Source organism: Neovison vison, chromosome 2 (genome assembly GCF_020171115.1).
Source record: "Neovison vison isolate M4711 chromosome 2, ASM_NN_V1, whole genome shotgun sequence".
NCBI lineage: Eukaryota > Metazoa > Chordata > Mammalia > Carnivora > Mustelidae > Neogale > Neogale vison.
In genome coordinates, this window is record NC_058092.1 from 63,486,433 (window position 1) to 64,629,132 (window position 1,142,700).

General features: G+C 39.3%; 5 protein-coding genes, 4 non-coding genes and 3 pseudogenes across 12 annotated transcripts; 8 read left to right on the plus strand and 4 right to left on the minus strand.

The window, feature by feature from the left end:
- Positions 1-297: 297 nt before the first annotated feature.
- ACADM (acyl-CoA dehydrogenase medium chain) lies at positions 298-24,798 on the plus strand. Its single transcript, XM_044238483.1, has 12 exons — positions 298-430; positions 3,293-3,380; positions 6,238-6,335; positions 6,465-6,534; positions 7,121-7,221; positions 8,231-8,311; positions 10,169-10,299; positions 13,657-13,765; positions 18,288-18,428; positions 19,013-19,108; positions 22,163-22,411; positions 23,774-24,798. The coding sequence occupies exons 1-12, from the start codon at positions 401-403 to the stop codon at positions 23,843-23,845; spliced, it is 1,266 nt and encodes a 421-aa protein (XP_044094418.1). The 5' UTR covers positions 298-400; the 3' UTR covers positions 23,846-24,798.
- A 19,158-nt stretch (positions 24,799-43,956) lies between these two features.
- On the plus strand, positions 43,957-52,756 carry RABGGTB (Rab geranylgeranyltransferase subunit beta). Of its 2 annotated transcripts, XM_044238484.1 has the most exons (9): positions 43,957-44,035; positions 45,101-45,208; positions 46,286-46,483; positions 47,270-47,375; positions 48,214-48,266; positions 48,349-48,459; positions 49,563-49,688; positions 51,645-51,794; positions 52,163-52,756. In XM_044238484.1, the coding sequence occupies exons 1-9, from the start codon at positions 43,967-43,969 to the stop codon at positions 52,301-52,303; spliced, it is 1,062 nt and encodes a 353-aa protein (XP_044094419.1). In that variant the 5' UTR covers positions 43,957-43,966; the 3' UTR covers positions 52,304-52,756. The 2 variants fall into 2 exon arrangements, with proteins under 2 accessions (XP_044094419.1, XP_044094420.1); XM_044238485.1 differs by lacking the exon at positions 48,349-48,459.
- Positions 44,834-44,912, plus strand: LOC122901626. Its single transcript, XR_006383617.1, has one exon. It is a non-coding gene; the product is annotated as a small nucleolar RNA SNORD45 (small nucleolar RNA).
- LOC122901624 lies at positions 45,500-45,583 on the plus strand. Its single transcript, XR_006383615.1, has one exon. It is a non-coding gene; the product is annotated as a small nucleolar RNA SNORD45 (small nucleolar RNA).
- LOC122901625 lies at positions 46,623-46,694 on the plus strand. Its single transcript, XR_006383616.1, has one exon. It is a non-coding gene; the product is annotated as a small nucleolar RNA SNORD45 (small nucleolar RNA).
- A 1,655-nt stretch (positions 52,757-54,411) lies between the features above and the next one.
- MSH4 (mutS homolog 4) lies at positions 54,412-170,889 on the plus strand. Its single transcript, XM_044236441.1, has 20 exons — positions 54,412-54,646; positions 59,415-59,597; positions 65,123-65,283; positions 67,048-67,158; positions 69,910-70,025; positions 71,034-71,207; positions 77,069-77,241; positions 88,132-88,199; positions 125,016-125,090; positions 132,233-132,297; positions 133,847-134,016; positions 136,572-136,708; positions 137,701-137,804; positions 139,082-139,206; positions 141,355-141,555; positions 145,289-145,407; positions 146,693-146,821; positions 162,582-162,756; positions 164,129-164,217; positions 170,658-170,889. Exons 1-20 carry the CDS (start codon positions 54,412-54,414, stop codon positions 170,847-170,849), a joined length of 2,802 nt encoding a protein of 933 aa, XP_044092376.1. The 3' UTR covers positions 170,850-170,889.
- On the minus strand, positions 94,248-105,595 carry LOC122898513 (annotated as a pseudogene).
- On the minus strand, positions 155,864-158,220 carry LOC122898514 (annotated as a pseudogene).
- A 5,473-nt stretch (positions 170,890-176,362) lies between the features above and the next one.
- ASB17 (ankyrin repeat and SOCS box containing 17) lies at positions 176,363-195,023 on the minus strand. Its single transcript, XM_044236442.1, has 3 exons — positions 194,623-195,023; positions 178,066-178,345; positions 176,363-176,569 (listed from the first exon to the last, which is right to left on the minus strand). Exons 1-3 carry the CDS (start codon positions 195,021-195,023, stop codon positions 176,363-176,365), a joined length of 888 nt encoding a protein of 295 aa, XP_044092377.1.
- Positions 195,024-311,153: 116,130 nt separating this feature from the next.
- Positions 311,154-311,297, minus strand: LOC122901473. The gene has a single exon (XR_006383495.1). It is a non-coding gene; the product is annotated as a U4 spliceosomal RNA (small nuclear RNA).
- A 103,542-nt stretch (positions 311,298-414,839) lies between these two features.
- Positions 414,840-945,426, plus strand: ST6GALNAC3 (ST6 N-acetylgalactosaminide alpha-2,6-sialyltransferase 3). 3 transcript variants are annotated; one of them, XM_044238486.1, is made up of 5 exons: positions 414,840-414,954; positions 651,938-652,132; positions 754,792-755,201; positions 941,985-942,092; positions 943,143-945,426. In XM_044238486.1, the coding sequence occupies exons 1-5, from the start codon at positions 414,937-414,939 to the stop codon at positions 943,327-943,329; spliced, it is 918 nt and encodes a 305-aa protein (XP_044094421.1). In that variant the 5' UTR covers positions 414,840-414,936; the 3' UTR covers positions 943,330-945,426. The 3 variants fall into 3 exon arrangements, with proteins under 3 accessions (XP_044094421.1, XP_044094423.1, XP_044094422.1); XM_044238488.1 differs by lacking the exons at positions 941,985-942,092; positions 943,143-945,426 and adding exons at positions 780,022-780,139; positions 784,830-785,181; XM_044238487.1 differs by lacking the exon at positions 414,840-414,954 and adding an exon at positions 487,903-487,926.
- A 62,558-nt stretch (positions 945,427-1,007,984) lies between these two features.
- LOC122901557 lies at positions 1,007,985-1,008,102 on the plus strand (annotated as a pseudogene).
- Positions 1,008,103-1,142,700: the final 134,598 nt, after the last annotated feature.

A 1,142,700-nucleotide genomic window follows, 5' to 3' on the forward strand; every position in this document is an offset into this window, starting at 1 on the left:
CTCAGCGTGACCCTTCGCTACCGCCCCCCGCCCCGCCCCGAGAGGTCTCGTTGTCTGAACTCAGGGCTCGAGGGAAACGAAGCCTTTTCGTGGACCACCCCTCGCGACCCATTAGGCCCCAGGAGATCATCAAACACCCTTCTGCCTCTTGCCCAAGGTCGTACGGACGCAGCGCCTCAGGCGTCCAGCACGGCGCGCCCGCAACTCCTCCCCCCTCTCCTCTTCCCCTTCCGCCCCCTTTTCTGTGCAATCCGCTCCCCTCCCTCCGCACCCACAGCAACGCCGGTGGGCGGGGTGAAGGCGGGGCCAGACGGGTCAAGCGCCCCGGGCGGGGGACGACCCTAGCAGTGTCATCGCCGCGGACTGAGTTAGCGTTTGAGTAGCCGGACGGAGAGTCAACATGGCTGCGGTGTTTAGGCGTAGCTGCAGGGTGAGAGAGAGCAAGGGTCGGTGGGGTTGGGAAATGGAGGTTGTGGTGTTTGGAAGGGGTGGGAGGGAGGGAAGCCTGGGAGGAAAATAGGTGCCTTCCCGGGGTGGGGGGAGGAGGGACTCCCTCGGACTAATATAGGCGCTGTTCACTTTCAGAATGTCCTTTTTTTTTTTTCTCCCTCTCTCTGGCCGGGGGAACTTTCCAAATATTTACCCCAGGAATCTCACCCTGTCCCGTACGTGAACCTGTCTCTGAACTGGGCGGGGATCTCAGAAAGAGCAAAGGCCTTGTTTTTGCAGTATATTTTTGAGAAAACTCTATGGCTTGCTATCTCTAGTCCAAGAAGAAATCATAAAAGTAAATTTCATCGTGCATTTGATAATGCTAGAAAGTGTAGATTTCAGACGTTCTTGTCTTGGGCGGCTGCAAAGTCACCGGGAAAAGGAAAACGAAGCAGCCTCTTCTTGGGATACTTAATATGTTTAATACTCTTTGGTTTTGGACTGTGGAAGAGAACGCTTCTGTTCCGTACATTACAAAGTAAAAATAAGAACCTACCGCAGAATTTTGCTCGAAGCTTGTCTATTCTAGTGTTGTGGCTCACAGATTCTAATTTGTCTCAGTAGATGCTCTATACCTTAAATATTATTGATACATAAACACAAAACTGCAATTTAAATGTCATTTATAATCGTGTTAAGATTGTAATTGCCGCAGGCTCTGGGAAATACTTGTGCAATGTAGTTAAACCATCCTAAATCCAAACAGTCTAGAGCTTCTATATTCTGTGTCCACTGACGCCCCTCTCTAAATGGCTAACATTATATGTAATTAGCAGATAGATGGGGATTGTTCCCTGGCTGTAGCTACTTTTGTATTTTGTTTTATATAACATATTCCTGAAAAATAATACGTAAACTTTTTATAAATGATTTTAAATCCACTAATAATTCCCTATTTAAAGCAGACTATTTTACCTGTTTTGTAAGTTTTGATTTTTGTGCACTGATATCTAAACACACATTTAGAAGAGCCGAGTTGATTTGGTCTGATTTTTGTGGGATGGCGTTTTTCTTTATTCAGTGTAATAACCAATTAGGAGACTTAAATTGAAAGAGCAGTATAGCAGGGTGGTTGATGGTATGGATTCTCTATAGTAAATGTTGGAATCCTGGTTCCATTTGAACTTTCTGAGTCTCAGTTTCTTCGTATGCAAAATAGGAATAAAAGTAGTGCCTTAATCCTAGGCTTGACTTGGAGATTCAGTGAATTAATACGTGGAATGTGACTGTAAACAAGTATAGGTTTGGTCTGTGATGACTGAACAGTAAGGATTAGAGAAACCATACTTTACTTCCAAAGTAAATTTAATGAAAATTGCAAAGAAAATGTGAATTTTCATGCTCTGTAGTTTTTTTGCCCCCAAATTATAAAGTGTTATTTTGAAAGAGCTATTTAAAATATTTGACAATCTTGGGTCACCTAGATGGCTCAGTGGGTTAAACCTCTGCCTTTGGCTCAGGTCATGATCTCAGGGTCCTGGGATTGAGGCCTGCATTGGACTCTCTGCTCAGCAGGGACCCTGATTCCCTCTCTCTCTCCCTACCTCTTTGCCTACTTGTGATCTCTCTCTGTCAAATAAATAAATAAAATCTTTTTGAAAAATAAATACTAAAAAAAAACTTGACAATCTTTATTGTCACTTCAAATGTAGGTGATTCTCTGTATAAGCTGAAGTTGTCACCTACAAAATGGACAGTTTCTTTTTACAGTTTTCAAGAAACATAAGCAACATGTGTATACTTATGTTTCAAACATAAGTATATTGTTCGGTTTCTCTTTTCTTTGGAATATTAGAATTGCATAGGGATATTTCCATCAAATCCTTTGAAGTGTAAACTATGTTTTGCTGTCCTCAAACATTTTCAGGAAGGAATTACGGTATGGTTTCCATTAACTTTAATAAATGCAAATGGTTATTTTTGTGTACATTAAATTGTCATGAGTATAAAAATGGACTGCAAAGGAACAATATATATATCTGATACTTTTTTATACATATTTTAAAAGAAATAGTATATTGCAGACATTAAGAAATGTAGCATAGCAATAGTTTAGAACAGGGTTGGCAAACGTTTTTGTAAAGGGACAGTAAATATTTTCAGGTTTGTGGACCGCATGGTTTCTGATAACTGTACAACTCTGCTGGAAAAGCAGCAATAGACAATATGTTGTTCTAATAAAATTTTATTTACAAATCCGGTGGCTGCCATAGTGTGCTGACCGCTGCCTTAGAATATTCTAAGAATGCCTATAGACAACAGCAGAAAATATAGAATATAGTTTTAGTCTAATTTGTTTTGTTGAATAAAGTGAGCTATCTTAGAAAATGGAATCCTCCAAGGGGAAGATTCCCAGAGGCATACCTGTGAGGCTCACCGGACCGAGTATCAAAGTTGATAGACTGGGGAACTCTTGAACACAGTACTATTCCGTCCTATTTTTGTCCCACCCCAGCTTCTCAATCACAAATGACCTAAAGCTTGTGAGATTTCCAGGATAGCAGTCCTGTGTCTGCTAATACCCCTGAATATTGTTTGCCTCTGAGATACTCCACTTGAGTAGTACAAATACTGCTGATCAGTGTTATTTTCATTGTTCTTAAAAAAATTTCTTTTGTAGTAAGTGTTCACACATCTAATACTTGGCTTATTTATTTAATGAAGGCCTTTAAGTAATGACTTAAAAAACTATGCTCTTGAGTATAGTTAAACAAGTAGCTGTACTCACTTGTAATTGCCAGTATTCTCTTATTTGATGTTTAATTTATCAAATTTATTTTAATAAAATTATCCTTTACAGGTCCTAAAAAGTGTTTCTCGTTTTGACTGGCGATCACAACATATAAAAGCTGCCCTACAGCATGAACCAAAATTGGGATTTAATTTTGGTATGTTTTGTTCTGTCTTTTGACTTTAAACATACTTGTTATATATGTGCATTTTTATTGCATTGTATATGTATCTGTCTGGAATATATTTGTATATCATCTTAGTATTGTCTGTCAATAAATAGAACCAATCACCATCCACAGATTTCCAGTCACACCCATTCTTCCTGACCTCTTTTTTTTTTTCAGCATAATATTCTGTGTAGAGACCTGTGTTAGAAGCAGACATAAATATCTGTGCCCTTTTTCCTAAATATGTAACCCTAAGATAACTGATTTACTGATTTACTGATAGGTAAATTTACAAATTGACAAATTTACAAATTTACTGATAGGTACAGTCTTCAAGTTAGAAATTCGAATGCAAAAGATATGTTTTGAACACTTAGATACATAGTGCTAGGAACCTGCTAAGAAGCCAAAGCCTGTTTTGACCCTAATATATCTGAACTGCAGTTTTGTTGCTAATGGATGGATTTAAAGTCCTGGGATGAGAGAGTCATGTGGTTTGGGAAGGAAAAGGCATAAGATCTCCCTTTCCCTTTGCTCTCTATTTTAGTATATGTGCTGCTGAAGCAAGCACACCTGTTGCTCTCTAAAATGCAGATCCTGGAAAAAAAAATTGAAATAATAATCCCTATTTTTAGCATCCATCACCTCCTAAAGTGCTGCTTGCTTTAAAATTACCTTTTTTTAGTTAAAAATCCATTTTCTCTGGTTTCTTGGTCTCAGAAAATAATTACAAGGCAGCTCAGATAATTAACTCATACCTCGATACAAATGATAAGCTCAGAGCTCACCAGGGTTTCATATTTGGTTTTCATTTTATGTTTTAAGATTGTTAGCTTCTTTATAGTTTTTGAAAGAGAATTAAATGGGAAATTTCAGGCCATGTGAGGATAGCAACTTGGGGCATTGGATTTTCTCTTACTGTGTTATTAACATAGGTATCATTGCTATTTTGTTTCAGTTTGTTTGGATTTTCTCTTACTGTGTTATTAACATAGGTATCATTGCTATTTTGTTTCAGTTTGTCACTTACAAATTCATATTTAGTAGTAAGAAACCAGCTGGAGAGGGCGCCTGGATGGCTCAGTGGGTTAAGCCATTGCCTTCGGCTCAGGTCATGATCTCAGGGTCCTGGGATTGAGTCTTGAGTTGGGCTCTCTGCTCAGTGGGGAGCCTGCTTCCCCCTCTCTCTCTGCCTGCCTCTTTGTCTACTTGTGATCTCTCTCTGTCAAATAAATAAATAAAATCTTAAAAAAAAAAAAAAACAGCTGGAGAAATCTGGTGGTTTGTTGAGTAACAAGATGGGATAGATACAGGTGTTGAGGAGTGAGATCATTAAACTTAAGGACCAGGGATAACATCTGTGGTCAGTTGTATCTGACTCTTTCTAAAATGGAGATGATATCTACAACATGGGATTTATCTGAAGGTTAATGTACTACATATGTAAATCCGTAGTACACAGTGACCAGATTTAAGTAGGTTCTCAATAAATACTAGAAACTAGGTCCCTGCCTTCCCTGTCCTTTACTCAACCACAACCTTGGTATCTGATGATTCCAATATTAGAAGTAATTGTGATATAGAGAACAGTGACTGAAACTCTGAAGTATACTTTTACTGCTAATTCATGGTAAGACAGTGAGGCTATCATGTCCTCATTCTGAGCTTTTGTGTCCTTATCTATAAAATGAAAGATTTGATTTTAGGCTATTTGATCCAACACCAAAGTTCTCATGTCTTTTACATTTTATTTCTCATATCCCTATACAAAATGATTATTGTAGTCTTGAATATGCTGGCTCATTCTTATCTCTTTGTTTTTGTTCTTATTGTTCTTACCTGAAATACCCTATATCTCTTTTAAATTTTATCTATCCTTTGATATTTGACACAACCACATTAAAACCCTATGATAGTGTGGATTTGAAAAAATCCAAATGGTCAGCTCCTGTCCTTAGTCCAATCACCACATTCATTTCATTAGTTTTATAACAACAGAATCTCATCTTTTTTGCAGTTGAATTAGAGTTCTGTCTTACTGTTAACTTTTGAGAAACCCTCCCACCACTTTTACCAGTTGCTTTGTGCTAATTTATAACATTAAATTATCTGAGTTTAAAGGAAGAGTGAAATTGTAGTATTGGTAGTCTTTTTAAAAATTTTCTTTTTTTTTTTTTTTTTTTTTTTATATTTTATTTATTTGAGAGAGAAGAAGCTCCCTCCACCTAGCAGGGAGCTCCATGCAGGGCTTCATGCAGGGCTCGATTCCAGCACTCCCAGATTATGACCTGAGCCGAAGGCGGATGTTTAACTTAGTGAGCCACCCAGGCATCCCACATATTGGTATTCTTATATGATACAAGTTATATGGAATTTATATATAACTGATATAGCTTATATGGAACAAGTTTTATTGGTTTGTGGTCACCGAGCATGTCTCATCTCCCTGGTTGGACTGATTCTTGAGATCAGGGAGTATCTTATGTTTAGTTTCATCTCAGGATTACTAAACATTTGATAAATCTGCTTAGGAACTAAAAACAAATAAAAACAATTTTTTTTTTAATGCTCACCAATTAGAAGAGAAAAAAAATTTATGTCTGTTACTCATTTGTAAAAGATAGAAATCTTACCTACGTCCTTTTGTACTTGTATTGACATAGGTTTATTTATATTATATAGTGAAATCTTTCTAGTCCAAAAAGTGTGCTGTGGTCTTTGTGGGCTTTTCTGGTTAATCAAGAGTTAAAGACTCCATTATAAATTATCACACACTGAGTTCATAGGACTTTTTTCCTCAGCTCATTATCTTGTTTTAATATTTTTTAAAATGATTTACTCTTAGAGCTCACTGAACAGCAAAAAGAGTTTCAAGCTACTGCTCGTAAATTTGCCAGGGAAGAAATAATCCCAGTTGCTGCAGAATACGATAAAAGTGGAGAGGTAGGTATATGCATTTTAAGGAGAAAAAAGTTGTTTACATTTTTCTTAAGATTATATAATTGAACTATGTAGATTTTTAATATAATTGTTTTTTTAAAAGGTCTTTTTTACCTTTATCTTTCCTTTTAGTACCCTGTCCCCTTAATTAAAAGAGCATGGGAACTTGGCTTAATGAATACACACATTCCAGAGAGTTATGGTAAGTTTTCTTCACATTTTTAATCCTTATAATGCATATGAACAGGGAAAGTGGTAAAACTCTACTCATTCTTTCAAATATTAACTGCCATTTATCTTAAGTCATTTATGATAAATGACTTTCTACCTTTATCTTTGTTCAGACTTCAGTATTTGCCTGTTTTGAGAAACGTTGTATTAATACTTCAAGGCATTTTTCCTTTATAACTCACTTCAACCTTAACTTCATCCTAGACTCTGGAAATTTCTCTTTAGAGTTAGTCAGTTTGTTGCATTTTGGTTCTACCTTTGATTTTACATTTTGTTCAGACTTTTTTCTATGAGATAGTCACTCCTTCGGGTGAAAGAGTCAAAGTTTTAGCACAGTTGAATCAAATTTTTACAAAATCAAGTTGAAACAGGAATGCAGGTCCAGATTACAAATAGAAAATTTTTTGAAATATTTAAAACTATTTTGGAGAAGTCTAATTTGTTACTGTGCTAACTAGAAAATTTTTTTAGTTTATTGGTAATTAAAATAGTTCACCTTTATTTCTAATAAGATCTACTACATATTATAATGGGTCTTAAATATTTTGATTCTATAGGAGGTCTTGGACTTGGAATTTTTGATGCTTGTTTAATTACTGAAGAATTGGCTTATGGATGCACAGGGGTTCAGACTGCTATTGAAGCAAATTCTTTGGGGGTAAGTTTCTTAGAAAATTAATTGCCTAAGTGAAATCATTCTGCTAGGTTAGGTTAGTTGGCCGACACAATTTTCTTTAAAAGGAATACAGGAGGGGCATCTGGGTGGCTCAGTGGGTTAAAGCCTCTGCCTTCAGATCAGGTCATGATCCCAGAGTCCTGGGATCGAGCCCCGCATCAGGCTCTCTGCTCAGCGGGGAACCTGCTTCCCCCTCTCTCTTCTGCCTGCTTTTCTGCCTACTTGTGATCAAATAAATAAAATCTTAAAAAAAAAAAAAAAAAAAAGAATACAGGAGGGGCACCTGGATGGATCAGTTGGGCTCTGGTCATGATCCCAGAGTCCTGGGATCCAGCCAGGCATCACATCAGGCTCCCTGCTCAGCGGGGAACCTGCTTCTCCCTCTGCGTGCTGCTCTCCTCTGCTTATGCACTCTATCTGTCAAATAAATAAAATCTTCTAAAAATAAGTGAATAAAAGGAACACAAGATTGTGCAGTGAAACCTAGAGTTATTACTGCATAAGTTGATCATTCTGTTCCTGTTGTCCCCAGTAATTGGAGTCCTAGCTGTCCTTGTAGGGAAACTGTCTGCTTTGGCTGCTCTGTCAGTGGCAATTCTTAGGTAAGGACAGGGCCAAAGACTAGCATTCTGGAGAGAAGGATCAGGAAGGCTTGCTGCCACTGCTGGCAGTGCTGAATTTAGTGAGCAGTTCTTAAGATGTCTGATCATATGTAACACATTATTTATCCCAAATTCAATTCTTTGTGTATGTTACTACAGTGGATTTTTACATATTACCAACAAGCCCAATATAACTTAATTTTTGAAAATACTAGATTCACAGATTTATTTCCTCTTGGTTTTAGCTCTCTTGAAGAATAAAAGCTAGCCAGTTCTTTGGACTTATCCCTTGGGAGAAATTAGTACTCTCGTTTTGAATTATAGTATCTCTGAGTTTACATACCTAATAAAATATCTTGCTTTTTTTCAATGTCACGTTTCTTTGGTAGCAAATGCCTCTTCTTATTGCTGGAAATGACCAACAACAAAAGAAGTATTTGGGGAGGCTCACTGAGGCGCCACTGATGTGTGTGAGTATGTGCAGCTGCTGCTTGGGAACAAGGGTGCTATTTCTACTTTCCAGTACATATGTGTACACTGGATTGTAACACATGAAGACAAAAGTTAGCAACACATTTAGGTATAATGGTGTTTCTAGGGTACAAGACAAGTGTCATAATCTCCTAGCTTATTGCCAAGAAAGAAATACTTGCTGTTTAATGGAGCACTCTGCAGTTCAGGACCTGAGTGAGTGTGTCAGGAAGTTCAGACTGAATGTATGACAGTAGGTGTTTGAACTAATAGTCTTTTGAACTACGAAGAAATTAACGTGACTGAAAAGTTACTCTATTTGTTGAGCAAGTGGTTTGGAAAGAATGTAGATTTTATTAATTCCCTGAGCACTACTCAACAAATATTTAAATTGGATTTTTAAAAGATAGTTATAGGGGCCCCCACCTGGCTCATTCAGTGGAACAGGTGACTCTTGATCACAGGATCATGAGTTCAAGCCCCACACTGTGCGTGGAGCCTACTTAAAAAAAAAAAAAGATATTTCTTCATATATACACACACACACACACTGAGGACCTATTCTGAAAGTGTTTTTACATAAGGATTTTGAATTTTGTTTATAGGCTGAACAAATTTCAATTTAGGGTGTGATTGTGATACCAAAATATAGTAAATTGTTAACAGTTGTGAAATAATTGTGAAAATAGGTCTGAAAGACTAGAAAGTTAAGAATCAAGGTTTCTCTTTTCAGGTACCTTAGTTTTAGGCAAACTGCTTAATAAAAACATGTATATAGATTTTTTAATTAATTGGTAACTCTTAAATCAGAGTTTAGTAGGCTAGTTCTCAATATTGTCTAAAATTGACACATTTAGATTGTTTTTCTGTATCCTATATAATACTAGAAATAAGCTAAAAAAATTTTAGCATAGAGTTGCTTAGGAGAACCTTCATTAATGCACTGATAAGAATATTTATAATTATTGTTTATAAATATGTATTTCTAAGATAAACATGTTAAAAATAGTTCAAGTATTTTAAATATTTTTTGGCTGTTTTGTGTGTTATCAATACTTCAGTATATATAAAAGTAAGTTTAGTGTAGTCCCTATGTTATTCTAACTTCTGAATTAATAAAGGTTTACTATACACTTTTCCCCTGCTAGTACATAATGGCAGTAAATGTACCCAGAATATGAAATCAAGGGTGAAAATGAAAATAGTCAATTCCCTTACATGCATAGAATTTACATGTTATGGGACTCTGCTACTTTGCAATTACAAACTCTGGGTAACCCTGCATTTATCTCAATATCATTTGCATTTGTTATTCTGCGTGGAATACACATTCCTTCTTCATCCCCAAAGAATACCTTTTCCTTTTTGAGACTTGATGTGAGCATCACCTTTGGAAAGCTTTTCCTGACACCTTAAAGCTAAACTAGTTTCACAAGATTATTGTGTATGACTGTAGTACTTAGATATGTAATTACAATATAGTTAGTATTCATCTCATTGTGGAAATCTTGAAGACTGGTCTTTTATCTCTAGTTTTTCCATCTCCTGATTCATAACCTGGTACATAGTAGATACTAAAGAAACATTTGAATGAATGATTACATGTGAATGAATTAACTTGACGTTATCTAACATTTTGATTTATATGGTTTATTGATATCCTATATCTAGTTTTAAGTTATATATTAATGTTGCTACATTTGAGCAGTTTATTTGATTCTCTGAGAATATTTTATTTTTAGGTCTTTAAAAATATTTAAAATTCTGGCTTCAAAAATAAAATACACTACTGGTTCTAAACATTCATAATTTAATAATTAAATTTAAATTATTTTTATTGCTTCTATATATTTAAGGCTTACTGCGTAACAGAACCTGTAGCTGGCTCTGATGTAGCTGGTATAAAAACCAAAGCAGAAAGGAAAGGAGATGAATATATTATTAATGGTCAGAAGATGTGGATAACCAATGGAGGAAAAGCTAATTGGTATGTTGTTTAAAACACCTCTATATATTGCTTGTTAATTACTTCATATAAGAACCTTCTCTCTCTCCTTTATTTTAAAGCACCACAATTAAGGTAAGTTTTAGGGGTGCCTGGGGTGGGTCAGTGGGTTAAGCACCTGCCTCTGGCTCAGGTTGTGATCCCAGGGTCCTGGTATCCAGCTGTGGCGCCCTGCTTAGTGGGGAGCCTGCTGCTCCCTCTCCTGCTCTCCCTGCTTATGCACTCACTCACGGTCTCTCTCTCTCTGTCAAATAAATAAATAAAATATTTAGAAAAAGTAAGTTTTATTCATGGAACTGGAATGTCCATAAAAGATCATAAATAGTTCAATTATTTTTAAAAACTATTTTTAAGCCCTGAATTATTTCTTCAACCTCACTCTTCAGAAGTTTAATTTGTAAAAGAAAATAAAACAAAAACACCTGCTCTGGTTGAATGTGAATCCATCTACGTGGCTTAATATCTTCACTGGCTATACTAGCATCTCCTTGGAACTATTCTCTGAAGACTGTGGAAAAAGGAAAGCCATTGCTGTAGTACACTTCTCTGATTCTGAACAACAGGCGAAGACAGTCTTAAAACTCAGATTATCTTTTAGAAAAGACGGAATGTTACTTTAGTAAAATCTAAAGGTCAAAGTGTATAGGTCTAAAAACAATGACGTGGAGTTCAACAAAGGATTATAAAATCACCTGCATAAGTCAAAACATTGACGAACCTATTTATACCATTATTTGTGGAAAAAAGATGACAGTAAAATGGATACCTGTAGATTTAGTAGGAATCAACACTGATGTCTAAGAAGGTAATGTAATTTCTGGCTGAAATGATAGAAATACAACACAAATGAGGGAAAAAGTGGTAATAGTTCTGTATGATACATTTTAAGACTTGCATTGACAAAATGGAATAAGTTAAGAAGCAAGTATCCCTCATTAGGAAGAGTCTAGGAAACATGTCCCGTAAGAGTAAAGGAATTAAGTTAGTTTAGAAGAATTTTGAAAGTTTTGGAATAACATCACACAGAATAAAGAGCAGTGTTGTACATTTGCTTCAGGAAGCCAGTGGAATTAATGGGTCAAAGTTAGAAAAATGGGGCGTCTGGGTGGCTCCGTTGTTAAGCATCTCTCTTCCGCGCAGGTCATGATCCTAGGCTTCTGGGATTGAGCCCTGCATCAGGCCCCCTGCTCAGCAGGAAGCCTGCTTCTCCCCCTCTAACTCCCCCTGTTTGGGTTCCCTCTCTCGCTATGTCTCTCTCTGTCAAATAAATAAATAAAAATCTTAAGAAATAAAGTTAGAAAACTGTAGACATAAAAACAAGCTTTCCAACAACAGTGCTAACCAATGTTGTTGAGTTGTCATGGGAAATAATGTTTTTACCCATCACTGCAAGTATATAGATAGAGACTTCTTAGGATAAGGGGTCGCTGGTGATTGGAATAATGAACTAAATGGGCTGTTCTTTCTTGTCTGCAAAAATTCTGATTCAGTATATGTGTGTGCTCTGTAGCGCAGTTCTCTAGCAGGTAAAGCATTATTCCTGGGAATGAGCCTACCAGGAATTTATTTATTTATTTATTTATTTAAAGATTTTATTTATTTATTTGACAGGCAGAGATTACAAGTAGGCAGAGAGAGAGAGGAGGAAGCAGGCTCCCCGCTGAGCAGAAAGCCGGATGCAGGACTCGATCCCAGGACTCTGGGACCATGACCTGATCCGGAGGCAGAGGCTTTAACCTACTGAGCCACCCAGGCGCCCCAAGGAAATCATTTATTTTAAATAGTACCTATCAACCCCTTTATCACTGTCCAGTATTAAGGAGGGCTGGATGATTATCTTTAAGTAAGTTATCATGATAACAGAAAGTAATAGAAAAATGAAGGAACTATTAAAATTTAACAAGTTGAGAGAAATCTAACACTGCAATTAGAAGTTTTCATAATTTGGGATGCCTGGGTGGCTCAGTCAACCAAGCCACTGCTTTTGGCTCAGGTCATGATCCCAGGGTCCTGGGATTGAGTCCCGCATCAGGCTCCTTGCTCGGCAGTGAACCTCCTTCTCTCTCCACCTCTGTCTGCCACTCTGCCCGCTTGTGCACATGTGCTCTCGCTCTCTCTCACAAATAAAATCTAAAAAAGTTTTCATAATTTTAAGAATTCATTAGGTATAATTCTCATGTAGTAAGATAAATTAGGTAATATAAGAAACTAGAAGATAATTTCTACTATTTTTTACTGCTATCAAGTAAAAATTGTAAAAACCCACTGAGTCACCCAGGTGTCCCTGTTTAAGGAATTTTTAAAAAATTCTCCTATGTCAGGCTATTTAGAACATAGGTTACATTTAGATGTTTTTACATACCTGATGTTTCACTTTAAAATCAATTCTGGGAGGAGCACCTGTGTGGCTCCGTGGGTTAAGCATCTGCCTTTGGCTCAGGTCATGATCACAGGGTCCTAGGATCAAGCCCCGCATTAGGCTCTCTGCTCAGCGGGGAGCCTGCTTACCCCTTTCTCTGCCTGCCTCTCTGCCTACTTGTGATCTCTGTCAAATAAAAAAATAAAATCTTTAAAAAAATTTTTTTAAAAAATCAATTCTGGGGCGCCTGGGTGGCTCAGTGGGTTAAGCTGCTGCCTTCGGCTCAGGTCATGATCTCAGAGTCCTGGGATCGAGTCCCGCATCAGGCTCTCTGCTCAGCAGGGAGCCTGCTTCCCTCTCTCTCTCTCTGCCTGCCTCTCCATCTACTTGTGATTTCTCTCTGTCAAATAAATAAATAAAATCTTTAAAAAAAAAAAAATCAATTCTGGGATAAATTCTGGAGGGAAAACCTGGAAAATATTCATAATAATTCAGCTATAACACAAACTGATTTTGCTGCAAAAAGAAGACAGTAGGCAGAATACAGGTATCTTTATTTCATATATTACTCCTTTCTCAGGCAGCCCTATTTGTTGTCCTTTTCCAGGTAGCTTGTCCCTTAAAGAGTCAGACTAGTTTTGGGAAGAGAAAAATGCCATTTCCAATATGATAACATACTTTTCTTTTTATATTGTATAATTTTGATATGAGGAATTTTTACTAAGAACTCAGACTACTAAAAAAAAAGTTAAGTACCATATTAAGTAAGAAGTAGATCTGGGTTAAAACCCTAGCTTTGCCATATTGTAAGTATGTGACTTGGGCAAGTTTTTGAGCCTCTCTGATTCTTCATTTCTTAATCTGTAAAATGGGAGAATAATAATTGGGATTGTTGGGAGGACTAAATGAGATAGCTATCACCATGTGTTGTCTATTGATGTCACTATATTGTCATCATATCCACTTTATATATGTAATAGGTATTTCTTACTGGCTCGTTCTGATCCGGATCCAAAGACTCCTGCTAATAGAGCCTTTACTGGATTCATTGTGGAAGCAGATACCCCAGGAGTGCAGATTGGAAGAAAGGTAAAGTGTGTATATATCGGTGATTAAGGCCTCAAATACTATTTTAACTCTAAATTTCAGAATTACTCTTTTAGCTTTCTTTATTGAAAACATTTTCTTTGTACTAAGTTGCAATAAAAATAAAGCTTCCTTCCCTTTTTTTCTTTTAAGTTTTTAATTCCAGTTAACATATAGTGTTTCAGGTGTACAGGATTCATAGTGATTCAACACTTCCATACATCACCCCTGTGCTCATCAAGATAGGTTTGCTCTGTAACCCCCATCACGTATTTAACCCATTCCTTAAAAGTTATGTTTTGATATTACCAGGTAAAATAGTCTATATATTATAGCTGAAGTTTTTTTTTTTTTTTAAAGATTTTTATTTATTTATTTATTTATTTATTTGACAGAGAGAAATCACGAGTAGATGGAGAGGCAGGCAGAGAGAGAGAGAGGGAAGCAGGCTCCCCGCTGAGCAGAGAGCTCGATGCGGGACTCGATCCCAGGACCCTGAGATCATGACCTGAGCCGAAGGCAGCGGCTTAACCCACTGAGCCACCCTTTTAAGTTGAGAATAATCCTTATGATTCATGATTTGGAAAACTGGTTGTTCCTGGTGCCAGTCTGTAATAGCTGTGAGGTATAATGAAGCAGAAATGCAGCTGCCACTTACGTGGCCTGCCCAATAACAGAGTTTTAGATTTCAGAAGATTTTCCCACTCTTTGCCCTTGCTCACAGCAGCCTTTTTGGTAGGATAATTAGCATTATGCCCACTGTAGTGATTAAAACAATACCCCAGATCGTATAACACCAGTAAGAGAAAATTCTGTGCCTGAGGAAAATAAGGGAATGGTAAAGAGCCTTGGATGTGGGAAGGGCAGAAATTTTGTTTAAATAAGAAAAGATAATGTAACTTATTTGAGAACTGTTGAAATTTGGATGTGTGGAGATAATTTAGCACTAATATTTAAAGTAGACTAAAGAGAAAATTTTTAAATTTAACAAATCAAAGAAGGAAGAAATGAAGTCTTTAAAATCATTTTAGTGAGAGCTAAGATTATAACTTTGAAACTAGGAAGAGGAGACTTAATTTTACAACTGTAAAACTCTTTTCTGCAAAATGAATTTGTAAAAAAGAAAACCTAATGATGACCAAATGATGTCTATATTGAAGGGAAAGGAGAAATTTTGGAAGTTTATTAATAGTTACCAAGGGTTACGTAATCCTGGTTTTTTTTTTTTTTTTTAAAGATTTTATTTATTTATTTGACAGAGATTACAAGTAGGCAGAGAGGCAGTCAGAAGAGGAAGCAGGCTCCCTGCTGAGCAGAGAGCCCGATGCGGGGCTCGATCCCAGGACCCTGGGATCATGACCTAAGCCGAAGGCAGAGGCTTTAACCCACTGAGCCACCCAGGCACCCCTACGTAATCCTGTTTTATTAAAAGCCATCAGAATCTTTCTGTTGTACTCAAGCCTCTTGAAAATGGAAGCATTTACTAGAATATGGAAGAGGGGCAACTTCTCTTTGAGGCCACAGAATATTAAAGGTGGAAAAATATACACTGAAATATACACTGAAATATACATTTCAGTCTGTTCACTGAATTTTGAAAATGAGATTCAAGTAAATGATTTCCACACTTAAAGGCAGAGTTGAGATCACTATGACAGTATCCTAGGAACTTGCCCAATGTGGCTTCTTTTTTTTCCCCCCCTTTCAAACATTTTATTTATTTATTTATTTGACAGAGATCGAGATCATAAGTAGTCAGAGAGGCAGGCAGAGAGAGAAGGGGAAACAGGCTTCCTGCCAGAGCAGAGAACCCAATGCGAGGCTCGATCCCAGGACCCTGAGATCATGATCTGAGCTGAAGGCAGAGGCTTAACCCACTGAGCCATTCAGGCACCCCCGCAATGTGGCTTCTAACCCTGTTTTTCTATATTCTCTTTTAAGAGTAGATACTAAAGGTAGACTGTACTTCACCAGTGTAATTATAGTGAGGTTGTTGTGTATAACAAAGTATAAGTTATAAGAATGGATGTGTTTCTTCCAAGTAAATGGTTTGTTTTTATTTATATTCTATTTGTGTTTTCTTTTTAAGGATGGTTGAGAGAAAACTTAAGGCCAAATTTATGGCCATTTCTAGAAAGTGCAAAGGACCTAACAACTTACACTGTTTTTAGTAGTAAATCCAGTCTCTTTTTTCCCAATTTTCTCACTTAAAAAATATCTCTAATTCAATAAATATTTATTATTGAGTTCATCCTATATACTAGGCACCATTCTGTTATTGGGGATACCATATGGATCAGTACGGACAAAAATCCCTGCCTTTGGGGAGCTCACTTTCTAGTGAGAAAAACATAATTATATTATATATATTTAAACCTCCTTAAATCTTTTTTTGAAATATATGGTCATTTTATAGATTTGTGATATTTAATGTTTTTAAAAATGTTTTGTGTTTTATATGTCATCTGGCTTGAGAGGAGTACAGGAAGCATTTTGGTTTTAAATGTTTTAGTGTTTGGAGGTGCCTGGGTAGCTCAGTTGAGCATCAGAGTCTTGGTTTCAGCTCAGGTCATGATGTCAGAGTCCTAGGATTGAGCCCCACCACCTCCGTACTCTGCTTGGGATTCTTTCTCTCCCTCTTTGTCTACCCCTTCCCCCCACCCTTGCTCACAGGAGGACAGGCTCTCTCTCTTTTTTTAAAAATAAACCTTTTTTAAAAAATGTTCTAGGGGCACCTGGGTAGTTCAGTGGGTTAAAGCCTCTGCCTTCTGCTCAGGCCATCATCCCAGGGTCCTGGGATCGAGCCCCACATCAGGCTCATTGCTCAGCAGGGATCCTGCTTCCTCCTCTCTCTCTGTCTGCCTCTCCGCTACTTGTGATCTCTGTCAAATAAATAAATAAAAATATTTTTTAAAAATGTTCTAGTGTTTGGAGTGAGTCTGGGAAACAGGCTAGAGTGAACCATTTTTGTAAACAGTGTTTTCTCATTATGTTGAGTGAGGGTCTGAGTTACTGATTTATAAAAGACCAAGACAAAAAGACCAAAAAAAGAAATGTTGGTTTCTTTCTTGGTAAAACTATATATCTGGTTGTTACCATTTCTTCAAGCCTAGAAGCAGACTAATACTATTAAGGCAAGCAGGTTAAAGAGTTTACTTATAGCTCTGTGCTCCCATTTTCTTTGCTGCTTTCGATGTTGATTAAAAATGAGATTAAAATTTTTTTCCTTAAGGATAAGAGTCACCATATCTGCAACTTCCTCTCAGATAATCCAGCAAATAATGCTACTAGTTAAACACACAAAACATAGAAATAAAGCAAATGTGACAAAATGATAATTGGTGAATTGAAATAAAGGGTACATAGGTATTTGTTACATTACACTTATGGCTTTTCTGTTCGAAATTTTTCAAAATAAAAAGTTGAGGGACTATAGTTACTTTGGCAGTTTATAATAAAATTAAATATGCACTTACCACATACCCAGCACTCCTAGGTATTTATCCAAGAGAAATGAAAACAAAGGCCTATACACAAATGTTTATAGCAACTTGATATAATTGCTAAAAACTGGAGTGAGAGGGTAATGTCTATCACTGTTGAATAGATAATGGATATATGGTACATCCCCGTAGTGGAATACTACTCAGTAAAAGAAAGAAATTACTGAGCAGCAGCAATATAGGTAGATCTCAAAAGCACTTTGTTAAGTGAAAAGTTAGACACAGAAGGCACTTATTACTTGTATTATCATTCTACTTAACATGACATTCTGGAAAAAGAAAAATTATATGAACAGAAGTCAGATCAGTCCTTGCTTCAGGTTGGGAGTAAAGTAAGGGAGTTGACTTAAAAGAAGTACAAGGGAGTTTTGGAGGGTGCTGAAGTATTCTGTATCTTGATTGTGGTAGTGGTTCCACACATACATTTGTCAAAACTGTTAGAGATTTATATGTAAAGAGGGTGAATTTTTCTGTGTGCAAATTCCACTTCAGTAAACCTAATTTTAAGAAAGAGTTGACACATTTTTTGCTAGCTTCATTAAGCTAAATTAAGCATCCTGAATCAGAGTATGTTTGCTAAATGCTTTTCGAGACATCAGTGGTAAAAAAGATAGCCTTCAAACATGAAATTTGCCTTTGTAGTGTAATATGTACATGTAGATCTTTAGACTATTGTTGGTTTTAAAGTTTGTGAAACATTGTTTTAAGTTAGGGGTTGACAAACTTGTTTTGTAAACTTCCAGTTTATAACTATTTTAGGTTTTGAGATCCACAAGATTTCTGTCCCAGACTACTCAGTTCTGTTATTGTAGCAAGAAAGTAGCCATAGATAATATGTAAACAAATAGGTAGTGATTGTGGTCCAATAAAGCGTTTTTTTTTTTTACAAAATAGGTATTACAACCCATCGTTTGTTAACTCCTGTTTTTAGATAATTGTAGAAAGTCCTAAAACAGTGCTTAAAGCAAAAATTCATGCTAGCTCAAAAAGTGTTCCTTAATATATACTATTTTCCTTATTAGGAATTGAATATGGGTCAGCGATGTTCAGATACAAGAGGAATTGTGTTTGAGGATGTGAGAGTGCCTAAAGAAAATGTTTTAATTGGTGAAGGAGCTGGTTTCAAAATTGCAATGGGAGCTTTTGATAAAACTAGACCTCCAGTAAGTAATATCAGTGACTTGACAATCTTTAGAGGATCTTTTATTTATTACATTGAGTAGTTTTATTTTAATGTGGTCTATTTTGTATGTATTTCTCTTTTATTTATTTTTTTGGTGTGTATTTCCTTTTTAATATCTAAGGTTGGAGAGATACTATAATTTTTCTTTTTTAGAATTCATCAACTGTCTTATTACCTGTTACAGAAATTACTTTAGCAAATACAGAATTACTCTAGTCACTGCGAAGTTGTTACAGAAAGGCAGTCCATACTCAATCATTCCTGCTGATTGTGCTCATTTCCTGTTCCCTTACTCATTAGGAATAAGTTCCCTAAGAAGCTTTCCCTTGTTGAACAGAAGGAATGACTTTCTAGGCTGTGATCCTCTGCCTCACAAATGCTTTATTTAATTCATAAAAAATATAAATTGAAATGCTTGTTCTCCCCCACCCCTTCTTTTGTTGCCTAAAGGTATAGATCATCTTCTCTTTATATAGTCCTTAACTTAGAATTATAGGCAAATAGTCATTGAACTGTGTTTTAAAAACAACAGGAACTTATGCTTTGTAAATGTTAAAATATTAGGTAGCAGCTGGTGCTGTGGGACTAGCACAGAGAGCTTTGGATGAAGCTACCAAATATGCCCTGGAGAGGAAAACTTTTGGAAAGCTGCTTGTAGAGGTAATTTTGATACTGAACTTGCTGTGTTCAAAGCACTCAGATTAAAATTCAGAGTTTTTACAGTGGACTTCTGTCAGCCACACTGGCCCTTTGCTGTTGTCTTTACCTTTCCTCTTTCCCCCCAAATACCACTACCTCATTCGTTTTACTAACGAATCTATCTTCGTCACCCATTGTAGAACAAAACCTCCCAACACTCTATATACTAATCCCACTTGGGTTTGTTTTCCCCATAGTTCTTAACACCACTGAACATTATATCTTGTATGTGTTTGTTTATTATAAGTCTCTCCTTACTCTCTCATTTGAATGTAAGTACCATATGGGCTATGAATTTGTGTTTTGGTAACCTTAAACTCCTAGCATTTAGAATACATTTCCACTATGAACTTCTATTTCATCCATTCAACAAATAGTAACTGAACACCTACTATATAAAATACTAGTAATCGGATACTTTCTCTGTTCCAAGCACTGTTCTAGGGGTTTTGAATGTATTAACTCATTTAATCTTCACATTACTGTGGAGTGGGTACTCTTGGTCTCATTTATTTTATGTAAAATTTTAGGTTCACCTAATACGTAATGAAACCAAGATTTGAACACAGTTAGTCACTTAAAGAGTCTGTCCTTTTGCACATTACATGAGCTATTTCTGGGAATAGAAAAGAAGTTTGACATAGACTCTGTACTCAGGAACCTTTAACTTTTCTATGGAGATCCGATACATATCCTAAAACAAATATTAAGAAATAATATAGAGCTGTATAAGATTAAATCCTGAGTGAAGGCTTATAGACTGGGTTAGAGAAACCAAAAGGCGAAACTCTCATAGATGGGCCAGAGACATTACAGAGATTCTGAGACATTACAGGGATGATGTTTAGAACAGGATTTCTCAAAGCATGGGCTGAAAAGAAACTGAGTGAGACTCAACTGGGAATTTTTCATTAACATCTCACAGGAGAAGCATGGGTATCTTATACCAGGTTGCCAAAGTTGTGGTGATATAAAGGCTTCTATTTATTGCCAGTGGGAATATAATTCACTATACCTTTTACGAACAACGTTTTGGTATTATATATCAAAAGTGGTTATTCTGCACCTGTATTTCACATGTATCTTTCAGGTTTACTCCTGTATGTGCAGTATGACATGTCTATAGCTTATTCATTTCAGCATTATGTAGAAACTGCCAAATATAGAAACAACCAAAATAGTGATCCACCATACAGTGAATAGTTTACAGCTATAAAAAAAAAAAAGGTGTAAAGAAGTTCTTTATATATTACTATAGAAAGCACTCAGCTTTATTGATAAGCAAAGCAAAATGAAGAACCATCAACATGGTAGGCCAACATATGTGTAAAAAAGGGAGAGGTTGTAGCTGTATTTGCTTATATGTGTTTATAAGATCCCTGAGAAGATGAAAAAATAGCCTGGTTACCTCCAGGAAGGGGAATTAAATGGGGTTGGAGATGGCAGGGATGATAGAAGAAGGAAAGTTTGAACTTCAAACTGGTAGATGTATTACCTATTTAAAAAAAAAAAGGGGGGGGGAAACTAAAACAGAACAACTTGAAAGAATCATTGGCTTAGAAGAATGGGCACAATCAGGCAGAAGGAAATAAGGGAGGATATTACTCTTCTTGTTCTATGTAGGAATTATTTAAATTGGTTAATAATTGCCTCCTCTTAAGACATATATACCATGCTACTCTCAAGCAACTTGTCACATTCTGGAATAGTGAGATTTTAAAAAACAGTAAATACATGAACTTGAACAGCTCAGGTTTTTGTTTTATGTGACATTTGGTGCATATTAGTCTGTACACTGTCATAACTTGTGTGGTTTTTATAACCTCTTAGTCTTCAAAACCCATTTTGGTGTTGCCTATGATACAAAGCATCTTTTTATAATTTTAGTATTCTCATTTCTGAATGCCTACAGGCTTTCTTTAATGTGTATTATTTTAAAGCATATGTTCCATTCCATGTTCATTGGAGAATAACTTATGTGATACAGTATAAGCAAATTAAGTAATAAAACTGCTCCATAATCCCATTGTCCAGACATTATTACAGTGACCATTTTGCTCTGTATTCTTTCTTTCTATGAGTATATTTTCTGCAACCATACTGTATATTTGAAATTTTCACTTACTTATACATGGTGAACATATTTCTATCCTATAATAGTTTGGCTGTACACCTAATAGGATACTTACTGTCTTTTATTGAAGGTGTTTGTCTTATGTCTCCTCTTTGATTATGAACTTCTAGAGGGGGGATAAGAAGCATTTTTTATTTGTCCTTTATTTTTATTTGTCCTTTATTTTTCCTTTCCTCTGTCAGCATCTGATAAAGTATCACATCATTTTTCACTGTGTCTATAATAATTTTCTTAAAAAAAAAAAAAATCCCAGCAGGGGCTTCTGGCTAGCTTAGTCAGTAGAGCATGTAACTCCTGAGCATGCGGTTGTGAGTTCAAGCCCCACGCTAGGTGTAGCGTTTACTTAAAAATACATATATACATTAAAAAGAAAAAAAAAGGTCCCAGCAGATACCCAGGAGGAGAATACGTATAATTTTTATGGTATTTTTGCCAAAAATACATAACTTCATTCCAGCTCAGAGAAAACATCACAAAAACCTAAATTGGGGGACATTCTACAAAAAAAAAAAAAAAACCCACCTCTCAGTATTATTCAGAAGTGCCAGGGTCATAAAAGACAAGGAGAAACTGAAGAATCTAACAGTCTGGGGAAAATTAAGAAGAAATAACAGTTGAATTTCTGGATGGGATCTTTGAACAGAAAAGGATGTTAGTGGAAAACTTGCCCAAATTTAAATAAAGTATATAGTTTAGTAGATAATACTATAGTAATGTTAATATTCTGTTCTTGATCTTTATACTGTGGTTATGGAATATGTGAACATTAGAGGAAACCGAGTGTGATTTTTTTAAGTCTAAAATTAGTTTTAAAGTTAAAGTTTTAGGAGAAAAACTTTTAAATAGTTACTATCCTTAAACTTTTTTCTTTCTAATTCTAGCACCAAGGAATATCATTTTTGCTGGCTGAAATGGCAATGAAAGTTGAACTAGCTAGATTGAGTTACCAGAGAGCAGCTTGGGAGATTGATTCAGGTCGCCGAAATACCTACTATGCCTCTATAGCAAAGGCATTTGCTGCAGATATTGCAAATCAGTTAGCTGCTGATGCTGTGCAGATTTTTGGAGGCAACGGATTTAATACAGAATATCCTGTAGAAAAACTAATGAGGGATGCTAAGATCTATCAGGTAAGGTTAAAAATGATTTTTGTTGTTTCTTAGGTAAAAGAATATTCACAGATGACAAATTATTTAGGGATTTTATGCCATTAGAAATAATAAATTATCATAGGGGAGCCTGGGTACCTCAGTCAGTTAAGTTTCCAACTCTTTATTTCAGCCCAGGTCATGATCTTGGGCTCCTGGGATCAAGCCCCACATTGGGCTCTGCACAGCGTGTGGAGTCTACTTGAGATTCTCTCTCTTCCTCTCTCTCTCTGCACCCCCCCCATGTGCTCTCTCTAAATAAATAAATAAAATCTTAAAAAAATAATAAGCTACCGGGCACCTGGGTGGCTCAGTGGGTTAAGCCGCTGCCTTCGGCTCAGGTCAGATCTCAGGGTCCTGGGATCGAGTCCCACATCGGGCTCTCTGCTCAGCAGGGAGCCTGCTTCCTCCTCTCTCTCTCTCTCTGCCTGCCTCTCTGCCTACTTGTGATCTCTCTCTGTCAAATAAATAAAATAAAATCTTTAAAAAATAATAATAATAATAATAATAAGCTATCATAGATGGCTATAAACCAAAGCTTTAAAAACTAACACAGAAGAATGTTACCTTTAAGTATATGGCTGAGAGAATAGGTTAACAAAGTAAATGGTATAGACATGTAAGTATATGTCTGGATCAACCATCTTGAATCTTAACATCCTACCTAATTATAATCCACCCCTTGCTCTCCTAAAAGTATGCATATCATTTAAAATAAACTATTTTATTTTGAATCTTTCTCGACAACTATTGTATCAATTGAAGCCTTATTTGGGAGTAAAACAACTTGGAAGAGATAGTGATAGAGTGTTATTAACCATTTGATAGAGGTTCATCTGAGAAGATGAACCATAACAAATTGCTGGCAGTAGATGTTTAAACTGGAAGTAAGGACTGGCTACTTAGGAATATCTAAGTTAAAACCAAGTCCTTCCCGCATTTTTTTCTTTAGAAACTCTGTTCCTTAGTCAGCAAGAGAGAAAATCTGGTGTAAGAGTAAAAATGGAAAATAACTGAAGATGACAACTAGCTAAAAACAGTTCAGAAAAGTTGGATAAATATTTTAGCAACATTAAACTTCAGATTTCCAAACTTTTTGAAATATTGATATCCTTTTATTTTTAAGGTACTCCCAAAATTTTGGTAAATGACTTTATAAGAGAATTATAGTTTCATGGTTTCACAAAATCAGGTTTCAGAATCTCTATGGATTACAGACCCTATATATGGTTTGATTCAATTTGGTATTACAATGGAGCTTATGTTACTGTCCAAAATATTGAGTAAGTTGAAGTATTTATGTACTGAAGATATTTCACCTATATGTATTCTTTTTTCTTGCAGATTTATGAAGGTACAGCACAAATTCAAAGACTTATTATAGCCCGTGAACACATTGGCAGGTATAAAAATTAAAGAGATAGCTATAGAAACATGATTAACTGTTGAGTGATTAGAACACAACCTACTGTTTAAGCTCCAAAGAAGAGAACAAGCTTTAAGATTTTTTCTGCTAAAACTTTAAAATAAGTGCTCTTACACTAAACTCATGCAGCCGATTCTAATACTAGTTTTCCGCTTTTGTTTAGCTTTATGACTTGCTTTTTCACAAAAAGATTAGGTTTCATTAAAGTTATGTGTTCTCTTTAGTACTACTGTACTTGAATTAAATTAACCTAGAAAAGCACATTTGTTTTGTTACGTTAAGCACTTAAAGTAACAGAAGTTCTTTTGGAACTTCTGGAATATTTGGAATATTTGGAATATTTTTCCAATGACATCTTTGAAAAATGGGCTTACAAAAGTATTCAGAATGTTTCAAAGTTTACATTGAGAAAGCATTATAGGATTTGGATACCATCAGATAACTTGATAGTGTCTTTGTAGACTTAGTGGTATTGGGGGGAGTTTGTTTTGCTACAATTTGGAAAGCATTTGTTTTCAGTTTTGTACAGTAATACTCAAAAATTTGATGTTTATAATTCTCTCACCATATAATAACCAGAAGTTACTGAAAACCTGTTTAATTCTAAATCTGCATTTTACTTGCCTTATTTAGAAATAAATAAAATCTGCCTTAAAATATTTTTATATGAGTCCTGGTATCTGGGTAGGCTTTGGTCTGTTGTATACAATCTCATTTCATGTGCATACATTATAAAAAGAAATAAAATTTTTGAGTGCCTACTAGTATATTTGTATTCTTTCCAGGAAGTTTTATTACTTCATGTAATAATGTATGCTTGATTTATTTACTGTAATGGAAAAAAGTCATGTTCTGATTTTGAACTCCGTAAAGTTACCTCCTCATTTTTCACTAGATGATATTATTAAACATTTCAAAAAAATAAAATCACGTAAGAAACAAAGTTTGTGAATTTAATATTTCTTTGTTATCTTAAGCATCAAATACTGACAAAATGTTATACCAACTGCTGATTCTGACACCCAACTGGACATCCTATGGTTCAATCCTATTCTGACATTAGCATCAGATTCCATGGGTTTAAGGGCTCAGTCCCACCAGCAACACTCACTTCAGGTACCAGTCACACATCCTGGCCCCCCAGGCTGTCCCAAAACAACAATCATAAGGACACTAGTTGGGCTTGAAAAAAACAAGACACTAGAGAATCCCTTAATGTAGAGATAAAAGAACTAAAAACTAGTCAGACTAAAATAAAAAATTCCATAACTGAGATGTAAAACTGACTAGATACAATGATGAGGATGAATGAATCAGTGATGTAGAAGATAAAATTATGGAAAATAATGAGGCTGAAAAGAAGAGGGAAAGAAAGATTGGATCACAAATGTTGACTTGGGAAACTCAGTGACCCCTTAAAGCATAACAACATTCATATCATAGGAATCCCAGAAAGGAAGAGGAAAAAAGGGCAGATTTCTTTGAACTAATGATAGCTGAAAACCTCCCCAATCTGGGGAAGGAAACAGACATTGAAATCCAAGAAGCACAGAGAATGCCCATGAAGTTCAACAAAAACAGCCATCCCCAAGACATAGTCAACTTCATAAAATACACAGTCAAGTTAAGAATCCTGAAAGCAAGGGAAAAGAAATCCCTAACCTGCAAGTGAAGATAGATCAGATTGGCAGCAGATTGGTCCACAGAAACTTGGCAGACCAGAAGAGAATGGCAGGATATATTCAAAGTACTGACTGGGAAAAATATGCAATCAATAATACTTTACCCAGCAAGGCTGTCATTCAGAATAGAGGGGGAGAGACAAAAAGTTTCCCAGACAAAAACTAGAGTTCATGACCACTAAATCAACCCTGCAAGAAATATTAAAGGCGACTCCTTGAGTGTGGGGAAAAAATACACCAAAAGCAAAAAAGACTAGAAAGCAACAGAACACCAACAGAAATATCACCTTTACAGGTAACACATGGCACTAAATTCATATCTATCAGTCATCACTCTGAATGTAAATGGACTAAATGCTCAGTCAAAAGAAATAGGGTATCACAAAATTAAAAAAAAAAATCTACATGTGGCCTAAAAGGACTCATTTTAGACATAAAGACACCTGTATGTTAAAAAAAGGGAGCAGATAGAAAAAACTCTATCATGTAAATGGACATCAAAAGAGAGAGTAGCCATACTTATTTCAGACAAACTAGATTTTTAACCCAAAGAACTTAGCAAGAGATGAAGGACATTATGTCATGATTAAGGAGTCAATACGTCAAGAATATCTAACAATAGTAAATATCCCCCAACTTGGGAGTGCTCAAATATACAAATCAATAAAAAATATAAAGAAACTCATAACAATACAATAGTACCCCTACATGTCTTCTAAGCAAAAAAAAAAAAAAAAAAAAAAAAATCAAAAAGTAAACAATGGCTTTGAATGACCGGCAAAACCAAATGAACTTAACAAATATATTCAGAACATTTCATCCTAAAGCAGCAGAATATACATTACTTTCAAGTCCAGTTGGCACATTCTCCAGAATAGATCACAAACTAGTCACAAATCAGCACTCAACCATTACAAAAGGATTGAGATCATTACCATGTGTATTTTCAGACTACAAACACTATGAAACTTGAAGTCAGTGACAAAAATTTGGAAAGACCACAAACACATGGCGATTTAAGACCATCCTACTAAAGAATGGATGGGTTAACCAGGAAATTAAAGACAAAATGAAAAAATACATGGAAACAAATGAAAATGAAAACATACCTGTCCAAAAACCTTTGGGATGGAGCAAAGGCAATCCTAAAAGGGAAGAATATTGTGATACAAGCCTATCTCAAGATGCAAGAAAAGTACCAAATATACAATCTTACACGTAAAAGGAGCTAGAAAAGGAATAACAAATAGAGCCTAAAACCAGCAAAAGAAGGGAAATAATAAAAATTGGAGTATGAACAATATAGAAGCAAAAAAAAAAAGGCAAAAACAGTAGAGCAATGAATGAAACTAAGAGCTGGTTCTTTGAAAAAAATAATAAAACTGATAAAATATTGGGCTTATCAAAAAGAAAAGATCATAAATGAATAGGAGAGTTAAATCAGAAAGAGGAGAGATCTCAACCAACACCACAGAAATACAATTACAGGAAAGTATGAAAAACTGTATGCCAACAAACTGAGCAATCTTGTGGAAATGGACTAATTTCTAGAAACATACGAACTACCAAAACTGAAACAGGAAGAAATAGAACCCATAACCAGCAACAATACCAAAACTGTAATCAAAAATCTCCCAACAATACACTATGTTTATTAAAAAATAATTTTTAAAAATCTCCCAACAAGCAGAAGTCTGGGGCCAGAGGGCTTCCAAGGGGAGTTTTATCAGACCCTTTTCTTTTGTAGTTTTCACATCTAGTGTGCATCCCAATGCATGGCTCAAACTCACAACCCTGAGATGAAGACCTGAGCCAAAATCAAGAGTCAAGACACCCAACTTAGTGAACGACCTGGGTCTCCCTCCACCATACATTTAAAGAAGTTAATACTTATTCTCAAAGTGTCCCCAAAATAGAAATGGAAGGAAAACTTCCAAACTCATTCTAGAATGCCAGCATTACCTTGATTCCAAAACCAGACAGACCCCACTATAAAAGAGAATTACCAATATCCCTGATGAACATGGATGCAAAAATTCTCGACAAGATACTAGCAAATCAAATTCAACAGTACATCAAAAGAGTTATTCACTATGATCAAGTGGGATTTATTCCTGGCTACAGGGGTGGTTCCATATTCACAAATCAATCAACATGATATACCACATTAATAAAGGAAAGAATAAGAACCATATGATCCTCTCAATAGATACAGAAAAAGCACTTGACAAAATAACCATCCTTTCTTAATAAAAACCCTCAACCCAGTAGATATAGTTGGAACACACCTCAACATCATAAAGGCCATATATGAAAAACCCACAACTAATATCATTCTCAATGGACAAAAACAGAGCTTTTCCTCAATGGTCAGGAACAAGACAGCGATGTCCACTATATTACTATTTAGCATAGTACTGGAAGTTTTACCCTCAACAATTAGACAACAAAAAGAAATAAAAGGCATCCAAATCAGCAAGGAAGAAGTCAAACTTTCACCATTTGCAGACATGCTACTCTGTAGAAAACCTGAAAGACCACACACACACACACACACACACACACACAAGCTAGAAGTAATACATAAATTTGGCAAAGTCACAGGATATAAAATCAGCATCAGAAGAAATAGGTTGCTCGTCTATACACCAATAATGAAGCAGCAGAAAAAGAAACCAAGGAATCAATCTCATTTACAATTGCAACAAACCCCCTAAGTTACCTAGGAATAAACCTAACCAAAGTAATCTGTACTCTGAAAACTATAGAAAACATAAAAAATTGAAGAGGGCACACACAAAAATGGAATAACAAACATTCCATGCTCACAGAGTGGAAGAATGATTATTGTTAAAATGTTTATACCACCCAAAGCAAACTATGCATTTAATGCAATCCCTATCAAAATACCACCAGCAATTTTCACACAGCTAGAACAAACAATCCTAAAATTTGCATGGAATCACAAACAAACCCAAATAGCCAAAGTAATCCTAAAAAAGAAAAGCAAAGCTAGAAGCATCACAATTCCAGACTTGAAGGTACATTACAAAGCTATAATTATTGAGTACCATCCTGATGGTACTGGTGGTACTGGCACAAAAACAGACACATAGATCAATGGAACAGAAAAGAAAACCCAGAAGTGGACCTACAGCTATATGGTCAACTAATCATTAACAAAGCAGGTACAAAATCCAATGGAAAAGGACAGTCTCTCCAACAAATGGTAAATGGTGTTGGGAAAACAAACAGAAGAATGAAAGAATGCAGAAGAATGAAATGGGAAAACAAACAGAAGAATGAAAGAATGCAGAAGAATGAAATTCAACCACTTTCTTAGACCATACACAAAAATAAATTTAAATTGGATTAAAAACCTAAATGTGAGACACAAAAACATAAAAATCCTAGAGGAGAACATAGGCAGCAACGTCTTTGACCTCAGCTGTAGCAACTTCTTCCTAGATACATCTCCGAAGGCCAGGGAAACGAAAGGAAGAATGAACTATTGGGACTTAATCAAAATTACAAACATCTGCACCGCAAAGGAAATAATCAACAAAACTAAAAGGAAGTCTATGATTGGGATTTGCCAATGACATGTCTGAAAAAGTGTTAGTATCCAGAATCTATAAAGAATTTATCAAACTCAACACCCAAAAAACAATCCAATTAAGAAATGGGCAGAAGACATGATAGATATTTATCCAAAGAAGACATCCAGATGGCTAACAGACACATGAAGAAATTCTTAACACCACTCATCATCAAGGAAATGCAAATCAAAACCACAATGAGATATATATATATATATATATATATATATATATTTATAATTTGCAAATATCTTCTCCCATTCTGTCAAGTGTCTTTTGGTTTTGTAGACTGTTTCCTTTGCTGTGCAAAAACTTTTTCTCTTGATGAAGTCCCAATAGTTCATTTTTTTAAATATTTTTTTAAAGAAAGTATTTTTTTTAATTTTATTTATTTATTTGACAGAGAGAGAGATCACAAGCAGGCAGAGGCGGTGGGGGGGGGGGCAGCAGTCTCCCTGCTGAGCAGAGAGCCCGATGCGGGACTCTATCCCAGGATCCTGGGATCATGACCTGAGCCAAAGGCAGCGGCTTAACCCACTGAGCCACCCAGGTGCCCCCAATAGTTCATTTTTGCCTTTATTTCCCTTGCCCTTGGCAATGTGTCTAGGAAGAAGTTGCTAGGGACGCCTGGGTGGCTCAGTTGGTTGGACGACTGCCTTCGGCTCAGGGCGTGATCCTGGAGTCCCGGGATCGAGTCCCGCATCGGGCTCCCAGCTCCATGGGGAGTCTGCTTCGCTCTCTGACCTTCTCCTCGCTCGTGCTCTCTCTCACTGTCTCTCTCTCTCAAATAAATAAATAAAATCTTTAAAAAAAAAAAAAAAAAAGAAGTTGCTATGGCTGCGGTTGAAGAGGTTGCTGCTTGTGTTCTCCTCAAGGATTTTGATGGATTCCTGTCTCACATTTAGGTCTTTCATCCATTTTTAGTCTACTTTTGTGTGTGGTTTAAGGAAATAGTCCAGTTTCATTCTTCTGCACGTGGCTGTCCAATTTTCCCAACATCATTTGTTGAAGAGACTGTCCTTTTTCCACTGGATGTTCTTTCTGCTTTGTCAAAGATTAGTTGACCATAGAGTTGAGGGTCCATTTATGGGTTCCTATTCTGTTCCATTGATCTATGTGTCTGGTTTTGTGCCAGTACCATACTGTCTTGATGATTACAGGATTTTCATAGAGTTTGAAGTCCGGAATTGTGATGTCACCAGCTTTGGTTTTCTTTTTCAACCTTCTCCTGGATATTCAGGATCTTCTGTGGTTCCATAAAAATTTTAAGATTATTTGTACCAATTATGTGTATGAAGTTGATGATATTTTGATAGGGGTTGCATTAATTGTGTAGATTGCTTTAGGTAGCATAGACATTTTCATAATATTTGTTCTTCCTATCCATGAGCATGGAAAATTTTTCCATTTCTTTGTGTCTTCCTCAATTTCTTTCATGAGAATTCTATAATTTTCTGAGTATAGATTCTTTGCCTCTTTGGTTAGGTTTATTCCTAGGTATCTCATGGCTTTGGGTACAATCGTAAATGGGATTGACTCCTTAATTTCTTTCTTCTGTCTTGCTGTTGGTGTATAGAAATGCAACTGATTTCCATGCATTGATTTTATATCCTGACACTTTATTGAATTCCTATATGAATTCTAGCACTCTTGCAGTGGAGTCTTTGGGTTTTCCACAAAAAGTATCATACCATCTGCAAATTGAGAGTTTGATTTCTCCTTTGCTGATTCGGATGCCTTTTATTACTTTTCGTTGTCTGATTGCTGAAGCTAGGACTTCTAGTACTATGTTGAATAGCAGTTATGATACTGGACTTCACTGCTATGCTCCTGACCTTAGGGGAAAAGCTCTCAATTTTTCCCATTGAGAATTATATTCACTGTGGGTTTTTCAAAGATGGCTTTACGATACTGAGGTATATATACCCTCTATCCCTGCACTGTAAAGAGTTTTTTTTTAAATATTTTATTTATTTATTTGACAGACAGAAATTAAAAATAGGCAGAGAGGCAGGCAGAGAGAGAGGGGGAGGCAGGCTCCCTGCTGAGCAGAGAGCCCAGTGTTGGGCTCGATCCCAGGTTCCTGGGATCATGACCTGAGCTGAAGGCAGAGGCTTTAACCCACTGAGCCACCCAGGAGCCCTTATTGTGAAGAGTTTTAATCAAGAAAGGATGACATACTTTGTCAAATGGTGTTTGTGCATCTATTGAGAGGATCATATGGTTCTTGTCCTTTCTTTTATTAATGTAATGTATCACACTGATTGATTTGTAGATGTTGAACCACCCCTGCATCCCAGGAATAAATCCCACTTGGTCATGGTGAATAGTCCTTTTAATGTACTGATGGATACTACTGGTGAGTATCTTGGTGAGAATTTTTGCATCCATGTTCATCAGGGATATTGGTCTGTAAATTTCCTTTTGGGTGGGGTCTTTGTCTGGTTTGGAGATCAAGATCATATGGCCTCATGAAATGAGTTTGGAACTTTACCTTCCATTTCTCTTTTTTGGAACAATTTCAGAAGAATAGGTATTAATTTTCTTTAAATGTTTAGTAGAATAGGGAAGTTCTCTGCTATAATTTGCTCCATATACCTTTTGTTCCTCTATTTCTTATTCTGGGATCCCAATTACTCTAATATTGTTTCACTTTATGGTATCACTTATCTCTCAGATTCTCCCCTCATGATCCAATAGTTTGTCTTTTTCTCAGCTTCTTTATTCTCCATCATTTGGTCTTCTATATCATTAATTCTCTCTTCTGCCTCATTTACTCTAGCATTTAGAACCTCCATTTTTTATTGCACCTCATTAATAGCCTTTTTGATTTTGACTTGGTTAGATTTTATTTCTCCAGAAAGAGATTCTCTAGTATCTTCCATGCTTTTCTCAAGCCCAGCTAGTATCTTTATTATCGTTATTCTGAACTCTTGTTCTGACATCTTACTAGTGTCCACATTGATTAGATCCCTGGCAGTTGGTACTGCCTCTTGTTATTTTGAAGTGAATTTTCCATTTTGTCATTTTGTCCAGAGAAGAATAGATGAATGAGAGAACAAAATGCTAGAAGGGTAACAAGGACCCCAGAAACATGTACACTAAAAAAATTAGAAGAGACCCAATACCGGGTGGAACAGAAAAAAAAAAAAAAGAAAGAAAGAAAGAAAGAAAAAGAAGAAGAAGAAGAATATTATCAGGCTGGTGAATAGAAAAGATCCACATGCTAGATTTTTGGTGTATTTTGGTCTGTTAGAAGAAACTGCCTCTCAAAATTTTAAAAGAAAGTAAAACATATATATACAAAATAAGGCTAAAGACAATGGAGGAATGGACTATGAAGGTAAAAATGAAGATTTAAGAAGATTTTAGGAAAATATAAGTTGGTTGAAAAAAGAAAGAAGGAAAAATAAATTTAAAAAAGAGAAATATTATGATCAAGCAGGTGGATAGAACAAAATCATACACTAGATTTAGGGCATATTTTAGTTAGAGGAATCTGTATCCCAACATTTTGAAGAAAGAATGTACATATGCACAAAAAGTAAGGTTAAATATAAGGAAGGGTTAGAATATGACTGTAAGAGTGAAAAAAAGAAGATGTTCACTTGATCTCAGCTAAAGGCTGAGAAGCGATGAAAAAAAAAAGATTTTAAAAAAAGGAATTGATAAGTCAGTTGAAAAAGGAAAGATATATATTTTTTTAAAGATTTTATGTATTTATTTGACAGAGAGAAATCACAAGTAGATGGAGAGGCAGGCAGAGAGAGAGAGAGGGAAGCAGGCTCCCCGCTGAGCAGAGAGCCCAACTCGGGACTTGATCCCAGGACCCTGAGATCACGACCCGAGCTGAAGGCAGTGGCCCAACCCACTGAGCCACCCAGTTTTTAAAAAAGAAATAGAACAAGAAAGAAAGGAAAGGAAAGTAAGGGAAAAAAAAAAACAACTTTAAAAGACTAAAGGATCATGGGGGGTAAAAGTCATGAATTCTGTGCACTGTATTCCCCTAGCACTGGAGTTTTACAGTTCTCATTGATTAGTAAACTTGGTCTTGGCTGGATGTTCTTGATGATCTGCTGAGGGAGGGGCCCACTCCAGTGATTCTCAACCCCAAGGTGGAATTGTGCTGCCCCTGCCAGAGGCTGGGCTAAGGAATCTGCTCAGTAACTTTTGTTCCCTGGGGTCTTTCTGTATAGCTTTAGAGGTCAAGAATGAAAATGGTGGCTTCCCAATGTCTGGCCCTGGAGGAGAGAGAGTTCAGGGCCCCAGTCATCAGTGAGCCCTCAGAGAAAAGCAATCACTCCTCTTTTCCTGGTCTCTGGCCACACTCCATGCTCACCAAGCCTGTGACTGAGCGTTTGTATCTCCAGCATATGCTCCTGTTTGGAGTCTCCAAACCATGTAGATTCCTGCAGTGCACTCTCCTGCCACTCCTCCTGGGAGAGGAAGGGTAGTCTCCCCAGATCTGTCACTTATTGGGTCCCTGCTCAGTAAGTAGTGGCCTGACTGTGCTGCAGATCATGGTTTATGGCAACCCTGAGCTGACAGTCCACCCCTTGGCTCACTCTTTGCAGCCAGCTTGGCTCTAATACTTGGGAACTCTGCTGCACTCAGGCTTATGGATCTCTCTGTGACCCTGAGGATTCTGAGGCCACACTGCCCCAGGAAGGGTTCCATCCCATCCCCATTCCCTCCCCACCTTCACCCCTGCTTAGCTGCTGGAGCAACATACCTCACCAGAGTAGACTTCTAAAAGTTCTGAATTTGTGGTCCACTGCTCTATCACTTGCTTGGAGCTGGCTGATGGAGGCTCCCTCCCCTTCATGGTCTATCTTCCCATATATCCTCAGAATCATTTCTTGGCACATCCTACCTTCCAGAAAGTGGTCATTTTCTGTTCATATTGTTGGTTTTATTCTTTTCTTCAATCTCTTGTTGAATTTGCATGTGTTCAGAATGGTTTGATAACTGTCTAGCTGAATTCTGGGCACCAGAAAAAATTTAGGTCTCCTACTCCTCTGCCATCTTAGAGCCAGGTTTTTCCATTTCCATGTTTTTGGCAATGTTTATTTCTTCTTCTTCTTCTACTTTTTTTTTTTTTTTTAAGATTTTATTTATTTATTTGACAGACAGGGATCACAAGTAGGCAGAGAGGCAGGCAGAGAGAGGAAAGGAAGCAGGCTCCCTGCTGAGCAGAGAGCCCAATATGGGGCTCGATCTCAGGACTCTGGGATCATGACCTGAGCCAAAGGCAGAGGTTTTAACCCACTGTGCCACCCAGGTGCTCTTTGGCAATGTTTCTTGACCACCTCTTCCTTACATAAATAACCTGTCAAGATTTTCCTTGATACAAAAATAGAGATTTCATTATGTTTGGCCAGATTATTGCTACAATGTTAATGAACTATGTTAGCCTCCTGGAATTTACTTTCCAAATCCAGACATACTGTGCTGAATAATTACCAAAGGTGCAGGACTAACTTCTGTCTGCAAGTTTTCATGAGGACACGCAAATTACACTTTTAAAACCTCTACAGGGGCACGTGAGTGGCTCAGTCAGTTAACTGTCCAACTCTTGGTTTCAGCTCAGGTCATGATCTCATGGGTCGTAAGATCAAGCTCTGCATCAGGCTCTATATGCAGCGGGAATCTGCTTGTATATTCTCTCCCTTTGCCCCTTTCCCTGTTCTCTCTCTCCTCCTCCTCTCTCTCTATATCTAACTCTCATTCTCTCTCAAATAAATAATTTTTAAAAAAAATGAATGAAATAAAAGCCTGTATAATTTGCTATAGCAAGGCTATGGAACCAAACCCAAGAAACTGCACCAGGGTTCTCTAGTAGTACCTAAGATTTTGGGTGAATTTCTCTCCTCAGCATCTCTAAAATTTACTAACATTCCTAGTTTGCCAAAAAGGGCCCTTCCTTACCACCTATAAGACTGGAACCCTGTGCCATTCCAGTTTTACTGGAACAGTGTTGTAAGCATTGACTCACCATACACAGTCAACTTGTTTGTTTGTTTTTCTTTAATAATGTGCTTGTCAGACATGTTTACATGAAAATTATTCTCAAATATGACATTCCAGGTATAGCCTTGGTTACATAACCAATTTGTTTAATTATATCCTAGTAAACAGGAGTACAGTTTCATTTTGAATATTGCCATAAAGTGTAAAGAGGTTCGGAAAATGTTTCTTAATTCTAGGGACCCAATGAGAATCAGACACCATTTTAAACTTTCAGTTTACAAAAGCACAATCCACTAAATTGAGGAAAGCCTAAGAATGAAAAAGGGTTTCCTCATATATTCATAGAAGCAGAACATCACAAATGCATGAACAACATTCCAAATTATGTAACCCTGATTAAGCTCCCCTGATTGGCTCATTCGGTTCTCTGTAATTGCTGGCTCTTGAGTCAGTAAACTGCTTTCAAGAAGCTTCTCCTTTCAGACTAAAGAGTCTTAAGAAATCCTGACTTAGTCTAATGGTATGTTTTAAAATTTGTCTAAGCTATGTCCACTTCAAAGTCTATACCCAAAAGACGAATCTTGGAAGTAGTTATCAATAGTTCCAAGTAATGGATCCTTTCCATGAGGCTTTAAGACTGTCCCTGAATGCACAAAGTTTGGCCTGTAGCTTATAGCAGAACCTTCAAGCTAGCATCAGAGTAAAATAGAAACTATCTGCAGATGACTGTCTTAGCTCAGGCTGCTATAATAAAACAACTGTTAGGCTTCAACCTCCAATGTTTGATGTCTCAAAATTCTGGAGTCTGAAAAGTCCAATATGAGAGCACCTGCCCACATCTGTGTTGTAGACCGTTAACTTCTTATATCCTCACATGGCAGAAATAGGGTCAGAGAGCTCTCTGGGGTCCCTTTGTACAGGCACTAATCCCACCCATAAGTACTCCTCTTTTCTGTGACTTCTCAAACCCTCACTTCCTAATACCATCATATTGGGGACTAGAATTTCAATATAAAAAGTTGGGAGAGGGGACAGATACATCTACTCCATTGCAATGACTAAGACTGAAGGTTATTACCAACTTTTTATGTTGAAATTCTAGTCCCCAATATGATGGTATTAGGAAGTGAGGGTTTGAGAAGTCACAGAAAAGAGGAGTACTTATGGGTGGGATTAGTGCCTGTACAAAGGGACCCCAGAGAGCTCTCTGACCCTATTTCTGCCATGTGGGGATATAAGAAGTTAACGGTCTACAACACAGATGGGTGGCTCAGTGGGTTGAGCCTCTGCCTTCGGCTCGGGTCATGATCCCAGGCTCCTGGGATCGAGTCCCGCATCGGGCTCTTTGCTCAGTGGGGAGCCTGCTTCCCTCTCTCTCTCTCTGCCTGCCTCTCTGTCTGCTTGTGATCTCTGTCTGTCAAATAAACAAATAAAATCTTTAAAAAAAAAATAGAATGGAAGTAAAAAAAAAAAAATCTCAAAAGCACAGTGCATAACTGTTTCACAAGAATTTAACCACTATTTCCCCTGAGGGAAATGACATTGGCATATCTCCAGGTCCTTTTCATAAAGCCACAATTTTGGCTATGTTTATATTAATGACATTTTAACTATACAAATATTTAAGCTAAAGAAGAGTGAGTTGATCTGATTTATTTATCAACATTTCCTATGTTGCTCACACAATAGTGCTGATAATTAAAAAAATAATGGAGCACATAAAGTAAACTTAATTATTTCTAACATCTTTTCATTTTTTTAAAAAGATTTTATTTATTTATTTGACAGACAAGAGATCACAAGTAGGCAGAGAGGCAGGCAGAGAGAAAGACCATTTTTTAAATTTTTAAAATATTTTATTTATTTATTTGACACAGAGAGAGATTGAACAAGCACGAACAGCAGGTAGCTGCAGAGGGAGAGGGAGAAGCTGTCATGCATATAAGCAGGGGGAGTGACAGAGGGAGAGAAGCATGCTCCCACTGAGCAAGGAGCTCAATGTGGGGCTGAATCCCAGTATCCCAAGATCATGACCTGAGCCAAAGGCAGATGCTTAACCAACTGAGTCACTCAGGCAGCCCAAAGACCATAAATATTAACCCAGTTTTATATAGCTATACATATCCTTTTATATCTTAAAGTGGAAAAAAAGAACCATTTATTAACTTGACTTAAAGATATCATTTATTCCATAGTACATTGAAATAAGAACCAAAAGTATATAAACTTAAAATTATGCTCAGTAATCAAGGTTTTAATATTCTATCCAAGAAACAATCTAGGCTTGTCATGATAATAATTAATTAACCCAAACTAGTTAAATTTCCTAAAGTTCTTTGCAATTACCTTTAATCTGACATAATTGAAAACAGACTTACTGTTGGAAAAAAATGTTTGTTAGAATTATGATTCAATTTAGTGGAAGCCAAATTTATAATTTTAAAAATCTTAAAATATATGTAGGAGTTAGGTTAGCCAATTTGACCAATAAACCAATATAAAGAGTCAGGAAACTCAGACTAATTTAGATCTTCATTAAAAAATAAACTAGTGAGGTGCCTGCTGGCTCAGTTGGTAGAGCATGTGACTCTTGATCTTGAGGTCATGAGTTTGAGCCCCACATTGGGGGTAGAGATTTCTTAATAAATAAAAATTTGAAAAAAAAATGTTTACATGTTAAAAACTTTCTAAACTGTACATATACTACAATATATATACTTAATACTGAAAAGCAAAGAAAATAACAGATAACTGTTTTTTTTCATTAACCCAAATAACTAGGCCTCTCTGATCTGCCCAAAGATTCATCTTACTTATGTAAACTTGAATTTTTAAAAATTTTCTGGATAGCAGTTTGTATATGAATGATTTTTTTTTTTTTCTCATTTAAAGTCTAACCCATTTGGCTCAGTCAATTAAGCATCTGCCTTTGGCTCACATCATGATCCCAGGGTCCTGCGACCGAGCCCCACATTGGGCTCCATGCTCACCATGGAAGTGTGCTTGTCCCTCTCCCTCTGCTCCTCCTGCTCACTCTCTCTCTCTCTCAAATAAATAAATAAATATTTACAACAAATAAATAAATAAAATTAAATCTTAAAAAAAAGTTAATTTTTTAAATTTTCTGGTAATTTGGGGATTATTTCATTTATATGAGTGCTTATTTATAAACCAATCAGAAGAGAGATCTTTAATATGAGGCACAATCTAATCTGTTAATGTATACTGTATACTGCTCAGAAGTAGGAAAGTATTTCATAGGCATACAATGAGAAGCAAAGGCCTTCCTTAATTAAAGACATGTAGACACACTGAGAACTTAAAACTTTCAGATCTAAAACAGATTTAGCCAAAGGCTGAAAGTAAATTTGCAAGTGTAGATCGCAAAGAGTTCCTCTCCTTCCCAACAGGTATTAAATTCTTAACTAATTAGAGCTCTCTCATATACAGAAAAGGATGAACAAACCAGATTCTCTGTCATCTCTCACATAAGAGAAAATAAATTTCTGTCACGGACAGAGATCACCAAATGGACCATAAAAACACAGTCCAAATCACAGTCACCAATGAAGATTAACTTACAAGCCGGGCCTGAAGTTAAAACAAAAACAAACAAAAACAAAAAATAAAATCAGTAAGGAGGGCAAAAACTCTACAAATAGAGTCAAAAGGTCCTTACTGACACATGAGAATCACTCTGTGAGCCAAGAAAAGCTGTATCTCAGCTTAAGTAGATCTTGATGTACTGTGCTCAAGCAGTGCAGTTTACTTGGCTGTATCTGTTGACCTACTTGGACATCTACGTAGATGACTTCTAAAACTTCTAATTTTCAGAATGGTAAAATCATAGTGCATATAGATATAAAATAAACACATATGAAACATTTTATGTCATTAATCTGGGAGGGAACCAATATGACATTAAAACCAATTTAAGGGGTGTCTGTGTGGCTCAGTTGGTTAAGTGTCTGCCTTCGTCTCAGGTCACGCATGATCCTAGGGTCCTGGGATTAAGCCCCATATCATGCTCTCTGCTCAGTGGTGAACCAGCTTCAGCTTCTTACTCTGCCTGCTGGTGCTTTCTCCCTTTCTCTCTCTCTGCCAAATAAATAAAAATAAACAAACAAATAAATCCAATTTAAACCTTAGAACTAGATGTCTCAAATATTGTTTTAAACAGCTAAACTTCAAGGTCTTTTTTACAGTTCATAATTAAGGAACAGGATTTTCTTTTCTTTTTTAAGTTTCAAGTTTTTATTTAAATTGTAGTTAGTGAACATACAGTGTAGTATTAGTTTCAGGTGTAGAATTTAGTGATTCATCACTTACATATAACACCCAATGCTTATTACAATACGTGCCCTCCTTAAAACCCATCATCCATTTAGCCCATTTCTCCACATCAGGATTTTATATTATTAAATGTTTTTCTTCTCCAACTTTATCTAAAAAGTTTCTTCTAAATGGCTTCAGGGGCACCTGGGTGACTCAGTGGGTTACACATCTGACTTTTTTTTTTTTTAAAGAGCAGACATATTTTAATGTACAGAGCTTTAAGAAAAAGAATTAATTTGCCATATTTTTATTAGATTGTAATAGCTAAGTAATAGTGCATAAAATCATGTATCACAAAAATATAAACCATATATGTAACTGAGCTGTCTCAGTAGACTTTGATAGTAGCATATATATACTGCATCATAAACTCAATTACCAAGAAAAAAACACAACTGATCAAGAAAATGGAAATTCACTACAAAACAGTATAAATTAAGGTATTGTTTTGTGTAAATAAAGTGTAAATAAAGGTACTATTTTGCACCTAAAATCACCTCTTGATTTCAGTTCAGGTCATGATCTTAGGGGCGTGAGGTTGAGCCTGGAGTTGGCTCCAGGCTCAGAGTGGAGTCTGCTTGTCCCTCTCCCTGGGCTCCTCACTGCACTGCACTCTTTCTCAAATAAATAAATAAATAAATAAATAAATAAATAAATAAATGGCTTCAGAATTCTACTCCTTCTATACCTCCACCTTACCTATCCAGTTCCTTTTGATATTACTTAGTTAGAAAGGCATGTAATTCTAAGACCGTAAACAAGATTTCTTTTCTTTTCTTTTTTTTTTTTTAAAAGATTTTATTTATTTATTTGGCAGACAGAGATCACAAGCAGGCAGAGAGGCAGGCAGAGAGAGAGGAAGGGAAGCAAGCTCCCTGCCAAGCAGATCGAGACATGGGGCTCCATCCCAGGACCCTGAGATCATGACCTGAGCTGAAGGCAGAGGCTTTAAACCCACTGAGCCACCCAGGTGCCCCTGTAAACAAGATTTCATTTACTTGATTGGAATAGAAAAATGGAAGAGAAGAAATATCAGAAATGTCATACAATATATAGAAGGTAATATATCTTTACAAGAGGGATATGGGTCATGGAGCATATAATATTCTGCTTCTACATTTGATATTTCAAAATAACTCAGTTACGTATTTCACTGATTCCAAAATGCACATTTTTTTCATATTTAACATCTCAAAAATCTGATTACGTTTATGTTCATAGCCATTGGCTGTTTTTTTCCACATTTGTTATCTTTTCAATTGGGATGCATCTTATAATCAATGGCATCTTAGGTGAAATACGGTATTGTTTTGTCCTGGAAATGCTATTCCATGACATAAAGATGTTAGAACAGACTACAAACAGTTTAGATGCTGGAAGCTAATGAAACTAAGTTCATAATCACAATCTAGGCTTTGAACAAAATTGTAGGTAAAGAAAAACTTGTTTCATTTGCATAATATGTAATGGTGAACAAACCAGACACAGCTACAGTTCCCATAAAACTCAGTGACTACAGCAACATCGTCCAACAGAAATATAATATGATCTTATGTAATTATACATTTTTTAATAGTCACATTTAAAAAAGTAAAAAGAGGGGCATGTGGCTGACTCAGTTGGCAAAGCATGACACTCAGACTCTCAGGGTTGAGAGTTTGAGCCCCATGTTAAGTGTAGAGATTACTTAAAAAAAGACAAGCAAAGGGGATAAAAGGTAAAAAGCAGTAGGTGAAATTAATGTTAAGAATATAGTTTTATTTATCCCAATATGCCCAAATATTACTTCAACAATTAGTACTTTTAAAATTGTTAATGAGATATTTTAGTTTATTTTTCTGACTAAGTCTTTGAAATAGGGTGTGTGTTTTATACTTTACAACATATCTCAATTCAGATTGGCCGTTATCTCAACTATCCCATTTAGCTATATTACACAGCACATGTCTATAAGTAGAGATGAACATGTTTTTTGTTTTTAAATATTTATTTTAGAGAAAGAGAAAGCAAGCAGGACAGAGGGAAAAGCAGAGTGAGAGAGAGGGTAAGCACAAATTGGGGGAGAGACAGAGAGAGAGGGAGAGAATCCTTGAGCAGACTCCCCACTAAGCACGGGGTCCAATACCAGGCTTGATCCAGGACCTTGAGATGATGACCCAAGCTGAAACCAACCCAAGCCAGATGCCCAATGGACTGAGCCATCTTGGTGCACCAAGATGAAATTATTTTTTAATCAATATATATTTTTTGTAGCTACTTTTCTTTGGAGGGGAGATATTTTTATTTTTTGAAGAGGTAAAATATACCAAATTTCAAAAACACTAGGGTATTCAGTGAAGAATAAGCCTTCTTTAATCCTGTTCCCAGCAACCCTCCTTCTGTAGGCAACTGCTTTTAGTAATGCTGTTCATTTGCAAATATATCCACATATTTTTCTCCTTTGTTTTCCACACAAGTAGTAGTAGCAGCAGCAGCAGCAGCAGCAGCAGCAGCAGCGTACTATATACCCCTGGGCACTTTCTGTTTTTGTTTTTACTTAATGTATTTTGGAGATCTTTCCATAGCAATGTATACAGAGCTTCCTCATTCTCTTTAACAGCTGCATCATCAATACAGTATAGTTTATTTAACCTTTCAATGGTAAATAAGAAATTTGTAATCTTTTGTTATTGTAAAGACTGCTCCTGGAGAGTCTGGGTGCTACAGTGGGTTGGAAGTCTACCTTTGGCTTTGGTCCTGGTCTCTGGGTCCTTGGGATCCAGCCCTGCATGGGAAAGACTGCTTTTCCCTCTCCCTCTGCCTGCCACTCCCCCTGCTTGTTCTCTCCCCGCTCCTGTCAAGTAAACAGATAAAATCTTAAATAAAAAGAAAAAGACTGCTGCTTTGAATATTCGTGCACATAGTCACTTCATACTCAAAGGACTGTATGTATTTGTAGGATAAATACCTAGAAATAGAACTGCTGAATGTAATTACAAGAATTGCTAGAACACACACTTCCTATACAGATAACATTTTATTCACCATTGTACCACTAGAACCTAGAATAATATTTGGCACATTCTAGACATCCAATACTTATTTGTTGAATGAATTTATAAAGTAGGAATTGAGGCTTGTTTTTTCATTCTTTCAGCAGTTACTGATTTAATCTGAATGGCACTTTTTGGATCTGATGCTTGTATTATTATTTTGAGCATTTCTTTTTTAGGAAGTCTGACCACTCCTCCCAATTGTTTTTCCTTCCTCTATCACATCCCTCCCCCATCTGACTTAGAGGCAAAACAAAGCTGGGGAAATTACACTAATATTTAGGGCATTTTTTTTTTTAAGACTTTTGAGAGATATTTGAGAGAGCGGGAGAGAGAGATATATAGAGCATATAAAAGGGGGGAGGACAGAGGGAGAAAGCCCAGCAGACTACCAGCTTACCTATGCTCAGCAGAGAGCCTTACAAGGTACGCAAGGCAGGGCTTCATTCCAGGACCCTGAGATCCTGACCTGAGTCAGTGTCAGAGACTTAACCCACTGAGCCACACAGGCATTTAGGGCAGACTTTTTTTTTTTTTTTTTTTAAAGATTTTATTTATTTATTTGACAGGGAGAGACCACAAGTAGGCCGAGAGGCAGGCAAAGAGAGAGAGGGGGAAGCAGGCTCCCTGCTGAGCAGAGAGTAGGGCAGACTTCTTAAGACAAAAAGTATTAGGGCTATAGACAGTCATCAATTAATGGTACAAGGATCAACTCACCAGAAATAGATGCTAAACTTACATGCATTTAATAAAGTAGCTTCAAACTATAAATGAGAAGACTGATTACAGGGAGAAAGAAATGAAATCTATCATCATAGCAGATTCTACACTCTTAATTATTGATAGCCCATATATGTCATTGTGTCAGAACACTTCTCCAAATCGTTACTGAATGTTAATACACTGTAAGGGTATAGGGTGCCAATATTTTCTAATGGGTGCTCAAAATACTTAAGTATGAAAGATCCAAGGAAGCACAAATGAAAATATCTGTAATAACACCCCTAGCAAATCTGAATATAGTCGGAAGTTTGTGAAAAGAACATGGATGGTCTTTTTTTTTTTTTTTTCCAAAAGCAATTTACAAAACTTCCAGCTAGTAGCACTTGCTGAAGAAGTGAAGGGAGTAAGAGAGCCACATCCGAAACAGAAAAGGCGAACAGGAGGGACATGTAAACATTTTAACATTCACTCAGAACACTGAATACTTCCTACATGCAAGAATTCCACTAATTACCATCCACTCCAGATCTTCAGAGTTCAAAGAGCCTCAGGAACAAATTATTTTTTAAAAGTAATTCAGATACATATTACTTAAAACTCAAACACATCAAGGTCACCACAGGACGAGAAAATGACCGCCAGAAAACTTGGGTTCAGGCAGCGAGGACAGCTATGAGCATTTGGCGGGGTCCTAGGGCAGCCAAGCAACTGCTCCTTCCTACAGGCGGGAGTGTGGTCAGCTATGCCGGGAAGGGGCCTGGGGGGAGCTTATGCGCAGGCGCGTGCCGCCTAAATCTACCCAGGAACAGTGGAAAGTTCTCTTTTCCGTCTCAGACATGGTGAGTGAGGCTGTCCTTTCCTGTGACTGAGCGGGTGGCGATTAGGTGGAGTAATATTGAGCAGCTCAGTCGTTCTAATTGTTTACCAAATATTGGAGAACAGTTGGGTTAAGACACCGGCCGTGAAAGGGATTTCTTTAGGGTTCAGAGAGAGTGAAGTATTACTCAGCGTTTTTTGCAGACCTCGCGGGCGCACGTACGGCTTCTAATTTGATCTAGGCTTCCTCCTACGAGGCAGGCCTCAAGGTTCAACGGCCCGATCTTAACTCCTCAAAAAAGCCAGGCCAGTCGGTGGTTCTTTTTTTCCTTTTTTTCTATATTTTATGGCTCAAAACCGATAAAGTCATTACTGATACGTTCTTTGAAGATGCAGTAAATTTCAAGTGGGATCTGATGGAAATTCACTAATTTTTTTTCGGTAATGGTCATGACCTACTTAGAATGAGTTTTAGCTGTCTCGATTACAGTAAGAAATGCGGGGAACTAGAGCAGAGTCCTCATTACCTGAGGGCTTGTTGCAAATGAAGAAACTAAGACTAAAGCTGGAGAAGATGAAACTAAACGAACTTATTGATAAGTTGATAATCTAGGATTAGTAAAATTTAATTAAAGAACTTACCCGCGAATTATGGGCTAGCTTTATTTTATATATAAATATTTTACATTTTAATTTTAATGCTTCAGTTTTCTGCTGCATGTAAACGACGTTCTGAATTGGCAAGATGGGCTGTTTTGTAGTGTTTATTTTACTTTTTAAGTGAAAGATAAGCAACAACAGATGAGGGTAATGATTTTTTGGGTCAGTGATGAGCTGGCATGTATTCTGAATCCGAAGCTGATTATTACTATTTTAGCTCTAGAATTACTCTGAGACCTGAAAAATTACCCGAATCTTCCGAAGAGCTTTAGTGCCTAATTTCTTTCTGGTCAGATACCTAGTTTTTATATAGAAAGTTCTGTGCGGCAAGGTGAAGTTAAGGTGAAAAGTTCAGATGTATATTAAATATATACACTGGGGTCAAGCATAAAAAAATGAACAAAGTCACTGCTTTTTTGTTTTGAAAGGGCACACCGCAGAAGGATGTTGTTATCAAGTCAGATGCACCTGACACGCTATTGTTAGAGAAGCATGCAGATTATATCGCGTCCTATGGCTCCAAGAAAGATGATTATGTATGTATGATTTTGTGTTGAAAGTTCGTTTTATTTTGAAGAAATGACAGTCTTACGCATGAACAGTAAATGGGTCAGTATTTGTGGCCCGTGTTTCTTAAAAATGGTAACTCTTGCATGCGGAGGACTGAAGTTCTCTCCATGGGTGCAGTGAGTGTACCTTCGTATCAGAATTAACCAGGGTTCTCAGAGGCTTTGATAGATAAAATAGATTCCCCATCTGCCTAGATGCTTAAGAGGTTTGAGGTAGAGAAGAGATTTGTATTTTTGTCCTTGAGGTATTACTTCCAAGGTCAGTGATGTGTTGGCATGTATTACCTGAATATATGGCTGATGTGTAATAACACTTTAGCTCTAGAATTACGCTGAGACCTTGAAAAAGTTTTACCTTAAGTTTCAAACCTTGAAGAATAGTTACCCTCTTTGGGGGCTAAGTAATGAAACTGAAAGTAAATTTTTCCCTGTAGTATCCAAACAACAATTAATTTACCATTTTGGGAAACATTGATGAATTGGTGACCTGTTAAATTCCCTAAGACTACTCACCAGACTGAAACTTTAACATGTGTTGCATTGGTGACCAGCAAAAATTTATTTCTGATCTGATACCAGTTTTTATGTCTCTGAGTAGCTTCTGTTAGCTATTTAAACTTTTGCATGCCTTGGCTATTTTGGTTTAAAACTTGTACCATTTACTAATAGGTAGTAGATAGGCTTTGTACATAGTCCATACATTAATAGAATTGATACTTGATAAGTATGATGTAGGTACCCTGAAAGAAATACTCTGTCCCCAAACTTGAAAAAAGTTGGTATATTTTTTTACTTATACGTCTGGTTAGATCTTAAGAGAGATTAAAGTCCTATTTGTATTGTTAGTTGCAGGTGAATTTATCGTATGCATTGCAGATACTACCCTCTCCTAACCCCCAGTATTGATAGCGACAATTTAAAATTAAGACTGATGTTAGGATGAATTGAATTAAACAATAAGTATGACTAGTTTTTACATGTTCTATCACTTTAATAACCCTGCATCAATTCAAACTGGCACATTAAAATAATTGTGTATTTTAGGAATACTGTATGTCTGAGTATTTGAGAATGAGTGGTATCTATTGGGGTCTGACTGTAATGGATCTCATGGGACAACTACATCGGATGAATAGAGAAGAAATTCTGACATTCATTAAGTCATGTCAACATGAGTGTGGTGGAATAAGTGCCAGTATCGGACATGACCCTCATCTTTTGTATACTCTGAGTGCTGTCCAGGTAAATACTAAAATTAATAGTCTTGGTAGTGTATTCTCTTACCTGAGAATGGAGAAAGTGAACTGGGTATTAGGAACATGACAGTTGGTATCTGTCAAAAGTTTCCCTAATCTTTTCAAATGAAGCCTGTATTTTACAAGGTCAATGATGTGATGGCATGTATTAGCTGAATCCAAAGTTGATGTAAATTGTAAAATTACACTGAGACCTTGAATGATAAAATGTTTATTTTCAGTATATGTAAATAATTTGAAAAATCACCAGGTAGAGTTAAGTGGTTTAATTTTGATAATAGTGAAGATCCACGATTATGATTTGAAAGTCTACTTCTGGGGGTGTCTGGGTGGCTCAGTAATTAAGTGTCTTCCTTTAGCTCAGGACTGAGCCCTGCTTTGGACTCACTGCTCAGTGGAAAGCCCGCTTCTCCCTCTCCCACTCCCCCTGCTTGTGTTCCTCTCGCTGTCTCTAACTCTTGTCAAATAAATAAATGCAATCTTCTAGAAAAATACTATAAAGTCTACTTCTGTATATGTAAGTTAGTACAAAGTTTGGAATACGAAGTTGCAATTTATATGGAGGAAATAAATTCTTTGTTACTGGTTTGGGTTTGTTGATAAAGCCTGTGGCATAGTAGAAGATAGTCTGCACCTTTGCAAAAAGGTCACAGTGTGCATAGACAGAAGGACATGCTTGACAGTTTAAAGGGTAGTTGAGGAAGAACGTCGTTAGAACAAACGTAGCAGTGTTGAAGAAGTATTTACTTAATTTGTTTTGTTTTTGTTACAGATTCTTACTCTGTATGATAGTATTAATGTTATTGATGTAAATAAAGTTGTGGAATATGTTCAGAGTCTACAGAAAGAAGATGGTTCTTTTGCTGGAGATATTTGGGGTAATGTCAGTCTCATTCATGCTACCCAAAGTACCAATATTAAAATCTGCTCGGGTGTTTATTGTAGTGATAAGATTTGTTGAAAGTTTTTAAGTACAATGAGTTGGAGGCTTTGCTAATAATTATAAGGAGATTTTTAAGTTTTTGATCTTTTCAGGTCCCACTAAGCAGCTGGTCTTACTGAAGTTAAATGGTCTGCTGGAAGTTCCAGCATGCACTGTGTTAGTTTATCAGCATACCAGAGAACTGGAACAGAGGGGGCCAGTCTAAAATTTGAGGTAGGTGAAATTTTTTCCCCCAGTATTTGGTGGCTTTGTAAAGTTTTTTTTTTTTTTTTTAATTATTTAATGAAGAGGGAGAGATATTCAAAAAACTTTACAAACTTACTGGATATTTTAGTGGAGGGAGGGAATAGTACTATACTTGATAAATGTAGATAATCTCTGCTTTAGGGCTGAATACAGTGCAGGCCGGAGAGACCAGCTGCTTCATGGGATGTGAAAATCTACTTTTATATAATAGGGTAAGTTTATTGTCATTGTTAGAAATTGAGGTGTCGTTTTGGTTCTGTGTTACCTTCCCTTTTTGGGTGCTCTAAGCAACTTAAGATAGTTTTGCTGTATTTTTGGCAAATTTTCTAGTTCTTGGATTTCTTAGAAGTGATTTTACTTCAGATTCAGCTTTCGTCCTGCTAATTGAAAAGTAAATATTAAGCTTGAACTCATGGAAATTTAAACATGGTAGTTATACAGTTTGTTTTCAGTTAATTGGCATTATATATTAAGATCAGATGCCTCTGGTAACACTTAGTTTTTATTTAATTTCCTTTTTCTTTTAGGAGAAATTGATACAAGATTCTCTTTCTGTGCAGTGGCAACCTTGGCCCTATTGGTAAGTTTTGAATATTGTATTGGAATAATTAAGTTCCCATGATTATTCTGGAATTCAGTAGGCTTATTTTTTCTATTTGTAGGGGAAGCTAGATGCTATTAATGTGGAAAAGGCAATCGAATTTGTTTTATCGTGTATGAACTTTGATGGTGGATTTGGTTGCAGGCCAGGTTCTGAATCCCATGCTGGGCAGGTAATTTATTAATGTAGATTAAAATACGTAAGTTTTGAGGGGGTAAGTGAAAAATTGGGAAAATATATTAATAGCAGTTTCAGTGTCTGTTACTTATGACTGAAGTTAATTTAAATGTAATATGGGATGTTACATAAGAATTGCTTAAATGCAGATAAACAAAGGCATTTTTATAGTAGTTGTGTATATATTCCCTGTTGGTGGAAGCCGCTGGCCCAGGCAACATAAGTAGGTTTATTATCATGAAAGATACATTTTTATTTTCCACTACTTAACCGCCCTCCCCAACAAAGTTTGTTTATTTAATCTCTGTACCCAGTGTGGGGCTCAAACTCATAACCTTGGGATCAGGAGTTGCATGTTCTTCCAACTGAGACCGCTTTTATTTTCCATTAGTTTTTTTTTTTTTTTTAAGATTTTATTTATTTATTTGTCAGAGAGAGTGAGGGCAGGCAGACAGTGGCAGGCAGAGGCAGAGGGAGAAGCAGGCTCCCTGCTGAGCAGGGAGCCCGATGTGGGACTCGATCCCAGGACGCCGGGATCATGACCCGAGCCGAAGGCAGCCGTTTAACTAACTGAGCCACCCAGGCGTCCCTTTCCATTAGTTTTTAACTAAGTAGATGGAAACATTCTTTTCCCTGCCTATCCTGAATACCTGTTTGCTTGTGCCAGAGAGGCAGTTGTATTTGTAAGTAGTAGTTGTACTATTGTGCATTGTATCTGTAAGTAGGTGTCCAATAAAATTTGCTTTTAGAACCACCTGACTGGCTCTGTAGGTGGAGCATAAGATCTTCATCTTGGGGTTGTGAGTTTGAGTCCCATGTTGGGTATAGAGAGTACTTAAAAATAAAATCCTTTTTAAAAAATTTTTGTTTTTAGCTATGAAGAAATGTTGACAATAATATATCATTGTAGAATTGGATCCTGGAAATAGTATGTTTGAATTTGTTCAATTAGGTATAGGATATTCATGTGTTTGTAGTTCTGACTTGTTAATAGAAAGCAAGTTTTTAGACATAAATGGCATTTTAATTAAGTAGTTTTTATTACTACACTACTGTTGAAAATTGTTATACACATGTACTTTATGTCTGTAATTTTAGATCTATTGTTGCACAGGATTTCTGGCTATTACTAGCCAGTTGCATCAAGTAAATTCTGATTTACTCGGTTGGTGGCTTTGTGAACGACAGTTGCCATCAGGTGGACTCAATGGAAGGCCAGAGAAGGTATTGATTCATAAGATACTGTGTTCTAATAGCTTTATAACTACTATAGCTTCTTGTAAATTGATAATGTGCTTTTACCCCTTCCCCCATTGCAATTTTTCTTCGTAAAAAAATGCTCTTGGCAAAAGTAAAACCGCTGGAGTGGAGATACTTATTAATTATGGTATCCAATTAAAAGACTTGAGGAAAAGATGTGTATGCTGCCTTCTGATGTTCTATGACAAAGCTGTCTTCTGGTCTTTCCAATCATGAAGTGGATTCTGGAGTTACCTGAAGGAAAACAAAAAAATAGCAAATATCCTAGCTTAGAAATACATTTATATTCAGACATAGTATGTATTCTTAAAGTGGCTTTTTCCCTATCTTGAGGGTCATATGTTTTCCAGCCATTGAAATTAAGCTGTTTCTTTAAACTTTTAGTTACAGACCTATACCAGGGAAAATTAGTCCTGCATTAAAAGCTTTCTGTAGGGGCGCCTGGGTGGCTCAGTGGGATAAGCCTCTGCCTTCACCTCAGGTCATGATCTCAGGGTCCTGGGTTCAAGCCGCACGTCAGGCTCTCTGCTTGGCAGGGAGCCTGCTTCCCCCTCTCCTTCTGCCTGCCTCTCTGCCTACTTGTGGATCTCTCTTTCTGTCAAATAAATAAATAAAATCTTGGGGGAAAAAAGCATTCTTCATATTTGGGACCCAATGAGTAGTGTTAAATGAATACATGTATTTTGTACAGAAGTCTCTGTGTCTACTTCGTGGGTGTGAAAGGACAATTTACCAAATCAATGACTTTAAGAATTACATTGCAAAATTTTTATTTAAAATCCTTATTAAAATTTTTAAGAAAAACCCAAATTTTAACATTTTGATTTGGAGAAAAGGGAATCAGATTTTCCTTTGCACATCCATAGTTCTCTTTTGCTCTCACATACTGTGTTCTAAATTGGGTCTGGAAGGGCCATGTAGTAAATGTTTTCACTTCTGTAAGATATATAGTCTTGTTGGCAAGTACATAACTACCCTAAAGAGTAGATGGTGCCATAAGAAACCAGGGGGATAGCTGTGTTTAAGTAAAATAACAGTGGTTTCATTTGAATTTGATGTGATTTTCCTATCACAAGACTGTGTTTTTTGTTTTTCTGTTATTTTGTTTTTGTTTTTTAGACTGTATTTAAAAAACGATTTACGCATACATAAAAAACTTCGGTTGTAGTCTAAGTTAGACTTCAAGGGCTATAGATTGCTGGATCCTTGACAGAAAATAAGATAGGGCATGGTGGTGCTTTTGTCTGGGTCATTGTATTTTTATTTTAGATTTGTTTGTTCAATATTTATGAATAAGTTGGGTAGGGAAAACCCACAGGTGGTTTCTAGCTACTACAGTCCAGTGAAAAACCTGCAACTTTGAACAGTTAGAAAATGGGTCAGGGTTGGGATTGCCAGGAATCTGCACTTAGAGTGTAGGACAGTTTTTTATGTGCTTATGAATCACCCAGCGATTTTGTTGAAATGATTCTTCAGTTGAAGGTGAGATATTCTGCATTCTTTAAACCCAAATGACCTGTGTTTGAGGAGCCAGGCTTTAGGTTATTTTTAAGCAAATTACATACCTACCTGGACAGTACTTGTTGAAAATGCTCTGTCTAGGGAAGTAGAACATATATCACCATGGATTTCATGAGTGTTAACCACCAGCTTCTTGGATAAGGGGCATTCATTGCAGATAAAATAAAGGTACAGGGATAGTTGTTACTGAGTGCCTAAGCTCTGAAACATTTAGTGTGGGTGTCTGTGGATTGAAATGTTTGGTCTTATCCCAGTGATTATCTTTAAATCCAAGTAATTATATTTATGAATTTTAGCATCTTTAACTGTGTATCAGTATATCCCTTAGTCTCCTCCAGCACCCATGTTTGGACTAGAGAATAAAATTGTGGCAATTGCTTGTGGTTTTTTCCCTCCTAGTTACCAGATGTATGCTATTCATGGTGGGTGTTGGCCTCCCTAAAGATAATTGGAAGGCTTCATTGGATTGATAGAGAGAAACTCAGAAGTTTCATTTTAGCATGTCAAGATGAAGAAACAGGAGGATTTGCAGACCGACCAGGAGATATGGCAAGTATATTTCTGACATGTTCATGTAATAGTTACATTGCTTTGAGTTACCTTTATGTCATTTCCAGACTTAAAAATGGATGATATTCAGCGTTTTACTTTTTAAGCAGGATACTTTCTAGGTAACTTTTGAGAATATCTGAAGGGAAAACAAGTTTGCAGAAATTTCTCATCACTTAATTGTCAAAAAAAATTGTGTATGGTAAAAGGTCCTATGTTAAAAAAAAGTTTGAAGTCATCATTTTTAGAAAACTAAGCATTTACTCAAGTAAAGAAAATACAATGGAATCCAATATAACTTGTTCAGAAGTAGGGTTTTAGAAGTTTTCATTTTTGTAATACTCTATAAATTCTTATTTTTTAAATAGGTAGATCCTTTTCATACTTTATTTGGAATTGCTGGATTGTCACTTTTGGGAGAAGAACAGATAAAACCTGTTAGTCCTGTTTTTTGCATGCCTGAAGAAGTACTTCGGAGAGTGGATGTTCAGCCTGAATTAGTGAGCTAGACATTGATGGAGACATGAGACACTGCTTAGTATAGTTTTGCCATCTTAACATTCCTGTAAAGTGCTCAACAAACTTAAAAATGACTACTGTGTTACTATTTTGTATATGAATTGTATTAATTTTAATAAATTATGTAATTATGCATAATGTAAAATAAAGATCTTTATCTTCAGCTTTAGATTTCCTTCCGCAATGCTATTTTTCCTAGTACAGTATTTTGTTTCTGCTTCATTGTATTTATTTGTATGTTTCCTTAACAGCAAACTCAATTTTAAAGAACTATCAAGAAGTCTTTTGTTCTACTTGTTTTTCCCATGTGCTTTTTTCATGTTATATGCTAATGTAAATTGATCTATATCAGTGAGAATGTTAATTGATTAAAAATTGATAAACCCATCCATATATGAATTAAAAGATGCACCAGAATAAATGGCTATTGAAATTTGGGACTATTTCATAAGTTTATGGTTACTTTGAATTGATCACAGTAATTTAGGTAAATGGCACATTGCACCATTTTAGAATAGGACAACATTCTGGACTACATCTTATATTTTAAACATTTCTATGTCAGAATGCCAGCAACCTATCCAAGGAATTGTTGGCCCTAAAGGAAATAGAAGTTCATAGTTTCCACAGTATTTTTTGAAACTTCCAAAAGACTGGAATGAGCACAAGTATTCTAAGACTTACATTATTGATGAAAATAAAGTATTTCAATGAACATTTTTCTTGAAATGGAAGTTGAAATTTTCTCAAGCATGTTGGCAAATTCTAGTAGTTTCAAGAATGATCAGTGGGCTCTTGGCTTGCTCAGTTGGTAGAGCATGCCACTCGATCTTGGGGTGGTCAGTTCAAGCCCCACAGTGGGGGTGGAGTTTACTAAAAATTGAGTAGTGGTGGTTCACTTAGACATCATTCACCAATGTCAATTGTAACATCTTGAGAAAATGCTTACATGAGATTCTTGAAATGTCTACCATTATTTTGACAGTTTACTGAAGAGTTTAGGCTGTTGCCACTATTTTTCTGAAAGTTTGGAATTGGATGGAACATAATCTTAAATGGTATCACTGTAAGTATTTGAAGGAATTTTGAGGATTCCAGTCATTGCATGTGGGTGAACTGTGCTGTGAGACACCTGACTTACTGAGGTAATTGAGCAACTGCATGAATTCAGTTTTTCTTACTGTCGAAGTATAGTTGACAGTGTTCCATTAGTTTCAGGTGTACAACATCGTGATTCCACAAGTCTGTTAAGTTATGGTCAGTAGTAATGTTTGAATATATTCCAATAGCAGTATCCAGAGTATTTTCTCAATCCTAGTTTCTTTGGGAAGTTGGTACTATTTCTATATTCAAGAAAATAGGCACAAAACTTAATTTCATGGAGGTAATTTGTTGAAAAGCTAGAGTTTGGGTTTATATAGTCTATTACTAATTTGTACCTGCAGTATGAGAAACTGGGAGCTGTCCAAGAGAGATCTCATCCATTGACCTGCTTCTTAGGTTATTGCAGATAGAATAATATGCTTAATGGGTGAATATTCTCTTATGATAATGACAACATCCTTGTGGATATTTAAACTGCAGGAGGTTAATGGCTCCTTTTTGCGTTTCTCCACAAGAGCAGTGTTAGGTGGGCTGAACACTGACTTTTGTCCACACCATCATAGGCATTTGGTGTCTAGTGATGGACAGTCTGTAAACTTTAAAAAACTAAGTGTATTTGGGGGTGTGGGAGATGTTCAATAGCAAACACCTTTAGTAAAATACAGTGCCGTGAGACTAACGGGGTACCAAATTTGATGGTCGTTGATAGGCTTTGAAAAGTTCTGTTCAGCTGATCCCAGCAGATTGAGGAGAGCGGTACTTCAGACTAAGCTCAAAGCCAAATCCTATGGTGGGTGAAAGGACTGGGCACCGGTAGGAGTAGGGCCCCAAGGCATGGAGTGGGGGGTGGGAAGCTGGGGCTCGCTGCGCCTGCGCACGGGGACTCTGCGTCTGCGTGCCGTGCTCAGGCCTTTTCCTGCGACGCTTCTCTAACTTCGGGTCAGTGAAGGGACGCTCAGCCATCTCAGACTTCTGCTTGGGAAGATTTGTGAGAATGCGGAAGTCTGAGGTCTCAACAGTCTCACCGTCGGTCCCTGCGGCTTCCCTCGCTTTGGGAGAACCTCGGTCTCAGGGTCCTTGCTATAATTTCGGACTCCAGGAGACTCCTCAGAGCGGGCCTTCAGTGCAGGCCTCTGCGTCCACCCCTTCTGGCACGTCAGCAGCCGCCGGCGACCGGAGCAGCAGCACAAGCCTCCCTCGCCACCCGCCTGGCGCCGGGCCAGCACTAGGCAAGGAGTAGTTGGATGGATTCACGGGTAGCTGGAGCGCGGCAGCTCCGCGAGGTTTCCCAGCGCGGTGGCGGGTGTTACTTCAGAAAAGTTTCAGTTGTGATGTGGTTGAGAGGATGGGAATGGGGTGCTCTAGGAGTTTGATGGGTCTGAGTGAGCGAAAGCCTGGGCTCCGCAAGTTGGTGAATTTTTTTTTTCTTTCCATTTATAAAGTATTTTAAAAAATTATTATTATTTTTTAAAGATTTCATTTATTTAACAGATCACAAGTAGGCAGAGAGGGAGAGAGAGAGAGGAGGAAACAGGCTCCCCGCTGAGCAGAGAGCCCAACACTGGGCTCAATCACAGGACCCTGAAATCATGACCTGGGATGAAGGCAGAGGCTTAACCCACTGAGCCACCCAAGCGCCCCTAAAATTATTTTTATTAACATATAATGTATTATTTGCCCCAGGGGTACAGGTCAGTGAATCGTCAGGTTTACACACTTCACAGCACTCACCATAGCGCATACTCTCCCTAAGGTCCATAACCCAGCCACCCTCTCCCTAACCCTCCCCCCCCCAGCAACCCTCAGTCTGTTCTTTTTGTTTTTTGTTTTTAAAGATTTTATTTATTTATCTGACAGAGAGAAATCACAAGTAGATGGAGAGGCAGGCAGAGAGAGAGAGAGAGGGAAGCAAGCTCCCTGCCGAGCAGAGAGCCCGATGCGGGACTCGATCCCAGGACCCCGAGATCATGACCTGAGCCGAAGGCAGCGGCTTAACCCACTGAGCCACCCAGGCGCCCAGCCCTCAGTCTGTTTTGTGAGATTGTCTCTTATGGTTTGTCTCCCTCCTGATCCCATCTACAAATTGGTTTTATTACAAGGTGGGGATAGGTAAATGGCTCAGTTCTGAGGAAGGCTGCAGTAAAACCTTACTTAATACCCATCTGTCTCCCTCCCAAAAGTATATGACAAATGACAGAATTTGTGGAGTTTGGTGATAGGAGTGGTTCCTCTTGGCTTCTGAACTAGGATGAAATGAAAATAGATTCAATCCAGCATTTCATCTAATTCAGTTGAATAATATGTTTAAGTATTTAACAGTGTATGTCTTTCAATTCAAGTTCAACCCTTTTATTTTGTATTTGGACAACTCCCCCTTTGCGGAAAAACTATCACTGTTTTCACACACCTTTTAGCCATAATAATAATAAGGTAAATGCCAAATCCAGTGCTCACTTTTCAGTTCACCTGTGTTTAATGTTCTTGACCAGTCTTCTCTTGAACTCTTAATTTGGTTTCCCTAATTCTACTCATCCCTGTTTTTCTCCTTTCAGAGAACTGCTTTGCCTACTGTTATCAGTTCCCAAATTATGGTCTGTCCTTAGAGTTTTGGGGTTTTTTTCTAGGTCACTTCTTGGATGTGATTATCACTACTGGGTTCTCCCCTATGCTCCAGATTCCTATTTCAAACTGTCTTCTGAAGTTTCGAGGAGGAGAGACCAATGCACACCTCAGACTTACTATATGATTAGTTGAATTCATCTCTCTACAGTTCCGTGAGCTGTTTCTTAACTCTATCTCTGGATTGTATGAATCTTAAACCTGTAAGACTTCAACAAATTTCTCGCATCATCCAGTTAATAAGTCCTATCTTTTATCTTTTAAATAATTTTTTCTGTTTCTGTGCCCTTATATAGGCTCTCATTATTTTATGTGTGAATTATTGCATCAAACTCTAGCATTGGTGACTGGACTACTTCCTGATAAAGTGGGTTTTGTAGGAGAATCAATTTTTAGAAGGAAAATGAGTTTTGTATGGACATTATAAATGTGAATAGCCTTTAGGATATCCATATGATCACTCCGAGGCAATTGAATATATGGATCTTGGATTAAGAAGAGAAACTTAGGAGAGATTCAGATTTGAAAGTCACCAGTATATTTGAGGCCAGAGGAGAGAAGATAAAGAAGACACAGCAAAATAGAGGTCAAGGAAATTGGAGGGCAACTAAGACAAGTGACTAAGTTTCCAGAGGGAGCTTAAAATCTAAAAGTAACCTGAGGACAAGAAACATCCCTTTCTGTCTCTAGTTCCTGGTAACCACTCCCTTCCTTAGTTCCTTTAAGTCTGTGGTGGAGCACACAGTTTTATGTGCTTCTTTATGATGATATCCTCACACTGCGTCCACACTTTTGTAAATACTTTCTTTATCAAATTTCTCAAAGTATCCTAGTTTGAATGTGTCATCCAGTTTCTGCTGGTACCTGTGTAAAGGAGTCTGATTTTTTTTTTTTTAAGGGAATGCCTGGTTTTATTTATTTTTTTTTCCAATTTATTTATTTTCAGAAAAACAGTATTCATTATTTTTTCACCACACCCAGTGCTCCATGCAAGCCGTGCCCTCTATAATACCCACCACCTGGTACCCCAACCTCCCACCCCCCCGCCACTTCAAACCCCTCAGACTGTTTTTCAGAGTCCATAGTCTCTCATGGTTCACCTCCCCTTCCAATTTACCCAAATTCCCTACTCCTCTCTAACGCCCATTGTCCTCCATGCTATTTGTTATGCTCCACAAATAAGTGAAACCATATGATAATTGACTCTCTCTGCTTGACTTATTTCACTCAGCATAATCTCTTCCAGTCCCATCCATGTTGCTACAAAAGTTGGGTATTCATCCTTTCTGATGGAGGCATCATACTCCATAGTGTATATGGACCACATCTTCCTTATCCATTCATCCGTTGAAGGGCATCTTGGTTCTTTCCATAGTTTGGCGACTGTGGCCATTGCTGCTATAAACATTGGGGTACAGATGGCCTTTCTTTTCACGACATCTGTATCTTTGGGGTAAATACCCAGGAGTGCAATGGCAGGGTCATAGGGAAGCTCTATTTTAGGAGTCTGATTTAATCCCATGGTGGTTATGGAGAGACAGTGAGGAATTGTGAGAAAGGAAATTTCTTTTTTGGAAAGATCATTGGTGATATGTGAAGAATGGATTAAAGAGGCATAATACTAGAAGCAAGGCCTGAAGAAGATACAGGCTTAAAATGGGCCAATAAGAGTAGAGATGGGGAGAAATTTTAGTGGTATTAAAAATTTTTTTTACTAGACTTACTTATTGGATGTTAAGATTGATAAAAGTGGGGGCGCCTGGGTGGCTCAGTGGGTTAAAGCCTCTGCCTTCAGCTCAGGTCATGATCCCAGGGTCCTGGGATCGAGCCCCGCATCGGGCTCTCTGCTCAGCAGGGAGCCTGCTTCCTCCTCCCTTTCTCTCTGCCTGCCTCTCTGCCTACTTGTGATCTCTATCTGTCAAATAAAATAAATAAAATCTTTAAAAAAATTGATGAAAGTGGAATTAAGAATGATTCCTTAGTTTATGACTTGAGTGACAAGGTGCAAGATGTTATAGTTGGCCACAACTGGTAATAAATAAGCTTTGAGGAGAAGATAGAGTATATTTTTTGAACATTTAAAAGTCTGGAAAGATCTCTAAAAGTTTATATCCAAAAGGTAGTTAAATTTAGGGACCTAGAGCCGCACTGATAGAACTTTCTGTGATGAAGAAATATTTTATATCTGTGTTAATATGGTAGCCAACAGCCAAATGTGGCTTTTGAGCATTTAAAATGTGGCTAGTGAGGCAGAGTTTTTAATTTTAGTTATTTTTTATTTAAATAGTCACATGCAGTCAGTAGCTACTGTATTGAACAATGCATTTATAGACCTGAGAATGGGTCTTGCATTTTTAAAGGGCTGAAGAGTAAAAGAAAAATATTTTGTGATGTGAAAATTATGAGAAATTCAGATGTTAGTGTCTGGAAGTAAAGTTTTTTTGAAACATAGCCATGCTCATTCATTTACTGTTGTCTATGGCTGCTTTCCCAATATAGTGTCTGAGTTGAGTAATACCAGGAGAATGTATGGTCCACAAAGCCTAAAATATTTACCATCTGGCCCTTTATTTAAAAAGTTTGCCAAAATGTGCTTTACAGTTTAAGAGAAGTTAGGGCTTTATATGAAGGTTGAAGGGTATAAATAACCAGAAATAGATATTACCAGAGACCAATATAATAGATGAGATGCCCAGAGAAGATGTGTGATGCTAATTTGTGAGAGAAGGTAAAAAGGTGTGGAACATTGGGAAGCCAAGAGTTAAGAGGCAGACAGAGGAAAAAGAATCTGGCAAAGTAACCTAAAAGCAAGTGGTAAAGAAGAAGCAGAGTTGTCATGGAAGTGAAGGGGAATAGGAGAAAAGACCCCCAATATGTAATTTTAAGAACTTTTATGTGCCAGGACATTAAGGTAGGCTGCTTCATGTATATTCCTTCTGATTTTAAGGCAATTCTGTTAAGTGATATATCAGTAGGAAAGTGCCTGGACAGGGAAATGAATCCAAGTTAGTCTAAAACTCTTTTTATACTATTTGTATGGAAGGAAGGAGTTTCAATGAAGTCAAATCAAATGAGGAAAAGAAGTCTTGTAATTGCTATATACAGTAAACATAAATGATGTATTTGAAGATTTAGAAGGTAGTTTATGATTCTATCAAGAGTAGTCTCCATTTGAAGAAGCATATTAGTAAGTCCTTTTCCTTATATTTTAGTACAAGATTATTTATCAATAGTACCATTAAATTTGTCATAATTTACTGTATTTTTAGAAGTCATCAGATAAAGTTTTATAGGCAGTAAACATGATATAAATTATATTGATTAAAATATTGCATAATTCTGAAAATTTAAGAACTGATATTAAATTTTTGAATTTAGGTTCACACTTCAGGAATAAAAGATCTAATGCAGAAAACACATTTGCATCAAATTTTAATTTTGGTACAAGCTCATCTTCTACACGAGATAGTAATTATCCTCAAATACTGAAAACTCCATTGTCTGCTGGAAATCCCCAGAGATCAGGTTACAAAAATTGGACACCACAAATGGGATATTCAGGTAAAATAAAAATGAGCGGAATGTTGATCGAGATGACTTTAAAACTTTTAAGACTTGTAAATTGTAAATTAGGGTAGTTAAGTTCATTTGAAGTTATTTGTAACTGATATAGATGGCTGAAAGAAAAATATTTAGTCCATAATTGAAGGATAATGCTACCCATATCCATAATTGAAGGATAATTAAGTTAATGCTACATGTTTCTGACATCATTTGTTAACAAGTGCAGGTCTGCATTATTTTAACTATTCTGACAAAAAAAAAACCAAAAAGAGAAAACTCTCCTTTTTATACATGATATTTACTGAAATCTAGAAGTTGATCCTATTACTACTATTGTACAGGATTTTTTTTAATACTTAAATTTTAGTTTTTATCTAAATCTAGTTTCTCTTGAAGGGAAAATGGATGAAATAGTTCTTTGTGTGTAGGTATTCTCTAAGGTACATGCAGTGGAATTTCTTGGATACAGGATATATGAATGTATACATTTACAAGATAATAACAAATTGTTTTTCTAAGTGCTTCTACCCGTGTACACTATTACTAGCAACATATGAGAGTTCTTGTTGGTCTGCATCCTCTCCAACAGTTGGTATTGTCAGACTTCTTAATATTTACCAGTCTAGCAGTTGTAAGATACTAACTGTAGTCTGAATTTGTATTTTCCTGGTTATTAATGAGGTTGATTACCTTTTGTGTACTTTTATAGCTTTCATTTTTGTGTGTGTGAAATGACTGTTCATGTGTATTGTCTATTTTTCTTTAGGTTTATTTTTCTGGGTTTGTAGAAATTCTTTATACATTCTGAATCTATATTCAGAGTATATATTCCTTTGATAAGTAAATATATTGTGTATATCTTCTCTAGGTTTGTGACTTGTCTTCCTGCTTTTCTTATGATGTTCTTGGATGAACAGAAGTTCTTAATTTTATACATTTTTAGTCAATGTTCTGTCTCCACTTTTTAAAAATCTTTTACAGTTGTGTGTGTGTTTTTTTATGTCTATTAGGTTTCTTTCTTTCTCTCTTCCCTCCTCCCCTTCCTTTCCTTCCCTTCCCTCCTTCCTTCCTATTTCTTTCTCTCTTTCTTTCTTTCATAAATTACACCCATTGTGGGGCTTAAACTCATGACCCTGAGATTAAGAGTCACATGCTCTACCCACTGAGCCAACCAGGTACCCTATTAGGCTGTTTCTTTAATTGTGTTGTTTATATCTGTATCACTGAAGACTTTTTTGTACTTATATTAAAAACTCCCAGTATGATTGTAGACTTGTCTGTTTCTCTAGTAGTTCTTTTATTCTTTTTTTTTTTTTGCATATTTTGAAGCTATTTTAGTAGGAGCCCAAAAATGTAGCATTGGTATGTTGTAGTATGAAATGACTCTCTTCATCTCTAAATATACTTTTTGCTTTAAAGTTTATTTTGTTGGCTATTAACATAGAATTTCTTTAGGTTAGTGTTTATATGATACATATCTCTGAAATTTTTGACTTCCAGACTTTCAGCCTTTGTACCTGGTATTTCCTATGCTTAGGAACACTCTCTTCTCCTTTTCATACAGTCAATTCTTATTTATTTCTCAAGTCTAAGCTTAAATGTCATACCTTTCAGAAAGCTTTCTGTAATCCTATAAGTCTAGGTTGAATCTCTCTGCTACCTGCTCCCATTTCACTTCACATTTTACTAATGATATTGGTATTTTAATTGTCTTTTTTCTCCACTGAGCTGTAAAATCCATGAAAGCAGAGACTAGCACTCTGGATCTAATTTGAAGATAGAACCATATAATGATTTAAACAAGGGTGATTTAATATAAAGAATTATTAAACTATGATGGAAGACTCACTGTAGGATAGAAGAAAACTCTGTAAAGTACTCTAGAACTGAGGGGAGGCCCAAGAAATTATATTTGGAAGCAGGCTCTTTTCAGGACTCATCTCCAAGTCTGGGGTATAGATCTCCTTGGAGAAAGTGAAGTTGAACCTACTAAATGGCAGAGGCTGCAGGTTTGCCATTTGCTCATTTTACAAGATAATAACAAATTGTTTCTAAGTGCTTCTACCAGTGTACACTATTACTAGCAACATATGAGAGTTCTTGTTGGTCTGCATCCTCCCCAGTGGTTGGTATTGTCAGGCTTCTTAATATTTACTATATACTGACCCCCTGGGAACTGTTGCTAGATGGGGAATCTAATGTTGATCTCTGCTGTTGGTAGGTTAGGTACTCACAGTGTGGTTGACCAGGTCAACCTTGGTAAGAGGAGGTTCATGATGTTGAGCCCATGCATATCCTTGCCACCATGGCTGCTTTGTTCATAGATTTACTAAAGAAGCACTGGGTTGGCTGGGAAAAGAGGCTGGTTGACATCCATTGAGTGTATCATTTTGTCTACCTGATTATTAAGAGTTCCCTCTATAATAGTTGCCCCTTAGTGGGCATTCACATGAGACACAAATTTTTTCAAAGTTTATGCCCATTCAAAGAGGTCCATCTGCGTACTTCCCCCCAGCTTTTCTTCTTATTACCTTCTAATCCCATTTCTTCCAAGTCCCTGACTATTCAGGTAGACGATTACCAACTGCTTATGAATGAGTCTAAATCTGTACTTCTGGTATAGTACTACCTTATCCCAGACATGGTAGATAACCAAAGGTTCTGGTCAAAGTTCTGCTCAACAAAAGATCAAAGTGAACGAAACAGCTAAAAAAATTAGAATAAAATACTAATGCATATCAAATATCTCAGTGAAAGAGTTTTATAACAGAAAAGCAAAGGAAGAAATTATAAAGTAAAAAGATTATCTATACAAAAGCAGAAATCTTCAAGCTATCAGATCAAGATTGATTGGTAGCAACTATAAATCACTTTCATTGATTTACAAAATTTTCATAAACATATGGAAAACATGTAGATTTAATAAAAACTGTAGAAAAAGACATGAACATCTCAAAAGAAAATATAGAAAATGAGTGGATATGTTAAATCTGTTCAATTTTGACAGCAATTTTCAAAAATACAAATTTAAGTGTCAGTAAATTAAATTAGGACTATAGGGGAGGGGAGGGAAAACTGGGAATAAATCAGAGAGGGAAACAAACCATGAGGGACTCTGGATTCTGGGAACCAAACAAGGTTACAGAAGGGAGAGGAGTTGGGGGATGGGGTAACTGGGTGATGGGTATTAAGGAGGGCATTTGTGATGAGCACTGGGTTTTATATGCAACTAATGAATCATTGAACACAATAATAATAATAAATACAAGGAAAAATGAATTAGTAATAATAATATAATACATTTCAGAAGTTAGTAATGGTAAAGACACAGTAAAATTGATTTTTCTCATATACTACTGATGGAACCAAAAATTGGGGGAAAAAAAAAGAATTGATAAAGGGACACTTGTCTGGCTTAGTTGGTAGAGCATGTCTCTTAATATTCAGTGTTGTGGGTTTGAGCCCCACATTGGATGTAGAGATTATTTAAATAAAATTTTTTAAAAATTTGGTATAATTCTGAAACAAGTTTGGTAATACATATGCGATCCTTAACAAATGGTTTTCCTTTGTTCTAATAATTGACTTCTAAAAATCTACAGTAACGAAATAATAGACCCACAAAAAGCATTAGGCACTAGAGTGCTCATTATATTATTGCATCAGAGATAACAGTATAAGCATTCTTTTAGAGGTTTAAGGGAGATAACTTCTGAGTCTACCAAATTTCTATTGGAACTTGATATTTATTTTCCAATTAAAAATAGGAAGGTCGTATTTTACTGCAGAATTTAAACTGCCTTAGATCTAATATAAACTCATATATCTAATATAAACTCAATCATAATGTATAAATCAGATGGCTTTCCTAGCAAAGAGGGTTTGGAAATCTAGACATAATATATTTTTAAATGAACTCTTAAATTGACTATTCACTAAGATTACATGATTGTTTAATTTTGTAGGCATTATAATAGAAGAGTAGGAAAAAAAAACGAATCTAGGTCGGGGGGTAGAAGAGAGAAGAAATGGGTTCTATTGAAAGATTGACAAGGGAATCAAAAATAAATTTGCTTTTTGACAATAAAATTTTAGGTATTTTTGTCTGACTTTTTTTCATCTAAGAATAATGCCTCATATTTAAATAATTTCATATACTTTACCAAAAACCCCTTTTACATTACTGCATTTAATTCTTACAATAACTTTGTGAAATAGGTTTGGTATTTCTACTTTCAAGATGAATAAATGGTAGCTTTATAAAGGTTTAACAATTTACCTGAATATTCATTGTTTGTAAGGCATAGATCTCAAAATCAGTAATAATATGTAAAGGTTAGGAGCACCAGATCTGGTGTCAGGCTGCCTGTGACTTTACTAGCTCCATCTGTGCTTTAGTGTCCTTGTAGGTAAATGGAGTAAATAATGATATCTATTTGATAGAATTGTGACAATTAAATGAGTTAATTCAAATAAAGAATTAGAACATTCTTAGCACTTTAATAAAGTATTATAATAAATATATAATACACATAATTATATAGAATATAGAATAAAGTATCAGCATTACACACATAGTTACATATAATTGGAATTTATAGTTACATAATATATTTTTTTTTCAAGATTTTATTTATTTAATATGAGAGACAGAGGCAAAGGCAGAAACAGGTTCCCTGAAGAACAGGGAGCCAGAATTCTATCCCAGAATCCTGGAAACATGACCTGAGCTAAAGGCAGACGCTTAACCCACTGAGCCACCCGAGTATCCCTATAATATTTTATTCTTTATAAAATGCATTCATATATATAATCTCATTTTGATCCTTTCATTACTAGTTCTTGAGTTAGGGCAGTTATTACATTTTGTGATTTTTGATTATTTATTATGAAGTAATTTGCTCAAATTCATACAGCTTTTAGATCCTAGAGTAGGATAAATAATCTAGGTTTTCTCATTCCAAATTCAGTTTTCCTTCTTAACTCCATTCCAATGAAATGCAAAATAGGACAATGTATAAGTTACTTCTAATTTTGAAGTTAAGTTTTGTCAGAATACTTTGAGAATTAACATTGTTATTTGGTCTGGATATGAGAAGTTGTTTCCTGATGAGGAAAAAAAGGTTATTTCCTTGGATATTAAGAGCCATGTCCTGAACTTGATGCTTGAGATCTTATTAAAAAGAATGAGATCAATAGCGGAGGACCACAGGAATGGAAGGAAACTGAATGGGAAGAAATCAGAGAGGGAGACAAACCATGAGAGACCCTGGACTCTGGGAAACAAACTGAGGGTTACAGAAGGGATGGGGGTTAGGGGGATGGGGTACAGGGTGATGGGTATAAAGGAGGGCACCTTCTTATGAGCACTGGGTGTTATATGTGACTAAAGAATTGTTGAAAACTATGTTAGAAACAAATGATGTACTATATGTTGGCTAAGTGAACGTAATAAGAAAAAGTAAGAATGAGAACACACTGTTATTAATATTTATACATTATATATTATATATATTATACAGCTCCATCGTCATCTGCAGTTTCAACAAACTCCCCATCAGTTGTTGCAGCTGTTGTAGAAGGTAGAGGACTTGCCAGAGGTGAAATAGGAATGGCAAGTATTGATTTAAAAAGCCCACAAATTATATTATCTCAGTTTGCAGACAATACAACATATGCAAAGGTAAGTATTTATACTCTTAAAAAATGGTTGACGTAGTGAGCACTATGTAGATTTTCAAGTCCCTGCTTTCCTAATTAGTTTACTTTTTCATGGAATAACAGTTATTCACAATTGCACTAATGTAGGCTACTCTGAATTAAAATTGTTTTACATCTGATTTTAATTTTTGAATGTATTTTGCCAAAGGGTTGTTTCCACTGAACAGTATTTGAATTTTATTTTCCAGAGTTCAGGGAAACTGGTCTTATAGGCCAGTCATAATTTGGCCTCTTCTTCCCTTCACTTCCTATCACTTATCATTAATTTGGGCCAATGTCCTGTTATGAAAATTTCTGTCACTTACCAGGTAGAAGTAATCTGCTTCTAATCTCTATATTCTAAAAAGTTATTTGACTCAACTTCTATTATTAACAAACTATAGAAATGATCCCTGAAAGTATAGTCTTTCAACTTCTATTATTAAATATGTATATGCTATGTTATTTTTAGCATTTTATTGTTTTTTTTTTCCTTTTCCTAATTCTTCTTTATGGTTTCTCAGTACATTGGTTTCCTTTTCCTACCTAATAATTAATTTTTTAACATAGCTATCAAACTACATGATACTAGTACTGCATGTAACTTTATCTCTGGGTGTTTCACATTTTTATGCAATTTAAAAAAAACATAGGAGGGACGCCTGGTTGGCGCAGTTGGTTGGACGACTACCTTAGGCTCAGGGCGTGATCCTGGAGTCCCGGGATCGAGTCCCACATCAGGCTCCCAGCTCCATGGGGAGTCTGCTTCGCTCTCTGACCTTCTCCTCGCTCATGCTCTCTCTCACTGTCTCTCTCAAATAAATAAATAAAATCTTTAAAAAAAAAATAAATAAAAATAAAAAAACATAGGAAAAGCTTTTTAAAAAACAAATGTTTGGCAGATTGACTAAGAATTTCTGTGTTTGGGGTGCTGGGTGGCTCAGTTTAAGCGTCTGCCTTTGGCCTCAGGTCATGATTGCGGGACCCTGGGATTGAGACCCACATGGGCTCCTTGCTCCATGGGGAGTCTGCTTCTCTTTCTCCTTCTGCTCATGACCCTGGGATCGAGACCCACATGGGCTCCTTGCTCCGTGGGGAGTCTGCTTCTCTTTCTCCTTCTGCTCTTTTCCCTCACTCGTGTTCTCTCTCTCTCTCTCTCTCGGATAAATAAATAAAATCTTTAAAAAAAAAAAAAAAAGAATTTCTGTGTCTGGGATAGTTCCAAGAAATGCACCTGTATTGTGAAAATAAAATTGTAAAATACGAGTTTCTCATCTGTGTTTCTATACTGTTCAACTTCTAAGCTTTATCAGTGTGTTCATATTGACTGAATCACCATAGTTACACTTTTGAATGTGTTTATTTTTTTTATGGAGATGGATAAAATAGCAAATAGAAGAATTTATTTTAAGACATCTTATTTTAAGAATATATATCTGATAAGTTCAAATTAATTTTTGAGCTTAGAGCTGTTACAAATTATTGTGAGGTAAAATATAGCCTATGTTTATGACATTTTATTTATATGAGATATATATGTGAGATATATTTATATATACATATAGAATATATGTTTAATATATCACTATTAGAAATATATTTTAACTTACATATATTAGAACAGTGGTAATTTTGTATATCTGTGAGTTAATTTTAAGTACTTATCTCTCAGAAAAATATGCTACTTGTTTGGTTTTGGAGAATCCTAAGCTTACATTGAAGAAATTATTTATTCAAATGATTTTAGGTAATCACTAAACTCAAAATTTTATCACCTTTGGAAATAATAATGTCAAATACTGCTTGTGTTGTGGGGAATTCAACTAAATTGTTTACTCTGATCACAGAAAATTTCAAGGTAAGTGATTTTCATTCTCAGTAGTAACATTCAAATCTTACCTTATTTAAAATCCATTCTATATTAGCTTTCTGGAGAACAATAATTTGAACAACTATATATTTACACTAAAGTACTCACTAAACACAAATCTAAAGCTAAAGAACAATTAGTACATAAAATAAAAATGACAGGGCTTCCACTTATTTGATTTGGCACCCTTGATCTACCTTAAACAAAAGGGAAACTGTTAGCACTAATAAGGAAGCTTCTCAGAGTATACAGGAGGCAGACCCTTAGCAAAAACAGATTTCCTTAGGTATAGCTGTGTGGAAGCTAGGTATTGTGCTACCAGACTAGTTGAAATTGAAATTTTTGTTCTAGGAGATAGCACTATCAGCAAGTACTTTTTTTTTTTTTTTTTAAGAGAATTTGATTTGTATTACAGAATTGTCTTAGCTTCCCCTGGTAGCATGTATTCTTTACAGTTAACCTACTATTCTAAGCCTCCATATGTGGGACTGTGGCAGGTTAAGTGTTCTGGAACTTGATCTAATGAATGCTCTCTCTGCAAGCGAGAGCTTTTCCAACATGCAGTTTGCTTCTTTCCTCTAGCGAATATTTTGGGCAAGGGGGTCTATAGTTCCAGACTAAGTAGGCAGCATGGCAGTCGGAATAACCACCTGAGGAGTGCAACTTATTTTCAGAATATACTATACTTTTTTATGTTGGTAGCCTTAACTTTAACACATTTGGTATCAATCTGAGATTTAGAATCCAATGAGTTCTTTATTGTTCTTAATATATTCAGCATTTGCAATTATATAAGATTTCTTGTTGTGCTCTTAGAGATCCTGTGTAGTTCAGCTGTCTTTGATGTATTGCTAAAAATGACCCCTATTGTCAATCTGTTGTTTCTATGATACAGGTCTCTTTATCTGTTACCTCTTTTATTCATTACTTCAAACTTCTTTTCATTACCTTTATTTATGTATACTGTTTCAACTTTTGTTATTTTGCTCTGCTTAAGCATTTTAAATCTTGGGTTGTGACAGTAATTCAACTTAAAGTAGCTTAAGTTAAAAAAAAAAAAAAAGCAAGCAAGCAAGCAAGCAAGCAAACAAATGAAAAACCCAGAAATGTATTAGCTTACGTAACTGAGAAGCCAAATTGTTGGATAAATCTTACCTTACTCATTCCCACCACCATCTACCTACTTCTTCTTTTTTTTTTTTTAATTGTAGGTTATTTCTGTGAGGCTTAAGATAGTTATGATGGCTACAGATTGATATGATATCTTACCCAATTCAGAGAAAAAATGTATCCTTCCTTCCAGTTTCCATATATAAATTCCAGGGAAGGACCCCAATTGGCCCTGCTTTGTACATATTCCTACATGTTAGACAATCACTATTTCTCAGGGTAGAAGCACCATGATTGATTAATCCCTGGTCATTTGTTTTCTGTGGGACACAGCTCTGTAATCGACAGTTACGAAAACCACATGGAGTGTAAAATAGATGAGCCCTTCAAAGGCAAAAATAGCATATATTCACTACACTTGAGATGTAGGGCAGTATGGCATAGTGCTTAAGAATAGAGGAGTCAGACTGAGACTGCTTATTTCAGATCTTGACTCTAAGTGATCTTGTGCAAGTTAAGTTATTTAAGTATTTTTCATTAGTAAAATAGGGACAATAATCTACCTCCTAGAGAATTGGTATTTTATATAATGTAATTAGTGAGATGACCTCATTGATTAAGGTTACATTTGGACAAAGTCCTAAAGGAAGTAAGAGACAGAGCCATAGAAGTATTTGGGTTAAAAGTATTATAAGCAGAAGGAAAAAACTAATATTATTAACATTATTACCACACTTACAATAAAAAAAAACCTTTATTAAAAGAGAAGCACTATGAAATGGAAGGACTTTGTAGCCAGAGAAGTCTAAATTCAAGTCTCAACTCTGGCATGTATCAAATGTATGATGTTAGAAAAACTACTTGACTTTTTAGAATTTTACTTGTAAGAAAATTGTAGTTAAAACAAGACATATCTTGGAATTATTGTGAAGATTAACTGAGATAACTTATACACTCTTGGTGCATAACAAATTCTCTACCTCCTCATGAGTTGTTTTCTGTTGTCTTATAGCTCTTTCATAATTCATTGTTACTGTATTATTTTTCTTGTGTATTATTTTTATTCAGAGTAGGTAAACCTTTTATTCTACAACTTCATGCTTATTCCCCCTACTTTTTAAAAAAAGTTCCATTATCTCCTTTTCTTCTAAATAAATTTACCTCATGTATATAGCATCTTATAGATTTGGTAGCTAGAATTGATGTTTTCTTCCTCTGCAGCTAATACATTATAAAGATCTGCTCTATCTCAATTATGATGGAATATGTAACACTAAATATAAAAGCTGGGTGGTGGTGGAGCTGTAGAATAAAATTAGTAGAAGGCAGAGACTCTTGTGTTTATTTTTTATTATTGTACCTACCACATCCAATTAAATATCATGTGACTATGGTCTAATAAGAGCTATAGACTGCCATAATTCACTTAGCAAAACAGATAATCATTCTCTTTTTCTTAAATCATTAAGCAAATATTCTATTTAACTGGAAAATAATAAATAATAAAAAAGAAACTTTATACAATATAAAGCTACCTACATATGTACTTGCCTGCATGTGTTTAAGAAAGCAGTTTTGGGCAACTGCATGAAACTTAAAATTTATTTTGGAATTAAAACTTTTTTTCAGAATGTTAATTTTACTACTATCCAAAGGAAATATTTCAATGAAACAAAAGGACTAGAGTACATTGAACAGTTATGCGTAACAGAATTCAGCACTGTCCTAATGGAGGTTCAATCCAAGTAAGTTATCATTTAGGGAAAGTAATAAATCTATAGATTGAGTTCCATGAGGGCAAGGTCTTTTGTCTGTTTTGTTCTCTGCTGTATCCCTAGAAAAGTGCCTGGTTTATACACAGTCAGTAATTAGTGAAATAGTAAAACAGCTAACTAAAATTTATATACAAGGCATATTTTGCTAACTTAATTTATATAGAAATTTTCCAAATTGGTCATAATCTATTGCTGTTTTGGTTGCTGCTCACTTTACTCAAGTAGCCAGGGTAACCTAGAAATGTGAGGCCCAGAGCTGTATCCTGTTATTTCATACATGTGCTCCTAAGGGATTCAGCTAGGACAGGGAATGATATTTTCAAAAAGGATATATTTTTTAAGATTTTATTTATTTATTTGACAGAGAGAGAGAGTGAGCATAAGCAGGGGCAGCAGTGGGCAGATGGGGAAAGAGAAGCAGGCTCCTGACTGAGCAGGGAGCCCTGCACTGGGCTCCATGCCAGGACCCTGAGATCATGACCTGAGCCAAAGGCTGATGCTTAACAGGCTGAGCCACCCAGGCACCCTAGAAAGGATATTTTTTAGAACATACTAAATAGATACTTTCTTTGAGTTAGGTTGTACTAGTGACTAAGCTCACCAAGATCCTAACATACTTTTCTATACATAGGAACCTCCTAACTCTGTCAGACTTTTTCAACATTATTTGAATTCTTAGAATGGTACATTGACACATACTACCACTGAATATTGTTTTCCATCCTGTGATTTATTGGAGTCCTTAAGTGTCAGACTTCAGAAAATTGTCTGTTCTATGAACTTTTATGGTTTAGAGGTTATTTAGAAAGGTTTCAAAAGTAAAGAGCACCGAGTGTGCTTTTTCCCTTTGAATTTAAGCAATGCTATGCAAATATTTATAATTTTCCTAATAATGAGGTGAAATAAATGTTTTCTTTTATAGAATACTTTTTATTTATTCTAAAGATTTATAGTGATGTTTCATTGGTCACCTTTCAGGTATTACTGCCTTGCAGCTGTTGCAGCTTTATTAAAATATGTTGAATTTATTCAAAATTCAGTTTATGCACCAAAATCACTGAAGATTTGTTTCCAGGGTAGTGAACAGACAGCCATGATAGATTCATCATCAGCCCAAAACCTTGAATTACTAATTAATAGTCAAGACAGTAGGTAAGATCATCCAATTTTTATCTTAAAAAATGTATCAGTATATTTTATTATGTCCTATTTTTCTATGAATAGTTACTTTACATTTCTTTAAATTGTTTGATGTATAAATAATGAATAAACATACCTTTAATTATTGTGTCATTGTTGCTGAACTGCTTAGATGTTTCACAAAAGTCAAATTTTAAAAAGATATTTGTATGAAACAAGAAAAACAAACAGTGCATTTCAAAATAGACAAAGAATTGAATGGACTTTTCTGCAAAGAAGATATACAAATGGCCAATAAGCACAGTCATTATGGAAATGCAAATCAAAACTACAATTAACTACTTCACACTCATTAAGATGGTTATTATCAAGTAAGTAGAAAATAACTATTGGCAAAGATATGGAGAAATTTGAACCCTGGTACATTTATCATGAGAATGTAAAATGGTACAGTCATTTTTGGAAACAGAATGGTGACTCATCAAAGAAGTTAAACATAGAATTACCATATGATACATCATTCCACTTCTAGGTGTATATACTAAGAAGAAAGCAGAGACTCAAAGAGTTACTTGCATACAAGTGTTCATAGAAGCATTATTGATAGTAGCCAAAAGGTGGAAATAAACCAAATGTCCATCAATGAATGAATGACTAGATAAACAAAATCAGGTATATACATGATGTACAATGAATATCATTTAGCCTTAAAAATGAATGGAATTCCAGGGGCACCTGGGTGGCTCAGTCTGTTAAGTGACTGCCTTCAGCTCAGGTCATGATTTCAGGGTCCTGGTATTGAGCCCCATGTTGGGCTCCCTGCTCAGCAGGGAGTCTGCTTCTTCTTCTCCCTCTGTTGCTCCCCCTGTTTGGGCTTTCTCTCTCAAATGAATAAATAAAATCTTAAAAAAAAAAGAGTGAAATTCTGATAGCTGCCACAAGATGTATGAACCTTGAAAACATTGTACTAAGTGAAATAAACCAAACACAAAAGGAAAAATATTTTTTAATTCCACTTAGCTATCTAGACTAGGCAAATTCATAGAGACAGTAGACAAAAATGATCAGGAACTTGGAATAGTAAGGAGTGAGTTGTTACCATTTGATGGATTCAGAATTTCTGCTTGGGATGACAAAAAAGTTCTGGAAATGGGCAGTGGCAGTGGTTGTACAATATTGTGGGTATATCTAACAACACTGAATTATGTGCTTCAAATGATTAAAAAGGTAAAATTTATGTTATGTGTGTTTTACCACAATAAAAAGAAGATATTGTATCTAGATTACCACAAAATTAGAATAAGTATCTTTAAAAGCATCAATTCCAGGAAATTTAAGGGGCTATGTAATTATTTGAGAAGGTAAAAATAGTTGAATCACTTGGTCTATGGTATGACTAGATTGCTGGTTTTATTGGTTTCATATTAACTTTAATTAGAGCACCAGGAATATTGATGGTGGGCATGAGAGATAAAGAGATAGGGAAAGGTGTGCGTGCACGCGCGCGCGCACACACACACACGCACATGCATGCACACACACGCACATGCATGCACATACACAATGTTTGTAGATTTCATAGTGGGTTACTTAAAGTAGAATTAACATGTTAATAGAAAATAATCAACATGGTGATGGTCAGGCAGAAATGCATTAATAAGGGGTCAGTTTGGGACAAAGAATTAATGAGCTATGATTTTTCTCCTTGAGGAATTAGTCTAGAGGAGGAAACACAAAGATAGTATTATTAACGTGTACTAAGTATGGTGATAAAATTTGCATAACAATGATGGGATCATAGCAGAGAGAGGGTTAAGGGTAAAAAGGAAGTAATTAGGAAAGACTTTCTAGAGGAGATAATACCTGAGGTAAGTTTTGAAATATAAAAAGTTATCCAGATGAAGTAGAAAAGGTGAAAAGTCTTAAAAGCATTATTTTCTTTCCTTTAAAAAAAAAAAAAAGATTTTATTTATTCACTAGAGAGGGAGAGTGAGTGAGAAAGAGAGAGAGAGCACAAGCAGGAGCCTGGGGGTTGGGGGGTGAGGGGAGAGGCAGAGGGAGCAGCACACTCCTCACTGAGTGGGGAGCCCAACATGGGGCTCCATCCAGGGATTCTGAGCTCATGACCTGAACAGAAGGCAGACACTTAACCAACTGATGCGCCCAGGCATCCTGAAGGTATGACTTTCTTTTCTTTTCTTTCTTTCTTTCTTTTTTTTTTTTTTCCCAAGATTTTGTTTATTTATTTGACAGAGAGAGAGATCACAAGTAGGCAGAGGCAGGCAGAGAGGGGGAAGCAGGCTCCCTGCTGAGCAGAGACCGCCCCCCCCCCATATGGGGCTCGATCCCAGGACCCTGAGACCATGAGCTGAGCCAAAAGCAGAGGCTTAACCCACTGAGCTACTCATGCACCCCATGATTTTCATTATAACAGTATGATATGTGCAAGGAAACTAAAGCTATTTAGTATTATTGATAAAGTACAAGTTCAGAGTAAGTAAGCTTGGAGTAAATAATCAGCTTCTGGTAATTAAATATAACATTAGACATCAATGAAAGGGATAAAGTGATTATGATTTTTAGTATTAAGAATATTGAAGGAAATAACAAACATTTTAGAGAATTGAAACCTTAAGGTGCTCTGTGCAGATTTAGAGCCATAGTTGTTTCAATATCTCTGTTACTTTGTTTATTCTTATCTTGGCTTTACTTTCCATTATGTGGAATTGCCAGACATTATTTGCTGTTGCAAACTTAGAAACAAAAGCTGTCTAATTTTGTTAATCACTTATACTCTAATCATCAAGAGCAGTTTAAATCTGTCTAGGTGCTGTTGATACTATTTTAGTAAGATTATTACTGTATATAATGCTTTTAGTTATGCATCAGTATAGTGGCCTCAGTTTGTTTGCAGTTCCATTGAATAAGGATGGTCTAAAATTACAGCCTTAATTTATAGTTAATTGTGGCTTTATTCCTTTTCAGCTTAGTGAATAATATTCTTTTCTTCCTACTTAAAAAGAATTAAAATAATATTATTGGGAAAAATTACTCTTGTCATTTACTTTCTTTCTTTTTTTTTTTTTCTTGTCATTTACTTTCTATGTTATAGTAACACAGAGTAAGATAGAGAGTCAGCAACTAAGGCTGGTAATTACCACAAAGTGTTTTATAACTGCCTCATTTCATAGTTCATCATTATTTATTATTATCATTATTAAACATTGCTTGAGTTCCTGCTATATATTACATGATAGGATATTTGACCTCTAAGAGTTCATATTATTGTTGTAAGTGAAAATTGAGAAGTCTTTTCACAGATTTGAACCAAAGAATATCAGGTTAAAAGATGGATATTCGACCTGCTGAACTATCTGAATAGTTTAACATTCCGTAGACTTGTCACCTACCTGTTCAGAGCAGTTTCATCCTTTGATTTCTATAGCAAGTGGCAGATTTGAGTATGCTGCTCACTTCCTTGGTTCCTGTAGATGTCCAGTTCTCAAAAAGTAAATGCCTGTGATGACCCCACCCCCACCCCTGACCGGGCTTGATTGGAGTAGTTCTCTAAAAATTTGTTTAAATTGATATACCAGGGGCTCCTGGATGACTCAGTTGGTTAAGCAACTGCCTTCAGCTCAGGTCATGATCCTGGAGTCCTGGGATCGAGCCCCACATCGGGCTTCCTACTCAGCTGGGAGTCCACTTCTCCCTCTGACCCTCTTCCATCTCATGCTCTCTCTCTATCTCATTCTCTCTCTTTCTCAAATAAATAAATAAAATCTTAAAAAAAATTGATATACCAGGGTACCTGGCTGGCTCAGTTGGTAGAGCATATGACTCTTGGTTTCAAGGCTGTGAGTTCGAGCCCTAAAAGTTTACTTAAAAAAAATTGAAATACCAAAAATCTGCTAGTCTGATGACTAAGTTAAGAGTCATTCTTGTTTTCTACCCTCTCGCAACCCATTTCAGTCCACTAGTAAATCCCCTTGACTCAACCTTTTGGAATACATACCAGTTCTGGATCACATCTTACCATTTCCAAGGCTACAACCCTAACCATTACCTCCATCATTTTAGCCTGGACTACTATAATAGCCCCTAACTTGTTTCTCTGCCTTCTTTTTACCCTCCTACACTTAGTCTTTTCTTGATCCAGTGGGCAGACTGTGATCCTTTTAAACTAGAAATCAGATGTTGGAACTCTGCAGCTGAAAATCTTCCAGTGGCTCCATTACATGTAGAAACGAGTCCAGACTCTACCATGCCCTACAAGAACTTCTGTGTCCAGGCCTCTATCAGCTTCTTCATCTTCCTCCATTTCCTTTCACTTGCAAAGTCCTACCAACCTTGATCTTCTTTTTGGTTCTAGATCCAAAAAGCCTTCCTGGGCTTAAATTACTGTTCTACTTGCCCCCCTCTTTTTAAAAAAAAATATTTATTTATTTGATAGAGAAATCACAAGTAGGCAGAGAGGCAGGCAGAGAGAGAGGGAAGCAGGCTCCCTGCTGAGCAGAGAGCCTGATGCAGGGCTCGATCCTGGACCCTGAGATCATGACCTGAGCTGAAGGCAGAGGCTTAACCCACTGAGCCGCCCAGGTGCCCCTATTTGGCCCCCTTTAACTACTCTTTTCTTGTTATTTAATTATTAGGAAATCTTGGATGAGTTAATTTCTTTGCACTTCAGTTCCTTATAAAATGTGGTTAAATATAACATCAACTTCACACTGTGGTTATTAGAATTAAATAAATTAATAAATGTAAAGTGCCTGGAATATTGCCTGGCACATACTTTTTTTTTTTTTTTAAAGATTTTATTTATTTATTTGACAGACAGAAATCACAAGTAGGCAGAGAGGCAGGCAGAGAGAGAGGAGGAAGCAGGCTCCCTGCTGAGCAGAGCCCGATGCGGGGCTTGATCCCAGGGGCTTGATCCCAGGACCCTGAGATCATGACCTGAGCTGAAGGCAGAGGCTTTAACCCACTGAGCCACCCAGGCACCCCTGCCTGGCACATACTTAATGTTCAATATGTTACCTACTCTCAACATAGTTGTTAACATCATTTGCATCCCATCATCATCTTTGCATGGATATCTTTTGAACTCAACTACCAAATGTACATACAGATCTCTCTCAACTGGCTTAACTAAAGAACCCTCCTGGTCATTCTCTGTGCAGTCCTGTTCTATTTGTTTGTTTAACACTTTCTGTACCTGAAATTATTTTCTTTCTCTTTGTTTGTAATTCTCTAACTTCTTCAATTAGAACAAAGTGACTATATTAAATATTTATTTTTTTCAGTGTGAAAGCTCTTTGCCCCTATAAAAGATACATTACTGATATCTTGCTAATGTTGATGGAATGCCATGGACTACAACATTTTATATTAGTCTGAATATTCTAGCTGATCTATAAAAAATCATTTAATACAAAAAGATATTGTCTACCCTTTGTTAATTAAAGCATTGTCCATTGATAGCATGCTTGGGAGCTTATTTGAAATATATATTCTTTGGCCTCATCTCAGACTTAGAATTCCCTGTGTGATTTGTATGCACATTATAATGTTTGAGAATCACGAATGTAGATTAAAGGATTATTTAGAAAGTTAAATGAGCCTGGGTGGCTCAGTGGGTTAAGCCTCTGCCTTCCGCTCAAGTTACGATGTCAAGGTCCTAGGTTCGAGGCCCACATGGGGCTCTCTGCTCAGCAGGGAGCCTGCTTCCCTCTCTCTCTCTCTGCCTCCTCTCTGCCTACTTGTGTGATCTCTGTCAAATAAATAAATAAAATCTTTAAAAAAAGTTAAATAGTAACTTCTTTGGATTTTATTTTTTATACTTGATGAAATTTTCCTTATTTGTGTTTTCAAAGGAATAATCACACACTCTTTGGTGTTCTAAATTATACTAAGACTCCTGGAGGAAGTAGAAGGCTTCGTTCTAATATATTAGAACCTCTAGTTGATATTGAAACCATTAACATGAGATTAGATTGTGTTCAAGAACTACTTCAGGATGAGGAACTCTTTTTTGGACTTCAGTCAGGTAAATGAATATCACCTAATTTTATGAATACAAATTATTAAAAAATGCATTGTCTCTTTATAAGAATACTAGTCATATTAGATTAAGTTCAGCCTAATAACATTATTTTAACTTGATTACATCTGCGAAGATCTAATTTCCAAAAAAGATCACTTTTAGATACCAGAACTTAGGACTTCAGAATATCTTTTTGGGGGACACAGTTCAACCCCCATAACATCAGGTAAGAGAATCGCCTTTGGCACCAGGCTATTTGTTCACTTGCATGGCAATACAACTCTCTTCTTAAATCTGTAGGTAGAAGGACAGTAGATATGCATTGCTACTAGTTCAATTCCTGGTTCCTAGCAGTTTGATCTATCTTTCATACCTCTACTCTCCCAACCATTCCACCTGGTGTTCTGGTACATGAAAATCTAGGAGGCATTGAGCAAGCTACAAAGAGGCCATTTTTAAAAAAAGTTTATTTTCTAGTAATCTCTACACCGAGCATGAGGCTCAAACTCACAACCCTGAAATCAAGAGTTGCATGCACCTCTGGAGGACTAAGCCAGCCAGGCGCCCCACAAAGAAGACATTTTTAATAGTACTTCTTTTCTTGTTCATAGCAACATCTTTTTGGCCGACCTATACCTGGCATTCCATGTAATACATAAGTGCCTAAAATATGAAGTTATTTAATTATGTAATGTCAGTCAAACTCCAACAATAATCAGCTTTTTAAACTTTCTGCGACCAAATATGCAATTACCCTTCTCCTGCCTATAGTTAGTTGCTCTACCTATGTTCTGGATACTGTCTTTGTACTCATTTATCTCCCGTATCTTTAATATTTTTCCTTTCTTCCTCCTGTCATTCCTATCTTTGTAAAAACAAACAAACAAACAAACTCACTGGACTTTACCTTCTCCAGCTACCACCTTATTTCTCTGTTCTCCCAATTCATAGGTAAACTTGTTGAAAGATTTTCTGCAGTCACTATCTTCTTTTCACAATATTTCAATGTACTGTTTCTGTGCTCACTGTGTGAGATTCCTCTAGTCAAGGTTACTGTAGCAAATGTTATTGGTTCTTTGTCAAGATCCTCTTGTCTTTTTACCTTTCTGTGTACCCCTTTTCTTGCTCTGTGTGGCTTTTGCTTCTCCTGACCCACATTTGGAGTCTCTTTGGAATCCTGCCCCCAGACTATTAGCATTTTGCTTTCAAGAAGCATGCCAAAAGAGCCTTGCAGCCCTTAAATCCAGAATTCTTCTATAGGATCAGTTGATCCTATAGACTTTCCATAGGACTTTGCCTGAAATTATACTTCTGCTTGACTTTTTTTTCCCTTGCCCATCCTTCGCTTTTCTCCTGTTTTCTCTTGGAAGCATTTTTTAAAAAACATATTTAAATTTTAGTTAACACACAGTGCAATATTGATTTCAGAAGTGAAATTCAGTGATTCATCACTTACATACAATACCCAGTACTCATCACAAGTGTCCTCTTTAATACCCATCACCCATCTAGACCATTCCCCGCCCCCCACCTCCCTCTATCAACCTTCAGTTTTTCTCTGTCATTAAGAATCTCTTGGGTGCCTGGGTGGGTCAGTCAATTAAATATCTTTCTTGACTCAAGTTATGATCTCAGGGTTCTGGGATAGAGCCCTGGGTCATGCTCCATGCTCATCACTCCTTGCTTCTTCCTCTCCCTCTGCTGCTCCCCACCCCATGCCTGTAAGCATGCCCTCTCTCTCTCTCTCTCAGATAAATAAATAAATAAAATCTTAAAAAGAATCTCTTAGTATTGGTTTCCCTCTCTCTTTTCTCCCCCCTCCCATATGTTCATCTATTTTATTTCTTAAATTTGGAAACACATTCTTTTTTTCCCCTTTTCTCACTTGAACTTATGACCCTGAGATCAAGACCTGAGCTGAGATTAGGAGTTGGACATTCAACCGACTGACCCCTGGAAGCACATTCTTGATAAATCACTTGCACATCAGTCCTCATGTCAGGATCTCCTTCTGAAGAACTCAGCCTAAGACAGTCACCTAAAGGTTCATTGTTAAATTTAATGGACACATATTAGTTCTCTTATTTGAGCTCCACCTTACATGATACTGCTAAATATCTCTTTTTATTGAATTACTGCCTTTCTTTGTTTTTGCAATTATACAGTCTCCTGATTTTCTTCCTACTTCTTTGGAGTTTCCTTCTTTTTTAACTCTGAAACTCATTTTTTAAAAAAGTTTACATGACAGGAAACAACAAATATTAGCGAGGGTGTGGAAAAAGGGGAACCATCTTACACTCATAGTGAGAATGCAAGCTGGTACAGCCACTCTGGGAAAACAGGTGGAGGTTCCTCAAGATATTAACAATAGAGCTACCATATGACCCAACAATTGCATTACTAGGCATTTACCCCAAAGATACAGATGTAGTGAAAAGAAGGGACACATGCACCTCAGTGTTCACAGCAGCAGTGTCCACAATAGCCTAACTGTGGAAGGAGCCGAGATGACCTTCTACAGATGAATGAATAAAGATGTGGTTCATATATACAATAGAACATTATTAAGCCATCAGAAAGGATGAATACTTACCATTTACGTTGAAATGGATGGAACCGGAGGATATTATCTCTAAGCAGAGAAAGACATTTATCATATGGTTTTACTCATATGTGGAGCATAAAGAATAGCACAGAGGACCATAGGGGAAGGGAGGGAAAACTGAATGGGAAGAAATCAGAGAGGTAGACAAACCATGAAAAACTCTGGACTCTGGGAAACAAACTGAGGATTACAGAAGGGAGGGGGGTTGGAGGAATAGGGTAACAGGATGATGGCTATTAAAGAGGGCACGTGTTGTGATGAGCAGTGGGTATTATACACAGCTAATGAACTGTTGAACACTACATCAAAAACTAATGAGGTACTATATATTGGCTAATTGAAAATAATAAAAAAAAGTTTATGTTAATATCTAGTCAGAACCAACTGGTTATTTCCCTCAAACTGTTACCTATAGGAATTTCCAAATAGACCTCAGGACTGAATACTTACTGTCTTGGAACATCCTAGAAAGCTCTGTCATTGATCAGATAACAGAGTAAAAACATTGGAGTCCTTTCTTTCAAATGGAAAAGGGAAAGACTTATGAGCCTTTTCTTTTCCCTCTGCATGTTCTTTATAGATTTCTGTTCCTTTGCTAAATGCTAGGGAATGTTCCATTCCCTAAATGCTAAGCCTGTTCGAAGATTCGTCTTAGGTTGTTTTTTTACCCTGTGTATTCAAATATGACTTACCTTCCTGGCTTTATAATTATCACTCACATATTCATGACTTCCTAATCTGTATCTCATACCCACATATCTCTACAGACCTTTAGCCCCATCTGTCTTATTGCCTACTGAGCACTTGTTAGATGTTCCTCTAATATTTTAAATTCAGTGTACCCAAACAGTACTATCTTCCCTTCTGAGTCAGTCTTTCTGATTTCAGTGAAGGGCTCTACATCCAGCCTCTTTATCAAGCCACATACCTGGAAGTCATTCTTTTTTTTTTTTTTTAATTTTTTTAAAAAAAGTTTTATTTATTTGACAGAGATAGCACAAGCAGGGGAAGTGGCAGGTGGAAGGAAAGGGAGAAGCAGGCTCCCAGATGAGCAGGGAGCCCAACTCAGAGTTCAATCCTAGGACCCTGAGATCATGACCTGAGCTAAAGGCAGGCACTAAACCAACTGAGCTACCCACAACCCCCCCTGGAAGTCATTCTTAACACTTGTCTTCCCTGAAATCAGTCATCAAATTCTGCAAAGTTCTTTCTGTATATCTCTTTTTTCCTCCATTTTATTTTATTTCTTTTCAGTGTTCCAGCATCTGTTATTTATGTGCCACACCCAGTGCTCCATGCAATACATGCCCTCTTTAATATCCACCACCAGGCTCACCCAACCCACCACCCTCCTCCCCTCCAAAATCCTCAGTTTGTTTCTCAGAGTCCACAGTCTCTCATGGTTTGTCTCTCCCTCCAATTTCCCCCAACTCACTTCTCTGTTCCATCTCCCAATGTCCTCCATGTTATTCCTTATGTTCCACAAGTAAGTGAGATTATATGTATATCTCTTTGAATGCATTGCTTTTATCCCCCAGTGTTGCTGGGCTGGGAAAAATTTATCTATATATTGAATTATTGCAACAACTTCCTATTTGATCTCCCTCCTCCAATCTTTCTTTTTATGGTGTCTTCTCTATACTGCAGCCTGAATGATCTTTTGAAAATATAATTCTGAGAATATCACTCTGTATTTATTTCTTATTGTTAATATAACAAATTACCATAAATTTAGTGGTTTAAAACACCATGAATTTATTACCTTAGGTTCTGGATGTCAGAAATCAGTTTTATTGGGAAAAATCAGTATGTTAGCAGTTTACATTCCTTCTGGAGGCTCTATGGACAAATCTATTTCTTGCCTTTTCCAGTTTCTAGAGTCTGTGCAGATCAGTAGATGGCTCATGGGCCTTTCGCCATCTTCAAAGCCAGCAGCATAGTATCTTCTCTACTTTCTGACCTCTGCTTTTATTCTTGTATCCTCTCTTTGTCACTGATCCTCCTACAACTCTCTTCGAAGGACTCTTGTGATTACTTAGGGAACCAACAAATAATCCAGAATAATCTCTCCATTTCAAGATGCTTAACTTAACTCCATCTTCAAAGTTTCTTTTATCAGGTAACGTATTTGCACATTCCAGGAATTAGGACGTAGATAACTTTGGGGGCTACCACATACACACTTGCATAGAATTCTTCAATCTCTTCTCACTTCTTTTAGGATAAAATCCAGACTCTTCTATATGACTCTTTCCTTGTCATCTCCCACAGCATGTCTTGCTACTCCTCACTTTCCATTCTGCCTTTTAATAGAATTAAACTTCTTTCAGTTACTTGAGCAGATTCTCTCATGTTTTTTAGTCTTTGTAGTCTGTACATTTGCCTAGACTCTTTCTTCTTCCTTCCCTGTGACTCCTTCTCCCAAGCACTCCTTAACTAACGACAGTTCATCCTTTACCATTCCAGCTTAGATGTCACTCCTGTCAGAAGCCTCTCTGACTCCCCAGGTTTGTGTTAGGTACCTTTTCTACACGTTTCCTATGGTGCCTTGTTATGCCACTTATCTTACTGGATTGTAAGTGCTTTGTTGGAGGATTCCTGTATAAGGCTAGGATATAACCGGTATTCCTATTTGTTAAACTATTGATTTGTTGTTGAACCTCTTGAAAATTGTATTTTATTGTTTGCAGGGTTATGTTTTAAAGGGTGTGATATTAATGAAAAACTTGAATTTTCTTTGAAACTTTAATTTTGATATATTTTATAATTTCTTTTAACTGACAGTTTTAAATTTGCATCTACAAATATTAAAACACTTCTATGTTTTCTATATCTTGACAGTTTTTAATTTATCTCAACATGTAATGAAGTAGGGGAACAGGAACAGAGCAAGGTGGGAACGTAATTTTTATAGCTTATTAAAATAGGAGAATCCGAATCTCATTAAAACAACCTATGAGTTCTAGTAGTTTGGGGGTGGAGTCTTTTGGGTTTTCCATATAAAGAATCATGTCATCTGCGAAGAGAGAGAGTTTGACTTCTTCATTACCAATTTGGATACCTTTTATTTCTCTTTGTTGTCTGATTGCTGTTGCTAGGACTTCTAATACTATGTTGAACAAGAGTGGTAAGACTGGGCATCCTTGTTGTGTTCCTGATCTCAACGAGAAAGAGGCAAGCTTTTTCCCATTGAGGATGATATTTGCTGTGGGTCTTTCATAGATAGATTTTATGAAGTTCAGGAATGTTCCCTCTATCCCTATACTTTGAAGCGTTTTAATCAGGAACGGATGCTGGATTTTGTCAAATGCTTTTTCTGCATCAATTGAGAGGACCATGTGGTTCTTCTCTCTTTTCTTATTAATTTGTTCTATCACATTGATTGATTTGCAAATGTTGAACCATCCTTGTAGCCCAGGGAGGAATCCCACCTGGTCATGGTGGATAATCTTTTTAATGTGCTGTTGGATCCTGTTTGCTAGGATCTTGTTGAGAATCTTAGCATCCATATTCATCAGTGATATTGGTCTGAAATTCTCCTTTTTGGTAGGGTCTTTGCCTGGTTTGGGGATCAGGGTAATGCTGGCTTCATAGAAAGAGTCAGGAAGTTTTCTTTCTGCTTCAATTTTTTGAAACAGTTTCAGGAGAATAGGTATTATTTCTTCTTTGAAGGTTTGGTAGAATTCCCCAGGGAATCCATCAGGTCCTGGGCTCTTGTTTTTTGGGAGGTTTTTGATCACAGCTTCAATCTCGTTACTAGATATTGGTCTATTCAGGTTGTCAATTTCTTCCTGGTTCAATTTTGGGAGTATATAGTTTTCTAGGAATGCATCCATTTCATCTAGTTTGTTTAGCTTATTGGCATATAATTGTTGATAATAACTTCTGATGTTTCTACTTCCTTGGTGTTCGTTGTGATCTCTCCCTTTTCATTCATAATTTTATGTATTTGAGCTTTCTCTCTTTTCTTTTGGATTAGTGTCGCCAATGGTTTATCGATCTTATTGATTCTTTCAAAAAACCAGCTTCTAGTTTCATTGATACTTTCTACTGTATCTCTGGTTTCCATCTCATTGATCTCAGCTCTAATCTTGATTATTTCCCTTCTTATGTGTGGAGTTGGTTTGATACAACAATTCAGCAACGTGGCAGTATACAAAGTCAATGTACAGAAATCAGTGGTTTTCTTATACACTAATAATGAAAATACAGAAAGGGAAATTAGAGAATCGATTCCATTTACTATAGCACCAAGAACCATAAGATACCTGGGAATAAACCTAACCAAAGAGGTAAAGGATCTGTACTCAAGGAACTACAGAACACTCATGAAAGAAATTGAAGAAGACACAAAAAGATGGAAGACCATTCCATGCTCTTGGATTGGAAGAATAAACATTGTTAAAATGTCTATACTGCCTAGAGCAATCTATACTCTCAATGCTATTCCGATCAAAATTCCACCGGTATTCTTCAAAGAGCTGGAGCAAATAATCCTAAAATTTGTATGGAATCAGAAGAGACCCTGAATCGCTAAGGAAATGTTGAAAAACAAAAATAAAACGGGGGGCATCACGTTACCTGATTTCAAGCTTTACTACAAAGCTGTGATCACCAAGACAGCATGGTACTGGCATAAAAACAGACACATAGACCAGTGGAACAGAGTAGAGAGCCCAGATATGGATCCTCAACTCTATGGTCAAATAATCTTTGACAAAGCAGGAAAAAATATACAGTGGAAAAAAGACAGTCTCTTCAATAAATGGTGCTGGGAAAACTGGGTAGCTATATGTAGAAGAATGAAACTCGACCATTCTCTTACACCATACACAATGATAAACTCAAAATGGGTAAAAGACCTCAACGTGAGACAGGAATCCATCAGAATCCTAGAGGAGAACATAGGCAGTAATCTCTTCGATATCAGCCACAGCAACTTCTTTCAAGATATGTCTCCGAAGGCAAAGGAAACAAAAGCGAAGATGAACTTTTGGGACTTCATCAAAATCAAAAGCTTCTGCACAGCAAAGGAAACAGTCAAAAAAACAAAGAGGCAACCCACGGAATGGGAGAAGATATTTGCAAATGACAGTACAGACAAAAGGTTGATATCCAGGATCTATAATGAACTCCTCAAACTCAACACACACAAAACAGACAATCATATCAAAAAATGGGCAGAAGATATGGACAGACACTTCTCCAATCAAGACATACAAATGGCTATCAGACACAGGAAAAAATGTTCATCATCACTAGCCCTCAGGGAGATTCAAATTAAAACCACATTGAGATATCACCTTACACCAGTTAGAATGGCCAAAATTAGCAAGACAGGAAACAACATGTGTTGGAGGGGATGTGGAGAGAGGGAAACCCTCTTCCACTCTTGGTGGGAACGCAAATTGGTGCAGCCTCTTTGGAGAACAGTGTGGAGATTCCTCAAGAACTTAAAAACAGAACTTCCCTATGACCCTGCCATTGCACTCCTGGGTATTTACCCCAAAGATACAGATGTCGTGAAAAGAAGGGCCATCTGTACCCCAATGTTTATAGCAGCAATGGCCACGGTCGCCAAACTGTGGAAAGAACCCAGATGCCCTTCAATGGACGAATGGATAAGGAAGATGTGGTCCATATACACTATGGAGGATTATGCCTCCATCAGAAAGGACGAATACCCAACTTTTGTAGCAACATGGACGGGACTGGAAGAGATTATACTGAGTGAAATAAGTCAAGCAGAGAGAGTCAATTATCATATGGTTTCACTTATTTGTGGAGCATAACAAATAGCATGGAGGACATGGGGAGTTAGAGAGGAGAAGGGAGTTGGGGGAAATTGGAAGGGGAGGTGAACCATGAGAGACTATGGACTCTGAAAAACAATCTGAGGGTTTTGAAGGGGCAGGGGGTGGAAGGTTGGGGTACCAGGTGGTGGGTATTAGAGAGGGCACAGATTGCATGGAGCACTGGGTGTGGTGAAAAAATAATGAATACTGTTATGCTGAAAATAAAAAATAAATTAAAAAAACAAACAAGAAAAACAACCTAGGGGCACCTGGGTGGGTCAGTCAGTTTAAGGGTCTGACTCTTAGTTTTGGCTCAGGTTATGATCTCATGGGTTGTGAGATGGAGCCCTATGTTGGGCTTGGTGCTCAGCAGGGAGTCTGCTTCTCTCTCTCACCCTCTCTCTTTGCCTTTCCCCGTGCTTCTATGCATTCTGTCTCTCTGGAATAAATAAATCTTTAACAACAACAACAAAAAAACCCTCAACAACCTAGTACTGACTTTATGGTAGGCATTCTATAGGTATTAGTGACAGAAAGATGAGGAAGATAAAGCTATAAGCTTCGGTCCTCAAGGATCTTACACTCGTGTTAGAGAACAGAATTCTAAATAAATAATTATGATACAGTGCTTTCAATGCAGTAATAATTGAATATTTTATGGGAACACAAGTGAACTGGGAAAAAGGCAGAATACAGGATCCATAAATAATATTTCAGTTCTTTTTTTTTTAGCATTTATTTATTATTTATGTAATCTCTACACTCAATGTGGGGCTTGAACTTGTGACCCCAAGATCAAAGAGTCACATGCTCTCCAGACTGAGCCAGCTGTGTGCCCTGATAATATTTCAGTTCTATATTAGGGAATGGGTAGGATTTTGACAATAGGAGAATCCTAGAAATGGTATTCAAAACAAAGGGAACCTGCCTGTGCAAGGTATGCTGATGCATATAGGACAATAACAATGTTTTTTTAGAATGTAGTGGCTGGGATAAATATCTGATATGGTGCCATTGGCTGTGATATTGAGCAGTCATTACTTTCTAGGGAACATTTTTTTTCTGGGAAGGTGGGGGAAGATAGACTTAAAATAAGATTCTGCCATTGTACTTAATATTGATATGAAAGAGCTTGTTGTATTCAAGTCATGGCCAGTAGTTACTTATGACTTGAAGCCTGGCAGAAAATGAGGATTGGGGCTAGCTTGTGAAAGGCTTTTATATAATGGTAAGAAATTTGGGATTTTATCCTGTATGCAATAGGGAGCTGATGATATTAAATCAGGAGAATAATATGATCAAATCCTTATTTTAGAAACATTATTCTGGTTGTTATGATAGACTTAGGGAAGTGAAGAAGAACAGACCAAAAAAGAGAGAGGCCAATCTATATGAGGGCTTAAGAGAGTCTGTTTAGTGGAATCACATGTAAAATGTCATAATAGTATTATGTCCTACTGAACAGTATAATATTAGTATACTCAGTCTATTTACTGTGATTTTTTAAACATTCTTTTAACATAGCTAATTACTGTAGAAGCAGCAACTTAGAAAAGGACAGAGTTGTAGAGGGAGGCAAACTGAAAAATACCACAAGATACTTGGCATTTGAATAAGGAAGAAAGTGACATAAAATTTTTGTCTTTTTGGATTTTTTAAGAGTAGCAGGTTGAAAAACAACAAACAAACAAACAAAAAAAGTAGGAGATTGGATCCATTTTGTGAAGTATCAGTTAAGTCTATACAAAGCTTTGAGGTCATACATTTCAGTGATGATAATAGTAATGAGTTATTAAGAGAAAATTAGTATAGCTTACTGTATTTTAAGTATGAGGAAATGAGTTCATCCTTAAAAGTTCTGTTAAATGGCAAGATTAGAAAAAACTGGAGATATTTAAAAGGGGTAGAATACAGTTATCTATGAATTTGTTTTTATAGAATACTTTAAGCTAGAAAATGAGTTGAGAAGAACAATAGAACAGTTTTGAGCTCTAGTGTGTGCCAGGTACTTTACACATATTATCCAACTTATTCCTCACAACAACCCTGGGAGGTAGATGTTACTATCCACATTTCAAAAATGAACACAGCCAAAGTTCAGAGAAGATAGGTAAATTCTGGTAGGTTACATGGTTAGTGGTTGAACTGGGTTTTTAAACTAATCTTAAGTATCATGGAGAAAAGTTACAAATCAAAAAGGTGGGAAGAAAATTATAATAACATCTAAAGGCCAGAGAAGTATAGTTTTTAGAAGGAAAGGATGATCAATAGTGTCAGATATTTGAAGACAGCTTATAACTAATAAAATTAAGAAAAGACCATTATAATTTATTGTTTTATTCCTGACATATGTAAAATAGATAAAGACTATTAAAATGGATAAAAGTTTGTAGGTAGAACTGTTCTGTTTTTATTTGAGGATAATATTTTACATAGTTTATATTTTGAACTGTAACACAATGTTTAAATGCACATGTTTTTTATTTGTTTCAGTTATATCAAGATTTCTTGATACAGAGCAACTTCTTTCTGTTTTAGTCCAAATTCCAAAGCAGGACACAGTATGTATATATGTATTATATTATTATAATTTATATGATATAATTTGTCTTAATTTGATATAACATTTGGAATATATAAAAATATTTTGGAAGAGTATTTCATTATTAATATCTGGAGCATTTTATGCCTTTTAAAGGAAATGTTTTTTTTTCCCAAATTTTCTATTCTTCCTAGGGGAAAAAAAAAGTTTCCTAGTTGAGGAATTGGCATATTTTCATTAATCAAATATTTACTTAAAAAGTTTGTAATCTTTTTAAAACTTAGACTATAGTATTTGCTTCATAAATAACTAGATAAAAATTATGTTAGATTCAAAGATTATGGGTGCTTCTTAAAAGTGAATATTATGTGAAGTTAGATTAGTCTTCAAATATGGTTAAACTTTAAGATGAAACAATGTCTTTGGATATTTTTCAAAATTAAATAGTGCTTATGGGCACATCCTATGAAGAAAGTGATAGGTGGTTTTCATTCTTCTCTTTAAGGTGAATTGAAAAATACTTAATTTAATGAAATACATGCATATTTTTGCTCATATGCTAAAAAGGAAAAGAGTTTTATACATAAGTACAGTTTGATTTGAAATTTGTTTACTCTGGAAATCCATTGAAATCTAACTAATCTGTTTCAGAAGTGTTTCCTTATTGTAGACATAACACTCTTGAGGTTCATTTATAATAAAAACACCATCCAATGGATGGAAAAGCTTTGGCTATTGGATAGGCACAGAACTAGAAGTTTTCTTAAATAATTGAAATACCTTATATACCTGTAAGAAGTAGCAAAAATGTACATGTAAGAAGTGTGGACACACATACACACACACACACGCGCGCGCACAATTCAATATATATATATAAGAAGAAGCCAAAAACAACTGATGTCTGGAACAAAATTAGTTATGTTTGTATCATGAGTTTCAAAGTATTGCCTCCTCTTTAACTTCCTACTACAGTTTGTGTGGAACTGGTATTATTTTTACCTTAAATGTTTGGTAAAATTCACAAATGAAGCCATTACAACCTGAGATTTTCTTTCTAGGAAGGTTTTTGACTATAAATTCAACTTATTAACAGATATGACACTATTCAGATTACCTGTTTCTTGCTGAATGAGCTTTGGTTTGGTAGGTGTCTTTCAAAGAATTTGTCACTTCACCCAACTTGTTGAATTTATTGACATTACATTTTTCTTAATGACCTCTTTACTATCCTTTTATATTTGTGCAGTCTGCAGTGATATACTTCTCTTATTCTTGATGTTGGTAATTGAATGTTCTCTCTTTTTTTCTTAGTCATTCTGGCTAGAGGTTATCAGTTTTTTTGGTGTTTTCAAGAGACCAATTTTTGAGGGGTGCCTGGGTGGTTCAGTGGGTTGGTTAAGCCTCTGCCTTCAGCTCGGGTCATGAGCTCAGGATCCTGGGATCGAGCCCATCAGGCTCTCTGCTCAGCGGAGAGCCTGCTTCCTCCTCCTCTCTCTCTTCCTGCCTCTCTGCCTACTTGTGATCTCCCTCTCTCTCTGTCAAATAGATAAATAAGATCTTTAAAAAACAAAAAAAAAAGAGGGGTGCCTGGGTGGCTAAGTGGGTTAAAGCCTCTGCTTTCAGCTCAGGTCATGATCCCAGGATCCTGGGATCAAACCCTGGGATCGAGCCCTGAGATCAAGCCCCATATCGGGCTTTCTGCTCCGCTGGGAGCCTGCTTCCTCCTCTCTCTCTGTTTGCCTCTCTGCCTACTTGTGATCTCTGTCTGTCCAATAAATTAAAAAGAAAAAAAAGAAAAAAATATCTAAAAAAAAGAAAAAAAGAAACCAATTTTTGATTTAAATGATTTTTGTCTTTTTTCCTTTTTCTCCATTTCATGGATTTCTGCTTTTATCAGTCTGGTTTTTTTTTGAGCTAGTATTTATTTGTTTGCTTGTTTTCTTCCAAGTTTTTATTTCAATTCCACTTGTTAATGTACAGTGTAATATTAGTTTCAGATGTGCAATATAATGATTCAGCACTTCTATTCAACACCTGGTGCTCATCATAAGTGCATTCCTTAATCTCCATCACCATTTAACCCATCCCCCATCAACCTCCCCTACAGTAATCCTCAGTAATCCTTAGTTCTCTATAGTTAAGAGTCTGTTTTATGGTTTATTTTTCTTTCTCTTTTTCTTTCTTCTGCTTACTCTGTGCTCAATTTTCTCTTCTTTCTTGGGGTTCTGAAGGTAGAAGCTGAGATGGTCAATTCGAGACCTTTTTTCTTTCCTAATATGGTTATTTAGTGTGATAAATTTCCCTCTGAGTAATGCTTTAGCTATATTTCACAATTTTTTTTTTTTTTTTTTTTTTTATAAAGAGAGCCAGGCAGAGACAGAGGGGGAAGCAGGCTTCTTGCTGAGCAGAGCACCTGATTCGGGGCTCGATCTCAGGATCTGAAGATGATGACCTGAGCTGAAGGCAGAGGCTTAACCCACTGAGCCACCCAGGTGCCCCTATATTTCACAATTTTTAAAAAAGATTTTATTTATTTGAGAGGGACTGAGAAAGTAAAAGAGAGCACAAGCAGGGGGAGAGGAAGAAGCAGACTCCCTACTGAGCAGGGAGTCTGATGTGGGACTATCCCAGAACCCTGGGATCGTGACCTGAGGTGAAGGCAGACGCTTAACTGACTGAGCCACCCAGGTGCCCCTATATTTCACAGTTTTTAATATGTTGTGTTTTTTATTAAAAAAAGTTAAAATACCTTCTAATTTCCTTTTTAATTTCTTCTTTGACATGGGTTATTTAGAAGTGTGTAATTTAGTCTCCAATATTTGGGTATTTTCCAGATGTAATTCTGTTACAGATATCTAATTTAATTCCATTGTGGTCAAGGATGTATGTTGTCTGATATGCATCCTTTGCAGTCTATTGACTCTTGTTTTTATGGCCCAGAATATGATCCTTCTTGGAAATATTCCATGTATGCTTGACAACAATGTATATTTTACTGTTTTTGGATGGAGTTTTCCGTGAATGTCAGTCAGTTCAAGTTGATTGATAATATTCTTGAGTCCTTTTAGTTCCTTTAAGATTTATTTATTTGTTTAATTTTTTAAAAAAGATTTGTTTATTTAGTTTAGAGAGGGAAGTAGAGAAGAGAGTGCCTGAGTTGGAAAGGGAGAGAAGCAGACCTCCCTACTGAGCACAGAGCCCTATGAGGGACTCAATCCCACGACCCCAAGACCATGACCTGAGCTGAAATCAAGAGTTGGTCACTTAACCAACTGAGCCATCCAGGAGCTCATCTATTTATTTTAGAGAGAGACAGCAAGAGAGTATGAGTGAGGGGAGGGGCAGAAGGACAGGGAGAGAGAATCTCAAGCAGACTTCCTGCTGAGCTCAGAACCCACTGTGGGGCTCAATTTAATGACCCTGAAATCATGACTTAGAGCCAAAATCAAGTCAGACATTTAACTGACTGAGCCATCCAGTCTCCCCTCTTTAAGTCTTCTATATTTTTATTGTATTTTTTGTCTATTTGTTCTATTAGTTATTAAAGGAGGGTGCTGACAACTCCAACTATAATTGTGGATGTGTCTGTTTCTCTTAGAAGTTCTTTTTTGTTTTTTGTTTCTTTTTTTTAGTGGACACTCTGTATGTACTATTAATTTGCTTACATAAAGTTCAAAACCATTTCCTCCTCCGTCATTCATTTTTTTTCTTTTTCAAGTTTTATTTAAATTCCAGTTAGTTAGCTTAGTCATTAAGCATCTGCCTTCAGCTCTGGTCATGATCCCAGGGTTTGGGGATGGAGCCACACATCGGGCTCCCTGCTCAGCCGGGAGCCTACTTCTCCCTCTTCCACTCCCCCTGCTTGTGTTCCCTCTCTCGCTGTCTCTCTCTCTGTCAAATTAAAAAAAAATACCAAATAAAAAATAAATAAATTCCACTTAGCATACAGTGCAATTTTGTTTCAGGTGTAGTATTTAATGATTCATCATTTACATACAATACCTAGTGCTTATCACAAGTGCCTTCCCTAATAACCACCACCCATTTAACTCATCCCCCTGCCCACCTCCCCTCCAATAACTCTAAACTTGTTCTCTATAGTTAAGAGTCTGTTTTATGGTTTGCCTCTTTTTTTCCCCCTCTAGGTTCATCTGTTTTGTTACATTTCACATTAAGACTGAAATCATATGGAATTTGTCTTTCTCTGACTGTTTCACATAGCATAATACTCTCTAGCTCCAACTACGTTATTGAAAATGGCAAGATTTCATTCTTTTTTTATGACCGAGTAATATTATATTTTGTGTGTATATATACACATATATACACCAACTCTTCTTTTTCCATTCTTCAGGTGATGGACATTTGGGCTCTTTCCATAATTTGGCTATTGTTGATAATGCTGCCATAAACATTGGGGTGCATGTACCCCTTTGAATCAGTATCTTCATATACTTTGGGTAAATACCTAGTAGTTTAATTGCTGGGACATAGGATAACTCTATTTTTAACTTTTTGAGGAACCTCCATACTGTTCTCCAGAGTGGCTGCACCAATTTGCATTCCTACCAATAGTGAAAGAGATTTTCACTTTTTCCATATCCTCAGTAACACTTACTGCTTCTTGTGTGTTAACTTTAGCCATTCTAACTGGTATGAGGTGATACCTCATTTCATTTTAATTTGTCTTTTTATGATGAAAACTTATCTTGAGAATCTTTCCATGTGTTTTTTAGCCATTTGTATGTCTTCTTTGGAAGAATGTCTATTCATGTCTTCTGCCCATTTCTTTTCTGGATTATTTGGTTTTTGGTTGCTGAGTTTGGTAAGTTCTTTATAGGTTTTGGATACTAAGCCTTTATCAGATATGTCATTTGCAAATCTCTTCTTCCATTCTGAAAGTTACCTTTTAGTTTTGTTGATTGTTTCTTTTGCTGTGCAGAGGTTCCAGTAGTTTATTTCTGCTTTTGTTTCCCTTGCTTCAGGAGATAAGTCTAGCAAGAAGTTGCTACTGCGGAGGTGAAAGAGACTGCTGTCTGTGTTTTCCTCTAGGATTTTGATGGATTCCTGTCTCACATTTAGGTCTTTCATCCATTTTGAGTCTATTTTTATGTGTGGTGTAAGGAAGTGATTCAGTTTCATTCTTCTGCATGTGGCTGTCCAATTTTTCCAACACTATTTGTTGAAGAGACTTTCTTTTTTCCACTGGACATTCTTTCCTGCTTTGTCAAAGATTAGTTGACCATAGAGTTGATGGTAATCATTTCTGGGCTCTTCATTCTGTACCATTAATCTATGTGTCTGTTTTTGTGCCAGTACCATACTATCTTGATGATGACAGCTTTGTAATAGAGCTTGAAGTCTGGAATTGTGATGCCACCAGTTTTGGTCTTCTTTTTCAACATTCCTTTGGTTATCTGGGGTCTTTTGTGGTTCCATACATCTTTTAGGATTATTTGTTTCAGCTCTCTGATAAAAGTTGATGGTATTCTAATAGGGATTACACTGAATATGTATATTGCTTTAGGTAGCATAGACATTTTAATAATATTTGTTCTTCCAATTCATGTCATGAAATGTTTTTCCATTTCTTTGTGTCTTCCTCAATTTCTTTCATGAGAATTCTTTAGTTTTCTGAGTAGACATCCTTTGCCTCTATGGTTAGGTTTGTTCCTAAGAATCTTGTGTCTTTTGGTGCAGTTGCAAATGCACTCCTTAATTTTTCTTTTTTCTGTCTCATTATAACCACATCTTTTTTTTTTTTTAAAGTAAACTCTACCCCCAACGTGGGGCTCACACTTACAACCTGAGATCAAGAATTGCATGTAGTGCTGGCTGAGCCAGCCGAGTACCCTATATCCACATTTTTTAGAAGTTGCTGAAACTAGAATAAAATCATTCTGGTTGTTTAAAGGAAAAACTAAAACAAAACAAAAACAAAAAGTCAACAACAAAATCACAACAGAATTGTTGAGACGAGATTCACTGGCTTAGTTTTGTCCACTACCTGAAACAAAGAAACAAACAACAGCAGCAGCAAAAACAAGAGTTTTACAATAATTCATCATTTGGAATATGTTACTGTATATATTTTAAGAGGTTTTGAGTCCGTTTCGGTATAGAAATAAGGCCAAAGTGTTTCCATAAAATAATAGTTAAAAATACAGAGAAGGGATCAACCACTCAAATTATAAAAGGAAACCTCATACAATTCATAGTCTAAAAAAAATGCCAATCTTTCTAGGTGTTATTTTTGGTAGAAGATTAATTTCTTTAGAGCCCAATGCAATCTAATTATTCTGACTACATTGTCCAACACCCCATAATCCATCCTGTGCTAAAATTGATTGCATCTTATTCTTTCTCCGTCCGCGAAGAGTGTCTTCAAGATCACTCATGATCCATTCAGGCTTGTCTTTCAGTTTCACCTCCCAATACTGCCTGTCAGAATTATAACTCCTAGAACTCAGAACATCTGAACAGAGATAGAATCTCCTTGGGTTATGAGGTAATTTATGCCTTTTATTTCCATATTGCAAATTATTTCTATCTTCTGAGACAATAAGCTTACAATGTGCTGTTTCAGGGTCTAGAATTAGATCCACTCAAAATCCGTTGATTATTTTATTTAGGCCAGAATATTGTGAAGAAAGATGGTAACCATATTCCTTTAATTGAAATGAAAAGGGTTTAGGGGGTTTTAAGATTTTATACCTATGGTAGATACTTTCTAACATCTGTAATTTTAACGTCAGTAATTCTAACTCTGACTTCATAGATTTGCCCTCTATCTCCTTTGATATTTTAATGTGGAAAGATGACTTGAAAATGTTGTTAGGTTTTCATTTAGTTTTGTTAAAATATCCATTTTTTCATCTTGTAATTGCTGAAGAATAATTTCTTGCTCGTTTTTGAGAAACAACAAAATTTGCTCAAATTCAGACTTGATTTCTTCCCTCCACATTGTATTTTCTTCTTCAGTTCCAATGATTTTCTGCTTTGCATAATTACCACCTTTTCAACTTGTTCTACTCTCTCCCTCCATGGTTCATGCAATTCTGCAGTCTTTTTTTAAAATAAGGAGCAGCCTTCTTTAGGGCCAAATATAGTGATTCCAGTGATCAGTGGAGAAACCACACCGTGGAGATAAAAGTTCTAGGTCCTTCTGGCAGAAAAAGGTCAAAACCTAATTGTGTTTTTACGTATAAGCTTCTCTTTCTTCCTCTTCCTCCTGCTTCTTCTTACCCAAAATCTTCTCTTCCTTCCTCTTCATTTCTTCTTATCCATAGTAGCTTAGCAATTTCAATTAAATTGCAAAGGTACAGATGTAGTGAAAAGAAGGGACACCTGTACCCCATTGTTCACAGCAGCAATGGCCACAGTTGGCAAACTGTGGAAAGAACTAAGATGCCCCTTGAACAGATGAATGGATAAAGAAGATATGGTCCACATACACAATGGAGTATTATGCCTCCATCAGAAAGTGTGAATACCTAACTTTTATATCAACATGGGTGGGACTGGAAGAGAGTATGCTGAGTGGTAAGTCAAGCAGAGAGAGCCAAGTATCATATGGTTTCACTTACTTGTGGAGCATAAGGAATAACACAGAGGACATTGGGGGATGGAGAGAAGTGAGATGGGGGAAATCAGAATGGGAGACAAACCATGAGAGACTGTGCACTCCGAGAAACAAACTGAGGGTTTTGGAGGGGAGAGGGTTGGTGAGCCTGGTGGTAGATATTATGGAGGGCACGTATTGCATGGAGCACTGGGTGTGGTGCATAAACAATGAATTCTGGAACACTGAAAAGAAATAAAATAAAATGGGAAAAAAATTGCCCAGTTGGGGATTGTTCACGAATTTCCTTTCTGGAGAGTGGTGCAGCAAAAGGGGCAGGGGAAAGTATCATTTAGATCTTTCCAGAACATACTGATGCAGGAGAGACAGAAGTTATACCCACAGTTGATGGTCATTGGCTCTTTCAAGTCCAGACAGATGGAACAGCTAGGTCCTGTTTGGAGACCTATCAGTACTGTCACAAACTCCACTGAGCCATGAATAAAGGTGGTAGGTAAAGTAAAGCCTGGCTCTCTACCACACAAAACCAGCGAACAGTGAATGATGTCCTTCCACAAACCTTGAAACTGACCAGCTTTCAGTGTCACTGGATTGGTGTATCGATAGCTTATACAAAACTGTTTATCCCCCTACACCTTAGCTCTAGAGTCTGTTGCCAGAAATACTCCACAGGCTGAGATCTGTTGCATCCTAGAACATATTAACTGGGCTGCTGTTCTTCCCACTCAATGTTGTAAAGTCAGGCTTAATGACTTTTCTGTTCAAGAAAGCAGCTGTAGCACCCCTGGAACCGATGACTCATTCAGCACCTCTCCAGCCAGAAACTCTGTGGCCCCTCTTATGACTACTTTTAATGCATCCCAAAAGTTTTGTATTTTCATTTTCATTTGTTTCCATGTATTTTTTATTTATTCTTTAATTTCCTGGTTGACCCATTCATTCTTTAGTAGGATGTTCTTTAACCTCCATGTATTTGTGGTCTCCCAATATTTTCTTGTGGTTGACTTGAAGTTTCATAGCATTGTGGTCAGAAAACATGCATTGGGAGGGAGGAGTCAAGATGGCAGAGAAGTAGCAGGCTGAGACTACCTCAGCTAGCAGGAGATCAGCTAGAGAGCTTATCTAAAGATTGCAAACACCTGCAAATCCATCGGCAGATCGAAGAGAAGAAGAACAGCAATTCTAGAAACAGAAAAACAACCACTTTCTGAAAGGTAGGACTGGCGGAGAAGTGAATCCAAAGCGACGGGAAGATAGACCCCGGGGGGAGGGGCCGGCTCCCGGCAAGCGGCGGAGCAGCAGCAGCGGAGCACAAAATCAGGACTTTTAAAAGTCTGTTCCGCTGAGGGATATCGCTCCGGAGGCTAAACCGGGGCGAAGCCCACACGGGGTCGGCGTGACCTCAGGTCCTGCGGGGTCACAGAAGGATCGGGGGTGTCTGAGTGTCGCAGAGCTTGCGGATATTGGAACGGGAAAGCCGGCTGCAGAGACAGAGCCAACAGTAAGCTCGCAGCTCGGAGTTGCCTTGAACCGGTCGCAAGCTCGGTGAGCTCGGAGCGCGGCCGGAGGTTAGGCAGACGCGAGTTACTAGGAGCTGTTCGCCGAGGGCGCACTGGGGAGCGGGGCCCCAGGCTCTCAGCTCCTCCGGGCCGGAGACCAGGAGGCCGCCATTTGTATTCCCGTCCTCCGGAACTCTACGGAAAGCGCTCAGGGAACAAAAGCTCCTGAAAGCAAAGCCGAGCAGATCACTCAGCCCGGCCCCTGGTAAGGGTGGTGTAATTCCGCCTGGGGCAAAGACACTTGAGAATCACTACACCAGGCCCCTCCCCCAGAAGATCAACAAGAAATCCAGGCAAGACCAAGTTCACCTACCAAGGAGTGCAGTTTCAATACCAAGGAGAGAGCAGCAGAATTCCAGAGGAGGAGAAAACAAACCACGAACTCATGGCTTTCTGCCTGTGATTTTTTAGTCTTGCAGTTTATTTTTTTTTCTTTTTCATTTATTTTCTCTTCTTCTGCTAAAATTTTTTATAATTTTACCCTTTTCTTTTTTAACGTTTTTTAACTAGTTTATCTAATATATATATTTTGCTTTTTTATACTTTTCTTTATTCATTTTCTTTTTTTTAATTCTTTTTTTTTCTTTTTTTTTCTTTCTTTCTATTTGAACCTCTTTTTATCCCCAAATCAGAAGAGATCCTAATCTCTTCAATCCTTTTTTTTTCTTAATTCTTTTTTAAATTCTTGATTGAATTTTTAATTCAATCTCTTTTTTTTTAATTCTTTTTTTCTTTTTTTTCTTTCTTTCTTTTTGAACCTCTTTTTATCCCCAAATCAGAAGAGATCCCAATCAGAAGAGATTGGGAGATCCCAATCAAAGGAGATCCCAATCAGAGGAGATCCCTCACCCAATCGTGAGGGGGGAGAAATCCCCCTGCATGATATGGGATCTCTTCTGATTTGGTTAAAGCATATTTTCCTGGGATTGTTGCCACCCTTTTAGTATTTTACTTGCTCCTTCATATACTCTTAGCTGGACAAAATGACAAGGCAGAAAAATTCACAACAAAAAAAAGAACAAGAGGCAGTACCGAAGGCTAGGGACCTAATCAATACAGACATTGGTAATATGTCAGATCTAGAGTTCAAAATGACAATTCTCAAGGTTATAGCTGGGCTTGAAAAAGGCATGGAAGATATTAGAGAAACCCTCTCCAGAGATATAAAAGCCCTTTCTGGAGAAATAAAAGAACTAAAATCTAACCAAGTTGAAATCAAAAAAGCTATTAATGAGGTTCAATCAAAAATGGAGGCTCTCACTGCTAGGATAATAGAGGCAGAAGAAAGAATTAGCGATATAGAAGACCAAATGACAGAGAATAAAGAAGCTGAGCAAAAGAGGGACAAACAGCTACTGGACCATGAGGGGAGAATTCGAGAGATAAGTGACACCATAAGACGAAACAACATTAGAATAATTAGGATTCCAGAAGAAGAAGAAAGAGAGAGGGGAGCAGAAGGTATACTGGAGAGAATTATTGGGGAGAATTTCCCCAATATGACAAAGGGAACGAGCATCAAAATTCAGGAGGTTCAGAGAACGCCCCTCAAAATCAATAAGAATAGGCCCACACCCCGTCACCTAATAGTAAAATTTACAAGCCTTAGTGACAAAGAGAAAATCCTGAAAGCAGCCCGGGAAAAGAAGTCTGTAACATACAATGGTAAAAGTATTAGATTGGCAGCTGACTTATCCACAGAGACCTGGCAGGCCAGAAAGAGCTGGCATGATATTTTCAGAGCACTAAACGAGAAAAACATGCAGCCAAGAATACTATATCCAGCTAGGCTATCATTGAAAATAGAAGGAGAGATTAAAAGCTTCCAGGACAAACAAAAACTGAAAGAATTTGCAAACACCAAACCAGCTCTACAGGAAATACTGAAAGGGGTCCTCTAAGCAAAGAGAGAGCCTACAAGTGGTAGATCAGAAAGGAACAGAGACAATATACAGTAACAGTCACCTTACAGGCAATACAATAGCACTAAAATCATATCTCTCAATAGTTACCCTGAATGTTAATGGGCTAAATGCCCCAATCAAAAGACACAGGGTATCAGAATGGATAAAAAAACAAAACCCATCTATATGTTGCCTCCAAGAAACTCATTTTAAACCCGAAGACACCTCCAGACTTAAAGTGAGGGGGTGGAAAAGAATTTACCATGCTAATGGACATCAGAAAAAAGCAGGAGTGGCAATCCTTATATCAGATCAATTAGATTTTAAGCCAAAGACTATAATAAGAGATGAGGAAGGACACTATATCATACTCAAAGGGTCTGTCCAACAAGAAGATCTAACAATTTTAAATATCTATGCCCCCAACGTGGGCGCAGCCAACTATATAAACCAATTAATAACAAAATCAAAGAAACACATCAACAATAATACAATAATAGTAGGGGACTTTAACACTCCCCTCACTGAAATGGACAGATCATCCAAGCAAAAGATCAACAGGGAAATAAAGGCCTTAAATGATACACTGGATGAGATGGACATCACAGATATATTCAGAACATTTCATCCCAAAGCAACAGAATACACATTCTTCTCTAGTGCACATGGAACATTCTCCAGAATAGATCACATCCTCGGTCCTAAATCAGGACTCAACCAGTATCAAAAGATTGGGATCATTCCCTGCATATTTTCAGACCACAATGCTCTGAAGCTAGAACTCAACCACAAGAGGAAGTTTGGAAAGAACACAAATACATGGAGACTAAACAGCATCCTTCTAAAGAATGAATGGGTCAACCGGGAAATTAAAGAAGAATTTAAAAAATCATGGAAACAAATGATAATGAAAATACAATGGTTCAAAATCTGTGGGATACAACAAAGGCAGTCCTGAGAGGAAAATATATAGCGGTACAAGCTTTTCTCAAGAAACAAGAAAGGTCTCAGGTACACAACCTAAACTTACACCTAAAGGAGCTGGAGAAAGAACAAGAAAGAAACCCTAAGCCCAGCAGGAGAAGAGAAATCATAAAGATCAGAGCAGAAATCAATGAAATAGAAACCAAAAAAACAATAGAACAAATCAACCAAACTAGGAGCTGGTTCTTTGAAAGAATTAATAAAATTGATAAACCCTTGGCCAGACTTATCAAAAAGAAAAGAGAAAGGACCCAAATAAATAAAATCATGAATGAAAGAGGAGAGATCACAACTAACACCAAAGAAATACAAACTATTATAAGAACATACTATGAGCAACTCTACGCCAACAAATTTGACAATCTGGAAGAAATGGATGCATTCCTAGAAACATATAAACTACCAAAATTGAACCAGGAAGAAATAGAAAGCCTGAACAGACCCATAACCAGTAAGGAGATTGAAACAGTCATTAAAAATCTCCAAACAAACAAAAGCCCAGGGCCAGATGGCTTCCCGGGGGAATTCTACCAAACATTTAAAGAAGAACTAATTCCTATTCTCCTGAAACTGTTCCAAAAAATAGAAATGGAAGGAAAACTCCCAAACTCATTTTATGAGGCCAGCATCACCTTGATCCCAAAACCAGACAAGGATCCTATCAAAAAAGAGAGCTATAGACCAATATCCTTGATGAACACAGATGCAAAAATTCTCACCAAAATACTAGCCAATAGGATTCAACAGTACATTAAAAGGATTATTCACCACGACCAAGTGGGATTTATCCCAGGGCTGCAAGGTTGGTTCAACATCCGCAAATCAGTCAATGTGATACAACACATCAATAAAAGAAAGAACAAGAACCATATGATACTCTCAATAGATGCTGAAAAAGCATTTGACAAAGTACAGCATCCCTTCCTGATCAAAACCCTTCAAAGTGTAGGGATAGAGGGCACATACCTCAATATCATCAAAGCCATCTATGAAAAACCCACTGCAAATATCATTCTCAATGGAGAAAAACTGAAAGCTTTTCCACTAAGGTCAGGAACACGGCAGGGATGTCCATTATCACATAGTACTAGAAGTCCTAGCCTCAGCAATCAGACAACAAAAGGAAATTAAAGGCATCCAAATCGGCAAAGAAGAAGTCAAACTATCACTCTTCGCAGATGATATGATACTCTATGTGGAAAACCCAAAAGACTCCACTCCAAAACTGCTAGAACTTATACAGGAATTCAGTAAAGTGTCAGGATATAAGATCAATGCACAGAAATCAGTTGCATTTCTCTACACCAACAAGACAGAAGAAAGAGAAATTAAGGAGTCAATCCCATTTACAATTGCACCCCAGACCATAAGATACCTAGGAATAAACCTAACCAAAGAGGCTAAGAATCTATACTCAGAAAACTATAAAGTACTCATGAAAGAAATTGAGGAAGACACAAAGAAATGGAAAAATGTTCAATGCTCCTGGATTGGAAGAATAAATATCGTGAAAATGTCTATGCTACCTAAAGCAATCTACACATTTAATGCAATTCCTATCAAAGTACCATCCATCTTTTTCAAAGAAATGGAACAAATAATTTTAAAATTTATATGGAACCAGAAAAGACCTCGAATAGCCAAAGGGATATTGAAAAACAAAGCCAAAGTTGGTGGCATCACAATTCTGGACTTCAAGCTTTATTACAAAGCTGTCATCATCAAGACAGCATGGTACTGGCACAAAAACAGACACATAGACCAATGGAACAGAATAGAGAGCCCAGAAATAGACCCTCAACTCTGTGGTCAACTAATCTTCGACAAAGCAGGAAAGAATGTCCAATGGAAAAAAGACAGCCTCTTCAATAAATGGTGTTGTGAAAATTGGACAGCCACGTGCAGAAAAATGAAATTGGACCATTTCCTTACACCACACACAAAAATAGATTAAAAATGGATTAAGGACCTCAATGTGAGAAAGGAATCCATCAAAATCCTTGAGGAGAACACAGGCAGCAACCTCTTCGACCTCAGCCGCAGCAACATCTTCCTAGGAACATCGCCAAAGGCAAGGGAAGCAAGGGCAAAAATGAACTTTTGGGATTTCATCAAAATCAAAAGCTTTTGCACAGCAAAGGAAACAGTTAACAAAATCAAAAGACAACTGACAGAATGGGAGAAGATATTTGCAAACGACATATCAGATAAAGGACTAGTGTCCAAAATCTATAAAGAACTTAACAAACTCAACACCCAAAGAACAAATAATCCAATCAAGAAATGGGCAGAGGACATGAACAGACACTTCTGCAAAGAAGACATCCAGATGGCCAACAGACACATGAAAAAGTGCTCCATATCACTCAGCATCAGGGAAATACAAATCAAAACCACAATGAGATATCACCTCACACCAGTCAGAGTGGCTAAAATCAACAAGTCAGGAAATGACAGATGCTGGCGAGGATGCGGAGAAAGGGGAACACTCCTACACTGTTGGTGGGAATGCAAGCTGGTGCAACCACTCTGGAAAACAGCATGGAGGTTCCTCAAAATGTTGAAAATAGAACTGCCCTATGACCCAGCAATTGCACTACTGGGAATTTACCCTAAAGATACAAACGTAGTGATCCAAAGGGGCACGTGCACCCGAATGTTTATAGCAGCAATGTCCACAATAGCCAAACTATGGAAAGAACCTAGATGTCCATCAACAGATGAATGGATCAAGAAGATGTGGTATATATACACAATGGAATACTATGCAGCCATCAAAAGAAACGAAATCTTGCCATTTGCGACAACATGGATGGAACTAGAGCGTATCATGCTTAGCGAAATAAGTCAAGCGGAGAAAGACAACTATCATATGATCTCCCTGATATGAGGGAGTGGTGATGCAACATGGGGGCTTAAGTGGGTAGGAGAAGAATCCATTAAACAAGATGGGATAGGGAGGGAGACAAACCATAAGTGACTCTTAATCTCACGAAACAAACTGTGGGTTGCTGGGGGGAGGGGGGTTGGGAGAAGGGGGGTAGGGTTATGGACATTGGGGAGGGTATGTGCTTTTGGGTAAATTGGAAGGGGAGATGAACCATGAGAGACTATGGACTCTGAAAAACAATCTGAGGGGTTTGAAGTGGCGGGGGGGTGGGAGGTTGGGGCACCAGGTGGTGGGTATTGTGGAGGGCACGGCTTGTATGGAGCACTGGGTGTGGTGAAAAAATAATGAATACTATTTTTCTGAAAATAAATAAATTGGAAAAAAAAAAAAAGAAAACATGCATTGTATAGTCTCTGTCTTTTTGTATTGTTGAGGCCTCATTTGTGACCTAGTTTGTGCTCTTATCTGGAGAATGTCCCATGTGTGCTTGAAAAGAATGTGTATTCTGCTGCTTTAGGATGAAATATTCCTAATGTATTTGTTAAGTTCGTCTGGTTCAGTGTCTCATTCAAAGCGTTGTTTCCTTGTTGATTTTTTTTGCTTAAATGATCTGTCCACTGATATAAATGGTATATGAAAGTCCCCTACTATTATTGTATTATTATTAATGAGTTCTTTTGTGTTTATTATTAATTGTTTTATATATTTGGGTGCTCCCAATTTGAGGGCATAAATATTTACAATTATCAGATATTCTTGTTGGATAGACTCCTTTACTATGATATAGTGTCCTTCTTCATCTCTTGTTACAGTTTTTGGTTTGAAATATAGTTTGCCTGAGGGGCGCCTGGGTGGCTCAGTGGGTTAAAGCCTCTGCCTTCGGCTCAGGGTCTCAGGGTCCTGAGGTCTCAGAGATCTCATGATCTCAGGGTCCTGGGATTGAGCCACGAGTCTGACTCTCTGCTCAGCAGAGAGTCTGCTTCTCTTCCTTTCTCTGCCTGCCTCTCTGCCTACTTGTGATCTCTGTCTGTCAAATGAATAAATAAAATCTTTTAAAAAAAATCTAGTTTGTCTGATAGAAGTATGGCTACTCTGGCTTTCTTTTGATGTCTATTTGCATGGTAAATATTTCTCTATCCCCTCACGTTCAATATGCAGTTGTTTTTAGGCCTAAAATGAGTCTCTTACAGGCAACATGTAGGAGGATTTTTTTTAATCCATTCTGACATGCTGTGTCTTCTTATTGGAGCATTTAGTCCATTTGCATTCAGAGTAATTATTGACAGATATGTATTTAGTACCATTTTATTGTTTGTTTTATTGTTGTTCCTGAAGATCTTCTCTGTTCCTTTCTAGTCTTTGTTGCTTTTGGCCTTTCCTTCCCACTCAGAGACCCATTTAATATATTTTATGAGACTAGTTTAGTGGTAATGAACTCCTTCAGTTTTTGTTTGTCTGGGAAACCATCTATCCTTCTATTCTGAATGATAGACTTGTGAGATAGAGTATTCTTGGCTACATATTTTTCCCATTGAGCACATTGAATATATCATGCTATTTTATGTGAAAGATCTGCTGCTAACCTTATTGGTCTTCCCTTGTAAGTTAGGGACTTCATTTCTTATGTCTTGCTGCTTTTAGGATTTTTTTTTCTTAATTAGTATGTTTTGCAAATTTAACTACAATGTGTCTTGGTATTGACCTGCTTTTGTTGATTTTGATAGAAATCTCTGTGCCTCATGGATTTGGATGTTTGTTTCTTTCCCCAGATTAAGGAAAATTACAGCTATAATTTCCTCAAATAAACCTTCTGCTCCCTTCCCTCTCTCTTCTTCTTCTGGGACTCCTATGATATGAATGTTATTATGTTTGATGGAGTCACTGAGTTTCCTATATCTGCTTCCAAGATCCAAAATTTTTCTTTCTCTTTTGTTCAGCTTCATTATTTTACATAATGTCATATTCTATTTCCTCTAGAACTAAAGCTTTGTAGAACCTTGTAGTCAATAGACACAGTGTGTGTAGAGGTTTGTGTTGGTCTTCTGGAGGAGGGTTGTTGGGCACACTTGCCAGAGAAAGGCAGTCCCAGCAGAGTGAAGGATGGTAGGACTTGGGATAAGCAGGTTAGGCAGCCATTGTTGGTGCTATGCTGTTTACTGAAGTTGGTTTATGGTGAGGGGCGAGGGGTGGAAAATGGTGTCAGTCTGCCTCTTTGTCCTTGGAGAGGGGAGTCTGTGCTTACTACTTTCAGAGGAGTGAGTAATTTCCTCTTGTGTGTCAGATATTTTTCAGAGCACTGATTTCACACTCTCTGTCTTTGGGTCTCTTGCCTGCCTAGAGCAGCACAACACACCTCGGGCTCCACCCTAGCCAGGTCAGCTGAGTTTTAAAATTCCAGACTTTAGGGATCTGGTGTGGCAGACACTGCTCTTTAACTGTGGGAAAAGGTCTCACCATGCTAGGACTGATGCAGGTTTGATCCTGAAGAGCCATTGTCCGGAGTGCAGGACTGTGGATTTTGGAGTAAAGCACAGTGAAGTCCCAATATCCAGGTTAGCCACCCTCAGCAGGTGTCTCTGCACCTATGCTGAAGGGTGAGAGAGGAAGATGGTCCCTGCTTGTTCTTTTGTCCCTGGGGAGGCAATGCTGCCTCTCACAGATGCTCTCCAAAAAGTACAGTCTTTCCCTGTGGCCCTTAGGCATTCCTCAGATCATGCAGTTTGCCCTAGGGTTGTTTGCCTGCCTCCTCTCCAGGAGTAGTACAGCTTCCTCTGGTCTCTATCCCACTCAAAGCTGGGGACCTCTAAAACTGAAGTCTTTGAACCCTTCTAGGTGTAAAAATTTAGGAAATTCAGCCCCTTTGATTTTTCCAGCCAATGGCTTTGGGGAGGTGTTCTCTTTGTGTTTATCCCTGTGCATTCCACTCTCTCTTGACTTTCTCTGTGACAAGGGCTCCCTCCCCTTCACAACACCTGCAATCCTTTTCTCTCCCAAACCATGGCTCCATACTTGCTATCTTCCTCAAAGGGGCTTCTTCTCTCCCTCCATTGTGCAGTATATTCTATCAGTCCTCAGATCAATTTCTTGAGTATTCAGAATGATTTGTTAGTTATGTATCTATCTTCAAAGGACAGGGCAATCCTAGGGTCCTCCTACTATACTGCCATCTTAACTCATTATCCCTTCTCTTTGAAATTATACCAGTTTTTATCTAAAGTGTTTTAGACTCACCCAGATACTAGCTAATAGGATCCAGCAGCACATTAAAAGGATTCTTCAGCACAACCAAGTGGGATTTATTCCTGGGATGCAAGGGTGGCTCCATATCCCCAAATCAATCAACGTGATACACCACATCAACAAAAGAAAGGACAGTAGCCATATGATCCTCTCAATTGATACAGAAAAAGCATTTAAAAAGTACAGCATCTTGGGCGCCTGGGTGGCTCAGTGGGTTAAGCTGCTGCCTTCGGCTTAGGTCATGATCTCAGGGTCCTGGGATCGAGTCCCGCATCGGGCTCTCTGTTCAGCGTGGAGCCTGCTTCCCTCTCTCTCTCTCTCTGCTTGCCTCTCAGTCTACTTGTGATTTCTCTCTGTCAAATAAATAAATAAAATAAAAAAAAAAGTACAGCATCTTTTCTTGTTTAAAACTCTCCACAGTGTAGGGATGAAGAGAAAACATACCTCAATATCATAAAAGCCATATGTGAAAAGCCCACAGCAAATATCATTCTCAGTGGGGAAAAACTGAGAGCTTTCCATCTAAGATCAGGAACATGACACAGATGTCCACTCTCACCACTGTTCAACATAGTACTAGAAGTCTTAGCCTCAGCAATCAGACAAGAAGAAATAAAAGACATTAAGACTGCCAGAGAAGAAATCAAACTCACTCTTTGCAGATGACAAGATTCTATATGCAGAAAAACCAAAAGACTCCACCCAGAAATTGCTAGAACTCATATAGGAATTCAGCAATGTAGTAGGATATAAAATCAATACACAGAAGTCAAAGCATCTCTATGCACTAATAGTGAGACAGAAGAAAGAATAATTAAGGAATTGATCCCCTTTATAACTGCACCAAAAACCATAGGATAGCTAGGAATAAACCTAACCAAAATGGTAAAGATCTGTACTCTAAAAACTATAGAACACTTGTGAAAGAAATTGAGGAAGACACAAAGAAATGGAAAACATTCCATGCTCATGGATTGAAAGAATAAATATTGTTAAAATGGCTATGCTACCTAGAGCAATCTACACATTCAAGGGAATCCCTATCAAAATGCCATTGACATTTTTCACAGAGGTGGAACAGATAATCCTAATATTTGTATGGAATCACAAAAGACCCTAAATAGCCAAAGCAATCTTGAAAAAGAGAACCAAAGCTGGTGGCATCACAGTGCTGGACTTCAAGCTATATTACAAAGCTGTAATCATCAAGACAGCATGGTACTGGCAGGAAAACAGATATATAGATCAGTGAAACAGAATAGAGAAGCCAGAAGTGGGCCGTGAACTCTATGGTCAACTAATCTTTGACAAAGCAGGAAAAGATATTCAGTGGAAAAAAGGTCTCTTCAAATGGTGTTGGGAAAATTGGACAGCCACATGCGAAAGAATGAAACTGGGCCACTTTCTTACATCATACACAAGATTAAACTCAAAATGGATGAAAGACCTAAATGTGAGACAGAAATCCATCAAAATCCTAGAGGAGAACACAGGCAGCAACCTCTTTGACCTCGGCCACAGCAACTTATTGCTAAATATATCTCTTGAGGCAAGGGAAACAAAGCAAAAATCAAGTTTTGGGATTTAGTCAAAATAAGAAGCAAAGGAAACATTCAATAAAACTAATAGGCAACCTATGGAGTAGGAGAGGATATTTGCAAATGACATATCAGATAAAGGGCTAGTATCCAAGATCTACAAAGAACTTAATCAAACTCAACACCCAAAACCCAAAAAATCCAGTCAAGAAATGGGCAGAAGGCATGATCAGACATTTCTCCAAAGAAGACATCCAAATAGACAACAGACATTTGAAAAGATGCTGAGTTTCACTCATCATCAGGGGAATACAAATCAAAATAGCGATGAGATAACACCTCACACCAGTCAGAATGGGTAAAATTAACAAGTCAGGAAGCAACAGATGTTGGCAAGAATGCAGAGAAAGGGAAACCCTCTTACTGTTGGTGGGAATGCAAGCTGGTGCAGCCACTCTGGGAAACAGTATGAAGGCTCCTCAGAAAGTTAAAAATAGAGCTACCCTATGACCCAGCAATTGCACTACTAGGTGTTTACCCCAAAGATACAGATGTAGTAATCTGAAGGGGCACATGTACCCCATGTTCATAGTAGCGGTTTTCACAATAGTCAAACTATGGAAAGATCCCAGATGTCCATCAACAGATGAATGGATAAAGAATATATATATATATATATATGTAGTATATATATACATGTAGTATATATATACAATGGAATATTACTTAGCGATCAGAAAGGATGAATACTTACCATTTACAGCAATATGGATGGAACTGGAGGGTATTATACTGAGTAAAATAAGTCAGAGAAAGACAATTTATGGTTTCACTCATATGTGGAATATAACAAACAGTGCAGAAGATCATACGGGGATGGAAGGAAGACTGAATGGGAAGTCATCAGAGAGGGAGAAAAATCATGAGATTCTTAACTATAGGAAACACTGAGGTTTGCTAGAGGGATGCTAGTGGGGGTAGGATAATTAAACATTAAGGAGGCAGATGATGTGATGACCACTGGGTATTATATGCAACTGATGAATTATTGAACTCTACATCTGAAACATGATGTACTATTATTGACTAATTGAATTTAAATTAAAAAAATAGTGTTTTGGAGCTCTGTTATTAAGGTTACTGTGTTTTCTGCTTTATCATTATAAAATGACCCTTTTTCCCTAGTAATATTTTTTTTGCTCTGAAATCTACTGTGTTTAATATTAATATATCCACTCCAGCTTTCTTTTGATTTGCTGGCATGATACAACTTTTACCTTTTTTTTTTTTTAACTTATTTGTGTCTTTATATTTAAAGTGGGTTTCTTATATTTGGAATATTTCTTATATTTGGATATATATTTTCTTATATTTGGAATATTCCAAATAGTTCAAATATTTGGATCTTGCTTTTTGTATACAACCAGAACATATCTCATTTGTAATTGGGGTGTTCATTTCAATTACACTTAATGAGATTTTTGGTATGTTTTGATAAAATCTGCTATCATATTACTCCTTTTTTCTATTTATTTCATCTATTCCCCTTTTTCTTTTCTCTTGCCTTCTTTGGGATTGAGTATTTTTTATGGCCCTATTTTGTATCTTTTTTTGATTTATTAGAACTCCTTATTTTGATATTTTAGTGGTTGCTTTAGGAAGTATACATCTTTAGCTGAATTCAGTCCCCCTTCAAGTAATATAACATCACTTCACATATGGTATAAGAACCATACTCTATTGGTAGCAAAAGCAAAAATAAACTAAAAATCTTTTTCACAGCAAAAGAAATGATCAACAAAATGAAAAGGCAACTACAGAATTGGAGAAAATAATTGCAACTTATATATCTGCTAAGGAGATAATATTAAAAATATGTAAAGTACTCCTACAACTCAGTTGCAAAAAAACAAACAAACAAACAAACAACCAAACAATTTTGATTTTAAAATGGGCAGAAACACTGACAAAGCAGACATTCAAATGGCCAATAGGTATATGAAAATGTGCCCAACATCAGTAATCATCAGGAAAATGCAGAAGTATTCTGGTGGAATTATCACCTCATACTTGTTGGAATGGCTCTCATCAAAAAGACAAAAGAGGGCGCCTGGGTGGCTCAGTGGGTTGAGCCGCTGCCTTCGGCTCGGGTCATGATCTCGGGGTCTTGGGATCGAGTCCCGCATCCGGCCCTCTGCTCAGCAGGGAGCCTGCTTCCTCCTCTCTCCTTCTCTGCCTGCCTCTCTGCCTACTTGTGATTTCTCTCTGTCAAATAAATAAATAAATAAAATCTTAAAAAAAAAAAGACAAAAGATAACAAGTGTTGATGAGAATGCAAGGAAAAGGGAAAACTTGTTTACTCTTGGTAGGAATGTAGATTGGTATAGTCAATGGAAAACAATATGGAGGTTCTTCAAAAAATTAAAAATAGCACTATCATATGATCCAGCTGTACCACTTCTAGGTATATACCTAGAGGAAAGTGAAAATAGGACCTCAAGGAGATAATTCCAGTGTTCATTGCAGTGTTATTCACAGTAACCAAGATACAGAAATTATCCAAGTGTTCACTGATGTATGAATGGATAGAGAAAATGTAATACACACACACATACACGCAAATACCCGCATACACATACAGATAATGGAATATTATGCAACTATGAAAAGGAAATCCATCAGCAGCATGTATGGACTTTGAGGGCATTATGCCAATTGAAATAAGCCAGATAGAAAAAGATAAATATTGTATATTACCAATTATATGTGAAATTTAAATGCATGATGTCAGTTACATATGAAATCTGAATAAGTCTATACATATGTGCATACATAGGTACATACATACATACATGTGGACTGCACAAACACACACAAAGACCAAACTCATAGAGACTAGAAAGGTGATTTCCAGGGAGGCAATGAGGTGTGGGGGAAATAGAAGTTGGTAAAAGGTTTAACTTTCAACTGTAAACTGAATAAGTTCTGAGAATCTAATGTAATACATGGTGACTATAGTTGGTAATACTATCTTGTATAATTGATATTTTCTAAGAGAGTAGAACCTAAAAGTTCTTACTCCCCTCCAAATTGAGGAGTTGGATGTGTTAAGTAACTAATTGTGGGAATCCTTGCAATGTATGTATCAAATCACCACAATGTATCCTTTAAATATGTTATAATTTTATATGTAAATTGTTCCTCAATAAAGCTGAAATAAAAATAAAAGAACTTTACAATAGTATGCAGCCATTCCCCATTCCTTCTCATTGGGCTATTGTCATATATTTTACTTCTGCAAATATTGCATAATCCATTATTTTTAAAAAATATAACAGCTTTATTAAGATAGAATTCACAAATATTTCACCCATTTAAAGCTTAACATTTGGTAATTTTTAGTGTGTTCACAGAGTTGTATCACAATTAGTACAGTTAATTTTAGAACATCTTCATCACCCTAAAACAGCAACACTGCACCCATTAACAGTTACTTCCCGTCCTCTCAGACTTCTTCCCTGCCTTGTTTTGGCTTTTACTAATCTATCTGTCCCTATAGATTTGTTCATTCTGGATGTTTCATATAAATGGAATCCTACAATATGTAGTATTTTGTAACTGTCTATTTAATTTAGCATAATGTTTTTAGGGTAATTCATATTGTAACATATATTAATACTTGATTATTTTTATTGACAGATAATATTCCATTGTATAGGTACAGCACATTTCTTTTATCCATCAGCTGGACATTTGAGTTTCTACTTTTGATTATCATGAATACATTTTTATGAATATTTATGTACAAGCTTCTGTTTGGATGTAAGTTTTCATTTATTGTGGGTATATACATAGGAGTGGAATTGCTGGTATGATCATTCTATGTTTAATTGTTTGACCAACTACCAGACTGTTTTCTAAAATGACTGATTTTGCAGTCCCACCAGCAGTCTGTGAGGTTTCTGATGTCTCCACATCCTTGTCCATACTTGTTATTATCTCTCTTTTTGATTCCTAGGCATCCTAGTGTGTGTGAAGTAATATCTCTCATTTAAAAGTTTCATTTCTATGATGATTAATGATGTTGAGCCTCTTCCTGTGTGCTTGTTGGCTATTTGTGTATATTCTTTGGAGAACTGTTTATTCATATTCTTTTTTAGTTTTAAAAAAGATTTTATTAAAAAAATAAAAAGGATTTTATTTATTTATCTATTTTATTTATTTATTTACTTATTTTAGAAAGAGAGTACAGGGAGGGGCAGGGGGAGAAAGAGAATTTCAAGCAGGCTCTGTGCCAAGCCTGGAGCCAGATTTGGGGCTCCATTTCATGACTCTGAGATCATGACCTGAGCAAAGATCATGACCTAAGCTGAAATCAAGAATTGGATGCTCAGCTGGCTGAGCTATGCCAACACTCCACATTTTCCAAATTTTAATTGGATTGTCTTTTTAGTATTGATTTTTAAGAGTTCTTTATATATTATAGATATAAGTTCCTTATTTTGGATATATGATTTGCAAATATTTTCTGTTGTTCCTTAGGGTTTTTTTTTTTTTTTACTTTCTTGATGATATCTTTTGACATTCTGTGTTAATTTCTTGGCAGGAGGATGAATATTTAGCTCTCTTTCTTCTCTTCTCCCCTAAACATGGACATTTCCTTACCTCTCCTTACCCTATAGGGTTACAACATAATTTTAGTTCAATCAAAATTATTATGATTATCCATTCCACGCAGAGTTGAGCTTCCATAACTTTTTGTGTTTTTTTCTCCAGAATAAATAACTGTTCTTATATTTGTATGGTTTACTGTGTGCTTTCACTAATTCAGGCATAGATATTTCTACCAGTTATCTAAATACCCTCTCAGTATTATGTTCTCGGTATATTTATTCACTGTAGAAAATCAAATTCAACCTCTTGAAGATGCCTCCTTCATAAGCTTATGAACTGTTCCAATCTGTACTGGTTGCCCCTCTTTGTTTGGTATACATCTGTGACCCCAAATTTCTTTTCAGCATTTTTCCTGACTTTCTTATGTTGGATCTCTTATTTTTTGTGTCCCTTCTAATCTTCTGTTTTGGCTTACTCTCTCCTTCTTGTGGAACACATTCTCTACTAACTTTCTGAGCAATAGTAAGATTGCATTGGGGTGCCTGGGTGGCTCAGTGGGTTAAAGCCTCTGCCTTCGGCTCAGGTGGTGATCCCAGGGTCCTGGGATTGAGCCCTGCATGGGGCTCTCTGCTCAGCAGGGAGCCTGCTTCCTTTCCTATCTCTCTGCCTGCCTCTCTGCCTACCTGTGATCTCTCTCTGTCAAATAAATAAATAAAATGTTAAAAAAAAAGTAAGACTGCATTTCTGAAATGTTTTATTATTCTCTCATAAGTTATTGATAGCTTACCTGAAAACAGAATTCTAGTCAGGAAAGAATTTTCCTTCAGAATTTGGGAGACACTTCTCCACTGTCCTGTAACTTATAATGTTCCTATTGAGAAGTTGAAACCATTGAGGTTTTCTGAATTTCAGATTAGACTGACATTCCCCACCTCCCGCCCCTCCCCCCATTCTCTGGAAACATGTAAGATTTTTTGGTTTCAACCTTTTTAAAAAGTGAAAATAAAATTTAAATAAAATCTCAAACTTCAGAAAATTTGCAAGTGTATTACAAATAACTTATTTTTTTTTAATTTTAAGAGTAAGTTGCCAACATGATGCCCTATCACTCCCAAATAAATGAGGATTTCTTAGTAACAGGATATTCTTCTATTCAACCATAATAAACCTTGGAAGTAAGGAAATTAACAATGATAATACCATTTAATCCTCGGATCCCATTCAAGTTTTGCCAGTTGTGCCAATAGTCCTTTATAGAAAAGTATTCAGTTTAGAATCAATTATTACCTTTAGTTTTTTGTCTATTTAATCTTCAGTCATGATCTTGACATTTGAAAAGTATGGCTCTGTGTTGTTTTCTGTCAGTATGGGTTTATCTGATGTTTTTCCTCATTGTTATATTCTGGTAATGTATCTTTGGTAGGAATACCACAGAAATGGGCAGTGTTTTTATTGTATCTTATCAGATGGCTCATGATTTTGATTTGTCCCACTATGATGTTAACTTTGTGCACTTGATTAAAGTGGGGTTCTCTAGCCTTCTGCACTATAAAATTACCATTTTCCTTATATAATTTTAAGTATTCTCTGAGGAGGTTATTTGAGACTCTGTAAATACACTGGTTCTTATCAAATTTTCATTTTATTTAATCTCTATGGACTCCTGGTTTCATATTTTATTCAATTGGTTATAGTCCTTTACTACCAACATTTATTTTGATTCTCAAATTGTTTAGATTTGACCAACACAAGCCCTTTTTAATTGGTCTTTCAGTACTTTGGAAATACGCCCATCATTTCTTGAGAGCTTTATCACTTTTGGCTCATAAAAATGAACCAGGCTTTCCTTTTACTTTCTCTGCCCAGCCTTTTAGTCAGCCATTTCTCCCAGGAGCCTTGGTTTGTTTCAAAGGCATATGGTATTTAGAAATCAAGATCTGGGCACTGGGCACATTCTTTGCTGTTGTCAGTGCTCCCAAACCTTCTCATGGCTAAGGAATAAGTGTATGTCTATGAGTAAATGGATAGATATATAAATATTTATCTCCATCTTAAATTTAATTATATATATATATATATATATATATAATATTTATATCCATCTGTGCAGTTGAAAACTGAGTCCACACCAGTACCTTCTATTTCAATTCAACATCCCAAGGTTCATTTTAGTCTTCTAACCTTCAATATTAGTATCTCCGTTCTCTGACAATGAGAAACCTGGCTCTTAGTATCCTTAATATATTATCATATTTGACCCCCCCCATGTGACCAGTCTTTGACTACTACCACTCTCTATCTTATGCATATGTCATCCTCACTCTTGCCTGTGCTCCAGCATTCCCTGCTAAATCATCTTCCTATCCTCACCTGTGTCAGGCTATGATACTCTGCACTAACGTGCCCTCCCACACACAGACTTTAGGGTTCTAAAACCTACACCAGACTGCTGTCTCCTCTTGCCTGGATACCCTCTTGACCTTGTTCAGGTTCATATAATCTGTGCTGAGAAGCCCTCCATTATGGTACTTTGTTATCCTTCTGTACCACCTCTCCATTCTCACCATGTTCTGATTTTGCTTCTCCCATTCCAGTGACGCTCTCTTCTTCCAGTTTGGATCCTGACAACTGATATTAAATCACAGTGTTCATATTAAATTAAAATTATTTCTGAATATATGGGAAGAGTTCTTCATTTTACTTTTGGATATACTTTTGCTAGTGTGTGTTATTAACCTTTCTTTTTTACATTGTTCTTGTTTAGCAGTCTTTTTGGAGCCATCCAATGTTTTAGGACTTTCAGAGGCTTAAAATGAATAATCATTTATGAATATAAACATAAGAGCCACACAGTTAGCCTTTATGATTTTTTGCCAAATTCCACTGACTTGAATGATGTTTTCAAGTGAAAAATATCTTAAATAACTTGAAGTACAGTTTTACTTATGAATGACATATTCTACACAGAAAAATGCAATGTAGTATAGGAATGGGATGTGGCCACTTTATAGTAATAATTAGTATATATTATAGTTCCCTATTGTTTGTGAAATAAAATACTATATACACTGTGTAACTTAAAACAAGATAAATATATTGTCTCACAGTTCTGCATGCTTGAAGTCTGAAATCAAGGTATTCATAGGGCCATGTTTCCTCTGAAACCCATCAGGGATATTTTTTTTTTTTCCTCTTCCTAGCTTCTGGTGGTTTATTTGCAGTCTTTAGTGTTCCCTGGCTTGCTGTTGCGTAACATGCAGTCTCCCTGTGTGTCTTTGTCTTCACATGGCTATCTTTTACATGACACTAGTCATATTGAATTAGGAGTCTGCCCTACTACAGTATGATATCATCTTAACCAATTACCTCTGCAATGATGCTATTGGTAAATAAGATCACATTTTGAAGTACTGAGTGTTTAGACTTCAACAAATATTTTTTGGGGGGATACAGTTCAACCCTTAGCAGTATGTCAAAACTTTGTTTCACTTTTTTTATAGGAAAGAATCATGAGATTATACCTGAGAGTAGTCTCTTTTTTGTCAACTCATTAATGTTTAGTATTATTAGTATTAGTCATACAACTTCATAATTTAGTGTCATTAGCTGTAAGAATTAGAAACATAATTTTTTTTGCATTAGATTTTTTCTGGTTATATTGAGAAGGAAACATCAGTTTGGCCAACTCGTGCTCTCAGAAATATCTGTGATAAGCCAGCTTCTATAATCAGTTTGACTCTCAGACTTTAGAAAAGTCGTCTGGGGCAGGTTTAAGATAATTCTGTAAGCTGAGAATCTAGAATCCTTTTTTCCTCTCCAGTAAAGGCAATCTATAGCTACTTCCATAAGATTCTTAAGGATCAGTCATAACTGATCCATAGCTGGTAGTCTGTTAACTTCCCATCCTTTTTAGTTTTGGAGGGACTAGTCTTAGCTGTAAATTCTTCCCTACTTAGTACATCTATCCTTTGTGGAGGCTTTTAAAATACTTTTCAGATTAACTAACTTTTGAAGAACCCTAAGCAATATATTGGCTTCATACATGGTTCATGAATTTCAGAATTCCCTATACTGTTTCTTAGTTGCTGTTTTCTTAACCATGTGGAGATCTACTTTAAATTAGGCTTTTTCTCCATTTGATATAAGCATATATCTCTTAATTAAACACAGTATTTACTAAATTAGTTTAGATTTCTGCTGGTTAAATTGCATAATTTGCTAAAACTTGTGAATGAACTAAATGTTTTGTTCACTGAATTATATGATTATCTTAAACTTCTAAATGAACTAAATTTTCTCTGAAAATTTCTAGTATGGAATTGTTTGCTTAAGATGAATTCTTATACTTTCTTCTTTAGAATATTGATTTAAGAAAATGCTGCTTTCTAAGTCATAAATATTTTCTGAGAATAAAACTTAAATTTCTTATTTTTACTAACCTGAATGTCTTTTCTTTCTGTATAATATTTATAACCTTACTTTTTATATACTACATTAAGAATGCTTATATTTTCTATTACAAACATTCAAAATACTTCCTTCAACATTATGAAATTTTTCATATTAAACAGGTTTTTCTGGGGCGTCTAGCTGGTTCAGTCAGAGCATACCACTCTTGATCTCGAGGTTATAAGTTCAAGCCCCACACTGGGTATAGAGTTCACTTAATTAAAGAAAAGACTATTTGAATCTTTTTATTTTTTTAAAAAAGATTTTATTTATTTATTTGAGAGAATAGAGAGAGAGCACAAGTAGGCAGAGCAGGAGGGAGAGGGAGAACCAGGCTCTCTGCCAAGCAAGGATCCTGATGTGGGGCTCAATCCCAGGACCCTGGGATCACAACCTGAGCCGAAGGCAACTGCTTAACCAACTGAGCTAGTGAGGCATTTGTCTTGGGTATTTTTAATACGTGGCTTCATCTCACCAACATTATTTGTGAGACTTAATTATATTATTGCTTTTAGCTGTAGCTCATTTATTTCTATTGGCATATAATGTTTCACCATATGAATATACCATTATTCATTTAACTGTTAGACTTTTGAGTTGTTGACAGTTTCTAGAAATTAGAAATAATATTGCTGAACACTATTATAATTGTTTCTTAGTATAATTGTGCATACGTTTTTATTGGGCACATAGTTAGGAGTGGAATTTCTGGGTCATGGGGAATGAGTATCTTCAACTTGAGTAGATAATGACAAAATATTTGTGAAAATGTTTTTCAGAATTATCATTTCGACTTATACTCCCATCAGCAGTGTATGAGAATTCCCATTACTCTTCCTCCAAACCTAATATTATCAGTTATAATATTATTATTATAAAATATTATTATTATAAAATATTATCTTGGCAGAGAGCCATAATGTTTGGTAGCTAATGGTATTTCATTGTGGTCTTAATTATTTTGTTAATAATTAATGAGTTTGCAGTCCTTTTGTATATATATATTGACTATTTGGATACCTTCTTTTGTGAAAGTGTTCAACTCTCTTGCCCATTTTTCTATTGGGTTATAGTCTTTTTTGATTTGTAAAGCTTTTTTGGCTCCTTTTTTGATTTGTAGAGCTTTTTATGACTCCTTTATGGTTCTCTGTGTTGCACATATCTTTTCCCATGTTGTAGTTGGATTTTTTACTCAGTATTGTGGACTAGATGCTTTTGCTGTGCCACCCACATCCCTTGGCATTCACTTTTGTACAGAGAAGTTTTACTGTAAGCAGCTGAAACTCTCTACCTGAGGACTTTATCTAGCCACATGAGAAACTGGAGGGAATTCAGGAAGTGACTGCCGAGTATTGCTGTGCATTACTGAACTGGAGTTGGTTAATAAATACACCATTTCCTTACCTCTGGAGATAGCTTCTGAAGCTTACTCTACACCATCTCTGAGAGGTCTCCAGCAGGAATGAGCCACGGTACCAAGTAGCGATATCTGGATCATCAGTGTATCTTTTTTTTTTTTCATCTTTATTTTTTTATTTTTTATTTTTTTTTATAAACATATAATGTATTTTTATCCTCAGGGTACAGGTCTGTGAATCGCCAGGTTTACACACTTCACAGCACTCACCATAGCACATACCCTCCCCAATGTCCATAACGACCCCCCTGCCCCCGGCAACCCTCAGTTTGTTTTGTGAGATTAAGAGGCACTTATGTTTTCTCTCCCTCCCAATCCCATCTTGTTTCATTTATTCTTCTCCTACCCCCCAACCCCCCAAGTTGCATCTCCACTTCCTCATATCAGGGAGATCATACGATAGTTGTCTTTCTCCGATTGACTTATTTCACTAAGCATGATACCCTCTAGTTCCATCCACGTTGTTGCAAATGGCAAGATTTCATTTCATTTCTTTTCTTTTCTTTTCATTTCATTTCTTTTGATGGCTGCATAGTATTCCATATATATATATATATATATGTATATATACATAGTATGTATGTATATATATACTATATGTACAATAGTATTCCATTATATTCCATTACATATATTTAATGGAATACTATGCAAGAATATATATATATATATATATATATAGCACATCTTCTTTATCCATTCATCTGTTGATGGACATCTAGATTCTTTCCATAGTTTGGCTATTGTGGACATTGCTGCTATAAACATTCGGGTGCACGTGCCCCTTCGGATCACTATGTTTGTATCTTTAGGGTAAATACCCAGTAGTGCAATTGCTGGGTTATATGGTAGTTCTATTTTCAACATTTTGAGTAACCTCCATGCTGTTTTCCAGAGTGTTTGCACCAGCTTGCATTCCCACCGACAGTGCAGGAGGGTTCCCCTTTCTCTGCATCCTCGCCAGCATCTGTCATTTCCTGACTTGTCAATTTTAGCCATTCTGACTGGTGTGAGGTGGTATCTCATTGTGATTTTTATTTGTATTTCCCTGATGCCGAGTGATGTGGAGCACTTTTACATGTGTCTGTTGGCCATCTGGATGTCTTCTTTGCAAAAATGCCTGTTCATGTCTTCTGCCGATTTCTTGATTGGATTATTTGTTCTTTGGGTATTGAGATTGTTAAGTTCGTTATAGATTTTGGACACTAGACCTTTATCTGATATGTCGTTTGCAAATATCTTCTCCCATTCTGTCAGTTTGTCTGTTGGTTTTGTTAATTGTTTCCTTTGCTGTGCAAAAGTTTTGATCTTGATGAAATCCCAATAGTTCATTTTTGCCCTTGCTTCCCTTGCCTTTGGCGATGTTCCTAGGAAGAAGTTGCTGCAGCTGAGATTGAAGAGGTTGCTGCCTGTGTTTTCCTCGAGGATTTTGATGGGTTCCTTTCTCACATTGAGGTCCTTCATCCATTTTGAGTCTATTTTCGTGTGTGGTGTAAGAAAACAGTCCAATTTCATTTTTCTGCATGTGGCCATCGAATTTTCCCAACACCATTTATTGAGAGGCTGTCTTTTTTCCATTGGACATTCTTTCCTGCTTTGTTGAAGATGAGTTGACCATAGAGTTGAGGGTCTATTTCTGGGCTCTCTATTCTGTTCCATTGATCTATGTCTGTTTTTGTGCCAGTACCTTGCTGTCTTGATGATGACAGCTTTGTAATAGAGCTTGAAGTCTTGAATTGTGATGTCCCCTGAATGCTTCCGTAGAGTTCCAGAGGACGGAGGACGGGAATGAAATTGATGGCTTCCCAGTCTCCCACCCGGAGGAGCTGAGAGCTCAGTGCCCCACCCCTCAGTGTGCCCTCAGAGAAAAGAGCCCAATCACTCCTGTCTCCCTGGCCTCTGGCCACGCGCCGAGCTCACCCAGCCTGCGACTGGTTCAAGGTAACCGTGAGCTGAGAGCTCACTCCTTGCTCTGTCTCTGTCGCTGGCTTCCCCGGTCTAATACCTGTGAGCTCTGCAACACTAAGACACCCCCAATCCTTCTGTGACCCTGTGGGACCTAGGGCCATGCTGGCCCTGCGTGGGCTTCACCCCGGTGTAGCCTCTGGAGCAATGTCTTTCAGTGGAGCAGACTTTATTTATTTATTTATTTATTATTTATTTATTTTCAGCATAACAGTATTCATTATTTTTTCACTACACCCAGTGCTCCATGAAAGCCGTGCCCTCTATATTACCCACCACCTGGTACCCCAACCTCCCACCCCCCGCCCCTTCAAAACCCTCAGATTGTTTTTCAGAGTCCATAGTCTCTCATGGTTCACCTCCCCTTCCAATTTCCCCCAACTCCCTTCTCCTCTCTAACTCCCCATGTCCTCCATGCTATTTGTTATGCTCCACAAATAAGTGAAACCATATGATAATTGACTCTCTCTGCTTGACTTATTTCACTCAGCATAATCTCTTCCAGTCCCGTCCATGTTGCTACAAAAGTTGGGTATTCGTCCTTTCTGATGGAGGCATAATCCTCCATAGTGATATGGACCACATCTTCCTTATCCATTCGTCCGTTGAAGGGCATCTGGGCTCTTTCCACAGTTTGGCAACCGTGGCCATTGCTGCTATAAACATTGGGGTACAGATGGCCCTTCTTTTCACGACATCTGTATCTTTGGGGTAAATACCCAGTAGTGCAATGGCAGGGTCATAGGGAAGTTCTGTTTTTAATTTCTTGAGGAATCTCCACACTGTTCTCCAAAGAGGCTGCACCGACTTGCATTCCCACCAAGAGTGGAAGAGGGCTCCCCTTTCTCCACATCCCCTCCAACACATGTTGTTTCCTGTCTTGCTAATTTTGGCCATTCTAACTGGTGTAAGGTGATATCTCAATGTAGTTTTAATTTGAATCTCCCTGAGGGCTAGTGATGATGAACATTTTTTCCTGTGTCTGATAGCCATTTGTATGTCTTCATTGGAGAAGTGTCTGCTCATATCTTCGGCCCATTTTTTGAAATGATTGTCTGTTTTGTGCGTGTTGAGTTTGAGGAGCTCTTTATAGATCCTGGATATCAACCTTTTGTCTGTACTGTCATTTGCAAATATCTTCTCCCATTCCGTGGGTTGCCTCTTTGTTTTGTTGACTGTTTCCTTTGCTGTGCAGAAGCTTTTGATTTTGATGAAGTCCCAAAAGTTTATTTTTGCTTTTGTTTCCTTTGCCTTTGGAGACATATCTTGAAAGAAGTTGCTGTGGCTGATATCGAAGAGATTACTGCCTATGTTCTTCTCTAGGATTCTGATGGATTCCTGTCTCACGTTGAGGTCTTTTACCCATTTTGAGTCTATCTTTGTGTATGGTGTAAGAGAATGATCGAGTTTCATTCTTCTACACATAGCTGTCCAGTTTTCCCACCACCATTTATTTATTTTATTTTTTAAAAGATTTTATTTATTCATTAGACACAGAAAGAGAGATCACAAGTAGACAGAGAGGGGGGAAGCAGGCCCCCTGCTGAGCAGAGAGCCCGACGCGGGACCTGATCCCAGGACCTGAGATCATGACCTGAGCCGAAGGCAGAGGCTTAACCCACTGAGCCACCCAGGCGCCCCTTCCCAGCACCATTTACTGAAGAGACTGTCTTTTTTAGTGGAGCAGACTTTTAAAAGTCCTGATTTTGTGCTCCCATGCTTTGCCGTTTGCCAGAGCTGGCCCCTCCCCCCATGGTCTATCTTCCCATCGCTTTGGATTCAGTTCTCCGGTCCTACCTTTCAGAAAGTGGTCAATTTTCTGTTTCTAGAATTGCTGTTCTTCTTCTCTTCAATCTCCCTTTGGATTTGTAGGTGTTTGCAATGGTTTGATAAGCTATCTAGCTGATCTCCTGCTACCTGATGTAGGCTCAGCCTGCTACTTCTCCACCATCTTGACTCCTCCTCATCAATGTATCTTGTATTGCTGCCCTTTCCTATTCTCTTGCCTGTACTTACTGGAATTACTTTTCAAATAAATAATTTGTCCTCAAATTCTAATTTCTCTGAGTTGGCTTTTGGAGAACCTATCCTAGATTAATGGTGCCTTTTGATAAATAGAAGTTCCTTTTTTTTTTTTTTTTGAAAGATTTTATTTATTTATTTGACAGACAGAGATCACAAGTAGGCAGAGAAGCAGGCAGAGAGAGAGAGAGGGAAGCAGGCCCCTGCTGAGCAGAGAGCCCAATGTGGGCTTGATCCCAGGACTCTGGGATCATGACCTGAGCCGAAGGCAGAGGCTTTAACCCACTGAGCCACCCAGGCACCCCAGAAGTTCTTTTTTTTTTTTTTAATGATTTGTTATTTGTATGTATTGTAAAATGATTGCCACATTAAATTTACTTAACACCCATCCCCATATATGCTTAATTTTTTTTTTATTTTTTTTTTTTGGTGAGGACTTTTAAGATCTATTCTCTCAGCAACTTTCAAATATGCAATATAGTATTATTAACTCTAGTCACCATGCTGTCCATTAAATCCTCATTACTTATTTATTTTATAACTGGAGGTTTGACCTCCTTCCATTTTACCCACCCCCTACTGCCTACTTCTGGCAGCCCCCATTGTGTTCTCTGCATTATGACTTGTTTTCTTGTTTTTAGATTCTACATATAAGTAAGATCCTCATTGTCTTTCTCTGCCTTATTAGAAGTTCTTAATCTAAATGTAGGCTAGTGTATGTTTTTTCTTTTATTGTGGTGGTTTTTATCCTGCATAAGAAGTTTTTACCTACCCCAGTGGCTTGATTGTACCCAGGGGATTTTGTTATGGAAATGACTAAGTGATGACATAGAGAGGCTGAGGCCATTAAAAGATTTTTATTACTCATAATTTTGAGAGGAGAAATCATGCCACATAGGGTCACATGGTCAGAAGTCAGAAGGAGTGAGGGGAAAACATTACTACAGTAGTCAGTAGTTATTAGGCGGGAATGTCCCCTAGTGAGTAGGAAGCAAAACACAGACATTGGAGTTTGTGATTGCAGGGTTTGTAATATGATAATCTGTGCATTGACAAAAGCCAGACAATAGGAGAGATATAAATAACTTTGGCTATTAGTTTGGCCCTGTAATTCATTAGTTATCAAATTTATTAAAGTTGATAAGAACACCCAGGATAGTGAAGATACTCTTCTTTGTTATATTCTAGATGTTTTATTGTTTTACCTCTTGTATTTAGACCTATAATCCATATGGAATTGGTATTTTGATTGGTATGAGGAAGGGACCACATTTCCTTTTTTTCCATACAGATACATAATGTAACTGGCACCATTTGTCGAAAAAACTGTCCTTTCTCCATTACTCCATTACTCTCTAGTCAACCATTGTTATAAATGAAATGTTTGGCTGAAATCATATGTTTGAGTCTGTTTCTAGATTCCTTATTCTGTTGCATTGATTGTTCTGTCTGTCCTTATGCTGATACTACCATTTCTTAATTGGTCTAACTTTATTATAGGCTGATATTTATTAGAGTTAGTCCTTCTATCTTGTTCTTCTTCAAAGGTAAAATGGTATTTTTGTAAGATATTCTCCTTTGGTAACAGGAGTGATAGTTGTCTTCTGTTTGGTGAATATTATTTATTTTTAATCTTCCAGTTTCAGAGATCCATTGTAAGAAGGTCTGCAGTAACTTGTTTTGGGGCTAGCAACATTCATTTTGGCATTTCTTCTAAATTGGTTGATGTAGTCACCAAACAGTCTAGGTATTGTGCAATAGGGATATAGGTCAGGAGACTGCAAAAAGAAAGAACACTGTATCAAATACATTATTATATCATAATGTAATATCCTAAAACTCCTTGTCAGGGGGCGCCTGGGTGGCTCAGTGGGTTAAAGCCTCTGCCTTCAGCTCAGGTCATGATCCTGAAGTCCTGGGATCGAGCCCCGCATCGGGCTCTCTGCTCAGCAGGGAGCCTGCTTCCTCCTCTCTCTCTGCCTGCCTCTCTGCCTACTTGTGATCTCTGTCAAATAAATAAATAAAATCTTAAAAAAAAAAAAAAACTCCTTGTCAGTATTGGTAAATTTGTCCATTCACAAAGTAGTCTTCATTTCCCAAGGTTTAATACCACTCTTTTGTTCTAGAGATACTACAATCTAATTTTTAAAAATTTATTTATTAAATTTTAAATGTTGATGTTGCTTTATTTTGAAAACCTAATTAATTTGGACAACTGGAACTCTGAAAATTGTTTTACTCATGCAAATAGGAACCAATGAGGGAGCTTTGTGTTGTTCTGTAACTGCCTGGGAGTTTCAGATTAAGCTTTTCAAATACCATCTTTCACAAATACCCTTTGTGCCTTCTTCAATGAACATTAGTCTCTTAGTACTGCTCAGGATTGAACTCTATCTCCTATCACCACTGTAGGTTAAGCTGGACCCGAGGGGCTGAAGTAGAAATGGAAGTTGAATACAATGAGGTGAACTCTTCTCATTGTCAGACTTCCAGGAAAATAGTGCACTAGGCTTATTGTGATGTGTCAGTAACTGTAACTACTGTTTATGCTGGGGTACTGGGTATGTTGATAAATAAAAATGTATGAGTATGGTAAGTGTAGAATGTTCAAGAGAAAATCCATTCTTGTATATTTATGGTGTCCACATTTGGATCTTTATTTTAATAGGTTAATGCAGCGGAATCAAAGATAACAAATCTAATATACCTAAAACATACCTTGGAACTTGTGGATCCTTTAAAGGTAATTTATATAGTGTATATTGTACAAAACATTGGTAGCCTTAATTTTTTAAAAAAACTTTTTATTTCAAAAAACTTCAAATTTAGATAAAGTTACAATAGAATAATGAATTCCCCAATTCTTTCCATATACACACAGCACTTATTACATATTCTATTCTTATTATTACTCCCATTCAACCATTTGAAAATTGCAGTACCTAAATACTAACATGTGTATATCCTAAGATCAAAGGTGTTCTCTTACATAACCACAATATAATTTAAAAATTTAGGATATTTAAAATTGATCCAATATTATTATATATAGTCCATACTCAAAATTTCTAATTGTTTTACTAATTTTTTAATAGATTTTTATTCTTGATACAGGGTCCAGTCCAGGACCATACATTGTATTTAATGTCATTTTTTTAAACATCTTAATTTAATTTTATTTTTTTCAGTGTTCCAAGATTCATTGTTTATACACCACACCTAGTGCTCCAGGTAGTACGTGCCCTCCTTAATACCCACCACCAGGCTCAACCATTCCCCCCTTCCAAAACCCTCAGTTTGTTTCTCAGAGTCCACAGTCTCTCATGCTTTGTCTCCCTCTCCAGTTTCTCCCAATTTACTTTGCCTTTCTTTCTCCTAATGTCCTCCATGTTAGTCCTTATGCACCACAAGTAAGTGAAACCATATGATAATTGACTCTCTCTGTTTGACTTATTTCACTCAGCATAATCTCCTCCAGTCCCGTCCATGTTGATAGAAAAGTTGGGTATTCATCCTTTTTGATGGCTGCATCATATCCCATTGTATATATGGACCACATCTTTATCCACTTGTCTGTTGAAGGGCATCTTGGTTCTTTCCACAGTTTGGCAATTGTGGACATTGCTGTTCGGAATACATATGGCTCTTCTTTTCACTACATCTGTATCTTTGGGGGTAAATACCCAGTAGTGCAATTGCAGAGTCATAGGGTAACTCTATTTTTAATTTCTTGAGGAATGTCCACACTATTTTCCAAATTGGCTGCACCAAATTGCATTCCTACCAACAGTGTAAGAGGGTTTCCCTTTCTCCACATCTTCTCCAACACTTGTTGTTTCCAGTCCTATTGATTTTGGCCATTCTAAATGGTGTAAGGTTATATCGCAATGTGGTTTTGATTTGAATTTTCCTGATGGCTAATAAACTTTTGGGACTTCATCAAGATAAAAAGCTTCTGTACACCAAAGGAAACAGTCAACAAAACAAAGAGGCAACACATGAAATGGGAGAAGATATTCGCAAATAACACTACAGACAAAGGGCTGATATCCAAGATCTATAAAGAACTCCTCAAACTCAATACCCAAAAAACACATAATCATGTCAAAAAATGGGCAGAAGACATGAACAGACACTTCTCCAAAGAAGACATACAAATGGCCAACAGGCAAATGAAAAAATGTTCATCATCACTAGTTATCAGGGAAATTTAATGTCATTTTAAAAAAAGATTTTATTTATTTCTTGAGGGAGAGTGAGTGAGCAGGAGAGAGCATGAGCAAGGGGAGGGGCAGAGAGAAAAGGAGAAGCAGACTCCCTGTTGAGCAGGAAGCCTGACATGGGTCTAATCCCAGGATTCTGGGATCGTGACTTAATTGGAAGGCAGATGCTTAACTGACTGAGCAAGCCTGGAGCCCCTAATGTCATGTTTCTTTATACTTCTTTTCAGCTTAAAGTTTCTCTTCTTTTCTTTGTATTTCATTATATTAACATCTTGAAAAGTACCTGTTATTTTATAGAATATTCCTCAATTTGTGTGGTTATTTTCTCACGATTAAATTCAGCTTATTATATTTAGCAGTAATACTCTATGAGCAATGTTGTATTTTTCTCAGTACCTCACATCAGGATGCACATGATGTCATTCCCCATTCTGGTGATAATAAGTTTTAACCATTTCTTCACTATAAAGTTATTAAGTAATCTGGGGAGAGATACTTTGAGATTATGTAAATATCCTGTTCCTCATTAAACTTTCACTCAGTTATTTCATTCATTGATTACTCTTACCTGAAATATTTCTGATGTGATTTTCTAATATGTTTTTAAATATTCTACTGTGCAAAACTTTTTTTAAACATTTATTTATTTAAATAATCTCTTTACCCAACATGGGTCTATAACTCACAGCCCTGAGATCAAGAGTCCCCATGCTTTGCTGACTGAGCCAGCCAGGAACCCCTGTGCAAAACATTTTTTAAAACTTGAGCTGACAAGGAAGAACTGCTTTTTTAAAAGAAGAAATAATGAAAAATCTGGAAGAATTTGTTGTAGATTTCATTCTAAAAAATATATAATGAAAGCAATTTGACAAAAGATGTAAAAAATGTCATCTTTCTTAGAATGAGAGAGGTATAATAAATCATCCCCCCAAATTGATAGATTCAATAAAACACAAATTTGAAGTTTTTAAAAAAAAGATTTTATTTATTTATTTGACAGATCACAAGTAGGCAGAGATGCAGGCAAAGAGAGGAGGAAGCAGGCTCCCTGCTGAGCAGGGAGACTAATGTGCGGCTTGATCCCAGGCAGAGGATTAACCCACTGAGCCACCCAGGTGCCCCAAATTTGAAGCTTTGATATGTCAAAGGAAAGTAAAGGCCAAAGAAAGTTAGGAAAAATTTGTAGCATTTGACAGATAAAATATTAATTTCTGTCATAAAACTCATGTAATTTCATAAGAGAATACTGGAATACCAATAGAAATACAGAAAATGCCCCCAAAATGAAAATCAAAGAGGTTAATAAATAGTACCAAACATGTTCAACCTTACTATTAGTCAAAGAAATACAAATTAAAGTCATTAATATACAAAAGAAGCAAAGTTTTAGGTTTTTTTGTTTGTTTGTTTTTCTCCTTAATGGATACAATTTACTGCTACTCAGAGAACAGTGAGACAGACTTCATAGACAGCTGGTAGGAGTACAAATTGTACATACTTCACAGGGAAGTTTTACAACATCTGTCTTTTGACAGTGTTACAATACTAGAAATCTGTCCAAAAGAACTCAAAAAATACTGACCACAATTTGTGCCCAGTTATGGTTTTTGCAACATGATTTATATTAGAAATTCTAAGTAGTATAGACCTCTAATAATGAGGGGAAGAGACTGTTTTCTAAAGGGTAAAATATTATGATTTATTAAAATTTATGCTATTAAAAGTTTCTAATACTTGTGATGTAGTATTAACTAGGGGAGAAAAGCAATGTGCAATGATAAACTTTTTTTTATTTGAGGTAATGACAGGAAATATACCATAATATTTAAGTAATTTATTTGGAAGGGTGGTAGAATTATAAGCAATTTAAATATTTTTCTTTATGCTTTTATGAATTTTATAGCTTTCATTAGTATTTAAATATTTCCTGTTCATAAGCAAAAGAAAATTATTATTGCCATTGCCTCAAAGCAAACTAAAATAACAGGTAAAAGTCAGGTTAATTGACTCTGGAAAACAGTATGGAGGGTCCTCAAAAGTTGAAAATAGAGCTACTCTATGCCCTAGCCATTGCACTATTTTAATGTAGTTTTGTTTTGTTTTTACTACTGTAAAAAAAAATTGCACTATTTTACTTTGAAAGATACAAATGTAATGAGCCAAAGTGGCACTTGCACCCCAGTGCTTATAGCAGTGTCCACAATAGCCAAACTATGAAAAGAGCATAAATATCCATCAACAGATGAATGGATAAAGAAAATGTAGTGTGTGTGTGTGTGTGTGTGTGTGTGTGTGTATATATACACACACATACAATGGAATATTACACAGCCATCAAAAATGAAATCTTGCCATTTGCAAGACGTGGATGGAACTAGAGCTAAGTGAAATAAGCCAATCAGAGAAAGACAGTTATTATATGATCTCACTGACATGATGAATTTGGGATATAAGACAGGATCATAGGGGAAGTGAGGGAAAAATGAAACAAGATAAAGCCAGAGAGGGAGACAAACCATAAGATATTTTTAATCTCAGGGAAAAATCTGAGGGTTGCTGGAGTGGAGGGGGTTGGTGGAGGGGTGGGGTGACTGGGCGATGGATATTGGGAAGAGTATGTGCTATGGTAAGTGCTGTGAACTGTGTAAGACTGATGAATCACAGATCTGTGCCCCTGAAACAAATAATATGTTAATTACATGTTAATTAAAAATGCCAGGTTAACTATATATGAAAAACCCACAGTGAATATCATTCTCGGCAGGAAAAACCTGAGAGCTTTTCCCCTAAGGTCAGCAACATGACAGGGATGTCCTGTCCAGTAACTCTCTTATTCAGCATTGTACTAGAAGTCCTAACCTGAGCTAGGACAACAAAAGGAAGTAAAAAGTATCCAAATCAGCAAAGAAGAAGTCAAACTTTCACTCTTTGTAGATGACATGATACTCTGTTGAAAACCCAAAAATTACTAGAACTCATACAGGAATTCAGCAACATGGTAGGATATAAAATCAATGCACAGAAGTCAGCTGCATTTCTATACACTAACAATGAGACAGAAGAAAGAGAAATCAAGGAGCTGATCCCATTTACAATTGCACCAAAGACCGTAAGATAACTTAGGAATAAACCTAACCAAAGAGGTAAAGAATCTGTACTCTGAGAACTATAGAATGCTTATGAAAGAAATTGAAGAAGATACAAAGAAATGGAAAACCTCCCATGCTCATGGATTGGAAGAATAAATATTGTTAAAATGTCTATGCTACCCAAAGTAATCTACACATTCAATGCAATCCCTACCAAAATATTATCAACATTTTTCACAGAGCTGGAACAATTAATCTTAAAATTTGTATGGAACCAAAAAGGCCCCAAATAGCCAAAGCATTCTTGAAAGAGAAAACCACAGCTGGTGTCATCACAGTGCTGGACTTCAAGCTGTATTACAAAGCTGTAGTGATCAAGATGGTATGCTACTGGCAGAAGAACATACACATAGATCAATGAAACAGAAAAGAAAACCCAGGAGTGGACTGTGAACTTTATGGTCAACTAATCTTCAACAAAGCAGGAAAGAATGTCCAATGGAAAAAGACAGTCTCTTTAACAAATGGTGTTGGGAAAATTGGACAACCACATGCAAAAGAATGAAACTCAGCAACTTTTTTATGCCTTACACAAAAATAAGGCCAAAATGGATGAAAGACCTAGGAATCCATCAAAATCCTAGATGAGAACACAGGCAGCAGTCTCTTTGACCTTGGTTGCAGGAACTTCTTGCTAGACATGTCTTAAAGACAAGGGAAACAAAGGCAAAAATGAATTATTGGGACTTCAAGACAAAAAGCTATTGCACACCAAAGGAAGCAGTCAACAAAACTAAAAGACAGCATATGGAATGGAAGAAAATACTTGCAAATGACGAATCAGATAAAGGGCTAGTAACCAAGGCCTATATATCCAAGAACTTATCAAACGCAACACCCATAAACCAAAAAATCCAGTCAAGAAGTGGGCAGAAGACATGAATAGGCATTTCTCCAAGAAGACTTCCACATGGCCATCGGACATAGGAAAAGATGTTCAGCATCACTCATCATCAGGGAAATACAAATCAAAACCACAATGAGACAGCACCTCATACCAGTCAGGATGACTAAAATTAACAAGTGAGGAAACAACAAATGGTGGTGAGAATGCAGAGAAAGGGGAATCTTCTTAAACTGGTGGTAGGAATGCAAGCTGGTGCAGCCACTCTGGAAAACAGTATGGAGGTTCCTCAAAAAGTTAAAAATAGAGCTACCCTATTACCCAGCAATTGTACTACTAGGTATTTTTCCAGAGGATACAAACAGTGATTCAAAAGGACACATGAACCCTGATGTTTATAGCAGTAATGTACCATAGCCAAACTATGAAAGGAGCCCAGATACCCACCGACAAATGAATGGATAAAGAAGATGCAGCATATATATACAATGAAATTTACTCAGCCATCAGAAACAATTAAATCTTGTCATTTGCAACCATGTAGATGGAATTAGAGGTTATTACCCTGAATGAAATAAGTCAGTCAGAGAAGGACAAATATCATATAATTTCATTCGTGTGGAATTTATAAAACAAAACAGATGAACCTAGGGAAGGGAAGGAAAAGTAAAATAAGATGAAAAAGGAGAGTGAAGCAAACCATAAGAGACTCTTAACTACAGGGAACAAACTGGGGGTTACTGGAGTGGAGTGTATGGGGGGAAGGGATAATTGGGTGGTCATTAAGGAGGACACTTGATGTAATGAGCACTGGGTGTTACATGCAACTGATGAATCATGAAACTCTACCTCTGAAGCTAATAATACACTGTATATTAATTAATTGACTTTAAATACATGAAAAAAATTTTAAGTTAAAAAAAGTTAACTGTTTCCCTCTTGTTTCTAGTTATTTAAATAGTGACCACTTATAGTTTCCATTAAGCAAAATTAAACTTCTACTTTTGCCATATAAGAATGGAGAGGGTTATGGACATTGGGGAGGGTATGTGCTTTTGGGTAAATTGGAAGGGGAGATGAACCATGAGAGACTATGGACTCTGAAAAACAATCTGAGGGGTTTGAAGTGGCAGGGGGGTGGGAGGTTGGGGTACCAGGTGGCGGGTATTATAGAGGGCACAGCTTGCATGGAGCACTGGATGTGGTGAAAAAATAATGAATACTGTTTTTCTGAAAATAAATAAATTGGGAAAAAAAAAGAATGGAGAAATTGCTCTATTTATAAATATGCAAAGCACTTTTTCAGTTTAATGCATATTTAAAACCCGCATTTTGGAATGATATGCAGAGTACTCTAAATGTACAATAATAGCTGTTTAAATTCCTAACTTCAATAAGTAGTTGAATGCTAAAAATTAGTTGAAAGACAAGAAAAACTAAAGTCATAAGAGTAGAGCACTGGATGCCCTTTAGTCAGGTGCTCTTTATCTGGAAAATGGGAAAGATACCATCTGTCCTCACCTACATACCTAAAATATCTTTTATGAGTATACAAATGAGATGAAGCAAGAAAACTCTTGGTAAACTGCAAGTATTAAATGTAAAATGTTATGTTTGAATAGTGTTATAATTTATTATTTTTAACCAATTTTATTTTATTTTTTAACAGATTGCTTTGGGGAACTGTAGCACACCTTTATTAAGAGCTTACTGTGGTTCCTTGGAAGATAAGAGGTCTTTGTCACTCAACTGTTAATTAAATATCCATGCTAATTATTCCTTTCTTCCTGATCATGAATGATTTTAAGGACTCTAACTGTAATCAATAGAACAATTACTTGAACTCTGGTTAACAATCTTTAAACTATTCATCAAAGTCCTAATTATACATTACATCTTATAAGTACCCATAAATAGGGTAACAGCACATTGAGTTTTTGTGTTAATAGGCAATTAGAATAATATTAAAAATTGAAATCATACACAGTTTTGATATTTCTTCTTTTAGCCATTCCCCATGGAAAGACTTGCAAATATGAAAGTACATATTTCTCTTGTAAATCATAAAGGGCTTGATGTAACCAAAAAATAGTAGATATAAATATTGAATAAGAGATCTAAATACAGGGTGCCTGGGTGGCTCAGTGGGTTAAGCCACTGCCTTCGGCTTAGGTCATGATCTCAGGGTCCTGGGATCGAGTCCCGCATCGGGCTCTCTGCTCAGCAGGGAGCCTGCTTCCCTCTCTCACTCTCTCTCTGCCTGCCTCTCCGCCTACTTGTGATCTCTGTCAAATAAATAAATAAAATCTTAAAAAAAAAAAGAGATCTAAATACAGTTTAATATTGTTTTTAGCAATGACATCTAGCTTCTTGACCAAAAAGACATGTGTTGCTTAAGAACTGTTATTTTACCGATTCAGTATTCACATCTTTTATAAGCCACAAACTGAGGCTAATAATAAAACAGGATTACAAATAGCATACAGAACAGGATAAAACGAAGGTTAGGAAAATAGGTGTTACCAGAGTTTTGGTTTGCATGATCCCTGTACTTAATTACTGATTATTGTGAGGTTTCTCTTACACTGTCTTACAATATGTGTTTAGTTTGTCTGGCCCCACCTGAAGGCAAGAACCAAACACTTAATTCTTCTTTGGATCTGTGCACCAAACACAGTGATCATACATGCTATAAGTAAATGTTGACTGAGTTAATGAACACAAAGCCAGAATTTTTATAACAGTTCTTCAGGGATATATTTTATACTCATAGGGACAGTCAGGGGTTTAATTTGGGAGATTTTTAAAAAAAAGATTTTATTTATTTGTCAGAGAAAGAGAAAGGGAGAGAGCACCAGCAAGGGGAGCAGCAGGCAGAGGGAGAAGCAGGCTTCCTGCTGAGCAAGGAGCCTAATGCTAGACTTAATTCCAGGACTCTGGGATCATGACCTGAGCCAAAGGCAGACGCTTAACTAACTGGGCCACCCAGGCATCCTTGGGAGAGCTTTTTATTAGCAGTTATAGAATTGTTCCTGGTGACTTCATGTTACTTTAAGAGACTAGTCCTGATTGACAGGATATTTTAAAATTTTTATAGTCACGGTCTAGTTTATGTAATGTAATATACATATATTATTAAATTATTTAAATAATTTTCAATAGATTTCAAGAAAGAGTTGTTATATTTAAAATTGTCTATTCCAAGAAAATATGTCATTAACTGTGACTCAAATTACGAATTAAAATAATCATTTGCCTTATTGCCTATAATGTTCTTTTTTAGGTTTGGAATCATACTTGAAAAAATTAAAACCATAATTAATGATGATGCAAGATACATGAAAGGATGCCTGAACATGAGGACTCAGAAGTGCTACGCAGTGAGATCCAACATAAATGAATTTCTTGACATAGCTAGAAGAACATATACAGAGATTGTAGATGACATAGCAGGTAATTTAATTACTTCACTGTATTTTTCTGTTTTTTCTTAAATTAAACCTTTTTAGAACATGTGCTTTTCTGCTGGTGATAACAGGCCATGCATATTTTTTAAATTTTTTTTACCAAAAGAGATAAGGTTAACACTGTCATTTAAAATATATTAAAATACGATTTTGAAAATAAGTATCTCTAAGTGTTAGAATGTGTCTATTTTTTTCTCCAAACTTAAATATTTCAGAGGAAGAGATGTATTTGTCTAGAAGAGGTAGCATTTGAGTAACTACCACTGTATTTAATTTCTAGTTAAGTACTACTTCATTTAACAAATTTATGGAATTTCTTATAAATATAGACACTGTTTTGGGTACTAGGACTATATTGTGAACATGATAAAGTCCCTGTCCTCATGGAGTTTATGTTATAGTAGGGAAGACAGAAAAGAAAATAAATGCTTGTGTGTGGAATGTATATGTGTGAGTGTGTGTGCATGTGTATGTGGTATGTGTGTGTTCATATGTATAGATAGGTAGATAGATCCGTATATCAGTCACATAGATCATATGCTATAAATGGGTATAAATATATGATGAAAAATATAGCAGGTTATAGGGTCTGAGATTGATTGGGTGTGGAAGCATAGAGGATGGGAATGTTTTTAGTAGACAGAATAGCCTAGAAAGGAATCCCATATACTGGCAATGGTACAAACCAAAGTACAAAGGTTAATGAAACCTCAATGGATGAGAAAAGAAATTGGTTAGGATGGAATGGGGTATTCCCTGATAGAACTTGTAAGAGGTAAGATTGAAAATGTAGGCTGGGGACCAGAATTTGTCTTTGAAGGCTGGGCGTTTGGGGTTTTTTCTTCCCCTTAAAGAATGTAGCGGCACTGAGACATTTTTTCTCTGTAGAGTGAAATTGATCAAGAAGATTGGTTGAATGGGGCACCTGGGTGGCTCAGTGGGTTAAAGCCTCTGCCTTTGGCTCAGTTCGTGATCTCAGGGTCCTGGGATGGAGTCCCCCATCGGGCTCTCTGCTCAGCAGGGAGCCTGCCTCCTCCTCCTCCTCTCTCTCTCTGCCTGTCTCTCTGCCTACTTGTGATCTGTCAAATAAATAAATAAATAAAAATCTTAAAAAAAAAAAAAAGAAGATTGGTTGAATGAATTTGAGTAGAGCAATGGAGACAGGGAAACCATTTTAAACTATTACAAGCTAAAACATTTGAGTGATAGCAGTGTATATGAGAGAAATGCAAATGTTGAAATGAGTTAATAATTGAGTAGTTATGGGCATAGTAAAGGGAAATGTAGCTATTGGTGCTAATTGAAATTTCTAACCTGAAAGTAGTGGTATCACTGAGAGAAGCAGGAAAATTGTTGGAAAAACTATTTTAAGGAATAAAAATGTTAATTTTCTCAAGTAATGTTCCAAGCATTAATGATGATCAAGTTAAAAATAAAAATTTACCAGGCACCTGGGTGGCTCAGTGGGTTAAAGCCTCTGCCTTTGGTTCAGGTTGTGCTCCAAGGGTCCTGGGATCGAGCCCTACATCGGGCTCTCTGCTCTGCAGGGAGCCTGCTTCCTCCTCTCTCTCTGCCTGCTTCTCTGCCTACTTGTGATCTCCATCTCTCAAATAAATAAATAAAATCTTTAAAATAAATAAATAAAAATTTAGAACTCTGTGGCAAGTTTGAAGATGATAGGAAAATTTGGATATTTTAAGTATTTGTTGTATCACCATTTCCTTTTTGGAATATTTTGTTTTGCAAAATATGTTTTGTAGAGAGAATTTCTTATTCTGAACTAATGATTATAATAATTTACATGACTATTCACTTTTTAAAAAGTTAAATGAAAACATATTCTAATAGAGTATGAAATAGTCTTAGTTTAATTTTTAACAGTTTTTTTTTTTACTTTCAAACTACCTACCTATAAAATGACTATCTTTGTACTACCAATTTTTTTCTATGTGTTAGACATTAAAAATCTTTATAGTGGATAAAGAAGATATGGTCCATATATACAACGGAGTATTATGCCTCCATCAGGAAGGATATATCCCCAACTTTTGTATCAACATGGATGGGACTGGAAGAGATTATGCTGAGTGAAATAAGTCAAGCAGAGAGAGTCAATTATCATAATGGCTTCACTTACTTGTGGAGCATAAGGAGTAACGCAGAGGACATTGAGAGAAGGAGAGGAGAAGAGAGTGGGGGGAAATTGGAGGGGGAGATGAACCACGAGAGACTGTGGACTCTGAGAAACAAATTGAGAGTTTTGGAAGGGAGGGGGGTGGGCGGTTAGGTGAGCCTGGTGGTGGGTATTAAGGAGGGCACATATTGCATGGAGCAGTGGGTCTGATACATAAACAATGAATACTGGAATGCTGAAAAAAAGAAAATAAAGTTAAAAATGTGTAAATAAAGAAAAAAATCTTTACAGTTTAAAAGAGTAGCAAGACCTTCCTATTTACATATAAAAACCAACAAAAGTGATTTTTTAAAAACAGTAATATTCTCATTAAAATTCTTTCTGTTTTTCTTGTTTCTGGTCACTAGGAATGATATCGCAGCTTGCAGAAAAATATAGTCTTCCTTTAAGGACAAGTTTTAGCTCTGCTCGAGGATTTTTCATTCAGATGACTACCGACTATACAGCTCTACCCAATAATCGACTTCCTTCAGAATTTATTAAGGTTCATTTTAGAGTTTTGGTTTGGAAATTATTTTTTCTGAAATACATTTTACATTTTTTCAGACATTCCTTGAATTTTACATGCCATATTTTTCAAATGTTCTATATATTGCTTTCCTATTCCTGTAAATCTAACAGTTACACTAATGTAAGAGTTGAGTTAGAAACTTCTAATTTTCTTATTTTGGGGGAGAAACACCAAACAGTGCATCCCACAGTTCTGGAAGCTTGGTATGTATAAAAAAAAAAAAAAAAGGAAATTTAAAAAGTCCAAAAGATAATTTGATCAAAGGAATTTGGAAAATATTGTACCATCTCCTTGTCTTAGGTAGTTCTCAATGCACATTTGCCTATTAAAGGTTTAAAAATCCTGAAATAAAGAAATCTGCTAACTTTTTAAAATCCAATATTGCCATACCTTTGAACCAGGGAAATATTTATTCTTAAATACACACCCACATCTTCATGATATACCAGTTTGGGAAAAGTCTAACCCACTCTAATTTTGTTTTCTGTGCTCTCAGGGGGTACCTTTTTTTTTGACAAAAACAAACCATTTAACACATTGTATTAACAGGTAATAGGGGATAGAAAAAGCAAAGAATTGGTTGAGATATGGTAATGGGATTAGAAATTGAGTGAGGTTCAGATATGGGGCAAGGCCCAAGATGGGTCAGAGTTGGAGTGAAAATTACTGATATCTGTCATGCATATTACTGGGTAATAAGATGTACTGTCTGACATTTCTGCAGAGCTATTTTAAGATCTGTTCAAATAGTTGTGCCAAAATAATGTAGGTTAACTTTAGTGCTTTAACTTTGAAAGTGTTCTTTTCTTTTTTGCAGACATTATTTGAGACATTATTTGTGATGCTTTATCTCCAAAATTAATTAACCTAAATATCTATACTGTTTAAAATGTGTATGTTTTATTTTATAGGAGTATACACACATCTTGATAGTTTTTTAATTTTGTTTTTTAATTTCCTAGCAGATATCTAAAGTGAAAAGTTCTTATACCTTTACATCAGCAGACTTAATTAAAATGAATGAAAGATGTCAAGAATCTTTGAGAGAAATCTATCATATGACTTATATGTAAGTCCACTTGAAATTTTTGAATATTAAATTGGTTCGACTTGAAGCATTATAATAAATTTTCATTAATTGACTTTTGTTTGATAGGAGAAAATTATAAAATTATGATTGTTAACAAAGAAAGAACATTTCCTGGAAGAACAGTTAAAACTTTTAAAGTCTGTCATTGTAATTGGGATTGCTCAGCCTTACAGAAGATTTAGGGCAAATCTATTGCAAAAACAAAAACAAAAAAAATCATTATACTTAATACTTCCATAGTATGCATTCTACCATGATGCAGAATTTGACACATGATGGGCTTATCTTGGGCTTCATTCAGTTATTCATTTCTTATGTTATGCAAGCCCTGAACTTCATTTATATATAAAATTACAATAGTGCCAGTCTTTTGCTGATCATGAAACAGCAGCAGTACAGCTAGAAATAAGAATAGATCATTCGTGGGTGGGGTTAGGGAGGGCCTAGCAAAATAAAAAATGATCATTCATAATGAGCTAAGTTGATAAAGACAAATGTTGGACTTTCAAAACAATTTCAAGGCATAGACCACAGAGATTATGAGATCTAATAGGTTTGGGGAACATATTTCTCCTCATAAGGGAAAAACCAAGACCTTGAGCTAGTATCAAGAGTCAGATGCTTAACCAGCTGAGCCACCCAGGCACCCCTTAAGATTTGTTTGTTTGTTTGTTTTAAGTAATCTCTACACTCTTTCTCTTGAACTCATAACCGGACCAAGAGTCACATATTCTACCAACAGAGCCAGCCAGGTGCTCCAAGGAAAACCTTTTATATTATGTCACAGTGTAACACCTCTGCTATATAAAAGCTTAAATAATTATGTTGTTAGGGTGTGTGTGTATGTGTGTTATGAAAGAGAGAGAATATAGTAACTTTTATGTTGAATTTAACATTTAAAAAAACACAAAATAATTAGCAGGTGGGGTCTGTTGAAGTATATTAAGGTCTTATTTGACCTATAAAATAATTTTATTAATGAAAATTAATTTTACTAGTATTTAATAACAGCAGTCATTTCTAAAACATGATGTTAACATACCAGAAGATGTATTCTTGCTACAAATCCCTTGAACTCAAGGAACTTCAATTTCCTAATCTCTAAAATGAGGCAAAAGAACAATAGATTTACCTGTGGAATACAACTGAACTCTGAATGGTATTTTACCTTAGGCAATACATTTGATATTGTTTTATAATTATATTGTATGTCTCTCTTTAAAATCAATACCTGACTTCCAAATGTATACTTTCAGGATAGTGTGCAAACTGCTTAGTGAGATTTATGAACATATTCATTGCTTATATAAACTATCTGATACTGTGTCAATGCTGGATATGCTACTGTCATTTGCTCATGCCTGCACTCTTTCTGACTATGGTAAGTTACTTTCTTTGGAATAAATATGTTGTGTACTGGGGTGCCTGGGTGGCTCAGTGGGTTAAGCCTCTGCCTTCAGCTCAGGTCATGGTCCCAGGGTCCCATGGTCCTGAGATCAAGCCCTGCATGGGGCTCTCTGATCAGCAGGGAGCATGCTTTCCCATCTCTCTCTGCCTGCCTCTTGGCCTACTTGTGATCTCTCTCTCTCTCAAATAAATAAACAAAATCTTTTAAATAAATAAATAAACAAATAATTATGTTGTGTACTGAAATTTGTATTCCATCCAAGTAATTTTATATAACAATTATGAATGCTTTATTTTTTTACCTGAAGTATAGTCTCTTGCCTCTGGTCTTAGACTAAGACTTAAAGTAGAGGAAGTAAAATTACTCTTAAAATTTATTTTTAAAAGTAAGAAAATTATTTACTGAGAAATTGATAAGTGAGAAAGAAAATACTGCAAGAAACTTTAAAAGGTTTCCCCAAATAGGAAAGACTGAAAAGCTTCCTCCTTGGTGAAAATAACAGTGATCCAAAATGATAAAGTTCAAGTCTGAGTGAGACTCCTGAGAAGCAGTGTGACAGAAGCAGATGAGAGAAATGAATCTCCAAGTGAACATTTTCTAAACTAGCTCTTTAGATGTGAGCATCTTAAGATCAGGGATTATATCATATATTTTTAATCTGTTTTTAAAACTATTTTTAATAGTTTTCTTAGCTATTAAGATATTTGATGTTGCTCCATTTTAATTTGAGAGGGATCATCCTGAAACTCCAAACTTATAAATAATAACTTCTGGTCTTAAAAATACTTTTAAAGTAGTTTAAAAATTATTTTCTAACCAACCTCTCTCTCTTATAACGAATGCTTTTGAGTTTATCCATGTGTTTCCTGTAGAAGCATATAGGATTTTAGTGTTTCCTTGTCCCCATGTCATGTCTTCCTCCCTTTACCTTAAAAGGTATTCATAGAAACCTGATCTTTATATATTTCTATAAATTAATATATTTTGTGTCTGTTTTGCCTATCATCTGGGTATTCTTTTTAGACAAAATTTGTGTAAGTTTCTGGACATAAAATTATATTTACATTTGGTTTTACTTTATATCCATACATCACTTGAAAAGCTAAGTATGCCAAATTTGAAAAAAAGCCTAAGATGGGATTAAGTAAATGTGCAATTTTTTTTAAAGATTTTATTTATTTATTTGACAGAGAGAGAGAAAGAGACCACAAGCAGGCAGAGGGAGAGAGAGAAGCAGGCTCCTTGCTGAGCAAGAAGCCTGATGTGGGACTTGATCCCAGGACCCTGGGATCATGACCTGAGCAGAAGGCAGCCACTTAACCGACTGAGCCACCCGGGTGTCCCGTAAATGTGCAATTTTGTAGTACTGGTAATTAATTGTTATTTTAAAAGTATTATCAGGATGCTTGGGTGGCTCAGTTGTTAAGCGTCTGACTCTTGATTTCAGCTCAGACCATGATCCTATGGTCATAAGATTGAGTCCCATGTTGGGTTCCACAATCAGTGGGAAGTCTGCTTGAGATTCTCCTTCTGCCCACCCCCCAGCTCACACTCTCTCTCTTTCTCTCAAAAAAAAAAAAAAAAAAAAAAAAGTATTATCAGGGTGCCTGGGTGGCTCAGTCAGTTAAATGGCTGCCTTCAGCTCAGGTCTTTCATCCCAGAGTCCTGGGATCAAGCCCCACATTGGGCTCCCTGTTTGGAAGGAAGCCTGCTTCTCCCTCTTCTGCTCCCCCTGCTTATGCCCACTCTTTCTTTCTTTCTCTCTCTCTCTCTATGTCAAATAAATAAATAAAACCTTTTAAAAAAGGTATTATCAATGGCTAGTTGACTCTTTTTAATCTATATAGATCTGGAAACGTTACACAGACTATTTTGGAGCTCAGGACAATGACAAAGAACTAAATCCTAGGGTTCCCTGGAAGTGAATAAAAGTTGTGATGGTGATTAGAATGTGTCAGTTACAATCTAAAGGAATTTTGGTAGAGATTTAAGATAAAAAAGTACCTTAATGCTTTGTCCCAAATTGACCCTAGTAAAATCACACTTACACACCACAAAGAACATTAAACGTAAATATTTTAATCTTATGAAACCGTTCTTTTTCTTTTTTTTTTTTTTCAGTTCGGCCAGAATTTACTGATACTTTAGCAATCAAACAGGGATGGCATCCCATTCTTGAAAAAATATCTGTGGAAAAACCGATTGCCAACAATACTTATATAACAGAAGGAAGTAATTTTTTGATCATAACTGGACCTAATATGAGTGGGAAATCCACATATTTAAAACAGATTGCCCTTTGTCAGATTATGGCCCAGATTGGTAAATTATGGTTTTACTTCATACTTAGCAATTCTGTTTCCCATTTGAAATGCTTTGTGCCTAATATTTTAGATCCAGGTGCCTTAATTAGTTTGGAGTAGGTTTTCTTACCTAAAAATGTAATAGTGCCTATTATGTAGATCATAACTTTTACTATTTGGTAGATTAAGCTCCATCCAATTTGGATTGCATTGTACTAAAAATTTTATAGGATGTAACAGAAGTAAAAACTACCTTACTATAACTGTTAATGTTGTATCAGTTATTACTAAACTGAATCGTATCTTTATTTCCGATTCAAAACCAAACTTTGTTGTGAGAAAAAGTAAAATAAGTAGAATAATCTGTTGCCTTTAATAACTCATTTAAGATTTTTCCAAATAATAACATTGGGGAAAGAAACTTACTTAATTTAAGGGATACCAGTAACTTGGGCACAGCACTTGATACACATTACGTGTGCATACGTACACAATGAATTAGCTGTCATTGGTGCCACAATGTCATGTATTATCTTGGTGTAGGGGTATAACTTAGCTCTGAAAACAAGGTTTCCTTGAGAACTCTCTGAATCAGAAATGAGATGATTTGTTCTAATGCAGTGGTTCTCAACCAGGGATGATTTTGGTTCCTCCCCCACTGCACTCCTGGCCTCCAAACTTGGCAGTGTCTGGAGACATTTTTCATTCTTAACGCTGAGGGAAGTATAGAGTCCAGAGATGTTGCTGAACATCCTACAATGCACAAGACATTACTCCTCCCTCTGACATATGTAAGAAAGATTATCTAGCCCAAGTTGTTAGTAGTGTGGTGGTTGAGAAACCCTGGCCTAATGTAATAAATTGTAAGTGGAATACAACAGTAATAATATTGGTGATACAGTGCAGATTTACCCTTACTACTGGGAAAGAAAATCAGAGGTGAATGGGTGAAGAGTAACTATTTTATTGGGTTTATAGTTGTATTGGAATGAAAAGGACATCTAATTTCCCTCCTCTTATAAAGAAACTGATTCATTTGTGATAATAATCTTATTTCTATTTTAATAGTTATAAGGAGCTCTGTCCTTTAAAAAAAAAAAACAAGCTATGCAATTGTTGACATCTGTAATTGTTAGAGCATTCATTATACTGATTTGAAATCTGACCTTCTATAACTTCTGCTCAATAGTCCTAATTTTTATCTTCTATGCATCACAGAATAACCCAATCTCTTTTGATAATAGCCCCTCAAATATTCAAAGAAAATTATTCTACTTCTCTTGTCACTCATTTTAAACTTTTAAAATACCTAAAAGTATATACAGTATCTCATATAATGTGATCATAAAAGAAACAGTAAAATTTGAGAGGCATGGAAATTAAGACCATAGGCTTTGGAGCTAGACCTTGTTTGTCTAGTTACTAGCTCTGTGATCTAAGGCAAATAACTTAACTTCCTTGGTGTTCTTATCTGTAAATGAAAATTATAATAGTACCCAATTCTAAGAATTGTTGTAAAGACAATGAGATAAGGTGCCCTTTGCCTCAGGTCATGATCCTAGGATCCTGGGATCAAGCCCCCCATCGAGCCGCATCTGGCTCCCTGCTCAGCAGGAAGCCTGCTTCTCCCTCTCCCACTTCCCCCTGCCTGTGTTCCTCTCTTGCTGTCTCTCTCTCTCTGTCAGATAAATAAACAAATAAAATCTTTTTAAAAAAATGATTGAGATAATTATATAAAATACTATGAATGTAGGGAAGGGTATAGGAAAGAAGGAGATTTTCCAGGCAGAGGTAAGAACATATTCTTTTTTTAAAAAATAATTTTAAAAAAAATTTTATAAACATATAATGTATTATTAGCCCCAGGGGTACAGGTCTGTGAATCACCATGTTTACACACTTCACAGCATTCACCGTAGCACATACTATCCCCAATGTCCATAACCTCATCACCCTCTCCCTCCCCACCCCACCCTCAATTTGTTTTGCGACATTAAGAGTCTGTAAGAACAGGGGCACCTGGGTGGCTCAGTGGGTTAAACCTCTGCCTTCAGCTCAGGTCATGATCTCAGGGTCCTGGGATTGAGCCCCACATCGGGCTCTCTGCTCAGCAGGGAGCCCGCTTCCCCTTCTCTCTCTGCCTGCCTCTCTGTCTACTTGTGATCTCTCTCTCTGTCAAATAAATAAATAAAATCTTTAATAAAAAAAAAAAAAGAGAGTCTGTAAGAACATATTCTAAAGCAAAAACAAAGACAAACCAAAAAAACCCCAGTGTGATGTGCCCACAGAAGTACAAGAAGTCCAGATTCCTTTGTAGAGCAAACAGTGTCTGAAGCCAGAGATGTGGGCAAAAGCCAGATCATGAAGGGCCTTAGGTACTTCACTGAAGAGATATAAACTTTATCCAAAAATCTGTAGGGAGCTGTTGAAATTTAAGTAAGAGAATCACATGATTGTATTTGCCTTTCACATAGATCATTCTGGCTGATATATTGTTAGAGGAGAGCCAGACCAGAAGCAAAATATCAGTGTGTGTGTGTGTGTGTGGCGGGGGGGGGGGTGCTTCTGCAATAATTTTTAGATTTAAAAATGTCAGAGGGCCTTTTTGGTGGCAGTAAATACAAAAGAACTAAAGAAAAAGTACGAACATCTGCCATATATGCTATATCCTCTCCTTGGTACTTTCACATTTATTTTCCCATTTAATCCTTCCAGAAATCCTGTGAGAAAGTTGTATTTAAGATATCTGCTTGTGAGGTTATTATTGCTATTATTGTTACTTTTATTTTTGTTAACATTATCTTGACTTTTGCTTTCTTTTCCTGCTATTTCCTTAGATGTTGATGCTACTCTTCATCCTTATCTTGGTTTTAAATCCTGGAATAATCAGGGGTTTGTTTTCTTTATTCCCATTATTTCACCATTTTGTTCTATACGATTGATAATTTTCCCATTCAACTCTTTGTATATTTTTATCCTTATGATTTTAGAATGCCTTTTATGTCCCATTCCATATAGAGATAGTTGTATTAATCAGATTGATTTGCTTTCAAAAGGTGAATATTTTAGATTATTTAGTATGATAACTTCTCAAGCAGAAAAATCCTGAGAGAGGAAAACTCACCTTTTAAAGAAATTCAGTATTTCGCTTTCATTCTAATTCTGAGTATTTCTACACATTTCTTTTTTTAAAATAACTTAAAAAAATTTTATAAACATATAATGTATTATTAGCCCCAGGGGTACAGGTCTGTGAATCACCATGTTTACACACTTCACAGTACTCCCCATAGCACATTTTCTACACATTTCTAATAAATATTTCCTAATACATCATTCTGTAACTGTTTCATCAACTTGAGCTTCATAAGCATTTCCTTCAAATTTTCCCATTTTGAGTTTTTTATCTAACCATATTATTTAACATTTTTGTGATGTTTATAGTAAATCTTTCTAACATACTTGGATTTATACTGTCTTTCTTGAACTTCCAGATAACTTTGTACAATAGTAAAGTCAAGTATTTCCATTTATATGTGAGAAAGACGAGACTGGGAGAATCTAATTACTGCCCAAGGATATATGATAAGTAACAGAGCTGGTGCCATGTTGTCTGACTGTATATTCAGTGATCTTTCCACTATGTAATCCTTAGCAAGGCTAATAAAAAATCTAAGTTGGTGAAAAGTACAAATATTAGTACTTATATTTTATAAAAGCATTTCAGTTTACATTGACCTTATATATTACAGGATCATATGTTCCAGCAGAATATTCTTCCTTTAGAATTGCTGAACAGATTTTTACAAGAATCAGTACTGATGATGAAATTGAAACAAATTCATCAACATTCATGAAGGAAATGAAAGAGGTACCCAAACTAAACTTTTCCTTATGTAAAATACACATTAAATTCCTCCACTAATGGTCAATTATTATGTAAGAAAGTATCCTTATATTAAAACATGCAGATGTGCTTATGTTCCTCTACAAGAGCCAGAGGGCAGTCAAAGACAGCTTCTAATTTCTTTCTTATGTGGAAATGGAAGAGATGGTTTTATTGAAAAATACAGTTTTAAGGAAAAAGCTAGTATTATTGAACAAAAAACCATGATTTCATGTTTTTGTATGGGAAAAAGACTTTCAGAAAACAATGACCTGTTCAGGACCATTGCATTGTATCTATTGTTCCTGTTAGGTTTGATTTTAAAATAATAGATCACTGTCTTAGAATGCTTTTAAAAATCACCCTCTTGTGTGCCCCTTTAGAATCTTCACTTTGTATAACAAGGCATGTGTCATCACCTTTTTCTGATCTGAGCAAATATCAAATAGACTTGAAAGACTAAATGTATTGAATATAGCTCTTGGGCTGTCTTCAGTAGGTAGGAATTAATGGATCACTGTGAAGTTCGATAACTTTTTGTAGAAGGGCAAGAATAGTTATTATTTGTGCTACCATATATGACTTTTACATTATTATTTAGTATGTATTGCAGATTTTGGCTCTCTGAGGTGTACTGGGGTAGCTGTGGGAGAATATAGCAATGTACTAGGTGCTCAAGGTATGTTTTTAAATGGTCCTAGATCTCAGGAAGCTTAGTCATATAGAAAGGTAAAAAGCCATGAAATTTACTATTGTGTCAGTACATAATGGGTGTAATTATAATTTTTGAGAAAGAAGTTAATACTCTTCAGTGGAGAAGGAACATTTCTGTCAATTAAAGTCTTTGTCTTTGTTGAGTATGGATTTATATTTACTTGTTTAAATAGGAACCAATGGACTTGGATACTTTTTCCTCAATTTTTCTTTCTTTATTAGCTATCGAGATATTAAAATAAACTTGAGAAATAGTTTTGAGTATAATATGACAATTGATTAGTCATTTGTGAAGAAGAAAAAGACAATCTTTGTGCACTATTTAAACATTTAATTCATTGCTTGGTTCTATTTCACTATATCAGCTGTTCTATTGAAATTATTAGTCATGAGATTTTTTAAAGAAAAGCAATGTGCTAGTTTCTACCTAGCTGGATAGCTTTATAAAAATAAGTTTCAGGTGAAGTAATTAAAAGACTGGATTTTTCCTCATTTTTTAAGTTGGTAGTGACAGCTGTTTGGTTACAATGAATAATATTAAAATTATATTTTTCAGATAGCTTACATTCTACATAATGCTAATAACAAATCACTCATATTAATTGATGAACTTGGCAGAGGTACTAATACAGAAGAAGGTATTGGCATTTGTTATGCTGTCTGTGAATATCTGCTGAGCTTAAAGGTATTCTTCTTTGTTTCTTTAAAGTGTATTAATTTTGAGCGCTTTTTATTTTTTTTTTAATTTTTAATTTTTTATTTTTTATAAACATATATATATTTATATATATAATATTTATAAATATATATTTATATATTTATATATATATTTATTTATATATATTATATATTATATATTATATATTATTATATATATATTTATATATATATATATATATATATTTATAAACATATATTTTTATATTTTTATATTGGTACAGGTCTGTGAATCGCCAGGTTTACACACTTCACAGCACTCACCAAAGAACATACCCTCCCCAATGTCCATAACCCCACCCCCCTTCTCCCAACTCCCCTCCCCCCAGCAACCCTCAGTTTGTTTTGTGAGATTAAGAGTCACTTATGGTTTGTCTCCCTTCCAATCCCATCTTGTTTCATTTATTCTTCTCCTACCCACTTAAGCCCCCATATTGCATCACCACATCCTCATATCAGGGAGATATTATGATAGTTGTCTTTCTCTGCTTGACTTATTTCACTAAGCATGATACACTCTAGTTCCATCCATGTTGTCACAAATGGCAAGATTTCATTTCTTTTGATGGCTGCATAGTATTCCATTGTGTATATATACCACATCTTCTTTATCCATCTGTTGATGGACATCTAGGTTCTTTCCATAGTTTGGCTATTGTGGACATTGCTGCTATAAACATTCGGGTGCACGTGCCCCTTTGGATCACTACGTTTGTATCTTTAGGGTAAATACCCAGTAGTGCAAGTGCTGGATCATAGGGTAGTTCTATTTTCAACATTTTGAGTAACCTCCATGCTGTTTTCCAGAGTGGTTGTTCCAGCTTACATTCCCACCAACATTGTAGGAGGGTTCCCCTTTCTCCGCATCCTCACCAGCATCTGTCATTTCCTGACTTGTTGATTTTAGCCATTCTGACTGGTGTGAAGTGATATCTCATTGTGGTTTTGATTTGTATTTCCCTGATGCTGAGTGATATGGAACACTTTTTCATGTGTCTGTTGGCCATCTGGATGTCTTCTTTGCAGAAATGTCTGTTCATGTCCTCTGCCCATTTCTTGATTGGATTATTTGTTCTTTGGGTGTTGAGTTTGCTAAGTTCTTTATAGATTTTGGACACTAGCCCTTTATCTGATATGTCGTTTGCAAATACCTTCTCCCATTCTGTCAGTTGTCTTTTGATTTTGTTAACTGTTTCCTTTGCTGTTCAAAAGCTTTTGATCTTGATGAAATCCCAATAGTTCATCTTTGCCCTTGCTTCCCTTGCCTTTGGCGATGTTCCTAGGAAGATGTTGCTGTGGCTGAGGTCGAAGAGGCTGCTGCCTGTGTTCTCCTCAAGGATTTTGATGGATTCCTTTCTCACATTGAGGTCTTTCATCCATTTTGAGTCTATTTTTGTGTGTGGTGTAAGGAAATGGTCCAATTTCATTTTTCTGCATGTGGCTGTCCAATTTTCCCAACACCATTTATTGAAGAGGCTGTCTTTTTTCCATTGGACATTCTTTCCTGCTTTGTCGAAGATTAGTTGGCCATAGAGTTGAGGGTCTATTTCTGGGCTCTCTATTCTGTTCCATTGATCTATGTGTCTGTTTTTGTGCCAGTACCATGCTGTCTTGATGATGACAGCTTTGTAATAGAGCTTGAAGTCCGGAATTGTGATGCCACCAACTTTGGCTTTCTTTTTCAATATTCCTTTGGCTATTCGAGGTCTTTTCTGGTTCCATATAAATTTTAGGATTATTTGTTCCATTTCTTTGAAAAAGATGGATGGTACTTTGATAGGAATTACATTAAATGTGTAGATTGCTTTAGGTAGCATAGACATTTTCACAATATTTGTTCTTCCAATCCAGGATCATGGAACATTTTTACATTTCTTTGTGTCTTCCTCAATTTCTTTCATGAGTACTTTATAGTTTTCTGAGTATAGATTCTTAGCCTCTTTGGTTAGGTTTATTCCTAGGTATCTTATGGTTTGGGATGCAATTGTAAATGGGATTGACTCCTTAATTTCTCTTTCTTCTGTCTTATTGTTGGTGTAGAGAAATGCAACTGATTTCTGTGCATTGATTTTATATCCTGACACTTTACTGAATTCCTGTACAAGTTCTAGCAGTTTTGGAGTGTAGTCTTTTGGGTTTTCCACATACATTATCATATCATCTGAAAAGAGTGATAGTTTGACTTCTTCTTTGCCAATTTGGATGCCTTTGATTTCCTTTTGTTGTCTGATTGCTGAGGCTAGGACTTCTAGTACTATGTTGAATAGCAGTGGTGATAATGGACATCCCTGCCGTGTTCCTGACCTTAGTGGAAAAGCTTTCAGTTTTTCTCCATTGAGAATGATATTTGCAGTGGGTTTTTCATAGATGGCTTTGATGATATTGAGGTATGTGCCCTCTATCCCTACACTTTGAAGAGTTTTGATCAGGAAGGGATGCTGTATTTTGCCAAATGCTTTTTCAGCATCTATTGAGAGTATCATATGGTTCTTGTTCTTTCTTTTATTGATGTGTTGTATCACATTGACTGATTTGCGGATGTTGAACCAACCTTGCAGCCCTGGAATAAATCCCACTTGGTCGTGGTGAATAATCCTTTTAATGTACTGTTGAATCCTATTGGCTAGTATTTTGGTGAGAATTTTCGCATCTGTGTTCATCAGGGATATTGGTCTATAGCTCTCTTTTTTGATGGGATCCTTGTCTGGTTTTGGGATCAAGGTGATGCTGGCCTCATAAAATGAGTTTGGAAGTTTTCCTTCCATTTCTATTTTTTGGAACAATTTCAGGAGAATAGGTGTTAATTCTTCTTTAAATGTTTGGTAGAATTCCTCTGGGAAGCCGTCTGGCCCTGGGCTTTTGTTTGTTTGGAGATTTTTAATGACTGTTTCAATCTCCTTACTGGTTATGGGTCTGTTCAGGCTTTCTATTTCTTCCTGGTTCAGTTGTGGTAGTTTATATGTTTCTAGGAATGCATCCATTTCTTCCAGATTGTCAAATGTGTTGGCCTAGAGTTGCTCATAGTATGTTCTTATAATTGTTGGTATTTCTTTGGTGTTAGTTGTGATCTCTCCTCTTTCATTCATGATTTTATTTATTTGGGTCCTTTCTCTTTTCTTTTTGATAAGTCTGGCCAGGGGTTTATCAATTTTATTAATTCTTTCAAAGAACCAGCTCCTAGTTTCATTGATTTGCTCTATTGTTTTTTGGCTTCTATTCCATTGATTTCTGCTCTGATATTTATGATTTCTCTTCTCCTGCTGGACTTAAGGTTTCTTTCTTGTTCTTTCTCCAGCTCCTTTAGGTGTAGGGTTAGGTTGTGTACCTGAGACCTTTCTTGTTTCTTGAGAAAGGCTTGTACCGCTATATATTTTCCTCTCAGGACTGCCTTTGTTGTGTCCCACAGATTTTGAACCGCTGTATTTTCATTATCATTTGTTTCCATGATTTTTTCCAGTTCTTCTCTAATTTCCCAGTTGACCCATTCATTCTTTAGAAGGATACTGTTTAGTCTCCATGTATTTGGGTTCTTTCCAAACTTCCTCTTGTGGTTGAGTTCTAGCTTCAGAGCATTGTGGTCTGAAAATATGCAGGGAATGATCCCAATCTTTTGATACTGGTTGAGTCCTGATTTAGGACCGAGGATGTGATCTTTTCTGGAGAATGTTCCATGTGCACTAGAGAAGAACGTGTATTCTGTTGCTTGGGGATGAAATGTTCTGAATATATCTGTGATGTCCATCTGGTCCAGTGTGTTGTTTAAGGTCTTTATTTCCTTGTTGATCTTTTGCTTGGATGATCTGTCCATTTCAGTGAGGGGAGTGTTAGAGTCCCCTACTATTATTGTATTATTGTTGATGTGTTTCTTTGATTTTGTTATTAATTGGTTTATATAGTTGGCTGCTCCCACGTTGGGGGCATAGGTATTTAAAATTGTTAGATCTTCTTGTTGGACAGACCCTTTGAGTATGATATAGTGTCCTTCTCATCTCTTATTATAGTCTTTGGTTTAAAATCTAATTGATCTGATATAAGGATTGCCACTCCTGCTTTCTTCTGATGTCCATTAGCATGGTAAATTCTTTTCCACCCCCTCACTTTAAATCTGGAGGTGTCTTTGGGCTTAAAATGAGTTTCTTGGAGGCAACATATAGATGGGTTTTGTTTTTTTATCCATTCTGATACCCTGTGTCTTTTGATTGGGGCATTTAGCCCATTAATATTCAGGGTAACTATTGAGAGATATGAATTTAGTGCCATTGTATTGCCTGTAAGGTGACTGTTACTGTATATTGTCTCTGATCTACCATTTGTAGGCTCTCTCTTTGCTTAGAGGACCCCTTTCAATATTTCCTGTAGAACTGGTTTGGTGTTTGCAAATTCTTTCAGTGTTTGTTTGTCCTGGAAGCTTTTAATCTCTCTTTCTATTTTCAATGATAGCCTAGCCGGATATAGTATTCTTGGCTGCATGTTTTTCTCATTTAGTGCTCTGAATATATCATGCCAGCTCTTTCTGGCCTGCCAGGTCTCCGTGGATAAGTCAGCTGCCAATCTAATATTTTTACCATTGTATGTTACAGACTTCTTTTCCCGGGCTGCTTTCAGGATTTTCTCTTTGTCACTAAGGCTTGTAAATTTTACTATTAGGTGACAGGGTGTGGGCCTATTCTTATTGATTTTGAGGGGCGTTCTCTGAACCTCCTGAATTTTGATGCTCGTTCCCTTTGCCATATTGGGGAAATTCTCCCCAATAATTCTCTCCAGTATACCTTCTGCTCCCCTCTCTCTTTCTTCTTCTTCTGGAATCCCAATTATTCTAATGTTGTTTCGTCTTATGGTGTCACTTATCTCTCGAATTCTCCCCTCGTGGTCCAGTAGTTGTTTGTCCCTCTTTTGCTCAGCTTCTTTATTCTGTGTCATTTGGTCTTCTATATCGCTAATTCTTTCTTCTGCCTCATTTATCCTAGCAGTGAGAGCCTCCATTTTTGATTGCACCTCATTAATAGCTTTTTTTATTTCAACTTGGTTAGATTTTAGTTCTTTTATTTCTCCAGAAAGGGTTTTTATATCTCCCGAGAGAGTTTCTCTAATATCTTCCATGCCTTTTTTGAGCCCAGCTAGAACCTTGAGAATTGTCATTCTGAACTCTAGATCTGACATATTACCAATGTCTGTATTGATTAGGTCCCTAGCCTTTGGTACTGCCTCTTGTTCTTTTTTTTGTGGTGAATTTTTCCGCCTTGTCATTTTGTCCAGATAAGAGTATATGAAGGTGCAAGTAAAATACTAGAAGGGTGGCAACAACCCCAGGAAAATATGCTTTATCCAAATCAGAAGAGATCCCAAATCATAAGGGGGGAGAAAGGGGATAAAAAGAGGTTCAAAAAGAAAGAAAGAAAAAAAGAAAAAAAAGGTAAAGAATTTAAAAAAGAAAATGAATAAAGAAGAGTATAAAAAAGAAAAAATATATATATTAAACTAGTTAAAAAACGTTAAAAAAGAAAAGGGTAAAAGTTAAAGAAAATTTTAGCAGAAGAAGAGAGAATAAAATGAAAAAGAAAAAAATTAAATTAACTGCAAGACTAAAAAATCACAGGGAGAAAGTCATGAGTTCCGTGCTTTGCTTTCTCCTCTTCTGGAATTCTGCTGCTCTCCTTGGTATTGAAACCGCACTCCTTGGTAGGTGAACTTGGTCTTGGCTGGATTTCTTGTTGATCTTTTGTGGGGGGGCTGGTGTAGTGATTCTCAAGTGTCTTTGCCCCAGGCGGAATTGCACCGCCCTTACCAGGGGCTGGGCTGAGTAATCCGCTTGGCTTTGCTTTCAGGAGCTTTTGTTCCTTGAGCGCTTTCCGTAGAGTTCCAGAGGACGGGAGTACAAATGGCGGCCTCCTGGTTTCCAGCCCGGAGGAGCCGAGAGCCCGGGCCCCCACTCCTCAGTGTGCCCTCAGAGAACAGCGCCCAGTCCGGCTGCGCTCTGAGCTCATCGAGCCTGCGGCTGGTTCAAGGTAATCCCGAGCTATGAGCTTACTGTCGGCTCTGTCTCTGTAGCCGGCTTTCCCGTTCCAATACCCGCAAGCTCTGCAACACTTGGACACCCCCCTTCTGTGACCCTGTGGGACCTGAGGCCACACTGACCCCATGTGGGCTTTGCCCCGGTTTAGCCTCTGGAGCGATGTCCCTCAGCCGAACAGACTTTTAAAAGTCCTGATTTTGTGCTCCGTTGTTGAGCGCTTTTTAAAAAAAGATTTATTTATTTGAGAGAGAGAGAGCAAGAGAGAGCTCACACATCCCTGAGCAGGAGGAAGGGCAGAGGGAAAGGGAAAGGGAGAGAGAAATTTCCTGCAGACTCCCCACTGAGCACAGAACTTATATATGGGGCTTGATTTCACAACTGTGAGATCATGACCTAAGTGGAAACCAAGAGTCTAGTGCTCAACTAACTGAGCTACGCAGGCGCCCCCTTCACGTATCCTTTATGTATTTATCATGATTGGATTTTATTGGCACCTACAAATAGTTCTTTAAACAATTTTAGGTAATAAAAGTATACCATAGTATTTATATTTTTATTAGCTGCAAGAACAGCTAGTATGATAGCTATGTAGACAGCTGAAGGAGGAAATCAAGAAATACAAATAATATCAAGACTAGTCACTTGGCTTTAATTTAATCAAATTAAAAGGCAAAACATGAAAGCATTTCAATAATTGTCTCCGTGGATAATAACATTGACTATGATTTTACAACATGAAGTGAAAAACTAGGCATCTGAGGTCACTTTGTGGAAAATTATTTTACTTACCCACCTAAGATTCATTTCTTTAAAGAAAACAGGTTTTCACAAGTCAAGTAAAAGAGACTATGATTTTTGCTGTTTTATTAAGCTGATTTGTAAAATAACTTTTTAGATAATCTCTCAGAATATATGCAGGTATGAAAAATCTTAAAATTTTTTTCCATATTTAAAGAACTTTGAGATAGGGTCCTGGGATTGAGCCCCACATTGGGCTGTCTGCTCAGCAGGGAGCCTGCTTCCCCACTCTCTCTCTGCCTGCCTCTCTCCCTACTTGTGATCTCTGTCAAATAAATAAGTAAAATCTTAAAAACAAAAAGTACCTTGAAATATCCCTAAGATGATCTTCTTTACCTTAAGTGACAGTCTATAATGATTTATTATAAAGAATGAGAAAAATTTTATTTTTGTGATAGATATGTGATAAATCAAAAGTAATATTAAGAGATAACATTAGTCTTTGTAATAGTGAATCTATGTCAGTTGATCTGTGTCAGTTGATCAAAATTTCTCATAAAAATAAGATATATGTATTAAGTGTTAGGATTAAAATCGAATTAGTGTCTGTGATGGTTAATTTTGGATGTCAGCCTGACTGTACTACAGAATACTGGATATTTTGTCAAGTAAGATTTTGGGTGTATCTATCAGGGTTTCTGAATGAGATCTGTATTTGAACTGGTAGACCCTCCCTAGAGTGAGTGGGTCCCATCCAGTCAGGTTTTTTGTATGCTTTTTTTCATGGGATTGGTAAATATCAGTTCTTTTTATTTCCTCTGTTCCATTCCACCTCTAACATAAGGAGGGTTAAGGTTAATCCTATAAATCATCATTTAAATTAGAGTGCAAAGGAGACACTGCAAAAGAAAATGTCCCAGGAGCAGAAACACAACATAAGAGAACTGGGGTCTACACTTGGACGAGAGAAGTCTATATCACAGGGGCAAAAGTTTAGTGCTCTGTTTTTTTTGCATTAAAACTTTAGTTTAAGTGGCTCAGTGGGTTAAGTCTCTGCCTTCGGCTCAGGTCATGATCCTGGGGTCCTGGGATCCAGCCCCGCATCGGGCTCTCTGCTCAGCAGGGAGCCTGTTTCCCTTCCTCTCTCTCTGCCTGCCTCTCTGCCTACTTGTGGTCTCTCTCTGTCAAATAAATAAATAAAAATCTTTATTAAAAAAAAAAGAGTTTAGTTTAAAAGGGGCGGTGGGTGTTGAGTTGGCAAAGGGTTGGATAGGGTGAGCTAGAATGTCCGTCATTGCACAGAACCACTCCTTCCCTTTGAGGTCTCCTTGGCACTATTCTCTGACAGCAGAGAAGCCAGAAACACATATGGTGAATGGCCTTCCTTGGAGAGCTGTGGGCTAGAACCTGCCAGGGAGGTTTGGAAGGTGGAGAAGGGGCTGTAATTCACTGTGTGCAGCCTAGCGCATACACAGACCTGGGGTGCAAGACAGCGTCAGAGGGGTTCCTGAGAGCTTCTGGCTATGCTGCTGCCCCTGAGAGAGATGTCAGGGGCTTTCCAGCTGTTCCAGACAATTTCAGTAGTCCAGTGAGCTCTTGAGAATTGCAGATTTTGGGGTGTACTGGGGTAGTTGCAACCCTGACCCTTGTTCCGCCAGCTTTCCCTGCTCCTTTAACAAAACCCTCCATACCCAGACACATGCCAGGGCTCCTGTTTTCCTGGCTACAAATGGACCAGCAAACCTGCTGCCTGGTACCACATCTGACCACCATACCTTCCAGGAGCTGTTCCTCTTCTGCTCTGTCTTATGGGATCTGGATCATCTAACCTTATTCTCAGCTCCAGGGATGAGGCCAGACTGACTCGGGCTTTTTCTCCGTGCATCAGTGATGGCTCAGGAGTGGATGCCTACCCAGCCTGGCCAGTGAGTATAGGAGGAGGGTCCTGGCCACAGTGACAGTTTCCAAGAGATTTCTGGGTGACATCTCGGTAAAAAGTTCCCCCTCCTCTGGACACTGTGTCATGGTGGAGGGACCAAGCAGCTGTGGCCACTTGGTTCCAGGAGGGCACGTAACTGGAGGTTCACACAAGCTCAGGAACAGCAAATGAGAAGGCAATAGAGAAAGAGAACTTGATCCTTAGTCAAACAGACCTTGCAATCCACCCTACCATTGGATTTTCAATTTCCATGTTGGTAAAGCCTGTTCAGCCTGGGTTTTTTGATGTAGCCAAAAATGTTTTTGACTTATTAAGTATTTTCATAAGACACCTTTACTTGTGGATTTCTTGGCTAAATGTATTTGTTTCTTCTCTCTAAAGGTCAAATTTTCAACAGGGCCATCCATTTAAGATTGATAGTTTTGTTCCATTTGTTCTTCTGTTGGCTGGTGTAAGCCACCAGGTTCTCCATGTGCTGCAAGAACAGCTTTAAGAACTTTAGATACTCTTAAGAATTTTTTCCACAAACCACATGAAGTTGCAGTCAGCGATAAAATTGGGCAAAGCACAGGATACAGAAGCTTAATATTACTTCTTTTGCCTGGAACACAACCTTCTTTCTACCCACTGCTGATGTCTCAATTCCGTGGAGGCAGTAACTTGACATGGTGTGCAGTGTGTGCTGATGTTTCAAAGCATGATGAGCACTTCCAGAATGGATCTAGAACTGAAAAGAGTTAGGATGGGAATGCCACAGAGTTCACAGATTACTTGGGCCACTTCTCAGCAGGAAGACTATCCAAGTCACCAACAGCACAGTGATTCTCAGACATGTGGTAATGCAACTCGTATATGATTTTTGTATTTAAAGAGCTGTAGGCATTTGTTTCAGAATTCCTTCTAATCTGGCTTCTTCCCAAGTTCTTCAGGCAAAGGCAGGAAAGGCCAAATACTTATGATGCTCTTCTCACAGCTTAGCACATTTTTTAAAAAAGACTTTATTTATTTATTTGACAGACAGAGATCACAAGTAGGCAGAGAAGCTGGCAGAGAGAAAGAGGAGGAAGCATGTTCCCCGCTGAGCAGAGAGCCGGATGCGGGGCTCAATCCCAGGACCCCGGGATCATGACCCAAGCTGAAGGCAGAGGCTTTAACCCACTGAGCCACACAGGCGCCCCAGCACATTTTTTTTTTTAAGCTGAGAAACTGGACGGAAGGAAACACTCTAGCCTGCAAGACCAACTAATGATTTTATTACTGCTTTTTCCTTAAACCTTGGTAGTGGATCTTCATCAATGAAGATGAATGAATGAGTAAAAGTACAATGGAAGGTGCAAGCAATTGATTTGTTGCTTCTTTTGGAAATTTGGATAAGTTGATGTCCCCATGGCTTAAATGGCCTCTTCTATGGAGACTCTCCTGATGGATCAGGAAATCCCAAAGAAATTCTGTTGCAGGAATTTGACTTTTACCATCATTCAAGTGTTTTGCCAGTGTTTCCTCACAGGTGGTATAAAGAGCTGTTGACTCAGCAGTCAGAAGTCTTTGCAGACATTTGTTAATGGCAAAACTCTCCTAAGACTTGTCTCTAGCTGTGTCAATAACAACATGGGCACAGTTAGCAAAGCTGTGTAGCTTGATCTTGATTCATGTGACTAATCAGTATAGGAAGAGAACTTTTAATATAACAGTGTATTTCTTCATCACTTCTGCTATTACTGAAAGTACCTCAGAAGTAGCAGCAGAAAAAACAGCCAAATCCTCCAGGTTTATAAGAGCTAGAAAAGGTCAGTGTGCCAGTGCAAGTTTAATTTGTTGCAGGTAACTGTTCAGCAGCTGACCCAGTTCTGCTGTCAACAGTGTCATTACTGAACAGTAGTTTGGAGGGATTTCTTGAGGGGACACAAACCCATGCCACAAGATGTTATGTAGGAGATCCAATGAAGACTCTTAGTATATCTACTATGTATTAGCACGTGGAGATCCAGTGAAGACTCTTAGTATATCTGCTATGTATTAGCAAGCTCCTCAGATGCAAGCAGATCTCTTAAAAGGGGTTTCTTGGGGTACCTGTTTCGTTGAGCATCTGACCTGATTTTGGCTCAGGTCATGATCTTAAGGTCTGGGATAGAGCCCTGCGTGTGGCTCTGCACCCAGTGCAGAGTCTGCTTGGAATTCTCTCCCTCTCCCTCTGCCCCTCCCCCCCCCACCCCACTGCATGCCCTTTCTCTCTTAAAGGGGGGACATTCCTTCCTGTTCAGTAAAAATATATCACCTGAAGCCTGTTGTAGACATGCTCTCAGTTTAATTAAGCTAAAAGAATTAGCAGGAGATTCAAAGCTTTCCAAAGCATCATATATTTCAGGAAATAACTCTACAAAGGCTGTACATCTCAACCATGGTGTATATTGAATTTCAAACTGCCCCTTGGTCAGAGATAACAAATATGAGTGGACAGCCTCACACACGGCCCAGCAGCCTCACACTTCCCCAGTAATCCAGACTCTGGGCTGATTCTGTGTAAACCACATAGTCTGTGATTGTCTTCTAACATACTTCACCTCTCTTATAGTGCCATTGATAACCACAGTTTTCTCTGACTTCAAACCTGAGTTTACAGATCATATCATAGGACTGAGGGAGAAAGATAAGTGGTAATAGGATCCTCTGTTAACATACTATATGTTTGGGAATTACAGCCTGGGACCTGGGAGGTAAGGGAACTGGCCCCTGAACAATCTGGGGGTAGGTACAGCACCAAGGAGAGGGAGGGCAAGGGGTATGTCTTTGGGGTCAGGGTCAGGTGCCTTCTTTAGTTGCCCACTAGGGGGCTGGTAGGCCTACCTGCTTCTGCACTGATGCAGTCATAGTGGAGGTCCGGGAGTGGTGGCCTAGAGCCCGAATCAGGGCCTGCCTTCCAGCTCAGTGCCAGGGCCATCCTGCCAGAAGGGTGTGGCCAGTGCTGCACCTCCTCCCGCCCTTACCGTACTGGGCTTGAACATACCAGGTGAGTGCTCACGTGTGCATAGGCACCCTGGCTCCCATCTGCTCTACCTCTGTAACTTCTAGCTCCTCCTATCCAATCAGTTTTGCGTGGATCCCAGTTGAATACCTGAATAAAACAAAAAGGCTGACCTTTCTGGGAGTGAGAGGGTTACTTCCTATCTGACTGCCTTTAATCTAGAGTCATTTTTCCTGCCTTTGGAGTAGAATTGAAACATCAACTTTTTCTGGATCTTGAGCCTGCCAGCATTTGGACTGGAAATATACCATTTGCTCTCCAGTTCTCAGGTCTTAAAGACTCAGACTGGAATTATAGCATCAGCTATCCTGGGTCTCCAGCTTGCTGATTGCAGATCTGGAGATTTGTAAGTCTCCATAATCATATGAACCAATTCCTAATAGTTAAGCTCTCTCTCTTTCTCTCTCTCTACACACACACACGCACACACACACACACACATACACACACACACAGAGTATTCTATTTCTCAGGAGAAGACTGACTATTACAGATTTTGGTATTGAAAGTAGTTCTAGAGCAACAGAATTTTTTTAATAATTAAAAAAAAATTAATAAACATATAATGTATTATTAGCCCCAGGGGTACAGGTCTGTAAATCGCCAGATTTACACACTTCACAGCACTCACCATAGCACATACCCTCCCCAGTGTCCATAACCCCACCACCCTCTCCCTACCCGCCCCCCCGACCCGGCAACCCTCAATTTGTTTTGTGAGATTAAGAGTCTCTTATGGTTTGTTTCCCTCCCGATCCCATCTTGTTTCATTTATTCTTTTCCTACCCCCCAAACCCCCCATGTTGCATCTCCACTTCCTCATATCAGGGAGATCATATGATCTGTCTTTCTCCGGTTGACTTATTTTGCTAAGCATAATACCCTCTAGTTCCATCCATGTCATCGCAAATGGCAAGATTTCATTTATTTATTTATCTATCTATCTATCTATTTATTTATTTATTTTCAGCATAACAGTATTCATTGTTTTTGCACCACACCCAGTGCTCTATGCAATCCGTGCCCTCTCTAATACCCACCACCTGGTTCCCCCAACCTTGCACCCTCCGCCCCTTCAAACCCCTCAGATTGTTTTTCAGAGTCCATAGTCTCTCATGGTTCACCTCCCCTTCCAATTTCTCCCAAGAATTCGTTTCTTTTGATGGCTGCATAGTATTCCATTATATATATATATGCCACATCTTCTTTAACCATTCATCTGTTGATGGACATCTAGGTTCTTTCCATAGTTTGGCTATTGTGGACATTGCTGCTATAAACATTCGGGTGCACGTGCCCCTTTGGATCACTCCATTTGCATCTTTAGGGTAAATACCCAGTAGTGCAATTGTTGGGTCATAGGATAGCTCTATTTTCAACATTTTGAGGAACCTCCATGCTGTTTTCTGGAGTGGTTGCACTAGCTTGCATTCCCACCAACAGTGCAGGAGAGTTTCCCTTTCTCCACATCCTCGCCAGCATCTGTCACTTCCTAACTTATTAATTTTAGCCATTCTGACTGGTGTGAGGTAGTATCTCATTGTGGTTTTTGTTTGTATTTCCCTGATGCCAAGTGATGTGGAGCACTTTTTCATGTGTCTGTTGGCCATCTGGATGTCTTCTTTGCAGAATGTCTGTTCATGTCCTCTGCCCCTTTCTTGATTGGATTATTTGTTCTTTGGTTGTAGAGTTTGATAAGTTTTTAATAGATTTTCGATACTAGCCCTTTACCTGATATATAGTTTGCAAATATCTTCTCCCATTCTGTCAGCTATCTTTTGGTTTTGTTAACTCTTTCCTTTGCTGTGCAAAAGCTTTTGATCTTGATGAAGTTCCAATAGTTCATTTTTAAAAAAATATTTTATTTATTTATTTGACAGAGAGAGATCACAAGTAGGCAGAGAGGCAGGCAGAGAGAGAGAGGAGGAAGCAGGCTCCCTGCTGAGCAGAGAGCCCAACACGGGACTCGATCCCAGGACCCTGAGATCATGACCCAAGCTGAAGGCAGCGGCCTAGCCCACTGAGCCACCCAGGCGCCCCCCAGTAGTTCATTTTTGCCCTGCTTCCCTTGCCTTTGATGGCATTCCTAGGAAGAAGTTGCTGCGACGGAGGTTGAAGAGGTTGCTGCCTGTGTTTTCCTCAAGGATTTTGATGGATTCCTTTCTCACATTGAGGTCCTTCATCCATTTTGAGTCTATTTTCATGGGTGGTGTAAAGAAATGGTCCAATTTCATTTTCCTGCATGTGGCTGTCCATAGAGCAACAGAATTTTAACGATTAGTTTTCTGAATTAGTTCTGGAGTTTCTGGAATTGACTCTTTAATCTGATTAGATTTACATTATTTTATTTTTATTATTTAACTCAAAGACTTGTTTTATTATAGTACATGGGTTGGGACAAATGGAAAGGGGTAGATACAGTGGGCAACTATGGCCCTAATTAGTATTGGCCATCCTGATGGCCGTGAATGTGCTAAAGATGCCACCACTCTGCATTATGGTTTTCCTGATGCCACCCATCAGCTCCCAACTCCACATTCCAACCTGAGCGAAAAAAAAAAGTACCCAAGAGCACCCCAGCTGCCATGCCCACTGCATAGCCCATCATAAAACCCATCTATATGTGGTTGAAGCAGCTTGGCTTGGTGTGTCTGTAGGGCTCTATAGCCACTGGCATCCTCTTAGTGTTCAGGTCCCTGTACCATGGTGCCCCCATCTCACCTCTAATCTGATTAAAGATACTAATGACTCTATTTCTAGTAGTAGAGTGTAGTAGTTTTGTTTGATACATAAATTTTGAGGACATTAATGTTATTATGAACATAGTCCTTACTAGTTTACTGAATTTCTGAATTTTTTCTGTTGCTTTATAAATTTGGTTTTATACCCCTTTTGATTTATTAAGTAGTTGAATCTTTTCATTTTTCTGTCCTGTACCTCTTGCCACACCCCCTTAATGATTGATGCCATTTGCCAGCCCAAATATTTTCCTTTTAATGTCTTAAGACTTTCTTTTTCCACCAATCGCATTTTTATAGTTTTTTTTTTTTTTCTGGTAATATCTTAAAACATAACCAATTATGCAAATCTCTAGTTTAGTAACTCAAGACTGGAAACCATGTGCTGGTCATCTCATTTGAACCATCTGCATCGATACCTAAAATACTTCTGGAAAATGGAGTTTTCTGGGATTCCACATTACAATAAGTACCAAGAATTTGCATCTTTAACAAGCTCCCCAGGGGATTACTGAAGTTTGAGAATCATTGTCCTAAGCATTATTCTCTATCTTTTCTTTCTTCCTTTTAAGTACCTAACCTAAACACAATGCAAATCTAAAACCTAAAAATCTTTGTGATTTTGAATACCTAAGACAAACCATTGATTCCACTTTCCAAAAAGTAGTTATATGGAGGGAAGCTACTTTTAAAGTAAAGTTTTTTTTAAAAGTTGAGAGAGGGACGCCTGGGTGGCTCAGTTGGTTAAGCAGCTGCCTTCGGCTCAGGTCATGATCCCAGCGTCCTGGGATCGAGTCCCACATCGGGCTCCTTGCTCGGCAGGGAGCCTGCTTCTCCCTCTGCCTCTGCCTGCCTCTCTGTCTGCCTGTGCTCGCTCTCTCTCCCTCTCTCTGACAAATAAATAAATAAAATCTTAAAAAAAAAATATTAAAAAAAAAAAAGTTGAGAGAAATTTTATGATTTTATTTGTAGAATACTTTTCTAATAAATGCTTACCTCACTTAGCAGCTTTATTTCTGGTAAATCTCATCTTTTGAATATATTCAGATTTTTTTAGGATTCTATTTTTAAATTTGTTCTCTTTTTTGTAATGTAACCTATGTGTGATGTGTAAATATAATAAAATGTCTCTTTCATTGAATATAAATTTGCAAAATATTTTGAAATGAGTTGACCAGTATTAGTTTCATTCCTACACTTTTGCCTAGCTACCTGGAAAATCAAACTAATTCTTTTTCTAGTTCATTTAAAAAATACATTTATTGTTATATATTCTAGGCATTTACACTGTTTGCTACGCATTTCCTGGAACTATGTCATATAGAGGTCCTGTACCCTAATGTAGAAAACATGCATTTTGAAGTTCAGCATGTGAAGAACACGTCAAGGGATAAAGAAGCAATCTTGTATACCTACAAACTTTGTAAGGGACTCACAGAAGAAAAAAATTATGGTATTGCATATGGAAATTATATCTATATAATATCTATTGAAACACTACATATTCTCATAATTCTTTTCCCCTTTACTTGGCTCTTAATCTAAACAAATTTTCCTGTCATTCTTTTGAGTGTTTATGCTCTAAGACTGTATTTTCTATGTCAAGCTTACATTTTATGTATATTAAGTTTATATTTAAATTTATATTAATCAGTACTTATGTAGAATTACAACACATTAAAGTTCCAGAAGTATTAGTTTCTATTCTGAGGAAAGTGTAATTTAGCTTATATTTGCAAGTTATAAATGAATTGAAAATTGTATATTTCTTACACACTTTTTGAGTAACATCTGTTTTCTTCAGATGTAGGGAACTTGATCATCTAAAGTCTTAAAAGGGAATGTATTACCAAACCATATGATGCTTATAAACTTGATTAGATATTTTCTACCTAAATCATTATATGATGTGTAAAATCTCATGGATTCAGAAATTTTTAAATTGATCCATAAATATAAATTTCCTAAAATAATTTTAGCTATGAATGTGACCCTCTTGTGGGGCGGGAAGCATCTTTGTTTTGCTATTTGAAATGAGAAATCAACTGCATAACTTAATTTGTGTCAGATACTCTATTTTTATAAGCTTTAATTTCATCTATTACATGGGGATAATTTTCCATGTATGTAGGGCTTATGAAGATTAAATGCATTATCAAACATCTGTTTAATATAGTACCTAGCAATTAGTAACTTCTCAGTAAATGTGCTAGCGTTGTTTCTGTTGCCTCTAAAGAAGTACATACAATTAACTGCTAACACACAGTAGAAAGCCTTTGTGGCATTTATACAACAAAATTAGGCTCAGGGAACATGAGAATACTAGGTAGTACTTTGAATTGCATAAAAAATAGTCATCTATAGTTATATCTTGTGAGAAATCCCCCTCTCAGTGATCTGCTGGACAGATGAATATTCAGCTTTAGGGTTATCTCTGTGACTAGGGTTATCTCTCCTTCCTTGCAAAGCTCATATTCTTTGCCCTTCTATTAACCAACTGCATTTGTAGTTGGAATTTCATTGTTATTATTCAGTTTTCTAGTTACCCCTTTTCTTTTCCCTATCATGTTTTCCTGTCTCAGATATATGTTGAGAAGTAATTGATATTCTAACTTGTCATACATCTTGGACAACTAATTAAATCTTATGATTGGTAAATTGTCATTTAGAACTTTGGAAAACTTAATTTTGAGAATGGCTAAGTTCTTCATAAATCCCTGTAGGATGGAAGTTTAAATCTGTGAAGAAAAGATTATTACTGCTTAAAATAAACGTAATACCTGCCATAACAACAACAACATATAGCCCGTTGTCTATAATTTTAGGATTAAAAGCTGCAGAGGTGTCATCACTCCCATCATCAATTGTCTTGGATGCCAAAGAAATCACAACTCAAATTACGAGACAAACTTTGGTAAGAAACTTTTTAGCAGTAAGAATTGGTTTTCCAATTCAGGAAAATACTTCTAGTGTACATTATTATAATGGTGTTGTACCTAAGTATATGATAATATTAATGATTAAAGCATTTAAAATAAAACCTAATTTTTTTTTAAAATTATTTATTTATTTATTTGACAGAGATAGCATAAGTAGGCAGAGAGCAGCGGGCAGGGAGAGAAAGAGAAGCAGGGTCTTCACTGAGCAGGGATCCCGATGTGGGGCTCAATCATGGGACTTTGGGATCATGACCTGTGTCAAAGGCAGCCACTTAACTGACTGAGCCACCCAAGCCCCTAAAAACCTAATTCTAAATAAGGCAAATCTTTTTTTACTTCTCACAATTTTTTTGGTTTGGTCTATTTCAACCTTTCCCAACAAATCAACCAGTAAGTTAGTAGTCAAAAGTTAAAACAGTTTGGTTCCTGTAATACTTAATGCTACAGGGACGCCTGGGTGGCTCAGTTGGTTAAGCAGCTGCCTTCGGCTCAGGTCATGATCCCAGCGTCCTGGGATCGAGTCCCACATCGGGCTCCTTGCTCAGCAGGGAGCCTGCTTCTCCCTCTGCCTCTGCCTGCCTCTCTGTCTGCCTGTGCTCGCTCTCTCTCCCTCTCTCTCTGACAAATAAATAAATAAAATCTTAAAAAAAAAATACTTCCTGCTACACTAACTTTATGATGAAAAAATAAGTCTATATAAAGTAAGCATTAAAAATAAAAATCACTCTGGGGCACCTGGGTGGCTCAGTGGGTTAAGCCGCTGCCTTCGGCTCAGGTCATGATCTCAGGGTCCTGGGATCGAGTCCCGCATCGGGCTCTCTGCTCAGCAGGGGGCCTGCTTCCCTCTCTCTCTCTCTCTGCCTGCCTCTTCACCTACTTGTGATTTCTGTCAAATAAATAAATAAAATCTTAAAAAAAAAATCACTCTGATGAATCACAGACCTGTACCCCTGAAACAAATAATACATTATATGTTAATAAAAAATAAAAGAAAAAAAGAAAAATCACAGGTTGCCTGGGTGGCTCAGTCAGTTAAGTATCTGACTCTTGATCGGCTCATGTCATGATCTCAGGGTTGTGAGATTAAGCCCCAAGTTGGCCTCTGCACTGGGTGTAGAGCCTGCTTAAGATTCTCTCTCTCCCTCTCTCCCAACCCCCACTCATATTTGTTCTCTCTAAAAAATAAATTAAAATTAAAAATTAAAATTACTATGCACCATACTTTAGCATCTTTTTTTTTTAAGATTTTATTTATTTATTTGACAGACAGAGATCACAAGCAGATCACAAGAGATTCTCTGCCTGCCTCTCTTGTGAGGCAGGCAGAGGGAGAGGGAGAAACAGGCTCCCTGCTGAGCAGAGTCTGACGTGGGGCTTGATTCCAGGACTCTGGGTTCATGACCTGAGCCGAAGGCAGTGGCTTTAACCCACTGAGCCACCCAGGCGCCCCACTTTAACATCTTTAAAATAGTATTTAAGATTCTCATCCATTATCATATATAAGCCTCCTGACCCTTCATGAAGCGGTTAGGTTTTTCTAGTATAAGATTAATAAGCTGTTACTTTTACTCATTTTTTTGCAACTGAGGTTCACAGAGGTTAAGTGTTTTGCTATTGAACTCACATCTATTGACTCAAAATTTGGAAATCTTTTTTTTTAATATCAGCTTGCTTTATGTTTTAAGAATACAGTGTGTTCAGTAAACTATGTGCGTTATGAAATTTTCTTCAGTAGTAACGGTTTCCTTTGTCTTTCTCTCTTAACCTGCTTTTAATTTTTATTGTATCCCTTTTGTATCTTGAGTTTCTAGACTATCTTCATGACTTTACTTACCTAATCCTCCATTTGAATCTCTTCAACAATTTTGGCAGTGTTGGCTTCTGAAGAATCTCTCATTATCTAGTTCCTTAGTCTTCATCTTGCAAGATTCCAATTATGTCAAGCCTTCTTGAGTTGCCTTCTAGGCTTTGGCTTTCCTGATAATGATTGTCAAAATATATTCTAGATAAACTAATCTTATGCACATTGATATATTCTACAGCAAATTGATATATTCTACCTTTAGTCAAATATTTTATTGGATAGTTTTTTCCCCTTTTATTGTTCTGTATAGTTTCTTTAACTCTCAAAACATTTCTCCTCTTCCCAAACTTTACCCTCAGTGTCCTCACTCTACAGAAAATTCATTTCCTATATTTTTTGAGAGACTTGCAGTTATCTTGATGAATCCTTGAACTTCTTGAAAACTCTATTTTGGAATATCTGTTTTTCACCCAGTTCTCTTCTTTTCTATCTCAGAGAAAAAGATTATCTTTCAATTTATTCAAGGCTAACTTTTCCACATTCTTTCCATATCCAATAAGATATAACTTCATCAAATTCCTTTCTTCTCTCTCTCTTTTTAAGATTTTATTTTTAAATAATTTCTGTACCCAACATGGGGCTCGAACTCACAATCCTGAGAGCAATAGTCACGTGTTCTACTGACTGAGCCAGTGAGGTGCCACATTTTTTTTTTTTTAAGATCATTTATTTATTTATTTGACAGAGAGAGATCACAAGTAGGCAGAGAGGCAGGCAGAGAGAGAGAGAGGAGGAAGCAGGCTCCCTGCCGAGCAGAGAGCCCGATGCGGGACTTGATCCCAGGACCCTGAGATCATGACCTGAGCCGAAGGCAGTGGCTTAACCCACTGAACCACCCAGGCGCCCGAGGTGCCACATTTTTTTAAAAAGATTTTTTAAAAGTAATTTCTGTACCAAATATGGGGCTTGAGCTTACAATCCTGAGATCAAGAGCCATATGTTCTCCCAACTGAGCCAGCCAGGTATCCTTTGTTCCCCTTCTCTTTGTATCCTTAGTGTTTGTTCACTGGCTTTTCCTTTTCCTATGAATATGCTTAGGTAGGTTTTTCCTAAGAAATCCTTCTTTATTACCTTACTTCTCAAAAGATATTTCTCTTTTTTTTTTAACTGCCAACTTCTTAAGAGATTATAATAACCATTTACTTCCGTTTTCCACTTGCAAACTAGATCTTGTCATCATGCCACTGAAACTTTCTTTGTGAAATACCAACTAATGATTAATGATTAACTCTTATGGCATTTTTTTTTTCACTTCTCATCTTCCCTGGTCTCTCTGTGGTGTTTGATACTACCCTTCTTTCCCTTTTCATAATTCTTTTCTGTCTTGGCTACTGTGAAATGGTCTTCTCCTGGATGTCTTCATTTTCCTACCTCTGATTACCCCTTTTTTTCTTTTTTCACCAGTGCTTTTTTTTTTGTTCAATTTTTATTTAAATTCTAGTTAATTATACAGTGCAATATTGGTTTCAGGAGTAGAATTCAGTGATTCACCACTTACTTACAATATCCAGTGCTCATCACAACAAACACCCTCCTAATACCCATCACCTATCTAGCCCACCCTCCTTACCTCCTTCTATCAACTGTCAGTTTTTACTCTATTGTGAAGAGTCCCTTATGGTTTGTTTCCTTCTCTCTTTTTTTCCCTCCCTCCTATATATTCACTGCTTTCTTTCTTAAATTCCACAAATGAGTGAAATCATATTGTATTTGTCTTCTCTGACAGATTTATTTTGCTTTAGCATAATATACTCTAGCTCCATCCATCCATCTGTCTTGCAAATGGCAAGATTTCATTTTTGGCTGAGTAATATCCCTATCTATCTATATATATATACCACCTCATCTTTATCTGTTCATCTGTTGATAGACATCTGGGCTCTTTCCATAGTTGGCTATTGTTGATAATGCACATAGCCCTTCAAGTCTGTATTTTTGTATCCTTTGGGTAAATACCTACTAGTGTAATTCCTGGGTCATCAGGTAGTTCTATTTTTAACTTTTTGAGGAATCTCCATGCTGTTTTTAGAGTGACTGCACCAGTTTGCATTCCCACCAACAGTGCAAGAGGGTTCCCCTTTCTCTTCATCCTCACTAATATCTGTTGTTTCCTGTGTTGTTAATTTAGCCATTCTGACAAGTGTGAGGTGGTATCTCGTGGTTTTGATTTGTATTTCCCTAATAATGAGTCTTTTTACGTGTCTGTTAGCCATCTGGATGTCGTCATTGGAGAAATGTCTATCTCATGTCTTCTGCCCATTTCTTAACTGTATTACTTGTTTTTTATGTGTTGAGTTTAATAAGTTCTTTATAGATTTTGGATACTAACCCATTATCAGATATGTTATTAGCAGATATCTTCTCCCATTCTGTAGGCTGCCTTTTAGTTTTGTTGATTGTTTCCTTTGCTGTGCAGAAGCTTTTTATCTTAATAAAGTCCCAATAGCTCATTTTTGCCTTTGTTTTCCTTGCCTTTGAAAACATATCAAGCAAGAAGTTGCTGCAGCCGAGGTCAAAGAGACTGCTGCCTGTGTTCTTCTCTGGGATTTTGATAGTTTCCTGTCTCACATTTAGGTCTTTCATCCATTTTGATTTTATTTTTGTGTATTTTACCAGTGCTTTTTATCATTCTACTTATTAAATGGAAGTTTCCCTAAGATTTTGCCCTTCCTTCTGTGTTTGAAACTATATTCTTGGTGAGCTCATCCATTTCTCAGCTTTCATTTTCACTTCTTTTTTTACTTTGAATCCATATATTTTTCTTTGTATTTCTTCTTGAAATATCAGTTTATGTTTTCATTCTTTAATAGGACCAAAATTAAATTTTTAATATGAAAAAAATCTCATTTTTTTGCTCCTAAATTTCTGTGACCCATTATAATCATCTTTGAATCCTTCTTAATCACCTTTCATTAACACTATGCAGTAGATTCTCTTTTTCAATCCAGCATGTATACATATACCAGATTACCTCCTAAGCATGACTTTTATCATGTTTTCCTGTTCAGAAACTTTTGGTTGTTTCTTATGAAATTAAAGTGAAACTCCTTAGCCAGGGACTATCCTAAATTTCTGAGGATTTCCTGTGGCTTAGGAATTCACATTTTTAACCAGTCTTCAGATGATTCTTAAACACACTAAAGTTTGTTAACTACAAACTTTTTTAAGCTTTATGATCTCCCTTTGTTTACTACCCCAACCTTAGATAACATTTCTTAATTTAACTAAAACCTACATTTCTGCCACATTGAATTACTGGTCATTTCATCATTTTGACCTGTGTACCAGGATTTCTAATGTGTTTGCTCTTGCTGTTTCCTCCATCCAGAATGCCCTTACTTCTCTGTTCTTCTGTCTATCAAGAGTCATTCCAAATATTCCACCCTACTTAAGCTTTTCTTGAACTGAGCTGGGAATGAATTCTCCTTCCTCTAAACTTTGAATCTCTCTCCTGAGACTTACCATAATTACCTAAATCAGCTGCTTATGAATATGTCTCTTTCACTATAATAATATGTCTCTTTCTTTGAGCCTCTTAAGTTCCAGTGGCATGTCAGACAGACATTTTTGTATCCCCAGTAGACATAAACACAAGGTTGGGGGCCTGGAATATAGATGATAATAGATATTCAGTAAATGTATTATTTACTGAAGTAAATAAGTATTATTTAGATAATAAACTGATAGTTGATCATTCAATGTATCAGATAGATGGGTGAATATATGATAATCTTATTTTACTTCATGGAGTTGGATTCATTTTACTTACAGTGAGAGAAGAAAATTATCTTGAATTGCTTTCTATTGAGAAAGAGTTGGAGGGATTTTATTTTCCAGAGTAAAAGGAAACTAACTAACTTTACATTAACAGTTAAGACTGAAAATGTTAATTCTTCTATCTAGCTCAGGAAACAAGGTGGATGAAGAATTTTCCAGCTGTACTCCTATCCCTTTGAATAGTAATTCAAAGAATTACTATTCCCCTTATAAACAGTATTTCTTGGGCAACCTAACTATAGATTGTTAAGAATTGGCATAATTTCAAGTAGCTATTTATAGCACTTATTTTCAAATGTGCAATATATTTTCTTAGACTCTAGCAGTTTCTATACATTAAATCTCTCAGAGGGACAAGCAACTTACTGTTGACCCATTCTATCTACCAGTTTTATCTATTGGGGAATTAAAGTAGGAGATAGCAGAGTAGTACTTTGGGTGACATTTAAAATGAATACTGAATAGCAATGAGCAATTATGTTGAGTGAGAAATTTGACCTATTTAGCAGATCTTTTTTCATTGAAAAGTGATTTTCAAGAATATAGGAATCTATGATAAAGTAAATACTCATGAAAAATTTTATTCTTTCAAAACAACATTTCTTCATTTTTTCTGGTATGTTCTTTGCTAGTTGAATGGAATTGATGTATCCAAAGAAATTAGTTACCTTTGAGTTCTGCATTTCTATGAAAGGAAAGAGAAATTTGCCAAAATTTTAAAGCAAAGTCATACTAATCATATTTTAATTTTTATCTATATTTTTTCAATAACAGCAAAACCAAAGGAGTACCCCTGAGATGGAAAGACAGAGAGCTGTGTACCATCTAGCTACTAGGCTTGTTCAAACTGCTCGAAACTCTCAGTTGGATCCAGACAGTTTACGAATGTATTTAAGTAATCTCAAAAAGAAGTATGAAACAGATTTTTCCAGGGCTGAACAAGTTTCAGGAAAGACTGAAGAATAGTAACAATTTATATGTACAAATCAAATAGTATATGTTAATATAGGGAAACTAGGATTCATTTTTCCTAAGAGCAAAAGAAAATATTTGCTTAATTTTATATCTTAATGGAAAACTACATTACATTATACTAACCTCAGAATTATTATCTATCTATTGTATATAAAAAAATTTGTTATAACTTAAAATATGAAAACCATTGAAAGGACTTTTTTATGTTGGAAAAATGTCAGTATAACATTATAGTTTTTCTCATTTATGAAAATTCATGTTATTAATTCTTAAGTGTATTTATACCAAGTTATGGTTTAAAATGTTACTGTAAATGCCTTAGTTTTTGAAAAAGAAAAAACCACCTTTTTCTTTTTTTCTAGTATGGAAACTTAGATGAGTTATTTTACACTCTCTTTTGAAGTAATAAGACCCTATGGCTCAATAATTGTTTAATTAGTACCCCCAAATTCCAACACTGGATACTTACAGAGTTTGTTAAAATGATATTGGAAGTTTTAAAGTGTTTTTTTTTTTGACATTGAGTATAGTTCTAAAGGGTGAAAATAAACAAATAGATATTTTGTAATGCAGAGAATGTTTTTGGAAGGGGGAGTTGCCATCACTCACCCTTTCAGTTTTCCAAATATAAGGCATTCCATTTTCTACTCATCAACCTCTTTTCCAAGTTTCAGTTTTGTCCATCTTTATTAGGTGAGTAACCAAAGCAGCAAAAAGGTAATATTGATTCATTTGCCTCCAGGAGCATTTTATAGAACTGTTTTTCCATAGGCATGTGGCTTACACCATCATTTCAGAGTTTACCTGAAGGTCATTCTTGTTTCATAAAATAACTGTAAAGAGCAGGGCTATTGTCTTCTCAAATACCTTATTTCTACAATTCCATCGCATTAGATGACTTATTTATATGATCTTAGCACAAAGGCCCCAAATGGGGAAGTTATTCTTTTATTGGACAATTAAGTATCTGGAACTCAGGGCATACATTCAATAAGCTGCAGAATTCATACTAATTTGGCCAAAAAAATATATTCACAGACTGGTTAGGGCCCTATTTTTTTGTTAATGTATTTGTATTTTATAAAATCTAATGTTTTTTACTTTATTAAATTCTAATAGTGAGATATATTTTTTATTTTATTTAAATGACATACGTTTTTATTTAAATGACATACGTTTTGAAATGTGAATGTAAATTGGTGTTCATATATTAATTTGATACTTGTTAAACATCCCATTAGACTACTTATATTCCCTATTGTCATGTTTTAGAGAGTACCACAATATCTGAATTTGACCATTAACCATGTTTTAATTCACAGTCTTTAAAATGAATTATATTGTATGTAGTCATTCCTAAAAGCAGTTTGATAACTTAGGTTTGCCCCAAATTTTTAAAAGGGACTGAGGATGAAAAGGGCATGGCAGATTAGGAAGAAAAGGGAAGAAGCAATAAAAGGCAGAAGGGGAGTATGCAGTGGGAGAAAAACAGGCAAGCAGAGATAAGAGCAAAGTATTAAATATGCAGAATATCATTTCCTTAAATATATTAATTTCCCTTTAGGTTTAGCCCTAATATTAGATTCTACCAGACTTTTAAGAAATTTTTCATGATTTAGAACTTTTGATGCAGAAACTGTAGCCAACTGATTAATCCCTTTTGTTTTAGTTTAGAATACTGAAATAAAAATAGGTTTATATCTTCTTAAAATTAAATTTTTTTCTTCAGTTGTTTTGTGTGTAGCCAAAACACAAAAAAGCAAATTAAATGAAGATACAATTATTATGCTATGGCACTATAGAATAGAAATGAATACTAGGGCGACAATCCATTCTTTAATTTTAAGGTCTACTTGGTCTCCTCTTCAGTACCTTTTTGCTTTGCTTTTCTCTAAAATTATAGATCATTATCTCATAATCCAACCTTTTAAGATAAATGTTCATTATGCTATAAAAAACTCCTTTAATTTCCACCTCAAAGCCATTTTTTTAATCTGTTCCATCTTTCTCTTCACATAAAGTAGTATTTTTCAAGTCTAGGGTGAAGGTATGTGGGAGTAGAAGAAAAAGGCAGCTTATACTCATGCTTAGAAAGTAGTGCATTTGTTTGTTTTAAAATTTGCATATAATACAATTAACTTTTTTGATGTAAAATTTTATGAATTTAGCACATTTTTGGATTCAGGGAACCATTAGGACAATCAGTTTGTTCACCTAACAGTTCCTTCCCCTTCACATCATTCCCTTAGTACTGTCCCTTTGTTGTGAAATCCACCCCTGACCCCTAACTTTAACCCAGCAATCACTGGAAATTAACCATTCCATCCCTATAGTTTTGTTTTTTTCCATAATGTTCAACAAAAGGTATCATATAGCATGGGATCTTTTGAAACTGGCTTCTTTTACTCAGCATAATAAATTCTACAAATTGTAGAATTTGTCCATGTTGTTGTGTCCTTTTATTGCTGACTGTTTCATTGTTTATATGTGCCTTAGTTTACCCATACACTCTTTGAAAGACAATTGGGGTTCCATTTTTGGTGATTAAGAATGGAGCTGCTATAAACATTCTTGTATAGATTTTTGCATATTAAGTTTTAATTTACCTAGGTTAAATAGGAGTAGAATGGCTTTGTCATCTTGTAAGTATGTGTTTAACTTCGTAAGAATTTGCCAAACTGTTTTCTAAAGTGTTCTTAAATTTTGCATTCCCATCAGCCATGGCTGAGAATGTTCCACATGTTCTCTAACACTTGGTATTATCAGTTTTTTTTTTAATTTTAGCCATTCCAATATGTATATAGTGAGTAATGCATTTTTTAATTTTAAAGCTGTTCTGCTAATTCTTTAGCAAACAAAAACTATTCTGACTTTTTAAAAAAGATTTTATTTAATTATTTGACAGAGACATAGCAAGAGAGGGAACACACGTAGGGGGAGTGGGAGAGGGAGAACAGGCTTCCCACGGAGCAGGGAGCTCAATTCCAGGACCCTGGGATTGTGACCTGAGCCAAAGGCAGACGCTTAATGACTGAGCCACCCAGGCACCCCTCCATTCTGACCTTTTTAAGCAAATTATATCACTATCTTATACACTAGTGTTAAAAAATATTCAAATGTCAATAAATTGTGTGTAGTATGGACTTCCTACATGCTTATTTATGAGCTTAAAATATGCTCAATTGTAATTAAATATACTTTAGTTAAATGTATGAATTCAATTCTATAATGCATTTCTACCTCACAGTCAAGAAAATGGAAGGAAAGGAAAAGTAAATGATCTAGTTATATTGCTGCTTTGCTATTTCCATTCTATTATTTAGAAATTTAAATTACACAGTTGTTTATCTTACTATAGGACCAGAATGAAAACCCATTTTGTATAAATTGTCAAAATTTTGAATAGTCCCCAGAATGCAAGTAGAGAGTGAAAATGGCTACTAAGTGCCATAATCTACCAAAATTGATCCTAGAATAAACAGCAATGGGTGAGAAACAGATTTTATTGTCAAGAACTGTGAAGGTGGAACTATGTATGGTGATGAATGTTAACTAGACTTATTGTAGTGATCATTTTGCAATACATGCAAATGTTGAATAACTATGTTGTATACCTGAAACTAAAATAATGTATGTCAGTTATACCGCAATTAAAAGAAAAAAAAAAAAAAACCTTTGAAGGGTCTGGGATTTTTACCTTACTTGCAAACTAGCGGTTTAGCATACCACAGTTTAATGTGTGCTGTCAGAAGACAAAAGATTCTTGGGTCAGAAACAAAAGACTTTCTTGCTAATGGCACATCATGCAGTGTGAGTTTCATGTTTGTGTTGATTTCAGATATCCCCATCCTCTAAGATATGGAGTGGTCCAGTTAGATATGTACACAGTGGATTTACACTATAGCTGAGGAACCCAAAGCTAGGGGAACCCTTTTATTATAATGAGCTTCTAGCAAACCTGCTTGACTTTTCTTTCAGAGGAAGACATAAACTTTATTATATTGGACCCTGAAGAAACTTGCCACTGCTTAGAGGGAGACACTATCTCTGTCTTGCAAGGCTGTTCATTATACAAACATCCTCAAAAAGGTAGTCAAATATAAGACAGTGCCTCTACTCAAAAGACAGATGGAAAAGTGAGACACCTGTGGAAAATTGTCTCCCAGTTCTCTTCTGGGTATTGCAGCAGCTTGACCACCTTGTTATGTAGAGAAGTCTAGTACCCTACAACTCGAAAAGAGCTAAAAGATTACAGTAGAATAAATTTTATTTTTTAAGATAATAAATTTCTTTGCAACTAAACATATAGATTTAATTAATATTTTCATTTTGATGTTATGTTGGATCAAAACTATTCTTTGCTTTCTTTGTATCAAAATCCATATAGTTTAGGCATAGGTGAAATGGGTAAAGGCAGTAAACAGGTACAAATTTCCAGTTATAAAATAAATAAGTTCTGGGGATGTAATGCACAGCATGGTGACTGTAGTTAATAATACTGTGTTGCATATTTGAAAGTGGCTGAAATTAGATTTTAAGCGTTCTCATCACAAGAAAAATATTTTAACTATGTATGTTGATGGATGTTAACTAGACTTATTGTGCTGGTCATCTTGTAATATATACTTATATTGAATCATGTTATGCACCAGAAAGTAATATATATGTCAATTATATCTCAACTTAAAAAGCACTACTGATCTAGTATTTAGAAGTATCACACACCAAAACACTAAAGCTCCATATTGTTTTAGGGGCTAATTAGTTCCAAATATTATCCATTTCTGTCCTTTTACTACTGACCCCCACCCTTTAGCTGACTAATTCTTCACCTTGTATTTGTGACTTTGGCTTCTTGGGGAAGGGATTGCATCTTAATTTCCTCCGCTATTCCTTACCACCAAGCACAATATTTTATTTGCAAAAGAACTCAATAATACTTGTTAATAGGAATACACAATGTAAAATAATATTTACCTAGCTTAGAACATATAAATAAAAGGAACTTCAGAACATCAATATGACCAAAATTTCCACAGGTAACAATTATGCTCTAACACAAAACAACATTTAAAGAGCAGAGTAAAATGGTAAATCTCAAATATAACAAAAATCTCATAATTTGTCCCAGAAAGGTAATGGGAAGAGTCCTATATTGATTTAAAATGGATTCATTTAGGGCGTCATGTGAAATTATATGTATATTTTTAAGATTTACTTATTAATTTTAGAGAGCTTGAGGGGGAGGACCAGAGAGAGAGAGAGGGAGAGAGAATCTCAAGCAGACTCCTGCTGAGTGTGGAATCCAATGCAGGGCTCAATCTCATGACCCTGAGATCAAGACCTGAGCTAAAACCAAGATTCAGACACTTAAATGACTGTGCTACACAGGCACCCCTGAAATTATATTTTCTAATGAAATGAAAATTTGCATGAAGTTAATAGTTTATTAACTTCTAAACCATACAATGGTGAGTATCCTTAACTCAGGACAAAGATGTATATTAACTTTCTAAATTCAGGTAGTTCTGTAGGCGAACCGGTATTAAAAGTGAAAATATTCCATTTGGGAGCATATTGTTGGTCAGTAGTTGAGCCCTGATGGTTATTCTGCAAAGATGTAATAGTTCACATGGATCTTTGTATCTTGTTGAAGGAATGTAGTCCAGCCAATTAGAAATAATTGGACGTCTTCCTAAACTTAGCTGCGTCTGAAGAAAGGGGAAATATTTTAATTTTGTAATACTAATCACTGGTTAGTCCAAATTATTAGCATTTTTATTTTGTATTTAAATTCAGAAAATAGATCTTAAATTTATATAACCCTTATAATATTTTTTACAAAGCTTTTTAACGAGCCAAGTGTTTTTATTCCCCTTTTATTCTCACAGTGATACATAAATTTTAAATATGTCTAAGGAAAAACATTATTTCTTACAACTACGAATCTGTATATGTTTTTCATTTTAGACAGATCATGCACTTATGTTTTATCAGCTTCTCCTTCCAGAGTAGTGTTGTCAACTTGGCTATACACCAGAATTATCCAGGGGACTTTAAAATATACAAATGCTGAGGTTTTACTCCAGAAATTTTGATTCGTCTGAGGTTGGGTACAACAACATAAATCTTAAAAGTCCTCCCAGGTGATTCCAAACATTGTAGAACAAAATTTCATACTGCTAAACTGTGAGAAGTCTTGATAGGAACCTATCTATATGAAAAGATAAATTTTCAAGTTTTAGTTATGATACCCTTTTAAAGATTTAATTCTAGAAGCTGAATGTTAATTAAGTTGACTTAAAAAGAATACAGACATTTCTATATTATAGAGATACTTCTCCAGTAGAACCTGTAATCTATAGACTATATGGTACTTTTGCTTAAATGATATATAAGTTTATTATTTATTTCATATTTAGCTATTCAAAGAATATCTGGTATTTGCCTTAGCACCTTAGCATCAAGCATTTAGCTCATTGCTAGGGTATAAGAAATAGACTCTGCTCACAGAACTGAGGGATGGATATATATATATATATATATATATATTTTTTTTTTTTTTTAAGATTTCATTATTTATTTGACAGAGAGAGACCCAGCAAGAGAGGGAACACAAGCAGGGGGAGTGGGAGAGGCAGAAGCAGGCCTTCACTGAGCAGGGAGCCGGATGCGCGGCTCAGTTCCAGGACTCTGGGATCATGACCTAAGCCGAAGGCAGACGCTTAACTGACTGAGCCATGCATGTGCCCTGAGGGGTAGATATTTTTAATCGCACAAATATTTTAAGCCTATATATTTTTATTTCCTGGCATGTGATTATATTTGTGAGGAGAAATGTAACTCATTTTCAAATATTCTGTAAAGAATCCTGTTAAATTTTTAGTTTATGATGTTCTTAAGACTTAGAAATCCTAATAAACACTATTGTGTAATTAGAATATAATAATGACATACATCTACTTAGTTACTACTTAAAAAAACTGTAACTTTTTAAATATTTAGAAAACAAAGTCATAAAATAAAGGACTAATGTTCAACATAATTTAGATTTTACCTGTTATAATTTGTAAGCCTACACTTGATTTTTAATTTTTCACTGGATATAATTCATAGATAAAAAACCAAATTCAATCTTGTTTCACAATTTTATCTTAAAATTATTGATCAATATTTGAGCTCAAACCCAAAGAACTATTTTGCTTACCTCTATTTCCCTGATTGAAATGGCAGAAAGCACTCTGGAACATAGCACTAAACATGTTTTGGCATCTTCCTGGATGTCTACCAATTCATGATCAACCATTATTCTCACTCTTGAAGGGTAGAGCAATATTGTTATCACAATGTTGATGGGGTTTTTTTCTCTTTCTAAGATTCCATATTGCAGGAGTATTTTCAAGATATTAGATTGTCTTGTCTGAGCTACATAGAGTAGAGGTGTGATGCCACTTAGTGGACTTGGACAATATACTGGTGTGAAAGTTCTGTAAATCAAACAAATGAAAGCTTCACTGAATACAGAATTAAGAATTGTGATAAGCACTTTGTCTTAATAGTAATGGGGACATAATCGTATTATCTTAAATATTAAATGTTTTAAATGACTTTTAATGTAACTTTACCTTTATGTATATCTTAAAAAGATTTTTCTATTCTATGAATCTAGACCAAACTGAAAGTTAAAAAAAATAAGAAAATTCCTATTACACATTTAAACTTTGCACTTGTAAAAACAAACAAAGATTTAGATGTATGGAAAGTTTACTTTTACTTTTTTTTCCAGAATTTTTTTGTTGTATTATGTTAGTCACCATACAGTACATCATTATTTTTTGATGTAGTGCTACACGATTCATTATTTGCATACAACACTCAGTGCTCCATGCAATCCGTGCCCTCCTGAATACCCATCAGGCTCACTCATCCCCCCACCCCATCTCCCTTCTAAAACCCTTCGTTTGTTTCCCAGAGTCCATAGTCTCTCATGATTCGTCTTCCACTCTGATTTCTCCCGCTTCATTTGTCCTTTCTCCTAATGTCCTCCATGCTATTCCTTTTGTTCCACAAATAAGTAAAACCATATGGTAATTGACTTTCTCAGTTTACTTTTACTAATAGCAAGTATGCTTCTCACTGCAGAAATCCTATTGTTATCAGAACCAGTATTATAAAACTGAGGTAGCTCTGGAAAATTTAAAACAGAAATGGTAAAAAGGCTCTTTTAAATTTCACTTTATTAGTAGAATAGTTATGTGACCATTTTGATACCTTTTTATTTGTTTTCTTCTTGGTCAGTCATGAATTGAGTTTGGAAATTAGATGAGGAAGGAATAAGTGCAACTAATGTAATTTTATTTTTTTCACTTAAATAAAGTTAGAATTGGTATTTTTAGGTTTAAGCAATGAAAGTTTTATTTTTTTCTAATTTTATGTAGTCCTTTCAATTGAAATAGATATGTTTGCTAATGAATTGGTCTCTATATGTAGATAGGACATGGTATAACCAACCACAGGGGTTTTATATTATCAAGTCTTGATTTGGCCAAATAAAAATGTCTTTCAGTACTAAAGAAAGGGAAGTTTTATTCATAATCCTTTGTTTCTGGAATTCTCTTGATTGGTCTAATAAAATACTAACATGTTTTGTAGAACATGATACAAACTATAAATACTGGTTTTGGACAACTAGGAGAGCAAGGAGAGCATTATTCAAAAAGAGGAATTTTAAGATTGCATATATTTAATTAATGAGGGAGGCAACACAGTATAATGCTACAAACAATGGAGACTTAGGGGTTCTAGATTCGAGGTTTGGTTTTTCCTAACTTGCTCTGTGATGTTGGGTTAGTCAGCCTCTTTGAGTCTTAGTTTCTTTATGCGTTTGTCTTTTCATTTGCTGATTAATTAATTAATTGAACACTTGCTTGCACAGAGTGTACTGAGTACTAGATACAGAGAGATGAAGGATACAGTCCTTTATATCAAGGTGCTTATTATAGTCTAGTAAATGTAATGGACAAATAATTCAATAATACAGTACAAAATTATAATTGCTATGATAGAAACATGCTTGGTGTACTGTAGAAGCACTAAAGAGAACACTTAGCTCTACCTGGAATAACCATTGTTCAGAGGTTATCTTGGAGCTAAAATTTGAAGGGTTAGTAGGTTTTTATCAATAAAAAAGTTAGAAATAATGTCTCATTTACAAGCATATAGCAGCATTGGAGGATTGTTGAACTACCTATATAAAAAGAATGTTTTGTATTATATATGTTCTCTGTTGAAGTGTATTTAGAAGTCCTAGAAGCCTCCCCTGTAGTGATTCCCTTGTCAGAAGCTCCAAAGAGAACAGTTTGAAAATCCTTAGACCAACTAGTTTATCTCCAAAGCTTCATTGAGGGTTGAAATGCCAAGATTTAGTGATTAAAAAAAAAAATAGTGTGGTGTAGTAAAGAGTAGCATCTTAGAAATTAAGAAGTTTAGTTTTTGTTGTAACTCTGCCGGCATTACTATATATATCTTTCTAAATTCTGTGTATAAATATATACATTCTCTGTTGGAATAATCTCCAGATCAGTATTTCCTCAGACATCTCATCTTTTTCATACATACTTCCAATATATATCCCAAATTGAACTCCTAAACTACTTCTCCTTCTGCATTCCCTGTCCTGCTTATTGGTATTCACTTTCCCAAACCACATTGCTTCCAACTTTTTCACAGTTTTTGATTTGTATATGTCCTTTCCCTGTCTTTTCAGTTCTGGCAAGTCTTGCTCATCACATAAGACTTCAATAAAAGACTGCTTTTGACCTGATCTTTCTTTTCTCATGATACTTTGTACAAGGTTCTAGTAAGCCCATACCATTTTGGACAACTTAAAGTCTCTAATCTTTCATTTTCTTATCTTCAAAATAAATGGGTGAGCAATATGTGCAATTAAAATTAAAGCTCCAAACATGCTTTTAAAAAAAATTTAAGCTCCACAAGGACAACAATTTTCGTCTGTTTAATCTACTATTATATCCCTAAATGCCTGAAATAATGCTTAGCCCAGAGCAGACACCCAAGTATTTGTTGATTTTTTTACTATTTCCAGAAAAAATATATATATACATAATTAAATTAATTCTGTGGCTTTTGGACCGAACAAGTGCAATCATTTAAATTTTTCAAAGGCAATCTAATTTATTCATCTTGCTCATTCTGTTTTTCAAATCAGATATGTCTTTTTATTGAAGTATAACTGATATAACATATTAGTTTCAGGTCTCAGGTCTGCAACATAATGATTCAATATTTATATACATTGTGAAGTGATTAATGTTAAGTCTCATTACCATCTGTCCTCATAAAAAGTTAGAAAAAATTTTTTTGTGTGTTGAGAACTTTCAAGATCTACTCTCAGCACCTTTCAAACATGCAATAAAGTATTATTGACTATAGTAATCGTGCTGTAAATTACATTACTATGAGTTATTTGTTTTACAGCTGTAAGTTTGTACTTCTTGACCCCTCTTATCCATTTGACTTAGCCTCAACCCACCTTCACTCTGGCAACCATCTTTTCTCTGTGTCTATGGTTTTTTGCTTGTTTGATTTGTTTTTAGATTCCATATGTAAGTGAAACCATGTTATTTGTCCTTCTGTGACTTAGTCCACTTAGAATAATACTCTCAAGATCATTCCATGTTGTCACAAATGGCAGAGCTTCATTCTTTTTTCATGTCTGAAATATGTATATACACTCTGTGTATGTGTATAAAATCACATCATCTTTATCCATTCTTCCATTGCTGGACATCAGATTGTTTCCATATGTTGACGATTGTAGATAATGCTGTAGTGAACAGTGGGGTGCATGTATTTTTATATTAACATTATTGTTTTTTTCAGGTAAGTACTCAGAAGTAGAATTTCTGGATCATATGGCAGTTCTGTTTTTAACCTTTCAAAGAAATTCCTTATTGTTTTCCATCGTGGTTGCACCAATTTACATTCTCACCAATATTGCATAAGGGGTTTCCTTTTCTTTATACCATTGACACAACTTGTTATTTTTTGTCTTTTTTTTTTAAGATTTTATTTATTTGACAGAGAGAGAGAGAGATCACAAGTAGGCAGAGAGAGAGGGGGAAGCAGGCTCCCAGCTGAGCAGAGAGCCCGATGTAGGGCTAAATGCCAGGACCCTAAAATCACAACCTGAGCTGAAGGCAGAGGCTTAACCCACTGAGCCAGGCTGGCATCCCTATTTTTTGTCTTTTTTTATAACAGCGTGAAGTGGTATCTCATGGTTTTGATTTGCATTTCCCTGATTACTGACGTTGAGCATCTTTTCTTTTTTTTTAACTTTTTAAATTTTGTTAATTTTTTTTTAGAGAGAGAGTATAGAGGGGGAAGGGGCAAAGGAAGAGGATGAGAGTATCTTAAGCAGGCTCCAGCCTGTAGGGCTCCATCTCACAACCCTGAGATCATGACCTGAACCAAAATCAAAAGTTGAATGCTTAACCAACAGAGCCACCTGAGTGTCCCCTTTTCTAAATTTTTAATTTTTAATTAATTTTTTAAGTAGGCTCCATGCTGGGTAAGGAGCCCAATGTGGGGCTTGAACTCACAAACAAGCCATCCAGGGCACCCCTTGAAACATCTTTTACATGCCTATTAGCCATCTAGAGATCTTTTGAAAAATATACATTCAGATCCTCGGCCAATTTTTTAATAGGATGTTTTTATTGAGCTGATGAGTTCTTTATATGTATTTTGGGTATTAGCCCCTTATTAGATATATCATTTGCAAATATTTTTTTCCCATTCCGTACCTTGCCTTTTCATTCTGTTGATGGTTTCCTTTACTGTGCAGAAACTTTTTAGTTTATTTTTGCTTTTGTTGCCATTTCTTTGGAGTCAGATCCAAAAAATACTGCCAAGAACAATGTCAGGGAGCTTACTGCCTATGTTTTCTTCTAGGAGTTTCATGGTTTCTGTCTTGCATTCACGTCTTTAATCAATTTTGAGTTAATTTTTGTGTGTGGTACAAGATAGTGGCCTAGTTTCATTCTTTTGCATCTGACCAGTTTTCCCAACATCACTTACTGAAGAGACTATCCTTTCCCCATTGTATATTCTTGTCTTTTTAAAAAATAATACTAGTTAACCATATATGCATGAGTTTATTTCTGGGCTCTCAATTTTGTTCCATTGATCTGTGTGTCTATTTTTATGTCATACTGTTGTGATTACTATCTTTTTAATATAGTTTGAAATCTGGGAGCATGATGCCTCCAGCTTTGTTCTTCTTTGTTAAGACTGCTTTTGTTATTCAAGATCTTTTCTGTTTCAGCACAAATTTTAGGATTGTTCTAATTCTGTGGAAATTTTGATAGAGATTGCATTGAGTCTGTAGATTGCTTGGGTGATATGGACATTTTAATAGTGATTCTTTCATGCTGGTGAGGATGTGGAGAAAGGGGAACCCTCCTACACTGTTGGTGGGAATGCAAACTGGTGCAACCACTCTGAAAAATAGCATGGAGGTTCCTCAAAATGTTGAAAATAGAGCTACCCTATGACCCAGCAATTGCACTACTGGGTATTTACCCTAAAGATACAAACGAAGTGATCCGAAGAGGCACGTGCACCTGAATGTTTATAGCAGCAATGTCCACAATAGTCAAACTATGGAAAGAACCTAGATGTCCATCAACAGATGAATGGATAAAGAAGAAGAGGCATATACATACAATGGAATACTATGCAGCCATCAAAAGAAATGAAATCTTGCCATTTGTGACAGTGTGGATGGAACTAGAGGTTATTATGCTCAGCGAAATAAGTTAATCAGAGAAAGACAACTCTCATATGATCTCCCTGATATGAGGAAGTGGAGATGTAACATGGGGGGGTTTGGGGGTAAGAAAAGAATAAATGAAACAAGATAGGATCAGGAGGGAGACAAACCATAAGAGACTCTTAATGTCACAAAACAAACTGAGGGTTACTGGGGGGAGGGGGGAAGGAGAGGGTGGTGGGGTTATGGACATTGGGGAGGGTATGTGCTATGGTGAGTGCTGTGAAGTATGTAAACCTGGCGATTCACAGACCTGTACTCCTGGGTCTAAAAATAAATTATATGTTTATTAAAAAAATTAAAAAATTATTTTAAAATGATTCTTTTAATCCATGAGGACAAACTATCTTTCCATTTGTGTCTTCTTCAATTTCTTCCATCAGTGTCTTATAGTTTTCAGAGTACAGATCTATCACCCCCTTGGTTAAATTTATTTCTAGGTATTTTATTCTTTTTGATGCAGTTATAAATGAGATTGTTTTCTTCATTTATTTTGCCAATATTTCATTGTTAGTATATAAAAACACAACATATTTTTGTATATTGATTTTTTTACCCTGCAACTTTCCTGAATTTATTTAACTATTTTGGTGGAGTCTTTAGAACTTTCTATATATAAAATAATGTCATCTGTATATAGTGACAGTTTTCCAATTTGGATGAATTTTATTTTATTTTATTTTTTAATTTATTTCAATTTATATTTTATTTGACTAATTGCTATGTCTAAGACTTCTAATACTATGTTGAATAAAAGTGGTGAGAGTGGGCATCCTTGTGTTGTTCCTGTTCTTAGAGTAGTGGCTATATTGTTAGTTGTGGGTTTGTCATATATAGTATTTTTGATGTTGGGGTACCTTTCATCTATACTCTTCAATGGTTTTTATCATAAATGGATGTTGAATTTTTGTCAAATACATTATCTTCATCTATTAAAATGATCATATAATTTTTATCCTTCATTTTTTAAATGTGGTATATTATGTTGATTGATTTGCAGGTATTAAACTATCCTTACATCCCTGTAATAAATCCTATCATGGTGTATGATCCTTTTGATGTATTGCTGAATTTGGCTTCCTAATACTTTGTTGAGGATTTTTGCATACATGTTCACCTAGGATATTAGCCTGTAATTTTATTTTAGTTTTTTGCAGTGTCCACATCTGGATTTGCCATTAGGGTAATTATGGCCTTATAAAATGAGTTTGGAAGTGTTCCCTCCTTTTCAGTTTTTGGAAGGGTTTGATAAGGATGGGTATTAAATCTTCTTGAATATTTGGTAAAACTCAAGAGTGAAGCTGTCTCGGCCTGGACTTCTGTTTGTTGGAGAGTTTTTGATTATTACTGATTCAATCTCTTTACTAGTAATTGGTTTATTCAGTCTTTGTATTTCTTCACAGATCAGTCTTGGAGGATTGTATTTTTCTGGGAACCTACTTCTTTTAGGTTGTTGAATTTTTGGTGTATAATTGTTTATAATTGTCTCTAATGATCCTTTTGTATTTTTTTGGTATCAGTTATAATTTTTCTTTCATTTCTGATTTTATTTGGACTCTTTCTTGATGAGTCTGGTTAAAGGCTTGTTAGTTTTATCTTTTCAGAGAATCAGTTCTTAATCTCATTGATCTCTTCTATTTGATCTTTTGTTTGTATTTCATTTATTTCTGCTCTGATCTTATTTCATTCTTTCTACTAACTGAGCTTCATTTGTTGTTCTAGCTCCTTTCAGTGTAGTTTCTTTTGTTTGTTTGTTTTAAAGATTTTATTTATTTATTTATTTATTTATTTATTTATTTATTTGAGAGGGTGAGGGAGCACAAGCAGGGGGAAGGGTGGAGGGAGAAGAAGACTTGTGGCTGAGCAGGGGGCCTGATGGGAGGCTCTATCCCCGACCCCTGGGATCATGACCTGAGCCAAAGGCAGACACTTAATCAACTGAGACACACAGGCATTTGTAATTTTCCAGTATTATTCTTATTCATTTCTAGTGTCATACTATTGTGTTTGGAAAAGATAGTTGATATGATTTCAGTCTTGGATTTATTGTGAGTTGTTTTGTGGTCTAACATATAATCTGTCCTGGAGAATATTCAGTGTGCATTTGAGAAGAATGTATACTTTGCTGTTTTTATATGTAGTATTATATATATACATATTATATATAATAAGTCCATCTGGTCTAATGTATCCACTAAGGTTAATATTTTCTTACTGATTTTCTGCCTGAAGTATTAATCCATTGATGTAAGTAACATTTTAAAGCCCCTTTCTATTGTTTTATTGTTGTCAATTTCTCCCTTTAGGTCTGTTAATACTTGCTTTATATATTTAGATGGTTCTATGTTGGGTGCATAAATATTTACAAGTGTTATATCTTATTATTGTATTGACTTTTATTTTTATATAATACCCATTTTTTGTCTTTTATTACAGTCTATTTTTTTTAAAGATTTTATTTATTTATTTGACAGAGAGAGATTATAAGTAAGCTTAGAGGCAGACAGAGGGAGAGGGAGGGAGAGAGAAAAGCAGGCTCTCTGCTGAGCAAGGAGCCCAATGTGGGGCTCGATCCCAGGATCTGAGGCCATGACCTGAGCCAAAGACATAAACCCACTGAGCCACCCAGGCACCCCACAGTCTTTATTTTAAAGTCTGTTTTATCTGGTGTAAGTGTAACTACTGTAGCTTTTCGGGGGTAGGGGTTTCCCATTTGCATGAAGCATCTTCTTCTATCACTTTACTTTCAGTCTGTGTGTGTCCTTACATATGAAGTAAGTTTCTTGTAGGCATTAAGGTGGAGGGATAGTGCAAAAATGGCACGTATCATGCCAGCATTAGCAAAGTAGAGGGAGAATGCTGAAAAGATGTCCACTGGTGCCTTGTTACTGGAAAGTCTCAAAAGGATCTGTCCCTCCAGCAGATACCTCAAGGTTAGCAATGATTCTCTTTCACATATGGTCTAAACACTTTTCAATCTGCTGCTTTTGTACTTGGTCCCAAAGTGAATGTGTTTGCTTGCAAATCCTCTAAGAGTGGGGTCTCCATTTCCTATAGCACTATTTTTTCTGAATGTAAGTCCTATTGGTTTTAAAGCCAGGTGTTTTGGGGGCTTATCTCTCCAGTGCAGATCCCAAGGGCTGGAATGGCTGATGTGGGGTACAAAACCTTTGCTTCTCAGCAAGAAGCTCTGTATTTGTAAGATCACTCTCAACTCCTTCTGTTTGTGGGCTGGCATGCCAGGGGTGTGGTTTTTGGCAAGACCACATCTTTGCTTTCCCTACGCATTTAATATGGTTTGTTTAATTTTTTTTTAATTTGATTTTTTGAGTGAGGCTGGAGAGGGGCAGAGGATGAGGGAGGGAGAGAATCATAAGCAAGATTCACCCTAGCATGGAGCCCAGTGCAGGGCTCTGATCTCACAACTTGGAGATCATAACCTGAACCAAAATCAAGAGATGGGTGCTTAACCAACTGAACCACCCAGGGACACCAGTCTTTTAATATTTTGCTCTGGATGATCTGTTCAGCTAATTTTGGGGGGGGTTTATACAGATTTGTTGTGTGCATTGGAGGAGGTGAGTTCAGGATTCTTCTATACTACTGTCTTGAACCAACTCTGATCTTGTTCACTCTTAAGATATTTGACTAAGCACATTGTTAAGTATAGGCATTCAGGAGACTTGGGGGATAAAGATACCACAAATGGTCCTTCATAAGATTTGGGGGTATTAGTTGCTTTTAAAATATTAAGATTGATACTACCTTTAGAAGTAATTTTGGACCAAAAATGTTGAAAAACATAACTAAAAGTCAAATAGGCTTAAAATGAGATTTAAAAGTCTAATCTGTACCCAAATGACATGATTAATCCTCATGTTTAAAGAGCATGTTACTGTAAACCAAAATTTGCTTAATCTGTACTGACAGTTAATTATAATGGTACTTATATGGATGGAGTAAGGCAAGCACAGCAAGAATTAGTTTTTAAATGTGAAGTTAATGAACTGAACCCTCTGTATCTGAAAACCTGTCATATATGCTTATGAATTGGGGCATAATATTTCCATATAGACAGGCAGAGAATGATTCAGTTTTATAGCTGTACTAATTATTTCTATTTTTTTCTACTCCCCTTTTAATTTTTAGCCACCAAATTTAAGGGATGTTTCTCTATAATTTTATTTCTCATATTTAAGACAGTTGACTTTCTTGGAACCATGTTTTATGCTAACTTAGTAAGGCTATTTTCCCTGTTATCCACCTACCTCTTTGGCTGTTCCTTTTCAACCATCTTTTACTGGTTTCTCTTTCTCTGCCCTTAACATCTAAGTAGAGAAGATTTGGCCTTTTGACTAATTTTCTTTTGACTTATTGTTCTCAGGCAATTTCATCCATGACCATAACTTCCATTACTGTCTATTAATTTATTCAACAAATATTTATTGAATGCATACTGTATACCAGGCTCTGTTTTAAGGTACTTGGGATATGTGAATGAACATAACAAAGATGGCTGTTCAAATTTTAGCAAGGGAAAACAGCACAGAATGAAAATAGAAAAAAAAAAAGCAAATTTTATAATATGTTAGAAGATTTGCTAAAAAAAAAAAAAAAGAAAAAGTAGAGCAGTATAAGAAGTATGGAAATGCTAGGGGTATATATATGAGGGCATTTTCCAATTTTAAATAGGATTATAGGAGAGGACATTACTGAAATAAATAAAAAAAAAATGTCCCTAACCTTTAATGCCTGGTCTTTGGCTCTGAGGAAGTGTGAATCAGACTACAGCTTATTCCTTGCTTATTCTTCTGGCAAGTGCTTGTTGGGGAGGGGTTCTGGGGTAGAGATTCAGATGCTGTCCATGGCCCCCCTGGGAACTCAAGATGGCAAAGTCATAAGGGCGAGAATAACTCTGAAACATCAAGTGTGAAAGGGCCAGAGAAGGCACCAAAATGTTACATAATGAGTAAGGAGAGGTTTGGCACAGCTGGTGGACTGGGCGGGCTTCCTGGAGGAAGGGGCATTTGACGGAGACTTGAAAGAATGGCTTTTTTAAAATCTTGAGTTTTGGAAGGGGAGCGAGGCTGTGGGAAGCCCCTGACAACACAGGAGAGGTGAAGCAGGAGGAGGCAGGGACTGCGTCAAGAAGGACTAAGTAAAGAAGAAGGAGATGAAGAAGTTAGCTATTTAGATATTTAAGGATCCTAAGGCAGGAGTGTTCCTGGAGTGGTGAAAGAGAAGAGTGAGGGAGCCATTGTGGCTGAAAGAGTGAAAAGGGTGAGGAGCAGCAAGAAACAAGGACAAAGATAATGGGATGCCACATCATGTAGATCCTTGTAGATCACTGAAAAGACTTCCATCTTTTACTCTAAATGGAATGGGGAAGCCATTGGAGATTTTGAATAGAAAAGCAGTGTGATCTTACCTCTGCTGAGAATTTGTTATGGGATAGGAGGAAGAAAATTACTTAGTACAAGGCAATAACAGTAGAGATGATTGGATTCTGTATATTGTTTGAAGGTAGAAACAACAGATATCCTGACAGATAAGATGGGAATGTAAGAGAAAGACACATCAAGGATGATGGTATCTAGGTATCTACTGTACATGGCTATTCTGTAGGCAATGTAAACTCTTATGTCCCAAACTGAATTTTTAGGTCCTTCGTAACAATCTTGATAGATTTGTGGCATGACCATTGTGGTAGGCTGGATAATGGCCTCTCAAATTGGCAAAAGGGATTTTGCAGATGTAATTAATAAAGGTAATGATCTTGAAATGGGAGATTATGCAGGTGGACGCAGTATAATCACAAGGACCCTTATATGATGTGTCAGAGAAAAATAGAATTAGGGTCAGTGAAGGAGCTATGACTCTACAATGCTGGCTTTGAAGATGAGGAAGAAGTCATGAAACAAGGAATGCAGGAAGCCTCTAGAAGCTGGTAAGGAAACCCATTCTCCCATACAGGCTCTAGAAAGAACCAGGCCTGCTGACCTCTTGATTTTAGCCCAGTAGCTTCATTTTGGACTTCTGACTTCCAGAACTAAAAAATAATACATCTCTATCATTTCAAGCCACTAAGTTTCTGGCAATTCGTTACAACAAGAGGAAACTAATATAACTATCAATCAGTCTTAAAATTTAGAAATTCGAAATTAACTTTCTCTGATGCTCTGCTTCTAATCACTCACTGTTTTGTTATTCTATTTAATAATATCTCTTCCTTCTCCTATTGTTATTTAGGTTTTTTTTTTAAAAGATTTTTATTTATTTATTTGACAGAGATCACAAGTAGGCAGAGACAGGCAGAGAGAGAGGAGGAAGCAGGCTCCCTGCTGAGCAGAGAACCCAATGCGGGGCTCAATCCGAGGACCCTGAGACCATGACCTGAGCTGAAGGCAGAGGTTTAACCCAGTGAGCCACCCAGGTGCCCTGCTATTTAATTTAAGTTCTCATTATGTCTTACCTGAACAGTTGTGCTATCAAAGAATAGTCAGAATTAGGAGAAGATGGTGGCAGAGAAGAATTAGTTCTTTCTCTTAAAACTATTATAGATATACATGGAAGCTAAGTTACCAAGGAGTGCCTACTATGCAAATTCAATTTCAAGCAACTTCTCCAGTCACCTACCTCTTTTCAATAAAATTTTTTCCATAACCCTTTTTCTGTGGAAGTTCTGGTCTTGCTAATGTACCTGGAGTGTTTGAGCTGTCTACTGACTGGTCTCCTTGCTTCTAGTCCAAGCCTCCCTCTCCAGTGTAATCTTCAAATGGGAGCTGATGAATCTTTTCATACTACAAATCTGACTTTCACTGGTTAGGCATCACTTACGATGTAAATTTTAAATTGCTTAGCATGGCCTACTAAGTATTTCAAGATTTCACTTCTAGGCTTCATCTTTAACTACTCCCCAATTTCCTATCTTACTTTTTAGCAATTGCAGAATTATCTAGACAATTATTGTTATAGACAATTCTGATAATCACTGGATGCAACATGTTTGAATCTCCTTTGGTTTTAGTCATCTGCCTCTGCCTAGATTACTTCAGGAGCTCAAGGAAGAGAAAATTTCATTTCATCTTTTTAAAATCAATTTAAGACATCTTCTGTTCTGAGAGGTTTCTTAGGTGTCTGCTCCTTTATAATAGTGTTAACTTCTTTCTCTGTTCTACCTGCACATGCTTCTAATTTTGCATTTATATCGTATAAATAATTTTTATGGTTCACTTACGAGTCTGTGAACTTTCCAAAATCAGGAAATATGGCTATTTGGCTTTGTATTCCCCCAAAATAACACAATGTTCGGCACTTAAGAAAGTGCTTTGTAAATGATTATTGTTATTTTAGCTGAATGGTATCATCTCTCTTTAACCACTTATGGTCTGTCATACAGTGGCATTTAGATTATTATTGCAGTTTTGTTGTAAAAATGAACAAACTTAAGTTCCTTTCCCTCATTAGTTCTATCTCCTCTCCTCCAGGGATCTATTTACACACTTCATTATTATAATGGCTAAATCATCATGTTGGAGTGTATCCCAGAGATGGTGACCAAAAGATGCTGCTGCTGTAAGAATAAAGAACAGCAGATAATAGGAAACTTAAGGTATTCATTATGGGGACATAATAGCTGTGTTCAAATATTTGAGAGGTTTTCATGTAGGAGAGCAAATAAATGACTTTGTTCTCCGTAGCTCTGGGGGCAGAATTGGAGAAATGGAGACAGATTTCTGTGCATGATGAGTAAGAAGAATCTAATAAAGCTACATAAAAATCCACTTTCTATTTCAACAAGATCTTGATTGAACTCTTGCAATGTATCTATATAGTTCTAGACACTGAGGATCCAATGTTGAGGAAGTAATCAGGGTTTTTCCCTTCATGGACCTTACTTTTAATGACAATGGATGGTGAGCAAACCAATGGAAAAAAAACCCCCAGCAGCAATGAACATATAGTGATCGATGCTGTGCAGAGAATTAAAATAGTGTTGTGATAATGAATGAGTGGCTTCTTTAGATGAGACCAGAGAAGGCCTCTTTGAAAAGATGACATTTATACTGTATTCCACCTGATAAAAAGGAACTAGTTACAGGAAGATCTGAGTGAAGAGATTTCTAGGTAAAGAGACCAGTTATTATTATTTTATTATTTCTTAATTTTAATTTTAAAAATTTGAAGAAAGTTGGCACACAATGTTTCATTAGTTTCAGGTGTACCACCCAATGACTTGACAAGTTTATACACTATGCTGTGCTAACAAGTATAGCTACCATCTGTCACCATACAATGCTGTTACAGTATCATTAACTATATTCCCTATCCTGTGCCTTTTATTCGTGTGCTTATTCATTCCATAACTGGAGGCTTCTATCTCCCATTCCCCTTCCCCTCATTTTACCCATCCCCTTAACCCCCTTCCCTCTGCATCCATCAGTTTTTTCTCTGTATTTATGGGTCTGTTTCTGCTTTTTTTCTATTTATTCATTTATTTTGCTCTTGAGATTCCACATGTGAATGAAATCATATGTTATTTATCTTTCTCAGTCTGACTTATTTTGCTTGTAGGTAATTGTCATTACAGGACCTTCAGGCAGGAATAAAACTGAAAATATTCGAGAAACAGAAAGGTCTGGGTGGCTGGAATATAGTGTTCAAGGGGAAGAAAGACATGAGATTGGATTTGGTTGATACAGTGAGAGACCAGATTATGTAGGACTTTTAAAAAAAATGGGTATTGAGTTTTATTTCACTTATAGTGGGAAAGATTTGGAGGATTTTAAGCCTGGGTGATATAATGTATTTCACATTTTTATAAGGCTTTTCAGGCTTCTGAGTCAAGAATAGATTATAGGGGTTGAGAGTGAAGAGTGGAAGATGGAAGACTCTTATAGTCTATAGCAGTTGGGCAGGTAAGAGATGAATGTGGCTTCATCTAGGTTAAAAATGGAGGAAAGAAAAGTGTAATTGGGGTGTGTTTTAGAGACAAAGTCAAAAGGACTTGCTAATATGTTGATGAAAGAAAGAGAAGAATCAAGAATTAATCCTGGATTTCTGTCTTGAGCGAAGGATAGAAAAAAAAAGACTATTAGGTAGGGAATCCAGGAGAAGGAGCAGTTTGACAGGGAGAAAGTGAGTTAGATTAATATTCTGTTTTATTTCTGTTAAGTTTGAGATGCTTTGTGGAGATGTTGAGTAGACAACTTTATATAGAAGGAATCTGGGGCTCAGAGGAAAGGTCAGGGCTGGAGAGAGAGACTGGGGAGTCATTGGCATACACATAGTATTTAAAGTCACGGGACTGGGTAAAATCTTTGAAGGAAATGGAACAGGCATAGCTGGGAAACAGAAGGATCCCTGAGCAAAGGAATGGTTTACCTCACAAAATAGGTAATTAACCACTAGAATTATTCAAGTAGAGACCATACTAGCATCAGACAGAGATGTTCAACATCGAGATGCTGCCTGGGGTGGAAGTTTGCTAATGAATTCATAGATCCCATTTGAATCTAAGTAAGATTCTATGATTCTGAAAGATTCAGATGCTGTTGTCGTCCATAGAACTGGATAGTAATGTATTTTACTGTGTGGATGTATCTAAGTCAACATTTCTTGATTTTTTAAAAACTGTCACTGAAGACAGTTGTTAATGGCACTGTATCATATCCCACTGTGTGTTTCTCTTCATTTCGTTTTCCTTCCACTCCTTTCAGTTTTCCCCTTTTGCTTCCCATTTATAAGTTTTAAAAATGTATCTTCTCTTCCTCTGTTTTACCCCATTTTTCTTTTCCTTGGGCCTGCCAGGGACACACGTAGGCATTACTTAGTCCAGCTAGTGACACTAGAACCTGCTGCTCTTTGCAAAAGTTACAGATATAATGGTCCTTAAAACAACCAAAAGGTGCTATTTGGGGGTTTTATTTACTGATATTCCAGACTGCAGCTATTAGTTCGTGTACTTGGGTGATCATTAAGCAAAGCAATCTAGTGGTTCTCCAATATCACAGTGGTACACAAGAGAACAGCTACTTCAGGCAGAATCTAAATTGGTTTAGACTTTAGCTGATCTTATCTGTCTTGTTTTTTAGCATTCTTGCTCCTGTCATTGTGCTTAGCTAGTATAGTACCTTATACATAGTAAGGTGGTATATAAATAATTTGTTGAATGAGTGAACAAATGCACATTGGTTCTAATCAAACTATTATCCAATACCATAGAGTTAGAGATACTGCAAACTAAGTAACTTTAGAATCTATATTATGGACTTTCCAAAGAGTACATTGAATATTTAATCCAAAAGATCCTCAGTAGTATTCATTAGCTAGCTTGACATTTCAGAGTATGTGAAAATTTTGTTCTAGAACAGATTTAATCAGATATTTGACTTCATTGTGCTCACTCTTGAAGAATTTGGAGCTAAATTTATCAATGTTTAACATACAAAAAGGGAATTATTATGTTTAATAATTATTTCTAAGTGAATATATGTGTATATTCTGAATTATACTTTGAAAGTCATTTTATACACACACACACACACACGCACACATATATATGTCATTGGTATGCTCAAGAAGAAGAGATTGCAGTAGTACCCAAAATAGTATCTTTGTCTAATGAGAGAAATCTAAGTTGTTGAACATTCCATTACCTTGAGCACTAACGTGTAAACTTTATATAGCACAGAAACTCTAGAAATTTATTGGTACATAATAATGTGTGTAGAGGGGGAATTATTGAATCAATAATGAAGGAATGAAGGAGTAAACACATGAATGGGCAATCAAGTCAGGATTCCTTATCCATATATAGCCACTATGCATATTCATTTTAGAAAAAAAGAAGTAAAATAATCTCCTAAAGAGAAAATTTCTCCTTTTATGGTGAAAACATGAGATTATTACCTCCATATCAGTGCCAGGTTACAACTTCTGTCTTGAACATAGTCCTTTGTCTTCTTGAGAAGCAGTTCCACAAAGTCAGGGTTACCTTTTCTGGCAAAAACCCAGTACAGAATTGTATTCACACATATTTCAGTAAATTCAAGATTAAAATTTAGTTCAAAACGGTATCCTGATTTTTCCACAAATGCAATATAATCTGAGAGTAGTATGTCAAACCCATCCAAGTCGACATACCTCAGAATTTTTGCCAGGGTTCTGTAAATCCTAGGTTCATAACAGTGATATCCCCACTGACCCAGAAACTGCAAGGATGGTCGTTTAACAATTTTGTCAATGAGATTGCAGAATATATTGCTTCTTAGACAAGAAGTCTTACGGCATAATTTAGAAGATTTACTCATTGCTATTTACGGCAACAATATAGAAATAAAATCACAGGCAGTCATACTGTAATCCTTCAGTTACATATTTTGATAATGTGATAGGCTTTACTCCATAGACAGGAAGTGCCCTTTAAACTGTAACCAGAAAAAATATCATAAGAAATATTACCATAAAGTACTGGGTGACATCACAATAGATGGTGATCTGTCATCAGCATAGGTCAGAAATTTGGGATCTTGTATGTCACTGGTGACATTTGAGAGAGACATATTGGACATAAATGGCATGTGTGATAGCTAAGAGCTAATATTTTTAAATCTAAAGCTTCAGCTCAAGCCAGAATGTATTTTTGTGAAGTACTGAAAGCACGGTCTATACGTTTGACAAAATAATATTAATAACCAGGTTAATTATTCCTTTTAGGCTGTCATTTTCAGCATGAGTACTGCATGTTCTCACTTAAACCTCATAGGATATTTTCTCTACTTTATCGCTGAGGAAATAGAGACATAGAAAGTTTATGACATCTGCCAAAAGGCACTATATTTCTTCTCAGAAAAGCTGCCATGCAATATTAAATAACATTTGGAAACTTTGCTTTAGAATTTAGAAATTTATAGAACTTATTCCTTTAAAAATTAGGCAGAACATACACAGCTTGGACATCAAAGGTGTTTCAAGCTTGATGTGGCATCCTTGTCCCAGTAAAATAAAGGGAAAATATGGTTGTTTTGGTTTGTGCTTCAGCCACCTTTCTGTTAAATTTAATAACTTTAGGTGTATTTATTAGCAATTTTAAAGGTACTTAAGTATTTTATTTTTCCTTTTGAATATTTTTCATGAAATCAGAGAAAATAATGTCTCTTTAGTAAACAGAAATTATAGCTTTGGGTTTACTATAATTTACTTGTGCTAATAGCGAATTTAGTTCTTTAAAAGCTCTAAACTCTTTTCCCAGGATTAACAGGAAAAACTAATAACTATTATCATCTTTCTGAAAACCAGGGGTATTGTTATTTTCCTCTATTTTCGTTGTCTTTTTATTTTTTCCACTTCAAAAAGTATTTTTTTAAGTGAAATATTTTTATTGATTTCTTACATAAGGGGCTTTAATAGGACCAGTGAAAATTATTCCTGGGGTAATCATGTTGACAGTTTTATGCATAATCTTAAATATTTTTATCTTATATATATAAATAGATATATTATTATATACTTCGCTCTTTTTATACAAATGGAATAATATTATAACTGGTCCTATGAACTGCTTTATATTTATATAATAATGTATCATTGGTACCTTTGTATGACCATTTATAATAGTAGTCAACTGTTATGTATTACTTACCATATACAGGAACTGTTTTAAGTACTTTATTAACTCCTTTTATCCTTATATCAACTCCACAGATAAGGACGTTAAGATGCAGAGCTTAAATAACTTTCCCAAGATGATATGTCTAGTAAGTGGTTAAGTTAGCACTTGAGCACAGGCTGGATGGTGCCAGACCTTTTACCTCTACTTCCTCTGCTTCTTAAAAAAAAGAGACCTATTTTTCCATTTGTATGGCTAGTTTATGAATAGTGGTCATGAAATAAGAGCTGTGCACTTATATTTCAAAAACACAAAGACACAGATAGTAGATTCATCCTGCTTTGGGGAAAAAAAAGTGTCATTAACATAGTAACAGTGTATATCTCTGCATGTATAAATTTCACTGATTTTTCTTAATTTTTCATTATAATTTTCCTTAAGATTTGAATGTCAATGAATATGTTTTTTTTTTTTACTTTTTTAAAAAATTAAGATATAATGTATTATTAGCACCAGGGGTATAGGTCTGTGAATCATCAGGCTTACACATTTCACAGCACTCACTATAGCACATACCCTCCCCAGTGTCCATAACCCAACCGCACTCTCCCTAACTCCCTACCCCTGGCAACATTCAGTTTGTTTTGTAAGATTAAGAGTCTCTTATAATTTGCCTCCCTCCCAATCCCATCTTGTTTCATTTTTTCCTTCCCTACCCCCAAACCCCCCACTTTGCCTCTCAAATTCCTCATATCATAGAGATCATATGATAATTGTTTTTCTCTGATTGACTTATTTTGCTCAGCATAATACCCTCTAGTTCATTCACTTTGTTGCAAATGGCAAGATTTCATTTCTTCTTTATCCATTTATCTGTTGATGGGCATCTAGGTTCTTTCCATAGTTTGGCTATTGTGGACATTGCTGCTATAAATATCCAGGCCCTTTTGGATCACTGCATTTGTAACTTTAGGGTAAATACCCAGTAGTGCGGTTGCTGGATCATAGGGTAGCTCTATTTTCAACTTTTTGAGGAAATCCCATGCTATTTTCCAGAGTGGCTGCACCAGCTTGCATTCCCACCAACAATGTAGGAGGGTTCCCCTTTCTCCGCATCCTCATCAGTACTTGTAATTTCCTGACTTTTTAATTTTAGCCATTCTGACTGATGTGAGGTGGTATCTCATTGTGGTTTTGATTTGTATTTCCCTGATGCCGAGTGATGTGGAGCACTTTTTCATCTGTCTGTTGGCCATTTGGATGTCTTCTTTGCAGAACTATCTGTTCATGTCCCCTGCCCATTTCTTGATGGGATTATTTGTTCTTTGGTTGTTGAGTTTGATAAGTTTTTAATAGATTTTGGATACTAGCCCTTTATCTGATATGTCATTTGCGAATATCTTCTTCCATTCTGTCAGTTGTCTTTTGGTTTTGTTGACTGTTTCCTTTGCTGAGCAAAAGCTTTTGATCTTGATGAAGTCCCAATAGTTCGTTTTTGTCCTTGGTTCCCTTGCCTTTGGTGATGTTTCTAGGAAGAGTTGTTGTGGCTGAGGTTGAAGTGGTTGCTGCCTGTGTTCTTCTCAAGGATATTGATGGATTCCTTTCTCACATTGAGGTCTTCCATCCATTTGGAGTCAATTTTTGTGTGTGGTGTAAGGAAATGGTCCAGATTCATTTTTATGCATGTGGCTGTCCAATTTTCCCAACACCATTTGTTGAAGAGACTGTCTTTTTTCCATTGGACATTCTTTCCTGCTTTGTCAAAGATTAGTTGACCATAGAGTTGAAGGTCTATTTCTGGGCTTCCTATTCTGTTCCATTGATCTACATTGTCTGTTTTTGTGCCAGTACCATATTCTCGTAATGATAACAGATTTGTAATAAAACTTAAAGTCTGGAATTGTGATGCCACCAACTTTGGCTTTCTTTTTCAACATTCCTCTGGCTATTTGAGGTCTTTTTTGGGTCCATATAAATTTTAGGATTATTTGTTCCATTTCGTTGAAAAAAAATAGATGGTATTTTGATAGGAATTGCATTAAATGTGTAGATTAATTTGGACACAGCATATAGCATAGACATTTTCACGGTATTTGTTCTTTTAATCCATGAGCATGGAACATTTTCCACCTCTTTCTGTCTTCCTCAATTTCTTTCATGAGTACTTTATTGTTTTCTGAGTACAGATTCTTTGCCTCTTTGGTTAGGTTTATTCCTAGGTATCTTATGGTTTTGGGTGTAATTGTAAATGGGATGGACTCCTTAAATTCTCTTTCTTCTCTCCTGTTGATGGTGTATAGAAATGCAACTGATTTCTGTGCATTGATTTTATATCCTGATGCTTTACTGAATTCCTGTATGGGTTCCAGCAGCTTTGGGGTGGAGTCTTTTGGATTTTCCACATAAAGTATCATATCATCTGCAAAGAATGGTGTTTAACTTCTTCTTTGCTGACTTGGATACCTTTCATTTCTTTTTGTTGTCTGATTGCTGAGACTAGGGCTTCTAGTACTATGTTGAATAGCAGTGGTGATAGTGGACATCCCTGCTGTGTTCCTGACCTTAGCGGAAAAGCTCAGTTTTTCCTCCATTGAGAATGATATTCACTGTGGGTTTTTCATAGATGGCTTTTATGATATTGAGGTATGTACACTCTATCCCCACACTGTGAAAAGTTTTGATCAAGAAAGGATGCTATCCTTTGTCAAATGCATTTTCAGCATCTATTGAGAGTATCTTATGGTTCTTGTCCTTTCTTTTATTAATGTATTGTATCACATTTATTGATTTGTGGATGTTACACCAAGCTTGCAGCCCTGGAATAAATCCCACTAGGTCGTGGTGGATAATCCTTTTAATGTTCTGTTGGATCCTATTGGCTAATATTTTGGTGAGAATTTTCGCATCTGTGTTCATTAAGGATATTGGTCTGGAATTCTCCTTTTTGATGGGGTCTTTGTCTGGTTTTGGGATCAAGGTAATGCTGGCCTCATCAAATGAGTTTGGAAGTTTTCCTCCTATTTCTATTTTTTGGAACAGTTTCAGGAGAATAGGTGTTAATTCTTCTTTAAATGTTTGGTAGAATTCCCCTGGGAAGCCATCTGGCCATGGGCTCTTGTTTGTTGGCAGATTTTTGATGACTGCTTCAATCTCCTTCTGGTTAAAGGTCTCTTCAGGTTTTCTATTTCCTCCTGGTTCTGTTTTGGTAGTTTATAGATCTCTAGCAATGTATCCATTTTTTCCAGACTGTCAAATTTGCTGACGTATAGTTGCTCATAATATGTTCTTGTAATTGTTTGTATTTCTTTGGTGTTGGCTATACTCTATTCTCTTTCATTCATGATTTTATTAAATTGGGTCCTTTCTCTTTTCTTTTTGATAAGTCTGGCCAGGGATTTATCAATCTTATTAACTCTTTCAAAGAACCAACTCGTAGTTTTGTTGATTTGTTCTACTGTTTTATTGGTTTCTGTCTCATTGATTTCTGCTCTGATCTTTATGATTTCTCTTCTCCTGCTGAATTTAGGCTTTCTTTGCTGTTCTTTCTCCAGCTCCTTTAGGTGTAGGGTTAGGTTGTGTAATTGAGACCTTTCTTGTTTCTTAAGAAAGGCTTATATCACTATATATTTTCCTCTCAGGACTGCCTTTGCTATGTCCCATAGATGTTGAACCATTGTGTATTCATTATCATTTGTCTCCATGCAATTTTTTAATTTTTCTTTAATTTCCTGGTTGATCCATTCATTCTTTAGTAGGATGCTCCAGGTATTTGGGTTCTCTCCAACTTTCCTCTTGTGATCGAGTTCTGGCTTCAGAGCATTGTGGTCTGAAAATATGCAGGGAATGATCCCAATCTTTTGGTACTGGTTGAGACCTGATTATGACACAAGATGTGATCTATTCTGGAGAATGATCCATGTGCACTAGAGAAGAATGTGTATTCTGTTGCTTCGGGATGGAATGTTCTGAATATATCTGTGATGTCCATCTGGTCCAGTGTGTCATTTAAAGCCTTTATTTCCTTGTTGATCTTTTGCTTGGATAATCTGTCCATTTCAGTGAGTGAGGTATTAAAGCCCCCTACTATTATTGTATTATTGTAGATGTATTTCTTTGATTTTGTTATTAATTGGTTTTATAGTTGCCTGCTCCCGTGTTAGGGGCATATTTTAAATTGTTAGATCTTGTTGGACAGACCCTTTGAGCATGATATAGTGTCCTTCCTCATCTCTTATTATAGTCTTTGGCTTAAAGTTTAATTTATCTGATATAAGGATTGCCACCCAAGCTTTCTTTTGAGATCCATTAGCATGGTAAATTGTTTTCCACCCCCTTACTTTAAATCTGGAGGTGTCTTGGGGCTAAAATTAGTTTCCTGTAGACAGCATATTGATTTATTTTTTTTTAAGATTTTACTTATTTATTTGACAGACAGAGATCACAAGTAGGCGGAGAGACAGAGGGAGGGAGAGGGGGAAACAGGCTCCCTGCTGAGCAGAGAGTCTGATGCGGGGTTGAACCCAGGAGCCTGAGATCATGACCTGAGCCAAAGGCAGAGGCTTAACCTTTTGAGCCACTTAGGTGGCCTGGGTTTGGATTTTTGTTTGTTTGTTTGTTTGTTTAATCCATTCTGATACCCTGTGTCTTTTGATTGGGGCATTTAGCCCATTTACATTCAGGGTAACTATTGAAAGATGTGAATTTAGTGCCATTGTATTGCTTGTAAGGCAACTGTTCTGTATACTGTCTCTCTCCTTTTTTTTCTTTAAGATTTTATTTATTTACTTGACAGAGATCACAAGTAGGCAGAGAGGCAGGCAGAAAGAGAGGGGGAAGCAGGCTCCCTGCTGAGCAGAGAGCTTGATGTGGGGCTCAATCCCAGGACCCTGAGGTCATGACCTGGGCTGAAGAGAGAGGCTTTAACCCACTGAGCCATTCAGGCACCCCTGTCTCTATTCTTTTCTGGTCTACTACTTTAAGGCTCTCTCTTTGCTTAGAGAACCTCTTTCAATATTTCCTGTAGAGCTGGTTTGGTGTTTACAAATTCTTTTAGTTTTTGTTTGTCCTGGAAGGTTCTTATCTCTCCTTTTATTTTCAATGATAGCCTGGCTAGATATAGTATTCTTGGCTGCATGTTTTTCTCATTTAGTGCTCTGAATATATCATGCCAGTTTTCTTCTGGCCTCCCAGGTCTCTCTGGTAAGTCTGCTGCCAATCTAATATTTTTATCATTGTATGTTACAGACTTCTTGTCCTGGGCTGCTTTCAGGATTTTCTCTTTGTCACTAAGACTTGTAAGTTTTACTATTAGATGATGGGGTGTGGACCTATTCTTATTGATTTTGAGGGGGGTTCTCTGCACCTCCTGGATTTTAATGCTTGTTCCCTTTGCCATATTAGGGAAATTCTCTACAATAATTCACTCCAATAGAACTTCTGCTCCCCTCTCTCTTTCTTCTTCTTCTGAAATCCCAATTATTCTAATATTGTTTCATCTTATGGTATCACTTATCTCTCAAATTCTCCCCTCATGGTGCAATAGTTGTTTGTCTCTCTTTTGCTCAGCTTCTTTATTCTCTGTCCTTTGGTCTTCTATATCACTAATTTTCTCTTCTGCCTCATATATCCCAGCAGTAAGAGCCTCCATTTCGGATTGCACCTCATTAATAGCTTTTTTGATTGCAACTTGGTTAGATTTTAGTTCTTTTATTTTTCCAGAAAGGGCTTTTATTTCTCCCAACAGGGTTTCTCTAATATCTTCCATGCCTTTTTCAATCCTGGCTAGAATCTTGAGAATCGTCATCCTGAACTCTAGATCTGACATATTACCAATGTCTGTATTGATTAGGTCCCTAGCCTTTGGTACTGCCTCTTGTTCTTTTTTTTTTTTTTTTTTTGGTGAGTTTTTCTGCCTTGTCATTTTATCCAGATAAGAATCTATGAATGAGAGAATAAAATACTAAAAGGGTGACAAAGACCCCAGATAAATGTATGCTAACCAAATCAGAAGAGACCCCAAATTGGGAGGAAAAGAAAGGGGGTACAAGTAAGTTTAAAAAATTTTTTTAATTAAAAAAAATATATATACATATATATATACACACACACACATACATTAGACTGGTGAATAGAGCAGAGCACCCACTTGATTTTGGGTGTATTTTGGTCTCTTAGAAGAAGCTACCTCCCAAAATTTTAAAGAAAGAAAAACTTATATACATATAAAAATAAGGGTAAACACAATGAAGGGATAGAATATGACTGTAAAGATGAAAATTAAAGTAAAATTCTAAAAAAGGAATTGATTAGTTGGTTGGAAAAAGACAGTGGAGAGAATTTTCTCAGGCTGGAGACTAGAACAGAGCCCTGTGCTAGATTTAAGGTATATTTTGATCTATTAGAATAAATTGTATCCCAAAATTTTTTAGAGGAAAAATCTCCACATGTATACAAAAAACAAAGTTAGATATAATGAAGGATAAAATATGACTATAATAATGAAGGTTTAAAAATATTTTTTTAGAAAGGTATTTTAAGATAAACTAGTTAAGAAGAGTTAAAAGAGGAAAGAGGAAATGTTAAAAAAATGAGAATAAGAAAAAAAAACTTTTTAAATGTAATTAGCTTTGGAGGACTAAAGAGTCATGGGGAGAAAGTCATGTATTTCATGCTTTGCTTTCCCCTCCTCTGGAATTCCGCTGTTCTCCTTGATCAGTGAGCTAGGTCTTGGCTGGATGTTCTTGCTGATCTTCTGGGGGAGGGGACTGTTGTAGTGGTTCTCAAATGTCTTTGCCTGAGGCATAACCGTGCTGCCCTTGCCAGGGTCAGCCTAAGTAATCTGCTCAGGTTTGCTCTAAGGAGCTTTTGTTCCCTGAATGCTTTCTCTAGAGCTGTGGAGGATGGGAATGAAAATGGCAGACTCCCAGTCTCTGGCCCAGAAGAGCTGAGAGCTCAGGGCCCCACTCCTCAGCATGTCCTTGGAGAAAAACGCTCAATCACTCCCATCTCCCTGGTCTCCAGCTGCGCTCTGAGCTCACCTGGCCTGTTGAGTGTTTCTGTCTCTGGCACACAACCCTGTTTGGAATCTCCAAACCCTGCAGATCCTGCCGCTCTGCTCTTACGGCAGATGGAGGTGGGTCTCCCCAGATCTGCCTCCTGTGGGGTCCCGGCTCTAGAAGCAGTGGTCTGACTGTGCTGTAGATCACAGTTTAAGTTAATCCTGAGCTGAGAGTTCACTTCTTGGCTCCATCTCTGTAGGTGGCTTCCCCTCTCTGATACCTGTGAGCTCTGCTATAGTCAGACACCCCTGAATTTTCAGTGACCCTGCAGCACCTGAGACCACACTGTCCCTGCAAGGGCTCCACCCCCAGTTAGCTTCTGGAGCGATACCCCTCAGCGAGTAGACTTTTAAAAGTTCGAATTTTGTGCTCTGTTGCTCCACTGCTTCCTGGGAGCTGGCCCCTCCCCCTGTAGTCTATCTTCTCGTAGCTTTGGATTCACTTTTGCACACGTCCTACCTTTCAGAAAGTGGTTGATTTTCTGTTTCTAGAATTTCTGCTCTTCTCTTCAATCTCCTGTTGGGTTTGTAGGTGCTCAGAATGGTCTGATAACTATCTAGCTGAACTTCTGCGACCTGATGTCATCTCAGTCTGCTCCTCCTCTGCCATCTTGACCTGAATATGTATTTTTTAATCAGAAAAATACAAGTCATTTTCACTGAATGAAATAACTGGAACATATTAGGCCAAATAAGTATTGCTTTTTTGTTGTTTAAATTTTAAAAAATTATAGCCACTATTAATAGTAAACATCAAAGACATATTCAGGAGACAATTTACTGATTAATAATTATAGCTAACATATACAGAGTTCTTATGTACTTAGACTATACTAGACAGGTGCTTTACATATAAATACATGTAAATATAAATATTAAATAGAAATACATATAAAATACATTGTATTTTACATATAAATACATTTTCTCATCTAATCCTCACAATTCTTTACTATTATCCATTTCATATCATACTATAATCCATTTCATGGTTGAGGAATCTGAGGTTTAAATTGGTTAAGAGAGAACTAGTAAGTAGCAGTGATTTGAACCAAAGCTAAGCTCACATGTCCTTTGTCTCTGTGCTTGGCTGCTTTCAGGCTTTGGTATAACTGTAACATCTGTTCCTGAGTATAATTTATACATCTCATGTTCACGGAAAGCCCTCAGTAAAATCATCTGAAGTCTAGTGACACTGAGATCATGTTCAACAGCTTTAATAAATGTTTTGACTTAAAAAGGTTCCATATATTACACACAGATAATTGAGAAATTGTGTTTCAAATAAATATCTTACTGTTCTCTTCAGTACTTAAGATTGAATAACCTAGGCATAGATTGTGTGTTTGCCACTATGTATTGTGAGTAAGCCAAAAGCTTCTGGATCCCAAATGCTGCCTAAAATTCATGCTCAGTTGTCCTTCAGATAGATCATTTCAGTCCTAAGCATTGTCTAGAAGGCTTATACTTGAAACTCTTATTCCTCATTAACCTTTAAGTAAATACATTTTTATTAGATGCCTAAACCCATAATCTGACTGCACCCAGCATAACTACATTTTGTTAAATGGAAAGCATATCAGGATAATCCTAGAGCAATGGCTTAAGGATTAGGAAAGTACAAAGGATATAGAAAGACAGTAACAAGAGAGTGACAGGGGAAGTTCTAGGGACAAATTTGGCTTTTTAAGGAGTTTCAGCAAAGATGAGTTCTATATGTAAGTCATAGATGAGGGATGTTTTTGCATAATATTGGCAAAAGTAAAGCAAACTTTGGTAGGTAAGAATGGCCTTTTGGTGGATTCAGTAATAAATGCAATTTCTACACAATAATATAAAATTATTGCTTGTGAAGATTCTAGCTACTCTATAAAGTTTATGTTAGCGCTTTAGCTAGGCTTTACTATTCATGTCTAATATGGATTTACCTATTTAAAAGAAGATATAATTGAGATCAGAGGAATTTTCTGACTTTTAAGTATGGTTAGGAATAGTGTATTTTCAAAAAGCAGAATTAGAAGTACACGTCTATATTATATAATACTTTAAATGTATATTTAATAGCTCTGTGCCAGTTTTAAAGGGTATCTTAAAATACATGGCAAATTGAATTTTTACTCTTTTATTCATGAATTGAGACAACCTTCAAGAAACATTTAGACTTATAATTCTGGTTCCCTCAAACTTTGGGTTGCACAGAGCTACAGTTTGTCAGACTTATCTCTACCCCATGGTGTCCACTCAAATTTTTCTCAACATTTAACTTAAATTTTTGAGGTAGTCTATTTTAAGTCATAGATCCCCGGCCAACTTTATATACTATCACTTGGACTGTGCTACCATTTAGGCTAGTCACCTGTGGCTGGGGTGGCAGACACCACAAAATATCTAGTATTACAATTAAAACTGAAATGTACAGATGGTTTATATCAAGCATATTAGAAATATGATTACTTACAGAAGAATACTAAGAACATATATGAAATTATAGCCCTTTAAAAATTAAAGTCGAATGTTAAATCCCCTATTTATTTGCTAATTAATCTATTTAAATTTCATCATGGTACATGTTCTAGGATTTTGAGGATATGAGGGCTGTAAACAGATTCTTATCTGTCATTCTTTTGTTGAGTTATATAAAAACCTTTCTGATTGAACATATCTAATAGAAGGTATCAAAATAAATTTTGTTTTATTTTATTTTTGTAGGGGTACCTTATATATTTTGGGTATTAACTCCTTATCAAAGATGTGGTTTGCAGATATTTTCTCCATTCTGTAGGGTGCCTTTTTACTTTGTTGATTTTTTCCTTTGCCGCACAGAAGTTGTCAAATGTGATGTAGTCCTCCTCATCTATTTTTTTCTTTTGTTGGCTCTGCTTTTAGTGTCAAATACAAGAAATCATTGTTAAGACCAATGTCTTTCTTTTTTAATTTTTTATTTCTTTTCAGCGTAACAGTATTCATTGTTTTTGCACCACACCCAGTGCTTCATGCAATCCATGCCCTCCCCAATATTCACCTCCTGGTTCCCCCAACCTCCCACTCCCAACCCCTTCAAAGCCCTTAGATCGTTTTTCAGAGTCCATAGTCTCTCATGGTTCACCTCCTCTTCCAATTTCCCTCAACTCCCTTCTCCTCTCCATCTCCCCTTGTCCTCCATGTTATTTGATATGCTCCATAAATAAGTGAAACCATATGATAATTGACTCTGCTTGACTTATTTCATTCAGCATAATCTCTTCTAGTTCTGTCCATGTTGCTACAAAAGTTGGGTATTCATCCTTTCTGATGGAGGCATCATACTCCATAGTGTATATGGACCACATCTTCCTTTCCATTTGTCTGTTGAAGGGCATCTTGGTTTTTTCCACAGTTTGATGACCGTGGCCATTGCTGCTATAAACATTGGGGTACAGATGGCCCTTTTTTTCACTACATCTGTATCTTTGGGGTAAATACCCACTAGTGAAATTGCAGGGGTTAAGACCAATGTCTTAAAGATTTTCCCCTATATTTTTTATAGGAGTTTTAAGTTTTAGGACTTACATTTAAGTATTTGTCTATTTTGAGTTGATTTTTGTGTATGGTGTAAAATAAGGATCCCATTTCTTTTTTGCATGTGGATTTCCTGTTTTCCCAACACCATTTGTTGAAGACACTGTTCTTTCCCCAATGTGTATTCAATGCACCCTTATTGAAGATTTTTTTTTACTTAATTTAATTTTTTTTCAGTGTTCCAAAATTCATTGTTTATGCACAACACCCAGTGCTCCGTGCAATATGTGCCCTCCATAATACCCACCACCAGGCTCACCCAATCCTCCTCCCCTCCTCCCCTCCAAAACCATCAGTTTGTTTCTCAGAGTCCACCTTCTCTCATAGTTCGTCTCCCCCTCCAATTTCCCCCAACACTCTTCTCCTCTCCTTCTCTCAGTGTCCTCCATGTTATTTCTTATGCACCACGAGTAAGTCAAACCATATGATACTTGACTCTCTCTGCTTGACTGACTTCACTCAACATAATCTCTTCCAGTCCTGTCCATGTTGATACAGAAGTTGGGTATTCATCTTTTTTGATGGCTGCATCATATCCCATTGTATATATGGACCATATCTTCTTTATTCATTCATTTGTTGAAGGGCATCTTGGTTCTTTCCACAGTTTGGCAACTGTGGCCATTGCTGCTATGAACATTGGGGTACAGGTGGCCCTTCTTTTCACTACATCTGTATTGTTGGGTGAATATTCAGTAGTGTAATTGCAGGGTCATAGGGTAGCCTTATTTTTAATTTCTTAAGGAATCTCCACTCTGTTTTCCAAAGAGGCTGCATGAACTTGCATTCTTACCAACAGTGTAAGAGGGTTTCCCTTTCTCCACATACCTTCCAACACTTGCTGTTTACTGTCTTGTTCATTTTGGCCATTCTAACTGGTGTAAGTTGGTATCTGAAAGTGGTTTTGATTTGAATCTCCCTGATAGCTAATGATGAACATTTTTTTTTCATGAGCCTATTAGCCATTTGTATGTCTTCTTTGGAGAAGTATCTGTTCATGTCTTCTGCCCATTTTTTGGCATGATTATCTGTTTTGTGTGTGTTGAGCTTGAGGAGTTCTTTATAGATCATGGATATCAGCTCTTTGTTTGTAGCGTTATTTGTGAATATCTTCTCCCATTCCGTGGGTTGCTTCTTTGGTTTGTTGACTGTTTCCTTTGCTGTGCAGAAGGTTTTGATCTTGATGAAGTCCCAAAAGTTCATTTTCGCTTTTGTTTCCTTTGCCTTTGGAGACATCTAGAAAGAATTAGCTGTGGCCAATGTTGAAGAGGTTGTTCCCCTCTAGAATTTTAATAGATTCCTGCCTCGTGTTGAGGTCTTTTATCCATTTAGAATTTATCTTTGTGTACAGTGTAAGAGAATGTAAGAGAGAATGTAAGAGTTTCATTCTTCTACACATAGCTGTCCATTTTCCCAGCACAGCTTATTGAAGAGTCTGTCTTTTTTCCACTGTATATTTGTTCCTGCTTTGTCGAAGATTATTTGACCATAGAGTTGGGGATTCATAGCTGGGCTCTCTATTCTCTTCCACTGGTCTATGTATCTGTTTTTGTGCCAGTACCAATGCTGTCTTGGTGATCACAGCTTTGTAATAAAGCTTGAAATCAGGCAACATGATGCCCCAGTTTTGTTTTTCTTTTTCAACATTTCCTTAGCAATGCAGGATCTCTTCTGGTTCCATACAATTTTAGGATTGTTTGTTCCAACTCTTTGGAAAATGCCAGTGGAATTTTGATCGAAATGGCATTGAAAGTATAAATAGCTCTAGGCAGTATAGACATTTTAACAATGTTTTGTCTTCTGATCCATGAGCATGAAATGCTCTTCCATCTTCTTATGTCTTCTTCAATTTCTTTCATGAGTGTTCTGTAGTTCCTTGAGTACAGATCCTTTACCTCTTTAGTTTACTCCCAGGTATCTTGTGGTTCTTGGTGCTATAGTAAATGGAATTAATTCCCTAATTTCCCTTTCTATATTTTCATTGTTATTGTCTAAGAAAGCAACTGACTTCTATATATTGATTCTGTATTCTGCCACATTATTGAATTGCTGTATGAGTTCTAATAGTTTGGGAGTGAAGTGTTTTGGGTTTTCCATATAAAGTATCATGTCATCTGTGAGAAGAGAAAGTTTGACTTCTTCTTTGCCAATTTAAATACCTTTTATTTCTTTTTGTTGTCTACTTGCTGTTACTAGGACTTTTAGTATTATGTTGAACAACAGGGGCGAGAGTGGACATCCTTGTCATGTTCCTGATCTCAAAGGGAAGGCTGTCAGCTTTTCCCCATTGAGGATGATATTCACTGTTTTTCGTAGAAAGATTTTTATGAAGATGAGGAATGTTCCCTTTATTCCTATACTTTGAATCATTTTAATCAGGAACGGATGCTGTATCTTGTCAGATGCTTTTTCTGCATCAATTGAGAGGACCATGTGGTTCTTTTCTCTTCTTGATTTGTTCTGTCACATTGATTGATTTGCAAATGTTGAACCACACTTGCATCCCATGGATAAATCCCACCTGGTCATAGTGGATAATCTTTTTAATGTACTGTTGGATCCTATTAGCTAGAATCTTGTTGAGAATCTTGGCATCCATATTCATCAGGGAAATTGGTCTGAAATTCTCCTTTTTGATGGGGTCTTTGCCTGGTTTGGGGATCAGGGTAATGCTGGCTTCATAAAAAGAGTCTGGAAGTTTTCCTTCTGTTTCTATTTTTTGAAACAGCTTTAGGAGACTAGGTACCATTTCTCCTTTGAATGTTTGGCAGAATTCTCCAGGGAATTCATCAGGTCCTGGGGTCTTGGTTTTGGGGAGGTTTTTGATTACTGCCTCAATCTCATTACTAGATATTGGTCTATTCAGGTTGTCATTTTCTTCCCGATTCAGTTTTGGAAGTTTATGGGTTTCTAGGAATGCATCCATTTCATCTAGGTTGCTTAACTTACTGGCATATAACTGTTGATGATAATTTCTGAATATTGTTCCTATTTCCTTGGTGTTAGCTGTGATCTCTCCCTTTGCATTCATAATTTTATTAATTTGGGTCCTCTCTCTTTTCTTTTGATTAGTTTGGCCAGTGGCTTATCAATATTATTGATTCTTTCAAAAAACCACCTTCTAGTTTCATTGTTGTGTTCTTCTGTATCTCTAGTTTCTATCTCATTGATCTCTGCTCTAATCTTTATTATTTCCCTTTTTATGTGTGGGGTTGTCTTAATTTGTTGCTGATTTTCCAGTTCTTTAAGGTGTAAAGAGAGTTGGTGTATTCTGGATTTTTCAATGTTTTTGAGAGAGGCTTGGATAGCTATGTATTTTCCCCTTAGGACTGCCTTTGCTGTATCCCAAAGGTTTTGGACAACAGTGTCTTTATTCTCATTGGTTTCCATAAATTGTTTAAGTCCTTCTTTGATTTCCTGGTTGATCCAAGCATTCTGAAGCAGGGTGGTCTTTGGCTTCCAAGTGTTTGAATTCCTTCCAAACTTTTTCTCAAGGTCGAGTTCCAGTTTCAAAGCATTGTGGTCTGAGAATATGCAGAGAATAATCTCCATTGTTTGGTATTAGTTGATCCCTGATTTGTGACCCAGTATGTGGTCTGTTCTGGCGAAAGTTTCATGTGCACTCGAGAAGAATGAGTATTCTGTTGTTAAAGGTGGAATGTTCTGTATATATCTATGAGGTCCATCTGGTCCAATGTGTCATTCATTGCTCTTGTTTCTTTACTGATTTTCTTCTTGGATGATCTATTACTGAGAGTGGTGTGTTAAGATCCCCTACTATTAATGTATTCATATCAATATGACTCTTTATCTTGATTAACAGTTGTCCTATGCAGTTGGCTGCTCCCATATTGGGGGCATAAATATTTACAATTGTTAGATCTTCTTGGTGGGTAGACCCTTTAAGAATGATGTAGTGTCCTTCTATATCTCTGACTATAGTCCTTAGCTTAAAATCTAATTTATATGATATGAGAATCACTACCCCAGCTTTCTCTTGAGGCCCATTAGCATGAAAGATGCTTCTCTATCCCTTCACTTTCAGTCTGGATGTATCCTTAGGTTCCAAATGGGTCTCTTGTAGACAACATATGGACGGATCCTGTTGTTTTATCCAATCTGCAACCCTGTGCCATTTTATGGGAGTGTTTAGGCTGCTCATGTTGAGAGTAATTATTGAAAGATACATTGTTTTTTTTTAAGATTTTATTTATTTGACAGACAGAGATCACAAGCAGGCAGAGAGGCAGGCAGAGAGAGAGGAGGAAGCAGGCTCCCACTGAGCAGAAAGCCCGATGTGGAGCTCGATCCCAGGACTCTAGGATCATGACCTGAGCCAAAGGCAGAGGCTCTAACACACTAAGCCACGCAGGTGCCCTGAAAGATAAGTTTTTATTGACATCATGTTGCTTGTGAAATCTGTTTCTGTAGATTGTCTCTGTAAATTTTGTTCTATGACACTCTTGGGTTATAGAACCCCCTTTAATATTTTTTGTAGTGCCAACTTGGTGGTCACATACTCTTTTTAACTTTGCCGGTCTTGGAAGCTCTTTATCTCTCCATCCATTTTGAATGTCAACCTTGCTGGATAAAGTATTCGTGGCTGCATGTTCTTCTCATTTAGTGCCCTGATTATGTCTTATCAGCCCTTTCTGGCTTTCCAGGTTTCTTTGGACGGTTTCCTCTGTATGTAAGGAAATCTCTTCCCCCCTAGCTGCTCTCAAAAGCTCTTGTCTAAAATTATGATTCATCAGTGTCACAATCATGAGCCTCAAGGTCTTTCTACATTCGTTGATCTTGGGGGGTGTTTTTTCTACCTCTAGGACACAAACGCTTGTTCCATTCCCCAGACTGGGAAAATTTTCACTGAGAATTTGTTCAACTATATCTTCTAGTCTTCTTTCTTTCTCCTCCCTCTCAGGGATCCCAATAATTCTTATGTTGGAACATTTCATGGCGTCAATTATTTCCCCAATTCTATTTTCATGTTTTCTAAGCTGTTTGTTCTAGGCCTCCTCCTGATTCTTTTTCTCTATCAGTTTGTTGTCTAGATCACTAATTCTATCTTCTGCCTCAGTTACCCTAGCTGTTAGGGTATTTAGATTACATCAGATCTAACTGTTAGCACTTTTTAACTTCTTCCCATGTGGTTTTCACTTTTGCCTTAGAGATGCCATGTTGTCACTAATGGTTTTCTCCAACCTAGCCATTGCCTGGATAATTGCTACCCTGAATCCTCTTTCTGTTCATGTCCATATCCGATAGTTCTGATGGGGAGGGTACAGTCTCCGAATTTTTCCTCTGTTAGGTGTTCTTCCTCCTATTTATTTTGGTGAGAGGTGGTTGAGGGGATGTGTAGCTGAGTATATCAACCGTGATCCAGGAAAGGTGCATCCTGGAACGCTTCTGAGCAATTGGAAGTCACCATCAAACAGAAAGAAAAAAGAAAAAAGAGAGAAAGAGAGAGACAGAAAAAGAATAGAAGGAGAAAAGAAAAGACCCAGCCAGAATGGGCCCCAAAGGTAATATTTATAAGGTATACAAACAAAAACAGACAAACAAAAAGACCAATAGAAGTATATGACAAGAACTCTGGAACACTGAAAAGAAATTTTAAAAAGAAGTAAAAATTTAAAAAAATTATAGAGAACAAACTGATGGTTACCAGAGGAGAGGTGGGGGGTTGGGTGAAATAGGTGATGGAGATTAAGGAGTACGCTTGCTGTGATGAACACTGGGTATTGTATGGAATCGTTGAATCAATATATTGTACACCTGAAACTAATATAACATGGTATGTTAACTAACTGGGATTAAAATAAAAACTTCAAAAGGAAAAAAAAAAAAGTAAATGACAAGAAAAAAAAAACAGCCAAAATGAACCACAAGGATAAGATTTATTTAATACCAGATCAAAAACAAATACACAGAAATACTGACAGAAGAAAAAGATGAGAGGGTGGTTATAAATCCTCAATGCAGCTGAGGAAGTTTGTTTTGATTCTTCCTGGGTGTATCTTGGTATCTTTGTTAAAGGACTCAACTTTCTAGAGATAAAGGGAGATTAAAACTGGCTTATATATAGGGGTAGTGTTGATTAGGGAAAGAGGATTACCTTAAAGACTTTATTTATATGTATATTTAAAAAAATAGAAAAGAAAAACAGGTAGATGTATGAAAAAAGTTCAAGATAAAAGGTTATTATGGAATATGTTGTATTAAACCTCTAGTTATTTTGGTAAGTAGGTTAAAAAAATTAAAAAGAACAAGAATAGTGAGAGCAAATTAAAAGTAAAAGTTGTATGTATGAAATATACAGGTTTTAGGGCTATATCAGGAGCTTAATATATTGTTTTTCCCTGATATTGGGGTTTTACACTTTTATGGGGACTATGTGATGGTTGTCTTCTCATTTTTTTTTTTTTTGGCTTGCTTTGTCGGGGAGGGGACTGCTGCATTCTTTTTCAGGCGGTCTTGTTTGGGTTGAGTCCTCCTGCCCCCTATCAAGGGGCTGGGCTCTGTGGAAACTGTTTTTTCAGGCTTTTGTTCTCTGGAGGTTTTTTCCCTTTGGCAGCTTTTTGCAGCTTTTTGGAGGTTTAGTGGAAAGCAAACTGCTCCCAGACCTCCGTCTTAGAGAGAAGCCTCAGTCTGCTCTCCTTTGGGTGGTCCAGAACACACAAACTCCCCCTCTGCAAGCTCTGCTGAGCTGTGCAACCTCCCATAGGCAGAGCATGTCCCAGCCACAGCCTCAGGGGTTGCTCGAAGCTCCCACTTGTCTCTGTACCCTCGTGCCACTAAAATCATGAGTGATATTGGTCTAGGGAGCCTGCTTCCATTCGCTGCCTTTGCAGGGACTGCTGTCTGCGGTCCAGACCTCAGGTTGTCACCATGGGATCTCGACTTGGCAGGTCCTAGAGACTGCAGGCTAGGGCCTGTGCAGAGTTTTCTCAGGCACTGGCGGGGAGTGGATCATACCCCAATCACGCAATGTACAAAAGTTCTAGGGAGCACAGGCTAGAGCCATCACCAGACTCCCTCATCCGGGGGCCAGGAGTGTGTGAGCACTAGTGCAAGTCACAACCCTGGGGCTCCACCACACTCTCTCTGGCATGGATCCTTGGGCTTACGCCTTCCCCATGACCACCTGATTCTACTAGTTGCCCCTAAAGATCTTTTGCTCTTTTTGCGTGCTTTTAACCAGTCTCTGAGTTAATGCTGGTCCCCAACCACAGGGCACTTTCGTATTGGGGTATTACTTTCCAAAGGGTAGCCTCTGGTAACTCCCTCCCCCTTCTGTTTATTCTCCCATTATCAGTCCAATCATTCCCACTTTGCTTTACCTCTCCACTGTTGTCTTCTGCCTCTGTAGAAATCCAGAAGTGTATAATGCTACATCTCAGGCTGATTTCATGGCTGTTCAGAGTGTTCTGGTACATAATTAGCTCACTTTAGTGGACCAGTTGAAACAGGGTCTCCTACTTCTCCGCCATCTTGCCCCACCTCCTCCTCCCCTCACTCAAGATTATTAGATCATTATTAGATGACTTCCTTTGGTCTTTAAGTCTGTCTTTATGCTAGTACAAAACTGTTTTGATTACTGTACTGTTATAATATATTTTGAAGTCAGGAACTGTGAGGGCCTCCTGCTTTGTTCTTTTTCAAGATTGTTTTGGCTATGTAGGATCCTTTCTGGTTTCATATGAATTTTAGGATTTTTAAAAAAAATTCTGTAAAAACCAGTATTAACATTTTGATAGGATTGCATTGAGTATATAGATTGTTTCTGGAAATATGGACATTTTAACAATATTAGATTTTTTAATCCATGAATATAGGATGTGTTTCATTTATTTGTGTCTTCTTTAATTTCTGTCCGCAATGCCTTACAGTTTTCAATGTAAAAGTCTTTCACCTCTTTGGTTGAGTTTACTCCTAAGTATTTTAATGGTATTGTAAATGGGATTGTTTTTTTAATTATCTTTTCAGATCGTTCATTGTTAATATATAGAAACACAGCTGATTTTTGTGTTCAATATATCCTATAACTTTACTGAATTTGTTTATAATTGCTAACATTTTTTTGTAGAATCTTTAGGGGTTTGTAAACATATAAAATTATGTCATCTGCAAGCAGAGATAATCTTACTTCATATTTCACTTTGACACATTTTATTTCTTTTTCTTTACTAATTATCCTAGCTAGCACTATAGTACTATGTTGAATGGTAGTGGTGAGGGGAGGTATTCTTGCCCTGTTACTGCTCTTAGAGGAAAAGCTTTCAGTTTTTTTACCACTAAATATGATGCTAACCATATGGGCTTGTCATATGTGGCTTTTATATGTTGAGGTAGTTTTTCTCTATTCCTAATTTGTTGATTTTTTTTTTTATATCATGAAAGGGTGTTGTATTTTATCAAATACTTTTTTTCATCTTTTCAGATAACAGTGTGGTCCCCCTCACTTTGTTATGTTAATATGGTGAATCATATTGATTGATTCTTATATGTTGAACCATTCTTTTTTTTTTTCTAAATATTTTATTTATTTATTTGACAGAGAGAGATCACAAGCAGGCAGAGAGGCAGGCAAAGAGAGAAGAGGAAGCAGGCTCCCTGCTGAGCAGAGAGCCTGATGTGGGGCTCGATCCCAGGACCCTGAGATCATGACCTGAGCCGAAGGCAGCGGCTTAACCACTGAGCCACCCAGGCGCCCTATGTTGAACCATTCTTGCATCCCAGGGATAAATCCCACTGGGTCATGGTACTATAATTCTTCTAATGTGGTATTGGTTTTAGTTTGCTGGTATTTTGTTGAGGACTTTACATTTATATTTGTAAGAGATATTTGCCTGTAATTTTATTTTCTTTGTTTGGTTTTGGTACCAGGGTAATACTGGATTCATAAAATGATATTAAAAGTGTGCTTTCTGAGACAGACCATACAGAAATCAGTCCCTGGGACAGCCCCCCAAAAAGTCAGAATGTTGGATATATTCTCCAACTTTTTCCTTCAGGGGGCAGAACTCTGGAAAGTGGGTGCCATGTTTTTTTCCATCGGTTTCAATGCAGCTGGTTTCATGCTTGCATGGGGTATAGGAGTTTCTTGTTTCTGGATTTCTCACAAAGGAAATTGGTTTGTGTATTGTTAAGTCAGTTTCTCAGTGGGGAAAGAAGAATCTAGTGCTTCCTCTTCAACATCTTGCTGATAGCACCTCTTACTTCTTTGTCTTATATCAAGCACTTACCATAAAAAGTCAGCAGTTTAAAGAATTTAAGCATGAAATTATTGGGACCTAGCCCATAACCAATGGTCAATTGAGAGCCAATATTTAAAAGAGAGAAAAATCTAAGGGACAAATTCATGATATATTTTTTCAGGTTATTCTAACATTATGTCTGCATTTTATTTTTTATTTTTTATTATTTTTTTTTAAAGATTTCATTTATTTAGTTGCCAGACAGAGATCACAATTAGGCAGAGAGGCAGGCAGAGAGAGGGAGGAGGAAGCAGGCTCCCCGCTCAGCAGAAAACCCGATGTGGGGGCTGGGATCATGACCTGAGCCAAAGGCAGAGGCTTTAACCCACTGAGCCACCCAGGTGCCCCATGTCTGCATTTTAATTGAGCAGGAATTAAAGGTTCCAGACATTTTGTTAATGTACTATGTATGGCTCCTGTTGATAATGGACACTAAATAGTGTTAAGAAGCAACTTTTTAAAAATTGAAATATAATTCATATGTTATAATATTCACTCTTTTAAAGTATAATAGACAGTGTTTTTTGGCTAGAATTTTATGAAAATCCCCAAACTTTATATATATATATATAAAAATTTATGTGTTTATATATGTATACATAAATAAAATTTATATATATTTAAAATTAAATATATATAATATTATTAAAATATATATGTATTTCTCATTTAACTGAGATAGGCTAACCTATCCAAAACATAAACATGAAGTGAAAAAAAGTTTTTCAGTTTAAAAAAAAAAAAAAAAAAAGAGCCCCTTATAAAGCCAGTGCACTTTAAAATAGTCAAAGGCCAGATAACTTACTATACAAAACATTAAAGCTAATGACTAAAAAATTTTGTTATTTGTTGTTCTCAGGTAACTTTCATGATTGACATATTTCCCAAAATTGGAAATTATATTATGGTGGCAGTAAGTAGAGCCAGACAAGTATCACTGGAAGGTTCTGCTTATATAGGTAGAGCTAATATAAATGAGACTCCAATTATTAGTGAGGTTGGGGTGGTTTATTGTGGAGGAAAACACAATTATACCCTGAAGCTATTTTGTACTGTATGATACCTGATACTGATATATATGATAATTATTTCTTCATAGGTTCATTTTAGGTAGTGTGTGTGTGTGTATATATATATATATATATATACACATATATATATATAATTTATTTATAACTCTTGTGATTATAAAATTAGTCTGTCATAGTATGAAGGAAAATCACCTACAGTTCAACACCAGAGATAACAAAATGGCTTGAATATAATCAGGTATATATCTTTTTTAAAAATTTGTATTATACTATATGTATGAAGTGTAAGTGCCTGACAAGCTCTTTTGATTGTAATATAAGTGCCTGACGTTAAGCTTTTGATTGCTGAGGCATCCTTTTCAAAGACCTCCATCTTGGGTACACCTGGATGGCTCAATTGTTTGAGTGTCTGACTCTTCATTTTAGCTCAGGTTATGATCTCATAGGTTCTGGAAAGGAGCCCCTCCTCAGGTTCCATGCTCAATGGACAGTCTGCTTGAAGATTCTCTCCCCCTACACTCCCCCACACACTTTCTCTCAAATAAATTAATAAATCTTAAATCTTAATAAATCTTCCATCTTGAATAAACATATTGCTAGCAATATGACACAGCTACTAGCTGAATAACTAGATAAAAACAAGGCTGCCCTCACCCATGAAGTTCCCTTTTAGGAAGCCCTGGTTGACCTAGGTAATTGACAGCTTAAGTGAACCCTTTTCCCTTCCCAAACCCTAATTCCTGCACTTATGTTTAAAATTTACCATTAAAGAGTAAAACTGTAAAACCCTAGGCACCTCATTCTTGACTCTAATAAAGGTAGAACCCCAGGTCCTTGCTTTTTCCTGCTCCCCGTGTGACCCTCAAGTATGCCAAGACTTCTGATATAATAAGTCTTGACTTTTTAAAGTTCCTTAGTAGTTGTTGCTGAGGTGCATCTTAGATCCATAAATAGAGCCACAAATGCAGGTTCAGCCACAATGTTGGCCCTGGTCAAGAAATATATCTAGGGGCTTACCACAACGTACAGGCACAGGTGAGTGCCCCAGGCATTCCTAGCCAATAGAACTACTATTGACAGATTGAGACAGACATGAAACTGTGCATTTTGTAAACTATTTTTTAATGCTATTAACATATAATGTATTATTTGCTTCAGGGGTATAGGTCTGTGAATCATCAGTCTTATAACGAGTGCTTATAGCACTCGCTATAGCACATACCTCCCCAATGTCCATAACCCAACCACCCTCTCCCTACATCCATCCCCCAACAACCCTCAGTTTTGTTTCCTGAGATGAAGAGTCTCTTATGGTTTGTCTCCCTCCCAATCCTCTTGTTTCATTTTTTTCCTTCCTTACCTCCCATTACCCCCCGCCTCTCAAATTCCTCATATCAGAGAGATCATATGATAATTGTCTTTCTCTGATTGACTTATTTTGCTCAGCATGATACCCTCTAGTTCCATCCACATTGTTGCAAATGGCAAGATTTCAGCTTTTTGATGCCTGCACAGTATTCCATTGTATATATAATATATGTACCTCATCTTCCTTAACCATTCATCTGTTGATGGACATCTAGGCTCTTTCCACAGTTCGACTATTGTGGACATTCTGCTATAAACATTTGGGTGCATGTGTCCGTTCGGATCACTACATTTTTATCTTTAGGGTAAATACCCAGAAGTGCGATTCCTGGGTCGTAGGGTAGCTCTATTTTCAACTTTTTGAGGAACCTCCATGCTGTTTTCCAGAGTGGTTGCACCAGCTTGCATTCCCACCAACAATGTAGGAGAGTTCCCCTTTCTCCGCATCCTTGCCAGCATCTGTCGTTTCCTGACTTGTTAATGTTAACCATTCTGACTGATGTGAGGTGGTATCTTATTGTGGTTTTGATTTGTATTTTCCTGATGCTGAGTGATGTGGAGCACTTTTTCATGTGTCTGTTGGCCATCTAGATGTCTTCTTTGCTGAAATGTCTATTCATGTCTTCTGCTTTTTTCTTGATTGGATTATTTGTTCTTTAGGTGTTGAGTTTGATAAGTTTTTAATAGATTTTGGATACTAGCCCTTTATCTGACATGTCATTTGTGAATATCTTCTCCCTTCTGTCAGTTGTCTTTTGGTATTTGTTCTGTTTCCTTTGCTGTGCAAAAGCTTTTGATCTTGATGAAATCCCAATAGTTCATTTTTGTCCTTGGTTCCCTTGCCTTTGGTGATGTTTCTAGGAAGAGTTGCTGTGGCTGAGGCCAAAGTGGTTGCTGCCTGTGTTCTCCTCAAGGATTTTGATGGATTCCTTTCTCACATTGAGGTCTTCCATCCATTTGGAGTCAATTTTTGTGTGTGGTGTAAGGAAATGATCCAGTTTCATTCTTCTGCATGTCCCAACACCATTTGTTGAAGAGACTCTCTTCTTTCCATTGGACATTATTTCCTGTGTTTTGAAGATTAGTTGACCATAGAGTTGAGGGTCCATTTCTGGGCTCTTTATTCTGTTCCATTGATCTATATGTCTGTTTTTGTGCCAGTACCATACTGTCTTGATGATGATAGCTTTGTAATAGAACTTGACATCTAGAATTGTGATGCCACCAACTTTGGTTTTCTTGTTCAACATTCCTCTGGTATTCAGGGTCTTTTCTGATTCCATATAACTTTTAGGATTATTTGTTCCATTTCTTTGAAAAACGTTGATGGTATTTTCATAGGGATTGCATTAAACGTGTAGATTGCTTTAGGTAGCATAGACATTTTCACTGTATTTGTTCTTTCAATCTATAAGCATGGAACGTTTTTCCATTTCTTTGTGTCTTCCTCAATTTCTTTCATGAGTACTTTATTGTTTTCTGAGTACAGATTCTTTGCCTCTTTAGTTAGATTTATTCCTAGGTATCTTTTGGTTTGGGGTGCAGTTGTAAACGGGATGGACTCCTTAACTTCTCTTTCTTCTGTCTTGCTGTTGGTGTATAGAACCACAACTGATTTCTGTGCATTGGTTTTATATCCTGACACTTTACTGAATTCCTGTATGAGTTCTAGCAGTTTTGGGGTGGAGTCTTTTGGGTTTTCCACATAAAGTATCATATCATCTGAGAAGAGTGATAGTTTGACTTTTTCTTTGCTGATTTGGATGTCTTTCATTTCTTTTTGTTTTCTGTTTGCTGTGGCTAGGACTTCTAGTACTATGTTGAATAGCAGTGGTTGATAGTTTACAGCCCTGCCATGTTCCTGACCTTAGGGGAAAATGTCTCAGTTTTTCCCCATTGAGAATGATGTTTACTGTGGGTTTTTCATAGATGGCTTTTATGATATTGAGGTATGTACCCCCTTCCCCCACACTGTGAAGAATTTTGATCAAAAAAGGATGCTGTACTTTGTCAAATGCATTTTCAGCATACATTAAGAGTATCATATGGTTCTTGTTCTTTTATTAATGTATTATGTCACATTGATTGATTTGTGGATGATGAACCAAACTTGCAACCCAGGAATAAATCCCATTTGGTCATGATGAATAATCCTTTTAATGTACTGTTGGATTTCATTGGCTAATATTTTGGTGAGAACTTTCACATCTGTGTTCATCAAGGATGTTGTTCTGTAATTCTCCCTTTTGATGGGATCTTTGTCTGGTTTTGGCATCAAGGTAATGCTGGCCTTATGAGTTTGCAAGTTTTCCTTCCATTTCTATTTTTTGAAACAGTTTCAGGAGAATAGAACTTAATTCTTTAAATGTTTGATAGAATTCCTCTGGGAAGCCTTCTGGCCCTGGGCTCTTGTTTTTTGGGAGAGTTTTGAGGACTGCTTCAATCTCCTTACTGGTTACAGGTGTGTTCAGGTTTTCTATTTTCTCCTGGTTCAGTTTTGTTAATTTATATGTCCCTAGGAATGCATCCATTTCTTCCAGATTGTCAAATTTGCTGGTGTATAGTTGCTCATAAGATGTTCTTGTAATTGTTTGTATTTCTTTGGTGTTGGTTATACTCTCTCCTCTTTCATTCATGATTTTATTTATTTGGGTCCTTTTTCTTTTCTTTTTGATAAGTCTGGCCAGGGGTTTATCCATTTTATTAATTCTTTCAAAGAACAGCTCTGAGTTTCGTTGTTCTGTTCTACTGCTCTTTTGGTTTCTATTTCATTGATTTCTGCTCTGATCTTTATTTTCTCTTCTCCTGCTGGGTTTATGCTTTCTTTGCCATTCTTTTTCCAGCTCATTTAGATGTAGGGTTAGGATGTGTACTTTAGACCTTTCTTTTGTCTTGAGAAAGTCTTGTATTGCTATATACTTTCCTCTCAGGACTGCCTTTGCTATGTCCCAAAGATTTTGAGCAGTTGTCTTTTCATTTTCATTTGTTTTCATTAATTTTTAAATTCTTCTTTAAGTTCCTGGTGACCCATTCATTCTTTAATAAGATGCTCTTTAGCCTCCATATATTTGGGTTCTTTCCAACTTTCCTTTTCTGGTTGAGTTATAGTTTCAAAACATTTTGGTCTGAAAATATGCGGGGAAGGATCCCAATCTTTTGGTATCAGTTGAGACCTTTTGGTATCAGATTGTGACCCAGAATGTGATCTATTCTGGAGAATGTTCCATGTGCACTAGAGAAGAATGTGTACTCTGTTGCTTTGGAATGGAATGTTCTGAATATATCTGTGATGTCCATTTGGTCCAGTGTGTCATTTAAAGCCTTTATTTTTTTGTTGATCTTTTGCTTAGATAATATGTCCACATCAGTGAGGGGAGTGTTAAAGTCCCCCACTGTTACTGTATTACTGCTGTTGTGTTTCTTTGATTTTGTTATTAATTGGTTTATATAATTGGTTGCTACCATGTTAGGGGCATAGATATTTAAAATTGCTAGAACTTTTTTTTTTTTTAAAGATTTTATTTTATTTATTTGAGAGAGAGAGACAGTGAGAGAGAGAATGAGCGCGGAGAAGGTCAGAGAGCGAAGCAGACTCCCCATGGAGCTGGGAGCCTGATGTGGGACTCGATCCTGGGACTCCAGGATCACGCCCTGCGCCGGAGGCAGTCATCCAACCAACTGCGCCACCCAGGCGTCCCTAAATTGCTAGAACTTCTTGTTGGACAAATACTTTAAATATGATACAGTGTCCTTCCTCTTCTCTTTTTATAGTCTTTAGCTTAAAATCTAATTAATCTGCTATAAGGATTGCCACCCCAGCTTTCTTGTGATGTCCATTAGCATGGTAAAATTTTTCACCCCCTTACTGTAAATCTGGAGGTGTCTTTGGGTCTCAAATGAGGTTCTTGTAGACAGCTATTGATAGGTCTTGTTTTTTTTTAATCCATTCTGATACACTGTGTCTTTTGATTGGGACATTTAGCCCATTTACATTGAGGGTTACTATTGAAAGATTTTAATTTAGTACCATTTATTTATTTGACAGAGAGAGATCACAAGTAGGCAGAGAGGCAGGCAGAGAGAGAGAGAGGAGGAAGCAGGCTCCCTGCTGAGCAGAGAGCCCGATGCGGGACTCGATCCTGGGACGCGAGATCATGACCTGAGCCGAAGGCAGCGTCTTAACCCACTGAGCCACCCAGGCGCCCCTAATTTAGTACCATTGTATTGCCCATAAAATGTCTGTTACTGTATATTGTCTCTGTTCCTTTCTGGTCTGTTACTTTTAGGCTCTCTCTTTGCTCAGAAGACCCCTTTCAATGTTTCCTGTAGAGCTATATTTCATATTTGCAAATTCGTTTAATTTTTCTTTGTCCTGGAAGCTTTTTATCTCTCCTTCTATTTTCTTTTCTTTTTTTTTTTTTTTTTAGATTTTATTTATTTGACAGAGAGAGGTCACAAGTATATTTTCAATGATAACCTAGCTGGATATAGTATTCTTGGCTGCATATTTTTCTCATTTAGTGGTCTGAATATATCATGCCAGTCTTTTCTGACCTGCCAAGTCCCTGTGGATAAATCTACTGCCAATCTAATATTTGTACCATTGTGTGTTACAGATTTCTTATCCTGAGCTGCTTTTAGGATTTTCTCTTTTTCACTAAGGCTTGTAAGTTTGACTTAGATGATGGGGTGTTGACCTATTTTTATTGATTTTGAGGGGAGTTCTTTGTGCCTCCTGGATTTTGATGCTTGTTCCCTTCGCCAAATTCTCAGGGAAATTCTCTGCTATAATTTCCTCTAATATACCTTCTACCCCACTCTCTTTTTCTTTTCTGGGATTCCAATTATTCTAATATTGTTTCATCTCATGGTATCATTTATCACTTGAATTCTCCCTTTGTGGTCCAATAGTTGTTTATCTCTTTTCCTCAGCTTCTTTATTCTCCATCACTTGGTCTTCTATATCACTAGTTCTCTCTTCTGCCTCTTTTATCCTAGCATTAAGAGCCTCCATTTTTTATTGCACCTCAATAATAGATTTTTAAATTTCAACTTGGTTAGAATTTAGTTCTTTTATTTCTCCAGAAAGGGATTCTCTAGTGTCTTCCATGCTTTTTTTGAGCCCAGGTAGCATCTTGATAATCATCATTCTGATCTCTAGTTCTGACATCTTACTAATGTCCATATTGATTAGGCTCCTAGCTATCAGTACTGCCTCTTGTTCTTTTTTTTTTTTTTTGAGGTGAGTTTTTCTGCCTTGTCATTTTATCCAGATAAGAATAGATGAATGAGAGAACAAAATACTAAAACTGTAGCAACAACTCCAGAAAAATACATACTAACCAAATAGGAACAGACCTGGAATCAAGGGGAGAAGAAAGGATATAAAAGAATTTTTAAAAATTATACATATATTAGACTGGTGAATAGAACAGCCATTCACTTGATTTTGGGTTTATTTTCGTCTGTTAGAAGAAACTGCCTTCCAAAAATTTAAAGTAAGAAAAATTACACACACACACACACACAATATATGTGTATATATATATATATATATATATATATATATATACACACACACACAAATAAGGGTAAACATGATAAAAGGATGGAATATGACTGTAAAGATGAAGATTTAAAAAGATTTTAAAAAAGGAATTGATAAGAAGTTGGTTGAAACAAGCAAAAAAAAAAAAAAGAAGAAAAAGAAGAAGAAGAAGAAGAAGAAGAAAAAGAGAAAGAATGTGAGCAGCCTGCCTGGAGACTAGAACAAAGCCATGCACTAGATTTAGAGTATATTTTGATCTGTTAGAAGAAACTTTATCCCAGAATTTTAAAGAAGGGAAAGCCTATATGTATATAAAAAATAAGGTTAAATGCAATGAAGAAAAAGAATATGACTATAACTATAAAATTAAAAAATATTTTTTTAAAAAGGCATTGATAAGACAAAATATTTTTTAAAGTTTAAAATAGGAAAGCAGAAAATTTTTTAAAAAATAGAATAAGAAAAAAATAAAATAAAATAAATTTAACTTTGAAAGACTAAAGAATCATGGGAAACAAGCCATGAATTCTGTGGGTTGCTTTCCCCTAGCTCTGAAGTTCCGCAGTTCTCATTGATTGGTGAACTTGGCCTTGGCTGGATGTTCTTGCTGATTTTCTGGGGGAGGGGCCTGTTGCAGTGAGTCTCAAATGTCTTTGCTCAAGGTGGAATTGCACTGCCTTTGCCAGGGGCCAGGCTAAGTAATCTGCTCAGGTTCGTTCTCAGAGCTTCTGTTCCCTGAATGCTTTCTGCACTGCTGTGGAGGACGGGAATGAAGATGGCAGCTTCCCAATCTCCCTTCCGGAGAAGCTGAGAGCTTGGATCCCCGCTCCTCAATGTGTCCTCAGAGAAAAGAAGTCAATCCCTCTCATCTCCCTGGTCTCTGGCCATGTTCAGTGCTCACTTGGCCTGTGACCAAGCATTTCTACCTCTGGCGCACAGCCCTTGTAGAGTCTCCAATCCCAGCTGATTCCTGCAGCATGCTCCCATGCCATTCCTCCCAGAGAAGGAAAGTGAGTCTCCCAGATCTGCCACTTGTGGGGTCCCTGCTCAAAGAGCAGTGGTCTGACTGTGACTGTGATCACAGTTTAAGATAACCCTGAGCTGAGAGCACACTCCTCGCCTCTGTCTCTGCAACTTGCTTCCTGGCTCCGATATGTGGGAGCTCTGCCCACAGAGAGACACCCCTGGTCTTTTTGTGACCCCACGGATTGAGAGACCACAGTGTCCCTGTGAGGGCTCCACTCCCCACTTAGCTCCTGGAGCAACGCCTCTCAGTGAAGTAGACTTCTAAAAGTTCCAAGGAGCTACCCCCTCCCAGGTCTATCTTCCTGTATATCATCTCAGATTCACTTCTCTCCACATTCTACCTTCCAGAAAGTGGTTGCTTTTCTGTTCCTAGAGTTGCTGTTCTTCTCTTTGATCTATTAGATAGCTGAACTATCTTCTTTTAAAAAAATTTTTATGACAATTTTCCAAGTTCTCCATATTTTTTCCAGCAGGTAATTTGTAACTACAAATTTTTTTTCCAGCAGGTAATTTGTAACTACTATGTTGCATGTTTTTATTGAGAATATATAATGTTTTATTTATTAATTCCCCTACTGTTTGATGTTTATGTAGTTTCCAGTTGTTAATAACTATAAATAGTGTTGTAGTGCATGCACTTTTATTTAGCTATTTGTATTCTCTTTGATAACTTCTTTAGGTTCAGTTCCTAGAAGTTGCTCTCCTAGAATAGCTATAATTTTAAAGTTTTCCATTGCTTTTGTATGAGTTTCCTGTTGCTGCTATAACAGATTATTGCCCCAAACTTGGTTTAAATTTTTAAAAATGTATTGTCTTCTAATTCTGGAGGTCAGAAGTTCTGATTTCAAGGTGTAAGCAGGGATGTATTCCTATGGGAGGGTTAGGGAAGACTGTTTCTTTGTCTTTTCTAGCTTCTAGAAGACACTTGGGATTCTTTGACTTGTGACACCTTCCTCTATCTTCAAAGCCAGTAGTGTAGCATCTTCAAAGTCTTTGATGTCTGCTTTCCCCCCTCATCCTGTCTCCTTCTCTGATTTTGACTTTATTACCTCCATCTTTCCTTAGGATCCTTGTGATTACATTGAACCTACATGGTTAATCCAGGATAATCTCCCCATCTCAAGGTCATGAATTTAATTATACCTGTCAAATCCCCCTTTAACATATAGAGTAATATATTCACATGTTCTGGGGATTAAGGTGTGAATATTTTAGAGGACCATTATTCTTTCTATGAAAGTCTTCCAAAATGTTTTACCAATTTCTTAAAAAACTTCAGTATAGTTCACATACAGTACTATATTAGTTTCTTTGCCTAGATAAGACTTCTCTTTCCTATTTTTTCATTATTTTTTAAAATCAAATTTTTTTAAAAAAATTTAATCCCAGTGTAGTTAACAGACAGCGTTACATTAGTTTCAGGTGTACAATATAGTGATTCAACAATTCCATATATTACTCAGTGATCATCAAGAAAAGTGTACTCTTAACCCCCTTCATCTATTTCACTCATCCTTCCAACCACTTCCCCTAGGTAACTATGTTTGTTCTCTTTAGTTAGGAATCTGCTTTTGGTTTCTCTCTTTTTTTTTCCCTTTTGTTCAATTGTTTTATTTCTTAAATTCCATGTATGAGTGAAATCATATGGTATTTGTCTTTCTCCAACTGGTTTATTTCACTTAGCATTATACTCTCTAGCTCCATCCATGTTGTTCCAAATGGCAAGATTTCATTCTTTTTCTTGGCTGAATTATATTCCATTGTGTATATATACTACATCTTTATCCATTCATCTATTGATATACACTTGGTTAAGTGTCTGCTCCCCCACCCTTTTTATTGATAGATACTTGGGCTGCTTCCATTATTTGGCTATTGGAAATAATGCTGCAGTTAACATAAAGGTGCTTATATCTTTTCAAGTTAGTGTTTTTGTATTCTTTGGGTGAATATCCAGTAGTGCAATTACTGGGTCATAGAGTAGTTGTATTTTTAACTTTCTGAGGACACTCCATAGTGTTTACCAGAATGACTGTACCAATTTGCATTTCCAGGAACAGTACACAAGTGTTCCTTTTTCTGCACATCCTCCCTATCACGTGTGTGTGTGTGTGTGTGTGTTATTTTAAGCATTCTGATAGGCATGAGGTGGTATCTCATTGTGGTTTGCATTTCCCTAAGGATGAGTGATGTTGAGTATCTTTCTATGTGTCTGTTGGCCATCAACAAGTCTTCCTTGTATAAATGTCTATTCATGTCTTCTGCCAACTTTTTAATTAGATGATTTGTGTTTTGGGTTGAATTGTATAAGTTTTTTATAGATTTTGGATACTTATTCTTTATCAGATGCCATTTGCAGATCTCTTCTCCCATTCAGTAGATTGCCTTTTAATCTTATTAATTTTCTCCTTTGCTGTGCTGAAGCCTTTTATTTTGATATGGTCCCAATAGTTTATTTTTTGCTTTTGTACCTTTGCCTCAGGAGACTTGTCTAGAAAAACATTGCTACTGCTGATGTCACAGGAATTATTGCCTATGCTGTCTTCTAGGAGTTCTGTGGTTTCAGGATTTTGATGAATTCCTGTCTCTACTTAGGTATTTGTGTATGGTGTGAGAAAACAATCCAGTTTCATTGTTTTTCATATAGCTGTCCAGTTTTCCTAATACCATTTTTTTGAAGAGACTGTCTTTTCCCCATTGCATATTCTTGCCTCCTTAGTCAGGGATTAAGTGGCCATATAATTGTGGATTTATTTCTGGGCTCTCCATTCTGTTCTATTGAGCTTTGTGTCTATTTTTGTGCTAGTCCCATACTGTTTTGATCACTACAGCTTTGTAATGTATCTTTAAATATGGAATTGTGATACCTCCAGTTTTTTTCTCTTTCAGGATTGTTTTGGCTTTTCAGGGTCTTTTATGGTTCCAAACAAATTTTAGGATTGAGTGTTCTAGTTCTGTGAAAAGTGCTCTTGATTTTGCATACTTATTTCATTATCAGATAACTTTTTTAAAAAGATTTATTTATTTATTTATTTGACAGCAAGAGAGACAGTGAGAGAGGGAACACAAGCAGGGGGAGTGGGAGAGGGAGAAGCAGGCTTTCTGCTGAGCAGGGAGCCTGATGTGGGGTTCGATTCCAGGACCCTGGGATCATGACCGGAGCTAAAGGCAGACGCTTAACTATGAGGCACCCAGGTGCCCCTTGTTATCAGATATCTTACTAGACTCTCTTACTAGTTTTAATCTTGTCTTCCATTTTTGGTTGGATAATGGTATCATGTGAAAATAAAAATAATTCTGACTGTGTACAATAGCTATATGCCCTATTTTGGTTTTTTGGCTTATTTATTGTACTGGCTTGAAATTTCAAGTCAGTGTTTAGTGACTTTCACTATTGGACTTTCTTGCTTTGCTACTGACTTTAAGGAAACTGTCTTCAGTGTATCAACCAGGACATTTTATTTTATTTTTCTTAAGATTTTATTTATTTATTTGACAGACAGAGATCACAAGTAGGCAGAGAGTCAGGCAGAGAGAGAAAGGGAAGCATGCTCCCTACCGAGCAGAGACCTGATGTGGGGCTTGATCCCAGAACCCTGGGTTCATGACCTGAACTGAACGTAGATGTTTTAACCCACTGAGCCACCCAGGCGTCCCAACCAGGACATTTTAATGCTCCAGTCACACTCTTCTCTTTTAGTTTCCTCTTTCTGCCGCAGGGCATTTTCATAAGCTGTTACCTCAACCTGGAATGATATCTGCCTCTTCATTTCACCTGAATTATACTAATTATTTAGAACTCTTAGTTTAGCCATTATTCAGAGAGATTTCATTGACACCCATATGGGGAGATCATGACACTATTTCCTTCTGAATCTGGAAGAAGCTTAAGATTCTCCTTTCTACTACTACTTCTGTTAGCCACTACCAGGTGGTTGAGGCATGGCTGATAAAATCTTTCTTTATTTATCCTCTCCTCTTGCTCTGTTTCACTATAAAGTATAACTAACTATAACTATAACTATAGTCAATGAAATTTTTTTTGAGATTTTTGTTTTTCGTTTTTGTTTTCTATGAGGAACATGTACTGGATTTGCATCAAATGTCCTTTCCTGTGCATCTATTGATCTCACTAAATGGTTTTTCTCTTTTTGCCTGTTGAAACTATATTACTGTATTTCTTAAATTTTCTATTCTCTTTGAATTCCTTTTTTTAAAAAAAGATTTTATTTATTTATTTTACATAGAAAGAGAGAGAGACAGCAAGACCAGGATCCTGGGATCATGACCTGAGCCAAAGGCAAATGCTTATTGACTGAATCACACAGGCACCCCTATCTTTGAATTCCTGAGATAAATCCTACTTGATCAGGGTTGGTTATTTATTTGTTTATTTATTTAAAGGGGGAGGGCGGTGGCAGAGGGAGAGGGAGAGAGAGAGAATCCTAAGCAGGGAGAGAATCCTAAGTAGGTCTCCTACATGGAGACCCAACTGTGAGATCATGACTTGAGCTGAAATGAAGAGTTGGAAGGTTAACTGACTGAACTACCCATGTGCCCAAGATACATTATTCTTTTAATATTCTCCTATGATTGAGTTGACAGAATTCCATTTAGTATTTTTACTGCTACGTTGATAATTGAGACTGAATTGTTAAGATCTTTTTTTGGTATTATATTTGTTGTTTCTAGTTTTTAAAGCTAGATTATGCCAGCTTTACAAAATTGTATTTGTCTTTGAATGTTAAAAGGATATTTTGTAGGGATCATATTTGAAAATCTTAAAAAAATTTTCCCTGGCTATTAGATTATTTTTCTTTGTATAACTTTGTTTATCATTTATATATTTCCAGGAAATTATTGATTTACATGAGATTTTAAAATATAGTTACATAGGCTTACATTTAGTGATCTCTGACAATTTATAGAATCCTTTTAACATATGTTCTTTCCTTTTTTCATTCTTAATTTTGTGTATTTGTAGTTCTTTTTTTTGTGGATTTAAATTTCTGGGAAGTTGTATATTTTATTGTATTTTTTTTTCTAAGACTTCTTACATTCATTTATTTACTTATGTACACATTCAGTGTAAATGTCTTCAGCTGATACTATATGAAAACACTATATAGTGCAGTAGAAATTCTGTGGTAAAATAATCAGATATGGTTCTTGCCCTGATGAGTTTATAATCTAGCAGTGAACAAGTAATCAAAGGTGTGATAAGCACTAGACTCTGTAGATACATACTTGAGAAAGAATTATCCCATATGGTTGTCAAGGAAAAATCTCTGAAGAAGTGTTGTTTAAATTGAGATCTCTAAAGACTTAGTATTATTTAGGTGAAGAAGGGGCAGTTACCATTCCAGGTTGAAGAAACAGCTTATGAAAATGCCCTGTTGATGAAGTTCTAGAACCTAGGTGAGGTTTGGTGGGCTGAGGTCCGGAGCCGATGACCAAGAAAGAATTCTTGAGACATCTTTGGTGCAAAATGGTGATTTATTAAAGCACGGGGACAGGACCCATGGGCAGGAAGAGCTGCTGCCCCAGGTTGTGAGGGTAGGCATGTTATGTACTTTGCGGTTGGGGGGAGATGGTGAAGGGATGGGAGTTTCAACAGAGTTTTCGCATGTGAAGGAGGGCCTACAAGGTGCCAGGGGAGGCCTTGCCCTTATGGCTTGATCAATGTCGTCTTTAGGTCAGGCATTAACGTCAAGATAGTTGGGAGATTCTTGGTGGGGTGTTATGATCCTGCTATCATTTACATTCCCTTCTACCTCAGCCTCCTCCAGTTTATGGTGGGGAGGGAGACATTAGGGCTTCAAGAACTGAGAGTTATTTGCCTCTGGAAATTTGTGCTATTGATAAGGTAACCTCCCTGTTTAGGTCTCTAGGACATCTGTAGAGCAAGGAAGATTCCTGTTCTGCAGGATTGCGATCCCTGCAAGTTAACTATTTATCATTTTATGGCAGTCAGGGGTGCCTGAGGAATGCTACACATATGGAGGGGGGCAAGTGGAGAGGGGGTGAAGGCGCCAGCTCTTGCTCTGTCCTCAGCCAGCCTCCTGCTCCCTCATCACTGTGGCAGAAAAAAGAAACTAAAAAGACCAGTATGGCTGGACTATAAAAAGTCCTACTGTTTGGGAGGAGTCAAGATGGCGGAGAAGTAGCAGGCTGAGACTACCTCAGCTAGCAGGAGATCAGCTAGAGAGCTTATCTAAAGATTGCAAACACCTGCAAATCCATCGGCAGATCGAAGAGAAGAAGAACAGCAATTCTAGAAACAGAAAAACAACCACTTTCTGAAAGGTAGGACTGGCGGAGAAGTGAATCCAAAGCGACAGGAAGATAGACCCCGGGGGGAGGGGCCGGCTCCCGGCAAGCGGCGGAGCAACGGAGCACAAAATCAGGACTTTTAAAAGTCTGTTCCGCTGAGGGACATCGCTCCGGAGGCTAAACCGGGGCGAAGCCCACACAGGGTCGGCGTGACCTCAGGTCCCGCAGGGTCACAGAAGGATCGGGGGTGTCTGAGTGTCGCAGAGCTTGCGGTTATTGGAACGGGAAAGCCGGCTACAGAGACAGAGCCGACAGTAAGCTCGCAGCTCGGAGTTGCCTTGAACCGGTCGCAAGCTGGGTGAGCTCGGAACGCGGCCGGAGGTTAGGCAGACGCGAGTTACTAGGAGCTGTTCGCTGAGGGCGCACAGGGAAGCGGGGCCCTGGGCTCTCGGCTCCTCCGGGCGGGAGACCAGGAGGCCGCCATTTGTATTCCCGTCCTCCGGAACTCTACGGAAAGCGCTCAGGGAACAAAAGCTCCTGAAAGCAAAGCCGAGCAGATCACTCAGCCCGGCCCCTGGTAAGGGCGGTGTAATTCCGCCTGGGGCAAAGACACTTGAGAATCACTACACCAGGCCCCTCCCCCAGAAGATCAACAAGAAATCCAGGCAAGACCAAGTTCACCTACCAAGGAGTGCAGTTTCAATACCAAGGAGAGAGCAGCAGAATTCCAGAGGAGGAGAAAACAAACCACGGAAATCATGGCTTTCTGCCTGTGATTTTTTAGTCTTGCAGTTAATTTAATTTTTTTCTTTTTCATTTTTTTTTCTCTTCTTCTGCTAAAATTTTTTATAACTTTTACCCTTTTTTTTAACGTTTTTTAACTAGATTATCCAATATATATATTTTTTCTTTTTTATACTTTTCTTTATTCACTTTCTTTTTTTTAATTCTTTTTTTTCTTTCTTTCTTTTTGAACCTCTTTTTATCCCCAAATCAGAAGAGATCCTAATCTCTTCAATCTTTTTTTTCTTAATTCTTTTTTAAATTCTTGATTGAATTTTTAATTCAATCTCTTTTTTTAATTCTTTTTTCTTTTTTTTTCTTTCTTTCTTTTTGAACCTCTTTTTATCCCCAAATCAGAAGAGATCCTAATCTCTTCAATCTTTATTTTTCTTAATTCTTTTTTAAATTCTTGATTGAATTTTTAATTCAATCTTTTTTTAAATTCTTTTTTTCTTTCTTTCTTTTTGAACCTCTTTTTATCCCCAAATCAGAAGAGATCCCAATCAGAAGAGATTGGGAGATCCCAATCAAAGGAGATCCCAATCAGAGGAGATCCCTCACCCAATCGTGAGGGGGGAGAAATCCCCCCTCATGGTTTGGGATCTCTTCTGATTTGGTTAAAGCATATTCTCCTGGGATTGTTGCCACCCTTTTAGTATTATACTTGCTCCTTCATATACTCTTAGCTGGACAAAATGACAAGGTGGAAAAATTCACAACAAAAAAAAGAACAAGAGGCAGTACCGAAGGCTAGGGACCTAATCAATACAGACATTGGTAATATGTCAGATCTAGAGTTCAAAATGACAATTCTCAAGGTTATACCTGGGCTTGAAAAAGGCATGGAAGATATTAGAGAAACCCTCTCCAGAGATATAAAAGCCCTTTCTGGAGAAATAAAAGAACTAAAATCTAACCAAGTAGAAATTAAAAAAGCTATTAATGAAGTTCAATCAAAAATGGAGGCTCTCACTGCTAGGATAAATGAGGCAGAAGAAAGAATTAGCGATATAGAAGACCAAATGACAGAGAATAAAGAAGCTGAGCAAAAGAGGGACAAACAGCTACTGGACCATGAGGGGAGAATTCGAGAGATAAGTGACACCATAAGACGAAACAACATTAGAATAATTGGGATTCCAGAAGAAGAAGAAAGAGAGAGGGGAGCAGAAGGTATACTGGAGAGAATTATTGGGGAGAATTTCCCCAATATGGCAAAGGGAACGAGCATCAAAATTCAGGAGGTTCAGAGAACGCCCCTCAAAATCAATAAGAACAGGCCCACACCCCGTCACCTAATAGTAAAATTTACAAGCCTTAGTGACAAAGAGAAAATCCTGAAAGCAGCCCGGGAAAAGAAGTCTGTAACATACAATGGTAAAAGTATTAGATTGGCAGCTGATTTATCCACAGAGACCTGGCAGGCCAGAAAGAGCTGGCATGACATTTTCAGAGCACTAAACGAGAAAAACATGCAGCCAAGAATACTATATCCAGCTAGGCTATCATTGAAAATAGAAGGAGAGATTAAAAGCTTCCAGGACAAACAAAAACTGAAAGAATTTGCAAACACCAAACCAGCTCTACAGGAAATACTGAAAGGGGTCCTCTAAGCAAAGAGAGAGCCTACAAGTGGTAGATCAGAAAGGAACAGAGACAATATACAGTAACAGTCACCTTACAGGCAAAACAATGGCACTAAAATCATATCTCTCAATAGTTACCCTGAATGTTAATGGGCTAAATGCCCCAATCAAAAGACACAGGGTATCAGAATGGATAAAAAAACAAAACCCATCTATATGTTGCCTCCAAGAAACTCATTTTAAACCCGAAGACACCTCCAGACGTAAAGTGAGGGGGTGGAAAAGAATTTACCATGCTAATGGACATCAGAAAAAAGCAGGAGTGGCAATCCTTATATCAGATCAATTAGATTTTAAGCCAAAGACTATAATAAGAGATGAGGAAGGACACTATATCATACTCAAAGGGTCAGTCCAACAAGAAGATCTAACAATTTTAAATATCTATGCCCCCAACGTGGGCGCAGCCAACTATATAAACCAATTAATAACAAAATCAAAGAAACACATCAACAATAATACAATAATAGTAGGGGACTTTAACACTTCCCTCACTGAAATGGACAGATCATCCAAGCAAAAGATCAACAGGGAAATAAAGGCCTTAAATGATACACTGGATGAGATGGACATCACAGATATATTCAGAACATTTCATCCCAAAGCAACAGAATACACATTCTTCTCTAGTGCACATGGAACATTCTCCAGAATAGATCACATCCTCGGTCCTAAATCAGGACTCAACCGGTATCAAAAGATTGGGATCATTCCCTGCATATTTTCAGACCACAATCTCTGAAGCTAGAACTCAACCACAAGAGGAAGTTTGGAAAGAACCCAAATACATGGAGACTAAACAGCATCCTTCTAAAGAATGAATGGGTCAACCGGGAAATTAAAGAATTGAAAAAAATCATGGAAACAAATGATAATGAAAATACAGCGGTTCAAAATCTGTGGGACACAACAAAGGCAGTCCTGAGAGGAAAATATATAGCGGTACAAGCTTTTCTCAAGAAACAAGAAAGGTCTCAGGTACACAACCTAACCCTACACCTAAAGGAGCTGGAGAAAGAACAAGAAAGAAACCCTAAGCCCAGCAGGAGAAGAGAAATCATAAAGATCAGAGCAGAAATCAATGAAATAGAAACCAAAAAAACAATAGAACAAATCAACCAAACTAGGAGCTGGTTCTTTGAAAGAATTAATAAAATTGATAAACCCTTGGCCAGAATTATCAAAAAGAAAAGAGAAAGGACCCAAATAAATAAAATCATGAACGAAAGAGGAGAGATCACAACTAACACCAAAGAAATACAAACTATTATAAGAACATACTATGAGCAACTCTACGCCAACAAATTTGACAATCTGGAAGAAATGGATGCATTCCTAGAAACATATAAACTACCAAAATTGAACCAGGAAGAAATAGAAAGCCTGAACAGACCCATAACCAGTAAGGAGATTGAAACAGTCATTAAAAATCTCCAAACAAACAAAAGCCCAGGGCCAGATGGCTTCCCGGGGGAATTCTACCAAACATTTAAAGAAGAACTAATTCCTATTCTCCTGAAACTGTTCCAAAAAATAGAAATAGAAGGAAAACTCCCAAACTCATTTTATGAGGCCAGCATCACCTTGATCCCAAAACCAGACAAGGATCCCATCAAAAAAGAGAGCTATAGACCAATATCCTTGATGAACACAGATGCAAAAATTCTCACCAAAATACTAGCCAATAGGATTCAACAGTACATTAAAAGGATTATTCACCACGACCAAGTGGGATTTATCCCAGGGCTGCAAGGTTGGTTCAACATCCGCAAATCAGTCAATGTGATACAACACATCAATAAAAGAAAGAACAAGAACCATATGATACTCTCAATAGATGCTGAAAAAGCATTTGACAAAGTACAGCATCCCTTCCTGATCAAAACCCTTCAAAGTGTAGGGATAGAGGGCACATACCTCAATATCATCAAAGCCATCTATGAAAAACCCACTGCACATATCATTCTCAATGGAGAAAAACTGAAAGCTTTTCCACTAAGGTCAGGAACACGGCAGGGATGTCCATTATCACCACTGCTATTCAACATAGTACTAGAAGTCCTAGCCTCAGCAATCAGACAACAAAAGGAAATTAAAGGCATCCAAATCGGCAAAGAAGTAGTCAAATTATCACTCTTCGCAGATGATATGATACTCTATGTGGAAAACCCAAAAGACTCCACTCCAAAACTGCTAGAACTTATACAGGAATTCAGTAAAGTGTCAGGATATAAGATCAATGCACAGAAATCAGTTGCATTTCTCTACACCAACAACAAGACAGAAGAAAGAGAAATTAAGGAGTCAATCCCATTTATAATTGCACCCCAAACCATAAGATACCTAGGAATAAACCTAACCAAAGAGGCTAAGAATCTATACTCAGAAAACTATAAAGTACTCATGAAAGAAATTGAGGAAGACACAAAGAAATGGAAAAATATTCCATGCTCCTGGATTGGAAGAATAAATATTGTGAAAATGTCTATGCTACCTAAAGCAATCTACACATTTAATGCAATTCCTATCAAAGTACCATCCATCTTTTTCAAAGAAATGGAACAAATAATTTTAAAATTTATATGGAACCAGAAAAGACCTCGAATAGCCAAAGGGATATTGAAAAACAAAGCCAAAGTTGATGGCATCACAATTCCGGACTTCAAGCTCTATTAAAAAGCTGTCATCATCAAGACAGCATGGTACTGGCACAAAAACAGACACATAGACCAATGGAACAGAATAGAGAGCCCAGAGATAGACCCTCAACTCTATGGTCAACTAATTTTCAACGAAGTAGGAAAGAATGTCCAATGGGAAAAAGACAGTCTCTTCAATAAATGGTGTTGGGAAAATTGGACAGCCACATGCAGAAAAATGAAATTGGACCATTTCCTTACACCACACACGAAAATAGACTCAAAATGGATGAAGGACCTCAACGTGAGAAAGGAATCCATCAAAATCCTTGAGGAGAACACAGGGAGCAACCTCTTTGACGTCAGCCACAGCAACATCTTCCTAGGAACATCGCCAAAGGCAAGGGAAGCAAGGGCAAAAATGAACTATTGGGATTTCATCAAGATCAAAAGCTTTTGCACAGCAAAGGAAACAGTTAACAAAACCAAAAGACAACTGACAGAATGGGAGAAGATATTTGCAAACGACATATCAGATAAAGGACTAGTGTCCAAAATCTATAAAGAACTTAACAAACTCAACACCCAAAGAACAAATAATCCAATCAAGAAATGGGCAGAGGACATGAACAGACGTTTCTGCAAAGAAGACATCCAGATGGCCAACAGACACATGAAAAAGTGCTCCATATCACTCGGCATCAGGGAAATACAAATCAAAACCACAATGAGATATCACCTCACACCAGTCAGAATGGCTAAAATCAACAAGTCAGGAAATGACAGATGCTGGCGAGGATGCGGAGAAAGGGGAACCCTCCTACACTGTTGGTGGGAATGCAAGCTGGTGCAACCACTCTGGAACACAGCATGGAGGTTCCTCAAAATGTTGAAAATAGAACTGCCCTATGACCCAGCAATTGCACTACTGGGAATTTACCCTAAAGATAGAAACGTAGTGATCCAAAGGGGCACGTGCACCCGAATGTTTATAGCAGCAATGTCCACAATAGCCAAACTATGGAAAGAACCTAGATGTCCATCAACAGATGAATGGATCAAGAAGATGTGGTATATATACACAATGGAATACTATGCAGCCATCAAAAGAAACGAAATCTTGCCATTTGCGACAACATGGATGGAACTAGAGCGTATCATGCTTAGCGAAATAAGTCAAGCGGAGAAAGACAACTATCATAATATCTCCCTGATATGAGGGAGTGGTGATGCAACATGGGGGCTTAAGTGGGTAGGAGAAGAATAAATGAAACAAGATGGGATAGGGAGGGAGACAAACCATAAGTGACTCTTAATCTCACGAAACAAACTGTGGGTTGCTGGGGGGAGGGGGGTTAGGGGAAGGGGGGTAGGGTTATGGACATTGGGGAGGGTATGTTCTTTTGGGTAATTTGGAAGGGGAGATGAACCATGAGAGACTATGGACTCTGAAAAACAATCTGAGGGGTTTGAAGTGGCGGGGGGGTGGGAGGTTGGGGTACCAGGTGGTGGGTATTATAGAGGGCACAGCTTGCATGGAGCACTGGGTGTGGTGAAAAAATAATGAATATTGTTTTTCTGAAAATAAATAAATTGGAAAAAAAAAGTCCTACTGTTGTCTTTCACTAATATTTTGATTTCTACTTTTATTAGTATTACCCCTTTACTGTAGTTGTATTTTAAATAGTTTCCTGCCTACTAATTTTTCTTTCTTTTTTTTCTTTGTTATTATCTCTTTAGGTCAGCTTACTAAAAATATTTAAAGTCATACATTTTCCTTTGAGTATAACTTAGCCTGCAATCATAATTTTTAATTTGATGTATTCTTGTTATTTTATTTTCTAAACTTTTTCTATTTGTACTCTTGGTTTCTTATTGTATTAAGAAATGATTAGCAAATAATTTTAGGTGATACATGCATTACAAAGAATTTATGGTGAGAAAATACAACTGGCCCAACTTGGTAATGTTTTGTGGGTATCTACCTGAATCTACATAAAATAAGAGATATCTTCTTTTTAAAACTGTTTTGTCTGAGATGGCTTAATTTTTTTTTCACAATTTATCCTTTTAGACCTCAAAAAGCTTTTGTTGTTCCCCCTCATGTAATTCTTAACTACAAATCTTCATGGTTGCCAACTAAAATAATTACTGAACTATTGTATCTCTATATTTTTATCACATTAATTCACATGTGTATACTGATATTATACCAAATAATATCAATTATTGGATACATTTATAAGTTTTTAGATTTATCAGAGAAAAATTATAATTATATAAAGATAAATCTAATGGACTATTATATATACATGAACCATTTTTGTTATGTTAAGTAATAATAAAATTCTTTTCCTTTTTTTACTATGAATGAAAAGAGAAAACTTCAGTGATTTATCTATTATATTTCCGTGAGAAGCTGGCTTTAAGCTATGTTTAAATGCAACTCAATGTGATGTGCCTGCCTGAGGCAAATGACATTTCAAATTGTGATTCTTTCACCCCAAAAGGAAGAAGGTCTGTTCTTTACTGTGGCAGGACCTATTTAAATGAAAATTTAAGAGGTCAGAATCCAACTTATGACTTCTCAGATTCTTTCATTTGCATTACAAATCATTTGAAAGAAATGAAGCAATTGAGTAAAATATTGAAGAAAGACTAGAGTAAAATGTTAATTTGAAATCTCTTATTTTTTAAATATCTGATCATCTACACAGAGGGAATACAAGACATTGGACAAAATAATTTACTGTGGAAATCAATAAGTTTTTTAGGGGAGATTAAATTATTCATTCAAGCAGACTTTTTTAATAAAGATTTTATTTATTTATTTGACAGAGATCACAAGTAGTCAGAGAGGCAGGCAGAGAGAGGGGGAGGGGAAGCAGGCTCCCGGCTGAGCAGAGAGCCCAATGCTGGGCTTGTTCCCAGGAGACCTGAGCCAAAGGCAGAGGCTTTAACCCACTGAGCCACCCAGGCACCCCTCAAGGAAACTTTTTAATCACTCAGTACTTGAGAAGCAAGTACCAGTTACATGATGCCCAATTCATACTGAGTTACTACGCCTTGTTTTGCAGGACAGGGAGTAATGGAAGTGAGGCTAGTGAGTCTTGGTCATTTGGTGTCAAGCAATCATTTTATTGGTCAGGATCACTGGTTAAATAGAGCCTTGAAGCCATAGATTGCACATTACCTAACCTCAACCAAATATAAAAATCTTCAGTTAAACTTAGTTTCAAACCAAAATAATATATTTTGTTAAAATAATCTCCATGTTCACATGACCTTCTTCCCTCTGTGTTTGTGTGTGTTTAAATTTTGATTATTTTATAAGGACATCAGCCATTGAATTAAGGCCTCCATAATTTAGCATGATATTTTATCTTGATTGCAGCTATCAAGACCCTGTTTCCAAATAATATCACACCCACAGATACCAGATTTTAGGACTTGAACATGTATTTTTTAGGGTCACACCTCAACCCACAATAGCATCCATCCTTTTGTTTTTTCCTCCCCATAACCTTCCTGTTTCAGGATATTCCCTCAAATTTGTTCTCTTTTTTCTTCTTAGTGACCTTGTCCAGGTATCATTTTCTTTTTATGTCTTTAAACTTGATCTCTTTTCTGGCTATTTCTCAGCATATAATCATATTCAAGACTCCTTCATCTTAAAAACAACAACAGATCGCACCTATCTCACCCATACATTTCTTATCTCCTTCTCCTTCTTTCTGCATCCCAGATAATGTGTCACATATCTCCTCTGAAATCTGGCTTCTGTCCCACCACCAAGACTGCTCTTGTCAAGATTTTTTAGCGCTGCCTCTGTTCAGGCAGTTGAATCAATGGACGTGTCTTAATTCTTCTATTACAAAAGTTAATGCCTCATTAGATTTTTTTTTTATCACTCCTATCTTCTTCAAACCAACCTCTTCAAGTCAAATCCCTTGATTTCTACAGTATTTCACCTTCCAGATGTTTCTTACTTCTCTGCATGCTTAGCCTTCAGGAAGGTTTTCTTCCCTACTCTATAAATTTTGATGTCCTTGTAAGATTAATTGATCTTTTTCTCCTCAATCTAAAGATTTTTTTTTGTTAGTCCTATCTCTTTATATGCCTTCCACATCACTTATATTGCTAATCATATATTTTACAACTGCCTGTTATAAATCACCTTTTGGATGTCTCATGAGCACTTTGGATGCAACAAGTTGAAATTGCATTCACCAGTTCTTACTTCTGGCCTTACTCCTTTTATATTATTTTCTTTCTTAATGAGTAATACTACCTAGTCAGTTACCCTATTGGGAAATCTTTTAGCATATCCGTAAATTTTTTTCTCCTCCTTACTCCTGTATTCAGTTTTCCTCTATTATGCCCCCATAATCTCTTCCAAGTTAATCCTTTTTCCCCCAGCATCACTTGCCCTTTATAGTTTATTTTTGGATTCTTTAATTATTGTAACATATCCAGTTCAAACCGTTATCCATGTGTTGCCAGTTTGGTTTTCTAAAATGCAATCTGATGATGGTAGTCCGCTGAAAATCTTTTTGAGCCTCATCATAGCCTTAAAGATAAAGTCTCAAACTCTTATATGTCCTTCCTTAGTCCTGTCTCTCACTGTTTCATCTCTGCAAACTTCACCCATGTTGAACTATGTGCATCAGCTTAAATGTGCCACACTACTTCTGTGTGGAGAATCTTCCCTCCTACTCTTTATCCGCTAATTCCTTTTCTTTTCTTATGTCCTTTAAGGAAGAAAGTCTTCTCTGACCCTAAATGCCTCCATATGATTAAGCTTTCATGTTCTTTGGTGAGATTTTTATATACCCCATAGAATCATGTGTTTGCCTCTATATAGCAACATAGATGAGATCTTATTTTTAAAAGTATCTCCAGAAATGAGCACAGTGTTTGTCATATAAAATCCACTCCATTTTTTTAAAGTCATGGATATGGCCAAGATTGAACTGAATATAAAGTAATAAGAGGTGACAATGATTGAATTCTTAAAGGAAGACAAGCATTTAGGAGGTAGGCAGAGGAAGAAACTCTTCTCTTTGGTAATAGAGACCAAAAGGTTGTCAAAAGTTCCCCAAAGAGAAGAGAACCAGGAGGTAGTAGCAGTACTTGATTTATGTGCCAGTGTGTAGGACAGTGCTGAATTATGCCTGCTTCTGATTCTTGTCCAGTTTAGTAATGTTCCAGGTTTTTCATTTTCAATAGGGAATTATTATGAATAGTTGCACTAAGATAAGCTGGGATGTGTTTGGAGAAGTGGTATGCTAAAGTATGCCACTCCGATTCCTCCAAGAACCAAAGCGCCTATTTCTCCAGCTGCTGAGAGTGGTTAACAGATCTCTCTCAACTGAATTCCTTTCTAAATGCTTAAAATATAAAATTTATTGACAATTCCAAGACTTGTCCTCAAATACAGCCACCTTATCTCATGCAATGATTGATAAATATGATCCCATTTTAGGTACTACATCCAATGACTGATAAATGTAGAGGTCTGTCCTCTCCTCTAATTTTTTACATTCATAAGAACCATCCCAACTTCAGAACTGCTCATGGGATCATTCAGGGCCTTTGCTGTGATTGCATTGCTTCTCAGCTCTTCCGCAGCCCAGTGGTATTTCTTTTACCTCTACAACATGCTTTGCTACCAAGAACACAGTCCTGTAAACTTTCTGTGTACTTGGGAACCTGGGAGGCTCAGTGAGTTAAGTGTCCAACTCTTGATTCCTGCTCAGGTAGTAGGATTGGCCCTGCATCAGGCTCTGCTCTAGATGCAGAGTCTGCTTGTCCAACTCCCTTTCCCTGCTTGTGTGCTCTCGCTCTCTCTCAAATAAATAAATTTAACCTTAAAAAAAAAATTCCTGTGTACCAGTCCTCATCTCCCTGTCTGCTTCATGAGTAAAATGATCAGTGGCAGTACATTTCCACTTTTCACTTCCAGCTACTTCCATGGCTTCATCTAGTAGTATATGGGATGTATGTGTAGTTAAAAGATTTCTCACTTTGACACATAGAAAAATCCAAAAGATGGCCAGAGATAAAACTTGAGTCTGTATCTTGACCCTTTCCAAGTGCAAAAAAATAGTACTTCCCTTTCAAGACAGCATAATGGTGCTCACTGATAAAATGAAACATTTCAGCACATGATTAAATCTATTTCCCTGTAGTCTAGAAACGGGTAACTCTTTCTGGGCACTGGTGGTGGTAACAGTATTCAATGAAAATGCCCCTGACAACACTTAGTGTTCCAGCCACTTGTGATGTCACCTATGCTACAACATGCAAGACATCCAAGGCCACTAAGGCACTAGTAGACACAATTAGCTCACTGGGTATTGATGAAATAATTGCATTAAATAGAGGCTGAATGTCTTGTTCTAGAGCAATAGGACCTATGAAAGCTCTTTTTGTTATTGTTTTGTCATTTATTGTACAATGAAATTATTTTCTTAAATTTTTTTTTAAGATTTTATTTATTTGACAGAGAGAGATAATGAATAGGCAGAGAGGCAGGCAGAGAGAGAGAGGGGAGGAAGCAGGCTCCCTGCGGAGCAGAGAGCCCCGTGTTGGGATCATGACCTGAGCTGAAGGCAGAGGCTTTAACCCACTGAGCCACCCAGGCGCCCCTGAAATTACTTTCTAATTTGATTAATATCGTATTTTCCAATGCACTTTTTCAGCAGTAATGATCTAAATAAAGTACACTCCTTATTTAACAGTAAATGAAGTACAAAATTTCCATTTCTCAAACTGATGATCGTATTGTGCACAAAATGGTTGTCAATATTATAACCCACATGGGGGCCATGTCTTGTCACTTGAGAACCGAGAGACACAAATCTGCTGACAAAGCAGTATCATTTATTTCAAAAATTAGTTGTGTGAAGGAGACCATGTCCAAAGTTGATGGGTTTACACATATACCTTCAGGACATGCATTTGTATTTCATTCTAGGAAGCATGATTCTTTCATCTAATTCAAAAAGCAATTTTTCAGGGCATCTGGGTGGCTCAGTCATTAACTGTCTGCCTTCAGCTCAGGTCATAGTCCCAGGGTCCTGGGATTGAGCCCTGCATCGGGCTCCCTGCTCAGCGGGAAGCCTGCTTCTCCTTCTCCCACTCCCCCTGCTTGTGTTCCCTCTCTTGCTGTTTCTCTCTCTGTGTCAAATAAATAAATAAATTCTTTAAAACAAAAAATGAAAAACAAAAAAGAAATTTTCTAATATAACTTACTATTTTTTATTCCATTTTATATGTAGGTATGAAAAGTGAAGTGATAGTTTACTTTGTCAGTGAATCGTATTAGAGACTTAAAAGTAAGAAACAATTACAGAATGTGAATATGTTGTCTTCATCAGCAGAACTTCACAAAAAAAGTCAAATGTTGACAATTTTAATGTCCTCATGATTCCAATGGAAGATCAGTTAAATTAATTAGAATGATGGTTCACTTTTTCATCCAATCCATGGAATTAAAGTAAAGCTTTTAGGAATTTATTAGTTAAAAGTGAAATACTACAAATGTTCCGGGAAGGTCAATAGTAAAAATTCTCATTAAAAAGAAAATCATCAGGTTTATGATGGTACTGCAGATTTTATTAGGAGGTATAGCCTTTTGGGAAAAACAATGTTTTTAGTAAATTAAGAATCCTATGGAATAGAAATATACTAGAAATTTGTTGTGGAATACACATTACATGCAATCCAGAGAAAGCTCTGATATTCAAATAGTCTAAATAGAAGCTTTGGTGCCAAAATGTAGACATACCTGTGTACACAAGGCAAATAACTTACAGTTTTTGTGATGAATCCCTATGTTGAATTATAAAACATACTTCAGAAGGTATGCATTCTCTTGAGCCATCATCAGTTAGATTTTAGAAATGCTCAAGGATTTGAAGAACTATTTTATAAGTCAACCTAAGCCACCACAATGATATTGGACAGTTTTTAGAAATAAGACTTCCAGGATCACCTGGGTTGCTCAAATGGTTAAGCATCTGACTCTTGATTTTGGCTCAGGACAGGATTTCAGGGTCATAAAATCTAGCCCCGTGTTGGCCTCTGTGCTCAGCATGGAATCTGTCCTCTCTTTGTTCCTCCCCCTGCTCGAACACACACTCTCTCTCAAACAAACAAACAAACAAAATCTTTAAAAAAAAAAAAAGAAATAGGCCTTCCAATTTTTGTTGCATTTATTCAAAATCAGTTTAAGTTCTTTATTTATGGGATGCCAGGGTGGCTCAGTTGGTTAAGCGTCTGCCTTTGGCTCAGGTCATGATCCCAGGGTCCTGGGATCGAGTTCCACAACTGGCTCCTTGCTTGATGGGGAGCCTGCTTCTCCTTCTGCCCATTGCTCTCTCTGCCTTCTGCTCCCCCTGCTTGTGCTCTCTCTCTTCTCTCTGACAAGTGAATAAATAAATTTAAAAAATTTTTAATCTTTATTTGCTTATGTATTTATTTTAAGATATAATGTATTATTTGTTTCAGGAGTATAGGTCTGTGATTCATCAGTCAGTTTAAGATCTCTAATGAAAGCATTCAATGAATGGAGGACTCAACAACTCCAGTTTTTGAAGCTTTTAGAAAATTGCAATTATTAAATAAAAAATTACACAATGGAAGATGTTAAACTTTACCTTCGCCAGCAACGGAAAGTACTAAACAAATTAAACAAGGACAGGTCAGTGTATGAACTTTGATTTGTAAATTATGTAACTCCACTGTGTAAAGTTCAACTTTTGGGAACTTTTAATTGGATAAATTTATTTTATGTCTGGAAAAAAATAACATTTAGAAGGCAGTTTGCAGCATCTAAATATTGTGAAGTATTGAGAAGAATTGTTAGGTGACTTATTTGACAGTTGTAATAGAAAGATACTCTGAGTGGTGGCAAAAAGATGGTGCTTGTGGAAATGTTTTGATTGAAATGTTTATGTATTTGTGGTGGCCATGAGTTGTGTATCCTCTCTCAGCCTAGGTCCTTCCCTCCTCTCTTTCATTCAGCATTAGACTTCCATTGCCAGTTCTCCCAGCCTTTTTAAATCCTCGCCCAATTTCTCTCACAGTATACCCCTTCTTTTTTTTTTTTTTTAAAGATTTTATTATTTATTTGACAGAGAGAGAAAACACAAGCAGGGGGAGTGACAGGCAGAGGGAGAGGGAGAAGTAGGCTCGCTGCAGAGCAGGGAGCCCGATGTGGGACTCAATCCCAGGACCCTGGGATCACAACCCTGTCCTAAGACAGACGCTTTACCTACAGAACCACAGGTGTACCTATGGTTAAGAAATTTAAAGTGTTGAGAACTTTAGTCAACTTTTTAAAGTGTTGAGAACTTTAGTCAACTTTTTACATAAAACAAAATATTAATAAAAAAAGTACTCTAAGAAAAAAAAAGTACTCTAAGGATGCTAAAACACTTGATAAACTTGGGGGAAAAGCAAAGTATACTAAATGGAAGATATTGTCAGTTCTATTTTTAAAAAATGAAATGTGTTAGTCCCAGTTCTCTAAGAAGCAGATATCAATATGAGATTAAATTTGGAAAACATATTTTTTTGTAATTTTTTAAAAGATTTATTTATTTATATTAGAATGTAAGCAGGGGGAAGGGGCAGAGGAAGAGGAAGAGAGGAAATCCTCAAGCCAACTCCCTGCTGAATGAGTGCAGAGTTCCACATGGGGGCTGGTCCCAGAACCCTGAGATCATGACCTGAGATGAAATCAAGAGTTGTTTGTTTAACCAACTGAGCACCCGCCGCCCCAAACATGGGAGTGTTTCATTAAGGGTATATTGCTAGAGGGTGCTAAGGGTATATTTCATTAAGGGTATATTGCTAGAGGGTGCTAGAGGGTGCCTCAGATAGAGGAACACTCTATCTGAGATCTATCATCTCTATATATTTTAAAGTGTACAATAGCATATTGTTAACCAAAGGTACAATGTTGTACAACAAATTTCTAGAACTTACTAATCTCTCATACAGAAACATTATATTCATCAAAAAATAATTTCCTATTTTCTCCTCTTCCACTCCCCCAGCAACAACCATTCTATTCTGTTTCTATGAGTTTGACTATTTTAGATACCCTATATAAGTAGAATCATGCAGTATTTGTCCTTCTGTGTCTGGCTTATTTTACCTACTCTAATGTCCCCCAAGTTTCATCCATGTTGACACAAATGACAGGATTTCTTTTATTTTTTTAACTGAAACAATATTCTATTGTATTGTATAGACCACATTTTCTTTTTCATTTCTTTTCTTTTCTTTTTACCACATTTTCTTTATTTCTTCATTGTAGATGGACATTTGGATTGTTTCGATATCTTGGAATAATGTTGCAATAAACATGGGTGTGCAGATACCTCTTTGAGATCCTTGTTTCTAATCTTTTGAATATATACCCAGAAGTGGGATTGATAAATTAAAACCACAATATGAGATATCATCTCATACTTATTAGGATGGCTGTTATACAGATTTTTAAAAGTGTTGGCAAGGATGTGAAGAAATTGGAACACTTGTGCCCTGTTGGAATGTGTAGAAGGGAACAGTCACGCTAGAAAGCAGTATGGAGGTTCCTCAAAACATTAAAAATAGAACTATATAGTGATTTTTGAACATTAGAAAATAAAAGCAGAACAATTATACTTGATACATATTAATATTTTTTAGAAGAGGAAGGGGCCAAGAAAGAGGGAGAGAATCTTAAGCAGGCTCCATGGCTAGCATAGAGCCTGACACAGAGCTTGATCTCATAACCCTAAGATCATGACCTGAGCCAAAATCAAGAGTTGGATACTTTATCAACTGAGCCGCCCAGGTGCTCCCATATTAACATTTTTGAATAGTTTCTGAGACTTACCTGTTGCTGAAACTATATCACTCATAAATGTTTTAGCATAAGTTTTTAATGCCTGCTCCTCAGAACCCTGAGAATCTGTAATTGTGATTCAAAGGCCACTGCAGGGAGAAGTAGATACCAACCAGGGTATGTCTGGGGCCTGCTCCCTGTAGTTTGAACTAAAGCAGCCCACTTCATGTGTTTTATGTGTCAGTTTGTACGAAGATTTTTTTTTTTTCAAAATAAACTCTGTTTAAAATATTTAAAAACTATTGATATAGTGCTCTTTTGAATTTTAAAGCAAAACCCAGTGTTTAAAAATATTCTACAATAATACTTTCAACTCTTTGTAAAGTAGGCTGGTTTTTGGAGTTTTTCCTCTTCTTATTCTAAATTAGTTTTATTATTTGGCTTTACCTACTTAAATGAGATGAGGGAGAAGGCTTCAAAATTGCTTTATAAAGGCAGTGACTTATAAAAATAATAATGTGTATTTTAATATAGGAATATAGTGATAATGAAAAGAAAACATGTGCTCATGAAAATTAGTACACAGAGACTTATGGTGATATTATATTCTGTTTGGAGAAGGTGGCAACACTAGAAAGAACAAAGACCTTCATGTTTTAAAATTCTGTGACATTCTGACTACCAAACAGTGTTTAAAATAAAAGATGACCTCTACATATAGAAATATTACATCAAAAGAGATAATATAAACTGAGGGTTGCTGGGGGGGAGGGGGGTTGGGTGAAGGGGGGTGGGGTTATGGACATTGGGGAGGGTATGTGCTTCGGTGAGTGCTGTGAAGTGTGTAAACCTGGCGATTCACAGACCTGTACCCCTGGGGATAAAAATATATATTTATAAAAAATTAAAAAATTATAAAATAAAATAAAATAAAATCCCTTTAAAAAAAAAGATAATATAATCACAGTTAGAGTTTTAAAGAGTAACAGGAACTAATGCTGGTTATTTCTTTTTTAATGTGGTTAATGATTATTTTAATTTTTTAAATCATTTTTTGTTCTCTAAATAATTTCCCAATGTGCATTCATTCCTTTTGTAATCAAGCAAACAAAACCAAAATAATTTTATTTTTAAATCAGTATTGTAACTTCTAAAAATGATTTTATTATTTATTTATTTATTTTGAGAGAGAGAAAATGAGCGAGGGGGAGGGCAGAGAGAGGAGAAGCCGTCTCCCCACTGAGCATGGAGCTGGATATGGGGCTTGATCCCAGGACCCTGAGATCATGACCTGAACCAAAGGAAAACACTTAACCGACTGAGCCACCCAGGTGCCCCGGTGAATTTTTTGTTATACTATGGTATGTAAACAAACAGAGCTGCAATTGAAATGTTCAACAGTGGTATCTGGATCAGGTTAGGAAGACGGAGAGGTCAGGAAATGTTTGTACGGGGAGAAAATGGGACTAAATTTCTCCACGTCCAAAGACGAGGTGAAGCAGAGTGAAGGAAAGAAAGATCTGGCATGATAGGTAGTTGGGATCAGAGAGTGCAATATTAAAGTTTAATATATTTGAGGTAGTAAAGTTCTACTGAAGACAAGAATCTGCACTAGAGTCTGGGGGTAGAGTTAAGGTTTATACAGTTTAAGAGTCCAGTGATTTTATGACAAAGTCATTATATGAGTTGTCCATGTTGATGTTGATATGTAGATTGCAGACTTCAGGGTAGATAAAGAATACAAAAGCGAAAATGAACTTTTGGGACTTCATCAAAATCAAAAGCTTCTGCACAGCAAAGGAAACAGTCAACAAAACAAAGAGACAACCCACGGAATGGGAGAAGATATTTGCAAATGACAGTACAGACAAAAGGCTTATATCCAGGATCTATAAAGAATTCCTCAAACTCAATACACACACACAAAACAGACAATCATATCAAAAAATGGGCAGAAGATATGAACAGACACTTCTCCAATGAAGACATACAAATGGCTATCAGACACATGAAAAAATGTTCATCATCAGTAGCCATCAGGGAGATCCAAATTAAAACCACATTGAGATACCACCTTACACTGTTTAGAATGGCCAAAATTAGCAAGACAGGAAACAACATGTGTTGGAGAGGATGTGGAGAAAGGGAAACCTTCTTCCACTGTTGGTGGGAATGCAAGTTGGTGCAGCCACTTTGGAGAACAGTGTGGAGATTCCTCAATTAAAAATAGAGCTTCCCTATGACCCTGCCATTGCACTACTGGGTATTTACCCCAAAGATACTGATGTAGTGAAAAGAAGGGCCATCTGTACCCCAAAGTTTATAGCAGCAATGGCCATGGTCACCAAACTGTGGAAAGAACCAAGATGTCCTTCAATAGATGAATGGATAAGGAAGATGTGGTCCATATACACTATGGAGTATTATACCTCCATCAGAAAGGATGAATACCCAACTTTTGTATCAACATGAACGGGACTGGAAGAGATTATGCTGAGTGAAATAAGTCAAGCAGAGAGCGCTAATTATCATATGGCTTCACTTATTTGTGGAGCATAACAAATAACATGGAGGACATGGGGAAATGGAGAGGAGAAGGGAGTTGAGGGAAATTGGAAGGGGAGGTGAACCATGAGAGACTATGGACTATGAAAAACAACCTGAGGGTCTTGAAGGGCAGGTGGGAGGTTGGGGGAACCAGGTGGTGGGTATTAGGGAGGGCACGTATTACATGGAGCACTGGGTGTGGTGCAAAAACCAATGAATACTGTTACGCTGAAAAGAAATTAAAAAAAAAAGAATGCCAAATAAATTTCCAAAATCTTCATTAGTAAAGGGGAGTGGAAAGGAGGTCAACACATGATGGCAATGAAGAATGGCTTAAATTTTAGATAAGAGTGATTTGTCATCTTTTATATATATGCATATATATGTAAATCTCATTTTATTTATTTGTTTTATTTACCTAACAATTCATAGAATAAAAAGTGTTGATAGGGATAGTACTTATGTAAAGCTTTAAGGAAAATAAGGCTATACTTTCTTGTTGCTTAATCAGTAATATTAATTTTTAAACTTTTACTTTTTAAAATTTTAAAACTTTTACCAAGATGTATAGACAATATATTAAAAAAACAGGCTACACACAAACACATGTCAGCAGTGTGCATCCAGCATTTCCTAGAGTGTTGTGAATTTGAATTACATGAGCGTAAAGATCTCTAGAGTCTGTCTCTGTTATGAGGCAGGAACTTTTCATCAGATTTCATCAGACTATACCCCTTGGATAAATCCTTTCTTTGTTCTAATTCCCTGCTAAGCAATCAATTTTCAGACTACTCATTCTCCTTTCAAGTAGTCAATTCTGATATAATGCCTGATTTGAAAGTATGAACTTGTTCCAACACAATTGATATATTAAGGAAAAAAATGAAATTAATGTGAATTATGAATTTCACATTTAGTTGCATGTGATTTTATCCCTGAGAAACACTAGATCCACCCTCTGGCCAGCTTCTTGTGATAGTTCACAACCCTTTCATGTGAAACATTTACTCATCCCCTCCAGTAAATCCTGCCCTCACCCCCACCACCAAAGTATTATCTCATTAGAGCAACAGCTTGAAATCAAGGATCTTGCCAGCTAATCAGGTCTGGGTGTAGAAGGGGCTCTGAGGGTGTGGTTCCTTAAGTACCTTTCCTTTGAAGACTTGAAAATTAATGGGATTATTTTTCTGAACAATGCACTCAACATACACTGGGAGGCCCAAGAAGACCCCTTTTAGATAAAGAAGAAAAACAGAAGGCACACAGCAGTCACTGGTCCATAGCAATTCTGAAACCCAGCCAGGCACATATTGCCAATTGTTTGTTTGTCTGTTTGTTTTTTAAATAAATATCAGTCTTAATTCCTGGAAGGTGTTTTGTTTTGTTTTTACCATGACTCTTGGTTCTATCTCTGAAATCATGGCTCCACTCCTGCCTTTTGAATCATCCCTCCTTTTCTATAAAAACTTATCTCTGTTTGCAACATAGCCTGTTCTTGCCAATCCTATATAGGTTTTTTGAAGCATGGGGTGAATTCAGGGTTTGGTGGATTTTGACAGGTGTAAATGGCACCTATGACATCATCTGTAGAAGTAGTTTGTAATAGTCCAAACACTTGTTTTTATTTTTCACTGTCTCTTTCCCTTTCAATCAGAGCTGGTAAAATTGTTTTTTAAAAAAAAACCCCACTGTGGGATTTTAATGTATCAATTTATAATCTGCTTCTTTAGATAAAAGCCACAAATAAACTTATTTTGAGACAAGCTCTTCTCTACTTTGGGCTCCTGTGAGATTGTTGAGGGGAAAGCCTTTTAGATAGTTAGAAGTCTTTTCTCTGTCTGAAACACTCTATGAGATATGGTTTTAGGTTTTTCTGAGGTCTTAATAAAGGTCTTACAACCCTACTCTGGATTCAACCTTAGCCTAGAAGCTACTAGGGATGAGAGACAGTTTTATTTTCAAGCCCAGTGAATCCTGTATCCTTTATATTTAACAACTTATTATTTAACTCATTTATTTCCATTCATATTGTATCACAGAAGTCAGGTAGCATTTTTAATACTCTTTCTGGAAATCTCCTTAATTAATACTATTAAATTCTCCATGTACATTTTGATGTATATTTGGTACATTTCTACCAAACTTTCTAATACTTTATTAAAAAGTATTTCCCTTTCATCCAGATTCCAGTAACATATCACTTACTATCCTTTGAGTCTTTATTAAAACCCTCTTTGAAACTAACTTTGAAACTAACTGGCTACTAACACTCTCCTCAAAGCCATTCAGCTTTTATCTGGTCCCAAAGTCAGTGCCACATGTTTTAGGGTTTTGGTATGAAAATCTCTACTTCCAGGCTTAAAATTTTGTTCTAGTTATCTTTTGCTGCATAACAAATCTCCTCCAGACTTAATGATATAAAACAGCCATTTTATTATACTCCTGGATCAATCAATGGTCATTTGGACTGCCTCTCTGTCTTGACTATTGTAAATAATGTTGTTATATACATAGGGGCCAAGTGGTTAAGGCATTAGGCTGAAGATCACTGCTATTTACATAGCAGATATGGTCTTTCTCTGCTTCTCAATTTCTGGGGACGACTCTGGTAAGGCTTAAAGCCTGAGGGTGTTTTGATGACCAGGGAATGGAGTCATCTTGAAGTGTCTTCAGTCACGTCTGGCATTTGATGGTGGCTATTGCCTGGCAAACCTACACATGGTCTGTCCTTATAACCTGGGCTTTTTCACAGCATGTGGCCTCAGCCCTCCTACATGGTGGGCTAGGGCTCCAAAGGTGAGTATCCTAAGACAAGTTGGAAGTGCATGTCATTTTTATTACTTAGCTTGGGAAGTCAAACTGTTTCACTTTTCTTGTATTAGCTGATCAAAGAAGTCACACAAAGATCTTCCCGGGGTTCCTGGGTGGCTCAGTCATTAAGCATCTGCCTTTGGCTCAGGTCATGATCTTGGGATCCTAGGATCAAGCCCCAAACGGCATCTGGCTCCCTGCTCAGTGGGGAGTCTGCTTCTCTCTCTTCCTCTGCTCCCTCCACCCCTGCTGCTCATGTACTCTCGCTCAAATAGATAAAATATTTTTTTAAAAAAAGAGATCTTCCCCAGTTCAAGGGAAGGGTACATAGATCCATCTCTTGATGGTAAAAGTTTTAAGGCCACATTATAAGAACATATGAGATGTGTTATATTGTTACAGCCATCTGCAGGAAAATAAAATCTGCCACACCCTATCAGCCTCAATGAGGAGCTAAAATATTGACAACCTATCATTAACCCCTGAATATGGATGAAACAAAGTGATTGTTCACAAATGAACAAGACAGCTTTTGAAGGATATCCAAGGAAAATATTGACTAATCATCTTTTTCACAAATTGATTGCCAGTCTAAAGGATCTTCATAAGATTAGCTTCATGGGTGTGTAAACTGGGCAGTTCCACAGGGCTCCATGCTTAGAGAGATTCCACACTTGCTTTAATTTTCTGTTGTAGCTATCTTGAACTTCCTAATTTTTAAACTTTTTCTCTGTCTTACAAATTATTTTGTTAGTTCTGGACTTCCATCCGTTAGCAGTCAGGGCCAGCTTGGATTTTATTAAGGATATATTAGGCCTACATCTCTACATATTCTTGTCTAACACTGCATCATACATTTAACAGAAGCAAGGCAATCTAGGGACAAAACAAAAACATATTAAACAAAACCATCATACATCTAGACAGACACATATACACACACACAAAAATAAACAGTGGAAAAATAAGTAGGTGAATGACAAAATATTAATCAAATGTGTATCTTTACAGCGAATAGGTCTAATTACTTTATTACAATGGCATACTTTTAATTCCTTTATTTAAATCTGATTACAAATCCTAAAGTGAGAAAAATTTGCATCAAGAGCTTAATGAAATTAGAACTCAGATCATGATAGACCTACCTGGCAACAGAAGGCAAAGCAATATGGGCACGAGGGGACCCAGTGAGTATTTCTGTTAGCCGATGGTCCTTTGGAATATTGCCAAGCAAGAGTCTTCAAAATGATCTTGAGGGAAGCTTAAAGTCATGTTAAGTGATGAGGAGGCCATAAAAAAATCTGAATAAAGAGAGAAAGCTGAATTTCTTGCTTACTATGTGAAATCTATGCTGGTCAGAAACAGTCACTCTGAGTAGAACAGGATGCTGATTTTATACAGGGCTTTTACGGAAGCTTTGAGTTCAAAGATTGATGGAATTTCAAAAGTGTAACAGCTGACATAATCTCAGAAGTATGGCTACTTGGGTGAGACTGTTAGTTGCTTGGCACGTAGAGAGTTTATTGTTGTCTGTTCCTGACTAGGTGACTTTCTGAAGCAAGCAGATTGGTTGTTTTGAGAAAATATTTTCACTGAGGCATATTGCCATTGATATACTGAAGAGGTTTAAAACTGGTTCTGGTGGCTACTTATTACTTTCTGCCAGCCACCCCCTGACAATCTATTTAGCCATTTCCCCTAGGTCTAATCCATTTCCTACAAATTCTGAATTCCTCCAATTTCGTTGGTAAGATATTTCATTTGTAATTGGCCTCAAAGCTTTCATCCCTTTACACAAATGGATAGGCAGCCATCCTTGCGTCAAATCCCGATCTACAATCTGATGTAGTACAAAGGATCAAATTGTCAGATCAGACTCACATGAATCAAAGATCTTGTTCAGTATCAAACTTTACTAATAATTTCAATAGGCAGTCAAGAAGCAGGTCTAACACATGGAAGGTGGCACCTACTGATAACTTCACAAGACCTTATGGCTGGGCCAAAGAGTTGCATGTCTGCTGTAGGAAGAAAGCACCTGAGAGCCATCCTCAACTGCACCTACTGATAACTTCACAAGACCTTATGGCTGGGCCAAAGAGTTGCATGTCTGCTGTAGGAAGAAAGCACCTGAGAGCCATCCTCAACTGCATGGTTTTTTTCTTTGATTTGTTAGCATGAAAAATATTTTACTAAATTCCTAATGATTGAACTGTGTTTGCTTGGTAACAATATTTAAATATTTTTAAGTGTTTTGATTTTCTTTGAATTTTTACTGTTTTTTATTTATTTTGCGAGAGAGTGAGAGAGAAAGAGAGTAGGAGCAGAGGGAGGGGCAGAGAGAAAAGCAGGCTCCCGACTGAGCAGGGAGTCCAAAGTGGGGCTCTATCCCAGGACCCTGGGATCATGACCTGAGCTGAAGTCAGACGCTTAACCAACTGAGCCACCTAGGATCCCCAAGTGTTTTGAATTAAAAAATTATTACTAGATTTATTATATATTTGTCTGAGAATATGTCTCACTTAGTTTTTGCTTTTTCATATGTCTTTAGGTTATTTTATTGGCCAATTTATAAGCAATATTTTATTGACTCTGCTTTGGTGATAAAATGTACTGTTTTAGATTCACATTGTTGTTATTTCTATTCTGTATTATCAATGTTATGTAACAATTGTATTTTTATGTGTGTTCTCTAAATTATTACTTCACTACTTCAGACTTTTTTATGCTTTACCATTATCTTTTCAATAGCTATTTAGACAATATGTATTTAATTGGTTTTAATACCCTCCACAAGTCTTTTTTTGTCTTCTCAATCCTGATTTCACTATTCTAAAATTAAAATAATCCCTAAAGTAAACTTTCAAGTAAGTATTTTTAGGAAAGTTAAGTTTAGGGGCATATGTTCAATATCTTTGTAAAATTAGGACTATCTTTCTCTTTGTACATAAACAATAATTTGGTTGGGTATTGCACCATCTTTTTCTCTCAAAGTTGGGTGAATCCTGCACAGTTGTCTTCTGACATTACTTCTGGGCAAATATTTTAGATCACAATTTGTTTGCTTTTGTATTTCAGTTTTCTAAATACTTTAGGATTGCATTTTCACCCTTGAAAATCTTAAATGTCATTGAATTGTGGCTAGATGGTTATTATTTCTCTGTGAATTCACTCCTGGTCTCTTAATGGTGTCTATCATATGTCTCACTATTTGCCTACAATCCTCTTCTGTTCTAGGATTTAAGAATCTTCTCAAGTGTGTCCTTTACTTCATTGTTCATTTAGCCAGTATGTATTGAATGCCAACTATTTGTCAATGTACTAAGTCTTGGGAATAAAATGAGTAAAACAGATATGATCCCTTTCTCTTGGATCTTCACTTTGGGTAGGGGAAGTATAGAGATATACAGAGAGAGTCCTTCCTTTGCATAATCAAAGATGCCATGTCCTCATCATCAAAGATGATGTACAGGGACACAAAAATGGTATTGGGTCTAATTATTTTACAGGGTTTTTCTCATTCAGTTTTTCTGCCTCAGGACAATGACTGCATTTTGTTTTGTTTTGTTTTTTTGTTTGTTTGTTTTTTGTTTTTTTTCAATTTATTTATTTTCAGAAAAACATTATTCATTATTTTTTCACCACACCCAGTGCTCCATGCAAGCCATGCCCTCTATAATACCCACCACCTGGTACCCCAACCTCCCACCCCCCCGCCACTTCAAACCCCTCAGATTGTTTTTCAGAGTCCATAGTCTCTCATGGTTCACCTCCCCTTCCAATTTACCCAAATTCCCTATGCATTTTGTTTTATTGAAATTCTTCCTGGGTTCCAGTAGATTATAAAGCATCACTGTCTTTTCTTTATTATATCATGAAAAGATGGTTCTAAGCAAATCTAGTATCTCTAGCTATCATCCATTGTCCCTATTTGGTTATAGTTTTAGTTGATTTTTTTTTCTCAGTAATACAGTAAGAACCATGATTTGATTTGGCATATCAGTTTGTCTTTATACCTGAGACTCAATCAGAGGACAGGTTTCTGAGCTAAGTGGGGAGTTTGAATATTTGCAGATCTATGACTATTCCTTCTGACTGTTGGTTACCGAGCCTGTATATTATTTAGGCTTCTTGTTTTCTCTTTTTTTGTCTCTCCAGGTCACCTTTAAAAATTTATTTTAAAATTTTATTTTATTAAATACTTATTTAATATAATATTTAATATTTTATTATTATATAATACAATATATATTATATAATATAATATATAATAATATTATATTATATTATTTAATATTTTATTAAATATTATATTAAATAAATATTTATTGACTATAGGAAGCATCTAGTAGAGAACATAAAATACAATCAATATGTTTGGATGCTTTCTTAAAGCTAATTGGTCAAAAGTGTATTATAAGTATATTCTTCGGTGAAATAATCACTGAGTTTTGTCAATTTTTGTTATTTCAGTGCATAAATGAGAAATGATCATATGTATGTATTTCTAAAAATTGTCTTGTAAACAAATGGAGGAACAAAAACTTTCTCTCTCTCAAAACAAGCAAGCAAGTAAACAAAATCTCAAGCCAGTAACTAACAAACAAGCATGTCCACAGCTCTAGTTAGCTCCCTGATGAAAAGAAAATGAGTTAGAATTTTAATTGTGGTAGGCTTTTTTTTGGGGGGGGAGGGGTCTACCTATGTTTGAGTAGGTATATCATATTGTGGGTATGTATTCATGTACAAATGACCATTCCCTCAGTATTGAAAAGAATTGAATATCAGCTGTGGAGGGAGATAGAACAACAATAATGGGCACAGACTATAAAAGTTTTAGGCTGTAGATTATTGTACATCTTTGTTCTTGTTCCAACTTTTCATTACATTTGTATTTTTCTGGGAAACGGTATACAATTTTATAATTAAGAAGGACAAGATAGAATCCTTTGTGTTTTCTGCTGTGGTTTTCTTAGCTGTGGTTTTAATTGTTGGACCAGTAGGAAAAAAGAAGTCTTTCAACTTAATTTTAAAGGATTGAAAAAGCAGTTAGCAATACATGAATGCAATGAGATTGGGGCTGGAGATGCTCCTCACTGAGCAGAGAACTAATCAGTCCTCACACACATTTCCAGCCAATGAATTAAACCCATTGGGAAGATATCCAAGAAGGAGCATTTCTTTCCATATCTCCTATATGGTTAGTTAGTTTTGTTTTCCCATTATACATAGCATCTGTCCCTACTAATGGAAAAAGCTTAGTAGTGGGAATGAGAAAACCCAAGCATGATCTGTGGTTAACTAAATGTAGTTTTGTGCAGGTCTCTTGTAAATTCCCTGGGGCTTAGTTTGTTCTTCTGTAAAATGAATACATTATACCACATGCTTCTTAATTCTCCAGTTCATCTCTAAGTCATCTGGTATATAGTACTCATACAAATTTCCCCAAGTCTAGATGTGGTTTTAGAACTTTTGGAGAAATACAAATCCAGTAGAAATTCATACATTGCATTTAATTATTTCTTTGAACTTTGAAACAGTTCTCCAACTCCAAGAATATTCCATATTCCGCATTTGTCAAATTGTTTATACTGAGATTTAACTTGTTTATCTTTAAAATTTTCATATAATCTAACTTTCTTAGATTCAATATAAACATCCTGGACAAGATTTCTTTATACATGATATCGAAATATGTTTTGCATCATACCAGAAGGTACATTATGTTGGAATATATGTTATGTCTTGAATCTCCTAAATGTACATTTATACTATCAGTAGCTGCCAGATAAGTCTTCAAATTACTTTCATTATTTTTGTGGGTTAAGTACTCTTGGTTTTTTATTAGTATCTAAAATCCTGGGATGCCTAGTGGTTCAGTTGATTGAGCATCCTCTTGGATTTGGCTTGGGTCGTGATCACAGAGTCATAGGATCAGGGCCTGCCTGGGGCTCTGAGACTGGCACCTTGGCCCAGAACCTACTTCTTCCTCTCCCTTTCTCCCTCTGATCCCCACCCCCCGCCCATGCTCTCTCTCTCTTTCTCAAATAAATTAATTAAATCTTAAAAAATATATATCCTTGAGCTGATAATCTCAAACACCTTATATTTTTTAGTCCCTCAGCAAGGCCCTTTCTACCCCAACTAAGTTTGCTTGATTTTTATCTTCTACATATGATCTTGTTGTTCCACCCTTTATCTCCTATATCCTATTGTCTTCCTCTGAAATCTGTATTATGATTTCTGCTGGTTTATGTTTATCTCACTTTATGATTTATCCTGCACCACACAAATCATTCCCTTAGTTGTTGTTTTTTTTAACTGATCACATATTTAATGTTGGGCATATACTTTTGTAATTTTCAATACAATGTTTTTTCTTTCCCCCAACGGGAAATAATGGCTTTTTAATATAGGGATTATGTTGATTCAAAGCTACAGTCATTGAAAAGTCAAAAAAAATTTTAAACATGTGACAAACTTGTTTAAAGAATAACTTTTTTTTTTTATGTCCACAGCTATCATCTATTAGATGAGAATGTGAGTCAAACATCATAATGATGACTAAAGGTTCAGCTTTTTGTAAAGTCAAAGAAGCCACCCTGTGAGATGAGGCTATTATTCACCAGTGTTGGGAGTTTTCTCTTCTAATTTCAGGTAAGGAATGATTTTTATGTGGCCTATATTTCTGGAATTAGGCAGTTTGTTCCAGATGGAGTTTTTATGGCTATGGTTTGCTAAGATATATTGCTGTGCTTACAGATCATTCATTCACTGATAAACTGAATTGACTTTCTCATGTATTTAACTCAGTTTTTCATTGTGATATAGTGAAAAAATACTGGATTTGGAGTCAGAAGACTTAGGTTTAAGTACTGGCTCTGCCACTTACCTTATGTGTGACCCTGAGCCAATCTTTAGCCTCTCTGAACTTTGTCTTATCTGCAAATGAAAAAAAGAAAATTCTATACATACCTACTTCACAGGGTGTTTATCTTGCAAGAGATAAATTAGATAATATGTGAAAATCCCATGTGACTTATAAAGCACCATCCAAATGTAAAAGATTATTTTTAAACTTATTAAGGAGATAAACAGCTTCTTCTAGGAAAAATTTTCTATCTTCTACCTAAAAAAATCATATTATATTTTTCTTTTTTTTTTACTGAGAATGATATGATTATGTTTTTTAAAAGAAATAATATTAGAAATGAAGAGAAAAAGAGAGAATTAATTTTTCTTTTAATTCTTTCTAGTCATATATTTTGCTCATTTTCTCTGTTATCCTCATTTCTTTTGTATTATGGTATTCTGTCTTTTTGGAGATACTCAATAGAATCTTGCTAATTTTTTTATACTGATTTAATTCCTGGCTTCAGGGCTAGTTTTACCCAGCTGAACAAACCTCTCTACTCTTATATTCTTTTCTCTTTGTATCATTTTTTGCTGTAAATCATGTTCCATCTATCAATCAATCACACAACCAAAACTTATGATATACCTGCTATGTAAAAGTCACTCTTCTTTATTTTTTTTTGTTTGTTTTAAAGATTTTATCTATGTATTTGACAGAGAAAGAAATCACAAGTAGGCAGAGAGGCAGGCAGAGATGGGCAAGCAGGCTCCCTGCCGAGCAGAGAGCCTGATGCAGGGCTTGATCCAACTATCCCGAGATCAGACCTGAGCCGAAGGCAGGAGCCCAACCCACTGAGCCACCCAGGTGCCCCTAAAAGTCACTCTTCTGTTATTAACTTAAAATTTTAGAATGTGTAATATCTGTTTTGGATTTCATTTATTCAAAAAATAAACAATTTTGGTCACCTACTAATGCAAGGTATCATGGTTGCATAGAAATGGCTCCTATTCTCAAGAAGTCTTCATATTATTCTGGGAAATGACATAGTAATAACTTCAACAATAAAATTGTAGGCATGGAGAGGAGAAATGAAGTATTTACAGAGAAGGGATCACTCATGAGTTGTCTCAAATTAAGGGAGAAATGTGCTTTCAGTAACACAAGATTCTGATATGTATTTAGGAATAAAATCACAAAATACTGCTTTGGAAGGAGATTCATCTATTGCTGTGTAACAAATTACAATAGACAGTGGAAGTCCATTTTATCTCTTCTTCCATTTTCTGTTGATTAGAAGTGAGTTGGGGCAACTTGTGACTCTTGATCTCAGGATCATGAGTTAGAGCCCCATATTGGGTATAGAGATTACTTATATAAATAAATATTTAAAAAAAAAAGAAGTGAGTCATTAAGTCCAACCCACAAAGAAAGGGAGGGGAATCAGTTTCTACATTTGGAAGAGAGAAGTATTAAAGAGTTACAGACATGTTTTTAAACCAGTGAACTCTGCCCTTCAGCCAAAAAATCGGTTACATTCTTCTACATGCAGCATATACTCAGTCATTCCCAGATCCTCTCCACAAAGACTCTTCCTTTACAGCATCACCTTAGAGTCTAGGATCCCACCATCTATATTACATCCAGGTATAGATGAGGCTTCTCTGCTATAGTTCCTGAAGTACAGTTCCTCAAATATAGTTGTTCTCGACCTGAAGACCTATGAACCAAAGAGACAAATTATTTGTCCCACAAATGCTGAACACACAGTGATGGGGAAGGCATAGAATAGGTGCTTTAAATATCCACATTCTGGAAGACTGAAAACAGGAGGCTTACAAGGAAGTCCATAGAAATTCCATATTCTAGCAAAGCACTAGTTGGTAGCTCCTTGACTTGGGAATCTAGACCTGGGACTCATTCTCCGCACCTGTTGGCCTGCATCCTGGTGTCTTGGTTTCACCTCTGAGTTATTCCCTTTTCTGTGAAAGGTAGCCTACACCTGTAGTTGAGTAGTCTCATAAGCCTGCTTATTGCAAGAGGTTTGGGAACCCAAAGACCTCTTTTTATTGTTGTTAAAGGAACAACAAAATATGTTGTTCCTTTAAGACCATGCTGGTAGTATTCCTGCCATGTAATTCTCTTTAAAAGTTGTGGGTCTCCTATGATTCTTGTTGAGGGTTCATTCTATTGACAGAAGACACACCTCTGAACATTTTTGAGATACGTTCTTTTTTACTTAGTCTTCTGTTGTGACGGCTGAGAGAACAGACCTCAAGTTTCTTAGAAGTCTTCTTTGTTAAGTAAAAGGTTCTCTGGAGCAGCTCCCTACATCTTTTTGAGCTTCAGTCAAAGGCTTTTATGGCTACTCCCTCAGCTTCATTTTTACCAGTTTTTCGGATAGTGTCCTGGATTTGATATCTACCTAGGGACATTTCTTTAATTTCAGTATAGTTTGCCATCTGGAGAGATTGGTAATTTTCAAAACCAGCAAGTCCTGATTCCTTTATGTTTTAATAGTCTTTTTCTGAGCTTATCTCTCTTCTCTCACATTTGATTATAATCAGAAAAAAAAAAACAGGTGATACCCTCAAAACTATTTCTGGATCACCTTAGTTAGATAATCCAGTTCATTAGCACACTTTCTACTTTTCACATAACTAACTGCATGTTACAGTGTCTGTTAAGCTTTCTGCTACTGCATAATAAGGATTCCCTGTCCTCCAGCCTCCAATAACATTTTTCTTACTTTCCTTTAAGCCTTTGCTAATAGCCTCCTCAGAGGTCATCAAGATTCTGCTAAACCCGCCCTCAAAGTCCACTCAACTTCTTCCTGCTTCCTGGTTCTAAAACATTTCCCACATTTTAGGTCTTTATTACAGCATCATATCATTTCTAGTACTAAAATTACCATCAGTTATCTATTGCTGTATAACAAATTGCCCAATGTGTACTAGCTTAAGACAAAAATAAGCATTTATTATTTTCAAATTTCTGCTGGTCAGGAACTCAGGAGTGCCTTAGCTAGGCAGTTCTAGCCCAGGGTTTCTCAGGAGGTTTCAGTCAAGATGTTGACCAGAGCTACATTCACATGAAGGCTTGACTGGGGCTGGAGAATCTCTTTTCAAGTAGCTCACCCATGGGGCTGGTGACTTGATGCTGGTTGCTTTGTTGGAGGTTTCCATTCCTTGTAATATGAACCTGTCCACAGACTGCGTGAGTGTCCTTATGATATGGTGTCCAGTCTCATCTAGGGTGGGAAATCTAGGAAAGCAAGATGAAAGTGACAATGCCTTTTATTATTCAGTATCAGAAATCACAAACTTACTTCTGCCACATTCTATTCATTACAAACAATTCACTGTGTCCAAGAGGCAATCAAAGGGAGGTGAATTTGGCTCCACCTTTTGAAAGGAAGAATGTCAAAGAATTTGCAGACATGAAAAACCACCACAATCTGAATCCTGCTCTTGACCAGTAACTCTTGCAAAAAGATTCTCAAGGGAATGCACACACACAGGGAAATGTAATGAAAGAAAGATAAAGATGGAGTTTGACCCCAAACCTCAATATGTAAGGAAGAAATTTGTAGGTAAAGCTAGATGGGTCTGAATGACATAATACAAAAGCAGGCCAAAAAACTCTTCGGTATAATTCCACTCTAAAACCTAAGCACTGCAGGGAGAGACAAGTGAAAATAGCAGCCATGAATGAAGAGAAAGGGAGGCGGGGAGAGCAAAGATTTCTTTTAGTGCCTAGAGTTGCTTGCCTCAGGTATTTCCAAATAGGGTAGTAGCTCCAGGGCTGCTTCTGTGTTGGAGAAAAAATATGGAAAATGAGAAAGAGAGATAATGGAAGGATCTTAGGGGATCTATAGCATTCTTATCATTCCAGGCTTGTGAAAGAAAAGCCCTAACATATATATCCTATGATATTTAATTAGTAAAGTGGTTCTCCTCAGTAGTACAGTGGCCAGCCAGTATAATGCCCTTTAAACTGATCAGATCGTAGCAGCAGTTACCTCTTCTTTCACAGTGTAGCAACTCGGGGTAGGGGGAGGGCAACAGGTAAGATTAATATTCCCCCACTTTTTTGTTTTTTATCCTATTCATCTAGTTGACTTAACCACATGAGGGGTCAACCTAGAATGTGTTCATGGCTCTCATGGGGGAAGGATTAGCAGCACATTTAGGTAAGTCCCAATCATTCCTTTGTGGGACTCCTTTAGCAACAACAATTGAGAGCTAATATAAGGGGAGTCTGGGCCCCAAGTTCTTTCATGAGTGTCTCTCAGTGTTGCCCCTAGGAGTTTCTGAGATGGATTAAGTTGGAGATGAAATTTATCCCAAGGCCACCATATGCTCTAGGCTGAGATTTCATTCCTCAGTGAAATCCTTCATTCATTCCTGTCATCTCAAAGATGGTCCACCTCACTTGGCCAGCAATGTTAAAATAAGCAACGTGAAAAGCATAATGCCAAATACAGTTATACAATAAAAATGCTCCAAATTTATTGCCACCATAATAAATCTTAAAAATCCCTTCTTGTAACCCACTACTAATTATTCTGTTGCCAGGGCCTTTTCCAAGGGGTATTTGCCCTGACCTACAGGAGAAGCTCCAGCTCCAAATGCCCACTAGCCTGTGGCAATGGTCAAGATAAGCCTCAGATAGCATGTTTGAGATCCTAAGATACAATAGTTCACAATTTAACCAGAAAGTTTAAACAGCTGCTTTCCTACTACATTGTAGGGAATATCAACTTTCAAGCTGGAGTCAAGGGGGAACCCTGCCGCCCACAGTACTCCTTAACTGAGCAAATACTACACTTCAGAGTCTGTCATTTGCAACATCCCACTTCCATATACCTATTTCCATGTTAATCATGACACCTGGTTAGAATTCAGAGACCCAAGTCACTAGAAGAGAAAAGAAAAAGGAAACAGATTTACCAGTTAATATCTCAGTCCCAATTCAGTGCTTGGAAATCTAATCTTGCTATTAAGATCTCAGTCTTGTCTCCAGCAAGTTTTCTATCTCCACCTAGTGAGCAGGTTCTGTGAAGGACACAAAAGGGTGTGGCCTCCTCCCCCTCCATCACTCCCCACCCATCTTATGTGATTAGGCCCCTCACGGCATAGATGGGGTTGGAGTAGGGAGAGAGAGGAATACATTTAAGTGATTGCTTATACCTTAAAGTTAAAGAGGTGAACCCCTTTCTGTCAGCTAATTTTGCTTCTTCCTCAGACGCTTAGTGCCACGAGAGTTGCTCATATCTGCAGATATCTCTACCTGAGTGTGGTAGGAAGCAGGCTCCCCCTCGTCCATTGGTCTTAGTATAGGTGTGCCTGTGATGAATCTTTAGACCAGGGTAATCCCAAGAGGAAAATGCTCCCATCTCACTTCAGTCACCCCCTCAGCAGAGTGTACCACTTTCCCTCCAGCTAAGAAGGTGGCTATCCTAACAGAATGATGTTTTTCTGAACTCATCTCCAAATCCTCAGTACCAAGCAGTGAGGAAACCTTCTGTTTTTCCTTTTTGGGGCCACAGAGTACTCTGAATGCTTTGCATCAACTCTCAGCCACTCCAGGCACAAAACAGGCCCTTCCCCCGTGACCTAGAATGATCCCCAGACCCTGACTGATGGTTCTTCTGGAACTGCGAGCTTTTTCCAGGGTGAAAGAGGGAAGCAAATGGAACATCACCTTTTCCACACCTTTCTTCACCATTAGGAAAAAGGTAAAATGGAGACAAGATCAAATATATAGCTGTAATTCCTTTTCCAGCTCCCTTTTTTCCCTCTCCACACGTCTAGCTCTCTTTATACAGTTGATAAAGGAAGTACTATTCTCAAATATTTTCTGCTAGAAGACCTCAGTAAGGCAAATCATGTGCTGGGTAGTCTAGCACTAACAGACTAGTCAACTTGAAAGGTGAAGGAGGTATTTTTGTTCTTAGCAATAGGTGTTATTAGCATATTTTCAACCATCATATTGGATTAATACGAATGAGTCAGGTGACCCATCTACATTGCTGTGCTTGACTCTGAAGAGCTGCCATATTCTGAGCACCATCTATCACAGCTGTACTGTTCTTCCACCTATCCCCTCTTTGAATCGCAAGAAGCATCTGTTTGCTTACCACACATCATGCTGTTTTTATCCACTGGCATCTTTTCATGGTTTCCTTCTCTCTAAGACCCCTGTTCCATCCCTTCTCCTGTTCTATCACCATGACTATGTTATTTCTCATGTTATCCTTATGTTCCAAGCTGAAAGAACCGGTTCTTCTTCATATCTTCAATACATTGCGGACTCCACATTGACTGGAACCTAGACAGTGATCTCCTTGAGGTCAGAGAGCACATTTCACTCAACCTTATATGCCCAATACCAACACAGTACCTGGCATAAAATAACTGTGGGATACATAGTGAACAGAATTTAGTTACTTTTTTTATTAATTTATTTTTTATTAACATTAATGTATTATTTGCCCCAGGGGTACAGGTCTGTGAATCATTAGGCTTACACATTTCATAGAAATCACCATAGCCTATACCCTCCCCCAATGTCCATAACCCAACCACCCTATCCCTACCCCCAACCCAGGAATCCTCAGTTTGTTTTGTGGGATTAAGAGTCTCTTATGGTTTGTCTCCCTTCCAATCCCATCTTGTTTCATTTTTTTCCTTCCCTACCTCCCATTACCCCTCACCGTGCCTCTCAAATTTCAAATTCCTCATATCGGAGAAATCATATGATAATATTCTTTCTCTAATTGACTAATTTGCTCAGCATAATACCTTCTAGTTCCATCCACATTGTAGCAAATAGCAAGATATCAGCTTTTTGATGGCGGCATAGTATTCCATTGTGTGTGTGTGTGTGTGTGTGTGTGTGTGTATCATCTTCTTTAACCATTCATCTGTTGATGGACATCTAGGCTCTCTCCACAGTTTGACTATTGTGGACATTGCTGCTATAAACATTTGGGTGCATGTGCCCCTTTGCAACACTACATTTGTATATTTAGGGTAAACACCCAGGAGTGCGATTACTGGGTCATAGGGTATCTCTATTTTCAACTATTTGAGGAACCTCCATGCTGTTTTCCAGAGTGGCTGCACCAGCTTGCATTCCCACTAACAGTGTAGGAGAGTTCCCCTTTCTCCACATCCTTGCCAACATCTGTCGTTTCCTGATTTGTTAATGTTAGCCTTTCTGATGGCGTGAAGTGGTATCTCACTGTGGTTTTGATTTGTACTTCCCAGATGCCGAGTGATGTGGAGCACTTTTTCATGTGTCTGTTGGCCATCCAGATGGCTTCTTTGCTGAAATGTCTGTTCATGTCTTTTGGTCTTTTCCTGATTGGATTATTTGTGTGTGGTGTAGGGAAATGGTCCAGTTTCATTCTTCTGCATGTGACTGTCTAATTTTCACAACACCATTTGTTGCAGACTGTCTTTTTTCCATTGGACATTCTTTCCTGCTTTGTCAAAGATTCATTGACCATAGAGTTGAGGGTCTATTCTGGGCTCTCTATTCTGTTCCATTGATCTATGTGTCTGTTTTTGTGCCAGGACCAAACTGTCTTGACGACGAAGCTTTGTAATAGAGCTTGAAGTCTGAAATTGTGATGCCAACCACTTTGGTTTTCTTTTTCAACATGCCTCTGGTTATTTGGGATCTTTTCTGATTCCATACAAATTTTGGGATTATTTGTTCCATTTCTTTGGAAAAAAAATGGATGGTATTTTCATAGGGATTGCATTAAATGTGTAGATTGCTTTAGGTAGTGTAGACATTTTCATAGTATTTGTTCTTCTAATCCATGAGCATGGGACGTTTTTCCATTTCTTTGTGTCTTCCTCAATTTCTTTCATGAGTACTTTATTGTTTTCTGAGTACAGATTCTTTGCCTCTTTGGTTAGGTTTATTCTTAGATATCTTATGGTTTTGGATGCAATTGTAAGTGGGATGGAGTCCTTAATTTCTCTTTCTTCTGTCTTGCTGTTGGTGTATAGAAATGCAACTGATTTCTGTGCATTGGTTTTATATCCTAACACTTTACTGAATTCCTGTATGAGTTCTAGCAGTTTTGGAGTGGAGTCTTATTGGTTTCCACATAAAGTATCATATCATCTGCAAAGACTTAGGGTTTGACTTCTTCTTTGCTGATTTGGATGCCTTTCATTTCTTTCCGTTGTCTGTTTGCTAAGGCTAGGATTTCTAGTACTATGTGGAATAGCAGTGGTGATAGTGAACAGCCCTGCCATGTTCCTGGTCTTAGGGGAAAGGGTCTCGGTTTTCCCCATTAAGAATGATGTTCATGGGCGCCTGGGTGGCTCAGTGGTTAAGCCGCTGCCTTCGGCTCAGGTCATGATCTCAGGGTCCTGGGATCGAGTCCCAGCAGGGAGCCTGCTTCCCTCTCTCTCTCTGCCTGCCTCTCTGCCTACTTGTGATCTCTCTCTGTCAAATAAATAAATAAAATCTTTAAAAAAAAAAAAAGAATGATGTTCACTATGGGTTTTTCATAGATGGCTTTTATGATATTGAGGTATGTACCCTCTATCTCTACACTGTGAAGAGTTTTGATCAAAAAAAGGATGTTGTACTTTGTCAAATGCTTTTTCAGCATCTATTGAGAGTATCATATGGTTCTTGTTCTTTTTTTAATTAATGTATTGTATCACATTGATTGATTTGCGAAGGTTGCACCAAACTTGCAGCCCAGGAATAAATTCCACTTGGTCATGGTGAATTATCCTTTTAATGTACTGTTGGATCCTATTGGCTAACATTTTGGTGAGAATTTTTCCATTCGTGTTCATCAAGGATATTGATCTGTAATTCTCCTTTTTTTTTTTTTTTAAGATTTTGTTTATTTATTTGACAGAGATCACAAGTAAGCAGAGAGAGAGGGGAAAGTAGACTCCCCGCTGAGCAGCTAGCCTGATGCAGGGCTCAGTCCCAGGACCCCAGGACCTGAGTCAAGGCAGAGGCTTTAACCCACTGAACCCCCCAGATGCCCCTGTAATTCTCCTTTTTTATTAAGTCTTTGTCTGGTTTGGGGATCAAGGTAATGCTGGCCTCATAAAATGAGTTTGGAAGTTTTCCTTCCATTTCTATTTTTTGGAACAGTTTCAGAAGAATAGGTATTAATTCTTCTTTAAATGTTTGGTAGATTTCCCCTGGGAAGCTGTCTGGCCCTGGGCTCTTGTTTGTTGGGAGATTTTTGATGACTGTTTCAATCTCCTTACTGGTTATAGGTCTGTTCAGGTTTTCCATTTCTTCCTGGTTCAGTTTTCATAGTTTATATGTCTCTAGGAATACATCCATTTCTTCAAATTTGCTGGCCTGTAATTGCTTATAATATGTTCTTATAATTTTTTTTTTTGGTGTTTGTTGTCATATCTCCTCTTTCATTCATGATTTTATTAATTTGGGTCCTTTCTCTTTTCTTTTTGACAAGTCTAGCCAGGGGTTTATCCATCTTATTAATTCTTTCAAAGAACCAGCTCCTAATTACATTGTCTGTTCTACTGTTCTTTTGGTTTCTATTTCATTGACTTCTGCTCTGATCTTTAAAATTTTCTTCTCCTCGTGGGTTTAGGATTTCTTTGCTGTTCTTTCTGTATCTCCTTTAGGTATAGGGTTAGATTGTGTACTTGAGACCTTTCTTGCTTCTTGAGAAAGGCTTGTATTGCTATATACTTTCCTTTCAGGACTGCTTTTGCTGTGTCCCAAAGATTTTAAACAGTTGTGCTTTCATTTTCATTTGTTTCCATGAATTTTTAAAATTCTTCTTTACTTTCCTGGTGACCCATTCATTCTTTAGTAAGGTGCTCTTTAGCCTCCATATATTTGAGTTCTTTCCAACTTTCCTTTTGTGGTTGAGTTCTAGTTTCACAGCATTGTGGTCTGAAAATATGCAGGGAAGGATCCCAATCTTTTGGTACTAGTTGAGACCTGATTTGTGACCCAAGATGTGATCTATTCTGGAGAAAGTTCCATGTGCACTAGAGAAGCATGTGTATTCTGTTGCTTTGGGATGGAACGTTCTGAATAGATCTGTGATGGCCATCTAGTCCAGTGTGTCATTTAAAGCCTTTATTTCCTTTTTGATCTTTTGCTTGGATGATCTATTTCAATAAGGGAGGGTGTTAAAGGCCCCCACCATTTCTGTATTATTGTAGATGTGTTTCTTTGATTTTGCCATTAATTGGTTTATATAATTGGCTGCTCCCATGTTAGGGCATAGATATTTAAAACTGTTAGATCTCATTGGACAGACCCTTTGAGTATGATACAGTGTCCTTCCTCATCTCTTATTATAGTCTTTGGCTTAAAATCTAATTAATTTGCTATAAGGATGGCCATCCCAGCTTTCTTTTGATATCCATTAGCATGGCAAATTGTTTTCCATCCCCTCACTTTAAATCTGGGGGTGTCTTTGGGTCTAAAATGAGTTTCTTGTAGACAGCGTATCAATGGGTCTTATTTTTTTATTCATTCTGTTACCTGTGTCTTTTGATTGGGGCATTTAACCCATTTACATACAGGTTAACTATTGAATGATATGAATTTAGTGCCATTGTATTGCTTGTAAAGTGTATATTGTTTCTGTTCCTTTTTGGTTAATTTTAGGCTCTCTCTTTGCTTAGAGGACCCTTTCAATATTTCCTATAGAGCTGGTTTGATGTTTGCAAATTCATTTAATTTTTCTTTGTCCTGGAAGCTTTTTATCTCTCCTTCTATTTTCAATGACAGCCTAGCTGGATATAGTATTCTTGGCTGCATATTTATCTCGTTTAGTGCTCTGAGTATATCATGCCAGTCCTTGCTGCCCTCCAGATCTCTGTGGATAGGTCTGCTGCCAATCTAATATTTCTACCATTGTATGTGACTAACCTCTAATCCTGAGCTGCTTTTAGGATTTTTTTCTTTGTCACTAAGACTTGTAAGTTTTACTATTAGATGATGTGATGTGGATCTATTTTTATTGATTTTAAGGGGGGGTTCTCTCTGTCTCCTGGATTTTGATATTCCCTTTGCCATATTAGGGAACTTCTGTACTATAATTTGCTCCAATATACCTTCTGCCCCTCTCCTTCATTCTTTGCTGGGATCCCAATTATTCTAATATTGTTTTGTCATATTATATCATTTATCTCTCAAATTCTCCCCTCATCATCCTGTAGTTGTTTGTCTCTCTTTTGTTCAGCTTCTTTATTCTCCATCTTTTAGTCTTCTGTATCACTAATTCTCTCTTCTGCCTCATTTATCCTAGCAGTAAGAGCCTCCATTTTTTATTGCACCTCATTAATAGCTCTTTTTAGTTTCAACTTGGTTGGATTTTGGTACTTTTATTTCTCCAGAAAGGGAATTTTTTTTCTCCAGAAAGGGATTCTCTAATATTTTCCATGCTTTTTTTGAGCCCAGCTAGCACCTTGATAATCATCATTCTGAACTCTAGTTCTGACACAGTTCTAATATCCATATTGATTAGGTCTCTAACCATTGGTACTGCCTCTTGTTCTTTCTTTGTGTGTGTGGTGAGTTTTTCGACCTTGTCATTTTATCCAGTTAAGAATAGATGAATGAGAGAAGGAGATACTAAAAGGGTAGCAAAGACCCCAGAAAAATATACACCAACCAAATCAGAGGAGACCTGAAACTGGGGTGAGAAGAAAGGGAAAAAAATAAAAAATATATATATTAGACTGATGAATAGAAAAGAGCCACCCACTTGATTTTGGTTGTTTTCTGGTGTCTTAGAAGAAACTACCTCCCAAAATTTTAAAGAAAGAAAAACTTACATATATACAAAAATAAAGGTTAACACAATGAAGGGATGGACTATTAAAGATGAAAATTAAAACAACTCTAGACAAAGAATTGACAAGATAAGAAGTTGGTTGAAACAAGAAAGAAAAGAGGAGAGAATGTGATCAGGGTCAAGATTAAAACAAAGCCACGCACTAGATTTAGGGTAGATTTTGATCTATTAGAAGAAATTGTATCCCAAAGTTTTAAGAAAAACAACCTATATGTATACAAAAAATAAGCTAAATATAATGAAGGGATACAATTCAACTATAACAGTGAAAATTTTAAAAGATTTTTTAAAAAGGTATTGATATAATAGTTTAAAAAGTTAAAATAGGAAGGAGGAAAAGTTTAAAAAATAAGAAAAAATAAAATTAAAAAATTTAACTTTACAAGACTAAAGGATCATGGGGAAAAAGCGATAAATTCTGTGTTGCTTTCCCCTAGCTTTGGAGTTCCACTGTTCTCATCCATTGGTGAACTTGGTCTTGGCTGGATGTTCTTGCTGATCTTCTGGGTAGGGGCCTTTTGCAGTGATTCTCAAATGTCTTTGCCTGAGGCTGAATTGTACCCTCGTGCCAGGGGCCAGGCTAAGTAATCTGCTTGGGTTTGGTCTCGGTAGCTTTTATTCCCTGAACTCTTTCCATACGGCTTTGAAGGAGGGGAATGAGGATGGCAGCCTCCAAATCTCTGACTCTGTAGGAGCTGGGAGCTCAGGGCCCCACTCCCCAGTGCACCCTCAGAGAAAAGTAGTCAATCCCTTCTGTCTCCCTGGTCTCCAGCTGTACTCCAAGACCACCCACCCTATAACCAAGCATTTCTATCTCTGGTGCACAGCCCCATTTGGCATCTCTAAACCCAGCAGATTCCTGCATCGTGTTCCCACATCTCTCCTCCCAGAGGAGGAACGTGAGTCTTCCCAGATCCGCTGCTTGTTGGGTCCCTAGTCAAATAGCAGTGGCTTAACCGTGCCTTTGATCATGGTTTAAGGTAACCCAGAACTGAGCACACAGTCCTTGGTTCCATCTCTGCAGCTGGCTTCCCCACTCCAATACATGGGAGCTCTGCCACACTCAGACATTCCTGGTCTTTTTTTGACCCCGTGCATCCTGAGACTACACTGTCCCCATGAGGGCTCCACCCCTAGCTTAGCCTCTGGAGCCATGTCCCTCAGTGGATCAGACTTCTAAAAATTCCAATTTTGTGCTCTGCTGCTCTACCGCTTGCCAAGATCCTGCCCCTCCCTCTCTGGTCTATCTTCCTGTGTGTTGCCTCAGATTCACTTCACATGTCCTACCTTCCAGAAAGTGGTCAATTTTCTGTTCCTAGAATTGCTGCTCTTCTTCTCTTCTATCTCCTATTGAGTTTGTAGATGTTCAGAATGGTTTGATAGCTACCTAGCTGAACTCCTAGGACCTGATGATAACTTAGGTCTCCTACTCCTCTGCCATCTTGCTCCTCCCTCTGAATTGAGTTTCTGAAGGAAATTTGTTCATTGGTCTTGCAAGGACTCCTATATCTACTCTTCTGTTTTTTTCTTAGAAGATTCATTTTGGGAACAGGTCATTTAAGACCACTTACATCATGTTCTGTCTGTATGCTCTGATTGCATACCTTTCACAGTAATATTTTATAGATAGTAATTATCCTGTCACTCTTTTGATATAGGTTAGTATCACTGTATTGATTGAATAGCTTATTTATTGAACTGCTATTTGTCTCAAAGACTCTCTTTCTTTCAGAAAAATTCAGGTTAAAAAGATAAAGGACTTAAAGTATCTGTATATGAGCAAAGTAAGAAAAAAGAGATAGTTGGCTGCAAAATTCCTGACACCATAATAAGCCAACTTTCATAGCCTTGATTTAAGAACTAACCCAAGATAGATCTTAAAATCAGCCAATCTGTAGTTTCTTTGAAACAAATAATTCAACCAACAAAGGCACATGAAGTGAATGATAAGCAATGATGATCAATGCTATCATATTCATTCTGTGTTTTGAGTCAAGGAGAATGGTCCTGGAATATTCTCTCTTCATAAAGAGGCCAAACCAGTTTATGTAATATGACTATTATGAGTGAGGCCATTGCATAGTGGTTTGTGCTACTATGTGCTGGCACCCTACTAAGTAAATACTTTATTTCATTGCCACATTTAGATCTTACTACCCTCTTGTATTAAGGTTCCCCAAAGAAACAGAACCAATAAGATATGTACACATAAGGAATTAACTCATGTGATTATGGAAGCTGGCAAGTCCCAATATCTGCAGAGTGGGTTGGCAGGCTGAAGACTCAGAGTTGATGTTTTAGTGTGAGTCTGAAGGCAGGAAAGAAGCTGATGTCCCAGTTCAAAGGCAGTCCCAGACAGGAGGAATCTTACTTGGGGGAGGGTCAGTGTTTTGTTCTCTTCAGGCTTTTAACTGGTTGGACAAAGCCCACCATGTTAGGGAGGGCAATCTGCTTTACTCAGTCTATTGATAAGAATGTTAATCTCTTCCAAAAACAACCTCACAGACACACCCACAATAATATTTGACCAACTATCTGAGCATCTTTGGCCCAGTCAGATTGACATATAAAATTAACAATCACACTTGTATAGTAGGTTCCATAACTCTCCTGCTTTTTTTTTTTTTTAAAGATTTTATTTATTTGCCAGAGAGAAGAGGGAGAGAGAGTGAGCACAGGCAGACAGAATGGCAGGGAGAAGCAGAGGGAGAAGCAGGCTCCCTGCAGAGCAAGGAGCCTGATGTGGGACTCGATCCCAGGACGTTGGAATCATGACCTGAGCTGAAGGCAGCTGCTTAACCAACTGAGCCACCCAGGCGTCCCTGCTTTTTAAATGAGGTGAAATAGAGAGGTGATATAACTACCTTGTCATATACAACTGGTAAATGACAGAGACTCAGACCCATTCTTTCTCAACTTTATTATATCAATTACCCTGAGTCTGACTGGGCAAAACATGGTATTTTAAAAAAGAGGACAAGATTTGTAATTTAGACAGAACTTGGTTTTTATGAGAATTAAATTTTTTAAAAAATGAATCTAAAAGCACCTATCACTGTGCTTGGTATATAGATTCAATATATATAGCTAAAATTATTAGTATTAGTGGTAGTACTAGTATTATTATTAAAAGGATTATGATTATAAACAAACTTTTGTCCTTAGAATACTTGGTAGTGAAAATGCCAGAATGTACTTTAAATGAAGATATATTTGACCTTTATTATTCTCTGTTCTTTCCCTTGGTTCTGTGATATAAAGATAAAAAATAGTAAGTCACTAGATAGTTAATTTCTCCAACATATCCTCTTGCAGAAATAACATTACCTTTGGCAGAGATATACCTTATTCCTGCTGATGCCATTAGAAAATGGCAAGGTCAACCAAAATGAGAAATTGACAGCATCTCTGTCTTTCCAGTTTTTAATAAGTATTGTCAAAAGAAATAATAATCAGATTTGAACTTGTTTGTCCTTGAAGTGCCTTTTTCTAAAAGGCCTCCTAGCAAATCTAATGTAAGATCAAAAGCAGCTGGGAAAAAGTGGAAATCACTTAAATGTACTTCTTTACTTTATTCTCTGGAATAAAAATAAAATACTTATTCACTTTCAGTGATTCAGGCCCTGGGGAATTTGCCTCCTTCTTTTCCTGGGGTGTAGGGAATGTTGATAAAGGGAGCTCTAATGAAGTAACAAACCAGATTTTCCAATATGTAAATAAAATATAGACTTCTAGGGAATGTGGTATTTGAAGGCTTAGACCCCACTCTCCTCACCTCATTTCTAGGGCAAAACTCCAAGCAAAATTGAAATTAGTTCTATTTTTTTTCCTTCTTTTTCTTTTGCCATGGGGCCTCCTATCTTCCATCCAAAATCCTCATGTTCTTTCATCTCCACATTTTGTGTTCTTAGCAAAGGATATGATAAACCCACAGCTATTAAGATACAATGACTTAGGGGCACCTGGGTGGCTCAGTGGGTTAAGCTGCTGCCTTCGGCCCAGGTCATAATCCCAGGGCCCTGGGATCGAGCCCCGCGTTGGGCTCTCTTCTCGGCAGGGAGCCTGCTTCCTCCTCTCTCTCTGCCTGCCTCTCTGCCTGCTTGTGATCTCTGTCTGTCAAATAAATAAATAAAATATTTTTTAAAAAAAGATACAATGACTTACAAGAATTATTGTGCTCTTTTTACCCATCCCCTTTAGAATTTAAAAAGCTTCATAACTTTAAAAGGTTTAATTTTAGGTATCAATGCAATTGAGGAGGCATTTACTACAATCAGAGGGACCTTGCTAGAGTTGCTGATATCACACCATGTAGAGAACGGGATTACTCTGCTTTCCTAGATGTTAAGGGCAGCCTTGCTGTTTTCTCATCTTCTCTCTAATGTGGGCTCTAATTCCAGCCACACTAATCACAGTGCTAATGTCCCTCACCTGATTCCTCCTAGTGCTCTCCTCATTCTGTCTCTGTATGATGTTTCAGTGCTGTTGTCTCCCCTCAGAATGCCTTCCTCAACCCTCTTGGGCAACCCATGCCTCTGACTTCACATGAGCCCAGCTTAATCAAAATTCTCCATTCAAGGTATAAGGCTCACCTGAGGAAATGAACCATCCTCTAAAGAAACAACTATGAAAGAGTATAAGACGGGACACCTGGGTCTCTCGGTGGGTTCATCCTCTGCCTTCAGCTCAGGTCATGATCCCAGGGTCCTGGGATCGAGCCTGGCATCCGGCTCTCTGCTTAGCAGGGAGCCTGCTTCCCTCTCTCTCTGCCTGTCTCTCTGCCTACTTGTGATCTCTGTATGTCAAATAAATAAATAAAATTTTAAAAGGGGGGAAAAAAGAAGAAAGAATATAAGATAATATACAACTAATAGCCATTTGTGCATGTGCTGGTGATAGAATCCTATGTAAACATCGTCCTGCCCCCAAGGAACTTAACTTCTTGTGAGGGGCAGAGAGAAACAGAAAAGTAACACACAGTGAAGATGATGCAGTAGGAACAACAGGCACAGAGCATTATGGGGAGGGGAAAGGAAGGTACTCATCTGCAAGGGAGCATTGTTGTCACCTGGGTGGCACTGAGAAACTGCATTATCTCAGGAGCTAGGACACACAGTTGCCACACAATTTAGTTTTTTGAACTTTGCCAACTAACTACTACATTCCTGGGTGAGGAGGATGGCAGGGGAGAGAAACATTTTACTGTAGTAGAACCAATGAAAACACATATCAGAAGGAATGTTTCCAGCAAAGGGCAGTGGTCAGACCTTGAGCACCATTAGATGCTAGTAGCTCATCATGTCACTGTTTCACACTAAATGAAGGAAGGGGCTGCTGGGTCACTTTCGTGATCACATGCATCCAGCTTCCTCCACCTAGCATGGAAAAGTGCTTACTGAAGATTCTCTCATGCTGGTAAGCCAGATCCCACCCCCACCCCCGCCCATCCATAAAACATGCTGCATTTAGCACATTCTTGCCTATGATAACAACCATATGAAGGGTTAAAATTCCCAAGGCAATTGGAGATTATAGAGAGCAGTGATTAAGAACCAACCTGCTTAGGTTTGGGTCCAGGCTCCACAACTTGCTAATGGTTTGATGATGGGAAAGGGGCTTAAACTCTTGACGCCTCAGTTTCCTACTCTATATAATGGGAGTAATAGCATTACCTCATAGGACTGATATAAGAATTAAATGAGATAGTAAGGTTAAAGTTCTTCACATTGCACCTGAAGAGTTTTAGTTACCTAGGGCTGTTGTAACAAATCACCACAAACTGCTTGGCTTAAAACAACAGAAATTTATTCTATCACAGTTCTGGAGGCTAGAAATCAGAAATTAATGTGTCAGCAGGGCTATGCTCCCTCTGAATAATTCCTTGCCTCTTAGCATCTGGCAATTGTTGATGTTGCTTGGCTCGTACACATATCAGTTCAATCCCTGTCTCTACTATTACATGTTGTTTTTACATGGTCTTTTCTTTGTGTGTCTCTCTGTGTCCATCCTGGCCTTCTGATAAAGACACCAGTAATTGCATTTAGGGTTCACCGTAATCCAGTACGTCCTCATCTTAATTTAACTACTTATACCTACAAAGACCCCATTTCCAAATAAAGTCACATTTACAGGTTCTACATAGACATGAATTTTGGGAGAACACTATCCAACCCAGAATACCAGTACGTATGCAATAAATGTTAGTTAAAAACACGCTTACCCATTTTACCACACCCACCCACAAACATAAAACATAAATCACATACTCACACACAGAGGGGATTCTGGAAAGATTATGGTTTCAATATGGCTTTATTCTAACTCTTTATTCTCAACTCTAATCTCCATCTATTTCTGATCCAAGTGGTTGGGGGCTTTCCAGAAGAAGGCTTTGAGGATTGGCATGCACCCATTTGAGAGAACATGTGCAGGAATATCTTCCCTCTGGGTCAATCCCAGGGGAGAGTTGATACCATGTTCCATAGTTTCCTGGATCTTAAGGAGTTGAGGAGTAGTTGAACAAATGGGCTGAATCTTCTTTATTCCAGAGAATGAGCAAATGGGAGGAAATTAAAGGCAGAGATGATGAATGGAGACTGACTGCCTGTGTGCTGCACCCAAAAGAGCAGAGACCCGTGTGTCTTCTTCTATTTTCAGACCTTTGGCCATGTAAGGTGCCCCAGCAGCTGCATCTGAGCCCTACTAAGCAGGCTAAAGAAAATAAGGCACATCAGGTAGAGAGAACAGGACTGAGCACGACTCTTGGATTGAACTGCTATTAAAATATAGCTGCTAGAGAAGGTAAAGGATATGGGAATAAAACAATGAAAAGAACACTCAAAATATACAAGGAAAGCACAAAACAGACTGTCTGGAACTAAAATATGGCTTATAAATGAAAACATTCAGTAGACGAAGAAGAACATCATCCCAGTCAAGAACTATGTATTGGTCTGAAAGATTAAATTTATCAGTACAGAGCAAACTTTCAAAGAGATGGAAATTATAATGGATAAGAGAACAGACTTTGAGGAAAGATCTATGAAAAATCTAATATAGGTATTATAGGAATTCCAAATTAAAAAAAAAAAGAAGAAGAAGAACAGCAGCAGAGGGATGAGAGAGCTAAAGAAAGTCCTGACTATAGTTTGGAAGTGCATACCATGCACTGAGGAGGCAAGATCTATTTAGGCAGATCCTGCTAAAAGTCCTAAATACCAGGATAAAGAGAAACATCAGAATTCCCAGGGAAAGAGAAAGGTGGTTAGAAAGACAAAATAGTCCTACTGACTTTGAACTTCAGCAGTATTTGAAGTGGTAGATGACTTAGAGAGAAGGACTAAAACCCAAGGATCCAAGGCAGAATCAAGATATAATTCGTTTGTCAGGCTGAAAGTAGGATATCTGTGGCTCTGCCCCAGTAAGGAAGATATATGAGAAAGAACCCCAAGCAAACAAAGGAACTAAAAGAGAAACTTCAACATAAAAGAAGATGAAAGAGAGAGAAGAGTGTTTAGAAGTAAGGTATGCTTAAGTCAGATTCAAAAGATACTATACGTACAGTAGAGAGAGAATACAATGTGCTATTTTTAAAAATTTTTTATAAACATATAATGTATTATTAGCCCCAGGGGTACAGGTATGTGAATAGCCAGGTTTACACTCTTCACAGCACTCACCATACCACATACCTTCCCCAATGTCCACAACCCCACCCTCCTCTCCCTAACCCCCTCCCCCGGCCACCCTCAGTTCGTTTTGTGACATTAAGAGTCTCTTACGGTTTGTATCCCTCCCAATCCCATCTTGTTTCATTTATTCTTTTCCTACCCCCCAACCCCCCCCAAACTGCCTCTCAAATTCCTCATATCAGGGAGATCATATGATAACTGTCTTTCTCTGACTGACTTATTTCACACAGCATAATACCCTCTAGTTCCATCCACATCGTTGCAAATGGCAAGACTTCAAATGGCTGCATAGTATTCCATTGTGTGTGTGTGTGTGTGTGTGTGTATACACACACACATATAAAATGGATAAAGAAGATGTGGTTTATATATATATATATATAAATGTATATAAAATATACATTTATATATATATATATATAAACCACATCTTCTTTATCCATTCATCTGTTGATGGACATCTAGGTTCTTTCCATAGTTTGGCTATTGTGGACATTGCTGCTATAAATGTTCAGGTGCATGTGCGCCTTCGGATCACTACATGTGTATCTTTAGGGTAAATACCCAGTAGTGCAATTGCTGGGTTGTAAGGTAGCTCTGTTTTTAACTTTTTGAGGAACCTCCATGCTTTTTTCCAGGGTGGTTGCACCAGCTTGCATTCCCACCAACAATGTAGGAGGGCTCCCCTTTCTCTGCATCCTTGCTAGCATCTGTCATTTTCTGACTTGTCAATTTTAGCCATTCTCACTGGTGTGAGGTGGTATCTCATACAATGTGCTATTTTTTGGCAATACAGCAGTCCCTCCTTATCTGTGATTTCATCTTCTGCAGTTTCATTTGCCCCTGGTCAACCATAGTCTAGAAACAGATGATCCTCCGTCTGTCATTAGAAGGTCAGTAGTAAGTAGCCTAAGGCATTGCTACAGTTCCTACGTTAAGCTCCTCACTGCATGTCATCACGTAGGCATTTCAGCATCTTCCATCATCACAAGGAGGATGAATACAGTACAATAAGATATTTGATAGAGAGAGACACTACATTTACATAATTTTACCATAGTTTATTTTTGTAATTGTTCTATTTTATTATTGTTGTTGTTAATCTCTTACTGTGCTTCATTTGTAAGTTAAATTTATAATAGGTATGTGTATATAGGGAAAAAAGTCCACGTATATATAGGGTTTAGTACTACCTGTAGTTTCAGGCATATGCTGGGGGTCTTCGAACATTTCCCCTGCAAATAAGGGAGGGATTCCTGTGAATTTGAAAACCTAGTGAAAATAAGTATTTTTCGAGTAAAATACAAATCACCAAAGTTGGCATAAGAAGAACTGAAAAATTTGAATAGAACAATGTTAATAGTAGACATTGGAAATATGGCTAAAGATTACTATTAAAAAAAAAACAATGCAATCAGAAAGTTTCTCAGCTGAATTTCAGCTAATTTTTAAAGAACAATTCCAGTGTTTTTAAACTATTCCAGACCTAGAAAAAGACAGAAAGTGCCTAAAATCACTTAATACTCATTTTATGAGTACCACTTAACTTTGATACCCAAACCTAAAAAAAAAAAAAAATAGTAAAAGTAGAAATAGATAGTAGATACATAGATAGCTACAGACAGACAGACAGGTAGACAGACTAACATAGTCCCTCCTATGGTAGATAGATGGTTGAATGGATAGATGGATAGATTTTATTCACACTTTCTAAAAGACAATACGATATTTATTTCTCAGCTTATTAGCTTTTATTTTTATTTTTAACATAATTTAATATAAATATTATACTCCTACTTAAAAATCTTTCATTTGTTCTCCATTTAATGTTTTATGAAAATTTAGTATTTTTATAAAAAGATCATAGACATCTTTTTTTTATTTTTTTGAGGTTGTAATAATTTTTTAATTTAAATTCAATTTAGCTAACATGTAGTGTAGTGCTGGTTTCAGGAGTAGAATTTAGAGATTCATCACCTACATGTAACACCCAGTGCTTATCCAACAAGTGCCCATCACCCATTTACCCTATCCCCTCACCCACCACCCTTCCAGGAACCCTCAGTTTGTTCTCTATATATATATATTTTTAAATTGACATAAAAGTTTTATTGGAAATAAATCTCATAATAAAATAAATGTGTTAAAGTTATTTTATGAATCCATAAGTACTTTTCTTTTTTTTTTCCCCAATTTATTTATTTTCAGAAAAACAGTATTCATTATTTTTTCACCACACCCAGTGCTCCATGCAAGCTTTGCCCTCTATAATACCCACCACCAGGTACCCCAACCTCCCACCCCCTCCGCCACTTCAAACCCCTCAGACTGTTTTTCAGAGTCCATAGTCTCTCATGGTTCACCTCCCCTTCCAATTTACCCAAATTCCCTACTCCTCTCTAACGCCCCTTGTCCTCTATATTTAAGAATCTCTTATGCTTTGCCTCTCTCTCTCTCTCTCTCTGTTTTTATCCTATTTCATTTTTCCTTCCCTTTTCCTATATTCATCTGTTCTGTTTCTTAAATTCCACATATGGGTAAAATCATGTGGTATTTGTCTTTCTCTGAATTACTTCACTTAGCATAATACACTCTAGTTCCATCCGTTACAGAACATCTATTTAATTTGGCAAGTCATTTGATAGTTGTAGGAATATGAGGTTTTGTACCATTTTATATGTATTCGGTTTCTTTTTAAAAACACTTCCTTGATGTTTACCTTGAACCACAGTGTACTAAGTACTTTACATTCATTAATGCATTCAGTCCCACAGTAAACCCCTGAGATTTGCACCATCATTGCTTCTGTTTTAAAGACAAGGAAACTGAGAATGAGCAGATCACACAGGTCTACAGAACAGCCAGGTTCTTCAAGTCAGCATCTTACTGTTTATGTGTCTCATCTCATGGTCCAGACCAGAAGGTTCTTTGGGAAGAGGCTTTTTTATTTTGTGTTCCACATGGCACCATCAAAGTTCTTCGAACATATCTAAGTACAAGTAAGTATTTGTTGAAATTAATTGAATGAGTGGTACTTTTTGTTTGTTTTAAGGTAGGGAAAACTTGGACATGTTTCAAGGTATCAAATATGGGCCAATGTAGTTACTGAAGATGCCACAAAGGAATGTATTAATGGATCATGGTCAATTCATCAATAAGTTTATTGAGTGTATTTTCCTGCCTAGTAATAGAAAGACAAAGTAGCACAGAGCTCACAGGAAAGCATAATCTTCTGAGAAAGATGGACATTTCTCCTCTGAGAGCACAGGCCAAATAGACAAGAAGAGTTGAAGCAACATAGATATGCAGAGATAAACATAAGCAAGAGGAGAGCTGAGGGCCTGCCCAATCTGTTATCAGAGCCCAAAGGAAACAATTGGGGAAATATTTTCTAGACTGTCAGACCTTATCTTTGCAATTTAGTAAAAACAGCAACTGAAAAATCCACCTGCTGACATGACTTTCATTTATAGTTAAGGTCTGGGGGCAGGAACTGGTTTGAGTAAGGCCCTTGTTTTATTGAAACAACTTGGTTCCATATTGGAGTTCACTGGTAGGTCATATACTGATAAAACAGCAAGTTCCCCAAACTTTAAATGATTGCTGATCTAGAAATTGAAAAAGAAGTAGATTTTGAAATGGTCTGAAAACAAAAAGTGAGAAATATTCTGTGTCAGTTTTCAGATAAGCTTGACTATTAGCAACTCTAGTCATTTAGTGAAGCTGGATTATTGCCCTGCAATGCTTTCTCTGCAGGGTCTTTGGAAAAGTGAGCTGAGTTCTGTATGGTTGAATGACCTGAAGAGTAAAATGTCCATTGTCTACATGCCCCAAGTTCATCTGCAATGTCCAGTTTTCCACCTGACCACACAGAAAATGGGTTGCCTATAAATTATTGTTTCAGTGTTGGCAGATAAAATTATCATGGAGCTTATTTCTTTTATCCTGGGTAGAGGTTTTTTTTTAATCTTTGTATAGAATATATATATTTTTTTTACCTTTTCAGTAAATACTGAAAGCTTGGAATTACAACATCCCTCTACTTAGACTTTCTTTCTTTTTTTTTTTTAAAGAACATTTCCAATTTCTTGCTGCATTTCCTGAGAGTCCTAATATCCTAATCTAGACATGGTACAATGATTTTCATTTATAAAATAAAATTGCACCCAAGGCACCAAATTAAACTCTTTTTAAATGAAATCATTTAAAAAAATTAACTCTCCAAACAATAAAAATGTCTGTTTCCTATATATGTAACAACTAACATGTATTTAAACATATCAGTTTTTAGTGCCTATTTATGAATGTTTTAGTAAACTGTCACTACCATTCTGTGAAGGAGGTGTTATTGTCTTTTCTATTTTAAAGATAAGAATTGGGTCCCAAAAAGAATAAGTAACTTGCCTGTAATCACATACTAGTAACTTGTGGAAATGGAACTCGTGCCCATTTTTTCAGATTCTAAATCCTGTGTCTTGTCTTCAGAGGGAGAAGTCCATATTGATTCACTCATTTTTCATTTACTCAAACATTCAACTAACATTTATGAGCACTATGTTGGCTCTTGAAATACAAGGGTAAATAGGACATAATCCCTGCTCTGATGAAACCTACAGTCTAATGGGAGAAGGTAGTCAAATAAATAGGAAGGAATACTATAGGACGATCTATGCTCTTGTTAGGAAGAATACAGGAAACGATGAAAGCCCCAGTGGAGTGGGGAGGAGGCAGTATGGAGTCGTCAGGGAAAGCTTTCTAAAAGAGGTGATGCCTAAGGTGAGACAGAATAAATAAGTAGGAATTTGTGGTGGGGAAAGGGGAACAACATTCTGAACTATGGGAACAGCATGTACAAAGGCCCTGAGTCAGGGCAAATCATGGGTTGGAAGGTAAATGTTAAATAGTGGCCCCTTCAGCCACTAACTCCACACTTAGTGTTGGAGAGGTGAGGGAAACCTGAACAAGCTGGGTCTTGGAACAGCCTTGGAAAATTTCTAAACTGGGAAATGGTGTATTGTTTTATTACATTGAAAAGGTCACTCTGGCAGGAATGTGGAGAATGGATGGGAGAGAAAGTAAGACTAGCATTAAGGAAGGAAAATTAAGAAGTTACAATGATGAAAGAGGTGATGGATAAGAATGGCCGGAACTGGGGCACCTGGGTGGCTCAGTGGGTTAAGCTTCTGTCTTGGTCTCAGGGTCCTGGGTTGGAGTCTACATTGGGCTTTCTGCTCAGTGGGGAGCCTGCTTCCCCCCTCCCTCTGCCTGCCTCTCTGCCTACTTGTGATCTCTCTCTGTCAAAAAAAAAAAGAGTGGCCTGAACTGCTGCGCGGTGGCCACATCTGGGTAACTGTGACAATTCCATTTGGAGAGTGAAAGATAGGCTTGCCTAAGCACTCTCTGAGGCTAGCAAAGCAACCAAAGGACTCCAGGTACTTAAAACAATGACAACTACAGGGTCCCCAGTTATGTAAATTCCACTCAGTTGGCAGGCCACTTAACTTGTCTTTGAATTGATTGACCCACACTCCTTGATGGTATTTCCCCTCCTTGGTTAAAAGCAGGCTACTGATATGCAGTAGACATTATAGCCACTCTGACTGGTTTTATTTGATTGAGTTGTAGTTATCTGCGGATTAGACAGATATTGATTCATGTCATGTTCTGTGCCTTGGATTCTCATCTAATCAAAACATTGCCAAAACATTGTCTCCTAAATGTGAAATTACTCAGTGAATAAATCATAATGTGAAGCTTTCAGGCAAGCCCTGCTTAGAAATAAAATTTAAGTAGGAGAAATTGCAAAAGGAATGGGGCAAACAATTGCTATTCTGTAGATAATAATTTACATTCTCCTGGTACTTGGCTGTGGGGTAGCAAGGTGGCAAATAGAAGGAAATACAGATTGGGAGAGTCTACTCAATTAACGAGGCTATCATTTGCTGCTCTTTACAGAGGACAAAGTCTCACCTGTTTAGCATGGAATACAAGGCCTTTCAGGATCATTGCTTGCTAGTCTGTTCAATCTCATTTTTCCCCCACGCATTTTCCTCTTCCTGGAATGCTCTCTCCTTGTTTACCTGTGGATCCAATTCCTGGTCACATTATAAGTCTTCACTAAATATTACTTCCTTTCTGATGGCTTTTCTTCCTTGGGCCATCCCCACCCACCAAATTCTTTTCTTCCTCTGCATTCCCATTGTACTCTATCTGAGCTTCCATTACAGCATTTGTGTGTTATAGATATAATACGCAGTCTCCTCATTTTTTCACAGTTGCATATTTGTGAATTTTCCTACTTACTAAAATATATCTCTAATCTGCAAATCAATACTTGTGGACCTTTCATGGTCACTTGTGGGTATATTCACAGAAGCAAAAAAATTTGAGCCACTCATTGTGAATGTTCCCAACTGAGGTGACACTAGCAATGCTTTGCCTTCTTGTTTCAGCTCCCATACTGTGAACACGTATCCTTTTGTTGGTGTAATTCGTAATATATTTTCACATTTTTGTGCTTTTTGTTGGTGATTTTATTGTTCAAAATGCCCCCCATCAATCATAGTGCTGAAGTGCTGAGTAGTGTTCCTAAGTACAAGAAGACTGTGATGTGCCTTACAGAGAAAAACACATGTATTACATAAGCTTTGCCAAAGATTGAGCCATGAGTTAGATGTTAATTAAGAAATAATATATATTGAGTAAGTTGTCTTGAAGCAGAAACACACATAAAACAAGGTTATGTATTTACCAGATGACAAAAGAGTCTTGCAGAAACATAACCCCGTATTTCTTAGGAGCCATGGCTCAGTATTCACTAAGTCAGTGTTTGTGGTGACTTTATAGAATGTACTAATGACAAATAATGAGAATCAACTATATTCATTTGTTTAGGTATCTGTAGAATTCCTTGAGAAATGAGACCATCATCTTTGTATACTTAACACCCAGAATAATGGTTAAAATTAAGAATATGGTTGGTGCTTAATACTCTTGACAATAGTACCAAAGGATATTTCAAATATAATTTCACTGGTAATTGAAATGGATTCTTCCTTATTCCAAGTCCACAAAGAATGCCTGCTCAAAGGCCAGATGCTTATAACTCACTTTTTAGTATTAGTTTGAGCATTAACTCCTAAGGAACTGTGAATGGTCTTAAAACATTTATTGACCAAAAGGGATTGTGGGATTATTGCATTGAAGTTATGTAACTCTAAGAAAAATCAGAGCATATTATGTGGCATACTCAACAGAAATAAGGCTCCTTGAAACCAAATTTGCTAAAGCATTGAGTTTCAGTGGTAGGGCTTAGGGATTTGGGTTTGAAAATAGACGCTAGTGGTTCTAATATAATGTGTTCACATGCCATGTTATGAGAAATACTGCTATTCCAGGAGTTTCTTACCTGGAAATTATTCTCTCTGGGGATACCTAAAGGGATCTTTAACTCAGTTCTTTTTGAAGATAAAGGTTTTTGTTTTGCTTTGCTTTGGCAAATGAGTGGCTCCCTAAACTGTATATCTTTTACTATAGATGTGCATTTACAATAAACTCATGTCCATTTCACCTCTTCTTCACTAAGGAGCAGGTGCTGGTCAGTGTGCTAATGAAGAGTTCGGGTTCATTTTAGGCTGCTCTTCTCACACATAGTCCAGTCTGAGCTGGGATACTAACTTCTAGTTTCAGGGCTCTCATAATGCCAAGTTTTAGGATACTATCAGAGTAGGCCATGGTAACAAACAACCTTCAAACTCTGTGTTTAGAACAACCAAGTTTTCCTCTCCCCTACCCCCCAGTACTATATATATTAACTTGTATTGGCAGGGGACAGTGTTCTCAATGGTCATCTGGAGGACCAGGCCCGTGAAGGCTTTATTAACTTCTGACATTGCTATTTCAACACAAGTACTCAGGGTTTGCTTTCACAGGGAAAAGAAGCATGGATGATCATGTACTGGATCTTAAACACATCTGCCCAGAAGTGACACATCATTTTTGTTCCTGTCCCATTGGCAAAACAAACCACTGGCTATACCTAACTGAGAGAGAGAGAGAGAAAGAGAGAGAGAGAGGTACAGTCCTCCAGTATTCCTAGAAGAAGAGAAAAGAAATATCGGGCAGCACTTATAATATCTACCATAATCTGGTAATCACGCATTAGGTTCACTTTTTTCCCTACATGCAGTATGCTCCTATGCCCTGTGTCTTAGTCCATTTGGACTGCTGTAATAAAATACCAGGGATAGAGTAGCATATAAACAAGAGGAGTTTATTTCCCATAGTTTTGGAGGTTGAAAAGTCTATGATCAAGATGCCAGCAGATTTGGTGTCTGGTGAAAGCCCATTTCCTGGTTCAAAAATGGTACCTTCTTGCTGTGGCCTCACTTCGTAAGAAAAGGAGCTTTCTTGAGTCTGTTTTATAAGGGCACTAATCCCATTCATGAGAGTTCTGCCCCCATAGTTTAATCACCTCCCAAAGACCCAACTTCCTAATACCATCACCCCAGGAGTTAGGATTTCAACATATGAACATTTAGACCATAACATCCTGCAAAAGAGAGAATCCCAGATTTCCATGAAACTCTGTGAACTAAAAAGACAAGTCATATTCCTCTCCCCTTGTGCCTTCCCAAGAGAACAGGGACAGTAACTTCAATTAACATTCACATTTGGTAAGAGGAAGAATGAGAGACACATAGCAGTAATTTGTTTGGAGCAATTCTGAAAACTCACTGGCACGTGCTGGTGATTTATATTCCTAGACTGAGCTCCATTCTGATTCCCAAGGAAGTCTCTTGGTCCATTGATCTCCACAGCCCTTGGCTTGGCCCACTAGGGGGTCCTTCCTTCTCTATTATCATCCTTGGTCCCATAACTGAAGTGGGCCTAGGATGATGTTGCCATCTCAACATGGGGCTTCAAGCTTGCTGCAGTGGGAGAAGTAGAGAATTGCACTCTTGATCTTAAATGTTTGTCATTGGCCAAAGTAGACCAAAATTAACTTAAATGGCTAAAACCATGTAATTCGCCCACAAGTTCAATAAAAGAGAAGAATCCAAATATATTGGTACGCTTTGGTATTGTTAACTGCACCTGATTTCTTTCCTGCAAGTTCTCAAAGTACAGAGTTCCAGCAGACAGACTGGGGTTTAAGGCTAGCTTTGCTTCTTACTTTCCATGAGACTTTAGGTGAATTACTAACTTGTTTAATAAATCTCTTTTCTTATCTATAAAATATAGATTACAAAAATGCCTCCTTCCCCGGTTGGTTCCAAAGATGCATGTTTGTCAAATCCCTAACAAAGTGCCTAGCAGATAATAAGTGCTCTGGAGTGTTAGCTGTGATGTTTACTACCATCCTGATCACAATGTTCTGTACTGGATTGTGCTAGAAACTACAAATCTTTTTATAGAGTAGATATTCTCTGTGGTGGGCATTTATAATTTTATCCCTCTGCTAGATCATCCTTGAATATGGTGGAATGACAGAAGGTGTTAGAAGTCCTTTGATGAGAGCACGTATTGCATGGAGCACTGGGTGTGGTACATCAACAATGAATCTTGGAACACTGAAAAAAAAAAAAAGTCCTTTGAGGGACAGAGTTGCTTTCTAAGAGCCTTCATTTGTGTAGCACATGGCACTTGCTGTATAACATCACTAAACATCTTGTTATAGAGGTTAGGGAAATTCTGCTCATTTGCTTCATGCTCAATATGGTAAGGGTCACAGGGGCCCACTAGGCCCCTGCATTTCACTGCTTGAGTCATTGTACACAACAAGACAATACACAGAGTTTTCTCAGAAATGGGTGAATTTCAGCAAATTCAGGAAAAAATGAAAGGAAATCAGTATATTAATAACAGTGTGAGGGAAAAATGTACTATTATGGATGTTATTCTTTGAGCCTTGGGATGCTTCTAATGACACCTCTTCCTTTGCTATCCAGAAGCAAGGTTTCATAATCAAGAATAAAGAACCAGATGTCTGATTCTTTTGCACCATGGAAGAACATCTATTTTAGCTTGAGCTGCTATAGCAAAAATAGCACAGGTGGGGTGGTTTAAGCAACAAACATTTCTTTCTCACAGTTCTGGAGGCTAGAAGTCTGAAATTAGGGTGCCAGAGTGGCTGGGTTCTGGTGAAGGCCCACTTCCCAGCTTATAGATGGTTGCCTTCTTGTAATATCCTCATGTAGAGAGCAGTATCTACTCTCTTATTCTCTTATAAGGGCACTAATCCCATCATGGGTGTTCCATTCTCATGATCTCTTCTAGACCTAATTATTTCCCTAAGACTTTACCTCCAGATACCATCACATTAGGGATTAAGGCTTCAGCATATGGATTTTGAGGGGACGCAAACATTCCATCCATAGAAATAGTAACTGACTCCCACAGAGCATTTGGACACTCATGATGTACCAGACATTATACTCATCACTGGTAATATAAAAATGTGTAAGATGTGGTTCTTGCCCAAGGATATCAATGCAGTGGGGAAAAGATGGTTGAGTAAGCTGAAAATTCCATATAACATGCTAAATATTCCAAACAGAAGGATAAACAAAATGCAGTGGTTTCTCAATGTGGGAACAGCTTAGGTCTGTTTGGTTGCCATGGCAAGTGGGCTGAACAGATCATTTAAAAAAGTTGGTATTTATTTACTATGACCTATTTATACACCCAAATCACGTTCACTTTAGTATCTTTGGAATTACGCCAAATAGATTTTTGGTTCCTGTCAGTTTTACTGTGGCTTTATTACATTTTTTAATAGCAGTGTGGCCTGTTACATTCATTTTATTTCACTTTTTCTCTTGGCCTTTGTTTGTAAAGAACTGTATATAAATTAAAATGCTCAGTTGGTTTATATATTGGCATCTGAGTGTCTCTGATCAAAGACTATTCAAAATTTCACATTTCCGACACATCTTCCTCAAGAACCTCAGAGACAGATTGGCTAATGTTATCTTTCAATTTGCCTCTCTTTTCATTGGAAATGTAAAAATATATATTATTTTGGCATGCTGAGTTTGACCTTTTCCAGACCAGTTGTTTCATCTGTCTGGGACAAAGGGAGTAAAACAGACTGTAAAAAGCAGGTCAGAGTGGAAGATTACTGATGAGAAAGAAAGCCTGACTCAGAAGGGAGGCGATGGCATTCACAGTGTTTTTAAAGTACTTAAGATATTGTACTCTCTCAAGAGAATCTGTCTTCAACAAGCAAAGAAGAATGTCAGGAAATTGTATGGCTCTTGAAAATAGCTCTCCATCAAAAAGTGATAAGAGAGCTCTCTGAAAGCAGGAAACTTACAGAGCGGGGAGCCCGGGTAATGCCAAGACTATCATCCAGAAAACTTTCTGAGACTTTGGCCATTACTTAAAGTTGACAGAAGGTAGCTGAGTGAGGAATTAAAAACGAATGTGAGTTAGAGTCCAGCTGTCAGAAAACAAAGACAAATCTACCTCCAGGACCTAGTTAGATAAAAGCATAAACTAGGACTGGCCAGTCCTAGACAGAGCAGTCACACAGGGCTGTGTGGGTTGTCTGATGTACAGAGTGCTACATTAGAGAGGACAGTGTACACAGCATAAACGTCATAGATCGTGTAGTTATTATCTTTGAGCAGATGTCATTTAAGAGTCTTGTTTTAACAAATCCATGTAGAAGGAAAATTTTCTGATAGGTGGATAGAACTGTCTTGAGAAAGGGGCTCCTTTTCTAATTTGGATACACCATATGAGCTAGCAGGAGCTGTGTGCTCAAAAAACAAGTGAAATCAGACCTTCACATTCCTCAGTGTTCTTGGATACTTGAGTCCACTCTGGCAGGATTGTGTCCCTGGATCTCATTCATTCATTTATTTAAACAAGCAAACAAACAAAGATTAATTGAACATCTGCCACATGCCAGCCACTGTTACGGAGAACAAAAATCCCTACCCTCATGGTGCTTTCCCTCCAAAGTGAACTATGAACTGTGGACATCTTGGAGTTGAGAAGAATAAAAGACAGAGTGTTGGTGCAGAGGAACATAATTAGGCTTGAATCCTGTGTTTAATCCCAGTTCCAAATGGTGTGGCCTTGGGCATTTTTACGCTCCTCACTTTATTGGTCTATTAAAGGTTAATAATACTTTACTAATTGAGTTTGTTGGAAAAAATAAAGATATTATATTTTAAAACTTTTAAAAAGTTAATTTCTTATTTTTTATTAATATATAATGTATTATTAGTCCCAGGGGTACAGGTCTGTGAATTGCCAAGTTTACACACTTCACAGAACTCACCATAGCACATACTATCCCCAATGTCCATAACCAAATCACCCTCTCCCTACCCCCCCACCAGCAACAATCACTTTGTTTTGTGAGATTAAGAGTCTCTTATGGTATGTCTCCCTCCTGATCCCATCTTGTTTCATTTTTTCCTTCCCTACCGCCCGCCAAGCCCCTACACTGCCTCTCGAATTCCTCATATCAGGGAGATCATATGATAACTGTCTTTCTCTGATTGATTTATTTTGCTCAGCATAATACCCTCTAGTTCCATGCACATCATTGCAAATGACAAGATTTCATTTCTTTTGATGGCTGAATATATTCCATTGTATGTATATTTCACTTCTTCTTTATCCATTCATCTGTTGATGGACATCTAGGTTCTTTCCATAGTTTGGCTATTGTAGACATTGTTGCTATAAACATTTGGGTGCATGTGCCCCTTCAGATCACTACATTTATATCTTTAGGGTGAATACCCAGTAGTGCAATTGCTGGGTCATAGGGTAGCTCTATATTCAAATTTTTGAGGAACTTCCATGCTGTTTTCTAGAGTGTTTGCACCAGCTTGCATTCCCACCAATAGAGTAGAAGGGTTCACCTTTCTCCACTTCCTCTCCAGCATCTGTCATTTCCTGACTTGTTAATTTTAGCCTTTCTGACTGGCGTGAGGTGGTATCTCATTGTGGTTTTGATTTTTATTTCCCTGATGCCAAGTGATGTGGAGCACTTTTTCATGTGTCTGTTGGCCATCTGGATGTCTTCTTTGCAGAAATGTCTGTTCATGTCCTCTGCCCATTTCTTGATTGGATTATTTGTTCTTTGGGTGTTGAGTTTGATAAGGTCTTTATAGATTTGGGGTATTAGCCCTTCATCTGATATGTCGTTTGCAAATATCTTCTCCCATTCTTTCAGTTGTCTTTTGGTTTTGTTGACTGTTTCCTTTGATATGCAAAAGCTTTGATCTTGATGAAGCCCCAATAGTTCATTTTGCCCTTACTTTCCTTGCCTTTGGCAATGTTTCTAGGAAGAAGTTGCTGCAGCTGAGGTTGAAGAGGTTGCTGCCTGTATTCTCCTCAAGGATTTTGATGGATTCCTTTCTCACATTGAGGTCCCTCATCCACTTGGAGTCTATTTTTGTGTCTTGTGTAAAGAAATACATTCTTCTGCATATGGCTGTCCAATTTTCCCAACACTATTTGTTGAAGAGACTGTCTTTTTTCCATTGGACATTCTTTCCTGCTTTGTCGAAGATTAGTTGACCATAGAGTAGAGGGTCTATTTCTAGGCTCTCTATTCTGTTCCATTGATCTATATGTCTGTTTTTGTGCCAGTACCATACCATCTTGAAGCTTGATGTTGACAGCTTTGTAATAGAGCTTGAAGTCTGGAATTGTGATGCCACCAACTTTGGCTATCTTTTTCAACATTCCTCTGGCTATTCAAGGTCTTTTCTGGTTCCATATAAATTTTAGGATTATTTGTTCCATTTCTTTGAAAAAAGTTGATGGTATTTTCATAGGGATTGCATTAAGCATGTAGATTGCTTTAGGTAGCATAGACTTTTTCACAATATTTGTTCTTTCAATCCATGAGCATTGAATGTTTTTCCATTTCTTTGTGTCTTCCTCAATTTCTGTCATGAGTACTTCATAGTTTTCTGAATAGAGATTCTTTGCCTCTTTGGTTAGGTTTATTCCTAGGTTTCTTATGGTTTGGGGTGCCGTTGTAAATGGGATGGACTCCTTAATTCCTCTTTCTTCTGTCTTGCTGTTGGTGTATAGAACCACAACTGCTTTCTGTGCATTGATTTTATATCCTGACACTTTACTGAATTCCTATATGAATTCTAGCAGATTTGGGGTGGAGTCTTTTGGGTTTCCCACATAAATTATCATATCATCTGAAAAGAGTGATAGTTTGACTTCTTCTTTGCTAAATTGGATGCCTTTAATTTCTTTTGTTGTCTGATTGCTGAGGCTAAGACTTCTAGTACTATGTTGAATAGCAGTGGTGATAATGGACATCCCTGCCGTGTTCCTGACCTTAGCGGAAAAGCTCTCAGGTTTTCCCCATTGAGAATGATATTCACTGTGGGCTTTTCATAGATGACTTTGATGATATTGAGGTATGTATCCTCTATCCCTACACTTTGAAGAGTTTTGATTGAGAAAGGATGTTGTACTTTGTCAAATGCTTTTTCAACATCTATTGAGAGTATAATATGGTTCTTGTCCTTTCTTTTATTAATGTATTTTATCACACTGATTGATTTGGGGATGTTGCACCAGCCTCGCAGCCCTGGAATAAATCCCACTTGGTTGCGGTGGATAATCCTTTCAATGTACTGTTGGATCCTATTGGCTAATATTTTGGTGAGAATTTTTGCATCTGTGTTCATCAAGGATATTGGTCTATAATTTTCCTTTTTGATGGGGTCTTTGTCTGGTTTTGGGATCAAGGTAATGCTGGCCTCATCAAGTGAGTTTGGAAGTTTTCCTTCCATTTCTATTTTTTGGAACAGTTTCAGGAGAATAGGTGTTAATTCTTCTTTAAATGTTTGGTAGAATTCCCCTGGGAAGCTGTCTGGCTCTGGGCTCTTGTTTGTTGGGAGATTTTGGATGACGGCTTCAATCTCCTTACTGGTTATGGGAGTGTTCAGGTTTTCTATTTCTTTCTGGTTCAGTTTGGGTAGTTGATGTGTCTCTAGGAATGTATCCATTTCTTCCAGATTGTCAAATTTGCTGGTGTATAGTTGCTCATAATATGTTCTTGTAATTGTTTTTATTTCTTTGGTGTTGGTTATGATGTCTCCTCTTTCATTCATGATTTTATTTATTTGGGTCCTTTCCCTTTTCTTTTTGATAAGTCTGGCCTGGGGTTTATCCATCCTATTAATTCTTTCAAAAAACCAACTCCTAGTTTTGTTGATTTATTCTATTGGGTTTTGGTTTTTTTGTTTGTCTGTTTGTTTGTTTCTATTTCTTTGATTTCTGCTCTGATCTCTATTATTTCTCTTCTCCTGCTGGGTTTAGGCTTTCTTTGCTGTTCTTTCTCCATTTTCTTTAGGTGTAGGGTTAGGTTATGTATTTGAGACCTTTCTTGTTTCTTGAGAAAGGCTTGTATTGCTATATATTTTCCTCTCAGGACTGCCTTTGCTCTGGCACAGATTTTGAATAGTCGTGTTTTCATTATCATTTGTTTCCATTATTTCAATTCTTCTTTAATTTCCCAGTTGACCCATTCATTCTTTAGTAGGATGCTCTTAAGCCTCCGTGCATTTGGGTTCTTTCCAATTTTCCTCTTGTAATTGAGCTCTAGCTTCAGAGCATTGTGGTCTGAAAATATGCAAGGAATGATCCCAATCATTCAGTACCAGTTGAGACCTGATTTGTGACCCAGGATGTGATCTATCCTGGAGAATGTTCCATGTGCACTAGAGAAGCATGTGTATTCTGTGCTTTGGGATGGAATGTTCTGAATATATCTGTGATGTCCATCTGGTCCAGTGTGTTATGTAAAGACTTTATTTCCTTGTTGATCTTTTGCTTGCATGATCTGTCCATTTCAGTGAGGGAGAGTGTTAAAATCCCCTACTATGATTGTATTATTGTTGATGTGTTTCTTTGATTTTATTAATTGGTTTATGTAGTTGGCTGCTCCCATGTTAGGGACCTAGACATTTAAAATTGTTAGATCTTCTCGTTGGACAGACTCTTTGAGTATGATATGGTGTCCTTCCTCATCTCTTATTATAGTCTTTAGTTTAAAGTCTAAATTATCTGATATAAGGATTGTCATTCCCCCTTTCTTTTGATGTCCATTATCATGATAAATTGTTTTCCACCCCCTCACTTTAAATCTGGAGGTGTCTTTGGGTCTAAAATGAGTTTCTTGTAGACAGAATATCGTTGGGTCTTGTTTTTTTATCCATTGTGATACCCTTTGTCTTTTGATTGGGGTATTTAGCCCATTTACATTCAGGGTAACTATTGAGAGATATTAATTTAGTGCCATTGTATTGCCTGTAAGGTGACTGTTACTGCTGTTACTGTATACTGTTTCTGTTCCTTTCTGGTCTACTACTTTTAGGCTCTCTCTTTGCTTAGGAGACCCCTTTCAATATTTCCTGCAGAGCTGGTTTGGTGTTTACAAATTCTTTTTGTTTTTGTTTGTCCTGGAAGCTTTTTATCTCTCCTTCTATTTTCAATGATAGCCTAGCTGGGTGTAATATTCTTGGCTGCATGTTTTTCTCATTTAGTTCTCTGAATATATCATGCCAGCTCTTTCTGGCCTGCCAGGTCTCTCTGGATAAATCTGTTGCCAATCTAATATTTCTACCATTGTATGTTACAGACTTCTTGTCCTGGGCTGCTTTCAGGATTTTCTCTTTGTCACTAAGACTTGTAAGTTTTACTATTAGATGATGTGGTGTGGACCTATTTTTATTGATTTTGAAGGGGGTTCTCTGTGTCTCCTGGATTTTTATGCTTGTTCCCTTTGCCATATTGGGGAAATTCTGTACTATAATTTGCTCCAATATACCTTCTGCCCCTCTCCCTCTTTCTTCTTTTCTGGGATTCCAATTATTCCAATATTGTTTTGTCTTATCATTTCACTTATCTCTCAAATTCTCCCCTCGTGGTCCAGTAGTTGTTCGCCTCTCTTTTGTTCAGCTTCTTTATTCTCCATCATTTAGTCTTCTGTATCACTAATTCTCTTCTGCCTCGTTTATCCTAGCAGTAAGAGCCTCCATTTTTTATTGCACCTCATTAATAGCTTTTTAAATTTCAGCTTGGTCAGATTTTAGTTCTTTTATTTCTGCAGAAAGGGCTTTTATATCTCCCGAGAGGGTTTCTCTAATATCTTCTATGCCTTTTTTGAGCCCAGCTAGCACCCTGAGAATCATCATTTCTGAACTCTAGATCTGACATGTTACCAATGTCCATACAGATTAGGTCCCTAGCTTTGGTACTGCCTCTTGTTCTTTTTTTTTTTTTTTTTTTTTTTTTTTTTTTTTTGGAGAGTTTTTCGACCTTGTCATTTTATCCAGGTAAGAATAGATGAACAAGAGAAGAAAATACTAAAAGGGTGGCAAAGAACCCAGACTGGTTAATAGAATAGAGTCACCCACTTGATTTTGGGTGTATTTTGGTCTCTTAGAAGAAACTACCTCCCAAAATTTTAAAGAAATATATGTGTGTGTGTGTGTGTGTGTGTGTAAGCATTATGAAGGGATGGAATATGGCTATAAAGATGAAAATTTTTTTTTAAATTCTAAAAAAGGAGTTGATAAGATAAGTTGGTTGGGTAAAGAAAGAAAGAGAAAGTGGAGAGAATTTGCTCAGGCTGGAGACTAGAACAAAGCCCTGAGCTAGATTTAGGGTATATTTGATCTATTGGAAGAAATTGTATCCCAAAATCTTTTAGAAGAAAAAAACCTTATATGTACACAAAAAATAAAGTTAGATACAATGAAGGATAAAATATGACTATAATAATGAAGGTTCAAAAAGACTTTTTCTTTTTTTTTTAAAGACTTTTTCTAAGAAAGGTATTGTTAAGGTAAACTAGTTAAAAAAGAAGGAGGAAACATTTAAAAAATTAGAATAAGAAAAAAATAAAATTTAAAAAATTTAATTAACTTTGCAAGACTAAAGAATCATGGGGAGAAAGCCATGAATTCCATGCTTTGCTTTCCCTTCTTCTGGAATTCCTCTGTTCTCCTTGATCAGTGAGCTTGGTCTTGGCCGGATGTTCTTCCTGATCTTCTGGGGGGAGGGGCCTGTTGTAGTGATTCTCAGGTGTTTTTGCCCAAAGCGGAATTGCTCTGCCCTTGCCAAGGCTCAGGCTAAGTAATCTGCTAGGGTTCGCTCTTCGGAGCTTTTGTTCCCTGAATGCTTTCCGCTTTCCCTAGAGCTCTGGAGGACAGGAATGAAAATGGTGGACTTCCAATCTCCGGCCCGGAGGAGCTGAGAGCTGTGGGCCCCACTCTTCAGTGCACCCTCGGGGAAAACCGCTCAATCACTCCCGTCTGCCTGATCTCCCACCGCATTCCGAGCTCACCCGGCCTGTGACCAGCATTTCTGTCTCTGGAACACAGCCCCATTTGGAGTCTCCAAACCCAGCAGATTCCTGCCTCCAGAGAAAGAAGGTGAGTCTCCTGGATCCACCATTTGTGGGGTCCCTGCTTAAAGAGCAGTGGTCTCATTGTGCCATGTATCACAGTTTAAGGTAATCCCAAGCTGAGAACTTGCTCCTCAGCTTTGTCTCTGTAGCTGGCTTCCCTGCTCTAATACCTGCTACACTCGGACACCCCTGATCCTTCTGTGACCCTGTGGGACCTGAGACCACCCTGTCCCCATGAAGGCTCCACCCCTGCTTAGCCTCTGGAGCAATGGCCCTCAGTGAAGCAGACTTTTAAAAGTTCTGATTTTGTGTTCCATTGCTCCACCACTTGCCGGGAGCCAGCCCCTCCCTCCACAGTCTATCTTTCTGTTGCCTTGGATTCACTTCTCCACATGTCCTACCTTTCAGAAAGTGGTTGATTTTCTCTTTCTAGAATTGCTGCTCTTTTTCTCTTCAATCTCCTCCTGGATTTGTAGGTGTTTGGAATGGTTTGATAACTATCTAACTGAACTCCTGCGACCTGATGTCATCTCAGCCTGTTATTCCTCAGCCATCTTGACTCCTCCCCCTATTATATTAAAAAACTTTTACTCTGGAGCTTTGAAATAGCAGGTATATGATTAAAGGTAGTAAGTTATTGTTATTGTAATTATTATCTAAGAATAATAGTGTGGACAATCCAGTCCTAAGTGTACCCCTGGATAGCAACCTCTGATGCTTTTAATTGGGAGGGTATTAGAATGGGAACTTTTACTTCCTGTAATCTAGATTCACTTCTCTTCCCCACTGCATAAAACTTGTTTTCTGAACCTCCCTAACGAAATGCAGTATAGTGAAAACAGACAGATCTCATGACCTGTGTGAGAAATGGACATTGAAATGAGATTCATCCAAAATGAAAAACGTTATGCTTAGTTATGTTTCTACATGTTTCCTGGTGGGCTGACTTTTCTATGAAAGAGATGTTGAGTTTGAGGTTGTCATGGATGGGTTCTGGGAAGACTACTGAGAGGTAGAGATTTGCAAGCAGGAATCTTATTGGGTGTACTCCTGGGATCAGCACCTTCAGGAAGAGAAGAAAACAGAATTGGCCAGAAAGGGAAATTAAACAATGATGCATTGAAACAGAGACCTCGTTGAATTTACAGGAGTTTTGGGGTTGGTATTGCTCTTCTAACTTGTCTACAATTGGAGAGTAGGAGCCAGGATTTAATTCCCATCTCCTGCCATTGAACAGTTATTGCTTGCAGGCTGTCCTTAAGGAGGGAGATGACCTTGAGTTAGGCTCTTTTCAGCAGAGTATGAGCCCCACTGATGGACTCAGCCAAGAGTGTCAGTTGCCAACACTCTCAGTGGTTAGGGAAACAAATGCCTCAGTCCTGGAGGGGCAATCTGAACAGCACATCCATTGCAGAGGTGAAAGTCACCGCCAAGGCAAACCCAGCCATAAAGAACTCTGCAAACAGAGGCATTAGATGTGCTTTCTAATCTTTTCTTCATTGTGGCACATCAAAAATAATAATATTTTGGAGCACCTGGGTGGCTCAGTGGGTTAAGCCGCTGCCTTTGGCTCAGGTCATGGTCTCGGGGTCCTGGGATCGAGTCCCGCATCGGGCTCTCTGCTCAGCAGGGGGCCTGCTTCTCTCTCTCTCTCTCTCTCTCTGCCTGCCTCTCCATCTACTTGTGATCTCTCTCTGTCAAATAAATAAATAAAATCTTGAAAAAAAAATAATATTTTGTATTACATTAGGATAAACAGATTGGGTTGCTTGTGGTCAGAGGTGACAGGCTGAGGGACGCCAGCTTTCATATGCCCACCTGATAGCCTGGGGCTCAGACAATTAGAGTTACAGCAAGTTTATTCATATAACCTGATCCTAAGCACAGTATTTGGGAAGTGGTGAATTAAAGTCATGAGGGCAGGTTTGAGGGGAGCTGTGCAAAGCTGATAGGAATCCTTAGGAAAAGGTACAGAGTCACTGGTACATATAATAAATAAAGCATAATTCTCCCTGTCACATTTGTGTCTTCCTCTTTGAGTACCTTAACTGCTAAAAAATCAGAGGCTAGGCTCTAGGTCACAGTGTGTTCACTTTGAACCCTTCCTATTCCAGATGGTTTGAGACCCACAAAGACTCCCTGGGTTCAGAGATATGAATTTACTTTCTCTCTGGCTACATGTTACTTTGTAACCAGAATTCAGTTCATAGTTATATAGCCTGATTGAGGTGCCCCTAAAATGCATTATTGATCTCTCTCTTTCCTTTTTTACCTTACCAGGAGGAGAAGAGCAAATAATACTGTGGAGCTTCCATCTAGGATTCATTTCTCTGTGCTCCTCATCAGAATATGATGGAAGCTGGACAGTCATATGTGGTCATTATCTGACTGCTGCTGTCCATCACAGATCCATAAGTAAATGCCCTATTGACATTTCTATTATTAACCAGCATGTCACATGTCACAAATTAGAGTTACAGATGTGTTTCTTTTGTCCCTCCTAGAGTTGGTCTATACAGCATATATATATTGACTGTTAAATTAGTTGCCAGCAATAAAAAAATTAGATTTAAAAAAGAAAGAAAGAAAGAAAGAAAGGATATGCAATGAGTGGACCCTAGTTTGTTCCCATGTAACAGTTGGTTCAAACTGAGTTTGGGCTGTACCTTCATGAGATGGGGCATGTGTTCTAGTTTGCTTCAGTCCCCATCACATCCTAGTGTCTCCCTATCCATTTGTTTTAATCACTTATGTTACCTACTGGTGTGTATGAGTATGAGTTTGACACTTGATTTGTGTAATTTCAGTGGGGGTCTCTTGGTATTCCAAAAAAAAAGGCATGGAGAAAAATGTTTAAAATTCATCTTGGGGATAACAAAGTTATTATAATTTATTTGGTATGGTTTTTATTGATCAGCTAGTCTAGAGCACAGTCATTGTTATGGAAACCTATAGATGTTGTGCAAACCAGGGGAGAAGACCACCGAACAGTAGCTGTGGAAGGAAAATGGTTGTGAGAAGGGTGTGATAGGAAGCCTCCAGTGAAGGTCACTAACAAGAATCCATGGTCAGAAATAGGGTAGTGAGGGGCAGCTGCTGAAAAAGAAGGATCAGAGAATTCAGGAGAGGAGTCAAAGGGTGAGTTTTAGGAATTCAGAACTAGAGGGAATAGAACTGGAAAGATAGTCGTGGAAAGCCTGCTTCTCCGTCTACCACTCCACCTGCTTGTATTCTGTCTCTCGCTGTCTCTCTCTCTCTCCCTCTCTGTCAAATAAATAGATAAATTCTTTTTTAAAAATACCACCAGCATTTTTTTAAAGAATTTATTTATTTGACAGAGAGAGATCACAAGTAGGCAGAGAGAGGCAGGCAGGGAGAGAGAGAGGAGGAAGCAGGTTCCCTGCCAAGCAGAGAGCCTGATGCAGTACTCGATTTCAGGACCCTGAGATCATGACCTGAACAGAAGTTAGAGGCTTAACCCACTAAGCCACCCATGCGCCCTACCACCAGCATTTTTCACAGAGCTGGAACAAATAATCCTAAAATTTGTATAAAATCGTAAAAGACTTTGAATGGCTAAAGCAATCTTGAAAAAGAAAAGCAAAGCTGGAGGCATCACAATTCTGGACTCCAAGCAATATTCCCAAACTCTAATCATCAAGACAGTATGGTAGTGGCACAAAAACAGATAGGTCAATGGAACAGAATAGAAAACCCAAAAATGGACCCATAACTATATGGTCAACTAATCTTTGACAAAATCAGGAAAGAATATCTGGCAGGAAAAAAACAGTCTCTTTAACAAATAGTGTTGGGAAAACTGGTCAGCAACATGCAGAAGAATGAAACTGGACCACTTTCTTAGACCATACACAAATTTGAAATGGATGAAAGACCTCAATGTGAGACAGGAATCCATCAAAATCCTAGAGAAGAACTCAATCAGTAACCTCTTTGACTTCAGCCATAGCAACTTCTTACTAGACACATCACTGGAGGCAAGGGAAAATAATGAACTACTGGGACTTCATCAAGATAAAAAGCTTCTGCACAGTGAAGGAAGTAATCAACAAAACTAAAAGGCAGTCTACAGAGTGGGAGAAGATATTTGTAAATGACATATCTGATAAAGCTTAGTATCCACAATCTATAAAGAACTTCTCAAACTCAACAACCCAAAACTCAATAATCCGTTAAGAAATGGGCAGAAGACATGAACAGACATTTCTCCAAAGAAGACCTCCAGATGGCCAACAGGCACATGAAAAGATGCTCAACATCACCAATCATCAGGGAACTACAAGTCAAAACCATGGTGAGATACCACCTCACCTCTGTCAAAATGGCTAAAATTGACAACACAGTGAAAAACAGATGCTGGTGATGATTCAGAGAAAAGGGAATCCTCTTTCACTGTTGGAGGGAACACAAACCAGTGCAGCCACTCTGGAGAATAGTATGGAGGTTCTTCAAAAAGTTAAAAATAGAACTACCCTATGCCCCAGCAATTGCACTATTATATACCCAAAAGGATACAAAAATACAGTTTCAAAGGGCAACATGCACCCTGATGTTTATAGAAGCATTATCAACAATAGCCAAACTATGGAACGAGTCCAAATGTCCATCAACAGATGAATGGATAAAAAGGTGGTATATATATACAATGGAATACTACTCAGCCATCAGAAAGCGTGAAATCTTGCTGTTGCAATGATGTAAACAGAACTAGGATGTATTATGCCAAGGAAAGTAAGTCAGTACAAGAAAGACAAATGTCATGTAAGTTCACTCCTATGTGGAATTTAAGAAACTGAACAGATGAACATATGGGAAGGGGCAAAAGAGAGAGAGAGAGAAAGAAAGAGGAAGAGAGAGAGAAATAGAGAGAAACCATAAGAAACTCTTAACTGTGGAGAACAAACTGAGGGTTGCTGGAAGGAGGTGGGTGGGAGATGGGCTAAACGGGTGATGGGTATTAAAGTAGGTACCTGTTATGATAAGCACTAGGTGTTATATGTAAGTGATGAATCCCTAAATTCTACTCTTGAAACCAATATTACACTAATTTACTAGAATTTAACTAGAATTAACTAACTAGAATTAATTTTTTTTAAGGGAAGACATGTATTTGGCCTCTGGCACCACAGGGGAACCACACAGCTGATAAAACACATTTGACTGAGAACAATCTTGTTTCTGCCAAATAGCATTCTGTTCCATTCCAATCCAGAATACTAATTTGCTGACTTTTAATGACCAAAGCAACATTTATGTAAGCAGTGTAAACACAGAGGGCATTTAAGCCTAAAATCAGGTAATATATGTGATTAAGTAACCATTCTAGACCATCTACAAGTGGGATAATGGATCGTAACAGCCCCGTCTCAATGGGCCCATCATGGGATCATCAAAATCCATAGGACACTTGCTGCCCTATTTCTCCTGCACCACACTGTGCCTTCCAAAAGCACAGAAGTTTGAATTCATATGTTAGATGAGGATCTGTGAAATTCATGATATTGAGTAGTTCTGCTCTTTATAAAATTTAATTCAATTATGGGTAGTTCTGCTTTCTATACAAGTTACCAATTGCTACAGAGATCACTAGATATGGAAGGAGTGGGGTCTACCATGTTGATTCTGTAGCAACAAAGTTGCTACAGATAGTCTTGTCCTTTACATTAGATTGTTGCAAGTCCCTTGCATAAAAATGGTCACACCAATAGTGCTTTCTCCCCTCCTTCCACTCTGCTCCATTTCCCCCTTGCTCCCCTTTCTTGCTTTCTCCTCCTGTCAGTGTTCACCTCTACTTTCTTTCTCCTCCTGCCAATGTTCACCCTCTCTACCCTTCTCACTGTTACGTAGGGAAAACCCTCTTCTGTTTCTCTTTACCTTGTTTCCTGTATGTTTGGGTGACAGACTGGCTAGTTTTTGTTTGCTGCTGGAATTCAGGGTTGCCTGTCATCCGGCAGTTCCCTCTTTCTGTTTTTATTCCTTTCATGAAAACGGCAGCTTTTCTTTTTCTTTTTTTTCTTTAAAGATTTTATTTATTTATTTGACAGAGAGAGCTAGAGAGGGAACACAAGCAGGGGGAGTGGGAGAGGGAGAAGCAGGCTTCCCGCAGAGCAGGAAGAGCAATGCAGGGCTCTATCCCACCCAGGACCTGGGATCATGACCTGAGCCAAAGGCAGATGCTTAACGGCTGAGCCACTCAGATGACCCCAAAAGACAGCTTTTTAAATTTTTGTCGAGTTGGAGGGATAGACACTGAACTTTTCACCCATAGCCCGAGGGTAGCTTAGCCTCTTTTCACCCTTTTGGGGAATAGAAAACTCCCTCTTTCCTGTGGTTTCTTCATCCTGCCGTTTCTTCATCCTGCCTGGTTTGGAGGCCTATGACTGGACGTTTGGAGAATTAGGCTAAGGCTAACAAATGTATGTTTTGAGCAAACATTCTCAGTTAGAATGTGGACCAGAAGCCTGGTTCACCAACCACAGTGCCCTGTCAAGGGGTGAAGCCATGAGGTCTATGAGAGGCCAGGATGTGGACATATGAAGAATGACTCCATCTAGATGAGCCAACATTCTTGTTTAAGAATCAACAAAAGCAAGATAAAAGTAACTTGAGAAAGACTGGGCAGGGCTGTGAAATTAAGATCGAAAGCAAGAATCTACACAGAATGAGAAAAAACTTTTTCTTTGAAGATATTTTGTGGTTTTCCACTGGTGAGCTAAAAATGACCTTAATGAGAGTTAATAAGAGTAGCTCCTGATGGACAGGAATCAAGAAAAAGGAAGCTGTAATTGCTCCAAATATAGATGTATTGCTCAAATGAATCCAAGCCCTAGCTGTCTTGTGTGTATAACTGAGCTTGTATTAATTCCTGAATCTCATCGGGATTGTATGCCTAGGCTCCACAGTGCAAAGTCCTATCCTATTTGCCCCTTCCCTCTAGTGTTGAGGTGGGTCCACAAGCCTTACACAGAACCAGGACCACTACTGCTCTTAGCAGCTACCTGCTGCTGCCTTGCTGACCAAGGTGCTTCTAGGTTACTGCAATACTTTTGCAAGCCACTGACTCCATGAGGGCTGTGCTGGTGTTGACATGGAGGGCTGACCCAGATCTTTCATCTTGGCCCCTGTTATGCTCAGTCTTAAGTGTAGTCAGAGGGAGGCAGCTTCTGTCCCCTGTGATGTGTGTGTGTGTGTGTGTGTGTGTGTGTGTGTGTGTGTGTGTGTTGGGGTCTCACAAAACAGAGTCACTTGGATGCAAGGATGTTACAGGGTTTCATGAAACAGTTTACATACCACCCAGGTAGTGGGCCAAGGGCCATGTAACATTCAGACCCTCGCACCCTATTGCTTCATTGTGTGCCCGGCCAGGCTTATTCCTAGAGGACAGATTCCTTCTGAGGGACTTTGCTCTTCCTTTCACCACCTCCACGGCAGCCCCATGCATGCCTAGGACTTGACACAACCAATGGACAGTGGTCAAGCCTTTTTTCACAGGTGCTCAGCTCTATGAAAAACAGTGGGTACAAACATAAACTTGGAGCAATGACCTGACATATCTAGTTCCTATCTCACTTTTGACCTTGAACAGAAGGGCCAGTAGCCATCATGATTAGAGGCTTTAAGCAAATTAAGGCCCTTCAGACCATTCTTAACAAAAATATCAATCTAGTTGCTCCTACCCTCATCCCTATGCTTCACTCAAACACCTGAGTTCCAGATAAAAGTTTTAAAGTCTGTTTTTTCCTAATTTTGTCTTATGACTATTTTGTCAGCTGGTCAGAATAAGGCACATTTACAGGGAATAAAGATAGATTCACAGGTTTTAGTCTATTGCTAACGCTGTGTGCATTAAAAAGACTAGCATGGAAAACAACCCTCCTTCGTATTTGTGTCCCAATGGAGAAATGCACTCACATTTCCAAACATATAAATCATTTTTTGTAACTTAAGGCTCTGATAAGGGAACTATTTAAATCACTTCCAGCTAGTCTTCTAGAATGTGCAGGAAGCAAGAGAGTAAATATTTCTGAGGAATGACAATGAAATTGTGTTTTTCTTTGCAATCTTTAATTTCTCTCTTACACCAGCTTACAAATGTCCTTCCTTAAGAACAAAACAAAACAAAAAAGACTCTGCCTTGGGGCCACTGGGTGGCTCACTTGTTAAGTGTCTGCTCAGGTCCTGATCCCCGGGTCCTGGGATTGAGCCTGCATCGGGCTTCCTGTTCGGCAGGAAGCCTGCTTCTCCCTCTCCACACCCACTGCTTGTTTTCTCTCTCTCTCTCTCTGTGTCTGTCAATTAAATAAATAAATAAAAATCTTTTTTTAAAAAAAAAAAGGACTCTGTCTTAATTCATTCAGGGTGCTATAACAGAATAGCAGAGACTGGATGACTTATAAATAGCAGACATTTATTTCTCACAGTTCTGGGGGCTGGAAAATCCAAGATCAAGGCTCTGGCAAATTTGTCATCTGGAAAGACCCACTTCTGGGTTCATAGATGGCTGTCTTCTCATTCCGTCCTCATGTGGCAGAAGGGACTAGGGACTCTGGGTTGCTTTTATAGGGGCAATGGTCCTGTTCATGAGGGCTGTACCGTCATTATCAATCACCTCCCAAGGGTGTCATCTCCTAATACCATCACATTGGCCGCTAGGTTCTACGTAGGAATTTAGGGAACATGAACATTCAGTCCATCAAGACTCTTGCCTGCCTTTAGCCGTGATAGTTTTGCAGCAGCTGTTCCTGTTTCACTTCTCTTACTGCTGAACTTCCCGATAATGGCATCAACACTCATTGTTTCCACGTCACTTGCTGCTCTCTCATCAACCTCCTGCAATCTGATTTCACCCTCACCGATCTGTTGAAACTGTTCTTTGAAAGATCAAAATGATCTAATTGTCAAATCCACAAATCACTTCTTATCCTCCTTGACTCCTGGCAGCACTGACAACATTGTGTCTGATTTAGAACTCCTCTTTTGATTTCCCAGTGTTGTGCTCTGCTGATTTTTTCCTTATATCTCTGTCTCTGACAGAAACAGACTTGTTTCCTTCTCTGGATATTTTCTTCTTTTGTCCCCAAAGTACAGACTTTTGAAAAATGAAATATTCCATGTATATGAAACTGCAAAAACAGTACTATAAAGAATACCTAAGCACCCATCACCCAATCTAAGAGAAAATTACAGATGTAACTGAAATCTCCTATGCGTGCCTTCTTGATTCTTTTCTCCCTTTCTCCCCCAAGAGATAACCAGTGTTCTGACTTTGGGATTATCAGTCTCATGTAGGCCTTATACTGTTACTAAAAATGTTTGTTATGATACCCTCTTGTCCAGTTGAGCAGTGTGTGCATGAGCAAGTCTAGGGAGGCACTGTTTACAAAGGTTGTGATAAAGTTCTCCTCAAAATTGTGCAGTATACAACCTGCACAGAGAGATGCATGGCCCTTGCTGTTTTGCCCGTTAGGGATTTTTTTTTAAAAGATTTTATTTATTTATTTGACAGAGAGAAAGATCATAAGTAGGCAGAGAGGCAGGCAGAGAGAGGGGGAAGCAGGCTCCCTGCTGAGCAGAGAGCCTGATGCGGGGCTCAATCCCAGAACCCTGAGATCATGATCCGAGCCGAAGGCAGAGGCTCAACCCACTAGGCTACCCAGATGCCCCTCTGTTAGGGATTTTTTTAATAAATGGTACTATACTGAATGTGTGTATGCATGTAACTTGCTTCCTTCTCCAAACATCATTGCAAAACTGGGGAAGGAGTTACAGTCTGCAAGATCCTCACTTCAGACAACAGTTACAAGTTCTGGTGTTCCCAGAGCTACTCTCACATTTGATAATTTACTAAAACATTCCCTGAATACACTGAGAGTTTCTATACTCACATTTATAGCTTGCTATAGGGAAAGGGTACAGATTAAAGTCAACCAAGGAAAGAGATGCATACAGTAGAGTCCAGGAAACTACCACACACGGAGCTTCCAGTTTTCATCTCCCTGTGGAATCAGGGACAGCTTTACTTACTTAGCAACAGTGTGTGACAGATGCATGGAGTATTACCTACCTGGAGAGCTCACCCAAGCCTTGGTATCTGAGTTTTTATTAGGGCTCCATGGCTGACTGCCCGAATGGCTTACCTCTAGTCTCCAGCTCCTCTGGAAGTAAAGTAGATGCTGGGAAGCCCAAACCCCTACCATAAATCACCCTGTTGATGGTCTGATGACCAAAGCCCCCCAGCAAAGAAAAACATACCAGGTATGACATTCAAGAGCCTTGAAATCAGCCCTCACTAGCCAGGGGCAAAGGCCAGAGGTGTCTTTGGGTAAAGTTAATTCTTCCCTACATATTATGTTTGAGAAATTCATTCATATTGTTGCAGGAAGCTAACGCTTGCCTATTTTCCTCCTAAAACATATTTGGGGTAGTTTCCAAGTTCATGCTATGAACATGTGAGTACATATACCCTCGTGTACATATGTAAGTTTCTTTGGGGTAAGTATATATAACTAAGGAGGAGATTGCTGGGCTGTGGGGTATATGCTTCTTCAAATTTCCTAGATAATACCAAACTGTTTTCCAAAGTGGACATACCAGTTTATTTTCCCAGTGTATGAAAGTTGCAACTGCTCTATGACCTCACCACATTTGCTATTGTTGGATTTTTTTTTTTAATTTTCTTGATGGGCATGTAATGATATCTCATGGTTTCAATTTGGATTTCCCTGATTACTAGTGAGTTTGAGCTGCTTGTTTTTAAGAGAAAGAAAATAGTTTTATTATTGAGTAAAATTAAACCAGAATGTGATGCACATCACAGATAATCCACTAAGAGATTGCAAAGACAGAAGGAAATCTCACCCCATTCATATAGCTAAGGGAATACAACCCATTACATTCATACTTTCATGATAAAATCACTAATTTCCTTGTAACTTTATGACTCGTGTGGAGGTAGGTTTTGCAATTTGGACCCAGTGACAATTGACAGATTTACAAATGCTGTGAGGGGACAGTACCACTCCCTTTGAAGTTCCTGGCTTAGTATGATATTGCTGGGTAAATCATGAGCTCACCTGCAAGTCCACTAGACTAGTGGCTCCCCAGCTGGTCCTGCCAGCATACAGATCCAACCACCGTGAATCTGTGTTGCAGCTGTTCATCATCTCTTCACACACGAGCTGCTTTTCATAGTATCACTGGCCATTGTGTTTCTTTATCTAAGAATTGCTTGTTCATATTGTTTGCTCATTTTTCATTAGAGTTGTTTGTCTTTTTCCTTTATCATTTGTGTGAGTCTTTTGCTATTGTGGTATTATGGGCACTACACTTTCATAGTTACATGATTGCAAGTGCAAGTGCATTTGCCCAGTCTGTCTTTTTATTTTTGGTTCGTGATGTTTGTGTTTTGTGTGAGAATCACAAATTCCTGTGGTCAATATACTCTAAATTTTTTAAATATTTGGTTTTTCAAATTCTAGTTTTTAACCAAATAGAACTTATTTTTATTTATAGTATGAGGTTGGAGTGTGTTTTTATTTTGCTCTGTATGGAAAATCAGTTGTTTTAGCATGATTTTTTTTATCTTTTACCTAATGACCTATGATTCTATGGTGACCTATATAGTTCACATATTAAGCTTCTAGATATGCATGGGCTAGTTTTATGGTCCTGTTTTGTTCTATTAGTCTTCTATTTATCTCTGGACAATATCATCTTATCTTAATTACCAAGGATGGATAATAAATATTGATGTTAGGACAACTCCCTCAATCTTTTCTTTTTTAAAAATTACACATTCAGGGGCGCCTGGGTGGCTCAGTGGGTTAAAGCCTCTGCCTTCGGCTCAGGTCATGGTCTCAGGGTCCTGGGATCGAGCCCCGCATTGGGCTCTCTGCTCTGCAGGGAGCCTGCTTCCTCCCCCCTCTCTCTGTCTGCCTCTCTGCCTACTTGTGATCTCTCTCTCTGTCAAATAAATAAATAAAATCTTTAAAAAAAAAAAATTACACATTCAGGGGTGCCTGGTGGCTCAGTGGGTTAAAGCCTCTGCCTTCAGCTCAGGTCATGATCCCAGGATCCTGGGATAGAGCCCCACATCCCTGCTTGGCGGGGATCCTGATTCCCCCTCTCTCTCTCTCTCTGCCTGCCTCTCTGCCTACTTGTGATCTCTGTCTGTCAAATAAGTAAATAAAATCTTTAAAAAAAATAAAAATAAAATTTAAAAATAAGATAAAAATTTAAAAAATAAAAATTTCATATTCATTTTCGATCTTTTGTTTTCCCATATATATTTTAAAAATTATATTGTCAAACTCATGAAGATTTCTGCATTTTTAGTTGAATTAATATTGGATTAATAAATTTTAGGAGAACATATATTTATAATACATAGTCTTTTAATCCATGAACATTGGGATATCTATAATATCTTTAATATGTAAAAATTTTTCCTCCTTATGAGAAGGGAGAAGGCTCCCACCAGACACTGTGTCTGCCGCCATTTTGACCTTGGACTTTCCAACCTCCAGAACAGTGAGAAATAATAAATAATTGTTCTAAAAAAAAATTTTTTTTTTTCCTCCAAAAGACAAGTACCATAAAATTTCACTCATATGTGGAATATAGGAAACAAATCAGATGAATTGTGGGAAGGGAAAAAAAAGAGAGAGAAGGGGAGGGGAAGTCAAACCACAAGAGACTCTTAACTATAGAGAACAAACTGGGGGTTGCCGGAGGGGTGGTGGGTTAGGATGGGCTAACTGGGTGATGGGTATGAGGAGGGCACTTGTGATGAGCACTGGGTGTTATATGTAAGTAATGAACCACTAAATTCTACTCCTGAAACCAGTATTACATTATATGTTAACTAACTAGAATTTAAATAAAACTTGATAGAAAAAAACACTAATTCAAAAGGATTTTAAGAAATGATGCCAGTAGATTTTCTTGATGCAGTGTTGCCACAAACTTCCAATTTGTTAAAAAACAAAGCAAAGAAAACAGCATCTGTGAAGCTCAATAAAACAGGGTTTGTTTGTATTTGTGTGTAGATGTTTGAAAGACAATTTTTCATGTATTATGAAGAAGGTAATTTATAGATTACCTTTTGTAAAATTTGCAGTAATCAATAAAGGCAAGACAAGAAAAAAAATTTTTTTCTCCATAACAGTCTCTGCATATTTGGATTGGATTTAGTCCTCATTATCATATATATGCTCTGAAATATAGATAATATGTGCATATGATATATATGGTACATATATAAATATTATTTGCTGCTGTCATAATGACATCTTTTGCAAAAACACATTTTGCCTATGGATGTTTAAAAATGCAATTCATTTTTATATATTGATCCTATATTCTGCAAATTTACAGAAAATTATTATTATTATTATTGATTTGTTAACTTTCAATAACTTTACAATAGACCACTTTACCTGAAAATAATGTGTTTTGTTCTTTACAGTCATTTTATTTCACTTTCTTGTCTTGCTCTACTGGCTCAGACGTCTAGTGAAATGTTGAATAGAAATGGTATTAGAGGGTATTTTTTCTACTTTCTGATTTTGAAATGAATATTTTTCTAATGATATGCCAGCGAGAATGTTTGCTGTAGATTTTGGTAGATATTCTTCATCATGGTAAGAAATTTCTATTCCTAGTTTGCTGAGTTTTCTTTTTTAGTATAGTGAATGGATGTTGAATTCTATTAGCAATAATCGCAACTTCGGATAAACCTCATTGGGTACGATACTGCCACTGCGCAAAGCTTGGATGTTGAATTCTATCAAAGATTTTTTTCCTACATTTATTGAAACGACCATTTGTTTTTTCCTTATTTTAATTGGCAATATTTAAATTAAACTAATAGAATTCCTGTTGTTAAATCATCCTCAACTCCTTGAATAAAAACTTTTTTTTATGTTTAAAAACTTTTTTTTTATGTAAGTGTAGTTGACACACCATATTACATTAAGTTTCAGGTGTACAACAGTGATTTGACAAATTTACACATACATTATACCATGCTTGTCACAAATGCAGCTGCCATCTGTCATCAGACAATGCTGTTATAATATCATTGATTATATTTCTTATGCTGTGCCTTCTAGTCCCATGGCTTGTTCATTCCATAATTGGAAGCCTATATCTTCCAACTTCCCTGCACCCATTTTGCCCATCCCCCACTCCCTCCCTCCGGTAACCATCAGTTTGTTCTCTGTATTTATATGTCTGATTCTGGTTTTTGTTGGGTTATTTCTATTTTTTAAGAGTGAAATCATATATGGGGCGCCGGGGTGGCTTAGTGGGTTAAAGCCTCTGCCTTCAGCTCAAGTCATGATCCCAGGGTCCTGGGATCGAGCCCTGCGTCAGGCTCTCTGCTCAACGGGGAGCCTGCTTCCTCCTCTCTCTCTCTGCCTGCCTTTCTGCTTACTTGTGATCTCTGTCTGTCAAATAAATAAATAAACAAAATCTTTAAAAAAAAAGGAGTGAAATCATATATAATATATAATCATATATAATCAAATATATATTTTATGAGTGAAATCATATGGTATTTGTCTTTCTCAGTCTGACCTATTTAATTTAGCATAATACCCTTTAGTTTAGGTTCATCCATGTTGTTGCAAGTGGCACAATCTTGTCCTTTTTTATGACTATGCAGTATTCCTGTGTGTGTGTATGTGTGTGTATGTGTATAGAACATCTTCCTTACCCATTTGTCAGTCAGTGAACACTTAGGCTGCTTCCATATCTTGGCTACTGTAAATAATAGTGCGTAAACATAGGGGTGCATATATTTTCTTCAAATTAGTGTTTTTGTTTTCTTTGAGTAAATACCTAGTAGTGGAGTGACTGGATCTATGGTAGATCTATTTTTAATTTTTTGAGGAAACTCCACAGTGTTTTCCACAGTGGCTGCACCAGTTTGCATTCCCACCAACAGTGGACAAAGATTCCATTTTCTTCACATCCTTGCCAACACTTGTTATTTCTTGTCTCTTTTATTTTAGACATCCTTGAATAAATCTTAATTGATCATGATGTTCTATTCATCTGTATGTTTGCCTTTATACATACACGCATTTTTTAAGATTTATTTATTTATTTTAGAAAAAGAGAGCACAAGTGAGAGGGGATGAGATGCCTAAATTATAACCATTACCGCGATTTCTGCTTCTGTACCTTCGCTTGCTAACCCATGAGGAGATGGAAAAATACCAGCAGACTTTCTATAGACACTCTGTAACCACACATCCCCGTCCCAGAATCGAACCTGACAGAATGGCTGCTCCCGGACCCTCCCCCGGCTCTGGGCCAAGAGATAACAGCCATCTGACACCAGAGAACCCCCCACCTGGAATTGAACGTAACAGAATGACTGCCCCCGGACCCCCCATCTGGCACTGGCCCGAGAGATAACAACCATCTGGTGCCCCACGGCTTGACAGGAAGACCCCAGTCATTCCTGAGGTGACACATACCCTAAGGGCGCCAACTCCGCAGTTTGAAGAATGACCCTTTGTTTGAAGAGCCCTTTGCCCCAACCTATGATCCGTTCCTAGCCTTTTCCCGCTCTGTAGCGCGCCAGTCATATTATAGAGTTCCTTTTTGATTTTCCCACGGTATGTGGCGATTTGTTACAAGATACTATGATGTATGCTAGGCCCCTGCCTCCCCAAAAATAGTGTATAAAAAGTGTTGTGATCCTGAGCTCGGGACCTCTTAGGATCACCAGCAACGAGTGCGTGGAGGTCCGGGTGCGAACTCGTAATAAACGACCCTTGCTGTTTGGTTTTGACTCTGGACTCTGGTGGTCGACTTTGGGGGGCCTCGAAATTTGGGCACAACAGGGAGAGGGAGAGAGAACCTCAAGTAGACTCCATGCTCAGTATGGAACCCAACACAAGGCTCAATCTCATGACCCTGAGATCACCACCTGAACCCAAACCAAGTGTCTGATGCTTAACTAACTAACTGCACAACCCAGGTGCCCCACACATACATTGTTAAATATAATTTGCTAATATTATGTTTAGAGTTTTCAGGCTTCTTTCATTGTCTTTTGATTTTCTTTCTTGTTTCTTTTTTTCCCCATATTCCAAAGAGAGATTGCAGTGAGAACATTTTGTCTTCCGCTCTTACCTCTCTGACCAGGTGAATCGCAGGTCACTATTTCCAGCCCTGACATTTCTCTGCAGCTCCAGACCACACACAGTCACCTGAATAGCTCATCTGAACTTGCTCAAAAATCATCTTACACAAATGCCTACCTTTTCTAACTCTCTTAACCTAAAAATGATCTTTGATTCCTCCTCTTTATTATATCCAAGAGGTTCAGTGGTCTGTTAGTTTTGTCATGGGATATGTATTTTTACTCCATCTCTTCATTTCCATCTTGATTTTCATAATCCAAGTCGTAATTACTGCTTGCCTTAGCTTATTATAAGAACTTTCTTTTTTTTTCTTAAGAACTTTCTCATTAGTCTTTCTCCCTATAGATTTGATTCCCCACCCCCACTTTCCCATTCTAATCTATAGGCTGTGCCAGATAATCTTTGAGTTTTTCATTTTATCAGTCTCCAGGGCATGCTGAGGCTCTTGTTTTTTTTTTGTTTGTTTGTTTTTTAAGATTTTATTTATTTGTTTGATAGACAGAGATCACAAGTAGGCAGACAGGCAGGCAGAAAGGGAGATGGAAGCAGGCTCCCTGCTGAGCAGAGAGCCTGATGCGGGGCTTGATCGCAGGACCCTGGGATCATGACCTGAGCTGAAGGCAGAGGCTTTAGCCCACTGAGCCACCCAGGTGCCCTGAGGCTTTTATTTATATGATTGTCAAGCACTTCCTATTTTAGACTTGGCTTGTCTCTAGTTGCACTGCCCATCAGTTGCCTTCAGAACCTGTTCTTCTGCCATGATACTTGTCCCTAACATGTCCTGGCATTTCCAACCTCCAGACTTTTCCAACATTGTCCTTACAATGTCTCTGACTCAAAATCCTAAATCATCATAGCACATAGCTAGTGTTTACTGAGCACTGTTTATATTGCAGCTAATGAGCTAGCTGTTTGCTATGTATCTCCTTTAGTATTACCACATTCCTCTGACGGTAAATATTGCTACATTTCCTGAATGTTTATATATTTTTGGCACTGTTCTACATCATTTTGTTTAATCCTCAAAACAACCCTATCAAATGAGTGCTGTTATTATCCTTATTTTACAAATGTAAATTGCTCACGGCTATGCATCTAGGAAGTGGCAGATCTAAGACTTGAGCACAGGTGGTCAGTTTCTAGAGACTTCATTCCTTGCCGTTACAGGTGAGGGGACCAAGGCTAGGAGAGCTGGAATAAGTTGTCCATCTGTGCCAGAGCTTTAGGTGCACTGATTAATGACTGTTTCTCTTACTCTCTTATTTCCTTTTTGAGACCTTCACTTCCCTAGCTCCTCCCATATTTCATGTGATTCCTCTACTAAATCCTTCATACCCATAATACTGTCCTCTGCTTTCTTAATCGAACCCTGACACACTCACAGTACTTTTCAGGTTACACATAATCTTCATAGACATGATCTCATTTACTCCAAAGCTTTCCTAGGACTCAAATTATTATTATTTTTTCTTTATGAGTCTATCCACACTAATTCTAAACCTCTTAAGAGTGAGGACGGTGAAAGATGAGAGAAAATGCTCTTTCTATGCTGCCCTCAGAACTTTTAAGTAAGAAAATAGATACAAAATATTGGAGTCACAGTTCATGAGTTTGCCAGATGAAAGTAATTCTGAATTTCCAGATGCTTTTTCAAGAAAGTGGAGGTTTGCAAGTCTAGAGGACAGCTCCTGGAGAGTAAAAATAAATTCTGTCACTTTCTGGGAGAGTTTTATTTCCTCCATATGTTTATACATTTTTCTTTTTCTTATGTCTGTGATTCATTGCTGGCTCAAGCCTCATGTGTGAGTGGTGCTGGGGAGATTGATGGCCGGGAGGGCTGCGGGAGTGGTGAGACCATTGCTGCCGTGATGTGACACAATTCTTGGCATTTACACAAAGACGGAGAGTTCAGACAGCCACAGAGTAGCGAAAATAGCTCAGGGAACCCTGACTTTCACCAGGAAATCATTTGATTTTCGGTGAGGCCAGGAGATCACACACACATAAAAGATTGGTAGCGGTTTTATAACAATTTCAGAATATGAGCAAACACTTGTCTATGAACAAAAGCTTTCACTACCAACAGTGAGGTTCTTAGCCCTTGATCACGCAAAAGATCAGGTTTTCTCCTGTTTGCTTTCTCTTTCTTTCTGCTTTTATGCACCTTGACTAAAAGGATTGGGTCTTCCATGGTATTAAACCTCCTGAGTTCTGCCTCAAATGCTGCTTCCCAGTGTATTGCACAAGTGTTAGAAAGGAGAGGCAAGCATCCTAAGCATTGGGCTAACTTGCTTTAGGGTGTGGACTCAAGGGTAATATGTGAGTGGTATGAGGGGTGTTGCTGGTATAATGCAGATATGGGTTGTTTTTTGTTTTTTGTTTTTCATTAAAGAAATGAGTGCCCACTCTGTAGCAAGCATGATACTAAGTAAAAGTTTCGTATTTATTTCAGCTTCTCCACATATTAGCTGACCTTGAGCAAATGATTTAATCTCCTTGAGCTTCATTTCCTAATGAAAGTATAATGCCTGCCTCATAAGTTAGTATAAAGTTTGAATGAAATGATTCATGTACAGCATTTAGCTAATCCCAAGTGCCTACTAAAGTGCTTTCCATGTAACAGATAATCCCCTAATTAATGGCAAAACCAGAATTAATACCAAGGACACATGACTTATTTTGATGCACTTTCCACCATAACCATTTTTGTTTTTCTAAAAAGTCGGTTATATTACATTATGTACACTCATATATGACTTTTATATTCCATGTGGTAAAGCAGATACTCATGTTGTAATACCTCATCTGGTCTGAGCCTGACTTCCTGGTTCTATTCATTACATTCCAATTTTTGCATATCCTTTAAACTTGTTCAGTTGGATGCCTGTTCGTTGTGCCTGCTTGATTAGGACACCAGGTGGCGCCTGGTGTCAGATTTGGAGAGGCAGTTGCCAAGGCAACTGGGCTCTGTGCCAACCTGGGAGACAGGCTGGTTTTCCTCATCTAGGGAAGCTAATCCAGAAGGGAGAGACTTTATGCTGGGTACACTAAACTTCAAACATTCTTCCCCCCCCCATCATTTGGTAAGGAAAGGTATTCTTTTTTTTTTTTTTTTTTTTTTTTAAAGATTTTATTTATTTATTTGAGAGAGAGAGAGAGACAGTGAGAGAGAGCACGAGCGAGGAGAAGGTCAGAGAGGGAAGCAGACTCCCCATGGAGCTGGGAGCCTGATGCGGGACTCGATCCCGGGACTCCAGGATCACGCCCTGAGCCGAAGGCAGTCGTCCAACCAACTGAGCCACCCAGGCGTCCCAGGAAAGGTATTCTTAATTTTTTAAAAAGTAAACTTCAATTTTACAATAAAATCCACCCCTCACCATGTCCTAATCACACCCAACTACCGAGTAATCCAAAAGATATGGCTTCTTGATGTTCATCCAGGGCCTTCACTGAGAAGAGAATTTCTAAAAGGGCCCATTTCTGTGGCAGCAGAAGGAAGCACAATATAAGCTCTGGTAGATTAAAAACAAAACAAAAACAATTATTCATAGGTAAGGAGACTTGGAATGGAGCTGGATTGCAACTTTGAATAAGAAACACTGACATATTTTATAGAAGCTAACATGCCATTGATTATAAGTCTCCCCATTGTTTTATTTGTATTAAGAAAGAAGGAAAAAAAAACCTTGCCGATTATATTAGCTCATTGTGGTGCACCTGAGTGTTAGCAGTTTGTTAGCATCTGCCTCTTGGTTTTGGCTCAGGTCATGCTTTCATGGGTCCTGAGATTGAGCTCTGAGCCAGGATCTGCACTCAGTGGGGAGTCTGCTTGAAGATTGTCTCCCTCTGCCCCTTCCTCTATTCCTGTGCATACATTCCCTCTCTAAAATAAATAAATAAATCTTTAAAAAAGTAAATAAGTGAATTAGATCATTGATTCCAAGGGCTGACCTGATTTTAGAGATATTAAAATGTGAAAAATCTTTGTGGTTTTCCTTCAATAAAATATGGTAAATCTGAGGACAAGTTTTAGGACCGGCTGCCCCCTAGATGTCTTAACCTCCCCCTCAATCCTCCTCTACCCTAGAACAATGAGAAGATGGGCTTAGAGTCAAGGGTACTGGGCTTCCAGAAAAATTGTTCTTGTCCTTAGTGAGACTAAATGCAGAATGCTCTATTCAGGTAATACTAAAATACCAAAGACTACATGGCTTAAAAATAACAGATATTTATTTCTCACAGTTCTGGAGACTGGAAGTCTGAGTTCAGTGTACCGGCATGGTCAAATGAGTCCCGTCTTTCAGGCCACAGACTTGTATTATCACAGTGCAGAATGGACTAGGGAGCTCTGTTACATGAGCTCTAATCCCATTTTGAGGACTACACTCTCCTGACCTAATCACCTCCCAATGGCTCTTTCCATTAATACCATCACCTATGGGAGTTAGGATTTCAACTAAGAGTTTGGGGGATTGGGAGGGGTGTGGTGGGAACACAAATACATAACAGGTTCCTTCCACTTTTCCTTGGAAAGCTAAGTCAACCCCTGTGGTTAATGGTGACGCACTGTAGCCTCTAGCAAACTGTGGCTGTTTTGGGGCCAAACCCAGCACAATGTTTGTTTCTGTACAGCTTATAAGCTAAGGATTGTTTTTACAAATGAACATTTGAAATGAATATAATGGCAGAAAGCATTAACTATGACCACAACTAAGTGAATTACAGTCCAAAAACTTTTCCTTCTTGTCATTAGTAGATCTATATTATTAAAAAATGTATTAAATTATTATTCTTATATTTTGAATTTAATAAATACTACATGATATCTTCAATTTTGCTACTTTGGCCAACAAAGTCTAAAATATTTACTGGCTTGTCCTTTACAAAAATGTTTGCTGACCTCTGCTCTAAACCGAAATGGAAATCCTAGATTAAACTGTTTGTTTCATTCATTAGCCAGGAGCACCAGGCTATCAGAACAGAAGGTAGGCTGGATAAGTCAACTTTTTGCAAATGGCCAGATCCAACTAATGGATACATATTAGGAATGTGGATAGCAAGCAATTAGGAATTAGGATACAATTAAGAATGTGACTGTTAAGTAAGATTTTTTTTTAAGCCCTAGATATAAAATTAGTGCTAACAGCAGACATCTAGAGAGTTTCTGTGATTATTCTACAACTCTCAGAATGGTCTTCAAAACTAGTTTATGAAACAGCAGCGGAATCTGTTATTCATTCCAACAAGTTTATATCTCTATTATTTTTTAAATATTTTATTTATTTATTTGACAGAGAGATAGAGAACACAAGCAGGGAGAGTGGCAGAGGGAGTGGGATGTGGATTAAATCCAAGGACCCCAGGATCGTGACCTGAGCTGAAGGCAGACGCTTAACCAACTAAGCCACCCAGGCTTCCCTGCATCCCTATTTATGTAATTATACCCCAAATACTGACCAGATGATTTATTTCTTTCAGCAATTCTGTTTTAATTTCTTTCAAAACTATGTCTCTACTCAAAACAAGGTGAATTATACGTTCAGGGACCTCCATAAATTCTCTTTTATTAATTATCAATTAAGTTCTTGATTTGCTATGGCTTTAGCTCAGATAATAATGTTCTTATTTGTCTCTAAGATTTTTGTTTTGGGAGTGGGCCACATCTATAAGACATATTGAAATGGTTACATAAAAATATACAACTTTCTCAGGAAACTTTCAAAATAATATTTTATTATCTATGTCATTAAAGATGTTTGTCTTAAGCTTTTTTAAAAAATGAACTACTATAAAGCAAGGTCTTTTGCTGCAAATGCTTATATTAATAGATTAAAAAAGAGCTTGGGGAATGGTGAACAGGCAGGGTCAAACTGAAAGTAGGCTTCTGATGGAGAGGTGTAGTGCTAGCCAATCTTCTCATGTTTGGGGGAACATGACCAAGTGACTTATTTTGAAGCTGTCAAGTCTTTGGCCTTTCTTGGATTTTTCAGTATGGCAGTGCAAGCAAGATATAACCTGGCTGAAGTCCTTGCTGTCTACTCTACCAAGATAGCAGAAGATCACCTTCAGCTTGCTTACATGGGAAGTCATGTTGAAATAACATTTGTGATAAGTGAAGTCATGAGATCTTTCGTGCACTGGTCTTTTCTTTTGTCTTAAATGCATTCATATTAGGGTTTAAAAACTTGGGGCGCCTGGGTGGCTCAGTGGGTTAAAGCCTCTGCCTTCGGCTCAGGTCATGATCCCAGAGTCCTGGGATCGAGGCCCACATCGGGCTCTCTGCTCAGCAGGGAGCCTGCTTCCTCCTCTCTCTCTCTGCCTACCTCTCTGCTTACTTGTGATCTCTGTCTGTCAAATAAATAAATTTTTTAAAAAAATTAAAAACTTACCACAAGCAGATTTTGTATCATAAGCCACTGAAAGACTTTTCTGTCAAAAAGTAATGCTGAGTGATGTTTTGTATTTGAATTGTATAAAAATGTTCTGCATACAGAGCTGTCTGGAATGGATTATTCGTTGAAGAATTTTTTTTAACATATTTTACATGTTTATTCCAAAGATATACCCTGGCTTGCCAGATAAAAGTTTCCATATGCTAATAAGTTGAAAATATCTTAATTATTCCAAGTGAAGAGAGTCGAAATGCTTTTTTTGTGCAGATACTGGCCTGTCATTGTTTTAACCTGGGAAAGTCTTGGATGGCTTTGCTTTTCTCCTTCTGTATGGTGCAGATGATGTATATAGTGCAGCAGTTTCTGACAGTGGGTATTGGCAAGTATACATATAACTGGGGCTGCCCCTTACAACATCCCTCTTTAATAATGTAAAGAAATATTGTTCTAGTGCATTTGACACTTTATAGATAAGCTATTTATACAGAAATTGGCACACAAAACTTCAGGTCACATCTTCAAATGTTAACAGCTATAAAAGAGAGAGGGCTAGAAGTGCAATCGTGGTCATGATTGCCAACTTCAAATATAAGGATATAATTTATACTTTTATATGTGCTATAAACTACAGTACATTTAAACCTTTCCCCTAGTTCCATTGGGGAGGAGAGAGAGCTTCATAGTGCTTGGAGTTTCTTCCTTATTTATATTCTATGGGCCATAGAGTAGCTTTCTACTCAATATTCATAGCTATTATTGAAATATATATACATACGGATGTCTATATATTTAAATGTACAATGTATTAGGTATCTAGAATCTGCAGGCATGGTTCTAAATCCTTCTCATGTACTGATTCTTTTAACCCTCACAATAACCAGATGAGGTATATATATCCTTTTCTTTCCAAAGAGACAGCTGCTAACACCTGGTCACATACAAGCTAGTGCTAATAACTTCTTGAGTAATTCCTGCCAAGTTTTACACTTCACTTTTGAACAAGGCCGTTGTAGGGAGGAGTCTCTAGTATCATGGAAGGCTAGTAGGGATCACCTGGCAGACGGACATTCTGGCGTTTCTGAAATTTCATCCTCCTGCCTGTCCCGCTGGCCATGCATAGAGGTCCAAGTGCGTATTTCCTGGAAGACTTCACAAGGTCCTGAGCCGTAGCAAAAGCACTTCCAGTCAAGTACAATATTTTCATTGGTTCTCCAGCATTTTCATCACATTGTTTATTATAGAAATAATGCTAGATGTGGGAGATAAAGACTGCCTACGTTTGTAATATTTTTTATTGTTTGGATAAAGAAGGCTTTGGAAGTGCAACGTGTTAACTTTCCATGATACATTAACTATACATTTTACTTGGCTAGTGTCAGCCCTAATGTTTTATGTTTGGAAGTTAACTATTATTAGGGTGTCATTTAAAATTTTCTAAAGGGTGAGAAATGGTCTTAATGGAGACCTCATCTGCAATCATGCCTATCAGGCAAAAAGCAATCTCATTCTTGAGGTCTATTCACATATTTGAAAATTACATGGGTTGGCCTTATAAATCAATTTGGAATGTCATTGTTTGAATGTGACATGTATTGGATTTTTCAAAGGAAATATGTAATTTTTCTTCCTAAACTCATATTAAATCAACACACCAATCCAGCAGAGGAGAGAAACTGGGTGAACACCAAGCAACCATCAATTTAACAAAATAATGGTAAGAATGGAGATGGGAAATGTAGACTCAGAAGCACTTTTTTCTACAGAGGTTTGCTTGTTTATTTATGTATTTATGTGACAGACAGAGATCACAATTAGGTAGAGAGGCAGGCAGAGAGAGAGAAAGGGAAGCAGGCTCCCCGCTGAGCAGAGAGCCTGACGTGGGGCTTGATCCCAGGAGCCTGGGATCATGACCTGAGCCCAAGGCAGAGGCTTTAACCCACTGAGCCACCCAGGTGCCCCTCTAAAGAGGTTTTTATTTAAATAAGTCAATCAACTAGTTTGCCTTTAAAGGCCATCCTCATAACTAACCCCACTGTGGTTGTTGAAAACTTAGACAGTTTTGTGTTCCGGAGAAATAACCATTTCTTTCTTTTTTAAGTGAGTACTACCTTTAAAGGAAAACTCTGAAATTAAGCACTTTGGTTATTATAAAAGTGCTGTGGCTATTAATTCAGCTGAATGCTTTTTAAAGTCCTTTTGCCTTTACAGTTTGGACTTTAAGTTTTAATTCTTCCCTCCAAAATGTACTTCATTCCCTTTAATGCCAGGCTCTTGTTTGTCTTTTTCTAATTTTAACAAGGTCTTGCCTTCTCAATAACAAAGTAATTGTTTATGAGTAAGAGGATGACAAGATGCATTTCTCCCCCCTCAGAGCACTTTCATGTACTTCCTTTCCCATTCCTGAGGTTGTCCATTCTGACAGAATCTTATTGTAAGCAAAATTTTTGGTTTCTCTTCAAGGTGGGGGTCAAGCTATCGAAAATGCTGGTCTGCAGAATTCCAAAGAGAATTCTAAGGTAATATTTTTGGCTCTATCTTAGAGGGGTGAATCCTCCTGTAAATAGCTGTCAGGATGTCTATCTTTGGAGCTTTAATACCTTAATTTTGTTGTCACTTTATTTCCAGCTTCTACATTATTTTTCCTGGACACAGTTCTTCATCCTTTAGCCAAGAAACATTTACGATAATATTTGTTGTCAGGGAATCAAATTGTTTCCCGGAGGTTTTTTAAAGCATTTTGACTTCTTTAACTATTCTAAATTGATGGGAAGTGGACAGTTTCCCTCTCTAATATACAACTTATTAAAATATTTTAACTTTGTCAGGAAGAATAAAGAAGGTTTGTCATCTGTGGTTTCTTAACTAGATCTGACTATTCCTGAGAAAAGTCTTAGGAAAGCCCACTGCATTGTGCATATTTGTTCACTTGACTGTCTTTCTGTTAAGTTATAAGATATTTGAAGGCAAGAACTGTGTTTTATTCATCTCTGTATTCCCAGAACTGGTGCAGAGCTTGACACCCTCACAATCAACACATGAAAATGAGTGAGTGCATGTTGAGAGAGGGTCTTGGGTCATTCTTCTAATTCTGAATAGGACTGTATCCATCATGTTTAAGGGACATGGTTCTACCATATCTTGGATTTAAGAGTCTTTGGAAAAGAATAATCAGCAAAATCATATATAACATGTAGAATATTTTATAGTGCACTTTAGGGAATCATTTGTATTGTCACATCTATCTTAATAATTAGGGGATAGTAGAATTGATCCCACTTGGGCATTGCATAGAGTAGGCACTCAAAAAATACTTGCTGAATGAGTGAAAAACTTAGCCAATGAGGGAGTTGAAACATACTAGATTATGACCAACTTGAAGTTACAGAGCAAGTTAACATTAGAATTTGAACTAAACCCCAAGTAAATATCATGTTAGCTTTCAGTGCATCTCTGACCTCACATAATAAGGTGAATACTTCTTCCACATACCTGTAAAATTTTTTAAAGCTCACTAACAGCTTAATTTGGAGGAAGGCCAATATGACCTACTATAAAATCAAGAGTATGTGATATTAACAAAAAAAGGACTTTCGCTTTTTTCACTTGGTTTCCAGGACATGACATTCTATTGCTTTTTTACCTTAGTAGTTGAACCTTTTCAGTCTCCTTTGCTATGCTGGAGTAGTCCAGAGCTCAGCCCACGATCCTATTTTCTTCTGACTGTACATTCACTTTCATGGTAATTGCATCGATATACTTATGACTCCTAAATTTATATCTCCTATATATACTTATTTTCAAACTACAGACTTGAATAGCAAATTACCTGCTTGATATCTCCACTTGAATTTGAATTCAGCACATCCCAAACTGAGCTCCTGACCATCCTTCCCAAACTTGTACCACCCAAAGACCTCCCCACCTCAGAGGAGTTTCATCTGTTTAGTTGCTCACTGGGAGGCATTTTTGACTCCTCTTTGTCTATCAAGCTTAGGCATTCCATCTAATTTATTGTACAAACCAGGATACTTTCAGAATGAAAGGAAGTGCTATTACCAGCCATTCCTATACAATCAATAGCCATAAACTGGGATTATCCATGGTAAAGCAGGTTTGTGACACTCTGTTCCTATCTCACATCTAGCCCGTCTATAAATATAAGGTACACCTTTGGAATTGGTCTAAAGTCTACCAATTTGTTACCACCACTACTTTCATTCTTTCTTTAAGCCAACATCATTGTTTATTTCCTGTATTATTGCAATAATTCCTTATTGGCTTTTGTTCCCACTATTCTCTTGTCCTGTCTAGCCCTGTCCCCAGTAGTTTCAGCATGTCTAGGCCTTTGGGGTAGGGGTTTCTCAGTGTCTCTGTCCCCTCTCTTCTTGGCAACCATCTTAAACCTATGGTGTGTCTTGAATGGAAAAGAGTCCCTGCCTATTCCCCAGTAACAGGAGAGCTCAATGGTACAGCTGTGGGACTGTGGACGGGGGACATTTCCTACTTCTTCCCCAGGAGTGGAGGGCTTTTTCCTTTCTGCTCTTTCTCCAGTACCAATAGGTGAGTAATTTGCCTGTGGCTTGGAGGCCAACAGAGTTTGCAGCCCATATCGGTGGCTTAAGGCTACTGCTCCTTGTGGGAGAAGGGATTCAGGAAGGGATCCAGATTATATTCTTTTGCCTTCAGAGGAAGCCAATTTCTTTCTGCACGCAGGCACTACTGAAGCTGACTGTCTCCATCTGCCCCCGTTCTTCCTTGTGGTTCAGGGAAGGAGACGATGTGCTGGTAATACAAACTCCTCTTGTCTCGGAGACACCCCGTAGTTCTTTCCTGTCACACTAGCTCTCCTTTGGCCTTTAGCAACTTGTGGATCTTTTAATTAATTAATTCTTACCCAGTTGCTTGGGGACCAGTAAGTCTTTCTTCCCTCCTGCACAGGTGAGCCAGCATGTGTGTCCCACTCTTCCTGAAGGGACTTGGCTACACTTGGAAGTGAGGCAGCTTTGTTGCTTAGTCACCACAGTTCTTACTATCCGGTGGGAGCAGCACTCTTCCTGGTTCTTTACATGTCAGGTGGAAGAAGCACGTGGCTCTTACTGTCGTGATGTACTTTTGGCCAAAATTTTCTGGAACCCCTTTCTGAGAATTCCCTTCTATATTGAATATCCCTGATTTTTAGCCAATTTTTGCTCTTTGAAAATGAATGTAGTTTAAAAAAATAATTCAAAGTAGTTTTAAATTTGGTAATTAAATGTGTAATCCTGTTGAATACTGTTGCCTTTAATAACCACAGACTCAAGCAAAACAAGATTATATGCTAGTGACCAGGAAGAACTGTGAGAAAGAACCACAGTCCAGTTGGGCTTATTTTCTCTGAGCATTGCTTTGATGGGGTATTGAGTCAGCTGCACTGGTAACTTTGAAACGATATAGAGACAGGAATGAAAGGAAAGTACTGGGTAAGTATCTTACAGGAGGCAGCTGTAGCTCCACCTGCCTTCAACCACAGAATGCCCACAAACATTTATAGACTTTAACTTCAAACAATTTGACTTAAGTTGTTGGGAATATGCCTGGTATCTTCTTTAGAGTGTAGAAAAAGTGAACTTGAATTCAAAGGCCATCTCTGCTACTTATAAGCCCTGTAACCTCTAGCAAGTCATTCTTCCATCTTGAGTTAGTTTTCCTATCTGAGAAAAAGAAAAACACATTCCTCTCCCCCTTAAATCACTGTTAGGCTCTATCAAAATCACATATGGGAAGGGTTTTGTGAAGGCCTAATTGAGTGTTAGTTCTTACTAATGATATTTTATTATTTTGTTTGTGAGAGAGCTATTACTATCATAATTATTAACAGTGATAAATGTTTACTGAGTACTTATTCCATTAAGCTACAAGGCTAATAAAATTATCTAAATGACTGCTCAATACTAAAAAGGATTTTTTTCTTTTTTAAAGAAAGTGTCATCTAATCCTTTATTGGATAGATATAGATCACTAAATTTTTCTTTTACTCAAGAATTCTTTGTAAATTTACTGCTACTAGCATATAACCTCTCTATGAGATTTTTTATGTAGTTTTATGTGTTTTCTACATTGGAATCCCTTTTGTAATTGTTTTCTAGAACTTAAGGGATACTTTCATTTTTTGAGTGATTTTAGAGAATAAGGTAATTTTTTTTAGCTTTATAGTATATGTATTAAATTTGTTTGCCATAAAATTTATTTAATTTTATGTAACTCTTATTATAAATTGTTGACATACATATTTCACATATATGAATTTTTGAATATATGTATATTATTTTATATATGTTGATTTTAAATACCAAGGATTATCCTCAACACTTTACATATGTAAATTAATTTAATCCTCACAGCAGCCCTTTGAGGTTGGTAGCAGTATTATTCCTGTGTCACAGATGAGGGAACTGAGGTATAGAGAGGTTAAATAATTTGTCTAGCTCCTATAGCTCCAGCTGGTTCCAGACTCTGCTCCTAGCCAGTATGGAAACTACCTAGGGGTTTCTCAGCAGAAGCCTGGGTTCTAGGGGAAGAGGCTATGGAATACCCAGAATGTCTCTTGGACTTCTAGGGGTAAGCAAGGATGCTTTTTCCTCTCCTGTTTTAGAATTGAAATTAACACTAGCCCTCACTCCAGATGGCTGTCTGGTACTTTTGTTTCTATCGCCAAACTGCTAAGTCAATGTTCCATAGAGGCTCAAGAAATGAATAATAATAAAAATAAAAATCTTCCAGGAAAGGCTTTCCTAACCTCGCCAGGCAGGTGTTGGCAATAAATCATCGTCATTTTCCCCTCCATCTCAGTCACTGGGGCTCAGATCCTTCCTGTGTTTCAGAACAGGTCTCTGTTGAGGCCGGAGGTACAGATGCAATGGTGTCACATGAAGTTCTTTCTTCTGATGTTAAGTGGGTGGGAAAGTGGTCCAAAAGCAAACTTAGAAGCAGACTTCAAATCTCAAGTTTTCATTATTGAAGGATATTTTAGGCTTATAGATCCTGGTAGGAGGTAGGCTGTGCTTAGTAACAAAATATATCCAATTTTTTGTCTATTTTCTAAGTCAGCTTGAAAACTATTGGCTTGTCCAATTTCAAGCAAACTCAGACATCTATCACCAATAGATAAAACTGATTCTTTTCAGCGATACTGAGTGATGCTCCTATCTTCAGAATTTACTGTCTCTTCTTGGAAAATGCCTTAGTTCTGCACATGTCTTTTAATCCTCCTGTTGGCTAAGCTTTGCAAGTGGTAACTTCCTTCAGCTGATGGAGCAGAAAGTTTGGTTATCTCATCCTTAACTAACTTGCCAGCAAGCAGAATGATCCTAAGACAGTCATGATCTTGGATAGTAGCACTGGCTTAAAAAAAATTCTTTGCGGCCCCTCTTTAGGGCCTGAGGAGGCCTTTTTTCTTTCTTTCTTTCTGTTGTTGTTAATGATCTTTTAACTTAAAATGGGCAAGCAGCTACATTTGATAAGAATTTGGCTGTTCAACTCTAAAGGAGGTCTGGATGACAAGCAAATGTTTCGTGACTTCTTTCAGTTTGTGGCTTTCTGTAGTGCAAAGCCATCATTTGGGATCTCCCCCAGGGCTGTAGCAGGGCTCACCCAAGACCCTGTGCTTTACAATTGCTGTACATGAGATCACACAGAGATGTTCACATCACTGATTCAGTTAATGTTTAATAACACGGTCTAGTACTTGGTCACATGAGATGTTTTCAGTGCTTTGAACAAATATTTGGATCAAAAAATGTCCAAAAAGCAATTCTGTAAAATCTGTATTGTGAAGACCTATGAGAATAAAATGTCTATAAAGAAGAGCTCCCCACCCCCTGCCCGCCCCAGGGTGAAACTATGGCCAGGAATGTAAGTAAATACTTTTTTCTGTTTTTCTGGATAGGAAAAGATGTCAATTGTGTGCAACCCGAGAGGATTTTTATTGAAATTTAAACTAGCTATCCCTGACATTAGAAAAAGGACAGCTGGAGAACAGGCAGCTTATATGAAACTCCCTGCCATTTGAAGATGAGGATTGTTGATTTGGATTAGAAAGAATTAGTCATCCTTCACCTAAGGAGAGAGCAGTAAAGGCCTAAGTGGAACATTCCAGCAAACATGAAGAAAGTCTCTTCTATGACTTGAAGCCCATTGAAAATCATGTTGGATTTGTTTGTTGATTTCTGTTGGAAGTATGTGTGTGTACCCAGGGAATGCCCTTGTGTGCCTGGAGTGGCAACCTCCGATAAGAAGTCTCAGCCTCATCGCAGGATTACCCTTGGGAGGCTTCTAGACCATCCAAGACATCCTAGGAGATACTGTTGGGTCCAGCTGTCCCACAGCATCCTCAGGGGCTCTAACGTATTTGGATGAAGCAAAGAGAGCCACATGGCTAGTTATCCAGTAAAGTACGCATCTTTACCAACAGGATAACATGTGACGTGAAATGCCATTTTTAAACTATGCCTATGATAAAGGAAAATGACTGCATCTTCAGCATCTAAGTGACAAGGTACATTAACCCCCTGGAGTCACTTTGTAATCCCGCCAGATGCTGCATGGGTGATGAAGGTCCTGCAGCCAGAAGGAGGAGGGCTCTAACACTCCTCTTACTAGGGCCACTGCAGAAGCAGGCCAACGTCAGTGCATTCATGAATACCTTCTTTTATAGGGGCACCTGGGTGGCTCAGTGCGTTAAAGCCTCTGCCTTCAGGTTAGGTCATGATCCCAGGGTCCTAGGATTGAGCTCCACATCAGGCTCTCTGCTCCTCGGGGAGCCTGCTTCCCCATCTCTCTCTTGCCTGCCTCTCTGCCTACTTGTGATCTCTCTCTGTGAAATAAATAAATAAAATCTTTTTAAAAAAATACTTTCTTTGATGCAGCCATAAGGTTGAAGCAAGATATGGTCTCTCTTTTCTGAGGCAAGAAACCAGAGAGTATCTTCTCCGTTATGGCCAAGTGAAGGGGGAGTTTGATGGAGGCAAATGGTAAATCCAGACAAACTGCTACAAATAAAACAAAGAAGCTGGAGGGCAGGTTATAGATCTGCAATATGGATGCTCATCTATCATAAGTTATTTCACTTTGCAGAGCTTGACAGAATTATAGTTGGATAGCCAGGTCTATAAAAGAAACCCTGAACTGTGGTAAGACAACAGACTCCCTAGTTTTTTGTGCACACCATATTTCTTACCCCAATTTCACTCTCTTTATTTTACTCTGACCATGAAGGTTGGGGAGCTAACCCTCCAGGCAGGGTGAGCCTATTCTCCTTCCCACAATTACAGGCTCAGGGTTTGGTAGATCTAATTCAGGACAGTGAGACTCAAAGAATTTTCCAGAGGCTTCTAGCAAAGAATATCCTCACTCTTGAGACAGCTTCTGGACATGACTCTCTCTCCTAGAGTTGAACAAAAAAGCATGCCACATGCATTGCTACCAGCAAACTTCCTGTGTCCATGAGGGGAACCAGCCTTAGAAGGAAGCCCACTTTGTGGACAGGAGAGAAGAAACATGGAAAAAGAAGCTAAATCCTTGATAACGTCAGGATTCCTGGATAAAACAATAGTTTGGACAGGGATCAAGAGAAATTATGGATCTCCCTGATTAAGCCAACAATCAATGGATGGCCACTCCGTGTGCAAAATTTTTAAATTGCAGTATGTGAGGTTTAGAGAGAACAGTAGTACATGTGCACAAGTCCCCTATTATAAAAACATGACCTCATTCACAAGGAGTGTTTTGTTATAATTAATTTCTGATGTGGTAGGATTTGTAGTTCAGGAGCCTGATCCCATTGGATGGAATTGGTGATCAACATAGCAGTGTATGTCTGGTGAAATATTACTAGTTTTTAAACATCCTATTCAACAGGGCATGTCAATAAAGATCAAAATTGTGACTGGCTTGGGGAGATTGGGATCCAATATGGAAAGTCTGTACAGGGGGTGCCTGGGTGGCTCAGTCAGTTAAGCATCTGCCTTTGGCTCAGGTCTTGGGATTGAGCCCTGCGTCAGGCTCCCTGCTCAGTGGGGAGCCTGCTTCTCCCTTTGCCTCTGCCACTGCCCCCACTTGTGTTCACTCTCTCTCTCTCTCTCAAATATATAAATAAAATCTTAAAAAAAAAAAGAAAGAAAGAAAATCTGTACAAACTGGGATAAGGTGGAGTCACCAAAATCTCTCCATTGTGGAATAGCATTAAGACACTAGAGTCACGGGCGCCTGGGTGGCTCAATGGGTTAAGCCACTGCCTTTGGCTCAGGTCATGATCTCAGGGTCCTGGGATCGAGTCCCGCATCAGGCTTTATGCTCAGCAGGGAGCCTGCTTCCTCCTCTCTCTCTCTCTCTGCCTGCCTCCCTGCTTACTTGTGATCTCTCTCTGTCAAATAAATAAATAAATAAAGACACTAGAGTCACTTCATCACTATTCTGAGGTGAATGATACCAAAAAAGTCATCTAATATTTAGGAGTAACATGGATTTATGTGCTGTTTCATGCTTTATTGCAAAAACTTCTATTCTTTTTCAAACACTAGGGAGTCTCAATAGAGTTATGTCCTTTGTTATGGCTCTCTCTCTCCCTCTCCCTCCTTCTCTCACTTTGTTTCCCTCCCTCCCTCTCTTTCTCTTTTTTTTCCTTCTCTTCCTCTGACTCTGGATCCCTCACTTTGTTAATCTTTCAAACCCTTGTTTCTCATTTTAGCAACAGTGTGGAGGTGGGTAATGTGTATTGACATTTTTAATTTTCATTTCTTTTTATGCTCGTTGGAATTTTCATAGCGCATTGATCTGATGCTTTATATAAGACTCTTGTAAAATGTTGATGGGATCTTGTGGGTTTTCCTGACACCAGATCAGAGCCTGTGAAATTTAGTGATTTTTTTTTCTTTTTTTTTTTTGTCTCCAAGTTAAAAATCACTTAGGCTAAATGTCTGGGTCTTAATGGCCTAGAAATCTCCTCAGCAGCAGGATTCCTAAATAGTCACTGCTCATCATGTTCCTTTCTGCTGCTTTGTTTAGTAAAAATTAGCTCCCTTACTTTGTGTCTGTTGCCAATTGAAACAGCTAACTCTTGGTAGCAGGGATAAACCAATGATCTTCTGGTTGTTTTAAGGTAAAAGCCTTGAATGGTTGCAGTTTAGACTATAGAAAGGGAAAAGATTGTTTTGCAAAGCCCAAACAAGATAAAGTTGAAATCAGTGTTGCTAGACATTTTTAGCTATTCCCTACATCATGAAGATTTCCTTGAGTCTCCCAGTCATAATTAATCATTTTCTCCTATGTACTTCTCTCCCATCACCTAACCTGGACCTATTATCTAAGATTAGTATCATTCTGATTTAAATTATAGGCTTTAGGTGCGTTTTATTCAGCTCCATGTCCTGGTGCCTATTATAGAGCTAAGCAGATAGCCCATGTGGATTTCATACATAGCTACAAGGATATGGGGCCTTTAGATCTCACTTATCCAACAGGTATTTATTCAGCATCTACTCAGTACTAAGCATTATTCTAGGCATTGGATATACTGTGAGTAGGACAGTCAAAGTCTCTGTCTTCATGGTTTCACTCTAGTGGGAGAAACTGACAATACACAAAGACTATATAATATAATGTTAGGAAGTAAAATGCTAACAAAGAAATAAAGAAGAATAAGGGGGTAAGGAGAAGGGGGTGGCATGGGAATGGCGCACCATTTTAAGAGAACTTGGTACAGATACCAGAGGGGTAAATGAAACCACAGATAGCTGAAAGAACACTTCAAGCACAGCAAACAGCCTGGGCAAAGGTCCCGAGACAAGAATAAACCAGGGTCATCCCAGGAACTGCAAGAAAGCTGATTGGACTAGCAAGAAAAGGTTGCAGAAGGGGTTGAGATTGGCAGGACCAGATCACCTGGGATCTTGTAGAACAGCAAAGGTTTCTTCTGGGTGCAGTGGGAAGCCACTGAAAGATGGGGCTAGGGGGAGACATGATCAGATTATATTTTTAAAAGGTCCTCCTGGTTGCAATATGCAGAATAGATTCTAGAGGGGTATAAGTGAATGCAGTTAAACACATTTGGATAAAATCTCTCCAATAAAAGTGGATGAGGTTGTCGGTGTTGAAAGTAATGAGTAGTGCTTAAATTCCCAACATAGGTTGGAGTTCAGACTATCAGGATTTATTTTGAACTATTGAAATTCCTCCACAGGGGCACCTGGGTGACTCAGCTGGTTGGGCATCTGCCTTAGGCTTGGGTTATGATCCCAGGGTCCTGGGATCAAGCCCTACATTGGGTCCCTTGCTCAGTGGGAAGCCTACTTCTCCCTCTTCCTGCTGCTCCCTGTGCTTGCTCTGTCTCTCTGTCAAATAAATAAAATCTTTTAAAAATAAATAAATAAATAAATAAACTTTCCCACAAAGTCTGTACTTTATGGAAGTTACTCTAAAATGAAGACTGAGGGCACCCAGGTGGCTCAGTCAGTTAAGTGTCTAGCTTTGCCTCAGGTCATGATCCCAGGGTCCTGGGATCAAGTGCCTCATCAGGCTCCCTGCTCAGCACGGAGTCTGCTTCTCCTTCTCCCTCTGCCGCTCCCCCCTCCCCCATTTGTGCATGCACTCACTCTCTCTCTCTCTCACAAATAAATAAATAAATAAATCTTAAAAAAAATAAAATAAAATGAAGACTGATACTTGTCTGCTCAGACTGTAATTCAACACAGGAGTTCTCAAAAGTTTTGGTCTCTAAATTTTTATACTCTTAAGAATTATTGAGGACCCCATAGAGCTATTGTGCTTATGTGAATTAGACCTATTGATAAATATCTATTTGCTGACTCATTTCAAAACAATAATAAGAAACCTAAACCTAATAGACCCATTACATGTTAAGAGAAGTAACCTACTTTTGTGAAAACTGACTATATTCTGCACACACACACACACAAACACAAATCACGAGAATAATAGCATTGCTTTACATTTTTGCGAGGTTTTTTTATGCCACATAACAGAAGGACACTGGAATCTTCTATCTACTTCTGCATTCAGTGCGTCTATTGTGATTACACACATTATGTAGTTTCTGGAAAACTCCACTGTACTCTTATAAGAGAATGAGCATAAAAAAGGCTAATAACATCTGAGTATTATCATTTTTTTTTCAAGTTCTGACCTCAGACTCCCAGCAAGGATTTCTTTTATCCCCAGCATTCCTTAGAGTTTATTTTGAGAATGGTTAATCTAAAGGAAAATCATCTTGGTGGTAAGATTACAACTCTGTCTAAAAGAAATATTAGCATCAATCCTATGAATTAGATGATGAAACCATTGTGAAACTCCTTTATTGCCTGTAATTACCAGCATTAGAAATATATAGAAAGCCAGACCACAATTTAAAGATTGCTTTAAGTGGGGGGCACACCACCTTTTGAATTCTGATAACATTAATAGGGTTAAGCATGAAATAGCAAAGAACCAGACAGAAGACAACAAAACAAGGAAGAAAAAAAAAAAGGAACAGTCACAGACCAATGAGAAGAAAGAGATGACAAAAGAGAATAGGATATGTGTGGTGCGAGTGAGAGATTAATGATAAGAATTGCCTTTGGATAGGGGAGTGGCTCTAGACATCCATTACCCATTCTGAGTCAGTAAGTCAACAGTGGTTTGCTTTGCCAATGAGTTCTGAATAGTGTGCCCTAAGAACTTCCCACCGAGGAGGCCCGAAGGAGGAGACACCCGCATGACTAAAGCCATGTGTTGCTCTAACATCACTCCATAGGGAACCAACACTACCTCTGCCTAAGCTTTTCCAACTCAGATGCCAACACTTCATTTCTTCAAGTGAGACACTAGTTTCAACACCAAAACCTTCATACAATTCACTGTAGGTGAGCATGACTGAATGTAAAATAACCCATTGCCTCATTCACCTGAATTCCAAAGGGAATGCAATCTGGCAACCCTACACGTGAGGGAAGAATGAGAAACTTAATCCACTTCCAGATGGAGCATCAGGCAAAAAACAAGTTTTTCCTTCCAGAAAATACACTCAATCAGTAAACGACATTCAAAACCTAAACTACAGGGGCGCCTGGGTGGCTCAGTGGGTTAGAGCCTCTGCCTTCGGCTCAGGTCGTGATCCCAGCGTCCTCGGATAGAGCCCCGCATCGGGCTCTCTGCTCTGCCGAAAGCCTGCTTCCTCCTCTCTCTGCCTGCCTCCCTGCCTGCTTGTGATCTCTCTCTCTCTGTCAAATAAATAAATAAATAAATCTTTAAAAACAAAAGCAAACAAACAACAAAAAATCCTAAACTGCATACATGTCCAGCTCTTGCCAAAAGGAGCCACAGGAATTCACAGCATCATTACTTGGCCTAGAACTTCAAGGTGATGTGGAAAACACTAGAAGAGGTTTAAGGCCAGGTTCAAGTTTCCAAAGAATTTCTCCTGAGATGCACTCAGCCTCACAGAACAGAGACCCAGTGGCTGCTAAAGGTAACATAACTTGAAACATTGGTGCTGGGTGAAAGGTGGCCCAAGGTTGTAGAAACCTGTTTATTATTCCTCTTGAGAGTATGGACCTTGGTATTCTGCCCTGTACCTTTGAGAAAGTTTACTTAAGTCTATCATGACTGATAGAAAAAAAAAATTTTCTCTATTTTCTCTTCTTAAAAATGCAAATGAGAATGTCAGGGAGGTCTCTGAACTTTGAAGAGCAGGTTGTGGTATGTTGCGTGGCTCAGGGCAGGCAGAAAGGACAGAGAGTGACCATTCTCAAGAGCAAGGTATGAAGCCATGGGTTAAGAAGGCTAGCACTCATTTACAACAACTTGTTGTTTGACACTGAAGTCATTTACATTTTTATAGGAGTTAACAGATAGAGAATGGTCTCTTGGAAAAACATATGTCGAAACATTCCTGAGATTCTCGTCATAGCTTTCACTTCTTTTTTTTTTTTTTAATTTTTTTTTATTTATTCGACAGAGAGAGACACAGCCAGAGAGAGAACACAGGCAGAGGGAGTTGGAGAGGGAGAAGCAGGCAGAAGGAGCCTGATGTGGGACTCAATCCCAGGATCCTGAGATCATGACCTGAGTCAAAGACAGACGCCTAATGACTGAGTCAGCCAGGCGCCCCTACTTCATTGTATTTGTAGCTTCAGTTTAGCACAAAATAAAACCTGGACTGTCTCTGTGTCCATGTTTTATGTCAATGTGGTCATCAGGTAGAATTGTGTTCTGTTGTGAAAGAGGCAGACTGGAAGTCATTAGTCACTGCTGGTGTTTCATCACTTCTTTCTGAGTTTAGCAGAATTGGAGACATGAATAAAACAGGCTGCCAAGGCCACTTACAGGCACACTTGTAAAGTGGCAAGAAAGTCTTTTGGTTTTTTTCTCCTCAGAGGCAGTGCGTGTTGTAGGGGGAGGAGTCAAAAAAGTTAATATTGTAGGTTTTGCCATCAGAGAGATCCATGTTTGAATTCCACTTATTTATTTTTTTTATTGATTCATTTATTGATTCAACAAATGTTTATTGAGTGCCTATATTTGTGGGACTCTGTTCAAAGCCTCGGGTGCGTTGAGTAGGGAAAAAGCAAAAACAGGCGCGCATCTTCTAGGTGGAAAGGCAGCCACTATCATCCAGGTAAAAAGCCGGATGCTCACTTAGCCCTGTGCTGAACCGGGTGTGACCATATTACTTCTAGAGTGCAAGTTTCCTCACCTGTGGACTACTCCATGGGGCTGAGCTGGGACTCTGTAAACCCCTTCTCCTTTGCTAGCTGGCTTCCTCCTTCTAGTCTGCTAGTAGGAACTGTAGAATGAGTCTGGAAGGATGGGGGAAGGGGCTTTCTCCTCCCTGTTCTCTTGTGGCTCTTCTCAGCAATGACATTGTCTGACTGCTGCAGTTGGTTCTGGTCTCTGGTCTCTTTGGCCAGTGTCTAGGCATGTTTCAGAACATTCACAGCAGCGGATTGTGCCCCTCCGCAGAGGTCTGAGCCCCAGCTTCCCTGCACTTCGGGGCTCGGGTCATTCCCGCCTCTTCCCTGGATGGCAGCTACTCCTGCTGTGGGAGATCAGAGTTACCTTTTTGCCCATTCAGCCCCTCCACCATCTGGGAAAATCATTCCCTGTAGTAAGTTTCATGTGAAAATGTCTCTCGTGGCATTTGTTTTGAGTCACATACACAATACCATATAGCAGTTTATCTTAGGATATTTAAGATTTGCAACAAAGATGTTGGGAATGTTAACTGGTCATGGAGTACGCCCTCTTGACCGATTCAGCATCTTAAGTAATGAAAAAATAACAAGGAAGTGCTTTTGTTTGGTTGAGTATTTTTCGTGATTTTAAAGAAGGGGGAGGTATTTACTTTGACAGATCAACAGTGCATCTTTATGAAAATGAAATATATAGCCAGAATAGCTTTTCTTAAACATTGATCTAGATCTATAGGAGAAATAATTGTATGACCTTTTACCAAAAAAAAAAAAAAAAAAAAGAGTATTGTAAATCCATGTTTTTTTCTTTTCTCTCATTTTTCTTTCTTTCTTTCTAGAAAGCTTCATGATTACAAAAGAAATAACTTTTTCCCTAGAAATTTCAGTTCAGACATATATTTGTAGCAAACAAATGAGGTGATCAATGAAATGTTTTCAAACATAAATATCACATTATGTGAGGGAAATGGATTGGCAAAATTTCACAAAGAGAAAAAGTATTGTGTATAGGTTCAACTGTCAAGGGGTATGTTCATGTGTATTTTAACTAGCTGATGGTGGATATTATACACTATGGTATTTAGATTCTATTGCATTTATTTATTTAAAGGTGTAATGAAATACTTGATGTTTACAAACCTGAATATTTACAATATGCTGGAAATTACTTCTTTGCAACTGTTTAAGCTAATAATGAAAGATAACAGTCTATGAATATGTCAATGAGTAGCTAGTTTTCATATTTATTTTGGGGACATATGAGCAACAAAATTTGAAGACTACTGTCATCCAGAGAAATGAAGTAGCCAGTGTAGAATAGTAGTAATTCAGTGGTTTTGATGGCGAATGCTGCTTTTGCATCCATGCAGAGATCCTACATTCAGCAACAGGGTGTCCTTATAGGATTTCCTGGTGTTCTGGGGCACAGGACACCATTTTAAAAAATTTTTTATAAACATATAAGGTATTATTAGCCCCAGGGGTACAGGTCTGTGAATCGCCAGGTTTACACACTTCACAGCACTCACCATAGTGCATACCCTCCCCAACGTCCATAACCCCAACCCCCTCCCCGCAACAACCCTCAGTTTGTTTTGTGAAATTAAGAGTCACTTGTGGTTTGTCTCCCTCCAATCCCATCTTATTTCATTTATTCATCTCCTACCCCCTTAATCCCCCCCATGTTGCATCTCCACTTCCTCATATCAGGGAGATCATATGATAGTTGTCTTACTCCGATTGACTTATTTCGCTAAGCATGATACCCTCTAGTTCCATCCACGTCGTCACAAATGGCAAGATTTCATTTCTTTTGATGGCTGCATAGTATTCCATTGTGTATATATACCTCCTCTTCTTTATCCATTCTTCTGTTGATGGACATCTAGTTTCTTTCCATAGTTTGGCTATTGTGCACATTGCTGCTATAAACATTCGGGTGCATGTGCCCCTTTGGATCACTACGTTTGTATCTTTAAGGTAAATACCCAATAGTGCAAGTGCTGGATCATAGGGTAGTTCTATTTTCAACATTTTGAGTAACCTCCATGCTGTTTTCCAGAGTGGTTGTTCCAGCTTGCATTCCCACCAACATTGTAGGAGGGTTCCCCTTTCTCCGCATCCTCGCCAGCATCTGTCATTTCCTGACTTGTTGATTTTAGCCATTCTGACTGGTGTGAGGTGATATCTCATTGTGGTTTTCATTTGTATTTCCCTGATGCCAAGTGATGTGCAGCACTTTTTCATGTGTCTGTTGGCCATCTGGATGTCTTCTTTGCAGAAATGTCTGTTCATGTCCTCTGCCCATTTCTTGATTGGATTATTTGTTCTTTGGGTGTTGAGTTTGCCAAGCTCTTTATAGATTTTGGACACTAGTCCTTTATCTGATATGTCATTTACAAATATCTTCTCCCATTCTGTCAGTTGTCTTTTGGTTTTGTTAACTGTTTCCTTTGCTGTGCAAAAGCTTTTGATTTTGATGAAATCCCAAAAGTTCATTTTTGCCCTTGCTTCCCTTGCCTTTGGCGATGTTCCTAGGAAGATGTTGCTGCGGCTGAGGTCGAAGAGGTTGCTGCCTGTGCAAAAGCTTTTGATCTTGATGAAATCCCAATAGTTCATTTTTGCCCTTGCTTCCCTTGCCTTTGGCGATGCTCCTAGGAAGATGTTGCTGTGGCTGACGTCAAAGAGGTTGCTCCCTGTGTTCTCCTCAAGGATTTTGATGGATTCCTTTCTCACGTTGAGGTCCTTCATCCATTTTGAGTCTATTTTCGTGTGTGGTATAAGGAAATGGTCCATTTTCATTTTTCTGCATGTGGCTGTCAAATTTTCCCAACACCATTTATTGAAGAGACTGTCTTTTTCCCATTGGACATTCTTTCCTACTTCGTTGAAAATTAGTTGACCATAGAGTTGAGGGTCTATTTCTGGGCTCTTTATTCTGTTCCATTGATCTATGTGTCTGTTTTTGTGCCAGTACCATGCTGTCTTGATGATGACAGCTTTGTAATAGAGCTTGAAGTTCGGAATTGTGATGCAACCAACTTTGGATTTCTTTTTCAATATTCCTTTGGCTATTCGAGGTCTTTTCTGGTTCCATATAAATTTTAGGGTTATTTGTTCCATTTCTTTGAAAAAATGGATGGTATCTTGATAGGAATTGCATTAAATGTGTAGATTGCTTTAGGTAGCATAGACATTTTCGCAATATTTTTTCTTCCAATCCATGAGCGTGGAACATTTTTCCATTTCTTTGTGTCTTCCTCAATTTCTTTCATGAGTACTTTATAGTTTTCTGAGTATAGATTCTTTGCCTCTTTGGTTAGGTTTATTCCTAGGTATCTTACAGTGTTGGGTGCAATTGTAAATGGGATTGACTCCTTAATTTCTCTTTCTTCTGTCTTGTTGGTGTAGAGAAATTCTATGCATTGATTTTATATCCTGACACTTTACTGAATTCCTGTACAAGTTCTAACAGTTTTGGAGTGGAGTCTTTTGGGTTCTCCACATATAGTATCATATCATCTGCGAAGAGTGATAGTTTGACTTCTTCTTTGCTGATTTGGATGCCTTTAATTTCCTTTTGTTGTCTGATTGCTGAGGCTAGGACTTCTAGTACTATGTTGGACAGCAGTGGTGATAATGGACATCCCTGCCATGTTCCTGACCTTAGCAGAAAAGCTTTCAGTTTTCCTCCATTGAGAATGATATTTGTGGTGGGTTTTTCATGGATGGCTTTGATAATATTGAGGTATGTGCCCTCTCTCCCTACACTTTGAAGAGTTTTGATCAGGAAGGGATGCTGTACTTTGTCAAATGCTTTTCAGGCATCTATTGAGAATATCATATGGTTCTTGTTCTTTCTTTTATTAATGTGTTGTATCACATTGATTGATTTGCAGATGTTGAACCAACCTTGCAGCCCTGGAATAAATCCCACTTGGGCACGGTGAATAATCCTTTTAATGTACTGTTGAATCCTATTGGCTAGTATTTTGGTGAGAATTTTCGCATTTGTGTTCATCAAGGATATTGGTCTGTAGTTCTCTTTTTTGATGGGATCCTTGTCTGGTTTTGGGATCAAGGTGATGCTGGTCTCATAAAATGAGTTTGGAAGTTTTCCTTTCATTTCTATTTTTTGGAATAGTTTCAGGAGAATAGGAATTAGTTCTTCTTTAAATGTTTGGTAGAATTCCCCTGGGAAGCCGTCTGGCCCTGGGCTTTTGTTTGTTTGGAGATTTTTGATCTCTAACTGTTTCAATCTCCTTACTGGTTATGGGTCTGTTCAGGTTTTCTGTTTCTTCCTGGTTCAGTTGTGGTAGTTTATATGTCTCTAGGAATGCATCTATTTCTTCCAGATTGGCAAATCTGTTGGCATAGAGTTGTTCATAGTATGTTCTTATAATTGTCTGTATTTCTTTGGTATTAGTTGTGATCTCTCCTCTTTCATTCATGATTTTATTTATTTGGGTTCTTTCTCTTTTCTTTTTGATAAGTCTGGCCAGGGGTTATCAACCTTATTAATTCTTTCAAAGAACGAGCTCCTAGTTTCATTGATTTGTTCTATTTTTTGTTTTGTTTTGTTTTGTTTCTATTTCATTGATTTCTGCTCTGATCTTTATGATTTCTCTTCTCCTGCTGGGTTTAGGGTTTCTTTCTTGTCCTTTCCCAGCTCCTTTAGGTGTAGGGTTAGGTTGTGTATTTGAGACCTTTCTTGTTTCTTGAGAAAGGTTTGTACCGCTGTATATTTTCCTCTCAGGACTGCCTTTGCTGTGTCCCACAGATTTCGAACTGTTGTGTTTTCATTATCATTTGTTTCCATGAATTTTTTCAATTTTTCTTTAATTTCCTTTTGACCCATTCATTCTTTAGAAGGATGCTGTTTAGTCTCCATGTATTTGGGTTCTTTCCAGATTTCCTCTTGTGATTGAGTTCTAGCTTCAGAGCATTATGGTCTGAAAATATGCAGGGAATGATCCCAATCTTTTGATACTGATTGAGACCTGATTTAGGACCCAGGATGTGATCTATTCTGGAGAATGTTCCATGTGCACTAGAGAAGAATGTGTATTCTGTTGCTTTTGGATGAAATGTTCTGAATAGATCTGTGATGTCCATCTGATCCAGTGTGTCATTTAAGGCCTTTATTTCCTTGTTGATCTTTTGCTTGAATGATCTATCCATTTCAGTGAGGGGAGTGTTAAAGTCCCCTACTATTATTGTATTATTGTCAATGTGTTTCTTTTATTTTGTTATTAATTGGTTTATATAGTTGGCTGCTCCCACGTTAGGGGCATAGATATTTAAAATTATTAGATCTTCTTGTTGGGTAGACCCTTTGAGTATGATATAGTGTCCTTCCTCATCTCTTATTATAATCTTTGGCTTAAAATCTAATTGATCTGATATAAGGATGCCACCCTCCCTTTCTTCTGATGTCCATTAGCATGGTAAATTGTTTTCCACCCCCTCACTTTAAATCTGGAAGTGTCTTCAGGTCTAAAATGAGTTTCTTGGAGGCAACATATAGATGGGTTTTGTTTTTTTATCCATTCTGATACCCTGTGTCTTTTGATTAGGGCATTTAGCCCATTAACATTCAGGGTAACTATTGAGAGATTTGAATTTAATGCCATTGTATTGACTGTAAGGTGATTGTTACTGTATATTGTCTCTGTTCCTTTCTGATCTACTACTTTTAGGGTCTCTCATTGCTTAGAGGACCCCTTTCAATATTTCCTGTAGAGCTGGTTTGGTGTTTGCAAATTCTTTCAGTTTTTGTTTGTCCTGGAAGCTTTTTAATCTCTCCTATTTTCAATGATAGCCTAGCTGGATATAGTATTCTTGGCTGCATGTTTTTCTCCTTTAGTGCTCTGAATATATCGTGTCAGTTCTTTCTGGCCTGCCAGGTGTCTGTGGATAAGTCAGCTGCCAATCTAATATTTTTACCATTGTATGTTACAGACTTCTTTTCCTGGGTTGCTTTCAGGATTTTCTCTTTGTCACTAAGACTTGTAAATTTTACTATTAGGTGACGAGGTGTGGGCCTATTCTTGTTGATTTTGAGGGGTGTTCTCTGCACCTCCTGGATTTTAATGCTTGTTCCCTTTGCCATATTAGGGAAATTCTCTCCAATAGTTCTCTCCAATATAACTTCTGCTCCCCTCTCTCTTCCTTCTTCTTCTGGAATCCCAATTATTCTAATGTTGTTTCGTCTTATGGTGTCACTTATCTCTCGAATTCTCCCCCCGTGGTCCAGTAGCTGTTTGTCCCTCTTTTGCTCAGCTTCTTTATTCTCTCTCATTTGGTCTTCGATATTGCTAATTCTTTCTTCTGCCTCATTTATCCTAGCAGTGAGAGCCTCCATTTTTTATTGCACCTCATTAATAGCTTTTTTTATTTCAACTTGGTTTTTAGTTCTTTTATTTTAGTTCTTTTATTTCTCCAGAAAGGGCTTTTATATCTCCCAAGGGGGTTTCTCTAATATCTTCCATGCCTTTTTCGAGCCCGGCTAGAACCTTGAGGATCGTCATTCTGAACTCTCGATCTGACATATTACCAATGTCTGTATTGATTAGGTCCCTAGCCTTTGGTACTGCCTCTTGTTCTTTTTTTTGTGGTGAATTTTTCCACCTTGTCATTTTGTCTAGATAAGCGTATATGAAGGAGCAAGTGAAATACTAAAAGGGTGGCAAAGACCCCAGGAAAATATGCTTTAACCAAATCAGAAGAGACCCCAAATCATGGGGGGGGGAGAAGGGGATAAAAAGAGATTCACCAAAAAAAAGAAAGAAAGAAAGAAAGAAAGAATTAAAAAAAGAAAACAAAGAAAAAATATAAAAAAATATATATATATATATATATTAGATAAACTAGTTAAAAAATGTTAAAAAAAGAAGAAAAGGGTAAAAGTTAAAAAAAAAAATTTAGCAGGGCACCTGGGTGGCTCAGTGGGTTAAAGCCTCTGCCTTTGGCTCAGGTCATGATCCCAGGGTCCTGGGACGAGGCCCACATCGGGCTCTCTGCTCTGCAGGGAGCCTGCTTCCTCCTCTCTCTCTCTCTCTCTCTGCCTGCCTCTCTGCCTACTTGTGATCTCTGTCTGTCAAATAAAAAAATAAAATCTTAAAAAAAAAAATTTAGCATGGGGCGCCTGGGTGGCTCAGTGGGTTAAGCCTCTGCCTTCAGCTTGGGTTGTGATCTCAGGGTCCTGAGATTGAGCCCCGCATCGGGCTCTCTGCTCAGCAGAGAGCCTGCTTCCTCCTCTCTCTCTGCTTTCCTCTCTGCCTACTTGTGATCTCTCTCTCTGTGTCAAATAAATAAATAAAATATTTAAAAAATTTAGCAGAAGAAGAAAAAAAATTGAAAAAAAAATTGAATTAACTGTGAGACTAAAGAATCATGGGGAGAAAGCCATGAGTTCCGTGCTTTGCTTTCTCCTCCTCTGGAATTCTGCTGCTCTCCTTGGTATTGAACCTGCACTCCTTGGTAGGTGACCTTGGTCCTGGCTGGATTTTTTGTTGATCTTCTTGGGGAGGGGACTGTTGTAGTGATTCTCAAGTGTCTTTGCCCCAGGTGGAATTGCACCACCCTTACCAGGGGACGGGCTCGGGTTTGCTTTGGGGAGCTTTTGTTCCCTGAGCGCTTTCCGTAGAGTTCTGGAGGACGAGAATGAAAATGGTGGCCTCCCAGTCTCTGGCCTGGAGGAGCCGAGAGCTCGGGGCCCCACTCCTCAGTGCGCCCTCAGAGAATAGTGCCCAAATCACTCCCATCTCCCTGGCCTCCGGCCGTGCTCCAAGCTCACTGAGCCTGCGACTGGTTCAAGGTAACCCAGAGCTGGGAGCTCACTACTCTGCTCTGTCTCTGTAGCCGGCTTCCCCGTTCTAATACCTGCAAGCTCTGCAACACTCAGACACCCCCGATCCTTCTGTGACCCTGCGGGACCTGGGGCCATGTGACCCCGTGTGGGCTTCACCCCGGTTTAGCCTCTGGAGAGATGTCCCTCAGCAGAACAGACTTTTAAAAGTACTGATTTTGTGCTCAGTTGCTCCACTGCTTGCTGGGAGCCGGCCCCTCCCAACACGGTCTATCTTCCCGTCGCTTTGGATTCACTTCTCCGCTGGTCCTACCTTTCAGAAAGTGGTTGATTTTCTGTTTCTAGAATTGCTATTCTTCTTCTCTTTGATCTCCCATTGGATTTGTAGGTGTTTGCAATGTTTAGATAAGCTATCTAGCTTATCTCCTGCTACCTGATGTAATCTCAGCCTGCTACTTCTCCGCCATCTTGACTCCTCCCCCCAGGACACCGTTTTTTGAGGGTGGCTCATGCATGATCATGAAAACAACTGGAAGGTTTTGGGAGTATTTTTCTTACACATGCATTAAAGAACAATTTTTAGAACTAAAATATTACTTAGCATTCTGTTTTTAATACCATAAACAGTCTTTCTCATGCATGTCTCATGGATCATCCCTTATTTTAGTCTAACTCATGAGCATGTACTTTATACCTTGTGCTTTGGTTGGCATGTGGTAGATAGCTAATAAATGTTGTTGAGTTTAATTAAAATTAAATAAGATAAAAGGCTGATCAGCCCTTTCCTTTATGTTTTAAAAAGATGGGCCTTCAATGTCAAATAAATTTAACTCTAGAAAGGTGAATGGGTGCTTCATTCTATAACTACTACAGTTTATATTACATCTCCAACCCAGTGTTCGGCCGGCCAAGGTAGAAACACTGGCTATCTGTCACTTTTCTATTTCCACATTGAAAGGCTATGGATGCTTAGTTCTGATTGGGACTTTTCAAGTCTGCAGGGTTTGTATGTTGCTGAAGTTCATGCCTCAAGATGCAGCCTCTAGACACAACTAACTACAGATTATAAAAACCATGATTATTCTGGGAAGATAAAAAGCTCTTTGCAATGCACACAGCTGTGGAAAAAAAAATTAATCTTTCAAATGTTTTTGAAATGTAAATGTCTGCATCTCCTCAGTTGAGTACAAGAATTCACAAACTTGTGTTCAGGCACCAGGGGTACCCAGAGCATTTAAAAAGCACAATTTGGAAAAAAAAAAAATTAAAAGCACAATTACAACTCTAAAAGACAACAGCAAAAATGCAAGTGGTTTCATCCTCTGCTTGCAAATGTGCTTAGCACAAGTTCTTTCGGGGCCCTTGTTCACAGAATCCAACCGGAGTCATTCTATTCGAATAAGCTGTCAGTATCCACGGTCTTATTTTCTACCAAGAAGTGACTGTATCCTTGAAACTGCTATTATATAAGATTCTCTCCATTTCCTACCTCCAGCCTCACACAGTTTTGCCCTAAAATTGATTCCAAACAGCAGCCAGAAAACATGTCCATGGAAAGTGTATTCTCTGCCAACACAGTTTTTGTCAAAAATAAGTAATCTCTTTGCTCCTTTAATTCTATGTGGCCATCCTCTAGATAGCCTGCTGTCAGTGCTAGCGTCCTTTTTGTTTACCCTTTTACAAGGTTGGTAAGTCTCGTAGTTACACTCTCCCCAACTGGGGCTTCACAGGTGCTTGGATACATGTGTAGGTGTCTTTCAGTTTTGGGCCTAGAGTCATTTTTTTATTTTAATTTTCTTAAAAGAGCCAAGAAGAGAGTCATAAGGTAGAACAAGAGGAAGGAACACTGGGCTGAGGTATTTCATGAGAATGATAAGCCCCGAGTCAAAACTTTGGATTTGTCTCTGTCTTTTTATGTCCTGTTTGGAAAGAGTTTTCTTAAAAGTATCAGTGTGAACACATTCACTTCCCCAATACAGTTGAAAGTAGGATTTAATAAATAGCTTGGATCTTCTTGGAACTGCTGTACCGCCTGAGCATTCTGTAATCTCTATTTTGAGTAACACATCTTCGTAGACAGGCTTGTTAATGGTGGCCTTGTTAGGAGACCAGAAAAGGGCAACATTTCCAGCCCTATGAGGGTAAAGAGAATTCAGTGTTTTTACAGATCTACAGCTGATCCTTGATCAGCTACAAGGTTTAGGGCCTCTGACCCCTGCCTGGTTGAAAATCTGTGTGTAACTTTTGACTTCCTCAAAACCTAACTACTAATGATATATACGGTGTTATATTAGACTAACAGCCTGCTGATTACCAACACCCTTACTGATAATATAAGCAATTAGCCCATCTTTATATGTTACATATATTATGTGCTGTGTTCTTCTAATAAAGTAAACTAAGGAAAGGAAAATGTTATTAAGAAAATCATAAAGGGGCACCTGGGTGGCTCAGCGGGTTAAAGCCTCTGCCTTCAGCTCAGGTCATGATCCCAGAGTTCTGGGATCGAGCCCCGCGTCGGGCTCTCTGCTCAGCGGGGAGCCTGCTTCCTGCTCTCTCTCTCTCTCTCTGCCTGCCTCTCCGCCTACTTGTGATTTCTGTCAAATAAATAAATAAAATCTTAAAAAAAAGAAAAAGAAAATCATAAAGAAGATACATTTACAGTACTGTACTTATAAAAAAAAATCCATGTGTTAGTGGACCTACACAGTTCCAACTTGTTGTGTTGTTCAAGAGTCAACTGTATATTAATGGTTTGGGAGATATATATATATATATATATATATATAATTTTCAAAGGTAGAATAACTCCTGCCTCAATTCACATGACCTCTTGGTGGCATCTACAGGTTTCTCTCCCACCAAATATGTTATTAGCCAAATCATAGCATTCATATAGATATACATCCTCAGTAAGAATGGATTTTAAGCTCAGAAATTCAGAACTGTTAACAAGTCAGTTTGTAATGCCTCAAAGTGATGGAACTTCTCAGAAAGACGGAGCCAGTTTGGTCTCGTTTGGTAAGGGGAGGTCAGAGCACTGAGTGACCCCCACCCCTTCAGGTGACTGTATCCCTGAGGGTCTTGGCACTGTGGCCTGTGGCCCCATTGGGATAATCATTCACGACAGCAGACCCTTGACTGTCGCTATCTTGACCACACTGGGGCACCAAGGAGCACACAGTCCAAGCTGCTTATCCACTGTGATGAGTACTGGGGTGTTTGAGACTTCTCAGGAAAAAATACATTATGGGCATCGATCAGTGCATCAGTAAAGAGGAGCATTGTGGCTACAGAGGTCAGAATAGTTAATAGTCTGCTCTTTTAAGAAGAGAAGGGATAATACATTAGAGAGTACTTAATATTGGCACCACTGATGATGGTCTGGGAATTGACAGATCTAAGGGTGAGGGAAAATTTTGTGCCACCACAAACAAACCCCTAATCCTTACGCTCTCTTTACAGAATGCTGCATTCCCTTAGATCTCAGCTGAACCCCGACTCCCCTGCTCAGGGCAGGACGGCCCCTCCAGCCCCACTCAGGGAGGCTCCTCTTCTCCCACACTGTGCATACCATAGATGGAAGTTTGGGGTCATATGTTTGTGTTTCCCAGGCACCCCACTGCCACTTCACACATGCATGCCTCAACCCTTGTATAAAATGCATACTTTTGGGAGGTTGACACAACCAAGTTGTACCCCAGGGTACTAGCAACTGTTGTTTATGGAGCCCAAATGTCATTCTGACTAATTCACAGAAGGCTCTAGCTTTCATTATCGCCCTCCATGCATGCCAACCCCTGCTGTGATCATAGGGTATTTCGGGACCTTGGAGGATAGATGAATTAGCCCCCCACTGGGGGTCTTACCATTTCCCTGGACCTTCTCAAATCATTCCATTTCAACTGCCTGGTAGACACCTGTGACTTCTCCTTGACTGCTCCTCCCTACATCAAACCCTACCTAATAATCTCTTGATTCCTTACAACCATGCCCTAGTTAAGACTTTTTTTTAATTTTTAAAATTTTTTTTAAATTTTTAAATTTAAAATTTTTTTTAACTTTTCAATTTTTTTTTAATTTTAAATTTTGTTTTCAGGATTTTAATAAAATGTTTCTCTACTTCTTATCATCTTTGTCCAATCCCTTTTTTACACAGCCACCAGTGTGATATGTTTTATTCATATATAATTACACCAATTATTTATTTAAATGCTCTCATTTGCATTTATTACTAATTTTCTCCAGGACGAAGATCAAGATCCTTACCTCCATGATCTGCTTCCTGCTTTATATTTCCAAGTCTCACCTCTCCGATTCACCACTTTCTGCCTGGGAATTTCTGAGCAGCAACACTGAAGAGCTTGTAGCTCGCTGCATACACCATTGTCTTGCTTCCATGCTTTGGCTGATCTTCTTCCCTGTACTTGAACTATTACTCCATTCTCTCCATTGCTGAACTTCCATGGATCCTTTAAGGCCTCCCGTGTGATACTTGTTAGGAAGTTTTCTCCCACCCCGTGAGTTAGATGCTTTTCCTCCCACACTACCCTGGGTATTTCTCCGACATTGTATTCATTAGTTTCGGTTTATTCACCAGCTGGAAATGTCTGCTGCTGTTTCTCACTCCCCATCTAGATGATGAGTTTCTTGAAGTCTTGGAAGGTGTCTTGTTCATATTTCTATTTCAGTTCACATTTCTATTTCACTTCACACAAAGTGATTCTAAGTGTAAAATAAGGATAAAAATAGGGACGATATATTGATAGCATCTCATACACAAGGCATTGAATATGCATCGGATCTCATTTAATCCTCACATGTCCAAGATGTAGTTATTATTATTCTGATTTTACAATGAATAAACTGAGAGTCAAGAGATGGGAAACCTGGGCCAGGCCACCTGGCAAGTAAGTGGCAGAATTAGGACTTGAATCTCCATTCCTCGACTCTAGAACGGACGTTCTGTTCACAACAACCACAAGAAGAAGGTCATCCTGGAAGGTGCTCTGTGTTCTGAATCATAATGAGATAGAAAAGAATGAAAGCCCCTGATAAGACAGTACTGACTGGCCACCACACCCCAGGGCAAGTGCAGAATTTCATCACTGCTTGCATTCGTATGTCCTTTACCCAAGACATGACTGTGGCTGTCGACACTCAAAAATATGATCAGATTGACTTACTGTAAAACATAACTTACCATAGAGCAAGAACAGCATAAAGAACATGCCTTTCAGGGTTCAGTTCTGTGGGGAAGGCATTACTGAAAAGGAGCAACTACACTTCACTCAGCATTTTTTCCCCCATGATTTGTGGATTTACTTATAGGAGAAATTCTTAAATGCACATAAATCAAAGTTATCAATGTAATTAAATACTTACAAATTTGATTGTGAAAAGAATAAAAATATATGGATCAAGATTGTTCCAGAAAAAAATGGAGAAAATATGAGCATTCTATGTTAAGAATCATCACAGTGCAGTTACAGTAAGTATTGCATAGATAGAATCTATGCATATTTCAAAACAAAGTTTCTGTGACTTAAATTAGCGTCTGTCATTATGACAGCTGCAAACCGTTCCCAAAGCTTCTCCTCTTTATGTGGGGCCTAAGCCAGCCCATTAGTCAGCATCAAGTCAAAATCCCTCTCCATGATACCAGCAAATGGATTTCATTTAATGGAGGAAATTCAACAAATATTTACTGAACATCTGTTGCAAGATATGAGCTAGGCATTGTGGAGGATACAAAGATAGTACATTTCTCCCTTAAGACTCTTACAAAACAGTTGCAGATTAAAAGTTAAATCAAATTCAAGGTGTTATGTCGAAAGTAAGTGGCACAGACTGTAGATATTAGAGACTCCCTTATCCTGCTTGGTATTTCCTCATAACACTATTTCCTGGAGTCATAATGCACAAATATAAATATAAATGTGTGTGTGTGGTCACCCTGTTTTTGCCACTAGAATGTTAAGATCATTAAGGGGGGTGGACTTGGTATCTTGCTCACTTTTTTATCCTCAGCACCTACCGCCACGCTTGACACATAGTAAGTGCTTAATAAATATATGTTGATTGAATGAATGATTTTGGAGGAGAGAGAAATTAAGCAGAGGTGATTACAGAACAGAGGGAATTCAATTTAGCTTTGGAAGAATGACGATCTGGATAGAAGCAGGGAGACATTTCAGGAACAAGAAGTATCCACAGCAAAGATTTTTGGAGTGATAACGTGCTGAGAGTAAGCTTGCCTTGCCTGGTAGGTTTCTTACTGTCAATTATCGATCAATTGGGGCCAAGTTAATCATGTAGGTAAGGAATTTCCTCAGGTGTAGAGGAATTTCCTCTAGGCACTAGAACTATTTGAGAAACTGAGTCACTCATGTCAAAGCCTTTTCCGTTTCCCCAGGTCTGTGGCAGTCTGTCTGTGCTTGTAATCATGGGTGTGTTGCACCTACCCGGGAACTGAATGTTCATTGTCTTGCCTACAGCAAATGGCTAACAAGGCCTACGTTGAGCAGACTGTCAGCACTGACAGCCTTAAATGTTACACTCCACTGAAAATGACACTCCTCTAACTATATATTTTGCAGGAAAATCCTTCAGAGCAAGGACACTGGCTCTCAGTGTGTTTTAATTCTTATAATCTCCCCCACCCTACACACTATAAGATTCATCTATCTTGATTTTGTTCCCAAAACACCCACAAAGATTGATAACCAGTGATTCAGAGTTCAAAACCCCTGCACAGGTCTTATCAATCCTCCAGATATGTCTGAATAAAGACCCTCTGAAGTGTGTCAGGCTGAGTGACTTTGTCACTGAGGTCATCCTCAGCAGGGATTAAGTTGGAAAGTCTAACTTTGGGTCATCTAGGTATTTCTTGTGTCTCAACTTGGAACATATGTAGAAATGATAAAATTATTAATTTGCTGGAATTTTTACACTATTCATTGCCCTTGGAGTTTTATCAAATCTGATTTTTACCTCACGTTCTTGGCCCAAGTTTGCAGAAAATTTTTATATTTTACTTACAAAGATAAAATTAAAAATTTCCAATATATATAGGGTTTTGGTTACTCTTTTTTAACAGTCCTATTTATTTAAATGGAATTTTCCTGGCTATCTCCTTAAATAAAACAGATCAGGAGGGGTGCCTGGGTGGCTCAGTGGGTTAAAGCCTCTGCCTTTGGCTCAAGTCTTGATCCCAAGGTCCTGGGATTGAGCCCCACATCGGGCTCTCTGCTCAGCGGGGAGCCTGCTTCCTCCTCTCTTTCTGCCAGCCTCTCTGCCTACTTGTGATCTGCCTGTCAAATAAATAAATAAATAAATAAATAAATCCTTAAAATAAAAAAATAAAACAGATCAGATCATTGCTCTGGTTAGAGAAGGGGGCCTAGAGCGCCCCCTGCTGGTCTCCTGCTTTTGTTCCTCTCCTCCACCAACCAATCCTCCTAAGGCAAAGGCCTTTCTTGAACTCCACTGAACACAACTTAGTAACTACTGAATTAAAGTGATACAAATGAGAATTTAACTGGACCACCATAAAGACAGCCATTCTTCCACGGCTCTCTCTGTAGTATAGTTACCCCAACTGTACCCTCATTCTCAAATGAATTATGCCATGGATAGTGTGCTTATTCTGGAAGACTTTCCCTTAATGTGCTGAGAATTTAAGGAGTAAAAGAAGAGTCTGCATTATGTTCTAACTAAACACAGGGGATCCTAGTGGATAAATGCATAAATGATTATTGTGAAAAAAGGAAACTTCACTTGCAAAATTCTTTAGGTTTTGTCTGAATTCTCCACATTTTAGTTAATTAGTAGAAATTCACTGGGAATCTACAAAAAAAGATTATGAAGTTAGGAAATAGTGACATTGGCACTTGGATTGCTGCCAGGAACTCTATGCCTTATGACCTTTGTTAATCTTCAGAATCCCCAATGTCTAGTGGTGTTACTTCTACACCTGGTCACGTACTATACTATGGCTCTAGGGACTGCTGTGAGGTGGCAGGTTGTGTCACAGGCACAGGACAGGACTGGATTTAGTCTTGGCTCTTACACTTTGATCCTCTCCAAGAGTCACACTCCTTTTGTGTCACCTACCACTGAAAAGTAGCCAGTGTTGCAAGATATTAATTATATTTGGAATAATAGACCCACCTGTAAAAATAAGGGTGCACAGTATGCACAAGAATTTTTTTTAAGATTTTATTTATTTATTTGACAGAGACAGAGAGAGAGGGAATACAAGCACGGGGAGTGGGAAAGGAAGAAGCAGGCTTCCAAATGCTGAGCAGGGAGCCCGATGTGAGGCTCGATCCCAGGACCCTAGGATCATGACCAGATACTTAACGACTGAGTCACCCAGGCATCCCTATGCACAAGAATTTAACAAGGCAGTACATAACCAGTTAAATTTGGCAAAGGGCAACCTCTGTGTCACAGGGGGTGCATAGATGGCAGAGGTGCATAAGATGACTTCTTTGGTTGGGAGAAGAAAATATTAGAATATATTTTTAAATTATATAGCATTTTACGATTTTCTTACTTTGTGTATTTTATGTCTATATTTTGCTGTTGCAGCACTACAAATACATAATTTATGAATCCATGCATGTACGTGTATTGAAGTGTGTTCTGGAAAGATCTCACAAATGGGATGTGAGAACTACTTCATATGGCTCTCACTGCAGAAAAGTGAGTTGTCATTTTATTGTTCAGTAATTCGGATGAATTCAGATCCAAAGAGAGAGGCATAAGGACACAATGAAGACTTTGGCACCAAGAGTCCTGGGTCCAGATCCCAGCTTGACCATTTATCACTCTGGTCACCTAGGGCACATTTACATCTCTGAATATCAGTTTCCTCACTTGTGAAAAAGGGATAATTATCCCCATTAGTTTAAATGAGGCAATTTATTTAAAGTACATACTAGAGTGTTTGGCATGATATAGTATCTACTATTATTAATTGTAAAATCCATTAAACAAGTTGTCATCCAATTTGTCACATTTTTAGCTGTGTCAATAGAACATGGATACATTAAAAACATAAATAGTGTCTAGTCCCTTGGGCTGGAGAGAGACGGGTTTTCTTGTCCTTTTCGACTCTTGGACCGTAAAGTCTATATCCTGGTCTTATTAATCTGTGTACTGAGGGAGGAGGGCCCTTGATTCTTGTCTTCATGGGCTCGGCTCTACTCAGCCATGGCTGGATTAATGCATGTCCATGTTCACATTACAGGATTCATTAAAAAAAGAAAAGTCAGCTCACACTATGTGGTTAAGGATAATGGAAATTTGCTTATTAGAAGTCTTCCGGAGAGAAAATTTCTTAATTACTTGCTTTCGATTAAAATGAAGGTAAATAGAAGCAATTCTGAAGCAAGCCTTGTGATTGTATTTTCCTGAACATAGTGTGGGAGACTGACAATTAGGAAGCAATTTCCTGCACTTCTCTTACATTTGTCTGAGTCTTAGATAGTTTGCAATCAAACTATTCGCCAGGGGAGTCACCTCACATACTTTTTAGAAGAAAGTGGTACATACGTTTGGATTTTACCAAGGGAAAAAAAATGTATCAGCTCAGCCCAATTCTTTTAAAGGGGTAAATAGGCCGGTTAGTCAAGTGAACACTATTGACATAACGTACCTGATTTCAAAAAAGCATTTTCAGGGTATATTGTGGCAACTCTGCAGTCAAACTGGGAAATGTGGTCATGTAGGTAGAATTGTAACCCAGTGTATACAGGTCAGGAAGTGATTAGGTAGTAGTGCCTGGGTGATTCCAAGGAGATGGCTAATAGTGTAACATTTTTGAACAAGATGAGAATTTATTTTTAGCTTGAACTAGCAGAGAAAAGTGATTCTTCTGATTTTAGTATGTTAAATGCTCCTCAAATTACTACAGGTTTCAGTAAACACTGATTGCTTCAGCAAGAAAGCAGACATAGACAATGCAGACAAAAAGAGATCTGGGGTGCCTGGGTGGCTCATTTATGTGAGTGCCCGACTCTTATTTTGGTTCAGATCATGATCTCAGAGTCATGAGATAGAGCCCTACGTGGAGCCCTGTGGCCAGCTCCCCAGGCAGAGAATCTGCTTAGGATTCTCTCCCTCTCCACTCTCCCCACCCCGACTGTGTGTGTTCTTTCTTTCAAATAAAGAAATAAATCTTAAAAAAAGAAAAGAGATCCAAAGCTGCATCATCATGCACGCATTTTGTTTATGAAGTAAAGCAGAAGACCAGATTCTTCCATAGCTAGCAACTGATAAGAAATGGTTGCCATGGTCAAGGACATGAGCAGACTAGTACCATTTTTCTAATTAGTAAGGAAGATCTCCAAGAGTGGTATGCTGGTAAATAGATACCATAGAATTAAATAGCCTCTAGGGCATAGATAATAGTAAAATGTACTAAGAATAGCAAGTGACAAGTTTTGAGTCTTTATTGCCTTTAAAAAACTATTTAAAAATTCCAAAACTTTTATTTTGACATAATTTTGGATTTACAGAAGAGGAGCAAGGTGATATAGGAAATTCCCCTGTGCTTTTCACCCAGCTTCCTCTAATATAAGCACATTATAGAACCATGGCACATTTATCAAAACTAAGAAGTGAGCATTGGTGGAAATACACAGATTTGATCTGGATTTTACCAGTTTTTCACTGATGTCCTTTTTCTGTCCAGGATCCCACAAGATACCACATTGTGTTTAGTTGTCATGTTTCCATAGTCTCCTCTGACCTGTGACAATTTCTCAGGCTTTCCTTATTTCTTTGCTTTCTTTACCCCCCCATGCTCTTTGTTTTTAATATAACTTATTTAATTGTAAGTTTATTTTTGATTCAGCTGTAGATTCACAACTTATTAAAGCACAATATCCAAAGAGACATTCCCAAAGGGATTTATCATTGGGTTTTATTAGTTAATTAATTAATTTTAAAATTTTTAAAATTAATATATAATGTATTATTTGTTTCAGACAGGTCTGTGATTCATCAGTCTTACACAATTCACAGCACTTGCCATAGCACATACCCTCCCCAGTGTCCATCACCCAGCCACCCCATCCCTCCCACTCCCCTCTACTCCAGCAACCCTCAGTTTGTTTCTTGAAATTAGGAGTATGGTTTGTTTATGGTTTGTTTCCTTCTCTGGTTTCATCTTGTTTCATTTTTTCCTCTTTTCCCCTATGATCCTCTACCTTATTTCTCAAATTCCACATAAAAGTGAGATCATATGACAATTGTCTGTCTCTGATAGACTTATTTTGCATAACATAATACCCTCTAGTTCTATCCACATCGTTGCAAATGGCAAGATTTCATATTTTTGATAGCTGCATAATATTCCATTGTGTAGGGATACCTGAGTGGCTCAATCAGTTAAGCATCTGCCTTCAGCTTGGGTCATGATCCCAGGGTCCTGGGATGAGTCACACATTGAGCTCTCTGCTGAGCAGGGAGCCTGCTTCTCCCTCTGCCTGCCACTCCCGTGCTTGTGCTCTCTGTTAAATAAATAAATAAAATCTTTTAAAAATTAAAAGAAAAATGGGACGTAATGAAAGTGATATAATTTTCGGACACTTCGGTGACTCACTTGGTTAAGCAACTGCCTTCAGCTCAGGTCATGATCCCAGGGTCTTGGCATTGAGCCCTGCATCAGGCTGCTTAGTGGAGAGTCTGCTTCTCCCTCTATGCCCTGCCCCTGCTCATGATCTCTCTCTCTCTTTCTCTCTCTCTCCCTCTCTCTCTCCAATAAATAAATAAAATCTTTTTTTAAAAGTGGTAGAATTTTCAAGGGAGAATCTAGAATCACAAATAGTGCTGCCTTGAGATGTGGAAAGATGAGACCAGGCAGAACTCCCAGTCCACAATCAGGTAATGACAGAGGCCTTGTGTAAGGCTCCTGTTCCTTTCCAAGGGCAGGGGTGTGCCCTAAGGTTGGAAATGTACTCAGGGCATAGGTGACTGTATGTACAATCTGAGTCAGTGGTGTGATTTGACTGCCAAAAGCCTATTCGGCTTGCTCTGTATCTATAGAAATTCAGGATCCATCTCAAATAAGCTAATAGTCTCACTCATGTCTACACAGAGCAGCTAAATATGGAGTATTATAGTCAATTCTGGGGATAGAAACCCTGGGCATTTTTTTTTAATTTTTTTTAAAGATTTTATTTATTTATTTGACAGACAGAGATCATAAGTAGGCAGAGAGAGAGGAGGAAGCAGGCTCCTTGCCAAGCAGAGAGCCCGATGCGGGCCTTAACCCACAGCTGAGCCACACAGGTGCCCCCCGCCCCAGGCATTTTAACGGAAGGTAAGCCTGAGTGGTCAGAGAATTTCAAGCTACTCCCAGTGAGGCACATATGGAAAACTAGATGCCTGGTGAAGAGAAGATGTAGGGGAATTAAGATGACCATTTCCAAATACCGGAAAGGCTCTCTTGTCATTTGCAAGCACAATTAGACTTGGATAAATGGGGGGAGGGGCACTACAGAAAGATGAATTTCAACTCAACATACAGAAGAGCTTTGAATTATTAGAACACTCCAAAAATGGAGTAAGTGACCTCAGGCAGAAGCACTCAAGTACAAGCATCAAAAATACTGGGGAGAAGTGTTGTCTAGAAGATGAAGTCTGCTCTGCCAGGACACGTGTTTCTAAATGTGACTTAGCTCGCACTCAGTTGGCCACTAGCAGAACGCTATCAGTATGACATGGACATTGTGTTGGACTGTTGATGGTTCTCCTCAGCCCCTTGCCATTTTGCACTGTCAAGCAAAGTGGCAAAGTACCTTCATACCTGCCCTCGGATGCTGAGCACCACAAGACCCGGACGGGGGCAGTGCGGGGTCCAAGGTGAACACGCTCCAGCTCCTTCTTGGTTCAGTTCGACCACATATGCCAACTTAGAAGTGCTTGTTGGGTAGTTCTTCCCAATCTCTATGATTTCCCCCCACCCATTAAACCAAAATCTACCTTCCTTTTTTAAATGTTAGGTCTTGTATTTACTACACCCCTGTTTTGAGGATTTAACGTTTTTAAAACTATGTTAGTGTTATCGTATTGTTACTCTTTTTGTTAACACCCCAGGTATCAAGTTCCATGTGTTTTCAATGGTCTGGCCCTATGTCTGTTGTACCCATGAACTTGAGGACTTTTAGGGTGTAATTTGGGAGAATAAATGGTGAGAGAACAGAATTGTCTCTATTAGATGAGGGATTGGATTTATAGCAAAGATTTCCATCCTGACTGCACATCCTAATCACTTAGCGAGCCATATAAACTTTAAATTCCTATGACCCACCTCATGGTCTCTCAAACAGCCGTGTGTTTTTAGCAAGTTCTCGAGGAGCTCTGATTTGAAATCACTGGACAGATGCCCTCTTACCTCTGCAATCCTAGGACGCCGCTGCTCTCCCTGCCATGTGTTAGGAGGAAGCATGTGCAATCCTTGGACTAGTGAAGCAGTAAAATACGTATTTTAGTATTGCCATAGGCAGCTGCCCCTACCGCCGTGGGCTTCAGGTATCTAGCACAGTGTATATGCTAGAACCCTGGGAATTTTCTAAGATAAGCATCTCTGCTTCGAATCACAAAATTTTTCATACCACCATGGTTAAGGGGTCAAGAACCTTGTGTTTATTGGGCCATTTTAAAAAGTGAGGTTATCTTTCAGCCAGACAGAAATTTGAACAGATTAGGAATACTATGAGCCCAGAATGCAAATTGGGCCTAGGGTGTCAATTTGTGACTGTTTTCATCCCAGGGAACTGCCCACTGGCACAGGACATTTTGGCGTTATCAAAAAGCTGTAACTTCTGAGCTGCTATGATGATAGGAAGGGAGGAGCCAGTCAGCAGGGAGGTATGTTAACTCCGCAGCTGGTCATTGGCCTGGGACTTGCACAAGTCAATTTTATGGCCATTAATTTCAATGTCCTGTTTAAATTTTTACTTCAAAGGCCATTGCAATCTTGTCTTCCCCCTTCAGTCAATGTAAAGTCCGTGGTGACTGCTGGACAGACAATTTCAAGCAGGCAAACTTTGAACTCTCCCCACTAAACAGGGATCTAACTTTCTAGAAAGTTATCTATAGCAGTGAAATGTTTTCTCAGTCTTGTACTAAAGCATAAATAGGCAGCTGAGCTACAGGCCTACTGCTGTCGAATCTTGATAAGAGAAACGCCAGGAGGTTTGAAGAAGAAGAATAAGAAAAACCTGGTAAAGCTGTGCTTCAGGACTCCCAGCAAATTATGGGATATTTATAACACATCCCGGCTTGTCTCGTGCGCAGGCAGGCTTATTGCTGCTGAACAGAGTACACCCTCCCCTGCGCACTTTAGATGTCTGGCAAAACAAATTTAAAACAGGAACCTTAACTCACAAATCAAAAGTGAAAAAATATTCTTTTTAAACATTTCCTCGAAATGGCTAGGGCCATTCAACAGCTGCCCTCAACTGCCAATGAATTAGAATCTCATTAAAACAGCAAGTGGAGGGGTGCTTGGGTGGCTCAGTGGGTTAAGCCTCTGCCTTTGGTTCAGGTCATGATCCCAGGGTCCTGGAATCAAGCCCCACATGGGGCTCTCTGCTCAGTGGGGAGCCTGCTTCCCCGCCTACCTCTCTGCCTACCTCTCTGCCTACTTGTGATCTCTGTCTGTCAAATAAATAAATAAAATCTTTAAAAAAAAAAAAAACAGCAAGTGATACATTTTGTAGCCGAGAACACTGTACTTTCCAGCCACTGGCTTCAGAGTTGTTACCATTTACTTTGATTTCTCGGCCTTGTGGTCTTTACCACAGAGACAAACCAGGATTGTGTTTTTCTAGTCCTTTTCTGGACAAAGGAAATACTTTTGTGTGTAAAAAGTCATACTTTCTGGGGGCGCCTGGGTGGCTCATTCTCTTGGAATCTGCCTTCAGTTCAGTTCAGCATCCCAGGGTGCTGGGATCCAGCCCAGCACTGGGCTCCCTGCTCAGCTAGGAGCCTGCTTCTTATTGAACTTCTTATTGTTCCCTCGCTCTCCCTCTGCCTGCTTCTTCGCCAGTTTGTGCTCTCTCTGTCAATTAAATAAAATCTTTTTTTTAAAAAATCATGTTTGGGGCACCTAGGTGGCTCAGTGGGTTAAAGCCTCTGCCTTCGGCTCAGGTCATGATCTCAGGGTCCTGAAATCGAGTCCCACGTCGGGCTCTCTGCTCAGCAGGGAGCCTGCTTCCTCCTCTCTCTGTGCCTGCCTCTCTGTCTACCTGTGATCTCTGTCAAATAAATAAATAAAAATCTTTTTAAAAAAAATCATGTTTTCTGGGATGCATTTGTGTAGGTAAGACAGAGAGCTGAAAACTTTTTTTTTAAATTTAGTTTATTTATTTGACAGAGAGAGATCACAAGTAGGCAGAGAGACAGGCGGAGAGAGAGGGGGAAGCAGGCTCCCTGCTAAGCAGAGACCTTGACTTGAGGCTCGATCCCAGGACCTTGAGATCATGACCTGAACTGAAGGCAGAGGCTTAACCCACTGAGCCAACCAGGTGCCCCAAGAGCTGAAAACTTATCTAGATAATTCAAAATAATAATAATAATGATGTGGGGGAAGGAAAAGGGAATGAAAGCCAGTCCCTAGTGGAAACCAGAATCCCTGCTGTCCTCCACACCTCAACAGAGTGAAGTAAATACAGAATTTTTATCCAACCCCAAATTCTCTTAAGTGAACAAGACTGAATTAAAACTTTCAGAAGTCTCTAGGCTACTTCTTGAATGAGAGACTCTAATCAGGAAAAATCAAATGAATGATATCACAGAAAATCGCTGAGAAATATGAGCAAGAAATACGAGGAGCAGAAGAATTGAGGGTGAATAAATGGGAGAAGAAAAAAGAGAATAAGGATGGGAAGAGAGGAGAGTTTCTGTGGTACGTTGGGTACAGCAGCATCTTAGGAACATCATTAGAAAATGACAATTCTTTTTCCAGGAAATTAAATAAATTACAACATTTGCTAGTTCTTTTTCTACTCGATTGTGAGTTCCTTTTCTTATGATTTATCTTCTTCCAGAGTATTACCACATACCTAGCACATAGCAGCTGCTCAGATAATTGGGAAGGGGGGGAGGTGGCAGGGTAAGATGAGATTTTTGAAATTTGGACTGAATTGTATCTACCTAAAATCCATATCTTGAAGCCCTCGCCCCAGTGTGAAGGTACTAGAGACAAGGCCTCTAAGGAGATAATTAAGGTAAATTGAGGTCATGAGGGCAGGACCCCCATGCAATATGACCCATGTCCCCATAAGAAGAGGAAGAGATACCAAGAGTGCATGCACACAGAGAAAAGGTTATGTGAGGACACAGCCGGAAGGCAGTTATCTGCAAGCCAGGAAAAGAGGTCTCACCAGAAACCAATCCTGTTGGCACCTTGATATTGGTCTTCTAGCTTCCAGAACTGTGAGAAAACAGATTTTGTCATTTAAGCCACCCAGGCTGTAGTTTTCTGTATGGCAGCCCCAAAAGACAAATACAACACTGCTCCAAGATTTGTGAAAGTAAGTAAACCTCATTTGAAAGGGAGTCAGGAGATCCTGAAGGGGGAGCTCTCACACACGAGCTACTCACCGCGGCCTGCCTTGGCAAGAAAAGACGGAACCTGACAAGGGAGGACATTTTTCACATAGGAATTTCATCTCTTGCTCGTAATAAAAAGATGATCCCTCCCGCCCCCCAGGAATGCGCTAATCACTGCTTGCAGTCGATGGGAAACCATCACAACCTGGGACTCTTGTTATTCTCCTCCGAACGTTTGTTTAAAACACTCCTCTCCAATTTCCTTCTCAAACCTAATAAAAGCTGACCTTCCCTTTATCTTCTCAGACGTGCCCATGGTTCACCATACTTTGCATGTCCTGAACTGCAATTCTTCTGCTGTTCTTGAGTAAACCCATTTTGCTAGTAAAATAACTGGCTATTTTATTTTTAAGAGTGACAGATTAAGGGCACCTGGCTGACTTAGTCATTGGAGTGTGGGGCTCTTGAGCTTGGGATTGAGAGTTTGAGTCCCACGTTGGTTGTAGAAATTATTTAAAAAAAAAAAAAAAGACACATTTAAAAAAATAAAATGAAAAGTCTCTCTATTACCCATTCCTCTTTCTCAAATAATGTACCCTTCCCTGCTTGTAAATCAGTAGGCAGAGTGCTGGTGCACAATATTCTTGTAGACCCTTACTAATATGTCTATTAACAATGCAATGAAAACTAATGGGCTGTAGCGCAGTGTTGTTCTTATGACTGCAAGGCATACAGGGCTTTGAACCCTTACCCTCTTTTCCTCTTACCTTGAGATAACTTTCAGTTTTGTGTTTTGTGTGTGTGTGTTTTTTTAAGAAATAGATTTTTTTAAATTCCCTCTTTTTTATATGAGGAAGGCACACAGGCTTTGATCCCTCGTTTGTATTTTCAGAAGTCTTTCATCTTTGTTTTCCAGTTTCTAGCTTTATTTTGGGACTTGGGGTTCTCGGACGAGTAATTTCTAGTTAACATTTTGTATTTGTAACTGACCAGTCCTCTATGATTTCATGGTTTCAAATTTACTGACCTTGCCAGAAAATGGCATTGGTTGGCCCAAGAGCTTAGAGTTAATGGCCTCATGTTGCTTGACTTGGAGAGTTCCACAAATGTCCACTTTTTGACCTGGAATTTCGCATGAAGCCTATGTGCTTTGGTGTCTTTTCCTGATGGTTATTACAGAAAGCTAGTTGGAGCAATATATTAACAGTTAATCAAGGAGCTTCTTTACTTAGTTTTGAGCCTCTCATTATTAGACATGCATGTGATGGTCTCTTGAAAGTTTCATGATGAGCAGCTCTTGGGCTGAAGGCTAGACTTTGAAAGTCCCCCACCCGCTGCCTGGCAAGTCTTGTCACTTTTATAGATCACAGCAGAAAACAAAAAACTGTTTCTTAATTCTCCCTTCTAGTCTAGAAAGGGAACAGCAACTTTCCTGCTCCTTAGTTTAAACTTAACCATGCAACAAAATATGACTGTTTCCTCATTCTTAGTCCAGTTAGGAGTACCAGCCAGGCCTGCATGTACCCTTAGTTCTTGAGACAAGTCCAGAGTCTGACAGGCCTGAATTCAAATCTGAATTCTAGCACTTACTGGTGAAATGACAGAATTCAAGTTTCTTAATGTCTCCAAGTCTCATTTTCGTTATATGTAAATAGGAATACTACTAGTACCTACCACATAGGGTTGGTATGAAGTTTAAATGAGATGGTGTATGTACAGAACTTCTTCTTGTGCCTTGAGTGTAGTAAGCACTCAGTAGCTTCTGCTTCATTAACCCCTTGATGTCCAGTGTCTAGTGCAGAGTCACCACTAAATTGGCCTAAATTGGCCTGAAGACCGATTTAGGATATATTCAATATTTATGAGTCACTTTAAAATTGAAAATTTTATATGCACTTAGGTCTCTTGGAGAGAATATATATCCATACAAATTAAATTGCCTACTTTATTTAATACAGAAGTATGAGAAAACAGCACTGCTTATTACCCACAAGAAATTTTGCTATCATGATATAACTCTTTAATCTTTCATCCTGATATTAGTTCATGGGCCAAAAGGGGCTCTTAGAACATGGATCGTTCAACTTGGAAACACAGCTAGTAGGCTGACAGATAATTTGACTGACCAGATCAACCCATATCTTGTCATCATCAATAAATCAACAGGTAGAACATGAAACCATATTCCATACATAAAGATCATTGCTTCAACTCTCATTCTCTTCTCATGACATAAAATCTTTCACTTAACAAGACCCACATCATACTTTTGAAAGTGAGTCTATAAGAAATGTTTGTAAATGGTGATCTAATGCAGACTTTTTTTTTTTTTTTTAAAGATTTTAGTTATTTGAGAGAGAGAGTGCACAGGGGAGTGGCTGAGAGAGGGCGAGAAGCAAGCTCCCTGCTCAGCAGGTGGGGCTCCATCGCAAGACTCCCGGGGAACCTGACAAGCGCTGAAAGCAGATGCTTTACAACGGAGCCACCCAGGCGCCCCTCTAATGCAGATTTTTGAGACAGGGCTGGTCCTGAGGATATGCAATATTAGGCTCCAAATGATGCCAGTTAGAGAATGTTGTCTTAAATTATATAGAAATTGGCTTTCAAACTTCTTTCGTAAGCTGTTGTGGAAAGCAGTATAATGTTAACCTAGAACAGCAATTTCAAAACCCCAGGTGCCCCCTGCTTCAGAGTCTCACTTTGGGATTGATTCCAAATATATGGAGTGAGGTTCAGATCGTCTTGACTTTCTTCAGGAATCACTGTTTTGGAAATCCTGATTTCATCAGAGCTTTTTTTTTTTTTTTAATTTTTTATTTTTTATAAACATATATTTTTATCCCCAGGGGTACAGATCTGTAAATCGCCAGGTTTACACTCACCAAAGCACATACCCTCCCCAACGTCCATAACCCCACCCCCCTTCTCCCAACCCCCCCCCCCAGCAACCTTCAGTTTGTTTTGTGAGATTAAGAGTCACTTATGGTTTGTCTCCCTCCAATCCCATCTTGTTTCATTGATTCTTCTCCTACCCACTTAAGCCCCCATGTTGCATTACCACTTCCTCATATCAGGGAGATCATATGATAGTTGTCTTTCTCCGCCTGACTTATTTCGCTAAGCATGATGCCCTCTAATTCCATCCATGTTGTCGCAAATGGCAAGATTTCATTTCTTTTGATGGCTGCATAGTATTCCATTGTGTATATATACCACATCTTCTTGATCCATTCATCTGTTGATGGACATCTAGGTTCTTTCCATAGTTTGGCTATTGTGGACATTGCTACTATAAACATTCGGGTGCACGTGCCCCTTTGAATCACTACGTTTGTATCTTTAGGGTAAATACCCAGTAGTGCAATTGCTGGGTCATAGGGCAATTCTATTTTCAACATTTTGAGGAACCTCCATGCTGTGTTCCAGAGTGGTTGCACCATCTTGCATTCCCAACAACAGTGTAGGAGGGTTCCCCTTTCTCCGCATCCTCGCCAGCATCTGTCATTTCCTGATTTGTTGATTTTAGCCATTCTGACTGGTGTGAGGTGATATCTCATTGTGGTTTTGATTTGTATTTCCCTGATGCCGAGTGATATGGAGCACTTTTTCATGTGTCTGTTGGCCATATGGGTGTCTTCCTTGCAGAAATGTCTGTTCATGTCCTCTGCCCATTTCTTGATTGGATTATTTGTTCTTTGGGTGTTGAGTTTGCTAAGTTCTTTATAGATTTTGGACACTTGTCCTTTATCTGATATGTCGTTTGCAAATATCTTCTCCCATTCTGTCAGTTGTCTTTTGGTTTTGTTAACTGTTTCCTTTGCTGTGCAAAAGCTTTTGATCTTGATGAAATCCCAATAGTTCATTTTTGCCCTTGCTTCCCTTGCCTTTGGCGATGTTCCTAGGAAGATGTTGCTGTGGCTGACGTCAAAGAGGTTGCTCCCTGTGTTCTCCTCAAGGATTTTGATGGATTCCTTTCTCACGTTGAGGTCCTTCATCCATTTTGAGTCTATTTTCGTGTGTGGTGTAAGGAAATGGTCCAATTTCATTTTTCTGCATGTGGCTGTCCAATTTTCCCAACACCATTTATTGAAGAGACTGTCTTTTTCCCATTGGACATTCTTTCCTACTTCGTTGAAAATTAGTTGACCATAGAGTTGAGGGTCTATTTCTGGGCTCTTTATTCTGTTCCATTGATCTATGTGTCTGTTTTTGTGCCAGTACCATGCTGTCTTGATGATGACAGCTTTGTAATAGAGCTTGAAGTTCGGAATTGTGATGCAACCAACTTTGGATTTCTTTTTCAATATTCCTTTGGCTATTCTAGGTCTTTTCTGGTTCCATATAAATTTTAGGGTTATTTGTTCCATTTCTTTGAAAAAGATGGATGGTACTTTGATAGGAATTGCATTAAATGTGTAGATTGCTTTAGGTAGCATAGACATTTTCACAATATTCATTCTTCCAATCCAGGAGCATGGAACATTTTTCCATTTCTTTGTGTCTTCCTCAATTTCTTTCATGAGTACTTTATAGTTTTCTGAGTATAGATTCTTAGCCTCTTTGGTTAGGTTTATTCCTAGGTATCTTATGGTTTGGGGTGCAACTGTAAATGGGATTGACTCCTTAATTTCTCTTTCTTCTGTCTTGTTGTTGGTGTAGAGAAATGCAACTGATTTCTGTGCATTGATTATATATCCTGACATTTTACTGAATTCCTGTACAAGTTCTAGCAGTTTTGGAATGGAGTCTTTTGGGTTTTCCACATATATAGTATCATATCATCTGCGAAGAGTGATAACTTGACTTCTTCTTTGCCGATTTGGACGCCTTTAATTTCCTTATGTTGTCTGATTGCTGAGGCTAGGACTTCTAGTACTATGTTGAATAGCAGTGGTGATAATGGACATCCCTGCCGTGTTCCTGACCTTAGTGGAAAAGCTTTCAGTTTTTCTCCATTGAGAATGATATTTGCGGTGGGTTTTTCATAGATGTCTTTGATAATATTGAGGTATGTGCCCTCTATCCCTACACTTTGAAGAGTTTTGATCAGGAAGGGATGCTGTACTTTGTCAAATGCTTTTTCAGCATCTATTGAGAGTATCATATGGTTCTTGTTCTTTCTTTCATTGATGTGTTGTATCACATTGACTGATTTGCGGATGTTGAACCAACCTTGCAGCCCTGGAATAAATCCCACTTGGTCGTGGTGGATAATCCTTTTAATGTACTGTTGAATCCTATTGGCTAGTATTTTGGTGAGAATTTTCGCATCTGTGTTCATCAAGGATATTGGTCTATAGCTCTCTTTTTTGATGGGATCCTTGTCTGGTTTTGGGATCAAGGTGATGTTGGCCTCATAAAATGAGTTTGGAAGTTTTCCTTCCATTTCTTTTTTGGAACAGTTTCAGGAAAATAGAAATTAGTTCTTCTTTAAATGTTTGGTAGAATTACCCCAGGAAGCCGTCTGGCCCTGGGTTTTTGTTTGTTTGGAGATTTTTAATGACTGTTTCAATTTCCTTACTGGTTATGGCTCTGTTCAGGCTTTCTATTTCTTCCTGGTTCAGTTGTGGTAGTTTATATGTTTCTAGGAATGCATCCATTTCTTCCAGATTGTCAAATTTGATGGCATAGAGTTGCTCATAGTATGTTCTTATAATAGTTTGTATTTCTTTGGTGTTAGTTGTGATCTCTCCTCTTTCATTCGTGATTTTATTTATTTGGGTCCTTTCTCTTTTCTTTTTAATAAGTCTGGCCAGGGGTTTATCAATTTTATTAATTCTTTCAAAGAACCAGCTCCTAGTTTTGTTGATTTGTTCTATTGTTTTTTTGGTATCTATTTCATTGATTTCTGCTCTGATCTTGATGATTTCTCTTCTCCTGCTGGGCTTAGGGTTTCTTTCTTGTTCTTTCTCCAGCTCCTTTAGGTGTAGGGTTAGGTTGTGTACCTGAGACCTTTCTTGTTTCTTGAGAAAGGCTTGTACCACTATATATTTTCCTCTCAGGACTGCCTTTGTTGTGTCCCACAGATTTTGAACCGCTGTATTTTCATTATCATTTGTTTCCATGATTTTTTTCAATTCTTCTTTAATTTCCCGGTTGACCCATTCATTCTTTAGAAGGATGCTGTTTAGTCTCCATGTATTTGGGTTCTTTCCAAACTTCCTCTTGTGGTTGAGTTCTAGCTTCAGAGCATTGTGGCCTGAAAATATGCAGGGAATGATCCCAATCTTTTGATACCGGTTGAGTCCTGATTTAGGACCGAGGATGTGATCTATTCTGGAGAATGTTCCATGCGCACTAGAGAAGAATGTGTATTCTGTTGCTTTGGGATGAAATGTTCTGAATAGATCTGTGATGTCCATCTGGTCCAGTGTGTCGTTTAAGGCCTTTATTTCCTTGTTAATCTTTTGCTTGGATGATCTGTCCATTTCAGTGAGGGGAGTGTTAAAGTCCCCTACTATTATTGTATTATTGTCGATGTGTTTCTTTGATTTTGTTATTAATTGGTTTATATAGTTGGCTGCTCCCACGTTAGGGGCATAGATATTTAAAATTGTTAGATCTTCTTGTTGGACGGACACTTTGAGTATGATATAGTGTCCTTCCTCATCTCTTATTATAGTCTTTGGCTTAAAATCTAATTGATCTGATATAAGGATTGCCACTCCTGCTTTCTTCTGATGTCCATTAGCATGGTAAATTCTTTTCCACCCCCTCACTTTAAATCTGGAGGTGTCTTCAGGTTTAAAATGAGTTTCTTGGAGGCAACATATAGATGGGTTTTGTTTTTTTATCCATTTTGATACCCTGTGTCTTTTGATTAGGGCATTTAGCCCATTAACATTCAGGGTAACTATTGAGAGATATGAATTTAGTGCCATTGATTGCCTGTAAGGTGACTGTTACTGTATATTGTCTCTGTTCCTTTCTGATCTACCACTTGTAGGCTCTCTCTTTGCTTAGAGGACCCCTTTCAATATTTCCTGTAGAGCTGGTTTGATGTTTGCAAATTCTTTCAGTTTTTGTTTGTCCTGGAAGCTTTTAATCTCTCCTTCTATTTTCAATGATAGCCTAGCTGGATATAGTATTCTTGGCTGCATGTTTTTCTCATTTAGTGCTCTGAAAATATCATGCCAGCTCTTTCTGGCCTGCCAGGTGTCTGTGGATAAGTCAGCTGCCAATCTAATATTTTTACCATTGTATGTTACAGACTTCTTTTCCCGGGCTGCTTTCAGGATTTTCTCTTTGTCACTAAGGCTTGTAAATTTTACTATTAGGTGACAGGGTGTGGGCGTATTCTTATTGATTTTGAGGGGCATTCTCTGAACCTCCTGAATTTTGATGCTTGTTCCCTTTGCCATATTGGGGAAATTCTCCCCAATAGTTCTCTCCAGTATACCTTCTGCTCCCCTCTCTCTTTCTTCTTCTTCTGGAATCCCAATTATTCTAATGTTGTTTCGTCTTATGGTGTCTCTCAAATTCTCCCCTTGTGGTCCGGTAGCTGTTTGTCCCTCTTTTGCTCAGCTTCTTTATTCTCTGTCATTTGGTCTTCTATATCACTAATTCTCTTCTGCCTCATTTATACTAGCAGTGAGAGCCTCCATTTTTGATTGCACCTCATTAATAGCTTTTTTATTTCAACTTGGGTAGATTTTAGTTCTTTTATTTCTCCAGAAAGGGCTTTTATATCTCCCGAGAGGGTTTCTCTAATATCTTCCATGCCTTTTTCGAGTCTGGCTAGAACCTTGAGAATTGTCATTCTGAACTCTAGATCTGACATATTACCAATGTCGGTATTGATTAGGTCCCTAGTCTTCGGTATTACCTCTTGTACTTTTTTTTTGTGGTGAATTTTTCTGCCTTGTCATTTTGTTTAGATAAGAGTATATGAAGGAGCAAGTAAAATACTAAAAGGGTGGCAACAACCCCAGGAAAATATGCTTTAACCAAATCAGAAAAGATCCCAAATCGTGACAGGGGAGAAAGGGGATAAAAAAGAGGTTCAAAAGAAAGAAAGAAAAAAAGAAAAAGAAATAGAAAAAAAGAAAAGAAAAGAATTTAAAAAAAGAAAATGAATAAAGAAAAACATAAAAAAGAAAAAATATATATATTAGATAAAGTAGTTTAAAAACGTTAAAAAAGAAAAGGGTAAAAGTTAAAAAAAATTTTAGCAGAAGAAGAGAAAAGAAAAATGAAAAAGAAAAAAATTAAATTAAGTGCAAGACTAAAAAAATCACAGGGAGAAAGCCATGAGTTCCGTGCTTTGCTTTCTCCTCCTCTGGAATTCTGCTGCTCGCCTTGGTATTGAAACCACACTCCTTGGTAGGTGAAGTTGGTCTTGGCTGGATTTCTTGTTGATCTTCTGTGGGAGGGGCCTGTTGTAGTGATTCTCAAGTGTCTTTGCCCCAGGCGGAATTGAGCCCAGGGCCCCACTCCTCAGTGCACCCTCAGAGAAGAGCGCCTAGTTACTCCCTTCTGCCTGACCTCCGGTCGCGCTCCGAGCTCACCGAGCCTGCAGCTGGTTCAAGGTAATCCAGAGCTGTGAGCTTACTGTTGGCTCTGTCTCTGCAGCCGACTTTCCCATTCCAATACCTGCAAGCTCTTGGACACTCAGACACCCCCGATCCTTCTGTGACCCTGCGGGACCTGAGGCCACGCTGACCCCGCGTGGGCTTTACCCTGGTTTAGCCTCTGGAGCGATGTCCCTCAGCGGAACAGACTTTTAAAAGTCCTGATTTTGTGCTACGTTGCTCTTCCGCTTGCCGGGAGCCGGCCCCTCCCCCCGGGGTCTATCTTCCCATCGCTTTGAAATCACTTCTCCACCAGTCCTACCTTTCAGAAAGTGGTTGTTTTTCTGTTTCCAGAATTGCTGTTCTTCTTCTCTTCGATCTGCCGATGGATTTGCAGGTGTTTGCAATCTTTAGATAAGCTATCTAGCTGATCTCCTGCTAGCTGAAGTGGTCTCAGCCTGCTACTTCTCCGCCATCTTGACTCCTCTCTCATCAGAGCTTTTGTAATTGCTAAATAGTCTTTCTGAATAGAAGAAAAATATCTTTCTTTTTTCTTTGTTAATTCTTTTCTTCAAAAGTAGATTATCCTAGCATAATCTTTTTTTTTTAAGATTTTTAAAAATTTATTTATTTGACAGAGACCACAAGTAGGCAGAGAGGCAGGTAGAGATGGAGGAGGAAGCAGGCTCCCTGCTGAGCAGAGAGCCTGATGCGGGGCTTGATCCCGGGACCCTGAGATCATGACCTGGGCCAAAGGCAGAGGCTTAACCCACTGAGCCAACCAGGTGCCCCAATCCTAGCATAGTCTTAAAAGAATACCTGATCTAAAACTTTTATCTGATCGAGTATGTGACATTCTGAAGGATAATGAAACATAAGGAGCCTTCAAGACCAATCTAAAAATTTTAATTTTTCAAAAATTTCTTAACACCCTAGGATCTGGATAAACAGATCCCATTTCTTATGCTTAGTTAAATCAGATAACTGTCCTACTGCAATAATCCAGATATGTAATAGTCTTCAGCCCTGCTTCACCTCTGTGACCAACAACCTCGAAGAAGCACATTTCACCTTGCCTCAGTAAAACTGTCTTTTCCCCAGGGTAGGCCATTTTCCATGGCTATCACCTCAACTGACAAACCTAGTCTTTAAGTTAAATAATTTGGTTTCTATGTAGCCAAAAGGGCTCAAAATTTCATTGGTTTCTTATTAAATATCTTCAATAGTCACATATGTGAGGACAAACTATACTTCTCTGAAGGTCATTGTGAAGGTGGAACTCTTGTAAAATTACTCAGGTCTCAATATTTAACTTCTCAGCAGGGATAAGTGTCCTTCCTGTAAGAAGGAAATATAATATTAAGTGAAGCTTATTGAATCCAAGTGTTAGGTCTCAAGGAGGAAGGACAAATAAAGCTTAGGACTTCATTGAAGTCATGAGTAGGAAATGAACATCTATTTTAGTGACTGTGATATGACATGATAAGGGCCATACTAGTAGGTGTTGAACAATGTGCTGTAAGAGCCCAGACAGGAAATTACTTACTCTGCCTGAGAGGTGAGAGCCATAGTGGAAGCTCAGGGAAAACATCATACAGAAAGTGACAGCTGCCTTTTGGTTACAGATACTCTCTGACGATTGAAGGAGTCTTTTGTTTCACATGGAGGGGGTGAGTATCTTATCAATAGTGTGCAATAAACACTGTGAGTGGTGGGGTAAAAGGTCTACTTGTAGATTTCCATGGTCTGTAAAGTATTTCATTTCTGGTAGTTAAAAGTTGATACTTTAAAGTTTCATTTAAAATCAGTCCTATGGTTTTCAATTGGCAATAATCTGAGTTGTCCCAGATGACTTTTTACACTTCAGTTACACATTGGGATGATGCCTCTTTGCTACTGCAAATGGCTGAACAACTTGCCAAATTTTGAAAAGTAGGTCATCAATCCAAAGAGTGTGACATTGAATGCACACACAGCTGGTAATTACAAAAGCCATTTCAGTTCCAGATTCTTCATCTAAGACAATTTGCAAGAACCCTTTGCATAAATCAATAGTTGAGATTAGTTTTAAATTTCCCAGTGATCTAATGGTGCAACTTCTCTAGTTATTGACTATGCATAGGCATCCCTAATCTATACAGAGTCTCATCAAGGTGTCCAGTTAATATGTTTAGACCATTATAAAACAAAACAAAACAAAATAGGAATTCTCAGAAAAGGGTTGATTATTTCTAGAAGTGTTATTTCTTGTACTTTCTTTCTCCAAATAATTTTACTGAATAATTACTCATAAACTCTATAAAGAATTCATCTATGTGCTCTGTTGGGTCATTTATCTGGACCATCTTGTGACAAAATAATTCTTCTGACTTTGTTTTGAATAATTTCTGTGGGTTCACTTAACACACACATAATTCTTTCCTGATCTGACTGAGGAATACCTTTAAACTCCTTTAATTACTCCAGGCCACATTCTTCCAGTATAGCACCAATGTATCTGTAACTGTTGTTTCCTTTAATGATTCTGGTTTGTCACAGTGGGTATATAACAATGATCACCTCTCATGGAGTGACCCACACTCACAGTGTTTATTGCAGACAATTGATAAGATCCTTAGGAAACCCTTGTGATGTATATATCATTATTGCTTTATAGAGGGGACCTGTTGAAAACCACAGTGTGAGGACAGTAAGCAAATGTTACTAACTAGCGCATGGGAAAACTTGGAATTTCAACCAGAGTCTTTGCTTTTCAAAGCCCATTTTAATAAGGCTCACAAAATAATTATTTGGTTTAGCTAAGAACTTTGTTTAGTGATAAAAACTACTTTAAATTTATTAAGTACATTAGTTAGAAGTATTTTGATTGCTAGGGAAAAACTGAATTCAAGCTAGTCTAGTCGAAAATGGGACTCTATTGGTTCCACTGTCTGCAGGAGAGAACAGCAGTGCCCCTGAGGTCAGACACACTGGAGCCAAGGACTCTTGCTCTGCCAGGTCTCTCTCTGCCCATCTCTTACCTTTTCTCTTCACATACAAGATAACAAATGCTGTTGGAAATATGGAGAAAAGGGAACACTTGTACTTGTTGATGGGAATGTAAATTGGCACAGCCACTCTGAGAAACAGTGTGAAAACTCCTCAGGAAATAAAAGTAGAGAAGAAGGAGTCCTAGATGGTGGAGGAGGAGTAGGAGCCCTTAATTTCAACTGGTCCCAGTTTATTCAGCTAGATAGCTATCAAATCAGTTTGAACACCTATGAGCTCAAACAGCAGATCTAAGAAAAGAATAGCTGTAACTCTACCAATAGAAAAACACTTTCTGCAAGAATGACAACACAGAAAAACTCACCTCAAAAAAGAGAATAAAAGGCAGTACTGACCGCCAGGGACTTAATCAGTATGGACATAAGTAAGATGTCTGAACTAGACTTCAGAATAATCATTATAAAAAAAAAAAGAATAATCATTATAAAGATACTAGCTGGGCTTGAAAAAAAAAAAACCATAAAATACCCTAGAGAATCCCTATCTGGAGAAATAAAAGAACTAAAATCTAACCTATTCAAAATCAAAAAGTCTATTAATGGGGTGAATAAAAAATGGAGACTCTAACTGCCATAATAAATGAAGAGAAGAGAGAATTAGTGATATAGAAGACCAAGAGATGGAGAATAAAGCAGCTGAGAGAAAGAGAGATAAACAGCTACTGGGTCATGAGGGGAGAATTCAAGAGATAAGTGATACCATAGAGAGAAACAATATAAGACTAATTTGGATGCCAGAAGAAGAGGAAAGAGAGAAGAGGGCAGAAAGTATATTGGAGCAAATTATAGCAGAGAACTTCCCTAATCTGGGGAAGGAAACAGGTATCAAAAACCAGGAGGAACAGAGAACCCTCCTTAAAATCAATAAAAATAGGTCAACATCTTGATATATAATAGTGAAACTTAACAAATTTCAGAGAAAGAGAAAATCCTGAAAGCAGTTTGGGACAAGAGATCTCTAACCTATAAAGGTAGAAACATTATATTGGCAGCAGCCCTATCCACAGAGACTGGGCAGGCCAGAAAGGACTGGCATGATATATTCAGATACTAAATGAGAAAAATATGCAGCCAAGAATACTATATCCAGCTAGGATGTCATTCAAAATGGAAGGAGTGATAAAAAGCTTCCAGGAGAAACAGAAACTAAAAGAATTTGTGATCACCAAACCAGCCCTTCAAGAAATATTAAAGGGGATTCTTCAAGCAAAGAGAGATCCCAAAAGTAAGACAAAAGAAAGGAACAGAACAGTATACAGAAACAGCCACTTTACAGGTAATACAATGACACTAAATTCATGAATTTCAGTAATTACTCTGAATTGTAAATGAATGTAAATGTCCCAATCAAAAGACACAGGATATCAGATTGGATAAAAAAGCCAGACCCATTTATATGCTGTCTGCAAGGGACTCATTTTAAACCCAAAGTCACTCCCAGATTTAAATTGAGGGGTGGAAAACCATTTACTATTCTAACGGACATCAAAAGAATGCTGGTGTGGCAATCCTTATGTCAAACAAATTAGATTTTATTTTATTTTTTATTTTTTAAGATTTTATTTATTTATTTGACAGAGAGAGAGAGATCACAACTAGGCAGATAGGCAGGCAGAGAGAGGCGGGGAAGCAGGCTCCCTGCTGATGAGAGCCTGATGTGGGGTTTGATCCCAGGACCCTGAGATTGTGACCTGAGCCAAAGGCAGAGGCTTAACCCACTGAGCCACCTAGGCACCCTGACGAATTATATTTTAAGCCAAAGACAGTAATAAGAGATAAGGAAGGACACTATATCATAATTAAAGTGTCCATCCAGCAAGAAGATCTAACAACTGTAAATATTTATGCCACTAACAGGGGAGCAGCCAATTATATAAGCCAATTAATAACAAAATCAAAGAAACACATCAATAATATTACAGTAATAGTAGAGGTCTTTAACACCCTTCTCATTGCAATGGACAGATCATCTAAGCAGAAGATCGACAAGGAAATAAGGGCTTTGAATGACACACTGGACCAGATGTACTTGATGTACTTCATAGGTATATTTAGAACATCCCATCCTAAAGCAACAGAATATACATTCTTCTCAAGGGCACATGAAACATTCTCCAGGATAGATTCTCAAGAATATATCACATATGAATCACATACAAATCAGGTCTCAACCAGTACCAAAAGATTGGGATTATTCCCTGCATATTTTTAGACCATGGTGCTTTGAAGCTTGTACTCAATCACAAGAGGAAAATTAACAACACAAGAAACAACAAGTGTTTGGGGTGGATGTGGAGAAAAGGGAACTCTCTTATACTGTTGGTCGGAATGCAACCTGGTGCAGCCACTCAGGAAAATAATATGGAGGTTTCTCAAAAGATTTGAAACAGAGCTACCCTACGACCCAGCAATTTCACTCCTGGCTATTTACTCCAAAGATACAAATGTAGTGATCCAAAGGGTCACCTGCACTCTAATATTTATAGCAGCAGTGTCCACAATAGTAAAACTATGGAAGATCCCAGATGTCCATCAACAGATGAATGGGAAAAGAAGATGTGGTACACACACACACACACACACACACACACACACACACAAATTGGAATATTATTCAGCTATCAAGAAGAATGAAATCTTGCCATTTGCAATAATGTGGATAGAACTGGAAGGTATTATGGTGAGCAAAATTAGTCAATCAGAGAAGGACAATTATCATATGATCTCACTGATATGTGGGAGTTAAGAAACAAAAGAGAGGATCATAGGGAAAGAGAGGGAAAAATAAAACAAGATGAAACCAGAGAGGGAGACAAACTGTAAGAGACTCTTAATCATAGAAGCAAACTGAGGATTGCTAGAAGGGAGAGGGGTGGAGGAATGCGGTAACTGGGTGATGGGCATTAAGGAGGGCATGTGATGTAATGAGCAGTGGGTGTTCTAGAAGACTGACATATCATAGATCTGTACCTCTGATACCGACAATAACTTATATGTAAATTAAAAAATAAAAGTAGACCTACCATATGATCCAGCAATCCCATTCCTGGATATATATCCAAATGAAACAAAAGCATTGTCTTAAAGAGATATCTGGACTCAAGTTTTCATTGCAGCATTATTCACCATAACCAAGGTATGGAAACAACCCAAGTGTCTGTGAATGGTTGAATGGCTCAGGAAAATGTGGTATATGTGTACAATTGAATATTGTTCAACTAAAAAAAAGAAGAATATTCTGCCTTTGCAACAACACAGATAAAATGCTCTCCAGGAGGGCCTTATCCTAAGTGAAATAACCAAACAGAGAAATACAGATACTGTATGGTATCATTTATATGTGGGACCTAAAAAAAAGTCAAACTCCTAGAAACGGAAGAGAAAGAAAGTGATTACCAAGGACTGGGGAGAGGGGAAAATAGAAAAGCTAGGAAAAAGGTACAAACTTTCTGTTATAAGATAAGTAGGCTCTGAGGACACAATGTAAAACATGGTGACTCTTCTTGACAATACTAGATGTATAACTGAATTTGCTAAGAGAGTAGAACTTAAATATTTTCATCAAAAAATAATAATAAAAGACTACATTGTAAGGTATACGATGAGTTAAAAAAAATGCAAAAAAGATTTTCTTTCAGACAAACTTCCTCTACTTGTAGGAAACAAAGCCTCCAGCAGCAGCCCTGCCTGGATTGGGTCACGTGCTGATCTTTGGACTTAGAAGGTGTGTCAAAAAAAAAAGGGGGAGGGGGGTTCTATACCGTGCAGCCCTCATTAGAACTTCCACATGTGTGGAGTTAGGGAGAGAGAAGTTTCCAAAAAAGAAGAAAGTTAGCATTCTCAGAAGGAATGTCTCCTGGTCCCCACACTGTGAGATCCTGGTGAGATTACTAAATAAAAGGCTCCAGCCTAATTTTTTTTTCCTTTAATAATTCCTATTTGCCTGTACATAACTTGCCTTTGTATTTTCAATAAGTGCTTTTCATTTTATTTTATTTGTTTATTTTTTTCAAGATTTTATTTATTTACTTGAGAGAGAGACAGTGAAAGAGAGCATGATAGAGAAGCAGACTCCCTGTGGAGCTGGGAGCCCAATGGGGGACTCGATCCTGATACTCCGGGATCATGACCTGAGCCGAAGGCAGCCACTCAACCAACTGAGCCACCCAGGTCCCCCTCCAGCCTAATTTTATATGAGGACTCCTATGTGATTTCTGACTTCCATTTTCATAATGTGAGGAGTGCATTTATCATACAACTATTTAAATCGGAATTTTTTATTTTCTTGGGCCCCAACCACATTTCCTTATTCTACACTGCACCTTGCATGATGCCTGGCACCCAGCAGATGTTCAGCCACTCTTGAAAGTATAAAAACGTCTCATCCATTTACCTTCCTCCTACTGCTTCACTTGGAAGAATAAAACATTTGTCACTATTTCCCCTCTGAAACAATATGTTAAAGTGGTGAAAATTCTGTGGTTTTCTTGTGGAGACATCCTTACATGTAAAAAGCAAATTTATCTTGTCACTGAAATGCTCATCCACAACAGCCAAACCTAGTTCTAACTCCGGCTCCGCAGTTTGCTAAATGACATCAACCTCTCCACACTGCAAATGACAAGGTGTGTGTGTAACTCGAACAAAAGCCCGGGCAGGAAGTCTCACAGATAGAACTCTAATCCATCAAACAAAAGTAAGCAACAGCAATTCAAATCTTTATTGGAGTTGCTTAGAAAATAAAAAATGAACAGACATTTCTCCAAAGAAGACATACAAATGGCCAAAACACACATGAAAAATTGCTCAACATCACTTGGCATCAGGGAAATACAAATCAAAACCACAATGAGATGCTACTTCACACCGGTCGGAAGGGCTGAAATTAACAAGTCAAGAAACGGACAGATGTTGGGAAGGATGTAGAAAAAGGGCTACCCTCCTACACCGTTGGTGGGAATGCAAGCTGGTGCAGCCACTCTGTAAAACAGTACAGAGGTCCTTCAAAAAGTTAAAAATAGGGACGCCTGGGTGGCTCAGTGGGTTAAAGCCTCTTCCTTTGGCTCAAATCATGATCCCAGGGTCCTAAGATGGAGCCCCACATTGGACTCTCTGCTCAGCAGGGGGCCTGCTCCCCCCCGACCCCGCCACCACCCACCCTCTCTCTCTCTGCCTGCCTCTCTGCCTACTTGTGATCTCTGTCTGTCAAATAAATAAATAAAATCTTAAAAAAAAAAAAAGTTAAAAATAGAACTACCCTACGACCCAGCAATTCCATTACTAGGTATTTATGCAGAGGATAAAAAAATGGTGATTCAAAGGGGCACATGCACCCTAATGTTTATAGCAGCAATGTCCACAATAGCCAAACTATGGAAAGAGACCAGGTGTCCATTGACTGATGAATGGATAAAGAAGATGTGATATATATATGTACAGTGGAATGTTACTCACCCATCAAGAAGGATGAAATCTTGCCATTTGTAATGACATGGATAGAATAGAGGGTATTGTATTAAGTAAAATAAGTCAGAGAAAGACAAATACCATATGATTTCACACATATGTGTAATTTAAGAAATAAAACAGATGAACATAGGAGAAAGGAAGGAAAAATGAAATAAGGTAAAAACAGAGAGAGAGGCAAACCATAAGAGACTCCTAACAAACCGGAACAAACTAAGGGTTGCTAGAGGGAAAGTAGCTGGGAGGATGGGGTAAGTGGGTGGGCATTAAGGAGGGCACTTAATGTAATGAGCAGTGGGTGTTACATGCAAGTGATGAATCACTAAATTCTACCCCTGAATCTAATAATGCACTATATGTTCACTAAATTGAATTCAGATAAAAATTTAAATTAAAAAAGAAAAGATATACAAGGTGGTCTAATTTGTAACTCTGTACTTAAAAAATTATTGTCTGGGGGCGCCTGGGTGGCTCAGTGGGTTAAAACCTCTGCCTTCGGCTCAGGTCATGATCCCGGGGTCCTGGGATCGAGCCCCGCATCGGGCTTTCTGCTCAGCAGGGAGCCTGCTTTCTCTTCTCTCTCTCTGCCTGCCTCTCTGTTCACTTGTGATTTCTGTCTGTCAAATAAATAAATTAAAAAAAAATTGTCTGCATTTCTCTTGTTCTTAATCAATTTAATATTATTTATTAAATGGCTCCTATGTGGCAGACATGCTTTAAAGTGGACAATGTCCCAGGGCCCATAGAGCTCATACATTTCTCATACCCCTAAATCCCCACCACACCTCTTGCACTCAACCTCATATTGATTTGGACAGATAGGGCTCTTGACTTCCTTGGCCTCTCATTCCATTTCAAGGTCTTCTTTATCTCCTTGAATACTACACTTTTTTCCCCTTCCTTCTAAAAACAGTTGCCAAGGCAATTACATATATCTTTATATGTAAAATCTAGTGACCCCCTAGGCAACTCTTATCCTCCCTGGGAGCAGTGGGGACGTGAATGGGGAGCGAGAAAGAGCTCCCTGCAAAGAAAGGATTTTCTTTAGTACATGGGGATGTGCATGGGGGCTGTAGCTGGTAGGGGGGTGGAGTAGACTGCAAACAGTAATAGATGCATTTTAGTATCTTTTCTTTTAACTGCATGGCATTTTTAAGTCTTTTTTTCTGTTTCAGAGACTGAAGAAGGGGGAAGAAGAAGAGAAAAAAGGAGTGGAAAAGATAATAGATAAAAGAATGAATAGCAGTTGAGGAATGGGAGGGAAAGAGATTTCTGATTCTAGGCAACCTCTCTCTGCCCAGTGACTTCTCTCTCATCTCTGTAAGTGCATCATATGGCAACCTTCTTCTCCCATAGGCCATGAAGCCTCCATGTTGTATTTTTCTCTTACCACTGTCTGCTATGAAAGCAGAGGATTTAATTTGGGAAATGTGTGTAGTGGGAGAAAAAAATGCAGAGAAATGCTTGAATGCAAAAACAATCATAAGAATTAACCTGTAAGATGGCTTAAAATCATATTCTAGGCTTTGGAATCATGGACATTCTCCTTTAATCTATCAGAGCCTAATCTAGTAACTTCATTTGGCCATTCTCCAACCAGCATCACTTCATCAAATATTCCTGAAGAAAGATGACCGGCAGCTTTCAAATAGCTAGTGTTCGTTCATGTATGTTGATGAAATCTACAGGCTTTATTTTTTTAAATAATGTATGTATGTACGTATGTATGAGAGAAAGAGAACATGTTCATGTGGTGGGGAGGGGCATAGGGAGATGGAGAGAGAGAATCTCAAACAGATTCCATGTCCAGGAGTGCCTGGGTGGCTCAGTCGTTTAAGTATCTGCCTTCAGCTGAGGTCATGATCTCAGGGTCCTAGAATTGAGCCCCACATCAGGCTCCTTGCTCAGCAGGGACCTTCTTCTCCACTGCCTGCCATTCCCCCTGCTTGTGCTTGCTCTCTGTCTCTCTCTCTCCCTCATTCGCTTTGTTTCAAATAAATATATGAAATCTTAAAAAAAAAAAAAAATTATGTGTCCAGCTCAGAGCCACACGCAGAGCTCAATCTGACAACCCTGAGAGCATGACCTGAGGCAAAATCAAGTGTTGGACAACTAACCCACTGAGCCAACCAGGTGCCACTACAGGCTTTGTTTTTTGAAGTCCAAAGATACTTCCTCCTATATATATCAAAAATACTTTTGAATTCTTGAATAAACTTTTATCTGAAATATATACATGCTTACATGGTTTATGGGTGGAAACAGAAATCCTTGTGAGCTGGTGCAAAAGCAAAGTGAGGAGACCACGTATGTTTGCAAATAAACGTCAGAGAATTCACGTAAGCTGGGGAACGGTGTCGTAGCTCACTGCCTTGGCTGTAGCTGAAACTCACAGAAGCTTAGCTCAGAGTTGAAGAAATTGATGTACAACTCACAATGAGCATCAGGAGTTTCCTTTTATCGGAAGACTTTTGCAGTTGTGGAGGTCTCTTCTAATTTAAAGACCGAGCTGTAATGTAGTTCACAGACCTCTAAACCTGGTGCTAGAAGCAGCTGAGATTTTATACTGGACTTTTCCAGAACCTCATCAATAGATTTTCTGAAGGCCTTCTTATTTTTTGACAGTTGCCTCATTCAAATTGAGGTAGTCTGTTAAGTCTCTGTCTAAATTAGACTGGCATCTTTGAGTATATTGGCAGCATTTTAAAATCCACTTATTTTTAAGAACATGTGAATTTGAAAAAGAGCATATATGCAAAGTGTTGGATTAGGAAAGTTCCCTACAGAGTGTCAGGATGTGTTCTAACTATAGCATTTGGCAAATACATAGCTGTCATTCAAAAAAGATGGCTAATGTTCAAGTTGATCTGAAATACCTCCTCGAAGTCTGTGCTCGCTTCGGTAGCACATATACTGAAATACCTCCTCGAAGTCTGATTTATTTTTTCCAAGTTGGTCTGGAAACTCAGCAGTTTATACTTAGGGGCTAGAAGGGAGGGGAATGAAGGGAAGTGTTCCTACTAATTTAATTCCATATACTTTAAATTTTACATTGAACGTTAGAGAGCTCCCCAAGCAAATGTTGAATGTGAGTCTACAATTTAACATTAGATTTAATATGTGTAAGTTCCCAAATAAGACTGCAGCTACACTGGACATTAAACAGTCGTTCTTGTTTTAATTAACTCTAATACCTAGCCCAGATTCATCTCTATTTTGGACCATGAATAACCAAATACTGATGATCACCTTTGTTGATTAAAGCTGTTTTCTTAATCCTTTTGGGTTGCTATTACAAAGTTACAGAAACGGAGTGGCTTGTAAACAGTAGAAGTTTACTTCTTGAAGTTCTGGAGGTTGGGGAGTCCAAGATCAAGGTGCCTGCAGAGTTAGTATCTGGTGAAGGTCTGCTTTCTGGTTTATAGATTGTACCTTCTCACTGTGTCCTCACTGTTGGAAGGGGCTAAGTTCCCTTGGGCCTTTTCTGTAAGGGCACTAATTGCCTCCCAAAGACCCCACCTTCTACAATCATCATTTTGATCATTAGGATCTTAATGTATGAATTAATGTATGAATTATGTATGGATTTTGGGGGGACATGAACATTTAGACCATAGCAGCTCTGGATCAGATGTCAACAGGATTTAGGGGGTGAGGTAGAGTAGTTTTTTGCGGTCTGGATCTGGAGTTTATAAAGTCCTTCCTGGGACTAAAGCAGAGCTAAAATTCACTTCCTTGGTGTTTGAAATCTATCCTTGATGTATGGATGGGGCTTTGAAGAGGTAACAGACACTGTTGGTTGCCCACCCTGAATCCTTTCCATCAGGATCATTTAGGTATATCTTTGTCCTCCATGCAGTCATGTCTTTCAGAAGTTGACCCCCAACCCAGCTCTAGAGATGAGCTTCGTTTGCTCAAATATCATTTTCTTTGGCAGTATTTGGTTCAGTAATGGACATGCAACTCAGACCCGGCCAACAAAGCTAGAGGCATAGTCTGGTGGATGAAGGAGAGAGAAGGGTTCTGAGGAACATTCTTTTTCTTTTTTTAAGGTTTTTTTTGTGTATGTGTGTGTGTTTTTTTGTTTTTTTTTTTTTTACATTTTATTTATTTATTTGAGAGAGAGAATGAGAGAGAGAGAAAGAGAGAGGGCAAGCATGAGAGGGGGAAGGGCAGAGGGAGAAAGACCCCATGCTGAGCAGGAAGCCCAATGCAGGGCTTGATCCCTAAACTCCAGGATCATGACCTGAGCTGAAGGCAGTCGCTCAACCAACTGAGCCACCCAGGTTCCCCTCTGAGGAACATTCTTGAGAGAGAGTTATAAGAAGATACATTTCCGTAGTCCTCTGAAATTTATTAGGTTTGGATGTGGTGCCTGGAACAAATGTTATTAGGTCTGGATGTGGTGCCTGGAACAGCTGCAGCCATTTTGCTATCAGCTTGAGGGGTAATGCTGATATTGAGAAAGGACCGGCAGAGCTGGAACGAACTGGGTCTTTGATGACAACGGGAAGCCACTGAGTCAATCAACTACCTCTAGACTTCTTTTGTGACATAATAAATTTTCCTATTGTTACACCACTGGGTTACTTTTACTGTCAGACAAATGGACCATAACTGATAAAATTGTCCAAGTGGATTTGGAGCATTAGTCCATTCCACTGCTGAAATAGCTTTTCTTGTGCCAGAACTTAAAATATTGCATGTTTTAACTATTTTATCAAAGATGAAACTGTATGAGACAGCTTAGTTGAGTTATGCCATTTTGAGCAAGAATCAAAGCTAGTCTATGTGATCTAGGGTGATCCAACAAACTTTAGTGGCACTTATTAAATTGGGCTAAAAGCACCTCTGTTTCTCAGGAGTCCTTTCAGGATAAATCCATTTATATGGTTTTAAAGTACTTTTAGAAGAAAGATAGGTCATGAATTCAAATAATTATAGTCTTTTCTGACATGTCTTTTCTAGGAAAAAGACTTCTAACATTTCCTCCTCTGAGTCTATGGGGGTAATCATGCCTGCATGCTATTGTAATTTCCTTTGTAGAAAAGAAAAAAAAATATTTAAGGATATTATAGAGAAAACTTTAAAGATGTACTCCCCAGACCCATTTCCCTTGTACTGTGGGACCAAATACCCACACAGAGGTAACACATTAAGCATATAGAATTTCACCAGATTTCTGATGCACTAGTTGAGTATTTACTCTGTGGCATCCTGCAAAAATCCATAGGATGTTTTTAAAGCCGATTTGAAGAAGGAAAGTAAAATTCAGATATTTTAAGAGGAGAAATTTTAAGAGGAGAATCATGCTTGTGGATAGAAGGATTCAAATGGGAATATGCTGAATTTTCATCAGTAAGAGAATGAATGATATACTGGAATGTTAAAAAGCTTTGAAAAATACATACATTTACATAGATGGTGCATATATATATATATATATATATATATAAATGAACAGAAAAAGAAGGTTCGGAAGAATTTATGCAATGTAATTGTATTAATATAAAGTAGGGAATTGATGTGGGAAACAAAGGCAGAAGGAAATGTAGGTGAAATTAAATCTCATGTAGCCCGTTGATGAATACTCGATATAGGCAGATTATAACATTCCTCCAGAATCTTGAGTCTTCTTTAACATATGAAACTCCTTTTGGAACTTCCCTTATCTTTACTTCTCCTAACCCCAAGGTACATAATCACTTGCTCCTCATAAGCCTGGGAGCAGCAGAAGGCAGCAGCAGGCACAGCTCCTTCTGCCCACAGGTCCTGTCTCCTAGTGTTTTTTTAAAAAAAACTATCATTTTGCACCAAAAATGTCTCAAGAATTCTTTCTTAAGGGCACCTGGGTGGCTCAGTGGGTTAAGCCTCTGTCTTCGGCTCAGGTCACAATCTCAGGGTCCTGGGATCGAGCCCCACATCAGGGTCTTTGCTCAGCAGGGAGCCTGCTTCCCCACCCCTTCTCTGCCTACTTGTGATCTCTCTCTCTGTCAAATAAATAAAATCTTTTAAAAAAAAAAATTCTTGGGACGCCTGGGTGGCTCAGTGGGTTAAGCCGCTGCCTTCGGCTCAGGTCATGATCCCAGGGTTCTGGGATCGAGTCCCACATCGGGCTCCTTGCTCGGCAGGGAGCCTGCTTCTCCCTCTGCCTCTGCCTGCCTCTCTGTCTGCCTGTGCTCACTCGCTCTCTCTCCCTCTGTCTCTGACAAATAAATAAATAAAATCTTTAAAAAAAAAAAAAATTCTTTCTTGGATGTTGGCTCCAGACCCCACCAGCCTTACATTTTCCCAGCCATGTGAGGACTAGAATCCCACTTTCAGTCTAGAAGATTCTAGAATGGGTACATTCACTGTCATGTTTTCTAACTATAGGGTCAGAAGCTCTTTAATATTTATATAAGAGAACTAGACAAACACATGAGTCTAATCAGATTATGGGACTGGTTTATTATAATTTATTATTTTTCTTTTAATACAGATCTAAGGTACTAGACATCTATGAGTCTGATGTACTAGACAGCGATGTAATTTTTGAATGTAAGTGAAGTTGGTGTGGTCCGGAGCCCACGGCCAAGAAAGAATCCTTGAGACATTTTTGGTGCAAAATGGTCGTTTTATTAAAGCACAAGAGGACAGGACCTGTGGGCAGAAGGAGCTGTGCCTGCTGCTGCCTCCTGCTGTCCCAGGCTTATGAGGAGCAAGTGATTATATACCTTGGGGTTGGGAGAAGTAAAGATGAGGGAAGTTCCAAAAGGAGTTTCATATGTTATAGAAGACTCACAGAATACTGAAGGCCTTGCTGCTGTCAAACTAAGGTTGCTTTTCCCTCTGGCAAGACATTAACATGAAGACATGAGGAGCTTCCAGGAAGAGCATCCGTACTCTGCCTGCCTCAGTATCTGTCAATGGGCTGCAGGTTATAAGGACATTTAATGGTATCTATGTTTCTTTCTGCCTTTGTTCCCATATCACACAGCACTCTAGCAGGCAGTTTATACTATTTGGTTCCTCTTTCCCTTGCAGAGAAATGAAAATCATCTATATCGTCCGTTATGTTTGGTTTGTGGTCCACTGTACCTTACAGTAGCTTCTCTTTCAAATGCACACCACATACTCTTCTTCATGGCAGTTCTCTTTATATTTATTTGTGTGATTCTTTTACCAATGTCTGTCTTCCAGACAGGATTGCAGACTCCAAAATAGCAGAGACTGTAAGTTTCATTCTCTTGTATTCCCAGATCTTAATAAAGTTCCTGGCACAGAATAAGTATTCAATATATATTGGCTGAATGGTTTGAATAAAATACAAGCCCACCACTCTTTTCTTTTGCTCACCAGAGCCCACCGACAGCAAGACCTCCTCAAATCTTCTCCAGTGACACGAGGAAATAGCTTACTGTCTTTCTACCAAATCCCTCCACTTTATTTATTTTTATTCTTATCTCTATTTGACTATTTTATTTTGGTTTTCCCCAAACTAAAGCTTGACTTGGATGCAAAGAATGATGATATCAGGAAACATGAGGAAGAAAATGGGAAGAGTGAGCCAGCAAAGAGGACCTGCTCATGAAGGAGACTGTGGCAGGCCCAGCCCTGAGAGAACAGGGCCAGGGAGTTCATTCTCCACCCCGCAAGTCCCCCACCCCCACTGTCCTGCTAGAACCTGATGTCAAGAATTGGGTGGCTACCGGAAATTAAGTAGGTCAAGTCAGCTGGCCACTGTCTCATTGCTCCTCTAGGTTCTGGGAACATAGATGAGATAGGAACTATGGAGCCAGTAGCCAGACATGGTTCAGAAAGATTTAGGTTTGAATCCTGCCACGTCTACTGCCCCAGTTGGGACATTTTGGGCTGCGAGTAATGGAAAACCTGACTCTAACGAGTCAAACAACTAAAAAAAAAAAAAAAAAGTATTGGCATAAGTGGAGATCTAAGGAAGGAAGAATGACCTTTACAGTCTAATCAGTGGCTCTGCTCCTTTCTCTTTATATTTTGCTCATTCAAGAAGACCATGTGCTTTCCAGTCTTATTCCTTGTCACCACATTTCCTCCATCCTTGGTGACTGTGCATGCATATGGCCTTCCTGATACCGGCCTTTTTTCTTTGCTGGGAAAGCTCAGATTTTGTCAAGCATCCATCTTTCAATATATTTGGAAGTTTGACTCTCTATAGCCTAAAGGGAAATATTAATTATTCAAACCAAACATGATAATTCTATTCTTCTTGCCAAACTTTGGTTTAGTTACAGGCAGGGGATGTTACCATGGCCAGTGATAAATAAGGAACCTCGTTATGAAACCCAGAACTGTGGTAGCCCTCCCAAGGAGACAAGCACAACAATCGAGTAACATGTTAAGCATGGAGAAGAAAGGTGGAAAACACCTGGGTTTTGTTAAAGACGTTGCTTGGCCATGGAATTAACTTAAAACTCCCTATCTACCTTTAGACCTTGTGTTTGTGAAACAACACATTTTCCTAATCTGGGAGTCAATTTTTTTTTTTTAAAGATTTTATTTATTTATTTGACAGAGAGAAATCACAAGTAGACAGAGAGGCAGGCAGAGAGAGAGAGAGAGAGAGAGGGAAGCAGGCTCCCTGCTGAGCAGAGAGCCCGATGCGGGACTCGATCCCAGGACCCTGAGATCATGACCTGAGCTGAAGCAGCGGCTTAACCCACTGAGCCACCCAGGCGCCCTCTGGGAGTCAATTTTAATTGGACAAGTTATGTGCTGCCAAGAAGCATCCTAAGTGATGCCATGGCAAAAAAACTCTTATAGTTCCAAGCTTTGTCTCTGCACATCACCATGATCAGACAAAGAGCAGGCTTTTCTTACAAGGCTGTCTCTTACAAGTGAGGAGGCTATTGTGCAGGAACCCCAAGTCAACCTCCCTTTGTGCCTCGCTGCTGGCCCAGATGGGATCATCTTCTTATTCTTGAAGCAATTCTTATCTTCAGGAAAATGTCATGTGCTAATTATCATAGGCCTGGAACCAATTACTGGGTGCTTGTGTGGGTGGGTGCAGTAGCGGGGCTAGTGGTGCTGGGATTATCTTTAGATGCTTCAGGAGCTTTTCCAAAAGTGCAGGCTGGAATACAATGGAGCAGGGGTAGAAAGAGGACAGTGAGGATGAATACTGAGTAAGCCAAGAAGGTCTTCTCCCCAGACTATTTCTAGAGTGCATCTATAAAATGGGGATCATAATTATATCGTCTTCACAGGACTGTTGTGTGCCTCAAATGGATTAACACTCTGCCTTACACTGAGAAAAGTATTGAACAAATGGTTATTAATATTGTTTTTGATGATATTTAGAAATCTTAACCCCTTGCCTAGTTCTTTGGTATACAGCTAGTATTCAAATAAGTCATGTTTTTATCCCATGTTACAGTTCAGCAATTTTAATAGCAAAACACAGAGAGTCACTCATTTGGCATTTCTTAAGAAAAAAAGGATTTAACTAAAGGACATAGACAAATTGAAAAGGGATGCCTCTTTCCAGCTGCATTTCTGCTTTAACAATACTAATTCTCCTTGAGGCACTGCAAATGCCTCTTATTGAATAAAGGGAAGGACACAAACGAGAAAGTACGGCGAGGTAAAGTACATCAATATATCTGGGAATATAATGTCCTTGCTACAAATGTCCTTAATATAAATAGATAAAAAAGAATCTATTTACTTTGGTTAAGGTTTTAAGCTATGTTACATGTTACTGACTTCCCTTAGTTAGGTGTCCACCCCGCTCCAGTCAGCTAAAGATTTAATCCCACAGTCCATATACCTGCTGTGTTCGGTGGGATTATGGGTGGGACAATAGGCAACACGGTAATTCTGAGGCTTTTCCAGGCCAAAGAATTCTCACTGGGATCACTATTGCTTCAGCCCTCCTTGGGGATGCTGTTTGTGGACTACCCTCCAGCCGTTTCCTACCAACCACACCACCACTGCTTCTTCCTTCTTGAAAGAACGTATCTTCCACAATATATATACTAGAAATGCCTAACTTTCCCAGCCCATGGTGCAGCTGAGGCAGGGACATATGACGTTAATGTCACCAATGGCACTTGGGCTCTGCCTCCAACATCTAGAATAGGTTTTCCTTCCCAATACAAAAAAGAAATGCCTCTCTCTTTCTTTCTCTCTCTCTGGCCAGAACTTGTTATATCTGAATATTATGTCTACAACTGGTAGTTTGCAAACAAAGAGTGAATGCTGCTGATGTGCTGAAATCTGAGCAAAAAATATGGAAAATACTGAGTCCTAGACTCTGTTGAGCCACCAACTCTGCAACTGCCTTGCCTCTGGGTTTCTTGTTAGGTGATTAGTGATGTGTTCTTTTTTTTTTTCAGACACTTAGAGTCTGCCATTATGTTTCTTTTAGTCAGCTCCATTTCGTATTCTTACAATCTGCTCACCTCATTCTGTCTCCTTTTTATGCATGGTCTGGTGTGTGCTTCAGGCTGATGTACTGTCTACAACCCCAGAGTCAGGGGCTTGGCATTGAACTTCCACAGTTACCACTGGCTGGTGCACAGCCCTTGAGTCACAGTCCACCAATACTACCTGAACACTGATGATGTTCTGGACACCAGATTAAGGACCAGAGATGGAGAAGACATAGGTCCAATCTTTGAGAAGATATCTGTGTTTTGCGAGAGATTCATCTAAGCAAATAACTCAGATAATGTGACAAATGCAAGATAAAGTTACACACCAGGAATTATATGGTCAGAAGATGCAAACAATCTTTATCTGGCTTTCTCTACTTCTAATCCTTGTTTAGGGAGTGGAAGTCAGCAAATGACCTACAGCAAATGCTAACATCAGCTCATACCATACTACTATTTGGACATTTGTATTCATGTCTAGAAGAATCCTCGTTTCACCATTTACAAGAGCTGTTGAAACCCTTTTCCATTTTTGAGCCTGAATCACATTACTCTCGCAACTCACATTAGTGTCCTTCATCTAAACAAATGAACTTGGGGCGCCTGGGTGGCTCAGTGGGTTAAAGCCTCTGCATTCGGCTCATGTAATGATCCCAGGGTCCTGGGATCAAGCCCCACATCAGGTTCTCTGCTCAGCAGGAAGCCTGTTTCCTCCTCTCTCTCTGCCTGCCTCTCTGCCTACTTGTGATCTCTGTCTGTCAAATAAATAAATAAAATCTTAAAAAAAAAAAGAAAAAGAAAACTTTCCCTTGACCTTCTTGCTTTCTGAAGTCCTCTCTGAACCCTTCTTTACCCTTGATCTATGCCTACCAGCTCCCCTTCTCTCCATTCCCTCCACTTCCTCCTTTGTTCATGGCCTCAACTCACCTTGCCTGAACCACTGACAGGCACCTCTGGGTCTTCTCACCCATAGCCTTCCCTCTTCCAATCCATCATCTGCTTAGATTACCACTTGAATATGTTATATTCTGGTCAGAAGTCTTCAGTGGATTACTTTCTTTGAACAATAAAATCTGTCCTCTGAGACCCACTCAAAGTCTTCCCCAACAGGGTCCTAAACTCTTTTCTCAGATGTGCCTGACTTTCCCTACATGTAAGTAATACTCCATCCACCTGGACATACGGATGCCCTCCTCTTCCACTTCTCTGCATCTGTTAACTTTGTTCCCTCATCCAAGTGATTCATCTGCTTTTATTCCCAACTGTTAAAAAATCCTGGTGTTTTGCTTTCTGATGTTCATGTCTGGGCTAAGAGTTTCAAATAGGAAAGTTAAGTATTTTGAGAAGGCAGTGGAGCTATCTTAAACTGGGAAATATTTCAGAGCCTCTCATATCTAATAGCTTACACATCCACACATAGAGTGACCCAATTATCTGAAATGGTGGGTTGCTAACTGTGTTGGAGGGAGGATTGGGAATGATGGGTTAGAATTGGGCACTTCGTTTAATGAACTCTGGATTTGCATGTCTTCACATTAAAGTTATTGGAAGTTGCATTGAATTCTAAACTTAATTTAGAACCACACAATTGCATGGAGTGGTACCCATTAAATCTCATCCATGCTGTTTTTATAGGATTATAGTTGCTCAGCTAGATCTGCCCCTGGGGTCCTTGGAAAGGTGTATCATTATATAAGCACTTATAAGTCATTTATTGAATATTTACTGCTACATTATGGAGGGTTTGATAGTGGGAGATGTGGTTAAGTGAGGAAACTAATTTTAGTTAGGTATATTCTTGGGAGCCAGTTTTCTTCATCTTATGGCATATCTCAAATTTGGCATATAAGAGAATTAGTAAGTTTTGAAGTTTTAAGGTTGAAAATATTTAATTTTTTTTCTTGTAAAAACAATACATGTTAAGGAGACAAACCATGAGACTCTTAATCATAGGAAACAGACTGAAGGTTGCTGGAGGGGAGGGAGGTGGGAGGATGGGGTAACTGGGTGATGGACATTAAGGAGGGCACTTGATGTAATTAGCACTGGGTGTTATAAAAGACTGATGAATCATGGACCTCTACCTCTGAAAACAATAATACATTATACATCAATTAATTGAACTTAAATTAAGAAATGGAAAAAATACATATTCATCTTAAGATTTTGGAAAATATAGGTATAGAATATAAGAATATAGATAGAGAATATAAGAATTTGAAAAATACAGAGAATAATAAATATTGAATTGACCACTAATACCCCTAATACTTTGCTCTTAAAAAAATCTTTGTGTGTGTATATAAACACCAAGCTGCTTAAAAATATTTTAAGCTGTCTAAAATGTTTATGTTATAAATTATTTCTTAAATGTTTATAAATTATATAAGATATATATGTTAAGAAATTAAGTACATATATATATGTCTCATAAATATTTTAAAGTAGATATATATGTATCTTTAAGATGTATCTGTATGCATATGTATATAAGCCTCATAAAATATGTTAAAACCATTTGACTTTTATTTATATTTGGTTGGGTTAGCCAGACTTAATCTTTTCTTATTAGACAGTTTATTAGGTTTTATAAATATATTGTTTTCCAAAAAGAAATTAATTTGATATATGTATGTATTATATTCCATAGTTTAAATCTAAATGACCAAGTTGTATCTTTTATGCAAAAGTGTTAAACCTAAGGAAAATGAATTTCCTTCCTGTGGGGTTTCTGTTAAGTTGATAGAACTTGTTTTTCCTTAGAATACTTACCTGCTAAAATTGAGTATCAGTCCTCTGGTTTTGCCTGTAGTGTTTGATGTTGACTTGGAGTAAAGCTGGCCTGGGGCCTTCCTAAACCTACACCCAAATCATTTCCTTGTCTGGTGACTTTATGCCATAAAAGTCCTGTGAACTTGTATCACATTGGCTCCACGGTGCAATGTTACCGTGCTCTCTGGGGAGCTCCTGTAAACGTATGTATATGAGCATGAGTATGGTAACTTGATTGTGGAGTATTCCCTTTATACATATAGAGGAAATGCTTTCAACAGTATATACCTCCTCAGTCTAACACCGCCAAGAATATAAAACTCCAAATCCCTAGACTGTGCAAATGTGTAATTATCTGTGAAACTTGATTTTTCTTTTCTTTCTTTCTTTTTTTTTTTTTTTTGAGTCAAAGCACAAAGTTTGGTCCCCATCACCTGACTATAATTAGCTGGGATTACAGGGTGCATCTGGCCAACCTTTTTGGAAATCATTCTCTGTTATGCACAACAAATAAGGTTTCTGAGCCTGGAAACGAATAAGGTTTCTGAGCCTCTGCTAACCTTGGTGAGATAGCAGGTTGCACCCACAGCAGCTCCACTTTGATTAAAAATTAATGGTGACGTGGCCACTGGGAATTAATTACGAGCTGTGAAATCTATGTCTGATACATTTAAGAAAGAAATGAAAACTATGACTGCCCAAAGTAGACTATTGTCAATGCATTTTGGATGTATCCTTTCATTTAAAAAAAAGGTTTAATTGATTTCAATAGCTTTTTTTTTTACTCTTTTCATCAAAGAACAAACAATACTCACTGCATGCTTTGCTCTCTTATAATTAAAAAAACCTCAAGTAGTATTTCCTCCCAAATAATTTTTTTCTAATAAAACTGGTAGTGCATTCATAATTTTGCTGGCAATTTGAGTACAACAATGTTTATATCTTATTGAAGGCTTAGAACAATGACAGTGAAATCAGAAGAGATTTGTTATTTGCTACTCTCTGTTACTTGTTTAATATTTGTTTCAGTTAATTATTTGAATTACATGAAATATGTTTTGCATGAAATATTTCAGTGTGAAGGAACAGATGCTTGGGAAGATACTAAATGATCCTTTTGCCTTGGGAATTTTTTCTCCCATTTTTCATGATTTGGTCTTTGGTGCTTTTCCAAGGTATTCTGGATGCTTAATGAGGTCTGGGAAGGATGAGATGACAGGCTTATAGGAAGTGCTAATTTTTACAAATGCTTCCTTCAGGATTTGCCCTCAAGATTTCACTACCCTGTGATTTAAAAGCAAATGCTCAGTGTAAGTTACTTATGTCCTCAACTATCTCAGGGTACTTTTTTTTTAAGATTTTATTTATTTATTTGACAGGCAGAGAGGGAGGGGGAAGCAGGCTCCCTGCGGAGCAGAGAGCCCAATGCGATGCTCAGGGCTCATCCCAGGACCCTGGGTTCATGACCTCAGCTGAAGGCAGAGGCTTTAACCCACTGAGCCACCCAGGCGCCTCTTGGGGTACATTTTTTCCCTCCATCCCTTACTCTTTCTCCTGTCTGCTTCTGCCTGCCTTCCTCTTTTCCTTTTTCTTTTCTCCCTTCTTCCTTCCTTCCACCTCCCTTCCTGCCTGCCTGCCTTTTTTCTTTTCTTTTTCATTTTCTTTTTTCCCCCTCCGTTTTCCCTTCTCTTGCCTGTTCTTCTTTCTTCTCCTTTATTTATCCATTCAAACTTTTATTCACACCCCCCTTTATTGATACCTTCTCATGCTTGCTGCACTTACTTGGTTCTCAGTGGGAGGTGATCGAGGAAGATGAAGCCCAAACTGACCCCTTATTCCATCTTCCTGACCACTCTAGAGGGGAGGGTTATTACTTTCATTTCCAGTTAAGAAACTGAGGCTTGGGGACAGTAGGTCCTTGCTCACCTAGGTCTCTGACGTGGTAAATGATAGGTCAGAATCTTTTTCTATCTTTGCCTCCCTTGGAGCAAACCCTCTTCGTGTGTGTCAAAGCTGGCTCTGAACCCAGACCTGTGGGTTTCCAGAATGTGAGCTTACTATGTTGCCCTGTTCTCCATTCACACACAGAGATAGAAAAATGTGAGGAAGAGGAAGCACTAGCTGATTTAAGTGGAGTCAATTAAAGTGTAGGTAAATCTGTGGAGGATAAAAACTTAGGGAAATCTCCAGCTAGAATCAGTATCATCTATAGTGAAGTTGCCGTTAGGTCAACGAAATGTCCATATTGCTGTCTTCAATTCTCAGAGTGGTCCTGCTGGCCCATTTACAGATGGAAAACTGAGGCTTCGTGCAGAAAGGTTACCGGGCTGAAGGCCACCCTCTAGTAAGAGATTAGAGATTTGAATCCAGGTCTGTCTGATTTGGATTCTCCACTGTACCACCTGATCTTTGGAGGATGAAGTTGGAGAAAGCAGCTTGGCATCCGAGAAGCTACAGTCAGGTGCTGCCATGCACATTTTCTTACTGAGGGACGTTGCATGTGCCGGGCTCCGTGCCAAGCACCTGAGTTGCTGTGACCATGAACAGACAGAAAAATGCCTCCCTCATAAATACCTACTCTCTAGTCCTTTTAATACGAAGCTAAAGCGGTCTTTCACTCAACGCCTGCGAGAGCATTTCTTTTATACTTCTCTGTTTTGACTAAACATGGTGCATAGTAGGGGCACATATGTTAATTAGGAGATCAGCTTTCTGTTTTTATTAAGTGTCTTCTGTGAAGAGAAGAAAATCAAAGTTCACTGTTTTATATAGCACTGGGGCGCACTGATGAGGGAGCAGGAGGCTGGCTGAGGACAGAGCAGAAGCTGGCGCCTTGCACCCCCTCTTCACCCGCTCCCCTCCATATGTGTAGCATTCCTCAGGCACCCCTGACCGCCATAAAATGATAAATAGTTAACTTGCAGGGATCGCAATCCTGCAGAACAGGAATCTCCCTTGCTCTACAGATGTCCTAGAGATCTAAACAGGGAGGTTACCTTATCAATAGCACAAATTTCCAGAGGCAAGTAACTCTCATTTCCTGAAGCCCTAATGTCTCCCTCCCCACCATAAACTGGAGGAGGCTGAGGTACAAGGGAATGTAAATGATAGCAGGATCATAACACCCCACCAAGAATCTCCCAACTATCTTGATGTTAATGCCTGACCTAAAAACGACATTGATCAAGCCATAAGGGCAAGGTCTCCCCCCGGCACCTTGTAGGCCCACCTTAGCACATGAGAGCTCTGTTGAAACCTCCCATCCCTTCCCCTCACCTTCCCCCAACCACAAGGTATATAACCTGCCATCCCTCACAACTCGGGGCAGCAGCTCTTCCTGCCCACGGGTCCTGTCCCCGTGCTTTAATAAACCACCATTTTGCACCAAAGATGTCTCAAGAATTCTTTCTTGGTCATCGGCTCCGGACCTCAGCCCACCGAACCTCACCTAGGTTCTAGAACTTCATCAACACTACCCGTCACATTAACCATGGGAAGAAAATCTGCTTTGGTGTGGAGTTTGGGGTTTAAAGTGTTTGGAACCCTCTAGTTTAAAAAGCTCTTTGAAGTTGTACGGTTACATTTTATTCACAAAAGTGAAACTCTAGAGGAAGAGACCTAAGGAAATCATAAAAAGACAACAGTCCACATTTGCTGGGAGCTCACCAGATGCGAAGCACCGTACCCCATGCTTGCATACACAATCCTCACAGCAACTCTAGGAGTCACCTTACCGTCCTCATTTCACGGAAGAAGAGACGGAGGAACAGGGAAACAGGAACAGGGAAATCAAGTCATGCAGAAGAATGGAGATTTGAACCTAGGTTTTGATGATCTCCATTGAGTACGTTCACTGAACAGTTGCTGATCTGCTCCTTTATTTTGTTCGTGGACAAATAAGTACAAAGCACTTATTTGGCTTAATTCCACAGATAGCGTTTCACCAAGGCCTCTAACCATTCACTGCTGTCACCAAGCATTTATTTAGCACCAATCAAACGCCAGACCTCATATGAGGTGGCTCATATACACGGCATTTGGAGAAAGCTAAAGTAATGTTTATCTTCCAAGGTTTGTTATTTGGGTCTTCTCCATGTATCTCCTCACAATCTTTCTGCACAAAATGACAAGCTCTCTGCAGAATACCAATGAGGTATTCCTTTCTATTCTTTTGTGTAAGACATAATTCAGATATGGAAAGGGCCAGTTTCAAAAACCTAAGTTTAGGTGAGGTAACTCAAACATGTAGGATTCGTTCAGGTTCTGATTTTTACATCTTTCCAAAATTCATGAGAACTCGAGTATGTCTTGCATTAAAAAAAAATTTTTTTTTTCTTGTAAGAGGATCTAGGGGCAAGGTAAGAATCGAGGTCATAGGAAGCAAAGACGCATGCAAATGCAGAGCAAAGCATCTGCTCTTTGGTTATGGGCAATCAGTCAGTGGTTAACTAAGGACCACTGCAGAGGCCCAGACCGGCCTCAGGCAGCAGGGAGCAGGGACGGAGCGGGCTGTACCCCAGCTGCCTGTTTTCGGGAGTTTCCTCACTGCTTTGATGTGCTCTGTCTGCATGTCATCTTCCAGCTCTGATCTCCAGCCTCATTTTCAGCCACGGCCTTGGCACCCCACTGACTCTCACTTCCATCCCAAGGCCAGCCCCAGGCGGACTGTTAAAATAAAATAGGCCTGTCTTGCTTCTCTGCAGATGGAATGCTTTACATGAGAAACAATCCAGCTGAGTTTGCTCCACAGTTTGAATAAGAATGAACTGGCCTTTGGTTTAGGAGGGATTCAGGTCGGAGAGGTAGTTAATGGTGGGAGTTTGCGAATGCTCTGTTTTCGGGTTAACGCACTATGATCTGGTAGTGTTAAGGGGTGACGGTAGAGTCGGACCCAAGTTCAAGTTCCGATGTTGCTACTCACCAGTAACCTTTTGGAGTCTCAGTTTCCCCTCCCCTGAAGTCAAAAGTTGGTGTGAGGGGTGAAAGGGATAGTGAGTGCACATCCAGTGTTTAGAATGTTGCCTGATACACACTGAGTGCTCCGTTAATCTAATTTGTTGCTGTTATTATTTTGGTCTTTATTTCTTGGAGAAGGAAAAATCATCCTATTTCTATTTTTTGTTTTTTTTTTGTTTGTTTGTTTGTTTGTTAGTTAGTTTGTTTGTTTTTTTAAGTAAGCTCCACACCCAAAGAGGAGCCCAACATGGAACTTGAGCTCACAACCCTGATATTTTTTCTTAAAGGTCTTATTTATTTGTCAGAGAGAGAAAGAGAGCACAAGCAGAGGGAGCAGTGGGCAGAGGCAGAAGCAGGTTCCCCGCTGAGCAGGGAGCCTGATGCAGGTTCAATCCCAGGACCCTGGGATTGTGACCTGAGCCAAAGGCACTTAACCAACTGAGCCACACATGTGTCCCTCCACTTCAGCTTTTATTTTTATTTTTTTTTAAGATTTTATTTATTTATCAGAGAGAGAGAGAGAGGGAGAGAGAGCGAGCACAGGCAGACAGAATGGCAGGCAGAGGCAGAGGGAGAAGCAGGCTCCCTGCTGAGCAAGGAGCCCGATGTGGGACTCGATCCCAGGATGCTGGGATCATGACCTGAGCCGAAGGCAGCTGCTTAACCAACTGAGCCACCCAGGCGTCCCCCACTTCAACTTTTAAATCTTTCCCATACGCAGGGTCTCCAGTGTATTACAAAATAGTTAGTAGTGTAAACCCCACTGCTTGGTCTATCCATTTCTGAGATACATGTCTGGTAAAAATTGTAGTGCAATGGTAAATTTGTAACTCTGTAATTTTGTCAGTTTTTACTTTAAGTGCCTTGTGGTTATATTGTCAACGATTGGAAATTCATACTTCACTCCCTTCGTATATAATTTGCTTTTTAACATTATGCACAGTTCCACTTTAACCCTAATAATGCTTTCTGACTTAAGTGGTGTTTTTTTTTTTCCCCTGAAATTAATTTGAAAACTTCAGTCTTCTTTTCTGTAGAATGGAATATTACTCAGCAGTGAAAAGAAATGAATTAGAGATACACATGACATACATGAATCTGAAAAGCATTAAGCTGAGTGAAAGTAGCCAGACAGAAAGATTGCATGCAGTATGATTACATTTTAAAATTCTAGAAAAAGGGCACCTGGGTGGCTCATTGGGTTAAGCCTCTGCCTTCGGCTCGGGTCATGATCTCAGGGTCTTGGGATCCAGGCCCACATCAGGCTCTCTGCTCAGCAGGAAGCCTGCTTCCCCTCTCTGTCTCTGCCTGCCTTTCTGCCTACTTGTGACCTCTCTCTCTCTGTCAAATAAATAAATAAAATCTTAAAAAAAAAATAAAAATTCTAGAAAAAAAATAAATCTAATTTACAGTGACAGAAGACAGATCTCTTGTTGCTAGGAGATAAAGGTTGGGTAGAGGAATTGATAGGGAAGGGGCATAAGGAAACCTTTCATGGAGATGGAAACATTCTGTACCTTGATTATGGTAATAGTCAAAACTCATCAAACTATACTCTTAAGAGAGATGTATTTTTTTGGACATAAAATATGTTTCAATTAAAGTTGAGTAACAAAAAAACACCTTGATCTGATTATTTCTTTCCAACATGAGTTTTTCTCCCCTTCATTAAGAATGATAGTTTGATACTGAACAGATTTCTAGGTCGATGGTTATATTCCTTCACACTTTAAATATATTATTCTATTATCTACCTGAACTCAGTCAGTCCAAATTGCTAATATGACCTGTTTTCCTGCTCCAGTAGTTTTGAAGAAAACTTTACTTTTTGTTTTGGATGTTGTACATTTTCACTTAAGAGTGTCTAGTTGCAGATTTGTTTTTTATTCATCTTGTTGAGATTTGGTTGATCCATAAACCTAATGACTTATTTGTTTATTCATTCCTGGAAAGTTCTTAGCCATTATCACTTTCAATATTTGTTCTTCTTCATCCTCTCCGTTCTTTCCTCTGGAAATTTCTACTGCATATGTATTAGACTTTTTGAAGTTTATTTTCTAGTTTCTTAATGTCTCTTTCATATTTCATATTTTCTATACTTACATCTCTGCGCTACCCTTGTGCTAGAATAATTTCTTTAGGACGACTTCCAATTCATTAATTCTCTTTTCACCTGTTAAGGTTTCTTATTTCAATGCAGGTATTTCTCAGGGCTAAAATTTCAACTTAATATTTTTCAAACATGCCCATTTTTTTCTTATACTAGCCTAATGTCTTCTATTTCTACCTGTAGTTCTTTGCACATTTTAAAGGTGTTTATTTCTAAGTTGCTTCATTTCTTCCACTATTCCAGGTCACAATGTGCTAATTCCTCTCTCTGCTGTGTCTATATTCTGCTTCTCTGTGATTTATAATTTTTGTTTGTTTGTTGTGGTTTGTCATTTTTGATCACAAGTTTCTTCTCAGTTTGTTTTCTGTGTAAGTCCAGGAGGCGTGGGTTATGGGGGTGGTTTTGAGTTTGCCTGTGTGAGGTCCCTAGGGCTTTCATTGGTCTTGGAGTAATTTTTATATTAAACTTCTATGGTAAATAGTATTTCCAGAGAAGGCCACAATATCTCCTCACCCACAAACTCTTTTGCAATATGGTCTTGACATCTCTCCTCAAGAGGTAGAGTTTATTTCCCCTTCTCCTGAGTGTGAGCTGTGAGCAGGCAGTGTGAGCTGCCCTGTGACTGGATTTGGCTCATAGAATGGGGTAGAAGTGATACTGTGTAACTTCCAAGACCGGGTCTTAAGAGATTCCCAACTTGGGGGCACCTGGGTGGCTCAGTCGGTTAAGCATTTGCCTTTGGCTCAGGTCATGATTCCAGGGTCCTGGGATCGAGCCCTGCATCAGGTTCTGTGTTCAGCGGGGAGTCTACTTCAACCTCTCCCTTGGCCCTCCCCCCTGCTCGTGCTCTGTCTCTCTCTCTCTCAAATAAATAAAATAAAAAATATATAAAATCTTAAAAAAAAAAAAAAAAGATTTCCAACTTTTACCTTCACCATTTGGAATGCTCTCTCTTGGAGGCCCATCATCATGTTGGAATCCTGACTGCCTTGAGACCACCATGCCATGAAGAGGGCCATGCTATCTCTGTAGGGAAGGGAAGGCTGGGTTGGGGAGCAGCAGAACAAACATGTGAGTGAAGATTTCTTGAATCTTAAACCTCACTCAGCCCAGTTGAATCTCCACCTGAATTGAACCACCAGAGCAGCAAAGGACCTCAGCCTTAAGTGGAGCAGAAGCTCAACCTGAACCCCTGACCGACAGATCACAAGCAAATGATTTGAACCCACCATACCGCCTTGGGATTCTGATTCTCCTAATTGGCCCTTCTCTGCTCATGGAGGGTAGCTAGATGACAACTGTCTCATCACTGCCTTAGTCTAATGGGTACAACCTTTCAAATTCATCTTTCACTGGGTCCTACCATGTCTGACCATTTCACTGCAATGACTGGAAATGTATCCTCACTCATTAGGACTCAGTTCAGTTCTCAGACCCTCTGCATGACAAATAACCGTTTCCAGTTTTTTAATGGAATGGGCTTTAAGATAATTGTATCTAATGAAAATTGTACCTTTTCTTTTTCCTTTTTTTTTTTTTTTAAGATTTTATTTATTTATTTGACAGACAGAGATCACAAGTAGGCAGAGGCAGGCAGAGGCGGGGTGGGGGGCGGGGAAGCACACTCCCCGCTGAGCAGAGAGCATGACGTGGGGCTGGATCCCAAGACCCTAAGGCAGAGGCTCCAACCCACTGAGCCACCCAGGCACCCCGAAAATTGTACCATTTCTATCTCATTGATTCTCTTCACCTATCTGTGCCTCAGCCAAACTGAATTACTTCTTTTCCCTACATACCCCACTCTACATCCTTTCTGTAGAATTTTACGTATGTACATTGTCCTCTTTGTATGACATACCCAACCTTCTGGTGCCCAAAATGTAACCTAAACCCTCTGGTGCCCTAAAACCAATCTTTTGGGTCCTGTTGAAGTGCTTCCTCTTCCATAAAGTCTTTTTTGAAAACTCAAGATGTAATCTCTTCCTCCCTTGAAGGCCAATAATAATTTTAACTCAAAGCTGTCTTGTGACTTCTAGTTTCTCAGGACTTTATAGCATAGTGCTTTAGAGCTGAAGCTAGCAAATTACAACCCTCTAGACAACCAGCCCACTGCCCATTTCTGCAAATAAAGTTTTATTGGAACACAGACACACTCATTCATTAATATATTCTCTGTCATTGCTTTTGTACTACAATAACAGTTGATTAGTTGTGACAGAGACCATATGGCCCTAAAATATTAGCCTAAAATATTTACTCTCTGGCCCTTTACAGAAAACTGTGGCTGATCTCTGGTTTACAACATGAGAATTGGACTTTGTATCACAACCCTTAACATTTACCAGCTATTTGATCCGCAGACTTGCTGTGAAGGTCAAATGATAGACTAGGAATGAACTACTTTTAAAAACTTTAAGGCATGAATATGGAGTATTTTTATTGCTGTTACTTTTGCCCTAACTTAGAATATGTTGTGATTTGCCTCTAACTGAATAAATGTTTCTCATAACCAAACAAATAGGAATTAGAAATGGTGTGGAATTACGTAGATGTTATTGCATTCTTTTTATAAAGGTGTAGAGATATGTGTACAAATGTGAGGTGCTGTAGAAATGAACTTCACTAAGCAAATACCTAGAGTAAGCTTAGAAAAATAGAGAAAGCTTTCCCTTTGTAAGCTCTCATGTGGAACATCGTGACTGCAACATAGACACAGGCCAGTGTGTACCAGCACATCCTCACTTGTTCTTGGAAAAAGCCTCTCTTCAGATGATTTTTGAAAGTGAAGAAGTTGATGCTGCCATTTCTCATCATGAAATGATCTCTCAGCTTTTGTGTTTTTGCAGAGCCAGATTTGGGAAAATAGAATGCCAAAGATGGTTTATCAGTATGGATAAAAGGAGTGAAAGGCCACTGTTAAAAAACACACACAACAATGACAAAAACCAAGGCTGATAACACACAGACAGCTGAGAGACGGTGGTAAAAGGAGCCCCCTTTCTAACCAATTCTCCCAGCCAGGGGCATTTGGGAAGAAGAAATGTATGTCCCATCAGGAAATTTTGTTTCCTTATCCCTTTGTGGACATTATTAAATTTTCTTCTAGGAAGGAGCCCCCAGGAGGCTGCAAATTGTTTTCTCCACTGTTTGTGCAGTGAAAACAGTGGGTCGGAGGGGGCTGTTTAAGGAGCCTGGCATTCTGCAGAGCATCAGGGCCTCTTTAATTAGAGAGAGACTGTCAGGGAAGACGAACAATGTTCCCTTTGTTAGAACAACACAGTGTCTTTCAAAATCATATTTGTTTTTAAACTGGGTGTATTTGCTCACCACCATGATGAGAAACACAGTTTAGATGATGCGTAAGAATTTGAACAGGAGATATTTGCTTTAAAAGTTATAACAAATAGTAAGACAGGCTTTACAGCTCAGGAGTTGCAACGGGAGTGTTGTAAAAAGTTTACTCTAACTTTGAAATGTGCTGATAAATGAGTTATATCAGCTTTAGGGGAGCTATAACGCACATGGATACTTTGGATATGGAAATGGAATCAGAACTATTCTGACAATAGAGGTAAATTTTATGACAATGGATTTTTAGTTGCCTTTTTTTCCTTTCTTGGGCATCTTCCATTCTAAGTACACTCATGAAACAGTAAAATGATATAGACTGTGAAAACTTTTCAACTTCTAGGAATTTCATTGACTTAGGTAAAGGATATTAAGAGGGCTTGTTGTTTCCAAGTATGTTAATGATGAAAACAACATCATCTGAGAGATTTTATTTTCTAGGGTAAATGGTCTGATGTGACCAGTATAATAATACCTTAATGAAGCCTCTTCTTTAAGATAAGTTGCCTACAGATGAGGACCAGTTGTTGAAATTCTGCCTGGGTCTCTATACATATAAAAGGTCTTTTGAAAAAAATAAAAAATAAAATAAAATGTCTTTCACTGGGGCGCCTGCCTGGCTCAGTTGGTAGAATATGCGACTCTTGATCTCAGGTTCATGAGTTTAAGCCCCGTATTGGATGTAAAGCTTACATAAAAAACAAGAACAATGACAAAAAATAAAATGCCTTCTGTTGCATTTTTTTTCCAGTGTGGATTTATTATATGCAATGTGGATTACCTAGTAGGCAAACTATATGCATTCTAAAAGCATCAACAAAACAGAGCTATCAAAAAAAAACAATTCGAGGGACCCCTGGGTGGCTCAGTTGGTTGGACGACTGCCTTCGGCTCGGGGCGTGATCCTGGAGTCCCGGGATCGAGTCCCACATCAGGCTCCCAGCTCCATGGGGAGTCTGCTTCACTCTCTGACCTTCTCCTCGCTCATGCTCTCTCTCACTGTCTCTCTCTCTCAAATAAATAAATAAAATCTTTAAAAAAAAAAAAAACAATTCGAGGTGGGCAAGATTTTGATAGTAAGCATGCGTGTATGTGCGTATGTGTATATATGTTTATATGTATATCTATATATGTTTCTTCATGTATATAGTACATATTTTGATTTCTTATATATAAATATATTCTTATATTTTTATTTCTTTATATATATAAAGAATAAGAAATAGAATATAAAGAATAAAAATATATTGTTATATTTTTATTTCTTTATAAATATTTCATATATATTTGTTGTTGTTGTTGTTGTTGTTGTTGTTAAGGATCAAGTTAATTTCCATTGGAAACACAAAAACTTCTTTGGACCTCCTTATGGCTAATTTGTATTTTGGTAGATTTCTCAGCAGAATTATATATTGAGGGAGGATAGTACTTGATATTTCCAATCAGAACTTGATTTTGTCTTACATCATACTAGGTCTTTCAGAGGAAATCAATGAAAGGAAAGACACAGTCCCTTGCTACACGAAGTCTGTGACTTACACAAGCATGAGGTATACACTCAGGAAATAGAGACTTAACCAGTATATTATAACTAGCAGTTATAAATTGTGCGTGTTTGATGTTTTATTTGGTTTGATTCATTGTTAACTCTCATACTGACAGTTCTTTATTATATTGTTAAATACCCATATGTTGGAAATATAGGTAATTTGCAGTTACTAATTAAATGCTACAGGAGATAATCCACCACACCTCACACAGATGATCAGAGAGCAACTCTCCATAACTGATGTTTGCCCAGCTATCACCCAATAGGCTTATGACTATGGGAATAAGCCACATGGAGACCCAACTAACTGGGACCTTCAAATGATTGGATTTTTCCCCTTGAGCTTTTGTCTCATTAAGAAGAAACAATGCTGGGGTACCTGAGTGGCTAAGTTGTTTAAGCATCCAACGTTTGATCTTGGCTCAGGTCATGATTTCAAGGTCATGGGACCAAGTCCTGAGTCAGGCTCCATGCTCAGCAGGTAGTCTTTGGGGATTCTCTCTCTCCCTCTCCTGCTAGCTCCCCCCGCTTTGAAATAAATAAAAGAAATATGAAATTAAAAAAAGAAGAAAAAGAAACAATGCTAAGAGGGTTATCCATAAGAGGGATTTTTTTTTGAGTTCTTGAGCATGATTTTGGGTCAGTATATAATAAGTCCAGTTTCCTACTCACCTCCATCTATAGTTCTGCTTAATGGAAACTATTATTGCTAGGAATGACACTGGAAAATATCAGCCTTTACATAAATATCAATTCTGTTTTTGGTATTACTCTTATAAAGTGGATAAGCACATTCAGAAACATCTTTTAATTGTAAGAATTGAGGCAAAAGAGTTTTCTATATAACTTGGTTGATTTTACTGAAACCACAGTTTACTTACCATTGTTGAGGTAATTAATTTTTGAGACATAATTAAGTGTAGAGATGTGCTCTGTGGCCTTCTTTTCAGGGTCTCTAAGAATGGCAAAATCTCTCAACAGCCCTATCAAAGAGATCCATCAAGAAAGCTCAATATAAAGAAGGGATGTCTGGGTAGCTCAGTCTGTTATGTGTCAGACTCTTGACTTTGGATTGTTATGATCTCGGGTTTTTGATCTCAGGGTCATGAGATGGATCCCCATGTGGAGCCCCATGGGGAGCTTCACAGTGGGCTCAGTGCTCAGCTGGGAGTCTGCTTCTTGCCCTCTGCCATTCCCCCTGATCTTTCTCTCCCCTCTCAAACAAGTAAATAAATCTTCAGGAAGGAAAAACAAAAACCTCAATTCAAAGAATACCTTTACCACAAAATTCATCAGAGTTATAGTAAAGACTGCAGGAGTTTGGAAGGGGAATTGAATGCTACAAGTATTATAAGGCCATCGCTTCTTGGCCTTTTGGCTAAGACCAAGTGTAGTATCATAAGGCCAGGAACTGTGTTTGCCTTGTTCAAGGCTACATGTTTAACCCCTTGGATACATTAGGCACTTGGATGACTTTGTCAAATATTTCCTACTATAAGGATCTTCATATAGATTGCAGCTTTTGAATTAGACATTTACAGATGAGTTGAATCTTGACCGCTGAAGAGGAGAGGAAAGACCATCCAGGGAATGGAAAGCATGTGAAAAAATGCTGAGGTGGAAAGAAAAGTCATGGGTGAAGGGCAGGATAAAATACAGCACGGAGTTGGATGAAGTCATTTAATAGATGATCCTTATTATCTTATCTCATGCTTAGACTTGGTGATGGTTGAGAGAAAGACATTCTATGCTTGTGCTTTTTATTCTTCCACATACTGTTCTCACTCCCCGCTCCCAACACACACACTGTGGACTCGGAGAAAGAGCACTGTTTATGGGTAAGTGTCGGCGTGGGTTTGAGCCTTCGAGCATTCAGAACAAAACTGGTAACTGGGTATATCCACTCAAGGGTGCAGAGCTAAAAAGAAAGCTTTGCAGGATTCCAGAAGTCTTTCATTTGACAGCATGTCTTCACTTCGATTCAAGATGAAACCTTGGCTAAATCTCATCATTTCCTACTTCAAATCCATAAAGAAGCTACTTGAGGTGTCCCTGAAGAACACTCGTGTGCGGAGTGTTAGGACGGCTGCGTTAGTGCATGAGGTCACTGGTATAGATCCCCTGTGGGGATGCTGACCCAAATGCATCATTTTGCTGAGTGTCCCTGCTCAGTGCCAGCGCTGCTTTGACTTCTGAATAGGCGTACTTCCTAGAAATTACCCTTCAGCTGACCTCATGGCACACCACACATTACACATTTAGTGATGTCACTCCCGTTCCTCAGCTGCAGACAACAGACGCCTGAGAAGAGGAGGAAGTTTACCACTGAAGGGAAATGGAAAGTTTATTTTCTGTCTCTCCTCAGAAGCTCAACGCCAGACACATATTTCAGGGCTCTCTGCACTGAACATGTACGCGCACATGGCTACTGGGGTGGGTGTGGAGAATCCAAGGGGAATGTGGGACCGTAAGGAGACTGGCAGGTAAGAGTTCTGTGTCATGAAAGAGCTTTAATTTGTTGCGAGGCAAATGCAGATCTTCACATCAAGGAGGATTTTGCAAAGATTCGAAGTACCGGGACTGAGGGTTCCTGAAGAACGTTGTAAAATTTCCTTCTCAAATATGATGGGTTCTCTCCTTTCTGAGCTGGGCTAAGTTAGTACTGTCTTGCCTGGAAACAGAAATAATTCAAATGCCCACTGAAGACATTTGCACGGTGGCCAGGTCAGTGTGACCGTTTCATAGCATTCAAAAACAGATACAACAGTTCTGCAAATCGAGGGCTCTGCCAGACTTCTTGTCTCTAATTCTTTCCTGGGCTTGAGAGTGAATATTTGGGTTTGCTCAAATAAGAAGGAAAAAAAGTATAATTTAAAAGAACAACTAGTTGGTGATATGAATACCTTAAAATATTTAACTAAGTATCAATTACTTACCAGTAATTCGAGCACCGTTCTCTACATGACTTAAACTTTAGCAATATTGTGTATAATCTCTGGCCATGAGAAAGATAGGAAGTGTGTGTGTGTATGTGTGTACCTGAAAAAAAAAAAAGAAAATAAAAGATTTTTTTTTTTAAGTCAATGGGTAAATATTTCATGTTAAACTTAAAGTCTTAGTGGAATATGATATCAGGGACTGGAGGACAATAAAAAATATTTTGAACCTGTGTCTACTTTAGAATTACTTATCATCATTATTATTTATATGAATTCCACTTCCTAAAAAATTGAAGCTGCTCACATTCATTCAGTAAATGCCTTGCATACTCTTCTGGTTGCCTAAATGTGTTGAAAATAGGTACAGAGTACCAGGTTAAAATTCATAATAACAGGATGCTGAAGTGGCTCAGTTGGTTAGGCCTCTGCCTTCAGCTCAGTTCATTATCTTAGGGTCCTGGGATCGAGTCCCACATCTGGCTCCTTGCTCAACGTGGGGGGGGGCCTGCTTTTCTCTCTGCCTCTGCCTGCCACTCTGCCTGCTTGTGCCCTCTCTCTCTGACAAATAAATAAATAAAATCTTAAAAAAATAATTCATAATGATATGTAGGTTAACTGTATTACTAGTAGGGGACAATTCTCACTTGGTCTCTTAAGTTTCCCAGTTATCTTGCAAATGGAGGTACAGAATGCCTTTGTTCTGGATTATCTCCTCAAGGATGTTTATATAACTCACAGTCTTGGAAGAGAAAAATATTATTTCCTTCAGGAGCAACAGGCTGGTATGCTTATTGTCCAGTGTAAAAAATTTGAGTTCTCTAGGCTCAAGGTTCTTCTCTGAAACACAACTGGCTGCAAATGCAAATGTGTGGTTTTCTTCCAGTTTTGCTGTGGGAATTGGGGCTTGAGGAATTGGGTGCAAATGCTGATACTCTGCTTGTCAGTGATCGTTGTGAGTAAAATGAAGAGCCTTATGACCGGTGGTAATAAATAGTCCTCTATCTCTGGCCCTGGAGTCTTGGGCTTTGGCCAACAGCCATAAAATGTGCAGATAACTTCTTAGTTTGCATGTAGGATAAAATTTCAGGCTCTTCACAAATCTGGTCAGTGGCTCTGAGTATTTACATTTTATTCAAACAAATACTTGAGACAAACTAGTACTTTCTCAAGGTAAAAGATCTCCCCTGGTCTTTAATTTTCTGTTGAATTTAAGCTGAAAAACTTGCCTGGGGGAAAGGAGTAAAGGAAATTGTAAAAGAAGGGAAAAGGTAAAATGAGGTGATGGAAATACCCAAAGTAGTGAAAAAAAGAAAAACAAGTCAAAGAAAAGAGCAGGAAGACATAGATATTAGACATTTGTGTATGTTTAGACAATTTTTTTAAAAGATTTTATTTATTTATTTATTTGACAGAGATCACAAGCAGGCAGAGAGGCAGGCAGAGAAAGAGAGAGAGAAAGAGAGAGAGAGGAGGAAGGAGGCTCCCTGCTGAGTTGAGAACCCGATACGGGACTTGATCCCAGGACTCTGGGATAATGACCTGAGCCTAAGGCAGAGGCTTTAACCCACTGAGCCACCCAGGCGCCCCTGTTTAGATAATTTTTAAACCTAGGGTTCATCCGGGGTGCCTAGGTGGTTCAGTCCTTAAGCGTCTGCCTTTGGCTCTGGTCATGATCCCAGGGTCCTGGGATCAAGCCCTACATCGAGCTCCCTGCTCAGTGGGAAGCCTGCTTCTCCCTCTCCCACTCCCCCAGTGTGTGTTCTCTCTCTCGTTGTGTCTCTCTCTCTGTCAAATAAATAAATACAATATTTAAAAATAAATAAGTCTGGGGTTCATCCAATTTCTGTGCTGCTAGACATACTTTTGTTGGAAATACAGAGAAGCTATGGGACACCTAGGTGGCTCAGTCGGTTGAGTGCCCACCTGATTTTGACTCCTGTTGTGATCTTGGGGTCCTGGGTCAACCCTTGGGCTCTGCACTTAGTGGGAAGTCTGCTTGTCCCTCTCTCTGTCCCCACCCCCACTTGCTGTGCAAACAAGAGCATTTGAGCTCTCTCTCAAATAAGTAAATAAAATCTTTTTAAAAAGAAAATATAGAGAAGCTAGTTTATCAAGAGAGAGGTGGTTTACCATTTTTCACCTCTTTTTAAATGGCAAATTTTTATTGCAATTCAAAAAAGGAGAAAGTGGAGAGCAACTCATTTAAAATGTAAGCTGTTGAAAGATGAAGGAAGTAATGTTTTTCTGGTGTCCAAATCACGTGATGCTTGTCCTAAATACTGCTGCACTCACCACTTTGAAGAGAAGACTAATCCTATTTGGAATATGCCATTATGTAATGTGTAACATCGTACGATTTCTTTCTTTCTTTCTTTCTTTCTTTTAAAGGTTATTTATTTATTTGACAGAGATCACAAGCAAGCAGAGAGGCAGGCAGAGAAGGGGGGGTGCTGGGGGGAAGCAGGCTCCCTGCTGAGCAGAGAGCCTGATGCGGGGCTCCATCCCAGGACCCTGGGACCAGACCTCAGATGAAGGCAGAGGCTTTAACCCACTGAGCCACCCAGGAGCCCCACGTCGTACATTTCTTAATTACAGAGGTGTCAGTAAATACTACAAACTCAGCTATTTAAATATTTGATTACTTTGAAAACTCCTTTCTCTTCATCTATTAGACAAAATGGATTTATTTACAAGATTCTATTCATTTCATTAAATGAAAATAAAGATAAAATAAAGTGGAATGGACTGAAAAAAATCACAGCATAAGTCAGTGAGTCATGTTTAAAGAGAATAAATATTGAATAAACATAGTGCAACGTGAGTGATTAAAAAATACCATATAGAGTGATCTTTAAAAATCATGCAGGAAATAAGGCAGCTTCCACTTAAAAGAAAAGCATCACTGATTTCCTAATCAACTGAGAACACCCACAGGGGTAATTACAGGCCACTCTTGTCATTAAACATGGTCTGCAAAATCCATCTAAATCAAGTAATCACCCTGTTGATTAAAAAACAAAAAAGCCAACTGCTAAAATAATCTGATCATTCCTTATAGAGGAAATGTGAGATGATCTGAGAATATCATATGTGGTGGGGGAATTAATAATACATCCAAAATTCTCTTCTCAAAATCTTTGAGTGGTGTCCAAAATGGTAGAACAATCTGATTTTCAATTTTATAAATTTGTGGTTGCTTCTCACCTGGTGTTCTTCATTATCTCTTTGGAGTTGCTGTATTTCTTGGCTTGGGGCACAGATTGGTGCCAGATGCAAAGAAGGAAAAAAAAAAAGCCAGGAAGCCTGTGATCTATTTGAGGAGCAAGGCCAAAAATAAAAGGCAAAATAAAGATTTAGGTAATAGGACAAGTTGATGCTAGAAGAAATACCAGCAGATAGGATGTGATGAATCGCCGAAGAATTCTGCAAATGGTCACTGTTGGAATTCAAGTAGGGGAAACGGCACTAGACTAGGGTGGTCCGAGAAGGCATCGAGGACCACATGGGATTTGACCTGGGCCTGAAGGATGAAATCCGGCTCAATGAAGAGGGCAAAGATGAAGTCTTATTGGCAAATTACTGTTGGGCTAAATCTGACCTCTAGACAGTTTTTGTACACCTTCAGAACCAAGAATGGATTGTGCATTTTTAGATGTTGAGAAAAACAAAGAATGATATTTCATAACACTGAAAATTATATTAAACTTAAACATCAGCATCCATAAATAAATGTTATTGGCACAGAACCGCTCTCTATTTGTTGATATGTTTGGCTGCTTTTGTGCTAGGATAACAGAGTTGAGGAGTTAACATAGACACCTAATGGCCCACGCAGTCTGAAACTTTCACTATTTGAATCTTTACTGACAAAGTTTGCTGAATCCTGGGGTCAGAGACCACTGGGCAGTAATGATGGAAAGAGATGTTGGCTGGCCCATAATAGACTGAACCGTGGAGATAAAGAGGAACCACTGGAGGTTTTGCATGTAGGAGGAAGCCACACTGTTTCCTAAACACATCACCTGAGCTTGCAAATGTTTGTTAAATCAACAAACGAACAAAATTTTTCAGATTCCTAAGTGCTCTGTTGCTTTCTACTTGTTGCTTTTTTTTTTTTTCTTTTAAGATTTTATTTATCCATTTGAGAGAGGGAAAGGGAGAGAAGAGACAGAGAGTATAAGAAGGGTGCGGTAGACTCCCCACCGAGCAGGGATCCTGATGCAGGCTGGATCCCAGGTCTCCTGGGTTCATGACCAGAGCTGAGCCCAAGGCATGTACACAAATGACTGAATGACCAGGTGCCCTCTATTCATTGCCCTTGAAAAGAAAGAATGGCTTTCCCATATGGGATGTGGCCCTTGACTCTCTTGGATTGTCCATCCTAACTTCCCAGTGGTGTACTGTGAGCAGCTGTCACAGATTTTTACACCGTTGGACCCAAAACAATACCTTGTGTTGGGGGGTTTCTCTAAGAGCATATTTAGATGACTTCTCCTTGCACCATTCTTCTTCGGATTACATGACTTTGCTCTTCTCCTTCCTACCATAGCCAGACATAGCTACAGAAAAAGTGAGTATTTGTATTAACATAAGAAATTAGAAAAAAAAACCAAACCTAGCTCTTTCCAGAGGGCTTGTGAGAGCCAAACCATTAGAGAAAAATTGGCTCAGGCAAAACAAACTGCAGAAGGAGGCCAACTGTGAGACCCCGTCCTGTGGGTCTTCCCATCAAATGCACCATGGATACATTTCAAATACTAGATTTCCACTCTAATATGTTAAGACAGGATGTCATCAAACCGCACTAAGTGGTGAAATCTAAGAAGAGTGTACAGAAACACACATGAGAAGAGCCTCACAATAAAAGGAAAACAAACTCTAAGAAACGTGGTTGAGATTTATCAGACTCAATTAATAATGGAGCCGTCAATGGCCTTAGAGAAATCCAATACAAACCAAATTCCAACTACCTGCCAGTGCTTCCAGCCATATTTACTTTCAATTGATTATATTTTTAAAAGATCTTAGGGGAGAATTGTTTAAGAAAAACAAATCTGGTTAAAACCTAGAACATTAAAGAACATTAATTTCAGATTTTTCTCTTAATTAAAAACAGATTTTTTTTCCCTTTTTAGTTCATTTGAAAAAAAATTGAGAAAAGATGAGAACTTCCAATAAGAAGAGTAGAGCTGAGAGGAAGTTGAGAGAGAACATTAAGGGAGAAGGAGAAAATATATAGTGTTTGAAAAATGTAATTCTAAAGCATGCATAACTTGTTTTGGAGTTCATCCCAGATGAGTATGAGTATAGTCAGGGATAATGATGAATTCTGTATTAGAACTGTGTGAAGTTTTGAAAAAGCAGTAAGCCCAAGTCCTGGGAATGCAAAACAGATGACGTTTTAGAATGATCTGCTATCCAAAATGGAGGGAAATAAAGCTTAACCCACATGTCAATATATTCTCTTGTATATCTAAAAGGGCACATTCATAGACATACTTGGACACAGACATCCATATAGACATGCACAAGGACACTGACAAGATAGGCATGTGTTTTAGTGTATGAAAAATTTCCTAGGTCATTGCCCTGTAACAGTGCAATGGTTTCTAGAAAAAAAAAAATCATTTCCTATTCTGGCTCAGAATGTTAAAAAAAAAAAAAATGACTTTCCCATAACATTGTATAATGGATCTTCCAGTCACAGTCTCCTATGGAAGCATAATTTATGTAGTGGATGACAAGAAGAGTTTTATGATATCTGGAATTCATTTAAAATCTTTAGATGGGAAAAATTGAGATCCAATTAAAGTCTTAATAAATGACTCTGTGTTGAATATAAATATATTAAATTAATATGTGTGCAAGATGAAATTGGAAAAGTTATGGGATTCTTCATTTTAATTCTATTTCTATCAGGAAACTGTGTAACTCTGAGAATTACTTGGTAATGGAGCTGTTTACAATGAAGCAAAACTGAATTTAAATAGGACATTTTAGCCCATGACTGGTCATAACTCATGAGTTCTTGGCCTTAAGGCATATTGAGATCTTATTGGTGAAAGGCCTGTGAGGAGAGGGAAGATGGACCAATTGGAGCCAAGAAGGGCCCTAGGGAGACCCAAGTAGCGATAGGACCAGCCCCCAAGGATCTTTCCAGGAAGGGAAGCAAGGGCAGTCAGGTTGCTACATGCAGGTTCCATTTTGTAGGTAAGATACGGTAGTGAGAGTCGTTGGTGGGAGGTAGCTCTCATGGGCAGAAGGTGGTAACAGCTTGGTTGTATGGGAGATCTGGATGGGATGGGCAGTGTGTTTGTTAAAGGCCCCAGGTGCTGAGGGAGGATAGATACAAGGTGAGTGTACCTATCCTGGATAGGTACAGTCAGATAGAGAGTATCTATCTTCTACTTATTTACATAATTGCCCTAGGTTTTATATCCTAGTGTGTATCATAGGGAAATATATACTTACCCTAGGTTTTCTGACTACTAAACTTAAGGCAAGAGACTAAATCCGAATGGTGACCAAAGAATGGTGACCAAATACTGGGCAACTGAGTGCAGCAGTTAAGATGGTAGACCCGGAAGTCAAATTACCTGAGTTCAAATCCCTGTTCTCCCACTGACCAGCTGGGGATGACAACATCTGTATCGATGATATAAGGATCACATGGGTTATTGTACATAATTTCAAGGTGCACCCAAATTGTTATCTTTGGAAGTAGGTTTTTGGTTTAAGTCATATAACTAGGGACTTGGAAAATTGGGCTCTATCCATGGGATAGACTAAGCTATTCTTATAGTCTGGCAAGTTATAAAAGAAAAAAAAGATCCTGGCCATACCATTCCCCCCATCTTCCCACAAATCTGGCTGTACCTTCATTTCCTAGTAGGTTTAGAATCTGTTTTCATTTCCATCCAACTACTTTTTCCCATCCAGTTGCTGTCCATGTGAGGCAATGACCATTGCTGTTTTGTAAAACTTCTGCCCAGATTTATAAAACTTCATGGCACATTTATTATAGAATCTACTGAGTTTGTTTTTAGATTGTTACAAACATGCTTTTGCTCCTGTCTGTACTTAGGCATAACTGTGGATGCTAATAAAAAATAACATTTGGGGGAGTGTGGGTATGGATGAGTGGAGAGTTTAATTGAGAGAGCCATACCCAGACTGTTGGAACTGGCAAAGCCCTCATTATACCCTCAGTTGGCTATACCCAAGTCACAAGATGCTAAGTTTTTGCCTCATCAATGTTTATCTTTCTGAGACATTCAAGGTGAATGGCAATCATCTTATTCATCCTTTCCTATAAGCTATCTGTAGTTAACCACCCCCTCCCAACCCCCCACCCTCCGATAAAGAGCTACCATTTTGAGAGTGTTCATAGTGCCCGGAATTGAAGTGAGTGGACTTACAAGCATCATCTCATTTAATTATCACAAGGATAAATACTACTATGTAAACTAAAGGATAAAGAGAGGTTAAGAAATGTGAACAAGGTCACCCAGTAAGGAAATGCTCAGCAATTTTGCTTACTAGGGTCAGCTGGGTTGTTGCTCAGACCTGCAGACTCTGGAGACAGAATGATGTGCCCTGCCCACCCTTGCCCCTCTTACCTGCCAACCTGCCAGGTTCTGTCTCTCTTTCCGTAGAGCTTTGCTTCTACTTTGGTTAAAGACCTTACCATGTTATATCATGTATCTCTTATCTTTCCCACTTGACTGAATCTGAAATGATGCTAGAGACCCTGAAAATCATTCATTCCTGATGGGTCCTGTACTGCCTTACTAAGTTTTGTTTTTGTTTTTGTTATTAACTCCCCTCCAGTTAGTGGTAGCTCAAAAAGATTTATCTTCTAGTAACAGCTCAGTAAAGGTTTGTCGAATTCTTAAATGAATAAAATACTGAGTTTTCCTGGCTTACTAAAGATCATGAGCTAAAGCAGTGTTTTAAAATATACAGTTCTAAAAAAAATATACTTTCCTGATCAACCAAATAGAGGAAGCTCTTACTGAACTTACTGATCAAAGAGTTTTTGCTGAAAATAGAGCAGATCTCTGAACCACACGGAGGGTCTGGAGGAAGGAGTAGGAGAGCAGGGAGTGTCCCTTAGGAAGCCTGAAAAGAGGGACTTTCCCTGGGAGCAGGTAGTCTGTCCACTCTCAGTGTTTGCAACACTTTTACCGTGGTGCCTCCTGCTCGCTCAGGATTCTGAATGTTCTCACCAAGAAAACACCAAATCCCTTGAAAGTCTGGTTTCTGCCTTGTGGTTTGTGAGCCAATCTCATGACGTCACAGCCACCAGCAGCCCACAGTGCTTTTCCTGACTCTATGTAGGCAGACCAGACAGGGCTTCTAGCAAGTGAAAGCTCTTTTGGGTAAATATTTTGGGCCTGGTTTTAAGATTTCTCTGACAGACCAAGTGGTGGAAATCTGTGTATATATACAGAATGCTCTCTCTCCCTTCTTCTGCTATGTGTGTGATGTCACTTTCTTCAGAGAAATAACTGTTTCTCTTAGCCAGTTCCTTGCTTGGGAATTGGGCTTTCCTTGTTGATTTTCACTCTGAAAGGACTGCTAAGGAGACCCAAAACATATCTTCTTCCAGGCTGTCTGTCTTTTAAAGCTGCTCTATCACCTTTTGTTTTATCATCAGAGACTTGCCTTACAGGAGACTTTAGAATTAACCTTGTTACTTAAGTTGCAACAAAGTTCATTCAAATTCTAAACTTGGAGGCTGGGAGAACAAAGTCCTGTGCTTGTGGGCACAAACCCAATTTATATACGTATATAATTAATGTATATATATATATATATATGAGAATACATTTAATTTTCATATAAATATATACATTCTATTTACGGTATATTTATGTAAATACACTTTTTTAAAAAAAAAATAAACGCACAAGCCCAAATCAAAAAAGCAATTAATATATGTCTGTGTACGTGCACATTCACACAAAACTATACAGCCTAAGTTTTCTGGCGTCTTTTGTTGATAGGTATTTGTGCTCCCTTATTAGTGGCAAATTATTCATCTAATGAGCCCATCACAGCATTTTTAAGCAGAGGGAAGGCTCTATGGTTAAACAGCCCGGGGAGAATTTCATCTGGTACTTTTGAAGAATCCTTTGATGCGCCCAAAGCCTGTAGCAGGGTGATTCCAAACCCACTTAACTTTTTAAAAACTGTGAAATGTCTGCAAGGGGTTCTCTGATCTGCTGGAGGAGACCGAATCGAGGAGAAGAAAAGGGCGCTTTCTCTCCCCAGCAGGACCCAGATCCCTGCCTGCTGCTGAGCCGGCTTTGCATACGTTGAACCACAGAACGTTTACTGTGGGGGGTGGGGGAGAAAAAGAGGGAGAGAGAAAAAAGAAAAAGTAGCAAGCTTCGAGGGGCTGCCGCGGGAGACCGGGACGGCACGTAATCCGTGGGCGGGGTCTCTGGGGCCGCCAGCCAGTGGACGGGCCCGGGGGCGGGGCCGCGGCGCGGGGGGCGGGGCCTGTGCCCGCGCAGCTCGCACCGCGGTCCCCTTATTTGGATCTGCGGGAATGTGGGCTGGAGCGGTCCTGCCGCGGTACCAGCCTCCAGCCTGTCGCCCGGACTGCCCCTGACCCAGGCGCGCCCGCTGCTCGGTGGCAGAAGGGCCGGCGGAGCGCCATGGCCTGCATCCTGAAGGTAACGACTGGGGTCTGTGGCTCGGACGCGTGGATGGCCGGTCCCTTGCTGCTAAGAGGCAAGGAGTCAGCCGCGGTCCCACTGCATCCTCATCTCAGTTGTCTTTTCCTGGCATTGATTTTCTTTTTGTTCCTTTGGCAAATGCATATGGAGGGAGCTTCTGAAACATGCAGCTGGCACGGCTTCTCTTCCCACCATTCCTGCCTGCTCGCGCCTGCATTGTAGGAGCTGCAGACTGTTGGCTCCAGGGGAGAGCAGGGCTCTGTGCCGAATAATGGGGATGGCAGGGAGGGGAGGGGTGCTCCCGCGGGTCCCGAGGCTCTGTTGCCTGAGGCCTCTCAGGGGCCAAGGGGAATGGAGAAGAGTCTGGGCATGGGTGACTGGTGGTCAAGGATATAGCACTTTGAATGGGGGTGAGAGTGAGCAGAGGGGCGTTCTGTTGAACATTTGATCTCGCGAAGACAAACTTCTGAGTTTACAGGTAGTCCCTTAGGAATGAGTTTTCTGTGTGAACTGCTGGCTTTATGTGCCATTAACTTTACTTCGGGAAAGTTCACAGAAGGATGTTTTTATTAGTAGAGAATTTCTGACCCTTCCTTAAGCTCATAAATTTGAACAGACCCAGTGATTTCACTACATAGCAGAACCCGCTGAACCACCCCTTCTTTGTTGAGTTTTCTTTCCCCAAGTCTGGGTTCTGAGCCCAGACCAAGTGTCGTCCTGGGTTTATAGCTCTGTGGTGTCAGGTGGGAGGCCGTGGGTTCGTGGGTTCCGTGCCTCACTTGATAACTTTCCATTCCATAGGGAGAGGTGTTTTACTTGTTTTTTGTTTTCATTTTTCTCACGCCTGTCTCTCCTCATGCCTAACCTGACTCCTGACTGCCTGAATCTTAAACATTCACAGCCTGAAGGTTTCCTGGGCCTTGACTGGAGAATGTAAAGGCCTGTTTGTTCCAAGGTTGGGGGAGCTGTGTGTGATAGAGGAAAACACCACAAAAAGAGTTTTGTTGTTGTTTATTGTGAAATACTATTTGTTTCTCTGTACGATGATTTGAAGCCATCTGCTGTTAAACTAGTTACTTCTTGTGTCATCTTGTCATCTTATACCATGCCTTGGTGTTAATGATACAAATAAGAGACTAACCTAGGAAAGGTTTTCTTGTTCTTTTTTTTTTTTTTTTTCCCCTTAGAGTAAAGGAGGTCAGATATTTCCTGTGACTTTTCTGAACTTCCTCTCTTTGGTTTTGGAACATTTTCTGGGACATAACAAATGGTAGCAAGATCAAGAGGAAATACGTAATACATTGGTATTACAATATGGGATTTTTAACTTGGAGACTCAGCACAAGGACTGAAATAAGAGTATGAGTCATTCTTTACTATTTATTATATTATTAGCTGAAAGGGAAATTGAGGAGCATGGCGTTTATCATTGGACATCTTCTTCTTTTGGCTTCTCCCTGCCTTATCTTGCACATGTTCCAAACATTTTAAACTAATACCCCAAGCTACACATGAATCTGATCCAGGCTTACTTTTCAAGCACCTCACATTGACCTCATACATTTGGGGGCACATCTGAGTCCTCCTTATCTTTCCTCCACTGAAACCCATCTGGGTTGCAGACAGATAAACTTCAAAGAGGTTTGGATTCAGAAAGATCTTGGTCTGTTTGCAGGTTCTGCCTGTTGCCACCTGTGTGGCCTTGGACAATTACTTATATGTCTGTGAGTCAGAGTTTCCTCAATGTAAGATCAAAGTAATAGCACCTACTCCCCAGGGTTGTTGTGGGAACAAAGTAAGATAGGGGAGGAAAACTATGCTGTGGCATAGGCATTGGTATGTGCCACTTTTTTCTGACATGTAATGATAACTACAGATTAATGAATCTGTAATATGTCTTCTGCTTCTTTCATATACTGTAACTCTTATTCTTACATCGAATGCTACAGGGTGAGTAACATTGCCTAAAACCCCATTTTAGGGGAGGCTGGGTGGCTCAGTGGGTTAAGCCTCTGCCTTCAGCTCAGCTCATGGTCCCAGGGTCCTGGAATCGAGCCCTGCATTGGGTTCTCTGCTCAGCAGGGAGCCTGCTTCCTCCTCTCTCTGCCTGCCTCTCTGCTTACTTGTGATCTCTCTCTCTCTGTGTCAAGTAAATGAATAAAATCTTAAAAAAAAAAAAAAATCCCATTTGATAGACGAGGAAACCAAGGCTCCTCAGTTTAAGAGATTTGCCCAAGGCAACAGGGTGAAATTCGAAGTGAGCTTGGGTTTAAACCCAGATTTGCCAGGCTTTCTTATACTTTCATGCTGTTCTCTGTACTTTCTCAGGTGACCAATTTCCAAGATGTCCCGATACCATTCAGAATCCTTACCACATTTGAAAAACAACGTACCTTTGTGCAGTGTTGGTCTCAATGGCCTATGGTAGGCCTTTTCCCCTTCTGGTTGTTGGAAGTCCATCCATGGTGGAGTGGAGAGTCCTGAGACCCGGATCCAGTGCAAGACGGACCTCCTGTACATGATGTTAGGCAGTCACTGCATCTTGCTCATTTTAGAATGCAGATGTTTATGATAATTATCTGATAGGGTTTTATGAAGGTGAAATGATTGACTTCTTTTTTTCTTTTTTTTTTCAACTAAACATTTTCTGCCACATGCCATCCCATGGCTTGGCATCACAGGGTGTATGAACCATTGACTTGGTGCTCAAGTTGTTTATGGTGTTGGAAAGAGGATGGAAAAGTAAGTGAACATTTATGTTACAACATGAAGAGTAACATAGATCTGTGGAAGGCATACTACGCAGAGGGGGAGAGCGGTGAACCCTCCTACTGACTCCTCAAGACAGGCTTTCCACATCCTGCATTGGAGCTAGGTTTTGAACACTGCCTCAAATGTACTATCGTGGAGCTTTTTTTTGAAAGATAACTTTTGAGGCTTTTTTTTTTTGAAAGATTTTATTTATTTATTTGACAGAGAATGATCATAAGTAGGCAGAGAGGCAGGCAGAGAGAGAGAGAGAGAGAGGGAAGCAGGCTCCCTGCTGAGCAGAGAGACCCATGCGGGACTCGATCCCAGGACCCTGAGATCATGACCTGAGCCGAAGGCAGCGGCTTAACCCACTGAGTCACCCAGGTGCCCACTTTTGAGGCTTTTGAAAGATAACCTTTGAGGCAATGTTAACTTTACTCTGTGGATGAAAACTAATTTCTTGACAGATTTTTGAGGTCAATTTTATTATCCATTTTTATATTTATGAGAAAAGAGATAGAGTTTGATTAAAATATCTTTATGGCCTACATAGTGACCCTAAAAGTGGGGATCTCTGAGTAGCTAAGAGGAGAAGCCCATGCCGTGGCAGCCGGGAATGGTCCTATGTGGCACACAGAACGGTTCCCTCAAGGTACTGTGTATGGGGAAGGCCCATTCTGCCCCTGCGCAGAGCTGGCTCTCCTAACAGAACAATGATTAGTACCTCAATAATCATTAAATTGTGAAATACGTATTCACTCCACGTCGCCTGGGCTTTGAAGCTAGAACTATGTGGGTTTTAATTATGGCTACACCACCTACTAATTGTGTAACCACAAGCAAGTTTCTTGATTTCACTGCTCTCGTTTCTGAAATGGGGATAATCATGCATTCCTCAGCGGGTTATTCTAGGGGTTAAGTGAGAATAACGGCACGTTAGAAAGCATAGGCTAAACACAAGTCCAAGTCTTAGGTTCCTTTCTTGCCATGCTCCCGGTCAGGCAGCCCTCCTGGGGGGCTGTGCTGTTGTGAACAATTAAGGGAAGGACTAGCCTTTTTCCAAGGAGTGTTTTTAAAGGTCTCGGAGATTTTGATAGACAAGAAAGGTATCTCATTTGTATTTATTTGATTGCTAGTGAAGCAAAACTTTTACATTCATGTTAGTCGTTTGTTTTTCTTCTTCTGTACATTAGAGAGTCTTAAAATTTTTCATGTAATAAAACTTGTTTCTAGTTTCTTTTAGGATTTATACCGTTAGTCGGCAGGTCTGCCTTGGGCACAGTATCTGGTGCACTTTTAGTATTTACCAGTATTTGCTGAATTGTATTCAGTTGCCTTTGTATCTGGCGCTAAAAGTGTCACTGAGTGGATATGTAGACACAGGATACTTATGAGTCATTTCTGCCTTAGCGAAGATCACGGTTTTGCCAGACCTATGAGCATGAAGCAGTTAGACAATAACACGACAGGTGCATGACTAAGCCACCGCTTTCTTCCCTCCCAGTCACCCATCCCATGTAACGTTTACTCAGATGGATGAGAAATTCGGCGACTGGTGATACCAAGTTATGAACTTGGTGTCTTCTCATTTCCTTTCCTTCCCCCTGCCCCATACCTCATTCTTCACCATCTTGCATCAATTATATCTAGAAGAATCTCTCAGATCTACCTGTTAGTCCCCATTCTTACTCTCTGCCTCAGTCAAGGTCTAGTGTTTGCTCTGTCTTTTGTTTTGTTTTGTTTTATTTGTTTAAAGATTTTATTTATTTATTTGACAGACAGGGACCACAAGTAGGCAGAGAGGCAGGCAGAGAGAGGGATAGAGAGGAGGAAGCAGGCTCCCCGCCGAGCACAGAGCCCGACACGGGGCTCAATCCCAGGACCCTGAGATCATGACCTGAGCTGAAGGCAGCGGCCCAACCCACTGAGCCACCCAGGCGCCCCTGCTCTATCTTTTGAAGTAGGCTCCCTTTCTTCAGCATCCTCCAAATCTGGCCCATCTTCCACATCACTGTCATGGTATTGTGCTCAAGTGCAGTGCTGATCAAGCCACTGACAGGCCTGAAAGCTCGTTTTGGCCCCCCAGTCTCTGGGGGATGAACCTAACTACTCACCTCTAGCTCCGCATTCACTCACGTTCCTTCACCATCTTGCCCCTACACATACCTGACCTCACCACCTGCTGCTGCCTCACCCAGACATTTACCTTCGCTCGTCCCAGGTCTGTAGATGGGGCACTTCCTCCTGGTTCTGTGTCACTGTGGGACAGCATAGGGGTTAACAGCCTTGGCTCTGAGGTCAGAGAGACCCCCTTCAGCAGGTTCCTCAGCTGTGGAACTGGAACAGAAGTATGGCTGACTTCTTAGAGTTAGGAGGAATAAATGAGCTGATTCTGTAGAGCAAAACCCGACATATCGTAAGTCCTGGGTAATCATTAGCAATCCGTTGCTGCCGGCATGCTGTTTTCTCTGCAGGAAATTCCCTCCGCTATCACTTTTCCTCCAGCGACAAAAGTCCTGCTCATCTCTCAGCTCCTAGGTCAGTGTCCCATCTGCGGGGAAGCCTTCCTGTGCTTCGGCGGGCTTTCCCCGGCTCCCGTGGTCTCAGTTCTCATCTCTGTAGCAGCGGCGATTACCCTGTCACGTCAGTTCGCTGTTTGCCTTCCTGACTCCTCTGTTTGGGAACTCATCCAGGGTGGGGGCCTTCAGTAAGTCAATCAGGTAGCGTTTGCTGAGCACGATGAGGGAATAGGGCTGTTGGTGCCGGAGTATATGGATGGAGGTATGGGTGGCTGCCCAAATGAGTCTTGGGGAAAGCAAAAGCCTTGTCTTAATGCAACTGGGTATCCCTAAGAACCAGCCTGCCTCTCACTAAAATGTTACCTAAATGTTTGTTGAATGCATCAATGCAATAATGTATTCGTTTTTTGTTTTTTGAGATGAAATTTCTAGACGTGGGCCTAACCTGTCCTCTTCTGTGAACAGCTGAAGTTTTCATGGATATAGAATGGATTTTTTCACTCTAACGTATAGCAAGTAGGTTAGAGCTTATCAGTTATTTTTCTCCTTAAATTCCTTCTCTGTTTGCTTCTCGTACATCTGTTACTGTGTCTCCTATAAAATCTGGAGCCAATTTGAAATCTGGAGGGAAGGGGAAAGGAGGCCTGGACTGAAAGGAAGAGACAAGGAAGTGCGGGAATGGCTTATCTTTTGTTAGGATCATTTTGGTTCTTCAGGTTAACAGAAACAAACAAAAAAGTAAAAGTAAAAACAAAACAAAACAAAACAAAAAAACCCCAACACCCACAATCCCAATTTGTGGTTCTCATCCTGAGGTCTCGAAGTGTTTGTAAACAGTCTGGCTTCGCTGAGCCTGGAAAGCCACAGAGACTTCATAGATACACAGATTGTAAATCTGAAACTCTAAGATCACCCCAGCAAGTGGCACAGACGAGGCCCTTGGACTAATAAATCTGCTACAATGTTTCTGGGATGCTGAAGTCTGGGCAGCGGTCCTGGCTCATTTTCAGTCTTAAGGTGACTGAACAGAATGCTTTTGCAACTTCCAATTGCACACTGTGGGGAACGAGTGTCTTGTGAAGAAGCAGCACTCTTTGGATGAATTGAGAACAATGGCAACAATACTAGCTGCTGTTTATTGAACACCTAGCGTGGTCAGGCGCAGTCCTGTGTTGAGTGCTTTAAAGGCATCATCGCATGCAAACTGGGATTATAATGAAGACACTGAAGTTCAAAGAAGCTAAGTAGCTTGTCCCAGGTCCTGTGGTTAGTCAGTGGTGAAGGTGGAATTCACCTGGCTCTGTGTGGTTATGTGGTGTGTCTTTTGCCTCCAGTGCCAATTTAAGTGAATGTTTGTGGGGACTTTGTGTTTATTTCACCATCTACGGAGGCAATACTCTGTCTAGACAGCTTCCTAACACCAGCCTGGTTGGGATCACTTTTAGCTGTGTTGTTTTTATCTCTTCCTTCTTCAGAGTTTCCTTTGTGACTGAGGAACTAGGGGAAATAGAGGGGCCACAGAGACTGGGGACGTAAGAAAGTTCTGGTTCTGCCTCCAACACTGAATAGCCCTTTGATCCTGCGCAAGTCACGTGACCCCTCCCCCTAGCCTGAGAAGCCCACACGTCCCTTTGGGGGTGGGAGTGAAGGAGGGGGGTCGTACAGAGGTAGATTTCCCTTTGGGCCAAGATTCAGGGCCCCTCCAAAGCTCTGCATTTTTGTATTTATAAAAATACAAAAGACATGGGTCTAACCTGTCCTCTTTTGTAAACAGCTGAAGTTTTCATGGATATAGAATGGATTTTTTCACTCTAACGTATAGCAAGAAGGTCCTGGATTTTTGTATTTATAATTTTCTATTCATTTTCCTAAAGAGACCCACAAATCGTATAAGCTTCAGGCTCCCCAACCTGGATCCCCTCTGGAGCAGCATCGGAGTCCAAAAGAGTTAATGCTTGCAAAGTCACTCTTCAAAGCAGAATGTGCCGTACACATATGGCAAAACCATTATTAGTATTATTAATAGTTAGATAACAGCTTGAGTCGAGGAGAGCTGTCTTGGGAACTGGTGGGCTTTAAAGAAGGGTTTAGATTTGAAGAAAGCAGAGGGAGCCTATTAAGCTTTCCAGTAGATGACTGGGGAAAATTATGAAATCTCCTCCCCAGGAGGAAAATTTCTATCTGTTTGTGAAAATTTAACACACACTTGTGCCTGAGGGCTGGGAGTTGGAGGAGTTCTTTTCTGTTTCCTGGCTTCTGGGAAAAGGGGAGGAAGGCATTTTTCTAATTGGAGAGAGTAGATTTACAAGTGCTACCAGGATCCCATTACAGAAAGCTGCAGTTAGCTCCTGGTTATTAAAACACTCATTATTCAGTTTATGGATTACCCAGATCCTGTCCGTCCCTGGCCGTTCTGATGTACACCTTTTATGCATTTTACTGCCAATTAGCACCTCCACCAGAGTCAGGAAAGGGAGAGGAGCGAAACCCCAAATTCTTTGATTCCTCTCCTTGTTAACAGCTGTGTCAAGGGTTGTTGTCAGGAAGGTGGTTATAGGAGATGGCCCAAGTGAGGTGAAGGGATTATCTGTGCTTTCGCTATTGTTTTCTTTCCTCACCTCAGCTCAAGGACTGAGAGTCCTGGCTCTGGTTCTGATTTTAAACTGATTTAAATTTGCCTCATCAGAGACCTTGGCCCAGGATATCCAGAGATTCAATAAACAGGAGCCTCGGGGTAAGTAACGTTCTCAGAGAGGCCCTGTGCCCCAGACCCCATCATCTCCGGGCCTCCTCTCATTACCCCTGTGATGTGGAGGGAGGGGGCTCACAACATCTGGTGCTTGGGAGAGTGGGGGAAGTGACTCCGGAGGAGATGGCTTGGGGGCCAGGAAACAGGGGTCCTCGTACTTGAGTCATTCTAGTGTTTGTGTAAAAAAGAAACATGTCTCTGCATAGACATAGTCAATGTAAATATATAAATAAAAACACATACCCACATTCATTCAATCAGTTGTACCTTCCTATTAATTCAGACTTGAAAATTCTTACACAAAAAATCCTTCTTGGAAGGCACTTCTCTCTAATTTCAGAGGCTATTTTGTTTGTTTGTTTGTTTTAGTGTATTTATTAGCTGTGGCTTTATCAGACACAAAAATAAAAACTTCTTTGGTTGGTTACAAAAACTGTATTTGCATCTTGCCCTGAGCAGATCCTGATGGTGAGGGAGTGGGAATTAACATGCATATGTCCTGCATTGAAAAGGAGTCACGAGGGCGCCTGGGTGGCTCAGTGGGTTAAGCCGCTGCCTTCGGCTCAGGTCATGATCTCAGGGTCCTGGGATCTCTGCTCGGCAGGGAGCCTGCTTCCCTCTCTCTCTCTCTGCCTGCCTCTCCATCTACTTGTAATTTCTCTCTGTCAAATAAATAAATAAAATCTTTAAAAAAAAAAGAAAAGGAGTCACGATATGGGGAATGTGCACCTGGAGCTCATCTTAGGTTTCAAGGACTAGAATGAGCAAGGAAGTGCTCTGGGATGATCTCCCTCCTTGGGACAAGTGGGATACACCCTTGCCAGAGGCTGCCGTTCCTGGCACTGTTGTTTGCTGTTCCCCACCACGCCAGTAGACTGACTCTAAAGAGGGGTGAAAGTCTCTGTGAAGGTCTTGCCTTATCAAGCAGGAAAAATGGTAATCGGGAAAGAAGGGCTGTTCTCTAGGGTGCAGGGGGTAAGAGGATTTGGGGTGCAGAGGTCAGAGCTGAACCAGTGCCGAGTCAGATTCCAGCTTTGTGATGAATATGAGTCATGAAAGTAATATGTCTATTTACTGCAATGTTGTCCCATAGAAATCTCATGCAGCTCACTTACACAATTTTACATTTTCTAAAAGCCATGTTAAAACATAGAAACAAAAAGAAACAGACGGAATTTACGTGAATAACGTATTTCATTTAACCCAGTATATCTCAAACATTTCATTTCAACATGTAATCAATATAAAAATTAGCAAGATAGCTATACATCTTTTGTCAAGTCTTCAAAATTCAGCGTACCTTTTTGCCATTACTGCATATCTTAGTCCTTATGCTGAATTTTCATCAGAAATTTAGATTTTATAAAATGTACAGTTAAAGAAGTAGGTTCCTGTGTTGAAGTTGCTTCAGAGGTGCTCAAAAGTTTCCCAAGAGCTGAATCGAGTATTAGTTTTTAAATGTAAATAAAATAAAATGAAATTAAAAGTGTGGTTAAAAATGTGGTTCCTCAGTCACAACAGCCGTATTTCAAAATCTCTGTGGGCGATTGTGGCTAGTGGTTACTGTCCTGGACGGCGCGTTTATCCAGGTCTTCCTCCTCACCATCAGAAGGGACCACCAACCAGGGACGGAGGCAGTGAGAGCCCTGGAAGAAGGTGAGGGGAAGGAGTGCCTGCCAGCGGGGTGGGGGGTGGGGAGGGGAGCAGAAGGGAAGGCACTCCTGTGGGTCAGACCCTTGCAGCCCAAGGGGAGGCAAATGATGAGTGAGTCATGAATGCTGGACCCAGGGACACACTGAAGCCTTTCTTGAGTCCTTGGAATTTCACCTAAAATGGAGTCCTACGTTTTTCCACATCCTGAGCCCGATTGGCCCCCTAGATGTTGAACAGCTGTGAATTCTCCCAGGAGCATGCGGTTTTGGGCTCAGTATGGTGGTGTGAACTCCTGTAGGCTTTGAGGTCAGAGACAGAGTGTATACACTTTTATCTGAGCCATTGCTTTGCTCCAGCAGGGCAGTCCACACATGGCAGCAATTTGGACATCCGGAATAACCTCCGTGTCTTCTTTTAAGTCAAGAGAGTAGGTGATTGGTGTTCCTTTGCACAGTGTGTTTATTTTTCACTGCTTGCTGGTGTGTATATAAATTCAGCAGTACGTGAATAGCTGTGTGTCCAGGGGTGCTTAGCACAAATCGGTTTGCAAACCCACAGCTCTGTTTCGTCTACACTCATGGGTTGCGTACCTGCCCCGCTCCACCTCATCTTGGATCATGAGGTGAACACTTCGTTATACTAATGGCAGTAGCTGCCACTGGCCGCGTGCCTTCTCTTGGCCAGACAGCCTCCCAGATATCTGTTACAGCTATTTATTATCCCACAAGATTTCAGGACGGGCGTTATTACTTTAATTGGACTGACCAGGAACTCTGGTTTGTGGAGCTGCACGGTTTTGCTCACACAAGAATGCTAGGCCAGGAGCCTCCAGCTATAGCCTTTGGGCCAAATCCCCTGTGGCCTTTGTCTATTGAGCACTGTAGGGCCCACGGTTAAGGATGGGTTTTGCATTGTTGAGTAGTTGAAAAAAAATCAAAAGCAAAATAAGACCTCAGGATGTGTGAAAATGTACGAGAGTCAAATATCAGTGCCCATAAATAGTTTTCCCGGAACACAGCCCTGTTTATTTGTTACTTAGTGTCCATGTCTGCTTTCCTGTTACAGTAGCAAAGTTGAGAAGCTGACATTTGGACAGCAAAGCCTTAAAAATTTGATGTCCCTTTGCAGATAAATTGTGCCACCCTCTGTGCTAGGCTGTCAAATCCCTTCTGCAGACTGAGAGCTGGGGTCGGGCGGGCGCAGGGTGTCCCAGGGATCTTCAGCTCTCTCGCCTGGGGCCCCACACTGGGGACGGCAGAGAGATTTACTGAGCGTGGAGCCAAGTGCTCCGTGTGGAAGAGGAAACGAAAGCTTACGGAGGAGATGTAACTCCCCAAAGTCACATGGTGGGGCTGGAATTCAGACTCCAGAGCCCCTCCAAGTGTGTGGCTTCTGACAGATGCTTTGACCGCAAGTGTTAATCAGCTGGAACCGAACCAGGAAACCTGAATGGCCTGTTTGACCAGAGGTTGCTAAACTCCAGAGTTTATGACTGTATATCTGGGTTGGGTCTCAAGAAGCTGTGGCTCTGACAAGCCCCCAGGATGAGTGGCTGTCAGTTAAGCGTCTCCCTTCGGCTCAGGTCACGATCCCAGGGTCCTTGGATTGAGCCTGGCATCGGGGCTCCCTGCTCAGCGGGGAGACTGACCCTCCTCTCCATGTGTGTGCGTGTGTGCACCCGTGTTCTCTCTCTCTCTCTCTGACAAATAAATAGATAAAATCTTTTAAAAAGAACAACAAATAGTTGTTGAGTTGTGGAAGGCTTCACATACCTGTGATCCCCCATAGAAACTGACAAGAATTTAAGGCAGTTTAGAAATTTAAGTCAAGTCCATTCTAATAAGCTTTTTCGACATTGTAATTATTCTTATTAAACCCCAAGCTTTCTGATACCACAGGGCTCAGGCCATCATGAGTATTGAAACGCATGTGCTCTGCGTCCAACAATGAGGAGCTGGAGGGCGAAATGAACCCCTCGCTGGTGGCACTCCTCCTCTGTTTCTGGAAACTTTAGTTTCTTTCAAAACAGTTTCAAAATCAGTTAATGTTGATTTATAAACCAGGACTTTGGTTTCTGCCGTGATTGTATATCAAACCCTTTCTGGGCTCTGTTTCCGCCCATGAACTGCCCCTCTCTCCCCAGGTCTGTTTCTCTGCCCTGGGTGCAGGAAACCGCTTCTGTAGTCTCATTGTCCTGGCTTTGGTCATGAAAGGTAATGCATTAGTGCTAGAGTTCATGATCTTAATTATTGGTTCTACTCGGTCTCGTGTTTAAAAAGTCGTTACTTAAGGATTAGGAATGGGGAGAATGAACACTGGCGAAAGATGATAGTTTTTTTTTTATGTTGATGATTCACAGCCTTGTTTGGGATTTTAATAAGTAACACAAAGCATTGGAAACCACTGATTTTATCTCTTCTTACAGGCTCATATTGGCATAAAGAAAATAAATCTCGTAAAGTGTACCTTTTTACTTTTCCTGGCTCTCTATTTCCACGCCTCCATTCTTTGTGCAGCTCATTTTTCTCATCTCCCCCCCCCCTCCTTTTCCCTCTGGCCTCTGAGCCCCTCCCTAGTACCCCTGTTACAGGGATCATTCGTTAGTGTGTGTAAAGAACCATAATCTCAGCTCTGTAGAAGGAAAGCCTTATAGAACTCTATTACCAAGTAGGTGAAACCCTCTCACAGGGTCCCAGGTTATAAGGTATTCCATTAGGAATTCTGTGGGAAATGTGACTCATTTCTCTGCCTGGTATAAAACCATCAGCTGGTGTTCATGACAGCTCCGGGATGTCATCCTCCGTACCTTTGCCACGGCTGGAGGCTGACTTTACAACTGCTGGTGTTTTGCTCTTTTATTGCTGACCTTCTCAACCTTGTGGCCCTTTCTTTCTCTCTATGTTCAGGAGAAAATTCATTCCCCAGAAGGAGCAATTACCTGCCAATTTCGCTTGCTGCCTTATTTATTCTTCTCTCATTCTTTCAGTTGGGGGTAAGAGAATCTCTCTCTCCGACCCTGGTTTGTGCCACTTAATGATTTGTTCCTTAACTGGCTTAATGTTTATTTAATTCTACCATGCTGTTTAACCCCAGAAGCCTGGTTGATGGCTTAAGCTGAGCCAAGATTTCTGCTCGTGACTTTTAACTTGTTGGTAGAGTAAGGTTTGTTTTCCTATCCTCCATGTTTGACCCTTGGTATTAAAACCTTGTTTAAAGAAATGACATCTGAACCATCTACCACCCTAGATTTCTGTATTAGAAAAATTGAAGTTCGCTGTATGTTCTAGATTTGTGTAGGTGGAAGGGGTCTGTATCTGACCTGTGTTTCCCTTTTCCCTTCAGCAAACAGAGACTTGTGAAGAGGGAGTTTATCATCAAGCACTTCGGGAGAACCCAAGTACAGTGGGCGAGAGGAGGGGTAGGAGGCATGGAGATGAAAGAGAAGCTGAGGGTTTATTTTTTCTTTTTTGCTTTTGTCTGAAACAATTTTACTTTATTTATTTTTTACATTTTTTTTTGTTAAGAAACTCCACAGCAAGTACGAGGCTTGAACTCATGACCTGGAGATGGGGAATTGCATGTTCTACTCACTGAGCCAGCTGAGGATTTAATTCCTTTCTAAGGGAAATTGAGTCTGCATGGGTGATAATACTATTTGTGACAACAGCTTGCATTTACCCAGTGCTTGCTCTTTTTATTGAGGGCTGTATATTTTTGCATTATCTCCTTTGATCAAGCTGATAGGGTAGATATAAAGAGTTATAAATTCCCATTTAGATGAAGACATTGAGGCTTAGAAAGGTTAAATAACCTTCCCAAGATTGTACAAAGCTGGGTCAGGGGTCAGGGTATGGGTGGGCAGGATTTGAATCCCGAAGTCTGGCTGGAGTAGAATATATGTAATAGAATCTTTTCCTATAGTCATACATGGACAAACCTATTTGTAACTTTTGCACAATAATAATAATAATTAACGAACATTTACTGGATGCTAACTTTGTGGTAGGTACTGTGAGGCATACATGTGATTTCATTTATTATGCAATAATCCTATTAGAGAAATACTATTATTATCAAATCTGTTTTACCTTCGAGGAACCCTGAGGCTTAGAAAAACTCTTCTGCTTTGCCCAGCCCTGTGGCTAGTGAGAAGACAATTTGTGTGACCATATTATTTTTTATTAACTGTTTTACTATTATTTAAAAAATTTTTTCAAATTGGGTTTTTATTTTAGTTTTAGTATAGTTAACAGTGTTATATTAGTTTTGGGTGTACAATAGAGTGATTCAACAGTTCTAAACATCATGACTCAGTGCTCATCAGGATAAGTGTACTCTAATTCACATCATCTGTTTCACCCATCCTCCACTCACCCCCCCCCCCATATGCTTTATTTTATTTCATTTTATTTTACAGGGCTTTATTTTGCAGGGCTTGAACTCATGATCTTGAGATTAAGACCTGAGATCAAGAGTTGGATGCTTAACTGACTGAGCCACCCAGGCACCCCTGATATGTTTTATTTTAAATGAGTACCCTCATTTAAAGTTTTTTTTTTTTTTCCAACAAGGAAATTTTTTTACCTGAAGCATACTTCAGATACACGGTTCTTAAAAATATACATAAAACATTCCATCCAAGAAAATTAGAATACGTGTTTTCTTCAAGTACACAGAAGAATCCACTGATTAAATCACCTAAAAGGAGACATAACAAATATTATTAATTTAAGAAGACAAAAATCATACCAAATATATTTTTTAAAGTACAGTAGTACAAAACTAAAGATCAACAATAAAACCAAGTTGGAAATTCTACAATGTAAATATTAAATATTTAATACATAAATATTAAACAACATACTACTGCACAAACGATGGGCTAAATAAGAAACAGCAAATCAAAATATGTCTCAAAACAAAAGAAAAAGAAAGCCAATATTGCAAAACCTATGGGATGCAGCAGAAGCAGACATTAGAGTGAAATTTATGCTATAAATGCTTCTACTAAGAGAAAAAAGGTTCACATAAACAACTTAGCATTATGCTATAAGGAACTATAAAAAGAAGAAACTTAGTTGAAAGTTTTTAGTAGAGGCAGGAAAGAACAAACAAAAATCAGAAATAAATACAATAGAGACCAGAATAAACAAAAACATGACATTGAAAGTAATGACCCATTTTTCTAAAGAATATTGTTACTAGCTAACATTTATTGTGCTCTAAGGCCTGGCCCTTATTTTTAGCACTTCACACTTAATTTAATCTCTATTTTCCAAGTAAGGAGATCAAGACAGAGTGGTTAAAGTCACCAGACTGTTTCTGGCTATGATGAAACCCAGGCCCCTTGGCTGTGATCTGTGTGTGTTAGAAACACGCACATGGCCACACACCCTGTTTTTAAATGTTGTGTTTATGTTTGTTTGTTTTGGGTTTTTTGTTTGTTTTTTGTCACTTTTATGGTTTACCTCTTAGTGCAAAGAATCACTTAGGACTATTGAAATCCATTCCAGTATGAAATCAACCCACATCAAAGGAGGTTTTGTAAATAAAAAAGATTTCTTGATTTTTGCCTTGAGAGAAACCAAATTAAAAAAAATTTGTGAGTGTTTGTTTGTTTTCCCTTTGAAGAATTTTGAATCAGCTCACACTTAGGAAAGACCCATTTAGGTCTTTAGATGTGGAATTAATTTCTTTGTGATGATGGGATTTCTATTTGAACCTGAGGCCATCATTCTGACTGGGTGGAGAATGCCAGGTAGTTTTCCCTCTTGACTTCTCCCCTGTTCTCCCCTTCATCGCTGTCCCCCTGGGTAACTCCCCTGGGCAGCTAGAGCGATCCTTTAAAAAGTAAATCAGATTACAGCAGCTGCCTGTCTAAATCTTTTGGTGGCTTTCCATTCCACTTGAGACAAAATCTAAATTCCTTCCCATGGCTCACTATGTTCACGATCTTGCTCTTGCTTATTTGAGAAATCATCTCCTATACCTTAGTTCCCTGATCATTTTCATTCCATCCAGCTCTTGGACCATGTCAAGCTCCCCTTCTGCTTCAGAGCTTCTGGGCTGCTGTTTCTCTGCCTTCCATCTTTGCCTCCAGGTTCTTTTTGATGCTGTCTTTTCCCCTCTTCTATGTCCCAAATTATTAAATGCATTGCCTCAGGCAGGCCTTTTGCTGATTATGACAATAAAATATAATTCATCCAGGGCACCTGGATGGCTTAGTCAGTTAAGTGTCTGCCTTCGGCTCGAGTCATGATCCCAGGGTCCTGGGATGGAGTCTGAGTCGGAATCCCTGCTCAGGGGGAAGCCTGCTTCTCCCTCTCCCTGTGCCCCTAACCTTTGCTTGTGTTTGCGCATGTGCACGCTCTCTTTCTCTCTCTCGTGCATGAGCATGCTCTCTCAAATATATAAATAAGGTCTTTAAAAAAAATCTATCTATATATATATATAAAATTCTTGCTGATATTTCCTATTACGCTCCCCTGTTAATTGTATGCATAGCACTTTTTAATATATGAATTTATGTGTATTTGTTTTCCTTGTAAGTCAAAAGACTGAAAGGAAAGGGATCATGGTTACTTTATTCATCACTGTGTATCTAGCATCCAGCACAGTACATTCAGCAAACTAATGAATGATTGAATGAATTAAATTTCAGGCAAAAAAAAAAAAAAAGGAAGAAAAGACGTGCAAAGATACGGTGGCATGAGGCGTGAAGCAACAGGTCATTTTGGGGAGTAGTCAAAGTGTGGGGGTGCCTGGGTAGCTCAGTTGGTTGAGTGTCTGACTCAGGTCACAGTCTCCGGGGCATGGGATAGAGCGCTGTGTGTCAGATTCTGCACTCAGCAGGGGGTCTTCTAGGAATTTTCTCTTTCCCTCTCCTACTACCTCCCCCCCCATCTTTCTCAGATAAATAAATAAATCTTTTAAAAAGGCTGTGGAAATGGCTGTCACTGGGCTGGTTTTGGCAGCTAGAAGAGATGATATATCTATCTATCTATCTATCTATCTATATAGATAGTTAGATCATGAAGGATTACGTGGGTCCTGCCAAGGAGTAGGAGCTTTATCCTCTGGAAATGAGGAAACACTGATGGGTTTTAAACAGATTATTAAATGCAGTTGAGGTCTTGAGTCAGAGAGAACATTCTATTGTCTCACTGTCTTTTAGAGCACTCAAGAGTCCTTAGAGTGACTCTCATTATTGCCCTTTGTATTTGGAAATTACATGTTCCAATTATGATTTTGCTACAAGGATTGCACAGGCAGAATGTCAAACAGAATTCTGGAAATTAAAATATACCAAAGATGTAAGTGTGCTTGTTTATGGCATAGCTTGGTGTTTTATCTCTCAAATGTGGATGAGTCAATGATAAAATGAAACCAAACATTTTATACAAGTAAGTTATTAGCTGTTCAGGTGATTCAGCTTTCCATATAATTAAAAGAATCTTGAATTTGGACATTATCTCTTGAGTCATTCAGGTGATATGTGGCTGGCTTTAGGCTCTGTTTGGTAGAGCCGACTTTTACATTCACTTGATAGTGTTGCTTTGAAGGAGGGTGCTATATGGTTCTTCCCTGTGGATCAATTATATAGAGACTGTCTTGGGACCCTGCCCTGAAAGGACAATACTATTGTCTTTGCACAGCTCCTATTTATTGAGCATCTACTACGTGGCAGGCACTGAACTAGTCATCTTACATTACATGTGGGCAAAACTATCGCATCTGTTTATGGTAGATGTATTCGTACTGTACAGATGGAGAAACAGGTTCTGGAAAACTTGGTAAAATTGTCTCCCCTTACCCACGGTGTTGCTTTGCATAGTTTCAGTTATATAGCCTAATGCTGCTTCACCATGCCTACATCGTTCATTTCTCTTCAACTCACCACAGAGGCATTTTAACCTCTCATATCACAAGAAGGGTGAGTACGGCATGTACAATAAGATCTTTTGAGAAAGAGACTACATGCACATGACTTTTATTACAGTATACTGTTATAATTAGTCTATGTTGTTATTAGCTACTATTGATGATCTCTTACTGAGCCTAATTTATCAATTAAACTTTATCATACATATGTGTAGGGAAAAAAAATAGTATGGTTCAATACTATCCATGGTTTCAGACATCCACTGAGGGTCTTGGAATGTATCCCCTGTAGATAAGGGGGGACTAGTATAATTTTCCCAAGTGAGAGCCAGGGGATTAAATTCAGATCTGACTCAAAATGCCCCACTTTTATTTTAACCCCCTGCTGGGCCTACCGCTGTAGAGGAGAGAATCATATAGGACTATTGAGATGAATTAAACATACCTGTACTTGGAAAGGCTCATAGAAATAATTGAAATCTGACTTAAACTGAATATTAAAAAAATTAAAGAATTCTAAGAATTTTTTTTAGGGGGGAAGGGAGAGAGGGAGAAAGAGAATCTGAAGCAGTCTCCATGCCCAGTGCATGAACCTAAAGGGGAGAGGGGGGAAGTGAGGAGGGGCTCCATCTCACAACCCTGAGATCATGACCTGAGCTGATATTAAGAGTCTGATGTTTAACAAACTGAGCCACCCGGGTGACCCTAAGAACACTTCTTTAATTTGAAGAACTTTTAAACTAATTTACACTTAGGCAGCCGTTTTATTCAACCTGTTCATTTTGATTCAGCCCTAGTAAGATTAGTTTCACTGATGAGAGCGGGTCCCTGAACAGAATCTTGATGGAGAGGCGTGAACATTGGGACAGCTGTGCTGCCTTCACCTACTGGTCTTCTCACCACAGCCTTCTCTTCATTTGCCATTCTGGAATCACAGTAGCCAGAAGGAACTTTTAAAAATATAAGTTGATCGCTTTCCCTTGCCTAACTGGTCATATTCTGGGCACACACACACACACACACACAAAATGCAAATAATTTGCAAATAATAAGGGGTTAATATCCAAATATGAAGAACTCCCACAATTCAATAGCAAAGAAAAACAATCAAATTAGGAAATGGGCAAAGGGGGCACCTGGGTGGTTTAGTCGTTAACTGTCTGCCTTCAGTTCAGGTCATGATCCCAGGACCTTGGGATTGAGCCCCACATTGGGTTCCCTGCTCAACAGGGAGCTTGCTTCTCCCTTTCCCACTGCTCCTGCTTGTGTTCCCTCTCTTGCTGTGTCTTGCTCTGTCAAATAAAAATAAAATCTTAAAAAAAAAAAAAAGAAAGAAAGAAAAAATGGGCAAAGGCTCTGAGTAGACATTTTCCCAAAGAAGACATACACATGGCCAGTAGGTACCTAAAAAGATACTCAACATCACTAATCATCAGAGAAATGTAAGTCAAAAGCACAGGGAGGTATCACCTCAGACCTGTTAGAATGGCTATTATCAAGAAGATAAGAAAAAACAAGTGTTGGCAAGAATGTGCAGAAGAGGGAACCCATGTGAACTGTTGGCGAGAATGTAAATTAGTGTAACCACTTCAGAAAACAGTATGGAGGTTTCTCAAAAAATTGAAAATAGAACTACTGAATAAACAAATAATCCCACTTCTGGGTATTTATCCAAAGAAAATAAAACACTAACTAAAAAGAAATCTGCACTCTCATTTCACTGCAGCATTACTTATAATAGCCAAGACATGGAAATAACCTAAGTGTCCATCGATGGAGGAACGGATAAAGGAAATATGAGTATATACTTAGAGATATGTATGTGTTTGTGTATGTGTGCACACGCACATGCATGCACACATACACGGAGGAATATTACTCAATCATAAAAATGGAAACCCTGCTGTTTGCTCTTGAAGGCATTATGCTAAGTGAAATAAGTCAGAGAGAGAAAAACACATACTACGTGGTCTCACTTCTATGTGAAATCTAAAACAAAACAACACAAGACAAAAAAGAACTCATAGATTCAAAGAGAACAGATGGCCTGAGGCAGAGGGTTGGAGGGGTAAGATAGGTGAAGGGGATCAAATGTATAAACTTCCAGTTATAAAATGAATGAGTCCTGGGGAGGTAATGGGCAGCATGGTGACTGTAACTATTAATACTGGATTGCATGTTTGAAAGTTGCCAAGAGAGTAGGTCTTAAAAGCTCTCATCACAAGAAGAAAACTTGTAATTATGTGTGGTGATGGACTTTAGTTAATATCTATTTATTGTGATTGTTTTTGCATTATATGCAAATAAATCATTATGTTGTATACCTGAACCTAGTATAATGTTATATATTTATTATATCTCAATAAAAATGCTTATGAGATGATCTTGTTCTAACTGGCCTAACTGGTCAGTGGTTTCCCTTTCATTAGCAAGAAATTTCAGGATTTTTGTCATGATTCCACAGGCCTGCATGACCTGTTCCTGCCTTCCTCTCCAGCCTTCAAGGCACTTATCCTTTCTATCTCTGTCTTGGCTACTCTGAGATTTTTTCAGCTCCTGGACCTGAAACAGAACATTTGTGGTCATTGGTGGGCAGCACTGTGTGGCTCAAGCTTAGGCTGGACTGAGGGAACTGGTGGGAGATTAGGTAGCTTAAGCAGTTTGGACTTGACCTTGTCCAAAGAGCACCTTAGGGACATTTTGGTTGATGACCGCTTTGAGACGTTTTATGCAGAAGACTAAATGTCCTGGAGCCATTGATCAGGAGATTGACTATCCTATTGTCTTAATGACTTTTTAGGGTATCCGGAGTACTTGGATTGGGTCTGGTTATCGTTCTTTATATTTAGAAATTACTTGTTCCAATTATGGCAGCCTTAATGATGACACAGGCAGAATTTTTATCCGAAAGCTGTAAGTTAAACCATGGCAATGCCTTTTCTGTCCCTCTGTGTGGTACATTCAGTCACATTTAAGGAGCGTGTTCCTTGAAGTCGAAGAGCTGGGCTGGGGTCCTGTACTGGTCCCAGACCACAGTCTATGTGGTTGCTTTAGTGAGGTCGTTATTTCTAAAATACCTAACATTTAGGGTGCCTGGGTGGCTCAGTGGGTTAAGCGGCTGCCTTCAGCTCTGGTCATGATCTCAGGGTCCTGGGATCGAGTCCCGCATTGGGCTCTCTGCTCAGCGGGGAGCCTGCTTCCCTCTCTCTCACTCTCTCTCTCTTTCTTTCTCTGCCTGCCTCTCTGTCTACTTGTGATCTCTCTCTGTCAAATAAATAAATAAATAAATAAATCTTTTTAAAAAAAATAAATAAAATACCTAACATTTGGGTGATGAGCAAATGCATCAATCCATTTGAAAGTGCTAATAAAAATAAAATATTCTTGGCAAATAAAGCTAATAATATAGGTGGTTGAATTTCGTTTAATCAGGGCAATCCTAACTTTAGGAGCAGTCTTTTGAGCTTGTAGGTCACTAATGGGTCAGTTCAGGTTCCTTCTGACATGGATACACAGTTCGTGTTTGTAATCTGAAACTGTAATTTTGGGCATGTGAGATACTTCTGGCCCACTGCCTATTAAGCACCTGCTGTTTCCCATCCTGGACGTGCGGTGCGGCTCCATACTACTGTCCTGGAGCACCTGTTTCTTGAACAAGACCAGGCTCCAGACCTCAAGTTAAGCACCACATATATATATACAGCAGCTAAAGTTTCTACCAGCCTGTGACTGTTTTGTAAACCCCCTGTGAGTCTGCATTATTAATGATGAAATGTAGGTTTAGTAAATCCTTAGAAGTTAAGGGGTTAGAGAAGTTAATTGAAAGAGCTAGTGGACCTAGGGCCAGAGAGTCCAACTCTGTTCTCACTGACTCCCAAAATCCATGCTCTTAACCCCAGCCCTGTCTAGACACAAGACTGCCCTATACGTAGGTCAGAATAGTAGGTGGGAATGGAGAAAGAGATCTTCTTCCCTGTAAACCTTAAATAAAATACTCATTTTGTGGTCATTTTTCTGAAGCCCATCTTTGTCTTGGCTTTATTTCTCTAATTAGAAATATACTTTGTTTTCCTGATAGATTTTTTTAAAAAAAGATTTTATTTATTTGAGAAGAGAGAGAGAGCGCGTACACCCATGCAAGTGCGGAAGGGAGCACGGAGCGGGGTTGTGAAGTGGCTGGGGGAGAAGGAGAAGCAGACCCCTCTGCTGAGCAGGGAGCTGGCCACAGGACTTGATTCCAGGACCCTGAGATCCTGACCTGAGCCTAAAGCAGACACTTAACCGAATGACCCAGGTGCTTCTCTAACAGATTTTTAAAAAAAATAATAAGTAGCATAGGCATCAGTCTTTTGTAAACTCAATCAGGATTAAGTAAGGAGACTTTCTAAAATAATAATGGTTCCAGGTGCTCTTATAAGCCTTTTGTTTTTTTTTTTTAAAAGATTTATTTATTTATTTATTTGACAGAGAGAGAGAGAGAGAGAGAGAGATCCCAAGTAGGCAGAGAGGCAGGCAGAGAGAGGGGGAGAAGCAGGCTCCCCACTGAGCAGAGAGCCTGATGCGGGGCTCGATCCAAGGACCCTGAGATCATGACCTGAGCCGAAGGCAGAGGCTTAACCCACTGAGCCACCCAGGCGCCCCTCTTATAAGCACTTTTTAATGAGAGTTTCAGATCTGAGCCTCACAACAGTGCTGTGATATGGATTCTATTATGGTGTCCATTTTACAGAGAAAGAAACCGAGATGCAGAGAGGCTAGATGAAGGGGTAGCGGCTTCATGGCAGGTGACATGTGTGGCGGCAGGACTGACTGCATGCTTCGAGGATCTCATGCTTGATTTAATGTTCTGCACTTGCTGTTCAAAAGTTCTTCACAATTTTGAATAAGGGGCCTTGCCTTTTTATTGGCCTAGGGTTCCCCAAATTATGTAGCTGGTCCTGCCTTGGTGAGTTGCCTAACTTCACTTAGTGGTGAGCGGCAAAGTCGGGATTCAAACCCAGACTGCCTGACCTTAAGCTTACACTCTTTCATTTATGTTCTCCAGCTCCCCATATCCCGTATTCTTTTTTTTTTTTTTTTAATTTATTTTACAGAGAGAGAGAGAAATCACAAGTAGGTAGAGAGACAGACGGGGGAGGGGAAGGAGGCTTCCTGCTGAGCAGAGAGCCCGATGCGGGACTCGATCCCAGGATTCTGGGATCATGACCTGAGCCGAAGCAGAGGCTTAACCCACTGAGCCACCCAGATGACCCCCATATCCCATATTCTTCTTTTTTTTTTCTTTAGAGAGAAGTCTAGTATCTTTTTTGTTTGTTTGTTTTAGGTATAGATATTTTGATTTTGATTTTTTTTTTGTATCCCATATTCTTAAAGCAAGCTCCCTCCACCTTCTTTTCCTTTGCACCCATCTTTCGAGATAGATGGCTCAACTCATCTCTGTGGAATTCTTTGGATCTGAGTTTTGTTTGTTGGGCCCTCTATCTGATCTCTACAATTTCCAGTTTGGTCTGTAGGAGAGCAGTAGGGAAGATTTGAAGATGTGGCAAGAACTGCGTACTTTTGCCATAACGAGAGAACCGTAGCCTAAAAGTAAACGAGAATAAAGTGGAAATACTGTAACGTACTTGCTTCGCACAACTTTACTAGAAAAAATAGAAAAAGACAGCTCCGGTGCCTGTGGAAGGGAGGCAGTCCCTCAGCACGGCCTGCCTGCATGCGGAGCTCTGTGGATCCGCAGCACTTAATTACCACATACAGTTTTATGGACTGTTTTATGAGAAGCTGCTTTTTAGCCTTGCATGGATTGCTATAAAGGGAAATATAGAAAGACAGGAGAGGATTTACATCATGTTGGCAAAAATCGTCCCTCCATGGTCGACGGTTACAACCGGAGACATCCCAGGATCCATCTCTCAGTGTTTCCTGAGAACTTCCTGTGGAGAGGCAGAGGCCAGCAAGACGCCAGAGCTCAGAGGTGGAAGGAGTAAGGACACAGGGCCCCCAGGGCCTTGACCAAGGCACCCATTTGCCACAGGAGCCCCGCAAAAGCATCTGATGACATTAAGAGGAGTCCAGGAAGTGTGGGGGGAATTTTCTAATAAGAGAGGAGAGAAAGAGTGTCCACGATGGAGGGAACAGTGAGAACAAAAGCAGTGAGAACAAAACACAGGGAGAACAAAAACCAGGAAGGTTGTAGTCAAGGTGAACTGCAAGCACATGGTCCTGGCCAGAATGGTGGACATGATACTGGAGAGGTGGGTGGGGGCCATGTACTGCTGAACTTGTGTGCTAACCTAGGGAGTGTAGGTGTATAACCCAAGGTATTAGGGGTGACAATGATGCTGATAGTGGACATTAATGAGGACTTCTCTGTAAGTCGTGAATATCCACCTGGTCCCTGGCCACACGTATACCTGGTAGAGTGACAAGATGTGCACACTCAGTCATCATTGTTGGTGTCTGAGATGACCATAGACTTTAGGTCTGGGGTCCTCACACTGCCATTTACTGCAGGATTTGGGAACAAGCTGTGAAGCATTTTGAACCTTTATTCCCTGTTTCTAAACTGTGCATAATAATCATATCTGCTCCACTCTTTGTTGTCAGGAACAATATGAAGAAAGACTATGTACTCTGTAGAAATGATATTTGTTTAAATTGTCTTTAGTGTAAGGAATTTTATCTACTACTTACTCTCTCTCTCTCTCTTTTTTTTCTTTTGTATCATTTGTGGTAACTTTATACATCATTTCAAAGCTGGGGGAATTCTCCTTGGACCCTGGTTAATTAGTTGCCTTTTAGGAAGACTGGGTGAGTCATTGCCATCAGTTTTCTTCAGGATGTGGGTCAGACTTCTCAAGGAGCTGTGATCTTGGACACATCACTTAACCTGTATGAGCCACTGTTTTGTCCTGGAAAATGAAGACAAAGCTGACAAAGCTGCCAACATGTAGGGACTATTGTGAAGAAGATTTAATGAGCTATTTGATGGAAAGTGTTGGCGCATAGCAAGTGTTCAGTGACTATTTATTCCTGAAGAGAAATAACACTGCGGCGGTTGAGGAGTGGGGTGAAGAGCCCGAGAAGTGTTTTTATGCTTTCTCCCATCTCCTGTCTTTTTCTCCCCTCCAGGCTGAATGAGATTGGATATTTTGTCAATGTGGTACCCTCTTTCCCATAGCACCCTCAGACATGCGCATGGGACACTCTGACCAATGCATCAAAACAACAGGCGAGGGTTGTTGGTTGAATTTGCTGACTTTTCATCCCCTCAGGTGCAGGAATGGTGCCGGCTCTGCCTGGCTTAGTCAGCCCAGGCCAAGATGGGAGGAGCCGGCGTGGCTGGTGGAGGGCTTGGTTACCTAGGCAACATTTACGGACGCTGACGACAAAGGAGCTGTCACCACTGCCTAATGCATGCACAAGTGTATCAAGTTATGGGGAAGATGGAAAGACACAATTTTCTCTTGAAATGAGATAGATGCAGGTGTTAATTTCTTCTGAATGGCAGCTAATTTCCCATTTTCAAAGAGCAGGACAAGCTTAAACTTTCACTTGTGGCTGAAAATACTCAGTTTGTGATCCTGGCAAGCCTCTTAAGAAAGAAACGTCCTGGGGTCGGCCTGTTAGGCTTCCTGTCTTTTCGGAAGCTTATTGCATTTATTTTACTGCTTTGGGGGATTAGAAAATAGTCTCTGAAGGACATTTCTTTAATGACTTGGAATATTTATGTGGAAAACTTGCTTGTTGGACACTACAGTGAATGCTGGAGCTTTGTCTCTAATTGGCTATTGGATCCTTCACTCTGAAGTTTTTTTCCTTTCTAATGTTTTCTTTGATGTGAAAGCTAATGTATATTAAGAAAATACACAGAACAATGAAATAGTCCAATGATTTGTCATAGGTGAATATGTTTAAAACTGTTACCTCTACTGGGGTGAAGATAGAACATTGCAGGTGTCCCAGAAATGTTCTTCCTCCTCCTTCCCTATGCTTATGTGTTCTCACTCCCCACAAGGAGACCACTGTCTTGACTTAATAATGAATAGTGAAGAAGTTGGTACTAGAAGTTTTGTCACTAAAACATGTATTTCTGAACATTGGGGTTTAGCTTTGTACCTCTTTTGAATTTCATATAGATGGAATCGTACGGTATTGTTTTATGTTTGGCTTAGTTTTTTGCCAGCATTTTCTTTTTCTGAGGTTCTTTCCTGTTGGGGTGTGTAACTGTCTTTCATTCATTTTACGGGCTGTACTTTATTATCTGAATATATCACAGTTTATCTAATTGACTAGTGATGAGTATTTGGGGATGTTTCTAGTTTTTAGCTATTACAAATAATGATATTTTACACATTTATTTTTTTCCTTTTTAATGTAGGCTTCATGCCTAGAGTGGAGCACAGCACAGGGCTTGAACTCACAACCCTGAGATCGAGACCTGAGCTGAGATCAAGAATCAGATGTCTAATTGACTGAGCCACCCAGGAACCCCGATGTTATAAACATTCTTGCACATGTCCCTTGGGATATAGAAGCATGCATTTCTGTTTGTCGTGTACCTAGAAGTGGAATTGCTGGAGCATAATATATATGTATCTTCAGCCTTTGTGATATTAAAGGATTTTTCTTAAATAAAATCATTACTCTCATACAAATATAGAATGAACATGTGCAAAGATTTCATTTAACTCATTAATGAGGGAATTGCTAAGTTATTGTAACGGGTTGAAAGGAGAATTCAAAGAACCACATATATCTAGGCAATGGGAATAATGAAATGAATTTATAAGTAAATGCAAAATGAGTCTATCCGTAAGGCAATAATCCATTGCATTCTATCAGACAATTCATTAATATCTGTGTAGTTAGGAAGCATTTGTATTTTTATCAGTTTCTACATTTGGAGAAATAGTGCAAAGCAGCAAAAGGCAGGATAACGCAGAAAGGTACATTGGACTGGACACTCTATACTCTTTTTTCCTTCCATATCCAAAGTCTTGCACAATTTTTCCTGGCAGTCTATGATACCAAACCATTTTCCAAAGTGATTATTTCAAATTACTGTCCCACCAGAAAGGTACTAGAGTTCCTCTTGCTCCACATCCGTAACAGTTGGTGTTGTCAGGATTAAAGTCTACCACTCTGGTAGGTTATCAGTGGTATGTCTTTGTGGGTTTGCACCTCCCTGGTAAGAATGCGGTTGAACTGCTTTTCAGATCTTATTGGCTGTTTGAGTACCTGCTTGTGTAAACTGCTTATTCTAGTTTTTCTTCCCATTTTAAAAAAATGGGTTACCCCCCCCCATTTTTTGGTAGGGGTTCCTTTAAGTGTTCTATATATTAATATACATTTTCCTGTATCTGTTGTAGATATCATCTTCCACATTTTGTCTGGTTGTCTTTTCTTTTCTTTTTCTTTTTTTTTTTATTACTGGTGTCTTTGATAAACAAAACAATTTTAATACAGCCCTTTATTATTCTTTTATTCTATAGTTGATGATTTTTAAAATCTCTCCTTAAAAGGCTTTCATTACCCAGACTTCTTGAAAATATTTAAGTATATAATACTAGCTCCTAGAAACGATATTATTTGGCCTTTCAAATCTAAATATAAAAACCATGTAGGATTTATTTTTCTGTAGAATGTGAAATCAACTATCAGTGCCCCTTCCCCTGCCCTATTATAGTATGCAGTTTTCTCAGCACCATTCATAAAAAAACTGTCCTCTACTCCTGCTTGGCAGGGACACCTTGGTCACATATCAAGTGTTCATATGTGTTTGGGTCTGTCTCTGGGCTTTTTGTTAAATTCCATTGATCTGTTTGACTGTTTTTTTGTAAAGATTTTTTTTTTATTTATTTGAGAGAGAGAGGGAGTGCATGCATGGGGGGCAGGGCAGAGGGAGAGAATCTTAAAGCAGACTCTGCGGTGAACTCGACGCCTGGGGTAAGGGTGGGGGGTGTGGGAGGGGGGCTGGATCTGATGACCTGAGCTGAAACCAAGAGTTGGCTGTTTAACGGACCGAGTCACCCAGACCCCCAAACATCAACATCACAGTGTAGTGTTTTTGTAATGTATTTTATGATGAGTTTTTATTTCTGGAAAACCCGCCATTCCACCTTCTTGTTCTTTTTGAAGGCTATTTTATATTTCCTTTTGAATTAGAATCCTTTATATTTCCTTTTGAATTGGTGGCTCAGTGGGTTGGGCCGCTGCCTTCGGCTCAGGTCATGATCTCGGAGTCCTGGGATCGAGTCCCGCATCGGGCTCTCTGCTCAGCAGGGGGCCTGCTTCCTCCTCTCTCTCTCTGCCTGCCTCTCTGCCTACTTGTGATTTCTCTCTGTCAAATAAATAAATAAAATCTTAAAAAAAAATAAAATAAAATTAGTGTATCAAATTCCACAAAAACTGTGGAATTTTATTTGTGGTTTTCTAAAACTGCATTGAATCCCCAGAAATTTCACTCCTAGGTATTTATCCAAGAGAAATGAAAGCATATGTTCACAAGAAGAGTTGTATATGAATGTTTATAGCACTTTATTCATAATTGCTCCAAACTAGAAAGAACCAATATGTTTGTTCATACAATGTAAACTACTAGGCAATGAAATGGAATGAACTACTGATATATCCAATAACATGCTTGAATGTCAAAAACATTATGTTGAGCAAAAGAACCCAGGCACAAAGAATATATACTGTGGGACTCCATTTATAACAGGTTTTATAATACTCCCAGCTACTCTATAGTGGTAAATATCCAATCAGTGGTTGAATGGGGTAGGCAGTGGAGGAGTTGTTGCCCCGGGGGGAAGGTGAACTGCACAGGGGCATTTGGGGGCTGATTGGGGTGGTGATTACAGAGTTCATCAAACCATATATTAAAAATGTGGGGGGGGCACCTGGGTGGCTCAGTGGGTTAGGTCGCTGCCTTCGGCTCAGGTCATGATCTCCGGGTCCTGGGATCGAGTCCCGCGTCGGGCTCTTTGCTCAGCAGAGAGCCTGTTTCCCTCTATCTCTCTCTCTGCCTGCCTCTCTGTCTACTTGTGATCTCTCTTTGTCAAATAAATAAATAAATAATTTTTTTTTTTTTTTTTAAAGTGGGTATTTGTCTATAGTTATACTAAAAAAATGTGGGTTATTGTCTATAACTTAGAGTTTGGTAAGGTTTGTTTTTAAGACTCCATTAACTTTATAGGTCTATTTGGGAAAATCTGATATTTTTAATAAATTGAATCTTTCAATCTATGAACATGGCATATAGCTCCAAAGAGTATTGCCTTTAAATTCTCTGAATAGGGGGCGCCTGGGTGGCTCAGAGGGTTAAGCCTCTGCCTTCAGCTCAGGTCATGGTCCCAGGGTCCTGGGATCGAACCCCATATTGGGCTCTGTGCTCAGTGGGGAGCCTGCTTCTCCTTTTCTCTCTGCCTGCCTCTGCCTACTTGTGATCTCTCTCTCTCTGTCAAATAAATAAATAAACAAATAAATAATCTTAAAAAAAAAAAGATCTGAATAGTATTCTGTTGTTTTCTACATAGAGATTTTTCATATCCATTTAAGAATTAATCCAAGGTACTTATTTTTAGATATTCTTGAGTATTTTTTATGTTATTTTGGAATTTACTTTTTAAAATTTCATTTTGTTTATACCTGGTAGATAACCAGGCAGTTTATGTTTATTTATCGGTTTTTATCCTGCAGTCTTGTTCAGCTCACTTATTGTCATTTATCTAGGTTTTTCTTTGGATTTCTATATCCACCATCATATCATCTGCTAAAAAAAACTCCTTTATTTTTTATTTTTAAAAATATTTTATTGATTTATTTGACAGACAGAGATCACAAGTAGGCAGAGAGGCAGGCAGAGAAAGAGGAAGAGAAGCAGGCTCCCTGTTGAGCGGAGAGCCCGATGTGGGGCTTGGTCCCAGAACCCTGGGATCATGACCTGAGCTGAAGGCAGAGGCTTTAATCCACTGAGCCACGCAGGTGTCCCCCCAAAACCCTTTTATTTCATCCATTCTAATTATTTTATCTTTTTATATTTTTTATTTATATATTTTTATTTTATTTATGTTTTTTTCTTACCTGATTATACTGGCTACAGCCTTTAAAAAGATACTGATTTCAGAAAGAAAACTTTCAACGTTTCAATATGTGCTAGGTTTGCATTAGTCTTTTTTTTAAGATATATTTTTAAGGAATTTTCTTCCTATTTTGCTAGAAGTTTTTAATCATAATGGATATTGGCTTTTATCAAAACTATCTTGCATATATAAAGATCATTGTATTTATTTCTCTTTAATTCTATTAATGTGGTAAATAACATTTAAAATATTAAACAATCGTGCTTATTATAAACTAATAAGCTTAATTATATCAAGATGGATTAATCTTTTTATATATTGCAATATTTGGTTTGCTAATAATTTGGTTAGGCCCTAAGTGACTCTTAATCTCACAAAACAAACTGAGGGTTGCTGGGGGAGGGAGGAGGGTTGGGAGAAGGGGGGTGGGGTTGTGGACATTGGGGAGGGTATGTGCTATGGTGATTGCTGTGAAGTGTGTAAACCTGGCGATTCACAGATCTGTACCCCTGGGGATAAAATTATATGTTTATTTAAAAAAAATTTGGTTAGGCTTTGTACCTCTAGGCTCATGGGTGGGTAGACCTCAAATTTTTCTTTCTTGCAAAGTCCATCTCAAGTTTTGGTTATCAAGGTTATGCTTAAAGTAGGTTAGGAAAATTTTCTTTTTGTATTCTCTAGAGATGTTTGAGCATGATCATTATTGTTTCTTTTGGTAGGATTAAATTTCTGATAGGATTCCCTGGGGAAGCTTTCAGAATTTGGTGTTTTCTTTGAGGTAGGGTTTTAAATGATGCATTATAATTTTTTTTAATAATTTAATTCTTCAGATTTTTAGAATTTCTATTTCTTTTTTGTCAGTTTTGGTGAAAGTAGGTTTCTAGAACTTTGACTCTTTCATTTGAATTTTCAAGGTTACTGGCATAAATTTGGTCATATATCTTATATATTTAATGTCTGTATGATCTGTAGAGATGTCCTCTTTTTAAAATTTCTGATACTGGTTTTTTTCTGTTCACTATTCCAAGGGTTTATCAGCTTTATTAATTTTTTCAACAACCCTCTGGTTGATCCTTTCTATTTTTTTTTTAAAGATTTTATTTATTTATTTGACAGAGATCACAAGTAGGCAGGGAGGCAGGCAGAGAGAGAAGGGGGAAGCAGGCTTCCTGCTGAGAAGAGAGCCCAATGCCAGGTTCAGTCCCAGGGCTCTGGGATCATGACCTGAGCCAAAGGCAGAGGCTTTAACCCACTGAGCCACTCAGGCGCCTCTTATGTTTGTTTTTTCTTCGCTATTTCTGCTCATATTTTTTGCCCACTTCCTTTCTTCTACACTTTGTTTTAAATTTGCTGATTTAAAAAAATGATCTCTTAAAGTGGGATCCTTTGTTTACTGGTTCTCAGCTTCAATTCTATTGTAATATGTATTTAAATAAAAAGTTCCCTGAAAGTACTGTTTTCATTGCATCCCATAATTTTATACAAAACCGTTTGTTATCATTTAGTTAAGAGTATTTTCTAATTTCTACTGGGAATTTTCTAGCTATCATTTTGTTATTGATTTTTTTTAGCTTCCTTTCATTGTGAATAAAGAACACACTCTGATTTCAGTACTTTAAAATATGTTGAGACTTGTTTGGTTCCATTGTATGTGGCCCACTTTTATACATGTTTGTTATGTGCTTGAAAATAATTTGTATTCTCTAGTTGATCGATACAGAGTTCTGTATGTTTATGTAGTCAAGTTTGCTGTTTCTGATCTTCAAAGTTCCGATATGCATACTGATTTCTTTATTCTTCTTTGTTCTATATATTTCTGAGAGAAGTGTGTTCATATTCCCTATAATTCCCTGCAAAAAAGATTTTTCTTTTTCTTTTTTACTTTTTTTCAATGATGGCTTTACATAATTTGGAACTCTGTTGGAGAAATTTGCTATTTGCAATTGGTATGTCTTCCTGGTGAATTGAAACCTTTTTGACATTACAAATGTCACTTACATACACTTAATTAGTGTACACTTAATAAGAATTTTTGCCATAAGTGCTACTTTGACATTAATAAAACTACACCAACTTTCTTTTGGTTAGTATTTGCCTAGCATATCTTTTTAAGAAATGCTTTTAGTTTTTACATTTTTATATTCTTATGTTTTAGATGTGTCTCTTGTATATAGCATAGCGTTGGATTTGACAACTTTTGTCTTTTAATTGGAACATTTCGTTCACTCACTTTTTTTTTTTTTTTAAAGATTTTATTTATTTGACAGACAGAGATCACAAGTAGTCAGAGAGGCAGGCAGAGAGAGAGAGTGGGGGAAGCAGGCTCCTGCCTGAGCAGAGAGCCCGATGTGGGACTTGATCCTAGGACCCTGGGATCATGACCCGATCATGAAAGCAGAGGCTTTCACCCACTGAGCCACCCAGGCACCCCTTGTTCAATCACTTTTAATGTAATTATACACATAGCTGGGTTGAAATTTACTATCATATTATATGCTTCCTTTTAGACCTGAATGTTCCATGTTCCTATTTTTTTCTTTTTTTGAATTGAGTTGGTTTACTTACCCTTTCCACTTTTTCTGTTAAGTTGAAAGTTTTACATTCTTTTATTATTATTTTGAGATTGCATTAGAGATTTTATTTTTTTATTTTTTCTTTCTTTTTTTTTTTTTTTTAAGATATTTATTTATTTATTTATTTGACAGAGAGAGAGAGAGAGAGAGATCACAAGTAGGCAGAGAGGCAGGCAGAGAGAGGGGGAAGCAGGCTCCCCGCTAAGAGCCCGAAGCGGGCCCTGATCCCAGGACTCTGGGATCATGACCCGAGCCGAAGGCAGAGGCTTTAATCCACTGAGCCACCCAGGCGCCCCACATTAGGGATTTTAATATGTGTCCTGATTTAGGCCTTAAAAGACTTTAATGCCATTGATATCTCTCTTGACTTGTCTATCACTGTTGTTGCGTATTTTGCTTCAGTACATTTCAGATGCCCAAGATAATATTATTGTTTTATATGATCATTATTTATTTTGATTTACTCATATATTTATCCTTTTCTTTGGCTCCTCATTTATTTTTGTATCATGGTTTTCCACGTAGGATCACTTTCTTTTCTGCCTGAAGAACAAATACCCTTTAGTAGTTCCTTTATTGTAGGTCTGCTGGTGACAAATTCTTTCAATTTTTGTCTGTCTGAAATGTATTCATTTCACTATCATTCTTAAGGGTATTTTCTCTGAGCATAGAATTCTAAGCTGTCACTTGTGTTCTTTCAACATTTTAAAGATGTTTACTTACTTCTGGCTTCTCTTGTTTCTATTAGTAAGTTAGATGAAAGTCTAGTTTTTGTTCCTTTTTGTCCCCCTTTGGCTGATTTTACATTTTTCTTTCGGTGGTTTTTAGCAGTTTTATAATAGTGTGCCCAGATGAAGTTTTCTTGTTATTAATCCTTCTTGAGGTTTCTAGGGCTCCTTGTCTTAACTTCTAAGGCCAGACATTATTCTACAGTTCTGGAAAGTTTGCTGCTGTATGCTTGTCAAATATTGCTTTGCATCACTCATTCTTCTCTCTTCCTTGGGCTATAATTACTTCTATTTACTTTTTTTTTTTTTTAAGATTTTATTTATTTATTTGACAGACAGAGATCACAAGTAGGCAGAGAGGCAGGCAGAGAGAGAGGAGGAAGCAGGCTCCCCGCTGAGCAGAGAGCCTGCTGTGGGGCTGGATCTCAGGACCCTGGGATCTTGAACTGAGCCGGAGGCAGAGGCTTTAACCCACTGAGCCACCTAGGCGCCCCTATTTCTATTTACTTTATTAACTATGTGGGCTTAATTACCTTCTCACTATATTCCATAATGTCTCTTTTCCTGTATTTTCTATTCTTTGGTCTTTCTGTGTTTCACTCTTGTTTTACTCTAATCTATGCTTCAGCTGTATCTATTCTTCTAGAGCTAAATACATTCATTATGTTATTAATTTTGGTTAGTATACTTTTATGGCCCAATTTTCCATTTGAGTCTCTCTTTTTTGAGTTTCCCATTTACCGTAATTTCCTAGGACTTTTATAGTAATTTCCTAATACTAAAAACTAGATGGCCTAAAACAGCAGAAATTGATTCTGTCACAGTTTTGGAGTCTGTAAGCCTGGAATTGAGGTGTTGGCAGGTCCACACCCTCTGGAGGCTCTAGAGAAGATTCTGTTTCTTGTCTCTTCCTGCTGGTGGCTGTCAACGTTCCTTACCTGGGGGCCACATCCCTCTCTGCTCTGTGTTCACATTACCCTCTCCTCTGTGCCTCTGCCTTTAAACTCCCAGGATGAGCTTCTCCTTTTAACACCCATAAGTTAGGTCTTTTACTGTAAAGGAATATTCATTCCGCTGCCACATAAAGAAACACTCATGGGTCGTAAGTATAAGGACACAGACATATCTTTTTGGTGGCTACTCTTTAGCACCATTCTATGCTGAAATTCTCAACTTTCTAACTTTATCTTCTCACACATAGTAAAACTTTTAACTAAACGTCTATTTCACATAATTCCAAATCAGGAGCCCTGTGGGTTCATTTCTATTTCTGTTGTTTCTGCTGGTTTTTAGTTATATTTCATCTTTTCATGTGTTTATTTTTTTTTAATTGTGTGTGTCATTATTTTTGCTGAGTTGTTTACAGATATAATTTGAAGTCAACGTTATTTCAACTCTACAAGGGATTCACATTTGCTTCTATAAATACTTGGGGCATTAGCAGTCTAGAAACACCTTATTTTAGTTTCAGAGATTGTGATGGTTTGAAGATAAGCCATGGGTCCTCTGTAAGGGCCTATTAGCTTTCTTTTTTTTTTTTTTTTCCAATTTATTTATTTTCAGAGAAACAGTATTCATTATTTTTTCACCACACCCGGTGCTCCATGCAAGCCGTGCCCTCTATAATACCCACCACCTGGTACCCCAACCTCCCACCCCCCCACCACTTCAAACCCCTCAGATTGTTTTTCAGAGTCCATAGTCTCTCATGGTTCACCTCCCCTTCCAATTTACCTGTTCTCCCTTCCTGCTAAGGTGCAGCTCTTCGGAGATCCTAACCCAAAACAAATGTTATGCTCAAGTCTATTCCTGCCATTCTCAGGAGACTGTGAACACAGATCTCTGTTCATCTAATTTCTTAAAACACTTATAGAGGGAGAGCAGGTCCAAAATGCCTTCTGGACTTCTTCCTTTCATCTTCACTTGATTTCTCCCTCCACCACTACCCCTCCCCCCACACAATCTTGCTGGTTTTTGAATGGTTTTAAGCATTTAATAAGTATTTTGCTTATTGTTCCTATTTATCCTTGATGAAAAACTTTATCTGGCACGTGTGGGTTATTATTAGATACAGAGGTCTCCCTGGACTTTGTCTGATCTCTCTTAAATTTTTTTAAAGGATGATATTTATTTATTTGACTGAGAGAGACACAGCAAGAGAGGGAACACAAACACCAGGAATGAGAGAGGGAGAAGCAGGCTTCCTGCTGAGCAGGGATCCCGACGCGGGGCTCGATCCCAGGACCCTGGGATCATGACCTGAGTCCAAGGCAGTTGTTTACCCAACTGAACCACCGAGGCACCCCACCATCTCTCTTAAATTTTTATGATAAACAAAAATCTCAAACATCCCTGAAGCGGAAGAATAGTGCAAAGCACCACACCATTAGCTCCATTCCAGTCATTATCAAGGTTTGGTTACATTTGCTTGGACGCCTCTTTGTGACATATCAGAAGAGAATATTGTAAAGCAGGGCAGTGTTCCGACCTGCAGCCATCCATTCACCTCTGAAGTCCACCGTTAGACAGAGAACTTGTGGCTTAGTGACTGCCACATCTCCAGCCCCCGAGGCAGGGTATACCTGGTGTACAGTTTGCTCTCTGTGAGCTGTTGTTGAATGAATGAAGTTCTCTGTAGAACAAGAGACTGGTAGGGCTGGAGAAGCTGGAAGAGTTCTCTTCCTGTGGTAATGAACCTAAGTTTACAGATGGAGATGCCAGAATCCTGAGATACACAGAGAGGTACTGATGGTCACGCAGATGCCCAGCAGAGTTAGGCCAGGGTCCTGGCCGAGGGCTCTTTCCACTCGTCTACACTTCCTTCCCACTTTGCTAGTTTGCTTAGCCCCCACTTTTTCTGTTCTTCTGGTAACATGGAAGTTTGGGAGCCTTTCATTACAAGTGTGATGATATAATGTAACATTAAGACACGACAAGACAAGTTTTATCAGCCATTACTACTTGCCTCAAGTGAGCGGCAAAGCCTTTGACCACTCGAGGCGTATATTAATAGCCCCATAAAATATATCCAGGATTGCTAGTGCTATTATCATCTGGCTTTTACATTTCCTAAAATTATTGTACATATACCACTTTAAACAATTTTCTTTCTTTCCTTGTGTTTCTTTCTTTCTTTCTCTCAGCTGGGAAGATTAGCTTTCTTTTATGGAGACAATTCTTTACTGGCTAGAGAAAATGGAATTGTCAGGTAGCTTGGAGCACGGATGAACTCAGGAGACAGACTGTTGTGTGTGCACATATTTGCTCTGCTACTTACTAGCTCTTTGGCATGAGGCTAGTTTTTTAACCTCTCTGAGAATTAGTTTTCTCTTCCGTCACATAACAAAATGCTTGTCTTTTAGAATGTATACCTATAAAACTAGCATAGTGCCTTGTACATAATAAGCAGTCAATAAATCATAGAGTGTTGTTCTAATGGTGATAAATGCAAACGGAGATTTTTTTCTTCTAATTTGTTGGTTTATTTATGAGACTAAAAATGAGCACTAACATGAACTTTAATTTAAATTCTTATTAATAGGGGCGCCTGGGTGGCTCATGGGTTAATAAGCCTTTGCCTTTGGCTCAGGTCATGATCTCAGGGTCCTGGGATGGAACCCCACATCGGGCTTTCTGTTCAGCAGGGAGCCTGCTTCTCTCTCTTCTCTCTGCCTGCCTCTCTGCCTACTTGTGATCTCTCTCTCTGCCAAATAAATCAACAAAATATTTTAATAAATAAATAAACAAATAAATAAATTCTTATTAATAAAAGAGCTAATATGGGTTGAATATTAGTTGTGTTCCAGTCTGTGTTCCTAAGTGCTTTGTGTATACTCTTTCATTTAATCTGACTTTATGAGATCGATGTTATTTTTTTTAAAGATTTTATTTATTCGACAGAAATCACAAGTAGAGAGAGGGAAGGGAAGCAGGCTCCCCACTAAGCAGAGAGCCCAACACGGGGCTTGATCCCAGGACTCTGAGATCATGACCTGAGCCGAAGGCAGAGACTTGAACCCACTGAGCCACCCAGGCGCCCATATGAGATAGATGTTATTATCCTTACTTATAGTTGAGGAAATTTAGAAGCCAAGTAATTTGTCAGGAATTTCTGGCAGATAAGAAACAGCTAATACTAAGCTCAATCTTCCCTTTGCTTGTGGTCTTAACTATTCTGCTACATTGCTTCCCTCCAGGACATTTAGAGGTCACAGTGATGCCAAGGAGTTCATTGGAATAGAAACATATCTGATGAAAATTAAAATTGAATGGGGAGAATTCAATCAGAAAAATGTGGCTAATGCAGATGGTTTTTGCTAATTTTGGAATTTGTGACCAGGCTGATGGAGGGCTTGGCTGAAAGTCTACACTAGTGCTAATCTTGAAGGTGGCCTTATTTAAGAAAATGAATCATATTTTCAACAAAGGGAGTATGAACATATTTAAGGAAGTAAATTTTTCCCAAGCATCTCACCACCTCTCTACACATAGAATTCAATGCGAATGGTTCTAATGTGTTTGTGATTGCAGATTATTTCAAATGTTCTCTGCTGGTACATTTTTGGTTAGCAAAGTAATATAAGACCCATTGCTAGACAATTGTTTGTTGCTTCCTTGACATCTACCTCCTCTTTTCCGAACAGAACCTAGAAAATCCTTTTGGGTGCCATCTTATAGCTCATTTGTGAGCAGCCACTGAGTTTGGGAGGGATGGACCCTGATTGGCATTGAGCCATTTTCCCAATACCATGCTTCTTGAGGAAAGGTGGGCAGACCTCACTCAGGCATTATCCAGTGAGTTCATAGCATTTTTCCCTGTCTGCATTGAGGAGTTCAGTGCTGTGCATTTGACCTAAGTTTGTCAAATCAGTGTGAAGTCCATGACTTGTTTGATGGCTGGAGAAAGAGAAACTCGTTCTTACTCAAAATGGTCTGGGCTGCCCACGTGAGTCCTGGAGCTGCTGCAGCTATTTTGCTCCCATGAGGGAAGCCAACTAGGGAATTAAGCAGACAACAAGGGAGAGGGCAGAGGTGAAGGATTCACAAAGAGACTGAGCTGGAGCCCCGATTAACCCATCTCTAAAGTCTGTCTCACTGCAGGACTTTTTTATTACATGAACTAATAAATTTCTTTTATTGTCTGAACCAGTTTAAGTTGGGTTTTCTGTCTCATGCACTTGAACTTATCCTGGTCTATATAATTGCATTGTATACATTTTCTGTAGTTTGGGGTTTTTAGTAATAGAGCTAGAACCTTCCCATCATTAATTGCAGTAAGTAAAGTTTAACTATTAAGACCAAAGTACCTGGTGAAAAAAGGCAATTTGTCCATGTCCTTGATGACCCTCTAGCCTCTTGTGTTGCTATGGCAGGGTTTTAGGATTTCAAGCTTGGTTTGTAAGCCTGCCCGCCAACTGGTCACTTTCTGGTTCACCCAGTTACGTGATATAGCTAACTTGCACTTTCCTCATCTGTAAATTGAGGATAATAATCACGCCTATTTGATTTGGGGCTATTAGGGCTACCTGAGCTGATTTATGTGCAACGTTTAGTGCAGGGTCCCTCATAGAGTGAATGTGAATGTGTTAATTATTACTCTTGTTGGGATTATTATTGTTGATGTTACTAACAGGTCATTCTCTTCTAGAACAAATGTCTATTTCCTCTCTAGCCCTCATCCCTAAATAAATGAACTGAACAATGTTGATTAGAGCAAGAGGGGCAGACAGTGTAAGTTTTGCTAACGACCCTGGGAACCCTGCCATTTCCTTTGTACTCTAAGCTTCTCGGAAGTGGAGCTCTCCGAGCGAGTCTTGGTCTGCACTTTTGACCACAGTGGTGTTCCTTGTGCTTGGGATGACCGTGCCCCCCCATGTAACACTGTTGAAGTCCTGCAGGGCTCTGCAGGAATCAGTTCGTGCTGGGGAAAGTCATGTCATCAGGTGGGGTGAGGCCGTGCTATAGCTATAAAATACTGTTGTTTTTTTCTTTTTAAATTAAGCATATGGAAAAATCCATAATTCCAATATGAGGAATGTTGATTTTCAGATGGGAGACAGTGGACTTATTAGCAACAACAACAAAAGGCTGGGACAGAGAGTAATGACTGAAATCAGTGTGCTGAAATATACAGATAAATAAAATCATGGTACTTTCTCGGTGATGTTCTTCCCCCACCCTGGGCTCGCTGCCTCTGTCATGGGATGCGTGAGCCAGGGAGCACTCACTCTGGGAAGCGGAAACACGACATACACGTCTGTGCCTGTGCCCACTCTCTTTGAACATTTTAATGGCCTAAGGACAATTTCTTGGTATCTTCCTGAGAAGTTAACTTCTGTTTTTCCCTTCCTGTGAACAAAAAGAGGAATCATCACATGCTCCCTAGTTAGAAGTTTGGGGAAAGAAACACAGGCTTCATTCAGGGTCCGCACCAGCCACGTGGGATTCCCTTGGTCATGGAGGGGATTTCTACGGCCTATGAGCAGCTGTCATGCCCGGGCTGCCTCCGGCTCGTGCACTTGGTTCCTCCATCCTGACTAACTTCTTCCCTGACTCACCCCATGAATACACTGGCTCATGAGAAGAAAAGTGGCTATTGCTGGTAATCAAATACATTATTCTTAAAATGCAGTCTAATTCTCTCTCACAATAATCAGCGCTCCAGTGTTGTCTGTCCTATTTTTATCTTCATTTCACTGAGGAGGAAATAAAGTCTCTGAAGCCTCGGGAACTTGCCCAGGTCACAGCTTCAGGAGGGACAGCCAGCTCTCGATCCCAGATTGGTTTGATACTAGAGAGTATGTTCTTTACCCCTATTGTATTCTCCAATGCCATGATTATTTCCTTGCCTTGTAAGTGTTCTTGTATGTGATGCTGTCCTTGTTTTTTTGTTTTGTTTTAAGTTCCTGTTATGCACAGGTTTCTTTTCTCTTGCTTTTGCTCCTAGTTCCTTCCGCATTAATCACTGTGCACCTTTTTGAGACTTTTTGAGACTCTTTCCTCCTGTCCTACTTCCTAGCTCAGCTCATTTTTACATCGAGTCCTGCAGGTGGACCCAAGGAGGTGGTTCATATGCAGAGGCTCATGGAAGATGCAATGTGAAGAAGAAAGGAAGCTTCTCAGTTTTTTGGTCCACCTCCTCCTTCCTTCTGTATCCCAACATACTGTCTTTGTCCATTTGCTCCTGTCTGCCTTTCCATCATCCTTGGAGCCCACATTCTGGCATTTGGTCTGGAGACCTTTACAACTACTGGTGTCTTGGCTACAGATCCCTAATACTTGAAGTGATTTTCAAAAATGTGAAAAAAGAGCTATGATTTCAGTTGATTTGGGCTGCGTTGAGAATTATGAAGAGTAGAGGAATGTTTGTAAAAGAGTTGGGGGACAGGATAACAACTTGGTCTCAGCCTGACTCTTAGGCTCTGTGATACCGGTTTGGTATCTCCCAGTTTCCTTTCCAACATTATTTAAGGTGCTAATAAAGAAAAATTTGATCATGGTAGGTCAGATCATGGGGGATTTGGAGCTGTTCTCCCTGAGTTCATTTATTCATTTATTCAACAGTTACTGTCCATGTTCCTCAAGGTTCCTAAATTTCACTCAATCAACCAACCCTTCTACTAAAAGCTATGTACTCTTTTTACATGAAATACACAGAATATATAACATAGATTTGCATTCAATTTGAGGGAGTACATGGACCCTTTAAAACCCATCTGAGGAGTCCTGACTAGGAACCCAACTTTGGGATGCCCCACCTGTCTTGCTTAACCATATTCTAATCTCTAAATCCAGGCCTTTTCCATTATGGATAGAGGGAGGTATTCAACCTGATTCTTGGATGAACTGTGTTCAGCCAAGTTCTGTTGGCTCATCACTGAAGCATTGCAAGACTAAAAATAGAAAGAAAGTAGTTGTGCAGAATTACTCATGATCAAAAAGGTGTCCTTCACAAAGGTGCCATCTTCGTCCAGGTGACCTAGGGTCACCAAATTAGTTTGTGAAGAATTTAAATCCATTGATTGAAACTAAGATCTGAGGAGGGATGAAAAAGAAGATCTCAGTAATGGTTAGGTCTAGTGGGTTAGGTGTTTGCAAAAGGCTTGGTTACTTTGAGAAAAGAAATACCAGTACATTGAATTCTTAAGTCTGTAAACACGTGTGTATGTATAATGCCTGAAGAAAGTGAAAATTTTCACATCTAAAGAAATGAGCACTTTCCTTTGGGGTTTTTCCACTCCGTGGCACTGTGACAGCTAATCAGAAAGCTGCCACACTCTGAGGGGTTTCATTGACTCTGTTTTCATATTATTTAATTAGATGATCTATAGTTTCTCTGACAGGTCTGGTGCAGCCTTTGCATTCCTGGAAGGAATCATTTATAACTTGGAGCACTAGAACACAGGAAGAGAACAAGAGTCCCCAGGCCTCATTTGCTGTAATGGTTTATGTTGGTGACTTAGCTATGTCTGACTTCTATTAACATAAACAGAAGTTGGCCAGTCACAAAGGAGTGAACCCAATTTTGTGCTGACTTTCCTTCTGGTTGTACTCACTGCCTCCTGCCCCAAGAAGAGTAACTGGAGAATTCTTAAGCTAGAATGGCACTGTGTTGCAGAAAACCAAATTCTCCTGTAAACTGAGCTGAGGTGGGAAGGGCATCGAGTCCAAGGGTTGGGCATTTGTCATTTGTTATTAAGAGCTGTGACATAATTGGACAGAGGGGCTCATCATCCTGAGCTTTGTATAGACCCATTCATTCTGGAATGTTTTGCCCAAAGGGAAAGAAGCCAAGCTCTGTCTTCTCCATCCCGATATCTTTGGTGACTCCTGTCCATTGGGTAGTATGTCCTGCTTGGGGCCTGGCTGTCTTGCTGTAGCATTTCGGAGGACCCACGTTTTCTCTTTGGCCTGTCTGGATCCTGGTCGATCCCATCTCAGGCTGCATGGCTAGAGGCTGAAGCTGCATTTGCTTTGCCTGGTCCCCTGTGTAGCCTGCCTGCCAGGGCACCCTGTGGAGCCTGGGCTTGCAGACACACTTTGGATGAAGTCATTCTTCCCTGAAAACTGAGATGGGAAATGCCTCCTGACATGTAGGAACTGACTAAGGAGGTTAAGCAAAGCCTAGCTGAGAAACAAGCTGGGAGTGTGTTCTTGCAAGCGTGAGTCTGAAAGGTGGATCACGTTGCTATTACTTCTATTGTTTCCTCCACTAACAAATTATTAAGGTCAGTTTCCACTAGGAGAAAAAAATAGGCACTTGAAGGCATTTGAAAATGTACTGAATTACAGAGTCATTTAAAAAATTATAAGACAGACTAAGAGAAGATCAGGCAGTGAGCTGAGAATTAGCATTGAAATTTAATTTGTTTGCTTGCCTGTAGATATCTGGATGGAAACTAACAGGGCTGGCTATGCTCACTTCCTTTCTCCACCTTCGACCCAAAGGGCCTCATTATAATTTCTTTTAGTACCCTCATATTTTCCCTCCTCCCTGCAATCGTACTCTCAGAAAAGAATCTGATCTTGGTTACCTCCCCCTTATACACCTTAATGTGAGTGCAAACCTGGATATTGATCCTCCCAGGGGATTCAGAATGCTGTTACTTATTTCCAATTAGGAGACTTTGCCTCCTTTATAAAAGAGGTAGTAGCAACTAATACCTAAGTACATTTGAAAAACAAACTTGAAACTTTCATATTTTGCCCTGTTTTTGAATTGCCTGGATTAACACTAGGACTGGAACACAGAAGTGTGTGTGAGTAAGCCTTTTAAACAGTACTGTCCAGGAGAGATGGAGACCTGGCAGAATTTAGTCTTGCCACTAGTTCACACTTTGCATTTGGGAAAGTGAGCTCGCCCCACCCTTGTACAAAGAAATGGTCGTGTTAGATGATCTCCAAGGGTCCTTTGGGACCCGAGAGTCCTTGGAGTTGAAGCTGAGTCTTGAAGAGACTTGAAGAGTCTTGAAGAAACAATCTGTGTAGACAGACCACAGATGCCCACCAGGGCATCTTAGAATAAAAAGTCAGCTTCATCGTGATCTTTCGTTCCTACAAGACCAATGTAAAGTGGAGAAAATGTTATAATCTTTAGAGCTGGTACCAGACTTTTCTTGGGAAAAGTCTTTGACTGGGGGGAAATAAGTACAGGGGACTGTCTTTGTTTGGGGGGAAATACCATGATCATTCATTTGGAGTAGATGGTGAAACATTGAAAACATGAGTCTCCTGTGAAAACATTAAGGTGCGGGAGCCGCAGAAAGCCGCAGAAAGATGGCTCATCTTTTGAATATGAGAAAGTTGGAGTGCCCGGGTGGCTCTGGCCCGTGGGTTGAGCGTCCAGCTGTTGATTTCAGCTCAGGTCATGATCTCAGGTTATAGGATCAAGCCCTGCATTGGGCTTGATGCTCAGTGGGGAGTCTGCTGGAGATTCTCCCTCTCTCTCACTCACCCCCTCCTCCAAGAGAGAGCAACCTCTCTCTCAAATAAATAAATCTTGAAAAAAAAAAAAAAAGAATATGAGAAAGTGAAAGGGATTTATGTTTTGTTCTGCCCTGGGCAGAGGGGGAGAAGAAAATAGAGGAGCAGAGACCAAATTTGGAAAATTTGGAGAGATGGCAGAAGACAGGGTGCTGTGTATTCTGCAAGGTCAATAAGTAAACCCTAGACAAGTTAGGAACCATATGTCTAATGTGAAACTGTAATTTGCTTTTCAGTGTGCTATCTATCTAATTTCTTTCTTTTTTTTTTTTTTTAAAGATTTTATTTATTTGTTAGAGAGAGAGATACAGAGTGCAACACAGGCAGACAGAGTGGCAGGCTAGAGGCAGAGGGAGAAGCAGACTCCCTGCTGAGCAAGGAGCCTGATGTGGGACTCGATCCCAGGACTCTGGGATCATGACCTGAGCCGAAGGCAGCCGCTTAACCAACTGAGCCACCCAGGCGTCCCTCTAATTTCTATAACCTACTAATCTTTTGCAACTCTAATTTTACTCTCAAATGGTTTTTAAGTGGATTACTTTGTAGACATTGAGGAAAGCATTGAGATTTCTGTCTAGATTTTGGGGAATTGACATGGAGCTAGTAGGTATGGAAATAAAATCTTATAGGCAGAGTTTGACAATGAGAACACAGCCTCATCTAGAAATTTGCAGAAATCTTAATAAGATATTTATATTTCCATTGGGCATGGAGTTGAGGGGGGTCCCTAGTCAATTTTTAAGATCTAGCCAAATCTCAAAGGGCATTTCAGGTGAAGGAGTTACCATTATTATGGGGTCGTATCTGAAAAATCTGTGATGCAGTAATGGTAGATGAGCAGTTAGGACAACTTTCTAAGACCCTGGCAGGAAGAAGAAGAATCTGAATGTAGTTCTTGTACGTGTTTATTTATTTATTTGAGATTTTATTTATTTATTTATTTGACAGAGAGAGAGAGAGAGCGCGCACAAGCAAGATGAGTGACAGGCAGAGGGAGAAGCAGGCTCCCCACTGAGCAGGGAGCCTGATGTGGGACTCTAACCTAAGACCGAGGTCATGACCTGAGCTGAAGGCAGATGCTTACCTGACTGAGCCACCCAGGCACTCCTTATATGCTTTCAACTGTACCTTTGAGATGAGGTGATGAACCTCATCCAACTCTCAGCTAGGGTCCCCTTTTGACTAGAGGGTGACTGCTTCAGAGTGGTCTAGAAAACATCATTCCCTGGTTTCATCTGTGGCCATTTGTAACCCATGGATGGCTGTCTTGTCCAATGTTGTCTCCTAGGGTTTCTGAAGGAAATTCTGAGACAAACAACTCCTTTGACTGTGGAAATTGCTTTGGAAATGGCAAATGGAGTGTCTATCCTCAAACCGTGTGTACTATCCAATCCCAGGTGCATAAAATGTATGCATATTTAACAAGTGCTCTGAAAAACGTGGGAAGCATGGGTCTCAAAATATTAAGGGGTCCTATCTTAGCTTTCATTGTATCTAACTTTATACTTTTCCTTTGTAACATTTATCAGAATTAAAATTCATTACCTCTGTGCTTTGTTATCAGTTCCTTTTCTAGGACAAGAAACTTTCTGTCCTGTGCCAGGCCCAGAGTCCTATAAACTAACCCTCTGAGCATTGAAATGAGCACTGCTTGTTATCCTCTTTCTGATTTTCTCTATTATTGTAGCTTCTACAAGAGCTTATTTCCAACCCCCCCACGATTATAAAATATAAGCCTTACCAAAATGGAGCAAACATAGTCATGTACTCTATATTACTTTTAAGAAACGAATTCGTGCCACTGAAGTAGAGACCTACAAAGACAGGTTGAGAAGTGTAGGTAAGTGGTAGGTTTCCTTCCCTAGATCTAAGAACTTGATTAGTAGAGGAGAAGAATCCTAAGAAGAGTCCAAAGTATGCTGAGGGCGAGGAGAGTCCATCCTCATGGTAGCCGATCATGGACATGACAGCTCCATACTCATTTAAAATAATCACAATATGTGTTTTTTTCTCCACCCTTTAGAATTGCATTTTACTTTGTCAAGGAAAAAAAAATTAATGAGGCTGCTACTATAACTACTAATTAATGAGGATCACGCTTTTGATGTGTTATGTTTCAGGATGTATTTTCCGGCACTTCCTGGTGGAAAGTTAGCTTTGGGGGCTTAGGCTTGGTTTTCATTTTCTTGCTTTCTCCCTTCCTTTCCTCCTCCCTCCCTCCCTCTATCCCTCCTTCCCTCCTTTCCTTTTAAGATTTTTACATATTAATTTCAGAAAGAGAGCTCAGCTGGGGAGCAGCAGGCAGAAGGAGAGGAGAAGCAGACTCCCTGCTGAGCAGGGAGCCCAATGTGGGGCTTGATCCCAGGACCCTGAGATCAGGACCCAAGCCAAAGGCAGATGCCCAACCAACTGAACCACTCAGGTGCCCTGATTTTCATATATTTTCTGTGTCTCTACGTAAAACTGGATAGCTACATCTCCCCCATCCCCCATGATTTGTGACAGATTTGGGGTAGCTGAGCTTTTCTTTTTAATGTCAGTGAGAAGGGAAAGAATTTAAATTTATGACAGGCCAATTGTATTCCAAAGCCACACTTAGTATTAAAACCACAGAAGGAGTTATTTACATTTGACAGGGACTGTGAGTCTTAAGCAATGATCTTTTGGCAATGCATCTTTTGATTTTAGATTGAAAAGAACCTTGATGTTGAGGTTTCTGGTTTTCAGATGAGTGGCTATTAGCCTGTTTAGAGAAAGGCCTTGGGGACAGAACAAGTACTTGGCTTCCTGGAGTGCAGGACTTCTGCTTCTCAGTGGACCACAGTTTGACTTTGTTTTCAGGGTTGCCTTGGTGTAACAGAGTGTCTTTTATGCCTCTGGGGTTGCCCTTGCCAGCCATCACCTGCCAATTGGTGCCTGTCTATGTAAGTGTTCTGAGTCGGAAAATGAGGTGTGAGAAATACTTTGATTCTAGGTCACTCCTACCTTTTGGATATCATTAAATTTGAAAGTTTAGGATTTGGCCTGGTTTGCTTGCTCATTTTTTTTTCACTCAAACGTATGCATTGGTTAGTTTTTTGAGTGTTTACTATCATAAGGCATTGTACTAGGCACTATAGAATTAGAATCAAGCAGGAGAGAAAGGTCTGCCTTTATTAGGTTTGTAGTATGAGAGGAAAGAAAAAGGAAGTCAACCCAAAAGCTGTAGGGCCTTTCTATTGTGGGTTTGAACAGTGCTCTAGGCTGGCGACAGGGAAGTCTAAGGAGAAGACAGGCTCAGGGGAGGTGGCTGGGTGGGAGGGAGTGCAGGTGACCTCACAGGAAGACCTGGAAAGGAGCAGCAGCAGCTGTCGTAGAGATGATGAGAAAAGGCAGTGACCAGAACTCCTATGCGAAGGTGTGTGCACGGGGGGAGGACTGAATAAAGGTCAGGGGCTAGATTCTGAGGGCTCCCAGGCCACGTTGAAGACTCTGGACTCTTTATAGGCTAGGATCTCTCTATCCACCTAAGAAAGTTGTCTGTCCTAGGAAGTATGTTTAGGTGACACGTATCATTTTATGTACCTCTAGCTTGACCAACCCTCCTTTAGTCCCCTCCCAGTTCTGGAAGTTGCTTCTTCATTACTCTGTGGTTATCATGGAAGCAACTTTATTGTATTAGGCTATGCTGTGACCCCACTACAGCTGACTGACCCAGGGGTTTTTCTCCTTTCTTTTTCTTCCTTTCCTTTCCTTTTTTCTTCCTTTCAATTTATTTATTTATTTGAGAGAGAGACAGAGTGTGGGAAGGGGCAGAGGGAGAGGGAGAGACAAATGCCAGTGCAGGGTGGGTGGGTGGGGGGCCTGGTAGACAGGGGAGGGGGAGCTCAGTCCCCTGACAGTGAGATCAAGACCCTAGCTGAAACCACCACTGCACTCCCCAGGGGTCCCCCAGAGGTTTTTCTTGCTTGGATTCCTTGGGGTATTAGAACGGCAGCTGAGAAAGTGAAGTTAGTTTTTCTCCTGGGGGCTGCAGCGGAGAACCTGCAAAGTGAAGGGCCATCTGGCTGTCCTGTCATCGGGCCTGAGGCAGAGAGATGGAGGAATGAAGCAAATCTGTGGAGAGAATTTAAATTTCGGGTGAAATCAGCGAGGGACGACCGACCTTTTAGTTCTCCACCTGCTCCAACCCTTGGTTCTTGATCTTTCCAGCCTCTATCATAGCCTAGGATTCCACAGTACAGTAGTAGTCCTCCAAAGACATCTCCTGCATTTTGTTTAAACTAGCCAGAGTTAGTTTCTGTTACTGTGTGTGGATATTTATAGACATATATTATAATTCTCTTTAGGCCCTTTTTCTGATTGTAAATGAGCCTCAAAGCTTGTTAATTCATGGAAAGTCAATTATCCTCCAGTTTTGTTTAAGATATAAAGGAACAGGGGAAGTTAAGTTCATCTAACATTTCTCAAGAATGGAAATGTGACCCAAGGAAACTCTGCTGCATAAGCAGAAATACTTTAGCAAGTTAACAACATAATTTATGGGTTTGATTGTAAAACCTTAATAAGAAATGAAATTTTACCTGTAGCGTTCTCTCTCATCTGAGTCTTTACAGCCCACTCAGGTCTTATTTCTTTTTGAAGGTGATGCAAACAGCAGTAGTATTAGCATACATTTAAAAATGTGCTTTATTTATATGTGTGATCCGCTGCATTTTCTCAGTTCTGTCTTTGCTGTATCATCAGCTTTTGGAGAGAGCAGGTTTGCTAATGGCAGGGTCACTCACACCGGTCTGGCCTCTGGGCTTGCTAATTTGAATGAACAGTCTCTGCCAAGCAGTGGTGACATTGGAGAAAGTGCTAGTCTGAGGAGTGGGCACATTAGAGACCGTTCTTCGCTGGGGTGTGATATCCACTTAGTCTTGTTACCTAGTTACTGAGCTGGTTGGGAGGCAGCGTGGTGCCGTGTGTAAGAACAGGACCTGTGGATTCAAACCTGTGTGGAAATCCTCCTTCTGCCATTTGCTGGATGACTCCGAGCAAGGTATCCGATCTTTCTAAATCTCAACTTTCTTATCAATAAAGTGGGGGTAATAATAGGATCTTCTGCCTAGGATTATTATGACTCAGTAAAATAATATTTATAAAGCACATAGCAACTTTTAAAAAAAGATTTTATTTATTTATTTGAGAGAGAGAGTGAGCATGAGTTGGGATGGGGGAGGTCAGAGGGAGAAGGAGAAGGAGGCTCCCCGCTGAGCAGGGAGCCTGATGCAGGGCTGGATCCCAGGACCCTGAGATTAGGACCTGAGTTGAAGGCAGAGGCTTAACTGACTGAGCCACCCAGGTGCCCCAAAGCACACAGTAACTTTTTAGGTATTAGCAGTTATAGGTATTATTATATAAAGTAGTTACCACCTGGAGTTTGATAAATGCTATGGCTCTCTCACCCTGAAAATGTATAGATTCATATCCTTAAGACTTCAGTGGGTAAACCTCTCCCCTCATTTATCTGTCCTTGGATAGTAGGTTAAGAATCCCTGACTTCATCCAACCTCTCATTTCATAGGCAGGGAGACTGAGACCCAGAAGAGGGGTAGTTCCTCAATGTCAGGCAATGCCTGGCAGAGTTGGGTCTCAGGGTCCTGTCCCTTATATCAGTTCTGTACCTGCTGTGCTGTTTCATGTGCTGAAGACCTAGAGCTTTCCTCAGCTACACTGATATGTATCCAGAGGATACGTGACATTTAGAAAAGGTACATGAGAGGCCACCGCAAACCTCCAGACTTGTGAACATAGGAATGTTTCTCTGGATCCTTGTTTATCCCAAATCATATTTCTATCAGGATCATGTTTTCTGTACAGAGCCTTTTATGTGAATACATTTCTTCTAAAGCATCTTCTCTTGCTGGTTGTCAAGCTTTCACAAGCACCTGCATTTGTAGTGATGTCATGGGCATTGTTGTACCTCGGGACAAGGAGGGAAACTCCAAGCCTTATTTGCAGAAAGATGCTGGGCCCTTGGAACCTCGGTAACTCTTCTGAACACTAGGTGCCTCATCTGGAATATTCCAGATTTGTACTTCAGTGAAATTCCCCACTCGAACATGTCACAGATCTTTGGAATTGCTGCTCATGAGGGATTGAGACACTGGTAATTAAGTGCTTTAATGGTAAATATTTCTCTGTAACACTTCCATTATATTTGACATTGGCCAGACCACTGTGTTCCACTGAGGACCGTATTTTAAGAGGGCTGTAGCCAAACATAATATACGTAAGGACAGGCAGTGAGGTTGGGAAGGAGTTCAGGGAGCTGGGTTCTGTGAGGGATGGTGAAGGAATTTGGTATATTTGCCCTAGAAGAAAGATGAAGAGGAGTGATAAAATCCACCTTCAGATATTTTAGGGCTGTCTGGGGAAGGAGCGATTTTAGTTAGTCTGTCAGACTGGATATTTCAGGGAGACATATTTTAGGCTGTTTATGTAAAAAATGAGGTGATATTTGAACAATAATAACTGTAACAACTAAGGCGGCCAGTTAGTGGGTCCTTAATGAGTATCAAGTCCTGTGCTAAGTACTTTCCAGGGATCACGATCCTTATTTTATAGATGATGAAACTGAGGTGCAGACAGGTTTGGGAATTGGCCCATGGGCACCCTGAGCGGTGGATCTGTAGGTCTCCAGAGTCTCCTGAAGAGCATATGCCTCCTTCCCTCCCGGGGTGGATGAGAGGTTGTAGGAGGAATGGGTTCTGGGAGTACCGCCTTCCCTTTTTCCAGTCCACCCAGGACGGGACCTCGTTCTGCCCATGCTCAGCAAACCAGCATGCAGTGAAATGAATCAATGGATCTTGCATTGGGCGGGGGCTTGGATTTCTCTGGGTTCTAAGACTCTTTCAAGCTCACTAATACATTAGCAGGAAAGGGGATCCAACATCTCATCATTTGGCCATTGGACATGAGCTAGTTACGTTCAGACTGGCAAGGCTGGATTTGGGGAGAGAGTACCAGGCGGCGAGGGTGGGAAGGCTGGGAAGGCTGGGACGTCCTTATGGCTCTATGAACTGGGACTGCCCCGGGCAGTCTGATGTTTTTTTTAGAATTGTGGTCATTTTTTGCCGCGAGTACTGCTCACTGCTTCCTGTGGAGCTTGATGGGATATGGTGAACTTTGAGGAGACAGAAGACTTTAGAAAGTCTCTGAAAAATGACTCCCATTGCCTTTGGATTAGAGGCTACTTTCTAGGAATAGTAAATGCTTTATGTTCATGGCATACTTGGAGCACTTGGATAAAATGTCTCCTTTGATCCTAGAGATAAAGAAGATGTAATTCCTCTTTTACTGAAGACACTGAAACTGAGAGGAATTAAGAGACTCACTCAAGGTCACATGCAGTTCCAAGCTCCCTCGCAGCTGCAGAGGTACACAGCTGCAGGATCATCTACCTCCTTGGTGTCTCCACCTGGATAGGTAATGGGCACCTCAACTCCCGCATGTCCTAACAGAGCCCCCAATTCCTGCCGCTTCTCTGGGGCTCTCTGTCTCAATAAAAGGCATCACAGTGAACTCAGATGTAATAGTTTCCTCTTGCTGCTGTAACAAATTACCACCAACTTAGAGCAACATCAGTTTTATTACTTCACAGTTCTGTAGGTCAGAAGTCTAAAATGGATTGGTAGGACTGCGTTCCTTCTGGAGGCTCTAGGGGAGAAATCCGTTCTCCCTTGCCTTTTCCAGCTTTCAGAGGACGCTCAGATTCCACGGACTCTTGCCCTGCATCACTCCAACTTCTGTTTTGATTATCACGTGTCCTTCCCTGACTTGACCCTCCTGCCTCCATTTTTCTCTTATAATGACCCTTGTAAGTATATTGGCTCCACCCAGATAATCCAGGATAATCTTTCCATCGACAGTTCTAAACTTTTAATTGCATTTGCAAGTAAGTCCCTTTTGCCGTGGAAGATAGCATACTCACCGGTTTGGAGATAATATGGATTATCTTTGGGGCCATTATTCTGCATACCACACCAAGTTCTAGGGCTCAAACCAAGGTCTTGCCTCTCTCCTTCCCTCCATTCCATCAGCAAGTCCTGTTGGGATCTCTGTCCTCGCCCCTTGCCCACACCCTGTCTCACCTGGACCATTGATGCCAATGCCGCCCAAGCATTCACCCTGCACCCTCCTTGCCTCCCTACTCTCTCTTCTCTGCATAGCAGCTGGAGTGACTATTTGTTTTTTTAAAGATTTTTAATATTTATTTGAGATAAATCTGAGCGTGTGCAAGCAGGGGGAATAGCCGGCAGAGGGAGAAGCAGGCTCTCCACTGAGAAGGGAGCTGGATGTGGAACTCGATCCCAGGACACCAGGATCATGACCTGAGCCGAAGGCAGATGCTTAACCGCCTGAGCTACTCAGGCATCCCCCAGGAGTGACTTTAAATTCTGGGTTAGTTCTCACCACTCTTCTTCCGGTGAGCCATCCAGGACGTTTATATCTTACTCAGAAAAAGATAGCTAAATCTCTTTCTGTGGGTTACGGGCCCTACCGTCTGGCCCTCTTGGCTTTGCACGTCTCCCTGGTCGTCTCTCTGCCTCAGTCATCGAGCTCCAGCCACACGGTATCTTGCTGTTGCTGGAACATGCCTGGAACATTCTTCTCTCAGAACCCTGCGTGGTTTACTCCCTCCTGTCTTTTATGTCTCTCCTGAGATTTTATCTGCTCAGAGCTGCTTTCCAGTGGCAGCCTGTCCACCCCACACTGTTCTTTTGTCCTGCTTTATTTTCCCATCTGAACACTTAGCATTCCTGACAGTAGTGTGTGTGTGTGTGTGTGTGTGTGTGTGTGTGCGCGCGCGCGTGCGCGCTTTCTCTATGAGAGGATCGTTCATGAGGGCAAAGTATTTTGCATTTTCTCAGAACCTGGTATGGTGCCTTGCATGTAGTAAAAATTTAATAAATACATAAACGAAAGGTGGGCTTTTTTTTTTTAAAGAAAAGATTTATTTACATATTTTAGAGAGAGAGAGAGAGAGAGAGTGCTCACAAACAGAGGATGGGGCAGAGGGAAAGAGAAAATCCTTGAAGCACTGAGCACAGAGCCTGATGCAACATGAGCCTCCATCCCAGGATCCTGAAATTATGACCTGAGCTGAAATCAAGAGCTGGCTGCTTAACCGACTGAGCCACCCAGGTGCCCCCAAAGCTGGGCTTTAACTGCAGGTCTTCTGGTTCTGGATGGGGTATGTTCTCCCATACCCTGTGCTTCCTCGCCGTGGGAGTTTAGTTGTTAGTTAGAAGCTCTCATCCCTAAGAGAGGAAACAGGGTGAAATGTTGACACCTAACCTAGGGAATGGAAGCACTATTAACCATAACTGTGGTTATTCAGTTAATGCACCAGGCTTTGGAGACAAATCCAAATCCCACTGCTGACATTTGCTAGCTGTGTGACCTTGAGCAGATGACTTGACCTCTGTAAGAACTCTCTTATCTGAAAAATGGAAAGAAGAACCCTGCCAACCTCACAGAGACTTGTGAGGATTAAACCGAGTTCTTGCATTAAACCAAGCTTTTTAGACATTCAAATGAGTAGAACGGGGCCTGGAACACACTAACTAGTATGTATGTGATTACCATTTTTCATTATACCCCAGGAGTGGTACAGTAAAATTTCTAACTAACAACATTTGGGGTTACTCAAAGAGAGAAAGAATGTTCTTGGTTTTAGGTACAGTGGTGAGGTCCAAAAGCTGGAAGAGTGAAGGCCGCAGAATTGAGCTGGGCTTCTGGCTGTGATTACTGGTGTGCAGGTGATCTGAGCTGGGTGATTTGACTCCTCTGTCTGTCCTTCCTTGCTGGGGACCCCACCTTGCTGCTGATGAGGCGGAGAGAGAGAGAGAGCAGGAAAACCAAGTCCTGTTAGTGCCCCCATGACGAGAAAATCACATGCATTACCTTGCAAGGTAATGTGAAGACATGACTAAAAGACCTCGGGAAGTTCCAGATAGAAATCTTGACAGGCCGGGGCAGGGCGGGACCTCTCTCCACTGTGTCCCTAGCTGGGGACAGACAGCACTTTACCTACTGTGTGTTGGCTTACTCTTCACGGGGAACCAGCTCTGATCTCCTTTTCACAGCAGACGCTGCCTGCTGCTCTCTTCAGCAATGAGCATGACGTCTGTCTGTCCCCAGCGTCTTTTCCTTTTGTGTTAGTGTTAAAGAAAAGGTTTCCCGATTTTCTCAATTCTTCCTCATGTGCATTTGATATCCTGCTTGCTTCCTAGATGTTTCAGAGAGCTCCTGTTGTCCTATACTTTCTCAGAGCTTTTTACTTGTTTACATAAGATTTGAGGAAAAGTAAGTTGTTTGTATACAAACCATAAACCTGCATCATCCAATATGATAGCCACCAGGTCCATGTGGCCCCTGAGCCCTTGGAAGGTGGTCAGTCTGAAAGAGGTACGTTGTGAGACCCAAGGTACCTACCAGATTTCAGAGACTTCATACCAAAAAAAAAAAAGTAAAATGTCTCATTCATCATTTGTTAATATTGATTACTTAGTGAATGATAATATTTTGTATATATTAGGTTAGAATAATTTCTCTCCTATTTTTACTTTTTAATGTAACTGCTTGTGGTTTAAAATGACAAATATGGCTTATGTTTGTGGCTTACCTTGTATTTCTCTGGGATGGTCCTTCAACCTATTTAACCAGGAAGCAGCCAGTAAGGTTTCTGTCTGCTGTAATCCATTCTTAGAGCTGAACATCAAGGGAGTTTAATTTTTTCCCCAGGGTTTCCTCTCTCTTCCTCACCCCTTGCTTTTGCCTGTGATCCTGGACCCACGAATCAGATTCTCTTCAGGTTTTAGGCATTGAGACTGCTGATCACCGGGAGGTTCCTGGTTGGTGCTTTGCCTCATCTGCTGGTCTTCCTCTAGGATTCCTCCTCAGGTGTCCCCAGCCAGCCAGCCCTAAATGTGAGTGACCTCACAGTTCTGACTTCAGCTTCTTCCTGCCCTTCCCTCCACGTGCCTCCCCTCCTCTTCTCATTTCACATTGCCCTCGGGTGACCCCATCCATGCCTATGGGCTTCATTTATCATCTTTAGACAGGTGATGCTCAAATTTGTGTCTTCTGCCCCCACCGCTCTCCTGACGTCAGTAGCTCGCCCCTGCCTGGATGACCATACTGGGTCATCCAGTGTGTAGGTACCTCAGAGCTTAGTATGTTCCCAGTGGGACCCGGACTCTTCCTCCTCCCATGTTTGTTTCGGCCTATTTCATCTTCACATCTTAGGGAATGGTGCTCAGATCCACCAACTTTTCCAAGTCAGGCACTCGGACAATAATATCCTTGATGCTCTTGGTTCCCTACATCTGGTCAACGTGCTGGCTCTGTCAGTTAGATGTCTAAATCCTTTGGAATGTACCCTCTTCTCCACACTCTCTGCTGTGTGAAGAAGCTCAGGACCCTATTGCTCCCTCTATGTCTGCCTCAGCTGCCCTTCTCCCATCCTCCTTGCCTCTAGTTTTCCACTGCTCTTGGCCATTCTCTTCAGCAGCTATGATTGTTCTCGAACACAAAGAGTTTTACTCTTAGGATCATGTCCTATTCCTTTATGTGGCCTCCAAGGACCTGCACTTTCTGGCTTCCTTTCAGCCTCCTCTGCTCCCCCCTCGGCCCAGCTCCTTGCACACCAACCAAACTGCATTTCCTTTATGCCTCCAAGTCCACCTGCCCTTGCTTTGTCGTGGCCAGTTTTCTCAGTTTAGGTTAGGGGCTCCTCTTGTGCCCCAGGCTTCCTGTCCGCTCCTGTTCTGAAGAGGGCTGCTGGGCTGTGGTTGTCGATTTAGTGGTTCTCCCTGCCCTTCCTTCTGTGAATCCAGGACACTGGGGAGCCTGTGCTTGTCCATCTGTATCTCGGGGATCCTGTGCCCTGTCCAACCTGCACAGTGACCTCAGTCAGTCTTTGTGGAGTCAATGAATAACGATTTCGGCTATTAGAGGTAGTTATAACAGTAGATGGGGAGTGGAAGCGGGACTCTCAACCCTTGGCTCCTTGCCTGTGGGTGTGGTAAGAGCACAGCCACTCAGAGAAGTGCTGATTGGCCATCCCTCCCCACCACCCCAGACTGGGTTCTGCTCCCTCTGCAAGTTCTCCACTGGGTCCTGGGGAGCCCCAGGGTCTTAGTGACTGTTGACCACCCATCTGGGATGGTCTGATTGGCACATACTGGTGAAAGATCTGACGAGTGAGAGGTCACACTTAAGGCCTCAAAATAATTGTTTTGTGTTTGCGTGTGACTAGGGCTTTCGTTTATTGACCTGCTTGTCCCTGCGCTCCCGAAGACCCAGCATCGACTTTGGAACACTTGATAACTGAGATGTGCATGAGACAAGATCTCTGTGAGAGCCTATGCCTTTCTGGCTGTGTGCAGCACGTACCTGGAACCCCCAGAATGATGTGTTTAACCTCTAGACAGTTGCAAGCAATGACCGCCAAGTGCAAGACTGAGATAGTTACACTGACGACATAAAATGTGGAAAATGGGCTTTGTTTCTTGCTGGACAGTGTATTTCATATCTCCTTGGAGACATGACTTAGGAGTGTGATGTAACAGTTACATAGCCCCCTGGTGTCAGGTCCTGTCCTACTTCCTGGCCCCGGAGCCTCCCCCTCTGCTGGAGGACATGGGTAGCATCTCACTGTCCTTCTGAGCTGTTTTTGCACTGAGTTTGCACTGCGTCCCACCCACTTGGTCATGACTTTGGTAGGGTCTGAGGATCTGAAACCATTTAGGTATATATACAATGGGATGATGAAACGCTGACAGCTTGTGGTTAGAATATGAATGGTTGCTTGGGTCTCAGATTCACATGTCTTCCAGCTCCCGCTGCAAGATTCTGTGGTCCATCTGGAAAGAGCCATAAAGCGTCTTTGTCATCTTCTGTTAGTACCTGGAATACACTCAGAAGATCAGAAGCGAGTTTCTCTGTACAACGAGGCATGTGTTTCCCATCAACAAACAGCAATCTCTTTTGTAGCTGGACTCCTTTGTCGTGGACTCCTTCTGGCATCTTTTCCCCTTTGGTGGATCTGCGGGATGATACCTTTGGGTTTGTTTGTTTTCTCTTTAACACCAAGATCTGCTTCTTCCCGGTATATTTTTAAATACCAACTGGGAGGAGTGCCTGGGTGGCTCAGTGGATTGAGCCTCTGCCTTTGGCTCGGGTCATGATCTCAGGGTCCTGGGATCGAGCCCCACATTGGGCTCTCTGCTCAGCAGGGAGCCTGCTCCCCTGCCCTCTCTCTGCCTGCCTCTGCCTACTTGTCATCTGTCAAATAAATAAAATCTTAAAAAAATAAATAAAAATAAATACCAATCGGGATATGCAACTTGTGTCCATGTGGAAGTGTCCACTGACATCCACCAGACCAGTTTCCTACTTTTAGTCCTAGTTTCTGGGATAGAACCCTGTTTAGACAGATGGAGCCAACTGAGCAGGTCCTGCTGAAAAGCCATATTCGGTTAGTGTAAGTCTTCCTGCTGGTGTTGGAGACAGCAAGGTCTCCTGGGATTCCATCTGGAAATCTTACTGGATTTGCAAGGCGTAAGTTAATATAGAAACCCCCCCCCCAATAGTGTAGGGTAGTATAGGGCCTCATGTCTTTGCCTTGAAAGACATTTTCAGAGGTCCGTCTCAAAAGTCTTGCTGATAAGGACGTTACTTCTAATATTTCAAGGGAAACAGAACACAAAAACACTTTTATTTTCTTAACACTTTTTCTATCCATGCCCTTCCATCTCTGCAGTGCCTTCTTCAGGCCTCTCCCCTACATTCCTTCTCCTCTTTCACTCACTCATTAACCTTAGGCCCCTGCTTCAAATGGCATTAATTACTAACCATGAAACTTAGGGAAAAGTCTTTCCTTTTTCCCCCCACTTTGGTGAAGAATGAAGGTCTCTTATAGACATAAATGAATACATTTCATGATGAAAAACATTTATATTTTTTCCTAAATCAAGTGAGCATCTCCTTGCTCCCATAAAGGATATGGTTCCCTGACGACTGTTGCTCTGGGAAGCAGCATCTGACAGAAGAAAGAGCGTGGGCCTTGGAATCAGAGCCAAGGGTTTGAGACCCAGCTTGGCTGTTATTCTGAGCAAATGATGTCACTACTCTGTATTTCCATTAACTTGTCTGTTACATGGAGTGAATAATATGTACTTTGCCACGCTGTGTTAAGAATTAAAAAAGAATGAATATGTGCTTAGCACCTAGTGGACATTGGAATGGGAATTCTAAACAACTCCCACCAGGATCTTTGATAAACACTTTATCTTGGCCTTCTTGAATCCAGCAAAGATGTCATCTTCATGCCTTCTTTAAACTAGATTGTCTTCTCTCAAAACCTCATGAGGCATATAAGAGACTGATTACAACAAAATTCAGAGTTTCTCCGTTCTTCACTGATGCTTTTAAAAGGGAAGTTTTGAGGTACGAAATAGGTTTCTGGAATCCTCTTGAAGACTTTTGTATTCTCCTTTTGGTGGGCTATGTGAAATGCATGGCCTCAAAAACGTGGGCTGGTGTATAAATGAGGATCTGCTGTTCCAGGAGCCCAGGAATGCTGGAGAGGCCCAAAGAGCTTCTTCAGGGACAAAGTGACTGTCCCTGGGGCCTGGGCTTTTAATCAATGTTGAAAGCCATCATGAGGACTCCAGGGCATTAGTAATATTTTTATGGGCAGCAGAGTGATACTGTATCTGCTTTGGCAGAAAAATATGAACTTCCTACTCTCTCTCTTTTTTTTTTAAGATTTTATTTATTTATTTGACAGAGATCACAAGTAGGCAGAGAGGCAGGCAGAGAGAGAGAGGAGGAAGCAGGCTCCCTGCCGAGCAGAGTGCCTGATGCGGGACTCGATCCCAGGACCCTGAGATCATGACCTGAGCCGAAGGCAGTGGCTTAACCCACTGAGCCACCCAGGCGCCCTCCTACTCTCTTGTTAACAGAGGACAGTCAAGGGGCAACTTGCAGACTGCAAGTTTGTGTCCCTGCCCCCACAAATTCTTATATTGACCCTAATCCCCGTGATGGTTTTTGGAGATGGGGCCTGGGGGGAATTAGATCACAAGGGTGGAGACCTTATGCTGGGATTAGTATCCTTATCACAAGAGACACGCAAGAGCTTGCTTTCCTTCTGTCTCTCTTTCTCTCTCTTCCTATCTTCCTTTCTTTTTTTTTTTTTTCTTTGTCTTTCTTTCTCTCTCTCTTTGTCTCATCTCTCGGTCTTGATCATGTGAGGTTACATCCTGAAGGTGGCTCTCTCCAAGTCAGAGGACGGATCTGCAAGCGCCTTGATCATGGACTTCCCAACCTCCAGAAATGTGAGAAATAAATGCTTGTTTAAATCACCCGGTCTACAGTATTTTTGTTACAGCAGCCTAAGCTAAGACAGTAACTAAAGGATTATGGCAAGAACTGTGTTACTCAGAGTGTAGACTTTATCGCAAATCTGAAATGGAAATAAAGTCAAGGCTCTGTCTTTATTTACTACAATAAACTTTGTGTGTTAAGTGGGCTTTTCTATTCTTATATTTTATTGTGCGGTGAAATAATAAACATTTATTACATGATTATGACATGCACTCTTTTAAACATTTTACATGGATTTTCTCATTTATTCCTCACCTTGATGTTGAGGAAGGAATTTCTATTTCCAGTAGCACAAAAGGTTGGAGTAAAGATTCTGCAAAGGCACCTGATAACATTGGTCAGTGGTGTCTGTTGTCTGATGATGGACTAGCTGACTGCTCATTAGGGAGGCAGCCTCCCATGGATGCTAGGAACCCTGGAGGGTGTGCCTGGAGACTGTCCATGCAAGGTAGGTGACCGTGCGCACACCCCGCCCCCACCCCACCCCCCCGACTGTACTCCTCACATTAGAGCACATTTAACGATTTGACGTCATCTTAAAGGCTCTACATGACTCAGCTTCCTCTTCTGTTATTCTACCCATGTGTCTCTTTTTCGTACCCTGCTTTCTGTGTCCATGAAGCAGTTATGGCTACCTGACATGATGTTATGTGTACAGCAGGAAGATCTGGTTAACAGTCCCTGGCCAGGATGGTCAAGAGTGTAACAGCGCCAACTTGTGGGCTCCAAGTCAACACACAGTGCTCCTCGGAGGAGCTCTTTACCTAGAAAGAAGTGAGCAGCAAGATCAGAGTCTGTGGTGTGGGCTGGTCTCCCATGGCCAGTTTCCCTCCTGATGGCTGGCACCGAGGGCCCGGACTGCACATGCTGTTCTGTTGGCAAAGATCCCATTTGCTCTCTGAGGAGAAGGCAGGGGTGTGGGGGGCCAGATAGACTAGTGGATCTGGCCAGGTGCCATATAACACACATTTAATGCAATACAAGGACATTTGCTGCCTATCCAGAAGAGGGAAAAAATCCTCCCAATAAGGAAGAAGAATCTGGAGCCAAGTGACAGCTAAGCACCTGGCCTTCATCTAAGGGGATGGTCTAGGCTCAGAGCACCCACGGGTTGTCCTGGGATGCTTCCTTAGTCATCCACCCTCCACTCTCACTGATGCCAAGAGAAATGAACAAACAAGCAAAGCATGTTACACTGGATAGGACCGGTGGCTACCCTGAATACGGAGATGGAGGGCTATCCTGTGTGGTCTGGGTGTGATCCGAGCCTCCCCAGCCAGCTGAGACAGCATGTAGTCACGGCCACTAACGGCCCCTTCTGATGAGGAGGACCAGACCTCAGACCTCTCTGGGCTATGCCTGTCAGCCAGGAGCCCCAGGTATCATCAGGGTGTAGCCAGCTGAAAAGGTCAAAGAATGAGTGTTAATGGGAACTGTGAGTTTACTGATTATAGTGTGTGGATTTTCTCGGTTCTGTCTTGACCTTCCCCAAATTGTGGATGTTGTCCACACAGCCAGAGTTCTTGGCCATGACAGGCTCTATCCTCATTGCAGGAAGGTCACGAAGGAGGATCTGGTTACCCATCACCAGCTTGTGTAGCTTGTGTATTATCTTTTCTGCAGCCCGTACGCTATTCTGGTAGTCGAACTTGGACAGTCACATGGAACCAGTCGTTGGCCTGCCCCTTCGGAAGGGTGTCACCTGCTGCCCTGTGACGAGCCAGCAGGGTGGCGACATTTCAGCCCTCCATGCAGTTATCCATGGGGACAGTGGGTCCTCGGACCCTGAGGCAGCAAGGCTCTTCTCTAGGGGAAAGGCATTCCCTCACCTATTAAGGTCCACAGGGAAATGTATTCTAGAGGAGAATAACCGACCTCCCTCAGGGTGTTCAGTTTGTGTCATTGACTAACCCAGTTAATGCTTGTTTCTGCCTATTGTTGTTTTCTTGTGGCTTAAAGAGAAAAATGTACCATCACGTTATAGGTGACATTAAAGCAGAGGACATTGGAATGATCTTGCATTTTAACTTGTATCAGTGGGGTCACTCGATGGGTGGGTCCCCTGATGGCCTGAGGAAATCCTGGGTCTTATGGATTAACCGGGCCACCAAGATGGGAGTCTGAGGTAAAAGGGATCCCAGCTTTGGGTGCCAGATCCAGTTTTGTTTTTGGGCGTTTCCCTTTGCTACAGCAGTGCTGATTTTGGTGAGGGTGTTATCAGTCCAGACATCACTATGGGTCTAGGGAGGGGAGATAGAGATCAGTGTCCCCTCTCCTCATTTACCCCCTTATATCCTGAGGCAGGAGATATTCCTGTGTCACTTGAGGCGAAGTGTATCCAAGGATGGCCATCTAGTCCCTCTGTCCTAAGACTGGGGCCAGTGCCTCCTCAGGAAACCATTTTTCTAGCTGTCTGACCCAAGGCTTTCAGCCCCATCATTCAATCCAGACAAAGAGGTTGTATCCTGTACAAACTTTGCATGTCCTATAACATCACCCACCAGAGCAGGGGACTTGGAAGTTCCTGACACTACCAAGGGAGTTCTGGAATCGTGCCTTTCTGGGACCCCCTTACCTGATGGAAGGCCAGTATGGCGTCTGAGCATGTGGCAGTGATTTTTCTCCGGTGTGACTAGGGTGGTGGTGACATGTGGGTGCTGTAGGAGGGTAGCAGTTCCGTCTCCAGAATAGGTGTCAATGGCTGTGAGTCACCAGAGGAATCCACAGCTGGGTATTAGAGGCCTGGTGTGATTAACCTGCCAAACCCTCGCCTACAGGAGGCCCTGCATACGTGTGCTGATTCTCTTCGTGGTACTGCTTGGCAGGAATCACAAGATTGCACTGCATCTGGACTTTTGCAACTTTGAGGATTACTCTCATGGATCTGGCTCATTTCTGCATTTCAGGTGGGCTGCCATGACTGGTTTGCTTATGCACCCAGCAGGCTACCATTGTAGCTTGTTGGCTCAGGAGTTCCAGTCGTGTTCTTGTTTGAAAGGTCCTTTGCTATGGGCATGCACACGAGTGACAAAGATTGAGTCATTCCATGTGGCAGGCTGTTGCTGTTGTCTTGTCCCCAGACAGAGGATACCCTTAATAATCTTTAGTTGCCAGTCTCCTACCCAAATGGCTGGACCGGTTGTCATCGCCCAGGCATCAGGGAAGATTTAGTGAGGTGTGTTGGGTCGGGCCTGTTTGCACAGCCCTCACCACTGCCTGCAGTCCGTTGGATAAAGCATCCTCTTCAGGTTTCCAAAAAACGGGGGGCGTCCATGTGGTGGACACCATGGCAGCCCAGTGGACTACTCCAGCTTTTAGTTTTGCGGAACCATTGGTAAAGGCTTTCAATCAGAACCTCTTCAAGCAGCGGTCCCCCGGTGGCTGGGAGACCTCTATAGGATGCTCTGCTCCCTCTGGCAGGTTTACCACCTGCTCACGGAGTCCGCTGCTCCCCTGGGGTCCTGGCCGGCCTCGGTCTTGTGTGTACCATTTCCACATAATGATGGAACTTTGCTGCGCTTCTCTGGTTTTATGAGTGGCTTTGGTGAGAACCCAGGTAAGGATGGTCCCCTGAGACCTCCAGGTCCCATAAGGTGCTTTGATGGTGAGACATTCAGTCTTGACCAGAGCCCAACAGGAGGGAGAACCAATGGTGCATATCAGGCAGCAGCTCCAGGCAACTCATGTGTCCAGAATCTGAGGGACCGGCCCCCGGGTGTGGTCCCCTGCTGCCACAGCCTTACTCCGCACATGTGCGTGTTGTGGCCACCGGCAGTTCCACACACCGAAGAAGCTCCAGAGGTCCCAAGGCCAGTGCCTGGGCTGCAGTGTGTTGAATGGCTTCCAGTACTTGTGTTGAGAAGAGCCCTGTTCTTTTTTTTTTTTTTTTTTTTTAAGATTTTATTTATTTATTGGACAGAGCTAGATTACAAGTAGGCAGAGAGGCAGGCAGAGAGAGAGAGGAGGAAGCAGGCTCCCTACTGAGCAGAGAGCCCTATGCGGGACTCGATCCCAGGACCCTGAGATCATGACCTGAGCCGAAGGCAGCGGCTTAACCCACTGAGCCACCCAGGCGCCCTGAGAAGAGCCCTGTTCTAAGGTGACTCCAGAAACCTGCGCAGAGGCTATGGACTATCCGTATCCCGGGAGGCCCGCTCGCTGCGGTGCTTCCGATTAGTGCGTGCACCCAGGGACCCTGAGTCGCGTTCAGCCTCCCCAGAGTATCCCTTGACTCCTGTTTGTGTCCCCTAGGAGGCGTGGCGACTGGACGCTTGCTGAGGGCCCGAGGCTCCCCGGCCGCTCCCCGGCCGCTCAGAGAATGTGCTAGTTTGTTTTCCTGTCGTAGAAACCACCCATCTTCAGACAAACTGTGTCTTTCTAAAACGGTTTTTTGTTTTTTCTTTCCAAAACAGTTTTAAACCTTTTACAAAGACTATAAAATGTTGCTATTAGAAAAGCAATATTTTCTTCCTAAAACAATTTGGAAAAGCAGAAAAAAAAACCCTCCACAGAAAAGTCAGTTGGCGAAGATTCTATGTTTCCTTTTATTCTGTTTTGTGTGTTTGTTCAGTCACACAAAGCCGTGGGTTTTGCATGTTGTCCCACGGTTTGTTTTAAGAGTGAATGAAATAGCGAGTATCTACCGATACGACAGAAACGAACTGGGTGTTTCTACATTGGTTAGCTCCTTTCCTACAGCGCTGTGGTGAGGTGGACAGTACTCTCCCTTTTTCTGCAGTTGGCAGAATGAAAGCTCTGAAAGTTTTTAGTCACTTGCCCGGATCATAGAAGAGCCAGAGTCAAAATTCATCCAGCGTGGGGCTGACTTCAAAAACCTATGTTCTTTGACTTTGCATTTTACTGGCCATCAAATATCCCTTCTCATTATAGCGTGATGTGAGCGGACTATCAGGTGAGAACATCCTGGGTAGGGACATCTGCCAACTCCGCCTTTTCAGGGGTTTCTGCCTCCCAGACCCGACGTGGCACACAGCCATGAGGTGAAACATTCTGCTTGTCTTCCCTGTGTAGCTTCTTATGCGTGGGGGCTCTGCTGTAATATTGGGCACACATGATTGATTCTAGGTGTCACATATGTCCCAAGCTGGGTTGTGGCAGAGGGGCCCCACAGCAGTGCTCTTGAACGGCTTGGCTCTGTCCAAATTGTACCCCTGACTCTGTGATTTGATTGCACACTCCAGGCTTTTCTGCCCTGGCTCTGTTGAAGACTTTGGCTCAGGATGGGGGACCTTTTGAGGTCAGGCCTTTGTGGTTGCTCATGTGCAATCTTCTGGAATCCATTGCACAGAACTGAGAAGCAGCCCAGCCTGCCCCTACCAGGGTCATGGTAGAATTTTTAACCCAGGTGCTCTATTTTAGAAGTTTATATCCTTCATTGTAAATAGCTAATAAAAAGAGACATCTACAGGCCATTTATAAATGCAGTTCTTGAATCCAAATTCAGAAGGTTTACTAAATGCCGGGAGCCTGGTCAATAGCCGTTTTAAATGCATTAATTTCTGTTGGGAGGCAAACTTTCTCCAAAATAGCTTTGCTGTCAATAGACTCTTTGTTCCTTGATGTACAGTTTACAAATAAATGAATTTATAGGACTTGCTAATGTGTGAGGGCTTTGAAATTAGTGCTAAATTTGCAGTCTATAGTATATTATCTAGTCATCTTTGACAAACTCAATTTTAATCTTATTAAGCAGTATCTTCTGTGATTATGCGTAGAGATTCCTAAGCTACTTTTATCCTACTTGGTTTTTACAGGGGAAAAAAAATCTTCCAGGGGGCTAGTCAGCAGTGTGTGTGTGTGTGTGTGTGCGCGCGCACGCGTGCATGAAGTATATCTTTTAGATGAAGAGGACCCAGAAGATGGGAGGTAATGAATAGCTTTCACAGTTGGTTAAGTATCAAAGCTGGGAAGGCATTTGACTCCAAAATCCTGTGACCTCTTTTGGGCCTACCAATTCTGGGAATTTTTTTTATCGGTGTTTAGAAAAGATTTGAAATATTTGGGAGGTTATGTCTTTTCACTCCCTTGGTTTGGAATTGCAGACTCTGTCACGAACCCTTTGGTGAGATTTCCGCCCCCCCCAACTGTGCTGACTCTTTAGGGCCTCAGAAATGGCAGTTCTCACCCACATGCTCGTAATCATCCTAGCCTTCCTTTATCCAGTGTCAGAGTCAGCTCTGGGGGCTTGAACAACAGCATCTCCCCTAATCTTTACAGTAGTTCATGAGGTTGATATTTTTAGCTTACTTTTTTGTAATGAGCAAACCAAAACTCAGACTGGTCTGGTACCTTGGTCGAGATGGTACAACTGGGAAGATAGAGGAAGGGCTGCCCGTGAGGTTTGCCTGCCAGGGAGCCTGTCCCCTCTCCCTTCTGTGCTGCTGGCCTGCCTGTTCCTGCAGAGGGGAGACCACTGCCAGGCCACCTGACTACCTGGCGGAAAATTGCAGAGTAGGTCCTTTCTATCAGGTGATGTCTGTCTGGGAAGCTGGAGTGTTTGCAGAGATTCCTATCCCCTTTTTAGGGTCGTTTACCGGTTGTTTGCTGCTTTACAGACCAGAGGTCTGGGAGAGTTCTTGGGGCCCAGTGGCCAGTTGCATGTGCATGAGAAGACTTTCTTTAACTTGCTCTAACTAAACATGCTCCCCAGCTGGCGTGTGTTGGCAGAAACACATTTCTAGGAGGCAGGTGATTCACGTATTGATGGCCAAAAAGTACGAAATGGATTCAGGTAGAATCCAAACAACTGCAGTGAAAGTTCAGGACATTTTGTTTAAAGTAGAAACTTCCAGTAAAGGAGAATCCCTTCCACACCCGCACTTCTATGAGCTCAGAAGATTTTGATTTAATAATCCTTTATGGGTAATCGTCAGTATTTGAGCCAAAGGCATTACGGGCTCCCTCTCTCATTAAGTGGAGGCCATGGCTGGGCAAAGAGAAAATGTGGGTTGCCACGGGTTTCAAGGTGGTGATTCTCTAGGCTAGAGATCCTTCTAAGCGATTTAGTTCTATAACCAAAGCCAAATGCTTGTCTGGTTCAGCAGGAAATGTCTGTTTAAATATACTCTTCTGGCTTTCAGCTGCTTGTGACTCTGAATTCACTGGTGTCCCGAGGAAGTCTTCCCAGACCCTCCTTGTGAAGTTATTGGCATGGAACTCAGTGTACTGGCCTATAGCTAAGTGACTTAGGAGAGCTGCATGCCGTTGCATCATTTTAAGAAAAAAATCTTCATTCTTCTGTGGTCAAACTTCGGTCCCTATGCTCCTCAGACATATGTTAGGCAGTATCCCCATTCACTTAAATGTGTGCCATGCACCATGTCAGGTCTTGGGGATATGGAGGAAAAAAAAAAAGCGTGGTCCTTGTTCTCAAAGATCTTACAGTCTAATGAAGAAGGTCACAGTCTCAGAATGTCAAAAAAAGCTAACTGAAAAAATGCTACCCTTTTTTTTAAACGTAAGAAAAGGTAACATCATTTTCAGGAGGGATTGTAAGGGGGAGGTGTCTGGCCCTTAGGAGGACATGCACATTGAATCCGTTAGTGCATTAGCGGGGTGGGACAGCAATGATGTGTCCTTGCGAAGATGTGTCCTTCAAGTTTCTTCCCAATGCGTGATTCCAGGCCAGTGTTTAAAGGAGGCAGCCTTAGCCACAACCAGCGTTGATGACTGGATTTTTGTTATTCTAATGCTCTTCTAAACACCTTCCCAGCCGGTCATTATACGCACATACAAACAACCTTCCAAATAGAATTTCAGTGCTCACCTCACCAAGTATTTGCGTGATTTCTGTCTGATATGGAGAGAAGGGAAATCTCCTGAGCATTTTTTGACTTGTGCTATAGCTTCTTATATGTGTTTTTTAGGCTTCTGTTTACTCTTTAGAACTGTAGTACAGTGACTTTTTCTGTCCACCGAACACTAAAAAGGGCTGCCAGGGAACCCCCAGAAACTTTCTAGGGAGCACATGCATAGTTTTGTAAAGGCAGTTAAAAGCCCTTTTTAGATCTATTCCTTTCCCCACACCCCATAAATACAAGGTAGAATTATGTGTATACGTGGGTAAATATGTACCCATACATGTGTACATGTTTTTGTGGCTGTGATTATGTGTATACGTGGGTATTTACCCACGTATATTTACCCACGTATACACATAATCACAGCCACAAAAACATGTACACATGTATGTGATACTACTAGAGACTGGATGTTTGTGCTCCTCCCCAAATCCATGTTACATCCCAACACCCAGTGTGAGGGAAGGTGGGAGGGGTAACTCTGGAAGTTGGTTAGATCACGAGCATGGAGCCCTCATGAATGGCATTATGTTCTTACAGAAGAGCTCTCTAGCCTCACCCACCATGTGGGGCACAGCAACAGGCCAGCTGCCTACAAACCAGTTCTCACCAGACATGGATTCTGCTGGCAAACTTGAGCTTGGACTTCCCAGCCTCCAGAATGGTGAAATATAAATTTCTGTTGTTTATAAGCTACCCAGTCTGTGGTATTCTGTTATAGCAGCCATAATGGACAAAGATATGTACGCAAATCCACAAGCAGGACCTTTACAAACATGTACACACATATTCACAACTCTCAGACACACATATGTATGTATGCACCACTCATACTCACACACACACACATACATGTCAAAACATGCAGAGACACATGTAAGCACATGCCCTCACATGCACATATACTGTGTACTTGGGCAAAACCCTCTCCTGATGACAGTGACTTCTTTTTCTCTTTGCACATTTGTGCCTTGGCCGTCATCCCTGTAGCAAGCCATGCTGAAAACTTTTTAAACAGCTACAGCTTTTGCCCCAGTAGCTATGTTTGCTGACACAGATTCTCATAAAGAGAGGAATATTGAAGGAAAAAGGTCTCTAAGCAAATCATAATCTTCCCCAAATAAGCACTTGTCTAGCACAGGTTCTAGGCTCATCGGGGATTAGTGGAGCAAGCCCTCAGCTGAGTTCAGGACTTGAGTTCTGGTTCTGATTTCAGTAACCAGCAGGGCAAGGCATAAAATGAGCAACTAGCTAGATGATCTCTAAGATTTTAGCTCTGAAATTCCATGCATGTCTTTTTCCCAGTGACAGAGGAAGTTCAAAGCAGAATAGGATGGGAGTAGCATGTGAAGAAGATCTGAGTCCCCACCTGGAATAAAAGCAAAAGCTATTCCTGAACAAGAGAACCTCTTTACCTCCTCACTGCTTTGCTCAGTGCTTGTGTTAGATGTATCTATCAATCATTGGTTTATTCATATGGTGCCTCTCACCATGAAATCTAGGCTCTTGAACAATATAATTGGTCTAATTTTGGTTTCCTGACTGCAGAAACGGATGCTTCCCCCGCGTGTCTCTTGTCTCAGCTCTTATTGATTTTGATGGTGAAAGGGATTAATCTGATGCACCGTGGAAGCAGACATCAAGATCTCTTGAGCAGAGAGAAGTTTCGCATTCTGCCCATTTGGCATTTACAGGGTATTTCATTAACACCACGGGCGATTTGTGCCCCTTGTACTTTTGGCTGCCCTGGCAGTGCTCCTGAAAAAGGAAAGCCTTTCTTTTGCTAGGTAAGGGGGAGAAAAAGCAGTGGCTTAATACCGCCCTGGAGTCCCATGGGCATTCCGTTCACCCCTGCTGCCCCTGGGAAACCGGTGTTCCCCTGCCGACCATTCTGTGCTCGCCTCAGCTACTCCCCAAATTCTTACACCTCTGTAACCTAATGTTTCTGAGATTATATTGAAATGACCTGTTTACTTCTGCCTTTCATAGAATTTAAAAACCTCAAGTCTTTTTCTTATTTCTTATCATATCCTCTGCAGTTTGCCTGTAGTAGGAATTCAATAAATATTTCTTGAAATTATTACTGCCTTGAGTTGATCCGGATGCAAGCAGGGATGGAGAGAGGACACTTTTTGTAACCTTTCCCCATGCTGTGACGTCCCTGGCAGCTCTGTCTACTGATGTGGCACTGAGGACCTGCCAGTCTCCTTTGTGGCTGGCCGAAAGCATGTGTTTACTGGCCAGTTTACTGGCTATTTTGTAATCCTAAATTGAGACACCTCGGCCAGGATTTCTGCAGTGTGTCAAGGCACGTTCTAAGAGCTGGGCCATCCCCAGATTGAAGAGAGTTACTCTTGTCTGTGACCTGGGGAAGTGAGCTTGGTATTCGTCTACCTTGTCTGTCTGGGAATGAGTTGAGAGGTGGTCCAACCACTGGCATACCATACAGGGAGAGTCTCATATTCCTTATAGCCAATCCCTGAAGCAAACCACAGCTCGTAGGTGCCGCCGTGGCTCCTGGAGGGCTTGTGTTCAAGTCACTTGAACTCCTAGAGAATCCAGGTCCGAGGAGGAGAGTCAAGATCTAACGAAAGATAGCATTTTTTTTCCCTTAAAGATTTATTTATTTATTTGAGTGAGACAGAGGACATGAGCAGGACGGGCAGAGGGAGAGAGAGAATCTCAAACCAAATCCACGCAGAGTTCAGAGCCCGACCCAGGGCTCCCATCTCATGACCCTGATATCACGATCTGATACCCTACTGAGAGTAGGACACTTAACTGACTGAGCCACCCAGGGGCCCCGAAAGCATGGTTTTGTGTGTGTGTGTGTGTTTTTTTTTTAAGATTTATTTATTTGACAGAGAGAGAGATCACAAGTAGGCAGAAAGGCAGGTGGGGGTGGGTGGGGAGCAGGCTCCCCGCTGAGCAGAGAGTCCAATACGGGGCTTGATCCCAGGACCCTGAGATTATGACCTGAGCCAAAGGCAAGAGGCTTTAACCCACTGAACCACCCAGGTGCCCCAGCATGTTTCTTTTTTGTTTTTTTTTTTTTTTAAGTGTGAAGGACTGAAGCTTGCCTTCTATGCATATGATCAGCATTGTATTTGCTTGTATCAAAAAAAACCTTTAAAAAAAAAAACCACTTGGCTATTTTTGTGATTAAAGTATTTATTAAAATCCTTGGTATATGTCCTGTTCTATAGCAAAGATTTGGGGGGAAATAAAGAACATGGATAGCTCCTCCTGTCCGGAAATGAAAGGAACGAGCAAAATTGTTTGAGTGTCTTCATTGTGCTAGGTATTTGAGCCTGTGCTTTGTCTCTTCATGACAACTACGGTTTAAGGATATATTCCTTCAAGTCTTCATGAGAGGGGCATTGCAGCATCTTAGACTTTCTTGGTATGCTGCTTTGCCCTCCCTTAAAGACATGAAGGAATATACTCATGAGACAGAGTTCTTTCCCAGTGAGCCGAAGATTCAGATTAAAAGGGCAACAGAATTTCTTTCTTTTTCTTTCTTTTTTTTTAAAATTAACATGTAATGTATTATTTGCCTCAGGGGTACAGGTCTATGAACCACCAGTCTTTCACAATTCACAGCACTCACCATAGCACACACCCTCCCCAATGTCCATCACCCAGCATTCTCGTCCCTCTCCTGCATCCCCCGGCAACCCTCAGTTTGTTTCCTGAGATAAGAGTCTCTTATGGTTTGTCTCCCTCCCGATCTCATCTTGTTTCATTTTTCCCCTCCCTGCCCCCCTTGACCCCCTGCCCTGCCTCTCAAATTCCTCCTATCAGAGAGATCATATGATAATTGTCTTTCTCTGATTGACTTATTTTGCTCAGCACAATACCCTCTAGTTCCATCCACATCTGGGCAACAGAATTTCTGAGGAATGGGGATCATGTTAACGTTGGACCTTAGAGAGTGAACACATTTAGTCTGGAAGACGACACCCCATAATGGACAGGCACCCCAAAAGGCTCAGACATGCAGATGGGAGGGGATGTGGAGAAGCGTTGGCAGATTCCATCTTTGTTGGGGTGGGAATCCGGGATAGTGGATTTGTCATGCAAGAAGCTAAGCTATGATAACAAAGAGATTTAAAAAACAAAAAAAAAAAGGCAAACAAACAGTAGCAGTTACATCGTGTTTCTCTTTCACCTGCCAGTCCAGATGTAGCTGGGTATTTAGAAAGGGTAGTTGGCTCTGCTTCAAGATGCCTTCCTGGGACATCCATCTCTTTTGTCCTGGGGCTCCATCATCTCCTGGGGTGGTCACAGTTGGCGTGCCACTACTGCCACTGGCCAAGGGGAAGTGGAAGGAAGGCAGCCTCCTTTTCGTGAGGTGTGGTTGCCTGTGGCCCTCCCCCCGAGTTCGGATGTACGGCCACCCTCAGCTGCAAGGAGGACGATGACGTAGCTTCTGACTGGGTGGCGTGCGGGACTTGCTGCTGAGGGAACAAGGGGGGGCCGGTCAGTCATCTCTGCCATCAGGAGATAAGGAGAATGGGAATAAAAACCATGAAGGACCTTAATTAAATACCTTTAATCAGAGAACTCGTAGTCTTTCTAAAGACAGGGAGAAGCCTGTTTTGGACCTCTTCAGCCAGTGAGGGGTGCAGTGGGCAGAACCAACTGGGAGCGGTCACACTTCACTGTCTGACACACCTGACACTTCTTCGAAATTGTGCATCTGCTTCAGGATCACATCGCGGTGAGCTATGTCGGGTCAGTTCATGCGAGCATTAGACCTGGGTGCGCTGTGTCTTTCGGTTCCTTGGTTTGATTCTGTTTGAAATGTTGGCCGGCAACCAAAGCAGGGAAAGGGAGAAGAAGGGATTACTTTCTTATCACGAAGAAATGAGATGTCTAAGCGAGAGTGTCGTGATATTTTTTAAAACAAATTTTTAGGGAAATTCAGCTTATCCTGTTTACCCTTATGGTAGGCTTTCTGGGCCATGAGAAGGAACCTATTTTTGCACTTAATGAAATGGATCTTGGCAGGAAAGGGTGTAAAACTAACTTTAGATTTATTTAAAAAGTAATGTCTGTACCACTGACTTATCTTCTGTCCTTAAAAAGAGAATTTTTACAGTGCTTGTAGAAAGAATAAGCAATTCTTCTCCAGTTGTTGGATGGTCCCATTAGCAAGCTCATTTGTCAAAGCCTTGTTAGGTGATCACAGAGGTCCTTGCCCAGAACCCAATCTGGACTTCTCACCAAGCCCTCTATGTGTGTGTATCGCTGTGTGTATTTGAAATCAGTATTCAGACTGAATGTCAGTATAAAAGAGAGACTCACAGCACCCATTTTTCCTCTGATAAAATGCTATATCCAGGAAGAGGACTTAAAACATATAAAAAACAAATAAATTGAGCCGTTCCACTGAAATATAATATCGGACATTGTGGGATTTTTTTTTTTTTCCTTGCCTCTGTATGTTGGAGGATCCATAATCACTTTTCTCTCCATTCAGTAAATTACATTGTGGCATTCTCAGGTTGAGGAAAGGACTTGGGAGGACAGTTATCTAATAACAGTATCCAGCTTTTGTTTGAAAAGAAATAGAGGCTGTCTTCCCTACGGAAGCAGATGGGATTATTACTATACAGTGTGAGGTGCCAAAGTCTGTGACTGGTGCATCCTGAGGACTGTGGGGTCCTTGAGGTTGTCACCCGGAGAGGCAGTCGGAGCGATGGCTGGAAGAGTGGGCTCTAGAGGCAGACTGCCCAGGTTTTAAGTTGCTTGGCCACTTCCTCACTGGCTGACCTTGGGCAAGTCAAGAGGAGCCTTTCTGGCCTCAGCCCCTTCATCTGCAGAACCGTGTCCCGCCATCTCACACGGTTGCTGTGAGAACCAAATGATGGATGCCGATAATGTCCCACAGCAGCATCCGTCACACGGATGTGCTCAGTAAATGAACCACTTCATCTGTTACCCTGTGTCTTTGCCACTTCATTTGATACCTCACTAAGAAATGGGGGCAGAGTGGCGTATGTACCAGCAGCACGGACATGGCCAGGGAGCAGGTTAGAAACGTGGGATCCCAGACCTCCCGAATCAGAATCTGCAGGTTGGGTCGTCCCGCACCGTACTGTTCAACAGCATCCGTCTCCTGAGTGCCTCTGTGTCAAAATACTATTCAGGCGTGTTGTTCTTTTAAAATAATGATAATTATTAGTGACTTGAAACTCACTTCAATTCAGGACCACAAGGCGGTTTAAACAGATACATCTGCCTGGGCGCTGTCCTGACCTCACCGAATTGATGCCATTTATGAGCCAGCAAGTAAATGGTATGTATGTCAAACAATGAGATAAATTTCACAGGACGGTTTAATAGGGGATTTGAAATTCTAACATGCGTTAAGTCATCTGCTTTCTCAGTGCACTTTCCCGAGTAGTGGAATCAGAAAAGAAGTTTATGTTGGATCTAAGTTTTTGTGTGTGTGTTTTTGCCACTGTGGACTTACAGTGATTGATTTACAAATGAGCTCTCTGGGTGAGGAGGTGACATTGTTGGCCAGGCCCATGCGGGTGGGTGCTCTAAGCCAACTTGGGCAATAAACGTAAAGAGTGTCCTAGGTCTTTGTTCGTGAAGAACTTATGGCCGTCTAAGAGCTGGAAGGCAGTTTAGTAAATACAGACAAACTGCCCAACAGCCAGAGGAAAGAGATGCTTGAGTCATACACGCCTGCGGGAGTGGGCAAGGTGGGCTTTCAAGATTAATGATATAAGGGGCACCTGGGTGGCTCAGTGGGTTAAAGCCTCTGCCTTTGGCTCAGGTCATGGTACCAGGGTCCTGGGATCGAGCCCCTCATCGCGCTCTCTGCTCGGCGGGGAGCCTGCTTCCTCCTCTCTCTCTGCCAGCCTGTCTGCCTACTTGTGATCTCTGTCTGTCGGATAAATGAATAAAATATTTAAAAAAAAAAAAAGATTAATGATATAAGATGTTCTTTCCATTCCTGGCTTGATTAAATGAGGCTTAACTCAAAACCACACTTTCTCCTTTTCTTGCTGCTTCAACATTCGCCGTCCGTTCCCGTCCTCTCTGGATTGAGTGTGCGGCTGACCCAGCGAGCTGCCTGTCTACAGCCCTAACTTCTCTCTCTTGTTATAAATGGAAGATTGTCCCTTTCTTAATTCCTTGTTTTTATTGCTGTCAGATGGGAGGCTTTCCGAGAAGTGACTTAGCATTCATTGGGCCTTCCCAGAAGGTGGCTTGCCTCTTGATGGAGATGTTCTTGAGGATTCCAGTAGTGGCACTTGGCGTCCTGTCCTCTCTGACTCTCACAGCTCCTCCCCGGTCCCCTCCCCACACACCCCTCCATTCCCAGTCACGTGGTCGCCCTGGCCGGTCGCCCTGGCCTGTCCATCTCTTTTGGAAATCTATTGTCTGCTTCCAAGGTATAGGGTTTTATTACTTTCCCTCTTGATCAACATTTCACAAAGCTTATCCTGCCAGGTTTTCCTCGGTATTCTGCCTCCCCTCAGCCCCTAAAAAATGAATTGGTCAGGAAAACAAAGCAATATGCTGAGTTAGACAGACCTAAATGTGGTTCTCTTTGTTGGTGTAACCACAGGACAGCCCAGAACATTTAATACACTGCCAGGTGGGATTGGGCTGTTGCATGCCTCATTCCCTAATTTCTTTCCCGGTCAGACCCTCTTGGGAAGGATCTAGCGAGATCAGTGTGCAGTGAAATGCACCTTCCAGTCTCTTCCTTGGTACCTCTGCTGTGTACTTCTCTGCTTCCCATGTTGTGTCCGATGACCCCATGTGCTGCTGCAAATTCTGTATCCTCAGCTTCACCCCGGATTAACTGCTACCACCAGTAGCCAACTTCCACCAACCACTGACTTTTAACCCCAACCTTTTATAAGCATTTTCTCGGAAAAGCTCCCTTGCTGCTTCAGTGCATGGCAAATCAAGTTCAAACACCTCACCTCTTCCTCAAGGCTCTCTGTGTTCTTAGACCAACCAGTACCAACCACGCTTTGGCCTTCCTGAACACCCCATGTCCTCCCCCGTGCTTGGTTTTTCTTCGTAGTCCTTATACCTCTTAGTTTACTTATTTCTCCTGTCCCTTGTCCATCTTCCCTCAGCTAGAATGTAAGCTCCACGGGACCGGGATCTTTGTTTTGTCCGTGGTGCTGTATCCCAAGCATGTGCGGCAGGGTCTAGCCCCCTAGGAGGTACTGGGTTCAAGTTTCAAATCTACTTGAATGAATGAATGAGAATTTTTAGTTTCACCTCCTGCCTGGGCTTTGTGTTGACTCTCTGCTCTTTCTTGGTGTGCATCCACTCTCTCGAAACCCCTTGTCTTGATCCGTCATTACTTCTCTGTACTCTTCGGAGTCTAACATCCTAAGTACCGTGTCTCCCCAAAAGTCTCGGAGCTCTTTCCCCATCGGAATGTTCCCGCACTTGGAACGTTGTTGTTTGTACCTGTCTTATCAGTAAGTACATTCTGCCTGGTAATCCAGTTCCTTGTAAGCTGAACAAGGAGCGTGGGGCATTCGTGTTTGCCTCTTTCTTTACGGTGGACTATGCTCAGTAAATGTATAAATGAATAGAGCAAATCCAACATTGGGTTTCTGGTACAGCAAGCCGCATGTGTGTCTCCGGCTGCCGAGCGGGCTGTGGCGTTGTGCTCTGTACATCTGTGTCCTCATCGAGCCCTTGAGGCGAACGCTTGGTATCCTCGAGAGACTGTGAATGGGAATGTTTCCCCAACATTTCTTTTCTCCTGAAAGGCATTTCTTCGGTATGTAACAAAGCTTGGGTTGCGGAAATGTCAACTGCTCATCCTGGGAGGTGAGAATGGTCTAAGAATTCAGGTGGGAGGGTTGTGAGGGGCTCGAGGACTTTTTCTTTCTGGATTTCTTTTTTGCATCTCACCACCCCCCCCTGCCCTTTTGGGCAAATAGGTTTCTACTTTTAGGCAAGTATGCTTAATATTTTCCCCCCATATATTTTTTGAAATTGCTTTCTCTTTGTAATTGGCTCCCGCCCTCCCCCCTCTCCCACCTCCCCTCAGAAAGAATCCAGACACTCCCACAATGTATAAACAAATGCTGGGAAATTGCAGTGCTCTTTTTCACAGAGTACATTTTCGTGGACGACACTGGGCCCCATGTGTGTTTTAAGGCTGCTGATGCTGGCTTTCCACCGAGCCGCAGGAAAGTATGTCATTCTTTCTCTTCCACAGCATGTCTCCTGTCCCCAGGGGGCTCAGTGGCAGCCAAGTCATAACTTGTCCTCTCTCTCATAAACCCTCCCTAGTCTCCCAAGCCCTTTCTAATACAGCTTTTCTATTTTTCCTTATGTCACCATCTTAAGTGTGTTCTGCTCCAAGGTGGGGATTACCTAAATGAATACAAATATGTATTTATTTGGGAGGTAGGATAGCAAAGGCTTGAAACCAGGGAGACTTTTATCCCCAGATTTGCCCATTGGCTAGCTGTGTCACCATGACTGATGGTCTTTTCTAAGCCTCAGTTTCTTCATCTGTGAAATGGGGACAGGTGCCTGCCTTGTAGTATCGTGGCAAGAATCCGATCAGATAATTCATGTGAAATTTGAAGCACGGTGTGTGGCGTTTGGTTATCGCTCATTAAATGGCCAAGATAAAGCAGGTTATACTCTCTGGTTTTCCAGTATGTGGGGTCCTAGGGCCTGAATCTTTTTCGTCATATGTGTGCCTGAGCCATAATAATCATTTTAGTTTCAAAGACAAACATGCAGCGTTTTGCCATCACACGCCATTCAGCTAAGTAGAGTGAGGAGCATAATGTTGCTGGTCTCTGCCTTCTGTGCCCAGACATGTAAAAGAAAAGGCTCATACGTAAAGGTGACTCCATGATGCAGTAGAAAGCGGTATATTCCCTGGGAGTCTGGCATTCCTATGAGTTCATACGCAGATCTGTAGGCAAAGGAGGACTTTTAGGAGGTGTTTGGTATGCTGGGCGACATTTCCTGGATCATATGGTGACATTCTTTTTTTTTAAATGTTTTGTTTATTTATTTGGAAGAGTGCAGGGAGGGGTGGGAGTAGTGGCAGCCAGAGAGAGAAGTAGGGAACCCGACCTGGGGCTCGATCCTAGGACCCTGGCTGGGATCAGGACCTGAGCTGAAGGCAGAGGCTTAGCTGACGGAGTCATCCAGGTGCCCTGGGATATGGAGACATTCTTAAATACAGGGCCCTCCCTAGAGCATGAAGATGCTGTGAAGTTGTTCACTCCAGCAGCGGTGCTGGAAAGAGCTCTGTTGAGAATCGGAGCTTCCGTGTGATGCAAGTGAAGCCTACATGTGTCTGGATGGCCCTTCCTCCTCTGTGAATTGAACAGATTGGGCTTGACGACCTCTAAGAACATCTAGGACTGAAGGTCACATTCTCCATCCCCATTTAAGGGCCGCTTTATGTTGTCTGTAGGGACATCTTTGCCAGTCACCACGCCGGTGGGCCGGCTTTGACACGTTGTGCTTTGGTGCGAAGGGCACCATTCTTTTAAGTTGGCGTCACTCACTCCTTGCTTCCCACCTCTGTTCTAGCTGGACGGTGACAACTACAGCCCCTCAGACTGGGCACAAAGATCCATCCAGAGATGCTCTCAGGGTAGCCCGGATGTGCAGCGGGCGAGGACCCAGAGGTGGCTCCCTCCATAGGTCTTGGCTTGTCTCTGCCAAGCTACAGATGGGCTGGTTCTCTGAAGAGCTAGGCCTTTCTACACCTCTGTTTTAGGCCTGGCTGGGCCTTGGTATTTCAACCACTCTGGACTCTGAAAGGGAGGGGCTGGGCCTTGAAGCTTCAGGCACAACTCCCACTCAGCCTGCTTCTCAACCTGACGTTGCTGGCCTTCGAGCCCCTTTCTGAGCCAGCAGTAACACACTGGTAAACCCTACCCTAGGGGATGTGGGATCGCGGCCCTCCATCCTGCCGCAGAGAGGGGAGATGCGCTTAGATCGCTGCCTTGGCCTTCGCCGGGGATTCTAGACTAAGAGGAGCTGCAGGAACTGCCTTGAGATATTAGCAGGGAGATAAGGACACCAGGCTGTGTTACTTTCAAAAGTTTACACTCCAGTCAGCCTACTGGAGAAAATTGCCTATTTCCTACATCACAAGGAAGGATTAACCACATAAAGACAGGCTGTTTAAAAAGCCTAAGCCCCCGATAGAAAGGCGTATAACTCCCTGTCCTAGTTTGAGTTCCCACAGAAGCGGAAGCTGAGAGAAGGATTCCAGAGCACATAATTTATAGGAGAGCTGATCCCAGGAAACACCGGCAGGGGAGTGGGGGGAATGAGACGGGGGAGGAAGGCTGTTTTCAAGCTAGCAATCCTTGTGGCAATTGGACCTCAATCCCAGGGGGAGAGTCTGGGACGTCCTGGAGCACAAGCCCCTCCAAGTTACCCTGAGAGGTGAAGGGTCTTCTGGCAAGGAGATGAGGGGCTGGCTGTGCGAGGTCAGGTCCATGTGCTCGGAAATAGTAAAGGCTGAGGGAATGGGAAGGAGTGCCGGCTCTAGTCCATCTATTATCCCATATCCCTTCTAAACGGTCCCAGACTTTTTTTTTTTTTTTTTCAAAAACAGAGAATGAATTCAAAACTCAGAAAGGCAACTGAGCCCCAAGGTCACAGAGCCAGTTTTTGAGATACAAGGTCACAAGCATCCAGGTTTCCTGACTCCCACTTCAGTGCTCCTTCCACTTGGTTACTCAAGGCAGAAATTTAGATTTGTCATGATTTATGAGGCTTCCTGCGCCTGATTAATGGAACAATATCTCCCTCACCAACGTGGGTTTGTTAGTCTTTTTCTGAGTGAAAAATTGTCAAAGGGATTAAATCCCCTTCGAGAGCCAGAGAAAGAGCGAAAAATGGCTGAGTGTGTAAATAAAGTCTCCCAGGAAGATCATATTTTTGAAGGCATTTATTATTCATGTCTTCTTGTCATTGTCATGTCTTTAGTGTTTACTTGGTCTTCTAGCTTTTTGCTTTTCCAAGGGCACGGCTGATCCATCCTAGAAGAGCCCGACAGCCATCGCCTTAACAATGGCTCATTACTGTCCAGGTTATTGAAGACGTGGTGCAAATATTTATCACAGAAAAGCAGCTTCTAAGCATGCCTCGCCAGGTGTGATGAGGCGTGTGACTTTTGCACATCACACATTTGGGGAGCTCCTCCGGATGGAAGGGTCAGGCTTGTTTATAAAGCACTGCACTAGGCGAGAATGGGCTCTCTTAGATTCTGAAATGCCTCCCAAGCCTTTGAGAATGCCAAGAGTGAAGCATCTGTGGGATTCTCCAGGCTGAGCCTGAGGCTTCAACCAGCCTGTGCCCAGGGGGACACATCCCCTGAGGGTGTTGACTGTGGTCTCTTGCAGAAACAAAAGGCCCCAGCAGACCAGAAACATTTACATTGGAAACAAAATGCTTGTGTGGGAATCCAACTCCTGAAACTAGCTAGAAACATGACAAATTATTCTGAGCTCTGCTCTGCAGAGGCTTCCAGTCATGGATTAGCCAAAGATCATGTCCACTGGACAAGTGAGAAAAAGATCCAGAGCTTTCATCATCATGTTCCCTAATTCTTGGATGCATTTTGGCATTGATTTCTGTCCTTTCGTTTGCTTATTTCTCACAAGCACAAAGTTTAAGTCCTATTATGCAATCATTCATAAACTTTTGAGAGAAAGAGCTTCATGTTGGAAAAGCTTGCCCAAGTCTTTCTTTAGAATTCCCAGAAGGGAATTTCTGGGCGTTAAGGAGAGCACGTTTTTTAAGGGGATGCTTCTGGTTTCCAGAAATGGGGAAAACATTTTTATACTCTTCATTGTCTTGGTTCCTGGTGTTTCTTTCCTTGGGTCTTTTTCAGTAAGGGATGTGTCATTCTTTTCCACTGGGCCAATCCGATAAGCTGAAGATGATACAGCATCTCCCCTTTAATTTGCATCCCTTTGAATACAGCTGTGGATATTTTTTCTTGTGGGTATTGCCTATTTGCATGCCATGTGTTTGCCTGTACTTGAAGGACACTGATAATGCTCTCCTCCTGTCCTTCCCTTTTTGCTGCCAGAATGACTTCAACTACACCAGGCCCATTCCTGCTTCCCCAGGGCTCCAAGTACATGCAGGCTGGTTAGAGAGTGCTTGTGAGCCTCTGGGAGACAGATCAGCCCCTAGGATTGCTCCCCACTCAGGGCCTCACCTGCCTGTGTGTGCATATGAGACCAAATAGCTGTCTCTGGCCAACAGACTCTTTGTGGGAGGGGATTCCAATCAGGCATATTCCTCATTCTTTAAAATAAAGCACGGAATGAGTCCCGGGAAGATGGTCCATTCCCACTTTTTCAAGTCAGACTCTTTTGTGTTTTATTGTTGGTATAGCTTGTTCTGTGTTGCTAATTTTAAATTAAAAAACAAAACAAGATTGTATTTTGTTTGAAACAATAAACACAGTTTTCTTTGAGTGACTTTATTTTGCCTTCTAATGAGGTGACCCGGTTGGCAAAAGTCATATTCCGTATCAGGCCATTGACTCCGAGCCCCTTTGCTTCTTATTTTCTTAGGTCTGAGAGAAAGATCTGTTGAAATCAGGAAATCTTCCCCTTTCTGGTGTTTATCCAAAGGTGGGCCCCTTGGAAATGGGCCATTTTTTTTTCCCAGTCACATTTGTTCTTTACCACTTTTACTACTGGCTTAGTGACTTGGCTTGATCTTTGTTAGTGGGGAGGAGATGCCGGTTCTGGGATCTGCAGTCGGAGCGGCATTTTCAGGGTGGAGAACGAGCTACAAATCCAGGCAGTCACAAGTTGGAAGAGAGGTAAAGCTGAACCCGGTCCAGTCCCTCTGAAAATGAATCTGTTCATTTCCCTAGGAATTTTCTTGTGCTTGGTGGGTGGATGATTCTCTTGGAACACCACTAGGATTACGAAAAGGAGAAAACAGGAAGCAGGAACCGAGTACACTACACCTGAGCAGTACCTGGGGCGATGGGCGCGGGTTTCCACCCTGCATGCAGGGTCCTTTCTCCCCCACTAGAGGGCACTGTCGCCACTCTTAAAGCAATAGTACACGGGAAACACTGGTGGTTTTCTTGTTGGAGTCCCCAGAAGCAGATTGCGTCTAAGGTGCTACTTGGTGTCCCAGCCTCCACTCTCAAGGTGTGTTAGGAATAGAACAACACTCTCCTGCCCAGCCAGGCAGGGGGAAGATTAGTGTCTGGAAACTCCTGTTGTAAATGAAGCCAGTCCCTGCTTATTTGTGTTTCATTAATGAAATGTGATTGTAACCTTGGGGCTTTTTTACACTTCCCAGGGCAAGTGCTGTACATCCAGCCTGCTCTTGTCCTTTGCCCAGGTACTTGGTTCAAATGTGGCTGCAGCACGGTTGTGTTGAGGTTGGGAGAGGAGGACTCAACTCTCTCTGTCCATCCTGTTTATTTGGGGAAGAGCTGAAGAGTGCCATGGTTGGTATGGATCAACCTGACGGAAGATTTTCCATTTAGAGAGGATTTAAGACTTGAAGCAAGAGAAATACAAGCCGTATTTCACTCTCAATACATCAGGGAGTTCTACCATTTAACAAAACCACTGTTCTGACTTCTGGGGCTTTTAGGTCATCTGGCAGCTGCTGTGCGGGGTCAGTTCCTTGGCCTTTGGTCAGAACTGCCTTCCTATTACGAGGCATCTCTTTATTGAAATATTTACGTTTCCACCAATCTTTTTATCTATTTATTTTCTTGGCAGCCTTGGAGGATGTATGAGGTGACCTGTCCTTTAATTGTGGAATTGGAGGAGCTTCTCCCTAGAAGGTCACCAGTGTTAATCCAGAGAGCTATGGGCAATGCTGTTCCTGGTTTGCTGTACACGGTTTGGGAGTGGTTGTTGCTTGGCGACTAGTACAATGACAGCTTAATTTCTGGCCTGTGAACCTGAATTTGTACAGGAAGAACATAAAGGACTCACTTAGGAAATCTTCCCCCTTGGGCTCTACCCCAGATCTATGGAGTCCCACCATCATTATAGCTAATAATTATATAGCATTACCATGTTCCAGGTGTGGCTTATTTCTAATTGTTTGTTTTCATGAACTTTATATTTTAGCACAGTTTTAGATTTACAGAAAAACTGTGAAGACAGTACGGAGAGTTCCTATTACCACACATCCGGTTTCCTCTATTATTAGCATCTTACACTGGAATGGCACATTTGTTGCCATTACTGAACCGATAGGGATACACTGTTATTAACTCAAGTCTAGGCTTTATACAGATTTTTTTTTTTTTTTTTTTTTTTTTTTTAGTTTTGACCTAATGTCCTTTTTCTGTTCCAGAAAGAACCACACACACTACATTAGTTGTCAAGTCTCCTTAAGGTCCTCTGTTTCTCAGACTTTCAGCCTGTCTCTCAGACTTCCCTTGTTTTTGATGACCTTGGCAATTTTGACGAGCCCTGGTCAGGTATTTTGCAGAATGTCACTGCATTGGAATTTGTCTGGGGCTTTCTCATGATTAAAATGGGGCTATGGAATTTTGAGAGGAAGACCGCAGAAATAAAGTGTAGTTCTCATCACATCATATCAAGGGCATATACTGAGTTATCATGGTTGTTACTGACCTTTACCACCTAGCTGAAGTAGTGTTTGGCAGGTTTCCTCCCTGCGAAGTTACTACCCCCCCCATCCATAACGTGCCATTGGAAGAAAGTCATTATGTGCCTCCCACACCTAAACAGTGGGGAGATATGCTTCACCTACTTGATGGCAGAGTGGCTACACACATTTTTTCTTTTTTACAATTATGCACAGGAAATTTGTCTCTTCTTGCCCATGTATTTATTTATTCAATTATTTTTATCAGTATGGATTCATGGAGATTTATTTTACACTCTGGGTTATAATAAAATACTGTTTATTTTGTTTGCTCCAATTTTTCCAGATTTGGTCACTGGGACCTCATTCAGTTGGCTTTTGGGTCTCTTTGATCTACCTCCATCACTGTGAGTTTCATTCTTGTTGCTGTTGTCTTTGAGCATTTACTTATTTTCTGACACTACAAGATATTCTAGGTTCATCTGGTACATCTCCTGACCCTTTCCTAGAATCAGTCATGTCTCCAAGGATCAAGAGACCAAGATCTGGGCTCTAGGTATGCTTGTTGCTACAAGGGTGCTATTGTCTATGGGTTCTCCCAGCTGTCAGAGGAGGGAAATATATGTGTGTACCCTAATCTATCGCTGCATTTACATGTAACCTTCTGTGTCTGTATTAAGCTAAGGGTTCATACTAGTATCTCCAACTCTGACCAGTTGCCGCATGGATCTTTCCAGTCTCCTCCCCTGGCTTATCTATACTCTCCTGCTCCAACAGTGATGAACTTTACTCCATCTGCCAGCATTTACTTAATTGTTCAGTCCACTACACATGTATACCACTATCCGAGGTGTTAACCCATGTCCCTATGGAAATAGTTTTATCAACTAGAGTAGAGCACTTATGTATAGTCTCTTCACTTCCAAAGTCACTTAGGTCGCACCATTTTTCTTCGCTATTTATTAAGGTTGTTTCATACATTTTTAATACAGTTAGATTGTCCTGTCACATTCTGTATTTCATCCTAAGATTCACCTGAGCTTCTAAATGATTATTTTAAGTTTACATATATTAAACATTATGCCTAAAAATTCGTTGTTTCACCTGCTCATCTATTTAACCCTTCTCCAATTCTTAGAAACTATTTGTTTTTTTTTTTAAAGTAGTTTCCCTGCCCAGCATGAAGACCAATGCAGGGTTTGAACTCAACGACCCTGAGATCAAGAGTCAGTTGCTTAACTGATTGAGCCACCCAGGTGCCCCCAAACCATTGACTTTTTAACTGCCTCTATAGTTTTGCCTTTTCAAGAATGTCATGTAATTGTAATAATGCAGTATGTAGCCTTTTCAGATTGACTTCTTTTACTTAGCAATACACATTTAAGACTTACTGGTATCCTTCCATGATACCAGTAAATGGATGATAGTCCATTTTCATTTATTAGTGAATAATATTCCAATGTGTGAATTTATTCCAGTTTGTTTATTCATTCACCCATTTAAGGACATCTTGGTTGCTTCCAATTTTTTAGCAATTATGAATAAAATGGTTACAAATTTGCATGCAGGTTTTGCTGTGGACATAGTTCTGAAATCAGGTAGGTAAATACCTTTGAAGTGAGATTGCTGCATTGTATGCTAAGACTATATTTAAGAAATTGTCAGTCTGTCTTCCAAATTGGCTGTTGCATTTGCATTCCTACCAGTAAAGAATGAGAGTTCTTATTGCTCCATCTCCTCTCCAGCAGCTGGCGTTGTCAAATTGTTTTCTTATTTTAGCCATTCTAACGTATATGCAGTGGTATCTCATTCTTGTTTTATTTTGTAATTCCCTAATAACAAATGATGTTACATATTTTCATATTCTTATTTCCTATCAATATATCTTTTTTCGGATCCTTCATCCATTCTTATTGTTTGTTTGTTTGTTTGTTTTAAGATTTATTTCTTTATTTTAGAGAGAGAGCGAGAGCAAAAGAGAGCATTTGCATGAACCAGGGAAAAAGCAGAGGGGGAGGGAGAGGGAGAGAATCTCAAGCAGACTCCCGCTGAGCATGGAACCCGAGGTGGGGCTTGATCTCAGGGCCTTGAGATATGACCTGCCCTGAAATCAAGAGTTGGATATTCAACTGACTGAGCCACCCAGTATCCCCCACCCATTTTTTAAAAGACCTTATTTAGGGGTGCCTGGGCAGCTCAGTGGATTAAGCCTCTGCCTTTGGCTCAGGTCATGGTCTCGGGGTCCTGGGATCCAGCCGCGCATGGGGTTCTCTGTTCAGCAGAGAGCCTGCTTCCTCCTCTCTCTCTGCCTGCCTTTCTGCCTACTTGTGTTCTCTGTCTGTCAAATAAATAAATAAAATCTTAAAAAAAAAAAAAGACCTTATTTATTTTTGGAGAGAGAAAGAGAGAAAGATTGCACAAGCAGCGGGGAGGGGAGCCTGATGAGGGGCTTGATCCCAGGACCCTGAGATCATGACCTGAGCCTAAGGCAGATGTTTAACCGACTGAGCCACCCAGCCCCTACTCCCCAAATCCATTTTTAACTGGGCTTTCTTGTCAAGTTATATGAATTCTGTGGATACAAGCCCTTTGTCAGATACGTGTTTACAAATATCTATAACCTTCTGTGGCTTATCTTTTCGTTCTTTTAACAGTTATCTTTTGCAGAAGCAAATGTTTTCAATCTTAATAAAGTCTAACTTAGGTTGCGCTTTTGGAGTTGTCTTTAAACACTCATTTCTAAATCCAGGGTAACCTGGATGTCCTCCTTTGTTCTTTCCTAAAAGTTTTATCATTTTGCATTTTACATTTAGGTCTATGATCCATTCTGAGTTAATTTTTGTGAGCAAGGTAAGGTCTGTGTTTAGCTGCTGCTGCTTCTTCTTCCTCTTCTTCTTCTTCTTCTTCTATTTTTTATTGCATTTGGAGATACAATTATTCAAGCACCATTTGTTGAAAAGACTGTCTTCCCCATTGAATTCTATGTTCCTTTGTCAAAGATCACTTGAGTCAATCTGTGTGGCTCTGTTTCTGGACTCTCTATTCTGTTCCATTGATCTAATGTCTATTCTTTCATCAATATTGTGCTGTTTTAGTTACTGTAGTTTATTGTGTGTTTTGAAATCAGTTAGTAGGATTCCTCAGTTAGTAGGATTCCTGGTTTTTCAGGACTGTGTCTTCTCTTCTAGATTTTTTTTTTTAAAGATTTTATTTATTTATTTGACAGATCACAAGTAGGCAGAGAGGCAGGCAGAGAGAGAGGAGGAAGTAGGCTCCCCGCAGAGCAGAGAGCCCGATTCAGGGCTCGATCCCAGGACCCTGGGATCATGACCTGAGCCAAAGGCAGGTCACTAAGCCACCCAGGCACCCCTCTTCTAGATCTTTTGCTTACCCATGGTTTTAAAGGCCTTTCATATATTACTTCACTTAATCCTCATCGTGGCCCACAAAGAGGCCCAAAGAAGTTGAGTAACCTGTTCAGAGTCACACAGCTAATACATGGAGGAGGCAGGATTGAAGGCTTGGTGGGGTGGCTCCACCCAGCAGATGGTCACTGAAGGTAATGCAGAAGGAATCCTTATTTATTTTTGACAACTTAGTGAAAATATTCATGAAGCCATTTCCTGGATCCATTTTGTTGGAAAATAGGCCATGGGGAGTCTCAGAGTTCTTGCTTTAATATCAGAGACTTGGTTGGACACCTGGCTCCATCAATTACAAGCCACAGGACCTTGGGCAAACCTGAGTTCTAAAACCAGAGTCTTCACTTACGACATCGAAACACAGTAGATCCCTGTAGGAATGTCTTGCTGGCTGACTCAATAACTACCTCCCTCACTAATGGTGTGCTATCTGTGCAGTGTGGTTCTGCTCCCCGGCCATGATGACTGGTTGAGTCAGGCCAGTTAGCTTCTCTAGGCTAGAAATTTGAAATGCAGAGGGAGAGGCCCTTGGTGTTGAGGCACCATTGTGCCTACAGTCTGGAGAGCAGGTATATCAGCTGTGGCGGCTGCGGTTTCTGAGGTTGCCCCTGGTCCCCACCCCAGCCTGGCCTGGATGCTTAGGGATTGATTAGTTCTTTGAAGGACTCCAGTATCTTAAAAAAACAAAAACAAAAAACAACCCATTCCCCACTTCTTCTCTGTCTTCTCCTTATTAAAACAAAACAAAACAACGCTTAAGCCAGGCAGAACCAGCCCTTCTTGCTTACCTTAATTACTGTTGGAATAATAGTAGCTACGGCATTGTTTGTAAGGATTAAATAAGATAACGAACAAAGCACTTAGCACAGTGCCTGTCAGTAAGTAAGTACCTGGTAATTAGTAGTTTTACTATTATCTAGTAAGAACTCTTGATATTTACCTAGTGCTTCATACTATAAACTATACACTCTTCTGTTACCTGCTTATTCTCTTTAATGACCGGTTGGAAACTGTGTCCACACTTTTGGGATGAGGAAATTGGGCAATGTTAATGACTTTGCCCAAGATCATGCAGCTGTTGAGTGGCTGAGTCGGGAACCCTGGTGAGGCCCTTTGCTGGCAAGCGCAGAGGGCCACCCCTGTTTCAGGCTCCTGCCCGGTCTGAGCAGAGATGAGTGATGACAGAGAGGGGAGACAGTTTCTTTTTCCAGTTTTTAGGTAACGAGTGTGGCGATAGGAAAGTACAGACACTTTCCAGAGGCCGGAGAGCAGAATAGTCCAAGTTGAAAGTGGTGTCTCTTTCTGTAGTTAGGGTGAGTTAGGTTGGGGGATTTAGGCCTGGCGTTCTTTTCTGAACTGCCTTCTGAGGCATGAGCAGTGCCTGGAGTCAGGCACTGTTTCCGGCAGTTTCTGGCTTCCCCCGTCTATAGCATTTCACATGTATTGAACACCCCAGTTTGATTAGTGCCTTCAATGCGCCAGACATCGTGCTATGGGCAGAGATGAAGGGATACATGAAACCCGTGAAGTGTCTATATCCTCAGAGCTTATAATATATCAGAGAAAGCACAGACAGGGAAACTGAGGCACAGCGATGTGAAGTCACTTGCCTGAGGTTCTACAGACAGGAGGAATCAGGTTCCAGAATCTGTCCCGTTAATCATGGCACTAACCAGCTTCTCAAGAAGGTCTGAGTATGGAGTTCCTTCTGGGAGAGTTGATGAGACTTCTAGAGCAGGTGTTCTCTGAACCAGCTGTTAAAGGATGAATAGGAATTTATAGGTGGATAGAAGGGAAAGAGTATTCTGAGTAAAGGAAACAACATGAGTGTAAAGCACAGATGGATGAGGGTATGTAATGTGTTTTGGGAATGATGAATAATCCCAGGGATTAGGGGTGTCAAAGAATGGCTGGTGATTAAACTCAAAGGTTAATACTATTCTAGTTGGCAATGGAGATCTCGCAGAGATTCTGAGCTGAGTGGCTGTTTAGCTGTGTCTCGAAAAGATTCCTCTGGTAGCCGTGTGAGGCTGTTTGGGTGTGTGTCAGAATAACCTGAAGCCAGGGGATCCCTGAAGGCTCTCCAGTGGTCTGCGTGAGACGCTGCGCCAGCCTCTGAATGATAAAAAGGATGTGCCTGCTCTTGGCAGTTTCGGGAGGTTGTGCCTTGCGGAATGAAGAAAGAGCTGCCATTAGAGGTTCATTCGAGTCCCATGGGGAAAAGCCCACCCTATTGCTCTTTAACACTGCTCCGCAATGCAGCCAGTCTGTGAGCTGTTTATTACCCTTTAGGCCAAGATGAGGGGCTTGCATCACAGTATGAACCGATAGGCTGCTTCCTTCACTGAGAAAGTCTCGGTGGACACAGAAGCACACCTGAGGTCAACCGGAGCAAGCGACGTGCTGTGCATGTCGAGTGTGAGCTCCCAACTCCTTGCAGCCTCGTAACAATGTGTGGACCTTCACCAGTTCACAACCACAGTTGGAGCAGCATTGCTCTATGGTCGAGTCTCTTTGTTATAGGTAGGCTCTACCTATACTGTTATAGGTAGGCTCTTTTTTCTCTATGGCCAGACCTTGTACGCAGACAACGTGTCTTCAGCATTTTAAGTGGCAAGCCAACGGTATCCAGGACTCCTCTTTTCCTTTGTATTTTGGAACCTCACATGACTACTTCACCTTGACCAATTAATTGATCACTTTCCGTAAGCATGAGCTAGTGACCTCTTCCTATTCTCCAATATTGTTAAGAGTTAGTTGTTTTTCAGACTTCAGGCTGTCTTCAACCTCCAATGCTCAGGTCACAGTGTCTTCTCCAAGGTTCTCAGAAGTTATAGAGCTCTAGAGAGGCGATGGAAGTAGATCCCCTGGCTTCAAGTTATTCTTCAGTGTACAGCATAAACTGAATCAAAACTTAGCGGTGATGTCATGAAAGGCATTCAAATACTGGGAACATGTCTGAGCTAACAGACCTTTTATATTCTTTGCAACCCTGAATTTTTTTTTTTTTTTCATTTTATTTGACCACAGTCATACAGCTAGAGCAGCAGAGTGTGGCCAGCACCTAGGTCTCCTGACCCTCTAGCACACTGTTGTCCTACTCGCTTTCCAGGACCCCCCCCCGCCGCCCCAGTCCTTCCCTAAGAGCTGTTGTACAATGACAGGCTCCCCAGGGGCTCAAACAGATGCTGTGGGTCTTCATTTAATGGTGGGACCTTTGGAGGTTTTTCTCTCTGCTAATGACCACAGCAAAAAAAGGCTTTACATAGTGTATTGAGATCTAAATTTATATAGCAGATGGGCTGACATTGATGTTCTAAAGTGCATGTTGGGGAAGATAATTCCTAGTCTCCTGAGGAAAGAGGTGTCAAATTCAATTTTACTGAGGAGCTGATCTGTAATTTGGCTCTTCCAGCTTTGGCTTGCCCTAGCAATGAGCCACATAATTTGCCTTGAAGGGCCACCCCTTGATTTGGACACTGTCTGTACAGATGCCGATTTAACATGGTGCCTAATGCTGAGTCTGTGAATTTCTGTTGGTTTGCCTTTGCTAAGTGCTATTTCATTATGACAGTGTCCATTAGTGTTTCGATTACATTTTCAGCCTTTTGTCAAAACCCCCTAAATAAAGATCAGAATTGGTCAGAAGAAGTTATTGGAAATTGACATTTATCAATGTCAGTCAGCCAAAAACAGTTGGCACTGAGCTCAAAGAACAGGGTCAGGAAAATTTCCCCCCCCAAAAATCCGTGCTCCCAAATCCTCTAAATTTACCCTTGTGGGGTCCATTGTTGTCTAAACTAACAGCTCACAATGTTGGCTTTTCTGCTTGCCAGCTGTGTGGGTGGGCACATTACTTAACCTGTCTGAGTCTGTTTTTCCATTGTAAAAATAATAAATCCAAACCTATAGGGTCATTGTGAGACTAAATAAGATAACCCCTGTCCGAGGTGCCCAGCTCACTGCTCGGCATGTGGTAGGTCCTCAATGCACGTTTAGTTTTGTTAGGTCCGTTATTAAACGAAACGAGACTGAGACAAAGTGAAAGTTATCTAAAGCTTTATTTTATGCCAAGCATTAGAAGTCAGACTGACTGGCCAGGGCCGTCTCCGAAGAGAGCGACCCCTCCCCATCTTACAGACTACCTTTTAAAGATTTTATTTATTTATTTGACAGAGAGAGATTACAAGTAGGCAGAGAGGCAGGCAGAGAGAGAGAGGAGGAAGCAGGCTCCCCGCTGAGCAGAGAGCCCGATGCGGGACTCGATCCCAGGACCCTGAGATCATGACCTGAGCCGAAGGCAGCGGCTTAACCCACTGAGCTACCCAGACTACCTTTTATAGAGCGAAAGCCTGGCCACACATAGGTGGCCAATGAGATCGTAACACACAGAGAAAGTCGCATAGTCATGTTAGGTCACACGCAGGTGGCCAATTGAATTACAATTTACCCTATAGTAGCTGTTTGAACTAACCTATTATTCTGGTCAGAATTGGCGCTCAAGTTTGGTGCCCAAAAGGTGAAGTTTACATTCTTTGGTGGTTAGGGAGGCAGTATGTGTACTTTTACTGATTGGATGTTTCCACCTGGCCTGACTCGTCCTTGTATTCTGGGCTCTATTATCAGGAACTGGCCGACTACATTTTACTGGTTTCCCGGACTTGTTTCTAAGTAAGTTTTTCTGGGGGGGAGGAGTCAATTTTTTTTTTTTTTCCCCAATTTATTTATTTTCAGAAAAACAGTATTCATTATTTTTTCACCACACCCAGTGCTCCATGCAAGCTGTGCCCTCTATAATACCCACCACCTGGTACCCCAACCTCCCACCCCCCCGCCACTTCAAACCCCTCAGACTGTTTTTCAGAGTCCATAGTCTCTCATGGTTCACCTCCCCTTCCAATTTACCCAAATTCCCTACTACTCTCTAACGCCCCTTGTCCTCCATGCTATTGGTTATGCTCCACAAATGAGTGAAACCATATGATAATTGACTCTCTCTGCTTGACTGATTTCACTCAGCATAATCTCTTCCAGTCCCGTCCATGTTGCTACAAAAGTTGGATATTCGTCCTTTCTGATGGAGGCATAATACTCCATAGTGTATATGGACCACATCTTCCTTATCCATTCATCCGTTGAAGGGCATCTTGGTTCTTTCCATAGTTTGGCGACTGTGGCCATTGCTGCTATAAACATTGGGGTACAGATGGCCCTTCTTTTCACGACATCTGTATCTTTGGGGTAAATACCCAGGAGTGCAATTGCAGGGTCGTAGGGAAGCTCTATTTTTAATTTCTTGAGGAATCTCCACACTGTTCTCCAAAGAGGCTGCACCAACTTGCATTCCCACCAACAGTGTAAGAGGGTTCCCCTTTCTCCACATCCTCTCCAACACATGTTGTTTCCTGTTTTGTTAATTTTGGCCATTCTAACTGGTGTAAGGTGATATCTCAATGTGGTTTTAATTTGAATCTCCCTGAGGGCTAATGATGAGGAGCATTTTTTCATGTGTCTGATAGCCATTTGTATTTCTTGATTGGAGAAGTGTCTGTTCATATCTTCTGCCCATTTTTTGATGTGTTTGTCTGTTTCGTGTGGGTTGAGTTTGAGGAGTTCATTATAGATCCTGGATATCAACCTTTTGTCTGTACTGTCATTTGCAAATATCTTCTCCCATTCCGTGGGTTGCCTCTTTGTTTTTTTGACTGTTTCCTTTGCTGTGCAGAAGCTTTTGATTTTGATGAAGTCCCAGAAGTCTATTTTCGCTTTTGTTTCCTTTGCCTTTGGAGACGTATCTTGAAAGAAGTTGCTGTGGCTGATATCGAAGAGATTACTGCCTATGTTCTCCTCTAAGATTCTGATAGATTCCTGTCTCACGTTGAGGTCTTTTATCCATTTTGAGTTGATCTTTGTGTACGGTGTAAGAGAATGGTCGAGTTTCATTCTTCTACATATAGCTGTCCAGTTTTCCCAGCACCATTTATTGAAGAGACTGTCTTTTTTCCACTGTATATTTTTTCCTGTTTTGTCGAAGATTAATTGACCATAGAGTTGAGGGTCCATATCAGGGCTCTCTACTCTGTTCCACTGGTCTATGTGTCTGTTTTTATGCCAGTACCATGCTGTCTTGGTGATCACAGCTTTGTAATAAAGCTTGAAATCAGGTAAGGTGATGCCGCCAGCTTTATTTTTGTTTTTCAACATTTCCTTAGCGATTCGGGGTCTCTTCTGATTCCATACAAATTTTTGGATTATTTGCTCCAGCTCTTTGAAGAATGCCGGTGGAATTTTGATCGGAATGGCATTAAAAGTATAGATTGCTCTAGGCAGTATAGACATTTTAACGATGTTTATTCTTCCGATCCAAGAGCATGGAATGGTCTTCCATCTTTTTGTGTCTTCTTCAATTTCTTTCATGAGTGTTCTATAGTTCCTCAAGTATAGATCCTTTACCTCTTTAGTTAGGTTTATTCCCAGGTATCTTATGGTTCTTGGTGCTATAGTAAATGGAATCGATTCTCTAATTTCCCTTTCTGTATTTTCCTTGTTAGTGTATAAGAAAGCCACTGATTTCTGCACATTGACTTTGTATCCTGCCACGCTGCTGAATTGCTGTATGAGTTCTAGTAGTTTGGGGGTGGAGTCTTTTGGGTTTTCCATATAAAGAATCATGTCATCTGCGAAGAGAGAGAGTTTGACTTCTTCATTACCAATTTGGATACCTTTTATTTCTCTCTGTTGTCTGATTGCTGTTGCTAGGACTTCTAATACTATGTTGAACAAGAGTGGTGAAAGTGGGCATCCTTGTCTTGTTCCTGATCTCAACGGGAAGGCTGCAAGCTTTTTCCCATTGAGGATGATATTTGCTGTGGGTCTTTCATAGATAGATTTGATGAGGTTCAGGAATGTTCCCTCTATCCCTATACTTTGAAGCGTTTTAATCAGGAACGGATGTTGGATTTTGTCAAATGCTTTTTCTGCATCAATTGAGAGGACCATGTGGTTCTTCTCTCTTCTCCTATTAATTTGTTGTATCACATTGATTGATTTACGAATGTTGAACCATCCTTGTAGCCCAGGGATGAATCCCACCTGATCATGGTGGATAATCTTTTTAATGTGTTGTTGGATCCTGTTGGCTAGGATCTTGTTGAGAATCTTAGCATCCATATTCATCAGTGATATTGGTCTGAAATTCTCCTTTTTGGTATGGTCCTTGCCTGGTTTGGGGATCAGGGTAATGCTGGCTTCATAGAAAGAGTCTGGAAGTTTTCCTTCTGCTTCAATTTTTTGAAACAGCTTCAGGAGAATAGGTGTTATTTCTTCTTGGAAGGTTTGGTAGAATTCCCCAGGGAATCCGTCAGGTCCTGGGCTCTTGTTTTTTGGGAGATTTTTGATCACTGCTTCAATCTCGTTATTAGATATCGGTCTATTCAGGTTGTCGATTTCTTCCTGGTTCAATTTTGGTAGTTTATATTTTTCCAGGAATGCATCCATTTCATCAAGGTTGCTAAGCTTATTGGCATATAACTGTTCGTAGTAACTTCTGATGATTGTTTCTACTTCCTTGGTGTTAGTTGTGATCTCTCCCCTTTCATTCATAATTTTATGAATTTGGGATTTCTCTCTTTTCTTTTGGATTAGTGTAGCCAGTGGCTTATCGATCTTATTGATTCTTTCAAAAAACCAGCTTCTAGTTTCATTGATACGTTCTACTGTATCTCTGGTTTCTCCCTCATTGATCTCAGCTCTAATCTTGATGATTTCCCTTCTTATGTGTGGAGTTGGTTTGATTTGTTGTTGATCCTCCAGTTCTTTAAGGTGTAGAGACAGCTGGTGTGTTCTGGATTTTTCAATTTTTTTGAGCAAGGCTTGGATGGCTATATATTTTCCCCTTAGGACCGCCTTTGCTGTATCCCATAGGTTTTGGACCGAAGTGTCTTCATTCTCATTGGTTTCCATGAATTGTTTCAGTTCTTCTTTGATCTCCTGGTTGATCCAAGCATTCTTAAGCAAGGTGGTCTTTAGCTTCCAGGTGTTTGAGTTCCTTCGGAACTTTTCCTTGTGATTGAGCTCCAGTTTCAAAGCATTGTGATCTGAGAATATGCAGGGAATAATCTCAGTCTTTTGGTATCGGCTGAGTCCTGATTTGTGACCCAGTATGTGGTCTATTCTGGAGAAGGTTCCGTGTGCACTTGAGAAGAATGAGTATTCTGCTGTTTTAGGGTGGAATGTTCTGTATATATCTATGAGGTCCATCTGGTCCAATGTGTCGTTCAATGCTCTTGTTTCTTTATTGATTTTCTGCTTCGATGATCTGTCTAATTCTGAAAGAGGCGTGTTAAGATCACCTACGATTAGTGTATTCATATCAATATGACTCTTTATCTTGATTAACAGTTTTCTTAAGTAATTGGCTGCTCCCATATTGGGAGCATAGATATTTACAATTGTTAGATCATCTTGGTGGATAGTCCCTTTAAGGATTATGTAGTGTCCTTCTGTATCTCTGACTACAGTCTTTAGTTTGAAGTCTAATTTATCTGATATGAGAATCGCTACCCCAGCCTTCTTTTGAGTCCCATTGGCATGAAAGATGCTTCTCCACCCCTTCACTTTCAGTCTGCGTGTATCTTTAGGTTCAAAATGGGTCTCTTGTAGACAGCATATGGATGGGTCCTGTCGTTTTATCCAATCTGCAACCCTGTGCCGTTTTATGGGTGCATTGAGGCCATTCACATTGAGAGTGATTATTGATAGATACGTTTTTATTGACATCGAGTTACCTTTGAAGTCTTTCTTTCTGTAGACTGTCTCTATATTTCTGTTCAATGCTATTCTTGGGATTTTTCCTCTTTTATAGCACCCCCCTTAATATTTCCTGCAGTATCGGCTTGGTGGTTGCATAGTCTTTTAAGTCTTGCCGGTCTTGGAAACTCTTTATCTCTCCATCCATTTTGAATGTCAGTCTTGCTGGATAAAGTATTCTTGGCTGCATGTTCTTCTCATTTAGTGCCCTGAATATATCTTGCCAGCCTCTTCTGGCTTGCCAGGTCTCTGTGGACAGGTCTGACGTTATTCTGATGGGCTTCCCTCTGTAAGTAAGGAGCCTCTTTGCCCTGGCAGCTTTCAAGAGATTATACCTACAATTATAATTTCTCAATTTGACTATCAGGTGTCGTGATGTTTTTTTGGAGTGTATAATCTTGGGTGGAGACCGTTCAGCCTCTAGTACATGAACGCTGGTTTCATTCGCGAGATTCGGAAAGTTTTCATGAAGGACTTGTTCCACGACATCTTCTAGACTTCTTTCTTTCTCCTCCCCTTCAGGAATTCCAATAATTCTGACGTTGGAACGCTTCATGGCATCACTTATTTCCCTAATTCTGCTTTCGTGGGATCTAAGCTGTTTGTTCCAGGCTTCCTCCTGATCCTTTCTCTCTATCTGTTTGTCTTCCAGATCACTAATTCTATCTTCTGTCTCAGTTACCCTAGCTTTGAGAGAGTTTAGATTGGATTGGAACTCATTGAGAGCATTGTGGACCTCCTCCCTGGTAGCTTTAAGCTCCGCCCTAACATTGTGAACATCCTGTCTGGTCGCTTTCAGTTCGGCTCTAATCAATTCTGTTTGGTCATCCATGGCTTTCTCCAACCTAGCTATTGCCTGGATAATTGTTAGCCTGAATTCTCTTTCCGACATATTGTCTATGTTGATAGCCGTTAGCTCTGTTGCGGAAGGTCCATCCTCTGTATTTTTCTTCTGTTGGGCATTCCTCCTCCTAGTCATTTTGGTGGGAGAAGACTGAACAGATGTAGCTGGATGTATCAACTCTGGTGCAGTCAAGGTGCACCCTGGAACACTTCCTGATCTCCGTCTCAGAAGCCTCAGTCTGGGTGCAGAAGCTGAATAAATTCCCCCTTGGACGCTGGCAGTGCAGGTTCCAAGTTAAAGACCCTGGGGGCGCAGGATCTTTTGCTCGTCCCCAAAGCCAAGGCAGTGGCGGCTGTCTGGGAGCTCCTGACCGCCAGAGAGGTTCCAAGCAGCGATCGCACACTGAGATTTTGCCGCTGGCCGGGGCTGGGAGTGCCCGGCTTGCGCGCACCTCTTTTCAGAGGCGGCTGTGGGTCGGGCGCGCGTCTGGGGCACTGAGAACGGGGCGCTGGTCCGTAAGCCGCAGGCTGGGCTTTTGCGCGCCTCTGTCCGGGGAAGAGTTTCGCGGGCGCGCGGCTTAGACTTTGAAACAATGGCCCGGGTCAAGAAGCGCCCCAGGGCCTTAGAAACCCAGGAGAGCTGGAGCGACGTGCACGCGCATCTCAAGCTTTGTGGTAGGGCTAGCGCGCGTTCTGCAGACCGGCTCCCATCCCCTCACAGGAGCCGGAACCCCGCGCTCTGGGGCACGCTGGCGGCTTAGGGACCAGGAGCCGGTTTCTCCGCCGCACTCTCTCTGCCTCCGCGCCGGGGAGGCCGTCTGGGACCGGGGACTCAAGCCCCTGTCCCTAGCCGCCCCGATTCCCACAGTTTGCCCCCGCGATCCTTTGCTCTTTTGGAGTGCTTTCAACCAGTCTCCGAGTTAATGCTGGTCCCCAGACGCAGGGCACTCTCGCTCGTATCGGGGTATTACTTTTGCACCGGTCGCCTCTGGTGGCTCCCTCCCCCTTTTGTTTATCTTCCGATATCAGTCCGCTGTTCCCATTCCGCTTTACCTGCTCACTGGCGTCTTCTGCCCCTGTAGAGATCCAGACGTGTATAATTCTGATCTCAGGCTGATTTCATGGGTGATCAGAGTTCTTTGGTAGGTAATCAGCTCACTTTGGGGTACCAGCTGAAAAGACGCCTCTTCCTAGTACCCCGCCATCTTGTCCCCCCCCGGGGAGGAGTCAATTTAAGTTTACTGCACAAACAACAAAATGGCTATTTACCCAAGATGGAGTCACTCTGGCTAAATAGGTCCTTAGAGTTTCAGTCTATTCTGTATGCATTGTGCATTGTAGCAAATAATCCTCTCTGTCCCATGTAATGCCATTGTGTTCCTGCGTCCATGCCTTTGCTTTTGAGCAGGTGGAGGGTATGGCCTAATGGTTAACAGCATGCCTTTGGGGTTGGGCACATCTGGCTGGAGTGTGACTTCTCTGTTGTGAGACATAGGTTAAGTTAATCGATCTCTGCAAGCCTCACTGTCTCCTTCTGGTAGCATGGGAGAAATTACAGTCCCTACCTTACAGTGTAGCAGTGGGGCTTAGATGAGGTAATGCTGGTGAGTGCTCCGTCAAAATAATGATGAGTCAGGGTATGGAGCTCCTATTCCGTCTTAGTCCCGGAGGCAGAGCAGTAAGCGCCCTCCAAGTTCCTGCTGCCACAGAATGATCAGGTCTAATGGATGTTTAACTGTAACACTTAAAACAAACTTTTTTTTTTTTTTTAGATTTTATTTATTTATTTGACAGACAGCTAGAGAAGGATTAGAAGCAGGGAGAGGGGGAGAGGGAGAAGCAGGCTTCCTGCTGAGCAGGAACCCGATGCGGGGCTCAAACCCACCTGAGCTGAAGGCAGATGCTTAAGAACTGAGGCACCCAGGAGCCCCACAAGTTTTTGGTTTGAAGCAAATAATTACAGGGATGCAACGCATTTAAGGGAGGGAGTGCTGTAGGAACACTCAGCCAGGGAACCCAGTGGGGTCTAATGATCCCTTAATACTTCTCAGAGGATGCAGCACCCAAGGTCAGTGGGACGGACAAAGACAAGGTAACCAGGTCCAGAGCAGGGAAAGGTGGGGCCAGGCAGGTGGACTAGCGTGTGTTTAACCTCAGAGGCCGGAGAGCAGGTGGCGTGTTTTGAAGAGCTGAGAGAACTGCTGCATGGACGTTGTTATTCTAGATTCCCGCGCAGGTGATGGAGTCCAAACTCACAACTGGGGTCTCATTTCCCCCCTCCTTCTTGGTTTCTTTCACCAGCTCTGAACTGTTGCCATGCTGAAGACATACAGCATTTTAGTTGGTGCTGCAATATTTTTACATAATAAGATATGCTTTTAAGAAACCACTCCTGGGGTGCCTGGGTGGCTCCGTGGGTTAAGCCTCTGCCTTCAGCTCAGGTCATGATCTCAGGGTCCTGGGACTGAGCCCTGCACTGGGCTCTCTGCTCAGCAGAGCCTGCTTCCCTTCCCCTCTCTCTGCCTGCCTCTCTGCCTCCTTGTGATCTCTGGTTGTCAAATAAATAAATAAATAAAATTTAAAAAAGAAAAGAAAAGAAACCACTCCTAAAGTTAATGTATCTTTCTTGAATCATCAAAAGAGATGATGGAAAATTCCAATAGGAAAGAGCCCTGATTTCACATTATTTGGGTCTCCTGAGGGCTGAGCAAAATGCCGAGTCTGTAGTAATCAACAAATATGTAATGCTGAATGTTGGAAATAAATCATGTAGCTAAAAATTATCATGTACCCCAGGCCATGTGTTAGAGTTGGGAGAATGTGCATTATGGATCCAAATGGGGGTTGAACCCTGACTTTGCCATTTCCTATGTGTGTGATCATACAAAGACAATGCACTCTTCTCCAGCCTCAGTTTCCTTGAATAAAAAATGAAGTTACTGCTGTAGTTGATTGACCGTAAAATTCCTTGATTTTTCTTCACATTTTAACATTTCCAAAACGTGGATGTTTCTTACAATGAACATGTGACTGTTAAGTTGGCAGTGTTTTTTTTTCTTTTTTTTTTTTTTTGATTACATAAAATAGTGGTGTGTCTTACGTTCAGTAGCATTTTAAGATTTGCTGAAATACAGTAGCTTTTGCTTTTTAGGATTGTTGTGAAAATTCGAGATAATGTACGCAATTCATCTGGTATTTATCCAGTGTTGCCATAACAGCTAAAAGGTAGCTGTGCACTATAATTCTAGTCCCGTGACCCAGGACCAGCTTTGCAGGCTGCCACAGTTAAAAATGGTTATGGCCCATGTTTAGTAAAGCACAGTGAAGTTCAAAGCCATGCACCTTTAACCTTAATTCTTCCAAATGTATTTTGCCCATTTTGACATTGTTAAGTTTCATGGCGGAACACTCAAGATGATGAGGACTTTGAGGAAACCCTCCTTCCTCTCCACGTAGCCAAACTTACTCTCCTACCCAGGTTCTGAACAAATTGAGAAATTAGATGAAAGAACCAGTAGAGGGAGAACCAAAATTTCACTAGCTCTAGGTTGGAGTATGGGACTTATATATATATGCATGAACAGGCTCCCTGATACTGTGCCCGGAATTAACTACGGCAGTCCCACGTGCACCTGTAGGGGAAGGTTGGAGGAGCATCAGAGGCCTGGTGCTCTGGGGGCAGTTCATGCCATGGAAAGAGGGGAGGAGGAAGGAGCTGGAGCACATAGGAGGCTCACTGATCAGAGGTCATCTACACCAGAAGAACTCCAGCAATGCCCCACTGAACCAAAGGAAAGTTTCAGAGTGGGGCAACACCTTGCATAGAGTAGGTCTTTATTTTTATTTGTTTTTAAGATTTTATTTATTTATTTGATGGAGAGAGAGAGCGAGCACAAGTAGGGGGAGAGGAAGAGGTATACGGAGAAGGAGGCTCCCTGCTCAGCAGGGAGCCCGATGCGGGACTCGATCCCAGGATCCTGGGATCATGACCTGAGCCGACGGCAGCCACTTAAATGACTGAACCACCCAGGCATCCCTGCATAGAGTAGGTTTTTAAAAGATGGTAACTGTTAAAGAAAAGCACGACAGCTTAACAGACATTGGCATGATCCCAAAGTTTGAAAATATTCCATTATTTGTTATACACAACCCTTAAGTAGACAGTTGAAAGCATTTTTATGTTTATCTGGGATGTCTAAGCATTGGTTCCAGTTAGATTTTCTTAGTTCAGCCATCACTTAACTTGGCCGGTTATGCAATTCAGAAATTGGATGAATTTAGAAGAATTAATATGTCAGCAATTTTTACATACCATATTCAAATTGTATAGTTACCTCAAGTCCATAATAAAAGTATGGCAAATTTAGGAATTGCTGTCATAATCTTCAAGAATAGGGATAAATAAACAAACAAGGAAGGAGAAAGGATGCTCTTAATTAATGCTGAGGCTGAATCATAATGAGAGGAATATGGGTGATTGAAAAATGTGGGCATCTATCTCCAAGCTTTTTTTTTTTTTTTTTTTTTTAATGCCGATAGTACTAATAAACTGTGCTGCTTGAGAGAGGAGGCAAAAATGTTTATGAAGACATTATTTCCAAGGTCTGCATAAACCCAGGATTCTGCAGAGCCTGGTTCATTGCGGGCCTGTTTATCTCACTGGTTAGGGATCTGGCTTGGGAAGAGAGATCCATCGTGGTGCTGAGAAAAAGCCACGAGTGTGGTTTGCACTGTACACGGTTTAGCTTTGTTTGTGTATCACACAAGCTAGTTTAGTTTACAAATGGAGCTTCGATACTCTCAGGACTGCGAATAAGTGTTGGGGGGTGGTCTGGTAAAAGGCAGACAAACCACAGTAGTTCATTTCCTTTTATTGATCCCAGCACAAAGTATTGCTGTTACATCTTAGAAATTAAAATGCTAGATTCACAGAATAGGCTGGCGCAATCTGGAAAGATGTTATCATGGTCTCTCAGGAGTAAATAATATGAATTTTTAAACATTCCTCAGGAATAATTTACATGATTTCAAGTGTTCTAAAGCATCAGGATATACAGTATTTCTTACAGTAGAGGGAAAAAATATTTTGGGAAAAGTATAAAGGTAGAATTGCTTATTGGTAGGAATGTTTTTTTTTTTAAAGAATTAAATATTTATTTTATTTGTTCTTCACCCAACAGGTGTTCACTGAGGTTAGTGTATGTGTGCACTTTGGGGAGAGTGTTATCCCAAATATTAATATCACGTAGAGACGGTCTATAATCTCCCACTTACAGACTCTCCATACTTAAAACCAGCAACTTCTTTCTCCCACCCCCTCTTGCCATTTTTCGACTGGAGCTATTGATGTTGTTGCTTTCAGTATTCTGCATTAAATTAAAAAAAAAAAAATAACCTTTCCTCAGGACACCTGGGTGGCTTAGTGGGTTCAGCATCTGATTCTTTGTTTTGACTCAGCTCATGATCTCAGGGTCCTGGGATCGAGCCCTGTGCTCAGCAGGGAATGTGCTTGAGATTCTCTCCTTCTGCTACCTCCCCAACTCACCTCGCTCTCTCTTTCTTAATTAAATAAATAAATTATGAAATAAAATAAATAACCTTTCCTAAGTAATTATAGAAGGTTCTACTTAATTTTATGATTAATACAGAAATCCTAAAAATTATAGGAGTACCTGGGTGGCTCAGTTGTTAGTGTATGCCTTTGGCTGGTCCCAGGGTCCTGGGATTGAGCCCTGCATCAGGCTCCCCTGCTCAGCAGGTAGCCTGCTTCTCCCTCTTCCACTCCCCCTGCTTCTGTTCCCTCTCTCACTGTATTTCTCTCTGTCAAATAAATAAATACAATCTTAAAAAAAAAAAAAAGAAATCCTAAAAATTGTAGACAAACACAAAGGAAAAGTTACCACTGTTTGCATTTTAGTGAATGTCTTTCTAATATTTTACTTATTTTGTATATGTATATATCTATAATAAAATTATATATAAATTATCTAAATGGAAATATAAATTATAAAATAGTAGTATAATAAATGTGTGTGTGTTCTAGTCTATCCCTTCCTTTCACTTAGCATGAGGATTTCTCCCCATAGCAATAAATATGTTTCTGGGATGAGCTACCTGATGGTATCCATGTATTACAGAGTATGGGAGTCCCGTTATTTACATAGCAATCTGCTCTGGTCAGACATTCACATTAATCAGTAAATTACGGATTTTTCGCTATTTTAAAAAGTGACATCTTAAACATCTTTGTACACATTCATCTTCTTGCACATCTTTGATTACTTCTTTTGTACAGTTCTCAGCGGTGTTTTCATTGGGTCAGTGTTATACCTTTTTTTTTAAGACCTTGTATGTGTGTAGGCAAAATGCCCTCTGGAGAGGCTGGACTCAGTTTACACTGCCTTGGGGCTTGGGGGGAGTTATTATTCTCTCATACCTTTTCATACTGGATAACTTCATTTTTTTAAAAAAACATTTTTAGCTCATCAGATGAGAATATGTTTTCTATGGAGTTTCTTTGACTTTTTTTGAGGCACATAGTGCAAAGCTGTTGTTTTAGAGTAAAATGGAAAATAGGAAGGTTTATTTCATCCGTATACTAGTGTGATACATTTGCTTCGCATCCCTTGGCTCAGCTGCCCTGAGAGATAGGACATTAGGGTTGCCCTGGCCAAGATGGGGACCCAGTTGGGAGACAAGTGAAATTAAGGTAGTTTGAGAATATCATGGTTCTTGTAAGAGAAGTGCCAGAAGATGGGAAGGAGGTACAGAAGAAAAGAAACAAAGATATTAAGGACTGTTTTTTTCCTTTAAAAATAGTCCTCCAGGGGAGGCACCTGGGTGGACACAGTCAGTTAAGCCACTGACTCTTGATTTTGGCTCAAATTGTGATCTCAGGATTGTGAGACTGAGCGTCATGTCGGGCTCTGTGCTTAGCGAGGAGTCTGTTCTCTCCCTTCTCCCACTGACCCTTCCTCCTACGGTTCCCCCCTCTCTCTCTCAAGTGAATAAATCAATCTTTTAAAATATTCCTCCAGGTCTATACTTTGCCATGAAATGAAAGAAGAAAATTTCGTTTTCCCCTGCAATGCTGTATTACCACTTGGCCACTTTTCCAGAACTCAGGGCAGACTGTCCTATACTTTGGCTACAGGTGGATGCAATCATTTTTGGGTGCTCTTTTTAAGAACAAAGACCCCAGTCACGATTCTAGTATCTCTTCTCCAGAAAAAAAAAATATTTTCTAGGTTACTAACTATGGGAACATAAGTTACTGGTCATTTGAAGAACTACTTATCCTTTTAGTTTTCCAATTTAAACATTAACCAAGGCAGTCTGAGGTTTGCCTTTTCTCTCTTGGGTAGCTTGATTCCCCAATTATAAATAATGATTATTTAATGTCTGTTAATTCTGTCACAGTTTAGGGTGAATTCTAATTAGCCATCTCCCTAAGATATGTGGTTTGTGGCTTGAAAGCTTTTCTAATGTCTTCCCACCCTGGAACTAATGACTCAGAAACAAGAAGGACTGACACAGAGCTTTCCTTATGCTGGGGCTGGGCTGCAGGGCTCCACACAGCGTCCATGCCCTCTTGGGTGTGCTGAATGGTGACAAGTGCCCACCACCCAGCCGGTCTCTGTATTGTACCTGCTCCATGTAGCACTGGAAAGGCTTTTGCTTGGACTTCCCGGATGCTCATTTCCAAGCACTGATTTTTTTTTTTCCCCCCCAACAAGGTCCTCGGTAGTCATTTTTCCTAGTGCTTTAAAGAATTTAGGATGTGGTTTTATAGGTAGTCATTTCCCAGATTCTTGTGAGAAGAGCTCTGATCCTAATGAATGATGTAAATGGATTCAGAGAGAGTAAAGGAAGAGGTCTGCGACTTTCAGTTCAGGTTAGGCTAATAGCACTGAGTCCTAGACTGTCTGGGCTGCTAGAACAATGTACCAGGGATGGGATGGCTTATAGACAACTGGAATTTATTTCTCAGTTCTGGAGGTGGGACGTTCGAGGTCAGAGCACCGGTGTGCTCAGGTTCTGGTGAGCATCCTCTTACAATCTACAGCTTGCTGATTTCATGTTGTCTCCTCACCGGCTAGAATGAAGGTGAGTTATCTCTTTGACCACTTCTTAGAAGGCCATTAATCCAATCCAAGGGCTCTACCATCACACTAGGGATTAGATGAGATTTCCACACATGAATTTTTGGAGGACACAAACATTCAGTCCATGACACCCATCAGCATTGGCCTACGGATACTCGATGACTAAATATGACTTTCTGGAACAAAATGGCAGCTCTTTCCTGCGCATAACGTATAAACGGGACTTAAGCGTGATTTAAATCATGAAGAAAGAGAGCTCTAGTTTTACCCTATGTTAGAATGAAACCTCAGATGATGTTTAAAGAATGGGAAGTTCTGTTTAGAAAATTCCATTTACAATTTTCTGATTAAGAGGTGAATACAGGGGGAATGGGAGTTGTTTAATGGGTACAGATTATCAGGTTTGCAAGATGAAAAGAATTCTGGAGGTGGGTGGTGGTGATGTTTGCATAATGTGAATGTATTTAACACTGAACTGTACACTTAAAAATAAGATTGTAAATTTTATGTTAGGTGTATATTATCACAATGAAAATCAGAATTAAATGGGATTCTCTTTTAGAGAGCTCTTGATCCACATTTTTACTTCATAAATATAGGAGATTAAATATAATTGTGTGTATCATGACTGTTTAAGAGTCATTATTCTGCACGCAGTTCTCATTTACAGAACTAGAGAAGGCAGAATGTGTTTTGGACTCAGGACATGTTTGAGAAGGAGCTGATTTCTTTATATGGCTGTGTCTTTCTGTGATTTGCATTCTGCCCCTAAATGTGCAGGGAGAAAAATAATTGGGATCCTAATTAATTGGGTTCTAATTTATCTGTGTCTTAGGTTCTATATTAAAAGATGAGCTACCTGAGGTTGTGTTTAATGGTAACCGATTTTTGTCTGTAAATGTGCAGGAGGAAACGAGAATATGGGCATCTTTTTTCGCATTACAGCCTCTCCTCGACCATCCAGCTTTGTGTTCTTGAGACTCTGTAAATTTTTTTGAAGGTCAGCTATGGTGCAGAGCAGAATTAATATTGAAATGCATTTAATAAATAAGCTGTCAGATGATTCCCTAAGATACCGTAGCAGCTGAAAGTCTTCTTTCCTTTTTCTTTCAGATCGCTGCGTGCAGAGGGAATGATGTTAATATAGAGTCTCTGTTGGCGTCTCCTAACAGGCCTTCAGTAATCATTTCTATCCCGGAGTTGCTCCACCGATTTCATCACTCTTGAGTGATGGAGCAGTGTGCTCACAGAATAGGGCCCCTCCCTGGGAAGGAGGGAACAGGAAGAGTCATCTACCTGTGTAACAGTAGGAGAATAAAGTGAAAATGACAGATTCAGCAGACAAGGCTTGCACACGCTGACCATGGACTCCTGGCAGTTGGAGTGGGATTTTGGTCTTTGTTTGAATTGTCATGATTATTGAACGTTAAACCTGTGGCATGTCATGAGGCCATGATTTTGAACTCTGTGCCCTTCCTAGGCTCTGCCTCAGAGCACAAATGCAGGAAGATTAAACAGTAATTAAATCTAGAGCAACCACACAGGAGAATACAGTGTGTAAAGAAGCAGAAAAAGATCTGGCCCTCTCACTAGGGAAAGTCATTTTGGAAAGAAAGGTCTCGTATTGGACTTTGGAGATGGATGTAATAGGGCTTCACTAGACCCAAGAGCATGAATAATTTCTTGGGCAAGTATTCTGGCTTTGATTCCTTGAAAAGAAATTAGAAAGACTCACTGAATGTGGGGCAAACTCAGGGGCCCCAATGGTATGGAGAGAAAGTACACAAGACTGTGATCAAGTTAGAAGTTGTAACTGTCTTTGATGTTTATTGAGAAACCGTGGGTCACTGAGGGCAGGGCTGGTTCCAAAGCTCACTGTATGCCTCTCTTTGTTGTAGATTCCAGTTCAGCTCATCTGATGTGGGCCTCAGAAGCTGTATTTCTAAAAGATTTCCTGGTGGACAGCTTGGTTTGAAAACGAGTGGTCAAGGTCAATAGTTTTAATTAAGATGAGAGACAGGGTGGGATAGAGGGAAATTGACAAGAAAAAGGGAAGATGTTTTGGAATCCTTTGTTCAAGTATCTGAGGGAGAGGAGTATGCAAATTCATTCAAAGCAGAACTGCGATGGCTGAATTGGAGGCAGCCTGGTTTTAGGTTCCCGGGGCCATACCAAGGAAGACCAGACTGAGCACTGCAAACCTCCACTCACTGGTTTTGTGCGGATGTCATAGCCCTCTTCCCTGTCGGCCATTGCCACCTTCAGCCTCTCTGGGCTGTTTCAGGCCTGTGCGCCATCTTTTCGAGCTCTGATTTTGCCCCTTCAGCTATCTCTTCTAGTTCTGCTGTCCCTTTTCTGCCTTGGCTCAGTGGCTTCGCAGGTTTGCCTTCAGTGTGACACCTGTCTGCTTCCCCATGATATTAGAACCTCCACTTTCCATGCCTGCTGGACAGGACTGGACACGCGGGGTGAGTCTGAATGGAATTCCAAACTCACTTGGTTAGTGGTGATTTCAAGAGACCATGGCTTTAACATCCGATAGCTTTTCTAGAGGCTTCTTCTCAGTGAATATCCCCTTGTCCTTCCATTTGCTAGGCTCAAAATTCTTGGAGTCATTCTTAACTCCTTTCTATCTTTCGCATTCCCCATTTAAATAGTGAAACTTTTCAAATGTACTCAGAAGCCGTCTCTTCTCACCATCCCTATGGTTCACATCTGGTCTGAGCCACCATCACCTGTTGCCTGGATTATTGCTACAATCTCCTACCTATCTCCTACCTGGTCTCCTAGTTTTTTCCCTTGTAACTTGAGTCTTCTAACACAAAAATAGAACTCAAGTCCCTTCCTTTTTTGCTCAGATTTTTCTTTCGGAGTCAAAGCCAAACACTGCTAAGCCCTCCAAGATGTGTCTTCCCCCTTTCATCTCTCTGACCCCACCTCCTCTCAGACTGATGTGCCCCGTGATTACTTCCCCTCTGGCCATAATTTCCTCCTTGCTGCCTCTCATTTGGTCTAACACGCTCCTGCCCCTGGGCAACTGCCCTGGTTTCCCCCGCCGGAAGCATTTCTTAAAGAAATTTTATTTCTTTAGTTTAGAGAGCTCCTGAGTGCGTGGGCGGGTTTGCGCGGGTTTGCGCGCGCGCATGCATGTGCCCCAGGGGTGGGGCGGGGCAGTCGGAAAGGGAAGGAAGCCGATTCCCTGCTCCACTGGATCCCGCAACCCTGAGACCGCGACTGGAGCCGAAATCGAGAGCCCACCGCTCAACCCACAGAGACCACCCCCTCCCCAAGGCCACCAGCCCCGCCAAGCGTATTTTTTATGAGGTATGTGTATGGTTCCCTCACTTTTCTTCAAGTCTGACCAATTTTTGAGAGCACCTTATATTTTAAATTACTTTCTTATTAGAGAGTCTATTCGGGATCCATGTGTATAAAAACGGAGCCCCTCCATTCATTTTAGAGTGTTTTACTCTTATTCCAGCTTTATTTTTGGTCATAGCACATATTATCACCTGGCATTCTGTACCTTATTTATTGTTTTTCAAGCGGTAATACATACCCTGATGCAGGCTCTGTGAGGGCAGGACCCATGTGATGTCCACTGAGATCCCTGGTAGCGACAACAGTGCCCAGCACGTAGTAGGTATTCGGAAAGGATTTATTGGATGAATGTATTGGTGGTACTCATGTATTATTAGTAGGCCAGGATTTTCAGCTTAGCTTTGTCGGTTACTTGTTGGTGACATTCAGCTTATTACTTCTCAGGGTCCAGTTTTGTCATTTAAAAAAATGCAACTTTTAATTGCATCCTATTTCATTGGATTCTTTTGCAGAACAAAGTGAATGCTTGTTTCTCAAGGAAAGTGTTAGATACAATTAGCACTAAAAATATAATAGGTGTTATTACTATTGTTAATGTTTTTTCAAGATTCTGTTTCAGTATTTGAGAGAGAGACAGAGACAGAGCATGAGCAAGGGCGGGGAGGAAGAGGGAGAAGGAGAAGCAGACCAGAAAGCCTGATGTGGAGCTCATCCCAGGACTCTGACATCATGCCCTGAGCCGAAGGCAGAGGGTTAACCTACTGAGCCACCCAGGTGCTCCTATTGTTAGTATTGATTGAGCTTTGATTTAAGATAATTTATTCAGGTATGGGTTGTGTTTCAGTGGCAGGAGAATCCATGTCAGGAGATACCCAGGATGAGAGACAGGATGTCTCTCATCGTATGACTTTTCTAGAAAGGAAGTTTTGGTGGTTTCTCTTCTCCTCAAAGAGTGGGCTACCTGCTGATGGCTTCTTGATTTTTGCTTGAGTGACCTTTGCATAAGTAAGGACTTCCACAGTGTCAATTTACCCACATGAAATCAACTACAAAAGGGAGAGTGTTCTATTTTTTCAATTACATAGGGTTTGTGAAGATTCATTCCTTGTCTTCTTATACTTAATCAACATGCAATATTTTATGTGACTTTATCATCCACGTGTTAAGCAGGTAATATCCATGGGAGACAGCTTTAACAAATTTTTTTAAACATTAACCAAAAAAGAATGTGGTTAGTGCTCAATTCTGTGAAGAACACTCATGTGGATAGTTTGCGTGTTAACCAGGTTTGGTGTCATCCACATAGTTATAGTGTTAATAATTGCTAGCTATTAATATTGTAAATTTAGTTCAAATATTATAAATGTCTGTTCTTCCAAGACTGAATGTTAAGATTAGAATTTAGATTTTAGTACAAGTATGTATAAATCATTTCAAACAGAAAAAAAATGAATGCAAATCAGAGACCAGCTGGAGGCAGATTTGCATGATTATTTTAATGCTATGACAGGACACGAACACTTAGAAATTCGAATCAGCTTGTTTCTCATACCTGCAAGAGTTGCTGAATCTTTCTTACGATGTGGTCAAGTATCATCCTGTGTTATCAGCAAATCCTACTGATACAAATTTCAGAGTCCAGTATCAAACTCACTGTATTTGTTTTCTCTGAATGCTGGGTTTGAAGATTGAAATGGAATAAGCATTTTCACTATGGTGAGCAATGCTTAGCACTCAAATTATTGGTGTTCCTTAGAATTGCTCCGCGGTTTTCCAGTGATAAATCATGCCATCTGATTATTGGCAATCATTTGTCCAATCAACACCCAAATACAGACTGAGCAGCCACTTTTAAGAGAGAATAAAAGAGTAACCACTGCCATTTTCAGGAACAAGTCTAGACATAATCTTTTCTTGCAGCATGAAACTGGGATCTGGCTGATTGAATCCTGTTGCAGGATCATTTCTCATACATGTGCTAATGCTTTTAGTGCTATTCATAAAACTGTTCATAATGATGACTTCATAGGGGTTTCTTTCCTCTCTAGGGATATGATTATCTATCTGCTTTTAGTTTTACCCTGTTGCACTTGGACTGTGTGTGTGTGTGTGGGCACGCGTGCATGCGTGTGTCTGTACCTATATATATAATGTCCTCAGGCCTTTTTGGCAATTATTTTCATTTTAGTTACTCAAATGAATTGCTGGTTAAACATAACCTTTCCTGGTTATGTAGAATGGGAGATGATTCTGATTTAAAAGGATAACTAGGCAAGTATTTCTGGAAATTAATAAATAAGGTTATCACTCCACATAAACAAAGTCATTTTTTAGGAACAGAACACTTGATATATTGCTTGATGTGTCAGTCTGGGACGGCATTTGAAGAGCATAAAGTTATAACATAGATTTTCATTTTAATGGGAGAGTTGTAATACCCTCGTAATTTTTTTTTTTAACTTCTCATTAGTTTTTACAACCTATGAATTACCTAAAACAACTTCAGTCATTTGAATTTTGACTTGCCACTTATTTTCCTATGAGCAAAATTGTCATTTGAGAAATGGAGTCTGTATTTATGGGATTGGTGTCTAAGGCTCGACGTGCGGACTATTACAGAGTTTGCAGATGCTGCCATGTGTGATGTAGCTCTCCTGCCATCTATCTGGGGCTCTGTTCAATATATGATTATGGAGAAGAATAGAAAGGAATGACAATGAAATAGTAGTTACTGTCAATCTTATGGTAATATAATGAGAATTTAGGGGACTTTTCTGTACACTGGTTTAGCACTACTATTTTAGACTTGTCTGGGGAACATTTTGTACAATTATTTTAAACTTATTTTTCCAGTTTGTTCCATGGTATATTATTACATTATTATTTACTTTAAAAATGGTCAGCATCATAAGGTCAGCTTTAATGTCTTTACTGTTGTTGTTGATTTCTAATACTAAATTTCAGAAATGGTTTTTTGGGGAGTAGGTAGAAGAAAACTATTTGTGTACATATATGTAATTGTATATATGTGTTCTATGTATGTTTTGGGTGGGTGGAGATAAGTAATGACTATATGTACATATGCATGTTATTAAAACCTCAGTTCATTGTAAAATACATACATATACATCAATGTATGGTCATATGTATGCATTCATATAAAGTTACACATACAGGTGTGTATGTCTCCTCTTTTTCCTAGCCAGTTTTCCTCCCCCTCTCCCCTCATTTCTGTATGTGTGTGTGTGTGTATATATATATATATATATATATGTTTATATATTTTTATTTATATACATTTTTATGTATATATTTTATATTTTTGTTTTATCCATCTCCATTTCTATATATATGTGTGTATGCATATATACATACATATATATATGTATATTTACTTCAGCTCATTTCCAGTTATTAACTGTGTTATGTGATCATCTCTTATATAAGCTAAAAGTATCTCTCCAGGAGTTTTTCTCTGAGAGAGTTGTCTCTGCTTCATGATAGGTAAGTTAGCTTATCCAAGTCACCAAAACTGAGATAGGAAATATATGGCCAGCCCAGGGGCTCCTAGTTCTTCCAAGTTGGCCCAGGACTACAAGTGTGAGGTTGAGTGTTGACCCCTTGAGAATGGTCACTAGGAACAAAGCAACTCTTGACGGCCATCCGTGGGAGCTGGGGCTGTTTGGAACTTGCCTGGAAACCAGGGCTCATTAGAGGGAGATCTGTGTGGCTGATTAGGGAGTGCTTTGTCACACAAAACAAAATTGTGCTGGCCTGGGTAGGAGTCTCCTTTAGACAAGGTTATCAGCGGGGGAGGGTTCTTAAGTACCAAACTGTCTGATCGTGATGAAAAGTTTCGCAGGTGTGGATTTGCTCCATTGTTCTGTTCATGTTCTCCAGCTGATCATGGCCCACCTCCTGTCCCTGATGAGGAGTAACAGTGATCATGATCATGATCTGAGAGCAGCGGGTTCCATTTCCCGACCATCGAGTGGCCTCCTCTGTACTATGAAGGCAGCTCGTCTTCTGTCCCTTGCCATAGCCCCGTGAGCTGCATACTATCAATATTTGCACTTTACAGGATCAGAGAGGTAAAGTAACTGGTTACAGACTAGTTAGTGATAGAGCTGGCACTCAAATCTAGGATTGCATTGCTTCCTAACTCAAACCAGTATTCTGTGCTTCTGCTTCTCTTGATGCCCGACTTTGAGTGCAGTTCAAAACTACCTTCTTCCTGTGATCTCACAGGCACTGTGGCTGGCATTAAGGAGTCAGAGATAACTAAGACATGGGCCTTCCATGAGAGAAACTCACACCGAAGTGAGGGAGACAGACACATAAGCCATTTTACAGTAGCTGCCCGCCTTCCCACCTCCCCAAGCCATGGTTTTTGTTTTCCATGGTTCAGTGACCCGCAGTCAACCAAGCAACTGGTCCTCCTTCTGACATAGCCTCAGAAGGTCAAAAGTAGCCTAAAGCTATGTCACAGCGCCTCCTCATTTACCTCACTTCATCTCATTGCCGTCTCAAGAAGGGTGAGTACAGTACGGTAAAATATATTGAGAGAGAAAAACCACTTTCACATAACTTCTATTACAGTATCTTGTCATAATTTTTCTGTTATTGTTGTTAATCTCTTATTGTGCCTGATTTATAGCTTCAGCTTTATCATAGGTGTGTACATACAGGAAAAACATATATATTTAGTTTTTGCTATAATCTGCAGTTTCAGGCATCTAGTGGGTGTCTTGGAATGGACTCCCTGTGGGTAAGGGGGGGCGGCTATCCTACAACACAGTTAAGGGTCTCTGGAATGTAAGCTCCAGGAGAGGAGGGCTTTTGTCATTTTTGTTCTGAAGCATGTAAAACAAGTGACGCAACCATGGTAGGGACTCAATAAGTATCTGTTAAATGTGTGTATGGATATGTCATGGAAGGAAGCATTTTTTGTCTTGTCCATGGTTTTCATTTGTACTTTCAATTCAGATTCTACTCCTGGCTCCTGATCCCTATGTGGCTTTGCCCACAAGCTTCTGGAACGCCTTGCTGCCATTTGTACTCATTCCCAAATGTTTTCTGGGATATATACTATGTTCCAGGTATTGCATTAACATTAGGGACATAAAGGTGGACAGACCAGGCATCGTCCCTGTCCTAATGGAGGGATACTCTTCTACTCAGACAATCTGGAGTCAGTTCAGCTCCTCATCCACACAAGATCTGGAGCCATATGCCATCCTTATGTCCTTGGTAGGTTTGGTTAAGTATCTGAATGATAGAGAAGGCCTGCATACCCCAACTATGACATAACCAGAGGCCTGTGAGTTTCTCTGTAAAGACCTCCTGCTATATATTCTCATCCAAAATCTACTTTGTTCCTCTGGGATTGTCTGTGGTAGAGAGAAGCAGACACATCTCAAAGTAAACCTATTGGCCATTGGGAAGAGAAAGGTCACTCACACGTATGCTACCGCCACTATGTGCCAGGCAATATATTCGGGGTGTGTGTGTGTGTTTGGTTTCTTCCTTCATTTCGTTTGCTTAGTAACCCTGAGAAGAAAGTGGTATTTTCTCTCTTTTGCAGAGGATACCCACTGAGGTTAGTGGGGTGTTCAAGCTCAGGGAACAAGGGAGCAGTAGAGCTGGAAAAGAGGCTCAGTCTCCCTGGGAACCTGCTTGTTGGGGATTGGGGTGTATTCGCAAGAACATGAATAAGGGTCGCAGAGAGCTGGAGAGTGACTTGCCCGGTGGCGCCTATTTATATCGGTGCCCTGGAAATTGTACGTGGATGTCATTAGTGTGGTCGTCTGCTCTCTGTCACCTCGCGGCAGGGGCTTCCTTGTGCTCTTCTGTAGATTTATGAGCTTAGACGTAGCACCTCCACTCTGGCAGTCTTGAGAGTTCCCCCAGGATGCTCGCAGAGATCACAATTATTTAGGTTCTAAATTACCCTTGTCCAGTTTTAAGCAGATGAGCCGTATTTGTGCCCTCTAAACAATGATTCCTGAGGCTTATTGCTGCAATAATATTACATTTAGTTTCCACAGAAACTGCTTATCCATTCCTTCCCTCCGTTCCTCCCATTTCCTCAAGCCCAAGTTTGTTTGTTTGGTTGTTTGTTTTTTAACTCAAAATGTGCCATTTTAACCTCTTGCTATTGTTAAAATTTTTAGCTCCAGCACCAATTCCTAAGAAATTATTTCCTTTTGATGTTCTTATGTTTAGGATTTTTTTTTTTCAGAATAGCTGTGCATTCTGAAACAAATCAGTGCCTTCGTTTTAACACGAAACAGATGAGTGTACCACACTTCAGAGTCATAGCTTCTTTAGCCAAAATATGCTGCTTGTTTTACATCCTGTGGTTGTGTAATTGCTTACTTGATACTCCATTGTGAGGTCTGGGAGTAAAGTAAAGGTTAGGCGAAGATACATAGGTGTATCTCATGCTCGGTATGGGTGTGCATTCCAGTTAACGGATTGGCTAGATTAAAAAAATTTGCAACCTCGAGAAAAATTATTGGATTTAAGCATTAGTGTTCTATAGATTGTGATATTGGTGACTGAAAACATCTTTGGACATTGTATAAACCACCGAATTCAGGCAGCCATGTTTGCCACGAAAGCCAGTGAGTGTGTATTTCCTCCTAAATGTCCTGGAGTCCTTGTTATCCTGTGGGAAGGTGTGTGGGGGGGGTAGCTGCACAGTGTTACAGGATGTCCTATGCAGACACGCTGTTGAGGCATTCGAGGTATTGATTGAAGATCGTCTCTCCAGATTCTTCAGTTCTCTGTCCCCACCTACACACCCACACACACACACACACACACACACACACACACTCTCTCTCTCTCTCTGCTCCCCTAAGGAGAGAGTGGCAAGCAATGCTTTGTTTACGGAGACACGCTCCTGGCGGTGCCTACAGGTTTAGAGCAGCTCAGTTTCCATCACTGGGTCTATCCCAGGCATTGCCTCAAGCCTCTGTACCTCCCTATCCTCTGACTTTTTGACAGAGAAACCTATCTACGCCTTAGGGTTTTTTGTTTTGTTTTGTTTTGTTTTTCCCTTGAAAACACTGTGAGACTGAGCTCTTGGAGCCTGTGGAACTTGGGATCTGATTTGTGCTCAGAAATGAGTCAACTTAAGACTAGATACCATTCGATCGGAAATAATCTTTATGTATTTGTAGGTAAAAGCAAAAGTGATTATTATGGTGTGTTTGGGAGTAGAAAGGAATTCGCTTATGTAGAAACAGGATTGTGAGGCCCACTAAGGGATGAAATGAGAGAAATGAGAGAAATTGATCTGCCATTTACTTCGTCTTTTAAGCTCTCAGACTGCCTGGGGTCTAACCAGGTGCAAGCTCCTTGGTAGGCAGCAGGTCCAGATCCAGTCTTTCCAGAAGAGTTGGTTGGGCACAGGAGAGTATAATCCCAACCCTTTCTGGCCCTGCCAAGCTGTATGCTTCTTTCTATAGGGGAATTTGTTCCTGCACTGGGAGAATAGGTTTTGTGTGTCCACCTTCATGGGGGTAAGCACTTCAGTTATTTTCCTACAGTAAAGTGAATTTGTATCCTTTACCTCTAGCACCACCATCCCTGTAAAAAAGTCCACAGCTTCCAGGACCCAGAGATGAGCCATCTGCACACAGGGCCTGTCTCCTTTGTATCCATTTCTGTTTGCAGTTACCCTGGGCTTCTTGAGTCCCCTCTTTGATCTGGGCTGAAGCCAGCAGGCCAGTAGACAGTGGAGTGAAATATGAATGGACTTAGGTTTACTTTGGTCATTGCGATTAGTGAATCTGGAATTTTTTAATCTGAGAATAAGGACCTAATGATGAATAGTGAGTAGAATGGTGCATCAGAGAATGGAAGCCTGCAAAGAGTAAATCCAACAGCCACAGATAGTCTGAAGTTTGACATTCCTTCGTCTTGACTGGAAATGCTAGTTTAATTTGCAGTTAGATTTGTCCCGCTGGCCCACATTCAGGTGGGCAAGGGAAGGGCCCTCGGGAGGGCACAGTTCGTGGCAAGTAGAGGACTGTACTGCAGAGACCCGTGGGGGCTGGGTCCAGCTGCCTACCATGAAGGGCCTTGTGGTCCACATTAAGGAGTTTCAGCATCATTTTGGAGGCTTGAAGGGACCCTTGAAGGCTATCATGTGGAGAATGACATGGTGAGAACCTGACCCTGAGTTTGGTTGGAGGCATGAATTTCTAGTCATTGAATCACAGTATAATGTGAATTCCGAGAGCTTTGTTGTGGCTGACGAAAGAAAGTCCATCTGATTGATGGATGCTCTTTTCCTTATAAGAACCTTCTGACTTTTGGGGTAGAGTCTTAACAATCCTCATTAGAAGTTGACTTATTGTGTCTAGTTGTTAATTAATACAGCCAAATTAATGTAGTACATGACACGACATTTCACCATTCTAGTAATTGATGGTAATTTGTTCAGGAGTGTTCTGTGATAGTGGTAGGACTCAAAGACAGTATTATCTGCCATCTTTTTGAATAGATTGGAGGGTAGAGTAGGATGAGGGTCAGGCTCAGAGATGGGAAGAAAGATTTCACAGAAGAACGCAAAATTGTTAGAAAAGTACACAGGACACCAAGCTTTCAGCCCTGTGACTTCTTGCTGTTTTGAAATGGTTGTTAGTTCCTTCTTGGCAAGCTTTGAGACATATGCCCAGCAGTTGGAAGGATTTAGCTTACATCATATTGAAAAATAAAACAAGGCATACAAAGCAGACAAAACAACATGAAAAACCCACACAAACAAACACAAATGAAATTATTTAGTGAGGCAATTTCTTACAAATTTCAGCTAGAATGTGAAGAAAAGATTCTTGTCTGTGGTTCACAAGGGCTTCAGGAATTTGACCTATCCTTACTGATCAGAGTGTAAAATAATGTTTTCATCATTTGTTGAAAAACTTAATTTGCTATTCAGCATTTTTTTTTTTAACATAGAGAGGTCTCCTTTTCTTTAGATAAAGCTGATTACTTATCCAGTACAAACCATGGGACCGATACGTTATTTGCCATTGTTCTTATATAAAAAGAATAAATAAGGGTGTGCTATATTTACTTGAGACCCTGAGGAGAAAGGTGCTCTGACTTAAAGGACATATATAAATGGAATCAGGCAGTTTCCCATCCTTAGCAGCTCATTAAAAAATGGATGTTGAAAGAAATGAAATCTTGCCATTTGCGACGACGTGGATGGAACTAGACGGTATCATGCTTAGCGAAATAAGTCAATCGGAGAAAGACAACTATCATATGATCTCCCTGATAAGAGGAAGTGGAGATGCAACATGGGGGGGGTTAAGGGTGTAGGAGATGAATAAATGAAACAAGATGGGATTGGGAGGGAGACAAACCATAAGTGACTCTTAATTTCACAAAACAAACTAAGGGTTACAGGGGGGAGGGGGTTTGGGAGAGGGGGATGGGGTTATGGACATTGGGGGGGGTATGTGCTATGGTGAGTGCTGTGAAGTGTGTAAACCTGGCGATTCACAGACCTGTACCCCTGGGGATAAAAATACATTATATGTTTATAAAAAATAAAAATTAGAAAAAATGGATGTTGATTCTAGTAGCAAAAATAGAAGTGAAATTAGAGTATAGAAACTTCTTTCTTAAGGCTTGGCCTACAGACCAGAACCATCTCCATCACCATCACCTAGGAATTGTTAGAAATTCAGAGTCTCTGGCCCTCCACCAGTCTTAGTAAATTAGAATCTGCATTTTCCTGGGTTCATCATTTGATCTGTTTGCATGTTAAAGTTTGAGATCAACTGGTGTGGCCCTTTCAAAGCTTGGCCAGATGCAGCATGGAATGGATATGGAGAAAGTCCTTGCCAGAGACGGAGTGTGGGTTCATGGCACTTTTTTTTTTTTTTTTAAGACTTTACTTATTTGTCAGAGAGAGAGGGAGAGAGAGCAAGCATAGGCAGACAGAGGCAGAGGGAGAAGCAGGCTCCCTGCCGAGCAAGGAGCCCGATGTGGGACTCGATCCCAGGACACTGGGATCATGACCTGAGCCGAAGGCAGCTGCTTAACCAACTGAGCCACCCAGGCGTCCCACTTTTTTTTTTTTTTTAAGTTTTTATTTTTTTAAAGTACTCTCTTTGTGAGGCTCAAACTTGCAACATCAAGATTAAGAGTCACATGCCCCACTGACTGAGACAGCCAGGTGCCCTGCCCCTGTGTTTATTTTGTTGTTGTTGTTATTTTTTTTAAACTTGGACATGTCTTGAACATATATGTATTTTAGAGAAGGAGACATTTGGGAATAAGAGATTAAAGAGAAAGAAGAGAAGTGACCAAGGTTCCTAGGGAGGAGGAGGGACTAAGGGGCAGATACTGGGTGAGTGACCCTTGTTCTTCTGAGATGGGAGGGAGGAAAGAATGGAAGTGACATAAATTCACCTGAATGTTGGGAAGTTGGGAAGTAGTGAAGTTGGAAAGTTGAGTATAGTCAGATATGATGGCTTGTTCTCACTGACAATGGAGGTGAGAGTAAAGGTAAGTGTTGGTCATAGGATTAAGGAAAGTGCAGGGAAATACTCTGGGGGGTAGGGTGGGGAGAAGCAGTAGTTTAAGAATAAGGAGACCTGAGTGATAGCTTGTTTTGGCCACTCTCTTAGTCAATTCAAAATACCTTCTATAGCTCTATAATGGAAGAGTTACTCTAGATCTATGTATACTGAATTTCAGTGCTAAGCATTGTATAGTTAAAGAAACTAATGGTGGCCTAAAATGTGGGACTGCATTGACTAATTTTTAAAAAATTTTAATTCTGGTCTGGTTAACATACAGTGTTATATTAGTTTCAGATGGACAACATAGTGATTCAACAATTCTGTACATGCCTCTCAGGGCTCATCACTGTACGTGTGCGCTTAATCCCCTTTACCTCTCACCCATCCCCCCACCCAAACTGGTAACCACTAGTTTGTTCTCTATAGTAAAGACTCTATGTTAGGTTTGTCTCTTTTTTTCCTTTGTTTTTGTTTTGTTTTGTTTTTTAAATTCCACATATGAGTGAAATCATGTATTATCTATCTTTCTCTGACTGACTTATTTCACCTAGCATAATACTCTCTAGTTCCATCCATGTTGTTTCAAATGGCCAGATTTCATTTTTTTTTAATGGCTGAGTAATATTTCTGTGTGTGTGTGTGTGTGTGTGTGTGTATGCCATATCTTTCTTTCTTTTTTTTTTTTTTAAGATTTTATTTACCTATTTAACAGAGACACAGCGAGAGAGAGGGAGCACAAGCAGGGGGAGTGGAGAGGAAAAAAGAGGCTTCCCGCCAAGCAGGGAGCCTGATGCAGGGCTCTATCCCAGGACTCTGGAATCATGACCTGAGCTGAAAGCAGACACTTAATGACTGAGCCACCCGGATGCCCCCTACTTCTTCTTTATCCATTCATGTATTGACAGACACTTGGGCCACTTCCATAATTTTGCTGTTACAAATCTATAATAAACATAGGAAAGCATGTATCTTTTTGAATTAGTATTTTCACATTCTTTGGGTAACTACCCAGTAGTGATATTACTGGGTCATGTGGTAATTCTATTTTTAATTTTTTTGAGGAACCTCCATACTGTTTTCGTCAGTGACTGTACCAGTTTGCATTCCCAACAACAGGGCACAAGGGTTCCTTTTTCTCCACATTCTGGCCAGCACTTGTTTCTTCTGATTTTGATTTTAGCCATTCTGACAGTTGTGAGGTGATATCTCATTGTGTGTGTGTGTGTGTGTGTGTGTGTGTCTTTTTTTAAGATTTTACTTTTGTAATTTCTGTACCTAACATGGGGCTCAAACTCACAACCCTGAGATCAAGAGTTGCATGCTCTTATAAAATGAGCCAGCCATGGACCCCTCTCATTGTAGCTTTGATTTGCATTTCCCTGATGATGAATGATGTTGAGCATCTTTCTGTGAGTAATGTTGAGCATCTTGCATTGAGTTAATACTTTCTTATTTCTAAAAAGTCAGAGCATCTTTGTACATGAACAACATTTCTTCAAAATCTGTCATCGGAGTGTGAGAGATGGAGAATCTTGAGCCCAGATATGTGATAAATGTTACCCAGAGTTGTGAACTGAGGTTAGGTACCAGGCTCTGCTAACTTCCTGCGGGAAGTCCCTTCCACTAGACAATTTACATTTCATGATTTGTCAAGAGCCTGCCTGCACTCTACTTGACTTGGGAAAAGAATTTTTGAGGAGTCTTGCTCTCACAGAACATCTGTGGGAAAGCTGAAGGACAAGTTAAAGAGAGAGACACTTTAATATTTTAGTATCTTGACACACAGCCTCAGAGCCCCTTCCACTGTCCCTGTCAACAGGAAGTCATAGCTGCTTTTCATCCTTCTGGTGGCTCCTTGTTGCGGGGGCCTTTGCTTTGGTAAGAGGATGTTTTGTTTCGAGGCCAGGTGGTTAAAATATTCTGCCTTAACTGGAATATTCACGGAAATGTACTTCTCGGCGCTGTATCATTTTTCAAAGCTTTTCAGTGCTTTGCTCTTTGATCAGGAAAAATCACTTAACAGTGAGACTGGAATCCACTTTCATAGACTCCCATGTGTCCTTGTTCTCACCTCCTGGTCTTTACTTCTCTGAAGAGTCTGACCTTATGAATTAAATTCTTTTTGATTGTAACATTAGTCAGGTGGATTTGGAAACTGGGGACTTTTGTTTATTGATCCTTTTTATCATCTGCTTTTTTGCCTGTAAAGGTCATTTTTCAATTTCCCCAGAAGATAATTCTACTTCTTTTAGTAATTCTCAATAAACACTAAGCTTAAGAAGTCCATATAAAAGCCAGAATAAACATTAAGTTTAGGAGTGTCATATAAAAACTAGAAACCTTTATGCTTCTGAATGTTGCTTAAATCAGATGGGAAAAAAAAATAGCCAGTAGTGAAAGTAGCAGATTCTTCCACCGGGTGCAAGGTCCACTTTTAAAAGAAAGATGTGGCCCCTTCTCTTTCGGAATCCAGACTTGGAAGACTTCTCTTCATCCTTTGGTGAAAGCATTAATGCCACTTTCTCAAAGACGCCTTCTTTAATGTCTGCTTCCCTTTCTGTCCACGTAATGTGTCCCTTTTTATTTTCTCTTGGCGTTCCTTTTTTTTTTTTTTTTTAAGATTTTATTTATTTATTTGACAGAGGGAGAGAGTACAAACAGGGGGAACAATAGACAGAGAGAGAGGGAGAAGTGCCTCCCAGCTGAGCAGGGAGCCTGATGCAGGGCTTGATCCCAGGACCCCAGGATCATGAACTGAGCTGAAAGCGGACACTTAACCAACTGAGCCACCCAGGCACCCCTTCTCTTAGCATTCTTGTCTTCCTCTGCAACATTTAACACAATTATAGTTATGTATTTTTTTGAATAATTATTTGTTTAAAATTAACCTCTCCTCCCCAGACTATAAGCTCCATGGCAGCCGAAGCCTTGGTGTAACTCTAGTAGCTATGAAATTAATATTTGTTGAATAAATAATGATAATAATAGAATACTTATTGTGCTTACTGTATACCAGGAGCTGTGCTAAATGCTTTACGTATCTTACCAGTCCTTTGTCCTAGTCTGCTCGGGCTGCTCTGTAATGTGCCATAGGTTGGGTGGCTTAAACAAGAGAAATTTATTTTCTCACCATTCTGAGGTTAGAAGTTCATGATAAGGCCTGGCTGACTTGGTTTCTAGTTAGGGTTCTTTTCCTGGTTTATAGACAACCACTTTCTCAGGTATCCTCGCATGGCAAAAAGAGAGACAACAGACTCCTACTTCTTGTAAGGAGTCTGATCCCAGCGGACCAGGGCCCTACCTTCATGATCTCCTTTCACTTTAATTACTTCCTGACTCCAAATATATCCTCATGGAGGTTTAAGTCTTCAGTATCTGTATTTTAGGGGGACACATATGCCTCCCAACAACCCTAATGAAGGTAGGCACGTGCTTATCTCTGTCTTACAGATGAGGAAACTGAGGCTTAGAGTTAGCGCCTGCCCAGAACTGCACTAGTTAACCAGTGGGAGATACTGCTTATTGCTTGTGTACTCAAACTGGGCCTAGAGCTGTAAAGGTTTGTGCAATATGAGGGACTACAGACTAAAGAAGTGATTAGAGTTGGTTGGGTATAAACCAGGGAAGACTTCTGGAAGAGAAGTACTCTGAGATACTGAGTAGGATCTCACGGAACTATACAAAAGGAAGAGAGTTTTAGAGACTAGAACAATACTGCTTAAACCAGTGTCTTAGAACCCCATTAAACTCTTGAGAAGTACTGGGAATCTCAAAAAGCTTTTATTTATGTGATTTATATCTATTGATATTCATAGTACTAGAAATTAAAACTTGGAAGATTTAAAAATATTTACTAATCCATTTAAAAGTAATAATAATAAACTTCTTATATGGGAACACAAATAATATATATTTAAGAGAAGTAATAATATTTTCCAAAATTTAAAAAAAAAAATCAGTGAGACTATTAACAGATTTTTTTTTTTTCTTTTTGAAATCTCTCTGCTGTCTGCCTTAACAGAAGACAGCTGGATTTTCATATCTGCTTCTCCATTCAATTTATTGTGTTGTGCTGGTTGAAGTAGATGTAGAAAATTCGGACTTAATGCAGGTTTGTAGTTGGAAAGGGAGGCGCCTTGAAATAGCCTTTTCAGATAATTGTGGACATTCTGCTTTGTTATTACAGCAGAACTTCAAGTGGTAGTTTTGTAAAGGTTAGTTGCAATATGAAATCTGAAACTGAATCAATGAACTTTTCATATTCTGTTATGTTAAAATCCACTGGTGTAGCTTGCACTTGGAATGGATTTTTTACCCATGTATGATTTTGTAACATCTTGCATTGGTCATTTGAGAATATCGGTTCACTGAGTTAATGCAGATCTTTCAAATGTTGACACATTTCATTACACAATAGCCCAAAATTGCATTCCTTAACATCACTACTCAAATATCTCATCAAAAAGGTCTTTAAGTACTAGGAAGCTGTCAAGCTCATGGTGGCAGACACAGGTCTTATAAAATCCTAATTTTCATTTAAAACTAGATTTTTATCACCGGTATCAAGTAATGTTAGTTGTTTTTCTTGAAGTGGTGGGATTACTTCATTCCTTTTCAAGCAAATCCTGGCATCTAAATAATCATACCTTGTTTTTCATTCAAATAAGACTTGTCTTACTGGAGTTGAACTCATAACTCAGACAGTTGCACAAGTGCTTTTCCTTGTGACCGCCATTGTGTTCACATGTGGAGGGGCTTTTGCATTTTCCCATTTCATAAAATATGAAAAGGATGTGTATTCAGGGTTTCATAAAATTAATAATTCTTACTGCTCCATTAAGAACACTTTTTTTTTAAAAGATTTTATTTATTTGCAAGAGAGAGAGAGCACGCGCAAGCCAGCACATGTGCATGAGTTGGAGGAGGAGCAGAGGGAGAGGGAGAGGCGAACTTCCTGCTGAGTTCATGAACTGAGTCACCCAGGCACCCCAAGAACACTCTTAATTGGAACTGCTGTTTATTTTACTGCAAGTGGCAGGCTTCAGGGAACACAGTGATTACAGGTGGTTTGGTGCCAGTGCCTTAATTCATGCGAGGGCACTAGCACTTTTACCTACTGTTGCTTTTGTGTCTTTGGTACTAGTGTCAACAGAGTGAAAAAGGCAAATACACCTTTGTATTATTTAACCCCCCCCCAAAAAAATGGTTTGGCCCTGTAGCCCCCTAATGGAGGTCTCATGGACTCCTCCTTCCTCTGCCCCAAGATCTGTGGACTGCACCTCAAGAACTCTTGGGCTAGAGGAATTATGTCATGGGATGTGTTCCATGAAAGAAGCCAGGAACAGGTCTGCATTTGGTTTGAGTATAAGGTTCATGGATTAGCAACTCTGAAATGAGTGTGGGGTGGGGGATGGACAATCCTTGGATGAGATTGGTAAGAGAAAGGTTTAGCAAAGAGTCCTAAAGCTCAGAAGCACAGATTCTGGGGTAATTTGTCCTCAAGGAAAATCAGGAGTTTCCAAAATTTGTTGGAACAGAATGATTCTGTCCATATCTTTTCTTTATCTGTGGAATGGAAATATAATACTATTATAATTTTTTGAATTAATGTCTAAACAGCTTAGAACAGAGCCTAGTACATAGTATGACCTGTCTAAATGTTGCTGTTGTAAAGATGAAATTTTGCTATAGTTATAGGATGAATTAGGGGACTGTTCACAAACTTCAGCAGTTGGCAGAATGCCCTGGAGGGTTTGTTAAACAAAGGTTGCTAGGCCTGACCCCTGGCGTTTCTGGTTAAGAAGGTCTGAGATGGGCACATGAATTTGTATTTCTGTCAAGTTCCTGGGAGATAGTGATGCTGTTATTCTAGGTAGCACATTTCTTGAAACTTTGAATCAGAGGGATTCACTCTGTGTCCTTTTCATTCCCAGTTAACCAGCGAGCCCATTCCTGTTATTTGATAGACTTAGATAGAAAATGATGTCTGCCTATTTTTCCCATTTAGTTTGATTTGTTTCATTTAATTTTTCCTAAGAATTGAAATTTTCCTGCATTTTTTTTTCCTGCATGTTTGTGTGTTTTTTCTCTGACCAATAACCTGAAGCAGTAATTACCTTTGAAAACGTGCTCTGTTTTGCTGCACTTAATTGCTATTAAAAGCCAGTGACTGGGTTCCAAAAATTCACCTGACTGTGTTTTATTCACCAGTATAATTTTCAATAGCTCTATGCACCCTGACTAATGTCACAGGGCATCTTTGCAATTTTCTGAAACTGCCATAGCTTACTTTCTTCCGGGATGCAGAAATATAGATAAAGCTGTTGAAGAGTGTTGGCAGTTTGATGATTACCACTGATGTTGATATTAAATTGTACATTCGTTTAATGAATATGTGAGTGTGAGACTTTGTACTAGATGCTGAGAACCAAACAAAAGCCAAGATGGGCATCAAACAGTCTTGGTCACTGATCAGTCAATAGGCAGTTATAAAATAGGGAAGGACAGGGAACTGGTTGGGCTGAGGTTGGGGGGACACCTAATTCATGAGGGGCAAGGGTGTTTTCCCAGGGCTCCAGGGTAAGTGCTATTAGAGCTGAAGACTTAGGGTGACTTTGAATTACTCAGGTGGAGAAAACATGGACACTGTGGGAACAATTTCCAGCCTAAACACAGTTTGTAGAGAGACCTGGAAGAGAATGAAAGCACTGTTTTTGAGAAGAAGTTTAATTCTGTTTTTGAGCAGAAGTTTAATTTGGCTGGCTCCTTAAGGTTGGGTCAAAAGGGGCATTGTAAGAGGTGGGAGATCACAAGAAGATAGAAAGGTTAGGCAATGTCCCCATGTCTTTTGGGTTTTCAGTTTTGGCTCTATTGACACTTGAGGCCAGAGAATTCTTTGTTGGGGTGGGAGTGGGGGCTGTCCTAATAAGCATTTTAAGATGTTTAGCAGCATTCCTGTTCTGTGTCCTAGATACCAAAAATGTCTCTAGGCATTGCCAAATGTTCCTTGTGAGTGGGGGGTAAAATTGCTCTTGTTCTGAACCACTGTTACCAAGTTTTCCCTTATATTAAGAGCAGTGGAGGGAAGTTGTAATGCTTTAGTGAGGTGAGTGACATGAGCAGATTTATGTCTTTGGACAACCACTATGGTAGCAGTGTGGAGAATGATTGGGGGTTGGCAAGACTGGAGGCATGAAATGTGTTAGAGTGCTTTTGCAGCAGGTGGAAAATACCAGCCATCTGATCTCAGGGAGTGGCTATAGGGATGGAGAGAAATATCTAGACTTGAGTTCTATTTAGGTGATAGAATTGACAAATGTTGGTGACTAATTATATGCGAATAGTGAGGAAAAGAGAGGAATCACAGCTGACTCAGAGTTTCTGACTTGGACCTTGAAGAAGATGGTGGTGCTGTTCACGGATGAAGGAGCACAGGAGAAGGAACAGATTTATTTGGGAGGATCAGGAGAGAATATCTTAGATTTTAGATATGTCAGATATGTGAGATATCTCACAAGTTCCTTGTGAGAGCTAACTGGAGATTTTCATCTGTAAGTGCAGTTTTGGTTCTGGAACTTAGGTGATATATCGAGCCAATCAGTAACTAGATGGAAGTTGAAAGTCTGGGTGAGGCTGAGCCAGAATGCATTGAGTTTGAAGAGCAGAGACCTAAGTTCAGGTCCCAGCAAGAGGTGGAGGGGCTGAGAAAGGAGTGGGTGTGTGGAGAAAGAAAACCAGGACGTGTCAGTGCCAGGGAAGTTTAGCAGAGCCCAGCTCCGTGAAGAGGAGCAAACTTTGTGGCCATGGCTCAGAGTCCTTTCTTTCCTTTGGTGCATTTAAGTTTCATGTGCTTCTAGGTATTCATTAGGGTCATTTTGCAGTTACTGGAGCCTCCATGAAACAGAAGAGTATGATTACTTATGGAGATCACCACATTCCACTCTGATATCACCCAAGTAGAAGCTCTTGAGTCATAACATCCAGAGTGGAAGACAGATCCTATGCTTCTGCAGGATTGATATGGCCCAGGATGCTGAATTATATAGTAGGCTTTGTAATAGAGACAGATTTCTTCAGCCAGAGATCACTTGCCACTTCCTTAAAAAAATTTCCTTTGGAGTTGATGAGTAGTAGAAGTATGTTTCTGTTTTATAAAAGCTACTTTTGATGAAAAAGTAATAACTTTAATTTAGAGATCATGTAGCTATCACCAAAGGGTTATGATGTCATATAACCAAGTCTCTGAGATCAGCTTTGTACAATATTGTATGATTTTCTTTTTCTCCTGAGTGGTGTGTGCTCCAGATACCTAACCTTTGAAAGCAGTAATGTATTATTTACATGAAACTAAGATCCAGTGCCTGCTAAGTGGTTGTGATTTATCATGACTATTTCAGAATTGGGTCCTGTGGCCATATGCTAATTTGACTCCAAGGAAATTGTGTGCCGTGTACTTTGGATTTCATGCTTTAAAGTTTCAGCAATAGTTTCAGTGCTCTATTAATTAAAGTAAGATGCTTCATAACTTTTCCTACATAATATGGAATGTGCTCAGTAGCTCATATTTGAATTAAAACCCTTAGATGCCTTACATTTTCTGGTCTGGCAATCTTCATTTTTTCTAATTTATGTGTCCCATTTGTCCTGAAGGAGTTGGGAAGTTGAGATTTACAGCCATCCCAACTAGAAAACTTAAGACTCTTGATTAAATGAGAGCTTATTTGTGTATTCAAATAGAAAACTATAGCTGACAAAATAAAATTTGTATTAAATTTGTAGTGGATTATCTCCCAAATTTAGTACCACATCCTTTTTCCTGGTAGTTCTGCCTGTTCAACTGTCCACATGGTGACTATGGGAGAAGCCATTTTTATGTAATAGAACTTTTCAGCAGTGACTGACTGAACCAGGATTAGACCTCTGTACTAAGCTTTGCTAGTCACCCTCTGCATCTGGAGCTTTGTAATTGGTTCTACCACATTGCCAGTATGTTTTGGATGTGGCCATTTTCTGCTGTATCAATGGGGAAAATGAGAAAGCAGGTTTATAGAAATAGAAGAATAAGGGGGAAGAAACAGAGACTAGTAACAGAGAGAAGGGACTCCCAGGCTTCCCTGGAGCGTCTCAGTCCCCAGTTCCAGTGAGTTTCCAAGATCCAACTCATCCATGCTTTTAGGGTTTCCTGTAGACCAAGAGTCCTATATCCTTCTAAGAAAGGGGTTTGTAAGACTCCTGCTTCTGTCTAATAAATCACCCTGTGTGCTTGAACTAGCTCAGATGGTTTTGCTCATGGGAGCAGTGAAATCGGCTACGTTGCCTAGAGTTTTACTTCTTGATTGGATGGTGGTATTCATATTCTGTTTATATGCATAAAACCAGCTCTTTTATAAGTTGACTATTACTTGATGGCTTTAGGTTGAACTAGTCTTTGGTTTAAATGTTACTGTTATTTTTCTGAAAACCTATGACAATAAGGATGAGAAATGTAATAATATACATGAGATTCTTAAAACAAAGGAAGAGGTGTGTGTGTGTGTGTGTGTGTGTATAAGCAACGATTGGCTCCAGGTCTAGTAATCTAAGCCTTTTAAAGTTTGATGTGCAGACAGGGAGAAGAGATTACAATCTCTCAGTGTAGTTAGGAGGCAGTAGGATTTGATAACTGTAAGTGTCTTTGGGAGGAAATGTCTCTTCCCACCCTTCTCCCAAGACACTTTGTTTCTTATTTTCTGCTCCTATTCCTTTTTTTCCCTTGAAATAAGTGCTTTGAGATCCCAACCTAAACAGGGTCCTCTGATTACTTAATGTTTTTAACCATTGGGAAGAAGACTGCCCTTGCATCTTTGACATTTGAAGATTATTAATAACAAATATCCTCACAAAGTTCATGTCCATAGGATAGCAATGCAAAGCTGAAATGTATCCCAATGTATCTAGTGTTCCTTTTTTATTATTCAGAAACTGTAAAAAAAAAAGAAACTGTGACTTTATGTCTGAATATTAATACATATTTGTATGTAGACACATGTATTTGTATGTGGAAATGGAGATGTGTCTATATGTTTAGAAAGATACTGTGATAGATAGCCCCAAATGTTAGAAGTGTTACTTCTGAGAAAATGGGATTTATAGAGCAAGGGAGGAAATTTTCAATTTTTACCTTAAAAAATTTTAAATAAGTGACATTAGAATTACATTTATATGAATTTTTTACTACTGTAAAAATAGAAATGCAAAGTTACTCTTTTGTGGCTTGAAATTATTATAATGAGAGACGAATGATCAATACTTGCCCTTAACCAAAAAATAAGTGCTTGCCTAAGTATGATTACCTACCAAATGGTTGTTAGAGTAGTGCACGCACACGTGTGAATGAAAAGGTATAAAGAAAATTAATAATTGATGTCCAACTATAATGAACTGGGGAACTTTATATGTGTCACATATAAATGGTTTAGTTAAGTGAAAATTGTGATTATCTACTTTTGTTATCATGTCTTTCCAATTATTTATTGACATCATATTCATCTTTATGCATCTTGTTATTTTCTAAATGTCAGTTATGTTCATTTAATTAAAATTTTATTTAAAAAAAGAGAAAATCTTGTAAGTGACTTTTGCAATCTCAATTCATATCATCCTGGTTATGGCCTTTAACATCCCAAGGAAAGGTTCTTAGAAACTTTTAGTGCCCTTACTGTGTTCTCATAATTAACATCCTGTATGTATCTACATAAATGAGGGTATATGGAAAAAAAGATCAGGAGAAGGGAAATCCAAGGAGCTAGTCCAGGTATTATTCAGTGGAAATGAGCAGTATTTCTTAGTTTTTTTCTTGGAAAAGAAAATGGTTGCAAAATTGGTGATAAAAAGGCATACTTCTTGATTTTGTTACTTGCTGGATCTTTGATTTTGGACAAGTCATTTAACCTTTCAGAGTCTTAGGTTTTTCATTATTCATTCATTCATCAAATAGTGTGGAATACCGTGATGATCCAAAAAATCCCTCTTGGCGCTTACCGTCTCCATTGTTTGATCATCAGCAACTGCAGAGCTTGTTAACACAGATTCTGCACTCCACCTCCAATTTCTGATTTAGGAGCTCTGGGGTGGGGGCCCAGAATTTGTGATTCTAGCAAGTTCCTGGATAAAGTTGCTCTTGCTGATCCCAGAACCGCGCTTTGAGGGCCACCTTCCCAGAGCTTGCAGGCATGAATCAAAGTTGTCAGATTCCAATCATGTTAAGTGCTGAAGAGGAAAGGGTCTTGGTGCTACAAAAGAGCGTATGATTGTGGAGAGGTCAGGCAGGGCCTCCCTGAATAAGTGATGCTTGAACTGAAGGAATTGTTGGGAATAAGTGGGTAAAGGAGGAATGAGACTGGGAAGCGGTGGCTTTTCAGACAGAGGATTTGAGGCGGAAGCATGGAGCATGCCGGGAATAGGCTGGCTATGGTACTGACAGCTAGAGAGATGGGGGGAAGTTACGAGGTAGAGCTGGAGGCTAGGTAGGGGCCAGTGCAGAGTCCTATTAAGGATTTTGTCTTTTTCTCAAAGGGCAGTTGGAAAGCATTAATGTTTCTAAAGAGAGAGACAGAGAGAAGGATGGAGAGTGGACCGGAAAGCAGTGATATGATCTATTTAGTGTTTTAGACAAATCACTTTATGATTTGGCTGCCTTGTTGAGAACATGAATGTGAGGAGAGAAGGAAGGAGATGATGCCGGTAATCCAGGTGAAAACTGGCAGCACCTTTTAAAATGGGGTTAATTGGGGCGCATGGGTGGCTCAGTGGGTTAAGCCGCTGCCTTCGGCTCAGGTCATGATCTCAGGGTCCTGGGATCGAGTCCCACATCGGGCTCTCTGCTCAGCAGGGAGCCTGCTTCCCTCTCTCTCTCTCTGCCTGCCTCTCCGTCTACTTGTGATTTCTCTCTGTCAAATAAATAAATAAATAAATAAATAAAATGGGGTTAATTATACACAAGTTTGTTGAGATAGAGAAATAAAACATGTGAAATATTCCATGCTGGTACATAGTAAGGGCTCAGACAATGGTAGCTATTATTATAATTAATAAAAACAAATATTTTTGAGACCCAGAAGTTGTCAGGGCCATAGGAGGTGCCATAAAAATACCATCTGTACCTGAATTTTTAGGCTTCTCCTACTCTACCCCAGCTAAAGTAGCCTTTGAAAATGCAGCAGTATATTAAAAAAAAGAAAAAACAAACCCAGGTTACTAAATCCGTGTGTTGAGACAGAGAGCCTGAAAGCAAAAGAGAATTCATCATTGAGATGGAAACCGAATTTATAGGGGGTTGTATGGCTAGTTGGCACTGATGACAATTATTTGTAGTTCTCTTGTGTATAGAAAAAAATAGTGGTTTCTCTGTTCTGGAATCTAGGACGTACATTGTAGGGAGAAAATAGCTGTTCAAAAAAGGAGGGCCAGAAAGAATAAACTGTATTTCAGTGGAGCTACTGAATTAAAAGAGTAAGAGGGAAAAGAAAGGTAAAAAGAGGAGGAAATCAGAGGCTTCAGAAGAAAGATAGTAGAGTGCCTTTGAGTAGTATAGTTTGGGATTCTAACAGGAAGACATGCAAAATGGCAAGAATTTGTCCTTGAATGCAGAGTAGCAATTTCCAGTTTATAATTACTAATAACCTCCATGTACACAGCATTCAGCATGTGCAAAATATATTGGCAAATGCATTAGTAAATTTAACTATCCCAAAGCTCTGGGAGCATTGACTTGGTAAAATAACAGAATCCCCATTAAAGCAAAGGTAATTAACTGACTCAGCACTCCTTCTGGGTAAAGTGACTCGATGTCAGAGATAACGGTGAAGGACACAGAGGCAAATCAGGAATTTGCTGGCTACAATAGAAGGAAGACACACAGAGAGACAAAGCCATGCATATACTGTTAACTTTGAATTTAACTCAAAGGCAATGTTCTTTACCTAGAGAGCAGGGGAAAACCATTGGTGTTTCTAAGAGAGTCCTTTAAGGTGGTGTGGATGTATTATGTGTATATTGTGTGTGCGTTTGCATGTATATATGGGCAGAGCCCTAGGCCTTGCTTTTAGAAAGCTGAGCATCAAATGAGAGGGAAGAGCACCCCCTCTTATCTTCCAAGTCCTTCTCCCTTAACCTCCCCCCAGTCGTGGCTTTCATGAAACTCTGTAGGCGGAACTGAGGAATGTGTATGGTGAGTTGTTGGAAAGAGAAGTAGAGGTGATATTGCACAGCATCAGATGAGAGGAGCGAAGTGTGCAGTGTCTGCAATCAGAGACTGCCTCTTTTATGCTGATGAAACCAGTCAGCCTTGGATGTTGAGATCAGTGTTTTCAGTGAAAAATCAGCCCAAAGTCTTAAAAAATGTAGGCCTTAGTGAATTGCATTTTTAAAAGTCCTGATTTATTAGGTGTATATTGATGTGACCTTTGGGCCACTGGTGTTAAATATGGAGATCGGAATACTCTTTAGTTCATCTTAATTGTGAAGAAATTGCCTGTCAAGGAAGGAAATACTTCCTGAGATAATAAGGTTGCTGTTTTATAGGGATCCAAGTACAGTAACTTTTAACATGTAATTAAACTTTATGGGTCCTGATTAATTTGTGGGAAGTTGTAGAATCAGAGTTTAGAATATTTTAAAGGAAACTGTTATTATATATTGAAAAAAAAAACACCTTAATGACTGTCAGCCATATGCAAGCACTGGACTAGGTCTTAGGGTGTATGCCAAAGACATAATAAGGTTGCTCTCAGCTTTGGCTTCCAAGAGCTACCTGGAGCGCGTTAGAAAAATCTTGAGACCCAAGCTACAACTCAGATCAATGAAAGCTTCACTCAGATCAATGGAGGCAGCACTCGGAAAAATGAATGATCCACTCAGATCGATGAAGGACACACTTAGATCAATGAAGGCGGCACTCAAGTCAATGAGTGGGGCACCTAGACCAATGAAGGACACATTCAGATCAATGAAGGACACACTCAGATCAATTAAATCATGGTCTCTGGAGAGGGTCCTGTGCATCACTGGTGTATAAGTCTCCCCAGATGATTCCACCTCTGAGAACTAGATCAAAGCTCTGGGGAGCTCCAGGGATGACCCCGTATGAAAGAACTAACACCTCTGCAGATCAGGCTGGGGTTGGTAAGTTTTATAGCCTCCGTAAGTGATTCTGATGTGCGTGGAGGGTTTAGTACCTGTGGTCGAGTCATTGTCCTCCTGAGGATTACAGTTAAATAAGGGTGAAAGGTGATTCAATGTGTGAAACTGTTGAGGGAAAGTACGGGAAAGTCTATGTTTGAATGCCAAAAAATGAATAAGGGCAAGTAGTGCTAAAATATAAATAGTAAATATTTAATGAATAAATAAAAATGATTTGTATTTAACATGCTGATTCAGATGGAGGTGTCTGCAAGTGTAGGAATTCTTAGAAATTCTTTTTTCTAGCATATGTTTTCACAACTTAGTCTACCTTATAGATTAAAATTTGATCCTCTTACCTGCCAGAATTACCTTACATTCTTTTTTTAAAAAAGCTTTTATTTGTTTAATTGACAGAGAGAGAGAGAGAGCAATCACAAGTACACAGAGCAGCAGATGGGGCAGGAGGCAGGAGGAAGCAGGCTCCCTGCCAAGCAGAGAGCCCAATGAGGGGCTCGATCCCAGGACCCTGAGATCATGACCTGAGCTGAAGGCACAGCCTTAACCTACTGAGCCACCCCGGCGCCCCTTACCTTACATTCTTGAGTGGAAGAAATGGCATTGAGAACTGCTCCATTCATCTGGTCTCTAAGCATGCTTAGTTTTTCTGTTAGTAAAGACAGTAGGGTAGAGCTGGGTGGGCTGGCAGAGCTGTAATGATGATATGATGATGATGATATGCTTGTATGATAAAAGGCAGTCCTTTTTATCATACCTTGGAGGTGGGATCAAGGGTGTGTGTGGGAAGGGTCATTGGCCCGGATATCCAGGATCATGTTTCCCAAATATGCACTACTCAGAAAATTTTCTATTGTGGGACGCCTGGGTGGCTCAGTCAGTTAAGCATCCAACTCTTGATTTTGGCTCAGGTGATGATCTCAGGATTGTGAGATCAAGCCCCATGCTGGGCTCCACCCTAGGCATGGAGCCTGCTTGGGATTCTCTCTCCCTTGCCCTCTGCCCCTCCCCTCCTTGCTCATGCTCACTCTCCCTTTCTCTCTCTAAAAAAAAAAAAGAAAGAAAGAAAAGAAAAGAGAAAGAAAGTTCCATATTACAGGGCGTGTGTCTTAATGCTGAAATCAAGCAGTAGCAGTCTCTTTGTATGGGGTGTAGGGATATTCACTTGACAGGACTTTTAAGAAAACTGAGAGATGAGAGATGGCTTGAGAGAGTTCTTTGGCTTCCATAGTACTCTGACAGAGTACCAATAACCTTGGAATCTTACATAATAATAGTATCTTAACTCATAGGGTTCTTCTGCCCACTTGGATGAAGTGGCATATGTAAATGCACTTAGGACAATACTGGGCACAAAGTGGGAATTCAGTAAATTTTAGCAGTTCCAGAACTTCCCCACTACTGGTGTTATTCCCAACTTTTGTTTCCTGGATGGTGAGGCCCTTTAGGGCAGGCAAGTTTTCGTTTTTATTTTTATATTCCTGATACCTTAGTACAATGCTTGGCATGGAATCAGTGCTCACTAAATGTGTGCTGAGTAAAGGTGTGGCCGGTTTAAATCTGATTTGGGTCCATAGCCCTTATGTAATTTTTAAAAGTATCTTATATTAGTATTTCAGTGGTCTGCTACATGAGCAGGGAGCTCCATGTCTTCCAGATGGTCTGCCCTGTCAGCATTGCAGAGAATGACTACTTTAGAAGAAAGGGCCCAATGTGTACTTGGTGATCTTCCTAATGGTGGGTGGGCCACACCCCGCTCCCCATCTACCTCCCTTCCTGCTCAGTGTTCCTCAAAGTGCAGGTTAGTTCCTGCCTCCTGTTCTACAGAAGACTAATCTCAGGGCGCAAAGGGTAGTGGGTATGAGAGCAGGGACGAGGAGGAGATAAGAGCCTGGTGATGTGCCCGCCAGACACCTGAGCCCCCTTTCCAGGGAGCATCCTGTTCTCCCTACCTGGCATCCTCTGGGGGAAAGTTAGTGTGCATTTATGAATGGGACCCTTGCTGCTACTTACATGTTGTCAAAGAGGAGGGAAATCTATAATGGGAGTGAGAAATAATGAAAGTGCATATATTTTTTTCTCCCAAAGAAACCAAAAGCATTTCCACAGCTATATTATCTGATGCTGCCGATTTTATGCTTCAAAGAATTGAGAATGAATACCTGGCAGTAAGTACTAAATCTGTGTGTGGTGACTGACAGATTAAGCACTGGGGACGTTAAAGGAGATTAGACCATGGATCCCCAAACAGTGAATGTCAGGATTATTTTCCATCTTGGAATTGAATGAAGTTGCCTTTATGTTTCTCACCCTAGCCGTCATCATTACATTCTCCCAATTTTGTTTTACATTACTTCTCTCCCAGGACATCATTCATTTATTCATATGGCATTTCTTGAGCTCCTTTCATGTTATGGCTTGGTGCTAGCTCCTGAGAAGGGTATAACAAAGTGTGAGACATGGTCTTTGGACTCTAGAAGCTTATATATCAAGAAACAGAAAAATGAGACCATAAAACAGTCCTATGAGGTCTTATATGATGCAGTTCCATGAGGCCACGGTGAGGAAGGGAGCAGCACAGAAAATAATAACACCTTTCAGGATGAGTATAAGCATGCCTTGTCTGTTGTCAGCCTGAGCCAGCTAAGGGCTGGTGGCTTTTAATTCTCCTGTAGACTTTGGAATGGGGGTGGAAGCAGGAGTATGGCCATTGGAGTTATTTCTGGATTTGAATCCCACCCTTGCCACTTTACAGTTGCATAGCTTTAGGTAGAGGACTTAATATTTCTGAGCAAACCTAAGCATATCCATACCTTCCAGAGATGTGTAAGGCATAGCGCTAATGCTCACAGTTAGCAAAGTGTTGGCATTTAGAAAGCACTTGATGGGTGCTGATGGTTATTAACAACAATCGTAACAGTAAAGGTATTTCTATTGGGCCACTAAACTCATACTTAAATGGTTACTTCCAGCAAAATGACTCCATTCACCTTGCTCAGGTTAACCTGTCTTTCTTTATATGACAGATTTAATACTTTTCATTCCCCTAAATTAGCAGCATTACACAATATATCATGGAGCAGTGCTTGTTCCCCTTGAGGAAGCAATATGTTGTTTTATTTTTCATCCCGTTGACATTTCTCAAGAATTCCCAAAGAAGGAAGCCTCAGGTGGCTTCTGCCACATATTAGGAGGGTGTTGTCAATCCATTATTTTTGGCTTCTGTTTCCTCTTTCTGCCATTCTGGTAACTAGCAATAACAGCTTATATTTATTGAGTCACTATTCAGAGCATTTGACACAATTAATCTCATTTAATTCTCCAGTTCTGTAAGGTAGATGTTAACCTCATTTTATAAATTAGGAACCCAAATGGTGTAGCTGGCCAGTGAGCAATAGGGTGGCAGGCTGGCAGTCGATTCTGAGCCTCTCCCCATGGTGCCCAGCTCACCTGCTCTCCCACCCAGCTCACCTGGGCTGCCTCACCTCACTTAACGATCCCTCTGCTCCTGTGCATGGAGTTTTAGCAGCATTTGGGAGACTCTACAGGGTGCTTACCTGCCCCCCTTTCTGACTGATGCTAAAAAATGGATGTTAAATTTATCTTCTCTCTGGTGTTGATTCCCCATAGCCCATATTCTTTACTGACCATTAAATTTTCACCTTAAATGCTCCAATGAGCCTAACATATAAAATGACCTTGGGACTTGCTTCATAAAGAAGCTGTACGATCCTTAGACGTGGGCACGGAGAACCAGGCCCCCCAGGCTGCCCCTGTGCTGCAGAGGGACTTGCTTCAGTGTTTGGTCCCATCTCCTCCCAACCATGAGTGAGAAGTCCCTAGGGCCTGGGGGATGGGTCTCCTGGAAACCGTGCCATCCCCTCTATATCACAGGGACCCAGGACCCTGGAATTCTTCACCCAGGTAGCACTTTTCTCATCTCAGGGTCTGCTGAGAACTTTTCTCCAGGTTTGTCTTCCTGAGGGCTGAATTGGCTTCCTCGAGGGAGCACCTCTAGGCCTGAGGGATGTGGGCAGCTATTGGCAGGTGGTCCTGATGACTGTAAAGACAACAATTTTTATATCAGAATGCTTTGCAGATGATAGCATGTTGTTTTAATCCCATTGAGCTGCTATAACAAAATCCCACAGACTGGGTAGCTTGTAAACAGCAGAACCTTATTTCTCACAGTTCCGGAAGCTGATGTCTAAGATCAGGGTGCCAGTATGGTTGGATGAGGGCCCTCTTCTGGGTTGCAGACTTCACACCATACCCTCACATGGCAGAAGCGGAAGGACTCTCTTTGGAGCTTCTTTTAAGTCACTAATCTCGTTCATGAGGGTTCCATACTCACGACTTCAGCCCCTCCCAAAAGCCCCACCTCCTAATGTCATGATCTTTGAGGGTTAGGATTAAGACATATGAGTTTTGGTAGGGGCACAAACATGCAGACTGTAGCAGGTATCGAAATTTAGTCATTGTTAAATCATGCTTGCTTGAGCAACAAATGTTCCAAACAAGACATTTAGTTGGAGAATCAGTCTATAAAGGATGAGGGTTTAGTAGGTCAGAATCTGCAGGAAGCAGAACAGAGACTCAAGCCATGCACCTCTGCCTTCCGGGGTCTGACTCTGCTGTCCTGGATGAAATCCAAGGACTTTCAGTCTAACTTTCTGAGGGAGAAATGCAGGTGACTTTTTATGTCAAGTAATTGAATCCAACCTCAAAAGACTGAGAGTGGGTCCAAGTAGAAGGTCCCATCATCTTGGGTTGAGAAAGATCATTGTACCTGATTCTCGTTCTCAACTGGGATCAGTGCCTGTGTTGTATGTAGCAAGATTCTTTTTCTGTTAGGATGATGGGGGATTTAAAGGCATTGTTGGTTTACTTCCTTTTTTTAAACATCTGCTTCCACCATTTTCCAGTGACATTATACTTGGAGTAATATACATCATAAATGTTTTTCACATTAAATGTGTTCAAGTGGATTAACTGTATTGTATAGACATCATCTACTTCTCTGGGGACAATTAGTGCTGATAAGGATTTTATGGAGTTTGTCTTTCTCACCTATGCATTCTCTGTTTCTCTCTCTCTCTCTCTAGTGTTTTCCTAATTCTTCTTGGCCCAGTTTTGAGTTTCTTTGGTCTCAGAAACCTCCGGTGCTTCATGTTTAGAGATGAATTTATCTTTTGTACTTCTCAAAGCTTTAGTGTTTAGTGGCTCAATTGCTTACGTGCGAGAGCTTTCTTAGGCATTTTATTATTTAATTCTTCTAGTTTCAAAGATTTCTTAGAATCTGCTAAGCTGATAGTCTAATGTTCACATGGCACATTGCTAAGTTGCATTGTCTTGAGAGTAGGTTTTTGATGTTTGGCCCATTCTAATGGCGGCTTCTACCCCCTATCCATTGTGCTGGAATGTTTCTCGTGGCTACTGAGCCTGTGCTGTGAATAAAAGCATGGACTTTTTACTGTCGGGAGCACAGTGGCTCATGAGGCTTCACAAACTCCTTTACATTAGAACATCTCGCAAGGTTGTGTGGATCTCATCCTGCTCAAGCGTGCTGGGCCAGGGGGCCAAGTGGGGGCTGACTGCCAGCCTGGGCTTCCCTAGCCAAGTCTTGCACCTGGTAACAAGGCTGCATCCCCAGGGGAGGGGCTTTATCCTGATATGCACAAAGATGTCATATGGGCCAGCAGCTGGGCTGCTTTAATTTGGCTAGGTATCTTGAGAGGAGAAGGTGGAAAAAGAGGGGGTGATATTTTTTGCGGGGGACTAAGATATGCTCACCCACCTGGAATCTTGAAGTTCTCCAAGATGAAGGATTAGAGGCCAAAAGAAATTGTTTAAAAGTTGTTAAAGAACCACTTGGCACTTGCTAGCATTTTACATGCCCAGAATGATTTATTATGTTCCCTCAGTTATTCTTTACTGAGTAGGGGACTTGCAGTCAGAGCTACCGATCTGATTTGAGCCTGTGGAGCTCCGGAAGTACCCTTGCCTGTCGAGTTCCACTCTCCCTAGACAATTGCTACCCCCAAGTTATAGTCAAGCAGCCTAGCTCTATTAAGATAACCTTGTCCCCAGGGGCTCTGACAAGTCAGCCTCCATTTTCCACCCAGTTCGGTCAGTGCCCTGGGCAGCCCCACTTGGAGTCGGGACTGCATTTTCTGGAAGTCAACAGTTTGATGACTTGGCAGCCTTCTTTGCCACACTGTTGTTGTATCTGAGAGCTGCAGGTACCTTGGGTTTTTTATTGTTTTCCTCATGTGAACCATAAATACCCGTCCTCTGTCTAGTATGCTGAAGGGCTAGTACAATTCCATTTAGCAAACATTTCTTGATGTTCCCCTTGGTTCAGAGATCTATGACTTGGACCTTATCTACATTGAACTGAATTTATCTGTTCTCTTGGGCACCTGTACTAATGTGGCCTAAAGCTTTCTGTACTCATTTTTGTATTAGTCCCCCAGGGATGCCATAATAAAATACCACAGACTTGACGGGCTTAAACAACAGAGGCTTATTTCTCACAATTCTGGAGACTGGAAGTCTCAGATCACAGGATTGGTTTCTGGTGAGGCCTCTCTCCTTTGCCTAGAGATGGCTGTCTTCTCTCTGCATCTTCACCTGGCTTTCTCTCTGTGTGTGCATCCCTGGAATCTCTTCCTTTTCTTGCAAGGACACCAGCTAGATTAGGGCCTCATCTTTCTGACCTCATTTAACTTTACTTAGAGGCCCCATCTCCAAATACAGTCACCTTCGGGGTTAGGACTTCAACCTGTGAATTTTGGGAAGACACAATTCACTCCATAGTAACCCACACTTACTAGACTTTCTGAACAAATCCAGTGGATAATAAAGCAACAACATTTTAGTGATATCTTTCCCGTCCATTTGGGCTGATGCAGTCATGTTAAAGACTTCATTTCTACCCTCAGAGAAACACTCCATTTAGCAGTAATTACACTTTGGATCCTGCCCCTTAGATGGCGTCCTAATTGTTATATCCCAAAATCTAAGCCTCATCTTCGGAAACTGCTCCCCTATGTTAAATATAGTGAAATGCTTCCAGGCAATCTCATTTTGTTAAAATTAAATTGGTGTTTTCTGGACCATATTTGTCCCATAAGTAGCATTCTCGAAGGGCTTGGCAGGCTTGGCCCCCAGCCTGTGCTTGCAGTAATCATGTTGATTTTTAATCAAGAGACTTATTTTGGCAGCTTCTCTTTTTTGATCATCTGAAAAATACTTCTGGATGTTCTGGAGTTCAGATTCCTGAGATCTGGATCCTGAAGAGGAGTTAGAGGTCTTAGTTACCTGGGGAAAAAAAGCACCCACCTGTGTATAACATTAATGAGCACTTCTCATAATGATGATCATGAAGAGGAGGATTTGATAACCCACCTTGAATCTCCCAGTATTTAGGGATTGTCAAGACTTATTTTCACGTCTACCATCTGATAGTGAACAAACTCAACACTTAGATTTTGGGGTGGTGGGGGCAGTAAAAGTGATTTCCATGAGAAGAGAGTATTTTTTCCAGACTATCTTGAAATGCAGGTGCATGATTAAAAAAATGCAAATTCTTTGGGGATTAATCATGAAATGTTTCAGGGTTGTTATAAGGAAGCTTATCAGTATAATGAAATAAGGGTCGTTTTCTTGGTCATGAATTTTTTATTTGCACTATTTGATCGGTTGCTTGCTGGGCTAGATAGATAGTATCAGTGGGTGTCAGTGGTGGGTCTAAGACACAGGATGGGAGGAGGATTATTTCGCAAAGTCTAACCCGTTCTGGGCTGGAAACATTTGGCAAATAGCTAAAATCTACTGCTTATGCTCGAAGTGAATAACTGAATGAGTAAATGAATGACTTCATTAATTCAGGCTGGACTGTTTCCCAATAATCCAAATTAGTGCTAATGGCAAAGACAGTGCTATGTGTTCACTGAACTCCTGTTCTTTTTTCTCCTGGGCACATAGCTGGAATTGGGTATTATATTCTTTGATGTTGGTTAGAGACACGAGATTGAATTCTGATCATTGGGGTTTGGTAGGAATAACGTATGGCACCTTATTTTTAAAAAGATATTATTTACCTGTCAGAGAGAGAGAGAGGGAGCATAAACAGGGGGCGCAGCAAGCAGAGGGAGAAGCAGACTCCCCACTGAGCAGGGAGATTGATGCGGGACTTGACCCCAGGACCCTGGGATCATGACCTGATCCAAACCTGAACCAACTGAGCCCCCCAGGCATCCTGACATACGGCACTTTAAATCCTGGCTCCTAGAACTCCTCCTGCATGCCCCTTCACATTTTTCCTCTTAACTTATTCAATGACTGGTTGCAAAAGATACATGGGAAAGCTAGGGGATGGCGGAGACATAGATGGAAGGGTGCTGGGTCTTGGAAACACTGTGTGGAAAAGAGCCCCTCATCAACTCACATGGGAGTGTTATGTGATTTGGTCAAGAAATAAATCTATATTATGTTTTAAGCCACCCAAATTTGATTTAGAGATTGTTATATTACCCTGTATTAATTACCAGTAAAATTTCAGCTTGGTTTTGTTTCCCAGTGTTATTATGCTGAAAACATTTAACCCAAAACCACGTGAATGCTCACCAGTGCTGTATCTATGCCGGTTTCTGCCCCTTTAAGAATATCCTCCTTTTGCTCTGCCTGTGTCTAGTGGAGTCACAGAGATGTGCTAACTTACAGGCCAGCTGAACGTTTGTCAGAGACCTTGTTAAAGTCACGTGCACATTAAAGCGACAAATACATGCACAATGTTTTAGAGAGGTGAATAGTGCCAGGTGTTTATTCTGCCTCTGAAATCTTTAGGAGTCTGTTGTTCTCTGATCACAGCCATGTAGGTGAGAGCATCTACCTCTGGTGGCCAGTGCCCTCTGATTAAGGGAAGACAGGTACCAATTTGGATGCATGCTCTTAACTGTGAAAAATCCCATGGAGGAGATGTGTTTGCAGAGTCAAGGCTCCTGAGTTCCACATATGGCCATTATGTAATTTGTTTTAGGTCTTAAGTGAATGCTTACTTTTTAGGAATAATGAACTGCTTTTCTCTTGGGATTGTTTTAAAAGAAACCCAAGAAAAAGCAATTACCAAAGGCCATAAAGAGTGAGTTTATAAGTTTTTTGGGTGGCTCAGTCAGTTAAGTGTCTGACTCCTGATTTCGTCTCAGGTTGTGATCCCCTGGTGGTGATTGAGCCCTGGGTTGAGCTCCGTGCTTAACCTAGGTTCCCTTAGAGCTGTGTAGTCTCTTATGATTGCCTTAAATCATATGTTACAATTAAATAAAATGAAGAATTTATTTCCTTAGTCACATTAGCTACATTTCATGCATGCAATGGGCACGTGAGCGTAGTGGTCACCATGCTGGACAGCAGAGACAAAGAACATTTTTGTCATTGCTGAAAGTTCTATTAAATAGCAGTGGTACAGAGAGCTGGCTTTGATATTTTCATCTTTTCATGATGCATCCAAATTTTTAGATTTTCTCACTACTCATACATTTAAAAGCACTGTTGGAAAACCCGACAATAGGCCCAAATGGAGTCACTTATACTAAACTCACATCTTCAAACCAAAACTTAATTACAGTTTCAGCTCTCTCAGAAATGGAACCTTAAACCAGTCAATCAGAAATCATCTGATCGGCCTTAGTTAAATAATCTGCCTGATAAACATCCACCATTCCCTAAAGGAAAGGAACTTTGCGATAACTAATTGCCTTTTTTTGCCTACTACAACTCCCCTGTTTCTGTTTCTGCTCCCCTCTACTTATAAAATTTCTTGCCTTGTATAGGTCTTCAGAGTTCCTTTCTGTCTGTTAGATTGGATGTTGCCCAATTCAAAAATTGCTTAATAAAGCCAGTAAGATCTTAAAGTTTACTTAGTTGATTTCTTTCTTTTTCTTCTTCTTCTTCTCTTTTTTTTTTTACCAACACTGTGTTGTTTTGTGGCTGTTGTTGTGTTGTTTGTGTTTTATTTTTTATTTTTATTTTTTTAAAGCACATGAGGTATTCTTAAGATTGTTGTAATTTAAATTCTAGGAAAGGTTCTGCAGCAAATAATAAAAGGACAATTTATGAGTACATGTAAAGAGAAATTATGATAGTTAGGCACTATCAAGGATTCACTAAGTTAGGTTATGACAGATTCATTTCATTTTCTGCTATGACTGGCTTAACAATCTAAACTTCATGAAGGGAAGAATTTTTGATCTTTCTTTTTCATTGCTGAGTTCTCAATATTTTCAATATGCTTGCAGCATAGAAGGTGTTCAGAGAAATAAGGTTGATGCTGTTCATTTCAGTTTTATTAAAAGAGGAAGGTTCTCATGCTATCTTTTCTTTATTTTTTGAAGGTTTATTTATTTGAGAGAGAGAGAGAGAATGAAATAGAAAGCATGAGCAGGGGAGAGGGGCGAAGGGAGAGGCGGGAAGCAGACTCCTTGCTGAGCAGACACTTTACAGACTGAGCCCCCCATGCCATCTTTGAAGCAATGGTTGCTGGGTAATAAGACAGTTGGGTGAGTTTCAAAGTAGTTAAATAACCATGATAAGCAGCTAATGAAGAGAACAGAGACTTGGAATCAAATATAGACCCACTTTCTTTTTTTTTTTTTATTTTTATTTTTTTTTAAATTTTTTTTTTAATTTTTTTTTTTTTTAAGATTTTATTTTATTTATTTGAGAGAGAGAGACAGTGAGAGAGAGCATGAGCGAGGAGAAGGTCAGAGGGAGAAGCAGACTCCCCATGGAGCTGGGAGCCTGATGTGGGACTCGATCCCGGGACTCCAGGATCACGCCCTGAGCCGGAGGCAGTCGTTTAACCAACTGCGCCACCCAGGCGTCCCTAGACCCACTTTCAATTCTAAGGTTCATTCATTCAACCTGTGTGATCCCAGGCAGTCCTTTCACTTTTCTGAATCATCATTCCCTCATCTTCATAAATACCTATATTGTAGGGTTGTCCTGAGTATCAAATATGGCAACATAAAAGGCTGGCATAAAAATAGTCTTGAAGGAGGTACCTAGGAAGATGTTCTCACTGAGTCTCCATTCTGACCTAGCCAATGTTTCTCTCTTCCTCAACAACAAGAATATATGCTTTAATTTGTGGATGGCATAATCTGGTGTAAGAATCAGATTCAGAGGGACCTTAGTAGACTCAAAAGATAGTCTAAATCTAACCCTTTAAGGTTCAGTAAGGACAGATATGATGATTTGTATTGATTAATTCAAAGACAAACTGCGATGGTGGCAGACAGAGGACATGCGGCTTAACCTCTGTTTGCCAACTTGGGGACTTCAGAAATGGTTAGTGTCACATACCATGTGAGGGGACTGCCAGAGTTCGTTTGAGCAGTAGGAATAAGGCACCCAGCATTGCACATGGGTGCTCCTGAGAAGTTCAAAGTGCTAATGATGGGGCATTAGCCAGAAATTCTGATTTAATTGGTGTGGGATACAGCTTTGGCATTGGGATTTTTTTTTTTTAAAGATTTTATTTATTTATTTGACAGAGAGAAATCACAAGTAGATGGAGAGGCAGGCAGAGAGAGAGAGGGAAGCAGGCTCCCTGCTGAGCAGAGAGCCCGATGCGGGACTCGATCCCAGGACCCTGGGACCATGACCTGAGCCGAAGGCAGCGGCCTAACCCACTGAGCCACCCAGGCGCCCCGGCATTGGGATTTTTAACTTCTCTCACCCCACCCCCTAGTGGTCCTGATGTGCAGCCAGGATTGGGAACCCCTGGTCTAGGTTGAGGGAGGTCCTCGTTACTTCTGTTCACTCCAGACTTGCACAGTTTTACTGGCAAGGGGAAAATGCGTGCTGCATGAACTTGTGAATGCCCCACATATGTCTGGAGTATATTCAGGGAATCATGCTGGGACAGTGAGCGCACGGGCAATTGTATCATTTATGGGGGAGGCTTGTTTTCTTAGAGAACAATGGGAAGAGGTAACAGTCTTGGACGTTGCTAGCTTGGTCTGTCTTTAGGAAGCTGGATTCAGTTCCTCTCCCTGGCATTCCAGAGGGTAGACAGGGACCCAATGAGTAGAAGCTTTCGGAGATAGATGTAGATTAGTGCTTGCTGACAGTGGTGCTTTCTAGAGATGGCAGGATCGCCAGATCCTGGAGACTGGCAGAGACCTCATAGATTTTATTGTGGATTTAAAGGCTGATTGGTTAGTTCAACTACCAGCACATTTTCTTTCACCCTTTACCTCACCTCCTATTCTCTCTCATCCATCCTCTGCCTCAGTCATGCTGTTCTCATCACAATTCTTAGATGTCTCCCACTCCTTCCCCAAAGTGTTCTCCAACTCAGGATGGAGATGCCTTCCTTCTTCCCGAAACACCTGTTCTCCACATGTCAGTACTTTATACTCTCACTCAGGTTTTTGTTCAAATCACAATCCCTACCTTGACTCTTTATCCCCCTTTCTTTTTTGTTTTTCTCTCTCACTGTCTGAGCACACATATTCTCTCTCTGTCTCTCTCTCTCTCTCTCTCTCTCTCTCACACACACACACACACACACACACATGCACGTGCACATGTATATATTTGTATGCTTTTCTCTAATAGACCGTGAGCCTCGCACAGTCTAGGACTGCTGTCTGAAGTGTGCACTGATGTATCCCCAGTACCAGAATTGTGCTGGGCTTTCAGAGGTGCTCAAGAAATACTTGTTAAATAAATCTTCAGGATCATCTACTTCTGTAGGATCTCACCGATTGTATCTTGAATTTTCTGTTCTGGCCTAAATAAACGTCTTCTGAAGGAGGCCACCTAACTGGCATCTTTGAAGGATAAATTTAATAACATTTGGATAGAATGACCACTTTCAAGCTGGGTTTTTTTTTTTTTCTTTCTTTTCTCCCCCCACCTCAAATGGGAATAGCATCTTCTGAAGACAAAACATGATTCACTTATTAGCAGTTTATGGGCAACCATTGAATGAAATCCAATGTGGAAAGGAAATAACAAAACTTTACTTCAGTATAATTTGTTTCTTCTGAACCACTGTAGATATAGTAAAGGTCACTAATGCACAGGAAAGTTAGGTTTAATTTCTTTGATATATAAAAATTAGTGCTTTGTCATCATTTACAGATGCAGGAGGACAAATCACTGGGACATTAAGTTGTTCCTGCTACATAAATCACAAATCTTGTTACAAAAAAAGTATTAGCATCATCCCTTGTTATTTTAAAAATGCCAACTCTGATAAACAGTCAGCCTTGGGCATATATTAAAATGCTTGAATTGTACAACAATAAATTCAGCCTTTTAAGATAACACCTCATTTTAATTTCATACATGATTAAATCTATCAATTCAAAGGTCTTTTAACATATAAGTTTTGAAATCATAATAGTACCCTTTAACTCCCTGTGGAAAGACTTAAACCTCTTTCTCCTTCTTTAATAACTTCCCTTTATTGACAGAAAATTTTAAGAAATCCCCCGTTACTTTGTTTTGTGTTCTTGTGTGTTTTTCTCAGGGAGAAGAGGAAATTAAATTGTGATCCTGAATTCCTTTCATTTTAGAAGTGGATTTTTTTCCTTTAGTCTTTAGTCCAGAAGGAGGTTGAGAAAGCTTTGTGAATCAAATATTTTATCTCTATCATGGTGAGATAGTCTAAATTATTGTCCTATATCCAACAAAATCTTTATTCCTACATTCAGTAGAACAACTGAATTTTTTGTTCCTTATATAAATGGTGCTTCCTCACTGCCATCCAGGGTGATCGCTTCTCAACTCCCTTGTGACTTGAAGACCTCACTTTGCAACTGTGAATTCGAAGGGACCCAAGGTTGGGACTGGCTGTGGTTCTCATGGCCCACCTAGCCCGGGGACCTAGCCCAGCTGGTCTTCTGTAAGCAGAGCAGCACTGTATCCTTCCCAGGAGGGAAACCTTTGCAGCCTTCTGTCCAGTTCACAGACCTTGGAGGCTTGAACAGCTGGACGTCTGTTCTCATTGAATCTCCTTTGAGAGGAAACTGTCAACAGATATTTATTGAGTACCTTCTGCATCTCAGATTCTGTGCTTAGGGCTGGAAGTACGGTGGTGAGGGAAATGGTTTGTTCTAGAAAATACCTGACTTAAAGAACTAATGCAACATGTGCCTGTTACCTCTTTGAAATGAAGAAAAGCTGATCATCAACTCCTACAGAAAAAATTTCATATTCATGTATATGAATATATATATATCAGTGTTTATCAAATGTTTACTTTTTCTTGCCCACCTCCTTCCTCCTCTCTCCTTCTCTTCCTCCCTCCCCTTCATCCATTCATTCGTGCATCTTAATTCTTATTAGCTAAGTGCCGTATTGCAGGTGTAAGAATTAGGAGCAAAGTCTTTAGAATCAAAAGAATCTGTATTTGAATTCTAACCGCCATTTCCTAGTAACACTGGTTATCGCCACTACCATCGTTACTGCTGTTCTTGTTTTCGCCACAGGTAGCAGTTACTTCTACTGCTTATATTTATTAGTCATTTACCATATCAGGCACTGAGGGATCTGCGTGCATTTTGCATTGAATCCTTATAACCATCCTATGATGTAGATAATATTATTGTCTCCTTCTTATGGCCGTGGAAAGTGTGCCTTGAGATTTTATATAATATGTTGCCCAAGGTCACATGGTAAGTAGAGGAACTGGGGCAAGCTTTGATTCAAACTTTCTGAGACTTGGTTTCATCTTTGTAAAAGGATGTACTAATTCCTGCTGAGGAAGCTGCTTGGGATGATTCAGTGAGGTGAACTGCTTGACGTTTGCAGCTGGGTCCTTGGCACATGGGAACATAAGTGCCCACTCTCTGTCTGGCTGATTCTGCCCCCTCCCCGCGCCTGGTAGCTATCTGACGTCCTTTTTTTTAAAGATTTTTATTTATTTATTTGACAGGGAGAGAGAGAAAGAGAGAGCGAGAGAGTGCACAAGCAGAGAGAGTGGCAGGTAGAGTGAGGAGAAGCAGGCTCCTCACTGAGCAGAGAGCCCAACATAGGGCTCCATCTCAGGACCCTGAGATCATGACCTGAGCTGAAAGCAGACGCTTAACCTACTGAGCCACCCAGGGGCCCCTAGCTATCTGTTTTTAAGACTGAATAATCTGCTTCCTTTCTCCTCTCTTCTTAGCTATTTCCTAACCCCCTCAAGTTTGGGACTTTGTTCTCTTCCTCATCCTAGAAAACCCAGTGGAGCCTGAAGGATGGAGAACTCAGGAAATGTTTCTGAGTGATCCTGGGGTAGATGCAGCATGGGCACGGCTGCAGATCTCTGGGTTTGTAGATGTGAGACCTCTGCCTGATGCTTTTTCCTAAGCTCTCTTTGCAGCTGAGCAGGTGCTGGGGGCCAAGTGGGTCTTATAGGGCAGTCTCCCCCCATGCACAGGAATACACTCTCTAAAAGCACCACCTGGGGATTTTCCTGGTGATGAGGGGCTCTGAACAGTGACAGGGAGGTTGGGCTTTGACCACATGTTGCTAAGTGTGTATCCTAAGTGGCCCAAGGCAGCTGCAGGATTGGATCTGGAGACTGTGTCATAGGACTTGGCATTATTTGTTAATTTGCAGGTTTTTTTTTTCTGTAACTGAATACAACTCCGTGATAATAAATGACCCATTTGACACATAGACTTTGCCTCCTGTAAACCAGGTAGAATTGTCGTTTTAAGAATGTTGGGGTTGGAAGTTTGGATTTCTAGAGACATGGAGAGTGATTCTGGATCTTGCTCTGGAATCCCGAGTGGGCGTATGTCCCAGCCCTGAACCATTCCTCTGACTCATGAAGGCTGATATAGAGAAAGCATCTATTAGTGAATGAAGAGGAAGCTTATTACTGTTATTAGCAAACACCATTTTCCCTTGAAATTCTATAATGGCAAACTCTGCTAGAGTAGAAACTTTTATTTGCCCAATTAATTCTTTTTACTACAGTTTTCTCTTCATTTTTGAGTGTTCTTTGGTTCACACTTCATAAAAACTTGCTTAATCTGGTAAATGTTGTCAGAAGTTTAAGGACAGGGTAAGACTTTTCAAATTTTTGCCGTGAAACTCAGTGGCATGATTATAGATAATTTTTTTCTTTTTTTCTTTCTTTCTCTCTTTCTTTTTTTAAAGATTTCTATTTATTTACTTGACAAAGAGATAGCGAGAGAAGGAATACAAGCAGGGGGAGTGGGAGAGGGGAGAGCAGGCTCCCCACTGAGCAGGGAGCCCCATGTAAGGCTTGATCCCAAGACCCTGGGATCATGACGTAAGCAGAAGGCAGACACTTAATGAATGGGCCACCCAGGTGCCCCTATAGATAATTTCTTGAAGATCTATCCTAACTTGGTATTTTTGGGGAGATGTTAGAGACAGAAAAGAATGAGTGTTGAGGTTATACACATGGCATAAGTAAATTTTCATTATTTATATCTGTTCTTTAAATCCATGCATTTTACCCAGAGTAGAAGTATTTTAGGAGTTTGGTTCATGTGTAAGGTATCTCATGACTTAATTGAGTCATTCATTCCATTTAGTTAATATTTGCATCTTATTATATGCTAGGGCTACTGAGGCCTTTGTAGATCTTATGATCTTTTGGCATAATATAAACAAGTAATCAGATCATTATAATATAGGGCCAAGCACTGTGGGAGCACACAAGGCAGTCACCTAAATGACTTGGTGAGGGGGTTGGGAAGGACTGCCTCCTGGATGAAGTAGGATGTAACCCAGATCCTGGGGGAGCAGTGAGTGTTAACCTGGTAAAGCTGTTGGGGTGGGGTGGAGTAGGGGGATCGAACCAAGGAACTAGCTCGTCAGGTGCCAGGACCTGGGAATAAGCCATAGTGTTGTTGGGATCTTCTTCTTCTCAGACATATTTGCAAGAGCAAGAAATTCAGTTTGTTCTTGACTGTGACATTTGTGGTTTAAAAAATCTTTCAAAAGCTGCCTGGCAAACACCGTCCCAGTCTTGATAGGTGTATTCTCTGATAGGTCCAAAGGTAGCACTTGTCACACAGGCAGTCCTCTGCCCTTAGTTGAGGCCCAGACGTGTTGAGCAGTTGCTTCCCACCCAAGCCAGGTTGGTGTTGGAGTGATAGGTACAGGTTGGTGCAGCCTGGGATGGGGATGCTCCTGGAGATGAGGTGGGAAGCCCTTATAAATCAAAGTTGCCAGGACTGCTTCTGGGGGGAAGAAAGAAGTAATTATAAGATGGAGGAATAAGTGTCAAGAATCTCTTGAGTTCTGGAACCCTCAGTGAAAAGTACTATTAGAGGCACATGGATCAGAGTCGTGGGCATATTTTGATTCATTTCCCAAGAAACCTTCAAAGTACAAAGTCATATTATATCATAAAATTGTGACTCAGACTCAGGACAACTCAGAGGGGTGGGTTCTAGTTCCAACCACGTATCGTAGGATCAATAATTTACTCACCTGCAGTGAAGCTGTTATTGTCACGTGTTTCCACCCTGACATGGATTTGGCTGCAGCAAGGGGAGCCATTGACTACTGGGTACCTTCCAATACAATAGAAGCAACTCTGGCTCTCACCCATCTTCAGCTTCTTGCTGGGCTTCACAGCTTCCCCCTTCCAGGGCTCCCTGGGAATGTGTTTTGTCAAAAGTCATTCAGATTGCCTTCCATCCATCATTCCGAGTCATAGTTCCGTGCCTAAGTGATTCAGCAACAAGGATCTGGGACCCTGTTTTTGCCTGCCTTCCCTCTTTTGTTTCATTTCATGTGCTCAGCAATTCCAAACAGAAGAGGAAGGAAGTGTCATATGCATTTCTAGTCAGACTTAAATGCAAACTTTGGAGAGAAAGGCTTTGTTTTTGTTTGTTCCCTATAATGAATGGTAGAATTTTTTTTCCCACTTAATTTAACTAAGGGTTAGAAATTATTTGTATAAGTTATTAATATAAAAGTCTTCCAGCTCAAGAAATATCACTGCTATTTCACACTCCCTGCAAATTTTATTATTCAGCTCTTTGTGTAAACTTTGTGTTCAAAGAATGAACTTGTGTTTTTGGCTCTTTGATGTGAGTGATGGAGAAGGGAATGAGTGCACTGTTGCTGGGTGGCCACTCTCTTGAAGAGGAGGGTTCTGAACTTTTTTTTTTTAAATTTATTTTTTCTCCCTCATTTCTGGTCTCCGTGAAAGCCCTTTCTCTAAGTGTTAGAAATTAGATATTTGGAATGTCTCGTTGGAAGTATCCAGGCTAGCACAGAACTTATATAAACCCGTGTTACTGTCTTGCAGTTGATCAATACAGTTAGGAACCTATGCCCTCGTGTAATCTGGAACATTGTAGCAGCCTCTGTTGTCCTGACGCTACTAATTCACATTTCCAGTCTGTCCTGATTATTGACGCCAGGATGTTTTTGTTTCTTCAAAACAATTTGGTTATGTAAACTTTCTGCCTCCTATCTCTCTAGCTTTCAGAATTCTTAAAACTGGGTCCACATTACAGTCAGGAAACTGATGAATTCTGAATCCGTATGCAAGATTTTATGTGTAGAAAATCCAGAGTTTTGGATGGAATCCAAGATATCTTTGATCTAGAATCACATCTAGACATCTAGAATGTCTTACTCTTTAATGAGGAGCGCACCTGCCCCACTTTACGTGTAGCCTCCAACCATATGACGCTTCCTTACATTGAACTAGTCAACATTTTCTGACTACTATTTTTTCCCATACCTCCCTTCTTTTGATTCTGATAGTCGTTCTGCTTGTGAGGTTGCTTTCCTCATCGTTGGCTTTGCCTGACGAACTTCTCTTTTACCCTCAAGATTTTACTCCAGGGCCACCTGCTCTGGAGAGATCGTATTTCCTTTGCTAGGAACAAAGGAACATCTCTTTGCCTCCTTCTTAACACTCTAAATTTGAGGACAAGAAATGTGTTCTTTTCATCCATATATCGTCAGCAGACAGTGGTAGCCTGAGGTAAATTCTCATTGAATATTTGTTGAACAAATAGGAAGACATAGTTTGTCTTTGGGTGGAATTAAGACAGACTGACAAAGCCTCAGTACTGGGATCAGCTTTGCCTTCCTGCAGGTGATGGCTTATGTAATCAGAACATCAAGTTTCCTGTCCCCTGGATGTGTAATCTTGGTCTGCTATATTAAATAACAATATACTCATTCTCTGTTCATCACAAACAGGTTATAATGGATTCTTTTATGTTTTATGAAACAAAAGATTTCTGGTGGAAGAGATTGATTTTGATACTTACAAGCTTCTCACTCAATCTCTAAGGGGAACAAAGGGGCCTAGGTGGGTGGAAAGATTTCTTCTAAATCAATCTGCTAAAAAGTTCTACATGATGTGATTGCCTTTATCTCATCTTAAAGTGCACTGTTGCTCACACAGTGACTTTGGATGGTGTGTATGCGAATCCCTTATGTAAAAAGAGAGATCTGGTCTGGTGCTACAGTCCCCTGGAGATTTCATTCATACTCTGGGCATCTGACAACAGCAGAGAATCCAGGAGGTCAGCATGCTTCTCTCCCCCCCCCCCTTTTAAAAAAAAAATTATTTTTTATTTATTTTCAGCATAACAATATTCATTATTTTTTCACCACACCCAGTGCTCCATGCCCTCTATAATACCCATCACCTGGTATCCCAACCTCCCACCGCCCCTGCCACTTCAAACCCCTCAGACTGTTTTTTAGAGTCCATCGTCTCTCATGGTTCACCTCCCCTTCCAATTTCCCCCAACTCCCTTCTCCTCTCTAACTCCCCATGTCCTCCATGCTATTTGTTATGCTCCACAAATAAATGAAACCATATGATAATTGACTCTCTCTGCTTGACTGATTTCACTTAGCATAATCTCTTCCAGTCCCGGACATGTTGCTACAAAAGTTGGGTATTCATCCTTTCTGATGGAGGCATAATACTCCATAGTGTATATGGACCACATCTTTCTTATCCATTCGTCCGTTGAAGGGCATCTGGGTTCTTAACACAGTTTGGCGACCGTGGCCATTGCTGCTATAAACATTGGGGTACAGATGGCCCTTCTTTTCACTACATCTGTATCTTTGGGGTAAATACCCAGGAGTGCAATTGCAGGGTCATAGAGTAGTTCTATTTTTAATTTCTTGAGGAATCTCCACAGTGTTCTCCAAAGAGGCTGCACCAACTTGCATTCCCACCAACAATGTAAGAGGGTTCCCCTTTCTCCACATCTCCTCCAACACATGTTGTTACCTGCCTTGTTAATTTTGGCCATTCTAACTGGTGTAAGGTGATATCTCAATGTGGTTTTAATTTGAATCTCCCTGATGGCTAGTGATGATGAACATTTTTTCATGTGTCTGATAGCCATTTATATGTCTTCATTGGAGAGGTCTGTTCATATCTTCTGCCCATTTTTTGATATGATTGTCTGTTTTGTGTGTGTTGAGTTTGAGGAGTTCATTATAGATCCTGGATATCAACCTTTTGTCTGTACTGTCATTTGCAAATATCTTCTCCCATTCCATGGGTTGCCTCTTTGTTTTTTGACTGTTTCCTTTGCTGTGCAGAAGCTTTTGATTTTGATGAAGTCCCAAAAGTTTATTTTCGCTTTTGTTTTATTTTTGCCTTTGGAGACATATCTTGAAAGAAGTTGCTGTGGCTGATATCGAAGAGATTACTGCCTATGTTCTCCTCTAGGATTCTGATGGATTCCTGTCTCACGTTGAGGTCTTTTATCCATTTTGAGTTTATCTTTGTGTACGGTGTAAGAGAATGGTCGAGTTTCATTCTTCTACATATAGCTGCCCAGTTTTCCCAGCACATATATTGAAGAGACTGTCTTTTTTCCACTGTATATTTTTTCCTACTTTGTCGAAGATTATTTGCCCATAGAGTTGAGGGTCCATATCTGGGCTTTCTACTCTGTTCCACTGGTCTATGTGTCTGTTTTTCTTTTTCTTTCTTTCTTTTTTTTTAAAAATATTTTATTTATTTATTTGACAGAGAGAGATCACAAGTAGGCAGAGAGGCAGGCAGAGAGAGAGGAGGAAGCAGGCTCCCTGCCAAGCAGAGAGCCCGACACGGGGCTCGATCCCAGGACCCTGGGATCATGACCCGAGCCGAAAGCAGAGGCTTTAACCCACTGAGCCACCCAGGCGCCCCTATGTGTCTGTTTTTATGCCAGTACCATGCTGTCTTGGTGATCACAGCTTTGTAATAAAGCTTGAAATTCAGGTAACGTGATGCCCCCAGTTTTATTTTTGTTTTTCAACATTTCCTTAGCGATTCGGGATCTCTTCTGATTCCATAAAATTTTTTGGATTATTTGCTCCAGCTCTTTGAAGAATACTGGTGGAATTTTGATCGGAATGACATTAAAAGTATAGATTGCTCTAGGCAGTATAGACATTTTAACAATATTTATTCTTCCGATCCAAGAGCATGGAATGGTCTTCCATCTTTTTGTGTCTTCTTCAGTTTCTTTCATGAGTGTTCTGTAGTTCCTCAAGTACAGATCCTTTACCTCTTTGGTTAGGTTTATTCCCAGGTATCTTATGGTTCTTGGTGCTATAGTAAATGGAATCGATTCTCTAATTTCCCTTTCTGTATTTTCATTGTTAGTGTATAAGAAAGCCACTGATTTCTGTACATTGACTTTGTATCCTGCCACGTTGCTGAATTGCTGTATGAGTTCTAGTAGTTTGGGGGTGGAGTCTTTTTTTGGGTTTTCCATATAAAGAATCATGTCATCTGCAAAGAGAGAGAGTTTGACTTCTTCATTGCCAATTTGGATACCTTTTATTTCTCTTTGTTGTCTGATTGCTGTTGCTAGGACTTCTAATACTATGTTGAACAAGAGTGGTGAGAGTGGGCATCCTTGTCGTGTTCCTGATCTCAACGGGAAGGCTGCAAGCTTTTTCCCACTGAGGATGATCTTTGCTTTGGGTCTTTCATAGATTTTATGAAGTTCAGGAATGTTCCCTCTATCCCTATACTGTGAAGCGTTTTAATCAGGAACGGATGCTGGATTTTGTCAAATGCTTTTTCTGCATCAATTGAGAGGACCATGTGGTTCTTCTCTCTTCTCATATTAATTTGTTCTATCACATTGATTGATTTGTGAATGTTGACCCGTCCTTGTAGCCCAGGGATGAATCCCACCTGGTCATGGTAGATAATCTTTTTAATGTGCTGTTGGATCCTGTTTGCTAGGATCTTGTTGAGAATCTTAGTTAGCATCCATACTCATCAGTGATATTGGTCTGAAATTCTCCTTTTTGGTAGGGTCTTTGCCTGGTTTGGGGATCAGGGTAATGCTGGCTTCATAGAAAGAGTCTGGAAGTTTTCCTTCTCAGCATGCTTCTCTTCAGACTGCATAGATGTCTACCTGGCATTATAGTTCCAGGAGCTACCTTGACAGAGGGTGGTCTCCTGTTTTGTACATGAGGAACCTGGACTGAGCAGCAGCGACTAGAAGGATTCTTGTGATGCTCTTCAGAAGCCTTCTTTTATTTTGCATCTACTGAGAAACAGAGCGCTGACTTGCTAACCCATGAGGCAAAGACTTTCTTATTTCACAATGTATTTAATGCAATCCAAGTCTACTCTGCCTAAAGAATTTAAAGGACTTCTAAGTTTGCTGAAATGGGATTTAATCTGATATTTGAATCGTATCCCTTCATTCCAAACAACAGTCCCACCCCTTACCACCCCAGTCCCCGTGCCTGTAAACAGATGCCAGAAATTTCCTGATTAGTTAAATTAGTCAAACCTGATGGAGGCAAGAGAGCTGGTACAGACATCAGGGGAAAAACAGGCCCATTAAAGAAGGAAAAGAATACCTGCTCTCTCTCTCTCTCTCTCTCTCTCTCTCACACACACACACACACACACACACACACACACCAATAGCATTTAAGGCTGCCAAAGATAGTACTGCCTAGGTCATTCTTCTTTTTCTTCTTCTTTTTTTTAAGTAAGGATTTTATTTATTTATCTGAGAAAGAAAAAGAGAAAACGCAAGTTGGAGGTAGGGCACAGGGGGAGGGTAAAAGGGAGAGGAAGAAGCAGACTTCTAGTTTAGCAGGGAGTCTGATATGGGATTTGATCCCAGGACCCTATGATCACTACCTGAGCTGAAGGTAGACACTCAACTGACTGAGCCACCCAGGTGCCCTGCCTGTGTCACTATTCTGAGGACAGTTTCTAATCCATGATATGCTGCTTCACTAGATATAGAGAACTTAGTTAATGCACTCTGATTTGGTGAGGATAGAATATTCCTTGGATAATAGCTTGTGGAAAAGTGGGGAGATAGTTCGCTAATAAGTTTCATGTATCCATGAATTGTACAAAGGAGAGAAATTGATGACGGACTGGGATGAGAGGAGGAATGAGTGTTGTATGGGAACCAAAGATTTAAGATTTAAAAGGAGCTGTTCTGTGTTAAGAGGCACTTTCTCTTCCCCTGTGCTTCTTACTTGCTTGCCTCATCCAATTCCGCTCCGCCCACCCACACACCAGTCACCCAAAATACTCAGGAGTGTTTTCCTTGAACATTATTTTTGTATTTAATCCTCATGAAGGTTAATAAAGTCTTCTCTCTGTATGTGGTGTGAAAGCATAACCAATGACTATATTGGTACAAATATATTATGGCTGCTTTGACATTTATGTTTTCAGCCCTGATAGATGAATGATTCCAATGAAAGTAAATCAATTGCACCCAGACTGTGGGTATAAAACACAGCGCTCTGGGTTTTCTTTTTGTCTGGCAGATAGTGGAGGGTGAGGAATATTGAAATTTGACTTAATACTCTGTGTTTCTTCTGAAAAAGAGAATTCACTTTGTTTTGTTTGCTAAAGTATATCTTTGATCAATGTTTGGCCTGGCTCTTAGGGATAACCCAGGGCCAATTTACTTTCAAGGGAACCTAGGTAGTTTTTCTTGGTCTAGTTGGAGTGACTTCTTTTTTCTTCTGGAGAGTTGTCTTCAATTAGAAGTAATTACAAATATGGTTATGAAGCATCTCATTAGCATCAACAAATGGAATTTTACTGGAATCCCAATAATTGGAAATACCAGAGAACAATTCCAGTTCCAGGATTGGGCTTAACTGACTTTTGTGATTAAAAAAGAGAACTATTTCTTCTTCATGTAGAAATATAGGTGTTTGTGTTTGTTTTTCCAAAAGTGATTTGAGTTTACAGTGAATTCAAAACCCAGTGCAACTGGAAATATCAGTTGGAAACTGGAAATGATAGGTATATTCAGGAAGTGTATCCCTGTTTTCTTTTAAGTCTGCACCCTGGAATACCCTTCATTACTTTGCCTCCTTCCTCAACAATCAATCAAAAATTGATGCTGGTTGTAAACTTCCAGTATGGTTCTGGTGCCCAGGCTGGTCAGCCTTCCCAGGTCCTTCCTGGAAGAAGTAATTGCCTTCTCAATTGGGATGCCTAAGAACTTCAAGATCAATCTCTCCTGTGGCGTTTATCACATAGTATTAAAACTGTTAGTCTGTTTGTTTGTCCAGCTTAATTTCTTACCAGACAGTGAAGTCCTTGAGGGTAAGGTCTGTATTTACCCATCTTTGTATTTTTTTTTAAGATTTTATTTATTTTTTTGAGACAGAGAGAGAGCAAGCAGAGAACACAAGCAGGGGGAGCGCAGAGGGAGAGGCAGAGCAGGGAGCCCAACTCTGGGCTCCATCTCAGGACCCTGGGATCATGACTTGAGCCGAGGTGAATACCCAAGCGACTGAGCCACCCAGGGGCCCCTACCCATCTTTATATCTTTATCAACAACTTGGTATCTAGCACAGAGATAGTAAATATTTGCCAAATGATTTAAAATTTTAAAGGATATTTGTATTTTTTATTCTAAATAAATGCAGATGTGTCATTGTGTCATGAAGATACCAGTATTTAAATCACATTCACTGGAATGTAGTTTAGCATCAGTTTAGTGTGTTAGACTCATATTGACTGGGTGAGTTTCTGCTGATATTTTTAAAATCTCTAGGGAAGAACATTTCAAAACTTCCCTGTTACTCTTTTCCAAAGTTCAATTACAGTAGTAATCATCATCTACAAAGGGTAGGGTAAATACCCGAATAACTAGGCTATCTATAGTTGTTATTTGCTCTCGTGTGACCAGATACTGTATATTCAAAGTGTGGCGACAGATCTGCAGCCATGACTCTATGGAAACCTTGGAAAATCTTGTGCTGAACTCCTTTGTAAGGGCTATGGTTTCTAGAACCTGTGTTCAGGGGGAAAATATCTAAAACCTGCAAGTACTCATTTGTGGAACATTTAATTTCATTACTTCGTTAACAAAGTGTGTATCTGGAGGTAAACACCAATCAGCCACAATTATGCTTCAGGCCCAAGAGAATTGAGGTTAGGATGTCAAGGCAAAAAGATGCCTATTGTAGCAAAATGCATTTGCTCTCAATGAGGATAGATTTTTTTCCCCCCCTGTTGAAACGTTGGAAATAGACCATGGCACAGAGACCATAGACATAGTTTGCCTACCACTTAAGAATTTTTAAGAACATTAGAGTTCGGGAATACCAAATTTTAAGCAAAGTCTTGTGGTTTCAGTAATCCTATGAATCAAATCGTGACTGCTGCAGGAACAGGCTCTCCGATTAAAGTAGATCTTCCTCTCAGACACTTATTCTCAGTTTTCATTCTTCTCTGTCTTGCGTTAACTGGGGATGTTTACAGCCCAAATCCGATTGTTTTCCTTAAACATTTGTATTAACCACGTGAGTTCATAGGTGACCCCGGAAGGAAAGGTCAGTTTTGAGCGAATGCAAATGAAGCCTCCTTTCGGATTCATTTCTGCTCTACTTCATGTTCAAATAAATCCACCCCATTTCCTTGTCTCTTCTCTGCTCTGGGTCAGATTGTGGCAGCCTTTTAAAACTCTGCAGGAAGCAGGTCTCAGAACTCTAGAGGAACAATTATGTCAGTCTTGCAAATTATTTTTTAATTATCCATTCCTCAGACATCCCACTTGGTTTACTTCCAGGAAAAATGTTATCTCTGTAAATGAGATGTGCCTTCTATTGTAAGAAAACATAAAATGTGTAACTCCTTTTGTTTTCTCTGAGAGTACATTTAGATTCAAATTGTTTGCTGTATATTCATTTGTAAGTTTGAAATGAAGCAACATAAAGAAAGGGATCTGTCTGGAGAAGCTCACACTGGTCGGAGAGAGAGAGCTCTGTATGCTGATGATCATTCTGAGATGATAAATGTTGAATAGACATCTGAACAGTTAATAAGGCAGCCTGTGGAAGGGAGCTGCCTTCAAATAGGCTTTATCAGATTTAAATTAGACTCACCAGGATAATGTCTAATGTGCTTGCTCTGGTTTCATTTAGGGTTGAGAGACTGAATATACAAACAGACAATGTGCCAGACCATATATAAAAGTGGAACTCTGACCAATGACCCGCAGACGTCTGCCTAGGAAATTAACCCCATCTATAATAAATAGCCCAGGTAACCACCTGCTGTAATTTAGACTTTTGGAAGTCAGACTGATATCTCTAGTAACAATCCAAGATGCTAAACCACAACATCTGTAATAATCGGCCTCAAACAGCCAAGGATTGATTAATGATTGACAGTTTCCCTAATTCTTGTTTCTACTTCCAACTTAGGACCAACCAGAGGAAGCCAAATATGTTCTCGTAGACAGTCGCATAGGATACCTCATCTCTTCTCTAGTTCATCTATCTCCAGTTTTCCCCAAAGCCTTGCCCTTTTTCCCCTAAGAGGTTTTCCCACTCCTCTGCTTGCCTTTGATTCTCTACCAAAATATAAGCAACAGTGTCTGACTCCCTTGCTGTAGTAAGCTCTGAGTAACTAGCCTAGGCTTATTCTCATTTGGTTGGTTTTTGCTTACTTCCCCTGGGCCTTGTTGGCCAAGGAATGATATTATCCAGGAGCATTTTTTAATCTTTGCAAATGGGTGATTCCATGTGACTGTTGCTCCATTGGTGCATTAGAATTTCCTAGCTCTGAGGGGGCTGGGGCTGGCCTGAGAGAGATGTGTCATGGCCCCCAGTTGCCATTCCATGTGTGGAAAGGGCAGAGTAGTAAAGCACATTACTAAATGTCAACACATGCATTACCTTATGATGGTGCACCCCAGTCTCATGGCACCAAGTAGGGAGGAGCAGAGGGCTTCTTTGTCACAGAGATCAATGGCCAATGTTTTTTTTTTTTTTAAATCTTAGAATATAAAGGAAAGCATTTTCAAATATTATCCTCAAAAGACTTGGAAATAGGAAATCTGACCTTTGCAGGTCACCAAAGGGCTAATAGTTGCTTATAGATGAGTTGGCTTAGAAGCTTCAACTTCCTCATCCTCTTGTTTGTACTGATAATAGGACCCAATATAACAAGACCAAGAAACAAAAGCCAGTTTTTTTTTTTTTCCTAATGAAAATTCAGTGACATTTCAGCAGTGACCTCCCCTCAAACCTTAAATAGCTCATGTGAGTACTAAGATGAAAAGCTGGAAAATTGCCTAAGAATGGTTTGAAATCATATCACACCTTCTTTTATGATGACATTTGGTTTCTTCTGCATTGAGTTCATTATCTGTGTTCACTCTGTTATTACTGTATTTAAAAATTGCAATTATGGAGCTTTCATAAAATGAAGCAAAAGAAAGATGCAAAAATATTTAAGCACTGTTCATGGTGAAAGATCTACATTATTTAAAAATTATCTTATTTTTATTAGTTGAGCTTTTAGTAGGAACTTATGGCAATATACTGGAGTCTGAGCATTTTTCAAAATAACTCAATTTTATGCAATTATGATTAGGTAAACTTAATGAATTATATCAGTTTATTAAAAAAACATGAGATGAACATTATTAAATATATTTCAATTTTTGGTTTGCCTTTTTCTGTGTTATAGCATGTGTCATGATTTCCTTCCTGTTTAGCGCTGAATAATATTCCATTGTATGTATATGCTATTTTTTATTTGTCTATTTATCTGTCAAGTGTTTGGGTAGCTTTCAGCTTTTGGCTCTTGTGAATAATGCTGCAATGAGTGTGAATGTGCAAATATGCTTTCAAGACCCTGCTTTCAGTTCTTTTAGGTATATACCCAAAAATGATATTGCTGAATTATACAGTAATTCTGTTTTAAAAGTGGTTGTTGTTTTAAGTCATTAATGATTAGATGGTTTGTTATGTAATGACAACAGAAACAACTAATAGAATTATGGCAAACACCTAAAGGTAGGTACTATCATCATTCTCATTTCATAAGAGAGAAACTAGCTTATCCAAGGTTATATGGTTTGTACAGGACAGGACCAGGCTTTGATCTCTGGAGGTCTGGCATCAGAATCCAGCTTTTTAGCACAATATAGTGCTTTACAAAAAAGTATGTTCAGAATTGTTTTATTTATAGTGATCTACACTGGACACAGAGAAGCATTAGTAACCAGCAGCATTGAAAAAATGACTGTCTATGACTAATGTAGTTCAAGGAAGTGTGCTTTCCTAAAGGTGACAGTATTTATCCATCATATGGTAGGATCTTAGTCTGTTAGGGCTGCTATAACAAAATATGACAGCTGGGGTGGCTTATAAACAACACTTTATTTTTTACAATTCTGGGGACTGAGAAGTCCAGTATCAAAGTGCTAGCATGGTGTTCGGGTGAAGCCTTCCTGGTTCACAGCAGATGCTTTCTAACTATGTCTTCGCATGGTGGAAGGGGGTAAGGAATCTCTCTGAAATCTCTTTTCTAAGGGCAATCATCCCATTCAGGAGGGCTTTGCTCTTAGGACCTAATTACTTCCCAAAGGCTCCACCTTCTAATATCATCATGTTGGACACTAGGATTTCAACCCATGAATTTTGAGGGGGACACAAACATTGATCACATAGCACATGGCCTCTGGGCTCGTTTTTGTGTTGTCGGCAGGGCTTAACCTAGTGGGGGTGGGAATAGTACTGGGACCAACAGAGACCATTCATTCTATTTGGTGGCTCTTGGGTGCAGCCTAGCAAGTTGGGCCAGAACCAAGGTACTTGCCTGAGAGGGGCATGAATGTACTCTGAATTCCAGGCCACCTTCCACTCAGGTAGAATGAAACCTGTGCCTTGGCCATCTTGGCCAAAGGAAGAAGGGCCCTTTATCCAACTGGCCCTCCCAGAGGGGGATACTTGGAACAGTTCATCTGACCAGAGGACTTCTTTTTCTAAGATCCTCTGTCCTGCTTCAAATCCCTCTTCCCTAGGATAGTAAGGCTGTAGCTGAAATATGAATAACTTGCTTCCAGTTCCCTCTCTATCGAATATCAAGTCCCTGTCTCCCAGTATAGGATGACTGTTGTATCTCTTCCACTGGGGTAATCTGTGTCTTAGAAGCAGCCAGATAAGGCTATGGTTGAGTAATGATGAACTCTTGTCTTGAGTATTTTTGCAGGGCCTTTGTGGTTTACAGGAACTAGCCAAGTAGGGATAGACCTAGGTGAACCTTTTGTCAGTATGAAATCCAGAAGGATATCTCTACTTTGGAACTTAAAGCCTTAGGCTTTGGAACCAGAGCAATTTCTGGTTTTACCACTTAGGAACCATGTGATTTTGGGCAGTGCCCTTAGCCTTGCCAAGACTCTGAGACATAGGCACATGAAAAGGTGCCTATCTCATAGGACTGTTGGATGATCAGAACAGAGTCTCTAAATGGACCGGAATAGTGCCAACTTTGTAGTAGATACTCAGTTCATGTTTACTGCTGCAACACTACACCCATCCTTCCTTATTCGTTCCTTCCTTGACCTCCTCCAAAATCCCTTTCTAATAATAATACTGATATTAGAACTATTAGAACTAAAACCACTACTAGTACCAATAATTCATAGGATGTTGGCATTGGCAGAGTCCAATTTACTTAGATTTGGTGGTAATATGATTAAAATTAAGAGAGTTATGAATAAAGACTGACTTTTGATTCCAAAAATTTACCTGTATAGGTATAGGATGCATGAGACATGGATTAGCAACAACATTATAAAAAAGATTTAAACATTTTAGTTGAGAATAATCTAATTTCCATTCGCCAAAGAAGCACACAGGCCAGCCCCAAAGTGAGGACTGATGAAGGGCATCTGACAAATGTAAGCCAAGGTAAGGCCTGGATGTGTATGTCTTTGTAAGAGAGTAAAGAATTGTGACCTCTGATTTAATCTACCACAAGTCGCATGAGCTAGTATGGAGGAACAGTGGTTTGGGACATTTATCTGTTCTAAATGGGCAGTGGCCGTACTGGACGTGTTAGTGCCAGTGTGGAGCCTATTATTAAAGATTTTGCTGCCAAGCATTGTGGTAAGGGCTTCATCTTCAGTATATAATTTATTCTTCAACAAGGTCCCTATATGGCATGCATTTATCAATGGGGGGTGATTTAGTTATGGCTATTAGAACAAATTACCATAGACTGATTAGGTTATATGACAAACATTTATTTCTCACAGTTTTGGAGCCTGAGAAGTCCAATGTCAGGGTAGGGTTCTTCCAGTCCAAGTCTCGGATCTGGTGCCTGGTGAAACAATTTCCCTCAACCTGGTTGAGATATCCCTGAGGGTTAAGAGCTCCTCCCTTCCTCTTCTTGTAAGAACACTAATCCCATCATTAGGGATCCGCCCTCACACCCTGATTATCTCCCACAGGGCCCCACCTCCAAATACAATCATATACGGTTTCAATGTCGGAATTTTTGGGGGGGATACATTTATTCCAAGCAGGGCAGTATCTCCGCCAAGGGCAAAAAGGAACAAATAATCTTACTTCATTTATGTGTAAAGCACATACGTACATAACAATCTATAAACAGATATGCAGTATATCTGTGGTATTATGTTCAATGGGAGGCAATAAGAAAAGATATCTAAAAGGCTTCTTGGGGGTGGCAATAATTTTTTAAAAAAGCCTAAGTACTGCCATCTGGTGTTATTTTTATTAAATCAAAAATGTTTAAGTGTCAGTTGAGAGGTTAAATAATTTGCCTAAGAACATGAAATGAGTAGGGGGAAGGCCCTGACTCATACTCTCTGTGATGCAAAACCATGCCTTATTTATTCACTACAGTGCCCTGCCTCCTGGCGGCATGTTCTCTGGGTGGGGAAACAGCTCTCTAACCTTCTATCCCCTCTGAGTGCTTCTTGCTTCTTTTCCTCCACAATTCTTCTGTATCCTCTCCTTGTGGTGGTGGCCTGGATTCTCTTTCCTCCCCTGGGTTCAGAGCCCAAGAGCCCCCTTCTTCCTTCCCCACCCCTGCCCATCTCTGGGGTTTAATCTTTAGCTGAGGAATGCGTCAGGGGAAATTTAGGTTCCTGGGTTGGAGGAGTGGGTATTTGCATTTTGAAGCATGTGCCCAGGAATTGCCCAGAGGACGGGCTATTTCCCAGTTGGGGGTCAGGGTCTTTTCCTGGCTAATGGGAAGCAACTCCGAACCCTGTGCTTTGTGGAACCACGCAGCAAATCGTAGCAGGAAGGATGATGTCTAGCTCTAACCGAAGCCCTTCATGCTCTGCATCTCCATTTGACCCTCTTGAATCGACTCTCTGGCTGTTACACAGTAAACCGGGCTCTGCGCCTGAGTTTCTCTGTGTAGCAACTCCAAGAACATTCAATCTTAAAGCACAGTTTATAGTACACAGTGGCAACCACGACAAACACTTTGCTGATGCTTTGAAAGGTGTTGCTTTGTAAGAATTGAATAGACAGTCTTGGCTTTTTAACCAGGGTATCTAGGATCAACTTATCAGGAATGAGTGGATCCCTTTCTCTTCTTCCCAAAAGGCCCATGGAAGATGAGGAATATAAGTAGTAATAGCCAATCAGTCAAATTTACACTGAAAGGCTTCCTTCACAAGAGCACTCTGGAGGGCCCTACTTAACGCCCCAACCAAGAAGAGTGGGCTTTATCTTCTTACAGAGACGCTAGTGGTTACACCCCAGAGTGCAGGGGCCTGACACTTGGACACTGTCTGCAGAGGGCACCAAAGTCAACCACTCAGCTGATGGTCTCCAGCTTTCAAGAGAAAAGTGAGAACTATTTGGAGCTACTTCTCAAAAGAGAAAAAAACTTAACTGCCCACATTTTCAGTGCCCAGACTCACCCATTTGAGGGTCAAATGCTAAAACTTAGACCTGTTCTGGATGCTTGTGAAAGCCAGGGTTATTTTCTTAGAACAAGAAGTACCTTGTTCTTGATACCTCTTACTTGATAGGAGAGATAAATCCCTATGCCTCAGTTTCTCTGTCCTTAAAATGGGATCAGGAAGAATATTAACCTGTACTAGTTTGGTGGGACTGCTATAACAAAATACCACAAATGAGGTGGCTTCAGCAACAGAAATTTATTGTGTCACAGTTCTGGAGGCTGTATGCTCTGGGGACTAGAAGTTGTAGATCAAGGTGTCAGCAAAGCTGGTTCCTTCCTAGGGCTTTTGGTGGCTTGCTGACAGTCTTTGGTCTTCTTGATCTTTGTCTTCATCTTCACATGGTATTATCCTGGTGTGTGTGTCTGTATCTGAATATCCCCCCCTTTTTTATTAATAACATACACCAATCATAGTGGATTAGGAACCCATTCTATTCCAATATGACCTCATCTTAATGTAGCTAATATATCTGTAGTGACCCTGTTTCCAATATTTTTAGATCCTGGGGTTTAAAATTTCAAAATGTGAATTTGGGGAGGGGCACGATTCAACCCATAACACCTCATAGAGTATTGTGTGGGAAAAAAAAAAAAAAAGAGCATATACAGTGCTATTTGAACATTTGCTCTAATTATTACTGGTAAGCTGACATCCTAAAGAGTAACAACATACATAATTATAATTACTATTTGAGGACCTACTATGTGTCAGGACTATATTATAATATTTCTTAGTAATTCTCATAGAAACTTTCACAGTAGTTTCTTTATCTCCAGTATCCCCAGTTTACAATTGGGTGAACTGAGTCTAGAGAGGTGATATCATTTTCATGCGGTTGAAACTTTGCAAGTTGTTTATGATTGTAAAGAAGACTATAAGCTCAACTTGACTGTGAAACACTTTGAGTCATGGAAGATTTCAAAAATGCATAACTCCTTTCTTACTTTTGTATGTAAATGCAATTTTCCATGTAGTATATGGACTTCACGTAATCAAGGATCTGCCATGTTTTTAGACAGGAAGCTCAGCTGTTCCATGAAAACTGTTAACTAAACAGATATATAAATAGTCATTTTGATCTTTTCAATAATGTCTTTAAAATAGTGGTGGGTTTCTGATTTAGTTAACATTCAGTGGACAGTCCCTGATACTGTGTAAGGAATCTCTAGACCAATAAAATGGGGTTCCTGCCTTCTGAGAGCTCATGGTTGGATTCAGAAGTGTGCTGAAGGGCTCAGCCACTGGCCAGACTTGGAATCTGCTGGATGAGTGCAGCGGGCCTGGAGCCCAGTGAGGAAGGGGTCAGATTGATGGTTAGTGGGGCAGGTGCAGAGAGACCTACCTGGAGTCAATGAGTCATTTCATCATTTCAGACATTCTTAACTCTGAAGAGAATCTTCTCTTCATTGCAAGTGCAGGGAGGTGGGGACCCACTTTAGCTGTGCTTTTGGGTCTGTCAACAAAGTTGAAAGGGTCAAGATACACTTATCTGTATCAATCCATGCCTGATTTTTCAGAAATGTGGTGGAAGTTGAATGGGTACCATAGGCTTAGAATTTATTGGGGAGTCACTACCAATGGAAGAATGAAAACCAGTTGTTTTCTCGTAAGGCCATCTTCTCTCAGAACTCAGAATATGATGGAAGGTATTTGCTTAAGAGTCATTTAACAGCTAGTCATCCACTGGGACTCCTGACAAAATGAATATTTTCTGGAGATGGAAATGCTGGGCCTGGTGCCATGTGCAAAAGTGAATATAGTAGGGTTCTTGCTTTAGAAGAGCATGTAGTCTTAAGGGAAGACAGATCCTCCAAACTTTTCTCCTCACTTGCCTGAATATGAAACACTTCCTGCTCTCAAATGAATTATGCTGATGTTGATTAATGATAATGGAATAATATTACTTGGCCTTTATAGGATGCTTTTAACTTTCCAAAGTGCTTTCCTATATGATTTTCTTCTGCCAACCTGTCAAACAAGCATGGGTATAGATGAGGGCTGGGCTGTGCCCAGAGTAGCATAAGACTTTTCTGGAGCCTGGTCTGGCTGCCGGTTTTCTGAGAGCAGTGACTATCTCTGGTCATTCCTTCCTAGTGTGTGGCTTCAGCCCTTCCCCTTTTCTACACTGTGCTTCTGTTCTGGTCTTTTTTGCTGTTGCCCTGGAGTTCTCTACATACCACACTGTGCTCTTTGGAGCAAAGCCATTACAGAAATCTAATAAATAATAAATTTCAGTGCTCAGACAGATCAATAAAATGCATGGTAAGAAGAGGCCATTATGGTGAATGAAAAAAGCACAAGAGGATGCCCCCAGCATGCATCAACCTTCAGCCAGGAGAAATGAACCTCCTGAAACACTAAACACCAAGCAGACCATCTCAGGGGATTTTGAAGTCTTCATTTCTTAGTTCATCCATAGACATTTGTTGAAGGTCGGTCCCCTGCTGTGCCCGGTGCTGGACACCAGGCATGCAGAGAGACCTTCTGCATTCTGGAGCTCGACAGTTTAGCTAGGGAAATGGATGAAGCAGCCATAGCTAATAATAACTCAATGTTAGTGCCTCTGTAGACAATACACAAAGATCTCTGAGAGCTCAGAGGGGAAGGAGCCAGCTGCGGAGAGGAGTGGGGAGAGGCGTCCATTAAAGCAATGACCCTGGACTTCCCAACTACAAAGTATGGATAGCATCTTTTTGGGTGGAAGAATTGAAAGAACTGTGAGACAGAATGTTTTCCAAGGGCAGTAAAGAGCAAGTACAGAAGTGCCTGATTATACATGTACTGACATGACTGGGGATTTTTAGTCCATATTTTTCATCAAAGCATTTAAGGTCTTCTAAAATCTGGAGCAGTCTAGATAACCAGTCTTATCTTCCCGCTCAGCCTGCTCCCATATTGTGGATTCTTTCTGTTTAAGAAAGTATTAGGCCCAGTAAGCAAGCAGTGAGCACAAGGTCAAGGAGACTTGGGCCCAATAGTGCTGGCAGAGGGGATTCCTGGGGATCTTAGGTTGGCCCTGTAGGAGGAAGAATCTGAGGGGAGTGGTCCAGGTTTCGTATTTCCCTGGTCACATGGAGAGAATACACAGAAGAAGGGACATTTTACCTCATAATGCGTTTCCTTCTAACTTCCCAGTTTCCAAATATGTGGTCCAAATCAGCATCCCTGTACTTGACTTGGCAATAACAGTACTCTTCTTCTCGGGGGGAGAGTGGGAGGATATGGAGACAGGAGCCTGAATTCTCCTAGAGGGAAAGTTCAACTTCCAGCCACAGCTTTGTTACAAAATCTGATGCAGGGTTGAGGTAAGAGGCAAAGAAGGCCCTGTGCTAAAGAAATGTCCTCTGTCAGCTCCTCAGTGTTTTTCCAAATAAATGGACTTTCCTCATTTATTTATTTACCCACTCTTTCTTTCTACCTCCCAGGTACAAAGTTTCATCCTTTGCCTCATTTTTGCCTTTCCCTATGAAGGTGGCCATTGATAAATTAATTCTGGGGAAAGAGTCTATACACTTAGAAGTCAGAGGTGGGTTCAAATCTAGAACTATTACTAGCTCAGTTATGTGACATTGGGAAAATTACTTAACCTCTCCAGGTCTTCGTTTCCTTAAATGTAAACAGGAAATAAATTTGCATCTTTAGATTTGCTGGGAAGATGAAATAAGATAACGTGTGATGCATCATGTAGTCCCTTGTCACACCAGAGAGTCCATAAATGGCAGCTCTGCATCTTTCACTGATAGATCTTTATTAGTAGTATGCTCTACCAGAACGAGCTTTAGGTGCTGACAGCATTCTCCAGTAGTTACTAACTTTTTGTCCTTGGGCAACTTACTTCACTTTGATGAGGCTTAGTTTTTTTTTTTTTTCTTTAGAAAATTGAAAAACACTATACCTACCTCCTTGGATTTTTGTGTGCATTAATTGGGGGAACCTACATAAAATACTTAGTATGGTGTTTTACATAAAAGGTGCTTCAAAATGCCAGCCCCTTCTCCTGCAGGCTCATCCAGAGTTTCTAACTTGTTTCACTCTTTGTTGGCATTCTGTCTGCTTTTCTGGCTAGCGTTCTGTCAAGTTAGCCCTGTTAACTGCTGGCTGTCCACCCAAATCCATTCTCCTAGTTTTCTTTCCTTTGGCCATTTTCTCTCCATTTCCAGCCTTCTTTATCATGAAGTGTAATCACTTGACTAAGTGTTTCGTAGCAGAATGTGAAGGGAAATGATGTGTGCCACTTCCAGGCTTGGCCATTAATTTCCCGCAAGCCCCCCTCTGCGTGCTTCTCCCCCTTCCAAATGACTGGGATGGGGCTGCCCGGAGTGACCTTGGAAGCCATTCAGCTGAGCTGCCGTCAGCCTGAGTCCCTGAACTGTTGAGCAGAGTAAGTCATCAGCATTTACCACAACTCTGTCTCTCTCTCTCTCTCTCTTTCTCTCTCTCTCTCTCTCTCTCTCACACACACACACACACACACACACACACACTGAACTGGAACATCTGGAAATAAACTATTGTCTTTGAACCATTTAATTCTTTGTCTTTTGGTTCTGGCTAGTTAGTCTACCTGAATACTCATTGTTTTCCTCCTCTGTCTCTTAGTGTGACTGAGATCGCTGGGAGATGCCAACTGTACAGAGAGCACTGAAGCGATGAGCAGAACTGGGTTTGAGACTTGGCTTTGTACCCAACAGCTATGTGAATGTTTTATTTACTTATTCAACCCTTTTCCTTCTTATTAAAAAAAAAAATGGTGATTATCTATGTGACTTTGTTGTATCATTTAACTTCTTGGGTTTCAGGTTATTTACCTGCATATTTTATCACAGAATTATTATAAAGATTAATTAGTATAATGCATGTCATAATCTTTAATCTGTACAGTCCTATGGAACTTTACTGTCTGAAATGGTCGCCCCTAGCTGTATGTTATTATTGATTACTTGAATCGAATTGAGATATTCTATAGTCTAAGATACACACCGGATTCCATAGGCTTTGTACAAAAATGTAAAGAAAGAGTATCAAATTACTCAAGAATTTTAGTGTTGATTACATGTTGATATGATCATATTTTGGATATGTTAGTTTAAATATATTATTGAAATGAATTCCTTTTTTTATTTTTTAATGTGGCTGCCTGAAAGTTTAGGGTCACATACATGGGTCATACTACATTTCTGTTGGACCGTGCTGCTCTGGATGTTAAAGTATTATTATTTAATATCAACGGACATCCTCTAATACCTACAGATGTGGGACATGGGTAGTGGGAATTGGGAAGCAAGGTTATTTTTAGATGGAGATGATGGTTTATTCAGGACTGTTATTGGGATTAACATTTCTTTATGTATAGAGCCTATAGGTGGCATAGTCCGTTGAGCGTTAGACTCTTGGTTTCAGCTCAGGCCCTGATCTTGGGGTCATTAGATGGAGCCCCGTGTTGGGCTCCGTGCTCCCTGTGGAGTTGGCTTAAGTTTCTCTCTCCCACTTCCTCTGCCCCTCCCACTTATACTCTCTCTCTCTAAAATAAATAAATCTTAAAAGAAATTTATATGTATGATCTGTGGTTTATAGAAGTTCAACAGGGGTAGATATTGTTAGTCTCCCACCTTTTATTTTTATGCAAGAATAGCTTCCACAGTCAGTGGCTACTGGCTTTGACTTTTCTCATTAAGGAAAACATTCTTTTGTTTCCTATTTTAAAAACCCTTCTAAAATGTATTTGCAATATCAAAGCTGAGGCTGTTTTTGTTCTCCTTTACAGCCTTTTTAATGTCACCATCTCCCTAAGTGTGTAGTTATAACAGCTAACCTCTCTGAATCTAATCTAAGGAAACTGAGAGCAATTAGCTTCATTGGAATTAGGGGAATAGGTTTCAAGTCTAGTAATCCCTATTTTTAAAGCCCTTTGCTTACTTAATGCTTTTCTTTAATCAAATCACTGCCCCTTAATTTTAAAGAAAGAGGGGGTGGAACTAAATGGCTATTAGCCTAAGCCCAGAAATGTTTTTTCTTTGTTTTTGGTTGAAGATCCATAATTTGAATTGTCTACGTGAAGCACGTTATTTCCAGAACTGCTCTCTTAGAAGCAAATTCCTATTTCCTTACTTCTCTTGTCTTCTCTTCCCATCTCCTCTCTTCCTCCCCACTATTTACCTTTTTTCTTCTTTCCTTCCTTCCCTTCTCTCTTCCTCTCCCCCATCCCTTCCTTTCCCGTTTTCTCTTCCCTCTTCCTCCTTGGTTCATAAAAACAAAGATGGAAAGAGGAGGACCCAGGAAGACTGAGAAACTGCCCCATTTGTGGCCACCTGCAAACCAGAAGTCACTAAGATCAGGCACTAATACATTTCTTCCCCAGGCACGTATGTATTTTGTATTAACATGGCTCTCTAGATAGACACTCTTGGGGCCAGTGTATTTCCTCTTACTTCCTGCATGGAAGCTGTTTATGTTCTCAGTTGAGGGGATAACCCTGAGAGAAGTGTCAGGTTTCTTTTTTCTAAATGACTTTATCAAGATATAATTCACTTGCCATAAACTTCACTCTTTTAACATATACAATTCAGTAGTTTTTAGTGTAGTCAAAGAGTTGTACCACCAACTGCACTGCCAGATTGCTTCATTTCTTCCACCCCTCCAAACAAGTATACATTTGCACTTGGTTCTTGTGCCCTCTTCTCCCAGCCCCTGGTAACGTCCATCTACTTTTTGTCTCTACTGATTTGCCTATGCTGGACCTTTTCTATAAATGAAGTCATGCAGTATCTGGCCTTTTGTCACTGGCTTTCACTTAGCATCACGTTTTTGATTTTTGTCCATATTGTAGCTTGTGTCAATGTTTCATTCTTTTTCTTGCTGGAGATATTTCATCCCAGGAGTTTGCCATCTTTTGTTTATCCATCCATCCATCTGTTGTATTCAACTTTTGGCTCTTGTGAACAGTGTTGCTCTGAATATTTGTATACAGATTTTTTTGCGTGGAGGTTTTCAATTCTTGTGAGTACATACCTAGAGTGGAAGTGATGTTCAAATGGTAACTGTTATATTTTATCAACAAACTGTTTTCACAAGTAACTGCATCATTCTGTAATCCTACCCGTCCTTGCCAACACTTGTTATTGCCCATCTTTTTTATTTTAGCTATCTTAGTGAGTTTGAAGTACTATCTCTTGGGTTTGTTTTGCATTTCTTTGGTGATTAATAATGTTGAGCACTTTTTCATATGTGTATGAACCATTTGTACATCCTCTACTGAGAAAGTCCTATCCAAATTTTTTGCCTATCCGCATATTTTTTTAAATTGAATTGTTTGTCTTTCTACTGTTGAGTTGTAAGAGTGCGTTATAGTGCTTTATATATTCTGTATACAGGTCTCTTATTCATATATGATTTGCACACATTTTCTTTATCTGTGGATTGCTTTTTCTCTTTTTAGATGGAATCTTTTGAAGCCCCCAATTTTTAATTCTGTTGAAGCCTACTTTATCTGTCATTCCTTTTGTCACTTGTGCTTTGAGTGTCACATCTGAGAAAGAATGTCTTAATCCACAGAAGTTTCTTTCAGGCCTTTGCAAACAGAGATATATACAAGAGGGTGCTTTATGATTTCTAGCCTGCCTTTGTCAGGCCTCAGTGGCTTCCAGGCAAAGTTTTGGCCAGGCCATCAAAGAATTGTTTGAATCTTATTTTCCTAGCAGGCTGTTGGTGTGAGGAGGGCACAGCTGCTAGGCATTTGGACACTGCAGCAATTGCTTTAATTGGACATTCCTCACCTCTCTGATCTGACTTGTTAATGGCTTTTTAAGTGAGACACACCAGCCAAGTGAATTAGACGACTTGGCAAGTCAATCCCAGCTCACTCGGAAGCGTTAATCCATGGAAAATAAGCAGAGGCCATCAGCCAGGAAGAAACCTGAATCTCATTTGCAGAGGTGCAAGAGAAAGAGCTGTTGTCTGCCATCTCAGGAGCTTCCAAGTACACTTCCAAGGGCTGTCATATCTAACCGCTCTCTCTCAACCACACTTCTTCAACTCAGCAAATGTTTGTTAGTGCCAGCAACATGGCTATGAGACCCACAAGGGAGTCTGTTATGGTACCTGCCCTGAGGAGCTTCTTCTCATTGGAAGGAATAGAAAATACACAAATGAAATTTTTAGAAATCGTTCACTGATACTGTCAGATACTTTCCATCCATTCCTCCGCTTCATATATTCTGGCTTCAGGTGACTGCTCTACATACATTTTTTGCTCAGAGAAGGACGAATGTCACCAGTAACCAACTAATTGCCAAATACAATGGACTTCCAAATATGTGTTTACAGCCTTGACCTTTCTCCTGGGCTCTGCCCTGAGGGCTCTGCCCTGACTTCCCACCTGCCTCCCATAGAGCTTCGTCTTGGCAGTGCAAGTCCACAGATTGCAAACGGAACTTCTTCCTTCCTTCTTTCTCACCTCTTCCAGTCTCACCGATCTGTGCTACTCATTTGGTCATAGCACAGCCACCTTCCAGTTACCAAAGTCTCCTCTTTTCACCACCACGTCACCAGTTCTAGTCCATTATGTTCCTTCTTTTCCTACCCACTGCTTTCGTTCTGATTTTGACTGTGTCTTTCCTGAGTATCACTGTTTAAAGCTACGCTACCTACAACCATTTCTCCTCTAATCCTTGGTCTACATTTCTGCCCAAATTATTTTTCAAAACCTTTTACTTCATCTGGCCAGTGCTTTGTTGAGACACCTGCAGTGACTCCCCACTTTCTGGAGAATAGTCTAAACCCTCTATAAGCCTATGTAGACCTGTTCATATTACCTCTGCTTCCCTTTCTAGCCTTGCCTCTCACAGCTCTAGATTCCTCTCTGTTCTCTGATCACATCACGGTCTTCTGCACATCCACACCATTGGCCACCTTCTTTCCTCTGCCTAGAGTGTCTCTTTCTTCTCTGCTTGGTGAACTCTTACTCACTCTTTTTTTAAATTTTTTTTTATTTTTTAAAGATTTTTATTTATTTATCAGAGAGAGAGAGAGGGAGAGAGAGCAAGCACAGGCAGACACAATGGCAGGCACATGCAGAGGGAGAAGCAGGCTCCCCGCCGAATAAGGAGTCCGATGTGGGACTCGATCCCAGGACGCTGGGATCATGACCTGAGCTGAAGTCAGCTGCTTAACCCACTGAGCCACCCAGGCGTCCCTCTTACTCACTCTTTAAGTTTGCAGACCCACATTGAATTCTACAAAATCACCCCCGAGACCCACAGGACCTTGCATAGACCTTTGTTATGGTTCTTATCATACTTCTGTGATTGTTCTGTGATTGTTCTCTCCTGCCAGTCTCTCACTCTTTGTCCCTCCAGTGCATCCTCCAATCCCTTTCTCCCTCTCTCAGTCTCTCTCTGTGCACAAACTACACGTACACACCTGTCAAGTGCTAGATAAGCAGCGACTGTCTTACCTCAGAACCCAGCAAAGTGCCTCACTCAGAAAAGATGTTAGATAAAATGAATGAATTTGCTGCCCCAAATTTGATTAAAAAACTACAGGCAAATCTGTCCAAATTTCAAATTAGTCCATAGTGTGGTTTAAATGCTTTTCATGTGCTAATTGTTTGATTGGATGGTGGGGAGAGTTACACCAGGGCAACAAAACCCAGAAAAACCAAATGGGGGGTGGAACTTAATGATGCTAAATTGGCCATGGAGGGCCAGGAGCCAAGCCAAGAGTGGCTCATCTGGTTCTATACAGGGAACAGTTGCTTCTGTAGTTACTGCACATAGGCCCGTGGAGATGGCTCATGGAATGGGTGACAGCACTGAGTTTAGTTACACGGATACTGGCTTTAGAGGCAGAAGGGATTTGGATCCAAGCTTGTCAGTCTCATTGGAGGTCATCTCCCTAACTTCTCTAAACCTCACTAGCTACCACTGAGGTAGGAAACAAACACTCCCCTCAAGGGTTCCGTAGGAATGATGAGGATAGTATGTGTGTGCTGGAAGCCAAATCCTTCCACATGGCTGTCACATGGGAGCTATTTCATGTGCATGTTTAAAGGGATATGTATGCACGGTCTAATCTGGAAACAAATAGAGGTGATATTTCTAACACTCTGACCCAGTTCCCTTGAGTATGGTCCCTTTTCTTAATGTCTTGGGCTGGGGACCAGATCCTCATTCCTGAATGCTGCCGATGCTCAGAGAGATGTGCAGTTCAAGCCAGTGAACTGAAATTGTGTGACGCGAAATTATTCCTAAAATTTATATCCTTGGGGATATTTAAATAGCAATGTCCAAGGCTGTAAACACAGCTGAGAAATGCTGTTATTGCATTTAAGAATCTCTTTTCAGTAATATTAAGACATTGTGATTTAATTGGTAAGCTGCTCTGTGATAGCATTCAATTTAAATGAGGTTTGTAGAGGGGAGGATCATAAGGCAATCTTCCATGGATCAAAGATTGCTGATGAAGTCTCCCTTATTGCCATGTGTCAGAAATTAAATCACTGTCTACTGTCATGAACTGATCGATCAGCTTCTCTTTTTGATGGTAGTATACCAGTGGGAGGAGGTGGAGAAAATGAGGATATAAAATAGAATTTTACCACTCCTGCCCTGTGCAGCCTCTTTCTGGTATCGGGAGTGCTCTGGCTCCCAGTACTGGAATATTCCCAGTCAGTATTTTCATATGAAACACATGCATGTATACTCACTCCAAGACTGGAAATCTGAGGAAATGTAATACAGAGAAAAGTATAATTAATGTCTTAAAAAAAGTCCCAGGAGCCTTGGGTTCTACGGTTAGGATTATTTCCACCTTAAACTTTCTTCTGCATTGTTGTCCATCAGTAAATTGGTAACAAACAACAGGCCCTATTCTCTTTCTGAAGAAGGAAGTATAAAAGAGTATTTGCTGAGTTCCCTAAAGTTCTGGGCAAAAATACTGTCATTGATGTCTCTTGTTTTACATGAAGACGGAGGAGCTCATTTAAGATGTGAGGCCTTTCACTATTAAAGCTTCATGTGAACCTGAACAGACACAGAATCAAAGCTTTTTTGAGACCATGACAGAAAGAGATTGATGAAGTCAACACATCAGGTCCTGAAAAGGTTGGGAAGCGTCTGACTTAGTATATTGCATGACACGGCTGGGCTGCATCTCAAATTTGGTCAAATTAAAGAATTCTTTTACTATTCCTTATTTAAGATGGGCTTAATTGGAGCATAGCCTCCCACGGAAAATTACTGATGCAATTACATGAACCGGATCACCATGGTGACATGCAACTCTGGGCTTGGCTGAAAACACGGAAAGGCAAGCAGACCGGGCGTCATTTACTCTTTTAGCACTGGAGGCCCCTCTCTTTGCAGAGCATTCTGACTTTCTTAGTTGCTAGTATGTTAGCAGACGGCATGGGCTGTTGGGGTACAATCTGTTCCCCATACACTGATGCATCTTCCCCGGGGAATTCTGTGGAAGGATGGCATGTGCCGCACATACCTTGGGATCCTTGAAAGTTTTCTCAGTGGCCAATCAGCATTTAAAGGGAAAAGGTGGTAAATGAGGTAGAAGACTTCTGTGAAGGAAGTAATGGTCTGGAAGGGGCGAAGGTTGGATTCTCATTCCGTTCATTTTCTCCGTGACCTTGGCAAATGACTTTATTTCTGTGCTTTTGCAGATGGAAGAAGTCATGCAGATGGTCATACGAAACCTTGAAACCATGAAACGCTGTAGAGTTCTAAATATATATGTCTAGGATGTGATTTTCCTCTGTTCTCAGGACAGTTACTATTTCTGGCTCTAAGTGGATCAGAGGAGAATAGTAGTCTAATGCTCTAAGAAGAAAACGAGTGTTAAGCTGGATATTGGTGTGCTTAGCTGCAATTAAGGAAGCTGCTGCAGAATTTGTGACTCACTCCTGTATCAGGATGGCAGAGCTGTCTTATGCCGAGGTTTTGATTCTTTTCCCCTGATCGGTGTGTTGGAAGTCTTTTTTGTGATAGGAGAAAATGACAATTATCCTCCTCTTGTGTTGGTTTCCATTTTTGGTCAACAGTGGGCAGACTTTACACAGGATACAATTTCAAAGGCTTGTTTTTGTGACAAATCCTACCCTCCTGACAATGGCAACATGGTAAGGTGGGGGACTGTAGTTGGCTTTTATTTTACCAGGTTCAACCATCTGCAAAGGCTAAACTCAGTGACTAAATTCAGTGTTGCATAGACATTGGGAATCTAGTTATTGTCACAATCTGCCTGGGTATTTCTAGTCTTAAAACCATCCTGGGTTTTACATTAAGCTCTTTGGCCCTGTGTGTTGACGACATCCCTGTGTCGTTTTATCACCCTCCTCCTCCCTTGTACCCCCCTGGGTTATTTGGCTTGGGAGGAATACAAACTATTTTTAATGCAGGGTTAGCTTGAACTAAATTACTGCTAAGTGATAAATTTTGTAGGAAAAGCAGTGCACACTGAGGCCATCTGTATGCAGATTTTGAATTATCTGCTCTTTTGTTTTATCTATTCTATAGCACTTTTCCATTGGTGCAAATAAGAAAGAGTCAATTGAACTTCCTGTCTGGAGAGATAAACCGAGATTGGGAATGAAATCTTGCAGAGGTTGCAAACTGGCCCTGGAAGGCTGAGTTCGGCCCTTGTATATATTCGATTTGGTTGCTGCAAATTTAAATTCAACCGTATTTAAATGGCTTTCCAGTGTGGTTTGCTACAGTCCCCATTGCTCCCTGCCTGTTTCACTGCTTTATTGTCTCCTGCTCCCTGAATGAACATGAATTTTCAACCTCTGGTTGAAAGACTTGTTCCTACTAAGAAGCTGTGCATTTTTATGCTAAGGACTTGATCTTTTTCTCTTATATTCCAGGAAAGGAGAGCTACACCAGAACAACAGTTGAAAACCGAAAAGGTAGAGAGGGAAGAAGGACAAAGACAAATGGTCATAGTAGGGAGGGGGAAAATGGGGCAGTGCTGTTCAATGGGTGTGATGTTTCAGTTAGGCAAGATGATTAAATTCATGATTAAGTTCTGCTGCACAACGTTGTGCCTGTAGTTAACAATAGCGTATTGTACGCCTGACACGTTGTTGAGAGGCTAGATCTCATGTTAAGTGATCTTACTAAAATATTTTAAAAAAGCAAAAGATAACATATAAAAGTCAGGAAAATAATGATATAAGGAAATACAATAGAAATCAAATACATTTACTTCTATGAGAATTTCTATAAAGGAAAAGGAAAAATAAAGTATAATGATACAGGGCAAAGAGAATTAATGAATTAAAGAAAAACTCTTAATTGTAAAATACACACACACACCACACACACACACAGGGTACAATTAGGATATGCTATAAAGGGTTTCCAAGTCTAACTTATTTAACTAAGTCAGGAAAAAATATAGGTACTTGTAATATCAACTTGGCAAAATTGAATCCAGTGTTTTAAAGGTGAAAATTAAGGTACTTTAAAATAGTTTAAAACTGTACTTCTACTTTGTGTACATTTAACTTGTTCTAACAAGAATTAAATTACCTTTGTAATTTAAAAAAGCAGAGAAAAAGGTAATGGTCTTCCCTCCCTCTTTCTGATTCTATTTCTTTGGAATAGCCATTGTTGAACTGATTGCAAATCCATTCACTTTTTAAAATTGTAGTAATTTTTGAGGGTAATCTTCATGTATGAACAGTCCAACTATTTGTAATATTCTTTAATCATAACAAAAGAACACTAAAACTCAGGCAGCAAGAGACCCTCATTATAAGTGCAAAGAATAGCAATGGGAAGAAGGGAGCATTCCCGAGCAGGTTGCTTCACAACAGGATAGGTGTAAGTTAAAGTGGTAGCATCAGTGGCATCCCAGTGCTTCCATGAGTTTAAATTTTGTTGACCCCCCCCCAAAAGTAAGTCAATAAAAAATTAATTTGGAGGATCCATGTGGGTACATTAGCGTTTTTGTTTTTGTTTTGTTTTGTCTTAATAAGATTTAAATGTATCTCCTCTTCTGGTATTTCTTATGAGTTCACAGGATGGCTGCAGATATCCCCAGTGGGAGTAAGTAATTGGGAGTACCTCGTGAAGTTCTGAAAACATAAAATTACTTGGGGTTTCTTTCTTTTTTTTAAATCTGTAGGAGACTTGAGGAAACAAGCACTGTGTAAGATATAAACAGGACACACTGAACAGTGATTTCACAGGAGTGGGGAAAAAAAAAACCCAGTCACAAAAAGTTAGAATCAGAGTAATCTGAGGCATTCACAATACTTTGAATATCCTGTCCGTATTCAGGGCTAGTGATTATATTTCTAAAGAAACTTACAAAACCAGATGTCTGGTTGGCAATTCATTCTGACGAATCTCCAAATGTTAAGCAATGAGAAAAATCTGACAGTTGTCAAAAGCAGCTAGTTATTATGAGGGAGACAGGGAATTTTTTTCACTGTTGCAAGTATAGAACTGTTACAGGGAAGCATTGCATCGTGATGTCATGTTTATAAAGAAGGTTTCAGAGCATATGGTGAAGCCCCCAATTTTTAAAAGTGACAGTTAATTTTCCTGGATGTTGGAAGGTGTTTTAATACCTCTATTACACGTATATGGTTTTATTATCACCCATCAAAATGTCTTGATATTTCTTAATCTAAAAAAATTGATTTTATGAGAATTACATTGTCAAGAATTTACATTGCCAAGAATGACATTGCCAAGAATGACAGTGATATGGCTTGTAATAGCGGTTCTGAAGTCTGTGTGCATCAGAATAATTTGGAGAAACTTGTTAAATACATAGTTGCTTGGGTCCCTCCCCACTTCTAGAGATTCTGATTTAGGAAGTCTGGGGTGGAGTTCAGGCATCTATATTTTCAACAAGGGTCATTCTGAGCCAAAGTCAGGTCTGGAAAGCATTGGTTTGGGTAGCCCCTGATTTAGCTCAAAGAATCTTCTAGTGCCTTTCTTTAGTTGTGCTCTTCACCACTAGTAGGTCCTTGTACCGCCACACACACTCCAGGAAATGTCTCCTTTATTTGCTCTGTCCTTGCCCCTCTTGAGTATCTGCTTCTGTTCTGTCCCTGTCTTTTTGGCCTAGATGCACTGTTTACCAACAGAAGCTGGGAGCTTCTAAAATGGACTGAGATTCACAGTTGATATAAACTGAGAAAAAATGACAGGCTATTCTGCTGAATGATATTGGGAAGAAAGGGTGTGATAGAAGCCAGATGATATTATTTTATTCTCTGTCCAGTATCTTTGTACTTCTGAGTGCTTTTCCTGTCATTAAATTGAATCTTATGCAGAATCACACCCCATAAAGCAGATGGATGTGGAGCGGCTCTGGCTGGCAGCCCTGCCCATTTGGCCTACCTCTGACTCAGACACTGTGCGTAGGCCCCTCTCATGAACCTGAGAACTGCTGTGACCTTTAAGCTTAAGTGTCCCATCTAAAAGCAATATGCACATTGTGGTGGCTTTTTCATGTTTAAATGGTCTCATGTAACTGATATGTTCTCAAAGCAGAATTGGTCTTTAATTAAAATGATTTCACATGTCATCTAAAGTGTTTTTCATCATAAACCTATCTCCAGTTTTTATAGTGAAATTCAATTGTAAAGTAAGATGAGGTGTTAAGTTTCATTTTTGGGGAGAAGAAGATATTCATTCGATATTTATTAAGCACTTTCTAGATATGATATGATTCAGTTTTAAAAGTAGAGTGTGCCCCCTTATAAAATTGCATCATCTGTGAATTAGAAGGCCAGATAGTCTCATCAAATATTGCTTCTTCAGAACTTTACTTCCTTAGCTTTTTAAAGAACTGGGTACCTTTAACATGGATGGGTTTAATATTCAGATGATAATTTCAGAGCCATCAGGGTTTCATTGCTGGGGAAGGAAGTCAATTTTATTATCAATTGAAGGCTCCCCTGGGAGGGAGCAATAGTGGTGGAAGTAATACAGTCTAGATTGTGGACTCCTCAGCAAGTTGCAGTTTGCTTAAAAAATAAATTATCTCTGATTAATGCAATTTCTTTTGAGCACCTGCTCTATGTAAGGTATTGTGGGAGAGCTGGGTGTACGTGGCATTGTGGCTTCAGCCCGCAAGGAACTTGTAGTCTAGTTGGAAATCAAGATCTGGCAATAAGCAAACACAGTGAGCTCAAACAAAAGGGTCAGAGCCTACCTACTACAGTATGCATAATCTGATTGAAGAACTAGAAATCACCAGGTTACCTAGCAGACCTGGAAAAACCAGCAAGGTTGTTTTGGACATATTTGCAGACCCTCGAAATTTACTCCCTCCAAAATTTTCTAGTGAATGGAGGCGCATCGGAGAACTCTAAACTCAATCAAATGTAAGAGGAGTATGTTGTTTCTATGAGAAGATTTATATTCTCCCTGCCTTTTCAATCCTGTTTTCATATCTTAGATGCTATAAGCAAAGCCTCATTCAGGAACGTAAAAGACGGATTGCATGTTCTGAAAGAATATAAAATTATGATGCTCAGCTGAAATGGCCATGATTTCTTTTAGGAGATGGAAAAATTAAATATGTAGGTGGGAAGCATTAGAGTGAAATGCTCTAGGTTACCATTTGCTTACAAAAAAACCAGAAGCCGCCGCAGCGGGCGACACTTCTAATGGTAGATGAAATTGAATGCTCCATACAGCAGGGGACGGAGGACTTCCTGGGGTTGTAAGAGGAAAGTGGTGAAGAGCTCTTTGTGGCAAGAGCGTGGGCTCCGAGGAGAGACTGCGTGGGTCTAAATCCTCGCTCACTGTTGCCTGGGAATGGGGACTTCACCTCTTCCTGCTTCATATAGTACCTATCACAGGCATTGTTGGGCAAAGCGCTCGGCATGGTGCTCCTCAGCCAGTTAGTGGTCAATCAGTGCTAGCTATTTTCACCACCACTGGCACCCTTCTCTAATAAAATTTAAGCCCAACTGTCTTGGATAAGCCCATACTTGAATACCAAAGGCCCCTTTAAACAGTTTAAAGGAGACCTGTGCTTCCATCAGTTGCATCGAGGAGATTGCAGGTATGGGTGCGGTGACCTGTATGGGGTTTTTTTTGTTTGTTTGTTTTTTAAAGATTTTATTTATTTATTTGACAGACAGAGATCCCAAGTAAGCAGAGAGGCAGGCAGAGAGGAGGAAGCAGGCTCCCCGCTGAGCAGAGCCCGATGTGGGGCTCGATCCCAGGACCCTGAGATCATGACCTGAGCCGAAGGCAGCGGCTTAACCCACTGAGCCACCCAGGCGCCCCGACCTGTATGGTTTTGACTGTATCTCTGTTAGTATCTACATATTGGTGCTGAGTACACACATTCCGCAGCTGAATTTCATTCAGTTTGGGCAGTAGCATTTTCATTGTTGAGAATCTTGTATTTATTTGCTCTGGATAACAAAGCAGCTAGTGTTGTCCAAAAATATAGGAATCTCCCAAATTAAAAGTATTCTCCTTTATTCGTATATGGTTGCTTTGGAACTTACAGTGACCTTCCTGAGAATGAGCAGAGCTGGTCCACCTGTCCTCCTTTTTCACTCTTGCTCTCATTTTGCTTTTCTCTTCCTTTCTTCGGCTGAAACGCGGAATAACTGGGCTGTGTTCATTGAGCTAATTATCTCACCTGCTTCAGGGCCTTAGAACCCAAAGACCTGTGGGTGATCTGTGATCATGGCAAGTAGGAAGCTTTGGGGACCATAGCTCACATCTGAAATAGTCCCGGTTTGAAAATGTGGGAGGAAAGCCGAGCAACTAGAGAGTACCATGTGGCTGCCTAATCAGAAAATGTTGAAATGGAAAGATGTTGGAATAGAAAATCAAATGTCATTTATTCATAGGCCTACGCTTTCACAAGTACCTTCCTGGAAGCCTAAGCATATTCTTTGTGGTGGTGGCCTTTTAAATATCAATCTGCAGAAGGATTTCTGTTTTTAGCAAAGGCTGATCTCTAAGGCAATTAGAAAATAGTTAAAGTAATAATAATTACTTAGTGAACACTTGCTATGTGCCAGATACTGTGCTCAACACTTTCTTTGCATGCAGTCATTTAGTCAGGACATCTCCCTGAGGTGGGATCTTATCATCCTTTTGTAATTGAGGCAACTGGGGTTTAGAGATAAGTAACTTGTCCAAGGTCACATGTAGTAAGTTGCAGAGAATAGGATATGATCCTGGATCTGTCTGACTGCAAACCTTGTGCTCTTAGCCACTTTTCTATGCTTTTTCATGTATGTTTCATGGAGTAAAGTTTATACTGAAAAGATAGTTTACCTTGCTGTTAAATCAGACATAGCCTAGAGAAAATTAGGTATAGACTCAGATTAAATTCAAATTTAATGCATCAGTGTCCCTTATTCCCTCATTTTTTCATTTAACAATCTTACTTTTTTTGGCAGGGGGGAGAGACTCTTCTTCTTTTTGAAACTTAACAATATACCAGGAACACCTGACCTGTCCAGTACATTTGTGTTTGTCTTTTAATGGTTGCATAACATGATTTGGATACACCATGATTTATTCTATCATTCTTTTGTTGGATTGGATACACTGTAGCTTATTCAGTTGATTTTTTTTTTTATTGATCATCATTCATGTTTTCCATGGTTGTGGGCTTCCTCCCCCCGCCCCTCAGTTAGGTACATTTTTCATTTGAAAGTTGCTGTTCTCTGCATTGCAACTGCTGTGTGATAACAATTGGGTAGTGGTGATGTTTGGACAGTCAAGAGACATGGCTCAGTGATGAGCCCCTACGTGGTAGAGTCGGTCAGACGTTGGTCCAAGTCTTGACCTTACCACCCACCTGCTGTGTGGCCTGGCATAAGCCATCCAACCTCTCTATCTCAATTGCTTCCTGTGAAAAATGGAAAAAATAGTGTTGCTCTCAAGGAATAACCCAGAGAACTAACAGAATACTGTGTGCAGTGGGCTTAGCACAGAGCTGGGCATGGAACAGAGGCTAACATCAGCAACCCTATAGGCGGGACCCAGCAAAAACATCCTCTGATTAGAACTAGGACATGAGTTCTCTGAGGCCAGGACGGTGTCATTTATCTTTGGGGCTGGTTTGTGATAGAGACTCAATAAATATTTGTCAATCAAAGAGGTTTGAAAATGTACTACTGTTCTGGGCAATATTTGCCTGTTCTTTCCTATATCTTTATTCTAACAAATTTCTGGATGATATTCAAGAATGTCTGGGATGGAGAAACTCTAGGGGTTTAAATAATTTTGCCAAAGAGATGTTTTTCACATGGAAAGAAGATTGGGTGAAATTTATAGAGATCTTGCCTCATAATTTTCATTTGCCCAAACCATGTGTTTATGACTCCAGTGTCTGGGCTCACAAGCATGAAGCCATATTGCTGTTATGATGATGATATGATGATAGTGAACATTTACTGAGGACTTATTTATATACCAGAAAAATGTGCCCAGCACGCTGTACCAACTATCCCCTAATCATCATAGCAATCCCATGAGGAACATACCCTCATTATCCCTATCTTATATTTGGGGAAACTGGGACTCTTTGATATACCAAATTTATTTGTGTTGCTGGGACCAGGACTCTAATCCAGCTTTGCCCATGCTAATTTCATGCCATGATGTTATAATTATGTATTATTGGGCCCAATTTTTATGCAAATTTATAATTGTAAAGATATGGGAACCTTTACTATAAGACTTATAAGAGTGGGGGCACCTGGGTAGCTTAGTGGGTTAAAGCCTCTGCCTTCAGCTCAGGTCATGATCCCAGGAGTCCTGGGATGGAACCCCATATCGGGCTCTCTGCCCAGCAGGGAGCCTGCTTCCTCCTCTCTCTCTCTCTCTCTCTCTGTCTGTCTGTCTGCCTGCCTCTCTGCTTAGTTGTGATCTCTGTCAAATAAATAAATAAAATCTTAAAAAAAAAAAGACTTATAAGAGTTAAGGAGGCATACACAGAAGGCAAAAAGAAGAGAGCATAGCTCAAAACTACTCATTAGTTTTGGTGCGCCTGGGTGGCTCAGTTGGTTAAGCCAACTGCCTTTGGCTCAGGTCATGGTCCTGGAGTACTGGGATCAAGTCCTGCATCAGACTCCCCGCTCCATGGGGAGTCTGCTTCTCCCTCTGACCTTCTCCCCTCTCATGCTCTCTCTCACATAAATAAATAAAAATCTTTAAAAAAAAACTACTTTAGTTTTAATGCCTCTTCTTTAATGTTGATATTTGGATAATTTAATTCAGTATATGATGAAAAAGAATATTTAAGAGATGGCTCTGGCTTTGTTTAGACCAAAGTTGAGGTGGTAAAGGCTAGAATCAAGGAAAACAGCTATTGTAGTCTTTAGGCATGAGGTCAGGAAATCTGGCATGAGAGGGTTGGCCGTGGTAATAGAGACAAATCAGCAAATGTGATAACCAGTGTGGCAGAACATAGAATGGGTAGTAGTTAGACCTTTCTCCAGGAGTGGATTGTGGAGAGTAGGGAACATGGCTCATCATCATTCAGAATGTCATCTTTCCCTGGAGATTGAAAAGATAACCTCAAACATTCCCCAGTTCCCTTTCCAAAGCTTTAGGGAACATTCATGGGTGGTAGTTCCCAACCTCTGGGAGTGATATCTCCCATTTATGTTGTCCTAGCTGGGGAAGCTCTTTCTTATTTGAGTCTTAACTGGGTCCATGGTTATGTGGTGATCCAAAGACCATATCTATGAGGAGATGGCCGGAGAGTACCTCAGACAGGGATTCTCAGGAGCAGTATCTTAGCTGAGTCATCATGTTTCAGTTCTGATTTTTAGTTCTGTGAGTATTTTCAGGTGATCCAGTTCAGCCTCTGCCTCAGGAAAACTAACCCAGAAGAACAATAGAGAGGGTATGGTTCTAACCCTTTGCCACTCTTAACTGTGTGGCCTTGGGTAACCTACTTCATCTACCTCAGCTTCAGTTTCCCTAGATTAGCATGGGATTTTCCTTGTAAGATACCATGCTGATTAAATGTGTGTAAAGCACTTGAGTAGGTGCTGGGACCATAGCAAGTAATCAATAAATATTATAAGCTGATATTATCATGATTGATCTATAGATCAGAATTAACTTCTCTGTATCCTTTTAGTAGGGATGTCAAATCTCAAGTCCCTATATCAAGGGTTCTCTGTGCTCCCATTGTCCCCTCTTCCCTCTCCCTCCCACCCCCATTCTCTTAATGAAGTTACTGGGAAACTGAACTATTCATCAAAGGTAGCTTAGTGAGCATGGAATCAACAATCATCGGTTATTTAGGCACGTAATCCTGAAGCTCTAGGAAAGTGACAAAATAGCCATGCCTCACAATGGCAGTTACCTTTCTGGTAACAGAAACCATTTAGTCCCTCAGCTCCAGCATCTCATTCCCTTAGAGACTGCTGGGTCTCCTCTCACCCACCTGCATAAGCCAAGGTCACACATTTTGCCCCTCTGAACACCGTATTTCTCTAATGCTCATCTCTGGCAGTTGACATATTCTTTCTCTTAGTGTATTAGAATCACTCATTAAGCCAAAGTTAGCATTGCCCTTCCCGTGGCCTGGGAAGTGCTCTTTTTCTATCATCTATCTTTTGTTCCCAAGTGGTATACCATTGCAATACAATTGATACTTTGTACAGCATACAGAAACCTTGGACCTGGAAGGAGCCAGGAAGATTTCCTCTGTCCCTCATTTTACAGATGAGGAAACTTACTTAAGTAATAGTCTGAATTCTAATACAATAAGCAAAGGATGTGTCAGGAGGGAGCTGAGCTTACTCTAGGCAGCTGCAACAGCATAACAGTAGTAACTTCAATTTTTCTTCATACGGTGCTGAATTCATTTGTTATAATGAACCTATCTATCTCTATATATTATAGTCATAAAATTATCTTCAGTAACTAGGTAGGTGTTATTAGTTTAAACCTTTAAGATCCATGAAAATCCTTCGGTTCACCAAGCACGTGTGCCATATGCACTTAAGGACATTCTTCGCTGAATGGTAATTGTAGTAACTGCTGCCCTACTCTTGTAATATCTTCTATAAAAATAATAATTTGTGCTTCAAATGTCTCTTTCTGTGAGTTGCTCAAAGTACTTTGCAGGAATCACTTACTTAAATCCATCCTTCACGATGGTATATGGAATAGCTTAGAATGGAGTGGCTCAGTAGGAGGTGAGGAGAGGCACCAGGAGTTCTGAGAATCCAAATCTAAAGCTGGTCTTGTTCAGATACGATCCTATTCATGCAATTAGAACATCAACTTACGTGTTCAAAGCTATTTCATAGTTATTGAATTAATAGATCTTCATTAAACTCTTCTGAAATAATAATGGGAGATATTGTGACATTAAAACAAGATGAAGATGTCTTTTCGGCTTTAAAAACACCAAACTGATTATTGATGAAACTATACCTCGTGACTATTGGCTCTAACTTCAGTGCTTTTCCTACTATATTGTATTACCTAGAGATGTGTTTTCCTTGATAAAATAGTGATACTTTTAAGGAGTGACCTTTATCCTTCTGGATTACAAAAGATAAATTATCTGTTCCTATCTATGCCTTATATGAAGCCTGGTAGCTCTTTCAGGAACATCAAGAAAGCATTTACAGCATCCAAAATCTAAAACTCAGTGCCATTTTGCTCCAGGAATAATTATACAAGTGATATTTGACTTTGACAACTGCTTTGAAGAAAAAAAAAAAACATTTTAGCTAGGGTAAACAATTAAAATTTGATATGGCAGCTTTCAGTGAATCGTGGGATTTTTTTGCACAGTTCAAGATTTTGAGACTACTTGTGACTGCATTGGCCTTCCAGGGTTATCAGTGGGCAAGTCATGGTGGTTATGCTGGGTTGTGATATTGATACAATGTCACGCTCTGAGCATGTTATAACATAATAAGCCAGAATTGCTAATCATTTTAAATCAAGACTATTAAATTCAATTGTAACATTTCATTTTAGTGCACAAACATTTTATTGTCCATCCACGTTGCTATTTTCCATCCTCCCTATGTTCTTTCTGCCCCTACTGCTCTTCACAGTGAAAGGCTGTGAAAATGTAAATACCCACAAATGGAACTGTATTTCTCTCAGTTCTATATTACAAGGCATATATTTTTATCAAAATTAAAGGAAAATAAGACTGAAAATAACATCCAGAGCATTCTATTTATCATTGGTTCTGTGGCTGGCATTCATTGAACTAATTTTAGCGTGTAGGGTTGGAGTTTTGGATTTAGGCAAACGTGGGACAGGTCCTGCTCAGCTACTTACTTACTGGTTGCATGACTTGTTCAACTCAGTTTTCTTTTCTATAAAATAAGGAGGATAATACTTGCCTCATAAAATAATTACAAGGACTAAAAGAAAGTATGTATTAAATCTCAAACTTGGGCCTACTATAGAGTGTTTTTTAATAAATGTAAATCATTTTATGTTTCTCAAATTATTGTATATAATATTATAACTAGCAGTGCTTATGAAAGCTTGATTCTTGTGTTTTCTCCCTTCCCCTGCCAAGGATTTTGATGCAGTGGACCTGATTAGGGACCAGGAATCTGGAGTTTCACAGGTAGATGGTCTGAGGATCATATTTAGAAAAATCATGCTTGAGGTTCTAGGCAAATGGCCTATATAATGAGTTCTTCCAACTTTTCTGGGTTATGGTCAACTTCCCTCAATTTTTCAGAAAAAGAAATTATGACTTTCAGGGGTCACTTCACCACCTGCAAATAGCTAGTAATGGAAAATTGGATGTAGTAGAATTCATTTATTCATTCACCATGTGTTATCAGGCACATTCAATACAGCAAGAACCTCTCCTTGCTGCAGGGACTACAATGGCAGACAAAGTAGGCATGAAGGCAGAGCACTAGGTCACCACTTCTCTCTCCTAAGAGCCTGGAGCTCTATTTCCCAGGACATTTCTTCCTCAGTATCAAGATGACTCTATCACGTAGGACTGTAGATCCTTCCAGGTCCCCGCTGCCAGGATTCTTGCCTTTGCTCCAGAAAGATGTTGGGTCTTGGAGGAAGTTGTCTCAGAGGAAGTAGAGCCTGAAGTTTGTTGGGACCAGACCCTAAATTCCTGGCTAAGATCAAATTTACTGTTATCAGATGTGGAGCACAGTCTCCTGGATCACAGAGGTGGCCTCCCACCTATAAAGACAAGGCACTCTGATGCCTAGAGGAGGAGAGTTGATTGCTTGTAGGGCCTTGTCTAACCACTAGCTAGTGGAGGTTTTAATCTCCAATTCTCATTTCCCTGCTCTGTCTAGATATTAGCCACCCATCTGAACTTCCTGCTGCCATTCTCCCTGTGAGCATTCCAGCCACTACCTCTGCTCCCTTCTGTCCCACTGTGGGCAGAAACAATCTGGAATATTGAGAAAATCTGACCTCTCCAGCCACGTGTTAGATTCTGTGGCCATCTATTATCTTAGGCTCAGCTGCTCTGTAAGATCAGTCACAGATGGCCCAGGGAAGCAATGTCTTTGGGTTATATTCCATGGAGAGCCATGCTCAAGTCTCTATGAAGGGCAACATGGTGAATGGTGAGAGAACTGGGCTAACAGCCAGCAATGGAAGCCAAAGCCCTTCTGCACCAGCCAGCTCCCCAACCTTGGCCAAGGACCACATCTTTCTAGAGAATTCCAGATCTCCTTCCAGCCCAGAATGCCTGTGGGGCTACGCAGCTGCACCCCAGCAGACTCTAAGCCAAGGGTGGATGATGGTCTGGTGAGTCCAAAGAAAAGACCAGAGACATCAACCGAAAGAGGTTTATTGGGGGAACTTACATACAGGGAATCTAGGAGCAGCTGAATGGACAAAGCATCTGCTACTGGGATCTATGTACAGCAAGCTTTTACGTGTGGCAACTTAGCCTAACAACGGTTTGTAGCCTCTCCCCTCCTTAAACAGCCCAGTTCCAAGGAGACCAAGACCTGCCATCCTGGCCTTCTTCAAAGGACATGTTCTGTATTGGCCATTCCTGGAGCCCCTGACCTTGAACACTGATCCGCACATTCTTCTACATGATCTATTTGATGAGAGTATGGAGGGAGGACAGTACCTATACATTCTCATGATAGTAACTAACAGAGGCATTCAGGGTATGCTACACAAACTAGCTATCCCGTGCATACCATATGGGGGCAGCAGCAGAAAAGCATCTGTGTTAAGATCTCTTTCCTGTATCCTGACCTCTTTGACTTAGATTCCTGCCCCCTTTATCCCCAGTTACCTTCTCCAGATTATGGGTCCTCAAGGCTTGACACTTAGTCATGCACCTTGCTTGATGGACCTGTGGAACTATCCATCTTCTCTTTCCAGGTCATAGTGACCTCTCTGGACTTGGTCCCTTGTCTTCAGTTAGGATCTTGCTAAGTCACTTGCTCTGTTCCCTGCCTTCTCACTCTGTCTGAGCTCTGTCCTGCTGCTGTTCAATGTTGGAAGAGGCAGAACTGCATTCCTCACCATATCTTCCTCTCTCTTCCCTCTTTCCTTCTCCACCAGAGAAGAGAAGCTCCATTCCCCTTACTGTACTTTTACCACTTTCCTTCAGGGCTCAACTGAAAATAAGATTAAGTTTCTGAAAGGAAAATATGTCTGTACCAAGGCTGAGTATGAATCTGATCTTCATGATTCTCAGATTAAAAAAACCACACATATTTTCTGAAGTAGACTGTTACCTTAATTGTCACCCCTGTAAAACTGCTATGGTCAGAGCCCCAAGATATGGCTTTGTTCTGACTATGTGTGATATGCAAATGAAATGAATTCATGGCAATGGAGACCTGGCTTTAAAATCAACTCTTTGTGAATCGAAAGCAGCCAATATTCTGTAAATCCTCCCTAGATAGAGTTTCTTACAGAAATACTGGCAGTCTCTGTAATGACGCTGACTGCTTTGATATGAGGATGTAGTCGATATCTCATGAAAAAAGATTTCAACTTTCTACCTTCTGCAGTACAGAGAGGAGAGGAAGAAGTATGCAATGTTCTTATGTCCATCTGACTCAGCCACCAGAATGCTTTATAATTTTTTAATTGATTTGTCTGGAGGGTCCATTCCCTGGAGAGCTCACAGATCTTCATTTCTGTAGGGAAGAAAACTGTATAGTCCTGTCCCCACAATGGCTTGAAATTCCATTATTGATGTGATAAGCCCTTTGTTCCTCATTTTGATACAGATAAGATATTGAACTGAAGAAAATGCACGAAATCTATCTTTGTCCACTAATAAACCGAGAAGTGGTAGTGGTGCTGTTTGTTAATTCAAAATTTGTTTTGCTTTGCCAGATGGATTTGTTGCTAATTTCACTCAGGCCACAGAAAGCTCTACGTCAGTGACACGCAGAAATGGAGGTGGGATTTTCAAGGAGTGGCCAGTATTTGTCTTGATGGTGCTTACTGCAGATTTAAGAGAGAGAGAAAGCAAAAGACATACACAGCACTGGGGGTCCAGGGCCAAGAAGCACAGTGACTGTTGCTCTGAGTGCGGCCCAAGGCAGCCAGCCCTTCCCTGCAGCTCCACACCCAACAAGTCAGTTACACGCAAGTAATCGTGATTTGAAGAGAAAAAGAAATTGGGTCCCCAGTCTCCAAGCTGAGGTACTTATGCACTAAACTCTAAGGGGCATTTCATTTTTAACTACCTTTGCGTTTCCCCTAGTTTGACAACAACCCAAATCAAGAAAACACTTCAGGAAGAAAAGTAGAGCTGTTGGAAATTAAGGACAGTGTCTAACATTCGAATGAATCCAATCCTGTCTCCTCTTGTCTTGATTGCTATTGTTTTTCTTTATTCAGCTCAAGGTGGTGTGCCCATCTTTCCAGGCCCAACTGAGGGCTCCTTTTTCATACCCTTGTGCCTCAAGGGGCCACCCAGGTTACTCTGTCACCAATACCACACATATTTGGGCACTTGATGGTGCTGTGTAGTGCTGTCTCGTGTTTAATTGCTTCATGGGATTTACTGGTATCATTATAGAAAGAGTGTATTTCCCTAAAGGGAAGAAATTTGACTTTGTTTGGGTCTCAGGCTCTAAGCTGTGGAGAAGTTGGGAATGAAATTCTCAGCCCATTTCCCACTAAGGATAGGCCTCTGTGGTGGACACTGTGGGTCATGACCCCATTCCTGGCTTTATTGCCTTGTTGCTTTTCCTCCCTCTGCTTTCTTCCTGTTGCCTGTCTCTTCTAAGCCTCTTTCAATCCTTGTAGGGATTAGGCAGTATAAATAACCTTCTATATGTGAAGCCAGGGGTCATCAACACAGAAGCTTCTAGCCTCCAGTCAGGTAATGAAATGACTCAGCCCAGGGAAGAGGGCATGACCTGTCTCTGCACACCTCCAGGCACTGGTGGCCACACTAGAATGAGAGCCTGTGGTTGCCAAATTTTTAGATTTTTTTTTTTTTTTTTTTTTTAAGACAAGTCAAATCTGGTCTTAAGTAAATCCCTTAATTTTTAAACAGAGTCAGCAAGTGTGTGTGTGTGTGTGTGTGTGTGTGTGTGTGTGTGTACACACGTAGGTATATTCCCTCATACCTCCTCATCCCCACCCCCACCCCCAAATATTTGGTTGCCATACACAGCCTGTGCACCACTGGTTTGCGCTGTCTGCTTTAAAGTTTTATTTGGTAGCTGCCCAGTTATAATGGGATTGACTATCCTACCGTGGCTCTCTCAGTATAAGGCCATGCATATTTGACCACTTGCCAAGTGCTGTTTGCTGATCAGCAAAAGTGGTTGAGGGATTCGGAAAGGAATAGGAAGAAGAAAAACTAGTTGCTTAGTTCTGTATAGATCTGGGTGGTGTCGTATCCACTATGAATACACTGTTCAAAATCCAGGACCGTACTAATGAGCTCTGTCTTCTCTCCCAGATTAATTGCTTCAGAGCCTTGTGATTTAGTGGGGAATCTAAATGTATGTGTGCCTGAAACCCAGGAAGGCCCAGTTCTTTCCTTTTGTCCTTATAAAGGCATCAAGTCGAAAGTCAGAGCCCTGCTCCCAGGCTGACTCTGAGGTTTTATCTCCAGATGAGGGATTCAGGAACATTTACATTGGTGCTCCCCAAATGCTGGTTCCTGAGAAAAATTTCTCTGACCTACATCTCATGCTGTGAGAGAAAAACAAGTATTTCATCAAGTTGAAATTATTAAACTTATTTTGTGATGATGTACCTAGTGTTTCGTGGGCGTTTGTCAGAATATTCAGCAGAAGAGGTCTTTTTAGAAAGAGTCCATTTGCTTAATGAAATAAAAAGTAGGCAGCCTTATAATGGTTCCTCCCATCTCTCTATATTATTTCTTTATTTCTAGATTTTATCAGTCTGGTCTGCGAAGTCCAAGTCTGTGAGGAGTCTTGGGCCACACCCTCAGTTGATGAAAGGTGCGGGAAGGGAGAGAAGGATGGGAATGACAGAGATCCCCAGGGGCTGGAGGAGGAGGAGGGATATTGGTCACCTTTGTAAGAGGCGCATGTCCTCATTCAGCCCATACTTGAAAGAGATTTATCCAAAAGCTGTTGCAAGCAGCTCAGGGTTTGGGGTTTTTTTTTGGGGGGGGGGAGCGGGTGTAGTTTGAGAAGTGGATTTGACCTTTTCTAGTCTTTGAAAGAGGATGTATTACTCTTGAGAAACAAAAGATCTTACTGTCAGCATGCCTGGAATTTAGCAAACAGACCTGGAGATGGCCCCGAGGGATGATGGGCTCAAAGAACATGGATGATATCATGGAACTTTGACCTATTTCATATGAGCATCGCCAAGCCTGCTTTTTGGGACCGGCTGCCTTGTTTGTTTTATAAATTAATCCTCCTATCGATTCCTTCCTTGATGGCTGTGGAAAAGAGTTGAACTCCTGCCTTTGTAGGCTACTGCTAATAAAGGACCAGCCTGCTTATCACATGAAAGCCTCCGTAACCCTCATTGATTTGGCAAGTGACTTGCTTGCTGAGAATTTTCTGGACTGCAGAGTAGGTGTAAAGTGCTTTGCTGTAACAGTAAAGTTTAGAAGACAGAAAACTAGCTCCATTTTGAAATGACACTTAACTGACGTTACTTCTTGCAATCAGAAGAACTTATTCTAGGAGATAGAGAAATTTTTCTTGGCGTCCTAATTATTCACAGTTATTTACCGAGTACCCCCTGTGTGCCTTGCTCTATTTCAGGCCTGGGGCTGTAACAACCACTAAACAAAGCAGATACAAATGCCTGTCTTCTGTGCTGTTACACTCTAGTTGGACAAGCCAAACCCACAGTATAGAAGTACATTACATAGTATGTGAGAAGGGGATGCTTCTGTGTGGAAAATGAAGGGTGATCAGGAGCATGGGGAAAGGGATTGCTTTTTCAAACAGGGTAGTCAGAGTAGGTACCCCTGATTGATTAGGTGACATTTGAGTGATGACTTTATTTATATTTTAAAAAGATGAGTCTGGCTGTTTCTATTGGGAAATGATCATGGAGGGGCTGGGCTGGATGCCTGGGGACCCATTAGGAAGCCATGACAATAATCCCGGTGAGAGAAGCAGGTGGCTTGGAGCAAGGTGGAAGCTGTGCAGGTGGTAAGAAGTGGTCAAATTCCAGGGTGTTTTGCAGGCACAGTTAACATGGGTTTCTGATAGATTTATAAACTTATAACATAGGAAGGGACTTTAGGGATTATTTAACTCCCTTCCAAGGCCAGATATGGAGATAAGTAAGTGAAACCAGCTGCAAGACGATAGGGGCTTTTAGGAACAGAATGTTATGCTCCGTTGCGTTAAAAGAAATTAAAACATTATGTGAGCCAAACTAAATACATTTGCACAATTGGCCTGTGAACTTCCAAACTGCATCCTCTAATAGTCAAGCCCTTCATTTTACGGATGAGAGATTCAAGGTCATGGGAAGTTCATTGACTTGTCCAAGGTTCTTAGAGGCAAAATCAGGATGAGAGCCTCACGTTTCCCTGTTTGTAGTCCAGTGTTCTTTCATTACATTTGTACTTCAACCATGAATCACTTTTCCATTTAGTGTCACTCTGATTGAGCACCAGCAGAGTTAGAATGCTCTTTTTAATTTCGTTCCAAGGAGGCGACTTGAGGTATTCATTTTACTATTTCTGTCATCTCTTTAGTCAAGTATCCACTTCTTAAACTTCAAGTCTTTCCTGCCGCAGCCACCCCACAGAACACCCTTGGGACCGATTGACCCAGTCAGTGTGTGTGCCATAGGAATTGCGAATGTCAAGAGGATAAGGAGTAGCACATTGCCCTCACTAGCTTGGTGGGTACTGCAGTGAAGTGATGGGTAACAGATAGCCCACATAAAACGGGAACAGGAGTCTATACTTTACTTTGGGCTACTTGATGGATGGATCAATGTTTACATAACAGATAAAAGGGGAAGGCGTGGGGAGAAGAGACCCATTTGAAAAAGTGTTCAGAGTGTTCAGTTATGGTCCTTTCGGTGACAAGATGTTCATTACATTTATAAACCTAAAAAAAATTTTAACTTTTTTCTATTATAAGAGAAATACATCTTGGTATATAGAATAATTTAATATATTTGATAAAGAGAGTATTGCCAGGAAAAGAATGTTGAGAAAATTAGATATCTGGGGAAACATCAAGTTCTATTTTCATCTCATCTCATAGATAGAAATAAAAATCTCAATGGATTAGAATTTTAATGAAAAAAATCGTAAAAAACTCTGAGGAAATTTAGTGACTATTTATTTGATCACTGAATAGAGAAGGACTTTAAGGGTTTAAAAGCAAAGAAAAGGGGCGCCTGGGTGGCTTAGTGGGTTGAGCCTCTGCCTTCGGCTTGGGTCATATCTCGGGGTCCTGGGATCGAGCCCCGCATCGGGCTCTCTGCTCAGCGGGGAGCCTGCTTCTTCCTCTCTCTCTCTCTGCCTGCCTCTCTGCCTGCTTGTGATCTCTCTGTCAAATAAACAAATAAAATCTTAAAAAAAAATAAATAAAAGCAAAGAAAAAATAGGGGAAAAAACCCATAATATTTATCACAAAAAAATTAAAACACAACCAGAAAAACACATATTTGACAAAAGGTGAATAAACCTAATGTAAAAAAGCTTATATACATCTTGAGGGGAAAAAATCCAAAACCCAAACATTAATGGGTAATGAAGTTGAGAGGAAGCAGTCATAATTCATAAAAGAGGAAACAGAAATGGCAAATAAACTTACAGGGAAAGGTATAACCTTCTAGTAATCAAAGAAAAAGAACTAAACTAGACTGAGACACCATTTTCTATTTGTCAAATTGACAAAGGTTAAATAAAATCTTTAATACTCAAAGCTAATAAGACAGACCCACTTGTACATTCTTGGTAGAAACATTTCCTGATAAATTAATCTGGAAAGCAATATACAATATGCATTGAGATTTTTAGGATATTAATAATCATCCATTAATCTTAATTTTGAGACTTTATTCAAAAAAGAAAAAGCTAAAATTTGAGCCAAGATTTACATCATAGCCTGATTTACAAATAAGGAACAATTGGAAACTATCTAAATATCCATTCAAGATGTGTAAATAAATTTTGTTAATACTCATTCTTGTGCTTTATATGCTGTGGAGGTCTATTGTAAAAATAAAATCTTTTCGGCTATTTCCAAAGCCAGTGGCACCTCACTGCTTTGTTCAGTGGGAACACATTTTATGGCTCAGAAGTGAGAGTCCCATTTATCACAGAAACTTTGGAGCATACATAAAACTAAAAGTGAGAAAAAGACTAGCCATAATTACAACATCTAAGCCAGACATAGTTAATATTGTAGTATTTTTCCTTTTTAATCTTTGTAAAAGATATTGATGGAGAGAATTTTACTTAGTTGTCGTCTCAGAAAAACTCTGCTTCGATTATGTATGTGGTGCAGTTGTGGGTACATATATATTATGTATTATTTAAGCAAGTTTTATCCTAATTCTCCAACTCAGTACTAGGCTCTAAACCTATTCCAACTCATATTCAATTTTTTAAGTTTTTATAAAAATTTTAATTTACCGAGAGCCTTCTAAAAACACACCTGCAATGCAAAGTGAGGTTGGAGGATCCAGCTGTGAAATCTGTCTGTAACTCTTTTAACAACTCAGTGTGCTGGAGCACACATGAGCAGTCTTCACAAGTTTGCCCCCAGCCTCTCCCAGCCTCCAGGAATTTGGGCATTTCACTTTGTTCAACCATATCTCTGATCAGCCTCCTCTCCCATTACTCATCATTCCACATCAGGAATCCACTAGTAAGCAGTTCAAAAACCTTGAGTAGAACATGAGTTAAAGCTATTTCTGTGGCCCAAACTTATTCAATCAATAAAAGAATGTCAGCAGTTCTATAGTCAGAACCTATTAAATTCTAATATTATTCTGATATTATTTTTAAGATGCTAGCCCCAGTCCTCTCTGTCTGATTTCTAATCTCTGAAGGAAAGAGTAAATGCAAACATAGGCGTTTTAAGGGTCTGGGGGTCAAAAGGGGATGCTTTTCCAGAGGGCTCTCTTACTGTTTTCTTGACAAATTCATATGATTTAATGGTTACTGGTGGAGACTTTCACCAACAGTTTGTTACTATGACAGCAGAAGCATTCAAAATTGGGGTATGTCAAACTTCATCTTGTGGTGAATGCAAACCTGGCAGAAGGCCATTGCTTCACTAGGAAATGGAACATTGTCACTCTCGGAGGGGGCAATAAATGGAGCCTAGAGTTCTGCTTTGTACACGGGAGTGAAAGGATGACAATATGGCGTCCCTGTAGACAGAGAGGCCAGCTCCTGATGCTCTATGGAGACGGTGTTTTCTAAAATGTGTTTAGCAATTACAGTTTCTCAGCTTGTGATAGATGTTCCTTTAGAAAAGTTCATCGCTTAAATGCATTTAGGGAAAGATTCATTGCGGGGCTTTAATATTCTAAGGTGCATTATGAATCAATAGGAACAGGTTGTAGCATACATTTCCTAAACCTGCATAACCATGAAACCTTTCTCCATGAGAGAGTAGGCTTTCTAAAGCTTACTTTGAGAAATTCTGTGTTGGAGCTTTGCCAGTGTAGCTGATTTGAATCTTGGTCTACAAACTCAAATGTGCAAGAAATACATTTCATTTTTCAACTACAAACTCAAATATGCAAGAACATTTTATTTTTCAAAATGTTAAATTCTGATTTTAAAGCCCCGTCCCTCTTGGGTGGTGGGAAGTCTAACATTGACCTTTGTTGGTGCTGTGCCAAAGTTAGTGCTATGCCAAAGTTCTGATCATTGCTCATTTGCCTATACTTGGCCAGTTGTCTCTGGTCCCAGATGGTACCTAAGAACCATCCTTGGGTCTTTCCTGGATAATACTGGAGTCTCTACTGCTGAAGATGTGGGTATAGATATTTTCTTTTTGCTTGATGGTTTTCTTAGTGTTTGAGAAAATTACCTCCTCCAGTACTTTTTTCTCTTAAAGATATTTATTTATTTGAGAGAGAGAGAGAGCGAGCAAGAGAGCACATGAGCAGGGGGAGGGGAAGACTGGCAGGGAGAGGGATGGAGAGAGAGAATCTCAACAGACTCTGTGCTGAACGTGGAGCTCAACTTGGGGCTTGATCTCATGGTCCCGATATCATGACCTAAGTCAAAACCAAGAGTCAGACACTTAACCAATTGAGCCACCAAGGTGCCCCCAGTTTTTATGTTTTTTTTTAGACAACAAGGGGATTTACTGACTTCTATATCTAGCTTATTCACTGTTAGTGCAAGCTTTCGGATTGGTTTGATTCAGTAGTTTACCAGTGTCCCTGTGGTACTGGTTTAATTCTTCTGTGTTGTATTGACTAATGAGGTTGATCCTAAGAGCTATTCCTTTTTGGAGGGTGGGGGGGGGGGTTTAGCTAAAGCGATTCTAGGTGTTTTATTTGCATACCACATCTTCCAGAAGGAGAGACAACCATTTGGCTTGGGGTACCTTCTCAGAATTTAAAGAATTCCTCTCCTATCAAATTCCTATTAACTTGTTATTGGCCTTCCTTGGATCTCACAAGTTCATTAAAATTATTTTGAAATATTTTATACATGTAAAACTGTATGTAACATAGAAGATATTTGAGGACTAATATATGTAATAGAAACCCATAGAGCTACCACCCAGCGTAAGAGCTCAAATACTACCAGTTCCGTTGGAGGCCACTTCTAGTCTTCACTTGCGGTACCTCCCACATTCACTGCCTGAGATAAGGTTTCTTTGTGCTTATTAATATCTTGTTTTTCTATACAATCCCAAACAATATATTAGCATTATATGATTTTGAATTTTATAGAAAAGATAACATCTATGCATATCCTTCTACACCTTTTTTTCATTCCACATCGTTTATGGGATTCATCTATGTTGATAGATGTTTTCATTGTGTTATAGCATTTCATTGTGTCATTAAACTACAATTTGTTCATCTGTCTACTCTTGTTGGACCTTTAGTTGGTTCCAGTCTGAGACTTATATGAGTAATGCTTCCAGACATCTCTTGGGCATCCTGGTGCCTACATGGAAGGAGTTCCCACAAGTACATATATATTTGAGAATGACATTGCTAACTGAAATCATGCCCTTTTCTTTTCTTGTCTTTTTTTTTTTTTTTAAGATTTTATTTATTTATTCTACAGACATCGATCACAAGTAGGCAGAGAGGCAGGCAGAGAGAGGAGGAAGCAGGCTCCCTGTGGAGCAGAGAGCCTGATGCGGGGCTCAATCCCAGGACCCTGGGATCATGACCTGAGCCGAAGGCAGAGGCTTTAACCCACTGAGCCACCCAGGCGCCCCTCTTTTTTTTTTTTTTTTTTTTTTAAAGACAGAGAAATAGAGCATGGAGGGTGGGTAGGGGCAGAGAGAGAGGGAGAAAGAGTCTTAAGCAGGCTCTATGCCCAGTGCTGAGCCTGGACATGGGGGCTCAATCTCAGAACACTGAGATCATACCCTGAACCAAAATCAAGAGTCAGATGCTTAACTGACTGAACCACCCAGGTGCCCTGATCATGCATAGTTTTTAATATTACTAGATACTGCAAAGTTATTTTCCAGAATAGGATGAAATTCTTTTCAATACAAGCAGAGTATAAGATATATTGTTGTTCCACCTCTTTCCCAATATTTGATTTTGTCAGGAGTTTAAATAATTGCCAGATTGTAAACTGTGATTCAGTTTACTTTCTTGACACATTAATTAGGTCACAAAGATTTCTAATTATTATTTATTTATTTATATTTATATATTTATATATTATATATTTATATCTATTTATATATTATTTATATATTATTATTTATTTATTTCCTCTTCTATGAACTATCCGTTCGTGTCTTTTACCCATTTTGCGTTTGGGTTGTTTTTCTTCTCTAAGTTGACTTACAGAAATTCTTATATATTGTGTTTACTAATCCAGTGTTGGTTATTTATGTTACAGTATCTTCTTCCAGCTGGCGATTTATATTTTCACTTAAAAAAATAATGTCTTTTAATTAGTTAAAAAAGTTTTAGATGATTAAATCCATCAAACTATTCCATCTGGTTTATAGTTTGATGCCTTATAAAAATGTTGCATATGCCAACTGCATTTTACACACACACATCTTTAATTGACCTGGCATGAATGAGAGATCCTATTCCATGTAGTTTTTGAATATGGCTATTTCTTGTCTTAGCACCATTTATCTTTTCCCAGTGATCTGCAAGGGCATCTCTGTTACCTGTCAAGTTTCCATATATGTGTGGACTCCTTTCTGGGCTCTTCATTATGTGTTTGTCTGTCTTTGTGGCAACAGCACACTGTTGCTAGCTTTAAATCTAATCAGGCAGGTCTCTTCCCACCTCCCGAACCCTGCACCTTGTTCTGCCATAGTGTCTTGGCCATTCTTGGCCCTTTGTTCTTTTGTATAAACTTTATAATGGGCTTGAAAATTTCCAATATTGTTATTGAGATTATAGATTATAATTATAGATTTGGGGGCGAGTTGATATTTTCATGATAGAACATTGAATTTTTCTATAGCTTTATCTATTCATATCTTTACTAATTTAAGTCTTTCTGTCTTTAGTTGCTATTATAAATGGTATCTTTCAACATCACATGTTGAAAATATTGCTGGGCTTTTTCTTCCCCCCAGTGGCCTTTAGTGTTTATATAAGAACAGCCTTTGATACCTGTTCACCTGCTACTTTTTGATTAGCTCAAGTCCTGAGGCAAGGGATTAGGGTTTGCTTAGTTGCTTGAAAGGAGAAGGAACAAAGAACTAAAGAAAGAACAATACCATTGAACATTAATTTTAGTAAATTTCCCTGCCACATCTACATGATCTTACTAAACCCCACCTTTCAAGGGAGGTGTTGGTTGTCCTGTTTCAGTGACAAGGAAACCAAGTTTAGGGCTCAAAGTCCATTAACGTGTTTATGGCAAAGCCAGGGTTTAAAATGAGGAGAGTTTCACTCCAAAATGGTTTTATTCATTATACTGTTTTATTCATCATTCCCTCAGGCAAAAAGGATGTTTAGAGTTTTCTAAGCATTGAGTAGAATGACCAGAATGGATAATGCGTTCCGTAGCCCAGTTATGTGACCCTGCCCACCTGGACTCATTACCACCCCCTCCAAGTCAGCAGAGGTTGGATAGCACTTTATCCTACTCCTTGTCCCTGATGCTCACTGAGGAGGCCAACTGGCCCCCGGGAAGAATTTTTGCACACACGAGGAAGCAGATAGCAGGCATTACCAGCATTCTTCCCCTGGACTGCGTGCCAGTACACGTAGCCAGGCTGGGCAACTGAAATTGTAAAGCAGAAGTCTGTGTGGAGCTTCTTAATATTTTCTTAAACAGCCAGTGATGGAAAACTCCGATAACAACTCGAGTAAAGGCTTATGGCTGTAAAAAGTCTCCTCTGTGGATTCGGCTGGAAAGGATTCTCTGCTGAATACGGCCTGGATGCCTGAGCCCAGTGTTCTTCAGTGAGAAAATTACCGCAAGTCATCTCGCCATCTGGGATCCTCATGGGTGGAATCTTCTGCTGGAAGACACAGTTGTTATCAATCAACCTGCACTATCCAATAGGCCTCCAGAGCTTCGGGGGATGTTGTTCCAGAAGAAATGGGAAGGAGGACTCTTTTGTGGGGAAGAGATGATTAGTGTTGATGGCTTGTCAGAGGCAGGGAGTGGCGGTAATCGAGTGAGTACAGCACTCGAGGGTGCCAGAGGAGTGCCTGCCAGCTGCTGCCCAACGCACAGAAACAGAGTCCTCCGCACCCATGGCCTCAGGAGCATCCCTGTCCCCCTCTGCTCCCTGTGCCCGGTCCCCCTTGTTCAAGGCTGAGCCTCACTGTCACTCCCGAGGCATGCTGACCTTGGGAGCCTCACCTGGGTCTCTCCAGAATCCACAGATGAAGTCTCAGTAGAGATCCTCTTCACAGATGCCGTTTCAGAAACAGGGTGGAGATAAGGGTTTTTTCAACCAGAGGAGCTCTAAATACTTTCCAGCATGACAGCTTTTTGAGAAAGTGGGTGCTCAATAAACACTTTTGCTGTCTCCCCTCCTCTCTTTTTTGCCTCACCCTTGCCCCATCTCTTCTCCTTTCATCTGCCATTCTCTCTGCTGTTCCTCTACTCACCAGCCACCTCCACTTCTCTTCCTCTTTCTTTCTCTTGCCTCTGTCTCCTGCTCCATCCATTTCTCCCTTTTTACTGTCTTTCTTTCACCATGCTGCCATTTGAGACAGGGATGCCAAAGCAGAAAGTTGGAAAAAATGTCAGAACTCCTATTTATATTTATTTCAACCCTTGTAAAGCTCTACCTTTTGTGTATGTTGCTAACGGAGTAAGGAAAGACTCAAGCTACTGCTTTCATCTACAAACTAAGTGCACCCTTTCCAGTTGGAGTGCATGGATTATGTTTCTTCTATGGTCTTTTCAGCATTTATTGTTTTTGATGAATGAATACCTAGTGTGCCATTTGGGGGCTAATTCTGTAACAGTTTGAGTCGGGGCAAGAACTATGATCTTGTGTTGGCCTTCCCCTTGCTGCTGCCACCAGAGACAGAAGATTGAGTTGGGTGCACTATGGGCATGTCAGGGCTGGTTCTGTGTACTGTACCAAGCATTCTTGTAAGAATTAAGTGAAATGCTAGGCATGGAATTAAGAAGGAAATAACTGCTAGCTGTTAGCATCATTGTTAATATTATGCACATGCTGTGGTACAAAAATCTGTATTCAGATTTACCTTTTTTTTTTTTCCCAATTTATTTATTTTCAGAAAAACAGTATTCATTATTTTTTTCACCACACCCAGTGCTCCATGCAAGCTGTGCCCTCTATAATACCCACCACCTGGTATCCCAACCTCCCACCCCCCCTGGATTCAGATTTACCTTTGGTCAAATCCCAGTTCAGTCCCTTGCAGATTTGGCTAAGTCCCTTTATTCTATTTGAGACTCTGTTTTCTTTTCTTTACAGTGGGATCAGTGATACCCCTTTGGTCATAGAGATGAAATTACCTAACAAAGAGTAGATGCTCCTGATTATTGCCTTCCTCTCCCCACCCATGTCTACTCCTTCGGCCCAGTAGTACCTACATATGTTGTATGTGTAATGTATGTGTGTATCAATGAATCAAATACTTATCTAATGTTTACTTCATGCCAGGCGCTGTTCTAAGGGTATTATAAACTTGACTCTTTAATATCATAATAGCCCTTGAAGTACTTACCATTATTACAGACTTTACAGATAAGGAAGCTAAAGCACAGAGAGGTTTAATAACTTGCCCAAAGCCACTAACTGATATTTGTGAGAAGACACCTGCGTGCAAGTTTTTTATTCTTTTAATTGAACATATCATTACCCTGAGATGTTGCCTGGAAGTCAGCATAGATTTTTCTCTTGAGTCTGCAAATTTTCTTAGAGACCTTAGAAAAAACAAACAAACCAAACAAAGCAACAACATGAACGAAGAGCACACTTAATTCTGAGTTTATTTTCTGTGTTAATGTAGTAAAGCGGTGAGTGGATTTCGCAAAGCATGTCCTCATTCAGGTCCAGTCTGCAAAAGTGTCCGATTGCGGCGCCGGCTGCCTCCGCAGCCCCGAGGCCGGCCCGACAGAGCCCCTGGAGAGTGCGCGCCAGCTGCTTCAGCACGGAGCCCGCGCGTCCTCGGCACAGAGCACGCTCAGTGTTCAGAGGCGCACAGATGGGAATTGAAGTGGGGCCAAGACCACTGGGAAAAGTGTTGGAAAGGGAAACCTGGCCAACAGACAGCGCCCTTCTGTTTAGCCGCAACTCTGGAGCCGGGGCCAGAGAGTAATGACTACAGACTGGCTGTGATTTGGGTTGATTCAGCATCTTGTTCTCATTTTCAAATGTTTGGTCCTGGGGAAGAACCCAGACCTCACTTTGCTACCTAATGGTATGGCCTATTTAGGAGTTTTCAGGAAAGTATTCATTCACGTGGCCTAGATTTCTTATTGGTTAAGATGACTCACAAATGTTTAGGCACAATTGGCAGGGAAGGGAAGAAGGGACCAGAGGCTGAGGACATACCAGGTGCCCGGAGCTGTGCTGTGTGCTTCCACCTGGATTAGCTCTGCTAATAATGACAGGGAGGCAGAAATGCCTTCAGACAGTATTGGCAAAGGTAGGAAAAGGTTAATGGAGAAGGTAGGTTGCATGGAGACTGGAAATGGGAAAGGGAGGACATCTCTTAAGTCTTTTTGATTCCAGAATCCATGCCCTCAGGTTACTGGAAGTGATTAGCGACAATATATAATCGCCTTGTGTGGGGAGACAAAAATGATGTTACGTGTGTTTCTCATATTTTCTCTCCTTCTGCTGAAGGAGTCTTGGCTTCTTCATTTATTCAGTTCCTTTCCTTCTTTTGTCCTGCCCCGAGAGACCGGTTATATAAGTTTTTGTGACGGATTTTAAGAAGGAGGGAAGGGGAGAGGGGGGCAAGAGGCTTATACATAAATATATTCCTATGTGTAAGTGGATTTATATATATATATATATATATATATATATATATATATATAAACTTTGTAAGTGATAAATACATGAACATTGTAAAATGAGGTTTTACCCTACTTAAGCTTCTGTTATCTGTTTTAAACCCTTTAAGTTTATCATGAGTATTTTTCCTTGTCAAAAGGTTTAAAACTGCAATATTATTTTTAATATTGCCTAAAACTCTATAAAGTATATGCCAGTGGTTGATTTTTAGATATTTAGCTCATTTCCAGTTTTTAGCATTATGCTTGCAATGACACCTGGAAAAAAACATTTTTAAATGGCACAAATTTCTTTTTCTCAGGGAAAAGTTTTGTTGTGATTTTTCTTAAGTCAGAGGAATTGTCTGTGTTTTCAAACTCATTTTTAAAAAAATATTTTATTTATTTATTTGACACAGATCACAAGTAAACAGAGAGGCAGGCAGAGAGAGAGGAGGAAGCAGGCTCACTGCGGAGCAGAGAGCCCGATTCGGGGCTTGATCTGAGATCCTGGGATCATGACCTGAGCTGAAGGCAGAGGCTTTAACCCACTGAGCCACCCAGGTGCCCCTCAAACGAATTTTTTATTTTTTAATTTAATTAATTAATTAATTAATTTAAAAAAAGATTTTATTTATTTATTTGACAGGCAGAGATCACAAGTAGGCAGAGAAGCAAACAGAGAGAGAAGAAGAAGCAGGCTCCCCGCCGAGCAGAGGGCCCAATGCGGGGCTCGATCCCAAGACCCTGGGATCATGACCTGAGCTGAAGGCAGAGGCTTTAACCCACTGAGCCACCCAGGCGCCCCCAAACTAATTTTTTTAAAGCACTGGAATCATTCTTGCAACAGTAACTTATGGAGGATACACTGTGTGAAACTCTCAGAAGTGGCTATTCCTTCTGTGAATTTGCCCCTTGTGCCCACCTTGACCCATGAGCTTCCATAGTATGCTAGAGAACCCAGGACATGCCAGCTAGGTACTAGCTTTATTTTGTGTGTGTGTGTTTGTTTTTAAGATTCATTTGTTGATTTGAGAGAGGGCTTATATGCTTGCATGAGAATGGGGGAGGGGCAGAGAGCGAGAGGGAGAGAGAAAGTCAAGTTGAGCACAGAACCCTAGGTGGGACTGGATCTCATGACCCTGATAGCAGACCTGAGCCAAAACCAAAAGTCCACACTTAACTGACTGTGCCATCCAGGTGCCCCTCCCTGTTTTTTTTTTCTATGATATAATTATTTGCTGATATCACATAGTACTGAAAATCTGTTTTCACCTTTAAAAGAAGAGACAACATTTTCTCTTTCTTTCTTTGAATTTTGATGTGCTATCTTACCAGCCTAATTAATAATACTTTTATTTTAATTTTTAAAATATATTTATGTATGTTATAATAGAGCCTTTATACTTAAACACAGTCAGGCAGTCTGGTGTAGACTCAGTGAAGTGTTACATATGTAGGCCTGTGTAGTGACATGAGGTCCATTCTGTGTCCATTGCCCCGTTAATGTAGGGGAAGGCACAAGGGATAGGGACCTACCATATCTCCTCAAATAAAACAGAAAGAGAAAATCTGGCCTGGTCAGTACTACTGTGCTTCTCCCTGTCTTGCCCCTTCTCCTGTTCTACTGGAAGCTGGGGTTAACCTGGCATATCTTGCCATCATTTTCAACAGTCAGATTCTTTTCCTGTGCAATGAAGCTCTGGTTTTCCTATGATTTCTGAGTTTCTTTCAGGGTGCTGAGGTGGGGAGGAGTCAGGAAATAGAAATGCAGGCATCCACCTTTGTGTTTTAACTGCCATTCTTTTGTTTGTGCCCTCCAAGGTGAACCTCTCTGAATGTGCTCCTAGCTGCTAACAAAGGAATCGGTGGCATTTTTCCTTCTGATACTGGGATTCAAATTGTCTGGAAATTTCACATGTTGGGCCTAACCTATAGATAGACTCCATGTGACCATGCAAAAGGGAACCTTCATGAATATGTTATTAGGAACTTGATCCCTTTGTCATTCATCCTTTCTGTGCCCTTGCTTGTTGGAAGACAAGAATTTTGTGATTGGTTCAAACCAGTGGAAATGCCAGAGAACTGAGTTAGATATGCAGAGGATATTGAAAGGACAGAAATTTATGCTTTCAAGTATTACCATTATTAGATTTATAATTTTAATTTTTTCCTCTAGTCTTAGATAAGGTGAATTGTTGACAGGTTTCTGAGACCAGAAGGAAACTAGAAGATAAATAAATGCCTGTAGGTAACACAAAGGATCAGAGAGTGAAATCTATTAGCAAATAAAAAAGCAACAAGAAAGAGGGCATCATTGTAAACAAAAACTTGACAAAAAGAAAGGTTTGGGGCCAGAAATGGTCAAATAATTCTTCCAAAAGGGAGAAATCTTTTTAAAAACACTTTGGGCCACTTTATATTATACTGGAGCCAAAAGAAACAGAAGAGTATGGTTCAAACAGGTGGGATTTAGTTGTTTTTTAAAACTTTAATAAGCAAAAAAGGCCTTTTTTTTTTTTGTCCAATTAGTAGCATTAAGATAAATTTAATGTGTTGGCTTCCTGGGATTTGTGCCTTCAATTTATAAGCTTTGCTGATAAAGAAGAAAATCAATTTCATTTTATTCTATTTCCCAGAGAGATAGCAAAAAGCTTAGGGATTTTGTGGGGGACTTTTTAATTAGGACTATTATAGAAACAAGTTGAAGAACCAAATATCAAACCTGTAAACTATGTCTTGGGAATAGAGTGTGAATGATGGTTAGGTTTGGAGGCAAATGACTATTAAAGTTTCTCAGATAAGGTTTCTCAGTCTTCACAGGTCAAGATGATCAAATCCAGTTGCTCCTGACCCTCACCATGTGTCATTGTTTTGTTAGTCCTCCAAGCAGGTAATTGTGGCGTGAGATGCCAAGGCATGCAGGGAGATGATGGTGGGTGTGAGTCGTGTCACGACAAGGGAGCTGCTGGCTGCACATCCTGCTGCCTCCACCCAGCCCGCTCTCCTGCTAAGAGACGCAGGAAACAAGGCAAAGAAAGGAGCATCTTAGTCCTGCCCAAGGCTTCGGCTGCATCCCCAAGGCCAGTGTCTAGAGGACCAGACCTGAGTTAGAGGACCCACCTAGAGTTAGGGTGGGCAGGAGCGCACACCTGGTTTATTTCTATCTTTCTTTTGGTCTTACTTCCGGTGCAAGGACAAGACCAGTGCTATTACCCTAACCTACAGGAAGTAAAGGATCGTACAGGGACAAGATAGCTGCAAAGCTTAGAGCAGAAGGACACTATATGATCTAGTTTATACTTTTCTAGGTTGGGAAGGCAAGGCCAGTCCCCTAGCTGGAAGAGTGTGTGTGTGTGCACGCATGTAGGGACAGGGAGACACTGACTGCAGGGCAGAGTGCCCGAGGCCCACAATCATTGTAGGGGCCCTCAAAAGTGTCTTAAGTTGTTTTTTTGAATCAGGAGAAAAACTGAATATAATAATAATTAATATACAATAGTGGTTCCATCCTAGATTATATTTGCCTCTTTACTAATGCAGCCGTAAAATATGTTTTTGTATTTATATATAAAATGAAGGGAGGAGCCCATGAAGCTGAAGTGCGGAGGCCTCATGAAAGTTACAACGCAGTCCTGGCTGAGCAGCTGTGAGAGAGGCAGACAGGCTAGCAGAGACTCACCAAAGGAGACAGAGTTGGAACAGAGAGAGAAAGAAAGGAAGACACATGCAGAGTGAAGCAGAAAGACAAAGAAAGGAGGATACCTACCTAGAGGGAGAGACAGGAAGGCAGGGAGGCAGACAGACAGACAGACAGACAGACACACACACACCAATAGATACGAAGAGGCAAGGAGAATGCGATTGATGGAGAGCCAAAGACAGACTAGACACAGATCAGACAGACACAGACAAAGATGTCACGGGGAACACTCTGCTAGAAGGGGGCAGTCAGCACCTTAGTCTGATTTTTTTTTAGCCACCCAGGAGTAAATGTGTCTGGAGAGCTACAGGCCTCTCAACCACTTTGTACCTAGGCACGGAGAATCAAGGGAGAGAGAGGAGAGGGCCTGCCTACTTCCTTTCTATCCCATCCTAGGTACATGAGAGTCTTGGAAAGGAAGTTTGTGTCCATCCCTGGTCTTGACCCTGGGCCGACATTCCTCTTTGCAGGTGAATTGAAATACAATGGTCTTTCTCTCCCCTCAGAAAGTGCCTAGGTCCACATTACAAAGCCACAGACCTCATGGCCATGCTTCACCCATAGCAGGTGGGAATTGCAAAATCAAGATTGGGGTTGGGGCAAGAAGTGTTCCAGCCTGAGCTTTAGGCCTTGGTTAGGAACCGGCAAAGAGGTTGGGGCAGGTTGGCATTATTTTGGTCACTCTGAAAGCAGAAATTGGACAAGCTGGAACAATTGGAACATGAAGACTTTGCCACCTAATTGAAAGTCACACAGTTCCTTTTCAGGTGTATTGTCTCTGGGAAATAGGATTAGAGATCCCTTGTAAGAGACCCAGTAAGAAAAATACCATTTAAAATGCCTTACCAGAAGGAAAGCCCAGTGAAATCAAATAATTTACAGTAAAAAGTGTATATACTTCAATCTGTTCTGAATTCTGGTTTTCTAATCTTGCCAGAGATGGTTGTAGGAAGAAATCAATAAGAAAAAAAGGGGAGGGGGAGAGAAATTATTAAACCACAAAGGAGCTCAGCCTTTCCCACATTTCAGGGCCAGAAAGGGGCAGTAGACAGGAGGTGTACTTCTTAAGACCGTGCCAGCCTTGAGGGGAAAATGCTTACATGTCCTTGGTTATGGAAACTGTTTTTAGGTGAAGTAATTTCTTATTTTGCTCAAATGATCCCAGCATGTGTCTGTTTGTAAGTTCAGTCATAGCCTCCGTCCAACATCATTATAGAGATCCTTTTCTCAGTTCAGAGAATAAGGTCAGTTGAAGTTATTTATAAGTTTGTTTTTTGTCAGTCGTGGGTTATTTTTCTGCTATTTGTTGACAGTATCAGGGTGTGGGATGGTGCATAAATCCCATCCAAAATGGAGTTTTGTGGTCACATTAAGCTGAAGCCTCTCCCCCCTTCCCCCAAACTAGCTGCAATTACTTTGGATTCACTTTAGGAGGTGTGAGAAGCTCATCTGTTTAAAAGATGAATAGTTTATTTAGGATCATCTGGTAGCAGCAGGTTAATTAAAGAGTAACTCCATCATCTCTAGTCAAAATCACAGGCATTATAAAAGCAAGCCTGCTTTATGACTGTCTTGTGAGAAATGTACACAATGATGCCCAGAGAGTTGAAGCATTATTAAAAGTTATCCATTGAGTGAGTTTGTTCTTCTTCCACATTATACAGTTATAAACAGCCTCTGCTAGTTTCTTCTTCCCTGATTATATGCACCTTTTATAATGTAATAAAAAAGTGATTGCTCTTTTGCAAACAGTAGCATAGCTCACAACCCTCTTCTTAGTGGGCCACATTTAATTGTTACCACAACCTTTTAGTAGGAATGCTGTTATTCGTTAACCCCACTTTATACATGAAGAAACCAGAAGCACAGAGTTGTTGAGTAATTTACCCGAGACCACACAGCTTGTGAGCAGCAGAGCTCAGATTAGCCGCCAGCCTGCCTTGGGAGCTGCCCTCTTATTGGCTACCTCCACTGCCCTCCTCAGAAGTCACACAGGAAGTGACATCTCCAGCTCTCCGTTGGGAGAATATTGATCCATTATTCCACCGATGGGGCAAGTTCTTCTGTTCACCAGGATTTTTAGCTGCTGCGTTTTTTTAGCCTGGGGGCCTAAGCTATGACTATTACTTAAAAGCTCCAGGGGGAAAGGATGGTATAAAATTATTGTGGAAGCTCAGAGCTGAAATGTGGATTATTTTATTTTTGTCAACTTTGTATCCAATAATAATGTTTTTAAAAGTCCAGTGGTCCAATTTTTGCTTTCAGAGTGACCAAAACAATGCCACCCTACCCCAGGCCTTTATATAGATGTTTGAATAGCACGTTATAACCAGCAAACCACATCAGACACCAGTCGCCCAAACATGCCAACCCACCAGCAACCGACTATTTGCTGGGCCCTGGAGAATGCACCTAGAAGTATAATTCCTAGCCATTCCTTCTTACCAAGGAATCAAGGTCTTTCAGAGAGAGTGGCATACTGAAATTTCAAGTTCACCCTTTCCACCAAGAGCCTCAGCTGAGTAGTGCGCTCACTGAATCCTAGGATGCTCATGTGAGGGAGAAATCCTATTTGGCTGGGTGGGTGGGGTCTCCAAGGTTGCGGTAGAGGGTGGGCTTGTCTGAGGATGGGGGCAGGGATTGGATTTGAGGCATACCCTCAAAAATGGGTTGGACTTGCATGACCGGAGAGAAAGACATTCCATGTGCAGAGGTGTGTAAGGGAGCCTCTGGCAATGGCCAGAGCCAGGGAGAAGAGCACTGCTTTTGGAGTTCTGGGTAATGAGGTTAGAATGATACCAACTGATCTGGCTTCCCTACAGGGAGCAGGAAAACGAACATGTACATTGCTTATTGGTGTATGAAGGTATGGAGCTCAAAAATCTGATTTTTGTATGCGGCCTGTGGAATCAGCCTTCACCCTCCATAGTTATGTCTTGTGCTGTTATATGTTCTCATCTTGTCCAAGAAGCTGTGTTTTTAAATGCCATGAACTCTGATAAAAACAGGTTTATTTTTTTCTCCCACTTGTGTTCTTGAAACCTATGTTTACAGGACCTTATGTTATATACACTCTGGGTGTTACCTTTAATCTCAGCCTCTATTTGCTACAAATATAGGGAAAGGTGACAGTTTCATTCAGGATAAACTCCACTGAACTCTGTGAGGCAAAATAATTTTCTTGAGCTTTTTGGGGCACACTTTCTCGAAGAGGCAGATGGATCTGACTGTCTGGGTTAAGATCCCAGCTCTGACGCTTACTGCTGTGGAACCTCAGAGACATGCTTAACCTCTCTGTGCCTCAAATTTTTCATCCATTTCAGGGATGATACTCTAAATAGTACCTGGGACACAATAAAGAATTGTTAGCTTCAGTCACCATGAAGAGGGTGAAAATTCAGTGAATGGCGTGATTAGGAAAAATACTGTCCTTTTGGGAGCATGTGTGTGCACCAAAGAAGTTATTCAGGAAACACTAACTTAAATCAACTCTACTAAATCAGACCTAATGAAGCCCTGATAGAAAGAATCCAAAAGGAGGGTTAGAAGAACTTTGATGCGTAATAATCAACAGAGTATTTAATGAGCAGGTATTTACCAAGCCCCGCTGGAGGCCCAGTCTTAGGTCACTTTTTGGTCATATGCAGAGTGAGGTAGCCAAAGGAAGAAAGCTGTCTTCCTAGCTGGGTCTTTTCTTGAAGCTTGTGGTGGTAAGAGCACAGAACTGAGGAGGGAATGAGCTGCTTTGCCCACTTTGGCCAAGGGGCCAGTGGTCTGGGTGTGTGTGGTCTAGACAGAGTGAACAGTAAGAGCTCACATCTGTCAGATTTTGTTTTTTCAAAGTAGTTTCACAAACATTATCTCACAAGCACCGTTTTCCTTTAAAAATAACTTTAAATTACACATTTAAGAAAGAAATATATTCTTTTGAAGAAAATGGACATATTACAGTTAAGTATAAAACTACAGGGTTAACCACTATTAACTGTGTATTTTTATGCAACAATTTTTTCCCTCTTCACTTACACACAGATAAACCTATTTTTAGAAGTACATAATATTTTGTATTTTTTACATTAATGATAATATACTATATGTAATTTCTACTACCAGCCTTTTTTTTTTTTTTTTTAAACTTGAGACATGTCTTGGAGAACATTCTCTAATAAAACATGCTGATCTCATTCTGTTAAACTGGTGCATGCCCATGGGAGAAATATTACCATTACTTACTCACCCATTTCTCCTTCTGGTAGATATTTGTGGGTATTTCTACAGCTGCTGTTTGGAGTAGATATTATCTTACAGCAGAGGAAACTGAGGCCCAGAGAAGTAACACAGTCAGTAAATAGCAGGTCTAGATCAGAACTCAGGTCTTTTTTTTTTTCCCCCCCTTGTAAGATTTTATTTATTTATTTGTCAGAGAGAGCACACAAACAGGGGGAGCAGCAGAGGAAAAGGGAAAAGCAGGTTCTCCACTGAGCGAGGAGCTGGATGGGGGACTGGATCTGAGCAGAAGGCAGATGCTTAACTGACTGAGCCACCCAGGTGTTCCTAGGACTTTTTGTTCCAAATTCAAGTATGATGAGTTTTCTTCCCCTCTCATCCTGCAGCTACCTCCCCTTCGCCTGGACTGGAGCATGTGTTTTGGGCGACCTGTTTGCTTATGGTAGCATTGGAGGGGCTGCCCCAAACATTGCTTCTTCTTTACTCACTTGCGCTGATCAACAACCTCGTGTTTCCTACAGGAAGGAAAGGCGCTTTCTCCAGGTGGACGGCTATGTAGGATTAAAATGGGGATGGAGGAGATTGCATAGAATGGCCAGCCCGATCTGTTTACCAAGTCACTGTGCCACAACAGGCCCAGCTTTCTCCATCCATGACTGAAATTTGAAAGCTCCAACTGAGAAATGTCAGGGTGAAGTAACACTTAGATTACAAAGGAAGAAGGCACTAAAGAGGGCGGGGAATAATAACCCATGGAGCCTGGCTTGTTTTGAGCAGGAGAGGAAGACATGGATGTTCTAATTGGCCATCATACCCTAAAATAAAAAGGGTTCCTGGGGCCTATGAAAAGCTTAAATTTCAGAGAACCCTGAGCGTCTTTCTGATGAGGTTTCTTTGGTATTTCACAACAGCATATTGAAAGGATTTTTTAATTAAAATCCCCCAGTACGTTGTTGGGGCTGTACATCAGCGTGGTTGCAGCAGCCCTTTCTTCCCCAGCTAATCAAGACTGCGATGCCGGGGGCCAGACTGCCCACATCCATCAGCTGCCCCAGACCAGGGGGCGCTCCGGCAGCCGTGCGGGTTGGGATTCCAGCCAGAGGACATTCTGTCAGAGAGCAGGGAGCCCAGCAAGTTCGTCATGGCCTTGCTGCCCCAATCCATCCAGACACTCCCCTGGACCCAATTAGCAGATTGGAAATAGCATCCAAGTGTGTTGCAACCACTAAGTTAGAGAAGAATAACACACATGAAAGAATCAAGTGGGAAAAGAGCATTTTGGATCCTGAAGGAGCAGGTTGCTTGTCAGAAATGTAACAAACCGAAACAAAATAAGTTGCTGCTCTTAAGCCTTTTTCTAACCCTGCTGGGGATCATTAGCTTGGGGAAAAGCACCGAAATTGCTAAACAACAGCAACGACAACAACAAAACAGAGAGAAAAGAAATGCTTATTGTTCCCATGTTCAATTTCTTATTTAATATAACTAAAAAGGAAGATTTAATAGAAAAGGGAGGATATCATTAATTTTAGAGTCTGCAAGAAATGAAAATGAAAAATGATCCGCTGATTAGTGATATGCAATTTGTTCCCTGAACGTCTTCAATAATGTGTGAATGTCACATTATATAACACTTATAATGATTAAACCAGAAGATGAAATAAGATAGGATAGATCTTGTGTTCTTCCCTTGACTAGTGGACAACTTATCTCATTAATCTCTCTGGGCTTGCAGCCTTAAATTGAATAAGCAGTGTTATTGGGCGAGATTTATAGCCATAAGACGTAAAAGCCTCACTGAGGAAATCTTACAGTACTATTTTGAGAAGCCCCCGAGATAATTCTTGGGATTTGTATTCATTGTAGCCTGTCATAAAACATTGCCAGAACCGGTAATGAGTAGTGAACCTTCTCGGGAACTTAATATTCTGACAGCAACATTGAAAATGGGCAGTTGTTGGTGCCTCATCTCATGGGAAGTTAAAGCATTCTTGATCCCAATTTAGAATTATTTTGTTAGCAAGGTTGACTTCAGTGTAGTAGGAGATTATGTACTGAGAAACCTGGGTCCTGAGGAAGGCTCCCGAAAAATTAGTGAGCTTTTGGACATTACAAAGGCAGGTCTGAAGTGACCTTTATGAAGTATCTGTTGAAAGAATGAATGAACTGGTAACCGTGAATCCTCCTCTTTTCATTTAAATACTCCCTATGACTGGAGTTCTGACACGTGGTGGATGAGTACAATTAAGATGAGCTCATATAAGGCAATTTTTAAAGGAAATGCCCTGCTACCCCTTGGACCAGTAGCTCAGAATTCAAGTTGGAAAAAAGTGTTATTGTTCTCCACATGGCTTTATTGAGAAACTGACAAGTTAAAGTGTATTCACTTAAACTGCACAGTGTGATGATTTAATACATATAAACATTGTAAGATGATTACCACAGTCAGGTTCATTAACACATCAATCACCTTACATGGTTACTACCGTGTGTGTGTGAGTGTGTGTGTGTGTGTGTGTGTGTGGAGAATGTTTAAGATCTATTCTCTTAGCCTGGGTGGTTCAGTGGGTTAAAGCCTCTGCCTATGGCTCAGGTCGTGATCCCAGAGTCCTGGGATCGAGTCCCACATCGGGCTCTCTACTCCCTGGGGAACCTGCTTCCTCCTCTCTCTCTCTCCCTGCCTACTTGTGATCTCTGTCTGTCAAATAAATAAATAAAATCATAAAGATAGATGGAGACAGGTTGCATCCTGGCTGTCACTTAAAAAAAATAATAATAAAATAAAATACAGTATTATTAAATAGTCACTATGCTGTATGTTAGATCCCCAGAACTTCCTCATCCTGTAACTGATGGCTTGTACCCTTTGACCAGCATCTCCCCATTTCACCCACTTGTAGCCCCTGGTAACCACCATTATACTCCCTGTTTGTGAGTTTGACTTCATTCTTCTTTTTTAGGTTCCACATAAAAATGAAATCATACAGTATTTGTCTTTCTCTGTATGGCTTATTTTATTTAGCATAATTTAATTTAGCATATTTTATTTAGCATAATTATTTAGCAAAATAATTTAGATTCATCTGTGTTGTTGCAAATGGCAGGATTTCAGTCTTTCTCGTGGCTGAATAATATTCCAGTGTGTGCGTGTGTGTGTGCGCGCACGTGTGCACATATGCACACGCATACATATTCGATCACTTTTATCCATTCATCCATTGATGGACACTTAAGAAAAAGAGGTTTAACTTGATAAATCACCCAGGACAAGGTGCCCCTTTAAAAATCATCAGTAAGCTCTCGCATGCCTTCTTCTTATGGAATGTTCACTTTCTCTCAAAGCCCATCTGTTACTGGACTATGAGCCCCTTGAGCATGAAGCTGTGCCTTTTTCTGAACTCCGCATCTTGAATATGCCTGTGACATATTAAATGCCCCTGAAAAACTTTTTCATAAATGAAACAAAAGTTATTATTATTTATGTGAAATCAAAATTTACCTTTCTAAGCTTCTACTTGGCAGACTTAGTTCTGTCTTTTGCTCAGAAAACAACATACCGACTTTTTCTCCCATGTATTTTGATTCTCAATCACTCTGTCAGTTTTCTCTGCTCCAATTAATCCCAAGTTTCCTCAATTAATTATTTTCTTTAGTAGCTCTACCCATCATTTTGAACTTCCTGGTCATCAAAAACCTTAGATCCTTTTGCCTTTTAAATAATGTCAAGGAAATGTGCCTACCCATCTTTTATTGGAGTAGAGGCTTTTTTTTCCTAACTGAAGTTATAACCTGTATCATTTATCATTATAAAATTTAATCATACTGATTTTACCCATTTTTCTACCTTCCTGAGAGTTTTTCATTGCTGGGTTTTTTTCAGTAGTGTTGTTGCCACAATGTTATATCTTTGCAGAGTTGATCACCAAACTTGGTAACCGAAAACCGTGGATGCTTTGGTAATTACCACTGGGGTCCTCTTTTCCTCCTGGGGTGACATTGGGCTATCATTTAGCCCTCTTGTGTGATCATTAGGCCTACACAAATTTCCACATGGTGCTGAAAGTGACTTTAGAAAATGTTAAATCTATACATGCTCTCTACCAGTTTCACATATAAGGAAACCAAATCAATCCAAAAGAGCCTGGAGCTACACAGCTGGTTAGTAGAAACACCCAGACTAGAATCAAGGCCAAATGATATTGAAGGGAGTTGTCTTTTTCCTTTATGACAACTTTTTTTTTTAAACAGACAATTTTTTTTATAGCACTTTGAAGCTCATAGCAAAATTGAACTGAAGGTACAGAGATGTTCCGTACACTCTGGCCTCACGCGTGCACAACCTCCTCCACTATGGACATCTTTCACCCAAATGGTACATTTGTTACAAAGGATGAACCTACATTGACACATCATTATCACGGCGAGTCCAAGGTTTACATTAGGCTTCACTCAGCGTTGTACATTCTATGGGTTTGGACGTTTATAATGACATGTATCCACCATTACAGTAACATATGGAGTAATTTCCCTGCTCTGAAAACCCTCTGTTCTTCACCTGTTCATTTCCTTCTTCCCTTAGCTCCTGGCAACTGCTGAATTTTTTACTGTCTTCATAGTTTTTCCTTTTTCAGAATGTCATACAGTTGGAATCATATAGTAAGTAGCCTTTGCAGACTAGCTTCTTTCACTTAGTAATAAGTATTTAAGTTTCCTCCGTGTCTTCTTAAGGCTCGATGGCTCATTTCCTTTCAGTGCTGAATATTCCATTCTCTGGGTGGACCACAGTTCTTTTATCTGTTCACCTAGTGAAGGGCATCATGGTTGCTTACAAGTTTGGGCAATTCTGAATAAAGCTGCTGTAAATATCTCTGTGCAGGTTTCGAGCGGACATTAGTTCTCAGATCCTTAGGGTAAACACCAAGGAGTGTGACTGCTAGATTACGTGGTAAGGGTATGTTTCATTTTGTAAGAAACCTCTAAGCTGTCTTCCACAGCTGCCACTCTTCATCTCATTCTCGAGTTTAGTACAGAAACATTACACGTCTTCTTGAAATCCCAACATGTTCTGGAAGGTTTCCGAGTTTTCTTAAAAATCAACTTTTTTATTTAAGTAGAGTTGACATACGATGGTACATTAGTTTCAGGTGTAACATGAACATACTGATCAGTTTTCCTAGTCTTTAGAAAAAGGTCAGATCACATACTGATGTTAATTTGAGGATAAAGCAAAGTGATGGTCTCTCCTCTTTCTTCTTCTGAGACCATCAGTAAAACTCTTCTTATTTCTAATTGTAAAACTCTAAAACATGTGACAGTGGCATTTACTAAGAACTGGATCACCTCAGAGAGAAGGAAGTGTGTGCGTATAGGTATTTGGGTGTTCCATAACAGGGTTTATACCATAATTAAGGAGTCGGAGAAATAGAATGATTTCCTGATCAGTGAAAACTTTTCACATGAAGGCAGACTGGTCATTTATGCACATCCAGAGGAGGGCCGTGGAGCCTTGCTTTGTGTTCCCTAAGGGAGCTCTATTTTTGATGAAGGATTATACCTTTGTTCAATCGAAAGAAAATAGCTCTTTGGACCTTGCTGGCCAAATTGCTAACTGTTCTTCAAGCACAAGTCTCATTGTTCCCATTATTCAGTATTTAAATATACATAATGTAATGTAATGTCTTTACTACTGTTAGTATTTTCAAAGAGCTTTTTTTTGTAAATCTCTGAAACCCAGAACCAAAGATCACTTTCCTCTTAGGTGTACTTTATTATTGGTTAGAAGAAAACCAATCCATAAATTTTTAGAGTCAAAAAACACTGAGTAAAAGTTTAACTTAAAATCTCCTTAGAATTTACCTTCATAGGAGGCTGTTCTAAAAAACCATCTTTAAAATCTGTTGTTTCATCACAATCGTTTGTGTAAACCTCAGTATTGTCTAACTCCGGCCCAACAGAGGACTATCATATTGCACTTCTAATCAAAAAATAAATTGAACATAGTGGTAGGCTTACAGAAAGAGAGGGAATTAGATTTGATTAGATTAGCTCTAACCTGCCCGGAATAAAACTGTCTGCGTTTCCTGTTATTTGTCAGTGTTTATAGCTGGGTTCTTCTACAATGCTTTCACTATTATTTCCAGGCGGTAAAAGGCAGTCAAGCAGAAAAGACACTCATAAATGTCAGAAAAAAGTAAGTTTTTTTTTTTTACATTTCAAGGGCTTTGAAGGTCAAGTTCAGCCCACTTAGGGGAAGCAGAGTGCTGGGTTTGTGGTAGTGTGTTGTTATTTGGTGTATTTAGGCATATAATTTATTGGAACTTAATGCATTTGCCTATTACTCTAAGCGAGTGAAATATCCCAGGAAGATTCTATTTATTTTATGGATTTTGTTCACCTGTTAGAAGGTAAGATAAGTCAAATTTTCGTAATTTGTGATGAGGAAGGGAAGATGTTCAACTTGTCAAAACCTGATCAGGTTATGAAGCACTGTGATTCTTTCCTTGCTCCTCCTATTATAAATCTGTTCTACCTGGCAGCCTCCCCATTCCCTACTATGAGGAGGAAGAACTCTATTAAGAATTTTGCAAACCAGTGCGAGATTTTTCCTCCTAGCTTTTATTGAGATGTTTTCTTTTTCTTTATGAGGACTCCCCCCCGCTCCCCAAGCAGAAAGCCTTAGCAATGATAGTTTAAAGCTATTGAAAATATGTATGTTCTTTGATATCAAAGAGCTTCTGGAGCTTCTTGTAGATTTTCAAACTAAAGAGACCTAAAGGTGGTATTTCAGGGTGCTACCAGAATGGGCCTTTGTAGTTAGAATGTTCTACCAAGTGTATTATTCTTTGGAGATGTTGGACTAAGGTACTATTGCATTTGGTAAAAGGTAAGGTGTTTTGAGTGTGTGAGTGTGTGCCTATGTGTGTTCTCGCCTCTGCTACACTGAATCGCAGGGCTTACAAGTGTGGCTTTCATGAGGTAGGATGAATAGACAGAGGATAGTGAGTAGAAGTGGAATGGACATTTAGGAGCACTCACTATGAGTCAGATACACAATGTATTATTTATTTCTTCAGAGCTCACTGTTAGAATGCGAAGCACACTAGGTTACTATTTTCCAGGTTGGAGGGTCAGGGAGGTAAAGTTTATTTGTCTAGGGGCCAACCCAGGTTTCCTTAATGTTTGCAGTTAGCTCATTAGTGGTAGTCTACAGAGAGGTGGAATTAGAGGACAGAGAACAAAACCTGGGCACCAGAGCTAATTTCTTGAGAGAAATTATGCAGGTGTGTTAGGCGGGGAGGAAGAAAATACAAATTCAAGCAACAAAATGCTTTGAAAATTGTAATATTACTAGATGGTTGAAGTTCAGTGGTTATCTTTTCTTTCCAAAGAAATGTTTTTTGGTCACCCCACGTAGGCCCCGGCTTTCTCTTCCTTTCCTGGGCTACTTTTCATTTGTTATCCTTTTCTTGCTCTCCTGCTAGAAAATTTCCGAATTTTCCATCTGAAAATTCCTATTGCTTGGGGCACCTGGCTGGCTCAGTTGGTTAAGCATCTGACTCTTGATTTCAGCTCAGGTCATAGTCTCAGTGTCATGGGATCAAGTTCCAGGTTGGGCTCTATGCTCAGCAGGGAGTCTGCTGGAAGATTCTCATTCTCTCTGTCCCCTTCCCCACCCCCACACTCTCTCTCAGACAAACAAATAAAACCTTTAAAAAAATTCCTGTTGCTTTTTATTTTTTTTTATTATTTTTTAAAGATCTTATTTATTTATTTGACAGAGATCACAAGTAGGCAGAGATGCAGGCAAAGGGGGTGGGGAAGCAGGCTCCGTGCTGAGCAGAGAGCCTGATGCCATGCTCAATCCCAGGATCCTGGGATCATGACCTGAGCTGAAGGCAGAGGCTTAACCCACTGAGCCACCCAGGTGCCCCTCTGTTGCATTTTATACAGAGAATTCATTTCTCTCTGTACTTTTACCCTCCATTTCCAGATATCTTACAAACCTTTGTCCATGATGGTATTTTGCTAAACAGTGAACCCTGAGTGTATATGCAAAAGATGTTCATTGATCACCACCTGTATACCAAATATTATACTAGGATGATGTATTGGTAACAAAAACAGACACAGTTCTTATCCTTGTACAATTTTAACCTTAATAAGAAAGATATCAAATTATTTTATAATGAATACATACTAGTTTTCTCCTTCATGTTTTCTGCCACAATCAAGTTTCTTATTTTAGAACAGACTGAACTTAGCCCCATACAAGCATGGTGTTGACACTCAGGAAGTGTGTACTGATTTGTAGAGAATATTAAATCTCTTTAGCCCTCATTTTTCTTGTTACACAAATAATGTTTTAAAGCAAATATTCTTTAAGAAAATCATCCTTTATAGTTGATAATCAGCATCAGTCAACATTTGTATAGAACTTTGGTGTTTATGAAGTTAGGGCTTTTTATAAGCTTTATCACCCTATAAATTGGTGGAAAAGGGGCTCTTATAATTTCCGTTTTACAGTTTATAAATCTGTAGATAGGCACTAATCTGTTCAATGTGGAACTGAATTTAGACCTTAGTCTCTCTATCTCCAAATCATCTTTTCCTTTGACTACCATTGCCTCTTGAAAATGATTCAAACAAAACATCAAGAGATACATAAGCATCTTGATTTCCACTTATGATAAATATTTTTCACCTGAAAAGCACAAATTATTATATCCATTTAATTTATTAATTCACCAACATTTCCTAGCACCTAATATGTGCCAAACAATGAGTTTCCAGACAAGGGGTCCAAGATGTAATTCTTTCATCAAATATGATTTATTAGAGTAGACAGGCATATAAGTAAATAAATATAGGACTATGAGATAAGATATTCTTGAGGCATAATGCAAGGATCAGTAGCTTTTTGGACAGTCTGGTTTGTGTCTTGACATTAATTACTATTTATTAGCTATTATCCTGGGCACATCATTTATCCTCTTTGGCCAAAGTTTCCTCATCTATGAAACAGGGGATAAAAGTATTAACATGCATTGCAGTTGTAAATATTAGAGAAAGTGTGTATAAAGGGCCCAGTATAATTCCATGGGCTAGTGGTGCTGAATTACTTGTACTACAGTTATAACATGACAGAGTCATTACAAATTCTGTGTATATAAAATTGTGTTTTGTATTTATCTCTTTTCTATCTATCTATCCATCCTTCTATGTATCCATCCATCCACCTACTCTCTGACTGTGGGCTCCCCAAGAATCTAGAGACTAATTTCCTGATAAGATAATAGAAAGGCTAGGGGAAATATCTGAGAGGAGGTGAAGTTTTTTGGTGTCTGAAGACAGATCTTTTGGTTTTGTTTTTTTATTTTTCTGAACTGATTTATTTTTTTAAGATGTTATTTATTTAAGAGAGAGAGAGCTTGAGGGAGAGTGTGAGGGAGAAGCAGGCTCCCCACTGAGCAGGGAGCTTGACGCGGGACTGGGTCCCAGGACTCTGAGATCATTACTTGAGCTGAAGGCAGATGTTTAACTGACTAAGCCACCCAGGCACCTCAGTGAAGTGAAATTTTAGGTAGAAGGAATTGTACCAGGTATGAAGCCATCAAAAGTGACGGAACCTTCCAGGAACCATGAGATGCTCACTATAGCTGAAGTATGAAGTACGAACTTGGGGATGCTGAGGGCTCAGCTGGACCAATAGTCAGAGGTCAGATCATAAAGGTGCTTTTATCTCATGCTGAGCCACTTGGACTTTATTTTCCCTGCATACAAATTTCTCTCACCTAAATAGAAAATGACAAGCTTGGAACAAAAGTGATGGAAACAACTTGTTTTGGTTTTTGGAGCAGCTCTTGATTGCATGGAAAATAGAGGAATCTACCAAAAATGTATCTGCAAAAATAAGAAATGGTATATCTTGAACAAGAATCTTTATGATGAATGGATCATGGAGAGTTGAGATTTCTAGTGAAAAATACCATTAGAAGGTATCTTAAGGCAAGTTCCAGAAGGAACGTGCCCAAATGTTATAGGTCAGAGCTCCCTGGGGCAAATTTTGTCCATTACGTGGCAAGTTCTAATGCAGCAGGGACAGGACTGAGAATACCTGAACCCTAGATAGAACACTTACCATTTTCTCTGAAAGTCAACATAAATATTTGATAATGTCTCCCTTTCTGTGAAGGGGCCCTCGCTCAGTGGGAGTGGTATCTAGTATCCCTTAGCAGAACAGAATTATTTGTTTTCTTAAGCTTTTCTTTATGTCCTGGAGGTGGATTCTAAAAGCTCCTAAAGTATTTTGATTTTGAATTCTCACAAAAGTATTTTTTCTTTCACAGTAATTCAATATAAAAGGCAATAAAAGTGATATATTCAGAAGTATTCAGGACCTGCTATCAGTGCCACACGGGAATAAACTGTCTTGCCACTTGCACATCCCATGGGAGAAGAGAATCACAATTCACATATAGGAAATATTTAATGTGTTTGCCTCCGTTTTGCTCATATTGTCTGCTCTGCTGAAAGGCAGATTTTTTTGCAGATAAAAGCTGCCCTATCTTGCTGAACTGCTCATCTGTTTTGCTCAGGAAGAAAAGCCTTTGTTAAAATCAGAAGCAAAACCTGATTTTCAAAATATTGCCTAAAAATAACAAAATGCAAGGAGATATCAAAATGTGCTGAGATTATGGTCCAACCTTGTGCTTTGGAAATTACCAAATTTGGCAAATTCTATTTTTATGTGAACGGGCAGTGTATATTTCCTAAGCATTGCCTTACAAACTGGTGGTTAGGGGCTCCAGAATAAGCTAAACTCGGGGGGTGGCCTTGCCCTTGTGCTGGGCAGGCGGATAGACACGTGGTTGAAGGTGGTGAGCCATGCCGCCCTCACTCTGCCTTTCAGGACTGCTCACAAATTACTCATGTGTTTTTGAGGTCTGCGTCCACAAGACGTGGGGCCTGGCTGTCTTTGCCAATGGGGAAGCACTGGGAGACAAGACAGATAGAGCTGCTACTTTTCAAGAGCTCATGGTCTAGGAGGGAAAGAGATATTAAGCCAGCCATCGCAACAGTGCCCCAAGATATGCAGGGGAGGTTCAGTCGACCGTGGGCCAAGCCCTTTAGTGGTTGTCAAAGCTCAGTCTTTGGGACCCAATTCTGGCGAAAGAATACCCACCTGGGCTGGGTCTTGGGCACCGGAGCTGAGATTTTTAGTTAAAATATTAAGATCTAGCACAAATTCATTCCTGTCAACTAAATGTTTCTGAATTTTCAGAAATGGCCTTTGTTTCTTTGCATCTATTTACTGGTAAGTCTCCCCCAGGACCACCTTTGTGAATATTTTTTATGATAATGTTTACTGAGCAAATCTGAATGTTTGCCTTGTAGAACCAACAAATAATCTCCAGAGAAATCTTCATCTTTATGCAGCCACGTATAAGATACAAAAACAGGTGTTTTCTTATTTTAAGAAATATGCACAGAAATGAACATTTTCATACTCTCCTTGCTTTGATTTCAGATTATCAACAAACTAAACTCTCAGTTTTAAAACTCCTATTGGGAGTGCCGGGACTTAGTGGGGGTGGTGTGACCAGGTGTGTTAACCCATCTGTCTGTATATGCATGAGAGACTGGACCCGATTCTGTACCACACAACTGGGTGCAGAAATATGGAAGCTTCTTTTCAGATAAGGGTTAAAAAGGAAATAATCTCTTTTGCTGCAAACTTTTTCTCAGCAGGTACAAAATAGCTGCAATCAGGTAGGCTTTGGTAAGTGGCAGCTGCTATCTACCAAGTTGAAAGATCACAGGTTCTCACCCTATTCCTATTTCAATTACATAGACACTGGGTTCTATTTGCGTCTCTGAAGGCATGCCTGACTCTGTGATAAGAAATGGGCCTTGACGAAGCATGGGGTCATGTATACAGCCAGGCTGCAAGCCTAACGTGTGACACCAGCTCTGGCCAGTCAGGGTCCCTGGGTCATCATTACAGTGTCATTAGACATGAGAACCAGCTTGGATCCTGAGACATTCCTTCGTACAGATGAGAAATCAAAGCCATGAGAGGGTAACACCCTTACCTGTGGTCGTGGACTTATCAAAGCAGCTCTGGCCTCAAGCTGCTACTTGTCTTGTGCTACAGAGATAAATACACCAGGTTGAATTGATGAACATCATTACTGCCTGAAGCATTGTGCTGATGGGATTTGGAAGTTGCATCCTGACTCTGGAAAAATGGTGCTGGGGTTGATTAGCAGTGTCTGTCTGCAGAGAGTGTAGGGGCCATGTGTTTTTCTGAATTCCATTGAGTGATGGAGGGGGATGGGTAATCAGATAATTACCATATGATCTGAAGTGTGCTAAAGAACAAAGTGCTCTAAAGTCTTCCTGGAGGGTCAGGACCATTTCGTAGGAGATGATGTTTGATTTGGTCTTGAAGAATAATTAGCAGTTTTCCTCACAGAGAAAGGAAAGAAGAAGACATTCCATAAAGGCAGAATAGCTTGGGTGGGCACCTAATATGTGAAAAAACAAAGGAAATTAATGCTTATTGATTGTTTGCTTTATGCTGGGCACTAAGCTAGGTCCTTTATGTATTATCTCATTATTTAATTTTCATAATGACTCGAAGATTTTACAGATGAGGAACATGGACAAAGAAAATTAAGACGTAAGATGCTCAAAGTCATATAGCCATATAGGGTGAGATTTTAGTTATTGGGGCTCCAAAGGAACTTTAGTGGTAGCTTTTTAAAGGAACAGGGTAGATGAGGAAGAGTGGATTGGGGAGGGAGGATATCATCAGTTTGGAATTGGACTATTAAATTTGAGTTGCCTCTGGGACATCTAAATAGAGAAGGCTTGTATGCTGTTGGAAATATGGCATTGACTGATCTGTTTGTGATAAAAATAATGGATCAAAGACTCACTGATAACAGACTTTGTGCTTATATTTCCAGGCTTCTCCTTAACAGTGGAGATCTTTCTGCCTTTGCTATCCTAGCACAGGAGACTATAAGTAATAAACTAATATGCTTTATGTTGCATGAGCGATTCAAATTACTGCCAATGCAATATTAAACCCAGAATTGATAGGAAAACTGTCTTACTTAGAAATTCAAGTGTTCTTGACACAGTACAATTTATTATCACCATGAGACCTGTGCTCTGGCAAAACTCTGCTTGTGTTCAGCAAAGACTTTTGAATATGTGTGTTCATTTGCCAGCGTTCAACTTCTGGGATATTCTAACAGCGTTCAATATCTGGGATATTCTAACATTCTAACATTGACCTACAAGAGGACAATGTCTAGTCCTTAGACAGATAACAGGAGGTGCCATAGTTAACAGGGCATGGAGATGGGGCATGACTTGCGTACTTGCCCAGGGTCATCAAACCATGTTCCCAAAAAGAAGGCTTTTTTTTTTTTTTTAATTTTTAAAGGTTTTATTTATTTATTTGACAGAGAGAGAGAGAGATATCACAAGTAGGCAGAGAGGCAAGCAGAGAGAGAGAGGGAGGAAGCAGGCCCTTCGTGGAGCAGAGAGCCTGATGCGGGGCTCGATCCCAGGACCCTGGGAACATGACCTCTGCTGAAGGCAGAGGCTTAACCCACTGAGCCACCCAGGTGCCCCTCCAAAAAAGAAGGCTTTAAAAAAAATATTTTTAAACTTGTGCAATTTCAAAAACAAGAAAAAAACCCAAAAAAGCTTTTATGTTGGTGAATTCCAGTGTCCTGGGCAACTCAGCGCTCTTTGTTATTCTCTTTGCGGACTTGTGATTACAGCTCCTTTGGAGTACAGGGTAAGGGGATAAGTGTTTAGAATAATCCAGGTCCCATTCCTGATTCTCTTTGTTCTCTAGGATGAGGACAGTGTTGATCATAGCGATGACAATGACTTTGATACTACCATACCACATTGATTTTAAAACATTTTTTCCCACACATCGGGGAGTGGGGTGCATTGTATTCCCAGTACTACCTTACAGCCATTACCAGCCTGCAATGAAGTTAAATTCCCCCAGATGGGATTTGCGTTGTTTCAAATGGTCACCTGGGGATGCTACCAACCTGAGACCACTTTAAATTGAATTATTTACTGAGATTTTTCTTGAATCACACTGGTAGTGTGAACTTGTTTCAAAAACCTGCATGAGTACCTGCTTGTGGTTCGAATTCTCAGGGGAGATTATTTTTTCCTTTCTCTTCTCTTGCTGAGCCTTTCTGAATGGCAGCTTTATTTCTGGGATATTCTAACTTTAAGGAAATAGCATTTTTGTGTCTTAGCTCTTTGCAGAGGTCTATTATTAGACTCCCCATCTTGCTTTTCTTTCTTACCATATTTAGAGTAACCGTGTATCTAACAATAACAATTGATGGTATCTCAGAGTTGATGAAATACTGTTAACAATAAGAGCTAACATTTGCTGTGCGCTTTGCCTTTGCCTGGTAGTGCTTTTAGGGTTCTTCTTCTGTAGTAAATCATTTAAACTGTTAGCAATCATAGAAGGCGGGTACTATTGCTTCTCCAATTTCAGGTAAGAAAACAGAAGCACAAAAATTATGAACAACATGCTCAATGTTACATACATTGACTTATTTAGTGTTACTTGACCACCCTGAGTTGGCGGATAGGTTGCTGGTGAGAATCTATTTCATTCCTGTAAAGTTCTTGCTGAACACAACTAACTTGCAAGTCCCTCCCCTCAGAAAATGTGCCATTGTCCTTAGTACTAGGACAGGGTGTCCTTTTGTTATCCACTTCTCATTCCAGATGGGAGATTCATGTTTTAAGTGTTATCCTCAGACAAGAGTTGCTTTTCTAAAAAACGTGAATTCATTAAATATTCTCATTAGGTACCCTGGAAAAGATGTTGTTCTAAGCAGATTTACTACCATTCAGATCTGCAAGTTGTAGCTCAGAATACGCACATTCTTCTTCCTTCACTTTAGGTCCCCTATCCTAACCCTTTCCCCCCCACCTCCTCAGCATACCCACATCAAATCTACACAGAAACATCCAGGTGAGGTGAATTAGGAGGAAAAAGGAAAAGAATGATTTAATGTGTAGAAAATGTATTTCCCCTAATGATCCAATCTAAAACTTTTCAGATAATTTACCATTTGAATTTATTTTTTATTTTATTTAATTTATTTATTTGACAGAGAGATCACAAGCAGGCAGAGAGTCAGGCAGAGAGAGAGAGAGGGAGAAGCAGGCTCCCCGATGAGCAGAGAGCCTGATGCGGGGCTCGATCCCAGGACCCTGAGATCGTGACCTGCGCCGAAGGCAGAAGCTCAATCCGCTGAGCCACCCAGGCGCCCCTACCATTTGAATTTAGAAGAGAATAATTTTTAATCCTCTCTTCTTATCTCCTTCATTTTTTAATTTCTTCCACACATATCTTCCAAATTCAAGATGCTTTGCTTAATGTTGCCCGAGCTGTTTCTCAGACTTTGTTCATGTTCTCAAAGAGTTTTCTTTCTTTCTTTTTTTTTTTTTTTTTCGAGAGAGGGAGAATGAGAGCTAGTGGGGTATGGAGGGACAGAGGAAGAGAGAGAGAGAATCCTAAGCAGGTTCCATACAGAGCATGGAGCCCAGCATGGGACTTGATCTCATAACTCTGAGATCACGGCCTGAGCCAAAATCAAGAGTCAGACACCTAAGTGACTCAGCCAACCAGGTACCCCTCAAGGAATTATTACAATCAAAATTATAGGGGAACCTTTCCCTCCCTGCCCCTCTTCTCCCTCCCTCCTCCTCTTTTGCTCTTTCTTTTGTCTTTCTCCCCATCCACTTCATCTCACCTCACTCTCATTCACCACCTGGAAGCCAGGAAGGGATACAGATTTTAAGGAAGAAACACCATTTGGGTAGAACTGTATTTGCCCTTGTAGAGATGAGGCTGGTAGAAAATAGCAGGGTACCAATGAGGAGCATTCGGGGCAAAGCCACAGAAACTGGGTAGCAAAGGGTCTTTGGAGAATGGTGAGATGCTGTTTTGATACAGGGAGGGATGAAACAACAGATGGGACATGAAACCTCCAAGCATTCACACTTCCCTTCCTACTTCACTGCTTATAGGAAGAATCAGGTAGGCTGACAGGTCTGAAAGTGTTTTTAAAGATATATGCTGTACAGTATCAATGTCATGTGGATTCACAGAAAAATAGAGGATCCCATCATCATCTTCATGGTTGTCATTCTCATCATTAGCATGATGCCTCTGGGGATGACTCCCTCCCTAATGACACCAGGTCACCAGAATTTATTCTTCTGTTTCAATTCTGTGTCCTGAACAACTTGAAAGTAAGAATTGGATTCTAAGAGACATATTAATCTCTGTAAGAGTGAAAGATGCTAAGCAGATGTCTGAAGGAACCAAAAAAAAGGGGGCTAGTGTTTTGTAAGGTGGTGGAGAATAAAACAAAATCACCCAGTTTGGTTACCTAAGAATCTTCATCGTCTTTGGTTAGTTAGCACCTGTCTTCCCTCTGCAGAATACCAGGGGTAGATGGAGACAACAACAGGCAGACTGAAAGATATTTGTTCCCCTAAGTTTAAGAACTTAATGAGAAAAAAAAGAAGTAACTTCAGGGCTATCTGTCCCGATGTCTAATGTACTTATCATGAGAACTGGCCCTTTTATTTATTTTATTTATTTTTTAAAAAGATTTTATGTATTTATTTATTTGTCAGAGAGAGAGAAAGCACAAGCAGGCAGAGGCACAGAGAGAAGCAGGCTCCCTGTTGAGCAGGGAACCCCACATGGGACTCCATCCCAGGATCCTGGGATCATGACCTGAGCTGAAGGAAGTGGCTTAACCGACTGAGCCACCCGGGCGTCCCAGAACTGGCCCTTTTAAATAAATTTCTGTGTGTCTAACTGCACAGCTACACTGTGAGAGACTTTGCTTTCTGGACCCCTTCATTCTATATACTCAGTACCAATCTTCAGTTTTATCTTTTGTTTCTGAAGAATTTTGATTCTTTTCTGCCATGTGAAGGGACTTATGCTGAAGCAGTATGATAAAGATGAAAGGAAAAACGAGATAAACTGGTTTTATATAATTTTTCAAAATGAAACAAATTCAGTCAATATAGCCATGATTGTTTTCATTTGATATTGTAGCAGTCTGAAAATCAAATCAGGACAGGAAAACCTAACTCCCCTCCTCAAGTAAAATAAGAAAGATGTGTAAGCATACAAAATATCCATTGACAGTTTTCATTATGGTTTTAATATAGGTGTTAGAAAGTTAGGTGTGACCTTTTATCGTGTCATCTACAGACTCACAGTGTTCATGTGAACTTGAACTTCTCTGTAGTGTTTATAACTATATGGAGTCTCCTTTGGGCAAAAAAATCCCTGAAGAAATTTTGGCCACCTATAATTTCTACCTGGGACTTTGCCCAGGATAAGGTATACTGTGGTGCTCCTGAAAACTCTGTTGCCTTGGTTTTTGTTTGATGGATCTGTAATTCTTACTAGACTGTTCCTATGTCTGATGGTGACATGTTGACATGGATTCCAAATTCTTAAAGCAGGTCACCATATTGAAGGTTGTCTGCTACTTAATTTTTTAAATTTAATTTAATTTAATTTAATTTTTAAAAATGAAACCATCAGCATTATGTTGTTTAGCTGCATCTTCATTAAATAGAACGACTGTAGAATTGTGGAGCTAAGAAAGGAAGACATGTCCTGCAAACTGCTGGTAATAGGACTCCATACTATTGATTGACAAATGGCACCGAATATTCTCTAGCAGAAGTGAAAGAATAATTGCTTTATTTTCCCTGAGTGCTAACCAATGGTATCCTGAAGCTGTCTTTTTAGTACTGGAAATAAAGCCAGGATTAAATTTGCCCAGAAGTTACTGATTTTGAGGTAAATATAATTATCATGCTTCAGATCAGCCACTTAATTTTCCATAAGAATTATCTTATTGACAAAATGTGTTACAAAATCTACTTAGGGTACCAAAATTTCTGGACCAGTCCTCTTAAAGTGTTCCCTTTGGTATGGGTAAAAATTAACAACTTAGTTAATTCATACACTAGATCAAGGGCTTTGGAGTCAGAGTATCTGAGTTAAATACCTGTGTTTATTATTTTCTTGCTCTGTAACCTTGGGTAAGTCACTCAACCTCTCTACATCTCTATTTCTTTGTCTGGAAAATGAGGATTACAGAAGCATTTCTCCAACTAATAACACCCACTAAATATTACCTTCTATTAAGACCATGATGATTGTTCATACATGTACACTCTATCTGGACTCTAATCCTAGTGCCCCCCACTAAAAGAAGAAAAGCCAACCACTAAAAGTAACAGTTGCAGTTTTCATATTGAGAATTATATGTCAATTAGTGATAATGGATCACTGATGAAGTGGTGCGTTTGCTCTAGTCATTGTCTTTCTCACCTCTTCATCCATGGGCCACACCATGTCCAGATGAGTCCCCCAAAAATCTAATCTGATCCTGTACTCTCACACTGAGACCTCTTCTTTGGATTCTATGATGTAAGTCCAGACTCCTCGGTGTATATACAAGACCTTCCTTCCATAGTCAGATCCCTTTCTGTCTCTCTAGTTCCACTCCTTCTGCCCTCCTCAAAGCCTACTCCTGAAATGTATTTCTTTTAGGTCATCACATTTTCTTCAGGAGCTTTGTGGCTTCTGAATTGCTGCTTATTCTTTTATGTTGACCTTGTTTGACATTCACTCCTCTCTTCTTGATGACCTCAATGATCCTATCACCAGTTATGCTGCCTAAGTATGGACTCTACTGATTTAGGTCTGGCCCCCTCTTATTACCTCCCTTTCCTCACCCCCCTCCCAACAAATGGATGATGTTTTCCTTAGAGTTCACTATAGTTTAATAAGCAGGATCCAGTTTGTTGATTCAATAGATAAATAAAACACATGAAGATTTTATCTGTATACTCTGAGCTTTGCTAATTTATCCTTATACAAATGAGAAGAAGCTTTATTGTGTTTTCGGAGAACCACACTTGGAGCTTGGCCAATGACACAAGGTAGAATTAAATTGATGACACAATTTTCTATATGGAAGAAGAATTTGTATTTAATAAGGTCACAAATATGTAACGAGTAGACTTGTCAATGTGTGAAGTGTTTGAGCACTGATATAAATAAACAGTCAGCACAAATATTTATTATTGGATAGATGACAGCATATGGACAAAAATATATACAATTTTACCCTGGAAAACAACTTACTTTGGTAAATAATGCTGCTTAAATGGTAAAAATACAGCTTTAGACTATTGTTAATCATTTATGAAAAAGAAACAAAAAATCTAGCAACTGACTAAATTAAAAGGTAAAGACTTTATCCTGAGGTTAAAGACTAATTCTGTGGTAGAAAGAATAAAAACATACAAACATTAATATAGCTTGCAAATTTGCTAGGTACAAATATTTGCGATTGTTTTCTCCGTAAATCCTAAATTCTGTGTGGATTTTATTTTGAGATAGGTATCTCTGCTATAAGTCTGATAAATGATATTCCAACTCTAAAGAGCAAGCAACTGGAATGCCACATTTTTGATGCATATTTTTGCAGCACAGAGGGGATTAAATTCTAAATGTCTCAGCTGTTAAAGGCCCCTTCAGACTTGCCCAAAATGAGGAACAAAGAAGGAGAAAGCGTTCCCTAAAGCAATTCATCAGATCTATTTGGGCACAGTGACATTCTCTCAGAGCTTGTGTGGATAAGTTTCACTGAATAGTTCAAGGGTGTGCAGCTGCCTGGAATATTGAGAAAAGATATCTCCAAGTTTTTATCATGAATTACATGGGCTGGCCAATTCTTACCAACTGGCTAATGGCCAACAAGGCTCTGACAATTAGTAGTTATAATGATAATATCTCCCATTTTTGAGTACTCACTGTGTGCCAGAATGGTGCATTTTCCACCTGTTGTATTGTTTTAAGTTTGTACTTCCTTTTTTTTAAAGTAGGCTTCATGCCAAACTCATGACTCTGAGATTGAGAATCACAAGCTCTACTGACTGAGCCAGCCAGATGCCCCGAAAGTGCATACTTCTAATCTTAGAGGAAAGACCTATTAAATGTACTTCCTATTTTTGCAGTATGAAAAGTTTGTCTGACTGAGTCTTCTCCATTATAAATTTGATGAGTATTTAATTGTTGCTTTTTCTTACCTAGTTGCTGGTTGTTAGATCTAGGAGATGCCCTGATTACTTCATTAAAGGTAGCAGTGATCGCTTCCATAAGCGGATTATTAGACACAGAGCAGAAAAATAAGTAGAGTCTTCAAATTTGCTGAGTGTTGCTGGACTCAAAACAGTTGCTTGAACAAGTCACTGATGGGATAAACTTAAGTAACTAGAGACAAGGCATTGTGGTGTGTTAGATGGCAATATCAAATATGATGACATGATTCATACATTTTCACTTGATTGGAAAGTGCACCAAGTTTTAGGACTATAAAGCATAACACTTTTATGCATTTATCCTTTCATTATCCTAATGTAAGATAGATGGGACAGATAATTGCATCTGACCGAATGTATTTGGCTTACTATTTTTTTTTTTAAGATTTTATTTATTTATTTGACAGGGAGAAATCACAAGTAGGCAGAGAGGCAGAGAGAGAGAGAGGAGGAAGCAGGCTTCCTGCCTAGCAGAGGGCCCGATGCGGGACTCGATCCCAGGACCCCGAGATCATGACCTGAGCCGAAGGCAGCGGCTTAACCCACTGAGCCACCCAGGCACCCCGCCTTACTATTTTTTGTGTTTGGATTTGAACCCTGTCTACTTCCCTACCATCATCTCCCACCACATACAGTCAATGTACTCTTTTTTTTTTTTTTTTTTTAAAGATTTTTATTTATTTATTTGAGAGAGAGATCACAAGTAGGCAGAGAGGCAGGCAGAGAGAGGAAGGGAAGCAGGCTCCCTGCTGAGCAGAGAGCCTGATGCGGGGCTCAATCCCAGGACCCTGGGATCATGACCTGAGCCGAAGGCAGAGGCTTTAACCCACTGAGCCACCCAGGCGCCCCTCAATGTACTCTTTATACCGAGTCATTTGCAGGTTGCTGACCAATTTAAGGCCTTGGTCTATGTTATTCCCTCTACCTGGAATGCCCTTCCGATCTTCACTTGTCTGACTCCACCTCATTCTTCAGGACCCCTTTTGAATGCTGCCTCCCCAAATAAGCATTCCCTGTCCCATGCACAACCCTTCCCACTGCCTCTGGACTGGCACAGCGGCCTGTGCGTAACCTCCATTACCTCATTTGATATGTGACGTGCTACCTACCCTTCTGTTTACTTGCCAGGGGCACTAAAGTGTGACTCTGGAGGCATCGTTTTATGACTTTTAGGGATTTATTTCTGCTTTTTAGCCCCTCACCCAGTCTGTACAGAGCAGAGGCTCAATGAGTGACTGTGACTTGGAGGAGTAAATGTATTCATATATATCACACATGTTAGTATTTTGTTACTTCCCCAACTCCCACATCCCTCCCACAAGCACACATACACATTGTCACTGCATTCTGGGATGGTAGACTTACAAAAGCCTCATCCACAGGCTTTATTGTCATTGCTAAAGCTCAAGGTCATGATTTGCCAGGAAAGCCTGCTAGAAGGATGCACGTCAGTGTGCCATCCTGTTGTCCTTGCTGTCTGAAGTAAAGAATGTGCTTGAAATTATACCTCTGCTAGTGGAATTTCAGGGTGCTTTTATATCAGCACTCTGAGAATGCTTTCGTGTTAAAGAAGAATATTGCAGGGTAAAGAAAGACAAAGAATCTGGTCCAGGCAAAGCCCAAGCTATAAAAGAACACTCTGCCCACTGTAGAATAGGATTCCAGGTCAAGCACAGAAGAGTCTGTCTGGCATCTACTCTCCATTTGCTCCCCTCATCCTTTCTGTGCTCATTACTTGGTTCCCTTTAATAAAACATGGGAGGCAGACATGGATTACCAGGGAGCAGACTCTTACAACTGTGATTTCATTCCATTTTGAAGTTTCTCTCCAAAAGGTTGACTTATTTTCCTCTCATGTACGCATTATGTATGTGTGGCTATGCGAGATCAGTGAATTCAGAAAGGCCCTCTGAGCCTTTGTCTGCAAACCCCCAGCCATGCAATGCAATGCAGCAAGCAGGAGAACCAGAGAGCCTCACTGAGCCTGGAATAGACAAAGGCACAAATCCCATCTGGGTCTCCTTCAAAGAAAACTGCTGTTTTGCAACAAGCTACCTGATGGTGATAAAAAAGGTTCTTACCTGTTTACTTAATGGGTGACTGGTCTCTTTGCTTTTATTTAGCCATCTGTTCTGGTCTGTGTCCCTTTAAACTTGTAAGATCCATCACCTCATTTAAGCTGTTACCTTGACACATTGCAATGTTGTGGACATAATGATTCCACAGAGGAGCAAATTAAAACAGTTTTTCATGATTAGAAGGTTAAATGAGGTAAGGCGGTGGTAGTTAGTGGTGAGATAAGGGGTTTTGAGGAGGCAGAACTCAAGGGACTTTCAGGTGATTGGGAAATTAGGCTGGCTAGACAGAGGGATGGGGCTTTTATTAATTATGGGAGCTGAGCAAGAGCGAAGACTTCCTTTGGGGTCTCTGGCTTTTGGGGACTTATTCCACTGTCCTTGCAGAGACTGTGACAATGGCCCAGGGAGGAACAAGGGCTGGCTTTGGGTTTCTTTTCTTCTTGGGGTGTTCTGTGAAGAGCAAAAAGAAACTTAAGCTGGAAACACAACAACATGTATCTAATCATTCCTGGAGAGTTATTTGGCTTTCTTTAAGTTTGAAGAAGAATCAAGGGCTGAGCCCAGCTTCAAGGGGGGAGAATATCTGGTTGTGTCCTCACCATGGACTTCAGGGCAGAGTTACTTCTTTTTTTTTTTTTTTTTTTTTTTTAAAGATTTTATTTATTTATTTGACAGAGAGAGATCACAAGTAGGCAGAGAGGCAGGCAGAGAGAGAGAGGAGGAAGCAGGCTCCCTGCTGAGCAGAGAGCCCGATGTGGGACTCGATCCCAGGACCCTAAGATCACGACCTGAGCCGAAGGCAGCGGCTTAACCCACTGAGCCACCCAGGCGCCCCGCAGAGTTACTTCTGACATCTGCCCTCCGCTCTGCTCTCCTTGCTCTAGACTTGACCTTCCATTCAGATGACCTGCCATCTGGAGAAAACCAGGCCTTTGAAAGCCCAGGGCTTCATCCTATTACTCATTTAAATCAGTTCTTGCTCTTACCACTCTGGTGTCTCTTGATATGACCAGGATTCTTGTAGTTACCTAGATTTGAACTCTAAGGCATCTCTGAATTTTCCATCTGCATCTCTGTCCAATCAGGAGTCACGGTTTCTGCTTATCACGTACATTGAGTTTCTCCTATCTTTTTCCACCCTTGTATTCCCCTTGCCACTGCTCTGGTTCCCAACCCTCATCTGAACCAGTTGGAACAGCCTCCTAACAAGTTGCTGCCTAGCTTTAGTGTCTCCCTGCTCTAAAACATCTTAAGCACTTATGTTTGATTATAACTTATAACAGTCACTTCTAAAAAATCAAGCAAGCAAACAGACAAAACCTCCTTTGGTCTTCTTTCACCTAACAAACTCAGTGGACTTCTTAGCTTGGGTTTTCAGGCAGTCCGTCAAGTTACCATTTGTTTTTCCAGCTTTTTCTCTTCCTCTGTGCTCCGGGAAGACAGTATGCTATGTAGCTATGAATAACCCCATGTTTTCTTGCCTCTTTGCCCTCTACCTGGAAAGTTTCACTCACACATCTCTACTGAACAAAATTCATGCGTTTTATCTTGCGCAGTCTCAGCCACAGCTCTGCTTTCTCCCACCCCAGTCAGGTGCCCTTTCTCCTGCTCTTGCTCCATAGCAACACATTTACACAGATGTTCTTGTGCTGCTGGGCATGGATTTTGACCTACTCGTATTTTTAGCTTTTTGAGTCTTATTGTGTGCAAAGTTTCCTGCTGTTGTGGGTGCTAGATAGAGAAACAGAGTCATTGTTAATAAAGTGTCTACAGGGATGTGAAAAATCCATTTATTCATTCATTCATTGATTCACTTAAATGTTTCCTGGACATCTCCAGTATGTAAGGTATGTGTCAAGGACCTGGGATACAGAAGTCACTATGACAGTACATTTTTGTTCTCTGGATATCACAGTTAGATGGAGGAAAAGGCATTTAAATAATTATACAAAGGATCACATGCAACAGTAGAAGTTACCTTCAAGGTATGGGAGTGGCGGGACTGCTTGTTTCTATTAGGGTAGATAGGTTGGGGTGAAGGGATGATGCCGGGAGGGGGCCTGAGCAGTTAGGAAGGGCTTCCTGTAGTTGAGAATGTCTGATTTGTGTTTTGAAAATTGAATAGAAGTTGTTGAGGGATATAGGGAAGTAAGGAAGAGTAGGAATGGAGGGAAAGATAATCTAAGAAAGTTGCTCTGCTTGCTCTCAGAGGCTTATGAAAGCAACCTGGTCACCAAATTGATGAAGTTCTAGAACCTAGGTGAGGTTCGGTGGGCTGAGGTCCGGAGCCGATGACCAAGAAAGAATTCTTGAGACATCTTTGGTGCAAAATGGTGGTTTATTAAAGCACAGGGACAGGACCCGTGGGCAGGCAGAGATGCAGCCGCCCCCGGTTGGGAGGGATGGCAGGTTATGTACCCTGCAGTTGGGGGAAGGTTGGGGGGAAGGTGAGGGGAAGGGAGGTTTCAACGGAGTTTTCATATGCTAAAGAGGGCCTACAAGGTGCCAGGATGTCAGAGGCATACCGGAGGCCTTGCCCTTGTGGCTTGATCAATGTTGTCTTTAGACCAGCTATTAACATTAAGATAGCTGGGAGACTTTTTGGTGGGATGTCACAATCCTGCTATCAATCGCCTTTGTTAGTGAGATTTAGGACATTTGTAAGCCAAGGGAGACTCCTGTCTAGCAGGATTGTGAGCTCTGCAAGTTAACTATTTGCTTATTGTTCATGGCAGTCAGGACTGCCTGAGGGATGCTACACATATGACAGAGGGGGAGCGGATGGAGAGGGGGGTGCAAGGCGCCAGCTTTTGCTTTGTCTTCAGCCAGTCTCGTGCTCCCTCATCAAAATGATTATGTTCTATCTGCAAGTGAAATATCCTAAATGAAATCATCCTTTGATCCCTCTGAAAGAAAAAGTGAGAGAAACAAAGGAACCTCCTTCTGTGACTACTTTTGGTTGAAAGTCATTCGTTCATTCATTCACTCTTTTTTTTTTTTTTTTTTTTTAATATTTTGTAGAGAAAGTCTGTGATCGCAGTGAGCTTCATAGCAGCGTTCCTCTTCCTGCTGGTTGTGCGCCTGGTAAATGAAGTGAATTTCCCACTGCTGCTAAACTGCTTCAGGCAGCCTGGCACAAAATGGATCCCATTCTCCTACACATATATGCGGCCCCTTCGAACTCACTATGGATACATAAATGTGAGGACACAAGAGGTAAGACCTCAGAGGGTTTCCTAGGATTCATGGGTATCCAAGGTAACAGGCTCCTAATCACTGAACTTACTCTCTCTGCCCCTACAAGCTTCTTTGGGTCCCTGGCATTTTCTGATTTCTCATTCTCAAACATTTACTGACACATGTGTGAAGTCTGCTGGCCCCCTCTACATCGAATCTTTGGATTCACTAGCTTCATGTGGAGCAGAGGAGGCAATTACTTGTTTTCCTGGTGGTTTGTGGCATAACATACATATCTTTCTATTTCAAAACTCTGATCAGCAGTTACCAGCTAGAGAATAGGCTGGCTTTATTTTCTGGAGGTCACCTAGTTGGGGGACAGCTCTTTGTAGAACTGCAGAGAAGCATTTATATTCTTTAAAACTCTGTAATCCTTAGACCTGGAGGTAGAAAGGCCAAGCTGATTTTAAAATTCTCCGTGGCTGCAGAGATAATGGGATTTAAAGAGTTTCCAAATTTAAAGGGGTTAAAAGCATTTAAGTCCTATAATCACTGAACCTCTAAATCTTTGTAGCCATTTTGTCATACAGGAGAGAATGGAGGTACATGGACAACTAGAAAGTATGCTGCACACTGTGCTAGCAGCACTTTTATAAGCAAGAATTTATATCTTGGAGGGAGGTAAAGAATAACGAGCCTTCCGAAATGTGTGAAGTATATAGAAATGATTAATATAATTGCTTTCGCTATTTGTTTCTATAAAGTAGGATATATGTGAGGTTAATATGTGCAGATGTGAAGTCCAAGCCTGTTTGAAGCTGTTGGCAAGAAGGGTACAAGTCACCAGAGTGTCTACATCATTGGGAAGAGTTTGGCTCAGATCCCATTGACAGGTCGTTGCCCAGAGATACTAGAGAGGAGACTTAACGGGCAGAAAGCTAGCTGCTCCTGTCCCGAGAGCTAGTCTTAGCATCCAGGGAGGGTTACTGAAAGCTATATTGGTCCATCCCCTTTTGTAGGCACTATCATACTTGAGTCACTACTTCTGGTTAATTCGATTCTTTGAAAATTGTTTCTGTAGCTGCAGGATTTACAGGCTTTTTATTAGACATTTATAGTAAAAAGACAAAATGCCATTAATAACATGTAAATTCGTAGGAGTCCTACTTGATGTTTATCTTTTCATTGGTTTTAAATTCCTTTTTTAGAAATTATCCATTTCTTGCATTTGTTGAGTGTCCTAGTAAATTGATAGCCTATATAAAAACGTATCTCTTAGAGAATAGGTTGTGTCACTCTCATCTTCTGTTTCTTTCATTTTTGGTTGCCACTGAATATCCTGTAATGGCTGGATTGTGTTGATCATCTCACAAGTGCCTGTCACAGGTAGAAAATGAAACACGTGACTAAAGTATCTCGTGAACTAATCTCTTGAGGGAAATCCCAGCAAATGTTAAAGACCCTTTCATTTATCTAAATATTAATGGATTGGATCTTGGAGCAGTACCAGATAACTGACCTGAATTGCACTTATTTAATTAGTTACATCAAAGAGCTACCTTTAGAATTCTGTTGGTATGGTTTCTATTTATATTTTTTCTTTTTTTTTGAACCTTGGTATAGTTTGTTTGTTTGTTTTTTAAAGATTTTATTTATTTATTTGACAGAGAGAGATCACAAGCAGGCAGAGAGGCATGTGGAGAGAGAGGAGGAAGCAGGCTCCCTGCTGAGCAGAGAGCCCCATGCGGGGCTTGATCCAGGGCCCTGAGATCATGACCTGAGCTGAAGGCAGTCACTTAGCTCTGGTAATCTTTAAAAATATGAGCTCTGGTCCCCTGGGCTTGGCACAGGTGGAAGTATAGGCAATCTTATGAATCTGTGACAGTCTGTCCTGAAGGCCTCATGGATAGTAAATTATACTCTGTTCAAGTTTGGGTTAATTTTATAAATCACCTAGTTCCTGAGAGACCTATTTTCAAGTGAAGTGCAAGAAGTAAAAAAGTGTAAGGAATATGAGAAAGACAAACAAGTGGACTTGCTTTTATTTTAAATTGTTGGAGGATATTTCCTGGTTCAGGCCTACGAAAAGAAGTATGTTTTGAAAACTATGAATACTATTCTAGAGGAGTTTAATTGAAATGATTAAAATACCCGTCCCACCAAAACAGTGACAATCTAAATACAATGCAGTTGGTGATTGGCTCCCATTCTCTGCCCTTTGGCCCTTCTCTTTCTTAATCAATAAGGGCTAAAGTTCTTATCTTTGGGGGAGGAGCAGTCTTGAGAGGCAGGGAAGTAAAACCCCTTCCTACAGGGGAGGTGGGAGCTGAAATGCTGTAAGTTTCTCTGGCCACAGAACCCAGAATTCCCGGCCAGTACTTGTGTTTGATTTGTCATCAGCCATGGTGAACTACAGAACTGAAGCTGGGACTCAGGGAGATTTAGGTTTTGCAGTAGGCCCTGTGCTCCCTCTGTGCTCCACCCCCCCCCCTTTAATTTCTGACCCACTAGCTGCTCAGATGTCCAATGTCACTACTGTGTTAATGCAACTCTGCGTTTTAATAGGACTGCATGTGGGGGACCCCCATCTATATAGTGTTATGGCAGAGTTACTGTATTGTCATTTGACCTTGGACATGGTAAAAAGCATATGACAGTGAGTGTGTTTCCAAAAAATCTGTATCAGTGCTTAGCAGTAATCTATGCACTCTGCTTTCTCCTTGATGCAGGTGTTAATGATTTGTTTTAAAGTAGTTACTGTGGCAGGTAGAGAAGGTGTATAAAAGGCTAAGATACGGGCGCCTGGGTGGCTCAGTGGGTTAAGCCGCTGCCTTCGGCTCAGGTCATGATCTCAGGGTCCTGGGATCGAGTCCCACATCGGGCTCTCTGCTCAGCAGGGAGCCTGCTTCCTCCTCTCTCTCTCTGCCTGCCTCTCTGCCTACTTGTGATCTCTCTCTGTCAAATAAATAAATAAAATATTAAAAAAAAAAAAAAAGGCTAAGATACTGTAGGGCTTGGTTCAGGTAGCCATTGTTTCTCCCTGTTTGAAATCATGGCAGATTTTGAGTAAAGAGAAGGAAATGAACTTCAGGCTAGATTCTGTTTGATTTCTAGACCATGGAATCAGTCATTGTGTTGTCTTTTTTGTTGGGTGACCTGGTGTGAAGACATTGCTCAGAGCAAGGAACCAGCAACTTATTTGCATTAACTATTAGATAAGAGATTCAAGCTCTGGCAATCAATAGGATACCCGGCCAGATCTTCCTGGTGATCAGCGAGGGTGACAGATGTCTCCCTCACATCTGATTAGAGAGTGTAACTTGCTAGAGCTGCAGAGGATTTCTGGTATTCCTGGAAGAGTGCCCTTTCTGCTGGTACCTAAAGATGAGCTAAGGGAAGAAACACAGGATTTCTGGAACATAGCAATCAAGTTGTAGGGCTGCATATTGATTTGCGTAACAATTTAATGAGGCCGAAATATGCCTCTTTTAAAAATGAGACCCTTTTAAAGCCTCAAGTAGACTAAATAAGAATACTTAGGATCAGTTGCTGTGACAGACAGGCCGTACTAGCCTAATTAAAGATGTGCATAACATATTGATGTTGTAATAGAATTTCCTGAATTGTGGTTATAGCAACAATTAAGGAATAGAACTGACTTTCTTGGCAATAAACGCACACACTCCACAAATTCAAATAAATGTACACATGTAACTAAAGCTGACATGAATAGGTTTTCTATATTTGGGAATATAGGCTTTGGGTTTTTCATAAGTATAGTGAGAGCAATTATATGCAAATGAATGTTCCAAAAGTTTAAATCTGATCGATTTAATTGTTAATTAAATTCTGAATATTCACATTTGTGTAATCGTAAAGTAAGAGAAATTTCAACTATTAAATTGTTATAGAAAAGGAAACAACTAAATTAACATACCATAAAGATTACTTATTTGGCATGTGCATATTAAATTCATCATTTTTAAGATAATTTATCTTTTCCTAAGTATAAGGGCATATATTTATTGAGTGGAGAAGAGATGATGTTTCTCAGTGTGGTCATGAGGTATAAACTCCCCAACAGTGGCTGCATGTCAAGGCAGTCTCTGCTCCAGAGCCTCATGGGAGGGACAGACGTAACTATGGGCTGGAAAAGCTCCATGAAGCTTTCATGGGAGAAGTGAGACTTGTGCGTAGGAGAAGGATTTGGATGGCATGGAGAGAAGAGAGAAAGTTGAGCTAGGGAAAAGAGCAAGAGCCAAAGTTCTGATTAGACTCTGTCCATTTTCCTTCAGCTCCTACCACTCCTAGTAGACCAAGTACACTAAACCAAAAGTTACAGTGAATACCTACTGTGGGTGTTCCATTTCTTACCTCTTTCTGGTTCTGGCAAGAGATTAGCCTTGTTGCTAATCTCTTGCCTCTAAATTTTGTTGGCTAGTGACTTCCAAGTCTTGGAGCACTCATACTTTTGTCCTGCTGTACCGAAAACTACATATGGGGTCACTTCTAATAATGCTTCCCTCTAGGTACCCCCAACATAGACAAGGCGTCCCATGCCCAAGGAACCCCTGACGAATGCCAGAGGACTGCATGATCCTCCGACTTTCCAGAGAAGGAAATCAGACACATGAGGGGTCAATAAGTAGGCCCATCTGCCTGGAATGCAGCTTACTCTAGGGAATAGAAGATAAACAATGCATTCATTGGGGAATGATAATGTAGGTTGGGAATGGGATCCCCGAAAAGGGAAAAACCATGTGCATACTTGGCAAAACAGTAATATATACATACATACATACACATTCATGAACCAATATAAACAAATAATATGGAAAAGACAAATATATGTATACACACACACACACACACACACACACCCCTATATGCATGTGATCTATATACACACACACACACCCCTATATGCATGTGATCTATACATACACACATGCTTACAGAACAACTTATACTTTCTTAAATACACATAGACTGTATGAATATATACTATATTACATAATTAAATGGTTAAAATATAGGATTAGTCAGTTAGGTATATGTGGTGTCTCTTATGCTTGTCTCCTCTTCACTGCCTCTTTATTACAGAAACAATCCCTACCTTCTGATGACAGAGGTGAGCAGAAAATTCAGGCTAGTAATGGACCAATCAAGTGATTGGCCACGAGATGGACACATGGCTCAAGATAAGCCATTTTGAACTCTTCCCAGACTTTATTATTTTCCTGGGTAATGCTGTGCTCTTTTCTTTAGTTGTAGAGCTCTTGAGATGGGATTCTCTGGGTGGCAGTGGCTGTGTTCCCTGGAGGGGACAAGACCAAGGCAGCAAGAGAAGCAAAAATCAGTTGCAGAGCTAAAGCGAGGGCCTGAACAAATGCTCTGGTGCTGAGACCAGTCAGTCTACCCTCCTCTGTGGTTTGGGCATATAACCTAATAAATCCCTCCTTTCTATGTGTGCTGCCTTGAACTATATTTTGGTCGCTTGCAACCAGAGTCCTAGCTGATACATACATTATATGTTAAAGGTATTTTATAAGAACAATAACCAAACATTCTGAAACTCATCTTTAAACAAGGTACTGCCTACAGGATGCCAGGAGCTACCTTTCCAAACCCATACTTCATAACCGCTGGAAGGCTTTGTGCAAGGAGACGCGTCTGTCACTCCATCAGTCAGCTCAGGTGTCCACAGAGATGCGTGCTGTCTTCCTCATCAGGGACATATGTTTAGGAAACTAGCTTGTTCTTTTGAGAGGGAAGTAAAGGTCATGATTTCCCAAGGTCATCAAACCAGAAAAGGGCCAGACAAGACTGATTACTTACTGACTTTCTAGTCTTACTCAACTGATAAATCATATAGTTTTATTATAATTACTCAGATGAAATCTTCCCTATTGCTATGAGGCATCATCAGTCAAAATAGATTGATTTTCACTTTACAAATCACATTTGTTATTGATGAAAGATCCATTATTATCATAGTTTTCAACGTAGTAATTTGTTCCCCAGGAAGATACGGGGAATTTTATTCATTACAGAATCTTAAGTAGATAAATGTCCGTTTGCCAACTGCCATGTTAACACAATTGAAAGGGGTCTATGAAAAATTGAAATTCATTTGTGACAAGCAAAGAAAGACAAAACAGAGCACCCACAAAAAAGCATCCTGATTTGAGAGTTGAAAAAGATGATAGAATTAGGGCCCCAATGGTAAGAGTTTTGCTTCAGCTTTTCTCAAGTTCCAGCCTGACAGAATGACTAGCACAAAAACCATTCAACATGTGGCAGTTAGTATTAACCATGAATAATAGTCAATCCCAAATATTTAATAAGTGCTTGCTCAGTTCTAGATTTTAGCTGTGCTAAGGATCAGCAAGAAACCCCGCTTTCCAAAAAAAACAAAATTGGGGTTCACCAAGAGAATGAGAAAGACCAAGTTACAAGTGTCCTAGAACAATACCATCTAAAGGGCTTTGACATTTCATCACAACAGATTTATTCCACTGCTGTTAAGGATAGAGAAAAAAGTAATTTTCCTTAAACAATTGTACTCAATGTCTGGAGGATAATTTGTCACTAAGTAGATGGCATGAGCTGTGATTTCTCCAGCCTAGTGATTTTCCAGAGTAGGCTTACAAAGGCTTACGTACAAAAGAAAAATATTTATTAAAGAATTTTCATTTCAAAATTAACTCTATATCTCCTATATCAAGTAGTATCCTACAAGACTTAGGAAATGGTATATTTGGTTCATTGAGCAATCTAGCTAATGGAAAAATTTTAAGTAGTTAATAAATAGATGATTGATTTAAAAGGAAAAGGAAATGAAGAGTTCTGGTCTGGTAATATGGTGGTCTATGAGAACATGACAGCACTCTTGCTGTCATGCTGGATAAATAGGTTGCCTTATTTATTTATTTATTTATTTATTTAAGATTTTATTTATTTATTTGACAGAGAAAGATCACAAGTAGGCAGAGAGAGAGAGAGGAGGAAGCAGGCTCCCCGCTGAGCAGAGAGCCCGATGCGGGGCTCGATCCCAGGACCCTGAGATCATGACCTGAGCCAAAGGCAGCGGCTTAACCCACTGAGCCACCCAGGCGCCCCTAGGTTGCCTTATTTAATGCCCAGCTGACACTGCCAGAAAAAATTAAGTCTTTAGGCACCAGGAACTCCAAAGGAATGGAAATAGATGTAAGCACAAACTTGGATGTTGTGGTTTTCTGGAGTTTTATTAATATCAGTAATTGAGGGGATACATAATATTGACCCCCCAGGAACAGAAGCAGGGCCTTGGTCCACTAACGAACACAGAAGAGTGAGAACTGTGTCCACCCCACTCCCTGTCCACACACAGCCCTAAAGCTGGGCCCTTAACAGCTCTGCCCTAGTGAAAGGGGAGGCTGGGGAAGAAACCTGAAACCTGGCACAGAGCGCCAATAAGGAGGCTTATTTATATGTTTGGTTTCTGGATAACAAAAAATCATCGCTGGAAATTCAAAATGCTAGACCTCTATCCTGGTGGTCTTTCAGTTTGAATTTTACTACTTAAATTTCTAGGCAACCAGCAAGATGAGAAATCAACTCCATATTTGGTCTCTAGCTAGTGATAAACTGGGGTTAAAGTGACTAGAACTTCCGGGGAAAGTGTTCCCACAACTCAGACACAAGTGCACCATTAAAAATGATAAGATGGAAGGAAACAGTGTGTTTACTGTGAGGATTTGCACGCTTTGCTATAGAAGATATCTCTGTTGATTACAGTGTGTTCCCCTGTCCTTAGCTGTGGTCTTCTATCATATGCTGTGTGCATTTGCTCTCTCGTCCTCAGTGGGAGAATTCTCAGTTCCCAAATGTACCTGGTTCCAGGCATTTGGTTGGGACAAGGGATCACGGACCCGTGTACTTAAGCATTTCACACACCATCATTTCTTTTCGTCCTTACAGACTAATACTATTTTACTGATTTAATTTATTTTGCAAGGCCCCAAATTGGTGATTCTGTGCCAGTGACTTTAGTCGTCCTGTGAGGGCAAAGGCAGAGCCCGAGATTATATTGGTCAGCAAATTTTATTCAATGGTTTCATGGGGGTTGGTCAGTTCATCAAGTCAGAAAGGTCACTGGCTCATAATTGCTGAATGCACTACAATCTAAGCCCCATGGTAGGTTTTGGAATTGTAAAGATAAAACACTTTCATAATGTTGAATGGTGATAAGTGAGGTAGAGTAGTGTATGTGGAGGATTATTTTAGCTCTTGAAGTGTAGGCCTAGAAAGATAGTTTGGAGACAATAGCTCCAAATATTCAGTATAATGGTTTCTGTCAGGATGGTAACTCTAGGTGACCTTTCGCTTAATCATGTTTTCCATTTTTTCTGTGATGAGCAGGTGTTGTATTTGTTATTAGAAAAAAATTAGTAGAATTAAACCCTTTATTTTTAAAGCAATATCTATCTGTGAAATATTTTAGAGCTGTTTTCATCTTTGAAAAAAATTGAATTTAAGATATCTAGATAAATGTATTGGAGTATTTTAAAAGTGAGTACTCTTCCATTCCTTAAGTGTGGGTTGCTTATAGTGACTTCCTTCTGAAGAGTACAATATGGAAAGGGGAAAAAAATAGTAATTTTATAGTGGAGAAACCTGACAAATACTACCTCGGCCAGGTGAACAAGGTCAGCATCAGTAGTGATAAATCATGTGGGTAGTAAATATCCTTGATGTGATGCCATGAAATGACACTTCGCCTCTATACTCTTCTTCTCTCAAACCCATAACTCCTGTGTAATCATGAGAAAAACCCTAGACAAATATAAATTGAGGACCATTCTGACCAGTACTACTCAAAACTGCCATGGTCATAAAAAAAAAAAAAAAAAAAAAAAAAACAAGGGAAATTTGAGAAACTGCCAAAGCCAAGAGGATCCTAAGGAGACATGACTGCTACCTGTAATGTGGCATATCAATACAAGATTTTGATAATAAGGGAAACTGGAGGTGGAGTATTTGGGAACCCTCTGTATTGTCTTCTCAATTTTTATGTGAATCTAAAACTGTCCTAAAATAAGAAGTTAATTTTTAAAAATGGCAGTAGGTTTCCGATCTTTGTATCTGGAAGGTTGGACTTGCTATTCACTGAGATGAGGAAGACCACAGAAAGAGGTGGTTCAAAATAATTTGAAATTTGTAATAGTCCAGCTCCACAGCAAGGGATGTATAAGACAAGTACATTGTGAATACACCATTGTCTTAATTTTCTATACTGAATACAATAGATAGTTTTGGGAAAACGTGAGTATCCTAGAAATAATTCCCGTAGTCCTCAAAAAACTTAAAAAATCCAAATTTTTCAAAGATTTCTGCAAAAACACATTGGAAACCAATCTGAGCTTTTAAATTCCTGTTAGTTATCCCCATGCACTTAATCAGTTTCCTCTATTGTTAATGCAGCCCACTTTTTGGCAATGCAAATGATTTGTAGAATTCCTAGAAGGAAAGATTCAAGTAAATAACTTCTTGATTCTGTATGGTATTATATTTTGCCAATAACTAACTTTTTTCCATCTTCTTAAAAGATTTTATTTATTTATTATTGATTTTAGAGAGAGTGTGTGCAACCTGGGAGGAAGAGGAAGAGGGAGGGAGAAGGAATCTCAAGCAGACTCCCCACTGAGCACGGAGTCCCATTCAGGTCTCAGTGTCACAACCCTGAGATCATGACCTGAGCTGAAACCGAGAGTCAGAGGCTTAACTAACTGAGCTGCCCAGGCACCCCTTGCCAATAACTTTCTAATAAGGCCCAATAATGTTTATTGGATGGAGGACACTTACTTACATATCTTTCAGTTATCTTTCCCAGAGCTCACAAGATGAGGTTTTCCAAAGCATGTCCCCAGAAGGTGTCAACAATTACATAACAGGAGTAATAATAACAATGATGATAATAAGCCAACACATACAGTGCTTGCTATGTTCCAGACACTATTCTAAATACTTTATATATTCTTATCTATTTAAACCTCGTAATTCTAATAATTAGGTATTATTATCGTCCCATTTTGCAAATGAGGAAACAGAGGTTCAGAAAAGATACCTTGTCAAAGGTTGCATGGCCTTTGAGTGGAGTTGCTGAAATTGGTACCCTGACTCCAGAGCCTCTGCTCTTCACCACCACATGTACTGCCTCTTAGAATAAGAGCTCACATGTATCTAGAGCAAGGATATCTCTGCTCCCTGAAAGATGGAGAACTTGAGGATGAGCCGAGGGATTACTTTCTTCCTCAAAAAATGCCTCTTTCACATTTCTTATATATGCCAGAAATGAGGTAAATGCCACTGAAGCATTGTGGCAACTTCAAATGTCCTGTATAGGTAATGTCCCCCTAGGTTTAATGCGGAAGCACGGTGCACCTAGGTTATATTTTTTCTGGTCTTTGTTGTTTTCTCCCAAAACTCTTGAGACAGAAGTAGTTTCATTTAAAATATCCTATTGCCTTAGTTTTCTATTTAGTCTTTCTCTATATGCAGACAGGGTTATGAAGTTATAATTGTGATATATATAGAAGGTTGTGTATATTTTTTACATCACTAATCATTTATCATTGCATTCATTATTCTATAATCCCTTTTCCCTTTGTTTCAGGAAGCCCATTATATGGTTGTCTTGCATTTGTTTGTTATACTGCACTCTTGTGCAGGTCCAGTTTGTTTGTGAGGTCCAGTTAAGTTTTAGAAGTTTCCTTTAGATTGTTTCTGTGTGCATTCTTAGTGTTTTTAAATGATCTTTTTCTCCCTTTTCAAAATTTTATGGCATTAACTAGAACTTATCATACAGTTATAAACAATAGCTTCTAAAGAGATTTTTAAAAAGAGTGCTTCTAATGTTTGATCACTTGGTATAAAATTGACCTGACTTGAATTTCTTTACCATATTAGGGAAGAATCCAATTGCTTTTAAAATCATTTTTCTAAAATCATATTTATATGTGTTAAATTTTGTCAGGTGACTTTTTGGGCATCTATTGAAATGACTGTATGATTTTTCTCTTGAAACTTATCAAGATTGTACTTTTTTGTTTTGAATCACCTTTACCAACTGATTTCCTTTTTTTTCTTAGTGTAAGCATTAGTCAGAATTCTTCAGAGAAACAGAACCAACAGAAGGTGTGTATATATAGAGATTTGTTTTAAGGAATCCGCTCATGTGATTGTAGAGGCCTGGTGAGTCCAAAATATGATGGGGTAGTCTAGCATTCTTGAGTTGCCGTTTGAGTCCAAAGACAATCTGTTCTTAAAGAATTCCTTTTCTCTGGGTGAGTAGGCCTTCAACTGATTGGATAAGGCCCACCCACATTATGGAGGGTACTTGGCTATACTCAAAGTACAATTTAAGTGTTAATCTCTTGGGGTGCCTGGGTGGCTCAGTTGTTAAATGTCTGCCTTTGGTGCAGGTCATGATCCCAGGATCCTGGGATTGAGCATTGTATCGGGTTCCCTGCTCAGTGAGGAGTCTACTTCTCCCTCTCCCACACTCCCTGCTTATGTTCTGTCTCTTGCTGTCTCTTTCAAATAAATAAATAAAATATTTTTAAAAATTTAAAAAATAGGTGTTAATCTCACCCAAAAAAGAATTTCACAGACACATCCAGAATAACATTTCACTAAATATCTAGCCATCATGGCTCAGTAAGTTAACATGTAAAATTAAGTATAACAGTACATAAGGCTTTCAATGAATCAATGAATTTAAAACTATCTCACAGTATGAGTTATGTAACATTATTCTCATCCTTATCCATATTGTGGATAAGGATGTCAAGACTAAGAAGGTTATACAACTTGTTCCAAGTCACACTTGCTCCTGGTGGCAGGGCTGAGTCTTCAACCCTGGACTCCAGAACTCTAGGGTTAGTCATATGATCGAGAGCATCCAGTGTGTTGACATGTTATTCTCCATACTGGCCCCCTATTACCTTTGGTCAGGGTTCAGCTGCCTGTGTCTTTCATATGTCACTTGGTCTTTTCTGCTTTTGTGGGTTGGATGATGAGTAAGAAGCGTTGAGATTCTACTTACTGCTGCGAGCTGATGTAAGTTGAACACCTTGCCGCAGTCTGCATCTGGGCTGAGTACAAAACGGAAGCTCTCTTCCGGACTTTTTACTCTATTGTGCTGGTAGGCATAACAGCCAGAGCACCACCATTCTTGCTATCTTGCTGGTGAGTTGACCTCATACTTCTCTCCTTATATTTTTCAAAAGACATAGGCTGTTTTGCAAGTTATTTAAGCCCTGTTTCAAAAGCAGAATGGTTGATGACAGTGTTTCATCCCTGGCTGCACTGAGCCTTTTAACCCTGTATCCTTGCAATAATATGAGCTTTCTGGCAGGATATGTTCAGGACAGCCTTTCAGAGCAAAAATGTTGATGTTCCCAAATTAAAGAGCTCATGGTCTATGGTAATATATTCTCTTGATTTAAAATTAGGTGGAAATTGGTATAGTTTGTCAGAAATCCACAGAGGATGAAAATGAGGCACAGTTTTGGGTGCTCAGCTATAAGCCAAATAGCCCTTGTGTTTCTTTCTTGAACATCTACTTCAAAGAGGCAGATTTGCTTTTGATATCCGTGGGAGCATGCATATGAACTGATTCCAGTCCCCACATCATCTCCAGAATTATTTATTTGTTTGTTTGCCTATTTATTTATTTATTTGTTTTGTGCACGGGTCTGTGGCCAATTTGCTTCTTTGTTTCTTGAAACCAGCACGATCATTATAATTCTCCTTTTCATTAAATAACTCACTCTCAGCCCGTTGTTGTTATCCTCCACTTAGAGATTGGGAATGGAGTCACCTAACATGAGGTCATTCATCTCTTCAGCGAGTGCTGTGCCTGTATTGCAAATTCTTATGCTGACAAAAACACGGGAAACATGGCAACAGAATCATATTCACCACCTGAGCCACCTTGACATTTTCCTGCTAGTAGGAAGCTTTCTTTTTTCTCTTTTGCTTTAAACTCAGAAGAATGCATCCTAAATTCTGTAGGCTACCTAATCATGCCCATGAGCTTTCTCTTTTCAGTGCAGCCTGCCCCCATAACTGGTTTTTTTCTGTAAGCGATGCTAAATATGCAGAAAGCCAATTAGGATGTTTCACTTAGGATTCCTTTGCTTAACTGTTTCTCAGAGCTTATGTGGCATAACTGCTCGAAGAAGATGTTAGAAGAAGAATAACATGTTCTCTATTGGTCTTGCGAGTTCTCACCTTCATGCCTTAGCTCAGACTGGACGGCTCCTACCTGTCATCGCTTTGTGTAGAAAATCTACCCACCTCTCAACGCCCTGTCCAAACGCTATTTCCTCCTTGTTGGTTTGCCTGATTCTCCACAGAAGTCAGGATTCCTTCCTGTGAACCCCTCAGCACTTTCTATTGTCACTACTGATAAACACTTGCATAATTCTTCTTGCCTTACAAAGTTTATAAACATATTATCCCATGTAATAAATGATCTTATGAACCTGATATTGTCTCCATTTGAATTAGACACGTTAAATAAATGAAGCACAGAGAGACTAATTTGTTGAAATGCTGCACACTGTCCGCTGTCCTCTGACATTCAGTCTCTTCCTTTACCAGCTATATCCTTTCAGTCTTAAACTATTTTCCTCATCTTAGCTAACCCTTACGGAGCACCTCTTTTTTGCCAGACATCCTTCTAGGTGGTTATATGCAGCAGAAATAATACCTAACACCAAATTGTAGAAGTAATACCTAAGCTTCTTGCCAGATACTTAGTCTTCAAAGCAACCCTATGCAGTAGATATCATTATCATCCCACTGTTTGCTGGTGATGACTCTAAGAGACGGAGAGCTGAAGTAATTTACTCAAGAGCAGATAGCTGCAGGAAGTTACTGGGAGCATCATAGTCTTTCCACATCACGAATATGGTGTCTAGTCAGTGAAAATGCTGTGGAAACTCAGAATTATCAGATGCCACACTTCAGCCACCAAAGAACGATTATCCATCTCCTCTGCATTTCAGATCTTTCAGTAATGCATTCCATAGACAGAATATAAACGCCATCGAGGACCATAGTGATCAGGAAGTCTGTTCGTTTTTCAGCCTTTGCTCTGCAAGATAGGGGAAGAGCAGAAGAAGGTAAAAATAGATAGTGTGCGCTAACAGATGATACCTAGCATAGCTGTGATGCTGATGTGAGGCTCTTGGCCGTTCCTTCTGAATAAGACCCTGTTAAGATGGTTGTCGGATATTGTCACTCAGATCTGTAGTGGTTTCACCTGACCAATGCAGGGGAGATGAACAACCGTATAGTTTGATGTAGAAAAAGGTTGCTTGTTAAGGAATAGTGGAATACAGGACTGAGGAAGGAGTGGATATTTTCTACAGCTTATGAGCAGGTGCCCATTCCATCTTTAACAGAAAATTAATCGGGCAAACAAATGCCCAAGGACTATATCCAGATGTGTTCCTAATGCAGTCACTCAGTGGATATGCCACCATCCAAAGGCTTCTTTAATCTTTCAGCTAAGTAATGATTGAGGAGAACCTTTGTTCTCCCTTTCCTGCTCAAATGCTGCTTCATTAACATTCTTGTTCAGAGCCATTCTCTCCTAAGTGTTCTGCAACTTACCCCTCTAATTGCTGGATAGATTACTCTCAATTCTTCATCTAACCCAGTCGCTTGCAGGTTCCTTCTCCAGTAACAGTCTTAGCATGAAAGTGTCCCATCACTGAAATTCCCCACTACCTCCCACTGATTAGGGCAGGCTTTGAGCTGATGAGTATATGTCTCCGGGGGGCCTTTGTTTGAAAAAGTGTCAGAGACTCTGTTTATGGGGGATGAGGGTAAATGTAAATGTAGACATTTGCTTACCAAAAAGAGTGGTAACTGAAGAATTACTAGCTAATAATCACCCCACTCGTCAGTGTACTGTGTCTTTTCCAATTAGTCCTCTCTTTTTATGAAGAAACCTGCCTAGAATATCTCACGGATTTTTCTCCCACAAGTGTGCTTTTGGGAAGTTTCCTGGAAGATTGATCGGAACACAAGGATTTCAGTTCATGGCGTCCTGTTAATCAGCTCAGATTTGTTAAAGTCATTAGTGTTATAAATTTCCTTGTACTCACAGTTTTCCTTACCTGGAGTTAATTCTGTGTCAGTGCATTAGTGTGGGCAGAGTACCTTCCACCAACTCAGTGTTTTTAATGGAGCTTACTTGGTTTAATAACAACGGAGATCCCCAAAGGGAAAACAAGGTATTTGGTTCAGATGTCTTGTAGGAGCTGAACCCACCAGAATGTTCTGCTGGGGGACTCATCACTAACCTGCCAACACTGGTTTCTGGATCCCATCAATTCCTTTTCATGGAAGCCGTGAAGTGAGGTGCACTTTCTTTATCTAGTCGTTTCTTTTTTCTTGCTTTTAATGCATGAAAGAGACATAGGAACGTTTGGAAACGCTGGGACTTGGCAAATTAAGATTGATTTTCCTTTGTTGGTCCCCATAGTAGTCAGATCGAGATAAGATACTTAACTTCACTGGGCTCTAAGTTGCCTTCTATAGAACAGAGTAGACACCAATTCTTGGAAAGAAATAAGGCCGTGATGAGTCAGGTTTCCACCATGTGTAGGCTCTGCTAGAGGTTTAGGGCTAATGGCATTCCTTGAGGGAGTGGAGAAGGTGGTTACAAGGTTAGAGCTTGTGTTGTGAATCCATGTAGAGTCCTTATGACTGTTTGGTCTACAGACTCTGACATGTGCCTGTCCCTCACTGCACCCCTCCTCACAGAGCTTGGTGCTTTGGCTGTGCTGAATCACTTTGAGTTCCAGAATGCACAGTATACTTTACACCTTTCTGAATTTTCAAATGCTTGCCCCCTCCCCTCATTTACCTGGTGAGCTACTCAGCTTCCAGGCCTTTTCTGATAACCTCCTCTTTCTTGGTGTGCTTGTGTTCTTGTGTGGCCTCAACATGTATCTATCAGAGCCTCTTTAACTGTATATTGCCAGTACTTGTGTGCAGAGCTGACTTCTGCTCCATAACCATGTGGCACTTACAGGTAAGATCCTCTTCATATCCCAAGCCCCTTTCATTTTCTTTCTGCCAAGATTAGTGCCTCCACTCAGAGAGAAGCACATCCAAAAATATTTTATAATGTGTGAATTTCAGTGTGGTGTTTATTTCAGCCCTAACAGAAAAACAGATTGATTTTATCCAGAGATGTACTTCTCCTCACACATAGTATATTCAATGGGTAGAAATGCTCAGCAAGATTTGTATTTTAAAATCACAGGAAGGAGGATAAGCGATCAGAAAATATGAAGGCAGAGTTGAGTTCAATATAAGTAATAACTTTCTGGGCATCCACACTGTTCAAAGTTGGAATGTGCTATCTTGTCAAATAATGGGGTCTCATGACTGGAAGTGTTCATACCAAGACTCACAGGGATGCTGTCAAATATATAGTCTTATATTGTTTTGGAAATAAGTGCTTGCCAAAGATCCTTTCTAATCTTAAGAGTCTATTTTTATTTCTGTAATTCAGTTCAAATATTATTAAGTTCTCATAATTTCCAATTATGGAGTTGATATCCATCAATTTATCTCAACCTTCATTAAAATTTTTTTATTAATCCAACTCAATGAAACAATTATCTTCTGCCTTACTCCCCAAAGAATCTAGCTGTCCTTGTTTATCCACGTTTTGTTTTCCTCCTTGTTTATAAATACATGGTAAAGTTCCTAAGACTTTTAAAAGACCTATCAATTTAAGTCAACCAATACTTGAATAATGGGCCAGGTGCAATAGGACATAGTGAAGATATTAAAATGATTATGGTAGCTAACATTTATCAAGTGCTTCCTGACATTTTACATATATCAACACATTTGTTATTCACAACAATGCTATGTGGCAGGTAAGTAGTTTCCTATTTTATACATTAGAATTCTGGGACTTAGGAAAGTTAAGTGATTTGCCCAAGATCATAGAGCTACTAGGTAGAAACCCAGGAATCTGAACCTGTAACTTTAAGCATTACTGACTTTTTTTTTTTTTTTTTGACAGAAAGAAATTACAAGTAGATGGAGAGGCAGGCAGAGAGAGAGAGAGGGAAGCAGGCTCCCTGCTGAGCAGAGAGCCCGATGCGGGACTCGATCCCAGGACCCTGAGATCATGACCTGAGCCGAAGGCAGCGGCTTAACCCACTGAGCCACCCAGGCGATGAATAAATTTAATAAGATAATATCTCTTACCTTCAAAGATGATTTCACCTGGTAGAACTACATGTGTTTATTATACACCAGACAAGGCGGTGCTTGCTTTACTTATTCTGAAGATTTCTGCCTTCGTGCTTCTCTTTGCTGTTATTGCTTCCTAGCATTCTGGCAATGGCATCCATGCTCCTTTGATCTACAGCATTTATGATTTTCTAAACTTGCTATCTAACTATAGCAAGTTTGAACTGAGTCTGAACTCAAAGGAATGGGATTCTGTCTCCATGATTATGTTAATTATCCTCCCCTGAATGTCTCCCTTTATATTTTGCTTTTGTGGGAACCACAAAAGTAGTGTGCAGTGATCCACCAACAGACTGATTTCTTCTATGAGCACACCTTAGACCTTGTAAAGTATAATTTAGAGAAGCCATTTTCAAATTTCAACATTCACCTGAAGGATTAGGCGAAACACCAGTTGCTGGGCCCCAGGCCCAGGGTCTCAGATTCAGTTGATCTGAGATCAGTTTCAAGAGTTTAAATTTGGAATGTGTTCTCAGGTAGTGCTGATGTTTCTGGTACTGGGACCATGCTTTGAGAGGCTGGGCTTTCTAGAGGTTAGACCGGGTCACAGATAGCAGAGGTGTGTTTAGAATGCTTCACAGGTGATGCTAATGCACACCCAGGAGTTACACATATTCAAAGTATTACTCTAGCTTTCAAAAAGCTTGAGTCAGTGCCATTCAGTCCTCTACTGACTTTGTTAGTTTGCTCTGAGCACTCTCTACATTTGTCACTCCTTGGTAACATGCCCACACCTACTTGCTTCAAAAGATCATTTGGGAGCAAAACTCAGGCTGATGTCTATCTCAGTAAAGACCAAACAAGTAATTAATTGTAGATTTAATATACCTCCTTTTCCCAGTAACGTTTTCCAGTTACCACACACGGCACAGCACGTGGTAGGTACTCAAGGAATGTGTGGGATGAATGACTGTCTCTTACAGTAACACCCTATTCCACCAGGTTAGGTTGACTGACCATATATCTCTAGCATGCTAGAATAATAACCTACTTCTGATAAAATTACTGATTTTATTAATCCAAAAGAGCCATGCAAAATTGTTTTCCTCTTTGTGCTTGCTGTTTTCAGTTTTCCCGACTTGGGCTCAGCCAGCAGTGCCATGGTTGGACGGGCTACATTGATTTTAATAAGGAGTCCTATTTTGGTGAAGAATAATAAACAGGTCTGGAGGGCAGGGTCATACTCCCCAAGTCTGCCTGACACGAGGCAAGGATGAAAATGCTAGAGCAGGCTGAGCAGGCTGGAGGGAAGATGCACTTCCCTCACTGTGGATTTCCTTGGAGTGCCATTAGCTTACTGGGAAGAACACAGGGTAGATTGCATTTTCATGAGGGAGGCGAGGCTGAGCTCAGTTATCTTAAATTTTTTTGGCATCGTTTCAATTATTTGTTGGAATAATGGAACTTTGATCTAAAACATGTTACTTAGTATCGTATTTCTTAGCATGGCAAGGCACAGACTGTTTACTGTTTTCCATAATGATGGTCGTGGAGTGCCCTTAAATTTGCTACATAAGTGAATCCCAAGACAGTAGTGTAGAAAGCTCTGATTCTAAACAGTAATGTGTCTTTGTGGTATAAACAAGGCCCTTGTATCCCATTTGCCATCAATGATGTAATCTCAGCACATTGGGTGGTTTACAACAGTCGTGTTTTTATTTGATCTCCATTAGAAATTGGTGAGATAATCATTGGGATCTTAACCTCATTATACAGGTGAGGAAACTAAGTCACTCCAGGTTTAACTGATTTGTTCCAAATGAAACAGCTGTGAGTGGTGAAGTCCATGAGGACATCTCAGGTATTCCCACCCTCCCCCCAATCCGCTCAGTGCCTGATGTGGGACACTGGACTGCCCAGCACCTCTGTGAAGAGGAGTTCTTTTTATTCTCATTTGTCTGATGAGAGAAAATATGAGGCAAGAGAAAGGTTGGTGACTTGGTCCAGGTCAAAGGCCAAGGCTGATTCAGTGGCGCAGGCAAGGGCGAGAGTAGGGGGAATCTCATGTCCTGAATTTAAACAGAGATGCACCACTTCTCCCTCCCCCTCCCAGCCATACCAAAAGGATTCCTTAGTTATTCCCCCTCCTGTCCGTGTTCGGTCTGGTCTGCGCAGTGTTTGTGCACAGCAGCTGCATTATCAAGTAGCCAGGGCTTCCTCCAGATGAGCGAATGCGCTGCCTGAGTGGGAACTTGCAGGGCTCACTTCTCAGGCCAAAGAAGGCATCTGCATTTGCCTCACAGCCCCAATTATTCAAATCTGCCCGCAGCTGGAGAAGTGACGTCCTGGGCAGAGGCCAGCCTCTGATCTCCAAGCTCTGCTTTCACCCAGATCGGTCCCCTCCTGTTGCTTAAGGGGAGGCCAGGCTGGGCCTCCTTGGACACCGTGCACAGTCATTCTGCAGTCCCCACGCACCCTCTGGCTGCTGTGTCAGCAACTGGATGCTCGCCCGGGCTCTGCAGGACTCTGGAGTCTGGAGCCTGCCGGCCTGCAGGCAAGAGAGCTGCCAGATGTGCGTGCTAATAAATGGCAAGAGCTACTGTGCAATTATCGTGGTACAGAAATAAGTCGTGAAATTATCTCTCCCACTGGGTTTGGAATTCAGAGTAACCGAGGCCACAAACTTCTCTTTGTGTGTGAAGTAGGACTAGTTACCAGTGGCTTCCATTCAGGGGTGTGCTTCTCTTGGAATGAAGCCTTTCTCAGCAGTCTAAAGGGTGAGGGGCTTAAGAGCAGGTGGTCTAGCATTTGATACCGAATGTATGGCTATCACTCGGGTGCGGGTTAGAAACGTGAAATCAGGGGCACCTGGGGGAGCTTAGTCTGTTGTGTCTGACTCTTGATTTCAGCTCAGGTCATAAAAAATTTCACGGCCGTGGGATCGAGCTCCTCGTGGGGCTCCATGCTTAGTCAGGAGGTTGCTGGAAATTCTGACCCTTTCCCTCTGCCTCTCCCCACCGCTCCCACGTGCTCTCTCTCCCTAAAAGAAATAAATACATCTTCCAAAGAAAAAAGAAAGAAATGTGGAATCAGGGCCCATCCCAGACCTATGGAATCAAAATATGAATTTTACGAAGATCTCCAGAGCATTTACTTGAATGTTCGAGAAGCTCTGACCTCATTATGAGAACTTAAGGGGCTTGTGAGACCCGTGGGGGCTGTGCCCCTTCTTCTGTGGTTCTGTAGCATGCCTTGGTCACACCAAATGGGGTCTTCCCTGCAGTACTGAAAATGCAGGGATATTAACCTTGCTCTGGGCCATAGTGACATTTCCGGAGGGCTGTGTGAAGTGGTACATGTCCAGACAAGGACTTACCGGTTGCATGAACTTTCCCCCAGAAGTCCTTGAGCTGCGTGGCCCCCACAGACCAGCCTCTTTCTGTCGCGCACCTTATCTTCAGAAAAACCCCAGCTGTGCTGTGTGGGGGAGCCGCAGAGCTAATGGAGGAGCAGCTTACTGAAAATGATGTTGTGGCTATTAACATTTTTATGGGTGGACTGCTTTGCAAAGCTGAGGGAAAGTATTATTCTTTTAGGATTAATATATTTAACAAAAAGTCTGCCAGGAGAGGAGGCTTTTGCTGATAAATATAATTCTGCCGTTGATTTATCTAGTAATGGAGACTTGAAATTACAGGAATCAATGTGTATGTGAAAGCCATTGTCATTTGGTTAATTATGTTTTGCCAGCAGTATGGGGAAGCACTTTATACTCGGTGCAGCCAAATGTATTTCAGCCAGAATCCTGCATTATAAGTGATGGGCCTAAGTGTGGATGAAGACAAAGACATCTCTAATTCCAGACTCCTGGGCATGTGATGCATCCCTCTCCCCTCACACTGTGGCATTTCAGTCTGTTTCCTCTAGGGAAGTGGTTCTCAAGTGAGGTGATTTTTTTTTTTTCCTCCCTCCCTCACCCATGGGACATTTATAAATCTCTGGAGACATTTTGGTTGTCATAACTGGGAGAGAGGTGATGCGGGGAGAGGCCAGGATGATACCTATGAAGAATGTCTCACTGTGTATAGGCCATTGCTCACTCTCATCCCCAACAAAGAATGATCTGACCTGAACTATCAGTAGTTCTGAGGTTGAGAAACTCTGCTCCAGAGCACCCTTGTCTCTGATCGTGACCTAAAGAATTGGGAGCAACTCCATATCCTGTTTGTCAACAGATGAAGAATTAAGTCTATGGGCATCACAGTCATCTAGGATTATCTGCCAGGGTATCCACCTGGGGTGGAATCAGGAGCATCATCAAGTGAGAGTGGCTGGAATGGTTCCCAGCTTTCTGTCATTGGTAGTGATGCTGTTATCGGGGACTTTCTCAGGGCTCCTTTTCCTTCTTTTTGATGAGTCAGCTACTGGTTTCAGAAAGTTAACCTACACTATAGTCTCAGCATTGATATTTACTACTGAGTGACCTTGAGTGTGGTAGGCAGAGTCATGGCCCCCAAAGATGGCCCCATACTAATTCCTGTAGCTATGTTAGCTTCTGGCAAAGAGGACTTGCAGATATCATGAAGTTAAGGATCTTGAGATGAGGAGATTATCCTGGATGACCTGAGTGGGCCAAGTGTGGTCACCAGGGTCCTTACAGGTGAAAGACCGAGACAAGAGAGTCAGTCAGTGATGAAAGGTTCTGTGCTGCTGTTTTGAAGATGAAGTGAAATTCGAAGAAAGGGCATGAGGCGAGGAAGGCAGATCACCCACAGAAGCTGGAAAAGCAAGGAAAAGGATTCTCTCCTAGAGCCTCCAGAAGGCTCTAGGATACTAGTATTCAGTGGATACTTTGATTTTAGTTCAGGAAGGCCCAGATTTGGATTTCTGACTTCCATGACTGAGAGATAATGAATTTGTGTTGTTTTAAGCCACTAAATTTGTGGTAATCTGTTATAGCGGCATTAATATACTAGTATGTTGAGTCAGATATTTTCCTCTTGCTATCCCGCTGTAAGACAGGGCTTGCTCCACTGTAAAGTGGGCCTCATTCTTCAGCGGTTACTTACTAATTTTTATGTGTCAGGCACAATTCTAAGCACTGGGGTAGAGCAGTGAACAACACAGACCAACCGCTGCTCCAACCTAGTGACAGGAGACTAGTAAACAACAAGAAATGTGTGGATGTGTAAGGTTACATGAATGATAAGTGCTGTGAAGGGAAGTTGAAGCAGATAAGAAAGCTGGAGTCCATGGCTATTCTTAGATGGCTGGAGTCATCTACCAGGAAAGATGACATTCTGTGGTTAAGATGACATTCAGCAGAAACCTTAAGGAAGTGAGGGAGAAAGCCATGCAGGTATCTGGAGGAAAACGGTTCTCAGTAGGGAGAAAGGCAAGAACACGTGCCCTGAACACATGCTCCTAGCTTGCTTCGGGGATTCAAAGGACAAGGAAGGAGCCAGTGTGGATAATGATAATAATTGCCTCACAGGGCTATTGTGAGAATTCCTGGCAAAATATATGAAACCCCTTGGTGAACTTCAAAGCACTTGGCAAATATTAGTTATCATTGCTATGGCCCCTCAGAATGGATTTGTGGGGCTGCCAGGTGACCCAGAGGGTGACCTTCATTTTCTCTCTGAACAAGAGTGAGGAGGAAACAGCCGACGGCCCCAGGCTCTGGGAATTGTGCACAGAGGTACAGAAAGAGAAGCAGTTTCCTAGCACGGAAATGCTGGTGAGTGAATGGGTGCCGTTTAGATTGGTGAAACTTTGGGGGTTGGTGAGGACAGGGTAGGATGGATGGGAGATCATGGCCACCGTGGCCAGTCTCCGCTGCTATACCTCTCAGTCAGGAGGGTGCTCCCCGGAAGCCAGCTGGGGCTTAGAAGTGTATTTGTCCCTCATGAAGGCTCACAGCCACTCTGGGAAAGAAATCGCTGAGGAATTTAGGGACCTTGAACCCTACCTGGCTAGGGACCAGTGAGAAGCACTTAGGATAGCTTCTGACAGCCCAGCCTTGCTGGCAACTAATCCCCCAGGAGGAGTTAAGCTCTGCCAAAGGATGAAATTGAAATATTTGAAATATAATCCACACACTTCTTTTTCTAAGGCAGGTGGTGAAATGGTCTAGTTTTTATAAAAGCCTGAGAACATTAAAATACTGACATGCTGTGCAAGGCTTTGTGTTTGGAAGTAAGATTTTCCTCCACAACTATGGGGGATTGGAGTCGTCTCAGGGCGTGAAGCACCCAGAAGGGTCACAGAGTCTAGAGCTGACCTGTCTGCCTACCCATTAACATCCTAGGTTTAAGGGACTTTTTCAGTACATTTTGTGTCTCTAATCTCATAATGACCATGGCAAGGTCATAGACGTTGTGTGTGTATTTCATCCTTCTTTATGCTGAATAATCCACTTGTAGCTGAAAGGCATTTCAGTCATTATTTGATTATCCTGTTAGATTTTTTTCTTTCCCTAAATGAGTTTCTCTAAGCTGTCTTTCCCTACTTTTTGATAGATAAATGGAATATCTTCAGGATTGAAAGATTAATGTGAGTGCTTTATCATCTGAGTAGGGAAGCTTTCTTTTTTGAGACACATAGTAACAGAAGTAAAATGGACATCTTCAGCCTTACCACTCTTCCTGAGAAAGAGCCTCACGTATAAAACTTGGGCTTTGACACCAGTTTGCTCTGCAGTCTGGAGGAACTGTAAGAGGAAGGGTAAAGGAAGGCTAAGCCAGATGAGCAAGTCCATGGGGCGCCTGGGTGGCTCAATGGGTTAAAGCCTCTGCCTTTGGCTTGGGTCATGGTCCCAGGGTCCAGGGATCGAGCCCCATGTTGGACTCTGCTCGGCAGGGAGCCTGCTTCCCTTCCTCTCTCTCTGCCTGCTTCTCTGCCTAATGGTGATCTCTGTCTATCAAATAAATAAATAAAAAATCTAAAAAAAAAAAAAAAAAAAGATGAGCAAGTTCAAATCAGGAGAAACAAAAATTAAAAGAGGGGGAGATCTATGTGTGCTCCGGATTCTGTGGGAGCTGAATCCGGATCCTAGAATGCCTGGGAAGATAGTCCAAACCAGACAGAAAGCAGGCATGCAGCCAGGATGAAGAGCGACAGCAGCTCTGAGGAACCGGAGCCTGTCTACTGCTGGCATGTAGGCAACTTCCCCTGTCCTCAAGGTCAGAACAAATACCTCTCTTCCTTCCCCTTTCTTCTCTTCAACATCTGAAGCAAAACCCTGTGGACTACAGAGAAGTGAGGACCAAACACGTCCCTTTCGCTTTGAAGTGCTTTGATATTCTTTGCCTTTTATTTTCTTAAAACCTCAATAGCGTGTTAATGCCATGAAATAGCATGATTCCCTTGCATTCCAGGATAAGTGTGCTAGTGGAAAGTAATTGCAAAGCAAATTTTTACAGACAAATTAAGACAGTCTGAGCATTGCCTCAAGTAGCGTATTCATTTATTTACATGTCATAGGGCCATGGTACCTTCTAGATGATAGGCACTGAGCTAAGCACTGGTCATGGGATGGGTGTGGGGCAAGACCTTATCCTGGGGCTCCTGAAACTCAGAATGTAAATGGCCGTGGAGACAACATGCAATGAACAAATAGGCAACTGAGTTCTAGTTTGTTGAAGTGGTGTGAAAGGACAGACATGATATTATGCTAGAAGGGAGGAACTGCAGATATAGGATGAGGAAAGCAACTTCCAGCAGCCAGGGATGGCCTTCTTGAGATGGAATCTGAGAAGAAGCCAAGTACACTGTTAGAGACCAGGAATGGAAATGGTTCACTTTGGCTACTCTGGGAAGACGGCCAAGCCTGTGTTTACAAAAAGGGCTTTTCATACCATATGATTTTAGGTGCGGAATTAAAGAGACAAAAACAAATGAACAACAATAAAAGAGACAACAAAAAAACCAGATTAAACTACAAAGAATAAACTGGTGATTGCCAGAGGGGAGATGGGGGTGGGCATGGGTGAAGTAGGTGATGGGGAGTAAGAATACACTTACCATGATGGGCACTGAGTCATGTATAGAATGGCTGCATTACTAATGGTACTCTCGAAACTAATATAACAACATATGTTAATCACACTTGAATTAAAAATAGATTCTTTTTTTTTAAAGAGGACTTCGATTTATAGTCACATGGTCTAAAAGGGGTCTTTCACCATATGCTTCTAAGGAGACTACTCGATCCCTCCTTCCAAACCGCCCTAACTTTTTTTTTTTAATAATTAACATATAATATATTATTTGCCCCAAGGGTACAGGTCTGTGAATCATCAGGCTTATACATTTCACAGCACTCGCCATAGCACATACCCTCCCAAGGTCCATAACCCAGCCCCTCTATCCCTACCCCCCAGCCCCCAGAAACCCTCAGTTTGTTTCATGAGATTAAGAGTCTCTTATGGTTTGTCTCCCACCCAATCCCATCTTGTTTCATTTTTTCCCTCCCTACTGCCCATAACCCCCCCTGCCCTGTCTCTCAAATTCCTCATATTAGAGAGATGATATGATAATTGTCTTTCTCTGATTGACTTATTTCGCTTAGCATAATATTCTCTAGTTCCATCCACACCTTTGCAAATGGCAAGATGTCATTTTTTGATGGCTGCATAATATTCCTGTGTGTGTGTGTGTGTGTGTGTTTATGTATGTGTGTGTATACCACATCTTCTTTATCCATTCATCCGTTGATGGACATCTAGGTTCTTTCCATAGTTTGGCTATTGTGGACATTGCTGCTATAAACAAACATTACTCTAAAGATACAAATATAGTGATCTGAAGGGGTACGTGCCCCTTTGGATCATTACATTTGTATCATTAGAGTGAATACCCAGTAGTGCAATTGCTGGGTCATAGGGTAGCTCTATTTTCAACTTTTTGAGGCACCTCCATGCTGTTTTCCAGAGTGGCTGCACCAGCCTGCATTCCCACCAACAATGTAGGAGGGATCCCCTTTCTTTGCAGCCTCACCAACATCGGTCATTTCCTGACTTGTTAATTTGAGCCATTCTGACTGGTGTGAAGTGGTATCTCATTGTAGTTTTGATTTGTATTTCCCTGATGCCGAGTGATGTGGAGCACTTTTTCATGTGTCTGTTGGCCATCTGGATGTCTTCTTTGCAGAAATGTCTGTTCATGTCCTCTGCTCATTTCTTGATTGGATTATTTGTTCTTTGGATGTTGAGTTTGATAAGTTCTTTATAGATTTTGGATACTAGCCCTTTATTTGATATGTCATTTGCAAGTATCTTCTCCCATTCTGTCAGTTGCCTCTTGGTTTTGTTGACTATTTCCTTTGCTGCGCAAAAGCATTTGATCTTGATGAAGTCCTAATAGTTCATTTTTGCCCTTGCTTCCCTGCCTTTGGTGATGTTTCTAGGATGTAGTTGCTGCGGCTGAGGTCAAAGAGGTTGCTGCCTGTAAACCACCCTAACCTCTGCTCTCTTTTCCCTTCCTACTTTCTTTCAAAGCATTATTTTTTCTCCCTAGCTATTACTAATATCTGACATACTTTCTAATTTACTTACCTGGTTTATTGTCTCCCCCACTAGAATGTGAGCTCTATAAGGACCTGCATTTTGTCTGTTTTATTCATGATGACTGTGTCTCCAGTGCCTAGAAGAATAACTAGATGTTCAAAGAATACCATTTCCACTACACTGAGCTATTTCTTTTGCCCCTAGAGAGGAGTAGGGCATAGAAGAAAGATCAACAATTTTGAAAACTGCCAGATCTGGAATAATACGCTATACTTCACAGGGTTGTTAGGACATTTGCATGAGAGAATGTACGTAAAGAATGAGTGTCATGCTGGTGTGGAAGGGCTGAACAAATGCTGTTCTCTCCTGGTTCCCCATCTCTCTTTCTTTCAGCATACTCACAGAGGGCAAGAGCTACCAACCTGATAAAGTACGAGACGATGATACTTAGTGTTTTTCCACTCCCTTGCTGGGGTCCTCCTAGGCTCTTCCGGCCTTCCTCCAGCCTCCCTCTCTCACACATTGCTCCCAGCTCTAGCCTTCCATCATGTCCCATCCATCCCAACCTGTCTGTCATGCTAGGTCCTCAGAATCCTTGGTTCTGGTGTACAAGGAACAGATGATTACTCACAGCCAATGAATGTTGAACCCCTAGTAGTGACTGCCACTGTGCCAGGAGCAGGCCAGCCTTCCCTCCCATGGATGGGTCAGAGCAGGCGACACCAGCAGACACCATCGCTCTGCATGTGGGCTCAGCCTTTTCTTCTGGGCATTGAGGAACAGATGCTGACACTGTTGGCCTCTGCCTATCCCATTTCCACGCTCACTAACCAACCTTGAGGAAAGTCTTCTTGAATCTTCTTGAATCCGTTTTCCTCAGGAAAAGCAGGAGGATGAAATAGTACTGAAGAAGGGAGAAAGCAAGGCAGGAGAGCAGAGGCATAGAAAGAGGACAGAGTGTAAAGACAACAGGGGCAAGGGAGAAGAAAGGGAATAAGGGAATGAATGAAAGAGCAAAGAAGAAAAGAGGCAGGTAACCAAGCCTGTTAGATGCTGCCATATCTCACATCCACAGAAAAGATGTTAACAGCAAAGTCTGTGAAAATTCTAGTAGTAACTCTACCTTGGAATATGATTGATAATGATAAAAGTAATAACACAATAACATTTATTAAACACAATGCTAAGAGTTTACATACATTATCTCCTCTGCGTGGTCCTTTCAACTGAAGGCAGATCCTGCCATTCCTTTGTTCAGAATTCTTCAGTCACGTCCCATCTTACCCACAGTAAAACCAATATCTTATAGGACCACTCCTCAAGCCCACCTCTTTGTAGGATCCACTTCCCATATCCATCTCTGAAAATATTTCCTCTGACTCTCTCTCTTGCTTTTGGCATTCCATCCACATTGGCCTCCTTGCTATTCTCCCTCAAACTAATTATCCTGCCTCAGGGTCTTTGCACTGGTTCTTATTTTGCCAAGAGCAGTCTTTTTCCAGATAACCGCATGACTTTATCCCTTGCGTCCTTTGGAGCTCTTCTTCCTTTACTTGCTAAGCAGATTTTCACCTGACAGCTCTATTGGCTTAACTTTATTCTGCTCCCCATTCTCCTCATCTTGCTTTTTCTCTATGCTACTTATCCTCACCTGGCATATGATAGTATTTTATGTTAATTGTTTATCTTTTGACTCTAAACTATGAGTACAGGAAGTATGTCAACCTTCTTCTTCACTCATAGTAGATTCATGATTACTATGTTCTCACAGTAACCTTAGAAAGTGGTTTTTATTCTTCATAGTGCGAAATAGAAGAATTAAGCTTACATAAAGTTAAGTAAGTTTTCCAGCATCATAGATTGAAGGTAGTAAAGCCAGGCTTCAAATAGCCATCTGCCAGGGTATAGGGCCAGTACTCTTAATGGCTATGTTAGCTGGTTCTCCAGGGTCTTCCCACACTGTAAGGACTCCTCTCTCAGAGGGTAGGTTAGCATACTACCTGGCTCATGGTAAGAGTTCAGTAAGCATTCAAGATATTAGCATAATCATCATGGAGTTAACTTACTGTATATATGCAGAGAAAGCTTTGGTTGAAATGTTATCTATTCATACATTATTATTTTTTAAGAAAGAGCATCTAAAATTTGGAAATGAGGCAAAAAGATGACTGCCTATCCTTTCATTCTCATACCAGAGCATTATCTAACATGTTTTCCTATAGGTTGTCCGACTTCATTGCACCATATCATTTTGTCTTATTATTTACCATTGATTACAGTCCAGACTCTATATAAAGTTGATGTTAATGTATATAAAACTACTAAGATACAAATCATTAGTGTCCAGTAGAGAAACAAATGACTTCTAAACAGTAGAGATGATAACTCCAAATGTTTAGGTTTTATTGCTTTCTAAACCATTAGACAGTTTGGGTTATATATCTTAGAAATGTTATTCCAGCAATCTTTTCCCCCACCAATCCCTCCATCTGTCTTTCTGCCTGCCCGTCTACCTGCCTACCTGTCTACCTATTTACTTACCTCTCAGTTTCTTGTATTCTCTTTTCAAATCAGCTTTGTTGTCTTGCTGGCTCCTTCATTAATGATTTTAATATATGTTTTACACATGCTTTTAATTTTGTCATATGTATTACAGTAAAATAGCTAGAATAGAATAGAGTGATGATATGATATGATATGATCTCCTAGTAAGGAACTGGTGTACCTAAGATGTTGAGATCCTGGTGTACCTTAATAACTATCTAGTTCCTATACTGATCCTATACTGTTCCTACCCCTGATGGAATTGACTACCTACCATAGAGTTTACCTCTTTGGCTTACTGGGTGTGAGAAGGATATATCATAGTGGTTAGGAACCAGGACTCTGAAGTCAGACTACCTGGGTTCAAGTTCTTGCTCTGCCACTTACTAGCTCTGTGATTTTTATGGTTAACTTTATGTCAGCTTGATTGGACCATGAGATGTACAGATGTTTGGTTAAATATTATTTCTTATGGGTCTGTAGGATGTTTCTGGATGAGATTAACGTTGAATCAATATACTGAGTAAAGCAAATTGCCCTCCCTAGTGTGAGTAGGCTTTATCCAATGTGTTGAAGGCCTGAATAGAATAAAAGCTTGAGTAAGGAAGAATTTTTCTTCTCTCCGTCTGACTGTCTTCAAGCTAGAACACTGGTCTTCTCCTGCCTTTGGACTTGGTCTTGGACTGGAATTTTTACCACCAGCTCTCCAGGGTCTCCAGTTATTAAATGTAGAATTTGGACTTCTCAATCTCTTAATCATGTGAACCAATTCCCTTATAAAAAAATCTATGTCTCCCTATATATCTGTATATACAACCCATCTGAAATTGTTATCTCTCCATCTGTCTATCCATCCATCCATCCATCCATCCATCCATCTTCTGATTCTCCAGAAAACCCAGATTAAAACAATGATCTTGGACAAGTTGCTTAGCCGTATCAACAAAATGGAGCCATATGAGTGGATCTTATCTGAGAAGGTACTTTTAGAAGTAAATGTCATAGTGCTTAGCTTGGTGTCTGGTACTTGGTGTTTAACAAATATTAGTTACTATGGTGTTTAGCTTGGTGTCTGGTACTTGGTGTTCAACAAATATTAGTTACTCTGACTTCTGTTTGTTTTTCATCTTAGGAACTTATATAAAGAAAATGAAACTTTACAAATCTATTGACAGATTTTAATTGTAATACTCTTTCTGCAAACTACAGCAGTATTTGTATAATAAGACAACTTTTTTCCTGTTCTTCCTAGAAGCTTACTAACTAGAAGCTCTGAAAACAAGAGTTTACCACGAAGGATATTGTATTCTTAGAGAGCTGTACAAGTTAAAATAGCCCATTCTGGATGGGTTTGAAAAATGGCCTCTGTTATTTACTTTCTAACTTTCTACACTGTATTACAGACAGAGATAACTTATTATTTAGCACTGACCAGTCTGTAGTTTTATTGTCTTGTGCACTTTCTGACCCTATTGATTTACCCTGAAAGTCTAATTTAGTGTGAGAGACCACTTGTGATTTTTGTGCAATTCAGAATGTGGAAGTATCTTTCCCAGCAACCTGTACATTCCAATTTCCTTTGCACATGAGGGTTGATGTGGAAAAGGCAGCTGATCAGAGGTTGGCAACCTTTCAGAAGTGTTATGCCAAGTGTCCATTTATTCACTCCAACTTCAGGGTTTCCATGCCTGGAAGAAGCTCCTCTCTTCCAAACCACTGGAGACTGAGAACTTCCAAGGCAGAATGAGGCTACGGAAATTGAAATTATCAATTTAAGATAGATTTTTCCCATTTTTTCCTTTCCCAAAAACAAAAGAACTTCGAAAAAGTGGATGCCAATTTTATGCAACCCAGGCAGAAGTGATCCTATGTATGATGATGTGGTTGGTGGACAAGACTGGAGTTCTGAAATTGTTTGAAGCTTTTCATGCAGTAATTGTTTGTGTGTGCAAGCACCGTGATCCTATGTATGATGATGTGGTTGGTGGACAAGACTGGAGTTCTGAAATTGTTTGAAGCTTTTCATGCAGTAATTGTTTGTGTGTGCAAGCACCGTGATAGACATGTACTGTGCATTCATTTAGTAATTCATTCATTAAATCCATAAAGAGTCCCTAACTTTGCATATATAATACTTAATTTTTTATAAATAAGTAAATAAATAAATGAATGAATAAAAGAATAAGTAAATAAGAATAAGTATATAAAGACTAAATAAATAAAAAATAAATAAATAAAAGAAGGTATTTAAAGTACCCAACACGGTGCCTGCCTCATAGTAGGTCTTTAGTAATGAAAACCACTAGTATTAATCTTCTCTTTAAATATTTTGCAAAAGTAATGTACATGGTTAAAAAATCTAATAGAGCAAAACTGCTGACATAAAAAGCAGCAATTCCTCACACTGCTTCTGTTCTTTTCCAGTCATAGTCTCCGGAGCCTTGATTTTTAAAACAATTTTTTTTTCCTATAGTTGCCTGTAGAGCATTAAATAATCCTGGTGCCCAGGGTGATGCATCCTCCATGTACTCTCACAGGGACAGCCCCTGCAGGGTCAGTCTAAATTTGCCTATATCAGGGCATATTTCTCTCTTACCCTGTTTCAGGTGGAGGTCTTACCAGTGTCCCCAGTTGTTGGATACCAGACCTGTCGTCCAGGGGGATGAATTGGAGTGGGGGAGTCCACGGTTGGGGAGTTTATCTTCGGAATCCCTTGTGCGCTGCTGTCCAGACCTTGACGGGAGTGGCTTCTCGTTCTGTTCCACCATGATGCATTCCTTTCCCTTTCACTGGGTTGGCCCTTTCTTTCTCTCACACTTTCTCCAAATCCAATCTCATTCAGTCTCTGCAAGAAGAAAAACTCTGCTGACCTCTTAGTTTGGCTATTTGAATCTCTGTTTTCCCCTGTGGTATAGCCTAGGGGTAAGTATGGAAGGAGGAAGTAGCTCTTCGGGGTTGGAAGAAGGCAACTAATTGGAGGAATGCACAGAGAATGACTAGATTAACATTTGGAGATATAACCGAACTGCCTTATTCCATTATTTTACTGTTTCTTGATTTATCAACTTGAGACATGATTTATTTTTCTGATCTATGAGGAGGGAGAATTTAGTTAATCTGTTTTCCCTTTTTTTTTTTTCCTCTTTCCCCTCCCAAAGTCTGAGGGTTATGTTAGATTTTGCTTCTTCTGTTTTCTTTTTTATTTTAAATACTACATGATTTTTGTCACATCATCTTCAGGCAGGCTCTCTTGTCTAGTCACCAAGATAAGCATGCGTGCGCTGTTCTTCCCTCCTTTTACATTGTCAGGGCCACTCATGTTCTGTTCTAGAACCACATTTGAAGTTTCCAAGTTTTATAGTTTGATTATAAAAGTTGAAAACCAATAAACAAGATTTATATTCTAGTGTTGATTAGCATAATTTGTAAATGGACTGTATATTGGAAAGTATTGCTTCCCTATGAAATTTCCTCAATTTGGTAATTCTATTTTGCTTACATAAACTATCATTATACTTACAATATACATGCTGAGGGACAACAGCATGCTCCCATTGAGGTCTGCAAAGCAGCCCAGGGGGTTTGGAAGACCCCGAGATCTGCAATGTATTTGCAAATAATTTAACAAAAAATAGGTATATAGAGAAATAGAGAAAGAGAAATGGATGGAGAGAGAAAGAAGGTAAATGTGGCAGGATGTTAACAACTGGTTCTAAATGCAGGGGATATTCATGTTTCAGCCCCACCCTTTTTTCATAAACTATAATGTATTATTTGTTTCAGGTGTATAGGTTTGTGATTCATCAGTCTTACACAATTCATAGCACTCACCATAGCACATGCCCTCCCCAGTCTCCATAACCCAACCACCTTATCCTTACTACCTCCAGAACCCTCAGTTTGTTTTCTGAGATTAAGAGTCTCTTATGGTTTGTCTCCCTCTCTGGTTTCATCTTGTTTCATTTATCCCTCCCTTCCCCTATGATCTTCTGTCTTCTTTCTCAAACTCCTCATATTAATGAGATCATATGATAATTGTCTTTCTCTGATTCACTTATTTCACTTAGCATAATACTCTCTAGTTCCATCCACACCTCTCCAAATGGCAAGATTTCAATTTTTGATGGCTGCATAATATTCCATTTTACACACACACACACACACACACACACAGACACCCCCCACATCTTCTTTATCCATTCATCTGTTGATGGACATCTAAGCTCTTTCCATAGTATGGCTATTGTGGACATTGCTTCTATAAACATTGGGGTGCAGGTACCCCTTCAGATACATTTGTATCTTTGCAGGTGCCTGTTCAGATACCTTTGTATTATCTGGTCTGTAATACCCAATAGTATGATTGCTGGGTCATAGTGTAGCTCTATGTTCAAATTTTTGAGGAACCTCCATACTGTTTTCCAGAGTGGCTGTACCAGCTCGCATCCTCATGAACACTATAGGAGTGTTCCCCTTTCTCTGCATTCTCACCAACATCTGTTGTTTCCTCACTTGTTAATTTTAGCCAGTCTGATTGGTATAAGGTGGTATCTCTTTGTGGTTTTGATTTGTATTTCCCTGATGCTTTTTCATGTATCTGTTGGCCATTTGGTTGTCTTCTTTGCAAAAATGTCTGTTCATGCCTTTTGCTCATTTCTTGATTGTATTATTTATTCTTCGGGTGTGAGTTTGATAAATTCTTTATAAATTTTAGATACTTCCCCTTTATCTGCTATGTCATTTTGCTATGCAAAAGCATTTGATCTTGATGAAGTCTCAGTAGCTCATTTTTGCCCTTGTTTTCCTTGTTTTTGGTGATGTGTCTAGGAGGAAGCTGCTGCAGCTGAGGTCGAAGATGTTACTGCCTGTGTTCTCCTCAAGGATTTTGATGGATTCCTGTCTCCCATTGAAGTCTTTCACCCATTTTGAGTTTATTTCTGTGTGTGGTGTAAAGAAATGGTCCAGTTTCATTCTTCTGCATATGGCTGTCCAATTTTCCCAATACCATTTTTTGCAGAAACTGTTTTTTTTTCCACTGGACATTCTTTCCTGCTTTGTTAAAGATTATTTGACCATGGACTTGAGGGTCCATTTCTGGGCTCTTTATTCTGTTCCATTAATCTGTGTGCCTGTTTTTGTGCCAGTACAATACTGTCTTGATGATTGCTTTGTAGTAGAGATTCAAGTCTGGAATTGTGATGCTATCAGCTTTGGTTTTCTTTTTCAACATTCCTCTGGCTATTCGGTGTCTTTTCTGGCTCCATACAAAGTTTAGGATATTTGTTCTGGATCTGTGAAAAACGTTGGTGGTATTTTGATAGGGATTGCATTAAATGTATAGGTTACTCTAGGTAGCATAGACAGTTTTACAATATTTGTTTTTCTAATCCATGAGCATGTCATGTTTTTCCATTTCTTTATGTCTTTTTCAACTTCCTTCATGAGTATTCTATAGTTTTCTGAGAACAGATTCTTTGCCTCTTTGGTTAGATTTACTCCTAGGTATCTTGTGCCTTGGGGTGTGACTGTAAACGGGATTGACTCCTTAGTTTCTCTTTCTTCTGTCTCATTGTTGGTGTATAGATATGCAGTTGATTTCTGTGCATTGGTTTTATGTCCTGACACTTTACTCAATTCCTGTATGAGTTCTAGCAGTCTTGGAGTGGAGTCTTTTGGGTTTTCCACAAAAACGTATCATATCATCTACAAAGAGCAAGAGTTTGACTTCTTTGCTGATTCTTTTTTTTTTTTTTTTAAAGATTTTATTTATTTATTTGGCAGAAATCACAAGTGGGCAGAGAGGCAGGCAGAGAGAGAGAGAGAGACAGCAGGCTCCCCGCTGAGCAGAGAGCCCGATGCGGGGCTCGATCCCAGAACTCTGGGATCACGACCTGAGCCGAAGGCAGAGGCTTTAACCCGCTGAGCCACCCAGGCGCCCCTTCTTTGCTGATTCTGATGCCTTTTATTTCTTGTTGTTGTCCGATTGCTGAGGCTAGGACTTCTAGTACTATGTTGAATAGGAATTGTGATAGTGGACACCCCTGCCAAGTTCCTGACCTTAGGGAAAAAGCCCTCAGTTTTTCCCTATTGAGGAGGATATTCACTGTGGGTTTTTAATAGGTGGCTTTGATGATATTGTGGTATGTACCCTCTATCTCTTCACTTTGAAGAGTTTTGATCAAGAAAGGTTGCTGTACTTTGTTAAGAGCTTTTTCTGCATCTACTGAGAATATCATATGGTTCTTGTTCTTTCTTTTATTAATGTTTTATATCACATTGATTGATTTGTGGATGTTACACCAACCTTGCAGCCCAGGAATAAATCCCACTTGGTCATGGTGAATAATCATTTTAATGTACTGTTGGATCCTATTGGCTAGTATTTTGATGAGAATTTTTCCATCCATGTTCATCAGGGGTATTGGTCTGTAATTCTCCTTTTTGATGGGCTCTTTGGTTTTGGGATCAAGGTAACTGGCCTCATAAAATGAGTTTGGAAGTTTTCCTTCCATTTCTATTTTTTGGAACAGTTTCAGGAGAATAGGAATTAATTCTTCTGTAAATGCTTGGTAGAATTCCCCTGGGAAGCCATCTGGCCTGGGGTCTTGTTTGTTGGGAGATTTTTGATGACTGCTTCAATGTTCTTACTGGTCATGGGTCCATTCAGTTTTTCTATTCCTTCCTTGTTCGGTTTTGGTAATATATATGTCTCTAAGGTTGCATCCATTTCTTCCAGATTGTCTAATTTGCTGGCATATAGTTCCTCATAATATGTTCTTAAAATTGTGTGTATTTCTTTGGTGTTGGTTGTGATTTCTGTTTCATTCATGATTTTTTTTTTTTTATTCATGATTTTGTTATCATGATTTTGAGTCCTTTCTCTTTTCTTTTTGACAAGTCTGGCTAGGGGGTTATCCATCTTATTCATTCTTTCAGAGAACCAGCTCCTAGTTTCGTTGATCTGCCCTGGTATTCTTTTGGTTTCTATTTCATTGATTTCTGCTCTGCTCTTCTCCTGCTGGGTTCAGGCTTTCTTTGCTGTTCTTTCTCCAGCTTCTTTAGGTGTAGGGTTAGGTTGTGTATTTGAGACCTTTCTTGTTTCTTGAGAAAGACTTTTATTGCTATATACTTCCCTCTGAGGACTGCCTTTGCTGCATCTCAAAGATTTTGGACTGTTGTGTTTTCATTTTCATTTGTTTTCCTGAATTTTTTAAATTGTTCTTTAACTTCCTGGTTGACCAATTCATTCTTTAGTATGATGCTCTTTGGTCTCCACATATTTGAGTTCTTTCCAACTTTCCCCTTGTCACTGAGTTCTAGTTTCAAAGCATTGTGGTCCAAAAATATGCAGGGAGTGATCCCAGTCTTTTAGTACTGGTTGAGACCTGATTTTTGACCTAGGATGTGATCTATTCTGGAGAATGTTCCATGTGCATTAGAGAAGAATGTGTATTCTTTTGCTTTTGGTTAGAATGTTCTGAATATATCTGTGAAGTCTATCAGATCGAGACTGTCATTTAAAGCCCTTATTTCCTTTTTTATCTTTTGCTTAGATGATCTGTCCATTTCAGTATGGGGGGGTTGTGGTTAAAGCCCCTTACTATTATTGTATTATTGTCGATGTGTTTCTGTGATTTTGTTATTAATTGGTTTAGATAATTGGCTGCTTCCATGTAAGGGGCATAGATATTTAAAACTGTTGGATCTTCTTATCAGATAGACCACTTAAGTATAATAGTGTCCATCCTCATCTCTTATTATCGTCTTTGGCTTAAATTCTAATTTGCCTGATATAAGGATTGCTACCCCAGCTTTCTTTTGATGTCCATTAGCATGGTAAATGTTTTCCACCCCCTCACTTTAAATCTGGAGATGTCTTTGGGCCTAAAAGGAGTCTCTTGCAGATAGTATGTAGATGGTGCTTATTTGTTTATTTGTTTGTTTTTAATGACTTTATTTATTTACTTAGAGAAAGAGTGATTCATTTACTTAGAGATAGAAAGTGCATGCGTCAGGGGAGGGGCAGAGAAGCAGACATCTGACTGAGCAGGGAGCCCAATGCAGAACTCGATCCCAGGACTCTGGGATCATGACCTGAGCTCAAGGCAGACACTTAACTCCCTGAGCCACCCAGGAGCCCAGGTCTTTTTTTTTTTTTTTAAATCCAGTCTCATACTCTGTGTCTTTTGGTTGGGGCATTTAGGCCATTTATATTCAGAGTAACTATTGAAAGATATGAATTTAGTCCTGTTGTATTGCCTTTTATTGCTGCTGTATTGTACAGTAACAGGTGACTGTTACTGTATATTATCTCTGTTCCTTCCTGGTCTATGTTACTTTTAGACTCTCTCTCTCTGCTTAGAGGACCCCTTTCAATATTTCCTGTAGAGCTGGTTTGGTATTTGCAAATTCTTTAAGTTTTTGTTTGTCCTGGAAGCTTTTGAATCTCTCCTTCTATTTTCAATTGCAGCCTAGCTGGATATAGTATTCTTGGCTGCATATTTTTCTCATTTAATGATCTGAATATATCATGCCAGACCTTTCTGGCCTGCCAAGTGTTTGTGGCTAGGTCTGCTGCGAATCTAATGTTTCTACTATTGTAGGTTACAGACCTCTTGTCCTGAGCTGCTTTCAGGATTTTCCCTTTGTCTCTGAGACTTGTAAGTTTTACTATTAGATGATGGGGTATGGACCATTTTTATTGATTTTGAGAATTCTCTGTGCTTCTTGGATTTTGATGACTGTTTCCTTCCCCAAATTGGGGAAGTTCTCCACTATAATTTGCTCCAATATACCTTCTGCACCTCTCTCTTCTCCTTCTGGTTTCCCATTATTCTAAAATTGTTTCATCTTCTAACATTGTTTCGTCTTATGATATCACTTATGTCTCGAATTCTCCCGTCATGATCCAGTAGTTGTTTACGTCTCTTTTTCTCAGCTTCTTTATTCTTCATCATTTTCTCTTCTATATCACTAATTCTCTCTTCTCATTTATCCTATCCATTAGAGCCTCCATTTTTATTTTACTGCATTAATAGCCTTTTTTATTTTGACTTGGTTAGATTATAGTTATTTTATTGGTCTACAAAAGGATTCTCTAGTATCTTCTATGCTTTTTGCAAGCCTAGCTAGTATCTTTATAATTTTTATTCTAAACTCTAGTTCTGACATCTTATTAATGTCTATATTGATTAGGTCCCTGGCATTCGGTACTGCCTCTTGTTCATTCTTTCTTTCTTTCTTTCTTTTTTATTTTTGAGGTGACTTTTCCTGTTTTGTCATTTTGTCTAGAGAAGAATAGATGAATGAGAGAACAAAATGCTAAAAGGGTAACAATGACCCCAGAAAAAATATACACTAAACAAATTAGGGGAGCCCCAAAACTGGGGGAAAAGAAAGGAAAAAAAAAAAAAAAAAAGAATATGATTAGACTGTTGAATAGAACAGAGCCAGACACTGGAGTCTGGCTGTATTTTGGTGTGTTAGAGGAAACTGCCTCCCAAAATTTTAAAGAAACAAAAGCATGTATATACAAAAATAAGGATAAACCCAATGAAGGGATAGAATATGAGTGTAAAGATGAATACTAAGAGATTTTAGATTTTATTTATTTATTTGACAGACAGAGATCACAAATGGGCAGAGAGGCATGCAGAGAGAGAGGGGGAATCAGGCTTCCTGCTGAGCAGAGAGCTCAAAGCAGGGCTCAATCCCAGGAACCAGGATCTGAGCTGAAGGCAGAGGGTTAGCCAACTGAGCCACCCAGGCACCCCCAAAATTAAGAGAGTTAAAAAAGGAATTGATAAGGTTGAAAAAAGAAAATAAATTTTAAAAAAAGAAAAAAGGAGAGCACACGATCAGGGGGAGACTAGAACAAAAAACCATACACTAGATTTAGGGTATATTTTGGTCTGTTAGAAGAAACTGTATCCCAAAAATTTTTTTTTTTTTAAAGATTTTATTTATTTATTTGACAGACAGAGATCACAAGTAGGCAGAGAAGCAGGCAGATAGAGAGGAAGGGAAGCAGGCCCCCTGCTGAGCAGAGAGCCTGATGTGGGACTCGATTCCAGGACCCTGAGATCATGACCTGAGCCGAAGGCAGCGGCTTAACCCACTGAGCCACCCAGGCGCCCCAAAATTTTAAAGAAAGAAAAACATATATACATATATATATAAGAAGGTTAAATATAGTGAAGGGATAGAATATGAGTGTAAAAATGAAAATTAAGAACTTTGAAAAAGGAATTGGTAAGATGTTGGTTAAAAAAGGAAAGAAGAAAAAATTTTTTTAAATAGAAAATATTAAAAAAATAAAATTAAGAAAATTAAAATTGAAAGACTAAAGAATCATGGGTGAAAAGCCATGAATTCTATGTGCTGTATTCCCCTAGAGCTGTAGTTTTGCAGTTCTCATTGATTGGTAATCTTCGTCCTTCCTGGATGTTCTTGCTGATCTTCTGCCCATTGCAGTGATTCTTAAATATCTTTGCCAAAGGCAGAATTGCTCCACTCTTGCAAGGGGCCAGGCTAAGTATTCTGGTCAGATTTGCTCTCAGTAGCTTTTGTTCCCAGAAAGCTTTCTGTATAGTTCTGGAGGACAAGAATGAAAATGGCGGCTTCCCAATCTCTGGCTCTAGAAGAGCCGAGAGCTCAAGGCCCCCCTCTTCAATGAGCCCTCAGAGAAAAAGTGGTCAATCACTCTTGTCTCCCTAATCTCCGGACACACTCCGTGCTCACCAGGCCTGTGACTGAGCATTTTTGTCTCTGCTGCACGGCCCTGTTTGGAATCTCCAAACCCAGTAGATTCCTGCAGTGTAGTCCTATGCCACTCTACCCATGGAGGAATTGGGGGGAGTCCCCAGGCCTCCCCGTGTCTGCTACTTGAGGGGTCCCTGCTTGACGAGCAGTGGCTTGACTGTACCTCAGATTACAGTTTATGGCAACCCAAGCTGAGAGCCCCCTCCTTAGCTCTACCTCTGCAGCTGGCTTCCCTGCACTGATACTTGGGAGCTCTGCCACACTCAGGTACCCCCAGTCTTTCTGTGACCTGAGTGTCCTGCAACTGCACTGTCCTAGTGAGGATTCTACTCCCCCGCTTAGCCTCCAGAGCGATGTCCCTCACTGGAGCAGACTTCTGAATGTTCTCATTTTGTGCTCTGCTGCTGTATCACTTGCTGGTAGCTGGCTGAAGGAGGCTCCCTCCCCACCCTGGTCTGTCTTCCTCTATCACCTCAGATTCACTATTCCACATGTCCTAACTTCCAGAAAGTGGTCAGATTTCTGTTCATAGAACTGTTGCTATTCTTTTCTTCAGTCCCCTGTGGATTTTGTAGGTGTTCAGAATGGATTGATAACTATCTAGCTGAATACCTGGGACCTGATAAAATTTAGGTCTCCTACTCCTCTGCCATCTTGCTCCACCTCCCACGTTTCAGCCCCCTAGTCATGTAACTTTTCTGTTGGTTTAAATGTTTTCAAAAGTCCATTTCAAAGTCCAGAATTTTCAACAAGTTTAAAGTAGATGAATGTAATCATGCTTCTATCTCCCTCCCAAGAATTACCAAGGACTGAATTCAAACAGGACTATTTAAACTTTAGTTAATATAAGGTATAACTACCTAGAGTTATTAATTTTAAGAAAAAAATGGAAATGTCCATTGAGTGATGCATTTTAGAAGCATTGATTTGAGTCAGATTTCTTCAGCTCCTGTGCAATTAATAGTCTAGATAAAGAATTATCAGTAGATAGTAACCATATGAATCATGTCTTAGATTTTTAAACTAAGACAGGTTGAAAATAAACACATTTTCTAGCTTCTTAGATAAGCTTTCTCTTATACCAACTCTGTGACATGGATTAAAATTATAATAATGGATTAAAAGTATTGTTTTATCTCCTCTAAAACACAAAATATTAGAGTCATGAAGTCTTTTAGTGCTTGTACTAATACAGGGTTGGCAGTTGTGAGGCAAACCCTAAGCTACTAGGGCTTTCCAAGGCATTATTATTCTGATATATGATCACACTATTTTAAACACCACATCTCAATTTTCTGACAAATTTTTCACTTTTATAGTTCTAAGGATTTGTAGCATCCCATTCTTCTCTAACTCCTTATTCGTGTAAGAAAAGTGTTAAATTAAGTATGAAAGTTCAGAGTGTAATGTAGTGTTGAGAAGTAAGGTCAGTTTTTTCCTGAATCATGCATATTGATCAGCTTGTGATAATAGATTCATTTGCTATAATTTCTTTTGCGTCTGCATGCCCTTATTCATATGCGATTAGGCTATAGTTTTCTTTTTTGTGCATTAATTTTGTCAAGTTTTTGTCATTAGGTTTATGGTAACTTTATAAAATGAATTGGATAACTTTCTTTTTGTTCTGCTTGAGAACAGATTATGTAGCATATTCTTATGTGTTTTCTGAAGACTTCAAATAATTGCTTCCTAAAGAAATGTGTATTCTAAGTTTCTTTCTAGACATATTTCATTGTTAACATTTTCAGTTTCTTTCTTATCTATAACTGTTGTTTTAAAGTTTTTATTTTAATTCGTTAGTTAACACACAGTATAATATTAGTTTTGTGTACAATATAGTCATTTAGTATAACACTCAGTTATGTTAACTCAGTGTTATTTAGATGACACCAAGTGCTTATCACAAGTGCTCTCCATAACCCTCATCACCTATTTCACCCAACCCCCACCCCGCCATGGACCTCCCCACTGATAACCATCACGTTGTTTGCTATAGTTAAGTGTCTCTTTCTTGGTTTGTCTCTCTTTCTCTTGTTTTTTCCCTTTTCTCATTTGTTTGTTTTCTTAAATTCCATGTATGAGGGAAATCACATGGTATTTGTCTTTCTCTGTGTAACTTATTTTGCTTAGCATAATACTCTCTAACTCCATCCATGTCATTGCAAATGGCAAGATTTCATTCTTTTTGAAGGCTGAGTGATATTCCATTGTATGTGCACATATATCACATCTTCTCTATCCATTTATCAATTGATGGACACTTGGTCTGTTTCTATAATTTGGCTATTGTAGATAATGCTGCTATAAACATCAGCGTGCATGTATCCCTTTGAATTAGTGTTTTTGAATTCTTGGGGTAAATACCCAACCGTGTGATTATTGGATCAGAGGATAGTTCTTTTTTTAACTTTTTGAGAAAACTCCCTACCCTTTTCCACAGTGGCTGCACCAGTTTGGATTCTTACCAACCAACAGTGCAGGAACGTTCCTTTTTCTCCACATCCTTGCCAATACCTGTTTAGCCATTCTGACAGGTGGGAGGTGATATTTCATTGTAATTTTGATTTGCATTTCTCTGATGGTAAGTGATGACAAGACAATTTTCATGGATCTGTTGGCCATCTAGATGCCCTCTTTGGAAAAATATCTGTTTATGTTTTCTGCCCAATTTTAATTTTTTTTTTTTTTTTTGTGGTGTTAGGGTTGTAAGTTCTTTATATATTTTGGATACTAGCCCTTCACTGGTTACATCATTTGCAAATATCTTCCCCATTCCATAGGTTGCCCTTTTTTTGTTGATTATTTCCTTTGCTGTGAAGAAGCTTTTTATTTTGATGTAGTACTAATAGAAAACCCAGAAATAAACCAACAACTATATTGTCAATTAATTTTTGACAAAGCAGGAAAGAATATCCAATGGGAAAAAGTCTTTTCAACAAAGGGTGTTGGGAAAACTGGATAGCTACAAACGAAAGAAAGAAACTGGACCACTTTCTTATACTATACACAAAAATAAATTCAAAATGGATTGAAGACCTAAATATGAGACCTGAAACCATAAAAACGTTAGAAGAGAGCACAGACACTAACCTCTTTGACATTGGCTGGAGCAACTTTTTTCTAGATATGCCTCTTGAGGCAAGGGAAACAAAAGCAGAAATATGTTTTTAAATCCTCAGTCCATTTAAAATATTTATACTTTCCTGGAAAATTCTTTTTACCTAGATTTAAAAAATTTTTAGTGTAAAATATATACAGTGTTCTGTGATGCATTTTACACAATTATGTGTTTATATTGTTTTATAACTTCTGATTTGCTTTGTGTTTTCTCATTTTCCTAGATTTTCTATGTTTGACCTTTTCCATCATTTTTCTGACAAACTAGCTCTTAGGTTTATTTATTTGCCCATTTTAGATTTAATTTGTTGCCAAGTTTATCTTTATAATGTTTTTCATAGTTTTATAATGAGTAGGAGGGTCATACATTGTAGTTTGTCTAGGATATTTTGTTGTATGCCAACTGTCCCAATATAATTACCAATAGCTCCCTCTTTCCTCTCAAAAATATATCGGTTGGATAATAAATTATAATTATAAATCACCATGAATGAATTATACGATTTCCCCTAAATGCACCTTTAACTATAGGCTATAATCATAGTTGATTCAAGAGTGGGACAAAAGTTCTTTGATTTTTTTTTTTTTTAAGATTTCATTTATTTATTTGACAGAGAGAGACACAGTGAGAGAGGGAACACAAGCAGAGGGAGTGGGAGAGGGAGAAGCAGGCTTCCTGCTGACCAGAGAGCCCAATGTGGGCAGGCTCCTGACCTGAACAGTAAGTAGAGCTTAATGACTGAGCCACCTGGGTGCCCCATTCTTTGATATTTTAATGGTTTGTGGCCATTTAAAAGGTTACACTATGTAAGTAGATATACAGTCTACTTATATGGGGTGTTAAAATTTCATAGGTGTGGCAGTGCAATTAGGAAACAAGGCTCCTTGAAGGGGCAATAATGAAATAAAGGTGGAGAAACACTGTTGTAATGCTGTTTGAATGCTGCCATTCGTTATTTTGTTACTTTTTTTTTTTTTTTTTTGCTTAATAGTTATTCAGGTGTTTTATAATTTGAAAATAACTGTAGTTTTGTTTAAATTGTAGGTTAGTGTTTCCACACAGAAATGCCATTGTTGACATTTGTGACATCACTGTTGTTAGTACAGTTGTCTCGTTCATGTCCTTGGCTGACTTCCCCTCTCAACCACCTCTGACCCTGTTGACAACTTTCTTCTTACTAAGTGAATGTTACCAGCTGCCGAGGAGTCACTGAACTGACAGTGACTTGCTCAGAATGAGTGTGTCTCTTGGTTTCCCCTCTACCTCCCTGGCCATTTTCATACGTGTTTGTTTTATCACCTCTGGCTGACTTCTAATTGCTGGAGTGGAAAGACCTTGAGCCTGGGTCCTCTTATCCAACCCCATTGCTTTAAATCCTCTTCTATAAATTTATATCTCCAGCCTGGACAACTCCCATGAGTTTCTAACTTAAATAACCCATTGCCTGCTTGACGCTTCTGTGTGGTTGTGTAAGAGTTATTCCAGTTGCATACGTGATCAAAATAGAGTCTTCTCTTCACACTTATGCTTTATTCCTCCTCATCTCAGTAAGTGACAAGGACATCCACTCAGTTTCTCAAGCCAAAATCCTGACAGGCTTCCTGGAGATTTAACTGCCTGCCTTCCTCTACATCCCGTCAGTCAGTAGTTGTATCTCCAAACCTGTCTACTTAAATTCCCCTTGTTACACCAAGACACTACTGACTGTCCCCTAGACTGGTCTCCTGCTTCCACTCTCCTCTTCCAGCCTCCACCCACCCACACATTCTCCAGAACTGCCAAAGGGACCTTTTAAAAATATAAGCGAGACTGGTTGGCTTCTCTCCTTAAAATCGCTATTGGCCTTTCACTGCAGTCAGAATAAATGCCAAACTCCTTTTCCTGGCCAATAAGGAACCTTGCCCACATATACCCCCTAGCCACACTGGCCTCCCTCTGATCCCAGAAATCACCTCACAGGTTTCAGCCATGGAATTGCTTGCTGTTTCCTCGTCCTGGCTGCTCTTTAGTCTCTGGTCTTCATGAGCTGGTCATTGTTTTCTGAAAAGTTTCAGCTCACTTACCACTTTATCAGAGAGGCCTTCCCTTCTGGCACTGTAATTCACACTGGCCCCTCTCCAGTGCCTATGAAGTTATTGTGTCCAGTTTTTTTGTTTTGTTTTTGTTTTTGTTTTGAACCAGACTGAGTATTGCAGAAATTTGGTCATGGTTCCAGCCGGATGGCCCCATCTGATTTTGAGTTGGAGTTTCCTGCCCAGGCTGTGCAGGTGAGGCCGTGAAGGGTCGAAGGAGGGCTTCTGAGTGTAGGCTTCAGAGCTGTGCGATGATGGGGGAGGCCAGTATTGAAGGTGAAGCCTGTCTCTTCAAGCCCTGCAATCAGGGACTTCACCACACCTTCATCCATTACCATGGAGAAATCCTTAAGCCAAGCAATTCCAAAGAGTGGCAAACAAAGAATCAAATGGTAATAAATTTGTGCCCTCCCCAAAGGCCCCACAAGGGTCAGCGAGGAGCTGAACTTTGCCTTCCATACTGAGGGCTCATACCCACCCACCTGTCACAATGACATTGATGCTCAATGGCTGGGACCCCTTTGGACATCACAGCCCTAACCTACTGCACAAACCCTAGCAGGTGGGTCTTGGGACAGCCCAAGGTTGAGGCCCCCTTCTTGCCCTTGCACAGCTCTTCCAGGTTCATCTTTCCTTACATAGCATCCACACCAAATGGCATCTCCCATCCTGATAGGAGCAATGACTGCAAAGGCACTGCTGAAACTGCTCTACCCTTCTCTTTCTTACAATAGCCACTCTGATTCCGCTGCTGCCACCACCACAGACTTGCAGTAGCTGCCCCAGTGATTACCATCCCATCCCAGGCTGCTCAGTTTTGTCATGCCCTGGGCCTCCATTGCCTGGTCCTGAGGCTTTGACTGACCCACCTTCCCTCTGGGCCATCACCTGCCCTACACAGGAGTCCTAGAGTTAATCTTAATTTGGGGTATGGCTCGCTCTTTCTTGTTGGCCCCCCACTGCTGTCATGTCAGCTCCAGGAAAGAAGGGATCTTGTTGCTCTATTTATAATGCATCCTCAATAGCTGGAACCATAAGCTGTCCAACAATAGGTATTTGAGTGTGTATCTTACATAATGGACTTTTGGCTGAATTTTCATAGCTCCAAATGATGACTCTTAAATCCTTGAATGCGGAGGATATACTGTATTCAGAAGTTTTTGTTGATTGATTGGTTGGTTTTAAAATCAAATCAGGCTTTATGTTTTGAAAATGTTATGAGGGGCACCTGGGTGGCTCAATTGGTTAAGCATCCAACTCCTGGTTTCAGCTCAGTCATGATCTCTGGATCGAGCCCGGATGTGGGGTTCTTCCCTCAGAGTAGAATCTGCTTCAGATTCTGTCTCCTCCTCCTCTGCCCCTCCCCAAAGCACATGTGTGTTTGCATGTACACGCTCTTTCTCTCAAATAAGTAATAAATAAAATCTTCTAAAAATTAAAGAAAAAGGAAAATATTATGGAGTATGATAAGGTATGTGCCTGTGCAAATGAGTATATAGGGAAGAGGTTTCTATTTTATTTCCTTTCAAATGACTATTTCCTTTCAAATGACTATTTCCTTTCAAATGCTTTGCCACTATTGCTCTGGAAAGTCTGTGAATATTGGTTTGGGGAATGTAACCAGTATTGAGAATTTTACATTTATCTGTATTTGGCTATCAAATTGGTTATTTTTCCCCTTGCATTCTGCTATTTTTCTTTTCTATTATGGTCCTTTAAAACAAAGCAAAGAAAAACAAAACAGAATTGTTTTGGTAGGCTCTTACTGAGATAGGAAGGGAAATTTTAAGAGGTAGAAATTACTGATTTTTTGGAAATAATTTTTGGGTACCAGGGTTGACTTTATTGACTAAAACAGAATTTAAGTATCTATGAATTCAATTTAATTTAGTATACTTAGCATCTCATCAAAGTGATTAGAATTACCCATGCTTTTGTTGTTTCTTTTTTTTCCTTAAATGCAAAATGATTTGGATTGATATAAAATCTCCCCCTGTTAATTTATTCTCTCAGTAGAGATGACCAATGAGCTTATTGCCAAGCAGCTTGAAACAGTGATAATTTTTTTAAAGAAACCTTTTATTTATTTTCTCTAGTTGGAGAATAATATACATGGCAAAGAAATAAAATAGAAATTAAATATATTCCAAAGAAAATTTCCATTTTAGTATATTTCCTTTCTGTCCTTTTTCTGATATATAATCTTTTTCTTTTCTACTTTGAGATATGCGTTGTGATCTCCCTTTGTGATAAAGAGGATAAATCTGCTGGCTCATTTCCCTTTATAGACTGCCACCTTCTCCACAAACCAAGAAAAAGCGTATCCTGGATTTCGCTTGGTTTGCAGCAATTTATGCTAGAAGAATTATAAAATGTAGAATCTGTAATCTGAATTTGGCCCACTCTCTATCAGAAAAAATAACTTCCAGCACAGCCAGACAGGAACTTTACGTATCACTCAGAGAGCCAATGCTTTTGATACATATTTTATGATCACAGCTGAGGCCTTTCCAAGCTCAGAGTGCCATATCATTCATTCACTCTTTAAAACTACAAGATTATTTTTGGCTCTTTGTGTTGGCACGTAAGACTTCCCATTACTGATCTGCATGAACCATTTATCAAGTCAAGGGTTTAATCTATCAAAGTCAGAATTCCTTTGTTCTGCTTCTCTCTGTCTCGCCTTCCCATATGGTATTATCTTGTATGTGTATACCATTGGCTTAGAGAATGTTATTTGACTGCAGGGGGTTATCACATTTCTCTGCTTTTTCAAAATAATATATTACAAAATAATATATTACAGTGCAAAGTGATGTTTTATAGGGAATTATAATTACACTGTTAATCAGGTTTTTGAACATTAATGTCCAAACCTTTTCCCTCACTCGTATTCTTGGTTCTGTCCTTGCCAGTGACTCCTACTTTTCCTACTTACTCAGCCTGAAAATCTGAATTGTCTTTGATTTCTTTCTCCCTGATTTTTCTTGAGTCTACTCTTCATCACCTTTGTTTACTGGACTCCTGATGCTGTCTTTTGTCTTCTAAGAAGCAAGACAATTTGTTTAGAATGCTTTTGATAGGATCCAGATATAAAGATATAAATATATCTTATAGATAGAAAATAATTTGTTCAGTAACACTGCCTGCCTTCCATGTGCCAAACCCTGTTTATAGCTCTAGAGATGCAGCAGTAAATAAAAGAGCAAGTAAGGCTTTTTGGCCTCATGGAGCTTACATTCTAGTGGTGAAATGGAAAAAGTCACCAATAAATAAGTAAATAAGTAAAATAATAACGTAAGTAAAATAACATAAGTATGTTGTCTGTTGTTAAGTGGTATGAAGCAAAGTAAAACAATGAAGGGACATAGGGAGAGCTGAGGTGGACAGGGAAGGTATAGAAAGTTAATTAAATGAAAGTTAATTAAAACCTAAGCAAGAATGCAGCAAAAGGCATCCTAATTTTATAAACTGTTAATTTGAATCTCCTGATACTGATGCTAAATCATAGTGATCATCTATGCTGAAGCCTAATGCAACGAGAACTACCATAAGAGCTACTAAGCTATTCTCCCTCTCTCTGAGCTATCCCTTTCCTAGGTCAGTACTTTCACTGAAATCTTATGGAGATCTAAATATAATTGTACTGAAGGTAGGAAGGCAGGCAGGCGGGCAGTATGGAAGGAAGTGGGGAGGAAAGAAGGAAAGAAGGAATTGTGCTTAGAGAAAAGGCTAAGGTCAATCCAAAGTGGCATGCTCAAGTAGGTAGGTCAAGGTACATAAGATGGGACTTCCAGGAGCCAGAGTGAGACATAAGTAGGAAATAGGAATACTTAGCAAGTTCATACTGCCAATAGGAAAAAAGTCTAAAATCTTCAGTGTAATATTCATGGCCCTCCACCATCTAGTTTTCTAAATCTTTCCTTCACACTCCCCAGTACCAATCTTCTAATTTCTTTCCTTGCTGCCTTTATTTTATTTTATTTTAATTTCTAGTTGGAAGGTTTTTCTCTGCCACCTCTTTGACTCCTAAATCCTGTCCACTCTACTGGACTCAACTCAAATGTTTCCCTTTCTAGAAAAACTTAATGGAAACGTTCACTTCTGAATGTTAATAATAAACTCCTTTTGGCAATTTGCACTGTATTTTTGAGTGTACCTCCACATTTGTGTTCCAGTTAAAGCTCTTTGAGAATAAGCTTTTGGGGAGAAGGACAGTTCCAAGTGATAAAACGTAAGAGAAACTAGGGGACAGATTATAAAAAGTTTAGTAAACCATGTTAAGACATTTTAGCCTTTGTCATGGGGGGAGTACAGAGTCTTTAGATAATTTGAAAAGGAAATAACAGGATCATATTTGCATTTTATAAGCATTATGGGTTGAATTATGTCCCCCCTTTCATACATGGAAATCCTAACCTTAGTACTTTAGAATGACACCTTATTTGGATATAGGGTCATTGTAATTAGTTATGATGAGGTCATATTGGAGTAGGATGGGCCCCTACTTTCAATGTGACTAGTGTCTTTATTCTAAAAAATGTAATGTAAGGAGAAGAACGTGCTCACAGAGAGAATGTCATGTGAGGATGGAGTTATGTTGTCAGAAGCCAAGGAACTGTCAGAAGTTAGGAGAGAGCTCCTGGAGCAGAGGTAACGGCAGAGGGAGTGGGGCTTGATACCACCTTGAGATCAACACCTTGATCTCACACTTCTAGGCTCCAGAACTGTAAGACAGTACATTTCTGTCGTTTAAGTTACTCAGTATGTGGTGCTTTGTTCTAGCAGACCATGCAAATTCACGTAGTAAGGTCAAGTCTGGCTGCGGCATGGAGAATGGTTTGGAAATGCACAGAACTGGGTAGAGAAAGACTTGGGGCTTTTAAAATAAGAGAGGATAGTGACTGTGGGAAAGAGGAGAGAGCTGAACTGACAGTAGAATCAACAAGATGGGTGGATGGTTAGACCTAGAGTTACGGGAAGAAAGAAGAGGGGCCTGAGAAATGATGAAGGGTTTCAAGTTCCATTCATTGGCTGGTGAGTCCCTGATATACATCTTTTGCTGGAATTTCTCTCCAACCTTCTAGAGTCTCCTATCCAAGTGCCAAGTCAGCTCCTCTAGGATTTTCCACACCCATTTGATGACTGTTTAAATTAAGTAATTAATTAATTACTAATAATTAATAAGGGTTGCCATGTAGATGCAAGAGGAGAGAATGTGTTAGTCCTCCAGATAAGTGTATGCTGAAAGAGACAGGCTTTCATTTCACTGAAGAAAGAAGTTTTAGTCAACCAGAAATCCCCAAAATGGAATGTACATGGGAGGTAGATTTTTTTCTCATGTCATTAAGCAGAGTCTAAATGACCCTAAGGCTGCAGCTTTAGTCTGATTTTTCCTCTCTTTTGTATTCCTACAGCACCACCAGCCCCCCTTTTTATAGCTCTTAAATTCTCTTTCCATTCTAATTTTATAAAGGTCTCCCTATCTTCCTCATTTTGTGGTAAGATCTCTAGAGCAAACACTATGCTTTCTTCATTCTTCCAGTACCTGGAGCCTAACACTAAGCTATATAACATAATAACTAGTGCTCTGTTGAGAATGAATAGCTTTGGGCCCTGATTTCAAATATTCTCTACTCCAGCTATTTCTTTCAATAGTTTAATAATAAATAAACTTGTCTATTTCCTTGCTTAATAATGAAAATACAAAATGTTGGGGTAAAATATTTCTAGTAACTAATCAATGCTCCTGTTATCAATTATCCATGCCAGAGTATATTATGCATTAATTTCATTGCATGCTCCGTGGTATATGGTATGTGGCTTGTGCAAAGGCATAATTGCTTGTGTTCATACATAATAAGTAGGTTGGGGAATTGGTCTGATGGTATATCTTAGTTATTAATAGTGATTGTCAAGTGTACATTTCAAGTTTAGAACCTCATTGGCCTTCTGGGAGTCAGCATCTCAATTTCAAGGAAAATTTAAATCTTTCCTTTCATGTACTCCTGTTCATTTAATGCTGTCAAAATAGGAGATTTTGTGTCTAAGAAGAAGAGCTGGAGGCTAATTAAAGGACTCATGGCAAGGGTTTCATGGCCCTCTGATTTCTCTGCAAATGAGCAATGGATTAAATGTAAATGAGTCAGAAACATAACTTACTTTTTTAATTATGGTAAAAAATGTATAACATAACATTTACTGTTTTAACCATTTTTGAGTGTACAGTTTGGTATTATTAAGCACATTCATGTTACTGGGCAACAAACCTGCAGAACTTTTGCATCTTGCAAAACTGAAACTCTCTACCTGTTAAACAACTCCCCCTTCTCCCTTTCCCCTGGTGGCCACCATTCTAACTTTCTGTCTCTATGAATTTGACTACTTTTAGATGCTACTTCGATACTTCATATAGGTGGAATCCTAGAGAATGTGCTTTTGTAACTGACTTATTTGACTTAACATAGTGTTAACATTCATCCACATTGTAGCATGTGACAGGATGTACTTCCTTTTTAAGGTTGAATAATATCCCAGTTTATGTATATACAGCACTTTGTTTATCCTTTCATCTGTCAGTGGATACTTAGGTTGCTTCCACTTCTTGGTGCTTGTGATTTTATTTTTATTTTTATATATTTTTATTTTTTTGTTTTTTTTTTAAATTAAATGTATTTGGAAATACAGAGTTCTTAGATTAGATCGGTCTTTAATTTCCTCCTATAAAATGAAGGAAGGATATTTTCATATGCTTAAAGATTCCCAAAAACTCTTTGTCACTTAAGCCTTATTCTAGTTTGTTATTCTCTGACAATAATTGTACCAAATACTTCTTTAGGCAGAGTGGTATGTTGAAACTCAGCACAAGGAACATTTAAAACTCGAAAAATGAGTATTGGATGTTTGGGCAGTCTGATGGATAGACTATGGAAATGAGTGACTTTTGACCTGAAGGATCAAGGACACTTTGGACGGAATTATTAAGACAAATCCATCTTTTTACAAAACTCTTTAAAAATTAGATTCCTTTCCATACTTCCTAAAGTTGAAGCTATTATTTTTGCTTTAACACTAGAGTGAGTCGACTTTTTTGGTGATATCTTAAATAATTCCAGGACCTAGGAGCCTCAGAGGTCTGTGCCAGTAAAAACTCAGTGTGTCATCTATATTATTAAGATCTTTTAAAAAGAATTCACAAGAGCTTTGAGTAGTATGTATGTAAAAATAGGTCCTAGAATTCTTTTGAAATAATGACAAGCATAGTCTTTGCATTTGTCCACATTCTGAAACTTGACAAACTAACAGAGCCATTTTCACTCTCTTTAGCAAAGATCAAGTCCGTTAGTCTAACTCATGGTTATCATTCTTGTGTCAATGGCATAGATGGATGTGTATGTGTGTGTGTGTGTGTGTGTGTGTATATATATATATATATATATATGTAAATGTAATCTTTTACTTTTCCTCACTTTCTCTCTCTTCTTTACTCTCTCCCTCAAGCCCTTATCTTATCCACAATCCCTGACAAAACATATGTGGTAGGTGTGAAATTAGAGAACTGCCAACGTCAGTAAAAGCCATTGCCTTACTACCTCAGACTGAGTCCCTCCCTTTTCACATTGGAAGCTTTCCTTATTTTCGGAATTAAATTCTCGAATTCGTTTTCTCTAAGCTGATTCATAATCCGTTTCAGAATTCCTTTCCCCTATGCCACGTTTTCCCTTTAAGTCAATCTGTGCATGAAATTAGTTTTTAACCCAGCTTGATTGTGTCCAGTGCCCCTTTTTTGGCTTTCAAAGCAGACCAAAAATGTGTGAATTTAAGTCCCTGATCTTTTAAAAACCCAATCTGATTGTCCCCTCCAAAATTCTTTTCCTTTGATTTTTAATTTAGCTTCTAAAATGGAGTGCCTGCTAATTATATTTTTAGACATTTGACAATAGATCCTAAGTGCAAAAAAATGTGCGTGGTCAATTCTAGTCGATTGATGCATTTGTTGAAATATCACCTATGAGGTTTTTTCCCCCATGGATTATCTACTTACCAAAATAATTAAGAGATAAGAATAAGAATAAATACAAAGATACAAGGTTGTGACATGACTGCCATGTACCATGATCTCTCTCCCATTTTGGACACCAAACTGTGTTGAGAAGGTTTAGGTCTTTCCCTGTTTAGTTTGATTTCTTCTACATAGTTGTGAGTATAAAACAATTAAATGGAAAGTTCCCATCAAACAAGTGTCAAGGTGCCCCTGGTGTCATCATTCGAAATCAATCAAGAAATCTCCATTTCTGGTGCCTGGCTGGCTCAGTCAGCTAAGTGGCTGCCTTTGGCTCAGGTCATGATCCCAGCCTCCTGGGATGGAGTCCAGCTTTGGGCTCCCTGCTCTGTGGGGAGCCTGCTTCTCCCTATGCTTCTTTCTTTCTGTCTCTCATGAATAAAAATATAAAAATCTTTAAAAAAAAAAAGAAAAAATGAAATCACCATTTTTTTCTGGATAAAATCTCCCTCCCTTCTCTCTGGTCTGGAAAAAAATGCAAGTGCTGAAAACAAAAAACTATTGCAGATATAGGACCATGGCTAGGCATAAGATTTGGAAGCCAGCACTTTGCAGGGAAAATTAGAATAAACAAAACTCCACAGAAATACAGCTAGTTACATCTCTTTTTATAGAAGAAGAGAGATTTAGAAGTATTTACAGTAAGTATTAACAATTCTGATGTAAGGAAGACCTTTCTAGCAGGTCAGTATTCGAAAATGACAGGGTGGGTCTCTGAGGCAGAGAATCAGGGGGCTTGCATAACCTGGACCCAGAAACCAGAACAAGACATAAACTTCACCAAAAAAGAGAAAGTTCTCTGAGTGACCCCTGGCTAATTCTTTAGTGTGAAGAAAATGGGGGGTGAAAACAGAAACATAGGGCTCATTAGTCATGTAATTATGCTTGTGAACTGAAGAGTAAACCATATGTAAAATGTTCATCCCATAGTATTAATTTCATCATTTTTAGTTTTTCCTTTTCATTTATCTCTTAAGTAACTATATACTGAGAACCCACAAGTATTTCAGGCACTGGCCTAAAATGGTAAAAAGGACACAGCTTTGCCTTCAAGGATCTGACAGGAATGGGGCAGATGGCAGGCAAGAAACACTGGTACGCACAGTGTATTATGGGAACAGGACGTGGGGATATTTATCTGAATCCTTGTGGGCAAAGGAAATAAATTTAACTAAGAACAAAGGAGAGTTGGATGAGAAAGGGGAAGGGAGAAGCGTCCAAAAGAAGCAGATACTAAATTTTGAATAGTTCAAAGCTTCAGTGAAGTTTTGTTATTATAAAACCCCAAAGTAAAAGTCCTTTGCTTATATAGGCAGCAAAGCTTCTCCAAACTGGATGCCAAGAACTGACAGTGTGGCCAAGCTGGGTGTGCCATCCACCTTCAGCATGTCGTCTCAAGAGGGTTTGCCATGGGACTTGACAGGCTGTGTTTATTCTTCATGTTGCTGCAAGCTTGAGGCCGTCATCTGGAAGGTTTTTTGGTCTCAGCCGTACGCAGTGAGCCTTCCAGATACTTGGATAAAAGTCTCTTATTAAAAAGGTTTCATGAGAGCCTCCTCGGTGGTTCAGTTAAGGTGAAGCATCATCTGTCTTCTGCTGGTGTCATGATCCCAGGGTCCTGGGATTGGAGCCCCTTTGTTGGGCTCCCTGCTCAGAGGGGAGTCTGCTTCTCCCTCTGCCTGCTGCCCCCCTGTTTGCACGCTCTCTCTCACACACACACATTAGTAAATAAAACATTTTTTTTAAAAAAAAGGTTCCAGGAAGGAGAAATGTAAAAACATGCCACAAAGGCACATTTCATGGTGCCACGGGGGCTATTGCTGTGAATTTGACTTATAAATCATGCAGAAGAGTATAGCTGTCCTTTCATTCCATCTGCTTATACCACTGTCCTGTCCCAAAGCAGGATCGTACTGGAAGTTTCCCAGGAGAATGCTGCCCACTTTTGCCACTTGCCCTCTCTGATCTAGTCCATGGCTCAGCAAATTTTTTGTGTGTAAAGGTCCAGATAGAAGCTATTATAAGCTTTGCCAAGTAGAAGTAAGTAGTGCATTGCAGCATGAGACCAGACAAAGACAATATGCAAACATGGTCATGGTGGAGGTCCAACAAAAATGGATTTGCAAAAGCAGGCAGTGGCCCAAGGCCACCATTTGCTGACCCCTGCTGACAGAAGTTCTTTAAGTCGAGCACCTAGACCCTTGCATATACAGTTGCCATAGCTCGGAATGTCCCTCCTCCCTCTCTCTGCCTGGCCAAATTTTAGTTCTTCTTCAGCTCTCGGTGTAGAGGTCACTTGTCAGGGAAGAAGCCCTCTCGGTACCCCAAATTCAGGCAATATGTCTCTCATGGTACTCCCACGGTACCGTGTACCTTCCCCTCCAGAGCAGGGACTGCTTTCCAGTAGCCTGGGGACTTAGTCTCTCACCCTCCAGATGGTCAGCTCTGCCAAGGCGGAAACCTGCTTGCTTTTTCTCTCCCTCGGGTCTCTCGCACCTAACACACAGTGCCTGGGACATAGGAGAGACTTAGGAAATATTTGCTTAATGCTTCGTGAATGAAATTATTTATCCTTTCCCTGACTTTTTAGAGTTGTAAGCTTAGCGGGGAAATTTATTTAGGGCTTTGTAGTTTATGAGTCACGTTGCCATCCTCATACTGTAACAAAGCAGAAGTTTCACTATTATCTTGGTTCCAACAGCATTCAGAAGGCTATGCTAATCCGTAGTTTTAGCCATTTGTTAGCAAAATGCCATTTGGGCTGTCTTTGACCTCTAAGAGGTTGGTGCCTGCCCCTCCTCCCTCTGGCCCTGCTCCCTCTCCCCCGCTACTTTTCTGCTGAAGTGGAGGTTAGTGCCTCTCTGTTCCCATCAGTGTCTTACACTCTTTTTTTTCAGAGACAGTTGCAGAACCATGTTGTCTGTCCTCCAGTGTTTTACAGAATTTTTAGTAACTGTCTCTTTCCCTTTTAATATACCTCATTATCTCCCTAGAACCAAATAGGTTTATTTGACTTATGAGACTAGTCTAGAGTCAGATCAGATGTAATCAGAATAACTCTTTCCTTCACTAAGACCAAGGCTTTGTTGCTGGGTCCAAATTATGGGGCTCAGCATTTGGGAAGAAATATTTCCCAGGAAGCCCCTCTATCCCTTACAGGCACGCAGTTTGAGAGGCCTGCCTCCCAATCTGTCAACGTGCCTAGACATTGCTTTGAATCCTAGCCAGAGAAAGCTGGGACCGTGGCCACAGAAGAATCTCTTTTTTACCTCTTCTACGTGTAGGAAGAATGACTAATAACAAATACATGGAGCTCACCATGCACCAGGCATTTACTCTCTGTAAGCTATTTATAGATAGTAACTTACTGAACCTTCATGGCAACTTTATTGCAGTATCTTTATTTTACCAAAGAAAAAACAGTAGCACAGAGGAACTGAGCTACCTTGCCCAAAGTCACACAGATAGCAATTGTGGAGCTAGGAGAGGAACTTGGACAGAATCTGATTCTGAGTTGTTTCCATTAAACCATTTCACTGATACTGTGATTGCTGACCTCCCCCTCCCTGTTCTGTAACACTCTATCCACTTCTCTCTTAAGATCTCAGAAAATAGGAATGAAGAGGGAAAGGAAACAAGTAAGAGTGCATGGCTAACTGTGGAGACAGAAACTGGAGTGAAATGTTCAGAGGCCACATTAGACAGTAAGCAACACTATCTACAAAAGGCAGAAAATTCCCAACCCAGAATATCGGGAGCCTTGAAAATCATGATGGAAATGAAAGTGCCCTTGAATGGCTGTGGTGCTTTCTCTTTTCAAAGAGCTAGCTTGGAACACTGAAAAGATGTTCTTACTCACTGAGTGGTTTTACACTGAGTCTGAAGTAAACTTTCAGCCATAAAGACATATTTTCCCTAAGATTGAAATCAGTTTGTGAAATAATGTAGAGAATGTAATGCCTGTTGCTATTTTTCCAGTGACAGTGCAACAGAGACCAATGAGAAATGTGGTCATCCTTTGGACTAGATACTCATTCGTCTCTAGAATGGTGACACATGAAATGATTCTCATATTCCATGTTGCAAATAAAAATTAGTAAATTAGTAATAATAAAACTAATGAACTCCTTTGTGATATAGGAACTGGCCACTGTGGGTCTGAAGATATGAAATCCCAAATGCTTTGTGAAAACTAAGCCTAGAATAAAGATTTGATTAAATTAGCATAAACAGATAACACATCCATGTTTCAGTGCAGAAAATCTTTCTTCTCATATTTCCATCTTCAATGGTTAATTCTTATTTGAAAAGATCCTTCTTTTTAGGGGCACCTGGGTGGCTCAGTGGGTTAAAGCCTCTGCCTTTGGCTCAGGTCATGATCCCAGAGTCCTGGGATCGAGCCCCGCATCAGGCTCTTTGCTAGGCAGGGAGCCTGCTTCCTCCTCTCTCTCTCTGCCTGCCTCTCTGCCTACCTGTGATCTCTGTTTATCAAATAAATAAATAAAAACTTTTTTTAAAAAAATCCTTCTTTTTATGGGAGCATTGCCAGATAAAAACATGCTTTTTTTCAGACCCAAAGAAACTGTTTCTTCAGAAAGTCATAGGCATTATTATTTTTTTTTTTAACAAGGTTACCAAAAGAGACTTGTTCAGGGGCACCTGAAGTCAATATAGCGATAAATTGAGAAATCAGATTCTCTGTCCTCTATTTTTGTAAAATTATTGTGGATGAAATGAGCATTACTTTTTTGGCTCCAGAAGCTGATTTATATAGAGATAGACAGAGTTTGGGGCAAATTTTTCCCCCTACAGGTAAAGTCAGTTTTTAAAATGTGTAATGACTCCATTCACCTAGGCATCCATCCCATCCATCCAATCCAACCATCCAACCAGGCAATCTAAAATTTCAACTATCCTGACCTACATTATTTTCCTTCTCTGCACTATTTTGCTTCGTCGAACTTATAATCTTTGCTGTTCTACATAGCTTACTTAATTTGTTTATTACTTTAGAATGTAAATTCTATTTGGTCAGAAAGGCTAGTCAACGTTGTTCATAGCATAACCCCAGCTCTTAGAATAGTACCTGGCAAGAAGTGATAATAAATATGAGGACTCTTGAGTGAATTTTTATTAGACAAATCTTTGTTTAGCATCTACTGCTCTCCAAAGTACTGGACTGAGAGCCAAAAGGATCTAAGATGAAGCAGATGTGGATCTGACTCTCAAGGAGATTCCAGCTAATAAAGTCATTACCAAAATATGTCCTTTAAACAGCATCATTATACAGGGAAAATTACTTGTATCCATATGAGAAATGAGTCAGAGGTGCTATTTATACTTCTCCCTGAGAGAAAGGCTTCCCTGAGGAAGTGATATATGAAATAGAAATTGAACAAGGGAAAGGATTTGGAAATGGGGCATTGGAGTGGAAGATGTTCCAGAAAAAAAGAGTGATGCTTTTAATTCAGGAGTGAAGGTGGGAAATACAAGATCTATGGGAGACAGAAAGGCAAGTGGTTCAGGTTAGAGGAAACTTGGAGACCAAAAAGGGAGTACTGGAGCATCTATCTGGGAAGAACGACTGGACCAAATTACAGAGCATTTTGATGACGCGTGCTGGCGGTGGAAGTTCAAAACAATTCTTTCTCTGATACCTGAACCCTTCCATCTTCCCTACATTATAACTTCTGAGAGACAACATGTTGTGCTTTGTTTTGGGTTTCAAATCAGCAACTTGGCCAACTTCATTTCTAGAGCCTGGAAGGAATCTTGTGTGAAATGCAGATTTGGTCTTTGATCTACATTTTGTAGGTCAACAAGCTCAGTGACTTGACAGGAATCACAGGGCTCACTGGGATGGTGTTCTTGAAAAACTTATCTAATAGATTAGCTACAGACAAGCTTTCACCACTGAGCATCTCTGTTCCTGTTCCTGCTTTTCAGCAGGGAGCCAAGAATTGTCCCCAGCTCCAAGAGATTATTACGAAACTGATCTGGAGTATGGATTTCCACCTTCACAAGTGTTTCAGCCCTAGAGCGGTGTAATAACAGATAGTATTTTCTACTCCTAGTATCATTTAGGGAGGACACCAAGAAGTGTTTTTGTCTTGGCATGGGAGACTGCCGAGTGTGTCCTTGTTCCATAAGAGTGCTTTGGCACCGGGAAGCAGAGACAGCAGCTTTCAAGTGATAGGAGAAGCAGGCTGATTAAGAGCTCTGCATGGGCAGACGGTACAAAGCTGCTTGCATAGTCCTTGCCTAACAGTTGGGGGTTTTAATGGAAAATTTTCCAGTTTTGGATCTTTTGGAGGATTCTGTTATTTCCCCCGTCCCCAATTCCTTTTCCTCTAAGTCCTTTCTCTCTCGATTAATGTCACCACTGTCGTATCTTCCCAGGTACTCAGATGCCCTTGTACTTCAGTGCCCTTGGGAAAAACTGGGAAGAGCACAATTTATTTTTTTAAGTAAGTTTAGGCAATTTATTTATCTTTAAAAATTAAAGAAAAAGGGGCGCCTGAGTGGCTCAATGGGTTAAAGCTTCTGCCTTTGGCTCGGGTCATGATCCCAGGATCCTGGGATCGAGCCCCCGGGCTCTCTGCTCAGCAGGGAGCCTGCTTCCCCCTTTCCCTCTCTGCCTGTCTCTCTGCCTACTTGTGATCACTCTCTCTGTCAAATAAATAAAATCTTTTAAAAAAAATAAAGAAAAATAATTTATTTAAATTAACAACAAAGTACTGAGCTCATTTCCACAACACGGGTATTTGTTCTTTCCATTCATTTCCATTATTTTTGTCTTCTCTCTCTTGAATGAATTCTGAAATGGGAGTGGTAGCAAATGTGAATCCACGAGTTGGTGATCTGAGTGTGCCAGTCCTCACACTGTGCCGAATGTAGCAAGCTGTCTCCTCACAAAGTGATCAAAGGCATTTTCCCGAAGACTTCCCTGATCATAGCAGCCAGAATGCTCCTTGCCTCCGCCACCTTTCTAAAATAATTTAAAATCGTAGCAGGAGTGACACCATACTTATTTTTTACCACACTTGCGACTCTAATGACGATGACACTGAAGTGTTATTGTTTGTTGAAGGAGCTCAGTTTTGTGGCCAGGAAATCCTAGGTTCAAATTATGACTCCACTGCCTACTTGATAGCCTAGGGCATGTCATTTGAACTGCCTGGCCTGCTTGCTCCCTTGTAAGATGGAGATAATGATAACAAATACCTTTCTCGGTTGTTGTGGGAAGTAAACAATAACTGTAGGGCACAAAGCATGAGACCTAGAAATAGGTCCTAATGGAAGTTACTACTGTTTTTTTTTTAATATTTTTGAAGATTTACTTATTTGTTTATTTGGAAGGTGGGGGGGGGAGAGAAAGACAGACAGAGAGCAAACAGGTGGAGACACGGAGGGAGAATGAGAGGAGAGAACCCCCAAGCAGACTCTCCACTAAGCCTGGAACCCAGTGCAGGGCTTAATCTCACAACCCTGAGATCATGACCTGAGTGGAAATCAAGAGTCAGACGCTTAACTGACTGAGCCACTCAGATATTGCTGTTGTTGTTTTATTAATAGTAAAATGGAAAATTCTCCAAGACAGAAGCTGCATCTTCTACATCCTTTAAGGGTAGTGTTTTTGATAAGCAACGATGTGTGTGGGGTGGGGGTAAGGTGTGAACATTGAGCTGCGGAGGCCTTCTTTGCCTTCTCCCATCATTTTAGTAGATTTTCTTTAGTATCCTGCCTCTGGTAATGAGGAAGGGGTGAAGGCAGCTTGTACATTTATGTTTCACGAAAATCTTTTCTCATCTCTAGGGCACGAGTATCTATTTGCAAGGATGCAATCTGTGATAGCTCAACATTTGCTTTGTTTTCCAAAATCAAGCCAAGAGAAACAAATGTAAGTTTGATGTGCGAAGAGCTCTTACAAGAAAGAGGTCCCTATTTTCCATTCTCCCCAAAGCATTCTAGAGCCCGAAAATGTGTTTCCTTGCCCGGCATTCTTTTCTCCCGGTGCCTGGCAAAGATTACATTAAGATACGAAGGAGCACTCCAGGGTGCCCAAGTGCCTGCATTCAGGGGCCACAGCTGAATTTCTGAGTTCTTTCTCCTGTGATTCATGCAGCCTGTGGTTTGACTAGCGCTAGTTAGAGAGAAGGAAAGCTCACACATTTTGCAGTGAGCCAAGGTAAAAGAGAACTCTTTTGTCAAGGTAATAATAACACTTAGCACTTATATAGGGCTTTTTATCTTCAAAGGGCTTTCCAAACATTAGCTAATTAAGAAATCTGTGCAATGTGCAGCAGCTGTTGAAAAAATAAATGTGATGCTTGGGTGTATTAAAAAAGGGAGCAAAAACATGAGGACATCCTATATCAAGCAGCTGTGGTGCTCTGTCTAAATTGTTTGCTTCACCTGGTGGAATAGATCAGACGTTAAAACAGTCCGGCTGCGCAGAGTAATAATGGTTAGGGAGACGGCAGAGCTTGCACATGATGGAACACTGCAATGGCTACGGAATATTTGCCTAAAGAGCGAAAGCCAAAGAAAAGCTTCATCACCTAACTTGTTTTAAACTTCCATAATCACAGGCAATGCAACACTCATAAAACAGACATCTGACATGTAGACACAGATGATCTAAGAAAAACCATTGACGAGAGCAGGCATTCTCAGTGCTTCATCCACGTTTACTCAACGGATATATAGAGAACACTTACTAAATGTTAGGGGCTTACGTTTTAAAATTACGTGGAATAACTTAAAAATGATTACATATGGTATGTCATTTATGTATAATACCTTAATTTATGTATAATACCTTAATTTTACACTACTCCTGATATACACACACACACACACACACACATACACATTCAGTTCATGCAGCATATTTTTACTGTTGTTGTTGACTCACTGGCAGAAATGAGCTAACATACCAGTGTATGAGCTGAGTTGTGACTGGTTATGGAAACAAAGTAACCAAAAACACTCTTTTGTTGTGGCTTTCTGTGCTAGGCATTGGGAAATGGCCAGCTTTTCTTTTTCTCTTTATTTTTTTAATAGTAAAATTCTTTAATTTATACCTGCCATTCTGTCTAAAGTGCCTCTTTGGGAGTTGGCAAATTACACAGAGATGAGGGGAGGTGCTCCACGAAGAAAAAAGGGGGAGGGAGCATACAATGTTCAGATATGGATGCCTGTCCCCCGTTATTTGTAAACACCATATTATTTATACATGCTTATACACCTGCAAGGCATATTAGAACACCTTACTTCCATTGTACTCAAGGTGAAAGGGTAATTTGTAGCTTTGAGCTGTTTGTCAAGACGGGGAGGCAAGAAAAATTATTTCATTTATTAAAGGAAGACAAGTCATGGCAAAGATGGTAGAGGGGTAAATAAGAAAAGAGGGTGTTCTAGGTAATTGGGAGAGAACTGGGAGGGAATATCCTCATTAAGTGGAGGAAAATATCTTCAGAAAACTATGAACAGGTGCACTTTTGCTAAAGAAAAGTTATTAGCTTAAAAATAGAGTAAACTAACAATGAGAAGCTGAGTGATGCAAAGCCAGGGACAGGGGCACGGAGATAGATAAGCCTCTGGTCAGCATCTCCTGAGTTCAGAGCCCAGCACACTATGATGTGACTGGAGGGTCTAGGCCTGGTTCCCAGAAGCCCAGGACCAAGGGTGTTTTTTTTAGGGTATGTGTATGGTATCTGGTTAGATATGGTTAGAAAAAAACCCAAATCAGTGATCAGTGACCCACTCTGGAGCATTGTCTATTATAGGCACTATTTGGAAATAAACTATATGTGTGTTTTTGTTGGATTATGTTTTTCTGTGAAGAAAAGATTAAGTAAACCAGGATGCATTCATGAGTTGGAATACTGTGGAGCTATTAGAACAAGGAGTTCTATCTCTGCTGCAAACTCAAGATAAATTGATAAACAGACTCTTAATTATAGAGAACAACTGATGGGCACCAGAAAAGAGGTTGGTGGGTAATGGGCTAGCTGGGTGATGGGGATTAAGGATGGCACTTGTGATGAGCACTGGGTGTTGCATGGAAGTGTTGCATCACGGTATTAGGCACCTGAAACTGATAATAGTCTGTTAACGAAGTGGAATTTAAATAAGAACTTTAAAAAAAGATAAATTAACAAAGCAATATTCAGGGAAAGTGGGCATGGTGTCAAAACTCATGTAAAAACTATAAACCTATATGTGTGTAGCATTCACTCTAATTATGTGGAAAGACTGTAGATAATCTCCGACAGGATGTGTAAGAAAAGAGCCACAGTAGTTATTCCTGGAGAACAGAATGGAGGGATGCAGAGGCAGAAGCTGATGAGACTTCCTTCTCAGTGTGTATTTACTTCTTCATTAAAAAATTTTTTTTATTTTGAGATAATTATAGATTCAGATCACTTGTAAGAAATAATACAGATAGGCCTTGTATACCTTCAGTGGTATACACCTTGCAGAAATATAGATTAACATCACAACTAGAAAGTTGACATTGAAATTATCCACCAAGCTTAACCAGGCTTACATGCAATTGTGTGTGTGTGTGTGTGTGTGTGTGTGTGTTCAGTTCTATGCAAATTTTATCATATGTATAAGTTTGCATGACAAATATCACAGTCATAATATAGAGCAGTTTCAGCATAAGGATCTCATACTACTGTTTTATGACCATATCCACCTCTCTCCCTTTCTCTCCTTCTTTACCCTTGGCAACCACTAATCTATCTCTGCATCTATCATCTTGTCATTTCAAGAATGTTGCATAAATGGAATCAAGTAACCTTGTGATACCGGCTTTTTAAATTCAGCATAACTTTTTTGAGATTCATCTAAATTGTTGCATGTATCTCTTCTTATAGACAGCATATTGTTGGATTGTTGTTTTTATCCACTCTGGAGAAATCTCTGACTTTTGCTTGGTGTTTTTAGACCATTTACATGCAAGGAAATTATTGCTATGTTAGAGCTTAAGTCTGCCATATTATTACTTGTTTTCTGTTCATTTCTTCCACTTGCCATTCCTATGTTTCTCTTTTCTTATCTTCCTGAGAGTTACTTGAATATTTTTGAGGATTTTATATTTATTTATTTACAGTGTTTGTGAGCATTTCACTTTGTATTGTATTTTAGTGGCTGCTCTGGGTATTACAATATACATATATAAATTGGCCAAATTTACTAGCATTCTATTCTTTTTTCACCTTTTGGCTTACTTTTTATTACCTGTAAATTCATTTAAAAGAAATAAATAAAACTAGCAAACCAAAATGTCCTCCCCTAATCACACTCAAAATAAATGAAACAAAAACTCAGCTGTGTATAGTCAGACTATGGAAAAATGAAGACCAGAGTACTTCAGAAGAAATAGCCCAAAGAAATCTTGCAGAGGGAAAAAGTGCTAAATCAAGTGTTTCCAGGGCATGCTTCAGAAATTGAAAATTGGGAGCCTGTCCAGGAACTCTAAAGTATAGAGTAGAGAAAGCCACATTGTTGAGTATCCAGGCCATGGGTTTTTTATAAACCTGCCACTCACCTGTACCACCTGGGGGAACTCATTCCATTGCTTAAACTCTCTAAGTCCCAACTCTAGAGGAAGTCAATAATGGAACTAGCTTCCTAGAATTGTTGTGAGAATTTGCTGAGAGAGTATATATAAAGTTCCTAGTGCTGTGTCTGGCACATGGCAAAAACTCAAACAAATACTAGCTATTATATAACTGAACTTTCTCCTGAGTGCCTGCCTGGGTCCAGGAATTTCAGATGTACAATGTCATGGTGCCATTCCTCAGGAGGAGAAGATAGTGTCTCTAACCATGCCCATTTGCTGGCACTGCTCACTCCTTTGACTGCATGGATGGCACCATCTTTCCACTTCTTTTTCATGAAGGCCAGATTTTGCATATAACAATGTTTGGGGGTAAAAAGAGCGTATTCTGGGCCTTTTGGTTCATTTCTCTACCCTTACTTAGGCTGATGGTCTTAGTACTTGGTAGTAGTTGGATATGAAAAACAAAGAGTAAAAAATAAAATTTGGATATAGATTCAGATGTTCTTACCCTTGGAGGAAGAGAGAAAGATGTTAGAACTGTTAGCATTGTTCCTAGCATGAAGATACATGATCAGTCTTTTCTAGCTTTCATGTGTCCTTGTTGACAGATATTGGGATAGAAATGCATACCCTGCTTGATGTTTACTTACTTTATGTAGGACCCAGAATATATGTATATGACTCTTATTGTTGCTTTTTTAGTGCTTTTTGTAATACAAGAAATCATCCAGGTCTGTTGAATGGCACTTCATACAATCAGAATGGTCATTTAGGTTATTCTAACCACACAGAGAACATTTACTTGGAATGGTCTTTCATTTTATTTATTTTGTTCTTCATTTCATACATAACTTTCACGATGCAAAGACCTGGCTCTATTTTCAGACCAGCAGACAGATTATCATCAGACCTAAGAATATTTTCCTCTCCTTGTCCCTCATCCCTGATCCTTTGTTTAAACAGTTCCAAATTCACTTGACTGTCCATACATTTCCTTTCAGGGCTTTTTTCTCATGCATCTTGCCAATATCCCTAACCTCATCTCACCCTTCACCAGACCCTGCTAAATCTCCCTCCATAAATTTTATTCCCAGATTAGAAGTTTGACCCCATCTCCCATTCTGTTGAGCAACCTGCAAAGAGATTAAGACTAAGGGCAGTTTAGAGTCAACAAGAGCTCAAAATCCTTGCAGCTGGTGGTACCATCTGTGCCTGTCAAACTGTAGCCAAGTAGTCTTCCATGGTGGGGAAGGACAGAGAATCTGATAATGGCTTTGGTTTGAGGTTACTGAGACATGAGTCTGCCCTAGAGGAAGATTTAGGAGAGCTGGTAGGCAGCTTGTGCTCTCTGTAATGTGTGGCTAATCTCCCAGAGAAACAGGCTTCCAGGAAAGGGTCAAATTTGACATCCAAGGCCTTAGAGTGACCTCCTGGGTGGGTCCTTTCTTTCCTAGCTCATTTTCAGAATTCATTCTATGCCACGTGGCCAACATGGCATAAGGGAGTAGTAGAGTCATGAGAGGGAATTAGAAAAACTCACAGAACTTACAAAAGACTTCTATGCAAAAGAGATGTTTCACAGGATTTTGGTGATGCAGAAACAGGAAGATGATAGAGACTAGCAGCAGGGGAGGAAGGGGGAGGATTCCTGCTGGCTGAGTCCCAGACTCTCCTTGGTTAGGGAGAATCTGAGAATTAGAAGAAGCAAAGAGATAAGAAAAAAAATTATGACAGCTAGGCCACATCCATCTGGGTTAAGAAAAATGGATGAGAGTAGGTGAGGGGCAAGGAGTATGCCAGATGAGCCACATGGACTGGGATGAAGGAGAGGCTCCTGGGAGAAGAGGAGAAGGGAAGAAGGAGACTTTCAAGAAGTGTTCTTAAATGAGCGGGAAACTTGAACAAGCACTTCACAAAAAAGAGTCGTGAAATGGCAATAAATGTGTGAAAGAATGCTTAACCACCTTACTAATCAGGGTAATGCAAATTAAAACTGCAGTGAGATAAAAATATTACCAGAATGGCTAACCCCAAAATGACAACAAAACCAAGTGTTGGCAAGGATAGGCAGGCAGGGAGTGGACCTCTTTATGCTGCTGATATGAGCACAATTTACTAACTCCAACCTCTATGATAAGCTATTACTATCTATTAAAACTGAACATATGCATATCCTGTAACCTGGTTATTCTACTTCTAGGTATATGTGATCACTGAACTTGAATATATGTGAGTATATAAATAAAACGAGTATATGTGATCACTGAACTTCATGCACATATATGTTTTTAACAGCTTTATTCATAATAGCCCTATGTGAAAATAATAAACGAGTATATGTGATCACTGAACTTCATGTACTTATAGGTTTTTAACAGCTTTATTCATAACAGCTCTGTGTGGAAATAATAAAAATGTCCATCAATATGGAATAGATAAACAAATTGTTTATTTATATCATGGAGCACTATATAGCACTGAAGAAGAATGAGGTGTGGGCAAGTCTCACAAAATAATAACAAAAGATAACAGATATTAAAAGCTACATACTATGGGATTTCATTTATATGAAATTCAGAAACAGAACAGGTTAGTCTATATTTGGGGTAGTGTTTACCTTTTGGGCACAGAGAGAGAGAGTAGTATTAGGAGAGGACATGAGGGGTTTCTGAGGTCTCTGTAACATTCTATTTCATGACTTTGGGTGGTGGTTACACATTCATGATCAACTTGAAATAACCCATTAAGGGGCGCCTGGGTGGCTCAGTGGGTTAAAGCCTCTGCCTTCGGCTCGGGTCATGATCCCAGGGTCCTGGGATCGAGCCCCACATCGGGCTCTCTGCTCAGCAGGGAGCCTGCTTCCTCCTCTCTCTCTGCCTGCCTCTCTGCCTACTTGTGATCTCTGTCTGTCAAATAAATAAATAAAATCTTTAAAAAAAAATAACCCATTAAGTTGTAAATTTATTATTTCTACATTTTTAAATTATATACTTCAATTTAAAAGTTTATTAAAAAGAAGGAAGAGAATTGGATTATGAATTAGATATCTATCCATCTATCTCTCATCTATTTTTGATAAACCAAAGTAAGATTGGAATTTTTTTTTGTGTTCCAAAATTCATTGTATATGCACCACACCCAGTGCTCTATGCGATATGTGCCTTCCATAATACCCCCCACCAGGCTCACCCAACTCCCCCCACCCCTCCCCTCCAAAACCCTCAGTTTGTTTCTCTGAGTCCACAGTCTCTCATGGTTCGTCTCCCCTTCCAATTTCCCCCAACTCACTTCTCCTCTCCATCTCCCAATTGTATTTATTCAACTCAATTCCTTCTAATGTGACATTGTGCCTAAATAAATGATAGCACATCGGACCCAGGAGGTTTACCTTTCTATACAGTGTTAGTTGTTTGTCTTTTCTCTTTCCTTCTTCCTTCCTAGTCCTGTGTAGTTCTCTTCTAGTAACAAATAATATAAGATTGACATTTAGACTATCTTGAGTCAGACATTTCTTTGATTGTCTGCTGCTTCATCTGATGCTTGTTTATTTTGGATGATAAAGAGGCCTGGTATGTCAGCTCTGATGTATATTTGTTGTTATGGAGGGAATATAATGCTAATTTGGATTCTAGTGAGCACAAAAGCGTGAAGTGATGTGTAAACATCACTAGAAATTAGGGTTGAACCATGCCAAACTTTTCTCTAGTGGAACCTAAAGGAGGTAAAATACTGGACAATTTTTTCCATATTATGGTATTAATGTTTAAGTATTCTTTTGTTCTAAGAGATGCAGTGTCCAGAAATTATGCCTATGGTAATAGTTTTTAAGTTGGATTCCTCAGAGCTTTTGGACTCTAAAACATATTGCTCAGGAGTACCTATCTATCTATCTATCTATCCATCTATCTACCTGGAGGGTTGAGATAATAGTGGGTAAAATAGGTAGCTTTGGATACATTTACTTGGGATCTACATAAGATTTGGTTTGAAAATAGTTTGGGTTGTTAAAAAGACAATCACTTCTTTAGAGAACTGTTAATATGGTGATAAAAGATTACCAGACACAGGGAAATGTCTGGTGCATAAGACCATGTAACCTAAAGGCAATATCTGTGTACTTATAATGCCAGGGGCAAATATGAGAATAAAAAGCAGTTGGAATTGGGAGTTTGGAGTAAGACTCCCAGGAACATTACACTAAAAGATGCCCCTGAACTAAAAGTTAGCTGAGATGTAGGAATAATAATGTTAGTAAATATTTGTTGGATATTTATTATTATTTAGTAATGCTAGCAATTTTTATATATTATTTAATCCTCACTAGAGCACACTGCTTACAGACATAATGGAGTGGCTGCTATCAGACTAATTGTCCCACTAAGAAGCTGGATAAATTACTGCTTGAAGGCATCAGAAAGCACCTAAAGAGACTAGAATTTGAAGAATTAAGACTGCTGAGAAAAGGAAATGCTTTGAGGTGAGCATGACCCTCTCCCTGGCCTTTTCTCTTTGATACATTTGCAATACAAAAAAGGAGCATAGAGGCCAAACAGAAAGTAGTGGCCTAGATCTTACAGGAATTTCTGTGGAATTAGAAGACAAAAATTCTTCCAATACTAAGAGAGCCATGATATGAAGGACCAAGATCCCAGAAAAAAAAGAACCAGAGATATCTGAGCCAGCATTCTGCATGCAACAGTTCCTGAGGAATCTGTGGAGTTTACACTGTGCACAAGAGAAGCCAAGAAGAATCCAGAGTTAAGAGGCCAAAAGTCTAAGCAGGGATTTAAGCAATTCCATATAACTGAAGAAACAGAAACTGTGGTTCAGAGGCTCCTGTGGTTCAGAGGCTCCTGAGGAAGAAGAGTTTTGATAAAAATGACAAACACTCAACTGAGACTCAGAAGAGCTAGACTGTAACAGTAAGGGCAAACTGGAGATAGACCATTCCCTACTGGATCAAGATGATGAGTCTGTGCTCTGTTTTTCAGAAGAAAACAATATCCTCCATGTAGGAAGAACTTAAATAATTATTTCACCTAAAATGTAGAAATAATAATAAATTACCAGGCATGTTAAGAAATAAGACCAAATATCTGAATTTCAAGAGAAAATACAAATAGATGATAGCTAATTGATATACTGAGATCATCAGACAGAATTTTAAATACCTATAATTAATATGTTTAAGAAAATAGATTACAAATTTATTATTTTCACACAGGAATCTATAAATAAGGATCAAATAGAAATCCTAGAACTGAAAAACAAATTAAGAATGCAAGAGATGGGGCACCTGGGAGGCTCAGTCAGTGAAGTGTCTGCCTTCAGCTCAGGTCATGACCCCAGGGTCCTGGGACTGAGTCCTAGATCAGGCTCCCTGCTCCGCAGGGAATTTGCTTCTCGCTCTGCACCCCCACCCCACTAGTTCTCTCTCTCTTCCTCTCTACCTATTACACTTCGTAGAAGAGAAGATTTACAGTAAACCTGAGAATGTTGGTAAAACATAACAGATTGAAACATAGAGAATAAAAGGAAAGACTCTCCCCCCCAAAAAACTCATAACAAATATATGAGACCAGTGAAAAAAATCTAACATGGTGCTTCTCAAAGTATGATTCTGAGACTGCTTCTCATACTGGTCCCTGCTAAGATAAAGAAAGAAAGAGTATTTACAAATATTTATAGCAACGGATTTAGCCACAAAATCTTTAATGTATTTTATGACAGAATTGGTCTGCAAGGAATTATAAATAAAAGAAGAACATATTCATCATAAATAGTTGGAGAAATACTGGTATGATGTTTGTACACTTGGAGTTCCAGAAGTCAGGGAGAGAAAAAATGTGACAGAAGTAACATTTGAAACTGTATTGACTGATGATTTTTATTTTTTATTTTTTAAAGATTTTATTTATTTATTTGACAGAGAGAAATCACAAGTAGTCGGAGAGGCAGGCAGAGAGAGAGAGGGAAGCAGGCTCCCTGCTGAGCAGAGAGCCCGATGCGGGACTCGATCCCAGGACCCTGAGACCATGACCTGAGCCGAAGGCAGCGGCTTAACCCACTGAGCCACCCAGGCGCCCGACTGATGATTTTTAAAAACTGATGAAGACCTCAAGGAACAACTTTATGAAGCTCCATGAACCCTAAGCATCGTAAATACAAATAAAACCATACCTAAGGACATCAGAATGAAGCTACTAAGCCTAAGATAAAATAAAAAATCTCGAAATCTATCAGGAAAGAAAACCTTCAAAGGAGCAATAGCGAGACTGAAAATGCCTTTTCAACAGAATTGGTGGATTCAGAAGTCGGTGGAATGGTATCTTCAAGATGTTATAAAACAAATAATAATCAGGCTGCAAACCTAATTTCTCCAAAGTTTAGATAAGTAGATATTTGTGGACAAACAAGAACTGAGAATTTGGTGATTGCCAACTCACACTAAATATTAGAGGGAACTGTTTAGGTTAAAGGAAATGATCTTATACGGAAGTGCAGAACTGAAAGAAGGAATGAAGAGCAAGAAAAAAGTTTAAAGTGAAGGTAAATATAGGTGAACCCTGGGCAAAATAAAAATAATGTCTAGGGAAATTAAAATACATGGCAATAATAGTCAAAATGCAGAAGCAGGGTAAAGTATTAAAGTGTTATAAGAGCCTCGCAGTGTCTGGGAACTGGTGAAAATATTAAATTAGATTGTACTTTAATAAGTCAAGGAGCAAATAATGTAATTTATAGGATAACAACTAAAGAAGAATAATGCAAGAATGTAGAAGTAACAGACTACTACAGAAAAAATGGAAAAATAAAAAAATTCTTGATTAATTTTTAAAAAGACAAAATGTATAAGAACAAAGAACAAATGGAAGTGAGAAATGAATAAGAATGTGGTGGATTTAAATCCAGATATATCCATAATTATATTAGATATAAAGGGTCTAAATATACCCATTAAAAGACATATAAAAAGTACTATTTCACAGACCTGTATCCCTGGTGCTAATAATACATTATCTGTTAATTTAAAAAAAATACTATTATGCTACCTGAATATACACACTCTTAAATAACAGAACAAAAAAGTTGAAAAAGAAAAGAATGGAAAAAAGATATACCTTGCAGACACTAATCAAAAGGAAGCTGATATAGTTATACTGGTATTAGACATTTTAGATATTAAGGAAAGAAGTCATGCTAAAAATGAAAAAGTTAGGTCAATAGTAACTAAATGGACAATTTGACACTGATATCCAATAATTTTTTTGGTAAGATTTTACTTATTTGACAGAGAGACACAGAGAGAGTACAAGTAGGCGGAGTGGCAGGCAGAAGGAGAGGGAAAAGCAATCTTCTTGCTGAGCAGGTAGCCTAACATGGGACTCCATCCCAGGACCCGAGAATTATGACCAGAGCTGAAGGCAGATGTGTAACTGACTGAGCCACACAGGTGCCCCGTGATATCCAATAAGTGTATACTTAAAAAAAGGTATACACTTAAAACAGTTAAAGCAAAAATTGGCAAAACTGAGAAGAACAGTGGACAATCCAACAATCATAGTTGGAGATCCTAATAGCTGTCTGTCTCTTTAATTGTTAGCATCAGCAGACCAAAATATGAGTAAGGATAGGGTAGATTTAAACATCATAGTTAAAAAACTGGACTTAAGTGACATGTATATACAGCTGTGCATCCAAAAGCTGCAGAATACACATTCTTTTCAAATAAACATGAAACATTTAACAAAACTGATTGCATACTAGTCACTAAAGTAAGCCTTTAAAAAATTCAAGTGGATTAAAATCACATGTAGTATTTTCTCTGATCACAATGGAATTAGACTACATACCAATAACAAAAAGATAATTAGACCATACACTTATGCTATGACCCAGTAATTCTGTTCTTGGAAATCTAACACTAGTGGGTACATTTGACAGGAAAGGAAATATACAATAATGATCATAAAATTGAAAATATAACCTTTTGTTCATCTATAATAGACTAGAAAAGTTAAGTTATATATTCATAATGAAATAATGAACTACTGCTACACACAATAACATGAGTGGATCTTGCAGGATAATGTGGGCAAACAAAGACAGATACAAAGAATGTGTATATATTATATAATTCCCTTTGTAAATTTCAAAACAGGTAATATTTTAAGCTGTAATGATACAGGTCAGAAAAGTGTTTTGTTTTCTTACTATATACGTGTTATACCTCATTAAAAATACTTTTTTTAAAAAATAGAAAACCCAAAAAATCCTCAAGATGAAATGTAGAAGTGCTTTTTGGGTTAAGAAAAGTGGGCAAACATTACAAACAGGGAATTTCTTGGTTTCAAGTTTTATAATCTCCATGAACTTTCTTTCACCAGTAAAGTTACTTTAAAACTCCATTAGCATTCTCATCGATTATTTATTATGGAAATAAGTATGCCAACTAATTGTATATTTAATTCTCACATCTGTTTTCTCCCCCATCATGAGGGGCATGTAGGGCAGTGCTATGTAAAACAGCCCTGGAGACAGATTACTAGATTTAAATCCCTGTCTAACATTTGGACAAGTTATTTAAACTCTCTGTGCCTTGGTTTTGTCACAGTAATGAGAGGCAATGGCAATACCTAGGTCATCGTGTTGTTTTGAGAATTCATTGAGTTGATAATTATCTAAAACAGTGTCTGGTACAAAAGTGAGCACTCCATAAATGTTTGTGACTATGACTTTAGCTACCTGGGGGGGTTGGGCCACTCCTTCTGTTTGTTTTAATTTTGTCTAATACCTGGAACTATATTGAGCAATCAAGAAGATGGGATTTCTGGAAAGCTGGAGGCAAAGATATTTTGAGAACTGACTCTGTTTTCTCTCCATGGATGAGGATGAGCTTACACTGATGACAATTTTGGCTCCCAACCCAGAAGCTTAAATAGAGCTGCATACATTAGTATGTTAGGAGTAAGATGGGAACAAAATTGTTTTCTCAACACTGGCAGCACCCTACCACCCTGGTGTCAAGAGCAGCTTAGTCCTCTGCTAGGGAACCAAGTGATAAGTGCCAAGACATGTGAACTCAGTCCCTTCCCTGAGCGATCACCTGCTTCCACCGCAGTCTTTGTTCATGGCTCCGTAGGCTGCGAACTGTTAGCAGGGCTACGTGTGTGTCCATTTTTGGCAAATGTGCAAATGACCTGAACTCTGAAATCCTATATGTTAAATCCTTCTACTACCAGTAATGTTTGTGGGTTGAATCGAATCAGATTCTACTGATTCAAAATGAAATGACCTTTGAGAGATGACTAAGAACCAGAATAGCTCAGTTGTTTAACTCCTAGGCTTTGGGGTCAGATGGGTTTGAGTTCCATTTGCCAGATGTGTGTCTTTTCACAAGACATTTAACTTCTCGGTGTCTCAGTTTCTTTGTTTGTAATATGTGGTCAATAATTATAAGAATTTGATAGGATTGGGGCGCCTGGGTGGCTCAGTGTGTTAAAGCCTCTGCCTTCGGCTCAGGTCATGATCCCAGGGTCTTGGGATCGAGCCCCGCATCAGGCTCTCTGCTCAGCAGGGAACCTGCTTCCTCCTCTCTCTCTGTCTGCCTCTCCGCCTACTTGTGATCTCTGTTAAATAAATAAAATCTTTAAAAAAAAAAAGAATTTGATAGGATTGATATAAAGAGTAAATGAGGTATATGTGTCTGATACATATGTTAAGCCCTCAATAAATAATAGCAGTTACTGTTCTTATAGATGGTATTTATATTTAAAATTTTTTCTCAGCCAAGAGACTCAACCTGGTAGAATGGAATTGTGAAAACTAGGCATAAACTTTTCAAATGTATCCCATCCTTACTTTTTAAAATCCATTTTGTTTTTATTCTCCTGGCGACCCTGAGAGTTTGGACAGTGTAGACGCTATTATCTGCAACTGGCCTATGAGAGAATAGCATAAAAAGATAGAGTTGTTGGTCTAACAATCTCATGACTATTGATGTTAGAGAAGAACCTAGAACCCAGGCCTCCTCAATGCTAGCCTTGGGGTTTTTATTCCTTCCTGCTCTGTCTGCATTCTTACCTCTGATAACCAGTGAGAGTATTCATCACCGTGCCCACCCCCCCCACCCCCAGCAGAGCATTCTTAAAAGAGAGTTGTTATCCTAAATTACTAGTGTAACACTCATCTTTTCAGATGTGGTAGTAAGATGGTTGACACTGGTCAGTAGAGGTTTCTAAAAGGTCTAAGAGGTTTGATGTTGAAGTTCATATAAGGACGCTCCCTCTTTCTGAACCCAGTATTTTAATTTCCTATCCTAGAGATCAGTTTAACTTCTCTGCAACATAGCCTTTCATCTTGTTGCATTCTCCTTGCTATGAGGTGGCTTTTTTCGGCCTACCAGCCTGGATATGGTTATCTTACCCATGGCTCCTGAATTTGTTGCTCCTCGTTTCAAGCCACCAACAGAGACTTGATAATGTATTTACACTGGAAATTAAGTTTCCTTGAGGAACCAATAGATCAACAGCCATGCCGTTTAATTTTCTTCAAGGGTGACTCTAGGACTGGAGGAGGTGATCTACTTGCCCTCTCAGCACTACAGTGAGTTTCATGAGGAGCTGGGGTCATGGAACAGGGCAGGTGCTCATTACATATTTGCTGAGTGAAAGAATGATGTGGTAACTCAGAAACCACTCATATTTTAATTAATGACCTACATAAACATGATACATTTCTTGGCTTACATTAAGTTATATTAGATTCGGTTTAAATTTTTTGGGTTTTGGTTACCAAGAAGGCCATAGAATTACTTTGTGTTACTAGCTGGATTTTAAACTTACTGGCTCCTTAGAGTAGTGTCTTCTGCCCATACCCTTTTCCAGGTGTTTATGAACACAGATTTACCTGCTTTTGAAGGTTGATTTTAGAGTAAGTCAATTAAAAATAGCTTCTATTTTGTCTTCATTAAATTTCAGCACTGAGTTACTTAGGAAATTTTAGATGTAAGGTTTTCTGCTGATTAAGGTCATAGGATATTCATAAAACCAGCTTTTTTTTTTTAAGTTTTTAAAATTTTTCTAAAAATTTTATTTTTTTATAAACATATAATGTATTTTTATTTCCAGGGGTATAGGTATGTGAATCTCCAGGTTGATACACTTCACTGCACTCACCATAGCACATACCCTCCCCAATGTCCATAACCCCACCCCCCTCTCCCGAGCCCTCTCCCCCCAGCAACCCTCAGTTTGTTTTGGGAGATTAAGAGTCACTTATGGTTTGTCTCCCTCCTGATCCCTTCTTGTTTCATTTATTCTTTTCCTACCCCCCAAACCCCTCATGTTGCTTCTCCACTTCCTCTTATCAGGGAGATCATGTGATAGTTGTCTTTCTCCGATTGACTTATTTCACTAAGCATGATACCCTCTAGTTCCATCCACGTCATCACAAATGGCAAGATTTCATTTCTTTTGATGGCTGCATAGTATGCCATTGTGTATATATACCACATCTTCTTTATTCATTCATCTGTTGATGGACATCTAGGTTCTTTCCATAGTTTGGCTATTGTGGACATTGCTGCTATAAACATTTGGGTGCACATGCCCCTTCGGAAGACTCCGTTTGTATCTTTAGGGTAAATACCCAGTAGTGCAATTGCTGGGTCATAGGGTAGCTCTATTTTCAACTTTTTGAGGAACCTCCATGCTGTTCCAGAGTGGTTGCACCAGCTTGCATTCCCACCAACAGTGTAGGAGGGTTCTCCTTTCTCCACATCCTCGCCAGCATCTGTCATTTCCTGACTTGTAAAACTAGCTTTTTGATCTTAAGTGTGGCTGCCCACTCTCAATGCCAGATCATACAGCATTTACTATGATTAGTCAGATTTGATCTTCTGTAATAGGACATTCAGCAGCCTCTTCTGACCCCCGAAGAAACCCAGCCAACCAACCAACCAACCAACCAACCAAAAACCATGAATAGACCAACTCAGCAACAACAAAGTGTGAGCCAGCCTGCACTGGGCATAGAGGCGAGTCTCTGGGAGACCCTTGAGTGGAAATAGTGAGCTCCTTCAGACCATGATGGGCTTCCATGATGCTATGTGGGGAGCAGGGGAAGGTTTTCTTCTACTTCCCTTCTGTGCCAGGACAGCTGGAACAGCTTTTCATCTACTCTATTTCAGATGGTTGCAAGCAAAGAAAAAATATCATGGAATATCCAGACTTGGACAGATAACAGCCCTACTCTTTATATCCCACCTATTAATCCATAAGGAAACAGGGGTAAAAACAGTCTTTGGACGGTCAGCTATCCATGCATGGTGGTGTGATGCTGAGCCCTTTTCACATGTACTCAGAATAAAAATGAAACCCTACTACTTGTTTTGCCCATTAGATAGCATTATCTCCATGGAACACCAATTCATATCTCTTTGTGCTGTGTGTGGTTCTCACATATGGGATTTTAATAACCTCCATGCTGTGCTATGAATTTATAAGCAGGGCCAATAGAGGAAAAGCACCACAGGACTTTATTTTTTCATTATTACTCTTTTGAAAAACAGGGTCTGCCTCATTTCTGTAGGGTTCTTCTGGCAGCACTAGTGGTTGCAGCTAGTGGTATAGTTGTTACTGTGGAACAAAATAAGCTCTTTATTTATTTGTTATCTGTCTTTTCTGGACTCCCTTTCCCACCCCCCATCGTGCCTTTAGCCTCCTCCATAATATCCTATGGCATTGCACTTGCAGCTTCTAGAGAGCTGATATACAGAAACAGGCCCTGTTCTTCAGCCCTGTAGTTTACCTTACATTCTGATTTTTTTTTTCCCTGCACTCCCTTTTAAATGTGCCTACATTTGTCCTCCATACCATTCTGCATGTCCAAGAAGCCTGTTTAGTACGGTGGCTAGGAGAGCAGGCTCTGCAGCCAGCTTTTCCTGATTGCAGATGCTGGCTTTTCCCTCTGATCCTGGAGAAGTTATTAGGACTTTGTTAACTCATTGATAAAATGGTAATGATAAGCCTTCCTCCTAAGACTGTTGTGATGGTTATTGGTGTTTATCTGTGAATTGTTTTGGACAGTATTTGACACAGCATTAATAGAAGTTGCCGTTATGGTTATTATTCATTTGACAAATACTTAGGGATGGCCTGCTAGATGTCAGACCAATTATGGATGCTAGAGTTATACTAGGAACCAAACACATTCCTTGCTTTTATAAAACTTACATCTGATTATTAACTAAGCATTAAATTTGCAGTTGAATGTTATGCTTTGGACCCTTTTCCTATGACCCTTAATCTGCCTTTTTCTTTTCTCAATTAAACTTAAGAGTCAAACATGATTTTATACTCTTGTTCATAGATGAATATCCTGCTGTAATTTTATCCTTCCCTTGTTTTCTAACATCTCTCCATTTTCATGTTGTGCTCATTTTTGGACAGGCCTGCTTAAACAAGAAACGCCTTATGATCCTGGCTTCTCCAGCAATCATAACGTTTTCATTACAAATTTAAGTCTCTTTCAGATTCTGTCCCTCTAACTCAGTGTGATACTTTATCTGAAATTTCATACTGGACCTCATGGATATTAAAGTAAAATGTGGGTGAGGAAAGCAGTCTTTTGAAAAAGTTCAGGAGAAGAAAGGAATAGGGACTAAACCCTGACATGTCTATTTCAGGACAGTCTGTCTGGCAGGGTCCCTGACTAGGAATCTGCTTATAGGTGAGTTTGGACACATGCACACATTTATATGGTTTAGACAGTGACTATACTGAGTGTACTTTACAGTTTCTTCGTTCAATAGGAGATGGATAAACCATATGTCTCAATGGTACCAGAGGTCTCTCTATTCTTGGAGATTCCTCCAAGTTCATTGAACATAACAAAATTTAAAATTTATGCACTGAAAATATGAGATGCTTTGTGAATAAAGTAGTATCCTGCTTAACACTGATGTTGGGTAATGGTGCTGAAACCACTCTATCAGTAAACAACACAGCTAAGTCTTTTAACCTGTGTGGTATTTACAGTGCATCTAAAATTACTTTTTATGTTTTTAAAAATATTGATTAACATCTGCTTTGGGCCAGGCAACTCGTTAGTGTTGTTGATACAGTGGCAAACAGAATGTCCTCTTTCTCCAAGAAACTTCGGGACTTATGGGTAAGACTGACAGTAAATGAGTGAATGGGTTTAGAAGTACACAATTATAATGATGATGAGGGTCTCTGAAGGTACACCACTGTGTGCAATTTAAGGGCCCAAGGATTTACTCTGAGCTTGAACAAAGAAGTCAGAAAGAGACTTCTTTGAGAAGCTGACATTTCAGCTAGGTCCTACATGATGAGAAGGAACTTGTGAAAATGGCAGGCGGAGTGGAGGGTTAAGTGTTCCAGGAAAAACAAGACAGTGTTCCAAGTCCTGAGGCTGTGGCAAGAGCATGACATGGTCAAGAACAAATGAAGTTTGCTGGCTGGCTGAGATTGAGAGGGCCCGAGTCCAGGGCGCCTAAAGCCACATGAAGGGTTTGGAATTTATTCTGCATACAGTGAGAACCTTGCGGATTTGGGGTTAACATAAGTAACAAAGCAGTCTCCCTAAGGGTTCTTCTAGCAAGGAGTGCCAGAGGGCAGCATCTTATTTTGTGTAGTTAGTGTTTTGATTCAGTTACTTTTATGGACCCACAGCTTTGTGAGAGTATGAGATGTGAATTCCAGAGTTTACAGTCTCCATGTTTATTTTGAATGCTAATTACCCCAAATATGTTTTTAATTGGTAACTGTGTATCTTAGACACACTTCATTACATTTAACCTTTCAGATCAGTTTTAATTCACCCTCTTAAAAAAAGTTTTCTATTAAGACAGTATGGCACACATCAACATTTTAATTACTTTCTTCTAGAAGCTTTTTGTATTAGACAGAATTTGTCTGTCAAGGGGAAAATGAAAAAATGATCATACTTTGAGAAAATAATGCAAAATAAGATCAAGTGCCAAACATCCCAGTGTGTTTGTTTTCTAGATGATTTAGTATTCTGCTTTTACAGGATACTGTTTGTACCCTCAGCCTAGCTTTTTCATAGCATTTATTAAGAATGGCTATAGTTTGGGGCACTTGGGTGGCTCAGTCAGTTAAGTGTCTGCCTTCAGCTCAGGTCATGGTCCTGGAGTTCTGGAATCGAACCCTGCATTGGGCTCCCTGCTCAGTAGGGAGGTTGCTTCTCTCTCTCTTGCTCCCCTTACTTGTTCTCTCTCTCTCTCTCTCTGTGAAATAAATAAAAATTTTTAAAAAAAGAATGTATGTAATTAATTTTTTATAATAACCAACAATTTAAAGCAGCTGGATATTTGTTTCCTCCCCTTTGAATGATCTGCTACCACTTCCTATCATTGTATCATACTGACCTTTCATTCAACCTCTATACCCAAACTCAGTTTTATGTATGATTCTTGTTTTAATGGATTTTGATAGATTTCTCCACTCATTTATTTATAGAATGATTTATTATTTATGTTGGTTTCATGGTGCTTTTACTTCTGTGTTTTGTTGTGTTTTGGTGGAGCACCTTGTATTCCAGAAAATATTTCATCATGGGGTGTACGTGAAATTTAGGTAAGTTGTTGCAGATAAACAAATGTTCATGATTCTTTCTGCCCGCTATCTGCCTCTATTATTTTCTTTAATCTCCAAGGTTTTTTTGTTTGGTTTGTTTGTTTTACTTTTGAAAAGAACTTATGAATTAAATAAGTTTGAGCCAGTGAGAGGGACTTTGGTGTTAACGAAAGAGATGGCTTTAGAGATGGTGGGCTCTCTCTGGTATCTACATTATTGATACTCTCTATTCACTACCAAACTTCTAGAACACTAGTATCCTTCCAATTCTAAAACTTTGCTAAGATTTATTAAGGATACTGCTACTGATAATCAACCTTTTAGCTAATGGAGCATATATTGATTTTTTTGCACAGAGGATGTTTCCCTCCCACCCAAGGGCTTTTGGCTCCAAAGCCTCAGTGTTGCTTTGTGGATTTGGCAGGCCTCAGAGGAGCCTGGCTGCTGGGAACTGAACTGCTCAGAGCTTGCCAACCCCAAACCACTGTGTTTCTCACAGCTCTCCAGTGCCAAAAGTTGGTGTGCCAAGGAAACAGAAACCTGTCTAGAAAATAAAGTGTTTTCTCTTGACTTTTCCTCTAGGAAGACTGGAAGTTAACCTGTAAGTTGTTTTGTTGTTAAAAATGATTTAGGACATTACGTGGGAAGTTTAATGCTACAATTTTACAAAGAAAACAAATCGATGCATGAATTACGCTCCTTGAATCACTTTGCTCCCAGTTATCAAAATGTCTAATATTTTTTTTTTAGTTTAGTTTAGTTTTTATGTTTTTTTGTTTTTTAATTTATTCATTTGAGAGAGAGACACACACAGAGAGTACAAGCAGGGGGAGAGGCAGAGGGAGAGAGGAAGGAAAAGGATCCCCGCTCAGCAGGGAGCCAGACTCGGGGCTCAATCCCAGGACCTGAAGACCATGATCTGAGCCAAAGGCAGATGCTCAACCATCGGAGCCATTTAGGCGCCCCTGTCTAATTTTTTTTAAAGTGATCAGTGTAATTGTTGCAGTGGTGATGGTGGTGGTTGTGAGCTAAGGCAGCCCCTGTGTGTGACAGGCCTCAGATGTGAATGTGTGTTGTGAGTGTGGGACATGGGATGGAACTTATCCCAGCTTGTTGATTGTGTACAAATGAACTCAAGTTCTGTGGGCAGGTAGTGCTGATGAGATCGGGAGAAGAGGAGTTTACTCCCTAACAGAACTTTTGCAGGATTGCATATTCTTTAGAAACAAGTTGCAAAGCTATTAGGAGCATATATATATTTCATAGCACTAATGTAGCCAAATTTCATTAGAGCCATTGCCTGATTGTTTATTAGAATTCTTTCATTTCTTTTAGATCTGAGTTTCACAACCTCAGCACTATGGACAGTTTAGGCTGATGAATTCTTTGGGGAGAGTGTGGCTTTGCTGTTCATTGTAGGATGTTTAGCAGCATTCTTGGCTTCTACCCACCAGATGCCAGCAGTACCACCCCAGAACCCCCAATTATAATAGCCAAATATGTCTCCAGACATTGTCAAATATCCCCTAGGGGACAAAATTCATCCTAGCTGAGAATCACTATTTTAGACTCAGGTACTTGGGAAAATGATCATATAAATCAGTACATTAAGTACATTAAGTGTAGGCTGCTTTTTTTTTTTTTTTTTTTAAGACTGGATTTCCCCATCTTATCTCATTATTTTCAATAACATTCAAATTCAAAAGCTGTTGCCCAGTGCTACCAAAGCCTGAATAGATAGAAAGTAAACATCTTCTTTTTTATTAGATAAGATGTCCAGCAATGAAAATCCCTGGATTTAAAGAGCTTGTTAAGATGTATTATGTCAGATGAAAAGTGCTATTTTAATAACTCATTGTTATTCTTAGCATGGACCTTTTATTTTAGAAAAATGGATAATTAGCATTTTGGCTTATCACTTTCTCTCCATGAATACAAATAATTTGATAGACAGACAGCCAAGAGAGACTTCATTAAATAATGGGTCTAATCAGCCTGGGACTAGAGTAAATTAGGGGTTTGACTTCCAGCTTGAGAGTTGGAACTCAGGGTTTGGTGGTCATGTCAGCTCATTCATCCAGGATATTTTTGTTGACCGACTTACTGTTGCAGTCAAAATCCAGAGCACAGGTCAATTGGTTAGAAAGGAGTCAAAACTCAACTTGGGAAGCCATAGGCTACCCTGCATTTAACTTGGCGGCTGGAGAACTGCAAGAACACATTCAAAGCATAACTACCAGTCCTATGGAGTTTGGACTTACCAGCTTCAATTCAAGATAATGGCCCATTATTAATGGGGAAGTATTAGAAAGTTTTCCAGGGGAAAAAATATCAGCTTGGAACTGTTCCCCTGTGCATACATTATACGCTTCACTGCCATCTGTGGGGATCCATACTCTGCATAAAGCCTTACTAGTTTTCCAAAAAGGACTACAAATAACCCCTTATTTTTTGAGAACAGTCTTCCTAACCCCCAGCCAGGAAATCTATTTTGAAATGAATTTTCTTTCTGAAATTTTTAGCTTAATCTATCCTTTTGTTTCTAAGAGACAAAGCCCAAGCCCAATGCCGTGTTTGATTTGGAACGGCCTCTCACTGTCATTCGGAGGAGACAGATCACCATTAGAGGAATTTTCCTGGCCTTGGTTGTCTTTTGAAGCTTGCAGTGCGGTCTTAAGAAAGGATCACGATTGTCACTTACGTTTCCTCCGTGGGGCAGAGGGAGAACTTCGATCTGAGGAATTTTTCTCATCGTGAGATAGAGGAATGATTTTCTTCACAGTGCGTGCTCTCCATTCACAACCAGCCCACATGGAAGCCTTCATTCTGATGTTTTCTTAGTAGCACCTATGTACCGAGCAGACTTGTGGGGGGAACCAAATGAAGGAAGCAATTGTCTGAGGCTTCTGAAACATACTTAACTTTATTGCTAACATCTTTTAAGCAAAACAACAAAGAGCTGAGTCAAATCAGAAAGATTTTACTAGCCCTAAAGGGGATCCTCCTCACATGATATAATGCAGGAAATAACAAGGCCTCATTTCCTCTTGTAAAATGTGTGTATGCATGACTTTATCAACCACATGATCCGTTATTGATACATCTCTATAACCCCTGAGAGCAGGGTCAATCCTGGTAACTGGAGAGTCTTTAGGGGGCCGAGTGAGTGATAGTCGTGTGGATATGAGCTTGGAAGAACCAGGAGAAATATACTGCTTTGTGAAGAAATGCAGAGAAATAGAGTCAATAGGAAGAAATGAAGATCCCAGAGGGAAGAGCCCTCTTTTGTACCTCCTGGGTGTCTTCAGCTAGATTTATCTTGCCCATGAATGACTTGGTGGGGGGATGAACGGTAATGTTGGATTTTATTCAAGGTTGCCATGTGGGCAAATACAGTGGTTGCTCATGGATGACTAATCAATGAATTGGAAAAGTTATAAAACAGAGTCACAAAGTTGAAAGATGGACAAGAAAGTGCCCAGCTAGAAATTGACAGACGGATTTGAACACAGGTATGATGACAGAGTCAGTGCATATCTGTGTTCTATTATCCTGCTTGAAGCTGGTTGAGAGAGAGAGAGAGAGAGCGAGCACAAGCAGGGGGAGTGGCAGAAAGAGAGGAAGAAGCATAGGGCTTGGTCCCAAGACCCCAAGATTATAACCTGAGCCAAAGGTGCACGCTTGACCAGCTGAGCCACCCATGCACCCCAGCAAGTCCCAGTTTTATTGGAAGCATTTCCTATTCTTTGCAAAAAATTAATACTTCCTTGTTTATAGCAGTTAGACACACACACACACATGCGTGCGCACACACATACCCACACACAGAGGCAGACCATTTTCATGAAAATCAGAACTAGAAAAATTATTTGGCTTTTTACTTCTCCACTTTGCAAATGGAATTCTATAGAACAGGGTTATTTATTTATTTTTATGGTCAGCCCCGTGTGTTCAATAATATATTCATACATAATTCACTAACTTATTAATTAGACCCCATGTTTCAGTATGGAGTGACAGACAGGAGCCCAGGCGAGAGGCAGGGGAACCATGAGAAGGGCACATGTCATGACTGCAGCACACGGCCACAACTTTTAGCAATTAGATTTCCTTCCTGGAAGGAAAGAAAAGGACACCCATTTTTTCATAGCCTGTCAGTAAGCCTATTCTGTAAATGAAACAAAAATAAAAATTGGTTTACATTTTGGATTGCCTATGCCTTCTCATTGTATGGCAATTGATCTGTTTTAACTCCGGGACCTTATTTCTTTTCAGCTTCAAAATATGTAAATATTGCTACAATACTCAGTGCTTGAGATGTTCGAATTGCCCTTTATCAAAATGATCCCATGGAAAGTTCTAAAATTCAGTTACATAGATTTTGGAGAAGAATCTAAGAAAGTCTGAAATCTGCTCTTAAAACAGCCACAAGGCACTGTCATTTTCGATAAAGCATGTTGGTTTGTTCATCCTGTGGATAATTATTTATTGTTGTCTCTTGATCTTCTGAAGCCTAAGTAAGGTCTCTAGTTTGTCTGGTTTCCGCAATCTTGGGTACGAGAAGGGTGGTAATTTTCAGTTTTAGCTAATTGCTATGCTTTACATGGTCACGGGGAGTGAGCATTTTAGAAAGCCACTTCATTAAAGCATTAAAATCCTGTGGGCTCAGTAATTTCATTTACTAGGTCAATAACCCATGATATCTAGAAGAAGATTTAAAATAGTTTAAAAATAATTATTCAAACAAGAAAGGAATTTTTAAGCTATAACTACCATAGTAATAAAGGAAAGAGAGACTCCAAAGCAAAAATAAACATTTAAATTCTAATATCGGATTCCTATAACTCAAAGGGTTTATTTAGCTTGTTTGATAGCGGATCACCAGATTTCAGAACTGAAATAAACTTTAGCAAGCATCTAGTCTGGATGTAGACACTCAAGTATTTTATTTCCCCCTTAAAAAACCACTTATAATTCCATATCTGGACTGGAGGCCTACATGTTCATTTTTCTTAGAGCATTCACAAATTTCTTATTCAGTTTTTACCCCTGGGTATTTTGCATTTTGGTGATACTGTACATTAAATATTTTTCTATTGTAGTTCTGTTTTTCGCTGATGTACTATGAATGGTAATTTTGTATATCTATGTTGTAACTGGCTACCACTTTAAATTTTTCCTATTCTAATACTTTTCTCTGGTTTGTTGTGTTTGCAAGGAACACTAGCATATCATCTGCAAATAATGCTGATTTTCTTCCTCTGTTCCAGTATGAATACTTCCTCCAACCCTGCCTCTTCAGTTATTATATTGAGTAGAACTTCCAGAACAATGTAAAGTAATTATGGAATCAGTGAGCATTCACATCTTGTTTCCAGCCCTGAAAAGACCATATCTAGTATAGACTTTCCAAACCATCTTCCAGACCATTACTCCGTAAGATGTTAATCAGTCTCCTAACAATAATAACAACAACAACAAAAAGAAAGAAAGAAAGAAAGGAAGGAAGGAAGGAAGAAAGGAAGGGTGGGTAAGGTTTCCATATAATTTTCTGGGACTCCAAATTAAACAAAATGAGACAGATTTCTTTAGCGAATGACTTTTCATAGCCTTAGTGTATTTTTTAATATTACAGCTTTTAGGTGTTTTTTGTTTGTTTTTGAAGATTTTATTTATTTATTTGGCAGAGAGAGAGAGAGAGAGAGACAGGCAGAAAGGTCACAAGCAGGGGGAGCAAAAGACAGAGGGAGAGGGAGATGCAGGCTCCCTGCTCAGTAAGGAGCGGGATGCGGGGCTCCATGTCAGGACCCTGAGATCGTGACCTGGGCCAAACGGCTTGCTGAGCAAACGTTTCACTGACTGAGCCACCCAGGTGTCCCAGGTGTCCCAGGTGTGGTGTTTTTGTTGTTGTTTTATTTTTTTTTAAGTTTTATTTATTTAAGTAATCTCTACACCCAGTGTGGGGCTTGAACTCATGACCCTGAGATCAAGAGCTGCATGAGCCAGCCAGGTGCCCCAGCCTCTAGCAGGGCATTGTTCCCTGTGATGTTGGTTATGATTTCAGAATGATATTCCTTATCATGTTAAGAAAATATATAAGTAGGATCTTCTACTATATGTCCCTTTGTGTCTGGCTTTTGCTTGACATAATGTTTTAAGATTCGTACATGTTCATTTTTTTTCAATGCTGGATGGTATTCTTTTGCACAAGAGTGTTGATGAATGTTTGTGTTATTTGCAATTTGAAGGTGTTAAAACCAATGCAGCTCTGAATATTCTTGTACATGAATCCTGGTATATAAAGAAATGCATTTGTATAAGCTATATAGCAGGGAGTAGAATTCTTGGGTCTTAGGGTATGTGTGTGTATATATATATATATAATCAAGTATACAGGAGAAGGCTTTCATTTTCCAAAATGTTTACGAAAAGCTCACTTTCGCCCAGTTATTGTTTGAGACTTCCAGTTCCTATACATTCTTTTTAGTATTTGATATTGGCAGACATTTTAATTTCCAGGCAACCTGGTAGAGGTGCAATAACATCTCATTGTTTTAATTTGCATTTTTCTGATTACTAATGATAAGCACCTTTTCTGATGCTTATTTACTATTTGAATTTCCTCTTTTATATAATGACTGAATCTTTTGCCCATCTTTCTGTTGCTTTGACTGTCTGCTATGCTATCATTAATTATTGATTTGTAAGGATTTGTTATATATCTATATATTGACTCTTCTTAGGATATGCATATGCATTTATATGCACATATACGTATACACATACACACACATCACAGGGTGGCAGAGAGAGAGTAGACACACACACACACACACACAACACACCTGTAGCCTACATGTTTGCTCTCTTAATATTGTCTTTTGGTGAAAGGCAGACATTTTTAAATTTAATGTAGTTTATTTTGTCAACCTTTTCCTTTATTGTTAGTGCTTTTGTATCTTGTTTAAGAAAAAGTTGTCCTGCTATGGTGTTATAAAACTTTTCTCCTACATTTTTTTTTCTAATAGAGTTGTACTATCTTTCAGATAAAACTTTCTAATTCTCCTCCATATAAATAAGGGTCTAGACTTACTTTTTAAAAGATTCAATTCTTCCAAATCCCCTTTATTCAAAGCCTGATATTTTTTTTCTCCATTGCTCTGCTTGGTGCTTTGATTCCATATTATTTGGGTTTTATTTTTATGTGTGTTCCATTGGTCTGTTTGTCCATCCTTATGCCTGTTAACATCTTGTTCTTTATCCAAGGGTATCCTAGCTTTTATGGCCCTTTTCATTTCATATGCATGTTAGAGTGAGCTTATAAAATTTGACAAAAGAAATCCTGTGGTATTTGGAATTTTGACTGATTACTTTGAATCTGTAGCTCAATCTCAGGACAGGTTACATCTTTACATCATTAAGTTTTCTATTCTATGTACATGTTATATCTCTTCATTTATATAGAGTTATTCTTAAAAGTGTTTATCATTTAAGATCTGTTATTTTCTCCACAGAGGTCTTGCACATCTTTTACTAGATTTATTCCTAGGTGTTCTTTATTGTGATACAGTTATAAATGATATACTTTCCTCTACTTTCACTGTTGCTGATTTGCTTGAAATACAATTGATTTGTATCTAGCAATCCTACTAAGTCTAATAAAAATGATAACAGATTATATGTGCATTCTTTTATAGTGTCATATCATCTGTGAATAATTATATTTTTGTTTCTTCTTTTCCATTTCTTACACTTTCATTTTTTTTTTCTGCCTTGATGCACTGGTTAGGACCTCAGTATAATATTGCAAAACAATGGTGGTAGTAGAAATCATTGTTTTATTCCCAGTTTCCAACATTTTATGATTAAATGTGCAGTACAATGTTGACTGTAGAAGTTTTATTTTGTTTTTATTTGTGAATGTTGTTAATGTTGTAAATTACATCGATATATCTTTCTCCCCAACCTTTTTATTCTGAAAATTTTGTATGAGTTGCAAGTTTCATTGAATACCATTTTTTACTTGAAATAACAGCCCACAGACACATTATGAATATTGAGATTTAGGTATCTGGCAGACATCATCTTAAAAATGAGTGAAGTGAACCTGTCACTTCCAGAAAATAATAGACAGCATATTTTACTAATGACAAGAATTGAGCTTTCAAGTCAAAATTAGCATTTTGGAAAACTTGTATTTGTCACCATCAGCTTTCTGGTTTTTCAGAACCTAAAGGCTTTTCTGATGAGGCCAGTGATAATATCAATGAATGTGTTTAAAATATACATTTGAAAATTTCAACACATTAAATATCAGCATAACTCATTACACTAATATTTTTCAAAGACCAGTGTGTGATGTTATAAAATCATATATCACAGTATTAAAGATCAATGAAAAGTATAAGATAGACCAATGGATTCTAATGCAATAGTAGAAAATTTTATTGATATGGCTTAAGGTTCCATATTACAAATAAAATTTAAGATATCACTGTTTGTCAAATTTTGTTATATATTCAAAGAAAAATATCTACAATTACCTCCCTTTCCCTACCACATATCTTTGTGAAGCTGGATGTTTTTTCTTCTGCTTCAACCAAAAACGTACATTGCAGTGTATTGAATGCTGAAACAGATACGTGAATCCAGCTATTTTCAATTAAGCTAGACACTAAAGAAATTTGCAAAAGTTTAATATAAATAATGCTACTCTTCTCACTATTTCTGTGAAAAATAGAGTACTTTTCAGAAAATACATGTTAACATGACTGGGTATATATTTTTTTTAATGAATTGATAATTTTTAAATTTTCTCATTTTCAATTTTGAATATGGGTAAATACAGATATATGTTCAACTCATGTAAACAAATTATCTTTGAAATCCTCAATAATTTTAAGAGCATAAATCGCACCTGAGACCAAAATGTTTGAGTATAGAAATAGCACCAGACATCCTAAGCTTATGAAAGTATAATTTTATTTGGCACATTTACCATGACAGTGGAAGAACCTCAAAATATTTTAAGTCCATTTATCCCCTCCTAAATTATATGCTCTTTTATGGTAATTTTAATTCTAGAATTTCCTCTTTGCTTGTGTGTTTATGAAGCTTTACTGTGCTATGTTTAGATGTAGATTTTTATTTATTTTCCCTATGAGTCATTAGTTTAACCTTTCGAGTGTGCGGATTCTAATAAATTGTGTAACATTCTCAGCTATTATCCTCTGTTCTGTCTTTCCTATCCTCTGGTATTTCAAAGAAATATATGTTAGGTCTTTTTAAGTGTGTTCTTTGTGTCTCTTATCCATTTTTTAAAATCTTGTATTTTATTCTGAATATTTGCTTTTACCTTCTTTTTTAAAAAATTTAAAAAAGATTTTATTTACTTATTTGAGAAAGAGAGAGAGAGAGAACATGATCAGGGAGAAGGAGAAAGGGAAAAGAAGACTCCCCACTGAGCAGGGAGCCCAGACACAGGGCTTAATCCCAGGACCCTGATATCATGACCTGAGACCAAGGCAGACTCTTAACCAACTGAGCCACCCAGCTGTTCTTGCTTTTATCTTCTAATTCACTAATTCTCTTTAAGCTTTGTCTAATTTGTTATTAAAATAATGCATTGAGTTCTTCTTTCATGTATTATATATCAGTTCTAGATTTTTTTTTAAAGAGTTTTACTCTTTTATATTTTTTTATTTCAGACAGAGAGAGTAGGAGTGGGGGTGAGGGCCAGAGGGAGAAGCAGACTCCCCACTGAGCAGGGAGCCTCACATGGGGCTCAATCCCAGGGTCCTGGGATCATGACCTGAGCTGAAGGCATATGCTTAACCAACTGAGTCACCCAGGCACTACAGTTCTGGAACTTCTAAGTGGTTCTTTTTTACATACACTCATCACTTTTTATAGTTTTCATTTTCCTGTCAACATTTCACTTGGCTTTCATCTCCTTGAATGTAGTGAACATAGATTATTTCATTCTATACCCTGTAATTCCATATGTGGAGCTCCTATGGAGCTCTTTCTTTAAAAAAAAAGGGGGGGGGGGCACCTGGGTGGCTCAGTGGTTTAAGCCTCTGCCTTCAGCTCAGGTCATGATCTCAGGGTCATGGGATCGAGCCCCGCGTCGGGTTCTCTGCTCAGCAGGGAGCCTGCTTCCCCCTTCTCTCTCTCTGCCTGCCTCTCTGCCTACTTGTGATCTCTCTCTCTATCAAATAAATAAATAAAAAATCTATAAAAATCATTAAAAAATAAAAAAGATTTTATTTGTTTATTTGACAGAGAGAGAGAGGAAGAGGGAGAGAGAGAATATAAGCAAGGGGAGCAGCAGAGGGAGAAGGAGAAGCAGGCTACCAACTGAGTAGAGAGCCTAATGTGAGGCTTGATCCCAGGATCCTGGGATCCTGACCTGAGCCGAAGGCAGATGCTGAACGAACTGAGCCACCCAGGCAATCCGGGATTCTTTCTTTTGGTTTTCTCTATGGATGCTTTGTCTTTTAATATGTCTGGGTTTTAAGATTGTGTGTTGGACATCGTGTTTGAAATTTTATTTGTAACAATAATTTGAGGCCTAGTATGCTATTAACCTTCCTCCAGAAAATATTTTTATTGTTGTTTTATTTTTGTTTTTTTTTTGTTTTTTTGTTTTGTTTTGTTTTTGGTTTTTTTTTTGCTTTTTCCAGGAGTCTATGGTTATTAGAAGTTCAGGACTATTAATGCAGTTTCTGAAGTTGAAGTTTTCAGAGCTAGCCAATCAGCATGAAAGAAGAGGAAAGATTTTGGTAGACCAGTTTATTTCAAACTTACTGTTACCATACATTTTAGGAGTCCCAGTCCAGAGTAGATATTGATTTATCCTTTTTGGGCTTTGGATTCTGATTTCTGCAGAAGCAAAAGTCAGCTATTTATTTCAGAGCCACAAATGGCTTGAGGACAAAGCAGCATTTAGTGTAGGTCTACCTCCCCAAGTTCCAGATTTCTCCAGGCTGGCAATTCCTCACTGTCCTATTAAGTCTTAGATGATTTCAAACAGATTGTTTCTATATTTTTTTCCAGCTCTTCTAGTTATCTGCTATGGAAACTTTGTCTGAACTTTGTAAGTTAATTTGTTAAATCAGATCTTCTCATGCTGGTACTTTTTAAAAATAATGAATTTGAATGTCCTTTGGCCTTTGGTTTTTTTCCTGAAGCCTGAGCCAGTTGAAAGCCTACAGAAACCACATTTTTCTCCTTATTCCTAAAATAAGCATAGTCTTAGGATTTACAGCACACACATCTCTCTCTCTGTCTCCAGTGAATGAACCTAACTCCACTGAGACATTCATGTTTCCTTATCTCCTCCATTTGCTCATTTTGCCACCATTTCCTCCCACTTTCTGCTGGGAATCCATGTTACTAGTGCTCACAATTATTTCTCAGCTATGAACTTTCAGTAGACCACTTGCCTCAATAACCAGCCCTGAATCAAGCTGGTTAGCTTCTTCATTCCTGCCTCTGTGCTCCTGAATAGTACTAGAAAGAATGTATAATCGTGCAGCACACTCATCAAAAATCTATAATTTCTAAATTCTGGCTGTGGCACTACTGGCAATCCTTTTGATTCTTGCTCAAAATATTCTCTTTCTCAGAATTCCATCCCTCTTCTGAAGTTGGTTAACCTTACTTCTAAGTATCCCATCACTCAATAATTAACCCTTACTTGCTTTTTAGAAATGCAAGAGAATCCTGAGTGAACTCTAATTGCAGTCCTCTCTTGTAAGGTTTCTCCTTTCATTCTTAATTCCTTTTTCCTATCTCAGAGGAAGAAGTGTCTCTGTCTTTTCAAAAGATAACCATTCAACTATACTCTGAGATTATTGACTCCTATCTTCCCGGGATTCTCATTCCATTCATTGGTCCTTCTCTTTCATTTACAATCACTCCATCTTCACCAGCTCCTTCCTCTCAAAGTATCCTTTAGCCTAGATAGAAAATGAAACAAGGTGGGAAATAAATTATATTGAACAAACGTTCAGTTTATCACTAGACTTAAATGCTGGCAGAAATTCCACCTGACAATTAAGAAACTTCATAAGGTAACATGATTTTCTTCCTTACTTCCAAAGCAAATGTTAACCAGAACATACAGAGGACCTCTAACACTATGTAATTAACATAACTTTCTGGGAAATAAAAGCTCTCATGCTTGGTACTACATGCATACTTCCAATATCTTCTTCATTTGCTCTTCATAGCCTCTGACTTGGGTTGATTTCAGTTGTAAGTGCTGCTCACCAATCTAGTAGTATTCAAGGTTCTAACTGGCAAGATTTAGTACCCTAGGATCTTCTCCACATAGTACCCCAGGCACTGACCTTTATCATTTTGTTTTTCATCTCTGTAATCAGTCATTATGGTCTCCTTATTTATCATTGCTAATTCCTCTAGGACAATATTTCTCAAACCTAGATATCTATTGGAATCATCTGCGGAACTTGAAAAAAAAGAAAAACTTATATGTGGGTGCCGTCCTCAAGAGTGGTCGGGGGTAGAGTATTGCCATTATACATTTTTTAAAGCTTTTCTGGTCATTGTTGAATTAAGTTGAGAACCATGTCCCTAATTGAGTGACGTTTTAAGATACCAATATTAAAGCATGAATCAGTGTGCTTTCTTACTTTCCGATATGACATAGGGGGTAGAATGTTAACACTATGTCCCTGAGTGCATCATCCTGAAAGGAAAATAATCCAGAGGTAAGTTGGCTACAAAATTAGTCTAATTTTGTGACCTTCCAGTGATAGTGAAATATGATTTCCTTCCATGATTCCAGCCCGTAGGAGAAAACTCTTAGTTTGAGAAAACTCGTTTTTTTGCCTTCTACTCCAGAGAATGCAAGCTGTTTTCCTTTGGCATACTTACGTGATTATACAGATTCATTTCCCTCAAGGAACTTCCAAATAAAAAGAACACATCATCTATGGCAACTGAGAAACATAGCTTTATGTTGCCTGTTTTAGAATTATTTCTTGACATTAACATTTTTATGTACCCCCATATTAAGTTTTATGCTTAGATGTAATGCCACAGGTAGAAATCAAGGTAAATGCCATATCCCAAATCCACAGAGAATCAGAGCCAAACCATGGGTTATCAAATTTGTCTTTTTATGTGCTGTTACTCGTAGTGTGTGATTTATATACACTCCTTTTGAAAGCTGCATTAACTGAAAGATGCTGGGTTTGTAAAGGGGCAAGGTAGTACATTTACAGGCTGGCTTGGTTGAACTGTGCTGCTTTCTCTCTAGAACAGTCTTTACAATTCTTTGCTCACAGTTAGAGGTCTGCTGAAAGTGACTCGGTGTAGATGAAAACAGCTTGCTTAATCATTCCTGAAACACGGGAAAAATTAAAATACATTTTTTTCTTTGTCAAGCAATAAAAACAATGCCAGATTGTTAATGCCTCTTTTGTACCTTTCACTTGAAAGACCTCAAAAGAACATCAAGGAGAATAAAGGCAAAATCTATTCCCCAATGGCATCATTATACATGTTGAAGCCTCTAAAAACTAAAACTCTAAAGACATTCATGAAGAGTAGAGGAATAAATGACAGCAAACTGAAGAGTGCATCTCTGGAGCTTTGTTCAACTTGCTCTGTTCAAACTCACTCAAATTGGATGATGAAAAGCGAAGATCTCATTTGTTTCAATATTAAAGTAGTAAATTAGTGAGTGGTGAGTTGCTAATTGTCCTGTAAAGCATTTAGGGTGCCAGGAGTGCCCCGTGGCCAATATTTTAAATTGCATTCTTATGATTGAAATGAAAGCAACCATTAGAGGGGTGTAAAACAATGTTTTTAATAATTTAAGCTAGTTCGATTCAAACATGATTTTCATTCTGAAATATTTATCGAAGCTCCTGTTTTTATTTGAGATGAGCAAGTTTCATTTTAGACTTCAAGACGTCAAATAGAAATTCATGTTCAGTATGGGGCTAGTGTGGGGAGAGAGATTAGCCTTCTTCAGTGTAGTGTTTCATCCCTGGCTGTGTCTGTTTGCTTCTGGGTGCAGAAGTAGCAGATTTGGTTAAATTTTACTTGAGTTTTTGGTGACCTTTTCTAATCCTGACTGTTTCATAATTTAATGTCTTGACCTTCGTTTTCCATAGAGCCACCTTAGTGATAAATGCAGAGATTTAATAACTAGAACTGGTTGACAGGTGACCTTTCGTATGTGGCCATTTCTCTTTGCTGGGGAAACCACACTGTTTTGCAAGTTTTAATTCTCAGATTTTAATTATCTATTCTATAAGCTCTAATTATCTTGTCTATAAGCTTATTCACAGAGAAAAAAAGGAAAGGTTAAATATTTCATTCTTCTTGCTGATTAAAATGCAAAGTGCTTGGCAGTTGTCCCAATATATCATTCAAAAAAGACAGGGCAATTTGTCAGGTTCTTACCCAAAGAAGAGAAAAGGAGAGTTTTCCAGAGTGGTTGGTAAGGAGCGGGATGAAAAAAGCGGCTGTGAGAGCGAGCGGTCTCATTAGCTGAATGAGGATAACTGCGCCCACGTGTGCTCACACATGTATGTGTCTGTGTCTGTGGTGTGTGTGTGTGTGTAAACTTGGAGCAGAGAAACAGAAGAGTTCTTTAACTAGATGTGTACTAATCTGAAGAGAAAAGTGACTGCAAAGTAACAAAAGGATAAACTTGCCAATCAGGGTGGGTGACATGTTTTGTTAATTTTTCCTTTTTTAAATTTTTTTTTAAACCGGGAAAGGATCAGTTGGGCATGTCATGGTAAGCTGGTTTCTAGGGTCCACATAAATTCTATTTAAACACAGGAAAATAAAATGTTATTTTATTATTAAAATGTCACAGATTCTTAAAAAGAGGTAAAGAAGAGCGAAACTCCTTCCCACCCTCCCCCGTAGGATCAAAGAATACAGGAACTTCTTGATTTCCCTGTGCTTCATTCTTCAGCATTTTTACAAACAAAGTTCATTTTTGTGCCAAATATTCATGCTCCTAATAAAACAAAAATAAAATTTGGCGTGGCTGTAAAAGGACCTATCGAAAGGCCCTAATCTCCCAATCAGCTAGTATTCTGGAATCTGCACAAGTACAGAGGGAAGAATGACTCATGAGGTAGAGAAAGGCTTGGTAGTCTTGAGCTAACTTTGATTCCCAAATAGTTGAAAGCAGCCATGTGGGCTTCTAAACTGAATTTATCTCAAGGAGGTTTTCATGCATGGGGAGATATTCCCTTTAACTACAGAGAGCAGCTTCTGAAAACATCATCACCATGTCCTTTTTTTCCCTCAGACATGGATCGTAATCACTTAATGCTTGAGAAAGAAATACAACTCACTGCTGTTATGAAAAACTTTTAAAAAACAAATTAAGTAAAGATATGGAGAACCATTTGAGGCTAATAGAGTTGATCATGATTAGTTTATCTTTGAAGTTTCAGCCAGATTTCAAATAAAAAATAAGAAAAAATTTTCTACATAATTTCTTATGCCATGCTAATACCATTACCAGAGAGGAGAGGTTAATTCTGCTCACATGCAAACCTTAATATCCCTGTGGAGCCTCTCATCAATTGAGAAACATTGTCCTCTTTTGGCAAAATTGTTGGCCGACAAGATGTTTAAAATCATTAATTTATAATTTAATATCAATAATTTGAGTACAATAGGTGGGTGAGATTTGAGATATTTGCCTAAATGTATATTAGAAATAATGCAAATTAATCATAAATATTTCTTTGATATCTTTCCCTTAGTGCTACGAGTGTCTTTTGTGAGAGATAGCATATGCTCCTCTTTTTAACCTGAAAGATGTCTAGTACCCACTGGATATCATGTTCATCTCAATTTCCTCAACTCTATAATGGGAAATTAAAACAATCCAACTTATGAAGAATTTATTATGAGAATGAATGGAATAATGTAATAAAGTGCTGGGCAGGATGAATGGTCCATGATAGATGTTTAATCCTGTTTCTATCAATAAGTTTAATACACTCTGCTTAGATGTCTTTCTCATTCTGTTTCTTCCCTTTCTCCCTCTCTCATCCTTTCCCTGTGCCTGAGATGGGAATCAAGTCCTTTTTTCTTATAAGGAAGTGAATGTCATGATTCATTTTAGCAGAGAAAGGACTTGTTTTTCAAGGCAATCCCTAAGGCCTTTAAAATAGTGAATGAATTGACCCTAGTTAATCATAGAACTCTGCTATGCCTCAGAGCTGTGTACTGAGATTAAAAGCTCACACTGATTAGATTTCTGAAATTATTTTATCCTTCATGGTGCCTTTCACAGAATAAGTACTAAGTAAAAATTACTTGGTTGTTTAATAGATTTTGCCAAAGTCTTAACTTCCCTCAAGCCAAGTGTTCATAACCAGATTTGCAGGTATAGAGTTTGTATCCTTTTGCAAGGGAGAAATACCCAAATCAAATACAGTTATCTTACCATTAAAAAAAATTTTTTTTCATCATTTTAGACTTCAAGTAAATGGCTGTTTGGAGGCACCTGGGAGGCTCATTTAAGCTTCTGCCTTTGTCTCAGTGACGTGACGATCCCAGGGTCTTGGGATCGAACCTCAAGTCAGGCTCTCTGCTCAATGGAGAGCCTGCTTCTCCTTTTCCCTCTGCCCCCAATTTGATGTTTGTGGGCTTTCCTTTAACAGGGACACAGTTGCCCAGACACGGTTGGCTGAATATTTGTGGCAATCTCAGTTTATAGACACAGCACAAGCCCAACTAAAGCATTTGCCTTGATGATGCTATGAGTGGACAAGAGAAGATGAAGAGGTCAAGTTTGCTTTTAATGAAAAGAAGCAAAAAAATAAGGACAAGTCAACTAAAAAGGAGAATTCAAAATTAAGATAGGACTTGATACAGTGAGCTGGCTAAATCTTTCCAAAGGTCTCAGAAAATCCAGGGCCTCAATCTGGAAAGAAACTGCTTACTGAGGCAGAACTGAGCGAGTGGAGACATATGGAATACATTTTTAGAGCAAGGGCCCCAAGTCAAATAATATAAACGAGTTCAAGAAACAGCAGTACATTTTAACAAAGAAAGCTGAGATCACAAGATGCAGGAATAAAACTAATAAAAGGAACTGAGATAACCTGATAAGAGCAACTCTTGGGTCAAAAACCATCTATCCGTGCCTAGGTATTTCTTTTTTATCATGGCTTACCATAGTTTGAAGTGTCTTCAGAAGTATAAATGAGTCCCTTGGGCCTTAGCAAGCTCTTGGTGTTACCTGAAGCTTCTGATTATGATTAGGACTGTTGCATTCATCTAGCCTGGCTCTCCCAATGTACTGCAAAATGGTCCCTGCCACCAAGTGGCAAATAGAGCGTCACCATATGCAGCCATGTCTCCTGGTACCTCATTTAGGATGCCAGGCAGCCAGGCAGGCCTGTAGCCAAGCAGGATAGGTACGTGGAAGGCTCTTACAACTCTGGCTATGGTCATAATATATAAAGGAAAGGGACGATTTCAGGATCACCACCTATCCTCCAAGCCATTACTTTCCCAGCTCTCTGCCCAATTCCATATTTGTTACATAAACAAGAGGCAGTGGTTGCCAATGTTTGCCCTCAAGTTGTTAGTCAGCTGCTGACCTCATAATCTGCACAGCTGCAGCCTCCCGATATGTTGTCATGAAACAGATTGTGATGTCTTAATTGATCACTTTCAGAGGTTACAATTGTCAAGTGAAACCAGGATGCTGATTCTTATTAGCTAAATTAAGGCTTGTTACAGCACGACAAGCTAATTCACTCAACAACTAGGAAATCTGATGAGAATCTGTAGATTAGGACACATCTGAGGCTCTTTCTATCTTTTCTTTTTCTGGTGTGTTTTTTTTTTTTTTTTTTAAATTTTTGGAGGCCATACCCAAAAATGCTTTTATTATGCAGTCAAGCAACTTCTTGGAACAGAAAATGGAATGTAACCTCCCTGCGCCATATGCATCTTGGTGATAAGTTGGAGTGTGCCATATGACACGCACAGTTTAAATCAGGCATCGATTTGCATGACTGTAAGTGGGTTTGGAGGACTCAGCTAAGTGTAATGTATGTTAGGCCCTGCTGCAAATCGTTTGGCAGGAAGAATATTGTGTTCTTCCTCATTGCCCTGAAAAACTGTGACTCCTAGATGCATGAAGGTCTTAGATCACAGTCCCATCCCAAAAGGCATTCTCTTATGCCCCCATCTCACCATCAGTGAGGTCTTCACTATGGTACCAGCCACAGAACCTCATTTCCAATGCCCTAATATACTCACCCACTTCGAGCAGAACTATTCTAACCTGCTGTTGAGAAATCTTATTGTAGCAGGGGTGATGGACAGTCCCTTTGATAGCCACGTTTTAAGACACTTCATAAATGGCGAGACTCCAGCGGCCTGTCCAGCCCATGCCTGAGCCTCTGCTGTTTCATGTCCAGCTCTATTCAAATCCTACATGATTCTAATAGTTCAGTGAATCTCTTTATACAGGAAAAAAGAAATTTCATTAAGCAAAACTTTGTGGATGTAACCAGTCAAGTTTTTTTTTTTTTTAAGATTTTATTTATTTATTTGACAGAGAGAGATCACAAGTAGGCAGAGAGGCAGGCAGAGAGAGAGGGGGAAGCAGGCTCCCCGCTGAGCAGAGAGCCCGATGCGGGACTCAATCCCAGGACCCTGAGATCATGACCTGAGCTGAAGGCAGCGGCTTAACCCACTGAGCCACCCAGGCGCCCAACCAGTCAAGTTTTTTCAAAATCCTTCATTTTGACATGAAACAAATGGAAACATTTGTCCATCTAGTGTATTTCACAGGTGAACAATAAAAACTAAAAGAAGTAAAGTTAAATTAACTGAATAACTGCTAGCATCCAAAATACAGTGGGAAACACAAGGATGTTCATCAAAGAAATTATACAAAGAAAAAAAAAAAAACAGATAATACCCAAATGCCCCACAGTAGGCAATAGGTACATTATAGTATGTCCACATAAGAGAATATTGTATCAGCATTAAAAATATCTCTAAGGAGGGATGCCTGGGTGTCTCAGTTGGTTAAGCCTCCCACTCTTGGTTTTTAGCTTGGGTCATGATCTCATGGGTCCTAAGATTGAGCCTCGCCTTGGTGCTCCGCGCTCAGTGAGAGTTTTCTTAAAGATTTTCTCCCTCTGTCCCTAGCCCCCAAAACAAATAAATCTTTAAAAAAAATACATCTCTAATGACTATTTACTGGCATGGGAGAGTTTAATGATGGGAAATTAGTTGAAAAACCATGGTTGCCAAATTTTATAAATACTATTTTTCAACCTGTCTAATATATCTAAGAGGAGGAAAGTAACACGAAAGATTGTAGCAGTTGTCAAGTGGTGGAAATATGGAGAGTTTTTATTCTTTTTTTTTTTTTTAAAGATTTTATTTATTTATTTATTCATCAGAGAGAAAGAGGGGGAGAGAGCAAGCACAGGCAGACAGAATGGCAGGCAGAGTCAGAGGGAGGAGCAGGTTCCCCGCCGAGCAAGGAGCCCGATGTGGGACTCGATCCCAGGACGCTGGGATCATGACCTGAGCCGAAGGCAGCTGCTTAACCAACTGAGCCACCCAGGCGTCCCTATTCTTTTTTTTTTTTTTTCAAGTTTCTACAGTGAGCCCATATTACTTCAATAATCAGGGGGAAAACGTGTTTTAAAGGAGTTTGAGTAGTTCTATTCTAACATTAGCCGCGGGGAGTCTGTGTTCAAAGCATCTCTAATCTAACAGGTCTAGAAATGAGCTCATTCTCCTGAGCTGATCCTGCTCCTCCTAAAGCCTTTGCCTGCTCATTTAAAGCCAGGTCTAGTCTTCTAGTTGTTTAGGCTAAAAACTGAAGTTATCCTTGATTCTTCCCTATCTCTCAGATTCCACATTTCCTCTTACTGGTCAACCCAATAGGCTTTATCTTCAGAATATGTTTAGCGTGTGGCCAGCATCTTGCTACTTCTTCTGTTACCCTACCTAGTCCAGGGCACTATCATCTCTTGCCATGATTGTGACAGTAGTCTATTCTCCGAGTTTCTACCCTTTTCCTCTTTGTCATTTTTAACACTGCAGCTAGTGCTTTTAAAATATAGTGCAGATCAGCCCCTCCCCTATTCAGAGCCTTCCAAAAGCTCCTGAGCAAAAGTGCCTACGTGGTGTCTCCCTGGTCATCTCTCTGATCCCAGTACCCTCTGACTCTCCTGAATGCCCTGCCAGGCCACATTGCTCTCCTTGTGTTCCTCTCCTGCCATGGGGTGTTTGTGGTGGCTTTGGTTTCGCTTTGCAGGAATGCTCCCCACTCTCACCCTCGCACGCACACACACACACACACACACACACATTCCCATAGCCAGCCCTCTTATTTTCTTCGTTTTTCCTCAAATACCATTGTCTACCCAACCCCAGCAGACGTTTTCTGATCATTCCACTAACACACCCACACATGCCTCCTAACCCCCCTTCTTTACTTTAATTTCCTCTATTTAGCACCTGTCTTCACCTAACATATACTATGCTGATTTATGAATTGCTTCTCTCCTCCCAGTGGAGGAGAAGTTGTATGTAAGCTCTATGAGGTCAGGGGTTTTGGTTAAAATTTTCACAGCCGAATCATCCCCAACCTCTAGAACATGGCATATCATAGTTGCTCAATAACTACTTTGGATTCCTCCCATTGATAGGAAAGACATCTTGTGACAGTTGTGTGGTAGTTTTACTGATGACTTTTCTGAGGTGCTTGCTCTCTCAATTTACCTACCTAGACTGAACCTGTTTGTGTGTTGATAGGTTTCTTCTGGATTGTGTTTCTCTTTCATCTAAATCAACAATTCTCGATGAATTTGGAAAAGTCCCTTTCTTCCCTAATACTGAGTTCAGTGTTGAGCCTCCTAATAAATTAGTCTGATTCAGTTGTTCTCACTGCCTAATTTAACCACTATACTGGGTCCTATAGTCATCTCAGGACTTCTCGGGAGTGGGATTAAAATGAAAAAGACAGACCCTAACAGAGTTTACTGTACAGTGGACAGACATAATTAAACAATAAAATACAACGTAACTAATAAAATAAGGGCAGTACTCAGTGTGAGAAGAACTGGACCAATAAGCACAATAAAAACACAGAATCAAATGTTAGATACAAAATGTGGAATCTCATAAAAGGAAGATGAGAAAGACGTATATCAACAGAGCGCATTGCTCCTTTAACACTGTTTTAAAAGGTAGACTGACTTTTCCTCACGTAGGAGGAAAGTGGCAAAAGGAATTTATTTGGTTTGCCTGGGAGGAAGGAATGTAGGGAATGATGGAAAGAGCAATGGGTTTAGAGCTAGAAGATCTAGATCTGAATCTGCCACTACAACGTGAATCTATCATCTGCAAGTTCTGGAAGCTGGTGCTTTACCCTCTATGAGTCTCTGTTACCTCATTGGTTTAAAACAAGGAGGGTGGTGCTTAGACCAGCACTAGAGATCATTATCTCTGTACAACCCTTCCCCAAGTTTTTAAAAGAAGCCTTTCATTATGCATCTAAAATAAATAAGAACACAAAGGCCAGTTAACATGGTGATACAGGGAAATTTTTAAGGGGTTTTTAATAAAATGTTTGCCCACCTGAGACTTGTCTTCAATAGTTGTTGGTTCTGAACATCTTTTTCAGAACCTCGTCATTTGCTGAATTTTTCATATTTTCATCAACTGCTACGTAACTCTTCATACATACAAGTAAAATACAGAATTGAGGCCTAGATATATTCCCTTTGCATTTTTTTTTTTTAGCCACTGTCTTTATTAAAGAGATTAAATCTTCTCCTATTGCTTTATTTCATTTGAAATTATGGTTTTGAAATGAAAAGTCATTATTTAGCATGGAAAACAAATGACTATTTTTCCATTTAATTTTAAGCAGACACAAGGGGATAGAAATTAAAATTATTTCTTAGCTGTCTGTATTCACTTTTTAAATGGAAGCAGGTCCCTACCTTGATAACCTGTGGTAGCTGCTATAGGAATGGCCCGAAAATTTCAGAAAATCCTGCACTCGGGGACTATATAATAAGAGGAACTTATTTAGATGGCTGGAACTTACTAATTTGCATGTCTCTCCCCTGTCTCATTTCTCTGTTTTTCAGCCTTTGCAACTGGACTGTGACCTTTGCGCCATAGTGTCAAACTCAGGTCAGATGGTTGGCCAGAAGGTGGGGAACGAGATAGATCAGTCATCCTGCATCTGGAGAATGAACAACGCCCCCACCAAGGGCTATGAAGAAGATGTGGGCCGCATGACAATGATTCGGGTTGTGTCCCATACCAGCGTTCCTCTTTTGCTAAAAAACCCTGATTATTTTTTCAAGGAAGCGAATGCTACTATTTATGTTATCTGGGGCCCTTTCCGCAATATGAGGAAAGACGGCAATGGCATCGTCTACAACATGCTGAAAAAGACTGTTGACATCTACCCGAATGCCCAAATTTACGTGACCACTGAGAAGCGCATGAGTTACTGCGATGGCATTTTTAAGAAGGAGACTGGGAAAGACCGGTGAGTCCTCTGAGAGGCAGCTTCGTTGTCTTTTAAGCTAGCCCCTTGCGGAGTTCATTTGCCAGCTATCAAATGAACAGAGTTATTTTTCAAATCGATGGTTATATGTTTTTTGACTATTACGATTACTTGATGAGCCAGCAACTAGGCCGCGTTTATTCCACCTACACTACCTTCTGTTCTCTCCATTTTGATTGGCTTGAGGATCCAAAAAATACTGGATGCTTCCCCAAGATATCTTTAGATTTGTTCTTATTTAGCTCAATTTGCTATCGGTTAAATTGGATGTTAGCCGAAAGGAAGTATACACATTTCTGTTTCAAAACAGAAATGTTAAGGAACTTTAGGACCTAAACTCCTTTGGAAGTTGTGATAAAAATTTACCTGAGACAACAAAACACAGCAGGCTATTTATTCTCTAATAAGGTTGCGTCGCCTCTTGCATGCAAATAGACCGTATGATCGTGAGCTCCATACCTGATATCTAGCAGATATGTTGGTACGTTCAGCAGAATACCATCTTGAAATGAGGCATTACTGGAAGTCATTAACAGTGGTTTCTTGAAGAGAAATAAGGTATAAATTCCATTCACTCAATTATCCCACAAACCAGTTTGCATTTTTCATTACATCTGTTTTTATTTTTTTTTTCCTGTAGTCTTCTGTAAACCACCTTCCCATTTCCTTTTCTTGAGGCCTGCTCACCTTATTTTTCTCCTACTCCTTACATCTCCTGCTTTCTCTCTCTGCTCCCTCTAACCAACCCGCCCCTTCCATTCTCTCATCTGACTCCACTGGCTACCATTTTTTCTTTCTTTTTAGAAAGATAACCAGTATATGGAAAAGAAGTAGAATTATTAGTTCGTATTTCTAGTTCTAATAAATAATTGTTGAAGGAAAATATTGAAGCCAATTGCAAAAGTTTTGAGTTATGTGTGAATTGTACTTATTCATGTCATACCATGGATAAATTGAGCATTGGCTGTAATTCCAATATTAACAATCTGATTTCTATAAAATGTATGTCTTTCACTCTTCAATATTATTGAATCTGAATTTTTAACTACATTAGGGTATGTGCTTGTGGGGGGAAGTTTCTGATATCTCTGGGTATAATTTTATGCTGTTAATTATTTTAAAATCTTATCTGTCGTGATTCTCCTATTGATAAAGTAGGCTGAACATAGCATTTTCTACTTCTGAGCACCCAAGATGCACAGCTTCTAATATAATGCAAGACAGGAATTGCTATAATGCTGGTCTTTTCCACTGTTAGAGTTCACAAGAAGAATCCCAGTGGTTAGATTTGAATCAGTGTAGCAGAAGCTGTCTAAAGAGATAGGCATGAGAGATAAAGGAGTGGGTATGTAGCACAACTCTATATAAATGTTTTGACCATCTCAAGGGGTTTGAAAATTTCTGGTCTCTCATTAGCCCAAAGCAATGCAATTAATTAGATATATTTGGTATTTCATTAGTCATAGTCAGCCTTCAGGGTATCCCCCAGTCATAACTATATGCCCTAGAATCATTTGAGGCATCAGAGAAGAGCTCAGCGTGTTGTATGGTTCTATGTATTTATATCATGTTGGCTTTTGCTGTGAGCTTTCAGGAGACAGTACAGTGTCACAGATGTGTGGATTGTATAGCAAGAATTGGGAGAGAATAGCTTTGGAAGACTCAATTTTCCTACTAGTTGTGATGAGGAAAGCTGTTTGTATAATGGGAAAAATCTTGCTTGATAAAATTAATTTGCAGATACATTCAATTGGTAAGGTTACCAAAATAAAAAGGGGGGTAGGCAAATTGATTTTTTTAATGCTTCCTTCTGTTTTCCTCACTGTGTCTATTCATGTCTGGTTGCAACATGGAGTATTGCAACCAAATTGAAAAAGACAAATGTGCTAGTGTTTTAGAAATGAACAGAATGGGTGGGGTTGGTGAAATCTAGTTGGATGACAAAAGGTTGACCAGATGGCCTCAATGACCTGTTATCAGCTCTGTGATTTAAATCTGTATCCTAACTTTAGCAATATGAATTTTATTGTTTAAGGACTTCCCATAGTGATCTGTTGTTCTTGGCCAAACTTTATTTAAGAATGTTTCTTAACTTTTTATGAAGGAAAATGTCAAAATTATAAACTAGAGAGACTAATGGTGTAATGAACCTCTGTATATTCACTGCTCAAGTTGAATAATTACTAACTCATGGCCAATATTGTTTCATCTATATCCCTACACTTTCTTTCTCCCCAAGAATTATTTTGAAGCAAGTGCCAGACATCATATTATTTCATTCATTAACATTTCAGCATGTATCTGTAGAAGATAAAGAAATACGATGTCATTGTCCTACATAAAGACCAGCAATATTTCTTTAATAACATTACATAGTTTTTCGAATTTCTCCAGTAATCTTATTAATATTTTTAAAATTTAACTTGAATTAGGATTAGCATTAAGATACATACATTGCTCAAGTCAGGATTTGCCTAAGGTCTGTACATTACAATTAATTGACATGTCTTCTGTATTTCTCTGAACCTATATCATTCCCCTGCTGTCTATTATTGTAAAAAAAAAACAGTCATTTGTCCAATAGAGTATTCTACAATCTGATTTTTGCTACTTGTCCCCCCATGATTTTTTTTTTGTTCATTGGTATTTCTATATTGAGCCTTTCTTTATTGGATTCAGGTCATACTGCTTCTTACCGAGACGAATAGGTGGTACTTCTATCAGCAGGAATACTGTCTAGTTTTCTCTTTTTATGTTGGCAGTCATTAATGATCATTGTCTAAATCCAATAATTCATTAGATGTTGCAAAATGGTGATATTTCATCATTTTTTTTCACTTGTATTAGTTGAAGCTTTATAAAGAGAAACTTGTCCTCATTAGCCATTTTTTTAAACAGGAGATAGAAGATAGTACCAGTCCTTTTTCTTTACCGGTTCTAAGGCATCAGTCCCATAGCATTCTCCAAAAGTGACCAGTAAGTTTATTATTATTAATATTTACATATTAACATATTTAGTCCGTGAGACTTATGTCTCTATGCTCAAAGTGTCCTATTTTGTGCTATTGGACTCTCTTAAAATTGGTTTTGGAGTCCTCCTATAAGCCTCTAGTAATTTTGGATAGCCCCTTTGATTCCTGGTATTATAGGATGATTCAGGCTCTTCTTGTATGTACTGTGATGCAAACCTGGATCCAGACATTTCTCCAAAGAATTTTGGTCCTTTTAGTATATAAGAGAGCATAATCTTGGGCTCATTGCTACAAAGCTTGTCTTTGTTTCTTGGTGTTTTCATTGGACATAGCTAACATAGAAACAATATATGCTGTATGTATTGTTTAAAGATAAAATCATTATGCCTTCAAACTGAAATTTCCAATTCAGATTCAGGGCTACCGGGAGCATTTTAATTTGACCTCATGTATCTTATGTGTGTTTCTCCTTTTGCCATATTGGAAATCACAGGTCCTAGAGACACCAAAGTAATTCCTCATCTATTTTATCCCAAAACCTACACACAACAATCTTAGAATGCACATTATACTGTCAGCATTTTAAGACTGTTTTATGCCAAAGAAGATGTATTAATGGCAAGCATTTGTGTGGGTCCATGCTCTCAAAGTGTGTATTGGATTTATCATAATAAAAGTTTTAAATATTTTTCTCCAGGGGCACCTGGGTGGCTCAGTTTGTTAAACGACTGACTCTTCATTTCAGCTCAGGTCATGATCTCGGGGTCATGAGATCTCCAAGTGGGGCTCTGTGCTCAGTGAGGAGTCTGATTTGGATTCTCTCTCTCCTTCTCCTGATTCTCTTTGCCTCTCCCCCTGCACATGTGGTCTCTTTCAAATAATAAATATATCTTAAAGTAAATATACACACACACACACACACTTTTTTTTTCTCCGAAGTAAATAAGAGTATGTGTAGTGTATATACCATTGCTGACATGAGGGAGTAAGGAAAAATGGATGTCCATTTAACTTGACTTTTGTTGTGAAGCTACTTTGGTTGATTTTCCTGAACTTACTGGAAATTTTTAGTAAGTGTTCATTTTCATCATTGGGTTTTTAATAGAGAGGTTATGTCACCATTATGATCTATAATTTATAGAATTAAAAAAATTATGTCCCTAGTAGTTAAAATGAATCATGATAGGAAAATGACTACATGGAGTTTCTCAAAGAAAAAATTGGCTCTCAGCTTGTTCTTCAAACTGTTAAAATCCTTTTAAGAAGTATAAATCCTTTCCCCATTTAAGGTGTGCACATTTTCGTTGTTTCCAGTGCTTTTTATTTTTGTCTTAAGATATTCTTCACTGAGGAAACACAAAGTAGTAGAAGAAATATATGTAGTGTTAAATTTCCTAGAATGAGTTTAGATCAATTCATAAACATATTGGAATGCTTTTTCAAACCAAATGAAATTTAATTGGCTTTCTTATCAGCTACCAACTAAAATTATTTGGCTTGTCAGTTAGAAATAGTGACCTTGTGGGAAAGGCTGAGCGAACAGAAAGAGAAGGGATCTTGTCCTTTCTCTCTTCATCATCTGGGGCCTAGTTTTCTCTAGAATTCTAGGTTGTTGGGGCGGCAGTCACCTTTATAGTTTCACTTAACCAAATATTTTTTCTGGAAAACAACCTCCAACAAACCTGAAACCTTTGGAATTAAAGGTCTTATACTTAAAAGAATCTGGACCAAAATAGATCTTTTTTTTTTCCCCTTTGAATGATTGGCATGCATAAATAATATGAGCCTGCTGACATTTACACATTTACATTAATACATCTTAAGACTGACATACCCTAGAGGTGATGGAGGGCTGACAGTGGCACGTGGCGCCACACTCAACATCTGAGAAATCTGATTAGGTGCCTGGCCATGTACCAACGCAAAAGGACTGTGAACAGTGCTCCTAGAGAAGCAACGGGGACCCAGCATGAGACATTCTTCTCACCTGTAGGCAGGTGGGCAGTGGCAGCTTGCCTCCCACTTTAGAAATACACTGGTGAATGCAAGCACATTATTTAATTAAGTAATAATTGAGAAAGCTACAGTCCCCATTAAAAACGCAAAGCTAATTTAGGGCTGATAAAAGGCCCTGAGCTGCCCTAAATAGGTCTTAATTAGCTGGCACCAATGTGACTCCGCCTTCAGGGATGGGTAAAATTAATGAAAGTTAGCAGCAAATAGATCAATGTTTCAAGATGTTACTGCCTCAGGTGCAGAGGACGAGAAGGGAGGGAGTTTCTTTTAAGGATCGTTTAGGAAATAGGGTGCACAAAAGTCACTTTTGGAAAACACTGTCAACATGGCAGACTGATTCATAAATATCAAGATGGCTGTTTAATATTTGCCGGCACGCTCCATCCATTCCTCCTCCATCTTAAGGAGAGAAAAAGAAATCAGTGAGGCGTCATTTCTCACTGCCTTCTGTTGGAGACAGGTTTGTCATCTGGCATGTTTTTAAGTACAGCCTGGGTTTTGCTATTTCGGCTTGGCCATTTTCAAAGTTTCTTATGCTGCCATGTGATCAACTTTAAGGATTAAGTTGACTCATATCCCTTCGGTCTGCAAACCCTTCGTGGTTTCCAGAGTGGGAAGAAGTTTCAAGCCTCCTCGCCCTGAGAATTTGGGGACTCTCTGAGATCCCCTGGGTTGGGTTACAAGGCAGGTGAGCTGCCTCAACAAAAGTAGGGCAGCAAGGGGCAAGGATGAAAACAAAACCAAAATAGAACAAAACACTGCATGAGCCTGAGAGTCAGCCACAAGGCACTGAAATGTGCCTAATTCACCTAAATTAGCACTATTATTTTACCTGGACTCTGAAAACAAACACTAGTTATTTAGAATTCAGAATAAATAGGCATAACTCCAGGAAATCCTAGACCAACAGGAAATAGGCAAAGTGGAAAAATTCTTGGATGGAAAGGCAGGACACATTATTAAAAATGGTATTTTTCTTCTTCTTTTTTTTCTTTTTGAAGGTGGTCTTTGCAAATATGGCATCTCAGCATTTTTTCAAGAGCAATGTTGACACACCTCTGTGAAAATGAATTCATGTTCCCATCCCAGCTGATATATTTGGCAGGAACAATAAGTTCACATAGCAGTCATGGGCAGATCCATAGGGCTCCTGAGTCAAAAAGTATAATAAGGCACCCAGGGCTCTGTTTTCCTACTAACAAGCATTGGGAAACAAGGGACTTCATTTTTCCCATTATTCACAGTGGCATCCAATGACCTACATTAGGCCTTCTCTATAGTATGCATGGGCTGGAAATTAAAAATTCAATAAAAAAGAGGGAAGAATCTCTTTTAATAATGGGAGAAGGGAAGAGATGTTTGTGATTTATCAAGCTATCAGTACCAACCTGCCTTGTGCTTTAAAACGCACACCCTGGGCACCCGTACACACACTGAGTGAAAACTGTGATGTACTTGACAAGACAGCTTGGTGAGGATTAATAGAAGAGAAGCAGCTAAGATTCAGTGACCATATTTTTCAAAGGAAGGCTGTACTGACTATTGGTAGTTGTAGAAATCAAGACTTGCAACCAATCTATTTGGGGAAATAAGTTCTTCTGGGCCTCAGGATATGACTTGACAGAACAGCGTAGCCAGATTATACAGTAGAGAAAGAAAGTCACGACAGACACTTAACGCTGAACATTCTCTCAATATGAAGGCTTTCGAACACTATAAAGGGTGTGAAACTCAAAGACACATAGGTCTGAAATGAGAAGCCTCTTAGAATATATCTACACTTCTAAACTTTATAAAGGCTTTAAAGATTTTTAAACTTCTTCCCTGGTTGGTTTGTGTGTTTATTTAAAGTCAGGGATGTGTCTCTTAAACGGGTTTACTTTCCTCCTATAGATTGGATTTCTGCTATCCTTTGATTTCTAATCTCAACCATCTCTGTCTCTCTTCAAGCTGAGGGTAAAATCAGGAAAATTGTGAATGGTTTTACACTCGTCCATAAAAAACTTATGAACCAGGAGAGTCTCCTTCCTTTTTCCTCAATTTTTGCCTGCCTTGACCCTTGAGACAAAGTTCGTTGTTTTGAGACTTTTCATACTATATGGTATCCAGCTGGATTACTAGATTTTTAATTGCTTAGACAGTCATTTCAAAGTAAAAATCCTGTCTGAGATACTGTAGGGGCTTTACAAGTGTCTGCTGAATTGAGTTTTTTGCTCCTCTCTAAAAACAAAAATACGAGAGTTCTCATCAGGTGTGGTATTATTGACCTTCTAAATGGACTTCCCTCCTTGGCTCTTTTTCTCACTAAAGAATGGGTTCTCTAGATCAATACAATACTTTTCTCTTTTTAACACAGTACTTTTTGAACTTTCATGTGCATATAGTCACCTGCTTATGCAGGTGATTTAGAGTGGAGACTGAGAATTTTCATTTTGAACAAGTTTCCAGGCCACATCAGTGCTTTTAATCTGCAAATGATACTTCGAATTGTGCTATTTTAGATGGCTTTGATTGAAGGGACAAGATAACATCTCATTTTTCCTTGAGCCAGAGGAATGCATAAGTGAAGAATAGCTGTTTTCCAAATAGCTTGGTTATCTGCTTGGGGTTGAATCCCAGTTTTGTGACTGCTTTGTTTCTAACCGATTAAGCATGGGGCCCATCTTCAGTTGCATCTTAAATCTTAAGAATTCAATAAGAATTGGGATGCCTGGGTGACTGAGTTGGTAAAGTGTCCGCCTTCAGCTCAGGTCATGATCCCAGGGTCCTGGGGTACAGTCCCAGGAATTATAGTCCCAAGAATTATTTATCTGACCTCCCTGTGTTTATTTGTCCTTCTCTCATTGACAACGCACTTCTTAAGGACAGGGGCGATGCCCATCTCCATTTTATTTTCCAACTTACCATGGTGGTGGTTTGCCACCAGAATACCAAATGTGTTGTTTTCACTCTACTTCTTTCAGCTAAATGGCCCACGGATATTTCAGGTTTCCTTGAAATGACCTCAGCAATAAGTCATTTTCTTTTGTCATCACCACTACCCCTGGTCCAGGTTAGGCCTTCTTTGCCTCTCACATGGTAACTACTAACACAGCCTTGACTCTCTGGCTTTGCAGAGACTGTTCCTCTGCCTAAATCGTACTTTCTCCCCATCACCATGCACACAAGTATATCCTTTATGAGCAAATCAGATGTCACCTCTTCCATGAAGCTTTTTATAATATCTCTAATTAGAACTCCTATTTCCTCCTCTGAAAATCGGTGGTGTTTGGACTTTTTTAAAATGGAAATCATCACTCTCTGCCATGAATTTTTGCCATTGATGTCTGATCTCTTCAGGTAGTCCATAAACTCTTTGAAGGAATATCAGTTCTTATGTATTTGTTTCCCTAGTAGACATTTGATGGATGAATAAATAAAGAGAAGAGCAAATGAGCAAAAAAAGTAGTACATGATAGTTTTTTTTTATTATAAGTTTACAAGTCCCTTTGCCACTTGTTGAAATACTTGTGAATTTCCAAACACTTTTCTTCAATATATAGAGGTCACTGTGCTACCAACAAGGCAAGTTCTGGGATTGTGTTTTGATAGAAAGGTTTCCACAGTTCTATTCAGACAGACCACCCCTTGCTCTACTTTACCCAGAGGTTGGCAAATCTATTACCTTCTCTAGGGACCTTGTGACTGGGCGCTGGATTTTTAATAAGTCACTGACAGAGCCATTCCTCAAATACAGGTTTCCATTTTAGTTTCACGTCCACAGCAAAGCAGGTTCTGAAACTTCACTCTCAATTCTGTTAGCTGTCAGTGGCCTAGTGAAAAAACACTTGCTAGCGCCCAAACCCCAGGTTACACTCTCAGGCTCTTGGAAGCAAATACAACAACCATCCCAGAAAGCAGAGAACAAAAGACCCAAGTAAAGGAGAACTGATCCGTACCCAATTTTATCTTCTAATAATCTCCCGCAGAACATTTTCTTCTTTGATAACAAAGAAAGTGAATTGTCTTAGTGAAAACTCTTTCTAAAAATTTCATGACGAACATAAAAGAAAAGAAAAGATGGAGCAGTATCTTCCAACCCACTGCATAAATGGTTAGTGAATTTGTGCGTGGATTTAGAGGAGAATTAGTGAAAGTGTTTTGACATAATTCAGAGCTTGTCACTGCCCCACTCGAAACCGTGGTGTAGCCTCCTGTTTTTACACAAGTTTTTACAGTGATTTACAATTGCTTTCAGGATGGTCTGGCCCCTTGTTGCCTCGCTGACCTTCATTGATTAAACTTCCTTCATGCTCACTTCTCTGGTCCCGCAGACTTTTTTTTTTTTTTTTTTTTAATCAGGGGAAAGCGCGAACGCAGTCCCCCACTACCACAAATTATGCAGACTTTTTAGCTGCACCTCAGACATAGTAGGCATCCTCCCTCCTTCAGCCTCTGCTTTAACCTTCTGCTGGACCACCCTTTCTCCCCACTTATTGCATGATTCACTTCATCATCTCCTTCAAGCCTTGGCTCAGTTGTCACCTACTCAGTAAGTCTAACATAATGTCACTTAGGATTGAAATCCCACTTCCCATAAACAGCATTCTCACTTATCCTTACCTTATTCTGCCTTTCTTTTTTCCCCATAGCAGTATTTTACCTCTAACATTCTATATAATATGGTTTTTTTTTTTAAATTGTTTATGGTTTGTCTGACTCCCCCACTAAGGTAAAAGTTTCTTAAGCCAGAGATCATGATCTATTTCTGTCACTCATAAATCCCAACCACCTAGAATTGTGTGTGGCTTAGAATACACATTGAATATTTGCTGAATGAATGACCAAGAGAATGGAAAAACAGTTAAATAAATAAAGGATTGAGGCAAACCTGGAAAACTTGTCTCAGGGGGTCAACCAAAGTAGCTTAAAAAAAAAAAAAAGAAAATACATATGTTCAAAAACTATGCAATGGAGGTAGGAGTAAGGCAGTTTGCAGTCCTGCAAAAGGTTAGTAGAATGATGACTCTATTTTAGGAGATCATCATGTCACAGGAATGGTCTGATTTTTTTATTCTTCAGCATATGGACTGGTTGTTTAAACTGAATTGACCAAATTAGCTAGTTTCTTACTACCTAGCAGAAAGAGCAACAATCTTGACTCTTACTTGGTTTGATAGAAAGGTGGGTCCTAAACGTAGTCTGCCATCGCAATCATCAGGAGGGCTGGTTAAAACAGATTGCCAGGCCCATCCTGAGAGTTTCTGAGTTGTTGGATCGGGGGCAAGGCCGTAGAGTGTGTGTTTCTAACAAATTCCCAAGTCATGCTGTTGCTATTCTCCTAGGACTACCCTTTGAGAGCCACTATGGTAGAGAAAGATTCTAAGATACCAGGAATTATATTCAGTTATTTGGAAAACATTTAGTGCTATAATCTTTATACTGTTGGTGTAGTGTTATGCGAACACCTAAAGTTATTTTTATTATGATAATTTTAACGGTGAGAATTTTTTAACCTCCTGCAAAAATCCAACTACAGCTCTGTCGTCGTATTTTTCACTTTCTTAAGATCTTGCTCGTCTATAATCATGCCAGATGGTGCTGCTCATTAGCTTATGAGGAAGGGATGCTTTATCATTCTAGACAGAGAGACAAATCATTCTGTTCTCTGACTTTGTGTCAAGAATCAACATTTGGGTGTATGCTCGGCCTACTATTTGCTTTACAATTTTGCTCATTAGGTATTTATTACCCTGACAATATATGAGCTAGTCATTATCCCTCTGTCAAGGATTTCTTTCAAATTATATTAAAGTTCATATCAGCACTATTTGACAACTGCCATTATCACGGCTTTACCTCCACTAATATGTCATTTCTCTCTTGCCTAAATTATCTGGGTAAGGTGGTTATCTAGGAAGTATAGCCATAAAATTAAGATGCTGGATAATATTCCATTCTGTGACTTAACTGTGTTCCAAGTAGGTAAGGGGAGCAATTGCTATTGCTAATATGTGAAAAACAATAAAAACTGAGGAGAAAAAAAAAAAAGGTAACATGACCCAAATCGTTGCATTCTTTTCATTCATTGTATGTTTTTCTTATCAGAGTGAGGAAGGCATATGATTTAAAGAAAAATACTAAAAAACAAAACTTCAGATACTTAGTGAAATACTGGCAAGGTAAACAGGGACCCTCTTACCCTGGGAGGTGGAGAACTAGTTAGAATTCAAGATCTAAAAAAAATAATAATAATATACCTGAGATATTAAATTATTAGAGGAGAAAATATTTATAATTTTCACTGAAAGGATAATTAAAATTATTATTAGAGAATTCTTGTGAAGACACTGTGACAGGCATATAAGTAACAATCTCCTGATATGAACAGTTTATTATCCCCAAGAATGCTTCCCTCTACCATGGTAATACTGAACATGTCAAATTTTCCTGAACTGTTGAGTGGAGAGTGGGAAAAAGAGAAGAAGATATAGTCAAAGATTTTTGGGAGGGATGGCCAATCTGTCTTCATTCTTCCAGTTGACTGTAGATATTTGACTTTTATGTCTTTTTTAACTAAGATGGTAATATCCTTGTGATGAAATGAACATCCACAGCCTATGTGTATCATTGTGGAGGGGCAAGAGCTCTGAATGTAAATGCAAAACAGAAAAGGGTTGCTGCTTCAAGGTGACTTGTTCACGACCTATTCTGTATTTTTAATGTGTTATGCAGTCCTCAACAAATACCATTCCTTAGGAGTGCATTATATTTTTTCCCAACAATGGAGCAAAGTTCATTTATGTTTTTATACAGTTATAATTAATTGGCCTTTTCTCTCCTCTTTTACCTTGACTTCATTCATAACTCATCTGATAGTTTACCATCACCCCTTTGATCAGAAGAGAAGAGGTTTCCAAAGACTGAACCATTGGCAACTTTGTCACCTGGAAAAAAATTACATAAAATATGTTAAAACCAGAAATGACTGCGTAACTGGTTCATCATATTTTCCTTAGCAGGTGGATTCTTGGTGGGCAGAGAGTGTGTTTCTGGTGTTCTTGCTGCCAAGCACATTGAGGGTTCTCAGTAAATATTAAATAATAAGAAGAATTTCCTAATTAAGAAGAACATTTTTCTATATTAAGCAGATGGTGCTCAATAGGAGTAGCCCATTATTTACAAGTATGACACAAGGTGCTGGCAATTGTCTAGGAAGCATGGCTCTCGCATCAGATGCTGATTATATGTTAAAGCAAACTTTTGTGACAAACAGCTTGATCAATATTAGTTAATGTTTGTGAAAAAAACTGTGAATAGGGGTGGACTTTGTGTGAATATGTGTGTAATTCTGCTGTTTTGATTATGAATATTGACATCAACTTTAAGAGTATTTCTTGCTATTTGCTGTAAGGCATGTTTTGGCAAATCAGTGGATATCTGATTTTCTCCCGTCGGCTCACCATTTGACTTGAATCCTTGTTACTGCCTGATTTCTAAAGAATTTTTTCTTTCAAGTCCTTTGAATATCTCTTTATGGTTTCTAAAACTAGATGTGAACACCTCCATGGTATCTGCAGTGTGCTTATATTAGTAACTGAAACCTCAGTGGAACTAAGGAGAGTTAATTAGGCATTCCCAAAATACACATCATTTTATGATTTTGCAGATCACCCCGATGGAAATAACAGTCTAATTTCGTCAAGTCATGTAAATTACAGTGAGAGGGATGATGAGAGCAGGCAATTCTCAGTTCTTTGGAGAAGTTAATTTTGTTGTCAGCACACACACATCTCCAAAAATCACAAACCACGGGCAGAACTTTCTAGCTCAAGTGAGATTTGGTGATCATATACTATTTCCATTTCTAACGTCTGCCTTCTATAAAGGGTCTATGCAAATAGGGGCTTTCAAGGATGTAAAACTGGCAGCTTCCTCTACTAGGAGCTTAGGGAGCAGCTGCCATGCTTTCTCATACAGGATTGAAAACATCCTGTTTACTAACATACACCCACACGCCCTCACCCACTATGCTCACACCAAGCTATTCTATCCAGGCAGAGCTTTTATTTTGGTTTGAGATAGGCAGCCCAGACATGCTCAAGTCTTTTACAAACATTTCATTCATTCTTTGAGCACATATTCCCTGGGTGCTAACTAAGTGTCAGACGTTGCCCTAGACATGAGGAGTACACTGATATTTGAAACATATTCTCTAGTTTTATTGGGAACTCATCAGAGATTATGGCATGTGTTGGCAGGTTCTTTGCATCCGGTCTCACCTCCTTATTTTTAATATTTATAAATCATGCTCATCAGGCTGTCAGTAGGTAGGAAATGAAAGTCGCCAAGAAACCCTGCCAAGACAGAAAAAATCCCAGAGTGAACTAAAAATACGTTGACCACAAGGATGTGTGGCAAACCAAGATGTGCTCTTGAAGCGGCAAAAATCACAGTCGTGCCAAAGTCCAAGCTTTAGCTCATTGTCAGATCATCAGTGGGCTAGAGATATCACCTGTGCCCTCCCCAAGCCCTGGTAAGAAATAATGACCATGTGCTTTCTACAAGCCTGGAGTCTGCCCAGAACATGAGCTCATAAATATGCGAGCTAAAGCAAGGCTTATGATAATATAGAAGATGAATCATCTTCCTCTTTTGAAAAGCATGTATTCAGTAACTCAGTACATCTTGGAGTCCTCCCAAAGACCTCTGCGATTTTTATCCCTCATTGTCTTTAGGTCTTGTTTCAAATGTTGCCTTATCAGAGAGCCCTTCTTCGACAGCACCTTCAGTGTGCCCCCCTCCCCACAACCTGCTTGCCTAACTTTATTGTCCTTTCTGTCACTTATCATGTCCTGACACATAATGGGTTTGTTCTTGTCCATTTTCCCCTGCCATCTGACTGTAGGCCCGGCGAGAGCAGGATGGCATAGGACCCTGTGCCGTCTCTGCCCTGTCATGTAGCACTTGGCCCATAGGTGGCGCTCACTCCCCCAATTGCTGGATGGATGGCATGAGTCTGTTTGGAATTGTTAGTTTTTAAGAAGTGACATTGGTCAAGAACTTTTAGGGTTGGACTGGGACTTAGAAATCTCTATCCTGCTCGGTCCCAACATTTTCATACCAATACTCCTTTGTGCAGTTTTACCCCTGCAGGCTTTATGCTTTGAAAAATGGGATCCACGAAAGAACTACATTTTTTCCATCTACATAAATCTGAAATAAATGTAACTGCCATCAGGAATTCTGGTAACCAGAGGTGATAGAGTTCCAGCCAGAAACCAGAAAAGTGGATGTGTCAAAAAGACTTTGAATTGGATATCTAAATGATTCCTGTTTGACATTTCAGAATTTTTATACATGGCCCAAAAATCTCTGTTGCCAACTTCACAGTCCCCTTGTACAGAGATCACAGTGAGAAAATTCCACAACAAGCCCAACATGAATCTCATGGGTGGGAAACATAAGACCACCTGGATCTAAGGAGTTTCTCCAGGTCACTCCTGTTGTTGTAGTGGAGCTGCAACCAGAAGGTTCTTCTGAATCCTGTACTACTGACATGTTTACTAGTCCATGTGTCTTCCCCACCATTGCATTGAGCACCAGCTACAGCAGTGTTTCTTGATTGTATTCCATGGACCACCTGTTTTAGAATCTTCTGGGATGTCTTGGTAAAAACAGGTCCTCAGCCCTATAGCTTAATAATCTCTGGGTTCTGCCTTTTAGTCTGTTCCTCAGGTGTGTCTTACATATTATCAATGTTTGAGGATAAGTCACCCATCATGTGCCAGGATTGTTGAGTATTCCTCCATTGAATGGGAAGACAAAATATTCAGATCTTATCACTGAATGATCTGAATACATATTTGTTGAACATTTTGACCAACAGTTTTTCTCAGGGAAGTATACTGGGCCATGTTCAAATCTGTTGTATTTTACCATCATATTATATAATAAGCTGTGAACTGCTCCGAAGTTTTGGGTTTCAGTCTAACTAGTTCATTAATTTCTTCCATGAACCCTGTAGACTGCAAGGTTCCCAGGATTCAGTCATAAGGGGACAACCCTAAAGCAGTGAGGGGAGACACAGAGAACTACAGGGAAGCCCTGAGGGGCTTGTGATGAGGCCTCAAGACCAAGGATCACATCCAGCTAAGGCCAGGTGTTTTCTATGCTACATTTGTAAATCTCTTTTCATATTCCTGGACATCTTTCCATGTCCACCAAATAATGTCAGACTTTACCAAAAGAGTATCAAGGGGCTCTGCGATCTCTCTGCAATTAGTGGTTAAAATTGAAAACTTTGTTAGATGTTACTATCATTGTTGCTGCTGTTTTTAGTTTACAGGACTCATAATCACTGTTGTCATAACCATTGCCCATTTGCATCACCCTTTGTTCTAAGAAATATCTCCCACTCTTTATCATCTTGGAGGATGAATCATACAGTTCATCAGCATTTTACTTCTTGACACACAACCTTGAGACTGAGCAATTCAAAAAATTTCCCAGAAATGGCTTTGTGGGCTGTTAATTTAATTCTCTGAATGGTGAAAACTGCATAAGACATTTTTCAAAGGTTAGGCTATTGAATATTTCATACCCTAGAAACCGACTTAAGAAAGATCAGATACTTAAGGCCACAAAAAATGAGGGGGAAATAGACTTGAGAAAACCTTATAAACTAGAGCTTCTCATAAGAATATTAATATATTATTTTTCTTCATCTCGAAATATCCTCAGGCATGTGTTGAATGAGCTGACTTCATGGTTGTAGTTTTGTTGTTTTTCCATGTTGCTTTGCAGTTCTCCCTGTGGCCATCATATTGATTTGAACACTATGGTCATCATTCTAGGAAAATGAAGGCATTAATAACTGAGTCTCTATGGACAGATTGTAATAGAAAACCTTATAAATAATTGCCCACTAATGGGAAAATTGAAAATATGTGCTGTATTATAATGGTCATAATGTAATCATTAAAATTATAATTATGTGACAATGAAAGAACTCATTATGCATTAGTTTATCTTTACATAATGTTAATAGCTAATGAAAGTGTGACAATTACATCTAATTAAGTTTAACAACATTTCTGCACTTCTTGTAAATGGACTATATTTTGCTTGAAACAGTGTGTGTGGAGACATTAGTGAAGCCGAGGTCCATCACTATCGTGAGTTTTGAAATGTAACCATCAGTCCTACTAGAAACCAGAGCTTGGTGCCTTTTTGTTAAATCAACTGGACATGGGAGTTCTTACCAAGGGTAGCTTTATAAAAAGGTTTCTTGGGTTGTGTCATTCATGTGGTTAAAATACCCATGAGCCTTTCTCCTCCCACAAATTTGTGTGTGTCTGTGCTTAATTAATTTATGTTTTGTCTATAACAAATGAGTTATACTAAATTTCAAGTCAGAGGACATTCACCCATATTGGGGTGATAATGCTGGATGGGCTCTGATGTGTCAATGCCTTGCTGTAGATTATCCTGTGTTCTATTTGTGTGTTCCACGGCAACTCTATGTGCTTCACTTTCTTGTGTGTAAAGTTAAGGTGAAAGTGGGGCGCCTGGGTGACTCATTCAGTTAAGCATCTGCCTTCAGCTGAGGTCATGATCCTGGGGTCCTGGGTTCGAGCCCCGCATTGGACTCCTTGCGCAGTGGGGAGTCTCCTTCTCCCTCTGCCTCTGCTCCCGGCCCCCACTGTCCGTGCTTGCTATTGCTCTCTCAAATAAATAAAACCTTTGTTTAAAAAAAAAGGTGAAAGTAATAATATCTGCCTTCTGCACTTTTGTTGGAATTAACATTTATTTACACATTTAATTTATAACATTTAATATTTAGCCAGGGCCTGGCACATGGTAAGCATTAGTAAATAACAGTGATTATGCTCTATTTTACAGCCATAGTACAATATCAAGAGAACAATTCCAAGCTCAATATCAATTTTCCTTCACTGACATTTTATTATGTATTTAGGTAATCATTGAGACTTTTATTTTTCCCTTTTTTAAAAAAAAAAGTTCTTATACATGTCATATTGAAAACAACATGGGACCCCGAGTAAGTGATCAGCATGTTCTCCTGAATGGATTTTTGAGATAGGAGGCATTGGCTGAGTCCCCAGAGCTTCCCACTGTTCCAATTTTACTTTCAGAATGCTGGGCTGTGGGTTCCTTCCAGACCCTTGGCCACTGTCATCAGTCTGGGATCATTAGGAGGCCTAGACTATGGAAGGAAGTTCAGGTAGAAGTTGGCAGACCAGTCTGTTGCTATGGTAGTCCCAAGAAGCTACAAAGCTGGTCTTTCTTTTTTCTTTCTCTGTTCCCTTTGTATGTTAAGCACTGAGTAAGTGTTCATTCCAGAGGACTCATTCAGCTGCCTAGTGTCAACCATCATTGTTACATGTTCTCTCAATCTCTGATATCACTTCTAACCATTGCTCTATCAAGCTAGATTAGCTATTAGGTATTTTCTTCTTGAAATGTAGTCCAGGTCTTAAAACTTGGCTCATTTTTCCAAACCAAATTCCGATTGTGATAATAAATTCTTGGCTTCTTACATAAGTATTGATTATATGATTGTATGCTTTATTTTTGTTTTAAGACTAATCTAGACTATTAAAATTTTCTCCATCTATTCTATTTCCCATCTTTTGCCTTTTAATCCACATATTGTACTTCCAGCAGAGTAATTATACTGAATCATGTTGGTATTTCCTTCGCCTACCCACGAATCTCTGATGGCTCCTCATTGCCTATAGCGTCTTTCATCTGGCATGTTTGTCCTGAGGACTTTGTCCTACCCTCTCTCCAACTTTGTCACCAGCTTGTTTTTATAGATATTCCCTAGCTCAACCAAATGATCGCCATTATCCCACAGTACACTCTGATCTTCGCATCTTTGCTGGCCCTCTCTCCCCAGCTGATATGCCCCTGCTTTTGTATTCTTGTCATATACATCTCTTTAGGCATAGCTCAAGAGTCAGCTCTTTCGTGCACCTGTCTCTAACAGCCCTAGTTGTCTCTCTTCCCTATGAATTCCTCAGGCATTTATTTTGCCAGCCCTTGGATCGTGCACTCTGGACAGGCTGCTTTGGTTTATGTATGGTTCTGGCTGCCCAATGGGATCAGCAAGTTTGGAAGCCTCTCAAGGCTATCTTACATTTCTCTGTGCAGAGTACTAGGTGTATATAAGGTCCTCAACAAATATTTGTTAATGAGAATGTCAATTTTGTAAGCACATGGAGATGATACTCAAAAGCATTCTTGCAGGTACGGGAATCAGCCTGGAGCTAACTTCATACTTAAAACTAATGTTTTCTGAGCCTCCTTCTTATAGGAGTCTTGTCAGATCTCTTGGTAGAATTAAGCACAATCCCCTCTGCCCTGAATTCAAAGGCCTTCTCCTTGGAGAAGTATCCTTCCAGCTGAGAGTTTACGAGAGAAGACAGACGGGCAGGGATTAGCATCCTAGCCCTGACAGCTCTCTCAATCTCCCGTTTTAGAAGAGTCCCTAACTTACCTTGTGCCAGATCCTCTGCAGCAAATGACACTTAGCAAACCCCAGATGTAAAAGCAGTGAACAAGGAGTATGCTGACCTCAACTTTGTTACTGGCAAACTAGGTAACCTTGGTCAGGTCACTTCCTACAATCTCCAGGCTTTGTTTCCCGCACCCTAAAATGGATGAACATAAAGATTATATGATTTTTATAGTTTTAATCAGCAGCTAGATCGATCCAAAGAAAATGAACATTATTATTTTGGTGAAAAAACAAAATTCAAGACAAATCTACCTGATCTCTTTGTCACTCTCCAACTCAAGAATGGCCAATACATCACAGATTCTCCCCTTTTCCTCTGTCCGTGTCTGTGTCTGTGATTCTCTGTGTCTCTCTGTCCCTCTCTGTCTCTCTCCTTCTCTCTCTCTCTCTCTCTCTCTCACACACACACACACACACACACACACGCAGACACACACACACAGACCCACACACTTCTCTATCAGAACAGTGTTTTCCCAGAAAGCTCTTGCATGCTGGGCTCTCCTCTCCACAGAAAGAGCCGCCAATAAAACAAGACATGGGACTAGGATAAGAAGCTGACTTCCTTTTAGAGTGGCTCATTTTATAAGCTGAAAAAATTCTGGCTGAAATACGTAGCTAAGTTACCTTCATTAATTTTTTTTAATCTTTTATAATGCTGAGTGATCCCCCCCCCCACTTTTTGAGTTAGGGATTTAACTATAACTAGGAGTCTTTCCTTTCATCTGTACCACCTTAAACTATTTTGATTGTTTAACAAAAATAAAACGAAGAAATAGAGCAGTCCACAGATTTACAGAGGTGGTCTTCCAGGGTAAAGTAAGGGGTAGGGGGCATCTTCGTTCTTACGTTGCTTTTCCTCCTGTGGCCATTCCTGCTGCCTTCTCCCTCTTGGCTCGTTCTTTTCTCTCTCCTCCTGGTACCTGCTCACTCTGTTCTCTCTGCACCTCTTTGTTCTGCCAGAGAGCTCTTGCTTCTGCCACTGATGCTTTTCAGTGCCATGGTTTTTTGAGACAGGCTGGTTTGATCACTATCTTTTCTTCTTCCTTTTGAAAGCTTTCTCTGTCCTGCGTATCTTCTGGATGGCTGCTAACGCTTGTTAGGTTTTGTTCTTGTTTCGATTTGATTTTTCCTGAAATTCTTTTTTCTTTCACTGTATGAGAGAGAGATTTTATCCTCACTCTAATTCCAGGTTTTCCTTTCTGTCATGTTTTGTAATGTGGATGTGAAATGTGTTTTAAAGACCAAAAGGATAGAGAGCAGAGTGGGTGGTGGGGTGCGTGTGATTTCTGTTTTCTTCATTATAGCATTCTATATTTTCTGAAATTGTTTCATGGCACATATGTGCAAATATTTATAGTAAGAAAGAAAAAGCAATAAAACCATTTCCATTTGGCAAAGAAAAATATCTTAATGAGTGCTCGGCTTCGGGTCTTGCTTCTAGCTCTCCATCAAACCTCCTTTTCCTTGTCTGTCTTCACCACCAAGCGTGACAAAATGGCTGGCTGAGCTGGAGATGGACAGTAGTCCATGGGGATTGTAGAAAGGAGCCGATGGTTAGCAGCCGCCTCTAAGACCGTAAGTCATGGGTCACTTCTATTGAATCCCCAAGGCCAGGCTCTTGCTGCCAGTTGTTCCTAAGTGTAAGAAATGCAGGGAAATAGCACTGACTGCCTTATGAAATCCAGGAAGCTTTGTCTAATATGGCAATTATTTTTTAAAAGCTACTGATGATATCTGATAACAGTGAGATGTGATGAGTCTTGTTCATTCAACAATGTCATGCAGTGATTCAGAAGTTTTAAAAAATTTTTTTTTATCTATTTATTCATTCACCTACTTAGTTTAACATTCTTTTTGACTGCTCTTATTGATGACTGGATGCTCATTTAAGTTGATGACAAGAGTTGCTATTTGCTCACTCTTCAGAGATAACGATCTCAAAGAGCAAACCATGGCAGGTCACCCAGACAAGGTGTAGGAGTCCGAGATGGAGGTCATGAACTTTGGCTAGAGAGCAGAGCCCTTCGTACATGCCAGTAAAACTGTTGTCACTCATTGTATACATGTGAACGTAGACATGGGATTCTAGGACTATGAAGTGTCCTATTCTAAATAATTTGCTCTATTTGGCTGTCCACCAAATGCAGAGTTCTCTCCTAAGGAATCAACTCACATAGTATGACAAATCAGCATTTCATTTATTTTTGCACCAAGTGTTTATTGAACATCTACCATACCCACTATGTACTAAAAGCTCTGCAACAATGAGCAACAGAAATTCTCTGAAAGTACTTCTTCTGTTGAGAGATGTGGCCATGTTCACAAATAAGTGCAAAGCAAGATTATAAAAAAGAATTTTAGATGAGGTAGCTATTTACAGGATACAGTACAAAGAGACATTAAAGTTCTATTAAACCATTTTTTATTGTTAAATGAACAGAATTGTCTTTGTATTGAATTGACTACAATGAACTGATATACGGGTATAGTTACATATTATGAGCTGTCACTGGAAGATAACTTTTCATTGCTATTTTATATTTCAGCAATTCATATTCAGTACTCTTAGCCACTTAGTTTTTCAATATCTCGTTCTCCTTATCCCTAAAGTTGAGTTAATAATTCATGTATTCAATATTCAAAATGTATATAGGTTAAGGATATTAAAAATAAGGGGGCACCTGGGTGGCTCAGTGGGTTAAAGCCTCTGCTTTCTGCTCAGGTCATGATCCCAGCGTCCTGGGATCGAGCCCCGCATCAGGCTCTCTGCTCAGTGGGGAGCCTGCTTCCCCCTCTCTCTCCATGCCTGCCTCTCTGCCTACTTGTGATCTCCGTCTGTCAAATAAATTAAAAAAAAAAATAGGTGCCAGCGGTGCCTGGGTGGCTTAGTGGGTTAAGTCTCTGCCTTCAGCTCAGGTCATGATCTCAGGATCCTGGGATTGAGCCCCACATTGGGCTCTCTGCTCAGTGGTGAGCCTGCTTCCTCCCACTTACTCTGCCTGCTTCTCTGCCTACTTGTGATCTCTCTCTGTCAAATGAATAAATAAAATCTTTTTTTAAAAAAATGTGCCAAAAAGTTGATTGAAAATATCAAGAAGACGAATCTAAAGGCAATTTGAGAATATATCTAAAATTAAAGATATTATAAATGTTATCTTTATTAACTTACATGTGGGGAAAACAAGTGATTAAATATATACATATTATAGAGGACAAATTTTTAAAATATATGCATATAGCAAATGGAGAGAAAAATCTAGTATCTCCTCTTTCAGAAATAAGGAACATTCTTATTCAGTTGCTAGAGCAAAGGTTAAAGAAAGTTAGAGATTTGACATTCCCATGTTTGAATGATAGATCATAGATAGGATTGTCCTCAATGCTGGGTAAATAATTTAATAAATCTAGAAATGTGAACTGCATTGCGCTGTATGATACTCTCCTTGGAGTCTATTGTCTGGTCGAATCTAAAAAGACAACTATAATTCTCCTAAAATTAATGTTCTTTTTTCCTTCCTGCAAAAGTAGTTTCCGTAGGATTCAGGTCAGTATTCCAGTGTAATTTCAAGATTATATTAATTTTGATAGATTCATGGTTTGTATTGGTAAATTATTTTTGGTTGATGATGAAATATCTACAAATCATAGAGAAAATCAATAGAAAATAGACCTATTGCCTTCTGCTCATCCTCTTCTAAAGCTCCTCACGTGAAGTGAAAACCAAAACCACTGTGTTCATTTTAAAAACCCCTTTGAATGAAATCTATAAGCCAGCGCCTTTGCATTAGAGTGTTTGGCTGCAAGATGCATGCGTCTTCTGTGTCAATATGCAATTTTCTAAACTCACTTAAGCTCCGACTACTAATAATCAAATGAGACTGATTTCTAGGCTAGATTAAAGGATAACTGATTGAGTAAGGCAGTAATTCCTGAAGGATCGGGAAGTCCATCAGAATATCACATTTGGGAAACGGTTGGTCATTAAGGCTATGTGTTGTGAATTTAAGTCTAGAGGGATGTTGTTTTGTTTTAGAAGGAATTAGCCAGTCTTAGTATTGAAGTATCCTGCTACAATGTTTTCATTTACTGATGACTGTGTAACTCCTAAGAAATCAGGGTCAACATTTCTTTGACCCGATTGTAGTAGATCAGCCATTATTTAATACATTAAATATTGTAAATAAACTCTTAACCAAAAATATACTGGGTATATAAATGTGAGGACTTCTTTTTCTTCTTTTTAAAAAAAATAATTTAACAAAATTGGTTTTTACCTCACCCCATGCCAATTCTTTTCTTCTTTCTTTTTTAATTTAAATTCAATTAGCCAACATATAGTACATCAGTAGTAGCGATTATTTTCCTTACATGATTTCATTTAATCCTTGCAATAATTTCATGAAGAAAAATATTACTCCCCCTACACACACACACACACACACACACACACACACACACGTACATACACAGATATAAGGGGATTGAGACAGAGATGTTACATGCAGTCAAAATTTATTTCTGTCTAAGATGATATATAACATATGGAGGATTTCTTTTTTAATTTTAAAAACTGTCCCCATTTTAAAAATGGAAACAACTATTGATTATGGTATCATCATTTTTAGGAACTGAACCATTACATATTCTAGAGATTTTTATCTCCAATCCTCAATCCAGATGGCATGAGGGAAGTGGATCTTCATTCTGACCAGAAAAGTTGCTGTGCATCTGGTCGACCTAATCTTACTCTTGTCACACAGGATTCTTACAGCTCCTTTTTACCCATAATCCCCTGTGACTTCATGCACTCATACCAATAGAAGGTGCAATACCACAAAATGAGCAGAAGCTTTTTCTTGATCCCCTTTTTTTTTCTTAAGTCTTCACAGCCTCAAAGGAAACATATTTTATAAAATCAGTGTGAATTAGAAAGCAAAAGCCCCACCTACGGGGAGAGAGAACCTGCCCTTGGAGGTTGATTTTTTTTTTTTTTTTTTGGTCCAGCTTCCTTGGGTCTCTCAAGATGCTGACTCATAACCCTTTCTCTGAAGTACAGGACTCCCCTTTGAGTAGCTCTGTTAGGTTTGACATCCTTGCCTTCCAACAACCCATTTCAGTAATATTTTCTTTTGTCTGATTGTTCTCACAATCAGATGTGCTTTTCTGCTTTCTAAGGTGAATTTGTTCTCTAGTCAATATTTCCTTGGTTTATTCTTAGTGTCCAATTAAGCTTTTTTTTAAACTCACTGAATTACTTATTTCAGAAAAATACATAAAATTTCATAGGAATAATAAGATTGATTATTTAGTTTCATTTGGAAATTTTTTTCATTTTTGTGTTTTCTTAATCTCTTAAAATCAGTTCTAAGAATTTACTTAATAAATACTAGGTTCTCAATAAACATTTATTTTGAAAACAACAACAACAACAAAACCTAGTGTTAAAATAAAATGAACCTGAATATTTGAGGTGTGACAAAGGCCTAATCTAAACTTATTTTAACCAAAGTATTTTATCTTCTAAATTTCTGAATCAAACCTTGATCTTAATTTTTCAAATACTGATGACTTGTGGTCTAGCTAGGAAGGCCATATGATTTTCCTTAAATAGTCCAGACTTCATTAAATGCAGTACTTTCAAAACAACATATTCTAACTTCCTAATAAGTCATTTACTTGCATTTAATTCCTATAGATTTCTGATTTTCTCCTTTTTTTTTTTTGCATGAGATTCAATCTGCCTTCCCTCTATGCAGTAGGACAGAATCTTTTTATTCTCACTTCCTCTTTCTTTCCTCCTTTTATTTCATTAAACACCCCATGCTCTAACAATACAATATTTTAAGCTTCTCTTGTTGCCTTTATGCCATTATTGCATTTTATTCTATCTATAATTTCAGTTTCCACCTTACCTCCTCCATACCTGTCTACCGGGCTAAATCTGGTGCTTCCTTGAGGCACAAAATTGGGACCTCCTCCACCAATCCTCCCTGCTATGCCCATGTCTACACAGGGTGGTTCCTTCTTTCCTCTGGGCTCTCAAACTTATGGCCAGATTATAGAATGGAGTAGTTATTTCAGTAAATGTCTTCCTGACCACCTAGAATGTGAGCTTTCTTGAGAGCAATGGGCAATTTTATTATCTTTTTGTCTGTAATACCATGCTCAATGACTTTTAACTTGGAAATCAGAAAAGTAGTGGTATAAGGAGCTGAATATCCACGGTTCACTTTTTCTTCTTTGAAATAAGGACCCTGCTGTTCCTTGTTATATACCTTTCTTGAAGGCTGAAGTGGATACCAAGATCTTGGCTTTGGAAACATCTGAAGGTTTTGCATAGTGACGTAGTAAATCTGCTGTAGGACTCCTCCCCTGGTAACTCTTCACCTAAACTATTGGTCCAGGTAAGTGATGTCCAAGGGAGAGCATGAGATGTCATCTGTCATTGGTTTTCCTGTAACAGCTAAGGGGAAAAGTGAGTCCTGGAGAAATGGTGTAATAAAGAGTCCTTGCGGAAGAGTTACTGTCAGAACCAAACTATGCTGTTTCAAGAGACTCTTAACTCTCCCTAATATGTATAGCTGAAAATAAAACCTAATGTTTAGAAATGAAAAAAGGAAGTTTGTTTAAAAAGGTTTGGGGCTTTGAAAAGCTATGCTTTATGTTTTCAATTTCTCCTTCTATGCTTCAGTAACTCTTCAGAATTTAGGAGTGTGTAAGGCATTTGGTTATTGCTGTAGGTTGAAGCGTGTACTTTTACAAAAAGTAGACCATCTCTGCAACTCTTTATGTTCTCTTATCTGCCCACTTTTATTTTCTATTCAGTTGACACTAAACCTATTTTCGCAACCAAATAAAGACACGGTAGCATACGTGATGTTAAGAAAATCTATACAGAATGTAGCTGTATTTTCCTTCTCAGGATTCATGCAGTTAGTAACCTTCTGTTAAGTGCTAATTAAATGTAAAGTATAGTGACTGAGTATTCAAAGGTAAATAAGAAAAGGAGCTTATAACACACCAAACTCCAGCAAGCACCGAAGTGGTCATATAAACAAAATCCTGCAATAGAAAAGAGGACAGAATTAATTCTGATTGATCAGAAGTAGCATCTGCTTACCAGCTGTATGCTCTGGAAACAATACTTAACCTCTGTGTGCCTCACTTTTCTCTTCTGTAGTGATGATAATAATACCCCCTCATAGGACTTAGTGGATGCTGAACTAGTCTGTACTGCTTGTAATTACTTACAACGATCCTTGGCACCATGTGTGTACTCAGTAGAATCTACATAAGATTTGTTTTACAGAGGATATTCTGGATTTTTAGGAACAAAGATGAAAAGATTTCCCTGGCAGAGGTAACAGCCCGAATAAAAAACACAAAGGCATTGAAAGTAAGAGGTGTGCTAGAGGAATTCGGTGTTGGTAGAACTTTCTTTTAATGGAAAATGTTGGGAAGTCCTGGAAATGTGGCTAGGCACCAGATTAGAGATAGCATAGTATATCAGATCAAGAAATTTGGACCTTGATGTTTATATTTTCAAAAAGTGAGCTTTGTGACCAAAAAATGATGTCTTGTAAAAAAGGTGTAGCCAAAGAGCCCAGTTAAGAGTTATTAACTGGTTATTGCTACAGACCAAGTTAGAGGGCTGGGCTGGGGACATGCCATCCTTTGGAAGGCTGTGAGAATCAGAATTTGAAAGCAGAGATCCAACCAAGGGCAGAATACCCACTACATACAGGTATATCCTTTCTCTTCTCTAGAAAATAGAATTGTACTTGATAAAATCCTATTGTTCTTCATCAAATTCTGTTTGAGATTTTTACCTTCACCTAGGAACATGATAGCCTCATATATTATAATTAATTAATTTTATGACTCTCTATTTAAAGTAAATGGAAATTTTAAACTTGTTTTTTATCATGAGAATGTCTGTCTGGCAGTAACTAGGCAGAAAAAATAAGATAAAAGATGTACTTTTTTTTCAGGAGCCATTGAGTAGAAAAAGAAAGAAAAAATAACATGGATACCAAACTCTAAGGAAATATGAGAGAATGTGGATTTGTTCAACTTAAAAGATTGAACAAATGTATATGTCCCTATAATTATTATTTTAATACTAATAAATATCATTTCTTAAACCTTTATTTTATGCCATCCCTGGCCCATGTATTATCTGTATTTTCTCATGTGATCTTCTCAGTAACCCTATGAGGCAGTTACAATTATTCTCTTTGTCTTACACGTAAGAAAAGTGAACCTCGTAAAGATTATGTTAATTTTAGCCTAACCTAGAGAGCAAGCAGCTATAAGCAGTGTGGGGGGAGAAGGGCTCAAAGCATAATCCAAACCCAGAATTTATTCTAGAGCCCATATACTTGGCTGTTCTATACTGAGAGCATCCAAAAGATATTGGCAGGGAACACTGTATAGAAAGCTAAAAAATGGGGCGCCTGGGTAGCTCAGTCATTAAGCGTCTCCCTTTGGCTTAGGTCAGGATCCCAGGCTCCCACTCAGAGACCTCCTTCTGCTTCTCCCACTCCCCCTAATTGTGTTCCCTCTCTTTCTCTCTCTCTGTTAAATAAATAAATAAGTAATCTTTTTAAAAAAATATATATATATTTTATTTATTTGACAGAGAGAGAGATCACAAGTAGACAAAGAGGCAAGCAGAGAGGGGGAAGCCCGCTCCCCATTGAGCAGAGAGCTCGATGCGGGGCTCAATCCCAGGACCCTGAGCCAAAGGTAGAGGCTTAACCCACTGAGCCACACAGGTGCCCCATAAATAATCTTAAAAAAAAAAAGAAAAGAAAAACTAAAAATATTCATATTGAGACATTGTTCTTCTTCAAGTATGGTTCTTTCTCTAGCCAAGAACATACCTTAGAAAAGTAGGCTTCTTGGGACGCCTGGGTGGCGCAGTTGGTTGAACGACTGCCTCCGGCTCAGGGCGTGATCCTGGAGTCCCGGGATCGAGTCCCACATCAGGCTCCCAGCTCCATGGGGAGTCTGCTTCGCTCTCTGACCTTCTCCTCGCTCATGCTCTCTCTCACTGTCTCTCTCTCTCAAATAAATAAAATAAAATCTTTAAAAAAAAAAAAAAGTAGGCTTCTCTTGATGTCAATCATAATCAAAGCATAATTTCTCTAAATAACCCTTTGTTGTTCTCTCACCAATTTGTTAGCATCTTTTGTCACCCCGTTTGTGTCCTTCCAGTCCACTCAAGATAAGTACTAATATCTGGGTAGGTAGAACAAATAGTGTGCTTTGAGTCAGAGCCAAGGGACTGGGGCCTCTACCTCTGTGTCCTGGGTTAGGTGAAGTAATATCAATTGTAGTTTTCCCTTCCAGAAAATGAATTGATGTCCCCTGTCCTTTATGATCTAATGATTAATTAGCTCTAAATTTGCCGCCTGAAATTTGTCTGCAAAAATTCTGCATTCCAAGCTGGTTTATTTCTCCTACCCCACTTGTTGTCTCCTCTACCAGATGTGTGTACTAGAGACACCATACTATTTTTCTCAGCTTCATAAGCAAAACACAAATACAAAGGTAAACCTGATACTTCACAAATAGTATGGTATATTCTATAACCAAAAATAAGTGATTTGGTGATTTTGCTTTGTTTTGGAATATCTGCATCACTGATTGTTTTCATTAGCATGCATGGTTCATAGTTGACTAGATTGGTTTTACTCCATACACTACTCAGAAGGAGTCTACATGTGTTGTGATAGAATTAATTCATCTCAGGCTTTAGTGAGCCATGGTGTGGAGTGGGGGAAAAGGTATCTGCTTTCTGCCCAATCAACCAAGAACACACTTCTTATTTTTCCACCTTATTTTTTCACTTCTTATTTTTCACAACAGATCTGTTATCTGATGAGAACGCCGGACTTGTGCCCTGCTTGGCTTTCTCATGCCACCCAGCAGGGATCCTGACTCAGTGGACATCTTGATCCACTGCTTCTTTTAGGACCCCTCTTTTGACTTCCATCAACAGAATGTGACTGCCAATGCAAAAATGTATTTCTTTAATGAAAGTAAGACTCAAGAATTTGAGTGGAAACAACTGGGCAATTCATCTTTCTTCAGACTCCTAGGGAAATTCAGCCCTCATTTTTTCCCCACATAGGACTGATAAGGAAGAACAAAATGGGCTCCTGCTGTGTTTAAGCTCTTTTCTTTTTCCTCCTTAACTTCCTTCTGTGATCTCTAACATCTCTAGTATTACAATTATGATTAGTCAAGATCTCTCCTCCTTAAAGTCTCCATTTCTGAAGTCTTAAGAGCACCAATTTGGTTTTATTCCAACACATTTACTGGTGTATACCTTTTAGTTATAAGATCCAAGAGTCTTGGCCAAACCAAAGCCAAAGGCAGACCTGTCATTGTTAATTCAAACACTTCCTTGGACATGTTAAGGTATTGTGCTCCAACTTGGCCTTGAAGAATGATGACTCTATCTGTTCATTCAGCCTCGAATTGGAAGGGCTCTGCCTCCAGTCTGCGAGATTCTGTTGCAGAGTACAAGGCAGGACTTCTTAGCCTTGCTAACCAGGCCAGAGAACTAACTCTTGGCCCTTTGTAGTTCCTAAACACCTTTCTCCTATCCTGCCCCACACCCGCCAAGAATTCCTTACCAAAAAGAATCTTCTTTTTCTATTTTGAGTATTTTTGGCCAAAGTGTGAGGGAGATTGTGGTTTAACTTTTTTGGGTCTTGCCAAGTTTTTAAAGCACAGTCTGATGCTCTGTAAAAATTACTCTATGAATTTTAAAATAAAATGATTTGAAAATGAAGATAATATGATAGAAAATAGCCTTCTGATCTTGCCTTATGCATTACGAAGAGGTCAGGCTTCCACCCCAGAGAGATGGCAAGAGAACATATTTCACATAAATGCTGTTTACTCTCCCTCTCTAGGAAACTCCATAATAGGTATAATTTGGCATATTAAAAATTATGCAAGTATAGAAAATAGTGTTTCCAATTATTTCTAAGCAAAATTTTCATTAAAGTAGTTTTTTTAGAGTACTTGAGCCCAGTGCTTCCAGTAAATGGAATTGACTTTTTTTTTTTTTTTTTTCAGAATCTGAAGCAAAGAAGTTGGCACCCTACTAGAGGGGGAAGGTTAGCTTTTAATTTATGATAGGCTGGGCCAACTACAGACTTCATTGTATTCACACTTAAGAGTTTTCCTCTACCAGTAAGTCAACTGACAGCTAGTAGCATGGCAACCATCTTTGGTATTCGTCTCAATAAAAACAGATCCGATTATAGAGTGTTGGAGTTAGATAAAGGGGTATTTAGATTATTTCTCTATTTTTCTGGGGTTGAGGAAGGAAAACCTCCTGCATGCTTGAAACTTGTTCCCCAATTCTCCCAGACAGCTTATACAACATTTTTTTACCCTTTATTTAACAATTTCTGTTCAGTGCCAATTCTGGGACACTTACTGTGTTAAGAGACAGTTAGAGACTGTCCAGTTAGAGACAGGTAAGTTCATGAAACATCGAAATGGAACTGGAGAAGCTTTCATGAACAGCCTTTGATGCCATTCTAATCTTGAAAATCCCTGGCAGATAACAGTGGCAATAATGTTACCATACATTTGTACAGACCCTTTATTTTCCAAAGTATTTTTTTTTTTTTTGGTTTTGATGTCATTTGGATTTCTACGTCCACCCTGTGATGTAAAGAGAGACAGCCTTTCTGTCTGTTGATGATGGATAAAGAAAAGGCGTGGTCAGGGCCACCCAGCTATTGAGTGACAGAACAGCCATGAGAAGCCAGACTAAGGATTCACAAGTCAAAAACATGTCATTGTTCAGCTTCTGCTTATACACTTTGAGTGCAGGTGGTGATATTCTCACTAATCACCTACTTGCTCATGGGCAAGTGCTTACACTCTAGAAGATGTCAGGCTCGTCTGTCTGTCCTAGGTAGTGCTCCACACAATGCCTTCAATTGAGCAGTGCTCAGTAGATGACTTTCTATATGATGTTATCTTATACTGTTTGGATTTTACATTGCAAGTCTCCTTTATTTTTGTCCCTTGGGTGGGAAGGGGAACAAATGTGAAAAAAAATCAATGAGGAAAAACTAGCTGACCAACGTGAAAGCAGGTTAGTTTTTCTGATGAGTCCTTACCATCCTTTGCAGGGCCTTATCAAGGGCATGGGATAGTGCCTGGGCTCTGGTAGGGAGTCACTAATGCTAGTCCTCCTCCATTTTCCACTGTTCCCTCTTCTCTGGAGAAACGAACAGACAAACAGCATCAATAGTGAGCAGAATCCCAGCAGGAAGTAATTGTCTCTGACTGAACCAGCCAAGGCAAGCCATATGTCCTCTACTTATTAGACTAAATCAGAACCCCTTTCCTTTCATTATCAAGGACCCCAAACTTATGTCAGCCTCTCCCAGTCATACCTAGCTCAGAAAATCTTGGTCACCAAACTACTATTGTTAAGCAGTCATTTTTTTCATTTCTTCATGCTGTCAATCAAAGGCATATGAAAATGCCAAGCAGAGATGCTGAGTTATCTGAAATCACAAATACTGACTAGAGAATTCTAAATCAAAGCAAGGAAATGTGTCTACTTAGTGTATATAATCTTATCATTGGTAAATCCAGAATTTCCATTAAGCTCTTATTAGCATTTGAAAATGGCTTTCCACCTTCGTCAGAACTTCAGAGACTACTGAGAACCATTTAGGATGTAACGGGGACGTCTCCTGCAGAATGGCTTCTCCCGATGCCCGTGCTGGGCCAAGTGTGTCAGAGAACTCTGCTTACAACAATTTTAAAACAATCTCCAGTGTAGTCTCAGACACGCAGCATCAACATGTCCCAGGAATATGTTAGAAATATAAATTCTTGCCTCCCCTCCAGACCTGCTAATCAGGTCTGGCATTGGCCCTGCAACCTTCGTGGAAACAGGCTATCTCTCCATGCGATTCTGATGCATGCTCAAGTTTGAGGACCCCTGCCTCTTACTGACAGACACATCATATAAAATGATTAGCTTATATGTGTGCCTCTATACTGGACCGGAAGTTGTTTGCAGGTAAAGACCATTTATTTTGTATCGTGTGTGTGTGTGTGTGTGTGTTATAAAAATAGGATCATACACTAAATACTGCTGTGACCTGCTCTTATCCACCCTACCCTCCAACAATATAGCATGAACATTCTTTCTTTTGGGTACAGATATTTTGTGATATGGTATTTGATGACTGTGTAACATTTGATTATATCAAAATTTCTTTAATTCTCTAATATTGGACAGAATGGAGTTCTTTTTTAAATTAATTTTTATGAAAATAATCCATGAATATACTTTAAAATCTGCTAAAAAATAGCAGCCCATCTACCCTTCCCCACTCCTCATTCTTACCTGTAGAAGCAAACTCTTCATATGCCTTTAGATAGTGCTCTTTATATCCATATTTCTAAATTACATACATAAACTTCTCTGATGTCTCAAGTTTAGACATTTGCTATGAAATTCCTGGGCAAACAGTTGAGAATTTTATCTCCCTCATGTCGCTGAATATGTTCCTTACCCGTTCTTCCAAAACAGCTTTATCTTAATTTTTAGTTAATATAAAAATTTGATATTTAAAACTGTATGACTGTTATTCATTGCAAAGCCAAGAAATAGGCCATGGTTATATTTCTTTTCTTGAAAAGCTTTTTTTTTAATGACTTTGTTCCCCAGCATTTTTACTTACACAGTTTTCTAAATAATCTGTCAACATTTCCACATGCACGTGTTTCCCCCCTCCTTCAAGCCTAGTGCCACATCTGTCCAGGCTTTGTGGTTGTCCCCACGTTACATTTGTTGCTGGACTTCTGATTCCTGGATCCCTTTCTTCCTTTCTTGGTTAATGCCCTCATTTTGTTAGATTACATCTTCCAAAAACTTCCTAAGAAAGTGTGGATTAAAAGGATAAGTTTATTTTGCTTTTTTGTCTGGAACAGTCCTCATTCTACCCTTACACTGGATTGGTAGTTTAATCACATATAGAATTTAGATGGGAAGTCCTTTCCTTAAGAATTTTGAAGAAATTGGGGTGCCTGGGTGGCTCAGTGGGTTAAGGCCTCTGCCTTCGGCTCAGGTAATGATCTCAGGGTCCTGGGCTCAAGGCCCGCATCAGGCTCTCTGCTCAATGGGGAACCTGCTAACCCCCTCTCTCTACCTGCCTCTCTGCCTACTTGTGATCTCTCTCTGTCAAATAAGTAAATAAAATCTTAAAAAAAATTTTTTTTGAAGAAATTGTTCCATCATTTTCTAGTTGGGAGATATGATACTATTTTGATTTTTTACTTCCTTGTGCCTGACCTATTTTTTTTTCCCTCATTAGAAACTGTTAAAATTTGTATTCATGTCTAGAGTTATGACATGTTAATGTGATATGCTTATATTTGGGTCTTTTTAAGTAAATTGTACTAGACTTCAAGCAGTTTGAACATGGAGACTCCAGTTTGTTGTTCTGCTCTGGGAAATTTTCTTGAATTACTTTTTTTAATCATTTCATACTAGCCATTTTTTTAAAAAGTTCTCTTTCTAGAACTTCTATTAAGCTTGTACTAGATATGGATTTGTTCTCTAGATTTCTTTTTAGTTTTCATCTCCGTTCTTTTATTCTGTTTTCTGGAAAATGTACTTAAATGTACATTTGAATTAAGTTTTAAATATTCAGCTACTAAAGTTTTCATTTTCATCAGTTCTTTTGCATTCTCAATTGTTTCTGTTTCATAACAACCTGTTCTTATTTAATGGATGCAATTTTTTAAAATTTACATTGGTGTCATTACATTTTTTTCTGTTTCTGCACACATATGTGTGCATATTATTTTTTATTATATCCTTTTTTCTTTTCATTTTTATTTTTGGATTTTATTTTGTAAGCTTTCCTTAATTTGTGGCAACCTCTGCTACTGATTTAGATTTAAGAATAGTGCAAAGAATAAGGCTAATTGAAAATTGTATGCTACATAGAGGGTTTTGTGTTCACTGTAGCTTGGTCTTGCTGAGCCAGGTTTTTGGGAAGACTCCTAATTTTGTATATGCATGTTTTACTTTAGGGAGATACTTAATGTCTCCAGGAAACACCCCAATCTCCTGGGGATATAATGCAGTTGCCAGGATACTGACGTCCCCACTCAGGGCAGATTCAGGGTTTTCAGCCACAAGGTTTCATCCCCATTTTGCATTGTGGTCGCTGTTCTCTTTATTTCAATTACACTAGAGAACTCTTTGCCTCCTCTCTGGGGGAGGAACACAGTTGCATGAGGGTTCTCTGAATACAGACTTGGAATCGATATCAAATCTCTCAGCACTGCATCTCTCTCTTAGCTTGGCATTTTCCTTTGCCTTTTAGAGTATCTTGGATTCTTGGTCTGACTGTGACTAATACTATAAATTGCTTAAGTTTTCAGAGCCACCTTACCTTTCTCTAGAAAATATAACCTCACAGGGTCACCAAAAGGACTGATCAGTTATATATGTAAAAGCACTGGGTGAACTCACTATAAAGTACAATACAATTCTGCAACAGGATTGTGACTCCTCAGTGTGGTTTTAGGGGGAAGCCTCCTACTTTTCCCCTGGCACGCCCAGTGCTCCATTGTTGCCTATTGGTGTGGTCTGCTGCAGTTAACAAAATGCTTTTACATATTCCTAAAGGGGAGGGAGGGGAATGAACTTGCCCCTTTAGAGGCTGGAAGTTAGTGAGCAATTTCTTTGAAGTCTTGTATAATCTTAAAAAATACATGTGGATCTTGCATCTTGCTCCATAATATATCTGTTTTAATATAAAAGTAATGTTCTTAGATCCCTTATCATGGAGTGAAACTGACAATCCAGGAAGATGTACTGTATTATTTCTGGGATTTATATACCTCCAAACATGTTGGTAAATATCCCTGGAAGTGCACATACCACGCACGGCTTAAGTTATACAGAAACAACCTGTAAGCCATCAGCTCTTGAGGAATTTGGTTCCTTCCATTCGCTAGTTTTGAAACTTTAATTCAAGATGGGCTGACAAATTAAAATAATGTCCTTAGACAATAAGGCATCACTGTCTAATAGACAAATATGGGGATAGAATGGAATTGATTGTGGGCTTCTGAGGGGAGTAGCTTATTACATTTATGTAAACATGCTTGCTCCCTGTTGCTACTCAAAACAATAAAAAATACCAGGGGATTGGAGAAGAAAATTAGCAGTGTTTCTGTATTGCAGGAGAGAAGAGTGGTGACACGGGGAGCAAAAATGATATGCTGTGTTCATTTAAATAAATATAGATAACAAAATGTGAACTTTGCTGAGTTCTTTTTTGTGTGTGCACTACAAAGAATAGTATCACGTACTGATTACTTTAAAATGGAAAAACTGGGTACTTCTGTAAGATTTTTAAAATGCGTGCTGGTATGGGGTGGTTCCCATAAGTTTTCCCCCTTTCTTGATCTCGATCAGCCTCTCACTCTTAGCCATCCTAAGTAAATACCCAATGTAAAGGAAATCCATATTCATGCTTAGCAAACACAGTTTTGATGCAAAGCTTCTAGAGCCCTTTCAAACATGTTGCTGTCCCTAAGCACTTCCCTCAATTCTATATAAAACTTCTGGAATTGCCAGGAGGTGTGTGTGTGTTTGTATGCACGTGCACACACACGTTGGTGTGGTAAAATACACGTTGCATAAAATTTACCAATGTAGCCATTTTAAAGTGTACAATCCCCTGCTACTGAGTATATTTACAAGGTTGTGCAACCATCACTGCTCTCTAGTTTGAGACCATTGCATTACCCCCAAGGAAAAGCCATTCCCATTAATGGTTACTCCCTATTCTCCCTCCCCCAGCTCCTGGCAATCACTTACTCTCTGTTTTCTATCTCTGTAAATTTGCTTATTCTGAATATTTGACATAAATAGAATCATGTGATGTGTGGCGTTTTGTATCTGGCTTTTTTTTTTCATTTAGCATGCTGTGTTCAAGGTTCATCCATGTTTTAGCATGTGTCCATGCTTTATTCCTTTTTATGGCTGAAGAATATACCATATTTTGTGCATCCCTTCATCAGTTGATGGACATTTGAATTGTTTTCAGCTTTTGGCTACGATGAATAGTGCTTCTGTGAACACTTTTTTTTTTTTTAAGAATTCTTTACTTGAACACCAGCTTTCAATCCTTTGGAGTGTATACCTAGAAGCAGAATTGCTAGGTCATACAATGATCTATGTTTAACTTACTGAAGAACTGCCAGATTGTTTTCTACAGTGACTGCAGTATTCTACATTCCTACTAGCAACGTATGAGGGTTCCAACTTCTCTATATGCTTGCCAACACTTGTTATTTTCTTTTCTTTGTTTTTGTTTTTTGAATAGCCATCCTAATCTATGTGAGGTGGCATCGCCCCATAGTTTGGGTCTGCATGTCCATAATGATTAATGAGATTGAACATCTTTTCATGTGCTCATTGGCCATTTGTGTATCTTCTTTGGAGACATGTCACGTCTTTTGCCCATTTTTTAATTGGGTTGTTTGTCTTCGTGCCATGTTGTTCTAAGCATAAAACTCGAGATAAATGGAAGCTGCTGATCGGTCATTTTATTAGAAATCACACAACTTGAAAAATTCTCATTGAAACATTTTGCTAAGTTTTTTGTCCACAATTCACTAAGAAGTCCCTTTCTCATTAATTTCCCTTTGATCATTGGTCCTCTGGCTCCATCTGTCAAGAAAAAGCCAGACTTTGATTTCAACGAATAAATGAGACACTGCAGAACCAAGTCTCACTATTGCATCTGAAGTTTGATCACTGAGGGTTTCTAAGAGTCGGCATTGCTGTCAAAGACAATTGCTAAATGGGCTTGACTTCATTATTTTTCATTTGCATTAGCAATTGCTCTAAGCACTAACAAGATTATAACCCTAACCAGCATCCTGTTATCTTTTATTTATTTGATTTAATATAGAAATGGAGTCTTTTAAAGATCATTTACTTCTTCTTTCTTTCACTGAAAATGAAATAATTCTCAATGGAAACAGCCTGATAATATGGATGAATTTTTTTTTTTTTTTAGATCCAGTCAGTCAGTGGGAGACTCAGGGTTTCTGATTTTATTTAAGCTCCCTGGGTCAATGGTTAGGAAAAGGAATGGTAGCAGATTTTACAGTGGCTGGGTTAGGCTTCTGTGGGCATTGAGTAGGATAAGTAGAAGTAATATTTGTGATCGTTTTATCTGAATGTCTTATCTGTTGAAGTAAGATCATAGCACAAAAAGATCTAACTTTGGAAAACTGGAAGTGGAAATTGAATCTTGACAGTCAAGATGGGTCATTGTCTTATTTAATCTGGTTCTGCTTTTTTCTTCTCACCTATAAAACTGTTCTTTATGGGGCTCTGTATCTGCTGGTAGTTCATACCCATTGTAGACTTCTCTAACTATGCAAAACACATAGTGATGAGTGATCAGTTATCATTTGAATCTTAGTACAACTTTAATAAGCTATGTTTTATATTTAAGTAGTTTCTCCCCTGGTGGTTGCCCATGACAGACTTTGGAGTTTGATAGCTCTGTACTCTGTATTTTCTCTTTCACCTCTAAGTAATTATATCTTGTGCCCTTAAGCATCAAAAACATCAAAATATTTTAAATTACACAATTAAACACTTCAGACAACAGTACTAAAACTCAGAAAAAGAACTTCAGAGCAAAAGTGCACCATACTGAAACCTTTATTCCACTTCCTTCTTCTCTAAGGACTTCAGGCGATGGTTGTCATCCCAGCCTGAGCTTCTGCCATGCTTGTTAGAGGTTCAGGGGACTCAGCCTCAAAGTCTAATTATTCAAGATACCATTTTGCAAGGAAGTTCTTACTACCACTTTTGAGAAGAAGAAAAAATGATGATCTTGATGTTGACAATGATACTGATAATAGCCATAAGTGTGTGTTGGACTCTTGGTGCTGGTCTAGGCACCTTATCGGACATTATCCTGTTTAATCCTTACTATAACCCTCCTAGGTGTGTGTTAGTACCTTTTCATTTTGCAGGTGGAAAGACTGGAGCTCAGAAGGTTGTTCAAAGTCACCAAGATAATAAAAGGCAGAATAAAGACTCAGAGCTGGTTTACACTCTCAGCAGCCCTGAAAATGCAAGCTGGGCAGATTCTTGAAGGTACCTAACATGTCTTCAGCATGGCCTTCTCTGGGCAGTGTACCCCTGACTTTCCTGGTTGTGCTGATCCTATGACCTCCTGTTTCCTGGGCACCCTGTATGTCTAGAGCAACTATTGTCAACCGTAGAGTAATTATCTCCATACATGTCTCCATCTTCCCATATCGTGAACTCCTGGAAAGTATAGGCACTTGTGTCTTTTATCACTATACAACATAGAGCAGGAACTCAAAGTTTATGGAATGAATGATTGAATTAATGGAGAAAAAATTAATGTATGTAACTGAATTATAGATTGTTTACTGCTCTCTCTCACAACTGTTAATATAAAATGAGCTCAACCATCTCCATAGGCTGTGAATGAATTACTGCTTGTTTTTCTCCTTAGTTTTTCAGTCCCCATCATTTCCTTTTTTTTTTTTTTTTTTTCCAATTTATTTATTTTCAGAAAAACAGTATTCATTATTTTTTCACCACACCCAGTGCTCCATGCAAGCTGTGCCCTCTATAATACCCACCACCTGGTACCCCAACCTCCCACCCCCCCACCACTTCAAACCCCTCAGATTGTTTTTCAGAGTCCATAGTCTCTCATGGTTCATCTCCTCTTCCAATTTACCCCAAAGCACATACCCTCCCCAATGTCCATAACCCATCATTTCCTTTTTAAGGCAGGCTTGTGTTTTCTTATTTTCCACGGCACTTACGTATGAGCTAAACCAAATCAGCCCTTTTAAAACTGTAGGCCTCTACCCATTAGTGCGTCTTGAAATTAATTTACTAGGTGGCAGTCAGCACTTTTTTAAAAAAGCAAAAATCAGACTGTAAAAGAATACAACTTATCAGTATGCATGACACGTAGACACGGTATTTGTTCTAGATGGATGGGTAAATAGAGAATATATATATATCAAAGTGCTGATTAACTATCATGTATTAAGGCATGTTTTAAGCAGGGCAAATGCCATATTTAAGATGGTGCATTTCAAAATGTTTTCCTATTCTCTACACTAAGAAAAATATTTTACATTGTGACCCAGGTTATATCTGAATGTGTACAAGAGTACTATGTGAAATATATCCCAATGTTTGACTTGTGGTCAAACATAACTTGTCTTACTTAAACAGTTCCTGAAGGGGCGCTTGGCTGGCTCAATTGGTAGATCATGTGATGCCTCATCTCAGGGTTATAAGTCTGAGCCCCACACTGGGTGCAGACATTATTTAAAAATGAAATCTTAAAAAAAAAGAGTTTCTGAAATGTTCTCTTTAGTCTGTTTTTGTAAAAATATGGCCAGTGTTACAACAAAACCACAAAAATATATACATATATATGTATATATATTAATGCGTTCAATTAATTAATTAATATTACTAATATTAATTAATTAATGTGTCATATGGAAGCCTTGAATCATTATATTGTATACCTAAGTGTTAATTAGCTAGAATTTGAATAAAAACTTGGAAAAATACTTGAAAAACTTTAAAAAATAACCAACATGGCCAAGGTTTAGGAAGTTTAATATTAATATAGATCAATAGAACAGAACAGAAAACTCAGAAATGGACCCACAACGACATGGTCAGGTAATCTTCAACAAAGCAAGAAAGAATATGCAATGGAAAAATGGATGTCTTTTTAACAAATGGTGTTGGGAAAACTGGACAGCAACACTTAAAGGAATAAAACTGGACTACTTCTTACCCCATACACAAAAAATAAATTCAAAATGGATTAAAGACCCAAATGTGAGACCTGAGATCACAAAAATCCTAGAAGAGAACACAGGCCGTAACTTCTTTGACATAGGCTAAAGCAACTTCTTTCTCAATCTTTGTCCTGAGGCAAGGGAAGCAAAATCAAAAAATAAACTATTGGGACTACATCAAAATAAAAAGCTTCTGCACAGCAAAAGGAAACAATCAACAAAACTGAAAGGCAACCTACAGAATGGGAGAAGATATTTCCAAAAGACATATCTGATAAATGGTTAGTGTCCAACATACCTAAGGAACTTGTAAAACTGAACACGCCCAATAAACAGATATTCCAATTAAAAATGGGCAGAAGACATGAACAGACATATTTCCAAAGAAGACATATAGATGGCCAACAAACACATGAAAAGATGCTCAGTATCATTCATCGTCAGGGAAATGCAAATCAAAACTACAATGAGATATCACCTCACAGACTTTCAGAATGACTAAAATAAAAAACACAGGAAACAACAGATGTTGGTGAGGGTGCAGAGAAAGGGGAACCCTCTTGCATTATTGATGGGAATGCAAACTGGTTCAGCTACTTCTGGAAGACAATATGGAGGTTCCTCAAAAGTTAAAAATAGAACTACCCTATGATCCAGCAATTGCACTACTAAGTATTTACCTAAAGAAGAAAAAAATGCTGATTCAGAGGATGCATGCAGCATTATCTGTGTTTATAGCAGCATTATCTACAATAGGCCAATTATGGCAACCTCTTAAGTGTCTGTGAATTGATTAATGGGTAAAGAAGGTATGGTAGATATAGATGTAGATATAGATATAGATATAGATAAAGGAATATCACTCAGCCATCAAAAAGAATTAAATCTTGCCAATTGCAATGAAGTAGATAGATTTAGGGAGTATTATGCTAAGCAAATAAATAAGTCAGTCATAGAAAGATAAATACCATCCATTTTCACTCATATGTGGTATTTAATAAACAAAATGAGCAAAGGGAGAGAAAAGAGATAGAGAGGCAAACCAAGAAACAGACTCCTAGCTATAGAGATCAAACTGGTGGTTACCCGAAGTGAGGTAGATGGGGGAGATGGGTAAATAGGGAATGGGGATTAAAGAGGGCACTTGTGATGAGCACTGTGTGTTGTATGGAAGCCTTGGATCACTATATTGTACACCTGAAGTGTTAATTAGCTAGAATTTAAATAAAAACTTAAAAAAATACTTAAAAAGCTTTAAAAAATAACCAACATGGCCAAGGTTTAGGAAGTTTAATCGCAATACAACTATTTTAACATCATCTGATCAAAAGTAAAAATACTACAGATAATTTTAATAGGAAAATGCATAGAAGGTTTTTGAATTTTTTTATAGTGGAAGCTTACCTTTAAATTTGCAGACTTATTCCATTTTGTACTCTTCTTTAAGTTTGCTCCTCCAAATGTTTACCTGAAAGCTCTGTTGCTTTAGGTAAATTGTGGGGGCTCCATTTATATCAGTCAAGAGTATTAATATAGGATTTAAACTTGAACTTGCTGTGAAGGAGCCAAACTTGGCCGTGGAATGCATTCATGTGCAGAGCTGCCTTGCACAGCTCATTGGAGATAAGACAGTTTTGACTTCACATGCCAAACTTTTGTCACTTCGTCTATTTTCATATTTCTCTACAACACTGCAGAGACAAGCTTTTGATCATTTTAGTAGCAAATTGAAAATGTTCCTCTTAAAAAATCTAATATTGAAGCAAATACCCAAGCAATACTGCTCTTCCTAAAACAAATATTTGTGGAGTGCTTATTCTGAGCTAGGCAATTATCAGACAGTAGGGTTACAAAAGTGAGCAAGACACAATCCCTGTTCTAAAGGTGTGTCTGGTCTAGGTGTCTTTCTACTTTAGGACTTGGTTTCATGTCACCTAGGTCTATGGGTAGGCTAAAGATCCTCCATTTGCCCTCCCAAAGCCACTCTATACCCTTTACCTTGCTCTCTGTCCTGGAGGTTGACCCATAAGGTCTCTTGTTCTCTGGATTTTGGTTGGGTTTAACCATTGGGAGTACTAGCAGAAGACCAGCAGGAAGAAAGAGAGTGAGGTTGGAGTATTTTTTCTCCCAGCATCCTCCTTGCTAGTTCACTCCAGGCTGAGTTTATTGCTCTAGCCAAAATTGTACCTCCTTTCAGATGCCCTCTCCATACAGCTGTTTCTGTCTGTGTTCCAATGGCCCCCTCTTCCAGCTCCCCCCACGCTGTTACCCCGCTGGGGGTAACAGCACTATCCATCATGGTTTCACTACACCCACACTTCCTAAATTATCTTTTCAGCACTGTGTACCTTGACTGAACACTACTTTAATTCTAAACATCTTAAGATCTTTTAGTTCTTCTGACTTAATGGCTTGCTAATTTTGTGACATACGTAGCTGAAACAATTTCAAGAGATTTATTTATTTTTCTATATATTGCCAGGAAGTCATCTTATTAATCAATATGGAAAGGTATTTAAAAACCACACTCTCTGGTTCCTACAAATATATTTTATCTCTATCCAATTGATACCTTTGAAAAGCTCAATAAATATTTGTCATTGTGGGTGACACTGATCATGACCGATGTAGCAATCATGGCCTTCATTGTTAATTACCTTGTTCACTAGGCTTTGTGGTGTTTCCTGGGAAGAAGAGTCCTGCAAGAGAGTAAGAGAACTCACCATCTTGCTAACAAATTTGCCGTAGTCCCCACTATGTGAGTCCTAGTTGAATGTTGTTATCTACTCTCAGGGAAGATGGGAAAAGGATGAGGTAATTATATAAGCCCCTGGCAACAGCAATAGCAGAATCAATGGCCATTTATTCATTGCCTGCTGTCTGCCAGGCATTGTACTGTGCAGCCATCATACTAGAATCTTTCAATATCATCTTATTTAATCATTGCAATTACTCTGTGAGGTAGCTCTTAATTCCATTTTGTAGATGGAGAAGCTAAGAGTTAAAAAGGGAAAGTGACTTGTCCAGGGTTGCATAGCTAGGTTTGGAACAAAGATTTGAACTCAGTCCCATGTGACGCAGAAGTGTTCTTTCCACCATTTCATCTCTCAATAGCCTCTTTGTTTGTGCCATTAACTTTGCCGAAAGTCACGTTTTCCATTTGCCATCATGTTTGATTATTTCAAAGCTTTAAATATTTTTTTTAATCAGGCATTCTGTAAATTGCAAAAAAAAAAAAAAAAAGGCTGGCTGGGATTCATCGCCTACCCTTCCAGTGGTACAAGAGTAGAGAGCATGAAATTTGATGGAGAAGGAGAAAGAATAAATGAACTATATATTGACAAAGGGCCTGGGGAACCCTCAAGTGAATAACAATCAAACATTGACTTTTCTGCATTTTAGATGTTGAGTTACTTGCCCTGTGACCCGATGAGACTTTTCTCCTGGTTTCAGATTTTGAACTTGTATCCTTAGAGAATAAAGGCTTTACCATTGACTGGCTGAGTCGCTTTGTGGTTTTAAAAGAGTCCTACCCTATACTTTATTCCCTTGGAAGCAAGCATTTCCCAGATTTTTGCATTAGGATGAGGGCCTGGGACTAAAAGAAAAGAGAAAGCCAACAAGTCTATCCGAAAACTGTCAGTATCATCTCGATGGGGAGTTATGATGTTTTGACTTCAATAAAAAGGCAAAAGAAAGCAAGCCAGCCAGTTATAAATTTAATTTATGAAAATAATACCACAGGCCTAAAGCATCCAACAGTACAGCCATTGATTCTTCTTTCTTGTTCCTTGGGGAGCCGTTGCTCTGTTTGATATGGTGAACTTCAAATTGTCTTACTTTATCATTTAAATGTCATATCAGCCCTACACTGAAAGCAGCTGAGGAGCTGTGCACTTCCTGGGGAAAGACAGCACAGTGTTTTTCACTTCTTTTAGGAAAAAATATTACTTGGTTGACAGATTTTCTCTGTTGGTGAGGATTGCTGTTGCTCCTTCCTAATTTTTTTTCCTTTTCCTGTTTTCACCACATTGTACTTCCTCAGTTCTGAGTGAGGGCCCGAGAAAGGGTAAATGGTGATGATGATCTGGGTCTTTGCTAACCTCTGGGATTATTTTCTTTAACACAGTTGTTGGAAAGTCGGCTGTTACCTGCCAGAAAATAAAACAACCAATTTTTCATCACAAGTTAAATAAACATTGAAAAATCAGCATTCTACAAGGACCATTAGCTTATGCATCACTGTAAAATGCTTTATGACTCTTGGTATAAAGGATGCTCATATAAAAATAAACTGTGTCGTAACAAACATTTCTCCCTGTCATGGTTTATAATAGCCCTAATATCAAATAAATCTAGGTTGAATATTGTTAGTCTCCTGAAGAACCGACCTTCAGTTTCAGATAGTTGGGTTAAATCACTGCGGTGATGATACGGCCTTAGAGAGGAGATACAAACTGATATCAACTCCCTAGATCATCTTTTATTTAGAAGAGATGTCTCAATGAGCTGAAATTGCTCTGGAGTGACCCATTTTATTTATGTTCCTGTTTATTCTGACTACTGCTTCACACACGGTACCAAGGGCCATCCTACACATAGCTCCCGGGGGTTCTTGAGAAAGCAACCCATGGAAATACATAGATTAAAAACCATAAGCAGTTACCATTTTACATCTGTCAAATCAGAAATCATTTTTTCAAGTGTAGCAGTCACTGCTGGTAAGATATTGGTGAAGCTGCTGAACTGATCTCCGGTTGGCAGCATTTTAGCACACAGAAAAGTGTCCATATCCTTTGATACTGTATTTCACTTCTGGAAATTTAGCCTAAGGAAATCATGTAGAAGAAGAGAAACAACAAGCTAGGATGTTCGTTGCAGAACTTTTTACATTAGTGAACAATTAGAAACAACCCAAGTACTCAACAGTTGAGAATATTCTGGTCAGTTTTTTGTTTGTTTGTTTGTTTTTTTAATCTGTCAGAGTGATATACATGAAGTCTAGTTGGTAACATGTAAAATGTTATGATAGAAGGCTCAGAAAAAAATCTGATTATGAGGATATAAAATTACTACATGCCTATGAAGGAATGGAATTTGGTAAAATCCATCCAGATTTAGATTTTTAAATTTTGTTTTAGTGTTGCAATGTTGTTTTGCCTGTAACAGTAATCAGAATCTGAAAATTACTTGAGTAGGATGATTAATATCAATGGAAAGTTTTGTTTGCTTTTTTGTTTTAAATTAAGAACTTTGCTAAGAATATTATAGTTGTCAATGTTAACCTTTGAGGACTCAAAGTGTCAAGGAGTCGGAAGACTGGCACTTAAATAATCAAATTTGAACAAAAGAGAAACCAAACAGGTAAACAAAACAGACATCTTTCCATAATAATACCACCTCCTATCCTTACTTTTTTTTTGAATTTTTTTTTAATATCAGTGCCTGGAGTAAGAAAATCTCATCAGATCATTTAGACAGAAGTCATTTCCTTTAAATGTTGCAACAGTGTAGCTTGTGGCCATGAACAGAGAAATCTTTAGATGAGTAGGGTAAATAGGTTTTGTGGGAGAGACTATACCCAAGAACCACAGGACAAAAAAGGAAGTGTAAAAACATCCCTACCAGGCTTGAATCAGACCTGAAAACATACATAGCAAGAGACTTGTTAGAAATAACCGGAATAGGGGGACCTGGGTGGCTCAGTGGGTTAAAGCCCCTGCCTTCAGCTCAGGGTCCTGGGATCAAGCCCTGCGTGGGGCTCTCTGCTCAGTGGGGAGCCTGCTTCCCCTCACCCCTCTGCTTGCCTCTCTGCCTACTTGTGAATTCTGTCTGTCAAATAGATAGAATAAATAGAATTTATTTTTATATAAGTTAAAAAATAAATAAATAAGTAAAAAAATCTTAAAAAAAAAAAACAAAAACCGAAATACCCAACAATAGAGAACTAGTTAAATAAGGCATGCTGGAGTCATAAGATGGACTATTGAACGGGCATTGAAAGTAAAGTAGAAAAATACATATTAATCTGAGTATATGTAGTAAAGGTATATGAGAAAAAGTGAGATATAAAATTATGCATAGAGCATTACTCCAACTTGTACACTCTTACTCATAAGAAAAAAGAAATTTAAAAGATGTAAACTTGTCAGTAGTTGTCATCTGGACAGTAGGATAGCGGGCAATTAATTCTTCATTCATGTCCAGAATGTTTAATTTTTTTCCCTCCCTAATTTAGGAAAAAGTCATTTGTAAAGTTGTTTTTCAAGTTGAATTTATTATGTAGTGATTGAACTGATGCCTGAATAATTTTAGAGAGAGGTAACATATGAATTAAGATAAAATCAAATAAAATGCATTTTGATTGCAGCAATTGGCTGAAAGTCTATAGTGGTGTCCAGGTAAGGTCATTTGCTTTTTGTGTAAATCCACCAGTGAGTGCTTCCATTGAAATGCCAAATATTGGTATTTATGTATATGCAAGCTCTTGCTGACACTCTCATATTTTCTATTTTCTTTCTGAAAAAAATTTTTTTTCTAAATTTCTAAAAAAAATTCTCATGAGAATCAGTCAATTCTTTCTTCCTCCCTCCCTCCCTCCCTGGCTCCATTTAGTTCTACAGCAGTAGGCAGAGAGAGTAAGGATGGGTTTAGCTCAGTTTGCCCATTTGTCAAAATTCCTTGATTTATACAGTCTTGAAAATATGAAAGTAACAGTTCTTGAGACCCTTACTTAAGTACTAGTTATCAACTAGCTAAAGCTTTTATCTCCAAATGCTTTAATGCCTATGATTTAAATAGCTACTTTGGGGGCACAATGAGGAGCCTGACATTAGCCTTCTGAATTCATACACTAAGAAACAAAAATTCCTTAAGCTCGGAATCATCCTAAATAGAACACCCTGCAAAAGGACAATATTGTATTTGTGTGTGAGAGAGAGATTGAAGGAAATTTGCCCCTGAATCTGCCCGCTTTCTCATCACTGAACAGACCAGCCCTGCAGTTAATGAAATGATGTAAATTCTCAAGGCTACTCCCTTCACCCACCCCTGTAAAAGTACTGATAAATGGGGAGTTTCCTTATAGTTCTGTTCCCATTCTTTACTCCTATTTTCACTAAAAAATTTATCTTTGCTTATAATACTTGAGGATCTAGACTCCTTTCACTGAGGACAAGGGACTGTGGGATTTTAGCTCCAGACTGTGATGATTCAGTGTAATTAAGCATCAGAAGGGATTTCTAATCGATGTAATTTGGTAATTGCAAAAACTATGGAAATTTCTCCTGAGCTTTTTATTAGTTTTGGGTAAATATTTATAAAATGGAGGAAGGAAGGAAAGAAGAAAGTAAAATGCTGTCGCATCACACATGAAAATATTATAGTCTTTCCTTGACCACTGTTTCTACTGATGGAGCATGACTTGGTTTTTCTACCTTAGTGCTGTAAATGAGAAAGCCTCACAAAAGGGTAACCTATTCATTATTACAATCATATTAGCTAGGTTGTAAAAGCATGCTATTTATGCAGGAGATAATTATTGCGTCTGTTTCTATTAAATTCCTCTGGTTATGTTTTTGCAATGATTTTGCCTGGGGCTTAACCAAAAGTGTTTTTTCCCCTAATAAAAAAGACTATTGTTGAAAGACTTCTTTTTCCCTATTTATTTCTACCCTAACACAACACACCCCCTCCTATTTTCTTTTTCATGTCCTCATCATTTACATTTTTGTTGCTTTCTTATGGATTCAAGGAATGATATCTTAGAGTATAAAACATCAGATTGCCCCGGGTCCTCGCACGGTATCTTACATGGTGTAGGCATCCTGTAAATATTGAATGAATTCAATTTAGAACCCTGGGGAAGAGAGTCACAAATTTATCAAATAATTCACGAAGAGACATATCCCTGGCAGCTAATCCAGTTAACTGTATTAAGGTAAGCTGAATCCAGAACATGTTTCAAATCATTTCTCTTCTTATAAAAGTTTTGTTTAGTGGCTGGAACACTTGTTTCTCAGTATGCTGATCAAATGTGACTTGAGCAAGAGAGATTCACAATAAATAACACCAGGAGGCTTATGAATGATGTATAAAGCCCACCAATTTAACAATAGGTAAGGCAGAGGAGAGCAGTTATTTTATTTCAGAACAGCCAAAGTCTTGGCAGTGTAATGCCACTGTGGGAATATTGAATGGCTGTGACTAGTTGGGAGGAAGCTAGAATGGGAAAAGTTTGAAATGTTCTGACTGATATTGGATTTTTTTTTTTTTAATTAATGGAGCCATTGCTTTAGGTGAGCACATATGGCAATGACCCCTCTTGCTTCTCTAGCATTTGCCCAGAGGAGGTTATTTGGTCCAGTTGAATGGTATTTCAAGTAGGAATCACTTTTGACTTGAAGTGAAACTATACTTTTTGGGGGGGGAACAGAGTCTTTCATGATTCGTTTTCTCTCTGAGGCCTAGATTCCTTTGGATTTATTGCGTTGGTACCGTGTGCCTAGTAGAGTGATTCTCTGTAACTGACTCAGGTAGAAACATAGATCATGAGATTGTTGGGTAGAAAAAAAATCAGAGCTCATGGGTGAAAGGGATTCCAAGTGAAACTAATTGCTGGCATCTAGGGACAGGAAATGATACGGTAGATTGATTAAACAGAGACTGGTGTCCTCTCCCACTAGATCTGTTTCTTCATATTAAAAAAAAAATCACTCATTCTTATTTTGATTCATTAAATAAAGCTCTTACTGTATCACTCAGGATTCTTCCCATTTACAAGTCAGGAGAAACTTCCAACTGAAAATGTTTTAAGCAACTAAGGATGTTAGGAAATATGAAATACATGTTCTCCTGTGTTGTCTGTATTTTCAAACAGACTTTTCCCTCATGTTTCCGAAATCCAATAGAAAAATAAAAGATCTGGGGGTAGGGGGTTAGGGAGAGGGTGGTTGGGTTATGGACATTGGGGAGGGTATGTGCTATGGTGAGTGCTGTGAAGTGTGCAAACCTGGCGATTCACAGACCTGTACCCCTGGGGCTAATAATACATTATATGTTAATAAAAAATAAAAAAAAAATTTAAAGAAAAATAAAAGATCAAGGGCTTTTCTTTCCTAAGAGCTTAGACAAAAATTCTGGGCCTGATCTCTTTAGTCCCAAGTGGGTCACATTTCTATCACTGAGGCCAAGATAGTGTCTGGGGTGCCTGTTCTCTTCTGGAGCTTAAGTTCAGCTCCACAGAAACTGGGCCAAGCATGGAGCAGGGATGATTTTGCTCATGGACCAGATGCTGAAAGCAGAGGACACATGTCTCCTCTGTTTACTGATGGCCAGACCTTGTGTAAGTTGCTGATACAAAGACAAACATGACTTAATCTCTATCCCTCCCTGAATCTCATGTTTCAGTGTTTCACAGCTAGTTGCACCTCCTCATCAGTGCACCTCCTGTAGTCAGCATTCTAATACTGCCCTACTCTTCCCCAGTATTGTTGCTGGTTCCTTCTTACCTGTTGATGAAAACACTAACTCCTTGGTTAAGCTTACTTCTTGCTCACCTCCCAGTTCTGGCAAAACAACTGGTCACATATCTTCTAGATGTTCCTACCTCCATGGCTTTGCCCTGAAATGCTTTTCTCCATTTCTATCAATGCTAGTGTGTCTTTTCCAGGTTTAGTTCAGATACTATCTTCATGAAATACACACTGACTTTATTTTTCTAATGTTTGCAACACTTCAAGTGAACCTATGTTATAGCACTTACTGTTATTTAACAAATGTTATAGAATCTTACTATGTCTTTATGGCTGTTCTAAATGTGTAGAAAATTTTTTTTTCCAATTTGTATTATTGTGCATGGTGTTCTTCCCTAATAATCCGTAAGATCCTTGAGAGTGGGATCCTTAAAGGGCAGTGACTTACCTACCCATCACGGGCAATTGACATGTGCCTCATGAATGAATGAATGTTCATCCAGTTTGCACATTTATTGGACACTAGCATTTAAAGCCAAAGGGAGTAAGGTCCTGGTTTCTCTCAGGTCACTCTCTCTACATAATACAGCAACATGCCTGTGCTTGGCATTCAATAAACATTTTTGACCATCTAAATGAGATAGAAATGAAAAATATTCAAATATCTAAGAATGAACTCTTTCCCCTTTATTTTACATTCTTTAGTCTTTTGGCATCATTTTTGAGACTTTTTGTTGTTACCGTATTTTTCCAGTTTTCTGTTTTGGTTTTCTAACTCGAGTAGGATTAAGGTCATTTTTTTAAACAACGGGGACTTTTCTCAATAACTGCATGTGCCAATGCTATTGACCCACTGTGGAAAGACTGAGCCTTATAAAACGCTTCTAACAGCAAAGGGCTTTGCAGGCCCATGTTCTGTGCAGGTGTTAGTGAGTGAGAGTGTTCAGTGGTCCTGGCAAAATTGGTGTTTAGCAAGGTAAACACTAGATTTGTGGGGTTACTTACAGGTATAACTAAGCCCTCACCTCTAGTTAACGAGTTTGTGATTTGAACTAACACTGCAGATATTTCCATGTAGAAATTTGGTCTAAAATTCATAAGGCATAGGTGGGTGGGAGCCATGATTCCTTTTCTAGGTTTCAGCTGGACAAGGGGAGATTTTCTCATGCCATGCCTTCCCACCTAAACAACAGATGGGAATTCTCTGCTGTTTCTTTTTTTGTCAGTTTCCCTCTTCATTCCTCTTCGTGAATAATTTGGCAGCGATCTTAGATGAGTGCCACCAGGTGTCAACTGAAATTAGCAACTAGCCTGGCCTTGGTGACCTGTATGGGAGCAGTTTCACAACATGGTGAAGGCAGAAGCTACAGTGCAGCAAACCGAATAGTGTGAATGGTTGAATCAGTAGCTTCTGGGGAGTGAGTTCATGGGCTCTGGATCTGGAACACCCAACTTCAAACCCAGACTCTGCCATTCATTAGCTGTTGACTGTGAGCAGTTCACTAAACCTCTCTCTCCTTCAATCCCCTCGTTTACAAAATAGAAATGAAAATAGAATTTCTCCATGTTCTTATGAGGAGTAAATGAGTTCAAGCGGGTGAAATGCTTAGAACAGTGCTGATTTCCTTACAAGTTCTTGTCAATACTAGCTGTGGTTTTTGATGAGTATGTAAAGGCAAGTTGTGACTACTTTCAAGGCTTGGCTATGAAAACTGGAAAGCAATTGAGATTCATAGTGAGATCTTGGGCAAAGATTAGGAAGTTTATCCCAGATAGGTGAAAAGATGGATATTTTCTATGCTGGAGGGAAAATGGCTCTCCGGGTGTGACAGGTTGAAGATAGAGGAAAGAGAGGGATTAATTGATGGAATAGTATTACTGAGAAGATGAGGGAGGTTGGAACTCAGAGAAGAAGTAGATGGATGGATGAAACTTGGAGAAGAGGGACTTCCTGTTTTCTAAGGCAGTGGTTGGGGGAGGGGTAATAAGAAGGGGCAAAGCTAGAGATGCATATCTTTGTGGGTGAGGAGCAGAAAGTTGAAGGTGTTTGAGACAGATGAAGCCAGTTGTCTTTGTGAAATAGGAACAAACTCATCTGGTAGGAGAAAAGAGGTGGCAGAAGTGAAGAATGGCAAAAGACTAATAAATGAAGGAGTTACATAGCAGCATCTCCTGGAGACAATATGACACTGGCCAGAATGTAGAGTCTGACAAGTGAGAATTCTGGTCTGATAAGAAATAGGGCTCATAAATGAAAAGATTGGTGTTCACTTCCATAGATGGAACATTTCTAAGTGATGACAAGTCCAAGGTGAGCCATTTGAAAATTGTTTTGGTCTACAGTGTAAAGTTAGAATTTAAAATGACTCTTTATTTAAAAAAAAAAAAAAAAAAAAAAGATTCTTCACCACAAATCAATGATTGATTTTATTCATACTCAACTTGATTTTTTCAATCACCTTTCTTTTCCGGTTTATAAGTATGCAATGTTGCTGGAAAGGTAGACTCTTAGGGTTGGATTAGATCCTGTCTTTATACCACCAAATCTGTCCTTGAACATACTTGTAAATGGGAAACTTACTTTTAATAGAGCTGATCGTTCTATTTTTGGGTAGACTGAATATCCACTAATATTGAAACTGAAGTGCTAGAATATGGATTTTACTTTGTTGTGATGGTCACACAAAAAGCTCTCCCATCCTACATGCCCAAACACAATGTTATTTTGTGACTTTTCCCATCAACAGGTGGAGTGAATCCCTTTCCCTTAAGCCAAGCTTGACCTGTGAATCTCTTTGTCCAGGATGAGGCAAAAGGGACATGTCATGACTTTCATACCTGTGCCTTAAAGAGACACTGCAGTTTCTGTATTTGCTTTCCTGGAATCCTAAGCTACCAAGTACAAAAGCCCAACTTCCCTGACGGGAGCAGAGAGAGGCCAGGTGTACAGAGGCCCCCAGAGGTTTGCAAGAGCACAAGAGAAAGAGGCTGATTTCAGCAACCAAACAGAATCACCGGACACATCAGTAGCACCAGCTTGATGCCTGCAGCCCCTGGTCAAGTTACTCCCGCCATTACACACGAAGCAGAGACAAGCCATTGCCGTCAAACCCTCCCACATGGCAGAATTATGAGCCGATAAATAGTGGCTGTTGCTTTAAGCCTCTGAGTTTTGAGAGCTTTATTATGCTGCAGTAGGATGTGAAGAGGAAGAGTCTCTAGGCAGGGAGACAAATGGGAAGACCTTGAACCGAATCCAGGTGTCAGGTGATGAGCTGACAAGCACAGAAAGAGAGACAGGGTAAGGCTCGGGAGAAGAGTGGGTGGCAGGGTTCTGTGTGACCCAGTGATTGGATGGAGGGCAAAGGAGAAAGGGAAAGAAAAGATTTTATGAAGCTCCTTCTGGGATATAATGTTGTACGGACAGCAGTATGTCTAGATGAAGAGCTGGAGTCTTGCGGAAGAAAAGTCCAGTTTACAGTTGTTATTTTTTGATGTGACAGCACAACTCCGTGTAAAAATGCTCCCTTAGCAGCTCAGGACACAGGCCCGAACCTGAGGGCTGCTTCAAGCTGGAGCTGCTAGAGGCTTCAAACAAAAAGATGCAACCAGCTCTCCTACCCTTTTGATCCAGCCGAAAGGCTACTCAACTCCTTTCTCCCTTAAAAGCCAGAGACATCAAGCAAAGGTGGAGGGCAGAAGGAAAAGGAGAGGGAGAGGGGACTCGCGTGAGAGGAAAAGGCCTCATGCCTTCCTATGGGGTTGCACCTTGTTTTAGTTAGGTTTCTTGAAAGGCTGCATTACTTCAGTAAAAATAAGGAATGCAACGTACACAATTAACATTACCACCATTCAAAGGTTCTTCCTTTAAATAGCCCCAAATGAAAATGCGAAACCCTAACCTCAGCTTTTTAAATCACAATGAAGGGACAAGAGATGCTTTCCTTTTATGAGTTCATAAACCTTCCGAAAGGGTCCTTTGGCGTCCTGAGCAGCATGCCGGTGTCTGTGTGCAGAGGCGGTCAGCCCAGAACGCTGAGGTGTGGACGTTTCCTTCAGCTTGTGGTACTGTGACTTCCCACTCGCCATGTTGGGCAGTATTGATTTTCTTTAAAAAGTAAAGACTACAACTGACAAGGTCGCTTTTCTAAGGGGGACAGGACTGGGGAGTGACCTTCGAGGATCCTGTCAAGGTAACATGCTCATGCTGTGCAGTCGGCCAGAACTGAGTTCAAATCCTTGTCCCATCACTGACTATCCTGGGGGCCTCAAACATGCTGTTAGCCCCGAGCCTCAGTCGCTTCAGCTCTAGAATGGGAAGAACACTGTCTCCCTCATGGCATAATTCTGAAGTGTCTTTGAGTGAGATACTGTACGCAAAGCACTCGATCTAGGAAAGGCACAATAAGTGGTGGCTGTAGTCACCAGAACTTACGGTAATTCGGGGCTCTCCTACATCGGGTCAGTCATTGAGACAACTTCTCAAGAATATTTACAATATAAGAAAATGGGTCTGACTGCATTTTCGTCAGTGCTTTAAATGTAACAAATGTTTAACTTAATTTTCTATCGCAGCAGGTCATTTTATAAGTGACATGAAGATTTCCTTCCTGGGGATAAATTTGGTTGTTTCACAGAATCTTTGTAAATCTTCAGGCAAACCAAAACTAACATGCTGGTTCCTTCTTATTTCATTATTCATAATTCTAAGTATAAGAAAATAAACAATGTTCAAATGCAGGATTTTAGCAAGCAAGCTTTTTCTGCAAAGGACTAGAGAGTAAATATTTTGGCCTTGCAGGTCACAATGATATGTCACATATTCTTCTTTGTTGACTTTTTATAACCCTTTAAAAATGTTCAAGTCAGGGATGCCTGGATGGCTGAGTCAGTTAAGTGTCTGCCTTTGGCTCCGGTCAGATCCCAGAGGCCTGGGATCAAGTCCCACATCAGTCTCCTTGCTCTGCAGGGATCCCGCTTCTTCCTCTGTCTGCCTCTCTCTTTCTCTCTGACAAATAAATAAAATACTTTTTAAAATGTTCAAACCATTCTTAGCTCATATGAAAATAGGCCATTGCTCGAATGTGACTGACAGGCTGTGTTCAGCAGACCTTTCCTCTAGTTTAAATTTGTATTTTTTATTACTAGGGTACTTCTGCCAATAAGTATTGGAATAAAAAGAATGAGAAAATATATTAAGTAAATAACATATAAGTGATTCCGATTCTGATTTGGACATATGCTGGGTTCAAGTAAGACCACTGATAGCTTCCCTTTATGGCATAGGACCATTTTCACTAAGATATTAAGTGGTTAGCATGATTTTGAGGACTGGGGACCATTCAGTACATTAGTTTTGATCAACATCCCTGTGCTTTTCTTTCTCTTTCTCAGAGGAGCAGTTTGGGTACAGGCTTTATAGCATCAGATGCAAACTGTCATTAACACCCTAAACTGAAAATTGTGTTGCCCTTTATGAAAATGAACAGCTGGTCAACCCCAGACCACTGGCCACCTCAGATCTATTTGTGTTGTGGATCAGTTGCTATAGTATCCTTTCACGATAAAGGTTTTTAAGGCCTTTGTCAATCATTCATTGGGAGGAAAATCCTTGCCAGCAGATGCAATCTCTTTCAAGGCCAGCGCTGCCTTGGCTTCTGTCTTTCTGTGGACCTGGGAGAGAAATATCCTCCTGGACAACATGATCTAGGATTGTCTTGATCTTTTCTTTTCTGGCCTGGGTCTCAAAAAGCTTCCTTGGAGATCTCTGTAGAGTGTCTTTTTTCTTTTCTCCTCCATTTTCCTGACTTAAAATGTTCAGTGACTACAGACATAAAGAAAATGGATAAATAATTTTAAAACATACAGGTTCCCCAAATATTTATCCCTGCACATGCTTAGAGCAAACTACATTCTTTTCATATAGTCTGGCATGTTTTTTGTTGAATTCCATATTTTATGTTTAAAGAGGCAGATAGAATCATGACCCAAGAGCTGAGTCTTCCAATCCTGCCCTCAGTCATTTCCCTGCTTCCCTGAGAACATGAGGTCAGGCATAGGGACACTCTAGCTGAGGTTCTGGCTCAAGCCTTACTGTGATCATCTGTGAGCTGGGCTAGACCAGGCGAATCCCTTTTGGGAGGGTCGATCTTAGTATCTAACAGAGTCCGGATCAAATTAAAAAAACCAACTTCCTTCGTACTTTTCATCCTAAGCCTACATTGGAGTCTGGCCTTTGTCACCTCACCCATCCAGGCAGGGAGAGAAGGCTAGCTCGAGAAGAACACATTCATCAGGGAAGAGAAGCCACTCAAGACCAAGAAGGCCTGAGCACATTTGTTCCTGTTCCTAGGTCTGAGCTTGCCGGTCTGCCTCTCCCAGCCTTCTTGGGGCCCTATGCTCCAGGAGCTCTCAGGACAAGAGCTTCACCAAGAGAGAAAGCACCCTTCGGTCTCCATTCACAGGGCTTATTCAGTCATTCATCCACCCAACACAGATGTACTGAGTAGCTATCATGTGCCAGATGCTCTTCTAACTACCGAAGACAAAGCCGTGAGTGTGAGGGACAAAGTCTCTGATCATTTTATTCCATACCTTGTTTAGAAGATACCTTCTTTTCATGGACGCTTTCCTTGATCACTTGAGTTTGGTAGAGTGAGAACTGGCCGCTGCCTAGGCTAAAGTCAGGAAATCACAGATTTGAAAGGCACCAAAATGTCACCCAGTCCGTTCCTCTGCAGAAGACACATAGTACCTCCAGCTGCTGTCATATTTAATGATCTCTGAGAAAGAAAAAAGATCCTTCAGTAATCAGCTTTAGGAATATCTTTACCCTTTCCCAAATACTAGCCCCTCAAACTCTCTTTATAGCACTTAATTCTTGTCTATGTATATAGTTTAAAATAAGATAATTTGTTAGAGAGGATAGAGGTGAGGAAAACAGGTAATGACTATCCCCCCCTTTTTTTTAATTTATTTATTTGACAGAGAGAGATCACAAGTAGGCAGAGAGGCAGGCAGAGAGAGAGAGAGAGAGGAAAGCAGGCTCTCCATTCAGTGGAGAGCCCGATGCGGGACTCAATCCCAGGACCCTGGGATCATGACCTGAGCCGAAGGCAGCGGCTTAACCCACTGAGCCACCCAGGCGCCCCAATGACTATCCCCTTTTTAAAAAAAGATTTTATTTATTTACTTGACAGAGAGATCACAAGTAGGCAGAGAGGCAGGCAGAGAGAGAGGGAGAAGCAGGCTCCCCACTGAGCAGAAAGCCCGATGTGGATCCCAGATCCCAGGACCCTTAGACCACGATCTGAGCCGAAGGCAGAGGCTTAATTCACTGAGCTTCCCAGGCAACCCAGTATCCCTTTTTATTACCCTGCAAATGTGGTATGTAACAATTATATCAACCATAATCAAAACACCATACACTGAATGGGTTTTTTTTTTTAAGATAGATTTATTTATTTATTTATTTGAGAGAGAAAGAGAGACAGTGCATGCACAGGTGAACAGAGGGGAGGGGCAAAGCAAGGTGGGGGGGAATCCTTAAGCAGACTCCCCACTAAGTATGCAGTTCCAAACTGGGCTCATTCCAGGACCCCAAGACTGCTATCTCAGTTGAAATCAAGAGTCAGTCATTTAACTGACTGAGCCACCCAGGTGCCCCATATATTGAATGTTTCAATAGGCTAGACATTCTTCTAGACATTTAAAAAAAAAAAAAAAGTATTATTCTTTTGGTACCCCTTGTTATTATCCATAAGTAAATACAGACTTAGAGAAGATAATAAGTAGTTTGCCCAGTTTCAGAATTTGTAAGGGACAGAATGAGAATTCAGATCATTTATTCCAAAACTTCACTTGTACCCTTCCTGATTCTGCATCATCATACAATGAACTACTGTGAATCTATTCATGTGCTATAAATCTATTTTAAAAAAAATCTCGTTAGGTCCCCTGTGAGTTTTCTTATCTCTGGATTTATTTCCAATTTCTAACATTTTGCTCCAATGTCATATTCTAACATTAGTCACTAACAGAGGTGCATGGCAGACTGTTATTTTAAATCCACATGCATCAAGAAAATAGGCCTAATTGGAGGAAATTAAGGTGGTTACAATTTCCTGATGATTAAGCACAAAAATATGTTGCTAGAGGAAGTTGTAGAATTTTCTGTTCTGAAAATCTGAAAGAAAAACACAAAGAAGGTTTGAACAAACTCTAATTTGAACACCCATTTCCTGATTTTATAAAATGAATGGTTTAGAGTAGGTGATCTCCCTTGGGCCTGCCCCAGCCCTCACATCCCACAAGTCTGTAACTTTTGGTAGAGATTGGATGTTCCAACCTTTCAAGGTCTTTTTCGGCTTCTATTTTTATGCTTGAATGATTCTTGACTCTCTTTGGTTCAGCTTCACATTCTTGAGTCCCTTTCAAATGGAGATCTCGTAAGAGCTGTTATTTAACAGTATCCCAAATGCACCATGTGCACAATTAAATACAACCGTGTATTTAGGACTTCAGAATCATAGTTCATTATTACTGTGTGTTTGTTCTCCTATTTGATTAAGGTTAAACAACAGGACCGGATTTCCTATTGGGTAGCATTTTAAAGTGTATTATGTATGTGACAGATGGGATCTTATAAATGCATTAAGCGTGCTTATTTTAATATCTAAGCATATGCAAAAGTTCTAGAAATATTTTACATGCAAATGTCTGGGACTCTGCAAGGGCCTATAATAGGAATCCATACTCTGTGACTTCAAAGCTTTAGTCTCGACAACTAATCACTTGGCTATTTCCAAATCAAATTTCTTCAAACAAATCAAAGGCATTTGTCCTACCCAAGAACCAAGTTCTGTGGCAAGTTTGACATTTGAAAATCAAGCTGCTTATTGAGATATTCATGCACTGAAAAAGGCACCCAGAATTTCTTTCAAGGGCTGAGAAATACCTTTTTACATGCTCCAGTGACTCAGAAATTTGTCAAAGAGAATTTTATCAAATTTCCTTCACACACCCACTCAAAACTCACCTTTGCAGTAAGAGCCAGCTTTCAGAATTTCAGCCCAAGAGGTCCTTCATTTTCTGAAAGGTTATGAGCCCCTGAGATTTCCCTTCTTTCGGAGTCATAATCGCTGTGTTGCTTCTGAGTTGTTAACAGTAACACTGATTAAGAGGAGAGAAAAGGAAGAGACATTCCCCATACCAATATTAAATGGCTTCACGGAGTAGGAATATTTTAAATACCACAGCATCTGTGGTAAGTAGAAGAAAGTGCTCAATTTCCCAGGGAGCAAGCAGAAAAGAAAAGAAGAGAATGATAACTAACCTTTCTGCAGGGCTTCCTACATGCAAGGAACTGTGTTAGTTCCTTCACATGCATTGTTTCATTTAATCTACCCAACCACTTCCCAAGGAGTAAAAACTACAGTAAAACTATAACATTTTTTACCCATGAGGAACCCGAGGTTCAGAGAAGTGAAATAACTCGATTGGAATCACCTGGACAAAATCCAGGCAGGGTACACTTCAATTTCAAGCCTCTGCTCTTAGCTGCTCAACTGCACTCCTGCCTTCTCTTCCAGAGGAGAAGAAGGAAAGGCCCTGACAAGAAGAGGTAACCAAGGAAAAGGAAGAGCAGGCTGGGCTTCCAATGGACGGTGCTTCAGAGCCCATATTCTTCCCCTTGGGTTATACGGGTTGGCTCAGAGCCAGCGTTCATAAATGTTTGTTGAATGAATGACTGTATGAATGAATGCAAGGCAATGGAAGACAACTTACAAGGCATTCTGGCCCTGCAACCCCCTCCTCCCCTACCCTACTAATCGCACATTCTAGCCCATTCTTGCATCTGTCACTTGTCTGTGATTCTGCAATCCAAACCCTGGCTTCCCCTTCCAGAACCAGTGCTGAGCATATTTGTGAAAGGAACAAAATGCCTCTTCGGCAGCCTCTGCCCTTTCTCCTTCCTTGCTGGTACTGCTGCTTACGAAGACCATGCTCTCCTTGACGCTGGCTGCCGGCTGCCCAAAACTCAACATTCCCAAGGTAAAACCCCCAGGTGAATTTTTGTGATCTACTTACTTCTACTTTCTCCTCCCCTGCTGTCAACATTTCAGGCTCTCTGCAAGCAATTGTTTGTTTGCTTATTTGTCTTCTCCTTTGAATGGTAAAATCTGTGAAGATGGGAGATGTGTCCACCTTGTACCTCCAGTTGCCCAGTCATGGTCCCTGGAACAAAGTAGTCGTTTAGTCAGCATTTGTTATCTAAATTACTGAAGGAATGGATGAAGGTTTTCCACTGTAAACCTTACTTATCAAGATTTGAAGGTAATTGGATACTGCTACCACTAATAATTTTTGTAGTAATATACTTATTTAAAAGTATTACTATAGGAAGATTTTCCAGAGTTGCACGTGTGTGTGAAACCAGCATGTTATTAATTTATTCAATAAACATTTACTATGTACTTATTACTGTGGTGTTCTAGGTATTAGGATATATAATTGCTGACCATTGTGCAATCAAAATACAATTCTGTCTTTTATCATCACTTTACTTTTTTTTTTTTTGGGAAATAGATTCTCTTTTTCTGCTCCTGGATGAAAATTCTAGTAGGCTGTATAATTTCTCAACTCACTCATGGGTAAAACAGTCCTAAAATGCCTTAAAGTCACAAATGCAGTCCCAACTCAGTAATTTTAATGTCCAGTTCCATGGAATAATCAAACCTCTGAACTTGAGTTAACATTAAGCCTTCTTCCCTCCCCCAGTAGAGTTGTGTGGTCAGAGAGGGCATCATGGGTCTGGGCTTTCTCACCTCTTTCCTCACCTTACAGCTACTGTTTCAGAGCCCTTCAACTCAGGGTTGAGCACGAGACGGGAGGAAAGTTGAGGGAATAATACCTTAGCCTCAGTAATTCTTACTTGACTCTTGGTTCTTCAGGCCTGATAAGTGGTCCCAGCTGATCCATCTGGATGAGGAAGCTTTCATGGGCCCTTCAGAGGTTCCCACTTGGCTCTTATACTAAGCATGTGTTTCTATTCCAATCTGTATGGTCTCTTGTGGTCCTTCTCGTAGCCTTTAGGACCTGGAGAGCATATATCCTCGTTGGGAGCCTTCTGAGCCTTCGGGGTGATGTAAGAAAATCCCACACTTGTTCGCTGTCCTATGACTCACATCTGCTCCGTGGGAAGCATTCACATCCCTAACCTGCCTGACTCTGGGATGATATGATGGTTCCTCGGGGGTTAGGCACAAGTTTTCTGCCTCCTGACCAAGAGACACAGCTCACAGGTTTCACAAAAATCTTTGTGAAGATACCCTCACCACACTTTGCAGTAGAGATGATAATGTGGAGTTTCAGCAAAGCAAGAACTTGCTGATGGAATTCCTTCACTCAGCTCTCCCTTGCACCAACTCTAGACCTCCTTGGATTCTCAGAGTGGGGATTAAATGATAAGATACAAGAACTTTTTTTTTTTTAATCTGCACATGATGTGTTCACCTTGGAAATTCCCACCTATTTTATATTGTAGTGTCTGCAGGCACTTAAGGTCTTCACGTAACATTATATAACGTGCATATTTGTTGTGTGTATGTGTGTGTGTGTGTGCACGCATGTGCGTGATGTAATGATAAAATTACATTTTTCACCTCTCTTTAAAATATATTTTTCCTCTGCCTCTAGATGAGAACTCAACTTAGGTATTTCCATGGTTTTTCTGATAATTCTCAAGTAATAAAAATACTCTGGTCACTTTATGTAACAAAACACTGTCAGTTTGGTACTTTAAATGTTTGGTCCCATGTAATGGTCAAACCTTCCAACTTCATCCAAAATTATGGTGACTCTTTCTCCTCCCAGTAGGTCCACAACCTAGAAATGTGATGCACTTGATTTATTTTCTTTTCTTATTCCTCTCTGCAACTAGCTAGCTGCTATTTACAGATCATGTAGAGGTGGAGCAAGAGGTAAGGGGGAGAGGCAAGCTCTTATATGGCCAGTTCTTTGTAAGGTGACCTCATGACCACTGGTCCTGGCCTATATTAAAACCTTTTCTCTCATGGAGCACTTTCCTGGGTTCTTTGGACTCCCCCCTGCCATCCTCAGTGCCAGAAACCTCCCAACTGCACAGTTGTCTTGATACGGTGATGAAGCATTTTGCTCTGCTTGGTTTCTTATTCCTTCCAAAATCCTGAGGAATGGGTGGGGAGCCCACCCCAGCTTCTATTTTAGGACTTTTCCCATTTCAAAGGTGCTATTAAACAGAAGGGATCTAAAATAACCTGCATCTGGTTCCTTTGTTTGCATGACCTGTGTTTAATGTAAGGTACATGCTCATTCAACTTTTGTACTAAGAAACTCAAGGAGACACTTCTTGGGCCATTGTTGCTGCTGGAACTTGTATGTCAGTTTATTACATCTCCCTGGCTGTAGGGGACAGATACAAAATTTCCAAGTGACAAGTCAGAGTCTTTTTCTTGATTGTATTTGAAGGGACAAGCATCCCTTTGGGGGAGGGACTTTACAACTTAGCTCTTGCTAAAGAAATTCCATCCGAAGTTCTTTCCTCTCTCAGACCTCTTATATTCTGTGCGGTTGACTTGCTTTGGGTTTTAATTGTCTGCATTGCAATTCCTGCAGGCTGGTCTGTATCATAAGTCACATTGGTATCTGATATCTGTGAGAGCTGAGTATTCAGTCAAAACTTCCAATTTAGCATCCTCTTATAAACATACAGTTTGATGTGCACAACTGTCCCATGGCGTGTGCAGCATATATGATTATTCCTATTTGCCATGTAAGTAAACTAAGGTTCAGACAAGTTAAGTAACCTGCACTATGACTTGTTAGGTTTTCTCACTCCATGGTCTTTGCTCATTTCTTGCCGGCGAGTTAACTTATTGTACTTCTAACAATGGACTGGAGGCCCAGTGAGTTAATGAACAAGAACAATCTTACTGGTGTTCTATTCTATAAGCCTACAGAATTCCCAAGAGACACTTACGCTGAATAAAGAAAACACATAATTCATGGGAAGTAAAACAAAATAAAATGGTAGGATTAATGATGCTTTAGAATAAGTAGGCTTAATTGAGAAAAATAGGCTTACGTCATAAAGAAACAAAAATACAGACCTAACAATATGAACACAGTAAAAATTAAAAAAAAAAAAATCCTCATTACTAAAAACTAAATATCTGATTATATGGTAATAAAAGTTAAATGTGGTTTGGCCACACTTGAAAGGAAACTGATTGGCACTAGCTTATCAACAACATTGAACCCCACCTGTGCCATAGGACGTGTCTTGGGAAACTGAGCTACCCTCCATGTTGTAATATGCAAACCTAACTTAGGCATGGAATTAGCCTTGCTGTAGGACTACCCACTGTACAGTATAAAGCAATTAGCAGGGGGAGTATTAAATAAATCTGTTAAGACTAATAAGCACAGAGGTTTGAGAAATTTTGGACTAGTACAGATCTCTTGTAGGGTACCGTCAGTAAGTCATTTATAAGCTGTGTTTTATTGCCTCTTCTACCAACTAGCTGATTTTCCTGAAAGGAAGGTTCATCTCCTAGTGCCCTAGGATTGGAGCAGTCTAAGTTGTTTCGAGCTCCATACGTTTATTTCACCCTGGGAGCAGATGAAAGGCATATAGAACAGAGAGTTAACATCTTACTTTTGTTGACTTATCTTTTAACGTAACTTTAGACCTATTTTTATGTATCAATTACTCCCTGACAAGCTCATTTTTTTTCAATTGTTTGTATCATTCATCAGCCTTTGAAAATTGAATGCTGTCTTTGGAAGTAAAGAATGTGGTATAAAACTGCTCGTGCCGGAGGTTTTTCAAGGGGCTGGAGAGGTAGATGCTACCGTATGGGGTGGCAAAGTCAAAAAGACATGGCCTGGAGAGGCACACCAAGTCAAGGGGAACAGACAAGGGGCCATCACTGCAGAATAACCTGTGGTATGGGTTTTGTAAGGCAAGGAACTTCAGGGAATACCAGAAGCAGAAGTGTGATCTTAGTGTGGAAGAACGATGCCAAACTACAACCTTTGCTTTTGGTCTCACTGCTCAAACCTATCCTCTGCGCCTGATGTTGCACTCTGATCTCAAAGAACTGATTCCTGGTTTTGACTCACATTTCTTAATTGTGCTGTTATTTTGGAATTTCTGATTTTCTAAAATGTGAGCTTTCCTTTACTGTCCTAAAGGAATGCCTATCTCTCTGCTTTAAATGAGATAATAGCTATAGGTATGTTTTCAGCAACTCAGAATAAAAGACAGTGCACACACTGGGTATGATTTCCATGTCTCTATTGTACAGCTTAGTCTTATTTCAAAACATGTTTACATGTATTTATTTATTTGGCCCACTTTGTCATTTCAGCATGTATATTAAAGAGAGGAGGTGTTGAATTCAGTGGTTCAGAACTTTTTCAAATTGATATCAACAAACGTATTGGGAGGAATCTCCACAATCTGAAAGTGTTGTATGTGTATAGGGCCATTTCCTTAAGGATATAAGCAGGTTCATGTGGATGTTCCAAAACTGCAGGACTGTCCCTTGTTCACATCAGAGCTCCTTTGTTATCTTTGCTCAGACCTGAAGTAGAGTTCTGCTGTTTCCATAGCTCTAAATCTCTGAAACTCTTTAAAGTTGTTCAAATAGTAGAATATCTATCTTTCAGGATATCTTGGTGTTTTAGCAAAACCTTGACTCATTCTTGGCAACAGGATTTCTGAACACATCTCTGATGCCATTTTCCTAATACATTTTACATCCATTTTGAGGGCTAAATGATATCTTGACCACATCCCATGCTTTCTGGAATCCATACCATCTTAAATATCTAGCATTCTCATTTCTGACATTCTACTGAGAGAATCCTGTTTTAGGTCAAATTGCTTTTATTTCTTAGAAAATCTTGGTTCTTATAAGTCACTTATGCCTCCTGAGTTGTTTTCTGGTCCATTTGTCAAATTACAAACATGCAAGTTATATACTTGTATAGAATGCAAGTGTATATTAGAGTTCTCCAGAGAAACAGAAAGAATAGGAGGTGCGTGTGTTTATTTATATATATAGGAATTGGCTCTTGTGATTATGGAAGCTAATAAGTCCCAAGACCTGTAGGTGTCCTACTGGAGACCCAAGAGCTGATGGTCTAGTTTCTGTCCAAACCACGTCTGTAGATGTCAGCCCCAAGATATTGAATCGAGTAGTGGGGGAAAAAAGTCCCAGCTTAAAGCGACCTGGCAGGAAGAGTGCCCTCATGGAGAGATGACTCTTTTTTTCTTCGTTTTCCTATTCAAACCTTCAGCTGGCTGCATGGGGCCCACTCAAATTAAGGAGGGTAATCTGCTTTACTCAGTCTGCTGACCCAGATGTTAATCTCTTCCAGAAACCCTCACAGATGCAGAATAATGTTTGACCAAATGTCTAGGCACCTTGTGTCCTACTCAGGTTGACCCATAAAATTAACCATCCAGAGTACATACTATGGTACTTATTTAATGGAACTTTTTACTATTATTAAATAATAAAATAATGAAGAGTTAGTTTACTATTATTAGAGATTACTGAACATAACAGTATACTTGTCATAATATTGTTGCATTTGGGTAGTCAGATGCTTAAGGGAAACTTTTCTTGTTATGGTTGGAAGGTCAGCATTGGCTACCTTTGTAATCCCAAACACTGGCGTGACAAGGTTCTTGTGTTAGTCAGAGAAAGTATTGCTAAGTACTATAATAATCAGTCCCTAAATTTTAATTAAAAAAAAGTTATTTCCCATTTACCTCACAGTCTGAGAAAGGTCAGGAGGCTCTCCTAAGTATCTCTTCCAAGTTATAATATCCACTTATAGAACACTTCCATATGTTTAAATATAGATCCTAAAATCAATATGTATGTCACTTTACTTTGAAAATGAAAGAGATACAAAATCGACTCCAAAATAAATATTTAATTGATTACTGGCTCCTATAAATTAGAAGATGCATAACCTCTGAAAAATCATTTTTCTTCATTGATGATGTTCTGTGGAGCCCAGGGGGAAAACACAAGTGGAAACAGCAAATTAAATTTTCAAATGTTTTGTTATGAGGGAGTCTTTCTTACCAGAGAGCTTTGAAAATGTGGGCTTGTTAGGCCAATATAGCAGAGGGAAACTTCCCACTAGTTTTAGATTCAAGCACCAGTTGTCCTCATCAAGCTGGGTAACCTCAGAAAACCAGTTAACTGCTCTGGGCCTTTGTTTACCTAATTTAAAACTTGGGGTGTTGGCCACATCATTGATTGAGATTGCTTCCAAATCAAATTTACTGCAGTAACTCCAACTGGACAATCATCTCTTTAGATTTGGTTTACAGAGAAGATCTGCTCGGAGGTGAGGGAAGAAAGTGAAGCCATGTGAAGGGATTCCTCTGTGATCTTGTAAAACAACCCACCTGAACCGTAGGCAGGCGCTCTTCAAAACTGTGGGTCCACTGGACACTGACCACAGCCCAAAGAGAGCTCACTGTGCACCATGTGAAGTTCCCAGGTCTCATTTACAGAATGTTAGAGCTGCTTGTTCGTCATAGTGTGCCAGAGACTTCACTGGCAAAGCAGAGGCAGGTTGTGGTTCTGGACCTCTGTCACTATCACAGAGGGGCAGAGAGGAGCCAGACCAGGCATTTTGGCTCCTGGTTTGGTTTCAGTTCTGGATTAGACATTGGCATTTTAATCTTTACTCGTTGTTTCAGTGTGTTAGTATTGTTATATATCTGAACTCCACATGGAATGCTGATTGGCTCGAATGAATTCCCAAGAACTTGCAGCAGGAGCACTTAGAACCGTCCTGGAGAGACCATGCTATGCCATACACATGCATAGTGTTCTCAGGGACTCATGCAGACGCTACCTCTGAGCCTCCCTTCCTATCCCCATTTTGCTACAACCCCAAGAGAAGCCACCCATCTTGACAGGTTTCCTTTCCTGTGGAGCAAGAGGTATAATTAAATTGTGTCCCAGCAGTGAAGGTTCCTTAATGATGATGAGCCAAAACTAATTGTATTGATTTGTTTATTACTGGCTTAGGAGGCCCATCAAACAAATGGACTGAGACTATTTCCATATTCTTATCTGTTGGGTAAATGAGAAACAAATGACCTCTCCATATGTCTGCATCCCGAAGTCACTGCCCTCTAAGGCTGACTGCTCTGGGGCCGCGGGTGGGAGCTTTGTCCAGTGCTGAAGCCATTCTGCTGTTTGCTGTGAAGAAACTGAAAAGTCTGGGATTCATTCTTTTAATTTTATTTAGGGGGATTCATTTTTAATGATTATAATTTGGAACTTTGCCAATGTGCCAGCTGGTCTGTTTCCTTCGAGGGACCTAGTCATGAGTATTAATAACCCTAATTCAGGATCCTCTGAGGAAGGGGGAGGTCCAGGGTCTGAAATGGCAGGAACTGAGGAGTCACTGACACCACATGAGTTCCTGGCCAGGAGAATGGTGTAACTGTGAGCAGCTGTGGGGGAGCCAGGTGAAGACAGTCCATTGTATCTTTGCCTGTTGGATCTTCTTGGTGTGGAAGAGGATTCAAGGAGGGTTTCTGAAGAGATCGAAGGTACAGCCCTAGGCTGGAAACTGGGCACATGTGGGAGAGGATCAAAAACATGGTATCGTTTAGTTTCAAACGCATGAAGCCTAACTGTGTGTCAACGGAAGGCTGACGGAACTGTTCGCTTTCACTGAGGTGAAAGAGCAAAAATAAGTGTGGTCCTTTAGAAAGGTTTAGGAGGACATGGAAAGAAAACCAACATCCCTTGAGTTCACATCCTGCTCCAATTACTCTACTAATTGTCTTACATATACTGTCTCTTTAATTCTCTCGCATACCCTGACAGGTAGGTATTCATGTCCCATTTTAGACAGAGGACAACTAGGGCTCAGATAGTTTATGTAACTTGCCTAAGGATGCGCAGTTAGCATTGGTAGATTCAAAGCCAAGGGAGTCTGCATCAAAGCTATAAATTAGAAGACAAATACACACCTATTTCTCTCCATTATACACTTCCAATAGAGAACAGGGGAGTTCCATTCAGCACCCTTGCATTTGCAGTATTGAAGAGAATGGCACTTCCTTGCTCTCTCTCAATACCCTCACTCTTCCCAAGGGAGGGCCTCATCTAAAAGAGGAGAATATAGAGAGCCTGAGCATCTTTGACCATGTTGGTCAAGGGCAGGACCACAACACAAACCCACTCAGGCCATCCTATGGCTGAGCTCTTTCTCTCTTGTTACTGGTACCCCAGTCTGTCCTGCTCTGCGGGCCTTGGCCCTGTGACTCTTCATCTCTGCATTTCAATTTGCACTTGGTGCCAATCAGAAGTGTGTGATCCCAACAAGATAGTAGGAGGTCCTTCCACATTAGCCATTGATTTCTTTCCATCAGCAAAGCTGATGCTCTATTATGTTGGCTGGTTCTTTCTGTTCTCAATTGTCTAGAACCCCTAGAGAGGATGAGTCATTAGGGTTTCATTTTTGTTTTGTTTTTCCCTCACTAGTCTCTATTACTGACAAGGCACATGGAAGAACTTTCTGAATGTTAGGTCATTAAGATGACATGATAGTTTACAGTGTCTGGGGATGTTTAGGAGGAATCTTGACCAACAGAAGAAAGAGGTGAAGCTCTTTCTTAGCCTTGCTTGAAGTTTAAAGTTGGTCTGACAAATTTGCTTTTTACTAAATTACTTTTTACTAAAGTAAATTTAGTAAAAAAAATTTTTAGTAAATTTTTTAGTAAAAATTTAGTAAAAAAATTTTACTAAATTTTTATTAAAGTAAAAAATTACTTTTTACTAAATCAAGGTTTTATTTTTGAGAAATCCAACTTCTAAACATACTTCACATTTTATCCCACATTTGCAGATATAAACTACTGTACCATTTGTGTAGACTGGGTAGGGTCAAGAGACTTTGATAAGCATAGCTTCATTCAATTATCAAGACAGAAGAGAAAAATTGAGGAAGGCAGAAGATACAGTCTCCTCTCTGTAGAGGAGAAAACTTACTGAAGTGACTTGTCAAGGTCACTTTGCTGGTAAGTGGCTAGATTGAGACTCTGACTGCTTTTCTGTGTTTAGACACATTAATCAACTGGCCTTAAAAATAACAACACTGCACAACAGAAGGCATGAGAAAAGCAAGTGATAAATTTGATTACATAAATAAATAAATCTTCCATATAGCAATATTAATTAATTAATCAAACAACACAAGAAGATAAATAATAAGTGGAGGAGTAATTTGCCCTGCTTGACAAAAGGTTATTTTCTTTAATAAACAGTAAATCCTTACATATCAATAAGAAAACTATAAACAACAACAAAAAAATAGGCAGGGAAGATAAACAATTGGTCAATGACTGCAAAAAGATGTTTTAATTTATATGTAATTAGAGAAATACCACTGAGATCATTTTTGACAATTTAAAAGTTTGATGACATGAAACATTGTTATAGGATATGGGGAAAACCCTTGGTGGGAGTATAATTTGAAACAGCCTTTCTGAAGGGCAATTTGACAATGTTTATTTAACCTCTTAGTAATGCTCATAATATCTGGTAGGGTGTGAAAATAGAATCCCATTACCAGAAATAAAGTATACGGAGAGCCCAGAAGATGTGTTTGATCTACCCATTGGGTCACTTATTAGACTATAGGGTCCAGCTTAGAAAAATATCAGGAAACCTCTTCTCTGAGCTCCTTTGCTATGACCTCTTTCACCTCCTCTTCTCATGGTTCTTTTCCTTCACAGATGGTCTTTTTATCTTTCTAGTTTCCCCCCAGATTTGCAGCCTCCAGATTCTCGATTCTGTTAGTCCTCCTTTGGTCCTGGGTTAGTCCTCTTGTGTCCTGGGCATCAGCAGAGGGCAAGGGGCCTTATGGACTTCAGAGTGAAAATATATAAGATAATATAACATCCCCCTTGCTTATTTTGACCATCACTTCTAGTTCAACTTAATAGAAACTCCCTCTTAGCAAACAAGGGAGAAAATAAAGAAGAAATAGCAAATTCTATTGAGCTAAAATATAAATTCACCCAGAAATTACACTTGGTGGAATTTATTCCATAGACATACTTGCAAGAGTGGATGAAGATATGTCTGAAGAAATAATTAATCTGAGGCAATATTGTTTGTAGTTGCAGAACATAAAGTAGAAATGGCTGTCAGTAGTAGCAGAGTAAACCATGGTGCCTCTTTGTTATGGAGTACTAGGCAGCCCCTAACACTAGATCTTCCATCACACTTTCAAGAAGTCTTCTAGACTACAAGGCATTCTGTATTCCCCAGTGTGAAGATTTTAGTTTTTAAACACCAGCCAACTTAAACGTACATGTTTGTAGAATTACAAATGAAATTATTTTTTTTAAGAATTTATTTATTTATTTGACAGAGAGAGATCACAAGTAGGCAGAGGCAGGCAGAGAGAGAGAGGAGGAAGAAGGCTCCCTGCTAAGCAGAGAGCCCGATGCAGGACTTGATCCCAGGACCCTGGGATCATGACCTGAGCCGAAGGCAGTGGCTTAACCCACTGAGCCACCCAGGCACCCCTACAAATGAAATTATTTAGTGTATACTTACATTTATTAATCTAGCTGCACATTCACATTGAAGATCACATATCATATAACGTATTAATTTGGAAATATTGCTACTTTCTGCATTTCTAGAATCAGTATTATTCAAATGTTTCACATGCATCTTTAACAAATGGGAGCTCTTTTCTGAGTCATCTAACACATATTTTTTCAGTGTACATTTGACTTATTTCCATCTGTTACTTGAGAAGCAGCATTTGTTGGCCCATAGATGATGTTCTAGTAGAAATCTTATCCTAAACCACAAGTCCCAGTCATAGAACGTGAGGAGAATTGTTTTGTATCACTCATCCTGTAAGGGGTATATGTAGGTTTTCACAAAACAGTTGCTTATTCTGTTGCTTATTAAATGATCATCTCTGAACAGCCCACTTAGAATCTCAAGCTTGAAATTTTGAGTTCTTACCCCCCAGTAATGAAGACTAATCTGTGATAAATTTCTTTGCCCTCTTTAAATAGATCCCGATAGATAACGTCAGTAAGCATCTGGAAGGGCTGGTTGACTGTTTCTTTCAGGCTAATGCATCTTTTCCAAACAACAGTCTTCTGTTCAAGTTAAGCAATAAGGAAAACCTCTCACCATTTGAGAGAATTTGCAAGAACCCACAGATAATTGTCCTTTTTTTTTTTCCCTGAAGGATAATTTGGGGACAATAGCTGCAGCTTTTACTCAAGCATTTATGGAATATATATCTATATAGATCTATATAGATATGAGAAAATATCCAAGTGTAAGTATGGTTGTAGTAAAAGAATGGTTGTAGAATCATATTTACAGTGAACCCAAGTGCACAAAAGGAAAAGGTGACACCAGTAAACATATATATGTAATCGTATGTGACCACATATTTGTACGCGTTTTCTGTAGTAATACATAGTGATTACTCCTAGGGTGTTGCGAGAAGTCCCCAAGAGGAGGAGGAAGACTTATATTTTCCTCTTTTACTGTTGTTCCAGTGTTGGCAGTAACATGTTAAGTGAAAATTAATTAAAAATGTGTTCCTTTCCTTTTCCTCTCTCCCTTCTGCCTCCTCCTTCAAGCTGTTTCTTATTTGGAGTTTTGCTTGCTATTACCTTGAGCCAGATTTAATCACTGACCTCCTGGTGGAAAAGGCCAGAGCCTGTTCAGTGACTCTAGCCTGTTTCCCATCCATCCTCCACCGTAGGCACTTGCCAAGTTACAAGTTACATCTATATGTAACTTGTAAATCCCCAAACACATGCACGATGCTCTGCAAGGCAAATGATTCATTCAAAAGGCATGGTCCTTATCCCAGGAGATTAGACTCCAAGTCACACAAAAACCATTCTGAGTTTTTTCGGGTGCTGAAACAGCAGGAAAGGAGGTCAGTTTGGGGAAAATTGACTGGAGGAAGCAAATTTTATGAGATGAGTAGAGGAAATGAAAAGAACAAAACATGCTTGATGAACAAGCTAAATGCAGTTTTTTTTTTTCAAATTAATGACACCAAAGATAGAGAAACGGGATATCAAGACAGCCTAAACAAGTAAGCTTCAACAGGAAGACAGGAACAAAGCTACAGAAGCTTTGACATGAGAGTGAAAAGAAAAGGGCATCAGTGTTTAATGAGTGCATGCTAGGAGATGGGAGCCTTACTGGTTTTGTTCTATATGAGAATTCTTGGCTAAGAGTGCCTAAACAGTACAAATTTCTTTTTCTCATATAACAAGCAGTCTAGATATTGGCAGTCACTGGAATTGATTGAGCCAATCAGTGAAATCAGAGCTTCTGATCTGTTCAGCATCTCCATGATGCTTTTGCTTCCTCAAGGTTCCCGCAGTCTGAGCCAGCTGTGGCAGGGTCAAGCATCACGCCGTCCCACAACAGACTTCCAGACCTTGAGCCAAAGGGGGACATGGTGCAATGTTTCTCCACCTGTAGCTCTTTTTTTTAAGGGAAAGATATCTTGCTCAGAACCCCCAGCAGTCTCCCATCACATCCCATTGGCCATAGCTGTGTCACAGGTTCACCCTACCCCAAGGACTGCTTCTACATATTTGAGAGCAAGGGATCTCTCCCTGACACCTAAGGAAAAATCAGAGCTCTATTAGCAGATAGGAGAATAACCATGGTCTTCAGGGAAATGACCAACAATGTCTGCACATTCTTTAATCCTCTCAAAATACTGATTGAGGCTAAGTATTATTTTTTAAAGATTTTCTTTATTTGAGAGAGAGAGAGTAAGAGAGAAGAGCAGAGGAAGGGGCAGGGGGGAGGAAAAAGCAGACTCACCGCTATGCAGAGCCTGACCCAGGGATTATGACCTAAGCCGAAGACAGACACATAACCGACTGAGTCACCCAGGCATCCCTTCACCATATGAAATTTAGGAGGGCACAGTTTAGCCCATAACATCATTGGGCAGAAGGAACTGAGGAGAGGGGTGATTGGAAAACTTGCCTAAGACCACAAGATCTCCAAGTTTGTTTTATGACAAACTTATGTTCTTCCTACCATAACACAAGAAGACAAAAGTTAATACATGAAAAATAGGGTGAGTAAACAATATCATAATATTCTTAATATGTATGACTGAATATATAGGGATATGTGAAAAATACACATGCAACTAAAACATTTGAAATAGTGTCTCAGCGTAGATATAGTTTAAATTATAATTGTAGATCCAATAATGCGTAACAGAACGTAAAAGCTAAGTATGCTTTAAGCTCTATACACTAAAATAAATAAAGCAAGTGAAAGAATTCAAGGAAGGGGGGCAGAAAGAATCAAAGGCCCACCAAAACAGTATCGCAAAGCAGAACTTTTCAAGGGTAAAGCCATCCAGGGTGCTTTAATTACATCTGCAAAGACCCTTATTTCATAAGGTCCCATTCTGAGGTTCCAGGTGAGCATTTTTTAGGGGGCCACAATTCAAGCCGCTACAGTATTGAATAAATATCTCGAGTAATGAATGAATATTCAATGTGGCTTCACCATATTTAGTATGAATAGTTATGCATTCATAACAACATGAAAGTAAGCTATATTTAAAAGCATACTGAAATGTAAATGCAATAGGTCATAAAATAAAGATTCTGATCTTATCAAGAAAAAAGAAAGAAATGTAAATGCAGATGAAACATTCGCAGAGCATAGAAAACACAATAATGGATGCTGGAAGAACATTTAGATGCATATGATAGAGGGTATTTTGCCCTTTCACTGTCTGGAGTCTTACATTGGAAAGAACCTAACATAATTTGTGTTTCATTGGCATAGCAGATTATGTTACTCTGAGATTTTACGATTCCTAGAGTTATATTATTTGCTCTTTGAACTTCTCTAAGGTATTAAGTCATACTACCTATTAGTATTGATACAAGTATTCAGTGATTTTAAAAAGACTTTGACTATAGAGAGAGATGTTCTGATGTGGGAAGCATTTTTAGTAGGATCACACCCACTGCCGTTCTTCTCTAGCTTACTTTATAGTGGCCCTTTTTCAAGAACAGAGGGCTTAGAAGCCTCTCGTCCTTCCCTCCCATCCTGTAACCTGCATAGGAAACTCAACACAGCCAGTGAGGAAATGTGTGTCAAGCACAGTTGTACGAAACAGAAAAGAATTCTCTATCCCAAAATGCGGCCGAGTATTTCCTGGTACCTAGTCGAAGCATTATTTTTCAGTAGTGTTGTGCTAATGAGACAAGAAATGGGCAGCTGAAACTTCATTGAAAAACTGAGGGTACTAGGTCAGATAACATTTGGACATGTAATCAAACTAGCTCTTGTCCCTTCCTCAACTGTTGACACCACGGCGGGGCTTGATCTTTACTTTATTAATAGATCCCAACTCTGACAGCTAGACTGGGCCCCAAATCAGTGAGACTCCGCCAGTCTAATCTGAGAATCGTATTTCCAAAGAGGCAAGGACTTCCATAAATTTGGGTGGAGAATCACCTGCATGTCCCTGAAGAAGCCGGGCTCATCCCCCTGGCTCTGCATTGCTTGGAAGCACTGAAAGGAGAGCTCAGGATGGAGGGCCCAAGGCTTCGCTGTCATGAACCTTGCCCCTTTGCTAATCTTAACCATCGGAAATAATTTTAAGATGGACATGGGGCGCTGCATGTGCAGGGGAAGAAGCCGCACCACTTAATTTCAGTGCCAGGCACAGTGTTGATTTGACTGTTTGTACTTGTCAGTTGCTGCTGAGGGCGACCTCCTTATTTAACAGCAGAGGGAAAAATGAAATATGTTCGGCTCCTACCTTGAGACATAATCATTATTTAATAATGCGCTGTGTATGAAACATGGGTTTTATTTGACACATCATATGCTAATAAACTCCAGAGCATTGCAGAGTCCTTGTAAACGGAGCCGCGAGAGCTGGGTGGTCTTCTGCTTACGTTAGGTAGTACCCTGCACCCGGCTGAGTCTCGGGGCCCTTGCAAATCTTTATTAACTGATATAAACAGCGACTTCTACCGCTGAAATACGACAGAAGTTCAACAGTAGTGAATTAACATCACATTAAGAGGGAGTGAAGAATGGAGACGCTTGTCACAGTAAAAAGGAATCTGGGTCCATCTCGGGAAAATTGTAAATGAAGTGAAAGATTCCTTACACTAAATCCTCACCTTTCCTTTAATGGTCCCTTTCTTTCTTTCAGTGACACATGTAAACAGAGGTTCATTGCCCAGCGCTGAGATTACCAGTATAGCAAAACCCTCCCTGATTGTGTCAGTCCCATAGACCTTCCCAGCTCATTCTTTAAGAACATTATTGAGCAACTATTGTGTCTGATGACATTGAGGATATATGTGGGATTATTCTAAAACATTTTTCTTTCCAAGGATCATTTGTAATTCAAGGAGTACTGCAGTGTCCTATTCTGAAAGAGAGACTAATCATCGGGATTTTAGGTCCAAGGCAGGTGGCTTAGCTGGTGAAAAAGAGGAGGCTGCAGACAATTTGGCTAAAGAGATTTGGATTAGTGGACAGCAGTCGGATTGTGTCATAAAGGCAGTTGACTGCTGAGGGCAGATCCTGGACAAACGACTACAAGTCAGGAGAAGTAGGTATATACGAATGCTGATACAGAAGAGTGCCTGGCAGCATGCATGGACAAGAACAGAGACAAAGATTTAAGGTGAACGTTCATTTGGAAATACTGAAAAATGACATGCTGTTGGGCCCTAGCAGGATGTTTTAGGAAGACGCAGGCAGGAGGAAGCAAATTGCCTTTGTGATTCATTATTTGACCAACAAAACAAAACCTAAAATTCTGGGCAGTCCAGGGCTGTGTCCCTCAGGGGTAGCTGCTGGTGTTGATCCTGTCAATTCCAAGTAAAGAGGAGGTGGGGCCGGAGGGAGAGAGAGGTGGCTGGAAGAGAGGGTATGTGGGTTCCCCAGCCTGTGACACAGCTCAGGAAATACCTTGGTGGGAAACACTCATTCATTCCAGTTCTTTCTGTTTATTAAACGGCTTCATTAAGATACAACTCACATGCCAGGTCATTTGCTCACTTACAGTGTACAGGTCAGTGGCTTTAGCATATAGAGTTGTACAATCATCACCATAATCAATTTTAGCATATTTTCATCATCCCCAAATGAAGCCCCACACCCCTTAGCTGCCACCCTTCAGTCCCCTAGCTCCCATTAGTCCGAGGAAACCATTAATGCACCTTCTGCCTCTATGGATTTACTTACTTTGGGTATTCCATATACATGGAATCATACAATTTGAGGTTCTTTATGACTGGCTTCTTTTACTTAACATGATGTTTTCAGTGTTCATCCATGTTACAGCAAGTATCATTCCTCTTTGTGGCTGGGTGTGTGCATGTATCACATTTTATTCATGCATCCATCGCTACATTTGGTTATTGTGAATAACATTTGGGGCATCTCTACATTTGGTTATTGTGAATAACGCTACTGTGAACTTCTGTATACAAATTTTTGTGTCAACATGAGTTTTCATTTCTCCTGGGTCCTTGCTTAAGAGTGTAATTGTTAGGTCATATATGACCTCTATGTATAAACTTTTGAGGAAGCCTTGGGACCATTTATCAAAGCAGCTATATCAATCTTACTTTCTAGCCAACTTTCCAAATTCTCCTCATCCTTACCAATACTTGCTATTATCTGTCATTTTTAGTGTAGCCATCCCCATGGATTTGGAGTAGTATCTCACTGTGGTTTTGATTTGGATCTTCCTCATGGCTAATGATGTCGAGCATCTTCTCATGTGCTTATTAACTCCTTTCACTTCTTTATCTTGACTAGCAAACTTGCCTTAAGGAGATTTGGCCCAGGGCAATGGAGATGTGATGGCAGAATGGTTTCAACACTAAAGTCTGTGAATAGAAGAGCCCCTAGACTCTCTGCAGAAAGACCTAGGAAGGCTGCATCATGTTTAAAGTTTGTCACTTGGGCCCTAGTATTGCTGAAATGTGACATCCAGAAGTCTCCCACCAGAGCTTGTGCTGCTGAGAAAGCCATCCAGAAGAGTCCCTAGAAAGGAGAATGAGGGAGGGAGAAGGATTCCACAGCAGGGACCAGCCAGGGACTGAGCTGGACCCCAGATTTCTAGGACAGTATCAGGTAACAATATCCCCTGGTGTCCTTTCATTCTCCCTATTTTATGCTCTAAAATAGATTTGGGGGTACAGTATCATCTTTACATTAATGAAAAGTTGAAAATCTTCAGATGATGTCTGAGACATCTCATTTAAGAACCAGTTAGAAAGTGTTTTGGTTCACTTATTTGTGGAGCATAACAAATAGCAGGGAAGACAAGGGGAGATGGAGAGAAGGGAGTTGAGGGAAATTGGAAAGGGGAGGTGAACCCTGAGAGACTATGGACTCTGAAAAACAATCTGAGAGTTTTGAAGGGGCAGGGGGGTGGGAGGTTAAGGGAACCAGGTGGTTGGGTATTAGGGAGGGCACTGATTGCATGGAGCACTAGGTGTGGTGCAAAAAACAATGAATACTGTTACGCTGAAAAGAAATTTTAAAAAAATTTTAAAAATATTAACAAAAAGAAAAAAAGAAAGAAAGTGTTTTGGTCGTATAAAAATGTACTGAATTGGCAGGATAAGCCAGATGGTGAGCATGGAGCATCAGCTTAGTAAGGACAATGTGCATTAAGAATAAATACTTTACCAAGTAGGACAGAATTTTCAAGGTCTGAGATCCTGCTAATGTAAGAGTCTAAGATTTGAACAGCTTGTCATTTTTAAGCTCATTAAGAAATGGGAATGTCATTATTTATTCTGGAAAGACCAACAGAGTTATTCTTCAGTTGTTGATATAGCATGAAATTATTTGAATGCTGGTGGCCTAAGAAACTGTCTTTCATCACTGAGTGCAGCCTAAGGCGGGGGGGAGGGGGGGGACAAACAAACAGGCGAACAAAAGAGTAAACACAAAAGAGAAGATGAAGAAAAGAGGTGGGGAGCGATGAGAATAGTTGCTTTCCAATATGCACTCAATGAATAGTTCCAAAAATATTGCAGGAATTCAGAGAACTGGCTTGGGTGAAATTGACCTTTATATTAAGAATAGATGGGAATTTATAATATTGGGATTGTTTGGGATGGCACTACAGTAATATTTTGGTTAGAATCATTTTAAAAAATGAGGATCCATCCTTACTCTGACACTTTAAAATGTAAGGGCAGTCCTTGAGATACTGGAGCTACATCAAAGGGAACAAATAAACTGGAAATTGTTTGTACCAATGAGATTTGAGTAAAGGGAATGTATTAGTTTCCCATTGCTGATGTTAGAAATTACCGCAGACTTAGTGGCTTAAAACAACACTAATTTATTTTCTTGCAGTTTTGGAGTTACAAGTCAATTCCTAACTCTCTTGTCTCCCTTTTTTACTTTTATAAAGATCCTCATAATTGCACTGGGACTGAATAATCCAGGATAATCTCTCCATCTCAAGATCCTTAATTTAATTACGATTGCAAAATCCCTTTTGCCATGTAAGGTAACATATTCACAGGTTTTGGAGCTTAGGTTGTAGACATCTTTAAGGCCATTTTTCTACCTATTACAATGAAGAAAGGATTTTCTCAGCCTTTTGAATATCAGCCTGAAAGTGGTGGAGAGTGTATTTCTCTTGCAAGAGAGAAGCTTGACTTTCCAGAGCACAGTTAAAATATGGTGGACAGGGATGCCTGGGTGGCTCAGTGGGTTAAGCCTCTGCCTTAGGCTCAGGTCATGATCCCGGGGTCCTGGGATCGAGTCCCGCATCGGGCTCCTTGCTTGGCAGGGAACCTGCTTCTCTCGCTGCCTCTGCCTGCCTCTCTGCCTGCTTGTGTGTACTGGCTTGCTCTTTCTCGCTGGCAAAAAAAAAAAAAAAAAAAAAATATATATATATATATATGGTGGACGGTCCTGATATGTCATCTGCAGCCAATGAAATCATAGGCCTGATAGCACTGATTTTCCCATATCAGAGTAAGAATCACAGCATAAATATGTAGAACATGATTTAACTCACAGCATGCCAGAAGCTCTGGACAGAAACTTTGGGATGGGTGTTCACACTAAGTTTAATTTATTTACATTTGGAGGTATGATCTTGAGCTAAAAATAGTCTGTGTAAAGTATTGTGGGTTTTGGTTCCTACCCTTCACCAAGAATACCTTGAGGACTATGTGCAAGGTAGTATGCTGGGTGCTAGGGACATTAACACAAATGAGACCCAGACCTTACAATCTGGTTGCCAGGGAGAGCACATATAATCTCAGAATATGTCATGATCAGAATAGTAAAAAGCCATGGGACTAGAGAGACGGGCACTGAAGAAAGGATGACCCAAGAAGTGGGAGCAGAAAGTGTGAAGGGGTACTGAGAACCTGTGGGGATCCGGCAATAATAATACCAAATAGTTTGTGTGGTGTTGACTATATGTCATTCACTGGGCTAAAACCTTTGTTTATATGAACTTGTTTAATCCTCATAACTCAAGTCTGGTAAGTAGACTTTCCAGACGGAGTTTCTCAAACACATCTCCACTTCCCCTACCTATTGCTACCACTCTAGTTCAGGACATAGAGCCTTTCTCCGAACTGGTGTCTTGGCCCTCTTCTCTTATCCTCCACAGAGTGATCCATTTACAAAATAAATCTAACCCTGCAACTTAAAGCCCTTCAAATCCTGTCTGGAATAAGATACGTTCCTTAACTCTCCATTTCAAAGCCCTGTGGAGTCTGACCTCTTCAACCTCTCCTCTGTCCTCTCTTTCCCTATTCCCTCTTATCGTCGACAATGCAGAAAGAGTGGATTCTAGCCAATGCAGGCAGTTGTGCTGTTGCATGTCGTGGACCTATCTCCATACCTCCTCCCCACCACGTAAATCCTGCTGTTGTTCAAGCCTCACCGTAAAGGCCTGCTCCTCAGGACTTCTTTGCCAGTCCCCGCCATCCCCACCTGTGTGCAGTTCCCCTGCTCTGGTCTCCCGTGTGCCCTGAACATAGCTCCAGTGGTCATGCCTCTGATCTCGCCAGTAGATTTGAAGGTTCTTTAGAGCAAGGACATAGAATTCTCATCTTCCCTTCTTCAGCCCTTGGCCAGTACTTGGCATATAAATGCCATTTGGCCAATGTTTGTTAAATTCCACTAAACTGAGCAGAAGCCATCTCTCCCCTTCATGTGGCTCTGCCTTTTTGACATTCAGAGAGTGGCACTACAATCGTGGGTGATTCAAGGACACTTAAAAATGGAAAGGGCTCCACATCGAAGGCCTCTTGAATGTAGTGAAAATGAATATCAAAATCAATATGCCGTTCAGTTTAGGGATATGAATAAATGATTTCAATTGAATTGAATTTTCCTCTCTACATTAAGTGGTGGAACAAAATGAATTATTAGATAACATATTTGAAGTAATAGCTCTCTTCTGACTTCTCCTACAATTTGTTTTTACTTCTCCTACAGACCTACATGCTATGTGTCATGGCAGCCTGAGTACTGTTTATCTCCCTTAACCTCCTAAAGGGCAGAGACCATGCCTCAGGTTCCAAATTTGGAATGATTTCCTGGTGTTAGTCTCTTCTTTCCTCTGTGCTAACATAACATCATTTCTTTTTCTTTGAATGATTGTTTTTACACAGAAACATCACAGTTGAACATTATGACTTTTGAAGGGGAAGAGTTGAATAATATGGAAAACAGAATTTAAAATGTGAAGGATTGCCTCCATTTCTCCTTCAAACCCACACCGCTTCCCATAGGTAACCTCTAGTAAGAGTCTAGCCCCTTACCTATACACATATATACACAGGCACGTACCCTGACTTTCCTAGTGTTTGTTCTTTCTGCTGCTGCTTCTTAGATGGAATTATTCTGTAAGCATTATTCTGTCACTTGAGTTATTTTTTAAATAGTATCTAACAATATGTTTTGGAAATAATCTGTATATAGATACACATATATACATACACCTATAAATATGTATATACATGTACACACATATATGCACTCTCTTCTTTCTCTTATTGTTTGTTTTAATGGATTTATGGTTTTTACTTTTTGATTTTGTTTGTCGCTTAAACTATCAAAGTTGGCTTTCAATAACTGGCCGTTTTCAAAAGCCTCTTTTTTTTTTTTCTATCACTGAATATGTGTGACTTTTGTGTAAATAAATGCAAGATTTCTGTTAGGAGAGATTCCTAGAAATGAGGTTGCTAGGTCAGGGAGTATGTGCATTTTATATTTTGATAGCTACACATGGAGAGATTGCTTCCAAAAGGGCTTATACTGCATAGTATCTGAGGTTGCTCTTTTCACCACATTTTCAAAAATACTAGTAATGTTTTTCACATTTGTAATCGAATGGGCAAAATATACCGTCTTCTTATTTTAATTTTTATTCTCATACTAGTGAGACTGGTGAATTGTGCATAAGTTTCTTAGCCACATGTATCTCTTTTCTTGTAAATGGTCCTTTGTTCAAACTTCTATTGGCTTACTCATCTTTCTTTTTTTTTTTTTTGAAAGAAATCTGTGTAAAATGAATAGTAAACAATTGTTATAGGTGTCTCCTCTTAATTATCTTTTAATTTTGCTCCTCATAGCCTTTTCAGTACAGAAGCTTAAAATGTTTATTAATAATATTAGTCTTTTTCCTTGTTTTTTCTAAGTCCTTTTATCTTTTTTTATTTGATATCTGCTGAGACAGATCCCAATTAATTATGGCTTGATTTCAAAGATTTCTTTGAGATTCTTGAACATTTTATTGTTCTGTATAAACTAACAAGTCATCGCTTTTTCTTTACCCTCCAACCCTTTGTCATTTGTGCTGTTTTGTAGGAGAATCCCTTATTTTGATCTTTGAGTTCATTATTCAGTTTTCAACTATTCTAATTTATTAAGTTTATGGTAATTCTGTTTTTAATTTCCAAGAATTCTGCTCATTTATTTTTCATAGAAGCCAGTTGCTTTTATCATAGATAATATATTTTTAAAATATTTATGAGATTTTTAAAAATGTATATATATATATATATACATGCATACATATATCTACATATATATATACTTTTTCTTCCTGTTTCTTCTGTTAACTTGCTTCTTAGTGATTACTTTTGTTTGTTGAGTCAGTGACTCTTTTTTCATGCTGCAGTTTCCCTCAAATGGTGAGTGTTCCATACATGTTTGCTCATATTTGTATCTGAGGATCTTGACTGAAAAATATTGATAGTGACATCTTATTTACTTAGCGTAAATGAGAATTCCTGTTGACCTAGCAGTAGGTACAAGCTCTAATAATAGAAGGAACTGGACAAGGAAAGAGAAACCTATAACTAGATGGGCTTCTCATTAAAGATAGTGCATAGACTCTTGTCTTGGCACAGAAGACCATAAGTTACCCAGGTACTTCTGAAATTCCCACTTTATAAAGCTATATATAAAGCTTAATCCTGAAGCAAACATTGAAATTGGCTGCTCCAAGAGAAGATTGGCATAAAAGACACACACACACACAATGATAAAAATTTCGTGATCAATTAACCATAGTCTACTTCTTCCAGCCTTCATTACTACTTCTCATTTGTGGTTAGTTGGGTTTCTTTTGGAAAAAAAATCACTGATTTTTGAGACTTTTTATGTGTATGACTTATAGCGGAAACCTGCTAAATTTTTTTGTATTGGGTGCATTCAGATTTATGTCTTCATTGTAGACTGTTTGTGATATGAACTTGTTCATCTCTAGTAATCCTTTCTCCTTAAGGTTATTTTGGCTGGTATCAGTATAGATATACCAGTTTTCTTTGATTAATGGTTAAATGGCACCTCATTGTTGTAAGCACATAAAACTTTTTAAAACCTAGTCTGAAAATATTAATCTTTTACTTGGACTATTTTTTCCATTTTATAGTTAATGTACTTGTATATTTGGGTTTATATCCATCGTTTTATTATATGTTTACTATTTGGCCCATTTGCTTTTTTTTTTTTTTTTTAACTCCATTTGTGGGTTTTTTGCCTTCTCTTGGATTTTTGCCTTTCAGTTTTTTCTATTATCTTATCAGTTTTACATTTTTAAACAAATGTTTAATGATTAAGAGATCAAAATAGTCTTCCATGATTTATTACAGCCTAATACAAATGATGATTTTTACCTTTTCCATAACAATGATAGAACTTTCGTACCACCTAAATTCAGTTATATTTGCCCACATATTTATTTTTGTATTACTACTAATTTTTCTTTCTTCATTTCAATATCTTCTTCTATGATCATACTCCTTTTGCTTAAAGAGCTTTCTTTAATATCCCTTTTAGTACCATCCTATTGTCAATGAATTGTCTCAATTTTTGTTTTTTTAGAAATGTTTTTATTTCCTCTATTTTTGAGATACATTATTGAGATGTATTTTCACTGTACATTTACACTGTATTCACTGTAGAGAGCTAAATTGACAGTGATTTTTAGCACTTTTAAGGTATTATTTTATTGTCTTCTGGTTTACATCATTTCTCTTGAGAAGTCACCAATTTTCTAATTGGTGTTCCTTTGAAGATTGTATCTTTTTCTCCTATGGTTGCTTTTAACATTTATTTTATTTGTCTTTTTTAAAGTTCATGTGTCTATGATGTGCCTTAATGATTTTTTAAAATATTTATTCTGCTTGTAGTTTGCTGAGTATTTTGAACTTGTGAATTACTGTTTTTCTTCAGTTGGAGGGGTTTTATTTTGTCACTGTCTCTTCAAATATTGTTTCTTTCCTCTCTTTCTGATGTACCCATTGCATATATGTTATACTGTTTCTCTTTTGCTCTATTCTTGCCCCCTACCCATTTTTTTTTAATCACTCTGTGCTTCCATTTGGATCTTTTCAGTTGTCTTCAAGTTTACTAATTTTGTATACAACTCTGTCCACTGTTGTGTTCTATGCATTAATTTCACTTTAAGATGGAAGATGGAACCCCCATCTAATTCTTTGTATAGATTTTTTTGGTGGTCTTGTATTATGTCAATTAAGCTAGGCTAAGCTACATTTCAAGAGTGCTCTTCCTTAGATGTTTTAAGTTCAAATGACCTACAAAAGACATTATATATGAGTTTCAGAAGGAAGAATTAAAGCAGTAGTCATATTTATTCATACCTGGAAGGTCATAAAGTAAAAGCAGATGCCATTGCTTCTCACACACGTTTTCACTGATCTGTTGGCTCATCTCTTTGGTGTTGGGCAGTGGCTAGGTCTTCAGTGTCTTCCTAGTTCAGCTTCTCTGAATCCTCAGTCAGCTGTGTGATGAAGGGTAAGATCTTCTTGAGCATGAAAATTGCCATAAAAATTAAAGGCAGTGAAAGACTGGTGTGGGTTTTAGTCACTTCATGTGTTCCACTCAATCTTTTGGATTCTAGTTTGATTTCAATGTCCTCAACTTTATATATATCTATCTTTTTCCCCAAAATGCTTAACATTTTAAACATGAAGCTCCAGTACAAAATACCAAGACATCCACCATACAGTGAATTTCTAACCAGCTGTCACAGTTGTGTAAGGACAAATCCCTATAATGAATCATTCATATATATATACATATATATATCAATGTTCATATGTGTATAAAGTGTAAACATTACTGACTCAGATTCTAATTATCTGATAAAAACTCCCAACATTTCCTCTTTCATTTTTCTTTCCTTGTTCATATTAATCAGTTTTTTATAGTTTTTATCTTACAAAACTGATGTCTGTATCACATATATATCTGTTTATGTTGCCAATTTTTTTCCTCTTGGTTTTCTGACACTTGGCCCCTTCCCTTACCATGCCTAGAATGTTTTTAATAAGTGAAAAACACTGAACATATATATAAATATGGATGAAAACCCAGATATTGTGATCATGCACCAGAAGAGGATTATCCTTTCCTCTGCTAGGTAGATTGAGTGAGGGGCTATCTTAAATCATTTAGGAAGGGGCCAGGTTTAGGCTGGATTAAAGTTTTTATTAAATTAAACTAAAACTCAGTCTATATCTCATTTTCCCTGTCTCTAGTCCAAAGGTTTTTGTCACTTCCAATTAAGAGATTTGTTGTATTCACTAAGTCCATTTACCCTAGAAGGTTTTGTCATCTTAGCTCCAGGAGATGCAGAATTTTTCACTTTACTTCTCAGAGTTTGTAGCTTAGTTCTTAAGCCTCCTATTTTGTACATCTTCAGAATTTGGCACATATTTAAGGGAGAGAGGATCAGTTCTCTCTTGAAGCTCCTCAAGTACCCAATTTCTTAACTCCATCTCACAACCTCCAAAGTATCTATTGGTTTCTCTGACCTCAAAAGTGGCCCTCTGCCCAGTCAAAACCCACTTCCCCAGTCTATCCATGCAAGAATCAGCACAAACTTCCAGGGGAGGTACAGCTGATGACCATTATTGTACCTTTCTAAGGGTCCCCCCTTCCCATGCTTTTCATTTCTCCAGATTTCATTATTTCTGCAGCTGTGTATTATCTTTAAACAGAGGATTTTTATGTTTATTTTGCTTTTGGAAAATTGTTCTTCTCAGCAGATGACTTAGTCTACCAAAAACTACTTTAAGCTACATGGAACAGAAATGCCTATCAATCTATTCTTACCTTATTTAGGTCTTCTCAAATTCCTATCAGTATACTGCTCTGCTGTTGGAATGTCTGATTTTCCTGTCTCATGGCTTTTATAATGGTTTGTTTATAAGGTTATATCGGTAGTAATTTGAGAGAGAAGACAAGTTTACATATACCGTCAGTAAGCCATCTTGAACTAGAAATCCCATAATATTTTGAACCTTCTGACCTATATTTTTTTATGTTCAATTAGCCAACATATAATACTTGATTACTTTTTGATATAGACCAGAAATTAACAGACACATTCTATAGAGGGAATATGATGGCACTAAATTCGTATCTGCCAATAGTTACCCTTAATGTGAATGGGCTGAATGCTCCCATGAAAAGGTACAGGGTTTCAGATTGGATTTAAAAACAAAAACAAAAACAAAACAGGACCCATCCATATACTGTCTACAAGAGACTCTCTTTGAACCTAAAGACACCTCCAGATTGAAAGTGAGGGGATGGAGAACCATTTATCATGCCAACGGTCCTCCAAAGAAAGCTGGGGTAGCAATTCGCATATCAGACAAATTAGATTTTATATGCAACTAATGAATCCTTCTGACCTATATTATAGTTCTCTGATTATGTCTGTCTCTATTAATATATTATAAATTTCTTAAAGGTAAAGACATACGTTATTCATGTTCATGCTTGCCGTAATAGCCTGTGTAACCACATATAGTAGGTACTCCTCATTTAACTTCTTAAATAAGTTAGAAAATAAATGAATAAATGACTACATAATGTTCATGGTCATTGGCTTTATTGGCATCTTGGCATCTTTTACATTATAAACTGTATTGCTTTTAAAAACAAAAACAATTGTATATAATATTAGAGGCAAATATTTTGTTTCTTTATAGAACCTGGTATATTCTATGCCCTTAAATGAAATTTAAGCCATAATAAAAACAATTTTTCTCCAGCTTCTGGGATTTCTCAAAGAGAATTCTTTAAAAATGAAGGACTTTAATCACCTGCTCCCTTTAGATTTTATAGTAGTTTAAGAAATATAATTTTAAATTCCTGATATATATGTCAGTTCTCTCCTAACACTTATTTCCCTTTAGAAAAGAAGAAAAAAAATCACATGAGAAGGAAAATTGAAGAGAAATGTTACCTAACACATAAAAAGTCACACTTTTCAAAGATTATATTTCCATTTCTACATAATATGCTCTCATTATGAAATCATCTGTGTGCTTTTGAGTCATAAACAAGACACTGAAAAGAAAATGAATAGCAATGAAAGTGGCTTTCTGGAAAGTGACATCTATTCCAATCTCAGAAAAAAAAAATGAACCTTCTGAAATATTAATTGATCATAATGAAGAGGCCAAACTTTAGATAAACAAGGAGCCAGGGAGTATTTCCCATAGGCCTGCAGCTTGTTGTAAAGGTACCTATGAACACTGGCTTTGAATTTAAATTTAAAAGTAAATAAAAGTAGATCAGGCTATCAGACTGTCGACTTAAAAACTTCAACTGGGAATCCCATGTTTCTGTTCCTTTGCAGTTGAAACACAGAGTAGGAAAATACATAATTATACTAGAAAATAAAATTGCCATGATTCCTGGCCATTAGAAAGGCATTTCAAAAATAGCAGCCTCTGCTTTCTTCCCAAACTTAGAAATGAATTACAGGTATAGACCATCCCAGGAGTCAATGAACAAATGCCCAGTTATTGTGGCAGTTTCCCAACTCTGTCAAGAGACCCTTAATCTAATGTCTTTTTCGTAACTGGTATAGGAGATGATGCCACAATCTACAAAGGTCCAGTCCCGTTTAGTCTTTATATTCTGCACCTCTCATTTGATTTTGCACCTGAGTGTTTCCTTTTCCATGAGACTACCATTTATGTAACTTGTTTGCAAGAAACAAACCAACTTATTCAGCATAGTTCCCTCAAACATCAAACTTTTATTACCAAAGGCTTCAAATGGACACCTCTCTGGAATGGGCCTCATCCGTAGTGGAGTTCATAGGGAAGAAGATGGTCAAGTTCCCAGTTCAAGAGTAAATGCCAAAAACAGTGACAGATTCAGTAGCTATGCAGTGTGTTAGAGTATTCAGAAAGACAGACCTAACCTTGCTTCATCTTTACATTGTGTTCTCAAGTTGTCCCCACTATATTTGGAAGAGCATAAACTTAGAGCAGTGAAGGCTCATCTTAGCCCTTCCTTTGCATGTCTTTCCCTAATAGTAGGGCTTCCCTTTTTCTCCAGCATTTCTCCAGCATCTCCTGTGGTGCACAACATTCCCCACTTTTCTCTGTGGATCGTGGGCACACAGCTTCCATTACCAACACTGTTTATCAAGCAGTGAGGCAAAATTACTTAGAATCTGGTCTTAGAAACCTAAATACCTGTGGATACAACTTCAGGTAGTTTCATGCCTGAAGTGCAAGCAGGAGCCCTTTCCAGATATTCATGCATGAAGCTCATTAACAATTTCTTCTCTCAGTAGCTGAAGATAAGTCCTTTAATTTGAAGTGGCCTTAACACTAATGAGTCATGTCATTACTCTGAAATCCTTTAAGTTGTTTGGTTTTCTTTCATTGTCTTAGTGAGGTAGAAATTAAGGACAGCTCCCATTAGCTCTCTATATTTCCTGAAGCATCTGCTCGTAGTTACAAATTGATCCATCCTAAATATTTATTTGTCTGTAAATGTCATGGAGTCAACACTGCACTTTAGACATTTTTCCCCCAAATGCAAAGTTTCTTTTAAAAGTTCTGTCAATAACATCATTTGCAATTTAAATACTTAAAAAATATGATCCTTCCTGCTGTGTTTTTGAATACTTCCTTCATATTTAATTGCTATAGACACTTTAGTTCCTAATTAAACTTTATTGTTTATGATGTTGCAGTCATTAATAGACATGATGGGGGGGGAATTGGCTGGTTCTAGTAAATTCTCTGGCTGCTAATTCTAGTCTGAATCTTAATACCTTCCATAACTATAATGAACTCATGGGGCTGAGAGAAGGATGGGTAGAAAGTCAGACACAAAGCAAGTACGTAGTTCATGTTTTTGAGGATTTACTAGACATTCTGGAAGACAAGCTTGAATTGGACTTGAATTGAATTGGACTCGTTGATTTGTAGGGGAGATTAGCTTAGAAATAGCATCTCAAACACTTGCAAGATGAATATCCTCATTTTTCAAGGCTCCTTTCTCCAGCACATCCCCAGGTTTTGCACTGGTGACAGAGAGAGCGTATATTGCGCACACAAAGCTTGCCTCATCCTCGGAGCCCTAAATGACTTTTATTGTGAGAAAATGGAGACACTTGATGAATCTGATGGGGTTTGGTCATTGAAAGATTTGCTATGAACCATTGCACCAAGGTTGAAATGCCCAAGAGGCTGACAAGCTTATTGCCCATTTCGGAGATTAAATAGTTTTGGAAAAATTTTCTCCCCTGGCAGTTGTAATTGTGTCTGTGAAATAAGTGTTCATTCTGCTTGAGCACCGTGGTTTGAATGCTTCCTTCTATATTTTCCCCCAGTGGATTGATTCTAAAAAGGTCTGCTCCGATTTCCCCATACCAGTGCAAATTAACCCATGAACTTGATAACACACCTCGCAACCCCCCCTCCCACATCCTTGCCATGTCCCATGCTAATGGGTAATCAGAGACACTGCCAAGTCCCTTTATCATGGATTATCTTTGTAGTTGTTTGAAGGCAGGAAAAGGAGCTGAAAAATCTTCCAGGTTAATGATGTGGTTATAAGAAATGGACAAAAGCTACTATCAGTAACCTTGGGAGTCTTCAGCTGCCAGAGGAGCCCCATGAGTAGATAAAGTGGTCTTTGTTTGTTGGGACTTCCAAAGCATGTGGGAGGGCCTCAGTTGCCCCAAAGTAAAATTAAGTGAGGGTAGTATCTCAAGAAGAAAGAAGAGGGTACACGCATAAAAAACATAGGTTCATGACAGATCACCTCTCTATTCCCTGACTTTGCCCAGGGTCAACATTGCATATTAGTCTACTAACTGTTGGAAAACATCTGACCTTTTGGGTAATTCAGAATGTTCCTGTTTCAAGGGGTGGATAAAGATCATTATTTTTTAACACAGACTACACCATATTCCCCTTTCTCAATCAACACCTAGAATTCTTGGATTTACCATTACAAGGAAGCCTTAGTATCATACCTCAAAATTGAGTGTGAGAGTATCAAAGAGACCTGGAGACAGTTAATATTTATTTCTGAGTATTCACTATATCCCTAAGACTGTGCTGAGTCTGTGAGTGATTATTGTACTTAATCCTATAACAAGTCTATAAAGTAGGTTGTGGTATTATCCTGTGGAAGCTGATAGAGAGCTGAGCTCACACGGTTAGGAATTTGTTCAATCAATTTGAACCCAGGTATTCCTGATCCTAGAATGTAAGCTCAAATTATAATCCTCTACTCCCTTCCCTTTAATCCTTGGTACCTTGAGGAAGGAGGATGAGCTAATGCCAGAAATAATACGATTCTCTACTAACTAGAAATATATTCTATATGGGAACCTGGATTGGGTGGATCTGATCTTTATGCCATTGTATTAATTGTGATGACATCTCACTAATTTTGGAAATGTTTTTTGGTGGCTCCAAAGCATCCTAGGATGGTGTTTTTAGCCCTATTACCTTGTTCATGTACCCTTCTCTCTCTGCTCTTATGAAATGGCAGCGCTGATCAGCATCCAAGCCTGAGGAGAAGCAGATGCAGTCCCAGGGTATGAGTGAAATGTTCAGACGATTGGTGGAATTAGCTCAGCATCACATCCAAACCTAGAGCCAACTGTTAGCCGATTGACAAGAGAACATAAAGGAATCTAGGCTGAATGTGGCCCAAGTCACACTGGATGTTAACTTTAGGCAGATCGTTTTTGAGAAAAGCAGAAATTAGAATGGGCAACAGAACTTGGAATGTAAGTATAAAAAGATCATGAAAATGTACAGTTAGAAGCATGTCTTAATCAGAGGAAATGACCACAGATGAGGTCAAGTGATTGGTGTATAAGCGTTTGAAGTTGAAGATGGCAGGTTGATTGCTATTTTCTTACATTTTAACCAGCTGGAATTGAGTAATTATTATTATATGGATTTTTGTGTGTTGTAAGTTTGTGTCAAGGGCAAACCTCTCTAGAGTCAGAGGTTATTCCTTTCACATTCACTGCCTACTAGTTTCCTTCATTCTTGGCTGCATGTGTTTCCTTGCTTGGTTTATCCAATTCTGTTCTTCCTTCCCTGGTCCACCAAGTACTTACATACCGAAAGGAAGGGAGATCAGGAGCAGGTGCAGAGACCTTCCCTGTCTCACATGGATCTTGTAGGGATTAATGAACTAACATATTCTAAAGTGATTTTAAAAGGTGAAGTGCTATATAAGTGTCAAGCATGATTAACTAGCAGCCAAGTTATTAGGCACCTGAATATTATGCATCTTTTCTGAATTTTAGGAAAATGGATGTGCATATTCATTTTCAAAAGCACTATTATTTAAATGATATTCAGGCACTCAAAGAAAGTCTAGCCCAGTTCTAATTATCTCTACTTTGCTCATACCAGTCATGTAGACCTTAAGAGTGGCTTACTTATGCAACTGTGAGTAAGACAGATCCAATCACCAATCTTGCGGCATTTGCAGTGCACTGGGGGAAGAACACACAGCATAATACAAAATATTAGTTGCCTTTCAGCCTTCACCTCATCCTTCTAGCACAGGAGTTGTTGATGCCTGATGGTTGGGGAATGTGAACTTTGGCCCAGACTCTATTCCCAGTCCAAACCCTCACTCTACAGCTAGCTAAGTGACTTGAGGAAGTTGTGTTACCTCCCTTTGCATTAGTTTGTTGATGTAAAAACTGGGAACGATAATAATTCCAGTTTTATCCTTCATACAGATAGGATGCTCAGAAAAGCAGTTCCAAACATGTGGCAATTGCTTGTCATTAATTATAACTTGTCATTAACAGTAACCAAAGCGTGTTGTGCCCGTGGATAGAGAAATAATAAATAGAGGTGGTGGTGATTTTGCTAGCACTCGTACGACATTTGGCAGTTTACAGAGTCATTGACTTACGATATTAACCTGTGTTTTTGCAGCAGTAGCTGTTTGCCTAGAGACCCCACAACTTGGTGAGTTAGCTTAGCAGAGTGGTAGCTTTTATTTTTGTCTCATTTGCTCAGCAGGGGTGGAGCCCCCTCCTGGTAATTCCCTCCAGCCACTACCTTTTACCCTAGGTACAAGATGGACACAGCCCCATGCCTGGTCAGTCACAGACTTCTCGTCCTGTGGTAAGCATGTGAGCCAGCACAGCCAATCAGAGACTTCTCCTGGCTTACTAAAGAAGGATTTGATTTGAACTTGGAAGAAAAAACAGCTTTGCCTCTGGGTCTGTGATTGTAGAAGAATGTAAAATTAGAGTTAAGAGTGGCCGGGTTCGTTCAAGTGAAGAAGAGATGGCTGCAGTAGGAGAGAATGAAGCCAGAACAGAACAGGGCTGAGCTGTGAGATGGAGGAGGAGGGAGTTCTGGTGGTTGGGAGTCTTGATTGGAGCACTCAAAGCCCAGGTCCCAATCCTTTGATGTGGTCAGAGAGCCTAATATCCCTCCTGACCATAAGAGCTAATGAACTTATTCTTTGTGTTCTCTTAAAATAGTTTGAATTGGTTTGTCTTTTGTAACTTAAAGAATCCTTACATAACAAGCAGGATAATGCACCCATTTTATGGATAAGGGAATCGAGGCTCGGAGAGGATAAGTGATCTGCTCATGAAAACCACAATACTAGTGTGTTTCAGAGCCTGAACTTCATGTCCTGGTGAATGACCCCAAATGCTATATTCCAGAAAAGACAGCAAGGTTGAGGAACTTGGAGAGGGAGCTGATAACGAATGAAAGGGCAGAGAAGTTTCAGGGCATCATCAGGTCGTGGCTCTCCACAGAGCTAATTCATTCACTGGTTCATCAAATATTTGTTCAGTCATGGAACAACAATCTAAGGCAAGCTGTTTAGGGAGAGGAAGCGAGTGATCTGCAGGTACCCCTGGCTCTCTTCGGTGCTCCTGTCCACTCTCAGCTACTGCTGGCCCAGCAAGGGGTGAGAAATCGCCGAGCCAGTCTCCCGGTGTTTTCCACGTTGCTCCTCCGGTGAAACACAAGTCATGCCGTATATGTCAAACACTTGGGCCTCTCAGAAAATCAATTACCGATCTTGCCCCTTCCTTTAGAAGCAAGCTTTTGTTTTTATTAGCATGTGTAAATATGGAATAACTTCTGAATGCAAATATGGATGCCATTTTATTTTTCTGACATGTTTGGAAGCAGCCCTGGGCAGGGTGGCAGTGAATCAGTAAACATCATAGGTACACGACGCTGGGAATTCATCAACTGTGCACACGCCTAATAGGCTTCCGCCATATGTTCCATAATAGCATGTTTGCTGACATGGGACTGGGCTGCCCGATAGTATGACAAAGCTGCCATATCAGTTTCCTGATGTATAGCAACAGGCTCTGCTAGCCAGATGTAGAAACCCAGCAAGGTCATTGTAGGAGTAATTTCCATTTTGTGTGCTTCTTTTCCCCCTCATTGACTGTAAGAGAATGTGATGTGCCTCATTACAGTGTGATTCCAGGTGCATAACACAATAATGACCTTTATGCCAAAGACTGAAGTTCACGTAATTGATAAGATAGACTCCCATTTTGTGATGTTGGAAACCATTAGCTGGAGGCAGAAACCGTGTTAACTTCTTGACATAGGAGGTCACAGGGTCAAGGTCAAGGCCCAGGCTGCAGCCATTTCTGGGCTTAGAAGAAAGAGGGAAACCGTGCTGCCTGGCAGCCTGAGCACTTGCAGATTTCCTGTGAGAGTTGGGAGAGGTCCTGGCGCCTGTGGAAAGTTAAGGGAAGGCCTGGGGATCCAGATGGGAAGTGAAGGAGTTGCAGCAGGTCTGTAAGGAGATGGGCCTGAGTGCTTGGCTTCTCCACGTAGGACTGCCATCCTAACCATTGCCTCCCTTTCTCTTTTCAGGTCCTTACTGATTTCCTCTGCTTTGCATCAGACCCAAAATTATACTGTCTTTCCAGAGGCATTCCTTCTTTTTCTCTCCTAGATCTTAGATTGTTGGTGCTCACATGGGAAATCAGAGATTGGTTGTGGTGTCTTTACAACAACCTGGGAAAATTGAGGATTTCATTTTCACCCACCCAGGGAATAGGTTTCCTGGCAAAGCCGTGTGTGGCTTCTGTCCTTTAGTAAAAATGGCCAAACAAATCAAGTCCTTCTCTTAAAACACAATTATGGCCAGTGCGTTGACCAGCCTTTTATTAAACACCCATTTACAGATGGCATTTGAATACCTGAAGCCATGCCAGACCTCAGGACCCTTCCTAATGGTGTGGCAGCGTACTTGGAGTCACTCGTAACCAGCTCTTGCTATTCTTGCTCGTTTTTCTGGTTTTGCTCTGAGGACACGGTGTTTCGTATCTCCTACAAACTACAGGAACCCAAACCTAACGTAAAAAATAGGCAATGAACAGGGAAAGTAAAAAGTCACACTTTATCTGAATTCCGGAGCTTGTAACTAAAGAAAGAAGCAAAAAAGAACCAGAATGAGCATGTATTCGGTCAGACGGCAAGAGAAATGGGGATTTGAGGATGTTAAGCAAAAGAAACAGAATACCTAAAATGATGAATAAAGTGGCTTGTTTGTTTGTTTACATCCCTGGAGTTCTAAGCATCTTGGCCTGACCACGGGTTAACAGTTTTTTTAGGAAGGGCCTGTCGTGTGTGTTTATTGACATTTGATTTCCAGAGCTTCTGGCTCAATCAGGGACAAAGGCTTTATGTTTCACTAATACTCATAGATGAATAATGCCTTTTTAAAATCCTGCCCACTCTGCTGTCATTTCAGGACCCCCCGGGACTCTCCTTATTAGGATGGCAGGCGAGCGAAGAAATGAGTTGGGCCGGGAGGTGGCAGGGGTTAATTTCATATTTGTCACGAGATCTTGCATGATTTCCCTAAAAGATATTTAATTTCCACTGGGCATAATAACTTGCAGCTGCCGGAATGCGCTGTATACTAGTGGCGAGTTCTTGTCTTTGGAGATTTATGCAAGTTGTTATTTAAAAATAGAGATCCGGGAGTTACAGCTGGCTAATTCGTCTACCACTAAGGAAAGCTCAGCAAGTGACCCACTTAACTGTTTCCAGGAACCACAGCCACGCTGAAGCGAACTTTCAATAAAGTCCTATCCAAAGAACCAAACAAATACATCCCTGTGACATTTCGTGATCACCTCATAGTGTGGCCGTCACTTCTTCATGACCCTTCCTTTACCACAAACACCACTCCCTCAGTCCCTCATCCCTACATAGTTTGAATTCCTGGGTGGACGACCTGTGTCCTCCATCCCAAGGACGGATGTTGGACGCTGCCGGGCTCTCCTTTCTCTGTCTCTTCTCTCTCTGTATCACTCACCTGCTCAACCAACGCCTTCAGGGCATGGGCCTGCCACATCAGCTCCTAGACTCAAGTGATTTCCCACTGGAGCACCAACAATCTAATCTGCCTGACTTTAGAGGGCTCCTTTAAGACACCCAAGCCATATATAATCACCCATAGTTCTCTGGTTTCTCCACATGCACCTTCCTCTCCTGGCATAATGGTCTCTCCCCTCTCATACTGTCCCTTGGCCCAAATCGCCTTTCCATTCTTCTCTCAGCATGAAGGTTGTCAATAGGTCCTGCATTGGTCCGCAGTGCTTACCGCAGGCCATGGCGAGTTTCCTCCGTGGACGTGACAAAAAAGAGTTGACATAAACAGGTCATAACACATTTTTATCGTGGTTCTGTGAAGGCCCTGATCTTATTTTTAAATCAACCAACTAATTAATGTATTATATTTATTCCTCTGCCCTTCCCCCTCTGTCTAGGCAGGCATTCTATTATGTTTTATGTACATTTTTTGATGGCATACATCTTTGGCAAATAATTACCATTGTTATGTGTGCATGTACTTGGATTTACACAGATGATGTATATTACATCTCATCTGTTCCTTCCTTTACTCACTGTCTTTTAAAGTCTGTGCATGTCTTTCAGTCTGGCTACCGCCGTACCCCATGGTTGGCAACCATCACCTTTACCTCTCCACTTTCTCCAAGATGTACACGGCACAGGCTCCTCCCACCCTCCGGATCTTCCCTTCTCTGAAATCCTTTGGTATTCATTTGCCCTATAGCTGAATTATAGGCTAATGTTTGTTGTTTTAATTTTCCTGTGAGTTTTTTGTTTTCTCTTTGTCTTTTGTGTAACTCCTTGGAGATCAGGGACCATGTCTTGTACTCTTCTCTCCCCTACTCTACCCATCCCCATCTCTGCAGACCTTGTTTGGAGCTTGGTGCATAATTGGCACTCAGTAATTCCTTGTTTATTCAGTGAATTCAATAGCATGACTCCATGAGGGTGTTTTTTCTTCCTATTTATACCCCCCAGTATCTAAAATGGTGCCTGGCAGGTTGCAGATGATCGGGGATTTGTTTGAAGCAAATGGGTAGCTTATCTTTCACATGAGAAAAGGAATTTGGAATAGTAGGATACACAGAGGTCAGGATACTACATTCTAGTTTCTAATCAGCCGCTGAATAGGTATGCAACACCTGGCATGTCAGAGAGCTTCTGTAGGTCCTGGTTAAACTGAATGATTTCACAGATCCTTGTTCACTCTCACTTGCTAGGCTTCTGTGACTTCCCTAACAATTTTTCACCATGAAGCAAGAGAGTCTTCAATATGAAATCACCTGCATGGAATGAATACAAAACAGTCATACTCAAGGCACTAGAGCATGGGGGAGGGGAAGAGATGAGAGCATATCCTATGGGTTCTGATCTTGGGCTCCCAGAATGATTAGGAGGACAAAATTCTTGCCACCTGTAACATGCTTAGAAGAGTGTCTGACATAAAATCAATTCTATGTAAATCTTTACTAATATTTTTATAAATTTATAAAAATCTACTAGCCTGGACAACAGTCTCTTGTATCGCATTTGGAAGTCTGGTCTTCATGTTTGTGCAGACAAAGCCAAGAAATTCTAGTGTCCTTGCTGAAATTAATAGTTCTATTTTATAGAACAATAATCACCAGACAGCACCCTGATTTCTTTTAGGCCCAAACTGTTGTCTTTTTGGTAATGAGCAAGTTCTAATTTTTATAGCTTTTGTAAGATGAAGCAAAGGAATAATATCTTTCAAGATCATGTAGCAGCCAATAAAGATGCTAGAACAAGAATCCTGAGTTTTGTGTTTACTATCTATCAAAAAAAAAAAACAACTTTTTCTGTAAAGCAATCTGTACAGTCTATAGTTTGACTTAGAAATGAAAACAGAACAGGAATGTGTTAATATCTTTGCTAATGATATTTTTTCCCTTTAGCAGGGAAGAAGTAACTAAATAATCTAATTTGCTTTCTCTTATCTTTAGGGAAGTGAATTCAAATATTGGGCAAACCATTATTAAAATTCTAACAGCATTTAATGCATGAGCTTGTTTTTTGCCATAAGGTTCCTTTTTCTCTAGGTCAAGAGGTAAAGCTATTTGTCTAAAAGAAAAAACATTAAGTGCATTGGTGATGGGTTACAGGTTTTATAACAACTGTATTTGCTTCATGAACAAAAATAGCATTTAATAACTATTTTATTCTATTCAACTGGGCAATAGAAGTCTTAATCAAACCATTTCACTTTAATACTTTTACATTAAAAAAAAATCCAATTTGTGAATTAGTCTGTTATCTAAAAGTTAAGAAAAAAATCAGGTAAAAATACAAAGTGGGAACTGGGCATTCCAGATGAACTGGCAATTTCTGGACCAAGGAAAGATTAAAAATTCTACTCAAAAAGTTGGAGAAATAGATATGTAAAATGTTCCATTAACAACAACAGCACAGGAAAATAACTATGTATCATTGGTTTTAGAGCTCAGAAGCAGGAGTAAACTACGACTTACATGTTGAATGGGGAATTTTAAAACACATCTTGTGTTTTTGCTTTCGTTTCTGGGTTTTGGTGGTGGTGGTGGTGGTTTGGGTTATTTCTGGACTCATTAACTTAATTCAGGAGAGTACTATAGATTTATATTAAAATAAAGATGAGCTGTTTTCTTTCTGTGTTGTGTTTCTCTGGTAGTCTCAGCTAAAGCTGCCAATTATTTCCATATGGTATAAACTGAAATAAAATACACATTTTTAATAGCCAGGGAGGATTGGCATGAAAATTAAACAAGCTGTATGGGAAAGACAATCTAAAAAATCTGAAGTCCTAGACACATTTTTTTTTTCTGTTATTATTGTACTTAGTAAAAATCAGAGCAGTGTCTACCATGTATCAGGACCTACTTTGGGCACTGAGGAGTCAGAGAAATAATTATACTCATCTTTACTTTCAAGGATTTATCATTATATAGGCAAACAGAGAACGTCATGGTAAATGCAGTGGTAAGTACAGTGTTAGAGATATGTAAGGTGCTTAGGAGAATAGAATGGGATCCCTAAGTTTTTAGAGTCAGGGATGTCACAGAAAGTTAGGGAGAGGAGAAGAAGGGAGTCCCAGGAAGAGGAGATGGCGTGAGTGTAGCCTTGAGGTGAAAAATAGCACAGTGTATTCTGAGTTAGTAAAAGGATCAGTATGACTAGAGCTTAAAATACCGAGCAGAGAATAGCAAAAGATGAGTCTCAAGAGAGCAGATTATGGAAGGGCTGTATATTTTGTGAAAAGTTCAGGTTTTATCCTGTTGGTGATAGAAACCCAGTGAGGCCAAGGCATAACATAGGCACTTGGAGAATACGGGAGGTGCATTCGAGCACCTGAGGACGATATTGCTATAGTCCAGGTGACAGATGGTGACAGCAGAAACTTAAGCAGGGAGAACTGGATAGAACAGAGAAGGCAAATCTGAAAAAGAGAAAAGAATAACAATGTATGGTGATAAATTTTGTGAGCATTGATGAGGATGACCCTCAAGCTTATAGTTTGACTGATTAGGTGATTTGTAACCACAGTTTATATCCAAAATACTGAAGGAGAAATAGGAAGAGGGGATGATATAGATGTTCATTTTTAGGCCATGTTTATCTCAAGATTTCTATAAGATATTCGATTGAAGATGTTCTGGAGGCAATTGGATATATGACCCTGAATTGTGAACAATGTATCTGGGTGGGAAATTCAGATTTGTAAGTCAGCAGCATAAAAGTAGTAGTTAAAACTCTCAGAGGAAGGGGGTAAGGGCAGATGCCTAAGAATGCCAAATTTCAGAAGTTGGGCCAATGAGAAATGGGGTATGAAGGAACCCAGTAGTGTGTCATGTCGCAGAGATCAGAAGAGTAGAGGTTCAGGAAAGTGCTAACATCCCAAGTGAAACCAAAGCAATGAAATCCAGTATAAGGACTTATATCCTATAAATTTAGAAAGCCGTGACTTTAGGGGACTTTTTCAGAGCAGTCTTTGCAGAGAATTTTGGATGGGAGGAAATAGAGGGATAAGATGGCAGCTAGAGGAAATGTATCATCAGGAGTGGGTTATTTTAAGAGTAAAGTAGTTGAAGTAAGGTTAGAGGCTGAAGAGTAGTGGGAAAAGGTAGGACTCTAATAAAACAAACAAACAAAAATTCATGTAGTACATTCCTGAAGGAAGTGGGAAAGGTGGCAGAAGCAGAGGGGAAGATCCCTAGGAAAGGTTGACATAAACTCTTAAGCCTCTGAGACCAGTAGGACAGCTGGGAGGAAGAGAGAGGGCGACTGAGGGGAGAAGGAGAGGTAGGTCATGTTTCATGGCTTTAGGACAAATGTCAAAGTATTTACTTATTTCCCTAAGGACCACATACAATGACGTAGCAGATGAAATCTTCAAAAGTCCCTCATTATCCTTTTCAGGGTTACTCTCCCACCAGCCAATAAAATATTCCCTCTCTACCCTCGGTTCTCATGCTGCTCCTTTCCTACCTCCATGCATGTGGGCTTTTCTCCAGCAGTGCTGGATTCCCCAACACTTGGGATATTCCCTTAGAATATCCACTCATTGTCCTCATTCAAGTAAATTATAAACGACTGCATTCCAAGATATAAATAACTGATATCCAGCTAGAAGGCCCACTGGCCCAGGAGCACTTGCCCTTTAGATGGATATCTGGTTCTCGGGGGCCTTACCTTCTTAGTCCTCACCCCTCTGTTCAACCTTTCTTTCCACATTGCATCCAATGCACACCCTGCTCTAGTCACACTCTAGTCTTCACTGTTTCAAATAGTGCAGCATCTGCTCTGGAAATTAGAGTTGGAATAACATTTAAACAGGGAAGATTTTCTGAGTCATCCCCATTGTCACGCCTGACAGAGGAACTCCAGAGGCAGCTCTGTACAAAAGGGTGCTTTGGTTTCTGATACAGAATATTCCAATATATATATAGCTTCTGTCCAATAGAAGATTGAAGCTACAGATTAGGAATACTATTTACCCCTTCTGTACTAATAGAGGCTTAGGAAATTTTAAATCAATATTGCTTTTTTAAAATGAGGCTTTAATGCTATTCACTGGTTAGTGTTACTAGTTACTAGTTACTATTCACTGGTTAGGTCACAGAAGCAAAGACAAAGCTTTTTCCTCTTAAAAAATAAAAATAAAAATAGTAATTTTCATTATGTCCAAACAATCTTCAAATGAATAAAAGGGGAAAAAATACCTATAGGAGTTTCTTGGGTTCAGCATTATACCTAGATGCCTGGCTCTTCCCAGGTACTAGGTCTGCCCAGGCTAGTAGTAAAATACCCCAGAGTCTCTGGTCTCTGCTGAGTCTGGATCTAGAATGGACAACTGCATGATTAGGGCATTCTGGTTTTAGAGTCAAACTGATTTGCTTCCTGTTTACCACTTACAAATCACGAGACATATCTCAGAGGGTTGTCGTGAGGATTAAGTGTGATCATGAATTTAAAGGGCTTAGCTTTCTTGTTAGTACATAGTAAGTTCTCAATAAATGGAGGCTTCTTTTGAATTATTACTATTAATAATTCATGCCCTGATTTAAGAAACTGCTTAACTGGCCTCGGGCAGAGGCTGGGATTGTTTTCTCATCCAGCTTCAGCTAGATGGCCATGAAATGATGAGTTTCCTTTTCAGATACATGCGCATCCTTGCCTCTCACCACTGATGCCTACTGTCTGTCATCAGTTAATGATTGGCCACTTAAGATAATCGTTTCTCTCAGAATCAAATGCGCTTACATTCGGTGGCACTCACTGTAGTGCACTTAATTTGGTCCAATAATATGCATCTCGTAGATAGGCCCTGTATAAGTGAGAGCCATAATAATAAGCTACGTCCTATTTGTTCATTTTGAAGAGACTCATTAGGGACAGTGGTCCTCAGTATTAATGAAATGATACTGTCTAATTATAGAATTCCAGTTGCACGTACGAGTGCTAGAATTAGAGCATTTGCCACCTAACAGGTAATGTCATTGTCTACAGCTTGCTGTTGTCCCCTTTTTGGATGCTTCCATCTTGGTCGAGATCTCATCCTATCCTTGGGCATCTTTTGGAATTCAGCCACCTTCTGAATCCTGGTAAAAGCCTAAGCTATAAACAGCTTGCTTTTGGGTGGAACAACTCATGCCTGAAAAGTTGATAATGATTTCAGAATTTCTTTTAATTGAGTTTTTAATTACAACACAGCAAATATCCCATTCATATGTAATTTTGACAAAGATGACAAGCAATTTCATATTCTTTGGAGATCATTTGACAAGTGTGGGAACCTACAGTTAAATACCAACTGCCTTGTTTTTGGACAGGAATACCTGACAACCACTTACTCAGGGAAGATCGGGAACTAGAGCATCTGGATCTCAATAAATTATTTGACAGAACAATCCAAGTGCTATAACACAAGCTGCCACTGGGAATGTATATCTGATTGGCTGGCTTAGAATCTCACTTTTCTAATTTATAATCCACATATTATGAATTGGGATACTGTATAGCCAATGGGTGTATGGGCAGGTTTTACCATAAATATTTTTTTTTAGATTATCCACACAACAGATAAAATATACAAATAAATTCTTCCAAAACACAAAGCTTTAACTTGAGATGGGTACCATGATTCTTTTATTCTTTTTCTCCTTTGGCATTTACCTAAGAGTTGTAAGAGCCCATGCTCAGAGTCACAGAGCTCCAGAAGAGCAATTAGACCAAAGAAACTGCTGCATCCCAAAGAGCGGAGAACCAGTCCAACAATTAGCTGGTCCCTACCAGCACCTCCCACAGCCTTTCAGAGGCCATTTGCACAGGCCATTATAATATCTGGAGGTCCCAGATGAGGCCATGGAGCAGTAATTCTAAGACTTTGGATTTCGGAGACCAGGAAAAAGAATTCTTACTTGGAGTTCTACTAAGGATAGTCACCTTTTTATTTTGCCAAGTAATGATGTGCAAATTTTTTTTTCCCTTTACTCGTTTGTTAATTTGTGAATATTAAATATATACCGTCTGCATCTATTAAAGTATGCCCTGGGAATGCAATGAGAAACAAAGCTAGAGAGAATCCATGCCCTCGTGCCTTATCATTGTGGTGGGGGAGAGAGTTATTAATCAATTATACTAATAGTTATAAAATTCACATTGAGATAAGGACTATGAAGGTTTTCTGAGAGCACATAACACATTAATTTTATATGGACAGAGAATGGCAGGGAACTCTTCTTTAAAATTGTGCTTGGGGTTTTGGAGACCTCTTGGAGCTCACCGAGTAGACGGATGGTGATAATATGAGGAAATAGTGTTATCATATTAGAAGCCTTGGTATGAGAATAAATTATGAGTGTGTTCACTGGAAGAAATCAACTGCTTCTGAATATCCTCTCTCTATAGTACCTGCTTTACTACAATATAAAATTTGGGCCATGTGCATTTTCACATTGAACTTCTTTTGTTAAATCAATTTTTGTAATAGTAAAAAAAAAATGAAATAAAATAAAATTGTGCTTGGATTCAGCCCATGGTAAAAATTTTTAACTTTATGCTAAGAGTTACCTGGATGTCACTGGACAAGAGAGAAGGAGGAGTGGCAAGAGTGAGATCAGATGGAACAGAATGTCAGTGCTGTCAATATGATTAGTGTGACGGCCATGTGATGGTGAGTAGTTGGATTTGAAAAATATTTTGGAGCTAGAATTGTTGAGGCTCATTGATCAATGGGGATGAGGGAAGGAAGAGAGAGGTATTAAGGATGACTTCATATTCCTGCCTTGAGCAACTTGCCATTTCATATACCATTTACCAAGATAAAGGACCAAGAGAAGGACAGGCTGAAGCAGGAAGGGACAATCAAGGGTCCCTTTGGGGGTTTGTTAAATTTAAGGTGCCTGTGAGACATCCAGTGCAGGCAAATACATGAATCAGAAGTTTAGAGGAGTATTTTGCTACTAGATACCCATTTAGAAGTTATCAGCATATTGATGATGTTATGTCATGGGGTAGATAAGATTTCACAGAAATAAGCATTCTGGAACTTAGAACATTTTTGAGGCTTGATACAGAAGGGGAAATCTTCGGAGCATTTTTCTATGAAAGCAATGACATTTTGAGACCCAAAATAGGAAGAACATAATATCCGTTCTTTAAATTAAAGACATTTCATCACATGAAATCCTCTCTCCATTGGCCTTACCATTCCTATTTTGCTGTAGAATATTGAGGACTTAGTCAAGGAGCACCGGTTGCAAACCACTACCCTGGAGTCTGTGTCAGAGCTTTGGGCAGGAAGGACCTCCTTTTGGTAGCAGGAGTTCTTTTTATTTTATTTTATTTTTTTTTAACCGAGAACAAAATTTTTATTTTTTTTTCTTTATTTTATTTTATTTTTTTATAAATTATTTATTTTCAGAAAAACAGTATTCATTATTTTTTCACCACACCCAGTGCTCCATGCAATCCGTGCCCTCCATAATACCCACCACCTGGTACCCCCAACCTCCCACCCCCCCGCCACTTCAAACCCCTCAGATTGTTTTTCAGAGTCCATAGTCTCTCATGGTTCACCTCCGCTTCCAATTTCCCCCAACTCCCTTCTCCTCTCTAACACCCCCTGTCCTCCATGCTATTTGTTATGCTCCACAAATAAGTGAAACCATATGATAATTGACTCTCTCTGCTTGACTTATTTCACTCAGCATAATCTCTTCCAGTCCCGTCCATGTTGCTACAAAAGTTGGGTATTCATCCTTTCTGATGGAGGCATAATACTCCATAGTGTATATGGACCACATCTTCCTTATCCATTCGTCTGTTGAAGGGCATCTTGGTTCTTTCCATAGTTTGGCGACCATGGCCATTGCTACTATAAACATTGGGATACAGATGGCCCTTCTTTTCACTACATCTGTAGCAGGAGTTCTTATCCATCCCAGCTTCATTTGACCTCTTGGACTCTTCACACTTAAGAACCCATCTGGGGTTTCTAAATTAAAGTAGCACAAAGAGTGAATAAGATCCTGTAGTAGGACATCAGTTCCCTCTTCTCCTGAAATGCAGTCAGTTCATTACCTCCTGCACACTCGGTGACATTCCTAAGTCAGAGGGCTGCATTGGCAATTGGAGTGAGGTTATAGGAGTACTCAGGGTCCGTCAACGCTTAGAAAGATGTCTCCTGCTCCTGTCCATCAGAGCATCGGCCTCCATCACCGTATTCTTTGCTAGTGGACCTAGTAAACGTTTCTGAATGATCTCATCACAATGTTCCAGACAGCCGTGGTCAATCAGATTCAATGTAGAAGTTACTGTGATACTACTACTAACAATAATAACCATTATATCTTCATACTCGCAACGGTTATTGAGAATAACATTGTTAACCCTTTGTGCCATGCACCCTGTCATGCCCATACCTCATCCTATGTAAGCCCTAACTACAGTTTAGAAGGTTGGCTCCATTTTACAGATAAGATACTAAGACTGGAAGATTGACTTCCCAGGTGTCCATGTCATTATTGTTTTTATACTGTATTGTAATCATATGCTGTGCCATTATCCACTATGGCGGAAACCCGCTGGGACTCTATACTTCTCCTGTTTGAAACCTAGCACCTAATGGTGCTTGGCACATTTTAAGGGGCTGGTTAAATATTGAAGATCGTATATACTCCTTAGTGACAGAAGCCTTTCAAAGGGTGGTGATTGTGTCTTTCATGATTTAGAGTCTCTCACAGGCTCTAGCACAATTCTCCATAAATATCCGGAAGGTTGAATATGTGGGTTTTAAGTTGGCCGAAAAACTGGAAATGAAGTACGTTCGGAGGGAGCTGCTGGAGGGGGGATGACCACGGAGGGAGGATTAAGAAGATGTGCCGCCTAATGAGCTGTTGCTGCAACCGGGGGTCTGATTCTTATTTAAGCATTCTTATTCATGACCTGGGTGGAGAAAAGGAAGAAGCTGCTCGTTTTTGAAATTCACTAATAATTCCAATTTAGAAAGTATCGTGAGCAGCTCAGGCAACAGAAATAAAATGCAAACGACCTTTGAGACTTGAGGTATGTAGGCTGGGAATAATAACTTTGTGAGCGTTTGAAAAAGGCAAGGCAGTGCATACACCTGGGGGAAGAGAGTCCAAACACAGAGCTGATCTCTGGGAAGCAGACGCCACAGCGCAGTGATGCCAAAGTAGGCCCAGGGGGCATAGTGGTCTGCAAATTAAATTCAGGCCAGCCAGGCAGTCTGGCAGGATGAAAGCGAAGGCCAGGTAGAGGCTGCCTGTGCAGAAGGGCGCGGAAGAACAGTTCCTCTGTGGACACTTCGAGCCGAGCAGCACCTGGCACCACGCGCTCTGTCCCCACCACCTCATTACTGGGACAGCTCAGGCAGTTTGGAAGAAGTGCAGAGAATAGCAACAAGAATGAATGAATTCAGGGAAGGACGTGGGTGAAAGATTAAAAGAAGTAGATAGGCTACAGTTTAGTTACAGAAAGCTAAAGGGAAGAGGAGGGAGAGGGCGGAAAATGAATAATAAATAACCAAGTCTACTCTAAAATAACCAAGTGGAAACATGCAGAATACCCATCAAATTGAGACTTTTCAGAGGAAAATGGACATTTTCTTCCAAGCCATGGGCTTCTTGCCTCAACTGGCACTCTGCCTACCCAGGTGCTCAGTAAATACTGTCTTGTAAAATAACCTTCGTTTGCCAAGAGTGTAGGATCCAGGAAATAGACCAATAGGAAGCACATTAGAAAGTCAGCCAACCCTTCCTTGCCTTAGTGCCCAGTGAGGACAGGATTAAAGGAACTAGATTTCTGTTGTGTTATTCAGGTCAGACTCTTTTTTCAACAATGACATTGCCTCTTCCCATTCAGATAAATACAGAACAAAATAGAAACCTCTGTAGCACAGGGAATGCCCAAGACACGGTTGGCTAGCCTTTGGTTAAATCCTATCACTGCAGTTTCCTTTATGTCAAGGGGACTAGAGAGATGCTAATTTTTTTCCCTTCGAGCTGGTAGAGGAGGTAGGTGGGGAGAGCTGTACCTCTGGACTATAGGCGGACTTGGTAGACTTCACTTCTGAAGTCCAAGTAGATGGGTTAGGGGTTAATTCTTTGTGTTATAAAAAGTCCCTGAAAACAGCAACTAGCCGGTGCTACGGAGTCTATTGTTTTCAGATCATTAACTCCATAGTTCTTAACCTGAGATAGTCAGATACCAGATTCCCAGCCAGTTGCAAAGCAGTCCCACACCCATTATTAAGCTCTAGCCTCAGTGGGCTCCGTGGGCTCCTCTAGCAAGCCAGCCCTCTGAAACATGCTGTTTCCGTCTCTGTGGGGCTCATCTACCCGCCCACTTCCCTGCTCCATTCTTGCTCTCTGCAGGGTTGGCTCCCCCTCCTTCCTCTCCTCTCTATTTAAATGTTGCCTCTTCTAGAAGCTCTCTGTTCAGAATGATTTTGCCTCCCAATGAGAGGAAATCTCCTTAATAACCAGCTGAAAAGAAGTTCAGTGTGAACAGTCCAACCCAACCATGGTTCAGCCGTGTTGTCAGGGACCCGGGAGCCCATCCCTGTGCTCTACCCCCACAGCATATGTCCTCCATCTTCATCATCTCACGATGTCTGCTCCACCCCCAGGATCACATCCTGCTACAGACAGAATAGCGTGGAGAGAGTTAAGTGGGGGTGAGGGGTGGGGAGGTTTTTTTTGTAGTGAGACTTTGCCTTTTTATTCAGAAAGGGCCACTCTCCCCAGAGACTCCTAACTATGTCTGATGGGTTAGGACTGTGCCACATGCAAGGGAATCTGGAAAATGAAGATTAGCTTCCCAGCCTCTGTAGCAGAAGGCGGCAAGGGGGAAGGGTGCATGTGGGTAACTTTCAGTGTCTGTCACAGTATCTGCCCCTTGCCTTGCCCAGTTATTCCATGCCATACTTCCCTACTTCTCTTTATGGCATTTATTGTGGTTTGTAGAAGTACATTTGTAATCCCACAGGAGTGTGATATATATTCATTCCATGTCTGGCTCTTTTACCACTATATCACTAGAACCTAGCTTTGTGCCTGACAAAGGAACTTAATAAATATCGCTTAATTCACGGGCTAGTTGGCTGCTAGAAGAGAAGAGAAGCTACCTCTGAAATCATCATAAAATCACAACCTCCCAGGAGAATAGGCTTCTGGTTATCGACATCTGATTTACGTATAGTTCCTTTTTTATTATTTATTAAAAATATTTCAAATGTAAGGAGATATATGTATATGATATATTCATACAATATGTGAAATAAAATAATGAACATTCCAATATCTACCACCTAGCGCTATCAAATTCACAGATTTTGCCAGAGGCCTTTGAAGTCTATAAACACTATTGTTCAATTTCAAAACAAAACATCTCAAATATTGAATCCCTTTGTCCCTTTCCCTGTTTCCATGTTCCTGCTCCTGCCTCTCTCTACCTGGAAGCAACCATTGCCCTGAGTTTGGGTTTACCAGTCTAGTATGTGTTGTTATACTATGACTGTCTATACACATCCTTAAGCAATACAAAACAATAGGGTATTGTGTTGCATGTTTTCAAGCTGCATATAAATACTGTATTTTGTATGAACACTATACACATTCTATAAATCCTAAAGTGTTATTCTCCAGTCTTTTTGATCTGTCTTATTATTAGCATTAATTTAATTAACTAATTTAACCATATTTTTGCATGTAGCTATGCAGTTTCATTGTGTGAATACACCACAATTCAGTTATCCATTTTTCTCTTGACAGACATTTGGATTTATCATTTACAGTGTTTTCCTCTTACAAATAATGATACTTACAAGTAATATTCTTCAACATATGTCCTTGTCAGCATATGAGGGTTTCTTAGTGTAAGGTACATACCTAGAAGTGAAATTACAGGGTTAAAGAGGTATATTTCTTCAATTTTCCTTGATTTTGCTGAAGTGTACTACAAAATGTTATACCAGTTGATATTCTCACAAGCAGTAGATGAGAGAAATTGTTTCTCTCTTAACACTTGGTATCAGATTCTGATTTTTGTCAGTCTGTTGATACAAAATGATATCACATTGTTTTAATTTGTATTTCCCTGACAATGAGGAAGTTTGAGGTCTTTCAATATGTGTGTTGGACAATCAGGTTTCCTTTTATTAAAATTGCCTAATTGTATCCATAGCCCTTTTTAGTAGATTTTGCAATCTTATTGATTTGCAAAATTCTTTACATATTATAGATAGAAATCCCTCCTTGTTGGGGCATCTGGGTGGCTCAGTTGTTTAACCCTCTGCCTTCAGCTCAGGTCATGATCCCAGGGTCCTGGGATAGAGCTCCGTATAGGGATCCCTGCTCAGCGGGGAGCCTGCTTCTCCCTCTCCTTCTGCCCTTGCCCCTGCTCATGCTCACTCTCATATCCATCTGAAATAAATAAATAAAATCTTAAAAAGAAAAAAAAAAGAAATCTTTCTTTGTTAACACACTTTGAAAATGTCTATGCCCAGACTGTTGTTTGACTACTTATATTGCTTATAATATTGCTTTGTGAATAGGAGAGTTAAATTTTAATAGAGTAAAATTTATCAGCCTATTATTGGGTTGTTTGGGCTTTTTATGTCTTATATAAGGAACTTTTGCTTCCTCCAAAATTTTAAAGATATCCTTTACATTTTCTTATAAAAACCCTCCGGTTTTTGCTTTCCACGATTAGTCCAGCTGGAATTATTTTCATATAATATAAAAGGATCTAGCTTCATTTTATTTTTTCCACATGAATAACTAGTAATCTCAGCAACATATTGCGTGTTAAGTTTTTTGGGTCACTTACTGAGTTTCCGTGTCAGAATGGTCACTTTCTGAGTTCTGCAGTATGTTTTAGTCGTCTATTTTTCTATTCCTGTGTCAGTATGGAAGCTGTACTGCTTGGGTTTGAATCCTAACTTTGCTACTGCGTAGCCATCATGGTACCTTGAAAGAGATTCTTAGTCTCTTTCTCCAGTTTCCTTTTTATTTGTAAAATGGTAGCAATAATCTTATTAAACCGAATAGGTGAAATGCTTTCCCCTGGCATTTCAATGCTCAATAAAAGCAGCTATTGTTTTTATTTGTAGTATCACTATTATTACTACTAATTGGAATATTTGATAGAGCGGCCACCTCTACCCTTTTCTTCTTCCTCAAAATGTTCTTAGTTATTGTTGACATTTTGCTCTTTCAAAGGAATTTCAAGATTTATAATGACTCATAAAAAAGCCTGTTGAAAAGGCAAATGACATTGCATTGCTACATGGATTAATTTGAATCTTCTTATCCATAAACTTGGTATACCTATTTGTCTGTTCAGTCCTTTTGTGTCAATCAGAAAGTAATTTTGTGATTTATTTCATAGAGATCAACATATATGTGTTAGATTTATTCTTAGTGGTATTTTAGTTAGGTATTATTTTGAATGAAGTACTTTTTTATATTATTATTCTTGAATGGCTTATTACTGCTGCATAGAAATTTTCTCATTGTTGTAGTGATCCTGTATTTAGCCACCTTGCTGAACAATTACTAATTCTAATGGTCTATACATTCTTGTGGATTATTATGCAAACCAGCTGACCATTTATACAGAAAATCAGTGTCATTTCTATCTTTCCAATGTGTACCTCATTTAATTTTTCTTCTTTTATTGAGTTGACTGAGAACTTCTAACAGCATTAAAGAAGAGTAGTGACAGCAGGCTTCCTTGTCTAATTCTCACTGTGATGGTGACATTGTTAAATTTCATTGTTAAGTTTGATCCCTGCTGTAGATTTTTGATAAATAATAATTATCAAGTGTTAGAAAGTTCCCACTTTCTTCTAATTTCCTAAGAGTTTAAACTTAAGTAAATGTTAAATTTCACTGTTTTTTTTTTGCATCTTTCAAGCTTATCAAGGATTGTTTGTTCTTTAATTTGTTAATTATTAATATTGTATAATGCATTCATAGATTTTCTAATACTGAAACATCTTTCATTCCCAAGATAATATGCATTGGTTTCCGGAGTGTTCTAAGGAAGCACCTGGGTCTTTTGCTAAAGGACAAGAGACCTTAAAGGTTTTTGAGCAATTACTATTTCATTTTGACTTCACACCAGTTTTTTTTGTTAGCTTTTTAATGTTTGGCTCATAATTTCTTTATTTCTTTGAATTTTTTTGGAATTTCTACATTTTTAAAAATGAGACATGGAAAAGTTGTATAATAGTAGCAAAATAAATGCACAGTGAGAGAGGAGGGTGGAAGTGTTAGCTCTGGTTATTCTGGACCATGAAATGAAGGAATAGAAGAACTTTCTGTCAGCAGAATTTCTTGGGTAACTTGGTCCAGTGCCATAATTACTTATTTACTTAGTAGGTGAATCATGCTGGCCATTTGTCTAGAAATCTGGTGACACCCGTATCTAGTCATTCAAGAAACAAACCCTTAATTGCTCCAGGTAGCTGGGTACTGTTTGTGAAGTAGGAAGGCTGGTCTCCCTAAAGGCTTCCGAAAGGCTATCCTGGTGACTGATGACTGATGACAACTGGTGATGGAGGAAGAATCTGTTCTCATTCTCTTAGAACCACCTTTGTTTTTCCCTGTTTTGTTGTTGTTGTTGTTGTTTGTTTGTTTGTTTTAAAGATTTCATTTACTTATTTGACACAGAGAGATCCCAAGTAGGCAGAGAGGCAGGCAGAGAGAGAGGGGGAAGCAGGCTCCCCGCTGAGCAGAGAGCCCGATGCGGGACTCGATCCCAGGACCCTGGGATCATGACCTGAGCTGAAGGCAGAGGCTTTAACCCACTGAGCCACCCAGGTGCCCCTTTTTCCCTGTTTTTATACATCTTTGGTAATTGTGTTGTTTTTGAGACTTATATACATGTAAAACCTTTTGCAGTTCTAATATTCAGCAAAGAAACCATGTTCTACTCAATAATTAGAGCTTTCACACTAAAAAATTATTTCAGTGTAATTGCTCTTGGTGGTCAAATGCCAGGTCACTGTATAAATACGGTTTTGATGGTTGTTGAGCAGTCCTCTTTTGGAATATCTGTCCTAATTACATGCACATATTCATACAATTACTGTCTTACCAAAAGAAGTATGTACAAATAGTAACAATAATGTGATGTCCCAGTCTGTTGGCTTTAAAAAGGATTTCAGAAATTGATTAAAACATTTAATGTTGGCTTCTACCTCAAGGACTTGTGAAGCAAATACGTTATTCCAGCTGGAAATGTGTTACAAAGGGAATATTCTTTTCTCCTTCCCTTTTCATTCTATAGAACATAGGAAGAACGATACCAAACTCCTGGGAGTTATCTCCTTGATTAACTGTGAAGTAATAAACATAGGAAAGCAGCAACAATTCATGCTGTTGGGTACTAAATCTCCACCTTTATGGCCTGCATTTGGCAACTGTCTCCATTTTTGACAGATAAAGTACATCTGTGAATTTTAAGCTTCTCAGGTTACAGTTAAGATATGTAATTAGATTTCAAGATATACATCTTACCCAAAACTTCTGCTACAGGGGGGAAAAGCTAATTAAGCGAGGTTTACTCAGCTTTAAAACAAAACTTCAACTTGAAAATGGATGGGAGAACTCCACTAGTCCAAACACTCCCCATGGGACATGTTACTGTTTAATGGAGATGGTGTGTTCTGGGACACAGGCTTTTCTTTTTCTGAAGGCTAGAGTCAGGAAGTTTACTTGGTTAATAAAGTGAGTTCCTTTAAACATATACTTTGATGGATAGAGGGATGGAAATTAGTGTTTTGAACAATTTGTTACATATAGTTTTCTGAGCATTTGCACTCATTGGATGAAAGCTGAGAAACCGTATTAACTCAAACAGGCTGATGAAGAGGTACTTCAATGTTTGAAGCAAAAATATATTTCAACTATGTAAGAGTGGGCTGCTAAGGACTAATTCTAGGCTAGAAATACTTGCGATAATCATAAGGACTACAGTTATAAAAGTAGTATTTCTTGAGATACATATGTAAGCACTTCCTAGACATAAAGCATTAACTTATTTGTACTCATGAAAACCATACAGAATAGGTATTCTATTATTTTATAGTTAGAAAGGGAGGTTCAGAAAAGTTGAGTGATTTGCCTGAAGTTATGTAAGTGTCTCCCTTGACAGGTCAAATTCTCTCTTCTATGAAATGAAAACAGACTACTTGATTGTTGCCTTTTATAAAATAGCCTTAATACCCTAAAAAATAAAGCTTCCTTGAATCATAAAAGAAGAGATTTCACGAAAACACCAGAAATATCGGCTCATTAGGGTGAGCATATATTTTATTGTTAACAGACTCGGGAAATTCATGTGGGATGAAGTTACTATGTATCTTCAAAAGATAGTAATCTTTTTTTTTAAAGAAGATAGTAATCTAATCAGGCAGATAAAACAAATACATTAGGAATTACTTGAAATAATTAAAAAACAAAATGTCAACAAATGCAAGGTAGGCAGGTACTTAGAATTGAGTTCTACTTCCTCTGGACTTCATTTGTATCAGTGGTAAAAAGATGGGGTGGGGTGGCAACTGCTTCCCTTCAAGGTTTCTTCCTGCTCCCAGACAAAGGTTGGAGAGCCAAATGAGTACATATGAACCAATCAGTTTGGAGCACACAGCAAGTAGCAACTACCAAAGCAAAGTGGGAGCCAGTCATTCAAGGTCTTCTGGCAATAAGATTTGAACCAGATCCAAAGAGGGTGAGAAATTGATTAGTCAGAGGGGCTGGGGGATATTCAGATTTGGGGATAAAGGTAGAGTGAGGATATTGATCAGCTGGAGAGTGAGAAAATAGCAAGTGTAAAAAAGGGCGCAGGAGTGACAAATTGAATAAATTTTTCTAAAGTAGATCAGGAAAATTAAAGGAAAAGTTTGATAACGCACATTAGGATGACCAGCAATCACTTTTTTTTAAGGCCCTGTGTGCCAAAGCAACTAAATCTGAAACTCTGGGAATAGGACACTGTTTTTATAAACAGTTTTATTGAGATATGTAATTCACATACCACATATTTCACTCATTTAAAGTTTACAGTTCAGTGCTTTTTAGTAGAGTTGTACAGTCATCAACACAATCAATTTTCAAACAATTTTTATCACCCCCACCCAAATTTACCCACTAATAGTTACATCCCAATATCTATAATCTACCTCCCAGCTCTAGGCATCCACTAATCCACAAAATAGATTTGCCAATTCTGAATATTTCATATAAATGGAATCATATAATGGGTGACCTTTTTGACTGGCTTATTTCAGCTAGCAGAGTGTTTTGGGGGTTCATCAGTGATCTATAATGTATCAGCACTTCATTATTTTTTATAATGGAAAAATACTCCATTATATTGAATATATACTTATACAATTTATTTATTCATTTACCGATTAATGAACATTTATATTGTTTCCACCTTTTGGTTATTATGAATAATTATGCTGTGAACACTCATGTACAAATTTTGGGTGACTGTTCATCTCATTTCTCTTGGATGTATACCTAGAAGTGGAATTGGTGGGTCACATGCTAACTCTATGTTTAACATTTTGAGGAAAGACCAGATTGTCTTTCAGAGCAGCTATGCCATTTTATATCACTAGCAGTGACATATGAGAGTCTCAGCTTCTCCATTTTTGTCAAGACTTGTTATTGTCTTATCTTTTTGGTATTTGTCATCCTAGTGGATATGAAGTGGAATCTCATTTGGATTTGATTTGCAGTCCTCTGATACTTAATGATGTTGAACATCTTTTCATGTGCTTATTTTCCAGTTGTCAGTCTTTTTGGGAAAAACTCTATTCAAATCTTTTGCCATTTTTTAATTGGTTGTCTTTTTGTTATTGGGTTTGATAATTCTTTATACATTCTAGATACAAGTCCCTTGTTAGATATGTAATTTGCAAATATTTTCTCTCATTTTTCTATGGGTTTCCTTTTCACTTTCTTGACAGTTTTCTTTGAAGCACGAAAGGTTTTAATTTTGATGAAGTCAAATTTACACATTATTTCTTTTGTCATTTCAGATTTTGATGTCATAGCTAAGAAGAATTTGCCTAAGCCAAAGACAGGAATATTTACTCCTTTATTTTCTTTTAAGAGTTTTATAGTTTTGACTCTTGTTCTTTGATCTGTAATCCATTTTAGCTAATTTCTGTGTGTGGTGTGAAGAGAGGGTAAAACTTAAATTATTTTTCACATGGTCCAGCACTGTTTTTGGAAAAAAAACTATTTCTCCCCTCTACAAATTGTCTTGGCCCTATTGTCAAAAATCAATTGATCATAGATGCATGGAGTAAATTTTGAAATCAAAAAGTATGAGCCCTCCAATTCTTTTCCTCCTTTTTAGGACTGTTTGGTCTACTTTGGATCCCTTGAATTGCCATATAAATTTTGTGATTATCTTGTAAATGGGATGTAGGCTTTTCCAAACTACCCAGGTGATTCTAATGTATAGTCAGGGTTGCAAACCACTGATATATGTCTGAGAACCACAAATAATACTTACTGATCTACTACTATGCATCTAGCTCTCCGCTGGGTGACTTGCATTTTTTTCTTGAGTCCTTTGATCCCTGCAGTAACCTTATGGGACAGACACTGTTATCTCTATTTACCAACAATAAATTGGAGCCCAAGAAAGATAATTTTTTTTAAGATTTTTTAAAATTTATTTATTTGAGATAGAGTGAGAATGAGAGAGAGAACATGAGTGGTGGGAGCCAGGGGCAGAGGGAAAAGAAGCAGTCTCCCCACTGAGCAGGGAGCCTGACACAGGGCTTGATCCCAGGACCATGACCTGAGCCGAAGGTAGATGCTTGACTGACTGAGCCACCCGCATGCCCCTAAGAAAGGTAAAATCTTGTCCATAAACAGTTGGTAGTGATATTAAGATTTAACTTTGTTTTTGCATTAATTATTCTAATTCCTTACCCAAGAAATATAGATCAGATAGGCTGGAAACGACATTTAAACACCTATGGCATTTGTATCACTCTCATAACATTTGTATTAGAAACACAGTAAGTCAAGTTTATTTGATGTACCTGAATCATGAAGGTATACAGGAGAAACATGAAAAAAGATGAAGCTTCTTAGGTAGGAGGAGCCATACATGGTGTTTGCCAGATGGCAGAGAGTGATAAATATTTCATGTTCCACAACGGCATTTAAAAGAGGGGCAATCTGCCTAGTTTTTAGTAAAGTTAAATTTACTTAAAATACTTGACTTCTGAGATTATTTTCTTTACTGATATGTGCATCTATGTAAAACATATTCTTGTTAAATTATGTAGATAGTATAAAAATTATTTGTTTTACCTTTTGCTCTCCTGAATGATAATAGAAGTTTGAAACCCTACATAAGTCTCCCAAAATTGTTTATTTTATTTTGCTGGTTGAGGAAGCCCAACTCTGGAAACGACCACCATATGTAATAGTGAACTACTGAAGAATTTTGAGTGAAGTGAAATGAAACCCTTAGACGAACATGTAGGTAAGAGCAGCCTATCAACAAATGGTGTTAGGGCAGCTGCATATCCACGTACAGAAAAATGTTAGACTCCTACTTCACATAATACACAAAAATTAACAAAATGGATCACAGACTTAAAGGTAGGAAATAAAATGTTAAAACCCCTGAAAGAAAACACAGGAGTGAATTTTCATGATCTTGGATTAGACAATGGTTTCTTACATTCAACACTACAAGCATAAGCAACAACAAAATAGAGAAACTGGACTGCACTAAAATTAAAACCTTTTGCACTTGAAAGGAACCTATCAAGAAAGTGAAAAAAGATAACCCACAGAAAATAGGAGAAAATATTTGCAAGTCATATACCTGATAAGGGATTTGTATCTAGAACACATAAAGAATTATTATTACAACTCAACAACAAGAAGACAAAATCCCAATTAAAAATGATTTTAATAGACAAAGAATTTGAATAGATATTTCTCCAAAAATATGTAACTAGCCACGAAGCACATGAAAAGACGTTCAGCATCATTAGGTATCAGAGAAATGTAAATCAAAACCACAGTGAGCGTCCACTTGATGAGCACTAGGATGGCTGTTATCTAAAAGATAGACAATGAGTACTGACAAAGATGGAGAAACTGATGGGTGCAGTTTCTTTGGGGCTGACAAAAACAGTCTAGAAAAGTAGATTGTGGTCATGATACACAGCTCAGTGGATATACTAAAAAACACTGAACTCTGTACTTTAAAGGAAGGAATAATATGGTATGTGAGTTCCTACAAAACAATTAAAAAGGAAGAAAAGATCATTAAGTGTCAATGTGGAAGACGGGATGTTAGACTGACACTGTAGATAAGGAAGTAAACCAAGAAAGTGTTGATATAATCCAAGGAAGGGATAGGCTGGGCTGGAATTAACATAGAGGAAATGGGGATAATACTGTGGCGGCAAGTGTTAGATCAGAAGGTACTTAGGCAAACCACCTCAACATCATCCTTGATGGGTGGTAACCACCAATTTATTTAAAAACACCGAGGGATGCCTGGGTGGCTTAGCTGGTTAAGCATCTGATCCTTGATTTTGGCTCACGTCTCAGGGATCTCGCAACCCTGATCTTATTTCTGATCCCGATTTTGGCTCACGTCTCTTATGATCTCGCAATCATAAGAGACTCTTAATCTCACAAAACAAACTGAGGGGGGGCCAGGGGTAGGAGGGTAGGGAGAGGGTGGTGGGGTTATGGACATTGGGGAGGGTATGTGCTATGGTGAGTGCTATGAAGTGTGTAAACCTGGCGATTCACAGACCTGTACCCCCTGGGGATAAAAATACATTATATGCTTATAAAAAAATTTTTTTAATTATTTTAAAAATTAAAAAAAAAGATTCTCTATCTCTTCCTTCCTCCTTCCCTCTAAAAAAATAAATAAAAATAAAATATAAATAAAAAAAATAAAGGCACCCAGAACTGAGGCCTCTGTCCAGCAGTTCCTCTCCTCCAACTGGCATAGCTGGAAAATAATTTTAATTAATTTTATTGTCTAGTGGCAAAATGTGCTTGTCTGTAGCATTTGCCCTTTGTTTGAGGTCTGCCTTGTAAAAATTGGCATGTTGCCTTAACTCTTGAAAATTTTGTTTGTTTAGTAAATGATTAGGATCTGTTGTGGATTCTAGAATATATAAATGTCTGTACAAGAAAGGTCAGAGAAGCTAATTCTCAAATTAGAAATCTATAGTCGAAAGACTAAGCTGTTAAGCAGATGTGCAGAGGAAGGGATCAAACCCCCATGTGGCATTGGACCAGCTCTCCCACCAGGAGTCCATCTGGGCTGTGCAGAAAAGGCACAGCAGCACCAGCACGACGACGTGGAGACTTCCTGAGGACATCTCTTTGGAATACTGAGAAGGTCCTATCGATACTCCTGACATTCAGCTTAATCAAGATCGCACTCTTTTCGGCCACCTGACAATGTGTTTACATGACACAGACAGAATTTTTCTCTTAAGATTCCATTAAATATTTAGCACCACTAAAGAAAAATACAGCCAGCCACATGGCTGTATCAGAATGGGAAATCAGTCCGTTTTCAATCTTGTTTGGCAACCCCCTTCACTAAACCAGGCAGGCAGGAATCCCATGGAAAGGAAGGAAGGGATATTAGGCCTTCAGCCAGAGATGAAATTAAATCTTTGTTGGTCCATCTACTTTAAAACCTGCAGCCCTTTCTGTATGCTGGCAAAGGGACACACTTGGAGAGGCAGAAGCCTGGCATCGCTTTTGTCTGGAGAATCAGAGATATCTGAGAAGTCATGCTGATTGTTTCCAGCACCTTCTTTAAAATGTTGCCCTTTTCACCCATACATAGTTTTCTCCAGTATTCCCCAAAGGAAGATAGTGCTTGGGGTTTCGGAGTCTCAACAACAACCTGATGACAAAGTCAGGCATATTTAGTAACCAATTTAACTTTCATATGCCCAAGCGGTAGAAGTAATAGTAATAATAACAATAATAAAAATATTTTGCATTTATTTAGCATGGTACAGTTACAAAGCACTTCACATATATTATCTTATCTAATTTACCCAGTGGAGAAAACTGTACTATTTAACTGTTCAATATATGTTTAATTTGATTTTATTATGAAAAAATATGAAGCAAGAAGTTTTTCTCCATAGGAAAATAAAGGCCATAGAAGAGTTCTTAGCACAGCTTCCTTGGGAATGCTCAGCAGTGTTTTTTCTCCCTCCTGCCCCTCCAAAGATATTTTGACTAATAGCAAATGTTCCTAATACCTTCACCAGGAGCAGAGAGTAGCAACAATTTCTCCCATTTTGTCAAGGAGGATCCATTGAACATCCCAAGTCCACAGAGGAGTAGACAAGAGCATATGAGGAACTTGACCACATTTCTCTGATAAAGAGAGTCATTGCAAAGAAGTACGTTATCCACTTCTCGTCTGCTGATTTGCCTCTCACCAGACCATAGACTTAATCTTGCAGTGTAGGTTCTTGCAGAAAACAGGACAACCTACCAGGATGAACTAGAGATTTAACACGAAGCTAATGAAGCTTGAGCACCAGGGCCCTTGACTTGCATTGGCCCCTTTTGGAGGTAAAGAGATCACAGGAGGAGGAACTGAATCTTCAGGTCTCCAATAACTTGTGATTTACCTTTTCCTTCTAAAAATTTATTTTCTTACCTAATTTGTATTCGTAATTTTATTTTTACTTCAAGGCCCTCACTCCTTCCAATCGTGTAGGCTTTAGGTCTCGTGTCACTTGGATCCACCCTTGAAAGAACTTGATTCTTAATAATACCACAGCAGGGGCGCCTGTCTGACCCATTCAGTAGAGCATACAGCTCCTGATCTCAGGATTGTAAGTTCAAGCCCCACGTTGGTGTAGAGATTACTTAAAAATAAAATCTTTAAAATTAATACTACTACTACTGCTACTACTAATAATAATACCATAACAAATGGCTTCAACCATCATGGCAAGGCCAGATTTGGATTAAATGCCAAACTATTGATAGATCCACTAGTGATACAAAAGTGGTGAGATCAAACAGTAACACACCAAATTCAAATATGCAATGTAAATGGTGAATCTTTTAATCCTGCATCTTTATTTTTCTGAAACTGATCTACTCTTCAGGCTCCTCATCTTCCACCTGGGTAGTAGGGAAAATTCAATTTGGTAGTTGGGTTTTTTTTTGTTTTTTTTTTTTTCTCTCTCTCTTGTTTTCCCTCCCTCCCCCCAGTCAAAATACTCATTTCTGGGTAAAAGCTTGAACTTTTTAGAATTTTCTGCCTCCCCATTCTGTTCCCCAAAATGGTGTCTGGGTATAGGGAGTAGGGGTGGCAGGCATCCCTTGGTGTTGGTATCTAAGTGCAGAGGACCCCTCTGATCTCATTCATGATGCCTGTGTTTTTTTTGTTTTTGTTTTTTTTTTTCTGGCTCTCACTGGGTAAACTTTACAGGGATTTGCCATGCTGGGAACAAAATTATTTCAGCTGAGGGCATGCCCCCTTAACACACATGCCATCCTCCTCTCGCTCTCTTCCAGAATGCCGCAGGAAGCTTGAGTTGAGTAAGATTCTGGATAGCTAAACACAGGCCATTTCCCTCTGTGGGGCCACCCCTGAAGTCTCCTCCCAGAGCACAAGCACACTACCTCCTCTGTATCAAGAGACATCAGGACACATATCTTCCCATTGGCTTCCCCTACCTCTCTCCCTGTTTCTTCCCACAAAGGAAGTTCTTAGAGAAAGAGGAAACTCCTCCACCCCCATGTCCCATTTTTCTCTTCCTTTCTCGAATGGGCTGCTTCTAAGCCATCTCCTTCCTCCTGGAACAATAAACCTCACAGCTCATCTACAGTAATGGAAAAAATGTCCTCTCTATGTTATAGAAAAAGCACAACTATGCCTGATTTGTGCTTCAGGCCTGGTTCTTGATGTGTTAATTGAGGATAACAGATTTTAGAAAATCCTTTTCATTTTCAGCTGATCCAGTTGTTCAAAACGATTGTCTTGCTGTCTGTGCCAAAGATCTGGATATCCAAAGCCATGTATCAACTCTCCCTTTACCTTTGCAATCCTATCCTAATAATCCTAATCCTCCCTGGGGCAAATGGATGCCTCTGGAACACTATGGGGATGTGCATGAAAGGCTGCAGAAAGAAAAAGCATGTTAACATAATTCAAAATTATTACTTCGACCACAAGACTATTAAGAGGTCTTTTTTCAGATTTTCTTTGTATTTCTATTTTGAGGAGTGCTGTATTTTTGTTTTATTTCAGTTACTGGTCTAAGTGACAGTTTGCTACTCTGATATACTTAGAAACTAGTCAGGTAAGTGCATATTTAAATTTGGTTAACAAATACCACTACTCAAATTCTTTGAGTAGTAGATGTTAGGTAATAGTGAATGGCAGGTGCCATCTGGAACCTTGGGGTCAAATTCCAACCAGTAAGGGTTTCCCAGATTCTACTCCCAAGTAGTGACCTACTATATACACGTGGCTGTCCATCAATATATACCTCAGACGTGGCTTGAGTAACAACTAGAAGGTAAAGAGCAATTTCATACTTAAGACATCCCAACAATAGAAGGACTATGGCAAGAACTCCCAAACGAGTCTTCCTACATCTACCCTCTCTCCCTCTATCTTCCTTTCTACACAAAACCCAGAACGTTTCTCCTCCAGTGGTTTCTCATTACTGAGTAAAAGTTCATGTTCTTTGCAATGTCACAGCAGGTCCTCCATGTCCTACCTCTGCCTCCTCTCGTCCCATTCCAGTCACACTGACCTCCCTGCTGTGCCTCCAACCCTTGGGCACACTCCCGCTTCAGGACCTTTCCAAGTACTGGAGCATTCTTACCTGGGATACCCTGTGGCTCGTCCCCTCATTTCCTTCACACCCTGCTGAAGTGTCACCCCATCCCAAAAGTTCTGTTGGACCCTGCTGAATGAAGTCCTCTCCCTGCCTTACACATCACTATCTGCCTCTGCCCCTGTTTGATTCTGCTTCCTAGCACCTACTCTGGTTGTCAGAATTCATTTTTCATCTCTCCATTGGAAAGTATACTACATGAGATGGGATCAGCTTTATTTCTTGCTGAAATCCTAGCACCTAGAGGAGTCCCAGGCACAAAGTAGACTCTCAGTTACAGTGACCAACTTATCCCAGGTCACTTAAGAACTTCTCAGTTTTAGCAGAAATTTTTACATCCTTGGAACCCACTCTGCCCCAGGAAATCTGACTGTTGGCGACCCCACTCTCAATAAATAGTTGGTGGTGAAAGAAAGGGAAAAAAAGAATAAAGACAGGGAAGGTGGGTGGGAGGGGCTAGGAAGGAAAGGAGGGAGGGAGAGGGAGAAAGAGAGAGGGAAAGGATCTGAATATTTCCCTATTATATATGTGGAAAGCAGAAGAGATATTTTTGTACTGTTTCCAGGGGATGCCTGGATCAAATTAAATATGTTTTTTTAAAACAGTGAGACCCTCTTATTCTTGGTTTTGATGTTTCACAGTACCATAACACATCTGATTGGAATTTCAATTTCAGGTTTAATATACTATGCAAGCTGGTGTAGGCTCTATAATTATGCATATTCATGGGAGCAATCATGCCCTTACTTTTGATATGACTGGCAAAGTAAGGTACTAACAAGAGAACAATAATCAAAGAAGCAGGGGGAGTACCGATTGTTATTTACTTCCAACATTTTACTAGAAAAACTGAAGCAAAATGAAAGACTTTCCAGTGATGTACTAAAACTAACAAAACAGTGTTACAAAATGTCATTTTTTCCCTTTCCCTTTACACAATAAAACATTGTAAAGCTGCACCACTGGGCAGTCTCTCCACCAGATGCAATGATATCCAAATGTGAAGGTACTTAATAATATTGCAGTTTTAATTTTTAATTTCTTTGATATTTCAAAGATGTCCTTTGAATCGCCCAGATCAAATCCAACTGGTGCTGTCTTTTGTGGATCATTACGTCATGGTCCCAAGGACCACTGTTCTCTTCCAGGTGCATTTCAGTTATTTACCTGGATGCTTCCGTCTGTCTGGGCTGGGCGTGTCCATTTGTAACCAGTTGTGGAATGTAAAAAAGGAAGATCTGCCTTACTAAGCTTGCAATTGTCAGTTGTGTATCAGGACCAGACTCTCTGTTGAGTATCTGATTTATTTGGTCTAATAAGCAAATAATTACATACCTCGGTGGTTGTATCTGTTTGATTGAAATAAGGTTATTGCTGCCTTGTGGTCTTACGGCAATGGGAGAAGAGGCTTCAGAAATCAAGGCAACAAAGAAAACACTTTAAACTCAAGACTTACTATTCTATATCCCCAGGGCATTGCAGAATGCCCAACTCACTTACTGTGGGCCTTGGGAGGTTGCTTATCTATTATGTCATTCCATCCTGTAAGCCACCCTGTGAAGCAGGTGTTATCACACCTTGCCTGTAAAGCTCAGAGAGGTTCAGCAGTTTGCCTGAGATCAGATGACAGGTACACAGGAGAGACATGTTTCGAGCCTTGCCCTTCCAACCGTAGTCTGGTCATCATTCCAGGACTCCTGTGCATTTCCTCCAGTAATTGAACTGATTTATGCAAACCATTTCCCGTTGTTTTACCGTACCAAAGCCTATCTACAGAAACGTATGGAAGGTTTGTGCCCAAGCCCACTTCTGTATCGTGTGTGTACTTTCTTCCTGACGCTCTCTTTGCAGACCATCTCTAACCCAGCATGAGAGTTGTCCATAAACCCTGTGCAGTCGCTTTGTAATTTGGAATCTCTACAGGAGCTGACTGCATTGAAACAGTGCATGGATTAACACCTACTTCAACACACACAACCATTCCCCACCCACTCCAGCGGTTTTTACCCAACCAAACAATAGCAGACTGAGCTCCTACACTATGGAGAGGAGGCGATGGAAAGGCATAGTAGAAATCCTGACATACCGTACATTACTTAGCGTGCAGGTGCATTAATGAACCCTCGCCTCAAATCCCAGGTTTGCCAGGAGTGTCTGCACTCGTGTATCACAGTGAAGCCAGCTCGGGTGTGAGGGGAAATGCAAGCAGTGCTCATGCCTGTGCTAAGCATTTCCTGGAACCCATCACAAAAGATGCATTTTTCCAAGTGGATTTTGTTAATTTAATTTATTTTGCTCATCTGGTAGCTAGAAACCTAGAGGGAAATTGAGAAGAATAAACGGGTGAAAGTACTCCAGGGGATGGCTTGTCTGTGGAAGCACCCAGGCATTCTGAGCGGACCTTGGTGAGTACTGCTTGTCCAAGACTCTGCTATGCATTTTGCAGAATAAAATAACCCCTTCTTCAGTCTCTGATAAGCCATTCTCTAGGGAAATGAATGAAGAGCCATATAATACTGTCTCTGCTGCTCAAACGTACATTTGTTTGAAGTGAAAGCAACCAAAACAATATAAAAAATAATAGTTTAAAAAAATATTATGTGTTCCTTCCAAGACATATTTTGTCTTATTGATACAAAACAAGTTCAGTACAGGCAAGAAGGAAGAAGTATTCCAGACTGAAAATGGATTTCAGCTTGGCAAAAATGAATTAGCAGGAACACGGTAAGTCACTTATTTCACCCAGTACAAGGCCTGCCAGATTAACCTTGCGTGAGCTAAGACAACTAAAGAAAAGTCTGTGTTTATTCTGCTGCAAAATTAGTCAGGCAAATCAAAACAAGACTCCTAGGCAAATCAAAGTGACATGTTCAAAATAAAATCATGTTAATATGGGTTGCAAATGCAACTTTATTAGCAAGTCAACTTTAGGAGAAGTGCAGTCTGGATGTGAAAATCTGATTGCTTGAAAAATCACTCCCAAATAATTACTCTCTTAATAGGACCACAATTAAAATCACACAGGATAGCATGTGGAGAGCCTCCTTCCACTTCTCACCCTGTGTATTATTTATGGCTGCAGGTTAGGCGATAGCCCCAAATATCATATTTCTCACCAGAAACAGCACTAAGTAATTGGGTGCTCCAGAGCTTACTCTTCAGTACTGAGTCATTTTGATTAGACCCATATTTTATCACTCTGAGCATCAGATTTTTTTTTAAGCCATGGAACTTCTGTGTTCTTGCATTTGATGTTCATAAAATTGAGGAAATCAGTTTTTCATCTACTTTTCTTTTCAAGAATCAAGTGACTTAGTGTCTCATCTAGGTTTGGGTGGCTTGAATCACCAGTCACTTTCCGTCTGATGTTAGATGTGAACGCCATCCGTTTTCCGTAACTGAACAGCAAAGTTAAAGGGCTGGGCCGTGCTCTAAACTGTGCGAGTGTTGGATTTAATGTAGCGAGTTAATTCAGCCATTTCTCAGTAGTGTACACTCACGTTAGTTGAGCTAATAATGTCCATCTGAAATCAACATGAATTTTATGAAATATCTTAATAAATTTATTCCAACTTTATGGAACATGTTAATAAAATTTCTTTATAAGATATAAAACCTTTATGAAATATCGTTAAAATATATGTATAGGGACACCTGGGCTGCTCAGTTGGTTAAGCGTCTGACTTTGGCTCCAGTCATGATCCCAGGTGCCTGTTTCTCCCTCTGCCCCTCCCCCTGCTTATGCACTCTCACTCTCTCTCTCTGTGTCACGTAAATAAATTAAAAATATATATGTATAGTAATGAGCAATTCTTTACCTATGCTTTGGATCATCTGCCCTCAGTCCAAGGGCCCTTGTTTTGCTTTCCTCCCAACCTCCCTACTTCCTTCCCTCCTTACCCCCTCCATTCTTTCTTTCCTTCCTTCCATCTGCCTTCCCTTCCTTCCTTCCTTCCTTGCTTTTTTGCTTCTTTCCTTCCATACATTCAATGAGTTCTCTGTACTGTTGATTTTTCTCCATGCAACCTATGAAAATGCTTAATTCCATTTTTCTTACTCTTTATTTTTTCAATCCCATACTCTCCTGTCTTTAATATGATAAACTCTTCTATCCTTTATTTAAGTACTTCAAAGTGGTGTGTACGTCTTTCTCCCTAAATTTTCACCGTCTTCTCTAACTCATGCAGCTGAGTTTTCACACTACCATAGCAATAAACTTGCCAGTGGTGTACAATGTTGTGAAACTGCATGGACATTTTCTTTGTTTTTATATCTCTTTCTGGGGCATCTGATCCATTTCCCTTTAACAAAATTCTCTCTTCTATTCCCTTGGGGGCCCTCACTCTGTATGTTCCTCTTTCATCTCCTTCTTTGGATTTTCTTTTTCTTAATCCAGAAATATCGTTCTCCCCAGGATCTTTTTCTTGGTTCTTTCCCTTTTGTTCTATATATAATTCTTTAGGTGACCTCATCCATGTCCATGGACTTAGCACTTCCATGTTTATATTCTCAGCCTATGAGATCCAGAATCAAGAATCAGTTATCCATAAGATGTCTGTACTTCAGTACCTTTGTAGGCAACTGAAATTCAAACTGCCTGAAACTGAGCACATTTTCTTTTCTCCCAAAACTTCTCCTTGGTTGGGATGCCTGGGTGGCTCAGTTGGTTAAGCAGCTGCCTTCGGCTCAGGTCATGATCCCAGCGTCCTGGGATCGAGTCCCACATTGGGCTCCTTGCTCGGTGGGGAGCCTGCTTCTCCCTCTGCCTCTGCCTCTGCCTGCCTCTCTGTCTGCCTGTGCTCGCTCTCTCTCCCTCTCTCTCTGACAAATAAATAAAATCTTTAGAAAAAAAAAAAACTTCTCCTTGGCTTATTTTCCCTAAGATGGGCGGAATGACAACATCCTTAGTGATGGGCAAGGCTTCTCACTTTCCACATTCAATTTTGCATCAAATTTTATCTGTTCTATGTCATATCTGTATTTCTCCCATTTCCACTGTGGTTTTTTTTTTTCCTTTTTAAGTATTATTGCTGAAGTTAATTGACATACAATATCCTGTTATTGTCAGGTGCATATCATAATGACTCAATATTTTTATACATTACAAAGCGATCCCCACAGTAGGTCCAGTTATCACCTGCTGCATTTTAATTGGAATCTTTCCACTGAATTATTAAAATTTCTTTTGAAATACTATCTGTACTTCTGGTATGACCTCTTCCAAAAAACAAATCCAATCATATCACACCCCTGATTAAAATCTCTCTATGGTTTCCTACTGTATTAGTTAGGGTTCTGTAGAGAAATAAACCTGACAGGTCATAAGATACTGGACCCCACAATTATGGAGACTGAAAATGCATCTGGAAGCTAAAGGACAGCTGTGGTACAGTTCAAAGTCCTAAGAACCAGGAGCTCTGAAGAAAGGAGATTGATGTCCCAGCTCAAATAGTCAGGCAGAGAGGAAATTCAAACTTCGTCTGCTTTTTGTTCTACTCAAGCTCTCAATGGATTGGATAGTGCCCTCCCACATTGAGTAGGGTCATCTAGCCTACTCAGTCCACCCACTGAAATGCTAACCCTTCCAGAAACACTCTCAGAGACACACCCCAAAATAGTATTTAATCAGCTAAGTAGACATTCCTTAGCCCATTCAAGTTAACACATAAAATTAATCATTATACCCACTATTCATATTGTGTCCCTTCTAGAGTATTTTCTTTATGTTTAGCATGGGGCATACATAAAATATTTACGGTTGTAACAATCTATTTTAAGTTGATAATAACTTCACTTGTATCCAAAAACCCTACACCTTTACCTGTACACATTATACATTACTGATATCGCATTTGACATCTGTTTATATTATGTATCCATAAATATAATGTTATTTAGTTATTTTTAATACTTTTGTCTTTTATCTTTTATAGTAGAATTAAAAGTGATTTCCTTTAACTATAGTGAACAAACTGATGGTCACCAGAGGGGAGGCAAGTGGGGTGGGTGGGTAAAATAGGTGAAGGGGATTAAGACTACATGTACCATGAGCACTGAGTCATAGAGGATTGTGGAATTACTGTATTACACAACCGAAACTAATATAACACTGCATGCTAACTCTAATGGAATTAAACTTTTAAAAAATGTGGGAAATGAAAAATTAGATGTATGGCTAGACACTAGATTAAAAATGTTGAGTTAAATACAAACCAGAAAGGAAAGTAATTTATCCACCTATAGTAATATAGTAATATGGTATTTTGTATTTATTTATTTATATACATACCTTTACCGATGAGTTTCGTATTTTCTTATTCTATCATATTGCTGTCTAACCTCCTTTTGTTTCAACTTGAAGAACTCCCTTCCCCATTTCTTGTGAGGCAGGTCTAGTAAGTGATGAACTCCCTCAGCCTTTTGTCTAAGAAAGTCTTTACCTTTCCTTTCTTTTTGAAGGACAGTTTTGCCAGGAAGACTATTCTTGGTCAGAAGACTAATTTCAGCACTTTGACTATATTATCCTGAACCTTCTAGCATGCAAGATTTCACTGAAAAGTCTGCTGATAATCTCATGGGGGTTCCCTTGAGACAAGTTACTTTCCCTGTTTTCGAAAGTATTTCTTTGTCTTTGACTGTTGACAATTTGATTACAATGTGTCTTGATATGGATTTCTTTGGGTTCATCTTTTTTGGGATCCTTTGAGATTTCTGAATCTGGATGTCTGCTTACTTGCCCAAATTTAGGGAGTTTTCAACCATTATTTCTTTGAATAATCCTTTTGCCCCTTTCTCTCTCTCTTCTCCTAAATAATATACACAATATGGTCTCATAATATGTCTATTGGTTTACATATGGTGCCACATAAGTCTTTAAGCTATCTTCACTCTTTCTCACCCTTTTTTCTTGTTGTACACCCACGGTTTCTAGACCCTAGTTTAGCAGATGGGATTTTTCTTGAACTTATCCTGAACTTATCTCCTACCTCCTTGTCTTCTTCCCATCTCTACAGCTAGACCAAACTACTTTTATTTTCATAGTACATTATGGATTATTTTGTTTTATGCTTGTTGTGGTTGTTTTTACAACTTTTTGTCTCCATTTCGCCCTCTGATAACTTTCTATATCCCAACCCCCTTCTTGTAGCAATCCTCTACTTTGTCTTTAAACCTTAGATCCATCATCATCTCTACTGGGAAATGTGGTGTAGACCCCCCTCTCAAGTTTACATGCCCTTCTCTTAGCACTTACTAACTTTACTGTGTTAATGATAATGTTCTATTTGTCTTCATTTGCTTTGAGCTTATCAAGATATGTAGTTTCTATTAGATGTTCAGTAAATGTTTATGGACTAAATAAACAAATTAATAAAAGCAAATAAATGACTGAACCCCTCTTGGTCCCCTTGAATCAAAAAAAAAATGTGTGCTGTCCCTGTATCCCTCTATTTTTAAAAGAGGTAACTTCCACATTTATTAAGGCCAATCATCCTTGTACCAGTTGAAGAATTATTCAAAGAATATTCAAAATGTATTCTTTTTATTGAATATAATATGTTCAGTATAAATATTCAATATTCAGCACTAGAGGTTGTAGATGTACCGGGTCCTCTTTCTTTTAGAAAATCATGTTTTTTGTATGGAACTGTGTTGAATTCCTCACCTCTATTAACTTGTATTTTAAACCTTCAGAGGACTAGGGTATTTACTATCTTATAAATGCAAACATTCCTTTTTCCTAGATAAATAAAAAAGGATAGCTAGAATTATAAATAAGAAAGAAAGGTCTGTTTTGCCTGAGTGACTTGATTCTCTTTATTTACCACATGTAAAGAGTGACTGAATTCATTGTCACCCTGTTACGTAAGTGTTAATTCAAAACCATTGTGGCACTCACTGTACCTTGTACTATTTGGTTCTGATGGTTTGTAAGGGAATGATTTATGCAACATCCACATGGGCTTTCTTACTCTTTTACAAAGAGAAAAGGGGAAAGTTTCTATATTCTCTTGTAGTAACTCTTTTAGTAGAAATTATTGTCTTTAAGTCAAAATCAAAATACAGAATAACATCTCTTGGTATCCTCTTTTTTCTCATATGTTAGGCCTTTTGTTAATTAAGTTATCTTTCACATGGGAAAATCACCCTTAAGTCAACAAAAACGTTAGCCAGTATTGTTGCTGTAGTTTTTCTTTTTCTTCTTGTTGGTTGGTTGACTTTACAACTTTTTATATGAACTATTTTTCTTTACTATTCCAGTAATATCCCAGCATTTCATTTACTTTTTAAACAAGGTTATGATATTTTCCTAACCATATAACATACCTTTTCCCCTTTTTATAACAAAAGAGATTAGGTGACTTTGATTGACTGAAACAATGCCTGACACACAGAAAGTGCTATTAAGTGCTCAGAAAATGTGTTATGTATGAATGAATGAACACAAATTCGGGTAAACATAAGAATAAAGAAAAAAATTTAAGTGAGGCTATAATTAGTAGTGTTTTTGTTTGTTTGTTCTCCTATGCATTATCTCTTGGTGGTTTCCCAAGAATAGTTAATTGTCTATGTGACAAGGACTTTATATCCTTATGTCGCTGGCCTCCATTCCTTTCCCCCATCAGTTTTTCAAATTATTTTACCAGATCACCAGATGCACACTATTAGCTACTGAAGAATCTCTTGTCTGTCTCTTTAGCTTCTCCATAAATATACACATTTCTTCATTTGTTTTTAAGGCAATGCTGTATGTGTAATCATGTGTGAATCTTTATTGAACACTTATGGGATGAGCCACCTGTTCTAACAAATTAGCTGAGTCCTCAAGAAGGCCCAAATTAGTGAATTAGTTGATGAAGGAAATTTGTTGCAGAAACAGCAGGCAGCTAAAGAATTTTTCAGCTTGTCAAATGTATTGTTAGTCTTACAGCTTGGCAAAGAGACAAGAAGATACAATTTCAAACACTTCTAGGTAGTGACTTAGTACCTTAAATTCACTAGAGAAGAAAATGAAATTGCTTGTCTTATCAGTTAAGGGAAGCTTTGCTGAACTCAGACCATAGCCCAGAAAGTTAACTAAGTTTTGTAGAAATGGATAATCTTTGCTCAGTGATCAATGCAGCTCGATTAGCAATGTGTTGCTCGAGGAGTTGTGGGAAAATAGTCTTCATTGTTTTAGTTGTACCTCGCACTCAAGGCAATGCTGAGCAAACCTGAGAAGTCACTTGGCCAACTCTCATGGCCAAGGTGACATCGTATTCCTTTTCTTTCTCCTTTTATTTTTGTATCATACAAAAATAATAAAAGTTCATTTTAGAAAAATCATGAGAAATGAAAAGCATAAAGAAAAAACAAGCACATTTAATAATTTATCTATTGAGATATAATTACTGTTAACATTTTGTGTTTATCATCTGGTCTTAACAGTTCTAGGAAGTAATGGGTAGTCTCATCGTGTTCTCTGAGTACTTAAAGCTATTCTGGGTAAGAGTGGGTGGTGGCAGGGACAGTAGAAAAGTATCCAAGGAAAATATTCATGCTAGAAAAATACCTTTATCTTTTTTGTCCAATCTTTTTTTTTTTCTAAAGATTTTATTTATTTATTTGACAGAGAGAGATCACAAGAAGGCAGAGAGGCAGGCAGAGAGAGAGAGGAGGAAGCAGGCTCCCTGCTGAGCAGAGAGCCCGATGCGGGACTCGATCCCAGGACCCTGAGATCATGACCTGAGCCGAAAGCAGCAGCTAAACCCACTGAGCCACCCAGGCACCCCTTTTTTGTCCAATCTTGTGGGTAAGAAAATATTCACCATTTAAAAAGTATTACTTGAACACCAACTATGTACCAATTACTGTTTTAGCTACTAAAAATACTGTAACTAATAATCCAACAATGTCTTTGTAAGGGTCATAATAATGGAAATGGGAAAGGAAAGGGTAGAAATACCCAGTGTAAAACTTTAAAATCCAGTAAATAATTTTTAGCCGAACTGTTCTAAATAAGCATTTATAGGACTTGGTATCTGGTACAGTTTTGAGTGATGATGTGTTAAATTCATGATCAGAAATTTTATCTAATCTGTGTGTCTAAAATAGTGAATTACATAAAAATGAGAAAGTCTTATTAGTCTTATTTCTAGATGATATTTTACAGTCTTTTGACAATTACTTAAGTCTGCACATGGATAGAATTTATCATCAGTTGAGTCAAATCTATTAGGCTCATAGACTCTCAGAGATAGAAGAGACTTGAATATTACATGGTCTGCCCTCTCTGTTCTATCTACCTACTCTGTACTCCTGTTCCCCATGGCTGAATCCTCTCCCCAGCATATGAATCATTAATTATCCGCCTCTTTTTATAACCTCCAGGCACAGGAATCTCTATTCTTATTGAGGCAGCCCATTCTACCAGGTGGTAGTTCCAGTTTTTAAAATGTTCTTCCTTATGACCTGCAGTTTCTCCTGTTGAAAGTAATGTGCAAGTCCCAGAAAGTGTCTCAGGTAAAGGAATTGAGGCATGAGCATATTTCTTTCCCAAGCCTCCAAGGTCAACCAGCCAGAGAGACCCTGAAACTGTCTAAGGTACTAAACACTCTTTCATTAAACCAGTGAAGAAGATAATAGAATGGATAAGGAAACTCCAGTGGTATATGGAAGGACTAGGGATGAGGTGATCTGGCTTTGACTTCTATCACTCCTTTGTCAGCGGGGTTGATTTCTTCTGACTTAGCTAGTTAGAAGGGTGACCCCTTCCTCCCTCCCTTATCCTTGTGTGGCCTGCCTCAAGCTAAGGCAAAGAATTTGGTCTTGTGAACTCTATCTGGGCTCTTCTTTGGTCAAGAGGAGCTGAAGAGTTGAGACATATTAATGGAAACTCTGCACTTGGAATGGCAGCTTGAAGCAGCCCAAATACCTATTTTTGTAGCTGAAATGAGACTCTGACATGCAGACGAAGCTGTCATGGAGAAGCCAGTGACGAAATGCCTCCTCGGTGTAAGCCATAACAAAAGTTTCTCTTTATATGCAGAGGAAATGGAAATTCACTGTCACCAGAGGAATGATAATCATTCCTAAGTTCTCTTCCAAAACATTGCAAAAACACTAACAGTCTTGTTGTAAAAATGAAACAATTGAGTTTTCTCTCCATCTTCTGATTTCCAGTAGCACCTGAAAACTACTCATATCCTCTAATGCCCTTTGTGGCCAGTCAAGAGGAGAACAGACTATTCATTAATTTCATCATTGATTCATTCACTAAACATATATTGAGAACCTAGGCCATGTCAGACACTCTCACTGTGCTGAGGATTCAGAGACCAGTCAGACAGAGCATCCTCCCGTCCCCCAAAGAAGCCCTTGGAGACATACAAGTCAGAGATGAGTTCCCAAGGACAAATGGCAGTTACTTAAAAGAAGAAGGGGTAGGACATCCCAGGCATCACTGACAAAAGTTTTGTACCTCACTGACACTGGTGGAGAGCCACTGAAGGGTTTGAAGGAAGGGGATAATAGTAGCAGATTTGTGCTTCAGAGCAATCTTTCAGACTACAGTGTGTAGAAACAATGAAATAGAAATAACAAGGAGGACAAATGGGATGAAGAATGGATTGCTGCCTATTGCTATATAATTCCAGTAAGGAGTCACAAGACCCTAAAATGAAGTAGTAGAGTGTTGGATGGGTTGGAGTAGACTGGCTTAGAAGATACTGAGGAGGGAGGTTTGATGGCAACTTAATATGGGAGTGCATAAGGCATCCAGAGTAACTCTCGGGTTCTGACTTGGGGAGTTAGGGGATGGTGGTGCCCCCACAAACACAGGTAAAGAATCATGAAGGAACAGCACACTGATGAAAATCTACCAGAAAGAGGACATGAGCAATGGTGTGTTCACTGGTGATGGCATTCAGGCACCAAGGCCTGGGAACTTTTCTTCAGGCATGTAGGCCCAGCCTTGGTGGTATGGATCAATGCATCTTTTCTTTGGAGTGTTAGCTTTCCTTTTTAAAATAAGAGCTCCTGGTTAAAATCTGTATGTCAGTCCCCATATGGGGGTGGGGGGGGTGCTCCAAGATCTAATTTTATTTAAGGACTCCAAGGCACAGAGGCTAGCCAAGATTCTGAGAAGATACCAAATAAAAATCTTGGAACCAATGGAAAGCAATTTTCATAATTAGGAGGAACACAGCACCCCATATATCATCGTTAGTCTGAGACAGGGAACAGAAGGTTGGGGTGGGGGAGGATGGTTTCTCTAAACAGGGAACAGGTGGCCAGTGTAGTCAGGACCAGCTAGGGAAACCTTAGGCAACTCTGCTTAAAGAATGTCTCCCCTAGAGACTGTCAGATGCAATGGAGAACAGGATTTTTAGGTATTTGGCAATGAATGTTGCTCTTCATGATGGTGCATTTGTTCTTAAAGCAACACAGGGAAAGGCCAAGGGATAAAATGTAATGCAACCCATAGACATTACGGAAAATGAAGTGTTTTTGTATCTCCTAATAAACCAAAGTTTTGATATCATAGAATGTCCAAAAAGAAATTTGGCTCTCATTTGAATTGCTTCCTGCGAAGTTAATTGTTTGCTCCCAATCCATAATGATAATAGCTTTTCCCTTGCTGCAGTTAGACCAGGAATGTTGGCAGCCTGGTGCTGTGGAATCCGGACCCAAACAGGTAATAACACCCCACGAAGGGCTGAAATATTAGTCTCCTGAGACACGGGCTGTGCAAATTTCTGTGGCTTACAAAAGAGGCATCCGTCACACCTTGGAGCCTGCCTTGTAGACTTAGCTTCATACAAGTTGTGTAATAACTCTGGAATATACAGATGACATGTTAGAAGAAATGCCAGAGGGATGAGCTTGAAGAACCGTGATGAACCATTTCCACAGTCGTCTCAAGGAACAAGAACGTTCCCATAGCTGAAGAAGTACATTTGCATGTGTAACTAAATTCCCTTCAATCTCTCTCTTTCTCTTTCTGTATATGTATAAAATAACATATATATATATAATATCTTTATATATGCAATATATATTCTTCTGAAACAGTCATACACACTCATTATCTAGAGGCTAGAAACTCCAATACTGATCCAGTAGGATCTCTTGCCTGGGAGGAGTATCCCCTCTCCCCATAGGTATAAAAATTCTGGCCTTTTCCCATCCCATTCAAACCATAACTCTCCATCTGTTCTTCATGGAGCTTTTTCCTCATCACTATAGCTGTCCTTAGCTTCCCTTCTCCCTGAACTATTTAGAGTCTGTGACATATATCACACAATCATCCACTATGACAGATTATTCTACGATGGTTCCTTTCCCCTCCCTACCTGGCCTCTGAGACCAAAGCCAGCTCCGCCGTCCCTGCTCTTCCCCGCTCTTCCTGCTCTTTCCCGCTGCCACAGCGTCTGCTCCAGAAGTGCCCTTGCAGCCACTGCTGGGGGTGGATGTATAGGAACAAAGGAAAAAAGAAAGCAAGACAGAACAGATTTCTACTTCTGTGGTTCAAAGATTAAAATTGCGGTTTTGTGCAAAGTTCTTTTCCTTTGTTCACTTGATGCATAATTATTCAGATGGGATAACAGTGGCACCCCCCCCAAAAGGAGGGGAAATTTTGCTATGTAAATATTTTTAAAGGTTTTCTCTCTCTTCTGATCTGTTTTGTTTCACTTAATTTATCCTCCTGGAATCTTATTCAAGCCAAACTTGTTCATCTTCCTATTACTCTGATTTTGATTATAAGGTTGTGGAATGGAGTGCTTTGTGGTTCCTCCGAAGGAACTGGTTTGTAGAAAAGGCCATACTAGGCTCCATGTGTCCACTGTGTCCTTCTGCTGGGAAGGTAACCTTTAGTAAGAGCTATGGCCTCTTAATCTTTGAGTAGAAATTGCTCTTGTGAACATAGGGCCTGATAGTATCTTGGCTCACTAATTCATGCCATGTGGGCCAAAATTAAAGCATTAAAATTTCATAGATATAATATCATGTATAAATCATGTCATAAAAACATTCAATTCCCATAGACCTTGAACACTGAGCATGTCTTCCTCCAGCTGTTGTTTAAAGTTCATTACAAGCACAGCCGTGTCTGTCAAAAATAAAGCTGAGGTAAAGTGGGGAATATTTAGTGCCAACACCCTCAAAGCCTCAAGATGCCATCCTCCCATCCCCATGCACACATTGCTGCCGTTAGTAGGAATGACAACCTCAAGCATACCTCAGTACAATGATAAAGCTCCACAGAATTGTATCCAGCAGGCAGTTCTGGGAAGGCATCTCTGCTGACCTTAGTCTGTTCAGATGGAGAGAGACTATTTACCACTTCCCCAAGTTTCTCTTCATAAAATTTCAATATGTTCAGTGAGCGAGCACAGTAGACTAATTAAGTAGATGGTCAACATTTGCCATGTTTCAAAAAATGACAGACCCTTCCTTCTGCCATTTATCCTTAGAAAGCAGATGGGAAGATGATAATTGTTTAAGTTACAGAAATAATTTGCCCTAGTTTACTACTTTGTCTTTTAAAATCATCTTGGGCTACGCCTGGATAAAAATCCTTTTGTTCTTTCGAAGTGGTGGAAATCAGAATCTCCACATCGAGGTGTTTCTGGGAGGTACGTGGCACATGTTTGTTTGGTTTGCAGATGCTAATGGATATATAATCACATTTGCCAACCATAAAACCCCTGTTGGTAAAACGCTTTCATCTTCTATAATCCACTACTTTCTTGAAACATGCTAATTTGTTCTAATAATGCAGGGGCCCTTAAGGGTTTCTGTGTTGTGTAAACAACTAGTTGTGGTAAGCAATCAGACACAAGAGGCCATTATATAATAATCTAAACTCTAGTACTTTTCAGGAGTTTTGGAGGTTTTTGTTTGCTTGGGTTATTTTGTTTTCATTTCCTTGTGCTAGCATTTGAGAGTGTGGTATTAAGATGGATGCTTTGACCTTTGATATGAAAAGTAGGTGAAGTATCTTTTTATCGCCTGATTTGTTGGAATGGAGAAGATTCTATATGGATTGAGTTCTTAAGATTAGCCTTGGGAAACTTGGATCCCCTCTGAAGTGTGAATTCCTAGGTCTAGTGCATTTTCTCCAGGCTAAAATCAAGGTGGACACAGACATTTGGTGGCGTAGGATTCTCTTCCTCTTCAAGGCACATCTACGTACTCATTCACATAGACACACTTGACCATGCGATCATGCAACCAAGGTCATTTTTCTGGTACATAATCTGAAACGTGTTTTTGTACTAATTGAAATATTGGTGTATTTGTTTTCAGTCAGATCTTAAACTTCTCCGACAAGGCTATAAGCAGTGTCAAGCAGAATATCAAAAAAGATGCCTCTGAGGAGGCTACATTGAGTCACGCACATATTTGTGTGGATGTAGACATACATATATTCTATTCAAGTGGACTGAGAGAGTTTCTATTTTTTTTCTATCATATTTACATGTATTCACATCCTTCCATGTGGAGATAGCTTTGGACCTGCGAAACCAAACCATTTGATGTATAGTAACTTGACTGGAAAATCTGAAACAGCTTAAAATAGTCTTGTTGGGCTCTTGGGATACAAGTTTATTTATCTAGTAATTTTTTTCTTGGTTTTTATTATGGAGAATTTAAAAATACAGAAATACGAACAAGATAGTATAATGAACCTCCACACTTACCTATCACCAGTCCCAACAAACATCAACTCATTGGTCTACCCTGCCCCTTCTCCACTATTAGACACATCTCCCCACCCCATCCTCTGTATTATTTTGAGGCCAATCCAAAATCATTTTACTTCTATTATTTCCTTTTCTAAATACTTCAATACATCTAAAAAAATTTTTTTAATGTCAGTTTTTAAATATGGCCAGAATGCCAATATCACATTTAAAAGTTAACCATACTTCCTCGTATCATCAAATATCTAGATAGTGTTTATATCTCCATTTGTCTCATGTGTCATTAATGCTTCTATTTTAAAAAAAAACAACAAGATTTAAATGAAGTCCATATATTGCAATTGATAGATATGTCTATAATGCTTTAAAAACTATGTAGGTACTCAGGGGCACCCAGGTGGCTCAGTTGGCTGGGTGGCAGACTCTTGATTTTAGCTCAGGTCACGAACCTCAGGGTCCTGGGATCAAGTCCTATGTCAGGTTCTGTGCCCAGTGGGGAACCTGCTTGAGGATTCTCTCTCTTCATCTCTTTCTACCCCTCCCCCACTAAAATAAATAAATAAATCTTTAAAAATATATATATGTAGGTACTCCCTTCCTCTCCTTTTCCTTGCAGTTCACTTGTTGAAGATACTTGGCTGTTTGTCGCATAGCTTCTTCCTGTCTACCTTTTGCTGATTACATCCTCATAGTATAGTTTAATGTGTTCTTCGGTCTTCTTATTTCCACTAATAAGTAGTTGGATCTACAGATTTGATCACATTCATTTTTTTTTATAAGACGACTGCATATCTGATATCATCTACTTAGTAGATAGAACATAATATCTGGTTTCTGTTTTAAAAAGATGTTGGTGTTCAATTCTTAGTTCCACTAATTCATTAGAGATTATAAAACTAATATTTTTATGTTCTCACACATTCTACATTTATTAAATGTACTATTTCCGTGATTTAAACATTTGTATCATTTGCTCTCTAATAATGGTTCCTTTCGTGTAGAAAAGGAAGGGTAAATTCTTTGTTCTTTTATTTCTAGTTTGCAAAATAACAAGCTAGTTCCCTGGCATTCATCATTAGTACTCAGTAATTTTGTTAATATCATGAAGAACCCAGGAATTAAAAATATATTGAAGTATTTCAATCCGTTATTGTCATTATCTTTATGGAGACTCAAAAATCATCTCATCTTTGGCTAGTAGGAGCCTCTTAAAGCTGGATAATTTTTCTTTTAAAGATTGATTGATTGTGGAAAAAAAATAAATAAAGATTGATTGATTGATTGATTTTAGAGTTTGAGAGAGAGAGAGCAGGGGCAGGGGAAGGGACAAAGAGAAACTCAAGCAGACTCCTCGCTGAGCATGGAGCCCGATGCAGGGTTCCATCTCACAACCCTGTGATCATGACCTGAGCCAAAGTCGGGTGAGACACTCAACTGACTGAGCCACCCAGGCACTCCAGTAAGTTCTTTTGATAGTTTGTGTCTACTCTTAACTCCGTTTGCAATATTGTTTTTCTGAGACTTTGGAAATGGACTGCTCCTTTTTACTTAGAGCTAACCTTTCTTTCTCTTGCATATTCCAAGTGGTCTGTCACAGGGTTTTAACCAGAATAGCTTCTCAAGGAGCTAGTCTTTAAATGATAATCACTGAGATACACAAAAGTGCCAGAACACATTAGTTTTCAACATCATGTCTCCTTCTTCTCACATCTTTATGTTATCTTAGGGAACCAAATTCACCTGGTATTTGGAATTCCAATTTTTGGGTGGTCTCTCAGCCTTGGACTGCAAATTGCTGTGTTCTTCTGCCTCTTCTCCATCACTGCCTGGCATGTAGTAGCCACTGGAATATTTGTTGAATGAATCAGTGAATGAATGAGCAAATGAAAAAAGAAAAAATCTACTTTATCCTTTTACTTCAACATAAGTCCAGTGAAACAACACAATATAGCTGATAAGAGAGAGTGGATCCTGCACGAACAGGATGACAGTGGGTTTCCTGAGCCATTGGAGGGGAGGGCTTCAACAGGAAGCTGTCCCCTGTGTGAAAAAGCATTCCCTGTGCAGTCTTTCAGACACTAATTTTGACAAGCACCAAAGCAAGACACATGCTTTGGCATATTATGGGATTTTGTGCCAAGAGGTTGAAATAATTTAGTGAATCTGAAGGGGGTGGAGGTAGCATAGAATTATGGTTGCTTTATCCATTTCTTCTGATCTTTTTAGGTGATTTATCTATTCTGATTTCCCTGAATTGTTTAGTGCTGAGATTTCATGGAAATTGGTGTTCTAAAAGCCACTAAATATTGTTTTTTAATTACATCACGGCCTCAAAGGAACAAGTAATCCTCATCTTCTTTTTATTGGCACTAAAATTCTCCATAACCACCAGCTCCCATAAAGATCATTCTTTTTAAAGCCTTGTTTCTTCCTAAGGAATGTTGATTTTCTAGATAGATCATTGCTGAATGGAGTCAGGCAAAGAATAATCATTGTCATTCAAGACAGTGCTTCACAATATATCCGGGTGCTAAGAGCCACTCTAATTGGAAAGAGTCCATGTGTTATAATAAAATTATAACCCCCAGACAAAGAAAGCAATAACTTTGTAACATGTCACATGTCAATGCTCACATGCATAAGAGATAAATACAGTTGGAGAGCAATAGGAAACAGTTTCCTGTGCACTTATCAAGCCCATGCTTGCCTCATGTCTTTTTTTTTTTTTTCCAATTTATTTATTTTCAGAAAAACAGTATTCATTATTTTTTCACCACACCCAGTGCTCCATGCAAGCTGTGCCCTCTATAATACCCACCACCTGGTACCCCAACCTCCCACCCCCCCGCCACTTCAAACCCCTCAGACTGTTTTTCAGAGTCCTGTCTTATCCTTTAAATCAGGAGTCTACAAATAGTTTTTTTTTTTAAGATTTTATTTATTTTACAAATAGATTTCTATTACATTCATTCAAAGATAAGTCATTTTTGAGCATTTGACCTCAATAAATTAGGTTGAATCACATGAAATTGACATTTTGTGGGTCAGAAATACTTGAACATTTGTAATTTCCTATTTTCAACCATGGATTCGTATTTACTGTTTACAAATATGCATATGAGGCACAACTCTTAAGGTGAGGGTCAACAACATAGTGGATGTGAATCTATTTCATAGTCTCCTGAATAATTTCTAAATTGTTTAGTTAATTCTCATCAGACTGTCACAGTTTGCATTTTGGCACTGTGGCTGGCTAGAAACTTGACCTGGCAGCAAGGAAGTTATCAACTGCCCATTTCTTGTATGCATCTGTTTGCATTGTATTTTTTTGTCAGTCTGTGGTTTCTTTGCAGGAATCTCTTTAAGCCTCTTGTCCTTTCTAAGAGGGCTAATTAATAAGTCAAAACTAAATAATATAATACATATATTAACCAATTTGACTAGGCTCCCTAAATCTGAATATGTCACAAGATGCTAAAGAGAATATTTAATATGTTGACTATCTGGCATGTGATTGAGTGATGGTGCCATTGTCAAATAGAATATTATAATTTAATTGAACTTAATTTATTTCTAATTTTTCATATGATATAATAGAAATGAAAGCTTAACTTTAATTGGAATTTCTCTTCCCACATGTGTCTTTCTACATGGCTTGGATTCTTCAGGAATGGTGGCTGGGCTCTGAATGGGGGCATCTCAAAAGTGAGCATTCAAAGAACACAAGGCAGACATTGTCTAGATTTTTATGACCCAGATTTGGAAGTCATATAGTGTTACTTCTACCATCTTTAACTAATTAAAGCAATTATGAGCCTACTCAGATTCAAGGAGAGGAGACAAAGACCCTCCCTCTCTGTGGAAGAAATGTCCATTTGTCAAACTTCAATTTGTGCACAGTATTTAAAAACCACCATACTACCCCAGGCATGAATCCCACAAAGTGTCCCTAACAAATGGTCATCCAAGTTTATCGCCTCTAGTGATGAGGACCTCATTATCACAGAACACAAACTGTTCCCTTTTTGAACAGTATTAAATATTAGAAAATCTTTTCTCAAGCTGGACAAATATACACTTTCTTATAATTTCTAGGCTTTGGTCCTTCTGTCCCTGGAAACCAAACAGGGCAAGTCAGCTTCCCTTTTTTGCTTTAAAGTAGCTTTCAAGTAAACCATATTTTCTGTTGGATGCTCACATTTCTAGTTGTTCTAGGAACGAAGTGTTCTATATCCCTCATTACCTGATTATCTTCTAAGCAAAGTTTATCCCTATCCCTCTATGGTGTCGCTAAATTTGAATACATGTTCCACTTAATACTGTCCTTTGCTGGCTGGGTCATTACAGTACTATTTGCCTATGAAATAGTTTCCCAAAGGCAAAATATATGCATTTATAGAACAAGCCATTAGAGCACAGATCCTTGAAGTGATGGCATACTCTGAGCCAGTAAGAGCTGGTGTGGTAGACTGTTCTATATACTTTCAGGCAGCAGACATTTGGGCCCCATATGGCAAATATTCTCAGCCAGTGAACAGTCCGCTGCACCACACTGAGTGGAAAGTGTTCAGCAATGTGTGTTACACACCGCTCAGGAGCCTCTGTTTTTGGCATATATTTCTGTGTTCTGGTGAACTGCTTCAAACCATAATGGCAGACAAAATGTATGCAAGGGGTAGTGCTGAGATTGAGACAAAGAAACACAGGAAGAGTATCATACCGGGTGTTAACATGCAGGGCTTCCAGCAGCTTAAGGAGCCTTTGATGAAAAGGTCAAGGTAACAGATGGTAAAGATCAGCAGGAAATTAGGGATTGGTGTAAGTCCTTCTGACATTCTGAAGGGCATTATAAAGCATCTCTGTGGGATTGACCAACAGTTGTCTGAAAAATTCCTAGAAGAAACTAAAACTAGAGCATGTCATGACTTCTAGTGATTTAACAAAAATGAAAGTGCTTGCCAGCATAGAATGCCAAGAACTCATCTTTATAGGGACTGTATTCTTAGGACCCCGTGTGATGCAGAAAGAGCTCGTATTCCATTTTTGAAAATGTATGCCCCAAACCAAATACAGTATTTCTGTATTTTAGGTGAATTTTGATTAAGGGATACTGAAATAGAATTAATTTTGCTACAATACAACATTTTTCATCTATTACTCAAGTTGAATTTAGATTTTAACAGCTACATTACAGGGTTGGCCCACAATAAGCTTCTTCAGTGAAGACCTCCAGTTCTTCTTCAGATGAAATTCTAGAAAGCCAGATTCTCTTCCTCATCCCCCTCCTAGCATTCAGTCTGGTCATGGTCACGATGAGGTATATGACTAACTTTTACTGGGCACTTGCTATGCTCCAGGAACAATTAAGTGCCTTTCACTCTCTCGGGAAATCTTCGTAACAAATCTATGAGGTAGTTACTTATGTTCTCCCGATCTTAGTATAGAGAGGTTATAGAATCTCTTATATATATGGCCCAAGTAAGTAACTGTCCAAGGTGGACCTTATATTCAGTAAATGATAGAGCTGGGATCAATGTTGCAGTTGGGATTGTATCAGAGATGGTGACTATGCCATTTTTGATGTCAGGTATCCCTCCCATGTTGGACTGTGCTTGTAAACTACGCAAGAACAGGACTTGATATGGCACAGTGCTTGCTTGGTTCACAGTAGATGCTGAGCAAGTGAATGAATGAATACATTGGGAATCAGTCAATCTGTGAATCTACTAAGCATCTGTGATCCAAAGTCCAATTCCTCTTGGTGCAAATCAGGTCCGTCACTCTTAATGTGTACTAAAAATATTTTTAAAGCTATAATTTCATAATTATGGGATCCTATAAAAACATCCTCCTGCGAGAGTCAGCAGCACTGAGGCAGAGCAATCCTTTTGTTCAGGACATGTTAGGTATCTCTGCTTTCCAAATATCTTAAAAGCTAGCAGCAGCCTCAGGCATGAAATTATTTCACGGGCAATCCTAATAGGAAGAACAAGCTCTGAAAGAGGAACATACAAGAAATTCTCCTTCTATCTTTTAGTGGAAATTGCCATGGGTCATAGCAACTCCAGAAAAATATGATATCCACCATTGAAATTATGTGACAAAAAAAATAAAATAAAGCAAGATCATTGAGCTTTTTCAATGGCTGGGGGGTGTATGTAGGGGTAGGTGGTCAGCCTTAACAATTAACTAGTTGTAGGTTATCAAAAATATTGCCACTCCCTTAATGGACCTCTCCTTATGGGATACATCCCTATGGAAAGATGATACATCCCTCCCTTCTTTGATATGAAACTTGGACAGTTACATACTTGGGCCAGTGGCTTGTGAGCAGCAGTGACATGTGTCACTTCCAGCAGGTTTCCAGAACCCTTGTGAAGTATACTACCATGTGGTTTTTTTTCTGTCACAAGGCCAGCCATTTTCTAAATATGAGCGTTCCATTAGCCTACGTCCCAGAGTGAAGAAGACATCTAGCCAACCCATTATGATAATATAATACCAGCAAGAAATAAGTCCTTATAAGTCACTGAGGACGGAGCGCCTGGGTGGCTCAGTGGGTTAAGCCGCTGCCTTCGGCTCGGGTCATGATCTCAGGGTCCTGGGATCGAGTCCCGCATCAGGCTCTCTGCTCGGCAGGGAGCCTGCTTCCCTCTCTCTCTCTCTGCCTGCCTCTCGGTCTGCTTCTGATTTCTGTCAAATAAATTTAAAAAAAAAAAAGTCACTGAGGACTTAGGGCTATTTGTTACCACAGCATACTAAGCTTAAGCTTCCTGATTAACTAGTGAGTATACTTGAGGGAGTATGAGTTAGTGGTAGGAAAGCATGTTAGGCATAAAAGGAAGAGCAGCGCCTTGCAGTCCCATCCACTTTCAACAAAGGACGAGCCCAAACACAGACGCCATGTCTGAGGCCAGAACTGGACAAACCGGGGGTAGACATTTTACACAGAATGGGTACAGACCCATGTCAGGACCAGGGCCATGGTCAAGGGCTTGGGAATAATATGAAAGAAAGTGGTATCTTCCTGGAGAGTGGCAGAAAGAAAATAACATTCCTTTTCCTAATCTTATTGCTTCTTCCCTATCATAACCAATCACTTCCATAAGCCCTACCTTCAAAATACATAACTTTCCACCATTGTTCAGTACCTTTATTTTTTTTTAAGATTTTATTTATTTATTTGAGAGACAGGGATCATAAGTAGGCAGAGAGGCAGGCAAGAGAGGTGGGGAGGCAGGCTCCCCACTGAGCAGAGAACCCCATGTGGGGCTCGATCCCAGGACCCTGAGATCATAACCTTAGCCAAAGGCAGAGGCTTTAACCCACTGAGCCACCCAGGCACCCCATCGTTCTGTACCTTAAAATCACTGCCATACTTTAAAATCAATCAGACCCCAAGTGGATTTTTATTTTACTTATTTATGGGCTAAATAATGGTTTTAGGTGGCACGTCTCAGAGTCTGCTGTGACACCGAGCAGTCAGGGATCTGGAACAGCCTCCCCCATCCCACCCCACCCCCATAAATCAACTGACCTACTCCAATCTATTTCAAATATTTGTCTTCTAATTAGATTTCATTTGTACAAGGGTTTTGCAGCCAAAAGTGTTTAGAAAACCACTGCCTCAGATAAGGCCCCAAGATCATTTCAACTATTTGAAATGATTATCATCAAATTCTGTGGACTCTGTTCTGGTCTGTCCTAATCTCAACCCTTCTTTTCTGGGCATGTGGCAGAAGAATCAGCAGTACCGAGCTAAATATTCATGTGCATTGCATTTTGCTCACAGGCACTGTATAAACTATATTTAGAACTCTGGATGTTGAGATGTACTGTGTCAACACTGAAATTTAATTACTGTGATGGACTTTAAATCCACGTACCTTCTTGCACTGTGGAGTGAATATTACCTCTCATGTTTGCTCATTCTCCTTCACACTCCTATAGCAGAGGGTTGCAATCTGTTTAGCGAGAGCGCCCACCTGCCTTTCTCTTCCAAGCGAATGAAATGCACTCTCAATTTTATGACTGTTTTATCTTTGTATTGTGAAAAAGAAGTATTGTCTTGCTAAACTCTTTGGACACTTCCCAATATGCGATATCTCCCAGCTCCTCCTATTATTACTCATTCCAGTAATAAATGATAATGTTCATTGCTAGGATTTGTAAAGCTCTGTCAGGTTAGCCCATTATTTTAAGCTCAGGTTAAGGTAAGGAATTTAGATTTATATAAGCCTGGTGCAGTTTCATTAAGAACCAAAGGCGTTTTAATTTTTCTCTCTCTTTATGCAAGGGACTTTACCTTTCTTAATGTTACATTAATCAGTGTTTTTTTTTAAATCAGTGTTTTAATATTTCTTCAAAATGTCCCTATTCTCTGTGTGTTATTTACTGGCGTTGTCAAAGTCAATGAATAGGAATTAACAGTATCTACTTGGTAATACAGAAACTACTGCCTTCTTGGCCCTTGTGCAATAGGTAAGCGGATGTTTTTAAAAAAGAATCTATCCATGGTACTTTTCCTATTCCTGTATGGGATTTTGATTTTTTTTTTTCTTTTAATGAATGGCATAAACCCCAGGTCTGAAAACTAATAGAATTTCTGCATTTAGCTGCTGATCCATAACCTTAGGTTAGAATGTCCATCAGTTGGTTGGATGAAGAAATGCTTTAAAACTGAAATGAAAAGATTTCTGTTATACTCCAGTAGGCACCAGATTTGAAAGCCAGTTTGGGTGGGTTATTACTAGAATGATTTTATATTGGTCTTGATAAGTGGTACAAAATAAGTAGTAGGAAGTAGATACAGCCCCCTAAATGAGAATAGACAAGGAAATAAATGTGTTTGATTACCTGACACCAGCTCAGTCTGTGAGAGGGAAAGCTCAGTAGAGGTCCAGGGGTTGGGAGAGCGAGCATGTTGCCTTGGTCAGCACTCTGTGTGCGTACACTGTCACTGGCCAGTGAGGGTATGGGAAGCATGACTGTCCATCCGGGGTGCCCCTCAGCTCCTGTGTGTGTGCAGAATTGTAGCTGTGGCTTTAAGATACCGTTTAAAGGACAATGTTTCTGAGGGGTGCCTGGGCGGCTCAGCGAGTTGAGCGTCAGCATCTGACTGATGATTACAGCTCAGGTCAGGATCTCCAGGTCATGAGATCAAGCCCCCTGTTGGGTTCGATGCTCAGCATGGGAGTCTACTTCTCCTTCTCTCTCCTCCTCTGCTCCTCCCCCTGATCCTTCTTTCTCTCTCTCTCTAATAAATAAATAAAATCTTTTTTTTAAGGGGGTACATTTCTCTAGATGCTGATAGTCTGGTATAAATGAGGAGTGGCCTGTAGCACCGCTGCCCTCTCTGGCCCTGGGCTGTCTGAGGCAGTAAATAAAGTATATGCTCGAGCCCAGAAACTGGTTCAAATCCCACTTCTATGACTTACTAGTTGGGTGACACTGGGAAAACTAATCTGTAAATTTGTGTTTCCATCTATAAACTGGGAGATGCCATGAGGATTAAATGAAATAATCCAGGCAAAGTGTCAAGTCCAATTCCAGACACATAATGGTCTCCTGCTAAATGGAAGTTATGAAGACAGAGTGGCCCTCGGGCAGTGAGATGCAGGTCTAATGGGTTCTAGCGGGACAAGAGAAGTGGCATGTGGGCAGCAAAGCCCGGAGTCTGGGATTGGCAAGAGGTGCAGACAAATCCCATTGCTGATTGTAGCAGCATAAAACACTGGTTTCTGCTGGTGAAGGCCCCACCTGTGCCCCCAGGAACATAAGGAGGGTATCGGGGGCACTGTGCTCCCACAAGCTTAGGGTATGCCAAGAGGGGACAGAGAGAGGAAGCAGGGATGGTGGGTGCATAGAATTACACATTGCTCCTTTTCCCTTTTTTATCCAGAGCCACTCTGCTCTTTAATAGTACAGATCTCAGCGGAGAGCCCATTTCTCTTTGTACTGTGTGCCCCTGAACCCTCCTAAAAATGAATGATGGACCTAGTAAAGGCTCAGTGGTCCTGAATACTTTTTTTTAAATATAGCGTTGACCAAAAGAAATAGACTTTTAAACAATTCCACTAAGTTATTTTTTAATGAAGCCATATCCAAATAAAGTATGCAATGCCTTGCCTACCTCTCTCCACCCTTGGCACACCCTGTCCTGATCTCTGCTTATCGACCACAGCAAACTCCTGCATCTCAGTGTTACAGAGGACACAAGGGAGAAGTCAATAAAAGTCACTAAGACATGTAAGGAAAAGAAAAAAAAAGTTAACTGAATTGCAAACTTATAACACAAAAGGACTGTACTTGGTATCTGCCATGGATGGAATGCTGAGGGGCCGTTTGCCTGTTTGTCCTTCAGACCATGTTCGCCTTTCCTGCTCTACTGTCTACCACAGGAAACACCATTTTCCAGACTCTCTTAAAATCAGCTTCTGGCTAGCTCTGGCCAGCCAGGGTGCTGGGAGAAGACTGGAGGATAGGAGGAAGAAGAAACCAAGTATTTCTTATCAAATCAAGGTATTTCTCCCTCTGCCTTTGGGGGGGGCGGGGAGGCGGGCATCTCCAAGCGGAAAGTGTGTCTCCATTGGCTCCACTCCCAGTGGACACCTCTTCCCTCAATGGCCCATGTTTCTGCAGCAGCACAGTAGTACTTGTTCCAGACTGATAGTGCCGGTTTCTGGAAATACCGCCGCCCGGTGGGTAGCTGCTTCTTGCTGCTGCCTGTCTTTGATATGCCTCATCTTCCCCTGACTGGCCTTTTAGCTCTTCCATCATCCAGGTCACCATTCCAGTATTAATTTTCCTCTATGTGAAGAACGTAGAGTGGTTTCTGTTTCTTGTCTAGACCCTGATTGATAACGCTACACATGGTGATATGAACCTACTTCTGCCAATGACTCAGTTAGAATAAGAAAGTTAATGTATTTAAGCAGATATATGTCTACACAGCTCTGAATAAAAACAAAAATGCATGAATAATGCACCAAGACATTCCATCACAGCAAAGCACTGTGTTGGTCTCTAATATTTCATGCCATTTGCAAATATCTCCCTGTTTGTTATTCTTGGGATTTTTTCATTAGAGCTAAACTACTTCACATGACAGTCAAATACTTCTACAATAGTGTGCAAGAATTCTGCACTTTTCCAGGTGAGAAAAATAGCTCTGAACTAAATTTTCCCCTTGTCCTATGCTTTCTAACTTCTAGTCCATTTCTACTCACCAGAAGGCCTGCCCAAGGCCCTGATATGAAGGAATTTGCATGGTCCACAGGACAAACGCTCCCTGACCTGCTTTTCCCTATCTCCTGAATAAGAACCTTAGAAAGAAATTTTATTAAGTGGTTAGAGAATAAAATTTGCTAATTTTCTGTAAGAATTCAGACCGTAGTTTATAAAATGGGCCATGAAAATAATTCATGCCTGAAACTTAGCATTACTGTGACGCAACATGCCAGGTGGGGAGCTGACCCCTCAGAGCTCTAGTCCCAACTACCCGGCTGCGTGAGTAACACTGAGAACCCATCTGAAAGAAGGGAAAGAGAAAAACTGGCTTGCTTTTAAGGATGGCTGCAATTAGCTTTGAAAACAGCAAGATCCCACTAAAGAGGCAGATACACTGGGGATTTAGATACTTAATGAGTCAGAAACCAACTCTTCCTCGATGACCAGCCCATCTTCATGCATAGAGCTTTTTGTCCACACCAAGTTTGGGAAGGAGAGGACAACCACAGTCCCTATTTTCTCTCTGAGGGGTAGAAGGTGGGTTCCAGGTCTGTTCTTACAATCCATTGTGTATTCCTTGCCGCCTGCCCTCTCCCCGGATGCAGCACTCTGCAAACTGGGAATCTATTTAAGTCATCTCCAGCTGAGTCCAACGGCAGCTAAGAGCAGGATCAGCAAGTGGCCTTGGAAAATGTGTTCAGAGCGGCTAAGTTGTATCCACGTGGTACCTCTGTGCTCAAGATGTACTTCTCTCTCCTCCCCATTTCCTAGGGTTTGTAGGATTCTGTAATCAAGACCCATACTTTCCTGAGGGCCTGAGCGACTGCTTAATGTGGCCACGTTTCATCTGCCATTACTTTCGGGGTCTTTTAATGGGAAAGAATATCTCCCTTCTGTCAAGGAAATAGGATTAGGATTTTAGAAAGGCTATAAAATAATGCAACAATAAATTCTTCAATACCCAGTTGTCAGATATGTTTCACTAAATTGCAAATATCAGATTACTTTTTTAATTATTTCAGACCCACACGGGGAATTATTCAAGAACCATACATTAGAGGAGAAAATAGGCTTACCTTTCCTATTGTCAGACTCCAGGCATCCACACGGATCTTCACGGTGCAGATTTCAGCAGCCCTGTTAATACTGACTTATTTCCAGTCAGAGCTGAGAGATCAAAAAAGACAAACCCTCTGTGGATTCCCTTACATTTTTTTTAACTCATGTTTAAAATTAATAATTTTCTTAGTCATTCAACAGTGAATAATAAAGCTGGGCTCACTTATTTAAAGTTTTAAAATAGCTCCAGATTAGTTCTCTGTGATACAGGAAGCCAGTATGCAGAAATCCAGTCACTGCCCCAGGGTTTCAGCCCTGACTGTGTGACCTTGGGCAGGTTCTTTAATTGCACTCCGTGCACTGTTTTCTCTGGAAAAGGCAGACGATAATGGTGTTTATCTTGGATAATTATTATAGGGATTAAACTAGATCACTTGTTTGTTCATTATTCAATAAATACATCTTGAGCATCTCCTATGTAACAGACATGGAGCCTGTCCTTGTTGAATTTATGATTTGGATGGGGAAACAGAAATTAATCAAATAATTACACAAATAAATATAATTACATGTAGATGAGAGCTACAAAGAGAAGATATTTGATGCTATGAGAATATATGACAGGAGGACTTCTCTTAATCTGGGGAGAGGGGAGAATCAAGGAAGGTTTTCTGAAGAAATGCCAATGAGTTTGAGGTAGGTAGGATTCTTACAAGTGAACTAGGCAACGTATGGGGAGAAGGGGTGGGAGTGGAGGTAGACATTTCAGGCAGCGAGAACATGTGCTTAGGTTCTCTCCAGAAGCCCATCACACTGAGACAACTATTGTCAACCTTCCTTTGGTTATGTTTATGTTATTTTTCAACCAAACATCTTCATTTCGATGCAGAAATTTGGGGAATTTCTTTGACAATAGGTATGTATGTGGGTCCTTTTGTGACGTGCATATATTTTGCAGGCTGTAGGGCTGGTGTGCATGTGCATTGCTCCTGAACACATAGGATGGGCACAAGTGGTCATTCATTCAAAAACCATTTACCAGCTGTCTGTTCCATGCCAGTCCTACCCTAAAGGCCAAGGATACAGAGATGAATGAGGCACAGCCTCTGACTTCAAAGACTTCAATCCCAGAGTTCAGTAAGGGAAAGAGATACCAAAGCACATATTTATAATATGCCATATCAGAGTTGTGTGTGTTTGGTCAATCAATTCTGATGGCAAGCAACTGGCCTGGCTGCCTCGGCCTGGATGAGTCAATGACATCTCCACAGAGTGGGTGACGCGTGAGCAGAATTTTCAAGGAAACCCAGTTCGGGCGTTCCAGAAAAGCATGTGTAAAGACACCACATCTACATCCCCAAGACCTAGAAAAGCACTCAGAATCTAGTATCTAAACAATCAATCAGTTTAGTTTACAAATGGCACAATAAGGAGTTCTATGAGTTATTCTGAATAACTCAAATATACCAGGCAAGTAGAGAGCCAACTTCAGATACACGGCCAAAAATGTAAACAGAGGTAAAATAGTGAAGACTTTTTAAGGTGAGATGAAGAATCCTAGATTTCATTCACTGGTCTGGATGGTGGGAAGCAACTGAAGTATTTTTAGCCAGGAGAATGACATAATCATCTTTGCATTATAGGAAAGTCACTGTGGCAGCGGCTTAGGAGATGGGTGAGTGGCAGAAAAGACTGAAGGCTGAGAGACCTAGGACAGAGACGATGAGGTCCCAAGTGAATGAAGTTGAAGCGTGTAGAGAATTTGAGACAGTATGAAGTAAAAATCTGGTAATCGCATGTGGACTTAAGGGAGAATAAAGTGACAGGGATGACAGGAAGTGGTTCTGGTCTACATGGTTGCTGACACCATTAATTGAGGTGGGGATGGAGAAATAGGAAATGGGGTGAGAAAACATACAAAGGTTGGTTTGGGGCATGTTGTGGAAGAGCCTCATACGCACTCAGGGGAAATGTCCAAATGTAAAGAGCCGTGGGCCTCCTGGATAGCTTTGGAGATCATGAACTTATTTATTCACTCGTTCCTACACTCACTTAGGGGAGCACTTGGCTGGCTCAGTTGGTAGAGCATGCCACTCTTGATCTCGAGGTCTTGAGTTCAAACCCCACATCAGGTGTAGAGCTTATTTAAAAAAACAAAAGCAAACAACTAAAAAAAATTCACTCACTTAGGGAAGAAGGTGTCAAAGAGAACATTGGAGTTGCCTGACTCTTGCACTGTTCACCCTCCACCCATCTTCATCTCAGACCTTCTGGGCACTCTTTCCTAGTCACTGAAGACTATGTGAACTAGCACACATCCCCTCTCTGCCTCAGTTCCTGCTATTGCTCAGTTATTGTCCTTGCACATGATAGCTGTCTTGTGCTGACCTTCTCAGGACAAGAAAACTGGGATGAATGCTAAGTGACATCTTGTCCTGCTGGACACCTATCTAGAGATACAGAAGAAAGAAAGTCACACCCTACCTTACACGGAATGTTGGGGATTGAAGAATCTTAGAGAAGAAAAGAACATTTTATAGAACAAATCTACCTCTAAAAGAACCATTTATTTCTGCACATAAAGAATAGAAAATATTTTTGTGTGTATTTCGTCTTCCTCTCTCTTTTTTTTAAATGGGTATCCATTCACATTTGCTAAGCTACTATGATTTAAAACTGTCAACATGATTTCTTCTAAATAACTCCTTGGGAAAGCACTTAAAGCCTCTGTTTATTATCCAAATGTAACTTAAGGACAAGAATGGAAGAATTATTTCTGAAAGAAAATAATCAGTGAATCATTTATCAGTTTTCCTGCCCTTTGTATAACAAATTGTAATTAGTATGATGTCTTTGTTGGCAAGTGCTTATCAGACAAAATGCAGTATAGAAGCAAAGGAAAATTCTTGTAAAGAATTGTGTTTTGCTAATTGCGATGCTATCACTGGAATTTTATGTGATTGCATTGTTAATTTTTAATTTGGTATCCTTAGTAGCAACAAGGTTATTAGCACCTACGTAGAGTTCTTAGTGTCCATATTAGATAACAAAATCTTGGTATGGTGAATATTGGAAATAAACATCCATCAAGTTAGAAAAGAGATCCAGAAGGCTCTGGTAGCTTTATACAGGGCACATTTTTAAAAAAGATTTTATTTATTTGTTTGTTTCCTAATTTGAGAGAGAGAGAGTGGTGGGGGGGAGGACAGAGAGAGAGAAGGAGAGAATCTCAGGCAGACTCCGTGCTGAGCTAGGAGCCCAACACAAGGCTCAATCTTACAACTCTGAGATTATGACCTGAGCCAAAATCAAGAGTCAGATGCTTAACTAACTGAGCCACCCAGGCACCCCGAATAGGGCACAATTTTAAGAAACTGAATGTGGCAGAATAAAAAAATACTTTATCAACCATCTTTCTAAACTACTTTTATATTTTCTTTTTGGGTAAAGAATGTTCCAAACTCTGTCCAGAGTTCTAGAATCATGGCTTAGACTCTTTGTTGAGACTCTTTGCCCCAAGTTTGTCTTCATTCCAATAATTAATCATTGAATGCCTACTAGTTTTGATACTTTTTGGGGAATCAAAGATAAATGGGACCCAGTCTCTGCTCTCAAGGTATTCACACTAGAGTCTAGTGGGAAGCACAAGCCTGTAGACAAATGGTTATATTACAACATAATAAGCATGCTAATGTAGTAGGTCATACATCACAGTGATGACACAGGAGACCACTTACTCATATGGAATAAGACACCCACTCACCTGTGGAAATCTCTAAAAAGTTACCCAGATTCACACACAGTCCATCACAATTAGCACAACAAAGAACCTGGGGTGGAAGGAACTCTCCTGCTGCCTCCTCCCACATTTCATCCACAAGGAGCTCCGGGATTGGCTTTGGACATGGCTCTGAACATGGGTTCGGGGATAACTTTCGGTAGCTACTGAAATCCAGTTACTTGGCCACATGATTTTAATTGTGGCTCCTGCAAATAAATATATATTTTTCTGACAAATGTACAGGATGAAAAAATACTAACATAAAAATGAAGCTATTAAAAAAAAGAAGCTATTTCTACACATCCAGAACTAATTTTGTTTTTAATTAGAGAGGTAGCAGTCTTCATCAGTCAGTATTACAAATATGATATCCCACAATTTCCATTTGCAATACTATTCATGGATAAACAAAAAAGAACACACCACATCTACCCAACTCTTTGTATATATGCTGCCGAAGCGAGCACATCTACCCATCTCTTTGAAGGTTTTTCTCTCTCCTCTTAGAAAGAAACATACTACCCCTCAATATCTTTCTTGACTTTTAAGACCTTCAAAATTATCAGACATTTCTAATACTCTCACTACTTCCAGCTTTTCTGAAAATCTGTTATCACTTTATAATAAATTATTCTTAACTCTATGCTGGTATTGTCCTCTCATAAAGGAAATACTCAGTTATAATAGATGTATAAATAGAAGGGTAAGCAGATCAATGATAGATAAAAGATAGATGATAGATAGATAGATAAATAGATAATAGATAGATATGGGTGCTCCTTTGGGCTATTTACCTCTCTTCTTTGATCATCTTTAATTTAACTATGATTCCATGGAATTAGCATAAATAAGCATGCATACTAGTACTATTCCTTGAATTGATTTGTGTGACTATTCAATAGATGTATGTACGTTTGTCTGGATATATGAAAAATATATATACTATTATTCATCTGTCTACAGTTTCTCCAAGGACATAATGGTATGAGTCATCAATATTCATCAGACAGTGCTCCTCTAACAGACTCATAGGTCTCTTATAGTCCACACTTGGCAATATGGAGACTCGGAACTAACTCTAGGACAACAAATACACCCTACCAGTGGGGCAGTATCAGATTGTCCTCTCTGGGGACACCTTGCAAAATCCATACTGTCCTGAAGCTATTCTCTTGGCATCCAGGTTGACAGCAGAAGTATAAAGAAAATAGCCTCATGCCAGGCAAGTGTGAGAAGTACCATGGTTTAAAAGCCTAATCCTGGGGCACCTGGGTGGCTCAGGGGGTTAAGCCTCTGCCTTCGGCTCAGGTCATGATCTCAGCGTCCTGGGATTGAGCCCCGCATCGGAATCTATGCTCGGCAGGGAGCCTGCTTCCCCCGCTCTGTCTGCCTACTTCTGATCTCTCTATCTCTGTCAAATAAATAAAGTCTTTAAAAAAAAAAAAGAAAAGAAAAGAAAGAAAGAAAGAAAAAAAGCCCATCCTGACAGTAACCATTGTCTCCTATAACAATACCATTGGCATAGTTTCCAAGACCCCCACAAGAGTCCTATCAATTAGAAGGAGTCCCCATACTCAAGTAATCTTAATGCTGTGGCTTCCTATCCGATGTTTATAGTTCTCCCAGATCAGATGCAATTTATCAACCAGGTGTCATTTTTATCATAAGCAATTTGGCCTAGTAACATAGTTGAATATTCTGTCTTATTAGGTTACAGAGGAAGAAAGCTAGAAGGTTAACTGAAGGTCAGATTCTCATGCAGAAGGAGAAAGATAGCATCTAATGTATATTAGCTTTAAAAACAAAAAGGAGATACTTTTTAAAAAGAAACATTTAAAATTTTGCAGTTTTAGATTTACAATCTATATTGTCAAGAATGTAGTACAGAGAGAGTTCCCATATACTCTACATGGAAATTCCCTTATCATTAGCATCTCACATTAGTATTTTTCATTTATCATGAATGATGAACCAAGATCTATATATCAAATTGTTAAGTAAGATACATATGTTATTCAGATTACCTAATTTTAAAAAGTGGGGGACAAGTTTTCATTGGTGATATAGTCTATACTTAATCCATTGCATATTTAAAATGTTCAGAAACCACTCAGGATTATTTGACCAAGACAGGAATCATTTCAAGTACAGTACTTATAACCCCATAGTGTCGAGTATATAAAAGTCTTTAGGTCCACATACTGATTTGTAATTCCCAAGAGCCAGTAACTATCAATAAACATCATTTATATGTAGTAGGCTACTCTGGACTTGATTTTCACATTGATTACAGTTAGTCTTACCAAAGTGAGCTACAGATTTTAAACCTTTGTGTTTCTCTTTTTGGGGGGGTATTAGTTTCAGGTGTACAATATAATGATTCAGCAATTCTATATATTACTCATCATGATAAGTGCTCATCATGATAAGGGACTCTTAATCCTCTTTACGCTATTTCATTCCCATATTTCACCCATCCTCCCATCCAGCTCTCCTATGGCAACCACCAGTCTGTTCTCTATATATAAGAGTCTGGTTTTTTTTGTTTGTCTTTTTTTCTGTGTTCATTTGTTTTATTTCTTAAATCCCATATATAGTAAAATCAAGTAGTATTTGTCTTTCTCTAATTGACTTATTTCAGTTAGCATTATACCTTCTAGATCCATCCATGTTGTTACCAATGGCAAGATTTCATTCTTTTTTATGGCTGAGTAATATTCCATTGTATGCATATACCACATCTTCTTTATCCATCTTTTGGTGGATGCTTTTATTGCTTTTATATCTTGTCTACCATATATAATTCTGCCATAAACATAGGGGTGCACATATCTTTTTGAATTAGTGCTTTTGTTTTCTTTTGGTAAATACCCAGTAGTGGAATCACATGGTAATTCTATTTTTAATTTTTTTGAAGAATCTCCATACTGTTTCCCACAGTGGCTGCCACAGTTTACATTCCCACCAACAGTGCACAAGGGTCACTGTTTTTCCACATCCCTGTGCCAACACTTGTTAATTTTAGCCATTCTGACAGGTGTGAGGTGTTATCTCATTGTCATTTTGATTTGCATTTCCTTGAGGATGAGTGATGCTTTTCATGTCTCTCTTGGCCATCTGTATATCTTTTTTGGAGAAACATCTGTTCATGTTCATGTCTTCTGCCCATTTTTTATTGGATTACTTGTTTTTCATGTGTTGAGTTATATAAGTTCTTTATATATTTTGGATATTAACTCCTTATCAGATATTGCAAAATCTGTTTCCATTCAGTAGATCATCTTTTTTGTGTTGATGGTTTCCTTCACTGTGCAAAAACGTTTCATTTTGGTGTAGTCCCAATAGTTTAATTTTGCTTTTGTTTCCCTTGCCTCAGGAGACCTATCTAGAAAAATGTTTCTACAGCCAGTATCAAAGAAAAATTGCCTAAGTTTTCCTCTAGGGATTTTATGGTTTCAGGTTTCATATTTAGGTCTTTGATCCATTCTGAGTTTATTTTTGTTTATGGCATAAGAAAGTGATTCAGTTTCATTCTTTGACTTTAGCTGTCCACTCCCAACATCACTTGTTGAAGACTATCTATTTCCTCTTGTATATTCTTGCCTCCTTTGAGAGGTAAGGTGGGGAACTTGGGGGTAGGGAAGGAGAGAATGAAATAAGATGGGATCAGGAGGGAGACAAACCATAAGAGACTCTTAATCTCAGGAAACAAACTGAGGGTTGCTGGGAGGAGGGAGAGTGTGGAGAAGGTGTTTGGGTTATGAACGTTGGGGAGGGTTTGTGCTATGGTGAGTGCTGTGAACTGTGTAAGCCTGATGATTCACAGACCTGTACCCTTGGGGCAAATGATACATTATATGGTAATAAAAATTAAAAATGCTATAAAAATAATTTAGCTTAGTATCTCCTTTTAGAAAGTGAAGCAATCTATAGTGAAATATAGGGATTGTTAACAAGTGAATGACTAGTTCCATTGAGCCACAATAAAATTGAAATAACATCAGTCCAGGACATTCCCCCTGTATTTCACATGTCAGATTATTTGTGATTACTGTTGCTATCAATGGATGGTACACTTGGCCAGCCACAATCTGGGGCTCCACACACAGAGATGTGTGGGATTCTGTCAGTCTCTTTAGACCTGAATTCAATTTTGATTGAACATGTTTATATTTGTGAGCTTTTAATTATTCTTGAGTTTAAGAGATGGCTTAAAAGGTTTCTTTTTTTTTTTCTTACTGCTGTGTTTCCAGAGAAACTCACTGGCCTAAAAGATTCTAATAAAAGCAAAGAAAACATTAATAAAAGCAAAGAAAATCCACAGTTCAGTTTGAGTCTGAAAGTATAAAGCAAAGAGATGCTGGGCAGTTTTCTATTGATTCATTTTCTCATTTGATCAGTGTAGGAGGCCTGCCAAAGACACTCCTCCCTAGAGTATTTGGGGGATAAGAAGCAGCTCTAATGAAGAAGCAGAGAATCTAGGTATTCCCATTCACTTCAGGTCATCTTACATTCATTTGCTCAATAAATATAAGTTGTTTGCTTACCATGTGCTGAGTCCTGGTGAGAGCAGCTGTGAGTTTCCTTCCCTCTCTAGAGCAAAGCGAGAGCCACACCCAGGTCAAACACAGGTTTTCATGTGCACACTTGCACGCACACACACACACACACACGACTTTGGCCATACAAAACTGAATAGAAGCTGAAAATAGAGTTTAAGAAATTGATGTCTTTATATATCTGATTTTGTGTCCTGAGATTCAGACTGTTAAATCAGGAGTGGCCAGGCATGGTTTGAGAAGCATGGGAAAACAGCTCCTAGTAAAATTATTCTTCTGTGTGCTGTGGATGGTCTGTAAGTTTGTCAACTGTTCAACTATGCACCACATGAGGAAGTGGCATTGAGTGCATTGGGGCATTGAGTGCAGATCGTGGAGTCAGGTGTGCAGATGCTGGAATTGGCAGTGCTCCCTCTGACCATTGTGGGCATCCTTGGTGTTGGCAAGGCATGGGGGAGGTTGATTACCTTCCTCTTCAGATTTTCACTGAGCAAAAGGATTCTATTTTGAGAAAAGGTATTCCCATAATAATGTATACCCTCTAGAAGGAGAGAATATATTCTTGGCTTTAAATTTTGAAGGATCAACTTAGACTACTATTTTGAAAGAAATTTAAAAAGTGGATCCTTTGGACTTAAGCAAATGGACCTCTGAACAGCTTCTGAAAACAACTATCAGTAAACAGAGTACCCCTTATTGTTGTTTTATAAAGAAGAAACAGAGACTTAAAGAGATTTGAGTAATGGACCCAAATTCACACTGCTAGTAGGTATCACAGCTGGGACTGAAGCCCCAGGGGCCTGTGCTCTTTCTGCTGAGCCCTTCCTAAAAGAATGCATTTGCTTATGCTCTCTGCTCTGTGTGGCATGCTTCCTCTCCACCAGGCCCTGATTTTTGTCATCTAGACTCAATTTAAGTGCACGCTGTCAGCCAAGATGGCAGATACTCCACGAGCAGGGTGTCAGTCAGACTCTGGAAGCTCAGGGATCCCGTGCACTCCTGTGCTTCTGCCCACTCCACAGCATCCAGGCTTTCAGGAGGAGAAGCTGCCCCAGGGCACCAAAGGAATGACTGGAGTCAAGCTGACAAGTAGAAATGTTTTATAAAATTTTGCTTACAGATTCGGAATTTAAACTGATGGTGAGGCCTTGGGATAGAAATACGAATTCTAATCCTATTTTGATCTTTCTTAGATAAAAAAAATTTTTTTTAAGATTTTATTTATTTATTTGAGAGAAAGAGTGAGAGAGAGAGCATGAGCAGAGAGAGTGGGAGAGGGAGAAGTAGGCCCCCCACTGAGCAAGGAGTCTGACATGGGACTTGATCCCAGACTCTGGGATCATGACCTAAGCTAAAGGCAGGCACTTAACTGACTGAGCCACGTAGGCACCCCCTCAAAAATATTTGTGTGCCTACTCCATTGTATTCAATGATGGGAAAAAGTAAAATACTTTTTTACACCTCCACTTATCCTTCTACTGATCTTGTCTATACTTATGACTCATATGTGCTTTATAGACAAGCATGGAGCCTCCCTGTGAATTCCTACCATAAATACTTCACAAAATAAAAAATAAATGGAAGCCTCTGTTAAACCCAAAGGAAAGGATTCTTTTTACTAAGTGCCTAAGTGAGAACTGACTAGGATATTTCTTCAGTAATACTAACGCCTACCACATACTCCTTCCTATACCTATGCAAAAAATAAATTTCTGACAAAAATATGTGAAATCTAAGTGTACCTAATTCTCACTGCATTTCTGTGCTTTTAATGGAAAGTAAAAACAGTGGGTGAAACTTGGGAATATTGAATTTTATTTTTGAAGTGTAAGCTACTTTTTTAGTACTATTCTTTTTTTCAAGACTGTAGGTTTTGTCTACGGCCATACCACCCTGAACGCGCCCGATCTCGTCTGATCTCGGAAGCTAAGCAGGGTCGGGCCTGGTTAGTACTTGGATGGAAGACTGTAGGTTTCTTGCATTGCTTTTTTTTTTTTTAAAGATATTTTTAGGGTTGTGATTTCCATAAATTTTGTAGAAAAAAATATCATTAATGCTTCTCATTTATTTTTCATTAGCTGTTCACATTAAAATAAGTTGTCCTTTGTCATTCTGTTATGCACAAAATAATTGAAATGTTTATGTAAGTTTTGTGGGGGGGTGTTTGTAGCTTTAGAGTAGGAACTTATTAAAAAGGAACTATAACTATTGGGATTTTATCAAGATCAAAAGCTTTTGCACAGCAAAGGAAACAGTTAACAAAATCAAAAGACAACTGACAGAATGGGAGAAGATATTTGCAAATGACATATCAGATAAAGGGCTAGTGTCCAAAATCTATAAAGAACTTAGCAAACTCAACACCCAAAGAACAAATAATCCAATCAAGAAATGGGCAGAAGACATGAACAGACATTTGTGCAAAGAAGACATCCAGATGGCCAACAGACACATGAAAAAGTGCTCCATATCAATTGACTCCATATCACTTGGCATCAGGGAAATACAGATCAGAACCACAATGAGGTATCACCTCACACCAGTCAGAATGGCTAAAATTAACAAGTCAGGAAATGACAGATGCTGGCGAGGATGCAGAGAAAGGGGAACCCTCCTACACTGTTGGTGGGAATGCAAACTGGTGCAACCACTCTGGAAAACAGCATGGAGGTTCCTCAAAATGTTGAAAATGGAACTACCCTATGACTCAGCAATTGCATTACTGGGTATTTACCCTAAAGAAACAAACGTAGTGATCCGAAGGGGCATGTGCACCTGAATGTTTATAGCAGCAATGTCTACAATAGCCAAACTATGGAAAGAACCTAGATGTCCATCCACAGATGAATGGATAAAGAAGATGTGGCATATATACACAACGGAATACTATGCAGCCATCAAAAGAAATGAAATCTTGACAACATGGTTGGGATGTGAGGGTATCATGCTTAGCGAAATAAGTCAATCAGAGAAAGACAACTGTCATGATCTCCCTGATATGAGGAAGTGGAGACGCAACATGGGGAGTTAAGGTGGTAGAAGAAGAATAAATGAAACAAGATGGGATTGGGAGGGAGACAAAGCATAAGTGACTCTTAATCTCACAAAACAAACTGAGGGTTGCTGGGGGGGAGGGGGGTTGGAAGAAGGGGGGTGGGGTTATGAACATTGGGGAGGGTATGTGCTATGGTGAGTGCTGTGAAGTGTGTAAACCTGGTGATTCACAGATCTGTACCCCTGGGGATAAAAATATATGTTTATAAAAAATAAATAAAAAGGAACTATAGTAGAATCAACATTTTATGGTGAAAAGGAACTGAATGCTGTGTCCACATATGAAAAATCAAGTCTAATTCAATTCAGAAGCATGGATTACCTGGAATATCCAAGAAATTATGATAAAATGGGTTGTTTGCTTATATTATCGCTCTCCTTATTATTTAGCCCTCTGTGTGTGTGTGTGCATGCGCGCATGCACATGCAAACACACGATGACAAAAGTGTTGCTTAGAAAACATAGGAAAGTACTTCATTTTCTATCATATTTTTTTATTTGGAGTGATGCACATCAATGAGATTATGATCATTAATACTCAATTTTCAGAACACACAATTTGATACCCTCTATGTTGTGTTTATTCTCTGTAGCTAGAAAACTAATCTAGGTGGAAGAGAAAAACAGGTAAGAATTAAAAACCGTTTTTAGAGCAAAGATTATTTTTAAGTACACTAATCTGGAAATGGGATCACCGTCACCTCTCTCAAATGAAGAATCATATTTCAACCCTACTCTCATTATTCAGCCCAACCTTCTGTGAGTACCCACTTTGAGTACATACATTCTGCTGGAGGCAGGCATGTAAGGACTTATAAGACATGACCCCTGCTCATTTTTCCTGTGCCCCTTTCCCCTCCAAAAAGTCCTGGGTCTGAGTGTATACCAGTCACTACCTCATCCTGTATATAAATCAGTTCCTCCTCTGTGGCCATCTCACTTGTGCTGAAAGTGCACTGAGCTATCTCTGATAGATGGCCGTCTGATACATTTTAAAACGTCAAGGTTATTATAAAATAGATGCATCAAAGAAATTTTTTTGCCAGCTTCCAACTTATGAATATGGATTGGCTTTAATAATTAGATTAGAACACTACTTCAGAAACCATTTATCTAATCTATTTTTCCAAATCCCATTTCCCTGAAAAGTTTCCAGGAAATGGTCATCTTCAAAATGGGCAAGATGTACTGAGGTCAAGATGCCACCTAAAAAGTCTTCTCTTTCAGGAAAACAGCATATTAAAGTTCACTAATTTTAGTCCTCTTTGCCTTTTATTTTCTAGTGTTCACTGAAATGTAACTGGATAAATAGTAAGAATAAAATGAAATGAGTAAAGTAATTTGAGGGAAATGTATAGTTACTTTAAATAAATAACAGAATTAGGACGTTGGGTCTTGGTTAAAAGAGATAACTATAGGGTAAAACATTTCAACCATTGGCTCAAGAAGCTATAGGAATTTATTTTTCCAAAGTTGAAAAAAGAGATTAAAAAAGAGGCAATGAAATTAATAGTCAAAGGGAATTTACACATAGAGAACTCCCTGTCATGGCTGGCATGAAGCTCGGTTTCAAACACTATGTTTTACTTAATCCTCACAGCAACCTCATGAGGTAGGGAAAATTACTCCCATTTACAAGGGTGCTGTGCCTGAAATTCCATGTGTTTCTTCCAAACCTTGGAACAACCAGTCAGTGGCCAAGTCAGGATTCAAACCTGGATCTCCTAAGAAATCCAATGGATGGATTGGCGTCCATCACCTGTAGACTGAGTGGACAAAGCCAATCTACCCTGGCATGAGGAAGTAATGCAGTGGGAATACGGAGATAAGCACAGGCAGTGCTAAAGGGACCAGCTGAGGGAGAGATGAGTATAGTATCACTCACAAAGGAGGAAAAAGAGAAAGGTAGAGCAGTAAGAAGTCTAACTAGCAATTGGCGTGGCCATGATCCAAATAGGGTTCCAGGTGGAGAGGGAGATATCCTTCTTCAGTCCAAATGAATGAGAACACATAATAAATGCAGAGGAGTTTAAGGAACTGAACAGGGAAGACAGGGAGGGAGAAATCTGAGACTTAATTTTTTTTTAAGTTTTTGATTTATTCATTAGAGAGAGCACACAAGATCACAAGCGGGGTGGGGGGGCAGGTCACAAGCAGACTCCCTGCTGAGCAGGGAGCCCTAGGGAGCTCAATTCCAGGACTCCAGGATCATGACCTGAGCTGAAGGCAGATGCTAAATTGACTGAGCCACCCAGGCACCTCCAGAGACTTAAATAGTTTCTAATTTCTTTGCCAAGTAAGAGATGAGGTCATCCTGTGGGAAAGGAAGGATGTTACTAGAGCTTCTAGAAGGAGAAAAAAGCTGTCCCATGTTCACTTGACTGCTGAAAACAAAACAAAAAAACAAAAACAAAAAACAAAAAAAACACACAACATGGGAATAATAGTGGGTCAAACTTTTAAAAATAATGTTTTGTCTTGGGAGTTGTCATGAGGCTTTGTCGAAGTGACTTAACTCTATGGGATATTGAGTATGCACTGGAATGGATTTGTTCAGCATTTACATTAATGAGTATTTAAATGCAGCAGATATAATTTCAAGGGCCTTGACATGAATGAATAAAAGTCAATGCTATTGTATTTTTAGAAGAAAGAAAGAGGAAAAAGAATTGGAGAAAATTAAAGACAGCCCTAACTACAGACAGCTTGGTTAAAGATTGTGTGAAGAAAGCACATGGGAACAAGCTTCAGTGTGAAAATCTGATGCTGTCAGTTCACCCAAGTTCTCACTGGGGACTGCTTTTGTGAGGAGGCAGAGCTGGAGATGAGCATGGCGAGAGAAAAGGAAGGATGGGCAGGTGCATGCATCTGTGTGTGTGTGTATGTGTGTGTGTGCGTGCATCCTCAAGGAGGAGATTATGAGTGAATGTAGAGTCCAGGAAAGCCAATAACAAGAGGAAAGACATGAAATTACACTTTAGACCTCCTAAATCATTTTGTTTGTAAGTTCTTAATATAGTGATAGATTTGTAATTTTTAAGTTTGTAAGACAAAGAAAATTTTAAAGAACCTTTAATTTGATATCCACTTGGAGATAAACAAAACACAAACTGTAAAGAAAAAGGTTGATACAATTGTTTACTTATTAACTTTACTAATTAATAAATTGGTGTGGTGATCTTTATTTTTAAAAATTTCATCAGTTTAACTAATGGATTAATTTTAAGTTAAAAAATTTTAAGTTAAAAAAGTAAAAAGATATACCACAGTGAGAGAAGATACTTATAACACATACATATGGGAGTAGCATCAAGGATTTCTAAAAAATCCTTAAAAAAAAGAAAAATAATTCATTGGGAAAAAAAAAAAAACTAAGCAATAACCTCAACAGGCATTTCACTAAAAAAGAAACATGAATAGCTGATAAACATGTGAAAATATTCTCAACCTCATTAGTAATCAGGGCAATACAAATTTACATCAAATTTAATTATATACCATTGGCAAAATTTTAAGGTCTGAAAATATGTAGTATTACTAGGATAAAGAATAGCTAGAACCTGTCTATGCTATTGATAGGTGTATAAATTGGTCCCAGCCCTTTGGAAAATTTGGAAAATTATCTTGTAGTTGAACATTTGCTTCTCTTTCTACCTAGCAATTCTACTCATAGATATTTTCCCGGTGAAACACTAGTGCAGGTGTGTGAATATTCATATTGGTAACATTTGCAAGAGGAAAAAGAAAACTGGAAATATTTCAAACATCCATTGACAAAAGAATGGATAAGTAAATTGTTATGTACCCATAAATGTATTTTACTATGGTAGTAAAAAAAAAAAAAAATGAATGAACTGCAGCCACAAGCATTAACAGAGATGAATCTCACAAAATATTGAGTGTGAAAAAGAAAAGTCACAGAGGAACAAATATACAGTATACAAAATAATACAGTTTACATAAAACCAAAAAATCCACAAAACCAAATAACATCTTGTTCATGGATACATACATGTGTAGTAAAACTATACTGAAAAAAAAATGGAGTGATAAATCCAAAAAACTAAAATAACGATCATTCCTGCTAGGGAGACAGGATTGGAATTCAAGGATCTGAATTGATAATACTCTATTTCTTAAGCTTGGTAGTTTATTATTCCATGGATGATGCATATATTACTTCTAGTCCTTCATATGTATGAAATATTTCATACTAATAATGTAGGTAAATCTGGGCAAAAGTTAAATGAGAAATAAAAAGTCAAGCATATAGAAGAAAACTTGGTGTTAGTCTATAAGCATACATGTTTGGTTCAAATGCATAAATCTTTGTAACTCTCATTCTGCACTACATAAAAAAATTGGCTGGGCCTTGCAAAGCCACAGTTTTTTAAAAGAATGGCTGAATATTTGAATTATGAGAACAGATGAATTCAGTGTTTCATTTTTAATAGGTAAGAAGTACTTTATTATAATGAATCTGTCAATTTAGCTTCTGTACATAACAGAAGATTAAAAGTATGTAGTGTAATATTTTCTAGAGTATGTTCTATAAAACAGATGTTAAGGGTTCTGTAATCAGATGTGTTCAGGAAATGCTGGATACTACACCCACTCTTAGAAATTCACAAGTAAGCACCTAATCTGCCTGCTAGAATAGTTTTTTATTAAAAAAATTAATGAAAAGAGCAGTGTGCATAATTTAAATATTCTCTGTGAGAGATGAAAAGAGAATATAAATGTAATCTCTAGCAATGTCTAAGAGAACCTGCACCAGATTACATCTCTAACAGTGTCATGTCCATCTCCTGCTTTGACCCCTTGCCCTCTGTTGACACATCAACTGTTGGAGTTCCTTCAACCCTCATTCTTGTTCCTCTTCTCTCCATGATCCCTGTTCCTCCCCTACAACTAATAATCTTATTATTTCAAGATCTCTCCTTACCAAAACTCATATTCTACATTTATCTTGGAACTCCACAAACTGAAATTTCACAGCATCTCAAATTTAGCACATCCAAACTAGACTCTGTTATCTTACACCCTGAAATAACATGACCTCTGGATTCTCCATTTCCATTATGGTGTCATCATGCCAGCTAGTTTTCAAATTAGAAATCACTTTAATTTGATTCTTTGCTGCATCTGCTTGCATCCATCTTGCTATTCTCCAGAAGAATGTTCCTTAGCTCTGTTCTCTTTTCTCTCTAATCTTTTGTGACATTGTAGTCTCTAACTCCATTGTGGCTTAATTGGGTCTCCTATTTTGTCATTCTATCACCAGTATTTCCCAAATGCACCTCATAATCTACATAGGCTTATTATCATAAAATCTAACCATATTGTTTCCTAATAAACATCTGCTAGCCCTCTATATCTTAAAAGGTACAATCCAAATACACACATGTAGCAGAGAAGGCCCTTTCACAGTCCAACATTACAAAATCTACCTCTTTAGCCTTATTACCTGCCATTCCATCACAGACACTCTATGGTGTGGTGACATTAAACTCATCATCCCTTGAATGTGCCGTAGTTTAATTTCTCTGACTTTCATTATATGCTGATACTTCTGCCCAGAATGCTCTTTCTTCATCTAATAAGCAAATTCCTATTCATACCTTAATACACAGAAATAACCCTCCTCTGACATCTACAATAAAAGCCAGTCACTTTATTTTCTATACTACCAAGAATCTGTTTGGACTTTCACTGGAGCTCCTGACACATTGTACTGTCTCTTCACCTAAACTTTGTCCTCCTTGCATTTTCCATAACCTATGGGCACTTGGAAGAATCTAACTAAATATATGGACTAATGAATAAAAAGCCAGATAATCCCTTCTTGTTATCAATCCTCCTGAACTTAATTTTTGGTGTAAACTTATTCAGTCTTTTTTAAGGTCATGTTTCCAGGATTATTCTCACTTTAGTCTTTTTATTTTAAAAATTGTTTTTTATTAAGCTTATTGAAATTTATTAAAATAAAGCATTTTGCTCCCCTTACTGCTACTTACTAGTGGCTCTTCCCAGGAGCTTTCTATTTCCCTTCATTGACAGCAAATGTTCTAGCTGTAGAATCTCTGATCATTTCCATTTTTCTCTGCCTTCAGAACTCATGGTTCAATTAATAAGGAAAATCTCCATTATGATCAGGCCCAATGCTACCAAATTCGTAGCCTTTGTTCTAATAGAAAAAGATGCCCCTGTGAGGTGAGGGGTTACTGAAAGGCATTCCTTTCTCTGGGCTGATGCAGCCAGAACCATGGCAAACAGAATAAGGACTGGTTTCAGGCCCCAGGTGCGCCCTTGCACCCTGCACAAGCTCTACAGCCATGACCTACCTCTCTGATTCTGACTCAGCAGCCCTGTACCTTATATGGTCCCATGATGGCCCCAGCCAAGCATACCACTTGCCTAATTATCCTTGGCAGCCAGCCTGCTGTGTGTGACAATTCCTTTTAAACTACTTCCTTTATAAGAAATCTTCTGATACATTGAAATGAGCCAATAAGTCAACACAAATGGGAATTTTCATGGGCCCATGACAGATTCCGATTACAATGTGGTTTTTACTCAAAGTTTTAGTGCCGTACTTCATATGAAGTACAATGTCATGACAAAATAGCAAGTCCATCCTAAGCCAATGAGGTAGCCCTAAGTACATGAACCAAAGTCAGGGACATGCTGATGTGAATTAAAAAGTCAGGCACACGTGGAGTAAGTGAGTCCAGTGTCCAACGAATTTAGGAAATACTTAAATAAATAGAGGAGACTAAATGATATTTGGTCCTTTAATCAACAAATATTTATTGAACCCCTACTATATGACAAATATCTAAATCCTGGGAAAACAGAGATTAACCAAATAAATGCCACTCGTGGAATTTATAATGGAGTGGGAGGAGAAGGACAGTAAATAAACACATCTCTACTCTGTCAGGTGGTATTAAGTAGAGCAGAATGAAGCTGGGTGAGAGGGTCGGGGATGAGGGTGGGGGCATCTGACGCTGACACAGGGTGGGCAGAAGAGAGCTCACCAAGGAGGAGCATTTGTCAGAAAGGAGACTACAGTCACTAAGCTGAACCTGTGTGAGCATATGCACCTGTGCCTATTTTCTCTTGTGTTTGTATTTATTTATTTATTTATTTATTTATTCATTCATTCATTCATTTATTCAACAGAGAACACAAGCAGGCAGAGCAGCAGGCAGAGGGAGAGGGAGAAGCAGGCTTTCCGCTGAGCAGAGAGCCTGCTTCTCCCTCTCCCTGTGCCTCTCCCCGGCTTGTGCTCTCTCTCTCTCTGTTGAATAAATAAATAAAATCTTTAAAATAAATAAATAAAAATTATTAAAAAAATAAAACATCAACTCTTTGCATTTTATATGTGTTACCAATGTTTCTTCCCCTACTTTGTCAATATGTTTTACCTTTGTGATTATTTTTGCACCACTGGAATTTTTATCAGAATTGGATCCAGACTTATTAATTTAGGGAGAATGGATATATTTCCCAGTCAATGAAATTGGTAGTCCCAGTCCTGAAAGTCCCACAGATTTTTATTAAGATTATTCTTTAGTATTTTATTTTATTTTAAAGATTTTATTTATTTATTTGACAGAGAGAGTGCGTGAGATCACCAGTAGGCAGAGAGGCAGGCAGAGAGAGGGGGGGAAGCAGACTCCCTGCTTAACATAGAGCCTGATGTGGGACTCGATCCCAGGACCCCGACGGAGATCATGACCTGAGCTGAAGGCAGAGGCTTAACCCACTGAGCTACCCAGGCATCCCTATTCTTTAGTATTTTAAAAAATACTTTTGCTCTTATGAATTTTAGGATTATTTCAGCATATCGTATTTTGTACCCATTGGTTCTGGTTATTAAAACTATTCATTTTTAAATATATGTATTTTGTACTTGACCATTTTATCAAATTCTCTAATCCTAATTGCTTTTAGCTTCCTTCTATAATTTTTTTAAAATATTTTATTTATTGAAAGAGAGATCAAGTGCCATACCTGTGAGCAGGGCAAGGGGCAGAGGGAGAGGCAGAGAGAGAATCTCAAACAGACTCTTCACTGAGCAGAGAATGGAACACGGGGCTTGATCCCAGGACCCTGAGATCATGACCTTAGCAGAACCAGACACTCAACCAACTGAGCCACCCAAGTGTCCCTGCTTTCTACAGTTTTTAAACAGTCTTTCATGTATAAGGTATAAGATCTCTGTGTCTTTTCATCATTAACATTTGATATTTTATTCCATTCACTAAAATTTTCAGGACAATGTTAAAAGAAAAAAGATAACAGCATCCACTTGTTTTTTGTTCTTGATTTTAATGACACATATTCTCTAGCATTTCAGCATTACTTATGATGCTCACCTTTAGTTTAAGAGGTGTTCTTTATTATGTCAAGGAGATATCCCATTGGTCATAGATTAAAATAATTTTATTTGGATTGAATATTGAATTTTATCTATCTTTCTGGCATCTGTTGGAGAAATGGTATAGTGTTTCCCTGAGGGACTGATGCAATGAATTAAATTAATACAGGATCCACCAAAAACATTCTCCCAGAGAATACTTTTTCCACAGGCTAGTCCATGAAAAAAACTGAGTGGGGAGGAAATTGTCATCTGGTCAAATAACTTGGGAAAATGTTGCATCGCACATGCTTTTCTTAGAGATTCATTAGCTCATTATCATGTGAAAGATGCTGACAAGTCTGAATTTGGCAGTCAAGAAATTCTGTTAAAAAATTATACACACACACCCCGTACTGCTGTCTGGTATATTTACAAGCTGCTAAGAGGATTGATCCTCAACGTTCCCATCAAGAGAAAAAGAAGCATTTTTGTGTGTATCTATATGATATGAAGAATGTTAACTAAACTTACTGTGATAATCACTTCATGATATAGCTTGTCAAGTCATTAATGCTCTACACCTTAAACTTATATAGTGCTGTATATCAATTATATCTCAATACAATGAAAATAGTCCAGTTAACTTTGTTAAAACCACCATTTCTAAACATTACCGGTCCCACTTCCTTTATAGAATACTTACTAGTATCCCATGGACTTAGGGTTCAGTCTAACACACTTGAGGAGTGCCATATTGCTAGCTTTCCCTATATTCAATTATCCTTGCATTCTTAGAATAGAACCCGCTTGGCCATAGGGGTATGACTGTTTAATTTGTGCTAAGATCAGTTGGTTGGGTTTTAATTGAGGATTTTTGAGTCTGTAATTATAAGAGTAATTGTACTGTCATTTTTCATCCCTACCCCCTCTTGGCTCCTTCCAGGTTTCAGTATCACTCTGATGCTGGATTGGTAATATGAATTGGGACATGCTCCATATTTTTCTGGGCTCTGGAACAATTTATGCCGCATGGGAATTATCATAGGATTTTATTTTCTTAATTTGAAATATTTTCTATAAAATAGCCCAAAGAGAGATGAACCCAAACATAGTGTTAACTGGTTGTCAATGAGCTTATGATTGAATCCCCCTGTTAGCTCAATTTTCTTTACTGATGAGGCTTCAAGTGTCTCCATTTTTCTTCACTTCGACTAAACATGATTGCTCTTTGCTCTAGGGGGTTAACGGTTCAGACAGCCTACTCTGCTTGGAAGCAGTAACTCCTTGCTCTTGTCACTCCAGTGCGCCACAGAACGAGGGGCATCAGAGTCAGGTCTGGGAAGAAGATGATAGAAGCCCAGACAGGAGGATCACACTTCTCCATGAGCATGTTGTTCCTGATGCCAGGCACAAAGTCAGGTGAACAGAGCGAAGGTCTGACGGAAGAAACAGAGCTGGGTGAATTGCTGGTCTAGAATCCCAAGAAGAGGGTTGAAGAATATCGATTGGGTTTTTAAAACACTTTGAAGCAGTGTTGGGATGATGTTGAACATTTTATGGTCTGTAAGGGGAGAAATGGGGTGTTAAGGCCACTTTTGAGACAAATTCCTCCCCCAGGCACAGAACGCTTTCTTCGGAGAGATGCCATATTATTACAGACAATACTTCACGGATCTTCTACGGGCTTGGCATAAAAGCACACAAAAATGTTTACATGTTTTCCTTTCTAATACAAGGATTACTCAACACTAAAAGGCAAAATTCCTTATCTGTGCAGGGCCCGGCTCATAGCAGCCCACTCGATGTGTTTAGTGTTTGTTGAATAACTGTGTATTGTTTGTTAAATAATTGCCCATGTGTTGACTTCCCCTGGTTTTATACAACTGACGTGTCCCTAAAATGTTTAATTCATTAATTAAATGAATCCTTTTTTCCAGGTTTATATAGAACAATTCCTTAGGTGCTAAATATATGTGGTTTTTTGTGATTTTTTTATCCTTCATTAGTTGGTGCATTTCTTTGCCCTGGAACACTTAATTTCAGTACTTTCAAGGTGCAATAATGGACTCAAATATTTCAATATACTAGAGGGAACTTAATACTCAAAATGATTGTTTTCTAAATAAGCTAATAAGTTGCCAGTTATTTCTGTTTGTCTTTTGACATGCTGAGTAGAATAAACATAAAAATAACATACCTTTGTCTAAAACACAAATCACAGAAGATATAATTCTTTAACCACATGCAGCTTGTATTTCTTTCAAGACAAAAAGAAACTGCTAAGATTACATGTCTCTGAGTTATTCTCTGAAATGTGATGAGTGCCGAAAAAGGAAACACGTATGTTAGAGGAAAATAATAGCTATCTATAGAAAAGTGCTTCCCTCTGCTCCACGCACCACGCTTCTCTTCAAAGAAGCACATTGTGCAAAGGTGAGTTGTCGGGAGAACCTAACTCATCCGTTCATCTGGTCAAAGATCCTTCCACTTAATAGCCATCGGTGGAAGCTAGGCCATTGTTTAACATGCTTATTAAATGCTACTGTTTATGTAGTGGGGCACAAAGGGAAAAGAATCAAACGATTTTGGTGGTATGTAGCCATATGAACTCAAGATTTGAGTGGCTAACCAACACTGAGTACTCTGAAGCTCCTTGATGATCAGTCACAAAGCTAAAAATCACTCCTTACCCCTGATTAGAGGAAAATCTGATTTTCCTGTTGCATTGCCTTCTGGAAAGAGATGGTGGGGGAAAGTGCCACAGTGAAGAGCAGAGACTGAATCAAAGAATATTGATTTTGTGTCTAACCTGGCTTTCTCAGTTCCAGCACCTTACCAGGAAATACATAGAGGCTGTTTCCACAATAAAGTTCCCTATGACTAGAGAAAATTATTGAGCGGGGAGATAGAAAAACATATCTTTCTCCATGGCACTGCTTGAGTGTTGTCATAATATGTATTTTTTTTCTTTTTTTCTTTTTTTTTTTCTTATCCCCCTTCACTGGTTCCAATTTTTGTGATTTTAAAGAAAACGCCATGGTTGGGAAGGGACACCTTGTGCGTTGATGGTGGCTTCCTGCGACTGGAGTGCACGAAGATTTCATAGATATACCGCAGTGGGTGGACGTACTCATCCGAGGTCCACCTCTAAGCCGCTTTGTTACTCAGGTTCTTAGAGGAGCAGTGCGATGTGAAGTAGGAAACAGATGTGAGAGACAGCATGAAGGAAGGACTGACATGACTCAGTAACTAATGGGGCACGGAGGGTGCGGAAGAGGGCGAAGTCAAGGGTGACGCAGGTAACCTGGAGAACGATGGTGCTGCCATCCACTCCCCCTCACCCCAAAAAAATTAAATTAAATAATTCCGGAGCTGGAACCATCTACTATCTGACATAAGCCCTTGGCTGCATTAATACAATCATGATTCCTGACCCATGAGTGCACGGAAGGAAACAGTATTCATAGCACCACAGTCGTGAGCACTTAGTTTTTCTTCTCTTACAATGTGCAAATCAGCAGTCGCAAGCCTGGATTTTAGAAAGCCGCCTCAGTCAGTCAGGGCACCATCCTGAATACATTAGTCGTATTAACTGCATGCCGGTCATGGGGGATTGCTACAAGCCCAGTCCAAGGTGAATGGCAAGTGCTCTTTTCGTCAGGGTTACTCAGAGAAGTGGCAGGTCCGAAGCCATTTAAAAACTGGAAAATGGCCTTCTGATAAATAAAATGGCACTTCTGAGGCTGAACATAATTGGAAGAGCTTTGTGCTGACAGAAGACTAAGGAAGCTTTCCTTTGGGAGGCTGGTATGCAAATGTCACTTTCTGGGTTTTGTTGACTGTGAAACTGGAGACAGCAACGGTAGGAGGGGTGCCTGGTGACAGGCAAAAGCAGGGAGGCAAGAGTCTTGCCTGTGTCTGTATGATGACCTAAGACATTAATTGCCACGGGATTCCATTAAGTATGTGCTTTACCAAATCAGGAAGGTATAAATGACACTCTCAATTTTCAGAGTTTGTTTTGCAGGGAAAATTCAAGAGACTGAAATTAATTTAGTTAAATTGATATTTTATCTCATGATTTCAGGGATTTAATAGTGAATATCCTCTTGATCTTGATGTATCTACTGTGGGTTCATTTATTCTCTTTTCTTTGGCACACCGCACGTAGCTGGCCCTTTGCTATGATTTGTGATTTATAAAATGTACAAAGCATAGTTCAGTCCTGATGGATGAAATCAGAATTCTGGCTGAGCTGTAGGTCAACTGACTAGAAAAGGGAATTTAAAACCTGATTCTTTGTCAGCTCTAAGATAAATAAGATCTAGGGATCTAATGCACAGCATGGGGAGTACAATTAACAATACTGTATTATATACTTGAAAACTTTTTTTCTTTTTTTAAAGATTTATTTACTTGAGAGGGAGAGAAAGAGAGAGAGAGCAGAAGCAGGGGATGGGAGAGCAGAGGGAGAGGGAGAAGAAGATTCCCTACTGAGCACAGAGTCCGTCGTGGGCCTCAATCGCATTACCTGAGCTGAAGGTAGAGGCTTAACCTACTGAGCCACCCAGGAGCCCTATACTTAAAAACATTTTTTAAAAAGATTTTATTTTATACTTAAAAACTTTTAATAGAGTAGATCTTAAATGTCACCACATGCACATGCGCACATGCTCACACACACACACACACTCAATGTAATAATATGAGGCATGGGGGTGTTAACTGACATTATTGTGGGAATCACTTCTTACAATATATACATGTATCTAATCGTCATGATGCACACCTTAATCTTGTATATGTTATATGTCATTTACATCTCAGTAAAGCTGGGGAGTCGGGGACCTGATTCTGGAGGTAAATGGGTACAAGGGGTGTGTGCGTGTGAGGCTTAATCTAATTTTAAGTGGTGATTTAGGCCCCATGTCTGACATGTGGTATATCCTTCAACATATTAGTAAACCTTTCTTTTACATCCTCAATGAGAATACATTGGCAAACTGTTTAAACTTCCTTGGGGGGAAAATTGTTGTCAGTTTCCTACTTAGGCTCAATCTGCATTCCAAAAACAATTCGATTAAGATGGACATATTGGGCGCCTACTGTGTGCCAGACATAGTTATCTAAGATGAGACATTTTTGCTGACCAGCATCCCTTCACTGGCAAGTTTCCAGTCAGTTTGCAAGTCAGCTGTTTATAAATTGGGACACATTTTGCTAAAGAAACAAATTTTAAAATAGTGGTTAGATTCTCAAGCCAATCTTCAAAAGCTAATTTAATTTATAATAAAGTGGAACTCAACTTCTAATAGAATCCTCAAACCTAACTACCATTTATAGCAGTGATTTTCAACCCTGGCTGCACACATCACACTATAATCACCTAGGAAGGCTTTTTTGGTATTTATTTTTAAAAATAAGTACAAAGACTCAGACCTTACCCCAAGAACAATGAAATCACAAGCCATTATGAGAGCAGTGGTGGGAAATGGGGCCTGGGAAAGGGTGGAAAGCACTGGAAACAAGGCCTCTAGGGAGAGTGGCATCAGGCCTGTCACTAGGAATTGGAGGTCGGGGCTCCAGGGGGTAGACGATGGGGCCCAGGTGTAATGCATGGATGGATAAAATAAGAAGGAAGGATGCCCCTGGGAGAAGGAATAGACTGTAGACTCACAGCCTTGGGGAGACTATGGTCTCTGGTGACGGTAAAGGGTTTTTCAGGAATAAGGACGTGGTAAAGGGGTCTGGAAACTTCCGTTTCAGAAGCACAGGACTGGTGTGGTAATGACGCAGAGGGAGTGGGCAAGTTGGTCAGCATCACTCACCAGTTCTCCCTGTCCAGTTCATGAGGGAGGAAGACGGCTCTACCTTTAAACCATTTTCTTATTTTGGGATAAGGCTTTCACGGAATTTCATGCCTCATATTTCCTTTCTACAAAAGGCAAATGTTTAGATCTCCTCATCCTTTTGGCATCATTATGAACTCTCAAGACTAAGCAGAGGTAAGGGGAATGGAAGAGGAATGGATGAAATCCAATAAACAGGCCCCGATAGTGAAAGTAGGCTGGTGATTCTGTCCATCTGCTGTCACTACCCAACAGCTTCCAGAATTCTGGAGGTCTTATTTCCAGTCACTCCCTTGCAACTGAGTCAGAATGTTAGGGGTCAGAAACATGGGCATAAAGTTTTATCAACAGCTTGTGGAAACAAATATGCCAGGTGAAGGATCTCAACTGTCTTCCTGCGTCCTTCTCATTTTTTATAGTTTGGGTGCTGAGATTTCTTTTTCCAACATTCTGTGACTGTTGCAATGCGGGGAAGTCTGTTGAGGTAACATTCTCACATTTCAGTCGACACTCTCAAGTCCTAAGTTGTACTCTGTATTTCTTTCTGGCACTTTCTATAATATATTGCTTCTGCTCTGTGTTCTAGTTCTCTCTTTAGGGCATTTTGTCTGCCCTAAAGAAAGAAAATAATGGGATCAAAAAAAATACTGGGCTAGAAGAATTCTGGAGACACATGAAAGTTTTCTCTTCTGAATGGAGGAAAGGAATTATCATTATCTTCCCCCTTCTTTACATTTTTGGATATTCCTGATTTTTTTCCTGATATGGGTAAAATAATATTGTGAAAAGAGGTGGGGATGTCCTTTTTCTACAAGTTTCAGGAGGTACTAGCATGGAAGAGTTTCTGGTATGGAGAGAGTACGCACAGAAAGGCTTCTTTCCATGTGTGAATTTACTGTAAGCAACAAACACATGGGTCCCTTCCCCATAGATTGCTGGCCAAGCTGTGTAGCAACACTGTGGGGAAAACAACACCACCTCCTTGGAAGAAATTCTTCACTTCACTAAGCAGGAAGTGTAGCTCAGTTGGAAAATATGGATTAGATTTCAAAGGAGGACTGTTCTCCTCTCAAACAGATCCCATCTCAAGAATAGAGAGAAAAATTGATTTTTTTTTTTTTTTGGACTGAAACTTCTGGACAAAATTAAATGGGGATAACTTTCAACCTTAGTGGGCAAAGGGCTAGTTTAGCAGGTGAGACTCCATTAGCTCTGACTGTTTCAAGGAAGATTCCCTCACCACATCACTTGACTTCAGGTGTTCTGCTGGAGCAGACAGACTCCCTTTTAAGGAATTTGCTAGAGGTGGACTAGAAGAACAAGATCCTGCTTTGATACACTGATGATGGCCTATCATTTGCAAAGGCATTGTGTGTAAAGTAGTCAGTGAATGTCAGCCTACTGGAAAACTGACAAAGGAAGCCTCCTCTTTCGGAGGAGACTTCTCAGTGCCTGAAGATTCATATGTCAGTTGTTGCTTCTGACCTTTTCTAATTGAATTATCCTTCTTTAGTGAACCAGATAAAAACAATTTTAATAGATGGGGGAAATGAGGGTACTGCTTAGTTTTTCCTATTAAAAATAAATTTACCCCTCAAAATAATTTACTTCAGGACTTTCTGAGCCATGTACCTCGGTCAAAAAAGCGGTAATAAGGGCACCTGGGTGACTTAGTGGGCTAAAGCCTCTGCCTTCAGCTCAGGTCATGATCTAAGTGTCCTGGGATCGAGCGGGGAGCCTGCTTCCTCCTTTATCTCTCTGGCTGCCTCTCTATCTACTTGTGATCTCTGTCTGTCAAATAAATAAATAAAATCTTAAAAAAAAAAAAAGCGATAATAGCTTCAACTAGGCAGCAAAACTCGTCTTTCTTAACCAGAAGACTGTGAGAGCTACTTCAGGTTTTTCCAGTTGCACAGTTATGTGTAGCCCCAATTGCTCGGGCTCGGTCTCAGGCTGGTTTAGTGATGATCCCGGTGGTACTGGAGGCTTTAGCGAGAAGCTTGGATCCCCGACCTACTTCAGTGGGGTGAAAAGACCTCAAATCTCTGTCTTCAATCCTTGTTAAAACTTTTGGTTGTTTAAAAGTTCTCTTTAAACATAAATTTTCATTTTGAGAGAAAAACAAGGGCTTGGAAAGCATTTGAGTCAGAAGCAAGTTTGAGTCTGATTCTGTGCTAGGATTATTCCTAAAGGAAAATCTTGGTTTAACTCAAGTTCCAGTTAAGTCAGAAAGCTAAGGGAAAGTGAGTCATTTCATTTCTTTGCTAAAAAAGGAAAAGTGGCAGGGAAAGGGCTTTTATCTACTTAGATATACTCCTACCTGATTATAATCTTTCCTTTTCTTTTCCTTCAGTCTTAAGGAAAGTATATGCAGAAAGAATGGATGAAAAGAGAGCAAGAAGAGAAAACCAAAACCTTCCATTAATTACCTTTATCGGGTTAGCAGTGGAATAGGTACCTATGCCTTAGGTAGAGAAAGGTGATTAGCATTCAGAATACCGAAGCCCACATCAATTTAGGAAGGGCATGATTTCAAGATAAGTTGAAGGGTAAAAGTTAGAAAGAAGCAATTTTTAAAGCGTAAGTATAAAACCAGGATCAAATCAAATAGTGATTGTTAATAAGAGTTAAAGATTAGTTAGAAGTGAAGTCCCTAATTATACCTGGAGCTTTTAATAGACTCATTTTCTTGGAAAAGGTCCTAGAGGTCAATCAATCCAACTTCATATCTCTAGTTGCAAAGAACAGACACCTCCTCCAGCAGACCCAAGCCAAAGAGAAGAATTTATTGAAAGGTTACAGAACCTAAGGGCTGGAAGGAAGCCATGCCTGGGGAAAGAAGTGGATCTAGGAACTTGATCATTAGGTCACGACTTGTCCCTTCATTTTTTTTTTTTTTTAAGTTGACGCACATCTCCACACCCGTGGCATGAAGCTGTTGTTTGGACATGACCATGGTTGAAATTCTAAAAGCTGTTTTCAATCCTGAAGTCATAAATACAACTCTATAAAGTGATAGTATCTCTGTACTAAAATATACAGCTGTACCCACCAGCATGGGCTCTGTTACTGTAACTGCAATTCTGAACCCTTAGTGACCAAAGACCCTAACCGTAACCTATGCCAGTCTCCTTACTCTGCCACCAAAAACAAACAAACAAAAAAACATGGTCCAAGAAGAAGTGGTAGGTTCAAGATTTCCTAGAGGGCTATGGATAGAATCTGAAGTCTTGAAGTTCGTTGATGACTGCCCTTTCAGACATGTGGTGTCTTGGACGATTCTGAGACCAATGACTGAGAAAGAACTTAGTTAAGAACCTGAGTTTTCTGGTGTTAGCTGCCTTTGGGCAAGTAGTTTATATCTTCCCAAACCTTCATTTGTATAATGGGGGCATTAATACTCCCTACAGGTCAGGGTTGTTGTGAGGATTAAATGACATGACCCATGCACAGCTCTTGGAACAATGTCTGCTACATATATATGCCCCATAAATGATAGCAATTATTATTACTAATAAAAAAATTTAGTCAGCTCTTTGCTAAGTAACAAATAACCCTGAAACTCAATAGCTTAAAGAGCATTTATTTCTTGCTCACAGGTTTGCTATCAGCTATAAGTCCGCTAAGCTTAGCTGAACTTGGCTCCAGTTTTGAGTTCATGTCTGGGGCATGGGTGTCCTCATCCCAGGAACCAGGCTAAACAAGCACCCCCTACTGAGTGGCGTTCTTCTCATGATGGAGGGGAGATGTGTAAAAAATGGGAACCATGTGATGCTTTTTAAATTCTCTTCTGGGAACTATCACTAATTCTGTTCCATTGGTCAAAGCAAGTCATTGACCAAGCCCAAAGTCAAGGAGGCAGGGAAGTTACTGCACTCATAAGCAAGCCATGTTTGGGGAGGGAATGAACAGTACAATCTAGCACTGGAAGGTTGAAAGAAGGTCTAAGATCATTGAGACAAGGGCCTCTGGAGTAGCCTGAATAGTCTGAGACCAGAACCTACACAGGCTGTCCCTAATTTCTCATGTCATCGGAATAATGGGCCATTTAGGTAAACCAGAGGTCCAGGGCAAAGAGAGTTTGGAAATAGAGATTAGGTATAAAAGGACACTGTAGCAACTGTAGCATCTCTTCCTATAGAAGAGGTTGCTTTAGAGTTAGGTCAGCGTTTCTAGAGCCAAAAGGTATTTTAAAGGACTCACATCCTTAAAGCAGCATTAATGGTATTTGTTTTCATTACCATTTGTCAAAAAAAAAAAAAATCAGTGAATTTGATGCTTATGTAAAAACTGTTTCCCCTTTAAACGGAGGTCAAGAGCCTCTAGGTGTGTATTGAGGAAGGCTGCTTGGTGGTAAGTGAAGATCAGAGAAGTTTGCTCATGACTTGTAACTTGGTTTATAACACAGACGAACACTACTGGGTACATCCGTTGTCATCACACATATTTTAATTGTTTTTATTCTTAGTCGTATATTGTTTACATTTGTTCACAGTTCTGAATTAATGAGGAATTTAATGAGGAAGAAAAAAACATAATTCTGCCAATTTTTCCCTAGATACTTTTCTCCAGATCCATAAATTTCCATCATCTGAAAAGACTAGCTATATAGAACATCAAGATATCTCTAATATTTCAAAGTGTAATGTAAGGAAGAAAAATAAATCAGTGTTATGTATGCATCCTGTCTCTAACCAATAATCTATTATGAAAATAAACACTGATGCTGTTTTGAGGTCCAGTCCAGATAAGAGGACAGCTGAGAACTATTCAGTATTCCCTTTATTCTCGTGCCTCAGTGCAACTGCAAAGGCCATTCCCTCTGTTTGAAAGGCTCTCTTCCTTCCCCTTTTTCTGCCTGGTGTTATTTAGCTTCAATCCACAGATCAGCTCTTGCTCCCAATTGGGAAAGGAATCCCCTTCACCACTTGCAGGGAATTACTTCCTTGATAGCCCTATTTCTAAACATGGTCCTCAAGTCTGTCTCCCCAACTTGTCCCTGGTATTTCCCCGGCACAGTCCCACAGTGTGAATGGATGAGAGGAAGCAGAATAAACTTAATGAGATTAGCAACTGAAGAGGATGTGGGGGAGAGCATTTCAGGAAGAAAGAAGGTATACGTTAGCAAAGTGAGAAAAGACAGAAACGGACATATACAAGATGTGTTTAAGGAGCAAAAAATGGACACACATAACTAGACGAGAGAGTTCACGAGAAGTCCTGGAAAAGAGAGTAAGGAGTTTAGGTTTGTGGCAGAGATGCCCATTGTCTTAGCCTGCTTGGGCTGGCATAACAAAATACCCTAGACTGAACACAACAGAAATTGATTTTTCTCACAGTTCTGGAGGCTGGAAGTCTCCAGAGTGCTAGCATGGACAGTTTCTGGTGAGAATTCTCTGGCTTGCAGATTTCTCACTGTGTTCTCACATCATGGGAAAAAAGAGAGCTCTGGTGTCTCTTCTTCTTGGAAGGTCACAAATGCCATCACAAGGGCTCCATCCTCATGACCTTATACAAAGCTAATTACCTCCCTAAAGCAACATCTCCAATGTAAGAATTTGGGCATTAGCGTTTCAATGTAAGAATTTGGAGGGAATACCTTTCAGTCAATACCGTTTGGTTAAGGAACCAGACCTGCCTTAATGAAGTGGGCCCATGAGCTCTCCACCATGCCTCCCTGTCATTCCTGAGGTCCCACTGTTCATCTAAGAAAGTGAACAAAATCCCAGAAATCAAGATTTCCAACTGAAGGGGCTTTAAAGCCAAAGGGCAAAAGCAAAATAACCTTTTAATTTCTGAGATGAATGAACAAAGTAATTTTTGTGAGTGGTATCTTCTATTTCTACAGCAGCCATAAATCATACCTTTGGGAGCTGTACCATTTTACTTTTAAATGCACATTTTTGAAAAGAACACAGTCGTTTCTTATTATGCTCCTTTTGTACAATTTCGTTGCATTCATCACGAGTCAGGGAGTCCTGTTGATTCTATAGCAGGAAAACTATTTGTTACATTCACAGTCCAAGTGCCTACCGATTAGCATGGGCATTTCACATGAGCTGATTGGGAGGGTAAGGCAGTCTTCCTCTAAGATTTACTGCTTTCTCCGTTTACTCACGGTCCATTTTTCATTGTATTTCAGGTCTAGATTCCTTTCATTTGGTGCATTCTCCTAAGAATCACCATTCACAGTATGATATTTTTATTCATTTGAGAAGTTTACGTCCATTTGCAAATGATTCAATCCAAGATGGAGAATTCTGCTGCCTTATTTGCAGAAAGTTGTTGCTGCCTAAAGATTTGCTGGGCAAGTCCCATTGATAGATAGTACAAATATACAGTGTTAATATAATGGGAAAACTCCAGAGTATTTCCATAGCCCCTGACTATCGAATAATATACAAAAATATATGACTTGGGGACAGCTGAAATTGTTTCCACACTTTGAGCTCTGCTTCCATTAGACTGGTTCACAATATTAGATTGAATCCCAAGGTGCTACTGATAATCATCAGCTGTTTTTCTTGCCCAGTCTTTTTGTTTGAATGTATCCTTTCATTATCCACAGGCTTTTGAAAAAAAATGGGGGAAAGAATGTTTTTAATTGAATAATCTGTATTCTGTCAGGCATTCCTTCTCCCTAGGAAGGTATATGGAAACTTACTTTGCTATTTTTTATTTATCCTGCCAGTGTAGTATATTGATGAGAGAACGGAGATCCAATAGTATTAAAACAAGACATGAAATATTGATTAATTCTTTTCTTAAATTCCCTTTTTACTCCTGAGTGTAGCAGATTTCAGACGCTGCTGCCAATATTGTGCTCTCCAACAAACCTCCATTACTGGGAGGGTCTTGATCCCCTTTGGGCTTTGATAAATGATAATTATGCCTTTAAAATGTTAGCTTGGAGTGCCCCAGGCCTTGTTTTCATCAGTTCATTGAAGAAATGAGTAAGAAAAAGTAAAATTTAGGCTGCAGAGTTTGAGCCAAAGGCCCCCCAAGGAGCCATTCCATGAAGAGGAAGCAGCCAGAGACTGAAGCAACAGGACTCCTCATCCTTGTTCCTTTTCCCATTGCACACTCCCCAGTGCAAGTCAGGACTTGCCCTTTGGGTCTAGACCAAGTGAATGTGCTGATTCCTAGGGTTGTATTAAAAGGTAAGATAATAATGATTTAGTATTCAGCAAACCTGAATGGCTTCGGATAGGTTTGTAAAGAAAGAGAAAGAAGTAAGGTATTTGGCTGGTTGAAGAAAACCAGTGGGACAGTGAGTAGAGTGGGCAGAATAGGAACTGTAGATAAGGAGAACCTGGATTTTTAGGATCAGGGACATCTTCAAGGCAAGCCACCCAAATCAAGAGTAGGCACTGGGGAGTCAAGAGATCTATTGCCCTTTTAGGGCACAGGTGATCTGGGAACAGAGAGGAATCTGGTGAGCTACAAAAAAGAACTTACTGCTCTGAGCAGCACCCTCCCCCAACAAAGAATTGTCTCATCTAAAATATCAATAGTGCCGAGATTGAGAAACCCTGATATAGAGAAAGTGCTATTATTTCATCCATCAAAGGCCAGTTTCTTGAGTTCAGAACCCAAGCCACTGAGATAATGGTGTTCAATAATTAGCAGAGCATCCTGTGAATAAATAGTAGATTCAGTGTAATCCCATTTTCTTCTGAAGAGTATCCATTTTAGTTTCTTCAGTTCCTCCCCTGAAATTCCCCAGAAGGGAAATCTCGCTCATTAGAAAGTTCGAGCTTGCCAGGCAATAGGAAGAAAGTGCTTCACAGTATGTTTCCAGAAATGAGAAGATGAGAGAGCATGCTCAGAAGCTAAAGTACAGGTGAATCAAGCATGCTGACAGCCAAAAAGATTGGGACTGGTAAAAATAAGGAGAGCTTGACAGACAACGAATCCCTGTGGGCATGTGATGACCTTTAGACATCAAGCAACAGTAAGTAAACATCAAGGGGCAAGGTAGCTTATATTTTATTGGTAATAAACTAGATGAAAGATCATATTTTAAATGATATGCCTTCAAGCATGTGCTATATCAAGGTGTTGACAGCATCATTTTTCCAAGAGATGAGCGAGTAAATTTAAGTAGTTTCCAAGTAGTAAGTACCTTGATTACCAAAGAGCAGTGGGATGCAAAGCTTGGCCAGTGGAAACAAATGATTGATAGCTTCCTCTTAACACTCCTGCCTTTATTTTCCTCTGCACGGCTCATTATTCTGCCACGTTAATTTAAGCTTTCTTATTGTATTGAATTAGGGCTTTAAATTCTCTTATCATCCCTATGGGAATCTTGATTGTTTATTTGTAGATGACAATAATTGTTTTTATCGATCTCCAAATGTAGAAGGTATAAAAAGTGCTATGGCTGATGGCCAGCTGGTACATAGTTAGCGCCGCGTGCATGACTGACAAATTACAAGACAATATTTGGCCCCAGAGGAGACCCTTGAAGAATTTTTAAAAGCATCTGAGAGTTATCCCTAGATCCCTTCTAGCTGAAAAGCGTAAACAGTTTCCATAGGTCGGCTCAAGTCTTCTTGTTACTTTCATTGAGCCTCCAGAGGTCTACTTGGGTGTAATTTATACATCCTCCTCTCTAGCACACCCACCCAGCAGGAGTTTGGAGTGATGTAGCTACAAGTATTTCCAGAGCCAGTGCCATCCAGGCCAGTGAATTCCGTTAGGGACTCAGATCACCTGAGTAATTCTTCAGAAGAGTTTCTGGATTAATCTAGCAGTTGCCATTATGCCACTCTAAGTATTCTGTAGATGACATTAGCTCCAAGTATTCTGAGGAGAAACCACTTTGCTATCCCCAGCATGTCCTATGGGTAAGAAACCTCACATGATTTCACAACCCAAATTTATCAGAGGCACCAGAGAGAGAAAATGCAACTGTCTCATTAAAGTGCTGTTTTTAGGACGGGGCACTTAAGCAGTATGCGTCCCTGCAGTCAGAACCGAAAGCAACACAGCTTACATGAAGATTTTCAGCCTAACTATTATGATCTGTCTATCCAGAAACAAAATAAGGTTTTGCTTAAAAGTAATAGGTTAGGTTTAAAAGTCATCGAGTATCAGAGACATGGTAAAATTTCCTTATCGTTTGATAAGATGATAAGTTGACCAGATTCCGAATTTTGAAATCCATGACCTTCTTTTCCTGTGGTGAAGAGAAGACAGATAGGAAGAGGAACCACTTTGATGACTATACCCTATTTATCCTTTGCTTCTGTCCTGAAAGTTTGCTGTTGACCACTCAGAGTGACTATCTGGATTGGACCAGAATGAGCCAGGAGAACTTGTTTTGCAGAGTAGAGATCCACACATCACACAAATGACCTCCCCTCTTCCCACCACACTTTAGGCTGGAACTATAATGTTATCTTGGTCCTTGAAAGCCTCTCTATGGACAAACTGACTTCTAGAAAACCACATAAAAAGAAGAAAATTTTCCCTAATTTCGGTTTCCTTTTTCTCTCATTCAAATTAAGCTTTACTCTCAATACTGTGATCTCATTGTGTCCTTGGTCTTGGACAGCCATTCCAGCACATTCCATGAGCAGTAATGTGAAAGAGGGAAAAGTTTAGTGACTATAGCCATCACCATTATGAGGTAAAACTTTTTACACCCTCTTTATATATGCCTTGGACATTTAGTGGCATGCCTACCACACAAGTGGCCATTAAATGTTATCTGACTGATTAACTCATTTGTTAGTTTCACATTCAGCATGTATGGAGCATATGACTGTAGAAGGGGTAAAGCTTAAAACAGATGGACAGTTGAGGGTGATGATCACAGAAGCATTTGGTTTTAAAATTGGAACAAACCTTAGATATGACTTAGTTCAACTGTCTCACTTTGGAGACAAGGAAACTAAGATGACCCACAGAGGTTAAATACCTTGTCCAAGGCTTGGTAGCAGCAAAGCTGGAATATGAAACTAGGTATCCACACTCTCAATTCCATACTGCACTCTGTACTGACTCTGAAACACACCTGGGCTTGTGCTTTGTTACATGTATTGTGATTTTCTTGATGGGTGTGCTACCCCGACTAGACCATGTGTTCTTCAAGAGAATATTCATCACAGGGCACCTGGGTGGCTTAGTGGGTTTGGCCTCTGACTCTAGAGCTCTCAGCTCAGGTCTTGACCTCAAGGTGGTGAGCTCAAACCCTGCACTGGGTTCCACGTGCATTTAAAATACATATAAATTATTTTATCACTAACTTCTGGCATAGGATTGCAATAAATTTCTGTTAAAAAAAAAAATAAATGAGATCTGTATTTGTAATTTTTAGTGATCTCTGCTAGTGTGTGGCCAGCCTAGTAATGAAAAAGGATAGAAAGGTTAGAAAAAATTTAAAAAGTAGAATGAGAAGGCAAAAAGAGGTGAAAAGGAGATACAGTTCAAGTAGAAATATAACTGGAAAAAAATCAGTACGCAGACAAAACTTCTAGATTCAGTGTGGGAGCTTTTAATCAAGACTCTTGCCTCTTCTGATCTCTCCCAATTTTCAAATTAGGACTTTTAAGCAGATGGTGCGTTAAGCAGATGTCATCGTTGCTGCCCCTCCCCCAGACTCCAGAAGACAGGATGGACAGCGAGTTAAATTGTATAATAAGCAGAGTTGTTCTTGAGTGTGTTCTACCTCCTCTGGTACATCTTCCCACCCACTTGGCACTCATTCCTAACCCATGCTGCTGCTACTATTCTTATCCTGGAGGAAAGTGCATATAACTCTATATGATCCTGTTTCTGGAATATTTTCCATTTAGAAGACACACCAGGAAATACAAAGGAAAATGACTTAAAAGGAGGCATTTCAGACTCAGTGGCAAGTGAGCAGAGCAGATGGATGTATATGGACTGGCTTTGTCTCTCTTTACAGATCATCCAAAGTCAATTAAAATAGAAGTGAGAAAACCCAGTTATCATACCCCTCTGTGAGCTAGTGTTTCTCCTGAAATGCTTACATGTTGCCAGTCAATTGATACTAAACAATGCCTGTTTTGAAAAAAAAGGAAAAAAAAGAATCAAAGGATCCAGAGTTCTAATTATAGCACATTGAAGGCTTGGTACTGGAGAACTACATCAATATAGGACATCAGTGGAAAGCGATTACTGGCTGGAGGGGTACCCACAGAGTGGTTATCAGGGCTAAGTGTCCATTTCTAGAAGAGCTGGCTATGCTCCAGTATGCCAGGAAGTCTAGGTGGAAGGTATGAAATGTCTTTTTAGAAGTGGTGCTGCACAGTTGCCAGATAGCCTGGTGAGACCCAAATGCTCCTATGGGAAGAGATTAAGGAGATAGACAGTTACCCATTTTGGATGGATTGGGTCCCCTCGGCTAAAGCCAAGTATGGAGATCCAGCTTTTCATTCAGTATTCCCTTGAGCCATTAAAATTTGGCAGACCCTTCCCATCAGCCCGCACCTAACTACATCAGCCACTCTCTTCCTTTGGTTACTATGATTCCCATCTTTTCTGTAAACATACCAAGCACACTTCCATCTTTGTGATTTTACCCTTTACCTTTCCTCTTCCTGGAACACTTTTCTCTCATATGGTCTGCTGAGCAAGTGACATCTCTCTGCTATTACCAGAGGTAGAAGTCCAAGCACCTCTTCCCACTGTGTCTTATTTGAATTGCCAAGAAAAACACAACACAGTCAAACACTGGATGGAGCAGTGCTTTACTCACATAGAAAAGAGACAGAACAAGATCAGCTCTAAAAGTGAGCCTTGGTCCATATGGCCTTTGGGTCCTCCTGGCAGCTGATTCAGAGACCTCCGCCTACAGGCAACCAAAGGACCTGTCTGCTCTTGGCAGGGGACAGACAGAGTATGTGGTTGACCAGAGGTCATGTAGCACACATACTGAAGCAGAACAAAGGAGTACACATTGAGTCTGAAACAGGGAATGATATACCCACACAAGACAATAGCCAGGCACAGAATGTGAGAGCTCCTTACCTCTTATAAAGTAAGTGGTCCGGCTTGAAGCCCATTTTCTTTTTTTAAGATTTTATTTATTTGTTTGACAGAGTGTGAGCAGGGGGAGCAGCAGGGAGAGGGAGAAGCTGATTTTCGCTGAGCAGAGAGCCCATCATGGGCTTGATCCCAAGACCCTGGAATCATAACCTCTCAAAGCCCATTCTTAATACAGCCGAGATGAGAGTCAAAAGACTGCACACATAAGACCTTCTTTTCCAGTATGCTCCACATGGCTTCTTACTGTTCACACCCCACTACCAATAACAACCTTCTCCCCACCCCAAACCAGATCTTTATTCCCATTTTCAAAGAGGCTTTCTGAGCATAGCCACCTCCAAATTTATGAAGAGAAAATCTTTGATTGCTTTGATAATTGCAGTATCAGCAACATCTACAACAGTGATTGCACATAGTAGGTGTTCAGTAAAAATGTGTTGGTAGCATAGGTCATATAAAGGAAAAGTCTTGTTTCATGATGCCTAGAAATCAGTGAAGGAAAACTTTTCAGATGCTTTCATAGAGCAAGCCATTCACCTATACTGCATGCAATTTACGCTCGGAAACCCTACGAGTCTTAAAGAAAGTGATATGTCCAGGTAAGCAAGATAACACCATTATCATTCAGTTCCCATCAGGGCTCCAAGCAACTTTAGAAAATCTGTCCTCTGATATACAGCACTAATTTGTGTCTTAGGGAAAATCAAATAAATTATTTTTTTTACCCGAAGGGAGCAGGATTATTTGACTTCAGATATTTGCCATATGGCTTCTCTTCCATACAGCATAGATTCTAGGCTTAAGGTAGTAAGAGTGAGAGCATGCCTATAAATTATTCAGAGATAATTCAAAATAAGTGTGTATCTTTGACAGATTGTCAAGTTTCTTAATGCTTTTTCCTGATAACAAGTGCTATGTGTTTGATAGAAGGTTGCTCGTTTCTCACCACACTTTATTGTTGTTCTGTGTGTGTTTTTTGTTTGTTTTGTTTTGTTTCCTGTTGCTGTTTGTCCTTGTTCCTCCCACAGAGTCCAGTCTGGCTCTTATCTCAGCACGGGATGGTTTACCTTCATTCTGGCCATGGATGCCTGTTATGGCATTCACGTCTACGGGATGATAAATGACACCTACTGCAAGTAAGATCACAGGAAATTATTTTTATGCATCTCCAATTCTGATATCTTGTCAAAATATCACAATTCATTTCAATACCATAAATCGGAGAAACAGATAAAGCAACAATTATTTCCCGGTGCTCTTTGCTGACATGACATTTTATTGTCAGTGCATCAAGTTGTGACTTTTAGGGGTGATAAAAAGAAAGATATTTTCCACCACCTAATGTCAAATGTCAGAAGGAACGGTTTCCCCTTAATCAGTGGCATAGCAGGGATCTGTGGCTTGGAAATACAGAACAAGTTTAGTGGTTATTTAATTTGCAAAGTAAGTTTGTCATTTCTGCTGCTCTAGTGGCTTGATGGATAGCTAGCTACTCAATGGTTATATTTGCTCTTGAGGGACAAAATGTCCTGAAGCCTAAAGAAGCTAACAACTTAACAAAAATTCCTGGAAATTATAGTTTACTAATAAGTAATCTGCCAGATCCAGATTTAAAATACATGTGTTCATCCACAGTATATCCTGATAGAGGGATCATTTCTAATTATTTAATAAAATGAACCCTCCTTGTTTCATCCAGGTATTGAAATTTATTTCCCCACTACAAATGGTACCATATAACTCAGCATTTTAATCATATTGTCAAAATGGTAACTAAGCCACAGTCTTCATCATCAAATATTTCTACCCTAACTTTAAGTATAATGGAGCACAGATGTACGAAATATCTTATGCTAAAAAATCACAAGGCTTCTTCAAGCTCTGCAAGGGCATCAGGCTATCTGAAGTTTGCCTCCATTATACACCATTTCCTCCTTCCAAGATAGGTATATGTTTGAATGCAATTGGTGTGATATATAAATTTTATATGATTTATTAAGGCACTAAGGATCTGGTACATCTTCCTAAAAGCTTTTATACATAATAGCTTTTAACTGAGTTCATGGACCAGAATCATGCATGGTTTGCAAGTAAATGCATTTACTGGGCACATAATGGATTCTTGCAAGTGAATGCTTCATTCTTCATCTCAATTCTTCTCTCCTTTTCTTTTTTTCTTTTTTTAGGACAGAAGGATATAGAAAAGTCCCTTATCATTACTATGAACAAGGAAGAGATGAGTGTGATGAATATTTTCTTCATGAACATGCTCCATATGGGGGGCATAGGTTTATCACTGAAAAGAAAGTGTTTGCTAAATGGGCCAAGAATCACAGGATAATATTCACACACCCAAACTGGACAGTGTCTTGATGTTAGTTCTTTCTGATCTTGCCACAACACTTGACGTGATCATAATACCACAACTGTGATGCTGACGATGCTGATGATGGTGATGGGAAAGACAACGGTGATGATCAAGTTTCTGTACATTCTCCGAAAAGGATGGTGACTCTGCCAGTAATTTGAACTTGGGATTTCATGGAGGGTGGATGTGCTCTTCACATTCTTTCTGAAGGTTCAACATTACATACTGCACTTTATAATTTAACTGGAATTGAAATGAAGGCCAGTAACAAGACAGCAGTGACCTAAGAAATGGGAAGATTATCCTTCAGGATAGCTGCTCAGAATTCTTCAACAGTGACTACCTTTCAAAAGCCATGGGATTTGAGGCAAGGTTGACTCTCCAGTCTCTTGAACTTGAGCAGCTCTACCATCTTGTTGATTGCCAAACACTGATCCAAAAAATGCTATCTGGGCACAAGTACTGTACCACAGTTACTTGTTAGCCCACAGGCAGGGAAGGAATCTCTTCCTGACAGAACATGGTCCTAGAGTACCTCCCTCAGCTAAAGCCTCAGGCCATTTCCTAATGAACAAAGAAGATGCCATGGACACCCTACTCATCAGGATCCTTCAAGAGTTCAAACACTTAATTCAAAAATGGGCCAACTAGCAAATCTTGATGAATTTTCAGTCTCACCACTCCATTCTCACTACCCCAAACAATATAACTAAACATGCACTAGAGTGATCTCTATTATTGCTTAGTTATTTTTGGTTGAGTCCTAAATATTTCAGAAAGCTATTTAACATATAAGATACCAACACTGTAATAACATATACTGTGAAAGCATTCTTAAAACATAACCAAAAGGGTTTGGTTCTCTGCTTCAACATCCAACAACACAAAAATACATGCTTTTTAAAATTATGAAACAAGGAAAGCAAAGCATATTTTTACATCAATTTGTATCCTACCATACTTCATAATATATATTTATATATTCAAAATTCTACTTTATTGGCTCAGACGCATCTCTCCATCCATTACATTATCGTTGCCAAGTGCCAACTGTTAGACATGGAGAGGAAATGATTCCTGGTATTAAATCTGACCAGAGCTTTTGCCTTCTTGGGGTTTATTAACCCCACAGTGTTATCAGTTGTTATACCATAATAACAACACTAATAACGACCTTAATGTCCAAAGTGCTTTGTAATTTAAAGTCCTTATACATATGCTGTCCTATGTGATGCCACCCCCCTGGGCTGTTCCCTGCACATTCTGACATCTCCTTAGCAGATGATCTGTAATTTGTTCATTGCTTTGATATATTCCAGATCTTTGCCTCTGCTAATATTTGTATAGAATAGCATTTATGTAGACTAGTAACCAATTGATTCCAGTGCCAAATACAATATATTATATGAGGATTATGCAGAAAATATCACAAGGATGGTCCTGGCCATAGACTAGGACTCCTGTGAGCATAACTACTTTAGATTTTTTTTTCATCTTAGAATGACTCTTTTTAGGTAGAGAAAAACTAATGAAGCAGGGGCAACAGGAGGAAATTAACGCAGAGAAATATAGTTTCCTGTCCCCATCTTGAGATGACATTGTTCTCCATACACTCATTGCTCATTAGATACGAGAGGGTTGATTTGCTGACAGAAACTGAGAGACCAAAAATATCCTTGCAAATGATTCAAAAGACACAGCCGAGCTTAACTGACAAAATGATTTGAAGAATGAAAGTGATGATGCATTTCATGTCGGCAGCTCTCTGCAGGTCCTTACCAGTGCTGGGTCCCATGATAAGTTCTCAAATGGGGCCATCCTGGGCAAAAGTCTCTTTGCTGCTCTCTGCCCCCGTTTGGATAACACCAATACCAGAGCCAAGAAAATGGCCAAAGGCCATTTCCATCCATACTTCTGATGTTTCCTTGTGTGCTTTTCAGTTGTATGTATGTCAGGTTTTGTTGAGTGAGTGCCTGATAGAAATGCCCACTCAAGAAAAATAAACAGATGCAAATGTTAAAATTGTCATACAAATGGTTTTCCCCCCTGTTGTGATACTGAAGTTCCACTTTTAAATAAAAAGAAACACTTGCATATCAGAATGCTTCAGGGAATGACATAATTTATTTAGTATTCTGGTAAACAGAGGGTTAAATCGATTCGTTTTAGTCCTTACTAATAAGAAACCTTGTCCCCTTCCGGGCTCCCCTGCCTCTCCACACGAAGGAGACTTTGCCATGCCACAGTTGCGCTGAGACAGGAGGTGTGTAGAAAAGTCAGTGTTTCCTCCGCAGGGATGAGGGGACCCTCCCCCCACCTTCCTTGCTTTCTCTTCCCCCTTTTTTCCTTAACTGAGCCCCAACCCCACTTTCTATTATTGTTGTCTCTCGCCTCCTTTTTCTAAAAGTGGGAAACAAAAAACCGTATTCTCAATTTGGAAACCTAATTGGATGATTTCCAGTGTAATCAGCATCTTGGTAGAATCACATAACTTACTTTTCTCTGCAGTCTTAATGTTCTCTGCTTCCATTTCCTGTTCTTCTCTACCCTCAGCTTCCTAAATCTAGTGGAAATACAAAGTGTAATTTTTCCCATATTAAGAAATTTGTCATCTAAGATTTATGGATACAGAAGAGAATGACGAAGGAGAAATTCAAACTTGTCACACAAATTTCTGGCCAATTTCACTGGTTCTAGCCAACTGAAAGTTTTCATCCAGCAGCTAAACATTGAAGAATTCAACTGAATTCACTTATCACTGATGTATATGTATTCCAGAAGTCAATTAATATCTGTAAAAAACAAAGGCATTTCAATTCCATCCAAGGGTCTAGGCAAATGGACTACTGAAAATGGCCACAATGTGCTGAAATTAGCGTTAAAAACATGCAAGCTAGACATAATAAAGTAAATATTATTTCTAATTCTGCTGAACTCTAGAAAAAAGCAAGGAAATTTAAAAAGAGTTTTAAAATGAATGTTTTGAGTCCTTTCTAAGGTAGCCTAGTGATTAAATAGTAATGATTTATATTGTTATGATAGCAATGTGAATTAGAAAACTTCTAGATTGTATCTTACCTTGCTATGAAACCTATCAAAGAAAAACCAATTTGGAAAGATGTTTGTATATATGCATAGAGTCAGTGTGGGAGTGTGTGTGTGTGTCTAAAAGCATACCTGTAGGGGCACCTGGGTGGCTCAGTGGGTTAAGCCGCTGCCTTCGGCTCAGGTCATGATCTCAGGGTCCTGGGATCGAGTCCCTCGTCGGGCTCTCTGCTCGGCAGGGAGCCTGTTTCCCTCTCTCTCTCTCTCTGCCTGCCTCTCTGCCTACTTGTGATCTCTCTCTGTCAAATAAATAAATAAAATTTAAAAAAATATATAAATAAAAGCATACCTGTAATCCTATATTTTTCAGTGATGTGCATGAATCACAGAAAACCTATTTTAGACTTCGGTGAAATTTATTGGTTTACATTTTTGAATCCTGATGAAAAAATAAAGCAAAAATCAAAATTAAACATACTTATTGTAAATCGTACGTAAGATAATACTTAATGGCTGGCCCATAGAATAAATCTGGAGAAGCCGCTGTATCTAGAACTGAGAACACAGATGCCACAGTTGTCACAGGTCAGACCTAAAAGGATAGCAGTCTGTATTGAAGGCTCTGACGATCTCAGTTCAGCTCAAGTCACATTGAAAAACACTCCATCAAGCTGCATTCACACTGAAGTGAATGAACATGGTCCCCTTATTCAAATAAGCCTGTCTTTGGCATAAGCAAAACTCAAGCAAAATTTGCATGATTTTTATTATATGGTTAGAGAACTGTGACCATTGTGGAAAGAGAAAAGTATATAAGGAGATTACTCTTTGAGGATTTGAAACGAATCAGCCATTGAGGGAGCAAGATTCTGAGATGGGGACTTTGCTGACCTTTCCAGAGGTATAAAGCCATCAGAAGAAAATCTCTTGTTACTTCCTTAGAAAAAAGGCAACATTGAATTCTTCACCTGGTTATGTTAATTGGATGCTAATTGTAAGCTCAGTTTTCATTTTAATAAGCAAGATAACATAATCAGAAGGTTTACTTTTTTTTTTTTTAACAGCATACCCATCTAGCGTTTAATGTGGCATGTCGAATGCATAGAACAAAACTCTGTTGCCCCACATCAGGCCATGGCAAATCTTAGCACAATGAATGATTTGCAGTCCCAGAGCCATAAGGGGAAAAATGCTTTTCCCTCCCCTGCATTGTAAAAAAAGCAAGAACTCATCATTCTAATATGTATTCGTAGACCCAGTGCTAGCTTCGTAAGTATTCCAGACTTTTAGAGCTGCAAGGGTTTTAGAGACCAGCTAATCCAACCCCTCCATATCGGAGTTGAAGAAACAGACCTAGAGAAGTGCCCATGGCTATAACACAGACTAAGGGCAGTTCTGAGCCTCAAATTCTTATCTCATGTCTCCTTCTCTAGTACCATTTCCATGACTTTTTTTTTTTTTTAAGCACAGAATGGTAGCTGAAAAAAATGCATAAATAAGCTAACCTGGAATCCAAGGGCTTTCAATTAGTAGTGTTGATTCTACTCATGATCAGAGAAACCACACTGAATTGCAGAAACAGTCAGATAACTGAAGGAACACATCCCTGTAATTGTCCGTATTTTCTGTTATCTATGTTTATTGCTAAGACTGCACCACATTCTGTTATCATGAAATTGTAGGACTAATTTAAGGAATGTAAAAGTGAGTATCTTACTTCCTTGTTGTTGAGGATGATCAAGCCACTGATACTCTAAGAACCACTGAGTATAGAGGGAGCGCGTTGTAACTGGCATGTCCTGTTGTCCGATTAGCTCCAGAAACCAAGTGTCCTAATTCTCAGATCAATTCGACTGCCTGTTAGTGAAATAACCTACCTGCACTGGCTGGTGAAATTCTACCTTTTGTTTCCACACCCGTCTCTGTACCACACACAATCTTTGAGGGCAGATACCCTTCTGGAAAGTAAGTCACACGCCCAACGCCCCGCAGGACTTAATCATCATTCGAGATTGAGAGTTTTTTCTTCACAGTCCACTCATACGATATTGTTGGAAGAGGAGAATTTTGAAGCTATATTCACTAGGCTCTGAAAATGGTTCCTTTGACTCAGAGATAGCATATTGTTTTGTTGCTTGTTTTTGCAGAACCTTAGAGAAGCCACTAGAGTACAATTCCATGTAAATTGCTAAAGCATCAAATCAGACTGTCCTTGGGCATTGTAACTTTGCAGAAGACCTCATTTAGTTTTTTTTTAAGTCCTCTACTTTTTCCCCCCTTTTCAGAATAGTCACAATTTGTTTATGGAGTAGAAAAGCTTTTCTTTCTCCACAGATATATTTCCCTTTGTTCATGCCTTGGAGACTTCAGAAAAATAGAAGCTCACTTTCATAAAAGTGAAGAACATCTTGACGAATAAATAGACAACTTCATATATTCATATTTTTGCCTATATAGTGAGCAGTGTCTCCTGAGAAACTCCAAAGGGACACAAACCAGGGCATTTCATGGTTCCTTGTTACCAAATCTTCAAAGTACTAATTTTCTTGTGTTTAACTTTGTTGTCATTGCTACTGAGTAAATACCCATTTCTATTACATACAGTATATTTTATGCTTCACTTTTTCTGAGTTCACACAGTTTTGGCTGTAATCTCTCATTCACTTTAAAAACCTGTAATCTTCATCTATTTATAGTAGAGACTGTGAACGCACGGTTTGTGCACTTGGTGAGCTTTTTTTCTAGCATCGTATTGCTTTATTTATAGGCACCATGTCTTAGAATAAAGCTTACTAAATGGCAAAGGGCTACTGGTATATTTCAGTTTGGTTAGCTTTTACAAGATAAGTGAGGAGTTGTGAACAAAACCAGAGAGTATTTTTCATTGAGAGAAAAAAAGGAAGGTAGGAGATCGGGTGCGAGGCAGGGGGAGATACTCAGGATACCCAGTACCCAGGGCAGAAAGGCGTCCAGCGTACTACTGCAGAAAATGACAAGAGAAAATGTCAGTCAGCCTCCACACCATGTTTTGGCCACATTAACTATCTAATGCTGGGGTATATTTCCTTTCTTGCCGATCAGACCCGAGAGCAAGTTGGGTCAGTACATACGTTGCTAAAATACAGAAGTCTTCATTCTTTCCTCCCTCCTTCCTTCGTTACCACCCTCCTTTTCTCCCCCTCCACTCCTCTTTTGCTCCCAAATTTTCTTTCTAGAAAACTCAGCACTCTTGAAGTTAAACCTTATATGTGGGCAGTTTCTCATTTATAAATCAACTCCTAGTACTCTACCAAACTCTGTAGGCGACCCTTATTTGGATAAAATCTTAAAATGAGAGTCTTCTTTGGGAATAGGATGATAATAACTTACATGCCATGTTTATCATAGGGCTGTATACCTCATTCAATCCCCTTAAGCACTCTGTGAGGTGTGTTACTATCACCGTGTCACATATAAAGAAACAGAAACACAGAGAGGTTAAGTTGCTTGACCAAGGAGGCACAGCTAGTGATGAAATGAGGTTTTTGAACCCAGGCGGTTTGACCCAGAGTCCATACAAAGTTGGAGCAGGCTATAGGTATAATCAATGATCCCAACATTTCAGTGACTTAACAGAATAAGGTTTTTTTTAGATGCTCCTCTCCAACCAGCTTCTCTCCAAGGATGACTCAAAGACACAGGTTCCTCCCATCATGTGGCTTTGCCCGCCTCTGTACCCTTGGGAGCCTCTCTATTTGGCCTGCTAATGGGGAAAGAGAATGGAGGATTCTGCATTGGAGGGTTTTATGTGTAAGTCTAGAAGTGGTGTGCAGCAACCCCTCCACATTTTATCCAAGCTCAGTCACGTGGCCTGGTAGAGGTGGGCAGTATTGTTCAGTGTGCCCAGGAGGAAAAGGACCAGGGTTTGATAAACATGTAGCAATCTCTGTCAGAATATTCTTAGACATGGTAACATGTAATTTTAAAAAATTATTTAGTTTTGTGCAACTGTATGAAGTATGTTGATAATCCTTTTTTTTTTAAGATTTTATTTATTTATTTGACACAGAGATACAGATGACAAGTAGGCAGAGGCAGGGAGAGAGATGCGGGGAAGCAGGCTCCCTGCTGAGCAGAGAGCCTGATGCAAGGCTCCATCCAAGGACCCTGAGATCATGAGCCGAAGGCAGAGGCTGAACCCACTGAGCCATCCAGGCGTCCCAATAATCCTTCTTAAGAATACTTAAGAAAGGGTGCCTGGGTGGCTCAGTGGGTTCATCCGCTGCCTTCGGCTCAGGTCATGATCTCAGGGTCCTGGGATCGAGTCCCTCGTCGGGCTCTCTGCTCGGCAGGGAGCCTGCTTCCTCCTCTCTCTCTCTGCCTGCCTCTCTGCCTACTTGTGATCTCTCTCTGTCAAATAAATAAATAAAATCTTTAAAAAAAAAAAAAAAGAATACTTAAGAAAAACGTCTCTTCACATGGATGTCAGTACCCACACCCAAACAATATAAGCTAGGGAACAAAATATTATTCTAGGTCCTATAATGCCAAAAAGATAGGAAATTATTTCCCTTACCCAAAGAAATAAAGACAGAAATTGGTATGCTAGCAACCCTTTCAAGTGAGTTAATTCTACCAACAGTAGAAATAACGTGACTTTTAATGGCTTAATGGTCTTTGGTTAACATAAGACAGATCCATCCTTGCTTCTGATCAACCAGTTTCATGTGTGTGCCTCTTTGTAAAATGTCACAAAGATCAACTTCCCTTTTCAACTTCCCTTTGGTCTTCAGGTCTATGCAATGCTGTGATCTCTTTTTTTTTTTTTTTTTTAAGTAAAAAATGAAACTGATGGTTCTCATATCTGAAAATAACAAATATTTCTCATGTACATCCCTCCATTTCTCTATGCACATTGGCATATGAGGTTCAGAAAAGGGTCCTAAAATGTCCATATTTCCCCCATCCAGCACACAGTGTGTTCCCATGGAGAGAGGCCCTTCAGAATTTTTCTCTTCAGCTCCCAACATTGTTCTTCCTTTCTCAGTACTTTCTATTTTTGCACATTATTTTCTTTAAGCTATCTAGAAATCCTTTTCCCTTATTCTGTTATGCTAACAGAATTCCACATCCTAAAGTTCTTTCTCACCTAATAGGAAACTATTTGCTGCCTTGGGAAAAATGCTTTGTATGTTAGCATATAAATTTTCTTGGTTTGTCCATTGAGAGAGATTAGTTGAGACTCTAAAAACAAAATAATTAGAGAAGAAAAGCTGCCAGTGTTTACCTTCTTCCAAATCAATGTAGAATTCCTTTTAAGAATAAGATACTACAGTACCTATTTGGTAAATCACATCGGTTTGAATTTCTGTGTAAGACTTGTAACAGGTGATGATATCTGAAGGTGCTTTAGAGGATTAAATGAAGGTTCTCACTAGCCCATGGCTAAAGCGGCTGAGTAACACAAATACACAGTGTCTACACACACCGGCAGCACCTGACACCATGCATTGTTGAGAATTCCTGCATCTATCATGGGTAACATTTTGCAAATATACTATTTTTTATGCTTAGGAAGTCACTTAAAAGTCTATGTAATCTTCCAGAAGAATTTTCCTCCACATGGCCAAATTTCTGCAGAAGTGTAACAGATAAAATGCAATTCACTTAGAATGGTTTTCCATCTTTAGTGACAGTTTAACCTCAACTTAAAATGATTTGTCCAACACAGTTTTGGGGGAAGCTGATTATAATGGGTTTCATTCCCCCCCCCAAAAAAAGGGTTATACTCTATAATCTTTGGTAGATAAAAGGACATTAATGTTGAATGAGGACATTAATGTCATGCAAATGCATCTGTGGATCGTGCAGAGCTGTGAGTGGCTGTTCAATATGGAACAATATAAAAAAAGGAAAAAGCATTCAACAACACAAACATATGGGTTCAATAAAACCAAATGAAATTTGACAGGAACAAATGTAAAGCAGGGCACTTAGGTTTGAAAAAGACAAGAGCATGACTTAACAGCAGTACTCTTGAAAAATATTTGGAGGTTTTAGAACACTCTGCTGTGATACATAACAATTTCAAAGGTCGCTGTGACCTAAGATGCAGAGAAGAGTCTAAGGCAAGATAGTAAGGTTCAGAATGGATTAGACCACTTCTAGAACTATTTTTAAAACTTGTTTTCTCTCCTTAATAAGAAAATGCAAACATTTCCTCAATGCCATTAAGTTGCCATAAAAACATTTTTAATAGCTTGGTTGTGCCATAATGTATTTAACAATTCCTCCGTCATTTTTCACTATAAGAGGAATGGGCTTGTTCGTGAGTCTTTGAACACTTCTCTGTATTTTTTCTCTTTTATTGTACCAACGTGCAGAGATTCCTGCTTCCTGGCACCCTTGCCAAAAATTGGTGTTATTTTTTCCATCTTTGCCAATCTTACATATGCTAAAAATGTTATCTTGCTTTCATTAGCAATGTACCCGATTACTATGGAAATTAAACACTTTTGCATATTTCTTAGAAATTTGTATTTCTTCTCTTCTGCATTAGATCTTCCAGTATTTTGCCCATTTTTTATTGCTGTGGAAGTCACAATACCTTAATGATACAGACAAATGAGAATCCATTCAAAAGAAGGGGAACAAGTAAAGGGCAATCAAGATCATGAGAGAACCGGAAGTCCTGTTACACCAGAGAGTAGAAACATTTAGCTAGTTTGATAGAAGGTGTTAGGAAGAACTAAATTCAAATATTTGAAAGGCATTAATGCAGGTACAAAATGAGTTTCAAATTCTGTGGTTCCATTGGACAAAACTACAGCCAATGGGTGAAATTTCAGATTTTGTCTCAGGACATTGAGAAAAAATCCAAAATTAGAGTGTAGGTTTTTAGAATGAGTAGATTTGTGGGAAGTATTCACAGACAGATCAGACTACCTACTTGTTTGTAGCATTTTACATGACTAAATAGAAAATTGGATTCCTTCGTTGCCAAGGTCCCGTCCAAAGTACATGTTCTGTGAAATGGGACGCAACTCCCTCTGGGAAAGCAAGATTTGACATGGAAACTCTGACAAAATTAGCCTAAAAATATTGAGTTTGGGTGCTCCTTGCCTTAGCAGCAACATATTCAGATACCATCTCTTAAAACAAGTTATTTCTAATGAGAGCAAATTCCACCAAATTCATGTTCAGAGTTGGTTCCCAAATGCTGGGAGTACATTCCATAGCTGGTCAGTGCACACATATACATGCCACAACCACCAACCCCAACTACTACTGCTGATCACTGACTTCATCCTTGAAATGCTTCGCAAGGAGCTGTGACTTCTTTCGCTTCCCAGTGGGGGAAATTTGTTCACATTTCACACATTCATATTTTTATAGACTTGCTATTGTGCTATGTCTTTGAAATGTAATGACTCAAGAAAATTACTTTTGATATCATAGCATTCCTCATGTTGGTAATTTATGATAATAGATGTCACTGTAGATTTAAGAGTCATTTATATTGTCCACCTTTTCCTATTTCTGCAAGATTAAATAAATTCTTCATACCGAGTTTTGCTGCATTTTTCAGGTTTCTAGTCTGTATCACTCACTTTCAGTATATTTATAATCCTTTTATCTGGTCTTTGTAGTTTCAAAAATGGTGCCTTGTATATTTTACGTTTTGTGCAATCAATGCCCTTTTCAAATTGCCCTCTTAAGGTTTTTGTAAAATAATATTCTCTATAATACAACTTTAAATTACCTGTCTTTTCCTTTACTAGACTTAATCCAAGAAGACTAATTGAACATTAAGCATTTTAATCATCCCACACTGTCAAACCTGTCTTCTCATTACTGAGAATTGGATAGGCCATGAGCTTAATTGTGTTCCTGGCAATGTAAGTAGACTGGAAGCTTGTTAATATGATTAGTATATAACTGTAGAATTAGTCCTGGTATTTATTAATATCTATACAAAAATATTATTTTAACAAATACACATGGAATATAACCAATTCACGGTACTTCATTAGTGCTTTGAAGAGTATAGAGATGACTAGGCTATGGTACTTCTCTTTATGGCATTTACACACACACAAAAAAAATTAGAAAACTAATTCCACCTTCCAAATAACCACAAGATAACCCAGAACAAATTAATGGCCACAAAAATGATGCAAACAAAAATGTTGCATATGATACAGAAGTAAAAAAAATTCTAAGGAAATGATTCAAATATAAAAATTGTCATTATATTATATGTGCAAGTAGTGTTCAAATATACTTATAGGGGGATTTAAACTCTCAGGATGACATAGCACATGGTGGACCTCAGGAAGTACATCTTGAATTTCTATTAACAATGCCCTATAGAAATTATTAATACAGGAGACAGCCACGAAGACATAAAGACACTTTCATCTAACACAAGATGAGGCTTCCTGACAACAGTATCTTGTAGAAGAAGAGCAATGTTTGTTTGAAAATGTAGGAGTTATTTTTGAAAAGTGAAATGAAAACGTCTATGGTAAAGTAAAATGCTCAAAACCCTTCTCCTGTCTGCTCTGAAACAGGGTTCAGTCAAGTCTCTGGTACTATTTTTAAATGTATTCATTGAACAAACAGTACCTTTCAAAGACATTTCAAAGTAAGCTGTGAATTCAAATAGCATAGGATGTGGAACCAATGTAGGTGTAAATATGGATTCGTTTTATCCCTTTTATCCACATAGATCAATTAGTCTTGTATTATTATTCTTGATATGCATTCACTCTCAGCTTTAGGAGTTACCCTGAATGTGAATTACCCTAATTATGCTCTTTCTTATGATAGTATCATCTATACTTATCTACTGAGCTTAAATGAAACTTTTCTAATGTAATGTTAGTTATACGAATCTGGAGACTTAAGCAGGGCTAAGAAACAGACTGGGAAAGTAAAAATCACTATATGTACCTCTTCTGCCTTTCATTTGTTGTCTACAGCTTCCAAAGAAAATCTAATAGAGAAGTCACACTTCTGTGATTAAATGGCTTTCATGACCTGAATAACTTACTTCTGTCTTTGTGGAAGTGACCTAGTCCAGGAAAAAGTACTGTCCTATGTGGTAAGTGAGTTATTCTAGGTGGAGAATGAGAAAAGGAAGAGGAGATAGCTAGCTGTAAGATTAATAACTTCCATGTTTCTTCTCAAGCAATGCTAAAATCTTGTCCTCTTTCCGAAAGGCTCTTCTCCATTATCTGCTCAGCTGGAAGGGCTACCCAGGTGATCTCATGAGCTGTGTTACTGAGTCCAGAAAGAGATCCACATATATTTGATCAGTTGATTTTTATAAAAATGTTGAAGTTATTCAATGGAAAAAGAAAAGTGTTTTTAGCATATGGTGCTGAAACAACCAGATATCTATAAAAAAAAAAAAAAAAATTCTCAACTCTTACCTCACACCACATAGAAAAATTAACCTGAGATGTATGATTGATCTAAGCATAAAAGAACAATAAAAATTCTAGAAGGAAACAAAGTATAAAATCTTCCTGACTTTGGATTAGACAAAAATTTCCTGAGATACAAAAAACAAAAATCATAAAAGAAAAATGATAACAATGGAGATTTAATCAAATTAAAAATGTTCTGAAAGACACTGTTAAGAATGTGAAAATATAAGTCACAGACAAGAGAACATATTTACAAGCTGACAAAGAATTTGTACCCTGAATAAACACACTGAGAGTTTTAGAGGGCAGGGGGATGGGGGAGATGGGTTAGCCAGGTGAAGGGTATTAAGGAGGGCACAGATTGCAAGGAACACTGGGTGTTATAAGCAAACAATGAATCTTGGAAAAATACATCAAAAACAAATGATGTACTCTATGGTGACTAACATAACATAATAAAAATTAATTAATTTTTAAAAAGAACTTTTACAACTCAACAATAAAAAGATAAGCATCTCAATTTAAAATGGACAACCAATTTGGACATATGCTTCACAAGGGAAGATATACAAATGGACAATAAGCACATGGAAAGATGCTGAACACCACAATGAACAGGAAATACAAATTAAAATGGAACACTCTACTAGGCATAAGGGACTTATTGGGTGAAAAATCTCAACACAGTTCCTGACTTTATGAAAATGTATGGTGTAATGAGAAACACAGAGAAATGAATAGGCATTCACAAACAATGTCATAGTGCTAGGAAAGGAAACACATAGGTGCTTTGGAGATGATGACAGAGGAAATCCTAACACAGACAAAAGGTAGAAAGGGGTTTACCAAGGTGGACTTCCTAGTGAAAAAGAATTTAAGCTGAGGTCAGAAAAATGAGTGGAAGCAAATTGAGCAAAGGAGATATGAAGAAGATAATTATGGATAAGGAACAGTATAATACAGAAAAAAAATTTAAAGAGAAAGCATGAAAAGTTCAAAAATCTAGGTTTACATACTATGGCTACTAATAGACTGTCAATAGGGATTTTAGCTTTACTATAAGAGCACTGCATGGAAAGCATAAAAATGTTTTAAACAAAGACGTATATCTGACTAGCTTTTTAAAAAGATCACAGAGAAAAGAGAGATCAAGTTTTTAGCTATAACAATTGGGCATATATTGATATTACTGTTTATGATAGGAAATGTAATAGAACAAGCAATTAAAGATTAATTGAGTTCTAGACCTGGTCAGTTTGAGGTATATATAGGACACTGAAATGAAGTTTTACATATGAGGTTCAAGAGAAAGGTCTAGTCTAGAGATATAAATTTGGGAGTTATAAATGTAATAGAGAATAAGTGCTATGGTAAAAATATGTACAGATTATCATAAAAGATAAAGAACACCTATATTTCCTAAGAGCAAGATGGTAGAGGAGTAGGAGACCTAAATATTATCAAGCCCCAGGAATTCAGCTAGATAGTAACCATGCCATTCTGAACAGCTACAAACTCAACAGGAGAGAGAAGAAGAGCAGCAATACTATGAACAGAAAATTGACCACTTTCCAGAAGGTAGGACGAGCAGAGCAGTGAATCTGAGGCAACATTTGGGAAGATAGACTGTGGGGGGAGGTGCCAGCTCCCAGAAAGAGAGAGAGCAGTGGGACACAAAATTGGAACTTTTAGAAGTCTGCTCCACTGAGGGATGTTGCTCCAGATACTAACCGGTGGGCAAAGCCCTTGTGGGGACAGTGTAGTCTCAGAACCCATGGGATCACAGAAAGACCAGGGGTATCTGCGAGTGGCAGAGCTCCCAGGTATTGGAGCAGGGAAGCTAGCTACAGAGACGGGAGCCGAGGAGTGCGCTCTCAGCTTGGGGTTACCCTAAACCATGATCCGAAGCGTAGTTGGACCACTGCTCGTTAGGCAGGGACCTAACAAGCAGCAGATCCGGGGAAACTCACCTCCCTCCTCCAGGGGGAGTGGCATGGGAACGTGTGGCAAGAATTGGCTGGGTTTGGAGACTCCAAACAAGGCATGTGCAAGCAATACAAATGCTCAGTCACAAGCCAGATGAGCATGAAGTACAGCCAGACACCAGGGAGATGGGAGGGATTGACTGCTTTTCTGAGGAAGCACTGAGGGGTGTGAGGAGTGTGTATGCATACACACACACACATACATATATACACATATATGTATGTATATACATATATATTTTGTTTGTTTGTTTGTTTTTCTTTTTCTTTTCTTTCCTTTTTTCCCCTTTCTTCTCCCCCTGGTTTTGGGTCTCTTCTGATTTTGGTGGTGTAAATTTTTCTGGGGTCATTGCTACCCTTTTAGTACTTTGTTCTCTCATTCATCTATTCTTTTTTTTTTTTTTAAAGATTTTATTTATTTATTTGACAGAGAGAGATCACAAGTAGGCAGAGAGACAGGCAGAGAGAGAGGAGGAAGCAGGCTCCCTGCCGAGCAGAGAGCCCGATGCGGGACTCATTCCCAGGACCCTGAGATCATGACCTGAGCTGAAGGCAGCGGCTTAACCCACTGAGCCACCCAGGCGCCCCATCTCATTCATCTATTCTTATCTGAATAAAATGTCGAAACAGAAAAACTCACCACAAAAAATAAATAAATAAAAAACAAGAGGCAGTACTGACGGCTAGGCACCTAATGAATATGCACATTAGGAATGTCAGAACTAGTTCAGAATGATGATTATCAAGGTGCTGGCTGGGCTTGAAGAAAGCATGGAAGATACTAGAGTATCCCTTTCTGGAGAAATAAAATCTTTTTCTGGAGAAATGAAAGAACTAAAATCTAGCCAAGTTAAAATTTAAAAAAGCTATTAATGAGGTGCAATAAAAAATGGAGGCTCTTACTGCTAGAACAAATGAGGCAGAAGAGAGAATTAGTGATACAGAAGACCAAATGATGGAGAATAAGGAAGCTGAGCCAAAGAGAGACACACAATTACTGGACCACGAGGGAAGAATTTGAGAGATAAGTGATACCATAAGATGAAACAATATTAGAATAATTGGAGTCCCAGAAGAAGAAGAGAGAGAGAGGGGGGCAGAAGGTACATTGGAGCCAACTATAGCAGAGAATTCCCTAATTTGGCAAAGGGAACAAGCATCAAAATCCAGGAGGCACACAGAAACTCCCTCTAAATCAATAAAAATAGGTCCACACCCCGTCATCTAATGGTAGAACTTACAAGTCTCAGTGACAAAGAGAAAATCCTGAGAGCAGCTTGGAACAAGAGGTCTATACCCTACAACATTACAAATATTAAATGGGCATCAGACCTATCCATAGAGACCTAGCAGGCCAGAAAGAACTGGCATGATATATTCAGAGCACTAAACGAGAAAAATATGCAACCAAGAATACTATATCCAGCTAAGTTGTCATTGAAAATAGAAGGAGAGATAAGAAGCTTCCAGGACAAATAAAAACTAAAAGAATTTGCAAGTCAGCCCTACAGGAAATATTGAAAGAGGTCCTCTAACCAAAGAGAGAGCCTAAAAGTAGTAGACCAGAAACAGAGACAATATACAGTAACAGTCACCTTATAGGCAATACAATGGCACTAAATTCATATCTTTCAAGAGTTACCCTAAATGTAAATGGGCTAAATGCCCCAATCAAAAAACCCAGGGTATCAGAATGGATAAAAAGCAAGACCCATTGATATGCTGTCTACAAGAAACTCATTTTAGACCCCAAAACACCTCCAGAGTTAAAGTGAGGGGGTGGAAAACAATTGACCATGCTAATGGACATCAAAAGGAAGCTGGGTGGCGATCCTTATATCAGATATATTAGATTTTAAGCTGAAGACCATAATAAGAGTTGAGGAAGGACACTATATCATACTTAAAGGGTCTGTCCAACAAGAACTTCTAACAATTTTTTAAAGAATTTCTAACAATTTTAAATATCTATGCCCCTAGCTTGGGAGCAGCCAATTATCTAAACTGGTTAATTAAAAAAAATCAAAGAAACATATCAACAATAATAAATAATAGTAGGGGACTTTAACACCCCTCTCACTGAAATGGACAGATCATCTAAGCAAAAGATCAACAAAGAAATAAAGGCTTTACATGACACACTGGACCAGATAGACATCACAGATATATTTAGAACATTTCACCCCCAAACCACAGAATACACATTCTTCTCTAGTGCACATGGAACATATCTAGAATAGATCACATCCTGGGTCACAAATCAGGTCTCTAACAAGTATCAAATGATTGGAATCATTCCCTGAATATTTTCAGACCACAATTCTCTGAAGCTAGAACTCAATCACAAGAGAAAATTTGGAAAGAACCCAAATATACGGACGCTAAAGAGCATCCTATTAAAGAATGAATGGGTCAACCAGGAAATTAAAGAAGAATTGAAAAAAATCATGGAAACCAATGAAAATGGAAACACAACTGTTCAAAATCTTCGGGACACACCAAAGGCTGTCCTGAGAGGAAAATATATAGCAATACAAGCCTTTCTCAAGAAATAAGAAAGGTCTCAAGTATACAACCTAACCCTACACCTAAAGGAGCGGAGAAAGAACAGCAAAGAAAGCCTGAACCCAGCAGGAGAAGAGAAATAATAAAGATCAGAGCTGAAAGCAATGAAATAGAAATCAAAAGAATAGAAGAAAAATCAACGAAACTAGGAGATGGTTCTTTGAAAAAATTATTAAGATGGATAAATCCCTAGCCAGACTTATCAAAAAGAAAAGAAAAAAAGATCCAAATTAATAAAATCATGAATGAAAGAGAAGAGATCACACCAACACCAAAGAAATACAAACAATTATAAAGACATATTATGAGCAACTATACACCAGCAAATTTGACAATCTGGAAAAAATGGATGGGTTCCTAGAGACATAAAAACTACCAAAACTGAACCAGGAAGAAATAGAAAACCTGAACAGACCCAAAAACAGTAATGGGATTGAAGTAGCCCCCAAAAAATCTCCCAAAAAACAAGAGCTCAGGGCCAGTTGGCTTCCCAGGGGAATTCTACCAGACATTTAAAAAAGAATTAATACCTATTCTCCTGAAACTGTTTCAAAAAATAGAAATGGAAGAAAAACTTCCAAACTCATTTTTACATTGATCCCCAAACCAGACAAAGTCCCCATCAAAAAAGGAGAATTATAGACCAATATCCTTGATGAACACAGATGCAAAAATTTTCACCAAAATACTAGCCAATAGGATCCAACAGTACATTGTTATTTATCACAACCAAGTGGAATTTATTCCTGCGCTGCAAGGTTGATTCACAATCTGCAAATCAATCAATGTATACAATACATTAATAAATAAAGAACAAGAACCATATGATACTCTCTAAGATGTGTTAAAGCTATTTGACAAAGTACAGCATCCTTTCTTGATCAAAACTCTTCAAAGTGTAGGGATAGAGGATACACACCTTAATATCATCAAATCCACCTATTAAGAACCCACAGTGAATATCATCTTCAATGGGAAAAACTGAAAGCTTTTCTGCTAAGGTCAGGAACATGGCAGGACTATCCACTATCACAACTGCTATTCAACATAGTACTAGAAGTCCTAGCCTCAGCAATCATACAACAAAAAGAAATAAAATGCATCCGAATCAGCAAAGAAGAAGTCAAACTCTCACTATGCAGATGATATGATACCTTATGTGGAAAACCCAAATGACTCCACTCCCAAACTGCTAGAACTCATACAGGAATTCAGTAAAGTGTCAAGATATAAAATCAATGCACAGAAATCATTTGCGTTTCTATACAACAACAACAGGATAGAAGAAAGAGATCTTAAGGAGTTGATCCCATTTACAACCCAAAACCATAAAACACCTAGGAATAAATCTAACCAAGGAGGCAAAGAATCTGTACTCAGAAAACTATAGGGTACTCGTGAAAGAATTTAGGAAGACACAAAGAAAGGGAAAAATATTCCATTCTCATGGATTGGAAGAACAAATATTGTGAAAATGAATATGCTATCTAGAGTAATCTACATGTTTAATGCAATCCCTATCAAAATACCATCAACTTTTTTCAAAGAAATGGAACAAACAATCCTAAAATTTACATGGAACCAGAAAAGATCCCGACCTAGCCAGGGGAATGTTGCAAAAGAAAACCAAAGTTGGTGGCATCACAATTCCAGACTTGAAGCTCTATTACAAAGTTGTGATCATCAAGACAGTATGGTACTGGCACAAAAACAGGCACATAGATCAGTGGAACAGAATAGAGACCCCATAAATGGATCCTCAACACTATGGTCAACTAATCTTCAACAAAGCAGGAAAGAATGTCCAATGGAAAAAAGAAAAAAAAAGTCTCTTCAACAAATGGTGTTGGGAAAATTGGACAGCCATATACAGAAGAATGAAACTGGACCATTTCCTGACACCACACACACAAAATAGACTCAAAATGGATGAAAGACCTTAATGTGAGACAGGAATCCATCAAAATCCTTGAAAAGAACAGAGGCACCAACCTCTCTGACATCAGCCGCAGCAACTTCTTCCTAGAAATATCACCAAAAGCAAGGGAATCAAGGGCAAAAATGAACTATTGGGACTTCATCAGGATAAAAAGCTTTTGCGCAGCAAAGGAAACAGTCAACAAAACCAAAAGACAACTGGCAGAATGGAAGAAGATATTCACAAATGACATATCAGATAAAGCGCTTGTATCCAAAATCTATAAAGAACTTATCAAACTCAACACCCAAAGAACAAATAATCCAATCAAGAGATGGGCAGAAGACATGAATAGACATTTCTGCAAAGAAGATACCAAAATGGCCAACAGATACATGAAAAAGTGCTCCACATCACTCAGCATCAGGGAAATACAAATCAAAACCACAGTGAGATACCACCTCACACCAGTCAGAATGGCTAAAATTAACAAGTCAGGAAACGACAGATATTGGCGAGGATGCGGAGAGGTAAATTGAAAACAGAGGTCCCGCAAGACCCAGCAATTGCACTACTGGATATTTACCTTAAAAATACAAATGTAGGGGCACCTGGGTAACTCAGTTGGTTAAGCAGCTGCCTTCAGCTCAGGTCATGATCCCACGGTCCGGGGATTGAGCCCCACATCAGGCTCTCTGCTGAGCGGAGAGCCTGCTTCTCCCTCTCCCTCTGCCTGCGCTCTGCCTACTTGTAATCTCTATCTCTCTGTTAAATAAATAATAAAAATTAAAAAAAAAATACAAATGTAGAGGGAGGAGTCAAGATGGTGGAGAAGTAGCAGGCTGAGACTACTTCAGCCAACAGGAGATCAGCTAAATAGCTTATCTAAACTTTGCAAACACCTGCAAATCCATTGGCAGATCGAAGAGAAGAAGAACAGCAATTCTAGAAACAGAAAAACAACCACTTTCTGAAAGGTAGGACTGGCGGAGAAGTGAATCCAAAGCGAAGGGAAGATAGACCCCAGGGGGAGGGGCCGGCTCCCGGCAAGCGGCGGAGCAACGGAACACAAAATCAGACTTTTAAAAGTCTGTTCCGCTGAGGAACATCACTCCAGAGGCTAAACCGGGGTGAAGCTCACACGGGGTCAGCGTGGCCTCAGGTCCCGCAGGGTCACAGAAGGATCGGGGGTGTCTGAGTGTCGCAGAGCTTACAGGAATTAGAACGAGGAAGCTGGCAACAGAGACAGAGCCGAGAGTGAGCTCTCAGCTCAGGGTTACCTTGAACCGGTCGCAGGCTTGGTGAGCTCGGAGCGTGGCCGGAGGTCAGGCAGATGGGAGTTATTGGGTGCTGTTCTCTGAGGGCGCACTGAGGAGTGGGGGCCCGGGCTCTAGGCTCCTCCGGGCCAGACACCGGGAGGCCACCATTTTCATTCCTGTCCTTCGGAATTCTATGGAAAGCCCTCAGGGAACAAAAGCTCCCGAAAGCAAACCCAAGCAGATTACTCAGTCCGGCCCCTGGTAAGGGCGGTGCAATTCCGCCAGGGGCAAAGATGCTTGAGAATCATTACAACAGGCCCCTCCCCCAGAAGATCAACAAGAAATCCAACCAGGACCAAGTTCACCTACCAAGGAGTGCAATTTCAATAACAAGGAGAGCAGCGGAATTCCAAAGGGGAGAAAGAAAGCACAGAACTCATGGCTTTCTCCCCATGATTATTTAGTCTTGCAGTTTATTTAATTTTTTTTCTTTTTCAATTTTTTTCCCTCTTCTTCTGCTAATTTTTTTTAACTTTTACGCTTTTCTTTTTTAACGTTTTTTAACTAGTTTATCTAATATATATTTTTTCTTTTTTATACTTTTTCTTTATTCGTTTTCTTTCTTTAATTTTTTCTTTTCTTTGCTTTTTTTTTTCTTTCTGAACCTCTTTTTATCCCCTTTCTCCCCCCTCACGATTTGAAATCTCTTCTGATTTGGTTAAAGCATATTTTCCTGGGGTTGTTGCCACCCTTTTAGTATTTTACTTACTCCTTCATATACTCCTATCTGGACAAAAAGACAAGGCGGAAAAATTCACCACAAAAAAAAGAACAAGAGGCAGTACCGAAGGCTAGGGACCTAATCAATACAGACATTGGTAATATGTCAGATCTAGAGTTCAGAATGACGATTCTCAAGGTTCTAGCTGGGCTCGAGAAAGGCATGGAAGATATTAGAGAAACCCTCTCGGGAGATATAAAAGCTGTTTAGGGAGAAATAAAAGAACTAAAATCTAACCAAGTTGAAATAAAAAAAGCCATTAATGAGGTGTAATCAAAAATGGAGGCTCTCACTGCTAGGATAAATGAGGCAGAAGAGAATTAGTGATATAGAAGACCAAATGACAGAGAATAAAGAAGCTGAGCAAAAGAGGGACAAACAGCTACTGGACCAGAAGGGGAGAATTCGAGAGATAAGTGACACCATAAGACGAAACAACATTAGAATAATTGGGATTCCAGAAGAAGAAGAAAGAGAGAGGGGAGCAGAAGGTATACTGGAGAGAATTATTGGAGAGAATTTCCCCAATATGGCAAAGGGAATAAGCATCAAAATCCAGGAGGTGCAGAGAACCCTCCTCAAAATCAATAAGAATAGGTCCACACTCTGTCACTTAATAGTAAAATTTACAAGTCTTAATAACAAAGAGAAAATCCTGAAAGCAGCCTGGGAAAAGAAGTCTGTAACATACAATGGTAAAAATATTAGATTGGCAGAAGACTTATCCACAGAGACCTGGCAGGCCAGAAAGAGCTGGCACGATATACTCAGAGCACTAAATGAGAAAAACATGCAGCCAAGAATACTATATCCAGCTAGGCTATCATTGAAAATAGAAGGAGAGATTAAAAGCTTCCAGGACAAACAAAAACTAAAAGAATTTGCAAACACCAAACCAGCTCTACAGGAAATATTGAAAGGGGTCCTCTAAGCAAAGAGAGAGCCTAAAAGTAGTAGATCAGAAAGGAACAGAGACAATATACAGTAACAGTCACCTTACAGGCAATACAATGGCACTAAATTCATATCTCTCAATAGTTACCCTGAATGTTAATGGGCTAAATGCCCCAATCAAAAGACACAGGGTATCAGAATGGATAAAAAAACAAAACCCATCTATATGTTGCCTGCAAGAAACTCATTTTAAACCGGAAGACACCTCCAGATTTAAAGTGAGGGGGTGGAAAAGAATTTACAATGCTAATGGACATCAGAAGAAATTGGAGTGGCGATCCTTATATGAGATCAATTAGATTTTAAACCAAAGACTATAATAAGAGATGAGGAAGGACACTATATCATACTCAAAGGATCTGTCCAACAAGAAGATCTAACAATTTTAAATATCTGTGCCCCTAACGTGGGAACAGCCAACTATATAAACCAATTAATAACAAAATCAAAGAAACACATCAACAATAATACAATAATAGTAGGGGACTTTAACACTCCCCTCCCTGAAATGGACAGATCATTCAAGCAAAAGATCAACAAGGAAATAAAGGCCTTAAATGACACACTGGACCAGATGGACATCACAGATCTATTCAGAACATTTCATCCCAAAGCAACAGAATTCACATTCTTCTCTAGTGCACATGGAACATTCTCCAGAATAGATCACATCCTCGTTCCTAAATCAGGTCTCAACCAGTATCAAAAGATTGAGATCATTCCCTGCATATTTTCAGACTACAATGCTCTGAAGCTAGAACTCAATCACAAGAGGAAATTTGTAAAGAACCCAAATACATGGAGACTAAACAGCATCCTTCTAAAGAATGAATGGGTCCACCAGGAAATTAAAGAAGAATTGAAAAAAATTCATGGAAACAAATGAAAATGAAAACACAACTTTCAAAATCTGTGGGACACAGCAAAGGTGTCCTGAGAGGAAAATATATAGCGGTACAAGCCTTTCTCAAGAAACAAGAAAGGTCTCAGGTACACAACCTAACCCTACACTTAAAGGAGCTGGAGAAAGAACAAGAAATAAACCCTAAACCCAGCAGGAGAAGAGAAATCATAAAGATCAGAGCAGAAATCAATGAAATAGAAACCAAAAAAACAATAAAACAAATCAACGAAACAAGAAGCTGGTTCTTTGAAAGAATTAATAAGATTGATAAACCCCTGGCCAGACTTATCAAAAAGAAAAGAGAAAGGACCCAAACAAATAAAATCATGAATGAAAGAGGAGATATCACAACTAGCACCATAGAAATACAGACGATTATAAGAACATACTATGAGCCACTCTACGCCAACAAATTTGACAATCTGGAAGAAATGGATGCATTCCTAGAGACATATAAACACCACAACTGAACCAGGAAGAAATAGAAAGCCTGAACAGACCCATAACTAGTAAGGAGATTGAAACAGTCATCAAAAATCTCCAAACAAACAAAAGCCCAGGGCCAGACGGCTTCGCGGGGGAATTCTACCAAACATTTAAAGAAGAACTAATTCCTAGTCTCCTGAAACTGTTCCAAAATATAGAAATGGAAAGGAAACTTCCAAACTCATTTTATGAGGCCAGCATCACCTTGATCCCAAAACCAGACAAACACCTCATCAAAAAAGAGAACTATAGACCAATATCCTTGATGAACACAGATGCGAAAATTCTCACCAAAATACTAGCCAATAGGATTCAACAGCACATTAAAAGGATTATTCACCAGGGCCAAGTGGGATTTATTCCAGGGCTGCAAGGTTAGTTCAACATCTGCAAATCAATCAATGTGATACAACACATCAGTAAAAGATAGAACAAGTACCATATGATACTCTCAATAGATGCTAAAAAAGCATTTGACAAAGTATAGCATCCCTTCCTGATCAAAACTCTTCAAAGTGTAGGGATAGAGGGCACATACCTCAATATTATCAAAGCCATCTATGAAAAACCCACCGCAAATATCATTCTCAATGGAGAAAAACTGAAAGCTTTTCTGCTAAGGTCAGGAACATGGCAGGGATGTCCATTATCACCATTGCTATTCAACATAGTACTAGAAGTTCTAGCCTCAGCAATCAGACAACAAAAGGAAATTAAAGGCATCCAAGTTGGCAAAGAAGAAGTCAAACTATCACTCTCTGCAGATGATATGACACTATATGTGGAAAACCCAAAAGACTCCACTCCAAAACTGCTAGAACTTGTACAGGAATTCAGTAAAGTGTCAGGATATAAAATCAATGCACAGAAATCAGTTGCATTTCTCTACACCAACAACAAGACAGAAGAAAGAGAAATTAAGGAGTCAATCCCATTTACAATTACACCCAAAACCATAAGATACCTAGGAATAAACCTAACCAAAGAGGCAAAGAATCTATACTCAGAAAACTATAAAGTACTCATGAAAGAAATTGAGGAAGACACAAAGAAATGGAAAAATGTTCCATGCTCCTGGATTGGAAGAATAAATATTGTGAAAATGTCTATGCTACCTAAAGCAATCTACACATTTAATGCAATTCCTATCAAAGTACCATCCATATTTTTCAAAGAAATGGAAGAAATAATCCTGAAATTTATATGGAACCAGAAAAGACCTCAAATAGCCAAAGGAATATTGAAAAAGAAAGCCAAAGTTGGTGACATCACAATTCCGAACTTCAAGCTCTATTACAAAGCTGTCATCATCAAGACAGCATGGTACTGGCACAAAAACAGACACATAGATCAATGGAACAGAATAGAGAGCCCAGAAATAGACCCTCAGCTCTAGGATCAACTAATCTTCGACAAAGCAGGAAATAATGTCCAATGGAAAAAAGACAGCCTCTTCAATAAATGGATTGGACAGCCACATGCAGAAAAATGAAATTGGACCATTTCCTTACACCACACACGAAAATAGGCTCAAACTGTATGAAGGACCTCAAAGTGAGAAAGGAATCCATCAAAATCCTTGAGGAGAACACAGGCAGCAACCTCTTCGACCTCAGCCGCAGCAACATCTTCCTAGGAACATCGCCAAAGGCAAGGGAAGCAAGGGCAAAAATGAACTACTGGGATTTTACCAAGATCAAAAGCTTTTGCACAGCAAAAGAAACAGTTAACAAAACCAAAAGACAACTGACAGAATGGGAGAAGATATTTGCAAACGACATATCAGATAAAGGACTAGTATCCAAAATCTATAAAGAACTTGGCAAACTCAACACCCAAAGAACAAATAATCCAATCAAGAAATGGGCAGAGGACATGAACAGACGTTTCTGCAAAGAAGACATCCAGATGGCCAACAGACACATGAGAAAGTGCTCCATATCACTCGGCATCAGGGAAATACAAATCAAAACCACAATGAGATATCACCTCACACCAGTCAGAATGGCTAAAATTAACAAGTCAGGAAATGACAGATGCTGGCGAGGATGTGGAGAAAGGGGATCCCTCCTACACTGTTGGTGGGAATGCAAGCTGGTGCAACCACTCTGGAAAACAGCATGGAGGTTCCTCAAATTGTTGAAAATAGAACTGCCCTATGTCCCAGCAATAGCACTACTGGGTATTTACCCTAAAGATACAATCGTAGTGATCCGAAGGGGCACGTGCATCTGAATGTTTATAGCAGCAATGTCCACAATAGCCAAACTATGGAAAGAACCTAGATGTCCATCAACAGATGAATGGATCAAGAAGATGTGGTATATATACACAATGGAATACTATGCAGCCATCAAAAGAAATGAAATCTTGCATTTGCAATGACGTGGATGGAACTAGAGGGTATCATGCTTAGCAAAATAAGTCAAGCAGAGAAAGACAACTATCATATGATCTCCCTGATATGAGGAAGTGGAGATGCAACATGGGAGGTTAAGGGGGTAGGAGAAGAATAAATGAAACAAGATAACAAGATGGGATTGGGAGGGAGTCAAACCATAAGTGACTCTTAATCTCACAAAACAAACTGAGGGTTGCTGGGGGGAGGGGGTTTGGGAGAAGGGGGGTGATGTTATGGACATTGGGGAGGGTATGTGTTATGGTGAGTTCTGTGAAGTGTGTAAACCTGGCAATCACATACCTGTACCCAGGGGGATAAAAATATATTATATGTTTATAAAAAATGAAAAATTAAAAAAATACAAATGTACTGATCTGAAGGGGTGTGTGCACCCGAATCTTTATAGCAGCAATGTCGAAATCGCCAAACTATGGAAAGAACATAGATGCCCATCAACAGATAAATGGATAAAGAAGATGTGGTATATATATAATGGAATACTATGCAGGCATCAAAACCCCGAAAACTTGCCATTTGCAGCAATGTGGAAGGAACTAGAGGGTATTATGCTAAGCAAAATAAGTCAGTCAGAGAAAGACAATTATATGATCTCTCTGATATGTGAAATTTCAGAGGCAGGGTGGAGGGTTGTGGGGGGGTAGGGAAGGAAAAAATGAAACAAGATGGGATCGGGAGGGAGACAAACTGTAAGAGACTCTTAATCTCACAAAACAATCTGAGGGTTGCTGGGGGGAGGGTGGGTAAGGATAGGGTGGCTGGGTTATGGACATTGGGGAGGGTATGTGCTATTGTGAGTGCTGTGAAATGTGTAAGCCTGATGATTCACAGACCTGTACCTATGGGGCAAATAATACATTATATGTTAATATAAATAAATCTAATTGGCATAAAAAAAGAACATCTATATTAATTATCTATTTCTGTGTAACAAAATACCACAAACTTAGTCACTTCAAACAAAACACATTTGTTTTATCACAATTTCAGTGGGTCAGGAGTGCAGGCATGACTCCTCTGGGACCTCTTCTGTAGAGTTTTTCACAAAGTTGCAATCAATGTGTTGACCAGGACTGACACCCCATCAAAGTTCAGCTGGGGAAGGATCCACTTCCAAGTTCGTGTGGTTGTTGGGTTGATTCAGTTCCCTGATGGCTGTAAGCTGAAGGCTATTCTTAATACCTTGCCATGTAGGCCTCTCCATAGGGCAGCTCATCAACATGGCAGTTTGCTTTATCAAAGTCACCAAAGAAACAGTCTGTTAGCAAAATAAAAGTTATAAGCTCCTGTAATTTAATTGTGGACATAACATACTCTCAATGTTGAGGTATTGTATTGGATAGAAGCAAGTTCTTATAGAAGAGGGGATTACATAAAGCCATGAATACCAATAGTCAGGATCATTACAGAGTACCTACAAGCTATCTATCTCTCTATCTCTACCTAGTAGGCGTAAGAAAGCTTCCACATGAAAGTGACACTTGAATATGAGGGGAAAATGTGCGAATTCTAAATAGTAAAAAGGAAAGGGCAGATTGGTGATGTCTCAGTTTCTCGTCTTGATATTGATTGGTAAAATTTCCATGCTTTTCTTTTTTTTTTTCTTTTTTTTTTTTTCCATGCTTTTCTATGTCAGTATTGACCGTGGATCAAATCGACCAACATACACGAAGTTGTCATAAATCTAGTATATAACTTGAAAGAATGGATACAACTAAAAGTAGTCTTATGGAGTTGCTTTTACAAAAAAAAAATCAAGAAAAAAGGGGGGAAGATTTTAATAAGTTATCATGTTTACAAATGTACAAATGAATAGAGACATATTCAGAGTGGAGTTCTGATAGTAAAAAGAAGCATAGCGGGATGCATAGGTCTAAATGAAGAAGTATGAATTCAGTTATTATCAAAAATGAAGAGAGTAAAATCTGTTTCTAAATATGCTTTGTATGTTATCTGGCTTGCCAAAGAAGAACAAACACATCGGGAATTGAGAATCCCAGACATATTGGCACCAGATAGGCTCTGAGATGATGGAAAGAGGACAGGAACAGTGAGAAATTCAGTCAAGGTTTTAGAACTGACGTGATGGTAGGAATACTGTTTCCAGAAATGCATGAGCCATAGGCTAGAAGAAAGAAAAAAGAGCTAAAGTCACATTTTTAATTAGGATAAAACATGCATCATAAATGTTAAGTGTATACAGGGAAAATTGCAAGATCCCCCCCAAAAAGACAAAAGTATCTTTTGATATTCTCAGTGAGCAATATTTATCAGATTATTCTTTTGTAATTAATTCATTTAATTAATATTTACTAAGTGATCATTGAAAGTTTAAGTAAAACAGTTTGGAACTTTTCTTTAAGTAGAAAACTATAATATTTCATAATATTTCAAATTAACACTCAGTCCTGGTGCTAAGTTATCTGTATCACAGCTGGAATGTGGCAAAGGAATGGAGAAAAATAAAGAGTTTTCAGATCTATACCACCTATGGCTAAAATGAAGTTGATATTTCCTCTCTGGCTCTAATGACAGAATATATTCCTGACTAGGGGACACAAAGTGACAATTCAGAATTCTTGAAAGAAAAAGAAAATTAAATGTAGAATACATTCTTTTTTCAAAATTTTTATTTATTTATTTGGCAGAAAGAGAGAGTGAGAGAGGGAACATAAGCAAGGGAAGTCGGAGAGGGAGAAGCAGGTTTTGCCACTGAGCAGGGAGCCCAACATGGGACTCCATTCCAGGACCCTGGGATCATGACCTGAGCTAAAGGCACAGGCTTCACAACTGAGCCACAGAGGCGCCCCTAGAATATATTCTAAGTAATAATTTCAGGGGCACTTGGGTGGCACAGTCATTAAGTAATAATTTCAAAGACTTTTTTGATTGTGATCTTTCTCAATGGAAAAACTTAGTGGATGATATAACTCTGCAGTTGAGGAAAAAAAAAAAAAACACGAGACCCAACGAAAGACAAACAAATAATCTTGGGTGTCCTATTTGGTTGTCTTATTGTACTCTATATTAATGCTTGGTAGCTGTTATTTTTCTCTTCCCAACACAGATTGTTTTCTTTTTCCTCTTTCTTCATCTAGTCATCTAGTAACAAACCATGATCTTCATGGTGAGTCTATAATCCATGATGGGCCAAATTTTGGACCTTATTATCTTGCCCATGGTGATTGGTTTGAAATGGGTATCTAAAAAAAAAAAAAAAAAATGAAATGGGTATCTATCCCACCAAAGTCAATCAGATCTCATTCCTGTGACTGAAGTACAGATTCTGGAAGAAAGGAATGGACTCTTCCCAGTGACATTGCTATAAAGATATACTAGTAACCTATTGGGCCAATAGCGATCTTTCCTTCAATTGGAAAAATGCCCATGCTGCACAGAAGTGAAGAGACAAAAAAGCTAGCCGGCAATACTTTGAACCTTCAAAAAAATAGTAAATAATGCTACTTTGTATGTTGTTCTCAATTATATGAACCAATAAATGCCCCTTTTCTTTTTTGTTTCATAAAAACTATCTAGGAACTGAATTGGATTTTTACTATTTGCTGTCAAAAGAATCTAGACTAAATAAAATGTACCAACATGTTTTAAAAGATCTTGTCTACTATATTGCACTTATTAAGTAAAAAGTACTTTGTTTTATATTTTTAATAACTAAGAAATTTTCTAAATTTCTAATCAGGTTAAGAAAACTAGAATTACTAATTGAGTTGACAGAACCAAAGGAAAAGAAATGTAAGGCTTTGTTAACTTTCGGAAACTAATCAAAGGTAAACGTAAAACTTCCATGAAATTTTGCAAAAGATGACAAAATCTTGGGACCTATGTGACTATCACCAGACTGCCCTAGATTCCAAAGACTTCAGTGTGGAAACTATGCTCTTGAAGACAAATGTCTCTTAAAACACCTACAACATAATAATGCAACTCATGGCTTGCATGCCTTTCTCCCCTATTAGACACTGAGATTTTTGAAGGTAAGAATAGTGGTGTAGAAACTATTAGATGTTCCCTAAAGTCTATTTTTCTATTCTTTTTGGTGGCAAAGCCTCTAGCTTTTGTCTGGGAATTTGGTCATGCAACTTTGCAGGTGAGTATGTTCATATTATTAAGTTCTGGTCAATGAGATGTACGCCTGCATGATGTGTAAGCTTGAGGCTGCAAATTTCTTACAAAATGGCTGATAGTTTTCTAATTCCATTTAAGGAGTGAGCACCCTATCTCCCACTGTTTAGAGCTAAAATCCCTACTCAAAAATTAAAGGAACTCTCTGAGAACTCTGAACACTAAATAATAGCAGTCAGACTGGAAATAGAAACAAAAATGTAAATTATATCCCATATGGCAGTGAATTCCTTCTTTGCTTGTTTTTCCTCTCATATTTCCTGGATTACATTTTAGGTATCCCAAATCCTAGAACAGTGCAGTTATGCATGAACAGAAAAATCCCCCAGGGTCTCCTGGGTGATTGAGTTGGTTAAGTGTCCAACTCTTGATTTCAGCTCAGGTCATGATCTCAGGGTCCTAAGATCAAGATTCACAATGGGCATGGAGCTTACTTAAGATACTCTCTCTCTCTCCCTCTCTTTTTGCCTTTCCCCCAACTCCCAACTTGCACACACATTCCCTTGAAAGAAAGGAAGAGAGAAAGAAAGAAAGAAAGAAAGAAAAGACCCCACCCCCCATTCTCTGTCTCTCCAACAAGAGGGCCAGAAAGAAGCTCCTACAGGATGGAGCCTCAGTAATGAAGCTACATCCCTCCAGCAGTGGTGGTAAGAACAGGAGTGACATTTATGTCTCTTTTCTCTGAATTCTCCACACCAAGGCAGACCCCACACAGGGAAGTGCTGGGAAAACAGGGAGGCTAAAGGAATGGAGTTATGGACAAAGCATTAGAAAAGAGTGCTTCTGAGAACCAGAGTTATGGGGAAATCACATAGAGGAAGTAGACAAGGAAATGATTCCTTTAAATCTGTGTATGAAAATTACCTGGAAATCAGCAACATTCTAGCCCAGTCCTGCTAGGGCTATTATTGGAAGGTTTTCTATTAGTAGCAAACTGTTCTGAATAATAATCAGTATCATTTATTTATGATTCCCCAAGAGCCTAGTAACATGTACATATTCAATAAATAACTTCTAGACAAAGAGAGATTAAAAAACTGTTACCTCTTAATAATCAAAATATTGTATTCCTCAGTTTGGCCAGTTATAAAATTGTTAGAATCATTTCATTAACGAGTTGAAAGAGAAGTGTTTATCATGATCATTCTTCTTTGGTAAAGGGAGAAGTTGGTTGAGCCCATCTTGGATAAATCAGTCATTGTATCTATGGATCCACTACACCAAATAATCCACTCGACTGTTTTAAGACCATTCAATTTAAAGCAGCCTGACTCTCTCCTGGTGGACGTTCCAGGACCCTGACTGGTCAGCTGTGAGTTGACATGTAGATCGAACTCCCTTGTGAACCTGATCTTAGTCTCACATCCCCATAGAGACTTCCCCTGCCCAAATCTTCCTGGACAGTATGACTTAAATGAAAACTCCAGTTTTACGAATCTGAGAGATCCCAAAGACTCCTATTTGTTGGAATCTTAGAATTCCTTTTTACACTTACAAAACTAGGCAAAAATTCAGAGATGCTTTTATTTTGAAATAACCAAATCCTGTGAACCTAAGTCACCATCTTCCTGTGACTAAAGTTATAAACACCTCAGATCTAAACAAGTTCTTTTGCAATCAGAACATACCTTTCAAAAATTTCCTTGAAATCCATTTGTTCATTCAGTAAACATCTTTTCCACTGTAAGGCTTCAATCTGGAATTTGAAAACTAGCTCTAGTTTCATTCTGTCTAGGCTATCTCCTCTCTTCATCATATATATCAACACACACACACACGCACACGCACACACACACACACACACACCCTTTTTTCCCCATTTGGAGGTCAAGTATTCTACTTGATACTTTTATTCATCTGTCAGAATCTACCTAGCCCTAGTATTTACATGGTGTTTCTCATGGTACACACTAAATATATTTCTTAAATAAACAACAATAATAAAAACTATAATTCAGGGGCGCCTCGGTGGCTCAGTGAGTTAAAGCTTCTGCCTTTGGCTCAGGTCATGATCTCAGGGTCCTGAGATCAAGCCCTGCATCAGGCTCTCTGCTTGGCAGGGAGCCTGCTTCCCCTTCTCTCTGCCTGCCTCTCTGCCTATTTGTGATCTCTGTCAAATAAGTAAATAAAATCTTAAAAAAAAAAAACCCTATAATTCAAAAAGCTACAAAAAAAGAGATAAATATGGTTATGGCAAGTAATCAAAGAAAGGGAAGAAGGAAGTGGACAAACAGTTTTAGCAACACATTTATCAGTTGTTTGCTCCTTGCTGGGCCTTTGGTCTATGCATTTATGGTTCCTCTGTGCCATAGCTGCCACTGGACTCTAGAGATTAAATCTCTTGTCTGCAATGGATCAAACCTGATTATGGTTTTGGATCAAAATCAGAGGAGTACTTTGAAGCCTTAAGGCTTCTGAACTCTGACAACATGAGGATGTCAGATCAAAGTGTCACCAGCGAAACACTTATTTCGTGTAAAATGAATAAATCCTGGAGAGTTAAAAGTTTTCAGAATTTCTGTGTCTGACTTTTCTGACATTATTTTGAAACTTTGATGTACTTTATCTGGCTCGCTTTTCTGAGTCTGTACTCATTTATCACAATGACTCCTCAATAGCATCTTTATGGAAAATTTCAACTCCTGAAGAAAAGGAATTTAATATTATTTTTTCAATTGGGAGATTCCCAATAAAAAAATGTGTTAATTCAATTAGTCAGAAATATGATCACATACTATATATAGGGTAAGGTTTTACAAATAAAAAATGGGGCTTTCATCTAAGAATTTACCACCTAGTAATAAAGATAAAATATTTACATCAAATATTACACCTTCAAAAGCATGATAAAATGTTCTGATTCCAGTGATGGCATATTAACTCGTATAAGACCAATATTCACTGCCAAGAATCTGGAAGGCTGGATAAAATATGAACCCCCTCAAAAAAATCTGTTGGAAAACCCTGGGGATCTATCAAGAGTGCAAGAAACCAAGATCCTTGGAGAAGAGAAATAAAAAGATATGCCAGATATTTGTCTCTACTGTTCCCTTCCAAGTACCTGCTGATTTGTAGGCAGCCTCTGAGACACTAAGAAACTAAGCAAAGTTTTCAACAGTCTATGGAACTTGGGAGTAAAAAATTCAAGTCCTATCAAAGAGAAGGAGCTATGACAAACACCTAAGACTTTCAGTTGAGACCCTTAAATGACTTCTCACTAGAAAAAAAGGTTAAAAAAAACAGACCAGTCCACATGAAACTGGAGTCTAACCATCTTAATCTCAAATTGAATTAAAGTGATTTACCCCCAGCCTGTCTGCCAGGAAAACAAATAAAACAAACCAAACCAACCAACCAAACAAAAACCCCTCTTTCAAGGAAACCAGTAGGACCCAGAATAAAATTATTTCATATTTTCTCATATGCAAAATCTAAATATTAAAAAAATAAAAATCTTTTTAAAAAATTAGTGGAAGGGATCAACAAGGAAAATAACAGACAATGGAAATGAACTTTTGGGAAATAAAATATTAGAGTTATCATACACGAAGTAAAAATAACTGTGTCTAATCTGTTTTTTAAAATATATGGCAAGATGAATAATTCAACAGACAACCAAAATATCAAATAAAATTTCTATCACAGTAAACTTCTAAAACAAAAAACAAAATAAGAACTCAAGAGATGGGTTCAAATGTAGACTAGATAATAGCCAAAAAGAGGACTAAACTGGAAGATAGGTCAGTAGTAAATATCCAGGCTGAAGCACAGGAAAAAGAGTAATACACATGTAACTGAAGTCTAAGAAAGAGAGGGTTAGAAATTTGAAAACATATGATCAAGAAATTTTCTAAGCAAAAAAGACATCAAGCCACAGATTCAAAAAGTACTTTAAACTCCAAAGAGGACCAATACAAAGAGAGCAACACATGAACATTCCATAATATAACTGAAAAAAAGTATGTGTGTGGGGGGGTTCTTAAAAGCAGCCAAAGGGAAAAAGAACATATTAATTTCAAAAGAGCAAAAATAATACTGACAGGTGGCTTCTCAATAGAAATAATGACACCAGAGAATAATTCAACGTCATCTGCAAAACTGCCAACCTTAAATTTTATAACCAGGGGTAATACCCTATAACAATGGAACAAAAACAGACATTTTCACATAAATGAATTTGTCACCAGTATATCTGGGCTGAAATAAATAAGAAAGTATTTTTTAAGGTGGAAAATAGCAATCTATCAGAAATGGAAACACAGAAATGCAAGAAGTAATAAAGAACAACGGAGAGGGGCCTGACTGGCTCAGTTGGTAGAGCATGCAACTCTTGATCTCGGGTTGCGATTTCAAGCCCCGTGTTGTGTGTAGAGATTACTTAGAAATAAAATCTTTTTTAAAAAAAGCAATAGAGGGGATAAATACGTAAGTAATGAATATTGACGCCATAAAGTAATAATAATAATCAGTTTGTGGAGTTAGAAACATTTTAAAATAGAAGTATATGACATAATTACTAATAAACACAGGAAGAATAAAGTTAATGCTTTCTAAATACCTTACCTTGTGTCCAGGAAATAGTAAAAGTACACCCTTAAATTAATTATGCATTCTGGGATTACAGCACTATTCTGAAATGCAACCTAGTTATAAACCCCTCCCAGGGCAGTTCCCTGGAGCTGCTTTCAGCAAGCCTCACATTCTTTGGACAGATTCACCTGTGGTACAACTCAGAAATCCACCAGGCACAGAGAGCTGGTGCTGCCAGAAAGCTCCATCACCAGGTCCTGAGTTCTCCTGATGCAACTCCTTAGGAAGGGACAAGGCCGCACGATCAGAGCAGAGTTAGCTTGGGCACAGGTGATTTGGAATGCTGACTTCCCCTAGAAGAGGCTTTCTATTTGCTTGGTTTTTCTCATCCTTTCTGAGTTTCTCCCTCAGTTCCTTCTCCCCACTCTTTCCTTATGGGAGTTCTGACAGACAACAAGTGCCATGACTTCCTTTCAGAAAACCAGAAGGCAACCTGTATGGAGAGGAGGAAGTGATTCTTCAGTTAGGGCAAGGGAGTGATGGAGGCTCTCTGAGAAAGGGTGATGAATATAGGGGATTCTGAAGCATGAGGTCCGAGTGTTTTTGACCTGGAAAGAGCTATACTGTTACTCACTGTTTAATTTATTAAATATACCCTTAGAGTTCCTGGACTTTTTTGTATGTCTATCATATTTGACAATAAAATGCACATTTTAAAAAGAGTGTACAGGAGGGTTTTTTTGAATAATAATCTCAAAGTGTTAAAAAGGAAGATTTAGAGGAAGAAGATAACAGAACTAAGAGATGGGAAAGATAGGTGATTGGGCTGGAAGAAGAAAGGGACAATTAATAAGTAATATTAAAAGGAGCAAGAATTGAAAGCTGTTATTTCAAGCATAAAAATTATGGAGTTCTCTCCTTTCATCTTCACTCAGCTCTGTGAGGTAAGTGCTATCATTTCCCCCTTTACAGATGAGGAAAGTAAGGTTCAGAGAAGTTAAGTAAATGGCTCAAGATCAGACTGCTAATCAGCAACTGAGCAGAATTTTATTCCATGCCTGACTGTTCGTGAAGGCTGAACTCTTTTCAGTTTCTTCCAGGGAGCATAAGATCTAGAGGGAGAGGTGAGGAAGCACATGAAGAGGCAGAGAAGAATCAAACTAGAACTTTAATGCAAAGTTGTTTTAAAAGCCCAATGCCCCAAAGTTCAGACTCCAGGGAATCCCTAGGGCTTCTGATCACTTCAAGTGGTGGTGGTTCTGCTTCAAAGGTTCAGCCTTGCCAGAATCTAGGAACTCTTACCATCATGTGACCACAAGGACATTGCAATAGGTAAGAGATAGGTAAAGCTTCAAAGGGGATAGGAACTTCAGTTAGCTGAGAAAAATGCTCAACAGGTAAGCAAAGTGAAAGCGGGGTGGGGGAGATATTGGGAAGCCAAGAAAAACTATAAAATATATGGTAAAAAATATAGGGATTAGTAGGTCAATCAGGTACATGGAAAGAAACCCTCACATAATTCCTCAAGTAGCAACCATCCTCCATTATCAGCTTTTGTGTGCACTTGGATGAACTGGTTCTTATAAAAGACCAGAGGCAGAGCACAGCCCACTACTGTTCTCGTTACTACCTCTGTATTCCCCCTGCCCCACCTCACCCACCACCACCACTACTGATCTCTTGGTTTAATGTTTTGGTTTTTTTTTAGGATTATATTTCCTTTATGCTCCTTGAATCCACCAGGAAGCTTTGGGGAACCCCACCCTTGCATGGACACAAGGCAATGACCTTACTGTCACATCTCTTCTTGGTCTTCCTAATCATACTAGCTATTCATTGAGCTGACCAGTTGGTAGTCATAGTAGACTACTGTTGCATCTGGCTAGTTCATGTTTCCAGTTTGACTGATAACCACAAGAATTTCTGATGGCATCCTATGAATTCCTCTTAGGTTGCTAAGTTATCTACTGGCCTGCTTTTAGAACACTATCTTATCACAAGTTTTGAGTAAGCTGGAAGAACTTCCAGAGAACTTTTCATGAAGAAGCTAGCTCCTCTGGAAACCATGGATCCTCTCTTTTATGATCCTATCTTGCTTTTTTCTTTTCAACTTTCCTGTTTGTCAGATCTACCTGCCAGTAATTGAAGTTATGCCTCTAATCACACCAAAGCCTGTGGGAAATAGATTAAAAACAGTCAAAAGAGCAGTTAGAAAGCTTAGGCTCTGGAACCAGAAGAAGAGGTTTCTAAATCCTGGCTCTAACTTACTAAGTGTGTGATGTTGAACAAAACACTAATGATAATGAAGGTGGTACTTATCTATCATGTACTGGGTACTTACTTTGTGTCAGGCATTGTAGCTAAGAACTCTTCACACCATATCTTGCTTAACACTGACAACAACTCAGGGGAATCCAATAAGCACGCTCACTGTTAGATGAGGAATCTGAAGCTTTACAGATTTCACTACACATAAAGTATATGACCTTGAGCAAGTTACTTAATCTATTCAAGCCTCACATATAAAGCCAAAATATCTAATTTCTGTAGCTATTTTCATGATTAAATGAATTAATACATATAAAGAACTTGGCCTATAGTGAATCCCGTACGTATCCTGCTAATACTATCATTATTACCCTCCACGCTGCCATATGTGAATCATTTATATATGGTATGAAGAAACCAAAAAATTACCTGGTCAATTATATCCAAGAGATAGAACCAAATTGAATTGTTCACAGTCAAGTATTCATCTTGGTGGGACTTTACAATTTGTGTTATGAAAGCAGAATTGAATATATAAACATATGGGATGAGGCACGTGGTTAAAGATAAGCAAAAAACATAGGATCGCTTCTCAAATACCAGAAATGTTCCTGGATCACCAGTGATACTTAGGCAGACAGAAGTGCCTTCCCACATGTTTCCCCACCCTTACCTCCACACCCAGCTATGTGAGGAAATTCTAGGTGCCGTACCCCTCATCTTACTTTATAGCCTTATCATGTTATACCAAGCAAATCATGCTCACCTTACCCACTGAAGACCATGCAAATGTAGCCTTGCTTAGTGATGCCTTTGGTTGATCAGTCTGGGCATCTATGGTCTCACAACTCCAGAGTGAAGAATGACTATAGTTACTGTTCATTTCCATCAGTCATGATACCTCAAAGAGATGTCCTTCACAATGACACCATCCTATTCTAATGCTTTACACAGTGTATTCTTTTGTCTTATTAATAATTTGACTGATGATGATAAAAGATGTCCTGAAATTTAGCTTGCATGTCTGCAGTCCTGCATTCTGATAACTCCAATTATACCCAGATGTTTTTCTGCCCTTTCCACCTCCAAACACTCATAAGGGAAAACCAAAGCATTCTTTATTTTATCTTTTGCTGTTGATGGTGTGCTATTTACAGAAAAGATGATTAGTTCCAGATTTTCTTGTGGTGTCTGGTTCCAAATTCCCAAATTTATCATAAAGAAACTGAATAGTATTGACCAATACACATGCCAAAAATGGCTTTCCCCACCTATAAATGACAAAAATAAATTTAAGTCCTCTGACCTTTCTTGTGATATATATATATATATATATATATATATATACACACACACATATATATATAATTTTAATAATAAAATTTAAAAATAATTAAAGACTTCTTCTGACCAGGACAAGGAAAGGCTGGATTCACCTTTCGGCCTGAAACTACCAAAGAAATAAAATATGCAAAACATGGGTTTTCAAGATACTGAACACCAGGGAACAAAGGACAGTAATTTCTGAGAAATGGGAAAGAAATGAGGTAATCTTTATTATTGTCCCAGCTTACTACTTGAAAGAGTTTCCAGGCTATTTCTCAGGAAGGGGGAACCCAAACAAATTCTGGTGGTTACCCGGAGTAAAGAAAAAGACGGTGGGATTCTAGAGAGACCAAGGTGATAAGAGTTGGCAAGACAGAGTCCCAGACAGGAGAAAAGTACACAGATGGAGAATTTTGTTGATTTGCAGAAGGTCTCCCTAGAGTCTCCAGTGAGCACAAACTTTTGAGACAAAGGCGCTCACTACCTAAACGGATTAGAGGGAACAATTGCCAGGGTTCACACAGGGCCAAGAATTGTGGCCATTTTTATCAGCAAGACTGGGAAATCTCATCATCTATGGAGTGCTGAGTACAGTTTTCAGAAAGTTCCTGACTGAAGAATAATTAGTCCTACCCTTGATATTGCTTTGGTCCCACCTAACAAGTTTTAAGAACAAGTTGAAAGGATTAAACTGCTTCTAAGCAACTGTGTTCCAAAAGAAAAGTAAAGACTATTTATAAATATACAAAGATATCCAGTACCCAACAAAGTAAAATTTACAACATCAGGCATTCTATAAAAAAATGACTAGGAATGCAAAGAAGCAGGAAAATATGAAGAAAAATCAATAAAATAAAATCAATATAGAATTGACACAAGTATTGGAATTAGCTGGCAAGGATATTAAAACAATTCTTATAACTGAATATGCTCAGAAAAAGTCAAGTAAAGCATATAATATATGTAAAAGGCTCGTTAAATTTCTAGGCATGAAAATTATAATATATGAGATTAAAAAGATACTAGATGAAATTAACAGCAGATAATTGAGAAAGAAAAAAACTAGTAAACTTGAAGACATAGAATCTATACAAACAGATTCTGAAGCAATACAATCTATCCAAAGTGAAAGACAGAGAGAAAACCCAAGTAAAAGGATGGTCAGAATAGGTCTCCCTGGGAAGATGACTTTTAAGCAAAAATTTGAAGAAGGGCACTGCCACATGGATATCTATAGGAAGACTACCCAGGGATTACTGGAAATCATGGGTCTTGAGAGTGACTGTAAAATAGTTAACGCAGTATTTAGCATTCAGTAAGCACTCAAAAGATGAAACTTATCATTGCTGCTGCTGCTGCTGCTGCTATCCTTGTTAAACATTGACAGTCTGGGGCAGCGGAAGGAGAAGGGATCTCTCTATATAAGGGCTTCCTTTTGCCATGTGCTCTTTTAGGCATTTTCATTCATATATATTTCATTCATATATATATATATATATTCATATATATATGAATATATATATATTCATTCATATATATATATATATATTCTTCACAATAACCCTGTAATATGGGTAATTCTGTTTTATAAATAACAAAGCAGAGCTTTTGAAGAATTGAGATATTTTTGCAAGGTCACCAAGATACCAAGACAGAAATACGATTTGACCTCAGAATCCTTGGACTTTAAATCTTAGATACTTTCCACTACTTTGCCTTGCCCACTGCCACACATGGCATGTGGAGACTTGGGAAAGTTAAATGTCCCAAGCTCCTACACATCTCTGTTTTTTCCCAGGAGTCACAAATTCAAATGAAGCTGCCATGATAAGTGATGTGGGAAATGGTGGGAAAATAAAATGATCCGGAACCTGTGAAAAACAGTATAACAGTATGAAACTCCTCAAAAAAATTGATCATTGGATTATGGTATGATCCAACAATTCTGCCTCTGGGTATATACTCAAAAGAAGAGAAAGGGACTCAAATGGAGTCCCATTGGTACAGCCATGTTCGTAATAGCTTTAGTCACAATAACCAAAAGGTAAAAGCAACCCAAGTGTCCATTGATGAATGGGTAAACAAAATGTGGTATACACATGCAGTGGAATATTATTCAGCCTTAAAAAGGATTGGAATTTGAAAACAAACTACAACATGGATAAGCCCTGAAGACATGCTAAATGAAATCAGCCAGCCACAAAAGAACAAAAATTATATGATTCCTCTTATATGAGATTCTTAGAATAATCAAATTCATAGAAAGAAGTAGTAAAATGGCAGTTGCTAGGGGCTGGTGGAAGGAAGAAAGGGGAACACGTGTTTAATGGATCAAGAGCTGCAGATGGGGAACATGAAAAAGTCCTGGAGATGGGTGGTGGGGATGGTTGACCAGCACTGTGAATGTACTTAATGATACAGTACTGTACATTTAAAAATGGTTACAATGGGGGCACCTGAGTGGCTTAGTCATTAAACATCTGTCTTCAGCTCAGGTCATGATCCCAGGGTACTGAGATTAAGCCCTACATCGGGCTCCCTGCTCAGTGGGAAGCTTGCTTCTCCCTCTCCCACTCCCCCTGCTTGTGTTCCGTCTCTCGCTGTCTCTCTCTACACCAAATAAATAAATAAATAAAATCTTTATAAATAAATAATAAAAATGGTTATAATGGTGAATTTTATGTTGTGTATACTTACTAACACATACATATTCCAAAACCTAGTAGCCTATTATAACATTTGTGTTCACCTTCACCGATCTGCAGGTATGCTAAGGTTTGTATGGAATTCGACTGGTCTTGGCCAGCCTAAGAGAGATCCATTTTTCCTTTCATACTTTTTAGACTAGCAGCTCCTTGGGACACATTTTCCTTGTGGTGAATGACAAAAGCATAAGGGAATGAGAGTACAAATACATGATGCCTCTTAAAGCCTTGGCTTTAAGCTGGCCCACTTTCACTTCTGCCAACATTTCATTGGATAAAACAAGTTATATGACTAAGTCCCACATCAATGGAGCAGAAAAATCTGCTTTGGCTACTCTTGGAGAATATACTGCAAAAATCAGATGCCAAAGGGTAGAGTTGTAAAAGTATAATATAGGGAGGGTAAGGAATTGAGAACAAGAATTCAATCCATAAACAGACATAAAAATATATTTATAGAGTTTTACATAAAAGACATCATGCACAACTAGTTCATTACTGATAAGTCACAGAATTGGAAAAACCTGCTTTCAACTTATTTGTGGAGCATAACAAAAAGCATGGAGGACATGGGGAGTTAGAGAGAAGGGAGTTGGGGTAAATTGGAAGGGGAGGTGAATCATGAGAGACTGTGGACTCTAAAAAACAATCTGAGGGTTTTGAAGTGGCGGGGGGGTGGGAGGTCGGGGTACCAGGTGGTCAGTATTATAGAGGGCATGGATTGCATGAAGCACTGGGTGTGGAGAAAAAATAATGATACTGTTATGCTGAAAATAAATAAATTTTAAAAAATTCCAAACACTATAAAGTTTATTAATAAACTTAGATATAAAAGGAGGAATAAAACTTACAGCTTTTTTGACTTTTGGTAAAAATCTGAATTTTTTTTCATTTGTTATTTTGTACGTATGAGTTCCCCAGAGACCAACATTACTCATGAATCAAAATAAACAGTAATACAAGTAACTTAGAAAGTAAATAAGAAACACTACAAGTGGGTGGTTTTTAACTTTCCAGAACTCAGAAAGATACATTAGCCATTTTGGGAGAGAAATGATTTTTAAACTTCATATGGTCCTAGATGAGATGGGCCATGTAGAGAAAATGGGCCGTATTTTCAAAAAGATTGTAAAACTACAGTGCTCCATCCCAAATTAAAGGACTAATTTGAAAAAAAGGAAGAAGAAAGAAAGAAAGAGAAGAAGGAAGAGTAGGAAAGGAGGTAGAAACATGACATTTTCTGTTTAATAACGGCACTTTTATAAAATGCTTCCACTTACCCAAGGTCAGAAACAAAGAGAATCTAAGATCTAGTATATTCAAACCAAGCAAGATCTTCTTCAGGCCTGAAATATTTATTTTCCACTTAGATTATCAGACAGCAGGAGTTGGAAAAATAAATCTGTGTCATCAGATGACCATGTCCCTATTAAAATACAATATACTGTATTGATAAAATGAATTACATATTGGGATATGCTAGATGCCTAACCTTTACCCCGAGGGGTATTTTGGGGAGTGATATAATTTTATAACAGTGGTGGTGCAACACTTTATCCTCTCAATGCTTTGGACACAAAGACCATGGGATTAATTATATACTGTGAGCAACAACTCATGAATATTTAACACACTCATCTATACTTAATGAATAAATTTGCATTTTGACACTATTATTTAATGTGCTTTAAGGAAATACTGCTCATTACCTTTCAATTTTGTAGATTAGTTGAATGTAATCAGAATGATAAGGCAGGAGAGATATAGTATTATTTAAATAACATTGTTTTTTATGACTGCTTCTGCTTCCAGGAGTCCCCCCCCACAACCCTTTTCTTTCAAGTAAATAGGTTTATTTTATTCTATTCTGGTTGTTCTGTCTTAATCATTTTGCGTCCACGCTCCTTGCAGAAGGGAGTTTCTTTAGATTCATGGAAAAACAATGCAAATTAAATAATCAGTGTTTTGCTTCCCTCTGTGTGTTTTGTAACAGGGTATTCTCTCCCACAGAATATCCCAGTGCAATTGGCAGTAATTGTGTCCTGGGTGGGGAGGCTCCTCGAGGTTGCCACGACCTGCACAGCAAGCAGAGGGAGCTGCATCACCTGTGGCAATGAGCAGAGGTCTGCAACTTACCCAGGGAAAGTAAAACCCCAAGGAATCAGGGCTGAGAAAAACTGGCCAGCTGGAGAGGATGCTGTCAGAGATAAGCAATCCTATTTGTTTGCTGGTTTTTCATCTTTGGCTCATGGTGAGGGGCTTTCTCTCATAAGAAATGGATCTTCTGTTTGCAAGGTGGTCACCTAATCTACATATCCACTTGAGGGGGTTCGGGCATGAGAACGTACCTCTAGCAATCCCATCTGCACAAATGTCCCCTGCCACAGGGACATTCCAAAAGGAAGGGGACTTTAAGGCCAGCAGTCAGGCTCTTGGGAATCAGAATAAAGACTGTCCAACTACGACAAAGGAGAAAGTAGACAAGAGCAAGAGGAGCAGAAAAGAAAATCCAGATGCCAGACACTGAGCTAAATGCTTACGTACCTAATCACTTTTAGTCCTTACCTTATGAGATCGCTGTCATCGTCCCACCACCACCATCATCATCATCTTCGCCTCTCTAAGAAAGTGAAACTGAAAATTAGTTGGTTTAACGGGTGGCTCAGTGGGTTAAGCCGCTGCCTTCGGCTCAGGTCATGATCTCAGGGTCCTGGGATCGAGTCCCGCATCGGGCTCTCTGCTCAGCGGGGAGCCTGCTTCCTCCTCTCTCTCTCTCTCTGCCTGCCTCTCTGCCTACTTGTGATCTCTCTCTGTCAAATAAATAAATAAAATCTTTTTTAAAAAATAAATAAATAAATAAAAGGTAAGAAAGAAAGAAAGAAAACAAAACAAAATAAAAAAAACAAGAACAAAACCCCTTAGGATTTGAATCCAGGTCTTCTGGAACTTAAATTCATGACTTTAACAGTTCTCAACTAATAGGGTTTTAAAAGGCTTTGCTATCAAACAAATCAAATTCAGGGTTAAGTTGAAATATGGTTTCCTCAAGGAAACCTTCCTTGCTCTCCAGGCCTTGTTGGGTTCTCTATTAGCTACAGTGTATGGTTATATATGTATGGTATATAAATATGGAATTATATTATATATGTGGTTATATATATATGGTATTTATATTCCTTCCCTTGTCTCCACACACCTGACCGTAACTTCAAGAAGGCAAGGACACCTAGCACACAGTACCCAGCACAAGGTAGCCATTCTCCATTTGTGTGTGTTATGTGTGTGTGTGTGTGTGTGTGTGCGCGTGTGTGTGCTCTTGTGCATGTGTGTTTTCTCACCTACAAAAATGTGATGAGAAATACTTACGGTGAGAATTAAATGAGATAATTTATATAAAGTGACTATTACAGGGGCGCCTGGGTGGCTCAGTGGGTTAAGCCTCTGCCTTCGGCTCAGGTCGCGATCCCAGGGTCCTGGGATCAAGCCCTGCATCAGGCTCTCTGCTCAGCAGGGAGCCTGCTTCCACCTCTCTCTCTGCCTGCCTCTCTACCTCTTGTGATCTCTGCCTGTCAAATAAATAAATAAAATTATTAAAAAAAAAAAAAGACCTCAATGTGAGACAGGAATCCATCAGAATCCTAAAGGAGAACATAGGCAGTAATCTCTTCGATATCAGCCACAGCAACTTCTTTCAAGATATGTCTCCAAAGGCAAAGGAAACAAAAGCGAAGATGAACTTTTGGGACTTCATCAAAATCAAAAGCTTCTGCACAGCAAAGGAAACTGTCAAGAAAACAAAGAGGCAACCCACGGAATGGGAGAAGATATTTGCAAATGACAGTACAGACAAAAGGTTGATATCCAGGATCTATAATGAACTCCTCAAACTCAACACACACAAAACAGACAATCATATCAAAAAATGGGCAGAAGATATGGACAGACACTTCTCCAATGAAGACACACAAATGGCTATCAGACACATGAAAAAATGTTCATCATCACTAGCCATCAGGGAGATTCAAATTAAAACCACATTGAGATATCACCTAACACCAGTTAGAATGGCCAAAATTAGCAAGACAGGAAACAACATGTGTTGGAGGGGATGTGGAGAAAGGGGAACCCTCTTCCATTGTTGGTGGGAATGCAAGTTGGTGCAGCCTCTTTGGAGAACAGTGTGGAGATTCCTCGAGAAATTAAAAATAGAACTTCCCTATGACCCTGCAATTGCACTCCTGGGTATTTACCCCAAAGATACAGATGTTGTGAAAAGAAGGGCCATCTGTACCCCAATGTTTATAGCAGCAATGGCCACGGTCGCCAAACTGTGGAAAGAACCAAGATTGCCCTTCAACGGATGAATGGATAAGGAAGATGTGGTCCATATACACTATGGAGTATTATGCCTCCATCAGAAAGGATGAATACCCAACTTTTGTAGCAACATGGACGGGACTGGAAGAGATTATGCTGAGTGAAATAAGTCAAGCAGAGAGAGTCAATTATCATATGGTTTCACTTATTTGTGGAGCATAACAAATAGCATGAAGGACATGGGGAGATAGAGAGGAGAAGGGAGTTGGAGGAAATTGGAAGGGGAGGTGAACCATGAGAGACTATGGACTCTGAAAAACAATCTGAGGGTTTTGAAGGGGCGGGGGGTGGGAGGTCAGGGTACAACGTGGTGGGTATTATAGACGGTACGGATTGCATGGAGCACTGGGTGTGGTGCAAAAATAATGAATACTGTTATGCTGAAAATAATAAATAAATAAATAATAAAGTGACTATTATGGAGCTTGAAAAATAGATTTTTTTTTTTAAGCTGCTGGATTATGTTTCTTTACATGAGACACTAGGATGAAACTGAGTCATTTGAAGCCCTGGAATTTCTCTGGGTATCACTTAAAAATTAAGTTTCACTAATAATCCATTTCACTAATAGTCCCAGGGATACCTGGGTGTCTCGGTCGCAGGCTTGGGCCAGGATCCCAAAGTCCTGAGATCGAGTCCCCTATCAGGCTCCTTGATCAGCTCCTGCTTCTCCCTCTCCTACATTCTGATGCTCCCCCTGTTTGTGCTCTCTTTCTCTGACCAATAAATAAATAACTCTTAAAAAAAATAGGCAAGTGCATTACACTCCCCTCCCAAGTTTATGACATCACAGCCTCAGCTAGGGGGATGACTACCACTGGAGGCCTACATTCCTCGCAGAATCAGCCTTCTGGGGTGTAGCATTTGCACCGTCACTGGTGCACCCTGTGAATCAGACTGGGCTCAAGGAGTGGGGAAAATCCTCTTAACATGCATCTGTAAGGGTTCGAGAGGGTTATTCCTTAACATTCCTCTCCCTTTCTCTCCTAATTTCAGAACCAAAAAAGAGACCAAGTTTAGAATCAATTAAGAGAGAGGTCCAAAAGTCAGAAGGATTATTGATAAGAGCCGATATTGGAGACTGGTGATCGAGATCTGCTGAGAGCTGGCCTGGTAGTACTTTGCTCTGATACAGCAGACTCGCCCAGCCACTATCACTGGATGTGTGGAAAAACCACAAGCTTGCCCTGGAGGCAAAGAGCAAAGCAGAACACAATTTATATTTCTGTGGACTGCTCTCTCCAAAGACCCCAGGGAGAGGAAGAAACTGAACTTTGTGAACTCAATGTCCCCCAAAAGCATCAATTAATTGAGGTTTTTCATATGGAAGCATGAAGCTAGAAAAACTGAACTTCTCCCCAGATATTCCCTAACCTAAAGGTTTGATCGGGGGCTTGATTAGTTTCTTGAAGGAAGAAACCCTTTACTCAGCACTGGCAGACAGTTAAGATCTTGCCCCCAGAAGGCTCTGAAGTCAGTCAGAACATTACAGGACAGTACTATACAAGGTCATTCTAGACTCAAGGCTGAAAATTCACTCTGCCACTCGGTTCTCTCACCTAAATCATGTCCATTCACAGTGTCTGATTTGTCCATTAGTGGTTCTGCAATGAGATTGCATGATAACCTGAAGACTCTCCAGTAACAAAAAGACTGCAACATGTTTGAACTTGAACCATCTTCCCTTGTGAAATTTCCCAAGAAGAAATTGCAGCTCAAAGATCAAAGTCCAAATATTGTGGGCCGTGCTGAACACTAAAGACGCCTCTCCACCAGGCCCCTGAAAACAATGAACACTCAGACACAGAGCAGATCATGTACTGAGGGCTGCCAGCTCCCACAGAGAGCGTGGGGAGGAAGCACTGAATCGTACCTGTCTTGTTCCCTCTCCCCAGCTCACCAACCAGTGATACTCTAGCGGATAGTGGAGGACCCCAAGGAAGGCAGCTCAGGAAATTCCCCCCCAACCCCTTCCCACATACACACTTCCCAGCAGTGTTGCAGCAAGACTGTTATTTTGCAAATAGGTAAGAGAGAAGACAAGTTCATGAGCCACAGGGTATTTTGCATGTATCCCCCTTCCACTTCTTGCTGGGATTCCGAAACTTCAAGCCCACTTAGAGTCACCCACTTAGAGTCACCCTAGCCAAGGTCAGCTCCCTTCTCCTGATTTCCTTGTACCCAGGAGTTCTCCACTGGGGCTATCTCTGCATCCTTGTTTTTGGACAGCATCTGGATGCCAATTCATCAGCCTTTCCTAATTGCTCGGTCTCAACACTTCACTACCAGATCTCAACTTCTATAAAATGTCTACAAAGATGCTCTTACAACCAGATACTGGGAAGCATGCTAAATGTAGTTCCTAAAATTTTACCCAAACCCCCAAATCTTTCAGTGATGGGAAGAAACGCCAAAATCTGCTTTGACACAAAGTACAATCAACTCTTGAACAATGTGGGGGTCAGGGGCACTGACCCTCTCTGCAGCCGAAAATCTGTGTATACTATTTGACTCCCCCAAAACTTAACTCCTAATACTTACTGTTGACTGGAAGCCTTCCTGAGAGCATAAACTGTCAATTAACACATATTTTGCACGTTATAAGTATTATATACTGTATTCATATAATAAGTAAGCTAGAGAAAAGAATTTGTTACTAAGAAATGATAAGGAGGAAAAAATACATTTATAGTACTATATTTATTTTTAAAAATCTGCGTATAAATAGATCCATGCAGTTCAAACTTGTGTTGTTCAAGGCTCAACCTTACTACTTTTTCTACTTTAAAATCATTTCTAATGTGCTCTACAGATATTTCTATGGGGCACCTGAGGACCTCAGTTGTTGGGCATCTGCCTTGAGCTCAGATCACGATTCCAGGGTGCTGGGATGGAGCCCTGCATCAGGCTCTCCCTGCTTCTCCCTCTCCTTCCTCTGCCACTTCCACTGCTTCTGCTCTCTCGCTCTCACTCTTTTTCTCAAATAAATAAATAAAATCTTTAAAAAATTATTTTTTTTCTCTCTGAACTTCCCTCCTTTCTGAAAGAAAAAAATAAACAAAAGAGAGTTTTTTTTCCCAGTGCCAAAGGGCACCTTCCTGCTGGTGCTGTCCCTCGCTCTCTGTCTTACCTCCTCTAGCAAGCCTTTCTTGGCTCCCCTCGGCCAAATGAGATGCCTGTTGCTGTGCTCCCACAGTACCCAGTGTACTCCTCAATTCCTGCTCTTAGCACTTGGCCTTGAAATGATGTTTATGTATCTAGCGGGCATACTATTTATGGGACTTTTGGAATGAGGAGTTCTTTAAGGGCAAGAACTACCTCTGCTTTCCCAGCACCAGCATGATGTCTCGACACATAACACAATGAATATATGTTGAGTTCATTAAGTAACTCAACTGCAATTTTTTGAAAATCTTCCTACATAGAGCATTCTGCGGTATAAGGCACTTTATGTATCTCGAAAGAATGATAAAAACAATCATAACAAGATCTTCCATATGGATAGGTCTCAATTGTTCTTGCAAAACACTCTCAAAGCTCTTACTTCATCCGGTCTTTTCAATGTCCTTTAAGAAAATTAGGGAGAATGGGTACTTTAAAGCCCATCTGACACTTGAAGAAAACGTGGCCATTTTCACCCTGTTAGAAAGTGGAACAGCATGTTCCGAGCCTCCAACATAGAACCTCTTCCTCGGAAACAGCAAGGCTTATACCAGTTTGCTGAGCTCTGACTAGGGTGCCCTAGTCTCCACACTTGACCCCAGAAGAAACTTCTCTCTGAAGTCGCGAGTTCTTCTCTGTTTGCACAGACCTGGGTCCTCGTCTTAATTCATTACTATGGAAATGTTATTTTTCATCACCATCTGTAAGTTTGTAATTAAAAAAAAATTTACAAAGTGATGAGATCTCTTTCTAATTTTCAATTTCCATTCTTCACAAACTTCAGGGTTCGGTGAATAGCCCTAGACAATCTATCTCTATTTTGATCCTACCTAAAAAAAGAAAGAAAATGGCATCAGGGAATGCAAGACCTTTGATTCAGCCTAAATTACCTTTTTCCCCCATGAGACTACTTTGTGGGGAGAAGGGCCATGTTATCCGAGTTTATTCCACCAAGTTGGAAAGCAAAGGCTCCCAAGATAAGAGCAAATTGAGCGTAGGTGAAAGTGAGACAGATGGCCTTTTCGTTTCTGTTGTTAAGCAAGGCTGTACAATGTGAGGTAATTCTATAGGTATTATCCAGAGTCCATTTTCCAACTTTATAGGGACTGCAAGGCAATTGCTGTGGATTTGGCTGGGGCAGAAGCAGCACCAACTGTAGTGATTTCCGGTTCCAGAACCCTGGACCACTGGACACGCAAAGGTGTGTTCTTGAATTCTTAGCTCCAGTGATGGTTTCAAATGGTTAACTCTCTTAGGGGTCAGTGAAGTCATTGAGAGGCTTCTCATGCCCTCTTCATACCCACACCACCAGTCCTTCTAAGAATAGAAGCAACCGACTCCCCGTCTTAAATCCCTTTTTGCTTTAAGTACTTAGAGTGGGTCTGTCTCCTGTCCCCTGTCTCGTTAGCCTAAGCTTGAAGACCACATAGTTGTTAAGTCTCTAGGTGGCTGATTCAGCCACTCGTTCCTCTCTTGGATCTCACTTCTCTTCTTTTTTGGATTTGATGCTGAGCACTGTTTATCATCCAGGTTCATTCAGGGTCCTGAGGCAATAATGTTACTCCGATAACCCTCAGGGTACCTTGGTGGAACCAGAACAAGTTCAGAAGTGATTCTGCTGACTCAGTACTCAAAGCAAGAATGTGGTGCCCACCATACTAAGCAGCTAGGATGGAACTCGAAATTCCTTTCTCAAATAAAGATATTTTAAAACTGTTCCTTAAAGAATTAACCTTGCAGGGAAGGACTATTCTTCAACAAATGGCTATTGTAAATTTTAAAAGACTAGTTAAATGTGGTGTTATTCACAAGAGACAAGGGGTGGAAACAACCCAAGTGTTCATTACAGATGAATGGATATTCAAAATGTGGTATACACATTCAATGGAATTTTATTCAACCATAAAAAAGAATGAGGTTCTGATACATGTTATCATATAGGTGACCTTGAAAACATTATGGCACATGAAATAAGCCAGACTCAATTGCAGTTGAGTTACCTAATGAGCTCAACATATATTCATTGTGTTATGTGTCGAGATATCATGCTGGTGCTGGGAAAGCAGAGGTAGTTCTTGCCCTTAAAGAACTCCTCATTCCAAAAGTCCCATAAACAGATATTGTATAATCTCACTTATGTGAAATATTTAGAAAGACAAATTCATGCAGACCAGAAGTAGATTAAAGATTACCAGGGAATTACTGGGGCAGAAGGGAGGATGGTGATTTATCACTTAATGGTTACAGAGATTCTGTTTAGGATAATACAATGTTTTGGAAATAGTGGTGTTGGTTATAAGATATTTTTAATGTAATTAATGTCATTGAATTGAATTATACCTTAAGAATGATTAAAATGTCAAATTTTATATTAGATATATTTTACCACCACCAAAACCACAAAAGATTAAGTAAATGACAATTATGTAAAAGCAATGTTTAATTCCCTAAAGGTTTCTGCTAACAGTTCTGGGGAGTAATGATGATGTAATGCATTTTTCTCCAAACACATGGCCTAAACATCTGGAGACCATCTCTAATAGAAGAATTTTATTCTTTTCTCTCATTTTCATGACTAATGCTCCACTTCCTTGATCCTCAAGCCAATCTCTGCTTAATTTTGTTTTCCGTTGTCTCCTTGGGTCTACACTTTCTCTTCTGGTCTCCTTTACCCTACTGGGCATTCACATTTCTCCTTGGAAATGACCCTGAACACCTCAAATCTTCTTTTTGATTTCCTTAGTCTGATATTGAGGACCTGAGATGAGCTAGCATGAGAGATAAAAGGTATTTTCAAAGGACCTGGGGAAATTGAAAGGGGAATTTCATGTGGGTAGGAGAAGCTTTGCCTGTTTTTACGTTGTTCATTTACAGGAGGGAGAAGATGAGGAGAAATAAGCATCTAGAGATATTAACAGCCTAAAACTCCAAGCTGTCATTGCAAGCTTCAACTGCAGCCTCCACGAAGTCATTTCCAGCTTTAATACCTTATTTGATAGTCTCCATACTAGGCAAGAGCTCTCCCGACACTGGCTTCAAATGTGAGTTTAAACTGGACCTGCCATGCTGAGCAAGGCCAGAGAACCCCTGGCTCCCAGCTGCAGGTGGCCTGCTTTCCTCTGTTTCCAAGACAAGGCTTTATTTTCAAAGTTTGTAAAACCTAAGCTGAAAGGCTACACGTGTGTCTCATAAGCAAAACGCAAAGGGAAAAAGAAGATGATTGCATAAGTCAGTCTTATCAAGTAGAAATCACGCCACTAAAAAGTTTTCCTAAACTTATAATCTGCACTCCAGAATAGCTTTAAAAGTGTAGGAGGACAATTCATTCAAACAAAAGGGACTTCAAAAAACACTTTGCCTTAGAAAATGTCTTTCAATCTTTTCCAGTCAAAACACAAAACCTCTTTTGCTTACCCACCTACATATTTTCTTTCAATCTTAATATCAGAATAACATCATCATCATTATCATCATAATATAGGGGCAGCTGGGGGGCTCAGTCAGTTAAACATCTGTCTTCAGCTCAGCTCATGATCCTGGGGTCCTGGAATTGAGTCCTGAGTTTGGCTCCCTGCTCAGGAGGGAGTCTCTTTCTCCCTCCCCCACCCTCCACTTGTACTCTCCTTCTCTCAAATAAATAAATAAAATCTTAAAAAAGAAATACCTTTAAAATAATAACAATGATAATGATAGTAATAATAACAGTAATAATAACATAATAGCCTGCACATAAATCTCTCTCTGACAAAGCAGCTTTTTAATTATATATGCCAATGCTGGACCACACCAAGTCTACAATATCAGTATCTCAAGGTTAAATAGGGTGTTAGTCATCAAATTCTAAAACAAAGAGTACTTCTTGAAATTCATCATGCTTTTCATGCAACTGCAGGTAATTTTCTCCAGATGTGTAAGATTTGCTAGATCGTGTTCTAGTCACTGAACTTAAAGCCATACAGGTGATCTCTGGGCTACAGAATTTGTTGTTTGAGCTGCTCAGTTGGCTTTAACCAATGTGGGACATGGTTGGAAACACATCACTCACAAGCTGTGGGGTTACTGGGGCTACTTGTGTTTGTTTCCACGGGAAGTCTAGTTTTCACCCAGCCAAGTTCACTTACAAAGGCTAAAGGTGGCTATTATAGAATCATCATTTTGAAGTCTACATTTTATAACTTACTAAGCTGTTAAGTGATAATCTTATGAAATAAGTCCTTCCTGAGAAATACTTCTTTTCTGCTTAAACTAAAATAAGTTTTCACAACACTTCTGATCCTTTATCTTCCTTCACCCTGTTCACAACCCCTAAACTAACTGAGGAATTATTTTGCATTCTGTTCCTCTCAGGGAACAGAGTATTTCTGTATGACAGAGACACCACTCAAATGTGATATGTGTTGAATTTTATTCCATTTTAAATTGCTTCAACTTGGGGGGCAGGTAAGGAAACACTTAAGGCAATAAATACATACCAAGGGAAAAATCAGAGGTTATGTGCTGGTGAAGGACACTAGGTGAACATAATTGAAATCATACTTGAGCGTCAGTAAGTTTATGCAGAGCTAGAAAGATGTTGAAGATCAGTTAACATTTTCAGTGACCAATTTCTCCACTTTGAAGAAGAGAGATGGTGGCAGCCAAGAAGTTGAAATTCTCCTCACTCTAGTCCAGGCCAGACCACTGGGTCTCTGTGAGGAGTCCTTTCGTTGACACGAGCATGCTCTGGATGGGGTACATCGCTTGCTTCTGCACCGCCCCCCCGCCATGCTGCCTACTGTTGATTATGTGATCCCATACCAAAAGGAAGATGCAATAATACAAAAGTGGAGCACAAGTGAGCCTTTCCCTCACCCTCAAGGACAAACAGGTTCCCTTGGAGGTGCAATGGCCTTTTGCTTACCTACATGGTTTAATAAATCCGGTCTGGGGACGCCTGGGTGGCTCAGTTGGTTAAGCAGCTGCCTTCGGCTCAGGTCATGATCCCAGTGTCCTGGGATCGAGTCCCACATCGGGCTCCTTGCTCGGCGGGGAGCCTGCTTCTCCCTCTGCCTCTGCTTCTGCCTGCCACTCTGTCTGCCTGTGCTCGCTCTCTCCCTCTCTCTCTCTGATAAATAAATAAAATCTTAAAAATAAATAAATAAATAAATAAATCCGGTCTGGCCAGGGATACAGAAACACAGGTTCCAGCCATGTTTTGGGCACCCTCTTCCCTGGCTCTGTCATATTCTTTCTGCCAATTTTCCCCACCTCTGTTCCCAACATTCACAGACCGGCCAGGAGACAAGTAGGCAGCAAAACATTTGCTTGTACTCATGAGAAAAGTAATTAAAACTTACCCTCTTTTTGCGTGAGACCAGCTGATGAGAAGAGACACTGCCAGAGCAAATTGGTGGTGGTGGGCAGTTATTTTATAGGGTTTAAACTGGGCTTAATGGCTCCATGTCTTGCACCAAGAACTACATTACAGAGTGTTTTACTAACACAGTTATAGTGGGTAAGAAATTCGGTGGAGTTTACAAATTTCACTGATCCTGGGATAAGAAAGAAAAGAAGAGGGGGAAGAAAATGAAGGAGTAGAGGAGAGAGGAAGAGAGAGAAAATTTCTCAGATTTTAAAATCTAAGAGACACCTTATTAAGCCTTTTCTCACCTGTTAAATACTAAGTGGAGTGCTCATTGAGCACTGTCTCTACCCATACTTTGGGTATGGCTTACTAAGGGAGAAGCTCTTTTATGCTACTTGATTAGGATAATATCCTTGGATAGGTTATTTAACTGTATGCTGAGTTCTAAACTATGATAGGTTGCATTACAGTGATATTCCACAGTGGCCATTTTTAACTGGCCTCTAAAACATGAAACAGTCCTGAATTCGATTACCTGATGAATCTCAGGAATGGTCCCACTCAGGTCAGAGTCATCGTATAGCCCCATCTGATCTGCTGCTCTCCTCAGCGGGGGAGACTGACACCTTGGTCTGCCTATCATATTCAAGGCAAACAATCATCTCAAGTGGGACTCTTTCCTTCCAATATTCATTGAAACTAATTTTAGACTCATTTGGTATTCCGCTGTCAAACACAAAGGAAATTCCAGGCCCACAAGGAGGATGGTCAGAATGACTGAGTTCCTACTATCTTCATAGTAGCATTGCTCTGGTATGATTCTTTATTATTGAAACATGATGTCTCTGTTGCAGAGATAACAAGTAAAATTAAGAAAGTCTTTTTTCCTCAGGGCTTATTAGTGAAAGACATCGAAGATGGAAGCAGACTGTCCAAATGGAAACTGCAGTGCCTTTGGAATAGAAAGTTGAATTTGGACTCTGTGTCTCATTCATCCAATAAGTATCTATTGATAACCTATTGTTTTTCAGGCACTGTGCTAGGAGTTTTGTCCCTTACCAGCCCTATGACCTTGGCATGTATTTAATATTTCTGTGCTCTATTTAAACCAAGACCCTTCTGCTGTGCCAAACTGCCCAACTGTATGTGGTTGTGTGATTTCAGAGCCCCCAAAGCCATCCTTCCTGCAAAGATGTATGCTTTCTTTGGTCAGTATCTCATTTGAAGTCTAAATACAGGCACAAGTGAGCCCTCTAAGGCAATTCCTGCATTGAATCTCTCTTCCGAACCCCCCAGTGCATACTGTAGACAAGTAGAGAGTGGTTCAAGATGCAAAGAGAGGTGGAATCCTTTTAGTCCCTAAATATCTAGAGTCAAAGTCAATATGCCCCATTTTAAAAGTTAGAAAGAAAACTGGGCTGGAAAATTGAGAGTGAGTCATCTATGTCCATGTAAAATTCTCAAAGACCTGCATGTTTTTCCTTGATGGTCATGGAAACCTCTCTAAAATTGGGGCCATTTACTATATATGTGACTGTAGTCAAGTCACTTAACACTCCCAGGTATCTATAGGGCTTACTGATGTTATCCTCATCATCAACATCATCATCATTCTCATCTTCATTTGGACTTCCTGGTCAGAAAGGTCATTATTCAAAGACTCTACTTTCAGGCTTTCTAAGACACACTTTAGGGATAGTTAAACCGCCAGGGCAAGGTGCAAAACTCCATCTTTCATTGGTGGCTGTCTCAACCATAAAGAGGCGATCTGCCAGCTAGAAGTCTATCTGTGTGAATGCCTCCCTTAACCAGTGCAGAAATCTAGGAATGAATGGGAGTTACAATAAACTTATACCATCAGCCCCATGAACTGAGCAGAACCAAGGTTTCTCATTCTTTTTTCTTTTTCTTTTTTTTTAAATAAGTGGCAACTGGGCTGGTTACAGGACATGACCAAGGAGTCTCTAGAAGCCCCCTCTTCAAGAAAATCCCCAAAGACAATTCTCTGGCTGTTGTTAATGGTATGTGGAAGTGTTGGGGCATTAGAGCTTCACTGCACTTCAGATCCTGGGATGTGGAGTTCCCAGCTCCACCCTTGTTCTGAGAAAATTTCTCAAGAGGCCACATAATTGTCTAAGCCCTGGACCAGCTGCACACTCAGACAGTGCTGGTAGCTAAGAGCCAAGAGGAGAGCATTTCCAGCTTCCATCTGTATGACAATGACACAAAAATTCATTTTTATAGAAGGATGGTATCAGGGGCATTGATGGTCAGAGCAGAGAGTCCTTATCTCCTCCATCTGTCCAAGGCAGCCTCTATTTTCAGTCTGGCAGGTGGAAGTGTTACAGCATTTCCCCGGTTATATTGTTTGCCAAATAGTGGTCGTCTACAGAGTCAAAAGCAAGTTCCTGGGAATAGGAGGTCTTACTGTGACGTCCATTTCTCACTGCTAGGAATGAGGAAGAACCTCTTGGAGAAGTGAATCAGAGTTGGGTGGGTGGGCATCATAGAAAGGGTAGAGCATGGTAGGATCCCCAGTTTTGCTGCACAGTGTGGACAGCCCAAGCCTAATATGAGAATAGTGTGTGTAGTCAAACAGTTCTTAAATTAATGGGACTTAATGTCCAGGCCCTTTTCTGGCACATTAGAAACCAGTTTGTTAGCCTTGAAAATTAATAAGCCTGACATAAAATATTTTAGATTGATAGACAAGAAGAAAGATTTCAAGTAGATTTGGTAACCTATTGAACCTGTCTCTTTGAGTTAACAACTTTCTGCTTTTTGAATAAACATAGGTTCTAGAAGAGACTGTGGGGGCAACCCACACGCATAGGCCCTCGCCTAAACAAGGTATCACTTAAAATGTCTGGGCCACCTAATCATTTCTCAGGGCATCCGTCCAAGCCCGCAGTCTCTGCCAATGAGCAGAGCCACGTTCTACCCCGCCTGACACAGCTCTAGTCCGGGATGAGCACCCTTCTCAAGGGCAGTCCAAAATAAAGAGAGCAGGGACCCAAGATTTATGTGGCCAGACTCAAAGTGTTTAGGTGAGCTGGACCAAAAGGAGTTCTCTAGAAATATCTGGACCTGGGAAACTAAGAGGCTGTTTTAGTTTTCTGGGCCACGGCACATGGAATGATCCAGGTTCAGGGTGACCCCAGTGGGTCAGGCACAGACCATGAGTAAGTGGCGGAAGGTGATGGTGAAGTGGGGCCAGGAGCAGGTAAGAAGAGTAGGAGGTAAATGCTGCTGTGGGGAGGCAGAGGGAACAGCCACGAGACCCCTGAGCTATGCCGACTCCCCCGCCAGTCCTGGCTTTCACATCCCTTCAGGCAGCTCCTCTTTCTTTGCAACTATGCTGTACACAGATGCTGCATTTCAAATATCACCTCTGGTCACTCCAGGGACAGGCTGGCATTTGCCAGGCAGCACATCCAGAGGTCTGTGGAGGCATGCTTCTCTTCCAGTTTCCAGCTAGATGCGGGTGTCTAGTCTCTCATGCCACAAGATTTTATTTTCCATTCTTTAGCAGCAGAAACTGCTTAGGCTGGCACACTCCTGACATTAAATACATGGTACATGCTTCCAGGTCAGTTGGTGGAAAGGAGTGGCCTTTACCCCAGAAACTGATTGTTTGATCACAGACTTATTAGAGTTGGAAAATATCACTTTTGGAATGATTCTTGACTGCAGTCTCAACAACAGTCTCATTTTTCTTCCTGAGGGACACATTTTAAAGTGCCAGATGGTGCATATGCCGCAGCAGAACTCTGCCTTCTCCCCGCCACCCTGCCTAGATTCACTTCAAACACTTTCTTTTCATCCAGAGAAAATATTTATGCGCATTTGTTTAGCACTATCCCAAATATCTCATTTGGCCCTCAAGCAAGGAGGTGAGGGAAGTGCAGGAGGTATTATTTCTCACAAATTTAAATGTAGGGATCAAAGGCACAGAGAGATACAGTGACTTGCAGAAAGCACACAGCACAGGCACATAGAGTGCAGACTTAAATCCAGCCCTTGTGATGCATATCCGGTGTCCCCTCCACTACAACAGAGGACACCTCTGACTTTATTTTCTACCAAACTTCCCCATTACATTAAATTCCTAAACAGTACAATTAGGTTGAACCAAGTCCTTTGCCTATCTTCAAGGCACATGCCCATGTATGCTGGAAGGAAGGGTATCCCCTGGAACTCCTCTCTGCTCATCTGTCAAGGCCAACAGAACTCCAACCCATGACCTTTAATGTCAATATGTTAAAAATCATTAAATTGTTCATAGTGTCAATAGTAGTGTTTTTTTCAATTACTCATGTACATAACATATACTTATTAAGCATCTGCTATGTGCCAGACGTCATTGTACTGGCTGGGGGTAAAGACATGAATTAAAATGGGACAACATCTCTGTCTACATGGAACTTGCGTGTTTGAGGGAAGACAAACAGTAATAAGGAATTACATGAAGTCAGGTAGTGATTAGCGCTATGAAAAATCCAATAGCACTGTCACAGCTTGTGATAGGGAGACCATTTTTGTCAGGGCGAAGCAGTGTTTGGGTGGAGACCTGAGTGAGATGTGGAAGTGAGGCCTCTGAAAATATGGGGCCGAGAGTTTCAGGTAGAAGGAACAGCAAGTGCAGAGCCTGAGCTGGGAGAATGCTCTGCATGTGGGAGGGAGAAACAGGCCAGCATGGCTGGAACTGCGTATTTGAGGAGACAAGGCATAAGACATGAGGGGGCAGAGTTAGGCAGGCAAGATCTTACAGGCCATGGTCAAGACGGGATTTCATTTGAAGTGTGATGGGAAGGGATTATGACATTATTTAATTGATGATTTAAGAGGATCACGCTAGGGATATTTGGAGAGAAGACTGTAGGATGCAAGAGTGTATGTAAGCAAAGAGTGAGAAGACCACCACAGTGGTCAAGGCAGGAGAACGATGCTGTGCCTTGCTCCTAGTAGCTGTTTCTTCCAGTACTCTAACCCTGTATCCCCCACCAGCCACTGCTTGCCTTCTCTTTGTAGCAAATCTCCCCCATGTAGAGCTATCTGTATTCACTGTCCCCAATGCCTCTGTTCTCATTCTCTCTTAAACTCTTAACATTGATGTTTTTGTGACCACCACTCCTCCAAAATTCCTCCCACCAAGGACATTTGTGGCATCCATGTTGCTAAATTCAGTGATTAATTCTTTGGTCCTTATCTTTCCCATCAGCAGTGAGGGTTACTATGACAGTTATGCAACTTGTGCCTGCACAAGGCTCCTGGAAAAGGGGGCTGGTGGATGTGAGTTTAGTCCACCTTGTACTTGCTGAACTGCGGCTCTGTAAGAGCACTTCTCCATGTAGAGGGTGCCATTTCCTATCTCACACAACCAGTGATCCCATTAGCAGCAGTTGACATCATCATATCTTCCTCCTTCATGCACCTTCTTTATGGCTTCCAGGACCCACACACTTGATTTTCCTCCCCACTCACTGGGGGCTCCCATTAAGTCTTTTTCATTAGGTCTTCATCTTCCCATGGTGGACATGGCAATGTTGGAATGCCTCGGCACTTTGGATTCCCTTTTGTCCCACACTTACACATATGTGATCTTACCAATTCCTTGACTTCAAAGCTAATTTTATGTCCATGACCCCCCGAATTTATCTCTAGCCAGACTCTTGTTTCTTGGACTCCCCCTGAATTCTGGGCTCTTAAATCCAACTATATCCTCAACATCCCCACTTGGGTGTTTAATAAACATCTCAAATTTAACATGCCCCCAACTGAATCCTGATCTCTGCCTCCTGAAATCTGCTCTGCCTATAGTCTTCCTATCTTCATACAAAGCAACTCTACCCTTTCCAGCTGCTCAGCCAGATGCCTTGACTTACTTTCCATGCTTCTCTTTCTCTTGCACACAACATCCCACCATCAATATATACTATTGGCACTACCTTCAAAATCCATCTGGAAGTAAACTTCTTACCACCTTCACAGTCCTATTCTGGTTTGAGCCATCACCACTGTTGCTTGCTTCACTGCAGTAGCCTCTCACACATTTTCCCGTACATTCTATTCTTGACACAGCATTCAGGCAGACCCTATAAAAATAGAAGGCACATTGTGTCATTTCTCTGCTCAAAACACTGCAGGGGCTCCCAGTTTCCCTTAGAGAAGAAGCCAAAACTCCTGTTCTTTCCTCTGTGCTTCTCCAACCATGTCCTCTACTCTTTCTACTGTTCCTGCTCTAACCACCTTGCTGATCCTTGAGTATGTCAATCACATTCCAACTGTACGGCCTTTGCATTGGCTGTTTCCTCTGCCAGAAGCACTTTGCTTAAGATATTCCTGTGACCAAATCCTTTTCCTTCTTTAAGACTTTATTTAAATTTCACCTTTTAAAATTACTACTCTTAAAAAAATATTACTACTTTTCCACTACTTTCCAGATATTCTCTATCCTATTTATCCAGATTTATTCTCTTCCATGGCTCTTACCATCTTCAAACATTTAGTTATTATTCTCAATTTGGTGGCCTGTCTTCCTCAACTACAGTTTAAGTTCCTTGAAGGCAAGAGTTTTATCTGTTCCCTGTTGTATTCATATGTCTAGACCAGAGGCACTACATAGTAGGTTCTCAAAAAATTATTTATTGAATGGATGAAAGAATGAGAATATGTTATTAAATGTTGCCTAATTTTTACCCAAAATCTTTCCCCAAATGTAATACTAACCAGTCGTTTAAACTGTTAGAATATTTAATGACTTGGAAAACTATATATGATCTAATGCTAAAATTTTTACAATTAGGTTTCAGAAAAGTAAATACGATATGATCCAACTTTTATTTAAATAGTGTATACATTTGCATTTTAAAGGACTAGAAGGAAATATTTATTTAAGAAGTATTTCTGAAGCACTTACTATGTACCAGACATTGTGCCAATTAACTCTCCCTGGGGTGAGATTATAAATCGTTCTTATTTCTTCTTTTTGCTTATCTGTATTTTCTAAATTTCAACACTAGTGATCTATTAATTTTACATTAGAAATTATTAAGCCAAGTGCTTTTATTTGCTTAGATACTTTTTTTTTCCAATTTATTTATTTTCAGAAAAACAGTATTCATTATTTTTTCACCACACCCAGTGCTCCATGCAAGCTGTGCCCTCTATAATACCCACCACCTGGTACCCCAACCTCCCACCCCCCCCCCACCACTTCAAACCCCTCAGACTGTTTTTCAGAGTCCATAGTCTCTTAGATACTTTTGAGTGATGTGATTTTGGGCAGCACATTTTCAGGATAAATGCCTAGCCCTGTGTGCATACTGATTTACTACAGTATTAATAGAAGAGGCTACAAATGGAGTTCTCCCTTAAATTCCACTACCTAGGGAGAACCCCAGATCTCATCGCTTATTTAAACAATTGCAAGGACAGCTGTGACATCCACAATCAACATTTCTCAGCAACCAAGGAGCTATTCTAGGCAATTTGTAAGCTACCAGGATAAGAGTAGACATTTTACCATTGCCCACCAACCCTGGTCTTTCGGCATTTTAATTGCTTGTTAGTAAGACACTTTGGAAAGCCTTGAGCATGAAAGAGACAATACACAGTAAATTCTAGTATAATTTCCTTGTATTCATTAAATCACTGCCAACTTGAGCATGATTTCCTTTGTACAGATACACTATCATTTCTAAGAACAGTAGATTCTATGTGCAGGTTTGAAGAGCAAACTTTACCTGGAGTTTATTCCCTGGAGGTATTTCTATAACATGCTATTTGAAGATTCTTCTATTTCAATTTTTAAAAACCTCCATCTGCAGATGCTGTCCTAGGCTGTGACATTCTCAGCATTAGAGTGGGACAGATGTTTCCCAATGCTGATTTTTTTTCACTGCCACTTTGTGGTTCATTATACCAGTCAGATAATGAAATGCTTAATTAGCTCTTCCCTTTTGCCACAGGATCATTTTATTAAAAAAGGTAAATTGAGAGCTTTGAGGATGAAATATCTCCATTTATCTTCAAAGGTATCTAAAGCATCTTTGAATAAGTGAAATACTCATGCAAGCATGCTTCTTGTTAGACATGATGCTCAAGACTTCTCTATAGGCATCGGATGCTGGGGATGGTGGCCACATCATCCCCACTTCCCCAGGAGCCCAAGTATCACTTGTTTTAGCTGTAAGTAACCAAATGGGGCAAATCAGCAACAGTGGTCCTGTTTTCTGGGAAAATACTGGTTTCTAGCAAGAGCGGTCCTGGTTTCTGGGAAATTCACTCTAGGCTACTCAGAAGCTCTGCCTGTCGGGTGACATCAGCTGTGAAGATCTTCCCCCATCCTGATCCATGCCATGCTGAGCAACCCAGTGGGATTGTCAATCGCCCTTTTCCAGATGGTTCTGCCCCAAATGCAATGCACATTGTCAGGTGTAACCTAGTCCCTCTAATGTTAAAAAGAAGAAGTTCCTTTTCTTCTCTCCATTCCATCCACCTTGCATGCCCATGGCTCCAGCACTTCCAATTTGCTCATTATGTAGGTGATGAGCTCACCCAGCCACCTGTTCTTGCTTCCTTTCCTGTCTAGCCTCTTTGGCCTGAGGAGTGAACAAGGGTTTTTCTGAACAGGAGGGTATTCTCTCTGTGACCAGAGTGGGGTTTTTTGTGTGTGCTCCTCCACATCCCCCGCCCCCCATCCCCGGTTTGGCTGGCTGATATTTGCTCAGGGAAAAGCTAGCAGGCAAATCAGCTGACATATCGCCTGAGGTGACCAGTCGAAAAATAAGACTTCTGGGAGTTGCTGCAACTATTTTTGTCTAGAAGAGACATTCTGCTAGTAAGGATGGCAATTTGGTTGGGTTAGGAGGCGCCACAGGAAACAAGAGCTCAATGCTGATCACTGTTAAACAGACCTGGGATGATGGTGCATGCGGTGATCAGCTGATTACATTACTGTATCGGTGCATTCGTTTAATGTAGTCAAGGTCAAGGAGGTCTGCTTCTCGGTGGTGCTTGACAGGAAACTCAAAATATTATGTATGCCGGCAACAAGTGCCATGATTGATTTTTGTTATGGAATTAATCTGTCAAGAGTAGCAGTTTCAGGTTTGCTACCGTGAGTTATATCTCTGGTTCAGCTGGAAGACACAGTGCCAGAGAAAAGGGCTAAGCTGTCTTTGGCTATTTGCCTCAATCAGAGCTCTGTTAAGTGCTTGCTGCTGCTGCTGCTGCTGCTGTTGCTGCTGCCGTTGAGAGGGAAGGTAGATGTGAGGGCTGCCGAACATTATTCCACTTAAAATGCAATGAAAACAAAACAAAACAAAACAAAACACTTCTGTCATGGCAGCCAGTCCAAATGGGGATAGAGTTGGGTTGAGTTGCTTCACTTCCGGGTCCAGCTGCGGAGACTCTGATTTTAATACCTCGGGGGTGGGGGGGGAGCTCAGGAAACTGCATGTAAACAAACCTCATGCATGGGAAACAGCTGGAACTTTGCTATGGTTGATGATGAGTCATGAGACCAGGAATTCGCACATCGTCCTGTGGCTAGATGGAAAGCCCCTGTGAGGTGTGAGGCAGGGGTCAATTAACGTTTTAGAAGGAACACTGAGACAGGAGCACACGTTGGATGGGGGACAGGGAGACTGAGGTAGGGGAGAACAGTGAAGAGGCTATTTGCAATAGGGAATCGGTGCATTCCCTCAAGGTGTGGACCCCCGTAGCACTGCCCCCCTGACCCCCACTGAAGCTTACCCTTCACAGCAAGGGAACGTATTCTTCATGGCCCCGAGCAACCATCTTTCATTTTGTCTACATCACACTCTAAAATCAGTTATAGACTGGTTTCTTCTGAAAGGAATTTAATTTTGATTCCCATCCCCCACTCCTTTCTGCCTATCCGTGCTGCTCCTAGGTGCTCAAGGGCTGGTATGAGGGGAGCTATTTTCTTTTGGGAGTTATGAAATAATTATATGAATAGTTGTTCACACAGACTATTCATTGTTATCTTAAAAAGGATGATGAAGATCTTTTTAAGAGAAACATGGGTTTTTATTGTTATAGTTTTGTTTTGTTTTTCAAAGATGCTTCAGCTCATGCTCAGTTGATCAGCAATTTCAATCCCTGGACATCAGGGAATATAGAAACACAGGATGATAGGATCTCAGAAGAGGCAGATCCCTCTTTGATTACCTCACCCAATCCAATCACGGCATGAGTTCCTCTACAATAATCCCTCCAAGAAATACTATCATTAATGATGTCTAAAGTTTACCTGGCACTAATGTGTTTTACATGTGTTAATTATTTAATCTGCATTACACCCATATGGGGCAGGCATTGCTTTTATATTCGTTTTACACTGAGGCACAAAAAGACACAGCTTATAAAAGAGGCGGACCTGGGATTTCAACCCAGGCAATCTGTCTTCAGGATGTGTGATTACCCATTACATTATCCAACCTTCAGTTGAGTTTTCGCTTGAATACAGCATGAGGAGTTCACTAGCCTCAGAAAAGGCTTATTTCATTCTTGTCTGTTCTGCTGGTTAGACATGCCTGCCAGTGACCTAAAGTCTTCTTCGCTAATAGTTCTACCTACGTAGCCCTCTGGAGTAATAAGAACGCTTAATCTGTCAGTTGCCCAAAGTCTTTTTCCTGGGAATTTAAATTTGTCCTCCAAGACTTAACTCATATGTCATTTCTGTGTAAAGTTTGTGTGTGTGATAGTTGAAAGCTGGTGGTTTTTTTTTTTCTTTTACAGGTCCTGTTGGTCCCACTCTGGTTATGTGTGTGTGCGTAATTATTACTGCGTTTTTGAGTTTGGTGATAGCGTCATTTTTTTAAGTCATAGGAGTAGAATTTTCTGTTTCCATATTTAATTTCTTTCAAGATTGACCCTGTTTGCTGCAACCTAATAAAGTCTACTGCTATACTAAATATTGCTCATTAGTCCTAGTTTCATGCGATAATTTAATAAAACATGAAGAAATGAAGACTCAGAGAACTTTAGTTGCCCAACGTTTTAGTAAGTGGAATTTGCCCCCAGTTCTCTCTTAAAAAACATATCCAAGTGCTCGCTTTAGCGGCACATATACTAAAATTGGAATAATACAGAGACGATAAGCATACCCCCACCCCACCCCGAGCACCAGGATGACATTCGAACTCGAGAAGCATTCCATATTTTTGAGTGCCCTTGTCACGGTGAACACCACGTGGTATGTGGAAGTGTTGAACCACTATATTGTACACCTGAAACTAATATTACACTGAGTGTGAACTAACTAGAATTAAAACAAAAGTTTAAAAAGCAAAAACAAAACAAAACGAAAGAATAGGAAGCAAATGAAAAGTTTGGTATAGCATAATTGTAGCGTATGCGTATGTGTGTATTTACTTCACTAGACAACAGAAGGAGAATAAGAGGAATGTATATAAAGATGATTTTGGACTATTTTTTGAACCACCAAAAGTAAACCGTTAAAAAAAAAAAAATGCATGCAAGTCCAATTTCTTGCTCTCACTACCAGATCTACTTTTTACTCCCTCTGTTTCTGGCTTGCCTCCAGCTCCGCCCCGCCCTCCCCTCCCCCATGCAAATGAGGGCATGACTATAGATTTCCTGTCTAGGCAGCCACCTCACTCTCTATTCCTCATTTTTATTTGACTTGAATTGTGAGAAAAGGTGTTGTCCTGATATATTGCCTAATCATAGTGTAGCTTTTGGCTTGATACTGACTCTTTTTAGCCATCTTAACTGTATTATCTGTGATTATGGTTTTTTAAAAAAATCTTAATTAAAGTGGTGATGAAATTAATTCACTGCTGTGCTAATGTTCAGAAAAAAAGTATTCCAGAGACCGATGTGAATTAATAGAAGGGGTTTGAAAGCTCCGTTATTGGTCTAGGGGATGATACAAAGTCAAAACTGCTAGCATTATTTTTTTCAAGATTTGGAATGATGCTTCGGAAGGTGTTTGCAAGTTGTATCTACTAGATAGAAATATGCAATATGTCAAGCAATATGAGAGCCTGCACTATAAGGAAAGGGTGCAGTGACAGTGGGGAATCACCTCAAAAATCACGGTGAATCCTAGGGGCGTCTGGGTGGCTCAGTAGGTTAAAGCCTCTGCCTTCGGCTCAGGTCATAATGCCAGGAGTCCTGGGATTGAGCCCCATGTCGCATTGGGCTCTCTGCTCAGCAGGGAGCCTGCTTCCCTTCCTCTCTCTGCCTACTTGTGGTCTCTGCCTGTCAAATAAATAAATAAAATCTTAAAAAATAAATAAGTAAATAAGATTTTTTTAAAAATCACTGTGAATCCTAAAAATAAGGACAGTGATAGGGAAGGAAAAAATAGAATTGAAATTCTCACTGTAGGATCTGGTGATAATTTCTAATCTTCTCCAATTTTTTCTCTCCTTCCCTCTCCCCCTTACCAAAACACATGTGTGGACATGAGGCATTCTTTACTATCATTTTAGAAGTACATATCTCCGCTTTTATCCTAAATCATTTTCTTCACATCTTTTTCTGTCTAATGAACTTAACAAGGTATTACCAGGAACCAACTGCGATCTCACAACTATGCTAGTTACTCCAAAAGATTCATAGAAAGATAACTACAGTATCCTTTTTAGAATTTTAAATCAGTTGGTAAGAAAAACTGTACAGAGGGGAAACAGCCCTCCTGCTGATATATTCAGTATATCATCCAGGACTAAACCCGTCATGCTAGATATGTATGCTATAAGGCTCAGGGAATTTATTCATTTATCCCAAAGACACTCAGTGAATGCCTTGCATGTGTAGGATTCTGGCGGAGGCCTAGAGAAACAAAGATGAATCAGATATTCTCCCTGACCTTAGGGGCTCAAAATGCTACTGGGAGCCACAGAAGTGTAAATGGATGATTAGAAATCACCGTGGATGGGCTTTGTGCGAGAACTGGAAAGACAAGTAGAGTTTTACTATATGCAGAGCAAAGGGAGCTGGTAAGACAAGACGGCACAGCTCAGCTCAGGAAGAGGACAAGAGAAATACAGGAGGGTGGAAAGGCGCACAGCCTTTCGAGGGAAGAGATTTTAATTGGGAGGAGAATTGTAGAGAGATGGGGAGCCTAGTGTGATTGGGATTTGGCAGTTAGGGTGTTGCTTGGAGGTTGTGTTGGGAAGGGCTGCAGAAAGGTGCTGTATCATACTAAAAGGGACACTGAGAGCATTTTTCATGACTTTTGTTTTACAGTACATGTGTTATTTTATGGCATAACTTTTTACCTACACCAACCTTAATAGGTTCTACTTCCTACACTCTCTCCTTAGCATGCATAGTGCCCACAGCAAGAAATACAGTACGTTTAAATATTTGTAATTTATAAAACAATCTAACCAAATATTAAATGAAGACTGTTCTACATTTCTTCCCTGACAAATATATCTTCATAACAAGCTGGAAGATAAGTTTTGAGTTTAAGAGTTCCTGGAATCTTCCAAGTTTCAGGCTGAAATCTGGTGGTTTGAGGAAATCCACTGCCACTCTTCCCACACCTCATTATATCCCACGCTGTAGGATGTTCAAATCTATCTAGAAACGTCCGTCCACTTGCTTGGCTATGTTACAGCCCCTGGCCCCCCACAACCACACATTAGCTCACCCAGGGCCTAGAAGGATGTCATCTGAGGTGTGGTCCACTCCTAGGAGGACAGATTCCAGGAATAATTCTCCATATGCCTTAGTGATGGACTTGAGCCATGAATCATTGGTACCAAGGATGTGGCCTCGAAGTTGGAATGGGGAAAGGTACAGGTTCCTAGCGGGCTTGTTACTTTGCCCCTGGCATTCTACCCCAGTCAGGGAGCATGGACCGAGAAGGGCCAGAGTTAAGTGTCTGTCAAAGTGCAGGATACAGGGAAGGGGCCTCTCTGACCCAGGTCTCAGAGCAGTATTTCCCTTATCCCTCTTGTTCTGATTTAGTTATCTGAAGTCCTTTACTCTTCTAGGGATAGTCCTGATGGTTAGAACTGAGGGCTTGTTATGATGATATTCCCAAAGCTTCCAACAGGACAGCTCTTCCATTTAACTATTAATTTTAATCTCCCCGTGAAGGACTATCTACGGCAGCCATCTTCCTCCAGAACAGAAACAACCTGTGTGCGTGTGTGTGTGTGTGTGTGTGTGTGTATAGGAGGGAAGAGTGAGATAGGAAATTCAACTTTCTTACAAGCCAAACATGATGGATTATTAATTATCAAACATTAAACACTTTGCAAATGTCTTCATCTCCTAGTTCATCATATGTTTCTCTGTCACTATAGAGAATACCCTTTTTTTTCAGTCACTCTGTCTATTCCCTGCCCCCCCTCATCTCTACAGCCTGTAAACACTAGAGTGCCCCAGGGCCCAAACCTCAGACTTCTAATCTTTCTCATTTCCATTCTTTGTGTGATCTCATCTAGCCTTCCCAGAAAGATTACCTCCATGCAAAATACCTAGATTTGCATTTCCACCTTGGACTTCTCTGAACTCCAGACTCATGTATGCATCTGCTTACTCAAGGGTTTATTTGAAAATCTATCATTATCCTAAAACTGGATATTAACAATCCACTATCAAAATGGGGGTATTTAATATAGGTACTCAATAATTGATAGAATAAGCAGCCAAAATTGAGTAAGGATAGATGAAATTTAAACGGCACAATGAATTATTTAGGACTAGTAGGAACATTATATCCCAAAACTCCAGAACACACATTCTTCTCCAGTACATGTGGCATATTCATAAAAATTAATGATGTGCAAGGCCATAAAGAGAACCTCAATACATTTCAAAGGATTAGTGTCAAGCAGAGCTTATTTTCTGATCACAGTGCATATAGTTAGAGACTAATAACAGAAGAACTTAAAAACGCTAAGTGTTTGGAAATTTTAAATCAGTAAGAAACTCCTGGTTTCTTTTGGAAAAAGAAACAATGGATATTAGGAGATATTTGTAACAGAACAGTCGTTGAAAGAGTATTTATCAAAACTTGTGGTATGCAGCTAATGTGCTACTTAGAGGAGAATTTATAGCCTGAAATGCTTCCATTAGTAAGAACAGCTGATGGGACACCTGGGTGGCTCAGTTGGTTAAGCAGCCAACTCTTGATTTCAGGTCAGGTCATGATCTCGGTCGGGGTGGTGAGACTGAGCCCTGCATCAGGCTCTGCACTGAGCGTGAAACCTGCTTTAGGTTCTTCCTCTCTCGAAGTCAATTACCATATGGTTTCCCTTACTTGTGGAACATAAGAAATAGCATGGAGGGCATTAGGAGAAGGAAGGGGAAAATGAAGGGGGTGGGAATCAGAGGGGGAGACGAACCGTGAGAGACTGTGGACTCTGATAAACAAACTGAGGGTTTTAGAGGGCAGGGTAGGAGGATGGGTCTGCCCAGTGATGGGTATTAAGGAGGGCACAGACTGCATGGAGCACTTGGTGTTAAACGTAAACAATGAATCATGGAACACTACATGAAAAACTAATGACATTATTGTATGGTGACTAACATAACATAATAAAAATAATTAAAAAAATAAAGGATTCTCCCTCTTTTTCCCTCTTCCCCTCCCCCTCTCTAAAATAATAAACAAGTCTTTAAAAAAAGGTAAGAAAGATGAAAATTAGTGAATTAAGTATTCAACATATTTAGTTAGACACAGAATACAAGAAAACCTTAAAATATTGGACAGAGAGAAACAACAGTGATAAAAGTAGAAATCAACGATGTGGAGGAGGAAAAAGCTACTATAAAGAGGAAAGCAAATCAAATGTCAGTTCTTTAAGAAAGATAAGTTACTTCAAAACAGGCAAAACAATGGGAAGAATAATCAGAGAACAAAGATAACAAATGAGTGATTCTAAGAAGGAAACAGGGTGGTAGTTACTACACATTGAGTGGAAATGAAGAAATAAAAAGTCTGAATTAAGATCAACTTCATACCAGAAAAAGCTTGGAGACTGAGATGAGATAGGCAAATTCCTAAACAACTCTAACTTCTCAAAGTTGATTCACAAATAAGGAAGAAAACTGAAGAGTCACAAAACCCGAGAAACCAAACCAGAATTTATTTATTTTTGTTGGTTTTGCTGACAGTCTATCAAATATTCAGGAGATAAATTATTCTAATCTTACACAAACTATTCTCAGAGTAGAGAAGGAAAGACATTCCCTTTTGTATTTGTTGAGGCTGACACAATGTGGATATGAGATCTGTCAGTGATCACAGAGAAGGGAAAAGTTACAGCTCAGTGTCTCTTATGAACATTAAGGAAGAAGTGCTATTTAGCCAGCCAAATGTAGATGTAGTTAGAGAACATTTTCATGACCAAATTGTATTTATCCCAGAAATTCAAGATTGGCTTAAAATTGGAAAGCCAATAAATGTAATTCATTACATTAACAGATAAGAGAAAATATTATATGATCATCTCAATACTATAGTAAAAGCATTTGATGAATTTCAACAAAGTAGGAGACAAAATTGTCATTATTTGACAAATATATTTTACAATGTATATAGATGTTTAAAAAGTCCTACTGAGTTACTGTGTTTACCATTTCTACATAACAGCAAAATATAACTAGAAATATAACATGAAATGTACTTTCATAATATCAAAAAATATATAAACTATTCAGTAATAAAGATACAAAAGACTTTTGAGGATAAAATTACAAACTCTTATTGAAAGGTATTAAAATATGTAAATAAATGAAAACTGTACCATGATCATGGATGAAAGAAATCAATATCATAAAGTTGCCTGTTTTCCACAAGGGAAATTAGGAAATGTTTCCCTACAAGGTAGTAAAAAAAAAAAAATTCTAAAGCTATAGCAATTATCAGTTTTGTATTGTCTTAGGGATAAATAGCCCAAGAGAACAGCAAGAGTCTAGAAATAAATCTATTTAATGCAGAAACATGATATATGAGAAAATTGGCATTGCAGATTAGTTTAGGGCAGGGGCAATGACAGATTGTTTAATAAAAAGCATTAGAACAATTGATTCATCACTGAACAAAAAATGAAATTGGACCCTTACACACACAAAAAAATCAATTCCATAGAGTTTAAATATTTACCTGTGAAAGAAAAATTATAAAACTTTTAAAACAGAAAATAGAAGAATTCCTTTATGACCTATGGATAGTTTAACATTTCTTAAATAAGACAAAAGACATCCACTTATAAAAGACAATACATTTAATTATGTGGAATTTTTATTTTTTTTTATTTTTATTTTTTTTAAAGATTTTATTTATTTATTTATTTGACAGAGAGATATCACAAGCAGATGGAGAGGCAGCAGAGAGAGAGAGAGGAGGAAGCAGGCTCCCCGCTGAGCAGAGAGCCCGACGCGGGACTCGATCCCAGGACCCTGAGATCATGACCTGAGCCGAAGGCAGCGGCTTAACCCACTGAGCCACCCAGGCGCCCTGTGGAATTTTTAAAACTTCTGTTCACTACGGGGCACCTGGGTGGCTCAGTCTGTTAAGCAACAGACTCTTGATTTCGGCTCAGGTCATGATCTCAGGGTTGTGAGTCTGAGCCCCGCATCGACCTCTGCGTTCAGGGGAGTCTGCTTCTTTCCTTCTCCCTCTGCCCCTTCCCCTACCCATGCTCATGCTCACGCGCTTGCTCTCTCTCTCTCTCAAATAAGTAAATAAATCTTAAAAACAAACAAACAAACAAACAAACAACAAACAAACCTCCTGTTCACTAAAAGACACAATAAAGAGAGGCATAAGAATCCAAAAGCTGACAAAAGATGTTTACTCCATTTATCCCACCATTGATTAGTGTCCAAAGAAACAGCAGGAAAATATCAAGCATTGGGCATTGATTTTCATATGGAACAAGAGAACTCCTGTATATGGCTCGTAGGACTACACATTGCCACAGCCTCTTTGGAAAAACTGGTTGGCATTTTATAATGATTTTGAAACACGTCCATTACCTATACTAGCATCTCCACTCCTAGATAGAGCCAAGGAAATTTTGTAAATGTGTATGTGGAGACATGTACAAGAATTTTCACAGCGGCAAAACCTAGAAACAACCCGCTCTCTAACAACACCAGAATGGGTCAACTGACATAACCAAACTATGGTGCCATATACAGCCGCTGAGTGCGTGGGTGTGTTAAGTGAGGTAAGTCAGACACAGAAAGACAAATACTGTAGGAGTTCTCTTATAGGAAGAATCTAACAAACAAACAAACAAACAAACAAAAACGCCAAACTCATAAAAGCAGAGCAAAATGGTTGTTACCAGGGGCTGGGGGGAGGGGAAATGGGAGAGATGTGGTTTAAGGATGTGTGTTTGCAACAAGTGGATAAATGAGTCCTGGAGACCTAACACGCAGTATAGTGATTATAGACAACACAACTGTATTATAAGCATTAAATCTACTAATAGACTCGATCTTGACTGTTTCCAACACTAAAGGAATGATAACTAGGTGACACAATAGAAGTGACAGCTAGCACTACCATGGTGATCACACTGCTGTGTAAATGTGTGAAATCACTATGCTGAATACCTTAACCATACACAATGTTATATGTCGACTGTTATCTCAATTTAAAGAATGAGTGAACTATGGAAATATACACTAACATGGATGGTTTTCAAAAGAATTTTTGATTGAAAAAGAAATAAGTTATTGGTATTCTGTATTATTACATGCTACATGCATCTAAAGTACAAAAAATGGCAAAGTCAAACAACATGTATTTCCAAGAGTATACACACATCTAGCAAAACTATGTGAGAAGCAAAGGAAACAGTTAGAATTCAAGATAGTGTTTGCCTCAGAAGGAAAGGAAGAGTGAGTAGTGTGTCAGGGAGGGGAACACAGTAGGGCTTCACCAAGTGCACAATAATGTTCTATTTCTAAAGCTGAGTAGTAGGTCTATTTTTAAACTATAGATACACATTTTGATTTGTTTGATGTGTTTCACCGTAAGAAAGAGAAATAAATATGAATGTCTCAGAAAATCTTGGTAAGTCTTGGTCATTTTAAAAAACGATGATCAAGGGGCGCCTGGATGGCTCAGTGGGTTGAGCCGCTGCCTTAGGCTCGGGTCAGGATCTCGGGGTCCTGGGATCGAGTCCCGCATCGGGTTCTCTGCTTGGCAGGGAGCCTGCTTCCTCCTCTCTCTCTCTGCCTGCCTCTCTGCCTACTCGTGATCTCTCTCTGTTGGATAAATTAATAGAATCTTAAAAAAAAAAAAAACCAAAAACGATGATCAAATTAGTTATGGGAGAGACAAGTGAAAAAACAGAAGGAGTTGGAAATTTGCTCCTTTTTAAGAAAATTGAAACTGAGAATTACAGAAAACATATAGCGGTGGTAGTTTACGTAAGGAAGTTAAGGTGTGCTTTACCTAATACATCCCCACACAAATGAAAGTCTGCATTTATATTATGACCTAGGCTAGACAATGTACATGTATATGTTTTAAGCAAACATCCTTAGTGTGTTTATGAATCTCTTTTTATGATTTGCTCCCCTACTAAGCTTTCTCAAGTAACCAAACGAATACTGATAATAAGAACATGAGATAAGAAGCCTTCGGTGGTAGTGTAGCATGGGATTAAGCTAAAATCTAGTCTTTTTTCTTTTTCCATTACCCTGTGGATGGCAGTTTGTGAAAAAGAGTGACTAGATAATAGATAAAATATATATCTGTGTGTCGTCGGAGTCAAATTTGTAAGTCCTGTTAACATAAGTATCTCATGTTTCCTGGGAATTCATATCTAACTTGTGAACACTGTGTCTGTTTAATCTGTGCTGACTATTGTGACAGAGACTGCCTGTTTTTCTCCCTCAGAATGATAACTTAGAGACATTTCCCAGGCCCCTTTCATCATAGGTCATAGGGCTGAGTTTCAGTCTGTGGGATACAGGTGCCAATCATGAGCAAGACTTTCATGTCTAGTCAACAACAATAAAAACAACAACGAACTAAACCTGCCATAAAAACCTACCAGGTACGATCTGCAGTGCATTCTCCTTGCAGCTAATCTGAACGGAGGAGACCCTCCAGCAAAACCTGAGAGACGGAAGCGGTGAGCGGTGGATCCTCAAGATGGAAGGAGCCTTAGTCATCAGAACACAACTTGCAAGAGAGTCTTCCCGACTGGGAGGGCCCGCACTGACTAAGGAATAAATTTCAGTGGGGTTTATCCATAACAGCCATTAGAATTTACTGTACACTAGATCAGAAAACCTAATAGTTAAGGGGAAAAGAAAAAAGGAAAAGGAAGGCTACAACTGTATGTCTTTTTCTTCTCCCTAGAGAAGACATTCAGAGCAGGCCAAGAAGTCTCCCTAGAGAAAACGTCCAGATGTCCAGACCACGTTCACCAGCTGGCTGGGCAGAGCCAAAGAAGAAAGAGGGCAACTCTTTTCATTTGCTGCCTGATGGTCTTTGTAAACTGTGGCTAAGGAGTTTGTAGCCAGAGTTATATTTACCAGTGGCCTCATTAGCTAGCCAGTGATGGGACGCAAGGCCATTAAAAGCTTGAGTGGAATTAATAGGCATTCATGGATCCAAGAAATATTTATTGAGCAACTGTTATACGTCAGAAACTGTCAGCACAAACAATGAATTTTGTTCACACACACTAATAAAATAAAATTAAATAAAAAAAAGAAAAAAAGAAACTGCCAATGTTTCTGAGTATACAGTATTGTAAAAGTATTTTCCAAAGTGGAAATACCAGAATTATTAATGCCAGAATTATAGATGATATTGAGAGTCTAGATTTTATTTATCCAAAAAGCCCTCTACGCTCTTGACAGAAAGGACAATTTCTTTGTTTTGTTTAGCTACACCTTGAATTTTGCTTTTCCCCCTTCCCAATAGAAATAATCATGTATTTTTTAAAGATATGACGGAGACTTCTGGTACTCCCAAAATATCATTGTGATTCACTGCTTTTCTCTGCCCTCATATAACTAGGTGGGGCCATGTGACCAATTCTTGCTGGCATAAAATTAAAGGAAATCTGCGTGCTTTCTAATCTGAGGCAGATAAGAGGTTAGGTCTTCTACACACACACACACACACACACACACACTCTATTCTACCCAGTGGGCTAAAAGCAAGGGATTCTGGGATCCCTGACTTGCAAGTTGGAAATATTAGGGTCCCCAAGACATAGCTTGGCTAAGAGCCATGTAGGATTGCTACATTGACTGCATTAATCCAACTAGATTTAAGGCTTTATTCAATGAACAGTCTCCTTATAAACACCAAAGCCTGTGTTACATATTAAAACAAAGGAAAACAGTAAAAGAGAAACATGATTCATTAAATGTTAGAGAAGAACAAGGGAAAAGATACAATCCCAGCCCCCCCCCTGTGTATTACTGAAGCGGCTTCTTGTTGAAATAGGCAAATGAAGGTGCAAATCCCCACCCCTTTCAGACACCTCACCAGTTTGCTCTTCCAATGCCACATGTAGAAGCTGAAATGAAAGGGTTTGAATTATCACATGCAAAGGCCTTGTTTATTTACCACATCTCTGTGGAAGTCTGAAAATTCAACATTAAAATAATTGGAAAATTTTGTGAGTCAGTGTGGAATTACTGATGATTTCTTTTTCACTCAAGGGAATTGATTTAATTGGGAAAGAGAATTAAAGTGCTTTATTAATGTTGCTAACATAATTATCATTAAATATTATTAATACACCAGCAGTGATATATGCAGTGATATGCTATAGGGAGAGTAAATGAGAAAAAAATAAAGGCCTTGCATCAATTTGTTAGATTTAAGAGGGAAGAGCTCTTCCTAGAGCAGGAATTTTTGCATGGTATTTGTAAAAGCAATCGGATCTTTTCTCAAAGTCAGCTGAAGATGGAGACAGCCAAGAAAGGGTACTTTGGATGTAAACAGCTACTTTCTTCACAATGAACATTAACACCAGCAAAGAAAATATTGAAAAGATGATGTTGCATGCCCTCAAAGCAGGTTACCATGCTACTCTTTTCTGTAAAATGCAATTTACCTAGATTGGTATGGGTTGGAATGGTTTCTTCTGAATATTTCCCCTTACTGTTTTGTTGTTGTTGTTGTTGTTGTTTTTTAGTTTTTCTGTCAATAATCAACCAAGCTTCCCTACTCTGTGAGAAAAAGCTATGTTTATTCTTTAAGCAATATATGCATTCTCTAAGAATTATGCTACTCTTGCTCTGTTGATAGCTGCATTTACGAGCCAATTCAAAATTCAAAATATTTGCCTCAGATATTAGCTACGGGGAGTACACATTCATAAAGATATGTTGCTGCCGCATAATTTCCTCTTTCTTATTAATCACCTTTCTGAGCTCCTTGTTTGCCAGACTCCAGCTTTATTTCTGTATTTTCTAATCAGCTAAACGCACGTCCTAAAGCAAACAGGTTGTGTCAGCACGGCGTGACCAAAAATTCTAGCGCAAGGAAGCACAGTTGGTTGGTGCGTTCAACCAGCTCCCACTGAGATATGATAAAATGTGTCTAAACATGTAATCATACTCTCCAGAGGTAGGCTAGGGCTGGCATCAGACTTTTTAAAAATCTCATCATGGCAATCTACGAAGGGACTGTGTTCCGTTGAGAAATTTGCATAAGTTCCCGAGTAATCACAAGCCTTACTTCTTCAATTGTCCCTCAGACCAAGTTCCTATTACCTCTGCATTGACATGCCAAGTGAAAATAAGCTGTTGGTGTATTCAGAAAAACAAGGGCTCCAGTTGTATGCATGGATAGAAATATTAATTTGCTTTAGAAATACTGATCTAGTGTACGCAGACAACAAAATACCTAGGATTGAGTTTTTGTGCCCTAGTGCATAAACAGCATCATAGTGCACAATAAAAATCACAGAACCACAAGCATTCAGGTCTGGAAAACATCTCGCATGCTGTCATAGGTCAATGCCTTTATTTTCAGAGAAGGAAACAGGGCTCAGAAGACTCCAGTGGCTAGCTGAAGATCACAGCTAGTTGAAGGTGGAACCGGATCTTTGAAATAGTCAAGTTCAGGTCTTTGAAATAGTCAAACATTTCTCTTGTGTATACAGTGTACACAGTGTACATGGTTGACTAGATAAGTCATGAGTGACTTATTCAGTACCCAAACGACCCATGAGGATATCAGTAAATAGAGCTATTAATTGATTAGCTGTGGATATTTGGAGAGGAACTTGAAAACTCACCAAAACTCACTCACTTTGAATTTATTATAACCAACGTTTATGGTGACACTACCATGTGAGATCACAGAATTGGGGAATTTTGGCACTTCGTATTTTAACATCTAATAAACCCTCTAGGATATTCTCTAGGAAGCCACACCTCGCCCTCTGCACATTTTAATTTGCATAGGTTCATCAGTACACAATCAGGCAATAGAGAGCACCAGGGAAGGGAACATTTCCATTTTCATGGGGAGAGATAAAGGATGACAAAGGGACTAAATCTCTGTACAGACTAAAGCCCTGTACTTTCTCTTTTTTCCTTTTTTCCCATTTTTCTGCATTCAGCTTTATTTTTTTATTTTTTATTTTTTTTCCAATTTATTTATTTTCAGAAAAACAGTATTCATTATTTTTTCACCACACCAGTGCTCCATGCAAGCCGTGCCCTCTATAATACCCACCACCTGGTACCCCAACCTCCCAACCCCCGCCACTTCAAACCCCTCAGATTGTTTTTCAGAGTCCATAGTCTCTCATGGTTCACCTCCCCTTCCAATTTACCCAAAAGCACATACCCTCCCCAACGTCCATAACCCTACCCCCCTTCTCCCAACCCCCCTCCCCCCAGCAACCCACAGTTTGTTTCGTGAGATTAAGAGTCACTTATGGTTTGTCTCCCTCCCTATCCCATCTTGTTTCATGGATTCTTCTCCTACCCACTTAAGCCCCCATGTTGCATCACCACTCCCTCATATCAGGGAGATCATATGATAGTTGTCTTTCTCCGCTTGACTTATTTCGCTAAGCATGATACGCTCTAGTTCCATCCATGTTGTCGCAAATGGCAAGATTTCGTTTCTTTTGATGGCTGCATAGTATTCCATTGTGTATATATACCACATCTTCTTGATCCATTCATCTGTTGATGGACATCTAGGTTCTTTCCATAGTTTGGCTATTGTGGACATTGCTGCTATAAACATTCGGGTGCACATGCCCCTTTGGATCACTACGTTTGTATCTTTAGGGTAAATTCCCAGTAGTGCAATTGCTGGGTCATAGGGCAGTTCTATTTTCAACATTTTGAGGAACCTCCATGCTGTGTTCCAGAGTGGTTGCACCAGCTTGCATTCCCACCAACAATGTAGGAGGGTTCCCCTTTCTCCGCATCCTCGCCAGCATCTGTCATTTCCTGACTTGTTGATTTTAGCCATTCTGACTGGTGTGAGGTGATATCTCATTGTGGTTTTGATTTGTATTTCCCTGATGCCGAGTGATATGGAGCACTTTTTCATGTGTCTGTTGGCCATCTGGATGTCTTCTTTGCAGAAATGTCTGTTCATGTCCTCTGCCCATTTCTTGATTGGATTATTTGTTCTTTGGGTGTTGAGTTTGTTAAGTTCTTTATAGATTTTGGACACTAGTCCTTTATCTGATATGTCGTTTGCAAATATCTTCTCCCATTCTGTCAGTTGTCTTTTGATTTTGTTAACTGTTTCCTTTGCTGTGCAAAAGCTTTTGATCTTGACTTTTTTCCCATTTTTCTTTCCCTCTCCTTTTATTCTCTTTCCTTTCCCCAGGGCTATCAGAAATAGAAGAGTGGGATATTTCAGAAATAGATAGGGGTCTGGGATATTTACTCTGTTTTTTATTTTTTATTTTTGAGACTCTGACTATATAAAAATAAAAGAATAACAAATCAGGATTACAGATTAAATGTTTTCATTTAATAAATTGACAATTTTAATACACATGAAGAGATATAATTGCATAATTCATACTAAAAATATTTTTAAAGAATTATTTTATTGCAAAATATACACTGTGATCTGAAATGGTGCACAAGCCTAAAATTGTAAAAAGGATGCCCTCTTGGGGTGCCTGGGTGGCTCAGTCAGTTAAATGTCCAACTCGTGATTTCAGCTCAGGTCAGGATCCCAGGGTCCTGGGCTCGAGCTGGCATCGGGCTCCACGCTCAGCATACAGTCTTCTTGAGAGTCTCTTCCTTTCCCCCATCCCTTGCCCTGCATCCCTCCCTCTCTCAAATAAATAAATAAGTTTTTTATTTTTCTTTTTTTAAAAGGTGCCCTCTTTCTACTGTGGGATTGGAGTAGAGAAGCCAGGATTTTCAAGTTGAGGAACTTTTGGGCACAGATGTCAACCAAGTCCAAGTATCCACTCTTTCCCTTCTACCTCACACCCCACCTTAATAATCAGTCTTTCCTTTTCTTCCCTAGTGTGTACTCAGTGATAGCAGAGCGGTTTCAAGAAGTGCCAGATCCAGACCATTCTCCAACCCTCTCTCTGGGGTTCAGAGTCTGGGAGGTCAAGATTAGTTGGGCAGCTGCTTATCAAAAAAGGGAGCTCACTCAAGGAAACACTAACAACTGTCTCAAGGGAACAAAAATCCAAGTAAACCAAGTAAGAAAGTAAACAGGGTAAGAGTGATTTTGATTTTGAGACTAGACACAAAGTCCAAGGAGAAACCAGAATGAAGAGCCAAGGGATACGCACAGATGAGGGCAGCTACTGAACTGAGCAGAGGAGGTGAGGACTGAAAGTTATTACAGAAACTCTACAAAGGGCTGGACCTTTTTAGCCCATTTTTATTGGCCCCTATGAAGAAAGGGGGTCTTATTCTTTCCATCATCTTGAACTTGGATAGGGAGAAGTTTGGTTCAGAGGTGAGGACAGAGTTAGTGGGAAGATAGGAACAAAACCATCTTCTAATCTTCCATCTCTTTCTTCTCTCAAAGCTGACAATTAATGTTCATTACTCAGGAACTGGCCATCTTAAATCCTCTAGTCCATATCCTAGATGTCTGTTCTCTATCGCTCCTCTACCAGAGTGAACATGGGAAGGAAAGAAAGGTGAAATCCAAACCAGTTAGAATCTGACTTGGTAAGACGGCTGAGAAAACCACTTAGCTACAACCATTTTTTTTTTTTAGCTACATCCATTTTTAAAAATTAGATGGACTTGGGGTGCCTGGGTGGCTCAGTGGGTTAAAACCTCTGCCTTCGGCTCTGGTCATGATCCCAGAGTCCTGGGATAGAGCCCCGCATAGGGCTTGGTGGGGAGCCTGCTTCCTTCACTTTCTCTTCCTGCCTCTCTGCTTACTTGTGATCTGTCAGATAAATAAATAACAAATACTTTTTTAAAAATTAAAAAATAATAAAATTACATGGATTTAATTTCACCACTGTCACTGGCCTTGTTAAATCAAACGTTTGAGAGCTGGCAGTTGCATAAAGCTTTATCTGAGGAGGTTGACTATGGCCACTTTTTTTTTTTTTTTTTTAATGCTGTAAACTTCCCACTAGGTTTTTAGCCTTGAAGTTCTGTGCAAAACTAGTATGCATATTGATTTTTCTGGAGTGATTGTCTACAGATTCCATTAGATCCTAAAAACAGGTTAGTGACCCTGGAACTGTAAAAAAAAATCTTGTTCTTTAGCTTTCACATTCATTCCCTGACCTAAGCAACTTCCTTCCGGGTCAAAAGATAATTTACTTTGTTCTTTTTACATGTGTAGGACATCAAAATGGCCCTAGAGCAGACACAATACACCATTAGAAGCATTAGCGTGTTATGTAAGGCATACTGAGCACAACTGACTTGATGCTCCAAGGGTGTGACCAGATTGTTGCAAAGTGCAGACTGAAGTGGGTGGGGCATCTGTGCACCACAGTTTGCCAGGGATGCTGAGGTTCAAGACCTGGTCACCTTGCTTTAATCCTGTCCTATACAATTATGGAGAGTAATAGGAAAAGGGATCTGAGCTTGAATTTCAAGCAGACTTTCCCCACAGAGAGGAAAGTAGGCAATTGTTCTCATTATCATAAACATTATTATGTTTATCATAAACATTTTTAGTCTTCCTCAGTGAAAGACAAAATGGAAGCTTCTCTGTCTGTGTTAGATGGCTTAAATATGGCCCTGCCATCTAACTGACGGATAAATCAGAGGACTCCCTCCAAAGATCTCTGAATATCCAGCATTTTGTGAAGTTGAGACTTCTGTCTTGTATTCCTCCAATATACCTTGAAAATGGCCATAAATGACACCTTGTTACAAGAATGTATCTTCTTCAAAACCGTCTACGGCAGGTGTCTAGATCTTGAAGGCACCGAGCCCTCTCTCAGTTCTGTCAAATGCACTTAGGTAGGATGTTTTTTCCTACACTTCAACTGCACTTCAGTGCCTGACCCTTTGTCTAGATTACTGTTTTCAGCTAGCCTGCTGTTTGGCTGAGCCCCTTGGCTCTGATAACGACGTTTGGAAGGGTCTATCTGAAAATGGAGAGAGCCATATAAATTGTACTTAGAAGTGTATACATTTGAAAATTTAATGGGACCCATCCATCACTCCTGGAGACCAAAATGATGATTTCATAGATCATGTAATTGTTCCAAACACCTTCTCTTGACACCCTCATCTTTGAACTTGTACTTGTTTCATTTATTGCGGCTATTTGGATCATTTAAAATTTAGCCCACTTTTCTCCAGGTGATTTATTTAGTGTTTATAAGTCCATTTTGACATCTTCTTCCATTTCTTCCACCAAAAAAGTCTCACCCTTATGATCTTAGTAGAGGCATCATTTATAGCCAGAAAGGCATATCTGAAAATGCATTACCTTTAAATAGTAGGATTCATCATATCTGAGTTCATATGTCTGATCGCCAAAAAGCCCCATTTCATTTCAAAAGAAAAATTGCTTCTGTCAGTGTAAACAGAATGCATTATCCTCTTTTAATAACCATTCTTAAGTATGCTGCTGTATTACTTTTTCACAGCTGTATTCCAATAAGCTGTAGAGTAATTGCCAGTTCTCCTGTCTAATAGGTTCATTATTCTTTTGCCATAATTGCAGCCATTAAATGTTCAATTGTTAAATTTCCACTCCTACGTTTACTTAGTGTTACATTTTATAATGGGGCATGTCATTACAGCACCCCAGTGGCCATGGCTGTTGTTCAAAGTATTTCTAAAAGTCAATGAGATCTCTGTGAAATAGGTCTTCATTTTTTTATTTGTTCAGATATCCCCCTCCCCAACCTTCCTTTCCCTTTTTTAGATCTCCTAAATAGGCTCTGGCAAATTGGTAGATTTTACTAGAAGTTTGAGGACCTGACCTGGGCTGGGAGACATAAAGCTGAGCCCTCAATGTCTGTGAGCAGTGCTTTCCCAATTTAATGCCATGATTCATATATAACAAGGTGATCGAGAGTGAAGATTTCACTAAGGAAATTAACACTTAAGACTTAATGGTTTTTTCAAGAGCTCTGATTTATCTTTTATCATGTTAAATTTGTAGGGCTTTTTCTCAAATGAAAGATACCTTGATCAGAGGTTATGGGATTGTTAACCCTGTCTGCAATGCTCATGGTAATAAAGCAAATGCCTTCCCTTTATTGCTTGACATTTCTGGATATGTCACATCCTCGGGTCTGAGCCTACCTATTCTGTCTGATGCAGTGAATTGTGTTACTTTGGGAAGTTATATTGGATGAAGATGGTCAGGGAAATGGTAAGAGATTTTAACTTGCTGCATTGTAGTTGAGTATCTCCTAATTTGTTTGGCTTTGTTTCTTTGTTTCTTTGCTTGCTTTGGGGTTCCAGTGTTAGATTGAAATTTCTTTTGTAAGACATCTAGTATTACTTAAGTACTCAAATATTAGCCCAAAGCTTTGATCTAGGTCATGTTTTTTTGTTTTTTGTTTTTTGTTTTTTTTCCAATTTATTTATTTTCAGAAAAACAGTATTCATTATTTTTTCACCACACCCAGTGCTCCATGCAAGCCGTGCCCTCTATAATACCCACCACCTGGTACCCCAACCTCCCACCCCCCCGCCACTTCAAACCCCTCAGACTGTTTTTCAGAGTTAAAGAGTTTTCTAATCATCTATTCATCAGTTAATCATCATCACTTACAAGGTTATTTTATTTCATTTCCATTCATTGCATTAACTTTTATTTCCTTCTGAAGCTGAAAATGATTTTTACAGTCAATGGGTTAGCATTGTAATTTTGTCCAAGTCATATCAGCTCTATGTTCTTTTGGGAATCTTCTATGATTTAGAGTAACTTTTTTTTTTTTTTTGTAAGAACTATAGAAGCCTTTTTAGTAACATGGTTCATGGTACCAGGTGTGGTATTGATCAAGTTATATCCCTTACATCCTAACCACTATGACACACACAACCACTTCCTCTGCTCATTTGCCCTGTTGTTAGTAACAATAGTAAGCTAGCATTTGTTGAATGTCTTCTCTCATTCTGTCTCTGTACTACATGGTTACATACATTTTCTCATTTAATCCCTAGGAGGTAAATACACATACTATGCCCACTTTACAGATAAGGAAACTGAGACTCAAGAGAGGTAAGTAAATTGTACAAAGTTAATAACCAAGAACTGAGCTCAGAGCTCACATTCTTTTTTTTTTTTTTTTTTTTAAAGATTTTTATTTATTTGAGAGAGAGAGAGTGAGGATGAGAGGGAGAAGTTCAGAGGGAGAAGGGGAGAAGCAGACTCTTGGCAGAGCTGGGAGCCCGATGTGGGACCTGATCCCGGGACTCCAGAATCATGACCTGAGCTGAAGGCAGTTGGTTAACCAACTGAGCCACCCAGGCACCCCTGGAGCTCACATTCTTAATATCTACCTGACATTATAGTAGAGGGAGTCCTGCTATAAACAGTGAGAAGAACTTGGATATCTTTATGAAGCAGCCAATGTTAAATAACTTGAGAATTCTGCCATTTTCCTAGGCAGACAGTTCCAGGAAACAACTTGCTAAGGGTTACAGGGCAAAATAGATACCCAGGACAGAATTATTCCACTGTCAGTTCTCCTCCACAATAAGCCAGCTCACAAAATAGACCAAAGGAAATAACTGTAAAATTGACTTGAGAGTGGTTTATAGTTTATTAGTCCCAGTAACTTTCCTATAAAGACAAAAGTAGACTTAATATATTTAATGTGGTTGTGTCCATCCCCAAAACTCTATCAAAGTGTTCAGGTGTCTTTCACATATCAGTAATATAAATTTTGCAGTAAGACTTTAGATATAATTTGATTGCTGACAACGAAAACCGAATGACATTTCTTTTTCTTCTCCCTGGTTATATTGGCTTTGCAACATTCCCAAAAGTGAACATTTGTTGTTGTCAATAAAACAGTCAGCTGTGTCACTTGGGGAAGAGATATATGGAGTAGGATGGTATTATTTTGACAATCACTTTCTTCCAAAGCAATACAGTAAGTGTATCTTATTTTGCTCGTTGACTCACAACACAATGGTCAAGATGGAAAAAGAAAGAGCACAGCATAGGTAGGGTCGATAAGAAAGCCATATTGTGTGATTAACAAGAAGAAGCACATTACCTGATGAAGTCAAAGGTGTCACCCAGGGAGAATGACTACAATGGCTGCAGAAATAATTGGAAAGAGAGTGAAAAAATAAGCATCCACATGTCTGAAAATAGCTTCCTTGCCTGTCTCATTAAGCAGGTGATCTTTTGGTGGTGCTGTAGTTTAGAAAATAGTCAACTACCAAAAATAGAAGTTGTAAAAGATTTGCCAACCATAAAGTGGTTACCTATGCAGTGCAAGATAAAATTATCTACTTAGTGCATGATGAAACTGGCTGATCAACTCTTGAGAGTTTGCTGAAAAGATTGAGTATAAAGTAGTTAAAGAAATGGATGTCTTTTCTGCTCAAATTCTCTTTAGATTTGAAATGTCACAAAGAATTTATACGACCAAAGAAAATACCTACAAGATCCATCACTCTAACTACTGAGTACATTCAAAACCTTTTATCAGAACCTTGAGAGTTCCAATAACAAAGTCTGTGCTCATTTATTCAAGTTAACTATTTTATATGAATTGGTTTGACTAAAAGTGCTTATTTTGATATATACATATGAAGATGCAAATGGCAAAACAGAGAAAGGGATCATATGGTGAGTTTTTCCCTGCTCTGTAGAAACATTGAATGACTTAAACCCCTCTCATACCCTTGTTTCTTAAAAGAAAGATACACACGTTAAATATGAGAGGTTCAAAAAGGTTTAGAAAAGTCTAAACTGAATGTTAGATGGAAATCTTATCCAGATGTGATTCCGTTATCCAAGTCCAATCCTGTAGCAGTCCAGAACCCAAAAGATTCACAATGCCAGAACGTTACAAACACAATGTAGGAAACCTCTGGAGAAATGGAAGGTAGTTAGCTCCCAGTATGAATGCTGGGTGGGAAAGAGGCAGGGAGGAACCTAGGGTAGAAGAGGAGCAGGAAGGTGGGGAGAAGTTTTCTCAAAGTGCTTTTTCTTCCATCTTATATTACCTTAAGTATGGCAACAGCTCAGCAGCTCCAACCCAACTAATTAGGTGTTCTATTGTTGGTAAAGAAATGCAATCTTCTATACCGAGCTTGTATCCTGAAAACCTGCTAAACTGTCTTATATTTAAGCAACTCCAAAGTATATCTTTTTATATATTTTAACACCTCTGAAATTGAAAGGAATTTTATAATCTAATTTATAATCACTGTTTTTTAGGCAGTAGTCACCATTGCCTGTGCATGAGTGAACTTGGTCATAGCTGATGTTATTACTTCAGTTGAATTGTGCATGTAGTTAGAAATACATGTGCTGAATGTAGCTGTCAGTTAAAATATCTTTAAAACAATTACACTATTATTAAGTTTTGGAAAGAAAAGTTACTGAATGCACAAAAGGCACAGAAATAGAGCAACAGAGCATAAACTAGATAATAATGTAGTAAATATTCATTACGGGAGGAATAATCAAAATATATTTACTTACAAAACAATAACTGAGAGCTATTCAGAAAGAAAAGCAAGAAAAATTCCCGTAAGTAGATAAAGGTATGTGACAGCTTGTTACCACGACAAGTACAAAATAATTATCTACCATATATCAAGCAATAATTATCTACCATACATCAATCAAGCAAAACTGAGGGAAGATCTTCCTTAAATCCTGGAAAGACTGGAGAAAGTGACCAAACCCTCAGTATAAATACAGATTAATTCATGCAGTATGCAGAGCTATTGTGAAGGTAGTGTCAGATTTTATTCGGCATCATTTCTTTTTCTTTCTTAGTAAAAATGAGAAGTTTTAACAAATGATAAAAATTACAGACTCAATGTAAAATAATATGAATTCTAATAACACTCATCACCCTAGTTGAAAAATGGTAACCGATTCTTTATAATCTTTTTATTTCTTTTTCTTGCCTTATTGTGTTGGTTGGGATCGCCAACAAATACTAAAAGAAGGAACGATGAGAACCTGTTTTCTTTCACTGATTTCAAAGGTAAAGACTTCAATATTTCACTTTGAACATGAGGTTTAATAGAAACTGCTATAAATACCTTTATGGGTTAAGAAACTTTTCTAGTTTGCCTAGAGTTTTAGTTATAAATAGATGTTGTTTTGTCAAAGAAATTTTCTGCATCTATGGAGATTTTTCCTTTTCATCTGTTTGATGTGATAAATTACATTCATTAACTTTTCTAATATTTAACCAATCTTTAATTCTTAGATTAAACCCAAAATGGCCATAATGTATTATGATGCTCTATATATTACTCCTGGATTCAATCTAATATTTTGTTTAGAGTTATTGCTTCTATGTTTATACACAACCTTTTTCCTTTCTCGAATAATCTTGTCTAACTCTTAGTATCAAGATTAAGTTAGTCTCATAAGGTCAGTTTGGGAACATTCCTTCCTTCTCACACCTCTTGAATCATTTGTTGAAGATTAGAAGTCACTTTTGTCTTAAATTCTTGGTAAAATTTGCCAGTGAGGCCATCTGGTCCTTGAGTTGCAATGCAGGAAGAATTTTGACTACTAATAACAATTTCTTTATTTATTGCTCGATAAGATTTCCTATTTCTTTTTGAGTTGCAGTGGTGAATATAGCCTGTTACAGAACACAGTCTATTTATTTTTTATACTGTACTTTGTATTTTAACAAAATATAACCTACTTAATCTATATTTTTTAATTTCCATGAAACTGCCTATAAGTTAATATTTTATTACATTTTAATGTCTGTAGCTTCTACACTTCTACACTACACTTCTTTGTATAGTTTGTGCTATTTCTTTTTTGCTTCTTCACTCTCGTGCACAGGTTTCTTAATTAAATTAGTCCTTTTTGTTTTTAAGATTTTATTTTTAAGTGATCTCTATACTCACCATGTGGCTTGAACTTACACCCCAAGATCAAGAGTCACATGCTCTTCTGACTGAGCCAGCTGGGTGCCCTGATTAGTCTCTTTAAAAAACAGTTTGTCTTTTTAGTTCTTCATATTTAAAGTTTTAATTACATTCATTAATTACTACTCTTACATTTACTTTTCTTCTTTTGTTCTTTGGGTTTATTTCCCTGTTGTTTTCTAAATTGAATTTGGATAATTACTTTATTGATTTTTTTTTTTTAGTTTTCTTTCTTTTTAAATACCAGCATTTTTATACTATAGGCTACAATTTTCCCTCTAGGTTTTGTTGAATCCCACCATATTTGATAAGTGTCATTATCATTTTTGTCAGTTCAAATGTTTTCCAATTTCCCATGTGATTTCTTTTTTGATCCACTGGTTTCCTAAAATTAAAAAATGTATGTGGTGCCTGGGTGGCTTAGTGGGTTAAGCCTCTGCCTTTGGCTCAGGTCATGATCTCAGAGTTCTGGGATCAAGCTCTCTGCTTAGCTCAGCGGGAAGCCTGCTTTCTCCTCTCTCTCTCTGCCTCCCTTTCTGCCTACTTGTGATCTTTATCTGTCAAATAAATAAATAAAATCTTTCAAAAAATGTATTTTTTAGAATTTCCAAATATATAATTTTAAAATTATTGATTGATTCCTAGGTTAAATGCATTGTGGTCAGAGGAAGTGTCTGTATGACTCCAGTTCTTGAATACTTGCTGAGATCTGTTTTATGACTCAGATAACGTTCAAATTTTGCCTATGTTGTAAACAGAATGTATTCCTGGGGCGCCTGGGTGGCTCAGTGAGTTAAAGCCTCTGCTTTTGGCTCAGGTCATGATCTCAGGGTCCTGGGATCAAACCCTGCATTGGGATCTCTGCTCGGCAGTGAGCCTGCTTCCCTTCCTCTCTCTCTGCCTGCCTCTCTGCCTAATTGTGATCTCTGTCTGTCAAATAAATAATAAATAAGATCTTTTAAAATTTTTTAAAAAAATAAACAGAATGTATTCCTGACAGTTGTTGGATGCAATGTTCTGTATATGTCCACTGCATGAATTTTGCTACTCATATGGCTGAGCTCCAGGAAAAATCAATGAACATAAGCGTGGTGCAATTGTCACTAATGATGAAACCATATGGCAAGATATGTTCAGAAATCATATACCTATGACATTTTGTTCATACCCTCCAGTGATGTATTCAATTTTCAACATAATGTTACAGAATTAATGATCACAGATAGATTGATGTTGGGCCACTTTCACTATTCTTTTCCCACGAAAGCCAACGTAATTACATACAAGAGATTTTGGAACATCTTTGTATTATACTTACACAAAATGTTAAAAAAAAAAAAACTAGAAAAACAACTACTACGTGTTAATAAAAGAAACAACAAAAATTTTAGTACCGTATATTGCAGTGAACAATATCAATAAAGTAGGGTCTGTTAGCACACAATGAAATGATTCATTTGCAGTAAGCTGTTGAAGAAGCAATCAAACTCATTTGCCTTGAAAATACAAGTATACCTAATACCTGCTGAAAAAATTCTCCCATCATTCTACTCAAAAGAACAATCTGAAATTATTGTGCTTTCAGTGAAAGCTGAGATGTAGATGGAGATTTTTATATGACTTTTTTTTTTAACTTGAAAGTTTACCATATTGTTGTACTGTCCCATTTCTAAATCCAATACTTAAATTTTTTTCTCAATTTGATGGTTGTAGGAAATATTAAAAGCAAAACTATCCCAAATTAAAAACCTATGTGTGGGCATCAACCTTAAGTTTACTTCAGAAAATAGTCAGATGTGGTCTTCTTTAAACAATAGCCAAAACCTCAGTATTCTTCAGTAAAATTGCATCATCACCATAGACCAAATTCTCAGGTTCTTGAGTTGAAGCGAAGTTATGATTTTGATAGCCCATTACCATTAGAAAGAAGGAATGCGTAATGACTGGTGCCAGCACTTCCATCAAAAAGCTCTATACTAAGCTGAGTGGGAGAAATGATACCTGTTTCTCACCTGACCCTAATTCAAAGTGTCTGCTATAAAAATGCAATACGGTGGTCACAGTGTCACCAACAGAACTGATAGCGGTCAACGGTACTGAGGAAACCCATGTGCCACTCTAAAGGTTTAAAACTCAGTCACTAGGGGTTCCTGGGTGGCTCAGTGCGTTAAAGCCTCTGCCTTTGGCTCAGGTCATGATCCCAGGGTCCTGGGATTGAGCCCCACATCAGGCTCTCTGCTCAGCAGGGAGCCTGCTTCCTCCTCTCTCTCTGCCTGTCTCTCTGCCTCTCTCTCTGCCTACTTGTGATCTTTGTCAAATAAATAAATAAAATATTTAATTAAAAAAAACCTCAGTCACTAAAAATTTTAATATTTAAATTATGATAATTATGATTTGATACAAAATTTCAAATTTTATGCTTATAGAATAGAATTTATTATGTTAGGATGGCATTTATGCTTGGCTTCAGTTTTGGTGGACTATTGATTTCAATACCCTACTGAAATGTACCTTGGATGAACCTCTGGAATATAACCTAGAGAAAGTCTTCTATGTGTGCTTCGAGAGATGTGTTCAAAATTGTTCACAGCAGCACTGTTTATAATTTTAAGCACTGGAAGCACAAATGCCCATCAACCTTAAATTGAAACGTAAATTGTGATATATACATACAATCAAATGCTACTTAAAGGTGAGAAAAAAAAACTTGAGGTAGACACATCAACAGAGATGAATCTTAGAAACATCATTGTAGTGAAAGAATCAAGTCACTGAAGATGACTGTGGTAGAATTCCATTCATGTAAATTCAGAGCCAGATAAAATTAAACACAGATTGTCTGAAGACACATCTGCAGGTGTTAGAACTATTTCTAAAAAAAAGCAAGGGAAGAATAACACAAAATTCAGGATCCTGGATACCTCTGAGGAGGCGGCAGTGGAATGGGATAGTTGAAGAGCACTTAGGAAGCTGTAAGTTAGTGATAATGTCCTATTTCTTGAATTAGGTGATGAATTCATATGCTCCATCATGTCATTATGAAGGAGAATGAAAATAGCAGTCTATGCATAGGCCAGTTATAACAGTGTGCCATGAACCAAGAATTAGGACTATTATAATCTGTGCACCTGAGACCCATAGAAAAAGCAAGCAAAACCAAGGGATGATTATCCCCCTCCCCCCAAATGAGGGTTGTGCTTCCTGACTGTGACTACCTCTGGTGGATGAGAGAAGAAGCCATGACTGGGAGCTTCTAAGGTAGTGGTGACACTGTAGTCCCCATTCTGGATGGTTGTTGTAGAAGGGTTCTCTTTGTAACTATCTAGTAAGCCGCACTTAATGGGTTTCATACATTTTTCTGTATGTATAAAGTCATCCATAACTTTTAAAAGGGAAAGCAAATAAATAACCACATTCAGATTCAAAGATGTATACATTGCACATTCACCTGTATCTACTAAACGCATGGGGCTAAGTTGTGGCGGAAGTGGACAAGGCAGTAGTTATCGGGGATGCAGGATACAGAGTCAGCAAATCTGTTTCCAATAAGTCAGTGCTTTGGTCATTTCTGCTTACACTCCGTGTCTGTAACTGATAATCATGGAAAGAAAACTATACACTCAACGCCAAGGCTTAGAACAGCGCCATTGGAGCAACAAGATTTCCACAAGCATCAGACAGCATTGCTTTCTATATCTTCTTTGCCAGCATTCCATTACTTAATATTTTTATCCTCCTTGACCAGTTCTTTCCCCACCACATTTTATTAAAATACATTTATCCTTTATTAAACAGGATTTTGAAACAGAAAATAAATCATAATTCCACCAAAATAACATAACCTTATTGTTTTGCGCACTTTCTTTCCACTCACCTACATATTTTTAAACAGATGCAATAGTGATATAAATAGTGTTATAATTTCACTTTTTCCTCTTAACATCATATTAACAACTTCTGGTTACTCGTGGTCTTCATAATTACAATTTTAATGGCTGAGTAATATTCCATAAGCTTAATGTTCCATAATTTACTAAACAATTTCACAACTGTTCTATACATATATTGTTTCTCAGAGACATTTTTGCAGCTGTTATTATAAAGCTGCTACAATGAATATTTCCTTGCATGTAGATGTTTTGCTTCTGCTGGAATTATTGCCTGAGGACACATCCCCCCGGGTCAGATTCCTGGGTTAAGGGCTATGACTATCTCTACAGCTCTTGCTTCGTCTTGCCATATTGCTTTCAAGAGAATCACACTCGTTTGCAGTTGTCACCGGCAATGTACCAAAATGCCAATTTGAATGTAACTATCTGGCATTTGTGGGATTAATCATTTCTGCTATTCTAAATTCTTTCTCCCAAGATAGAAATTCTTGACTCTTTGCTTTTCTCCCTTTTTGAAAAATTAAAACATCCCTGATTTTTGCTAGATCTATTTTGCTAGATCTAGTCCGCAAAGATCTAGTCTTTGCGGACTAGACTGGATTGCCACAATTTGGATTTGATACGGCCACAGCCTTGCAGCCTCTCCTTCTCCACCTCCTGCTGTTTCTTTTGTGACAGGAGCTTATAATGGCTATACCAGGGTATTTGTTATAAGGAGAACACGTTGCACAGGATTCTTGCCCTGCCCAAGTGTATCTCAGTATTTTTAAGATCTTTATTCCCAAGCAGACTTTCTATATTGAATAACATGCTTGTTTTTCTGTCTAAATCTTAGACCTTAACCTTCTCCCTATACTACCTTCTGCATGTCATGTTTCTGTTTTATCTTTTACTTTTTAAAGCATTTCTTTTCAGAAAAGAGCTCTTTTTCTGCCAGTCTTTCGATGCGGGGAAGGGCTGTTTGAAATGAACATCCAACCATTGTCACTCTCTGCTGTCTGCATTTGGAAGCACAGAAACATTAAAGCCTAGAGCATAGGAGCCCCATTACAATATCCTGGGGGACATGACCTGGTGACATGCCCAGCTATTCCTAGGCCCACACCAACAGCCCATTGGGGAATTTGCATACCTCTAGGGAGATGTAGAGAAAACACCAAAATTAACATCAGAAATTTGGAGGTGATTTTATCCTGTTTTCTGAAGTTAACACTTTTTTTTTTTTAAGATTTTTGTTTATTTATTTGACAGACAGAGATCACAAGTAGGCAGAGCGGCAGTCAGAGAGAGAGGAGGAAGCAGGCTCCCTGCTGAGCAGAGAGCCCGATGCAGGGCTCGATCCCAGGACCCTGGGATCATGACATGAGCTGAAGGCAGAGGCTTTAACCCACTGAGCCACCCAGGTGCCCTTGAAGTTAACTCTTAAATGTATATTCTCTCACCCCTTCTTCTTTTATTTGATACCTTTAAACTCCTTTTGTATTTTCTCCTCTTCAAGAGCATGCAGTTGGACCTGCAACTTGTCCAGGGCCAGGAAACAGAAACCCCAAAGAAACAGAACCCCTAGTAAACTAATTTCGGCCATGAAGACACATACTTGGCACTGAGAATAGTTTGCACTGCAACCACAGAGAACACCAACAAATAATTTAAAGGAATGCTTCCTTGTACACGTGTTAAAATGCCAAGAGGAGGTACCTTCTTCTTACTTTACATGAATCCATCAAACTTCAGTCAGAATATGCTATAGTAGAAGGGTATTTAAACTTGCATTCAGAAACAACATTTTTACACAAAGCATCTATCCTAGTTTATAGCTTTTCTTTTTTTTTTTTTAATTAATTTATTTGAGGGAGGGAGAGAGAAGGTGCATGCACATGCATGGGCAGGAGAGGGGCGGAGGGAAAGAGGGAGAGGGAAACTCATAAGCAGACTCTCTGCTTGAGCTCAGGCCGGACATGGGGCTTGATGTCATGACCCTGAGATCATGACCTGAGCCGAAACCAAGAGTCAGGCTCTTAACAGACTGTGCCACCCAGACACCCCTATATCTTCTTCCGCCCACCCTTTTCTGCTAAACGTTTGGGAAGGAAATAGCCCTTTCTTATGCTGTTTGATAGCAGACATTCTAGGTTAAAAACACACACACAAAGGCATAGCTGTTTCAATCACTTTTAATCCATAGCTGTGGTCTTCCATAGGCTGGCTTCAATTTTGATGGCATTACATAATTTAAGAAAGATTCATGAAATGAAAATGGGCATGCGATGCTCCTTTTAATATGTTATCACCTCTAATATCATTTTTTTGCCTATTGAAACCTCAAGTTAATTTTCATAAGCAATACCATTTACTAGTAAGTACATGTGATCCTCAGATCACAACGTGAGGTTCAAGCTGAAACACTTTTCTTTTAGATCTGGCTGTAATGTTGTTATACTTAATTTCCAAACATTTGAATACTGAATGAAAAAAAAAATCTGTAAGGTAAAGCAGATAATTCTCTGAGCTTTGATTTTTTTTATAAGGGGAATAAAACTTTCAGATGTGTTTCTATGTAAAGCAAAAATGACTGTCAGCTGAACAAGTAGCCCAAGCCTGGTCCTCAGGACTCAAAATAGCCTATAAAAGGCAAGATCCATTGACAGACGGGATGAGGAATTTCAAAGTAAGATGGAGGACACAGACAGGAATACTGGGGACAAAGGCAGGCCCGAGGCATCAGACAGCATCACTCCTACATGTGAGTAGGAGCTCATAAAGCTCTGTGGGGGGAGACCCATTTTTCACAGTTCTTTTTCCCAGAAGTCTAGATTTTTAAAATAGCTTCCTATATCTTCCTCCCACCAAAGCAACGGAGTTTTGGAGTATATCTGAGTTCCAAAGAACACAGAAGATCCTAAATTCTCCTCAAGAGATGAAAACGAACTATCAATTATTTGATATTAGAAATCTTATACGAAACAGTAGATTCTGGAAAACAATAAAGCATTATCTTTAAGTTCTATCTATTTTGAACATGGGTTTGTTTGCCTAGCCAACATATAAAGAAATATAGTTTTAGACACACAAGAAGGCATACCCAAGAATCCCTTCTGCCAGAATATACTTCAGCAAAGACTGGAATATTTTCGGTTCCAAGCATTTAATTAAATCTCTATCCAGTCATTATTGACTACTAAGCTAATGGAACAGTGAGTTCAGGGGGCAGGCACAAAGTGAGAACATTAATATTACTTGACTCTAAGACTTAGTATGAAACTATAGTTAACAAGACGGTGTAGTATCAGAGAGAAACCAGATAAACTGGTCAGTGGAACAGAATAAAAGTACAGAATTAGATGCATGTATAGATGATCATTTGGTTTCTGATAAGGTTACCACAGGGAGATGGAGGTTCAGTGGGGAGAACTGACCATAAGACATTTCTAGGAAAATTTCAGATGTGATGGAAATGTTCTATGTCTTGATTTTGGTTGTGGCTAAACAATTACATTGGTCAAAACACTGAATTGTACTACATTGTTGAATTTTATTTGTGAACTATACCTCGATAAAATCAATTAAAGATACAAAAAGAAAAATTACGTCAAAATAGCAAATTTCCCAATCATATGCATTTGAACTTTGAGCAGTGTACCTATGTCTACAACATTTTTTTTTTTTGGTCTACATTTATCAATTTTTCCTTAATATTGCATATGAATGTATGGTGAAAATTCAGATAAATTGGAAGACTCGGTTTCTAAGAAGAATACGGGCTTGCCGGGACAAATAACTATCTAGAACCAAAATCTCAAGTTATTTCAATAAAACACAGGAGAAGATAAAGGCATTACGAAAGCATGTCCCATGTCTTGGTTAGAGTAGGCAGGTGTAAAGAGATTAAATACATTGAAAAAATATAACAAAGCCACAGAGAGGAAGGAGAGCCTAGAAGGAAAGACATAAGAAGCATGATCTCAAAACTCCTGAGCAACCAAGCAAATGAAACAAAGAAAAGCAATGTAGGTAGAGGTAAAAGAGTTATAATAAATCCAAATGCATCATATTTTCCTAAAAAAAGATATTGAAACTACTGGAATGTGCTGTTTATAAGAGATATCGGAGGACAAAATTCTGTCAGACAAATGCCAGCAAGAAGAAAGCAGGAGTAGCACTATCCACGTCCACCAAAACAATTCCATTTAAAGAACTATAAAAGATAATGCATAATTATGATTTAAAAGATTGACCCTAGCCAGAAGAAAACAGAAATGGTCGATATATAACTGAGAGCAGTTCATCGAAGCCTGAGTCCTTGAAATAGATCAGCTATGGGGTGACTTATGGACAGAAAAGAATTTGGAAATTTCTGAGGAAGGAACCAAATAAGGAAAATGTGATGGACTGCAAATATGGTTGCACAATTCTGAAGCTCTTTCTACCAAGAAGTAGACTCTCTTCCTCGCCCCATGAACACTACTTGTAGTTGACTTTAAGGCTTGTTTGCATGAATGGAATGTATCAGAAATGACATTGTGCAAGTTTTCAGCTTCGGCCTCCTGGGGCCCTGGAGGCTACACTCTTGTGCAAAGAGCCTTTTCATCTCCCTGTACACAGTTATCTTGAGCTGGGCATTTGGACGACAAGAGGCAACATTTTGGAGAATGGGCCCCGGGGCTTCCAGACCTCCCAGCTGAGACCCCAGATATTTGAAGCAGCCAACAAGAAATAAGCAAGTGTTACTCAGCCCGGCAGACCACCCAACTGAGCCCTGTCCAAATCAGCAAGAGGACTGTGAGCTAAAGAAGATCATCTATATCCCTATGTTTTGGGGGTGGATGACTTATTTAGGAAGGTATTTTGTTCGAGACATCGTAAGATGAGGTGACTCTCCCTAAGCCACGGGAAAAGCTCTGGGTTTGGGGATGTATTAAGTATGTCTCACATATGCACTGGGGATCATGCCTCCTTTAAGGCATAAGCGCAGGTCTAGGGGACCATTTATACCAGTCGGATAGGGGTCCTGCATCATACCGCTTAGTCTCAGTCTGATGCTCACCAGCCTACTCGATCCCACAGCTGTGTTCACCTCCTAAATTACCGACCTGGTGGGGGTACCAAAGGCAAAGGAAAGTCATCTGGCTCTTAGAGGCTCCTTCAGAGGTTTTATTTAAATGTGGCTTCAAGGCTCACAGAGCACCTTTTAAACTAAAGTTCTGGAAATCATGCAGACCTCAGTGACTGAGAGACAAGTGAAGCAATGCGGGACAACAATGACCTTTACAAGTCAGGGAGACTCAGTTCGAGTCACAGCTCTGACATATAACAGGTGTGTGTCCTAAGTTCACTGCTCTCAGTGTCCATTTGCTCTTCGGGGAAGAGCATTAAATTATCTACCTGGACAGGTCCTGGGAGAAGGATCTGAGACTACTGGATCTGGAGTCAGACTGCCGGACAGGCTTGGTATAATCTCCCTATACCTTAGTTTTCTCATCTGTTAAAAAGGGAAGAATAGTAGTACCTGCATAACTTTCTAAGGACACAGCCTGGCACATAATACGTGTTCAATAAAATGTTGTTTCCTGTTCTCGTTGTTCCTTCCTTTATTCCTTTCTATATTCATAAGAGAACAACCAAGAAAAGTGTGCTAAGCTCCTACTTTATAGACATATTTGGATAATTGAAAGTTGGGTAAGCACATTGTACAATTCCTAACACGTGGTAAGTAATTGAGAAATGGTACAAAAGAGGAGGCGAGATGAACAACCACCAATCAGTCATGGGTCAGGGAGACAGAGTACAGCTGTGGGCTGGCCAAGCAAGACATATGAAGCAAGGTCTTGGATTCGAGTTCATACTTTACATTCACACACCTTAGAAAGAGTTTAAACATTGAGTCCTGACAGATTTGGATCCAACAGGTCTTGGGCACACTACTTAAAAATGTCAGTCAGAAACTGGAGATAATTGTTTGTACCTTTTGGGTTCATTAAAGAAATAGGCAGAATGCATATAAGACACCTGAAACATAATATATTCTTGATGAAGTCTAGGGTTATTTGTCCTCTGAGGTTAGGAAGGCAGTACTATCACCCTTTTAACGAAACACCAAAGAGTGTAAGGGGTTTTCCTGTGGGCACACAGCAAGCATGATGGCACTCTAGCCCAGATCTCCCGAATCTGAGGCTATTGGGCTTCAACTCTGAGTCTACACCAGGTGACACAGCATTGTGGCTATTGGCATAGATTTTAGCCATGGGCTGCCTAGATTCCAATTCCATGTAACCTTGGAGAAGCTATTTAATCATTCGCTCACTGATTCGCTCATCTGTAAGATGGGGAAACCAAGACTGCCTACGTCACGGTTGCTGGGAGGATTGATGCGTGTAAAATGCTTGTCACATAGTAAGTGCTCAGGAAATGTTAGCTATTACATTACACTGCTTCGTCCAATTAACCTGCACGGATCCCTTCTGTGGGGTGTTTTACAGACAACCTACTTCTTGCAACTAAGGCTAAGAATCATTTCACTGAAGTCAGGTTATGCCAAGAAGAAACAAGGACGCACGCAGAACCAAGACCACGAGTCCAATCTTCTCCTCTGGTTGTGTGATTTTCTGGGCACACAGTGCATGAATTCAACTCCAAATGCCAATCAAACTGGCTTTTGTCAACCTAGTGCTGAAGCCAAGCCATGGTCTCCTGACTCCACTGCTAGGCAATTATGAACCTGAGTGAGTCAGTAATAGCTTTTCACATCCCTGATGATCCAGTGTTTAAGCATAATTAAAAGTGCACCTACCTTCTCTTCAAACCATCAGGAAGAGGGGTGGGATTTTGAACAAGTCTGTCCTTTACCAAGACACCTCGGCACAGTTCTTGGTGCTAATGCAGCTCTTGGTGTGTAATTACCCTGTCACCTACAGGAGCTATTACTTTCCTTCTTCCTTAAAGGACAAACAGGGGACACAAAAGCATCCATCAAGATGAAGGATTAAAAATATTTGAAGAGGTGTCATTATTTACATACTACATGGCCCATAACCAAGCTGACAGATCCAGACTGTGGCCCAGTGAGCTGACAGCTTGAATAGCAAAGCTTCATCCACTGAAAGTGGCAGCAGGATTTAGTGGACAGGAAGACAGGTGACAACCAACGGAGAGCCAGTGAAGTGCTTTGGTCTAAGCATAGGTAGAAATAAGCTCCAGGGAGGGAGTACTGGACTGCATAAATGGCCCAACAGAAAGAAAGCAATGAAGAGAAGAAAATGACGCTGGGTGTAAAGCATTTTTCACATCGATCATAGCTATTCTTCCCCACGGCTCTGCGGGAGAGGTGATTTGGCCTCCATTGTGCAGATGACAAAACCAAGGCCACCAGAGAGCTCACCTGCATTGACAAAGTCACAGAACAATGTCAGAACTAGGATTCAAATCAGTATGCCCCTGGCACCAAAGTGCCTGCTTTTTCTGCAACTTCTGCTCTTCCTTACATGAAACAATCATTCTAGGATATAGGACTTCTCCAATTACTGCCCAGATATTTTAGGCAAAATAAGATTTCCACACAGTTCCCACTTAGAAGACAATTGTCTGTGTGAAGAGGCAGTCACTTAGATTCTAAATATGTCATTCTCCTCTCTCTCTCTCTCTCTCTCTCTCTCTTCTTCTCTTCATCTCTCTGTCCTTGTCATACACTGTGGAGAGGGTTACTAGCCAACAAGAGAACAAATAAAGGGAGTCATTAGAAGAAAGGGTGTGAAAATCCACTACTGGAAACCAGGGAAGTCAGGTCCTCAACTTATAATTGGCTTCGATTGGGAATTAAGTACATAAAAGAGAACACAGACCAAGCCCTCTATGTGTAATTATCAAGGAAGTGATTTTGAGATGACATCATGTTGCTCTGCATATCTATTCCTGTCTGAGATCCTGTACTGCTTATTTTCAGATTTTAATACATTTCCACCACAGTTCAGACAATAGAATACTTAAAGTTGTGATCAACCCACTGGATTCCACCCTTCTTTGCAAATTCCTAACAATTAGCTAATTTTACCAATGACTCAATGCTGGAGGAGGTAAATGATTTGGTACAAAGGTGCCAATGAGTAGAAATTTTTAATAGCATTACCACTTATGACCATCTGTTTTTATAATTTCTCCTCTTGGCATGCTCCTTTCTTTCTCTTCCTTGTTTTCTGCTGACATGGTCTTTTTCATCTCTCTTCCCTTTCCAGTGTCAACCCTATCAGTGGTCCTCAATGCTCAAGAGTTCTCTTGTCTCGGATTAAAATATCCAAAGATTCTCATGGGTTTTCTTCTTCCCAAGAACATACTGCTAGATTCTGCCCATACCTTAGTAACCTTTAGAATAAGTTAATACCCCCTAGATGGTATACATAAACTTTCTAGGGTAATGGCTTGAACTCCCTGCGTCAGCCGCTGTCATCTTTCTCCAGGACTATTTTAAGGACCTCTTTAGTGACATCCCTAGGTACACTTTTCCCCCTGCAATCCATTCCCACACAGAAGCTAGAGTTTTGTTTTGTTCGTTCATTTGTTTGTTTTTTAAATACAAATCCATTGCCCTGTTTAAAACCCTTCAGTGATTTTGATCACACACAGAAGAAAACTGTGCAGATAGGAGCTGGTCCCTGCCTCCCTCTGCCCACTCATCTCATACTGGTCTTCCCCCCCTTCACCTACTTCAGTCACAAGGACCTTCTCTTCCTTCCTACAATCTGCCCAGCCAGGTCTGTCCTTGAGCCCTTGCACTAGCTGGTCTTTCTATGCCCTTCCTGAAATCCCATGGTCAGTTCCTTTTGTCGTGGGAGTGACTGTTTAACGTTATTTTCTGAAGGAAGCCTCCTCTGCCCATCCAAACAAAAGCATCCCTTAAGCTCCTGTTAATGTTTTCATCAAATTTTCTTGTTTGTTTATTTTTCATTCTCTTGCCACCCCCACTAAAGAGTCTTCCATGAAATGTAGAATCTGCTTCTTTTGTTCACAAACCTCCATGCCCAGAACAGTGCCTGCACATAATAGGCACTTTATTTTTAAAAATGGGAAAGAAAAGAATCCACATTCACAGTATTTTCTTAATGGGGAAAAAAAAATCATCTCCATGATAGCACAGCTCCATTTTCCCTAAGAGTGAGTGTATGTGTATGTGTCTATGTGTGTGTACAAAGTAAATATTAAAGTAGCAAAAATAACAAGAGTGATCATCTCTAGGTGATTATCAACAGTTTTTATCCTTTTTTTTCTTTTAGTAGTAATTTCTAAGTATTTTTCAACTACTGTGTGTTTGCATAGGAGGACCAGGCAAGCTCTTGCCTCCCGGTACTGTCACTGAGTCTGCCAAGCTGTGTAAAGTGGGGAGAGCCCGGCTCCGCTGAGCCCAGTGACACCTCCCCACTTCTGGGTCATGGCACCTGGAATCTCAGCTGGGAAGTCCCACCCCTTGGTTTGTGGTTTGTTCAAGAGCATGGAAGACACAATAACACACCATGACAGCCATGGAACTGAGCAGAAATCGAGCTGACAGAGAAATGCTTACCCCAGGAAACAACCCCGTGGCACTTTCAAACACAAACAGAAACAAGGTGCATACAAATCACACACACCTGTAGACCCCAGCCTAGAGCTCGGGACGTGTGGCTACTCCATGAGCTGCTATCAAACAGAATGGAAGATTACAGTGTGTATTGTTCGCAAGAAAATAAAAAGCAGAACACCCAGCTTGATGCTCCCATCGAAACAGCTCTGAGATTCTGGCCCTTGGCAAGATGACCTCATCAACCTGTAGACTTTGTGGTTTGAAGAGGATGGAAGTCAGGGAACGAAAGGAAAGCTAGCCGCGGCCCTACGATCACTTTTAAGATAGCCTCTTCTCGGCGGGGGGGTAGGAGGTTGGGGTGCCAGGTGGTGGGTATTATAGAGGGCACGGCTTGCATGGAGCACTGGGTGTGGAGAAAAAATAATGAATAATGTTTTTCTGAAAATAAATAAATTGGAAAAAAAATTATTAATGACATCTTTTATCCCTTTTTTGTACTGTAAATGTAGCACATATTTAAAAAAAAAAAAAGATAGCCTCTTCTCATGTCACCATGAGGTGCTGGCAAAATAGCTCATCTGGAAAGAAGCATTAGAGGCTTTCGAGTTTTTGCCTTCCTAACTGTTCTTGAGGACTATGTGGTATTTGGCGGCAACTACTCTAACTTACCCTTTTGCAGCAGGGACAGCCCAATCAGCTTTGGTTATGTGGTGATGCCAGATCAATCGTTCAGTACCTTAATTATCAGCTCTTCTGAAGAAATTGGATTTATCGATGGGCATCCGCAAACCCGAAGCAAGTGCTAGATCGGGGAGAAAAGCGTAAGTTAGCTAACTGTTCAGTGAACACATTTGGGCCTCTGCAATTTTCATTATGACAAATTGTTGACCCAAGATAGATTTTCTGACCTGTCTGCTATCATATCGTTCTGCTCGGGCAATTCCACTGCAGGCGAGGTGAAGCCTGAAGTGGGAAAATGAAGCTAAACATTACCAGGCTAAGGCTTAGCATGTTTTCAGATCAATAATCAGCATTTGTGCAAGTAAGGTTGGAATATATAGCAGGAGTCTCTCTTATTTGTTTTTATTAAGGTGAAGTAGGTGGGGTTTTTTTGTTTTTAGGTGAAGGGGGTTTTATTGCAGCTGTTATGATCAATTAAGGGCAAAAAAGGAGAGAGAAATCTGCACAGAGGCGAGAAGGGGCTCCTCCCAAGGGAAGCTGGAAGTTCTCCATGTCCGCCTAATCGCACCCAACGCACTGTGATCCCGTTCATTCTTTCCCGAAAGTGTTTCCATCTGGACACCGGCAAAGAAAACAGTGCGTGTTTTGTGAGCTTCACGATTGCTGAAATTTCCCTGTAGTTTCTCGTTCCCATAATGTTACTTAAAAGTGTTGTGTGTGATAACAAAATGAATATTCTTACGGCTGAAGTTGGAATCATAATCATGTTTTCGACTCAAGTTCAGTATAATCACGCACAACTCTGCCTTCGGGGGGAAGGGGGTGGGATTTGTAAACAAAAGATCCAGATTCATGAAGTAAATTGAAAACCAGATGGGAAATGTATGGTTCTCTGTACAAACATGTCAATGAGGTACCAGTAAGCCACGTGACTCAGATTCTCTTTCCTTCGACATTTGTGCTACGTCAGCTTTCACTTGTTTGCGGAGGGAGTAAGTGATCGTGACAGCAACAGCTTAGTGCTGTGAGGCCTCATTAAGTCCATCGTCACTTACTTGGTTTTCCGAGTCTGGTGGCACTTTGTTTTGACATTCTTTTCCCATCCTGGCCAACCTTGCTCTCTAGCACTGCCCTGTCATTGGATGCTGTACCCCCTACCCTGGGAATGAGCCCCACCCACATTCACCTGCCGCCTGTGGTCCCCAGTGCTTCCATGCACCTCTAGGAGGCTCTCCCCGGGCTGTTCAGTCAGTCCTTCTCTCTGACACCATTGTCCTCACACTGCTCTTTGTCCTTTTGCCTTGCCAGCATTCACTCCGGGTTCTGCCCTGCTCCTCACAAGCCATGTGAACCCAAGGCCCGACTTAACCTCTCAGCACTTCAGTAATATGGAAATCATAGTAGTATTGTTCTCACCAAGCTTCGTGACAATTAAATGAGATGAAGCATGTAAAACTCTTAGCACTATGACTTATGAAGAGTACACATTCAAACAACACTTCTTAATATCTTTTAAAATCATAACCACATATCTTCTCTTTATTTTGGGAAACCAGTTTCCTCCGCTTTTGGTGTATGTGGGTCAGATGGAGCTGGTGGAGAACTCCATGCACCCCCTCCTTTTCCAGAAGGGAGCACATGATATGAGGTCAAATCAGAGCATCTGTCCCACCGGCCACCAGGATCAGTACCTGGATTGGCACGCTGCCCCAGTTTATGAGGAACTATTGGGAAAGAGAAGATTTCTTTTCACTGGGTTTTCTGAGTGGTTAGATGCAAGCTTGGGGCTGCTGACTACCAATGCACAGGCATAAAGAGAGAGCCCTTCTGGAAATGAAACCAATATACCTGTAGACTTAGAGAGACCAAGAGATGGAGATGGAGATCGTCTGGATCTACACACCATCCTAAGTGATAGAAGTATGGAGCTGCCTGGTGACCCCAACCAAGAAGCTTTCACTGATCACTGCCCTCCCATGGACAGCAAGGACTAATCCAAAAGAGTCATGTCTCTGGTTTCTTCAGGCACCACCAGAGAGCAAAGCTGATCATTTTAACTTATCATCATATCCTGTCTTTTCTCCCAAAGCTTCCATGTCATCCTCTGGGCTTCCGTCTGTTATCGGTGATCTCGCCATAGCCTCAACCTTTTCTCTGAAACTGTGCTTTGCTCTCTGCCTCTAACTCAGTGGTGCTCACGGTGTGGTCTGTGGACCAACAGCATCAGCCTCACCTGGGAACTTGTTACAAATGTAGACTCTCGGGCCATGGCCCAGAACGACAGAAACACGAACTCTGGAGATGGCACCCAGAAGTCTATGTTTTAAAAAGTTCCCCCAGAGGATTCTGATGCTGTGACTGAAAATAGGATTCCCCTTGAAGATACTGCTTTCCTATCAACACTCCCCAAGTTGATTTTCCAACTCTGCCAATCTCCCCGTGACCTAGATATCAGGTGTATAATAGGTAGGGTGTGTCCTGCTTGCTCCACCCTATTGTTCCCAAACCCATTAACTTCCCTTCTGCCGGACCTTTTAGCATGCGAGTCATCAAAATTTGGTGCCCACCATCCTTCTTGGTTACTGCCATCTGTCAACATCAAGGTCGCTGCTTCTCAATTACGGCAGCTATAGAATCTGAGCCTCTGGACTTTATCTCCACCTCTATTCTTGTAGTCATTCTAAGTGACTTTGACATCCCCAGGGAGGACCAACCACTACTCCCTGACATATTATCCTCTACCCTCTACCTGAACATCTCCCTCCCATGGTCTTAACTTAGGCATCATTTTCACCCATAACTAACACAACCTCTCAATTCATCCTACCTTCAGTATACTTCTACCTTTCCAGCTCTCTTATTCAGGACTTTCCAGTCTAACTCTCTTCTGACCCTACAGGAATGACCTACTAGTCCCCCATCTTCACTCTTCCCATTATTTCTCAATCTGCATCTCCAGTCCTGACGCTTCTATGAGCTACAGACATACATTTATGACTACCTATGGGACGTCTCTATTTAGATGTCCAAAAAAACTATCTCTAAACTTAATGTGTCTTTAATCTCTTGATTTTTATCTCCCGTACTTCTCCCAGTGTTTCCCAACTCAGTAAATGGCACCACCATCCAGGGAGTTTTTCATACTAAAACTCCAGAATTGCCATCTCTTGTTTTTCTCTTTCCAACATATCCTTCGTTCAGCTGGTCGGCAAGTACTGCAGACCTGACTGTCAATGTAAATCCCAACCCAACCACTCATCACCATTTCCAAAGTCAAAAGCTTCCGTTAGTCTCATGCGGACTAATGCATCACCTCCTACTGGTTTCCCTCCTTCCCTTTTGTTCCCCCAGATCACATGCTCCACATTGCAGCCATGGTGATCTCAACGCTTACAGTAAAACACATCACCCGCTTCTGCCTTTCCATGGTAAAGCATTAGGGAAGACTTTATCTCCTGCTGACCTCATCTCCTCCTCCCTCTCTCATTTAATATATTCTAGCCACACAGACTTTCTTTCTATTCCTTGAACACATCATTCTCAATCATGTCTCAAGGTCTTTGCACATGCTCTCCCCTCTGCCTGGAGTCCTCTTCCTCCCACATATTAGTTTAACTGTCTTCCTGTCATCATGAGATCTTAGATCAAAAACAAACTCAGAGCTATGTTCCCCAATACTCTATCAAAAGTAGCTCCTACTCCCCTAGGTACTCTCTATTTCAACTCCCTCCTTGGTGTGTTTGTAAGAGCTACTGATATAAAAATGTGCTGTAACAATAAATTCTCTGTCTCACCATCTGCACACACCAGAATGAATGAAAGCTCCACGAGATCAGGGTCTTGGGTCATACAGTTCATGCTGTATCTCTTCAGACCTAGGAGAGTGCTGAAGGTAAAGCAGAGTCTCAATTAGTATTTGTTGAAAATGAAGTCAACAAAATTAAATGGAAAATGGGCTGCAATTTAATTTTTCACTAATAGAGATGAAAGTGGTATACTTCCAGGACAATGGATAAAAACAAGATTTTGTATAAAAACAAGATTTTGAAGAGGATTTTGGCTATGTCCTAGGACAGAGCTTTTTTTTAAACACACTTTGGAAGCACCTACTTTCACACAAACTTTGTGATCACCTAAATGCTTATTCTGATACTTAGATTTAATAGTTATAAGTAAAATTTTATCTCTGTGTTAGGGCAGGACAGCTGTCCAGCAGCACGTTAGCTGAAATAATTCTGACACCACAGAGTGATGTCTGTAGTTGTTTTAAAGGAGCCCACAGTTCAGACATTTTTACTAATTATTCCAAACTGAAACCATTTTATTAGACATGATCTTTGCACTGAATGCCAGTGTGACAAGGTTTATTTTAAGTCACCAACACTGGGATTGTTCAAAGAACATTTCAGGGATGCACATCTCACCAAGCTGGTCAAGGAGAGCATGCCAAACATTAGTTAGCAGCCACCACAGTTTTAATCCCTGTCATTTATCAAACATGTGTCTACAGAGACATTAAAAAATGACTGATGAATTGTTAGGAATCACTAGCTAACAACTGACAGAACTCAACCGAAGCCACACACGGACTGGAATTGTACTAACTCCCTAATCACTGTTTAAATTTTCTCTGTACCAAGTGGGTTGGGGTAGTACTAGGACATGTGTGACAGTCCTCATTTTGTTTGGAACCTAAAAAAAAATGTGAAAACATTGGGCAGGAAGGCAATTGCCATTTGCAGACAGAAAGGTTAGTCCTTATTAAAAATCCTGTCATAACAAAATAGGTTAAGGCTCCCATGGTAACTTTCTCCTCTTCCTCTGTGATTCCCTAATTCTTAATACTATTCACCATCATCAGGTCAGCTAGGCTAAAATCTTGATCAGAACTTATCTTTCTCCCTCTTATTGCCCCTTAAGCTCAGATTTCTTCTACTCCATTGGTTCCTACCTGTGTTTTTTTCCTAGCGTTGCAGAAATCACCTAATTAAATTACCCCCCCTGCCTGCTGTACCCAATTATCTCTGTTCCCAGCACTGAGGATTGAGGAGTGGAAGGTAGTGTGTTGCGCCGAGACTGGCTTAAATCCCCAAAGGCACACAGGGGAATTACCCAGCCTCCTTAAAACGTGAGGTCAAAGGACCCGGTGAAGAAACCTCTTACTCATCATTGCATAATTAGATCATGCATGTCAAGTTATCCCCACTGAAGAAAAACAAGAAACAGAACAGAAGCCTTAACTGACTGGCCATTCCCACTGTTAGGGGACATTAGGTACCACACCTCCACGCTCCCTTAGTACCTGGGCACAGCTCCATCAGGACTCACCTGCTTCATTGATGGAACTTTGACTCACTTACCCCCCAGGGTCACATCCTTACTTTATCATCATTTTACCCTCGGGACATGTTGCAATGTCTAACACACAGTGGGAACACAGACAAGCACATGTCGTGTCATGGGTATACAGTAAGTCTGGTTAACCAATTAATAATTATTGTGTGATTGATTAATTAGCCAGGTTGTTCATGGGGCTGGAGAAGATGGTGTTAGGGACTTAAAATCTACGTTTTCTAGTACACAGAAGATGTGGCATCAAAAGTTCCAAATAGAACTGTGGCAACTGATAATCTCAGTGCTATATTGTGGGAGAAGAACATTAATGTTTTCAAAGCCTTCATTTTTATACATCAGGAAATATATGCCACCTAAAGTAAGAGCTTCATTCTCAGTGCTCATTCTATGCTTCTTCAGAGCCTTGAATTTTACTTAATGCCTGGATTTTTATTAAAAGCAAGTGACCTTGAAAATCCAATCTTCCCTAATGAACCAGCAGAAGAAAGATAATACTTTCTTTATAATCTCACCACATCCACCCACGGCTCTTTTCTGAAACTTTTATTGAGCACGTACTGTACGCCATATGCCCAGACACCATAGTCCTCCCTGTAGATGCATCCTGGCCCTGTATCATCATAACATTCCTGAGAAGAGGGTTTTGTTACCATTCAGATTTTACAGACAAGGAAACTGAGGTCTGGGAAGGTTGAGGAATTTGCCTAAGGTCACAAAGGTAGTAAGTGCAGAGCAGGAGTGCGAAACCAGTTCTGCCTAAGTCCTAAGCCACGTCTTAAGCACGGAGACACTCTTGTTCTGTACCTAAGACCAGGTAAGCACTGAAAAGAGAGGGGGAACAAGCAGTTGTCTCCAGAGCAATACTTTTGGCTGTGCCAGCATCATCAGAAGGGCTAGAGTTAACCTTGGTGTTACCTACAGAGAAAAGCACAGATCTCTACAATGGGTTGGTGAACAAGGAGTCAAATGTGTCACCTATGTAGGCCTCGACCCTGTGTGTATGCGCTGCAGGGAACAAAATCAGTAAGACTTGGGACCTGCTCTGGACAACTCCTTAATGTGCAACATAAAGATATGTTTAGAATTTTTAGGAAATACAGGCAATAGTCATTTGGTCCAATCTGGAGCTAGAAAGATTCCCTGGAGAAGCCAATGCCTAGAACTTAGGCATCAGAAGAAATGTAAGAAAGTTTTTCCAGGCTAAAGCACAAAAACCTGAGGATTGAAATCATATTGTGAGTATAAAACCCTGAAAATACTTGAGTATCACTCAAAGTATGAAGTGGAAATTAGGGAATGAGCAAATGAATAGAGTGGCCGCAGGCCCAGATTTTCTTGAGATGGTATAATTTTATACCTGGAGTTCCAACTAAGTTAAGTGTGAATATCACTTCACACTCAAAAGCATCCTGGTTTGGGTGATAAATTATATGGCCACCTTACAATAACCTTACAATAAGGCTACAAAGTGAAATAGAGGCTAAATCATAAAAAGTCATTTATTTCATATCAAGAAGCTTCCAAAAATAGGTTAAGTTTACCACTGGTATTATGAGATGCTTTTAGGTAATACACAAACTTTTAAAATTTTATTTTACTGGTTCTATCTGCATTTTAATGTATGTTGGGAGAAAGCATAGCTGGCATATCAAACTCATGATTTTATAGATAATATTGCCTTGGATGTACTGATATAGTTATTGTTCTGGTGAGCCAACCTACCTAGACCAGTGAATTCAGGCCCAGTGTTCTAACAGGAACGTTGCAGAGCTTGACCAACCAAAATTTCCCTCATAACTCTATGGAAGGTTGGAAAGAGCACACAGTGTGGGTTAGTCATATGGCCACTGCTTTATTGAATATTATGGGTAACAATGTATTCTTTTCAACAGTACGTTGAATATCAGTTTCAGTGGTTAAGACTACAGCAACAGTATGACGGGCTATGAAAATGGTAAAATCCAGGAAGCACTGCAGTAGGAAATGGGAGGCTTTTGAAGGGCTCTCAGCCAGAGATTTCCATGGGAATCTCCCCACCTTACTCTCCTATATAAGGCTCTCCACTCTGGCCCAGGTTGGAGTTAAGGAAGCAATGCTTGAAAGGAGAAAAATCTAAGAAGAAAAATGTTTTCATGATTCAGATAAATGGTGGTGAAGAGTTAGAACTAAAAAGGCACTGGGTGGGGTGGGGAAAAGGTCAGTTTTGAGATATGTTTAGGAGCTAAAATCGACAGGACTTGATTGAACAGAAGTGGTAGAGAAAGAAAGTAGATAGTCTATTTCCAGTCTTGAGTCTCTGACCCAGGCAACTGGTTCCATCGACCAAGATGAGGACTGTAAGAGAAGCCAGGATTGAAGCAGAAGTCAGCGAATTCATCATTCTCCAGCCACACTACTACCGCATGGAGAGGAGAGGTAGATGAGATGTCCACAAAAGAGCATCACAGATAGAGCAAGAAGAAATTGGTTCAAATTTCAGTTTTGTTACTTCCTTCTGGAAAACGTGCATAATATATTAGAAGGTTGTTGTGAGAATTAAATGAGAGGCTATGTGTGAAAGCATTTTGTAAATTGCAAAGTGTCAGTTGTTATTTTGAAGTAAATAAGCAGAAGTGATAATGAATTCTAAGAGTTTAGAGATTAGAAGGCTCAAAGGCACACTTAAGAAGGCAGACCACATGGTCTGTTCTGAGTGTTTTGCACTTAAACTACCTCCCACAGCTAAGAATCTATCTTATTTTTAAAAACCCTTAGAGAAATAACTTTATTAACCCATTTTAGAGCTTTAAACTCCTGATACTTAACAATACGTAGCCTAATTTTATTGAGCTTCATTCAACTCCTTTTGTTCTATATCCTTAGGTCCCTTATATTCTTGAAACTCTTTGTGAGGGCTCTCAGTCTTTTCCTCAGTAGGTTAACTGATACCTTATGTACTGAGCTATCTGTAAACTATTGAATGTATGTGTTTCTCAGAGTAACCAAATTAAATCCTTTTTGGAAAAAACCAGGTTGTGAATAAGGAAGGCTATTGAACACTGTTTTTTTTTTTTCAAAACCCCAAACATCAAGCTTTACCCCTTCTAATTTATTTAGGCGTAGACAAATTACAAGCCATCCTAGCCTTAGTTTCTTAATCTATTAAAAGTGGATGAGTGGTGCCTGCTGTCACTCTACCACAGGCCCGGGATGGGTCTGGGCAATGAAGAAAGTTAGGAAAGAGAGACATTAGAACTGAAAGCACCTTGTGGATTCTGGATACCTACCTTGCTTAAGCAATATTTGTCATGTGTTATCTTATTTGATCTTCTCCCCAGCCGCATGAGGCACATTTGCACATGTGACATCTCCTATCAGAGATGGGGGAAAGCAGACATGGATAGGTCAAGTGACGTGCTCAAGAGCTGATAGCCCACTGGTGATGGTGCCAGATTCTGGATCTACTGACTCTACTTCATGCATTCATTCATCATTAAACTTGCTTTTCTAAGCATTTAATATATATGATGCACTAGATGCTTGGGGGGTGGGAATAGTGAAGAAGAAAAGCATACACTCTGAGCTCCTGCACTCTGTTCCCCCACTCACCAGAGCTGGCAGCCTAATAAGGAAGAAAAATGAGTAAGGTCCTTGAGATCTAGGTCTAATTGCCACACCATCGCTGCCCCAACAAAAGTTTATTGGAACCTGGTCATCTATATGCTTCATATATTAGAAGCTCGGAGCAACCTCTCATGAATCATTTCAAGTATCAACAAATTCTAACAAATTTGGGGAAAAAACTGTATTCCAGAGGCACCTAGGTAGCTCAGTCAGCTAAGCATCTGCCTTCAGCTCAGGTCATGATCCCAGTGTCCTGGCATTAAGCCCCACATCGGGCTCTCTGCTCAGCAGGGAACCTGCTTCTCCCTTGCCCTCTGCCTGCTGCTCCTCCTGGCTTGTGCTCTCTCTCTCTCTCTCTCAATCTCTGTCAAATAAATAAACACATACATAATCTTAAAAAAAAAAAACTGTATTCCACATGCTATAGTTGAGGCAAACACAAGTTGTCCATCCAATATCCTTACCAATTAATTCTTCCCTGTATTTTTTACCAATAGGACTCTGAATTTGTTTAGAACACAAAAAAATACAAGTTTTCCCATTCCCCTTGCTGCTAAGGTGGCTGTTTGGTCCTGTTCTGACCAAATACGTGGAGGTAGAAATCTACTCAGTTAAGATTTGAGGAAAAGTATTATTTTCCTGATGAAAAGGGGCAGAATCAACTAGCATATCTATTTTGCCTTTTACCTGCCCTCCTTTATCCCACCCTACCCCCTGTTCTTTCCTGGAACGGGATGTGATGTCCAGAGGAGAAAAGGCTATCTCGTGGGTGAAAGAGTAAAAGCTAACAATAGAATGTCAGAGCCGCAAAGTAGGTGAGACTTGGGTCCTTGATGACATCATCAGTTACCCAAAAACACTTGGGTATCTACCTCTAAACTTCAGTACTTTACGGAAATTAAAACATATTCTACTAAACCACTGAGGTCAAATTTCTATTACATGCAGGCAGATACAATTACCAATATATACACAGCCCAGGTTTTATTAACAATGGGGGACACCATCACTTTCCTTTGCCATAAGAGTACATTAGCAAATGTCACAGAGCAGCCTGGGCTTTGGTTTTCTTTCTGTACTGTGTTAGTGGTTGGAAAGCAACAAATGAGAATAATTGATGACAGTGTGTTTTTAACTGACTTCCTTAGAATTTCTATTGCTATGGGAGCTAGGTCACCGTTTCAGGAATAGCATAGAGATCCCTAGCGTGGTGTCTGCTCAGAACTGCTCCTTGTGTGCCTTTGCCCTATTTGTATCATGCTCGACAGCCATGACACAGAGAGTTTGTATACTTATGTGTAGGTGTATGTGAGAGAGTAGAAACAGAGAATCTCAGAACAGATGCCTATGTAGTCTGATGATGGGGATGCAAAACAGATTCTTTTCCAGATTAGTCTATTTACATGGAGTTACAGATTCACACCATCTGGAGACAAACTCGAGCAAGCTTTAATGTCTTGGTCCTGCTGAGATCCAGTGGAAAAGGGAATGCAGAATTCCTGCCAGTGAAGAAATTAAGGCTTCAAATGTCTTGCCGCTCCAGGCAGGGTGTGCAGTGACCTGCCGATGGGTGTCGTTCTGATGGCCACGGAGCCTCTGAGATCTGGATCACATCCTCGAGTGGGTCCTATCTGGTAGGAGAGCAGCAGTGTAGGCTGGTTGAGTGTCCTGCTGCCCCAGGCTGTCCCGAGAGTTGGCCATCATACCCTCCTGGGGTTGGGCCAGGTCAGAGTAACCCTGACCCTAAGAATTAGCAGAGCATACCAAGATTGGGCTTCCAGCTCCATTGGTGATCAGCAGGGGCGTGCATGTTTTATGGACACATGGTAAAAGCAGCCAGACATTCAAGAGCTGGAAACCCCAGACGAATGCAACTAATTCTCCAGTCTCTTAAAAACATACCTAAAAACCAATCACATATTGCTTTTCAAAAATAGCATTGGCACCTGAGTTCAAACAGATGTATTATTAAGCTCTGGTTGCAGACATTTTCTTTCTACTCTTCCAGGGTTTGGTCTATGAAAAAAGAAGGAAGAGTTTCTCTGTGCCTTTGTACCAAGACAGCACCTAATAAAAAGTAAACAGCACCAAATAAGCCATTTGAAGATTTCCAATGAACTAAGGAATCATTGCTTCAAAATCAGAGAAAAATTATTTTCATTTATTCAACACATTTTTTTAAAACAAGGCTGATTTTAGCTGGCTTGGTGCTTTTGATTGTATCAGTTGATTACGTGGTTTGTTCCTCACTGTGCCCCTACAGGTTTTGTGCCATGTAGGTTCACATGGCAAATCTCTGCACCAGCCTGATCTTCCCAGCTAGCCAGCCTGCTTCCAGACTGCCTCTCTCCTCCTACACCTTCCTTTTCTTCTACTCTCCTTCCATCCGATTCGCTTGCTGCCCAACAACTTTCCATACAGACAGAAGACAAACTAATTTAATTATTGGCTTAAGCAAAGCAAATAAGATGTAAATCCTTTGCCAAAAAGTCAGACAGTGCATTCCAAAGCCAGTTTTATATGCAATTTTAAAATGATCTACTGTTTGGCATGATTCATGACACCGTTCTCTTTCTATTAACTCAGAGTTAATTATGTGACCTCTTCTTTTCCCCACCTGCAATTCTCAAATTGAATCCAGCATTCTAAGAGGCCTTGTTTCTCTTTGCTGTGGTCGACAGCCACCACTGCTATATTGAAATACACAGAAGTCAGCTCAGATCATAGGCGTCACTCCCCACGCCCACCCCCAATCTTACCAGCAGCTGCTTGGTGCTTACATGTGACCTATGAGGCTAACTAGAGCCCCAAGACACAGGCAACTTCCTGGGCCATTGAGTCCATGTATCAGCACAAAATTGCAAGAAAACTTTAGGAGGGAAAAGACAGTAAAGCAGCTCTGAAAATAAAATTGCAGGGGCTGAAATTAATCTCTAGAGGTAGAACATTTCATAACCCCAAGCTCCTGCTGGGGAATTCTTTTAATCTATGTAAGCTTCACTGCCTCTCATTGAGATGTACCTGTTTGGTTGTCTGGAATTCATTTTCCCAGGCATTTGTTTTTCACAAATCTTTTCCTGTTATGTTTCTCTCTCTCTCTCTCTCTCTCTCTCTCTTTCTTTTTATTCTTCTTCTGATCTCTAATTTCTTCAAGTCTCATGGCTTTCTTTGCCTCAAATGACATTTGCTAGTATTCTCAATTTAAGTCCAAAAGTAAACTTAATTTCCTGGTTGCTAATGGTAAGCACACGATACTGCCCGAGTATTTCTCTAACACGTAAATCTGGGCATCTTATTCTGCTGCAAAATTCTTTGACTGCCCTTATTATGCACTCAGAATAAAACTAAATTTCCTCATCAGGGACTTGATTTCATCATTCAATCAAACAAATGTGTTTTTACGGAGGGACTTCTATGTCCCACACAGTTCTAGTACACAGAGAGATAATATTAAAGAAAATATCATATACCCTTGTGGAATTTACATTCTAGTGTGAGAGACCAAGACAATAGTTTAGAAGACCTAAAGAATAGCGCTTTCTTTGTAGTTTTTTTTTAAAGATTTTATTTATTTATTGAGAGAGAGAGAGCAAGAGGGAGGGAGAGAGTGTGAACAGAGGAAGAGTCAGAGGGATAGGGAGAAGCAAGCTCCCCTCTGAGCAGGGAGCCCTACACGGGGCTCAATCCCAGAAGCCTGAGATCATGATCTGAGCTGAAGGCAGACACTTAACTGACTGAGCCACGTAGGTGCCCCTCTTTGCAATTTTAAATGATATAAATAAAAGGAGAATGAAATAACGGTAGCACACATTTAAGGAGGTGTTATTAGGAACCATGCTCTAAGTCTCTACATATTAAAATTAACTCTCACAACAACTCTGAGATAGGTTACTAGATTCTTTTACAAATGAGGAATCAAGTTGTTATTGTCTTAGTAGTGCAAAGCCAGTAAGTGGAAGAGCTGGGATTTGGTCTCCAGCAGTCAGATATCAGAGGCTATACTTTAAATTACTGCACTATACTATATTCTTAAGCCCTGTACTGAAGACCCTGGCTGGAAAATGGCAAATTCACACTTAACAATTGGGCTATGAGAAAGAGGAATTAGAATAGTTTTTCTGGGTTTTGTTTTGTTTTTTAAGATTTTATTTATTTATTAGAGAGAGAGAGAGAGAGTACACGTGAGAGAGGACAAGCAGTGGAGAGGGAGAAGCAGGCTGCCCATCAGTAGAGAGACTAATGCAGGGCTCGATCTCAGGACCCTGGGATTGTGACCTGAGCAGAAGGCAGATGCTTAACCGACTGAGCCACCAGGCACCCCTAGAATAGTTTTTACAGTTTTTTTTTTTACATGAATGTGAATGTGGGGCTTAGAAGTTATTCTATTCTTAGAATCCTTTGAAAGACTTCTCTCTATCAAAAGAAATTATATTTCCAAGTGTTTATCAGTAGGTGAATGATAAAGATGTGATCATGCACACAGGTACATACACAGTAGACTACTACGGAGCCATGAAAAGAATGAGTTCTTGCCATTTGTGACAACACGGATGGACCTAGAGGGTATTATGCTAAGTGAAATAAGTCTGAAAAGCAAGAATATTACAGGGTTTCAAGCGTATGCAGAATCCAAAACAAACCAACAAACAGTCAAAAAGCAGAAATGGATTCATAAATACCAAGAACAAACTGATGGTTGCTGGAGGGTAAATGTGGGGGGGTGGACAGAATGGTGAAGGAGAGTGGGAGGTACAGGTTTCCAGTTATGGAGTTACTGTGTCACAGGGGTGAAAGACACAGCACAGAGAATATAGTCAATGGTTCTGTAATAGCACAGTAAGGTGACGGATGGCAGCCACACTTGTGGTGAGCAGAGCACAATGTATAGACTTGTGGAACCACTTTGTTGTACACCCCAAACTAATGTAACATTGTGTGTCAACTATACGTCAATAAAAACAATCAGAAAGCTTTAAAAACGTGTATTAAGTGATTTTGCTGCCTTAGGAACAAACCAGAAAAGGTTATTTACTTATTTTCTTTTGTTTAAAGGACAAGTATGTTGTATGATAGTCTTGGTAAGTCATACTATACAGTACAGGTAAGAGGAGGGGGAGGAAAGGAATTCTCATGCCTCTGTAAGTCCATTCCATAAGGAAGGAATCAATACCAAACTGAAATTACAAACAGATATATAATAGCAGCAATAATGGGCTTCAAAAAAGTGGGGTAAAAGGGAAAGGAGTTCAATTCGTGTCCACGCTCAAATGAGCTAGATCTATGATCAATTTCAGGTGGGATGAGCCCAACTTAGCAGAATTTTGTATACTAGACTCATTCCAAATAGTAACAAAATGTGACTTCAAGTTCCATATCATGCATGTGTCCAATGAACATTTTAGGCTGGTAGCTGTGTATGTATGAGAAATAAATGCAAACTTCATATACTATTTTCTTTTCCATCCATAGAACAAAAGTGAGATCCTGAGAAATAAAGACAACAATCTAGAGCACATGCTGCTGACTGTACAGCCTTTTTTTTTTTTTTTTTGCCTCTAACGGGGATAGGAGCTTCTATCCACTCTGTTGAAAAGAAGAATAGCATTAGGTCCACTGCAATAACTCACCAGAAGACCCAGTAGGCTTTGAGATGCAGACTATTACTGCTCAGTGAGTACACTCTGATGGAAATACTTAGAGAAGGGATTACTGCCATTATTCTGGCTATTACCGACCAGTGGCCTGAGCCTATCAACAGGCAAAGCTTCAGAGGAGGCCTCTCACCACCTACATCTTGACTATGAGAGGCCACCCTTGAACCATTCTCACCACTATTTTTCAGTGTTCCACACTCCATTCTTACATGTGGGCTGAGCTCATGTTATCTCCTTGCAGCCATAAAGGTCTGGTTTATTTACAGCTACTTTAGTCTATTTTATAAACAATCTTCACTATGAGCAAAGGCATTTGGGATGGGGCAGTAAAGAATACACAGGTGTTAAGACACAATTTCTACTCTCAAAAATCTGATTTCTTAAAAGAAAAAAAAATAACCCAAGTAACTATAATGCAAGGCAAAGTGAAATTCATTTTCAAGACATTCCATGGGAGAAGCTGTAGAAGGACAAGTGTTGGGAATTCTTAAAATTTAGTATATCATATGGAATGGGGAGGCATCAATCAGTTGCAAGCAACAGACAACAGCCCTGGCTAATGTGAGCAAAAAGTAGATTTAATGAAGGTATATTGGGTAGCTGACAAAATCTCTAGGAGAGCCAGACCTGGAAGCTTTGCAGATAAAAGCAATGTCCAAAATCACATACCACAGAGCTCACTGATGAAGGCACCGCCGCCACGGGAGCCGGAGACAGATGCCACAACATGTACTACTAAACCATAGACAGCGGGTACAGTCTTCTGACCCCAGAATGACACTTTGCAGTCTCTGAAACATGGATGTTGCTGCTACCCTTCCCCTCAGAGTGGAGTCCGTGAAGTCCCTTCAGCGTCCAGCTGCAAGCCTCAAGTGGTTATCACTCATTGCCAGTTTCTGGGGCATGGGCCCACACGGAAAACTCAAGGGTCTAAAAGAAGAGTCATGAAGTTTTCACTTTCTCTAGTAGGAATTAGCTCTTTATAATTTGATGGGTTGGGGGGGCGACATCCACAAACACAAAACTCATTGTAGCATCTACTACATCAAGCAAGCTATATTGGGCACCCATTTTAAGAAGAGGAGATCCCATTTTGGCTCATGTATCCTCTTTCATTTGTCCAATAAGATAATGCTTTTTATCACTTGAGACCATCCTGTATTCCCTTTTATCTTAGAGCATTTTGCAGTCTCCTTGGTGAGATAGTCTGCACTGGGACTCCTAGGATTTATTTAATCATGGTATTTTCGTTTGTGCCCAGCATTATAAACAAGGCTATACTGAAGGGCCAAATGCCTAGTCCAAGGGAAAAATAGTAATTTGTTCAAATTAGATGATGGTGTCGAAGAAAAATAGATGTCACTATAACATGTATTTCCAAAAACACAGTGGTGATAACTCAGAGAGGTGGATGGTTCACCTGACAACCAAGATAAGTTTCAAACCGTAGACATAGAGGGTGACACCATCAGCTGCTTGTGTCCTGACAATGAGCAATATTCGATACCATAAATTTAAGGATGCAGAAGGATGTTAGACCATGGGAAAATGCGAAAAAGGGAAAAATCTCACCCAAGCATTTAACAGAATAATGTGGAAAAGGTTGCCCTAAGAGGTTCTGAGTCACTAATAGATGCTCCCTTGATTTCCTCTGACCAGTAAGGGAAAAACTTTCTGTAACTGAGAAGAACTTGCAATGGAATGATCATCCAGCACAAATGATACAAAAGATTCAGGTTATTCTCTCTGAATTTCAGACTCATATCCACAAATGTCTACCAGAAGCTGCACTTAAATACTCCCAAGTACGTAATACTCAACACCCCCAGTTGAACTTACTCTCTTCTCACTAGTTCAGGTTTTCCACCTAACATGCCCCCCTCCATGAATGATGCCCAGGCAACCAACCAAGACCTTGAATGTCACCAGCAAGTCTTCCTGCTCCTAACCTCCTACATCTAATCTATCACAATTGTCACAGTCATCCTTGCTCAAGTCCTCGGCCCCAGTCCCAGGAATCACAGTTCTGTGTTCACGCTTGCCTCTACAGCTGACCCTGTTGCCCAGAGCCACCCACCATGAAGCAGTCAGAAAGGCCTGCTGAACAGGAATCTCATCATGGCTCCTCCAAACATGGATTTTGGGGTTCAGATGAATCTGGTTTAGAATTTTAACTTCTCCATTAAGTAGTAAGATGAGGGGCACCTGGGTGGCTCAGTGGGTTAAAGCCTCTGCCTTTGGCTCAGGTCATGATCCCAGGGTCCTGGGATCAAGTCTCACATGGGGCTCTCTGCTCAGCGGGGAGCCTGCTTCCTCCTTCCTCTCTGTCCTCCTCTCTGTCTACTTGTGATCTCTGTCAAATAAATAAATAAAATCTTAAAAAAAAAAAAAGGTAGTAAGATGGTCTTGGGCAAGTCACTCAGCCTCTCCTAGCCTCAGTATCTCCGCTTTTAAATGGAAAAATAATGCTTTTTCGCATGGAGATTCCTCTCAGGGTTAAGTGAGAACATGTGTTAAAAGTGTGCAGCATAGTAGCCAGCATAAAGTAAATCCCTCGGTGGAATTTTCCAACATCGTTATCAAGAAGTAAAGTCTTTTTGTGTGGATTTGCAATTAGAGAATTCTAATGCAAAGCTAGTTCATTTTTTTGAATAAAGAAACAGAAAGGACACTGGATAAAGGATTATTTGCATGCCATAAGGAGTGCCATGTAACAAATGACACTCTTGGAATCCCCCAAGGGGACAGGGGATTGTTTACTTCTTAGTGGGAGCAGTGTGCAAAAAAAAAAGAAAAAAGAAAAATCCACCAAGATGCATGAGGAGTGACAACAGCAACAGCTGCGGCACCATTAAATGTTTTACAGGTATTCATTCATTTATGTATTCATCAAACATTTATTAAGCACCTACCATGTGCTCTGGGCTTCTTGTTGGGAATATCAAGAATAAAATTCAAAGCATGCTTTTAAAGAAGCTCACAGTTCAGTGAGAAAACCATACTTGAATGTGTTTTATATGGTCATAGAATATATCTCCCATCCTTTGATACCTTCAAGATTTCCATCAAGAGGGGAAGGAACCGAAGGAAGTGATAAGAGCAGGACAAGGGTAGGGGGGGAATGAAGGTCATTCGAGAGAGAAAGAGCAGCACATGGACAGATGCTTCTCCCAGATATCCTGATTGTTGGGTTAGCAGTGAGTCTTTTAATGTATTTGAAGCATGTGCATCTTCTTACGGCAGGCTCTCGAACAGCAACCTGAGACAACAATTAGTATGGTACTGTTGACTCTAGAATCTGGGAACATCCAAGATGTCTCCTTGATTGATCACTGCCTCTCTCTAGTATCCAAGTTTAATTGATTCAAAAAACCAATTCTCAGGGTGCCTGGGTGGTTCAGTGGGTTACGCCTCTGCTGTAGGCTCAGGTCATGATCTCAGGGTCCTGGAATCGAGCCCCGCATCGGGCTCTCTGTCCCCCTCTCTCTCTGCCTGCCTCTCTGCCTACTTGTGATCTCATTCCCGGTCAAATACATGAATAAAATCTTAAAAAAAAAAAACCCAAACCCCTAATTCTTCTCGGTCCCTTCTCTTTCAAAATGCACCAGGGGGATAAAATCTGCCCTTCTTCTATACTCTATCCACCCACTTCCACCTGACCAAATACTCTGGAAGATGCAGTGGCCTCTGGCTTATTGCAGGGGTAGCAGAAGCCAGAACTGGAGAAATGTAAGGCCATGTTTTCATTAATTGAATCATATCTTAGTGCCAAACAAGGATTTTTCAGGCTCTGGGTGCCTCACAGGGAGGGAGTCCACAAAGCACTCTCCGTCATCTGTCTCTATCTCTGTCTCAGTCTCTCTCCTTTCTGCCTCCTGCCTCCTCCCACCCTTTAGTGTCTCTACTACCCCTTCATATCTCTGTTCAGCCATCCAAACTATTGTTCAAAAAAACTAAACTCTTCCCCATAAAATTTCTTCCTGTACTTTCCTGCCTTCATTACTCATGGCATTCTCCTCAGCCCAGTCACTGAGAGTCCTAGAGAAGGAAAGAGGGACTATGGCTCCTTCAAATCCAATTTCAACTCCTTCTCAATAAGCTCTATAGTTCCCCCCTGACCTCTTCACTAATATTAAAGTCATGTTACCTAAATTTGAATCCCTGTTGCACCTTTATCTATAAGTACTTTGTAGTTCTCTCTGGATCTCAGTTTCTTCATTTGTAAAATGGGGAGAATTATAGTAGCTACCTAATATTTTATGATAAAATTATTTAAAATACATAGTTAGAATAATGCTAGTATGTAATAAATGGTAAATATTGCTACTGTTATCTATGAAGAAAACACACTTCACAAAGACATTCATTGATCTTACTCAGGAAAAGTTCCACATCTTTGAAGGAAAGGACATTTAGCCAGTTGGCATTGTGTAAATACACTTCCTGGGTTAGCTATTCCACCCTCTCCCCATCTCACAGTGAGAAGTCCTTGGTCTTCTTACCTTAGCGTAGCTCACCAACTACATGGTGAGTCTGGGTCTAAGTTCTTGATCTCAGAACTGATTCAAAGTATCTTAGGCACAAACATGAGGGTCTGAGAGTCACACAAGGGAGTGTGCGTTTCAATTCTGAAGCAATAGATATCCACTAAGAGTCCCACAGGAGGAAATGATGATTAGATTTTCATTGTATTTTTAAAAAAAGATTTAATTTATTTGTTTGTTGGAGAGAGATAAAGTGAGCACAAGCAGGGGGAAGATCAGACAGAGGAGAAAGCAGGGAGTCTGATGTGGGACTTGATCCCAGGACCTTGGGGTCATGACCTGAGCTGAAGGCAGGCACTTAGCTGACTGAACCACCTAAGCATCCCCAAATGTTTATTTTAGAAGGAGAATTCTGGTAACAGTTTATGTAGATATACTGGGTTGGAGGTAGAAATGGCTGGAGGCAGGGAAACCATATAATGCACTAATGGAATAGTCCAGGCAAGAAATGATGGGGACCTGGACTTAAGCATGGCAGAAGAAATAGAAATGGACATCTTTGGAAGTAGACTCACAAGGACTTGGGCATGAAAGGGGAGGACAGAAAGTTTTTAGCTTGGGCAACTGGCTAGGTGGCCATTAGTTGAGACAGAGAATAAGAAATATGGAGGAAAACTGAAGGGAGAATAATGAGCCCTTCCTTTGAGCATATTAAGTTTGAGTATTTCTGAGTAGAGGCATATAGTAGGCTGTTGGAAATATGGATCTGCCTCTGAGTAGAAATGTCCAAGAGAAAAGACCTAGGAGACATCACCACATAAATGAAGACCAAGTCATCAAAACTAATAAGATCACCCAAGAGCAAGACACAGATCGGGGGGGAAAGGATCAAGAACAAAACCCTAACATCCAAGGTGGATGAAGACTGTCAAGTGTAAGTGAGAGAGGGCATGGTCAGGAGGCAATGGGAGAACCAGAAAGTGCAGTGTCACGGAAGCTAAGAGGTGAGCCACATTCAGGTTTGTTCGTCTGACTCAACATTGATAGAACATCTATGTGTCAGGCCCTACAACAGGTGCTGCAACTAATTCTGCAAAAAGAAAAAGAAAAAAGAATTGTCTCTGGCCTCCCAAAATTATCTTCTGAGGGACACAGAGAAGGAACAGGTAGGTGGTAATACTATGTTACCAAAAAAATCTAAAACAGGCAAGGGATTGAGAGTAATGGGAGAAGAGATGGGTGCCATTTTATTTATTTATTTTATCATTATGTTCAGTTAGCCAGAATATAGCTCATCAATAGTTTTTGATGTAATGTTCAACAATTCATTGGTTGCACGTAACACCCAGTGCTCATCACCACATGTGCCTCCCTTAATACCTGTCACCCAGCTACCCCACTCCCCCACTGCCTCCCTTCTGCAACCCTTAGTTTGTTTCCCTGCATCTGGAGTCTCTCATGGTTTGTCTCCCTCTCCGACTTCTTCCCATTCAGTTTTCCCTCCTTCCCCTGTGCTCTTCTGTGCTATTCCTTATGTTCTACCTAGGAGCGAAAGCATATGATAATTGTCTTTCTCTGCTTGACTTGCTTCACTTAGCATAATCCCTTCCAGTTCCACTCATGTCGATGCAAATGGTAGGTATTCATCCTTTCTGATGGGTGCCATTTTAGATAACTGGGTCACAGAGTCCTTCTTTAAAAAGTGACATTTACACAGAGACCCAGATGAAGAGAAAGAGAGCCATGGAGATTTCTGGGAGAATAATGTTCTAGAGGCAAAGGCACCAGCACATACAAAGGCCATGAAACAGCACTCTTGGCTTGTTTGTGGAACAGTGGGTAGGCCTGTGTAGCTGTGGTCTGGTAAGTAAGGGGGATGTAATAGAAAAATGAGGCAAGAGAGTTGGCCCTAGGCCAGACCATGCAGGGTCTGGCTGAGAGGTCAAGTGTGATGACTGAGAAGATGCTATTAGATTCAACAATTAACAGACCATTGATGACCATCGTGAGAGCAATTCAGTCAAGTGTTGTGGAAAGAAGCCAAAGAGACTGCAGGAGTTGAGAATTGGATTGCACCAGAGAAAGGAGAGAAAGCAAGTACAACTATCTTTCAAGATGTGTGTGAACAAAGGAAAGGAGAAAGGGCAGGAGCCTGAAGGCATTGTAGGGCTGAGACAGGATTTGTTTTAAGATGGGGAAAACTTGACAAAAACGAAGATGTAGGAGAGAAAGAGGGAGAATCAAGGACAAAGCAAGACCCCATGAACAAAACAATAAGACCAGAAGCACAAGGGCAACAAAGCTCCAGGGAGGAGGGAGAATCTCTATTTGCATTGAGCTGTGCACATGCAGCAATGGTGGCAGGGAGGCGGGCTTGGGAGTTCATGTGCACTGGCCTCTGTCCTTTCTGAGAACAAAGAGGCAAAGTCCTGTTGACAGGGAGGAGACTGGTTAGGAGTGGGAGCCTGTCAAGGGGAGGAAAGGCTTTCTGGAGAGGAAGTGGCCAGGAGTCAGGGAAGATGTTGGGAGAGTGGCAGCCCACACTGAAAACATTAACTAAGGCAGGGAGCCCAGGAGAGCGTTTGAGAACTCCTGCACCTAGTGACAGCCAGGACAGAACCTTGAGGGGTGGGGAGGGAGTCAGGCCAGAAGGGACCCTGGTGGGTAAATGGGAAGAGACAGGAGAGGAATAGAAGCCATCTGGGAAGCTGATGCGTACACACTAGTGCCAACCGCTAGTGTGAAAAAAGTGGTGGTTAACAAGAAAATCCACCCTGTAAAATTTCTATGAATTTAGCAATGCATATGCACAGCTAATTAAATCCATATACAATCTGTCCAGATCCAACTATTTCCTTTGTTTCTAAAGTTCTGGTAAAGCAAATCTTTCAATTATGGTGACCTGATAAGTCCTTAAGACTGGGAGTATTTCAACTTTCGTTATCAGGACATTACAGAACAGTGGTTCAGAGCATGGTCTCTGGTGCAAGGATGCCTGCGTTTGGATCCCTCCTTTGACCCTTATCAGCTCTGTGACCTTGGCTTGACAAGTTACTCTCTATATCTCATTTTTCTTAACTGTAAAATGAAAAGAATGATATCTACCCTCATCATTATTACAAATGGAAGTTATTTAGAACAGGATCTGGTAATATGAATACTGTATATATACCTGTTCGACAATTAGAATTCTCTTTCGGTCAGTAATAATGCAAAGCGTTGGACACGAATTAGCCTAATCCTCATTTGAAACCTGTAAGATAAGGTTTTATTGTTCCCATTTCACAAATGAAATAGACTCGTTTTCCAAGGCCATTCAGCAAGGTAGAAGAAGTGTCAGGATTTGAACCCCTGTATATCTGTTCCCAAAGCAATGCTCTTTTCACTAAATCACTATATACCAGAAAGGTTTTTGCTTGCAAAGGCTACATCTGTGTGTAATTTCCAAGTACAGAAGATCAGGGATGTATTTGATGCTGTTCCCTTTTGAGTGGCTTATGTGGTCTGTTTCCACATGCATCTCAGCTATGGAATCCAAATCATATCACACACTCACACACACACACACACACACACACATACACACACACACACCCCTACACCAAACCCAGGACTGAAACAAAGCCCAGATTTTGAGGTTAAATTTAAAGAATGTTAGTTTTGGCTTGGTCATTTGAAACCTTTAATAACATTTGATACATTGACTTTCAGCCACCCTGAGTCTTTTCAAAATGTCAACAGAAAGGATTGATTTGTAGTCACTTTTACATAGCTGCTCAAGCCCTCCCACGCTACGTAGATGAAAATGCAATGAGCCATTTCCACTGTCCACCTTCGGAATTCCCTCCACAAACAGCACCAGCCATTTCTATTCTTGTCCCTTGCTGGCACCAAGCCTTCAGCTGCAGCCTGGCTTCTCAAACGCTGGTCCAGGCTGCTCTGTGATGATGTTGTCACAGGTCTGCAGCAACATGGAGAAATTTAAAATAAAAACATCCACACATGCTCAGTGTGCTGAGGTTTCTCTTTTGGAAAGGCCCATCTTGTCAGAGATTCAGAATCACAGGACGTTCAAGATCATAGCATCGCACACTCCAGAGCCAGATCTGTGACTTCAACTCACAGCCTCACTACCTACCCTGGTACCTCAGTTTCCCCTCTTTTAAGTGAAAGGCGTTCCAGGTTTTTGGTGAGGATTGAGTTCATGCATATAAAACATTTAAGAATGTGCCCAGCACATAGCACTCAAAACACATAACTCACTGGCATCATCATGGTATCTTACTATTTCAACCTTCTTAGTTTAAGAAATAGTCTTCACTTGGGCGCCTGGGTGGCTCAGTGGGTTAAGTCGCTGCCTTCGGCTCAGGTCATGATCTCAGGGTCCTGGGATCTAGTCCCGCGTAGGGCTCTCTGCTCAGCAGGGAGCCTGCTTCCCTCTCTCTCTCTCTGCCTGCCTCTCCGTCTACTTGTGATTTCTCTCTGTCAAATAAATAAATAAATAATCTAAAAAAAAAAAAAGAAAGAAATAGTCTTCACTTTTATAAGCAGGGTCACAAGTACATGGTTGTTGCAGAGGTTGATTTGGGGTGGTTTTTTGGGTATATTTAATTGGTTCTTATTTTAATATTCTTGCTTGACAAAATAAAAAGTGTAAATGATGTCATTGGCACATGGTGTTTGTTGGTTCTTGTTCATTTTGTCCTTTGGTGTTGTCTTAATGTCCTTGGTGGCCAAAAGAAAAAGTTGATAAACCGAGGTCAGTCTCCAAATTAATTCTAATTTTTTCCCATCCATGAAACCCCCCAACTTGGGCCCCCCTAGTCAACCTTAGGAATTCTCTCTTAGCTCCACCCCCAGCCCCGTGCTGCCCCGGATTGTAGCGCATCCCATTTTCATTCAAGTCAGTGGGATAAAAGAATACAATTAAGACAGCTAGTGTAACTCCTGGGACACTTTTGCCAACCCATCTAATTAAAGACTGCAGCAGTTATTCGGGCAAAGCAGAAAGATTACCATCGGCTTAAGTAATGAAACTAGTTTTATAATTTGAGCATTTGGGGCTCTAAGAGGGCAGCATGTCCATTTGCTTTACAAAAATATCTCATGTGGTTGAGCCAAGATTTTTCTTTTAAATGTGAAATAACATCAATTTAATCAGAATTAACTCGACCCACAAATATACAGAAAGTCTTAGATTGAGACTTACTCTTCTTAAAATCTTAAACTTCTGCAAATATGTTCATAGATGGCTATAATTACTATTCTGAGAAGTCTGTTAAGCAGCAGTTCTCAAAGTAAGTGATTCAAAACAGTATTCCCCTGAATACTATGTTAGTTTCCTGGGGCTGTTGAAACACCGTACCACAAACCGAGTGGCTTAAGCAACAGATATTTATTCTCTCACAATTCTAGAGGCTAGAAGTCTGTGATCAAGTTGTCCTCAGAGCCACCTTCCCTCCGAAGGCACTATGCAAGGCTGCGTCACAGACCCCGGTCCTAGCTTCTGGTGGTTCCTTGGCCAGTGGAGTTCTGCCTGGATGTGTGTCAGTCTTCATGTTCAAATCTGCCCCTTTTATAAGGACGGAAGTCACATTGGATTAGGGGCCCAGACTATTCCATTATGTCCTCATGTTAAACATCTGTAATGACCTTAGTTCCAAATAAGGTCACATTCTGAGCTACTGAGAATCAGGGCTTGCTAGAGACTGAATGCTTCTACTCTCCCAGCTTCAAAGGTTGAAAACCATCTCCAAGGTGATGGTATCTGGAGGTGAGGGTTTTGAGAGGTGATTAGGTCAGGAGGTCAGAATCTTCATTAATGAAATTAGTGCCCTTATAGAAGAAACCCCAGGGGGCTCTCTTGCCCCTTCTACCATGTGAGGACACAGCGAGAAGATGGCCATATATACACCAGGAAGGGGCTCACACTGACATTGAATCGGCCAATGGATTTCCAACCTCTGGAACTGTGAGAAATAAATCTTGTTTAAGCCACCCACTCTATAGCTTTTTTGTTATAGCAGCTGACACTGACAAGACAAGATTCCAATATGGGAATTTGTGGGGGAAGGGGAATGACACAATTCAACCCATAACAAATACTCTTCCAAAGAGAGTTCTAATACCAAAGATATTGGGAAATTTTGCCGACTCCACACTAGCCACATTCATAAAGCACATCACATCTTAAAAATATCAAGGCTCCCTAAAATAAAGAAACTTTGTACAACAAGACTTTTTAAAACCCAGTTTTCTCAAAATTAGGTGACTGGGAAAGCTATTTTCTTAAATGACACTTATTTACATCCCACCCCCATAACCCATAGAGTACCCCTCAGAAAATGTAATCGAATTTCAAGCAGGAGAGCAGCCCAGAGCTGAAACCATGGCCATTTTCTATAATAACTGAGAAAACAAATTGTAGGCATGGCAGCAAGCCTATGATGGTCTGCAACCCTCTGGCCTCTTCTTGTCTCTTTGGGAGGAGAGGGGGAGGGTTACAAATCCCGGACACAGAAGCTCTTTGTGACAATTATGACAGACTCAGAATCAAGTGGCCAAAAGGGACGCCATCATTAGAGGCGGAGGGAAAAACACGATGCTGACATTCTGCCAAAGCTCTTTAAATGAGGTCATGCACTTGAGTGCACAGACGATTGCTGATAACCAGCAAGGCAGGCAGAATTGGTGGGAAACAACAGGCATGGTGGTGGCTGTTTTATGAGTGGGAAGGAAAAGGAGAGGGGTGAGCCCCAGAGCTGTCCTAACCTCCGCCTCTGATCATCTGAGCCACAGCTGGCTGCCTTGGGCAGGTGCTCAGCGGCTCTCTGAGCCCCAGGTGCTCGTGGGCCTGAGCTCGGCTGCCACCCTGGGAGCCTCGGAACTGTGGTTCTTCACCCTGATAATCCCACTCTGCACATCCCCCTGCTTGACAGGAGCAAGAGAGAAGTCACTGTGCAGGGGCTGATGTGCTTTTCTTCTCAAGCAGATGCTGCTTTATTGGACGCCTGACTTTGCGATTAACTTTGGCTTATTTTTTGCCATATGCCTTTCCCAAAGCTGCTTTAGCTCTGGGTGCAAGCCGAGTCGGTGCGATTTCGTTAATCCTGGACTGCCTCTGCTCTCTGCATCTGGCTCACTGCTGGGGCTGCAGACAGCACTTTGCTCCCCTCCTTTGGCCTGGCTAGAACAATCGCGGGCCTATGGGTCTCGACAGGCTCATTATCGATTTAGCCCACAGACTCCTATCAGACCCTGCAGAACCACTATCTTCATTCTGAGCTGTGAGATAAAAAATATGCTAAATATGATAACACCTGTGGAGTCTTTTTCAGGCCTGATATGGAAAAGAAGAAATGAACAATGGTAATGCAAGAGGAGAAGGACAGCCAATCAGGAGCACTGAATTGGAAGGCAAGCTTGCCTCAGGTATGTGAAGATGTGGAAAGTGATACCCGAATTTTGATGAGAAACAAATATTGAATAAAACATTTGAAAACAGATGGGGGAAGAACACGATGTCTGCTTTTTAAAGAAAACCCACTCAACTGGATTCACATAAAGGCAGTGCGATCGAGTCGTAAAAGGCAATTGGCATCCTCTGGTTAAAAACGAGGCTTTGAAAGCAAATTTCCAGGGCTTTCAATTATAGCCTCTAAATTCCACACGGAGGCCCTTATCCACATGAAACAACCGCTTGCCAGGTGAAATGATTGGCTGAACAGATCAGAAATGGAGATGCTGGCGCAATGTTAGTGTCATGAAACCCAAGCAGACACCGTCTGAATGATAAGCCCAGACTCCCATTTGGCTTTTATTTGAAGCCATAGAAGATCCATTTTCTTTCCTATTGTCACACTGCAGAGGACTCTGTACACACACACACTCACACACACACACGTGCACACAAACGTGAAATTTTCTGCTTCCCCATTTAGAAGAAAGGAAGAAAAACATCTGCCCTGCGGCCCGTTTGCCAAGGGCATACATGCTTCCTGCGCTCCCCTCTCCATTCCATTTTAAGGGAGGCCATGAAACAAAATAAAGATGAACCCATTGGGGGAGACCATGGGAAAATAGCACTTGGTTCTCCTGGTGAGAAATTGAAACCCAACAAGACTGTTGGATAAAATGCAATTGTTCTTCAGTCAGCAACATATTGTAAATTCTGCCTTGGAAACCAAACCAAAGGATTGCAAAAAGCTTGGAGATCGCGAAGGAAAACGAAACACAGGAGGGTGGTTAGTGATTCCCCACAAGTGGTCTGGGGTGTTCTTTAAAACTGCATCATTATGATGGGCTCCCTATAGGGCTTTTTCTAAGCAATTCCTTCTAAATGCCCTCAGAGTGGGAACATGTTGTAAGTTCAAGGAAGAATGAATTTCTGAGAGGGAATACCCAACCTCTTTGGGATCTACGAACCAGAGGTGGTGCAGGAGGGCATTCTGGTGCTAGGAATTACAATTGCCACAAGAGATAAAACATGACGGGAATCTAACCTCTTTTGGCAAAGTTCATAATATTTTGCCAAGTTTTCAGAGCGAAGAAAAAAAAATAAAACATTTTATTTCTAATAGTGCATCTCTCTTTCCCACTCCAATGCCACCCATTTTTGTTTTGTTTCCACTAATAAATCATCTTAACAGCCATGTGGAAGTCCTGAGATGAATGTCTACTCAAATATGCTCTATTTTATCATTGAGATGAACTGTAAGACAGGTGTGCCGTGGCCCTCCAAAGCCTTCCAGAAGGCTGTATCCTCTAACACAATGTTCTCTATCCTGGCTGAACCTGGGTATCATCTGTGAAGTTTTGTTTTTGTTGTTGTTGTTGTTGTTTAATGCTGATGCCTAGATCCTCCCTCCCCAGAGATGCTAATTTATAACTGGTCTGTGTTGCAGCATGGCATTATGATTTTTGTAATTTCTCAGACGATTCTAATTTGTAGCCATTGTTGAGAACCAATGTGAGACCAACCTATAGCATGGGGGCTTATTGTCCTTTCAGACTTATTTCTCTAACATCCTGTTGCTTTCTTGACCTTCCAGGATTCCCCACGGGCATCTCTCCTGAATCATCAATGATATTTTAAGTCTGAGGTGCAGCCCAGTGAATGTGCCTGGTATCCTTTTCTGCAAGAGCCTAATAAACAAAGTAGGCTCCCTTCTCCCTGCTATCTGACCTCTCAGTCTCCCCACATCCAATACACCAGATGCACCTCACACAGAAAGGAAATTTCAAGGAAGGATGGGGGCAATTTTGGGAAGGAGCTATACGCCTAGAAATGTACAGGAGGTTCTACTGAATTGGACTTTCCTGAGCCGAAAAGGTAGGGTATCCCTCATGGGTATTTCCCCCACTATTTACCAGGGCTTCCTGCCAGCATGGTAGCTAGTTCATCTACCAAAAACCCTTTCTAAAGTCTCTCAGTAGAAATCTCTCTCTTCTCGGGGAAAACGCAACCCTCCCCACTCCCAGACCAGCCCCCCATACACCATATTCCACAGATTTCTGCAGTCTTGAGAAGGGGCCATCTGTGAAAACCAGGTGGACTGTGTTACTGTCAGCCTTCCAAGCTCCTCAACTTGCCAGAGGAGTAATGGAGTCCAGTCCCAAGGGCCAAAGTGGTCCTAGATCCTCCAGTTAAGGTTTCTTGGTGGTAGCTTACCACCAGAGTTGTAGACTTCAACTAGAGCATCTACAATTAGGTAACCTATGTCCAGAGTATGCAATTTGTCCCCTCCCACTCCCTACACATATCATTACAGTCTTTGTTTGGGGTCTCAAACTTAAATTTAACCTCAGAGACCAGGGAGATAAGGGGGTATAAGACAGTAAGGAATGTTGGTAACTTAATTCATTTAATGCTATTCGACACTGTATTAGGGTCTCCATAGGACCCTGAATTAGTTAGTTAGAGAAACAGAACCGGTAAGATATGGATACATATATATATTTTTCCATATGAAAGTTTGTGTATATACAGAATGTAAATTTATTATGAGGAATAGCTCACGCATTTTTGGAGGCTGAAAAGTTCCGCAATCTGTCTTCTGCAAGCCAGAAGCCCAGGAGAGTTGGTGGTATAAATTTAGTCCAAGACCAAAGACCTGAGCATGGGGGTTGCCAATGGTTTAAATCCCAGTACAAAAGCTGAAGGGGATGAGATGAGATGGCTCAACTCACACAGGGAGGCAGGAAGCAAAGCAAGGACAGTTCTCCCTTCATTCTCCTTTTATTCTCTTCAGATCCTCAACAGACTAGATGATGCCCACTCACAAGGAGGAAGGCAATCTACTTTATTTAGTCTGATTCAAATGCTAATCTCATCCAGAAGCACCCTTACAGACACACTCAGAAATAATGTTTACTCTGTACACACCATGGCCAGTCAAGCTGACATATAAAATTAGGTATCCCGAACACTAGAGGCTTTAAATATAAAAATTATGAAAAAATTATAAAAGATTATTGTGACATACAAACAAAATACATTTGAGAATCTAAGTCAGCCTACTGCTTCCAGCTTTTGAACTCTGATCTAAATCTATATTGAGAAAAGAATACCTCTTCATCCAGCCTTCAAGGCATATGTCCCAGCCTTGGCACTCAACAGGTGTCACTATGGAGTTCAAAAAGATGTTTGAGAAAGGGGAACCCTCTTACACTGTTGGTGTAGCCACTTTGGAGAACAGTGTGGAGATTCCTCAAGAAATTAAACATAGATCTTCCCTATGACCCTGAAATTGCACAACTGGGTATTTACCCCACAGATACAGATGTAGTGAAAAGAAGGGTAATCTGTACCCCAATGTTTATAGCAGCAATGGCCACAGTTGCCAAACTGTGGAAAGATCCAAGATGCCCTTCAATGGATGAATGGATAAGGAAGATGTGGTCCAAATAAACTATGGAGCATTATGCCTCCATCAAAAAGGATGAATACCCAACTTTTGTAGCAACATGGATGGGACTGGTAGAGATTATGCTGAGTGAAACAAGTCAAGCAGAGAGAGTCAATTATAATATGGTTTCACTTATTTGTGGAGCATAAGGAATAACACAGAAGACATGGGGAGCTGGAAAGGAGAAGGGAATTGGGGAAAATTGGGGGGGGGTGAACCATGAAAGACTATGGACTCTGAAAAACAACCTGAGGTTTTTGAAGAGGTGGGGGGTGGGAGGTTGGGAGAGCCAGGTGGTGGGTTAAGGAGGGCACGTATTGCATGGAGCACTGGGTGTGGTGCAAAAACAATGAATACTGTTACACTGAAAAGAAATTAAAAAATAAAATAAAATAAAATGTAAAGTACTCGTAAAATAAAATAAATAAAAGAATCAATTAAAGCATTAAAAAAAAAATAGAGCTAGCCTATGACCCTGCAATTGCACTACTGGGCATTTACCCCAACGATACAGATGTAGTGAAAAGAAGGGCCATCTGTACCCCATTGTTCATAGCAGCAATGGCCACAGTTGCCAAACTGTGGAAAGATCCAAGATGCCCTTCAATGGACGAATGGATAAGGAAGATGTGGTCCATATATACTATGGAGTTTATGCCTCCCTCAGAAAGGATGAATACCCAACTTTTGTAGCAACATGGACGGGACTGGAAGAGATTATGCTGAGTGAAATAAGTCAAGCAGAGAGAGTCAATTATCATATGGTTTCACTTATTTGTGGAGCATAAGGAATAACACAGAGGACATGGGGAGCTGGAGAGGAGAAAGGAATTGGGAGAAATTGGAGGGGGAGATGAACTATGAGAGACTGTGGACTCTGAGAAACAATCTGAGGGTTTTGGAGGGGAGGCTGTGGGAGGTTGGGTGAGCCTGGTGGTGGGTATTAAGGAGGGCACGTATTACATGGAGCACTGGGTGTGGTGCATAAACAATGAATTCTGGAACACTGAGAAGAAATTTAAAAGAAAAAGGCTATTAAAAAAGAGTCTGTTAAAAAAAAAAAAAAGATGTTTTGACCATTGCTTCCCCTCCAGGAAGAGGACTTACCTTAATCACCATCTAGGGTCTATATTAACATTAGTGGCTGTGTTCTCTGTCCTCCTGCTCAACAAAGCTGTAATTATGTTCACTTTTACACTCTTAATAAAGCTGCTGTCTTTACCCCCACTCCCACCAGCTGGCTGATACCCATTTCCACCTCAAGTCTCAGCTGGTGTGGTACCCCTCAAGGGAACTTCTCTACCACACCACCCTAGTTAATTTCAACCCGTCGTGCATCACCATAGGGCCCTGTATTGACCTGCTCATAAAACCCTCCATAGTTTTAATTATCTGCTCTATGCATATTGACTAATTGGAAACAATCTGTAGGTCAGATGATGTTGTATGTTAGTGAGGTTGTGTTATCAACAGGAACAACATAAACTTAATACCACTGGCCAGAGTGAAAATTTGCACAATACATAACAGCATAGAAATTCAACTCCTAAGTATAAACCACAGAGAAACTATTTCAATGCATTCAGGGACATATTGATGAGAATGTACATAGCAGTATTGTCTGTCATGTACATCATCAGGAAAATGGATAATTAAACTGTCTTAACTAAAGTGTATTTATAAAATGGATCACTATGCAACAATAAAAATAAAGATATTAAAGCTTTACGTACCAGCGGATGAATGTCATAAGCATAATTCTAAGATAAAAATTTGAGTTATACAAGACTACCTGCAGCATGGTGTAGTTTATGTCAAGTTTAAAAATACATCCACACAGTTATAACTTGTTTGGGGAACACATAGATGGAGTAAGTTGTATTAGTTTGCTGGGGCTGCTGTAACAATACCATGCTGTAACAATACATTGTTACACACTGTTACATACAATATGTAATAATACAGTAACAGTACCGCAACCTGGATGGCTGAAACAATAGAAATGTGTCTCAGGGTTTGGGAGTCTATCAATGTCTTATGGTTCTGGAGATCTCAATCTGAGATCAAGGGATCATCAGGGTTAGCATCTGAAGGCTGTAAGAGAGTCTGTGCCATCCATGTAGACTAGCTTCTAGCAGTTCACTGGCAACCTGCAGTGTTTCTTGACTCATAGATGCGTCATCCTGATCTCTGCCTGCATCTGCCCGTGGCTTCTCCCCAGTTATGTGTCTATCTCTTGTCTTGCCCATGGCTTCTCCCCACATGTGTGTCTATCTCTGTGTCCTCCCTATGGCTTCTCCCCACGTGTGTGTCTAACTCTGTGTCCTGCCCATGGCTTCTCCCAGTGTGTGTATATCTCTGTATCTTAATTTCCCCTTTTTATAAGGACCCAGTGATAGTAGATTAGGACCTACCCTAATAATCTTTTCTTTTCTTTCTTTTTATTTCTGAAAGAGAGGAGGCTGGGGCAAAGGGAGAGAGATAGAATCTTAAGGAGACTTCACACTGAGCATGGACCTTGAGATCATGACTTGAGCTGAAATCAAGAGTCAACCGCTCACCCAACTGAGCCACACAGGCACCCCTCTAATAATCTTTCTTTAACCTGACAATTTATAAATGCCTTATTTCCAAATAGAGTCAAATGCACATGTACTAGGGTTTAGGACTTAAACATATTGGGGGGATACAATTCAATCTAAAACATAAATGTGTAAAGAAATGCATGGTAATGATAAATGTTGAATTAAGTGAAGAGGTTTCTTCAAAGGAAAAGGAGTGACACGTGTTTATGAACTTCAACAGCCATGAGAATATTTTATGTCTCAAGTAGATCATGCATATACAAATATTCACTCTATTATTCTTTATAGTTCCCTTAATGTCTAAAACACTTTGTAATAATTATAAAATGTGTATTTTATGATAATTAAAATATTTTTTCTTCTTAATGTAGGTCTTCAAATTATACTGTAAAATCTGTGAGAGCAGAGCCTTTGTATCACCAACCCAGCACAATGCCTGGCTTGTAATAGGTATCTAGCAAGTCCCTGAATTAATTAATGAAGCAGACATCATTGTACTACGTGGAGATGAAGAAAATGATGTTATGATCACATTAGTCTACAGATGATCAGCAGAGTCAGGGCTCGAACTCAAGTGCCCTTACTTTCCAAATATCACTAATGCCCTTTCTTGATGAGTAGGAGGAGAAATGAGGACCCAGAAATTCAAGGAGCTATTGCTCCTTTATTGTTATCACTGGATATTCAATAGTTAATTGAGCAGAGACACTCACAGCCTCTTGAATGACAAACCAACTACTTGAGAACTTAGATACCAAGATGTTAATATGTGGAGATCCACAACCACTGGAATTTTATTACCTGCCACCGTATGAATCTGGTTGAATACAGGTGGGTAGCCCTGAAGAATTACAATGATTATATCTTCCTGTGGAAAAGGTATATAAACAATGAACTAGAGGGGTCTAGAGGGGATCCTCCTGCATCTCCTGTAGGCAGATGCAGGAAAGGCATATGCTATAGCACATCTCTAGGGATAATTTTATCTAGTAAATCTTCCATTATTCTCAATTATCTTCCCTTATTTAGGGATTGTCTCTTGGAAAGAAGGTCGTCTTTCCAGCAAGTTCATACTATGTGTCCCCACACCTCTCCTCCTGGTTAATTTAACCAGGGATAAACACCAGACCAATATTACCAATTGGATGTGGATGTGGATCTGGGGCTGAGAAGTACTGGTCAGTCTTTGCATCTGAATGGAAACGTAACATCTGAATTTGGATGCTCTCAGGTGGCCATATTCCACATGCTAGACAACAAACCTAGAAAGAGAATCTATAGACAAAGACAGAAACATGGATAGAAAAAGAGAAAGAGAGAGGGAAAGCCAGTGAATCATGAGAAATAAAGATAAGGGATAAAAAAGGGAGAGATCCAGACTTTCCAGGTGCTCATTCAAAATCCCTCCCGAACGAATGGATAAGGAAGATGTGGTCCATATACACTCTGGAGTATTAGGCCTCCATCAGAAAGGATGAATACCCAACTTTTGTAGCAACATGGACGGGACTGGAAGAGATTATGCTGAGTGAAATAAGTCAGGCAGAGAGAGTCAATTATCATATGGTTTCACTTATTTGTGGAGCATAACAAATAGCATGAAGGACATGGGGAGTTAGGAGAAGGGAGTTGGGGGAAATTGGAAGGGGAGGTGAACCATGAGAGACTATGGACTCCAAAAAACAATCTGAAGGGTTTGAAGTGGCGGAGGTGGGGTGGGAGGTTGGGATACCAGGTGGTGGGTATTATAGAGGGCACGGCTTGCATGGAGCACTGGGTGTGGTGAAAAAAAATGTATACTGTTATTCTGAAAATAAATAAATTTAATTTAAAAAACAACAACAACAACAACAAAATCACTCCCGAGGTCCACCTGTTCTTGGGTTCTGTGAAAGATCCTTATGTCTTCAAAATAAACATCCATTTCACTTAAATGAGGTCAAGTTAGTTTTTGTAACTTACTTGTAACCAAGGAGACCTGACTCACATAGGTTGGCAGATGGTGGAGACAAAGCACAAAAGATAAAGGAATGAATTTCTCAGCCTAACAGGTGTCAGGAATGATGCACCCAGCCCCATTCTTCCAGCCTCACCCACCTGCTACCTTTCCACCCCACTCAGCAAATTTCCATTTAAAAAACCCAGAATGGGAAACAAATAAAACAAAACCTTCTAAATTATTAGCACAAGCCAAATGGAGCTGGACAGCCTCCAGCTACCCACTCAACCACCCTCAAGCAGCTGTCTCCAAGAGCTAAATGGGAACAACCAAGACAATAGGAATTCGGCTTTGGGAACACACAGGAGTCTGACCCAGTGCCAGGCAGGTGGGACATGAGGTAGTCATGGGAGTGGGAAAGGGTTTCACAGTCGAGAAGTTTGAGTGATGAAGGTAAGAACTGGCAAAAAGAGAAGCCGGAATAGGCGGAACCACCAAAGACCTTCTTCAACCTCTTTTAAAGGGCCACATTAGTCACTTTTGAATAGGTCAAGTAGTACTTTGCAGCCAAGGAAAAAAAAAAAGCCAGACTCATTTACTGAAATGTTTTCATGTCTACCAATTGCCCCACAGTGACAACAAGAATGTATTAATGAACAACATGATCTTTAAGGTTACACAGAACTAAGCTCTCTCCAGACCATGAATGCAAGTAATCATGTCTCATTCAATTTTGTATCACCAGGAAGTAGCATGGTGCCTGATTTAGAATTGGCACTCAATACATACTTGGTGAAACTGATTGAATTGAATTGAATTGAATGTGCTCTCAACCAGAGATGAATGGCTAATACATGGGGCCATATTTCTGCCCAAAAGGAGAAAAAATCAGAAAGTTACCTTTCCTTAAAAAGAAAAAAAATCAATACAGTATTTCCTACATTTTAGCAAAACTGGGAAGACAAAACATAGATGGGAGGGCCTAAAGCATCCATATTATAAAAATACAGACCTTCGGCTCTAAGCAAAGTAAGACTGAATTATTCTCTGTATCACTGGAGTGGGTTTCTCTACCGTGCAATCCATCCATGTTTCCCTACACACTACCCACATGCCTGTCAACATCAGACATTTTCATCACCTAGTTAAGGGAGTTATGAGGGTTCCAGAGGAGTTAAAAAATGAAGTCATGTCTAGTTGGGATAGTTCAGGTCGGCGGTGGGGCTCAGTAAAGCCTCACTTCTTCTGGTGAACAGCCCAATAAAGAGTGCGCTAGAAGACGCACTACTAAAAGGGTCCCACCAGACATCAGGGACAACATGAAGGGTCAATGTGGATTCCTGGCTAGATGTTGGTCAGTACCTCCTGGAATGTTGAGATATGGTCTGCGGGGTTGGTCTAGTTTCCATAGGGCCCCACTGTACTGGGGGAGAGTGATCTTTTGTTGCTGCTTCCTTTCCCTTCCCTGTGGTTCCCTTATATGGGGCTCCTTTCTCAGCTCCTTCTCTGAGCCCATGCCCCATCCCACTTTTTACTCCCTCCAGGTCTCAATGATCATTTCAAGTCCCTGGAGGCAAGATCATTTGAATCTTTTTGTTTCCCTTCCCAGTATGATATTCTAGCAGAATCTTTATGTCCTGTATGCTTGAGGGCTGTCCTCGTGATTTTTCAGAAACTACCTTCTCTTGATGAATCTTCTATAACTCAAAAGTTTTGCCTTTCAAAACTTCTTTCTGCTGTGGGCTTCAATAGTCTATAACAGAAGTCAAAACCCTTTCACCTGACTCTTTTTCCTCTTTGCATTTCTGCTGCAATAATTCTCATTCTTTTCGAGACTGTGGATGCCTCCAAGAGTCTAAGGAATATGTCAATCACCTTCGAGGAAATGCTGAGGACAAAAGGGCACATTTCTCAGCATTATTTTCATGTACCATCTTTTTTTTTGAAAGTCAAGCAAAGCTTTATTTCGCGCCAAGCATCTTCATGTACCATCTTATTTATTTATTTATTTATTTATTATTTTTTTCAATTTATTTATTTTCAGAAAAACATTATTCATTATTTTTTCACCACACCCAGTGCTCCATGCAAGCCGTGCCCTCTATAATACCCACCACCTGGTACCCCAACCTCCCACCCCCCCCCCCGCCACTTCAAACCCCTCAGATTGTTTTTCAGAGTCCATACTCTCTCATGGTTCACCTCCCCTTCCAATTTACCCAAATTCCCTACTCCTCTCTAACGCCCCTTGTCCTCCATGCTATTTGTTATGCTCCACAAATAAGTGAAACCATATGATAATTGACTCTCTCTGCTTGACTTATTTCACTCAGCATAATCTCTTCCAGTCCCGTCCATGTTGCTACAAAAGTTGGGTATTCATCCTTTCTGATGGAGGCATAATACTCCATAGTGTATATGGACCATCTTAATAAGAATCAGGTGGCCAGCGTTTTGCAAAAAGTCTTTTGCAAGAAGAAAACTTGGTAATATTATTTATAAAGATTACACCTAAAGGGAATTAAGAACGTGGCTATAACTAGGGACTTTTAAAGTCTGATAGCCCTTTCTAAACTTTCATAGCAAAGAACTGAAGTCCCTGGATCCTGGCCCCCAACTAAGTTTCTAATGAATAGAGAGGTCCAACAAAGAGCTTAGAAAAATGCAAAATCCTTGTCACCAGCTAGGCTTTTTGCTCCAATTTTTTTTCCCGGTCTTTTATACCAGTGAACTGAGCTGGTATGTGTGAGACCAGTAAGGATCATTTATCCTTTCAGGCTAAGGTCAAGTCTAGGGGCTGGCCTCCTAACACCTTCACTTTGGGGCCCACCTTTGACTCCTCGAAAGATGAAAAAGTTGATAAACGAGGGATCCCCTCAAGTCATTGCTATATGAGATGGAAGGGAAAAGAGCAAAAGAGAGAAGAAGAGAAGCAAGATGAAGAGGGGGAGAAGATAACCTTTATTTTTTTTTTTAAGATTTTTTTAATTTATTTATTTGACAGAGAGAGATCACAAGTAGGCAGAGAGGCAGGCAGAGAGAGAGAGAGGAGAAAGCAGGCTCCCTGCTGAGCAGAGAACCCGATGGGGGACTCGATCCCAGGACCCTGAGATCATGACCTGAGCCGAAGGCAGCGGCTTAACCCACTGAGCCACCCAGGCGCCCCAGAAGATAACCTTTAAACCCTCTTTTCTCCTCTAACTGGGCTATGTTCTTATCAGAGAGATCCCCTTGCATGTGAATCAAAAATTCTTTGTTGTCCTTATTCAATCAAAGCTCCTTTTTCTAGACATGCACTGTCCAATATGTTAGTTATTAGCCACATGTGGCAATTGAAATTTAAATTTCAACTAATAAAGAGGATATAAAATGAAAAATTCGATTCCTCAGTCACACTAACCACATTTCGGGGGATCAAGAGCCATGTGTGACTAATGGTTACTCTTTGGACAATGCAGATATAGAACATTTCCATCTTTGCAGAAAATTCTAAGAACAAACACTAAATTTAGACAATGGAGAGAAAGGGGAAGGGATTAGAGCTCTTTAGCATTTAGCATGAATGTGGCCAATAAAGGTGAAATGATGACATCAACTCAATAGTGGTAGTAGTAGTAATAGACCAGCACTGATTAAGTACCAGCCTGGATAGTAGGGGATTATCTTCATTTTACAGAAAGGAATGAAGGTTATGGAATGTGCTCAGGCTTACACAGCTATGAATGGTGATATCAAGTTTGTATACAGATAGCTGGGTGTCAAGAGCCCATTCTCTCAACCACCATGCAGACTATGGAAAAGGATCCACAGAATCTGCAAAAGAATTAGCCATACCAGACAGGTGTAGCCTAAGCCAGTGATATTTGAAAAATGAAAAAGACCATGCTTTTGTAAACACAACTACAACTTTTTTTAAAATCTATTCAGACAGCAGGACTTGGACATCAATGTCACAATCCAACGGCATGTCCTTTGTGTGTACACTTGCAGGTGTTGGTGTGTGATAAAACATGTATTCATTAGGATCTCATAATCTCTGACAATCTTGTAGCTGTCATCCTACTCTTTCTAAGTTACAAACTCCCTGAAGGTAGGGATCATGTCTATCATTCCCACGGCTGCATCACTGATATTGACCAATAGTATTTGACATAGTGCAGCTTGTAGTGGGCTCTCAATATGAGTTCCTGTGTGAATCATGAAAGAATAAATGAAAGTAATCTCTCCAAGTTTTGTTGTCCATAGATATGTGGACTGATGGAATCTACCTGATTATTAAAATCAGGATTTTGGTGTGCACAAATACTTTGGTGGTATAGATATTACATTTTCAGATCTCTTTTGTGCAATAAAGATTTGTTGAATTTGCAACTCAGCTGGCATTTTCCCTTACTGCTGATCAGCACCCCAATTTCTATCTGGGGAGTGACTTTCCTACTGTGAGCAGTCTTGGGGTACTGTCAGTCAAGGAGATCTGCCCTCCTCTAACCACATGGCAAGCCACAGTGGACGAATCGAAATACCCCTCCAGACTGAGGCTGCTGAGTGGACCTGCAGAGGCAGAGACAACCAGCTGGAAGAGATTCACGTTAACCACAATACCCACAGGACTGACCTCTGCTTCCCACAGCTGCATCTCTGAACTTTCCTGATTTCTGCTTTTTCTGAGCCTGTTGTCTCAGGTGTTCCTTCAGTTCTGCCGAGTACTTTGTGTCCTTCCCAGACAAAATAAAAATATTTTGATAGAGTTAGCTAAGTTGGTTTTTTTTTCTTTAAACTGAAAAAAAAAAAAATCAGTGAATGCATCTAAGGAAGCTTCTCCCTATTTGTGTGTGCTTGGCATCCCCCCACCGTCAGACCACCCGAGGCTGCTGTATCACTTGGGAGCCCAGCGCAAGATGAAAATGTGGGACTTCTTATACAGAACAGGGGAGAGTGTCACTGAAGATACTAGCATAAAAAATTTCTCCTTTCTTCTGTGATCTGTCTCTTGGTTCATCATGGAGTTTCTTTTTTATTTAATGTGGTTTCAAGTAAAAAAAATTAAAATTTGACATTATGATGAAGAATTTTACTATTTTTTTTTAAAGATTTTATTTAGTCATTTGACAGAGAGAGAGATCACAAGTGGCAGAGAGGCAGGCAGAGAGAGAGGAAGGGAAGCAGGCTCCCCGCCGAGCAGAGAGCCCGACGTGGGGCTTGATCCCAGGATCCTGAGATCATGACCTGAGCTGAAGGCAGAGGCTTTAACTCACTGAGCCACCCAGGCGCCCCAGAATTTTACTATTTATAGTGATAATGGGCAATGCCTGTTTTAAATGCAAGTATCAGAGCATTTAACTGATACACAGAATCACCAAAATTATACCATTCATATTGTATGGTGTATCCATATATGTATTTTGTTCTTCCCAGAGCTGTGAGAACAGTGCATAAAACTAACACAACTGGCGGGCGCCTGGGTGGCTCAGTGGGTTAAGCCGCTGCCTTCAGCTCAGGTCATGATCTCAGGGTCCTGGGACCGAGTCCCGCATCAGGCTCTCTGCTCAGCAGGGAGCCTGCTTCCTTCTCTCTCTCTCTGCCTGCCTCTCTGCCTACTTGTGATCTCTCTCAAATAAATAAATAAAATCTTAAAACAAAACAAAACAAAAAAAAACTAACACAACTGGTTTCTTTTTTTTTTTTTTTAAGATTTTATTTATTTATTTGACAGAGATCACAAGTAGGCAGAGAGGCAGGCGGCGGGGGGTGGGGTGGGAAGCAGACTCCCTGCTGAGCAGAGAGCCCAATGTGGGACTCAATCCCAGGACCCTGGGATCATGACCTAAGCCGAAGGCAGAGGCTTAACCCACTGAGCCACCCAGGTGCCTCAACACAACTGTTTTTACTTCACTCCTTAGTACATGCACATTTCACCTTTGACTTGATGAGGAGTAAGGAAGGACTGAATGGGAGTGGGAATCACGAGAACCCTCTCTTTATGTCATCATTTCCAGCTTAAGTTTAGAGAAGTAACACAAGTGAGAAAGGACTTGAGAAGGTTCCTTGGCCATTCATGTGTTTTAGAAAGTAGTGCCTTCTTGTAGCACTCAAAGCAGGTTCTGACTTGAATAGAATGCATGGCCTCTTGGGGCTCAGCAGCCCATTTACTCAGTCGTAGATGTACCCCAGTTACCTGGTACTGGCTTTGGGTTTCCCTGATACCCACACATCGTGTATCCCCCAGAATTCTGGGCTGGCAGGGCATGTAAAGGCTCTGTGCCAGGGGGTGACAAGCCACAGCCATGAACACACACACCTATGCCATTATCCATGAAACTCTACTTATCAAATATAAGTAGAAGATAAAATTATGAAGACTTTCGGGGTAGTGACGGTGCACACACCACTTCTTCACCTAGGTCCTTGTGCGAGTGTGTGTGTCAGGCACGTGACACTCGCCCTGAACCACCTTGCTTTGCCAGTGGAGCTACTGGCTCCTAACAGCCTACCCACCCACCCGCTGCACCCTGCAGTCCGCAGGGACTCCTCATGACCGGAAGTGTCCCTGGATGCAGACGACCCAAGTGTGTTTTCTTTGCATTCATGGAGAGTGAGAGAAGATGAAGTTTTGAATATAGGTAGGATGCTTTTCCTCTATTGGTGCATTTCAGAGAGGCCCTTATAACCCCACTTAATGAAAGGGCAGGGAGAGAAATTCCTGAATATTCTACTGCCTCCTATAACTGAAAATGGAGAGAGATTTCACATGGCAGGGAGTATCCAAAAGTGACCCTCTAGTAGAGAGGATGAGAACATTGTTTGAAATATGCTCATATACCTGGACAGTGACGCTCCTTCATTCCTGAAGCCTCAGCCCTGCCCTCCTGTTGTTTCAGTTTACCTGTGATAGCATATTAGTCATGGAATCAGAACAATTTTGAATTGCAAGGAACCTAGGAGATCATCAGATCTAACTCACTCTGAGGGGTGCCATTAGATGACTTTGCTGAAATCACAGCGCTACTTAGTAGTGGTACCAGGCAAGCGCCTTGATTTTTAACTTCTAGCCCATCCCTGGCTACAGCTTTCTTTCTCCTAAAGGTTAAAATAATGGATATCCTGTATGAATCTAGTTATGCAATGTTCCTGAAGTTGCAAAATTAAGGAAATGAAAAATGCATTAGTGATTGTCAGGGGTTAAAGATAAAGGAGGGTTGAGGAAGAGGGTGTGTGGGACCCTTGTCATGGACCTGGGTCTTGACTGAATCGATAGCAACATCCTGCTTATGAGAGCGTGCTACAGTTTTCAAAGACGCTCCTTAGGAGAAACTGGGTAGAGGACACAGCATGGGATGCCTCTGTATTATTTTTTTTACTACTGCATGTGAGTCTACAATTATTTCAAAATAAAAAATTTAACTCATAAAAATCAATAAAAGACACACTCAAAGCTTAACTTCAGTCATGTAAGACAAATAAAAAAGGAAGCCAAATACGAAACTGAAAATAATTGATATTGAAATGAACCTTGCTGTCTTCCCTGAGCAATGGGAGGTTGTGCCTGGGCCCCCACACTGCAGGCTAGTCCTGATTTTTCATCATTCTTAGGCCTTACTCTTCAGAGTGATTCCTGTCCTAGGCTATTAGACCACACGCTTTCAAAAAAGCAAGAAGTCATGGTCCCAAAATACATGCCACGGAGGTGATACTGGTGCCACTGGTCACTAAGAAGGTTTACGTTGTTTGGAGCTCAGAGAGATTAGGAACACCAGGCAGCACCCCTAAACAACCTCGTCCCATCTCTTCTAGATGTCTCAGTGCAGGAAAAGAGACGCTCTTAAAAGAACGGCCATCGAATACAAAAGCACCCAACAAAATTACTCAGGCTCTCTGGGGCTGTAAGAGCCCAGCCTGAAATACTAGAATGTTTCACATTCATTAGCCTCATCTCATATTATAGGATTCGTTAAATGTGGTGTCACATCCATGAGTAAACAGTGGTCTCCATCAGCTTGCACTGCCATCAGAGAGAAATTATTCATTCCTTGATTGGCTATAACCTCCACAACAGATGTTTTGGAATATAACTTTAAGGAAAGAGGGAGAGAGAAAAAAAGATAAGGACATTAAAATTCACAGAAAGAATAATGAATTGGCTTCAAAGGTAGCTCTAAACAGGGGAGCTCTTTATTCTACAGAATTACCAGTGGGAAAACGTTGATCCCATTTGGAAGTTAAGGTAAAAGCACGTTCACTAAGAGCTAGAATATATTCAAGGGTTGGCTGTCAATTGCCTTTTCACAGACATAATTGCCCTGTAAACAATCATGAAACAGAAGTTCCATGTATTATTAGAATCATTAGGAGTATGGATACCTGAACAAAATGTATCAGTGTACCACGTTGAGCATTTGTCTTTTTTTTTTTTTTCATTTATTTATTTGACACAGAGAGAGATCACAAGTAGGTAGAGAGGCAGGCAGAGAGAAAGAGGCGGGGAGCAGTCTCCCTGTCAAGCAGAGAGCCTGATGTGGGGCTCAATCCCAGGACCCTGAGATCATGACCTGAGCCAAAGGCAAAGGCTTAACCCACTGAGCCATCCAGACGCCCCAGGCATTTGTCTTGATTTTGACTTTCTATCAGCATGTGGAACAAAATTAAGGTAGTCTGGCAAATTCGGGTTTCCTAATCACTTAAGAAGAAAACGATTTCCTTCCAAGAGGAAAAAGAAATAAAATTTTTGTTTCACTTACTTACCCATTCATTAAAAAAAAAAAAAAAAGACAAACCCCAAACCCACTATTTTGCAGGAACAACACCATACTAGCTAGGCACTGGATATACAGCTATAAAGAATAATTATAGCAGCAAAAGTGTTAATCTGGTTTATATAGGTACCAGCCACTATTATAACAAATATTAAATCATGTTGTTTTTCTGCACAATCACTCCTGTAATGTGGCTGAGAAAACGGAACATTCCCAAGGCTACAAAGCTAACAGGTAGTGGGGCTGGGATGGGAACAACAGTAATCCTAGTTCCAGAGCCAGATTTTTAACCCCTACTACTGCGTCTTCCACGAGGTTTAATTGATAGAGCCCCAGCCTCATGGAGCTTCTCTGTTTATTTAGGAAGACAGACATTAAGCAAAAAAATGTTAATGAATATCAGGAACTGGAAGCACAGACTACAGAGGGAGTAAACCAAGGGTAAGCAGTCCTTTCTTACTCTCTCTCCCTGAATGATGCACGCTTTCTCTTCTCCGGTACAAGACCCCTTGCTTTCATGCTTCTTCTCATTGATTCAAGCAGGAATGGAGCAGGCAGTTGCCTCGCAATAGACCTTGCTCTCTTCAGCCTGATGCTATCTGGAAACTTGAAAATTCTCCATAAGAAAAATCATCTCGGATCTGTGGTAAAGAGCAAAGCTGTAAAACATGTCTGGCAATCGGGTGTCAATTTCCTAGCTGCTTCTTGTGGGCATTTTAAAAATGCTTGCTGTTAGTATTTTATATTTCTTGCTGCTGATATTTCCACTAAAAGTGATTTTATTAATGCAAGGATTCAAAAGGACAGTGTGAAAGGAAAATTAAAGAATTTTTTTGTGCTGCCAAAAAAAAAAAAAAAATCCATGTGGGAACTGATGGTTAGAGCTCAATCTTCTTTGCTCATTTAGAGCCCACAAGCCTAATTAACACTGGCTTGCAATCAAGGCTATTATTCTAGTGGCTACTTCCTCCACGGACCTGCCACCATAGCACTTCTGACCTTACTTCTTGTTTTCAAGTTCACACAATAGATCTTTTCTAAAATGTCTCTTTTTTCTCTTATGAGAATGAAACTAGTGGTATTAGCTATCTCCCCCACTGCTTTTCTTTACGGATTCCTTTTTTCTTATTCCTAGGGTTCTCTCTGGAATGAAAGCACTTTTTCTATTTTGCAAAGGCCTCCTTTCACACTGGAAAAATTGGAGTTTGGTACTAAGTAAAGTGGAGGCCCTCTGACAGTAAAATGATTAGAAAGCACTTTGTTCAGAATTCTAATCCCCTGCCCCACTGTGAACACAGGATTACTCCCCAGAACACGTATAAGGGCCCCTACTGGGAAGTGGAAGGACACAGGCCTCAGAGTTAGGTGGATTTAATTTTAAATTCCAACTCCATCAGTCTAGCTGTGTGATCTTGGGTAAGTTAGCCATACCCCCAAAGCCTCAGTGTCCTCATCTGGAGAATAGGGATAACATCTACTTTACAGAGTTGTTGTTAAGACTGGGTAAGTACTAAACAGGGTAAAGCAAGTCTTTTTCTTTGTTTCTCTCTCTCTCTCTCTCTGTCCTTCTCTTTCTATCCCCCCTCTGTCTCTGTCTCTCGGTCTCCATCTCTATCTCTCTCTCTCTCTCTACCCACCACCCCCTTCCCCTTCCTCTGTTCCTTCCTCTCTTGCTTCCTTTTCTGACTCACCTTTATTTTTCTCCACTTAGACAACTACCTCCGCTTTCCCTTTTTCCACTCAGAGTGTTTTAAACTGTTTCCCATTTCCCCTCCTTAGTTTCAGATACCATTTTTTATTGCATTTGCAATCCATATGCTGACACAGCACCGTTCCCCTTCCTCCATTTTCCCATTTATATCAAACACTGTGCAGAAAATTCATCCTGCTCAGTGTCAAATGCCAGATTCACTTTGGATATGCATTATTTTTGTTCAAGGTAGGTTTTACTCCCACTGTCTTTCCCATAACCCTCACAACATGGGCACACACACACACACATGCACACACACTTCCCCATTATTTCCTGACCAGTAAATCAAGAAACTGTCTACTCTTTATACCCTTTAGAGATGGGTGGAAATATTAGATGGTGAAAGCTGGATCAGTTCAGAGTGAATTAGTGCCCCAAAGCTAGAAAGCATGGAAGCTTATCTGATCAGATTTCTTCCTTTTTTTTTTTTCCTTCCCTGAAACTTGTTTCAGCTTTTGAATTTGTAAAAGTGAACGAATAATTTGGTGAGAAACAGATTTCTCAAAAGATTTGCATAGTCTCCAGCTTCTCTTTAGGGCTGAATTTTCAACTAAGAACGCTCTTTCCTTCCGGCAGTTGGAGAAATCAGGTCCAGAGAAATAGAACGGACTCACAGCTAAAGGGCACACATGTGCTCGTAGAAATATTGAGTCTGTAGTCAGCGTTGTTTGAGTTCAATTGAAGCCTAATACAGAAATCAGTGTTTGCTCTGGTGCTGAATTTAAGTGGACTGAAGATCTAACATGTAAGCTGTGACCAAAACTGTTGAAGAAAACCATCTGTAGAAATAGCCCTACACTCTGACCCCAAAGAAGTAATTCTTTGGGGACACCAATAGTGAAGTGCTTTGGGATGTAATCATTATGTTCCTGTGTCTGTCTACAGCTGCTGCAGTCTCTTAGAAAGAAGTTTGTGTGTGTCTTGCCCATACTCCTGACCCCTGAACCCCCAGCACAGAGCACATGGAATGCCCTCAGGAAAGACTGTTTTGAGGCAAGTGGAACTGAGCGGATCTGAGCTAAGCCACGCTTCATGAGTAAAGCACAAGATTAACAGATGAAAGTGTCAAGCTACAACAACAAACCTGTTATCACATTCCACGATGGAGCCCCAGTCAGATCCAACACAGATCCAGGCTCCACTGAAAGGCAGAGACAGTGGCCAGCGAAAGATTGCCTCTCTCCCAGCCTTTTGTCCTTTTTGTTCTTTGAAACATTGCTGCACACGTTCCACTTATTTGGTGTGATGTTCCAGTGGATGGTGCGTGCCATGCAGTATCTCCAGGCCGAGATGTGACAGTCAGTGTACGTGCACCCAGAGAGATTCTGGGAAGCAGTCATGTGGCACTGAAACAGTTTTGTCCTGACAGGAGGCCATTACCAATGAGCTCCATCGCTCCCAGGAAGATTTGCCTTTCTAATACCACAAGGCAGTTATTCACTGGAACATCGTTTCTCCTAGAACCCTGGAGTGGGAATCAGGAATTCTGATTCTTCCCACGCTTGGCTTTAGGACCTTGGCCATGACATCTCTCAAGCTAGAGCCGTCCAATGGTACCTTGAATTTGTGTTTTTATGTGGGTTGTCTCATTTTTTCCCTTAATACCTTTCTTTAGGTTGGATGTTGCTACAGATTCTTTCAACAGCAAATATTTACTGAGCATCAACTTTGTGCCTTGCACTGTACTATGTGCTGGAGATGACCAAATTCATGGCTCAGGGAGGTTTTGTAGTGAGATTTCTTCTAATGATGGCAATCTAAGTGATTTTAATTAACCCTCTTGCAGCAGATAACAAAAAGAAAGGAGGAAATATAAAAGCGTCTTCTTAAAAGCACTTAAGAGCTAACAAGACCATAGGATTCGCTCAGGATCCAAAAAAGGAAGCCCAGCATCCAAAATTGCTGTTGACCCAAGCACACTTGCCTATTTGGAATAAACAGCTGCAGAACCTAGTTGTGGTTCTGGGAGCCTTGAAGGGAGAGAGTGAAAAAATAAAACCTTCGACCTGCCCCATCTGGGGAGTGAAACAATCTTTCCACATTAAGGTGGGACCCTAAAGGGTTTGTCTCAAGAGTGATCCAGAAATAAGTCAACCTTGCTGGACTTGCAGCCTAGGTTTATGGCTACTAGGTCTAGGGAACCTCAAAGCTTAAATTCTGATGAATGTTTTCCAAGATTAGTATTGCCTCAAGTCCCTAGCAAAGGCCAATAAAAATCCTCTTTGAAGAAAAGTATTATTCTATGCCTCCAGTTTTTGAAAATACAATGTCAAGAACAGAAATGCAAACAAACCAAGAAATTGATGTGGCAGGAATATAGAGTGTATGACAAGAGAAGAGGGAAGGTCTGTTGAACACCTAAGATGACACTAAAATGGGATAAACACTCAATTAAGAAATTTGATTTTATCCTCTAGGCCAATATTTCTCAGAGGAGTCTATATGCCTAAGGTGGAAGAAATGAAGGCACACTCTTCAGATGCAAACTTTCTCCCATAAAAGCTTTTTCTTTTCCATTTGGGTGAGAATCTAAACAAAGCAAAGCAAAAGAAAAAACACACAAAAGCCCTAATATGAATACAGATATATTCTGGGTCATCTTGATGACCACCATAGTTGTTGCCCATGGTTACACTGTCACCTTACATCCACTGTGGGAGTTGAATACTCAGTAGAGTCCATTTTGCAGATAAATGATCACAGTGGCTACAGAACACTCAAGAGTGGTAGAGCCTGTGATATATTAGCTCACATGCCCCATTTATTTTTTACTTTTACTTAATGCAATTGAACATACCAGTACAAGTCGCAGTCTTTTCAAAAACTTGTATTTTGTTTTGTTCTTGTCTTTTGCAGTTTTATGCCTTTATTTGACAATAAGTGGTTAGTTCTTATCTATATTAACTCTCTGTAGATTTTTGACAGTGGTGACAGTTACCCACATAACCAACCAATATATAGAGCTCGTTTGGTAAATCTTCATCCTCCTTACATGTTCTGAGCAACAGCACACCGATATGGTATGGAACATTCCTTTCTTCTCTCCCAGACAACTTTGTTGAGCCTGGTGTTGGTGTGTCCATCTGGAGTTCCCATCTCACTCCATGACAGATTTCTGGATCTCCTTGAGTGCCTAAGGGGCACACTTCTTGAAACCCACTCCATGGATGCGCTTGTGAATGTTGATGGTCTATTCTCTGATCACTACCTTGTTGATGGCAGAACAGCCCTTCTTCTTCTGCCACCATTCTGCTGGGCCGAGATCACCGGTTGACTATAAAATGGCATAGCACAGGATAAGCCAGATAGAAGCCACGCACAGGGTGAGGTCTGGAAAGGACGCGCAGCTTCCGTGCCCACTAGGGTGCCGCTCTCCCAGCACCTCTACGTGTCCACCAGCCCAGAGGTCCCGATCACTTGCCTCATTTTAAAAAGTACTTAATTCTGATTGTAAAAAATAATTCTGTGCAGGCCAAACAAAACACTGTCCCACCAGTTCACAACCCTGACCTGAAGTGACAGATTTCAGCTTCTGATGTATTAGTGATTTGATTTGCTTGTGTGGGGTTATAGCTACAGCCTGATGGCAAAATGGCAACTGTCCCACCCTGAATTCACTGTGTTTCTGTTGAATTATTTTTATTACTTATTATGAAAAAATGTTTCTCTCTCATTGATAATTGAAATAAAACACACACTAGAATATGACTTTTATTTGAGTTAAACAGTAAGTAGGCTTTAATGTGAGATCATAAAAACAACATTGCATAGGGGGAATGATGTGCCTTTTGGTGTTTCCGGTTTATAACAAGTGATCTGAGAGAGATTGATTAAATAAAATGTTTTATTTATACCAAATAAAGACCATACAACATCGTGGGGGCACTGTACAAAGATGCTTTTGTTTAGATTGAATAGACTTCTAAATTTAAGAAAACATGGAAACAATGATAGAAACTTTGATTTATGGTCAAGTCATTTCAGAATGGTTTGAATGAGTCATTACTAGCCTTTCCCCACATCTTTCCACTGGTTCTGTGCTTGGCCATGAATATTTCTCAATAACTATAAGAAATAAAAAATAACCTCAAATATTATTTTCCTATCCACAAGTCCAATAATAATTGGATTAAGTAATCATTTAGAACAGATTTAGATATGGCATAATGATCACCTTACTTTTTTTTTTTTAAGAACTTTTCTCTCTCTCTCTTTTTTTTTTTTAAGATTTATTTATTTATTTGACAGAGAGAGAGAGAGAGAGATCACAAGCAGACAGGGAGGCAGGCAGAGAGAGGAGGAAGCAGACTCTCTGCAGAGGAGAGAGCCTGATGCGGGGCTCAATCCCAGGATGCTGGGATCATGATCTGAGCCGAAGGCAGAGGCTTTAACCCACTGAGCCACCCAGGCGCCCCTGATCACCTTACTTTTAAGTTACTAATTTAGCCTCAGAGGATCAAGGGACCATTCAATAAGTTGGCATTTGATGATTATTGCATAGGACAGAATTAGAATAGATAGGTTGTCTGAATATCCTAAAACAGTAAGCAATACTGTGATGTTACTTAATACCATTATTGACAGCATCCTTGAATAAACAAAGCTGTCCTCCTTAGTATGTTTAAATTTAAGATACAGAAACAGATTAAAGAAAGAACACAGAAATGTAGAAATATTTAGCTTTACATTTTTAATATTAATCTTTCACATTAAATTAATGCTATTAATTAGAATTGTATTGGCTGTATAGTTTTATTTATATTCAATTTTATATTTATTTTTGGATTTTGAATTGCATATTTTCTATGAGAAAAAGAAATTGTTATACTATACTAGGCCTATTTATCTATAGGTTCTGTTAATATTATAATAAATAATTTAAGTCAACACTGGGAGTCTGAAAGCATTTTTTTCCTTTGAAAGAAAAACACTATTATAGGCCCTATGTTGCTACTGAAAGATTTAAAAGGGGGAGTAGGTGATCCGATTTTCATTTTAAATTTACCCCGAGACCTGATGTGAAGGTTAGAATGGAAAGGAGCAAGACCTGAGGCAGGAGTTCAGTGAGCAGGCAGTATTCCAGTGGAGAGGTAATGAGGATTTAACAAAAGATACTGCTTTAGGATGGAGAGGCACTGTGACAGGCCACCTGGGTCCCTTGTGGCTTCTTTCCTGTTCTTTACAATTGTTTGGGATATATTTTATAAAGGTATATGGCAAGGGTTTAGCAAGAGACTTCACTGAGGAAGAGGATAACTTACAAGCTAGATCAGGAAGGCAAGAAAGGGTGAAGGTCTCCGGATCTTAACATGATTTTACAGAAGGGCACGCTGGGGTTTATGCTCAGCTGGACATACATTTTAGATCTATGTTCCAGTGGAAAGATGCCCCCTACTCAGCCATGGGTCTCTGTCTTTCTAGGACAAGCTTGAGAAAATAGACTTGCTTTTGCAGGCTGCCCAGTATGAGACCAAATTTGAGGTGCCCACAGTTGGGAACTGACCAGAAAGGCTAGCTCTTCAAAACCTAGAGAGCTCAGGACCATGAGATGATGCAGTTGGTCTTGCTAGAAGGAGAAAACCTTTTGATTCATGGGGAGTGGGGCTTGGGTGTAGCCCCTCTTTCTGCAAGAAGAATCTCTAGTTCCAGCTAGCTCATTGCCCAAACAATGAGCATTCAGTGTCATTTTTGGACAATTCTGATCATTACAACCACAAGATGAAAGTTATTCTACAGACAAAATTAATCAGATTTGGTGATTAACTGGATTTGGGGGCGTGTATGAAACAGCAAAAGAGGAGCAGAGAATGATTCTGAGGTTTACGCCTTGACTGATTGAGTATACAATGATTTCATTATCTGAGATAAAGGATACAGAAGAGAAGGCTTTTTGGGGACGAGGGAAATGAGGCATTCACATCAGGATATACTGGGTTTGAGGTATCTATGAAACATTCATTTGAAAGAAGCAGAGACTAGGGAATATTGATGTAAAAGTTAGATGCACTGGTAATACTAGAAGATTGGGAGGTGAATGACAATGACAATGTTCTGTGTAGACCGAGAAGAGAAGAGAATGGAATTTTAACATTTAAAGAGCAGTTCGGTGCAGTACATCATTTAATGAGTGGGGACAGGGCTGGGGCAGGAAGAGAAAAGACATATTTTAGAAGCCCAAAAGCTATCAACAGAATGAACAACTCAGACAATGTGAGAATTTTTAGGCAACTAGTGAAAGCACAGTTTGCCATTTTTGAGAAGCAGTTGAGTTTAAAAAGCAGATGAGTTTTTTTCGAGAAGTTTGCTGATGAAGAGGAAAAAGTGGGGGGTTAGACTGGGCATCAGAGGGGAACGACAGGACAATGCAGTTTTCTTATAAAAAAATCTCGGGAACCTCGGTGGCTCAGTGGGTTAAGCCGCTGCCTTCGGCTCAGGTCATGATCTCAGAGTCCTGGGATCGAGTCCCGCATCGGGCTCTCTGCTCAGCAGGGAGCCTGCTTCCTCCTCTCTCTCTCTCTGCCTGCCTCTACGCCTACTTGTGCTCTCTCTCTGTCAAATAAATAAATAAAATCTTTAAAAAAATCTCAATAAGGAACGACTTGTGAGGACTCATGTTGACATTCTATAAGATGTATGACACAAGCTGGGTCATGTGTGCCCACCTCAGTTTTTTTTAATGAAAATTATTTTTAACATAGTCACTAGGAGAGATTTTACCTTAAGCATAAAGTGGATATGAAAAATAGTTTCTCATCTCAATATCCTTCTGTCAGTCACCCTGCCTTCATTTTCAGCCCCTCTGAAACAGACCTGCCTGCAATTCCTCAGACCATGGTAATCTATCAAAAACAAAATTCCAGCCGCATAACTCACCTGCTCATGCTTTTCACAATCTGGTCCTTGCCCAAACTCAAATATCCATTTAGCACATAATCAGTACAGATTTCTTTGTGCAGTCTTGTGTGGGAAACAGAGAAACAAATGAGTGATCATAATACAGTGTGGTACATTCTACCATGGGGAAAGACCTGACAAACCAAGTCAAGGGGGTTCTCTAGTGCGGTTCTCTAGTGATGGCTGAGCTGAGTCCCAGAGGAAAATTGGGAGTTGACGGTGTCTTCCCTAAGTGTTCCATTTTGCTCTGGTTTTAATGTTTCAATTGCCATGTCTTTGTATATGCTGTTCTGGCCGAAATGCCCGTCTTCATACCCAGCAGCCTGTAGAATGCTTATTTATAAATATTTCAAGACATCACACACAAGACATCTTTTCCTTGAAGTCTTCTCTTATACTCCTCAGCTGGGTTAGGTGCCCCAGTTTTGTGGTTCCGGAGAATTCTACACCTACTTCTGCAGAAACACTTTCTCCACATCTGTGTATGTACTCTTCTGGGACAAGGTATGTCTTTTATCTCTAATACCTCTCTCTAGCAAAGTGCCTGGCACATAACAAACGCTTAATAAATGTTTGTTAAAATGACTACATGAATAAAAGTTGCTTGACAAGTTAGTTATCTCATCCTAGAATTTTTTAGAATTTGAGGAAGGGGGTGCCATGACCTTTGAAAAACTCATTTAATCTCTCTGATCATTTCCAGCTTTGTATTTGGCTATTGATAACTAAGGTCCTCTATCACAATAAAATCTCATTAACTCTATTTGACTCTCAGTTGTAAGAAACATGCACAAGATTGAACTGCTCAAACATGTCTGCTCTTGGCAGAGTCTGATAGATTAATTCATTTAGCATTCAACCAATATTTATTAAACATTTACTGTGTATAAGGATCTGTACTCAGTAGTAAGTACCAACCATGTAGATAAAGGCCTTGCCCTCATGGAGTCAAGATCAAATGAACAACATATAGTAAAGAAATAATCTTGCATGTAGATAGAATCAGAGATAAGAGCCATGGAAGGAAAATAACATGGCACAGCAAGAGAGATGAACAGGGGAGGCTTATTTTAAATTATGGGGTCAGAATAGACCTATATGTTGAAGAGATATTTAAAGCTATGATCTAATAAGTATATTGGTTGCTTGTATTAGAATCCCCCCAGAGACAATGGCTTATAAAAAGCTGGAAACTGACTCTCCTCTCGTGTGACAGTAAGCCTGGAAGGGCAACCCAGAGCGGGGGCAAAGGCATTTCATGTATCAGGGCTGAAGCTTCTGTGTTTATCTGGGCTTCTCTCTTATGGGGGTGGTCACAAGATGGCCACTAAAGCATCTGTCAGCTCATACCACACTTCAGGCAGGAAAGAAAAGGAAGCACTAAGGCAAACATGTCATCATCTGTCCCCACCCCTTAAAAAAAAAAAAAAAAAACTTTCCCAGAATTCTACACAGCAACTTCTACCTACATTTCACTACTTAGTTCTATGTCACATGGCCAGTCCTACGTGCAAGAGAGCATGAGAAATGTTTTTTGGTGTTTGTTTGTTTGTTTGTTTTTTAGCCAAGTCTATTACCAGCCCAGACAAAATCAGGCCTAGAAAAGAACAAGTAAACAATGGATATTTCACAGGCAAAAAGCTGCCTCTGCCCTATCACCCCTTTCCATCTCTTGAAGGGAGGGTGAACATGGTTTGCTTATGTGAGGGATGGCTATGCTATGTTAGGCAGAAAATTGTAAGTTTAATGCTGGGAAGAGAAATGTGTTTGAATGGAAAAGGGTCCAAAAGGTGGTCTGAAACATAGTGTAGGTTGGCTCACTCAAAACCCATCCAGCCTTCTTGTAACTTGCTTTCCTGAACTAGAATCCAATCAGATTCCTTTGCCGATTCCTTTGCCGATTCCTTTGACGATGCTGGCATATGATCTCATTTACACCCATCATACAAAGTCTCCCACGTTTCGGATGCAGAAGTGAGCAATGGGCAGTAGCCTACCGACACTCATTGGGATTTCAGTTTTTCTGACAAGCAGTTGACAAAATTTCTCTTCTCCTGGTGCTGCCTAGGTTCTAGGGTCCCATTCCTAAGATTAATAGGTACTCAACAGTCCAGAGGTGTTTTGGGGAATTTGTCCTGAATGTGTCACCCACAGGTTTTGTTGCTCATCATTATGTAGTATCCAAGGCTAATCCTCTGGATGTCTTAGAGATTTTTTTCTTAGTTAACCAGGCTTCTTTAATAAATACTGTTCAGCTACAAGCAGCTAGAGTGCATTCAGTTGTCCACAACTAAGGACCCTGTCCAGTGTAGGAAATAGTGACCTATGGGACAGGGCATAGAGAGTTCTTGTGTTATTGTAATTGTAACATGTTTATAGAACATGATTAATAATACATGCCATTTTCAAAAGTTGACTGTGTCCAACATCCTACTTAACTCTCCTTTAGAATACCAAAAGTTACCCCAGATGCAACATGTCCAAATAGAAAACTCCCAATATTAGCCATTCATCCTTGTTTTTATGGATTTGGGTTATGCAATCCAGAAATTTATTAGGCTTTGTGTGTTTTTTTGTAGATTTTATCTATTTGTTCATTTTAGAGAGATTGAGAGAGAGAGCGCACAAACAGGGTAATGGAGAGGGATAAGCAGACTCTATGCTGAGCATGAAGCTTGGCATAGGGCTCAATCCCATGATCCCAGCCAAAACCAAGAGTCAGCTGTCCAACTGACTGAGCCACCCGGAGCTCCTAGAGATTTAATAAGCTTTGTAGATATTCCTCTCAATGCACACACTCACTCCATAACCAAGTTCTATTCTGCCTCTTAAATGTCTCTGAATTTCATCCACATATTTCTTTTTCCACCATCACCATTCTAGTTGAAGCTACTATGATCTCTCTTCTAAGCTACTAATTTAGTCTTTTGACTAATAATAACCGCATGTTCTCTGGGTTCTTTCTAGTCTGGTTTTTATGATTTTGTCACAGTTTTCAACATGAAATATTGTGGATTAAGATAAACTCATGAACTCATCCAAAAGTTCCTGCACAGCCTGGTGCTTGCCCATCTTTCTAGGCACACCTGTCATCCTGTCCTTTGTTCTCTGTCCTGCTCACTTGCCATACTCCCCAGTCACTGCCCATGCCAACTTCTCTTCTAGAACGCTTGTCTCTCCCCTCTTTCCCTAGGGAACTCTTCCACATTCTTCACATCTCAGCCTAAGCACAACTTTCTACTTGACCAGGATCATGAAACTATCCTGTCTAGTGTTTATCACAGGGACAACTAGTAATCTATTTGTTCTCCTTTGATTAACACATGTCTAAACTCACTAGACTATAAGTTTTATGTAAAGAGGAACAATGCCTGATCTGGTTCCCTATATACTGCATATTGTTTATAGTTCTTCAATCACTGAAATTGAACATGCATTGTGCCCTCTGAGTAGTAAATAAAACAATGAACAAACCAGGTAGTCACATATGTGATTGATCATTTTCATATCAAAACTGCAAAGTAGGTAGTATTTCCAAATTTCATGAGCAGTAAGTGGCAGAGGAGGGATTGAAATCCAGGGCAGTCTGAATACAAAGCTGAATTCTTCCCACTTCACCATACTGATTTCCTCTCTTAAATGAGACAGTGTATGGGAGAGCATTTTGTAAAAAATATTACTGGGTGTTGGAGGTTTTTAAAAAATCATTATCATCTAGGTTGGAAGAATGCACAAAGGGCAGTTTTCTGCCCACCATTGATATAAAATATGAAATGATAAAGGGAAATATTTACACACTCAGTTTGCACAACACCACACTGTCAGCATGCCTGCATTTTGGTTTGGTTTTGGGTTGGCAGTCGCGGGAATTCAGTGTTTTGTTAGGTGTCTTGTGAGAACAACCGCTCAAAAACACAATTCATCTTGATTATTAATGTCTCTTAAATATTTCTATAATAAATACAGTGTTCTGATCTGAACCAGATAAAATAAAGCCTTTCTTCAACTCTTTCCATCTCAGAAACCCGTAAGTCATCAAGGGCACAATGTTAGAGACAAAGAATGAAGGCGTAGGAAGATGAGCGTGGACAGAGCCAACTCATCATTTTCTTATCTCTGAGAAATGTGCCCTCCACTATTTCTGACCAACTCCAGCCAATTACTTTGATTTGTAGCTGGGAGTTGGTAGCATCTACCCTCCTACCTCACAGAGGGGTGGGGGTGCCTACTTCCTTAGGGTCTCAAGAGGACCCCAGTCCTGGGGGCTATAACAAAGGCAGACTGGGATTTGGGGACCTTCAAGAGCAGACGGAGGACTATAAATGTCATAGATTGTTGGTGACCTGTTACTCCAGTTCCTCATCTCAAATAAGGATGGAAAGGAAACAAAATCAAGACAGTTTTTCCAAGATATTCAACATGACCAAAATAACTTGTAAGAAGTGATAAAGAGTATGGACAAGGCTTTTATTGCTTTCTAAAAAACATTTATTGTTTTGCTGTTGAGGATTTGAAAGAAAGCTAATGTAAGAAGTAGAAAGACATCAATCAAAATCCGCAAATAATCATGCCACTCAGAAATAACCTCTTTTGATTTATTTTTATTTTTTTATAATTTTTTTAAATTTTTTAATAAACATGTATTATTAGTTCCAGGGGTACCGGTCTGTGAATCGCTAGATTTACACACTTCACAGCACTCACCATAGCACATACCCTCCCCAATGTCCATAACCCAACCACCCTCTCCATACCCCCTGCCCCCCGGCAACCCTCAGTTTGTTTTGTGAGATTAAGGTCTCTTATGGTTTGTCTCCCTCCCGATCCCATCTTGTTTCATGTATTTTTTCCCTACCCCCCAAAACACCCCCCCGTTGTGTCTCCACTTCCTCATATCAGGGAGATCATATGATAGTTGTCTTTCTCCAATTGACTTATTTCGCTAAGTATAATATCCTCTAGTTCCTTCCACATCATCACAAATGGCAAGATTTAATTTCTTTTGATGGCCTCATAGTATTCCATTCCATTCCATACCACATCTTCTTTATCCATTCATCTATTGATGGACAACTAGGTTCTTTCCATAATTTGGCTATTGTGGACATTGCTGCTATAAACATTTGAGTGCACCTGCCCCTTCAGTAAAGATAGGTTTGCATCTTTAGGGTAAATACCCAGTAGTGCGATTGCTGGGTCGTAGGGTAGCTCTATTTTCAACTTTTGAGGAAACTCCATACTGTTTTCCAGAGGGGCTGCACCAGCTTGCCTTCCCAGCAACAGTGTAGGAGGGTTCCCCTTTCTCTGCATCCTCGCCAGCATCTGTCATTTCCTGACTTGTGAATTTTAGCCATTCTGACTGTTGTGAGGTGGTATCTCATTGTGGTTTTGATTTGTATTTCCCTGATGCCGAGTGATGTGGAGCACTTTTTCATGTGTCTGTTGGCCATCTGGATGTCTTCTTTGCAGAAATGTCTGTTCATGTCCTCTGCCCATTTCTTGATTGGATTATTTGTTCTTTGGGTGTTGACCTCTTTTTATTTTTGATCAGACATTTACTTTCAGTATTTTATATTAATATAGTAGTTCATTATAAAAATATATGTATTTTCCTTAACACTAGTTCTAATTGAAGCTATTTTCCTTTTATTATACAACACTATAATAAAATTTTGCTGCTAAATTTTTGTCTATATATGCCATTATTTTCTTAAATGAGATTCTAGTTGATGGATTTTTTTGCATTAAAGTATATGAAGAGTAAGGTTACGTATTTCCAAATGCTTTCCATTGCCAGCCCGAGTTCATCTCATCATAGTCATCAGCTTTAAGTATTAGAAAATTTTAAAATCTTTCATAATCCAAAAAGTAATTATGTAATTTCAATTTATATTTATTTGATTACTAATGGAAGTCAATTAAAATATTATATTTGTCATGTATATCTCTTCTTTGATAAAATATGTTTATATACCCATTTTTCTATTAGGTAGTGCTCTTTCTTAAAGATTTACGTGGGTCCCTTACATATTAAGGATGTATGCAACTCAGGTCTATGCATAGCAGTTTTTTCCAAAATCAATAGTTTGGCAATTCCGTTGGTGCCAATTCATTTACGTTAGTACTAATATTTTAGAAGATGGTCGAAGAGATCATGAAGATTGAGAAGACTAACAAGCAAGCTTATATTTTTTATCTATAACCACCAATCTTTATATAACCATGGTTATATACAGCAGGCATTTTTAGGAGGAGAGAATAACTCCAAAAGCTCCGACGGTTTCAAGGAAATGACAGTATTTGCCTTCCAGGTAAGAATTCTACTTGACTGTCTATTTAGGTGGTGACCAATAATCAATTTTGAAAATGCAATCAAATCAAGCGGATATTTAAATTAAGATGAAAAGACTAAAAAAATGATGAAAAGACTTACAGAATGCCATCTATGTTACTGTATGTTGTAGGAAAGATGTGATCCTGGGCAAGATAAATAATCCAGTTGAGTAATCAAAAAAATGTTACTCTTAAACAATATTTTAATATTTTAAAAGTATTACAAATGTAGAGAAAGAAATAAAAATCCCACCTTAATAATAACCTAGAAGGTAGGAATTGAAGTGTTCTTCATTTTTATCCCTAGCTTTATGAAAAAAATTTTTTTCAATAACTAGGTACTACTGTGGCCAGATAAAATAATAAAGCTTTCCAAAAAATGACCTGGGCTATCGGCAAATTCAACAAATCTAACAAAATTAAAGTAAAAGGAAAATAATACCACTAGAAATGTAATAAATATATAAGACTGTTTATGGAGTGAAAATTTGGAAGCAGCATCCCTATTAAAGTCAAATAAGGTAGGCATGTATTAAATGATGAGATAAATTCTCTTACAGTTGCTGAAGGGCCAGCAAAGAGTTCATGATTTGGAGTAACACAGACCTAGGCAGCCACCATTTCTTAGCTGAGCGATCTTAGAAAAGTCTCTTAATCTTTGAGCTTCAGCCTCCTCATCTATAAAACAGGGGATAATAATACCCATTTGCAGGATAACCAACAATTAGTGACAAGATATATCACACATTTAGGATAGGTTGGCACAAAGTAGGTACTTAGTAAGTGGATAAACTTTATTTTTATTATTATCATTGTAACATAAAAATGACTTTTTATTTCCACTCTTGAGATAAAGACACTGGTGCTCAGAGATTAAGTAACTTGCCCAAGAGTTGGTAAGTTGTGGAGTGGAATTAGATCAATATATGTTTGAATTCATAGCTATGCTCAGAACCACTAAGATGTTCAGTATATGATATTTGACTAAATGAAGAGATACTGAAAGCCAATGATGCAATCAAAAGAAACTTGGAGTTTATCCCTGGAGAGTTTAAAGTTCTAGGAAATAGAAACTTGGGGGGTCTACATGGCATTTTAAATCCTTTTTCCTGGTTAAAAAAATATATATATTCTGACTGAGAGGATCACATCAAGTCACCTAGTTCCACATAGGGTGTTAGATGAACAAGATTTAGCTGTTGGATGCAATTTCTGGCAAGAGATAAAATATATACCACAAAAACTGGAAAGAATATGTTTGGAAGAAGACTCAGTAACCCGAACAAGAGCATTTTAAACTGAGATGCGGTGGGGAGTTTGGGGGAGGGGGGCTGGTGGCTCGTGGCTCAGGCAGTTGAACAGCTGACTTCCACTCAGGTCAGGCTGACTTTGGGCTCTGGGCTCAGGGAGGAGTCTGCTGCTCCCTCTCCGGCTGTCCCTCCCCCTGCTTGTGCTCCCCCTTTCTCAAATAAAGTCTTTTAAAAAATTCTCTAAATAAAAATAAATAAACTGAGATGTGGGCAAGAGAAAAGTAAATAGATGAAACCACCAATTCACATTTTACAGAAGATAGTACGTGTGACAAAGGAAGATGCCATCATGAGGATCCAGCTGACAGTTCTCAAGGAAAGGCTGTGAGGAAGTGAATCGATCACAATCTGCACAGCGCCAGGTGTGTTGATGTGCTCCAGGGGAGGTGGTGGGGTATTCCAGGAAAACAACTCTAAGTCAAATAGAGGGAGATGAGTACATGGTTCAGTAAAGGAGCTGCAAGCAATTCAATATGGCTGAAAGGAGGAATGTACACAGAGAATTATGGGAGGGAGCCCAGAGACCTGGCAAGAGCTAAGGTAGGAATATCTAGTATTCCATGCCAGGAAACAAGTTTTCTACTGAAGAAGAGGAACCCCAGTCAGATATTAAGGAAGGCAATGATATGATCAATTTTGTGCCTTTTTATGGAGGCTGGACTGGAGAGACCACGACAATGGCATGCAGTGGCTAGAATGCATGTGAAGTAATTAGGGGGAAAAACATGATGTCCCAAATGCAAGAGCATTCAGGGAAACTGGAAAGCAGGAGGTTAGTTTATGAACTCTTTAGGAAATAAAAGCCACAGACCTGGCTTGTGTGGGATGCAGCAGAGTAAAGCGTTACATGTGACTCATCAAACTTGAAACATCTGCCCTTGCTTCTTTTCTCTCTCTTGATGTTTCAGTTAAAATGTCATTTCTTCAAAGAAGTCATTCCAACCACTTTATTAAAAATAAAGCCGTTCCTCACTTTCTGTCACATCACCCTACTGTTTTTCATAGTACTAGCCTCAATGGGGAATTATTTTACCTATTTACCAGCTTGTGTCTGTCTCTCTCACTAGGTTGTAAACTCAAAGAGGTTATTTGCCTTATTCATCAGCACCGGGCCAGGCACATACAAGGTGCATAATGAACACTGAGTTCCTGTCTCTAACCTGGGCAACTGAGAGGTGCAGTGCCTGTGGCAGAGTTAGAAAATACAGAAGGAATAACAGACTTTTGTGGAGATGGAGGAGGAAGATGAGGAATTCTGCCTTGAAGAATTTTACGTTTTAAATGTGTCAGTTTTAAGTTTTTGGAGAAATTGCCAACAGGGATATCTAGTGACCTACTGATTAAACACATATAAACTCAAGCCATGGCTATGGGCTGGAGATCGGGATTTAAGAGCCACCTGTATTTGACAGCGGCACTTGAAGCCATTTATATGACTAAGTGCTGTGCACACTGGTGCTGATCCAGGGGGGGAAGTGGGGGGCTGAAATGCAGCCCGAGTTTGGCTTGACAAGCTTTGCATCCTGGAGCAGATCTGAGGTGCCTAGAGAAAAGGAGGCGTGATTCTTCACCAAAAGGTGCTCTTTGCTGGGCAACCTGTGTGCCCAAGGAACAGTGACACCCACCAAAGTTATACGGAGTTACCTTTTCTAATTTGCATAAATGCATGGTATAGACAATCAGCATTCCTGAATATGAACAAAGAACACCCAGAAAAGAGGGCGGAAGGCAACAAAGGATCTACCACCATCTTCATTCTGGCTATGAAGAATGGCTTATGGCTGGGCTACATTTTGATGTGTGGATGTCTTTAGCTCAGAATGTGTGGGTCCCTTGGTGTGATTGATTAAGTTCAAATTCTTGTTCCTTTGCTTACTAGCTGTCACCTCAGAAAAGTCCCTTAACCTCTACAGGCCTCAGTTTTCTCATTTTTATTTTTATTTTTTTAAGATTTTATTTATTTATTTGACAGACAGAGATCACAAGTAGGCAGGATGGGGGCTCCCTGCTGAGCAGAGAACCTAATGCAGGGTTCGATCCCAGGACCCTGGGATCATGACTTGAGCCGAAGGCAGAGGCTTTAACCCACTGAGCCACCCAGGCACCCGTCTTCTCACTTTTAAAATGGGGGAACTAATGGTACTTATTCCACAGGATTGTTGAGAAGATTAGATGAAATAATGTCCATAACGCATACAGTGCTGTACTTGGACATACCAAGCCCTAGGGTAGACTGACTGTCATTTATGATGACTGTAGTTTGATGTTGAAATGCCACCATCCACATTCCTCTTCAGGAAGAATAGAGCAGAGAGTGCTTGCAACAGAAATCTCTTAAAGGTCGACTTCAACAGGAATAGCCTTGATTGCAGAGATCCACCTTGTCCTAAGTCACAGACATTTCTTGAGGCATCAAGCATCCAATGAGTGACCCACGTGGGAGACAAAGCCCCATCTCACTCACCCCAAGCCACGACATCTTGAAGGCTTATCCCAGCTTTGGAACTCCCCTTAGGATCAGCTCAGCCTCCACTGAGACTGTATCCCCAGGTCAACCACTTTTTCTGCCCCACTGGGCATCCTTCTGTAGTTAAAAACACTCCCCAGTAACTACTGACATATTAATCACCATTCTCCCAAAGTGACCTATTGCCATTTCCTTGAGAAGCTGTACACTGAAGAAAGGAGGTTACCCAAACAGTAACAGGACTCTCAGACACAGAGTATGAATTGACATTGACACCTGAAGTTGGCATCATGGTCCACCATCAGTATGAGGATATGGAAGGCCCAGGTAAAAAATGTAGCCCTGGACTAACAGTCTGACTACACCTAGTAGTTAGCATGACTGACACAGAGAGTGCTTGGCCTGTGGGGCAAGAGGGATCATAGTGGGGAAGGCCAGGTCGTGAAACTGCTCCACACTCCAAGCTAAGAAAAGAAATGAAAAATAATGTTACCTTTAGAACAGAGGGCAGAAATCAGTGCCACTCTTATACCTAAAGGATGAAGGGTTTGGTGACTCTCATCAGAATAACATTTGATTCTTAAGTCTGGCCCCTATAAAGAAACAGATGGATACTGGAGGATGACAGTATGCTCCTGCAAACTCAAAAAGTAGAAGTCCCAATGGCAGATGCTATGTTAGATGTGTCATCTATGCTAAAGCAGAACATGCCAGGCAGATACTGATCTGGCAAATGAATTCTTTTGCATCCCTATCAGAAAAGAGGATCAGAAATAGTTGCACTGACTTGAACAGACAACAATACCTATTTGTTGTCTTGCCCTAGGGCTTTGGGGAAAAGACAGCCCATGGGGCATCGAATGACCATGCTGCTATCACTGTCCACCATGACCTGAGCTCTGGGAGACTCAAGAAGTCATAACATTGGATGGGCCCAGCAGAAGCTCATTTTAAATCAGAAGTGGTACAGCCACGATTGAGCACAAATAATTGTGGAGTGCATAAACAAGCTGCAAGAGGAGGTAGGACCCATGTCTTCCACCACGGTTTCTGCATCAGCACTTCTCCCTCACCTGCACTGCAACAGGTAGGGCCATCTGGGAGATTCCTCATGACCCATTAATGGATGAGAAGACCCTAAAGCTTGGTTCACTCAGTTTGGTATGGGACTGAAAGGCGAAAAAGAATGGTGGCAACAATACCACTTTGTTCAGAGGTGTCCTTGATAGACAATGATGACTGGAAAGCCTCCCAATGGGCAGAGCTTTGAGAGGGCCATCCCTGGAGTTTATAGGGTCACCAAGTTTATGTCAAAAGAAAAGTGACCCAAGGGAATAATATCATGGACTTATGGGCAGTGATAAGAACGTGGCTGATTAGCCCAGGGCCTGAAGAAAGGAGGACAGGAAACTCAGGATCACAGAGCTCCAGAAAAGAAGGATTACTTCTTCTCTAAAGAGCACAAAATGATTATAATCTACTGAGATTATAGTGCAGCTCATTCTCTGTCTGTCCAATCCTTCTTCCTGCCCTCCCTCCCCCACATGCTGAAGCCAAAAACACAACTTAATAAATCTCCAGCTCACAGTCAGCTCCTTGGGGAGAAAACATTACCTAAAACACTGAAGTCCTAACTTTGTTCTCAGCTGTATCCCCAGTGCCTGCTTCTGCTGACACATATTAGGTTCTAAATAAATACTTGTTAAATAAATGATGGAACCCCAAGAGACTGATTTGACAAGGGCCATGACAGAACTAGTCCTGAGTTCTGTACCTTCATGTAAATTCTTGCCTTCTTGGCTGTTAATGCTGGTCTCAGTTGCCTGAGAAACACCCAAATGGTGAAGGTAAGAGGATCACTTTTGCTATGCTTTGTCAGTCCCAATTTTTATGACTGCAAACATGCACACACACACACACACACTCACACACACCCTAACTCAAATAGGCCTACCAAAACACACACACACATTTTTGTCTGCATTTTGAACAGCTAGACTGCATATTAATAATTTTTAAAATCATCAGTAACACAAAACTACCATTACTAAAGAGAAGTTACTGGACTTCCATTCTCAGTACATCATCTTGGAAAAAAATAACATTTTTTAAAAAGATTTTATTTATTTATTGGACAGAGATCTCAAGTAGGCAGAGAGGCAGGCAGAGTGGGGGGAGAAGCAGACTCCCCGCTGAGCAGAGAGCCCAATGCGGGACTCAATCCCAGGACCCTGAGATCATGACCCAAGCCGAAGGCAGAGGCTTAGACCACTGAGACATCAAGGCACCCAAAAAACAGCATTTCTTAGAGAATTAGATTTTTTCACACACACAAAATATAAGTTATGTGTTGTCATTCAGTACTCCTGGCTTAAAATTTTCATGGATGCTCAAACATAACACATCAGTTAAGTTAGAAATGTAGTTCGTATTGTAAAAACAAATTTTTTCATACATCAAAAAATAGAAGTATAAATATTGTTAAAATATAAGTAGTGTTGCTTACAAAGTCATACACCAAAGAGAAAACCAGAAGGGAGCTTGAATAATGCTCTTGGTGAAATTAGATGTCATGCATAACAACATCCTTCCTAAATGTGAGGAATTAACTACTTGCTTTTTGTCCAATTCTTTTCCTAACTTGCTCTTGTGTTCCATTTGCCTGAAAAGAGAAAGAACTGAAAGTTCTGCCTGCACCATTTGTAGAATATTGAAAATTCTAATTTTTATCAAAATAATTTCCTATGAAGATGGGCCAAAACAACTGAATTGAAGAAAACAACTTGATAGAACTATGTCAACCTTATCTGGGTTCAGGAAAGTATGTGTGTCTTCCAAAGTCCCCAAAACTTGTGGTGGCAGCAGCAGCAGCCTGACTTGGTATTCTCATGTACAACCTAGTCATCTGGGACACTGAGGTGACAGCATTTTAATAGTCCACTATAGATGGTGTATAGTAATTAATATATTACAGTATTTGTGGTCTGAATCAATGCTAAATTTTAAGGTAATCTCTATTGTTGGTTCATCTTTCATTTGCCTGTGTAATTGTTAAAGTATTTGGTCACATTTACTAGGTTATAAAACAAATATATACAGAAAAAAATGCTTAAGGTAGAAAGTTATAGTTCTCCTTCCTTCTCGGTTTCAATACATATGTCATCATTTTGAATAGGCAATGTGGGGGGGTGGAGGTGTATAAATATTTTTATATGCATTGATTCTTATATAAATGAGATCATAAAATCATCCCTAATAGTCCCTAATTAGGCATGACAGATGGATATCCCTGAGACCACCATTTGGTAATTGCAAAACAGATATCATAAAAATACATAAAGAGAAAGAAAACTGCCTGATAGCAGCCCGATTCTGCTTGCTCCTCTACCTGGCAGTTTCATTAGATTTGAGGAATTCTCTGAGGTCAAAAAGAAATTAGATGTGTGAACAAGAAATGTGACATTTTATTTCTAAACAATCCATCTGCAGAATCTGAATCTGATGTGAAATCCTGCTCAATTAAAGAACGAGTTAAATATAGTATTTTGCAAATAACAAACAGGTGTTGTGAATATACTGTATGCTGGTTCTGTTAAAAATGCAAAACAGAAACAAAATATATGCTTAACTGCTTTAACTCTTTTAATTTTGTTTCCTGAAGCCATACATCATCTGGCTAGGTGATTGATGATATCATTTAAATTCAATTCCCCCCCACAAAAAATAGTCCATTAGGTTGCAAATAAAATTGTCATATTTTCCACTTACAAAAAGAAAAGGTAGGAGAAGAATAAATTAGTAGGCTAACATCTCCCCTCAGGGGATCTTGCATTAAGTCTTTTTAAAATAATGAGCAGTGTGGTGGAATCAACAGAGGCATCAACACTGGAAGGTAACCTGGGGGAAATTGCTCAGACTCCTTGAGCTTTATTTTCCCTCATCTAGATATTGGGGGTTAAAAAAAAACAACCAAAACCAAGAAAGTTCCTCCCCACCAAGACCCCCAAACCAAAAGAAATTCAAAGGTTGTTTTAAAGACCAGATTAAGAGAGCAACCATGAAATGACATTGCAAAACAAAATGGCATCATTAATAATGGTTAGTAATAAAATCTTGGCATCCCTCTTTGTTTTTATTTCATTTCCTCAGGAACCTCAAATCTAGAATATTTTTATTTTTCTTCTTTTTCTTAATTTGTAAGGGTAAGTATGAGTTTTGAGAAACTCCTCTAGATCAAATTCCTCTAGATGTTACCTGCAAATGTGAGGTATAAGCATCCATCTAATCAAATTAACACTTCTTCACTGAGGCTCTCATGTGTGCCTTGTGTTGCATCAAGTATTGGAAGGAGAGAAGAAATGCATAGTCATGTTACTTTGCAGAATTTTATGAAACAGAATCATGTTAAGAAAAACCTGCCTTCAGCACAGACTGAAGGTACTGAACATTTGGGCCATTCATTTAAACGATCTGAAGGCTCTTTTTCTCTGTCCACGGGTGTTGCTTCTATAGGTCTATCACCCTGCCTGGTCATCCTGGAGACAGACCTATCTGGCTACAACCAGTGGGCTCCTTTGCCCTGGTCGAATGCAGTGTAGCAGAGCCTTGCAGGCAAACGAAGGTGGAAGGGAGGGGGAAGCTGAGATATTTTCGCAGCCCCCACCTGTGGGCTGGCCCTGTGCCTCAGCTGAAGGTCACAGCTTCTTCTCTGTTTCTGTTCTGGGAATTACTCATATCTCCACCCTCGCTGACCCAAGAGTGTTAACAGTATCTGGGCACTGTTTTTCACTTTATGCATTTCCAGGCTCCTAAGCTCTGTTGGAAATACTCTTTTCAGTAGACTCTCCTCAAATTACTCAATTTAAATGCCTTTCTGTTCACTGCCAAAACGCTGACCCATACACCCTCCTACCCCCCAACCTCCCATCCACGTCCACTTTCCACCTGCCCATTCCCAATTCCAGATAGTACTTGGTTTGGGGTCTCTATACCAGTGACATAGGAACTTGCAGACCTCTTAAAATACATGTATAACTTCTCAAGAGTTCCTGGATACCAGTGTGAAAAGCACTGGTTTAGTCAGTATTCTACCCCCAGTCCCCCAAATAAGAACCCAACGCATTAACCCTTTCTTCATTTAAAGGAATGCGATCTCCTTAGAAAGAAGTTAAAATGACAATTATATGTTATCTTCTGTTTTTGTAATTTGTTATGTATTACAAAAATGGTATACAGGCTTAAGTTCTTAGGACTGAAAAACAAAACAAAGCAAAACATAGAGTCAAACCCAGTGCTCTCATTTTATAAATGAATGAACCAAAATTTAGAGAAATTAAGTGATTTATTCCAGGACATACGACTTTCATTGGCCAAAGCTACAATCTGCTTCTGGAGTCCTAATCCAATGTTATTTTTCTGCCAAACACCTTACCCAGCTTACACTATCTTATACAGAAAATAATGAGAAATAAAATGTCATGTACCTGAATAGGAAGACTTTTCTAAGAATTTGTTCCTAAAGGCAGGAAAGAAATTATAGACTTTTGAGATATTAGAGCTAGAAGATACCTTCAGACTCTCCCTGAGTTGATAGGCAGAGAATCAAAGCCCCAGGAAAGATCAGTATCTTGTGCTCCCCATGTTCCCTCAAGTATTTCCCCCACCGCTCTCAGGATCTCAAAGGAAACTCTGAATAATTTCATAGCCAGAGTATCTCTACAAATCCGTTATTATTCATGATGATAGGATTTTAAGACTCAAAGTGGTAGTAAGATACAGAATAACGAAAAAGCAAAATGTGCCATCTGATAGAGAATAATCTCAAGAGCTAACCTAAAAATTGAAATATGAGTTAGTTAGCAGCTTCTTTTATACTGGCTTAACGGCAACTGACAGAGGCTCTCTGAAGGAGGACATCCTTGACCGGTGAGCCTGCAAACTCAAGGTTCCAGCAGCAATGGACTGTTCCACCAGCATGCACCCTCAGGCAAACATTTGTTTACACAGGATGCCATTCCCCCATGCAAGACGTTCAAGATAAAGTTTTCAATCTCTGTCCAAGCAAGAAGCGACTGCCATTCAATCCACGGGAATACTTTCTCAGTGTCAAAAGATGCTATTAACACTGAGCTGGCGTCATTTTTCATCTTAAAGAGGATATTAAATAAGCACAGTAAATTCATACAGGTGAGCTTACATGTACTAGCCATAAAATAGCACATTGTTCGGGTTGAATTCTTTTATTAATACTTCTTCTGTGAGTCAACTGGCCAATAACTTTGCCAAATTATTGATATCTATATTGAGGAAGGCCATGAAATTGAGGTCCATGGCCCCCACTATGATAACATCAGCTCTAATGTTCTTCTTCTGCCATTATCAGTGGGTACACTGGAATTTGGACAGAGACCCTTGAGTTTTGTCCTTAGATGTCCCTTTCAAACAACCCCAGGCTACTCATCCCTTGTAGCTGGTCATTACCCTTTGTTCACCTCTACAAGAGAAAGACCTCTTTGAGCACAGACATTTGTTCGATCAGGTTAGAACTTTTCTTTAAAAAAAAAAAAAAAAAGCAAGAGATGGGAGGAGAACGAAAAGATGAGGTGTCTCCAAATCAGAGACCCTATTGAGGAAATTCACAGATTAGGGCAGTGATTGGACTGGATGATCCCCAAGGTCCCTTCAAACCTTCTAATCTTCTGGTTTAGTACCATGACATATGTCTCTGCCATGGTCTGCAGATTGATGACAGCTGAATGTAATCCACAGAGGTTTGCTGCAGAATAATCTACGCTTCTGAGTCTCTCGGCAAAACATTCCTGCCCTTCCTACCTCATTCTACCCTCCATCCTGAATGGCAGTGCTCGGACTTTCTGAGACTTCTCTAGCCAAGGGAAGGTTGGCAGAGGATGGCAGAAGATTTCTCAGGCCTATTTGAAACCCTCCAAATTCCTCTTTCTGTTTGAAACCCTCAGAACTGCCTGCAAAGCTAAAGAGAGTCCAGGAGTGCAGCACATGGATCCTGGTGGAGTGTTTTCCCCAGTTTAGTGTAGAGTGAAGGCCATGAATTTATAGTTCTGGGTCTGCCTCCTGGCATAACCTTAGCCAACTGACTAACCTTTCTGAAAGTCAGCGCTTTCATCGGGGAAATGGAATACAAGTATTTACCCTGCGGGTTGAATGAAGGGTTAAGAAAGATAATGCACAAGGCTTGCACTGAGTTCAGTTTTAGCCCTCAGGTTTAGCCAATATCTAGCACTCACGTTCAACATTGGCCTTGATCTTTAGAAGGTATCATAGACAATTTACCTGCTTCATCATCATTTCTGGCGTCCCCACCTCGAGAGTGATCAATGATGGTGTGTTCTCATCAGTTACACAAGATCAATATGACACACAACGAGACTGGTAATAAGAGGAAGAAGTTCTATTCAGACTCATCATTAATGTATGAATATTCACCTTCTAGTATAGGTAAATTATTCCTGACTCTGCTTTATTTTTCTACCTAGTCCTTATGACTACCTGTCTGAATAATATAAAAACATTTATTTGTTTTTTATAAATTGTCCATCTCCCTAACCATAAATAAGCTATACCAGGGCAGACATTTCATTTGTTTTGTTCACTGCAGTGTCCCAAATGCCGAGTACAGTGCCAATCCCTTCATAGGTAGGCAGTAAATTATTGTTGACCAAATGAATATGCAGCAGGTTCTAATCTCTATCCTCATACTCAGGTCTGCCAGAACAATCACTTTCTTTGTTTTTCTATAACTGAACTGAGCTGCTTTTCACCAGATTAGCCATGTGGGACTCAGCTCCATTTTTCTTTTTTCTTTTTCCTTTTCTTTCTTTCTTTTGTTCTTTCATTCTTTCTTTCCTTTTTACTTTGGGAGAGTACAAGCCAGTGGGAAGGAGCAGAGGGAGAGGGAGAATAAGAATCTTAAGCAGATTCCACACTCATCATGGAGCCTGATGCAGGGCTCAGTTTCACGACCCGAGATCATGACCTGAGCTGAAATCGAAAGTTGGATGCTTAACCAACTGAGCTACCTAGGCACCCCTCAGCTCCATTTTTCAAAGATGGGGTCATCCTCACCCTTATGGTATTGGACCTTACATAGTATCAAGGTGTTGGAGGGTGGGTGCCACATCCTCACAGCCATCTTTCCATGGTAAGACCCAGAGAAATATGCCCTCTGGTTGCCTCTGAGTTATTCCTCCTATTCCCCCAGACACCTATGGATCTAGAGGTGCTCTCTCTGCTAGTTCTGGCCACTCCTGGATACATAGGAATCATTTTGCAGCTCCCATGCCATATTAGAATTTAGGGGAATGCTGAGTATCTAAGGTTCATTCTGCCTAGACATAACACAGTCATTTCTCTTCTGGAGCCTTGTTACCCAAGACCCTACCCAAGGTCTAACAGACCCTCTGTTCTCAAATCCCACAAAGCTAGCATTTTCCAGTGGCCCCACTCCCCTGACCCGAGGCTGGGCTCAGACAGCAGAGCATACAGGACCTCCTAGGGATTTACTGGTGTTTCTTGTCTGACTATTTCCTATCTCCAGTAACAAAATTTTTGTCTTCATTGGACAGTCTGAGAGTCCTCTCAGAGCCTGTATTTTTGAAGTTCAAAAGTCAACAAAACAATTCCCTTTTCTTTGCTCTGTGTAGCTGCTTTCTTCTTCTGAGGCAGTGAACACAAACCAATTTAGTTGGTCAAAACATGGGAGAAAGGTCATGGAATAAGAGGAAACAGGAGGAGGAAGCAATTATTAGCATTTCCAAACCATCATAATATGCTCACACACGTGCACGCACACACGCACACAAACACAGAATAAATAAAAAAATAACAGTTCAGTTGTTTCAGCCTCTCAATGAAAATTTCCACACTTCTTTTATTTAGAAATGGTAGATCAGTTTACATAAGAACTCTCAAACACTTTTTAAAATAAACTAGTCTAGGTAATGCCAACAATATATATAAATAGACAAAGAACCAAACTTTTAATGTCTGGGCACCATATCAAGTGGCAGGCCCCCTGCTCATCCTCCCTAACCTGCTAACCATCACCGCCTCTAAGAAACCTTTCCTGGTTCTCCCCACAACACACAGGAAAAAATGTCTCCAGTCCCTTCTTAGTGTCCCTCACTGTATCCTACCACATTAAGTCAATTAAGTGAGGCTGCAAGTAACTGCAAACTCAAAAGAAGAGAGGCTTAAACAAAAGATACATTCAACTCTTCTCTCATGTAAATAAAATTAGAAGGCAAGACACCAAAAACTGGAAACTGGCCTCACTATTACCAAGGTGTGGCAGTGCTTTGCTGCCACACTGTTCTGTCCTTACATGACTTCCATCCACTTCAGGTCCAAGCTGGCCATTCCAGCTCCAGCTCCCACATTCCAGATAGCAGAAAAAGAAAAGGAGGCAATAAATAAATGTCCCTCTACCTCCAGGAACTTTCCAGACATTACACACAGAACTTAGTATCTCCCATCGGCTGTAACTTAATTGCAAGAGCACACTGACCAGAAATGGAGTTTGTGAAAGAGTATTTTAGTTGAAAGGCAATGTCCCCATCAAAGACTTGAGGTTTTTCTTTTTTTCTTTTTTGTAAGAAGGAGGAACGGCTATATACCAGGAGGCATCTAGCAGTTTCTTTCATTCCTTCTTGTGAAACAGTTACCACACTGGTTCACCTGTCTTCTCAAGCGGATAGCGAGTTCCTTAAAGAAAATAAATAAATAAAATTTGTTCATTCATCTTTCTTTCCCACATTCTTGCCCAGGGTTTGACCAGAGTTACACTCAATACATGTTTATTAGTAAAGGAGAATTCAAAGGACCTGCAATGTACCAGGCATTTGATAGATGTAGTCTCTAGTTCTTAATTAAAATACAAAGCAAAACCCAATAAAAGTATGCTTAAGAAGAACCTGTTTCCATTGCATTTTATAAAAAAATAAGAAACAGATTCAGAAATATTAAGTAACTTACACAAGAACTCAGATCCTGTGAGTGGCAGAGGTTGGACTTAATTCATTGCCTGACTCCAAAGTTGCAGACTTGCTAATATGTGGGCTCCCCTATCTGCTGCTTCTAGGGTTCCCTCTGCCCCCATCACTAATGTGGCAGTTTCAGAGAGGCAACACAAGTTTCTAAACCTCAGTTTAGTGACCTATATCAGAGCCACTCCAATGGACAAAATGACTGGAAGAGCAAAGCATCCTGGGCTCAGGGGAGGCGGGGTGATGCATCTCTTTTATGTACCGTGAAAACCCCTCCCTGTTTGATCCTGCATGTTACCAGTAGTTCAGTCATTCCTTCACACCAAGTCCTATGCCAGGGTCCTGCTTCTGAGACCAGGTTCTGCCCTGCCTTGATGCCTGCTTACTTCCTTTGCATGGAGTTTTGGTCATCCTGGTATCTTGAGATGAGGAGGCACTTGGAACCTGGACCACCAAGACTGATGCTTACCGTCCATTCTTAGCCAAGATTTCTGCCCCACTTAGAGAGACTCTGATTGCTGTCCCTGTTTCTCAACATTGCTATGGTCACAAAACATAGATCCTTCCAGCCTCCTACTCTCCATCCTGATAGTGCTTTAAAATAGCTCACTATCTAAATATCTATTCCTTCAAATCCACTGATTTAGTATATTCTAGTTCTAATACTATAACACAAATTATCTCCAAGTATATGTAACCACAAAATTCTATCTTTATAAACCCTCCAACCAAATACATTTTATATGCTTATTAATTAAACTAATAAAATTCCCAATAAAATTTCATACTAATCTATATTACATATCACATCATTTTTTTGCCTTTCTAACGGAGAAATTCTTGGATATATTTAGCATATGACTATACAACTAGAATTCGTCACAGATCAAGATCAGGATGCAAGATCTTTGGAGGAATGGACTCACTGAATGTCTTCAACGTCTATATCCTCTGGCCCTCTCCTTGCCATGCACCCTATCAGCTATTGCTCGTGCCTGAGATCCATGTGGAATAGCAGTCTAGCTTCAGTGAATCGGGCCCCAGTCCTGAATGTTCACTGGATGACTTTCAGCAGTAAATTCCAATATTATAAATATAAATAATACTATAGTGTTATGATCAATAATGCAAAGTGCTTTTCCTTCTGAAAAACAAGTTGACTTAGGAAAAGAAGGTTTAGTTCATGTGTGGGTCCTACACTTTCTGACCAAGCCAGTAGTAATAAATGACAGTTTAAGAACATTTTTCTTACCAGAATAGTGAACTGCCCACCCAAGGGTGGACAATTCTCATTTTCCTCAGGTTGTGTTCATGAAAGCCCTGCCATCTTCTCACTGAAACTTTGATTAAAGTCAGCAAGGGACAAATCCAAATACTACTGGCAGTTCCCTGGGCACGGAGTTGAGAAACAAATCTCGGGACCTTTCAAGGACCTGGAATCTGGAATAGGTCTGGAAATCCTAAATTTTAAAAGAAGAATTTAAAACCATAAAAACAATTCCATTTTACCTGAATTCAAGAAATAGATATTGAGTGCCTACTACACACTCAAAACAATACTAGGTACTAGAGATACATAGATGAGAAGACAGACTTCACACCCTCCGTGGGTTTACAGACTACAGAGAGAGAGGCAGCTACCCATAATTAGCATTAATTCATGTCCATCCTGTGCCACACATTCTAATAAAGGCATAAGAACAATAATGAGAACGAGAATACAAATACAAATACAAACATAAACACAAGAATGGCTAATATTTGCTGAGAGCTTACTGTGAGCTCTAAATGCATTTTCTGGTATATTCCTCATGGCAACCTATAAGGTGCGAATCAGGACTCTCCATTTTGCAAACAAGGAAATGCTATTGAGATGAACAGAACAACAAACTCTGCCTTCAGGCACTGAGAAAGGCTTCGAGGAGGAAGTAACATTTGTTGGGATCATCAAATCTGGTTTCTGGTATAGCCCCCAGCAGGCAGCAATGGAACTTCATAATAAAGTCACTAATAGAAATTACATACTGGGGGATTTCGGATGCAATTGCTAATGGGGAAACTGCCTCTACTAGATGACTAAATATGTTGTTCTGGGTCATTAAAATTGTATTATGCATATGCTGAGGTTGGGATTAGCTAAAACATTATAGAAGGCTGCTAATCTGATCACTAGACCATGTTCAGTAAATTTGTTCAGGGATGAGCCAAAGTTAAAAGTATAAAATCCAGCTGTAAATAAGGAAATAATTGGACTGCCTGCATCAGTTGATGGGAGTCTGTGGCCAGCTGGAAGCTTTTTAAAAATTTATTTTTCATGAAATATTTCATACATTCAAAAAGTATGTCTAGTGAATAGCTAAGGTATAAAGAATGATTAAGTGAGTATCCATATACCCAAACCATCCTAAGAAATAGCAAATTACTAATTCTGGCAAAGCCCCTGATATCTTTCCCCATTAGTTTTTCTTATTTCCTCCCTCCCCACCAACAATTACAGCTTTTTAAAATAGTTTTTATTCTGTATGCAGGTAACCCCAAAGTATATGCTACTCACTTTTGTATGTCTGAAATTTACTAAGTAGAATCCCACTCTGTGTGTCCTTTTGTGATTTACTTTCTTAACTCCATGTAATGATTTTGGTTCTCATCATGTTGAAGTATAAAGCTGCATTCAATCATCGGCACTTCTACATGGTGTACAAATTATTGATGCTTTCTCCTGTCCGTGGACATTTGAACAGACATTTGTGTAAACACAGTATGAATATTTTTATACCTTATGCACATGAGCAAGCCTTTCTCTACATATGTATACCCCTAAGAATAAAACTGCTAGTTAATGAGATATATTTTGTTCAAGTTTTAAAAAGAATGTCAAATAATATTCCAAAGTGGTTGTACTGATTACACTCTCACATTCTCATCAGGTCTAATACAGTCCGACTTTGTCAGTCTAATGGGTGTAAGACACAAATTTGGTGTAGTTTTAATTGGGGTTTCTCTGGTTACTAATCAGGAGAAATATTTTCATATATTTACTAGCATCAAGTGTACTTGTTCCTGTAGAATGTCATTTTTATGTCTTTTGCCCATTTTCTTTTAGGTTTTCTTTTTATCTGTCTGTCTACTGATATACATAAAATGTTGTGTTAATATAACCAAATTTATTTCCTTTCCTTTATAGCTTCTATCTTGTGTGGACTGTTTAAACATACTTCCCTGGGGTAAAGATTTTATCTTATATTCTTTTAGAAGCTTTAAACTTTTTTCACTTTTAAACTTTTAATTCACCTGAACTACATTTGTTTGGAATATGCAGCAGAGACCCAATTGGACTGGTTTCCATAGGGATAAGGAATTGTCCCAACACTGTTCATCTGCACACTTCTGTCTTCCCCACTGGGTCTGCGATGTGAGCTCTGTGAAGTCAGGGTTCTACATGGGAAGGCTCTGTTCCAGGCTCTTCATTCTGTTTAGGTGATCTTTGTGTAGCCATCCACTGAACTAACAGAAAGCTTGGTAACAGATCCTTATAGCTGGTAGGTCAAGTTCCCCTACATTTTTCTTTCTTCAAGCTGTTCTTGGCTGTTTGTTTGCCCTTTCCTCTTTCATATACACTTAGATGCTATCTATCAAGTTTCATCAAGAATTCAAATGCTATTTTAACAGATCAGTTATGGAAAACCTGATCAACTTATCTAGAAACATGTCATGTCTCCATTTACTTAGGTCTTCTTTAATGTCTTTCAGTAACCGTGTGTTTTTCCACATAAAAGGCTGATGTCTTTTGTTACATTTCTTCCTTGATATCATATTTTAGATATATTTTATAGAAATTAAACAACACTTTATGACTAATTGGTTGCTACCACGTGGCTATACAGTTGATCTTATATATAATAATCTTGTTAAACTCTCATGATGTGTGTGTATGTGTGCACATGCGTACTCTACTTGGACAATTTCCATGTCATCTCTGAATAATTAGTTTTGCTTATTTCTTTCTAATCGTGGCAACTTTTATTTCGTTTTCTGACCTTACTTCAATGGCTAGAGCCTCCATTACAATGTTGAATAAATGTTATAACACTTGGCTTCAAAAAAATGGGACACATCAATCACCTTCTTGCACAGGAGCCATGCTCACCTTCTTGGACTCACTTCATCGTTAGTGTCTGAGCCGCCACAGTGCGACACAGCTAAGCTCTGCTCCATGCAGGAGAGGCGGCTGGCCCCTCCTGCATGGATATGCAGGGACCCCAGAAGATGATAGCTAGGGTTGGCTCTGCTTTCCGAGGAGGCACTGTTTCCAAGGCAATGAGTTCTAGTGTCTGGACTAGAATGAGCTCTTGAACTATATCTCCCTCCAGGCCCCCTTCTTGAATAGAATCTTCATCTTATAAGCAGCCATGCCATTTGCCTGTGTTTTCTCACTTCAACTATGTTGAGAAGGGAGGCATCATTTCTGCCACAAGGTGAGCAGTAGGAGATCCCAGGCGAACAGCCCGTCGAGCCTCCAGAGGGCCAAATTTGCATTAGGTACTAATACATTTGATTATCTTGCTAGCCCCAGATGTGTCACCTTTATTACCTAAGTAACCAAGTGGGCCTTTCAGCATGCAGCCTCTCGCCTTTCCTTCTAAATCCCTATTAGACAAATTGGAATTTCAGCAGCCAGGGACAGATTTGGGTCCATGCTACTTTTTCCTGGCTTATTAGAGTGAAATTGAGCATTGCAGTTTAAACTCCAGTCGGTATATAATTTATTGCATAAACGGGGACGCTGAGAGTGAAGGGGGTTCTAAGTAGAGAAGATGCCTGAATACAGGTATAAACCACGCTCTCCTGAAAAGCCCAGACTAGCCTCCCACCACGGCTCTCCTCCTTTCATACACGCCATTCCTTTCCCCAGGTTCTCTCCCCAGGGATGGATCCTCCTGCCAGGTCTTGTCCTTCACTCATACGTCTCTGGAGTCTACCTGGTGAGGGATCTACCCAGCCACCTTCCAACCTGCCAGGCTACAGCAGGCTTAAGCAGCTCATGAAAGTGATTTGAAAGAAACTCCAACTGACCTCAAATGCTGTGCTCCAATCCTTTGTAGTGTTGCAGATAAGGCTCTAATCTTCTCATCCTTACTTCTCTTTCCAAATTACATGACCCAAATATCCTGTTCCAGTGGATGGCATACATTACTTAACACATACACACACACACACGCATATAACATAAATGATGCATTTGTCCTTCATTGGGGAAATGTGATGTAAACAGCATCACATCAGGTTGCTCTCGGGGATGTGTTGTGCTTTGTTGGTGACACTCAGAGCAAAGTATTTCAGTTATTTTTCAAAGAGCATTTAAATGGGCTTCCAGCTTATTCTGCCAGCCTGACAGGACTGCTGGGCAGCTGTCTCCGAACCACCTCTGCCACAAGCCAACATCATTCTACACCAGAGTTATCACTTATTAATTGCATTTTAATTGGTTTCAGCTATTACCAGCTAACAGAAAGAGACGACCATCAAGTGCAGTAGGTATGAACTTGAAAGAGAATGGAGCTGGAACTACTCCAGTTGAAGAACTACCTCATCTGAAACATAATATAAGCTCCACAAACTACATTTTCTGATACTTCTAATAGTCTCCTCATGATCTCCAGTCTTATATTTTCATAAGCAATTTAAAAATGTATCTATTAAGAAAGATGGATCTAAAGATCTGGATTCAAGACCACCAAGTCTAGCCTTGCAGGTACATGGAGGAGGAGAAACTCATCAAATAGCAAGTGACAAGAATAATGAACATTTATTGAATTCCTACTATATGCCAATTCTTATCCTCTCAAGAGCTAAACAGTCACTATCTCATTTAATTTTCATGCCTCTGTGATGAAGGTATAATTGTCATCTCCATTTTACAGATGAGAAACTTGCTTAAGGTCATACATATAGTGACAGAACTGGTTTTTTTTTAAAAAAGATTTTATTTATTTATTTAACAGAGACACAGCGAGAGAGGGAACATGAGGAGGGAGAGTGGGAGAGGGAAAAGCAGGCTTCCTGCCGGGCTCGAGATAGGGCTCGATCCCAGGACCCTGAGATCATGACCTGAGCTGAAGGAAGATGCTTAACGACTGAGCCACCCAGGTGCCCCAAGAGCTGGGATTTGATTCCAGAGCAGTGTCCTTTTACACCAGTATATAGTATGTCTTGCTGTATGTATGTGTTAAGTGCCAGACTTCCAAAGCTGGCCTTCAGAATCTCTTGCCACCTTTCCCTGCAGACTTCCTTGGCATGCCTAAGCCATGATTTTATCCATGCGCCAGGACTATAGTAACATACAAACTTATTTACTCATCCACACATCGATTCATCCACCAAAAATATATGCCGCTACAGCTATTTAAAGAAGGGAGTCTCACTTTCAGGCTGTGATAATAAAGGAGATTTCACAGGTGAGGCTACAGTTGACCTATTTCTTCTAAAAGTGAGAACAGTAATCTTTCCAAGTTCGAAGAAATAGAATGTGACAAGAGGCAAGATTTGGAAAGCATAAGGATTGCTTAGGAAATATGGTGGTTCAATGTCGACACAGCAAAACACACTATGATAGGAAATTCATTTGGTGGGCTGGGCCAGTTCATCAAAGTTATCAGAGTAATCCAGGCAGCCACACACATCCCAGAAAGAGTTCCAGGGGCTCCTGGGTGGCTCAGTGGGTTAAAGCCTCTGCCTTCGGGTTGGATCACAGTCTCAGGGTCCTGGGATCAAGCCCCACATCGGGCTCTCTGCTCAGCAGAGAGCCTGCTTCCCTCCTCTCTCTCTCTGCCTGCCTCTCTGCCTACTTGTGATCTCTTTCTGTCAAATAAATTAATAAAATCTTTAAAAAAAAAAAAAAAAGAGTGGTAGTTCCATGAAGTTAGGAACCATGACATTCATCTTAGTGACTCCCTCTCCCATACAGGGCATTGCATGGTGTCTAATTCATTATAGACACTTACAAATATGCTAAACCTATAAAGCACTGAAATGTCAGATTTCCCAAAGCAACATGCCTTTTTAAAAAACATAGATCAAAACCTTAAATGAAAGAAAGTGCATTCAAGTGGTGTAGTGAGGCTCACAAAGAAGATAGAAAAGAATTTAGGGAGATAGCAGCATCTCGCCAGAATTCCTAAAATTGCATGAACTAATAATAACTAACATTTTTTTGTGCTTATGCTATGTGCCAGCCAGTGTGCTCATTGTTACATTTAGCATTTCATTCAATATCCACAAGCCTTATGAATATATACAACTAATATACTCAGTGTCCTTTTGGGATATTAGGGGCCATTAGTAATCTCTGTCACATTAAACTAAAATTAGTGTGTAACCAGAAATTATAGAAGCTTCTAATTTAGGATTCTCTAAGTCTGACCAGTCTTCAAGGCTTGGCAACATTGGAGACCTACTGCATGGGCATACACGTGGTTAACATCTGCACTCTAGGGGAACAAAAAGAATACCATTAGCGTTGTCTAGAATTATCAGGGTTTTCAACAAATGCTATGCTTTTGAATTACAATTACTTTATTAGCTTTATTATTTTTACTTCACTTTTGTGAGTTAATAATTTTAAACTTAGTAATGACTTTTTGAGGGGCCTATAATTTTGTCGTGGAAGAATTTGAGTTTAGTGTTCATTATTCTGTTCTTCTCCTTTTTTTTTTTTTTTTTTTACCATGGAGTCTTTTTTTACACTAGAAAGTGGGACTGGGTAAGATAAATGAATCAAGAAATTTTTTTGCTCCACTTTGCTTCGATAGCTTCAAGCAGCTATTGAAAAACAAAAAACAAAAAAACTGACCTAAAAGAAGAAATACAAGTAAATATCATCCACCATTTGCCCCTTCTCTCAGAGTTGAAATCTCTACTCATTGACAGCATTCTTTCCCACTGAACTAAGATGCAGCTTCAGAATCCTTATTAACCTGGTATTCCAGAAAACATGTGGGCAAAGGAATCAAATCCTATTTGCAGTCTATAGCTATCCTTTAATCTTTGATTGGTAAAAAAATCTGCAACATAATTACTCATCGAAGTTATTGTTTTTGGCAGGCACATTTAGGACTTCCAGAACAATCAACATCTTCACTCACATAGCTATGTTTAGGCATCATGTTAAGCCTTGAGACATTGTCTCCTTTAGTTCTCACAATAACCAAAAGAGGCAAAGACAACTAATCCCTACTTTGTGATAGTTTCAAGTCTCAGAAGTGAATCATAATTGTAAGATACTGACTTGATAGTGCCCAGATCCTAACAGCTAACAGAACCTCAGTCCCTAGAAGAATATTCTAGAAAATTTTCCAATAGCAAATATATAAGTGATCCAGAAGAAACGTGAATGCATGTGCAATGAACAAGATATACTCATAAAGGATAAGAAGGCTGCGTAGTGGAAGTTTTTCAAGACAGACAAGGTTAGAGCTGAAATTAAGCTTCTAGATATATTATAAATAAAGAACAAATATTCTGCAGGAGTGTAGATTATGTCAGAGAACAGGACAGATACTTTCATCAGACTTAATTGCCACCACTGGGAGGTGAGTGAGAAGAAAAATAAAAATAGAAGAAAAATCATAATCAACAAACTTAAGTTACCTTTCAAAAGTCTCACCACTAGGGATTCGAAACAAACCAGGTCGCCTGAATCCAAAGTCCACATTTAGAACTGGCCAAAGTCTATGATAGACTCAACAACCTGATGTAAGCAATGTTTGGAGTTAAGTTTTGAGGAAGAAGACAGAGTTATCCACACATTGAACACTGTCTTATCCAATAGCTTTTTATTTTAAGCAAACATGTCTTCTCTCTAGTAGGGCAAAGTCTTTTCCTTTTTCACCCAAAGTACAGGTGCCATTTACTGCATTGTATTGTCACCCGGCAAATCACACTAGGGATTACTCTGCTCAAGACTTGCCAAGGGAAAATGCAGCAGGAAATGTCACCTTTCCATTTCTCATCTTGAAGACAACGACTTTAAATAAGAACCGAAATTCATGCAGGTAAACCCGTCTGTGCTGAGCACAAAAGTACACAGTCTTCAGGCTGAATTATGTCAGCATTTAAGCTTTTCGAGTTAGAAGGCCAGCTTTGCCAAATTATTAATGTGTTGGGTATTTTTATTTTCTCTTAGAAAGAGACAATTTGAGAAGGAAGTTCTCACTCTTGCCTCCTTAGAGTCTAACATTTAAATCTAGGGTTTCTCAATGGCTCAGATTTTCCCGTCATTTTGAAAACAGTCTGAGGTCCCTTTTTGCTTCATGTGCTTCACTGAAAACACACTTCCCTATTAATCTGCAAATCACTAGGCAGCTCCCCAAATCAACTAGGCTTTCTTATCTTCCCATCCCCCAGGATAGTAACGCTGGCTAAACATCATTGAAATCTCACTTTGTTGATGTTTACAGACATTGCAAGAGAGGGTCAAGATTGAGAATCTGGGGACGCCTGGGTGGCTCAGTTGGTTAGGCGGCTGCCTTCGGCTCAGGTCATGATCCCAGTGTCCTGGGATCAAGTCCCACATCGGGCTCCTTGCTTGGCAGGGAGCCTGCTTCTCCCTCTGCCTCTGCCTGCCACTCTGTCTGCCTGTGCTCGCTCTGGCTTCTCTCTTATTGTGATTCTTCTTCCGGTTACCGCCCCTCTTCATCATCCTGATAGGATGAAGGTAGCCATGTTTATGGAATGTATAAATAAATAAATAAATAAATAAATCTTTTAAAAAAAAAAAAGATTGAGAATCTGTTCATTTTCTGATGGCTCAATTTGCCTAAAGGAAACTGAGGACAGTATCTTTCTCTTCATAAAATATTTCTCTAAATGGAGTACAACTTACACTCCAAGAAAATGTTTGTATATTCCTCCCTTGGTAAGCAAATGAAAAATATAATTAATTTTATACTATTTAAAGACTATATTTCTGGATTTTAATTTTAGTTTTATAGTTAAAATAATAAAGACCAGTCTTTTCAGAATTATTTGTCAAGCCTTCCATTTTATGCCATGTATAATAAGGCTTAAAATTAGGAGCTTAAATATAAAAACTAGACTCAAACATAATTACCCAGCTTCTTATCCCCTAAATAAATACATTAGTTAATTTTTTTCTTGTCACAAGGAATAATACAAGCTTTTTGGAAAAGTTTTGCTAAAAACAAAGTAAAAAATAAAATTCACCCATAGTCTACCATCCAGAGTTAAGCTCTGCTAATATTTTAATGTAGATGTTCCTGTCTTTCATCTTTTCATTTGAATTAAAATATAATATATTCAGTGGGCAAAAGAAATCTAATTAAAGAAATTAATGCAAAAGGGGAAGATTTACAATAAGGAGAGTAGGATGTCTCCCCGAATTCACAAGAAGGTCTTAGAAACAGACTAAAACTGCAGGGAATTAAGAAAATCTGTTCTCTCCATCTTTCATCTCTGTTTCCTCATGCTATGGCAGAAAATGGCAAGGACCAACATCTTGTGATATTTACATCTTCTCTATTCACATGAGCAGCCAGACTGAGACTGGACATTCTAGATTATAATCCCAAATCTCCCCAGGGAAGGGAATAAGGATTCTTCAAAGAACCCACTCTGGGGTGCCTGGGTGGCTCAGTGGGTTAAGCCTCTGCCTTCAGCTCAGGTCATGATCCCATAGTCCTGGGATCGAGTCCTTCATCGGGCTTTCTCTTCACTGGGGAGCCTGCTTCTCCCTCTCTCTCCCTGCCTACTTGTGATTTCTCTCTTTCTCTCTCTGTCAAATAAATAAATAAATAAATAAAAGAGCCGACTCTGATCCAATCAGTCATAGATGGGACATGCTTACATTCCATAAACATGGCTGCCTTCATCCTATCAGGATGATGAAGAGGGGCGGTAACCGGAAGAAGAATCACAATAAGCTGGCAAGACAGCCACAGATTTCCGCTAAGAGGAGTTTTAATATTTTTATTTTGCAAAAGTGCAAATAAACCATACATATCTTTTTATAACTCCTCCTCCTCATTTGATACCTGTTGGTTAATGTTCAAATGGGTTTCCTTTATTCCCTCTTTGTTTCGATTATAAATTAAACTTTCTCTGCATGTTTATTTTCTGAATACCATGCTGCCCATCCTCTCACATAATAGCATACACACACGGAAAATAATGCCTGTGCTGCAGTCAGTAAACTGGGGGAAATATAAGGGCATCTATAAGACTTGGTGCAAAATATATTTTCTTTATATTATGAAATTACGATTAAAAAGTAAAAAAAGTAAAACCGAGGAACACAATGAATATTGGGTATATGTAAAGCCTCCAAATAAAATATTCTCAAGGTGTTTAACACAAACCTGAACGTGCATCCACTCTTTCATTTATATCAGATTTCATGCTTGAAATAACTACACAAAATTCCTGATAAAGAATCTGTTGTGATATTTTCAAGTTCTTTATAGGCCCAAATCAATGAGAAACTTTCTTCGCACAAGCTGGTGATTAAAAAAAAAAAAATTAAGGCATATTTACAATTCTACAAAAATGTTTAAATTATGTTTAAAGAAACTAACAGCTCTTCCTTTTTTCTTTTATGTGCTGATGTAATATTCAAATATATTGTGATGATATGAATGGATTTTTGAATCCACTGAATTTTTTTCATAATAAGTATTTCAAAATAGTATATATATCATGGATGAATATATGACAATGCCCTAACTTTCAGGACGAGCGTATATTCTTGGAGAGGCAATCCTGAAGGCCGCTAAGTTGCCACTAGAAAGGCACTCGGCCACAAATGGACAGAAGCTTCAGATATGTGTGAAAACAGGCATCCAGGGATCCTGGAGTTACCACAGTAACCCCCCAACATTATCTTGTTAACCCTAGCTGCCAAAAGGGATATCCAGGTATGACAAGAACCTCCTTGCCCTTGCTCTACATGGTGTAGTAAGTAGAATGCAAATGACAGACGACACCCTGCCAGCCTGTGGGGGCTCCGGAGCTCACCATCTGAACATGCCACCCTTCAAGAAGCCCAGGATGAAGCAGCTGCAAGTCCAACCTTAGCCCTAGGCCCACCCAGCCACGCACAGTCAGAGATCATTCTCTTGTGGCTCGCCTGTAACCCATCCCATCCCGAGCACCTTGGCGAAAGCTGTGATGTGTTATTCACCTTGTTCTGCTACTGCTGTGGTTTTCCAGGCCTGTTCTGTGAGCATGGCCTCAGGCCCTCCTGTGGGTGGAAGTGCAGCCCTAGGCTTAGAGCTCTGGGGTTCTGGCTCTGCCTCCACCGTGGTAGTCTTCACCTCTGTCATATGCAGGTGCATGGGTAGGCGTGTAGGAGACGGGAAAATTTCAACTGCTAAAAATAAAGAGAGTTTTACCTACTATTCCGGTGTCCATCTTTAAAAAGGTTGAAAAACATATATGAAGATTATTTCTATCAACATCACACAGGTAACAGTATAAAATGCAATTTCTTGTAAAATGTGCAATTCTGCCCCGCTCTTCACCATTGGTCTTTGTTAAAATAATCCGGGGCTTTAGATCTCAATCTTCTTAATACACTTTGACATTACAGTTCTTCTCTTTCCCTTTATTTTTGACATTTGCGGTAAGTTTCCTAACTATATTAGCAACAGTAATCTAAATTTAATGCTATTTCATTGGTTCCATCTTCCACTACATTTTCTTTTATAAATCTTTCTGATTTCTAAATGTTTTATTGTGATTAATTTCTTGGTTCACTGGAGCACTTATTCGATATTTTTTTCCAGGAAATGTATAGTTAGAATATGCTTTCTGAAGTCTTGCACTTGGAGATTGTTTTCCTCTATCTTCCCATATGAAGACAAATGGGGCTGTGGCTAGAATTCTGGAAACACAGTATTTTGCCCCTCGAATTATGTGGGCAATGTACATTGTCCTGTGTTTTCTGCCAGCGTCCATTTTAAGAGAATTCTGGTGTTGAATTACTTTCCTTTATAATGAGTGTTTCACTGCATTGAGAAATCATTACACTAAAAAAACTTTGCCCTGATATATCCAGTCATTTTAGTTATTTCAACTCTGAGATTCAGGGTTTTTTGCCACTTAAAATCTTTTTCTTTGACTATTACTTTGATTGTTACTTCCCTCCACCGATTGTACCCTCTCCTAAGAGTATTTTAATTACATGACACCAGCTCGCCTAGATCATGACGTGTGTCTCTTCTCTCACCGTTTTTATTCCTTTATCCCTTTCTGTTAGTGTCTTGGGCCAATTTATTAAGTTTACTACTCATTCATTAATCCCGTTCTCTCCTGTGGTCAATTCGCTGTTTCCTCCACCGCGTGATTTCAGAGTTGATATTTTCCACCTCCAAGAAATAGTTTTTTTACTTTTAGACTCTTCCCTTTTCAGGACTGCCTGCTTTTTCATCCTGAAAGATTCTTCCTCCTGTAAGTCAAAGGGCAGCATTTGCCCTAGTTCATTAGCAGGCCCACTGTCTCCGAGCTGGTGTTCCTTCTTCTCACACACCCAGCAAGTTTTCTCTGTCCAGCCTTGAGAGGTGGGGCAGATTCTGCCACAGAGAATATGGCTCCTTGTCAACTATTTCAGGCTCATATAGAAAAGGAGAGCATTTAGATTTACTGCAGTTCTCCTTGTTGAGATGAGGAATCTGGCTGGCCCCCGGGGGAACTGGAGGAAGCTGAAGCCCCAGGTTTGGCACGTCTGGGAGCCTCAGCCCTGTGCTAGTGGTTCTCTTCCATGTGTTTCATGGCAGCCAGGACGTCAGCTGGGGCTCTGGCACCCCGTCTCTAATTGGCACAATGACCTTTATTAGAGCCTGCATGACGCATCATCTGATCCAATTACAAACTGAGTGAGTACTGTGAGGGCACTGGTTTCCTCATCTCTAGACAGAGAGGTTGATACTCACCTCCTGGCCGTGTTGTAAGGGTTTGATGTAGATCTCTCTCTTTCTCTGTCTCTTTGTCTCTCTGTCTCTCTCTCTCTGTGTCTGTCTCTTGCACACACACACACACACACACACTCTCACTCATTCACCTGTCCTGTCACCTACCCTTGCTGGGGAAGTCAGGGATTGCTGTAGACTTCTACTTCATCTCCTCCTCTCTATCCACAGTGGGCTCTTCCTCCCCACCCAGCCATTTCAAAGCTGGACAGCCTTTCCCTTGGTCTGGACTTACCATCTTTTCCAATTATGTTAATTTGCTCTTTTCAGTGGGAATTTGGAAGCAAGAGTAAGTTTTTACCCCAATTCAAAAGCACCTGGCACAGAGTCAGTACTTAATTTAGGTTTGTTGAATAAAAAGCTATCCAAGGCATCAACTCTCTTCTCAGTTCTAAAACTTTGCTGTTTATAAGTGTGAGGAAGTGACCTAATGTCACCTCTAGAATGTCAAGGCCTACCGAAAACAGTTTTATCACAGCTGGCAGAAGCTGACACCAATCAAAGTCCAATTAGTCAATGAGAATGTCAGAGAATGATTTTAGACTCCTTTAGGGCTGGGAGTTGGAAAGGCAATCGGTCAGTTGTATTAGACAAGAGGCTGGGAAATTTACTGAAGAGTTTTTAAAAGAGTGGGAACACCTAAATGAACATATCCTAATCAAAGTTAGACTGAGTAGCTAAAATCTGTTCAAAGGCTTTTAGAGCTTCAGCACTGAGTAATTTTAATCACCATCTTTAGATAAGAGAGAAAGAAGCAGGTCACTTTGGTGCATTTAGAAATTCTACGTGAGGTTTGAGACTGAGGGTCAGAGGTAGACTACTGAGTCTAAACCTTTCCCCCTCCCCCCAAGATTGTAGAGGCCCAAATAGCTCTCTACATTGTGACACCAGCAGCCTTTTGCAGTTTCTGGAATAAATTCAAAAGAATATTGAATTTGGAAAATAGAATGGAATTCATTTTGGAGCAACCAAATTAATCCTTCTTTAATGAATAAAAACATCATACTTCCAAGATAAAAACAAATCTCAAAATGGCAAGAGTCGAATGATATAAACAAGCTAAGAGGATTTGAAGTACAAGAAAATAAAAATAAAAATTCAGAACAGCATGAGGCTCCGTCCCAGTGGATTTGGTTATGGTGGTACAAAGAGAAATTGGTCAGATAAGTTCAAAGCCATGGTTGCCCATGACAATTTTGCCAAGTGATGCCTGAGTAGAGGCTGCGTCCTAAAGAAAATGAAGTTACCCCACCCCACCCAAAATGAGAGCATTAAACTCTTTTATGGTAAGTCACTAAGATTTGGGGATTTATTTATTACTGCATTATAGCCTAGCTATAAACAGTTAGCTTTCACTAAGTTATGCTGTGAAAACAAACAACCTCAAAATATCAACGGCTTAGAACACTACCTAATCGTGTTCTGACATTAGATGTGGTTGTAGAAGGGCTGTGTCTCTGATTTGTGAGTCTTCTTTACTCAGGGTGAAGTAGCAGCCCCTATCTAGAGTGCTGTTGTTCTCACGGCAGAGCAAGAAAGTTGGTGGAACCACATGATGGCTTTTACACTTCGCGCTCAGAAGCAGCACACAACATTTCTGTCCCCATTTCTTTGCTCACAGCGAGTCACATGGCTAAGACTTACTACAGTGAAGCAGAGAACTATAATACCTTCACAGGGAGGGCTCGCAAATAATTGGGGGCAAAAATATAATCTGTTACCGTACCCTGACTAATATACAGATTGGGAACAAAACTAATGAACTGTCACCAAATAAAGTAAAAACAAACCAAAAAACATATGGCATTGAGGTGTTGAGAAAAGTGCTATCTGAAGTCAAGGAGATGAGATCTATGTCATGTATTTGGGAAAACCATCTTCTGAGGTAACATGGCAGGGGGGCGCAGATAATGTGTCTACTGAGCAGGCATCTTTATAAGGAGGGGTAAGAAAATTGCAATATAATTCTATCTTTGTTATTATTGGCTGTGTTTGGCAATACTGTTAAGACAGTATTTCGGGGGGAAAACAGGCAATTTCAAGCAGAAAGAAAGGAGAGAGTCCTGAAATTATGGGATCTTGCAAGACTGGAAAAAACTGACTGCTTCCAGACCCCACATGGTGAAAGATGAGATGGAAAAAACAAACTCAAGAGACAAATGAGCTGAACAGGAATGTGGGTCTTTGGATCAGAAGTGCCTACTCACTCTGGCCCATCTATTCATCCAACTCTGGCCTGTTAGATGAAAGATAAACTTCTACCTCATTTGTGCTCATATGTTTTGGGATCTCTCTGCTCTCGCAGCTCAGCTTCTACCCTAACACACAAACGTAAAGTCACTGAGTACCACTCCAAGTACAGCTCCAAGTCCGAGCTGTAGAACTGATGCCCAGGAGACCAGAACAATTGTCCAGACTTGTTTGACAATTGCATAACTTCTAACCTAAACCTTGAGTGACTTCTTGTTCACTTAGTCCTTATAATCACCAAAAGACAGGATCCAACCTAACTTGTTTTCCTACTATTGTGAAGTGTTACTGTTGGGAAAATATGAAAGAATTCAAAGGGCTTCAGGAAGTTATCTGGTGTAGAATTTATGCTGAATTTAAAGACAAATGAAAATGCAGTGTCAAATTTAGGTACCACATTCTTCCCAATTTAGTTCAGTCCTTTAAAGATTTACTGCAAACCAGAGAGATTAAGAGATGCCCAATTTTCGCCCTCAAGAAAGTTACAATTGATTAAGAGAAATGGGTCAATGTGCACGAAGTTGGGAAATAGTGCAATAAATTGTATTGCAGACAGAAAGTAAGCAGGGTGCTGTGGGAGCACAGATGTGAGATACCTGGCTTGGCTAGACATAAGGGCTCAGGAAAAGTTTTGCAGAAGAGGAGATGCCTTAGAAGAGCGTTCAAGTGAAGGAATTATCCTTCACAGGGGCAGGAAATAGTGTTCCAACGAAAGAAAGCTTAGATTGCCCATAGCTATATGCTTGCTAAAGTTGGTGGGATTGAGTTGAGGAGGTGCTCTATAACCACAGCAAAGAGAGGAAAAAACACCGGGAGGTAGGTAGTCATCTCTTTCACAGACTGAAAATTCAATAATACATTGTTCTGCGCATCCTTGCAAAAAATCCAGTTATTGGGGCACCTGGGTGGCTCAGTGGATTAAGCCTCCACCTTCAGCTCAGGTCATGATCTCAGGGTCCTGGGACTCTCTGCTCAGTGGGTCCTGGGACTCTCTGCTCCCCTCTCTCTGTCTGCCTCTCTGCCTACTTGTGATCTCTATCTCTCTCTCTTTCTGTCAAATAAATAAATAATAATAAAAAAATAAAAAAGAAATGAATTAAACTTTTTAAAAAATCCAGTTATCCAAGGTAACCTGGATGAGTCAGTTTCTTTAAAAGCCCAATAAATACATGTGTAGGCACTTAGCAAGTCTCCTTAATTAAACTGGTGGGCCAAAGAAGTGCTTCCTCTGCACGCATGCAGTGACTACAGAGCACCTGTGAGGGTCCATGGGGGATGTGTGGGGAGGTCTAGGGCTGGTGTCCACATAAAAATGAAAATTTCTTATGTCCCAGGTGGACTGGACTTACTCAGCAGAGAGCAGGCAAAATCACTCCACACAGGGAAGTCAAAATCACTCACACTGAAGAGTAACGGACATTCCTTTCCCACCACATTAGTATAGATTAAAGGCCAGTCATGGTGGAGATGATGGGGAACGTGGGGTTTATCCTCCCTTTGGCTCCACATGAACCTACTAGGGGAAGGGTGTGTGGGGGTGGTGGAACTATGAGAACAGGAAAAGGGGAGGGCAATGTTTCTTCTAGGTGCATGTTGTTTTCAGAAAAATAAGAGAAGCAATGTCCAGTGAAGACTGGTCTGTTTACTTAGTGGGTTATCTAAATAATTCAGCAACATAGTTGCTTGCTTGATGCAGGGGATTCAGTTTTTAAAAAGGTGCCAACCAGCATTTTATGCAATATTTGTAAGAATTTGAAAATGAGGGGCACCTGTGTGGCTCAGAGGGTTAAGCCTCCACTTTCAGCTCAGGTCATGGTCTCAGGGTCCTGGGATGGAGCCCAGAATGGGACTCTCTGCTCAGCAGGGAGCCTGCTTCCCCCCAGTCTCTCTGCCTGCCTCTCTGCCTACTTGTGATCTCTCTCTGTCAAATAAATAAATAAATCTTAAGAATTTGGAAATGAATTACTAAATTGGTTTGGATCTCAAGAGAGATTCAAATAAAAGTTTAAAAAAAAAACAACCCACAAGCCTTTCATCAGTATTTCCTCACGTTAAGTGAAAACACACAGAAGCAAATGAAAACTAAGTTGGGAACTTAGTTCATCAGCACCCCACCTTAACAGCTCAGATCCCAAGGAAAAGATGTCTGTAACAGCTTAACCCTTCCATAGGCATCACACGGGCCCCTAGAGTCTACAATAAGCTACACTGGCAGGGTCATTTTACTCACCCCGTGCTGTTGACTGTTTTCCCCTGTGCCCTAAAGTCTACAAAGGCCCTCCTCCCTGCACCCTCTGTATGCCACACACCCCTTGGCTATATGTTTCTCTTTCCTCTGGATCCTCCACACTGTGGCCAGAATAATCCCTCCAAAACACAAATCTCATCATGTCACTCCTCTCCGTAGGTCCTTCAGTATCTTCTCATAGCCTGGGGCAGTGGCTTTTGGTGGCTTTCCACTGCAAAACACAGGACTAACGTCATTCAGAGGCAAGAACCCACCCATTGCTAACCAACTCTCCTCCCCACATTTTGTAGAGAAGCAAAGCAAATACCATCACAAATATTTGTGAAGGAGACCTTGGGTTATTAGCTAGATATCTCATTTCATTAGAAAAAAAAATAGCTCAAGACTGCCTGCCTTTCTTTCTTTCCTTCCTTCCTTCCTTCCTTCCTTCCTTCCTTCCTTCCTTCCTTTCTCTTTTGTCGCGGCCAGAGCAACAAATCGACCAGGAAACAGGGTAAGAGGGTGGTGAAAAGAAATTAAGAGACAAAGAGACGGGGGCAGGAGGGACACTGAGGAGGATGTCCAACAGTGCCGATTTTATTCCACATCTTACGATCATTTATAAGGCAGACCACAATAGGAGGAGTAATACATCGTACCTAGTTAGATGACCGCAAGTTTCTATAACAAGTTTACATTAACTACAAGTAAACCAACCAGGGAGTGGGTTATGGGAGGTACAGGAACACAAGGACCGACTAAGAATTCATGACCCTTGACCACATTGCTCCCTTCTGTAGGGAGAGTGTGTGGGAAGTCACGCAGGCGAGCGCACGGCACATAGCACAGACCCTTTCTCAGTGTTACTCACTTTCCTGTCCTTTACTCCTTATCAAGATGTCCGGACTTTGAAGGAGACACAAGTCAGGGTCTGGTTTGATCCACGACTCCAACTATGCCGTAGCCTCCAACACCCTTTTTCTTTCTTTCTTTCTTTCTTTCTTTCTTTCTTTCTTTCTTTCTTCCTGTTGTTACCAATCTTTAAGGAGAGTTTTTAATTCTTCCAGCAGAACCCCAAGTTCTTCATACTCGAGGGTCTTTGGATCATCCCAGATATTCCCGTGGTTTGCTCTCACTTCTTCCAGCTTCTGCTCTGTTGCCTCCCCTCATGGAGAAATCTGATGACCCCCAGTCAATGCTATCTATCCTTTCCCACTCTTCACTGCATTTTCTTAATTTCTTCTTCAATGCACTTATCACTTCCTATGACTTTATAATGTATTTGTTTGTTTCTTTATTTTTCTCTCTTCCTTTATTCTTCTCTCTTTACTAGGGAATACAAGGTTTCTGAGGGCAAGATCTTTCTTGTTTACTGCTAATTTCCCAGTAACTAAAAGAATGAATTACATACCCATTGAATGAATGAACATCAGCACCTTACTCAGTACCTCTTAAGGAGGAATTATTTTTTTAAATAAATGTGTTTCAATTTTTTTTTTTTTTGAGAGAGAGTGAGAGTGGTAGGGGAGGGGGAGAGGGAGAGAAAATCTTAAGCAGGTTCTATACCCACTGTGGAACCCAACGTGGGACTTGATCTCAAGACCGTGAGATCATGACCTGACCTGAAACAAAGAGTAGGATGTTTAACCAACTGAGCCACCCAGAAGCCTTAAGGTAGAATTACTTCTATACTCCGCTTTTTGTGTTAAAGAACAACATACAGGGCACCGTGAGAGCGAGACCTGCATCTGAGTGCTCTGAGCTCAGCATGGAGTCTGCTTAAAACTCTTTCTCCCTCTCCCTCTGCCCCTCCCTGTTCTCTCTCTCGCTGTCTCTCCCTCTAAAATAAATAAATAAATCTTTAAAGTACAACATATGTCCATTCATGAGAGTACAGTTACATATCCTAAATATACAACACGTAGAGTTTTATAAGCAAAACACGTTTGTGTAACCAGCACCCAGATCCAAAACCATTAACCAACGCCTTCAAAGCCAAATCATGCTTCCTTCCAGTCACTAACGCCTTCCCAAAGTCATTATTATCTTGGCTTCGACACATAACTTAGTTTTGTCTGGTTTTGAACATTATTTAAATGGAATCTTAAGTGTTCTCTTTCATCTGACTTCTTTTACATAGGGTGATCTTTGTGAGATTCACACGTATTGTTGAGTCGGCTGTAGCCCGTTCACTCTCACTGCCTGATGGTTTTCTATGGTATTAATAAGCCATAAACTCTTTACCATCCTAGTGTGCTGTTGACAGCCGTGTGAGAAGTTTCCAGGTAAGGACTATGGACATTCCAGGACATGTCTGTGCTGCACGTGAACCCACACATGCACTGAGTTTGTACTTTGAGTGCCAGGTCAAAGCGTTGGCTAGACATTGGTGCTTAATAGACACAACCCGTTTTCCCAAGTATCTGTACCAATCCACACTCTCACCAGTGGTGTAGGAGAGTTCTGGATTCTTTTGAGCTATTTGTAATTTCATCGATTTATATTTTTTCTTAAATATTTCCTAAATATTTTCGGTTGTTTTTGCTTTTCTTTTTTTTTCCCTTTCATTTCTTTGATTCTTCACACATAGATATGTTCTGTTCTGTATCAGATAATCCAAATCTCTGCAGCTTCCTGAGCCCAAATCTCTGATTGGTTGTTTCTGCTGATTTTTAAACATGTGGCTCATTTCTCATATCTTTGGTAAGTGTTACTTTTTTTTTTTTTAATTGTGAACTTATATTTGCCTGAACTTAATCTTGGGGAATTTAAGGAGCCTAAGTTTAAGAAGGCTTTCTCTGTCTTCAAATTTGCAAAAGCTTCAGATGCCAGAACCAGTTTAATTTAATGTCTTGGCTTGATATTTGCCTGGCCACAGAGGTAGTATAAATTTAAACCCTAGACTCTACACAGGAGTAGATCTATGGTAGCAAATTCTCAGGAGATAATTTTGTTTACTGCTTGGCAGAGATAGGCCGGTTTCACTGTCAATTTTTAGCCCCACTTTTCAGTGAGGGTGTGGTTCTTTACAGTGTCCCAGATGCATGTGGGATTGACCTGTTCTCTGCCCACACTGCACAGGCCAGGAGGCCTACTATTCCTCATCTCTGTGACACCTATCTTTAAAGCTCTGTTTTCCTGGGAACTGCATTTCTCTCTCTTCCGGAGCCCAGGCCAGCCCAGCTTCCTGTGTCCACTTATCCCTCTGGTTTCAGTTCCACATGACTGTGATTTTTACTTTCATCTTATTTATTATGTTTTGGGGAGTTACTGGCTTTTGAAAATTTCTCTTACTTTCTTACATATTCAGTAATGTATTTAAAGCTCTTCTTTGTTGTTTGATTTTAATTTATCAACCACCTAGGTGTTTATCAGTGGGAGAGTTTTTCAAAACATGTAATCTGCCATTATCACAAAAGCCTAAGTCTATGCTTGATTTCTTAACTTAACAAAAGAAGCATTTCTTCTTCATATTCCCTCTCCTTTCCTTCTTTCCCTTTCCCTCAGAGAAGCAGCATGAAGCAGGTTACAAAGGCTTGGGGCTGAAAAGCAGCAGGGTCAAGGAGGTGACTGCAGGTTGGGGAACCGAGGAGGCAGTGGTATGGAAGAGGTGACAGTGGAACTAAGAAGGCAGAAACAAGGACAAGGAGGCAACAGTGAGGGTCAGGACCAAAGAGACAGTATGATCTAAATAATGGTAACCTGCAGCAGGACTGAATAAACCCATATATTCAAATTAATGGAAACCACATTCCTCAATGTCAGAAAAAGGATTAAAAACATAGAAGAGGAAAAAAAATATAGAAGAGGGAAAGAGTAGAAAGATCTCTATGATGCTGGATTGGAATTGGAGGTACCAAAAACATGAACTCATGTTTTTTTAACAGGTGTATAAATATCATGTACATGTAGATATACATATATAATTTATAAGAGATATGTTTATATCTTAGTTCTGTGCACTGACCCAGTATAAATAAGCACAACACATGCAAGAATCTTGGTCTCTAAATACCATTCTACATTAGAAGGAACCAAGTCTCCTTGACAAAGTAACTAATTCCAAGGGTGAATCAGGGAAAATATGAGCCAAACCTGGAATACCTTATTTGGCTAAAATTTAAGGAATGCTCAAAAAAATGACAAAGATACGTCAAGGCAACAGAGATGCCAACTAGAAGAGACATCTACTGGTTAAATCTCAGACATTATAAGCATCAGAATAAATACTCATGAAAATCTGTTATTGGATAAAATAAAAATCCCTGAGTCCGCACCAATATATATGAACCAATGTTGTGGCCAGCGTGACAAACCGACCAGGAACGTGAGGGTAAGAGGATGGTGAAAAGAAATTAAGAGACAAAGATATGGAAGCAGGAGGAGCACTGAGGAGGATGTCCACCAGTGTCAATTTTATTCCACATCTTAGAATCATTTATAAGGCAGACCACAATAGGAGGAGTAATACATCAGTATCTAGTCAGATGACCGCAAGTATCTATAACAAGTTTACATTGACTACAAGCAAACCTCGTGATGCCACGTAGTCTCGGCTAATGCCATTAGCTACTATTGATGCAAGACAATCAACCAGGGAGTGGGTTATGGGAGGTATAGGAACAAAAAGGACCAACTAAGAATTCATGACCCTGACCACATTGTTCCCTTCTGTAGGGAGAGCATGTAAGAAGTCACGTAGGCGAGCACACGACACATAGCACAGACCCTTTCTCAGTGTTATTCAACTTTCCTGTCCTTAACCCCTTATTAAGGCATCTGGACTTTAAAGGAGACACAAGTCAGGGTCTGGTTTGATCCATGACTCCAACTGTGCCACGGCCTCCAACAAACCAATGGAGAAGAAAAATAAGCTCTCTTATTTTTTTTAAAAGATTTTATTTATTTGACAGAGAGAGATCACAAGTAGGCAGAGAGGCAGGCAGAGAGAGAGAGAGAGGAGAAAGCAGGCTTCCTGCTGAGCAAAGAGCCCGATGTGGGGCTCGATCCCAGGGTTCTGGGATCATGACCTGAGCCGAAGGCAGAGGCCCCAAACCACTGAGCCACCCAGGTGCCCCAACAAGCTCTCTTTTATAATAGAAATCCAACTAATAAAGGTAGATGAATGATGGAAATAGAAAACACCTGCTGGCAATCAATATATTGGCAATTGACTTGGGCAGAGTTGTCTTGAAAGTAGGGCCAGTGGATGATGGTTTGATGAGGACCAAGATAAATGCCTACCAATTGCCAAAGGGAAAAGGGTAACTTTGTAGTAGAGAAACCTAGAAACCACGATCATGACAAAATGGCTAAGGTTGACATCAACAGTAATGAGTCAGTTCAACAATGTGTGTTTCTGACGTGATAAGCCACCAAGAGCACAGCTTTATTCTGCAAAGAGTGCATGTTGGAGCCTGGCCATGAGGAAACACTAAATGGACCCAGAATGGGCATATTAACACTGCACTGTCCAGTACGATAGCCACTTGGCCATATGTGGCTACTGAGCCCTCAGAATGTGACTGGTTCTAATTGAGGTATGTTGTACATACACTGGATTGCAAAATCTTTGTATGAAAAAAGAATGTAAATATATAATTTTTATACTGATTACATTTTTAAATTATAACATTTTGAATACAATGGATTAAATAAGTATATTTTACTATTAATTTCACCTGATTATTTTCACTTTTTCTTATGTGGCTACTAGGAAAGTATAAAATATAGGCATGGTTCAGGGACACCTGGCTGGCTCAGTTTGTAGAGCATGTGTCTCTTCTTCACCCACCCCCAAGATTTTGTTTGTTTGTTTGTTTCTTTCTTTCTTCTCTAGAGAGAGCATGAGCAAGCAGGGGGAGAAGGAGAGGGAGTGGGGAGAGAGCATATCAAGGAACTCCATGCTGAGTGAGGAGCCCAATACGGGTCTCAAACCCATGACCCTGAGATCATGACTGCAGCTGAAACCAAGAGTCAGACACTTAATTGACTGAGCCACCCAGGTGGCCTGAGCATGCATCTCTTGATATCGGGATTGTGAGTTTTGCCCCACATTGGGCACAGAGTTTACTTAAAAATATATACAGATAGATACATATATACATATATATACACTATGTATACACACACACACACACACACACAGATATATATGGTTCATGTATTGAGCAACGCTGTCCTATAGCATGATAGGCCCGAACTATTTAAAATTACCATGGATAAAGAACTATTCCAAATTGAAGGAGACTAAAGAGACAGGACAAATAAGTACATAGTCTGGATCTATCCAGTTTCCTTAAGACCAGACCCAAGCATGCATTCTTTGTAAGAATACCACAGAAATATATATATATATGTGTGTGTGTGTGTGTGTGTGTGTGTGTGTGTGTGTGTATGGAGATAGAGTAAATGTAGTAAAATATTAACATTTGGGAAGTCTAAGTGGAGAAAACACAGGAATTTTTTTGTTCTTTTCTATTAACTTTTGTGTCAACTTTGAATTTTTTAGAAATAAATAATAAATATGCTAATGGATAAAATGAAGAAGGAATGATAGAACTACAAATCCCCAACACCACAGCAATGCATCACTTCTATAGTCATCAATGTCACATCAGGACCGTGGCTCATGATTCTCTGTGACTGAGACAATCCACGATGATTTGTACACAACTCTTGAGCAACAGTGAAAATTCCACTATGTTCTCTCCCACTCAAGAAAACAAATGAGAATGCAGGTAGACAAGATGGATTTACAGAAAGTACAGCCTTAAATCTACTCTAACTTATAAAAGAAGCAATGTACTTATAAATCTTGACATTTTAACTGATATCAGTATCAAATTGCACATGATAGGTGAGTGTTAACCACTCTACAGGTGAGAACTATTGGTTGAAGACCAGTTATTCCCCACCACGTCAATGTGAAGACCTCTCGTATTTTAAAATTTTTCACAGAGTATCATAAGAGTAATTCCATCAATATTCATTTAATCTACAGTTGAGGTTTGGTTACATATGAATTCTTACTGACTGGGTTTTAGATTACACATACCCTGGAGATCTATGGCCCACATATTGGGAATCACCAGGTAAAGATAAAAGTCCCTTTAGGATTAATTTTGTACTAACTGTTCTGAGCTACTTGAGGTTATCCAGACTCATCATGCTATTGGAGACCACCATTACTTTGCTCACATCTTCCTTATGTCTTCTTTATGTCTTTCCCCTTCCTACTTCTTTAAAAGGTTTCCCCATTCTGGCTTGGGGTTATTAGATTCCAAGTGTCTAACTAACACAAGACAAAATGAATTTGTTGGAAGAATTAAGGATGGTGCACAAGATGGGAGGAATGTTAAAAGAATCAGATATAGGGCGCCTGGGTGGCTCAGTGGGTTAAGCCGCTGCCTTTGGCTCAGGTCATGATCCCAGGGTCCTGGGATCGAGTCCCACATCGGGCTCTCCGCTGAGCGGAGAGCCTGCTTTCCTCTCTCTCTCTCTGCCTGCCTCTCTGCCTACTTGTGATCTCTCTCTGTCAAATAAATAAATAAAAATCTTAAAAAAAAAAAAAAAAAAGAATCAGATATAGAAGGGGCAAGAACCAAGACGGCTCCAGAGATTCTGGGGGAAGGAACCATATAATGCTCCTACCATGGGGATGAGTCTGCTTC

Coding starts and splice junctions, on each gene's coding strand:
- ASB17 (XM_044236442.1), bottom strand. CDS start 195,023: ATGAGTAAATCTTCTAAATTATGCCGTAAGACTTCTTGTCTAAGAAGC. Junction 178,346..194,622: donor AACCTGGCACTGATATGGAG/GTAATAATCTCA, acceptor TTTGATTTACAG/AACTTTCACACCAGTATATT. Junction 176,570..178,065: donor TTTCAATCAGGGAAATAGAG/GTAAGCAAAATA, acceptor CCCTTTCTTCAG/ACGCAGCTAAGTTTAGGAAG.
- MSH4 (XM_044236441.1), top strand. CDS start 54,412: ATGCGGAAGTCTGAGGTCTCAACAGTCTCACCGTCGGTCCCTGCGGCT. Junction 71,208..77,068: donor ATTAATAGTCAAGACAGTAG/GTAAGATCATCC, acceptor GTGTTTTCAAAG/GAATAATCACACACTCTTTG. Junction 132,298..133,846: donor GGTTCCTTGGAAGATAAGAG/GTCTTTGTCACT, acceptor GTTCTTTTTTAG/GTTTGGAATCATACTTGAAA.
- ST6GALNAC3 (XM_044238486.1), top strand. Junction 652,133..754,791: donor TAAATGTGAGGACACAAGAG/GTAAGACCTCAG, acceptor TCTGTTTTTCAG/CCTTTGCAACTGGACTGTGA. Junction 755,202..941,984: donor AAGGAGACTGGGAAAGACCG/GTGAGTCCTCTG, acceptor TTCCTCCCACAG/AGTCCAGTCTGGCTCTTATC.
- RABGGTB (XM_044238484.1), top strand. CDS start 43,967: ATGCGCAGGCGCGTGCCGCCTAAATCTACCCAGGAACAGTGGAAAGTT. Junction 44,036..45,100: donor TCTTTTCCGTCTCAGACATG/GTGAGTGAGGCT, acceptor TTGTTTTGAAAG/GGCACACCGCAGAAGGATGT. Junction 49,689..51,644: donor TCAATGGAAGGCCAGAGAAG/GTATTGATTCAT, acceptor TTTCCCTCCTAG/TTACCAGATGTATGCTATTC.
- ACADM (XM_044238483.1), top strand. CDS start 401: ATGGCTGCGGTGTTTAGGCGTAGCTGCAGG. Junction 431..3,292: donor TGTTTAGGCGTAGCTGCAGG/GTGAGAGAGAGC, acceptor TATCCTTTACAG/GTCCTAAAAAGTGTTTCTCG. Junction 3,381..6,237: donor AAAATTGGGATTTAATTTTG/GTATGTTTTGTT, acceptor ATTTACTCTTAG/AGCTCACTGAACAGCAAAAA.